The following is a 1,153,433-nucleotide window of genomic DNA, read 5'->3' as shown; positions in this document are numbered from 1 at the left end:
TATGGTCTGGTTTTGGTTTGTGGGTTAATTCTGCTATATTGTTGGAAAAGTTAGTGCCTCCATCTCTTGCCCATCAGGGAGCAGGAAGAACGGTTAAAAAGGTATAAAGCTGCATAGAGTCCTGGGTCCTATGGGACTGCACCCTATTGTTATCCTCGTCTCCAGTGACCCTACCTGTGCCTCTAAGTGGTGTCTCCTAGTCCGGCTGGATCCAAACTAGGTTTGTTTCTCTCATACTCTTTTCCGGCTTGTTTCCCTTTTTTTCTATATCGCTTTGATAGGTCTCTAACTTTCCTTTTGAAGTTTTCTTTCTACACTTTATCTCGACTAACTCCATGCTCCCTTCTCCCTTATTCAACTCTAGTCTTCTTCTTTCTGCTCCCCTCCTCCCCCCCTTTTTTTATCCCTCTTTCTCTGCCTCTAGGTGCAGTCGTGGGTATTGGGCCTTTACTCTCCTCCTGACAACATCGTGCAACAGCTGCAGAAGAAAATTCAGCTTGGATCCTTAAACGTCAAGGGCCTCCATAGTGCTGTTTAAATATTTGAAAACTAGTCAGATACAGGTAGCGTTCCTTCAGAAGACTCACATGTGTGTGAACAAACCATTTAAACTAGCTAACCATTTTTCCCAAAATTCTCTCCTCCAGGTTGGCGCCACTAGTGCAGGGTATTGTTCACCCAGACCAGGCAGGGTTTATGATGGGGAGGGAGGCACGGGACAACACCACCAAGGTGATAAACCTAATCCATAAAGCCAAACTTGCCCACATGCTGTTAATGCTCGTTTCAACTGACGCCAAGAAGGCTTTCAATAGAGTTTTGGACCTTTATGGAAAAAACTTTAGCATATATTGGATTGGGAAATAAAATGTTGGATTGGGTGTTGTCCTTGTATTCCTCCCCGTCAGCCAGAGTGCGGGTGAACGGTATCCTGTCTGACTCTTTTAGAATATTGAACGGGACGCAGCAGGCCTGCCCTCTTTCCCCTCTGATTTTTGTACTAACCATCCAGCCCTTTCTTAGACATGTTTGGTCTAAGAAAGGAATATTAACGGGATACAAATTCTCTCCTCCACACACTAAATTGCCGCTTACGCGGATGACCTTCTTTACCTTATCACCAATCCTGGAATCTCGCTCCCTAATCTAATGGTGGAATTCTGTAGATACTCTCACCTCTCTAACTTCAAAATTAATTTCAATCGGAGGCTCTGGATGTTGGCCTTCCTCCCCCACTTGTGAGTCACCTTAAAGGAGCTTTTAGTGTTAAATGGGCAGCACAAACGTTAAACTAGCTAGGAATAAAGATTACTGCATCTCTTCCAATGTTATACCAATGCAATTTCTCGGGACTTCTTAAAACTATAAGAGCAGACTATGAGAGGTGGTCCAAATCTAACTTAACCTGGTTTGGTAAGTGCCAAATCTTCAAAATGAATATCCTTCCAAGAATATTATATTTACTACAGGCTCTGCCTATCACAGTCCCTTCAGCCTTCTTCAAAACAATAAATGCAATTCAAACAGCCTTTATCTGGGTCGGCAAGGGAGCTAGGGTTAAACGTGCTGCTCTATGTAGACCCAAAGCTGAAGGGGGCATTGGCATCTCAAGCTGTACCACATGGCTTCCCACCTGGCGCGTATTGTTGACTGGTGTTGAAACAAACATAACAAGGCGTGGGTCCAGATAGAACAGAGCTTTTCAGATTTCTCACTATGCACCCTCCCATGGGCCGCCTCTGCTGCCCCCATCCCCCTGGAAGCACATCCTACAATTGGGCCCACAAAAAAAATTTGCTTGGATCCATTAGTGGACAGGGTGGGGACTCCCCCCCTCTCAAATCTTGCACCAATTCTCAGTCTCGCCTGATTTACTCCTGGGTCTTTGGATCCCATTTTTAGGGCATGTAGTATGGCAGATTTTGACAAAGTAGCGGGCTGGAATAGGGACTCGAACTGGCCCTCACTTGAAGAGCTGATTGCTGCTTCAGATCCGGTGCCACTGGGGAACTGGAGAAGTTCCCAACTGAAGCATTTCTTGAACACACTTCTACCTAGGATGCAGTTTTTGATGGATAAGACTATTTTTGAATCCACCTGCCTAGCATCGGCACCTATCCGATATACTCTCTCAATGTCCTACTTCTGTTAAGGCCACTTTACACGCTGCGATCTCGCTGGCTAGATCACTAGCGAGCGTACCTGCCCCCGTCGTTTGTGCGTCACGGGCAAATCGCTGCCCGTGGCGCACAACATTGCTAGGAACAGTCACACATACTTACCTGCCCAGCGATGTCGCTGTTGCCGGCGAACCGCCTCCTTTCTAAGGGCGTGGTTTGTTCAGCATCACAGCAGCGTCACTAAGCGGCCGTCCAATAGAAGCGAGGGGGCGGAGATGAGCGGGCCGAACATCCCGCCCACCTCCTTCCTTCCTCATTGCGGGCGGCTGCAGGGACGGTGATGTTCCTCGTTCCTGCGGTGTCACACATAGCGATGTGTGCTGCCGCAGGAACGATGAACAACCTGAGTCCTGCAGCAGCAACGATAATCGGGAATAGAACGACGCGTCAACGATCAACGATAAGGTAAGTAATTTTGATCGCTAACGGTCGTTCGTGCGTTTCACACGCAATGACGTCGCTAACGAGGCCGGATGTGCGCCACGATTTCCGTGACCCCAACGACATCACGTTAGCGATGTCGTGGCATGTAAAGCAGCCTTAAGGGTATGTGCGCACGTTGCTTTTTACCTGCTTTTTTGCTGCTTTTTCTTCTGCGCTGTTTAATGCCAAATTGGATGTGTTCTATTCAAGCAAAGTCTATGGGAATTTGGGTTTCTTGTTCACACTATGTTGTTCAAAATGCTGCCTTTTTGTGGCAGAACTTTGGTCAAAAACTCAGCTTTGCAGTGCAAAACCCAAATGGCAAAAACAATTGACATGTTGCTTCTTTGAAAAGCTGAGTTTTTGACCAAAGTTCTGCCACAAAAAGGAAGCATTTTGAAAAACATAGTGTGAACAAGAAACCCAAATTCCCATAGACTTTGCTTAAATAGAAGAACACATCCATTTTGGCATTAAACAGCGCAGAAGAAAAAGCAGCAAAAAAGCAGGTAAAAAGCAGGTAAAAAGCAACGTGCGCACATACCCTAAGTCTCGCCCCCAGATCAGCCACCTCCCGACTACATTCTACAATGGGAAAGAGACTTAGATGCAACCTTCTCACTGGAACAGTGAGCCAACTTATTTCGTTAAGCCCATAAGATGTCCTTAAGCTCGAGATTACAGGAGGTGAATTACAAACTTCTCTCACACTGGTATAGAGTCCCCTCTCGTCTACACACAATGTTTCCTTCAGTGGATCCAATGTGTTGGTGGTGTAGCGGGGCAGAGGGTACTTTCCTACCCATCTTTTAGGAGTGTAATGTGTTGCAGCCCTTTTGGACAGGAGTGAGTCATATTATCCACAAAATAACGGGGTTTGTGGGAGAAATAGGGCCGGCATTATACCTACTGCAGCACAGCGAAATGCCGGCTTCTGCATACAAACGTTCGCTCTTGAGATTTCTAATTATGGCAGCCCGCTTGTGTGTGCCTCTTAACTGGAGGAAATTTACCTGTCCCACCGTGTCACTGTGGATCGAGAGGGTTAAGAACATTATGCATATGGAGGACCTGACATCTTTGATTCATGACACTTACAAGAAGTTTTGGGCCACCTGGTACTATTGGGTCGACTTCCAACAGACAGGCAAATATAATGAGGCACCGAGATAAATGGAAAGCGTTATCTCGTGGATAAAGGTGTGTGGAGGAATGGCACTTGCCCCCACCTCCCTTCCTCCCTTCACTGCCCCCCCCCTTTTTTTTCTTTTATACTCTTTCTCTGCTCTTTCTATTGTTCGTTCTTTCTTTGTTCCCTAGCTATTTCTCTCTTTTCTACGATTTTTCCTTTCTTACTCTCTCCCTTTAATTGGGCTGTTTCGTCTTCAAACCACTGGGGAACTGGAGGCTGTCATAGTTCTGTAAAAACTTTTGACAGTCCAGTTTATATCTTGTTTTACCTTAAATGGTTTGCATTCTTCCATGTGCAATGTATCTCCATGGTTTATTTTGTTTATTGATGTCAAGTTAAAAAAAGAATTATAAAAAAAAGAAGTCATGGGGCTCAATTGCCCATAGCAGAAGTTCTAATTGGGACCCACTTCATATTTATCTGGGTCACATAAGAACATATTTCAAAAATTTACAGCCCATACAAAGTAATTTTCCTCCTATTGAAGCCCCTAGATTCCCCTTTCATTGCACCCATAAAGTGTGATGCCAACAAAAGTGTTCCACAAACATTGTACAATACCCTCACATTGAATTCCTCAACAATATCCTCCAGACACCTAGTATTATGCCCTATTTTATTCACTTGCAACTACCTTAGCATGGAGCCCTCTGTGGAGACATGAGGTTCAGTGTGTGCTTTAGTCTGCTTGCCTGGCTGTCTTTAGAAAGAATGCACGGAACATCCCACTGAATGCCTGCACTCCTTCTCCGTGGGCAGAACACTACTCAGACAGCATAGGGTGTGGGAACCACACATTGGTAAGACTTTATTGGGTCACCAAAATTAAAAGCATATCCTGCATTCCCAGCAAGAACGCAAGATGGTATGTGACGCCCCTGGATTAATCAGGTCGTCACAGGGTACTGCACGCTCTATCTCCCAGTCCAGGACTCAAACCCCCATGGTTCTGGGTTCCCAACTTGCAGTACTGCCTCCACCAGCATCTAAAAATCCTAATCACACCTCACACCACACCCTGTCAGGCACACCAGTGGGCTGCTAAGCTGGAATAGGGCCGCCCACCTAGGGGTCAGGCAGGGAGGTGGGACGTGACAAATAGTTGGCTCCAGGGGAGCGAAGTGTGTGGAAGCTGGGAGTTGGAGCTCCCAGAGGAATGTAGATTGGGTTGCACGTCGGGGTACTGGACCCTAGGTCAAGGATAGGCTTCAAGCAACCCGGCAATTAACCTGCGGAGGACAAGGCCTTTATGGACTGTTCCCACGAAGCTCAGAGATCGGGGGCACTAGCGCAACAGGGGAATAGGGCTTTACAAGCAAAGTAGCCCACTGAAATCCCAAGTGTCAGCTCCTGAGAGCAAGCTCCTCTGCTACCCATAGTAGGGAGTAGGGCCTGGAAAGCTCCAAGCTTACGGACCACCTGGATACTCTAAAATTCTGTGAATGGAGGCAGGCCATGGATCACGCGGCACTTTCTGAGTGAGTACCTGATTAGCCCCTGCTACCAGCGAGCCTGAGCTCCCCCTGCAATACATCCCACCATCCAGGGTCCCGGGGCCTTTCCCTACCCGTGAAGGGTAACGTCATCTGGCTGCCCCACTCCATTATCCCGGGTACTCCCAAATGGCAGAGGCGGTACTCCCTATTAGCGCACACCACGGGTGGCGTCACGAACTAATTGCCCTGTAAATAACCCCCCATCACGTTTCAGAGTGACCCCGAGCCCCCGGGTCCGGAGACACTCAAGCCACGAGTAGTGACACCCGGATCCGAGCAGTTCGACTGCTTCTGAGGCGGGACTCGTCCGAGACATAGTACAAGTGACAGAGTCTCACTATTCCACTGGCTCAGCAAGGATTAGAAACTTCATGACTTCATAGATTCCAGGGTCCACTATCCCAGCTAGCAACACCCCACTTTTGGTGGGCACCCACTGACAGGAGATTGTGCAAGCTGCCCGAGCACAGCAAGGTATGTAGCCAGGTGACTGAATATTCACCAAACCTTGGTTCTTCAAGCAAATTAATGGGTTCACTATAAGGGAGTTAAGCAGTTCTTTAATCATTCAGCTGGAACCATGGATCCTAAGCTGAGGTCCTGTAGAGTGATGATGGTGACAGAAGCAAAGCCGTTTTTATACCCCTAAGTTCTCATTTCAGGGTATTGTGTTTTACAGGATTGATGGGAGATGGCTGTTACCTCCTTGGTCGCTAGTTTAATCCAACTGTATTATTGTTCTCTGAATGATGTAGTCAAAGGGGCTGAGTCAATTCGCATTTAGCAGGCAATCCACAAATTAGCAGACAAAAAAACTCCAATCAGTCTGACATGAAATAATTGAAATTGTCTCTCCAGGAAAGGAGACAAACTCTAGCGCCACCTATTGGAAGTAGCAATCCTAAAAGTCAAAAGTGGCCTTTTAACAAGCCTTTTCATATGCCACTTTTGACTTTTAGAATTGCTACTTCCAATAGGTGGTGCTAGAGTTTGTCTCCTTTCCTGGAGAGACAACTTGAATAATTCCCAGAGGGGCATTGCAACTATAAGTCCCCTCACCACTGACAGCCAGACTGGTTTGTCAGGTCTCCGTAAGGAGGATAGTCTTCTCCCATGAAATAATTGGTAATTTCCCTTGCTTTACTGTGTTAGATGGGCGACTGGGTGCAGTGGTAGTTGCAGCAGATACTGTTGTCTGGCTGCAGCGCAGCTCTGGATCAGTTCTCTGCACCGCATCTGCCCTCTAGTGCAGCGAAGGGTTGCTGGGACTTGTGGTGTGGGGAACTTACTTGCAGGCCAGAGGCCAGGGCTTGTTCTTCCTTTAGGACCACGTCCCAACTGCCGGTTGCAGCAGGTCCCTGTGCCCTCAAACACCGCACACAGACACAGCCTTTCTTAAACAAACTTCTTTACTGAACAATGTCTCCATCAGTATCACGTGCAGTCCTTTATCATGCCTTAGGCGGGCAAATCTCTTCAGAGTTACAGGGTATGACACCATCAATGTATACAGTCCTTTGGACACACACTATGGTTCTCTTCTGTGGTCACCATTAGCAACCGGAGTGTTTCTCAATTTACAGGCCAGCCACTCCCCAGGTACTCGAGCCTCCAAGCCCCTCATGCACTCTCTCTACCTTCACTCTGTCGACAGATTCAAATAGTCCCTTTAATATCGCGTCGTCCCACCCACAGGGATTTTCGGCTATAAGCTAGGGCGGGAATCTTCACGGACAGCACTCCTCTTTGTCCAGTTTGTCAGGACCTACTCCCACCATGGGAGCCCATTGACCTTTAGCCGAGTAATGGGGTTCATTGGGTATTTGCAAGGAGGTATCCACAATCCAGGTCGTCCAGACTTCACCCTCATGGGATGTGGTTAGCACAGTCCAACTCTCACCATTGCCCCATGTGTCCGGCACCGGGATTCGACCCAGCCGGTCAGACTAATTAGCTTTGCTTGGGATCTCTTACTTGTTCCTCTCTCTCTGGGACTCTCCTGCCTCTTCTTCCGTCCCTCTCCCTTTTGTTAACTTGACTCCTCCCTGTCATTAGCCCTCTCTAGTCCTGAGTACCAGGGGAAGCTGCCAGCTCACCATGGCCACCTAGGGGCCACACACACATTTCACCAATTCATAGCATAGCATCACAATACACTTTACATTTATATAACAGGTTTGCAGGTCTGGGGTGGGAAGAGCCCGACACTCCCTTACAACTGAACAAAGGAACAATACATGTAGCCTAATTAAGAACAGTTCACCCCCTGCACAGCGCCAGATGCTGAGCCAACACATTTTTCACCCTTCTTAATTAGCCGTGGTAACAACTGGATCCTACACTGTGTGCAAAATTATTAGGAAAGTTGTATTTTAGGGGATTTTTTTTTATTATTGATCAACAACTATGTTCTCAATCAACCCAAAAGACTCATAAATATCAAAGCTTAATATTTTTGGAAGTTGGAGTGGGGTGTTTTAGCTTTGGCTATCTTAGGAGGATATCTGTTTGTGCAGGTAATTATTACTGTGCAGAATTATTAGGCAACTTAATAAAAACCAAATATATTCCCATCTCACTTGTTTATTTTCACCAGGTAAACCAATATAACTGCACAAAATTTAGAAATAAACATTTCTGACATGCAAAAACAAACCCCCCAAAAATTAGTGACCAGTATAGCCACTTTTCTTTATGATGACACTTAACAGCCTACCATTCATAGATTTTGTCAGTTGCTTGATCTGTTTACGATCAACATTGCATGCAGCAGCCACCACAGCCTCCCAAACACTGTTCAGAGAGGTATACTGTTTTCCCTCCCTGTAGATCTTACATTTTGTGAGGGACCACAGGTTCTCTATGGGGTTCAGATCAGGGGAACAAGAGGGCCATGTCATTATTTTTTCATCTTTTAGACCTTTACTGGCCAGCCACGCTGTGGAGTAGTTGGATGCATGTGATGGAGCATTGTCCTGCATGAAAATCATGTTTTTCTTGAACGATATCGACTTCTTCCTGTACCACTGCTTGAAGAAGTTGTCTTCCAGAAACTGGAACTAAGTCTGGAAGTTGAGCTTCACTCCATCCTCAACCCGAAAAGGTCTCACAAGTTCATCTTTGATGATACCAGCCTGTTACATCTCGTGGCTCTCCTGAAGCAAGGACTGAGGCAGTCTCCCATTCCTTGCCTGCCACGAGCACTCCTGCTCAGCAGCGCCGAAGGTCTGCCAGGCTGCGCAGTGTGCAGGAGATACCTTCTCAGAGAGGCAGCAGAAGGGTGACACCTAGTGGTTCTCCTGTTACAAGGAGTGAAGCGGTCTCCCATTCCTGGCCTGCCGCAGACTCTCCTGCTCAGCGGCCCCGAAGGTCTGCGAGGCTGCACAATGTGCAGAGGTTTACTGCTCAGGGAAGCAGTGAGATTCCCGTTATCTCTGCACATTGTGAGACCGAGGATCCCGCCTCTATTTCCCAGAGGCAGGAGGGTGAGCATGTGCAATGCGTGGTGGGTCCTGATTCGCTCACTGACGTCACACGGCTTGATGACAAGGCTGGTGATGTGGTGAATCCTGACTGGCCAGGCTGGGACATCGTGGACCCTGATTGGGTCAAGTCCGTCATCTCCGCCTCGCGCCCGCCCTCGGGTGGAGCTGCACCTCCTTAAAAGCTCCCCCTGCCATCATGGCGGCGCGCGACCGTCCTTCTATGTTTGGATGTCTGGCAGCGTGCTGCCACGCCACTGCTCAGGCATTACTGTCTCTTGTGGGCTTGGCCCTTGCTGCTCCGGCAGTACCTCGTTTGCAGGCCGTGTTCCTGCCTTGCTGCTCCGGCAGTACCCCCGTCAACAGGCCGTGTTCCTGTCCCAGGTGAGCTCCTCAAGTCTCCATTGGACTCACCTGGTTATTGAAAGCACACGTGCGTGGGCACCTCTGTGCTACCCTCGTGCCATATTCTCGTGACTTCCACTGGCACACGTGCGTGGGCACCTCTGTGCTTCCCCGTGCAACAGGTACACCGAGCCGTGAGATCTGTGCCATACAACCCTCACGGGTTAGGGCAGATCGGTGTACATAGATCGTCTGTGACATTCCAGACGATCGCTAGCAGCAACCCGCTCACTCTTCACCCACCATAGCGGCGGTCCCTTACACCGCACAGTGGACCTTGACCGGCGGAAGCAGTCCATTTCCCATCTTGGCACGCTTCCCCGGGTCCCCCTCGTAACATTACGGTCGCGCCAAAGGTCTGGCTATGGCTGAAGAGCAGCAGCAGTTGCTGCGTTATGTGCAGCAGTTGGAGTCACGATTGGCAGCAGTGGAGCAGTCTTCCTCCGATAAGACTACTCTGACGACAGTCGCCACCCAGGTGGCTACCCAGGCTGTGCTATTGGGCGGAAGGTCTCCTCGCCTTGCGCTTCCAGAGCGCTTTAGCGGCAACAGCTCTGAGTGCCGTGGGTTTATAAACCAGGTTACCACCTACTTAGAGCTGTCCGCGACTCTTTACGCTACCGAGAAGGCGAAGGTAGCCTTCGTCCAGTCCCTGCTCACAGGGAGAGCGCTGAAGTGGTCCACGCCGTTGTGGGAGCGCGGAGATCGTGTGGTGAATAACTTAGCAGCTTATCTTGGGGCCATGAGAATGGTGTTCCTCGGGCCTCAAGTCACCCACGATTCCGCGCTGCGCCTCCTACGACTTCGGCAAGGGTCTGCTTCAGTCGGGGACTTTGCTGTACACTTTAGGACACTGGCCACAGAGCTGGACTGGCCGGATAAGGTCCTTGTCCCTGTGTTTTGTGAGGGCCTGGCAGGGTTTGTCAAAGACGCACTGGCCACACGTGAGGTGCCTGCCACTTTAGAGTCCTTGATTCAGGTTGCCTCTCGCATAGACATCCGCCAGGCGGAGCGAAGGCTCGAGGTCTCTTCAGCACCCACATCTTCTCGGCCTAAAAAGCGTCTGACTCCCATCTTCCATCAGACAGGTCTCCCAGCCAGTCCTGTAGGCGACTCCGTGGAGTCAATGGAGGTGTCCAAGGTGGTCTCCTCTGCCCCAGGTTCTCGGTCTTGTGTCATCTGCTTTTCCTGTGGGCAGAGGGGACACATAGCTACCCTATGTCCCAAACCGTCGGGAAAAGACAGCGTCTAGTTTCTATCAGAGGGGGGACTCTAGACGCTACTTCTCCCTCTAGGTTGACTATCAGCGCCCAGTTGCAGTTCAGCACTACTCTCTTCTCTGCCCTGGCTTGCTTGGACTCAGGCGCTGAAGGCAATTTCATCTCGACCTCCCTGGCAACCCGATACTCAGTTCCCCTGGTTCTGTTGCCCAAGCCACTCAGGGTCCGGGTAGTCGACGGGTCCTTACTACTCGATCCTATCACCCAGATCACCATCCCTCTCAGGATGGATGTACCACCGGGACACCATGAGCAGGTGTCCTTCCTGGTGCTTCCAGGGGGGACGGATGAGATCCTACTGGGCCTTCCCTGGTTGAGACAGCATGCTCCTATACTCAACTGGGCAACAGGGGAGATCTCATCCTGGGCAGGATCCTGTAGAGAGCACCTCGTGACTACCGAACCACCCGCTACCATTAGGTCGGTTGGGTCCTCAGGGAATACTGAGGGGCCGGGTTTACCGACACCTTATGAGGCCTACAGGGATGTCTTTTCCAAAAGGGCCGCAGATACTCTTCCTCCCCACCGGCCATATGATTGCCGAATAGACCTGAAGCCAGGCTCCGAGCCCCCTAGGGGCAGAGTGTATCCACTCTCTGCTCCAGAGACGGAGGCTATGTCCAAATATATTCAGGACAGCCTGGCGAAGGGGTTCATTCGCAAGTCCGTTTCACCGGCTGGTGCAGGGTTCTTTTTTGTGCAGAAGAAGGAAGGGGATCTGCGCCCCTGTATCGATTACAGGGGATTAAATGCAATCACAATCAAGAACAAATACCCTTTGCCCCTCATTACTGAGCTATTTGATCGATTCCGCGGGGCAAAGGTCTTCACAAAGCTGGATCTACGCGGGGCGTATAATCTAGTGCGAGTCCGAGAGGGCGATGAGTGGAAGACCGCCTTTAACACCAGGGACGGTCACTACGAGTATCTAGTAATGCCCTTCGGACTCTGCAATGCCCCCGCCGTATTTCAAGACTTTGTGAATGACATTTTCCGGGATTTGTATCTTTCCGTGGTTGCATACCTGGATGACATTCTTATCTTCTCCCCCGATCTTACCACCCATCGGAGGGATGTCATCCGAGTACTTAAGAGGCTCCGCACCCATTCGTTATATGCTAAGCTGGAAAAGTGCGTTTTTGAACAGGAATCCTTGCCATTCCTGGGGTACATAGTGTCCAGTCAGGGGTTAGCAATGGATCCGGGGAAGTTGGAGACAGTGATGAACTGGCCTGAGCCCCGCTCGCTGAAGGCGATCCAGCGATTCTTGGGGTTTATCAATTATTATCGCCAGTTCATTCCCAACTTCTCGACGGTGGCAGCACCCATCATTGCCCTTACCCGCAAGGGCGCTAATCCCAAAGCATGGACACGGGAAACGGTAGAGGCATTTCACACTCTCAAAACTCACTTCTCCAGAGCTCCCATCCTTCATCGTCCAGACATCTCCAAACCCTTCCTACTGGAGGTAGACGCCTCTTCGGTCGGTGCAGGTGCAGTCCTGTACCAGAAAAACGAATGAGGAAGGAAACATCCGTGTTTCTTTTTCTCCAAGACCTTTTCTCCGGCCGAGAGGAACTACTCCATAGGGGATAGGGAGTTACTGGCGATGAAACTAGCATTCCAGGAATGGCGGCATCTCCTGGAGGGTGCGAAGCATCCATTTGAGGTTTTTTCTGACCACAAAAACCTCACATACCTCCAGACAGCACAACGCCTGAACCCAAGGCAGGCCCGTTGGTCTTTATTCTTCTCCCGGTTCCGCTTTATTATCCGCCACCTGGCCGGTGAGAAGAACGTACGGGCCGATGCCTTGTCACGTTGTATGGTTGTGTTGGAGGAGGACGAGGAGGAGCCTCGTCTTATACTACCCCCGGACAGCTTGAGGATGGTCACTCCCACTTCTTTGGACCAGGTGCCACCTGGCAAAACCCTTGTTCCCCCTGAACTACGGAACGAGGTGCTATCGTGGGCCCATGCCTCCAAGGTCGGGGGTCACTTCGGGGTCAAAAGGACCAGAGACCTGGTGACCAGGCATTATTGGTGGCCGAGACTACCCCAGGACATACAGGAATATGTGGGAGCCTGTATGTCGTGTGCTCGGAATAAGCCGTCCCGGCAGAGACCGGCAGGTCTTCTTCACCCACTGCCAGTGCCGGATCATCCCTGGGAAGTGGTAGGGATGGACTTCCTGGGAGATCTGCCCAAGTCAGCAGGGCACAGGGTCGTATGGGTCATCACGGACCACTTCTCTAAAATGGTCCACTTGGTGCCTCTCCCACGACTCCCGATGTCACGTGCTCTCGCCACCTTGTTCATTCGGCATGTATTTAGGTTGCATGGCATGCCTGACAAGGTGGTGAGCGACCGGGGTCCCCAGTTCGCGTCTCGCTTCTGGAGAGAGCTCTGTAAGCTCCTGCAGATAGAGCTGAACATCTGCTCCGCATACCATCCCGAGACCAATGGTCTAGTGGAGAGGACTAATCAGACCTTGGTAACTTACCTCCGCCATTTTATATCCGCGCACCACGACAACTGGGCTAACCTCCTTCCTTGGGCCGAATTTGCCATTAACAATTCGGTCCATGAATCCTCTGGCCAGACTCCGTTCCTACTCAATAACGGACAACATCCCAGAATCCCGGTTCCGATGCCCATTACGTCACCCGATACTAGAGTGGAGGATTGGGCGACCAAGGCCCGGGAGATCTGGGATGACACCCAAGAGGCTCTTAAAAGGGCTAAAGACCGGATGGTGACAACGGCTGATGTTCGCCGCCGCCCTGCACCATCCTTCGCCCCTGGTGACCTAGTATGGCTGTCCTCTAAGAATGTTAACCTACGGGTACAGGCAGCCAAATTCGCCCCTAGGTATCTGGGCCCATTTAAAGTACTACAGCAGGTAAACCCAGTGGCATATCGACTCCAGCTCCCTCCACGCTGGGCTATAGCCAACACCTTTCACGTGTCCCTCCTGAAACCCGTACGACTTAATAAATTCTTAGGGTCCCTGCCGGCTCAAACCGACTCCCCGTCCGACGACCCTGAGGTGGCAAAACTTGTGGAGACAAAAGTCATACAGGGCAAGAGGTACTACCTCGTGGAGTGGGTCGGCCGTGGTCCGGAGCATAGATCCTGGGAGTTGGAGGATCATATCCGCGCCCCGGGTTTGATAGCGGCCTTCGAGCACGGAAAGGGGAGGGGGCCTAGACGGGGGGGTAATGTTACATCTCGTGGCTCTCCTGAAGCAAGGACTGAGGCAGTCTCCCATTCCTTGCCTGCCACGAGCACTCCTGCTCAGCAGCGCCGAAGGTCTGCCAGACTGCGCAGTGTGCAGGAGATACCTTCTCAGAGAGGCAGCAGAAGGGTGACACTTAGTGGTTCTCCTGTTACAAGGAGTGAAGCGGTCTCCCATTCCTGGCCTGCCGCAGACTGTCCTGCTCAGCGGCCCCGAAGGTCTGCGAGGCTGCGCAATGTGCAGAGGTTTACTGCTCAGGGAAGCAGTGAGATTCCCGTTATCTCTGCACATTGTGAGACCGAGGATCCCGCCTCTATTTCCCAGAGGCAGGAGGGTGAGCATGTGCAATGCGTGGTGGGTCCTGATTCGCTCACTGACGTCACACGGCTTGATGACAAGGCTGGTGACGTGGTGAATCCTGACTGGCCAGGCTGGGACGTCGTGGACCCTGATTGGGTCAAGTCCGTCATCTCCGCCTCGCGCCCGCCCTCGGGTGGAGCTGCACCTCCTTAAAAGCTCCCCCTGCCATCATGGCGGCGCGCGACCGTCCTTCTATGTTCGGATGTCTGGCAGCGTGCTGCCACGCCACTGCTCAGGCATTACTGTCTCTTGTGGGCTTGGCCCTTGCTGCTCCGGCAGTACCTCGTTTGCAGGCCGTGTTCCTGCCTTGCTGCTCCGGCAGTACCCCCGTCAACAGGCCGTGTTCCTGTCCCAGGTGAGCTCCTCAAGTCTCCATTGGACTCACCTGGTTATTGAAAGCACACGTGCGTGGGCACCTCTGTGCTACCCTCGTGCCATATTCTCGTGACTTCCACTGGCACACGTGCGTGGGCACCTCTGTGCTTCCCCGTGCAACAGGTACACCGAGCCGTGAGATCTGTGCCATACAACCCTCACGGGTTAGGGCAGATCGGTGTACATAGATCGTCTGTGACATTCCAGACGATTGCTAGCAGCAACCCGCTCACTCTTCACCCACCATAGCGGCGGTCCCTTACACCGCACAGTGGACCTTGACCGGCGGAAGCAGTCCATTTCCCATCTTGGCACGCTTCCCCGGGTCCCCCTCGTAACACCAGCCCATACCAATACCCCACCTCTACCTTGCTGGCGTCTGAGTGGGAGTGGAGCTCTCTGCCCTTTACTGATCTAGGCTCTGGCCCATCCATCTGGCCCATCAAGAGTCACTCTCATTTCATCAGTCCATAAAACCTTTGAAAAATCAGTCTTAAGATATTTCTTGGCCCAGTCTTGACGGTTTATCTTATGTTTCTTGTTCAAAGGGGGTCGTTTTTCAGCCTTCCTTACCTTGGCCATGTACCTGAGTATGGCACACCTTGTGCTTTTTGATACTCCAGTAACATTGCAGCTCTGAAATATAGTAAACTGGTGGCAAATGGCATCTTGGCAGCTTCACGCTTGATTTTCCTCAATTCATGGGCAGTTATTTTGCGCCTTTTTTGCCCAACACGCTTCTTGCGACCCTATGACTATTTGCCATGAAACGCTTAATTATTTGGTGATCACGCTTCAAAAGTTTGGCAATTTCAAGACTGCTGCATCCCTCTGCAAGACATGTCGCAATTGTGGACTTTTCAGAGCCCGTCAAATCTCTCTTCTGACCCATTTTGCCAAAGAAAAGGAAGTTTCCTAATAATTAAGCACACCTTATATAGGGTGTTGATGTCATTACACCACACCCCTCCTCATTACAGAGATGCACATCACCCGATTTACTTAATTGGTAGTTGGTTCTCAAGCCTATACAGCTTGGAGTAGGACAACATGTATAAAAATCATCATGTGATCAAAATACTCATTTGCCTAATAATTCTGCACACAGTGTAGTCAGGGTTGCTGGTGACTGGCTTCAAGACATACTAGGCTTCCGATCATCCTTCTCCCCTTGTTAGGACAGTCCATTGGTATTTCAATGATCTTTGATCTTTTTATGTGAGATAGAAAAATTCTAGGATTGTAAGGCCAAATTTCATCTGAGTAAACATTCATTGTGTCCAGCAGTCAGATTTAGCCAACTTAATGGATTGGGGTCGGTTAGGACCAGCGATTAGGACCAGCCAAATTGCTGCAATTTGTTTTAGAGCCCAGACTATGGCCCAGCATTCTTTATCTATTGTGGTGTAGGCCCTCTCTCTGTCCATCAGCTTCTGGGAGAGATACAGTAAGCTATTGGCCCCCACTTGGCTGAGTACAGCTCCCAGTACAGTATTCGATGTGTCTATTTGGATAATGAACCAGTAGTGGATCTCAGGAGCAGTCAGGACTGAGCCATGGGTTAGCTGGGTTTTCAGATAGAGGAATTCAGACTCGCATCCTTGGGTCTAGATGAGGTTGCGGGCATACCTTTTGGTGGTGCGGTCAGTGAGGGGCTTTGTTACTGTACTGTAATTTGCGATAAACTTTTGATAATAATTCTCTCAGAATGCGCGGACCTCTTTTTGGTTGACTGGGTGGAGATACTGGGTAATGGCTTCTAATTTTGCAGGTTCTGGACTAATTCACCCATTTCCCACCTAATGTCCCAGGTATAGCACCTCGATCATCCCCATTTGGCATTTGTCAGATCGAATAGTGGGCTTTGGCAACCTTCTGCCGCACTTTGTACGCAAGCATGTACAAAAATGCTCTTCCCAGGTGTCACCGAAAATAAGGATGTCACCAGTAGGCGGGTTGTCTGAGTGGAATGTCTGCTGCTATGTAGACATTATTCTGATCCAGATGGTGGTCAACTTGGCCAACTTGTGAACAGCGGTCCATATGTTCCGAGCAGGTTTGTTAACTGCTGCTTCTGTGATGGCCCGCAAAGATCCTCAATGCGATATCCATTACCACAGTCCCCCTTTTGGAGTAAACCAATAAGTCTGGGATCTGGTCCATATCAGTGTCATCTAATGGGGTATATAGTAAGGAAGAGGGAAAAAGAAAAAACTCACCGATGTTCTCTGCAGATTCACAGATGCGTGGACATAGCTGGCATCCGCAGAATAAGGATTAAACAATGGAAAGTCCAGCTCCTTTTTTTCCTTAAATTGTAATTTTATTCAGCATTCACATACACAATTCCATTAAATACTTATGAGTCCCCATGACTTAGGCCACAATGACCTCTGGCTTACGTGTTTCTTAACAAATCCTCACTCATAGGCCAAGTCATGGGGACCCATATGTTTTAAATAGAACCGTGTATGTGAATCCCAAATAAAATTACATTTTAAGGAAGAAAAGGTACTTGACTTTCCATTATTTCCTCATCTAAAGTGGGACAACAACTGCTAAGTTGGTGTCCTCTTGTTTCTCATAAGCTTTTAGCATGTTGACATGGTTGGTCTGTTCACGAACACCTTCTCGATCCAGGGCTTCGGTGTAGTCAGTATGGCCACATTTCCTGATAATGTTGAATGGGCCAGCTACCATGGATTACAGCTTGTTTTTGCGTACTTGTACTAGTACTAGAACCTTCTGTTGACAGGCAAATTCTCAGATTTGCACAGTACGGTTGTAACATTCTTGTTGCCTTTCCTAAGCTACTTCTAAATTCCTGTGAGCTAAAGCCATAAGGTATCTCATCTTTTCTCTAAACGTTTGGACATAATCCAGAATGGGAAGCTCTTCTGTGGGGAAAGTGCCCTCCCAATTCTCTTGTACCAGCTCTAAAGACCCTTGTACTTTTCGACCGTATAGCAATTCAAAGGGGAAAAACTTGATAGAATCCTGCAGCACCTCTTGGTAGGCGAAGAGGGGGTGCTGTAAGTTTTTCTCCCAGTCTCCCCCTCATACCAGCTAATGAATTGTTTGAGTGTTCCATTGAAGAGCTCATACAACCCATTAGATTCAAGTTCGTAGGGGGTGGTGTCAATGGAGTAGATTTCTTGTTTCCCCCCAGAGGTCTGAGCCAGTTCAATTTGGAACTGGGCCCCCTGGTCAGTCAATGCCTCCTGTGGAAGCCCTACTTGACTAAAAGAGTCTAGTAGATATTGAGCCACGTTCTACACATCTATGAATGACAGGGCAATGGACTAAAGACTAGAGATGAGCGAACCGGTCCCGGTTCGGCTCGAGGTCGGTTCGCCGAACGGAGGTCCCGTTCGAGTTCGGCTCGTCGAACGTTCGACGAACCGAACTCGAACTGCATAGGAAACAATGGCAGGCAATCACAAACACATTAAAACACCTAGAAAACACCCTCAAAGGTGTCCAAAAGGTGACAAACAACTCACAACACAACACAAACACATGGGAAAGTGACAAGGACATATACTCATGCGAAAACAAAACAGCTGGACAAGGAAAAAGAGGAGGACACACAGATATATGAGTATATGCAAGGAAACTTCGATTCCATTATTGTGCAACTTGAGCCCTGCTCATTTTAGGCTTCCAATCTGGATAAATTGCCTGAGCTCGCCACGTACGCCTTGGGGATCTTGTCGTGTCCTGCAGCCAGCGTTCTCTCGGAACCTGTCTTCAGTGCTGCTGGGGGTCTGCTGGCAGATAAGCACACGCTTCTGTCCACTGACAATGTGGACATGGCTCTCAGAGGACTTTTCTTCCCCTGGGTCAGCCAGGGGAGGCGAAAGGCACGCGTATTTTTGAGAGTGCTTCATGCAAAGCATCTTTTTCATCTTGAAAATGGGGGTCAACTGATGCCAGTCAAGTGGGGTGTGTGTGGCCCAATTAGTGGAAACGAGGGAGACTGTGGTTGGAGTCCCCTCGCTGTGTTTCTAAAAGAACCAAGATGAACAAGTCATGGCTCTCAGAGGACTTTTCTTCCCCTGGGTCAGCCAGGGGACGGCAAAGGCACGCGTATTTTTGAGAGTGCTTCATGAAAAGCATCTTTTTCATCTTGAAAATGGGGGTCAACTGATGCCAGTCAAGTGGGGTGTGTGTGGCCCAATTAGTGGAAACGAGGGAGACTGTGGTTGGAGTCCCCTCGCTGTGTTTCTAAAAGAACCAAGATGAACAAGTCATGGCTCTCAGAGGACTTTTCTTCCCCTGGGTCAGCCAGGGGACGGCAAAGGCACGCGTATTTTTGAGAGTGCTTCATGCAAAGCATCTTTTTCATCTTGAAAATGGGGGTCAACTGATGCCAGTCAAGTGGGGTGTGTGTGGCCCAATTAGTGGAAACGAGGGAGACTGTGGTTGGAGTCCCCTCGCTGTGTTTCTAAAAGAACCAAGATGAACAAGTCATGGCTCTCAGAGGACTTTTCTTCCCCTGGGTCAGCCAGGGGACGGGAAAGGCACGCGTATTTTTGAGAGTGCTTCATGCAAAGCATCTTTTTCATCTTGAAAATGGGGGTCAACTGATGCCAGTCAAGTGGGGTGTGTGTGGCCCAATTAGTGGAAACGAGGGAGACTGTGGTTGGAGTCCCCTCGCTGTGTTTCTAAAAGAACCAAGATGAACAAGTCATGGCTCTCAGAGGACTTTTCTTCCCCTGGGTCAGCCAGGGGATGGCAAAGGCACGCGTATTTTTGAGAGTGCTTCATGCAAAGCATCTTTTTCATCTTGAAAATGGGGGTCAACTGATGCCAGTCAAGGGGGGTGTGTGTGGCCCAATTAGTGGAAACGAGGGAGACTGTGGTTGGAGTCCCCTCGCTGTGTTTCTAAAAGAACCAAGATGAACAAGTCATGGCTCTCAGAGGACTTTTCTTCCCCTGGGTCAGCCAGGGGACGGGAAAGGCACGCGTATTTTTGAGAGTGCTTCATGCAAAGCATCTTTTTCATCTTGAAAATGGGGGTCAACTGATGCCAGTCAAGTGGGGTGTGTGTGGCCCAATTAGTGGAAACGAGGGAGACTGTGGTTGGAGTCCCCTCGCTGTGTTTCTAAAAGAACCAAGATGAACAATTCATGGCTCTCAGAGGACGTTTCTTCCCCTGGGTCAGCCAGGGGACGGCAAAGGCACGCGTATTTTTGAGAGTGCTTCATGCAAAGCATCTTTTTCATCTTGAAAATGGGGGTCAACTGATGCCAGTCAAGTGGGGTGTGTGTGGCCCAATTAGTGGAAACGAGGGAGACTGTGGTTGGAGTCCCCTCGCTGTGTTTCTAAAAGAACCAAGATGAACAAGTCATGGCTCTCAGAGGACTTTTCTTCCCCTGGGTCAGCCAGGGGATGGCAAAGGCACGCATATTTTTGAGAGTGCTTCATGCAAAGCATCTTTTTCATCTTGAAAATGGGGGTCAACTGATGCCAGTCAAGTGGGGTGTGTGTGGCCCAATTAGTGGAAACGAGGGAGACTGTGGTTGGAGTCCCCTCGCTATGTTTTACATGATTTTCGAAGGGCATGACATGCCTAAGAGGTTGAGTTTCATCATCTGCAACTTGTTGGCAACAGAAAGGCTGCCTTTACACCCTTTTGAGACCGAGGATTTTCGAGACCTTATGCCCATTGCAGTGCCCCAAGAGCCGATGGCCAGTCGTCACTCCTTCTCCAAGAAAGGCGTGCCCGCGCTACCACAGTAGGTCCCACACAACCTCACCGATTCCTTGAGAAACTCTGTGTGTGACAGGGTGCATTTCAACACAGATACTTGGACCAGTAAGCATGGACAGGGGAGTTACATGTTGCTGACTGGGCACTGGGTAACTATGGTGAGAGATGGAGAAGGGTTTGCTGTACAAGTCTTGCCGTCCCCACGACTTGTGTGTCAATCCTTCCTCTGTATGTACAAGTTCCTCCACTGCTTCTGCCTCCTCAACCTCGTGTGGGTCCGCCACCTCGGCCCAAACCCTGTGTGGTCAGGCCACCCTACCTTGTAACTGCGCCCAAGGAATCCCACACACCTCCTTACTATGCTGGCAGCAGAGCTCAAGGCCATCATGCGGTCAAATGTTTACTTTGAAATGTAGGGGAAATGTGAGACACCGCTGAGGAATTGTGGACGGTTAGCTCTGGAGAGTGAGACCGAGTTTCATCAATGGTTGTCTACAGTCAACCAGCAGTCAGGGAAGGTCGGGTGCGACAATGATGCAAACCAGTCTGCGACCCTTCTTCAGGGCAATGTGACACACGTGCCTTGTATGGCTCACGTGTTGAACCTGGTTGTCCAGCAATTTTTAAAACACTATCCCTGCCTACATGGCCTTCTGCAGAGGGCACGGTGTAACGCCTGCCTGGATCGACACACTCAGATGGGCTGTAAAGGATAGGCTAGAGGCAAGCCACTCACCAAGCTGGACACCCAGAACTCTGAAACCCTTTAACCCCTATACAGTGATTTGGAATTACACAGGGCCCACGTTGATCAATACCTGTGGAAGGCTGCAGTTCCAGAGAATAGTAGTCATGCAGGTTCAAAAACATTAATTGAGGAAGAGGAACAGAATGGGATGGCCAGGACTTAATCAGAAAACAAGCAGAGGTGAAATGCGGATCGGCCAATGAGGTACATAAACAGCAAGCAGGAAACGTAGTCAGGTAACAAGCACACAAACTCATAAAACTGAACTGGGGGTAACAGTATCAAGAGGTTCATAGCTTTGTCTGGCAGTGGTCTGCAGACAGGAGGGGCCTAAAAAAGGGTGTGGTGTCTTCCCATTGGGACCAGAGTACAAATTGATTGAGTGGACTACGTTGGTGACTTAAAAGCCGTGTGCGGCAATGATGCAAACCTGTCTGCGGCCCTTCGTCAGGGCAATGTGACACACGGGCCTTGTATGGCTCACGTGTTGAATCTGATTCTCCAGCAATTTTTAAAATACCATCCCGGCCTACATGGCCTTGTGCAGCGGGCACGCTGCTATGTGGTCACTTTCATCCTTCGCACCCAGCAGCTCAACAACTTTCATCGCTCCGGAAGTCTTAGGGTCTGGCAGTTAAACGCCGGAAATGCGATGTTCCGACACGCAGGAATTGGAATCTGCACATGTTGCAGCGTGTGTGGCAGCACCGCAGAGCCCTGCTGAAATACGGTATGACGTATACCCTGGGCTAACTTGATCCAGAGGTGGTGCAGATCACGCTGCTGGAGTGGTGTCAGATCAAGGACCTATGCACCCTTCTACACAGTTTCCAAATGTCGACGAAGATGTTTAGCACTGGCAATGCCATTCTCAGCGTGACAATTCTGGTCACCTACATGATGGAGCACACTGTAAGCATTATTCGGAGTCAGGTATTGGTCCAAGAGGAAGGTGAGGAAGTACAGGAGGAGTCATATGCAGAAGGGATAATAAGATCTACAAGGTCCATACGGTAAGTGGCACCTAGGCAGCAGTTATGGTGGGGGATAGGGATTAACAAGGGCGCATAGTATCAGCAAAAATTGTTGAGGAAGGTGCAGGAGCCATGAAGAAATGGAGGACGAACTTGCGATGGGCATAGAAGACTCAGCAGATGAGTGAGAGCTTGCTCACATTTTGGTTGTGCGAGGTTGGGGGGAGAGGGCAGAGGAAGGAGGCACGATTCTCACCTCTCTGCCACCAACACACCAAGGACTTGGTCCTCCTGGATGCACAAGACACATGAGCGTCTTCTTGCTGCACTACCTACAACATGACCCTCGTATTGTACGAATTCGAAGTAATGCTAACTACTGGGTTGCCACACTGTTAGATCCCCGGTACAAGACAAAATTTGGCGAAATAATTCCTGCCATATAAAGGGACGCACGTGTACAGGAGTATCTTCAGAAGGTGTTACGCAATCTTCGATCTGCTTTTCCACTAAACACCAGTGCTGCACTGAGTGAATCTCAACGGTTTGTCATGGATACGAGGAAATGGTCTTTTACTTCTCCACATCTGAGGGACCGAGGGGTGGCTGTTGTGCTGAGATGCCATTGAGTACGGTGTCCCTGCAGAGTTGCACTTTTGGTCATATACAAAATGAGTTGGAAAAGGACAGATGCGGGTGAAAAGGGGAACAGGTGTGTTGGAAAGGGGAAAAAAGTTTTGGTCCGTGGGTTTGGTGGTTAAGTAAAAGTAACATTTGATGAAGAAACACCATCTGTTACGGTGGGACTGGCAGATTTGGATAAGGTGGTATATACTATGTTACAGCTATATAACGAAAATTAATAAGAAAAGAAAGAGAAAGGTATATATCCCCATCAGCAGTCAGTGTCCACCGTGCTCCCAGATGGAAAAGGAGAGGTTGGCAACTGGAAGGTTCGGTGGAGGATACAGAGCTGTGTGGCTATGAAACTAATAGTAGCCTGAACCAAGTTAGACGCCACTCGGATCTTGAGACTGGGAGCCCTGTTAGCGTCACAGGGTCCACACGCCCACCCAGCCCAGGAACTCCCTGTTAACATCACAGGGGCCATTCAGTACGCTGACCGTGTGCATTGGGGCCACACCTGTGAACAGCAGGCGCATCAGCAGCAGCAGGCCTGTTAATGCCACTGGGCTGCACAAGCAGGACTTGTAGGACAGGAGCTGGTCTTAACCGTTCTGCGTTACCAACTGTGGTGGCGGCCTGCATCAACGCCCTATCCCTGCCTACCTCTGGCCTAAAGCCACAATGGGTTCAACACATGGAGGTGTGCTCTTTCGGAGCATAATAGAAGACTGCGCACCTCCTTGTTGTCTCCAGCACCTTCTATAACCTGGGTCCGCCCCAAACCAGGGTGGACCACAATGCACCTCCTGGAGACAAAAGCAGAGTGACACGTCATGAGTGGCATAACTAGCGTCCTATTTGGAACCGCAACTTCAATGATGACCTCATGGCTGTCATGACCCAAACACCTCACCAGTCATCGTCTGACCATCAATAATGAGGTGACAAGTCATAGGGGCGGGCCTCTGCAAGCCATTTGGGAGTGGCCTGGCCACATGGTCAGGACACCTGATGCCCTGTGGTCTAAATGGGCCCCTCACATCACGGGCAGGGCCAAAGAGTTCATTACCGGACCTAGTTTCTGATGCAGTAAGTGCCTGACCATAGTCAGTTGCATGAAATACAGTCTCTGAAAAAAGACTATCAGCTTTAGCATGGTGTCTATGCACAACACAGGACTTAGACCCGTCACGGAGTGCAAGTACCTGTGCAAAGAGGCTTTTCGCACTAAGTGTGGGAGCATGCGCTGTAGCCCGAATTGAAGACTTAAGCGGGCTTTACACGCTACGACATCGCTAATGCGGAGTCGTTGGGGTCACGGAATTCGTGACGCACATCCGGCCGCATTAGCGATGCCGTTGCGTGTGACATCGATAAGCGATTTTGCATCGTTGCAAAAACGTGCAAAATCTCCAATCGGCGACACGGGGGTCCATTCTCAAATCTCGTTACTGCAGCAGTAACGAGGTTGTTCCTCATTCCTGCGGCAGCACACATCGCTGCGTGTGACGCCGCAGGAACGAGGAAGCTCCCCTTACCTGCCTCCCGGCCGCTATGCGGAAGGAAGGAGGTGGGCGGGATGTTACGTCCCGCTCATCTCCGCCCCTCCGCTGCTATTGGGTGGCGGTTCAGTGACGTTTCAGTGACGTCGCTGTGACGCCGCACGGACCGCCCCCTTAGAAAGGAGGCGGTTCGCCAGTCACAGCGACGTCGCCGGACAGGTAAGTATGTGTGACGGCTGTGGGCAATGTTGTGCGGCACGGGCAGCGATATGCCCGTGTCGCGCAACAGATGGGGGCGGGTACCCACACTAGCGATATCGGGACCGATATCGCAGTGTGTAAAGTAGCCTTTAGCCTCAGGAATGGCACAGTCAGGCTGAGCATACTCACTAGGCGAAACACTGGAGTTAGGCTGCGGCTGGGGTAATTCGTCACACGCATGCGCACTAGCTGCCTCTCCACACTTACACGTGGAGGAGAAAGCAGCCAGCTGGACAACCCGAGGCACAGGCCTAAATGGCAGCTGATGCCTGGGCGCAACTGAAACCGCAGCAGGCTGCTTGCGTTTAAGGCGTCACCGTTTTGTAACAACAAATAACATCCAAAAGAACAGGTGTACTTCTTCCCATGGATAATCTGATATGATCCCTTTTTTCATGGACACGACCATCGCTAACAAATGTAGATGAGGCCAAATCAGCAGCTGCTTCAATGGATCTGAATTGCTCCATAAAGTGGCCTCTCCTCCACCCCAATTTCAAGATCCCAAATACTCCATTCCTCTGTGGTGTCAATCCAATCGCACTTGCTTCCTAACAGCTCTCAAGTTTCCACCAGCCCTGCTGAGTATGGGGTGACAGAGATGGTTGAGTTTGCATAGCTGTTCAGTCGCACTATAGCCTGGGAATCAGAGGTCTGCTCCAAAGCTGCAATGAGTACAGACAAGGAAGTTATTATTATTTTTATCATTATTGATTTATAGAGCACCATTGATTCCATGGTGCTGTACATGAGAAGGGGGTTACATACAGAATACATATACAAGTAACTATAGACAGACTGGTACAGAGGGAAGAGGGCCCTGCCCTTGCGGGATTACATTCTAAAGGATTTTTGGGAGGAGACAGTAGGAGTTGTTTAGGTTGAGCGTCAAGTACGTGTGGTGGTGGTGTCATTGAAGGTTATAGTCATTTCTGAACAGATGAGTTTTCAGATTCAGTTTGAAGCTTGCGTGTGTAGCAGATAATCTAACGTGTTGAGGTAGCGAGTTCCATGAGACAGGGGAAATGATCTGCGCAGATAGCCTGAAGCTTTGTGACTGGGATCCAGGCCCCGATGAAGAAGGTGCTGAGCCTAATCTACACCCTCATTTCCAAATAGTAAATCCTCCTGGTGGAGACAATGGGGAACATGATGAGGAGCACAGATACCTGATTGGAAGGACAACTTTACTATTGGGTCAGGGCAGGAAGACTCGGAGGACTCAGGACGAGGGGAATGAAAACACACAGGGTTATTGATGAGGTTGGAGACAACACTTACTGTCAAACCAAAGTCAGCCAGTCGATGAGGTCAGCAGAGGAGGTGGAGGAGGATGCTACTGACGACGAGGTTACGTTGCGTCTTCCTGGCCAGAGACAAAGTACTGGAAGCACGTCAACAACTGAATCCTGGACCACAACTTTGAATCTGAGCAGATGTCGTGTTGGCTATGCAGGTCGCATGGGCTGTAAGCCTTTCCTAGCCTGTGAATTTTTGGACATCGCAAAGGATCACCCAAGTCATGGAATCTGTAAGATTTGTCAACAATCTGTAAGTAGAAGGCAAAAACTCACACTTTTGAGTACTTCCTCCATGAAGTATCACATGGATATGAATTGACAGCGTGAAGGTGTATTGCTCAGCTTTAGCAACTGTCAACGCAATATGCTTATTTGCCGTTCATTGCATTCATTGTTGCAGACTACACACAAGGGGCTGCTGTTTTTTGGATCTGCCTTTGGTCACTATAGCAATAGAAAATTGCTCTTCGGGGGTGGACTTGGAGATGCTGTCTATGAACAGAATGAAAAGCTAAAGGTGTGTGTTACAGCAAGGAGCCACCGCTTAAACACTTTGTTCAATTGTGAGGGGAGTTGTGTTGTACTTTGATGATGATCACTGTAACGTCAGTGAGCAGCATCCTGTGCCACAGACCAACATTCTTACAGTGCTGTCTATACTGTTTACCGTGAGAGGAGCATAAAGTCTGTATTTCTGGCAACTGGACATCACAGTACCCGGGTACGGTAGGCTGTGCCCAGACAATAATGCGGGCACAAAACACTTTGTTTTATTAGCAAAACACATATCTGTTCTGGGTAGGCCGACTATATAGACAATAAAGGCCTTGTCACACACAGAGATAAATCTGCGGCAGATCTGTGGTGGCAGTGAAATTGTGGACAATCAGTGCCAGGTTTGTGGCTGTGTACAAATGGAACAATATGTCCATGATTTCACTGCAACCACAGATCTGCCAAAGATTTATCTCTGTGTGTGACAGGGCCTTAAGACTTGCTGCCTCTGCACTGTCAAATTGTCACGTACAGTTTAAATCATAGAGGGACAGCAACACATGTTTGCATTGACTGTTGCTTTTCAAGATTTCCATGACTGTGTTGCAGAGCTGTGTGGTTTGCATTCACACTGTTATCATCTGCAATATCTGTGAGGCTTCAGCTAACAAGGGTATTCAGGGGGGGTCATGTGTTTTGTCTATGTTTAGGTAGATAACTTGGAAGCTCTCGTGATGCGCCACTGGTAAGTCGTGTTCGCACACACACACACACACACACACACGCACAAACACACAATTACTGCTACACAGAGGGATTAGCAAGTAGTAGGCAACAGAATAGATTGTTCAATTATTTTAATTGTATGCATGGTTCTTATTGTTTGTTTTGGTAAAGTTAAACAATCATTTATCAACCCAACTGGCTAGAGTCCTTTTCCTTTTGCCTGGTTTTGCTGCATACTGGGGAGCCCACCCTGTACACGACTTAAAATGAAGCATAAGTCGCAATGTGAATTTCACTGTGCTACAATGCGGACTAGCGTGCCTGTGCAACCACCGCCTGCCCCATCAAGTGCATCTGCGTGCTCTTCATCCTCTGTGACTGTGGGGACAGCAGTCACACATGGTTTTTCACACTGAACTTCCACTCCTTAACCCGCAACAGGGAGTGTGATTGGCAGGTCATCACTTGTTTTGGAAGTGGAAAGAGAAGGTATTGTTGAGCTGTCAGACATCGAGAGAACCATCATTGGATGCAGGCTACATTATATCCACACCTGCACCTTCGTCACAGATTGCCTGGACTACCTGCAGTTAATAATTGCATTCCAGAAATGGAAAGGAGTGTAGAATGCACATGTGTTGTACCTTGCTTGGCAGCAAAGGAACACTAACTTAGTATTCCAGACAATTTTAGGAAGGCAGAAAAAGAGTCAGCTCTTTGTGCAAATTAAATAGCGTGGCAAAAGTGGACAGATGGGTACAGTGGCCGTGTTCTGTGGGTACCAGGACAGTAAAAGAAGCTTCACTTTCTATCCCTCGTAATGATCAAATGCAGCAAGGAATTCCCTGAGTTTGCTATAAAATTAGCATAGCAAAATGGGCATGAGTGTAGAATGCAGAGGTGCTTGAGATTCCTTGGCACCAGTGGCACAATAAAGGAGTCCTACAGGCATTTTTTGTATACCACTAAGTGGCAGTATTTTTTGCTATAATTATAGCTTATTAAAAACAGAGCAGGAGGGTGTCATGCAGAGGTGCTAGAAATAGCTTGGCACCAGTGGGGCACTAATGGAATACAACAGCCAGTTCTATGATGCCACTAAATGGCAGTATTTTGTGCTATAATTATAGCTTATTAAAAACAGAGCAGGAGGGTGTCATGCAGAGGTGCTAGAAATAGCTTGGCACCAGTGGGGCACTAATGGAATACAACAGCCAGTTCTATGATGCCACTAAATGGCAGTATTTTTTGCTATCATTATAGCTTATTAAAAACAGAGCAGGAGGGTGTCATGCAGAGGTGCTAGAAATAGCTTGGCACCAGTGGGGCACTAATGGAATACAACAGCCAGTTCTATGATGCCACTAAATGGCAGTATTTTTTGCTATCATTATAGCTTATTAAAAACAGAGCAGGAGGGTGTCATGCAGAGGTGCTGCACATAGATTTCCAACAGTGGGGCATTAATGGAGTACAACAGCCACTTCTTGTATGCCACTAAGTTTACTCAATTTTTGGTATTATAATGTATTAGTAACAATGAGTTTGAGTGTGCAATGCAGGCAGACGTGCTGCAAATATCTTTGCATCTTTGCACTAGTGTGACTAGACAAAAGTACAATAGCCACGTTTAGGATGCCACTAGGTACACTGACTGTTTGCTAGTGTAATGGCTTAGTTAAAAAGAGTTTGAGTGTGCAATGCAGGCAGACGTGCTGCAAATATCTTTGCACTAGTGTGACTAGACAAAAGTACAATAGCCACGTTTAGGATGCCACTAGGTACACTGACTGTTTGCTAGTATAATGGCTTAGTTAAAAAGAGTTGGAGTGTGCAATGCAGGCAGACCTGCTGCAAATATCTTTGCACTAGTGTGACTAGACAAAAGTACAATAGCCACGTTTAGGATGCCACTAGGTACACTGACTGTTTGCTAGTATAATGGCTTAGTTAAAAAGAGTTGGAGTGTGCAATGCAGGCAGACGTGCTGCAAATATCTTTGCACTAGTGTGACTAGACAAAAGTACAATAGCCACGTTTAGGATGCCACTAGGTACACTGACTGTTTGCTAGTATAATGGCTTAGTTAAAAAGAGTTTGAGTGTGCAATGCAGGCAGACGTGCTGCAAATATCTTTGCACTAGTGTGACTAGACAAAAGTACAATAACCACGTATAGGATGCCACTAGGTACACTGACTGTTTGCTAGTATAATGGCTTAGTTAAAAAGAGTTTGAGTGTGCAATGCAGGCAGACCTGCTGCAAATATCTTTGCACTAGTGTGACTAGACAAAAGTACAATAGCCACGTTTAGGATGCCACTAGGTACACTGACTGTTTGCTAGTATAATGGCTTAGTTATAATGAGTTGGAGTGTGCAGAGGACAGGAGGGTACAGTGCCAGGATTGTGGGGCTCTGGGTAGAGGAATGGAAGCCTGCCTTTCTATTCCCTCCTAATGGGGAAATGCAGCGACGAAATCCCTGACCTTAGCTACACAGACGCTGTCTCTGGTTTCAGGACCTGTCACCTATGGCTCTGACCCTGCCGGTTCGAGCCCTTAAAAGGACTGATAGATAGTGCTATCCCTATGCTGTCCAGCGTATCCAGTATCGGCGATAGGACAAAGGACGGAGCTGCGCCAGTGATGTCTGACACCAAGGACGCAGAAGAGATAATGGCGTCCGGACGGGCAGATACTCGTTTTTATAATGCAGGGACATGTGACATGGACATCCTATCACACATGCCGTTGCTTCTCTGGCTAAAAGTCCACTTGGCTGTGTGTGTGTCTGGGATTGGCTGACATGCTGGCCCGCCCCACAAGACGCGCGCGCTTAGGGAAGGAAGACAAGGAAAAAAAAAAAAAATGGCGATCGCCATTATACAAACAGCAGTGATCTGAAGGCGCTGTTCACGCACACTATACACTGAAATGTCATAATAGTGTGAGTCACAGAGTGACTTACACTATTACAGCGCAAAGCCAGCTAGGAATTAGCTGTTTTTTTGCTGCTAGAACCGTTCTCGAACGTTTCTAGAACTATTGAGCTTTTGCAAAAAGCTCGAGTTCTAGTTCGATCTAGAACAGGCCCCAAAATCACTCGAGCCTAGAACTGGAGAACCTCGAACCGCGAACCGCGCTCAACTCTACTAAAGACTATTGGACCAATGAGAGAAAAGCTGACTTTTTTTCAGCATGGAGAGCCAGTTATGTTCTTGTTTTGTTTTAGTAGAGATTTGCTTGCTCTCAGTTTAAGATGATCTTGACTGAGTGTGGACTCTAATATAATTCAGGCCTACAGTAGGTTTCATTGTCCTGCACCTAGTGGAGGGGTTGTGTGTCTTTGTTTATCTGCAGGGGCTTCTCTAATATACAACTTTTCAGACTGGGCTTCTGCAAATTTCTGCATACTTTGAGCTACATGTAAAAAATGTATAAGGGAGTGGGTGTGATGAGTACTCTCAAACATCCAGGGGGCTGGTCCCAGGAAAGGGAGAACAATAGGCCACATATTTAGTCAGTGAGTTTGTGCTGTGACGTGAAGGGGCGAGGATCTGTTGATGCTTACAGGTCCCGGTGCCCATGGATGGTCTATAGACATTGGAGCTAGATACACATGCAACAGTCATGATATCCATCATCTGGATTTGAGGATCTATCCTATGGACTGTTGTTGTGGGCTGGAGCTGGAAAAATGTGCTACGGTTGTGGTATCATCATCTGAGGGAGCATAGGCTCTGAGTGCAGACTATAACAGTGGGGGATACAAAAGTTGTAGGCCAACATAGTTAGGAGACCAATGGGTATCAGCTGGTATGGGGGCAGTGGAACTACTGATCTTGTTTTGGGATCTTGTGGACTGGGGCATCACATTATGGGCATCAACCAATGTTTCTGTAGGACCATGTACTGAAGAAATAAAAATTGTTGTATTGTTAACCTGTTTAGGTGAGTAATACAACCCCTTAGATCTTCACAAAGGGTAAGGCTGAATCTTTTTCCACTGCACCTGGGGATGGGCAAGGTGCCTACTAAATAAATGGCAACTCTCTGTAACGAATCTCCTATTAAGGGCATGGGTTGGAACGGGGCATAACAGGACACTCCTCCATTGACACACCGGACAAGAAGCTTGATATCTCTGCTCTTTTTGAGTGGCCCATGGCCAAAAAAACCCTATGCAGCAGGTGGGCCCTCATGTGCCTGACTGTAGGAACATTATGGGCCAAATGCTGGTGTTGGGATTTGTACTGCTGGGGTACCACAAGCTGATGGACACGGGTCCCAGGTTTCTCTAGGCAGGATGCAGACTTTTCCTGATATAAGAGCACCTTCTCCAATGTATACACCTCCCTCTATAGCATTCTTGAGTAGCACTAATTCAACTACAGTATAATAAAACCTTTGACTTATTTTACTACTGTGATTGTCTTTATCACAGATTACTGTAATGCCTTCTCAATAGAATACAAATTTGGCATTTAGGCAAATATTTTGCGACATCATGATAGTAAAGTATTAAAAAGAGGTCAGTACTCTTCAAATTTTATAATATAGTTGTTTGGTTTATTGTTAGACCCTCCAAAAACGTGTTGGTTTAGTCAGATAACATGACCTTTCTCAAACATCTAAGCTAATGAGAATACAAAAGACATTCTGCTTGCATGTCTTAAGGCCCCTTTACACACTGAGACTTTCAGCGATCCCACCAGCGATCCCAACCTGGCCGGGATCGCTACAAAGTCTCTGGTGAGTCTCTGGTGAGCTGTCAAACAGGCAAACCTGGCCAGCGACGCAACAGCGATCCGGACCTGCAGAACGACCTAGCTAGTCAAACACTGGAAACGAGTGATGTGTCACAATTTCTGTCAATCACTATTCTCTGTCAGTCGGTCTCTCCCTCTCGGTCTCTATTCTCTCTCTGTCAGTCCGTCACTATCTCTGTCCCTCTCTCACAGTCTGTCGGTCATTTTCCCCTCCTCTCTCATACTCACCGATCCCTGATCCCCGGCGCGGCGCTGCACGGCATTCACACTGCTGCGGCGGCTTTTACTATTTTGAAAAAGCCGGCCGCTCATTAAACAATTTCGTATTCCCTACTTTCCCTGCCCACAGGTGCCTATGATTGGTTGCAGTGAGACACGCCCCCACGCTGAGTGACAGTTGTCTCACTGCACCCAATCACAGCAGCCGGTGGGCGGGTCTATACTGTGCAGTGAAATAAATAATTAAATAATTTAAAAAACCGGCGTGCGGTCCCCCCCCAATTTTAATACCGGCCAGATAAAGCCATACGGCTGAAGGCTGGTATTCTCAGGATGGGAAGCGCCACGTTATGGGGAGCCCCCCAGCCTAACAATATCAGTCAGCAGCCGCCCAGAATTGCCGCATACATTATATGCGACAGTTCTGGGACTGTACCTGGCTCTTCCCGATTTGCCCTGGTGCGTTGGCAAATCGGGGTAATAAGGAGTTATTGGCAGCCCATAGCTGACAATAAGTCCTAGATTAATCATGTCAGGCATCTCCCCGAGAAACCTTCCATGATTAATCTGTAAATTACAGTAAATAAACACACACACAACTGAAAAAATCATTTATTAGAAATAAAAAACACAAACAAATTCCCTCATCACCAATTTAATCAGCCCCAAAAAGCCGTAATCCACGGACCTCCAGCGTCGCTTCCAGCTCAGCTGCATGCAGGTGACAGGAGCTGCAGCAGACACCGCCGCTCCTGTCAGCTCCACGCAGCTAATGAAGACAGTCGCGCGATCGGCTGAGCTGTCACTGAGGATACCCGCTGTCACTGGATCCAGCGGTGGCCGCGGGTAACCTCAGTGACAGCTCAGCTGATCGCGCTACTCACCTCAGTTGCTGCGTGGAGCTGACCGGAGCGGCGGTGAGTAGCGCGATCAGCTGAGCTGTCACTGAGGTTACCCGCAGCCACCGCTGCATCCACCGCTGGATCCACCGCTGGATCCAGTGACAGCGGGTAACCTCAGTGACAGCTCAGCCGATCGCGCGGCCGTCTTCATTAGCTGCGTGGAGGTGACAGGAGCGGCGGTGTCTTCTGCTGCTCCTGTCACCTGCATGCAGCTGAGCTGGAAGCGACGCTGGAGGTCCGTGGATTACGCCGGACAAGGAGAGCTTTTTGGGGCTGATTAAATTGGTGATGAGGGAATTTGTTTGTGTTTTTTATTTCTAATAAATGATTTTTTCGGGTGTGTGTGTTTATTTACTGTAATTTACAGATTAATCATGGAAGGTATCTCGGGGAGACGCCTGACATGATTAATCTAGGACTTAGTGGCAGCTATGGGCTGCCAATAACTCCTTATTACCCCGATTTGCCAACGCACCAGGGCAAATCGGGAAGAGCCGGGTACAGTCCCAGAACTGTCGCATATAATGTATGCGGCCATTCTGGGCGGCTGCTGACTGATAGTTAGGCTGGGGGGCTCCCCATAACGTGAAGCTCCCCATCCTGAGAATACCAGCCTTCAGCCGTATGGCTTTATCTGGCTGGTATTAAAATTGGGGGGGACCGCACGCCGTTTTTTTTTAATTATTTAATTATTTATTTCACTGCACAGTATAGACCCGCCCACCGGCTGCTGTGATTGGGTGCAGTGAGACACCTGTCACTCAGCGTGGGGGCGTGTCTCACTGCAACCAATCATAGGCGCCTGTGGGCGGGGAAAGTAGGGAATACGAAATTGTTTAATGAGCAGCCGGCTTTTTCAAAATAGTAAAAGCCGCCGCAGCAGTGTGAATGCCGTGTAGCGCCGCGGATCAAGGATCGGTGAGTATGAGAGAGGAGGGGAAAATGACCAACAGACTGTGGGAGAGGGACAGAGATAGTGACAGACCGACAGAGAGAGAATAGAGACCGAGAGGGAGAGACTGACTGACAGAGAACAGTGATTGACAGATATTGTGACACATCACTCGTTTCCAGTGTTTTAAGTCCCCTTTACACACTGAAACTTTCTAGCGATCATGCTGCACAGCGGGAAACAAAGGACCAAAGAATGGTCCTGAACGATTTGTAGCGATCAGCAACTTCACAGCAGGGGCCAGGTCGCTGATGTGTTTCACACACTGCAATGTCGCTGGGGAGGTCGCTATTACGTCACAAAACCGGTGACGTTACAGCGATGTCGTTTGCGATGTTGCAGTGTGTAAAGCCACCTTTACCAACATCTTGATGCATGTGCTACACAGTACATCTCACCAGAGCGGTTATATCGTTACTCAGAGATCTTCTTATTTTCATACTTCATTAGCTCCTGCATCCCGATGTTTAAGAAAGTTCATGTAACATATCCCAAATGTAACATTTTTAGACTCACTAGCAATAAACAGGACAACAGTACTTTGCAATTTGAAAAACAGTACCAATTTCTTTTTAGTCCTTTTTACTATAGTAAAAGTAGACAGTCCCAACTTGAGAACTTTGTGTTGGAACAGGAGTGGCATGGTTTCTTTTCTGAATTATTACATTAAAGCAGTAAATTTCAGCACTTAGTTGAGATAAAAACAAATATTTTTTTCCCAAAATAAAATCTATACGGAAAATGGCGTAACTTGAAACTTGTGGGGCAATGGAAAATCTTCATCTGGGCCCTAAACTATCATGGTTTAATTATAAGGGTCTTATAAAATGGGCCAAATAGACTATCAGGGCCCCTTAGTCTCAGTCTCTGTTGTTTGCCTGCAGCAATGCTGTCAGATTGATATTTCTGCTGCACCCAATCACTGAGCTTAGTGATTTTTGCCATCTACATAAGCAGAGTTGTTGAGCTCAGTGATTGGCTGCAGTGGTGTGAACTGGACATCACTGTAGGCAGTCAGACTGGCACAGCAGCAGAGACCCAGCTATGGTAATGGGAGAGTGTTGTAAAAACAAAACCAAAGTTATGTTTTACATAAACTCAGCATATTGCCAAAATTTTTTTGACTTTATTCGTACTTTGCCTTTGAACCCTGAGTCCTGGAGTATGATTGGTGCACAGACATCAGAGAAAGGAACAGGTAACAAGTGAGCTGATTATATTGTATATACAGTATATATATATATATATATATATATATATATATATATATATCTCAGTGTTTAACACAATCCTGGAATACTAATAAAAACTACAGTGACATTATCTTCAGAAACAGTGCACAATCTGGGAATAGAGAATGCAATTATAAAAAATATAGCCCAATAATAATAGAACATAGCCTAAAATAATGGTGGAACCTAGCACAAATTTTAAGTTGAGCAGTACGGTTCTCAATTGATTGTTAGTAGCCTGCTTATAACAAGTAAGGCAATGTGTGAACAGGGGGAAATCTCTTAAAAAATCTTAATTTTTCTATTCTTTACAGTGCGGAACAATCACGATTGCAACCGTGACCAGGCCCAAGGGTTCAATGGGGTGCACCGACAGCAGCGTATACTTCAGCTGGATGTGTGTCCGAGTGTGCACATCCAGCTGAAATGTATTGCAGCACAGAGACCCGTGGGGTCCCTACACTGCCGGCTCTGGAGCTAACACGTGTGGCCGCTACTTAAGAAAATGCATATTCACTACTCTCCACGTCCATAAATTCACCCACCGCTTTCCACTGACACCAATGCTGAGAGGTGGGCGGGTTATAGGCAGGGACAGCAGTGAATAATCATATTCTCTTTAATAACAGTACAGTGATCATCACCCAGCCGCCAGCTTCCTGCAGGTGCTGGGTGATGGTGTGCTGCTATTAAAGAGAATGATTTCACTGCTCTCCAGCCCACCAGGAAATCAGTGGATCAACCACTGGGCCCCTGACTCTGCCAGTCTCTCTTTCAGCACACAGCACAAATGCTGTATCTTTGATTTAAGCTTCGCCCCTCCCCGTCCATCATAAGAGGGGAGAAAAGCTGAGCCTTGCCCATTCTCCTAGGCACACTGGTCTGCACTCAGTGCTGGGAGGGCTTCAGAGCAGTAAGCGTCGCCCACCAGTAGTAAGCCCTGCCCACTGTGCAAAATGAATAAATTTATAATGTTATCCTATATCCTAGGATAACATTATATCAAAATGCTTTCCTATGTTCTGTTATCCTATATATGGATATCAGAACATAGGAAAGCTGGGTGCTGAGGGAAAGAGCTGAGTGTCAGCATAATTATCCTGTACCCTGAGAGGGGGTGGTGAGGGGGGATTGGTGAGGATATACGCAGGTCCAATTTAAGCACTCAGGCCCATCGAACTCTAGTCATGCCACTGATTTTTTACATCATGTCACAGAAGCACAATGAACTTATACATTTTTCTTCAGATGTTGGACACTGGTCCAAGTTTCTATCACATAATATTAATCTGATATTAACCATTCTTTACTTATCAGTGATGTATTTTATGATTTCTTAATTTCTGATTCACTGGACAGTTATTTAGTCTGTGAACTTTCCGTGCAGCTCAATTCTGGTATTTTACACATCTCGTCCTTCATATTGTATTAGACATTTTTATTTCCATGATAGAGTCTTTATCTATCTCTCTTCCTGAAATTAACATAAACCCTTATGGGGAAAGTTTTTACCATATTAACCTAGTTAAAAAGGATCATTCTATAGATGACAGATGGTAAAGGATTCAAGAAGGAAATTACTCCCTTAACATCAATGAATCTCCAGCCTTCCTGTCTTGTGAGTATTCGCATATTCCTAAATCTGTCTCCTTTGGGCACAATGCTATTTGGGGAGTAAACAATCTTTCTGCGGACAAATGCTTTACGTTGAAATGGATTCAGTATGAACATCATCATATGTCCATATTTAGGATATAGCTTTGGATTGTCAATATCTCATTCTACTGTAAAGGACACAGTCATGAAGGAGAAACCTTTCTGAAAGATTTTATGATGGTTGTAATTATTTATATTCTACATTATTTAAATTGTCCCTCCAGTGAGGAAGGAGACAAACTCTAGCACCACCTATTGGAAGTAGCAATCCTAAAAGTCAAAAGTGGTTTTTTAAACAAGCCTTTTCATAAGACTTAAGGGCACTTTACATGCTGCGATCTCTCTAGCTAGATTGCTAGCGAGCGTACCCGCCCCCGTCGGTTGTGCGTCACAGGCACATCGCTGCCCGTGGCGCACAACATCGCTAGGCACAGTCACACATACTTACCTGCCTAGCGATGTCGCTGTGACCGGCGAACCGCCTCCTTTCTAAGGGGGTGGTTCGTTCGGCGTCATAGCGACGTCACTAAGCGGCCGCCCAATAGAAGCGGAGGGGCGGAGATGAGCGGGCCGAACATCCTGCCCACCTCCTTTCTTCCTCATTGCTGGCGGTCGCAGGTAAGGCTACTTTCACACTTACATTGAACGGCATCCGTCACAATGCGTTGTGTGACGCATGTGACGGATGCCTTGCAAAAAGTGTGATAATAAAGGCAACGGATTCCAGTGAAATATCGCATTGCTTTAAGTTTTCTTTAGCCGAGAGAGAGCTCTCATCATCACCGCACACATCCCGACATTACCGCCCCCATCATCACCGCACACCCCCCGACACTACAGCCCTCATCTTCACCGCACACACCTTGACACTACTGCCCTCATCTTCACCGCACACATCCCGACACTACCGCCCTCATCTTCATCGCACACATCCCAACACTACCGCCCACATCATCACCGCACACATCCCGGCACTACCGCTATCATCATCACCGCACACACCCCGGCACTACCACCCCCATCATTATCGCAAACACCCCTGCACTACCACCGCAATCCTCACCGCACACACACCGGCACTACCACACCCATCATCACCACACACGCAGCCACTACCGCACCCATCATCACCGCACACACACAGGCATTACCTCAGTGACGTTCCCGCTGATAGCGTGACTCCCTTCAGTTGCTGCGTGGAGCTCACAGCGAGCGGCGGTGCTCTATGGCCGCTCCTGTCAGCTTCATGTAGCAGAGCTGGATGCGTCGTGGGACCCCTTGTGGATTACGCCGGACCTGGAGGGGTATTTGGGGGTTTAATAAAGTGGTGAAAGAGGGTGTTTTTTTGTCTGTTATTCCAAATAAAGGATTTTTTCTGGTGTTTGTGTTTATTTGCTTTCACTTACAGGTTAATCATGGAATGTGTCTCATAGACGCCTGTCATGATTAACCTAGGACTTAGTGGCAGCTATGGGCTGCTGCGATTAACTCCTTATTACCCCGATTGCCACTGCACCAGGGCAATTCGGGATGAGCCGGGTAGAGTCCCGGGACTATCGCATCTAATGGATGCGGTAATTCCGGGCGGCTGCTGGCTGATATTTTTAGGCTGGGGGGCTCCCCATAATGTGGGGCTCCACATCCTGAGAATACCAGCCTTCAGCCGTGTGGCTTTACTTTGGCTGGTATCAAAAGTCGGGGGGATCGCACGCCATTTTATTTTAATTATTTATTTATTGTACTGCACGATATAGACCCGCCCACCGGCGGCTGTGATTGGTTGCAGTGACATAGCTGTCACTCAGCGTGGGAGCGGGTCTGACTGCAACCAATCATAGGCGTCGGTGGGCGGGGGTAGCAGTGAATACTAGATGGAGGCCGGCATTTTCAAAAGAGGAGAACCTGCCAGAGAAGTGTGACAGCCGTGCAGCACCGCGCCCGTGATTAGTGAGTATAAAGGAGGGAGGGAGAGAGACCAGGAGTGATTTTAAATGATTTCGATCGTTCTGCTGGACATGCTGAGCATGCGCAGTAGAACGTGACGGGATCCGTCAGTGGATTCCGCCGCTTAGCACATAGCGGCGGAATCCGCCACCATAGAAATCATTAGACACCGTGGCGGATTCCAACGGAATCCGTCAAGGTGCGCTATTTTAACGACACAAAAAACGCTACATGCAGCGTTCCCTCCGCTCGACGCAGCGTCAAAATAAAGACGCTGCGTCGTGCAGCGGATGCAACGCAAGACCATCTATCCGTAGCTAATAAAAGCCTATGAAGAATAAATTGGTTTCCTGCAATGGTTACCGTAATTCCTCAACGCTGCGGATAGCAACGGAAGCCATCCAATGCAAGTGTGAAAGTAGCCTAAGGAGATGTTCCTCGTTCCTGCGGTGTCACACATAGCGATGTGTGCTGCCGTAGGAACGACAAACAACCTCGTTACTGCACATACAATGATTTTTGGTAAATTAACGACCTCTCCAAAACTAACGGTTTTTACCTCTTTTGTGATTGTTGAAGGTCGCTTGTCACATGCTGCGATGTCGCTAACGACGCCGGATGTGCGTCCCAAACACCGTGACCCCGACAATAAATCGTTAGCGATGTCGCAGCGTGTTAATGGCTCTTTAGGATTTATTGCCAGATCAGAATCCCAATTTGCAGATACGGTGTTTATTAAACAACCAATTAAAAATATACATAAAAAAGGGGCAGGATGAATATAGAAGGCACAAAGAGGCTGGAACACAGGCATGTAAACATTCTGTCAATAAATAAACAAAAAGTAAATAAAAAAGTAAGCACAATGTGAATTTACTGTGTATATATATATACTCTATATTAGCCAATAGGTGATGATATCCTGGTGGATAATAAAAATACTACAAAGTGCTCAGTACAATTCAGGAGATAAAAAAGTTTTTCACTTATAGAGATGCAAACTTATATATACATTAAAAGGGATTTTTTCCTAATAGTAGAAAATTCGCTGAATCTACTTAAATATATACAGTATATACAGGGTGGTCCAAAAGTAGGTGGACAGAAAATAGTAATATGGTGTAAAGTGAAACTGACTCAGTTCCCCTTAGTAACCAATCAGATTCCACTTTTCATTCTTCACAGACTCTTTGGAAAATGAAAGCTGGAATCTGATTGGTTGCTAAGGGCAACTGAGTCAGTTTCACTTTACACCATGTTATTATTTTCTGTCCACCTAATTTTAGACCACCCTGTATATATACTTTGTGGTAATAAATACATGATAATATACTAATAAATAAATAATATACTACAAAGTGCTAAGTGTAATTCAGGCAGTAACAAGTTCATCACATTCAGTTGAAACCAGAAGTTTACATACACCATTTAAAAAGACACATCTGCATGTTTTTCTTATCTGACATGAAATCAGAATAAACATTTTCCCATTTTAGGGCATTTAAGAATACCAAAATTATTTATATTTGCCGAATGCCAGAATAATGAGAGAGAGAATGTTTTAAGGTATTTTTATTACTTTCTGAAAAGTCAAAAGGTTTACATACACTAAGGGGCCCTTTGCACACTACGACATCGCAAGCCGATGCTGCGATGCCGTGCGCGATAGTCCCCGCCCCCGTCGCAGCTGCGATGTCATGGTGATAGCTGCCGTAGCGAACATTATCGCTACGGCAGCTTCACATGCACTCCCCTGCCCTGCGACGTCGCTCTGGCTGGTGAACCGCCTCCTTATTAAGGGGGCGGGTCGTGCAGCATCATAGCGACGTCACACGGCAGGCGGCCAATAGAAGCAGAGGGGCGGAGATGAGCGGGACATAAACATCCCGCCCACCTCCTTCCTTCCGCATAGCCGGCGCGAGCCGCACAACGCAGGTAGGACATGTTCCTCGCTCCTGCGGCTTCACACACAGCGATATGTGCTGCCGCAGGAATGAGGAACAACATCGTAACATCGGTATTTCCCAATTAATGGAAATGACCGACGCTACACCAATGATACGATTACGACGCTTTTGCGCTTGTTAATCGTATCATAAAGGATTTACACACTACGATGTCGAGAGCGACGCCGGATGTCCGTCACTTTCGATTTGACCCCACCGACATCGCACCTGTGATGTCGTAGTGTGCAAAGTGCCCCTAAGAGTACTATGCCTTTAAACAATATAGTATAGGAGGGTAAAGTACGGGTTAAGCTGCGCTGGAACTACAGGAGCCAAGGGTTAATAAATTCCTTTTTATTTGTTCCAGGTATACATGTTTCAGAGACATATCCATTTCCTTCATCCGGACATGCAAAGGAATCAAGTATCATCAGTTACAGGACAGAGCTCGTATATATACATCTACATTGCCACATCAGCGGACCTCCCACCATGACTCAACTCCTGCCGGGATAGCCAAACTGTCACATGAATGGTTAAAATTATAGATCAAATATCAAATAACTGGATTCAGCTTGTTGAAATTTCAAAAACGATATTAAAGGATGTGAAAAAATTATAGTTTTGACAGGTGTGTGAAAAATGAAATAAAAAGAAAAAATCATATTTTCTTTTTGTGGGGATTTTTTTCACATCCTTTATTATCATTTTTTTAAATTTCAACAAACTGAACCTAGTTATTTGAGCTACAAGCAGTTGTGACTTTCACAACTGAACCAGGTGAGTACTACTACAGTACTGCTCTCATTATCCCTACCGGGTAAGACCCTATTGCGCTCTTTTATCCACAGTTACTCATTTTCCTTTAAACAATATGGGAAAGCCCATATGATGGTGTCATATCTTTGGAAGCTTCTGATAGGTTTATTGGCAACATCTAAATTAATTAGAGACACGGCTATGGATGTGTTTTAATGCACAACTGAAACACAATGCTTCTTTGTGTAGCATCATTGGAAAGTCAAAATCAGCTAAGATCTTAGGAACAGAATTGTTGACTTGCACAAGTCTGGTTCATCCTTGAGTGCAATTTCCAGATACCTGAAGGTGCCTCATTCATCTGTAGAAACAACTATATGCAAGTACAAACAAGATGGGAATGTCCAGTCATCATACCACTCAGGAATGAGACAGGTTCTGCGTACCAGAGATGAATGTGCTTTGGTTAGATGCGTGCATATCAAGATGCTGGCGAAAGCTGGTAAGATTGTGTAATTATCCACAGTGAAACAACTACTTCATCAACATGGGCTGAAAGGCAACTCTGCCAGGTAGAAGCCATTACTCCAAAAACAAAGACCTTAATTTTTGGAGCCATGTCCTATGGTCTTACAAAACTATAATTGAACTGTTTGGTCATAATGACCATCGTTATGCTTGGATGAACAAGGGAGAAGCTTTGAACTCTAAATACACCATCCCAACTGTGAAACAGGGATGGCAGCATCATGTTGTGGGGTTGCTTTGCTGCAGGAGGGACTGGTGCACTTCACAAAATAGATGGCATCATGAGGAAAGAAGAATATGTGGCAATACTAAAGGTACATCCCAAGACATCAGCCAGGAAGTTAACTTAACAATGAAGTAGAGTTGCTGGACTGGCCCCCAAAGTCCCAAGACCTCAACCCAATCGAACATTTGTTGGAAGATTTAAAGAAAAAGCTATACATACTCAGGTGAGTCGAGCAGTATGCACCAACATTGGGAAATGAGGAGAAAGACATATTAAATGCAAAGTAAAAAAATATACATTCAGTATCATAATAGGCAAGGCCCTTATGCAGTACCCCACGGGGCAGGTGGTTAACCTACTAGTTGCCGGGCAGTGACGGGTCGGGTCAGGCGATGTCACAGGTGGCCTTTCCTGGTTCCGTTGCCCCGAGACGTGCAGTAACTGGTGGGGAAGCGGGGTATTTGGGGAAAGTTTGTTGTGACGTCACCTGTGGTGTGCGTCCAGGGGTTAGCCGACGCTGCAGAATTCCTCTCTGGGGCAGGTGTTATGGCAGCCGGGATGGTGTCGCTCCCCATAGGCGGAGTGTGCCCCGGGTGGATAACGGGGGAAGATGGTGGTCCCGTGGAAGCACCGGAGTGCTGGGCGCTGACACTGGTAAGAAAAAGCCAACACAGTCTCAGCGGGTTCACGGTGTAGTTTACTCACAGCTTCAGTCTCGAGCCCAGCAGTACTGGTCGCTACCATGATGGGTTCTGGTCGATCCCAGATCCACAGGAGGTCAGAACCAATATCGTAGTCCATTGGCCCTTCCTCACTGCGCTTTATATTGTGGGTCCCTGTTGCTTGAATTACTTAGAGTTTCTTCCGTACTAGGTAGAGTACTGTTCCCTATGCCAGTAGCGTGGATCCTCTTGAGTCTGACTGTGATCTAGGCCCTGGAATCCTTTTGCCACTTGACTCTGGAAACTTGTGTGGTCAGAGAAGCGTAGAACCTCTCCATCCAGCAGAATCTTGCGATGCAACGTGGAATTACACCACCCTAGGGTGCTGCACTCTGAACTGCGCTGGTCCTGGGGTAACTGACTCTGTATCCACCACAGCGACCCTTAAACTTCTATGTCCTACAGGAGCTACCGGTCACTCCTGCTGGAGAACTCTCTGAATTCCTGTGTGTGGCTCCTAACTCCCCCTGGTGGCTGCACCTTCCCCACCCAGGTCCTAAGCTAGTGAATTGGGGCCCCAGTTGTGAGGACATCCTGTAAATGCCACACTGCAGGCGACCCCTTTGGTACCCGACCCTAGTCTAGTCCCCAGTGGGGAAGAGGGCAACCCCTGTGTGTATGTGGTTGTGTATGATAAAACCGGCACTGACCTTCCATGGATCCATGATCAGTACTACACTCCACTACACCCTAAGTGGAGTGCAGTATCCTGTCGCGACCAGAGCCTCAGGAGCGTCACACTTACATCATTAAATAAATAGGTGAGTTACAGCAGAAAGATATAAATACACAATTAGAATTGTGGCTCCTAAAGAAAACTCCATATAAACATAATAAAGTGCTCAGTGCAACTGTATACGTTCATGCAATGTATGCATGCACATATTAGCTGTGTGAATGCACACACACAAATATTTTGCATTAAAGGGAACCTGTCAGGTCCAATTTGCACCCAGAACCACAAGCAGTTCTGGGTGCATATTGGTAATCCCTGCCTAACTGTTCCTGTATCTGGCAGCATAGATAAAGAGATCTTTAGAAAAAGTTTTTCTAAAGATTTTTTATCGTATGCTAACAAGTGAGAGGACTAGTCCCATGGGCGTTAGTTCTCCTGGCTAGTCGGCTCCACTAACATGTTAGTACGTCCCTGTGGGCGTGCTAACATGCTAATGAATGTTTAGCGTCAGAGGATGATCTCACCTCTCTGCTGCCAACTCCGCCTGGCACTGGATGCTCCTTTGGGATATATTCAAATTGTAGACAAATTTACCACTGATAAACAGATTGGTTGGTCAGTCTCCGCAAGGAAAAAGTTTCTCCCCTTAGACCCCACTTTAGCTTCTCAGAAATCCAGATCAGACTCGTACTTTGCAATGACAAGGGACAATCATCCCGAAACACCTTGTCTGCAAATTGAGGTTCTGATCTGGCATAAATCCTAGTTCATATGAAAAGACTTGTTAAAGAGCCACTTTTAACTTTTAGGATTGCTGCTTCCAGTAGGTGACACTAGAGTTTCATCTCCTTCCACCCTGAAGAGACAATCGGAATATTACCCAGAGGAGCATTGCAGCTATAAGACTCCTCACCACTGACAACCAGATTGGTTTGTCAGTCTCCGCAAGGAGAAACGTTTTCCCCATAGTAACATAAAGAAAGTTACCACATATTCTTTTATCGTGTTGTTCATCCTATTCTGCTTTTAGTTTTTGTTATTAATTTTTCAAAAAAGTAATTTAGTTATGATTTATTTGTACTTTCCTGTTTTGGGGGTTTGATATCCATTTTGGGCTTTCTTTTGATGTTTATCTATTTATGTCTCTGTTTATCAGGCCCTTTTTCTTGGTATTCTAGGAAAACCTGTTAGAGGCTGCAAAAGACTTGACACTGGGTTAACCTTCCAGCACGACAACGACCTTAAAGAAACTGCCAGACCTACAATGGAATGGTTTACTTCAAAGCATATTTATGTGTTTGAATGGCCCAGTCATAGTCTAGACCTAAATCCTATTAAGAATCTGTGGGCAAGACTTGAACATTGCTGTTCACAAATGCTCTCTAGCCAATGTCACTGAGCTAGAGCTATATTGTAAAATGTCACTAGTAATGATATTAGTGTTAATAAAATTGTGGTTTTTATTATTGATTAGTAATGCATTATTCAGTCAGTATGTGGCTATATGTGGTCTTGTCATGGTATGGCAGTAATTTTCCCTTGTATGTGGTATTATTTGGTCCCTATGTGGTGGCAATATGTGGTCTGGTCATGGTGTGGCAGTATGTTTCCCTTGTATGTGGTATTCAGTCACTATATGGTCGTAATATGTTGTCTGGTCATGATGTGGAGGTATTTGTCCCTTGTATGTGGTATTTGGTCAGTATGTGGTGGTAATATGTGGTGCGGTCATGGTGTGGTGGTATTTCTTCCTTGTATGTGTAGCGCCCCACAGGGCAGGTGGGCAACCTACTTGTCGCCGGGCCATCGATGGATGTCGTCACGGGCAGCCAAGCCCGGCTTCGTTGCCCCGAGGCGTACAGAAGATGGCTGGGGCAGGATGATGGGGGTAGTAGTGAGGTGAATGTCGTGACACCACCTGTGGTATGCAGCCAGGGTGGTAGCCGCCACTGCTGTCGCTGTCCTTTGCTGCAGATGGTGGTAGTACCTATGGATTGTATCGCTCCCCACAGGTGGAGCGGGCAACGGGGAGGATGATGAAGGGAGTAGTATTGGCTGGCACCGAAGCACTGAGCGGTGGTGCTGGTAATTAAGAGACAAAGTCTATAGCTGCAGTTCCAAGTTGTTTACTCACTCTTTGTGTTGTGCTGCTCACCTGGGTAATGCCGGCCACTTGCCGTGATGGTCTCCGTCAAACCCGAATCCTATTAGAGATCAGTCCAGTGTGGGGTTCGGTGGATTCAATCCTTGTAGCACTTATACAGTGGATCCCCTGGCTTAAAGCTATTTGGGGACCTGGGTTTTCACGAGTAATACTCTTGTCCCTATATGCTGGTGCCGCAGTTCCATTATGGAGTCTGGTGTGATCCTAGGCCCCGGATCCTCTCTGGCACTGTGCTTTAGGGCGCTGTGTGGCCAGGGTAGCTTGAAACTTGGCAGATTCTGGAAAACCAATGTAGAGTATGATCTTCCCTAGGGTTCTGCCACCCTGTGTGGCACCGGTTCCCGAGGGGAGCAGATGCACTCACCCCACGGCAACCATGTGAACTCTCCTTTCTGCCACCGGAGCACCTGTGAAACACGTCTGCTCCTTACCTCTCCTGCTGGAGAACCCTCTAACTGTTGTGTTGGCTCCTGTCTTCCCCTGCTGGCTGCACCTCCTCCCTCCCAGGTCCTAGTGGGACTAAGGCCCCTGTGTGAGGGCATCCTGTAAATGCCACTTTGTAGGCAACCCCTTTATTACCCTACCCTAGCCCAGTCCCCAGTGGGAACAGGAGAAACCTGGTGTGTATTTGAGTGTGTGACTGGTGAAACCGGGACTGACCTCCTCAGGAACTGGGTTTAGCATTACACCCAAATTTGGGTGCAATACTCTGTGGCGACTGAAGCCTCAGGGTGCCACATATGTGGTATTATTCAGTCACTATGTAGTGATAATCTGGTCATGGTGTGGCTGTATTTCGCACAGATTTGGCTTATGGCTTCTGAGGCCAAAAATTAAATGGAGCAGACAGTTGAGGTGACGGATGGCCAAAGGACCTCCTTTCCAATATTAGCAGGGTTCCTTTAGTATAATTTTTTATAAACTTGTAGAAAACTTGTAGAAAACATTTTAATACTATCTACCATACTAAGAAGTGACTGACAGTGACTGGAACAATATAGACCTGACAACAGACAATTAGATTGTATATGAAGGTACAAGTGGGATAAGAATGGTAAAATGCTTTTACTTTTAGCTACCATTACTTGTTTTTTTTATGGTTGAAAAAAGTGTGTGAAAATGGGTGTGGTTATCGTTATGGGTGTGGCTTTAAAAACAGGTGTGATTTTAAAATGGGCCTTGTTTCCTAACACAAACAGTGAACTTGTTAAGGGTTTCCTCCGGGTTCTCCGGTTTCCTCCCACACTCCAAAGACATAGAGATAGGGAATTTAGATTGTGAGCCCCAATTGGGACAGTGTTGCCAATGTATGTAAAGCGCTGTGGAATCAAAAGCACTATATAAGTGAATAAATATTATTATTATTATTATTATTATTATTATTAAATGTGAATCCCACCCCCGGTTAGCTGTACTTGAAGCTTCCACAAAACAAAAAACAAAAATGACTGCTGGGAGATTACCTTAAGTGACAGCACTTCCGCTGGCTGTTTACCCTCTAAATGCTGTGCTCAATAGTGATCCCAGCATTTAGAAGATGAGGATAGGCAAGGAACTCCCTTTCTCACCCCATCGGCACACCCACAATGCGATTATGGTGACCAGGTGGTTGTCATGGAAGCTGTAGGTCAAATAATGATCTCCTGTACTGCCAGATACAGTGGCATAGTAGACCATGCTAAGACTAAGGTCTAAAACAGGGGTCTAAAACACAAGGCCCATGGGCGGCATGCTACCTCTTAGATTGCTTCTTGCCACCCGCAGGCCGGTGGACCCAGTAACGATCACGGCTTTTACAGAGGCCACAGTTGTCAGTGCTTTATTTCACATAAACATTTTTTTTGAGCTACGCAAAGTCAAGTTCTCTCTGTCTGCACAACTCAATGGCAGCCACCGGCCAATCAGAGGCAAGCAACTGACCCGTATGACCTCAGCTTCTCGTCTCTGACTGGCCAGCAGCTGCTATTGAAATAGTTGTGCAGAGAGATCACAGTAAGGCTCAGCTCACATTTATTCTGCGCTCTACATTTATCACTTACTATCTGGTTTCAGTATAAATATCTGAAACACAGTATTCAGACAAAACCCTCTATAATGAGGCAGAAGGAATCACTTTGGATTTTGTCATATGATCTGGTTATGTCTGTTTTTTAAGAGTGGCTACCTTATAGAGAGTGGATCTGTCGGGGGTTTTATCTGAATCATATAATTAGGATATTTACATGGAAACCCCAATGTATATAGTGCCTTGAAAAATTAACACCCCATAAACCTTTTTGCACTTTTTCACGTTACACTCCCAAACAAAAATGTATTTTATTGGGATTTAATGTGATACACCAACACTAAGTAGCAAGTATTTGTGATGTGTACAAAAAATAAATGATGCATAGTTTTCTAAAAATTGTAAGGGTAATCACACACGGCGAGTAAAATGGAGTGAGTGGAATGCGGTAAAAAAAATCTCATTTCCCTCTGACCAATTTTACTCTATGGGGACTCTCCCAAGAGCGATTTTTTTTCTCAGCCCTAATCAGACACCTAGAAAACAATCGCAGCATGCTGCGGGTAGAATCTGATTTGTTTTCTCTTGCACCCACTCAAGTCTATGGGTGCAAGAGAAACATTGCATTGCACTCGCATTACACCGGTGTAATGCGAATGCAGTGCGAGAATCGTATCAGCTGACAATGGAGGAGATGGGGAGATTACTCCCTCTCCTCTTCAGCGCCTGCCCCCCTTCTCCTCAGCTCTGCTGTAATCGCAGGATTGCAGCACAGTGGCATGACACTCGCCTTACACTCCAGCAGAGTGGGAGTCAAGTATTATGCGATTGACTCGCAATAAAGCCTGTGTGTCCCCAGCCTAAAAATATAAATCTTAAAATTGTATTCAGCTCCCCTGAGCCAATACTTTGTAACACTTCATTTCACTGCAATTACTGCTGCAGGGTCTTTTGGAGGAGGTCTCTACCAATGCTCCACATCCAGTGGCTGAAATGTTTGCCCATAGAATTTTGCATTTTACCCAACACGTTCTATTTTGATCCCTTCTGACCAGAGAACCTTCTTCCATATGTCATGTAGGGGACACAATAGGGACTGGAAAAGGTGCTCTGGTTAGGTAATAACAAATTGAGAACTTTTTGGGCTAAATGCAAAACTCGGTGGGGAAAAACTAACAGTGCACATTACCCTGAAACACAATCTCCACTGTTAAACATGATTGTGGCAGCATCATCCTGTGGGGATGCTTTTGTTTAGAAGGGATAATAAAGCTGGTCAAAATTGATGGCAAGCTAAATTACAGTGTAACACTGCAGTTAAACCTGCTAGAGGCTGCAAAAGACTTGAGACTTGGGCATAGTTTAATGTTATAAAAATAGCAACAAAAAGAGGAATAAATATCCTCAAAAATCAGTGAGCAGTTTTATCATCTAGCAATTGCCCCCTCCATTCCATGGAAGTGCATGTGTGATTTGCTCCTCCTGCACCTGTGATGCCTCCACTTAGTGGGGAGTTTAGCTGTATCCTGGTAGAGTACTAGTTTTTGGCCTGGGCGATGTACACACTGCAGCCCATTTTTGCTGTAAGTAATACCTAATTTTTGGAGGATATTTATTCCTCTTTTTGTTGCTATTTTTATAGTTTAATGCTCCAGCAAGACGATGACCCTAAACATACTGCCAGAGCTACAATGGTTTAGAGCACAGGTCTCAAATACATTTGTGGTGACCCGCAGGCCCCTTGACGATCGCAGTTCTATTCTGGAGGCCGGCGCCAGCAGGCAGGGCTTCACTACAGTTGAATTATTTGTGGTGCCGCACAGAGGAGCTGTCTGCAATATACCAATGGCTGATGCAGCTGATCAGATACAAGGAGGTAACGTCTCTGTATAACGTCACCTCCTTGCATCTGATTGGCCAGTGGCAGCCATTGGTATAGTGCACAGAGCTCCTCTGTGTGGCATCGCAAATAATTCAACTGTAGTTGTGTCGCCAGGGGTTAAGGGGATACCCAGAACCGGGCCAAGGGTCACTTCTGGAAAGGGGATCACGGTGTCGTTACCCGGTCTGTGCTCCCTGGTTCCACAATAAAAAGGGGGGTTATGTTCGTGACGCCACCCGTGGAATGTGATCAGAGATGACCACTGCTGCTGCAGAACCTCCGGGGTGATGGAAGGCAGCTTGAGATGGGACGGCTCCCCACGGGTAGAGCCTTTTCCCCGGGGCAGTATGTTAGTCTATGGGGGGAGTGCAGGACACGAGCACAATAAACAGGCAGACTCACGGTTTTGCAGTTTCTTTGTCCTTTACTGATGATGGTATTCAGCAGAGTACTGTCCACGGAGTCTGTGAGGGGTTCAGGGCTTCTCCCACCCAGCCGGGCCGTTTTGGCTTCCTTGCCTGCACTGTGTGTCTGTGGCCCTGCTGCTGTGTGAACTATGCAGCTGGCTCTGCTCTGCTCCTAGGTACCGACCTGACAGGCAACTCGAGTCCTTACTAGTATGTTCCTGAACTCTCCTATGTTGCTTGTGTCTGTGGTACAGGTGAAAGATCTGGAATCTTCACTTCTCTGGTGGTAACTGTGCAGTATGTAACTTGCAGTCTCGGATCCAGCATCCGTTCTGTGTGCTCCACTGGGATGAGCTCAGCAATGCTCTGTCTCCCAGGAATGTTCCTTTGTGTAATCTGTCTCCTTTCCTCAGACCCTCAGCTAGGCCTGGAATTGGTCAGTGGATCCTGAGGTGAGCTTGAGCCAGCTTCCAACCTGCAGAGATCCTTTCTCCTCAGTGCTCTGCACTGAACTTCCAAACTGAAACTACTGACCATTTCCTCCCCCCACCAGAATATACAGGGAAGCAGCTTGGTCTCCCCCTTCTGGCCAGGAGGTCTTGGTGTTGTGTGTGGGGAGTTAACCCTTTGTGTTGTTACTGTGGCAACCCTGGGGTGCCACATTCCCCCTTAGTGAAGAACAGTACTCTGGGACTGTGAAACAAATAAACAAGTTATCAACAATAAGTGTTGTGAGACTGTGACCGGGATTATCTATGACGGCCGGTATGTCTCACCCAGGTTGTGCTCACTCCATGATAGAAAGTGAACCCACTATAGGGTTAATGCTGTTTCCCTACAGACTGAAGGAAGGGTTAAATAGAATCAGGAACAAGGGCAGGTGTGCCGGGTGTGGGGAAGTGAACAGAACTCCCTGAGTTTTCTGCTGGAGAGGCACATGTATTGTGTTATGGACTTTTGTTTTGGACATTAAAACCGTGTGCTGTGAACCTTGATGCCTGGATCCCGTGTCTTCTGCTGCGCAGCCGACCGAGCTACCTCACATATGGTGGAGAATCGGCGGGCATCACAGCCGGTGAGGTGTAGCATCCATCCCTGGTGACCCAGCAGCGCATGTCCTGGATTCGAGCGGCTATACTACAGCCCAAACCAGGCGACGCCATGGAGGACATACTAAAGCATTTGGCTCAGGCTAATGCACAGCAACAACAGGCTAATGCACATCAACAACAGACCAATGCACACCTGCTCCAATCCTTGCAAGTGCAGGAAAAAAAATTCCAAGAACAGATGGATCAGGCCAATGCACGTCAGCAGCAATCCTTGCAAGTGCAGGACAAAAGGCACCAAGAACAGATGGAGCAGGCCAATGCACGTCAGCAGCAAGCCTTGCAATTGCAGGAAAAAAGGCACCAAGAACAGATGGTTCTCCTGGCCAAGTCGATCCGTGCCGGACCGGCAGCAACAACCCCGGGACCGGGTGATGACGGCAGCGTCCGGAAAGCGGTGAGACAAGCGTTGCAAAAGATGACCCCGGGGGACGATGTGGAAGCGTTCCTGGCGGTGTTTGAGCGGGTGGCCGAGCGGGAAAAGCTGCCGACCCCCCAGTGGGCTGAGGTATTGTCACCCTATCTGACGGGGGAACCCCAAAAAGCGTACCTGGACCTCTGTACCGAGGACGCCATTGACTATGTGACCCTAAAAGCCGAAATACTGGCACGGTTGGGGGTGAATACCTATGTACGGGCTCAGCGGGTAAATCAGTGGTTCTATGAGGAAGCCAAACCCGTACGCTCCCAGGCCTATGACTTGTTGCATCTTGTAAAAAAATGGTTGCAGCCTGACACTCTGAGCCCGGCGCAGATGGTGGAAAGGGTAGTAGTGGATCGTTTTGTGCGCACTTTACCCGTCACCGTTCAACGGTGGGTAGGACAGGGTGACCCGAGTACCCTGGACCAGTTAGTGTCCCTGGTAGAGCGGCATGTGGCTACGCAGGACTTGATACGGGACACTGAGACTTTGCGTACCGCCCGTCGGTCCGGCCCCTCCAAGCCTAGGGCCAAGGACCCACCGCCGACAACGGTGCAGGAGTCCCCTACCGTCCCGCCTGAGGCCGCGGCCGCCAATCCTGAGGTCCGGAAGGTTCTGTACCCTAAACGACAACCCGTCAAGGGTGTTTCCGTCCCCATTAGATGTTGGCGGTGCCAGCGGGTGGGACATATGGAAGCCCAGTGTCCACTCACCACGGAGCCCATGGATTGTGGGGTTACCCGGCGGGGTTCAATGTATGCTCAGGTGGTGTGTACCGCTGACCTGGTCTCCCCAGAGACGGAGCCCCACTTGTGCCAAATACAGGTGAATGGATGTCCGGTTACAGGATTGTTGGATTCCGGAAGCTTAGTGACCCTTGTGCGATCCACCTTGAGGGCTAAAGTAAAGGCTACAGGACGTACCGTGGGGGTGGTTTGCATACATGGGGACCGCCGAGACTATCCCACGGGGATTGTCACCATCACAGCACCTTGCGGTCAGGTGCAACATGAGGTGGGACTTCTTAACACTCTTCCTTATGACGTGATCCTAGGAAGGGATCTGCCCTATTTTTGGACTTTATGGAAGGGACCCCCTAAGTCTCCTCAGATATTGGTCAGTCCGGGACCTGAGCCCTACAATCCTGAATCCGGGACACCTGCCGTAGGGGTCCCCATGATAGGGACAGAATGTGAACCCGATAGGTCGCCCCTAGAGGTATTGGCAGGAGAGGCTGAGACGGTCGAACCCATCCCGGAGTTGGAGGCGTCCCCGGATACGTTTGGGACTGCCCAACTCCAGGACCCTACATTAATACATGCCCGGAGTCAGGTGACAGTAATTGACGGGGTGGCACAGCTGCCCGGTGCCCAGGTAAGGTACCCCCATTTCGCTCTTAAGCAGGATTTACTCTACCGGGTAGATGAAATACGGGGCGTGGGGGTAGAGCAGTTGGTGGTGCCCCAGCCGCATCGTCGGCGGGTCCTCGATTTGGCTCATAAACACCTGATGAGTGGCCACCTGGGGGTCAAGAAAACGCAGGAGCGAATATTGCAAAGGTTCTATTGGCCCGGAGTCTTTGGGGAGGTAAAACGGTTCTGCGAAACCTGCCCGGAGTGTCAGCTTACCGCACCCCTGACCCATTTTCGCAGTCCGTTGGTACCGTTACCCATTATAGAAGTCCCTTTTGAACGGATAGGGATGGATCTGGTGGGGCCCCTCGTAAAGTCCGCTCGAGGGCACCAACACATCCTAGTGATCGTTGACTATGCCACCCGGTATCCCGAGGCGATACCTCTCAGACATACTGCAGCAAAGCTTATAGCTCGGGAGTTGTTTGCTGTGTTCTGCCGGGTGGGGTTGCCCAAGGAGATCCTTACGGATCAGGGGACCCCATTCATGTCTAAAGTGACCAAAGAGCTATGCCGGCTACTCCAGATCAAGCAGTTGCGTACGTCTGTGTACCATCCTCAAACGGACGGTTTAGTGGAGCGTTTCAATAAAACCCTGAAAACCATGCTAAAAAGGGTGATTTCAAAAGACGGGAAAGACTGGGATATGATGCTTCCCTATTTGATGTTTGCCATCCGTGAGGTGCCACAGGCATCCACGGGGTTTTCGCCTTTTGAGTTGTTATACGGGCGACATCCCCGGGGATTGTTGGACCTGGCAAAGGAAACATGGGAGCAAGAGCCCACCCCCCATAAAAGTGTGATTGAACACATTTTGGGTATGCAGAACCGCATAAGCGCGGTCATGCCAATTGTGAAGGAGCATTTACAGGAGGCTCAGGCCGCGCAAAGCGGCCGCTACAATAGACAAGCCACCGTGCGGACCTTTAAACCCAGGGATCGGGTGTTGGTATTAATCCCCACGGCGGAGAGTAAATTCCTGGCTCAGTGGCAAGGCCCCTACGAGATAAAGGAAAGAGTCGGGGTGGTTAACTATAAAGTATTGCAGCCCGGTAGGCGGAAACCTGAACAAATATACCATGTCAACCTATTAAAACCCTGGCAGGAACGGGAAAGCCTGATGGCTGTTTTTTCCCCATCTCCCTCCTTTTCGGGTCCTTCACCTCCGGCTCCAGCGACCTCCGGAGAGGACGAACCGGAAGTAAGGATTGGAGAAGCCCTCACCAAGACTCAGAGGCGAGAGGCCAGACGGTTGGTTCAGCAGAACCCCGATGTCTTCTCCGAGCTGCCCGGTAGGACCAGTCTGATACGACATGATATTGTCACCGAGCCCCACCTGAAGGTACGCCTGAAGTCATACCGGGTACCGGAGGCTCGACGACAAGCCATATCGGAGGAAGTAAAGACAATGTTACGCCTGGGGGTCATCGAAAAATCCCGGAGTGAATGGGCTAGTCCGATCGTCCTAATACCAAAACCCGATGGCTCCTTAAGGTTCTGCAATGACTTTAGGAGATTGAACGAAATATCCAAGTTCGATCTCTACCCCATGCCCAGAGTGGATGAGCTGATTGATAGGCTGGGACAGGCGCGGTATTTTACCACGCTCGACCTGACCAAGGGGTACTGGCAGGTGCCACTGACGGAGTCCGCCAAGGAGAAAACCGCTTTTGTTACGCCGGAGGGTCTCTTCCACTATGTTGTCTTGCCTTTTGGGTTACATGGCGCTCCAGCCACGTTCCAGAGGTTGATGGACTTAGTGCTGGAACCCCACCAGGCGTATGCATCAGCGTACCTTGATGACATCATTATTTACAGCTCCGGGTGGCAGACCCACTTGGAACAGGTACAAGCGGTGGTGGACGCGCTTCGAACAGCCGGACTGACAGCCAATCCCAAGAAATGTGCATTGGGACTCACGGAAGCCCGCTACTTGGGCTACGTGATAGGCCAAGGAGTGATTAAGCCCCAAATTAACAAGGTTGAGGCGATCCAGAAGTGGCCTAGACCCCTGACCACGAAGCAGGTTAGGGCCTTCCTGGGTATCGTGGGGTACTACAGGAGGTTTGTAAAGGATTTTGCGGGACTATCAGCCCCCTTGACGGACCTTCTCAAAGGCAAGAAGTCCGTCATGGTGCGCTGGACTCCGCAGGCCGAGGACTCCTTCCGGGCCCTGAAGGAGGTCCTGTGCGGACAGCCCGTTCTGGTCAACCCTGATTTCCGGAAGGAGTTCATTGTACAGACTGACGCCTCGGAGGTCGGCCTGGGGGCAGTACTGTCTCAGGTGGTTCAGGGGGAGGAACACCCCGTCACCTTCTTGAGTAGGAAGCTCACCCCTCCCGAGCGGAATTATAGCGTGGTGGAGAAGGAGTGCCTGGCGATCAAGTGGGCCTTGGAGTCCCTACGCTATTACCTGCTGGGACGGCAGTTTCGCTTGGTGACGGATCACTCTCCACTGGTCTGGATGAGGTCCGCCAAGGAACGGAATGCCCGGGTTACCCGGTGGTTCCTTTCTCTGCAGAACTTCCGGTTTACGGTTGAACACCGGGCCGGTAGGTTGCAGGGCAACGCCGATGCCTTGTCCCGCGGGCCGTGTTTGATGGCTGGAGTTCAACCCCGCGCGCTTGAACTGAGGGGGGGGGTATGTGAGACTGTGACCGGGATTATCTATGACGGCCGGTATGTCTCACCCAGGTTGTGCTCACTCCATGATAGAAAGTGAACCCACTATAGGGTTAATGCTGTTTCCCTACAGACTGAAGGAAGGGTTAAATAGAATCAGGAACAAGGGCAGGTGTGCCGGGTGTGGGGAAGTGAACAGAACTCCCTGAGTTTTCTGCTGGAGAGGCACATGTATTGTGTTATGGACTTTTGTTTTGGACATTAAAACCGTGTGCTGTGAACCTTGATGCCTGGATCCCGTGTCTTCTGCTGCGCAGCCGACCGAGCTACCTCACAGTGTATACAGTTAGGTCCAGAAATATTTGGACAGTGACACAATTTTCGCGAGTTGGGCTCTGCATGCCACCACATTGGATTTGAAATGAAACCTCTACAACAGAATTCAAGTGCAGATTGTAACGTTTAATTTGAAGGTTTGAACAAAAATATCTGATAGAAATTGTAGGAATTGTACACATTTCTTTACAAACACTCCACATTTTAGGAGGTCAAAAGTAATTGGACAAATAAACCAAACCCAAAAAAAAATTTTTATTTTCAATATTTTGTTGCGAATCCTTTGGAGGCAATCACTGCCTTAAGTCTGGAACCCATGGACATCACCAAACGCCGGGTTTCCTCCTTCTTAATGCTTTGCCAGGCCTTTACAGCCGCAGCCTTCAGGTCTTGCTTGTTTGTGGGTCTTTCCGTCTTAAGTCTGGATTTGAGCAAGTGAAATGCCTGCTCAATTGGGTTAAGATCTGGTGATTGACTTGGCCATTGCAGAATGTTCCACTTTTTTGCACTCATGAACTCCTGGGTAGCTTTGGCTGTATGCTTGGGGTCATTGTCCATCTGTACTATGAAGCGCCGTCCGATCAACTTTGCGGCATTTGGCTGAATCTGGGCTGAAAGCATATCCCGGTACACTTCAGAATTCATCCGACTACTTTTGTCTGCTGTTATGTCATCAATAAACACAAGCGACCCGGTGCCATTGAAAGCCATGCATGCCCATGCCATCACGTTGCCTCCACCATGTTTTACAGAGGATGTGGTGTGCCTTGGATCATGTGCCGTTCCCTTTCTTCTCCAAACTTTTTTCTTCCCATCATTCTGGTACAGGTTGATCTTGGTCTCATCTGTCCATAGAATACTTTTCCAGAACTGAGCTGGCTTCATGAGGTGTTTTTCAGCAAATTTAACTCTGGCCTGTCTATTTTTGAAATTGATGAATGGTTTGCATCTAGATGTGAACCCTTTGTATTTACTTTCATGGAGTCTTCTCTTTACTGTTGACTTAAAGACAGATACACCTACTTCACTGAGAGTGTTCTGGACTTCAGTTGATGTTGTGAACGGGTTCTTCTTCACCAAAGAAAGTATGCGGCGATCATCCACCACTGTTGTCATCCGTGGACGCCCAGGCCTTTTTGAGTTCCCAAGCTCACCAGTCAATTCCTTTTTTCTCAGAATGTACCCGACTGTTGATTTTGCTACTCCAAGCATGTCTGCTATCTCTCTGATGGATTTTTTCTTTTTTTTCAGCCTCAGGATGTTCTGCTTCACCTCAATTGAGAGTTCCTTAGACCGCATGTTGTCTGGTCACAGCAACAGCTTCCAAATGCAAAACCACACACCTGTAATCAACCCTAGACCTTTTAACTACTTCATTGATTACAGGTTAACGAGGGAGACGCCTTCAGAGTTAATTGCAGCCCTTAGAGTCCCTTGTCCAATTACTTTTGGTCCCTTGAAAATGAGGAGGCTATGCATTACAGAGCTATGATTCCTAAACCCTTTCTCCGATTTGGATGTGAAAACTCTCATATTGCAGCTGGGAGTGTGCACTTTCAGCCCATATTATATATATATAATTGTATTTCTGAACATGTTTTTGTAAACAGCTAAAATAACAAAACTTGTGTCACTGTCCAAATATTTCTGGACCTAACTGTATATATACAGAGTCTCAAAAGGAAAAAATACAAAAACCTTAAAGCTCAAAAAGAGTCCAAAATGTTCAAAAATATATAAGTGTTCATACAGTATAGTCTCTGTAGGTACTGGGCTTTTGGTCTTAACGTTGCAATTAAATAAACATTTCAATCAACAAACACTTCTTAAAGGTGTTTATACTCTGGTCGTAAGTGCAGTAGACCTCACGGCCCTCGGGCCACCAACATGTGATCAAGTTGTAACTCTCCGTGCTGCCACCTTACACCACTCTTCTCTCACCTTTTCTGTACACTAAACTGTTACGGTTTTTCATATAAACATTATAACATATGTACATTTTATATGCAATTCCACATTAGTCTTTATATCTTGCTGGTATCTGACCCTGAGTACTACGCTGTGACCTGCGTACTGCTGGTGTACTGGGTGTACTTAGCATAATGATGTGAGTAGAAGTGTACCTATTTGGTGTTTCTGGTACTTGTGAGGATGGGGGGCTGACTGTAGGACTGGCAAGCTCACTGGGACCAGGAATCTGTTCTTCCTCTACGGTTTCAACTTCCAGTTCTTCTTGTCTTGAGACTTCTTGTGGTACGAGTTCTGATGCTGATTCTGCCACTTGAGGGAAGGCGATCATTGGGACTACTACTGCTCCATGGTAATTTGGCCATGTTTTTGGGAAATCTCCTAAGACTGTATGGAATACATCTTATTCCTTCTTGACAGGTTGTACCTGTATGGGTAAGGTGACTTCTAGTGTCTTCAGGGTTTCAGGACACGGTTTGAGTTGATCTCTTGACACGACAGCTGATGTCCTTCCTTCATTCTTACTGATTAGACACACTTTGGGATTATCCATACTGGATGGTAAGACTGTATATGGGGTGGTTTCCCACTGATTATCCAATTTGTTTGTGCGCCGTTTCCTCTTGAGAACTTGGTCACCAGGTTGCAATGGGGTTGCTAGAGCATGCTGGTTGAAGGTTCTCTCCTGTCTTCCCCTAGCTTGTTGGAGACTTTTCTCTACGCACTCTTGTACTTGGCGATACTGCTGCTGACGTAGTGTATCCCAATTGGATTCTTGAACTTCTGCATCTGGCTTCAGAATTCCCATATCTAGATCAATTGGCAGTTTACCGGGCCTTGCACGCATAAGGTAAGCGGGGGTGCAGTTTGTAGAACTCACCGGGACATGATTGTACAAGTCCACCAAGTCTGGCAATTTCTCTGGCCATTGATTTCTTTCTGACTCTGGTAAGGTCTTCAACAGGTCAATCACAATTTGGTTCATCTTCTCACATAAGCCATTTGTTTGGGGATGGTATGCTGTTGTGCGGATCTTTTTACAGCCATACATGTTGCAGAATTCTTGGAAGATCTGTGATTCGAAAGCTGGACCTTGATCTGCAAGGACTTGTTCTGGGTAACCATGGGGTCTGCAAAAGTACGTCTGGAATGCTTTAGCTGCTGTTCTAGCTGTAAGGTCTTTCACGGGTACCACCACTAAGAAGCGTGAGTAATGGTCCACGATGGTTAAGGCATAGACATAGCCGGACCGGCTTGGTGACAACTTGACGTGGTCTAATGCGACTAGCTCGAGTGGTTGCTTGGTTACTATGGACTGGAGTGGAGCTCTCTGGTTCTGTTGATCCTTTCTTCTGAGGTTGCATGGTCCGCATTTTCTACACCAATCTTCAATTGATTTTCTCATGCCAACCCAGTAGAATCTTTCTCTTAAGAGCACTTCCAACTTTTTCCAACCAAAATGACCAGCACCGTCGTGGTAAGCTTCCAGAACCATCTTGACGTCTCTCTTGGGCACGATGATCTGCCAGACCAACTCATGTGTTTTTGGATTGGTGTGCCTTCTACAGAGCTTCCCTTGGTACAGGAACAATTTACCTCTCTCCTTCCAGAGATGTTGCGTCTCAGCTGGGGCATTCTGGTTAGGGTATGCACCTTGTTGTGTAAGCAGTTGTTTCACTAGCTTCACAGCTGGATCGCTGTCTTGTGTTTCAGCCCATCCGTGGTGTGTTAATGGGTTGAGAGTTGCCTGCTGTTGTTTTTGGTAGACACTCGGTTGATACTGTCCCACCTTAGGACGGTGAAAGGCCGGCAGCTCAATTTCTTCCAGTCCCTCCGGTTCCTCTTCCACGTTCCCCGAGTGTGGCATCCGGGATAAGGCATCTGCATTCCCATTCTTGTGGCCTGCCCTGTACTTGATGACAAAGTTGTAGTTTGACAGTCGGGCTATCCATCGCTGTTCCAGCGCACCTAATTTTGCAGAGTCCAGGTGGGTCAACGGATTGTTGTCAGTAAAGATGGTAAATTCTGCAGCTGCCAGGTAGTGTTTGAAATGCTCTGTTACAGCCCAAACTACTGCCAGTAGTTCTAACTTGAAGGAGCTGTAATTCTCTGGGTTTCTTTCTGTAGGCCGGAGCTTCCTGCTTGCAAAGGCAATAACTTTCTCTTTGCCTTCCTGCTTTTGAGACAATACTGCTCCCAGTCCTACGTTGCTGGCATCCGTGTACAAAATGAAGGGTTGATGGTAATCTGGATATGCCAGGATCTCTTCTCCTGTCAGTGCCCACTTCAACTTCTTAAAGGACTCTTCTCTCTCATCACTCCACTGGAAAGGAGGATTTCGGGCTGCAGACTTCTTTGACTGTCCTACCAGGATGTCTTGTAGGGGAGCTGCTAGCTTCGTGAACCCTTTTATAAATCTTCTATAGTAGCCTACCAGTCCCAGGAATTGCCTCACCTCTTTCACGCTGGTGGGTCTCGGCCAATCTCTGATCACGGTAACTTTTTCAGGATCTGGTGCTACCCCTTCTGAGCTCACGACATGTCCCAGGTACTGTACCCTTGGCTTTAGAAGGTGACACTTGGATGGCTTGATTTTCATGCCGTATCCGGATAAGGCTTCAAACACTTCTGCCAGGTCTTGTAGATGCTGTTCATAGGTCTTGGAGTAGACTATGACATCATCCAGGTACAGGAGGACAGTTTCAAAGTTCTTATGTCCTAGGCAGCACTCCATCAGTCGCTGGAAGGTTCCAGGTGCGTTGCAGAGTCCAAACGGCATACAATTGAACTCACAGAGGCCCATCGGCGTGGTGAATGCTGTCTTCTCCTTATCAGCCTCTGCCACAGGAACTTGCCAATACCCACTAGTCAGATCTAGGGTGGAAAAGTAAGTAGCGGATTTTAATGCAGCCAATGACTCTTCTATCCTAGGTAATGGGTATGCATGCTTGTGTGTAATGCGGTTGATCCGTCTGTAGTCTACACACATCCTCATGGTCCCATCTTTTTTCTTAACTAGCACTAGTGGGGCTGCCCAGGGGCTACAACTGTCTCTTATTACCCCTGCTCCTTTCATTTCTTTGAGCATGTCTTTGGCACATTGGTAGTGAGCCGGTGGTACTGGTCTATACGTCTCCTTTATGGGTGGATGGTTACCTGTGGGTATAGTGTGCTCTACCCCTTTGATCTGCCCAAAGTCTAATGGGTGTTTGCTGAATATTTGTTCATATTCTTTCACTACCCTGTATACTCCATGCTTTTGATGGGAGGGTGTAGAATCGGTGCCTACATGTAGCTTTTGGCACCAATCCTCCAGCTTTCCCTCTGAGCCATTGTCTTCCGCCTGACTTGACGGCTTCAAGGGCTCAACGGTGGTGATGGCGTTGTTATCATCCGTATATAGCTTAGCCATGGTAGCATACTTTGGTAGGGTGACCTCATCTTCCCCACAATTTAGAAGGCGTATTGGCACTCTTCCCCTGTGTACCTCAACTATTCCTCTGGCCGTCAGTACAGTGGGCCTACTGTCTGAGTACACGGGTTCTACCAGGGCCTGATAGTCTCGCCCTCTGATGCCTATTGCGGCTCTACACCAGACCAGCATTTCTGTTTTGGGAGGAATTACAATAGGTATTGGGTCACTTACCCTTGCACTGCCAATTTCACCTCCTGACATTTCTACCTGCTGCTTCAGCATCAAGGCTTTAATTTCCTTCTGCAGGAGTCTCTGTTGCCCAGGTTTGGCAGTCTCGACGATCTGCTGCAAGACAGTAATTACCTCTGCAAAACAATTTTCAATTACATTCATTCCTAGCAGCATAGTTGGTTCACGTTCTCGTCGGTCAACATCAACAATGATAATACCCTGATTCTGCAATTCTACTCTCCCAATCTTAATGGTCATTTCTCTGAAACCAACCTGTGGTACTAATTCACTATTGCTAGCCCATATATTCAATGCAACATTAGATGGACCACTGCTAAAGTCTGAATCAGCCCAGTACCTCTTATAAAGGACATGCGGAATTGATGTTATTTGGGAACCAGTGTCCAGCAAGGCGTTGAGCGGAATGCCATCCAGCACGATGGGGATGACTGGACGTCCCCCCACATACTTGTCGTGCCAGGGTGAAGGACCTTGACAGTTCATTCCTGAGGAGCGGCCCGCCTCCCCAGGGGATCCCCATTTAAAGCACATTCACGGGCAAAGTGACCTGGCTCTTTGCAACGGCGGCAAATGGGCTGTCTATCCGGCTGGTAGCGGTCGCTGGGTCGTCCTCTCGTCGCTTGGTATCTCCTAGGCCTCATCCATGGGACATCCTCCTTGCTGGTCGCCAGCTCAATCTTGGGTGCAGACTTGGATCCACGCAGCTCTTGGACGATTCTAGCCATGGAAGCAACAGTGTCTGTCAGGGCATCAAGCCTTTGATGGAGAGCCTCATTAGTGATCGGCTCCAGGTGGTTAGCAGCAGCCGCTGACATGGCCGATGTCACTGGCCCTACTAGCTGCTGGGGTGCCGCTGTAAGGTGTTGAACAGAGTCTATATCCTGCGGCTCCTCCACCTGCTGGAGGCGGATGGCTCTATCCTTTAGCTGGGCAAATGTTAGTCCTGGATCCTGGATCACCATCATGCTCAGTTGTCCCCGGTGGGAAGGGGATGAGAGTCCATCCAGGAATTGGTCTATCAGCAGCTTATCTGCTCCAGGAGCTAAGGCAGGTTCTGCTAATTTAAGTGCTCTGAGCGCCTCCTGTAAGTTTAAGGCCTCTGCCACACTCACGTGTAAAAAACGTACGTTTGCTGTAGTCCGTTTTTTGTATCCGTGTTCCGTATTTGCAGTCCGTTTTTCCCCTCCGTGTAGTGTCCGTATGCATATCGTGTGTCATACGTGTGTACGTGTGTGCGTTTTCCTGTGCGTGAAATACGTCAGTGTGTGTTCCGTGTGCAGTCCGTTTTTTGTGCGTGTTTAACATGTTTCACACATTGAGATAATGGTGATTACTTGGAATTAAATGACACATAGGTGTATGTGATTAGGACATAAATATAAGTTAACTATAAACTGTTTCCTGCTTGTATTTTGCCTTGGAGCACCTATGTGTTGAGACAAAAATTGTCGCAATGCCATTATCCACGGAGGCCTTAGTGTTTTTATGTTGGATTATATCTCGTCGTTTTGGCGTTAGACGGCACATGTTGCATTATGATAATGTAAGAAGAACCAGATTGTGGGTGCATCCACTAATGATGATGCGACCTATGCATGGTCATTTCCATACTTTATTTGTTGAGTTACGGAATTTCCCAGATAAGTTTTTTTCATACTGCCGTTTGTCAGTTGAGAGTTTTGATTACTTACTAAATATTTTACGACCTCATTTGCAACATCAGGACACTTGGATGCGGCTTTCCATTTCCCCAGAGGAGAGATTCATGGTGACTCTGAGGTATATATTTTTTTTTTTTAAATTGTTTTTAAATGTGTTATTTTTCACATTGAAATGTGTAATTTATCTTTATTGATCTAATATCTGTGTTGAATCAATGTTTGTGTTTTATTTTGATTGGTTTAATTTAAAATAACATATTGTTGTTAATTGTCAATCATTGTTTGTCTTGTTTTCATAGATTCTTGGCGACTGGTCAATCTTTTAGTGCTTTACATTTTGATTTTTTGTTGGGGAGATCAACCATTGCCGTTATAGTACGTCACACATGCGACATGATATGGCAACATTTAAAAGAACAAATGATGCCTCAGCCAAACAGAGAAGATTGGTTGAAAATCTCTAAGGGCTTCAAGGACTCTGTTGACTTTCCTAACTGCATAGGAGCTTTGGATGGCAAGCATTTCAGAGTTAAAAAGCCACCAAACTCTGGGTCACGTTATTTCAATTTTCATAGGTTTTTTTCCGTTGTTATTTTGGCATTGGTTGACACAGAATACCGTTTTATTTATGCAGACATTGGGGCCTATGGTAGTGCCTCAGATGCCCGTATTTTCCGTTCATCAAGATTAGCCCAACGCCTGCAAGAAAATGCATTATTGATCCCCCCACCAGTTGCCCTACCTGGTACATCTGGACCGTTGGCACCATATGTGATGGTAGCAGATGCAGGATTTGCATTATCCAAACATGTTATGCGACCATATCCAAGGAGATCCATTGATGACAGGAAACAGTACTTTAATAATCGGCTAACTAAAGCAAGACGTTATGTGGAGTGTGCATTTGGTACTTTAGCTAACAAATGGCGCATTTATCAGACAACTATTCAGTTGCACCCAAACTTTGTCACATCTGTCCTCAAGGCTACCATAGTGCTTCACAATTTCTGTCGGATACATGAAGGAGGAAGTTATGTGGATGATGAATTTCAGATAAACCATGTTGTTAATCCAACAGGTGAACCTATGTCTCATAATTCCGTGACATCTGGTTTACAAATTAGAAATTTATTTACTGATTACTTTAATTGTTTTGATGATAATAATAATAGTGATGTATGTTAAGATTGTCTTGGATTTATTTAGATAACAATTTAATATTTTTTCTTATACGAAAATGTTTAATTATTTCTAAACATCTAAGAGCTTAAATCTTACTTGTATTAAAGTGAAAATGCGTTAATCATCAACTGACATTTATGTTAACAACATGGATTTCTGAATGTTGTATGTATGTTTTTGTAAATTTCTGTGTTACTATCATGTTTTTTTTGTTATTTGAAACTTACAACATTAATAATGTTAAACGTCTATAGAAAAAATGCAATATTATTTATAAATTTAAATAATAAACATGATAGTTTTTTTCACAAACATATTTTTTTATTAATAATAAGCATATTAATCCATAAAGTAATGTTGTTCTTTTGTCACATAAAAATAATAAATGAACATATTGTTCATCTTCTGTTAAATTTTACAAAAAGTAAATTTTTATGGTATTCTTTCGAAAAATAAAAATATAATTTACTTACAAGAGTACATTTTCAAAATTGTGTCCATTGGTTACAATGTTGTAAAATTGACGACCAATTAAGTTGCTCTCATGTTGGACATTGACATAGACATAATAAATGTAAACTGTGTTTTGAGAATATAAGAAGTAATCTAAACATCAAATTGGTTGGGTACAAATGTGTTCCTAACACTAAAAAAAAAACCATGCCATCAAACATATATGTGATCCGTCACTAAATATAATCACACATGTTTTTTTTTTTTTTAAACTCAGAGTTGACACATTTTTGGAAATCCCTCTTTTTAGAAATTTTGACTCATTCATCATATTTTTTATTTGAATGTCAAGATTACCAAAAATGTGTATCATAAGTCAACAAGATCTTCTAGTGAAGTAACCTGAGTGTTGCTGAGTATGTTGTTTTGTGTGGCCTCAGAAATAGTATTTTCAGGAATGGAAGCAGTTGTTTGCTGAACAACATTCCTATTACTAACTACAGTATTGTGTGGAACAGTCTGTTGCATGCTTGTTTGTCCCAACACATTGCCTGATGTTGAGTACACCTGTGGATCTACATGGGTAATTGGGTATTGTGTGTGTGTATGTTGTTGACCTTGAGGATAGTTGACTGATGTTTGTAAGTGTGGTGTAGGTAACATAGTTGTGATTGGATAATGAGGCATCATGAATGATTGTGGGTATGTTGAACCAGGAAACAAGTTAGGTAAACCACCAATATTTGTGGGTTGAGTAAAGTAACTAGTACTTGGAGTGGGTTGTAAATTCATATAGTTGATGGGTTGCTGTGAGGTTGCACTTTGTACAGTGCTTAAGGCACCAGTATTGGTTGCAACATACCCTTGTCTAATTGGTGTTGGGAATAACGTACTTGAAGCAATTGAAGGTTGACCAGATTGTTGTAATACTGGATTATTGACTATTACAGTTGCCATTGTTGTTTGTGTTGAAATTGTATTTTGATTGTCTGTTGTGTTTGGGACTGTATGTTGTTGCATAATGGTACGCCAATTTTCTATGGCCTCATATACTCTCACTGGTTCCTGTTCTGCCTGACTAGCTGAAAGTAGGGTCAGCATAGCAGCACGTACACGTTCCTGCCTATCGGATGGAATTTTGGTTAGGCTAGAAGATAAAGACCGACAAAAGCGCTCGGCATCTGTTTCAGGAATCAGAGTGTTCATTATGTGAATAATGCGTGTGTCAATTATTTCCGGTAAGGATCTCATTTCCTCAGGTCTGCGGATTCTTCTTGCACGTAGAGGTTGTGGTGCAAAACGTGGAAGTACATTTGTTTGTGTTGATTGTGTAGCTGGTGTGGTTGTTTGTTGTGTTGATGAGGCTTGGGTGTTGGTTTGTGCACTCTCTGTCCCACCCCCATGTGATTCAGTTGCTGCATCTTGTTGAATCTCTGGATTTTCACTGTCTTCTCTGCCAGGTTCTTGTTCTGATGCTGAGGTGGCTGTAGCAGAGGGACCAGCTGTTGGTTGATCATCTGAATCGTCTAGATTATCCTCCGTTCTATAAGAAAAGAGACAACATATTACAATCTTAACATTTATATTTGTACAATTATCTTCATGAAGTAAAGGTTTTTGTTTTTTTTTTTTTTTTTTTTTAAAAAAAAACAAAAACTTACTGTGTTACTTCTAAGATGGGTGCTAGGAAGCTTATTTGTTGATAATAAACATATCTGCGTTTGCGGCCTTGGCTGGATGAGGATGGTATAGGGTTGTACTCCCTTCGGTACTGATCACGTGCAGAACGCCAACGCCTTTTCACCAAGTCAACTGTGTAATTTTTAAAAATATGTCACTTGCAACATTCACCATAAATCTGCTCACATTAATTAAAATAATGTTTGCTAAATGTAATATACTATTTAACCAAATCATGTTGGCCAAATACTTTTGAGGACTAAAATTTTTGTCATATATTCTTCATTCAAAACCATTTTTAGACATTCACACATAACAAAATAATATTTCTGTTAAATTATCTTTGAAGTAATTGTCATATATATTAAAATTTTCCTTTTTTTTATTTTGTCCAATAACATTTGGCAAAAAAGTCCTAGAAATATTATTTTATTCATGTAGGTCATGATATTGAAATGTCATTTAACTAAATAAAAAAATATTAAAAATAAAAAAACATGATTTGAAATTGTGATACGAAACTTAGACTCATAAAACAGGGAAATTAAAAACACATGACAGTTTAATCAGTTAGTTAATTAACTTCATGAAGAATTCAAAGGCAGATTACAAAAATAAGTATACTTTGATTTTTGTAAGTTATGAAATGTTTGGTTACCTTTTTAAAAATTTAACATGAACTCAATATATAGAGTAGGACATATACCAATTCTTCACAAATATTTTTTAACTAAAAGACAACATAACTATAACAACACATTCACAGTTTGTAATTATTTTAAAAATCCTAATATATATATTAAATAAAAAAAAAACAAAAAAAAAAACAACTTACCATATTTAGCACGCTTTGCAGGCGAACATCTAGCCCATGCATTATTGGGGTACACTTCCTCAGCTACTTGATTCCAATGGCGGTCAACTGTCAGTCGGTCATGGTAACCATCAACACGTGTATCCCATAATGGTGGGTGAGTCTCGACAGCTGTTATCAGTTTCTCCGTGTCCACCCGTGGTGCCATTATTATATTTCGTAGGCGAAATTTTGCTCAAAATATATCTTTCAATACACAGAACTACAACTGCTTGCTTGCTCACTCCTTCTGCAAATGCATAGTTAGTTTTGTGCAAAAAAAATATGTTAGCTACGCCACCTGAAAGTATTTGAGATTGTAACAACCTTTCTAATGAAAACACGGACACGGACCACACGGATAGCATACGGAGGCCATCCGTATCACGTACGTGTAAACACGGACCCATAGGATTTAATGGATCCGTGAGGACGTTATGCCGGTGGAAAACGGACATGTCAGCGCTTTTTCGGCACGCTCATACGTACGCACGGAACGGACACACGCTCCGTGCGCAAACACTGACGTGAGGCTTTTTATATTACAAATAATGTGTCAACATCAGCACGTGTCTCCGGTACGTGTAAAAAATGCCAAAAACGTACCGGAGACACGGATGTGTGGCGCAGGCCTAAGGCAAAGTCTCTTGCGCTCTCTCTAGGTTTTTGCTTGCATCCAAAGAACCTCATTTTAGCCCGGCTGCCAGCAGTGGATTCAAAAGCTGCTTTTAGTCCAGCTATTATATGCTCTACAGTGTCCTTTGCATCGTCCGGCCAGGATGTAGGCTCCCGCTGGGCATTGCCAGTTAACTGTCCCATAAGCATACCAACACGCTGAGCTTCTGTCAGGGGGTACATGCTGTAGTAGATTTTTAGCTTTCCGATAAAGTCATTAAGTGTGTTGGGCTCACCTGAGTACTGCGGCAGCCACACTGCACCCGGGGTGTACGGCATCAGGAACGGCATGATAGGTGCCGCTCCACCGCCGGGTACAACAGCGTCTCCCTGCTGCGACATCTTTGCGCCCCCTTAGTTAATTTCACCAGTCTTCTTGACAGCAAGCCTGGGACACTTTTCTGCGTTTTCGTTCAGGTCGCAGCACCTCCTCTGCAAGCGGTGGGCGGAGTCTTAGTTTAGGCGCGATGTTTTCCCGCGCGTAGCAGCTAATGGCGCGATTAAAGATGGCGCCTGGAAAATTTTACCAATGATGTTTTTGGATTTTTCCAGGTATCTTTGCAAAGTTTAAAGTCCGTTCTTTGTTGCAACAATTCACAGTGCAAGTCTTTTATGCGATGCAATAAGTCTTTACAGGCACACGTCACCCGGGTTGCAGCCGGGTCCAGTCCGCATCCTGTTCGTGACGCCAAAGTTGTGTCGCCAGGGGTTAAGGGGATACCCAGAACCGGGCCAAGGGTCACTTCTGGAAAGGGGATCACGGTGTCGTTACCCGGTCTGTGCTCCCTGGTTCCACAATAAAAAGGGGGGTTATGTTCGTGACGCCACCCGTGGAATGTGATCAGAGATGACCACTGCTGCTGCAGAACCTCCGGGGTGATGGAAGGCAGCTTGAGATGGGACGGCTCCCCACGGGTAGAGCCTTTTCCCCGGGGCAGTATGTTAGTCTATGGGGGGAGTGCAGGACACGAGCACAATAAACAGGCAGACTCACGGTTTTGCAGTTTCTTTGTCCTTTACTGATGATGGTATTCAGCAGAGTACTGTCCATGGAGTCTGTGAGGGGTTCAGGGCTTCTCCCACCCAGCCGGGCCGTTTTGGCTTCCTTGCCTGCACTGTGTGTCTGTGGCCCTGCTGCTGTGTGAACTATGCAGCTGGCTCTGCTCTGCTCCTAGGTACCGACCTGACAGGCAACTCGAGTCCTTACTAGTATGTTCCTGAACTCTCCTATGTTGCTTGTGTCTGTGGTACAGGTGAAAGATCTGGAATCTTCACTTCTCTGGTGGTAACTGTGCAGTATGTAACTTGCAGTCTCGGATCCAGCATCCGTTCTGTGTGCTCCACTGGGATGAGCTCAGCAATGCTCTGTCTCCCAGGAATGTTCCTTTGTGTAATCTGTCTCCTTTCCTCAGACCCTCAGCTAGGCCTGGAATTGGTTAGTGGATCCTGAGGTGAGCTTGAGCCAGCTTCCAACCTGCAGAGATCCTTTATCCTCAGTGCTCTGCACTGAACTTCCAAACTGAAACTACTGACCATTTCCTCCCCCCACCAGAATATACAGGGAAGCAGCTTGGTCTCCCCCTTCTGGCCAGGAGGTCTTGGTGTTGTGTGTGGGGAGTTAACCCTTTGTGTTTTTACTGTGGCAACCCTGGGGTGCCACATAGTGAAGCCCTGCCTGCCAGCAACGGCCTCAAGCCTAGAGCTACAATCGTCACGGAGGTCTACGGGCTGCAATAAGCAGGTAAGGTATGTGCCCACGATCAGGACTCGCTGCATCCTGGAAGCGGCAGGTCCTGTCCTGCAGGGCTGCGAGTCTCCTCCGCAGGAGAACACAGGAGATCGCAGCTTCCCCTGTTCACAATCAGGGTTCGGAACACTCTCCTCGCTGTGTTCTCCCTATGGAGGATGCATGCGACTCCTCAGCAAATAACTGACATGCTACGGCCTCTGAAAGCTGCCCTGCTGGTCAGTTTTCGCTGTGGGCCGCACACGTACAGTGTGCAGGAGATTTCTAGATATCCCATCTATTGTGCTTGTACTGGGTATCGCAGCAATTTGGATGCAGCGAAAACATGCTGAATCCAAAACGCTGTAAACACTGATCGTGGGCATACAGCCCTGAGGGAACGGAGCAAAGGTGAGAAGAATTTTATTTTGCATTTGTGGAGTGGCATTATAGGGGACAAAGATGAGGACATTACTACAAGGATGGGCACAATACTACAAGGATGGGTACAATACTACAAGGATGGGCACAAACTACAAGGATGAGCACAATACTACAAGAATGGGCACAATACTACAAGCATGGGCACAATACTACAATGATGAGCACAATACTACAAGGATGGGCACAATACTACAAGGACAGGCCCAAGACTACAAGGATGGGCACAATACTACTACAAAGATGAGCACAACGCTACAAAGATGGCACAATACTACAGGATGAGCACAATACTACAAGGATGAGCACAATACTATAAGGATGGACACAATACTACAAGGATGGACACAATACTACAAGAATGGACACAATACTACAAGGATGGACACAATACTACAAGGATGGGCACAATACTACAAGGATGGGCACAATACTACAAATAGCATTCCATGAGTGTAAAGATCTCAATAGGAAATGTAAAAAAGAAATCAAGCAAGCAAAATTAGGTACTGAAACAAAAATTGCCAAGGACATTAAAATAAATCCCAAAGATTTTTATAAATACATTAATGCCAAAAGGAAAACAAAGGATGGTATTTGCCCTTTAAAATATAATAACAAGTTAATCATAGAGGACAGACAAAAGGCTGAGATATTAAACAGGCACTTCTCATCAGTGTTCACCAAGGAACTGACTGTTCCAGGGATCATTCCAATAGATAAAAATCAAAGTTCACCACCTGATATAATTATTTTAACACAACAAGAATTACGCCTCCGTCTGAGTAAATTAAACATTGACAAATTCCCCGGTCCAGATGGCATTCATCCACGAATATTGAGGGAATTGAGATCTGTAATCTACAGACCAGTGTATCTCATCTTTTTAGACTCGCTTGTAACAGGGTTGGTGCCTCAGGATTGGAGGATTGCTGATGTGGTACCGATATTTAAGAAATGTAAGAGGGTGGATCCAGGCAACTACCGGCCAGTAAGTTTGACATCAGTAGTGTGGAGATTTTTTGAGGGAATTTTAAGGGATGACATGCAAAAATATATTGCAGAAAATAATATAATAACTGACAGACAGCATGGATTCATGAAAGATAAGTCATGTCTAACCAACATGTTGGGGTTCTATGAGGAGGTAAGCGCAAATCTGGATATTGGTAATGCAGCTGATGTGATTATTTGAACTTTGCAAAGGCATTTGATACTGTAACACATAATAGCCTTATTCTGAAGGTCCAGACGCAAGGACTAGGGGAAACTGTATGCATCTGGGTAAGGAATTGGCTAAAAGATAGGAAACAAAGAGTAGTCATAAATGTTATGTTCTCTAAATGGGCTATAGTCAGCAGTGGGGGTACAGCTGGGATCTGTGCTAGGACCAATTCTTTTTAATCTCTTTATTAATGACCTTGTGGATGGAATTGATAGTAAAGTGTCAGTCTTTGCTGACACTAAATAGGATAACGACACCAAACTATGTAGGATATTAACCCCTTCACGACCGCGGGCAGTAAAATTACGTCCTATTTTAACGTGACTTAACGACCAGGGACGTAATTTTACTGCCTAAACTTCATTTGATTGCCGTGGCCATAGCAACGGCTTTCAAATGATGTCCCCTGCTGTTTCTTACAGCAGGGGACCTTTGCTTGACCCCAGGGGGGGTGGCATCGCCACCCCCCATAGGCGATCGATGTGATTGGCTGTTCAAATCGGAACCGCCAATCACATTGATCACGCTGTTTTCGGCAAAACAAAATGCCAAAAATGGTGTGATCCTGTAAAATCCAGCTAGGACCGGGGCTGCAGCAGCTCCGATCATTGGCTGGAAGCAAGCAGACACCGTGGCCCCCCCCGCAGCACTGATTGGAGCGATCGTGCTATGACAAGCAATCGCTCCAATCAGCGTGCAAAGGGGGCTGCCTGACCTGGCGGTGACCGCTCTCCCAAGGCTTGTTTTAGCCTGGAGACCCCTCCCCCAGCCATTCTGCGCTGTGCATCCGCTGGGAGTTGTAGTGCCACACTGCCCGCTGCTGCTGCTTTCGCTTTCGCCTGATCTCTGCTGCCGCCGCCGCTTCATCTCTGATGCCGCCGCTGTTTTTCCAGGTGCCCGACCTCTGCTGCCCCCCCTGATCTCTACTGCCCCCTTCCCCCCCCGATCTCTGCTGCAATCCCCCTCCGCCCCCCCACCCCCGATCTCTGCTGCCCCCCCCGATCTCTGCTGCCCCCTCCGATCTCTGCTGCCCCCTCCCGATCTCTGCTTCCGTCGCCACCTTTCCCGGTGCACGACCTTAGCTCAGCCGCCGCGTGATCTGTGCTGCCCCCCCCCCCGATCTCTGCTGCCCCCCCCGATCTCTGCTGCCCCCCTGATCTCTGCTGCCCCTCCATCTCTGCTGCCGTCGCCACCTTCCGCTGCCTGATCTTTGCAGCCGCCGCTGCCTGATCTGCCCCTTCCCCCACTCTGATCGCTCTGTGACACCCCCCCTCGGCTTCTCCTTTCCCCCCCTGTCGTCCCCTTACCTGCTACTGCCGCTGTCTGGATCCTCCTGCCTGGGTATCTGACGTCTTCATCATCCAGACTCATCTGCGTCCTTCCTGGGTCCTAGCTTCCTTCTGTACCTTCTGCAGTCTGGTGACTGATATTCCTGCTGGTCCTGTGGGTATAATTTCTTTTTTTTTTTTTTTATCCCTTGTTGCTTTTTTTTTTTTGTATTTCATCTGTCTGTGCGTCCTGCAGCCGCCGAGCGCACATCCATGATGCATATCACGGATCTGCGTCCGAGCTCAGTTTAGCGCAGGATTTATTTATTTTTTTTCCCGTATCAGTGATTGCTTTTTGCACCTTATCCGCCGAGCGCAGATCCATGATGCATATCACGGATCTGCGTCCGAGCTCAGTTTAGCGCAGGATTTTTTTTTTTTTTCCCCCGTATCAGTGATTGCTTTTTGCACCTTATCCGCCGAGCGCAGATCCATGATGCATATCACGGATCTGCGTCCGAGCTCAGTTTAGCGCAGGATTTTTTTTTTTTCCCCGTATCAGTGATTGCTTTTTGCACCTTATCCGCCGAGCGCAGATCCATGATGCATATCACGGATCTGCGTCCGAGCTCAGTTTAGCGCAGGATTTTTTATTTTTTTTCCCCGTATCAGTGATTGCTTTTTACACCTTATCCGCCGAGCGCAGATCCATGATGCATATCACGGATCTGCGTCCGAGCTCAGTTTAGCGCAGGATTTTTTATTTTTTTTCCCGTATCAGTGATTGCTTTTTGCACCTTATCCGCCGAGCGCAGATCCATGATGCATATCACGGATCTGCGTCCGAGCTCAGTTTAGCGCAGGATTTTTTTTTTTCTTTTACGGACGCCTTTTTAGTATGTTTCTTTTTTATGATTCCAAATTTTAAATCTAGTTATTTTCTTTTTCTTTCTAGATTTTTTATTTGTCTACTCAAAGAAAATAAAGAAACACACACACACACACACACACACACACACACACACATTAATAAAGTTTAGTTTGTTGGGGGTTTTTTCCACGCCCCACACACCCTACACAATGTCCCACTTGCGCCGCTCATCCCGACCACAACTTTTTTCAGCCCAGGAGGCATATGGCCATATTGCCTCCGAAACTGAGAGTGAGGGAGAAGACCCCACATTCTTGTACTCCTCCCACTCCGACTCCTCTTCCTCCTCCTTCAGTGAAGAAGAAGAAGAAGTACGAAGAAGCCACAGAAGAAGAAGTGGACATCAGCCAAGAGTGAGTGACCCCCAATCCAGCACTAGTGCTACTGCCCCCCAATCCAGCACTAGTGCTACTGCCCCCCAAACCAGCACTAGCGCTAGTGCCCCCCAGCCTAGCACTAGTGATCCCCTCTGGTCCCCAGCCCCTGCAAACCTTGCACCACGGATTCCGGATTTCATCCCCCAATCAGGAATCCAGTTTGAGACTGCCAACCTCAGTGAACTAGATTTTTTCAAAATCTTTTTCACTGAGCAGTTCATAAGTCTCATGGTGGTGCAAACCAATTTGTACGCCGAACGTTTTTTGGCTCAAAACGCTGCTTCCTCATTTTCTGACTGGTCTCCCATTGACGCAGTTGAAATGATGAAGTTCTGGGGTCTGGTTCTTCATATGGGGTTGGTGAAGAAGCCTGAAATCCGCAAATACTGTAGTGTAGATATTTTATATAACACTCCAGTATTTCGCATGGTAATGACCTGTCACCGTTTCGAGTCAATCCATAAATTTCTCCATTTCAGGGACAATTCGGAGTGTCTTCCCCGAGATGACCCGAATTTTGAAAGACTTTTCAAAATTCGTCCGGTCATCGATCACTTCAGCAACAAGTTTGCTGAAGTGTACATTCCCGAAAGGGAAATCTGCGTGGATGAAACCCTCATCCACTTCAAGGGAAGGCTGGGATGCCGTCAGTACCTGCCCAACAAGAGGGCCAGGTATGGAATCAAACTCTATAAACTCTGAGAGAGTACCTCAGGGTATACTCACAGGTTTAGAGTTTATGAGGGAAAAGACACCCAGATCGAACCCCCAGAATGCCCACCTTCTCTGGGGGTGAGTGGGAAAATAGTGTGGGATTTGGTGCACCCACTGCTGGATAAGGGTTATCACTTGTATGTTGATAACATTTATTCCAGCATCCCACTATTCAGATCCCTCTCTGCCAGAGCTACTGCAGCGTGCGGTACTGTGCGCAGAAACCAGAGGGGTCTCTCTACGTCGCTAACTGGGCAGCTGCTCCGAAAGGGCGAGAGCAGAGCCCAGTGTAGTGACAACATGCTTGTGGTCAAGTTCAGAGACAAGAGGGACGTCTTTTTCTTGACCACAATCCATGATCCTGGCACCACCACCACCACAGTTCGGGGTTCTCTTTCACAGGTCCAGAAACCTAACTGTGCCCTGGGGTACAACCGGTACATGGGGGGAGTTGATCTCTCTGATCTCTCTGATCAAGTCCTCCAGCCCTACAGTGCAGCACGAAAGGCTAAGGTGTGGTACAAGAAGCTGGCTGTACACCTCATACAGATGGCACTGTACAACGCGTTCATGCTATCACGATGTGCAGGCAGCACCAACACCTTCCTTCACTTCCAGGAGGTAGTGGTCAAGGCCCTGATGTTTGGAGATCAGGAGGCAGCGGCCCCCAGTACCTCTGGAACTGAAGGTTCTCGTTTTGTACGAGGGCAACATTTCCCAGGCAAGGTCCCGCAAGCAGCCAGAAAAGGTAGGACACAGAGAAGGTGTAGAGTGTGCTACAGGAACGGGATTAGAAAGGACACAACATGGCAATGCGACACCTGCCCCGACATCCCGGACTGTTTCAGAATCTACCACACATACATGCCAACCTGACATACTCCCCACAACTCACACAACATACACACACAAAAAAAAAACGGCACTCACACATACCATTCTGACTTATTCCCCTCAACTCACATAACACACACAGCCAAAAAAAAAAAAAATTAAAAAAAAAAAAAAAAAGCACTCCCATGCCAACTTGACATTATCTCCAACACATGCCAACCTGACGTTCACTCCCGTAATAAAAACACATACTTTCATCTTCAAGACGCAACACTAATTTTGGGATGGGGCATTGATCCAGGGAACTAGTCTGATTGCCATATGAGGAGTCGGGAAGGAATTTTTCCCCTAATGTGGAGTTTTTGATGCATGGGGTTTTTGCCTTCCTCTGGATCAATATGGGGGACATGGGGGTTCAAAATGCTCAGCACATATCTACATAGGTTCCTTGGGGGTTCTAGTTTCCAAAATGGGGTCACATGTGGGGGGTTTCCACTGTTTAGGCACATCAGGGGCTCTCCAAATGCGACTTGACACCCGCAGATCATTCCTCAAAATCTGCACTCCAAAATGTCACTTCTTCCCGTCTGAGCCCTGTCATGCGCCTAAACAGTAGTTTTCCACCACATATGGGGTATCTGCGTACTCAGGAGAAATTGCACAACAAATTATATGGGGCAATTTTTCCTGATATGCTTGGGAAAATTAAAAATTTTTAGCTCAAAGAACATTTTTGTTGAGAAAATATGATTTTTTTATTTTCTCGGCTCAATGTTCCAATCTAATGTGAAGCACCTGGGGGATAAAGGTGCTCACTAAACATCTAGATAAATTCCATGAGGGGTCTAGTTTCCAAAATGGGGTCACATGTGGGGGGTTTCCACTGTTTAGGCACATCAGGGGCTCTCCAAATGCGACTTGACACCCGCAGATCATTCCTCAAAATCTGCACTCCAAAATGTCACTTCTTCCCGTCTGAGCCCTGTCATGCGCCTAAACAGTGGTTTTCCACCACATATGGGGTATCTGCGTACTCAGGAGAAATTGCACAACAAATTATATGGGGCAATTTTTCTTGATATGCTTGGGAAAATTAAAAATTTTTAGCTCAAAGAACATTTTTGTTGAGAAAATATGATTTTTTTATTTTCTCGGCTCAATGTTCCAATCTAATGTGAAGCACCTGGGGGATAAAGGTGCTCACTAAACATCTAGATAAATTCCATGAGGGGTCTAGTTTCCAAAATGGGGTCACATGTGGGGGGTTTCCACTGTTTAGGCACATCAGGGGCTCTCCAAATGCGACTTGACACCCGCAGATCATTCCTCAAAATCTGCACTCCAAAATGTCACTTCTTCCCGTCTGAGCCCTGTCATGCGCCTAAACAGTGGTTTTCCACCACATATGGGGTATCTGCGTACTCAGGAGAAATTGCACAACAAATTATACAGGGCATTTTTTCCTGATATGCTTGGGAAAATTAAAAATGTTTAGCTCAAAGAACATTTTTGTTGAGAAAATATGATTTTTTTATTTTCTCGGCTCAATGTTCCAATCTAATGTGAAGCACCTGGGGGATAAAGGTGCTCACTAAACATCTAGATAAATTCCATGAGGGGTCTAGTTTCCAAAATGGGGTCAAATGTGGGGGTTTCCACTGTTTAGGCACATCAGGGGGTCTCCAAACGCAACATGGCATCCGCTAACGATTCCAGACAATTTTGCGTTCAAAAAGTCAAATGGCCCTCCTTGCCTTCTGAGCCCTGCTGTGCGCCCAAACAATTGATTTCCACCACATATGAGATATCGGCATACTCAGGAGAAATTGTGCAATACGTTTTATGGTGTGTTTTTTCCTAATACCCTTGTGAAAAAAAAGCTACCTGGTTGAAGTAACAATTTTGTGGTAAAAAAAAAAAAAATATTTTCTCGGCACAACGTAATAAACTTCTGTGAAGACCCCAGGGGTTCAAAGTGCTCACTAAACATCTAGATAAATTCCATGAAAGGTCTAGTTTCCAAAATGGGGTTACTTGTGGGGGAGCTCCATTGTTTAGGCACCTCAACGGGTCTCCAAACCCGACATGGCGTCCAATAATGAGTCCAGCTAATTTTGCTTTCAAAAATTCGAATGGCGCTCCTTACCTTCCGAGCTCTGCCATGCGCCCAAACAATTGATTTTTACCACACATGGGGTATCAGCGTACTCAGGAGAAATTGCACAATAAATTGTAGGGTGCACTTTCCCTTTTCTCCCTTGTGAAAATGTAAATTTTTATGGCTAAAGTAACATTTTCATGTAAAAAAGTAAAATTTTAATTGTTTCCTTCCACATGGCTTTGGTTCCTGTGACGTACCTAAAGGGTTAATAGACTTCTTAGATTTGGTTTTGAGCAGTGTGAGGGGTGCAGTTTTTAGAATGGGGTCACTTTGGGGTATTTTCTGTCACCTAGGCCTCTCAAAGTCACCTCAAATGTGATGTGGTCCCTAAAAAAAATGGTTTTGTAAATTTTGTTGGAAAAATGAGAAATTGCTGATGAACTTTGACCCCTTCTAAGTTCCTAACGAAAAAAATGTTTGTTTCGAAAATTACGCTGGTGTAAAGTAGACAAGTGGGAAATGTTATTTAGTAACTTTTTTGTGTGACATATCTCCCAGATTTATAGGCATAAAATATCAAAGTTTAAAAATTGCAAAATTTTCAAAATTTTCGCCAAATTTCCAAAATGTTCACAAATAAACGCAAAAAATATCAGCCTAAATTTACCACTATCATGAAGTACAATATGTCATGAAAAAACAATGTCAGAATCGCCGGGATCCGTTGAAGCGTTCCAGAGGTATAACTTGTCAAAGTGAAACTGGTCAGAATTGCAAAAAATGGCCCGGTCATTAGGGTGTTTTAGTGGCCGGGGGTGAAGGGGTTAAAAATGGACCTTGATAGTACAATATTACAAACGATCTGGATAAGATGTCAGAATGGGCAGACACTTGGCAAATGAGATTTAATGTTGATAAAAGTAATGCACCTAGGACGGAGTTATCCTATAGCTGCATATACATTAAATAGAAGTATACTCGGGACTAAAGAACAGGAGAAGGACTTGGGTATTCTGGTTACAAGTAAGCTGAGCAGCAGTACTCAATGTCAAGCAGCAGCTGCTAAAGCAAACAAGATTTTAGGGTGTATAAAAAGAGAGATTAGATCCCGTGATCCCAACGTAGTTACCCCTCTATAAATCCCTTGTATGGCCACATCTAGAGTATGGGATCCAGTTTTGGGCTCCACATTTTAAAAAGGACATTCAGAAGTTAAAGTCAATTCAAAGGTGGGGAACTAGACTACTACAAGGAATGCAAGGCCACCCATATGATGAGAGGTTGAAAAAGTTGGATTTGTTAAGCTTAGAAAAAAGACGTCTCAGAGGAGATTTCATTTATATGTATAAATACATGTGTGGTCAATATAAAGGACTGGCTCATGACTTATTCCTTCCAAAGACAATACTAAAGACCAGGGGGAATACACTGCGAGTGGAAGAAAAGCTATTCCGACAGCTAAATACGAAAGGGTTCTTTCAGTTAGAGCAGTCAGACCATGGAATGCCCTACCACAAGCGGTAGTAATAGCAGATACTATAACAGCTTTTAAAAAAGGGCTGGATGATTTCCTTAGTACACACAACATTGATTGGTTATAAATGACTTAATGACAAAATGTATAATTGGTGGAGGAAGGATGAACTAGATGGACCTAGGTCTTGTTTCAACCTATGTAACTATGTAACTATACTACAAGGATGGGCACAATACTACAAGGCTGGGCACAATGCTACAAGGATGGGCACAATACTACAAGGCTGGGCACAATACTACATGAATGAGCACAATACTACAGGGCCCAAGAATGGACACAATACTACAAGGATGAGCACAATACATCAAGGATGGGCACAAAAATGGGCACAATACTACAAGGATGGGCACAATACTACAAGGATGAGCACAATACTACAGGGCACAAGAATGGGCACAATACTACAAGGATGAGCACAATACTGCAAGGATGGGCACAATGCTACAAGGATAAGCACAGTACTACAATGTTGGGCACAATACTACAAGGATGAGCACAATACCACAAGGCACAAGAATGGGCACTATACTACAAGGATGGGCACAATACTACAGGGCACAAGAATGGGCACAATACTACAAGGATAAGCACTGTACTACAATGTTGGGCACAATACTACAAGGATGAGCACAATACCACAAGGCACAAGGATGGGAGACATTCCACAGGATGGGGGACAGTACTACGAAATGTTGGCTAAACTTACTATATGATGCTGCTAATTGTAAAACAATATTACAAGAAGGGGATAAAATGTAAAAAAAAATTCAAAATAAGCATGAAATTTTTTTTGCCATTAAAAATGTTTTTTTTATATATCAACTTAACTAAACAAAAGAAAGGCAGGTTTGTTATAATAAGCAAGCCAAAAAGTTAAAAAAAAGTGATTCAAAAGGTATATAGAAAAAAATATGGAATCATTCAAAATATCATTTTGTTCTGCAAAGAATGCGGCCCTCCAAATTTTTTTTTCTCTATGTGTGGCCTAAATAACCAGCTGAGTTTGAGACCCCTGGTTTAGAGCAAAGCATATTCATGTGCGTGATGGCCAAGTCAAAGTCCAGATCTAAATCCCATTGTTGAGAATCTGTAGTAAGACTTAAAAATTGCTATTCACAGATGCTCTCCATTCAAAGAAGCATGGCAAAAATTTTAGTTTCTAGGTGCGCAATGTTGGTAGAAACATAAGACAAAAGACTTGCAGCAATAATTGCAGTGACAAGTGGTCGTACAAAGTATTTACTGAATACGAATACATGTCACAAGATTTAGATTGATAGATTTATATTTTTAAAACATTTAGAAAACCATGCATAATTTCCTATTCACTTCACAAGTATTTCCTATTTAGTGTTGGTATAGCACATAAAAAAACAACAAAAAACCTAGTTAAGTTTGTGGGTGTAACATGAAAAAAATCAAGGTGTATGAATACTTTTTCAAGGCACTGTAAGTGCTTAGAGCACAGGAAAAATATGATTCACAAATGGTATGTAAAATGTTACTAATTCAACTCAATCCACAAAAAAACACAAATTCCCGCTCAGGTCTGTCCTCTGTTAATGGAAATACAAGGGGTTTCTGTAGTGCCCCTGAAGCCATCAGGGTGCTGCAAGGTTCTGCATCCCCACCAGGATGCAGGGCCTACCCCCTTAGGGACCCAGAAGCCCAGTGCCAGTGACACCAAAAACCCAGGTAATCCCAGTTTTCCCCAACAAATCCCCCATACAATCGTACCCAGCTAGGGTGGGACCATGGATGGCCACCTAGAGCCACTCCAGTCCACTGGTTGACCAGGTGGGAGGGGCAGACTGTGGAGAGTAATCAGTTTTACCCAAGTCCAATTACTATACACACTTCAGTTACACTGAACCAACACTACTTGGTACCGTTTTACTGGCCAAGAAAGAAGTGAATCAATATGATTTTCTATCAATTATTTATTTTATTATCAATAAATTCAAACCATTATAATATCAAATAAGAGAGCCGCCAGGGGGACACATGGTTCCAGAATATAGATAAATAAACATCCTGCTCGTTATGACACTGTACAATATCCGTACTATGTATAAGGATATCAATATTAAATATCAAATACCATCACTTATTCTGTTACCATACTGTGTTCCAGACTATAGGTACATAAACATCCTACTCATTATGACACTGTACAACATCCATGTATAGAAATATCAATATTAAATATTAAATCATACCATCACCCATTCTGTTACCATGCTGTGTCACACATCACGGGACATAAGGTCTATGTATTATTATTACTACTAAGGGCAGTGGATGTAGCTACCAAATACCAGGAGGGTATATACCCCTTATCCAATATTCCACCAAATTTACCTAGGCCCTTATGGGTATTCCCATCATGTGAAACACGCCCGGCAACAGAAAGGTTTCATCAGATCCAATAGGTATAACACAGCACCAATCACTAAATATAGACTGCAAACAGTTGTTATTATAGGAAAATAAACATCCTACTTATTATGACACTGTACAGTATCCATACCAGGTGTAGGAATATCGATATTAAATATTAGATCATACCATCACCCATTCTGTTACCATGCTGTGTCACACATCACGGGAAATAAGGTCTATTTATTATTACTACTAAGGGCAGTGGATGTAGCTTTAAATTCCGGATGGGTATATGAGCCCCTTATCCAATATTCCCCCAAATTTTCTTAAGCCCTTATGGGTATTCCCAACATGTGAAACACGCCCGGCAACAGAAGAGGTTTCATCTGATCAATAGGTATAACACAGCACCAATCCTTAAATATAGATTACAAACAATTGTTACCATCAAAAGCAGCGTTTACTTACATTAAACGGTATGTTATCTGGCCATGTGCCCCTCCACCCTTAACGCACGTTTCGCCTCACGCTTTGTCAAAAGAGGGCGTGTCAAGGTGGGGAAACCTCCGTGCTTATATATTAACAACCCCCCAATAGTTGTGCCTTGTTGTACCGTCATCGTTACATAGCGTGATCTACTTCCGGTATATGCCGGCGCATGGCGATGTCGCCGCTTCCTCATTGTAAACAGACTTCCGGGCTGCGCGCGCCGACCCGCAAACGTCATCACGTTCTTGGGTACTTACTGCGCATGCGTCCGGAAGTCTAAGGAGCAGGACAACAGAGCATGCGCACAACCAGCAGTGATGCCGCATCTAGACATAACATCCACATATAAAAAGATCCACATATAAAAAGAGAGGGTGCGGTGTGTATACATTCAAGCGTAGATACGAACATATGCAAACACATTGTATTATTACATTTCATTACATTATAAGGGGACAACCGATGCTGACATATCCCATATCCGGAAGTCCATCAGGTTTGCATCGGCGCTCCCCACACACATCTATATACAGAATACAGAGCGTACATGCACCAAGGCACCCAAATACAAATGCAAACATGTCATACTATAAATATCACAAGTGCTCACATATACAATAACAACTATGCATATGCTAGGGTGTTCAGATGTCAACACAAGTTCCACCATATCGAGTGAGGATGACCGATATAGACCCGATATCAACCTCCGCTGTATCTGGGGAGCCATCGGTGCTGCAACAGTAGTCCCCCAAGAACAATTATCATAAAATCTTTTATTCACATATATCAGGACACATATCAGAGAATATATATTAATCACTAGACATTCCCGATCCATATGCAGCATACATCCTCACTGGGTACTCCTTCTCCTTTCTTCTTAGATCCATAGTTGTAGCATCTCACACCGCATCCAAAATGTCAATGGATCCCCATGTATGTCATCCTGCCTCCATCACCGAAATCAGGTGCAACAAATGGCATCAGTACCTTGGCTGGGATAGATCAAAATGAAATTAAAATCCATAACTAACACTAAACACTTAAAACCATTAACCCACCCTTAAAAACCACCGTAGACAATAGGACTAATCATAATTCGTTTTAACCAATATGGCTAGACAACCAAAACTTTCCAATATTTGCTGTTTATGGATTCCATAACTACAACATATCTATACCTGTACCTATATTGCACCCAAGACGGACAAAACAAACTCCTATTCTTGGTTATTTGTTTAAACCTCCACATAGCTGTCACCCTCATTATCATAGATGTGACAGTCTAGTGACGGAATCATCCCATTACAGGAATGAGCTGAAACCATTACTTTCGTTTAGTCCTTGTGGGGCCATGGAGCCCAACCGATATATCCATTTACATTCAAGCCTTGCTAAAGCAAGGCCTAAATCACCACCTCTCGGACCCAAACTGACCTGATCTATTACTCGAAATTTTAGCCCTCTGGGGCTGCATCCGTGAAACCTGTGAAAGTGGCGCGGCAATGTTTTCAGAGTGGATACATCTTTGGCTGTCTGTGCATTGCGAATGTCCTTCAGATGTTCAAGGGCTCGAACTTTGAATTCTCGTATAGTTAAGCCTATATAGATCTTCGCACACGGACATTCAGCCTGATATATAATACCACTTTGAAGGACATTCGCAATGCACAGACATCCACTTAATATTGATATCCTTATACATAGTACGGATATTGTACAGTGTCATAACGAGCAGGATGTTTATTTATCTATATTCTGGAACCATGTGTCCCCCTGGCGGCTCTCTTGTTTGATATTATAATGGTTTGAATTTATTGATAATAAAATAAATAATTGATAGAAAATCATATTGATTCACTTCTTTCTTGGCCAGTAAAACGGTACCAAGTAGTGTTGGTTCTGTGGAGAGTAATCAGTCTACAGTTGACCTCAGAGGTGTGAAGTTGGAAGTGAAGTGACTCCCTGACTCAGGTTAACGGTCACCTGGTACCCAGGAGAAGTGGTTGTCGATGGAGTATGGTGGAGTACTCCCGGAGCTATGCACCGACGGGGTACAGGACTCTAGGACAGGAAAGAGCTTCAAGCCGATCTGTTAACACCTGCACAGCAAAGGGGACCATCAAGGACCTTGCTGACCCTAAAGAATCCGAAGACTCAGTAGCAAAGGGAGAACCGGGGACAGGACCAGAGACTCCAACCCCACAGGGTTCACGCTACCGTCAGGCGGACAGAAGTGGACAAACCACAGAACAGGGACCCCCAGTGTTCTATATCATGGGGACCCACTTACCAGAGACATGTGCTGGGGAGGAAGATACCAGAACACCAGACTGGCACTGGGACGAAGGGGACCTTGAGGCGAAACCAGCCGGCCTCGGACAACCAGTTAACATCTCAATTGAGTAAACCAGCTGCACTGAATACCTCTCTGGACTCCTTCAAACACCCACTGCAGCATACACCCGCTGGGGCAATACACTACTTGCGGAGGGACTACCATACTAGCTGCCAATACCATCAGCCCCAGTAGAGACATTCTGCAGCTGCGGCTCCCTATATTTAGCTGCAACACTGCAAGTGGCGTTACGTATAAACTTTATCCAATAATCCCCAGTAATTATCCACATTACAAAAAGGGCCCAGGGCACGGAAGCGGGTAACGGCCACCACTGTGACATTCCCAATAGAGACTCTGCCCGGAACTGAGTACCCAATATCCCTGGGTGCTACATTTCCATGTTACTGTTTGCACAAACGCTCTTCACTTCCAAATCCAAAGTGCCCCCTCACTTCTGTGCCCCGCAATGTGCTTTAAACCGCAGTTTGCGTTCACATGTTTTACAGTATAGTAGCTTGGAGACCCCACTTAATTTATGGGGTTGATTTCTACAGGAGCACAAGCTGGGCACAATGTACAGTCATATGAAAAAGTTTGGACACCCCTATTCATGTTAACCTTTTTTCTTTATAACAATTTGGGTTTTTGCAACAGCTTTTTCAGTTTCATATATCTAATAACTGATGGACTGAGTAATATTTCTGGATTGAAATGAGGTTTATTATACTAACAGAAAATGTGCAATCCACATTTAAACAAAATTTGACCGGTGCAAAAGTATGGGTCCCCTTATCAATTTCTTGATTTGAACACTCCTAACTACTTTTTACTGACTTACTAAACCACTAAATTGGTTTTGTAACCTCATTGAGCTTTGAACTTCATATGCAGGTGTATCCAATCATGAGAAAAGGTATTTAAGGTGGCCACTTGCAAGTTGTTCTCCAATTTGAATCTCCGATGAAGAGTGGCATCATGGGCTCCTCAAAACAACTCTCAAAAGATTATTCAACATAGTTGTTCAGGGGAAGGATACAAAAAGTTGTCTCAGAGATTTAAATGGTCAGTTTCCACTGTGAGGAACATAGTAAGGAAATGGAAGAGCACAGGTACAGTTCTTGTTAAGCCCAGAAGTGTATATATAAACCATAAGAGCCCCTTAAAAATTGTATATACTTTATTGATATTTTCATAAACATAAGTGCAAGTTAAAACTATAGGTACATGGATTATGATTCAGGAGTGGGTCCCTGGGCTCATTCCCTAGTCTCCACCTTCCTAACCGTGGAGGTCGGCACCCTATTATGGACGCCGTGGTGCCCCCACTCAACGTAGATTAGTCCTAGATGTCCCTTTACTGCAAACTAATTAGTGCTGCTATGCTCAAGAGAGGGGTCTTACAAAATATATAGTGATTCACACACATGCCTCTCACAGTAATATCCGTTTGAATCAGGGATACTGACAGATCTTATATCAGATTCCCCCTTATTTATATTTTTATATATATATATATATATATATATATATATATATATATATATATATATTCTCAATATAGCAGATATAGAGTACAGTTTTTCAGATGAAGGGAACTAATCAAGGACACAGTCTTTTTTCCTATGCAGCCTCATATGGATGTATCATCTGTAGTACAATAAACCTCATTTCAATCCAGAAATATTATTCAGTCCATTAGTTATTAGATATATGAAACTGAAATAGCTGTTGCAAAAGCCCAAATTGTTATAAAGAAAAAAGGTTAACATTAATAGGGGTGCCCAAAGTTTTTCATATGACTGTATGGGTACTACAATGACATATTGCAATTATCACTCTGCCACATCCCCTGCTTGTTTCTGGAAACCACCCATGGAGTCAAAATTGTCACTATATATTTAGATGAATTCCCAGAGGGGTGTAGTTTCCAAAATTGTGACACTTTAGGGGGGATTCTGCTCTTTTGGCACTTAGGTGCTCTACACATGGAGTCAACAAACTATTCTAGGAAAATCTGTGTTCCAATAGGGAAATAGCTTCCTTCCTCCTGCTCCTTGCTGTGTAACCAAACAGTACTATAGATGCACATATGGTGTATTGCCACCTATAGCAGAAATTGTGTGGCAAATTTGGGTGCCATTTTAATTGATTTCCTTTTGTGAAATTGTTAAATCTGGGGCTACAACACAGGTTTTGTGGTAATAATGTAATTATGTTTTCTTCACTGCCCAATTGTATAAAATTCTGTGAAGAAACTGTGGTGTCAATATGCTCAATACATGCCTAGATTAATTTATTGTGGGGTGTAGTTTTTTTTATCCTACGCCCTCTGCACCGATGACAGCTGGCTCAGCTTTGTCTCAGTACAGAGGTGGCTGTTAGTCTGTGCCATGGTGTGGTTGCAGTCATTAATTCACTATGCACAGAGTAGGGACTGACAATGTGACATTTGCGACTGAAAGCCTGAGGCTGCCGAGAGGAATAACATTAGCAGGGCTTTCAGTGCAGCAGCCGCATGGTGTCAGAATGCTATTAACCCCTTACCGTTGAAGCCTGTTTTCACATTCTTGACAAGGCCAAATATTACAATGTCACTTTCTGTGTAATAACACTGGAATGCTTCTATTTATCCCAGTGATTCCAAGATTGTTTTTTTATCATTACATATTGTACTTCATGTTAGTGGTAAATTTAGGTTGAAATTTTTTAAGTTTATTTGTGAAAATATAAGAATTTTGGTAAAAATTTAGCAGTTTTCAAAATTTTATTTTTATGCCCTTAAACCAGAGAGTAATGACAAAATAGGTAATAAATAACATTTTTTACATGTCTACTTTACATTAACATAGTGTAACACTCAGAAGGAAAGGAGTGCTAAATTATAGTTCAGATTTTGCTGTTATGGTTTGTTGGTGCAATGTCACATTAACAGAGCCCCTGAGGTGCCAGAACAGCTGAAAACCCCCACAAGTGACCTCAGTTTACCAAATACACCTCTCAATGAATTCACGCTGAACTCTGTTTTTTTGGTAAAGTCTGTGTTTGGTACGAACACCGGACACTGAACTTCAGGTTCGCTCATCTCTAAACCTGACTGCTTTCCCAGGAACACTAAAAAACACTACCATATATTTATTGTTACTTTTATATCCTTCCTAACAAACCTATTTATTGTCTTATTGATTACTGCACATGCTGAAAATCCATTTTATAACCGTGGTGGCGATATGCTAATTCTTGTGTGACTATTCAATTGGGTGTTGTTTTCCCCAAACTAGTCATCCTACTAATCTTGGTATCACACCATACCTTTTTTTGGGCATAAATAACATGAACTGGAAGAGAAGTGCATGCCCATTGGAAATCTCTGCCTCCCTGACAATGCTCAGGGTCTATGTACCCACTAATTAGCACGTCGCCACTATCGTTATTAAGTTGATTTTTGACAAATGAAGACATCAATAAAACAGTAAAATGGGCTTATTGAAAAGGGTATAAAGTTAGCAATATATACATGGTGGTAGTTTATGGGGGCTGGGGAAGTTGTCTTCCCATTGATTTACACCAAAAAGTATCATAGCTAGAAATAGTAATTTTTTTTGTTTTGTTTATTGACCATTTATTAGAACTGTGGCCTCAAGCTTCTTATATGATTATATACTTTATTTATATGTAGTGTGGGTTCTACAACTGGTTACAATCTCATTTAACCCTGAGCATTATAACTTCCATTCATCTATATACGGTAAGTATATTTTCCTATAGCATCACATTGATTTTCTCCTTTTTTTGCCTATTTCCTATTTGATAATCCATATCATATTTTCTGAGTCCAGACCCAGATCTTTTCTGAATCAAGATTAAATTGCTAATATTTTTTTATTTTCACGCCTGAAGAATTTGTCATATGGTTTGCTGTGACCTTCTAAAGGAAGTCCAGAAAAAAGAAAACAGATTTTTTCCAATGGTCTTCAGATGTGCTTCCATTTAGTCTATTACTGCAGATTAGAGATGAGCGAACCGGTCGCGGTTCGGCTCGAGGTTGGTTCGCCGAACGGACCTCCCGTTCGAGTTCGGTTCGTCGAACGTTCGACGAACCGAACTCGAACTGCATAGGAAACAATGGCAGGCAATCACAAACACAGAAAAACACCTAGAAAACACCCTCAAAGGTGTCCTAAAGGTGACAAACAACTCAAACACATTGGAAAGTGACAAGGACATATACTCATGCGAAAACAAAACAGCTGGACAAGGAAAAAGAGGAGGACACACAGATATAGGCATGGCACGCCCTTCTAAAATCATGTAAAACACCGCAAGGTGACTCCAAGCGGAGTCTCCCTTTTTTCCAAAAATTGGGCCACACACACACCCACCCCTTCAGTGGTAGCACTTGTGCCCCAGTTGCACACTTCACAGCTAGATTTGCATCAAGCACATTCAAAAATACGCCATAATTAACCGTCCCCAGGATGACACCAGGGTAGGTAGATAAGTCTTTCCTGATCCCAGCTCTGTTCATCTTGGCTTCTTTTAAAAACACATCAAGCAAGGGTTACTCCAAGCGGAGTCTCCCTTTTTTCCAAAAATTGGGCCCCACACACACCCACCCCTTCAGTGGCAGCAGTTGTGCCCTAGTTGTACACTTCACAGCTACATTTGCATCAAGCACATTCAAAAATACGCCATTCTTATCCATCCCCAGGATGACACCGGGGTAGGTAGCAAAGTCTTTGCTGACCCATGACTTGTTCATCTTGGCTTCTTTTAAAAACAATGTAAGCAAGGGTTACTCCAAGCGGAGTCTCCCTTTTTTCCAAAAATTGGGCCCCACACACCCACCCATTCAGTGGCAGCAGTTGTGCCCCAGTTGTACACTTCACAGCTAGATTTGCATCAAGCACATTCAAAAATACGCCATTCTTATCCATCCCCAGGATGACACCGGGGTAGGTAGCAAAGTCTTTGCTGACCCATGACTTGTTCATCTTGGCTTCTTTTAAAAACAATGTAAGCAAGGGTTACTCCAAGCGGAGTCTCCCTTTTTTCCAAAAATTGGGCCCCACACACCCACCCATTCAGTGGCAGCAGTTGTGCCCCAGTTGTACACTTCACAGCTAGATTTGCATCAAGCACATTCAAAAATACGTCATTCTTATCCGTCCCCAGGATGACACCGGGGTAGGTAGCAAAGTCTTTGCTGACCCATGACTTGTTCATCTTGGCTTCTTTTAAAAACAATGTAAGCAAGGGTTACTCCAAGCGGAGTCTCCCTTTTTTCCAAAAATTGGGCCCCACACACCCACCCATTCAGTGGCAGCAGTTGTGCCCTAGTTGTACACTTCACAGCTACATTTGCATCAAGCACATTCAAAATTACGCCATTCTTATCCGTCCCCAGGATGACACCGGGGTAGGTAGCAAAGTCTTTGCTGACCCATGACTTGTTCATCTTGGCTTCTTTTAAAAACAATGTAAGCAAGGGTTACTCCAAGCGGAGTCTCCCTTTTTTCCAAAAATTGGGCCCCACACACCCACCCATTCAGTGGCAGCAGTTGTGCCCCAGTTGTACACTTCACAGCTAGATTTGCATCAAGCACATTCAAAAATACGCCATTCTTATCCATCCCCAGGATGACACCGGGGTAGGTAGCAAAGTCTTTGCTGACCCATGACTTGTTCATCTTGGCTTCTTTTAAAAACAATGTAAGCAAGGGTTACTCCAAGCGGAGTCTCCCTTTTTTCCAAAAATTGGGCCCCACACACCCACCCATTCAGTGGCAGCAGTTGTGACCCAGTTGTACACTTCACAGCTAGATTTGCATCAAGCACATTCAAAAATACGTCATTCTTATCCGTCCCCAGGATGACACCGGGGTAGGTAGCAAAGTCTTTGCTGACCCATGACTTGTTCATCTTGGCTTCTTTTAAAAACAATGTAAGCAAGGGTTACTCCAAGCGGAGTCTCCCTTTTTTCCAAAAATTGGGCCCCACACACCCACCCATTCAGTGGCAGCAGTTGTGCCCTAGTTGTACACTTCACAGCTACATTTGCATCAAGCACATTCAAAAATACGCCATTCTTATCCGTCCCCAGGATGACACCGGGGTAGGTAGCAAAGTCTTTCCTGATCCCAGCTCTGTTCATCTTGGCTTCTTTTAAAAACACATCAAGCAAGGGTTACTCCAAGCGGAGTCTCCCTTTTTTTTCCAAAAATTGAGCCCCACACACCCACCCATTCAGTGGCAGCAGTTGTGCCCTAGTTGTACACTTCACAGCTACATTTGCATCAAGCACATTCAAAAATACGCCATTCTTATCCATCCCCAGGATGACACCGGGGTAGGTAGCAAAGTCTTTGCTGACCCATGACTTGTTCATCTTGGCTTCTTTTAAAAACAATGTAAGCAAGGGTTACTCCAAGCGGAGTCTCCCTTTTTTCCAAAAATTGGGCCCCACACACCCACCCATTCAGTGGCAGCAGTTGTGCCCCAGTTGTACACTTCACAGCTAGATTTGCATCAAGCACATTCAAAAATACGCCATTCTTATCCATCCCCAGGATGACACCGGGGTAGGTAGCAAAGTCTTTGCTGACCCATGACTTGTTCATCTTGGCTTCTTTTAAAAACAATGTAAGCAAGGGTTACTCCAAGCGGAGTCTCCCTTTTTTCCAAAAATTGGGCCCCACACACCCACCCATTCAGTGGCAGCAGTTGTGACCCAGTTGTACACTTCACAGCTAGATTTGCATCAAGCACATTCAAAAATACGTCATTCTTATCCGTCCCCAGGATGACACCGGGGTAGGTAGCAAAGTCTTTGCTGACCCATGACTTGTTCATCTTGGCTTCTTTTAAAAACAATGTAAGCAAGGGTTACTCCAAGCGGAGTCTCCCTTTTTTCCAAAAATTGGGCCCCACACACCCACCCATTCAGTGGCAGCAGTTGTGCCCTAGTTGTACACTTCACAGCTACATTTGCATCAAGCACATTCAAAAATACGCCATTCTTATCCGTCCCCAGGATGACACCGGGGTAGGTAGCAAAGTCTTTCCTGATCCCAGCTCTGTTCATCTTGGCTTCTTTTAAAAACACATCAAGCAAGGGTTACTCCAAGCGGAGTCTCCCTTTTTTTCCAAAAATTGGGCCCCACACACCCACCCATTCAGTGGCAGCAGTTGTGCCCTAGTTGTACACTTCACAGCTACATTTGCATCAAGCACATTCAAAAATACGCCATTCTTATCCATCCCCAGGATGACACCGGGGTAGGTAGCAAAGTCTTTGCTGACCCATGACTTGTTCATCTTGGCTTCTTTTAAAAACAATGTAAGCAAGGGTTACTCCAAGCGGAGTCTCCCTTTTTTCCAAAAATTGGGCCCCACACACCCACCCATTCAGTGGCAGCAGTTGTGCCCCAGTTGTACACTTCACAGCTACATTTGCATCAAGCACATTCAAAAATACGCCATTCTTATCCGTCCCCAGGATGACACCGGGGTAGGTAGCAAAGTCTTTCCTGATCCCAGCTCTGTTCATCTTGGCTTCTTTAAAAAACACATCAAGCAAGGGTTACTCCAAGCGGAGTCTCCCTTTTTTCCAAAAATTGGGCCCCACACACCCACCCATTCAGTGGCAGCAGTTGTGCCCCAGTTGTACACTTCACAGCTAGATTTGCATCAAGCACATTCAAAAATACGCCATTCTTATCCATCCCCAGGATGACACCGGGGTAGGTAGCAAAGTCTTTGCTGACCCATGACTTGTTCATCTTGGCTTCTTTTAAAAACAATGTAAGCAAGGGTTACTCCAAGCGGAGTCTCCCTTTTTTCCAAAAATTGGGCCCCACACACCCACCCATTCAGTGGCAGCAGTTGTGCCCTAGTTGTACACTTCACAGCTACATTTGCATCAAGCACATTCAAAAATACGCCATTCTTATCCGTCCCCAGGATGACACCGGGGTAGGTAGCAAAGTCTTTCCTGATCCCAGCTCTGTTCATCTTGGCTTCTTTTAAAAACACATCAAGCAAGGGTTACTCCAAGCGGAGTCTCCCTTTTTTCCAAAAATTGGGCCCCACACACCCACCCATTCAGTGGCAGCAGTTGTGCCCCAGTTGTACACTTCACAGCTAGATTTGCATCAAGCACATTCAAAAATACGTCATTCTTATCCATCCCCAGGATGACACCGGGGTAGGTAGCAAAGTCTTTGCTGACCCATGACTTGTTCATCTTGGCTTCTTTTAAAAACAATGTAAGCAAGGGTTACTCCAAGCGGAGTCTCCCTTTTTTTCCAAAAATTGGGCCCCACACACCCACCCATTCAGTGGCAGCAGTTGTGCCCTAGTTGTACACTTCACAGCTACATTTGCATCAAGCACATTCAAAAATACGCCATTCTTATCCATCCCCAGGATGACACCGGGGTAGGTAGCAAAGTCTTTGCTGACCCATGACTTGTTCATCTTGGCTTCTTTTAAAAACAATGTAAGCAAGGGTTACTCCAAGCGGAGTCTCCCTTTTTTCCAAAAATTGGGCCCCACACACCCACCCATTCAGTGGCAGCAGTTGTGCCCCAGTTGTACACTTCACAGCTAGATTTGCATCAAGCACATTCAAAAATACGTCATTCTTATCCATCCCCAGGATGACACCGGGGTAGGTAGCAAAGTCTTTGCTGACCCATGACTTGTTCATCTTGGCTTCTTTTAAAAACAATGTAAGCAAGGGTTACTCCAAGCGGAGTCTCCCTTTTTTCCAAAAATTGGGCCCCACACACCCACCCATTCAGTGGCAGCAGTTGTGCCCTAGTTGTACACTTCACAGCTACATTTGCATCAAGCACATTCAAAAATACGCCATTCTTATCCGTCCCCAGGATGACACCGGGGTAGGTAGCAAAGTCTTTCCTGATCCCAGCTCTGTTCATCTTGGCTTCTTTTAAAAACACATCAAGCAAGGGTTACTCCAAGCGGAGTCTCCCTTTTTTCCAAAAATTGGGCCCCACACACCCACCCATTCAGTGGCAGCAGTTGTGCCCCAGTTGTACACTTCACAGCTAGATTTGCATCAAGCACATTCAAAAATACGCCATTCTTATCCATCCCCAGGATGACACCGGGGTAGGTAGCAAAGTCTTTGCTGACCCATGACTTGTTCATCTTGGCTTCTTTTAAAAACAATGTAAGCAAGGGTTACTCCAAGCGGAGTCTCCCTTTTTTCCAAAAATTGGGCACCACACACCCACCCATTCAGTGGCAGCAGTTGTGCCCTAGTTGTACACTTCACAGCTACATTTGCATCAAGCACATTCAAAAATACGCCATTCTTATCCGTCCCCAGGATGACACCGGGGTAGGTAGCAAAGTCTTTCCTGATCACAGCTCTGTTCATCTTGGCTTCTTTTAAAAACACATCAAGCAAGGGTTACTCCAAGCGGAGTCTCCCTTTTTTTCCAAAAATTGGGCCCCACACACCCACCCATTCAGTGGCAGCAGTTGTGCCCCAGTTGTACACTTCACAGCTACATTTGCATCAAGCACATTCAAAAATACGCCATTCTTATCCGTCCCCAGGATGACACCGGGGTAGGTAGCAAAGTCTTTCCTGATCCCAGCTCTGTTCATCTTGGCTTCTTTTAAAAACACATCAAGCAAGGGTTACTCCAAGCGGAGTCTCCCTTTTTTCCAAAAATTGGGCCCCACACACCCACCCATTCAGTGGCAGCAGTTGTGCCCCAGTTGTACACTTCACAGCTAGATTTGCATCAAGCACATTCAAAAATACGTCATTCTTATCCATCCCCAGGATGACACCGGGGTAGGTAGCAAAGTCTTTGCTGACCCATGACTTGTTCATCTTGGCTTCTTTTAAAAACAATGTAAGCAAGGGTTACTCCAAGCGGAGTCTCCCTTTTTTCCAAAAATTGGGCCCCACACACCCACCCATTCAGTGGCAGCAGTTGTGCCCTAGTTGTACACTTCACAGCTACATTTGCATCAAGCACATTCAAAAATACGCCATTCTTATCCATCCCCAGGATGACACCGGGGTAGGTAGCAAAGTCTTTGCTGACCCATGACTTGTTCATCTTGGCTTCTTTTAAAAACAATGTAAGCAAGGGTTACTCCAAGCGGAGTCTCCCTTTTTTTCCAAAAATTGGGCCCCACACACCCACCCATTCAGTGGCAGCAGTTGTGCCCCAGTTGTACACTTCACAGCTAGATTTGCATCAAGCACATTCAAAAATACGTCATTCTTATCCATCCCCAGGATGACACCGGGGTAGGTAGCAAAGTCTTTGCTGACCCATGACTTGTTCATCTTGGCTTCTTTTAAAAACAATGTAAGCAAGGGTTACTCCAAGCGGAGTCTCCCTTTTTTCCAAAAATTGGGCCCCACACACCCACCCATTCAGTGGCAGCAGTTGTGCCCTAGTTGTACACTTCACAGCTACATTTGCATCAAGCACATTCAAAAATACGCCATTCTTATCCGTCCCCAGGATGACACCGGGGTAGGTAGCAAAGTCTTTCCTGATCCCAGCTCTGTTCATCTTGGCTTCTTTTAAAAACACATCAAGCAAGGGTTACTCCAAGCGGAGTCTCCCTTTTTTTCCAAAAATTGGGCCCCACACACCCACCCATTCAGTGGCAGCAGTTGTGCCCCAGTTGTACACTTCACAGCTACATTTGCATCAAGCACATTCAAAAATACGCCATAATTAACCGTCCCCAGGATGACACCAGGGTAGGTAGCAAAGTCTTTCCTGATCCCAGCTCTGTTCATCTTGGCTTCTTTTAAAAACAATGTAAGCAAGGGTTACTCCAAGCGGAGTCTCCCTTTTTTTCCAAAAATTGGGCCCCACACACCCACCCATTCAGTGGCAGCACTTGTGCCCTAGTTGCAAACAGGATGTTTTGATTTGCATCAAGCACATTCCAAATCAACAAGCATTTACTCTCCCCAGGATGACACAGGGGTAGTAAATTCCTTCTGGATCCATGACTTGTTCATTTTGATGAACGTCAGTCTGTCCACATTGTCACTGGACAGACGCGTGCGCTTATCTGTCAGCACACACCCAGCAGCACTGAATACACGTTCAGAGACAACGCTGGCAGCTGGACACGACAAAATCTCCACGGCGTAAGTTGCGAGCTCTGGCCATTTTTCTAGGTTTGAAGCCCAAAAGGAGCAAGGCTCCAGTTGCACAGTCATGGCATCGATGTTCATTTGGAGATACTCCTGTATCATCCTCTCCAGCCGTTGACTATGTGTCAGACTTGTTGTCTCTGGTGGCCTTGCAAAAGAGGGTCTAAAAAAATTATGAAAAGATTCCATAAAATTGCTGTTACCGGCACCAGATACGGTCCTACTGGTACGGGTAGACTGTTGAAGATGACGAGACCGTCCCATGTTTGTCAAGTTACAACTGGGAGATTCACTCCCTGCACCTGCACGGTTGTTTGGTGGAAAAGCCGAGCTAAGATCTAGTAACAGCTTCTGCTGATACTCCTGCATACGTGCGTCCCTTTCTATGGCTGGAATTATGTCACAAAATTTGGACTTGTACCGGGGATCTAATAGTGTGGCAATCCAGTAGTCATCATCACTTCTAATTTTGACAATACGACTGTCATGTTGGAGGTAGTGCAACAAAAAGGCACTCATGTGTCTTGCGCAGCCATGCGGACCAAGTCCACGCTGTGTTTGTGGCATAGAGGTGCTACCCGTTCTTTCTTCCTCTGACATCTGACCCCAACCTCTTTCAACTGAAATTTGACCAAGGTCTCCCTCATCCGCTGAGTCTTCCATGTCCATGGACAGTTCGTCCTCCATTTCTTCATGTTCTCCTGCACCTTGCTCAACATTTCGCCTGCTACTATGCGCCCTTGTCGATCCCTGTCCCCCTTGGTCCCATGCCTGCTGCGTTGGTGATGATGAACGTCTGGACCTTGGTGATGTTGTTGTCCCTTGCGCATATGAATCCTCCTGTAGTTCCTCCCCTTCATGTTGTCCCACCCCCTGACTCCGAATAGTGTTTAGCGTGTGCTCCAGCATGTAAATGACTGGAATCGTCATGCTGATAATGGCATTGTCAGCGCTAAACATATTCGTCGCCATGTCGAAACTGTGCAGAAGGGTGCATAGGTCCTTGATCTGAGACCACTCCATCAGGGTGATCTGGCCCACCTCTGCATCTCGTTGGCCCAGGCTATACGTCATGACGTATTGCACCAGGGCTCTGCGGTGCTGCCACAGTCGCTGTAACATGTGGAGAGTTGAATTCCAGCGTGTCGCCACATCGCATTTCAGGCGATGAACCGACAGGCCGAAAGACTTCTGGAGCGATGCAAGTCGCTCAGCTGCGGCGCTTGAACGGCGGAAGTGAGCAGACAGTTTTCGTGCCCTGTTCAGAAGGCCATCTAGGCCGGGATAGTGTGTTAAAAATTGCTGCACGACAAGGTTCAACACGTGAGCCATACAAGGTACGTGTGTCACCTTGCCCAGGCGAAGGGCCGCACCCAGGTTTGCAGCATTGTCGCACACGGCCTTACCAGGCTGCAGGTTGAGTGGAGACAACCATTTATTAAACTCGGACCGCAGAGCTGACCACAACTCCTCAGCTGTGTGACTCTTATTACCAAGACATGTCAAGCTAAAGACCGCCTGATGCCGTTGCGCTCTGCTGCCAGCATAGTAATGAGGGGTGCGTGATTCCTTCTGCGCAGTGAGAACGCTGGTGGCCTGACCAGGCAGGCTTGGGGCGGAGGTGGAGGACCCAGATGAGGTGGAGGATGCAGAAGCAGTGGCGGAACTTGTACAGACAGAGGATTGACACACAAGTCGTGGGGACGGCAAGACTTGTGCAGCAGACCCTTCACCATCTATCACCATAGTTACCCAGTGCCCAGTCAGCGACATGTAACGTCCCTGTCCATGCTTACTGGTCCAAGTATCGGTGGTGAAATGCACCCGTTCACACACAGAGTTTCTCAAGGAAGCGGTGATGTTGTGTGCGACATGCTGGTGTAGCGCGGGCACACCTTTCTTAGAGAAGTAGTGGCGACTAGGCATCTGGTACTGGGGCACAGCGACAGACATAAGGTCTCTAAAATCCTGTGTGTCCACTAGGCGGAAAGGCAGCATTTCGGTAGCCAACAGCTTACAGAGGGATAGAGTCAACCTCTTAGCTTTGTCATGGGTCGGAGGAAGTGGCCTTTTATTTGACCACATCTGAGGGACAGAGATCTGGCTGCTGTGTGTAGACGGTGTTGAGTAGGGTGTCCCTGGAAAAATGCAGGTTTGTGAGGAAAGTGCAGTTGGAGACATGATGTTGCCTTCATCCAACGTTGGTGCTATCGATGTCTGAGAGAGCTGTACACACTCACTTGTTTCCCCTTCCAAACCAACTGACGACCTTACAAGCAAACTGCCTGTTGCGGTTACAGTGGTGGAAGTTTTGCGTGGAAAAACAGGTGTGACAGCTGTCCCCACAGTCCTAGAAGATGAAGAGCGCGCGGATGCACTGGAAGGGGCGGGCGGTGGATGGTTCGCTCCGCTAGGCCGCATTGCAGCATGGTGAGCTTCCCACCGGGACTTATGATATTTAGTCATGTGACGATTCATGGAAGAAGTTGTCAAACTGCTGAGGTTTTGACCTCTACTAACAGAATCATGACAAATGTTACATATCACATGAGTTGGGCGATCTTTTTCGATGTGAAAAAAGGACCAGGCTAGGCAAGGCTTAGAGGCCATGCGACCTGTTGATCCACCCCGAATAATGCTCATAGGCAGAGTGGTGGCTGAGGATGCAGTTGTAGACGTGCTACCAGTGCTCCGACTCTGTCCAGGAAGGCGCAAGGTAACTTCGTCGTCGGTTGCATCCTCCTCCACCGCCTCTGTTGACCTCCTCGAGTGCCTGACTGGGGGTTGACAGTAGGTGGGATCTAGAACGTCATCATCAATTGTTGTGTTTGCACTCCCCTCCCCCTCAGACCGAGCCTCTTCTTGCCCTGACCGAATATTTAAGTTGTCATCCCAATCGGGTATCTGCGTCTCATCTTCATCAGTATGTTCCTCATTGTCTATAACCACAGGTGTTACAGTTTGTGACAAAGGGTCAACATTATGCTCAGAAACTTGGTCCTCACGGCCTGAATCAGAGTCACAAAGGTTCTGGGCATCACTGCAGACCATTTCCTGTTCTGTACTCACTGTAGCTTGGGAGCAGACCTCTGATTCCCAGGCTATAGTGTGACTGAACAGCTCTGCAGACTCAGCCATCTCAGTTCCACCATACTGTGCAGGGCTGATGGAGACTTCAGAGCTGGGAGAAATCAAGTGTGATTGGGATGACAACTCAGAGGACTGGTGTTTTTTGGATGCGGTACTTGAAGTGGCTGAGAGGGCACTTGTTGGACCACTTGAGATCCATTCAAGCATTTTCCTTTTTTGCCCATCATCTACCTTTGTTCCTCTTGTTCGTGTCCGTAAAAAAGGGAGCACATCGGATTGTCCACAATAAGTAGTAGACATCTTACTTTTGCTAGTAGATGGTCTATCTGCAGCAGATGATAATGGAGCTTTGCCACCTTCCCCACTGACAAAACCTTTTTTGCCTTTTCCACCACGCCTCTTCCCCTTTCCACCAGCATCTGTCATTTTGCCACTCATGTTGATTGCGACAAGATTGTGGACTGAAAATGTGGTAGTAAAAATTGAGAGGTGGTGAAGATTGCAGTGTTGGTCTAGCTTTATTAACAGCAGAATAATAAAGAATAAATATCCCTGACAATGTAACTTAGTTATAATTAGTTGGAGTGTGCAACGCAGGCAGACGTGCTGCAAATGTCTTGGCACTAGTGGGACTAAAGCAAAGTCCAATAGCCACGTATAGGATGCCACTAGGTACACTGAGTGTTTGCTAGTATAATGGCTTAGTTATAATTAGTTGGAGTGTGCAACGAAGGCAGATGCGCTCTGCAAATGTCTTGGCACTAGTGGGACTATAGCAAAGTCCAATAGCCACGTATAGGATGCCACTAGGTACACTGAGTGTGTGCTAGTATAATGGCTTAGTTATAATTAGTTGGAGTGTGCAACGCAGGCAGATGCGTTCTGCAAATGTCTTGGCACTAGTGGGACTAAAGCAAAGTCCAATAGCCACGTATAGGATGCCACTAGGTACACTGAGTGTGTGCTAGTATAATGGCTTAGTTATAATTAGTTGGAGTGTGCAACGCAGGCAGATGCGTTCTGCAAATGTCTTGGCACTAGTGGGACTAAAGCAAAGTCCAATAGCCACGTATAGGATGCCACTAGGTACACTAAGTGTTTGCTAGTATAATGGCTTAGTTATAATTAGTTGGAGTGTGCAACGCAGGCAGATGCGTTCTGCAAATGTCTTGGCACTAGTGGGACTATAGCAAAGTCCAATAGCCACGTATAGGATGCCACTAGGTACACTGAGTGTGTGCTAGTATAATGGCTTAGTTATAATTAGTTGGAGTGTGCAACGCAGGCAGATGCGTTCTGCAAATGTCTTGGCACTAGTGGGACTATAGCAAAGTCCAATAGCCACGTATAGGATGCCACTAGGTACACTGAGTGTTTGCTAGTATAATGGCTTAGTTATAATTAGTTGGAGTGTGCAACGCAGGCAGATGCGCTCTGCAAATGTCTTGGCACTAGTGGGACTATAGCAAAGTCCAATAGCCACGTATAGGATGCCACTAGGTACACTGAGTGTGTGCTAGTATAATGGCTTAGTTATAATTAGTTGGAGTGTGCAACGCAGGCAGATGCGTTCTGCAAATGTCTTGGCACTAGTGGGCTAAAGCAAAGTCCAATAGCCACGTATAGGATGCCACTAGGTACACTAAGTGTTTGCTAGTATAATGGCTTAGTTATAATTAGTTGGAGTGTGCAACGCAGGCAGATGCGCTCTGCAAATGTCTTGGCACTAGTGGGACTATAGCAAAGTCCAATAGCCACGTATAGGATGCCACTAGGTACACTGAGTGTGTGCTAGTATAATGGCTTAGTTATAATTAGTTGGAGTGTGCAACGCAGGCAGATGCGCTCTGCAAATGTCTTGGCACTAGTGGGACTATAGCAAAGTCCAATAGCCACGTATAGGATGCCACTAGGTACACTGAGTGTGTGCTAGTATAATGGCTTAGTTATAATTAGTTGGAGTGTGCAACGCAGGCAGATGCGTTCTGCAAATGTCTTGGCACTAGTGGGACTAAAGCAAAGTCCAATAGCCACGTATAGGATGCCACTAGGTACACTGAGTGTGTGCTAGTATAATGGCTTAGTTATAATTAGTTGGAGTGTGCAACGCAGGCAGATGCGCTCTGCAAATGTCTTGGCACTAGTGGGACTATAGCAAAGTCCAATAGCCACGTATAGGATGCCACTAGGTACACTGAGTGTGTGCTAGTATAATGGCTTAGTTATAATTAGTTGGAGTGTGCAACGCAGGCAGATGCGTTCTGCAAATGTCTTGGCACTAGTGGGACTAAAGCAAAGTCCAATAGCCACGTATAGGATGCCACTAGGTACACTGAGTGTGTGCTAGTATAATGGCTTAGTTATAATTAGTTGGAGTGTGCAACGCAGGCAGATGCGCTCTGCAAATGTCTTGGCACTAGTGGGACTATAGCAAAGTCCAATAGCCACGTATAGGATGCCACTAGGTACACTAAGTGTTTGCTAGTATAATGGCTTAGTTATAATTAGTTGGAGTGTGCAACGCAGGCAGATGCGCTCTGCAAATGTCTTGGCACTAGTGGGACTATAGCAAAGTCCAATAGCCACGTATAGGATGCCACTAGGTACACTGAGTGTGTGCTAGTATAATGGCTTAGTTATAATTAGTTGGAGTGTGCAACGCAGGCAGATGCGTTCTGCAAATGTCTTGGCACTAGTGGGACTATAGCAAAGTCCAATAGCCACGTATAGGATGCCACTAGGTACACTGAGTGTTTGCTAGTATAATGGCTTAGTTATAATTAGTTGGAGTGTGCAACGCAGGCAGATGCGCTCTGCAAATGTCTTGGCACTAGTGGGACTATAGCAAAGTCCAATAGCCACGTATAGGATGCCACTAGGTACACTGAGTGTGTGCTAGTATAATGGCTTAGTTATAATTAGTTGGAGTGTGCAACGCAGGCAGATGCGTTCTGCAAATGTCTTGGCACTAGTGGGACTAAAGCAAAGTCCAATAGCCACGTATAGGATGCCACTAGGTACACTAAGTGTTTGCTAGTATAATGGCTTAGTTATAATTAGTTGGAGTGTGCAACGCAGGCAGATGCGCTCTGCAAATGTCTTGGCACTAGTGGGACTATAGCAAAGTCCAATAGCCACGTATAGGATGCCACTAGGTACACTGAGTGTGTGCTAGTATAATGGCTTAGTTATAATTAGTTGGAGTGTGCAACGCAGGCAGATGCGCTCTGCAAATGTCTTGGCACTAGTGGGACTATAGCAAAGTCCAATAGCCACGTATAGGATGCCACTAGGTACACTGAGTGTGTGCTAGTATAATGGCTTAGTTATAATTAGTTGGAGTGTGCAACGCAGGCAGATGCGTTCTGCAAATGTCTTGGCACTAGTGGGACTAAAGCAAAGTCCAATAGCCACGTATAGGATGCCACTAGGTACACTGAGTGTGTGCTAGTATAATGGCTTAGTTATAATTAGTTGGAGTGTGCAACGCAGGCAGATGCGCTCTGCAAATGTCTTGGCACTAGTGGGACTATAGCAAAGTCCAATAGCCACGTATAGGATGCCACTAGGTACACTGAGTGTGTGCTAGTATAATGGCTTAGTTATAATTAGTTGGAGTGTGCAACGCAGGCAGATGCGTTCTGCAAATGTCTTGGCACTAGTGGGACTAAAGCAAAGTCCAATAGCCACGTATAGGATGCCACTAGGTACACTGAGTGTGTGCTAGTATAATGGCTTAGTTATAATTAGTTGGAGTGTGCAACGCAGGCAGATGCGCTCTGCAAATGTCTTGGCACTAGTGGGACTATAGCAAAGTCCAATAGCCACGTATAGGATGCCACTAGGTACACTAAGTGTTTGCTAGTATAATGGCTTAGTTATAATTAGTTGGAGTGTGCAACGCAGGCAGATGCGCTCTGCAAATGTCTTGGCACTAGTGGGACTATAGCAAAGTCCAATAGCCACGTATAGGATGCCACTAGGTACACTGAGTGTGTGCTAGTATAATGGCTTAGTTATAATTAGTTGGAGTGTGCAACGCAGGCAGATGCGTTCTGAAAATGTCTTGGCACTAGTGGGACTAAAGCAAAGTCCAATAGCCACGTATAGGATGCCACTAGGTACACTAAGTGTTTGCTAGTATAATGGCTTAGTTATAATTAGTTGGAGTGTGCAACGCAGGCAGATGCGCTCTGCAAATGTCTTGGCACTAGTGGGACTATAGCAAAGTCCAATAGCCACGTATAGGATGCCACTAGGTACACTGAGTGTGTGCTAGTATAATGGCTTAGTTATAATTAGTTGGAGTGTGCAACGCAGGCAGATGCGCTCTGCAAATGTCTTGGCACTAGTGGGACTATAGCAAAGTCCAATAGCCACGTATAGGATGCCACTAGGTACACTGAGTGTGTGCTAGTATAATGGCTTAGTTATAATTAGTTGGAGTGTGCAACGCAGGCAGATGCGTTCTGCAAATGTCTTGGCACTAGTGGGACTAAAGCAAAGTCCAATAGCCACGTATAGGATGCCACTAGGTACACTGAGTGTGTGCTAGTATAATGGCTTAGTTATAATTAGTTGGAGTGTGCAACGCAGGCAGATGCGCTCTGCAAATGTCTTGGCACTAGTGGGACTATAGCAAAGTCCAATAGCCACGTATAGGATGCCACTAGGTACACTGAGTGTGTGCTAGTATAATGGCTTAGTTATAATTAGTTGGAGTGTGCAACGCAGGCAGATGCGTTCTGCAAATGTCTTGGCACTAGTGGGACTAAAGCAAAGTCCAATAGCCACGTATAGGATGCCACTAGGTACACTGAGTGTGTGCTAGTATAATGGCTTAGTTATAATTAGTTGGAGTGTGCAACGCAGGCAGATGCGCTCTGCAAATGTCTTGGCACTAGTGGGACTATAGCAAAGTCCAATAGCCACGTATAGGATGCCACTAGGTACACTAAGTGTTTGCTAGTAAAATGGCTTAGTTATAATTAGTTGGAGTGTGCAACGCAGGCAGATGCGCTCTGCAAATGTCTTGGCACTAGTGGGACTATAGCAAAGTCCAATAGCCACGTATAGGATGCCACTAGGTACACTGAGTGTGTGCTAGTATAATGGCTTAGTTATAATTAGTTGGAGTGTGCAACGCAGGCAGATGCGCTCTGCAAATGTCTTGGCACTAGTGGGACTATAGCAAAGTCCAATAGCCACGTATAGGATGCCACTAGGTACACTGAGTGTGTGCTAGTATAATGGCTTAGTTATAATTAGTTGGAGTGTGCAACGCAGGCAGATGCGTTCTGCAAATGTCTTGGCACTAGTGGGACTAAAGCAAAGTCCAATAGCCACGTATAGGATGCCACTAGGTACACTAAGTGTTTGCTAGTATAATGGCTTAGTTATAATTAGTTGGAGTGTGCAACGCAGGCAGATGCGCTCTGCAAATGTCTTGGCACTAGTGGGACTATAGCAAAGTCCAATAGCCACGTATAGGATGCCACTAGGTACACTGAGTGTGTGCTAGTATAATGGCTTAGTTATAATTAGTTGGAGTGTGCAACGCAGGCAGATGCGTTCTGCAAATGTCTTGGCACTAGTGGGACTAAAGCAAAGTCCAATAGCCACGTATAGGATGCCACTAGGTACACTGAGTGTGTGCTAGTATAATGGCTTAGTTATAATTAGTTGGAGTGTGCAACGCAGGCAGATGCGCTCTGCAAATGTCTTGGCACTAGTGGGACTATAGCAAAGTCCAATAGCCACGTATAGGATGCCACTAGGTACACTAAGTGTTTGCTAGTATAATGGCTTAGTTATAATTAGTTGGAGTGTGCAACGCAGGCAGATGCGCTCTGCAAATGTCTTGGCACTAGTGGGACTATAGCAAAGTCCAATAGCCACGTATAGGATGCCACTAGGTACACTGAGTGTGTGCTAGTATAATGGCTTAGTTATAATTAGTTGGAGTGTGCAACGCAGGCAGATGCGCTCTGCAAATGTCTTGGCACTAGTGGGACTATAGCAAAGTCCAATAGCCACGTATAGGATGCCACTAGGTACACTGAGTGTGTGCTAGTATAATGGCTTAGTTATAATTAGTTGGAGTGTGCAACGCAGGCAGATGCGTTCTGCAAATGTCTTGGCACTAGTGGGACTAAAGCAAAGTCCAATAGCCACGTATAGGATGCCACTAGGTACACTAAGTGTTTGCTAGTATAATGGCTTAGTTATAATTAGTTGGAGTGTGCAACGCAGGCAGATGCGTTCTGCAAATGTCTTGGCACTAGTGGGACTAAAGCAAAGTCCAATAGCCACGTATAGGATGCCACTAGGTACACTAAGTGTTTGCTAGTATAATGGCTTAGTTATAATTAGTTGGAGTGTGCAACGCAGGCAGAGGCGCTCTGCAAATGTCTTGGCACTAGTGGGACTATAGCAAAGTCCAATAGCCACGTATAGGATGCCACTAGGTACACTGAGTGTTTGCTAGTATAATGGCTTAGCTATAATTAGTTGTAGTGTGCAATGCAGGCAGACGTGCTCTGCAAATGTCTTTGCACTAGTGGGACTATAGCAAAGTCCAATAGCCACAGATAGGATGCCACTAGGTACACTGAATGTTTGCTAGTATAATGGCTTAGTTATGAGTTGGAGTGTGCAGAGGACAAGAGGGTACAGTGGCAGGATTGTGGTGCTCTGGGTAGAGGAATGGAAGCCTGCCTTTCTATTCCCTCCTAATGGTGAAATGCAGGGAGGAAATCCCTGACCTTGGCTGCACAGACGCTGTTGCTGTTTTCAGGACCTGTCACCTTAACTCTGACCCTGCCGGTTTGAGCCCTTAAAAGGACTGCTATAAAGTGCTCTCCCTATGCTGTCTAACGCTGTGTATGCAGCGCATACAGCTGTATCGGCTATAGGACTCAGGATGACGGAGCTGCGACAGTGATGTCTGACACCCAAGACGCAGAAGGCAGATAATGGCGTCCGTGAAGAAAATGTCCGGTTTTATAATGCAGGGACATGTGACATGCAGATCCTATCACACATGCCGTTGCTTCTCTGGCTCAAAGTCCACTTAGCTGTGTGTGTGTCTGTGATTGGCTGACATGCTGGCCCGCCCCACAAGACGCGCGCGCTTAGGGAAGGAAGACAAGAAAAAAAAAAAAAAATGGCGATTGCCATTATAGAAACAGCAGTGATCTGAAGGCGCTGTTCACGCACACTATACACTGAAATGTGATAATAGTTTGATTCACAGAGTGACTTACACTATTACAGCAGAAACCAAGCTATGATTTAGCTGTTTTTTGGCTGCTAGAACCGTTCTCGAACGTTTCTAGAACTATCGAGCTTTTGCAAAAAGCTCGAGTTCTAGTTCGATCTAGAACATGCCCCAAAATCACTCGAGCCTAGAACTGGAGAACCACGAACCACGAACCGTGCTCAACTCTACTGCAGATATTGCTGTCCTGAGAACTGACATTCACCATTAAAAAAGAAGTAATGATCTTCTCTTTTTATTGTTTTCCCTACATATGTGCAAGGTTTTACATCAGTTAGGATTTTGAAAAGGTGGACTATTAAATTTATTTTATTTAGGAGCTAATAAATTCTGACCAGTTATCACATCTGTTGTTACAGATGAAGCAGAAATTATTGTGTTGCATGATGCACCATGGCCATGCCTTTAGAGGATAATCACTGCTATCCTATGACAGACTGTCACGGAAAGGTTTCTATTCTGACTCACGGATATGTAGGACGTGATGGCGTCTGAACTAGCTGTTTTCTTCCTGGACTATTTGTATTGACCTGTACTCATGTTCATATCGGTTCCTCAGATAGTTTAACTCAGCCACAATCTCATTGTAGCAAGACTCCAGGAAAAGATGAATTCTTAACTGAAATCTTGTATTGATGATAAAAGTAGCAGGTAAGAAGAATGAATCTTCTCAGAGAGCATACAACGTATTACATAACGAAGGCTGATACAACACACTGCATGAAGAAGAAGGGCGGGGAATGCAGCCATCACAGAGCTACAGGGAGGAGGAAGGGACAAAATACAAGGAAAGTCAAACCTTCTACCTAGGAACAGAGTACAATAAACAGCAATGGAAACATTGAATAATTCCCAAGTCATGGAACATGACAATTTCTCTGCCACCATGACTAGGAGTAACTATGTTACATCCCAACAAGAAGGGCAATATTAATATTAAGTCTATCCAAAAATACAATACAATTTATATAGCAAGGAGACTCCACTTTTGTAAATAATACAGAAATCTATATTCAATCGTGATTACTTTTAAAAAAAAGTCCAATAAAAGACATAAAATATGGAGGAAGATAAAATGATGCAACATAAAGTATAGTGGCATACTGCAATATTATTGAAGGGGTTATCCAGGACTATTTTATTTTTTTTTTCATGGCGCTAAAACTCATAGGCAGGTAATGCTATCTGCCGACAATTCTGCTGCTTCATTTGATCTCACATGAAAAGAGCAGCTCTTCCATTTCAGGCTGCTCTGTCAAAAGGGCATTACTGCTGACTAATGATGAGCTAGTTTCAAAATACTTGGATTCGCGATACTCGTAATGAGTACTGTCTAATACTCATGTATTCATTCTAAATAGTGTGTGTAATGCAAGTCAATGGGGAATACTCGCAATGTACCGAATAACCTGAATTCCACACTATTCGCTACTCGCACGAATAGTGTGGCATTTGGGTTACTCATTACATTGCGAGTATTCCCCATTGACTTGCATTGCACATAATATTCGGAATGAATACGCAAGAATTAGACAGTACTCATTACGAGTATCGTGAATCTGAGTATTTTGAAACTTGCTGATCATCACTGCTGACGTCATGCTGAAGGACTGCCAGCTCCCCACAGTTAGGCAGTGGAGAGCCAGATGTTAATCAGTACGATATCAACAGTAATGGCCCACCAACAAAGCGAAGTAGCTGCTCTGTTGACGTTATGTCAGCAGGAGTCACAGAATCACCAGCAGGAGTGGTCTGTGGCTGGCATAGATCGGAGCTGGGCAGAACTAGTAGAGCTAGTAGATAGCAAATACCATACTGTAATTTCGTAGGTCAATAGAAAAAAAATAAAATAATCTCAAATAAACAAAGTTCATTACTGTGGAAGTACAATTGCATAAACATAGTTAGGATGAAAACTAGTGTAATACACATCCATTCTATACCACTTCCTATTTTATCAACGTGCAGCAAGGTTAAAAAGAACCTTTAGAATTTTAAAAGAAAACTATGATGCCTGAAGATAACATTATCAACGCAATTCTACACCCAACCTAATCTGAAAGAAATAAAGTAGAAGAAAACTTTCTGAAGCAATATAAAGTATATGATAATACCAAAAACAGAGTATCCACCAAAGATCCCAGCACTATTCTGCTCCTCTGGAAATGCCGCTAGTGATGGGTTTGTGTGCTTACGAGTGATGAGCGAGTATGCTTGTTACTACTCGGTACTCGCACGAGTATCACTGTACTCGAGCTACTCGGCGGGGACCGAGTAATCTCGCGATACTGGTGCTGTACTCGTGGTCTTCATCCCTGCATGTTGGCGCTCTTTTGAGAGCCAGCCCTTATGCAGGGATTGGCTGGCAGACCACTGCAATGCCACAGCCCTGTTAGTTGTGGAATTGCAGTGATTGGCCGGCCTGCACAGCGTGACCGAGCCTTTATACCGGCGGGCGCGCTGTGCTCTGCACACAGCCATCCAGACAGTCAGTGCAGGGAGAGTGTTGCTGCTTCAGGGAAAGGTTTGCGGCCCTTTATAGTTATTTCCGTAGCAGGGCTGCAAACAGTGTGACCAGAAGTCCTTCTCAGGACTATTATAGTTGTATACAGGCAGGCAGGGTATAGCCAGGTCAGAGTACAGGAGCAGAGTCCTTCTCAGGACTATTGTTGCTGTATAAAGGCAGGGTATAGCCAGGTCGGAATACAGGCTAGTGACCAGAAGAGTCCTTGTCAGGACTATTGTAGCAGTATACAGGCAGGCAGGCAGGCAGGCAGGGTATATAGCCATTCCTAGTGGTGACCGTATACCAGCCTTCATCATATCTGGGGCTGGTGTACACAGTCTAAAACAGAGAAAAAAAGGGAACCAGCACGATCTGAAATTGGCATGCATCATATAAAAAGTGAAAATTCACAAATTTATTCCAACTGTACTATAATAAAAAAAAAAATACAGAATATAGAGTAGGACCCCCCTATTGAGATTTGCCGTGACGTTGGCAGGGGTGGCTCAAAGAATTGATCAATTATTTGCTAAAAATCTCATTTATGTTACAGTACAGTTGGAATAGATCTGTGAATTTGCACTTTTTATATGATGCATGCCATTTTCAGATCGTGCTGGCTCCCCTCTCTCACAGTCTAAAACAGTCCTGATAGTGTCAGACTTCTCAGTAATTGTTGCTCCTAAAAACCTGTTAGGTTCTTAGTGCGTCCGTGCTTGCATTTAAAAACCGCACGTGTGTGCCTGTCGGTGGCAGCGTACAGGTGCACGTTTTGCACAAACTATTATATAACGCACAAGTCTAGTGTATAATACATGTCAGTCAGCAGTGTCTGATAGTGTCAGACTTCTCAGTAATTGTCGCTCCTAAAAACCTGTTAGGTTCTTAGTGCGTCCGTGCTTGCATTTAAAAACCGCACGTGTGTGCCTGTCGGTGGCAGCGTACAGGTGGACGTTTTGCACAAACTATTATATAACGCACAAGTCTAGTGAATAATACACGTCAGTCAGCAGTGTCTGATAGTGTCAGACTTCTCAGTAATTGTCGCTCCTAAAAACCTGTTAGCTTCTTAGTGCGTCCGTGCTTGCATTTAAAAACCGCACGTGTGTGCCTGTCGGTGGCAGCGTACAGGTGCACGTTTTGCACAAACTATGATATAACGCACAAGTCTAGTGAATACACGTCAGTCAGCAGTGTCTGATAGTGTCAGACTTCTCAGTAATTGTCGCTCCTAAAAACCTGTTAGGTTCTTAGTGCGTCCGTGCTTGCATTTAAAAACCGCACGTGTGTGCCTGTCGGTGGCAGCGTACAGGTGCACGTTTTGCACAAACTATTATATAACGCACAAGTCTAGTGTATAATACACGTCAGTCAGCAGTGTCTGATAGTGTCAGACTTCTCAGTAAAGCCTGCTTTACACCAGGCAATCTATCGTGCGATAGATCGTCGGGGTCACGGTTTTTGTGACGCACATCCGGCATCGCTGGCGATGCCGGCCTGTGTGACACCTCCTAGCGACGCAGTATCGCTCACAAATCGTGAGTCGGGTACTGCTCGTTAGGTTCCATAATATCGGTTACTTTAGTCGCCCATCGTTTCCGTGGTAGCACACGTCGCTCCGTGTGACACCACGGGAACGATGAGCAGCTCACCTGCCTCCCGCGGCCGCCGCCGGCTCTATGTGGAAGGAAGGAGGTGGGCGGGATGTTTACGTCCCGCTCATCTCCGCCCCTCCGCTTCTATTGGCCGGCGCCCGTGTGACGTCGCTGTGACGCCGAACGTCCCTCCCACTCCAGGAAGTGGACGTTCGCCGCCCACAGCGAGGTCGCACGAGAGGTAAGTATGTGTGACGGGGTTTAGTAACTTTGTGCGACACGGGCAGCGATTTGCCCGTGACGCAAAAAGGACGGGGGCGGGTACGATCGATTGTGAAATCGCACAATCGGTCGTACCGTGTAAAGCAGGCTTAATTGTCGCTCCTAAAAACCTGTTAGGTTCTTAGTGCGTCCGTGCTTGCATTTAAAAACCGTACGTGTGTGCCTGTCGGTGGCAGCGTACAGGTGCACGTTTTGCACAAACTATTATATAACGCACAAGTCTAGTGAATAATACACGTCAGTCAGCAGTGTCTGATAGTGTCAGACTTCTCAGTAATTGTCGCTCCTAAAAACCTGTTAGGTTCTTAGTGCGTCCGTGCTTGCATTTAAAAACCGCACGTGTGTGCCTGTCGGTGGCAGCGTACAGGTGCACTTGTGTGCGTTTTGCACAAACTTGGGTATAACGCACAAGTCTAGTGAATACACGTCAGCACAGCATTGCAAAATGCGCAAGGGCGTTGGCAACGAACAAGGAAGTGGACGTGATGGTGGTGCAGGCAGAGGCCGAGGTCGTGGGCAAGCTCTAATTTCGCCACAACAAAGGGCCACATCTAGTCGCTCGCACGTCCTGTCCCAAATTCTTGGGGACCGCAGCAGTACACCGCTCTTGAACCAAGACCAGTGTCAACAGGTTGTTAGTTGGATGGCGGATAATGCTTCCAGTCAGATTGGCACCACCACAAACACTCTGTCTTCCACACGGTCAAGTGTCAGTAGCCGTGATACTGCACCGCACATTTCAGAACCTGATCCTCCTTCCTACCACAAGGCTGAGTACACGTCCTCGGACATTACTGATCCCACACTTGGACACTCGGAAGAGCTGTTCACGTTTCCATTCGCACATTCTGGCCTCTCGCCAGCTCATGTTGAAGTGGGTCATGAGGAGATCGTATATACAGATGCCCAGATATTTGAGCAGCCACGTTCTCACGAAGTTGGCAACGTGTCTCAACAAGGGGTGGACGATGATGAGATACAATTGTCAGGAAGTCAGGAGGAGGAGCAGGGTGCGGAAGAGGAAGACGACGTGGTGGATGATCCAGTAACTGACCCAACCTGGCAGGAGGATATGCAGAGCGAGGACAGCAGTGCACAGGGGGAGGGAGGCGTAGCATCCCAACAGGCAGTAAGAAGCAGGGTGGTGGCTCCAGGCAGAAGTCAGGCAACCATTCCCCGGAACAACAACACGACACAAGGTGCCTGTACAAATGTTAGGTCTTCCCGAGTCTGGCAGTTTTTTAAGTTGGCTCCAGATGATTCTAAAAAGGCCATTTGCAACACCTGCCATGCCAGCATTAGCAGGGGTACCAAAACTAGCAGCCTGACCACCACCAGCATGATCAGGCACATGTCAGCCAAGCACCCGACTTTGTGGGAAGTACAACAGAGTCGAGGAGCAGTGCTTGCTGATGTCACTGCTACGTCTTCGCTTGTTGTGCATGCGAGCCAACCCCCTGTCCATGCTGCCTGCGAACAAGCCTCCTCCGGTCCTGCACCTGCAGTTGCCTACGCAGAAATAACACCATCATCAAGCACGTCCTTGTCCCAGCGCAGCGTTCAGTTATCCATTCAACAAACCTTTGAATGTAGGCGCAAATACACTGCCAACGCCCCACATGCCACAGTTCTAAATGCTAACATTTCGCGACTGCTTGCACTGGAAATGTTGCCTTTTAGGCTGGTGGAGACAGAAGCATTCCGCGACCTGATGGCGGCAGCTGTCCCACGTTACTCGGTCCCCAGCCGCCACTATTTCTCCCGGTGTGCCGTCCCCGCATTGCATAACCACGTGTGACAAAACATCACACGTGCCCTGAACAACGCTGTTTCACCTAACCACAGACACGTGGACAAGTGCTTGTGGGCAAGGCCGCTACATCTCGTTGACGGCACACTGGGTTAATATTGTGGAAGCTGGGACCCAGTCTGAGCGAGGGACGGAACACGTCCTTCCCACACCAAGGTTTGCAGGCCCTACCTCAGTCAGGGTTTCACCCACACTCTACAGCTCCGGAATGTCATGCTCTTCAGCCTCCTCCTTTTCCTGCACATCCTCATCCACTTTACCCTCCACACCAGTCCCAAGCTGGAAGCACTGCAGCACTGCCTCGGTGAAGCGGCAACAGGCTGTGCTGAAGCTAATCTGCATAGGTGACAAACCCCACAATGCAGAAGAGGTGTGGACAGCTCTGAAACAGCAGGCAGATCACTGGCTCACACCTCTGAACCTAAATCCAGGAAAGGTCATGTGTGACAATGGCCGGAACCTGGTGGCGGCTTTGAGGCGAGGCCAGCTGACACATGTTCCATGCGTGGCCCATGTGCTCAACCTCGTGGTTCAGCGGTTTCTAAAGTCATACCCAGAGCTGTCTGATCTGCTGGTAAAAGTTCGCCGCCTGTCTGCACATTTTCGAAAGTCACCTACTGCTTCAGCCGGCCTTGCCAACTTTCAGCGCCGTTTGCATCTTCCGGCTCACAGACTGGTGTGTGATGTCCCCACGCGTTGGAATTCAACTCTGCACATGTTGGTCAGGATATGTGAGCAGAAGAGGGCAGTTGTTGAGTACCTGCATCACCTAAGCCGTCGGGAAATGGGTCAAACTCCACACATAACACCTGAGGAGTGGAGATGGATGTCCGACTTATGTACCATCCTCCAAAACTTTGAGGACTCCACCAAGATGGTGAGTGGTGATGACGCCATTATTAGCATCACTATACCGCTTCTCTGCCTTCTAAAATGGTCTCTGCTCAAAAACAAACAGGATGCATTGCAGGCGGAGCGGAGCACATGGCTGACTTTATGGTAAGCTGCCTGTCTCGTGACCCTCGCGTTAAGAACATCTTGGCCGACAATCATTACTGGTTGGTAACACTGTTAGACCCACGCTACAAGAAGAACTTTATGTCTCTTATTCCGAGGCGGAGAGGTCAGCCAAAATGCAGCAGTTCCGGAAGGCCATAGTCACGGAAGTAGGCAAAGCATTCCCCTCACAAAACGCTAGCGGCATAGGTCAGGAATCAGTGGACAACCAAGGCGTACAGCCGAGAGGGGCACAAGTCCAATCCGCCAGAGGTAGGGGAACAGTCTTTAAGATGTGGGACAGTTTTCTCAGCCCCTCACGTACCACAGCCCCTGAGGTGCGGGGTAGTGCCACAAGAAATCCTAAGTTTGCCCAGATGCTCAAGGAGTACCTTGCAGATCGAACAACTGTACTCCGACATTCCTCTGTGCCTTACAATTATTGGGTATCCAAGGTGGACACGTGGCATGAATTGGCTCTCTACGCCTTGGAAGTCCTGGCCTGGCCTGCCGCTAGCGTTTTGTCAGAGCGTGTTTTTAGTGCTGCAGGTGGAATCATTACAGATAAACGCACCCGCCTGTCAACTGAAAATGCTGACAGGCTGACTCTGATCAAGATGAACAAGGGTTGGATTGGGCTAGACTTCACCACACCACCAGCAAATGAGAGCGGAATTTAAAGTTTGTAACGGGAATTTGCCATGTACCTCCATTCACCCATGGGTACACGCTTCTGGACTTTGGATAATCGCTGGACTGCTCCTCCTTCTCCTCATGCGCCACCATGATGACCGTTACAATAGTTAGGCCTTTGTTTCAGGTATACCCCCAGTGGTAAATTTTTTCGCCCATTCTTTCAGAATGGACATTACAACGACAGGAGACCCGCTCCTTTGCAATGGGAACAATGTTTTGAGGCCCTCATGCACGTCTCTATCCAGGGACAATGTGGAGCCTCCCAATTTTTGGCTGCCCTGCCTAAGGGCTATACTACAATAGACCCACTTCCTGACAATGGACACTTCAGGTTTACAGGCCCTCATGCACGTCTCTATCCAGGGACAATGTGGAGCCTCCCAATTTTTGGCTGCCCTGCCTAAGGGCTATACTACAATAGACCCACTTCCTGACAATGGACACTTCAGGTTTACAGGCCCTCATGCACGTCTCTATCCAGGGACAATGTGGAGCCTCCCAATTTTTGGCTGCCCTGCCTAAGGGCTATACTACAATAGACCCACTTCCTGATAATGGACACTTCAGGTTTACAGGCCTTCATGCATGTCTCTATCCAGGGACAATGTGGAGCCTCCCAATTTTTGGCTGCCCTGCCTAAGGGCTATACTACAATAGACCCACTTCCTGACAATGGACACTTCAGGTTTACAGGCCCTCATGCACGTCTCTATCCAGGGACAGCGTGGAGCCTCCCAATTTTTGGCTGCCCTGCCAAAGGGCTATACTACAATAGACCCACTTCCTTACAATGGGCACTTCAGGGTTACAGGCCCTCATGCACGTCTCTATCCAGGGACAATGTGGAGCCTCCCAATTTTTGGCTGCCCTGCCAAAGGGCTATACTATAATAGACCCACTTCCTCGAAATGGGCACATTAGACTCAAGAGACCTTCATGTACGTCTCTTCTCAGGGACATCGAAGTGCCACACAATGTTTTCACGTAAAATCTTTCATGTAATCTCCAAAAGTAACATACACCAGCTCTATCTCACTATTGGGTATGTGCCCTTAACATTTCCGCCATGAAAATTCATTTTGGTGTCATTCTGGAAGGTTTTCTGGTGAGTCCGTAAAAATGGCGTAAAACGCGGACAAAATTGTTCACAGCTGTGACTTTTGAGCGACAAATTCTTCAAAGGGTCTTCCCCATGCTGTTGCCATGTCATTTGAGCACTCTTCTGAGACTTTTGTGACATTTTTAGGGTTTCTACATGCTGCCGGGGGTCATTTCATATAAATACTCGGGTCTCCCATAGGATAACATTGGGCTCGGTGCTCGGGCCGAGTACACGAGTATCTTGGGATGCTCGGCCCGAGCCTCGAGCACCCGAGCTTTTTAGTACTCGCCCATCACTAGTGCTTACCACTGCTCAATACACAATTAAGCATTAGGGTGCACGGGCATGCTCGATACTCGATCAAGTATCCCTGGTGCTTGAGCGCCATACTTGAGTGTCCGCCCCGTATGTTTCACGTTTTTTTAAAGCCACAAAAATTGTGGAGATTGCCTGCCAATCACGGTAATGCCATACTGGCATAACTGTGATTGGCCGGCCAAAATGTGTCATCGGGTGTACAGTTAGGTCTATATATATTTGGACACTGACACAAATTTAGGTTTTTTTACCTGTTTACTGGAACATATTCAAGTTATAGTTATATAATGGACATGGACAAAAAGTCCTGACTTTTAGCTTTTATTTGAGGGTATTCACATTAAAATTTGATGAAGGGTTTAAAAGTTTCAGCTCCTTTACATGTGCCTCCCTGGTTTTAAAAGGCCCAAAAGTAATTGGACAATTAACTCAAAGGCTGTTTCATGGGCCGCTGTGGGCAATTTCTTTGTTATTTTTCTCTCAAGCACATAAAAGGTCTGGAGTTGATATGAGGTGTGGTTCTTGCATTTTCAAATTTTTACTGAGAAGTAAACATGCGGTCAAAAGATCTCTCCATGCAGATGAAACAAGCCATCCTTCATCTGCGAAAACAAAAAAAAAACATGCTACAATATTAGGAGTGGATAAAGTTACAGATTGGTATATCCTGAGAAAGAAAGAAAGCACCGGTGAGCTCAAGAATGGAAAAAGCCCATGGAAGACAACAGTGGTGGATGATTACAGAATAATTACCATGATGAAGAGAAACCCCTTCACAACATCCAATCAAGTGCATGTAGGTGTATCAATATACAATTCTACCATAACGATAAGACTGCATGAAAGAAAATACAGAGGGTTTACTGCACGGTGCAAGACACTCATAAGCCTCAAGAATAAAAAGTATAGATTGGACTTTGCTAAAAAAAAAAAAAAATCTTAAAAAACCAGCACTGTCTGGAAGAACATTCTTTGGACAGATGAAACCAAGATCAATCTCTACCAGAATGATGTAAAGTAAAAAGTATGGCGAAGGCTTGGTACAGCTCATAATCCAAAGCATACCTCATAATCTGTAAAACACGGTGGAGACACTGTGATGGCTTGGGCTGCATGGCTTCCAATGGCACTGGGTTTTTAATGATTATTGATGATTAGAGTTGAGCGAGGTACTCCAGTTCGCGGTTCGAGTGATTTTAGGGGCTGTTCTGGATCGAACTAGAACTCGAGCTTTTTGCTAAAGTTCGATAGTTCTAGTTACGTTCGAGAACGATTCTAGCAGCAAAAAGCAGGGCTTTTTACAGCTACAGTGTGCAGGAGCCATCGCTGGCAGCCTGCCAGAAGCTGGTAACCAAGATAAACATCGGGTATCCAAGCAAAGCGCTTTGGTTAGTAACCCGATATTTATCCTAGTTACGTGTGCAGGAAGCCGACACTTCCCCGCTCAGCTCGCTCCGCCCCTCCTGCATGCGGCATGTACACATACATACACACACACACACACACACACACTCACCTGTCCCCAGCCATGCAGTCCATGACACTGATGTCCTCAGCGCCACATGACCCCGCTAGGCTCCACCCACTTCGCACTCCGCCGCCAGCACACATGGCTCCGCCCACCTGGCACTCTGCACACATGGTCCCGCTAGGCTCCGCCCACGTGACACTCTGCACACATGGTCCCGCTAGGCTCCGCCCACCTGCCACTCTGCACACATGGTCCCGCTAGGCTCCGCCCACCTGGCACTCTGCACACATGGTCCCGCTAGGCTCCGCCCACCTGCCACTCTGCACACATGGTCCCGCTAGGCTCCGCCCACCTGGCACTCTGCACACATGGTCCCGCTAGGCTCCGCCCACCTGCCACTCTGCACACATGGTCCCGCTAGGCTCCACCCACCTGGCACTCTGCACACATTACCCCACTAGGCTCCGCCCACCTGGCACTCTGCACACATGGTCCCGCTAGGCTCCGCCCACCTGGAACTCTGCACACATTTCCCCGCTAGGCTCCGCCCACCTGGCACTCTGCACACCTGGCACTCTGCACACATTACCCCGCTAGGCTCCGCCCGCCTGGCACTCTGCACACCTGGCACTCTGCACACATTACCCCGCTAGGCTCCGCCCACCTGGCACTCTGCACACCTGGCACTCTGCACACATTACCCCACTAGGCTCCGCCCACCTGGCACTCTGCACACATGGTCCCGCTAGGCTCCGCCCACCTGGAACTCTGCACACATTTCCCCGCTAGGCTCCGCCCACCTGGCACTCTGCACACCTGGCACTCTGCACACATTACCCCGCTAGGCTCCACCCGCCTGGCACTCTGCACACCTGGCACTCTGCACACATTACCCCGCTAGGCTCCGCCCACCTGGCACTCTGCACACCTGGCACTCTGCACACATTACCCCGCTAGGCTCCGCCCACCTGGCACTCTGCACACATGGTCCCGCTCGCCTTACCTGCGGTGATGAAGTCCCGACCTCAGCGCTGTCACTGTCCTCCATGGCCGCCGCTTGTCACATCATCTCCTCTCGCTGCCGGCCCGAGACTGTGACTAGCGGTGACGTCACGGGCCTCTCGCGATACTTGGCTGTGAAGGTCATTGAACTCAGTGACAGGTGCTGTGCAGCCGTGCAGGAGATCAGCACAGGTAATGTACCTCGCTGACAGCAGCACTTGTCATCCCCTGCAGTGACCTGGGCTGACCTATTGATGTTAGCTCAAGTCACTGCATTGCTCTCCCAGCCAATGGGGAACATCCTGCTCTTCATTGACTGGGACAGTGTGGATCGTCATGGCAACCCCTTGGATTACACCAGACCTGGATTTGTTTTTCTTTCTAATAAATTGGTTAAAGAGGGAATGTATTGGGGAGTGTTTTTTCAAATAAAAATATGTTTGTTGTCTATTTTTTTTATTACTGACTGGGTTGGTGATGTTGGGTATCTGATAGACGCCTGACCTCACCAACCCCAGGGCTTGATGCCAGGTGACATTACACATCTGGTATTAACCCCATATATTACCCCGTTTGCCACCGCACCAGGGCACGGGATGAGCTGGGGCGAAGCACCAGGATTGGCGCATCTAATTGATGCGCCACTTCTGGGGCGGCTGCGGCCTGCTATTTTTAGGCTGGGGAGAGTCCAATAACCATGGACCTCCCTAGTCTGAGAATATCAGACCCCAGCTGTCTGCTTTACCTTGGCTGGTGATCCAATTTTGGGGGGACCCCTACGTGTTTTTTTTTTAATTATTTATTTAATTTAAAATAACAGCGTGGGGTGCCCTCAGTTTTGGATTACCAGCCAAGGTGAGGCTGCCAGCTGTGGTCTGCAGGCTGCAGCCATCTGCTTTACCCTAGCTGGCTACAAAAATAGGGGAAACCGTACGTCATTTTTTTTTTTCATTTTTTTGGCTAAATACAAAGCTAAGCACCCCTTAGTGCCACATCAAAGGCACCAAAGGGTGCAAAATTACAAAATGCAGGAGAGTGGGACATTATGTGTCTTTCTGCCATCATAATAACAGAAAAGACTGATATGACGTGTACAACCACAGGAAAATCACCAGAGAGCTCTACACTGTGAAAAGCAGTAGAAAATGGCACTGGAGTGAACATGTGACAGTCTCATGTAAGTTGAAGCTATGGATCCTGGGTAAATTTATGTATTTTCCCTCCTTCAGGTTTTTTGCAGTACACAAAAAAAAACGGAAGGCACACGGATGACAAACAGATGACATACGGACCGTCTACGGAACGGAAACAGATGCCACACGGATGCACCCGTGAAAAAAAACGGACTGTTTTTTGCAGACCACAAAAATGGATCGGTCGTGTGAATATAGCCTTATTCTGATCTGCCGTTTATAAACAGCACGCAGAAATAAGTGAATAACGTCCCCCAGCGTCAGAAAATCTCCGGGGTTTCAGGGCTAGCTGAGACCCTGGAGATCATGATTCAGGACGGTTTTTCCGGTCCCCGCTCACGTGATCACAGGTATACACCGTATACCGATGATCACGTTACAGTAAATGACAGTGTCGGTAAAAATTATTTATCTCTCATCTGGCATGAACAAACATGATAAATCTCCTCCCCGGTCCCCTCCAGTCCCCCGGTATCGCCAAAGTGCCCCCCCTGATGCCCTCCCAGAAATCCAAGATGGCCGCGCGCACAGCAGCGCGCCGGCCGCATTCACCCTACTCCTCTGATTTCCGTCGCATGTGCCATGACACATGCGACAGAAAACTCCTTCCCAGGCCCTGCCAGGTCACCCCCTATAACCCCATCGGTGTTCCCCGGTGTCCCACGGTACCTGTGCAGCGTTGATCCCCCCCACGGCCCTCTCCTTCACAATAGACGCTGCCGCATGCACAGAGCGGCTGTCAGCTCAGCTTCCTGTGTTCAGATGCAGTGAGTGGTGGTTATGCATCTGTAAGCTAAATGGGCGGCACGGTGGCTCAGTGGTTAGCACTGCAGTCTTGCAGCGCTGAGGTCCTGGGTTCAATTCCCACCAAGGACACCATCTGCAAGGAGTTTGTATGTTCTCCCCGTGTTTGTGTGGGTTTCCTCTGGGTACTCCGGTTTCCTCCCACACTCCAAAGACATACAGTGCTATGGAATAAATAACGCTATATAAATGAATAAATTATTATTATTACTGCAATGCCCTGCTCATGAGGTAAGGAACATAATTGATCAGGAGAGCTATATACTATATTTCCAAATGGAGGGATTTGCTTTTATAGTTTCCCTGCTGAACGACTACCAAACATGAGAGTCCGTTATACGCCACAAGAAAACACATCTAAATAGCGAGCTCTGTTGTTAAGTATTCATTCAGCTGGATAACTGGACTTAAAGGGGTATTCCATCTCCAAGATCCTATCCCCAATATATAGTAGGTGGAATAGCAATAATATCAGCAAATACCAATATTTGGAAATGTAGAATAGTTCTCCTGATTAGGCATGCCCTTACCTCATGAGCAGGGCATTGCAGCTTTGGTAGCAACCATTACGACATGGACTACTCTGCTGCTGTGGACCCGGGGAGAGTGAGTGCAGATTCATTGCACCCACACTTCTCACATGAAGGGTCTGCACTCCTAGAAAATGGGGGATACGTTCCCTGAGTGTCTCCCCCCCATATTCTAGACGGTCCAGAGTCGTCGTGGGACCCCTTTATTTTTTTTCTTACAATAAATTGGTGAAAGAGGGAATGTTTTGGGGACTGTTTTTTCAAATAAATTTCTTTTGTCGATTTTTTTTTGTTAGTACTGACAGTTTATGATGTTGGGTATCTAATAGACGCCATGACATCACAAACTGCTGGGCTTGATCTCAGGTGACTTTACAGCTAGTATCAACCCGATTTATTACCCCGTTTGCAACTGCACCAGGGCACGGGATGAGCTGGGGTGAAGCGCCAGGATTGGCGCATCTAGTGGATGCGCCATGTCTGGGGTGCCTGCGGCCTGCTATTTTTAGGCTGTGAAGGCCCAAAAACTATGGACCTTCCCACCCTGAGAATACCAGACCACAGCTGTCCGCTTTACCTTGGCTGGTGATCCAATTTGGGGGGGACCCTACTTTTTTTGTGTAATTATTAATATTTATACAATAATTATAAAAAAAGAGCCTGGGGGGACCTCCACATCGGATCCCCAACCACGGTAAAGCTGCCAGCTGTGGTTTTCAGGCTACAGCCGTCTGCTTTACCCTAGCTGGCTATCAAAAATGGGGGGACCCAATGTAATTTTTTTTTTAACTATTTTTTAAATAGAAAAAATTAATGGGCTTCCCTGTATTTTGATTGCCAACCAAGGTAACGGCAGGCAGGTGGGGGTGGCAACCCATAGCTGTCTGCTTTATGTGCGCTGAGAATCAAAAATACCGTGGAATGCTACGTCATTTTTTTAAAGATTTATTTTTACAGCACTGGGATGTCCAGCAATCAAAATACAGGGAAGCCCATTTTGTTTTTAGTTATTTAAATAAATAATTAAAAAAAATATATATGGGCTCCCGCTGCATTTTATGTATTGCTAGCTAAGGGTAATCCAAGCAGCTACTGGCTGCTAACCCCCACTGCTTGGTGTTACCTTCACTGGCAATGGAAAATCCACGGAAGCATTTTTTATTTTTTTTGCCAAAAAACTACAAAAAAAGGACGTGAGCTTCGCCATATTTTTGTATGCTAGCCAGGTATAGCAGGCAGGTGCTGGAAGAGTTGGATACAGCGCCAGAAGATATGAAAGTGAAAGTACCATTTTCTGAGGCGGCTGCAGACTGCAATTCGCAGCAGTGGGGCCCAGAAAGCTCAGGCCAACCTGTGCTGCGGATTCCAATCCCCAGCTGCCTAGTTGTACCTGGCTGGACACAAAAATGGGGCGAAGCCTACGTCATTTGTTTTCTAATTATTTCATGAAATTCATGAAATAATAAAAAAAGGGCTTCCCTTTATTTTTGGTTCCCAGCCGGGTACAAATAGGCAACTGGGGGTTGGGGGCAGCCGTACCTGCCTGCTGTACCTGGCTAGCATACAAAAATATGGCGAAGCCCACATAATTTTTTCAGGGGGCAAAAAACTTCTGCATACAGTCCTGGATGGAGTATGCTGAGCCTTGTAGTTCTGCAGCTGCTGTCTGTCTGTATGGAGAAGAGCAGACAGCAGCTGCAGAACTACAAGGCTCAGCATACTCCATCCAGGACTGTATGCAGAAGTTTTTTGCCCACCAAAAAAATGACGTGGGTTTCGCCATATTTTTGTATGCTAGCCAGGTACAGCAGGCAGCCACGGGCTGCCTCCAACCCCCAGTTGCCTATTTGTATCCGGCTGGGAACCAAAAATATAGGGAAGCCCGTTTTTTTAAATTATTTCTCTTATTTCATGAAATAATTAAAAAACAAATGACGTGGGCTTCATCCCATTTTTGTGTCCAGCCGGGTACAACTAGACAGCTGGGGATTGGAATCCGCATCACAGGTTAGCCCGAGGTTTCTGGGCACCTCTGCTGCGAATTGCAGTCCGCAGCCGCCCCAGAAAATGGCGCTTTCATAGAAGCGCCATCATCTGGCGCTGTATCCAACTCTTCCAACAGCCCTGAAGCCGGGTGGCTTGCTGGGTAATAATGAGTTAATACTAGCTTTGTTTTACTAGCTAGTATTAAGCCAGAGATTCTTAATGTCAGGCACGTTTGACCTGGCCATTAAGAATCTCCAATAAAGGGTTAAAAAAAAGACACCACAAAGAGAAAAAATACTTTAATAGAAATAAATACACAGACACATTAGAGACTCCATCTTTATTACCCCCTGTCAGCCCTCCACGATCCATGGTCTTCTGTCTTTCTCGTTCAACAAATGCAGCTCTGCTCCATCACTGCTGTATGGGGGAAGACCCTGCTTCCCGTGCAGCCTTCACGCCGTGAGAGATCAGTGCTGCTGGCTGTTAGCGGTAACAGCGGTAACGCTGACAGACGCGTTACCATAGCAACGGTGCTCCGATCATGTGATTCCCGGAGCCGCGGTTAGCGGTGACGTCACCGCTAACTGCGTTGCTATGGCAATGGTGATCTCCGTTAATGACCGGCTGTGTCAGCCAGTCCCTAACGGAACGGGGAGTCGACCGTGTGCTAGAGCATGTCGCCGGCACACGGCGAAATACAAATGTGCACCGTGTACCGGAGAGTGCAATGACAGGACCTAGGACAGGACATGATGTCAAAGCCATGTGACCAGTCTGTAGCCAATGAGATAATAGCCACGTGACTGGTCACATGGCTATTTTGACGACGTCACGGAAGGTCCTGTCAGTGCTGGTTATCGGGAGGATGCAGAAATCATCGGAAGGAATAGTGACAGGAGACAGAGTGCAGGACGCATCGCGGGCAGCGGTAAGTGTTATGGCAATGTTTATTAAGTGTATGTGTATATTTATAATGCGTTTTTATGTGTTTGTGATTGCCTCCCATTCTTTCCTATTGGTTCGAGTTCGGTTCGTTGAACGTTCACCGAACCGAACTCGAACGGGACCTCGGTTCGGCGAACCGAGCTCGAGCCGAACCGCGGCTGGTTCGCTCATCTCTATTGATGATGTGACACAGGACAGAATTCTGTGGGATGAATTCTGTGGTTTTCGGAGACACACTGTGTGTTCAAATCCAGCCAAATGCATATGTGACGCCTCTGGACTAGTCAGGTCATCACAGGGTACTGCACACTCTTTATCTCTTAGTGCAGGACTCAAACCCACATGGTTTTGGGTTCCCACCCTATAGTACTCCTATAGTCTCCATCAGCATCCAAATCCCAACCACACCTCACACTACACCCTGTCAGACACACCTGTGGTCTGCTGAGCTGGAATAGGGCCGCCCACCTAGGGGTCAGGCAGACTGGTGGGAGGGAAGTAAGTGTATGTAGTGGTAGCCCTCAAGTAGTGAGGAGCTGGGGAGTGTGTGGCTCCCAGGGAGTTAAAGGTTGGGTCGCAGACGGTGGTCTGGGCCGGAGGAGGCAGACACCCTGTCGCAGGGTATTGAGGCTGGGTGCCTGGACCCAGTTTTGGAGGACGGGAGGCATCTTAGGCTAACAACCGGTCTGGGACTAAAAGCACGGCGGCGTACTGAACCCTACGTCGGGGAGTAGCTTCAGGCAACCCGGCAATTAACCTGCGGAGGATAGTGAATTTATGGACTGTCACCAAGAAGCTCAGAGATCAGGGGCACTAGCGCAACGAGGGGGATAGGGCTTTACAACCCAAGCAACCCACAGAAATCCCAAGCATGAGCCCTTGAGAGCACATCTCTACTACCAATAAGTAGGGAGCGGGGCCCGGACAACTTTATGTCAACGGGCCACAAGAACACTTCTAATTTGTGCACGGAGGCAGGCTCCGGACCACCCGGCAGTACTATAGGGGACGGATAGCCGGATGGGCTCCCCCAAGAGGGCAGCGACACCCAGAGACTTGGTTCACCTTGTTGTTAGAGTCTGCTTTGCGGTCGCATCATCACCAACACTGTGTGAGTGAGTACACGGTCCTCCGCTGCTTCCTATCTGCACCACACTCCCCAACACCACGATCTAGAGTCGCGGGGCCTCCCCTACCCGTGGAGAGAAACGTCACCTGGCTGCCCCCTCTCCATCTCTCCCAGATACTCCCATCGGCAACCGAGGTACTCCCCTTACCGCGAACCATGGGTGGCGTCACAAACTATTATCCCCTGTAAATACCCCCCTTTTACATTCCAGAGGCCACGAGCTCCCGAGTCTGGAGACTCTCGAGCCACAGCAACTCTGGATCTGAGCGGTTCGACCACTGCAGGGGCGGCACACCTCGAATTTATCTGGGGTCACGAACAGGATTCGGACAGAACCCACTAACCTGGCTGACGTGCGCCTTGAAAATCCAAGCTTCGGTGTCAAAATTTGGTTCCCGCCTTTTTCCGCCATCTTTGGCGCCAAAACGCCATTTTCCTGACCAAAAGCACGCGAAGCTGAAGCCCCGCTCTTCGTCCTGAGAGTGTGGACAGAACCGGAAGTTCCCAGGGTTCCCGGCGCAAGAGTGATTGTCTGACTAAAAACCGAGAGGGCATGACAGAATGTAACAGCGGAACTGGAGCAGGAACGCTAGGACTCTGCCATAAAGTTGCTGGACACCACAGAGGCAAGATGGTGGCTGCAAGGGACTGGTCACTGGAGCATGCTGCTACTGGGACTGCGACCTGGATAGAGCAAGAGATAGAGCAGCTTTGCAGGAGAATGCGGACTCAGTTCCTGTACATCCTGGACCATTGGAGGAAAGAGATGAGGAGTCTGGCTGCGGAGGTGCGAGCCCGTAAGATAGAAGTCCCACGCGAGTCCCACGCGAGGATCGGGTAAGCAGCTAACCAGTCCCGGTTGATCCGGCCTACCCGACCGCAGTCTGCCCCTCGCCGTTACAAGGACCCAGACACCGCCACCCTCGCCGGATGCCGAGCCGCTACCCCCAACACCGACAGCGGAACCTCAGGTCCCCGTTTGTGAAACACAGGCTGCAAATCCCCTGGCCTTATCATCAGATCATGCCGCGACACAGATCGTCCCAGCATCGGCCCGACCAGACCCGGCCGCATCACCGGGCCCATACTTTGGTACGGACTCTGCAACCCCGGCTGAGGAACGGCCGGTTTCTCTACCCACCACAGCGGAAGCAGAGCCAGAGGAGATGCCGGTTCCGTCACCGCGCGGCACCCCGGTTGCTGCCGGAGCCGCAGGAGTCCACTTGCAACCAGTACCTGTAGGGGAGATGAAGTCCGACATCAGCGCCCATGATTGGGAACGGCATTGGCGACGGTTGATGTGTTTGCGTGCAAAGGTGCTTGCCCAAGAGCGGCTCAGGAGAGGAGTCGCTGCTCACCGCAACAGAGAAGCAGAGCATGCAAGCGAGGGTGCTGCTTGGGTTCGAGGCCCGCAGTACCATGGCCCGGTGCAGCGTTACACCGTATGGGGAAGTTGGTGTCGGCCATCCCAGATTGTCTGCTGCAGTAGTGGTAGCGGGACCCGGCTATCATAAGGTTAAAAAAATGGTTGTGTTTTTCTAATGTTTAATAATGTTTTATAAGCTGCTAACAATGATAAGAAGAATGTTGAAAAAATGCTGATTTATGTTTTCTAATTGACCTGAATACCTCACCTGATTCTAGAAGTTTATACTGTTTGCAGTTGGTGCATGGACCTTGTTTTATTGCTAGTAAAAATGGACCATGGCTGCGGGACTGGCAGCAGCCAGCACGAACTTCTGCTCTTGTACATAGTTGTGCCTAGTACACCCACCAGAGTCATCTTTCATACCTCCAGCACTTCAACCCCATCACGGATCCCAAGTAGGAAGCGGTGGGTTACAGGTTGTTTGGGTGGTGGGTTGAAGGGAGAGGGACAATGGGAATGGACTGTTGCAGGAAGGGCTGCAGCAGAGTAGGCTGAGCCACCGGCTACCGCCACAACCGATAGCGTTCCCATGGTTCTTTTAATAAAAATTAACTCTAAGGGGCACTTTGCACACTACAACATCGCAAACCGATGCTTGCGATGCCGAGCGCAATAGTCCCCACCCCCGTCGCAGCTGCGATATCTTGTGATAGTGCCATAGCGAACATTATCGCTACGCCAGCTTCACATGCACTCACCTGCCCTGCGACGTCGTTCTGGCCAGCGACCCGCCTCCTTGTTAAGGGGGAGGATCGTGCGGCGTCATAGCGATGTCACACGGCAGGCGGCCAATAGAAGCAGAGGGGCGGAGATGAGCGTGACATAAACATCCCGCCCACCTCCTTCCTTCCGCATAGCTGGCGTGAGCCGCAAGACGCAGGTAGGAAATGTTCCTCGCTCCTGTGGCTTCACACACAGCGATGTGTGCTGCTGCAGGGGAACGAAGAACAACATCGTAAGATCGGTCATTTTCAAATTATGGAAATGACCGACGCTACACCGATGATACGATTACGACGATTTTGCGCTCGTTAATCGTATCAAAAAGGCTTTACACACTATAATATCGCCTGCGACGCCGGATGTGCGTCACTTTCAATTTGACCCCATCGACATAGCACCTGCGATATCGTTGTGCGCAAAGTGCCCCTTAGGGGTACTTTACACGTTGCGACATCGCTAGCATCGGCCAGCGATGCCGAGCGCGATAGTACCCGCCCCCGTCGCACATGCGATATGTGGTGATTGTTGCCGTAGCAAACATTATGGCTACGGAAGCTTCACACGCACATACCTGCTCAGCGACGTCGCTGTGACTGCCGAACTATCCCTCCTTCAAGGGGGAGGTGCGTGCGGCGTCATAGCGACGTCACTGCGACGCCACTAATCGGCCGGCCAATAGAAGCGGGCGGAGGGGCAGAGATGAGCGGGACATAACATCCCGCCCACCTTCTCCCTTCTGCATTGCCGTCGGGATGCAGGTAAGGAGATGTTTGTCACTCCTGCGGGTTTACACACAGCGATGCGTGCTGCCGCAGGAGCGACAAACAACATTGTACCTGCGGTTGACCCGACATGATTAAAATGACCGACGCTACACAGATTTTCGACGCTTTTGCCATCGTTTATCGGCGCATCTAGGATTTACACGTGGCGATGTCGTTACCGGCGCCGGATATGCGTCACTAACGATATGACCCCGACGATATTTCTGAAGCGATGTCGCAACGTGTAAAGCCCCCCTAAGAGTTTTGGTTATGCAATGTTCAAGTAATGTGCCTCCCCTCTGCGGGAAGAGAAATTGTTAATTAAAGTTGTCAAGGTTCAGTTTCGCCGTGCCCAACCGAACATGGGGTACGTTTGTCAAACTTTTATCAAACCAAACTTCGAACTTTTAGTGAATCTTTCCGAACCCCATTCAATTCAATGGCAGGCCAAAGGTAAGGCGGAGAAAACACCTTTAGGGAGGTCGAAAAGCTTCCCAAAATAGCAAAAATACATTTTACAGTGCAGCACCACTTTTTTGGAATAGCCATTAGCTTGCTAGACTATTGACAGAAGAAATATAGAGGTGAATGAGACACAGGTGTAAGGTTGGTGCTCCCATACCCCTGCCAGTACAGGCAAGTCACAACTTGGAGACCTATCTTGGAGTCTAGAGATTTAAAAACATTTCAGGCAGACAGCAGGCAGTAGTATCAATTGCTACCCCCTCCCCCATTTCTCCATAGTATTTGTGCACAGCAGGAAGGTATGGTCCATGAAACACCGAGGATGTGCCCTGGTATTTCTATTTTAAAAAGTGAGCACACAGCAACCGTGTCTTCTGCATCAGCGAATCTAGGCAGGTATACAGCTCTTGAAATTTCTGTACAACCAGGTTGCGCACGTGTGCCATGGAATGCACATATGATGTCACCCAAGCGTAGTGTCTCCACTAGTTTTGTGTACCGCCCTCGTAGCAGCAGCCCAGCCGCTCGGATCCGGAGCCGCGGTGGCTCAAGGGGTCTCCAGACCCAGGGGGTCCGCGAGAACACTCGAATGAAAAAGGAGTGGGGGAGTATATACATGGGATTAGGAAAGTTCGTGACGCCACCCACGGTGCGTGGTAAGTTAGGGTACCACCGCTGCTGTTGGGGATGCCCGGTGGCGGTGGTATGGCAGCAAGGTGTTTTAACCCCTCCGTGGGTAGGGGTTTTTTACCCCAGGAGCCCAGTGATGGTGATGTAGGGGTGTCGTTGGGGGTAGGAGAAGGGTTTTTCAGTGTACTCACACAGTCCAGCAATAAGCACACCGACAGCTTGTAAACCAGAGTTCTGAGCACCACTGCGGCTGTGAGGGAGCACGCTTGGGTCCGTGTCCTTGGTGTTGCAGTTAGTCTGTGATCCTTTCCTTGGCACCTGTGTTTACTTCTTTGGACCCTCAAGTCTGAAACTTTTCGGGTCCCGCTCACCGCTCACCCGTCTGGCTAACGGAGTGAGCTTGCTCTCAGGGTTCACACGTAGGATTTCTTTGGACTGTATTGGGAAAGTCCTATATCAGCGGTGCGCTAGTACCCAGATTTTGGAGCGGGTTGGGGATGACACTTGAAGTCTTCACCCCCGTCGGGTAAATTACCAGGACACAAGCTACTTCCCGGCCTGGGGTCCACGTACCCCGTCATGCCCTGGCCCCTGCCCGGTGATAGCTCAAGGCCGCCAGCCGCCCTCCTCGGCAGACCGTACCCCCTGACATTATCCCCTGCGACCGGGGTTCCAGCTCCTACCAGGCCCAGACCAACGTCTGCCACCTAATACTCAGGAGCCCTGCTCCACCTGTGACCTCTCCTCACAAGAGTCACTTCCTTCTCCTCCCACTACCACTTCACTTCTCCTCACTTTCTCACTCTCCCCTACCAACACCCCATGTGGGCAGCCCTATTCCCTTCAGTCCCCCCAATGGTGTGTCTGGTGGGTACAGTGCAAAGTGTTCCTAGGGTTTTGATTGGCTCAGCTGTTGGCAACACCAAAGGACCAGGACCGGTAACGAAGGAGGATGGATACTGTGCTGAAGGGCAGATTGCACAACACCCTGTGATGACCTGATAAGCCAGGGCGTCACATTTGCACCGTTATCGCACATGGCCTTTCCAGGCTCTAGGCTTAGAGGAGACAGCTATTGATCAAATTGGGCCTGGATAGTGGTCTACAACCCTGCAGCTGTGTGACTGCGTTCTCCAATACATATTAATTTAAAGACTGCCTGATAGCATTGACTTACACAAAGGATGTGGCCTGGCATTTTCATTTTAAAAATAAAGAGATGCATGAGTGACAGGCGTAGGGCTGGTGCTCCCATACTCCTGGCACTACAGACAAAAGCCAACTTAGAGACTCTACTTGGAGTCTCCACTAGAGACGGAGGTCTCGTTCGAGTTCGGTTCGTTGAACGTTCGACGAACCGAACTCGAACCGCATAGGAAACAATGGCAGGCAATCACAAACACATAAAAACACCTAAAAAACACCCTCAAAGTTGTCCAAAAGGGACAAACAACTCACAACACAACACAAACACATGGGAAAAAGACAAAGACATATACTCATGCGAAAACAAAAGAGCTGGACAAGGAAAAAGAGGAGGAGACACAGACATAGGCAAGGCACGCCCTTCTAAAATCATGTAAAACACCGCAAGGTGACTCCAAGCGGAGTCTCCCTTTTTTCCAAAAATTGGGCCACACACACACCCCATCAGTGGCAGCACTTGTGCTCCAGTTGTACACTTCACAGCTAGATTTGCATCAAGCACATTCAAAAATACACCATACTTAACCGTCCCCAGGATGACACCGGGGTAGGTAGCAAAGTCTTTGCTGAACCATGACTTGTTCATCTTGGCTCCTTTTAAAAAACACAGCAAGCAAGGGTTACTCCAAGCGGAGTCTCCCTTTTTTCCAAAAATTGGGCCCCACACACACCCACCCATTCAGTGGCAGCACTTGTGCCCCAGTTGTACACTTCACAGCTAGATTTGCATCAAGCACATTCAAAAATACGCCATACTTAACCGTCCCCAGGATGGCACCGGGGTAGGTAGCAAAGTCTTTCCTGATCCCAGCTCTGTTCATCTTGGATCATTTTTAAAAACAATGTAAGCAAGGGTTACTCCAAGCGGAGTCTCCCTTTTTTTTCCAAAAATTGGGCCCCACACACACCCACCCATTCAGTGGCAGCACTTGTGCCCTAGTTGTACACTTCACAGCTAGATTTGCATCAAGCATATTCAAAAATACGCCATACTTACCCGTCCCCAGGATGACACCGGGGTAGGTAGCAAAGTCTTTCCTGATCCCAGCTCTGTTCATCTTGGATCATTTTAAAAAAACAATGTAAGCAAGGCTTACTCCAAGCGGAGTCTCCCTTTTTTTCCAAAAATTGGGCCCCACACACCCACCCATTCAGTGGCAGCACTTGTGCCCCAGTTGTACACTTCACAGCTAGATTTGCATCAAGCACATTCAAAAATATGCCATACTTAACCGTCCCCAGGATGACACCGGGGTAGGTAGCAAAGTCTTTGCTGAACCATGACTTGTTCATCTTGGCTCCTTTTAAAAAACACAGCAAGCAAGGGTTACTCCAAGCGGAGTCTCCCTTTTTTCCAAAAATTGGGCCCCACACACACCCACCCCTTCAGTGGCAGCACTTGTGCCCCAGTTGTACACTTCACAGCTAGATTTGCATCAAGCACATTCAAAAATACGCCATACTTAACCGTCCCCAGGATGACACCGGGGTAGGTAGCAAAGTCTTTCCTGATCCCAGCTCTGTTCATTATGGATCATTTTAAAAAACAATGTAAGCAAGGGTTACTCCAAGCGGAGTCTCCCTTTTTTTTCCAAAAATTGGGCCCCACACACACCCACCCCTTCAGTGGCAGCACTTGTGCCCTAGTTGTACACTTCACAGCTAGATTTGCATCAAGCACATTCAAAAATACGCCATACTTAACCGTCCCCAGGATGACACCGGGGTAGGTAGCAAAGTCTTTCCTGATCCCAGCTCTGTTCATCTTGGAACATTTTTAAAAACAATGTAAGCAAGGGTTACTCCAAGCGGAGTCTCCCTTTTTTTTCCAAAAATTGGGCCCCACACACACCCACCCATTCAGTGGCAGCACTTGTGCCCTAGTTGTACACTTCACAGCTAGATTTGCATCAAGCACATTCAAAAATACACCATACTTAACCGTCCCCAGGATGACACCGGGGTAGGTAGCAAAGTCTTTGCTGAACCATGACTTGTTCATCTTGGCTCCTTTTAAAAAACATAGCAAGCAAGGGTTACTCCAAGCGGAGTCTCCCTTTTTTCCAAAAATTGGGCCCCACACACACCCACCCCTTCAGTGGCAGCACTTGTGCCCTAGTTGTACACTTCACAGCTAGATTTGCATCAAGCACATTCAAAAATACGCCATACTTAACCGTCCCCAGGATGACACCGGGGTAGGTAGCAAAGTCTTTCCTGATCCCAGCTCTGTTCATCTTGGAACATTTTTAAAAACAATGTAAGCAAGGGTTACTCCAAGCGGAGTCTCCCTTTTTTTTCCAAAAATTGGGCCCCACACACACCCACCCATTCAGTGGCAGCACTTGTGCCCTAGTTGTACACTTCACAGCTAGATTTGCATCAAGCACATTCAAAAATACACCATACTTAACCGTCCCCAGGATGACACCGGGGTAGGTAGCAAAGTCTTTGCTGAACCATGACTTGTTCATCTTGGCTCCTTTTAAAAAACATAGCAAGCAAGGGTTACTCCAAGCGGAGTCTCCCTTTTTTCCAAAAATTGGGCCCCACACACACCCACCCCTTCAGTGGCAGCACTTGTGCCCCAGTTGTACACTTCACAGCTAGATTTGCATCAAGCACATTCAAAAATATGCCATACTTAACCGTCCCCAGGATGACACCGGGGTAGGTAGCAAAGTCTTTGCTGAACCATGACTTGTTCATCTTGGCTCCTTTTAAAAAACACAGCAAGCAAGGGTTACTCCAAGCGGAGTCTCCCTTTTTTCCAAAAATTGGGCCCCACACACACCCACCCCTTCAGTGGCAGCACTTGTGCCCCAGTTGTACACTTCACAGCTAGATTTGCATCAAGCACATTCAAAAATACGCCATACTTAACCGTCCCCAGGATGACACCGGGGTAGGTAGCAAAGTCTTTCCTGATCCCAGCTCTGTTCATCTTGGATCATTTTTAAAAACAATGTAAGCAAGGGTTACTCCAAGCGGAGTCTCCCTTTTTTTTCCAAAAATTGGGCCCCACACACACCCACCCCTTCAGTGGCAGCACTTGTGCCCTAGTTGTACACTTCACAGCTAGATTTGCATCAAGCACATTCAAAAATACGCCATACTTAACCGTCCCCAGGATGACACCGGGGTAGGTAGCAAAGTCTTTCCTGATCCCAGCTCTGTTCATCTTCGAACATTTTTAAAAACAATGTAAGCAAGGGTTACTCCAAGCGGAGTCTCCCTTTTTTTTCCAAAAATTGGGCCCCACACACACCCACCCATTCAGTGGCAGCACTTGTGCCCTAGTTGTACACTTCACAGCTAGATTTGCATCAAGCACATTCAAAAATACGCCATACTTAACCGTCCCCAGGATGACACCGGGGTAGGTAGCAAAGTCTTTCCTGATCCCAGCTCTGTTCATCTTGGATCATTTTAAAAAAACAATGTAAGCAAGTGTTGCTCCAAGCGGAGTCTCCCTTTTTTTCCAAAAATTGGGCCCCACACACACCCACCCATTCAGTGGCAGCACTTGTGCCCCAGTTGTACACTTCACAGCTAGATTTGCATCAAGCACATTCAAAAATATGCCATACTTAACCGTCCCCAGGATGACACCGGGGTAGGTAGCAAAGTCTTTGCTGAACCATGACTTGTTCATCTTGGCTCCTTTTAAAAAACACAGCAAGCAAGGGTTACTCCAAGCGGAGACTCCTTTTTTTCCAAAAATTGGGCCCCACACACACCCACCCCTTCAGTGGCAGCAATTGTGCCCCAGTTGTACACTTCACAGCTAGATTTGCATCAAGCACATTCAAAAATACACCATACTTAACCGTCCCCAGGATGACACCGGGGTAGGTAGCAAAGTCTTTCCTGATCCCAGCTCTGTTCATCTTGGATCATTTTAAAAAAACAATGTAAGCAAGGGTTACTCCAAGCGGAGTCTCCCTTTTTTTCCAAAAATTGGGCCCCACACACACCCACCCATTCAGTGGCAGCACTTGTGCCCCAGTTGTACACTTCAAAGCTAGATTTGCATCAAGCACATTCAAAAATATGCCATACTTAACCGTCCCCAGGATGACACCGGGGTAGGTAGCAAAGTCTTTGCTGAACCATGACTTGTTCATCTTGGCTCCTTTTAAAAAACACAGCAAGCAAGGGTTACTCCAAGCGGAGTCTCCCTTTTTTCCAAAAATTGGGCCCCACACACACCCACCCCTTCAGTGGCAGCACTTGTGCCCCAGTTGTACACTTCACATCTAGATTTGCATCAAGCACATTCAAAAATACGCCATACTTAACCGTCCCCAGGATGACCCCGGGGTAGGTAGCAAAGTCTTTCCTGATCCCAGCTCTGTTCATCTTGGATCATTTTTAAAAACAATGTAAGCAAGGGTTACTCCAAGCGGAGTCTCCCTTTTTTTCCAAAAATTGGGCCCCACACACACCCACCCATTCAGTGGCACCACTTGTGTCCTAGTTGTACACTTCACAGCTAGATTTGCATCAAGCACATTCAAAAATACGCCATACTTAACCGTCCCCAGGATGACACCGGGGTAGGTAGCAAAGTCTTTCCTGATCCCAGCTCTGTTTATCTTGGATCATTTTTAAAAACAATGTAAGCTAGGGTTACTCCAAGCGGAGTATCCCTTTTTTTCCAAAAATTGGGCCACACAGACACTAACCCCTTCAGTGGCAGCACTTGTGCCCTAGTTGCAAACAGGATGTTTTGATTTGCATCAAGCACATTCCAAATCCACAAGCATTTACTCTCCCCAGGATGACACAGGGGTAGTAAATTCCTTGTGGATCCATGACTTGTTCATTTTGATGAACGTTAGTCTGTCCACATTGTCACTGGACAGACGCGTGCGCTTATCTGTCAGCACACACCCAGCAGCACTGAAGACACATTCAGAGACAACGCTGGCAGCTGGACACGACAAAATCTCCAAGGCGTAACTGGAGAGCTCTGGCCATTTTTCAAGATTTGAAGCCCAAAATGAGCAAGGCTCCATTTGCAAAGTCATGGCATCGATGTTTATTTGGAGATACTCCTGTATCATCCTCTCCAGCCGTTGACTATGTGTCAGACTTGTTGTCTCTGGTGGCCTTGCAAAGGAGGGTCTAAAAAAATTATGAAAAGATTCAATAAAATTGCTGTTACCAGCACCAGATACGGTGCTACTGGTATGGGTAGACTGTTGGAGATGACGAGACCGTCCCATGTTTGTCAAGTTACAACTGGGAGATTAACTTCCTGCACCTGCACGGTTGTTTGGTGGAAAAGCCGAGCTAAGATCGAGTAACAGCTTCTGCTGATACTCCTGCATACGTGCATCCCTTTCTATAGCTGGAATTATGTCACAAAATTTGGACTTGTACCGGGGATCTAATGGTGTGGCAAGCCAGTAGTCATCATCACTTCTAATTTTGACAATACGAGAGTCATGTTGGAGGTAGTGCAGCAAGAAGGCGCTCATGTGTCTTGCGCAGCCATGCGGACCAAGTCCACACTGTGTTTGTGGCATAGAGGTGCTAACCATTCTTTCTTCCTCTGACATCTCCCCCCAACCTCTTTCAACTGAAATTTGACCAAGGTCTCCCTCATCCGCTGAGTCTTCCATATCCATGGACAGTTCATCCTCCATTTCTTCATGTTCTCCTGCACCTTCCTCAACATTTCGCCTGCTACCATGCGCCCTTGTTGATCCCTGTCCCCCATGGTCCCATGCCTGCCGCGTTGGTGATGATGAACGTCTGGACCTTGGTGATGTTGTGTCTTGCGCATATGAATCCTCCTGTAGTTCCTCCCCTTCCTGTTGTCTCACCCCCTGACTCCGAATAGTGTTTAGCGTGTGCTCCAGCATGTAAATGACTGGAATTGTCATGATGATAATGGCATTGTCAGCGCTAAACATATTCGTCGCCATGTCGAAACTGTGCAGAAGGGTGCATAGGTCCTTGATCTGAGACCACTCCATCAGGGTGATCTTCCCCACCTCTGCATCTCGTTGGCCCAGGCTATACGTTATGACGTATTGCACCAGGGCTCGGCGGTGCTGCCACAGTTGCTGTAACATGTGGAGAGTCGAATTCCAGCGTGTCGCCACATCGCATTTCAGGCGATGAACCGGCAGGCCGAAAGACTTCTGGAGCGATGCAAGTCGCTCAGCTGTGGCGGCTGAATGGCGGAAGTGAGCAGACAGTTTTCGTGCCCTGGTCAGAAGGCCATCTAGGCCGGGATAGTGTGTTAAAAATTGCTGGACAACAAGATTCAACACGTGAGCCATACAAGGCACGTGCGTCACCTTGTCCAGGCGAATGGCCGCACCCAGGTTTGCAGCATTGTCGCACACGGCCTTACCAGGCTGCAGGTTGAGCGGAGACAACCATTTATTAAACTCAGTCTCCAGAGCTGCCCACAACTCAGTCGCTGTGTGACTCCTATTTCCAAGACATGTCAAGCTAAAGACCGCCTGATGCCGTTGCGCTCTGCTGTCAGCATAGTAATGAGGGGTGCGTGATTCCTTCTGCGCAGTGAGAATGCTGGTGGCCTGACCAGGCAGGCTTGGGGCGGAGGTGGAGGACACAGATGAGGTGGGGGAGGCAGAAGCAGTGGCGGAACTTGGACAGACAGAGGATTGACACACAAGTCGTGGGGACGGCAAGACTTGTGCAGCAGACCCTTCACCATCTATCACCATAGTTACCCAGTGCCCAGTCAGCGACATGTAACGTCCCTGTCCATGCTTACTGGTCCAAGTATCGGTGGTGAAATGCACCCGTTCACACACAGCGTTTCTCAAGGAAGCGGTGATGTTGTATGCGACATGCTGGAGTAGCGCGGGCACACCTTTCTTAGAGAAGTAGTGGCGACTGGGCATCTGGTACTGGGGCACAGCGACAGACATAAGGTCTCTAAAATCCTGTGTGTCCACCAGGCGGAAAGGCAGCATTTCGGTAGCCAAGAGCTTACAGAGGGATAAAGTCAACCTCTTAGCTTTGTCATGGGTCGCAGGAAATGGCCTTTTTTTTGTCCACATCTGAGGGATAGAGATCTGGCTGCTGTGTGTAGAAGGTGTTGAGTAGGGTGTCCCTGGAAAAATGCAGGTTTGTGAGGAAAGTGCAGGCGTAGACATGATGTTGCCTTCATCCAACGTTGCTGCTATCGATGTCTGAGAGACCTGTACACACACACTTGTTTCCCCTTCCAAACCAACTGACGACCTACCAAGCAAACTGCCTGTTGCGGTTACAGTGGTGGAAGTTGTGCGTGGAAAACCAGGTGTGACAGCTGTCCCCACAGTCCTAGAAGATGAAGAGCGCGCGGATGCACTGGAAGGGGCAGGCGGTGGATGGTTTGGTCCGCTAGGCCGCATTGCAGCACGGTGAGCTTCCCACTGGGACATATGATATTTATTCATGTGACGATTCATGGAAGAAGTTGTCAAACTGCTGAGGTTTTGCCCTCTACTAACAGAATCACGACAAATTTTACAGATCACATAATTTGGGCGATCTTTTGCTATGTCAAAAAAGGACCAGGCTAGGCAAGGCTTAGAGGGCATGCGACCTGCTGAGCCCCCCCGACTAGTGCTCAGAGGCAGAGTGGTGGCTGAGGATGCAGTTGTAGACGTGCTACCAGTGCACCGACTCTGTCCAGGAAGGCGCAAGGTAACTTTGTCGTCGGTTGCATCCTCCTCCACCGCCTCTGTTGACCTCCTCGAGAACTTCCTCATCAATTGTTGTGTTTGCACTCCCCTCTCCCTCAGACCGAGCCTCTTCTTGCCCTGACCGAATATTTAAGTTGTCATCACAATCTGGTATCTGCGTCTCATCGTCATCAGTATGTTCCTCATTGTCTATAACAACAGGTGTTACAGTTTGTGAAAAAGGGTCAACATTATGCTCAGAAACTTAGTCCTCACGGCCTGAATCAGAGTCACAAAGGTTCTGGGCATCACTGCAGACCATTTCCTGGTCTGTACTCACTGTAGCTTGGGAGCAGACCTCTGATTCCCAGGCTATAGTGTGACTGAACAGCTCTGCAGACTCAGCCATCTCAGTTCCACCATACTGTGCAGGGCGGATGGAGACTTCAGAGCTGGGAGAATGCAAGTGTGATTGGGCTGACAACTCAGAGGACTCGTGTTTTTTGGATGTGGTAGTTGAGGTGGCGGAGAGGGCACTTGTTGGACCACTTGAGATCCATTCAAGCATTTTCCTTTTTTGGCGATCATCTACCTTTGTTCCAGTTGTTCATGTCCGTAAAAAAGGGAGCACATCGGATTGTCCACGGTAAGTAGTAGACATCTTACTTTTGCTGGATGAGGGTCTATCTTCAGCAGATGTTAATGGAGCTTTGCCACCTTCCCCACGGACAAACCCTTTTTTTCCTTTTCCAACACGCCTCTTCCCCTTTCCACCAGCATCTGTCATTTTTCCACTCATTTTGATTGCGACAAGATTGTGCACTTAAAATGTGGTAGTAAAAATTGAGAGGTGGTGTAGATTGCAGCGGTGGTCTAGCTTTATTACCGGCAGAATAAACAACAATAATTATCCCTGACAATGCAACTACGGCCCTTAAACTGGCAGCATAAATTGCTAGTATAATAGCTTTGTAACAATGAGCTTGGATGTTCAATGCAGAGGTGCTGCAAATATCTTTGCACTAGTGGGACACTAATGAAGTCCAACAGCCACTTTTAGGATGCCACTCAGTTTCCTCAGTGTTTGGTATTATAATGGCTTTGTAACAATGAGTTTGAGTGTGCAATGCAGGCAGACGTGCTGCAAATATCTTTGCACTAGTGGGACAATACAGAAGTCCAACAGCCACTTTTAGGATGCCACTAAGTTTCCTCAGTGTTTGGTATTATAATGTCTTTGTAACAATGAGTTTGAGTGTGCAATGCAGGCAGACGTGCTGCAAATATCTTTGCACTAGTGGGACAATACAGAAGTGCAACAGCCACTTTTAGGATGCCACTAAAGGCCCCGTCACACTAAGCAACATCGCTAGCAACATCGCTGCTAACGAACAACTTTTGTGACGTTGCTAGCGATGTTGCTGTGTGTGACATCCAGCAACAACCTGGCCCCTGCTGTGAGGTCGTTGGTTGTTGCTGAATGTCCTGGGCCATTTTTTAGTTGTTGCTGTCCTGCTGTGAAGCACAGATCGCTGTGTGTGACAGCGAGACAGCAACAACTAAATGTGCAGGCAGCAGGAGCCGGCTTCTGCAGAGGCTGGTAACCAATGTAAACATCGGGTAACCAAGAAGCCCTGTCCTTGGTTACCCGATATTTACCTTCGATACCAGCCTCCGCCGCTCTCACTGCCTGTGCTGCCGGCTCCTGCTCTGTGCACATGTAGCTAGCTGCAGGACACATCGGGTTAATTAACCTGATGTGTGCTGTAAGTAGGAGAGCAGGGAGCCAGCGCTCAGTGTGCGCTGCTCCCTGCTCTGTGCACATTTAGCTGCAGCATACATCGGGTAATTAACCCGATGTGTGCTGTAACTAGGAGAGCAGGGAGCCAGCGCTAAGCATTGTGCGCTGCTCTCTGCTCTGTGCACATGTAGCTGCAGCACACATCAGGTAATTAACCCGATGTGTGCTGTAAGTAGGAGAGCAGGGAGCCAGCGCTCACTGTGCGCTGCTCCCTGCTCTCTGCACGTGTAGCTCCGTGCAGTGGTAACCAAGGTAAATATCGGGTTGGTTACCGATATTTACCTTAGTTACCAAGCGCAGCATCTTCCACGCGGCGCTGGGGTCTGGTCACTGGTTGCTGGTGAGCTCACCAGCAACTCGTGTAGCCACGCTCCAGCGATCCCTGCCAGGTCAGGTTGCTGGTGGGATCGCTGGAGCGTCGCAGTGTGACAGCTCACCAGCAAACCTCCTAGCAACTTACCAGCGATCCCTATCGTTGTTGGGATCGCTGGTAAGTTGCTTAGTGTGACGGTACCTTAAGTTTCCTCAGTGTTTGCTAGTATAATGGCTTAGTAACAATGAGCTTGAGTGTGCAAAGGGCAGGAGGCTACAGTGGCAGGGTTGTGGGTCTGGGTAGAGGAAAGGAAGCCTCCCTTTCTATCCCTCCTAATGGGGAAATGCAGCGAGGAAATCCCTGACCTTAGCTACACAGACGCTGTCATCTTGTGTAGCTGTTAAAATCTGTTTTCACGGCCCTGACTGTCACCTTTGGCTCTGACCCTGCCGGTATTAGCCCTTAAAAGGACTAATAGAAACGTCTATCCCTATTCTGTATAGCGCTGTGTATAGAGTGTACACAGCAGTATCGGAGACAGGAGCTACGCCAGCGGTGTCTGACACCAAGGACGCAGAAGAGATAATGGCGTCCGGACAGGCAGATACTCGTTTTTATAATGCAGGGACATGTGACATGGACATCCTATCTCACATGCCGTTGCTTCTCTGGCTAAACGTCCACTTAGGTGTGTGTGTCTGGGATTGGCTGACATGCTGGCCCGCCCCACTACACGCTTGTTCCTTAGGGAAGGAAGACAAGAAAAAAAAAAAAATGGCGATCGCCATTATCCAAACAGCAGTGATCTGAATGCGCTGTTCCCGCACACTATACACTGAAATTTCATAATAGTGTGAGTCACAGAGTGACTTACACTATTACAGCGGAAAGCCAGCTAGTAATTAGCTTGTCTTTTTGCTGCTAGAACCGTTCTCGAACGTATCTAGAACTATCGAGCTTTAGCAAAAAGCTCGAGTTCTAGTTCGATCTAGAACAGCCCCCAAAATCACTCGAGTCGCGAACTGGAGAACCTCGAACTGCGAACCGCGCTCAACTCTAGTCTCCACATTTCCAAAAATTAAGGTGAGGCAAGAGTAAAAGTGGCAACAATTGGCACACACTACAAATAGGCAATTAAGCAACATGGCTGCGTGAGACCAACCCTGGAACAAGGCCTGAACCAGCATTTCCACAGAAATAATTTATTGATCCCTTGCTGATTTTGTAAGTTTGCCCACTGACAAAGCCATTAACAGTCTATAATTTTAAGGGTAGGTTAATTTTAATAGTGAGAGATAGAATATTCAAAATAAAATCCGGAAAATCACATTGTATAAATTATAAAAAATTATTTGCATTTTGCAGAGCACATTAAGGCCATGGAGTGGCCTAGCCAGTCCCCAGACCTTAATCCCATAGAAAACTTTTTGAAGGAGCTGAAGCTCCGAGTTACCAAGTGACAGCCTTAAAATCTTAATGATTTAGAGATCATCTACAAAGAGGAAAGGACCAAAATTCCTCCTGATGTGCAACGATATCATCATTAACTACAAAAAATGTCTGACTGCTGTGCTTGCCAACAAGGGTTTTGTCACCAAGTATTGTCTTGTTTGCCAGAGGGATCAAATACTTATTTCTCTCTGAAAAAGGCAAATACAGTTTTAGAATTGATACAATGTGATTTTCTGGATATTATTTTGGATATTCTATCTCTCACTGTTAAAATTAACCTATCCTTAAAATTATGGACTGTTCGTGTCTTTGTCAGTGGGAAAGCTTAAAAAATCAGCAAGGGATCAAATAATTATTTCCTTCACTGTAACTTCACCAGAGACAGCAAGATAAAAGACTTGCGTATGCCTCTTGCTCTCAGACCACTGAAACTGCAGTCAAAAGAGAATGTTGAAAACCGACTTAGAGTGCTGAGATTTTAAAACCTTTCAAGCAGACCGCAGTACAGTAGTATCAATTCCCCCCCCTTCCCATAGGGCCTTGAAAGAGCTGGGAGGTACGGTTCATGCAACACACAGAATGTGGCCCGGCATTTCAGTTTTAAAAATGAAGACATCTCTGAGTGCCAGATATAGGCCTGTTCCTCCCAGAAGCTTGGCACTACCCACAAGACACAACTTTGAGACCTATTTTGAAATTTTGACATTCCAAATCTTACACTGCATTTTCTATCTGGTGGTATTTGATGCTGTGGTGTGTCTAGACTGCATTAGCTATGCACTATTATATGCTGTGTTGTAATTGCATTTAACAGGGTGACATCTATTGATGGTTCTTTTTTACCTTGTTTGCCCCTTCGTTGCTGTTGTCATCTTAGTCACCTTCATTTTCTTTGCTGTATCACCTTGCTATTACTATTTGAATATTTTCGCATTTTCATCATTCATTTGATCCTTGTTTTTTCTGGTGTTCCCCTTTGGTATTATCATAGTGGTACTCTTTATTGGGGTATTCCTCTTTTTTTCTGGTTTAAGATCTTTAAATGTGTTTGCATAATTTTCAGCAGGCAATTAAAATTGTCAAGAAACACTTTTTAGACACTTCACTGACCACATTTTAGGCCACACATGGCTAGCTACTAATACCTAAAAATGTGTTTGAGTAATTTTCAGCAGGCAATTAAAATTGCCAAGAACCACTTTTAAGATAGTTCTCAAGCAACTTTTAAGGCCATGCACCGCTAACTACCAATACCTTCAATTGAGTTTGCATAATTTTCAGCAGGCAATTAAAATTGCAGAGAACGACTTTTTAGAAACTTTCTTAGCAACTTTTTAGGCCATGCACGGCTAACTACCAATACCTATAAATGTGTTTGCGAAATGTTCAGCGGGCAATTACAATTGGCAAGAAACACTTTATAGATACTTCACTAGCAACTTTTTAGACCAGGCACTGCTAACTAGCAATACCTATAAATGTGTTTGTATACTTTTGAGCAGGAAGTAATACTTAGCAATACCTATTTACCTGCTTCACTGACAATTCTTTAGCAGGCACTATAACTACCAATCCATATTTCTATCAAGAAATGTGGTGATTTGTGGCACACGCACACATCTTTCCCTACACTGCATGTCCCTATTCTAAACTATCGCATTCCTATCTATCTCAACTACCTACCATTACACCCCTAACTAAGTTTACTGTCTAGCAGCATCAGCGGGAGCACTGGCGGCAGCACCTTCCCTAACATTTCACATTCACAAAATGGTGCCAATGCAACATGTCTGCAATTTATATTTACATGGACATGTGACTTAGGCAGCCAATCACAGAATTCCTTCTGTCTAAAGCTTGTGAATGTTTGCTGCACTGTGATTGGCTGCAGCAATATCCACAAATAAAATTAAAAAAAGAAAATGGCGCCAAAAGCCTTTTCCCGGTCCACAGTCCCCACCTCCTCCACTGATTTTACACATCCATTCCCCACATCAGACAGCACCACAATCCTATACAAAAGTAGAAAAATGCATTTTTGGAAACGCATCCAGCATTTGGTGGCAGAAAACAAACAAAAACAAACATTACCAACTTTTGGGGAAAGTGCTCGGGATTGCCAAGCCCGAACAAACAAGCTAAGGCTTGTATCGAATTTGAAATTGGGGAACCTTTACCGAACAGATTGACTCATCTCGACTGATTTAAACCCCTGTCGCGGCATTCTCCTCAGAGCTTCGACTCCGCACATTCTGTTTCTTCCATGTGCGTCATCTATGCCATGTCGCCTGATGCCACATTGTAAGTGTTCTGTTATTTTATTTGCTTTTCACTTTTTTCTCCCACAGGATCTATGCCTGTTTGTTATCTGATGTTGCTATGTTCTTCCTTCCCCCAGATAATTATTATATCTTGGGACCATCTTACATCGATGATATACTGACAACCCCTCTAACATTGTCTTAGATACTGCTGTTTCTGAATTTTTGTGACAAGTGATATGGCACAATTTTCTCAAATTGGTTATCCCTCCCGCAGTGTTGACTTCTTCTTCCAGATAATTATTTTTATTGTATATGTTTTTCATGTTTTCTTTGCTCTATTGAATAATGTCATCCACTCTAATGTATTATTGCTTTTTTTCTGTATAGTTCCAGTTTCTGAGGAAGGCCATTGGGCCGAAACATTAATGTTTTTCATCAAAGATATAATCTTTTTCTTCAATGCTCCAGAGTGCCAAGTGCATTTGTATTGTATATATAATGTTTGTCACCTCATTATACTTGCAGCTGAATACTAAAAGTTGGAACTTGACTAGTGATTGGCGGGACTAACCAGAATTAAAAAAAAAATTTTGCTCCAGCCAAGAATTGATCCCGAATATCTGGCCAGACGCCGGTCCCTATACAAGTCCATGGGAACCAGAATCTGGCACTTAAAAATGGTGGTAGAAGGATAGGGGGATTGGAGCAAGAACTCGTGCATGGCTGTATCTGACACGCCTGCAGCGGGGATTGTGGGTTCTAGTTCTAGTCGTGGGGATGCTGCGGTGGCCAGGCCCAGTTCTGTGACTCCGGCGGTGTTGCTCAATAAAGATGGTGGTGGGGATTATTTAAAGGAGAGATGACATGACGCTACCTGTGGTATGCAGCAAGATAGGTGCTGCTGCTGCCGTTCAGTTCTCCCTGGGGTCAGTGGTGATGCAGCAGAGATGGAATAGCTCTCCACAGGTAGAGCTTGGCCCCAGGGCTGTTGGGAGTAGTTTGTCTGTAATAATCGGACGACACAGGGATGCAGTCACAAGGTTTTTACTAACAGTCAGAGTTCCAAGTTAGCACGTCCAGACAAATGCTGCCTTTGGAGTGCTGGGTCCTACTGTGATGGGCTCCAGCAGATCCCGGATTGTTCGGAGGCACAACCTTGTACACCTTTCTGTGTCCCTTTACTGGTCATCTTCCTGCACTGACCTCTCCCGCCTGTCCTGCGCCTGCACACACAGAGACCCAAGCCAGTGTCCGCGGGCCCTCTCTGGTGACGTGAAGCTCTATCCTTTTCACCATATCTAGTCATCTTTTCTCTGGATGTGTGTGGATTTGGCTTCGGCACTTGAAGTAACCTCCACTTCCAGCTAGCTAGCTGAGTCTTGAAGTTCTCCACTTGTTAAGGGGCCGGTCCCCTAATGTGGCCAAGTCCCTCCACTCTTGTACGTTGTATGTGGAACAGAACCACGAGAGTATGGTCGCTCCCATGGGCTCTAGGACCCTTTCTGTAGTCTGCTTGGGCCGAGCTGCAGAAGCTCCAGACCACAGGTCTTCTCTCCTCCACTGCTCCTTCCGACTGACCAACTTTCTACAGGCTGCTCCCACTAACTAGACTCCACCCCCCAGCCTGGCCTCAGACTGTCACTAGGCCCTTACCATGGTCTGATGAGTTGATGCTAAGTGAAAGTGTCTGTGTTTTGTGTATACCGGTTTGTGACCTCCTCCTTACCCGGGAATGGGATGCTACACCTATGGGCGAGATGCAGTACCTCTGTGGCGACTGAAGCCTCAGGGGTGCCACATATCTTCTTCCAGGCTACTAATTATTTTTCCTGGGTGACTCATCAGTGCTCATCCATTATGACTGCTTCCTCTGACCACCAGCAGTCCTGGCATCTGTGATTGTTTGCAGTCCAAAGGGCCGCCTGCCTGTGTGACAGAGTCTGACTGCATGCAATCACAGACGCTTTCTGCGTGTCACTATCGTGGTGTAAAACTAACTAATTAAAAAAATTGGCATACAGTCTCCCAATATTATGATACCCAGCACAGATAAAACATATAGCTACAGGTTGCAGCCCGTGCACTTGTGTCGCCAGGGGTTAAGGGGATACCCAGAACCAGGCCATGGGGTCACTTCTGGAAAGGGGATCACGGTGTCGTGACCCGGTCTGTGCTCCCTGGTTCCACAATAAAAAGGGGTTATGTTCGTGAGGCCACCCGTGGAATGTGATCAGAGATGACCACCGCTGCTGCAGAACCTCCGGGGGTGATGGATGGCAGCTTGAGATGGGACGGCTCCCCATGGGTAGAGCCTTCTCCCCGGGGCAGTGTGATAGTCTATGGGGGGTGAGTGCAAGACACGAGCACAATAAACAAGCAGACTCACGGTTTTGCAGTTTATTTGTCCTTTACTGATGATGGTATTCAGCAGAGTACTGTCCACGGAGTCTGTGAAGGGTTCAGGGTTTCTCCCACCCAGCTGGGCCGTTTTGGCTTCCTTATCTGCACTGTGTGTCTGTGTCCTGCTGCTGTGTGAACTAGGCAGCCGGCCCTGTTCTGCTCACAGGTACCGACCTGACAGGCAACTCGAGTCCTTCCTTGTAGTGTTCCTGAACTCTGCGTTTGTTGCTGTGTCTGTGGTAAAGGTGAAGAATGTGGAATCTTCACTTCTCTGGTGTTGTTAACTGTGCTGTGTGTAATCTGCTCAGCCTTTTTTTCCAGCATCCGTTCTGTGTGCTCCACTGGGGTGAGTTCAGCAATACTCTGTCTCCCAGGTATGTTCCTCTGTTTAATCTGTCTCCTTTCCTCAGACCCTCAGCTTAGGCCTGGAATTGGTCAGTGGATCCTGAGGTGAGCTGTCCCAGCTCCAACCAGCAGTTCCTCTTTCCTCAGTCCTCTGCACTGACTGCACTGAATGACTAAATAAAAAAACTGAAACTGAACTGACCACTTCCTCTCCACACCAGAATATACAGGGAAGCAGCTTGGTCTCCCCCTTCTGGCTAGGAGGTGCTAGTGTTGTGTGGGGAGTTAACCCTTTGTGTTGTTACTGTGGCAACCCTGGGGTGCTACACACTTATCTTGGCTGTGTTTCAAAATAAGAGGACCACATGCTGCTTTTTTATTTAAATAAAAATAAAAAAATGGCATGTGGTCTCCCTCCAATTTTGTTACCCAGCCATGATAAAGTCCAACAGCTGGTGGTCTGGTATACTCAGGCTGAGGAGACCCATGCATACTGGTTCCCCCATGCTACAAATAGCAGCCTGCAGCTGCCCAAGATTGTCAAACTCTACCCGACTTTTCCTGCTTACCCCAATCCGGTGGCAATCAAGATAAGGGGTTAATGACAGCTCACAGCTGTCATTAAGCATTAAATTTGTAATATAACGCATCTATGAGATCCCTCATTACTAATCTGTAAATGAAAAGAAATAAACAAAGACACCGAAAAATCCTTTATTTGAAATAAAATACAAAAAACACCCTCTTTCACCAATTTATTAACCCCAAAAGCACCCAAGTCCAATGTAATTCACACAATTTCCCACAATGATTCCATCTCTGCTACATCTGAAGGCACAGCATGCGGCCATAGAACAATAACTGCCTGCTGTGGATTTCAGTCAGACACTTAGCCCCACGATGAGCGGTGACGTCACTAAGGTTATTTGCGATTTGCGGTCACAGCTGGAGGACCCCATGGTCCTCCACTTTTGATCAAAGGTCACTGAGTTTAATGAAATTACCAGAATAAGTGCAGTCACAGGTGGAGGACCGTGGGATACTCCAGCTGTGATCGCAACTAATCTGAGTGATGTCACCACTTATCTCGGGGCTCAGTCTCTGTCTGAAGTTACAATGGGTGGTCATGTTCTATGGCCACCCGCTGTTACTTTAGATGTAGCAGAGTCGGGATCATCATGGGACCTCGTGTGGATTATGTCTGACCGTCAGGGGTATTTTGGCGGTTAATAAAGCAATGAAAGAGGGTGTATTTTATTTCAAATTTCTTTTCACTTATAGATTAATAATTGGGGCCTCATAGACCCTCCCCATTACTAATATAGGGCTTAGTGGCAGCTGTGAGCTGACATTAACCCCTTATTACCCGATTGCCACAGCACCAGGGCAATTGGGAAGAGCTGGGTAAAGTTCTGGGATTGTCGCATCTAATGGATGCTGCAATCCTGGGTGGCTGCAGGCTGCTATTTTTAGGCTGGGTAACTCCCCAGCTTTGAGGATACCAGCCCCCAGCTGTCGCACTTTATCATGGCTCGGAATCAAAATTGGTGGGATCGCATGTCGTTTTTAAATTTTTTCATTTAAATATTTTGTTGTTTTTTTTAAAAAAGCCTCATACTGACATGTTCGTTTTATATAATAATAATTGCACTTTTTTGACCGGAAGTGCCGGGCATTCAGAAGCGCGGTCACAATAAACACAGGTACGTGCGGCACCGCTCGTGAGGCTTCACTGAATAGCATGTTACTACACCTCTGTGTGCCTACTAACATGCTAAGAGGGCAGACTAGTCGAGGGATATAACGTCTTTAAGACTAGTCCTCTCGCTCATTAGCATATGATAAAAGATCTTTAGAAATACTTTTTCTAAAGATCCCTTTATCTATGCTAATGTATACAGGGACGGTTAGGCAGGGATTAGCAATATGCACCCAGAACTGCTGGTGGTACTGGGTGCATATTACCCCTAACAGGTTTACTTTAAAGATCAGGGGAACAGTGGAGAGACAGCACTGGAACAGCACTCAGTGAGTGGATAGCCCCTTTAACGTTCTTTTTCTGCAGATTTCTTTGCAAATTAAATTACTTTTATTTGGTCTTTTCTTGTGGGTTTGTTTTCGCACACCAAAAAAGCTTAAAAATTTCATTCTTCCTATTTTTTCTTCTTAGTCTTGTGAATTCTTGGAAAATTTTCTAGAGAATCTGCACCATCATGATTTCATTTTATAACATTTGAGACATTTTTGATCTAACTACCACAGCCAGTTGTTCACTTTTCAATAAATTATATTATTGATGGTCTGTAGCTTTTATTTGGGGGTTGGGGTGGGGGCACGCGAAGTGAACTGGTATTGACCCTACTATACTGTTGTAATGTACAGTTCATTTACAATGCACATTGGCCACAGAACACAAATATAAAGTGTGTCCATCCGTAGCTTAGCTCTGCCTGGAAAAAAATGGTATTGCTTATATAGAAAGAAAGCAGCTATTATTAATTATGAAGCATTTTCACTACTGAGCATACATACCACTAAGGCACGAAAGGCAGTAAAATGACATCTGGTAAAAATATATTGTCCTGCATCACTGAAGAAAATATATATATTTTGTTCTTGATTTATGGAGAAATTAGATCCTATAAAGATTCTGTAATCTGTATTATTATACAAGAAAACCCGTAAATACATTAACAAATAACTACTTGGAGTGTAATAAATCCTGATGTATTATTATAATATATTCCTGTAACTCATTTTCGTTTTGGCTGAAAGATACCATTCTAAGTAAATGAAAAGTTTAATGTTCTTTTTCCTAAGATGGATGGAAATGATCTGGGTGCCAAGCAATCTTTTCACTTTGTTCTTTTTGTTATGTTCGCAGACTTTTCAGACTTTGAAGTCACTTGTGAAAACCTTATCAAAACGTGTCTGATTTTGCTGCTTTGCCAGATCTAAGCAGGAACACTTGTTGCGATTAGTATTATTTCTGCTTGTGTTCTTTTTGATTACTTATTTTGAGCCTATTTATTTTCCAGTAATTGTAAACTATTGCTCAAGCAAATTTTGCCTTTGATTTGTAAATTTAAACTATATAAACAACATTTAATAATAGATAATTTACTAGTAGTTAATCGAGCTTATGTTACACTTGTGGTTACAGAAAAAAAATTACGACATTCATATAGTAGATGCAAATTCAAAGGCTAGTTTCAATCCAGAGATGCATTATTTCAGCTAAAGCCTATTTTAAGCCAATTTTTAAGTTTCATCAATAGCTTACATATAAATTACCCATCTAAGGGTCTGATCCAATGAGAACATACAGTTCCCTCCTTAGGCCGAGGCCACACGGGGATTTATGCGAGTGATCGCATGACACTTGGCACATGCTCGCAGCACAGAGGGAGCTGAGTGTCATGCAAATGTCATGCGACTGTGGTCCGATCGTACGATCAGACCACAGTTGCGAAGGGGGGGCGGTGCAGCGGAGGAGAGGGAGGGATTTATCTCCATCTCTCCTCTGTTGCCAGCTGATGCGAGAATTGCACTGCTCTCGCGTTACACCGGTCTAAAGCAAAAGCAGTGCGATGTTTCTCTCGCCCCATAAACTTGCATGGGTGTGAGTGGAACAGGATTACATTCCACTCGCAGCATGCTGCGACTGTTTTCTTGGTCTGATTAGGGCTGAGAAAATAATCGCTCATGGGAGCTGCCCCATAGAGTAATATTGGTCCGAGTGGAATGTGATTTTTTTATCGCATTCCACTCGCACCGTTTTTCTCGTTGTGTGTCCTAGGCCTTACAAATGTTTCCTTGAACTGTGATAGCCAGTGAAGTCACTGATGACATTTGCCATGCTATGGCAAACCAATAGTGCTTGCATAATGCCAAAAATATTTTTATTGTATACTGGTCCTTTAAAAACCATCAGCTAGGAAAACTATGTCTGAAATACAGCCCTTTTGGGAATAATGGACCCATGCTGACTGTTAAAGCATTTGATAAATGATACATTCTGTATCTTGTGTATTCATGCTTATTTCAGGCACTGAGCCTTTAAAATTGTAATACTTGTATTGTGTTGAGCGCCCAGGTTGCCTGGGGTCACAGGCCATATGCACAGATGATTTATCATTGCGCCCCACTGGCTCCATATTACGTAGATTTATAAACACAAGGATTGGTGCCAGGAAACTGTTTGGCCAATTGTTTGTGAACTACATGCACTTTGTTGCCCAAAGGGTATCACACGATTCTCAATTGCGACGTAGTATATTTTTGGAGCAGGTTCTTTCTCCTTGAAGAGATCAGAGGTGGAGTAAGGTAACCTGATAGAATTTAGCAGAAGTATCCATTGTAGAAAATCCAAACAGCTGTATTAAAGCCATATGATAGAGTTGCCGGTTGAGAGAGACATACCACAAGAGTGACTATGTAGCTTGTGATACAGAAGAACCAAAAATTTTGAGGGACACAGTGTGCCAAAGGAGAAAAAAATACTGTCAGATCCAATCAAAGACAGCAGAGTCATTGGAAAAACTGCCTGTAGGATTCAATGAGACAGCAGCAGCGGTGGTGTCCATCTATTCACCGCAACCCTTGGGTGGCGTCATGAACTTACATCCCAAACCAAACCACCGCGGCCCCGGCCATGGAACTTCCCCATTAAGTCCCTGCGTGTAGCGCCAACCCCCATGCAGAGCGATGTGACCCCCAGGTCCGTGAGAGGCTCGAGCCACCACCCACCATACGAATACGGATCCGAGTGGCTCGGCGGTCACAGACGAGCCTGCGGGGCGGTACACTAGATTAGGCAGACACCACCCGATGAAGATACTGTAGCTTTGACTATCAAAACGCGTTGTGGCCAGCTTGAGGGACAATTGAAAGGTTTGTTTATTTAATCCTTAACTCAAGAATTTTCCTTGCCCCAGTGCTCCAATCAACCGCTATCACTGCCTTATCTATAACCAAAGAATTGAGGAAACACGCACTGATCAGTGCCGCAGCCGACCAGGCACGAGGAGCGAGTCTTTGCATACAAACAGGAATTTCTGCCTAATGTTGCAGTTTCTCAGTCAGGACCGGCTCTAGGTTTTTGTGGGCCCCAGGCCAAGGAGTCTCAGTGGGCCCTATGCACACACAGACACACAAGTACACAGATAGGCATAGGTACATATACATATCTGAGGACAAATTCACAAAAATACATATAAACAGACATACATATATACTCAGGCATATTCACTGATGTCACGGGGTCCATCTCCCATATCACACGATAAACAGAGCGAGAGATGGCTGTACAATGGAAAGAGCATTTTTTTCAAGCAAATCAAATGGTCCATAACATAATCCACAAAACAGAGGGTAAAATTGTCCAGTAGTGGCATAAATGTCCCCGTCTCTCTGAGAAGTCCCAGCTTCTCCCAGAGGATCAATCCTTCTTCCTTAAAGTTCTCAAACGGACGGCCAAATCTCCCAGGTAAGCAGAGAGTCCACAGTAGGTGGACTCTAGGCCCACCTGCCCCCACACCCAGGGACGGAAGCGCCTCAAGAGGCTATAACCTTGCACTATAGGGGGTGATTACTTACAAACAATACAATTTACACAGAAGCAGTACAAAAAATACACAGTGAACCAAGCTTAAAATAGGAATTTGCACAGCAAGATACACCTTCCCCATATCCCACCATCACAACCTCTCCCTCCTTCTGAATAAGTGAGCATGCCATGAGGTCTACACAGACCTCTGGCCATCTCACTTAAGTCCATGTTGCTGAGCTGTGGATAGTCTATCAGCATTCTGGTGTTGGCTTCCAAGCTTGTATTGGATGTAGAAGCTGTAGGTAGTCCCTTGTACAGAGATAGAGTTGGAAGGACAAGCTTCCCTTTGTGTCCTTCTTCACTCAAACTGTGTTTCCTGCACCCACAAATCGGCATTGTAGATGTCCCACATCATTTCCTAGGATAATATCTGCAGGCAGGCTGCTCATCACCCCAACCACACATTGCTTGACTCCAAAGCCAAAGTCCAGATATACAGTCGCCTTTGGGATATTCCTTTTTTGTCCTCCAGCCAATTCAATAACAACCCCTGGTCCACGATGTATCGCCTCTGACCGAACCACCCGGGGATCAACTATTGTGAGAAATGCCCCAGAATCACAAAATCCAATGACTCTCTGTCCATCCAGCACTACCTCCTGTCAGTGCTTACTTTGATGGTGAAAGGAACTCGGGGCTGTGGCTTGCACCCCATAAACCCCAAGTGGCCAACTATGAGTAGAGATGAGCGATGTTCGAGGTTCTAGGTTCACCAATTTCATGTTCGAGTGATTTTGGGGGTGTTCGAGCTCGAACTCGAGCTGTTTGCTAAAAGCTCGACAGTTCGAGTTACGTTCGAGAACGGTTCGATCACCAAAAGTGTGGCTTTTTACAGCTACAGTGTGTAGGGAGCCATCGCTGGCAGCCTGCAGTAAGCTGGTAATCAAGGTAAATATCGGGTATACAAGCAAAGCGCTTTGGTTAGTAACCCGATATTTACCCTGGCTACGTGTGCAGGTAGCCGACACTTCCCTGCTCGACTCCGTCCCCTCCTGCACTCGACATGTACACACACACACACTCACACTCACCTGTCCCCAGCCATGCAGTCCCCGGCACTGACGTCCTCAACACCACATGGCCCCGCTCGGCTCCACCCACCTCGCACTCCGCCACTCGCACACATTACCCCGCTCGGCTCCACCCACCTCGCACTCCGCCGCCCGCACACATGGACCCGCTCGGCTCCACCCACCTTGCACTCCGCCACGGCCCCGCTCGGCTCCACCCACCTCGCACTCCGCCGCCCGGCCCCATGGCACTGCTCGGCTCCACCCACCTTGCACTCCGCCGCCCGCACACATGGCCCCGCTCGGCTCCACCCACCCCGCACTCCGCCGTCCGCACACATTCTCGACGGCCGACTGCTGTGAGCGATCAGCTGATCGCTCTTATTAGCCAGGTGCTGGGAGATCATCTGTTCATTCTCATGAGAGCGATCAGCTGATCGTTCTCTCTTTTACAACGGAGTCCAACAATGAATTCTCTTCTTGTCATCCGTTGTACAACGCATCAGTCACAAGCGTCAAGCAACGCATGTGACTGATGCAAAACAACGGAAATGTGAACCTAGCCTTACCTGCGGTGATGAAGTTCTGCCTTCCATGGCCGCCGCTCTCCTCCCGCTGCCGACCCGAGACTGTGACTAGCGGTGACGTCACAGGCTCCTGCGATATTTGGTTTGTGAAGGCAGCGGTCATTGAACTCAGTGACAGCTCTGCTATCAGGAGTGCAGCGATCACCGCAGGTAATGTACCTCGCTATCCTCCTGACAGCAGCACTTGTCATGCCCTGCAGTGACAGCTCTGCTATTAGGAGTGCAGCGATCACCGCAGGTAATGTACCTCGCTATCCTCCTGACAGCAGCACTTGTCATGCCCTGCAGTGACCTGGGCTGACCTATTGATGTTAGCTCAGGTCACTACATTGCTCTCCCAGCCAATATGGAACATTCTGTTCTTCATTGACTGGGACATTGACTATGGTATGGATCATCATGGGAACCCCTTGGATTACACCAGACCTGGATTTGTTTTTCTTTCTAATAAATTGGTGAAAGAGGGACTGTTTTGGGGAGTATTTTTTCAAATAAAAATGTGTTTGTCGTCTATTTTTTTTTATTACTGACTGGGTTGGTGATGTCGGGTATCTGAGACACACAGAGCTATGGACCCCAATATAGAGATATACCTTGACGAGGTCTTGGGGCTCAGTTACATTGATCAATGCGATTGCTAAATATCTCCTTTTTCCTAATATTCATGGCAGGTATGCAATTCATTATTCACATGTTCAAATTAGCAAGTAGCATTTTTCATTGTATATTCCAATATTTTTCCATATGCTTGAGGCATTATACCACTATCTAAGTTTGATGTGCAGCCTTATCCTTATATAGGGTATCTGATAGACGCCTGACATCACGAACCCCAGGGCTTGATGCCAGGTGACATTACACATCTGGTATTAACCCCATATATTACCCTGTTTGCCACCGCACCAGGGCAACGGGATGAGCTGGAGAGAAGCACCAGGATTGGCGCATCTAATGGATGCGCCACTTCTGGGGCGGCTGCGGCCTGCTATTTTTATGCTGGGGAGAGTCCAATAACCATGGACCTCCCTAGTCTGAGAATATCGGCCCCCAGCTGTCCGCTTTACCTTGGCTGGTGATCCAATTTTGGGGGCACCCCCACGTGTTTTTTTTTTAATTATTTATTCAATTTAAAATAACAGCATGGGGTGCTCTCAGTTTTGGATTACGAGCCAAGGTGAAGCTGCCAGCTGTGGTCTGCAGGCTGCAGCCGTCTGCTTTACCCTAGCTGGCTATCAAAAATAGGGGAACCCCACGTCATTTTTCTTTTTTAAATTTATTTATTTTTTTGGCTAAATACAAGGCTAAGCCCCCCCTTAGTGCCACATGAAAGGCACTAAAGGGTGCAAAATTACAAAATGCAGGAGAGTGGGACATTATGTGTCTTTCTGTCATTATAATGACAGAAAAGACTGATATGAAGTGTACAAGCACAGGAAAATCACAGGAGCGCTCTATGCTGTGAAAAGCAGTAGAAAATGGCACTGGAGTGAACATGTGACCGCCTCATGTAGGATGAAGCTATGGATCCTGGGTAAATTTATGTATTTTTCCCTCCTTCAGTTTTTTTGCAGTACGCAGAAAAACAGAAAGCACACGGATGACAAACGGATGACATACGGACCGCATACAGAACGGAAACGGATGCCACACGGATGCACACGTGAAAAAAAATGACCTTTTTTTGCGGACCGCAAAAATGGATCGGTCATGTGAATGTAGCCTTATTCTAATCCGCCGTTTATAAACAGCAGGCAGAAATAAGTGACTACCGCCCCCCAGCGTCAGAAAATCTCCGGGGTTTCAGGGGAAGCTGAGACCCTGGAGATCATGATTCAGGCTGGTTTTTCCGGTCCCCGCTCACGTGATCACCGGTATACACCGTATACCGATGATCACGTTAGAGTAAATGACAGCGCTGGTAAAAAATTATTTATCTCCCATCTGGCATGAACAAACATATCAGATGGGAGATAAATCTCCTCCCCGGTCCCCTGGTGTTGCCAAAGTGCCCCCCCGACCCAATCCCGGAAATCCAAGATGGCTGCGCCGCATTCACCCTACTCCTCTGATTTCTGTCACATGTGCCATGACACATGCAACAGAAAACTCCTCCCCAGGCCCTGCCAGGTCACCCCCTATAAGCCCACCGGTGTTCCCCGGTGTCCCACGGTACCTGTGCAGCGTTGATCCCCCGCAGCCCCCTCCTTCACAGTAGACACTGCCGCATGCACAGGGCGGCTGTCAGCTCAGCTTCCTGTGTTCAGACACAGTGAGTGGTGGTAACCATGCATCTGTAAGCAACTGCAATGCCCTGCTCATGAGGTAAGGAACATAGTTGATCAGGAGAGCTATACTACATTTCCAAATGGAGGTATTTGATTTTATAGTTGCCCTGCTGAACGACTACCAAACATAAGAGTCCGTCATACGCCGCAAAATAACATGTCTAAATAGCGAGCTCTGTTGTTTAGTATTCATTCAGCTGGATAACTGGACTTAAAGGGGTATTCCATCTCGAAGATCCTATCCCCAATATATAGTAGGTGGAATAGCAATAATATTAGCAAATACCAATATTTGGAAATGTAGAATAGTTCTCCTGATTAGGCATGCCCTTACCTCATGAGCAGGGCATTGCAGCTTTGGTAGCAACAGTTATGACATGGACTTTGCTGCTGTGGACCCAGGGAGAGTGGGTGCAGATTCAGTGCAATCACACTCCTCACATGGAGGGTCTGCACTCCTAGAAAATAGGGGATATGTTCCCTAAGCGTGTCCCCCCATATTCTAGACGGTCCAGAGTCATCGTGGGACCCCCTTATTTTTTTTTTCCTTACAATAAATTGGTGAAAGAGGGAATGTTTTGGGAAGTGTTTATTTAAATACATTTTTTTTTGTCTATTTGTTTTGTTAGTACTGACAGTTTGTGATGTCGGGTATCTGATAGACGCCATGACATCACAAACTGCTGGGCTTGATGTCAGGTGACCTTACAGCTAGTATCAACCCCATTTATTACCCCATTTGCCACTGCACCAGGGCACGGGATGAGCTGGGGTGAAGCGCCAGGATTGGCGCATCTAGTGGATGCGCCACTTCTGGGGTGCCTGCGGCCTGCTATTTTTAGACTGTGAAGGGCCAATAACTATGGACCTTCCCACCCTGAGAATACCAGACCACAGCTGTCCGCTTTACCTTGGCTGGTGATCCAATTTGGGGGGACCCTACTTTTTTTGTAATTATTAATATTTATAAAATAATTATAAAAAAAGAGCCTGGGGTGACCTCCACATTAGATCACCAACCACGGTAAAGCTGCCAGCTGTGGTTTTCAGGCTACAGCCATCTGCTTTACCCTAGCTGGCTATCAAAAATGGGGGGACCCAACGTCATTTTTTTTAACTATTTTTTTAAATAAAAAAAATTAATGGGCTTCCCTGTATTTTGATTGCCAGCCAAGGTAACGCCAGGCAGATGGGGGTGGCAACACGTAGCTGTCTGCTTTATCTGCGCTGAGAATCAAAAATACCGTGGAGCGCTACGTCATTTTTTTTAATGATTTATTTTTACAGCACTGTGATATCAGGCAATCAAAATACAGGGAAGCCCATTTTTTTTAGGTATTTAAATAAATAATTTAAAAAATATATATGGGCTCCTACTGCATTTTTTGTATTGCTAGCTAAGGGTAATACAAGCAGTTACTGGCTGATAACCCCCACTGCTTGGTGTTACCTTCACTGGCAATGGAAAATCCAGGGAAGCATTTTTTTTTGCCATAAAAATACAAAAAAAATGACGTGACATCCGCCATATTTTTGTATGTTAGCCATGTACAGCAGACAGGTACGGCTGCCCCCAACCCCCAGCTGCCTATTTGTACCCGGCTGGGAACTACAAATATAGGGAAGCCCTTTTTTAAATTATTTCATGAATTTCATGAAATAATGAAAAAAAAAAAAACGACGTAGGCTTCGCCCTATTTTTGTGTCCAGCCAGGTACAGCTAGGCAGCTGGGGATTGGAATCCGCAGCCCAGGTTAGCCCGAGGTTTCTGGGCCCCTCTGCTGTGAATTGCAGTCCGCAACCGCCCCAGAAAATGGCGCTTTCATCCAACTCTTCCAGCTGCCCTGGTGACGGTGGCTCGCTGGGTAAAAATGAGTTAATACTAGCTTTGTTTTACTAGTTAGTATTAAGCCAGAGATTCTTAATGTCAGGCAAGTTTGACCCGGCCATTAAGAATCTCCAATAAAGGGTTAAAAAAAAAGACACCACACAGAAAAAATACTTTAATAGAAATAAATACACAGACACACTTAAAGACTCCATGTTTATTACATCCTGTCATCCCTCCACGATCCATGGTCTTCTGTCTTCTTTCTCCTTCAACCCATGCAGCCCTGCTACATCAGCAGCACAGCATGGGAGGAAGACGCTGGTGCTCCCCGTTCAGTCTTTTCACTCCGTGAGTGATCAGAGGCTGCTGGCTGTAAGCGGTGACGTCACCGCTGACAGACGGGTTACCATAGCAACGGTGCTCCAATCACGTGATTCCCGATGCCACTGTGTGCTGTAAGTGGTGACGTCACCGCTGACAGACAGTTTACCATAGCAACGGTGCTCCGATCACGTGATTCCCGATACCGCTATTTACCGTCTGTGACAGCTAGTCCCTGCATGTGGCTGACTCTGTAAAGAGCGTCCACATGCAGGAATGGGGAGTCGACCATGTACCAGAGCATTTCGCCGGTACATGGACATGCTCAAACGAGCACCGCGTACCGGAGAGATACACTGACAGGACCTAGCATAACGTCATAGCCATGTTACCAGTCTGTAGCCAATGAGATAATAGACACGTGACTGGTCACATGCTATTTTGACGTCACGATAGGTCCTATCATCAGTGCTGATAACCGGGAGGACACAGCGATTATCGGAAGGAAAAGCGGCGAGAGACAGAGTGCAGGACGCGTCGCGGGGACTTCTAAGTGTTATGGCAATGTTTATTAACTGTATGTGTACATTTATAATGTGTTTTTATGTGTTTGTGATTGCCTCCCATTGTTTTCAATGGGGTTTGAGAGGTTCGTCAAACAGCTCGCCGAATCGAACTCAAACGCGGCCTCGGTTCGACGAACCGAACCGAACTCGAGCCTCTAGAGGCTCGCTCATGTCTAACTATGAGTGCCTGAGTCATTAGGCAAGTCCACTTGAAGGGGTGATAACTCTTCCCACCTTGTATTTGGCTGTGGAGAGTAAACAGGTCGATTTAGTGCCAGGTCATTTCTCAATCGACCAGCAGGGCAAGTATTTTGCACATGCCCAGGCTGCCCACATCAATTACATCTACTCTGCGTCGGACTCCTTCTAATGTGCATAGTGGAGAAGGAAGTAGGAGAACCTGGTGACAAAGTCCGGAGGCCATACACTCCTACAGAGGCATCTATGGTGCAGGGGTCAGCGGTACACTCTGGTGGAGGTGGTGGTAACTCTTCCTCAGGAGAGATGGAATGCACAAAATGCACTGGACGAGATGGAGGTGCGAGGGGGTCCCTCAGAGTCCTTGTGGGAAAACTGGATTGCAGGTGCCCAGGTTGTCCGAACCCATAACATCTCCTCTCTGTGATTCCCCCAGGTTGTGGTTGGAACTGTTGGGGCCCAGGATTGTGAGCCATGGTTGTCATCGGCTGGTTGGAGAGGCAGATATAACTGGAGAGGGCCGGGGCGTAGGAGCAGGCTGTGTCTTATTGTCCAGAAGCCCACTCCATTGCGGTTGGATAGTAAGGGCCTCATCAGCCAGGGCAGCAGCTCTATCCAAGTGAGGGACACTTGTAAAGAAATTGTTCTATAAGAAATACCTGCATAACGTCTTCCGTTTCCAACCATCTCCGACATGCCTGGGACATCCTATGGGCATACATCCTAAACGATCCCCCCGTGGTGCATGGCAGGTCTCGGAACTGTGCCCTATGTGAGTCTGGGGTGATGGCATGGTAATCCAGGATAGTCCGCTTTACAATGTTGTAATCCCGGTTCTGCTTTGAGTCAACGGTGCAATAAGTCTCTGCCAGGATTCCGTTCAGGAGTTCCACTAACAAAAGCATCCAGCCAGAGTGGGGAACCTCCATCATGACACACTGCTGCTCAAAGTCCTTGAGGAACACTTCCACATCTCTGGAAGCCTCATCAAATGGCTTGAAGTCTGCTCGGGTGATCTGTACAGGCTCCTGGATTGCTGGGTTTACACTTCAACACATATTACTCTCTCTGTCGGACTCCATTGCTTATTGTCTCCTCTGTGCTTGGCGAGCAGCCTCCTCTTTATACTGCTGAGATACAGCAGGGCCAAGAGATGCCATCTCTTCTTCAAACCACACCAACCACTGGCTTTTTGGGGCAGGGATCCCTCTCCCCAGTGCTTGTCCGTTAGACATCTGGGAGGAGGTGGACTTGCTCTCACCCACAAGTAGATCGATTAAGGCTTCTTTACTCAGTCCCTTGTAGCTCAGGCCCAGATCTTTGGCTCTCTCCTTTGGACTGGATTCAGTCCAGTTTCTGTACTCACTCTGCTGGTGGATCTCCATTAGGCTGTGCTCTGTTGATCCCATTGCTACCACCAGTTGTCACGGGGTCCTTCACCCATATCACACGATAAACAGAGCGAGAGATGGCTGTACAATGGAAAGAGCATTTTTTCCAAGCAAATCAAACGGTCCATAACATAATCCACAAAACAGAGGGTAAAATTGTCCAGTAGTGGCATGAATGTCCCCGTCTCTCTGAGAAGTCCCAGCTTCTCCCAGAGGATCAATCCTTCTTCCTTAAAGTTCTCAAACAGACGGCCAAATCTCCCAGGTAAGCAGACAGTGCATAGTAGGTGGACTCTAGGCCCACCTCCCCCCACACCCAGGGATGGAAGCGCCTCAAGAGAATATAACCTTGCACTATAGGGGGTGATTACTTACAAACAATACAATGTACACAGAAGCAGTAAAAATAATAGACAGTGAACCAAGCTTAAAATAGGAATTTGCACAGCAAGATACACCTTCCCCATATCCCACCATCACACTGACATACATAGAAATACACATCATACATGCGCACACACAAACACATTAGAGAAGAGCCAGGATTGTCGTGGGATGTTGTATGGGTTAGCAGGAACTTCAAGGGTCTTTTTGGGGTTCACACAGAGGGGAAAGAAGGTGATGTACTTTATTTCAAATAAAGGATTTTTTTGTTGTTTGTGTTTATTTACTTTCACTTACAGATTAGTAATGGGGGATCTCATAGACCCTCCCCATTACTAATATAGGGCTTAGTGACACCTGTGGGCTGTGATTAACCCCTTATTACCCTGATTGCCACCGCACCAGAGCAAACAGGAGTACCCTGGTAAAGTGCTGGGATTGTCGCAACTAATGGATGTGACAAATCTGGGTGGCTGCAGGCTGCTCTTTTTAGGCTGGGGGGGAATACCCTCTAAGAATACCAGCTTCCAGCTGTCGGGCGCTATCATGGCTGGGTATCAAAATTGGAGGGGGAAACCGCAAGTTGTTTTTTAAAACTATTTATTTAAATAATTAACAAAAAAAAAAGCGTGGTTCCTCTTATTGTGATACACAGCCAAGATAAGCGCATGGGTGGGGGCTGCAACTGTAGTGCCCCTGACCTGGTCAGGCACCACTGAGTACTGCACCCATGCTGGGGCAGTACTTCCAGGTAATCCAAAGGCTGGAATAGGGTGTGTACGCACAGACACATAGCAACCAGGTCTCCCACACCTGAGAGGGGACACTTGGGCAGACCCAAGAGGGGGCTTTCCTCCACATCTCATCTAGGGGTGTAGGGGAGGGGCTGGAAGCTAAGGTTGCAGCGGCTGTCAGGAAAGTAGGAGGAGCTAGCCAGTCTGGTAACAGAAGGCGCACAAAAAGGGTTGCCGGAGGAGAGAGACGCGCGCTGACATGCTAGTCAGACCCTGCATGTGTAGTAGCCATTAGCGGGGGAGAACGGTTACCAGCAAGTCAGTTAGAAAGACGCTGAGGAACTAAGCTGGTCGAGTACGGAGACCTCTGGTGACTAGGCACGCACGGGGAACAGGTCCCTAGAGTAGACCTCCATTTATTAAACTGCTAAACCTGCCGGTGAGGGGAACCACAAGTCCCACACCAACCAACTAGAGTCCGAGTCTCAGCAGCAATGAGGGGGCCCATAAGGAGGATCGAGCCTGAAGCCATCTCCCTTGGTCCACGCTGCCGGCAAATGGTCCAAAAAGGGGAGAAAAGGCAGTAGCGACTTCCCTGGATGAATCCCACGGTACTTCAAGTCAGGGGTTATCCGAAACAAGAAGTTCTAGGAAGGCGAGTTAACGGTTACCCTTCGACCGGCCTAAAGGATACCTGGTTCCTCCTTGTTTATCTCAGCATCGCCTGGGTTCCTCACAGAACATCTGAAAGTGAGTAAAGAACAGTTGAAAGACATCTTGGACTGAGACTGAGTTATTCTGCGACCTGTTGTTCCACGCACACGAGCCCCTGGGGCCAGCCTCACTCACGGGAGGCCACACCATCAGACTGCAGACTCCATCAGCCCCAGACGCTTGTTAACTCTGCAGTGGCGGTCACCCATACCCCTGACCGCAAACCGTGAGTGGCTTCACGAGTCCCATGTAAATAAACCTGATATACCTGTTGCCAGAGATACCAACATGAAGACCCTGTGGCGTCCCTGGAGGTGGAGTGATATCCCTGGGGCGACCGTTGCAGGTGGGCGACACACAACCTGTACAGGTATGCTTCATCTGTGCTGGGTATCATAACATGGAGGTATGGAGGGACCCTACACCAATTTTAATTTTTTATTTGTTTTCATACCACGATAGTGACTCGCAGACAGCGCTTGTGATTGGAAGCATTCAGCGGACACACTGCCACTCAGTGTGGGGTCACGTCTGACTGCAACCAATCACAGATGCCGGTGGCCAGGTAAAACAGTGCATATGCATTGAATGTAATGCGCAGCCCCAGAAGTGAATGCACGGCCATGGAAGCAGTACAGCCACGCCGGAGCCTCGGTAAGTACAGGCTTCTTTCTCCTATCACCCTATCCCTTCTACCACTATTTTTAATCTCTGTTTTTTGTTTCCCATAGACTTATATGGGGACCAGAATCTGGCCTGAAACCGGATTTTAAAAACCAGATGACCGGGCCCACCAGTTCCGGTTTCTGTGAGTCACTGTCTGCTCATCACTATTCGCTAACTTACCGTATGTCTTATTCAACTCAAGGCATGAATACCATGGGTATTATGTTTAATGATTTACAGATCATATCTACTTCATTATTTCATCATTACTAAATTTATGTTTTTGTCTTTGAATACATGAATATCAGCAATGTTGTGGACACAATCTCTCCCAATTATCTGCATTGTATCTCACTTTATTTAGTTTTATATTCTTTATCATCCATCTTGGTTTCTTATAGGTAGGGATGGAGTTAACACTTTAACCCCTTCAGCCCTGGCCGATTTTCCGTTTTCCTTTTTTTTTTTCGCTCCCGTTCTTTCGACAGCTGTAACGTTTTTATTTTTCAGTCAATCTTGTCATGTAAGAGCTTGTTTTGTCCTGTGGGGAGAGGAGTATAATAGGAGTAGTAGTCCTGGGGGGAGAGGAGTATAATAGGAGGAGTAGTCCTGGGGGGAGAGTAGGATAATTGGAGGAGTAGTCCTGGGCGGAGGTGTCTAATAGGTTTAGTAGTCCTAGGGGGAAGTGTGTAATAGGTGGAGTAGTCCTGGTGCCCAATATGTGTTGGGGGCGTGGCCGAGCGTGCAAAGTGTGTGGGGGGCGTGGCCGAGCGGGCACAGTGTGTGGGCGGGCATGGTCGAGCGGGTACAGTGTGTGGGAGGTGTAGCCGAGTAGGCACATTGTGTGGGGGGCGTGGCCGAGTGGACACAGTGTGTGGGGGCATGGCCGAGCGGGCACAGTGTGTGGGGGGTGTGGCTGAGCGGGCACAGTGTGTGGGGGCCGTGGCCAAGCGGGCACAGTGTGTGGGGGGCGTGGCCGAGCGGGCACAGTGTGTGGGGGCGTGGCCGGGCCGAGCCAAGCGGCCAATGCGTGCGGGGGGCGTGGCCGTGCCGTGCCGAGCGGCCAATGCGGCGTTTGTCACGGTAATGATGTCATTTTGGAGCAAGACAGACAGATAGAATAAGGCAATTATATATATAGATAAAATCAATTAACCTGATCGGTAAACGGCATAGCGGCAAAAAAATGACAAACGCCAAAATTATGTTTTTTGATTGTCACAAATTATGTGCAAAATGCAATAACAGGCAATCAAAACGTGGCATCTGCGCAAAAAATATATAGAATAATAGATCATGTGCTTCCACAAAGCACTGGAGGGGATAGAATACGTATTCTCAAGAGTGCGAGGTACTGAAGTAAAGGGAGGCGACTGAAGATAAGTGTGGCATAGTTTTAACACAATCTCATAGTGGTGATAACTGTAACTGTTTAATTTCATTAGGGATTTGTTGTCTGTGTTTGTCTGGGGTACTGTGAAACAGCAAAAAAAAAAAAAAAAAGTGTGTCTAGTGATTTAGTCAGTATTATTAGCCACACCTGTTTCTAGAAGCTTCTAGCAGCTTCTAGTAGTCCTTGTAGAACTATATAAACCAGCCAGAGCAAGCAAGGTGCTGAGAGTGCGAGGTACTGAAGTAAAGGGAGGCGACTGAAGATAAGTGTGGCATAGTTTTAACACAATCTCATAGTGGTGATAACTGTAACTGTTTAATTTCATTAGGGATTTGTTGTCTGTGTTTGTCTGGGGTACTGTGAAAAAGCAAAAAAAAAAAAAAAAAGAAAAAAAAGTGTGTCTAGTGATTTAGTCAGTAGTATTAGCCACACCTGTTTCTAGAAGCTTCTAGCAGCTTCTAGTAGTCCTTGTAGAACTATATAAACCAGCCAGAGCTAGCGAGGTGCTGAGAGTGCGAGGTACTGAAGTAAAGGGAGGCGACTGAAGATAAGTGTGGCATAGTTTTAACACAATCTCATAGTGGTGATAACTGTAACTGTTTAATTTCATTAGGGATTTGTTGTCTGTGTTTGTCTGGGGTACTGTGAAAAAGCAAAAAAAAAAAAAAAAAAAGTGTGTCTAGTGATTTAGTCAGTAGTATTAGCCACACCTGTTTCTAGAAGCTTCTAGCAGCTTCTAGTAGTCCTTGTAGAACTATATAAACCAGCCAGAGCAAGCAAGGTGCTGAGAGTGCGAGGTACTGAAGTAAAGGGAGGCGACTGAAGATAAGTGTGGCATAGTTTTAACACAATCTCATAGTGGTGATAACTGTAGCTGTTTAAGAAGAGAAGAGTCGCCGTAAGCTGATCGATTGCTGGGACTTGCCGGGTCTCGCTGTTTGAGGACATCGCAAAACCGCGCGCCTTTCACCTGTCATACGCTACATCAGCATTATGGAAGAGAAGAAAATCCACATGGTCACCTGCAACACATGCTACATGTTTACGGATCTGCCGCACAAAAAATCCAACTTCACCTGTCAAAAGTGCAAACTTGTTGCCCTCTTAGAGGAAAAGGTGCAGGGACTGGAAGAAAGAATAGCAACTTTGAAGCTAATTAAAGAACATGAGGACTTCTTGGACGAAGCAGAAGCAACAATTCAGGATATGGAAAGTGAGAAAAGCTTCAGAACACATACAGAGGCTGAAAAGTGGACACATGTGACCAAAAGAAGCCAGCGGATCAAGTGGTCGGCACCACCCACACAGCTTAGCAACCAATATGAAGCCCTCATGCTGGAGAACGAAAATGGCACAGCTCAGGATGATACCGTCTCTACAGGAGAAGACACAGTATCATCAAAAGAAGTTACTTTGTCAACAAAAGCAGAAACAAAAGACACTCAAAAACACTCAGGAGCAAAATGCAGTGCATCCAGACAGAAAAGAAGAGTGGTAGTTATGGGCGACTCACTACTAAGAGGCACGGAGGCAACTATCTGCAGGCCGGACATAACCGCACGAGAAGTATGCTGCCTACCGGGAGCAAAAATCAAGGATGTGGCCAACAGGATACCAACTATCCTCGGATCCAAGGACGAATACCCGTTCCTATTGATACATGTAGGAACAAACGACACGGCAAGAAATGATCTACCAACTATTTGTGAAGACTTTGAAATTCTGGGGAAGAAAATTAAGGAACGGAACGTACAGGTTGTTTTCTCATCAATCCTCCCAGTCGATGGCCATGGTGTCAGAAGATGGAATAGGATACTAGATATGAACAACTGGCTACGACGGTGGTGCAGGCAGCAAGGATTTGGATTCTTGGACCATGGAGTGAATTACCTCTACGATGGACTTCTCGCAAGAGACGGGATACACCTCACAAAACCTGGGAAACACACGTTCGCCAGAAGGCTTGCCACGCTCATCAGGAGGGCTTTAAACTAGAAGAAGAGGGGATGGGAGAAAAAACAGCAGACAAGAACATGCAACAGAAGGACAAACTAATCAAGGATACTAGATGCCGTAAAGAGGACCCAAGACAGGGTAATCAGAAGGAAGCTAAGAAAAGGGGAGCAAAACTTCTTTCCTGCATGCTGACCAATGCAAGAAGCCTGACCAATAAGATGGAGGAATTGGAGCTGGTAATGTATGAGGAGAAATACGACATAGTAGGAATAACTGAGACATGGTTAGATGATAGTTATGACTGGGCGGCTAACCTGCAAGGATATGAATTGTTTAGGAGGGATCGTAAAAAAAGGAAAGGGGGTGGAGTCTGTCTATATATAAAGTCCAGTTTAAAGCCCAGACTAAGAGAAGATATTCAAGAGGGAAATGAAGAGGTGGAGTCTCTATGGGTGGAGATACAAGGAGGGAAAACTAATAAAATCCTCATAGGGGTTTGTTATAAGCCACCAAATATAACAGAAACCACTGAAAATGTATTATTGAAACAAATAGACAAAGCAGCAAATCACAATGAGGTGATTATTATGGGGGACTTCAACTACCCCAATATAGACTGGGAAACTGAAACCTGCGTATCTCAGAAAGGAAACCGGTTTCTGTCAGTAACTAAGGATAATTATCTGTCCCAACTTGTGCCGGGCCCAACTAGAGGGGCAGCCCTTCTGGACTTAATTTTAAGCAACAGGCCAGATAGAATAACAGACGTACGAGTGGATGGGCACCTAGGGAATAGTGACCACAATATAATACAATTCCACTTGTCCTTTAGTAAGGTGCCTTGGAGGGGGTTACAAAAACGCTGAATTTCAGCAAAGCAAAGTTTGATCAGCTTAGAGAAGACCTTCGCCAAATTGATTGGGACAATATCCTCAAAAATGGGAGCACAGAAAATAAGTGGGACATTTTTAAATCGGTATTAAACACCCACTGCGAGCTAGCCATACCATACAGAAATAAAAGGGCTAGGAACAGGAGAAAACCAATGTGGCTAAATAAGGATGTAAAAGGGGCAATGAATAATAAGAAAAAGGCATTTAAAAAGCTAAAACAAGAAGGCAGTGAGGAAGCATTAAAAATATATAGAGAACAAAATAAAATGTGTAAAAAACAAATATATTTAGCAAAAGTAGAAACTGAGAGACTCATTGCTAAGGAAAGCAAAGCAAATCCCAAACTATTCTTTAATTATATAAACAGAAAAAAGATTAAAATTGATGGTGTTGGCCCTTTAAAGAATAATGAGGGTAAAATCATAGAAAGCGATGTGGGAAAAGCAAATGTTTTAAATACTTTTTTCTCAACTGTGTTCACACAGGAAAAGCATATGCTAGGGGAAATGCAGAGTGATCATGTAAATGCCCCATTAAGTATGACCTGCCTAACCCAGGAAGAAGTGCAGAACCGACTTAGTAACATTAAAATTGACAAATCACCAGGCCCTGATGGCATTCACCCTCGGGTATTAAGGGAGTTAAGTAATGTGATAGACAGGCCTCTATTCCTTTTATTTAAAGACTCTATAGAAACTGGGTCTGTTCCACTGGATTGGCGGCTAGCAAATGTGGTACCAATATTCAAAAAAGGGTGCAAAAGGGAACCTGGAAACTATAGGCCGGTAAGCTTAACATCTGTTGTGGGTAAAATGTTTGAAGGGTTTTTAAGGGATACTATTATGGAATGTCTCAATGTTAATAACTGTTTAACTCCATATCAACATGGATTTATGAAGGATCGCTCCTGTCAAACTAACCTGATCAGCTTCTATGAGGATGTAAGCTCTCACATGGACCGAGGAGAATCATTGGATGTCATTTATCTCGACTTCGGTAAAGCATTTGACACTGTCCCACATAAAAGACTGCTAAGTAAAATGAGAAAGCTTGGGCTCGGGGAAAATGTGTGTAGATGGGTAGGTAGCTGGCTTAGTGGTAGAAAACAAAGAGTGGTTATTAATGGTGCATACTCAGATTGGGCCAGGGTTACTAGTGGGGTGCCACAGGGGTCTGTATTGGGCCCCCTACTATTTAATATATTTATTAATGATCTGGTGGATGGTTTACAGAGTAAAATATCAGTATTTGCAGATGATACAAAACTATGTAAGGTAGTTAACACAAAGGAGGACAGTTTGCAACTACAGATGGATTTGAGTAAATTGGAGAATTGGGCTGAAAAATGGCAAATGAGGTTTAACACAGATAAGTGTAAGGTTATGCACATGGGAAGGAGAAACAGATGCTACGATTACTTACTAAATGGGAAACTGCTGGGGAAATCAGACATGGAAAAAGACTTAGGCATCTTAGTGAATAAGAATCTAAATTGGAGTGCCCAGTGTCAGGCAGCAGCCACCAAAGCAAATAGGGTGATGGGATGCATTAGAAGAGGTCTGGGGGCACGAGATGAAAACATCATTCTCCCTCTGTACAAATCACTAGTCAGACCACACTTGGAGTATTGTGTGCAATTTTGGGCGCCGGTGCTGAAGAAAGACATTACTGAACTTGAAAGGGTTCAGAGGCGGGCTACTAAAATAATAAATGGAATGGGTGCATTACAATACACGGAAAGGTTATCAAAATTAGGTCTATTTACTCTAGAAAAGAGAAGACTTAGGGGAGACCTAATAAATATGTACAAATATATCAGAGGGCCATATAGAGATCTCTCCCATGATCTGTTTGTACCAAGGACTATGACAAGAACAAGGGGGCATTCTTTTCGATTGGAGGAAAGAAAATTCCTACATCAGCATAGAAGAGGGTTCTTCACGGTAAGAGCAGTGAGGCTCTGGAACTCTCTTCCTGAGGAAGTGGTGATGGCCAACTCACTGAATGAATTTAAGAGAGGAATGGATGCATTTCTTGTTAGCAAAAGTATAGAAGGTTATAAATAGCATAATCTTACAGGTAGATAGAAGAGCGACCTAGATTATTAGAGGAATGGGGGGGGGCTGCAATACCAAGACAGGTTATTAAACTTGGGGTTAGTTAGTTAGGAAAAACAAAGGCTTAGGGGGATCTAATCACAATGTATAAATATATGAGGGAACAGTACAGAGACCTTTCCAAAGATCTCTTTACACCTAGGCCTGCGACTGGAACACGGGGGCATCCGCTACGTCTTGAGGAAAGAATGTTTAATCATAATCACAGATGAGGATTCTTTACTGTACGAGCAGTGAGACTATGGAGCTCTCTGCCGTATGATGTTGTAATGAGGGATTCACTAGTAAAATTTAAGCAGAGCCTGAACGCATTTCTTGAAAAATATAATATTACCAGTTATGTATATTAGATTTTATGACAGGGTGTTGATCCAGGGAACTAGTCTGATTGCCGTATGTGGAGTCAGGAAGGAATTTTTTTCCCCATTGGAGCTTATTTGACACATTGGGGTTTTTTTGCCTTCCTCTGGATCAACATGTTAGGCTACGGGTTGAACTAGATAGACTTAGAGTCTCCCTTCAACCTTAAAAAAAAAACTATAAAACTATAAATATTTCAAATGGATATATAGACTTTATACATTACAACCGAAGGGATTGAATGTGGATTTCAAAATTAGTGGAATAACAGATTTTTTTCTATCCAGCCTCATCATTAGTGGACTTGATAAGGTTTTTGATTAGTTTTAATTGTTGATATGTTATTACAGGATATTAGCGGTTGTTCTTTTCTTCACAGATTAGTGTCACATGGTCCTATGAAGAATTAACTCATCCATCACCAACATGTGTTTTTATCCTTACCTAACAATGGGTGTGCTGGGTTTTTATATATATATATATATATATATATATATATATATATATATATATATATATATATATATATATATATATATATATTTTATATATATATACACATACATACATACTAGAAGGTGGCCCGATTCTAACGTATCGGGTAGTCTAGAATGTGTATGTAGGTTAGCAGATTGAATAATAAGGTAATAGATGGACTGGATGGGTTAGGTTTCATTTAGTATTATTATAATTGTTTATTGGTTTTAAAATGACAAACAACAGAAGGAACAGTTTTAATAGCTGAGTCTAATGTTTAATGATGTCCATAACTTGCAATGAAAGAAGGCCATGGACAGTGTAAAGTTAAGTAAAAATATGCTGATGCTGTGATGTGGCCCAATGCTAGTATGTGCCCCCATCGTGGTGAAGCCACCATCCTAATATGTGCCCCCATCCTGCGGGTTAATGTGTGCGGGGGGCGGAGTGCGGGGTGGGTGGAGCCGAGCGGGGCCATGGCGCTGAGGACGTCAGTGCCGGGGACTGCATAGCTGGGGACAGGTAACTATCCAGAGGTGTGTGTGTGTGTGTTTGAGCGCTTTCATACTTGCATTCAGCACAATCCGCCGCTATGGAGAATAGCGCAGTCCATTAACGCACTGTGCTATTCTCCATAGACTTGTATTGATGACGCACTGTAACGCAAGTGTCTGCGCTGCATCTGCTGGACGACGCTGCCTTGTTAATTTGACGCAGCGTCGGGCGGAGGGAATGCTGCATGTAGCGGTTTTTGGGTTGTTATATCGCACCTTGACGGATTCCGTTAGAATCCGCCAAGGTGTCTAATGATTGTCTATGGGGGCGGATTCCGCCGCAATGCACTAAGCGGCGGAATCTCCTGACGGATCCCGTCACGTTCTACTGCGCATGCTCAGCATGTCCAGCAGAACGATCTAAATCGTTTAAATTCACTCCTGGAGGGGGATGTGGACGAGCTCAAATTTGTGGGGGGATGGAGTAAAGACTTGGGCGTGACTATCCGGGTTGAGGAATGGAGGACCGCTTTTCTCTTCACCCACAAATTTTCTAGGGCTTGTTCGGTCCAGAAAAAGGGTTATAAAATTCTCACCCGCTGGTACCGCTGCCCTCATGCCCTACACGAAATCTTCCTTTCAGTGTCAGACAGATGTTGTTGGTGTAATCACGAGAGGGGGGATACGTTGCATATATGGTGGAGCTGTAGCCTCATTAAGCCTATTTGGAGTGGGATCTTATCGGCATACAATAGCATTAGTGGGGAGGCCCTCTCTGGTTCTCCACAAATCACTCTCTTATCTATCCTACCAGGGTCTGTTAAATCTCAGAAAATGGGACTATTGCGGTTTTGCCTAGCGGCTGCCCGAGCCGTCATACTCAGACACTGGAGGTCCACCCGTGCCCCCGCCTTGGATGAGTGGCTTGAGGAGATGGCCTCCTTATACAGAATGGAGAGTCTCACTGCTGAAATTCAGGACGCTACTGAAAAATTTATTAAGATCTGAAGTCCCTGGGTCATTTTTTTGGATTCTCCGGACTTCAGGTCCCTCTTTGGGGTGAGTTGAGACTCTACCTAGATTTTCCCTGCTAGTTATTCCTGGCCCTTCCTTGCCCTTCCCCATGATCCTTTTCCCTGTCATCATTCACTTTGTCTACCTCCCTCTTTCTTTCTCTCTTTATCTCTTTTCCTTCGACTGACCATTATGTGCCTCTATGGTATGAATGGTAAATCTTTGCTGTTTATGTTATAGTTTATGGATTTTATACTATTATAATGGTTCAAGCCAGATTGATATAAATGTTCTTAAATGTTCTTTATTGTAACAAACTGTATATGGCTACAACCATGCAAAGCGCTTCATGTTTCATTGCATTTTTTTTTTTGTTTGTTTTGTCTCTATTTGTGGGTTTGCCTTGGTCTGCAGCCCTGCTTATTGTAACCAACCTTAATTTTTCAATAAAAAAGAGATTATACATAAAATCACTCCGGGTCTCTCTCCCCCCTCTCCCCCCCTCCCCTCCCTTCTCCCTCCCCTCCCTTCTCCCTCCCCTCTCCCCTCCGTTCTCCCTCCCCTCTCCCCCTTATCCCCTCTCCCCTCCCCTCTCCCCCTCTCTCTTGACAGATGCCTTTTGTCATGTTCTGTGCTGTTGTATATTTGCAGTGTTTGTGTAAGCAGCAGGACCTTATCATTGGTGTGATTTGATGGGTCTGCCATGTTGGCACACCCCCTCCTCTGCTTGGCATCTCACTGTCAATGTATAGTGTCCACTCTGAGAGTCTAAAGTGGAGTGGGCGGCGCAGCTTTCTCAGCTCTGCTTCATGGATAAATCTAAAAATTCTACATGCTACATCTTGCACGCTACCATTCCATGCAGCTCAACAGCCAGCAGCACGGTAACTGATGAAGATCAATGTGTGATGGCCGAAAGGTTGTCACCCATAACTGGACACTGGACTTGATGCACTGTAAAATAAAATGTTTGTTTTCATGCCATTGGGAGTTCTCGGATTCATGATTTCATATTACAGTTTTGGAACCTACCGAAGTTCTACATTACCTCAGAAGTGCCTTGCTATAGTCCGTTTCTTCTGATGGTAGTCACAATGAAACCCACTGCACCAGAACACACCTCGACAAATATATGTGCCGCCCCCGTACCAGCAGCCAGGCTGCTCGGATCCGGATCCGCAGTGTGGCTCGAGGGATTCTACCGGATCCGGGGGTCGCGTGGACACTACGAATAAAGAGGGACGTATTTGTACGGGATTGGCCGTAAACTGTCTGTGACGCCACCCACGGTGTGTGTGGTGAAGCGTGGCACCACCGCTGCTGTTGTGGGTCTCCCGGGGGCGATGGGATGGCAGCTGGATGTTAATCCCTCTGTGGGTAGGGATGGATGCCCCGGGGCCCAATGTCTTCGTGCTGGGGATGGTGACTGCAGTGGCCGGCGCGCCCGGTCGCACCGGGTGATGTTAGGCTACTCACGGTTGAATAAATCACACAAGTCCAGTGGTAAACCAAGGTGCTGGTGGCCGGCCACCTCAAACGGGTGTATCTGGTCCTACACTCGGGCTGATGATCCGTATCACTTCCCTCTGCACTCACTGTGTAGTATGTTGGACCTCCCAGTTTGAAACATGAGAGTCCGCTCCCAGTCCCCTTGTCTTGGGAGCCTTGCCCGCTGACGCTGACCCTCATGATCTAACGGGCCCTAGCGGATGCCCTATCCCTCTCGGTGGGTGGTTGTCTGCTTTTGGGACTTTGGTTGGAACAGGACCTACAGTCATATGAAAAAGTTTGGGCATCCCTATTAATGTTAACCTTTTTTCTTTATAACAATTTGGGGTTTTGCAACAGCTATTTCAGTTTCATATATCTAATAAATGATGGACTGAGTAATATTTCTGAATTGAAATGAGGTTTATTGTACTAACAGAAATTGTGCAATCTACATTTAAACTAAATTTGACAAGTGCATAAATATGGGCACCTCAACATAAAAGTGACATTAATATTTTGTAGATCCTCCTTTTGCAAAAATCACAGCCTCTACTTGCTTTCTGTAGCTTTTAATGAGTTCCTGGATCCTGGATGAAGGCATTTTTGACCATTCCTGTTTACAAAACACTTCCAGTTCAGTTAAGTTTGATGGTCGCCGAGCATGGACAGCACACTTTAAATCATCCCACAGATGTTCAATGATATTCAGGTCTGGGGACTGGGATGGCCATTCCAGAACATTGTAATTGTTCCTCTGCATGAATGCCTGAGTAGATTTGGAGCGGTGCTTTGGATCATTGTCTTGCTGAAATATCCATCCCCTGCGTAACTTCAACTTCGTCACTGATTCTTGTACATTATTGTCAAGAATCTGCTGATACTGAGTTGAATCCATGCGACTCTCAACTTTAACAAGATTCCCGATGCCGGCATTGACCACACAGCCCCAAAGCATGATGGAACCTCCACCAAATTTTACTGTGGGTAGCAAGTGCTTTTCTTGGAATGCCGTGTTTTTTTGCCTCCATGCATAACGCCTTTTTGTATGACCAAACAACTCAATCTTTGTTTCATCAGTCCACAGGATCTTCTTACAAAATGTAACTGGCTTGTCCAAATGGGCTTTTGCATACCTCAGGTGACTCTGTTTGGGACATGCTTGCAGAAACGGCTTCTTTCCCATCACTCTCCCATACAGCTTCTCCTTGTGCAAAGTGCGCTGTATTGTTGACCGATGCACAGTGACACCTTCTGCAGCAAGATGATGCTGCAGGTCTTTGGAGGTGGTCTGTGGATTGTCCTTGACTGTTCTCTGCCTTTCTGATATTTTTCTTGGCCTGCCACTTCTGGGCTTAACAAGAACTGTACCTGTGTTCTTCCATTTCCTTACTATGTTCCTCACAGTGGAAACTGACAGTTTAAATCTCTGAGACAACTTTTTGTATCCTTCCCCTGAACAACTATGTTGAATAATCTTTGTTTTCAGATAATTTGAGAGTTGTTTTGAGGAGCCCATGATGCCACTCTTCATAGGAGATTCAAATAGGAGAACTACTTGCAAGTGGCCACCTTAAATACCTTTTCTCATGATTGGATACACCTGCCTATAAAGTTCAAAGCTCAATGAGGTTACAAAACCAATTTAGTGCTTCAGTAAGTCAGTAAAAAGTAGTTAGGAGTGTTCAAATCAAGAAATTGATAAGGGTGCCCATACTTGTGCACCTGTCAAATTTAGTTTAAATGCAGATTGCACATTTTCTGTTAGTACAATAAACCTCATTCCAATCCAGAAATATTACTGAGTCCATTATTTATTAGATATATGAAACTGAAAAAGCTGTTGCAAAAACCCTAATTGTTATAAAGAAAAAAGATTAACATTAATAGGGGTGCCCAAACTTTTTCATATGACTGTATGTAGCTACATATTGGGCCCCAAGAATCATTTTTTCTTGTGGGCCCATGGTACTCCAGTCCGACGCTGGGTGAGGCATTATTCTTTAGTAAGGGCCACTTCACTTTTATATGCATTATTTACCATTTTCTTCAGGTACTGTTTGTCTTTAAATTTGTTCTGTAATATTTTAGCTTGAGCTTTGAAATCAGTAGTTTTCGTACATTTCTTCTCATCCCCTTATATTGATTGAATGCCATTTTTGTAGTGCCCTCTATTGAAGTTGAAATAACTATTGTTATCTATTGATTTGGAGTAAATTTTCATAAGGATACAATTTTCTTGAGTGATAATCAGAAGATCCAAAAATTGTATCAGATTTTGACTTATGTATTGCATGAATGTTATGTCCCAGGTGTTATTGTTTAGTTCTTCTAAGAATTGTTTCATTGTGTCTTGCGGACACTGCCAAATACAAACTAGATTGTCTATGTACTGGTGGTACATGATGATATAATAATGATACTGAGAGTTAAAAATGTAAATATCTTCAAACTAACCCATACAAATTGGCAAAGCTGAGTGCCAATGTCGTGCTGATTATTATTATTATTTATTTATTTATTTTTAGAGCAATACTGATTCCATGTTGTAATGATTCCGTGCTGTAAATGTGAAAAAGGGGTTTGCATGCAAAATATAAATATATGTTATAATGAACAAGCTAACGATGACAGACTGGTACAGAGGAGAGAGGACCCTGCTCTCGTGGGCTTCCAGTCTACAGGATGATGGGGAAAGAGACAGTAAGTTGAGGGGTTGCAGCAGCCTCAGTGATGCTAAGGTGGTAGGGGGATCAATGCAGGGTGAAAGATTTCTTTAAGAGATGGTTTTTCAAGTTTCGTCTCAAAGTTCTGAATTTGAAGGATAATTGGACATGATGGGACACAGATTTCCCAAAGATGTACTGTAGATACTCGGCAGAAGTCGTCAAAGTGAATGGGTGAGGAATGTTTGAATGTGGAAGCCGGGAGGATGTCTTGAGAGGACTGGAGAAGAGATTACGAGTGGGAAGGTATAGGAAGATTAATTTGGAAATATATGGAGGAGACATTATGGATGACTTTGTATGTTAATGTTAGTAGTGTGAACTGGATACGTTGGGGAATTTAGGCACAAAAGGGCAGTAATTTGAACTTTTTTAATATTGTTTAAAAATCTTTTTTGTGCTTTTTTTTTCCCACTGATTTTACTAGTCCCCTTAGGGGACTTTATGACTGTACTGTCTGATCGCTTCTGCTGATCAGAGCAATGCTTCAGCATCGCTCTGATCAGCAGAATTGCTGTGTTCCAGTGAGTGCCTGTGCTCAGCCGGCATTCACAGGAAATGAGTCATGGCAGCGACAGGCATCATCAGCTGACCTCATGCTGCCATGCCAACAAAGCACCCTGTATACAGAACCCAGCACCACGTTCTAAAAAATGTCCATAGTGTAAATGGACTTTTATATGACTGACTTAAGCCTGCTTTACACCATATGATCCAGCATACGATATCGTATACGATCGTACCCGCCCCCATCGTATGTGCGGCACGTTCAATTTGTTGAACGTGTCGCACAAATGAATAACCCCCCGTCACACGTACTTACCCGTCCATACGACCTCGATGTGGGCGGCGAACATCCACTTCCTGGAGTGGGAGGGACGTTCGGCATCACATCGACGTCACACGGCAGCCGGCCAATAGAAGCGGAGGGGTGGGGATGAGCGGGACGTAAACATCCCGCCCACCTCCTTCCTTCCGCATTGCCGGAGCCGCAGGACGTAGGTAAGATCTGTTCATCATTCCCGGGGTGTCACACACTGCGATATGTGCTACCCCAGGTACGATGAACAACCTGACGTTCAATTTTAAGGAATTGAACGACGTTCATGCTATGAACGTTTTACTGTTTAATCGCAATCGCACGTAGCTGTTACATGCTACAATGTAACTTACGATGTCGGATGTGCGTCACTTACGACGTGACCTCGCCGACACATCGTAAGATATATTGTAGCGTGTAAAGCGCCCTTTACTGTCACATGGAGTTGCACAAACTTCACCAAGTATTATGGTGGCGTTGGCCTCTGTTCAGATTGCAATATCTGACACTCCACATGATGGTTTCTCTGGTGTCTGAAATCAACACAGGCAGACTCGGATGTCAACCTGCTGTGTGCTGATTCATAGGCAGGCTAGCAAGAGTTAATCTCTACTTGTCTACTTGCTCCTTTGATCACATGTTGTGGGGAGGCCTATCACATCTGCTCCCCTCCCCTCCTTTATGCTGGTTGAATTCTTCCAACCATGCCAGCTATAGTTTATTTATGTTGGTCTATGAGGTGTGGTGTCCCACATTTTCTAGAAAGTTGTGTTTATTGCTTGGGGCAGTTGTGGAGTTTACCCCTGTTGTTTAGTAGCTTCCCTCCTGCTCTTGTTTTTACTCCTGATTCTCTTGTTGTCTTAACCTATGTCTGTGAAGGCAGTGTAATAGAGATTTGGTTTTCCCTTGTCTTTATCTGTGGGTTTCAACACACTCCTGCCTATCCCTCCCTGGGGGAAGGGGGAGGGAGAATCAGATCAGGACTGGTCAGGAGCTGGGCCAGGAAGGAGATTCAGGCATCTCCACCATCAGCAGTATCACTGAGATTAGAGACAGCATAGTTCCCTCCTAGCTTGAGAGACAGCATAGTAGCCTCGGTCCCTGCTATCCCATAGTCACTGTTATAACTTGCTTGCTGATGGTGTTGGCAATTTTGCAAAGACAGCCTCAGGATGGGAGGCATCCATGCATGAGTTCATGGGATTGACAAGCACTTAGCACAGTAACCCGCAGACAATGATTGTGGACCCCAGGCATTCAGCGCATCTAGTTGGGTGTTTGGATGTCATGTGCTCAAGCATCCTGGTGGTGGTTTGGCTATGAATGGTCTGGCTCCTACTGAGTTTGGTACAGCACAGGTTGAAAATGACAATTTTCTTGTCCTCTGTACCTTCTGTAAAAAATTGCAAGACTGGGGAACACCTAACCCTAGGCCTGGGAACTTGCCACCTTTTTCCTATAACCCCCAACTGCCTCTTGCTGCTTGTTGTGGTGCTGCAGATCCCCTCCCCCGCAAAGGTTTTGTCTTGGCTCTGCGTGCCACCTTGCCATGTTGGAATCAGCTACTTCATCATCTCCCACCTTGTCTTCTTTGCCTCCTGAATTCGAGACTTCATATGACTTGCTGGCAACTGTCTCATCATCAGCCACCTCTTGAGACAGTAATTGCAGTTACTTACCATCGCCTTCTTCTCTGACCAAGGCAGTTCAAATATTTAGGCATCACCACACATGATTTCTTCATGTGCCTTTTGAAAGATGCACGCTGAGAGGCCAGAAGAAGCCATAAATGGAAAGGGAAAGAGCTCCTCGAAGTGTCCAAGTGTGACGTCACTTGTCTCATTAAACTTGCCATGGTGAGAGAAAGAAGCACCAGGGTGAGGATTATGTGATCCAGACTCTTGACTAGTTAGAGGGGACAGTATGGAAGACAGAGTGGTGCTGGTAAACAAACTGGAAGCATTATCTGCAATCAAGCCTGCTTGAACTGTTCTGGCTTCAATGGTGGTGTCCCACGCCCCCCTGCAAAGTGAGACAGGAATCTAGTTCTAGATTATGTGTTTTTGCTTTGCACCTGCAATAGGTCTAGTTTGTCCTGGCTCCTGGCCTTGGCGTGCACCACAGTCAGCGGCTCGTCCACTTCCACATATCTTACTATAGGCCTGGCGCATTTTAAATTATGTACACAGCTAAGAGCAGTATTATTAGAGAATAGATTACATTTTTTAGGTATCAGCAGCACACATTGAAAGGCTTGAATCACTGCCTACAGACGTGTAATACATAATCCTACTCCAGAATCTCAATCCAAAATTAATTGTAAACTAAGAGTTTATACAGTATTATTGGTATTATTAAAGAATATGATTGACTTTTTAGCTAGCAGCATGGTTTATAAGGCTAGAATCCCTGCCTACATGCCTCTATGACACAATGTCTACTCCAGAAGCTCACCCTACACTAAATACAAACTAAGAGTGGTATTATTAGAGAATAAAATAATTTTTTTTAGCTAGCAGCAGCACGCTATATAAGGCTACAATCCTTGTCTAGATGCTTCTAATGCAATATGCCACCTCCAGCAGCTTTTCCTACATTAAATGCAGCTAAGAGCATTATTATTAGAGAATAGATTACATTTTTTAGGTATCAGAAGCACGGTATATAAGGCAGGAAGCACTGCCTATAGGCCTGTATTATACAATCCCTACTTCAGAATCTCAATACAAAAATAATTGCAAACTAAGAGCGGTATTATTAGAAAATAGAATTGATTTTTTTTTTTAGCTCGCCACAATAAGAGTAACGCGTCCACAACCTAGGACGTATATATACTGTACAGACCAAAAGTTTGGACACACCTTCTCATTCAAAGAGTTTTCTTTATTTTCAGGACTCTGAAAATTGTAGATTCACATTAAAGGCATTAAAACTATGAATTAACACATGTGGAATTAAATACTTAAAAAAGTGTCAAATAACTGAAAATATGTCTTATATTCTAGGTTCTTCAAAGTAGCCATGTTTTGCTTTCATTACTACTTTGCACACTCTTGGCATTCTCTTGATGAGCTTCAAAAGGTAGTCACCGGAAATGGTTTTCCAACAGTCTTGAAGGGGTTCCCAGAGATGCTTAGCACTTGTTGGCCCTTTTGACTTCACTCTGCGGTCCAGCCCACCCCAAACCATCTCGATTGGGTTCAGGTCTGTTGACTGTGGAGACCAAGTCATCTGGCATAGCACCCCATCACTCTCCTTCTTAGTCAAATAGCCTTTACACAGCCTGGACGTGTGTTTGGGGTCATTGTCCTGTTGAAAAATAAATGATGGTCCAAATAAACGCAAACCGGATAGAATAGCACACCACTGCAAAATGCTGTGGTAGCCATGCTGGTTCAGAATGCCTTCAGTTTTGAATAAACCCCAACAGTGTCACCAGCAAAGCACCCCCACACCATCACACCTCCTCCATGCTTCACGGTGGGAGCCAGCCATGTAGAGTCCATCTGTTCACCTTTTCTACAAAGACACGGTGGTTGGATCAAATTTGGAATCATCAGACCAAAGCACAGATTTCCATGGGTCTAATGTCCATTCCTTGTGTTCTTTAGCCCAAACAAGTCTCTTCTGCTTGTTGCCTGTCCTTATCAGTGGTTTCCTAGCAGCTATTTTACCATGAAGGCCTGCTGCACAAAGTCTCCTCTTAACAGTTGTTCTAGAGATGAGAAGGTGTATCCAAACATTTGGTCTGTACTGTATGTCCTAGGTCGCATCCCTCCAGTCATTGCGGACTTGCTGCATGCCTGCTGACATCTCCACACATATCTGCTGATCTGATCAGCATACATGTGCGGCTAACAAGCATGGAAGGCTCGGAGATCCACCCATACATGTTAACCCCTTATGTCACGCTGTATAAATTCTGACAGTGTGATCTAACATGCTCCGCTGGGGATCGTACTGTTCCTTGACGCTATTGGTGGCCATGTAACACAATCATGGGGTGTTAATGAGTTTTTCATGACAGCACGGGGTCAGATGACGACTCCTGCCACTGTCATGACTTACTTTTTGTGAAAGTCGGAGGAGCGTTCTCACTCACAGGAACACAGCATTTCTGCTGCTCAGAGCCATCACTCTGATTAAGACAAGGGCTCTGACTGTTCAGGCATTTTGCAGTGATTTTGTCAATATTTCAGCCTGCAAATCGCTGCGCTCTCAAACGCAACGCGCGGCTGGATTATGCATAATCTTCATAGATTGTGCTGGGGACACAGGACGTATACGTTTACACTGCAGTGCAATAAGCAGCGGAAACGCATGAAACTACGCAACATGCGCATGTGGCGCCCCAGCACCTGGTTGCCACAATAGTGTTGCCCCCTCAAAAGGGTTAATGCTGAGCCTGGAGGTAATTGGGGAAATCATTAGCCAGTAAGTACCAACATCCAACGCAGTTTCTCCCTCAGGCCAGCAGAGGGAGCTCTGAACCTGGAGTTCCAGGGAGCATTCCTCAAGCCTGACCTGAGGGAGGAGTTAGTGTTCAGTCTGTGAGGAGAGTCCAGAGAGTGAAGACGCAGAGTAGTGCAGTCTGGTGAGCTGGGGCTGGAGCTGGTTAGCTCAATCCAGTGAAGCAAGAGCTGTAGAGAGGCAAAGAAACAGAAGTGGACATCAGAGTCTGTGGCCACCAGGGCCTAAAATCCTCCCTGGTAGCCGAATCGGAAGGGCAGGAGGACTGCAGGCCTCCTGGCCCCCAAAATAACCCGAGGTTCCAGCTGCATCACCAAGGCCCGGTGTGGACTCCAGCAGAGAAGCACCAGAGAGGGCCTGCGCAGCCTACCACACGGGAACGGGACGCACCACAAGTCCCAGCAGCGAAAGGGCCACTGCTAAACCTCGGACGTAGGGTCCTGTAGAAGCAGAGAAAGAGCAGGGAGTAGGCCTCATACTCGACTGGCCAAAGAGATGACCCCAGCTACTTCCAGGCCGGCCGGAGCCCTCTACCACCTGTAACGGTCTCCCAGGACTAACCGTTTACCCAGTAAAAGAGGAGAAGGTAAAGAGACTGTTGTTTGCCCTGTCGGCCCTGCACTATACCGCAACTACACCGACACTTACAAGCACCAACCGGTGCCCCGGGGTCCAGCTCCACCTGTGGGGAGCAGTACCACCATTGCTGCCGTTCCATCACCCCCGGAGGCCCCATACAGCAGCGGCGGCTTAATAGCCGCAAACCACAGGTTTCGTCACGAATATAAATTTTAAGCACCCCCACTGAAGCCATATTAATTGACTCCCGCCAGGGTCACGGAGTCGGGCTCCGCCACCACTGACCAGCCCCGGACTAGTCCAGCCAGACACCGGGTGTCCCATAGCCCTGGGGTGGGCGAGTCACGCTCATAGCCTTACAGCCCCCGTTCTTCATATACATAGCGGACACTGAACCCGTGTGGGGAGAATTAAAGTTCTTTTCCTCCCAACAGGGGGGTTCAATGTGCAGGCGCCGGGCAGGTTGCAAATGCTATTAACCTACAGATTAACGCAATGGTTAATAGCGTGTTTGCATTTGACAGATTCCCTTTAATATCAACGATGCAGATTTAGACTACTTGTCTTCGGATAATAATAACACAAACCTAAAAAGCTATATTACTAATGCTATAATACCTATTCAAAATAACCTTACTCCCCAGGCAGGCTCAGGTATATGCTTTGTTGGGCACAAGAACATGAGGTTATATGGTTTGTATTTACACGTGACAGGTTCCCTTTAAAATCTCCATCCTATGACTAAGACTTCAAGGTCGTCATTCTTGACATTTTAGAGGATTAAATTATGATGTAACATCTTGCTGGCTTTGATCCTCCTTTCATTATCCCTTTAAAATAGGAAAAAATCAAACACTTTCATGTTGGAGAAACTTAAAGCCTAAGTATAATTTAAAATTTGTTTTTAGGAAAATTAATGTCCAATTTTCTACCATTGTTGATTCTCAGGCCTCTAAAGTTATATGAAGAGGCAAGGAACTCTATAACCATGACTTTGTTTGCCATTGTGGTTTCTTCCAGCATTGATTCTGTACAATTAAACGTTTATTTCCATGAATAAAGGATATGGACAAGTTCGGGAATGTTTTCTGTTTGTTCTTTTTCTATTTTGCGACAGCACTTTATTGACGCCCTTCCTCACATTGTCTATTTTCATCTTTAATCATTTTGCTGTATCTATGATAATCAATAACCAAAATCTAACCAAGAGAAAGGTGTGGTTTCACTGTATGGTCTAAGTTGAAGTTTAACTTAAAATATAACTTTAATTGAGTACTATTGGAATTATCACCTATAGTGCCCTATGTAGAATGTGTCGCCCTGGGCAAGCCAGGGGACACAGGTCACACACCACCACACCCTACATCCCAGTTAGGAACACCACAGCTAACCAAAAATCCTTGTTGCCTTCCTCCAGAGGCTGATGATTCACACCAGGGGGTGGGCCAGGCGGTTGGCTCCGCCCACCGAGGAGGACACAGCTCTGGAGGCGGGAGGAACCAGGCAGTCCAGTGAGGGACATGAGAGAGTAAACAACAAGATTAGCCCAGGCAGGGCTCGAGTAAAGAACAGCTAAGAGAAGTTAAGGAAGTAAAGTGGTAAAGGAGGAAAGCAAGAGTGGTGACAGAACAGAAAGAGCGTGCAAAAGCCTGAAGTAGTCCAGCTGTGTGCAGGACAGGTCAGCAAGGTCAGCAACGGCGGTGACTGTCTGGAGGGGGACCGTTTGGAAGTTCCTGGAAGGACCCCGTAGGCTGTGTGCCCGGCGGTCTGGAGCAGTGTTCCGAAGGACAGTCAGCACCAGGGCAGGGGCCTCTCGGACCCCGGCAAGGCTTGGAGTCGCCATAATTTGCCGAATCCGTCAGTGAAGGGGACGTAGATCCCCCAACAACCAAGTCCCGATTGAAGGCAACAGCCCAGCCAGTGTAGAAGAGACACCGCCACCGCCAAGGCACCAGTTTCTTAGGGCCAGCGCCTGCGGGCAAAGAGTAGAGCTCCCCCGGTCCAGCTTGAAGCCGGGGAGCGGGTTACCGGTGGGGACCCATCGCAACCAACAAGTACACCAAGGTGCTAGGAAAAGGGACATCACCGTCACCTACCGGGAGAGCAAGTGCAGCCATCCGTGGGACCGTCTTACCAGCCGTTTGGTTTACCGTAAAAACTGTGTCAACGTCTCAGGCTGAGTGAGTACCACAGTGCCGCAAGGCACAGCGCTGCCCCCGCGTCCCTGCGCCCACCAGGTCCTGCACCTCCCAGCCATCACCGGGCCCCGGGATCACCAACCCCTACCCACGGAGGGGCAACACAACACCTGGCTGCTCCGCATCACTATCCCCGGGACCCCCGTATTGAGCAGCGGTGGTGAAATCACCACAACCGTGGGTGGCGTCACGGACAATAAACAATTCCCAAACCCAACCAACCCCTTTCACTCACGGGCGAGGAGTGCCGCTCGAGAACCCCCGGGATCCGGCCTACAGCTCGAGCCACCACTGAGCAGCAGCAGCCGGACCCGAGCAGAAGGGGTGAGCGTAGTGTGCTGACACCCTCCTCCCCGCCCGCGACAAGAGCACCACTAACAATTAAATTGTCCCTTGCGTATTTTATTGTGGATACAAAATGCACGTGTTTTTAGCAGCGGGTCAGCCAAGCTAGATCCTGTCTTAGATCAATGTCCTAAACATCTAATTTGGCCTAGCCAATGTGGATAACAGTGAGACAAAAATAATAATTCTCCTTCTGCACTTAATAATAGCAAAAAAGTGTTGGCAATCAATATGTCTCACAAATTAAAGTGCTTAGACGCATAGATATATCTCACTAGCATATCATCAGCAGATCATGATGGTCCCTATTTGATAAATTGCCAAAGAGACCAATATGATGTCCAAACACATCCTCATAATGTGAGCCAGAGATCTAGCAATGCCTAATTAAGCATGCTGCTACGTGCAGTGAAACCCAGTGCTGTGCTGTGCAGTGTGCAATCTAAGTGCCCGTAAACAGTGTGCTAGGCCCTACGCGTTTCCTCAGTTAATTAATTTTTGCTGCCCTGATTCATCAGGGGCATTTGGGCAGCACATAATGTATAGCTAGATGATTGATGTGCATGGCATGATATTTGATGAAACGCCGGCATAATAGTTGGCCGCATGGCGCAGCTGTTCTGGTTTCCCTTTAAAGACTCGCAAGGCTAGTCCCACCTCCCTCCTCCCCTCCCTGAGCAGTGCTCGTGCCAATAGGCAATGTTGTAACTACGTGCTGCATACTCACACAATGTGACAGTGCGGGAGAAAGGAGGTGAGTTGCTGTGTGTATCAGCCAATGAGAGTTGCAGTCTTGACCTTCCTAGTGAATAGAAATTGCAGAATTTTAAACAATGTACCGGGCGGCAAGCAACAGTGTCTCTGATCAAAGCCTCCCATTGTATGCTGGGGCCGGGCTATATAGAGCTAGCCATCTCATGGAAACTGATTGCAGGGGGGGTTATAAGACTGCATGCTAATAATCAGACAATGTATATACACTGTGTGCAGAATTATTAGGCAAGTTGTATTTTAGAGGTTTTTTTATTATTGATCAACAACTATGTTCTCAATCAACCCAAAAGACTCATAAATATCAAAGCTTAACATTTTTTGACGTTGGAGTGGTTTTTTTTTAGATTTGGCTATCTTAGGAGGATGATATCTGTTTGTGCAGGTAACTATTACTGTGCAGAATTATTAGGCAACTTAATAGAAACCAAATATATTCCCATCTCACTTGTTTATTTTCACCAGTTAAACCAATATAACTGCACAAAATTTAGAAATAAACATTTCTGACATGCAAAAACAAAACCCCAAAAAATTAGGGACCAATATACCCACCTTTCTTTATGATGACACTCAACAGCCTACCACCCATAGATTCTGTCAGTTGCTTGATCTATTTACGATCAATATTGTGTGCAGCAGCCACCACAGCCTTCCAGACACTGTTCCTGAGAGGTGTACTGTTTTCCTTCCCTGTAGATCTTACATTTTATGAGGGACCACAGGTTCTCTATGGGGTTCAGATCAGGTGAACAAGGGGGCCATGTCATTATTTTTTCATCTTTTAGACTGGCCAGCCACGCTGTGGAGTAGTTGGATGCATGTGATGGAGCATTGTCCTGCAAAAAAATCATGTTTTTCTTGAACAATACCAACTTCTTCCTGTACCACTGCTTGAAGAAGTTGTCTTCTAGAAACTGGCAGTAGGTCTGGGAGTTGAGCTTCACTCCATCCTCAACCCGAAAAGGTCCCACAAGTTCATTTTTGAGGATACCAGCCCATACCAGTACCCCACCTCCACCTTGCTGGCGTCTGAGTGGAGCTCCTGCCCTTTACTGATCCAGCCTCTGGCCCATCAAGAGTCACTCTCATTTCATCAGTCCATAAAACCTTTGAAAAATCAGTCTTAAGATATTTCTTTGCCCAGTCTTGACGTTTTATCTTATGTTTCTTGTTCAAAGGTGGTCGTTTTTCAGCCTTCCTTACCTTGGCCATGTCCCTGAGTATGGCACACCTTGTGTTTTTTGATACTCCAGTAACGTTGCAGCTCTGAAATATGGCCAAACTGGTGGCAAATGGCATCTTGGCACCTTTACGCTTGATTTTCCTCAATTCATGGGCAGTTATTTTGCGCTTTTTTTGCCCAACACGCTTCTTGCAACCCTGTTGGCTATTTGCCATGAAACGCTTGATTGGTCGATGATCGCGCTTCAAAAGTTTGACAATTTCAAGACTGCTGCATCCCTCTGCAAGATATCTCACAATTGTGGACTTTTCAGAGCCCGTTAAATCTCTCTTCTGACCCTTTTTGCCAAAGGACAGGAAGTTGCCTCATAATTAAGCACACTTTATAAAGGGTGTTGACGGCATTACACCACACCCCTCCTCATTACAGAGATGCACATTACCTGATTAACTTAATTGGTAGTTGGCTTTCAAGCCTATACAGCTTGGAGTAGGACAACATGTATAAAAATTATCATGTGATCAAAATACTCATTTGCCTAATAATTCTGCACACATGTATAGTGCAGTATATGCTGTGAGGCAGTGACAGGGATAATATTTGAAGACTGCTATGTGTCCCCCAGAATGTGTCTGGAAACCCTCTGAGTTTGCTATAGCTATTACGGGGAGTATAGCACAAAGGGTAACAGGGAGACAGATCCCTTCTCCCAGTCCAGGTTTTGTAGCAATCCTCATGTCCAGCATTTTCGTTTAAATCTGGCAGAGCACATCAGGGTGTGTCTCAGTTGAGAGCCAGGCTTGTGGAAGCTACACTTGCTGTGTGAGCGGAGCTGGCTCTGTGTGGAGTGAACACAGGCCAAGAGTGTGAGCCTAGGAGAACCCTAAGGTAACAAGACTTTTGATACAAAGGATTTGTCTATATGCACCGGCTGTCCCCCGGAAGAAACTTTGACTGTGGGAAATTGGATCTATTTATGCTGCAACAATAGATAGACTGTTAGTTTGAACACGCTGCTGCCTCACTGCCTCACGTTTTTGCCCAAGCAACGCTACTACCTCACAATATGGTGGAGAATGCGGGCATGGCATCCTGGTTGCTAAGGGCAATGGCCTAGGAGGTACTTCCCCGGAAAAAAAAAATAATTTTTTTTTACTGACTGTTTGCGGTGGATCGGCGGGTCCACGAAGCTTGCGGGCATTGCAGCCTGGTTACGCGGGGCAGCAACCCAGTTTTCACATGTTTATGATCAAGCCTGCAAAGTTACAGTTTAACTCAGCAGCCACCATGGAGGATCTTTTAAAGCAGCTGGCCCAGTCTAGTGCTCAACTACAGCAGGCTTTTGCACAAACCAGTGCACAACAGCAACAGGCTAATGCTCACCAGCAACAGGCTAATGTTCAGCAGCAACAAACCAAAGCCCAGCTGCAGCGGGCATTAGTTCAGCAACAGGAGACAAACAGCTTGCTGACTCAGCAGCTTGCGGCTCTGCGAGATGCACTCCCAGCGTTAACTCCAGGTCATCCAGTCCCTCCTGCGGCTCAGGACAGAGTAAGGGCGGCACTTACAAAGATGAGTGCAGAGGACGACCCAGAAGCTTTTCTCTCCGTGTTTGAGAGGACCGCTGAGCGACAGAAATTGTCTATCGACCGTTGGACTGATGTCGTGGCCCCATTCTTGGTAGGTGAACCCCAAAAAGCCTACCTGGATCTCAGTACGGAGGATGCCAAGGACTACGGCACACTGAAAGGTGAGATCCTTGCATGAATGGGGGTTAACACTTATCTCCGGGCCCAGTGAGTGAATCAGTGGTCCTTTGTGGAGGGAAAACCTGCACGCTCACAGGCCCATGTGTCGCGGGCGGGGAGGAGGGTGTCAGCACACTACGCTCACCCCCTTCCGCTCGGGTCCGGCGGCCGCTGCTCAGTGGTGGCTCGAGCTGTAGGCCGGATCCCGGGGGTTCTCGAGCGGCACTCCTCGCCCGTGAGTGAAAGGGGTTTGTGGGGTGCGGGAATTGGTTATTGTCCGTGACGCCACCCACGGTTGTGGTGATTTCACCACCGCTGCTCAATACGGGGGTTCCGGGGATGGTGATGCGGAGCAGCCAGGTGTTGTGTTGGCCCTCCATGGGTAAGGGTTGGTGATCCCGGGGCCCGGTGATGGCTTGGGAGGTGCAGGGCCTGGTGGGCGCAGGGACGCGGGGGCAGCGCTGTGCCTTGCGGCACTGTGGTACTCACTCAGCCTGAGACGTTGACACAGTTTTTACGGTAAACCAAACGGCTGGTAAGACGGTCCCACGGACGGCTGCACTTGCTCTCCCGGTAGGTGACGGTGATGTCCCTTTTCCTAGCACCTTTGTGTACTTGTTGGTTGCGATGGGTCCCCACCGGTAACCCGCTCCCCGGCTTCAAGCTGGACCGGGGGAGCTCTGCTCTTTGCCCGCAGGCCCTGGCCCTAAGAAACTGGTGCCTTGACGGTGGCGGTGTCTCTCTTACACTGGCTGGGCTGTTGCCTTCAATCGGGACTTGGTTGTTGGGGGATCTACGTTCCCTTCACTGACGGATTCGACAAATTATGGCGACTCCAAGCCTTGCCGGGGTCCGAGAGGCCCCTGCCCTGGTGCTGACTGTCCTTCGGAACACTGCTCCAGACCGCCGGGCACACAGCCTATGGGGTCCTTCCAGGAACTTCCAAACGGTCCCCCTCCAGACAGTCACCACCGTTGCTGACCTTGCTGACCTGTCCTGCACACAGCTGGACTACTTCAGGCTTTCTCTCCGTCACCACTCTTGCTTTCCTCCTTTACCACTTCACTTCACTTCTACTTTCACTTAGTTGTTTTCTCAAGCCCTGCCTGGGCTACTCTCTCATGTCCCTCCCTGGACTCAACTGCCTGGTTTCTCCCGCCTCCAGAACTGTGAACTCCTCGGTGGGCGGAGCCAACCGCCTGGCCCACCCCCTGGTGTGAATCATCAGTCTCTGGAGGAAGGCAACAAGGATTTTTGGTTAGCTTAGATGTTCCTACCTGGGATGTAGGGTGTGGTGGTGTGTGACCTGTGTCCCCTGGCTTGCCCAGGGCGACACACATGTCTTACTGGACCTTGTGAAAAAATGGCTCCAGCCGGAGACCTTGAACCCTGGACAGATGATTGAGCGGGTGGTGATTGAACGATTTGTGCGGACTTTGCCAGCCCCCATTCAACGGTGGGTGGACCAGGGGGATCCCGGTACCCTAGACCAACTAGTGAATTTGGTGGAACGCTACACAGCTAACCAGGAGTTGGTCCGGGACTCTGCTTCACGGCGGGCACTCCGTAGGGATACGCCCCCTTCACAGTTGGTGAACGATTCCTGTCCCTCCTCGGGTGCTGCCCCATCTTCAGCCCTGGCAGAGAGTAAACCCCAGACTAAGGTCAGCCGGAGTCCCGGTTCCCCAAAGTTGGACACCCGAAACAGGGACACCTCTGCTGTTATGTGCTGGTGGTGCCATCAGCTGGGGCATATGATGGCACAGTGCCCACTCACATCAGAACCCATGGACTTCCGGTACGCTCGCCAGGAATCAATGTATGCCCATACTGTTTGTGCCGTAAGCACTGTTACTATGGGGGATTAGCCCCATCGCTGCACAGTACGTGTTAATGGCTATACAGCAGAGGCTTTGTTGGACTCAGGAAGTGTAGTGACTCTTGTACATGCCTCCTTGGTCTCCGGGGAAAACCCCACGAGACATAACGTAGGGGTACTTTGTATACATGGAGACCTACGTGAATACCCGATGGAAAGGGTCACTATTGCTACCTCATGTGGAGAGGTTCACCATGAAGTGGGGGTGATGAAAAGTCTTCCATATGATGTTATTTTGGGAAGAGACTTGCCCCTGTTCTGGACATTATGTGGGAGGCGACCCAGCCCTCCAAGGTGTATGATAGAACCAGGCCCTGAGCCGGACGATCCCGACTCAGCGATACCTGCCGTAGGGGTCTCCAGTATAGGGAAAGAGTGTAACCCTGCTAGGTTCCCCCTAGAGGTAATGGCAGGAGAGGTTGAGCCACCCGAGGCAATCCCAGAGTTGAACGTGTCTCCAGATAATTTTTTAACAGCACAGCTCCGGAACCCCACATTGGCTCCAGGACGTGGAAATGTACAGGTAATTGATGGGGTTCCCCAGCGGCCTGGTGCCAAGCTGGAAACTCCCTACATGGCTCTAAAGCAAGAGTTGCTCTATCGGGTTGATAAAATCCGGGGGGAAATAGTGGAACAGTTGGTGGTCCCTCAGCCGTACCGCCGTCAGGCCTTGGAATTGGCTCATAACCACCTGATGAGTAGGCACCTAGGTGAAGAGAAAACGTGGGAATGCATGTTTCAGCGGTTTTACTGGCCAGGGGTCGGCACAGAAATTAAGAGGTTCTGTGAGTCCTGCCCCGTTTGTCAGTTGACCGCACCCACGCACCGTTTCCGTAGTCCTCTGATACCTTTACCCATTATAGAGGTGCCTTGTGAGCGGATTGCTATGGATCTGATCAGACCCATTGTAAAATCATATTTTCTACAATTTTCTCCTTGTTTTTTTTCTAGTCTTGAGGCTGCAATTCACATGCTTGTAATGTTGCATGTTTATTGAACATTTGTCACAGCTCAGTTTTTTGGTGTTTTTTGTCTGTTATCTTGCTTTAATGCAAGTTGGGGGTGCAGCCCTCCTGATACTGAGGCTGAACAATTACCTGCTTCTCACTTTTTGCTGTGTATTTAATCTGGGACCCAGCTAACCACTTTACCATCCATATTGAAGTTTTGACATGACACAAGTCAGGTACAGAATATGTTTTTAACTTTAGTAGGTTAGGGACTGTCTCAGATGGGTACACCGTGACGAGGTGAGACAGCTTCTTACCTTTTTGCAAAAATGTACTAAGTACCCTGTTTATTAAGCACTTGCAATTTATTTATTTATAGTCAGGGTATATTTTCTACAATTTTCTCCTTGGTTTTTTTCTAGTCTTGAGGCTGCAATTCACATGCTTGTAATGTTGCATGTTTATTGAACATTTGTCACAGCTCAGTTTTTTGGTGTTTTTTTTCCATTGTAAAATCAGCCCGTGGTCACCAGCACATCCTGGTAGTGATGGATTACGCAACGCGTTATCCGGAGGCCGTTCCACTACGTCACACCTCGGCGAAGCTTATTGCTCGGGAGTTGTTTGCTATGTTCTGTCACGTGGGGTTACCCAAAGAAATCCTGACCGATCAGGGCACTCCCTTTATGTCTAAAATTACGAAGGAACTGTGCAAACTCCTTCAGATCAAGCAGCTACACACGTCAGTTTACCATCCCCAGACTGATGGTCTAGTGGAACGTTTCAATAAAACTCTGAAGGCTATGTTGAAAAAGGTGGTCTTCAAAGAGGGGAAAGATTGGGACATGTTATTGCCCTATTTAATGTTCGCTATCCATGAGGTCCCACAATCTTCCACCGGGTTTTCGCCATTTGAGTTACTGTATGGCAAGCATCCGCGGGGACTGATGGATATTGTTAAAGAAACTTGGGAACAGGAGCCCACCCCTCACAAAAGCAGGGTGGAATACGTTATGGGTATGCAGGATCGTATCACGGCAGTAATGCCCATTGTTAAAGAGCATTTGCTGGATGCTGACTGATGTAACGTTGGACCTAACCTCTTCAGGTGCCTTGACAACAACCAAAGAGGAGTCCCCTGATGATGAATCGGGAGTAAGGATAGGGAATTCTCTCTCAAAACAGCAGAGACAGGAGTCTCGGAGGTTAGTGCAGTGGAATACTGATGTGTTCTCAAGCCTACCCGGCCGAACAACCGTAATCCACCATGATATTGTCACCGAGCCTCAAGTAAGGGTACGCCTGAGGCAATACCGGGTACCAGAGGCTCGTAGGCAAGCCATTGCGGAGGAGGTAAAAAAGATGCTCCAACTGGGGGTTATTGAAAAATCCACGAGCGAATGGGCTAGTCCCATTGTGCTGATCCCGAAACCAGATGGTTCTTTAAGATTCTGTAATGACTTCCGAAAGTTAAATGAGGTTTCAAAATTTGATATGTATCCCATGCCCAGGGTCGATGAGCTGATAGAGAGACTGGGACGGGCCCAGTACTTCACGACTCTTGATCTCACTAAAGGTTACTGGCAGGTGCCGCTGACAGAGGCGGCAAAAGAAAAGGCCGCTTTTGTCACGCCAGGGGGGCTCTATCACTATGTTGTCTTGCCATTTGGTTTACATGGGGCTCCGGCCACGTTTCAGAGGTTAATGGACATAGTGTTAGAACCCCATCAACTGTATGCCTCCGCATATTTGGATGACATCATCATCTATAGCAGTGACTGGAGTACCCACTTATCTCAGGTACAAGCGGTAGTAGATTCGCTCAGAGCTGCTGGTCTGACAGCGAATCCAAACAAATGTGCTATGGGTCTCAAAGAAGCCCGTTACTTGGGGTATGTGAAAGGCCAAGGGGTTATCAAGCCACAAGTAAACAAAATCGAAGCCATTCAAAACTGGCCTCGTCCCCTTACCACAAAACAGGTAAGAGCCTTTCTGGGTATAATGGGGTATTACCAAGGATTCATACCCAATTTTGCTGGAAGGTCGGCGCCTTTGACCGATCTCTTAAAAGGGAAGAAGTCAGTCATGGTCCACTGGAATACACAGGCAGAGGAAGCCTTTCAGGCGCTAAAGGTAGTCCTATGTGGTCAGCCTGTCCTTGTCAACCCTGACTTTCAAAAGGAGTTTATAGTACAGGCAGATGCCTCTGAGGTGGGTCTGGGTGCAGTTCTGTCCCAGGAGGTAGATGGAGAAGAGCATCTGGTCACCTATTTGAGTAGAAAACTCACCCCGGCAGAGAAGAACTATAGCATAGTGGAGAAGGAGTGCCTGGCCATAAAATGGGCTCTGGAATCCCTACGCTACTACCTGCTGGGGCGACACTTTCGCCTGGTGACAGACCACTCCCCTTTGGTCTGGATGAGGAATGCTAAGGAGAGAAATGCTAGAGTCACCAGGTGGTTTATCTCCTTGCAGAACTTTCACTTTTCTGTGTAACACCGGGCTGGTAGGTTGCAGGGCAATGCGGATGCCCTGTCCAGAGGTCCCTGTATGTTGGCAAAAGTTCAACCCCGCCCGTTTGAACTGAGGGGGGGGATATGTGAGGCAGTGACAGGGGTAATATTTGAAGACCGCTATGTGTCCCCCAGAATGTGTCTGGAAACCCTCTGAGTTTGCTATAGCTATTACAGGGAGTATAGCACAAAGGGTAACAGGGAGACAGATCCCTCCTCCCAGTCCAGGTTTTGTAGCAATCCTCATGTCCAGCATTTTCGTTTAAATCTGGCAGAGCACATCAGGGTGTGTCTCAGTTGAGAGCCAGGCTTGTGGAAGCTACACATGCCGTGTGAGCGGAGCTGGCTCTGTGTGGAGTGAACACAGGCCAAGAGTGTGAGTCTAAGAGAACCCTAAGGTAACAAGACTTTTGATACAAAGGATTTGTCTATATGCACCGGCTGTGCTCCGGAAGAAACTTTGACTGTGGGAAATTGGATCTATTTATGCTGCAACAATAAATAGACTGTTGGTTTGAACACGCTGCTGCGTCACTGCCTCACGTTTTTTCCCAAGCAATGCTGCTACCTCACAATGCATATAACTGATGAAATATACATACAAATTGAGTGGCAGCCTGATAAATCATAACAACATGGTAAACAAGGCAATGTCCAGTATGACAATATATACCGCAAGCTCAGTATTCTTGTTTTTCATATTTTCCCAGGGGGCCTTGTTCTGCGTTGAGAAACACGTGATGGTGTCTCCGCGGTGTTGGATGTTTATCTCCCCGAGGTCAACCATCCTTACCTATGTAGTCTTCTACTAGGCATTGCATTGCTCCCACTAGCCAGTTTCCTACTCCACACTGAGGAGGAGCAAATACCCCGAAACAGCTGTCTGTGGATGAATACCATGTTTTGGTATAGGCGGTTTCCTTGACTGGAGACTGCCCTTCCCGTGGTTGTTCCTTCCCGGTGAAAGACCTGGCTAGTTTCCTGCCAGCATTGAGAAACATGTGATGGGGTCTCCGCGGTATTCTTGTTTTGCATATTTTCCCAGGGGTCTTGTTCTAGTGTCACTGCGTTGATAAACACGTGATGATGTCTCCACGGTGTTGGATGTTGATCTCCCCGAGGTCAACAATCCTTACCTATTAAATCAATTTAAGGCTGGTTTCACATCAGCGTTTTTTGCCGGTTGGCAAAAAAACACAAAACACATCTTACAGGATCCGTTGTCTGCTCAATGCAATGCAAAGGTGTCAAATCGTTCGTCGTTTATATGTCGTCTATTTTTAAAAAAATCGTTCCTCATTTGGAACATAGGTTGTTTGTTGTTCCTGCGGCAGCACACATCGTACCTGCGGCCGCCGGCAATGAGGAAGGAAGGAGGTGGGCGGCATGTTCCGGCCGCTCATTTCCGCCCCTCCGCTTCTATTGGGCGGCCGCTTTGTGACGCCGCTGTGACGCCAAACGAACCTCCCCCTTAAAGTAGAGATTGTCCGGCGGCCACAGTGACATCGGGGAACAGGTAATTGCGTGTGACGCTGCCGTAGCGATATTATTCACTACGGCAGCGATCACCCCGTGACGCGCCACCGACGTGGGCGTGTGCTATCGCTCGCGACATCGCTAGTGATATCGCAGCCTGTAAAGCCCGCTTAACAGTTGCGGTTTTGTGCTGAAGGAAGGATCCTGTTTGCTGTACAGAACATGGCCTGAATATCACTCTCACTCACTCTCACACTCACTCACACACACTCTCACTCACACACACACACACACACACACACACACACACTCACTCACACTGACTCACTCACTCACTCACTCACTCACACTCACACTCTCTCACTTGTCCAGAGCTGCATCCACGCTGTCATGGCAGATTCACCTCACTCCCGATCACCACTTTAATGCCCGCCCAGCCCCATTCAGCTCATTCCCAACCCCATGACACATAAACTGCAAGTCACATGATCCAGTAAATAACACTTGCATTTGCATGCATTTAACTCAAATTCAACAGGATCCAGCCACATGCAGTTTGCGTTTTTTTGCCTGAAGGCAAAAAAAACCGCTGATGTGACACCAGCCTAAAGTATGGTAATCTTGCAAAATGTTACCATTGCTATTTTTACTGTTTGTACCTGTGATTCTTGGTATAAAATTACAGAAATTTGTTCATTTATTTTGCCTTTTAGAACAAACAGATCTCAATTTGATAACAGACTCACAGGCATTCCTTATCTATTGATCAGTGACGGCTAAGTTCACACACTGCGTTTTTTTTTATGCTGCGTTTTTTGCTGCATAAAAACGCACCCACGGCAAAAAAATCGTGGCAAAAAACGCATGCGTTTTTACCGCGTTTTGGTGCGTTTTTTGCTGCGTTTTTGCACACTACGTTTTTATGCGTTTCTTATTAGTGAACAATGCCATTAAAGATTCTTGAAAAAAAAAAAGAAAAAAGGTCTGATGTCATTTCCTTCGTCAATATGTTCTTCATTCTCCACTAGTGTATGCAGGAGAGCAGACACCTGCAGAATCTTGGGTCAAGGGTCCCGCGCCGTCCAATCCGGATCCAATATCATCTGATCGGTTTGCTGGAAGGGAAAGTGATCAGATGATGAGTCAGGTTCAAGGGACCCTTTACCCAAGATTACTGCTGAGGGGGGTTCTTTATTTCAATAAATATGGAGTCACTAATTGTGTTGTGTTTTATTCCTAATAAAAATATTTTTCTGTGTGTTGTGTTTTTTTTTTTATCTTTACTAGACATTCATGGTGGCCATGTCTAATATTGGTGTGACCCCATGAATTTCGGGCTTAGGGCCAGCTGATAATACAGAGCTAGCCCTAACCTTATTATTACCCAGCGAGCCACCTGGCATCAGGGCAACTGGAAGAGTTAGGTACAGCACCAGAAGATGGCGCTTCTATGAAAGCACCATTTTCTGGGGTGGCTGCGGACTGCAATTCGCAGCGGGGGTGCCCAGAAAGCTTGGGCACTATGTATTGCGGATTCCAATCCCCAGCTGCTTAGTTGTACCTGGCTGGACTCAAAAATGGGGCGAAGCCCACATCATTTTTTTTTAATTATTTCATGAAATTCATGAAATAATTTTTAAAAAAAAGGGCTTCCCTATATTTTTGCTTCCCAGCCTGGTACAAATAGGCAGCTGGGGGTTGGGGCAGCCCGTAGCTGCCTGCTGTACCTGGCTAGCATACAAAAATATGGTGAAGCCCACGTCATTTTTTTGGGGGGCAAAAAACTCCTGCATACAGTCCTGGATGGAGTATGCTGAGCCTTGTAGTTCTGATCCCCCTGCCTCTCCCTCCAGCATACAGTCCTAGATGGAGCATGCTGAGCCTTGTAGTTCTGCAGGTGTCTGCTCTCCTGCATACACTAGTGGAGAATGAAGAACATATTTCAGAAGGAATGACATCAGACCTTTTTTCTTTTTTTTTTTTTTTTTACAACAATCTTTAATGGCATTGTTTACTAATAAAAACCGCATAATAACGCAGTGAGCAAAAACGCAGCAAAAAATGCGTTTTTTGCTGCGATTTTTTTTTGTTTTTGCTGTGGGTGCGTTTTTGTGCGTTTTTTGCCGCAAAAAACGCACAAAAATGCAGCGTCAAAAAAAATGCACTGTGTGAACTTAGCCTAATAGATCCTTATTAGGCAGGAGATGGAAACACTTTTTGCATGACCTCCTCAACACCCCCTGTCTCCAATTTATGGTGTCTGTTTTCACATGAACCAAACATAAAAAAAAATATTTATAATAAAAATCCTCAACACCATCCCTCATCAACAATTTATTTAAAAAAAATAAAACTCATTTAAGTTGTGCTGTAATCCACAAGGAGGTCACCAATGTTCCTCCAAAGTGAACCTGCAAGACATAAAAAGAGAAACTTATTAAAGAAAAAAGACAAAAGACACCCTACTTCACCATTTTTTTTTACCAATCAAAACCCTATTCCGGTCCAACATTGCTCCTGGACTCACTGTCCCAGCCTATGAAGAACAGAACATTCCTTATAGGCTGGGACAGCAGCCATTACAAGCCCTCATGGTGTGCTGTTTGAGAGCCATGGCACTGAACTGTGATGACCTGATGAGAATACCACAGGTCACAGCATGTGGGTCACGCAGTAGCGTGCGACCTGCCACCAGCAAGTGATGAGAGGTGACATCATGAGTTCACCTCCATATGGATTACAGCAAAACGAATTAGAATTTTGATGGGTAATAAATTGGTGAAAAAGGGTGTCTCTTGCCTTTTTTTCTTCTTTGTGGATTACTGCAGAACTTAAAGAATTTTTATTTTTTAAAAGAAATTGGTGAATGAGGTCTAGTGTTGAAGGATTTTATTATAAATAAAATGTTTTTAGAACAACTGGATTAGTAATGGGGGTGTCTGCTAGACACCCACCCATTCCTAATACCAGGGCTTCAAACCAGCTGGCAATTCACAGATTATCTCAACCCCATAAATTACTCCATTTGCCACCACTGCACCAGAGCCAGGGCACCAGAATAACCCTGGCCCTTCCCACCCTAATAATATCAGCCCCCAGTTGTGTGTTGTCCGTAGCTGGTTTGAAAAAGTGGGGAGACCCCACGCCATTTTTTTTCTTTTTAATTATTTTTTTCAAACAATTTAAAAAATCAGCGTGGGATCCCATCTCTGTACCTGTGCTGGTTATGAGAATTAGGGGATACTCCACGTCTTTTGTAATTAAAAAATAATTTATTAATTGTGTTAAATAGCTGTACAAGTTATCTATCTAGCATGTATCTATCATTTTTCTAACTGTGCCCATCTTTTACACATAAAAAAAACATTGATTTCAGGATAATCCCTTTTTTTCTGATATGTGTGACATGGATGTCTCACACAGATGCCATCCAAGTGATGTCTGTATTTGATCTGTGCTGCCAGAAAGAAACTAACTTGTCTCCATGAAATTCACCCGTACATGCCATTGTTTCACAGGGACACATGGTATGTGTGAAAAACTAGAATCTTTATTGACTTTAATTAGTATGCGTTTGAGCATGTATTTGGTTCATGTGAAAACAGACACCATAAATTGGAGACAGGGGGTGTTGAGGAGGTCATGCAAAAAGTGTTTCCATCTCCTGCCTAATAAGGATCTATTAGGCTAAGTTCACACAGTGCATTTTTTTTGACGCTGCATTTTTGTGCGTTTTTTGCGGCAAAGGTGCTACATGGAGAGGACACAGAGCGCTCCCTGTCATCTTCATGGAGCAGAGCTGACAGTGTCGTGTGGATTATTTCGGACCTGGATTGTTGTTTTGTGATTAAGAAAGAGGCAAATGAGTTTTTTTTTGTCTTTTATTCCAAATAAAGGATTTTTCGCTGTGTGTATTTCTTTACTTTCACTTTCAGGTTGATCATGGAAGGTATCTCGGGGAGACGCCTGGCATGATTAACTCCTTATTACCCCAATTGCCACCATACCAGGGCAATTCGGGATGAGCTGGGTAGAGTCCCGGGACTGTCGCATCTAATGGATGCGGCAATTCCGGGCGGCTGCTGGTTGATATTGTTAGGGTGGTGGGCTCCCCATAACGTGGAGCTCCCCATCCTGACAATACCAGCTTCCAGCCGTGTGGCTTTATCCTGGCTGGTATCAAATATGGGGGAACCGCATTTTTTTTATTATTATTTATTTATTTATTTTATGATATAGAGCCGCCCGCCGGCAGCTGTGATTGGTTGCAGTGAGACAGTTGTCACTCATCGTGGGGGCGTGTCTGACTGCAACCAATCATGGGCGCCGGTGGGTGGGGAAAGCACGGAATAACTAATTGAATAATGAAGTGGCAGCCATTTTCAAAAGAGCAAATGCCGCTGGAGAATTGTGACAGTCGTGCAGCGAGATGCCAGTGATCGGTGAGTGGGAAAGAGAGAGAGGGATAGTGCTGGGGACGCAGGACGCAAGCAGACAGCAACGTGTGCACATAGTCTTACTGTGAAAAGCCACGTTTTTGGTGCTCGAACCATTCTCGAACGTAAATCGAACTGTTGAGCTTTTAGCAAAAAGCTCGAGTTCGTCGAACGTCTCGAACACTCCCCAAAATCACTCGAACATGAAATTGGCGAACCTCGAACATCGCTCATCTCTAATCAGGGGCTCTCCAAACTAAAATTTCAGTTAATTTTGCATTCCAAAAGTCAATTGCTGCTCCTTACTTCTGAGCCCTGCCATTCAGCCAAACAGTAGATTTCCACTATAAGTGGGATATTGGCGTACTCAGATGAAATTGCACAACAAATTATATGGTGCATTTTCTCCTATTGTCTTGGTGAAAATACAAAACTTGGGGCTATAGTACCTTTTTTTGTGGGGAAAAAGTAACATTCTCATTTTTTCCTTCCACATTGCTTTAGCTCCATGTTGGGGTGGCACGATGGCTCAGTGGTTAGCACTGAAATCTTGCAGTGCTGGGGTCCTGGGTTCAAATCCCATCAAGGACACCATCTGCAAGGAGTTTGTATGTTCTTCCCTTGTTTGCATGGGTTTCACTCCCCCACTCCAAAGACATACAGATAGGGAACTCTAGATTGTGAGCCCCAATGGTGACAGTGTTCTTGATGTATGTAAAGTGCTGTGGAATAAAGATTTATTTATTTAAGCACCTGAAAAAATGATTTTGTCAATGTTGGAAAAATGAAAAGTTGCTGGTAAACCCTTTTAACTCACTAACAAAAAAAAAGTTTTAAAAATTGTGCTGATGTAAAGTAGGCGTGGTATATGTTATTTATTAACTATTGCAAGTGACATAACTCTCTGTTTTAAGGGCATATATTGAGAAATGTTCAAAATTTTGCCAAATTTCTCATATTTTTACAAATAAATGCAAATATATCATCCTGAATTTACCACTATCATGAAGCACAATATGTAACGAAAAAAGAATCTGAGAATTACTGGGATTCGTTGAAGCGAAGGTCAATATTGAAAAAAATTGCCTGGTCAGGAAGGTGAAACAGGCTAAGGGGTTTAAAGCAGAGTTTACGTAAAAGATGACGGAAGAAACCAATGAGTTTAAAATGTAACTAAACTTTGAAAAATGTTTTGATATTTCGTAGTCCCTTTAATCCACATTTGATTGCCCAGTATAGGCATGAGCCGCACAAAGTGATGTACAGACTTAAGAGAAAACATATGGGTCCATACAGCACTGTGTACATGATCATGAATAAGCTTAGCAACACGTCTGCCCTGTGAGCCAATCTATAGGGGTGCAGTAAGGGTTTTAGTACCCCGACCCCCACTGATTAACAATGCATCAGAGGGGCTAAAATATGTACATTTTTTCAACGTTATAATTACATTTTCTATCTTGGCTACACTCAATATCAAGCACATGGACTAGATTGCAGCAATAGTAGTTGCAAGTACTTGATATATACATGATTATATAAAAATAGTAGGAATGAAATGCCTGCAGGACATATTTTGTTGATGTGTAGGCCAATGTACTTTAACATAAGAATTTAAAGATTTTCATATAGTTATATGATTAGATGAGCAGTTTATAAATCTCAGAGAGCGCTTAATCCAATACTAGGAGTATTTTTATAAATTCCACAAAGTGGTTGTGTTTCTGATTTTGAAGCTCCTCATACTGCCCATGGAACTAATAAAAACCTAGCAATACATATCTCAGGTTTCTAAGCCAGGCACATAGATATTAGCAAACAACACGTTGTAAAAAAGAACAAAGTGTGGTGAAATAAAAAAGCAAATGAGAACAGATCAGGGAATATGAAATATTACTGTCCTGGAAATCAAAGAAAGAAGATGAGTAGTCTGTATTCAAAATACTTTTTTTTTTAATTCCCAATTCAGTGCTGCTATGAGAACATAACACAACATTTCACTAGAACAAAAACAACCTCCTATCAAAATCTTACCAAGAAAGTTATTGTAGTGTTTTTTGTTGTAAAAATGCTATTAAATTTCAACTATTTTTTTTCAATCTGATATACAGTATGCCCCATAGTGTGCTAGGCGATGTCCAAAGTATCCCAGCACATGGAAGAGCTTAACTGATTTTTTGTAGTCTCAATGATTTTGATCTTAGTAAATGGGATTCTTCTTGCTGGGATTTGAAATAAGAAACTATACTATTATTTTTATATAGTTATGTTTATTCCAGTTTGGGGTGTAATGTTATCATATCATTGCTCTATAAAATTGTCATCTGCTGCTTTAATGTAGTTTTCCTAAATTGTAATATTGTTGTTATGAAACTTTTACTTCGAATACAAAATGTGATACATTTCATGACATGCATTTGGTTAGGATGAGCAAAACAAAATGGTCAAATATGAAATAAAAAACAATATTTGAGAAAAAAGAAAGCTCTCACCAGATGGATACCTGGCCTTGGTATTTCCCTTGTCATATCTTTAAACTTGTCAAAGAGTTGGATATTGACTAAAAGGGTCACTTAATATGGTGGTTATGGTGGTCTCCTAAAAAGAACCCCTCCTTGGCTAGGTCCTTCCTGGAGGGATATCTGGCTAATTTCTGTGTCGAGACTCCTAAGGGCCCACTCACACTTGCGCTATTTTGACGCAAACGGAATCCGTCACTAATGTAGTGCAGTTAATTTATTTACAGTGGAAGCGCGACATCGTGTGGACACAAGCGGGTACAACAATGTATAAAGAAAAGAGCTACATATAACAGGGAGCACACCCACAATAGTATATATATATATAAAAGGCAGTCTTTATTGTAACAGCAAGAATAAAAACACTAAAAAATGTGACACACAAGATAACACGGCCTGAAACCCCTTGTGACCCCCGTCATGTACACAGCATGAGCAATAATATGCGATAATGAAGACGTCATACATATAACCTATAAATCATGCAAAATTGTATAAAGGCTGATGAAATATCTCACATAAATGCACAATGCCAACTGGCTTGTACACAATCAGAAAAACCTGCTTAGAAGATATATATAACCATATAGTAACAGTGCCCACTGGCCATGAAAAACAGTCATATCCCAAAGGAAAATATATATATAGACGGCAGACAGTACCAATATATGTCAGTGGAGCAGTATCACCTCCCAGACCACATGTAAGGCAAGCAGTTATCCCTCCACAGGCAACCACTATATAAAATGTGGCAGCCAGATAATGGCAAAGAACTATACCATGTGCAAGTAAGCGAGGCAAATAAGCAAGGCCAAAGGAGGCACACAGGAACAGAGAATACCGTGGGGGACCCACGCGTATCGCCGCACAGCGGCTTCCTCAGAGCAAGTGTGTACATCGTAGCCTACAACAAAGAGGGTATATAAGCCTATTAGATTAGAAGATCATGAGAATCACCTGTGTGGAGGCTGGCAGTAGAACCCATTCATGACCATATGGGAGCGCATATTACAGCGGCTGTAATGCATATAGATGCGCGCTGCCATCTTGGAAATTCCGCGCATGCGCGGAAAGTCAAAGATCAGTGCGCGTCATCAACAGGGAACTGCGCATGCGCAATATCACACGTACACGAAGAAGCAGCAATGAGAAGAGGGAATCCTGTATGTAATTTTAAAAGTCCACAGCACCCCCAATAATTGTGGTGAGACAAGGAGTATATAAATATATATCCGAGGGAAAAACCGACAACAGTGTATATGGTAAAGTGAAGTAAAGAAATTACAGAAAAATAGATAAAGAAAAATGAAAATGAATATAAAACTGAAAATAAAATAGAATTAAATTAATACAAAAAGAAATAAAAGTAACCAAAAAGGATATGAAAAATACGTGAGATGGAAAAAGAGCAATAGTGAAATGTGTACAAAACTGTAAATAGAAAATAATAATAATGAAAAAAAAAAAAAAAGGGGGGGGGGAAGGGGATATATCAGTGAATATGGAAAAACTGTACCAAATTACCACAAAAATGGAAAGCCAAAATAGCACAATTTACAAATCATCATCAGTATTCAACTCCCGGCCTTACATTTTGCAACCATGGAAAGGAAAGTAGGCAAAAAAAAAAAAAAAGGGGGGGGGGGGGGGAAAGGTTTTTTATATATAATATCCAATATACACTTAGAGTCAAGAAAGTTCCACAGATACTCCGTATAGAGTAAAAAGATCTTTTTGCGTAGTAGAAATCCGGATTTCATAATCCACAATCGGTGGTTTTGTGTGGGGTATAAAGCAAGGCCCAGAAATTTCACAGGGGAAACAATGAGTCCAAGGAATTCCCCAGATATTCCATATAGAATGAGATGAATAAATAGCCCACAGACGATAGTCTTGTGTGGAATATCAACCAAATGCCAGAAAGTCCACAAAGGGCAGATGGCCGTCCAAGATGTTCCCAGATTTTCCGTGTAGGGTAGGATAGACGTCTTGTAGAAAGAGAATCAAAATTTCGCAATCCGCCGTTGGTAGTCCTGCATAAGATGCACACCAAATGTCAGGGTATCTACAAAAGGAAGAAGGAAAATATAAGGAAAAAGGGGGAGGGGGGGTCAATCACCCCAAAAAAACAGTGAACAGAAGATCTTCATTCAGTCCATCCGGGGCTACCGAATTTAAATTATATATCCACTTTGCTTCATTTTGGAGTAGCCACTTATGGCATGAGCCACCTCTCCCATTACCCACAAACTTCTGTAGTCCCAAAATGCGAATATTTGTGCAGGACCCATGATGGTGTGCCAAAAAATGTGCCGCCACCGGAGTTATAGGATTACCTTTATCCTGATCAGTAGCCGCCAGGTTGATGGTGGAAAGGTGTTTTTGTGCTCTTTTCCTGAGCTCCTGGCAAGTCTGACCAACATAAATCATGTTACATGGGCATATTAAGGCGTAAATAACATTCTTCGTTTTACAATTAATGTAAGCCTTAAGAGGGTGCTTTGAAGAGTTCTGTGGATGACAAAAGATATTTGGCACAGGATGCATGTATCTGCAAATACTGCAGTTGCCACATGGAAAGGATCCCCTAAGAGATATACCCCGATTTAATTTGTGGCAAATCCCAGAAAAATGGCTGACAACCAGAGTGTCCTTCAAATTAGGAGCTCTTCTGGCTGTCAGCAAGGGATGAGGGCTAACCACCTGTGCTGTTTGAGTGTCCGCCACCAAGCGGGTACTGCATGACACACACACGTGCCATAGTAACGCGCTTCCACTGTAAATAAAATGAACTGTACTACATTAGTGACGGATTCCGTTTGCGTCAAAATAGCGCAACTGTGAAACTAGCCTTACAGAGGCTCCACTGACTTTTTTGATTTGCATATTTCCCAGGGGGCAATTCACCTAGGATTTCACTGTGTTGAGCGCCCTCGTTGGCTGCCGGCAGTGTTTTCTCTGGCTGGTCTCCCCGAGATCAGTGATTGTTTTGTCTTGTTGGTCTACTAGGCATTGCTCCCACCTGGCCAGAATCCTACTCCACACTGATGAGGGGCAATACCCCGAAACAGCTGTTTGTGGATGGATACCTGGCCTTGGTATTTCCCTTGTCATATCTTTAAACTTGTCAAAGAGTTCGATATTGACTAAAAGGGTCACTTAATATGGTGGTTATGGTGGTCTCCTAAAAAGAGCCACTCCTTGGCTAGGTCCTTCCCGGAGGGATATCTGGCTAATTTCTGTGTCGAGACTCCTAACAGAGGCTCCACGGACTTTTTTCATTTACTTTTTTTTTTTTCGGTTTGCAGAAAAATCAGATGTTACCTTTATTCAGGCATTGGGGGAGGGTGTTGGGATGGCGTGCACAGAGACTACAGCCATTTCGCACCGATTGCTGATGCTTCTACGGGTCTAGAAGTATTGGCAATCGGTGCGAAATGGCCGTAGTCTCTGTGCACACCATTCCAACACCCTCCCCCAAAGCCTGAATAAAGGTAACATCAGATTTTTCTGCAAACTGGTGAGTGCTTTCTTTTTTCTCAAATATTGGATTTTCATGACACTAGAGCTTTGAAGTGCACTCCGCTCAGCAGATCCAAGCTCAAGCTTCACGCTAAATGTTCACACGGGTGATACATAATAGTGGTTTAACAATTTACCCGTTGAGTGGCAGTTTGAATTGGATTTTTCATCTTATAACAACAAAAAATAGTGCCCAGTATTCCTTCTCTATTTCTGGGATGAAATAAAAAACTATTTAACAATACAACAGCTGGGCAGGTCATACGAAGAACAATAGAAAGTGCTCCTGAAACGGAATAAAAGGGTCATGCCTGGTTTGATATTTTGTGCATGTAGATGTTCATGTACAAATATAGTTTTACATAATAATGAGCAAAATTCTAAAATAAAATTTACAAAGCTTAGTTCAAAATAAATATAAACATATTCTTCCAGGATACCGTATAAAATCAGAAAATATTTTAGATACCCTCTAGAAAGAGCGAGTGCTAATTGCACCTATCAATGACCTCCATTCTAGGCTATAACCAGTGCACCTGACTCAAGCTGAAATCAAGATGGCAAGTAACGGTTCATTCACATGTCTGTGTACATCCAATCCACATGCAAATAAATCAAACCATAGATGCGCATAAATTAACTTATGTCTAATAATAAGGAATGACACAGGGAAAAGAATTGAACACGCTTACTGAAATTGAATACTTTGTACAAAAGCCTTGGCTGATGATGACAGCTTCAAGATGTCTCCTGTATGATGAAACTAGTTTCAAGCATTGGCCAGGTGTGTTTCTGGTCCATTCTTTCACACAAACAGTCTTCAAATCTTGAAGGGTCTGTGGGCTCCTTCTATGAATGCTGAGCCTCAGTTCCTTCCATACATTTTTCTATTGGATTCATGTTGGGTGATTGGCTGGGTCACTCTAGCAGTTTTATTTAAACCAGCTGAAAGTTGCTTTGGCTGTGTTTGTGATCATTGTCTTGTTGAAATTTCCTCCCCCATTTCATCTTCATTATTCTTGTAGATGGCAGCAGATTTTTATCAAGAATGTCTCGGTATAATTGTCCTTTAATCTATCCTTAAATTATATGAGTTTTCTTGTGCTGTATGCTGAAAAACAGCCCCACATCATGATGTTCCCATCTTCACACTTCACTGTTGGTATGGTGTCTTTGGGTGACATGCAGTGCCTTTTGGCCTACAAACATGATGTGTATTATGACATGTAAAGAGTTCAATTTTGGCCTCATCTGACCAGACTATATCCTCCCAGTATTTGACAGGTTTGTCTAAATGTTGGTGAGCAAACTTTAAACGTGCCTGAACATGCTTTTTGTTCAGCAATAGAGCCTTACGGGGTGAGCATGCATATAGTCCATGGAGGTTGAGTGCACTTCTTATTGTTTTTTTTTTTTGTTTTTTTTTTAACAATTGTACCTATTGATTTGAAGTCTTTCTTTAGATCTTCACAGGTGGTCCTTGACTCTTGGATAACTATTCTGATAATTATTTCACTGTTCTATCTGAAATCTGGCAAGGAACTCCTGGTTGTGGCCGCTATATTGTGAAATTATGTTCTTTCCACTTATAGCCCCTAATAGTGCTCACTGGAGCCTTCAGTAGTTTAGAAATTCTTCTGTAACCAATGCCATTGGTATGTTTTGCAACAATAAGATTTTGAAGGTCTTCAGACAGCTCACTGTTTTTTCCCATCATGAGATGTTTCTTCTGTCGCACTTTGGTAGTGAGATTTTATTTCTAAGCCATCAGATGAACCAGCGGATATTAGATTTTCCTAAGTCGCAGGATTTCTTTCTAATTACTGATATATTTAAGATAGTGTTATGACTTTCCATGGCTTTTTACACCTCTCTCTCTTCATGTGTTTAATAACTTTTTCACTGTGTCATTTCTCATTTTTACACATAACCTAATTTTTGGACATCTATGGTTTGATTTATTTGCCTGTGTAGATTGGATGGGTTGTACTTGTTACCAACATCTATTGAGAATTTTATTTCTATAGCACCTTTAGCAATAAATTTACTAAGATAATTGGTGATATGTTCAATACTTCTTCACCTGCTGTATATAAACACGCAGTATAGGAATCTTTTACACTAATTAGACTTCTCTCTTACCTCCCCCAGACACAAAAATGCTTGACTAGCTTGATTGTTCAAGTGTTCTTTATGGGGGGAGTGGAGAAAGCCACAGCCAGACTCATCTGCAAGTGGCTTGTCTATACACAGAACATAAGAATTGTTTTTAAAAATTCAGATTGCCTGATCCTTAATATTAATTGGGTATGTAGACACATTAGATGGTCAAACAATCTTTAAAAGTGACTTTTATCTATGTGTATAAGAGCTGCCAGTCTTGGTTGATATTCAAAGCGCTAATGACTGGCAGAAATAATATTAGCGGGAAACTCCATAGGTATATATCTAGCAAACAGCATTATTAATTTGGATTAACAGACTATAGTGGATTGAAAGACTATATGCCATCCTTAAATTAAATACAAATTTTGTGCAAATTTTATTTACAGTAATTGTACAACTTTGGTAAAGATTCTATCTTATCTACATTGCTAAAATAAATAAAAATAGGTTGATAATTAGCACTATGTAATTTGATGCAGAAGAGACTTAACATATGTCTCAATAAACCAATGTGTAATTATCTATAGTTTACAATACAATAGCATAAATCTGGTAGAAATATTTTGCCATGGAATAACGTGCTCCCTTGCTGAATATAAAATTACAAGTAAGTCGTAGCTTCTCTACTCTCCCGCTCTTTTGCTTGTGCGACAGCTACATTGATGCATTGCAACCATTCTTCTGCATTCTTCTCATCTTTTGCCTTGAAGACATATGTTTTATTATCGGTAAAGATCTCAAAAGCTCGAGGGAGACTTCGATCCCGGCGCTTCTTAGCTACAGCCTTAACACTCTGAACTTTGCTTAACTCAATAGGACAATCATCAGGATCATCTTTCTGAAAATTAGACAAAAATTTTATGTCAATATATTAGTCTCATAAAAATTTTCATACAGGCTTAAGTTCATGAGAAAGAGTCTGGAACCTTATGTACAAGTTGATCAGTCTACTTGGATGTCCATAATGGGTTTCTCTTCTTCTGCATATACACTCTTCTACATTGAAATTACAACACCAAGAAGTAAAAGTCATGGAATTATGGAAATCACATGATCAATAGTAATGTTAATTATAAGCAGATGTCAATTTATTCAGTATCGAATAAAAGTGGCACCCACTTACAAGCCTTGGCTGTTGTCAATGAACTTCTTAATAGCTGTCTGAGGAATGTTCTGCCACACAAAGTGCACTTGGGTGAATCCTCAAGATCTACTGTTGGCAGCAACAATTGCCAACCAATGAAGTGCCACATGTGCAGAATGATAGACAAGTCCAGAGATACTGCAGAACATGGTAGCACATCTATGCAATGCTGGCATTGTTATCTTGAAGAACAGCTCCCCGGAAATTGTGAAGAAATGACCTGTTAGTGAACATGGAATGAATACGTGAGAGATCCAGCTAGCATATATTATGCCAACCCACACCCTAAAGGTGGTGTCACACATAGCGACGACGACAACAACGTCGCTGCTAAGTGACCATTTTCTGTGATGTAGCAGCGATGTCCCGTCGCTGTCGCTGTGTGTGACATCCAGCAACGACCTAGCCCCTGCTGTGAGGTCACCGGTCGTTGCTGAATGTCCTGCTTCATTTTTTGCTCGTCACTCTCCCGCTGTGAAGCACACATCACTGTGTGTGACAGCGAGAGAGCGACAAACTGAAGCGAGCAGGGAGCAGGGAGCCGGCGTCTGGCAGCCTGCGGTAAGCTGTAACCATGGTAAACATCGGGTAACCAAGAAGCCCTTTCCTTGGTTACCCGATATTTACCTTAGTTACTAGCGTCCGCCGCTCTCACGCTGCCAGTGCTGGCTCCCTGCTCCCTGCATACGTAGCTGGAATACACATCGGGTAATTAACCCGATGTGTACTCTGGCTAGGAGTGCAGGAGCCAGCGCTAAGCGGTGTGCTTTCACGCTGCCAGTGCCGGCTCCCTGCTCCCTGCACACGTAGCTAGAGTACACATCATGTAATTAACCCGATGAGTACTCTGGCTAGGAGTGCAGGGAACAGGGAGCCGGCAGGGCAGTGTGAGAGGGCGGACGCTAGTAACTAAGGTAAATATCGGGTAACCAAGAGAAATGCTTTCCTTGGTTACCCGATATTTACCTTAGTTACGCTTCCACATGTCGCTGCTGGCTGGGGGCTGGTCACTGGTCGCTGGTGAGATCTGCCTGTTTGACAGCTCACCAGCGACCATGTAACGACGCAGCAGCAATCCTGATAAGGTCAGATCGCTGGTCGTGATCGCTGCTGCGTCGCTATGTGTAACACCACCTTAATTCCAGGAGTTAGACCGGTGTGACATTACCTTGTGCAAGCTGTTTATGGTCTTGCCCAAATGGTCTCATCAGATTCAAAGAATGGTGAATAGTGATCCATTCTGTACTGCAAGTGAAATTAGATGTTGCTTATCAAGCCTAAGGCATCAAACATTGTCTACCCAAACAATCACAAGGTGTTTGCATAACATTGGGCTACGAGTCAAATTTCCAGCTACAGACCTCATGCCACCTCTCTCAAAAGTTATCATTGTGCAGTACAAGATAGCTATGGAGGCCGGAATGGAAGCCTATCCTGTTCAGTGATGAATTTAATTTTTGTCTTGCTAGAAATTGGTCTGGAGAGCACATGGGCAACACCTTGAAGAGCCCTTCACAAGAGAAATTGTCCAAGGAGCTGGTTTTAAAATATGACAATGCCAGGCTGCATGTTGCTTGTGCTATTGTGGGCAGCCTATGTGGCCTAAATGTGCAACAAAGGCCTGCAGCATCTTCGTACTTGTCTTTCATTGAGCACATCTGAGATGTCTTTGGCACTCATATTTGATACCGAATAAGTTAAGATGCTTTGAACATTTTGTTTCCAATTTTGCATTATTTGAATATCATTAACATGTCTTTCAATCTTGAAATTTTCATAATTTCACAAATGTTCCTTCTTGATGTTGCTATTTTTATGTTCAGTAGTACATATCCCACTGTGGTGGGCCTTGACATTCATTTTAAACCAGTGCTACCCTTAAAAATCATGTAATACATTTTCTTCTTTGAAGCATGGTTGTATTATTTCTATGATAAATGGGCAATGTACGGAATATGTATGGAATCAGAGGTGGACATATTATTGATGCAGCCTGTGCCAACACAAAGTAACCCAAGAGGTAGTTTGTCCCCTTTCACCTGGGGCACATGTACTGTTCTTGTGTAGGAGGTGGTCGGATCACCCCACTCCTATTATGCACATATGATGTATATTAAAGCTAATGTTGAATTGCTGCTGCTAGTCTGTACGTCAGAGTATGTAGCAGAGCCGGAGCACTGCAGCGGTCGGCGACCTCTATCACCCGTCAGTTTTAAGTGTTTTATTGCATATTGTATTTTACTGTATTTTAGTGTATAATGTGTATTTCATAGCGTAATCTATCATGTGTGACTAATCCATAACCGTATCATGTAAAGCATAGGAATGTTAAGTAGGAGTGGAAGCAAATAGATATGAGAGTAAGAGAAGGTTTTAGTATGTACAGTAAAATAGATACCTTCTGTTTGCCGAAAAACTGAAAGCCAGGATGGGAGGAGTGTCAGAGAGCAGAGTGTTGGCTAGTGAGTTAGTTCTGTAGAAAATTTCCTGGTGTGAGGTTGAGTACTGTACTAGGGTCCATCAGGGAATCGAGAGGTTTTCTTTGTTGTGTCCTGAGCCTATAGGCCGCTTTACATGCAGCAACATCGCTAAAGCGATGTCGTTGGGGGTCACGGAATTTGTGACGCACATCCGGCCACTTTAGCGATGTCGTTGCATGTGACACTTACGTGCGATCGAAAAAGGTCGCAAAATCGTTCAAAATCGTTGCTCGTTGACATGCTCCCCTATTCCCAATTATCGTTGCTGCTGCAGGTACGATGTTGCTCGTCGTTCCTACGGCAGCACACATTGCTATTTGTGACACTGCAGGAACGAGGAACAACATCGTACCTGTGGCCGCCCGCAATGAGGAAGGAAGGAGGTGGACGGGATGTTACCTCCCGCTCATCTCCACCCCTCCGCTTCTATTGGGCGGCCGCTTAGTGACGTCGCTATGATGCCGAACGAACCACCCCCTTAGAAAGGAGGCGGTTCGCCAGTCACAGCGACGTCACTAGGCAGGTAAGTAGTGTGATGGGTCTGAGCGATTTTGTGCGCCATGGGCAGCGATTTTGCCCGTGACCCACAAATGATGGGAGCAGGTACACACGCTAGCGATCTCGCTAGCGAGATCGCAGCCTTTAGTCTCCCCTTGTGTTGGGCAATATTGATACGATCCGAGGCGGTGATAGAACTTGGGGATCCATGAAACCAAGAAACAGGGAAAAGCAGAAGTTTAGACTTGGCTGTTGGAAGGCTAATACCCAAGGCGAGGGCTAGACAGGATAAGTACTCAAAAGAACAGGATTGTAAATGGCAATGTCTGTCCAGAAAGATGGAAAGTCAAATAAAGTGTTTGTTGTTGTGTTGCAAAGAAACTCTCTGTGTGATGTGTTGTCCTGCTACATCTCAGACGTTGACTGGCAGTAGGGTGGCACTCCAGAAGACTCAAGTAAGTGTCCCACCGCTCGGCTGAGGCAGAATACATGCACAAGTTCAGACTAGTAAAGTAGAGCGGAGCCCAGCCGGCCATCCCCTGGCTCCCTTGTACACTCGCACAGGGGTGCTCTTAGGAAAAATGTCCATATTGGTGTCCAACCGTTTCCAGCAGTGTCGGATTGGGGCGGCGGGGGCCCATTAGTAAAATTGACTCTTCGGGCCCACTCATCAACTACATGGAATATAGCATTCAAAAATGTACCTTTGCTTCTATATAATAATATATTGGTAGTTTGTAAAAAGAATGATGAGATGCTTCCCTTGTCAGTAGTAAAAGAAATACATTGTATCAACTACTGATTTTGTTTGGGGGTGATAAACTACTGAAAAGTGGCCCACCAGAGGATTCTCCATTTCTCCTGTGGGCCAGTCCAGCCTGCTTCCCAGTGAGATGACTGCCACATATAGGATGATTACAAGGGAACTCCAGTTCTAGTTAAAGTTGTGGGTCCCGTAGGTGAGATATCCTTTGGATATGTAATTTGCCTATAATGTGAACTCCCCCTTTATTAGGTCTTTAACCTGCTGGAGTAAGCATTCTTACCTGCATAGTGTGTTTTATTACAAAATACTTAGTGGTCTTACAAAAAAATAGAAACAAAGATTTACCTAAAGACAGCATAAAGCTTATATTAAGCAACATTTATGTAGAATAAAATGTAGCGTGTTGATGTGATGGACATCACGTGTGCATTCCAAGTCTTTGTGAAAACAAGCAGTCTAGAGGGCAACAGATTTCTTGCCCCCTGTTGCTAGCCATCCCCAGTAAACAAACACTTTGACTAAGCAGTGCAGGCTACACGTTCATGTTACCATCTTGTATCGCTCTCACTAACTAATTCCATAAAAGATAGTTGCTGGAAAAACAGCTGCTAATAATTCTGCTTCATAAATATCTACTGGATCATAAAAATGAGAGCGGGCAGGAGCTTCCCTTAGTGGGCAGCAGAGGGGCCGCCGTGTAATTTCTATCAGACACGAAGATTTTTATTCCTTGCATAAATCTCATCATGAAAACACATGAAATTGTAAATCACAGAAAGATTAGCAACCTAGCATTATGCGACCAGTGCGGTTTATATAAAGATATAGAAAGAAAAATCATTTGTGTTCAATAGAAGAATTTGCCACACATTTGGATATGACAGTAAAACAGTATACTGTAAATGGGCATACATAAATCTCTTTAAAGCTTTGCCAGCCTTACACTGTCTCTGAATTCCTGAAGCCTGGCATTCTACAAGGTTATGTTTCTTGGGCAATACATTTTCTTTTCAAAATATATATATATATATATATATATATATATATATATATATATATATATATATATATATAAAAAATAATTTAGTCAGGATTCTACCTTATTTAGTATTTTAGGCCCTGGAACACACAAGAGAGCAATATTTGTTCCAATTCTAGCACCCCTTATGCCAAATGCTATTCTGGCTTTTCACATAATGGCTTGGAACAATCTCCGCAAAATTATAGAAAAAAGTGAACACCTTTCTATCCGACAAGGATCTACCAGGGATTGTCAGAACAGAGAGACACTTCGTCTATATAACAAGTTTGACTAGTCATTCATATCTAACATGTGATTTCTCATGTTTGGGTCTAGGATCACTTTTCCTAAGGTAATGCAGTTTCTCACTGAGGGGGGCAAGTATCAAGCAGTGCTAGTACTGACATTTCGATACTAACTGGAGTTTAGTAATATTACATAGTAATGCTCATATTACAACTTAGCTTGTGTTACCCTGTGGGGTTTGCGGAATGATACTGAAATCTATTTCTTCATCTAAACCAAAAGGCAGATTATTATCCTATATTGTTAGCTTTTTCATGAACAGAAATGTGCATTTTTCAACCTAGAAATCTTATTTGTGTACCGTAACAGAGTATGGTATCTGGCAAATGGGGTATTCCAAGTCTGTGCAACAAGATGGCCTGCAGGTACTGGGTATACAGTGCACAGATGGACAAGATGGCCTGCAGGTACTGGGTATACAGTGCACAGATGGACAAGATGGCCTGCAGGTACTGGGTATACAGTGCACAGATGGACAAGATGGCCTGCAGGTACTGGGTATACAGTGCACAGATGGACAAGATGGCCTGCAGGTACTGGGTATACAGTGCACAGATGGACAAGATGGCCTGCAGGTACTGGGTATACAGTGCACAGATGGACAAGATGGCCTGCAGGTACTGGGTATACAGTGCACAGATGGACAAGATGGCCTGCAGGTACTGGGTATACAGTGCACAGATGGACAAGATGGCCTGCAGGTACTGGGTATACAGTGCACAGATGGACAAGATGGCCTGCAGGTACTGGGTATACAGTGCACAGATGGACAAGATGCCCTGCAGGTACTGGGTATACAGTGCACAGATGGACAAGATGGCCTGCAGGTACTGGGTATACAGTGCACAGATGGACAAGATGGCCTGCAGGTACTGGGTATACAGTGCACAGATGGACAAGATGGCCTGCAGGTACTGGGTATACAGTGCACAGATGGACAAGATGGCCTACAGGTACTGGGTATACAGTGCACAGATGGACAAGATGGCCTGCAGGTACTGGGTATACAGTGCACAGATGGACAAGATGGCCTGCAGGTACTGGGTATACAGTGCACAGATGGACAAGATGGCCTGCAGGTACTGGGTATACAGTGCACAGATGGACAAGATGGCCTGCAGGTACTGGGTATACAGTGCACAGATGGACAAGATGGCCTGCAGGTACTGGGTATACAGTGCACAGATGGACAAGATGGCCTGCAGGTACTGTAAACACATTCAGTAGAACTTTAAAGTGCTTGAGAGTGATTGTACATATGTTAGATATGCACCTTTTATTTCTTTTCATTATAGTTTCACATAATAGGGTTATTCATGGAAGGCAGATGTTGTTTAAGACCAGGGATAGTAAATTATGCCAGAAAGATTATTTGACTAGCAGTTATTAGTCCTAATTTCCCTACCAGGGTTGTATAAAGTACTTTGCCATACAGTGTTTCACCAAAATGTATGCATACCTGATGGCCACATTTGGCTCTCTTGTAATATTGCTAGATGTTCACCTCTTTAATATTGCCAGAGTAATCATAACAGGCCTATAAAAGTGGCAGAAATGGTGCCCTCTTCTCAGTTGCATTCGGCTCCCCATAACACCTCTAGGCATAACGCATGTATTCGGGGCAAATCATAATGTCAGTTCTTATCACTGCCTGTACCCATTTTTGAGCCAGAAGAGCCGTAACAAGAAGCCACTGGACATAAAATGGAGGTAAGAATGAGATTGGCTGTCTTTACTTCATGAATATAGACAATGTGTGAGGAAAAAGGTGATTCTGTCGCTGTTCCACATAATGGATTTATCTGCTGTGTAGCTTGGCCTGATGGGAGCCTGGATATTTTTGATATTTTTTGTTTGCTGTGACCATACATTGGTAACAATAGTGTGATATTAATGTGATTGATACCTGACACATAATTTGATTAATTTGATTTCATCTTATTTTCATTAGTGTTTTTTTGGAGGCAAAATTATATATGAAAAAGTCATCTTGTTCTTTGTGCAGCTTCTATTCAGGTTTATCTATTTCTGTGCAATAACTCTCCCTTCCATCTTAATGACAGAATACGACTGTCGAACCATAGGTTGCATAGGAGCTGTATACACAAAATGGCAGGAAAGGGATTAGATCACTATTGGCAAAGCTGCTTTATTTTTTCCTATTTTAGAAGCACTGGGGGAATAAACCAAGTCATTTCAACAGCTTTTAAATCTTATTGTGTGTATTATATCATACAGTCTCTTTAGGGAATCTTACTGTTTAGCTCTTGTGTTGGCAATTATACAAGTGTTTGTATTTAAGAAGAGGTTTGACGTGAATCATGACCACCAGGCCCGCAATTACAAGCATTTTATATAGCAGTCACTACAGATGATTGCACTTTTAATTAAGTACAGTAGCATACATTTACTTACAGTCATTCTGTTTGGGGCAAATGGTCACACTTTGATATATAGTGAAAGTATAGAGAAATATATATAATATAGAAAAGATAAACTACCATCTCACCCCTATGGGGTGGTTATTGTTATTATTTGTCCTTCTTCATTCTCGAGTCCTCTACCAGAGACCTGGAAGTTTGAGGGTTCTGCGCAGGATCCTAGTTGTTCCCAGCATTGCGCTTTTCTGGACAGAGAGCTCAGTTGTTGCTCCTGGAATTTGCTCTAGCAATGTTTCCAACTTAGGGGTCACTGCTCCAAATGCTCCTATCACCACTGGGATCATAGTTGTCTTCACCTTCCACATCCTCTCCAGTTGTTCTTTGAGGCCCTGGTAATACTCCAGCTTCTCATATTCCTTCTTTCTGATAATGCTGCCAATAGGCACTTCCACATCTATTATCATTGTTGTCTTCTGAACCTTTTCGGCTATCACGATATCTGGTTGGTTAGCCACCACTTGCTTATCTGTCTGGATCTTGAACGCTCACAGGATTTTAGCTCTTTCAAGCTCCACCACTTTTTCCGAGGTCTCCCACCTGGACTTATGGCGACTTAGTGTAGCGCCCCTGCGACCTCAGGTGCCACAGGGCATTGCACCCACGTAAGGTGTAATGTTTTCCTGAACTCCAAGGGACAAGCACCAGTATGCAAAAGCCATCCAAATTGCCCACCCCTGTTGCTCTCCTGGCAACCTCTGTGGACTGTGAGGAAGAAAGTGAATAGTTGCTGGTTGAAGTCAGACAGGACTCCTGGAATCATGTGTAAATCTGGAAAGGGGAAGAGAAGGACAGAACGGAGTCTGCCCCACTAGAATCCTGAGACCTAGCTACAAGAGAGTGAGCCTAGGTAGAGAAGTGAGGAAGCCTACCCCAGAGAGGTTCCCTGCTGCAGGTGTGCAGGCCAGTACTAAGACCAGTGCAGGATCGCGTCCCCCAAGAACTACAGGACAAATTACTAGGACACACAAAGCGGGAAGAGTCCCTCCCAGTGAGTAAAAAGACTTTTAAACGACTTCCCTGTGTTGTCCCAGTGACTTTTGTGCACACACTTACACCGACTACTACTGTCTTCCTCCACTAGGGCCAGCCCTAACCACAGAGGCCTTACCAACCTGCTGCTGATAACACCGGCCCCAGCAGGAGTGAAACACAGCAGCGGTGGCCATTCCACCTGGCCACACTACCGTGAGTGGCGTCACGAATTTTCCCACTTAAACTATCCCCCTTTTATTGTGGAGCCACCCCAGGGCATAGGACTGAGTGACCCCTTAAGACCGGGACCGAGTGACTGCCCCTGATCCCTGGGACTGGGCCCCCTAATAGCGCAGGGTGACACACTTAGCCCATACGCTGTACAGGTGTTTCTTTATACAATTCCAACTACTTGATTGTGTCGTTCGGTGTATGCTGTTCCTGCTTGCATTTTGCATCCTGCTACTATGTGTTGGACTGTTTCCGAGGTTTCTTTACATAGCCTGCACCTTGGGTCTTGTCTTGTGTGATAGATTCCTGCATCTATAGAACTGGTATTTAGCGCTTGCTCTTGTGCCGCTATGATTAGTGCCTCTGTACTGTCCCGGAGTCCAGCTTTCTCCAGCCAGTGGTAAGACTTCTGTTGGCCACCTCCATTATCTGTCCATGGTACATCCCATGCAGCAGCTTGTCTTGCCAAGGGACTCCATGTTCCTGTTCTTCCTTCTCCTCAGCGTCTCTTCTTTTGGTGCCATTTTTCTTATGTACTCCTGTACACTCCTTTTTCATCCATGACGGTGGCTCAGACACCTATCAAGCCTCGACCACCCTCCTTTCTGTTGGTATATAATCTTTGGGTGTTAGACTTGAGGTGTAGACCTCCATGCATTGTAAGGAGCTTCCGGGTCTTCACATCTACAACTTCTATTTCTTCTTTTGGCCAGCACACTATGCCAGCAGGGCATCTAATAACTGGCAGAGCGTATGTATTGATGGCATGGATCTTATTCTTCCCATTGAGCTGGTTCTTAAAGACCTGTCTTAACCTTTGATGGTATTTGGATGTTGCTGCTTTCCTTGCCTCCTCATCATGGTTACTGTATCCCTGCGGGATGCCGAGGTACATCTAGCAGGTCCGCACATCTGATATGTGCCCTGCCGGAAGTTCTACTCCATCAGTCTTTACTACCTTGCCTCTATTCATTACCAACCGGCCACATTTCTCCAGCCCGAAAGACATCCCGATGTCTTCGCTGTAGATCCTTGTCAGGTGGATTAGTGAGCTGATATCTCTCTCATTTTTTGCATACAGCTTGATGTCATCCATGTAGAGCAGGTGACTGCTGTATGATGGTTAATGGTAAAGTCCTGGAGGGGACATATTTTTCATTCAGGTTGTTAGTTTCAGTGTTGTGAAACCCAGAATATAGGCTACAGCATGCTATGTGCTGAGAGGGTTTATCGGCCATGACAAGGGCTTGTTATTTTGTGAACAGTCAAAGATGGCTGTTCATATATCTCATCGGTAGGGTGTGGTCTAGCAGGTAAAATGAAGGCCTCTGGATTCACTCAGTATTCTGTGTATGGAGGTAGTAGATCACCAGAGCTGTGCTCTTGTTGCAGAAAGCAGAATCCTGTACCTGAGCAGGCGGACCCCGTAGCTATATGGACTTTTTGTATGCTCTTTTATTTCTTTATGCCAGAAAGGCTATTTTTGTTTTGCTTTGTTTGGTCTGGTTTATGGATTTGTAATAAACCAACTGAAAATGTAAAAGGAAAACATTCTCTTGTCTACTTCATCCAGCAGCTTAGCCAATCTACCACAATATACAATGGGTATAGAAAGTGTTCAGACCCCTTTTCATTTTTTCACTTTGTTTCATTTTAGCCTTTTGGTAAATTCAGAAAAGTTATTTTTTTTCTCATTAATGTGCATTCTGCACTCCATCTTGACAGAAAAAAACAGAAATGTAAAAATCTTTGCTAAATTTTTTAAGCAAGAAAAACTGAAATATCACATGGGCATAAGTATTCAGACTCTTTACTCAGACACTCATATTTAAGTCCCATGCTGTCCATTTCCTTGTGATCCTCCTTGGGATGGTTCTACTCTTTCATTGGAGTTCAGCTGTGTTTAATTAAACCTAACAGCTCACATTGCATGTCAGACCAAATGAGAATCATGAGGTTAAAGGAACTGACCAAGAAGCTTAGAGACAGAATTGTGGCAAGGCACAGATCTGGCCAAGGTTACAAAAGAATTTCTGCTGTGCTCAATGTTCATAAGAACACAGTGGCCTTCAAAATCCTTAAATGGAAGAAGTTTGGGACCACCAGTACTCTTTCTAGACCTAGCCGTCTAGCCAAACTGAGCAATTTTAGGAGAAGAGCCATGGTGAGAGAGGTAAAGGAGAACCCCAAGATGACTGTGGCTGAGCTCCAAAGATGCAGTAGAGAGATAGGAGAAAGTTGCACAAAGTCAACTATCACTGCAGTGTAGTGCCCCACGGGTCTGGTCAGATGTTGTCATGGGCGGCTAGCCCGGCTTTGTTGCCCTGTGGCGTACAGTAAATGGTGGGGAAGAGATGATGGAGTAGTAGTAGGATGAATGTTGTGACACCACTTATGCTATGCAGCCAGGGAATGGGCCGTCACTGCTGTCGCTGTCCTCCCAGGCAGATGGTATTAGCAGCCTGGGATGGTATCGCTCCCCACAGAGAAGGATAAAAGGTGTAGCAATGGCGGGCACTGAGGCGCGGGGTGGTGGCGCCGATAATCAAGAGAAAGAGTCTATGGCTGTGTTTCCAGGTTGTTTACTCACTCTTTGTGCTGTGCTGCTCACCCGGGTAATACCGGTCACTTGCTATGATGTCAAACCCGAATCTTTTCAGAGGTCAGTCTGGTGTGGTGTTCGGTGGGTTCTCTCCTTATAGCGCCTGTGCATTGGATCCCCTTGGCCTGAAGCTACTTGGGGACCCCAGTTTTCACAAGTAGTACTTCCCCATCCTGGCAGATTCTAGAAAATCAACGTGGAGTATGATCTTTCCTAGGGTCCTGCCGCCCTGTGTGGTGCCGATTCCAAGGGGAGCAGATTCACTCTGCCCTGCGGCAACCATGTGAACTCTCCTCTTCCACTGGAGCAACTGTGAGACACATCTTCTCCTTTCCTCTCCTGCTGGAGAACTCCTAAACTGTTGTGTTGGCTCCTAACTCCCCCTGCTGGTTGCACCTCCCCAATCAGGTCCTAAGCTAATGGGACTGGGGCCCCTGTGTGAGGACATCCTAAAATGCCACTCTGTAGGCAACCCCTTTGTTACCCGACCCTAGCCCAGTCCCCAGTGGGGACAGGAGCAACATGGTATGTATTTTAGTGTGTAAGTAGTGAAACTGGTACTAACCTCCTCAGGAGGATCCGGGTTTAGCATTACACCCAAAATTGGGTGCAATACTCTGTGGTGACTGAAGCCTCAGAGACACCACGGCAGCCCCCCACCAGTCGGGTCTTTATGGCAGAGTGGCCTGACGGAAGCCTCTCAGTGCAAGACATATGAAAGTATGCACACCAGTGACTATGCAAGGGGAATACATGTAATAGTAGAAACTGCTGTGTGAATACTGGCCTGAAAAATACAATAGCTACATGCAAAAATGAAAAACTGAGAGTGGAATCTGCATTACTGCCATGAAATATGAATAAAGAGAAATTTAGCTATTGAATTTATCAATGCAACAAAGCCCCAAAACCTCTTCACGGTATTCTCTTATTTTTGGGGTCCCTAGCTAATGTGTGTCCTCTCATGCAGTTTAAAAACTTACCATGTATGGGAAGCTGAGACCCAGGCTATATATGTACAGTCATGGCCAAAAGTTTTGAGAATGACACCAAAATTATATTTTCACATGATCTGTTGCCCTCTGTTTTTTAATTGTGTTTGTCTGATGTTTACATCACATACAGAAATATAATTGCAATCATATTATGAGTACCAAAAGGTTATATTGACAGTTAGAATGAGTTAATGCAGCAAGTCAATATTTGCAGTGTTTACCCTTCTTCTTCAGGACCTCTGCCATTCTCCCTGGCATGCTCTCAATCAACTTCTGGACCAAATCCTGACTGATAGCTGTCCATTCTTGCATAAGCAATGCTTGCATTTTGCCAGAATTTGCCAGAATTTGTTGGTTTTTGTTTGTCCACCCGTCTCTTGATGATTGCCCACAAGTTCTCAATGGGATTAAGATCTGGGGAGTTTCCAGGCCATGGACCCAAAATCTCTATGTTTTGTTCCATGAGCCATTTAGTGATCACCTTTGCTTTATGGCAAGGTGCTCCATCATGCTGGAAAAGGCATTGTTGGGCGCCAAACTACTTGCTCTTGGAGGACATTCTGGTACCATTCTTTATTCATGGCTGTGTTTTTAGGCAAGACTGTGAGTGAGCCGATTCCCTTGGCTGATAAGCAACCCCACACATGAATCGTTTCAGGATGCTTAACAGTTGGCTATTGGTGGTAGCGCTCACCTCTTCTTCTCCTAATAAGCTGTTTTCCAGATGTCCCAAACAATTGAAAAGGGGATTCATCTGAGAAAATGACTTTACCCCAGTCCTCAGCAGTCCACTCCCTGTACCTTTTGCAGAATATCAGTCGGTCCCTGATGTTTTTTCTGGAGAGAAGCGGCTTCATTGCTGCCCTCCTTGAAACCAGGCCTTGCTCAAGCAGTCTCCGCCTCACAGTGCGTGCAGAAGCACTCACACCAGCCTGCTGCCATTGCTGAGCTAGCTCGGCACTGCTGGTAGTCCGATCCCGCAGCTGAAACAGTTTTAAGATACGGTCCTGGCGTTTGCTGGTCCTTCTTGGGCGCCCTGGAGCCTTTTTGGCAACAATGGAAGCTCTCTCCTTGAAGTTCTTGATGATGCGATAGATTGTTGACTGAGGTGCAATCTTTGTAGCTGCGATACTCTTCCCTGTTAGGCCATTTTTGTGCAGAGCAATGATGGCTGCACTTGTTTCTTTAGAGATAACCATGGTTAACTGAAGAGAAACAATGATACCAAGCACCAGCCTCTTTTTAAAGTGTCCAGTGGTGTCATTCTTACTTAATCATGACTGATTGATCGCCAGCCCTGTCCTCATCAACACCCAAACCTGTGTTAATGGAACAATCACTAAAACAATGTTAGCTGCTCCTTTTAAGGCAGGAATGCAATGATGTTGAAATGTGTTTTGGGGGTTGAAGTTAATTTTCTTAGCCAATATTGAGTTTGCAAGTAATTGCTGTTAAGCTGATCAGTCTTTATGACATTCTGGAGTATATGCAAATTGCCATTAGAAAAACTTAAGCAGTAGACTTTTTAAAAATTAATATTTGTAGCATTCTCAAAACTTTTGGCCATGACTGTATAATGTGGACCGGTAAGGTATGGGTGGGGTCGGATTCACAAATGAAAGACTACTAACAAATAAAGAAATAACATTTGGAACACCATTCTAAAGGCCACTTTACACGCTGTGATATCGGTACCGATATGGCTAGCGTGGGTACCCGCCCTCATCGGATGTGCGACACGGGCAAATCGCTGCCCATGGCGCACAACATCGCCCGGATCCGTCACACTACTTACCTGCCCTGCGACGTCGATGTGATCGGCCAACCACCTCCTTTCTAAGGGGGCAGTCCGTCGGCGTCACAGCGACGTCACTAAGCGGCCACCCAATCAAAGCGGATGGGCGGAGATGACCGGGACGTAACATCCCACCCACCTCCTTCTTTCCGCATTGCGGGCGGCGGCAGGTAAGGTGAGGTTCCTCGTTCTTGCGGCGTCACACGGAGCGATGTGTGCTGCCGCAGGAGCGACGAACTACATCGTACACGCTGCAGCAGTGATATTTGAGAAAGGACCCCCATGTCACCGATGAGCGATTTTGAACGTTTTTGCGACGATTCAACATCGCTCATAGGTGTCACATGCAACGACATCGCTAATGTGGCCGGATGTGCGTCACAAATTCCGTGACCCCAACGACATCGCATTAGCGATGTCGGAGCGTGTAAAGCGGCCTTTAGTCTGAACTGGGTGCAAAAACCTAAAATAACATCACTATATGGAGAGAAGGTATGCACACCAGTGACTATGCAAGGGGAATACATGTAATAGCAGAAACTGCTGTGTGAATACTGGCCTGAAAAATACCATAGCTATATACAAAAATGAAAAAATGAGAGTGGAATCTGCATTGCTGCCAAGAAATATGAATAAAGAGAAATTTGGCTATTGAATTGATCAATGCAACAGAGCCCCAAAACCTCTTCACGGTATTCTCTTATTTTTGGGGTCCCTAGGTAATGTGTGTCCTCTCATGCAGTTAAAAAACTTACCATGTATGGGAAGCTGAGACCCAGGCTATATACAGTGCTATGCAGAAGTTTGAGCACCACTGGTCAAAATTACTGTTATTGTGAACAGTTAATCAAGTTGAAAATGAAATTATCTCTAAAAGGCATAAAGTTAAAGATGACACATTTCCTTTATATTTTAGGTAAAAACAAAAAAAAAATATTTTCATCTTTAACATTTTAAAAACTACAAAAATGAAAATGGGCCAATGCAAAAGTTTGAACACCCTTGGAGATTTGTGTGCTCAGATAACTTTGACTATCATTTCAGACCTTAATTAGCCTGTTAGGTTTGTGGCTTGTTCACTATCATAGTTAGAAAAGGGCAGGTGATGCAAATTTCACAGCTTTATCAAAAAACCCAGCTTCCTCTAACCTTGTGCAAATAAAACAACAGCCATGGGTTTTTCAAAGCAGCTGCCTAGCACTTTGAAAATCAAAATGGTGAAGGCCCACAAAGCAGAAGAAAGCTAGAAGAAAATAGCAAAGCGTTTTCAAGTTGCCCTTTCCTCAGTTCGAAAAGTAATTCAGAAATGGCACTTACAGAAACAGTGGAGGTCAGGATAAGGTCTGGAAAACCAAGCAAAATTTCTGTGAGAGCTGCTCGTAGGATTGCTAGAGTGGCAAATCAGAACCTTCACTTCACTGCAAAAGTCCTTCAGGAAGATTTAGCCGACTCTGGAGTTGTGGTACATTGTTCTACTGTTCAGAGACACCTACAGAAAAATGGCCTTCATGGAAGAGTCAACTGAAGAAAACTTCTCCTGCGTCCTACCCATAAAATTTAGCATCATAAGTATGCAAAATAACATCTAAACAAGACTGATGTATTTTGGAAACAAGTCGTGTTAACTGATGAGGTTAAAATAGAACTCCTTGGCCACAATGATCAAACCAAATGTTTGGGAAAAAAGGAGACAGAATGTCATGACAAGAACATCTCGCCAACCATTAAGCATGGGGGTGGATTAATCATGCTTTGGGTTGTGTTCTATCCAATGGCACTGGGAATATTTCATGGGTAGAGGGAAGAATGGATTCAATTAAAGTTTAACAAATTCTTCAAGCAAACATAACACCATCTGTAAAAAAGCTGAAGTTGAAAAGAGGATGACTTCTACAAATGGATAAGGATCCTAAACACAATTCAAAATCTACATTAGCCTATGTCAAAATGTACAAGCTGAAGGTTTTACAATGGCCCTCACAGTCCCCTGATCTGAACATCATTGAAAATCTGTGGCTAGACCGCAAAAGAGCAGTGTATGCAAGAGGACCCAGGAATCTTACAGAACAAGAAGACTTTTCCAAGGAAGAAAGCATGAACATCCCTCAAACAAGAATTGAAAGACTCTTGGCTGGCTACAAAAAACATTTACAAGCTTTGATACTTGCCAAAGGTGGTGCTGCAGGGTACTAACCATGCAGGGTACCCAATATTTTGCATTGCCCAACTTTATTTTTTGCTGTGAATTTAAAAATGTAAAAAATATATTTTTTTTTTGTCTAAAATGCAGAGGATATGTGTTATCCTTATCTTTATGGCTTTTACAGTTAATTTCATCTTCAACTTGCTTAATTGTTCAGAATATCAGTTAACCTGACCAGGAGTGCTAAAACCTTTGCATGCCACTGTATGTATAATGTGGACCGGCAAGGTATGGGTGGGGTCGGGTTCACAAATGAAAGACTACTAACAAATAAAGAAATAACGTTTGGAACACCATTCTAAGTCTGACCTGGGTGCAAAAACCTAAAAAAAATCACTATATGGAGAGAAGGTATGCACACCAGTGACTATGCAAGGGGAATACATGTAATATCAGAAACTGCTATGTGATTTCTTTATTTGTTAGTAGTCTTTTGTTTGTGAACCCGACCCCACCCATACCTTGCCGGTCCACATTATACATATATAACCTGGGTCTCAGCTTCCCATACATGGTAAGTTTTTTAACTGCATTAGAGGACACACATTAGCTAGGGACCCCAAAAATAAGAGAATACCGTGAACAGTTTTGGGGCTCTATTGCATTGATCAATTCAATACCTAAATTTCTCTTTATTCATATTTCATGGCAGTAATGCAGATTCCACTCTCATTTTTTCATTTTTGCATGTAGCTATTGTATTTTTAAGGCCAGTATTCACCACAGCAGTTTTATTATTATTATTATTTATTATTATAGCGCCATTTATTCCATGGCGCTTTACAAGTGAAAGAGGGTATACGTACAACAATCATTAACAGTACAAGACAGACTGGTATAGGAGGAGAGAGGACCCTGCCCGTGAGGGCTCACAGTCTACAGGGAATGGGTGATGGTACAATAGGTGAGGACAGAGCTGGTTGTGCAGTGGTCTACTGGACTGAGGGCTATTGTAGGTTGTAGGCTTGTTGGAAGAGGTGGGTCTTGAGGTTCCTCTTGAAGCTTTCCATGGTAGTGGAGAGTCTGATGTGCTGAGGTAGAGCGTTCCAGAGTATGGGGGATGCGCGGGAGAAATCGTGTACACGATTGTGGGAAGAGGAGATAAGAGAGGAGCAGAGAAGGAGATCTTGTGAGGATCTAAGGTTGCGTGCAGGTAGGTACCGGGAGACTAGTTTCTGCTATTACATGTATTCCCCTTGCATAGTCACTGGTGTGCATACTTTCTCTACGTATAGTGATTTTTTTTTTAGGATTTTGCACCCAGTTCAGACTTAGAATGGTGTTCCAAATGTTATTTCTTTAATTTTCAAGACATATGAAAGCCCGCATAGAGTTTGCAAAAAAACACATGAAGGACTCCCAGACAAAGATCTGATGAGACAAACATAGAACTTTTTGGTGATAATTCTAAGCGGTATGTGTGGAGAAAACCAGGCACTGTTCATCACCTGCCCAATACAATCCAAACAGTGAAACATGGTGGTGGCAGCATCATACTATGGTGGTGTTTTTCAGCTGCAGGGACAGGACAACTGGTTACAATTGAAGGAAAGATGAATGCGGCGAAGTACAGAGATATCCTGGAAGAAAACCTCTCAAAGAGTGATATTGACCTCAGACTCGGCCGAAGGTTCGTCTTCCAACAAGACAATGACCCTAAGCACACAGATAAAATAACAAATGAGTGGCTTCAGAACAACTCTGTGACCATTCTTGACTGGCCCAGCCAGAACCCTGACCTAAACATAATTGAGCATCTCTGGAGAGACCTGAAAATGTCTGTCCACCAACGTTCACCATCCAACCTGACGGAACTGGAGAGGATCTGTAAGGAAGAATAGTAGAGGATCCCCAAATCCAGATGTCAAAAACTTGTTGCATCATTCCCAAGACTCATGGTGGTACTAGCTCAAAAGGTTGCTTCTAATCAATACTGAGCAAAGGGTCTGAATACTTAGGTGATATTTCAGTTTTTCTTGTTTAAACATTTTTTCAAAGATTTCCACATTTATGGTTTTTTTCTGTCAAAATAGGGTGCAGAGTGTACATTAATGAGAGAAAATACTAACTTTTTTGAATTTACCAAATGGCTGCAATGAAACAGTGAAAAATTTAAAGGGGTCAGAATACTTTCCGTACACACTGTATATATATGCTATCTAAAATGCAATTTAAAAAAATATATAACTGTGTCTTGTATTGATTTATTATAGTAAAATGCACATCAGCTTACATAGCCTCCTAAATACAGCATGAGCCCTCACATTGCTGAAGTAATCAGCTCCTAGCTTTAGCCTATCAGAAGGCACAACACCCTACTAAAGCTTCCAGCTTCCCTGGATAAGTTTAGTTTTGTTCTCCTGCTTGACATTGGTGTTTTCCTGATGGACCTTGGTGTCACGATAGGTATATGGAAGTACCACACGTACAGTGGTAGGGAAGGGAAACCCTGTGTCTAGGAAAGGGTAAATGGTAACCCCTGACCAAACCTTCCAGTGGCCTCTGGTTCCGTTACCACCCTATATAGGGTCCGCACCTCTGCGCTGAGAAGGATACCTGGCTCTGGGTGACCCTAAACTGGGCCCTAAGTAAGGAAAGATTGGGATGAGTTAGTCAACCCCATGAAGCTCTAAAGAAGACAAGGGAGCACACAAAGAGGGAATTCAATCTATTGGTGACCATTCCTGCCTCTGGCTTGCACTTTTGGAAGGCAGCCCATCCGTATGTAGCAATCCATTGCACCTTGTTGTAAATCCAGATTCCTGTATAGGGCTTAAAGCAGGGGTCTCAAACTCGGCCAAGTATAAGGGTCGCACATAGAAAAAAATGTATTTAGGGGGCCGCATTCTTTGCTGGACCCAGTGACATTTTTAGCGATCACATATTTTTTTCTCTGCACCTTTGGATCACATTTTTTGTAACATTTTTTGCTTGTCATTCTTTTTTTTTTTTTTTCATTTATCCCCTTCTTGTAAGTAATATCGTTTTACAATTACCACCATATAGTAACATTTGGTAATATTTCCATCCTGGTCCTCATCTTTTAGTAATCTCCCCATAATGTAGTAATGTGCCCATATTATCTCCTGTGGTAATGTGCCCATATTGTAGTAATGTTCCCATATTGTCCCCTGTGTTAATGTGTCCATATTATAGTAATGTGCCCATATTGCCCTCTTGAAGTAATGTAGTAATGTATATTGTAGTAATGTGCCCATATTGTCCCCTGTGGTAATTTGCCCATATTGTCCCATGTGGTAATGTGCCCATATTGTCCCCTGTGGTAATGTGCCCATATTGTAATAATGTGCCCATATTGTCCCCTGTGGTAATGTGCCCATGCTGTCCCATGTGATAATGTGCCCATATTGTTCCCTGTAGTAATGTGCCCATATTGTCCTCTGTGGTAATGTGCCCATACTGTCCCCTGTAGTAATGTGTCCATATTGTAGTAATGTGCCCATATTGTCCCCTGTGGTAATGTGTCCATATTGTAATAATATGCCCATATTGTCCCCTGTGGTAATGTGCCCATATTGTCCCCTGTGGTAATGGGCCCATATTATCCCCAGTGGTAATGTGCCCATATTGTCCCCTGTGGTAATGTGCCCATATTGTGCCCTGTGGTAATGTGCCCATATTGTGCCCTGTAGTAATGTGCCAATGTTGTCCCCTGTGGTAATGTGCCCATGTTGTCCCCTGTGGTAATATGCCCATATTGTCCCGTGTGGTAATGCGCTCATATTGTCCCATGTGGTTATCTGCCCATATTGTCCCCTGTGGTAATGTGCCCATATTGTCCCATGTGGTAATGTGCCCATATTGTGCCATGCAGTAATCTGCCCATATTGTGCCCTGTGGTAATGTGCCCATAGTGTAATAATGTGCCCATATTGTTCTCTGTAGTAATGTGCCCAGATTGTGCCCTGTGGTAATATGCCCATATTGTCCCCTGTGGTAATGTGCCCATATTGTGCCCTGTAATAATGTGCCCATATTGTCCCCTCTGGTAATGTGCTCATGTTGTCCCCTGTGGTAATGTGCCCATATTGTCCTGTGTGGTAATGTGCCCATATTGTGCCCTGTGGTAATGTACCTATATTGTGCCCTGTAGTAATGTGCCCATATTGTGCACTTTGGTAATGTGTCCATATTGTGCCCTGTGGTAATGTGTACATAGTGTAGTAATGTACACATGTTGTTCACTGTGGTAATGTGCCCATATTGTGCCCTGTGGCAATATGCCCATATTGTACCCTGTGGTAATGTGCCCATATTGTTCCCTGTGGTAATGTGCCCATGTTGTCCCCTGTGGTAATGTGCCCATATTGTCACCTGTGGTAATGTGCCCATATTGTCTTGTGTGGTAATGTGCTAATATTGTCCCGTGTGGTAATGTGCCCATATTGTCCCCTATAGTAATGTGTCCATATTGTAGTAATGTGCCTATATTGTCCCCTGTGGTAATGTGTCCATATTGTAATAATGTGCCCATATTGTCCCCTGTGGTAATGTGCCCATATTGTCCCCTGTGGTAATGTGCCCATATTGTGCCCTGTAGTAATGTGCCCATATTGTTCCCTGTGGTAATGTGCCCATGTTGTCCCCTGTGGTAATGTGCCCATATTGTCCATATTGTCCCCTGTGGTAATGTGCCCATATTGTGCCATGCGGTAATCTGCCCATATTGTGCCCTGTAGTAATGTCTCCATAATGTAGTAATGTGTCCATATTGTTCTCTGTGTTAATGTGCCCATATTGTGCCTTTAGGTAATATGCCCATATTGTCCCCTGTGGTAATGTGCCCATATTGTGCCCTGGAGTAATGTGCCCATATTGTCTCATGTGGTAATGTGCCCATATTGTCCAGTGTGGTAATGGGCTCATATTGTGCCCTGTGGTAATGTACCTATATTGTGCCCTGTAGTAATTGGTAATGTGCCCATTCTGTGCCCTTTGGTAATGTACCCATATTGTGCCTTGTGGTAATGTGTACATATTGTGCCCTGTGGTAATGTGTCCATAGTGTAGTAATGTGCCCAAATTTTGTGTCCTGTGGTAATGTACCCATATTGTGCCCTGTGGTAATGTGCCCATATTTTGCCTTGTGGTAATGTGTCCATATTGTAGTTATGTGCCCATATTGTCCCCTGTGGTAATGTGCCCATATTTTGCCCCTTGATAATGTGCCCATATTGTTCCCTGTGGTAATGTGCCAATATTGTGCCCTGTGGTAATGTGTCCATGTTGTAGTAATGTGCCCATATTGTCCCCTGTGGTAATTTGCCCATATTGTCAACAGTAGTAATGTGCTCATATTGTGCCCATATTGTTCCCTGTGGTAATGTGCCCATAATGTGCCCTGTGGTAATGTGCCCATATTGTTCCCTGTGGTAATGTGCCCATATTGTGCCCTGTAGTAATGTGCCCATATTGTCCCCTCTGGTAATGTGCTCATGTTGTCCCCTGTGGTAATGTGCCCATATTGTGCCCTGTGGTAATGTACCTATATTGTGCCCTGTAGTAATGTGCCCATATTGTGCACTTTGGTAATGTGTCCATATTGTGCCCTGTGGTCATGTGTACATAGTGTAGTAATGTACACATGTTGTTCACTGTGGTAATGTGCCCATATTGTGCCCTGTGGCAATATGCCCATATTGTGCCCTGTGGTAATGTGCCCATATTGTCCCATGTGGTAATGTGCCCATGTTGTCCCATGTGGTAATGTGCGCATATTGTCCCCTGTGGTAATGTGCCCATATTGTCTTGTGTGGTAATGTGCTAATATTGTCCTGTGTGGTAATGTGCCCATATTGTCCCATGTGGTAATGTGCCCATATTGTCCCCTATAGTAATGTGTTCATATTGTAGTAATGTGCCTATATTTTCCCCTGTGGTAATGTGTCCATATTGTAATAATGTGCCCATCTTGTCCCCTGTGGTAATGTTCCCGTATTGAACAATGTGGTAATGTGCCCATATTGTCCCCTGTGGTAATGTGCCCATATTGTGCCCTGTAGTAATGTGCCCATATTGTTCCCTGTGGTAATGTGCCCATGTTGGCCCCTGTGATAATGTGCCCATATTGTCCATATTGTCCCCTGTGGTAATGTGCCCATATTGTGCCATGCGGTAATTTGCCCATATTGTGCCCTGTAGTAATGTCTCCATAATGTAGTAATGTGTCCATTTTGTTCTCTGTGTTAATGTGCCCATATTGTCCCCTGTGGTAATATGCCCATATTGTCTTGTGTGGTAATGTGCTAATATTGTCCTGTGTGGTAATGTGCCCATATTGTCCCATGTGGTAATGTGCCCATATTGTCCCCTATAGTAATGTGTTCATATTGTAGTAATGTGCCTATATTGTCCCCTGTGGTAATGTGTCCATATTGTAATAATGTGCCCATCTTGTCCCCTGTGGTAATGTTCCCGTATTGAACAATGTGGTAATGTGCCCATATTGTCCCCTGTGGTAATGTGCCCATATTGTGCCCTGTAGTAATGTGCCCATATTGTTCCCTGTGGTAATGTGCCCATGTTGGCCCCTGTGGTAATGTGCCCATATTGTCCATATTGTCCCCTGTGGTAATGTGCCCATATTGTGCCATGCGGTAATTTGCCCATATTGTGCCCTGTAGTAATGTCTCCATAATGTAGTAATGTGTCCATTTTGTTCTCTGTGTTAATGTGCCCATATTGTCCCCTGTGGTAATATGCCCATATTGTCTTGTGTGGTAATGTGCTAATATTGTCCTGTGTGGTAATGTGCCCATATTGTCCCATGTGGTAATGTGCCCATATTGTCCCCTATAGTAATGTGTTCATATTGTAGTAATGTGCCTATATTGTCCCCTGTGGTAATGTGTCCATATTGTAATAATGTGCCCATCTTGTCCCCTGTGGTAATGTTCCCGTATTGAACAATGTGGTAATGTGCCCATATTGTCCCCTGTGGTAATGTGCCCATATTGTGCCCTGTAGTAATGTGCCCATATTGTTCCCTGTGGTAATGTGCCCATGTTGGCCCCTGTGATAATGTGCCCATATTGTCCATATTGTCCCCTGTGGTAATGTGCCCATATTGTGCCATGCGGTAATTTGCCCATATTGTGCCCTGTAGTAATGTCTCCATAATGTAGTAATGTGTCCATATTGTTCTCTGTGTGAATGTGCCCATATTGTGCCTTTAGGTAATATGCCCATATTGTCCCATGTGGTAATGTGCCCATATTGTCCAGTGTGGTAATGTGCCCATATTGTGCCTTGTGGTAATGTACCTATATTGTGCCCTGTAGTAATTGGTAATGTGCCCATTTTGTGCCCTTTGGTAATGTGTCCATATTGTGCCCTGTGGTAATGTACCCATATTGTGCCTTGTGGTAATGTGTACATATTGTGCCCTGTGGTAATGTGTCCATAGTCTAGTAATGTGCCCAAATTTTGTGTCCTGTGGTAATGTACCCATATTGTGCCCTGTGGTAATGTGCCTATATTGTGCCCTGTGGTAATGTGTCCATATTGTAGTTATGTGCCCATATTGTCCCCTGTGGTAATGTGGCCATATTTTGCCCCTTGATAATGTGCCCATATTGTTCCCTGTGGTAATGTGCCAATATTGTGCCCTGTGGTAATGTGTCCATATTGTAGTAATGTGCCCATATTGTCCCCTGTGGTAATGTGCCCATATTGTCAACAGTGGTAATGTGCTCATATTGTGCCCATATTGTTCCCTGTGGTAATGTGCCCATAATGTGCCCTGTGGTAATGTGCCCATATTGTTCCCTGTGGTAATGTGCTCATATTGTGCCCTGTGGTAATGTGTCCATAGAGTAGTAATGTTCCCATATTGTGCCCTGTGGTAGTGTGCCCATATTGTGCCATGTGGTAATGTGATGTGTCCATAGTGTAGTAATGTGCCCATATTGTGCCCTGTGGTAATGTGTCCATAGTGTAGTAATGTGCCCATATTATACCCTGTAGTAATGTGCCCATATTGTCCCCTGTGGTAATATGTCCATAGTGTAGTAATGTGCCCATATTGTGCCCTGTGGCAATGTGTCCATAGTGTAGTTATGTGCCCATATTGTGCCCTGTGGTAATGTGTCCATAGTGTAGTAATGTGCCCAAATTGTTCTCTGTGGTAATGTGTGCATATTGTAGTAATGTGCCCATGTTGTAGTAATGTACCCATATTGTCCCCTTGTAGTAATATTCCCTGTTATGACATTGTTCACATTAAAAAAAAAAAGGAATCTTCTCACCTTTCCTCCTTTTCCTCAGTGTCCTTCTAACCTGCAGCATGACGGCACACGAGGCCTCTGCCATCAGCGTCTTCCTTCTGGGGAACGACCTGGGGAACTCTGCTCTCTTCACTAGAGATGAGCGAACCGGTCCCGGTTCGGCTCGAGGTCGGTTCGCCGAACGGAGGTCCCGTTCGAGTTCGGCTCGTCGAACGTTCGACGAACCGAACTCGAACTGCATAGGAAACAATGGCAGGCAATCACAAACACATAAAAACACCTAGAAAACACAATCAAAGGTGTCCAAAAGGTGACAAACAACTCACAACACAACACAAACACATGGGAAAGTGACAAGGACATATACTCATGCGAAAACAAAACAGCTGGACAAGGAAAAAGAGGAGGACACACAGATATATGAGTATATGCAAGGAAACATCGATTCCACTATTGTGCAACTTGAGCCCTGCTCATTTTAGGCTTCCAATCTTGATAAATTGCCTGAGCTCGCCACGTACGCCTTGAGGATCTTGTCGTGTCCTGCAGCCAGCGTTCTCTCGGAACCTGTCTTCAGTGCTGCTGGGGGTCTGCTGGCAGATAAGCACACGTGTCTGTCCACTGACAATGTGGACATGGCTCTCAGAGGACTTTTCTTCCCCTGGGTCAGCCAGGGGACGAGAAAGGCACGCGTATTTTTGAGAGTGCTTCATGCAAAGCATCTTTTTCATCTTGAAAATTGGGTCAACTGATGCCAGTCAAGTGGGGTGTGTGTGGCCCAGTTAGTGGAAATGAGGGAGACTGTGGTTCGAGTCCCCTCGCTGTGTTTATAAAAGAACCAAGATGAACAAGTCATGGCTCTCAGAGGACTTTCCTTCCCCTGGGTCAGCCAGGGGACGGGAAAGGCACGCGTATTTTTGAGAGTGCTTCATGCAAAGCATCTTTTTCTTTTTCAAAAGGGGGCTCAACCGATGCCAGTCAAGTGGGGTGTGTGTGGCCCAGTTAGTGGAAACCAGGGAGACTGTGGTTGGAGTCCCCCTCGCTGTGTTTCTAAAAGAACCAAGATGAACAAGTCATGGCTTTCAGAGGACTTTTCTTCCCCTGGGTCATCCAGGGGACGGGAAAGGCACGCGTATTTTTGAGAGTGCTTCATGCAAAGCATCTTTTTCATTTTGAAAATTGGGTCAACTGATGCCAGTCAAGTGGGGTGTGCGTGGCCCAGTTAGTGGAAACGAGGGAGACTGTGGTTGGAGTCCTCTCGCTGTGTTTCTAAAAGAACCAAGGTGAACAAGTCATGGCTTTCAGAGGACTTTTCTTCCCCTGGGTCATCCAGGGGACGGGAAAGGCACGCGTATTTTTGAGAGTGCTTCATGCAAAGCATCTTTTTCATCTTGAAAATTGGGTCAACTGATGCCAGTCAAGTGGGGTGTGTGTGGCCCAGTTAGTGGAAACGAGGGAGACTGTGGTTGGAGTACCCTCGCTGTGTTTATAAAAGAACCAAGATGAACAAGTCATGGCTCTCAGAGGACTTTTCTTCCCCTGGGTCAGCCAGGGGACGGGAAAGGCATGCATATTTTTGAGAGTGCTTCATGCAAAGCATCTTTTTCTTTTTCAAAAGGGGGCTCAACCGATGCCAGTCAAGTGGGGTGTGTGTGGCCCAGTTAGTGGAAACGAGGGAGACTGTGGTTGGAGTCCCCTCGCTGTGTTTCTAAAAGAACCAAGATGAACAAGTCATGGCTTTCAGAGGACTTTTCTTCCCCTGGGTCATCCAGGGGACGGGAAAGGCACGCGTATTTTTGAGAGTGCTTCATGCAAAGCATCTTTTTCATCTTGAAAATTGGGTCAACTGATGCCAGTCAAGTGGGGTGTGTGTGGCCCAGTTAGTGGAAACGAGGGAGACTGTGGTTCGAGTCCCCTCGCTGTGTTTATAAAAGAACCAAGATGAACAAGTCATGGCTCTCAGAGGACTTTCCTTCCCCTGGGTCAGCCAGGGGACGGGAAAGGCACGCGTATTTTTGAGAGTGCTTCATGCAAAGCATCTTTTTCTTTTTCAAAAGGGGGCTCAACCGATGCCAGTCAAGTGGGGTGTGTGTGGCCCAGTTAGTGGAAACGAGGGAGACTGTGGTTGGAGTCCCCTCGCTGTGTTTCTAAAAGAACCAAGATGAACAAGTCATGGCTTTCAGAGGACTTTTCTTCCCCTGGGTCATCCAGGGGACGGGAAAGGCACGCGTATTTTTGAGAGTGCTTCATGCAAAGCATCTTTTTCATTTTGAAAATTGGGTCAACTGATGCCAGTCAAGTGGGGTGTGCGTGGCCCAGTTAGTGGAAACGAGGGAGACTGTGGTTGGAGTCCTCTCGCTGTGTTTCTAAAAGAACCAAGGTGAACAAGTCATGGCTTTCAGAGGACTTTTCTTCCCCTGGGTCATCCAGGGGACGGGAAAGGCACGCGTATTTTTGAGAGTGCTTCATGCAAAGCATCTTTTTCATCTTGAAAATTGGGTCAACTGATGCCAGTCAAGTGGGGTGTGTGTGGCCCAGTTAGTGGAAACGAGGGAGACTGTGGTTGGAGTACCCTCGCTGTGTTTATAAAAGAACCAAGATGAACAAGTCATGGCTCTCAGAGGACTTTTCTTCCCCTGGGTCAGCCAGGGGACGGGAAAGGCATGCATATTTTTGAGAGTGCTTCATGCAAAGCATCTTTTTCTTTTTCAAAAGGGGGCTCAACCGATGCCAGTCAAGTGGGGTGTGTGTGGCCCAGTTAGTGGAAACGAGGGAGACTGTGGTTGGAGTCCCCTCGCTGTGTTTCTAAAAGAACCAAGATGAACAAGTCATGGCTTTCAGAGGACTTTTCTTCCCCTGGGTCATCCAGGGGACGGGAAAGGCACGCGTATTTTTGAGAGTGCTTCATGCAAAGCATCTTTTTCATCTTGAAAATTGGGTCAACTGATGCCAGTCAAGTGGGGTGTGTGTGGCCCAGTTAGTGGAAACGAGGGAGACTGTGGTTCGAGTCCCCTCGCTGTGTTTATAAAAGAACCAAGATGAACAAGTCATGGCTCTCAGAGGACTTTCCCTTCCCCTGGGTCAGCCAGGGGACGGGAAAGGCACGCGTATTTTTGAGAGTGCTTCATGCAAAGCATCTTTTTCTTTTTCAAAAGGGGGCTCAACCGATGCAGTCAAGTGGGGTGTGTGTGGCCCAGTTAGTGGAAACGAGGGAGACTGTGGTTGGAGTCCCCTCGCTGTGTTTCTAAAAGAACCAAGGTCATGGCTCTCAGAGGACTTTTCTTCCCCTGGGTCAGCCAGGGGACGGGAAAGGCACGCGTATTTTTGAGAGTGCTTCATGCAAAGCATCTTTTTCTTTTCAAAAGGGGGCTCAACCGATGCCAGTCAAGTGGGGTGTGTGTGGCCCAGTTAGTGAAACGAGGGAGACTGTGGTTGGAGTCCCCTCGCTGTGTTTCTAAAAGAACCAAGATGAACAAGTCATGGCTCTCAGAGGACTTTCCTTCCCCTGGGTCAGCCAGGGGACGGGAAAGGCACGCGTATTTTTGAGAGTGCTTCATGCAAAGCATCTTTTTCTTTTCAAAAGGGGGCTCAACCGATGCCAGTCAAGTGGGGTGTGTGTGGCCCAGTTAGTGGAAACGAGGGGAGACTGTGGTTGGAGTCCCCTCGCTGTGTTTCTAAAAGAACCAAGATGAACAAGTCATGGCTTTCAGAGGACTTTTCTTCCCCTGGGTCATCCAGGGACGGGAAAGGCACGCGTATTTTTGAGAGTGCTTCATGCAAAGCATCTTTTTCATTTTGAAAATTGGGTCAACTGATGCCAGTCAAGTGGGGTGTGTGTGGCCCAGTTAGTGGAAACGAGGGAGACTGTGGTTGGAGTCCTCTCGCTGTGTTTCTAAAAGAACCAAGATGAACAAGTCATGGCTTTCAGAGGACTTTTCTTCCCCTGGGTCATCCAGGGGACGGGAAAGGCAACGCGTATTTTTGAGAGTGCTTCATGCAAAGCATCTTTTTCATCTTGAAAATTGGGTCAACTGATGCCAGTCAAGTGGGGTGTGTGTGGCCCAGTTAGTGGAAACGAGAGAGACTGTGGTTGGAGTCCCCTCGCTGTGTTTATAAAAGAACCAAGATGAACAAGTCATGGCTCTCAGAGGACTTTTCTTCCCTGGGTCAGCCAGGGACGGGAAAGGCACGCGTATTTTTGAGAGTGCTTCATGCAAAGCATCTTTTTCTTTTTCAAAAGGGGGCTCAACCGATGCCAGTCAAGTGAGGTGTGTGTGGCCCAGTTAGTGGAAACAAGGGAGACTGTGGTTGGAGTCCCCTCGCTGTGTTTCTAAAAGAACCAAGATGAACAAGTCATGGCTTTCAGAGGACTTTCTTCCCCTGGGTCATCCAGGGGACGGGAAAGGCACGCGTATTTTTGAGAGTGCTTCATGCAAAGCATCTTTTTCATCTTGAAAATTGGGTCAACTGATGCCAGTCAAGTGGGGTGTGTGTGGCCCAGTTAGTGGAAACGAGGGAGACTGTGGTTGGAGTCCCCTCGCTGTGTTTCTAATAGAACCAAGATGAACAAGTCATGGCTGTCAGAGGACTTTTCTTCCCCTGGGTCATCCAGGGGACGGGAAAGGCACGCGTGTTTTTGAGAGTGCTTCATGCAAAGCATCTTTTTCTTTTTCAAAAGGGGGCTCAACCGATGCCAGTCAAGTGGAGTGTGTGTGCCCAGTTAGTGGAAACGAGGGAGACTGTGGTTGGAGTCCCTCGCTGTGTTTCTAAAAGAACCAAGATGAACAAGTCATGGCTCTCAGAGGGACTTTTCTTCCCCTGGGTCAGCCAGGGGACGGGAAAGGCACGCATATTTTTGAGAGTGCTTCATGCAAAGCATCTTTTTCTTTTTCAAAAGGGGGCTCAACCGATGCAGTCAAGTGGGGTGTGTGTAGCCCAGTTAGTGGAAACGAGGGAGACTGTGGTTGGAGTCCCCTCGCTGTGTTTCTAAAAGAACCAAGATGAACAAGTCATGGCTTTCAGAGGACTTTTCTTCCCCTGGGTCAGCCAGGGGACGGGAAAGGCACGCGTATTTTTGAGAGTGCTTCATGCAAAGCATCTTTTTCATCTTGAAAATTGGGTCAACTGATGCCAGTCAAGTGGGGTGTGTGTGGCCCAGTTAGTGGAAACGAGGGAGACTGTGGTTTGAGTCCCCTGCGCTGTGTTTCTAAAAGAACCAAGATGAACAAGTCATGGCTTCAGAGGACTTTCTTCCTCCCATCTTCTCTCCCGACTTCCTGGGTCATCCAGTGGACGGGAAAGGCACGCGTATTTTTGAGAGTGCTTCATGCAAAGCATCTTTTTCATCTTGAAAATTGGGTCAACTGATGCCAGTCAAGTGGGGTGTGTGTGGCCCAGTTAGTGGAAACGAGGGAGACTGTGGTTGGAGTCCCCTCGCTGTGTTTCTAAAAGAACCAAGATGAACAAGTCATGGCTTTCAGAGGACTTTTCTTCCCCTGGGTCAGCCAGGGGACGGGAAAGGCACGCGTATTTTTGAGAGTGCTTCATGCAAAGCATCTTTTTCTTTTTCAAAGGGGGGCTCAACCGATGCCAGTCAAGTGGGGTGTGTGTAGCCCAGTTAGTGGAAACGAGGGAGACTGTGGTTGGAGTCCCCTCGCTGTGTTTCTAAAAGAACCAAGATGAACAAGTCATGGCTTTCAGAGGACTTTTCTTCCCCTGGGTCAGCCAGGGGACGGGAAAGGCACGCGTATTTTGAGAGTGCTTCATGCAAAGCATCTTTTTCATCTTGAAAATTGGGTCAACTGATGCCAGTCAAGTGGGGTGTGTGTGGCCCAGTTAGTGGAAACGAGGGAGACTGTGGTTGGAGTCCCCTCGCTGTGTTTCTAAAAGAACCAAGATGAACAAGTCATGGCTTTCAGAGGACTTTTCTTCCCCTGGGTCAGCCAGGGGACGGGAAAGGCACGCGTATTTTTGAGAGTGCTTCATGCAAAGCATCTTTTTCTTTTTCAAAAGGGGGCTCAACCGATGCCAGTCAAGTGGGGTGTGTGTTGGCCCAGTTAGTGGAAACGAGGGAGACTGTGGTTGGAGTCCCCTCGCTGTGTTTCTAAAAGAACCAAGATGAACAAGTCATGGCTGTCAGAGGACTTTTCTTCTCCTGGGTCATCCAGGGGACGGGAAAGGCACGCGTATTTTTGAGAGTGCTTCATGCAAAGCATCTTTTTCATCTTGAAAATTGGGTCAACTGATGCCAGTCAAGTGGGGTGTGTGTGGCCCAGTTAGTGGAAACGAGGGAGACTGTGGTTGGAGTCCCCTTACTGTGTTTTACATGCTTTTAGTAGGGCATGACATGGCTTAGAGGTTGACTTTCAGCATCTGGAAACTGTTGGCTACCAAAATGCTGCCTTTCCAACCTTTTTAACCGAGGATTTTCGAGACCTTGTGCCCATCGCAGTGCCCCAAGAGCCGATGCCCAGGCGCCACTCCTTCTCCAACAAAGGCGTGCACGCGCTACACCAGCATGTCGCACTAAACATCACTGATTCCTTGAGAAACTCTGTGTGACAGGGTGCATTTCACCACAGATAATTGGCCCAGTAAGCATGGACAGGGGCGTTACATGTCGCTGACTGGGCAATGGGTTACTGTGGGGAGAGATGGAGAAGGGTCTGCTGTACAAGTCTTGCCGTCCCCACGAGTTGTTTCAATCCTTCATCTGTATGTAGAAGTTAATACACTGCTTCTGCCTCTTCAACCTTGTGTGGGTCCTCCACCTTGGCGCAAACCCTGTGTGGTCAGGCCACCCTTCCTTGTAACTGCGCACAAGGAATACCACACACCTCCTTACTATGCTGGCAGCAGAGCTCAATGCCATCAGGCGGTCAAAGGTTTACTTTGAAATGTATGGGAAATGTGAGTCACACCGCTGAGAAGTTGTGGACAGTTAGCTCTGGAGACCGAGTTTCATCAATGGTTGTCTCCACTCAACCAGCAGCCAGGGAAGGCCGGGTGCGACAATGATGCAAACATGGGTGCGGCCCTTCGCTGTGACAATGTGACACATGTGCCTTGTGTGGTTCACGTGTTGAACCTGGTTGTCCAGCAATTTTTAAAGCACTATCCTGGCCCACATGGCCTTCTGCAGAGAGCACGGTGTAACGCCTTCCTTGATCCACACACTCAGATGGGCTGTAAATGATAGGCTAGAGGGAAGCCACTCACCAAGCAGGACCCCTAGAACCCTGAAACCCTTTAACCCCTATACAGGGATTAGGAATTACACAGGGCCCAAGGTGATTAATACCTGTGGAAGGCTGCAGTTCCAGAGAATAGTAGTCAGGCAGGTTCAAAACATTAATTGAGGAACAGGAACAGAATGGGACGGCCAGGACTTAATCAGAAAACAAGCAGAGGTGAAATGCGGATCGGCCAACAAGGTACATAAACAGCAAGCAGGAAAAGTAGTCAGGTAACAAGCACACAAAATCATAAAACTGAACTGGGGGTAAAATTAACCAGAGGTTCATAGCTATGTCTGGCAGTGGTCTGCAGACAGGATGGGCATAAAAAAGGGTGTGGTGTCTTCCCATTGGTTGTAGCTGAATGATGGTATTTCATCTGTGAGATACCCACCAGCTACATTCAGCCAGAGATTCTGCATCTGTCAAGGTAATGCAGCCCAGTGGGTGAGCATAACCTGCGTCCACCTGCGCCGCTGGCATCGACTCCTCTCCCATCATCAGCACTATGCATGAAAGGAACACGTTGTCACCTGGCGACCGGAGTACAAATTGACGGAGCGGACTCCGTTGGTGACTTAACAGCCGTGTGCGGCAATGATGCAAACCTGGCTGCGGGCCATCGTCATGGCAATGTGACACACGTGCCTTGTATGGCTCACGTGTTGAACCTAATTCTCCAGCAATTTTTAAAACACCATGCCGGCCTACATGGCCTTGTGCAGCGGGCACGCTCGCTATGTGCTCACACAGCAGCTCAACAACTTTCGTCGCTACAGAAGTCTTTAGGTCTGGTGGTTAAATGCCTGAAATGCGATGTGCCGACACGCAGGAATTGGAATCTGCACATGTTGCAGCGTTTGTGGCAGCACCGCCGAACCCTGCTGCAATACGTTATGACATATAGCCTGGAATAACTTGATCCAGAGGTGGTGCAGATCACTCTGCTGGAGTGGTGTCAGATCAAGGACCTATGCACCCTGCTACACAGTTTACAAATGTCGACGAAGATGTTTAGCACTGGCAATGTCATTCTCAGCGTGACAATTCTGGTCATCTACATGATGGAGCACACTGTAATTATTATTCGGAGTCAGGTGTTGGGACAAGAAGAAGGGGAGGAAGTACAGGAGGAGTCATATGCGGAAGGGATAACAAGATCTACGAGGTCCAGATGGTCAGCGGCACCTATGCGGCAGTCATGGTGAGGGAGAGGGATTAACAAGGGCGCATAGTATCAGCAAAAAGTGTTGAGGAAGGTGCAGGAGCCCATGAAGAAATGGAGGACGAACTGGCGATGGGCATGGAAGACTCAGCAGATGAGTGAGAGCTTGCTCACATTTCGGTTGTGCGAGGTTGTGGGGAGAGGGCAGAGGAAGGAGGCACAATTCTCACCTCTCTGCCACCAACACACCAAGGACTTGGTCCTCCTGGATGCACAAGACACATGAGCGCCTTCTTGCTGCACTACCTACAACATGACCCTCGGATTGTACGAATTCAAAGTAATCCGGAATACTGGGTTGCCACACTGTTAGATCCCCGGTACAAGACAAAATTTGGCGAAATAATTCCTGCCATAGAAATGGACGCACGTATACAGGAGTATCTGCAGAATGTGGTACGCAATCTTAGATCTGCTTTTCCATTAAACACCAGTGCTGCACAGAGTGAATCTCAACGCTTTGTCATGGATAGGAGGAAATGGTCTTTTACGTGTCCACATCTGAGGGACCGAGGGCTGGCAGCTGTGCTGAGATGGCATTGAGTACGGTGTCCCTGCAGAGTTGCACTTTTGGTCATATACCAAAATGAGTTGAAAAAGGACAGATGCTGGTGGAAAGGGGAACAGGTGTGTTGGAAAGGGGAAAAAAGTTTTGGTCCGTGGATTTGGTGGTTAAGCAACAGTAACATTTGCTGAAGAAACACCATCTGTTACAGTGGGACTGGCAGATTTGGATAAGGTGGTATATACTATGTTACCGCTATATAACGAAAATTAATAAGAAAAGAAAGAGAAAGGTATATATCCCCATCAGCAGTCAGTGTCCACCGTGCTCCCAGTTGGAAAAGGAGAGGTTGGCAACTGGAAGGTTTGGTGGAGGATACAGAGCTGTGTGGCTATGAAACTAATAGTAGCCTGAACCGAGTTAGACGCCATTCGGATCTGGAGACTGGGAGCCCTGTTAGCGTCACAGGGTCCACATGCCCACCCAGCCCAGGAACTCCTTGTTAACATCACAGGAGCCATTGAGTACGCTGACCGTGTGCATTGGGGCCACACCTGTGGACAGCAGGCGCATCAGCAGCAGCAGGCCTGTTAATGCCACTGGGCTGCACAAGCAGGACGGTAGGACAGGAGCTGGTCTTAACCGTTCTGCGTTACCAACTGTGGTGGTGGCCTGCATCGACACCCTATCCCTGCCTACCTCTGGCCTAAAGCCGCAATGGGTTCAACACATGGAGGTGTGCTCTTTCGGAGCATAATAGAAGACTGCGCACCTCCTTGTTGGCTCCAGCCCCTTTTATAACCTGGGTCCGCCCCAAACCAGGGTGAACCACAATGCACCTCCTGGAGACAAAAGTAGAGTGACACGTCATGAGTGGCATAACTAGCGTCCTATTTGGAACCGCAACTTCAATGATGACCTCATGGCTGCCATGACCCAAACACCTCACCAGTCATCGTCTGACCATCAATAATGCGGTGACAAGTCATAGGGGTGGGCCTCTGCAAGCCATTTGGGAGGACACCTGATGCCCTGTGGTCTATATGGGACCCCCACATCAGGGGCAGGGCCAAAGAGTTCATTACCAGACCTAGTCACTGATGCAGTAAGAGCCTGAACATGCTCAGTAGCATGAAATACAGTCTCTGAAAAAAGACTATCAGCTTTAGCATGGTGTCTAGGCACAAAACAGGACTTAGACCCGGCACGGAATGCAAGTACCTGTGCAAAGAGGCTTTTCACACTTAGTGTGGGAGCATGCGCTGTATCCCGAAATGAAGACTTAGGGTCAGGAATGGCACAGTCAGGCTGAGCATACTCACTAGGCGAAACACTGTAGTTAGGCTGCAGCTGGGGTAAATCGGCACACGCATGCGCACTAGCTGCCTCTCCACACTTAGACGTGGAGGAGAAATTGCTCTTCGGGTGTGAACTTGGAGATGCTGTCTAAGAACAGAAGGAAAAGCTAAAGGAAGCCTCACTTTCTATCCCTCCGAATTATCAAATGCAGCAATGAATTCCCTGAGTTTGCTATAACATTAGCGTAGCAAAATGTGCATGAGGGTGTGATGTAGAGGTGCTAGAAATAGCTTGGCACCAGTGGGGCACTAATGGAATACAACAGCCAGTTCTATGATGCCACTAAATGGCAGTATTTTTTGCTATCATTATAGCTTATTAAAAACAGAGCAGGAGGGTGTCATGCAGAGGTGCTGCACATAGATTTGCACTAGTGTGACTAGACAAAAGTCCAATAGCCACGTTTAGGATGCCACTAAGTTTCCTCAGTGTTTGCTAGTATAATGGCTTAGTAACAATGAGTTTGAGTGTGCAATGCAGGCAGAGGTGCTGCAAATATCTTTCCACTAGTGTGACTACACAAAAGTACAATAGACACGTTTAGGATGCCACTAGGTACACTGACTGTTTGCTAGTATAATGGCTTAGTTAAAAAGAGTTTGAGTGTGCAATGCAGGCAGACGTGCTGCAAATATCTTTGCACTAGTGTGAATAGACAAAAGTACAATAGCCACGTTTAGGATGCCACTAGGTACACTGACTGTTTGCTAGTATAATGGCTTAGTTAAAAAGAGTTTGAGTGTGTAATGCAGGCAGAGGTGCTGCAAATATCTTTCCACTAGTGTGACTACACAAAAGTACAATAGCCACGTTTAGGATGCCACTAGGTACACTGACTGTTTGCTAGTATAATGGCTTAGTTAAAAAGAGTTTGAGTGTGCAATGCAGGCAGACGTGCTGCAAATATCTTTGCACTAGTGTGACTAGACAAAAGTACAATAGCCACGTTTAGGATGCCACTAGGTATACTGACTGTTTGCTAGTATAATGGCTTAGTTAAAAAGAGTTTGAGTGTGCAATGCAGGCAGACGTGCTGCAAATATCTTTGCACTAGTGTGAATAGACAAAAGTACAATAGCCACGTTTAGGATGCCACTAGGTACACTGACTGTTTGCTAGTATAATGGCTTAGTTAAAAAGAGTTTGAGTGTGCAATGCAGGCAGACGTGCTGCAAATATCTTTGCACTAGTGTGACTAGACAAAAGTACAATAGCCACGTTTAGGATGCCACTAGGTACACTGACTGTTTGCTAGTATAATGGCTTAGTTAAAAAGAGTTTGAGTGTGCAATGCAGGCAGACGTGCTGCAAATATCTTTGCACTAGTGTGAATAGACAAAAGTACAATAGCCACGTTTAGGATGGCACTAGGTACACTGACTGTTTGCTAGTTTAATGGCTTAGTTAAAAAGAGTTTGAGTGTGCAATGCAGGCAGACGTGCTGCAAATATCTTTGCACTAGTGTGAACAGACAAAAGTACAATAGCCACGTTTAGAATGCCACTAGGTACACTGACTGTTTGCTAGTATAATGGCTTAGTTAAAAAGAGTTTGAGTGGGCAATGCAGGCAGACGTGCTGCAAATATCTTTGCACTAGTGTGACTACACAAAAGTACAATAGCCACGTTTAGGATGCCACTAGGTACACTGACTGTTTGCTAGTATAATGGCTTAGTTAAAAAGAGTTTGAGTGTGCAATGCAGGCAGACGTGCTGCAAATATCTTTCCACTAGTGTGACTACACAAATGTACAATAGCCACGTTTAGGATGCCACTAGGTACACTGACTGTTTGCTAGTATAATGGCTTAGTTAAAAAGAGTTTGAGTGTGCAATGCAGGCAGACGTGCTGCAAATATCTTTGCTCTAGTGTGACTAGACATAAGTACAATAGCCACGTTTAGGATGCCACTAGGTACACTGACTGTTTGCTAGTATAATGGCTTAGTTAAAAAGAGTTTGAGTGTGCAATGCAGGCAGACGTGCTGCAAATATCTTTGCACTAGTGTGAATAGACAAAAGTACAATAGCCACGTTTAGGATGCCACTAGGTACACTGACTGTTTGCTAGTATAATGGCTTAGTTAAAAAGAGTTTGAGTGTGCAATGCAGGCAGACGTGCTGCAAATATCTTTGCACTAGTGTGAATAGACAAAAGTACAATAGCCACGTTTAGGATGCCACTAGGTACACTGACTGTTTGCTAGTATAATGGCTTAGTTAAAAAGAGTTTGAGTGTGCAATGCAGGCAGACGTGCTGCAAATATCTTTGCACTAGTGTGACTAGACAAAAGTACAATAGCCACGTTTAGGATGCCACTAGGTACACTGACTGTTTGCTAGTATAATGGCTTAGTTAAAAAGAGTTTGAGTGTGCAATGCAGGCAGAGGTGCTGCAAATATCTTTCCACTAGTGTGACTACACAAAAGTACAATAGCCACGTTTAGGATGCCACTAGGTACACTGACTGTTTGCTAGTATAGTGGCTTAGTTAAAAAGAGTTTGAGTGTGCAATGCAGGCAGACGTGCTGCAAATATCTTTGCACTAGTGTGAATAGACAAAAGTACAATAGCCACGTTTAGGATGCCACTAGGTACACTGACTGTTTGCTAGTATAATGGCTTAGTTAAAAAGAGTTTGAGTGTGCAATGCAGGCAGAGGTGCTGCAAATATCTTTCCACTAGTGTGACTACACAAAAGTACAATAGCCACGTTTAGGATGCCACTAGGTACACTGACTGTTTGCTAGTATAGTGGCTTAGTTAAAAAGAGTTTGAGTGTGCAATGCAGGCAGACGTGCTGCAAATATCTTTGCACTAGTGTGACTAGACAAAAGTACAATAGCCACGTTTAGGATGCCACTAGGTACACTGACTGTTTGCTAGTATAATGGCTTAGTTAAAAAGAGTTTGAGTGTGCAATGCAGGCAGACGTGCTGCAAATATCTTTGCTCTAGTGTGACTAGACAAAAGTACAATAGCCACGTTTAGGATGCCACTAGGTACACTGACTGTTTGCTAGTATAATGGCTTAGTTAAAAAGAGTTTGAGTGTGCAATGCAGGCAGACGTGCTGAAAATATCTTTGCTCTAGTGTGACTAGACAAAAGTACAATAGCCACGTTTAGGATGCCACTAGGTACACTGACTGTTTGCTAGTATAATGGCTTAGTTAAAAAGAGTTTGAGTGTGCAATGCAGGCAGACGTGCTGCAAATATCTTTGCACTAGTGTGAATAGACAAAAGTACAATAGCCACGTTTAGGATGCCACTAGGTACACTGACTGTTTGCTAGTATAATGGCTTAGTTAAAAAGAGTTTGAGTGTGCAATGCAGGCAGACGTGCTGCAAATATCTTTCCACTAGTGTGACTAGACAAAAGTACAATAGCCACGTTTAGGATGCCACTAGGTACACTGACTGTTTGCTAGTATAATGGCTTAGTTAAAAAGAGTTTGAGTGTGCAATGCAGGCAGACGTGCTGCAAATATCTTTGCACTAGTGTGACTAGACAAAAGTCCAATAGCCACGTTTAGGATGCCACTAGGTACACTGAGTGTTTGCTAGTATAATGGCTTAGTTATAATGAGTTGGAGTGTGCAGAGGACAGGAGGGTACAGTGCCAGGATTGTGGGGCTCTGGGTAGAGGAATGGAAGCCTGCCTTTCTATTCCCTCCTAATGGGGAAATGCAGCGACGAAATCCCTGACCTTGGCTACACAGACGCTGTCTCTGTTTTCAGGACCTGTCACCTATGGCTCTGACCCTGCCGGTACGAGCCCTTAAAAGGACTGATAGAAAGTGTTATCCCTAAGCTATCTAGCGCTGTGTATGGAGCGCATACAGCAGTATCGGCGATAGGACAAAGGACGGAGCTGCGCCAGTGATGTCTGACACCAAGGACGCAGAAGAGATAATGGCGTCCTGGAGGAAAATGTCCGGTTTTTTAATGCAGGGACATGTGACATGGACATCCTATCACACATGCCGTTGCTTCTCTGGCTAAAAGTCCACTTAGCTGTGTGTGTGTCTGGGATTGGCTGACATGCTGGCCCGCCCCACAAGACGCGCACTCTTAGGGAAGGAAGACAAGGAAAAAAAAAAAAAATGGCGATCGCCATTATACAAACAGCAGTGATCTGAATGCGCTGTTCACGCACACTATACACTGAAATTTCCTAATAGTGTGAGTCACAGAGTGACTTACACTATTACAGCGGAAAGCCAGCTAGGAATTAGCTGTTTTTTTGCTGCTAGAACCGTTCTCGAATGTTTCTAGAACTATCGAGCTTTTGCAAAAAGCTCGAGTTCTAGTTCGATCTAGAACAGGCCCCAAAATCACTCGAGCCTAGAACTGGAGAACCGCGAACCGCGCTCAACTCTACTCTTCACAGCTTTACTAATGGCACTTAGTTGGACCTGCCAATCCCGGGTTTCTGTGAGTCCACCCATCATTAGTGTTTAGCAACTGTACCAAGTTCTTTTATTAAGGTCGGTATGAATACTTTATATGAGAAACATTTTAGTTCAGTGCTGCTGATGTTTTTTATGATACAGCATGTAGAGGTGCCTAATAAGCCATGCTCTAATCTATTTTTCTATTTGCAGTAACTCACAAGTTCCTTCCTGCACAGCTATGCATTAAGAAATGTCTTTTTGCAATAACAGATATTGTCCACAAGTAAATCTGGTTGTTTTTAATCCACATTTCCTTTACCGCTATAAGAAGTTGATTAGCAATGACTTTAGTAGCCTAATAAATGCAATTCCAGATGTGCATTCACTGCTATGATGAATGGACTCGTGTGCTTAACGTTGATCTGAAGTGCTGGTTAAATTAATGAAGAAAATAAAAATATTAATCTTCTCATTTCAGAACATCTGCTTCATATATTGTATATCCCCGATCGGCAAGCATAGGGTTCAGAGTTCTAATCCCTGTACAGTATAACTTAATATGCAGCTGTATACATTTAGGCAATTCAATGATTAGATATTTATTACATTTTAATATTGTTTTTTAACAATATGCTTTTATCAGTCTTCAAAAAACAAAAGTCATTAAATTGATGGAGTCTAACAAAAAATGACATAGCATGAAAATAGTCTGACGCTTAATATTCACATATTGTAGTTTTTTTTAAGTTACTATTTTCATGAGTGCCTGCTTGAAAATTACTTAAAAGGTTATTACGAGAACAGCAATATTTTTTTCCAAAGTACTGTATCTGCATAATGATTATTAATGTACAGTACAAGACAAAGTTTCTTTCTTGTACCTTTGTGTCTCTTTCATCTTCTTCTGCGTCCTCTGTGCATCCAGCTTCACAGAGCTGAATAAGTAGTCCAATTCTTATCTGTTAAAATCACATTTCCCTTCTTCTTCTTAGTTCTGCAAGTCCCTCTCTCTGCTCTTCTGTGTGCATCCTGATAGTGATAGATCTCAAAATTGCATTTCTTGTTTAAATGGATCAAGTGGCTATTGATAGCTTTAAATGTAGTGACAGTGGTTCATTATTTGACTAATATTCATTATGATTTACAAATTCCACATTTGATTAACCCCTTATTGACCGCGGGCAGTAATATTACATCCCTGCGGTCACAGTGTTAATCCCCACTTGCTGCTGAGGGCTGCAGGCGAGGATTCGCGTACATGTCAGCTGATTTGTACAACTGACATGTGTGCCTCGCAGGTACGAGTGGAATCGCTATCCACCCGTACCTGTTAACTCCTTAAATGGTGCTGTCAAGATGTGACAGCACAATTTTACCGGCGATCGTGGTAATCAAATACTCACAGGCCACCACTGGAAGTCACGTGATGGGATCATGTGGATCCGATGGTTGTCATGGTAGCACAGGGTAATGTGATGTCTTGTGTAGCTCACATGACTCGGGTCCTTTAACCAGCAGCTGAGTACTGTAGATTACAAGACATGATCATTTCTCCCAATCTGAGCGATGCTGCTCTGATCGGGAGAAATAAGTGAGCGATCAGACTGCTGATCCTTATAGTCCCCTAGGTGTACTAGTAAAATAAAAAAAAATTTAAAAAAAAGTTTTGAAAAATTAAAAAAAATAAAAAACCTAAAAGTTCAAATCACCCTCTTTTGCCCCATTGAAAATTAAAGGGTGAAAGAAATAAAAAATATACACACATTTGGTATCAGAAATGCCCGATCTATCAAAATATAAAATCAATTAATCTGATTGGTAAACGGAGTAGCGGCAAAATTCCAAATGCCAAAATTAAGTTTTTTGGTTGCTGCATATTTTGCCCAAAACGCAATAACAGGCGATCAAAATGTAGCATCGGTGCAAAAATGGTATCGTTAAAAACGTCAGACCGAGACGCAAATAATAAGCCACCCCTGAGCCATAGATATCGAAAAATTGGAACGCTACGGGTCGCGGAAAATGGCACAAAATGTACTCCACTTTTTTCAGACAAACTTCTGTTTTTTTTTTTAACTCCTTAGATAAAAGTAAATCTATTTATGTTTGGTGTCTACAAACTTGCACCATCCTCCCAACACATCAGTTTTACCATATAGTGGACACAGTGAATAAAATTTCTTAAAAACAATAGTGCAAATGTATTTTTTTTGCAATTTTTCTGCATTTTTAATTTTTTTGCCATTTTCCAGTACACTCTATGGAAAAATGATGGTTTAATTTAAAACTATAAAGACCAAAGAAAAAAACTCCCCTAAAACAATACTTTATTTCAATAGATTAAAACGGTATGCCTCAGAACCAACAGTATAATTCTATCCGACCATAGTCAAGTGAAGGGGGTGAAGTACAAATTGCAAGATAGGGTATGATAAAGTGGTAAAGAGGGGGTGACAGTGTTCACCGATACCTACAGAGATAATACTAGTAGTCAGGGGCAATATATCTGCTGTCAATTGGCCCTCACTGTCACCCGCCTACCAGCGGAGTTGCACCATAATGTTTAGGGTGCCCCCCGCTCCTCATCGGCTGTATCCTATCTTACCCTAGTTTGATATTTAGCAAAGATTAACCCCCAAAAATAATAATGTGAAGATAGTTTGTGCCCAAAAATCTGTCAGAGGTCAGAAAAGGCAAAGGTTAAGTCCTCCTAGTTATCGGGAACTCAAACTCAAACTGCCTAAATTAACAGATTAAACAATTGCTCAAAGAGCAAACACCAGATGAATATTAACATAAATACGGATAGAGAATTGCAGTGTTCCTATAAGTGGCGGCGCTTTGCAGGCCCTCACAGGATGTGAGTCATGATAGCATCTGGGGTCATCATCTGACCCCATGCTGTCATGGTAACACATTGACACCCTGTTATCACATCACGGGGCTATCGATGGTGGAGGGAAACAGGGCGATCCTCATTGCGGCCCTTCAAATCACACTGTCAAACTTTGACAGCGCGATCTAACGGGTTAACAGGCATGGGTGGATCTCTGATCTAACCGCACATGTTAGCTGCACATTTCTGCTGATCTGATCAGCAGACACATACGGCGATTACTGCAGGTTCACCGCTGGAGCCCACGGTAACTGGATGGACACGACCAAGGATGTACCAGTCTGTTCTTGGTTGTAAATGGGTCAAAGTCACTCACAGTATACTGAGTAGTGATAAGCCACGCTGGCCGCGCCTCTTTGACTGAAATTTAGTGGCTCTCAGGACGAATAAAGTTCATTTTCTCCCAATAGTCGGGCTTTCAGTAAGGTATCCACACAGCTTTGGAATGGTATTAACCTGTTCAATTTCTGCTTTTCAAATATTAACATTATTCTTTTGATCAAGATGATTATGGCTATACCTAATTTAGATAGTTTTATTTAAGTTTGATTACTTTTGTACAACAGACACACTTTAAGATCTGTTGAAAATTCTCCTGCAGAATTAATCATTATTAATGATCAATATTATTTGCAGAAAAAAAGCACGGCCAGAGGGTCCAATATGGCTCCTCTGTATGCAAATATTTTTATGGCCAGTTTTGAACAGCAGTTTGTTTACCAACATTCATTATTTCCTCAACATGTGGTCAAATGGAAACTTTTTATTGATTTTTTTTAATTTGCAAAGGCAATCAGCATTCACTAGAGGATTTTTTGTTGGACAATAACCAATCCGTATAGGGCTTAACTTTTACGTTACATTATGATAGTACCATATTAGCTTCTTAGGCACCCAGTTGATTAATACTGCCGGAGAATTTTCAACAGATATTTACATGAAGCCCACAGATCGCAACAGCCTTCTGTATTTTATGAGTTGTCACCTGTCACACATCAAGAAGTCCCTCCCATGATCACAACATTGCCATATTGACTGAATTGTCAGTGAAATACAAAAGCGGAATTTTTGACATAAGGAAATGGATCATAGGTTCACATCACAGGGCTATCCCGGTTATATCTTGTGACTTAAATCGACTATTTCATCAGACAAGGGCTCTGCAAGAACTGTTTTTGTCAGTACATATCCATTCTCTTTTATTATTAATACATGTATAAGGAAAAACTGGAATCTACTTCACAAAGCATATCCCATGATCAATGAATTCAGGATTTTTCATTTGATCTTTCCTTAAATCAGGTGGATTGGGCACTCCAAATATCAAGGCCTATAAGGCCTCTTTATTGGAAGGGGTAAAGGCTTGATGGGGAGGAGATACTTCGCTTAGGTGGTTGCTGATCGAAAAGCATCTAGCTAAGTGTAATTCAACAAGGCGCATGCTTGAAGCGGTATTTTTCACCAAGTCATCCGCCTTCCCTTATTTATCCACCATGGAAGCCACTATTCAGGCATGTGATGCGCCCACTGGGCCGGTGTAAAAGGGGTTTGGGATGTCACAGCAGCCAGGCCCGGTTTTTAACAGGAGATGATAAAGTTTGTCTTCGTAATGCGAAGTGGTTAGTGGCTAACATAGGATCCGCCGCTGCGGGAGGTGTCCTCTGGGGCAAATGGGAGCGCAGCTAGGTTGGTACAGCTCTCCTTAGGCAGAGCTAAGGCCCCAGGGATGTTGAGAGTAGTAGTCCACTCTAATAAAGGAGAGCAGGGCACAGGAACGATTGGATAACACAGCAGTTGCAGTTAAAGTTCTTTACTCACTGAGATGTCACCGCCTTTGGACTGCCGGACTCCGGTGTTTCTTTCTGTGAGTCCTTCCTACTTGCTCTGTGTTGTGTGAGTCCCTGCAACTTGAAGCCACATGTGGACCCGAGTCCTAGAATGGACCCCGTTCATGTCCCATTTGGCAGGCAGCGCGAGTCCATTACTAATGCCGCTCTGTTGTCACGACTCCAGGCTCCATATACTGCTGTGCCCCGGGTGCTTTGTGTGGGCCAGAAGACTTGCAATTCTCTGCCCGGTAGATTCTGCTGGCAAGACGTGCAGTGCTCACCAGCCTAGGGCTCCGAACCCTGTAGTGTGCGTTCGGTCCTGAAGGAGCTATGGCGCAGCTCTCCCCTCAACGACCGTGTTCTCCTCATGTCTCACTTGTTCCTGTCTCGCTGACTCATCGACACTGACTGACTGTGTATGCGTGTGTCGCCTTCCTCCCCGCTGTGTCGCTCCCCCCCTTGGGTTGCTGAAGTAGTGCGTGTAAGGTCTCATACTGTGTGGTGACCGTCCAAATGAGCCTACCATAACCCAGTCCCGGTGGATGGGCAACTAACTGTGTGTGTTTTGGGTGAATTGTAGTGATTTACCGGCAATGACCTCTTCCTTACCTGGGATGAATACCACACCTCTGGTGAGGTGCAGTACCCTGTGACGACTGAAGCCTCAGGGGCGCCACACGTGGAACCAATTTATGTTTAAAACATTCCAAATCCCGCTTCAGGATATTTTGCTTAGGTCCATTAAGAGCATACCCTATTTAAATCTTTCTCGCTGGGAAAGTGTGGGAATCCAATCCCACACAGACTTGCTAGATGGAACATCCCTCGCCTTTTTTACTAGCATTTGCTCTAAATTCCCCTCCCTGAACAAATCCTTTTACCAATTTTCTAACTAATAACCCTGTGTTTGTAGAGTCTTTGTCAGTCCCTCCCCTTCAAAATTCTTTATTTGAGAGTTTTTTATTAAATCTAAAGGTCTTTCTAATGCGTATAACTTGTTAAACATTCCTCCTCAGGATTAAAAACCTCCCTAACAGCTTTCCATCTTTACCTTTCCCTTGGATTGGCATGTGACTTCATCTTGGATTCAAAGATCCTCTAAATGTATTAATCATATTGAACAGTTAAAAAACACATCTTAGATGGTATTTAGCCCCTGCCAACCTTGCTCATTATGTATCTGAATAGTCGCTGTTGTGCTGGAAGGGATGCCAGTAGACTGCTTCCCTGGCTCACGTCTGGAGGAACTACCCTAAAGTTGCAACAATCTGGGCGCTGGTATTTGGCCTGATTTTTGAACTGACGGGTCTCAGCCTGATACCTTCACCAGGTCTGGCAGTGTTACATCTTGGAATAGAGTCTCTCCCACTAAAATTTAGGGGACTTATAGTTCATATCCTATTAGTTTCTAAACTGTGTTTAAGCACATTGTGGAAGTCAGATCAGATCCTGTCACATTCTGAACTTTACAACCAAATTAACTCTAGCTTCCAGCATAAATATTGTTTAGCGTTGCTGTCCAATGCCAAATCTTCTGTGCTCAAAATGTGGCACCCTGGGCTGATTTCTGTACATGCCTCATCCATCTCTCATCTTTTATAATTTTCTTAATGTAGTAGTATTTGCATTAAATGTATAGCTTTATAAGGCCGCGCCCCTTTTTTTTCCCTTTTTTTGTGACTCACAGGTTCACCAGGAGTCATTTCTTTGTTCTTACATGTTGTTTATGTTGTTATTGTAAGTGTTTGTACGCAAAACAAAAATGAATAAAAAAAAAACTGGATAAAAAAGAATTTTCCTTTCTTCTTTCGCAGTTTAATTAAATGTCCATGCGGTGTCGAATATGTTGGGGAAACCACACAAAATATCCAAGACCGTATCTCGCTAAATAAATCGACTATCGGGTACAAGAAAACAATGATCCCTATTCCAGCACATTTTTTTATCAAGAGGACATACTGTATCACAGCTATGGTATCAGATATTGGAACATATGCCCTTGTCCAGGCATGGGGCAATAGGATTGAGAGGCTTAAAGCCTGCTTTACACGTTGCAATTAATTGTACAATCGCATTTGCGATGTGACATGCCCCGGTTGCATATGCAGTCTTTTGAGATTGCACGTAGGTCGTTTATTTGGTCAGACGTGCGTTCGTATTATGTGTTAAGTTGTACAATTTTGTGTTCGTTTCGTGTGATCATGTGTTTAGTGACTTTTTTTTCCCTCAAATATATGCAAATGTGATCGCAAGTATACTCCCTTATTTCTCTCCAAGCATACATGTCGTTAACGCATTTACGTCATTTAATTGATTAATTATCCACACCAGACAGAATTCCGCTAACTTTGTGTCTATAAAAGCCTCTCAATTAAGGTTTTTTGTTGGTAACCGCATTCGTGACATCGCATGTGCGTTTATAAACGCTTTTTCCTTGCAAGTTTATTGCTGTTTTTTCAGTGAAATATCTAAGGTATGTAACATTTTGAAACTTGAAATATGAGCATTCATGATGTTTACATTTTTTATATTTGTTAAAAAAAAAAAAATATCCAACTAATTATTAAAGGAAAAAAAATTTAAAAAATGTAAAAAAAACCCCAATAACTTCAATAACCAGAAAGCAGGACAAGCAGGATGTATGCCCTTGACACAATTCCAAAGTAGAACTCTGTTGTGCACGAGGACAATCAATATTAAATCACACATACATACAGGCTGCAACTAAATGAGATTGAGTTAAACTATTTTTAGAGAGATCATTTCCAAACGCATGTGCACACAATTTCAACCAGTTATACGATGGGCGTATCAGCGCCACAAGATACGACACAACCACTTCACAGTATGACGTTCTGATTATGGGAGGAAACCATCGTATGAGGAATGTCACACGCTGCAATTGAGTAGATTCGATCAACAAAACATTCAATTCTAGACAAAGATACGATGTGTTTGCGATCACCGTTTTTGCGTTCAATCTTGATCTAACGTAGCTGTCACACGAAAATATGTCACGAACGATGCTGCATGTGCGTCACTTACAACTTGACCCCAACGACGGATTGTAAGATATATTGCAACGTGTAAAGCGGGCTTAAGGTGCGTGAAGCCTTCTGGTTATTCACCCTTCAGATCCTTGAACCATGGGGTCTAAATAGAGAGTATGAGGTCTTTTATTAAAAAAAAAATCCTTGTTGTGTTCACTTAGATAGTCAAATCTGTTGTTATTTTCATTATTATATTTTATTTGTGTATAGGTCTCATAACAATATGGTAAGCGGCCCCTTTAAATAAGCTTCTGTAGTGCAAAATAACAAGCTTTCTTCATTCATCTCTGTACTTTCTGCTTCTTTGCTTGTGGCAATATATAACTAGATCTGTGAGTGTGCATGATTTGAGCATTTTCTTTTTTCATTAAATACCTTTGCCTGTCTTTTGGGCTCATGTCCCGTTAATATTCTGCTGTTTGGTTTTTTGCTACCTCCACATGCACAGTTGTTGTTTCTATTTTTTTCTATGTGGGTGTTCCTGTTGGGTCCTTCTGATTGCTTTTCACCGCTCCTTGCGCAAGTGCAGTATGATTCCATGCCTTTTCGGCTTCTGACTGCTTTTCGCCACTCCTTGCACCTGCGCAGTGTGATTCTGCACTTTCCTGTGGCTTTCGGCTTTCTTCAGAGGCATGCGGCTATTAGATTCCACATATGTGTAGTGTTTTTTTCCCCCTGTGGTGACTTCATTTTCATTTCTTGAACACCGGATCTCTTATTTAAACGTTATCCATATTCCCTGGAGAGCACTACACATCGAGACTTTGTCCAAATATCCTGCCACCTCTCAGGTATGTGCATTATATCCTTATGCGGGTTTCTGTGGGGTCCTTTGATGTATATTTATTTTGGTAGCGCTTTGGGGCTGGTCTTATTATATTAACATGTCAGTTGTCCCTGATAAAGGTGTGTGATGCCCTGGGCAAGCCAGGGGTCACAGGTCATCACACCACCACACCCTACACCCCAGTTAGGCATATCTAAGCTACCAAAATCCTTGTTGCCTTCCTCCAGGAGCTGGTGTCCACACCAGGAGGTGGGCCAGGCGGTTGGCTCCGCCCACTGAGGAGTTCACAGCCCTGGAGGCAGGAAGAACCAGGCAGTTTAGCCCAGGCAGGGCTTGAGTGAGCAGATCAGCTAGGGACGTGAAGGAGTAAACAAGTAGTGCAGTTTAGGAAGTGAAAGTAGAAGGAAGTGAAGTAGTAGTGGAGCTAAGAAGAAAAGCTGAAGTGACAGAAAAGTGAGAGTAGTAAAGCCTGAAGTTGGTCCGGCTGTGTGCCCGGACCGAGACAGCAAGGTCAGCAGACGGCGGTGATAGTCCGCAGGGGTGACTGCTCGGAGGTTGCTGGAAGGACCGCGGATGGGAAGTGGCCCGGCGGTCTGGAGCAGTATACAAAGGACAGTCAGCACCAGGGCAGGGGCCTTTCGGATCCCGGCAAGGCTAGGGTCGCCATAATTTGCCAAATCCGTCAGTGAAGGGGACGTCTGTCTCCAAACAACCAAGTCCCGATTGAAGACAACAGTCCAACCATTAAGGAGGAACACCGCCACCGCCAGGGCACCAGTTTCTCAGGGCCAGCGCCTGCGGGCAAGGTAGGGCTCCTCCGGCCCATATCCAAGCCGGGGAGCGGGTTACCGGTGGGAACCCATCGCAACCATCATCAACATAGGTGCAGGACAGAGGGACCATCACCTACTGGGGAAAGCAAGTGCAGCCGTCCGTGGGAACCGTCTTTCCAGCCGTGTGTTTTACCGAGAACTGTGTCATTGTCTCAGGCTGAGTGAGTACCACAGTGCCGCAAGGCACAGCGCTGCCCCTGCGTCCCTGCGCCCACCAAGCCCTGCATCTCCCACCTCATCACTGGGCCCCGGGATCACCAACCCCTACCCACGGAGGGGCAACACAACAACTGGCTGCTCCATACCATCCCTCCCGGGATCCCCATACAGAGCAGCGGTGGTGTCAACAAATCACCACAACCGTGGGTGGCGTCACGGACAATAAACTATATCCCAACACCCAAAACCCCCTTTCAGTCACGGGCGAGGAGCGCCGCTAGAGTCCCCGGGATCCAACCCATCGCTCGAGCCACCGAGCAGCAGCAGGCCGCAGCAGCCGCGGCAGCCGGACCCGAGCAGCAGTGGGAGAGCGCGGCGTCCCCTCCTCCGCCCGCGACAACTTGGCGTCACGAACAGGATCTTACCGCTCTGCCGTTGGTGAAAAATTTCAGAAGTCGCCATCTTTGGCGCGAAAAGTTCCTGCTCGAGCGTCTTCTCGAGTAACGGAGGCGCGGGGGCCAAGGCCCTGCCCCGGTATAGGAGCGGCCGAAAAGAAGCTAAGGGGGACGCGATGGCGGCTGGCTGCATGTGAGCGCAGCTATAAAAGCAGAGACGCCAGGACTCTGCAGCAATACTGGGTTCCTGGAAGGCACGATTGCCAAGATGTACAACCCAACTCCCAACGAGGAAGCCCCCGCGCCTGCACGGCGACGTGGTTTAGGGACCGGACCGTCCCGCTGAGTAACCGTCTGCAGGCTCATATGCAACTCCTCCTGGAGGAGTGGGAGACCGACATGGTGGACGTGGTGGCTGCTATGTGGAGACGCGAGGCGGAAGAGGATTTGGAGGAGCGGGTAAGAGACCCACGCCCCTGTGTTCCTGAGGGATCGGCCATTGAAGCTGAGGGGCCCGGCCGGCTTCCGCTCACCCCACCTCTCTTCCCGCCACCCACGTTAGTTGCTGCCGCTCCGCCACTAGGCCCGCTACCTGCCCAACCGGTAACGACACCCTGTCCAGCCGTTCCGGCGGACCAGCCAGCTGGAGACGTCCAGGACGTCCCTGAAGTACACCAGGGGGAACCGCTAGAACCTCGGCCCCTTAACAGCATGGTGTCAGAAGTCCCGGTAGAGACTGTGCCAGACCCTGAGCCCGGGACCGTGGCCTGGATGAGGGCCCGGGTGATTCAGTTCCACCAGCGTCAGCAGGAACAAATCCTCCGGATGATGGAGCAGTGGACCAGCGAAGTGGAGATACTGACTACGACTGCCCCGAGGTACGGAGGGGGAACAGATGTAGCAGAGTCGACTGGCGACCCACGTCCCTATGTCCTACCTGGACCGGCCGCTGCGGCTGAGGGGCCCGGCCTAGTCTCGGCCTATGCATTACCCTTGCCGTTACTTATGGGGCGCCTCAGTGTAAGCTCGCCTAATTTACTGCTCCGTGCCACTGCAGAAGGGTCTGAAGTGTTGGATGCTGGAGACCAGGAAGCTGCGGCAGCTGGCGGCAACCCTCCTGACGCAGGAACAAGAGATGATGACTCCGGCCCTAGCCCCGGGTCCGCTGTTGAGTTGGAAGAGGCAATGGAGCGTGCCCGTTATGTCGGAGGTCCAATGGTCTTCCACACCCCGCGTACCGGTGGAAATGGGTACAAGGTGCCCCTGTCACAGCAGGCATGTCAGTGCATGTTTGATATGCTGGTGGAGGGTGATGGATCCGCTCTAGCTGAATATTTGGAGTGATGGCAGCGGAGTACTGCTGCACAGTCCCCGTTGGGACCACCAGTCAGCATGTTTACAAGTTTTGTTTGAAAAGTTTTGAAAGATGATGATAAGCAAAATGATTACCGGAGCTTTACCTGATTAACCGTGATTGAGAAAACCGGCCGTTGCCGGCACCGTTGTCCCCGTGGGGACCGTTTGAAAAGGTTGCATAAGGGACTCCTTATGGTCAAGCCCGTGAACTTGCAGGGCAACCACAAACGTTAAGTGGAATGTAAATAAGTTGTTTTACCGTTACCGTTTCCGCAGTTGCCGCCTCCGGAGAGGCAGGTTGGAGAGAGGGCCCGCAGTAGAGCCGGCTGGGGCCCAGCCACCACAGGAACCGGTGGCTACCCTCTGGAGGGGAAGGACAGATCCCGCTCGGGTAACTTGTGCTGGACTTGGGTCAAGGGGTGCTGCCTGGGTTTTAGGGGCAGCATCAGGGCCAGGTTGCTTGGGTGGGAGAGAGCGGAAACCGTAACCGTGAACCGTTTTGCAACGTTAAAGAAATGTGCCTCCCGTTGTGGGATGATGTATTAAAATGTATATATGTTACCGTTTTACTTTTATATATTTTACAGAAAATAAAACTGGTGGTGGACGGGCAGCCCGCGGACGGTCTGCATTTTGCTAAGGGGGAATGTAACGCCCTGGGCAAGCCAGGAGTCACAGGTCATCACACCACCACACCCTACACCCCAGTTAGGCACATCTAAGCTACCAAAATCCTTGTTGCCTTCCTCCAGGAGCTGGTGTCCACACCAGGGGGTGGGCCAGGCGGTTGGCTCCGCCCACCGAGGAGTTCACAGCCCTGGAGGCAGGAAGAACCAGGCAGTTTAGCCCAGGCAGGGCTTGAGTGAGCAGATCAGCTAGGGACGTGAAGGAGTAAACAAGTAGTGCAGTTTAGGAAGTGAAAGTAGAAGGAAGTGAAGTAGTAGTGGAGCTAAGAAGAAAAGCTGAAGTGACAGAAAAGTGAGAGTAGTAAAGCCTGAAGTTGGTCCGGCTGTGTGCCCGGACCGAGACAGCAAGATCAGCAGACGGCGGTGATAGTCCGCAGGGGTGACTGCTCGGAGGTTGCTGGAAGGACCGCGGATGGGTAGTGGCCCGGCAGTCTGGAGCAGTATACAAAGGACATTCAGCACCAGGGCAGGGGCCTTTCGGATCCCGGCAAGGCTAGGAGTCGCCATAATTTGCCAAATCCGTCAGTGAAGGGGACGTCTGTCTCCAAACAACCAAGTCCCGATTGAAGGCAACAGTCCAACCATTAAGGAGGAACACCGCCACCGCCAGGGCACCAGTTTCTCAGGGCCAGCGCCTGCGGGCAAAGTAGGGCTCCTCCGGCCCATATCCAAGCCGGGGAGCGGGTTACCGGTGGGAACCCATCGCAACCATCATCAACATAGGTGCAGGACAGAGGGACCATCACCTACTGGGGAAAGCAAGTGCAGCCGTCCGTGGGAACCGTCTTTCCAGCCGTGTGTTTTACCGAGAACTGTGTCATTGTCTCAGGCTGAGTGAGTACCACAGTGCCGCAAGGCACAGCGCTGCCCCTGCGTCCCTGCGCCCACCAAGCCCTGCATCTCCCACCTCATCACTGGGCCCCGGGATCACCAACCCCTACCCACGGAGGGGCAACACAACAACTGGCTGCTCCATACCATCCCTCCCGGGATCCCCATACAGAGCAGCGGTGGTGTCAACAAATCACCACAACCGTGGGTGGCGTCACGGACAATAAACTATATCCCAACACCCAAAACCCCCTTTCAGTCACGGGCGAGGAGCGCCGCTAGAGTCCCCGGGATCCAACCCATCGCTCGAGCCACCGAGCAGCAGCAGGCCGCAGCAGCCGCGGCAGCCGGACCCGAGCAGCAGTGGGAGAGCGCGGCGTCCCCTCCTCCGCCCGCGACAACTTGGCGTCACGAACAGGATCTTACCGCTCTGCCGTTGGTGAAAAATTTCAGAAGTCGCCATCTTTGGCGCGAAAAGTTCCTGCTCGAGCGTCTTCTCGAGTAACGGAGGCGCGGGGGCCAAGGCCCTGCCCCGGTATAGGAGCGGCCGAAAAGAAGCTAAGGGGGACGCGATGGCGGCTGGCTGCATGTGAGCGCAGCTATAAAAGCAGAGACGCCAGGACTCTGCAGCAATACTGGGTTCCTGGAAGGCACGATTGCCAAGATGTACAACCCAACTCCCAACGAGGAAGCCCCCGCGCCTGCACGGCGACGTGGTTTAGGGACCGGACCGTCCCGCTGAGTAACCGTCTGCAGGCTCATATGCAACTCCTCCTGGAGGAGTGGGAGACCGACATGGTGGACGTGGTGGCTGCTATGTGGAGACGCGAGGCGGAAGAGGATTTGGAGGAGCGGGTAAGAGACCCACGCCCCTGTGTTCCTGAGGGATCGGCCATTGAAGCTGAGGGGCCCGGCCGGCTTCCGCTCACCCCACCTCTCTTCCCGCCACCCACGTTAGTTGCTGCCGCTCCGCCACTAGGCCCGCTACCTGCCCAACCGGTAACGACACCCTGTCCAGCCGTTCCGGCGGACCAGCCAGCTGGAGACGTCCAGGACGTCCCTGAAGTACACCAGGGGGAACCGCTAGAACCTCGGCCCCTTAACAGCATGGTGTCAGAAGTCCCGGTAGAGACTGTGCCAGACCCTGAGCCCGGGACCGTGGCCTGGATGAGGGCCCGGGTGATTCAGTTCCACCAGCGTCAGCAGGAACAAATCCTCCGGATGATGGAGCAGTGGACCAGCGAAGTGGAGATACTGACTACGACTGCCCCGAGGTACGGAGGGGGAACAGATGTAGCAGAGTCGACTGGCGACCCACGTCCCTATGTCCTACCTGGACCGGCCGCTGCGGCTGAGGGGCCCGGCCTAGTCTCGGCCTATGCATTACCCTTGCCGTTACTTATGGGGCGCCTCAGTGTAAGCTCGCCTAATTTACTGCTCCGTGCCACTGCAGAAGGGTCTGAAGTGTTGGATGCTGGAGACCAGGAAGCTGCGGCAGCTGGCGGCAACCCTCCTGACGCAGGAACAAGAGATGATGACTCCGGCCCTAGCCCCGGGTCCGCTGTTGAGTTGGAAGAGGCAATGGAGCGTGCCCGTTATGTCGGAGGTCCAATGGTCTTCCACACCCCGCGTACCGGTGGAAATGGGTACAAGGTGCCCCTGTCACAGCAGGCATGTCAGTGCATGTTTGATATGCTGGTGGAGGGTGATGGATCCGCTCTAGCTGAATATTTGGAGTGATGGCAGCGGAGTACTGCTGCACAGTCCCCGTTGGGACCACCAGTCAGCATGTTTACAAGTTTTGTTTGAAAAGTTTTGAAAGATGATGATAAGCAAAATGATTACCGGAGCTTTACCTGATTAACCGTGATTGAGAAAACCGGCCGTTGCCGGCACCGTTGTCCCCGTGGGGACCGTTTGAAAAGGTTGCATAAGGGACTCCTTATGGTCAAGCCCGTGAACTTGCAGGGCAACCACAAACGTTAAGTGGAATGTAAATAAGTTGTTTTACCGTTACCGTTTCCGCAGTTGCCGCCTCCGGAGAGGCAGGTTGGAGAGAGGGCCCGCAGTAGAGCCGGCTGGGGCCCAGCCACCACAGGAACCGGTGGCTACCCTCTGGAGGGGAAGGACAGATCCCGCTCGGGTAACTTGTGCTGGACTTGGGTCAAGGGGTGCTGCCTGGGTTTTAGGGGCAGCATCAGGGCCAGGTTGCTTGGGTGGGAGAGAGCGGAAACCGTAACCGTGAACCGTTTTGCAACGTTAAAGAAATGTGCCTCCCGTTGTGGGATGATGTATTAAAATGTATATATGTTACCGTTTTACTTTTATATATTTTACAGAAAATAAAACTGGTGGTGGACGGGCAGCCCGCGGACGGTCTGCATTTTGCTAAGGGGGAATGTAACGCCCTGGGCAAGCCAGGAGTCACAGGTCATCACACCACCACACCCTACACCCCAGTTAGGCACATCTAAGCTACCAAAATCCTTGTTGCCTTCCTCCAGGAGCTGGTGTCCACACCAGGGGGTGGGCCAGGCGGTTGGCTCCGCCCACCGAGGAGTTCACAGCCCTGGAGGCAGGAAGAACCAGGCAGTTTAGCCCAGGCAGGGCTTGAGTGAGCAGATCAGCTAGGGACGTGAAGGAGTAAACAAGTAGTGCAGTTTAGGAAGTGAAAGTAGAAGGAAGTGAAGTAGTAGTGGAGCTAAGAAGAAAAGCTGAAGTGACAGAAAAGTGAGAGTAGTAAAGCCTGAAGTTGGTCCGGCTGTGTGCCCGGACCGAGACAGCAAGGTCAGCAGACGGCGGTGATAGTCCGCAGGGGTGACTGCTCGGAGGTTGCTGGAAGGACCGCGGATGGGTAGTGGCCCGGCAGTCTGGAGCAGTATACAAAGGACATTCAGCACCAGGGCAGGCGCCTTTCGGATCCCGGCAAGGCTAGGAGTCGCCATAATTTGCCAAATCCGTCAGTGAAGGGGACGTCTGTCTCCAAACAACCAAGTCCCGATTGAAGGCAACAGTCCAACCATTAAGGAGGAACACCGCCACCGCCAGGGCACCAGTTTCTCAGGGCCAGCGCCTGCGGGCAAAGTAGGGCTCCTCCGGCCCATATCCAAGCCGGGGAGCGGGTTACCGGTGGGAACCCATCGCAACCATCATCAACATAGGTGCAGGACAGAGGGACCATCACCTACTGGGGAAAGCAAGTGCAGCCGTCCGTGGGAACCGTCTTTCCAGCCGTGTGTTTTACCGAGAACTGTGTCATCGTCTCAGGCTGAGTGAGTACCACAGTGCCGCAAGGCACAGCGCTGCCCCCGCGTCCCTGCGCCCACCAAGCCCTGCATCTCCCACCTCATCACTGGGCCCCGGGATCACCAACCCCTACCCACGGAGGGGCAACACAACAACTGGCTGCTCCATACCATCCCTCCCGGGATCCCCATACAGAGCAGCGGTGGTGTCAACAAATCACCACAACCGTGGGTGGCGTCACGGACAATAAACTATATCCCAACACCCAAAACCCCCTTTCACTCACGGGCGAGGAGCGCCGCTAGAGTACCCGGGATCCGGCCCATCGCTCGAGCCACCGAGCAGCAGCAGGCCGCAGCAGCCGCGGCAGCCGGACCCGAGCAGCAGTGGGAGAGCGCGGCGTCCCCTCCTCCGCCCGCGACAGGTGCATTTGTTTACACTTATTTATCTTTTTCAGACTCTTTGAGTCACCATTACTTGATTGTCATTTACTTCAGTGACCTGCATCCATAGGTAGTATGTTTCACATGTTTATCGTTTACTATGTCTATGTTGTTTTCATGCTTTTGTCACAGCATCTATTCCTGGACAATGCTATGTTATTGAGTTATGATTTGTTTGTTCTACCAATATACCTCTCTTACATTTATATAATTTATTTGTATAACAGTGTTTTGGGTTGAATATGAATATGGAATATTTCCCATTGTAATATTTTATTTCTATTAATTCTTTTGGGTGTATATCAACTTTGACAAAGGCCAGTTGGCTGAAATGTTAATCCATGCTGAATGTAATTGGTTTGTGAAAATATATTATTCATTAAAGTTTAAATTCAGTTGGAATCGCAAGAACCCTGTCATTTTTGCTTACTGTGTAGCGGAGTTTTACAGTACCATGAAGTAGTACTTGTCATGAAAAAAACAGTCTCAATATTGTATGGGAAGGATATAGAATATGAAGGATAACATATTAAACATTTTATGGGACACAAAAAGGAACTAAGTAAATATAAATTAAAAGAAAAAAATACACAACTTGATTCAAATCTCCATTTGAATCGTTGTGTTCTCATACAATTTTCTATACATTTGTTTTTATACATATATTTTTATATTTACATAATTTTTATATATTTATTCCTTGTGATTTTAACATTTTTTGTTCTTTCTTTTTCCATCTCCAGTATATATACATATTTTTTTATTGGGCACTGCTAATTTTTTTGTTCTTTCTTTTTCCATCTCCAGTATATATACATATTTTTTTTATTGGGCACTGCTAATTTTTTAGCTATTTAAATTCCTGTGGTTTAGCTCATTTAAATGACTAACTGGTGCTTATGTGCTGTTAGCATTTAATTAATTGGGTAGATTAATGTTCCCAAACTCTGAGGACTGTTTTTTTTTCCAGCAGGACAATGCACCATGCCACACAGCTAGGTCAATCAATGTGTGGATGAAGGACCACTACATCAAAACCCTGTCATGGCCAGCCCAGTCTCCAGACCTGAACCCCATTGAAAACCTCTGGAATGTAATCAAGAGGAATAAGCCATCAAACAAAGAAGAACTGCTTACATTTTTGCACCAGGAGTGGCAAAAGGTCACCCAAAGGCAGTGTGAAAGACTTGTAGAAAGCATGCCAAAATGCGTGAAGGCTGTGATTAAAAATCATGGTTATTCCACAAAATATTGATTTCTGAACTCTTCCCGAGTTAAAACATGATTAGTATTGTTGTTTCTAAATGATTATGAACTTGTTTTCTTTGCATTATTTGAGGTCTGAAAGCAATGTATCTTTTGTTATTTTGACCATTTCTCATTATCAGAAAATAAATACAAAATTTATTGCTTGAAAATTCGGAGACATGTTATCAGTAGTTTATAGAATAAAAGAACAGTTGACATTTTACTCAAAAATATACCTATAAAGAGAAAAATGAGAAAAACTGACAATTTTGCAGTGGTCTTTACATTTTTGCCAGATATATATATATATATATATATATATATATATATATAAAATATGTATTATATATATATCTCTGGCAAAAATTTAAAGAGATATATATTGTGTGTGTATGTATATGTGTGTGTATATATATATATATATATATATATATATATATATATATATATATAATAATGAAACCTTGGTTAATTGGTTAACGAGAACAATAGAACAATCCATTCTAGGAGTGTGCTTGTTAACCAAGTTACTCGTTAGGCAAAGCAAGATTTCCCATATTAAATCATTGCAATGCAGACAATTCGTTCCACAACTTGTTAAATGTCCCATCCTGGTCCCCTGTTGTACCATTCCACACATGCACAAACACAATCACGTACAAACACACACAAACACGCACAAACACACACAAGCACACGCACATATTATGCTCACCTTACCTTCCGTTCCATCGCCGGCCTGCTGGGCCTTGCTGTTCTCTAGCACGGGCTGTGTATCGGTTAACAATGACGACGAGGGAGGAACTTCCGCACCCAGAGAGCTGACGTCAAAGGCAGGAGCCTCTGATTGGTCAGTGCGCTGCCTTTGAGTAGCGTCTGACAGGGGAAGTTCCTGCCTCATTGCCGATGGTTACCAATACACAGCATGGAGCGGCAAACTACAGGACCCAGGAGGCCAGCGATGGAACGGAAGGTACACATATTATGCTCACCTTACCTTCCGTTCCATCACCAGCCTCCTGGGTCTTGAAGTTCGCCGCGAGGATTCCTCATTCGTCGCGATGCACCGGCGAACTACAAGACTCAGGAGGCCCGTGATGGAACGGAAGGTAAGGTGAGCATAATACTGTATGTGTGTGCATGTTTGTTTGTGTGTTTTTTGTGCGTGCATGTGTGTGTTTGTGTGGACTGCAAGAGCGGGTCAGAGCGTGGTGGATGTACGGAACCCTACGTGTGAGTGGTGAGGATTTTGCTTGCACAGCAAAGCTTTCTCGTAAACCGAGATACAAATTTACAGAAAGCTTTGCTTGTTAAGTGAAATTCTCGTTAAGTGGGTTACTCGTTAAGCAGGGTTCCACTGTATATATATATATATATATATATATATATATATATATATATATATATATATATATATATATATATCTGTGTAATGTCTGCTGTGGCTAAAACCTGATGAAGGGGCCAGACCATTGCGGAAACACGTTGTATTAATAAAAAGTAAGATATTACCATGGCTTCCCTCTTTGATCTGCAGCACCTGATATTGTCATTTCGATCACTAGTTCTCTACATGTTAATTCCCTTCTGACGATTGGTGACTGGGGAAGCAACGATCAATCAGCAGTGTTCCCCTGAGGCTAGGAACAGCCGGAGGGATGTAGAATCACTCACTGACAGCTCCAGGGGCAGCCATGTATCCTCCTGCTTACTTCACTCTGGGCTCTGCTTGTGATGTCTGAGGTGGATTCGTCTGCTAGCATTGCATCCTCTTGCTTGTTCTTCTCTGGGTCCGCATGTGGGATTTGAGGCAGACGGCAGAAAACACCCATCCAAGATGTGAGTGAGTCCATTCATCATCCGGAGGTCACTGTCGTGTGTGCATGCTGTTTGCAGTGTTGTGCCTGCTGCACACCCTGCTCAGGTAAGTGCATTACTTCTTACCCCTGTTCCATTTCGGACCAGGATTCTACACAGGAGCACACCTTGCCTATTCTTGTTTTTCAGAATCACTAGGATCTGTTGAAGCGTTCCAGAGTTATTACCTCATAAGGTGATGATGGTCAAAATTGAAAAAAATGGCCTGGTCATGAAAGTGAAAACAGACTGGGGGTGAAAGGGTAATATAGGCTAGAAAAATATAATCACAATTTTGTACATTTCTATATCAATCATCACTAGTTATATTACTTAAGAAGAAAGGCTGAATCTCAATCATAAAACCATAAAAGAACAAAAAACACTGTAATTTAGAAAACTATATATGTATATACAGTACATGTAAGCAATGTCATCCTTCATGGATCAGTTGCTTTCTTTTCCAAAATGTAAGCACTTTTCCCAAACATGTTTGCCTCAAGTGTTTTTCTATTTACAGCCAACATTTAGTCAGATCTAATCTCCGACTCCTCTCCTTTGTACAAAATGTACAGTACTGTTCAAGGTAAATCAGCACCCTGAAGGCCAATTTAGACCGGAGGCCATATGCGCAGTCTCTGCAAAGAAAAGAGACAGACCCCACTGATCAAAAAACAAACATGTCCAGAGTCTCTGGCTGGCAGCTACAAACTATACTATGAGGACTAAGCAATAATTAAAACCTTCAGAGAAACCTGTGTAAACATCAAGGGAAATGTACAGTACACGAATGCTTACACATTTTCCTTTGCGAAATAGAAGCTGATTTCCTGCCAGGGTGAAATAGCGCGTTTTCCATCTTTTGATGAACTTCCACCGGACCTGCTTCTCTTTAAGTCTCCCTTCAATCAGAGGTTGGCCTTCTTGATTCACGACTGCAAGAAAAAAAACAGAAAAATCAACAATTAAACACATTTCTCCTAAGGCTGTAAAAATCAAAGCTTGGAAATAAGCCAGACACAACAATGACCTTCTGTAAGAATTTAATGAGTAAATCATTGAAGAAAATGCTTCAGCTGAACTCTATAGGGGCGATTAGCAAAACTCCTTCCAGGCGCTTTATATACTGTTGAGTAAACGTTACAATCTCTTCTACTTAGAAGGAAAAATCCAAGATTTGATAAATCTGTTCAGGAGATGTGATGTAAACAATGCCCATTGTATGCTGTATTTACAAGAATCGTTTTCAAGCATTTGGCTTTCAGTGTCTGCTACAGATTGGGATATGTTTACAGAAAGTCTCATCTTGGGAATATAATGAGGAAAATCTGCTCATTTGTATGAATTACATTTTTGGAGCCTTCTAAGACTGTTGGACACAAACAAGTTATTCTTCTCATTTAGTCAAACAGTTTCTCTTCCAGCAAGCCTTTGGTTTCTTGAACAAACATATCTATTGTGGCCAAACCAGGGAAAATTTCACCATCCTGTAGTGTTTGGAAATGTTTCTGAACCACTTTCCCATAATATTCCAAGACGAATAAGCAAATCTTGCCCAGACTGGTGTTAAGTTGTAAATCAAGAAATGTATTGAACATTTTGTCATAGCTATTGGCAAGTTGCTAAAGTTCTTTTGCCTAGGTTACTGACAGTATACACCAATGCTGAGAAAACGTGATCAGCTAAGGCTGGGGCTACAATAGCGACTTTTTCCATGAGACAGGTAGCACAGCCAAAGAACTACATTGCACTATAAAAAAATGAACCTTGTCATGTTGCAACTAGAAAATGTTGGCAATCTTGACTTGGAAATCACAGAAAGTCCAGTGGGCTTGGATTTTTTCCAACTTACTAGTCAAAGTCAAGTTAACTTGCTGGTTGCGACGTGACTGCATTCACCTTAATTATGGTGTAATTTAGCATTGCCATAGTGTCATAGTTGGCTATATGACATGTTTTAGTTTTTGCCAATACAGTGCAATAATGCCTCTGATTTTGCAGATGAGGCAGAGCCTTATCACATTGCACTTGCTCTGAGTCCTAACTACTCCACTATCGCTACAGATACTAATTTCATTACATTGTACAAGGGAAGTAAGACTTTGCAATTAAAAATCAGTAATTATTTCTCAATTTGTTCTGTGAGGTAGCGACCGGCTATATAGTGAATGGCCGCTATGTATCGCAAAGGCGATAGTCCTCTGATGTAAACCTGGAATGTTTTCTATGGGGCTTGTAGTTCCACAAGGTTGGTAATATTTGCTGGGCCAGGTTTAAGAATATCCAGAAGTGTGGGTGGTCTGGCTATTCACATTCCTCCATCTATGGAGTGTCTCAGATGTTATAATATGACTGTTTATTTGAGCACATGGATTCCCTGGGGTTGGAGGCTGCAAACTTCCTAGAAGACACTGGATGGGAGAGTGCTCTCTCAGTGTTTGGAAGATGGAAGATTTCCTGGAAGACACTTGAGAGGAGAGTGCAGCCAGGATAGAGAGGCTGTGCAGGGAAGAAGCAATCCTTCAAAGCTGTGGTCTGACAGGAGTCAGCATGAGCAGCATAGCTGCTGGAAGATAACCTCACAAAAGGGGTTGTGTACTGCCTGAGGTCAGTGAGTGACTGTTCCAATACTTTCCCTAGGGTACATCTGTGAGGTTGTATCCAAAGCCATGTGGGTGTATCTGTGGATGAAACTGACTTTTTGTCATATACCATGTTTGTGTTGCTTTGAAGCCGTAAGAAAGCCTTTGTTATGTCACTGCAGTGCCGGATTATGTGTGTGAATAAAGCAACTGGACTGTTTAAATAGAAAACCGTTCTTGTGTGCCTTAATCTAACAGCCAAGCAAGTGTCCTCCATTACATGTAGTGATCATAGCCTCACAGTTCGTTTCTACACAGAACAGTAAACTGATCTGAAGCACAGATCCCCGGCCAGTCCACTATACTTACTTTCTGAGGCGTAACTTGAAGATCCTTGGCCACATGTCAGAAATTCTAATACAATCCCCTCCTACCATGTGCCTTTTATAAAAAAAACAACTGTCAAAATGTGTGGCTTTAAGCCTTTTGGGCCTGGTTCCACTATAGCCTATTATTGCTACACCAACTAAAGCCTGTCAGTTGACCTTTTTGAAAGTGCCTAAACTTGAAACCACTGAAAATCCATAGTGTGAAAATGTAGGGATATTATCCACTGAATGGGAGGTCTTTTGTTCTAACAAAGTCCTTAACATATTTTCCTGCTGCTTGTTTAACTATGTTGAAATGAGAGAAAATTAGTATAAGTGGTTCTTGGCATCGCTATATGTAAGCCATGTAGAATGCCTAAGAGAACTGTGTGCAACTCCATCCAACATAATGGCTAACCAATTTCAGTGGTGACTCAGCATATGTAAAAATGCACATTTACCATTAATTTGATACAGGCAAGTTACATTTACGAGCATGCATTCTTCTCAATTCCTAATGTTTCCAGATGACTGTAATTATATGTAAAGCAATGGAAATTCTATAGCTGTCCTTACTTTCTGTGATGTGGTCATAATACCTGAAGCATTTTTTCCATCCCTTAAACGAATGGAGACATCTTGATTAGTTTTTCTATAAAAGGAAAGTAAAGCTTTCTTTTATGATCCCAAAAAGAAGGTGAATGGGAATTTACATAAATGATCAATAGGCATGGTATAAGAAGTTGTGCCAGGACACTGCACATTCATCCGACTTACCTTTTTATTGTCCTAACCTTGTAAATTAACTTTACCTAAAACATATGAATGCAATCAGTATCCTGCATCAATATGGAATTTAATTACTTCTTTTATTGACCCAAAATGCCCCTTTTCTAGTTGTGGATCAAGTCCCAATATGTGTCAGTGTTGCTTGTAAAAGAGAAGCCACACTGGACTCACATTATCTTTAAAAAGTTTCTGCAGGATAAGAAAAAATAAAGAAAATGTCATTAGGAATATTAACCCTAAAACCTTAAATGAACAAATTACGATCATTTTGTCTATGGCGGTAAAATGCCTGCCATCCTATTAAACACTGTCAGAAATCTTAAAAGGGCAGGAGCCTGTGGGATCATCCTCCCATAATACCTGTCTGTGGAGGAAAATGTGTCCCAATGGATACTGTAATCTAACATTGGGGATACCAAAGTTGCCGATTATAAGGGGGGGGAGCTGCTCACCAGAGTGAATACTAGGATCAAAACAGATCAGCGGCACAAGCCCCAAGACATATTTTGCCCCCCATTGCGCCAAGAAGATCTTGTAAACACCACAGATAACACAGTGATATCTTTCAAAATACAGATAATGTAGTAGATATCACATGCAGTCCCATGTAACACCACAGATAAAACAGTGATATCTCTCTAAATACAGATAATGTAGTAGATGCCACATGCAGTCCCATGTAACACCACAGATAACACAGTGATAGCTCTCTAAATACAGATAATGTAGTAGATGTCACATGTAGTCCCATGTAACACCACAGAGAACACAGTGATAACTCTTAAGGCCCTGTCACACACAGAGATAAACCTGTGGTAGACCTGTGGTAGACCTGTGGTAGACCTGTGGTAGACCTGTGGTAGACCTGTGGTAGACCTGTGGTAGACCTGTGGTAGACCTGTGGTAGACCTGTGGTAGACCTGTGGTTGCAGTGAAATTGTGGACAATCAGTGCCAGGTTTGTGGCTGTGTACAAATGGAAAAATATGTCCATGATTTCACTGCAACCACAGATCTGCCAAAGATTTATCTCTGTGTGTGACGGGGCCTTAAGTGTAGAAAATGTAGTAGATGTCACCTGCAGTGATAACTCTCTGAATAGAGAAAATATTGTAGATCTCATCTGTAGGCATACCTCCCAACTTTTGAAGAATAGAAAGAGGGACAAAGTATGTGGTGCGCAGTGTGCTGCGGCAAATTTTGACCACGCCCCCACCACACCCATTTGGCAGTGAGGGATGTTCAGCAGATACCCCGGATCATTAATTCATAGTTGTATCAGCCAGAACTTTCTCATATTTATATGTGTCACTATATGACATGTGGCTTTTTTGTGCCTGTGAAACCGTGTTCACACAATTCCAGAAATCCTGTGTTTTTTGCAGGATCTGCACCAAATTATACAATAACAATCTTCTCTGATTATTGCATTTTTGCTGCATTTTTTTTATATCTTTTCCCCATTATTTCTTCTGTTTTTGTAGTACAGAAATGCTTGGATTCTGCACTTATAAAAGTAACTGCAGTTTTTTCCATGCATTTTTTTAAAATAGAAACCTCTAGAGGAAGAAAACCAACAGATTTCAGCAGCGTCTTTTCATGAAATCACATCCCCTTTGCTTGGACAATTAAACACAGCAGAATTTATGTGGAAAAAAAGCAGCAGAAAAACCCGGCATTTACGCTACATGCAAACATGGACTAAATGTCCAAGCAAATTGGATGTGACGTCATGAAATCTCCGCCCTCTGTGCGTCTACAGACACCGCTGAACTGTGCAGTGTTGGTGGGTTTTTTCTCTATAGACATCTTTGTGGAGCTTTATAAAAAATGCAAGGGAAAAAATGCTGTTTCATTTTTAAACAGAATCAAGGCTTTTCTGTAGTATTAAAAAAGCATTAAAAACCCAGATTCATGTCTGCACCAATCATGTATCAAATGTCATAAAAAACTCTGCAAACATGCAAATAAGAGAAGATTGTTATTGTGTTGAGTGGTGCTGAAAAAACGCAACACTTACACTACATGTGAACGTGGTCTACATTTTTATTACATTTTTTTATGGGTTTTGATAGAAAAAAATAATCAATTGCACCATTTGTTCCCCGCCATTTACCGATCCCCGTAAATAATGTGATCGCTGTGTTGTTGAAGTCTTTACAATTACAGGGACACCAAAATATGTCAATGTAATTTGCTGATTTGTGATGTTTATTATTTTTTTTAAAAAAAGCGCAATCAAAATTATTTTATTCTATATTATATATTATTCTATTTTTTTATTATTTTTAGTAATTTAGTATTTTTTTTTATTATTTTTAGTAATTTTATTATTAGAAGAAAAAAATCTTTTACTCTCCCTCTGGAATACAGAAAATAGAGATGCTGCTCTGCAGAAGGCATTTCTATGTTCTGTGGTGTAATCAGATTCTGCAATACAGGTGCTGTACCGCCCCGCGCTCGGCTGCAGCTGAGCCGCTCGGGTCTGAGCTCGTTTGGTGGGTGGCTCAAGCGCCTCCGAACCCGGGGGTCACGTCGCTCTGCAAGGGGATGCTAACGATCTCGATGGGGGTGGTTAGGTAGGTGTACGGCCGGAGCCGTGTTTGAGTTCGTGACGCCACCCACGGGACGTGGTGAAAGTGTAGACACCACCACTGCAGTTACGGGGGAACCCGGGGGAGATGGTCGTGCAGCAAGATGTTAACCCCTCCATGGGCAGGGATGGTGGCCCCGGGACCCGCTAGGGGAGAGTAGTGGTTGGGTGGGGCAGGGCGGTGCGCGGCCGGATGGCACTGTTGTACTCATGATTACTGACAGACTCAAGTCTCTGATGAACAAAGTTGATGGTGGTCGGTACCCGCAGCCAGCTGAGTCTTGTCCCCCACCCGGATTGGTGATTTTGGCCTTTTTCCTGCACCTGTTTATGTTTGTGTAGACTACCTGTGCCATAGCAACGGGAGTCCGCTCCTCGGCCATGTATGTACCGGTGGAGTCTGTTTGCCTGCAGGCGCTGGCCCGTGGGATCTCTCTGCCTGTGTGGTGGCTTTCTATCCCCCTTGGTGGGCTGTTGCCTTCTTTCGGGTCTTGGAATGGGAAAGGACCTAAGGTCCAGACCTCAATCAGTGAATTCAACGTGATCCAGTGGCTTCTGGGCCTTGTTCTGGGTCTGAGTACCCCTCATGTGCTTCGGTTTCCAGTCGGTTCCCCGGTTCGGTACCGGCGGGCCACTACCCTGTCCCGGTCCCTTACGGTTCTACCTGGCCGTCTTCCCGGCTCCTGCAGCCCAGGCCACAGCCTGCCTCCTAGCCAAGGTGTGTGGGCTACTACCCTCACACCTGTCAGTTTCAGCTGCAGACCTGTCACCACAGACATGCTGCACTCTACTCCTCACTTCTCAACTTGAACTTGAACTGAACACTGTTTCTCCTGCCTCAGGCCCTCTGGACTCCTCGGTGGGCGTGGCCAACTGCCTGGCTCTGCCCCCTGGTGTGACCATCAAGCTCTGAGCGAGGTGACTAGGTTTTAGTGTTGTTGGCTGCTGTTACCTTTTTGGGGGACGGGTGTTATGCAAGGGTCTACCTGTGACTACCTGGCTAGTCCAGGGCGTCACAGTTCATCTATGTAATATTTCTCTTCTGACATCATGAAAGCTGGTGGCTCAACATTTAGGACAGCTAGTGCTGCTGTAATGTGTTTGAAAGTTGCTGTTTTGATTCCAATGGGTGGAGTGAAAAATAAATTTATTTTTTTTTCTCTTTTTTTATAGTAGTCTTACAGGAGCAAAATAAGCTATCTATCCCTATTTTTAGCTATCATCTGTTTATCTGTCTATTATCTATCCCTCTTTCTATCTATCGCTTTTTCTATCCAGTTATTATCTATCCATCTATTATCTATCCCTCTATTTATCTATCTATATACAGTTAGGTCCAGAAATATTTCGACAGTGACACAATTTTCGCGAGTTGGGCTCTGCATGCCACCACATTGGATTTGAAATGAAACCTCTACAACAGAATTCAAGTGCAGATTGTAACGTTTAATTTGAAGGTTTGAACAAAAATATCTGATAGAAATTGTAGGAATTGTACACATTTCTTTACAAACACTCCACATTTTAGGAGGTCAAAAGTAATTGGAAAAATAAACCAAACCCAAACAAAATATTTTTATTTTCAATATTTTGTTGCGAATCCTTTGGAGGCAATCACTGCCTTAAGTCTGGAACCCATGGACATCACCAAACGCTGGGTTTCCTCCTTCTTAATGCTTTGCCAGGCCTTTACAGCCGCAGCCTTCAGGTCTTGCTTATTTGTGGGTCTTTCCGTCTTAAGTCTGGATTTGAGCAAGTGAAATGCATGCTCAATTGGGTTAAGATCTGGTGATTGACTTGGCCATTGCAGAATGTTCCACTTTTTTGCACTCATGAACTCCTGGGTAGCTTTGGCTGTATGCTTGGGGTCATTGTCCATCTGTACTATGAAGCGCCATCCGATCAACTTTGCGGCATTTGGCTGAATCTGGGCTGAAAGTATATCCCTGTACACTTCAGAATTCATCCGGCTACTCTTGTCTGCTGTTATGTCATCAATAAACACAAGTGACCCAGTGCCATTGAAAGCCATGCATGCCCATGCCATCACGTTGCCTCCACCATGTTTTACAGAGGATGTGGTGTGCCTTGGATCATGTGCCGTTCCCTTTCTTCTCCAAACTTTTTTCTTCCCATCATTCTGGTACAGGTTGATCTTTGTCTCATCTGTCCATAGAATACTTTTCCAGAACTGAGCTGGCTTCATGAGGTGTTTTTCAGCAAATTTAACTCTGGCCTGTCTATTTTTGGAATTGATGAATGGTTTGCATCTAGATGTGAACCCTTTGTATTTACTTTCATGGAGTCTTCTCTTTACTGTTGACTTAGAGACAGATACACCTACTTCACTGAGAGTGTTCTGGACTTCAGTTGATGTTGTGAACGGGTTCTTCTTCACCAAAGAAAGTATGCGGGGATCATCCACCACTGTTGTCATCCGAGGACGCCCAGGCCTTTTTGAGTTCCCAAGCTCACCAGTCAATTCTTTTTCTCAGAATGTACCCGACTGTTGATTTTGCTACTCCAAGCATGTCTGCTATCTCTCTGATGGATTTTTTCTTTTTTTTCAGCCTCAGGATGTTCTGCTTCACCTCAATTGAGAGTTCCTTAGACCGCATGTTGTCTGGTCACAGCAACAGCTTCCAAATGCAAAACCACACACCTGTAATCAACCCCAGACCTTTTAACTACTTCATTGATTACAGGTTAACGAGGGAGATGCCTTCAGAGTTAATTGCAGCCCTTAGAGTCCCTTGTCCAATTACTTTTGGTCCCTTGAAAAAGAGGAGGCTATGCATTACAGAGCTATGATTCCTAAACCCTTTCTCCGATTTGGATGTGAAAACTCTCATATTGCAGCTGGGAGTGTGCACTTTCAGCCCATATTATATATATAATTGTATTTCTGAACATGTTTTTGTAAACAGCTAAAATAACAAAACTTGTATCACTGTCCAAATATTTCTGGACCTAACTGTATCTATCCATCTATCATTATCTATGTATTATCTATCCTTCTTTCTATCTATCCATCCATTCATTTATCATCCATCTATCTATCTAACATCCATCCCTCGATCGATCGATCGATCTATCATCTATCTATCTATCTCTCTATGTAACTGTATAATTTGCTAGTGGTGTCTTCTGCCTGTCATACAGGTCAGGATTACCAAATCCTCCTATGCCTCTTGTTACAGGCAGTGGCTCAATGGTAGAACTGCTGCCTATGGACAAAGCGTTCATAAGATCTAGCCTTGTCCTGAGAAATCAAAGCAGATGAGAATTCAATTTATGCATTTCTCGTCTTGAGTTAATTTACTCAATTTACTGCACAGTTGGAGGAGCCAACAGCTGTGATCTGCGGGAGGAGACCTCAAATCGGGACAGGGACGGTTGGGAGCTATGGCTGTAGTCATCTAGTCCCAACATGTGCTCCTCTTCACCATTCTGGAGAATGATCACTAACTTATTCCCTATTCAAAGGGGATACGTTACTATCTCAGGAACATGTCTTGAAACGAGTTGTTTGGTCATGATATAAGTGTGAGATTCTGAAATCCAGTACTCCACTGATCAGCTGTTACCTGCTGTCTTGAATTAGAGCTGCTCTACTGTACTTGGCAGTGGCTGACAACAGCTGATCAGGGGGCTTATTGGATGCTGGACCCCATCAATCTGATATTGGTGACCTATCCTAAAGATAATTCATCAATATCATATGACCAAACAACTTCTTTAAGGTAATGTGCACATGGTCAGCATTTGCCATAGAAAAATCTGCTACAAAAAATGATATGTTGGTAAGAAAAATGCTGGGAAAATTTTGTGCATTTTTTGCATGCATTTTTTTTCTCACATTATTAAAATGGGTAAAAATTGCTGCAAAACATAGAAAAAGTTGACTTGCTGCACTTCTAAAACTGCTTCAATTTTGCAAGGAAAAAATAAGCAATATGTGCATGAGATTTTAGAAATAATATTCACTTTGTAGGTACAGTAAAATGCCACATTTATTCATGGACAAGTGTGCAGGAAAAAAACAGCAAAAATGCAAAATGTAAACATACAAAATACTGACTAGTGGATCAAAACTAGTGCTCTAAGCTTTTTTAGGGAGAATATTTAACTAAGGAGGAGTATATTGTTATATATGATGTTAAAGGGCCTTGAAAAAGTATTCATACCCTGAGAACGTTTCCATGTTTTGTTTTTCACATTAAATCCACAAACATAAATATATCTTATTGGAATTTTATGTGATATACCTATACTTAATACAAGTATTTGTGATGTATAAAGGAAATGATACTTGATTTTGTAAATATTTCAACAATATAAATATGTAAATTGTGACATGAATTTGTATTCAGCCCCTGCAGTTTTATACCCCTCAATAAAACCTGAGCGACCAGTTCCCTCCAGAAGTCACATAATTAGTGCATTGCCTCAACCTAGGTGTAATTTATTCTCATAATAACTACAGCTGTTCTATCAAGGCCTCAGAGGTTTGTGTGAAAACTTTAGGGATCAAACAGCATAATGAAAACCAAGGAACACACCAGACAGGGATAAAGTTGTGGAGAAGAGTAAAGAAGGGTGAGGTTATGATAAAATAGCCCAAGCTCTGAGCATCTTAGGCTATGTTCACACTGGGCTTTTTTGGTAAGGTTTTGCGTCATTTTTTAGCTGCAGATTTGCCTTGGTTTTATGCAAATCCATGCTAATAAAAACATGCTTTTTACAGTCCCAGCAAAGTCTATGTGAAACGCCAGTGCCGGGGCTTGCAGGGCTCGCACGGTCACCGGGCCGGTGGTATTCGGGGTCAGGCTGTGACCCCGGCGGGTTTGAATAAAAGGAAAGTCCCAAAGTCAGTCCGGTGTCACAAGGTGGGGATGGAAGGAGGGGGACGGGGTTCCTGGGGAGCACGCCATCAGTTACAGCGGCCACTGCGGTCTCGGCCTCCTCTGCCACCGCTCTCCCCCAGGAAACGGGACAGGGACGGAGGATGCAAGCAGCGCCACCCGTGTTATGCGGCCAGGTGTTCAGCCGCCGCTGCATAGTCTCTCTCCGGGGCAGGTGTTACGGACAGCCGGATGGAATCGCTCCCCACGGGTGGAGCGAGGGAGCCCCGGGAGGTTAATGAGACCCAGGGCAACTGTCCTCAGGGACACCGGGGGCAGAGGGCGGCAGCATTACTCACACCAGTCACGAAGTGCGGGTTCCAGTTTCTCTTTATTTAAAGTCCGTTCCACATCGCACCCGGGTGCTGGTCCTCGCTGCCTGTAACCTCTGGTTAGTCCCGGGCAGGTAGGAGGAAGGGTCCGGTGGAGTTATCTGGGGCCCCTCTCTTTCGGTGCGTCAATGCTGTCCTCGTGACATGGAGCATCTTGGGAACGTGCCGCCTCTCTGTCTCTCGCTTGCCCGGTAGCGGGCACAACACCAACCGACACCGGGTACAACACTCTCCAAAGATCCCCAGTCCTCAGCTCCATTCCCTTCCTCAGATGTTATCAGCCCTGGTCTCATGGCATCTCCTCAGCAGGGAGCTGTTCTGTGGAGACCTGCACTCTCCTGTAGCCTCTGACATTCTGCTAAACTTTCTGTGTGTTCTGCACTAAACTCACTCCTATTCAGGCCCCCCTCCCCTTGGGTTGTCATGGAAACCTGCCTGTGTGCAGCCACCTGCTCATTAAGGAGACATGATGAGTCATGAGGCTCAAAACTACATGCTGCAAAAGCTATTAACTCCTTCCTGCCAGTGTGATGTGAGTGTGTGTGTGGACTTCACTCCTCCTGCCCGGGAAAAAATGGGGTATCGTTTAATAACCTGTAACGACCCAGTTACAGGGGCGTTACATATGCGATTTCTGAAATTTCATGCACACACACACACAAACAAACACATCAGGGTTTTTTCCTGTTTTGTCAAATACCTACTTTTTTGGTCAGCTTTGTGAAGAATGAGCATGTCAATTCTTTGCTGCAGATTTGCTGAGGTTTTTTCCATTGATACAACCCATTTTGTAGAAAAAAAAGCAGCAAATCAGAACCAAATCTGCAGCAAAAACGCATGAAAAACGCACCAAAGATACCCCAAAAATGCAGATGACTCAAAAGAGATTTCCTGCCACAAGATCAGGTTTTGGTCAGAAAAAAAAGTTACCAAAAAAGCCCTGAGTAAACATAACCTTACACAGTACTGTTCAATCCATCATCCAAAAAGGGAAGGAGTACGGCACAACTGCCAACCTACCAAGACATGGCTGTCCACCTAAACTGACATCCCAATAAGGAGATCACTACATCGTGTGCAGAATTATTAGGCAAGTTGTATTTTAGAGGATATTTTTATTATCGATCAACAACTATGTTCTCAATCAACCCAAAAGACTCATAAATATCAAAGCTTAATATTTTTGGAAGTTGGAGTGTTTTGGTTTTTTTTAGATTTGGCTATCTTAGGAGGATATCTGTTTTTGCAGGTAACTATTACTGTGCAGAATTATTAGGCAACTTAATAGAAAGCAAATATATTCCCATCTCACTTGTTTATTTTTACCAGGTAAACATCAATATAACTGCACAAAATTTAGAAATAAACATTTCTGACATGCAAAAACAAAACCCCAAAAAATTAGTGACCAATATAGCCACCTTTCTTTATGATGACACTCAACAGCCTACCATCCATAGATTCTGTCAGTTGCTTGATCTGTTTATGATCAACATTGCGTGCAGCAGCCACCACAGCCTCCCAGACACTATTCCGAGAGGTGTACTGTTTTCCCTCCCTGTAGATCTCACATTTTATGAGGGACCACAGTTTTTTTTGGGTTCAGATCAGGTGAACAAGGGGGCCATGTCATTTTTTTTTCATCTTTTAGACCTACTGGGCAGCTACGCTGTGGAGCAGTTGGATGCATGTGATGGAGCATTGTCCTGCATTAAAATCATGATTTTCTTGAACGATACCGACTTCTTCCTGTACCACTGCTTAAAGAAGTTTTCTTCCAGAAGCTGGCAGTAGGTCTGGGAGTTGAGCTTCACTCCATCCTCAACCCGAAAAGGTCCCACAAGTTCATCTTTGATGATACCAGCCTATACCAGTACCCCACCTCAACCTTGCTGGCGTCTGAGTCGGAGTGGAGCTCTCTGCCCTTTACTGATCCAACCTCTGGCCCATCCATCTGGCCCATCCATCTGGCCCATCAAGAGTCACTCTCATTTCATCAATCCATAAAACCTTTGAAAAATCAGTCTTAAGATATTTCTTGGCCCAGTCTTGACATTTTATCTTATGTTTCTTGTTCAAAGGTGGTCGTTTTTCAGCTTTCCTTACCTTGGCCATATCCCTGAGTATGGCACACCTTGTGCTTTTTGATACTCCAGTAACATTGCAGCTCTGAAATATGGCCAAACTGGTGGCAAATGGCATCTTGGCAGCTTCACGCTTAATTTTTGTCAATTCATGGGCAGTTATTTTGTGCCTTTTTTTGCCCAACATGCTTCTTGTGATCCTGTTGGCTATTTGCAATGAAATGCTTGATTGTTTGGTGATCACGCTTCAAAAGTTTGGCAAATTCAAGACTGCTGCATCCCTCTGCAAGACATCTCACAATTTTGGTCTTTTCAGAGTCCGTCAAATCTCTCTTTTGACCCTTTTTGCCAAAGGAAAGAAAGTTGCTTAATAATTAAGCACACCTTATATAGGGTGTTGATGTCATTACACCACATCCCTCCTCATTACAGAGATGCACATCACCGGATTTACTTAATTGGTAGTTGGCTCTCAAGCCTATACAGCTTAGAGTAAGACAACATGTATAAAAAGTATCATGTGATCAAAATACTCATTTGTCTAATAATTCTGCACACAGTGTAATTAACTTGGTATGTTGCTGGTGATAGGGTTAAGTTTCTATTCTGTCCTGATTGCAAGCAGTCAGCTTGTAATCATCTGGAAAAACATTGTTGTATGTTGCTGTTTCTCTCCCGAAGTCATTTTGAAGATAAGTTGTTTGCTTTTCCTTGTTTGTTTTGCCTGTGTGTTCTTTAGTAGAGATGAGCCAGCCTCTAGAGGCTCGAGTTCGGTTCGTCGAACAGAGGCCGCGTTCGAGTTCGGTTCGGCGAGCCGTTCGACGAACCTCTTGAGCCCCATTGAAACCAATGGCAGGCAAACACATACACATAAAAACACATTATAAATGTACACATACAATTAATAAACATTGCCATAACACTTACCTGTCCCCGCGATGAGTCCTGCACTCTGTCTCCCGCCGCTTTTCCTTCTGATAATCGCTGCGTCCTTCCGGTAACTAGCACTGATGATAGGACCTATCGTGACGTCAAAATAGCATGTGACCAGTCACGTGTCTATTATCTCATTGGCTACAGACTGGTCACACGGCTAGACGTCATGCTAGGTTCGGTCATTGCATCTCTCCGGTACGCGGTGCACGTTTCCTCTGGCACACGGTCGACTCCCCGTTCTGCTTCCCCGTTCCGTTATTCACCGGCTGCCACAGCTGGTCAATAACAGAGATCACCGTTGATATAGCAATGCGCCTGTCAGCGGTGACGTCACCGCTTACAGCCACCAGCTTCTTCTCACTCACGGAGTGAAAAGACTGCACGGGAAGCAGCAGCGTCCTTCCTCCCATGCAGCGCTGTCTGATATAGGAGAGCTGCATGGGTTGAAGGAGAAAGAAGACAAAAGACCATGGATCGTGGAGGGATAAGAGGGAGTAATAAACATGGAGTCTCTAAGTGTGTCTTTGTATTTATTTCTATTAAAGTATTTTTTCTCTGTGTGGTGTCTTTTTTTTAACTCTTTTATTGGAGATTTTAATGACTGGGTCAAACGTGCATGACATTAAGAATCTCTGGCTTAATTCTAGCTAGTAAAACAAAGCTAGTATTAACTTATAATTACCCAGCAAGCCACCCAGCTTCAGGGCTGCTGGAAGAGTTGGATACAGCGCCAGATGATGGCGCTTCAATGAAAGCACCATTTTCTGGGGAGTTTGCGAATTGTAATTGGGCTTTGCCAAATTTTTGTATGCTAGCCAGGTACAGCAGGCACCTACGGGCTTCCCCCAACCCCCAGCTGCCTATTTGTACCCGGCTGGGAACCAAAAATATAGGGAAGCCCATTTTTTTTAATTATTTCACTTATTTCATGAAATAATTAAAAAACAAATGACGTGGGCTTTGCCGTATTTTTGTGTCCAGCCAGGTTCAACTAGGCAGCTGGGGATTGGAATCCACAGCACAGGTTGGCCTGAGCTTTCTGGACCCCTCTGTTGCAAATTGCAATCCGCAGCCGCCCCAAAAAATGCCGCTTTCTTAGAAGCGCCATCTTTTGGCGCTGTATCCAACTCCTCCAGCTGCCCTGGTGATGGGTGGCTCACTGGGTAATAATGGGGTTGGGGCTAGCTGTATATTATCAACTGGCCCTAAGCCCAAAATTCATGGTGTCACACCAATATTAGACATGGCCACCATGAATTTCTAGTACCGATAAAAAAAAACACAACACAAAGAAAAATATTTTTATTATAAATAAAACACAACACAATTAGTGACTCCATCTTTATTGAAATAAAGAACCCCCCTCCACAGTAATCCTGGGTCAAGGGTCCCGTGCCGTCCAATCTGGATCCAATATCATCTGATCGGTTTGCTGGAAGGCAAAGTGATCAGATGAGGTGTCAGGTTCAAGGGCCTGAATCACATGACACAGCAGCTGATTGTATAAACGGCATTTATACAATCAGATTATGCATCAGTGCAAAAAAACCCCCAAAAACTACACACTTTAGTGCAGACTCCTGTCCGACGGCATCAGCTGATAGTTTAGCCGGCCGGGCGTTAAGAAGCCAGCCACACCGCTCGACTTATAGTGTCAGCTGATTCCGTCAGGTGACCACATCAGCTGATCACCGACAGGTCTGAGAAGAGAGAGAAAGAAGAGAGAGAGAAAGAGGGAAAGAAGAGAGAGAGAGAAAGAGAGAAAGAAGAGAGAGAATATAGAGAAAGAAGAGAAAGAAGAAAAAGAAAGGAGAGAGAGAAAAGAGAGAGAAAGGAGAGAAAGGAGAGCAAAAGGAGAGAGAGAAAGGAGAGAGAAGAGAGAGAAAGAGAGAAAGAAGAGAGAGAGAAAGAGAGAAAGGAGAGAGAGAGAAAGAGAGAAAGGAGAGAGAGAGAAAGAGAGAAAGGAGAGAGAGAAAGAGAGAAAGGAGAGAGAGAAAGAGAGAAAGAAGAGAGAGAGAGAAGAGAGAGAAAGAGAGAAAGAAGAGAAAGAAGAGAAAGAAAGGAGAGAGAGAAAGGAGAGAGAAGAGAGAGAGAGAAGAGAGAGAAAGGAGAGAGAGAAAGGAGAGAGAGAAAGGAGAGAGAGAAAGGAGAGAGAGAAGAGAGAAAGGAGATAGAGAAAGGAGAGAAAGAGAAAGAAAGAGAGAGAGAGAGGAAAAGAGAGAGAAAGAGAGAGAAAGAGAGATGATGATGATGTCCGGCTCCTCCCCTCAGTGCATAATTAAATTATAATTATAAATATATTATAAATATATTATAAATATAATTTAAAATTAAAAAAAAAAAAAAAAAAGTTCTTTACCGGGACTAGAACTTGCGACCTAATGCTGTTTAGGTGAGCACTATATCCACTCAGCTACTGACTCTATTGATAAAGATAGGCAGTAATTTGGTCATCTTGAAGTCTGCAGTGCTGAAGTCTCTGCTGACCGCGCAATTCACTTCATTGCTACATGGAGCTGATACAGAGCACTCCTGTTCTGTAGCAGAGCTGACAGTGTCGTGTGGATTATTGCGGACCTGGAGGGGAATTTGTGGATTTTAATAAAATGGTGAAACGGGTTGTTTCTTTTGTCTTTTATTCCAAATAAAGGATTTTTCGGTGTGTGTGTTTATTTACTTTCACGTTGATCATGGAAAGTGTCTCGGGGAGACGCCTGGCATGATTAACTCTTTATTACCTCAATTGCCACCGCACCAGGGCACTTCGGGATGAGTGGGTAGAGTCCCCCGGGACTGTCGCATTTAATGGATGCTCTAATGGATTGCTCAAGTAAGAAAAAATTGTCCCACTTTTCTGGATGAAAATCGTACCAAATCTTTTTATACTATCAGGTGACCCCATCCTTAGGGTGCTTTCAAATTCTGTTATTCCTCATGTTCATTGGTTTCATCGAGGTTTATGTCCTAATCCCCTGCAAAATGAGATTCAAACAAATGAGCTGATGCAGCCAATGACTATAATGGTGCAGACAAAGTGGCCATGTTCTCTGTCTTGCACTATTTTTGGGCGTATACACCTACTAGAAGTGAACACAACACTCTTGCACCCCTCCAATCTATCCTAAACTCTGCGGCCCACTTAATCCACCTCTCCCCTTGCTATTCCCCAGCCTCACCTCTCTGCCAATCCCTTCACTGGCTTCCCATCAACCAACGACTCCAGTTTAATACATCAACCATGACATACAAAGCCATCCAAAACCTGTCTGCTCCTTACATCTGTGACCTAGTCTCCCGGTACCTACCTGCACGCAACTTCACAAGATCTCCTTCTCTACTCCTCTCTTATCTCCTCTTCCCACAATCGCGAACAAGATTTCTCCCGTGCCTCCCCCATACTCTGGAACGCTCTACCTCAGCATATGAGACTCTCCCCTAGCGTGGAAAGCGTCAAGAGGAACCTCAAGACCCATCTCTTCCAACAAGCCTACAACCTACAATAACACATAGTCCAGTACACCATTGCGCAACCAGCTCTGTCCTCACCTATTGTACCCTCACCCATTCCCTGTATACTGTGAGCCCTTGCGGGCAGGGTCCTCTCTCCTCCTATACCAGTCTGTTTTGTATTGTTAATGATTGTTGTACATATACCCTCTTTAACTTGTAAAGCTCCATGGAATAAATGGCGCTATAATAATAAATAATAATAATAATATAGGTAGCAGACTGTGGGGGGTTCACACATAAGCCATGACGTGACCAATGAATGTGGGGAACAACGCAATGTGATAGTATCCTTAAACTGACTACTATGTTGATATTCATAATTAGGGTGTTTTAGACACTGTTCAGAGATTTTTTTGAAACCTGTGTAAGCCAAAAGTATGGTAGTTGGCTGCACCAATGAGCCAGTATTTATCAATGTAAAATACACAGAGGTATCCTATGCCCATATGTCACTCCTTAATGACCACCAATACGCCTTTTTGCGATGGTCGTTAAGGGTAGTTATTCCTTAGCATCGCTTCTAACAGCACTGAACAATAAGTAAAAAGAGCCGCCCCAATGGTGAAAATCCAGCTTGTGTCCCATCATTTTAGACATCTTTTTAGCTTGCAAATATGAATGACCTCAGTTCAGTGCACACTTAAAAAGATGGACACCAGCAAAAAAGTCGCCAAATGGAGTCCAAGTGGAGTCCAAAGTGTCTCCATCTGCCTCAATAGAGTGACTGGTTTAGTTGGGAGTTTCATCTGAATCATATTTTTGGCAGATTTACATGGAAACCCTGACGTAAGTGATCAGATTAGACACAACATATGGACACTACAATGCACTGGACATTACTGAGACTTATTTGAATTTTTAATTTTGCAACATTCACTGCATTTGACTCTGTAAGGAAATAGGGATACAGTTAGGTCCAGAAATATTTGGACAGTGACACAAGTTTTGTTATTTTAGCTGTTTACAAAAACATGTTCAGAAATACAATTATATATATAATATGGGCTGAAAGTGCACACTCCCAGCTGCAATATGAGAGTTTTCACATCCAAATCGGAGAAAGGGTTTAGGAATCATAGCTCTGTAATGCATAGCCTCCTCTTTTTAAAGGGACCAAAAGTAATTGGACAAGGGACTCTAAGGGCTGCAATTAACTCTGAAGGCGTCTCCCTAGTTAACCTGTAATCAATGAAGTAGTTAAAAGGTCTGGGGTTGATTACAGGTGTGTGGTTTTGCATTTGGAAGTTGTTGCTGTGACCAGACAACATGCGGTCTAAGGAACTCTCAATTGAGGTGAAGCAGAACATCCTGAGGCTGAAAAAAAAAAGAAAAAATCCATCAGAGAGATAGCAGACATGCTTGGAGTAGCAAAATCAACAGTCGGGTACATTCTGAGAAAAAAGGAATTGACTGGTGAGCTTGGGAACTCAAAAAGGCCTGGGCGTCCACGGATGACAACAGTGGTGGATGATCGCCGCATACTTTCTTTGGTGAAGAAAAACCCGTTCACAACATCAACTGAAGTCCAGAACACTCTCAGTGAAGTAGGTGTATCTGTCTCTACGTCAACAGTAAAGAGAAGACTCCTTGAAAGTAAATACAAAGGGTTCACATCTAGATGCAAACCATTCATCAATTCCAAAAATAGACAGGCCAGAGTTAAATTTGCTGAAAAACACCTCATGAAGCCAGCTCAGTTCTGGAAAAGTATTCTATGGACAGATGAGACAAAGATCAACCTGTACCAGAATGATGGGAAGAAAAAAGTTTGGAGAAGAAAGGGAACGGCACATGATCCAAGGCACACCACATCCTCTGTAAAACATGGTGGAGGCAACGTGATGGCATGGGCATGCATGGCTTTCAATGGCACTGGGTCACTTGTGTTTATTGATGACATAACAGCAGACAAGAGTAGCCGGATGAATTCTGAAGTGTACCGGGATATACTTTCAGCCCAGATTCAGCCAAATGCCGCAAACTTGATCGGACGGCGCTTCATAGTACAGATGGACAATAACCCGAAGCATACAGCCAAAGCTACCCAGGAGTTCATGAGTGCAAAAAAGTGGAACATTCTGCAATGGCCAAGTCAATCACCAGATCTTAACCCAATTGAGCATGCATTTCACTTGCTCAAATCCAGACTTAAGACGGAAAGACCCACAAACAAGCAAGACCTGAAGGCTGCGGCTGTAAAGGCCTGGCAAAGCATTAAGAAGGAGGAAACCCAGCGTTTGGTGATGTCCATGGGTTCCAGACTTAAGGCAGTGATTGCCTCCAAAGGATTCGCAACAAAATATTGAAAAGAAAAATATTTTGTTTGGGTTTGGTTTATTTGTCCAATTACTTTTGACCTCCTAAAATGTGGAGTGTTTGTAAAGAAATGTGTACAATTCCTACAATTTCTATCAGATATTTTTGTTCAAACCTTCAAATTAAACGTTACAATCTGCACTTGACTTCTGTTGTAGAGATTTCATTTCAAATCCAATGTGGTGGCATGCAGAGCACAACTCGCGAAAATTGTGTCACTGTCCAAATATTTCTGGACCTAACTGTATATTCTGAGTTATTAAGCCATATTCCTATAGTCGCCATCTTGTCAAGGTACCTAAGGCCTAAGGAGGCTTCAATCAGTATGCTAATTAACTTGAGGAAATTGTCTGTTAGCAGTGGTGTGACCCAGGGCAAACTCCTATGATATGGAAATTAGATGAGCTGGTTAGTCCTTGAGAACAATAAAGGGAAGGAAGACCCCCCTCTGTGATGCTGCAGAAGAAGTGACAAGCTAAATAGAGGCATCCTGTACACCTGAGACAGACAGGCACCAGGAATAAATGTTTAATATCTCATGAGCCGTGCTTCCTATAAACATGTCAAGCAGAAATATCGCATCCAGACATCCCGACAATTCTAGCACATATTTTATATAGGTGTGGGACTTCTGTAGGAATCCCAAACTTGATATTGGCCAGTGGGGTACCAGCAGACTAGTCATGTGTCCTATCATTGTGAAGATGAAATCATAACTGTAAATATGAAAGCATTGTCGTCTGCCTACAACATTCCCAGGCAAAGTCAATAATCACTTTGGGATATTGTTTCAGACCCAGGACAGGGGTGGGGCAGTACTCCCCTGTGAGGTCACTAAGTAGGAGGGGACATGGATTGTAGCATGTTTGATATACACAGTACGGACACTTTTGGGTGTTCTTCTTCGGGTGGTCTCGTGTGTGGCACGTGGGGGAAGATCCAGGAACTGTGGGGCCACACAGCGCCCCCCCTATGTCCGCTAGGAAATAAGGTAATTGATACATCTGTATACCTATTGGTGATCCATAACTTACTTGTAAATGTATTCTGACATAGATATATATTCTGTAAATTCCATATTGTATATATTGTAGTTTCTAGTGTGACTTAGGCCGATTAAAATATATAATTTAATCTTGGGCTGTTCTGTTATCTTGATTCTGAAATCCACGTCTGTGTGCTCGGCGTAATAGTTATCGTAATCGATTGGTGGCAGCGAGTTTATGCCAAGGATCATTGTGGGGCAACCAGTGAGATCTGGGGGAGGTTTAGATATATTCTGTCCGCAGAGCTCGGGGGAATATATACCTTATTCTCACCAGGAACCCTTCAATCATCGGCATAGTAGAATAGCGGCCTCCTTGCTTATTGTCGGGCAATTCCATAATTGGCCTGACTATAAGAGGGGCGCTAGAGAGCGCGTCACGTGCTCGGTCTGTCGGGTGGTGGAAAAGGGGGCTGTAACGTCCACTTCCTACCCCCCGGCTGTTCGTGACAGAATCCATGGGTGTTTTCCAGAGGGGTGTTCACTACGCCCATAGATGAATTTCCAGAGGGGTGTGATTTCTAAAATGTGGTAACTTAAAGGTGTTTCTGCTGTTCTGGCACTTAGAGGATCTGCAAGCGAAGCCCACAAATTATTGTAGGAAAATCTGTGCTCCAAAAGTCAACTATCACTTCCAAGGTCTGCGGTGCAGCCAAACAGTGCAATCACATGTGGGGTATTACCATGTTCAGGAGCAATTGTTTCACACATCTTGGAGCCTTTTTTACATATTCCCCTTGTGAAAATTGGAAATCTTGGGCTAAAACAACATTTTAGTGGTAAAAATGTAATTATTTTTTTCTTTACCACCCAATAGTAAAATGAGGTTACTTGTGGGGGATTTCTGATGCTCTGGTACCTCAAGGGTTCTACCAATGTGACATAGCACCTGCAAACTTTTTTTTAGCAATTTCTGAAGTCCAATATGACGCTCCTTCCCTTCTCTTTGCACTGTACCTCAAAAGTAGTTCCTGATTACATGCAAGGTATTGGCGCACTCAGGAAAAACTACAAAACAAACTGTGTGTTCAATTTTTTTTATTAGCCCTTATAAAAAAATTTAAAAACTTCTGGCTAAAACCAAATTTTAGTAAAAAAATTATTATTTTTCTTCACTGCCTAATGGTATACAATTCTGGCATACCTGGGGTGTTGATATGCTCACTGCACTGTTAGATGAATGCATTTAGGGGTGTAGTTTGTAAACTGGGGTCACTTATGGGGCAACTGCTTTTCTGGTATGTCAAGGGCTCTGCCATAGTGACATGGCATCCCCAAACCATTCAAAATAAATCTGAATTTTAATATGGTGTTTCTTCCCTTCTGAGCTTAGCACTGTGCCTCAAAAGTAGTTTTTGACCACATACTGTATGGGGTATTGACAAACTAAGAAGAAATTGTGCAGCAAATTTTATGGTCCATTTTCTGTTATTACTCTTTTTGATAATTAAAACTTTGGGGCTAATGCAACCCAACGTTACACAATTCTGTGAATTTCCATGAATTACCTGAGGGTTAAAATTACTAACTGCACCAATAGATCAATTCTTTAACCTTTTCCTATCCAATAACATTTCCTGTCTGCCCATTGAAATCCTAATAGCACTATGTGTGAAGTCCTGCCTGCTATGCTTAGAAAAGGGACTTTCCAGTCAGTGTAATTTTTAGAATGGGTTCACTTCTTGGGAGTTTCTGCTGTTTTGACTTGTCAGAAGATCTTCAAATGTGACTTGGAATCCAATCTATTCCAGCTAAAAAGGCACTCCTTCCCTTCCAAGCCTTGCTGTGTGCCCAAACAGTAGTTTTCTTCCACATTTGAGGTATCCCTGTACTCAAGAGAAATTGCACAATAAAATTGTATGGTACAATTTCTCCTGTTACCATTTTGAAAATGAAAACATTGAGTTCAAGAAACATTTTTGTAGTAAAAATGTATTCTTTCATTAGAGGGGTTCTCACTGGCTAGAGGGACTAGGCAGGGATGCCCGTTATCCCCATTGTTGTTTGCCATTGCCATTGAGCCACTCACCGCGGTCCTGAGAACATCAAGAGGTGTGAAAGGTTTTCGTCACACTAACTTAACAGAGAAAGTCGCACCCCATGCGGACGATATGCTCCTTTTCCTAGATGACTGGCTAAACTCCCTAAGGGAAGCCATAGGTGTTATTGATCATTTTAGCGCACTATCGGGTTTGACAATCAGTTGGGGAAAATCATCTCTGATGACGTTGGGACCCGTCCCCCCTACCTCTGAGAATTTGGTAGGGCAGTTGAAGCTTACTCTCTCCTAAGTATTCGGGCGTCCTGATCAGTGAGAAGGAGGCAGACTTTGAGAAATTGAATATTATCCCTCTTTTGAGTAGGTTTCAGCAGAAAACTAAGGCATGGTGTAAACTCCCTTTGTCGGTAACTGGCAGAGCTAATTTAGTGAAAATGATTCTGATGCCACAGGCTCTGTACCTGTTACATAATGCACCAATTTAGCTATCCCAGCGGATCTTTCAAAAATTAACAGTATTTTTAGAGAATTCATCTGGAAAAGGGGAATTGCGCGGATAAAATTGCAAACACTGCAAAAGCCCAAGATGGGGGGGGGGTTGGCGGTTCCGGACCCATTTCTCTATTATCTGGCAGCATAACTGCAGCACTTTAAGAACTGGGAGGAGGAGGGTATGGGAACTTCGCCGTCAATAGTGTCAATACTGCGCCATGCTCTGGAAAAGAGGGACTTGCCTGCGGAATTAGATTCAGGGGGCTTTCTGAGAATTTTTTTTCTCTGACTATCATACCTTAAGGGAAATGGGGAAGACTTGGGAAAAAGTAAAGGAAGTATTGAAGGTGGGAGTAGTCACCAAACACTCACTTACATGGGGAAACCCGAATCTTCCTGAATTAGACAAACTATGTGAGTTTGAGTTATGGCAGTGGAAGGGGGATCAAGAAGGTGCAGCAACTGTTTGAGGAGGGGCGGGTTAAGACATTTTAAATGCTCAGAAGGGAATTTGAGATCCCAAACAACAGGTTCTTCCAATACCTTCAGGTGCGGCATGCATGTGAGGTACAATCGGTATCTGTGAGTTTGTCACCGGTGAACCGGACGCCACTGTTAGACGTCTCAGTGGCGGCTGGGGTCACTAAGGGTGCAATCTCCTGGTATTACTTGTATCTCCAAGATGCCAAATACAGGGGGGTGAGCTGTGGTCTAAGGTATAGATGGCAGGGAGACATAAGGAATATTTCAGAGGAAATATGGGAGGGGGTACTGGAAAATATTTCGCTATTGTCGGTCAATGAGTCACAGAGGCTGTCACAAGTGTTCTTAGTACATAGGTAATATAGGCCCCCAGTCTTTTTATTCAAAATAGGTGCTAGCCCTGACATGCTGCTTTGAAGTATGGAGTTCCGGATGCTGACCTGATTCATCTCATGTGGAATTGTCCACGTTTGAGAAGGTACTGCGTGGGTGTGCTTGACTTTATTGACTCGGTGTATGATTGCTGTATGGACCGCACGCACACCTCTGACATGTATTTTTGGATATACTGCGGAACTCCCTATCCAGGAGAGCCATAAGATTGCTATCACGTGCATACTATACCAGGCATGGAAAGTCATTGCACGGTACTGGAAAGATAGCAAGATCCCTGCTATCAAAGAGTTAATTGACATGGTGAATCACACCCGTCGGCTGGAGAAATATGCCTATCAAAAGAGAAGGGCGTACAAGAAATTTGAGGATATGTGGGCCACGTGGCTTGATACCCCAAATCTGGCTCCAGCGACGCTGACCTGGGCTAGAGCCCTGATGGTGAACCTGTTTTAGCCTGGCTGCATGGGAGTGTATATGAACGTTGGGTCGGATTGTAGATGTTCCAGTTAGATCTTCTATTAGTTGCTGTTTGGTCACCGATCTATGCCTTTGGGATGTAAAATATACAAATGAATATAAAATGTATTTTGGGATGTAAAATATACAAATTAATATACTGATTGTTGAGTGAATTGGGGATTCTGTTTGGGACGGGAGGGGGGTTGGGAGGGGATTTCTTTTGCATACCTGCGTGTATGCGGAATTTACCTGTTGTTAAACTAAAATGTTAAAAATTATTTGATTTAAAAAAAAAAAAAAAATGTATTTTTTCACAACTCAACATTATAATATTCTGTGAAACACCTGTAACTTCAAGGTGCTCATCCCACCTCTAGGGGTGTAGTTTCTAAAATGGGGTAAATTGTGGGCGGCTTACACTATTTAGGTGATATCTATTCCTGCCAATTTTGGTCAAAATTCAAGTAGTGCTCCTTCCCTTCAGAGCCCTGCCATGTTCCCAAACGTTAGTTTGGAGTATCGGCTTACTCGCTAGAAAAAGCACAACCAATTGTATTGTTCACTTTCTTCTGTTACCCTTGTGAAAATGAAAAAATTGGGGCTAAAGCAATATTTTTGTGGGTAAAAATAAAATATTCATTTTTTCTTTCCACATTGCTTTAATTTCTGTGACATTAAGGAATAACGTTTGGAACTCCATTCTATGTCTGAACTGGGTGCAAAAAACCTAAAAAACATCACTATGGGGAGATAAGGTATGCACACCAGTGACTATGGAAGGGGAATACATGCAATAGCAGAAACTGCCGTGTGAATACTGACATGAAAAATTCAATAGCTATGTGTAAGAATGAAATGTGAAAAATGGAACCTGCATTACTGCCATGAATATATGAATAAAGAGAAATTTAGCTACTGAATTGATCAATGCAATAGAGCCCCAACACTACACCAAAGTATTTCTCTACGTTGGGGTCCCTAGCTTGTGTGTGTCCTCTCATGCAGTTAAAAAACTTACCGTGTATGGGAAGCTGAGACCCAACGTAGAGAAATACTTTGGCGTAATGTATTCCCCTTCCATAGTCACTGGTGTGCATACCTTAATTTCTGTGAAGCATTTAATAAACTTCTTGAATGTGGTTTTGAGCACTTTGAGGGATGAAGTATTTAAAATGTTGTCAGTTTTTTTTTATTTTCTGTCACATAAGACCCTCAAAATAATTGATAAAAGGAATTTGTAATTACCTATTCATTTTGTGATTGGAACCAGTTGCAGACCTCAAAACAGGGATAATTGTTTCACTTGTAATTACGAGGCCATTAACTATTCACATTCAAAACAGTACACCTGTTTTATCTCCATATAGGGATAGTTTTTAGATGACTTTTGAAAAAGCTTTTGCTATTTCATTTTGCAAAGTGCAAATCTCTTTTTACACCCAAAAAGGGACAATGATTGCACCCAACCATGTGAAAATGCCAAGGCTTGTTCAATTTGTACCACCTGTCAATAAACAACACCAAAACATGCACCAGCCACACCCCAAAAAGGATACTTTTTTAGATTGTTTCTATAATTTAAGTGGCCTAGAATGTCTGATAATGCAGTGTGTTAAATATGCTGTTGGGTACTTCTAGTTACCATATCTTTTTCCCTAGCCAGCTAGATTAAAGTCATGTGGACATTAAATAGGCTGTGTTTGCACTATAAAACACAAAACATGTTCCAAAATTTGCCTCTCTCATATTTTTAAAACAAACTGGTTGAAGAGGTTTTTATAAAATTGGAAAACCTTTTGAAAGAGCACTTTGGTTTTCTTGCTTTCTTCTACAAATTGATCTTATCTTATTTTAGAGATATTATATACTACTCTAAACATGTAATATGTAGGGACTGATTAATAGGACAGGCCTTTTATAAAAAGAACATTTTTACAATATGTTAAGCAGAAAATCCTAAGATGGTCTTGTTTTTAGCTCCAATAAGATACTTAATCTTTCAGGTAAAGTCTTCATGTGGTGTATTACGCAAATACGATGTTAACCACATTATCTAATAACTTCCATCTGTCAAAACCATGCAGAAATCTCATCTCACCCTTCAATGCTGGATCATCATTAATGATGGATAGTGTATACTTGCAAGAACATTTTCTTTGCTCTCTCTACTAACAATTTTCCGATTAGGCTTTCATTCTGGAATCATTCTGGATTTTTTCTACTTAGAATAGTATATGTCAGCAATGCTAAGAAAATCTGAAGAACATTGCTGGTCAGCACAAAAAGTAGAGTCATTTAGGGCCATGATGACGAGGATGAATTGCTCTTGTAATGATTCTTTATAAGTAAAATATTCTAAATCAGTCTGAATGTTTGGACTCTGACAGTGAATGAATGCAGATCACGTGTTTACTTCAGTGAATAAACTGTACAGAAGAAATACTGTAAAATTTCATATTTGAACTTAGCATGAAGTCCCTTTTTCATTAAATACATTTGGAGACACAGTACTCTGGGTACGCAGCTGCCGCTAGGAGGCTCCACACTAAGTGAAAACAGCCTTGGCTCCGCCTGGTGAGCTATACCTTCTCCTCAGACACCAAGCAACTCAGTTTAGTTTCAAAAGCAGTGATATGAGACTGAAAAGACAAAGGAGGCGCAAATTATATCTTACCTGGCGGCACCAAATAATAGTTCAATTAATTGTACTAACCTGATTTGGTTGTGTACAGACACAACAACTAAGGCACGTAACAAAAAAGGACTGCCTGCTGCAGAAACCACCTTGATATGTGATGAAGGTTAAAAGGTAGAAAGTGTTATTCCACGCTGGAGAAGGAGGATCACCGAAGATTGATCAAGTTTAAAATATTTGATTTTATTTTGTATGAGATTAAGTTATTCAAACTCCTTCTGGAAAAATCAGTAATGTACATTACTGATTTTTCCTGAAGAAGGAGTTTAAATAACTTCGAAATGCAAAGAAAATAAAATCAGAAGTGCTGAGAGGCACTTCTTGGTTAGAGCCTACTGTCCCTTTAAGAAAGCTGCATGTGCACCGCCCCACAGCCTCGGCTGCGGCCGCCGAGCCGCTCGGATCCGTGCTTGCGTTCTACGGGTGGTGGCTCGAGCCTCTCATGGACCCGGGGGTCACGTCGCTCTGCAAGGGGGTTGGCGTTGCACATGGGGGAATGCGGGTATTTAGTTTTGGGATGACTGTTCGTGACGCCACCCACGGGTTGTGGTGATGGTGGATACCACCGCTGCGGTGAAGGTACGGGGACTCCCGGGAGCAGTGTAGTGGCGCAGCTAGGTGTTGACCCCTCCGTGGGTAGGGGATGTGGGTCCCGGGGTCCGGTAGTGCGAGGGCCCGGGGTGCAGGGCGCAGGATTGCGGTGCAGCGCGGTGCGGTGCCTGAGGGCACTGGCGTACTCACGATTAAACCACACAGAGTCACTGGTAAACCAAACGAAGGTATGAATAGAGCCCGCAGCCGGCTGCAGCTTCCTAGTCGGGTTGGCAATGTCCACCTTTCTCCTGCACCTATGTAGTAGTTTGACCACTGTGCCTGAGCACTGGTAGTCCGCTCCCCGGTTTGTAGATGTCAGAGGAGCTCCTTTTCCCGCAGGCGCTAGCCCTTGGATCTCTGGCCTTTGGCGGTGGCTACTATCTGGACAGGTTGGGCTGTTGCCTTCTAACGGGACTTTGGTGGGAATGAACCCCTGAGGTCCAGACCGCAATCAGTTAATTCGACTATGGTGGTGGCATATAGCCTAGCTCGGGGTCTGAGTACCCTGCCTGGTGCTCCGGTATCCTGTTAGCTCCCCGGTTCGGTTCTGGCGGGCCACTACCCTGTTCCCGGTCTCCTGCAGGTGGTCACTGCCGTCTGCCTGCCTGACTGTTTCACTCCACTCCACTGTCCTGCACTCTACTGTGTGCTGAACTGAACTCAACTCTTTGTGTTTCTCCTGCCTCAGGCCACCAGACTCCTCAGGGGGCATGTCTTTCTGCCTGAGTCCGCCCACCTGGTGTACCTGTCTAACACTGAGGGAGTCAATCAGGTCTCTATGGTTGACTGATGGTACCTTTCTCGTCTGGGGGTGTATGTGGTGATGTTGTAGCCTGTGACCCCTGGGGTCCAGGGCGTCACACATGCGCACTCCCTAAGAGCATTCCCAAGATGCCTGTGAAGCAGGAACCAAGGAAGGGACAGCCACCGCTGAGTGGCCAGGAGGGTGAGTCTGCTGGTATCCCCATCGGGGAAGGGGAGCAAGACAGTGTGGGGATACTGGTATGGGCATTACAGGCCTGCAGCACCATATGCCCAAAGTAAGCATAGGCAGAAGCCACACAGTGGATCTTGCAGAATTTGACAGACGTATGAATGGATGAATGCCTGAGAAACAGAAGTGTGAAGCCTGGCCACCAAAGAAGCATAAACTGCCATTGTGGATTGAGCAGTTTCCTGATAAGGTGGTGATTTTCTTTTGACCCAGTAGGATTCCACAACTGTTGATCCCATCCATTGAAGATGGTTATCTTAAAGGCTTTTAGGCCCTTCCGTGGCCCATCAGGGATCCTAAAAAGCATTTAGAAACCCTTGAAGCCTTCTGCAACCAAAAGATAGACCCCAATAGCTCTAATCAGATGCAGACAATAGAGAATGAAGCTGGGGATGAATGGGAGATAAAGAAAAGGAAGGGAGGATGATCTCCTCATTGATGTGGAAAACAAACACCACTTCTGGAAGAAAGGATGCAACGGAGTGCAAGACCATCTTGTCCTGATGGAGAACAACAAGGAAAGGAGGCCCTCAGAAAGGGCAGCAAACTCAAATAGCTCACATATAAGGGTTATGGCCTCCTGAAATGCTACCTTCTACAAAAGGAAGTGCAGACAGAACATAGTTGAGTGCCAAAGGTTTCACCGGATTCCTGTAAAGAGGAATGCAATGAGCCACCCCCTAGAAGAAGGTGATATAACCTGTAAGTGAAAAGTCAGAGTACACTGAGAAAGTATACTAAGGGCAGAAATCTATCCCTTCAAGTAGGAAAAGATGAGTCCTGCATCCATGTCTGATTGACAAAAGGAAAGAATCCTTGGGATGAGAACATCTTGAGATCAGCCCAGCACCCTCATGCAAATACAGATGGAGTATGAGGTTTCCATCTGTAAATGAGACACTTTGCTTTAGAGATGGATGAACTTCTCTGGTGGAAGAAAAACTTGACCCTCCAGTATGTCAAAGGTCATGCTCTGCAAATCCAGATGCTGAGATGGTGCCAGCCATGAATTCTACATGTTAATAATCCAAAGAAATCAAAGGTGGTTAGGAGACTGGACAGATTCTCCTTTATGGATGGAACCTTCACCATAAGATCATACTGATAAGGGATGACTTCCACCCCTCTGGCACGGAGGAGCACCATCTGCTTTAAGCTTCACTTGCCCATCTGCCATCTTACATACCCTGTGGTTCTGGTCCTTGCTGATCCATATGGTGTCTGGTAAGTTTATTTCCACTGCTTCAATCCCTTTTTTTTCTGCTTACCTCCATGTTTTCCTTAGAGGATCCACATCGCAAGGTGAGTTCCTAACAATATGGTTCATGCCAGATGATAAATTTAATGTATCTTAGATGGCATGTAATGGGCTCACCTGTTGAGGTGGATTCTCTAAGCTTTAGGTCTTGGTGAAGAGCTTGGACTGAACAAGGTGGTGCACTGGACTATTGATATGTCGTTCAGTGAGATCAAGACAGTATGGTGTACTGAATGGCAGGTAGCACAGTTGAAGCAGAAGTAGGTGTCTGGATGCACACAGGAACAGTAACTGTATAGGAAACTGGTAGGTAAGCAGTTAATCACAGGAATAAAATTTGATATCTTCCTGAAGAGCAATGTTTAATAGAAGCAATGTAACAGAGAAGTAAAAGCAATCTGGTAACCTTCAGCAGTGCAATGAAAGCAAAGATACAGGGAGGCAAATGCACTCTAGTATCTTCCTGCAGGAAAATAATAGCATCCGCGAGTGCATCCGCGTTCCACCCGCATCTGTTAACCCCTAAAATGGCGGGGTAAATTGTTACTTACCCGGCTCCATCGGTGTCACAGTGACGTGATCACTGTGAACTGATGGTTGTCATGGTAGCACAGGGTCATGTGATAACTCCTGTAGCTCACATGACTCACTTCCTATTTCCCCGGCCGAGTGTTGCAAGTGACAAGAATTTCTGGTAATCAGTAATCACAGCTGTGATCACCAGCTGTGATCACCAGAAATGAATGAGCGATCAGACTGCTGATCCATATAGTTCCCTAGGGGGACTAGTAAAATAAAAAAAGAGTAAAAAAAGTTTTAAAAAATTAAAACTTAAAATTTAAAATAACCCCCTTTTCTCCCCATTGAAAATTAAAGGATTACAAAATAAAAAATATACACATATTTGGTATCGACGTGTTCAAAAAAGCCCGGTCTATCAAAATATAAAATCAGTTAATCTGATGGGTAAACAGCGTAGCGGCAAATCAAAAGCCAAATGTTAAAATTAAGTTTTTTGGTCGCCACAAATTTTGCGCAAAATGCAATAACAGGTGATCAAAATGTAGCATCTGCGCAAAATGGGAACTATTAAAAAGTCAGCTCGAGACACAAAAATAAGCCATCACTGAGCCATAGATGCCAAAAAATGAGAACGCTACAGGTCACGGAATATGGAGCAAAAAGTGCACCACTTTATTTTGGACAAGCTTCTAATTTATTTTTAATGATAAAAGTAAACCTATACATGTTTGGTGCCTACAAACTCATACCGACCTGAGGCACCACACCAACACATCAGTTTTCCCATATAGTGAACACAGTGGATAAAATATCTCAAAAACCATCATGCAATTGCACTTTTCTTTGCAATTTTTCCGCATTGGAATTTTTGTTCCATTTTCCAGTACACTATATGATAAAACTTATGGTTTAATTTAAAAGTATAACTCTTCCCACAGAAAGCAAGCCCTCATATGGCAAGATTGAAAAACAAATAAAAAAAGTTTCGGCTCTCAGAGGAAGGGGAGCAAAAAAAAAAAACAACGAGAAACGGAAAATCGGCAGGAGTTGAAGGGTTAACTAGTAAGGCAGCTATAAGAAAAAGGAGCCAAACTCAGAACTTGTGCCAGGACAGGTGAAAAACAGCGCAAGTCGCAAGTATCCAATCCTGCAGGAGGAGAGTCCATTACTCATCTCAGGTAAATTATAGTTACATAGTTACTTAGGCGGAAAAAAGACCTAGGTCCATCTAGTTCAACCTTCCTCCACTAATTATGTATTTTGTCACTATATCATTTATAACCGACAATGTTGTGTGTACTGAGGAAATCATCCAGCCCTTTTTTAAAACTTTTTATAGTGTCAGCCATTACTACCTCTTGTGGTAGGGCATTCGACAGTCTGACTACTGTAACAGTAAAAAACCCTTTCCTATTTAGCTGCCAGAATCACCTTTTTTTCCACTCGCAGTGAATGACCCGTGGTCCTTAGTATTGTCTTTGGAAGGAATAAGTCATGTGCCAGTCCTTTATATTGACCACACATGTATTTATACATATAAATGAGATCTCCTCTGAGACATCTTTTTTCTAAGCTAAAGAAATCTAACTTTTTCAACCTCTCATCATATGGGAGACCTTCCATTCCTTGTAATAGTCTAGTTGCACACCTTTGAATTGACTCTAACGTCTGAATATCATTTGTAAAATGTTGAGCACAAAACTGGATCCTATATTCTAGATGTGACCTTACAAGTGGTTTAAAGAGGGGTAACAATACATTGGGATCCCGGGATCTAATCTCTCTTTTTATAGACCATAAAATCTTGTTTGCTTTTGTAGCTGCTGCTTGACATTTAGTGCTGCTGCTCAGCTTATTTGTAATAAGAATACCCAAGTCTTTCTCCTGTTCTGTAGTCCCGACTTGACTTCCATTTAATGTGCAGTATATGCAGCAATAGGATTACTCCATCCTAGGGGGATAACTTTAAATCTCATTTGCCAAGTATCTGCCCATTCTGACATCTTATCCAGATCGCTTTGTAATATTATATTAACAAGGTCCGTTTTTAACACCCTATATAGTTTGGTGTCGTCAGCAAAGACTGACACTTTACTATCAATCCCATACACAAGGTCATTAATAAAGAGATTAAAAAGCATCGGTCCTAGCACAGATCCCTGTGGCACCCCACTGCTGACTATAGCCCATTTAGAGAATGTACCATTTATAACTACTCTTTGTTTCCTATCTTTTAGCCAATTCCTTACCCAGTTGCATATAGTTTCCCCTAGTCCTTGCTTCTGGATCTTTAGTAGAGAGGAGCGAACCGGTTGCGGTTCATCTCGAGGTCGGTTCGCCGAACGGAGCTCCCGTTCGAGTTCGGTTCGTCGCACGTTCGACGAACCGAACTCGAACTGCATAGGAAACAATGGCAGGCAATCACAAACACATAAAAACACCTAGAAAACACCCTCAAAGGTGTCCAAAAGGTGACAAACAACTCACAACACAACACAAACACATGGGAAAGTGACAAGGACAAATTCTCATGTGAAAACAAAACAGTATTACGAGGAAAAAGAGGACGAGACACAGATATAGGCATGGCATGCCCTTCTAAAATCATGTAAAACACCGCAAGGTGACTCCAAGCGGAGTCTCCCTTTTTTCTAAAAATTGGGCCACACAGACAACCCTTCAGTGGCAGCACTTGTGCCCCAGTTGTACACTTCACAGATAGATTTGCATCAAGCACATTAAAAAATACGCCATACTTAACCGTCCCCAGGATGACACCGGGGTAGGTAGCAAAGTCTTTCCTGATCCCAGCTGTATGCATCTTGGACCATTTTTTAAAACTATGTAAGCAAGGGTTACTCCAAGCGGAGTGTCCCTTTTTCCAAAAATTCTGCCCCACACACATCCACCCATTCAGTGGCAGCACTTGTGCCCTAGTTGTACACTTCACAGCTAGATTTGCATCAAGCACATTCAAAAATACGCCATACTTAACCGTCCCCAGGATGACACCGGGGTAGGTAGCAAAGTCTTTCCTGATCCCAGCTGTATGCATCTTGGATCATTTTTTAAAACTATGTAAGCAAGGGTTACTCCAAGCGGAGTGTCCCTTTTTCCAAAAATTGTGCCCCACACACACCCACCCATTCAGTGGCAGCACTTGTGCCCTAGTTGTACACTTCACAGCTAGATTTGCATCAAGCACATTCAAAAATACGCCATACTTAACCGTCCCCAGGATGACACCGGGATAGGTAGCAAAGTCTTTCCTGATCCCAGCTGTATGCATCTTGGATCATTTTTTAAAACTATGTAAGCAAGGGTTACTCCAAGCGGAGTGTCCCTTTTTCCAAAAATTGTGCCCCACACACACCCACCCATTCAGTGGCAGCACTTGTGCCCTAGTTGTACACTTCACAGCTAGATTTGCACCAAGCACATTCCAAATCCACAAGCATTTACTCTCCCCAGGATGACACAGGGGTAGTAAATTCCTAGTGGATCCATGACTTGTTCATTTTAATGAACGTTAGTCTGTCCACATTGTCACTGGACAGACGCGTACGATTATCTGTCAGCACACACCCAGCAGCACTGAAGACACGTTCAGAGACAACGCTGGCAGCTGGACACGACAAAATCTCCAAGGCGTAACTGGAGAGCTCTGGCCATTTTTCTAGATTTGAAGCCCAAAATGAGCAAGGCTCCATTTGCAAAGTCATGGCATCGATGTTCATTTGGAGATACTCCTGCATCATCCTCTCCAGCCGTTGACTATGTGTCAGACTTGTTGTCTCTGGTGGCCTTGCAAAGGAGGGTCTAAAAAAATTATGAAAAGATTCCATAAAATTGCTGTTACCAGCACCAGATACAGTCCTACTGGTACGGGTAGACTGTTGAAGATGAAGAGACCGTCCCATGTTTGTCAAGTTACAACTGTGAGATTCACTCCCTGCACCTGCACGGTTGTTTGGTGGAAAAGCCGAGCTAAGATCGAGTAACAGCTTCTGCTGATACTCCTGCATACGTGCGTCCCTTTCTATGGCTGGAATTATGTCACAAAATTTGGACTTGTACCGGGGATCTAATAGTGTGGCAAGCCAGTAGTCATCATCACTTCTAATTTTGACAATACGAGGGTCATGTTGGAGGTAGTGCAACAAGAAGGCACTCATGTGTCTTGCGCGGCCATGCGGACCAAGTCCACGCTGTGTTTGTGGCATAGAGGTGCTATCTGTTCTTTCTTCCTCTGACATCTCCCCCCAACCTCTTTCAACTGAAATTTGACCAAGGTCTCCCTCATCCGCTGAGTCTTCCATGTCCATGGACAGTTCGTCCTCCATTTCTTCATGTTCTCCTGCACCTTCCTCAACATTTCGCCTGCTACCATGCGCCCTTGTTGATCCCTGTCCTCCATGGTCCCATGCCTGCCACGTTGGTGATGATGAACGTCTGGACCTTGGTGATGTTGTTGTCCCTTGCGCATATGAATCCTCCTGTAGTTCCTCCCCTTCCTGTTGTCCCACACCCTGACTCCAAATAGTGTTTAGCGTGTGCTCCAGCATGTAAATGACTGGAATTGTCATGCTGATAATGGCATTGTCAGCGCTAAACATATTCGTCGCCATGTCGAAACTGTGCAGAAGGGTGCATAGGTCCTTGATCTGAGACCACTCCATCAGGGTGATCTGCCCCACCTCTGCATCTCGTTGGCCCAGGCTATACGTCATGACGTATTGCACCAGGGCTCGGCGGTGCTGCCACAGTTGCTGTAACATGTGGAGAGTCGAATTCCAGCGTTTCGCCACATCGCATTTCAGGCGATGAACCGGCAGGCCGAAAGACTTCTGGAGCGATGCAAGTCGCTCAGCTGCGGCGGTTGAACGGCGGAAGTGAGCAGACAGTTTTCGTGCCCTGGTCAGGAGGCCATCTAGGCCTGGATAGTGTGTTAAAAATTGCTGGACAACAAGGTTCAACATGTGAGCCATACAAGGCACGGGTGTCACCTTGCCCAGGCGAAGGGTCGCACCCAGGTTTGCAGCATTGTCGCACACGGCCTTACCAGGCTGCAGGTTGAGTGGAGACAACCATTTATTAAACTCAGACCGCAGAGCTGACCACAACTCCTCAGCTGTGTGACTCCTATTACCAAGACATGTCAAGCTAAAGACCGCCTGATGCCGTTGCACTCTGCTGCCAGCATAGTAATGAGGGGTGCGTGATTCCTTCTGCGCAGTGAGAACGCTGGTGCCCTGACCAGGCAGGCTTGGGGTGGAGGTGGAGGACCCAGATGAGGTGGAAGAGGCAGAAGCAGTGGCGGAACTTGGACAGACAGAGGATTGACACACAAGTCGTGGGGACGGCAAGACTTGTGCAGCAGACAAGTGAAGGCACCATCTATCACCATAGTTGCCCAGTGCCCAGTCAGCGACATGTAACGTCCATGTCCATGCTTACTGGTCCAAGTATCGGTGGTGAAATGCACCCGTTCACACACAGAGTTTCTCAAGGAAGCGGTGATGTTGTGTGCGACATGCTGGTGTAGTGTGGGCACACCTTTCTTAGAGAAGTAGTGGCGACTAGGCATCTGGTACTGGGGCACAGCGACAGACATAAGGTCTCTAAAATCCTGTGTGTCCACTAGGCGGAAAGGCAGCATTTCGGAGCCAAGAGCTTACAGAGGGATAGAGTCAACCTCTTAGCTTTGTCATGGGTCGCAGGAAATGGCCTTTTATTTGACCACATCTGAGGGACAGAGATCTGGCTGCTGTGTGTAGACGGTGTTGAGTAGCGTGTCCCTGGAAAAATGCAGGTTTGTGAGGAAAGTGCAGGCGGAGACATGATGTTGCCTTCATCCAACGTTGGTGCTATCGATGTCTGAGAGAGCTGTACACACTCACTTGTTTCCCCTTCCAAACCAACTGACGACCTACCAAGCAAACTGCCTGTTGCGGTTACAGTGGTGGAAGTTGTGCGTGGAAAACCAGGTGTGACAGCTGTCCCCACAGTCCTAGAAGATGAAGAGCGCGCGGATGCACTGGAAGGGGCAGGCGGTGGATGGTTCGCTCCGCTAGGCTGCATTGCAGCACGGTGAACTTCCCACTGGGACCTATGATATTTATTCATGTGACGATTCATGGAAGAAGTTGTCAAACTGCTGAGGTTTTGACCTCTACTAACAGAATCATGACAAATTTTACACATCACATAATTTGGGCGATCTTTTTCTATGTCAAAAAAGGACCAGGCTAGGCAAGGCTTAGAGGGCATGCGACCTGCTGAGCCCCCCCGACTAGTGCTCAGAGGCAGAGTGGTGGCTGATGATGCAGTTGTAGACGTGCTACTAGTGCTCCGACTCTGTCCAGGAAGGCGCAAGGTAACTTCGTCATCAGTTGCATCCTCCTCCACCGCCTCTGTTGACCTCCTCGAGTGCCTGACTGGGGGTTGACAGTAGGTGGGATCTAGAACTTCATCATCAATTGTTGTGTTTGCACTCCCCCCCCCCTCAGACCGAGCCTCTTCTTGCCCTGACCGAATATTTAAGTTGTCATCCCAATCTGGTATCTGCGTCTCATCGTCATCAGTATGTTCCTCATTGTCTATAACCACAGGTGTTACAGTTTGTGACAAAGGGTCAACATTATGCTCAGAAACTTCGTCATCACGGCCTGAATCAGAGTCACAAAGGTTCTGGGCATCACTGCAGACCATTTCCTGGTCTGTACTCACTGTAGCTTGGGAGCAGACCTCTGATTCCCAGGCTATAGTGTGACTGAACAGCTCTGCAGACTCAGCCATCTCAGTTCCACCATACTGTGCAGGGCTGATGGAGACTTCAGAGCTGGGAGAAAGCAAGTTTGATTGGGATGACAACTCAGAGGACTGGTGTTTTTTGGATGCGGTAGTTGAGGTGGCTGAGAGGGCACTTGTTGGACCACTTGAGATCCATTCAAGCATTTTCATTTTTTGGCCATCATCTACCTTTGCTCCTGTTGTTTGTGTCCGTAAAAAAGGGAGCACATCGGATTGTCCACGGTAAGTAGTAGACATCTTACTTTTGCTGGTAGATGGTCTATCTTCAGCAGATGATAATGGAGCTTTGCCACCTTCCCCACGGACAAACCCTTTTTTTCCTTTTCCACCACGCCTCTTCCCCTTTCCACCAGCATCTGTCATTTTGCCACTCATGTTGATTGCGACAAGATTGTGCACTGAAAATGTGGTAGTAAAAATTGAGAGGTGGTGTAGATTGCAGCTGTAGTCTAGCTTTATTAACAGCAGAATAATAAAGAATAAATATCCCTGACAATGCAACTACGGCCCTTAAACTGGCAGCATAAATTGCTAGTATAATGGCTTAGTAACAATATATAACAAATATCTTTGCACTACTGGGACTATACAGAAGTCCAATAGCCACGTTTAGGATGCCACTAAGTTCACTGAGTGTTTGCTAGTATAATGGCTTAGTTACAATGAGTTTGAGTGTGCAATGCAGGCAGACGTGCTGCAAATATCTTTGCACTAGTGGGACTATACAGAAGTCCAATAGCCACGTTTAGGATGCCACTAAGTACACTCAGTGTTTGCTAGTATAATGGCTTAGTAACAATGAGTTGGAGTGTGCAAAGGGCAGGAGGGTACAGTGGCAGGGTTGTGGGTCTCTGGGTAGAGGAAAGGAAGCCTTCCTTTCTATCCCTCCTAATGGGGAAATGCAGCGAGGAAATCCCTGACCTTAGCTACACAGACGCTGTCATCTTGTGTAGCTGTTAAACTCTGTTTTCAGGACCTGTCACCTATGGCTCTGACCCTGCCGGTATGAGCCCTTAAAAGGACTGATAGAAAGTGCTATCCCTATGCTGTCCAGCGCTGTGTATGGAGCATATACAGCTGTATCGGCGATAGGAGCTGCGCCAGTGATGTCTGACACCAAGGACGCAGAAGGCAGATAATGGCGTGCTGGAGGAAAATGTCCGGTTTTATAATGCAGGGACAGGTGACATGGACATCCTATCACACATGCCGTTGCTTCTCTGGCTAAAAGTCCACTTAGCTGTGTGTGTGTGTGTCTGGGATTAGCTGACATGCTGACCTGCCCCACTACACGCGCGCGCTTAGGGAAGGAAGACAAGGAAAAAAAAAATGGCGATCGCCATTATCCAAACAGCAGTGATCTGAATGTGCTGTTCCCGCACACTATACACTGAAATGTCATAATAGTGTGAGTCACAGAGTGACTTACACTATTACAGCGGAAAGCCAGCTAGGAATTAGCTGGGTTTTTTGCTGCTAGAACCGTTCTCGAACGTATGTAGAACTATCGAGCTTTTGCAAAAAAGCTCGAATTCTAGTTCGATCTAGAACAGCCCCCAAAATCACTCGAGCCGCGAACTGGAGAACCACGAACCGCGAACCGCGCTCAACTCTAATCTTTAGTATAAGGCTATTATGTGTTACAGTATCAAATAAATCCCATCAGCTGCATTACCAATATCCAGATTTGCACTTACCTCCTCATAAAACCCCAACAGGTCGGTTAGACATGACTTATCTTTCATGAATCCATGCTGGTTGTAAGTTATTATATTATTCTCTCTAATATATCATTGCATGTCATCTCTTAAAATGCACTCAAAAACCATGCAATATTTGCGGTTTAGTTGCTTAAAACTTAATGACAGGTTTCTGTTGTATTTAGTAATTGCTTAATCCCTTTTCAGTATCTTTGTTTTTAAATAAACTTAAATATACCATCCATATTTTTTTAGCAATGAAGTACTACACTAGCAATTTGATGTTTCATGATTGCTGATAGCTTTAAGATTTGCTGACCATCGCATGCATGACTTAAGCAATGAGGTTTATTATGGAAAAAGTGCAAATGAGAATAACTTCCCTGCAATTTTATAACTAGAAAATAAAGATTTCAGCAGAAAGATAACATGTTTAGGGAAAGAACAGACAGTAAACAAACCACAGGCAGCTACAAACCACGGTGTTTCAGTGTATACATTTAATAAGATCAGTATAAGTGGAGATAAAATGCTGAGGCATCTGATGTATATTCATAACAAGACGCGCCATACTAGGGTGTGAACACCCAGGCTCCCATGATAGAGAACAGCAATTTAAGAATCTGTGGTTTTTCCATCAGTCATCACTTAGAGCCGAAAACACAAACAATTCTTGGAACTGTAATAAATTGCTACTGTGGGCCACACACAGTTTACCCACAAAATGTACTATAATGGAACAAACACATATCTTATATGAACTTTTGGTCACAAGAAAGCATCTGAGCAATCAACTACACTTAAATAAAGAGTAACCATCATTTTAATTTTCATTAGAAAAAAATCTATTTTGCAATATATCTTATCGGAGAAATCTGTTTTTTTGTCCTTCCAGACTCATTTTTCAGATATCACATTAAATGAAAATAAGCTCTAACCCTAAAATAAGCTCTAGCAGGAATTTTTGGCCTTTTTGGAGTAAGGTATACATATAAGCCCTATCCCGAACATAAGCCCTAGTTGGGGTTCTATAATTAAGAGTCCATGCAGCTAAAAAAAAGTTAAGAATACTGCAGGACACTTCAGTAAAGAAAGCAAACACCCTCATAAGAGAGGAGACAGATCAATCATACCCACCAGACCCCAAATGGGATGCCATGGAGCATGAGAATCTGCAGTGGAACACATCGAGGACCTGGGGTGGAACACAAACACACACTCCCGGTGATACCATACTGCTTGGGGACCTGGGACACAGTGGAACACAAGTACCTGCGGTGGAACGCATTAAGGACCTGTAGTGGAATGCATCAATGCGTTCCACCGCAGATCCTCCATGAGTTCCACTGCAGGTCCATACATGGGTTGATGTAGGATCGACCCACATATGGAACAGAATCTTCTAATGGAGCAATCAGTTTAGCAGGTAAAGTTGTGATCATTTTCCTTCATACATGTTTAGGCACATTTTTATTTTCTGTCTATTCTTACTTTTTACTTTGTGTTTCATAACAGACATTTGGACAACTTTCCAGCCCTAATAAAGTAATTTACCTCCTATTGAAGCCCCTAAATTACTCTTTTATTGCCCCCATGAAGTATGATGCCAACAAAAGTGACCCCCAAACACAGTATGATACCCCCACAGTGAATTACTTCACAGTATCCTCCACACGCAGAGTATGATGACTGTACTGCACACCCCAGCAAAGTATAATAACCCGAACACAGTATGATGTCCCAACCTCCATATAGTATTATTGCCCAAACACAAACCTCTACACTATATGATGGCCCCAATAAAACCTTCCACACTGTAGGATGGAACCCACTAGTCCTTCAAACATAATGGTTCCCCACAGCCCTGCAAACAGTATATTAACTCCACACATAGTCCTGCAACCAGTATAATGGCCCCCGCGCCATATAGCTTTCCATAAAGTATAATTAGTCCCACATTGCCTTTCGTTAAGTATAATGGGCTCACTATTGCCTTCCATACAGTATAATGAGCCTCCCATTGCCCTCCATATAGTGTAATGGATCTACATAGCCTTCCATACAGAATATTGTGCCTCACATTGCCTACCAGGTAGTATAATGGGCCGAACATTGACTTCCCTACAGTATAATGTGCCCCACATTACCTTCCATATAGTATAATGGGGCTCACATTGCATTCTATATAGCATAATCCACCCCATATTGCCTTCCATACAGTATAATGTGTCCTGCATTGCCTTCCATGTAGTATAATGGGCCCTACAATGCTTTCCATACAGTATAATGTGCCCCACATTGTCTTCCAAACAGTATAATGGGCCCCACATTGCCTTTCATATAGTATAATGCATACCACATTGCTTTCCATACTGTTCAATGCTCCCCACATTGCCTTCCAGACAGTATAATGGATCCAACATTGCTTTCCATATAGTATAATGGGCCCATTGTTTCCTTCCATAAAGTATAATTCGACCCCACATTGTCTTCCATACAGTATAATACGGCCTCACATTGCACTCTGTACAGTGTAATGGGCCACACATTGCCTTCCATACAGTATAATTTGCCCCACATTGCCTTCCATACAGCATAATGCATCCCATATATCCTTCCATACAGTGTAATGAGCCCCACATTGCCTTCCATTTATTAATAATGCAACCCCCATAGCCCTCCAAAGAGTATAATTGCCCCCACAATGTACTAAAAAATCAGCACAACTCACTTTTATTGTTCTACCGTTGCTCTACTCTCTGCAGCGTGTAGTCTGAAGCACTACACATCTCGTCACAGTGGATGCAATATAGTGACATCATCATGCCTGCTGTGCTGAGACATCAGAATCCAAACACAGTTAGAATGATGGAGGAGTGAGCGGATGGGTGCCTTTTTCATAATTGCTTTCAACTGTATTGGCATCCGAGGTACAGTTGAGAGTGCAATACCGCATTGGGGGGGCCTGATTCCGGCACTTGTACCAGGTCCCCACGACTCATGGTCACCATACCACCCACTTGGTCAGCCGCCATTGGCAGTACACCAATGGTCCTGCATATGCTGTGTAGGTGATCTGAGTCTGCTATGACTTAGCAGCTCCTGCACACTCCTGTCACCTGCCAGTAACAAGATCAGTGGGACTGCTTCCTAAACTCTCTAAAAAATGATCATTCAGTACTTACTAGATCAGGAAGGCAGATTTGGTAAAAAAACAACAACTTTGCCTTCTCCATGTGGATTCTTGCTGTCTCTGAAAATTGGCTGCCCACTCCTCCAGCTGTGCAGTCTCTCTGCAGCTCTAGACTTTGCGAGAACTGCCATAATATTGTTAAATGTTGGTTTGTCAGCAAGCAGTTTTCCTTCTACTACTACCACCCATATTTAAAATGTTAAAAATTACTTGTTCACCACATTTATCATGATAATGTCCCATAATAGTGAACCATTACTTATCCTTAAATGCCAGTATATTTAACATAATCCATTTACTTGGATTAGTTACTGTATATTCCGTTTCTGGCCATGTTCACATATGAATGTTGGGGTACTAGGAAAATCTATCCATTCTTACGGTAATATTTTGCTTAGTATTACCAAGATCACTTAGCAGTTTTACCATTTAAAAATTACAAAACTTTAATTCAATGGTAAAAAAAAACCTTTAACTACTTCTCTCTACTCAAAGTATCTTGGATTATCAGATTACTTAATAATCCTTAACAAAAAAAAGCACAAAATGATGAAACAATTTTGACTGAGTTTTTCATGTTTATGTATGACAAAAATTGTTTGACCAGTTACCAAGACTGTGGGACCACTGTTTGTGCACATTTTTCTAACAGGTCAGCACTAGGTAATACTTTGTAGACTAGTGACAAATATATATTGTATTTACACTACTAGTGAAAAATTATTGTTTTCAGCGAGAATTGTAAAAAATAACAACATATTGTGCAGTCCATAGTGTCTCAGCGAGATTGAAAAGCAATAAGCCTTTAACAAAGTTCTCCCCTCTTGCTTTCACAGCATGTATGGCTATTTATTACCTGATGCCTTCTCTGGATTGTTGCACATAAAACAAAGCCATGACCCGGTTTCCTCACTATATCCAAAAAGATCAAAAAACCTCACTTCTTCCAGATGCGTATGTATAAGATCCAAATCCTAGAACAAAAACACACAATACGCATTATTACTTTTGCAAATAAACTTCAAATATAACCAAGAAATTCAAAATATTTGTATTCCAAGTGGGAGCCAAGATGTGAGCGGTCTCATGCTGTGCCTACCATCGAATGGCTGAAGATATGCTAGATGTTAGCCAAGGTTTTGCACTGAGGCCAGTGTTCATTCCATAGGGTTTAATAATGACTGAACTGTGTGATTTCATGATGGAATGTCCATACTATTTGCCTTCTGCTTCTGTCATTATCATCACCATTATTGTAGAAGTGTTAAGCCTGCTTTACACGAGACGATAGATTGTGCGATAGCACAATAGATCGTACCCGCCCCCATCGTTTTTGCGTCATGGGCAATTAGTTGCCCATGGTGCACAAACTCGTTTTACCCCCATCACACGTACTTACCTTCCGGACGACCTCGCTGTGGGCAACGAACGTCCACTTCCTGGAGTGGGCGGGATGTTCGGCGTCACAGCGACATCACACGGCAGGCGGCCAATAGAAGTGGAGGGGCGGAGATGAGCGGGATGTAAACATCCCGCCCACCTTCTTCCTTCCATTAAGCCGTCGGGTGCCGCGGGAGGCAGGTAAAGCTGCTGTTCATCGTTCCCGTGGTGTTACACGGAGCAACGTGTGATGCCACTGAAACGATTAACAACCGGCACCATTTTAATTAAACAATTACATGAAACCTAGCGACGAGTACACGACTCATGATTTGTGAGCGATACTGCGTCGCTAGGAGGTGTCACACGAAACCACGTCATGCGGTATGCCGGATGTGCGTCACGAAAACCGTGACCCCCAACGACATATCGCACAATCTATCGTCTCGTGTAAAGCCCGCTTTAGTATATTGATACCATAATTCCATGCTATGACCTCTTGTGTATCTTCTAGGTATAAATCACTTAGAAAATACATAACTATTACTTCCAAGAACTTGCTCTCTTCCTTGAAATTATTACATGCTCACAATATGAGGAATAGTACAAATAAATTCATCGGCTAAACAACAATGTTAAATACACACTGCAGCTAGATTTCAATATGACAGTGATATTCGAATATTTTTTCTGTACTCATAAATTCTATGGGACAAATTCCCTATGGACGTACAAAGTCATTAAATACAGTATATCACAAAAGTGAATAAACTCCTCACATTTTTGTAAATATTTTATTATATCTTTTCATGGTTCAACATTGAAGATATAACACTTTGATACATACAATATAGAGTACAGATTGTATATCAGTGTACAGATTGTATAAACAGTATAAATTTGGTGTGCCCTCTAAATAACTCAACACACAGCCATTATTTTCTAAACAACTGACAATAAAAGTTAGTACACCCCTAAGTGAAATTCAACAAATTGTGCCGAATTAACCACTTTCCCATTCTAGTGACATGTGATACAAGGTTTCAAGTGTGAATGGGGAGCAGATGTGATAATTTGGTGTTATCACTCACACACTCTCATACTGGTTACTGGAAGTTCAACATGGCTCCTCCAGGCAAAGAATTCTCTGGGGATCTGAAACAAAGAAATGATGCTCAACATGAAGATGGCCTAGGCTATAAGAAGATTGCCAACACCCTGAAACTGAGCTGCAGCAAGGTGGCCAAGATAATCCAGCAGTTTAACAAGACAGGTTCAACTCAGACCTCCACTCAGGACTCGCCATGATCGACCAAAGAGGTTGAGTGCACAATATTAGCATCATATATAGAGGTTCTCTTGTCAAAATTGTTGTATGAGACCTGCCAGCATTGCTGCAGAGGTTAAAGGATTAAGGGTCATGTTGTAAGTGCTCAGACTATATACCGCACACTGCATCAAATTGGTCTGCATGGCTGTCATCTTCTAAAGATTATGCAGAAGAAAGCCAGCAAATGGTTTGCTGAAGACAAGCAGACTAAGTACAGGGATTACTGAAACCATGTCCTGTAGTCTGTTGAGACCAAAATAAACTTATTTAGTTCAGATAGTGTCAAGCTTGTGTGGTGGCAACCAGGTGAAAAGTATAAAAGACAAGTGTATCTTGTCTACAGTCAAGCATGGTGGTGGGCTGTCATGGTTTGAGGCTGCATGAGAGCTGTTGGCTGTGGGGATCTACAGTTTATTGAGGGAACCAGGAATGTCAAAATGTCACATACTGAAGCCGAGCATGACCCCCCCCTTTGGAAACATGATAATGACCCCAAACACACTTTCAAGATGACCACTGCCTTGCTAAACAAACTGAGGGTAAAGGTGCTAGACTGGCCAAGCATGTCTGCAGATCTATACCCAATTAATCATCTGTGGGGCATTCTCAAATGGAAGGTGGAGGAACACAAGGTCTCTAACATTCACCATTTCTGTGATGATGGCATGGAGGAGTGGAAAAGGATTCCAGTGGCTCCTGTGAAGCTCTAGTGAACTCCATGCCCAAGATAGTTAACTCAGTTCTTGTAAGTATTAATGACCACACAAAGTATTGACACTTTGAGTACAATTTGGTCATTTTCACTTAGGGGTGTACTCACTTTTGTTGCCAGCTGTTTCGACATTAATGGCTGTGTGTTGAGTTATTTAGAGGGCACACCAAATTTACATTGATATACAAGCTGTACCCTGACTACTTTACATTGTATCATAGTGTCATATCTTCAGTGTTGTCCCATGAAAAGATGTATACAAACACTCCAACTCTTTACCATGGTCCTTGAAATAAGCGGATTTCTTAACAAAAGGTATAATTTTAATCTGTATTACAGCCATGTCTTTACATTACAAAATCATGCTGAATGATTCTCTTTAAAGTGGGTCTTCAGAAAGGACCCAAAAATGTTTAAAATGTTAGGAGGTCTAAGTGATTAAATTCAGCACCACATGGCATTTAGACAGTATTATGACTTTGAACTATCCCTTCTCCCCAAAGCATAGAAGGACAGAAGGTGAAAAACCTAGTCAGCAATCTTCCATCCAATGTCTTATTGTGTGTTAGTTAGATTCTAGGACAGGGAAATAAATAATTGGAAAGATATGTATGATGATGTCAAATACTGTATATGATATCCATTTGTCTGCTGAACACAGATAATGGAAACCTGATGTAATTGCTGTCTGAAGTCATATTTGGTAACTCTTCCTGATAAGTAATACAGAACACATTAGACCTTCAGTACTGTATACAAGAGATCTGGTATTTCATTTCTTCCTGCAGAATCACCTACAGAAAGTGACACTTATTGGCATATACAACTGTCCACAGCTGCCGAAGATTTTCTGCTTTGTGTTTTGTGTTTTGTGCTTTGTGTCTGCTTTCTGCTCTATGTTCTTAGATTCATTTGATGCAGGGGCAGAAACAAGCAACAAAGTGTCCCAGCCTGGACATGTGTCTGTCCCACCACCAACTTTGTTTATATATGATAGACAGACAGACAGACAGAGACAGACACAAAATGCACGTCAACACATCACACATGTTTTAACACATATATGCGGTAGTCCACATAGGGACATAAACATATATGGCATGACACACAACATATATAGTGCATACAGTGCCTTGCAGCCCCTTGGCATTTTACCTATTTTGTTACATTACTTAGTGATATGCTTAGTGACAGGAATTCCACCTGTGTCCTATGGTCTGTCAGTATATACACACCTTTACTGAAAGGCCAGAGAGGCTGCAATACCATTAAACAAGAGGTACCACTAACCATGAAGACGAAAGAGATCTCCAAACAAGTCAGAGACAAAGTTGTTGAGAAGTACAAGTCAGGGTTAGGTTCTAAAAAATATCCTAATCTTTGATGATCCCCAGGAGCACCATCAAATGCATTATTATCAAATAGAAAGAACATGTTATCACAACAAACGTGACCAGAGATAGGGCCGCCCACCAAAACTTTCAGCCCAGGCAAGGAAGGCATTCATCAGAGAGGCAGCACAGAAACCAAAGGTAACCCTGAAGGGGCTGCAGAGTTCCCAAGCAGAGACTGGAGTATCTGTCCATACCACCACAATAAGCTGTATGTTCCATAGAGCTGACCTTTATGAAAGAATGGCTAGAAAAAGTCTTTACTGATATCTAAAAATTGGAAGGCTTGTTTTTATTTTGCCAAAAGACATGTGGGAGACTCACCAAATGTATGAAGGAAGGTACTGTGGTCAGATGGCACCAAAATTGAACTTTTTTTGCCACTACAGTAAATGCTATGTCTGGCACCAAATCAACACAGCTCATCAACCAAAGAACACAATCCCCATAGTAAAACATGGTGGTGGCAGCATCATGTTGAGGGGATGTTTTTCGACAGCAGAGACAGGAAAATGGTCTGAGCTGAGGGGAAGGTGGATGGAGCGAAATACAGGGATATTCTTGAACAAAACATGTGTCTGTCAGTGATTTGAGACTGGGATGGACCTTCCAACAAGATAAAGACCCAAAGCATACTGCTAAAGCAACACTCGAGTGGTTTAATGGGAAGCACGCAAATATATTGAAGTGGCCTAGTCAAAGCATAGACCTTAATCCAATTGAGCATCTGTGATGAGACTTGAAGATTGCTGTTCACCAGAGGAAACCATCTAACTTGAAAGACCTGGAGCAGTTTTGCCTTGAGGAGTGGGCAAAAATCCCAGTGGCAAGATGTGTAAAGCTCATAGAGACTTATCCAAAGTGGCTTTCAGCTGTAATTGCTATAAAAGGAGGCCACTGTGCAGCTGAACCGGAAGCACATGTGTTTGATTTTAATTTCATTCATGTGCTGAATGCAGATAAAACTTTGATGATAAAAAACTTACAAGATTGGAAATATTTTTGCAAGCAATGAAAAGTCCTAATTACTCAGTGTGACTGACAGTATCACAAACATCGGCCTTAGCTCATATAATTCTATTTATTCTTTTCAAATAATGCAAAAGCAAATCAAAAGCCTGAAACAGCTAAACCACTGGTGGGTGGCATCTGCGCTATTTACTGCAATTCTAATCATATGGAAAAAAAGTGCAGTGATGTTGAAATTGAGTGCCTTTAAATTACAGGGAAGAATTGGAGGGTAGGAAAACAGATCAGTCGCCTTAGTGTGTAACGAAAATGATATTAAAGCTTTATATAATTACAGGAAGAGAGAAAATTAGTGGCTTAAAACAGTAAACAAATATACCCATTTTTTATTATAATTATGCAATGTGAAAACTTAATTTGAGTTGGTGTGTGACCAAACCAAAATCAAATAAGTAGAATGGTTACTGCATGGAAGGAGATTCTAATTAAAATAGTTGTCCAGATTGGAGAGCATAGTGTGCACTTTCTCTATGTGACTGCACAGACTATTTAACCCCTTCTCGCCATGGCCATTGCCTAAAAAGCATGTAATTCTGGTGTTTTGATTTTTTTGTTGTTGTTGCACTTACTGATCTGATTATTTTTCTTTTATATTTTGATAGATGAGATATTTCTGAATACAGAAATACCAAATATGTATTTTTTATTGTTTTATTTTCAATGTGGGTGATATGACCTTTTGTTTTTTTTTATTTATTTATTTCTACTGTTCTTACTAGTCCTATTAGGGGACTTGAAGGTGCGATAATCTGATCACTTGTGCTATGCAGTGCATGGGCTCTTAGGACAACCTATCGGTGCTCCATGATCACATCACTGGATTCCCGATGGGATGCTGACACATGTTAAATCCCACTGTGAGAGATTGACAGCAGGATTTAACTGCTTATCAGCCATCAGCAGATCTCCAATCCACTCACGACTGTTAGCTAGAGTTGAGCGAGTACCTAACTATTCGTACTCGCTATACTCATAACGAATATTGTCTAATAGTCTCATATTTGTTCCAAAAAGCGTGTGTAATGCAAGTCAATGTGGAAAAACTCGCAAAGTAACGAGTAACCCGAATGCTGTACTATTCGCATGAGTAGCGAATAGTGCGGAATTCGGGTTACTCGTTACATTGATAGTTTTCCCCATTGAGTTGCATTGCACACACTATTTGGAATGAATATGCGAATATTAGACAGTACCCATTATGAGTATAGTGAGTACGAATAGTTAGGTACTCACTCAACTCTACTGTTAGAGGCACATGTTGGCTGACCAGATCAGCTGACATGTGCAGACAAGATGAGGGCTCAGTGTATGAGGCTGCATCAAAGACAAAACATATACATCATATGTCATAAAGAGGTTAATCATGCATTGTCATGATTTCCATGTATTGCTGACTAGCCTCATCTGGCTTCTCTCAATGAAGATGAATTGAGTGAAGCCGAATGCATCTAGTCAGCACATGACTGCATGTATGCAATTAGCCCATTTAGGTTAATAAGATGCCACAGATGGTTAATATAGTGGGCTGACAGTATACATGCTTTGCTTTATACCTATAGGTTTCAAAAAATGTCTTAAAGACTACTATTTATTAACTCCATAGTGTTGATGCAATTTGTGATTCCAGTGACATGATACATTTCTACACTGTGTGTAAATAGAATCCTCTAAAATACAACTTACCTAATAATTCTATTAGGCAAGTTGTATTTTAGAGGATTTTATTTATTATTAATCAACAACTATGTTCTCAATCAACCCAAAAGACTCATAAATATCAAAGCTTAATATTTTTGGAAGTTGGAGTGTTTTTTTTTTTAGATTTCGTTATCTTAGGAGGATATCTGTTTGTGCAGGTAACTATTACTGTGCAGAATTATTAGGCAGCTTAATAAAAAACAAATATATTTCCATCTCACTTGTTTATTTTCACCAGGTAAACCAATATAACTGCACAGAATTTAGAAATAACATTTCTGACATGCAAAAACAAAACCCAAAAAGTAGAGACCAATATAGCCACCTTTATTTATGATGACACTCAACAGCCTACCATCCATAGATTCTGTCAGTTGCTTGATCTGTTTACGATCAACATTGCGTGCAGCAGCCACCACAGCCTCCCAGACACTGTTCCGAGAGGTGTACTGTTTTCCCTCCCTGTAGATCTTACATTTTATGAAGGACCACAAGTTCTCTCTGGGGTTCAGATCAGGTGAACAAGGGGGTCATGTCATTATTTTTTCATCTTTTAGACCTTTACTGGCCAGCCACACTGTGGAGTTGTTGGATACATGTTATGGAGCATTGTCCTGCATGAAAATCATGTTTTTCTTGAACAATATCGACTTCTTCCTGTACCACTGTAGAAGAAGTTGTCTTCCAAAAACTGGCAGTAGGTCTGGGAGTTGAGCTTCACTTCATCCTCAACCAGAAAAGGTCCCACAAGTTCATCTTTGATGATACCAGCCCATACCAGTACCCCACCTCCACCTTGCTGACGTCTGAGTCGGAGTGGAGCTGTGATACCAATGTGATATGACTGAAAGAATGAGTGTGATTAGATAGGAATCCTAATCTAAAGATAGTGATCACAGGTATTATTTGATCCATCCAAAACTCAGTATCAGAAAGATGTCCTCTGGTTGACCCGCTTTCACCATGATGAAGAGCATATGTATTAGTAAGTCTTGAACAAACCACTATGAGGAAGGAACGCTTACAGTTTAAAATATTCAGGAAACTCGTGGTTAGTTAAAGACATGTGTAGGAAACTGGCATGTAAAATTCACGGCTCATTGCAAAATATGCAGGAAACTAGTGGTCAGTCAGTGGTCAGCTGGCAAAATGTGCAGGAAGCTACGGGTTCCCACAGCAGTGTGTGGTCAGGTTACATGACCATGACTTAGCAATCACATGCTGGTCACAATTGCAATACTCGGTGCACACGACAAACACAATGTATAAAAATACAGGGCTCACTTAGTGAGATTAGGGAGATTTTTCCAGGACGCTCAAAGTGGGCGCACTGTTCCTGTGATGCAGAGGTCGGGTTGTTTTCCTTCTCACTAATCGAGTCCCTCCAATGATAAAGGCGTGCTACAACATACGGTAATGTTGATGCATATTTCTGTTATTGTATAAGATTCTATTACTATAAAGTAGTGCTAATGCCTATGTACCATTGATTATTCATGTGCTATTAAAATAAATAATGTCTTGCTATAAAGAATCTTAGTATTCGTGCCTGATTAGGATATCAGTGAGTGCTTCGTAAGTACGAGCTTTCAGCCCCTTTTTTTAGGAGAATTTAGCAAGATATAAATTGGCGTAGTCAGCAGGATTACTTCTATAAGAATTAACAACTTTTTGTAATTTAGAAATTAAAAACATATTTGGCAAATTTCCCAATTTTTTTTTATCAATCTTTTTGCATAATGTCAAAATGTTCAGAAAACGTAAGGATAATGTTAAGGAGGTTGTTGTGGAAATCCCCGGCTGGACTGAGGCTCCCTACAATCTTATAGCACATGAATTGGTCAATTGTGGATTGTCAGAACAATGGCAGGATAGGCTCAAGGGTAGTGAACCTACTATTTTTGTGAATGTTCTCAGTAGTGTCCCTGTGAAAGCAGGTGATGTAGTGTCTTTAGGACGGCGCATCTGGATTTTGGCAAGTGCATATCACGCGATGCATGAGCGTAATCTAAAGAAGCAGAAGAAAGGTTCCCAGATGGAACAAAAGATGATAGAATTAGGTGGCCAGAAAACAGTTCAGGAATGTAAGGCTAACCCAGTAAGGAGGCGCCTAGAGAGGACAGACAAGGAGATCATCAGGGAACATGTCCGGGATGGTCAGGGAAAACTGCAATATGATGAAGATGGTAATGCGATCACAAATGAGAGAACGATTCCTCATGTAAAGAATCGAGTAACCCTTTAAGATTACTCTCAAGGAGAAGTTGATAGCATTTTAAGACAGTTTAGACAAAAACCAGGAGGAGACATTCCCTGGTTGATCAGGATGCACGATCTCGGAGGAGGTGGAGTGCACTTTGACGCCGGAGACGTGGCAAAATTTGTCATCATATCTCGGGATCCAGTAATTCAGAGATCAATAAAAAATTATTTTGTTGATCATAATGAGCAAGGCACTCAAAACTTAATCATGATCTTAGCCCATGTTTTTCTGGGCAAATATCCATCAGAAGCAGACTTTCCTATCAATGATAAACCTTGGTATACCTTAAAAGATGGTATGGAAAGGCTGAAGGAAGAAGCAATAAGGAATGCTCTTCCTGTTTTGGGAATGGATGATGATTACCTCCAGTACCCATTGACAGCCAGCATAAGAAAAACATGCTCCTCCAGCATACAAAACAGTTATTTTAACCTTAACTGTAGCGCTGACTGGAGAATCAATCAGTGTAGTTCTAGGGATGATGAGGGAGTTACAGGATATGGAACAGTGGGATAAATCGTCCCCTGGAGGCTATCTTGGTAACAGTAAGCCAAACAATCCTGATTGGAAAGGGAAATCAGTAGGGGAGGCCCCACGGGTGTCTCGCAAAGATATGTTCCAGGCTTTGCTTAAAGCCGGGATCAATAAGGAAAGGATTGATGGAAAGGAGACAAGAATTATGGAAGTTGTAAAAACAGAAAGTTCTATCCGCAAAGAAAGTGACCACTACAAATGTGGAGGGGGGCTCAAAAACCCCCAAGGTAAAGAAATCAGAAGGAAAAGGGGAAAAACCCCCAAAGAAAGTGTCTTGGGAAGATTTTCAGTCAGTTTACCCATGGGAAGAACTGGCTGCAGCTGTGGCCACAAAGGTCGCGGAAGGAAGGGCTAATACACACTGAAGTTTGTGTAAATGAAAGTTCAGAAGGAAGTGATTTACCATAGGTAGCCACCCAAGCCCCCCTTTTGATAAAAAGGGACAAACATCCCTACATCAATCTTAGCATAAATTGGAAAGGGGGAAATGTTCAAAGAGTCCCAGCTTTGATTGACACGGGGGCGGAGGCTACTTTAATTCACGGAAACCCAGAAAAAATAAAAGGACCTCGAGTAAAAATTACTGGACTAGGTGGTCAAGCGATCACCGGGGTTCAGACACAGGTAGCTTTGAAGATAGGTAATTTACCTATTAAGAAGTATACGGTATTTTGGGAATTGATGTCCTAAAAGGGATGACTCTTAATCTAACAGAAGGAAAATTCTCCTTTGGGGTTAAGTCTTGTCATAAGGAAATGGGACCAGTGGTGGTGGGCAAAGTCAAAATAACCCCTGTACATGTGCCTCCAGCTACAAAAATGGTAGCTATAAAACAACATCAAATACCAGGTCACAGAGAGATAGGAGAAACCATTAAAGAATTGGTAGAAACTGGGGTAATGCGCCCTACTACTACCGCATGGAATAATCCTGTCTGGCCAGTTAAAAAGAGTGATGGCTCCTGGCGCATGACAGTTGATTATAGGGAGTTAAACAAGAATACTCCTCCTTTGACAGCTGCAGTTCCGGATACAATAACGATTGTGGAAAATATTCAGACTCACTCCGGAACTTGGTATGCAGTAATTGATTTGGCAAATACTTTCATTACTATACATATAGAAGAGAAGGCTCAAGATAAATTTGCATTCACTTGGTTAGGGAGACAATATACCTTTACCAGGTTACCCCAAGGATGGCTACATAGCCCCACAATCTGTCACTGGACGGTGGCAGAGCATTTGGATGGATTCAATCTACCATCAGAAATGCATAGCTCACATTATATCGATGATATAATGACACAAGGACAAGATGAGCAAAGTGTGAAAGATCAATTGACAAAACTGGTTGCTCATATGAGAAGTAAAGGATGGGAAATCAATGATGCCAAGGTTCAAGGACCGTCTCAGGTGGTTAAATTTCTAGGGATTCAGTGGAACAAGGGACACAGAGAGATCTTGCCCAATGCCAGACAGAAAATTATTAATTTTCCGGTCCCTAAATCCAAACAGGAGACTCAGTCTTATATTGGATTGTTTGGTTTTTGGAGACAACATATCCCTCATTTGGGACAAATGTTGGCTCCTTTGTACAGAGTAACGAGGAAAAAATATGAGTTCCACTGGGGAAAGGAACAGCAAAATGCGTTTGAGATGGTCAAGGAAGCGATACAGCAAGCTGTGGATCTATGGCCAATATTGTCAGGACCTGTGGAGCTGCATTTGTCAGTTCATCATATGTATGCCAATCGGTCACTTTGGCAAAAACAAGGGGGGAAAAAAAAAGTACCTCTTGGATTTTGGAATAGAAAATTACCAGATGCTGGAGAGAAATACACTCCTTTTGAACAGCAATTGTTAGCTTGTTATTGGGCTCTGGTGGAACAAGTAACCATTGAACATGAGGTATTGCTGAGACCAGCAATACCCATAATGCAGTGGGTATTGTCCAATCCTAAAACCAATAGGGTGGGGCACGCCCAGGAACAAAGTATCATTAAATGGAAATGGTACATTTCGGAAAGGGCCAAGAAGGGAGAAGGCGGGATCGCCACTCTACATGAGAAAGTGGCAGAGGTAGTTGAGTCAACATCTTTTCCCAGCAAAGCTGCCATGCTAGAAGAATCCATGGTGAAGTGGGGGAAAGCATATGAAGATTTAACTGAACAACAACAAACACATGCATGGTTCACAGATGGATCGGCACGTTATGTGAGTGGGAAAAGGTTGTGGAAAAGTGTTGCATATAGTCCCAGATTGGAAAAATTTCTGTCAGTATAAGGGGAAGGCAAAAGTAGCCAATATGCCATATTCTTGGCATTATCTTTTGAACAGGGAAAAGAGTGTCATCTTTATATCGATTCTTGGTCAGTAGCAAATGGATTAACCACATGGATGATGGGATGGAAAAAACACAAATGGTTAATTCATGGAAAAGAGATTTGGGGCAAGGAAGTGTGGCAAGACATTCAAGAGATTATTCAATTTACCAAGACCACTGTATTTCATGTCAATGCTCATGTCCCTACTAACTCACTTGAACATTTGTTTAATTCAGAATCAGATAAAGCAGCAGCCATCAGACAAGTCGGTCCAACAGTTGACAAGGAAAAAGAGGCATGGTTGCAAGGTACAGCTGTTTGGGCACACCAGAAAAGTGGACATTTGGGAGAAAAAGCCACTTACAGGTGGGCTCAGGAAAGGGGTGTGCCTCTTACTCTTGATATCATTAAAGAAACCATTCTACACTGTCCAGTCACAAAAGAGGGAGGTTCCACATACAGTAATTGGACACATAGGTCGAGGACAATTACCTGCACAAATTTGGCAGATGGATTTCATTGGTCCATTGCCAGAAAGTAGAGGGTGTAAATACGTCTGCACTGCAGTACACACATACTCAGGTTTGATGGTGGGTTTTCCCTGTAAGGCAGCAACCCAGTGGAGTACTGAGAGAACTTTAGAAATCATCACTTAATACTATGGAGTTCCATTGCAGGTACAATCAGATAATGGTTCTAATTTTACTGGCCAGAAGAGAAAAGATTATGCCCAAGAGCATAACATTCAATGGATGTATCATATGCCATACTATCACCAGGCTGCTGGTCTGGTGGAAAGAATGAATGGGTTGTTGAAATCCATCTTGAAAAAAGTAAATCAATCAGACAAACAGTATGGACAATGGAGAGACAATGTGAAGCCTTACAGATAATAAACAATAGACCTATCACAGATTCTTTGACTCCTCTCATGAGGATGTTGACACCAAATCTTACTATTCATGAGGCACACGTAGTGAGTACAATTATTTATTGGAAAGTGAAAGGAGAGGCCAAACTCCCAGAAAGAGTGACACCTTATTCAGCAGGTTTAGACCTCAGTACATTGGAAACTGTCGTGGTACCCCCAGGTAAGGTAAAACCAATTTCAACAGGATTGTGTTGCCAGATGCCAAAGGATCATTATGGTATTATGGTCAAATAGCCACTCGTTCTAGTTTAGCGTTAAAAGGAGCCATAGTGGTGGGAGGGGTAATAGATGCAGATTATCAGAGAGAAATCAAGGTACTGATGCTAAATTTGGGAAATGAACCTTTGATCTTGATGAAACACCAGAAGGTGACTCAGATGTTGATAATTCCAATAAACTTGTCTGAGATAAGAGAAGGAACTGCCTCGGCAGAATTAACAATACGGGGTACTAAAGTTTTGGATCCTCTATTACAAATGTCGGAGCAAAAATATGGATTCAAAACCTCCAAGGACCGCACCCTCAGAGGCAGATGAAATAGCGGTCGGAAAAGATCGTACTCTCCTGATAATGAGACCAGGAGAGGAGAAGTGGGAATATGTTCCACAAGAAAAATGTTATTTACGAGAATAATAGTGTATCTCTATTTGCAGATGGTGTTGTAAATAAGCGGAATCCATGGTATTGGTTACTGGGAAGAGCTCGATAGTGATGAGATGGAGAAATTCCTGTGTCTGATGTTTGCCTCTTTGGTCATTGGATGGACAAGTCTACATCAGAAGGAACCTATGGCGAATAAATTTCTGATGCACCATCACATTTTAACTGATGCGCTGAACAGTAGCCAACACACAGATTGTTGGATCTGTACACATTCTCCGGTTATAGCCTCCAGTATCCCTTTTCTGGCTATCCCGGTATAGATGGAGGAAATCTTAAAGTGGAAAAGTTGTTCTGATCATCTTGCTGATAAAGACACTCAAAATGTTCGTCTATGGTATACTACAATACCCATTCCCGTAGTGGGATGGATGGATCAATCTTCCATGGTGGCAAGGCAATTTGAGTGTAACAGTCACCAATTTACAATATCTGGCTTTTAAGGGAGGAATTTGGGTACCAAGAAATAAGACTGGACTGACTAACCTGGGATTCCTCCCTATGGAGAATATCAAAATAAGTTTTGGGACAGCTATAAATACTGTAGATGCTTTTAAACCCAGCTTAGTGGAAAAGACAATTCATGATATGTTATGGCCATATGCCAATATGTTCATAAATGGGACTAGTGAAACTTGTATTACCATATCGGGAAATTTTATGTGTAATGATTCCTCTGAATATCGAGCAAATGCCAAAACACATGATATTCAAGCAGGCGCTTCAGATAATATTGTTTTTAGTTTTAATATACATAGTAGTGAAAGTGATTATATTTGTGATTCAACGTTTATCCAAACAAACCAAGAAATCAAAATTTGTGGCAAAGTCAATGATAGTGTCCTATTAAAAGCGATGCCTCTTGGTCATGTTACGGTGTTTTCCGAGTGATCTTCCTCTAGTGGAATACTGATGATGGAAAATAATCCCTGGGTTCAAGGACTGATTGTGATACCAATGTGATATGACTAAAAGAATGAGTGTGATTAGATAGATGTCCTCTGGTTGACCCGATTTCACCATGATGAAGAGTATACGTGTTAGTAAGTCTTGAACAAACCACTATGAGGAAGGAACGCCTACAGTTTAAAATATGCAGGACACTAGTGGTTAGTTAAAGACATGTGTAGGAAACTGGCATGTAAAATTCAAGGCTCATTGCAAAATATGCAGGAAACAAATGGTCAGCCAGTGGTCAGCTGGCAAAATGTTCAGGAAGCTACTGGTGCCCACAGCAGTGTGTGGTCATGTTATATGACCATGACTCAGCAATCACATGCTGATCACAATTGCAATACTCGGTGCACACGACGAACACAATGTATAAAAATACAGGGCTCACTTAGTGAGATTAGGGACATTTTTCCAGGTCGCTCAAAGTGGACGCACTGTTCCTGTGATGCAGAGGCCGGCTTGTTTTCCTTCTCACTAATCGAGTCCCTCTGATGAAAAAGGCGTGCTACAACATACGGTAATGTTGATTCATATTTCTGTTATTGTATAAGATTCTTTGACTATAAAGTACTGCTAATGCCTATGTACCGTTGATTATTCATGTGCTATTAAAATAAATAATATCTTGCTATAAAGAATCTTAGTATTCGTGCCTGATTAGAATATCAGTGAGCGCTTCATAAGTACGGGCTTTCAGCCCCTTTTTTAGGAGAATTTAGCAAGACAGGAGCTCTCTGCCCTTTAATGATCCAGCCTCTGGCCCATCCATCTGGCCCATTAAGAGTCACTCTCATTTCATCAGTCCATAAAAGCTTTGAAAAATCAGTCTTAAGATATTTCTTGGCTTAGTCTTGATGTTTTAGGTGGTCGTTTTTCAGCCTTCCTTACCTTGGCCATGTCCCTGAGTATGGCACACCTTGTGCTTTTTGATACTCCAGTAATGTTGCAACTCTGAAATATGGCCAAACTGGTGGCAAATGGCATCTTGGCAGCTTCACGCTTCATTTTCCTCAATTCATGGGCAGTTATTTTGCGCCTTTTTTTCCCAACACGTTTCTTGCGACCCTGTTGGCTATTTGCCATGAAACGCTTGATTGTTCGGTGATCATGCTTCAGAAGTTTGACAATTTCAAGACTGCTGCATCCCTCTGCAAGACATCTCACAATTTTTGGACTTTTCAGAGCCCGTCAAATCTTTCTTCTGACCCATTTTGGCAAAGGAAAGGAAGTTGCCTAATAATTAAGCACACCTTATATAGGGTGTTGATGTCATTACACCACACCCCTCCTCATTACAGAGATGCACATCACCTGATTTACCTAATTGGTAGTTGGCTCTCAAGCCTCTACAGCTTGGAGTAGGACATGTATAAAAAGTATCATGTGATCAAAATACTCATTTGCCTAATAATAATAATAATACACACAGTGTAATTATTCTAGTTATGCAGCTTTACCCTTAATTTCGCGATGGGTATCTCTTAGTTATAAAATTGCATCAATTTACTTTAATGTCACTCACGCCATCACACTGCACATTTCTCCAAGTCTCACATCATTAATGCCTATGTCCCAAGCTTTACAATAAACGCATGCTGCAATTTAAAAAAATTGTTTAAAAGAACAGAGAGTCCTCAGTGGTTGATACCTTTTAATGGCTAACTGAAAAGATGGTAATAATTGCAAGCTTTCGAGACTACTCAGGTCTCTTCATCAGGCATGGTATAACACAAAATCTGAAGAGTCACGTATTTATACACAACAGGACTTAGAATAGTGCAGTAAAAAAAAAAAAAAAAAAAAAAAAAAAAAAAAAAAAAAAAAAGAACAAGTTATATGAAACAGAACTATCTCTATGGCAGGGGGACAAGCTGTTCTAGCCATAAATACTGCTCTTCAGATTTTGTGTTATACCATGCCTGATGAAGAGACCTGAGTAGTCTCGAAAGCTTGCAATTATTACCATCTTTTCAGTTAGCCATTAAAAGGTATCAACCACTGAGGACTCTCTGTTCTTTTGCAGTATTTATGGCTAGAACAGCTTGTCCCCCTGCCATAGAGATAGTTCTGTTTCATATAACTTGTTCTTTTTTTTTTTTTTTTTTTTTTTTACTGCACTATTCTAAGTCCTGTTGTGTATAAATACGTGACTCTTCAGATTTTGTGTTATACCATGCCTGATGAAGAGACCTGAGTAGTCTCGAAAGCTTGCAATTATTACCATCTTTTCAGTTAGCCATTAAAAGGTATCAACCACTGAGGACTCTCTGTTCTTTTAAACAATTTTTTTCTCTACTGGCTAACACGGTACAAAGATATATTTTACTTGCTGCAATTTACTAATTTATAGTACAGTACATAAGATATCCTGGTTGATGACTGATTCATGTCTTTATGTCTTTATTATTATGTCGCCAAAGTGCCCCCCCTGACCCCCTCCCAGAAATCCAAGACGGCCGCGCTTACAGCAGCACGCCGGCCGCGTTCACCCTACTCCTCTGATTTCTGTCGCATGTGCCATGACACATGCGATAGAAAACTCCTCCCCAGGCCCTGCCAGGTCACTCCCTATAACCCCACCAGTGTTCCCCGGTGTCCCACGGTACCTGTGCAGCATTGATCCCCCGCGGCCCCCTCCTTCACAATAGACGCTGCTGCATGCACAGAGCGGCTGTCAGCTCAGCTTCCTGTGTTCAGACACAGTGCGTGGTGGTAACCATGAATCTGTAAGCTACTGCAATGCCCTGCTCATGAGGTAAGGAACATAGTTGATCAGGAGAGCTGTACTACATTTCCAAATGGAGGTATTTGATTTTATAGTTGCCCTGCTGAACGACTACCAAACATGAGAGTCCGTTATACGCCAGAAGAAAACATGTCTAAATAGCGAGCTCTGTTGTTTAGTATTCATTCAGCTGGATAACTGGATTTAAAGGGGTATTCCATCTCCAAGATCCTATCCCCAATATAAAGTAGGTGGAATAGCAATAATATCAGCAAATACCAATATTTGGAAATGTAGAATAGTTCTCCTGATTAGGCATGCCCTTACCTCATGAGCAGGGCATTGCAGCTTTGGTAGCAACAGTTACGTTATGGACTCTGCTGCTGTGGACCCGGGGAGAGTGGGTGCAGATTCATTGCACCCACACTCCTGACATGGAGGGTCTGCACTCCTAGAAAATGGGGGATACATTCCCTGAGCATGTCCCCCCCATATTCTAGACGGTCCAAAGTCGTCGTGGAACCCCCTTATTATTTTTTCCTTACAATAAATTGGTGAAAGAGGGAATGTTTTGGGGAGTGTTTTTTTAAATACTTTTTTTTGTCTATTTTTTTGTTAGTACTGACAGTTTGTGATGTCGGGTATCTGATAGACACCATAACATCACAAACTGCTGAGCTTGATGTCAGGTGACCATACAGCTAGTATCAACCCCATTTATTACCCCGTTTGCCACTACACAGGGCATGGGATGAGCTGGGGTGAAGCGCCAGGATTGGCGCATCTAGTGGATGCGCCACTTCTGGGGCACCTGCGGCCTGCTATTTTTAGGCTGTGAAGCGCCAATAACTATGGCCTTCCCTGTATTTTGATTGCCAGCCAAGGTAATGCCAGGCAGATGGGGGTGGCAACCCGTAGCTGTCTGCTTTAACTGCGCTGAGAATCAAAAATACCGCGGGGCGCTACATCATTTTTTTTAATGATTTATTTTTACAGCACTGTCATGTCAGGCAATCAAAATACAGGGAAGCCTATTTTTATTTAGTTATTTAAATAAATAATTAAAAAAAATATATGGGCTCCCGCTGCATTTTTTGTATTGCTAGATAAGGGTAATCCAAGCAGCTACTGGCTGCTAACCCCCACTGCTTGGTGTTACCTTCACTGTCAATGGAAAATCCAGGGAAGCATTTATTATTTTTTTTCCCAACAAAACTAAAAAAAAAAAAAAAAAATAAAAAAAATGACGTGAGCTTTGCCATATTTTTGTATGCTAGCCAGGTACAGCAAGCAGGTACGGGCTGCCCCCAACCCCCATCTGCCTATTTGTACCTGGCTGGGAACTAAAAATATAGGGAAGCCCTTTTTTTTAATTATTTCATGAATTTCATGAAATAATTAAAAAAAGAAAACGACGTAGGCTTCGCCTTATTTTTGTTTCCAGCCAGGTACAACTAGGTAGCTGGGGATTGGAGTCCGCAGCACAGGTTAGCCCGAGTTTTTTGGGCGCCTCTGCTGCGAATTGCAGTCCGCAGCCGCCCCAGAAAATGGCGCTTTCATAGAAGCGCCATCATCTGGCGCTGTAACAAACTCTTCCAGCTGCCCTGGTGACGGTGGCTTGCTGGGTAATTATGAGTTAATACTAGCTTTGTTTTACTAGCTAGTATTAAGCCAGAGATTCTTAATGTCAGGCACGTTTGACCTGGCCATTAAGAATCTCCAATAAAGTGTTAAAAAAAAAGACACCACACAGAGAAAAAATACTTAAATAGAAATAAATACACAGACACATTAGAGACTCCATGTTTATTACTCCCTCTTATCCCTCCACGATCCATGGTCTTCTGTCTTCTTTCTCCTTTAACCCATGCAGCTCTGCTAAATCAGGCTTCACTGCATGGGAGAAAGATGCTGCTGCTCCCCGTGCAGAAATCACTCAGTGAGAGTGAACACAGGCTGCCGGCTGTTAGCGCTGACTTCACCGCTTACAGCCGGGTTACCATAGCAACAGTACTCCGATCACGTGATTCCCGGTGCCGCTATTCACCAGCTGTGACAGCCAGTCCATGCATGTGGGCTGACTCTGTAAAGAGTGCCCCATGCAGGAACGGGGAGTCGTTCGTGTGCCAGAGAATGTTGCCAGTACACGGAGATACACAAACGATTACCGCGTACTGGAGAGATGCACTGACAGGACCTAGGAGAGGACATGACGTCTAGCCATGTGACCAGTCTGTAGCCAATGAGATAATAGACACGTGACTGGTCACATAGCTATTTTGATGTCCCGATAGGTCCTATCATCACTGCTAGTTACCGGGAGGACGCAGCAATTATTGGAAGGAAAATTGGCAGGAGACAGAGTGCAGGACGCATCGCGGGTACCGGTAAGTGTTATGACAATGTTTATTAACTGTATGTGTACATTTATAATGTGTTTTTATGTGTTTGTGATTGCCTCCCATTGTTTTCAATGGGGTTCGAGAGGTTCGTCTAACAGCTCGTCAAACGGCTCGTCGAATGGGGCACCGACGAACCGAACTCGAACTCTAGGGGGGTGGTTCATCTCTAGTCCTTACATCTGAAATATTTCCCATTTGAATAAGATTACCTGTTTCAAGTGTGATGCAAATTTTAAAGAATGTGTTAATGTGACAATAAGTATGTATCATCTATGTATCTAGATTTGTGCATAAAGCTGGGGTCACACTAAACGACAGCGACAACAACGTCGCTGTTACGTCACCATTTTCTGTGACGTAGCAGCGACCTTGTAAGTCGCTGTTATGATCGCTGCTTAGCTGTCAAACACAGCGACGCAGCAGCAATCATAACGACGCTACATGTGCAGAGAGCAGGGAGCCGCGCACACTGAGCGCTGGCTCCTTGCTCTCCTAGCTACCGTACACATCGGGTTAATTACACGATGTGTACTGCAGCTACATGTGCACAGAGCAGGAGCCGGCGCTGGCAGCAAAAGCGGCGGAGGCTGGTAACAAAGGTAAATATCGGGTAACCACCTTGGTTACCCGATGTTTACCTTGGTTACAGCTTACCGCAGCTGCCAGACGCCGGCTCCTGCTCGCTTCATTTCGTTGCTCTCTCGCTGTCACACACAGCGATGTGTGCGTCACAGCGGGAGAGCAACGACCAAAAAATGAAGCTGGACATTCAGCAACGAGCGGCGACCTCACAGCAGGGGCCAGCTCGTTGCTGGATGTCACACACAGCGACAGCGACGGGACGTCGCTGCAACGTCACAGAAAATGGTGACGTAGCAGCGACGTCGTTGTCATTGTCGCTGTGTGTGACACCACCATTAGATCATCTTGTATAAATAATAGTGAATATGTCCAGGTAATGGTAAATACTTTGCGCATTCCCTGAATAAGTTTATGTATTCCTACGTTTTCCATGATGGCATACAGCTGCAATACTGACCAGTTTTATTCTACGTCACATCTAGGAATTTGCATTCCACCGCACAATGGATATTTATAAAAGCTTGATGTGATCACCAGGGTCTGGCAGTAGCAATGTTTTATAAGAACTGGTAGAGACAGTAGTTAAAGAATATATAAAACCTTTACTATAATATTGTATTCCCCAAACTCAGATAATAAATACTTGTGTCATTTACTGGAAACTTGCACACATCTGGAAATGCTTTATTTCATCCTTAGCACATTCACTGATTTTTCACTCAATTTTTTTCTTTATAGTAAAACCATTTGTATTTCGAAACCTGATGGGCACTGCTCACTGTGCCAGGGCACTACAGATAATAGACCGGTATGTTATGTGTTTGTTATTTGGCAAAATAGTACTTAAGACCTGACAAAGCCATAATTATCAATAGCAAAACATTGTGTATCCTTACACAAGGAGGCAATATTAAGATATGTATTGGAGCCAAACAGGTTTTGTAATTTTTTGAAGGACATTTCAAGACACTCATTAGTTTCCAGTTGAAGCTTTATGAAGAACACACTGGATAATTAATAGAAATAATTGATGTTGAGATGTAGCTTTTCAAAAACTTTCATAAAGAATAATCATTAAAATGACATTTACCAGACATGCCATCCAGTTTACTCATTCCAAAGTTATTGTGAAACAAAAGGGGAACTTTTTACAATAAGCTGTTGTGTGAGGAATAGCACTGTTTTTGATTATTATATGATTTGAATCCTCCATTTTCCATCAGTTTTTCCCTCCAAATGCTGTCTCTAATTTTCAGTTGTTCCTAAGTTAGTGGGGTAGAGATTAGCTACTATGATATGAAAATGATTCTCAGACCCTGAGATGTAGAGGGTTAAGTAATTGATTATTTTATTTGCTGTTCTTAAAAAAAACCTTAAGTTTTTCTTAAAGGGAATCTGTCAACAGGTTTTTGCTGCCCCATCTGAGAGCAGCATAATGTAGAGAAAGAGACCCTGATTCTAGCGATGTGTCACTTAATAAAGCTGTTTCCTGTTATTTTGCTAAAATTACTGTTTTTTCTGCTGCAGATCTAGCAAAATATGTAGCGCCATAACCTGACCCACAACACTGATTGTCAAGTTTTTGTGTTACACTGTAATAGTGGTAGGAGGAGGGATATACAAAGCTCATGAATATGGTTGATTACCTAGCAGCAGACCAAATAGTCTTCTAGTGATAATCTCCTGCTAATTAAACAGTGATTTTATGAAAACTACACTTAGCAGCCAATTAAGTAACACACCACTAGAATTAAGATCTCAGCCCCTACATTATGCTGCTCTCAGGTTAGGTGGCAAAAACCTGGCGACAGATTCCCTTTAAAGGATACATTTTATGACACAGAGGACAGAGGTCTGGCCAGTGATGTACATTTCCGAATAAAGTCCCTCTCCAGGTTCTGTATTGTATTAACTAATAAGGCTTCAGTTTGAGGAAGGGACAAAAGGACACTTTTTACTAGGAGGCTCAGACCCTTGGGTGCAGAGGAATAGCATGTTTACATGCACATTGAAGTGAAACGATCTCTGCTTTTTGTTTGGAAAGCACATCTGTAAACCCCTGGTATGGAGGTAGAATGCTATTTTCTGAGTTAATAGAGTAAGATTGGAGCTATCTACAGCAATGGGCTCCAGTGATGTCTCTCAACATGTCCCAAGAGGATGTAAAGGAATATTCAAGAATTGAGCCAGAGAATAATCAAAAAATATCCGGCAGCTCTGGAATCCACAAAAGCCTGCGTAGAAAATTCAAAGAGCAAATAATAAATAAACAGAATACAAAGGAAATTAGACAATTTTTCTTTGACGTAGGATGGCAAGAAATGTATCCCTTTAAGAATACGTTCACACAATTCCTCAGAGAATAGAGACTTCATTGAAGCTCTTGGCAGCCAGCAACCCTTAACCCTCTTTCTCTGGATCTCTTCTGGAATCAAAAATCTAAACAGGTAGCAAGAGTAACCAGATTTCCGAAGGAAGTTGACAGATGACTATAGGCCAAGTCATCTTTAATCTGGCTTGAGAGTCTGGCATATAGAGTTTCATCATTCTATTGGCATCACTGCCAATAGAGCTTCATCATTCCAAATAAGTTCAGAGGTTAGAATCCAAAACTGAATGGTGTATTTGCCCATTACATTAATACCTTGTTTCAAGTGAAATAGTGCATCAGCCACAGAGATTCTTCTCATGAAGATTAGAAACCCACAATGCCCTGCATCTTTCTAGAGCTGACATGGTTCATTGAAAAATGATAGGAGGGGTACATCATAGGCTTGACTTTACTAGAGCAGACTTCAAGAGTAGAGATGAGCGAACCGGTCGCGGTTCGGCTCGAGGTTGGTTCGCCGAACGGACCTCCCGTTCGAGTTCGGTTCGTCGAACGTTCGACGAACCGAACTCGAACTGCATAGGAAACAATGGCAGGCAATCACAAACACAGAAAAACACCTAGAAAACACCCTCAAAGGTGTCCTAAAGGTGACAAACAACTCAAACACATTGGAAAGTGACAAGGACATATACTCATGCGAAAACAAAACAGCTGGACAAGGAAAAAGAGGAGGACACACAGATATAGGCATGGCACGCCCTTCTAAAATCATGTAAAACACCGCAAGGTGACTCCAAGCGGAGTCTCACTTTTTTCCAAAAATTGGGCCACACACACACCCACCCCTTCAGTGGTAGCACTTGTGCCCCAGTTGCACACTTCACAGCTAGATTTGCATCAAGCAAATTCAAAAATACGCCATAATTAACCGTCCCCAGGATGACACCAGGGTAGGTAGCTAAGTCTTTCCTGATCCCAGCTCTGTGCAGCTTGGATCATTTATAAAAAACACAGCAATCAAGGGTTACTCCAAGCGGAGTCTCCCTTTTTTCCAAAAATTGGGCCCCCCACACACCCACCCCTTCAGTGGCAGCAGTTGTGCCCTAGTTGTACACTTCACAGCTACATTTGCATCAAGCACATTCAAAAATACGCCATTCTTATCCGTCCCCAGGATGACACCGGGGTAGGTAGCAAAGTCTTTCCTGATCCCAGCTCTGTTCATCTTGGCTTCTTTTAAAAACAATGTAAGCAAGGGTTACTCCAAGCGGAGTCTCCCTTTTTTCCAAAAATTGGGCCCCACACACACCCACCCCTTCAGTGGCAGCAGTTGTGCCCTAGTTGTACACTTCACAGCTAGATTTGCATCAAGCACATTCAAAAATACGTCATTCTTATCCGTCCCCAGGATGACACCGGGGTAGGTAGCAAAGTCTTTCCTGATCCCAGCTCTGTTCATCTTGGCTTCTTTTAAAAACAATGTAAGCAAGGGTTACTCCAAGCGGAGTCTCCCTTTTTTCCAAAAATTGGGCCCCACACACACCCACCCCTTCAGTGGCAGCAGTTGTGCCCTAGTTGTACACTTCACAGCTAGATTTGCATCAAGCACATTCAAAAATACGTCATTCTTATCCGTCCCCAGGATGACACCGGGGTAGGTAGCAAAGTCTTTCCTGATCCCAGCTCTGTTCATCTTGGCTTCTTTTAAAAACACATCAAGCAAGGGTTACTCCAAGCGGAGTCTCCCTTTTTTCCAAAAATTGGGCCCCACACACACCCACCCCTTCAGTGGCAGCAGTTGTGCCCTAGTTGTACACTTCACAGCTACATTTGCATCAAGCACATTCAAAAATACGCCATTCTTATCCATCCCCAGGATGACACCGGGGTAGGTAGCAAAGTCTTTGCTGACCCATGACTTGTTCATCTTGGCTTCTTTTAAAAACAATGTAAGCAAGGGTTACTCCAAGCGGAGTCTCCCTTTTTTCCAAAAATTGGGCCCCACACACACCCACCCCTTCAGTGGCAGCAGTTGTGCCCTAGTTGTACACTTCACAGCTACATTTGCATCAAGCACATTCAAAAATACGCCATTCTTATCCGTCCCCAGGATGACACCGGGGTAGGTAGCAAAGTCTTTCCTGATCCCAGCTCTGTTCATCTTGGCTTCTTTTAAAAACACATCAAGCAAGGGTTACTCCAAGCGGAGTCTCCCTTTTTTTCCAAAAATTGGGCCCCACACACCCACCCATTCAGTGGCAGCAGTTGTGCCCCAGTTGTACACTTCACAGCTAGATTTGCATCAAGCACATTCAAAAATACGTCATTCTTATCCGTCCCCAGGATGACACCGGGGTAGGTAGCAAAGTCTTTCCTGATCCCAGCTCTGTTCATCTTGGCTTCTTTTAAAAACACATCAAGCAAGGGTTACTCCAAGCGGAGTCTCCCTTTTTTCCAAAAATTGGGCCCCACACACACCCACCCCTTCAGTGGCAGCAGTTGTGCCCTAGTTGTACACTTCACAGCTACATTTGCATCAAGCACATTCAAAAATACGCCATTCTTATCCATCCCCAGGATGACACCGGGGTAGGTAGCAAAGTCTTTGCTGACCCATGACTTGTTCATCTTGGCTTCTTTTAAAAACAATGTAAGCAAGGGTTACTCCAAGCGGAGTCTCCCTTTTTTCCAAAAATTGGGCCCCACACACACCCACCCCTTCAGTGGCAGCAGTTGTGCCCTAGTTGTACACTTCACAGCTACATTTGCATCAAGCACATTCAAAAATACGCCATTCTTATCCGTCCCCAGGATGACACCGGGGTAGGTAGCAAAGTCTTTCCTGATCCCAGCTCTGTTCATCTTGGCTTCTTTTAAAAACACAGCAAGCAAGGGTTACTCCAAGCGGAGTCTCCCTTTTTTTCCAAAAATTGGGCCCCACACACCCACCCATTCAGTGGCAGCAGTTGTGCCCCAGTTGTACACTTCACAGCTAGATTTGCATCAAGCACATTCAAAAATACGTCATTCTTATCCGTCCCCAGGATGACACCGGGGTAGGTAGCAAAGTCTTTCCTGATCCCAGCTCTGTTCATCTTGGCTTCTTTTAAAAACACAGCAAGCAAGGGTTACTCCAAGCGGAGTCTCCTTTTTTTCCAAAAATTGGGCCCCACACACCCACCCATTCAGTGGCAGCAGTTGTGCCCCAGTTGTACACTTCACAGCTAGATTTGCATCAAGCACATTCAAAAATACGTCATTCTTATCCGTCCCCAGGATGACACCGGGGTAGGTAGCAAAGTCTTTCCTGATCCCAGCTCTGTTCATCTTGGCTTCTTTTAAAAACACATCAAGCAAGGGTTACTCCAAGCGGAGTCTCCCTTTTTTCCAAAAATTGGGCCCCACACACACCCACCCCTTCAGTGGCAGCAGTTGTGCCCTAGTTGTACACTTCACAGCTACATTTGCATCAAGCACATTCAAAAATACGCCATTCTTATCCGTCCCCAGGATGACACCGGGGTAGGTAGCAAAGTCTTTCCTGATCCCAGCTCTGTTCATCTTGGCTTCTTTTAAAAACACAGCAAGCAAGGGTTACTCCAAGCGGAGTCTCCTTTTTTTCCAAAAATTGGGCCCCACACACCCACCCATTCAGTGGCAGCAGTTGTGCCCCAGTTGTACACTTCACAGCTAGATTTGCATCAAGCACATTCAAAAATACGTCATTCTTATCCATCCCCAGGATGACACCGGGGTAGGTAGCAAAGTCTTTGCTGACCCATGACTTGTTCATCTTGGCTTCTTTTAAAAACAATGTAAGCAAGGGTTACTCCAAGCGGAGTCTCCCTTTTTTCCAAAAATTGGGCCCCACACACACCCACCCCTTCAGTGGCAGCAGTTGTGCCCTAGTTGTACACTTCACAGCTACATTTGCATCAAGCACATTCAAAAATACGCCATTCTTATCCGTCCCCAGGATGACACCGGGGTAGGTAGCAAAGTCTTTCCTGATCCCAGCTCTGTTCATCTTGGCTTCTTTTAAAAACACAGCAAGCAAGGGTTACTCCAAGCGGAGTCTCCTTTTTTTCCAAAAATTGGGCCCCACACACCCACCCATTCAGTGGCAGCAGTTGTGCCCCAGTTGTACACTTCACAGCTAGATTTGCATCAAGCACATTCAAAAATACGTCATTCTTATCCGTCCCCAGGATGACACCGGGGTAGGTAGCAAAGTCTTTCCTGATCCCAGCTCTGTTCATCTTGGCTTCTTTTAAAAACACAGCAAGCAAGGGTTACTCCAAGCGGAGTCTCCCTTTTTTTCCAAAAATTGGGCCCCACACACCCACCCATTCAGTGGCAGCAGTTGTGCCCCAGTTGTACACTTCACAGCTAGATTTGCATCAAGCACATTCAAAAATACGTCATTCTTATCCATCCCCAGGATGACACCGGGGTAGGTAGCAAAGTCTTTGCTGACCCATGACTTGTTCATCTTGGCTTCTTTTAAAAACAATGTAAGCAAGGGTTACTCCAAGCGGAGTCTCCCTTTTTTCCAAAAATTGGGCCCCACACACACCCACCCCTTCAGTGGCAGCAGTTGTGCCCTAGTTGTACACTTCACAGCTACATTTGCATCAAGCACATTCAAAAATACGCCATTCTTATCCGTCCCCAGGATGACACCGGGGTAGGTAGCAAAGTCTTTCCTGATCCCAGCTCTGTTCATCTTGGCTTCTTTTAAAAACACAGCAAGCAAGGGTTACTCCAAGCGGAGTCTCCCTTTTTTTCCAAAAATTGGGCCCCACACACCCACCCATTCAGTGGCAGCAGTTGTGCCCCAGTTGTACACTTCACAGCTAGATTTGCATCAAGCACATTCAAAAATACGTCATTCTTATCCGTCCCCAGGATGACACCGGGGTAGGTAGCAAAGTCTTTCCTGATCCCAGCTCTGTTCATCTTGGCTTCTTTTAAAAACACAGCAAGCAAGGGTTACTCCAAGCGGAGTCTCCTTTTTTTCCAAAAATTGGGCCCCACACACCCACCCATTCAGTGGCAGCAGTTGTGCCCCAGTTGTACACTTCACAGCTAGATTTGCATCAAGCACATTCAAAAATACGTCATTCTTATCCGTCCCCAGGATGACACCGGGGTAGGTAGCAAAGTCTTTCCTGATCCCAGCTCTGTTCATCTTGGCTTCTTTTAAAAACACATCAAGCAAGGGTTACTCCAAGCGGAGTCTCCCTTTTTTCCAAAAATTGGGCCCCACACACACCCACCCCTTCAGTGGCAGCAGTTGTGCCCTAGTTGTACACTTCACAGCTACATTTGCATCAAGCACATTCAAAAATACGCCATTCTTATCCATCCCCAGGATGACACCGGGGTAGGTAGCAAAGTCTTTGCTGACCCATGACTTGTTCATCTTGGCTTCTTTTAAAAACAATGTAAGCAAGGGTTACTCCAAGCGGAGTCTCCCTTTTTTCCAAAAATTGGGCCCCACACACACCCACCCCTTCAGTGGCAGCAGTTGTGCCCTAGTTGTACACTTCACAGCTACATTTGCATCAAGCACATTCAAAAATACGCCATTCTTATCCGTCCCCAGGATGACACCGGGGTAGGTAGCAAAGTCTTTCCTGATCCCAGCTCTGTTCATCTTGGCTTCTTTTAAAAACACATCAAGCAAGGGTTACTCCAAGCGGAGTCTCCCTTTTTTTCCAAAAATTGGGCCCCACACACCCACCCATTCAGTGGCAGCAGTTGTGCCCCAGTTGTACACTTCACAGCTAGATTTGCATCAAGCACATTCAAAAATACGTCATTCTTATCCGTCCCCAGGATGACACCGGGGTAGGTAGCAAAGTCTTTCCTGATCCCAGCTCTGTTCATCTTGGCTTCTTTTAAAAACACATCAAGCAAGGGTTACTCCAAGCGGAGTCTCCCTTTTTTCCAAAAATTGGGCCCCACACACACCCACCCCTTCAGTGGCAGCAGTTGTGCCCTAGTTGTACACTTCACAGCTACATTTGCATCAAGCACATTCAAAAATACGCCATTCTTATCCGTCCCCAGGATGACACCGGGGTAGGTAGCAAAGTCTTTCCTGATCCCAGCTCTGTTCATCTTGGCTTCTTTTAAAAACACATCAAGCAAGGGTTACTCCAAGCGGAGTCTCCCTTTTTTCCAAAAATTGGGCCCCACACACACCCACCCCTTCAGTGGCAGCAGTTGTGCCCTAGTTGTACACTTCACAGCTACATTTGCATCAAGCACATTCAAAAATACGCCATTCTTATCCATCCCCAGGATGACACCGGGGTAGGTAGCAAAGTCTTTGCTGACCCATGACTTGTTCATCTTGGCTTCTTTTAAAAACAATGTAAGCAAGGGTTACTCCAAGCGGAGTCTCCCTTTTTTCCAAAAATTGGGCCCCACACACACCCACCCCTTCAGTGGCAGCAGTTGTGCCCTAGTTGTACACTTCACAGCTACATTTGCATCAAGCACATTCAAAAATACGTCATTCTTATCCGTCCCCAGGATGACACCGGGGTAGGTAGCAAAGTCTTTCCTGATCCCAGCTCTGTTCATCTTGGCTTCTTTTAAAAACACAGCAAGCAAGGGTTACTCCAAGCGGAGTCTCCCTTTTTTTCCAAAAATTGGGCCCCACACACCCACCCATTCAGTGGCAGCAGTTGTGCCCCAGTTGTACACTTCACAGCTAGATTTGCATCAAGCACATTCAAAAATACGTCATTCTTATCCGTCCCCAGGATGACACCGGGGTAGGTAGCAAAGTCTTTCCTGATCCCAGCTCTGTTCATCTTGGCTTCTTTTAAAAACACAGCAAGCAAGGGTTACTCCAAGCGGAGTCTCCCTTTTTTCCAAAAATTGGGCCCCACACACCCACCCATTCAGTGGCAGCAGTTGTGCCCCAGTTGTACACTTCACAGCTAGATTTGCATCAAGCACATTCAAAAATACGTCATTCTTATCCGTCCCCAGGATGACACCGGGGTAGGTAGCAAAGTCTTTCCTGATCCCAGCTCTGTTCATCTTGGCTTCTATTAAAAACACAGCAAGCAAGGGTTACTCCAAGCGGAGTCTCCCTTTTTTTCCAAAAATTGGGCCCCACACACCCACCCATTCAGTGGCAGCAGTTGTGCCCCAGTTGTACACTTCACAGCTAGATTTGCATCAAGCACATTCAAAAATACGTCATTCTTATCCGTCCCCAGGATGACACCGGGGTAGGTAGCAAAGTCTTTCCTGATCCCAGCTCTGTTCATCTTGGCTTCTTTTAAAAACACATCAAGCAAGGGTTACTCCAAGCGGAGTCTCCCTTTTTTCCAAAAATTGGGCCCCACACACACCCACCCCTTCAGTGGCAGCAGTTGTGCCCTAGTTGTACACTTCACAGCTACATTTGCATCAAGCACATTCAAAAATACGCCACTCTTATCCGTCCCCAGGATGACACCGGGGTAGGTAGCAAAGTCTTTCCTGATCCCAGCTCTGTTCATCTTGGCTTCTTTTAAAAACACAGCAAGCAAGGGTTACTCCAAGCGGAGTCTCCCTTTTTTTCCAAAAATTGGGCCCCACACACCCACCCATTCAGTGGCAGCAGTTGTGCCCCAGTTGTACACTTCACAGCTAGATTTGCATCAAGCACATTCAAAAATACGTCATTCTTATCCGTCCCCAGGATGACACCGGGGTAGGTAGCAAAGTCTTTCCTGATCCCAGCTCTGTTCATCTTGGCTTCTTTTAAAAACACAGCAAGCAAGGGTTACTCCAAGCGGAGTCTCCCTTTTTTTCCAAAAATTGGGCCCCACACACCCACCCATTCAGTGGCAGCAGTTGTGCCCCAGTTGCACACTTCACAGCTACATTTGCATCAAGCACATTCAAAAATACGCCATAATTAACCGTCCCCAGGATGACACCAGGGTAGGTAGCAAAGTCTTTCCTGATCCCAGCTCTGTTCATCTTGGCTTCTTTTAAAAACAATGTAAGCAAGGGTTACTCCAAGCGGAGTCTCCCTTTTTTTCCAAAAATTGGGCCCCACACACCCACCCATTCAGTGGCAGCACTTGTGCCCTAGTTGCAAACAGGATGTTTTGATTTGCATCAAGCACATTCCAAATCAACAAGCATTTACTCTCCCCAGGATGACACAGGGGTAGTAAATTCCTTCTGGATCCATGACTTGTTCATTTTGATGAACGTCAGTCTGTCCACATTGTCACTGGACAGACGCGTGCGCTTATCTGTCAGCACACACCCAGCAGCACTGAATACACGTTCAGAGACAACGCTGGCAGCTGGACACGACAAAATCTCCAAGGCGTAAGTTGCGAGCTCTGGCCATTTTTCTAGGTTTGAAGCCCAAAAGGAGCAAGGCTCCAGTTGCACAGTCATGGCATCGATGTTCATTTGGAGATACTCCTGTATCATCCTCTCCAGCCGTTGACTATGTGTCAGACTTGTTGTCTCTGGTGGCCTTGCAAAAGAGGGTCTAAAAAAATTATGAAAAGATTCCATAAAATTGCTGTTACCGGCACCAGATACGGTCCTACTGGTACGGGTAGACTGTTGAAGATGACGAGACCGTCCCATGTTTGTCAAGTTACAACTGGGAGATTGACTCCCTGCACCTGCACGGTTGTTTGGTGGAAAAGCCGAGCTAAGATCTAGTAACAGCTTCTGCTGATACTCCTGCATACGTGCGTCCCTTTCTATGGCTGGAATTATGTCACAAAATTTGGACTTGTACCGGGGATCTAATAGTGTGGCAATCCAGTAGTCATCATCACTTCTAATTTTGACAATACGACTGTCATGTTGGAGGTAGTGCAACAAAAAGGCACTCATGTGTCTTGCGGACCAAGTCCACGCTGTGTTTGTGGCATAGAGGTGCTACCCGTTCTTTCTTCCTCTGACATCTGACCCCAACCTCTTTCAACTGAAATTTGACCAAGGTCTCCCTCATCCGCTGAGTCTTCCATGTCCATGGACAGTTCGTCCTCCATTTCTTCATGTTCTCCTGCACCTTGCTCAACATTTCGCCTGCTACTATGCGCCCTTGTCGATCCCTGTCCCCCTTGGTCCCATGCCTGCTGCGTTGGTGATGATGAACGTCTGGACCTTGGTGATGTTGTTGTCCCTTGCGCATATGAATCCTCCTGTAGTTCCTCCCCTTCATGTTGTCCCACCCCCTGACTCCGAATAGTGTTTAGCGTGTGCTCCAGCATGTAAATGACTGGAATCGTCATGCTGATAATGGCATTGTCAGCGCTAAACATATTCGTCGCCATGTCGAAACTGTGCAGAAGGGTGCATAGGTCCTTGATCTGAGACCACTCCATCAGGGTGATCTGCCCCACCTCTGCATCTCGTTGGCCCAGGCTATACGTCATGACGTATTGCACCAGGGCTCTGCGGTGCTGCCACAGTCGCTGTAACATGTGGAGAGTTGAATTCCAGCGTGTCGCCACATCGCATTTCAGGCGATGAACCGGCAGGCCGAAAGACTTCTGGAGCGATGCAAGTCGCTCAGCTGCGGCGCTTGAACGGCGGAAGTGAGCAGACAGTTTTCGTGCCCTGTTCAGAAGGCCATCTAGGCCGGGATAGTGTGTTAAAAATTGCTGCACGACAAGGTTCAACACGTGAGCCATACAAGGTACGTGTGTCACCTTGCCCAGGCGAAGGGCCGCACCCAGGTTTGCAGCATTGTCGCACACGGCCTTACCAGGCTGCAGGTTGAGTGGAGACAACCATTTATTAAACTCGGACCGCAGAGCTGACCACAACTCCTCAGCTGTGTGACTCTTATTACCAAGACATGTCAAGCTAAAGACCGCCTGATGCCGTTGCGCTCTGCTGCCAGCATAGTAATGAGGGGTGCGTGATTCCTTCTGCGCAGTGAGAACGCTGGTGGCCTGACCAGGCAGGCTTGGGGCGGAGGTGGAGGACCCAGATGAGGTGGAGGATGCAGAAGCAGTGGCGGAACTTGGACAGACAGAGGATTGACACACAAGTCGTGGGGACGGCAAGACTTGTGCAGCAGACCCTTCACCATCTATCACCATAGTTACCCAGTGCCCAGTCAGCGACATGTAACGTCCCTGTCCATGCTTACTGGTCCAAGTATCGGTGGTGAAATGCACCCGTTCACACACAGAGTTTCTCAAGGAAGCGGTGATGTTGTGTGCGACATGCTGGTGTAGCGCGGGCACACCTTTCTTAGAGAAGTAGTGGCGACTAGGTATCTGGTACTGGGGCACAGCGACAGACATAAGGTCTCTAAAATCCTGTGTGTCCACTAGGCGGAAAGGCAGCATTTCGGTAGCCAACAGCTTACAGAGGGATAGAGTCAACCTCTTAGCTTTGTCATGGGTCGGAGGAAGTGGCCTTTTATTTGACCACATCTGAGGGACAGAGATCTGGCTGCTGTGTGTAGACGGTGTTGAGTAGGGTGTCCCTGGAAAAATGCAGTTTTGTGAGGAAAGTGCAGGCGGAGACATGATGTTGCCTTCATCCAACGTTGGTGCTATCGATGTCTGAGAGAGCTGTACACACTCACTTGTTTCCCCTTCCAAACCAACTGACGACCTTACAAGCAAACTGCCTGTTGCGGTTACAGTGGTGGAAGTTTTGCGTGGAAAAACAGGTGTGACAGCTGTCCCCACAGTCCTAGAAGATGAAGAGCGCGCGGATGCACTGGAAGGGGCGGGCGGTGGATGGTTCGCTCCGCTAGGCCGCATTGCAGCACGGTGAGCTTCCCACCGGGACTTATGATATTTAGTCATGTGACGATTCATGGAAGAAGTTGTCAAACTGCTGAGGTTTTGACCTCTACTAACAGAATCATGACAAATGTTACATATCACATGAGTTGGGCGATCTTTTTCGATGTGAAAAAAGGACCAGGCTAGGCAAGGCTTAGAGGCCATGCGACCTGTTGATCCACCCCGAATAATGCTCATAGGCAGAGTGGTGGCTGAGGATGCAGTTGTAGACGTGCTACCAGTGCTCCGACTCTGTCCAGGAAGGCGCAAGGTAACTTCGTCGTCGGTTGCATCCTCCTCCACCGCCTCTGTTGACCTCCTCGAGTGCCTGACTGGGGGTTGACAGTAGGTGGGATCTAGAACGTCATCATCAATTGTTGTGTTTGCACTCCCCTCCCCCTCAGACCGAGCCTCTTCTTGCCCTGACCGAATATTTAAGTTGTCATCCCAATCGGGTATCTGCGTCTCATCTTCATCAGTATGTTCCTCATTGTCTATAACCACAGGTGTTACAGTTTGTGACAAAGGGTCAACATTATGCTCAGAAACTTGGTCCTCACGGCCTGAATCAGAGTCACAAAGGTTCTGGGCATCACTGCAGACCATTTCCTGTTCTGTACTCACTGTAGCTTGGGAGCAGACCTCTGATTCCCAGGCTATAGTGTGACTGAACAGCTCTGCAGACTCAGCCATCTCAGTTCCACCATACTGTGCAGGGCTGATGGAGACTTCAGAGCTGGGAGAAATCAAGTGTGATTGGGATGACAACTCAGAGGACTGGTGTTTTTTGGATGCGGTACTTGAAGTGGCTGAGAGGGTACTTGTTGGACCACTTGAGATCCATTCAAGCATTTTCCTTTTTTGCCCATCATCTACCTTTGTTCCTCTTGTTCGTGTCCGTAAAAAAGGGAGCACATCGGATTGTCCACAATAAGTAGTAGACATCTTACTTTTGCTAGTAGATGGTCTATCTGCAGCAGATGATAATGGAGCTTTGCCACCTTCCCCACTGACAAAACCTTTTTTGCCTTTTCCACCACGCCTCTTCCCCTTTCCACCAGCATCTGTCATTTTGCCACTCATGTTGATTGCGACAAGATTGTGGACTGAAAATGTGGTAGTAAAAATTGAGAGGTGGTGAAGATTGCAGTGGTGGTCTAGCTTTATTAACAGCAGAATAATAAAGAATAAATATCCCTGACAATGTAACTTAGTTATAATTAGTTGGAGTGTGCAACGCAGGCAGACGTGCTGCAAATGTCTTGGCACTAGTGGGACTAAAGCAAAGTCCAATAGCCACGTATAGGATGCCACTAGGTACACTAAGTGTTTGCTAGTATAATGGCTTAGTTATAATTAGTTGGAGTGTGCAACGCAGGCAGATGCGCTCTGCAAATGTCTTGGCACTAGTGGGACTATAGCAAAGTCCAATAGCCACGTATAGGATGCCACTAGGTACACTGAGTGTGTGCTAGTATAATGGCTTAGTTATAATTAGTTGGAGTGTGCAACGCAAGCAGATGCGTTCTGCAAATGTCTTGGCACTAGTGGGACTAAAGCAAAGTCCAATAGCCACGTATAGGATGCCACTAGGTACACTAAGTGTTTGCTAGTATAATGGCTTAGTTATAATTAGTTGGAGTGTGCAACGCAGGCAGATGCGCTCTGCAAATGTCTTGGCACTAGTGGGACTATAGCAAAGTCCAATAGCCACGTATAGGATGCCACTAGGTACACTAAGTGTTTGCTAGTATAATGGCTTAGTTATAATTAGTTGGAGTGTGCAACGCAGGCAGATGCGCTCTGCAAATGTCTTGGCACTAGTGGGACTATAGCAAAGTCCAATAGCCACGTATAGGATGCCACTAGGTACACTGAGTGTGTGCTAGTATAATGGCTTAGTTATAATTAGTTGGAGTGTGCAACGCAGGCAGATGCGTTCTGCAAATGTCTTGGCACTAGTGGGACTAAAGCAAAGTCCAATAGCCACGTATAGGATGCCACTAGGTACACTAAGTGTTTGCTAGTATAATGGCTTAGTTATAATTAGTTGGAGTGTGCAACGCAGGCAGATGCGCTCTGCAAATGTCTTGGCACTAGTGGGACTATAGCAAAGTCCAATAGCCACGTATAGGATGCCACTAGGTACACTGAGTGTGTGCTAGTATAATGGCTTAGTTATAATTAGTTGGAGTGTGCAACGCAGGCAGATGCGCTCTGCAAATGTCTTGGCACTAGTGGGACTATAGCAAAGTCCAATAGCCACGTATAGGATGCCACTAGGTACACTGAGTGTGTGCTAGTATAATGGCTTAGTTATAATTAGTTGGAGTGTGCAACGCAGGCAGATTATTATTATTATTATTATTATTATTTATTATTATAGCGCCATTTATTCCATGGCGCTTTACAAGTGAAAGAGGGTATACGTACAACAAATCATTAACAGTACAAGACAGACTGGTATAGGAGGAGAGAGGACCCTGCCCGCGAGGGCTCACAGTCTACAGGGAATGGGTGATGGTACAATAGGTGAGGACAGAGCTGGTTGCGCAGTGGTCTACTGGGCTGAGGGCTATTGTAGGTTGTAGGCTTGTTGGAAGAGGTGGGTCTTGAGGTTCCTCTTGAAGCTTTCCACGGTAGGGGAGAGTCTGATGTGCTGAGGTAGAGCGTTCCAGAGTATGGGGGATGCACGGGAGAAATCTTGTACACGATTGTGGGAAGAGGAAATAAGAGAGGAGCAGAGAAGGAGATCTTGTGAGGATCTAAGGTTGCGTGCAGGTAGGTACTGGGAGACTAGGTCACAGATGTAGGGAGGAGACAGGTTGTGCATGGCTTTGTATGTCATGGTTAATGTTTTGAACTGGAGTCGTTGGGCGATGGGAAGCCAGTGAAGGGATTGGCAGAGTGGCGAGGCTGGGGAGTAGCGAGGGGAGAGGTGGATTAAGCGGGCTGCAGAGTTTAGGATAGATTGGAGGGGTGCAAGAGTGTTGGAAGGGAGGCCAGAGAGCAGGAGGTTGCAGTAGTCGAGGCGGGAGATGATGAGGGCATGCACTAATGTTTTTGAAGATTCTTGGTTAAGAAAAGCACGGATCCGGGAGATATTTTTGAGTTGTAATCGGCATGAGTTGAAGAGGGCTTGGATGTGTGGCTTGAAGGATAGAGCAGAGTCGAGGGTCACTCCAAGGCAACGAGCTTGTGAGACTGGGGTGAGTGAGCAACCATCAAGTTTGATGGAAAGGCTTGTTGGAGGAGGTGAGTGAGGAGGAGGAAAGACAATAAACTCTGTTTTGTCCATGTTAAGTTTTAGGAATCGTGCAGAGAAGAAGGATGAAATAGCAGACAAACATTGTGGTATTTTGGTTAGTAGAGAGGTAATGTCAGGTCCAGAGAGGTAGATCTGTGTGTCATCGGCATAGAGATGATACTGGAAGCCGTGGGACTCTATGAGCTGTCCCAAGCCGATGCGCTCTGCAAATGTCTTGGCACTAGTGGGACTATAGCAAAGTCCAATAGCCACGTATAGGATGCCACTAGGTACACTGAGTGTGTGCTAGTATAATGGCTTAGTTATAATTAGTTGGAGTGTGCAACGCAGGCAGATGCGCTCTGCAAATGTCTTGGCACTAGTGGGACTATAGCAAAGTCCAATAGCCACGTATAGGATGCCACTAGGTACACTGAGTGTGTGCTAGTATAATGGCTTAGTTATAATTAGTTGGAGTGTGCAACGCAGGCAGATGCGCTCTGCAAATGTCTTGGCACTAGTGGGACTATAGCAAAGTCCAATAGCCACGTATAGGATGCCACTAGGTACACTGAGTGTGTGCTAGTATAATGGCTTAGTTATAATTAGTTGGAGTGTGCAACGCAGGCAGATGCGCTCTGCAAATGTCTTGGCACTAGTGGGACTATAGCAAAGTCCAATAGCCACGTATAGGATGCCACTAGGTACACTGAGTGTTTGCTAGTATAATGGCTTAGTTATAATTAGTTGGAGTGTGCAACGCAGGCAGATGCGCTCTGCAAATGTCTTGGCACTAGTGGGACTATAGCAAAGTCCAATAGCCACGTATAGGATGCCACTAGGTACACTGAGTGTGTGCTAGTATAATGGCTTAGTTATAATTAGTTGGAGTGTGCAACGCAGGCAGATGCGCTCTGCAAATGTCTTGGCACTAGTGGGACTATAGCAAAGTCCAATAGCCACGTATAGGATGCCACTAGGTACACTGAGTGTGTGCTAGTATAATGGCTTAGTTATAATTAGTTGGAGTGTGCAACGCAGGCAGATGCGTTCTGCAAATGTCTTGGCACTAGTGGGACTAAAGCAAAGTCCAATAGCCACGTATAGGATGCCACTAGGTACACTAAGTGTTTGCTAGTATAATGGCTTAGTTATAATTAGTTGGAGTGTGCAACGCAGGCAGATGCGCTCTGCAAATGTCTTGGCACTAGTGGGACTATAGCAAAGTCCAATAGCCACGTATAGGATGCCACTAGGTACACTGAGTGTGTGCTAGTATAATGGCTTAGTTATAATTAGTTGGAGTGTGCAACGCAGGCAGATGCGCTCTGCAAATGTCTTGGCACTAGTGGGACTATAGCAAAGTCCAATAGCCACGTATAGGATGCCACTAGGTACACTGAGTGTGTGCTAGTATAATGGCTTAGTTATAATTAGTTGGAGTGTGCAACGCAGGCAGATGCGCTCTGCAAATGTCTTGGCACTAGTGGGACTATAGCAAAGTCCAATAGCCACGTATAGGATGCCACTAGGTACACTGAGTGTGTGCTAGTATAATGGCTTAGTTATAATTAGTTGGAGTGTGCAACGCAGGCAGATGCGTTCTGCAAATGTCTTGGCACTAGTGGGACTAAAGCAAAGTCCAATAGCCACGTATAGGATGCCACTAGGTACACTAAGTGTTTGCTAGTATAATGGCTTAGTTATAATTAGTTGGAGTGTGCAACGCAGGCAGATGCGCTCTGCAAATGTCTTGGCACTAGTGGGACTATAGCAAAGTCCAATAGCCACGTATAGGATGCCACTAGGTACACTGAGTGTGTGCTAGTATAATGGCTTAGTTATAATTAGTTGGAGTGTGCAACGCAGGCAGATGCGTTCTGCAAATGTCTTGGCACTAGTGGGACTAAAGCAAAGTCCAATAGCCACGTATAGGATGCCACTAGGTACACTAAGTGTTTGCTAGTATAATGGCTTAGTTATAATTAGTTGGAGTGTGCAACGCAGGCAGATGCGCTCTGCAAATGTCTTGGCACTAGTGGGACTATAGCAAAGTCCAATAGCCACGTATAGGATGCCACTAGGTACACTGAGTGTTTGCTAGTATAATGGCTTAGTTATAATTAGTTGGAGTGTGCAACGCAGGCAGATGCGCTCTGCAAATGTCTTGGCACTAGTGGGACTATAGCAAAGTCCAATAGCCACGTATAGGATGCCACTAGGTACACTAAGTGTTTGCTAGTATAATGGCTTAGTTATAATTAGTTGGAGTGTGCAACGCAGGCAGATGCGCTCTGCAAATGTCTTGGCACTAGTGGGACTATAGCAAAGTCCAATAGCCACGTATAGGATGCCACTAGGTACACTGAGTGTGTGCTAGTATAATGGCTTAGTTATAATTAGTTGGAGTGTGCAACGCAGGCAGATGCGCTCTGCAAATGTCTTGGCACTAGTGGGACTATAGCAAAGTCCAATAGCCACGTATAGGATGCCACTAGGTACACTGAGTGTGTGCTAGTATAATGGCTTAGTTATAATTAGTTGGAGTGTGCAACGCAGGCAGATGCGCTCTGCAAATGTCTTGGCACTAGTGGGACTATAGCAAAGTCCAATAGCCACGTATAGGATGCCACTAGGTACACTGAGTGTGTGCTAGTATAATGGCTTAGTTATAATTAGTTGGAGTGTGCAACGCAGGCAGATGCGCTCTGCAAATGTCTTGGCACTAGTGGGACTATAGCAAAGTCCAATAGCCACGTATAGGATGCCACTAGGTACACTGAGTGTGTGCTAGTATAATGGCTTAGTTATAATTAGTTGGAGTGTGCAACGCAGGCAGATGCGCTCTGCAAATGTCTTGGCACTAGTGGGACTATAGCAAAGTCCAATAGCCACGTATAGGATGCCACTAGGTACACTAAGTGTTTGCTATTATAATGGCTTAGTTATAATTAGTTGGAGTGTGCAACGCAGGCAGATGCGTTCTGCAAATGTCTTGGCACTAGTGGGACTAAAGCAAAGTCCAATAGCCACGTATAGGATGCCACTAGGTACACTAAGTGTTTGCTAGTATAATGGCTTAGTTATAATTAGTTGGAGTGTGCAACGCAGGCAGATGCGCTCTGCAAATGTCTTGGCACTAGTGGGACTATAGCAAAGTCCAATAGCCACGTATAGGATGCCACTAGGTACACTGAGTGTTTGCTAGTATAATGGCTTAGTTATAATTAGTTGGAGTGTGCAACGCAGGCAGATGCGCTCTGCAAATGTCTTGGCACTAGTGGGACTATAGCAAAGTCCAATAGCCACGTATAGGATGCCACTAGGTACACTAAGTGTTTGCTAGTATAATGGCTTAGTTATAATTAGTTGGAGTGTGCAACGCAGGCAGATGCGCTCTGCAAATGTCTTGGCACTAGTGGGACTATAGCAAAGTCCAATAGCCACGTATAGGATGCCACTAGGTACACTGAGTGTTTGCTAGTATAATGGCTTAGTTATAATTAGTTGTAGTGTGCAATGCAGGCAGACGTGCTCTGCAAATGTCTTTGCACTAGTGGGACTATAGCAAAGTCCAATAGCCACAGATAGGATGCCACTAGGTACACTGAGTGTTTGCTAGTATAATGGCTTAGTTATGAGTTGGAGTGTGCAGAGGACAAGAGGGTACAGTGGCAGGATTGTGGTGCTCTGGGTAGAGGAATGGAAGCCTGCCTTTCTATTCCCTCCTAATGGTGAAATGCAGGGAGGAAATCCCTGACCTTGGCTGCACAGACGCTGGCGCTGTTTTCAGGACCTGTCACCTTAACTCTGACCCTGCCGGTTTGAGCCCTTAAAAGGACTGCTATAAAGTGCTCTCCCTATGCTGTCTAACGCTGTGTATGCAGCGCATACAGCTGTATCAGCGATAGGACTCAAGACGGAGCTGCGACAGTGATGTCTGACACCAAAGACGCAGAAGGCAGATAATGGCGTCCGTGAAGAAAATGTCCGGTTTTATAATGCAGGGACATGTGACATGCAGATCCTATCACACATGCCGTTGCTTCTCTGGCTCAAAGTCCACTTAGCTGTGTGTGTGTCTGTGATTGGCTGACATGCTGGCCCGCCCCACAAGACGCGCGCGCTTAGGGAAGGAAGACAAGAAAAAAAAAAAAAAAATGGCGATCGCCATTATAGAAACAGCAGTGATCTGAAGGCGCTGTTCACGCACACTATACACTGAAATGTGATAATAGTTTGATTCACAGAGTGACTTACACTATTACAGCAGAAACCAAGCTATGATTTAGCTGTTTTTTGGCTGCTAGAACCGTTCTCGAACGTTTCTAGAACTATCGAGCTTTTGCAAAAAGCTCGAGTTCTAGTTCGATCTAGAACATGCCCCAAAATCACTCGAGCCTAGAACTGGAGAACCACGAACCACGAACCGCGCTCAACTCTATTCAAGAGCCTAAAGGCAAGGGTTGGTAGAATTCCATGTCACATAATTCTTAGCCACAAAACTGCACAAGAAGGATGGGAAATCTTCAGTAAGGAAATCCTTAATGCACAAGAACTAACAAGACTTACAAGAAAGAAAAATGGGAGTGACCTAAAGAAACCAGGTTGGATGACCAAAATATTACATCACCTGCTTAAAAAGAAAATGGAAACACACAAGTGGAAGATGGGGATTATATCTAGGCAAGAATACATGGCAATTTGCAAACTCTACAAGACAAGCGTCAAAGGAGCTAAGGCCGAACACGAATTGAGGCTTGCAAAAGAGGTCAAGAGTAAAAGGCTACTTTACACACTACGATATCGGTCCCGATATCGCTAGTGTGGGTAACCGCCCCCATCTATTGCGCGACACGGGCAAATCGCTGCCCGTGCCGCACAACATCGCCCAGACCCGTCACACGTACTTACCTGCCCGGCGACGTCGCTGTGACCGGCGATCCGCCTCCTTTCTAAGGGGGCGGTCTGTGCGGCGTCACAGCGACGTCACTGAGTGGCCGCCCAATAGCAGCGGAGGGGTGGAGATGAGCGGGACGTAACATCCCGCCCACCTCCTTCCTTCCTCATAGCGGCCGGGAGGCAGCTAAGGAGAGCTTCCTCATTCCTGCGGCGTCACACATAGCGATGTGTGCTGCCACAGGAGCAACGAACTACATCATTACTGCTGCAGTAACGATAATCGAGAATGGACCCCCATGTCACCGATGAGCGATTTTGCACGTTTTTGCAACAATGCAAAATCGCTCATCGGTGTCACACACAGCAACATCGCTAATGCGGCCGGATGTGCGTCACAAATTCCGTGACCCCAACGACTCCGCATTAGCGATGTCGCAGCGTGTAAAGCCCCCTTAAGGTAAAAGGATTATTGGGGGTATGTTAAAAGCAAAAGAAAAGGAGACCATAGGAGTTCTGCAGAATCAAAAAGGTGAAACAAACAAAGTGGAACAGCAGGTGGAGATACTAAAAACGTATTTTGTAGGTGTCTTCTCTCAAAAAATTAATGCAAACATCAACAATAATCATGATAGAAATGATGGTCAGGAGGAGCCCAAGGTAACAATAAGTAAAGAATTGATATTAGAACACTTAGCCAAGTTAAAGGAAACCAAGTCCCCTGGACCGGACGATTTACACCCTAGACTCTTGAAAGAGATAGCAGAGAGAGGACATAATATTACTGCTTGCAATAATCTTCAATAAGTCATGGGATACAGTTGTGGTCCCTCTAGATTGGAAAGGGGCAAATGTGGTTCCTATCTACAAAAAGGGGAAAAACAAGGATCCAGGGAATTACAGGCCAGTAAACCTGACCTCTATTGCAGGAAAAATCTTCGAGCACATTATCAAAAAACATTTACTTAGGTACCTAGATGTAAAGGCATGAATTAACCAAAGCCAGCACGGCTTTATGACCAATAAGTCTAGTCAGACCAACCTGATTTCCTTGTATAACAAAGTCATTGAATGGTTGGACCAGGGGAATGCTGTGGATATAGTATACCTGGACTTCAGTAAGGCATTCAATAAAGTATCACATAACATCCTCATTGAAAAAATGATCAATTATGGAATCAACAAAAAATCAGTTAGATGGATTCACAACTGGCTTAATGATCGGTCACAATGAGTAATACTAAATGGTTACACATCAAACTGGAGGAAAGTTAAAAGCGGGGTGCCACAAGGCTCTGTCCTGGGCCCAGTGTGGTTTAATATCTTTATAAATGATCTGGACAATGGAGTTATTGGGGAATGAAATAAGATTGGAGGAGTAGCCAACACTAGAGAGGAAATAGAACGTATTCAAAAGAATCTAGACACAATCAAACAATGGGCCAAGGCAAATAGAATGGTGTTTAACCGGGCCAAAGTCCTACATTTGGGTAAAACAAATGTAAAAAGCAGATATAGTATGGGAGGAATAGAACTAGGTAATAGCACCAGGGAAAAGGACTTGGGCATAATAGTGGATCACAGATTCAACATGAGCCAACAGTTTGGTGCTGCAGCTAAAAAGGCCAACAAAATTCTGGGATTTAGCAAGACAAGCATTGAATCTAGATCAAGAGAGGTAATTATTCCCCTATACTCTGCCCTGGTCAGACCCCACCTGGAATATTGTGTACAGTTCTGGGCACCCCAATTCAAGAAAGACATCACTATATTGGAGCAAGTCCAGAGAAGAGCAACCAAGATGGTAGAAAGTCTGCAAACCATGTCAAATGAAGAACGGCTAAAAAAAGTAGGAATGTTTAGTTTGAAAAAGAGAAGGCTGAGAGGAGACTAAATAGCAGTCTACAAATATCTGAAAGGTAGCCACAGTGCAGAGGGAACTACCCTATTCTCATTAGCACAAGGAAGTACAAGAAGCAATGGGATGAAACTTAATGGAAGGAGATTCAGATTAGACATTAGGAAAAACTTTCTGACAGTGAGGGCAGTCAGGGAGTGGAACAGGCTACCACGGGAGGTGGTGAGCTCTCCATCAATGGACATCTTCAAGCGGAAGCTGGATAAACATATAGCTGGGATGATTTAGGAAACTCTGACTCTATGGCCATTGAGGTCCCTTCCAACTCTACGATTCTATGATTCTATGATTTTGGAAACTAGACCCCTCAAGGATTTTATGTAGATGTTTGGTGAGCACCTTGGACCCTCAGGTGCGTCCCAGAATTTTATAACTTTGAGCTGTGAAAATGAAGAAATACATTTTTAACCACAAAAATGTTGCTTTAACCCCAAATTTGTAAAATTCACTAGCGTAACAGGAAAAAAATGCACCTTACAATTTGTTGTGCAATTTCTCCTGAGTATGCCAATACCCATATGTGTTTGAACATTACTTTTGAGGTATAGTACAAAGTGAAGAGCGCCATATTTGAGTTCAGATTTAGATGGAATGGTTTGCGGGAGCCATGTTACATTGGCTGAGCCCCTGAGGTGCCAGAACAGCAGAAACCCCCCACAAGTTATTGCATTTTATAAACTGCATTTCTCAATGAATTTATCCAGTGATGCAGTGAGCATATTGAAACTACAGGGCTTTATGCTATTGGGTGGTGAACAAAAGATAATTTCATTTTTACCACTAAAATGTTGTTTCAACCCCAGATTTTCTATTTTCATAAGGGGAGTAGGTAAAAAGGGTCCATAATATGTTACACAATTTCTCCGGAACATGGCAATACCCCACATGTGACTGTACAGCACTGTTTGGCTGCACCAAAAAGGAAGGCATGCCATTTGATTTTTGGAGCACAGATTTTCCTAGATTACTTTGCAGACTACATTTGCAGAGCCCCTAAGTGTCAGAATTGAAGAAATCTCAAGTGACCACAATTTGGAAATTACACTCCTCTGGGAATTACATCTACATGTGTAGTGATGATTTAGTCTCTGGAAAACACCCATGGTGTCCATCGCAGTGAATGTTACAGGATAATAGCCCTTGTCATGCACAGTACATTGTAGTGCCAATACATTGTACCCAGCTCATGCTTTTGGAAACCTTCACCCTGTAAATTAAGTGGGCTCTCCTCACTACAACTATGACAAACATGTCTACGCTAACTGTGGTTTAGGTACATTGTGGTGCTCAGACAGGAAGGGGTCATTTTAATTTGGCAGCACAGGTTTTGCTAGATTTCTTTTTTGAGGGGGGATCCATAGCATTTTTGAGAGGCTTTTTGCTACCACTAACATGGAAGCCCCTTTTATTTCTATTAACAGATGACGGACCTGAGTGGGGACTTGTGTTTTTGTAGGTTGAGTTGAATGCTATTTGGTGGCGATTTTGGTACAGAAAATTTACTGATTGCACTGATTGGTGGAAGAAAGAGCTTATGATTCTGTCCTACGCCACTGTATTCACTGCTATCTGTATTGTGAGGATTCAAATTTCCATCATATTGTGACAGAGAAGAAAGATAAGGAAGCTGGCTGAGCTATACCACATATAGAATACAAGATGTAAGTGAAACTGCATGGATTCACAAATATTGTAGTACATGTTTAAGCTGTATATCTTGGCATTTAAAGATGTTGTCTACTACTTTTACATTGATGGCCTATCCTTAGGATAGATCATCAATGTTTGATCGGCCGGGGTCCTAAACCCGGTACCCCTGCTGATCAACTGTTCTCAGTACCAGCGGCGGCAACAGACAGCCGGAAATTCTCAGTTCTGGAATTGCCCCGTCATCTGATAGTGGCAGCGGCTGTGTAATGTACATCCACCTCCTATTAATTTGAATGGGAGGCCTATATTCAGTACCCGGTCGCGGCAACCATCATTTGATGGGTAGCTCCAGAACTGAGCATTTCCGTCTGCCTGCAGTCACCGCCAGCACCGAGAGCAGCTGATCCATGGGGGCGCTGGCCGATCTGACATTGGTGACCTATCCTAGGATATGCAATCAATGTAAAAGTAGTAGACATCCGCTTTAAACATTAAAATGTTTTTCTTTTCAAACTGGACACCCATTTAGTAAACGTAATTAAAATGTTATAGTCACATAATAACTATTTGTACAAAATAAGCTTTGTTTATTAAAAGCTTAAAAAGTATTTAATCAGACTTAATTGGCATCGTCCTAATCATCACATTAAATTAATTAATTGGGTTCTAATTTGAAGCTTCACTTTATTCCCTGTATATAAACCATGAATCCTTTTGGGGAATCTAAATCTTAACCACAGATTTCAAAAAACCTGTTTATAACAAACATTTTTACTACATAAAAAAGCTAAAATAACAGTAATTTAAAAAATATTTTTCATGCAATTGTACTTTGTAATAGATAATGTTTGCCAAAAGGGACTGGGGGACCTCAAGCATCAGGTTTCCTGTTGATACAAGGAAATTATTTGAATGTTACTTTATTTCCTCTGATGTCATAAACTATTAATATCATGAATTTTTAGTCTTAAATGTATTCTTTACTTGGACATTTTTTATTTATTTTTTTTACTTTTGGCTGAGTGTGGAGCTCAGGGGGACAAAATCCTGGAATAATTCTGATGAAAAAAAGCCTGGACATATTATTTGATGAAGAGTGTGTTTCTTACTTTTTGTAGCCAAGCCAGTTGTGGTTCTCCTTAATGAGTTGCGTACTTGTAGGTTACATTCTTCCCGTAGAACTTACAACTTTTGGCTTGATGGCATGTATCGAGCCACATGTTTATTTGCCATCCTGTCACTCTGTACGGGCACTGGTGCTATACATGGTATTGAATTTTTTTCATATTTCTATGTAGGAATTTGTAAGTGATGGAGTTGCCAAAAAACGAATCCCCAAAGAACTACTTACTTTGGATAGTCATGCAAAAGCCCATATGTCAGACTCTGGCATACATCTAATTTATTTATATGTACCCAGCCCTTTATGAGCCTCATATTTCACATCAGAGGTGGAAATTTCACTTGCCAATTCATATTTCATGTTAATTTTTCTCATTTCCATTTGTGCAAGAACATAAATTTTATTTTATTTCAGGCACAAAATCAACAGCACAACAATCAAAATGTAAGCAGAGGCGCAGTTTAAACATTACATATGATGCCAAGGCTGAAGTGGAAATGCTTATACATGATGATACTGTATTCCGCATCATTCTCTTCAGAATAGCAATATGTAAATGTTTGCTTGGACAAAATCCACTCTTTGCTTTACAGAAGTTTACACATAAAACAGTGATTCTGTGTGTTCTAAAGGTTTTAAACTCACTGTTTTACCATTTACGACTTATTCACTTGAATGACACTTTTAATCATACAGTAAATTACTATTAGTTAAGAAATACTATCTTTGGTTTTATCATTTTTGTGTTCATTTTTTTAACTATTTTTTTATTAAATATATTCATATGCATTATATGGTTAGAACAGAAAGAAGTGAACTATTCTTGCAACTGTCTATCATTCAAGTACTAAAAATTTGCAGCTGTTCCCATGCTTCAACATGGAAGATTTTTGCATCCGAATTCTGCAGATATAATTTTTTTGCTTAGGCATTAAAGTTATTACTCCTGGGATGGATATTTCACCTCTTTAGGCCTTGAAAGTTTTCGGCTTCTGTAATTTTGTTTTTTATTCTACTCTTTTCAAGAGCCAACACTTTTATTTGTCCATCAGCAGCCATATAAGGAATTGTTTTTTGTGGGAGGAGATGTAGTTTTGAATGGAATTATTCACTTTACTATGATTTGATCACGGGAAGCCAATGGTTGCCATGGTAGCATAGGGTCATGTGATGACTCCTGTCGCTATCATGATGTAGTTCCTGTTACAGCCGGCATAGCAGCAACTGTAAAGGCCGCTTTACGCGATGTCGCTAGTGATCGCACCCGCCCCCATCGTTTGTACATCATGGGCAAATCCCTGCCCATGGTGAACAATATCACTAGGAGGCAAACGGACTTACCATCCTAGCGACGTCGCTGTGGGCGACGAACAACCTCATTTTTAAGGGGGTGGTTCATGCGGCAATCAGTGGGCCACCAATAGAAGCGGAGGGGCGAAGAGCAGCCGCATTCACGTCACTCCCACCTTGTTGCCAGAGGACACAGGAACGCTATTGTTAATCGTTCCTGGGGTGTCACACGTAGCGATGTATGTTGTCTCTGGAACAATAAACAACCTGCGTCCAGCACGAGCAACGATATTTGGAAAATGAACGACGTGTCAACGATCAACGATTTGGTGAGTATTTCTGATCGTTAGCGGTCGCTCGTAGGTGTCACACGCAACAACATCCCTAACGAGGCCGGATGTGCATCACGAATTCCGTGACCCCAACGATATCTCATTAGCGATGTCATTGCGTGTAAAGCGGCCTTAAGAGGAACGTAATCTTTCTGCTGATCAGAGCTGTGTAGCTCTGATCATCAGAAATTAATCAGCAATAAGACTACTGATCCTTATAGTCCCCTAGGGGGAATAGTAAAATAAAATAAAAAAGTAAAAAAAAAAAGTTTTAAAAAATAAAAAAAAAATTCAAATCACCCCTATTTGCCCCATTGAAAATTAAACGTTTAAAAAAATGAAAAATATACACATATTTAGTATTGCCGTGTTCAGAAATGCCCAATCAATTAAAATATAAAATCAATTAACCTGATCAGTAAACGGCATAGTGGAAATAAATTCCAAACGCTAAAATTACGTTTTTCGGTCTTTTAAAATTTTGGTCAAAATGCAATAACAGGCAATCAAAACTGCACATCTGCACAAAAATGGTACCATTAAAAACGTCTCCTAGAGACACAAAAAATAAGCTGTCATTGAGCTACATATCCCGAAAAATGATAGCACCACAGATCACAGAAATGGCGCAAAAAGTGCCACTTTTTGGACAAACTTCAGAATTTTTTTAACGCCTTAGATAAAAGTAAACCTATTCATGTTTCATATCTATGAACTTGTACCGACCTGAGGCATCACACCTAGACATCAGTTTTACAATACAGTGAACACGGTGAATAAAATACCCCCAAAACAATAGTGAAATCACAGTTTTTTCCAGTACACTATATGGTATAACTCATGATTTCATTGAAAAGTACAACTTGTCCCATAAAAAAAATCCCTCATATGGCAAGATTGATGGAGAAATAAAATAGTTACGGCTCTCAGAAGAAGGAGAGCAAAAAAAAACCAGAAAAAAGGAAAATCGCTCAGGGGTGAAGGGATTAAAACTTTTCTTTTACTTTTTTACTTTAATATCCCCTTTGAGGACTTGATTTTCATATAAAAGGGGGAGTGGGGGTTATCTGCACCCCAATAAGTAGACAGTAGTTGAAATAGATGAAGGAATGCTGCTAGCAGCAGCTAATCACTCCTGAATAGTGTCAATCATAAGACTATAAATAAGGGTATGCTCACACGAGCGTAAAAATCGGACGAGTGCAATGCGAGAAAATCTCGCATTGCCATCGGACCTATGTTAGTCAATGAGGAAGAGCAGTTAGGGCGGCTTTGCACACTACGACATTGCAGGTGCGATGTCGGTGGGGTCAAATCGAAAGTGACGCACATCCGGCGTCACTTGCGATGTCGTAGTGTGTAAATCCTAGATGATACGATGAACGAGCGCAAAAGCGTCGTTATCGTATCATCGGTGCAGGCTTCGACATTTCCATAATGCCGGTGCCGCGACAGGTACGATGTAGTTCCTCGTTCCTGCGGCTGCACACATCGCTGTGTGTGAAGCCGCAGGAACGAGGAAAATCTACTTACCTGCCGCCAGCGGCTATGCGGAAGGAAGGAGGTGGGCGGGATGTTTACATCCTGCTCATCTCCGCCCCTCCGCCGCCATTGGCCGCCTGCAGTGTGACGTCGCTGTGACGCCGCATGACCCGCCCCCTTAGGAAGGAGGCGGATCGCCGGCCAGAGCGACGGTCGCAGGGCAGGTGAGTGCATGTGAAGCTGGCGTAGCGATAATTATCGCTACGCCACCTATCACAAGATATCGTACCTGCGACAGGGGCGGGGACTATCGCGTGCGAGATCGCAGCATCGGCTTGCGATGTCGCAACGTGCAAAAGCCCGCCTTAGTCAGCTTTTCTCGCATCCAGATTCTGGATGCGAGAAAAGCGGCAGCATGCTGCGATTTTCTGATAGAGCTGTATCCCTCGCACCCATTCAAGTGAATGGGTGCGAGAGATACATCAGACTGCACTCGGATGTTATCCCAGTGCATTCCGATATACACACAGGCTGATAATGGAGATAGGGAGGATTAACCCATCCCTCTCCTCCGCAGCGCCCGTCATCAGCGTCACAGCTGTGACCTGATTGCAGGATCGGGTCACAGTCACATGACACTCGGCTCACGCTCGCAGCAGAGCCTGAGCCGGTGGTCATTAGAATATTGCATCGGATGCCATACGCTCGTCTGAGTCCAGCCTAATAGAAGTGCTTCTGCGCTAAACTGTCTATATATATCAGCTCTACCAAAGATGGACCAGTTGTAAAGGGGATTATACACAACTGAAAAAATTAAATAATGAAGAACATGTTTTATACGAAGAGATAAAGTAACAAAGTTACATGTCATAGGCACCAGATCTAAGCACTCACTGTGACCATAGATGGATCACCAAGAGCTGGAGTGTACAGCAATAGATGGACCAGATGGATATTAAAGGTCGTCGGTTAAAGAACTCTGTCCTGATACTTGATAGCAAAAGGATTCCACAGGATAGTTAGTCCTCAGAAGGGTGCGCAATCCTGGATGGAGCGGCAAGGAACATGCCAGTTATAGAGTGCTATGAAAAGTATCCACAGGATGTTAAGTCGTCTGTGTGGTGTGCCAACCTGGATAAGAAAAAGCCAGGTACGGGGTACTGGGTGGGTCTATCCCGCCACAGCAAAGCAATCCCTAGTCTGCTGGGTGTGATGCTGCTGCTGGACGCCTCAGCCTTCAGCGTCTCAAGCAATACATCGAGGCACCGGCCGCAGAATGCGCAAAAAGCAGGGCGGGTGACGTCACCCCTAAGTACGGAGGCCTGCGAGGGCCAATCCAGTGCATCTCGAAACACCTTGTTTCTGCGTCAGGGATGATTTAACTTATCCATACTCATACAGATCCCACCTCGCAGGCTGCCCCCTTTGCCACAGAAATCTCACCCAGTAAGCTACCCCCCTTTTCCACACAGATCCCATCCCACAGGCTGTCACCTTTGCCACACAGATTCCACCCCACAGGCTGCCTCCTTTGCCACACAGATCCCACCCCACAGGCTGCCCTCTTTGCCACACAGATCCGACCCCGCAGGCTGTCCCATTAGCCACACAGATGCCATCATGCAGGCTGCCCTCTTTGCCACACGGATCCCACCCTGCATGCTGTTCTATTATCCACACAGATGCCACCATACAGGCTGCCCCCTTTGCCACACAGATAAGACCATGCAGGCTGCCCCCCTGTGTCACACAGATCCCATCCCGTAGGCTGCCCTCTTTGCCACACAGATCCCAGCCCACAGGTTGTCCCCTTTGCCACACAGATCACACTCCACAGGCTGCCTCCTTTGACACACAGATCCATCCCTACAGTTTGCCCTCTTTGCAACACAGATGCAACCCTGGAGGCTGTTCCCTTTATAACACTGATGCCAGCATGCAGGCTGCTCCCTTTGCCATACAGATCCCACCCCACAGGATGCCCTCTTTGCCACACAGATCCCACCTTGCAGGCTGCTTCTTTTGCCATACAGATCCCACCCAACAGGCTGCTCACTTTGTCACAAACATCTCAGTCCACAGGCTGCCCCTTTGCCATACAGATCCCATCCCTCAAGTTGCCCCTTTTCCATTCAGATACCACCCCAAAGGCTGCCCCCTTTGCCATAAAAAACCCACCCCATGCTGCCTCATTCCAATGCAGATCTCAGCCCTTCAGCACCTTCGGCTTAATGAGCGCTTACCTGCTCCTGGCTATGGCAACCTCTCCTCCTCTGTGATGCTCTGTACAGACGCCGGCAGTGTGAGGAGGTAAACTCATTGCGTGCACTGGCATCACAACAGGAATGAGGGCACACCACCGCACGTGGGGTCAAGGAGCAGACTGGAGCTCCACTGAACCCGGAAGTGCAGATGAGCATGGAGGTAAGGAGTTTATTTATATTAGCGTCTCAAATACGCTAATACAATGAATACAGGGATACCGCCCCCACCGCAAAGATGCCAGTTTTCATATGAAGTCTGGGGGAAGGAAGAATTTAAAAAAAAAACTAAACTCAATCCTGGTGCTGCTCCCTGTGACCCGCAGCCCTAGGCACCGGACCTCCGGTGCTTAGACATAAATACAGCCCTGATTGTACATAAATGTTCACTCTATTGTATGAGTTGTTGTAATTACATGGATACCAAAAATGTTTGTAATTTTCTGGCTTGTGATGTTTGTTTTTAATATTTTATATTTATTATATTTTATAGGAAAAACATATTTTATTTTCTTTCTACAATACAGGCACATAGATATGCAATTTTATATAGAGATCTATCTCACTATATCAACACACTTTGCCTTTCAGAGCATACCAAACACATTAAAGTATAGAAAATTCTCATATTCTTATAAGTGTAGCCTGTGGCTTATATATTTTGCTTCTGCCTACAATGAAGCAGGTTGGGTGTTTGAGTCCAGCGAGATCAGTTTTCAAGAAAAGAGAAGAATTGTTTATTTAATTTAAAAAAAAAAAGTATAAACAGAGCAGAGAGACGATGCCCCGTCCCCTGATGAGGAGGCACTACGGAGTGATGAAGACAACAGGAGAGAAGATAAAATGAAGTGGAAGCCTTGACCGTTTGGGACAACTCCCTCAAATCGGGATGGTCCCTATACATCCAGAATGGTTGGGAACGATGAAAGTGTTGTCTACTACAATCTCTTTTTTTCTGACATAATGAAATTTTGGCTTCCATTTGAGTAATGAAGTCCAATAGACACATTTAGTGTAGATAGGGTCTACTACCATAGTATTTTTTGTTGTACCTATTGGTTATAATATTCTCTTCTAGAGTATGTGTGTAGCTATGAAGTGAAGCTGATTTTTACATAACCAATTTAAGACCATAAGGTTCTTTAATTCTGAAAAATGTTTGATTATTTCTAAATCCAAGTTGGCTTATTGTTATTCTGTAATTACAGCTAAGCACTGTTGTGCGGGGGGGTGAGTGTGACCCTTGTACATCTGTAAATGCTGACGTTTATGCAGTGGTTAAACACAAACTGTGCACATTTCCAACAAGAACACAACAAGACCTTTACTGCGAAATTACAAGACAGAAAACAGGAGAACCAATGGCATCTGTCCATGAGAGTACACCCCCCTCCGATTTCACTGTGACTTATTAAAGCAGTCAGTGGTATGCTCTTTGCTTCCTGTTATTACTTATGGAGGAAATGAGCTCTTCCTATAAAACAAATGAACCATTTTCATTGGCCCAGCTTACTATTGTTTCTCACTTCATGTACTTTGATTCCTTTCATGCACCATCAAACAAACAGCATTAGCGTTCCGAATGTAACATAAGTCAGCAAATTCATTTGGCTAGACTGGAGATTTCATCTTACAATTACAGGACCACGTGCTGTAAATTATAACAATGTTAGAAGTCACTGGGGAGATTCCTGTAGTAATAGAAGCATGGGGCAGCAGGCGGGATATAGATATACCTATAAACTTTGGAATTTTGACTATTGGGTACATTATTTTTTAACAAAAAAATAACTAATATGAAACACCCTGTTCCTTTTCAAGAAGAGATGAGAAAGCTTTGACATTTGAATTATACACATTTCCATTAAACTGTATTATATTTTAATATCAGCACCGATACATTTTGTATATGGCCTTTCTTTGACCCCTTAATGACAGACAATTTTGACCTTAATGACTAGGCCAAATTTTTGATCTCTGATAAGTGTCACTTTACGAGTGGTAATAACTCTGGAATGCTTCAAAGATCCTAGTGGTTCTGAGATTTTTTTTTTCCATGACATGTTGTAATTTATATTAACGTTACCACTATTATAAAGTACAATGTGTCATGAAAAAACTATTTAGGTTGATATTTTTTTGCGCATATTTGTGAAAATACTGGAATTTTGGCTAAAATGTTGAAAATTTCGCAGCTTTCAAGCTTTTAACTTTTGTATCCTTAAACCAGTTAGTCATGCTGTACAAAATAATTAATAAATAATATTTCCCATAGGTATACTTTACATCTGCATCATTTTTCCATTGTTATTTTATTTTGTTAGGATGTTAGAAGGGTTAAAAGTTTAACAGCAATTTCTAATTTATTCAAGAACGTTACAAAATCCATTTCAATAGGGACCCATTTAGATTTAAATGGAATTTGAGGAGCCTACATATTGTAAATGCCCCAAAAGTGATACCATTTTAAAAACCACACCCCTCATATATTTGAAAACTGCTGTCAGGAACTTTGTTCAATTTTCAAGTGTTACATAGGAATTAATGCAAAATTGAATAAAAAATAAAGAAATTTGTCCTCTAAAATGTTCCTTTAGCCCCATTTTTTCATTTTTGCAAGGGATAGAACAAAAAAATTGGACCCACAATTTGTTACCTAGTTTCTTTTGAGCGTATTGATGATGCTGATATCCCACATATGATCAGAAGCCTCTGTTTTGACAAAGAGGCTTGGCTCGGAAGTTAAGGAGCACCATTTGAATTTTGGAACACAGCTTTGGTTGAAATGTTACAATTGCAGAGCCTCTAAGACACTAAAATAGCAGAATCCTCTCATACTTGACTCCATTTTGGAAACTAGACCAGTCAAGGATTTCATCTAGGGGTGTACTGAGCATTTTTAACCTAAAGGTGATTCACAAAACTTTAGAATACTTATATGTGAAAACAAAAAATTACATTTTTTCCACTAAAATACTATTTTGGCACTAAATTTATAGTTTACACAAGGGGTAATAGGAGAAAATTGACCCAATAATTTGTTATGCACTTTCTCCCAAACACAGTGATACCCCATATTTGGTCAAAAACTAATGTTTGGATACATGCAAATCGCAAACTTGGACACTGTGTTGCATTTGCAGAGCCCCTGAGGTGTCAAAAAAGCGAGCGCTATAGAACATGAATGCCTGCTGTGAGCTTCAGGCAGAGACTGAGTGAGTCACGTGATCAGCGGTGATGTCACTCAGGTAATTTGCGGTCACAGCTGGAGATTCCTACAGCCCTCCACCTCTGACCGCAGGTAACCTGATATCAGGAGACATCAGTAAAGTCAGTGACATCACTTGAGGTGGGATCACTGAGTTTAATTAAGTACCCTGAGGTCAGGTTACCTGCGGACACAGGTGTAGGGCTATGGGAACCTTCAGCTGTGACTGCAACTAACCTGAGTGAAAGCACCGCTGATCACATGGCTCACTCAGTCTCTGCCTGTAGCTCACAGCGGGCAGTCATAGTCTATGGTGCTCACTGTGAATTCAGATTTGGCAGTGCTGGAATTGTCCCGGTACCTCGTGTGGATTACAACGGACCTGAAGGGGTGTTTTGGGGGTTAATAAAGTAGTGAAAGAGGGATTTGTTTGTATTGTATTTCAAATAAAGGATTTTTTCAGTGTTTGTGTTTATTTAGTTTCACTTACAAATTAGTAATGGGGTCTGATTACTAATTTGGGGCTTAATGGCAGCTGAAAGCTGCGATTAACCCCTTATTACACCGATTGCCACCGCACAAGTGCAATCGGGAAGAGCCGAGTAAAGTTCTGGGAGTGTCACGTCTAATGGATACGGCAATCTTGGGTGGCTGTAGGTTGCTATTTTTAAGCTGGGGGGCTCAATAACCATGGTTCTCTCCAGCTTGAGAATACCAGCCCCCAGCTATCAGGCTCTATCGTGGCTGGGTATAAAAATTGGTGGAGGCTGCACGTCGGTTTTTTAAAATTATTTACTTAAATAATTCTTTTAAAAAACGCATGCAGTTGTCCTATTTTGAAACACAACCAAGATAGGCGCACAGCTGGGGGCTGCAGCCTATAGCCGTATGCTTTATCATGGCTGGGTATCATAATATAGGGGGCCCTATGTTAAATATTTTATTTATTTTTATTGTATGATAGACCCACAGACAGCACCTATGATTGAAAGCGTCAGGCATGCTGTCACTCAGCATGGGGGTACATCTGACTGCAACCAATCACAGATGTCGGTGGCCAGGGAAAGCAGTGCATATGCATGAGGCTAATAAGTGGCCCCAGAAGTGAATGAGTGGCCGCGGGAGCAATTACAGTCACCTCAGAGCTTTGGTAAGTATGAAGCGCTTGCTTCATTCTTTTTTTCATTATTTTTCCATTATATTTTTTTTTATTTCCCAAGTTGCTGGAGCTGGATCAATGCCCCTAGAAATCCGGGCCCGGGCCTGACACTTGGGTGCATTTCAAACCACGTGGATCTGGACTTTTACAGTCCAGGTCCGTCCATCATTACTTAGGATACCATGGCAACCCTTTGACAAGGGACAATCCTATCAAAGGGAGGCTTTTAAAACCCTTTTACCACTTAAATACCAGTGTAGAGCTTGACAATGGAATTTATGTGGTTATTTGGTCTCTATCAGTTCAAAAACTGGTCATGGGCTGAGGCCCACGGATGTTAGCTAGCTGTCATGTATAGTGCTGGGGGGGCTAAGCTATTCACCTATTCCTGATTACCGTTTTAAAATGACGCTGAGTTTTTATTCGTGTTGGTGGTTGTTGTTGTATCCCTTTCCTGACCAGGCGATTTTCCATTTTTGTTCTTTTGTTTTTTCTTCCCCTTATTTCAAGATCCATATTTTTTTCTGTTGACATGGCCATGTGATGGCTTGATTTTTGCTGAACAAGTTGTACTTTTGAATGACATCATCGATTTTATAATGTGATATACTAAAAAGAAGGGAAAAATTCCAAGTGTGGCGACATAGCAAATAAAGCGCAATTCCTTAATTGTTTTTTGGGTTTATTTGCAGTGTTCATATTTTGGGAAAAACGATCTGACAATATACTTCTCCAATTCAGTATAATTATGCTGATACCAAACATGTATAGTTTTATTTTATTTAAGTGTTGAAAAATAAGGCAGAAATTTTGAAATAAAAAGCATGTCTTGCTATTTCCCCAAGAGCTACCATTTTCAATTTTCAGGATATCGACCTGTTTGAGGATTTGTAGATTGCGCCGTACGTCAATATTTTTATTGATAACACTTTTGGGTAGATATGATGTTTTGATTGTCTGTTATTACATTTTTTTGTGTTGTTGGGATTCCTGAAAAACTGCAATTTTAGCGTTTTGATTTTTTTAGCGATACGCCATTTACTGATCAGATTAATTTATTTCATGTTTTGATAGATCAGACTTTTACAAACACAGCAATACCAAAATATGTGTTGTTGTTTTCTATTTCTTAATTTTTAATGGGGGAATTGGGGGTTGATTTAAATTTGTAGATATGTTTTTTATTTTTTTAAACATTTTTTCTTAGTTTTCACTGTTTTTGTAAATCCCATAAGGGGACTTGAACTTATGATTATCTGATCACTTGTGCTTTTATACAGCAATGCTAAGTATATACTAAAAATTGTGGTCTTCCATGAGCACCAGCCACAGGCTGGTTTTCACTGGAGTATCATCATACCAGGTTTCAGCAGACCCCTGGCTATCATGGCAAACCATTGCTGCCCTACAATCAAGTAATGTGGAATGAGATGCCCCCTGCCAATATGCTTTAGATGCCGCTGTCAGAGTTTGACATTGACCTTTAACAGTTTAACAGCTGCATATAGCTCCACTCCACTCCACCCGCACCTGTTGGAGGCAGATGATGGCAGAACATCACATTCATCATTTGCCAGCAAATATGTGGGCTTGGCATGTGGCTTGTTCTGAATTCAGAATATTAAATTCCATTGTTACACAAACTAGTTTTAGTATCTTGTCATTTCTCTAGTCAAATAATGCATGTATACATCACCTTTTTTTGAGGAAACAGAGACTGGATTATGGATGCCTCAAAGCTATGTGTTCCCTTCAGTTGGGTTTTCTCCCAGAGAGTTTTAAGCACTTGCATTGAAGTAGTCTGTGTAGACAACGGCTCGGCAAACAAGCTCTACAAGAAAAGAAAACACATAATAGATCACACACAGACAACTGTGCAACAGTGATGAATATGTATTTTAAAAACTTGAGAAATATTACAATACTATATTTCTTACAATGGCTCACTGTACATTACTGACATATTTCTTATGAAATCTGTTTTAACTCCTTCACGACCGGCTGATTTTGCGCTTTCTGGTTTTTTTTCATGATTCTTATTACGACAGATGTAACTCTTTTTATTTTTCAGTCAATTTGGTAATGTGAGGGCTTGTTTTTTGCAGAGTGAGCTGTACTTTTAAATGAAATCATGAGTTTTACCATATAGTGTACTGGAAAACGGTCCAAAAAATTCCAAATGCGGAAAAATTGAAAAAAATAGTGCGATTGCACTATTGTTTTTGGGATATGTTATTCATCGTGTTCAATATACAGTAAAACTGATGTATCGATGTGATGCCTGAGTTCAGTGCAAGTTTGTAGACACCAAACATGAATAGGTTTACTTTTATCTAAGAGGTTAAAAAAATAAGAAGTTTGTTTGAAAAAAGTGGTGTTTGTTTTGCGTCATTTTACGCAACCCGTAGCATTCTCAATTTTCGGTTTCTATGGCTCAGTGATGGCTTATTTTTTTGCAACTCAGGCTGACCTTTTTAATTGTACCATTTTGCACCGATGCTACATTTTGATTGCCTGTAATTGCATTTTGGGCAAAATATGCAGTGACCAAAAACCATAATTTTGGCGTTTGGAATTTTTTGCCGCTACGCCAATTACCGATCAGATTTTTTTATATTATGATAGATCAGGCATTTCTGAACACAGCGATACAACATGTCTGTGTATTTGTTCTTTTTTTAATCCTTTAATTTTCAATGGGGCGAAAGGGAGGTGATTTAAACTTTTAGGTTTTTTTAATTTTTCAAAACTTTTTTAAACATTTTTTTATTTTACTAGGACCCCTAGGGAGCTATAATGATCAGCAGCCTACTCGCTCATTCATTTCTCCCGATTAGAGCAGCACCGCTCAGACCGGGAGAGATGATCATCTCCTGTAAGCTGCAGTACTCGGCTGCTTCTTACAGGACCTTAGTCATGTGAGCCACTCGTACCTTCTAAGCACACATGTTAGCTATATAAGTCAACTGACATGTGCTCGGATCCCCGTCTGCAGCCCGCAGCAGCAGGTGGGGATTAACACTATGACCGTTAGGACGAAACTTTACTGTGTGCAGTCATTAAAAGGTTAACCATCTTTGTACACATCATACAATGAAAATATCTGTTCCACTTTAATATACTTTGGGAGACCTTACCAAGACTGGCATTTTTAGTTCAGTCTGCAACCTATAGTGAAAAGCTGGCATAGTAGGCCACACCTCCTTTACAAAGCACCACTCACCTGAGCTGGCTCAAAAAATGCAATAAAAAAAGCTATTGCACAAATACAACTTACAGTATATCACAACAGTGAGTACACCCCTCATTTTTGTACATATTTTATTATATCTTTTCATGCGACAACACTGAAGAGATGACACTGATATAATGTAAAGTAGTCAGTGTACAGCCTGTATAAAAGCGTAAATTTGGTGTGCCCTCTAAATAATTCAACACAATCATTAATGTCTACACCACTTGCAACAAAAGTGAGTACACCCTTAAGTGAACATGGCCAAATTGTGCCCAAACTGTCAATATTTTGTGAGGCACCTATTAGTTTTAAGCATTGCCTTAACCCTCTTGGAAATGGAGTTCACTAGAGATTCACAGGAGCCACTGGAATCCTCTTCCACTCCACTATGACAACATTACGAAGCTGGTGGATGAGGACCTTGCTCTTCTTCACCTTCCATTTGGGCATGCCCCACAGATGCTCAATAGGGTTTAGTTCTGCAGACATGCTTGGCCAGTCCAGGACCTTTACATTCAGTTTCTTTAGCAAAGCAGTGCTCATCTTGGGGGTGTGTTTGGGGGTCATTATTTTAAAATACTGCCCTGTGGCCATTTCCGAAGAGACGGTTCATGCTCTCACCCCCATGACTTGAATGGGTGCGAGAGAAACAATGATCGCATTACAATCACAGCATGCTGCGATTGTTTTCTCAGTCCGATTAGGGCTGAGAAAATAATCGCTCATGTGTGCTGACACACAGGCATTATTTAATTGCACTCAACTCGCACAGTTTTTCTCGCTGTGTGTCTTAGGCCCCCTTCACACGTCCGTGAAAAACACGCACGTGTGTTACGGGCCGTTTTTCGGGTCCGTGTCCCGTTTTTGTGTCCGTTTTTATGGTCCGTGTGGCACCTGTGTGAATTGCGTATGCTAGCCGTGTTTGTGTGCAGAACGTCCGTGTGTGCGTGTGGAATTAACGTGTATGTGTACGTGTAATGTCCGTGTGTAATGTCCGTGTGTGTGATGCACAATGTCGTTTATAAATGTCGGCTGACAGCAGACAGAGTTGCGCGATGAGAATGAACTCGGGTGAACTTCACCCGACTTCATCCTCATACCGCGGCTCTGTCTGTGTCGAGTACTGATTAGCGGTCACCTGTGAAGGATTCACCGGTGACCGCTAATCCCCCGATTGACTGAAGTGTCCCCCCCTCTCTTATACTCACCGATCCCCGATCACCGGCGCTGCACGGCATTCACACTGCTGCGGCGGCTTTTACTATTTTGAAAAAGCCGGCCGCCCATTAAACAATCTCGTATTCCCTGCTTTCCCCGCCCACCGGCGCCTATGATTGGTTACAGTGAGACACGCCCCCACGCTGAGTGACAGGTGTCACACTGCACCCAATCACAGCAGCCGGTGGGCGTGTCTATACTGTGCAGTAAAATAAATAAATAAATAATTAAAAAAAAACGGCGTGCGGTTCCCCCCAATTTAAAAGCCAGCCAGATAAAGCCATACGGCTGAAGGCTGGTATTCTCAGGATGGGGAGCTCCACGTTATGGGGAGCCCCCCACCCTAACAATATCAGTCAGCAGCCGCCCAGAATTGCCGCATACATTATATGCGACAGTTCTGGGGCTGTACCCGGCTCTTCCCGATTTGCCCTGGTGCCGTTGGCAAATCGGGGTAATAAGGAGTTATTGGCAGCCCATAGCCGCCAATAAGTCCTAGATTAATCATGTCAGGCGTCTATGAGACACCCTCCATGATTAATCTGTAAGTTACAGTAAAAAAACACACACACCCGAAAAAATCCTTTATTTGAAATAAAAAACACACACAAATTCCCTCATTACCAATTTATTAACCCCGACAAACCCTCCATGTCCGGCGTACTCCACGGACCTCCAGCGTCGCGTCCAGCTCTGCTGCATGGAGGTGACAGGAGCAGCAGAAGACACCGCCGCTCCGGTCACCTCCACACAGCAAATGAGGTGAGTAGCGCGATCAGCTGCTGTCAGTCAGGTAACTCGCGGCCACCGCTGGATCCAGCGGTGGCCGCGGGTAACCTCCGTGACAGCAGCTGATCGCGCTACTCATCTCATTTGCTGTGTGGAGGTGACAGAAGCGGCGGTGTCTTCTGCTGCTCCTGTCACCTCCATGCAGCAGAGCTGGACGCGACGCTGGAGGTCCGTGGAGTACGCCGGACATGGAGGGTTTGTCGGGGTTAATAAATTGGTAATGAGGGAATTTGTGTGTGTTTTTTATTTCAAATAAAGGATTTTTTCGGGTGTGTGTGCTTATTTACTGTAACTTACAGATTAATCATGGAGGGTGTCTCATAGACGCCTGACATGATTAATCTAGGACTTATTGGCAGCTATGGGCTGCCAATGACTCCTTATTACCCCGATTTGCCAACGGCACCAGGGCAAATCGGGAAGAGCCGGGTACAGCCCCAGAACTGTCGCATATAATGTATGCGGCAATTCTGGGCGGCTGCTGACTGATATTGTTAGGGTGGGGGGCTCCCCATAACGTGGAGCTCCCCATCCTGAGAATACCAGCCTTCAGCCGTATGGCTTTATCTGGCTGGCTTTTAAATTGGGGGGAACCGGACGCCGTTTTTTTTTAATTATTTATTTATTTATTTTACTGCACAGTATAGACACGCCCACCGGCTGCTGTGATTGGGTGCAGTGTGACACCTGTCACTCAGCGTGGGGGCGTGTCTCACTGTAACCAATCATAGGCGCCGGTGGGCGGGGAAAGCAGGGAATACGAGATTGTTTAATGGGCGGCCGGCTTTTTCAAAATAGTAAAAGCCGCCGCAGCAGTGTGAATGCCGTGCAGCGCTGCGCCGGAGATCGGGGAACGGTAAGTATGAGAGAGGGGGGGAAACTGACCGACAGACTGTGAGAGAGGGACAGACAGACAGAGAGACCGACAGAGAGACAGAGAGACTGACCGACGGACTCAGGGAGATTGACCGACATACACAGAAATAGAAAGAATAGCCGACATCACTAGAAATAAAAACACCAAACGGACACGGACTATAGGTATATGCATACGTGTTTACTAACGTGTGTGCACATACCCATAGACTTTCATTGTGTCCACGTGTGCGTGCTCCGTGCAGATAACGGACATGCATCCGTGCCAAACGCAAACACATACGGATCACGGACACGCACACACGGACATAATGAAATAACGGACGTGTGACCACAATCATAGATTAACATTGGTGCACGTTTGGCCGTGTCTCCGGTATATACGGAAACGGACCAAACACGCACGTGTATCACGGACGTGTGAAGGGGGCCTTAGGGGTAGTTTGCACGCTGCGATATCGCTACTGCGATATCGTTGAGGTCAAATCAAAAGTGACGCACATCCGGCGCCGGTAACGACGTCGCAACGTGTAAAGCCTAGATGCGACGATAAACTATCGCAAAAGCGTCAAAAATCAGTGATCTGTGTAGCGTCGGCCATTTTCATAATGTCGCACCAATCGGAGATACGATGTTGTTCCTCATTCCTGCGGCAGCACACATCGCTGTGTGTGAAGCCGCAGGAGCGAGGAACATCTCTTTACCTGCTTCCACCGGCTATGAGGAAGGAAGGAGGTGGGCGGGATGTTTACGTCCCGCTCATCTCCGCTCCTCCGCTTCTATTGGCCGTCTGCCGTGTGACGTCGCTGTGAGGCCGTACGACCCGTCACCCCAGTCATTTTCATGTATGAATACACAAATAAATTACAAACCTCCTAACCTTTGCAATGTTGATCATGGACAGCACACCAAGGTTGCCAACTGTCCTGGACAGCCAGTAAAAATAAGACCCTTTTTTTTGCTTTGTCCATAAAAAAATTATAGCTGTCTGATTTTTTTTTTTGAAGCTGAACAAACTTATTAAGTATCCTATTTTTCAGATTATAAGACGGACTTTTCCTCCCAAAAATTTGGGAGGAAAATGAGGGGTGCGTCTTAAAATCCGAATATAGCTTACCGGGGGGCTGTCTGTGCGGCGACCGGGTTAATTTGGGCGGCCGGGTGCCTGTGGCTGTGTGCGGGCAGCCGGGTGCCTGTTGGTTCTGGCTGCCTCTCTGTGCGTGCATGCGGGCGCCCTGCTGACTGAGAGTCTATGCGTGCTTCGAGCGGGTGGCTGTGTGGCAAGTGTCACTATGTGTCCACGATCCCAGTTTCAAATGATGGCGTCAGGAGTCAGCACGTGAGCAGATGGAGCCCTTGGATAAGAGCTCCATTAGGCGCCATCATTTGAACTGGGACTGCGGACACACTGGGACACTCACTGCACCGGCCTGCTTCACCACTCACCCACTGCCGCTGCTGCTGCCACGGGCCCGCCACAGGTGATGCTACTGACTCACCACGGCTGACGCCACTGACCCGCCGCTGCCACCACGGACCCACAGTTGCTGCCAGCACAACATCTGCCTCCTATGACCCCGCTTCACCACCACTGCTGCCCCCCTCCGGTAAGACAACTCCGGATTATAAGAAGAACCCCATTTTTATTTTTTTTACCTTTTTTTATTTCTAAATTTAGGGTGTGTCTTATAATCCGGTGGGTCATATAAAATGAAAAATACGGTATATTTTCCAGTAATTATCACTATTTAAAATTTTACAGTGAATGCAGATAATGTTTTTATATCAGAATTACTAAGATAAAAGAAAAAACCTCACCAAATACTCAACGTGTGCACATGGTTGTAAATATTCAAGAAATAAAATACAGAATAGGAGATGTCATTTAACTAATTTCTTATTTCAGTGACCTATATCTGTAGAACACTTAATATCTCCACAAACCACAATTATTAATTTAATAAATTAATTTCATAGGAGAAACAGAAAGAGTTAACTTAAAATATTGTTAATATTAATGAATTGGCACAAGATAACTATATTCCAAGACGTGAACATGTTCTCTTCGTCAGGCACACATTCCTTGATAAGGATTTAGTTCTATACTGATTATGATTTGTTGTCAGTTTTTATTTTACTACTGTACTTACCCGGGAGTGTTAGGTGACATGACAATATGAGTTCAAGAGCCAAACAAAATTTCTGTAGTTAATATAATACTGAGTATATAATAAGAATTTATATAGGACCACAACATTTTATTAAAATGTCACCATGTAAATTAGTATGAACTTTATGCTGTGTCTTTATATTGGGGTGTAATGGTGTAATTGGTTGGAAATACTAGATATGGGTCCCCATTAAAGGCAATCTACAGGTACAGTATTTGAAATGTAAATCCATCAGAACCTTTTATATGTTCTGTCTGTTGTTGCTTATTCGCATGCAAATCTGGCACTTAGGGGTACTTTGCACATTGCGACATCGCTACTGCGATCTCGTCGGGGTCAAATTGAAAGTGACGCACATCCGGGGCTGGTAACGACGTCGCAACGTGTAAAGCCTAGAAGCACCGATAAACGATCGAAAAAGCGTCGAAAATCGGTGATCTGTGTAGTGTCGGTCATTTCCATAATTTTGTTGCAGTGACAGGTACAATGTTGTTCCTCGTTCCTGCGGCAGCACACATCGCTGTGTATGAAGCCGCAGGAGCGAGGGACATCTATCCTTACCTGCGTCCCGACCGCAATGAGGAAGGAAGGAGGTGGGCGGGATGTTTACGTCCCGCTCATCTCCGCCCCTCCGCTTCTATTGACCTCCTGCCATGTGATGGCACTGTGACGCCGCACAGCCCGCCCCCTTAGGAAGGAGGCGGGTCGCCGGCCAGAGCGACGTCGCAGGGCAGGTATGTGCGTGTGAAGCTGCCGTAGCGATAATGTTCGCTACGGCAGCTATCACAAGAGATCACATCTGCGACGCGGGCGGGGACTATCACGCTCAGCATCGCTACAATCGGCTAGCGATGTCACTGTGTGCAAAGTGCCCCTTAGTGCACTTTATGAGCCTGTGCCTCCCATGGTTGTTTCCCAGCCTCCTTAGCTTTATTAATAGCTTGCTTTTTTATTTTCTTGCCTGGGAGTGATCTCAGATAGATATCATAGTGACCTAACAACAAAACCCCTTCACCACCCTTTGTAGTGTGCCAGAAATACTCTCTAAAATTAACCCTTCCCGCAATGGATATTTTCCGTTTTTTGTTTTTTTTTCCAAGAGTCAATTTTTTTTTATTTTTAAGTCAATATAGCCATATGAAAGCTTCTTTTTTGCCCGACAAGTTGTTCTTTTGAATGACACCATTCATTTTATTATATATAGTGTACTGGAAAATGGTAGAAAAAAATCCAAGTGCAGAGAATTTGCATAAAAAGTGCAATTCCACAACTGTTTATTTATTTTTTTAATTACCATGTTCACTGTATGGTAAAACTGACCTGGTTGTATGATTCTCCACATCAGTACTAGTAGATACCAAACAATGTATTTTTTTTTATCTAAGTGGTGAAACAAAATCGAAACTTTATAAAAAAAACTTTTTTTTGCTTTTGTTGCCATATTCTGAGACACGTTTTTATTGTTGAGGATCTGGAGCTGTGTTATGGCTTACTTTTTGTGCCCTGAGCTGACATTTTCACTAATACCATTTTGGGGTAAATATGATAATTTAATCGCCTCTTATTGCATTTTATTGTAATGTTGTAGCAGCCAGAAAAAAGTAATCTTGAGGTTTTTAATTATTTTCATTATGTTCTTCACCAATCAAATTAATTTAATTAATTAATTTATTTATTTTATATTTTCATAGATTGGAAATTTCTGAACTTAGCTATATGAAGTATGTGTATTCCTTACTTTTTTTTATTGTTTTACGTTCAATAGGTCAAAAGCGGGGTGATTTGAACTTTTGCATTTGTGACGCCCCTGCACTAGTCAGGGTGTCACAGGGAACTGCACTCCTGTCCTTATAGTGCAGAACCCACCCTCCTTGGTTCCAGGTTCCACCCAGTGGTGTTGCTACCAACCGCATTCAAACCCCCAATCCACACTCACACCAGTACAGGACAGACAAGCCAGTGGGAAGGTCTAGAGAGGAAAGGGCCGCCCACTGAAGGGTTAAGCAGACTGGCGGGAGGTGACAAGTCAGTGAGCTCCAAGGGAGCAAAGGGAGTGGTAGTGAAGTAGAGACTCTCGAAGGGAGAGGGAACCGGGAGTTGGAGCCCCCAGGAAAAGTGAAGTAGTGGCCCCCATAGTGTGAGGGGCCGAGGAGTCGACGCTCCAGAGAAGTCGGACTAAATTGGGACACAGCACAGCAATACTATTGGAAGCAGATACCTGGAAGTGCTCTCTGTCCCAAGCAGCAGTGGTGCACTGGGACTTTTGGTTCACCTGCAGCCTGTGTGTGTAATGACTTTACAAAACATCATCCAGCACCATGATAACCGGCCTGAGTAAGTACATGGTCATTCCCTGCTACCACCTAGCCCTGCGCTCCCCTGCACCCCACCATCCAGAGTCCCGTGGCCTTCCCTACCCGTGGAGGGAGAACGTCATCTAGCTGCCCCCATTCCATCAACCCCGGTGCTCCCATCTGCAGCGGCGGTATGCTCCATTACCGCACACCACGGGTGGCGTCACGAACTATATTTCCCCTGTAAATAGCCCCTCCTTTCATTTCAGTTGCCACATGACCCCCGGGTTCGGAGACACTTGAGCCACAGCAAACTCGGATCCGAGCAGCTCGGCTGCTTCCCTGGGGGCGACACACCCCAAAAACATGGCGTCACGAACAGGATACGGACCGGACCCACTAACCTGGGTGACGTGCGCCTTGAAAAGAGAAGCTGCGGTGTCAAGATCCCGTTCCCATCATCTTTGGCTCCAAAACGCCATCTCCCAGATCAAAAGCGCGCCAAGCCGACGCCCCGCCCTTCATCTTGAGAGTGTGGCCAGAACCGGAAGCTCCCAGGGTTCCCCAGCGCGAAAGTGAGTGGCTGGCGAAAACCAAGGGGGCATGACGGGATGTAGCAGCGGAAGTGGAGCAGGGACGCCAGGACTCTGCGATAAAGTCCCTGGACACCACAGAGACAAGGTGGCGGCAGCACGAGACTGGTCACCAGAGCATGCTGCTCCTGGGACCGCGGCCTGGATAGAACAAGAAGCAGAGCAACTCTGCAGGAGGATGCGGATGCAATTCCTGTATATCCTGGAGCATTGGAGGGAAGAGATGAGGAGCCTTGCAGTGGCGGTGCGAGGCCGTGAGACAGAAGTCCCTCGCGAGGAGCGGGTAAGCAGTTCCCCAGTCCTGGTTGATCCGGCCCATCTGGCCACGGGATCCGGTCTGCCCCCGCCCGTTGCAAGCAACCAGCTACCGTCACCCTCGCCCTTGATGGACACCGAGCTGCTGATCCAACACCGGTAGCGGAACCTCCAGTCCCCGTCAACGAGGAGCAGGCTGCAGAGCCCCTGACCTTGCTACCTGACCAGGCCATGACAGCGCTTGTCACAGCACCGGCCCAACCAGACCCGGCCCCATCACCAGGCCCATACCCCGATGCAAAAGACATTCAGGAAGACTTAGTAGATTCTGGAGTTGTGGCACATTATTCTAGTGTTCAGAAATACCTCTCCTACATCCTTGCCATAAAATTCTGCAACAGAACTATGCAGAAGAACATCTAAACAAGCCTGATGCATTTTCAAAACAAGTAGTGATGGGCGGACCTGCAGATACCCAGGATCGGCGGGTCCATCCGAGTTTTTAAAAAACCCAGTTCCAGTCTTGAATTCATTCCGAATATTTGCCTGGATGTGCCTATGTAAGTCTATGGGCACCTGAATTAAAATGGTGGTAGAAGGGATAGGGGGATTACAGCAAGCGTGTTATACGTACCAGTCTCCTCGCGGCTGTAACACTACTTCTCGGGCTGCTCATTAACCTCATGCAAAGGCACTGCCCACTGATAGTAATAAAATTATTGGCATAGGGTTCCCCATATTATGATACTTAGCACAGATAAAGTATATGGCTATGGGCTGCAGCTCACAGTCGTGTGCTTATCTTGGCTGTGTATCAAAGTAAGAGGGACACCCTATGATTCTATTTTAAAATTATTTAAATAAAAAATTTAAAAAACAATATGATACCCAATTTTGATACACAGCCATGATAAAGCCAACATCTGGGGGCTGGTATTCTGAGGCTGGAGAGACCAACGGTTATTTGGCCCCCAGCTTAAAACTAGCAGCCTGCAGTCACACAGAATTGTCGCATCCATTAGATGCAACACCGGTGACTGCAGGTCAACTGACCGCAGGTAACCTCATTAAACTCAGTGACCTTTTTCTTATATATTTTTAAAACTTTTTATTTTTACCTTTCCTTTTATTTTTCAGTTCCCTTATGCACTAAGGTATTTGAAGCTGTGAATGCTTTCTTGCTTGTACTATGTAAAGCTATAGCATAGTTTTACCGTATATAGTAAAAATGACAGTCTCCTATGATGCTTAGGCACATCTTAGGCTGGATGTAGTTGAAGAAATCACATGACAGGTATGGGTACCTTCAACAGGCCCCCAGATGTAATAGCAACCCATCAACTCATTGCAAACGTGTTGCGGAGAAGCTGAAGGTAGCTTGAACCAAATGCGCTTTCTGGATCACAATGCTTAAATGCCACTGTCAGTGATGGATAGTGATGAAACTAGAAAACAGAGGTGCTGATAGGGTCTTACCAGATAAACAAAAGGGCAAAGTGTAATAATAATAATAATAATAAAAAAGGGTAGAAGAGCCAGGCACTGCAGCTGCAAATGCTTTACTTATGTTACTCACAGACCGGAGTTGGTAACCATCGGAAGATTTACTGCAATCCCAGGTGGTGCTCAGTCAGTACAAGAGTCGATCCATGAATACTCCCAGAAGAAGATGAAGATGGCACTCACGGTGGGAATCTGCGGCTTTATTATCTGTAAAGGTACAGATTACAGCATGTGGGGAGAGGTGGGTGGGCAGGCACGCCAAACGACAGCCGTTTTGCACTTCAGCAGAACGCTTCTACGGGTTCTCAAAGTGAGTGCCGTCTTCATCTTCTTCTGGGAGTGGCAATGTTTAATAATACACACTCACCTAATGTGGTTGTGAGGGTCAGAACCACCACAGATAGCATACAGATAATGGCGGCTGCCGCAGCCCCACGTAGAAGGGTTTTCAAAGCAGGAGAGGAGAAAGGGTTAACGCTGCACATTCGCCAGAAAATATGTAAAATTGTTGATTAATTAATAATTATTTTATTCTATAGGTCCTATGAAATAAAATAATAATTAATCAACAATTTTACATCTTTTCTGGCAAATGCATGGCGTTAACCCCTTCTCCTCTCCTGCTTTGAAGTGATGGATAGTGGCATTTGCAAGGTTAACAGCATTAATCGGTGATGATCAATGCAGTTAAAAGCAGATGCCAGCTATATATTGTAGCCGGCATCTAGCCTGTGTGTTATAGGCTACCCGGCTGAGCCTGCTCTATAGTCCCTGACACACCACATGATGTAAAAGTAGGTCTTAGAGTGATAAAGGGTTAAAAGTAGAACAGCTTCAACATTTTGAGCTCTATTACATAATTGAATGTACTTTTCAATCTTAGCCATTATGGTAGATGACTGTTTTTAGCTAGTCCCACAGCTTGTCCAAAATGAAGGTATCATGGACCCAGCTATGTGATCAGTTATAGCCCCCAAGACTTCTTTTGGGATCAGTCAATCATTCCAGAACTATAAACACCGGAGGTGCCAGTTTTATGGATCTGGATCGTTCAAATCACACATTCCCATTTTAAACCCTTGGAGTCTTCTCTACTGAAACATTTCCCAAATAATCATAATTTCCAAGACTATGTGTGGTAATGATAAATTAAGCTATAGTGTATTAGTGAATTCTGTTGAAAATGGAATATTACACAACTTGTCATCTCATGAGAATGTGTTGTAAGTTGAAATAAAAGAAAGTGTTGAGAGACATTTACATAAATGATTTCCATTTAACGTTTAAAAGGGTTTACTGACTTACAATGCATGTTTTGTCTGCTCTAATATGGCCAGCTCAGCTAATAACATCTGATGGAGACCCACTTTATCGTTGGCTCTGGAGGACTGCAAGTATTGATAGAAACAGATGGTCGCCTGATTACAATGGGATCTTTAAAATACTCTGTAATTTCAAAACATTTTCTCCTTGGTCAAAAGTATTTAGCAACGTATATTATTTTCCAGCAGTCATGTTACCCCTTTTAGTCATACACATACTGTACAATCCAAGAGCCATTAGTTATTGGACATTTCACTGGACCAGAGGAGTAGCTAGGGGTTCAGCTCAAGAGGAGAACATTTGAGTGGGCCATTAAGGAGGTAACCATGTGTACAACTATGGTACGGTGGTGAAGCCTAATCATTGGTATTGGGAAAATTCAGCAGATGACAATGCTGTAACTGAAAATCGGTACACTAGATTAACACTGATATTATCGCAATATGGTAACCATATAGTGGTAGATACCAGTTCTGCACACACACACACACAACAGATGATAGTGCAGTTATAGATAGTGACTTACAGCTGCCATTCTTTCCAGGGGCGTAACTACCGCGGTCGCAGAGGTCGTGACTGCGACCGGGCCTGGCAGCTTTTAGGGGCCCGCTCTGCAGATCAGCAAGCAGCTCCTTTCTGTGAGAGGAGCTGCGCTGATATGGCGCAGACCATGCGGCCGCTGTATGACCCAGTGCCTCCACCGCTGACAACGGGCCCCCCTGCCCGTTGTCAGCGGCGGTGACACCAGGCCCCCCTTCCCCGTCATCACACACAGCAACAATGAAGAAGCGTGGAGTTGCATGTGCAGCTCCACGCTCCTTCATTCTTCCTCTGTGCCTGCGCGGTGACGTCACTCCTGTGCATCCACTGTGCTCAGATCACAGAGCGCAGGGCGGGAGGACGCCGACCGCAGCTGCAGGGGAGCGGAGGAGAGATGAGGATGGAGCAGCGGGGAACGAGGACACATGAGGACAGCAGCGGGGGAACGAGGAGAGCGGTAAAAACTTGTTCTTTTTGTTTTGTTTTTTTTTTTTTAAATCAGTGCATACCCGGGAGAGCTGCCAGCAGTATACAGGGAGCATGGGGGATCTGCCAGCAGTATACAGGGAGCATGGGGGGGCTGCCAGCAGTATACAGGGAGCATGGGGGATCTGCCATCAGTATACAGGGAGCATGGGGGAGCTGCCAGCAGTATACAGGAAGCATGGGGGATCTGCCAGCAGTATACATGGAGCATGGGGGGGGCTGCCAGCAGTATACAGGGAGCATGGGGGATCTGCCATCAGTATACAGGGAGCATGGGGAGGCTGCCAGCAGTATACAGGGAGCATGGGGAGGCTGCCAGCAGTATACAGGGAGCATGGGGGAGCTGCCAGCAGTATACAGGGAGCATGGGGGAGCTGCCAGCAGTATACAGGGAGCATGGGGGAGCTGCCAGCAGTATACAGGGAGCATGGGGGAGCTGCCAGCAGTATACAGGGAGCATGGGGAGGCTGCCAGCAGTATACAGGGAGCATGGAGGAGCTGCCAGCAGTATACAGGGAGCATGGAGGAGCTGCCAGCAGTATACAGGAAGCATGGGGGGCTGCCAGCAGTATACAGGGAACATGGGGAGGCTGCCAGCAGTATACAGGGAGCATGGGGGAGCTGCCAGCAGTATACATGGAGCATGGTGGTCTTGCATTATACATGGAGCATGGGGGGCTGGCTGCATTATACATAAAGGCATGGGGGGCTGCCAGCATTATATGGAGCATGGGGGGGCTTGCATTATACATGGAGCGTGGGGGGGCTTGCATTATACATGGAGCATGGGCGGCTGGCTGCACTATACATGAAACATGGGGGGGCTGGCTGCATTATACAAGGGGGGCTGGCTGCATCATACATGTGAGGCCTGGAGTGAATTATAATATATGTAGTACTATGGGGTGAATTATAATATATGGGGGACTATGGGGTAAATTATAATACATGGAGAACTATGGGAAATGCATTATAATACATGGAGGACTATGAAAGTGTATTCTAATATATGAAGGGTTATGTGGGACCCTTTATACTATATGGAAGGCTATGTGGGGGCCATTATAGTATTTGGAGAACTATATACAAGTGGGGACAAAGATACAAGCATGGGATGGGAACATTTTGTGCTGAGGGAAAAGGGCTTTTTTCCTCAGCACCCAGCTTTCCCATGCTCTGCTATACATCTCTCAGCACCCAGCTTTCCCATGCTCTGATGTGCATATAGCAGAGCATGGGGAAGCTGAGTGCCGATGACAAGATGGAAATCAGAACACAGGGAAGCTGAGTGATGAGGGAAAGAGCCAAGTGTCAGAATCATTATCCCATACCCCAAGTGTCGGTGTACGTAGAGGGGGGGCCCAGGTCCAAACTTTGCACCAGGGCCCATCAAAATCTAGTTACGCCAATGATTCTTTCTGATGGAGTAGTTCATTTTTCGATCTTTTCCATCTGGTCCAGACAAAGACAACATATTCTTCCTATCAATTCCCAACCTGCACACACTACTGATTCTCCTGACACCCCAATGCTGAGCTGCTGCTGCCATATGTGTCCCTGGTACTGATCATCTTAGTAGCCCATGTAATATATACCACTCTGCCTCTTACAAAGTAAAATGCCTTCTTTATGCCCTCTAAATGGTAAAATTGCACCTTAAAATATATTAATGTCCTTTGCAAATGCCTTAGAAAATGATACCCACATTTTGCCCTCTAGAAAGTAATAAACTATTTAGTACCCTAGAAATTAATAATGCCCCCAGTATGCCCATTTAAGAGTCACAATACATTGAGTGCCCCTATGACAATAATTCTTCTTACATGCCCACTTAACATTTCATAATGTCCCAAGTCCCCTCATCCATAGTTCCTCTTTACACAGCATGATGCCCCCCAACAGCTCCCACATACACATCATGTTGGTGTCATGCTAGGCACGGGGAAGTACCAAGCAAATGGTGAAAATGAAGGGAAACCCTGTGTCTAGGGAAAGGGAAGATGGAGGCCTCTGACCAAACCTACTGCTGGTCCCTGTGGTCCCTCACCACCCTAAATAGGTTCTGCACCTATGCACCTAGCCGGATACCTGACCCTAGGTATCCCTAGTGCTGGGCCCTAAATAGGGAATGGAGGGGATAATCAACCCCCCTAAACACTATAGACAACACAAGGAGGACACACGGGGAGAAAATGCATGAACCACTTATCTACAGATGACACAGGTAGAAGCTCAGCAAAGTTTTCAGCAACGATACCACAGAGGAGTACAAGACACCTGCTTGCAGCCAAGACTTGAATGAACTGAAAAATATCACCAGCACCAATACAACAAAGGAAGGGCTATTTAAGCATGAAGATAATGCTAATGATCAGCAGCTGGGTGGAAGGCGAGTTCCTCCTGGGTCCAAAAGGGGGAGAGATGAAAATCCAACAGGAAAGCTACCTATTGCAATGAATACTGACAGCAGGAACAATGGAAAGTCAGAGAGCATTTTGCGCAGTCAAATGCAGTGACCTTCTATGGCCAGAAAGCACATGACTATTTGTCACCTGTGACACACCCATGATAGTTGGGCCCACAGCTCCCCTATATACACACAATATGATACCTTTACAGCTTCCACATACACAGTATGATAGAGCCTCAGTGCCCTATACACAGCATGAAGGGTCCAACAGTAGCATCCTCCACTGTATTATGGCCCCCAGTATCCCTGTCATTGCATGACGGCTCCCAGTAGCCCACCAATGGTATGATGGCTTTTAATAGCTCCCCACTATATCATAGCCCCAGTAGCCCCACACTGTATGATTTTCTCCAGTAGCTTCCACACTGTATAACTGCCTTGAGTAGCCCTCTACTTCATAATGGCCCTCAGTAGTCCCTGTACACTGTATAATGGCCCTCACACTGTATGATGACCCTAGTATTACCCCCACACTGTATAATGGCCCCCAGTAGTCCACCCCACACTGTAATATGGCCCCCAATATTTCCATCACACTGTATTATAGCCCCCAACATTTACTTCACACTGTATCATGGTATTCAGCAGACCCCCCACACTGTATGATGGCCCCCAGTATTTTCTGCACTCTGTATGATGGCCAAAGTATTTCCCACACATTGTAATATGGTCCCCAGTATTTCCCCCACACTGTATCATGGCCCCTAGTAGTTCACCCACACTGAAATATGGCCTCCAGTATTTCCCCACACAGTATGATGGCCTCCATTACTTTCTACACACTGTATGATGGTAACCAGTATTACCCCCACACTGTATGATAGGTCCCAGCAGTCCCCTCACACTGTACGATGGTCTCCAGTTGTCCCCCCACAAAGTATGTTGGCAAACAGTGCACCCCCAGCACTGTATGATGGCTCTCAGAATTCCCCCATGAGCACTATTAAAATAAAAAAAAATCTTATACTCACTCACTGGTAGCTACGCTACTGTGCTGGACACTTGTTACATAATACCTGCTGTTTAAGTATCTGAACAAATATGTCAGAAATACAGAAATAAAAAAGGTTAATTATGATATTATTATATGCAATATTGTTTAATTACCAAATTGATTCTTAATCCATTTAGAATATATATAGAGTTTCTAGATTGTGTAATGTAACACTACCTGACAATCATGTTAATAGAATAATATGCAAAATAAAATTCAAATTGTTTTTGTTGAATCCTTCCGTTTGCTGTTACCTGTTTAGGAGGAACATAAATCAGGTCTCTGTAGTATTAAAGGAAAGCAATCATCAGAAAATTACGGTACATATTGATTAAATCACGCTTTTATGTTACATGTATTTTTTAAGTACTTTTTGTATTAAAAATATAGAATATAAATCTTGCCATTTTCATACTAGCCACAGAGGCCGTTTTATACTCTAATGTTATTTCAGGAGTTTAAGTGTGGGGGTCCGTCTCCATGAGGCATGCAAGCCCAAAAATAGTGCATGACAGAGCACACGGGGACTCCATCGTCACTGTTAGGCCATGTGCGCACATTGCGTTTTTTCATGCGTTTCAGCAGCGTTTTAATGCAGAATTGCATGCGTTTTGTTTTCCAGGCAATGTCTATGGAAAATAGGGCTTTCTTGTGCGCACCATGCATTTACAAACGCAACTTTTTTGTGTAAAAAAATTGTCAAAATCTCTGCGTTTGAAGAAGCAACATGTCAATTGTTTTTACCATTTTAGCTGCGTTTTGGTAATATTGAAGTCAATGAGAATTATCTAAACGCATCCTAAAAGAAATTTGTAGCGTTTTACATGCTTTTTTGATGCTTAATGCATGCTTTTTGTCAAAATCAAAGCATGCGTTTTTGGCATTATAGTGAGGTCAAGAGGTTTCCATTTGCCCTCACATCCATTCCGACTTTAAAAAATGAGTCAAACAATAATTTTACTTTATTTTGAACATAATTATTAAATCTCATTAATCATTTTCGGTAAATTATCATTGTAATGTATGATTTAAAGGTTATTTTTTTCTTTAAATTTTTTCCTACTGTTTGAATGTTCAAACTTTATTTAGCTGTGTATTTGTATTAAAAACGCATCTCAATTTAAGCACTGAAAATGCATGTAAAAAACGGTGTAAACGCGGCAAAACGCTGTAAAAATGCTTGTGTATTTCCAGCGTTCATGTGGTCAAAACCAAATTTGACAATGACAATTTTTGCCAGGGGATGCGTTCATTTCTGCAAGTTACTGAACGCAACGTGCGCATATGGCCTTATAGTAAATGGCCCCATTGGCGCATATGTAAGAATTCCATTTTGCAAGTTGTTGACACAAAAGCCCAAATGGGACCACTGAGTGGGGACAAAACTCAGTGTGAAAGGGGCTTAACACAAAAACCTGATGTAGGCTATGTGCGCACTAGGAAGTGCCTTTTTCTTAGGCCCGTTTCACACGTCAGTGAAAAACACTGACGTTTTTCACTGGCGTGTAAAACACGCACATGTCCCTGCGTGTGCCGTGAATCACGGCACACATGGGTTGTCTAAGTGCAATCCGGGCTCCGTTCTCCGTGGCCCGTGATTGCACTTAGTAATCAACTCACCTGTGCCCGCTCCCGCTCTCCATGGTGCTGAATCCTCCCGCGATGCAGCATCCGGCCGGCGCTGACCCCCGCAGCAGCTGCTTCCGGGTCGGCTGTGTCGCACATAATGAATATGCGCGACAATAATGAGCCGGCTTAGAAGCAGAAGGGAGAACGGGCTGCAGAGGACATCGCTGAAGCCGGGTGAGTTAAAATGTTTTTTATTTTAAAAGCACGTTTTTTTCTGGCACGTGTTTCACGGACCACACCACTGCGTGGTCCGTGGGACATCAGTGATGCCAGAAAAAAATCGACATGTCTCCGTGCGGCAAACACGCACACGCGGGTACGCTGCATGGAGACACGTGCAGTGAAAAATCACTGATGTGTGAGCAGACCCATTCATTATAATGGGTCTGCGTATGTCAGTGATTCTGGTACGTTTAGAAAAAAGCAAAAAACGTACCAGAATCACTGACATGTGAAAGGGGCCTTAAGGAAAATCCGGGCAGTCTTAAAGAATCCCGCACCCACAGTAAAAAAACGCAATAAATCCGCATGCGGTTTTGCCGTGGATTTACAGCGGATTTACCACAGATTTTCTGCAGGTTGGTCCCTGCGAGTTTTTACCATTATCTATGGCAAAAATCGCAGGTACCTGCAGAAAAGAAGTGACATGCTCATTAATCCCACAGCGGAAAATCTGCTGGTAAATCCGCGGGTATAAAAAAAACGCAGTGTGCGCACAGCATTGTTTTAAACCCATAGGATTTGCTGGGGAATGACTGCAGCAATGTTAGACACATTTTCTGCAGCAAAACCATGGCAAAATCCATGGTAAAACCGCAGCGTGCGCACAGGGCCTTAAACAGTAGGAGATTTTCTGATGATAGCTTCCTTTTAAAAAACAGCCTTTTGTCAATATGCTGCCACGTCTAAGAATATAGGTAATATACATGCAGCCCGTAGTGGATGCCATGCTGCTTGTGACTCTGGGACGTAGGCGCTTTCGTGGCAAGTAAAAATACAAACATTAATTAGAACTTTAATCTCTGGATATACCATTGCAACAAAAAAAGGAAGGATTTACAGATTTACAAGTAGCAGAAGCTTGTACATATGCTACAGGGCTCTGTAACAAGTAAATTGAATTGGTCGGTGGTTGACCTCCACCTTGCTTTGCACCCCAATTTGGGATGTATTCCATCTGTCTAGATTTTGGCGGTTGGTGACTGTTCACATTGAGTCATCAGGCTTTGTCCACAGACTATTTACTTCATGCAGCATTTGCTTGGACCTGTCCCGCCCACAGCCATGACTCAGTCATGGGTACGGGATTGAAATAGACCAGGTAAGTGCTGCTAAGAGCAGTTCTACTATTCATATGTGAGGCCGTATGGCACATTTTATAAAAATATTTTAGTGTAGGACTGCTTCAAATGAGATTTGCCGTGACGTGGCGAAGCAGCTCAAGAAATTGCAATTTTTTGCCAAAAATCTCAAAATTTTTAAAATAAGTACAGTTTGGAATGTTTAGTGCTGTAGTGCACATTTGGTGCTGGCTTTTTGTTTTTTCTTCATTGAATTGGTCGGTGGTTGACCTCCACCTTGCTTTGCACCCCAATTTGGGATGTATTCCATCTGTCTAGATTTTGGCGGTTGGTGACTGTTCACATTGAGTCATCAGGCTTTGTCCACAGGCTATTTACTTCATGCAGCATTTGCTTGGACCTGTCCCGCCCACAGCCATGACTCAGTCATGGGTACGGGATTGAAATAGACCAGGTAAGTGCTGCTAAGAGCAGTTCTACTATTCATATGTGAGGCCGTATGGCACATTTTATAAAAATATTTTAGTGTAGGACTGCTTCAAATGAGATTTGCCGTGACGTGGCGAAGCAGCTCAAGAAATTGCAATTTTTTGCCAAAAATCTCAAAATTTTTAAAATAAGTACAGTTTGGAATGTTTAGTGCTGTAGTGCACATTTGGTGCTGGCTTTTTGTTTTTTCTTCATTGAATTGGTCGGTGGTTGACCTCCACCTTGCTTTGCACCCCAATTTGGGATGTATTCCATCTGTCTAGATTTTGGCGGTTGGTGACTGTTCACATTGAGTCATCAGGCTTTGTCCACAGGCTATTTACTTCATGCAGCATTTGCTTGGACCTGTCCCGCCCACAGCCATGACTCAGTCATGGGTACGGGATTGAAATAGACCAGGTAAGTGCTGCTAAGAGCAGTTCTACTATTCATATGTGAGGCCGTATGGCACATTTTATAAAAATATTTTAGTGTAGGACTGCTTCAAATGAGATTTGCCGTGACGTGGCGAAGCAGCTCAAGAAATTGCAATTTTTTGCCAAAAATCTCAAAATTTTTAAAATAAGTACAGTTTGGAATGTTTAGTGCTGTAGTGCACATTTGGTGCTGGCTTTTTGTTTTTTCTTCATTGAATTGGTCGGTGGTTGACCTCCACCTTGCTTTGCACCCCAATTTGGGATGTATTCCATCTGTCTAGATTTTGGCGGTTGGTGACTGTTCACATTGAGTCATCAGGCTTTGTCCACAGGCTATTTACTTCATGCAGCATTTGCTTGGACCTGTCCCGCCCACAGCCATGACTCAGTCATGGGTACGGGATTGAAATAGACCAGGTAAGTGCTGCTAAGAGCAGTTCTACTATTCATATGTGAGGCCGTATGGCACATTTTATAAAAATATTTTAGTGTAGGACTGCTTCAAATGAGATTTGCCGTGACGTGGCGAAGCAGCTCAAGAAATTGCAATTTTTTGCCAAAAATCTCAAAATTTTTAAAATAAGTACAGTTTGGAATGTTTAGTGCTGTAGTGCACATTTGGTGCTGGCTTTTTGTTTTTTCTTCATTGAATTGGTCGGTGGTTGACCTCCACCTTGCTTTGCACCCCAATTTGGGATGTATTCCATCTGTCTAGATTTTGGCGGTTGGTGACTGTTCACATTGAGTCATCAGGCTTTGTCCACAGGCTATTTACTTCATGCAGCATTTGCTTGGACCTGTCCCGCCCACAGCCATGACTCAGTCATGGGTACGGGATTGAAATAGACCAGGTAAGTGCTGCTAAGAGCAGTTCTACTATTCATATGTGAGGCCGTATGGCACATTTTATAAAAATATTTTAGTGTAGGACTGCTTCAAATGAGATTTGCCGTGACGTGGCGAAGCAGCTCAAGAAATTGCAATTTTTTGCCAAAAATCTCAAAATTTTTAAAATAAGTACAGTTTGGAATGTTTAGTGCTGTAGTGCACATTTGGTGCTGGCTTTTTGTTTTTTCTTCATTGAATTGGTCGGTGGTTGACCTCCACCTTGCTTTGCACCCCAATTTGGGATGTATTCCATCTGTCTAGATTTTGGCGGTTGGTGACTGTTCACATTGAGTCATCAGGCTTTGTCCACAGGCTATTTACTTCATGCAGCATTTGCTTGGACCTGTCCCGCCCACAGCCATGACTCAGTCATGGGTACGGGATTGAAATAGACCAGGTAAGTGCTGCTAAGAGCAGTTCTACTATTCATATGTGAGGCCGTATGGCACATTTTATAAAAATATTTTAGTGTAGGACTGCTTCAAATGAGATTTGCCGTGACGTGGCGAAGCAGCTCAAGAAATTGCAATTTTTTGCCAAAAATCTCAAAATTTTTAAAATAAGTACAGTTTGGAATGTTTAGTGCTGTAGTGCACATTTGGTGCTGGCTTTTTGTTTTTTCTTCATTGAATTGGTCGGTGGTTGACCTCCACCTTGCTTTGCACCCCAATTTGGGATGTATTCCATCTGTCTAGATTTTGGCGGTTGGTGACTGTTCACATTGAGTCATCAGGCTTTGTCCACAGGCTATTTACTTCATGCAGCATTTGCTTGGACCTGTCCCGCCCACAGCCATGACTCAGTCATGGGTACGGGATTGAAATAGACCAGGTAAGTGCTGCTAAGAGCAGTTCTACTATTCATATGTGAGGCCGTATGGCACATTTTATAAAAATATTTTAGTGTAGGACTGCTTCAAATGAGATTTGCCGTGACGTGGCGAAGCAGCTCAAGAAATTGCAATTTTTTGCCAAAAATCTCAAAATTTTTAAAATAAGTACAGTTTGGAATGTTTAGTGCTGTAGTGCACATTTGGTGCTGGCTTTTTGTTTTTTCTTCATTGAATTGGTCGGTGGTTGACCTCCACCTTGCTTTGCACCCCAATTTGGGATGTATTCCATCTGTCTAGATTTTGGCGGTTGGTGACTGTTCACATTGAGTCATCAGGCTTTGTCCACAGGCTATTTACTTCATGCAGCATTTGCTTGGACCTGTCCCGCCCACAGCCATGACTCAGTCATGGGTACGGGATTGAAATAGACCAGGTAAGTGCTGCTAAGAGCAGTTCTACTATTCATATGTGAGGCCGTATGGCACATTTTATAAAAATATTTTAGTGTAGGACTGCTTCAAATGAGATTTGCCGTGACGTGGCGAAGCAGCTCAAGAAATTGCAATTTTTTGCCAAAAATCTCAAAATTTTTTTAAAATAAGTAGTTTGGAATGTTTAGTGCTGTAGTGCACATTTGGTGCTGGCTTTTTGTTTTTTCTTCATTGAATTGGTCGGTGGTTGACCTCCACCTTGCTTTGCACCCCAATTTGGGATGTATTCCATCTGTCTAGATTTTGGCGGTTGGTGACTGTTCACATTGAGTCATCAGGCTTTGTCCACAGGCTATTTACTTCATGCAGCATTTGCTTGGACCTGTCCCGCCCACAGCCATGACTCAGTCATGGGTACGGGATTGAAATAGACCAGGTAAGTGCTGCTAAGAGCAGTTCTACTATTCATATGTGAGGCCGTATGGCACATTTTATAAAAATATTTTAGTGTAGGACTGCTTCAAATGAGATTTGCCGTGACGTGGCGAAGCAGCTCAAGAAATTGCAATTTTTTGCCAAAAATCTCAAAATTTTTAAAATAAGTACAGTTTGGAATGTTTAGTGCTGTAGTGCACATTTGGTGCTGGCTTTTTGTTTTTTCTCCATTCATTATAATGGGTCTGCGTATGTCAGTGATTCTGGTACGTTTAGAAAAAAGCAAAAAACGTACCAGAATCACTGACATGTGAAAGGGGCCTTAAGGAAAATCCGGGCAGTCTTAAAGAATCCCGCACCCACAGTAAAAAAACGCAATAAATCCGCATGCGGTTTTGCCGTGGATTTACAGCGGATTTACCACAGATTTTCTGCAGGTTGGTCCCTGCGAGTTTTTACCATTATCTATGGCAAAAATCGCAGGTACCTGCAGAAAAGAAGTGACATGCTCATTAATCCCACAGCGGAAAATCTGCTGGTAAATCCGCGGGTATAAAAAAAACGCAGTGTGCGCACAGCATTGTTTTAAACCCATAGGATTTGCTGGGGAATGACTGCAGCAATGTTAGACACATTTTCTGCAGCAAAACCATGGCAAAATCCATGGTAAAACCGCAGCGTGCGCACAGGGCCTTAAACAGTAGGAGATTTTCTGATGATAGCTTCCTTTTAAAAAACAGCCTTTTGTCAATATGCTGCCACGTCTAAGAATATAGGTAATATACATGCAGCCCGTAGTGGATGCCATGCTGCTTGTGACTCTGGGACGTAGGCGCTTTCGTGGCAAGTAAAAATACAAACATTAATTGGAACTTTAATCTCTGGATATACCATTGCAACAAAAAAAGGAAGGATTTACAGATTTACAAGTAGCAGAAGCTTGTACATATGCTACAGGGCTCTGTAACAAGTAAAGCTGGGTTCACACTAAGCGACAGCGAGAACGACGTCGCTGTTACGTCACCATTTTCTGTGACGTAACAGCGACCTTGTAAGTCGCTGTTATGATCGCTGCTTAGCTGTCAAACACAGCAGCCGAAGCAGCGATCATAACGACACGCGTCGCTGTGCTGCAACATGTGCAGAGAGCAGGAAGCCGCGCACACTGAGAGCTGGCTCCTTGCTCTCCTAGCTACAGTACACATCGGTTTAATTACCTGATGTGTAGTGCAGCTACATGTGCAGAGAGCAGGGAGCCGCGCACACTGCTTTGCGCTGGCTCCCTGCTCTCCTAGCTACAGGACACATCGGGTTAATTAACCCGATGTGTACAGCAGCTACATGTGCAGGGAGCCGGCAGCACAGGCAGCGTGAGAGCTGCGGAGGCTGGTAACTAAGGTAAATATCGGGTAACCACCTTGGTTACCCGATGTTTACCCTGGTTAGAGCTTACAGCAGCTGCCAGATGCCGGCTCCTGCTCGCTTCATTTCGTCGCTCTCTCGCTGTCACACACAGCGATCTGTGTGTCACAGCGGGAGAGCGCCTTTGAAGAAAACGAACCAGGGCTGTGTGTAACGAGCAGCGATCTCGCAGCAGGGGCCAGATCGCTGCTCAGTGTCACACACAGCGAGATCACTAATGAGTGATCGCTAATCACTGTTGCGTCACCAAAACCGTGCCGTAGCAGCGATTTCGGTAGCGCTCTCGCTATGTGTGAAGCACCCCTAAAAAGCTAATTGCCTCCTTATTATATGTACAATTGGAATCTGCACGCACCTGTTGAAAGAGGAACATAAAATGTATCCATATCTGTGGATGTCTGCTGATGAGTATAAAGCTGGATTTACTGTACAGACAGTAATGAGCCTTCATGGGACAGCTGAAGAACAACTTTGCTACACAGCTGTTAAATGCATCTAGGAAAAAAAACATGCAATATTAAAGATGGAGCAGAAACTGAAGCAGGAAAACACTTCACTAATTACCCATTTGTACACAAAAATACCATTCACAATATTTCTAATAATTAGATTTGTCTTATATGATAGTGAAGCAACAATTAACATTATATTATGCGCTTCAGGAGATAAATGGCACATGAATTTACCAACCATGTTGTACAGCCAAATTTGCCACCATGTTTGTATTGCTAAAAATTAGGGCATACTGGCAGTATCGGGGACCGAAAGTGACTGGGCGTGACCACCCTGAGACAGTGGTCGGAGCAGTGATAGTCTGTGGGCCGGAGCTGAGATAGCGTGGTCGTGATCAGCTTAAGGCCCTGTCACACACAGAGATAATTATTTGGCAGATCTGTGGTTGCAGTGAACTCATGGACATATTGTTCCATTTGTACACTGCCACAAACCTGGCACTGATTGTCCACAATTTCACTGCAACTACAGATCTACCACAGATCTACGACAGATCTGCCACAGATTTATCTCTGTGTGTGACAGGGCCTTTAGGTGTCCTGGTATTTCCTTTTGTGGTGCAGTGGAATAGAAATTCATTTTTAAGGCGACGTAGTCATGGAGTTCTTTATAATAGAATCGGGTAGTATGTGGATTATTCCCCAAGCTGGTGGGGTGCAGGTGGGGAGGGGATTTAATTATGCAAGGGAGGGCTTCTTCCCTCCCTGCACTCACCCGCCTGGGGTCTTACCCCCAGACCCTGCTTCTATTGTAAAGAAGTCCATGACTACATGGACTTACGCCCACTAGCCCCGCTTCCGTCCATTTACCCCAGCTGATCCTGCCCACAGTGACCGCTCCACCAACTATCTCTGGCCTGTCACGCCCAATCACTTCCGGTCCCCGATACGGCAAAATTTGTGATGTGTGAGCACTACCATGTTCAGGTGCACATTACTTGTAAAGAGTAGCTGGATGCTCGGACGGGCACGAGTCTCACAGCAGAGAGGCAGGAGGCTCACAGGAGAGGGAGGCTCACAGCAGAGGGGCAGGAGGCTCACAGGAGAGAGGCAGGAGGCTCACAGCAGAGTGGCAGGAGGCTCACAGCAGAGTGGCAGGAGGCTCACAGCAGGGAGGAAGGAGGCTCACATCAGAGAGGCAGGAGGCTCATAGCAGAGAGGCAGGAGGCTCACAGCAGTGAGCTAGAGGCTCACAGCAGAGGGAGGCTAACAGCAGAGAGCTAGAGGCTCACAGGAGAGAGGCAGGAGGCTCACAGAAGGCAGGAGGGCTCACAGCAGAGGGAGGCTCACAGCAGAGGGGCAGGAGGCTCACAGGAGAGAGGCAGCAGGCTCACAGGAGAGAGGCAGCAGGCTCACAGCAGGGAGGCAGGAGCGCAGGGAGGCAGGAGGATCACAGCAGAAGAGTCAGAAGGCTCACAGCAGAAGAGACAGGAGACTCACAGGAGAGAGGCAGGACGCTCACAGGAGAGAGGCAGGAGGCTCACAGCAGTGAGCTAGAGGCTCACAGCAGAGGGAGACTCACAGCAGAGAGCTAGAGGCTCACAGGAGAGAGGCAGGTGGCTCACAGGAGAGAGGCAGGTGGCTCACAGGAGAGAGGAAGGAGGCTCACAGCAGAGGGAGGCTCACAGCAGAGGGGCAGGAGGCTCACGGGAGAGAGGCAGCAGGCTCACAGGAGAGAGACAGCAGGCTCACAGCAGGGAGGCTGGAGGCTCACAGCAGGGAGGCAGGAGTCTCACAACAGGAATGCAGGAGGCTCACAGCAAGGAGGCAGGAGGTTCACAGCAGGGAGGCAGGAGGCTCACAGCAGAAGCGGCAGGAGGCTCACAGCAGAAGAGGCAGGAGGCTCACAGCAGAAGAGGCAGAAGGTTCACACCAGAGAGGCAGGAGGCTCACAGGAAAGGGAGGTTCACAGCAGAGGGTCAGGAGGCTCACAGGAGAGAGGCAGGAGGCTCACAGCAGAGTGGAAGGAGGCTCACAGCAGAGTGGAAGGAGGCTCACAGCAGAAAGGCAGGAGGCTCACAGCAATGAGCTAGAGGCTCACAGCAGAGAGCTAGAGGCTCACAGGAGAGAGGCAGGAGGCTCACAGAAGGCAGGAAGGCTCACAGCAGAGGGAGGCTCACAGCAGAGGGCAGGAGGCTCACAGGAGAGAGGCAACAGGCTCACAGGAGAGAGGCAACAGGCTCACAATAGGGAGGCAGGAGTGCAGGGAGGCAGGAGGCTCACAGCAGGAATGTAGGAGGCTCACAGCAAGGAAGCAGGAGTCTCACAGCAGGGAGGCAGGAGGATCACAGCAGAAGAGGCAGAAGGCTCACAGCAGAAGAGGCAGGAGGATCACAGGAGAGAGGCAGGAGGCTCACAGGAGAGAGGCAGAAGGCTCACAGGAGAGAGGCAGGAGGCTCACAGCAGTGAGATAGAGGCTCACAGCAGACAGAGGCTCACAGCAGAGAGCTAGAGGCTCACAGGAGAGCGGCAGGTGGCTCACAAGAGAGAGGCAGGAGGCTCACAGCAGAGGGAGGCTCACAGCAGAGGGGCAGGAGGCTCACAGCATAGGGGCAGGAGGCTCACAGGAGAGAGGCAGCAGGCTCACAGCAGGGAGGCAGGAGGCTCACAGCAGGGAGGCAGGAGGCTCACAGCAGGAATGCAGGAGGCTCACAGCAAAGAGGCAGGAGGCTCACAGCAGAAGAGGCAGGAGGCTCACAGCAGAAGAGGCAGGAGGCTCACAGCAGAAGAGGCAGGAGGCTCACATGAGAGAGGCAGGAGGCTCACAGGAGAGAAAGGCTCACAGCAGAGGGGCAGGAGGCTCACAGGAGAGAGGCAGGAGGCTCACAGCAGAGTGGCAGAAGGCTCACAGCAGAGTGGCAGGAGGCTCACAGCAGGGAGGCAGGAGGCTCACAGCAGGGAGGCAGGAGGCTCACAGCAGGGAGGCAGGAGGCTCACAGTGGAGGAAGGTACACAGCAGAGGGGCAGGAGGCTCACAGCAGAAAGGAAGGAGGCTCACAGCAGGAGGCTCATAGCAGGGAGGCAAGAGACCACGGGCCGGAGGTTTTCCAGCCCTGACCTAGCTGAAGTAAGGGCTTGCGGTCGGTGGGTCTGCGGTCAGCGGGGTCTGTGGTCGGTGGGTCTGCAGTCGGCGGGCCGGCGGTCGGTGGGTCTGCGGTCGGCGGGCTTGTGGTCAGCGGGTCTGCGGTCGGGGGAGCCTGTGGGTCTGCGGTCTGCGGGCTTGCGGCTGGCGGGTCTGTGATCGGCGGGCTTGCGGTCGGCGGGTCTGCAGTCGGCTGGGCCTGTTGTCAGTGGGTCTGCGGTCCGGCAGTCGGCGGGCGGCCCCAGGCAGAGCTTAGCGGGCTCCCCTGTGGCTGGGATCAGCGGGCGGGCCTCCCCACCACCTCACCTCCCCGACGATCGTCTTCAGCTTACAGCGCTTACCTGTCCCTGCTGGATTCCATGTCCTCAACACCTCCGCGTTGACTGCAGCGCTGTGATGAGGCGCAGAGTGATGACCTCATAACAGTGCTGTGTGATGACGCGCCGCCTCTTTGCTCTACTCGCTTCCGGCCACATGGCTAATTTGCACGCGAAGAGCTTCGCCTGCAATTTAGCCGTGTGTGCAGTGGCAGAAATGACACGGCCGGGCCCCTCTGCTGCGCCTGTGACTGGGGCCCGGAGAAGAGAAGGGGCCCGTCCTGCCTGGGGCTTAACAAACCTAAGTAATTACCCCGGGCCTGACCGGGCCCCCTCTCTTCACGGGGCCCGGTACACCAGGCACAGTAGTAATGTCCTGATGGCGGCCCTGGGTGTCAGCATAAACCTTTTATATTTTAATGGGGCAAACATGGGGAACGAGAAGGAATTGTACATTTAGTGAACAACCCCTTTAACTCTAAGGGAAGCATAGACTTTAGGTCTCTAGTAAACTGACACTCAAGGAAAAAAAAGACAGACTGTTAATTCAAAACTTCATCACAATCCAAAATACTGCAGAACAGTTGGATATTTTCTTGGAATACTTGGTATTTTCTGCAGAACTATAATGGATTCCATATAAATGTGCCTCAATACAAAGAATTTGTACACAATGCAATACGGTCTTTTTAGGACACAGTTACTGTGGCCAAAATGTGAACTAAAAACATAATATTTCCTGAGAATGAGCACATGCATTGCCAATTAAAATGTGTCACCAATAAGGATAATCCATGCAAAAAACAATAACATCTAATGACTAATTAAAATATCAGTGGCTTTAACCCTCGCGCCCAACTTGTGAATTTTCTTTAGATACTTTTTTTTTTAATCATTACAAAGCTTTGTATGGAGTTGATTACTGCACACTTTTCTCCACTTATGTATCTACTACTAGAGCAGGCTGTGGCTGGATGTTATCTGGAAGAAATCATCCTATTTTGGTAGAACATTGACAATCTCAGTCCTTGCTCGGCAAAGTCTGCTATACTGCACAGCCAGTCTGGTTAGTCCTAGTGCTGCTGTACTGAGAGAAAATGCTTCCTAACAGTATATGTGCCACCCCAGAAGCGGACGAACCGCTCGGATCCGGGGGTGGTGTTTGTTCGTGGTTCGAGGGTCTCTGGACCCGGGGGCGTAGGGGCCACACTCAAATGTAAAAGGGGGTATTTACAGGGGATTTGGTATAGTTCGTGACACCACCCATGGTGTACGGTAATTGGGAGTACCGCTGCTGCCATTGGGAGTACCCGGGGGGATGCAGTGGGGAAGCTAGGTGACGTTGCCCTCCACAGGTAGGGGTAGGCCCCGGGACTCTGGTTGGTGATGCGGGGACACAGTGCAGGGGTCAGTCGGGTCCTCACTCAGCAATGAAGCAGACGCTGACAACAGGGTAAACCAAGTCTCTGAATGCCGTTGCTTCTCGAGGGGAGCTCGTCCGGCTCCCATCCCCTACAGCACTGCTGGTGGTCCATAACCTGCCTCCTGGCACTGTTTTAGATTGTCTGTTGTGACCCTTTAGCTTGGAGCTGTCCGAGCTCCGCTCCCCACTGTGGCTAAGTGGAGGAGCCTGTTCTCAGGGGCTCACGCTTGGGATTTCAGTGGCCGCTTGCTAGTAAAGCCCTATCCCCCTCATTGGACTAGTGCCTCCGATCTTTGAGCTGGTGGGAACAGGCAATAAAGGCCCTGTCCTCCGCAGGTTAATTGCTGGGTCGCCTGAAGCTTCTCCCCGACCTAGGGTCCGTGTACCCCGACATGCCTTTGGTCCCGGACCGGTGATAGGATTAGGCTGCTGACCATCCTCCTTGATGGGTTCCAGGCACCTAGCCTCAATCCCCTGCGACCAGGAGTCCGACTCCTCTAGGTCTAGACCACTGTCTGCGAGCTAGTTTACTTCTTCCCTGGGAACTCCAACTCCCAGCTTCCTCAGAGCTCCTCACAGCTCGAGGGCTACCACTCAACTCACTTGACACCTCCCACCTTCCTGTCTGACCCCTAGGTGGGCGGCCCTATTCCTGCTTAAGCAGCCCGCTGGTGTGCCTGACAGGTATGGTGGAAAGTGTATCTAGGATTTGTGAATGCTGGTGGAGGCAGTACTATAGGAAAGAAACACAAAACCATGGGAGGTTGAATACTGCAAGGGGAGGGCAGTTTGTGCAATACCCTGTGACGACCTGAATAGTCCAGGGGCGTCACATACACATCAGAACTGTTCTACTGGTATTCACCACTATACAATAGCCAAATAATAATCCCATGTTACTGTATGTCCACATCTTAGTGATATAGTTTCTGAATAGCACTACTAAACTGTTACCAAACAATACTTCCACGCCAGAACACCATATTATGCATTACAGCTCAAGAATTACCCTATACTGTTACTGACTAAAAATAATTACAGTATATGACGAATGTTGCCAGCATGCAGTACGTAACTATTCAGTGTTAGGTGTCAGCTATATGCTGCTGTTTTACAGTGATAACACTATGGATAAATACTTATAACTTATATCTTCTCTGATTAAAGTCCTACATTTCCCTTTTTCCTCTCTATACCACCCAGACCACAATGACAACTTCCCCAGGCCATGAATTATATCTGCCGAATCTGCTACTCTAATGACTTTTTCGTCACACTTTTTCAGCTCCCTCTCCAACTGTTATCCATTTTTACACAAACTTCCCATCTCATTTTAAATTTTATGGTGCCAACTTGCTACTTATTAAATACTATGTCCGCTGATAGTACTCCCCAAATCATAGTTTCAAACATCTAGGGCACCATAATAACAGAGCCCTCTTTGTGCTTTTACTGTAATAATGGCCTCACAGTAAGGCTATGTTCACACACCATGTTTTACTGCATTTTTGGTGCATTTTTGAGGTCACAAAGATACACATAAATGCATGCAGTTCGTTCTCCCAGCAAAGTCTATGAGATTTCTATTTTGCACACAGAGCAGCTTTTTTTCACTGTGTTTTTGAAGATGCAGCATGTCAATTCATTTTGCGTTTTTGCCAGTGTTTTTGAGCCCTTCCAGTCAATAGATTTGACTTAAAAAATGCAATGGGCAAAATGTGGTAAAAATGTGTCAAAAACGCATGCTTTTTTTTATGCGTTTTTGCTGCGGATGAGATTCTTTGGGGCCAAAAATGCTGCATCTTAGTGGTTAAGAAAAGATGTAGTGTGTGAACATAGCCTAAAGGTATGTGCCCACGATCAGGACTCGCTGCGTACAGAACACAGCGAGTCCTGACCAGGGGGACCACGCTTCTCCTCCACAAAAGAAAGCAGGAGACCGCAGCTGTCAGTACCCACGATCAGTGCTCAGTGCACTGCGGTCTCTTGCTTGTGTTCTCCCTACGGAGGATGCATGCGATTCCACAGCAAACAATTGACATGCTGTGGTCGGAATGCCGCTCCGCAGGTCAGTATTTGCTGCAGAAAAAACAAGCACAGTGGGCACAGGATTTTTAAGAACCTCGTCCACTATGCTTGTATTATACACCGCAGCGGTTTGGACGCAGCTGACGTATACTGCGTCCAAACCGCTGCAAATACTGATTGTGGGCACGCAGCCTAAGGCCCGCTTCACACGTCCGTGAAAATCACACACATGTTTCACGGACGCTTCAAAAGTGCGTTTTCCCCTCCGTGTGCCGTGTTTATGGTGTGAACTCCGTGTGTTATACGTAATAACACACGGAGAACGGAAAGCCCCGCCTTACCTGTTTCTTCCGGAGCTGTCTGTGGTGCTGAATGACAGTGTCCGGCACAGGCCACGCCCCGCTGACGCTGCTTCCGGCCTCCAGTGAAGAAGATGCGTTGTTCAAATTCACTGGGGGACGGATACAGGTGACAGCCGCGGCAGAGACTGCAGGACTCGTGGGGGTGAGTATGTTTTTTTTTTATTTTTAACATGACACGTGTTTTTTTCCGGCGTGTATATAGAATAGAATCTGGCTCACATATGAGTTAGGTGCCTCCGAGAAAAAGGGTCAATAATAGAGAGAGTCAACTCGGGCACTCAATGGACATGAAAAAGTAGAGAGATATGGATGCTTTTGATTTCAATTTTATTCATGCAAAGGTATATCAGAAAAATATGACGTTTCGGCCATACAATCCAGCCTTTATCAAATAAATGAAATCAAAATGAATGTATATGGTGCTAGAGTGGTGAAAATACGTTCACATGTGTTGGCAATGGACATTCGTAATCAACCTTTGCTATTGACTATAGGGTAAACATCTCATGGACACAACTTTCATTTGAATGCTGCAACGTAAGGCCCACTTTACTATTGTCTATGGAATAGGTCTCTCACGAATATAATGCTCATTTTATTGCTGAGACTTGGGACCCACACAATGCGTGTCAGGATCAATGTTATATAGTATAAGAGTAAAGGGGGATTTACACGCTACGATATCGTTAATGTTTTGTCGTCGGGGTCAAGTTGTTAGTGACGCACATCCGGCGTCATTAACGATATCGCAGCGCGTGACACTGACCAGCGACCTTAAGCGACCTCAAAAATGGTGAAAATCGTTCACCATGGAGAGGTCGTCCCAAACTCAAAAATCGGTAAGGGTTGTTTATCCAGGTGGTTCATCGCTCATGCGGCAGCACACATCGCTATGTGTGACACCGCAGGAGCGAGGAACGTCTCCTTACCTGCCGCCGGCCACAATGCGGAAGGAAGGAGGTGGGCGGGATGTTACGTCCTGCTCATCTCCGCCCCTCCGCTTTGATTGGCCGGCCGCTTAGTGATGTTGCGGTGACGTCGCTGTGATGCCGAACGTCCCTCCCCCTTGAAGGAGGGATTGTTCGGCAGTCACAGCGACGCCGCCGACCAGGTAAGTAGGTGTGATGCTGCCGTAGCGATAATGTTCGCTACGGCAGCGATCACAAACAATCGCATGCACGACGGGGGCGGGTACTTACACGCTCGCTATCGCTACAAATTGCTAGCGATATCGCTACCGTGTAAAGCCCCCTTAAGACTCCAAATCCTTGGAACTTATTTCATTGCAAGAATTCCTATAGGGTATAAAAACCCTGTGTGTACCGCCCCCCTGTAAGGATCTTCCAGTGCCGTCTGTGGGGCGCGGGCTCCGCCGTGTGTCACGTGGGCCCGCATCCACACTACATCTGTGTGGTACGTGTGCGGGCCGCGTGACACCCGTGCTGCCAGAGAAACATGGACATTGGCACGGGCCAATGAGTGCACACGTGCGTGCACATAAACCCATTGATTTTAATGGGTTTACGTGTGCCCGTGTCTCCGGTACATGCGGAAACAGACCTAGCACGTACCGGAGACACGTGCGTTTGAAGGGGGCCTAACAGTGCTCCCTTTTTGCCATCAATATAGTAATAGTACCCCCTTAGTGCATGCACACAAAAACAGTGCCACCCTTTTGGGTATAGTGTATTTCTGTTTCTAACCAAGAAGCAATAAAAATTATGTTGTACATGCTAACGGAACAATGACCCACAGTTACATTTAGTTGGCCGACACATTAATCCTCCATTAGTAGCTTGGGACCTTCAAGCCATCTGCCACCCCATACGTATAACTATTGTTAGAGGATTATGACAGACAAGTTTTCATGTTAGTAACATGATTCATTATGGCAGAAACCCAGTGTTTCTTGTCCATGTGTCAGACAGTATGTTGGCCACTAGTATACATTCCGCTGTTCTATCTATGGACTGTAATTTACCATTGTTTCCAACTATGGTGGTAATGTTTTCCTAAGTCATCGCTTTACATTCTCCTGGCTATAATAAGACAACCTATATTCAGCTTGGAACTATATTACTTAAATTCTTAGGATGCATTGCATAAAAAGGTTGGCACCTTTAACTTATTCAGTTTAGCTAGAAGTGATTTTTCTACAATTAGTGAAAGTTCTATGGTATAAGATAAAGCAAGTTGTTCTAAATGTGCCAAAAAGGTCAGAGTACAAAGAACTAAACCATTGCTCTTGCCCTTGAGAAAGTCCTCTCTTAAGTGACGATACGCGTGGGGATGATTCTCACCTTCGCCCTCTTCAGCTCCATGTGCCTTTTTAAGGTTTCTTTCAGGCTTGTATTATTTGGGTTATTTACTTGCTGTGCCTTATTTCTTTGTACACTTTTTATTGTTGCATGCCATTCATAGGCAGTGCTGGCTCCCCCCCTCTTTGTTTCTTGCTGCTATTCGAGTATTCGCGAATATTCGAACACCAATGTAAGTCTATGGGAAACCAGAATAATTTTACATCGGACCTGTCGGTGACCTGTGGTGACTGAGGAAAAGGCTGAAATGGATGGGAAAAGGCTAAAACAGTATGGGCACAGCCTGTAGAAGGTGCCTGAATGCACCTTCTACAGGAAATAATGGAAAGGAATAACGCGCTCAGAGCAGCACGCGGCGTTTACGTAGTCGCCAGAACAGCTCTCAAACCAAAGTAAAAGAGGGGAAATTGAGAAGAAACAGTTTCTAGTGCCTAATCACTGTAATAAAATGTCAAATCAAGCTCCGACCTCCAAAAAAAATCACTTTAGCATATGTTCGCACATATCGTTTTTTTACATTTTTCCTTACTGGACTCGTGACACCTATATAGAAATACATGGTGCAAAGTAGTCAAAATGACTACCTCAGTAGTTCTAGTGTTAAAGGGTCAGCTACCATGTGTCCGTTGGGATGTTGACCTTGCCCTCCTCCTACTCCTCCATCAGCACCACCGGCTCCAGTGGCCCTCTATTCAAATGTAGAAAGGGCCACTGGCTGTCCTCAAATCTCAGACTTCTTAGGGCTCTCAGGTGGGCCCTGTAACATACATTGGGGAGGGATGGCAGTCATTTGTAGTTTTCTGCGTCCCCTATATCATTGGTGTGAAAGTTGGAATATGTACTCCATAATACTTCACAGTGCTATTGCCATTGTGGCCATTTGGGTGTTGGCCTTGCCCTCCTCCTCCTCCATCACCACCGGCTCCAGTGGCCCTCTATTCAAATTCTATTTAAATGATTCAGAAATGTATGTTTTATGGACAAACGCACGCCACGCTGGGACATCGAAGCTGATGTCGTTGATGATGATTGCATCTGACCAAAAGCAGGTTGGGAGCAGGAGGCATCATTGCCTGCTTCCTAGACCGCAGTATGTGAAGCATGCAGCACCGTGGAAGTGGCAGTTGTTTCACTCTGGAACTCAGGCTTTATTCCACTAGCTAACACCGAGGATTTAAAAAAATTCTGTTTCCCCAGAGGGGAATGGTTCAAAGACCATGTAGCACAGCATCTAAAGTTACTCCCAACAGCTCCCAAAAGCTTATTTTAAAAAAAATGGTAGGGTAACAACAGGGCATAACATGCCAAGGAGTTTAATACATTCAGTTCCCCTAGGATGTAGTGATTCAGACACCATGAAGCTAAGCATCACAAGGTACTCCCAACAGCTCCCAACAGCTTATTTTAAAAAAAAAATTGGTAGCATAAGCAACAGCGCATAACATGCCAAGGAGTTTAATACATTCATTTTCTCACACTGCCAAAAGGTTGCAGAAAGCCTCTGTTCCCACAAGCCGATATAGCAAAATCTCAAGGGCTATCAATCGTGTAATGTGTGCAGTTATGGTTTCTGCCCTTGGGTGCGTAACAGGGTATTTTTGTTTCTTTTTGAAGGTCTGTGGTATGGACAACTGAACGGAACGCTGGTAGACCAAAGTGGATGTGGTCGTTGATGATTGAGTTTGGCCAACATCAGGTTGGGAGAAGGAGGCATCAGCGCCACCTTCTAGCACACCAGTTTCGGAAGCAGGCAGCCCAGGGGAAGTGGCAGAGTTTGGAGTCTGGAACTCAGGCTTTATTCCACTAGCTAACACCGAGGAGTTAAAAAAATTCAGTTTCCCCAGGGGATAATGGTTCAGACACTATGGAGCACTGCATCAGTAGGTACTCCCAACAGATTTTTATTAAAAATTAGTAGCATAAGCAACAGGGCATAACATGCCAAGGAGTTTAATACATTCAGTTCCCCTAGGGTGTACTGGTTCAGACATCATGTAGCCAAGCATCACAAGGTACTCCCAACGGCTCCCAAGAACTTATTTTAAAAAAAAATTGGTAGCATAAGCAAAAGGGCATAACATGCCAAGAAGCAAAAAAAAATTCTGGTTTTGCAGGGGGCCATGTGTAACACACCGTGGAGCACAGCATCAATAAAGAACACAAATAGAGACTGCCTGACCAATTGTTCTAGGCAGTGTAGCCTCGACAGTGCTTGTGCCAGTGCATAATGTACAAAGGCTTGAATAATATTGCCCTGGGTGATTGGGCCAAACAATTACATGGCAGCAGCATAACAAGTTACATTAGTCATGCGGTGTCATTAGATGATAGAAGACAAAATAGTCTTGAATGAGAAACAATGGAACTTATTTGAAATTAAGAAATCTAAATTTTGGGGCTACACTTATTATTGGGTCTTGTTAACAGGCGGCCTGAGATACTCTGCAGCAATCCATCTATGGTTCATTTTGATAATGGTGAAACTGTCTGCACTTTCCGTGGATAGTTGTGTGCGACTATCTGTTATTATTGACCCCGCTGAGCTGAAAACACGCTCAGACAACACACTCGCAGCACGGCAAGCTAGCACTTCCAAAGCGTATAATGCGAGGTCTGGACAAGTGTTGAGGTTGGAAACTCAATAGTTAAAGGGAACAGTAGACTCGGAAAGCACACTGATACGGTCACTACATAGTCTCTCACCATCTTACTTAACTGTTCTATCCTTGTCATCGTTCCCCCAACCGGTATCTGATTCGCAGTTGACGGTTTGTGGAAAATGGACCAGTTTTGGCAAATTAGTCCCCTGCCTGTGTTGCTCCTACTATGCGCAGCCCTCTCTTGTAATCCTGTTGTGTGAGATGACATGCTACCTCTGACGCCAGCATGATCTGAGGGTAATCGTTTCATCAACTGCTCCACTACAGCACTCTTGAATGTTTCTGTAGTACAATCCTTATTTGCCTCCACAAGTAGCGAAGCAAATTTGTCTTTGTAGCGTGGGTCAAGGAAGGTACATAACCAGTATTTGTTGTCTGCCAAAATGGGGACTAGCTGACAGTCATGAGAAAGCCAGTGTGACATGAACTGTGCCATGTGTCCCAGACTCCGAACTGGAAACCTTTTCTGTCACTGCTATGAATACATTCTGTCTCCCTAAACCTCCTCTGCTCCTCAGTCTGTCTCTCCTCCTCCTGCTCCTCCTCAGGCCATCCATGCTGGACAGCCCTGAAGCTTGGGTTGTCAATCCCTTGGTTACCAACTTCAAAGCATTCCTGTTCTTCATCATCCTTCTCATCCTCATCCTCATGATGCTGAGCAAAGGTGGCCTGAGCTTGTTGGCCGAGGTTGTGTGGATTACTAGCAACCATTATGAAGTCTGGATCCACAGACAACTCGGGTGCATGAACATTTTGGTCATCCAGACCATTCAGGGAGTGTTTCAATAAACAAATCAGTGGAATGGTAATGCTGATAACAGCATCCTCACTGCTCACAATGTTGGTACAGTAATCAAAATTCTCCAAGACCTGACAAATGTCTGCAATCCACACCCACTCGGCAATACTTATGTCTGGCAGCTGTGTCTGACAGGCATGTTCCAGATGGAATTGAGATACTGCCCTCTGCTACACATGGATCCTGGCCAACTGTCACGCTCCCCGGGTCCTCTGCTCCGCTCCCCGGCTCACCTGCCACGCTCCCCGCTCTCCAGCCTCCATTGCCCGCGCTTCCCAGGCCTCCTGGTCCCCGCTCCCGGCGCCCGTCGGCTTCCCAGCCCCAGCCCGGCTCTGCTGCTTCCTCCTCTCAGCTTCCTGCTCTGGCTTCTGGCACCCGGGCCGCGCGCATGCGCATTAGGGCGCGCGAGCGGTCACTGACCCTTTCTTAAAGGGCCAGTGTCCACTGACAGGAAATGATGCACACAGGTACAGGGTATAAAGGGGTTTAATGTCCAAGGGGGCGGGGCCTGTTCTTCGTGTTTTCCCAAGCTAGGAGTCAGGTCTCCTTGTGTTCCTGTGAGATACTTACCTCTCTCTCTTCTAGAGCCGATCCTGCATTGCCATCCGGTCCTGCCGAATCCCGAACCCCGAACGCTGCCTATCTGCCATCCTGACAGTCCATACCATCTCTGTTCCCTGCGGTGACCCGTCATCTCACTCCAACGGTTCCGGACCCCGCCTGACATCATCCCGGCTTCCGAACCTGAGCTCCGTCACCCGGACTACCTTCAGTGACCCCGTAGTCCCAGGGACTTCTCCATTGTGCTCTTGTGCGCGGACTGTCCTGCTACCTATAGTGCTCCGGCTACCGGACCCCTTGCCCTCATCGGGGAGTTCGGCCCAGTGGATCCACCTCCCGGGTCTGCCCATCCACCTGGCCCTAACAGTAAGAACAGGCCATGGATCCCGCCGAAGCACTAGCGGCCTTGCATGAGGAACTCCAACGCCAGCGTGAAGTCCAGACCCGCATGCTGAACTTTATGACTTCCGTGGACGCCCGCTTGAACACGCTACAAGCATCGGTCACATCTTCAGCGCCTCGGGTCTCCACTACACAATCCACGGCCCCAGCTCCCGTGGCAGCCTCCTCGGATGCTTCCAGGCTTCGTTTGGCCTCACCACCCCGGTACGCCGGAGATCCCAAGACCTGCAGGGGGTTTATAAACCAATGCTCCCTCCATTTCACGCAGCTGCCGCATTTGTTTGCCTCCGACCAAGCCAAGGTCGCCTTCATAATGTCTCACCTAGAGGGCGAGGCACTGGCGTGGATGAACCCCTTGTGGGAGAAGGAGGACCCTATGACCAAGAACCTCCAGGAGTTCCTGCAGGCCTTTCGTGGCACCTTTGACGAGCCCGGACGCGCCTCCGCGTCTGCCTCATCTCTTCTCCGGTTACGTCAGGGAACTCTGACGGTGGGCCAATACGCCATCCGTTTCCGCACCTTGGCTTCGGAACTCGGGTGGAATAATGAGGCCCTAACCGCCGCCTTCTGGGAAGGACTCTCGGGTCGAACCAAAGATGAGCTGGCTGGTCGTGACGTACCATCCACCCTGGACGCCCTGATTACCCTAGCGACTCGAGTGGACATTCGCTTTCAGGAGCGGTCCAAAGAGGTGTCCCGTGAGAGACGTCCGGTACGGCATTCCTCTCCTCCGCAGAAGCCCGCCGTACTCCAGTCAACGGCATCTGGTGTCTCCGTCCATGAGCCCATGCAGATCGACCGTGTGCGACAGTCTGAACAACGTCGAGCAGAGCGGCTCGCCAAGGGTCTCTGCTTCTACTGCGGAGAGGGCACACACCTGCTACGCTCCTGTCCAGAGAGGCCGGGAAACTCCAAAGCCTAGGGTTGGTAGGAGAGGCCACCCTAGGTGCTGGGACTCTCTCAGACCCGGTTACATGGACTGTGCAAGTGACAACGGGAGAGACGCGGTTCACGGCTGAGGCGTACCTCGATTCTGGGGCAGCAGGCAATTTCATCCAGCAGGCCACGGTGGACAAGTACCAGGTGCCTGTTACTCCACTCGTCAAACCCCTCGTGATAGCCTCTGTGGATGGGAGACCCCTCTCTGACACCATCTCCTGGATCACCAGGCCGGTCGAACTGCGTATCGGTGCTCTGCACACCGAGAACATCGCTCTCTACGTCCTCCCACACATGTCTCATCAAATCCTGCTGGGCCTTCCTTGGTTACGGACACACGAACCTTCAGTCAGCTGGGGCACTGGTGAAATCACCCGATGGGGCTCTTCTTGCCATGAGAACTGTCTGAAGACCATACAACCCATCCGGCGACCTCCGGTTCCAGAATCCCTACCGGGACTGCCTTCAGCCTATTGGTCCTTCGCGGACGTCTTTGATAAGAAGGAGTCAGAGGTGCTTCCGCCACATCGTCCTTACGATTGTGCCATTGACCTGCTCCCGGGAACTACACCACCTCGAGGACGGATATATCCACTGTCTCCAGCCGAAACAAGGGCCATGTCTACTTACATCACAGAGAGCCTGGCAAGGGGATTCATTCGGAGATCCTCCTCTCCTGCTGGAGCAGGCTTCTTCTTCGTTAAGAAGAAAGAGGGCGACTTACGCCCATGCATAGACTACCGGGGATTGAACCAAATCACCGTAAAAACCAAGTACCCCCTGCCGCTCATCCCCGAATTGTTTGATCGGCTCAGAGGAGCTCGTGTCTTCACCTAGTTGGATCTTCGGGGTGCCTACAACCTGGTCCGTATCCGCTCGGGGGACGAATGGAAGACCGCGTTCAACACTCGCGATGGGCTCTATGAATACTGCGTGATGCCCTTCGGCCTGTGTAACGCACCAGCAGTCTTCCAAGAATTAGTGAACGACGTGTTCCGGGACCTTCTCTACGTCTGTGTGGTGGTATATCTGGATGACATCCTTGTCTTCTCTCCGGACCTCCAGACCCACCGAGAGAACGTGCAACTGGTTCTACAAAGACTGAGAGAGAATCGTCTGTACGCCAAGTACGAGAAGTGTGTCTTCGAACAGTCTTCTCTCCCCTTCCTGGGTTACCTCATCACCGATACCGGACTGCAGATGGACCCAAAGAAGTTCTCTTCCATTCTCAACTGGCCTCCTCCTTCTGGACTGAAGGCAATCCAACGCTTTCTGGGATTCGCCAACTATTACCGCCAGTTCATCCCTCACTTCTCTGCTCTGACTGCTCCTCTCTCCGCCTTGACCAAAAAGGGGGCTAATCCAAAGGACTGGTCACCTGCGGCCGACGCCGCGTTTGGCTCTCTAAAGCGGGCCTTTGCCTCCTCTCCTGTACTCCACCGTCCGGAGTTAAACCGCCAGTTCACCTTGGAGGTGGATGCCTCCTCCTCGGGAGCCGGAGCAGTGCTCATGCAGAAGTCCTCCTCCGGGAAGATGGTGACTTGCGGTTTCTTCTCCAAGAGCTTCTCAGCGCCTGAACGCAATTACACCATCGGTGACCGAGAGCTATTGGCAGTCAAACTGGCTCTGGAGGAATGGCGCTATCTTCTGGAAGGAGCAGTGTACCCCGTTATTATATACACGGACCACAAGAACCTGGAACACCTGCGGTCTGCTCAGCGACTGAACCCACGGCAAGCCAGGTGGTCCTTGTTCTTTGCCCGGTTCGATTTCCAGCTCCATTTCCGACCCGCGAACAAGAATGTACGCGCTGATGCCTTGTCTAGGTCTTTCATGCCCATGGAGCAAAAGGAGGAGACATCCCAACCCATCATCTGTCCAAGTAAGATTATTCCGGTGGCTCCTGTCACCCTGGCCCAGATACCGCCCGGGAAGACCTATGTCTCTGAGAATGACAGGCAAAAAGTGTTACACTGGGGCCATGCCTCGAAAACAGCCGGTCATGCTGGTCAGAAGAGAACTTGGAGTGCGATTGTACGTCATTACTGGTGGCCATCCCTTCACACGGACGTCGCCTCTTTTGTCTCTGCCTGCTCCTCTTGTGCCAGGAACAAGACGCCCAAACACCTGCCATATGGCCGTCTTCTGCCTCTGCCTATACCCTCAGTTCCCTGGCAACACATTGCGATGGACTTTATTACGGACTTGCCATTGTCCTCCGGACACACAGTTATATGGGTCGTGGTGGATCGGTTCTCTAAAATGGCCCATTTCGTCCCTATGGCTGGACTGCCCTCTGCCCAGGAACTCGCGGACGCCTATATACATCACATCTTCCGCTTGCATGGCTTTCCATCACACATTGTGTCTGACAGAGGCACTCAGTTCACCTCCCGCTTCTGGAGGGCTCTCTGCAAACATCTGGGAGTGACTCTGGACTTTTCTTCAGCCTACCATCCTCAGTCGAATGGCCAAGTGGAACGGGTCAATCAGATATTGACCTCTTTCTTACGTCACTACGTCAACGCCCATCATGACGATTGGTCCATGCTTCTTCCTTGGGCTGAATTCTCCCATAATCACCACGTCAGTGAGTCCTCCTCCAGCTCTCCCTTCCATGTCGTCTACGGACTTCAGCCTTCTGTCCCATTGCCTGTATCCTCTTCCTCGGATATCCCTGCTGCTGATTCTGTAGTCCGTGACTTCACAACCATTTGGGACTCAGTTAAGGCGTCCCTTGCACGTGCATCCCTGTGGATGAAGAGACACGCAGACAAGAGACGTCTGGATCCTCCGTGTTTCTCCCCTGGAGATCTCGTCTGGCTTGCTTCCAAGTACGTCCGATTGAAGCTACCATCCTACAAGCTGGGACCTCGCTACATCGGGCCGTTTAAAGTCCTCAGCAAGATCAATGAGGTCTCCTACAAACTGCAGCTCCCGGCCACGATGAGGATACCTAACTCCTTCCACGTCTCTCTGCTTAAGCCGGTTGTCCTTGGTCCCTTCTCCGCTGCTGCCAGTTCGGCTCCTCCTCCTATTGCTGATGACGACATCTATGCGATAAGGGATATCGTGGCCATGAAGACCGTACGGGGTCGGCAGTTCTTTCTGGTGGACTGGGCAGGGTATGGTCCTGAGGATAGGTCCTGGGAGCCCAGGGAGAATGTGGGCACTCCTCTGATCCGTGCCTTCCTGTCCCGGTTGCGGGGAGGGGCGCGTGGGGGGGGGTACTGTCACGCTCCCCGGGTCCTCTGCTCCGCTCCCCGGCTCACCTGCCACGCTGCCCGCTCTCCAGCCTCCATTGCCCGCGCTTCCCAGGCCTCCTGGTCCCCGCTCCCGGCGCCCGTCGGCTTCCCAGCCCCAGCCCGGCTCTGCTGCTTCCTCCTCTCAGCTTCCTGCTCTGGCTTCTGGCACCCGGGCCGCGCGCATGCGCATTAGGGCGCGCGCGCGGTCACTGACCCTTTCTTACAGGGCCAGTGTCCACTGACAGGAAATGAGCACACAGGTACAGGGTATAAAGGGGTTTAATGTCCAAGGGGGCGGGGCCTGTTCTTCGTGTTTTCCCAAGCTAGGAGTCAGGTCTCCTTGTGTTCCTGTGAGATACTTACCTCTCTCTCTTCTAGAGCCGATCCTGCATTGCCATCCGGTCCTGCCGAATCCCGAACCCCGAACGCTGCCTATCTGCCATCCTGACAGTCCGTACCATCTCTGTTCCCTGCGGTGACCCGTCATCTCGCTCCAACGGTTCCGGACCCCGCCTGACATCATCCCGGCTTCCGAACCTGAGCTCCGTCACCCGTCTACCCGTCTACCTTCAGTGACCCCGTAGTCCCAGGGACTTCTCCATTGTGCTCTTGTGCGCGGACTGTCCTGCTACCTATAGTGCTCCGGCTACCGGACCCCTTGCCCTCATCGGGGAGTTCGGCCCAGTGGATCCACCTCCCGGGTCTGCCCATCCACCTGGCCCTAACACCAACATATGATAGGTTGAATTGCATCTCATAGGGAGGTCACATATTAGTCTGTGATGAGGCAAGTGTAAGCACTGCTGCAGCACTGCCAGGCCAACAAAAGAGGGAGATGACTTGCGGAAATGTGAGCTAATACATCGTACCTTGGTAAGTAGGTCTGGTATCACAGGGTATTTCTTCAGAAAGTGCTGAACTACTAAAATTACAACGTGGGCCATACAAGGAACGTGTACACGCTTTCCAAGCTTTAAAGCCGCCACCATAATACGACCATTATCGCATACTACCATCCCTGGACGGAGATCCAAAGGCTCAAGTCATTCATCTGTCTGCTCAGTTATTGCTTTGAAAAGCTCAGGTGCCGTGTGAGAATTGTCACCGATATAGATGAGCTTCAGTAGAGCATGTTGACGCTTAGCCGAGGCAGTGCTGCAGAGATCCCAGCTGGGGAATGATGTCGACGGTTGGACACCGGCTAATGTTGAAGAGGATGCACAGGAGCCAGATGAAGAGTAGGAGGAGGAGGGAGTTGTTGCTGTGTAGGAGGCTACTGAAACTGTGATTGAAGTGGGCCCCGCTATTCTGGGTGTGGGAATTATATGGGATGTTACCGGCTCAGACTCTGTACCAGCCGCCACCAGGTTCACCCAGTGTGCCATCAGTGAGATGTAGCGTCCCTGTCCACTTTCGCTCGTCCACGTGTCTGTGGTTAAGCGGACCTTCCCTGTTATGGTGTTGGTGAGAGCCCGTTTGATGTTTACGGACACGTGATTGTGGAGCACGGGGATGAAATATTTTCGCTCTTTTCAAAAGGTCTGTGGTAAGGACAACTGAACGGAACTCTGGGACACCGAAGCTGATGTAGTTGATGATTGAGTTTGGCTAACATCAGGTTGGGAGAAGGAGGCATCAGCGCCAACTTCTTGCACACCAGTTTGGGAAGCAGGCAGCCCAGGGGAAGTGGCAAAGTTTTGAGTCTGGAAATCGTGTTTTTCACTTAGAGCTGTCAACCACCTAGTGGTGTGCTTGGCTAACATATGGTTTCTCATGCTGGAGGTGCCCAAGTTGGAAGTATTTTTGCCTTTTTTAAGCTTGGTCTGACAGATTTGACAAATGGCAACCGTTTGGTTTGAAGGAATCTTGGAAAAAAACTCCCACACAATTGCACCACGGACCCTTGGACTCTGAGATGGCTGAGGTGGTGCACGGACCCTTGGACTCAGATGCCACAGGTGGTGGTGTCATGTGCACAGTTGATTGACTTCTGGCAGTGATCGAAACCCTATGTCTTACAGCCTTATTGCGGACTATGGGCACATGTTCCTCTGTACTGCTGCTCTCGCAATCCATGCCACCAGTCCATGTTGGATCAGTCACCTCATCATCGACCATGTCGACTTCAAATTCCTGAAGGTCAATATCTTTGGCAATGGAGGTTTCAGGCTGACCTGAGGGCAACTGTGTCTCATCATCCTCCAACACTTCCACCTGATTGCCCAGCATGTCACGGCCAACATTATGGCTTTCTTCTGGCCTTGGGTGCTCAAAGATCTGTGCATCATTGCACACCATGCTCACCTGCGTTGGTGGTGTTGCGCGGTGAGAGGCAAGAAAGGTGAAAGGGTCCCGTAAACAGTTCCCCAGAGTAACCTGCTTTGGTGTCATATGTTTCCTTAGAATACTGATGTTGTGAGGAAGGATGACCAGGCTGAGGATTCGATGGGCCAGCCTCTGGGCTACTCAAGTCTGTCTGTGTGGACCCTTGGGATTTGCTACTCGACAAGTAACTAGAGGCATTTTCTGCTATCCAACTCGTTACCTGTTCGCACTGTTCAGGGCGCAAGAGTGCTTTCCCACATGGTGAAGAAAATTGGGATAGGAAGGCAGATAAATAAAGCAGAAACCTTTTTCTTTGGCTCGATCACACTGCTTTGGCGACCACCACTGTCACTACCACCTCGTCCATGGCTCTTACCCCCTCTTTTTCCCATTTTTTTGGTTTGATTATTCAAGGTGAATACTGTAACGTGACCTTTTCTAGAGGCAGTGGAACAACACTTATGCCGGGTTGTTAAACTTACGTTAATAGTTTCTCACTATAGCTGTGTCTATAAGTCTAAAAATCAAAAGGTACCTTTATTGGACAAACTTGGAGGAGTCAATAAAGATGTTGTGAATGTCTTTCAGCCCCAAAGAAAACAGGGTTTGACAACACTTTTCTTTTAGTATTGGTTTGTGGCACTCACTGTGTTTTGTTTAGGCTGCAAGGTCGGCTTTAGGGGAAATTTGAAGGCTATGGATTGCAGTCATTTTTAAATAGGGGTCAATTTTTAGCCGTTTCCTTAGGGGACAGGGTACGAAGTGGCTCAGCCGAGTAGGCAGTGTGAGTGTGATCCTGTTTGTTGTATCTCAACCCCAGTTGTGGTTAAGTCCAGCTAGAGATAGGAAGAGGGGTTGGGTGACGGTACAGTGGTTCTTTGGTCGGTAATAGGGAAGCCGATGGTATGGGCAGTACTGTATTTAACTTGTTTAACTGATGCCGGTGGGGCATGGTGTGGATTCAGGAATAGTTGGGAGGTTGTGGCATAGTGTGCTGAGTGTGCCTGAGTGGCCATCAGGCCGTCAGAGGGAACCAGTGAGCAGAGTGAGCCAGAGACGTGGCTGGGTCCCTATCGAGCTGGAGAAAGGGTTGCCTACAGTTGTTTAATATTATGGGGTGGCACAGGCTACGTATGATGGTGTGGAAAGCAAGGAGGTGGCTTTTGGAATATATGTCTTGGGAGTCGAATCATGGTATTAAGGGCGTTTTGGTATGATGTGGGGCGCGACTTATGGGGTGGTCGTGGTGTGTTGTCCAGTGTGACCCGTATTGAAGGGCAGTTTTGAAATAAATAAATGAATTGTGACATGGGGAGGTTCAATGGATTTGGGGTGGCGTGTGCTGCCACCAAGGATGAGGGGAGTGTGGTGCAGTAAAGTAAACTGGTAACGTTGCCTGGCGCTTATATGGGATGCTCAGGGTTTAAGTTGAAGGATGGAAGGGTTTAATGGTTGGTTTGGCATGCAGGTTGGAGGAGCAAGCTTTGGGTGTGTGGGGGTCTAGGCCACGCAAGGTGTCACGTGGCCTTTCCTGTGACGGGGGTAGGTCTGGTCCAGAGGCGGTTTAACGGATAATGTTATTTGATTGGAGAGTCACTTTTAGGATATAGTGGCTCCGGTTACAGGGATCTTGCACGCATGGGTCCTGCAAGGTGGTGATATTGATCCACAGGTGATTAATACCTCATCTCCGGCCCAGTGTGTGTTGCGACCAGGGATCATGTTTCGGTGGTGGAAGGTAGTTTCTGGACTGGGCCTACCCAGGGTTACGTTTTGTATTATGTACTGCATTATTATTATGGTATTACCCATTGTTAAATGTTGGGGACACCCGTGGGACAGCGCCCCCCTTGTGTTAGTGTGTAAACAATAGACAATAAAGGGCTGCTGTGGCCATTTATACCAAGTCGCAAGCAGTGTCCGTGTATTATTGATAACGGGTAAGGGTAATTGGGAATAATATAGGAATCAACGACCGGAAAATCCCTCCTGGAAATGTCAAGCAGGAGTATGATAATTCAGTGTCTTTAAAAGGTGGTTTTAAGTCTTCAGCAAACTTACCTATGCTAATGTCAGAAGTCATTTAGTTGAGTTTGTTTGCCCATTGGAAACAGCAGTGACTGGTATCTAATTATAGTGTTAAATCTTGTTTTATCACTTTTATGCCCTTGTTCTTTTATTTGTATTCATAGATCTGGAGCTGCTGCTGTTTCTTGCAGACTGTGGCCTGAGTGCAGAGTTCTGTTTTTCTAAGAAATTACAGCAGGACATTTGACAAAAAGCAGTTAGAGAAGATGGAGGGAGACAGACAAACCGCACACTATGAATGTTTATTCAATGCTGCAGCTCAGTTCTTAATTGCGCATGGTTGTAAACAATTTCCACTTCATGGCCAAATGAAATGTAACTACTTTCTCGATTTGGTGCTATTACATATACCCTCTGACATAGTGGAAGTGATTTGTCACTGACACCAAGGTACTGAATTGTGTAATGCAATGATTCCTGGAGATTATTATTGCACGTGTGGGAATAGTAACACAACGTCAGTGTTTGTGGTGGCCAAATGCCAGTGGTAAGGCCAATAGAACAGATATCAAATACATGTTAAATGTCTCCTACGTTGAATAGTTACTGTTATGAACTACATTGACAAGGGAATGAAAAAGATTTAGGGAGTAAACTCTTTTCACTATTGGTTATATAGGAGTGGTCAAACATTTTTAGGGATCTGTGCTATTTTGAAGTCTGAACCAAGTGATCAACTTGACGATTAGAGACAGGTACAAGTGGTGTGTGAATAATGCTGCTGTTTATTTCTTACATGACACTTTTCTTATATACAGTAAGTGACTCCATAATCGCTATAGTAGCCACTATTGCTTATTGTTTATCGCTACTGTGATACCTGATTGTGCAGCTGCTATTTTTGTGTCTGAGTTTGTTTAGGGACCGGAATTTCTCATGGAATAATATCGGAGCATGCTTGCAGGCTACAATTGACAAGCTGCAATTCACATCACAACCTTTGTGTGACCACACATAGAGAAATATAGCATTGACATCTCGTGACAAAGTATCACAAATTCATGCTTTGCTTTTTTTCTCAATTGTTGCTTATTTCACGTAACATATTTCAGGATATATGGAGCCAAGAACAATATTAAGGAAGAACACATTTGTGTAAGAATCTAGGACTCCAGGTCCCATGACTATATAATTGGCTCGTCCATCAGACCCCTCCATTCTCTTTTCCCTAAAGGAAACCCCCCACCTGCCGCTTGGCTTCTATACGAACAGATAAAAAGTTTCACAAAATCTCTATCCCCTCAGCCAAACATCTTCAGACCACTAACCATGTTTGAGAGCCTATGTCTGGAGAAAGAAGTCCCATTACACACAGTCTCACTACTACATAGCTTGTTTCAAGATCCCTATCCATCTGGCCGGCCTTGCCCTTCTTTCTTCCTGACTTGGAGAGAACTTTTTCAGATATAGAACGATACAGAATTTCCCTACTTACTCAGAAGTCATTGCTTAATGCTCTGTCACAGGAAAGGGGTTATAAGATAGTTTCCAGGTGGTACAGGTGCCCCTCCAGGATTCATGCTATGTTCCTCGCCACCCCTGCCACTTGCTGGAGGTGCGAGCATGGGACTGGGTCATACCTCCATATTTGGTGGGAGTGTCCGATGCTGCAGAGCTTCTGGGACATTGTATTTAAACTGACAAATAAACTTTCCTCTGAGGAACCACACTGGAGCTAGCGCTCCTTTCACTTGAAGGGGCCCTATTTCGGGATTCAAAAAGGGGATGGCACGACATGTTTTAGGGATTAGGCGAGAAGCCTAATCCCTAGGTACTGGAAAAGAAAGGAGATTCTCTCGTGAGCAGAACTTGTATTGGAACTTAACATGATCTATAGAATGGAGGAGTTGATAGGACAACAAATTGGTACATGGGAGAAAGTTGTTGAGATCTGGGCATTCTGGATTATGCTCAAGGAGACCCCAGAATTCCTTGCCTGGCTTCGGGAACTGGGCTGATCGAACTGAGTTACTGCGGACCACACTTTAGACACAATCTACTACCTACTAGCTGTGGATGAATCCAGATGGGAACCTTCTATTCCTATTACTGTTATAGTGAACAGTTAAGCAAATTGAAGATGAATTGATCTCTAAAGAGCATAAAGTTAAAGATGACACATTTTCTTTGTATTTTATGTCAAAAACAATAGTTTCCTCTTTTCCATTTTAAATTTAACAAAAAAGGAAAATGAACCCATGCAAAAGTTTTGACACCCTGCATGGTTAGTACCTAGTAGTACCCCCTCTAGCAAGTATCACAGCTTGTAAACACATTTTGTAGCCAGTCAAAAGCCTTTCAATTCTTGTTTGAGGGATTTTTATCCATTCTTCCTTGGAAAAGTCTTGGAAAAGGTCTGTGAGATTATTGGCTCTTTTGCATGCATTGCTTTTTTATGGTCTAGCCACAGACTTTCAATGATGTTCAGATCAGGGGACTGTGAGGGCCATTGTAAAACCTTCAGCTTGCGCCTTTTGGGCTAGTCTATTGTCAATATTTTGACCTGTGTTTAGGATCATTATCCATTTGTAGAAGCCATCCTCTTTTCAACTTCAGCTTTTTATGTTTGCATCAATAATTTATTGAAATGTCATTGAATGCATTCTTCCTTCTACCTGTGAAATGTCATTGGATACAGCACAAGCCCAAAGCATGATTGATCCACCCCTATGCTTAATGGATTGGCGATATGTTTTCCACACATACCTATAATCATTGTGGCTAAAGAGTTCTATTTTAACCTCATTGGTTCAGATGACTTGTTTCCAAAACGCATCAGCCTTGTTTAGATGTTATTTTGCATATTTCTGATGCTGAATTTTAAGGTGAGGATGCTGGAGAGTTCTTCTTCTGATTACTCTTTCATGAAGGCCATATTTGTGCAGGTGTTGCTGAACAGTGGAATAATGTACCACAACTCCAGAGTCTGCTAATAATTCCTGAAGGTCTTTTGCAGTCAAAGGGTTCTGATTTGCTTCTCTAGCAATCCTACTAGTAGCTCTCATGGAAATTTTGCTTGGTCTTCCACATCCTATCTTCATTTCCACTGTTCCTTTTATCTGCCATTTCTTTACTGAATTTTATTTGCATTTCAAACTGAGGAAAGGGCAACTTGAAAAAGCTTTGCTATCTTCTTATAGCCTTCTCTTACTTTATGGGACTCCACCATTTTCATTTTCAGAGTGCAAGGCAGCAGCTTAGAAGAACCCATGGCTGCTGTTTTTGGCACAAGGTGAAAGGAGGATGGGTTTTTATAGTTTTTAAAAACTTTGAAATTTGCATCACCTAGCTTTTCATCATAGTGAAATATCCATAACCATAACAGGCTTATTAAGGTTTGAAACCTTGGTCAGAGTCATCTGAGCATACAAATCTCCAAGGATGACCGAAATTTTATGTTGGTCCATTTTCCTATTTGTAATTTTTTTTAAGTACAAAAGATGAATATATATATATATATATATATATATACATATACTCAAACACAGACATTTTTTTGCCTAATATACAAAGGAGCCAAAACTTTTACATGCCACTGTAAGACTTCTTAATGTTGTCACTTGAGCATCCATTCACATTTTCAGATTACTTATAGCCTAACCACTTTTGTTGCTGCAAGATTCTTGGAAATCAAATAGTTATGATTTTGCAGAATTAGCTAAACACCATGTGTTCCAAATAAATTCCTGGCTCTCGGTATGCTTACATTTAGCGCAGAGGTAAGCATGAATACTCTGCAGGGGATCTCCTTTTTCTTACATCTATTTCCACATGTGCAATCAATTACAAGACTGACTCATGACTCAAGACCATCTATAAATCATAATAACAACCAGACCACAGCATAGACCTTCCTGGCTGGTTTAGAGCATTTTATAGTTGTATATTATGTGACAAACTGTCACGGCCGGGCGGTCGGGCCGACCCAGGAGGTGGATCCACTGGACCGAACTCTCTGAGATGGTGGTAGGGAGTCCGGCAGCTGAAGCACTGATGGGCAGTAGAACAGTCCGTGCAAGAGAAGGCAGCGGAGGAGTCCCAGGGACCACGGAGTCACAGAAGGTGGTCTTGGTGACGTAGCTCAGGTTCGGAGGCCGAGGTGATATCAGGCGGGGTCCGGAACCTCTGGAGCAAGATGACGGGTCACCGCAGGGATCCGGGATGGTACGGACTGTCAGATGGCAGACGGACAGCGTGCGGGGATCAGGACACGGCAGACTGGATGGCGAGGCAGGTACGGCTCTACAAAGACAGATAGGTGAGTACAGGCACATAAACACCAAGAGACCTGACTCCTAGCTCAGGGAACACGAAGATCAGGCCCCGCCCCCTTGGACAATGACCCCCTATATACCCTGTACCTGTGCAACCTCATTTCCTGTTAATGGACGCTGGCCCTTTAAGAAAGGGTCAGTGACCGCGCGCGCGCCCTAATGCGCATGCGCGCCGCCCGGGTGCCAGAAGCCAGGGAAGGAGGCTGCGAGGAGGACGCAGGGGAGCCGGCCAGGTCCAGGGAAGCTGTCGGGCGCCGGGATCGGGGGCCCGGAGCCCTGGGACGGACGGAATCCGGTGACTGGGGAGCGGAGAGCGTGGCAGGTGAGCCGGGGAACGGGGGTGAGGACCCGGGGAGCGTGACAGTACCCCCCCCCCCCACGCCCCCCTCCCCGCAACCGGGACATGAAGGCACGGATAAGAGGAGTGCCCACGTTCTCCCTGGGCTCCCAAGACCTATCCTCAGGACCATACCCTTCCCAGTCCACCAGGAAGAACTGTCGACCTCGTACGGTCTTCATGGCCACGATATCCCTTACCGCATAGATGTCATCATCGGCAATAGGAGGAGGGGCCGGACTGGCAGCAGCGGAGAAGGGACCAAGGACAACCGGCTTGAGCAGAGAGACGTGGAAGGAGTTGGGTATCTTCATCGTGGCCGGGAGCTGTAGCTTGTAGGATACCTCATTGATCTTGCTGAGGACCTTAAACGGCCCGATGTAGCGAGGACCCAGCTTGTAGGAAGGTATCTTCAATCGGATGTACTGGGAAGCAAGCCAGACCAGGTCACCAGGAGAGAAACACGGAGGATCCAGACGTCTCTTGTCAGCGTGTTTCTTCATCCGCTGGGAAGCGCGCCCAAGGGACGCTTTGACAGAGTCCCAAATGGTAGCAAAGTCACGAACTGCAGTATCAGCAGCCGGAACATCCGATGAAGGGGATATAGGCAATGGGACGGCGGGCTGGAGTCCATAAACAACATGGAAGGGAGATTCGGAGGATGACTCACTGACGTGGTGGTTATGGGAGAATTCAGCCCAAGGCAGAAGCGAGGACCAGTCGTCGTGATGGGCGTTGACATAGTGACGTAGGTATGAGGTCACGATTTGATTGACCCTCTCCACTTGGCCGTTAGACTGAGGATGGTAAGAAGAAGAAAAGTCCAGAGTCACTCCCAGATGTTTGCATAGAGCCCTCCAGAAGCGGGAGGTGAACTGAGTTCCTCTGTCGGACACTATGTGGGATGGAAAGCCATGCAAGCGGAAGATGTGATGTATATAGGCTTCCGCGAGTTCCTGAGCAGAGGGCAGTCCGGCCATAGGAACGAAGTGGGCCATTTTGGAGAATCGATCAACCACGACCCATATGACTGTGTGCCCGGAGGATAATGGCAAGTCCGTAATAAAGTCCATTGCTATGTGTTGCCACGGGACTGAGGGTATCGGTAAAGGCAGAAGACGGCCATGGGGCAAGTGTTTGGGCGTCTTGTTCCTGGCACAGGAGGAGCAGGCAGAGACAAAAGCAGCGACGTCCGTGCGAAGGGATGGCCACCAGTAATGGCGTACAATCGCACCCCATGTTCTCTTCTGACCAGCATGCCCGGCTGTTTTTGAGGCATGACCCCAGTGTAACACTTTTTGCCTGTCGGTATCGGAGACATAGGTCTTCCCGGGCGGTATCTGGGCTAGGGTAACAGGGGCCACCGGAATGATGTTGCTAGGACAGATGATGGGTTGGGTAGTCTCTTCCTCCTGCTCCATGGGCATGAAAGACCTGGACAAGGCATCAGCGCGTACATTCTTGTCCGCGGGTCGGAAGTGAAGCTGAAAGTCGAACCTGGCAAAGAATAAGGACCACCTGGCTTGCCGTGGGTTCAGTCGCTGAGCGGACCGCAGGTATTCTAGGTTCTTGTGGTCCGTGTAGATGATCACGGGATACACTGCACCTTCCAGGAGGTAGCGCCATTCCTCCAGTGCCAGTTTGACTGCCAAGAGCTCTCGGTCCCCGATGGTATAGTTGCGTTCAGGCGCTGAGAAGCCCTTGGAGAAGAATCCGCAAGTCACCATCTTCCCGGAGGAGGACTTCTGCATGAGCACTGCTCCGGCTCCTGAGGAGGAGGCATCCACCTCCAAGGTGAACTGGCGGTTCAACTCCGGACGGTGAAGTACAGGCGAGGAAGCAAAAGCCCGCTTCAAAGAGCCAAACGCGGCGTCGGCCGCAGGCGACCAGTCCTTTGGATTTGCCTCTTTCTTAGTCAAAGCGGAAAGTGGAGCAGTCAGAGCAGAGAAGTGAGGGACGAATTGGCGGTAGTAGTTGGCGAATCCCAGGAAGCGTTGGATTGCCTTCAGTCCAGAAGGGGGAGGCCAGTTGAGAATGGCGGAGACCTTCTTGGGATCCATCTGCAGTCCAGTCTCAGAGATGATGTACCCCAGAAAGGGGAGAGAAGACTGCTCAAAGACACACTTCTCATACTTTGCGTACAGACGGTTCTCTCTTAGTCGTCGTAGAACCAGCTGTACGTGCTCTCTGTGGGTTGGGAGGTCCGGAGAGAAGACAAGGATGTCATCTAGATATACTACCACACAGGTGTAGAGGAGGTCTCGGAACACGTCGTTCACCAGTTCTTGGAAGACGGCAGGGGCGTTACACAGGCCGAAGGGCATCACGCAGTACTCATAATGTCCATCACGCGTATTAAACGCGGTCTTCCATTCGTCACCAGAGCGGATGCGCACCAGATTGTAAGCACCCCGAAGATCCAGCTTGGTGAACAGACGAGCTCCTCTAAGCCGGTCAAACAATTCGGGGATGAGCGGCAGAGGGTACTTGTTCTTAACAGTGATCTGATTCAGACCCCGGTAGTCGATGCAGGGACGTAAATCGCCCTCTTTTTTCTTGACAAAGAAGAAACCTGCTCCAGCAGGAGAGGAGGATCTCCGAATGAATCCCCTAGCCAGGCTCTCTGAGATGTAAGTCGACATAGCCCTTGTTTCGGCTGGAGATAAAGGATATATCCGTCCTCGTGGTGGCGTTGTTCCAGGGAGCAGGTCGATGGCACAATCGTAGGGGCGATGTGGCGGCAGTACCTCGGATTCTTTTTTATCAAAGACATCAGCAAAGGACCAATAAGCCGAGGGCAGCCCCGGTAGGTTCTCAGGAACCGGAGGTCGTCGGATGGGTTGTGTGGATTTTAGGCATCTCTCATGACACGAAGCACCCCAGCGGGTGATTTCGCCAGTGCCCCAGCTGACTGATGGTTCGTGAGTCCGTAACCATGGAAGGCCCAGCAGGATCTGATGGGACATGTGCGGTAGGACGTAGAAGGCGATGTTCTCGGTGTGAAGAGCACCGATGCGCAGTTCAACCGGCCTGGTGGTCCAGGAGATGGTGTCAGAAAGGGGTCTCCCATCCACAGAGGCAATCACCAGGGGCTTGTTGAGTGGGATAACAGGCACCTGGTATTTGTCCACGGTGGCTTGCTGGATGAAATTGCCTGCTGCCCCGGAATCAAGATAGGCCTCAGCCGTGAACCGCGTCTCTCCCGTTGTCACTTGCACGGTCCATGTGACCGGATCGGAGAGAGTCCCAGCACCTAGGGTGGCCTCTCCTACCAACCCTAGGCTTTGGAGTTTCCCGGCCTTTCCGGACAGGAACGGAGGAGGTGTGTGCCCTCACCGCAGTAAAAGCAGAGACCCTGGGCAAGCCGCTCTGCTCTACGTTGTGCAGACTGACGCACTCGGTCAATCTGCATGGGCTCGTGGACGGGACTCCCAGCTGTTGATGACTGAGGTACGGAGGGCTTCTGAGGAGGAGATGAATGCCGTAACGGGCGTCTCTCACGAGATAGCTCTTTGGAGCGCTCCTGAAAACGTATGTCCACACGAGTTGCTAGGGCAATCAGGGCATCTAGGGTGGAGGGCACGTCCCGACCCGCCAACTCATCCTTGATGCGACTCGAGAGTCCCTCCCAGAAGGCGGCTGTTAGGGCCTCATTATTCCACCCGAGTTCTGAAGCCAAAGTGCGAAAACGGATGGCGTATTGGCCCACCGTCAGTGTTCCTTGACGTAGGCGGAGGAGTGATGAAGCAGAGGCAGAAGCGCGTCCCGGCTCGTCAAAGGTGCTGCGGAATGCCTGCAGGAACTGTTGAAGATCCTTGGTCATGGGGTCCTCCTTCTCCCACAAGGGGTTCATCCACGCCAGCGCCTCGCCCTCTAGGTGGGACATTATAAAGGCGACCTTGGCTTGGTCGGAGGCGAACAGATGTGGCAGCTGCGTGAAATGAAGGGAACATTGATTTATGAAGCCCCTGCAGGTCTTGGGATCTCCAGCATAACGAGGAGGTGACGCCAAACGGAGTCGGGAAGCATCTGACGAGGTTGCCACTGGTGCGGGGGCCATGGCTTGCCTGGCGGGGGACCTGGGTGCCGCAGGCGTCATTGATGCTTGTAATGTGTACAGGCGGGTGTCCACGGAGGTCATGAATTGCAGCATGCGGGTCTGGACTTCACGCTGGCGTTGGAGTTCCTCTTGCAGAGCCATTAGTGCTGCAGCGGGATCCATGGCCTGATCTTACTGTCACGGCCGGGCGGTCGGGCCGACCCAGGAGGTGGATCCACTGGACCGAACTCTCTGAGATGGTGGTAGGGAGTCCGGCAGCTGAAGCACTGATGGGCAGTAGAACAGTCCGTGCAAGAGAAGGCAGCGGAGGAGTCCCAGGGACCACGGAGTCACAGAAGGTGGTCTTGGTGACGTAGCTCAGGTTCGGAGGCCGAGGTGATATCAGGCGGGGTCCGGAACCTCTGGAGCAAGATGACGGGTCACCGCAGGGATCCGGGATGGTACGGACTGTCAGATGGCAGACGGACAGCGTGCGGGGATCAGGACACGGCAGACTGGATGGCGAGGCAGGTACGGCTCTACAAAGACAGATAGGTGAGTACAGGCACATAAACACCAAGAGACCTGACTCCTAGCTCAGGGAACACGAAGATCAGGCCCCGCCCCCTTGGACAATGACCCCCTATATACCCTGTACCTGTGCAACCTCATTTCCTGTTAATGGACGCTGGCCCTTTAAGAAAGGGTCAGTGACCGCGCGCGCGCCCTAATGCGCATGCGCGCCGCCCGGGTGCCAGAAGCCAGGGAAGGAGGCTGCGAGGAGGACGCAGGGGAGCCGGCCAGGTCCAGGGAAGCTGTCGGGCGCCGGGATCGGGGGCCCGGAGCCCTGGGACGGACGGAATCCGGTGACTGGGGAGCGGAGAGCGTGGCAGGTGAGCCGGGGAACGGGGGTGAGGACCCGGGGAGCGTGACACAATCTTACCAGACTGTTTTCATTTAAGTAGCTGAATTCCTCTAAGAAATGGTTGCTCGAAGAAAAAATGAAGCTGCACATTTGTAATATACAATTATAAAATTAAATACTTTTAGTAATAGGCTAACAAGAAAATGTTTTTTCAGTGAAAGCCCAAGTGAGTAAGGAAAAATATCAGTCAACTTAGCGAGTTACTATGGGTAGCCCAGTAATGAGCACCACAGTCTTGAGTCTTGACGTATATAGGCCCTGGACTTGAATCTGGTCAGGGTCAACGTATGAAGGTGGTTTGTATGTTCCTCCAATGCATGCAAGGGTTTCCTCTAAATACCATTGTTTTCCTCCCTTATTGGAAATAAGTCATTTCCTATGGTCCTTACACATATGCCTGAGATTTGATTGTGAGCTCCTGTGGGGACATGAACTGGTGTAAGTGATTACAATATGTGCGCGTCACCGCACATTACCCTTGGAAGAATAACTCTCTATGTTGGCTGATTGTTAAATGAATGTGAAAAATGTTTTTTTATTCTTACGGATATATTATATTTTGTATCTAAATTTAACATATTTTTCTAACACGCTACTAGACTATCAATATCTAAATGTATGCCAAATTTGTGTCCCTTTGGCAAATATTGCAGAATATACTTTGCTGTCATTCCCTTTCCACCAGTTTTCTGGAGTTCCAAGGTTGCAAAATTAGAGACTTCCAAGCTAGCCTTGGCACTTTTCTAAAAAAATGGGAGTCATTTGTCAAAAGGGGGCATTGCAAATTACAGTTTGGCAATTTACTATAATTTGCAATTAATATTTAAACATAAGTTGTATCACAAATATTAATTGCATGTTGTTGAAGCCCAGAAGATGCTCAAATATGGCCATATTTGCTCCTTAGGGCTTTTTGCTCAATGCTGGTTTATAAAACACCGAACCTGATATTTTCCTGCAATAGACTTATAAAGATTAGGTTCACATCACTTTTCTTTGGCTGAAGATTTCAAACGCTCCAGATGAACAAAATTCCAAATGTGAAGTGAACCAAGCTAATATAATACCAGTTTAAACTGTGGAATTCACACTGAGTGTTTGGGTATTTTACATGTGCGGTTATTAATTCCACAATCAGGAGTGAATTAAAAAAGTAATGGTGCATTCTGTACACACCTTAATAATAATAAAAAATATTTGTAGTGCCAACACAATCTGCAGCACTTTACAATTAATTGGGGACATATAAAGACAATAAAGACAATACAAAGTAACACAGCTTGAAGTGAGATCCTGCACACAAGCTTACAATCTATAAGAATATAGGGGGACACAATACTATATGTATGGTCATGTATGGTCTAGTCATCATTATAATAAATAGAGATTTTCATACAAGGGGCATGGTCTGGTCATCAGCCAGTGTCTGTGTAACTACTGGGTGCATGGAGACAAATGAATAGGAGGGAGTGAATTTTGATTAATATTTAGATAGAACAGGGGAGAGATAGGCCTGACTAAAGAGATGTGTTTTAAAGCATGCTTAAAAACATGTGTAATAGGTATTAGTCAGATGGTCTGGGATAATGCATTCCAGAATACTGGCGCAGCACAAGAGACGTTTTGGAGATGGAGGTGCGAGGTTCGGATTATAGTGGATATTAGTCTTAAATCAGTTGCAGAACGAAGAGTTCGAGTAGGATGATAGACAGAGATGAGGTATGAGATATAGGGTGGTGCTGAACTGTGCAGAACTTTGTGAGGAGATAGATACATTAGTATTGTATTCTGTAGAAAATGGGTATCCAGTGCAATGACTGGCACAAGGTGGTGGCATTGGTGAAGTGGCTGAACCCTGGATGCATTCAGGACGGATTAGAGAAAAGAAAGTTTGGTTAGAGGGAGATCAGTGGAGACTTGCAGGAGTCCAGACGAGAATGAATAAGAGCGATAGTAAAGATTTTTCAGTTTTGAAAGTGAGAAAAGGTTGGATTCTGGAGATGTTTTTAAGATACAGGTAACATGAGACAGTTCGCAATTGGATATAGGGAATAAAGGAAAATTCTGTGTCAAATATGACCACAAAACAGAGAGCGTGCTGCTTGAGAGTTAGGGTACTTTCTTTCTTTTTAAAATCAATCTCTTGTTTTGTCTTCAAAAAACATATGAAAAAGACACATGAAATTACCCCTGGGTATAAGGATATGGTCACAACTATATGCTTGACAACTATACTAAATTGACCAAGACAGAGGTCCAATTTGACACAAAACAATTGTTGTGTATGATAGCCCCCGGCCTAAAAGTGGTCATGCTAGACCCTTTTGAGGGCATATCTGGGAAGTTTTGTGATAGGGTATAAATGTCTCAACACTGAGTAAACAGAAGTATTATGCTATTATTAGTCTCTATATATGAGCTCTCACATAACATAAAAGGTGATGAATCACTTATTTTAAATATGTCCCAGATGAATGAGACATTATCAGACATATCTGCAACAAATCTGCCACATGTGAACTTACCCTAACGCTTTTCAGCTACTTAAAAAGAGCCTCACCTTCCTACTCAAATGACCTTAGCAGGGCTCCATGTACCCCCCTGGCTATGCAAGCACTGCTCATTAGCTCCTGGATTTCCGAGGCTCATGAAATTCACCATGTATGATAATTATAAACAGTTCATGCCGGTACAGAGAGCGTTGACTGTTTACGCAGCTGATCAGCGCTTTTGAATGTTCAGTTTTTCAATCTAACTGATGTAGTTTTCTGAAGGAAAAAGTGACAAGCTGAGTGGATGGAACAGTTACTCACTTGTGATTACTATGTAATTACTTTAAAGAATGAACACAGGAATATTAATGGGACTAATCTAATAAATAATGTTTTATACCATCCTTGAACTGAAATGAATATATGATAATCGTGGGGTAACTTGATGATCGAGGACCCCAATGCAAAATCTCCAACAGGGCCCACAATTATCTCGGTCTTTAAAAGTCATAGTTTTTATATATGGGTGAAAGGGATTTTTTGAGTCCCCTATGCTCCAAATCCCAAGTGCATGACAACCTCTGCACCTATTATAGTTATTCTGTCATGCGATATTCAGCTCTGCACACACCTGCTGGCACGGTGGCTTCAGACTCTGTTCACACTGCAGAGTCTGACAAGCAGGCCTAAGCCACACGGCAAGAAAATCGGTGCGAGTGGAGTGGGATAAAATATCGCATTCCACTCGGACCAATTTTAGCCTGTGTGTCAGCACTCATGAGCGATTATTTTCTCAGTCCTAATCGGACCAAGAAAACAATCGCAGCATGCTGCGATTATAATGCGAGACTCTTTTCTCTCGCACCCATCAAGTGAATGGGGCGAGAGAAAAATCGCACTGCACTCGCGATACACCGGTGTACCACACATGCAGAGCGAGAATCGCAATAGCTGGCTACGAAGGAGAGAGGGAGAGAAACCCCTCCCTCCCCTTCTCCGTGCCGGTCCGCCCCCCACAGCTGAGGTCCGCTCGCACAATTGGACCACAGTCGCAGGGATACTAGCATGACACTCGACTCCTGCTGTGCTGCCAGCGCGAGCTGAGTATCATGCAACCATCGCACTAGTGCTCCGTGTGGTCCCAGCCGCAACCTGAGGCTTCTGGAGTATTTATCCAGAGCCCGGCCTTGGCTGGTTCAGGTTCACTGTTTTTCAGCTCTGCAGGAGTTATGCTCAGGTTGCTGATTTTCATGTGGAGCTGTCTCCTCCCTATATTAAAGGGAACCTGTCAGGTCAAAAAAGCATTCTGACCTACAAACAGGAGCCTGTGTGATCTGCTGACCCCTTCCTACCCATCCCTGTGTTGTTATACTGTGTAATATGAAAGTAATAAAATAACATTTTATTACTTTCATATGTCCTATGTAAATGACAGTGTTTCTAGCCCCATGGATGTCTCATCGTCCTGTTGGCGTCTGCATGCTTTCCATGGTATCACGCCCCTGTGGGCGTGATACCATGGATTTACATCAGTGACGTGACCGTCGCTACTTCAGAATCTCACGTGTGCGCATGCTTAGCATTCTCTCCGCCTCATCCTGGTGTTTGCTGGTCAGGTTCTGATGCACACTGCACATGCTGAGAAGACGCTTGCGGTTCCAGTCATGCACAGTGCGCGTCAGAAGCAGAGGAGCAAGCACCAGGATGAGGCGGCGAGAATGGTAAGTGCGCGCTCGCGAGATTCTAAAGCTGCAGACGTGACATTGCTCATGTAAATCCATGGTATCACTCCCACAGGGGCATGATACCATGGAAAGCATGTAGACGCCCACAGGGCGATAAGAGGCCATTGGGTAGAGACCTATGCTATTTACATAGGAAATATGAAAGTAATAAAACATATTTTATTAGTTTCATATTACACAATATCACAGTGTCTGGTTATAACTGTGTTCACATTACGGGATTGGATCCTTCCTGAGCAGCCTAAATAATCCAGAAGTGTGGTGCATCTTATCATTTTGGTTATTTGTACACCCAATTTAGTTTGATAAGGTTTTGAATGTCCATTTTTATTTAGACATAAGAAAAAAAATATCATTTTGGGATTTTTTTCTGTTTTAGGCTAACATAACGAGCTGAAATTAATAGCATAGAACAGATAAAATTCACTAGGCCTCCTTCACATGTCAAAGATTCCGGTACGTATGACGTCCGTTTTCATACTTAGTGGAGACAGTGACATACAGAGACCCATTAAAATCAATGGGTCTGCGCACACATCAGTGTTTTCACAAGGACCGTGTGTCTGTATGGAGCACAAGCTTGTCTGTGTGTTCTGCATGGAGACAAGACCGTTTTTCTCTAGCAGCACTGATGTCACACAGACCACACACTGATGTGATTCGCTTGACATCAGTGTGACACATACTGGAGAAAACACGTGTCTTTGAAATAAAATGTTTTCTATACTCACCTGTCTCCAGCGCTGCTGTCTTCAGTGCTGCTGTCATTTGCTTCTGGGTCCCGCTCATTATGCTCATTGCATATTCACTGCACTTGAGACAGCAGTGCCGGACACAGCAGCACCATGGACAGATAAGTATAGAAGTTCATGCTGTCCATGTGCTATCTGGATGTCTTACAGATAGCAGAGGGACAGAAAATGTGTGTCAAAATCACGGCACACGGATGGGCCATACACACCTTCAACACAGCTGTGCAAAACACAAACGTTTTTCATGGACGTGTGAAGGGGGCTTAATAGTGTTTTTAGATCATGTCATATACTAGCCTTTTCTCTACAGGCAATCTCCTTATGTGGGTATCAGAACTAACCATATAAGATTATGCTCCCACAAGTGAAAATGCAGGTGTCTTCAACAACTTATGCAATAGCAATCAGCTGTGAATATTGCTTTTTCTACATTTTTCTCATTTTTTCTATGCATTTGTAATGCTGAAATACTGAGATGTTGCACATTAAAACACATTTGTGTTTTTTACATGCATATTTTCTGGGTCCCCATAAGGCCTTCTTCAGACATCCATATCTCTGGCATGTGTGGTGTCCATTTTTTACAATTACCGGAAACACGGACCCATGTAGACCCATTAAAATTAATGGGTCTGTGCACACGTCCATGTTTTGACATGAACCTTTTTTCTGTGTGAACCACATATGTGTCCGTGTGTGTGACACGGTGACATGTCCATTTACTGCTGGCAGCATGGGTGTCACACGGACCGCACACTGATGTGATCCGTGTGACATCAGTGTGACATGTACCGGAAAGAACACAGGTGACATAAATAATTTTTATACTTACCTGTCTCCAGTGCTGCGGTCTGTGGCACTGCTGTTACTTCCGGGCCCGCATGTTATGCTCATTGCATATTCACTGCACTCAGCTCAGACTTAGCAGTAACAGCAGCACCGTAGACAGCAGCGATGGAGACAGGCAAGTATATCAGCTCATGCTGTTCGTGTGCTATCTGGATGTCACACGGCTAGCACAGGGACAGCAAGCGTAAAATACAAACACACACACACACACATATGCACCTTCACCATGGACCGTGCAAAACGTTAGTGTTTTGCACGGACGTGTGAAGGAGGCCTAAAACATATAGAAAACAAATGCAACAAATAAAGCAAAATTCACAGGCATCTTTAATTCCTTCCTGCATTAGGGTGTGGATTATTGTCCTGGGCATGGGTGCACATGTGTGGAAGGGGCTCAACGGCTGAACTCCCTTACCATACAGGCTATATTACATGGCTGACAGCTGTATCTAATAGATAACTATTTAGATGCTAAAAATAACCTTTTAAATGCATAGATGATGTTAATCGTCTAGCTGCTAGATGCTGCAGTCAAACTCGTATAGCAACTTTTAAATTGAATGTGCACCAATCCTCAAACACATCAGCTTCCATTAGCCCCTGCAACATGATCGCGAGGGAACTTATGGGTTACTATGGCTGCCATCTTTGTCATCCTGGGAAGTTCAGCCACAGGCTAAGCTCCCTAAGAGACCATGATTTTCATTATACCATTGTGGCAAAAAGACTGATAAAAAGAGGCCTGGAATGGGAATCTGGCAAGGCAGGAACATGCCCCCTGGGCTGGCGGTACTGACCTATTTAGAGCCAGGTGTGCATATGGCTTCTCTGACAATAGCTGCCGCAACGTGCACAGGGCTTTTTCTGTCTGACGCTGGCCAGTACTAGCCAGAAGGTGTTTTGTGGGTGGAGTTTGTCTTCGGCTCACCAGTTCAGAGGAGAATCCTCTGTGCGCCCCATGCTACAGAACAAGCTGATGTGTCCTTCTTGGCTGCTGTCTGACTAGTGGAGCAGCAATCACTGAAGGTTGCAACAGCTGCTGCTCAACCAATCAGAGATCAGGAAGCAGAATTGCAACCTCTAGTGATTACTTCTTTCTCTCTCATTTGTGAAGCAGCAATCACTAGAGGTTGCAATGTCTGCTTCCCTCCTCACCCTTGTAATTTTGTCATCCTGTTTTTATTGATTACATTAATAAAGATTTTGATACTTTTTGTAGTATACACTCCCTGTCCTCCTATTTGTTTACTTTAAAATGGTGGTAGAAGGGATAGGGGATTAGAGCAAGCACATTATACTTTCCAGTCTCCTACATGGCTTTAATGCTACTTCTAGGGTCACTCATTCTTCATAAATATACACTGCTTCCCTGCCCACATGCAGTCCCAGCGTCTGTGATTGGTTGCAGTCAGTCTGGACCCTATGTGACTGTGTCTGTCTGCTTGCAATCACACATGCTGTCGGTGTATCTATACTGGTGTAAAAATAATAAATACATTGAAAAATTAGCGAAGGTCCCCCCCATATAATGATATGATATATCCAGCACAGATACAGCATACAGCCTTGTGATTATCTTGGCTGTGTATCAAAATGAGAGGGACCCTATGAGTTTTTTTACAAAAGTACTTAAATAAAGAATTTTAAAAAACGGCGTGTGACCCCCTAAATGTTTATACCCAGCAGACAGCTGGGGGCTGGTATTCTAAGGCTAGGGAGACCCATAGTTTTTTGGCCTCCCCAGCGTAAAAATAGCAGCCTGCAGCTGCCCAGGATTGTCATATCCATTAGATGCGACCATCCCGATTGCTCTGGTGCCATGGCAATTGGTGTAATAAGATGTTAATGACAGCTCACAAGTGCCACTAAGCCCTATATTAGTAATGGGAGGCATCTATGAGAATTCCCCCATTACTAATCTGTAAGTGAAAAGAAATAAAACACAAAACACAGAAAAATCCTTTATTAGAAATAAAATACAAAAAAACACCTGTGTCAGCTGCATAGAAACACATTAACCTGTTGTGCTTGGGTCAGGAGAGCTGCTGGCCGGTCTGGGGAGTGCAACTCCAGCCAAAGGGTACTCTCACACTTTTTCATCCACAAAAGTTGGGCGAGTGAAATCCGTTTGGTTTTCCAAATGTCATGTGAGTACTATGCGAGTGTGCGATTTATTTTTCTTTTTGCCTAGCATCCGTGTGATATTTGTATGCCATACGTATGACATGCATTTTTTCTCAGCAACTATTATTCTACAATCATTACAGGACCACTTACACTGTTCTATACTACTGAGTGGTAATGTATCCGTAAAAAAGGGACACCAAACAAACACCATACGGACATGGCTGTGGCATCCGTTTTTTTTCTCTCACCCATTGACTTGCATTGATAAGTCATGTCCAATACACAAGTGCACTCGCAGCATGCCTGATTTGAGCTGAGGAAAAAACTTGTATATCTACTATGCGTCATTGACTAACATTGGTCTGAGTGCAATATGATTTTTTATCACACTGCACTCGTCTGTTTTAAACACCAGTGTGAGAGAACCCTAATTGTGAAGCAAATGCAGGAATCTTTATTAGCCCATGTGGCAATGTTTCGATTCCATAACGTAACATGGCTCTCATTGGTGTTTTAGTATAAGGGCTAATGGGGTTTGTGTGCTAGGCTGGTTTTTGGTCCCAGTCCAGCCCTGGATACAAAGGGGTTTTTTCCACAAAGTTTGTTGCTTCACCGTTTTTAGATCTTTAAGTCACATATTTCTATATTTTATTTCATACCTTTTTACACTTTCATTGACAAATACATTGTTTATGCAAAAACTCTATTTACAATTTTTGCACTTCGTCCTGGTATGCTGGATATCAGCTTCTGAGCAAAATACTGACTGATGACAACCAACTTATTCTTGCAACTTTGTTATCACTTTTGCTTGGTAACATGGTGGTCCAAAAAAAAAAAGAAAACCTGGAGAGAAAATTTGAATATTTTGCTGAGGGGCATGGCAGCTATAAGTCCCTTTACTAGCATCCAGTCAGACTGGCTTGCAAAGTCTCCATAAGGAGAATAGTGTTCCCCCGTGGTCCCACAAAGCTTCTCATAGCCAGATCAGACACCCCATACTTTGCACTGACGAGGGGCAAGCACCCCGAAACACCGTGTCTGCAAATTGGGATTCTGATCTGGCATATATATCCTAAGTTATATGTAAAGCATTGTTTAAAATCCACATTTAACTTTTAGGATCGCTACTTCCAATAGGTGGCGCTGCGCTAGAGTTTGTCTCCTGTCCTGGAGAGAAAATAGTGGAAAAAAACCACATTTACTGCCACATCCACATTAGCGTATGCATTTTAGAGTGCAAGACCAAGCAGATGAAATACGGCTCACTTATAATGCTGAACTCCTCTTCAAAAAGCTGAGTTGGCAGAACTATTAAATATTTTAAATGCTGCTAGCAAATAGGTTACTTGGAAATCTCTTCATCCTAGAACCCTATACAATATCGTGCAGCTATAGTTTGAGATCTTTACCAGCTGTAATAAATACATAGTGGGCTGCAAAAACAAGCAGTTAATATTGATATGAGAATTTTGGGAGAAAAATCAGAGAGCGAAACAACTAGATGGTTAAAAAAACTTTAATAGATTTTTTGAAGATTTACCTGACTCTGAACTGTGTTATTTTGCTCTTTCTAAAAATATACTGAACTAGCAAAAACTTGCAAGCCTTCTATGACTTACTGCAACTGTAGGAGGTGGCTAGATTACCCTACTCCTACGTTGGTAGTATGTACATTGATTGATGTGTTTAATGAAGTAAATGTCTAGGTGCTGCTGCTGGAGAATATGGGCTGGCAATGTAGTAGAGCCAGAAAATTGTAGCGCTCGGCGTCATCTAGTAGCAAGAAATTAGAGCGTTTTATTGCATATTGCATTTTACTGTATGATGTGTATTTGATAGTATAACATGTTAAGTGTGACTAATGCATTAACCATGTAATGTAAAGTATAGCAATATTAAGGAGGAATGTTATTAGATAGGTATTAGAATAAGCGAAGGTTTTAGTATGTACAGTGTAACAGATACTGGTTGCTGAGTAAGGCCTCTACCACACTCACGTGCCTCCGGTACGTGTGTGCCTTTTTTTTCACGTACCGGAGACACGGGCCCACATGGTCCTATGTATTGTTATTGTTTTGGGCACACGTAAGTATTCAGGAATGGAACATGTGTCCGTTCTGTACTTACGTGTGTCCGTTTTTTAAAAACGCTGACATGTCCGTGTTGCTCCGGCAGCACGGGTGTCACACAGCCCACACTTGTACCACACGGATGCAGTGTGGATATGGGCCCATGTGACACGCGCCGGAGAAAGACATGTGTCAGTGTAAAAATAATAAAAACACATACTCACCTCCACCATACCTGCAGTCTCTGCCGTGGCTGTCCCCTGCATCCGTCCCCCAGTGAATTTGAACAACCCTTCTTCTTCACTGGGGGCGGGAAGCAGCGTCAGCGGGGTGTGGCTTTGGCCGGACCCTGTCATTCAGCACCACAGACAGCGCCGGATGATGCAGGCAAGGTGGGGCTTTCCGTTCTCCGTATGTTAATACGTATAACACACGGAGAACACGTACGTGCCATAAACACGGCACACAGGGACAAAACCATCCCTTTAACACGTACGTGACAAAAACGTTACGAGGCCAAACTGACAGCCACGATGAGAGGAGTTTTAGAGAGCATAGGGTTGGCTAGTAAGACAGACCACAAAGAGAGTTAGTTCTGCAGAGAGGTTCCAGACTTGTGGACCGTGCTTGGTAACTTGGTCCCGTCGGGGAACCTGGAGGTATCCTCCATTGTGTAGAGAGTCTAAAGGGTACTTTACACACTGCGATATCGGTATCGATATCACTAGCGAGCGTACCCACCCCCGTCGGTTGTGCGACACAAGCAAATCGCTGCAACACATAGTAATGTGTGGTGCCACAGGAACGACGAACATCGTACCTGCAGCAGCAACGATATTAAGGAAATGAACGGCGTGTCAACGAGCAACGATTTTTCACGTTTTTGCGCTCGTTGATCATCGCTCATTAGTGTCACACGCTGTGATGTCGCTAACGGCGTCAGATGTGCTTCGCTAACGACGTGACCCCAACGATATATCGTTAGCGATATCGCAGCATGTAAAGCACCCTTAAGGCTCAACTCGGGATGAGCTTAGTGTAGCTGCCCGACACAGTGATTGGACATGGGAAGCCATGGAGACAACATGGAAGAGTAGAGGTTTAGGCTAGGGCCCCACTTTGCGTTTTTACCTGCTTTTTAGGTGCTTTTTGGGTGCGTTTTGAGAAGCACCTTTTTTAGGCCAAAATGCTTGCGTTTTCATTTTCCAGCCATTTCAATAGCATTTGTGATTTTTCCGACCCCACTTTGTGTTTGTAAACGCATCTGCGAATTTGCATATTTTGTGGCAAAAACCAAGCATTCAAAGAAGCAACATATCAATTGTATTTGCCATTTTGGGTGCGTTTTGCTAACATTGAAGTCAATGAGAAGTTGCAAAAACCAAAATTTCTTCAAATTCCTGCGTTTTATCTGCTTCTTATGTGCAGAAAACATGCGTCTTGGACTACCAAAACGCATGATTTTTAGACATTAAAATAATGATTAAATATGTCCCTTTATACACACACATAGTCCGACAATTAAATTTAAGAAAAATAATAATTTATTGCTATTTTTCCAATAAATAATATATTACCGCTATAATTTTAATAAATATTTCCTTAATTATTTCTAAAATTCTGTTTTCCTTTTTTTTCTCTTTTTTCATTTTTTTTGACTGTTTAAACTTTATTTAGCAGTGTCTTGATGTTCAAAAAGCATCTGTCAAAACGCAGGTGAAAAAGCATGCAAAAAGCGCTGAAAACGCATCTAAAACGCGGTAAATACGCATGCGTTTTCAGCGCTAAATTTCTGAAAAAGGCAACTTTGGTTAAATCCATTAAGCCCAAAACGTGCGTTTATAACTGCAAGTAGAAGAACGCAAAGTGGGGCCCTAGCCAAAGACTCGGCCTCTGGACGGCTAATACCCAGGGCAAGGTCTAGACAGAAGAAGTACTTCAGAGAACAGCGGCAACAGAAAGGGATTGTAATGGTCATGTCTGTCAAGAAGGTTGAAGAACGAATAAACTAGGTGTTGTGTTAAAAAGAGACTCTCTGTAACATGTGTTGCCTTGCCACTTCTATGATGGTGACCAGTTGCGGGGAGGTGGACGCAGCCCTGAAGACGTAAGTGTTGAACCCCCTGTGCAGGGCGGAACACAAACACAGGTTCAGTCTGGTGAAGTAGATCAGAGCCCTGACAGTCTGGCGTTTGCTCCCCTTTTACACACCAACAAAATGAAGCCTGGCCTATGGCTCCAGCGTCACTAGTCATTAATAGAAACAAAATGCAAAATTTTCTGGATATATTGCTAATTCTATGATCCTACCTAACAAAGAAATTAACTATAAATGTGTCTGCACGTTAAGATGTAAGTCAGCATAAAAAAAATAAAAAAACCAACTTGTTTTCAAAACCGTATTCTAGTACAAATTAAAGCTTGCTTTACATGTTACGATACTGCATACGGTATCGTATGCGATCGTACCCGCCCCCATCATATGTGCGGCACGTTCAATTTTGTTGAATGTGCTGCACAAACGATTAACCCCCGTCACACGTACTTACCCGTCCATACGACCTCGATGTAGGCGGCGAACATCCACTTCCTGGAGTGGGAGGGACGTTCAGCGTCACATCGACGTCACGCGGCAGCCGGCCAATAGAAGCGGAGGGGCGGAGATGAGCGGGACATAAACATCCCGCCCACCTCCTTCCTTCCGCATTGCTGGCCGGGAGCCGCAGGATGCAGGTAAGATCTGTTCATCGTTCCCAGGGTGTCACACACTGCAATGTGTGCTACCCCGGGTACGATGAACAACCTGACGTTCAATTCATGAGGAATGAACGACGTGCGTGCGATGAACGTTTTACCGTTCATTCGCAATCGCACGTAGCTGTTACACACTACAATGTACCTTACGATGCCGGATGTACGTCACTTACGACGTGACCCCGCCGACACATCGTAAGATATATTGTAGTGTGTAAAGCGGGCTTTACTTACATTTCAGAAATTTGGGATAACTATGCAAGGTATGAAGCACAACACTATGATATCAACATACTTGACAGCTTGAAAGGAATTTGTATTCTAATGTAATTAAGCAAATTGCAAAAGTAGTAATAGCAAACCATTCTTTGAGTTCTGAATATAGCAAACATTTTCCATGCAAGTACATTGCATCATGTAGATGCTGACAATCTATTATTGTATAGCATAATCATCCACTTATATTGGAATGTAATTATTCAACATGTTGATTGTAATTATGATAAATCTTATTTTTCTTAGTAATTGGACTAATGGTTATACAGACACAGGGGATAAACTTTGCTTGATTACTAATGCTTGTCTGCTTTGCTCCCTTCTTATCTCTACTTTGTGGCTGAAAGAATATTAAAAAAAAAATCAACTTCTGTAGTGATAAGTGGACCTATGGAAGTTCGGGTTTGCCTGCACTTTAAAAAAGAAGTTTGGTTTGGACCTGAACTTGACCCTGGACACCAGACCCCATATATGTCAATGGAGACCCGAACTTGTGTGCAGTAAAATTGATGTAAAATGATCGTAGTAAGGTTAGGGGGTTGCAAAAGGAAGCAAAATGGGGGTAAGAGCAGGACAATTGCCCTGCAAATAAATATGGGGCGGGAAAGACTTAAATGGATTCTGTCACCATTACAATCATGGTTACATAGGAAGTAAATTAATAAACTAAAAATTTTAAGACTGCCCCCACAGAGACTGATTTCAGAGTTTACCCACAGAGCAAAAATTCTCAAAAAAGGCCCCTATAGAGCCTGTCTTCCCAGTTCAAGCACACAGTCAAGATTAATAGAGGTCCCCCACAGAGCAGCAATTCTCAAAAAGGCACCTACAGAGCCTGTTTCCCTAGTTGACCCACACAGCCAAGATTGGCAAAATTCCCCCACGAAGAAATACGTTTAACAAAAATCCCCTACAGAGTCTGTTACCCCAGTCCCCTTTACAGAACCTAAAGGTAGACTGCTAGAGTTTTCCTAAAGATCAACAATTCTCAAAAAGACCCCTATAGAGCCTGTATTCCCATTTTACCCACACAGTCAAGATTGTTTGACTTCTCCCACATTGCAACAATGCTCAAAAAGGCCCCTACAGAGCCTGCATTTTCAGTTCCTTCACACAGTAAAGATTTTTAGAGTTCCCCTGTTATGCCATTACCAGTATCCCCGCACTGTCCTGCCCCCTTCTCCCAATGACTTCACTGCATTCACAAAAACAAATTTTCACAATCCACTCAGCTCTCACCTCTGCTAAACAGTATTACTTCACAACCCCTGTATTGTCTTTATCCCACAACCCCAACCAGTTATTCAACACTTTTAACTCCTTCCTCTGCCTACCACTGCCCCCTTTGACCATTCTCATTTGTGCTAAAGACTTTGCAGCACATTTCAAAAGTAAGATTACCAAACAAGGCCTTTTCTGCTCAATCAACAAAACCCCTCCGTATAACAGACCATCGTCCTCCCATAACCTTTCTCCCAACCATCACTGATGGAGGGCTTACTAACTTTCTCTCAAAATCACATCTCACCACCCCATTTAATCCTACCTCATCCACAACCTCAGCACTACGCTTATCCCAGCCTTAACCCATCTTTTCAATCTATTGTTAACCTCTGCTACCTTCCCTTCTTCTGCTTTCAAACATGCAACAATCACACTAATCCTAAAGAAACCATCCCTCAATCCGAGCTCCAATACCAGCTATTACCTCATATCACTGCTCCCATTCGCTTCTAATCTTCTGAAACACCACATCCATGTTGAACTTTATCTAATATATAAAGCTGAGTGTATGTGTGTATGTATGTATGTATGTGTGTGTGTGTATGTCCGCTAAAGGAATCTGCACCGTCGCATTTACAATCATAAAATTTTGCACAGACGCCTCATGTGACCCAGGGAACGTCGTAGACTATGTTTTGACAGGAAAATTTAACCCTGCTCTTTACAGTTACTCTCCAAAAAGCCTGTCTTCATTAAAGTGAATGGAGTCTGGAACTACAGGTTATTAATAGCAGCTGTGATTATTTGCTATAAGAATAAAGGACATTAGTAGTATAAGAAGCTTATGTGTGAGGTAATAAGATGTAGGGAGATGGATAGAGAGAAACAGAGAGAGACAGACAGACAGGGAAAGAGGCAGACAGACACAGACAGACAGGAAAAGATACACAGATAGAGACAGACAGAGACAGACAAGGAAAGAGACAGACAGAGACAAATGGGGAAAGAGACAGGTAGAGATAGAGAAAGATAGGGAAAGAGAGAGATAGATACAGACAGAGACAGACGGTGAAAGAGACAGACGGTGAAAGAGACAGACATAGACAGACGGTGAAAGAGACAGACAAAGACAGACGGTGAAAGAGACAGACGGTGCAAGAGACAGACAGGGAAAGAGACAGACGGGGAAAGAGACAGACGGGGAAAGAGACAGACAGACACAGACATAGAGACAGACACAGAGATAGAGAGAGACAGACAGACACAGAGATAGAGACAGATAGGCTGATACAAAGACAGACAGAACAGACAGAGACATAGACACAGAGAGACAAGGAAAGAGACAGACAGAGAGACAGACAGACAGCAACACACAGACAGAGACTGAGAGAGAGACAGTTACTATTCCAGGCAACAACCGGGTACTACAGCTTGTAATAATAATAAGAATAAGAATAATAAAAATGATAATAGGCCAACAAGATCATTAGTCCAGACAACCCCTTTAAATCTCCCTACTACCAAAGATTGTAGGTGGCCTTTACGTAACCAGAACCAACTCAAATTTTTACATATTTACTTATTGCAGAGTGATTTGTTTTTCTCCTCAGTTGTTCATAAAATGCTCAACAATGCACAAAGCTGTCATACCTCAACCACCATTTAGTATTGCTGGCTCCTAAAGTGCCTAGTCTTTTATGATGTGTTTTGAGTTATGTACAAACTATATAAAATATTTTTTTTTCACAAATGAAGAAATGCCATTGCTTTGGACCTTTTAGAATCTGCAGACTTTACAATACAAGTCTAATGAATGTTCTTGATCTCGACCTTTCAAAACTCCACGGCAACATTACATATTTCAAAGGGGAATTAAAGAATTTCAAGTAAAAATGTTGTACCTGTCAAGATATTTGTAAACTTTAAAAATTGGAACACTTATTGTGCTGAAAAGTGAAACCATTTTGCAAGAACAATTTGTCCTTGTCTTGTAAGTCATCAGGTAGTGAAGGTTTGCTATTGCTTAGATTTACAGCGTTAAAAGTAAAATTCAACCACTTGCATTTTTCATTTTTTCGCTATAGGTACATACAAATCATTTTAACATTTTACTCAGGAAAAGATGATCAATAACACTTTACCTCATTTGCTTTGATAAATTGTATCCATAGCATTATCTTGTATAATAGTGCTGAGTGCCGATGACCACCTATATATCATGTCATGCCTGTCCAATTAAACTCCACTAATAATAGTCAAACATAGTGGAAAGACGACATTATGTAATGGTGCAGCACAGCTGCTTTCGATATCTCGGCGTTGTAGTCTAATGACTGATCAAATCATAAGGTAATCCTACATTAAACAATCTAGTCATGCGAATGCCACAATACACTTTGTTTCAGTGAGTAACCAGTTATAGTGCACATCAGATCTTTTCAGTTGCCCTCATACTAAATTTTGAAGCCATTTTTAGAAAATAATACAATTATTTGAAACTCAAGAGAACATGATGTCATGGCTGGATAATAAGTCAGGAAAAGGCTTACAGTATATATTTTTCTAATCATAGACAGTTAAAGGAAATCTGTCAGCGGATTCATGATGCCCAAACCAAGTGCAGCATGCTTGTAGGTATATTGATCTCTGAAAAGCTCCGGTGTTTCGAAGAAAATATAGTTTGAAATTATAATTTGAAAGTTATGCCGGGGACCATGGGCAGAGATGGGACTAATCCGATGGGCGTTCCTACCAGAATCCCCGTACATTATCAGTGTAGTTCAATGATACATCTCTCCCATGTTTGTACACAGTAAGGGTCCTGTTAGTCACCTAAAGAAGCACTGGAGCGATCTTTAAACTATATACCCTCTGAAATATTGCAAGCATACTATACCTGTGCAGCCAGACTCTGATCTATGCTGCTCATGGTTTGGGTAGCATGAATTAACTGACAGGTTCCCTTTAATTATACTGACAGCCACAGATCATCCATTTTGGATATAAAGTATCTGCAGCGGGAGAATAGTTTAATTACTTGTAGAATGGTGACCCTGCAGGTACAGACAAGAAAAAAGGTCACATTACAGAAGGTTGACACTCAACATAACAAACGCCTTTGAAGTTGTATCTTCAGCTGACGATTGTAAAGTTATATTTTTCTGTACCGAGATATCAATCTGCATCTTGGTATCTTTGTAATTTAAATTTTTTTCCAGTGGTATATAAACTACAATACTAATACTAGGGAACCTCAGGTTGTGTACTTCTCAACTGTTCCTCCAGAGCTTTCCTAGTTCCCTTGCAGTGGGAGTAATTCAGATAATTACATGATATAAAATAAAGATTTATGGACAAATATATATATATATATGAACAACTTATCTTCAGGATGACTCTGGGAGAGGTACAGCAACAAACAACAATTTTTTTTCACATGAATAGAAGATGACTGCTTGCATCCAAGGCCTGTATAGGAATATAACCATCTCCAGCAAACACCATGGGGACATATGAGTATTTAAAGATACAAGAGGAAGTGATGATGATTAACAGCTGAAAGGATATCTGCAGGGACCTAAAAGGGAAGGGATTAATCCCCAGCAGAGAAGACACATAGGATACCATTTACATCACATCAGGAAGAATAGAATGTGAGGAAGTAATTTGTGTAGCCAAATGCTGCGGCCTTCTACAGCCGGACACCACAGAACTGTCTGTCAACCCTGGCACATCCGTGACACTCACACTTAAAAGTTCAAATCTCCTAGTATTCATTTTTAAATCAATGTATGCATAAAGTTTTCTCTTGCTTTATCAGTAGCTTTTAGTAAAGGTGTTCAACCAAAGTTCTATGTAGTAAGTCTGAGCTTCCTCTAAAAATGTTTCCCTATGCTAATTGCCTCAACTATTATTTTGCATAATTTTTCTCTTTCAAATATTTTATTGTGTGTTATTAATATAATATAAATGTAAAACTGTACTGGACATGAATGAAAACAAGGGCACATAACGTCAGTCCAGTAATGTAAAAAAAGGGGACCAGCAAAATCTTTAAGAATTTAGCCTGAGTATTATTAGCCCCTTCATGACCAGCCGATTTTGCACTTTCCATTTTTTTTTTGCCACCCTTCTTCCAAGAGCTGTAACATTTTTATTTTTTCCATCAATATAGGCATATGAGGTCTCGTTTGTGATGCCCTGGACTAGCCAGGTAGTCACAGGTAGACCCCCTGCACAAACACCAGCCCCTAAAAAGGTGAAACCAGCCAACCTAAAAACCCTGAGTCACCCCTCTCAGGTCTTGACGTTCACACCCAGGGGTGGAGCCAGGCATTTGGCCACGCCCTCCGAGGAGATTGGATAGCCTGAGGCGGGAATAACACAAGCAGATGAATTAAGGAGGAGATGAGAGTAGTAGGAGAGTGTCAACATCTGTCAGGGATCTGGGTAGGAGCCCAGATACCCTGTGACCAGGAGGCAGATGGTGGTTGCCGCCTGCAGGAGCCGGGAAGACGGCTGGTGGAACCGTAAGGGACCGGGACAGGGTAGTGGCCCGCCGTTACCGAACCGGAGAGCCAACTGGAAACCGGAGCACCAGGAGGGGTACTCAGACCCAGAATGAGGTCCAGAAGCCACTGGACCACGTCGAATTCACTGATTGAGGTCTGGACCTTAGGTCCTTTCCAGTCTCAAGACCCGAAAGACGGCAACAGCCCACCGAGGGGGATAGAAAGCCACCGCACAGGCAGAGAGATCCCACGGGCCAGTGTCTGCGGCCAAACGGGTTCCTCGACACACATAAAGCCGGGGAGCGTACTACCGTTTGTGAAGCATAGACAGTCAAGTTCTATCACAGAGGTGCAGGAGAAAGGTGGGAACCACCAACCTGAGAAAGGGGCAAAGCGCAACCGGCTGCGGGCACCGACCACTATCCTTTTTGGTTTACCAGAGACTCCGGTGTATCTGTCATAGTGAGTACAACAATGCCCTCGGGCCACGCACCACACCACACCATCCCGCCCGCATCTCACAACCACCGGGCCCCGGGACCATCACCCCGTGCCCACAGAGGGGTCAACACCAGGCTGCATAACACCGTCCGCGGTGGTGGTGTCCACATTCACCACAACCCGTGGGTGGTGTCACGAACTTACATCCCTAAACACCACGGCCTCGGCCGTGAACCTTTTCACCGAAATCCCTACACGCAGCACCAGCTTCCCTTCAGAGAGACGAGACCCCCCGGTCCGGGAGGAGCTCGAGCCACCCACCGACGAGTACGGTTCTGAGCGGCTCGGCAGCTGGCCGAACCCCGGGGCGGTAAACGTTTTTGTGGAACAAGTTGTACTTTTAAATGAGATCATGAGTTTTACCATATAGTGTAGTGGAAAGTGGCAAAAAAATTAAAAATGTAGAAAAATAGCAAAAAAAGTGTGATTGCACAATTGGTTTTGAGATATTTTATCCACTGTGTTTACGATATGGTAAAACTGGTGTATTGGTGTGATGCCTCAGGTCGATGTAAGTTCGTAGACCCCAAACATGAATAGGTTTACTTTTATCTAAGGGGTTAAAAAAATCAGACGTTTGTCCAAAAAAAGTGGCGTACGTTTTGTGCCATTTTCTGCGACCCATAGCGTTCTCATTTTTTGTGATCCATGGCTCAGTGACGGGGTTTTTTTGAATCTCGAGCTGTCATTTTTAATGGTACTAAATTTGCGCAGGTGCTATGTTTTGATCGCTTGTTATTGCATTTTGTGCAAAATTTGTGGTGACCGAAAAACGTAATTTTGGCGTCTGGCATTTTTTTGACGCTACGCAGTTTACCAATCAGATTAATTGATTTTATATATTGATAGATCGTGCATTTCTACCAAATGTGTGTATATTTTTTATTTTTTTTAACCCTTTAATTTTCAATGGGGTGAAAGGGGGGTGATTTGAGCTTTTAGGGTTTTTTTATTTTTTTTAATTTATCAAAACTTTTTTTACTTTTTTTTATTTTACTAGTTCCCCTAGGGGGCCATAAGAATCAGTAGTCTGATTGCTCTTCCATATCTACAGATTACAGCTACACAGCTGTGAACAAAAGATATGCTCATCTCCTATCTCACATAGCTCTCAGCCATGTCAGACAGGTAGTGAGTCATGCGAGCTACAGGAGTCATCATAGCACCCTCTGCTACCATGACAACCATCGGATCCACGTGATCACGTCACGTGACTTCCGGTGTCCGGCGGTGGGTAAACGGAACACCGCGACCGCTATTATAATGTCGCTGTGACAGTTTCACAGCAGCATTTAAGGGCTTAACAGGTACGGGCGGATCACGGATCTGCTCGTACCTGGTAGGCAAACATGTCAGCTGTACAAATCAGCTGACATGTGTGCAGATCCCCCCCCTCCCAACTGCTCGCAGCAGCCAGGGGGGATTAACACTATGACCACAGGGATGTAATTTTACTGCCCGCAGTCGTTGAGGGGTTAAAGGAAATCAGTCAGCAGGTTTTTGCTAACTCATCTGAAAGCATCATAATGTAGGCAAAGAGACTCTGAAACCAATGATTTATCCATTACATTTCTTGGTGCAGCTGTTTTGACAAAATAAGAATTTTTAGATTTAGATACGTAGCAGAGCTAAGAGAGCTGCCCCCACCCACTCCAGTCTCTTTATATTGATTATACATTGACATTGAGGTGTCAATCAGAAGAGAGGGCGTGCCAGATTGCCGTGCACGTGACTTTGTATTCCAAGCAATGATAAGTTCTGCTAGTTAAACAAACATAGCAAATAAACATCAGACTGGTCATGACAAGACAGGCAGCCCTGCATTTTCTGTGTTAATCCTTGCAGCATGCTGGCTTCAGCTTACATAGCAAAAACCTACTGACAGATGCCTTTTAAATACATTGATAAGTTGCTTATTGGTCATAAAGTTACTTACATAGGCTTAAAATTCTGGGAATAGGATGTGTGTTTTTTCCCAAACATGGGTTATCATATGCTTTACTGCTAAAAAGAGAAAAGTAAGACGTTTGTACTAAGACCAGATGATGGTGCAACAAAGCTTGCTAGGGGTCTCTAGTAAGGGACGCATCCTCAATACCAGAAGCAAAATTCTAGGAGGAAGCTTTGTCATGCGTTCTCACCAAGCCTGCCTCTCATATAGATACATAATGATGTATGATGAAATAAGGGACAATGTTCAATAGTGAATAGAAAACAGAAATTGGAAAAGTACCGTATATGAAGGATCAAAACCAGCAGATAGCTTAACAACCAATTTTTCATTTACAAATATCTAACATTTTCTGAGGAAGGAATTGAATATTTCTATCTCAGTACCTCAAAGGAGAAGAAGCTAGAAAAGGAGAACAATTAATGAACTTACTTAAATGCATTTAACCGCTACCATAAGACACAAGTGTAGTCATCTTTCACAAGGTGCAAAGCTGCTGATTAGAGATGGGCGAACCCAAACTGTAAAGTTCGGGGTCCGTACCGAACACATAGTGTTCGTGCACACGGTCCCGAACACGAATTTTCCTTGGAAACTCGTGTTACAGTTCGGGTCCAGTTTGGGTCCAGGGGCTGTTCAAAAAAGCACATTAGTAAAAAACATTATGATTATACTCAGCATCCGACTGGCTACCGGAGGAATCTCCAGTAGTGCCAGGCCTGGATTCAGTTACCTGCATTGCACTCCGGAGCTCTCACCTGAGCTCCGGAGTGCAGCCGAGGCTGTACCACGAGCACTGAGTGATTGATTCCCCGGCGATTGCGGTTCCTTTCATGTCAGTTGCAGACAGGCCGGGCTGATCACCGGTGCTCTCACCTGAACTCCGGATTACAGCCCGGCCTGTCTGCAGCTGTCATGAACTGAACCGCAATCGCTGGGGAATCAATCACTCGGCGCTCGCGGTACAGTCTCGGCTGCATGGTGGAGCTCAGGTGAGAGCTCCGGAGTGCAATGCAGGTACCTGAATCCAGGCCTGGCATTACTGGAGATTCCTCCGGTAGCCAGTTCGATGCTGATTATACTTACCGGTCCCGCAATGCATCCTGCAGACTCTGTCTCCCAGCCGCTTCTGCTTCCAGGTCTGATCATTAACTTCCGGCGGTATTCACTGTACTGCTCGTCACTCGGCAGTTTTCAGCTTTTTTCGGCCATGTTCACTGTGACATCAGGGTTCACCCGAGTCCATGAGCCATGGACTCGATTGAACTTTGATTGTCACTATGCGAGTCTCACATCGGTATCACCCAGCACAGTGCACACTGTCCTGACAGGAGCGGGTTGGCTGCATGCATGTATATCTATGCATGGAGTCATACGCAAGCCTGAGCTGTGCACTCGGGTCAAGGCTCTGACTGCTCTCAGCTGAGTCTTTGTGAGCAGACCTGTGTTTGTCTCCTCGCACAGATGTAGCAGAGCTGAAGATGCTCGCCTGCCTTTGGACTACGTTGGAGGTTTTTTTAGGGGTAATAAAGATGGAGTCCTAAATGTCTTCTGTTTTATATCTAATAAAACATTTTTTGCTCTGTGTTGTTGTTTTATTTTACTGTTAAAATAACAGACAATCACAGACGCTGTCACAGAGTGGGCATCTGTGATTGGATGCTGGAGTAAACTGAAACCAGCCCATACATTCTAGCATCTACAATATATGGGCAGATTCCAGGTTACTCCAACAGCCAATCACAGACGCCCATTCTGCTTGACAGCATCTGAGATTGGCTGTTGGGCCCCTCACACATACTATACACATACTATACACATACGTTTTACACATAATAGTGTAAAAATAAATAAATAATTCAAAAAAAGACATAGCGCTTAGCGGTATTTTTGATTCTCAGCACAGGTAAAGTGGATGGCTATGGGCTGCCAGCCCCATCTGCCTGGCTTTACCTTGGCTGGCAATCAAAATACAGGGAAGCTCATTCATTTTTTTTTAATTATTTAAAAAAAAATTAAAAAAAAAAGTGGGCTCCCGCAGTATTTTGACCGCCAGTCAGGTAAAACCAGGCAGCTGAGGGCAGGGATTCTCCGCAGCCTGCAGCCGCCCCTGGAAATGGTGCATTGTTTCTTAGCACCATTTCCAGGCGTTTTTCCCGGCTCGTCCAGCGGCCTTGAAGGCGCTGGCATGCTGGGTAATAAAGGGCTTAATACCAGCTTTCTATTCTCAGCTGGTACTAAGCCTGAAATTCATGGTGTCATACCAAATTAGACAAGACCACCATGCATTTTTAGTAAACAGTAAAAAGAAAAATACAACACATAGAAAATTTTTTTTTATTTAGAAGTAAAACAAAAAAAAATTAAAGACTCCATCTTTATTATAAAAAAATCCTTAGTCCGACATAGTCCACAGTAAGAGCAATGTCAGCTCTACTTCATCGCTCTGTACAGACAAACATCTATACAGAGCGAGAAGCAGGCTGACATTGACAGTCAAAGTTCAATCCATGGCTAAGCTGAAAACAGCCGAAGACTGCCGAGTGATGAGCAGTGCAGTGAATACCACCAGAAGTTATTGATCGGACCCGGAAGCAGAAGCAGCCGGGAGACAATGGCTGAGCGGGTCTGCAGGATGCGTCGCAGGAGCGGTAAGTATAATGACCATGTTTATTAACTATATGCCCCGAGGGTGAACACCCCTTGAAGAAAAGAACACTTGAAACGCGCATCGGGGAATAGCGACACGCAGGACATTCCTGACCAATCTCAAGGTATATTAGACTTAGAAATATTTCTTGCACCTCACAGGCACTTTATAGCAACAATACACTTTCACTATACCTTCTTTTTCTGATATTATATATAACTGCATATAAAATAACACTTTGCACTTTATAATTTTTATGTTATATATAATTAACAGATATTTATATCATTGGTCATTGCACTGGATATTTATATTACCTGTCATACCGCTGCTAAATTATATTTAGTTGCTGATCCTGTCCTATATTTATTTTGAATATATATTAAATGTATTTTTAAAAAATGTAAATAAATTAATATTTTAATAAGAAAAAAGACACCAATTCCTTTTTATGAACCTTTAATGTTTTTTAAAGGTATTTTGATAACTATGACTATTTAAAGGTGATCTAACACGGACTATTTAGATTATTTATGTGTGTATGTTTGTATGTACAGTCAGGGCCAGAAATATTTGGACAGTGACACAAGTTTTGTTATTTTAGCTGTTTACAAAAACATGTTCAGAAATACAATTATATATATAAAATGGGCTGAAATAGCACACTCCCAGCTGCAATATGAGAGTTTTCAGATCCAAATCGGAGAAAGGGTTTAGGAATCATAGCTCTGTAATGCATAGCCTCCTCTTTTTCAAGGGACCAAAAGTAATTGGACAAGGGACTCTAAGGGCTGCAATTAACTCTGAAGGCGTCTCCCTCGTTAACCTATAATCAATGAAGTAGTTAAAAGGTCTGGAGTTGATTACAGGTGTGTGGTTTTGCATTTGGAAGCTGTTGCTGTGACCAGACAACATGCGGTCTAAGGAACTCTCAATTGAGGTGAAGCAGAACATCCTGAGGCTGAAAAAAAAGAAAAAATCCATCAGAGAGATAGCAGACATGCTTGGAGTAGCAAAATCAACAGTCGGGTACATTCTGAGAAAAAAGGAATTGACTGGTGAGCTTGGGAACTCAAAAAGGCCTGGGCGTCCACGGATGACAACAGTGGTGGATGATCGCCGCATACTTTCTTTGGTGAAGAAGAACCCGTTCACAACATCAACTGAAGTCCAGAACACTCTCAGTGAAGTAGGTGTATCTGTCTCTAAGTCAACAGTAAAGAGAAGACTCCATGAAAGTAAATACAAAGGGTTCACATCTAGATGCAAACCATTCATCGATTCCAAAAATAGACAGGCCAGAGTTAAATTTGCTGAAAAACACCTCATGAAGCCAGCTCAGTTCTGGAAAAGTATTTTATGGACAGATGAGACAAAGATCAACCGGTACCAGAATGATGGGAAGAAAAAAGTTTGGAGAAGAAAGGGAACGGCACATGATCCAAGGCACACCACATCCTCTGTAAAACATGGTGGAGGCAACGTGATGGCATGGGCATGCATGGCTTTCAATGGAACTGGGTCACTTGTGTTTATTGATGACATAACAGCAGACAAGAGTAGCCGGATGAATTCTGAAGTGTACCGGGATATACTTTCAGCCCAGATTCAGCCAAATGCCGCAAAGTTGATCGGACGGCGCTTCATAGTACAGATGGACAATGACCCCAAGCATACAGCCAAAGCTACCCAGGAGTTCATGAGTGCAAAAAAGTGGAACATTCTGCAATGGCCAAGTCAATCACCAGATCTTAACCCAATTGAGCATGCATTTCACTTGCTCAAATCCAGACTTAAGACGGAAAGACCTACAAACAAGCAAGACCTGAAGGCTGCGGCTGTAAAGGCCTGGCAAAGCATTAAGAAGGAGGAAACCCAGCGTTTGGTGATGTCCATGGGTTCCAGACTTAAGGCAGTGATTGCCTCCAAAGGATTCGCAACAAAATATTGAAAATAAAAACATTTTGTTTGGGTTTGGTTTATTTGTCCAATTACTTTTGACCTCCTAAAATGTGGAGTGTTTGTAAAGAAATGTGTACAATTCCTACAATTTCTATCAGATATTTTTGTTCAAACCTTCAAATTAAACGTTACAATCTGCACTTGAATTCTGTTGTAGAGGTTTCATTTCAAATCCAATGTGGTGGCATGCAGAGCCCAACTCGCGAAAATTGTGTCACTGTCCAAATATTTCTGGACCTAACTGTATATACTACCGTAGCTGTAGTACCCGGGCGCTGTCCGGGATAGTAACTGTCACTGTCTCTCCCAGTCTCTGTCTGTGTGTCTGTCTGTCTCTGTCTGTCTCTTTCCTTGTCTGTCTGTGTCTATGTCTCTATCTGTCTGTTTCTATCTCTCTGTCTGTCTCTGTATCAGTCTGTCTGTCTCTATCTCTGTGTCTGTCTGTCTCTCTCTATCTCTGTGTCTATCTCTATGTTTCTTTCCCCATCTGTCTCTTTCAAGGTCTGTCTCTTTCCCAGTCTGTCTCCCTGTCTCTTTTCCTGTCTCTTTCCCTGTCTATCTTTGTCCATCTCTTTGTTTGTGTCTTTTGCTGTCTGTCTCTTTTCCTGTCGTCCTGTCTCTGTCTCTTTCCTTGTCTGTCTCTTTCCTTGTCTGTTGCTATCCAGGTCTGTCTCTTTCCCCATCTGTCTTTGTCTGTCTCTCTGTCTGTCTCTTTCCTTGTCTGCCTGTCTCTGTCCCTGTCTGCCTGTCTCTGTCCCTGTCTGCCTGTCTCTGTCCCTGTCTGTCTGTCTCTGTCCCTGTCTGCCTGTCTCTGTCTGTCTCTTTCCCCGTCTGTCTCTTTCCCCGTCTGTCTCTTTTCCCGTCTGTCTCTTTTCCCGTCTGTCTCTTTTCCCGTCTGTCTCTTTTCCCGTCTGTCTCTTTCCCCATTTGTCTGTCTCTTTCCCCATCTGTCTCTATCTCTCTGTTTCTTTCCCCATCTGTCTCTTCCAGGTCTGTATCTTTCCCAGGTCTGTCTCCCCGTCTCTTTTCCTGTCTCATTTCCTGTCTGTCTTTGTCCATCTCTTTGTCTGTGTCTTTTGCTGTCTGTCTCTTTCCCTGTCATCCTGTCTGTCCCTTTCCTTGTCTGTCTCTATCCAGGTCTGTTTTCCCCATCTGTATTTGTCTGTCTCTGTCCATCTCTTTCCCTCTCTGCCTGTCTCTTTCCCCATCTGTCTCTTTCCCTTTCTGTCTCTATCTGTCTCTTTCCCCATCTGTCTCTGTCTCTTTTACCGTTTGTCTCTGTCTCTTTCCCCGTCTGTCTCTGTCTGTCTCTTTCCCCGTCTGTCTCTCTCTCTGTCTGTCTCTCTCTCTGTCTGTCTCTTTCTTTCTCTCTCTATCCGTCTCCCCACCGACATCATATTACCTCACACATAAGCTTCTTATACTGTGACTGTCCTTTGTTCCTATAGCAACCATTCACAGCTGCTATTAAAACCAGTAGTTCCAGGCTCCATTCACTTTAATGGAGGCATGTTTTTTGGAGAGTAAATGTAAAGTGCGGGGTTAAATTTTCCCATCAAAACATAGTCTACGACTTTCCTTGGGTCACATGGGATGTCTGTGCAAAATTTAGTGATTGTAAATGTGACGGTGCGGATTCCTTTAGCAGACATACACACATACATACACACACATACACACATACATACATACACTCAGCTTTATATATTAGATAGAATGTGTGTGTGTGTATGTCCGCTAAAGGAATTCGCACTGTCGCATTTACAATCATGAAATTTTGCACAGATACTACATGGGACTCAGGGAATGTCATAGACTATGTTTTCAAGGGAAAATTTAACCCCGCACTTTACAGTTACTCTCTAAAATCCTGCCTCTATTAAACTGAATCGAAGTGGGAACTACAGGCTATTAATAGCAACTGTCAGTGGTTGCAATAGGAACAAAATAAACTGTTAGTGTAAGAAGCTCATGTGTGAGGTAATATGTCGCTGGTGAGACGGATCGAGACAGACAGAAAGACACAGACGTGCAAAGAGACAGACCTGGAAAAACACGGACCTGGAAAGAGACAGACCTGGAAAGAGACAGACCTGGAAAGAGACAGACCTGGAAAGAGACAGACGGGCAAAGAGACAGACAAGCAAAGAGACAGACGGGCAAAGAGACAGATGCGCAAAAAGACAGATGGGCAAAAAGATAAACCTCGTTAGAGACAGACCTGGAAAGAGACAGATGGGTAAAGAGACAGATGGGTAAAGAGACAGACCTGGAAAGAGACAGACCAGGAAAGAGACAGACAAGGAAAGAGACAAACAGGAAAAGAGACAGACCTGGAAAGAGACAGACGAGCAAAGAGAGACATTGGCAAAGAGACAGACCTGGAAAGACACAGGCCTAGAAAGAGACAGATGGGTAAAGAGACAGACCTGGAAAGAGACAGACCTGGAAAGAGACAGACAGGGAAAGAGACAAATGGGCAAAGAGACAGACCTGGAAAGAGACAGACCTGCAAAGAGACAGACCTGCAAAGAGACAGACGGGCAAAGAGACAGACGGGCAAAGAGACAGATGGGCAAAGAGACAGACCTCGATAGAGACAGACCTGGAAAGAGACAGATGGGGAAAGAGACAGATGGGGAAAGAGACAGATGGGGAAAGAGACAGACCTGGAAAGAGACAGACCTGGAAAGAGACAGACCTGGAAAGAGACAGATGGGCAAAGAGACAGACCTGGAAAGAGACAGACGGGCAAAGAGACAGTCAGGCAAAGAGACAGACGGGCAAATACACAGACGGGGAAATAGACAGACGGGCAAAGAGACAGACGGGCAAAGAGACAGACGGGCAAAGAGACAGACGGGCAAAGAGACAGACCTGGAAAGAGACAGACGGGGAAAGAGACAGACGGGGAAAGAGACAGACCGGGAAAGAGACAGACCGGGAAAGAGACAGACGGGGAAAGAGAAAGACCTGCAAAGAGAAAGATGGGCAAAGACAGAGATGGGCAAAGAGACAGATGGGCAAAGAGACAGAGCTAGAAAGATGCAGACCTGGAAAAAGACAGACCTGGAAAAAGACAGACCTGGAAAAAGACAGACGAGGAAAGAGAGACAGACGAGGAAAGAGACAGACAGACCTGGAAAGAGACAGACAGACCTGGAAAGAGATAGACAGACCTGGAAAGAGACAGCTCTGGAAAGAGACAGACGGGCAAAGAGACAGACGGGCAAAGAGACAGACGGACAAAGAGACAGACGGACAAAGAGACAGACGGACAAAGAGACAGACGGGTAAAGAGACAGACGGGTAAAGGGACAGACGGGTAAAGAGACAGACGGGTAAAGAGACAGACAGGTAAAGAGACAGACGGGCAAAGAGACAGACGGGCAAAGAGACAGACGGACAAAGAGACAGACGGGTAAAGAGACAGACCTGGAAAGAGACAGACCTGGAAATAGACAGACCTGGAAAGAGACAGATGGGTAGGGAGACAGACCTGGAAAGAGACAGATCTGGAAAAAGACAGACCTGGAAAGAGACAGACGGGCAAAGAGACAGACCTGGAAAGAGACAGGCAAAGAGACAGACGGGCAAAGAGACAGACGGGTAAAGAGACAGATGGGTAAAGAGACAGACGGGTAAAGAGACAGACGGGCAAAGAGACAGATGGACAAAGAGACAGATGGGTAAAGAGACAGACAGGTAGGGAGACAGACCTGGAAAGAGACAGATCTGGAAAAAGACAGACCTGGAAAGAGACAGACGGGCAAAGAGACAGACCTGGAAAGAGACAGGCAAAGAGACAGACGGGCAAAGAGACAGACGGGTAAAGAGACAGATGGGTAAAGAGACAGACGGGTAAAGAGACAGACGGGTAAAGAGACAGACGGGCAAAGAGACAGATGGACAAAGAGACAGATGGGTAAAGAGACAGACGGGTAGGGAGACAGACCTGGAAAGAGACAGATCTGGAAAAAGACAGACCTGGAAAGAGACAGACGGGCAAAGAGACAGACCTGGAAAGAGACAGACGGGCAAAGAGACAGACGGGCAAAGAGACAGACGGGCAAAGAGACAGACCGGCAAAGAGACAGACCTGGAAAGAGACAGACAGGCAAAGTGAGAGATGGGCAAAGAGACAGATGGGCAAAGAGACAGACCTGGAAAGACACAGACCTGGAAAGAGACAGACCTGGAAAAAGACAGACCTGGAAAGACACAGCCCGGGAAAAAGAAAGCCCTGGAAAAAGACAGATGTGCAAAGAGACAAACGGGCAAAGAGACAGATGGGCAAAAAGACAGACCTCGATAGAGACAGACCTGGAAAGAGACAGATGGGTAAAGAGACAGATGGGTAAAGAGACAGATAGGTAAAGAGATAGATGGGGAAAGAGACAGACCTGGAAAGAGACAGACCTGGGAAGAGACAGACAGGGAAAGAGACAGACGGGAAAAGAGACAGACCTGGAAAAAGACAGACAGGCAAAGAGAGACATTGGCAAAGAGACAGACAGGCAAAGAGACAGACCTGGAAAGACACAGACCTGGAAAGACACAGATGGATAAAGAGACAGACCTGGAAAGAGACAGACAGGGAAAGAGACAGATGGGCAAAGAGACAGACCTGGAAAGAGACAGACCTGCAAAGAGACAGACCTGCAAAGAGACAGACCTGCAAAGAGACAGATGTGCAAAGAGACAGACGGGCAAAGAGACAGACGGGCAAAAAGACAGACCTCGACAGAGACAAACCTGGAAAGAGACAGATGGGTAAAGAGACAGATGGGTAAAGAGACAGACGGGGAAAGAGACAGACCGGGAAAGAGACAGACCTGGAAAGAGACAGACCTGGAAAGAGACAGACCGGGAAAGAGACAGACCTGGAAAGAGACAGACGGGCAAAGAGACAGACCTTTAAAGAGACAGATGGGCAAAGAGAAAGATGGGCAAAGAGACAGATGGGTAGAGAGACAGATGGGGAAAGAGACAGACCTGGGAAGAGACAGACAGGGAAATAGACAGACGGAAAAAGAGACAGACGGGCAAAGAGACAGACGGGCAAAGAGACAGACGGGCAAAGAGACAGACGGGCAAAGAGACAGACGGGCAACGAGACAGACGGGCAAAGACAGACGGACAAAGAAACAGATGGACAAAGAGACAGACGGACAAAAAGACAGACCGGGAAAGAGACAGACCAGGAAAGAGACAGACCGGGAAAGAGACAGACCGGGAAAGAGACAGACCGGGAAAGAGAGAGACAAAGACAGACGGGGAAAGAGAGATACAGACATACACATAGAGACAGACAGAGATAGAGAGAGACAGACAGAGAGATGGAGACAGAGACTGATACAAATACAGACAGAGAGATACAGTGCTGGCCAAAAGTATTGGCACCCCTGCAATTCTGTCAGATAATACTCAGTTTCTTCTTGAAAATGATTGCAATCACAAATACTTTGGTATTATTATCTTCATTTAATTTGTCTTCAATGAAAAAATAAAAAAAAATTGTCATAAAGCCAAATTGGATATAATTCCACACTAAACATAAAAAAGGGGGTGGACAAAAGTATTGGCACTGTTTGAAAAATCATGTGATGCTTCTCTAATTTGTGTAATTAACAGCACCTGTAACTTACCTGTGGCACCTGACAGGTGTTGGAAATAACTATAATCACACTTGTAGCCAGTTGATATGGATTAAAAGTGAGTCAACCTCTATCCTGTGTCCTTGTGTGTACCACATTGAGCATGGAGAAAAGAAAGAAGACCAAAGAACTATCTGAGGACTTGAGAATCCAAATTGTGAGGAAGCATGAGCAATCTCAAGGCTTCAAGTCCATCTCCAAAGACCTGAAAGTTCCTGTGTCTATGGTGCGCAGTGTCATCAAGACTTTTAAAGCCCATGGCACTGTGGCTAACCTCCCTAGATGTGGAAGGAAAAGAAAAATTGACGATAGATTTCAACGAAAGATTGTGCGGATGGTAGATAAAGAACCTCGACTAACATCCAAACATCCAAACAAGTTCAAGCTGCCCTGCAGTCTGAGGGTACAACAGTGTCAACCCGTACTATCCGTCGGTGTCTGAATGAAAAGGGACTGTATGGTAGGATACCCAGGAAGACCCCACTTCTTACCCCGAGACATAAAAAAGCCAGGCTGGAGTTTGCCAAAACTTACCTGAGAAAGCCTAAAACGTTTTGGAAGAATGTTCTCTGGTCAGATGAGACAAAAGTAGAGCTTTTTGGGAAAAGCCATCAACATAGAGTTTACAGGAAAAAAGAGAGGCATTCAAAGAAAAGAACATGGTCCCTACAGTCAAACATGGCAGAGGTTTCCTGATGTTTTGGGGTTGCTTTGCTGCCTCTGGCACTGGACTGCTTGACCGTGTGCATGGCATTATGAAGTCTGAAGACTACTAACAAATTTTGCAGCATAATGTAGGGCCCTCCCTCAGAGGTCGTGAGTCTTCCAGCAGGACAATGACCCAAAACACACTTCAAAAAGCACTAGAAAATGGTTTGAGAGAAAGCACTGGAGACTACTAAAGTGGCCAGCAATGAGTCCAGACCTGAATCCCATCAAAAACACCTGTGGAGAGATCTCAAAATGGCAGTTTGGAGAAGGCACCCTTCAAATCTCAGGGACCTGGAGCAGTTTGCCAAAGAAGAATGGTCTAAAATTCCAGCAGAGCATTGTAAGGCTGGTTTCACACTACGTCTTTTTAACATCCGTCCTTAATGTTATTTTAGCGGACAAGCGGATCCAGTGCAAATGCGTTTTCATTTCAATGCATTTGCAATGGACTCGCGTTAACATCCGTTCACCTGCGTTTGCGTGCGTTATAGTGCGGATCCAGTGACTTGCAGTTTTTTAACATGTTTCAAAAACGCTACTTGTAGCGTTTTTGAGCTCCGTCCAAATACTGCAAATTGCTGGATCCTGACTATAACGCACGCAAACGCAGGTGAACGCTGGCGTGCTGATAGACAGGATCCTGCTTTTGTACTGAGCATGCCCAGAAAGTACTGAGCATGCCCAGAACCAGTCTCGCGTGATCTGTCTCTCTCCTCCTCCCTCCCTCACCCTCTCTCTCTCTATCTCTGTCTTTCCCCCTTCCTCCCTCCCTCCCTCTCCCCCACCTGAGAGCTGCGGACACTCGTAACCAAGGTAAATATCGCGTAACCACTTCTCTTAGTTACCCGATGTTTACGTTGGTTACGCGTGCAGGCAGCCCTGCTCCTAGCAGCTGCAGACACTCGTAACCAAGATAAATATCGGGTATCCAAGGCCGATGTTTACCTTGGTTACCAGCGTCTGCAGCTGTCAGAAGCCTCCTCCCAGTCTAGTTCCCCTCACTCCCGATCACATGACTCCAATGCCCGCCCCTAAACATCCAGTGCAGGATCCTGCAAAATAACATATGCGTTTGCATACGTTATTTGCTGTAAAAGCAGGATCCGTACTTCCGCTAAAAAAACGTTTTCAGCGGATGTTAAAAAGACGTAGTGTGAAACTAGCCTAAGACTTATTGATGGTTACCGGAAGCGGTTGTTCGCAGTTATTTTGACTAAAGGTTGTGCAACCAAGTATTAGGCTAAGGGTGCCAATACTTTGGTCTGGCCCATTTTTGGAGTTTTGTGTGAAATGATCAATGATTTGATTTTTGTTTCATTCTCTTTTGTGTTTTTTCATTGCAAGCAAAATACATGAAGATAATAATACCAAAGAATTTGTGATTGCAATCATTTTCACGAAGAAACTGAGTATTCTCTGACAGAATTGCAGGGGTGCCAATATTTTTGGCCAGCACTGTAGAAACAGACAGACAGAGACATAGACACAGACAGACAAGGAAAGACAGACAGAGAGACAGACAGCGACACACAGACACACAGACAGAGTTTGGGAGAGAGACAGAGAGACAGTTACTTTCTCGGGCAACACCCGGATACTACAGCTTTTAGATATATAAAATGAATGTGCACTGCTCTTACAATTGAAAAATAAGAGAACAAAAGTCATAAAAGTGCCAAAAAAGTAAATATAATTTTATTTAAATTTAATTTAATTTTTTATGTGCAGCCAGCAAAAAAAGGAGACATTTACACATACAGGTGTGTTTCCTGATTCACTACTGCCTAGATCTACCAGATTCCCTCACTTGTCCTTATGCCCAGCATTAGAAATATTTGTAAGGTTAGTCACGAGTGACTTTAAAAAGATCCCAACAAGAAGGAAAAAGGATAACCTTATACACAAACAAAACACAGCACTAGAGGAATTACGCTCATATAAAGATATTGTAATTAATGCGGCAGACAAGGGGGGGTAATGTGATCTGGGCAGTAGAAAAATATGAAAAAGAGGCAATGAGGCAACTGAGATATAGTGACACCTATACGAGGTTATCCAGCAATCCCCTCAATACGTTTTCCAAAGAGTTGGCCCACATCCTGGAGGCGGCTATGGGGAAAGGTATTATAGACCAAAAGATGCTTGATGGACTCTCCAATAAGACACCTAGAATTCCGACTCTATATTTGTTACCGAAAATCCACAAAGATCCTGTCAATCCTCCGGGGCGTCCTATCGTGTCCGCCATCGAGGGGTTGTGTGAACCCATTTGTAAATTGATTGATTTTCATTTGAAACCTTTGTTTGAGACGCTCCCCTCGTATGTCAAGGACACGACGGACTTCCTGAATAGGAGTGACGACATCTTTGTGGAGGAAGATATTTTGATCGTTACAGTCGACGTGGAGAGTCTGTACACAAGCATCCGGCACGAGGATGGTCTGGCGGCAGTTCGCTTTTTTCCTGGGAGTGGACAGTCGCTGCGACAGGATGGGGGATTTTATTCTTGAGTTGCTCCACTTCGCCCTCACTCATAATTTTTTTGTGTTTAAGGATCGGTATTACCTTCAGGGGCGTGGCACTGCGATGGGCGCAGCCTGCGCGCCTTCGTACGCCAATCTCTTTCTGGGCTTCTAAAAGTGTAAGAAAGCAGGTTGATATACCGCGCCACACCACAGAAGCCAAAAGTTGTTAAAAGTAAATCCCTTGTTCTTTATTTTCACAGGTCTACGCGTTTCAGGGACATATCCGTCCCCTTCCTCAGGACAATGTACAGAAAATACTATAGTATTTTCTGTACATTGTCCTGAGGAAGGGGACGGATATGTCCCTGAAACGCGTAGACCTGTGAAAATAAAGAACAAGGGATTTACTTTTAACAACTTTTGGCTTCTGTGGTGTGGCGCGGTATATCAACCTGCTTTCTTACACTTTTTGAATTTTCTCATCACCGCGGGACCGCTGCCTCCCACACCATCACATCGTGATTTACATGCTTTGAAAGGGGTTGTGACTGGCACAACCGAACCAGGTGAGTTGACCTGCCAGTATTCACTTCCACGTGTATACCGGGTAAGACCCTATTTGCGCCTTATCTTTCCACAGTTATCTTATCTATTTTCTGGGCTTCTAGGAGAGGTTGATCTTTGGTGATGGGGGGGCGGGGGCCGGCGCTGATGTGCAGTGCTGGCTAAGGTATATCGACGACATTTTAATTTTTTGGCAGGGCACGGTGGAGCAATTCGAGACGTTCATGGGGGAATTGAATAACAACATTTTCAACATCAAATTGACACACAAGCATAGCAGCAGTTGCATTGACTTTTTAGACATCAAGATTTCCGTCGGTTCTGAACGGTTCATACAGACCGACGTTCATAGAAAGGACACATCAGTCAATGCATTGCTGCATGCTTCTTCTGCTCATACTCCCTCCACCATCCGGGCCGTATCAACTGGCCAGTTCCTAAGGATGAAGCGGATTTGCTCATCAGATACCGCCTTTGAACATCAGTCTGTCGATCATCAACGCCGCTTCCAGGATCGAGGTTACAGCAACTGGGCCATTAAAAAGGGCTACCTTCATGCTAGGAATACCCCTAGATCTCAGTTGCTCTCATATATGCCCAGGAGAGGTCGTTTGGAGCCTGAACTACGTTTCATCGGGACTTTTATTCACGAGTGGAGTACTGTGAGAGGGATTCTGAACAAACACTGGCCGATGCTTTTGTCGGATCCGGTGCTGTCGGATTCCCTTCTGCAGACTCCACTGGATACAGCACGTCGTGCCAAACATTTGAGGGACATCCTGGTGGCGAGTCACTATGTCCCCCAATTCGTAACCCATTTGGCAACAGGGCCCCAACGGTGGGCTGTTATAAATGCAGCCACTGTTTGGCATGCAGAAACATAGTCCGCAGTATGACATTTTTTTCTTCTGATGGGATTAAGACATTTCAAATTAGGAAATACATCACATGTAACTCCACACATGTGGTATATTTTGTGGTGAGCCCATGTCCCCTGATCTATGTGGGGCTCACTTCTCTTGAGCTCCGCGTTAGGGTCAGGGAACACGTCCGTGACATTGAGGCAGCTAAATCTATCACTGACAATACGTTACTTAAAACCCTACCCCGGCACTTTAAGGCCCACCATAATTGTGACTCTACATTGTTGGAGGTACGGGGCATTGATAAGGTGAACAGTGGATCCAGTGGTGAAAACCTCAAAAAGGCATTAGCCCAATGTGAGGCACGTTGGATCCACCGCCTGGATACGCTGGTCCCAAAAGGACTGAATGAAACAATAAGTTTTGCCCCGTTCCTTTGCCATGTATGGTCCCATGCTTTTTCATCACCGGGTTGATTTTATAATTATTTTAGGGATTGTGAGTTTTTATCTTTTATTATTGTTTTTAATCATATTCTTCACTGCTGTTCTTTCCCCTTCTCTCTTTTTTCTTAATGCCTTGCTCCGGTGTTCTTTATTAATTTATAAGAGCTTATACAATTACCTCTTGTGTCCAGTTTTGTAACCCCTATGTTTTTGCATACATTTTTTAGTATTCCGCCTGCCTGGATTTTTGTCTCTCTGTGAAACTGGTCTGGACCTTTACCTTTTCTATGGATTTATTGTGTTGTGACAACTATCAAGATAATAAGAATACCAGATATGGTCCTTGAATTGTCGTTATGACTATACTGTTTCTGTTCTTTGTACTTTTGCCGCTTAGAATTTCCTTACTCAATCCTGTAGAAAGTTACGGTTCAGCCTTTCAGTGCACATTTATTTATGCTTACACACTTCTGCATGCGCAGCACGCCCATGTCCTCCTGTTGTTGGCGTGCCTGCCGTCGCTATGGTGGACGCGTTTTCGCAGGAGCGGGATTACGCGTCCCCGCTCTTGCGCATGCGTGGTGCCGCCCGACGGCTGGCCCGCCTCCACCATGACACCACTGACGTGTGTGCACATCATTGAAGGAAGTGATGCATGCAGAAGTCAACGGGCACACCATATTAATGAAGCCCTGGTTACAACGAGCATGGCGCTGCCTTCTTCTTCCCTGAGGAAGCCGGATTTGGGCACTTCATCCCATAGAGGCGAAACGTACGTTGGTGGGGTATGGGGGAGCTCTTTTCTCACATATTCAGGACTTTGCACTGGCCACTTTAGACACACTGGCCACTTTATTTTGTTACAATTTTTACCATCATGTTACTTGACCTGATTTTTTGACCTAAGAAGGGTGTTTTGGGAGGGCTTATTTATATATATATATGTATTTATTGCATGCACTTGCACTTTTTATACATTGCCCTTGTGAACTTGTCCCCTACTTGTCCCCTAATGTTTTACCCCTATGGTTTGTTTATGCTAAATCGTTATTACTCTGAAACAATTTGTGCTGCTGTCCTGTTAAGTGTCTCACATCCCTTTGTATTTTTATCTCCTTTTTTTGCTGGTTGCACATAAAAAATTATAATAAAATTATATTTACTTTTTTGGCACTTTATGTCTCTTGTTCTTTTATTTTTCATATGTCTTTTTGAGTCTGTGCAATGGTCTTATTGACCAATCTGGGCTAAGGTATGCCCAGTATGACTATTCGTACTGCTGTATGGGGGTCCCTATATTTAACACTGGTCTTACAATGCTAGTCTTCTCAGTTTCTCATTACTGTTTGCTGATGATTTGCAATCATGGCATCAGAAGATGCTGCCATCAACTAATATGTCATCACTATGTACATTGTGTTATCCTCAAGGATTATTGACAGACAGCAGTGGTGGATAATCAAACTGTTTAGGGCACTAAAATAATGGTAATGTAAGTATGCCTAAATAAACCTTTTGGCTATAAACTGTAATTGTAACCATGACTTTATATTATTGACACAGTCCTTTAATCGTTTTCTGCTCTCTTTATTAATACATCAATGTGGATAGCCTCCATTTATCTTTGGGATGGCTACTAAAATGTGCTGTGTATATAATAATAATAATAATAATAATAATTATAGAATGCAGAACAATACTTAAACATGAATTAGTGTAGCAATTAATCTAAATCCACATGGCTTTTAATGTTTTAGGTGAAAAATACATAAACAACAAAATTTGTTCAACGTCTCATGTGGAAAAATTCATTATATTCAGCTAAAAATAATAATTCATCTATTGTCAGCTAGAGCGAAGTTCTGCTGTTTCCCCACTGTAATCCATGTACCTCCTGGTTCTTAAATATATTTCCAATGAGTCATGTACATCAGTCAAACTATATGCTATGAGATGTTTGTTGAAGGAATTTCCAAGAAATTTCACCAGAATAAAAGCTTTGAAACTTTGCCAGACCAAAAGTACAAAAAATAAAAAAATAAACAAAAAGTATATTGAAATTTTTCTAGAAATCCAGCCAACTTTTTGAGATAGTTGCTAAAAATGAAAAGACAAAAATATTTAACAGCAATTGTCCAAGACGGTTAGTGTTGCTCAGTTTCTGAGAAATGATAAAATCGCTCATTGGCTTTTCCCATTGCCAGTACTATGATATATATATATATCTTTCTCTGGTTTCTAATTGTAGTATAATCTTTGGGCTGAAAGTATCACCACTTGTATTATGTAAAGCTTACGAGATTTTACTTTAGTTTTCTGCTGTGATTATGCAAAATCTTAAGCCGGCTTTACACACTACGATATCGTTAATGAATTAACGGGGTCACGGTGTTTGTGACGCACATCCGACGTCATTAACGATATCGCAGTGTGTGACACTTATGAGCGACCTTAAACGATCGCAAAAGCGGTCAAAATCGTTTGCCGCAGAGAGGTCATCCTGAAACAAAAAATGTTTTCTGCTTATTAGCGATGTTGTTCGTCGTTCCTGCGGCACCACACATCGCTGTGTGTGACACCGCAGGAGCGATGAACATCTCCTTACCTGCCTCCACCAGCAATGCGGAAGGAAGGAGGTGGGCGGGATGTTATGTCCCGCTCATCTCCCGCCCTCCGCTTCTATTGGACGCCTGCCGTGTGACGTAGCTGTGACACCACACGAACCGCCCCCTTAGAAAGGAGGCGGATCGCCGGCCAGAGCGACGTCGCAGAGCAGGTATGTGCGTGTGACGCTGCCATAGCAATAATGTTCGCTACGGCAGCAATCACACAATATCGCACGTACGACGGGGGCGGATGCTATCGCGCTCAACATTGCTAGCCGATGATGGTGCTCCGCGGTGCTGGATGTTGATCTCCCTTAGGTCAATCATCCTTACCTATATAGTCTTCTACTAGGCATTGCTCCCACTAGTCAGTTTATACCATGTTTTGGCTAAGGTGGTTTCCATGACCGGAGACTGCCCTTCCCGTGGTTTTTCCTTCCTGGTGAATGACCTGGCTAGTTACCTGCCAGTGTTGAGAAACATGTGATGGTGTCTCCGCGGCTTCCTTGTTTTGCATATTTCCCAGGGGGCATTGCTCTAGAATCACTGCGTTGAGAAAACACGTGATGGTGCTCCGCGGTGCTGGATGTTGATCTTCCTTAGGTCAACCATCCTTACCTATATTATTTATTTATAATTATAATTTAATTTAATTATGCACTGAGGGGAGGAGTCGGACATCAGCTGTGAGCCAAGGGACACACCTCTAAAATCGGATCAGTTCATGGAATGAAGCTCTCTCCTCTCTTTCTTCTCTCTCTTCTCTCTTCTCTTTCTCTCTTCTCTCTCTCTCCTCTCTCTCTTTTTCTCTCTCTTTTTCTCTCTTTTTGTCTTTTTCTCTCTCTCTCTCTCCTCTTTGTAGCTGAATAATCCACTTCTGGATTCTCTACTGCAATACAGAGGTCAAGATTACCAAATCTTCCCATGTTTTTCATTAGAGGCAGTGGTTCAATGGGTAGAGATGTCGTCTAAGGAGAATTAGTTCACAAGTTTGAGTCAAGGCTGTCCCAATAAAGAATTTAATTTAATTTATTTTTAATTTTAAATTATAATTATTATTTATTTATAATTATAATTTAATTTAATTATGCACTGAGGGGAGGAACCGGACATCAGCGGTAAGCCGCGGGACATACCACTAAAATTGGAGCAGTTCACGGAATGAGGCTGCATTGCTCTCTCCTCTCTCTCTTCTCTCTCTTCTCTCTCTCTATCCCTTCTCTCTCTCTCTCCCTTCTCTCTCTCTCTCTTCTCTCTTTTCTCTCTCTCTTCTCTCTCTTCTCCCTCTCTCTTCTCTCTCCCCCCTCTCTCTTCTCTCTTTCCCCTCTCTCCTCTCTCTCTCCCCTCTCTCCATCTCTCTCCTCTCTCTTCTCTCCTCTCTTCTCTCTCTTCTCTCTCTTCCTCTCTCTCTTCCCTTTTCTCTCTTTCAGACCTGGTGACGATGAGCTGATGCGGTCACCTGACGGAATCAGCTGACACTATAAGTCGGCTTTTTACCGCCCGGCCGGCTAAACTATCAGCTGCTGCTGTCGGACAGGAGTCTGTACAGAAGTGTGTAGTTTTTTTTTGCACTCATGTATCAGCTGATTGTATAAAAGCCGTTTATGCAATCAGCTGCTGTGTCATGTGATTCAGGCCCTTGAACCTGACACATCATCTGATCGCTTTGCCCTCCAGCAAACCGATCAGATGATATTGGATCCGGATTGGATGACGCGGGACCCTTGACCCAGGATTACTGCGGATGGGGGTTCTTTATTTCAATAAAGATGGAGTCACTAATTGTATTGTGTTTTATTTCTAATAAAAATATTTTTCAGCATGTTGTGTTTTTTTTTTATCTGTACTAGAAATTCATGTTGGCCATGTCTAATATTGGCGTGACACCATGAATTTCGGGCTTAGGGCCAGTTGATAATATACAGCTAGCCTTAACCCCATTATTACCCAGCAAGCCACCCGTCACCAAGGCAGCTGGAAGAGTTTGAAACAGCACCAGAAGATGGTGCTTCTATGAAAGCACCATTTTCTGGGGTGGCTGCGGACTGCAATTCGCAGCAGGAGTGCCCAGAAAGCTTGGGCACCCTGCACTGTGGATTCCAATCCCCAGCTGCCTAGTTGTACCTGGCCGGACACAAAAATTGGGCGAAGCCCACGTCATTTTTTTTTTAATTATTTCATGAAATTCATGAAATAATTTAAAAAAAAAAAAAAAGGCTTCCCTATATTTTTGGTTCCCAGCTGGGTACAAATAGGCAGCTGGGGGTTGGGGGCAGCCTGTAGCTGCCTGCTGTACCTGGCTAGCTGTACCTGGCGAAGCCCACGTAATTTTTTGGGGGGGCAAAAAACTCCATACAGTGCTGGATGGAGTATGCTGAGCCTTGTAGTTCTGCAGCTGCGGTCTGCTCTCCTGCATACACTAGTAAATGGAGCATGAATTTCATGAAATAATTAACAAAAAAAAAATGACATGGGCTTCGCTCCATTTTTGTATCCACCCAGGTACAGCTAGGCAGCTGGGGACTGGAATCCGCAGCACAGGTTTCCCTTGCGAATTGCAGTATGCAGCTGCCCCAGAAAATGGCGCTTCCATAGAAGTGCCATCTTCTGGTGCTGTATCCAACTCTTCCAGCTGGCCTGGTGACGGGTGGCTTGCTGGGTAATAATGGGTTAATACTAGCTTTGTTTTACTAGCTAGTATTAAGCCAGAGATTGTTAATGTCAGGCAAGTTTGACCCGGCCATTAAGAATTTCCAATAAAGGGTTAAAAAAAAGACACCACATAGAGAAAAAATACTTTAATAGAAATAAATACACAGACACACTAAAGGCCCTGTCACACACAGAGATAATTTTTTTCATTATTTTGTTCACAGTAATGTACAGGCACCTGCCGCATGTGGAAAAGCTTGTTAATTGGCTATGCTGCAGCTTTTCAACAAACCTCTGTAAAAAGTTTGAGCTACGGACACCCAGAGTCCGGTATGAACTTCTAATTTTACCATTTGGTTTCCCTCATCCTTAGTTGTGATAGATTCCCTTTAACAACAATGCTGATATTTCTTACTGAGGCATTATAGAAATGAATGAGCTTCAAACTGAATATAGATCATTTCTCCATATTATGCATTTCAGTACTTAATTGTTCCATTCTGTGAACTTATATGACCCACTGCTCCACAATTACTTGTTACAACATATCAATGTTTTGACAAAAAAAAAAGTATAGCAAAAAGAAAGGATCCCCAAAAAAACTTAAACCTAATTATTTGTCAAGAGGATTTATCAGAATTTATTGGATTGTGTGATCCATCATTATGGTCACAGTTCGAAACAGCGCTTGTATTTCAGAATGATGTGGATTCTTACCTTCAATGACACACTGATAAGGCACAGGAATTTTCTTCCCCATTTCAGCAACATAGGGTTTTACTTTACTTATGTTTTGTTTCAGATGCAAATAAAGTTTATCATGTTCATTATGGGATTCTTTAATTATTTCAAAGGTACTTTGGCTTTCTTGATTTGGCTCGGTTACACCTTTTGCCTCTATACAGTTCTTCAGTGGGTCTAAAGTTGAATTTGTTTCCACCTGGGAGTTGAGAATGTCTAAGCCAGATGGTAATCTTTCATCATCTTGATTCAGAAACATATGCGAAAAAGACATTAGACCAAGAACTTCATTATATTCAGTGTCTTGTCTACTATCCAAATTCAAGCATTTTTTGCTTGTTGAATTCAGTGCCAAATGTTTTGACCTGTAAAAAAAACCCACATATGAATATTCAAAGGATATCTAAGGTGAAGTATAAGAGCAAAATGCATTATGAGCCACATTAAGCAATGTATTTGCACATTTTTAATACGGATACATTTTAGGCTAAAACATCTATTCCTCTTTACTTATGTCTTCTAATGTCTAATTTTGTATGTATTTGCACGTGACTGTAAAGCCATTTGTTCAATACATGTCAGTCTATAAAGCTAGATTGAAAAGTGAATTAAAGGTTCAAACTTTGAATTACATATTAACATCAAGAAATAACAGTGCTTTCATCCATAACTATAGGGACTATCCAACTGTATTGTATGCAGGATTATCGTTGAGGTTCATCACCTTTTTTGGTATAGGATCACTAAACATTAAAAGAAAAAAAAAGCGTTTGCGTAATGAAATAGATTGCCATATGGATCACTATAGTTGCAAGACTTCAATTATGCAAAACATAAGTTACGGAAACCTCCTATGCTGAAACAAGTAGTCTGATCTGCAAGCACAATGTTATAGAGTAGGAAAAGCTAAGCTGATTGATAAATAGGTTTCAGTGAAACGATTCTGAATAGAGAAAATCAAATCTTTTGAAATTTACTTTGAATTTTTCAAAATTTATTCTCCGCAAATCACAGGTACTACAGTTGCCTTGAAATCATTTGTTTGATGCTCTGAGGTCTCCTAGAACTGTATCCAACCTCTTTTAATGTCTTTTATAGAAACATAGCCTTAAGGGTGCTTTATACGCTGCAACATCGCTAGCGATATCACCCGCCACCGTCCACCGTCGTTCGTGCGACATTTGGTGATCGCTGCCGTAGCAAACATTATCGCTAAGGCAGCGTCACAAGCACATACCTTTTTAGCAACGTCGCTGTGAGCGCCGAACAATCCCTCCTTCAAGGGGGAGGTGCATTCGGCGTCATAGTGACGTCACTGCGGCGTCACTAAGCGGCTGCCCAATAGCAGAGGAGGGGCGGAGATGAACGGCCGGAACATGCCGCCCACCTCCTTACTTCCTCATTGCCGGTGGACGCAGGTAAGGAGATGTTCGTCGTTCCTTCAGTGTCACATATAGCGATCTGTGACGCTGCAGGAACGACGAACGAATGACGAATGACGCTGCAGGAACGACGAACGAATGGTGCAGCTTGCACCATCACCGATATTTTGAAAAGGAGCCACGTGTCAACAATCAACGCTTTTTGACGTTTTTGCGATCGTTTATCGTCGCTCCTTGGTGTCACACGCTGCGATACAGCTAACGACGCCGGATATGCGTCACTAACGACGTGATGCCGACGATATATCGTTAGCGATGTCACAGTGTGTAAAGCACCCTTTAGTAATGGTAAAGTGACCTCATCATAGAAATGGATGGTAACCTGGTAGCAACCAGGAACCCATTTAATAACATTTTTCACCTTTGTAACAAAAAAGTGTATCCACTTTCTCCTAACAGTCAGTGACAATCAGACCACACTCAGATACCCAGATATTAATTGCTGTCTGATTTTTTTCATGGACCTATAGACTTGCACTGCCAATTTTGATCTAACACTGAGGTCAATATTGGACACTTCTCCACGATTTTTTAGCAAGCTGCTCATAGCAATTGACCATGAATAGTACTCAACAAAAAATGATGTCTGATGAAGCTTCAGCTATTTGTGATCATACCAACCATTCTGTGTAGAACACTGACTTAAGCCTGCTTTACATGTTACGATTCTGCATACGATATCGTATGCGATCGTAACCGCCCCCATCGTATGTGCGGCACGTTCAATTTTGTTGAATGTGCCGCACAAACGATTAACCCCGTCACACGTACTTACCCGTCCATATGACCTCGATGTGGGCGGCGAACGTCCACTTCCTGGAGTGGGAGGGACGTTCGGCGTCACATCGACGTCACGCGGCAGACGGCCAATAGAAGCGGAGGGACAGAGATGAGCGGGACGTAAACATCCTGCCCACCTCCTTCCTTCCGCATTGCTGGCCGGGAGCCGCAGGACGCAGGTAAGATCTGTTCATCGTTCCCGGGGTGTCACACACTGCGATGTGTGCTACCCCGGGTACGATGAACAACCTGACGTTCAATTCATGAGGAATGAACGACGTGCGTGCGATGAACGTTTTACCGTTCATTCGCAATTGCACGTAACTGTTACACACTACAATGTACCTTACGATGCCGGATGTGCATCACTTACGACGTGACCCCGCCGACACATCGTAAGATATATTGTAGTGTGCAAAGTGGCCTTTAAACTTCCAGGGTTGCAGTTAACAGTAAAATCATCCCGCTGTTACAGAAACGAGTGATGTGCCATGTATTCCACAATGCTCTCCACTTCCTCCTCACACATAAACTTGCCAGAGGTCAACAAGGCTAGTTCTAGCCTCCATTGGGTAGTACTATTGCCTCGATGACTGCTGCCAGTGGTGCTTGTGCTGCTGTTGGCATCTCCTACATTCTTACCCTGGGTATGTTTTTGTTTCTTTGACACTATCGCATCCATTAACCTTTGGCTATCTTTTCAACTCCAGTTATTCAACCCTTGTCCAAAAGGACTCAATAAGATATGTTAGGTAGAAAGGTTAATGTGCAGAAAGGAAAATTGCACCAGGCCTTATTTTATGGTTGTCCACTTGAACTAGAAAAACAAGTGTGCAAAACTTGACTTGCACAATTTAATATCTTCTTTAAAAAAAAATCAAATTTTTCAACAAAATACAAGGTCTTCCCAGAAATGACAAAATAAAAAATGCTAGGTAGGTAAAAAAAACAAAATTTCGGCATCTGCAACATTGCATTGGATTGGTGTGGCGTGTGATATGTAACTAGTTGTGAAAAAAAAATTCTGAAATGTACACTTTCTGCGCTTTGGAACTTAATTTTGTATTTTTTAAAAAAAATAATTATTCCTCCTTCAGAAAAAAACAATGCATAGGAAATGCAAAAACTCCTCAGGGCAATTTATTGTGACAAGCAAGCACAGCGTCTGACATTGATTTCAGGTTTTTTTCTGTAAATATTAATGTCTTGCATCATTTTTATTGTCTTTTAACACTAGAACTACTGAGGTAGTCATTTTGACTACTTTGCACCATGTATTTCTATATAGGTGTCACGAGTCCAGTAGTTCTAGTGTTAGGATTAAAGAAATGTGTAATTGTAACTGAAAAGCAAGACAGATGCCAGCTACACCATATTACTGATCAAACACACTGACACACTGACACTGCTGCTGGCACCTCCTCTATCTCTCTGTTCATCTCTCAATGAAAGTTTGTATTATTATTCACAGACTACTACACTCCTCTTCTTCACTGCTGCAGTTATTAAACTGTTTTAGGACTTTGTCTTACTGTCTATACTTTTGAGCTGTGAGTTCTGACATACTCTAACTATCCTAAAATCTCCCTTAACCGGTTGCTGCATTCCCTGTCTTGGCCTTTGTCACGCTCCCCGGGTCCCCTGCGCTGCCCTCCGGCTCACCTGTCACGCTCCCCGGCTCCCCTGCCTCGCTTCCCGGTTCCTTGGTCCGGTCACCGCCGCTCCCCGCTCTCCTGCCTCCATTGCCAGCACGTCCCCGGCGTCCTGGCCCCCGCTCCCGGCGCTCGTCGGCTTCTCAGCCCCAGGCCGTCCCTGCTGCTTCCTCCTCGCAGCTTCCTGCTCTGGCTTCTGGCACTCGGGCAGCGCGCATGCGCATTAGGGCACGCGCGCGGTCATTGACCCTTTCTTAAAGGGCCAGCGTCCATTAACAGGAAATGATGCAAACAGGTACAGGGTATAAAGGGGTTTAATGTCCAAAGGGGCGGGGCCTGATCTTCGTGTTTTCCAAGCTAGGAGTCAGGTCTCCTGGTGTTGCTTTGCCATACTCACGTATCTCTCTTCTAGAGCTGATCCTGCCTCGCCATCCGGTCCTGCTGAATCCCGAACCCCGCACGCTGTTCATCTACCATCTGACAGTCCGCACCATCTCGGATCCCTGCGGTGACCCCTCGTCTCGCTCCAAAGGTTCCGGACCCCGCATGACATCATCTCGGCTTCCGAACCTGAGCTGCGTCACCCGGACTACCATCAGTGACTCCGTGGTCCCAGGGACTTCTCCGTTATCCTCATATGCACGGACTGTTCAGCTGCCTATAGTGCTTCAGCTACCGGACTCCTTACCACCATCTTGGAGTTCGGCCCAGTGGATCCACCTCCTGGGTCTGCCCGTCCGCCTGGCCCTGACAGTAAGATCAGGCCATGGATCCCGCTGCAGCACTACCGGCCTTGCAAGAGGAACTCCAACGCCAGCGTGAAGTCCAGACCCGCATGCTGAACTTTATGACTTCCGTGGACGCCCGCCTGACCACGCTACAAGCCTCGGTCCCATCTTCTGCGTCCCAGGTCTCCACTAGTCAATCCACGGCTCCCGCACCCGTGGCAGTCTCTTCGGATGCTTCCAGACTCCGTTTGGCTTCACCACCCCGTTATGCCGGAGATTCCAAGACCTGCAGGGGCTTCATAAACCAATGTACCCTTCATTTTACGCAGCTGCCACATTTGTTTGCCTCCGACCAAGCCAAGGTCGCCTTCATAATGTCTCACCTGGAGGGCGAGGCACTGGCATGGATGAACCCCTTGTGGGAGAAGGAGGACCCCATGACCAAGGATCTTCAAGAGTTCCTGCAGGCCTTTCGCAGCACCTTTGATGAGCCGGGACGCGCCTCTGCGTCTGCTTCATCCCTTCTCCGGTTACGTCAAGGAACACTGACGGTGGGTCAATACGCCATCCGTTTCCGTACTTTGGCGTCAGAACTCGGGTGGAATAACGAGGCCCTAACAGCCGCCTTCTGGGAAGGACTCTCGGGTCGCATCAAAGATGAGCTGGCGGGTCGTGACGTGCCGCCCACTCTGGATGCCCTAATTACCCTAGCGACTCGAGTGGACATTCGTTTTCAGGAGCGATCCAAAGAGCTGTCTCGTGAGAGACGTCCGGTACGGCATTCCTCTCCTCCGCAGAAGCCCTCCGTATTACAGTCATCAACAGCTGGGAATCCCGTCCACGAGCCCATGCAGATCGACCGAGTACGACAGTCTGAACAACGTCGAGCAGAGCGGCTCGCCAAAGGTCTCTGCTTTTACTGCGGAGAGGGCACACACCTCCTACGCTCTTGTCCTGAGAGGTCGGGAAACGCCAAAGCCTAGGGTTGGTAGGAGAGGCCACCCTAGGTGCTGGGACTCTCTCAGACCTGGTTACCTGGACTGTGCAAGTGACAACGGGAGAGACGCGGTTCACCGCTGAGGCATACCTCGATTCCGGAGCAGCAGGCAATTTCATCCAGCAGGCCACGGTGGACAAGTACCAGGTGCCTGTTACTCCACTCGACAAGCCCCTGGTGATTGCCTCTGTGGATGGGAGACCCCTCTCTGACACCATCTCCTGGATCACCAGGCCGGTCGAACTGCGTATCGGTGCCCTGCACACCGAGAACATCGCTCTCTACGTCCTTCCACACATGTCCCATCAAATCCTGCTGGGACTTCCCTGGTTGCGGACACACGAACCATCAGTCAGCTGGGGCACTGGCGAAATCACCCGATGGGGCTCTTCGTGCCATGAGAAGTGTCTGAAGTCCATACAACCCATCCGACGACCTCCGGTTCCAGAGAACCTACCGGGACTGCCCTCGGCCTATTGGTCCTTCGCAGACGTTTTTGACAAAAAGGAATCTGAGGTACTTCCGCCGCATCGTCCTTACGATTGCGCCATCGACCTGCTCCCAGGAACAACACCACCTCGAGGACGGATATATCCGTTGTCTCCAGCCGAAACAAGGGCCATGTCTGCCTACATCACAGAGAGCCTGGCAAGGGGATTCATTCGGAGGTCCTCCTCTCCTGCGGGAGCAGGCTTCTTCTTCGTCAAGAAGAAAGAAGGCGACTTACGCCCATGCATTGATTACCGGGGATTGAATCAAATCACCGTAAAAAACAAGTACCCTCTGCCGCTCATCCCCGAATTGTTTGACCGACTTAGAGGAGCTCGTGTGTTCACCAAGCTGGATCTTCGGGGTGCTTACAATCTGGTACGCATCTGCTCTGGGGACGAATGGAAGACCGCGTTCAACACTCGCGATGGGCACTATGAATACTGCGTGATGCCCTTCGGCCTGTGTAACGCACCAGCAGTCTTCCAAGAATTGGTGAACGACATTTTCCGAGACCTTCTTTACGTTTGTGTAGTAGTGTATCTGGATGACATCCTTGTCTTCTCTCCGGACCTCCAGACCCACAGAGAGAACGTACAGCTGGTTCTACAAAGACTGAGAGAGAATCGTCTCTACGCCAAGTACGAGAAGTGTGTCTTTGAGCAGCCTTCTCTCCCCTTCCTGGGGTACATCATCTCTGATACCGGACTGCAAATGGATCCAAAGAAGGTCTCCTCCATCCTCAACTGGCCTCCTCCTTCTGGACTGAAGGCAATCCAACGTTTCCTGGGATTCGCCAACTACTACCGCCAGTTTATCCCTCACTTCTCTGCCCTGACTGCTTCTCTCTCCGCTTTGACCAAAAAGGAGGCTAATCCAAAGGACTGGTCACCTGCGGCCGACGCCGCGTTTGACTCTCTGAAGCGGGCATTTGCCTCCTCTCCTGTACTCCACCGTCCGGAGTTAAACCGCCAGTTCACCTTGGAGGTGGATGCCTCCTCCTCGGGAGCCGGAGCAGTGCTCATGCAGAAGTCCTCCTCCGGGAAGATGGTGACCTGCGGTTTCTTCTCCAAGAGCTTCTCAGCGCCTGAACGCAACTACACCATCGGTGACCGAGAGCTATTGGCGGTCAAACTGGCTCTGGAAGAATGGCGCTACCTTCTGGAAGGAGCAGTGTATCCCGTGATTATTTATACGGACCACAAGAACCTGGAATACCTGCAGTCCGCTCAACGACTGAACCCACGGCAAGCCAGGTGGTCCTTATTCTTTGCCAGGTTTGATTTCCAACTACATTTCCGACCCGCGGACAAGAATGTACGCGCTGATGCCTTGTCTAGGTCTTTCATGCCCATGGAGCAGGAGGAGGAGACTACCCAACCCATCATCTCTCCTAGCAAAATCATTCCGGTGGCTCCTGTCACCCTGGCCCAGATACCGCCCGGGAAGACCTATGTCTCTGAGACTGACAGGCAAAGAGTGTTACACTGGGGTCATGCCTCGAAAACAGCCGGTCATGCTGGCCAGAAGAGAACATGGGGTGCGATTGTACGTCATTACTGGTGGCCATCCCTTCGCACGGACGTCGCTGCTTTTGTCTCTGCCTGCTCCTCTTGTGCCAGGAACAAGACGCCCAAACACCTGCCATATGGCCGTCTTCTGCCTCTGCCGATACCCTCAGTTCCGTGGCAACACATAGCAATGGACTTTATTACGGACTTGCCATTGTCCTCCGGACACACAGTCATATGGGTCGTGGTGGATCGGTTCTCTAAAATGGCTCATTTCGTCCCTATGGCTGGACTGCCCTCTGCTCAGGAACTCGCGGAAGCCTACATATAGCACATCTTCCGCTTGCATGGCTTTCCATCTCACATCGTGTCCGACAGAGGAACTCAGTTCACCTCCCGCTTCTGGAGGGCGCTCTGCAAACATCTGGGAGTGACTCTGGACTTTTCCTCTGCCTACCATCCTCAGTCTAATGGCCAAGTGGAGAGGGTCAATCAAATCTTGACCTCCTTCTTACGTCACTATGTCAACGCCCATCACGACGACTGGTCCACGCTTCTTCCTTGGGCTGAATTCTCCCATAACCACCACATCAGTGAGTCGTCCTCCAGCTCTCCCTTCCATGTTGTTTACGGACTTCAACCCTCCGTCCCATTGCCTATATCCCCTTCTTCGGATGTCCCTGCTGCTGATACTGTAGCCCGTGACTTCGCTACCATTTGGGACTCTGTCAAGGCGTCCCTTGGGAGTGCTTCCCTGCGGATGAAGAGACACGCAGACAAGAGACGTCTGGACCCTCCGTGTTTCTCTCCTGGAGACCTAGTCTGGCTTGCTTCCAAGTACGTCCGATTGAAGATACCATCCTACAAGCTGGGTCCTCGCTACATCGGGCCGTTTAAGGTCCTCAACAAGATCAATGAGGTCTCCTACAAGCTACAGCTCCCGGCCACGATGAGGATACCCAATTCCTTCCACGTCTCCCTGCTCAAGCCGGTTGTACTTGGTCCCTTCTCCGCTGCTGCCAGTTCGGCTCCTCCTCCTATTGCCGATGACGACATCTATGCGGTAAGGGATATCGTGGCCATGAAGACCGTACGAGGTCGACAGTTCTTCCTGGTGGACTGGGCTGGGTATGGTCCTGAGGATAGGTCCTGGGAGCCTCGGGAGAATGTGGGCACTCCGCTGATCCGTGCCTTCCTGTCCCGGTTGCGGGGAGGGGGGCGTGGGGGGGGGTACTGTCACGCTCCCCGGGTCCCCTGCGCTGCCCTCCGGCTCACCTGTCACGCTCCCCGGCTCCCCTGCCTCGCTTCCCGGTTCCTTGGTCCGGTCACCGCCGCTCCCCGCTCTCCTGCCTCCATTGCCAGCACGTCCCCGGCGTCCTGGCCCCCGCTCCCGGCGCTCGTCGGCTTCTCAGCCCCAGGCCGTCCCTGCTGCTTCCTCCTCGCAGCTTCCTGCTCTGGCTTCTGGCACTCGGGCAGCGCGCATGCGCATTAGGGCGCGCGCGCGGTCATTGACCCTTTCTTAAAGGGCCAGCGTCCATTAACAGGAAATGATGCAAACAGGTACAGGGTATAAAGGGGTTTAATGTCCAAAGGGGCGGGGCCTGATCTTCGTGTTTTCCAAGCTAGGAGTCAGGTCTTCTGGTGTTGCTTTGCCATACTCACGTATCTCTCTTCTAGAGCTGATCCTGCCTCGCCATCCAGTCCTGCTGAATCCCAAACCCCGCACGCTGTTCATCTACCATCTGACAGTCCGCACCATCTCGGATCCCTGCGGTGACCCCTCGTCTCGCTCCAAAGGTTCCGGACCCCGCCTGACATCATCTCGGCTTCCGAACCTGAGCTGCGTCACCCGGACTACCATCAGTGACTCCGTGGTCCCAGGGACTTCTCCGTTATCCTCATATGCACGGACTGTTCAGCTGCCTATAGTGCTTCAGCTACCGGACTCCTTACCACCATCTTGGAGTTCGGCCCAGTGGATCCACCTCCTGGGTCTGCCCGTCCGCCTGGCCCTGACAGCCTTTATGCAAGCTACTAGAAGGTGGCCCGATTCTAACGCATCGGGTATTCTAGAATTTACGTATTGTGTAGTTAATGTATGATTTTTGTTATATATATATATATATATATATATATATATATGATGTTGTGTGTAGTTGCCAAGTGTTTGTGTAGGCGCTGTAAATGTTCTGGGTGTTGTCTGGGTGTGGGGGTGTGTGAGAGCGGTGTTGTATGTGTGTTGCGTTGTGTGTGTTGCGTTGTTCGTGCAGCGCTGTGTGTCTGCAGCGTTCTCTGTGTGTGGTGCTGTGTGTGTTGCGCGGTTTGTGTGGGTGTGGAGTGCGTGTGTGTGTTTTGGTGGGAGGTATGTTTTGTGCAGTGTGTGTGTTGCGTGGTATGTGCGTATATTTATGTATGTCGCGGTGTTTGTGTGTTGAGTGTTGTGTGTGTGTGTGCGGCGTTGTCTGTGTGTGTGTGAGTGTCTGTGTAGGGCGGTGTTTGTGGTTCCCAGTGTGTGTGTGGTTTGTTGTGCGGTGCGCGTGTGGCGGTGTGTATGTGTTTTGGGGGAGGTGTGCACCCCCCATCGTGTTCCATCCCCCATGCTGCACCCTCCATCGTGCTCCTTCCCCCATGCTGCGCATCCCCCATCGTGCTCCATCCCCCATGCTGCGCACCCCCATCGTGCTCCATCCCCCATGCTGCGCACCTCCCATCGTGTTCCATCCCCCATGCTGCGCACCCCCCATCATGCTCCATCCCCCATGCTGCGCACCCCCCATCGTGCTTCATCCCCCATGCTGCGCATCCCCCATCGTGCTCCATCCCCCATGCTGCGCACCTCCCATCGTGTTCCATCCCCCATGCTGCGTACCCCCATCGTGCTCCATCCCCCATGCTGCGCACCCCCCATCGTGCTTCATCCCCCATGCTGCCCACCCTCCATCGTGCTCCATCCCCCATGCTGCGCACCTCCCATCGTGTTCCATCCCCCATGCTGCGCACCCCCCATCGTGCTCCATCCCCCATGCTGCGCACCCCCCATCGTGCTCCATCCCCCATGCTGCGCACCCCCCATCATGTTTCATCCCCCATGCTGCGCACCCCCCATCATGCTCCATCCCCCATGCTGCGCACCCCCCATCGTGCTTCATCCCCCATGCTGCGCATCCCCCATCGTGCTCCATCCCCCATGCTGCGCACCTCCCATCATGTTCCATCCCCCATGCTGCGTACCCCCCATCGTGCTCCATCCCCCATGCTGCGCAACCCCCATCGTGCTTCATCCCCCATGCTGCCCACCCTCCATCGTGCTCCATCCCACATGCTGTGCACCTCCCATCGTGTTCCATCCCCCATGCTGCGCACCCCCCATCGTGCTCCATCCCCCATGCTGCGTACCCCCCATCGTGCTCCATCCCCCATGCTGTGCAACCCCCATCGTGCTTCATCCCCCATGCTGTCCACCCTCCATCGTGCTCCATCCCACATGCTGCGCACCTCCCATCATATTCCATCCCCCATGCTGCGCACCCCCCATCGTGCTCCATCCCCCATGCTGCGCACCCCCCATCGTGCTCCATCCCCGATGCAGCGCACCCCCTATAGTGCTCCATCCCCCATGCTGCGCACCTCCCCTCGTGTTCCATCCCCCATGCTGCGCACCCCCCATCGTGCTCCATCCCCCATGCTGCACACCCCCCATCGTGCTCCATCCGACATGCTGCGCATCCCCCATCGTGCTCCATCCCCCATGCTGCGCACCCCCCATCGTGCTCCATCCCCCATACTGCGCACCCCCCATCGTAAACCATCCACCATACTGCGCACCCCTCATCGTGCTCCATCCAACATGCTGCGCACCCCTCATCGTGCTCCATCCGACATGCTGCGCACCCCCCATCGTGCTCCATCCCCCATGCTGCGCACCCCCATCGTGCTCCATCCTCCATGCTGCACACACCCCATCGTGCTCCATCCCCCATGCTGCACACCCCCTCTTGTACTCAAACCCCCATGCTGCGCACCCCTCATCGTGCTCCATCCCCCATGCTGCGCACCTCCCATCGTGTTCCATTCCCAATGCTGCGCATTGTGCTCCATCCCCCATGCTGCGCACCTCCCATCGTGTTCCATCCCCCATGCTGCGCACCCCCCATCGTGCTCCATCCCCCATGCTGCGCACCCCCCATCGTGCTCCATCCCGATGCTGCGCACCCCCTATCGTGCTCCATCCCCCATGCTGCGCACCCCCCATCATGTTTCATCCCCCATGCTGCGCACCCCCCATCATGCTCCATCCCCCATGCTGCGCACCCCCCATCGTGCTTCATCCCCCATGCTGCGCATCCCCCATCGTGCTCCATCCCCCATGCTGCGCACCTCCCATCGTGTTCCATCCCCCATGCTGCGTACCCCCCATCGTGCTCCATCCCCCATGCTGCGCAACCCCCATCGTGCTTCATCCCCCATGCTGCCCACCCTCCATCGTGCTCCATCCCCCATGCTGCGCACCTCCCATCGTGTTCCATCCCCCATGCTGCGCACCCCCCATCGTGCTCTATCCCCCATGCTGCGCACCCCCCATCGTGCTCCATCCCCGATGCTGCGCACCCCCTATAGTGCTCCATCCCCCATGCTGCGCACCTCCCCTCGTGTTCCATCCCCCATGCTGCGCATCCCCCATCGTGCTCCATCCCCCATGCTGCACACCCCCCATCGTGCTCCATCCGACATGCTGCGCATCCCGCATCGTGCTCATCCCCATGCTGCGCACCCCCCATCGTGCTCCATCCCCATACTGCGCACCCCTCATCGTGCTCTATCCGACATGCTGCACACCCCTCATCGTGCTCCATCCGACATGCTGCGCACCCCCCATCGTGCTCCATCCCCCATGCTGCGCACCCCCCATCGTGCTCCATCCCCCATGCTGCACACCCCCCATCGTGCTCCATCCTCCATGCTGCACACACCCCATCGTGCTCCATCCCCCAAGCTGCGCACCCCCTATTGTACTCCAACCCCCATGCTGCGCACCCCTCATTGTACTCCATCCCCCATGCTGCGCACTTCCCATCGTGTTCCATTCCCCATGCTGCGCATCGTGCTCCATCACCCATGCTGCACACCCCCCATCGTGCTCCATCCCCCATGCTGCGCACCCCCCATCGTGCTACATCTCCCATGCTGCGCACCCCCTATTGTACTCCAACCCCCATGCTGCGCACCCCCTATCGTGCTCCATCCCCCATGCTGCGCACCCCCCATCGTGCTTCATCCCCCATGCTGCACACCCCCCATCGTGCTCCATCCTCCATGCTGCACACACCCCTATTGTACTCCAACCCCCATGCTGCACACCCCTCATCGTGCTCCATCCCCCATGCTGCACACCCCTCATCGTGCTCCATCCCCCATGCTGCGCACCCCCCATCATGCTCCATCCTCCATGCTGCACACCCCCATCGTGCTCCATCCCCCATGCTGCGCACCCCCCATCGTGCTTCATCCCCCATGCTGCGCACCCCCCATCGTGCTCCATCCCCCATGCTGCGCACCCCCTATTGTACTCCAAGTCATGCTGCGCACCACCTATCGTGCTCCATCCCCCATGCTGCGCACCCCCCATCGTGCTCAATCCGACATGCTGCGTACCCCCCATTGTGCTCCATCTGATATGCTGCGCACCCCCCATCGCGCTCCATCCCCCATGCTGCACACCCCCCATCGTGCTCCATCCCCCATGCTGTGCACCCCCCATCATGCTACATCTCCCATGCTGCGCACCCCCCATCGTGCTCCATCCTCCATGCTGCACACCCCGCATCGTGCTCCATCCTCCATGCTGTACACCCCCCATCGCGCTCCATCCCCCATGCTGCACACCCCCCATCGTGCTCCATCCCCCATGCTGTGCACCCCCCATCATGCTACATCTCCCATGCTGCGCACCCCCCATCGTGCTCCATCCTCCATGCTGCACACCCCGCATCGTGCTCCATCCTCCATGCTGCACACCCCCCATCGTGCTCCATCCCCCATGCTGGGGCCGCCGGGGGCGGGTCCGAGTGTGGCAACGTGTGCCGGGGGCGGGTGAGGCGTCAGCGTATGCTGGCTCCCTGCACATGTGTACCGGGAGCCGGTGTACGCTGGTAACCATGATACACATCGGGTAACTAAGGGAAGCGCTTCCTATAGTTACGCGATGTGTATCATGGTTACCAGCGTACACCGGCTCCGTCACGATCCCAGCATCGCAAGGTTATGTCTGCCGGGAGCGAGGCCGAGTGTGCCAACGTGTGGCGGGGATGAGCGGGCGACGCATCAGCGTATGCCGGCTCCCTGCACATGTGTACCGGGAGCCAGTGTACGCTGGAGCGGGTGATGCGTGCGGAGGGCTGGGGCGAGCGGCTAATCCATGCGGGGGGCGGGGCCAGGCCAAGGCGAGCGGCCAATCCGTGGGGGGGCGGGGCCAGGCCGAGCCCAGCGGCCAATCCGACAGTTGTCACTGTAATGACACTGTCACGGTGACACAATTTCACGGTGACACAATTTTGGAGCAAGACAGACAGACAGAGACAGAATAAGGCAATTATATATATAGATATTGCCCTTATTGATTGTTGTGCTATACCAAGTCAATCTGGAGAACCCCACACGGTGGCACCTGAGATCAGGTAAGCCTTTTGTACTTAATGCTTTATTTAGGAATATTTAAAATTGGAATGGGCATTTTTTTGTGATTTACATGAATAGAATCGCAAATTGTTTGAATTTTTCTGGACCTTTAAAGTTCATAAAATTTGACTCAAAGTCAATTCAAATTGAATCCAAACGATTCAATCATATCTAATTCTGAATAATTTTAATTAATCGAAATCCCTGCTCTTGCTGGGTTAAGAGGTTTAGTTAGTAGAATTGCTCAGTGATGGATGGATAGCCTTCAATGTATGCACGCTCATATAGTGCTGAAGACTGTCAAATACAGATAGGACTGTCCACTGGACTTCTGAATATCTTAGATATTTAATTAAATACAAACCTCAGAGCCACCATCAGGGCAATACAACTAGTACTTCTAAATGCGGACTCAAGTTTTCTAATAAAATATGGGGCCTGCCAGTAATCCAATAGATTTATATGCCTCATCGCTAAAACCTTCCAGGTCTCACAGAGTAGATTTGTTAGCAATATCCTTAGGCTTTGGAACTTGAAGGCAGCAAAATTAAATGTCACTGTGCTGGTGAGCTCTAATGCCACAGACAGCTCCACAAGTCTGCACATGAGAGAAGACCATCTCTACAACAGGAGAAGCTTCTTTTCCTGATGAATGCAGCACAGTATAAGGGCACATTCACATGACCGTTCTGTTTGTCCTGGTCAGTTCCAGTTTTTTTGCGGATCTACGGAAAGGACCATCTTTTCAATGTCTTTTGTGTAGGATAGGATGGCACACGGAAGAACTTCCTACAAAAAAAACACATCGGATGCCGTATGTCTGTTCCATTATTATGGAACATTACCTATTCTGTTCCATAATAACGGACCATGACTCAATACAAGTCAATGGGCCCGCAAAATCTTTGGATGCCGCACGGAAGCACTTCCGTGCAGACCTCCGTCGGGTGCCCGTGCAGTCTGTGTCCCGCTCCCTGCCAGCCCCGCGGCTGCCCGCACTGCAGTATCAACAGCTTCTCACACTGCAGTGCGGGCAACTGCGGGGATGACGAGCGCTGCTGTCAGGAGGTTAGATGAGATCGTCACAGAAGGTAATGATCTCCTGCACTCCTGACGTCAGCGCTGTCACTGCCTTCTATGCCCGCCGCGTTCTCACGTCACATCTCGCGGGCGGCCCGAGACTGTCACTAGCGGGGACGTCACGGGCTCCCGCGATACAGCTGAGAATGCGGCTGGCATAGAAGTCAGTGACAGCGCTGACGTCAGGAGTGCAGGAGATTGTCACAGCAAGTAATGATCTCATCTAACCTCCTGATGGCAGCGCTCGTCATCCCCTGCAGTGACCTGGGCTGACCTATTAATGTTAGCTCAGGTCACTGCACTGCTCTCCCAGCCAATGCACTGCTCTCCCAGCCAATGGGGAACATTCTGTTCTTCATTGACTGGGACAGTGACTATGGTATTGATCGTCATGGGACCGCCTTATTGGATTACGCCAGACCCGGATTTGATTGTTCTTTTCAATAAATTGGTGAAAGAGGGAATTTTTTGGAGAGTGTATTTTAGATAAAACTTTTTTTGTTGTCTATTTTTTTTATTACTGACTGGGTTTGTGATGTCGGGTATCTGATAGATGCGTGACATCACTAACACCAGGGCTTGATGCCAGGTGACATTACACATCTGGCATCAACCCCATATATTACCCTGTTTGCCACCGCACCAGGGCAACGGAATGAGTTGGGGCAAAGCACCAGGATTGGCACATATAATGGATGCGCCACTTCTGGGGCGGCTGTAGCCTGCTATTTATAGGCTGGGGAGTGTCCAATAATAATGGATCTCCCTAGTCTGAGAATACCAGACCCCAGCTGTCTGCTGTACCTTGTCTGGTTTTGTCTGGTGATCCAATTTGGGGGGGATCCCGTGTTTGTTTTAAATTATTTAATTAATTTAACATAACAGCGTGGGGTGCCCTCTGTTTTGGATTACCAGCCAAGATGAAGCTGCAAGCTGTTGTTTGCAGGCTGCAGCCATTTGCTTTATGCTAGCTGGCTACAAAAGATAGGGGGGGACCCCACGTCATTTTTTTTAATTATTTATTTATTTTTTGGCTAAATACAAGGCTAAGCACCCTTTAGTGCCGCATGAAAGTCACTAAAGGGTGCCAGCTTAGAATATGCAGGGGGGTAGGACATTATATATGTCTTTCTCATCTATCTATCTATCTATCTATCTATCTACCTATCCCTCTCTTCATTCATTCATTAATTTATTTTTTCATCTCTCTCTCTGTCTCTATATCTATCTATCCATCTCTATATCTACTCATCTATTTATCTTTCTTGCTGCTTCAGTTTTTTGCGGTCCACAAAAAAAACGGAAGCCACATGGATGACACATGGATGACACACGGACCGTATACGGAACGGAATGGATGTCACACAGATGCTACACGGATGTATCCATGAAAAAAGCAGACCGTTTTTTGCAGACCGCAAAAACATAACGGTCATGTGAATGTAGCCTTAATGCAGGTCAGGACAAAGGAGGAAGAGTGAGCGCTAATAGAGTACTGGGCCGAGAGAAGGAGGTTGAGTTTTGTGCATCCCCTGTTTGGCTTCTGATTTTATGCAACATTTATATTCCATTACCTTCATGTGCAGTGCACCGATGAAGCCATTGTGCGTACACGCAGCTTCATTGCGTACTCTATAAGGGATGTAGAGATTTTCAAATAAGGCCACATGGACTTGATATGATGATTAGTGGAACAATTAGCTTGTGAGAAGAAAATGTCCACTCGATTAGCCACCCACTAATTTGCCTCTCAGTTGCTAAATTTAAGAAGTACTCCCATTAACTTTATTTTGCTCCTGAAACTTTAAAAATATTAGTGTAGTGTAGTGTCAGCTTGTTCACATACCTACCAATCACCGTCTTCTCTGGAATCTAATCTGACTCTCCGGTTCTCTTCTGAGTCATGTGGTAATTCAGTGTCACGATTGCCCCTTGGAGAGGTTAGTGACAGGCTCAGAGTCTCTGTTATCATCCAAGGACTTACACATTAAACATATGTTTTCTTTTGGCAGTCGCAGCGTTAATGTCGGTTTTCCTTGCTAGCTGCAAGCTCATTAACTCTGCATAGGTGATTCATTCTGCACCATTCATTCTGCCACATATTGTATTGGAAAACAGGAAAAAAATTCCAAGTGCAATGAAATTGCAAAAAAAAATGCAGTTGCACGATTGTTATTTGCTTTTTTGATTTACCATGTTCACTATATGGTAAAACTGACCTGGTATTATGATTCTTCAGGTCAGTACAAGGTCGTAGATAGCAAACATGTATACCGTAGTTTTACTGTCATCTAAGTGGTGAAAAAATTCAGAAATTTGTCAAAAAAAGAATTGCTCTTTTGTTGCCATTTTCTGAGACCCATGGCATTCTCATTTTTTGGAATCTGGGTCTCAGTAATAGCTTATTTTTTGCATTTTGAGCTAACCTTTTTATTCTACCATTTTTGGCCTCATTGCATTTTAATGCAATGTTGTGGTGACACAAAAAAAAATTCTGGCATTATGATTTTATTTCTTGCTATGCCATTTACCGGTCAGATTAATTGGTTTTATATTTTGATAGATCGGGCATTCCTGAATATGGCAATTCCAAATATGTGTATTTTTTTGTTTTATTTTCATTTGGGCAAAAGAGAGGTGATTTGAACTTTTAGGTTTTTTTTTTAATTTTTCATATTTTTTTTAAAACTTTTTATTGATTTTACTAGTCCCCTTAAGTGTCTTGAAGCCTGAAGTATGCAATCACTTCTGCTATTCAGAGCGATGCATCAGTGGACAAACCAAGAAGAAAAGCAAGAGAAGTAAGGTGGCAACAAAAGGAGAAGAACGGTTAACACCACAACCACTCACATCAATAATGCAGAACAACCACCACCAAGTCTGGATCAAAATATCCTTTCCAGGACCAGTATAGACAATATATAGCTGGTACTAATGGAAGTGTCTAGCCAACATATATAGGAGGGGAGTGAATATGACTGGCTCTCCCATAGCATGTGACTAAGGGAGAGTAACAAGCAGAACAGCAGAGGTAAACTCCGATGAGCTACAAGTCCTTGGGCCGATGACTGAGTCTCCCTATGCTGATCACAGACATCGGAGAAGTTAGAAGACAATGTGCAAGAATCTGGAGTTTCCACAGATCTTGATATTGCCATGATTGTCGGTAATACTTACAGAAGCCTCCTTGTGACAGTCCCCCCTCCTCTAAGGGAGGCCTCAGGGCCCTCAGGACCCAGCTTCTCTAGGTGAAGATGATGAAAAATCCTAATCAGTCGCTCAGTATAGATATCAGAGGCTGGTACCCAAGTCCTTTTCTAAGGACCACAAACCCATCAATGAACCAAATATTGGAATGAATAGTAAATGAAATGAGAATCAAGAATTTGGGATACCTGAAACTCTAACAACTCAACAAGTAAGACTAGAGGCGAAGGTAAAGAAAGAGATGTTCCAGAAGCCACAAAATATTTTAACAGAGACCTGTGAAATATAATATGGATTTTAAATGATAAAGGAATTGTCAGACGGAAAGCAACAGGATTAATGACAGCAGTAATTTTCACCGATCCAACAAACTAGGGTCCTAACTTTAGTTAAGGTACAGTATTTTGAGTTTAATGTTCTTGGTAGATACCCACACCAGATCACACACACACACACACACACACACACACAGGTCCGGACAAGGCACACCTTTACAATCAGCCGCATGTTTACATTTAGAACCCATACCACACAAATGATGCTTGAATCTTCTTCTATGTAGAAGATAATGATGAGAGAAATAGATCCTCCCCAGGTACCTCTGACAAGTGTTCCTCCTGAAACGTACATAAGTGGGAATGATGACTATGGACTAAAAAAAGGGATATCCCAGTAGATTCATGATGACAATTATTAATAGCAAATTCAATGAGAAGGAAAGAGGACTACACTTCCTGATTATCAGATACAAAACAACAGAAGTTCTCCAAATTCTGAATTGCACATTGAAGTTTGCCCATTAGACTAAGGCGTACTTTGCACGCCGCGACATCGCAAGCCGATGCTGCAATGTCGAGCGCGAAAATCCCCGCCCCCGTCGCAGCAGCGATATCTTGTGATAGCTGCCGTAGCGAACATTATCGCTACGGCAGCTTCACACACACTTACCTGCCCTGCGACGTCGGTCTGGCCGGCGACCCGCCTCCTTCCTAAGTGGGCGGGTCATGTGGCGTCACAGCGGCGTCACACGGCAGGCAGCCAATAGCAGCGGAGGGGCGGAGATGAGCAGGATGTAAACATCCCGCCCACCTCTTTATTCCGCATTGCAGCTGGGACGCAGGTAGGAGATGTTCCTCGCTCCTGCGGCTTCACACACAGAGATGTGTGCTGCCGCAGGAACGAGAAACAACATCGTACCTGTCGCTGCACCGGCATTATGGAAATGTCGGACCCTACACCGATGATACGATAACGACGCTTTTACGCTCGTTAATCGTATCAAAAAGGATTTGCACACTACGATATCGACTGCGACGCCGGATGTGCGTCACTTTCGATTTGACCCCACCGACATCGCACCTGCGATGTCGTAGTGTGCAAAGCCCCCCTAAGGATGGAAAGTTGAAGAATGAGATAAATTAATCCCTAACCGAGAGCAAAAAGCTCTCCAAAATTTGACAATGAATTGAGTTTCTCTATCTGAGACAATATTAGAGGGAACCCATCATCAATCACCAAAATGACTGTATTATCAGCAGAAAAGGATAAATCCATTATATAATCTATAGAAATGTTTATCCAACATTTACTGGGAACACTGAAAGACTACAAACATCAAGAAGGATAAGAGTGAGATGCCTAAGGCGGGCTTTGCACACTGCGACATCACAAGCCGATGCTGCGATGCCGAGCGCGATAGTCCCCGCCCCCTTCGCAGCTGCGATATCCTTGTGATAGCTGCCATAGCAAACATTATCGCTACGTCAGCTTCACATGGACTCACCAGCCCTGCAACGTCGCTCTGGCCGGCGACCCGCCTCCTTATTAAGGGGGCAGGTCGTGCGGCGTCACTGCGACATCCCACGGCAGGCGGCCAATAGGAGCGGAGTGGCAGAGATGAATGGGATGTAAACATCCCGCCCACCTCCTTCCTTCCGCATATCCTTCAGGAGCCGCAGTGACGCCGGCAGGAGATATTCCTCGCTCCTGCGACTTCACACACAGCGATGTGTGCTGCCGCAGGAGCGAGGAACAACATCGGACCGTCGCGTCAGCGTAATTATGGATTATGCCGACGCTACACCGATGATACGATTACGACGCTTTTGCGCTCGTTAATCATATCATCTAGGCTTTACACACTACGATGTCGCATGTGATGCCGGATGTGCATCACTTTCAATTTGACCCCACCGACATCGCAGCTGCGATGTCGTAGTGGGCAAAGTGCCCCTTAGAGTACACACAGGTTGCACAGGCAGACACATAAACTACCACATCCCTCCAAATTTTGGTCCACCAAAAGTGATCTAAGATGAGATCAAGAGTTCCTTTAACGCCAGAGTAACCAGCAAGAACAGAATCATGATGTTCACCCAAGACCTTAAGTCAAAGATTCACAGGTATAAAAGACTTGTTCACCACTACCCCAGATGCTACATCACATTGAGCGTCTATAATCTCAGACTCAAAATTTGTACTATGCTCTGACCCCACCATTCCCTTCTGAAAAATGGGAAGACATTTCAGCACCAAATTTGCACCTCCTGGCAGAAAACTGTACTGAAATGGCGTCAAAACCGTTTTTGTGCATTTTTTTTGCCAAGAAATGCAGATTTAGTGCTGAAATTTTTACACCATATTTCTGTACCAAATCTACAGCTCCTGGCAAGAAAAAATGCATCACCACCACATCAAAACTGCATGGTGTTTTGATGTGTTTTTTGCCAGGAGATGTAGATTGGGTGCAGGAATATGATGGAGAAATATCAGCACCAAATCTGCATCTCTTGGCCAAAAAAACAAGTTTGTGAACTCAGTGACCTCACTTGAGGTGAGGTTGCTGAGTTCATTGAGATCGCCTGAGGTCAGGTTACCTGCGGTCACAGTTGGAGAGCCATGGGAACCTCCAGCTGTGTCCACAACTTACCTGAGTGACGTCGCCACTGATCACTGCTCAGTCTCTGCCTGAAGTTACAGCTTGCGGTCATGTTTTATGGCCATTCACTGTCATTTCAGATGTAGCAGAGCCAGGATCATCGTGGAACATAGTGTAGATTATGTCAGACCTTCAAGAGTATTTTGGGGTTAATAAAGGGATGAGAGAGGGTGCTTTTTTGTCTTTATTTCAAATAAAGGATTTTTTTGATGTTTCTGTTTATTTCTGTTCACTAACAGTTTAGTAATATGGGGTCTTAGCGACCCTCCCCATCACTAATCTAGGACTTAGTGGCAGCTATGAGCTGTGATTAATCCCTTATTACTGCAAGGGCAATCGGGAAGAGCTGGGTAAAGTTCTTGGATTGCACATCTAATGGATGCGGCAACCATGGGCAGCTGCACGCTGCTATTTTTAGGCTGGGGGGGCCCAATGACCATGGGTCTTTTCCAGCCTTAGAATACCAGCCCCCAGCTGTCGGGCTTTATCTTGGCTGGATATCAAAATTGGAGGGGACTGCGCTCCGTAATTATTTATTGAAATCATTTTTTAAAAAAAAACCCGCATGCGGTTCTTATTTTGATACTCGGCCAAGATAAGTGCACGGCTGGGGGGCTGCAGCCTGTAGCTGTGTGCTTTATCTATGCTGGTATCATTAGGTGGGGTGATCTTATGCCATTTTATTTATTTTACACCCCGATATAATAGATCCGCAGACAGGGTCTATGATTCTAAACAATCACAGACACTGTATGGGGGCAGGGTCTGACTCCAGCCAGAGACACCGGTGAGTGGGGAAAGCAGCAAATATGTAGGAGGGATTATGAGCGGCCCCAGAAGTACAGCCACAGGAGCAGTTACAGGTGTGGGGAGGCTCGGTAAGTATGACGTGTGTTAACCCCTTTGAATCCTTTTTTTTTAAAGTGATTTCCCTGGCCAATCACAGCCATGCAAATAATTGACATGGCTGCTCATCTCTACTTCTAGTTGCTAAACTATCCTGGCTTGACCTAATGGGAAAAACCATACCAAGGGACATTGAAAGGGAGTCCTCCTTAAACAGTTTACCTCATTGTAAGGAACTCTACTTACTGTAGGTTATTTCTTTCAAATAGGTTATTTAAACAGTTGAACTGATTATGTCAACTTATGGAGGATAGCACCTGAGCGCACGCGCACACATACACACACACACAAACACACACACACAAAACAAGAGCTAGTGATACCTAAGAGATGCTTACCCGTTAACTGAATTGTCCTTATTATCTTGGGCAGTTATTTTGGAGTCATCATTATAAAAAATGGTTGAGCTGAGCGAGGAGTTGTTTTGGTTACCATCTTTTTGAACATCATTTTCCAACTTTTGTTCCCCTTTACCAACAATAAAAGAGCTTTGATGTGTTCCAATGACAAAATGAGAGGGCTTTTTTGGATTTTCTTTCCTGCACAAAAGTAGAGAAAAATTCAGTTATATTTGGGACCTGAAACAGTGCATATGTGAGTGAATCTAACGACTGCAAATTGTTTGTACAGATGAAAGAGGCACCTTCAGGTATCTGGAAATTGCACCCAAGGATGAACCAAACTTGTGCAAGACCACAATTCCTGAGATCTTGGATGATTTCTTTTGACTTTCCCATGATGCTACAAGCAGTGTGTTTCAGGTGTGCATTAAAATACATCCCCAGATGTGTCTCTAATTAACTCAGATGTTGCCAATAAACCTACGAGAAGCTTCCAAAGACATAACATCATCTTGCGGGCTTTCCCATATCGTTTAAAGACATACTACTCTTAAGCGTGCTTTACACGCTGCGACATCGCTAGCGATCTCGTTAACGATGTAACATGCCAGATTGCACATACGATTTGCCGACATCGCACACGTGACCGGTGCTACAAAAAATGACCTATGTGCGGTCTCGGCAAATTTTATCTGCGATCTGGCGTGTCACATTGCTAACGAGATTGCTAGCAATGTCGCAGCGTGTAAAGCACCCTTTAGGGTATGTAACTTTTGACTTTACAGAAAGTAATAAAAAGCCTTAAAACATTCTCTCTAATGCTCTCTCTCTCTTTATTCTGGCATTTGGCAAATATAAATAATTTTGGTAATCCTAATTGACCTAAAACGGGAAAGGTTTCTTCTGATTTCATGTCAGGTAGTGAGAAAAACTTTGCATCTGTGTCTTTTTAGTGTATGTGTGGCGCCCCTGAAGCCTCAGTCACCACAGGGTACTGCACACTACTGAGGGTGCGGTGCTCAACCCGGATCCAGGGGAGGTCAGTACCGGTTTCACCACTTACACAACTCAAACACACAATCAGGATGCCCTTCACACTGGGGACCGGGCTAGGGTAGGGTCTTAAGGCAGTCTCCAAACATGGGGGGCAGCCACCCACTAGTGATAGGGACCCGGGGGAGCAGCAGCCACCAGGGGGAGTCAGGAGCCAACACAACAGTTAGTGTTAGGCAGAAAAATTGCATGGTTTTTTTCTAGTCTTAAGGCTGCAATTCACATGCTTAATGTTGCATGTTTACTGAACATTGTTTCAGCTCAGGTTTTTTGTGTTTTTTGTATGTTATCTTGCTTTTTTGCAAGTTGGGGGCGCAGCCCTCCTAATACTGAGACTGAACAACTAATTGCGTCTCACTTCACTGTGTATTTAATCTGGGACACAGCTGACCACTTGCCACCATTCATATTGGAGTTTGACATGACACAAGTCAGGTATGGATAATGTTTTTAACTTCAGTAGGTTAGGGACTGTCTCAGATGGGTACACCGTGACGAGGTGAGACAGCTTTTTACCTTTTTGCAAAAATGTATACACTAAGTACCCAGTTATTAAGCACTTGCAATTTATTTATTTATAGTCAGGGTATTTTTCATGCAATTTTTCTCTTTGGTTTTCTCTTAGGGTCTTAAGGCAGTCTCCAAACATGGGGGGCAGCCACCCACTAGTGATAGGGACCCGGGGGAGCAGCAGCCACCAGGGGGAGTCAGGAGCCAACACAACAGTTAGTGAGTTCTCCAGCAGGAGAGGTAGAGAGCAGACGGTCTCACTGGCGGATCTGGTGGGATACAGGAGTTCATACAGTTGCTGAGGGAAGAGCTTCATTGCTCCCTCAGGACCGGCACCACACAGGGTGCGAGACCCTAGGGAAGATCACTCTCCAAATTGGTTTTCCAGAATCTGCCAGGACAGGGAGATTGTACGTCTCCCTGGCCAACAAAGAACCTGAAAGCACAGTGCCATATAGGATCCAGGGCCTTGATCACAGTTAGGCCCTATTGCGGAGCCGCAGCACCTGCAGGCGGGACAAGAGTTTTACTCGGGACGCACTGGGGTCCCCAAGTAGCTTTAAGCCACAAGGATCCAACTCACACGGTGCTAGGAGGAAGGGCCCACCGACCAGCACATCGGACTGACCTCCAACAGGATCCGATTTCGACGGGGTCCATCACAGCGGTGACCAGTGCTTCTGCGGCAACGACCGGGCTACTTAAAAAGAACTGTGAGTAAAGACACCCGGAAGCCGCAGAGAGTGTGTCCATCTGTTCTTATCGGCGCCCCGCGCTCCGGTGCCTGTGATAACTACTCCCCTTATCATCCTCCCCGGGGCCCACTCCACCTGTGGGAAGCAATACCATCTTAGCTGCTATTACCATCCGCCCCGGAGGACAGTGACAGCAGCGGCTGTTAATCCCTGGCCGCGTACTGCAGGTGGCGTCACACCAAACATCCACCTCCTATTCCCCTTTTATCGGGGCACGAAACCAGGCAGGCCACCGTGACATCCCAGAACTCCGCACCGGCCCGGTGACGGGTAAACAGGTACGAGACCTGACCTGGACTGCCCGGCCCCTGGGTGCCACATATGCAGACTTCTGGCTTCAACTAGAGATCTACACACACATATATTCATATACGGTATATATACATACACACACACACAAACACAGTCATGATTAAGCTCATCATTACAATAGCTGTACATCCAGCTGTCTTCTATGTATTTAACTTCGTAGCAGAGAAGAATTTCATGACCTATACAGTTGCTTATGCCGGCTTGACACTCTCCACAAGGTAACATGTTCCTACATAAACCGCTCATTATAATGTTCTCAAGCTGTTCAACCATTTATATTTTACGATTAAAGTTGATGGTGCTATACACGGTGAAAGACATAGCAACCTGTAACCATTTTCCATTGAGAGACCTCTCAAGAAAAGGACTTGTTCTTGCAGCCTCTGTGAATGGATGAGTACGTAAGAATTAATATTAAAGAAACCATTTCCTTTCATTATAGCACAGGTTGCATGCAATGCGCTCACACAGGTTCAGAGCAATATAAAAAAAACTCCTGCTCCTCTAAAGCATTGCCAAAGTGTTCTTGCTGATCTCCTAGCTTCCTTTATTTGTGGAAACGGCGCATGATGACTGCAGCCAATTAGTGGCAACCAAAATAATTTTGTGTTGGTAATCGCTTCTGCCATAAGATAATAGCAGTGGGCATATGCTGTCCCTGTCGAAAGAAGAAATGAAGAGACCATTTACGGACTCAGGAAGCAGTACAGAAAAGTGGCAAGGGATTAAGGGGAACCTGTCAGGTTACAAGGAAAGAAACAAATTCCAGCAAGCTCTGCTGTCGGTGAAAAAAAAAATGTTTTTCTTTATTCCAAATATGCTAAAATGTCCATGAGCAGCATATGACACATCAATTAGGCAGATATATAAATAATAAACTGCTATAAACGCATGACAAGACACGTTTTGGCGTTAAGCTTTTATCATATGCTAATGAGTGTGGGGACTAGTCCCAAGAGCATTTGTTCCCTTAGCTAGTTGGCCCACATAGTATGATAGCACACCCCTGTGGGTGTACTAACAATGCTAATGAATGTAAAGCTACGCCACAGTTACCTCACTCTTCATGGCGGCCGGCAACGGATGGATGCGTTCTGTGTATGATCTGCAGTCCTCAGCACTTCCGGTCATACGCACTGTCTCTTACTGAAGCCGAGAGGCTTACACCCGGCATTTGTTTAGTGTGTATGATCGGAAGCCTCGGGTACTCCGGATCATGCGCAGAGCGCATCCATCCTCTGCCGGCCGCCATGAAAATTGAGGTATGTGTGCATCACTGCACATTCATTAGCATGTTAGTACGCCCACAGGGGCGTGCTACCATGCTATGTGGGCCTACTTGCTAAGGGAATAAACGCCCTTGGGACTAGTCCCCATGCTCATTAGTATATAATATATGATCTCTAGAAATATTTTTTCTTAAGATCTCTTTATCTATGCTAGTGTGACGCCTTGGCCTATCAGATCGTCACAGGGTATTGTGCAATCTGCCCTTCTGTGCAATATCCACCTCCTCCTTGGTTACGGGTCCCTAACCATTGGTGTTGCCAAAACCAGCTAATCAAAATCCTAGGAACACTCTGCACCACACCCACCAGACACACCAGTAGACGGCCTGAGTAGAATAGGGTCGCCCACTTGGGGGGTTGGTTAAGGGGAGATAAGGAGTGTCAGTCAGTTGGAGTCAGAGAAAGAGAGAATGTAGTGTTGAAGGTGAAAGTGAGAGGATATCAGGAGCTGAACTCCTTGGAACTACTAGGTAGCAGACGTGCAGACAAAGGGCACGGCATTGTCGTGGAGGACAGCCAGCAGCCTTGTACCATCACCGGGCAGGGACCAGGGCACGACGGGGTACATGGACCCTAGGCCAGGGAGTAGCTTCAGGCAACCTGGCAATTTACCCGATGAGAATGGAGCGTTCAAGATCCGCTCTCCACCCGCTCCAAAATAGTAATCGGGGTACTAGCACAATGAAAGGGATAGGACTTTCCACAAATACGGTGCAAGAAATCCCAAGCGTGAACCGTGAGAGCAAGTGTGACGCCCTGGCAAAACCAGGCTGTCAAAGAACCTGCACAAATCCACTAAAATGCAGGCCATTCTCCTCTCTGGCACCAACACAGTCCCCATGCAGGTATACACCAGCCAATCAGGCCCTAGTGACTCTACCCCCCCACCCCCAGGACAAGGGGAGGGATCAAAAAGAGCTTAGGAAGTGATAGAGCAGAGTTTAGTTTCATTTTGAGCTGTAGTCAGTGGAGAGCTGACAGGAAGGAGTTGGAGCTCCCTGGAGAGGGTGGTAGTCGGGGTTGGAGCCCCGGACTACTGGACGACTGAACTAGCCATGCTGACTAGGTGGCAGTGAGGGCCACAGGCAATGGAGATCCGGTCGCAGGGAACCTGAGGTTGACCGGGGCAGGGTTGTACCCTGCTGGTGCCGAGAGAGGGGATCCGGTCCGGAGGCCGTTCAAGCAGACTAGTCCAGACAAAAGAGAGACAGACAGAAAGCACAGAAGAAAGGGCCCCTGGCTGTATATCTGTGTGTGGGACCCGATTGCAACCGCTGGAGGCTACCGGTCACTGGCAACTTGGTTCACAATACAGACTGTGTGTGGTTACTGACCCTCCAAATCATCAGCAGCTCATCCAGCACCATGACAACCGAACTGTGAGTTTCCTGCTCCCTGCAATCCCTCACCGTTCCCTGGGCCCAGAACTACACCTCCCCTACCTGTGGAGGGGATCCCACCTTGCTGCCCCGCTCCATCAGCCACGGACACCCCCATATCTAGGCAACGGCCGTGTCACCATCCATCACTGCAACCCATGGGTGGCGTCACTGACAAAGACTCTATCCCCTGTAAATAACCTCTTCTCACTCGTGGGCGATGGACGGCTGCACAAGCCCCGGATCCACAACCGCCCGGATCCGAACGTCTTGAGCGCCCCCCCGGTTGTGGTCGGTTCCCCGCCCGCGACATCTTAGCGTCACAAACAGGATACTTACCCCATCTACTAACCTGGGTGAAGTGCGCCTTTTCTGAACTGTAAACCGAGAAACGCTCAAAATTTTTGGACTGCCACCATCTTGCCCGCCATATTTGGTGCCAAAAACAACAACCTCGCCATCTTCTTCCCCGAAAAGGGCGCAAATCTGAGGCTCCGCCCCTTAAGAACGCGGGCGGAACCCAGTGATCCCTAGAGCAGGAAGTTGCAACGGACAGTGGGACTGCGAGACTGCTGTCGAAAACCAAGGGGGAAGGTGGAGGAGCAGCATGTAACCAGAGCTGATAAAGTGCAGGGATGCCAGGACTCTGCAGAAATATGTTCCTGGACACCAACGCGGCAAGATGCCCTGAGCCAGGCCGCAACCCCGATGACATCTCACCCAGCCCCGAGTCTGGCTGCCCCGGGTGATGATGTCGGCTCCGGCAGTCCGCCCGGCCGCAACAGAGGCGGCACCCGACCTGAAGTCTACCCCGGCTGCAGCGCCAACCAGCACTAAGCACCACATCCCGGCTGTGGAGCAGCTGGAGTGCACCTGCAGAGAGGCTGAGCTGGTAACTGATCGTGGGGCCCACGGCAGTATGAGAAGCCGGTCGTAGCCAGTGCCGAGGGCATCCGAGTGGGAATGGCTCCCGAGCAGGAAGCGGAGCACGGAACCCGTGCCCCGTACTGGGAGCGGCAGCAGCAGCAGTGGTAGTGAAACATGGACAGCTACCCGAATGTTCTATTGTTTACAAGTTAAAAGTTACCAGATGATTGTTTAAGGACTGCACCCTTGTTGAACATCCTCGTGTTCCGTGAGGAGGCCATCTGAATCCCTGCCTGTGGCAGTGAGGGCCACAGGCAATGGAGATCCGGTCGCAGGGAACCTAAGGTTGACCGGGGCAGGGTTGTACCCTGCTGGTGCCAAGAGAGGGGATCCGGTCCGTTGGCCGTTCAAGCAGACTAGTCCAGACAAAAGAGAGACAGACAGAAAGCACAGAAGAAAGGGCCCCTGGCTGTATATCTGTGTGTGGGACCCGAATGCAACCGTTGGAGGCTACCGGTCACTGGCAACTTGGTTCACAATACAGACTGTGTGTGGTTACTGACCCTCCAAATCATCAGCAGCTCATCCAGCACCAGAGTTTCCTACTCCCTGCAATCCCTCACCATTCCTTGGGCCCGGGACTACACCTCCCCTACCCGTGGAGGGGATCCCACCTTGCTGCCCTGCTCCATCAGCCCCAGACACCCCCATATCTAGGCAGCGGCGCTGTAACCATCCATCACCGCAACCCACGGGTGGCGTCACTGACAAAGACTCTATCTCAATCCCCTGTAAATAACCCCTTTTCACTCGTGGGCGACGGATGGCTGCGCGAGCCCCGGATCTGGCTGCTACTTGAGCCACAGCAGCCACCCGGATCCGAGCGCCTCGAGCGGCCCCCCCGGTTGTGGTCAGTCCCCCGCCCGCGACACAAGCTCCCTCAGTTAGCCTTACTGGGGAGCGGGATCCGACTAGTTTCAAGCTACAGGAACCAACTAGAAGGTAAAAAGGGAAATGCCACAGATCAACAGACAACACCAACAGAAACGGCACCCAAACGTGCTTCCCCTCAGTGGCAGCGGTGTCCAGTACTTTGGTTTACTAAAGTTGTCGGTGTCAGCGTTATTGGACTGAGTGAGTACGCAAGTGACCCTTGAAGACAAACAAAGATTGGCAGCACTCTGCGGTGACCAAAAACTTCTTTATTTTCTTATGCTGACAAGTGAAACGGACATGAGGGAGGGGAGGGAGCGGAGCACGAGGACGACGGTACCGTTTCGCACCTCTAGGGGTGCTTTTACGGGTCCAGACAAAGAAAACGTGAGTATTAACCATTTATATAGGGTATTCCTAACTCACGTGTTGAAATTAAAAACTAATTAAAAACATTCACATCATGCAACTAACATTTACTAGAATAGAATTGTCATCAACATGCAAATACAAAAATATAATAATATATTCTAAAGAGAATTTAGCCAGATTATAGCATACGAATCAAGTTTATAATGTGTTCATTGAGATACTCATTGGTGTGTAGCTTTTCCCATGTTGACTTATACGTTGCCATGTCATAGATATAATCGTATTTATTTTTATTTTTACTAAGAATGCTATCGCACTAATGAGGATCACCATCTATCAAAAACATTTGTTCATTTTTTTGCTCATTTTTTGCTTAATTTTTGTATTTTTATATTTCATTATTTTGATTTCATTTTTTTTTTTCTTATTTCATTTTTTTTGAGAGGAGTCCTGTTTCTAAATTTTCAATAACCGTTTGAAGAGTATATTAAAGCCCAATTTCTATATTACCGTTTAACTGTCTGATCGAAATGGAACATTATATCACCTATTATATGTGACCAATATTGGACTAATGATTAGTAGATATCTTGTACTTGATATTATTTCATTTTATTATTTATAAGAAATTCTATGGTCATAGCCTCCTATAAAACGGGGGGGGGGGGATTTTTTAATAAACCAGAAAGGGGAGGTACAGTACATGCTATTTACAGTAGAGAGGAACGCTGGTATCTATTTCCTATATAATTATGCCCATTATGTTCTAGAAAAATGACCAAGTCATTTTTGTCGTTGAATCCTATGGGCCACATTGCCCTGGTATCCATGATCCAGCGAGCTTCCCTCCTCAGCAAATGCTTATGTGTATCTCCCCCTGCTGGGGATGGTGTTATTTTTTCCAATCCTGCAAACTTCAATTTACCATTATGTACTTCCTGCATGTGTGTGATGAGGCGTGTAGCTCCTTTGCCTGTACTGATGGAATGTGAGTGCTCTCTAAATCTAGTGAATAAGGGTCTTATTGTTTTCTCTATATAGAAAAATCCGCATGGGCACAGAATTACATATATACTATCCACTTTGTGTGGCAGGTGATTAAATCATTTACTTTGTACCATTTTCCACCGATTTTGATATTTTTACCAGTAAGATGTTGATCGCAATAGGAACAATTGGCGCATTTAAAATTCCCTATGGGAGCTGCTTTTTCTAGCCAGGTTTTTTGTGGGACAAACCTCCTTTTAATCAACAAATCACCTATATTTTTTGATCTCCGATAGGTAATTTGAGGTTTTTTTGCACCTATCTCTTGTAGATCCCTGTCATTTTCTATGATGTGCCAATGTCTATTTATTATTGATTTTATTATATGGTCCATGGGACTAAATTTGAAGTTGAACCTGAATCGCTCTATGGTTTCTTTTTCATGTTTTTATTCTGCTGACTAAAACTATTTTTATTTTTATTTTGATCTTGTAATGACGCAAGTGACCCTTACCTCCCCAATGGCACCTCCCTGTCACCATCACCGAGTCCCAGGGCATTCCCCCCTACCCGTGGAGGAGTTAAACACCTGGCTGCCCACTCCATCGCTACCGGGTACTCCCAGCCGCAGCAGTGGTACTCCACCTTACCTCACACCACAGGTGGCGTCACGAACTCTCAATATACCACCCCCCTGTAAATACCCCCCTTCATTCGAGTGGCCGCTAGACCCCCGGGTCCGGACGCCCCTCGAGCCACCGCGGGTCCGGATCCAAGCAGCTCGGCTGCTGACACAGGGGCGGTACACAAAAAACTTGGCGTCACGAACAGGATACGAGCAGGACCAACTTACCTGGGTGACGTGCGCCTTGAAGACCGAAAACCGCGAGTCAAGATCCCATTTCCCGCCAATTTCACCATCTTCCCCATCTTTTCGTGCCAAAACACCATCTTCTCCATGAAAGGGCAAAAAGCAGAAGCCCCGCCCTTCATCCTGAGTGTAAGGTCGGAACCGGAAGTTCCCAGAGGGCCACAGCATCGAGTAGAGTGCTGAGTGAAAACCAAGGGGGTGTGACGGCATGTAGCAGCAGCGGAAGAGAAGCAGGGACTCCAGGACTCTGCCATAACGTTCCTGGGCAACGCAGAGGCAAGATGGCGGAGCAGAGCTGGTCACCGGAACATGATGTTCCCGGGACCGCGACCTGGATCGAGGAGGAGACAGAGCAGCTGTGCAGGAGGATGCGGATGCAGTTCCTGTTCATCTTGGATCACTGGAAGGAAGAGAAGAGGAGCCTGGAGATAGCGATGCGAGCCCGTGAGATCAAAATCCCATGTGCAGAGAGGGTAAGCGGTTACCCAGTCCCAGATGATTTCACTAATCCGGCCAATGCGGCTGTGGGATGTGGACCGCCGCCGCTCCCGGTGAGCACACCACCGCCACTAACCCCATCCTCGGCGGATGCAGAGCTGCCCACTTCTACCCCGGCAGCGGAACCTTCGGTGCCTTTGTGTGAAGCCCCAGCTGCGGAAACCCCGATTCCGTCCCTCGACCCGGTCATGACAGCGGTCACCCCAACACCGGCCAGACCAGACCCGGCCGCATCACCGGGCCCATCCTCGGAGGCGAAGCACCCGGACTCTGCAACCCCGGCTGCGAAGCAGTCAGTCCTTTTGTTACCCAAGGCAGAAGTGGAGCTTGGAGAGCTGCCAGTTCCACCGCCGCGCGGCATCCCAACGGCTGTTGGGGCTGCAAGAGTGCACCTGAAGCCAGAGCCAGCTACGGAGCCGAGGCCAGATGCCATCGCCCCCTACTGGGAACAACATCATCAGCAATTACAAGCGGAGATAATGGCACGAAACTGGTGACGACGGGAGCTTGCCATCCGCAACCATGAGGAGAAGGAGCAAGTGAGGAGCGCTGCTTCACGAGTCTAAGGGCCACGGTGCAGTGGTCTGGTGGACTGTTTTGACCGCGTACAGGGATGGGGGTTCATTCGGGAGGGAGGCCTCACAGCTGGGGTGTTCGTGTCACGACGGGATGTGGCGTAGCACCTCCCCAAGGGACACCCCGAGCGAAATCTACAACCTGAAGATATGGTCACGTACACTCGGCATTATAGAGAGCGGGGCTAGTATGTCCTAGAGGTGACCAAGCATGTGATGCCGGAAGAAGAGTCTGTGCCGGCATTGATAATACGTAGCCACAAGGAAGCGTGGCTACAGGAACCAGTAGCTTAATGTTTTAAATAGAAGCTGTTAAGTATCTGTGCTTTCGTTTATTGTTTTTCTAAGTTTATTATTTTTCATATAGAAAATGTTAGACGTTAAATACCTAATCAATCGGGTCTGAATGAAAGAGTGAACATTACCAGATTTACGAGAAGATTTGTTATAATGTGTACCCCGGTACATGGACTGTTAGTTATATATAGTAAAAATGGACCACGGTCACAGGACTGGTTGTGACCAACACGAACTTGTGTTTTGTAAATAGTTGCACCTCCTGTGCCCACCAGAGTCGTCTGTCACAACGCTTGGGACCTTAACCTGGTCATGGACCCACCATAGGTTTGCAGGGGGTCAGGTTGTGTGGGTGGCGGGTTAATGGGATTCGGGACATTGAGACTGGGCTGTAGCAGGAAGAGGCTGCAACGGAGCAGGTTGAGCCTCCGCTACTACTGAAACCAGTGGCGTTCCACCGTTGGAAAGATGAACTCATAAAGTGTTAAGTAACGTTTAAGTGACAAGCATCCCTATTGTGGGATAAACCAGTGTAAATAAAAATGTTCTTTTTCTATTTTTCCACAGTTAAAGAAAAAAAAATAAACCTCTCATGTCATGTAGCTCGGGGGCGAGGTACGTTTAACCAAGGGGGAATGTGACGCCCTGGCCTATCAGGTCGTCACAGGGTATTTTGCAATCTTCCCTTCTGTGCAATATCCACCTTCTCCTTGGTTAGGGGTCCCTAACCATTGGTGTTGCCAAAACCAGCTAATCAAAATCCTAGGAACATTCTGCACCACACCCACCAGACACACCAGTGGACGGCCTGAGTGGAATAGAGTCGCCCACTTTGGGGGGGTTGGTTAAGGGGAGGTCAGGAGTGTCAGTCAGTTGGAGTCAGAGAAAGAGAGATTGTAGTGTTGGAGGTGAAAGTGAGAGGAGGTCAGGAGCTGGTCTCCTTGGAACTATTAGGTAGCAGACGTTGGTCTAGGCCTGGTAGGAGCTGGACCCACGGTCACAGGGGATCATGATAAGGAGCACGGCATTGTCGTGGAGGACAGCCGGCGGCCTTGTACCATTACCGGGCTGGGACCAGGGCACGACGGGGTACGTGGACCCTAGGCCAGGGAGTAGCTTCAGGCAACCTAGCAATTTTCCTGACGAGAACGGAGCCTTCAAGATCCGCTCTCCACCCGCTCCAAAATCGGGGTACTAGCGCAACGAGAGGGATAGGACTTTCCACAAATACGGTCCAAGAAATCCCAAGCGTGAACCCTGAGAGCAAGATCCCTCAGTTAGCCATACTGGGGAGCGGGACCCGACTAGTTTCAAGCTACAGGGACCAACTAGAAGGAAACAAGGTGCCGAGGGAAAGGCCACAGATCAACAGGCAACACCAACAGAAACGGGACCCAAACGTGCTTCCACTCAGCAGCAGCAGTATCCAGAACTTTGGTTTACTAAAGTTGTCGGAGTCAGCATTATTGGACTGAGTGAGTACGCAAGTGACCCTTACTTCCCCAACGGCACCTCCCTGTCACCATCACCGAGTTCCGGAGCATTCCCCCCTACCAGTGGAGGGGTTAAACACCTGGCTGCCCACTCCAATGCCACCGGTGGTACTCCACCTTCCCACACACCACGGGTGGCGTCACGAACTCTCAATATACCACCCCCTGTAAATACCCCCTTCATTCGAGTTGCCGCGAGACCTCCGGGTCCGGATGCCCCTCGAGCCACCGCAGGTCTGGATCCAAGCAGATCGGCTGCTGACACGGGGGCGGTACACTAGAGTATACAGGGATGGTTAGGCAGGGATTAGCAATATGCACCCAGAACTGCTCGTGGTTCTGGGTGCATATTGCACCTGACAGGTTCCCTTTAATCAACCACAGATCTTCCATATTGCTACCCATGTTCCCTTTTGGTCTACTGAATTCACCTAATGATGGGTATGGTGCGTGACTGCTGCAGCCAATCAGTTAGCAAAGCAATATAAAAAAAAGTAGGAAAAAAGAACAATCCTATTTTGTCACTATACTGTTAGGTCCTTGTCAATGTGATAATGAAGTGGTGGAACTGTACATTTTATAGGGGTTAAAACTATTTTATGTTATTGTGATGGTGACATTTATGATTATAAAATGCATTACATTACAATATTCCCTACTGTAGCCAACTCATGTGCAACCTATTTCACACTGCATTCCTTTCACGCAGGCCTGGTGAAGCATTTACAAAAAAGTATATGATATAAGTATTTCTCAGGTGATAACATGCTTTCCTGGGGGCATTTTTTGGATACCTAAACATTTGCATGGATATTACTCATGACATCTCTGCATTTTCATCCCTACTAAGTACATGGTCCACATTAGTTAAGAATTCTTTATAAGCGGAAACAGACGTATCTACATTTTGCGATATACATTGCATCGTGTAATTTACTAAGACACTATGGACGCAATTTATCAAAGCTTTTACACCAGTAGTATGATGTAAAAAGCTTTGAAAAGTTGTATAATTTTGGCACATCAAATTTGCAACTTTTGGTGAACTGATGCAGTTTTTGTCCAACAAAGTGGGAGGATATCACGCACGAAGTAGGATATGTCAGTGTACACAGCATGATAGTTGCGCTCAGAACTACAATTGTCTGGTGCACTACAAAAAGCACCACAACCAAAGGGGGAACACTGGGGACACTATAACAATGGTTTGCCCTGGTGCTAGGAAAGAGGAAGATGGGACACCTCCTGCACTTACCTGCAGGTGTACCCTGTACTCCTAAGCAGCCCTATACAGGTTCCATACCTGTTGCCGAGCAGATACCTAAAACCCTAGGAAAACCCTGCAGTAACCCTGGCTAGTAAGCTGGCAGATGAGGATCACTAGTCCCACCGCTGCACTTATACAACACAAGGGAAAGGTAAACGCACAGGGGGAAAGGGATACAACACAAACTTCATGGCTGCAGCCAGACTCCAAGGCAGCAGATGGATAGGCTCAGGTCAGAACCCTAGTAGCTCCTTTCACATAGAATCCATTCTCTTCTGTTCGCCTATCAACAACATTGCTGAGAATTGTCACAACTTAAAGGTGATGGGGGTGGTAACTAAGCAGCCACACCTGACAAGCACTGCTAGGAAGCTGATGACAACAAAACTTACATTAACCCCTAATACAACATAGGAAAGGAAAATACATTTAATCACCAGAGTCTCTCAAGGCTAAGTGAGATTCAGGGCCAAAACCTGTCACAAATCTCCTAATATTGGAATACGTCCAGAGGAGTTGGGGTGAAACAGGGACGTGGTGACTGCCGCTCATCAAATTCATTACAATACTTAGCGTTCGCTACCACACAAGTCTTATTCCAGCAGGGAATGGAGTAAGATATGTAGCGAAGTGCATACAGAGGTGTATGCCACTTATCCATATGTTTTTCCTACATTCCGCTGTATAAACCTTGTGTGCATCTTATCGTAAGGAAGGGTCTTATAGTCTTAAAACTACAGTAAGTTCATTTTCCAACACGACAGGTTCCCTTTAAAGTATTACCTACAAGTGATTCCATTTTTCCCCAGTCCTATTATACACAGATTAAAACGAATGGATGTATTTTTTAGCATTAAGGGTACTTTACACGCTGCGATATCGGTACCGATATCGCTAGCGAGCGTACCCACCCCCATTGGTTGTACGACATGGGCAAATTGCTGCCCGTGGCGCACAACATCACTTACACCCGTCACACAGACTTACCTGCCTAGCGACGTCGCTGTGACCGGCAAACCGCCTCCTTTCTAAGGGGGTGCTTCGTTCGGCGTCATAGTGATGTCACTAACTGGCCGCCCAATAGCAGAGGAGGGGCAGAGATGAGTTGCTCAAACATCCCGCCCACCTCCTTCCTTCCTCATTGCCGGCGGGACACAGGTACGGTGAGTTTCCTCGTTCCTGTGGTGTCACACATAGCGATGTGTGCTGCCACAGGAACGACAAACAACCTCGCTACTCACCTGTCGATTTTTGGTGTTGGAGCAACCTCTGCAATACCAACGATTTTTACCTCTTTTGCGATCGTTTTAGGTCGCTCAGAGGTGTTACATGCTGCGATGTCGCTAACGACGCCGGATGTGCGTCACAAACACCGTGACCCCAACGATATATCGTTAGCGATGTCGCAGCGTGTAAAGCACCCTTTATTAATGGTTAAAATGAGCAAGACATAAACAATTGTACATATGATATAAAATAGTGGTACCAAAAACATTTTTTATTTTTCTTTAATGCTTTGCATTTTAGAAGTTGCAGAGTAAAAATATGGAAATAGGGTAAGAAACATGTATTATGGAGTACTAGGGTTCTGCTTTGCAGTAAGCCCCTGCTGTTTAAGGTAAGGGGCTATTTCACAAAGTTTTTTTCATCAAATGTGAAAAATGATCTGTATTATTTTACAATTCTTGTTTCATTCGTTATCCACATATGAAGAAAAAAAAGAATGTTCACTTCTACCTATTAAAGGGATCCTGTCAAGTGCAATATGCACCCAGAACCACGAGCATTTCTGGGTGCATATTGCCTATCCCTGATTGTCCCTGCATTTAGTAGCATAGATAAAGAGATCTTTGGAAAAAGTATTTCTAAAGATCATCTATGATATGCTAATGAGCACAGGGACTAGTTGCAAGGGCGTTAGTTCCTGTGCTCATTCCACCCTCTAAGCATGTTAGTATGCCCACAGGGGTGTGCAAACATGCTATCCAATGCCCATTGCCTAGCATCATCATCAGTGATGCGTGTACCTGTGTCCATTGTCATCACATCAGACACCGGGCAGTGAGCAAGATCAGAAGTCACCACACTTACAATCATGCGCACTATTAAGCAGGGTGTACGTGTCCCATCGTCAGAGAAGTCTAGTGTACATGACTGGAAGGGCGGTGATTTCTGATCATGCACACTACCCAGCGTCTGATGTGGTGACAAAGGTCACAGATATACTCTTCACCGCTGATGATGCTAGGTAATGGGCACGCCCCACTAATCGCAGCTGCCACTAAGCCCTGGATTAGTAATGGGGAGGGATCTATAAGACCCTCTGTTACTTATCCTGTAAGTATAAAGAAATAACACAAAACAGTGAAAAATCCTTTATTTAGAAAAAACTGTAAAAACTCCCTCCTGCACCAATTTATTAACCCCAAGAACACCCCAATCTGACATAATCCACACCACAACGTCCCACGATGATCCCGGCTCTACTACATGCTGAAGTTGCAGCGCATTAGAGAACATAACCGCCTGCTGCGGCTTCAGGCAGACACTGACTGAGCCGCAGCTGTGAGCGGTGATGTCACTGAGTTTACCTGCTGGAGGTTCCCACTGTACCCCACCTGGGGGAACGCATGCATTTTTTTTTTTTAAAAAAAAAAATGTAAATAATTCAAAAAAGCCACATGGGGTAACTCAAATTTTGGTACACAGACAAGATAATGTGCACAGCTGGGGGCTGCAGCCTGTAGTTGTATGCTTTGTCTGCACTGGATATCACTATACAGGGGACCCTACATGATTTTATTTATTTATTTTTACACTCCATTAGCAACAGATCAGAGATGCCAGCACGCCGGCAGTGTGACTTTAGCCAATCTCAGACGCTGTTACTGACAGGGTAACTATGTCCTGCTTGAACCATTTTGCTTCCTTCTTTTTCTTTTTTTCTTATCCGAGTCACCAAACCTCAACAGGAACCATACATAGAGGTAAAAGTCTGTGTTCGGGTCTGGGACCCAGACATGTTGTGTTCAGTACGAACCGCAATCTTTACAGTTTGGGTTTGCTCATCCCTGGTGGAGATTGCAACACCTATACTTTTTGTCATAGAAAAATCTATAGCGCCTTTACTTAAAGGGAATCTTTCATGTAGCTGAGCACCATGGAATACACGCTGTAGAGCTGAGTAAAATGTAGTTGTCATATTTTAATTCCTCATCCTCGTTGTGGAGATATTGGCTTGTGAAGTTTAGGTCATAATTTGTCATAGTTTATCTGGATGTTTACAGAGATTTGTACTTCTTCCCCTGCATGAGGTTACCAGCCATAAGCAGACAGTGGCATGCAATGGAGAAAAGAACACACCCTCCTCTCCTCATCTCTGTAGCTGCTGTGTAGAGAAGCAGCAGAGCAGAGTTATGTATTATTACAAACACTTCCAAATCTCATCTCACAGTGCTTCCCAAACACAAATGTCAGGAGAGGAGATTGCTTTGGAAGTGTTTGTTATGAAACATAAATCTGCAGCAGCTGTGTAAAGACACAGCAATTCTGAGCTATGTATTATTACAAACATTTCCACATCTAATCTCAGGCCTTTAAGTTTGTTTGAGGGTGAGTGGGTGAGGGGAGCTGAGGGAGCAGACAGCACTGTGAGATGAGATATGGGAGACATGCACAGATCAGTGAGGAGAAAGAGGGCATGTATTTGTCTTTCCAGCATGATACTGCCGGCTTATGATTGGTCAATCTCATGCAACAGAAAATAGAAAACATCCTCAGAGACAAATCTCTGGTAACTTCCAGATGAACTAGGACATCATTTCATTTATAAGCTAGAAAAAGAAAAAAGGGCGCTCCTGTGTGGAATCTTTAAGACATAAAAAATGGTAGTGTGATGATCACATTCACCTGGTAATGTTGTACAAACACTGAAGGGGATTGTTGGGTGCACCGCTTCTCACCAACTGGGATCCCGTCCTCTCAGACCCGCAGGAGTCCTGACTTAGGTAGCCGCTCACGCGATCGATAATCCCATGTGTGGATCACAGCCGTCGGACCAGCGTCAGGCTGCAGATCCTCCTCTGGGTCGGAAGGTCCCGTGAACACGGTGCCGGTGATTCACCAGCCCCTTGGATTAACGTTAATGGATTCAATTAGATCCTGGAATAGCTGCAGCAGCCCCCTGAGCTCCCGAAGGGAGATACAGGATTCATATGAAGGTAAAAATTCACGGTGTCGGCCGTGCTGCTAAAGGATGATGGTGATGTTATAGATGAATTAAAGAGATTTTATTAATGGTAGGTAAGCACAACGCGTTTTGGGGATGCATATTCCCCCCTCCTCAGGTAGCAATGATTATACAAGGTGATAAACCTTATATACATAAAATTACAAATCTTCCCACCCCTCAATCAAATTAAATACTTAATAGTGTGGATTCATTAAAAAACGGTCAGTCGATTGACAGGGTTAATGAAAGCCCTGAGTTGCAAAGGGCAATTATATATACTATTTAAAAAACAATTAAAACATATGATAAATTAAATACAATATAAGTTCAAAATACAGAATATAAATATACACATGAAGGATGCTGATAAGATACACCAATGTTGTAGGTATAATCAGAATGCTACATAGCAGTTAAAAAGAGTAGATATTAATATCATAAAAATAATTAAAGGATAATAAATACTTCTTGATAAATAAATTGATTGTGACTAATGTAGGAGTCCCACTTCCTCCTTTTTGGGGTTTAAAATTATTAATATACTGTAATTAGTTCATGCAAAGGAATAGGATTAAATGATTAGCTGTGACGGATTAGTTGATACAAATAACAAATAGAGAATCAGATGAAACCAATAAATTTGGGATGGGAATACACCAGCAAGACCAAAAAATTAGAAAATAAATTCTTCATATATATATATATATATATATATATATATATATATATATATATATATATAAAAACTCTTTCTAAAAAATCTTTCTCTAAAAAATGATTCTCCACAAATTTCCAAAGGTTTCATCCAAATATTTCCAAAAAAATGTATAAGCTAACCTTTGCAAGCTAAATTTTCCATAGTAGAGAGGAGAAATGAAAAGTAAAAACTACATTTTACTCAGCTCTGCAGTCACTATTCTATGATGTAGTCAGTTTAACATGCTCAAACTGGTGAAAGTTCCTCTTTTAAAGTGAATCTGAATCTATAAGCAGGTTCTTGCTACCTCATCTGAGAGCAGCATGATGTAGACAAAGAGACAAAGAGACCCTAAATCCAACAATGTATCACTTAGTTTTCTGGGTGCAGTGGTTCTGACTAGAGATGAGCGAACCGGTCCCGGTTCGGCTCGAGGTCGGTTCGCCGAACGGAGGTCCCGTTCGAGTTCGGCTCGTCGAACGTTCGACGAACCGAACTCGAACTGCATAGGAAACAATGGCAGGCAATCACAAACACAGAAAAACACCTAGAAAACACCCTCAAAGGTGTCCAAAAGGTGACAAACAACTCACAACACATGGGAAAGTGACAAGGACATATACTCATGTGAAAACAAAAGAGCTGGACAAGGAAAAAGAGGAGGACACACAGATATATGAGTATATGCAAGGAAACATCGATTCCATTATTGTGCAACTTGAGCCCTGCTCATTTTAGGCTTCCAATCTTGATAAATTGCCTGAGCTCGCCACGTTCGCCTTGGGGATCTTGTCGTGTCCTGCAGCCAGCGTTCTCTCGGAACCTGTCTTCAGTGCTGCTGGGGGTCTGCTGGCAGATAAGCACACATGTCTGTCCACTGACAATGTGGACATGGCTCTCAGAGGACTTTTCTTCCCCTGGGTCAGCCAGGGGACGGGAAAGGTATGCGTATTTTTGAGAGTGCTTCATGCAAAGCATCTTTTTCTTTTTCAAAAGGGGGGTCAACCGATGCCAGTGAAGTGGGGTGTGTGTGGCCCAGTTAGTGGCAACGAAGGAGACTGTGGTTGGAGTCCCCTCGCTGTGTCTCTAAAAGAACCAAGATGAACAAGTCATGGCTCTCAGAGGACTTTTCTTCCCCTGGGTCAGCCAGGGGACGGGAAAGGCACGCGTATTTTTGAGAGTGCTTCATGCAAAGCATCTGTTTCATTTTGAAAAGGGGGATCAAGTGATGCCAGTCAAGTGGGGTGTGTGTGGCCCAATTAGTGGAAACGAGGGAGACTGTGGTTGGAGTCCCCTCGCTTTTGAAAAAAGAACCAAGATGAACAAGTCATGGCTCTCAGAGGACTTTTCTTCCCCTGGGTCATCCAGGGGAGGCGAAAGGCACGCGTATTTTTAAGAGTGCTTCATGCAAAGCATCTTTTTCTTTTTAAAAAGGGGGCTCAACCGATGCCAGTCAAGTGGGGTGTGTGTGGCCCAGTTAGTGGAAACGAGGGAGACTGTGGTTGGAGTCCCCTCGCTGTGTCTCTAAAAGAACCAAGATGAACAAGTCATGGCTCTCAGAGGACTTTTCTTCCCCTGGGTCAGCCAGGGGACGGGAAAGGCACGCGTATTTTTGAGAGTGCTTCATGCAAAGCATCTTTTTCTTTTTCAAAAGGGGGCTCAACCGATGCCAGTCAAGTGGGGTGTGTGTGGCCCAGTTAGTGGAAACGAGGGAGACTGTGGTTGGAGTCCCCTCGCTGTGTCTCTAAAAGAACCAAGATGAACAAGTCATGGCTCTCAGAGGACTTTTCTTCCCCTGGGTCAGCCAGGGGACGGGAAAGGCACGCGTATTTTTGAGAGTGCTTCATGCAAAGCATCTTTTTCTTTTTCAAAAGGGGGCTCAACCGATGCCAGTCAAGTGGGGTGTGTGTGGCCCAGTTAGTGGAAACGAGGGAGACTGTGGTTGGAGTCCCCTCGCTGTGTCTCTAAAAGAACCAAGATGAACAAGTCATGGCTCTCAGAGGACTTTTCTTCCCCTGGGTCAGCCAGGGGACGGGAAAGGCACGCGTATTTTTGAGAGTGCTTCATGCAAAGCATCTTTTTCTTTTTCAAAAGGGGGCTCAACCGATGCCAGTCAAGTGGGGTGTGTGTGGCCCAGTTAGTGGAAACGAGGGAGACTGTGGTTGGAGTCCCCTCGCTGTGTCTCTAAAAGAACCAAGATGAACAAGTCATGGCTCTCAGAGGACTTTTCTTCCCCTGGGTCAGCCAGGGGACGGGAAAGGCACGCGTATTTTTGAGAGTGCTTCATGCAAAGCATCTGTTTCATTTTGAAAAGGGGGATCAAGTGATGCCAGTCAAGTGGGGTGTGTGTGGCCCAATTAGTGGAAACGAGGGAGACTGTGGTTGGAGTCCCCTCGCTTTTGAAAAAAGAACCAAGATGAACAAGTCATGGCTCTCAGAGGACTTTTCTTCCCCTGGGTCATCCAGGGGAGGCGAAAGGCACGCGTATTTTTAAGAGTGCTTCATGCAAAGCATCTTTTTCTTTTTCAAAAGGGGGCTCAACCGATGCCAGTCAAGTGGGGTGTGTGTGGCCCAGTTAGTGGAAACGAGGGAGACTGTGGTTGGAGTCCCCTCGCTGTGTCTCTAAAAGAACCAAGATGAACAAGTCATGGCTCTCAGAGGACTTTTCTTCCCCTGGGTCAGCCAGGGGACGGGAAAGGCACGCGTATTTTTGAGAGTACTTCATGCAAAGCATCTTTTTCTTTTTCAAAAGGGGGCTCAACCGATGCCAGTCAAGTGGGGTGTGTGTGGCCCAGTTAGTGGAAACGAGGGAGACTGTGGTTGGAGTCCCCTCGCTGTGTCTCTAAAAGAACCAAGATGAACAAGTCATGGCTCTCAGAGGACTTTTCTTCCCCTGGGTCAGCCAGGGGACGGGAAAGGCACGCGTATTTTTGAGAGTGCTTCATGCAAAGCATCTTTTTCTTTTTCAAAAGGGGGCTCAACCGATGCCAGTCAAGTGGGGTGTGTGTGGCCCAGTTAGTGGAAACGAGGGAGACTGTGGTTGGAGTCCCCTCGCTGTGTCTCTAAAAGAACCAAGATGAACAAGTCATGGCTCTCAGAGGACTTTTCTTCCCCTGGGTCAGCCAGGGGACGGGAAAGGCACGCGTATTTTTGAGAGTGCTTCATGCAAAGCATCTTTTTATTTTTCAAAAGGGGGCTCAACCGATGCCAGTCAAGTGGGGTGTGTGTGGCCCAGTTAGTGGAAACGAGGGAGACTGTGGTTGGAGTCCCCTCGCTGTGTTTTACATGCTTCTAGAAGGGCATGACATGGCTTGGAGGTTGACTTTCATCATCTGCAAACTGTTGGCTACCAAAATGCTGCCTTTCCAACAACTGTGGTTATAGACAATGAGGAACATACTGATGAAGATGAGACGCAGATACCCGATTGGGATGACAACTGAAATATTCGGTCAGGGCAAGAAGAGTCTCGGTCTGAGGGGGAGGGGAGTGCAAACACAACAATTGATGATGAAGTTCTAGATCCCACCTACTGTCAACCAACAGTCAGACACTCGAGGAGGTCAACAGAGGCGGTGGAGGAGGATGCAACCGACGACGAAGTAACCTTGCGCCTTCCTGGACACAGTCGGAGCACTGGTAACACGTCTACAACTGCATCCTCAGCCACCACTCTGCCTCTGAGCATTATTCGGGGTGGATCAACAGGTCGCATGGCCTCTAAGCCTTGCCTAGCCTGGTCCTTTTTTGACATAAAAAAAGATCGCCCAAATTATGTGATCTGTAACATTTGGCATGGTTATCTTAGTAGAGGTCAAAACCTCAGCAGTTTGACAACTTCTTCCATGAATCGTCACATGAATAAATATCATATGGCCTGGTGGGAAGCTCACCGTGCTGCAATGTGGCCTAGCGGAGCCAACCATCCACCGCCTGCCCCTTCCAGTGCATCCGCGCGCTCGTCATCTTCTAGGACTGTGGGGACAGCTGTCACACCTGTTTTTCCACCCACAACTTCCACCACTGTAACCGCAACAGGCAGTTTGCTTGGTAGGTCGTCAGTTGGTTTGGAAGGGGAAACAAGTGATTGTGTACAGCTCTCTCAAACATCGATAGCACCAACGTTGGATGAAGGCAACATCATGTCTCCATCTGCACTTTCCTCACAAACCTGCATTTTTCCAGGGACACCCTACTCAACACCGTCTACACACAGCAGCCAGATCTCTGTCCCTCAGATGTGGTCAAATAAAAGGCCACTTCCTGCGACCCATGACAAAGCTAAGAGGTTGACTCTATCCCTCTGTAAGCTGTTGGCTACAGAAATGCTGCCTTTCCGCCTAGTGGACACACAGGATTTTAGAGACCTTATGTCTGTCGCTGTGCCCCAGTACCAGATGCCTAGTCGCCACTACTTCTCTAAGAAAGGTGTGCCCGCGCTACACCAACATGTCGCACACAACATCACCGCTTCCTTGAGAAACTCTGTGTGTGAACGGGTGCATTTCACCACCGATACTTGGACCAGTAAGCATGGACAGGGACGTTACATGTCGCTGACTGGCCACTGGGTAACTATGGTGATAGATGGTGAAGGGTCTGCTGCACAAGTCTTGCCGTCCCCACGACTTGTGTGTCAATCCTCTGTCTGTCCAAGTTCCGCCACTGCTTCTGCATCCTCCACCTCATCTGGGTCCTCCACCTCCGCCCCAAGCCTGCCTGGTCAGGCCACCAGCGTTCTCACTGCGCAGAAGGAATCACGCAACCCTCATTACTATGCTGGCAGCAGAGCGCAACGGCATCAGGCGGTCTTTAGCTTGACATGTCTTGGGAATAAGAGTCACAGAGCTGAGGAGTTGTGGTCAGCTCTGCGGTCCGAGTTAAATAAATGGTTGTCTCCACTCAACCTGCAGCCTGGTAAGGCCGTGTGCGACAATGCTGCAAACCTGGGTGCGGCCCTTCGCCTGGGCAAGCTGGCACACGTGCCTTGTATGGCTCACGTGTTTAACCTTGTTGTCTAGCAATTTTAACCCACTATCACGGCCTAGATGGGCTTCTGCACAGGGCATGGTCACTCTCTGCTCACTTCTGCCGTTTAAACGCCGCAGCTGACTTGACTTGCATTGCTCCAGAAGTCTTTCAGCCTGCCGGTTCATCACCTGAAATGCGATGTATCGACACGCTGGAATTCGACTCTCCACATGATACAGAGACAGCACCAACGAGCCCTGGTGCATTACGTCATGACGTATAGCCTAGGCCAATGAGATGCAGAGGTGGGGCAGATTACACTGCTAGAGTGGTCTCAGATCAAGGACCTATGCACCCTTCTGCACAGTTTCGACATGGCGACGAATATGTTTAGCGCTGACAATGCCATTATCAGCATGACGATTCCAGTCATTTACATGCTGGAGCACACGCTAAACACTATTCGGAGTCAGGGGGTGGGACAACAGGAAGGGGATGAACTACAGGAGGATTCATATGCGCAAGACACAACAACATCACCAAGGTCCAGACGTTCATCATCACCAAGGCGACAGGCATGGGACCATGGGGGACAGGGATCAACAAGGGCGCATGGTAGCAGGCGAGATGTTGAGGAAGGTGCAGGAGGACATGAAGAAATGGAGGACGAACTGTCCATGGACATGGAAGACTCAGCAGATGAGGGGGACCTTGCTCAAATTTCAGTTGAAAGAGGTTGGGGGGAGATGTCAGAGGAAGAAAGAACGGTTAGCACCTCTATGCCACAAACACAGCGTGGACTTGGTCCGCATGGCTGCGCAAGACACATGAGTGCCTTCTTGTTGCACTACCTCCAACATGACCCTCGTATTGTCAAAATTAGAAGTGATGATGACTACTGGCTTGCCACACTATTAGATCCCCGGTACAAGTCCAAATTTTGTGACATAATTCCAGCCATAGAAAGGGACGCACTTATGCAGGAGTATCAGCAGAAGCTGTTACTCGATCTTAGATCCGCTTTTCCACCAAACAACCGTGCAGGTGCAGGGAGTGAATCTCCCAGTTTTAACTTGACAAACATGGGACGGTCTCGTCATCTTCAACAGTCTACACGTACCAGTAGGACCGTATCTGGTGCTGGTAACAGCAATTTAATGGAATCTTTTCATAATTTTTTTAGACCCTCCTTTGCAAGGCCACCAGAGACAACAAGTCTGACACATAGTCAACGGCTGGAGAGGATGATACAGGAGTATCTACAAATGAACATCGATGCCATGACTTTGCAAATAGAGCCTTGCTCATTTTGGGCTTCAAATCTAGAAAAATGGCCAGAGCTATCCAGTTACGCCTTGGAGTTTTTGTCGTGTCCAGCTGCCAGCGTTGTCTCTGAACGTGTCTTCAGTGCTGCTGGGTGTGTGCTGACAGATAAGCGCACGCGTCTGTCCAGTGACAATGTGGACAGACTGACGTTCATCAAAATTAACAAGTCATGGATCCAGAATGAATTTACAACCCCTGAGTCATCCTGGGGAGAGTAAATGCTTGTGGATTTTGAATGTGCTTGATGCAAATCTAGCTGTGTAGTGTACAACTATGGCACAACTGCTGCCACTGAATGGGTGGGTGTGTGTGGGGCACAATTTTTGGAAAAAAGGGAGGCTCCGCTTGGAGTAACCCTTGCTTACATTGTTTTTAAAAGGAGCCAAGATGACCAAGTCATGGTTCAGCAAAGACTTTATCTACCTACCCCGGTGTCATGCTGGGGACGGTTAATTATGCCGTATTTTTGAATGTGCTTGATGCAAATCAAAACATCCTGTTTGCAACTAGGGCACAAGTGCTGCCACTGATGGGGTGTCTGTGTGCCCAATTTTTGGAAAAAAGGGAGACTCCGCCTGGAGTAACCCTTGCTTGCTGTGTTTTTTAAAAATGATACAAGATGAACAGATCTGAAGGCAAGATGAAGGCAACATCATGTCTCCGCCTGCACTTTCCTCACAAACCTGCATTTTTCCAGGGACACCCTACTCAACACCGTCTACAGACAGCAGCCAGATCTCTGTCCCTCAGATGTGGTCAAATAAAAGGCCACTTCCTGCGACCCATGACAAAGCTAAGTGGTTGACTCTATCCCTCTGTAAGCTGTTGGCTACCGAAATCTTGCCTTTCCGCCTAGTGGACACACAGGATTTTAGAGACCTTATGTCTGTCGCTGTGCCCCAGTACCAGATGCCCAATCACCACTGCTTCTCCAAGAAAAGCATGCCCGCGCTACACCAGCATGTCGCACACAACATCACCACTTCCTTGAGAAAATCTGTGTGCGACAGGGTGCATTTCAACACAGATACTTGGACCAGTAAGCATAGACAGGGTCATTACATGTCACTGACTGGGCACTGGCAAACTATGGTGAGAGATGGAGAAGGGTCTGCTGTACAAGTCTTGCCGTCCCCACGAGTTGTTTCAATCCTTTTTCTGTATGTAGAAGTTAATACACTGCTTCTGCCTCTTCAACCTCGTGTGGGTCCTCCACCTTGGCGCAAACCCTGTGTGGTCAGGCCACACTTCCTTGCAACTGCGCACAAGGACTACCACACAACTCCTTACTATGCTGGCAGCAGAGCTCAATGCCATCAGGCGGTCAAAGTTTTACTTTGAAATGTATGGGAAATGTGAGTCACACCGCTATTCCAGAGAATAGTAGTCAGGCAGGGTCAAAACATTAATTGAGGAACAGGAACAGAATGGGACGGCCAGGACTTAATCAGAAAACAAGCAGAGGTGAAATGCGGATCGGCCAACAAGGTACATAAACAGCAAGCAGGAAAAGTAGTCAGGTAACAAGCACACAAAATCATAAAACTGAACTGGGGGTAAAATTAACCAGAGGTTCATAGCTATGGCTGGCAGTGGTCTGCAGACAGGATGGGCATAAAAAAGGGTGTGGTGTCTTCCCATTGGTTGTAGCTGAATGATGGTATTTCATCTGTGAGATACCCACCAGCTACATTCAGCCAGAGATTCTCCATCTGTCAAGGTAATGCAGCCCAGTGGGTGAGCATAACCTGCGTCCACCTGCGCCGCTGGCATCGACTACTCTCCCATCATCAGCACTATTCATGAAAGGAACACGTTGTCACCTGGCGACCGGAGTACAAATTGACGGAGCGGACTCCGTTGGTGACTTAACAGCCGTGTGCGGCAATGATGCAAACCTGGCTGCGGGCCATCCTCAGGGCAATGTGACACACGTGCCTTGTATGGCTCACGTGTTGAACCGAATTCTCCAGCAATTTTTAAAACACCATCACGGCCTACATGGACTTGTGCAGCGGGCACGCTCGCTATGTGCTCACTTCCATCGTGCGCACACAGCAGCTCAACAACTTTCATCACTCCGGAAGTCTTAGGGTCTGGCAGTTAAACGCCGGAAATGCGATGTTCCGACATGCAGGAATTGGAATCTGCACATGTTGCAGCGTGTGTGGCAGCACCGCAGAGCCCTGCTGAAATACGGTATGACATATAGCCTGGGATAACTTGATCAAGAGGTGGTGCAGATCACGCTGCTGGAGTGGTGTCAGATCAAGGACCTATGCACCCTGCTACACAGTTCACAAATGTCGACGAAGATGTTTAGCACTGGCAATGTCATTCTCAGCGTGACAATTCTGGTCATCTACATGATGGAGCACACTGTAATTATTATTCGGAGTCAGGTGTTGGGACAAGAGGAAGGGGAGGAAGTACAGGAGGAGTCATATGCGGAAGGGATAACAAGATCTACGAGGTCCAGATGGTCAGCGGCACCTATGCGGCATTCATGGTGAGGGAGAGGGATTAACAAGGGCGCATAGTATCAGCAAAAAGTGTTGATGAAAGTGCAGGAGCCCATGAAGAAATGGAGGACGAACTGGCGATGGGCATGGAAGACTCAGCAGATGAGTGAGAGCTTGCTCACATTTCGGTTGTGCGAGGTTGTGGGGAGAGGGCAGAGGAAGGATGCACGATTCTCACCTCTCTGCCACCAACACACCAAGGACTTGGTCCTCCTGGATGCACAAGACACATGAGCGCCTTCTTGCTGCACTACCTACATGACCCTCGGATTGTATGAATTTGAAGTAATCCTGAATACTGGGTTGCCACACTGTTAGATCCCTGGTACAAGACAAAATTTGGCGAACTAATTCCTGCCATAGAAATGGACGCACGTATACAGGAGTATCTGCAGAATGGGGTACGCAATCTTAGATCTACTTTTCCACTAAACACCAGTGCTGCACAGAGTGAATCTCAACGCTTTGTCATGGATAGGAGGAAATGGTCTTTTCCTTGTCCACATCGGAGGGACCGAGGGATGGCTGCTGTGCTGAGATGGCGTTGAGTACGGTGTCCCTGCACAGTTGCACTTTTGGTCATATCCCAAAATGAGTTGAAAAAGGACAGATGCTGTTGGAAAGGGGAACAGGTGTGTTGGAAAGGGGAAAAAAGTTTTGGTCCGTGGATTTGGAGGTTAAGTAACTGTAACATTTGCTGAAGAAACACCATCTGTTACAGTGGGACTGGCAGATTTGGATAAAGTGGTATATAATCTGTGACCGCTATATAACGAAAATTAATAAGAAAAGAAAGAGAAAGGTATATATCCCCATCAGCAGTCAGTGTCCACCGTGCTCCCAGTTGGAAAAGGAGAGGTTGGCAACTGGAAGGTTTGGTGGAGGATACAGAGCTGTGTGGCTATGAAACTAATAGTAGCCTGAACCGAGTTAGACGCCATTCGGATCTGGAGACTGTGAGCCCTGTTAGCGTCACAGGGTCCACATGCCCTCCCAGCCCAGGAACTCCCTGTTAACAACACAGGGGCCATTGAGTACGCTGACCGTGTGCGTAGGGGCACACCTGTGGACAGCAGGCGCATCAGCAGCAGCAGGCCTGTTAATGCCACTGGGCTGCACAAGCAGGACTGGTAGGACAGGAGCTGGTCTTAACCGTTCTGCGTTACCAACTGTGGTGGTGGCCTGCATCGACACCCTATCCCTGCCTACCTCTGGCCTAAAGCCGCAATGGGTTCAACACATGGAGGTGTGCTCTTTCGGAGCATAATAGAAGACTGCGCACCTCCTTGTTGGCTCCAGCCCCTTTTATAACCTGGGTCCGCCCCAAACCAGGGTGAACCACAATGCACCTCCTGGAGACAAAAGTAGAGTGACACGTCATGAGTGGCATAACTAGCGTCCTATTTGGAACCGCAACTTCAATGATGACCTCATGGCTGCCATGACCCAAACACCTCACCAGTCATCGTCTGACCATCAATAATGCGGTGACAAGTCATAGGTGTGGGCCTCTGCAAGCCATTTGGGAGGACACCTGATGCCCTGTGGTCTATATGGGACCCCCACATCAGGGCCAGGGCCAAAGAGTTCATTACCGGACCTAGTCTCTGATGCAGTAAGTGCCTGAGCATGCTCAGTAGCATGAAATACAGTCTCTGAAAAAAGACTATCAGCTTTAGCATGGTGTCTAGGCACAAAACAGGACTTAGACCCGGCACGGAATGCAAGCACCTGTGCAAAGAGGCTTTTCACACTTAGTGTGGGAGCATGCGCTGTATCCCGAAATGAAGACTTAGGGTCAGGAATGGCACAGTCAGGCTGAGCATACTCACTAGGCGAAACACTGTAATTATGCTGCAGCTGGGGTACATCGGCACACGCATGCGCACTAGCTGCCTCTCCACACTTAGACGTGGAGGGGAAATTGCTCTTGGAGATGCTGTCTATGAACAGAAGGAAAAGCTAAAGGAAGCCTGACTTTCTATCCCTCCGAATTATGAAATGCAGCAATGAATTCCATGAGTTTGCTATAATATTAGCGTAGCAAAATGTGCATGAAGGTGTCATGTTGAGGTGCTAGAAATAGCTTGTCACCAGTGGGGCACTAATGGAATACAACAGCCAGTTCTATGATGCCACTAAATGGCAGTATTTTGTGCTATCATTATAGCTTGTTAAAAACAGAGCAGGAGGGTGTCCTGCACAGGTGCTAGAAATAGCTTGGCACCAGTGGGGCACTAATGGAATACAACAGCCAGTTCTATGATGCCACTAAATGGCAGTATTTTGTGCTATCATTATAGCTTGTTAAAAACAGAGCAGGAGGGTGTCATGCAGAGGTGCTGCACATAGATTTGCAGTAGTATGAATAGACAAAAGTACAATAGCCACGTTTAGGATGCCACTAGGTACACTGAGTGTTTGCTAGTATAATGGCTTAGTTTAAAAAAGTTTGAGTGTGCAATGCAGGCAGACGTGCTGCAAATATGTTTACAATAGTGTGAATAGACAAAAGTACAATAGTCACGTTTAGGATGCCACTAGGTACACTGAGTGTTTGCTAGTATAATGGCTTAGTTTAAAAAAGTTTGAGTGTGCAATGCAGGCAGACGTGCTGCAAATATGTTTACAATAGTGTGAATAGACAAAAGTACAATAGTCACGTTTAGGATGCCACTAGGTACACTGAGTGTTTGCTAGTATAATGGCTGAGTTAAAAAAAGTTTGAGTGTGCAATGCAGGCAGACGTGCTGCAAATATGTTTACAATAGTGTGAATAGACAAAAGTACAATAGTCACGTTTAGGATGCCACTAGGTACACTGAGTGTTTGCTAGTATAATGGCTGAGTTAAAAAAAGGTGGAGTGTGCAATGCAGGCAGACGTGCAGCAAATATGTTTACAATAGTGTGAATAGACAAAAGTACAATAGTCACGTTTAGGATGCCACTAGGTACACTGAGTGTTTGCTAGTATAATGGCTGAGTTTAAAAAAAGTTTGAGTGTGCAATGCAGGCAGACGTGCTGCAAATATGTTTACAATAGTGTGAATAGACAAAAGTACAATAGCCACGTTTAGGATGCCACTAGGTACACTGAGTTTTTGCTAGTATAATGGCTTAGTTTGAAAAAGTTTGAGTGTGCAATGCAGGCAGACGTGCTGCAAATATGTTTACAATAGTGTGAATAGACAAAAGTCCAATAGCCACGTTTAGGATGCCACTAGGTACACTGACTGTTTGCTAGTATAATGGCTTAGTTTAAAAAAGTTGGAGTGTGCAATGCAGGCAGACGTGCTGCAAATATGTTTACAATAGTGTGAATAGACAAAAGTACAATAGCCACGTTTAGGATGCCACTAGGTACACTGAGTGTTTGCTAGTATAATGGCTGAGTTAAAAAAAGGTGGAGTGTGCAATGCAGGCAGACGTGCTGCAAATATGTTTACAATAGTGTGAATAGACAAAAGTACAATAGCCACGTTTAGGATGCCACTAGGTACACTGAGTGTTTGCTAGTATAATGGCTTAGTTTAAAAAAGTTTGAGTGTGCAATGCACGCAGACGTGCTGCAAATATGTTTACAATAGTGTGAATAGACAAAAGTACAATAGTCACGTTTAGGATGCCATAGGTACACTGAGTGTTTGCTAGTATAATGGCTGAGTTAAAAAAAAGTTTGAGTGTGCAATGCAGGCAGACGTGCTGCAAATATGTTTACAATAGTGTGAATAGACAAAAGTACAATAGCCACGTTTAGGATGCCACTAGGTACACTGAGTGTTTGCTAGTATAATGGCTGAGTTAAAAAAAGGTGGAGTGTGCAATGCAGGCAGACGTGCTGCAAATATGTTTACAATAGTGTGAATAGACAAAAGTACAATAGTCACGTTTAGGATGCCACTAGGTACACTGAGTGTTTGCTAGTATAATGGCTTAGTTTAAAAAAGTTTGAGTGTGCAATGCAGGCAGACGTGCTGCAAATATGTTTACAATAGTGTGAATAGACAAAAGTACAATAGCCACGTTTAGGATGCCACTAGGTACACTGAGTGTTTGCTAGTATAATGGCTGAGTTAAAAAAAGGTGGAGTGTGCAATGCAGGCAGACGTGCTGCAAATATGTTTACAATAGTGTGAATAGACAAAAGTACAATAGTCACGTTTAGGATGCCACTAGGTACACTGAGTGTTTGCTAGTATAATGGCTTAGTTTAAAAAAGTTTGAGTGTGCAATGCAGGCAGACGTGCTGCAAATATGTTTACAATAGTGTGAATAGACAAAAGTACAATAGTCACGTTTAGGATGCCACTAGGTACACTGAGTGTTTGCTAGTATAATGGCTTAGTTTAAAAAAGTTTGAGTGTGCAATGCAGGCAGACGTGCTGCAAATATGTTTACAATAGTGAGAATAGACAAAAGTACAATAGCCACGTTTAGGATGCCACTAGGTACACTGAGTGTTTGCTAGTATAATGGCTGAGTTAAAAAAAGTTTGAGTGTGCAATGCAGGCAGACGTGCTGCAAATATGTTTACAATAGTGTGAATAGACAAAAGTACAATAGTCACGTTTAGGATGCCACTAGGTACACTGAGTGTTTGCTAGTATAATGGCTTAGTTTAAAAAAGTTTGAGTGTGCAATGCAGGCAGACGTGCTGCAAATATCTTTGCACTAGTGTGACTAGACAAAAGTACAATAGCCACGTTTAGGATGCCACTAGGTACACTGACTGTTTGCTAGTATAATGGCTTAGTTTAAAAAAGTTGGAGTGTGCAATGCAGGCAGACGTGCTCTGCAAATGTCTTTGCACTAGTGGGACTATAGCAAAGTCCAATAGCCACGTTTAGGATGCCACTAGGTACACTGAGTGTTTGCTAGTATAATGGCTGAGTTAAAAAAAGGTGGAGTGTGCAATGCAGGCAGACGTGCTGCAAATATCTTTACAATAGTGTGAATAGACAAAAGTCCAATAGCCACGTTTAGGATGCCACTAGGTACACTGACTGTTTGCTAGTATAATGGCTTAGTTATAATGAGTTGGAGTGTGCAATGCAGGCAGACGTGCTGCAAATATGTTTACAATAGTGTGAATAGACAAAAGTCCAATAGCCACGTTTAGGATGCCACTAGGTACACTGAGTGTTTGCTAGTATAATGGCTTAGTTTAAAAAAGTTTGAGTGTGCAATGCAGGCAGACGTGCTCTGCAAATGTCTTTGCACTAGTGGGACTATAGCAAAGTCCAATAGCCACGTTTAGGATGCCACTAGGTACACTGAGTGTTTGCTAGTAAAATGGCTTAGTTTAAAAAAGTTGGAGTGTGCAATGCAGGCAGACGTGCTCTGCAAATGTCTTTGCACTAGTGGGACTATAGCAAAGTCCAATAGCCACGTTTAGGATGCCACTAGGTACACTGACTGTTTGCTAGTATAATGGCTTAGTTAAAAAGATTTGGAGTCTGCAATGCAGGCAGACGTGCTCTGCAAATGTCTTTGCACTAGTGGGACTATAGCAAAGTCCAATAGCCACGTTTAGGATGCCACTAGGTACACTGAGTGTTTGCTAGTAAAATGGCTTAGTTTAAAAAAGTTGGAGTGTGCAATGCAGGCAGACGTGCTCTGCAAATGTCTTTGCACTAGTGGGACTATAGCAAAGTCCAATAGCCACGTTTAGGATGCCACTAGGTACACTGACTGTTTGCTAGTATAATGGCTTAGTTAAAAAGAGTTGGAGTCTGCAATGCAGGCAGACGTGCTCTGCAAATGTCTTTGCACTAGTGGGACTATAGCAAAGTCCAATAGCCACGTTTAGGATGCCACTAGGTACACTGAGTGTTTGCTAGTAAAATGGCTTAGTTTAAAAAAGTTGGAGTGTGCAATGCAGGCAGACGTGCTCTGCAAATGTCTTTGCACTAGTGGGACTATAGCAAAGTCCAATAGCCACGTTTAGGATGCCACTAGGTACACTGACTGTTTGCTAGTATAATGGCTTAGTTAAAAAGAGTTGAAGTCTGCAATGCAGGCAGACGTGCTCTGCAAATGTCTTTGCACTAGTGGGACTATAGCAAAGTCCAATAGCCACGTATAGGATGCCACTAGGTACACTGAGTGTTTGCTAGTATAATGGCTTAGTTATAATGAGTTGGAGTGTGCAGAGGACAGGAGGGTACAGTGCCAGGATTGTGGGGCTCTGGGTAGAGGAATGGAAGCCTGCCTTTCTATTCCCTCCTAATGGTGAAATGCAGGGAGGAAATCCCTGACCTTGGCTACACAGACGCTGTTGCTGTTTGCAGGACCTGTCACTTATGGCTCTCTGACCCTGCCGGTTTGAGCCCTTAAAAGGACTGCTAGAATGTGCTCTCCCTAAGCTGTCTAACGCTGTGTATGCAGCGCATACAGCTGTATCGGTGATAGGACTCAGGAGGACGGAGCTGCGACAGTGATGTCTGACACCAAAGACGCAGAAGGCAGATAATGGCGTCCTGGAGGAAAATGTCCGTTTTTATAATGCAGGGACATGTGACATGGACATCCTATCACACATGCCGTTGCTTCTCTGGCTAAAAGTCCACTTAGCTGTGTGTGTGTCTGGGATTGGCTGACATGCTGGCCCGCCCCACTACACGCGCGCGCTTAGGGAAGGAAGACAAGAAAAAAAAATGGCGATCGCCATTATAGAAACAGCAGTGATCTGAAGGCGCTGTTCACGCACACTATACACTGAAATGTCATAATAGTGTGATTCACAGAGTGACTTACACTATTACAGCAGAAACCAAGCTAGGATTTAGCTGTTTTTTTGCTGCTAGAACCGTTCTCGAACGTTTCTAGAACTATCGAGCTTTTGCAAAAAAGCTCGAGTTCTAGTTCGATCTAGAACAGGCCCCAAAATCACTCGAGCCTAGAACTGGAGAACCACGAACCATGAACCGCGCTCAACTCTAGTTCTGACACAAAGTTTTTAGATTTAGCAATGCAGCAAAGCTGAAAAAGCTAACCAAACCCATACCCGACTCTCTATAGACATTGGACATTGACGTGCAAATAAGAGAAGGGGGCTTATCGAATTACTGTGAATGAGGCAATTTAGTGCAGAAATGATAAGATCCTGGTGCTAAAACAAACATAGCAAGTAAATACCACAGACCTTGATAAGAGAGGCATTGCTCAATTCTGTGTTAACCATTACAGCATCCTGTCTTCAGATTATATAGCAAAAACTTGCTGACAGATTCCCGATCTAAGTGGCTTAAATTTAGGGACAGTATACAGCGAGGAAATCCTTTTTCACTTACTATTTTGGCATCAATGTCACATCTTTTGTTCCCCATTTTTTTTCTCCCCATACATTTCTTTTACAAACACTAATATTACAAGATTTCTTTTTGCAGTTTTGCCAGCATATGGCATTTACATACTGTGTGGAGTTTGGTGAACAATGCATTTTTACTGATGTTAGAATGCCTTACATGTCCAATATCACTATTAGGGTATGTCCGCACTCTGTGTTTTTGATTCGACAAAAAAAATGCACTCTGGCAGACTTTGACAACTGTAAACACTGCGTTTGACAAAAAAATGCATCCAAAACGCATGTGGTTTGGATGCATTTTGCATGCGTTTTCCATGCTCTTTGGATGCATTTTTGACAGGGCGGTCCCAGGCGATTCAGCTCTGCTACATCCCTGTTCTGTAACAGCAGCACCGTAGAGCATGACTGCCTGCTGACAGCAGACAGAGACAGAGCCACGCCATGAGAATGAACTTGAATGAATTTCTAAGCTGTGACATCAGAGCTTCACCCAACATCATTGTCATCGCGCTGCTCTGTCTCGTGAGCTGTCATGAACTCGGGTGAACCTCTGAGTAGAGTTGAGCGCGGTTCGTGGTTCGAGGTTCTCCAGTTCTAGGCTCAAGTGATTTTGGGGGCTGTTCGAGATCGAACTAGAACTCGAGCTTTTTGCAAAAGCTCGATAGCTCTAGATACGTTCGAGAACGGTTCTAGCAGCAAAAAGCAAGGCTTTTTACAGCTACAGTGTGCAGGAGCCATCGCTGGCAGCCTGCCACAAGCTGGTAACCAAGATAAACATCGGGTATCCAAGCAAAGCGCTTTGGTTAGTAACCCGATGTTTATCTTAGTTACGTGCAGGAAGCCCACACTTCCCCGCTCAGCTCGCTCCGCCCCATCCTGCCCGCGGCATGTACACATATACACACACACACACACATGGTCCCGCTCGGCTTACCTGCGGTGATGAAGTCCCGCCATCCCGACCTCAGCGCTGTCACTGTCCTCCATGGCCGCCGCTTGTCACATCACCTCTCGCTTCCGACCCGAGACTGACTAGCGGTGACGTCACGGGCCTCTCGCGATGCTTGGCTGTGAAGGCGGCGGTCATTGAACTCAGTGACAGGGGCTGTCAGTGTGCTGGAGATCAGCGCAGGTAATGTACCTCGCTGACAGCAGCACTTGTCATCCCCTGCAGTGACCTGGGCTGACCCATTGATGTTAGCTCAGGTCACTGCACTGCTCTCCCAGCCAATGGGGAACATTCTGCTCTTCATTGACTGGGACAGTGTGGATCGTCATGGCAACCCCTTGGATTACAGCAGACCTGGATTTGTTTTTCATTCTAATAAATTGGTTAAAGAGGGAATGTTTTGGGGAGTGTTTTTTCAAATAAAAATGTGTTTGTCGTCTATTTTTTTTTATTACTGACTGGGTTGGTGATGTCGTGTATCTGATAGACGCCTGACCTCACCAACCCCAGGGCTTGATGCCAGGTGACATTACACATCTGGTATTAACCCCATATATTACCCCGTTTGCCACCGCACCAGGGCGCGGGATGAGCTGGGGCGAAGCACCAGGATTGGCGCATCTAATGGATGCGCCACTACTGGGGCGGCTGCGGCCTGCTATTTTTAGGCTGGGGAGAGTCCAATAACCATGGACCTCCCTAGTCTGAGAATATCAGGCCCCAGCTGTCTGCTTTACCTTGGCTGGTGATCCAATTTTGGGGGACCCCTACGTGTTTTTTTTTTTTTTAATTATTTATTTAATTTAAAATAACAGCGTGGGGTGCCCTCAGTTTTGGATTACCAGCCAAGGTGAGGTTGCCAGCTGTGGTCTGCAGGCTGCAGCCATCTGCTTTACCCTAGCTGGCTACAAAACTAGGGGGAACCCTACGTCATTTTTTTTTCATTTTTTTGGCTAAATACAAAGCTAAGCACCCCTTAGTGCCACATGAAAGGCACCAAAGGGTGCTCCACTTTTTCTCCACTTTTTCTCCACTTTTTCTCCACTTTTTCTCCACTTTTTTCTCCACTTTTTTCTCCACTTTTTCTCCACTTTTTTCTCCACTTTTTTCTCCACTTTTTCTCCACTTTTTCTCCACTTTTTCTCCACTTTTTATCCACTTTTTTCTCCACTTTTTCTCCACTTTTTATCCATTTTTTTTCTCCACTTTTTCTCCACTTTTTCTCCACTTTTTTTATCCATTTTTTTCTCCACTTTTTCTCCATTTTTTCTCCACTTTTTCTCCATTTTTTTTCCCCACTTTTTTTCTCCACTTTTTCTCCACTTTTTTTATCCATTTTTTTCTCCACTTTTTCTCCATTTTTTCTCCACTTTTTCTCCACTTTTTCTCCACTTTTTCTCTCCACTTTTTCTCCACTTTTTCTCCACTTTTTTCTCCACTTTTTCTCCACTTTTTATCCATTTTTTTTCTCCACTTTTTCTCCACTTTTTCTCCGTTCTTTTTCTCCGTTCTTTTTCTATGGTCGGTCTACCCATTAGCTCTGCCATGCATACTGTAGCTCTACACCTACTGCACATGTTACTTTATGATTGACATCTCTTTCGTACCAGAGCTGTCTAAGCCTACTCTGACCCCATATTTGTCATTACTATATTGTCCTTGTACTGTATTATGACATTTGTATCATGTGTTTCATTTCTTGCTGTGTTGCAATTTTTTTGCTGCATCCCAATTGTACCTCTACATTGTTCGAGTTTATGTTATTGTTCTCTCACTCTTATGTGATACTGATTATTGTCATTTTTCATGATTACATGCAGATAAGTCCAATCTGACGAAGGCTCAGGCCGAAACGTCATTTGTAACTTGTTTTGGACAAAAACATATATGCTTATGAAAATTTTTTTTTTCTTAATACGGACCAATAAAGAGTGATTTTGCATTACTATCTGTTGTGACTTACTGACTTAGTCTGGGAGATTTAGAGTGCCGAGGTTACTCACTAATTTTATCTATTATTACCTCTGAGCACCTATATACCAGTGAGCAGAGCTTCCTCTACAGTAGTTCTGCTGATTAGGCATGCCCTTACCTCATGAGCAGGGCATTGCAGCTTTGGTAGCAACCATTACGACATGGACTCTGCTGCTGTGGACCCGAGAAGAGTGAGTGCAGATTCATTGCACCCACACTCCTCACATGAAGGGTCCGCACTCCTAGAAAATGGAGGATACGTTCCCTGAGTGTCTCCCCCCCATATTCTAGACGGTCCAGAGTCGTCGTGGGACCCCTTTATTTTTTTTCTTACAATAAATTGGTGAAAGAGGAAATGTTTTGGGGACTGTTTTTTCAAATAAATTTCTTTTGTCGATTTTTTTTTTTTTGTTAGTACTGACAGTTTATGATGTTGGGTATCTAATAGACGCCTATGACATCACAAACTGCTGGGCTTGATCTCAGGTGACTTTACAGCTAGTATCAACCCGATTTATTACCCCGTTTGCCACTGCACCAGGGCACGGGATGAGCTGGGGTGAAGCGCCAGGATTGGCGCATCTAGTGGATGCGCCACGTCTGGGGTGCCTGCGGCCTGCTATTTTTAGGCTGTGAAGGCCCAATAACTATGGACCTTCCCACCCTGAGAATACCAGACCACAGCTGTCCGCTTTACCTTGGCTGGTGATCCAATTTGGGGGGGACCCTACTTTTATTGTGTAATTATTAATATTTATAAAATAATTATAAAAAAGAGCCTGAGGGGACCTCCACATTGGATCCCCAACCACGGTAAAGCTGCCAGCTGTGGTTTTCAGGCTACAGCCGTCTGCTTTACCCTAGCTGGCTATCAAAAATGGGGGGACCCAACGTCATTTTTTTTTTTAACTATTTTTTAAATAGAAAAAATTAATGGGCTTCCCTGTATTTTGATTGCCAACCAAGGTAACGGCAGGCAGATGGGGGTGGCAATCCATAGCTGTCTGCTTTATCTGCGCTGAGCGCTACGTCATTTTTTTAAAGATTTATTTTTACAGCACTGTGATGTCCAGCAATCAAAATACAGGGAAGCCCATTTTATTTTTAGTTATTTAAATAAATAATTAAAAAAAATATATATGGGCTCCCGCTGCATTTTTTGTATTGCTAGCTAAGGGTAATCCAAGCAGCTACTGGCTGCTAACCCCCACTGCTTGGTGTTACCTTCACTGGCAATGGAAAATCCAGGGAAGCATTTTTTATTTTTTTTGCCAAAAAACTAGAAAAAAAAGGATGTGAGCTTCGCCATATTTTTGTATGCTAGCCAGGTACAGCAGGCAGCCACGGGCTGCCTCCAACCCCCAGTTGCCTATTTGTACCCGGCTGGGAACCAAAAATATAGGGAAGCCCGTTTTTTTTAATTATTTCACTTATTTCATGAAATAATTAAAAAACAAATGACGTGGGTTTCGCCCCATTTTTGTGTCCAGCCGGGTACAACTAGGCAGCTGGGGATTGGAATCCGCAGCACAGGTTAGCCCGAGGTTTCTGGGCGCCTCTGCTGCGGATTTCAGTCCGCAGCCGTCCCAGAAAATGGCGCTCTCATAGAAGCGCCATCATCTGGCGCTGTATCCAACTCTTCCAACAGCCCTGGAGCCGGGTGGCTTGTTGGGTAATCATGAGTTAATACTGGCTTTGTTTTACTAGCCAGTATTAAGCCAGAGATTCTTAATGTCAGGCACATTTGACCCAGCCATTAAGAATCTCCAATAAAGGGTTAAAAAAAAACACCACACAGAGAAAAAATACTTTAATAGAAATGAATAAATACACAGACACATTAGAGACTCCATCTTTATTACCCCCTGTCAGCCCTCCACGATCCTGCTCTTCTGTCTTCTTTCTTTCTAGTGTAGTAGTAGTGACGATTGTAGTGAGGATGAGGTTCCCCAGCTCATCACTTGGGGCTGGGGAACCTCATCCTCACTACAATCCTCACTACAATCGGGAAGCAGCGTGCAGCCTTCACTCCGTGAGTGATCAGTGCTGCTAGCGGTAACAGCGGTAACGCTGACAGACGCGTTACCATAGCAACGGTGCTCTCGGAGCCGCGGTTAGCGGTGACGTGACCGCTAACTGCGTTGCTATGGCAACGGTGATCTCCGTTAATGACTGGCTGTGTCAGCTGGTCCCTAACGGAATGGGGAGTCGACCGTGTGCTAGAGCATGTCGCCTGTACACGGCGATACACATATGTGCACCGTATACCGGAGAGATGCACTCGCAGGTCCTACATGACGCGTCATCGTCATGTGACCAGTCTGTAGCCAATGAGATAATAGCCACGTGACTGGTCACATGGCTATTTTGATGTCACGATAGGTCCTGCATCTCTGCTGGCAGTGCAGGTCACCGGGAGGATTAAGCGATCATCGGATGGAATAGCGGCAGGAGACAGAGTGCAGAAGGGATTGCGGGGACCGGTAAGTGTTATGGCAATGTTTATTAACTGTTTGTGTACATTTATAATGCATTTTTATGTGTTTGTGATTGCCTCCCATTATAGCCTATTGGTTCGAGTTCAGTTCGTCGAACGTTCAATGAACCGAACTCGAACGGGACCCCCGTTCGGCGAACCGACCTCGAGCCGAACCGCGACCGGTTCGCTCATCTCTACCTCTGAGGTCAGTGCCAGGACACAGGCAGTAGTGCAGGGTCTGCAGCAGTGACGTCAGAGCTTCATCCGAGTTCATCGCGTTGCTCTGTCTTTGTGTGCTGTGATGAACTCGAGTGAATCTCTGAGGTCAGTGCCAGGACACAGGCAGGGGTCTGTAGCAGTGACATCAGAGCATCACCCGAGTTCACTGTCATCACGCGGCTTTGTCTCTGTGTCACTGCCTGATTTGTGGTCACAGATGAAGGCCTCCCCTGTGACCGCAAATCATCTGAATGAGGGCACCGCTGATTTCACTTCAGTCACTCAGGTGACTTGCTTTCACAGGTGGAGGACGACAGCTGTTGCCTTGGGTAACCTGAGTGACGTCACCGCTGATAGCATGACTACAGTTGCTGCGTGGAGCTCACAGAGAGCGGTCGTGCTCTATGGCCGCTAACTGTCAGCTTCCGATGTAGCAGAGCTGAAAGCGTCGTGTGGATTACGTTGGACCTGGAGGGGTCTTTGGTGAGTTAATAAAGTAGTGAAAGAGGGCGTATTTTGTCTTTTATTCTAAATAAAGGCTTTTTTGGGTGTATGTGTTTATTTACTTTCAGTTACAGATTAATAATGGGGGGTGTCTCATAGACGCCTGCCATAATTAACCCAGGACTTAGTAGCAGCTATGGGGTGCCATTAACTCCTTATTATCCTGATTGCCACCACACCAGGGTAATCGAGATGAGCCGGGTAAGGTCCCAGGACTGTTGCATCTAATGGATGCGGCAATTCCGGGCAGCTGCTGGCTGATATTTTTAGGCTGGAGGGCAGCCTAAAAATGATAGGCCTCCCCAGTCAGAGAATACCAGCCCTCAGCTGTATGGCTTTATCTTGGCTGGGTATCAAGTGGGGGGGACCCGCATGCTGTTTTTTTTATTATTATTTATTTATATATTGTACTGCACGATATAGACCCACCTACTGGCGGCTATGATTGGTTGCAGTGAGACAACTGTCACTCAGCATGGGGGCTCGTCTGACTGCAACCAATCATAGGCGCCGGTGGGTAGGGAAAGCAGTGAATATGAGATGGCCCAATGAGTGGCCGGCACTTTCAGAAGCAGGAGAAGCCGCGGGAGCAGTATTACAGCCGCGTCATGCTGTGCCATTGATCGGTGATTGTGAGTATGAAGGAGGGAGAGAGGGGGAGAGAGGAAGAGGGAGAGACTGACTGACCGACAGACAGAGAGAGACTGACACCGACAAAGAGACCAAGACCAAGAGAGATCCGATACCGACACAGAGAGAGAGAGACTGAAAGACCTGTGTTTTTGTTGACAAGAACGCATCCAAAATGCAACCAAAATGCAGTGCAAACGCTCAGCTAAACATTTTGGTTGCGTTTTGACGTACCTCATTCATTTCAATGTGAGAAGATGCAACCAAAACGCAATGAAGAAGTGACATGCTGCTTTTTTTTACGCAATGATTTTGACAAATATTTGACAAACAAAACACTACCTAAAAAAAGCAACGTGCGCATGGAATTTTCTGACTTCTCATAGACTTTGCTTGGGAAGCAAAACACATGCATTTTGTCTTTGACACGGTGCAGTTTAAAACGCAGCCAAAACACAGGGAAAAAAAGCAACGTGCGCACATGGCCTCAAGCTTTTCTGTGTATATTCTATTCTGGTATTACTGTATATGACTGATATTGGGTAGGCTGCATTTCAGAATACTGTTTCCTTTTTTTCTGGATCAATAAAAATATTTGTCACTCACTGTACATTTATTCACAAATACATTTTTTTAAACATCATACAAATGGTACCATCCTTTTCCCCTTCCCTCTAAAAAGCTGCAGATGTGGCCATGCTTATTTAAATAACAGCATAAATACATTAATAGAAGAAATTATGAAAATTAAGCAACACAGAGAAATGTACTTCCTGTTTTGTGATATCATGATCCTGTGTTCCTTTGTGGTATCCATTTTTCTGGCTCTCATACAGATTTAAACGGGGGGTAGTGCTAATGGTGAACACATGGACTAACTTGGCTGAACATATTCTCTATAACTCTACTATAATGTGACATATTATACACAGATTAAAAAAATGGATGTATTTTTTTAGCATTTAATGTTAAAATGAGAACATAAGCAATTCTATATATGCTATAAAACACTTTGTTTCCAAAAAGTCTGACAATACTTACTAAAATATCTGTGACTGGTCATGGTAATATTTCAGTTGTGCATTTGCTAAAAGGGTTTTTCTCAAGTTGTCTCTTAAGCAGCTTGCAACTCTGCAGTCTTCTTAATCTCTGGTTTCTGGTGTGGTGGACACTCCTCCTTGAGGGACAGTTCTGGTGACCTCCTCTCTGGTGATGAAGCTCTTGCAGCGACACGCGTTGGGTTGGGTGATATGGTGTTCCATCATGCCATGTGATTGTATATTTTGCTAAGTACTGGTTATGTTTTTGCTGGGTTTTATATACTTTACTGTGGACTCCTCATGAGTCCTTGGGGAATTCTGGACCTCTGAATCCGGTCTGTTTATTCTTTGACTATTCATTATCCTCCCCAGGTTTGATATGTAGACTTTTCTACCTGAATGACACAATTTTCACTTTTGTATTCAGAGCCATATTTAGGTTGTGAATTGTTATCTGAATTTTATAGACTGCTTGCATTGTTACTTTTTCTATACATTTGCTTATTGATGTTTGTTTCTAGTGATTAATAGTGTACCATGTGGTGGCTCTCCAGCAGCATGATGGTCTTTCTATTGGTTTTAATGTGGTTTTAATGTTGGACAATAAAGAAAATTTGTTATTAATAGATTTCTAGTGGGTTGAGTGTTAGTTAGTTTCCTGCGTTACTTTGGTGTGATTATGCTTCTGCTTTTCCACGTAAGTCTTGTTTGTGTTTTTCCCTTTCACTCCTGCTCTTTTCTACTCCTGATGGGGGAATCAGATCAGAACTGTTCAGGAGCAAAGAAGGTACGAAACCCAGGAATCCCCATTATCAAGGGTAATCCTGGAGACAGGGATTGCCTAGGGTCCTTACAGCCTGAGGGTCAGAGTAGGAGCCCATAGTCTCGTGCTATCCTATAGTCACATCTTGACATTGATGTAGGAGAAGTCGATGCTGCGGGCTTGTGTTTTTGCAAGATTTATGTAATCAGCTTGTCAAGAGCAAAGAGGAAGGGGGACAAGGTGAGCAGCTAACTGCTGTATAGAAATCATGGGCTGGAGAGAGGTGGCTGGTATGTTAGGAGATAACATCTCTTCTGGAATGCAGCTACTGCACACAGTTGACTAGAGTCTGGGCATTCGTTAGTGGTCAAGCTACATGGAAAGCAGCTGTAAACTATAAATGATAAGAGCTCTCATTGCATGAAAATGACAGTAGATAGAAAAAGCAAGTCAGTTGCAAACTTGCTAATTTTAATGCTGTCTAACTAACTAAAGCAATGTAATAAAATCAAAATACTCCTTTAAACCATTTTTTGAATTATGTTTTATATGTTTAAGTGTTTTTAATTTAAAATTTTAGGATCAGTATGCAATAAAACTAATTGTAAAATATTACAATTTTCACACTCACAAATGCTCTCACTAATGCCATGAGAGACTTTTACCCTCTCAATTACGTCGTTACTTCACTGCCTGCTCCTTCATCTGCTCACTTCTTGTACTTAGACACTCTTATTTTGGCACTTTCACTCATGACTACACTCAAGAACTATCACAAACCGACTTAAAACTCACAAATGAAGTGCAGTCCCTACCTTTGATTTTTTGTTTTCCCTTAAAATATACCTTTTACTGAACTGACCCACGGTTAAAATGTTACTCAGATTGTCCCCCTGTATTAGCATCTTCTGTATATATTTTATTCTTGATTGTGGTTGAGTAAATAAATTGTCTTATAATTAGTAAGATTTCTGGAAAAATTACATTTTTTATGACCAAAGGTCTGTGTTTACTTGTCATTTCTCCAAGTTTGGGAAGTGAATATCAGTATTGTAAAACTATATATGAGATATGGAGACTGAAAATCAAAAGTTCAAAACATTGTTACCCTTTTGCTTGTCATTGTATGTGCTTACCCCTGCTGCTTAACATTGTTTTATAAATGTTATTAAGACCGCTTCAATGCTTTTTTAGGAGTGGGTCACTGCATAGGGCAAGGCAATGCTTTCATGACTACAATTTTCTTTCCCAAAAATTAGGGGTTGTTTTTTTTTTGGGGGGGGGGGGGGTTGACTGGTTTGAACTCCCTTGAAAGAATCCTTAAAAAAGTGGGTCCCTGCACAGTGCTTGTTGTCACAAAAAGCAAATGTTTTTTAAAAAAAAATTATTGGTCTGCGTGATTACCATCAGCCTCATGTTTTGTTGAAATGAGGATTTGTGGTGCCTTGACTGGTACTAGCTCATATAAATGGTGAGGTAATTGGTAATTGAATACGGAGTCTATATTTCCTATGGTCTGGACACCATTATAGACACAAAAAGAAACAAAGTTTATAAGACGACAGTGACACAAAAATGTATGGTCATCTGAAAGTATTAAATCCTGCATGTTTTACTTATAAAATACATGGTCAAACCAGGGTTGGAAAGAACCACAGGCATAGGAAGGTGAATTAATTTTTAGAATAAGTGATGCTAAAGGGCTCAACAGAGAGGTGAATCCTTAATAGGCTCCTGTGCTGGAAATATCATTCTCCTGGACCTAGGAAGCAACAGAAATGATGACAAAAGAATAAACCAAATAATTTTTGGACTTTTCTTTTTAATTTAAAAAGCATGAAAAGTCTCTCAGTGCAGTGATAAGTACCGTATTTTTTGCTTTATAAGACGCACCTGATTATAAGACGCACCCCCAAATTTGGTGAAGGAAAAGAGAATTATTTTTTTTTAATGTTAAATGGGGTCCATCTTATAATGCCAGTGTCCGTCTAACAAATCATATAGGGATATAGCCCCCCATCCTAAAATTAGCCTCCCTTAAACTGGATATGGCCCCCTTATATTGAATATAGCCCCCTTGTGCTGGGACACGTCCCCCTGTGCTGCCCATGGCCCCTATAGATGGCACACCTCCCCTGTGTTTGATATGGCCCCCATACTGCTGCCCATGGCCCTTATAGATAGCACATCTCCCCTGTGTTTGATTTGGCCCCCATACTGCTGCCCATGGCCACTATAGATGGCACATCTCCCCTGTGTTTGATATGGCCTCCATACTGCTGCCCATGGCGACTATAGATGGCACATCTCCCCTGTGTTTGATATGGCCCCCATACTGCTGCCCATGGCCACTATAGATGGCACATCTCCCCTGTGTTTGATATGGCCTCCATACTGCTGCCCATGGCGACTATAGATGTCACATCTCCCCTGTGTTTGATATGGCCCCCATACTGCTGCCCATGGCCACTATAGATGGCACATCTCCCGTGTTTGATATGGCCCCCATACTGCTGCCCATGGCCACTATAGATGGCACATCTCCCCTGTGTTTGATATGGCCCCCATACTGCTGCCCATGGCCACTATAGATGGCACATCCCTGTGTTAGATATTCCCCCCATACTGCTGCCCATAATAAAATAAAACACTCTTTCCTTACCTTCTCAGCGCTGTAATCCCTGTGTCTCCCTCCGTGGGGTTGAGCTCCGGCCTCCTCCACTTCCTGGTTCTTGCTGCTGGTCATGTGATCTGCACGGCAGAGTGATATCATCTCTGCATGCCTTATCACAGACAGCAGCAGCAGGAGACTGGGAGATCAGCGCTGGAGGTAAGTAAAGCTTTTTTTATTTTACTATGTGCAGCAGTATGGGGGCCATATCTAACACAGGGGGGATCATGTGCGATCAAAGGGAGCACAGGCACATATAATATGCCCAGCCTCCCCAGCCCATCAGCGCGATGCAGTTTCAGCACCACGCTGATGGACAGTGGCTGTGCATATTATATGAGCGGGAGCAGGAGATCTAACGCTACCGCCCGCAGCTTTCACCTGCCCCCTGCACCGCTCCAGAGCGGACCCTGCAGTATATATATATATATATATATATATATATATATATATTACACACCACACCCCCCCCGTATATTCGGTTTATAAGACGCACCCCCTACTTTCCCCCAAAATTTGGGGGAACAAAAGTGCGTCTTATAAAGCAAAAAATACGGTAAATTGTTGCTTACCACTGCTTAGCATCTATTTACATGGTGATATAATTGACATAAGGCTGTGTTTGCAGTGCAATCAGAGGCTTTGCAGTATTTGTTATTACCGTAGTTGTGAATCAATTTTCCAAAAATTAAATTTTGAGGAAAAAATCAGCTAAGCTGATTCTCTTATTTCTAGTTAGGAAGAAAATGGATGATTTTAAAATTATTGGGGAAGTTAATTCTGCAAAGGTCCAGTGGAGAGTGATTGTCATACATATAATCTATTTGTTTTAATAGCTCCTAGATTTGGCTTTAAAACATGCCTCAAAATGTAAGCATGAAAGCATCCTTAAAGGAGGTTTCCACTTTAAGAAAAGTGGTCCTCAATCACTTTTAAATATCTAAAATTACAAACAGAGTAGGTAAATATACTCCATGGATTTAGTGCTCTTCAGCTATTGCTGGCTGCAGCAATGATTTCTTGTCGACAGCTCATACTACCTCCTCAACCAATTGAGCCATTAAGCTCAGTGGCTTGTGATCTCTACGTCTTCTTGCAGTAAGAATACCGTGATTTGGACATTATGCTACATATAGTCAGGTTCACTATGTTTCGATTTCGACCCTCGCCGGAATTTTTTGGAGAGTATGAAAACTATACATTTCTGGAAAGGTTATTGTATAAGCAATAAGAAAAACAATGTTTCCATTTGCCCTGACTCATATGTGGATACCATATTGGATTTCACAAAATGGCTGACTTGACATCAAATTTTCCGTAATATAAATCAGCTTGTAAATAATATAAACATATAATATTTGCATAAAGGTACATAAATCACATATTTATGTTGTGTTTTCCGATTACAGGATCTAAACATGAGTGACAATCCGCAATCAGCTGAAGTAACCTGTCAAGGTGAGGCACCTATCAACTGGAAGATATGTATCCTATGTGAATCTTCTGATGGAAATGAGAAGATGGTGCGAAATCCTCGGATATAGTCTTAGCGGCGCATTGTGGACGTTGTAGCAGAGAGGGCCAGTTTTAAGATGGCAAGTATGTTGGTATCCATCAACGAATTAACAGCTGTAAACACAAACTCTCTGCACATCAGGCAGTATACCATCGTAGTTGCTATACAAATGCAATTAACAATTATGCAATTAATTTACGAGTCAGCTTGATTTAGAACTTAACAAAAGAAAAGAGCACCATGACCTTGGGCCAGGTGCAGTCAAGAAGTATCATTACCTTATCGACAAGATAAAGGAAGCAATTTTGAAACATGGAAACCCATTTGCTGTTGTAGGTGACAAGTTGCACAATGTGATCACTCATGCCTACATCCCTGATGAGTATGTCAAAATGATCCTGAATGCAGATAATACTGGTCAAAAGTTGTATGAAAAGCACGTGTCTGAGCGAATCAATGGAGATGTTAGCCTATGGGCACCAGTTAAGAAGGAAAACAACAAAATGTTCATGTCAGCAAAGAAGAAAACCACAGTGAAACTCCGTGACAAGACTGTGGATCTAAAGGAGACCAAGAACTTGTATGGCAGAAATGGTGGTCTTGGCAAGGTCTAACAGAGACATAAATGAAAAAGCGGCAATAGGGAACTACGAATTCACTGTGACACCAAGAGCCTTTTTTCTCCAGATGGTACAATCTTTCCATGCCTTGACAAGTCAAAATTGATCAGTGCCCTCAACAAGTTGGCAACAGTAGAAACTATGCAGGAAGATCTGCACAGTGAGATGGACACCAGATCAGATGCTCCAAGCCGCCAGATAGCCCTGGTAGATGGAATGGTTCTTCTCAAAAGGATGGCCAAGAAACCAGCAACAATAGTGACAGTCAAGGATCTCAGTTATTGCTTCAACGCCATGCTTATGTCTATGGCAGGAAATTATGATGAAATCATCCTTGTATTTGATACGTACAGGGAAGATTCTCTCAAGAGTGCTACTAGGGATAAAAGAAGGCAAGGGAAAGCAGCAATTCAGTATCAGGTCAGAGATGACACAAACATTAAATGTATCCCAATGAACAGGTTCCTTTCACATGACAATACAAACCTAACAAACTATCTTGCTGCAAAGACTCTAGAGTACAACTCGTCATCACAAAAACTGGTTATAGCTTGTTCTTCAGGGCATACAAAGAGCAACAAAGACTTAGTTTTTGACGACAATAATCATGAAGAAGTAGACATACTGTTGATTTACCAGGCTGTCCTGGCATCACAACGAAATCCACCGGATGCAAGGATGGTTTTCTTCTCCCCAGATACCAATGTCCTGGTGTTACTAATTGCTTACTATGACTTCATGCTGAAGAATACATCCATTTCAATGGTCTCAGGAATGATCGAGTCATAGGGGCAGAAAGAGCACAGGCTTTGCCAGTCTTCCATGCATTCACTGGTGCAGACAACACTGGAAGGTTCTCTCGTATAGGCAAAGCAACCTGGCTGCAAGCTTACATGAAGGCAACTCCAGATCTAATCAGTTCTCTGCAGATGCTTTCAACAGAGACAGAAGACACAGACGGTATGTTGTCAACACTTGCTAGCTTCGTCTGTTTAGCTTACTCTCCCAAAGGCATCTACATCAACAATATTCCCGAACTGTGATGGCACATGGCAGAAAGTGACAAGCTACCTCCTACACTTGGAGCTCTAAAACAACATGTCCTCAGAGTCCATATCCAAGCCAGAGTGTGGGGACAGGCTAACATTACATTGCAGGATTCTCTGCTGGATCCTATGCAGAATGGCTACCACAAAGACTTGGACGGCCAGCTGAAACCAACCATGACAGATGCTCTTCCAGCTCCAAAGGCAATAATTGAGATGATTAGTTGAAATGCAAAAAAGCGTGTTCTTATGCAGGGTGTTCCTGCCGAACACATACAGTTAGGTCCAGAAATATTTGGACAGTGACACAAGTTTTGCTATTTTAGCTGTTTACAAAAACATGTTCAGAAATACAATTATATATATAATATGGGCTGAAAGTGCACACTCCCAGCTGCAATATGAGAGTTTTCACATCCAAATTGGAGAAAGGGTTTAGGAATCATAGCTCTGTAATGCATAGCCTCCTCTTTTTCAAGGGACCAAAAGTAATTGGACAAGGGACTCTAAGGGCTGCAATTAACTCTGAAGGCGTCTCCCTCGTTAACCTGTAATCAATGAAGTAGTTAAAAGGTCTGGGGTTGATTACAGGTGTGTGGTTTTGCATTTGGAAGCTGTTGCTGTGACCAGACAACATGCGGTCTAAGGAACTCTCAATTGAGGTGAAGCAGAACATCCTGTGGCTGAAAAAAAAGAAAAAATCCATCAGAGAGATAGCAGACATGCTTGGAGTAGCAAAATCAACAGTCGGGTACATTCTGAGAAAAAAGGAATTGACTGGTGAGCTTGGGAACTCAAAAAGGCCTGGGCGTCCACGGATGACAACAGTGGTGGATGATCGCCGCATACTTTTTTTGGTGAAGAAGAACCCGTTCACAACATCAACTGAAGTCCAGAACACTCTCAGTGAAGTAGGTGTATCTGTCTCTAAGTCAACAGTAAAGAGAAGACTCCATGAAAGTAAATACAAAGGGTTCACATCTAGATGCAAACCATTCATCAATTCCAAAAATAGACAGGCCAGAGTTAAATTTGCTGAAAAACACCTCATGAAGCCAGCTCAGTTCTGGAAAAGTATTCTATGGACAGATGAGACAAAGATCAACCTGTACTAGAATGATGGGAAGAAAAAAGTTTGGAGAACAAAGGGAACGGCACATGATCCAAGGCACACCACATCCTCTTTAAAACATGGTGGAGGCAACGTGATGGCATGGGCATGCATGGCTTTCAATGGCACTGGGTCACTTGTGTTTATTGATGACATAACAGCAGACAAGAGTAGCCGGATGAATTCTGAAGTGTACCGGGATTTTCTTTCAGCCCAGATTCAGCCAAATGCCGCAAAGTTGATCGGACGGCGCTTCATAGTACAGATGGACAATGACCCCAAGCATACAACCAAAGCTACCCAGGAGTTCATGAGTGCAAAAAAATGGAACATTCTGCAATGGCCAAGTCAATCACCAGATCTTAACCCAATTGAGCATGCATTTCACTTGCTCAAATCCAGACTTAAGACGGAAAGACCCACAAACAAGCAAGACATGAAGGCTGCGGCTGTAAAGGCCTGGCAAAGCATTAAGAAGGAGGAAACCCAGCGTTTGGTGATGTCCATGGGTTCCAGACTTAAGGCAGTGATTGCCTCCAAAGGATTTGCAACAAAATATTGAAAATAAAAATATTTTGTTTGGGTTTGGTTTATTTGTCCAATTACTTTTGACCTCCTAAAATGTGGAGTGTTTGTAAAGAAATGTGTACAATTCCTACAATTTCTATCAGATATTTTTGTTCAAACCATCAAATTAAACGTTACAATCTGCACTTGAATTCTGTTGTAGAGATTTCATTTTAAATCCAATGTGGTGGCATGCAGAGCCCAACTCGCGAAAATTGTGTCACTGTCCAAATATTTCTGGACCTAACTGTAGGTTATCCTGTACCAATCTTTGTCACTGCGACGGTGAGTGTCAGAACGACGAGGACACCCAGATCCAGTATGAAAGTGATGATGACAGTGATGGTTGTGATATGTAAAGTCTCGGGGACTCAAAAAATTAAAAACATTATACTGTATATTGTTTGTGGACGACAACTTGTATAACAAGTAATAATACCAAATAAATAAATAATAATAATAAATAAATAAAAATAATTTTTAGTTGAATCTAGAGTATTTATTTGGATACCCTTGCATTTCTTTGCCCTGAAAATGTATGTTTATTAAAATCAAGTATGTTTATATTACCAAGCAGTGAAGTTTGGAGTAGTACTGGAGGAGGAGTGAGAAAGTTAAGCAGAGTCAGTTGAAATGGAAGTTCAAGTTGACAGGCGTCAGGGTTGGAGCCCCGGCGTACTGGCTAGGTGGCAGACAGTGGTCAGTGCCAGCAGGAGATGGGATGACGGCTGCCGGAGATCCGAGGTGGACCAGGGCAGGGTTGTAGCCTGCCAGTACCGACACCAGAGAACCGACCTGGAAACTGTGCACAAAAGGGGGTACTTGGACCCTGAAGCCAGGACAGGCACAAACGGCCTAGCAAATTAACCAATTGAGGGCAGGATTTTAGGTCCTGTCCAAACCTAAGTCCCGAAAAGTAGACAACCACCCACCGAGAGGGATAGGGCATCCGCAAGGGCCTGGTAGATCCCACGGGTCAGCGTCTGACGGGCACGGCTCCCAACCAAAGGACCGGGAGCGGACTCCTGCGTTACACACCGGGAGGTCCATCACAGAAAACACAAAGAGGAAAGGGACATTGACCACCGGCCCGGGTGTGGGACCAGAAATATACCCCCGTCCGTGGCAGCCGGCCACCATCACCTTGGTTTACCAAAGGACTTGTGTGATTTATTCAACCGTGAGTAACATCCCCGGTCTGACCGGGTGCGCCGGCCCCTGCCGTTACAATCCCCTGCACAGAGACATTGGGCCCCGGGGCATCCATCCCTACCCACGGAGGGGTTAACATCCAGCTGCCAGCCCATCGCCCCCCGGGAATCCCACAACAGCAGCGGTGGTGCTACACATCACCACACACCCCGGGTGGCGTCACAGACAGTTTTTAACAACACCCATACAAATACGTCCCCTTTTATTTGAAGTGTCTGCGCGACCCCTGGGTGCGGTAGAGTCCCTCGAGCCATACCGCAGATCCGGATCCGAGCAGCACCGGCTGCTGGCGTGGGGGCGGCACATGCAGCACTTTCGGCAAAAACGCATAAAAAAACGCATGCGTTTTGATGGTTTTTTATTGCGTTTTTTACCCCGTTTTTTTTCCCAATGCATTTTTTAAGTCAAATCTATTGACTGGAAGAGCTCAAAACACTGGCAAAATGCATAAAGAATTTACATGGTGCAAAAGAAATGCACAAAAAATGTAGCGTGCGCACAGGGCCTAACAGCAAAGATTCTCTGAGCAGGACTTGTGACCAATTGGTTAGGCTGTAGTAATGTAAACACATGCAGAGTAACATGCATATTCATATTAAAAATGTACAAAAGTAAAATGCATAAAAATATATAAAATATGCACATTCATGGAACACATACGTTTACAGAATGACATTTTTGTGATGCACTTATTAAAGTGCCCAGGTTATTTTTTGGGCTAATTCATTTATTTATAGTAATAGATATTATTTTTTTTATATTTTATGAAAGCTTTATGTATTAGGTTTTTTTGAGAGACAAGCTGCCATTTTTTAATCCTTTCACAACATATGAAGTACTAATTTGTCATATTACAGGTAACTATCTTTGATGCAGGTCCAGGAATTCAGCCTACAGCTCCACCCACTGCTATAAACTACATAAATGCCGCTGTCATTCTCTGAAGCACCCATTGGTACCTCTGCATCTTAATTGCAGGTTTTCAGTGGATTGCATGGTAGAATATCGGAGGTTCCTGTACTTGCCATTAAGGCACACCTACGAAGACCTATGTTCATTGGAGACAAATATTTGTATATGGTACAAGCAATTGAGCAATCACAGGTTCAAGTCCTATAAGGGGACTAAAGAAATACAGTAAAAAAAATAGGTTTATAAATTAATAAAAAAATCTAAAAATATGAATCACCACCCTTTTTCACCATTAAAAATAAAATGGTGTCAATAAAAATGTCAACTCGCTAGAGAACAAGCAAGCCCTCACAGAGGCCCATTGACATAAAAATGAAAATGTTACAGGGCTCGGACAAATGATGACAAAGCAAATATTTTTGGGGACAAATTTCAGATTTTCTTTTCAGCATTGTAAATAAAAAAAAAATCAAAATCTACACATTTGGTATCACTACCATTCCACTGACCTGGAGAATTATATTTTTATAGCATAATGAACTCCTTATAACTAAAACCCAAACAACAATTATGGAATTATTTTTTTTTGTGCAGTGAAACTGTGCATAGAATTTTTGTTTTTCATTACATTGTATGGTAAATTGAATGTCCTCATTCAAAACTACAACTTATACTACACGAAAAACAATAAGCGCAAAAAAATGGACAATAGCCTAAAAGTGATGAAATGCCATTTTGTCAAACTTATGTAAGTGTTACAATTGTGTTAAGTTTTGTTGTGGATTCAATAGAGAAAGAAAAACACTCGCACAAGTTTTTTTTATACCATTTACTGGTCACTATATTATGTAAAGTGTTCACTATATTTTATGGTTTGTTGCAATTAAAGAGATAACAAACATGTCCATGATATTTCCTGGCTTGTAAAATATATTTTTGAAAAGTATATTAAAAAAATGTGAATATTATAATTGTTTGTATAATTGCTTACCTACAATACCTATAGTAGTCTGAAGGAGTCTAAGACCACCCCCTCTTCTTATCATTAATTTAGCAGGTTGCTCATTCCCTTCACCCAAGGCTGGAGTTACATTTGCGAGTGACTATCGCGAGTCTCACATCGGCATCACCCGCCATGGCTGCACATTCTCCTGACAGGAGCGCTTCATATGCATGTACTTCAATGCAGCTGAGACATTCCTGTTCGGAGAGTGTGCGGCCATGCCGGTTGATGCCGATGCCAGAGACTCGCGCTAGTCAGTCGCAAGTGTGACTCCGGCCTAAATCTCTGTCTCCTCTAATTGAGTACTCTGTCTATACTCAAGTCTATCATAGTCTCAGTCAGTGCATAAAGAGCTGATTTTTATTACAGAAATGATAAAATAATTATATAGAACATATTACTAGACCAGCAGTGAGAAGAGAAAATGATCTGATAATTGCCACACATGTATTGAAGCAAATGAGCTGTACAAATGGTAACCCTGGGAAGTTGGATGAGGAATGCTTCATTTTGTATTTCACACTTACTTTTGCATTTTCATTAAATCTCAGAACAAACTGAGAAAACCACAAATATTCTCAAACATCTAACCGCAAACATTTGTTAGCAAGATGCTTAGAATCCTGACATATCTGCGACATTACCAGCCCAGGTTAGAAAACTGTACAGATTTCATGGTCCTTTTGCTTGGCTTAGAATTTTTTTGCATACTACATAAACCTCAAGTTTGTTGACATTCATAACTGATTTAGAAACATAATAAATATATTTGCCGTGGAAAATGCTAGTCACCCTCTTTTCATAGAATGAACAAGTATGCTTAATAGCAGAGACAAAACAACAACAGCACGTGACCATTACTAGTTCTTACTGATATCAATCTGATCTTCACTGTAAGCAGTATACGCCACAGGTGGCCAGAATTTCTCAGTTCATAAGTAGGGATGAACAAACCCGTGGATGTTTGGGTAAGCAATTCCGTATCTTCTGCTGACCATGAGTGACCTATGAAGCCTCGTTCTGAGCATGCAAACAGGTTTATCCCATCTTTATTGGTAGTGTCCTTAAATTTTTTCTTCTTTATATTTGATTACCAATTTGCCACAGAAGAAACCTCTCATGATGGGTAAAACCAGTGAGCTGTCTCAAGACTTTCACAACCTTATTGTTATAAAACATACTAATGGCATTAGTTACAAAATAATTCTAAATTATTGAAGGTTCCAGTGAGCACTGTTGGGGCCTTAATCCGAAATCTGGAATTGGAAAGAACATCATTTCACCATTATCCAGCCTTGACCAGGTGCTCCCTGCAAGATTTCAGAAGAATTCCCAAGAGCATAAGACCACCTGTGGAGAGCTACAGAAAGTCTTGGAATCAGCATGTACAATTATTTCAAAGAAAACAATAAGTAATGCACTCAACTTCCATGACCTATGCACGGTAACCACTCAAGACTTCATTGCTGAACAAAAAGTATGTTTAAAGTTTGGTCAACAACATTTCAACAAGGCTATGAAATACTAGAAGAATATAGTCTGTTCAGATGATACCAGAAGTTAACTTTATGGATTCCATAATTCCATGTTTGGCGGCCAAAAAGCACTGCATATCACTCAAAAAACACCACACCAACAGTGAAGTTTTGAGGTGGGAACATCATGGTGTGGAGCTGTTTTTCATTGGAAAACTTCATATAATTGAAGGAAGGAAGAATGGACAAATGTAACAAGGCATTGTTGATAAAATCTGCTGCCTTATACCAGGAACATGAAGATGAAATGAAGGTGGACATTTCAGAAAGACAAGGATACCAAACACACAACCAAGGAAACTCAATTGGTTTCAGAGGAAGAAAATAAAGCTGCTAGAATGGCCCAAGTCCAATAGAGCTTCAGTTCCTTCCACAAATTTTCTAAGTTCATAGAAGTTGACCACAGGACCTTCAGGATTTGAAGAGTGTTTGTGTGGAAGAATATCCAAAATCCCACCTAAGTAAAGCTTGTGACTAGTTTTTCCATATCGGAAGCATCTTGAAGTTGTCATCCACAACAAAGGCTTTTGTATGAAGTTTTAAATAAATTTCAGCAAGCAGATTCAATACTTTTCCTTTGTGTAATTTTTCATGATTACACATCATTAAATTTATGGATATTTAGGGTTTGATTTCTTAGTATTCCAGCCTCCGATACCCTCAAACTTATTGCTATTTGTGATGGTGACAGTCTGTCTTCAGTTTCCTTCATTAATAATCAGCTAGCTTTATTTTGATATGCAGCCTACTAATTAGGAGAATGGCACAGCTAATCAGCCATTACTCAAATCATGCATATCGGTTAGGCACAGCAATAGACTTATTGTTTTGTCATTATTAATCAATCTACTAATGATAATAGTATACTGTGTTCAATAGAAAAAAAACCATTTTGTAGATAAATTTAATGTCAAATATGAAACTCCTGTGCTATTATATAATTTATTTTTAATAAAGTCATAAACAATAGCATAAAAAGCACTTGTTGCATAGTAACTGTAAATCATGATGTACTTCCCTATAGCAGAGAATAAAGGATTAGTAATGGGGAGATGACTAGGACAAGTACATGATACTTGCCAATTGTGCATGCCTTTCCGGCAGGTATCATTAGACGTGTTATCACCTTATCAATGTAGAGGAGAGTGGAGCAGGATTAACCTTTTATTTAAAATCAGAATGTAACATGGTTTAGACTAGTGATGGGCAAGCAAGCTCGGCAATGCTCAATACTCATCAAGCATTAGGTTGCTAGTTTGAGTAACGAGCAGCGACGAGCATGGTGCTTGAGTGCCCAGATTACACTGAAACCAGCTTCTTTCACTGATTGGCGCCACCCACTGAAGCTGGGGATTTCCCAGCTGAGTCCAGGGACTCCTCCCTCAGCTGGACACTTAGGCTATGTGCGCAACGTTGCGTAGTGTCACTGCTGAAAATTCTGCAGCGATTTGTCAGTGCAAGTGCGTTTCAAAACACATGTATTTTGACTGCTGAAGTGATGCAGAATTCATGCGCTCTGGATGCTTTCTCTTCCTATAGACAGAATGGGAGCAGCATCCAAAGCGCACAAAATAAGTTACATGTTGCTTTTTTGAACACAGCGATTTGGCAACAAATTGCAGCATACAAATTGCTGTGTTCTAAAACACAACATACAGATGGAATTTGCACAAGTCACTTAGATTTTGCTGGGGACACAGAATGCATGCGTTTACGCTGCAGTGCAAAGCACTGTGTAAACACATGGAAATACACAGTGTGCGCACATAGCCTTAGGGCTGAAGACCTCCTGGTAAGTTTTCTCTGGCATCAAAGTGGGCAATGAAGTATGTTATTGAAAGGGTTAAATTAATTTGCGCCGCTGATATGACAATGCAAACACACAGAAAGTGATGTTCCACATCTAATTTAGGTCAATCTAGCCTGGCCCAAATGAATTTTTGGCAGCAGAACTGGCATCAAAGTGGACAGACCATCAATTTTAACAATTTGAATAAGTACCTGGTGTTTTTAAGGGGTTAAGTTACTTTGCGCCACTGATCTCACACCACCATTACACACATGGTGATGCCCTGCATCAAACTCAGGTGACTCCAGCCTGGCCGAAATGGGTTCTGGGCATCAGAACTGGCATCAAATTGGGCAAATAGCTAATTTTCCCAAATTTGAATAGGTAACTGGTGTTTTTAAGGGGTAAAATTACCTTGGGCCACTGATCTCACACCTATAATACACAGATAGTGATGTGCCTCATCAAACTCTGGTCACTCAAGCCTGGCCCAAGTAGGTTCTAGGTATCAGAACTGGCATCAAAGTGGGAATTTTTAAGGTTTTGAATAAGTACATGGTGTTAACCTCTGGGCGATTTTCCATTTGTTTTTTTCCCACCTCTTCTTCCGAGAGTCGTAACGTTTTTATTTTTCCGTCAATCTTGCCATATGAGGGCTTATTTTTTTGTGGGATGAGTTGTACTTTTGAAGCAAACTATTAGTTTTACCAATATAGAAAACGGCAAAAAAATTCCTTGTGCAAAAAAATTGCAAAAAAAGTGTGACTGCCTAATTGTTTTTGGGATATTTTATTCACCGTGTTCACTATATGGTAAAACTGAAGTGCCGGTGTTATGCCTCAGGTTTGTACTAGTTTGCAGACACCAAACATGTATAGGTTTACTTTTATCTAAGGGTTAAGAAAAATTCACAAGTTTGTCCAAAAAAAGGCGCACTTTTTGCGCCATGTTCCGCGATCCGTATTGTTCTCATTTTTCGGAACCAATGGCTCAGTAATTGCTTTTCTTTGTGTCTCGAGCTGACATTAAAGGTACCATTTTTGCGCAGATGCTGTTTTGTTTGCTATCGCATCTTGCGCAAAATATGCAGCAACCAAAAAACAAAATATTGGCATTTGTATTTTTTTTGCAGCTACACAGTTTACCGATCAGATTAATTGATTTTATATTTTGACAGATCAAGCATTTCTGAACGCAATGATACCAAATATGTGTATATTTTTAATTTTTGTAACCCATTAATTTTCAAGGGGGTGAAAGGGGGGGGTGAGTTGAACTTTTAGTTGTTTTTATTTTTTTAAAACTTTTATTTAATTTTCTTTTTTTTTAATTTTTCTAGTCTCCCTAGGGGACTTTAAGGATCAGCAGTCTGATCGCTTGTTCCTTTCTGTAGATGAGAGCAGCATTGCTCTAATCTGCAGAAAATCTGTTTTCTCTCACACACAGTGCCCTGCCGGCTGTAAGAGAGAGTGACTCGTGATAACTACAGGAGTCATCACATGACCCTGTGCTACCATGACAACCATCGGATCAACGTGATCACATCACGTGACTTCTGATGGCGCCAAAAATATCAAAAAGTGACACCATTCTAAAATTTGCACCCCTCACGCTGCTCAAAACCACATCCAAGAAGTTTATTAACCCTTCAGGTGTTTCACAGGAACCAAAGCAATGTGGAAGGAAAAAAATGTACATTTTACTTTTTCCCACAAAAATATTTCTTTAGCCATAAAATTTTGTATTTTCACAATGGTAACAAGACAAAATGCACCATATAATTTGTTGTGAAATTTCTACTGAGTATGCTGTTCCCTCATATGTGGTGGAGATCTACTGTTTGTGTGCACAGCAGGGCTCAGAAGCGAAGGAGTGCCATTTCACTTTTTGAATGCAAAATTAGCTGGAATCATTAGCAGACACCATGTCACATTTGGAGAGCCCCTGTTGTGCCAAACAGTGGAGCTCCCTGACAAGTGACCCCATTTTGGAGACTAAACCCCAAGAATTTATTTAGATGTTTGGTGAGTACCTTGAAACCCCAGATGCTCCACAGAATTTTATAACGTTGAGTCGTAATAATAAGAAAAATATATTTTTACCACAAAATTGTGACTTCAACCATATAGCTTTTTTTTACACAAGGATAACAGGAAATAATGCACCATACAATTTATTGTGCAATTTCTCCTGAGTATGCTTATAGCTCATATGTGGTGGAAATCAACTATTTGGGTGCACGGCAGGGCTTGAAAGTGAAGGAGCGCCATTTCACTTTTTGAATGCTAAAATAGTTTCAATCATTAGCAGACACAATGTCGTGTTTAGAGAGCCCGTGATGTGCCTTAACAGTGGAGCTCCCAAGTGACCCCATTTTGGAAACTAGACCCCTCAAGGAATTTATATAGATGTTTGGTGACCACCTTGGATCCCCAGGTGCTTCAGAGAATTTTATAGCGTTGAGCTGTCAAAATAAAAAAATACATTTTTAAACAAAAATATTGCTTTAACCCCAAATTTTTCAAACTCACTAGGGTAACAGGAGATAATGCACCATACAGTTTGTTGTGAAATTTCTCCTGAGTACAACAATACCCCATATGTGGTCAAAAACTACATTTGAGGCACAGTACAAATTGAAGCAGGGAAGGAGCTCCATATTGGAGTGCAGATTTAGTTACATTGGTTTGCAGGTGCCATGTCACAGTGGCATAGCTCCTGAGGTGCCAGAACAGCAAAAACCCAAAGTGACCAAATTTTGGAAATTACACCCCTCTGGTAATTCATCTATTGGTGTAGTGACAATTTGATCTCTGGAAAACACCCATTGTGTCAAACTCAAGGCTCACTGGTTTCCTCTATCAGTCAGCAATTCTCCCTCAACCCTATTAGTGATCTGACAGATATCTAAGGTGTCCTGTCTGTGTCAATTGATTCATTGAGGCTTTACAAAAGGTTTACTTCATTATTATTCTAAATAAATCAATATGACCAATTATAAAGAAGTGTTGTTATTGTAATCTGAACTGTGGCATGCACTAGTAATGTTGAATTGTGGTTTGCCAGACAACAGGGAAAGAGGGAGTTAATGTGTGGAACTAGCGCAGAGTAAGAAGGGCTGGAGAGAAGGGACGGTGACGGGAGGGCAAGTAGGACCCAGTGGGCAGTAGTGATGGACCTAAGCTCTAATTAGTGAGCAGAGCCACATCACATCAGTGTTCCTGACATGAGAGCAGACCAAGATAGAAGATAGTGTGATCCGGACTGCAGAGAATAAGAGTTTATGGAAGTACAGAGTCCTGAAATGAGACTTCTAGCAGTATAGGAGTTTGTAACTCAGAGAGGTAATAGACAGGGAGAGAACAGTTCGTAAGATGTAGAAAGTACCCAAAGTAGTGTGCTGGTCTATGCAAAGTAGAGAAAGTAACCGAGAGTGACTCCAGGAAATAAGAAAACATGCGTGATGATGTTGCTTATATTTGAAGTAACGTCCTTAAAGATAAATGCCCACTATTTGCTGTTTAAAGCTCATACCAAATTATTCTTCAGTAAAAATAAGTTTATTTATGACCTATAGTCTCCCTCATTGCCCTTTCTAACATTTGGTCCTGGCCAGCCGAAGTCACCAGCATCATACAGCCTGCAAGTGCGTAACGCCCCCATAGTAAAAGTTCATGCGTCCAGTCAGGACCTCAACTTCATGTAATGTGCTGGAGAGATGACTACCTCGCTCACAGATACTGCCCTGCACCATGTGACTGACAGACAAGACCAAAATATAGCTTTCTGGTAAAAATTAAAAGTGTTAAGCCTGCTTTACACGTTACAATTACACATGCGATCTCGTATGCGATCGCACCCGCCCCCATCGTATGTGCGGCAAGTTCAATTTGTTGCCCGTGTTGCACAAACGATTAAATCCAGTCACACGTAGTTACCTTCCATACGACCTCGCTGTGGGCGGCGTACATCCTCTCCCTGTAGTGGGAGGGACGTTCGGCATCACAGCGACCTCACACGGCAGCCGGCCAATAGAAGCGGAGGGGTGGAGATGAGCGGGACGTAAACATCCCGCCCACCTCCTTCCTTCCGCATTGCAGGCGGGACGCAGGTAAGATGTGTTCATCGTTCCCGGGGTGTCACACACTGTGATGTGTGCTGCCTCGGGAACATTGAACAACCGGACGTTCAATTTTTAGTAATTGAACAACGTGTATGCGATCAACGGGTTTTCGTTCAATCACAATTGCATGTAGGTTTCACACACCACAATATCACTAACGATGCCGGATGTGCGTCACTTACGACGTGACCCCGCCGAGACATTGTTAGATATATTGTAGCGTGTAATGCCCGCTTTAGGTTTGCAGATATACAGAAAAAAAAAAATCCTACATTACAACATAAAAACATCATATCATCTGAGAAACACATGGGTGTAAGTATCATGGTTTGGGCTTTTGTTGCCATATCTGGGTTAGGACCGCTTGTCATAATTGATGGAACAATGAATTCTAAATTATAACTCTTAAATGTTATGCATTTATGTCAGAATTAATTTGAAAACTGCCTGATGAAGGAGCCTTTGTGCTCTGAAAGCTTACAAATATTTTTCTGGTTAGCTAATAAAGGTATTACTCCTAGAATACTTTTGTCATCTTTAGACATAAAAGTATTTACGTGAATTATACCAACAAATTCTGTCCATGAGCTAAATCTCAAAAGAACATTAGTCATGCTGCAAGACAACAACCCATAGCATGGTTAACAATTACAGGAAATGTTTAAATGCAGTCATTGCTGCACAATTGGGTCATTCCAAATACTGAAGCAAAGGCTCACATATTTTTTCCACTAGCAGAAGTAATATTGCGTCATTCTCCTTAGTTTAAAAAATGGCAAAGTCTAATATGTTTTACTTATTTGTTTGATTTGTTTCTCTTCATCTACTTTTAGGACTTGTTTGAAAATCGATTGTTGTTATATTTCAAATGTAGTAATATAACAATGGTCTGCACTCAGTTTAAAGAGGATGGCGGTGCACGTGAAAAAAGGGCCACTTGAGGACACGAGATTCAAATAGCAACAGCGCTGCTGCGCTTGCAAATCATATATATCCCCAAGGCACCTTTTCCATGTACTTCAGTGCTTCAGTGCACATCATCCTTCACCCTTCAGTCACCTACTATACAGCGACTTGACTAAGACCCAGGCGGGTCGAAACGTCATTGGATGTTGCTTGATCACTTGATTTAAATAAATTATTTTTCACCTTCTTGCAAATTTACAATTTGAGTGCAGTGAATTCATTATCATATATTTCAAATGTATGCCTAAATATGGAAAATTCTAAAGGGCTCGCAAACTTTCAAGCACCGTTGTAATTGAAAACAGAAAAGTCCATCCAATTCTCATAATTATTTTTCAAACCAGTGGTTCTTGGTCAGAGGTGATGTAGATGCAGTTTTCATGTCTCATACAATTAGTACCGTCCATACCAGGCATTACCATTGTTCGTCTTTGTAACCCTTTTTATTACATCTTGATCCTTATATGAAGTTGCACACATATAGTACATACACAGCTGCATTTAATCTCAAAACAGCATTTCAGGATGGTCGGCCACTGTGCTATATTCCTAGAGTAGCAGACTAAAAGTCAAAACTGAAGACTACCAGCTGACATTTTAGGTTAATATATTAAGCATTAGAACATTTATTGAGTATTACTCCACAAAGTATTTATATGTTGAGTAATTCTCTAAAGACTTTCTATGCAAAATGAATTCTTTAAATACCTAAACTGCCCATTCCATCTTAATAAAAAAAAGAGACCACTTGTGCAGTCAATGAAAAACACATTGTTGTAACTTCTACCATATGTTAAAAAAGACCTCTTGAGTGCAGGAAAAATTAGATAATTTCATTCAGGCGTTAATAAATGTGATCCAAACGCTACACTTTGGCGTACGTGTTTACACTCATGTTCCCTTGGATGATTATAATGATCAGTAGAAACTCCATCTGGGGCAACATTTTCCAGAGAGTACGATTGGACAATTTATGAAGAGTTACAAAACTAACCAGTGAAAATAAAATTGTATGTGATACTACAAAGTCGGAATCTTAGTTCTGGCAAATCATTTGAATTTTTTTTTAATTATATAGTCAAAGTTTTCTCTATCCATTGAAGCAAAATCTAGACATACAATAAATGTTAATATTTTACTTACAAAAATCTATATGGGAAATGGAAATACTGTTGGCCTATAAAACACACATACTACGTATCCCCTTTTTTTGTGTCTTACTAATTTCTTCTAGTTATATGCATTTATAGCACTTAAAACTTATTATAAAACATTTTTAAATTAGATCTAAACGTTCAGCCATGTTTTGAGTCTGACATAAACTTTGTTTTTTACAGTTTGCTGCTTCAGTTTTTATAGTGAAAATTTGCAATAACTCTAGATTGCTATGAAGAATGATCAAATGAATTGCAAAAAATTAGTGATAGATCAGTCGCAACTGATCCAAGACAAATAGGTGGCTCCCTGCTGTGAATGACAGGAGTCGGCACCCCAGTGAGAGCCACTAGAATCTTTTAATTGCCACTCACTGAGCGTAAAGTTTCAGTGGGTGGAGGCAAAAAGCCCACCCACCTTAAAAAACCTCACCCACTAATCAATTTAATTGTCCCATTGCAAATGGGCGGGGTTTTGGCAGCAGGAGGGTGTTTTTGCACACGTTATCATTTAAATATGTGTTCACCTGAGATGAACACATTAAATAGGGATCTATTTTAGTGAGTGGATCTACGGAAGTTGGATCACCAAAATGAGCTGTACTGCCTATCACTACAAAAAAATTTGCAGTCATTCCTTGCCATGAAAAATAAATTGATATAAAAAAAACATATTCATTAACTTTCAGCTTTGCCACAAAATGACCTGCTTACGTGATTTCAGTGTTCTTGTCCTTAGCTCATGAGATTGTGCTCATGAGGACAAGGCAGCTGATATCCCTCAGTCATGCTGATTAAATTATAAAAGCCAAAAATACAGCTAACAAACACCTTGTATAAAGGAAAATAAAGATGGCCATCAAATTACATAGAAACACGTAGAAGAAAATGAAGGCAGCACTCAGCATAGGATGTACTGCTTGACAGAAGTCACTTGTGACTGAAACGTTGCTGTACCCTATGGGCCAATAAAAGGCGTTATATATAATAAAATTAAAAAAGAATTAAATAATACACCTAATGTAAGCAAATGATAGATAATAAAATTGCCTATAAGTACCCTATGAATAAAAAAAACTACAAAAATAGTATATATCCTAAATCTGAAATATAAATATTTATTTGATAATAGAAAATACAAATTGGTAGTTCAAAAAGTTTTGAGTCACATAAAGAGCAACTAACACAACAGGAAGAGTGAATTTGGAAAATAGCTATGGGATACAATCAGAATTACACTCCTCCGGCTAGAATGACACCAACCCTAACACACATTTTTGTGTAAGCTTTCGTCAGGGATGTAGCGATAATTTGACTGCAAGTATGCTATATGTATACTCCTGACCACATTCTTACTAGACTCAATACAGGTGCATTTGATACTGAAGCTCTAGTAGCAGGGACAAGGGGACACTATATGCACAATGCTTAAGGGACAGGAAATTTCTTGTAAATGGTATATTCTTTAAATGGGATAAAGTCAGCAATTGGGATTTGTGTCATGACCAATTTTTTTTTAATTGTTTTATTAATGACCTTGTGGAAGTAAGGTGTCAGTGTTTGCTGATGACAGAAAACTATGTAGGATATTAAAAACTGAGGTCGACAGTACAATCTATGTAAAAATATATGGCAGATGAGGTTTAATGTTGATAAAAGTAAAGTAATGCACCTAGGCTGAAGTAATTGTATTGCTACATATACATTAAATGAAAATATACTCGGGACTACAGAGCAGGAGAAGGACTTTAGTATTCTGGCTAGAGTAAGTTGAGCAGCAACACTCAATGTCAGGCAGCAGCTGCAAAGGCAAACAAGATTTTAGGGTGAATATAGAGAAAATCCTGTGATCCCAATGTATTACTACCTAGAATATGAAATCCAGTTTTTGGCTCCACATTTTAAAAAGGATATTTGAATGTTAGTGTTAATTCAAAGCCAGGCAACTAGACTATTACTCCACAGTCAAAAAGAAGTTTTTTGAGGTCTGGACTCACCGCTAATTTAACAACCTCTTCACTGGAGGCAAGGTGTGTTGCTCTACTGCTGGTCAACAGTTGAATACATATTAGTAGAAAATGAAGGCGAGCTGGCATTTGACTAAAAGATTATGTGCATAGTTCCATATAGACCCTCTGACGCATTTCCAGCACTATATGCACCCTTAATCATAGAGATATCCTACGCTGTCTAGAAGCTTGCTTAAAAACTTTGGAGGACCAATCAGGTGAAATCAGATAATCACTGACATGTGTGTCATTGATAAAAACATTAACTAATAGTGTTTAATCACGTACCTCAGAAGCCTGCTTTCACCTTCTTCAAATTCCAAATTTTACAATTTTGATAAGTGTAACTTTATGTGGTAATAACTCTGGAATGCTTCAATGAATTCTAGTGATTTTAAGACTGTTTTTTTTTCTTCACACACTGTATTTTAGGTTGTATATAACTTTAGGTTGAAATGTTTTACACTTAAAAATATTGGAAATTTTGGTAAATCTTAAAGAATTTCATAATTTTCAAACTTTCATGTTTATACCCTTAAACCAAAGAATAAGAATTTTACATCAGCACCATTTTTGAAACATTTTTTTATTAGGAAGTTAAAAGGATTAAAAGATTATCAGCATTTTCTTATTTATTCAACAGAATTTACAAAACCAATTTGTTTTGGGACCACATCACATTTCAAGTGACTTTGAAGGGCCTATATGACAGAAGATACCAAAAAAGTGACACCATTTTAAAAAGTTCACTCCTCAATGTGCTTCAAACCCAGGGGCGTAACTAGAGTTTGATGGGCCCCGGTGAAAAGTTCAGACCTGGGCCCCCCCTCCACGTACATCGACATTTAGGGTACAGGATAATGACACTGACACTCGGGGTACAGGATAATGATGCTGACACTTGGCTCTTACCCACAGCACCCAGATTTCCCATGATCTGAAATCCCTCTATCAGCACCCAGCTTTCCTATTTTCTGATATCCATCTTGTCCTCGGCACACTGCTTCCCCATGCTCTGCTATACATCTTTCCCTCAGCACCCAGCTTTCCCATATCAGAGCATGGGAAAGCTGGGTGCTGAGACATGATGTATAGCAGAGCATGGGAAAGCTGGGTGCTGAGAGAAGATGTATAGCAGAGCATGGGAAAGCTGGGTGCTGAGGGAAAGAGCCTTTTTCCTCAGCACAAAACGTTCCCATCCCCTGCTTGTATCTTTGTCCCCCCTTGTATATAGTTCTCCAAATACAATAATGGCCCCCACATAGCCTTCCAAATAGTATAAAGGGTCCCACATAACCCTTCATATATTAGAATACACTTCCATAGTCCTCCATGTATTATAATGCATTTCCCATAGTTCTCCATGCATTATAATTCACCCCGTAGTACTCAATATATAATACTGCACCACATAGTCCTCCATATATTATAATGCACCCCCATAATCCTCCATGTATAAAGTAGCCCTTCAATTATTATCTTGAATTTCTCATAGTTCTCTATGTATTATATTTCACCCCATAGTTCTCCATGTATTATACTGCACCACATAGGCCTCCATATATTATAATGGAGCCCTATAGTCCTCCTTGTATAAAGTAGCCCTCCTATTATTATAATGAATTTCTCATAGTTCTCCATATATTATAATTCACCCCATAGTTCTCCATATATTATACTGCACCACATAGTCCCCAATGTTTTATAATGCACCCCCATAGTCCATGTATAAGGTAGCCTCCATAGTCCTCCATATATTATAATGTAGCCCCCATAGTCCTATATGTATTATAACGCAACCCCATAAAACTTCATATTGCATTATGCAGCCCCATACTTCTCCATGCATAAGGCACCCCTATATTCCATGTATAAGGTGTCCTACATTTTGTATTATGCAGCCCCCCCAGACCTCCATATATAATAATACAGCCAGCCTCTCCAGGCCTCCATGTATAATAATGCAGCCAGCCTCCTCAGGCCTCCATGTATATTGTAGCAGCCAGCTGTGAAGATGTAATTTACCCTCTCACTGTATATGCTGTACAGATTCCTATTTCAAGCTGGGTTCATTGTCTTATTTGAACTACTTCTGTGTACATTTCTATTGTTGTAGGTAATCACCCCCTAAAATGCAAGGTTATATCCTCTTGAGGCACTTCCATCCGTGGGAGTAGGGGGAGGTGGGCCTAGAGTCCAACTAGTGTAAACTCTGCTTACCTGGGAGATTCAGTCAGAGTGAGCTGAAACTTGAAGGGAGCAGGAGCTCCAGCCTGTGTGGCTGTGGACACGGACGGAGCTAGGCCTGTGTGGCGGCCCGTGGGATTGTGTGGAACTCTTTGGACTACTGTAAGGACGATTGCTTTGTAATCCGGTCCGAGGATTGTCGGGAAGGGCCCCCGAATCTGTTTTACGTGGACTTATCGTATGCTGTTCCAGTGTTCTTGTGAATAAACCTGTTGGATCGTTCCTCGGCCTGTTGTCTCTCCTTGCTCTGCTGTACACTCCCGTCACAAACTGGTTGGCAGCGCTGGGATCAGAGCAGAAGGAATGGAGGACAATGGCTTAACATCAGGAACCAGCACTGCAGAGTACAAGACCTGGACTTTGGGGAGCCTGCAATCAAAGGCCCGTGAAGTAGGAGTTCGTTTCAAAGGACTCTCCAAGGAGCAGCTGATTGAGGCGCTAGAAGGAGTCTGCTCGCAAAATGACGTGGAGGAAGGATCCTCACAGCAAAGGGAGGAAAGACGGGAGCTGGAGGTAAATACCCAAAAAAGTCAATGGGTTGTGTGGTATGAAGAGGAGATGGCACTGCTTGGAGATGAGGTCACCATTGAATATAAGATGGATGCTATTCGCAGAGCTCAAGAGAGGGCAGCATTGCTGGAGAGGAGATTTGCTGTGGAAGCAGCTAGAGGCTCCAGACAAACTTTAACCACAGCACCAACTATGAGGGAATTCTCCAGAGTGTCCCGCAAGGACTTTAAGCCATTTAATGAAGCTGCAGGTGACATTGAGGGCTTCTTTCAGGACTTTGAGCATCAGTGCCGATTAATGGAAGTCCCAGAAAGAGAGCGAGTCAGACACCTGGTGGGCCTCTTGGAGGGTGGAGCTGCCGACGCCTATAGAGCTATGGACCCTCAGTGGAATTGTGAGTATGCGGAGATTAAACAGACCATTCTGGAACATTATGCTGTGACCCCAGATACTTATAGGACTAAGTTCCGTACATTAGCCTGTGATGGAGAAGTGTCTTTCAAGATGTTTGCCCACAGACTGAAACAAGTGTGCCATCGCTGGCTGGAGGGAGAGGGAGCCTTAACTTGGCAGACCTTCCTCCAGGTCATCCTAAAAGAACAATTCTTTGCCCAGTGCCCCGCTGAGATCCGGGAATGGGTGCGTGAGAGAAAACCAGCGACAGTGGAGGAAGCTGCTGCTCTAGCTGATGAGGTGCTCACTATCAAGCCTCAGTGGAGGGTTTTGTTGGAGGATGGAGAGACGCCTAACAGCTCCACAACACCGGATGCCCCCAGTTATTCTGCCCCCATTGTTCCCCGTTCCTCTAAGCCACCACATGTTGATACCCGTGTTAATGTGCCTCCAGTTGCTTCTACTGCACTTTCTGGAATACGCCGGGGAGAGGAAGTAACAGAGCGCAGGTGTTATGTTTGTAGGCATCCCGGGCATTTGCAGGCCTCATGCCCAGCCAGCCCATGGAGGAATCATCCTCAAACCCCTACAGCACTTTCAGGTGGGAGTCGGCCTCCAAGTTCCCCTACCCCTTACCCAAGAGGACGCCTTGGATGGAGGGAGACCCAGCTCAGATGCTATCAATGTGGACAGCCAGGGCATCGGCAAGTCTCCTGCCCAGCTGTTCAAATGAGGACTGATCCTGCGCCCAATCGGATTGTTAATTATTTACAGCCCAGTGCCATGGAGGAAGATGTGGCACCGCTATGTGAGGACTGGCCTAGTGACTCAGCCCCCCATGTTGCACCACCAGGAGTTTACGGGGTGCGACCCGCAGTTATGACGACTTCTGCTCATCGAGGTAAGCACTTGCAGGAGGTTGTGCTGGATGGACAGAGACTTGTTGGATTTTGTGACTCGGGTGCTTTCCTCACACTGGCTGATCCCCGAGTGGTTCGGCCTGAGGCAATCCATAGAGGACCTGGGATTGTTATTGAACTGGCTGGTGGACAATGGAGGACTATTCCCACAGCCACTGTGGATCTGAACTTTGGTTTTGGGGTCAGGCGATGTGTGGTTGGGGTGATGGGTGGTCTGCCTGCAGCTGTTCTCCTGGGCAATGATGTGGGAGAGCTACGATGCCAATTCGTGGCTGCATGAAGCCACATGTAAGTAACGCTCTGCCTGTGTGTACTTAACCAGTGACCTGTAGAGGTCCCTAGTACGTACACAAGTTGGGAGGGGGAGGGATTGTGAAGATGTAATTTACCCTCTCACTGTATATGCTGTACAGATTCCTATTTCAAGCTGGGTTCATTGTCTTATTTGAACTACTTCTGTGTACATTTCTATTGTTGTAGGTAATCACCCCCTAAAATGCAAGGTTATATCCTCTTGAGGCACTTCCATCCGTGGGAGTAGGGGGAGGTGGGCCTAGAGTCCAACTAGTGTAAACTCTGCTTACCTGGGAGATTCAGTCAGAGTGAGCTGAAACTTGAAGGGAGCAGGAGCTCCAGCCTGTGTGGCTGTGGACACGGACGGAGCTAGGCCTGTGTGGCGGCCCGTGGGATTGTGTGGAACTCTTTGGACTACTGTAAGGACGATTGCTTTGTAATCCGGTCCGAGGATTGTCGAGAAGGGCCCCCGAATCTGTTTTACGTGGACTTATCGTATGCTGTTCCAGTGTTCTTGTGAATAAACCTGTTGGATCGTTCCTCGGCCTGTTGTCTCTCCTTGCTCTGCTGTACACCCCGTCACACCAGCTTCTCCAGGCCTCCATGTATAACAATGCACCCAGCCTCCTCAGGCCTCCATGTATAATATAGCACCCAGTCTCTCCAGACCACCCCCATGTATAACAATGCACCCAGCCTCCTCAGGCCTCCATGTATAATATAGAAGCCAGCCTCTCCAGGCCTCCATGTATAACAATGCACCCAGCCTCCTCAGGCCTCCATGTATAATGCAGTATCTCTAGGCCTCCATGTATAATGCAGTATCTCCAGGCCTCCATGTATAATAATGCAGCTTCCCCAGACCTCCATGTATAAAGCAGCCTCTCCAGGCCTCCATGTATAATAATGCAGCCACCCCAGACCTCCATATATAATGCAGCCTCCCCAGACCTCCATGTATAAAGCAGCCTCTACAGGCCTCCATGTATAAAGCAGCCTCTCCAGGCCTCCATATATAATGCAGCCTCCTCAGACCTCCATGTATAAAGCAGCCTCTTCAGGCCTCCATGTATAATAATGCAGCTACCCCAGACCTCCACATATAATGCAGCCTCCTCAGACCTCCATGTATAAAGCAGCCTCTCCAGGCTTCCATATACAATAATGCAGCTTCCCCAGAACTGCCTTCCCAAGCTTCTGGCCACCGTTTACTCGCTTATATTAAAAAAAAACAAGTACTCACCTTCTCTCTTCCTTCCACCGCTGCTGTCTTCCCCGCTGCTCGTTCTCCCGGTGCTGCGGTCGGCGTCCTCCTGTCCGGCACTCTGTGCACTCAGCACAGCAGTCACTCGGGAGTGACGTCATCGCACAGGGGGAGAATGGTGATGCATAGCGCGGCACCGGCCGCGCTATGCTTCATCATTACTGTGCGCGGTGACGGGGGAGACGCTGCAGGGGGCCCCGGTGCCGCCGCTGACATCAGGCAGGGGGGCCCGGTGTCGGCGGCGGCAGCGGGTCAAATAGTGGCCGCGAGGTCTGTGACAGATCAGCGCAGCTCCTATCACACTGACAGGAGCTGGCTGCTGTTCTGCCTGGCGGCCGCCGGGCCCCTAACCTCCCGGGCCCGGTCACGATCGCGACCGCTGCGACTGCGGTAGTTACGCCACTGTTCAAACTACATTCAACAAGTTTATTAATACTTTAGGTGCTTTACAGGAACTAAAGCAATGTGGAAGAAAAAAAATGAATTTATTTTTGTCCCAAAAAATTATTGCTTTAGCCTCAAATTTTGCATTTACATAAGGGTAACAAGAGAAAATGGACTATACAATTTAATGTGCAATTTCTTCTAAGTACACTGATACCTGATATGTGGTAGAAAACTTCTGTTTGGGCACACGGCAGGGCTTGGATGTGAAGGAGCACCATTCGTCTTTTGGAGCCTAAAATTGGATGGAATAGATAGTGTCGCATTTGCCTCTCCCATGATGTGCTTAAAACAGTAAAAACCCCCACATCTGACTACATTTTGGAAAAGCCTAATCCAATAGAATAAAAGGTATGTATCAGCTCACCACAACAGGGGAAATTTTTAAAAGAGAATCCGGGCGGTGCTCGCTGGACAAGAGAGGCTGAAGACAATCAATTGAAGGCGGATCCCAGCACAAAACGTCCAAAAAATGGTCAGAAGTGTAAATATAACTTCACATTTATTCAAAAAATAAAAAAAAGATTAAAATACATTCCTCCGATCAACGCGTTTCAGACGCGATCGTCCTTAGTGATGATCATCTTTTGATACAACTTGTAAGCATTTAAATAGTACATAGCCAAAGGAACTGACGACATTGAATATGTAAATTACATACAAAAGTGACATATCAATTGTTTTGAAAAATAATATCATAGAAATACATCCATTAATAAAAATGCAGTAAATCTGTCCTTTTATTTAATCCCGAGGGGAAAGACGTGTTCATTTTAAAAATAAGTAAAGCTTCCTGATACACAATGTGCTCATAATTATATTCAAGATTCCAAGCATATCCTTAACATAATGAATACAGTACAGTGGTCTTCATGTTATGTTTGGATTACGTGTGATGTCTCTTCATTATATTCTTCAATTCCCCATTCCCTAGCCTTGATGTCCATTAAAGAATATATGAACAGACATACACAATACTCTATTGAGCTTCAGAATTGTATTCTAGATTCCATTTGGTTCCTATTACAAAATAATTTTTTCAAATTTTGTAACAAATTTTTTCTGGCTTCTCTATGGGGGCCAAATTTTTCCCTTCAGTAGCAATAATTTACATGAATTATTGGGAGGATTATTATATTTATAATGAATCCAATCCCTTTTTCAACCAAATTGTTTATTATTTTAGATTCATAGATGATGGGTTGGTTGTATGGAATGGTTCTTGTGAATTAATTCCTTCTTTTATTGACTATTTAAATAACAATCCTTTCAATATTAAATTTACGTACAACTTTAACTCTAAAGTGGGCTTTACATGCTACGATATCGTTAATGTTTGGTCGTCGGGGTCAAGTTGTTAGTGACGCACACCCAGCGTCATTAACAACATCGCAGTGTGTGACACTGACCAGCGACCTTAAGCGACCTCAAAAATGGTGAAAATCGTTCACCATGGAGAGGTCGTCCCAAACTCAAAAATCGGTAAGGGTTGTTTATCCAGGTGGTTCATCGCTCATGCGGCAGCACACATCGCTATGTGTGACACCGCAGGAGCGAGGAATGTCTCCTTACCTGCCGCCAGCCACAATGCGGAAGGAAGGAGGTGGGCGGGATGTTACGTCCTGCTCATCTCCGCCCCTCCGCTTTGATTGGCCGGCCGCTTAGTGATGTTGCGGTGACGTCGCTGTGATGCCGAACGTCCCTCCTCCTTGAAGGAGGGATTGTTCGGCAGTCACAGCGCCGCCGCCGACCAGGTATGTGTGATGCTGCCGTAGCGATAATGTTTGCTACGGCAGCGATCACAAACAATCGCATGCACGACGGGGGCGGGTACTTACATGCTCGCTATCGCTACAAATTGCTAGCGATATCGGTACCGTGTAAAGCCCCCTTAAAAGTATAGCATATCTTGACCTTTTACTTACTGGTTCTGTTGCCATAGGTGATGTAATTTGCACTCTTTTTCGCAAATCAGTAGCAGGTAACTCTATGCTGCATGTGGCCAGCTGCCATCCCAGGCATATTAAAGACAATTTACCTGTGGGTGAATTTGTTCGTGCAAAAAGAACTGATTACAACAAAGAATGTGCGCTTATTAAAATACGGTTTAAAAACAGGGGTTTTGGAGTCCAAAATGGCCGCCGATGCAGGAGGATGTATCTGACAGAGCTCTGAGACATCCAGAGACATCTGAGCCCCTGCCCGACTTAGATCCATCTGAAGCCTCCATATACCGTCCCTGAGAGCCAGCGGACCCCAGGAGACGAGTATTGTGGGACAGGACCCTACCTGAATCCCAGCAGACATCATTCTCCAGGGAGGCCTGGGACCACGCTGCAGACGCTGAGACCAGGAGTGCGGTGAAAACCGCCCAGAGGAAGGAGAGCCGACGGGTGAAGAAGGAGCAGAGGCTTGAAAATCCGGGAAGAACACAAGGGAGGAAGGGATACCCAGAAGTCCCAAAGCAGAGGAGAAGCAGACACTTACCCGGCCTGGAGGAGGGAGAGACACTGAAGCAGAGTGGAGCACGAGCCAGACACAGTGAGGGGGAGCCGCCTGGTGACTGTCGGGCCTGAGAGAGAGCCGGCTGGAAGCAGGCAGTGAAGTGACAGGCGACCGGCAAGAGAGAGGAGGCTGGTGAGTGGAAACCCCCCGTGCATAGGGGCGACAACCAGCCGGGTAACTGGCTGGTCCTAGGACACATACACCCCCTGGCTCTAAAGCCAGTGCCATGCACGAGAGCACCATTATTCACTAGGGCTGTAAATTAACCCTCACCCCCGCAGCACGAGTCGCATTGCTCTGATAAGAAACACAGGGGCTGCATACGGGTGTGGAGGAGGCTGAGGCTGGTTTACCTGGAGGGGGGGAGAAGAGGGAAAGCTAAGACCTCCAGAGAAGAAAGTAAGCCCTGAGATCTGATAACATCCGGTGCCCTTATAACATCTGAAGAGTTAACCCCTGACTCAAGTCTGATCCTGTGGCAGTACAAGGAGAGGGGTGCTACGGTTTCCTCTTCCATGATATAAGTTAAGAAGGGAGAAGGAAGAAAATTCGGGGTAGTGCTGTATAACTGTCTTTTCAGAGCCTGCCTTTTCTCTATATAGAAAAATCCCTCACTTTCTGCACTGTACTCTGCTGCCATCTTGTGGACACTGGAATAATAACTTGCTGCAAAAGAGATTTTCACAGAACGGAGCCATGAAAGAGATGTGCACCCCTGTATAATGTCTGAGTAGAGGGGGGCTTGTCTTACCGCCCAGATAGAGGACATAAGTGAACAACTATAACTTTAACGGTCTTACATCTATAAACAATATTGAAAGGTGACATAATATATTGTGCAGACCAGGTGACGATCTGGCTGGGGTGAGGAGGAGAAGAGGTCCAAGCTGGTCATATAGACTGAAAGGGGGGCAGTCGTTTGTGACCCCTCTTGACAAGTTTCTTACTAAAAGAGACCGTGCAGTGAGTGACCCCATGCCACCAAAGTCACGACAACAATCAACCCATAAAAGCAATCAAGCGAAAAATAAAACTACGCAGTCGGGTTCTGTGAATATGGACCTAGACTCTACGCCTTCGCTGTCTGCTTTGATGTCTCAACAGGAAGACGGAGGAGGGTCACGAGACTCCCCATCAGAATCTGAGCCGGGAGATATGGAACACCATTTTGACCACAGAAAATTAAAAAAGTATCTGGATCTCCTTCCTACCAAGGAAGACTTCAGATCCCTGATCTCGGAAGTAAAAGAAACCTGTAAGTCAGAGATTAACTCAATCCGCCAAGATGTTGGGCTTCTAGCAGATAGAGTGGACTCAGTGGAAAAGGATCACGATACCACTAGACAGTACATCATCAAATTACAAAAGAACGTGACCTCTTATGCTCGGGCTCTGAGTGAAACTAACAAACATCTGGAGGACCTAGACAATAGGGGGCGCCGTAATAATATCCGAGTGAGAGGCGTCCCTGAGGCTACAGGTAGTGAAGACGTCCACGCCATACTTGAAACCATATTCAACACTGTACTGGAGCGCCCTACAACTCAAAGGATAAAATTGGACAGAGCACATAGAGCATTACGCCCCAGGGGGCCTCAAAATTACTCTCGTGACATTATTTGTTGTGTCCATGACTTCCAACTAAAAGAGTCTATCATGGCCAAAGCCCGCACTTCGGAGGGAATTGAATATAAAGGGACTCGGATCCAATTATTCCCTGATCTATCTTGGATCACCTTACAGAAAAGGAGACATCTGCAGCCACTACTTGCATCCCTAAAAGATAAGGGCATCCGATACCGCTGGGGGTTCCCGTTTGCCCTCATAGCCTCAAAAGATGGTCGTACGGCTGTGCTACGCTCTACTCAGGACCTCCCAGCCTTCTGCACTGATCTGGGAATCCCTTCGCCTTCCCTGGTGGACTGGGAATTGGAGATGCCATCCAATCCACCCCGTCCGATCTGGCAACAAGTGGACTCTAAGGGGGGTTCTCCCTCATCACGGCCTAAGGCACGACCGGCTCCGACCTGAGACGACAATTTTATTTTTTCTTTCTTCTAGGAACAGGAGCCCTGAGTTTGAGTCTCTGGTTCAAGGCTGTAGTCCCCCCCTTGGGGGGGTGGCTTCATGCCTTCCCCGATTTATTATAAGGACCTTGGTTGGTCTTTTCTTTCATAACTAGTTGTTCACTTTCTTTTTTCTTTTCTGATATTGATATATCTGGTTACGATTCCTCATATCATTTGCATTGGTTTGCTACTAGGGTGGTGAGATCCGAGTGCTCCCCTCTCTTAGATGTTTAGAATCTAGCTTTAGACACTGACTGTGATAGCAGTGTGTCCATAGCCACAAACTCCCTTTAAGGGTTAGAATTACCCTGGTTCCTCCTACGGAAGAGTGGGTATAGGAGGTTAGGGTTTAGATATTGGTAAAGTTTTAAATTATGCCAATTTTTTCTTCTTTGACCCTGACCGGGGAGGACGGAGGCGGAGGTGAAGGCTTTTGCCTGCGGCTTCACTCCTCACCGGTAACATTTATGACATGTAAATGTTATGCTTTATATGTTATGTGTTTTGTCATTGTCTTTTACCATTCCTTATGTGTTTACCCTGATTGTGGTGAGGGAATCTTTAGTACCCCATTGAGAGACATCCATCATGGGCCGTCAGGCAAGTTTGAGATGGGCAATACCCGGTTAGCCTTTGTATGTAATGCTAATTTTGCTTTATACTACTATAACTTAAAATATGGTTAAAATTTTAACACTAAATGTTAAGGGTTTAAACTCAAACATTAAGAGGCGAATGGCACTAGGTGAGATGCGGACCCATCGAGCTGATGTGGTTTTCTTGCAGGAAACGCACTTGAATCTCAACGGGAACTGCAATTTCGCCAAACACCTTTACCCTACGATTTTTTTAGCCTCTCAGGAAAGGAAAAAAGCCGGTGTGGCGATCTTGATATCAAGGACCTGTCCCATTCAAGTTACTACTTCCCTGGCAGACCCACAGGGTAGATACCTTATCCTACAAGGGACATATAAGGAAGTTCCAATCCTTTTGTGTAACATTTATGCCCCTAACACCTCCCAGATCCTTTTTTTGAACCGGGTATTCCTCAAATTAACACGCCTTCCCCCCTCAGTGTGGATAGTGGGTGGAGATTTTAACACTATTTTCTCTGACTCTTTAGACAGGTTGACCATTAACAATCAATTGTCGAGCCCGTCTCAACGTAAATTGACAGCTGCCTTTCGAAGACTGATCCGCAGGTTTGCCTTATTTGATTTGTGGCGAGTTAAACATCCCTCAGAAAAAACCTTTACCTTCTACTCTCCCCCTCATGGTACACACACCAGGATCGATTTCTTCTTTGGCAACATTCAGGCCCTTAGATGGATGAGCAAAGTGGATATTGGTGCAATAACGTGGTCAGACCACGCGCCAATGACTCTCACCCTAGATCAGACAACCCAACGTACAAGAGTCTGCCACTGGAGGCTCAATGAGTCCCTCCTCAAGAGAACTTCCTACAGAGACAAACTGGAAGCAGGATTGATGGAATACTTTGAGAACAATGAGGGGTCAGTGCCCAATTTTTCTACTATCTGGGAAGCCCATAAGGCTGTCTTTAGAGGGCAATGCATAGCTTTAAGCTCCCGCATCAAAAAAGATAGACTATATCAGAGAGATCAGCTCCTTAAAAGTCTCAGAGACTTAGAAAATAGGATGACCCTTAACCCATCAATACGTACCCTTAGAGGTATAGTAAAGACTCGTGCCCAACTGAAGGACCTAGAGGTCAATATAACAGAAAAATTACTACTCTATAGCAGGCATAAATACTATGACAAAGGAAATAAATCGCACTCTCTTTTAGCCCGCCAACTTAGGGAGGAGAGGGGGAACTCATCCGTTTATGCCTTGAGAGATTCGGGAGGGAATACGTTATATGACCCCACTAAAGTTGCAAAGATTTTTCAGGATTATTTGTCAAGATTGTATTCTTTGCCCAGCACCCTTCCTACAGACCCAGGAAAACAGAGGGAGCTAATCCACTCTTTTCTTGAGCAGTGTAAGCTGCCTACCCTTACTAAGACTGCCGTAAACACACTAAATAAAGAAATCACGTGTGAAGAGGTAGGGGAGGTGCTTAAACTACTTCCTAATGGAAAATCACCGGGTCCAGACGGCCTGACATACTTCTACTACAAGGCATTTGCGGATCGACTTACCCCCTATTTAGTTAAATTATTTAATAGCTTCCTCACGGGCTCCCCTATACCCACAAGTATGTTACATTCATATATTACGCTTATACCCAAACCTGGGAAGGATGCTATGGAATGTGCCAACTATAGGCCCATAGCACTCCTCAATGCTGATTTGAAAATCTTCACTAAACTACTAGCTCTACGCCTTTCAGTTCTACTTCCTCACCTAATACATAAAGACCAGGTGGGTTTTGTCCCTTGTAGACAGGGAGGGGACAATACTAGGAAGATCATTGACTTAGTAGAGGTTGTTAATAAGACAGAGAGTGAAGCACTCCTTCTTAGTTTGGATGCGGAGAAGGCGTTTGACCGTCTGGGGTGGCCATTCATGTTCGAAACATTGCATCAATTTGGAATTTCAGGTCCATTTATTACTGCCCTGAAAAGTCTATATTCATGCCCCTCAGCTTCGGTCAAGCTTCCTTATGCCACATCCCAACCCTTTCAAATACACAATGGCACTCGTCAGGGATGCCCTTTGTCCCCCCTTCTCTTTGTCATGTGTATTGAACCATTGGCTGCTGCTATTCGCAATGACCCTAATATACATGGAGTAATGGTACGAGATAAGGAGTTTAAGCTATCTCTATATGCGGATGATGTCCTATTGATCTTGTCCCAACCACATATCACCCTCCCGAATTTGCATTCCTTGTTACTACAATTTGGAAGGTTGTCAGGGTATAAGGTCAATCAGAACAAAACAGAAGCTCTGCCTCTTAATATTCCACAGATGCGGGTCTCCTCCTTACAGGGAAACTGCAATTATAAATGGAGAAATATATCCTTGACATACCTTGGGATACAATTAACATCTAAGTATAAGCTCTTGTATCAGCAGAACTATCCTAGTTTATTTACTGAGATAAAAAGGCTCCTGCTCAATTGGAACAAGCTCCCATTGTCTCTGTTTGGAAGAATCTCTGCAGTCAAAATGTCTGTTCTGCCAAAGCTCCTTTACCTGTTTGAGACCCTTCCGGTGTGTGTACCATACAAAGAATTGCGCAACATTCAGTCTAGTATACTTCAATTTGTTTGGGCCCATAAGAGACATAGAATCAAGAAAACAACATTATTTGACAGTAAACTGAGAGGAGGCCTGGGGGTCCCTGATATTACTAAGTACTACTGGGCAGCACACTTACGTCACATCCCTGCATGGTCTAATCGCAGTGCCTTCTCTAGATGGATGGAAATAGAGAAGTTATGGCTAGCCCCAATACACCCTAACTCCTACCTTTGGGGCACCTCATCTAATAAGCCTGACCCACATACCCTGGGCCCTATAGCCTTTACGAAGAGGATATGGGACTGTTGTGTCAAGAAGTTTCCACTTAAATCTGAACACTCTCCATTGACTTCTTTTCTTTTTAATCCCAGAATGCTAGACGGTATGCATGGTATAACGACAAAAACATGGTTTGACAGGAAACTCTTTTGCTTTGCTGACATAGTAGACGCACACTCCAGAGTCCTTCTCCCATACGCCACCATAGCTGCTAAATTTAATCTCCCAGGCAATTCCCAATATCGGTATTTACAAGTTAGACACCTGATGCACTCCCTTTTTGCCTCATTAGAAGTCTCTATCCCTACACTTTTTGAGAGATTGTGCAGAGCTGGGGCCTCTACTAAAGGCCTCATCTCCGATATATATCGTATTTTAATGGCTCCGTGCCCGGAAGACAAGCCAAATCATACATATATGAGGAAATGGGAAGATTTCCTTGGTGAGTCCATTCCCTTGTGTATGTGGAGGCGGATCTGGGATACTGCCTCTAAGACATCTTCATGCTATGTCTATAAGGAAAATCAGTATAAATTACTCATGTATTGGTATCACACCCCATCACTACTACATAAACTAAACCCAGCTATACCTGACAACTGTTGGAGGTGTGGAGCCACAGGAGGAGACATACCGCACATATTCTGGGTATGCCCCAATATCCAGTGTTTCTGGAGGTTGGTGCAATCTCTTATTTATAAAGTAACTAATCTTCGGATTCCCCTGGACCCTAAATTCTATTTATTAAATATACCACTTGCTCAGCTGGGGAAAAGAGTGAAGCGGTTACTATTACACATGACCACAGCAGCTAGATGTCTGATTGCCCGCAACTGGAAGTTAGCTCATCCACCCTCACTTACCGATCTCCAATCTCGGATCCAAGATGTGAGAAGGATGGAGTATTTATCTGCCCTGTCAAATAACACAGTAGATCTTTTTGAGAGTGTTTGGTCACTTTGGGATACTTATTGGGCCAACAAAGAATAACAGTGAAGTACGGCCTTGATGGAAGCCTGATATGCTCACCCTCCCCAATCCATCCATATTGTTCGTCTTGTCATATTCCCTGTTTTCAGTGTATTAGTGGATAATATGGATACTGATTTCTGGTTTACAGTCATTAACAAGTTTGTGAGACATATCCATGCATCCATGTATTTTTTTTTGTATCTGTTTTGAAAATCTTAATAAAACATTCAGTTATAAAAAAAAAACAGGGGTTTTTCTGTTGCCACCATAGAGCGAGCAAAGAAGAAAGTGGATTTACATGATAGGCAAAAATATCTTGCCTATTGTGATAATGCTGATAATTTTTCTGGTTCTTCCCAGGTAACTTTTTCTACTAATTACAGTATCAATTACCAACAGATTATAAAAATAGTCAAAAAATATCTACCAGTCTTATCTTCAGATGAGATTACTAGAAAAATACTTGCCCCTGGGGTCAATTTTGTTTCCAAGCGGGGTTATACTTTAGGAGCTGCTATTTCTCCTACAGACTATACTAGAATTGGCTCAAAAAAACCTACCTATTGGAGTTGGCTTTCCACTACAGGTTCTTACAACTGTGGAAGTAAATTTTTTGGATTGTGTCCTTTCATGTCAAATAAAAAACTATTGTTGCTACTACCACCAACAAAGTTTATACTAATGAACAATTTCTTAATTGCGGAGACGATTTTGTTGTCTATTCTATTACCTGTAGAACTTGTCAGCTCCAATATATTGGATGCACAAGTCGTGCGTTACGCACCAGAATCGCAGAGCATACGTATGATGCCAAACATATTTCTACTCGTACTCCCTCTAGTGCTTCCCAGCATGTTAGATTGGTACATCAGGGTAACACCAACCATCTTGAGGGTCATGCTTTGAAAAAAGTTCACGGTAATAAAAGAGGTGGGGATAGAATTTGCTTACTTCATTATCAGGAAGCTTTACTTATTTTTCAAATGAACATGTCTTTCCCCTCAGGATTAAATAAAAGGACAGATTTGCTGCATTTTTATTAATGGATGTATTTCTTTGATATTATTTTTCAAAACAATTGATATGTCACTTTTGTATGTAATTTACATATTCAATAAATGCCGTCACTTGGGAAAACTACTGTTTAGGTGCACAGCAAAGCTCAGAAAAGATGAAGGACCATTTGACTTTTGGAGCACAAAATTGGCTGAAATAGAAAGCGGATGTCATGTTGCATTTTCCAAACCCCTGATGTACCTAAACAGTCGAAACTCCACACAAGTGACCCCATTTTGGAAACAATATGGCAGGATTCAGAAGGGAAAAAGGGCTATTTGAATTTTAAAGAGCCATTTGGACTGGAATAGATTGCAGACACTATGTCACATTTGAAGAGCCCCTGATATGGTAAAACAGCCAAAAGCCCTCAAAGTGACCTCATTTTTGGAAACTACACCTCTGGCAGAATTTATCTATGGTGTAGTGAGCATTTTTCACCCTCAGGTGATTCACAGAATTGTATAACATTGGCCTTGGTAAACTAAAAATTCCCATTTTTTCCAATACAATGTTGTTTTGGCCCAAAGTTTTTAATTATCAAAAGGGTAACAGGTGAAAACAAATTGTACAATTTGTTACACGATTTCTCCTGAATTCGCCAATACCCCATATGTGGGCAAAACTACTTTTCAGACATAGTTCAAAGGTTCAGAATGGAATGAGCAACATATTTCAGTGCAGATTTTGCTGGAATGGTTTGAGGGTGCCTTATCACATTTACAGAGTCACTAAGGTGCTAGAAAAGCAGAACCCCATTACTGACTACATTTTTACAAACTACATCCCTTAATGAATTCATCTAAGGTTACACCACATGTGCCTCACAGAATTTTACATGATTGGGTGGTGAAAAAGAATAAGTACAATTTTACCACTACAATGTTTTTAGCCCCAAGTTTTTAATTTTTATTATGGCTAATAGGAGAAATTGCACAATAGACTGTGTGGTCCATTTTTTTTCCTGAGTTCGCAGATACTCTACATGTAATCGGAAACTACTTTTTAGGCACAGTAGAAAGGATATGAGTGCCTTATTGTAGTGCAGATTTTGCTGTTATGGTTTGCGGGTACCATGCCACATTTGCAGAGCCCCTGAGGTACTAGAAAAACAGAACCACCCATAAGTGACCTCATTTCACAAAATGAAAAAAGAGAGAGAGGGCGCTCCTGTGTGGGATCTTAATGTACCGAGGTATGTACAATGTGAGGTGCACACTCACCTGATAGTGTTGTACGTCAGGTACAACACTGATAGTGGTATTGAAGGGGGATCGCAAGTTCACCGCTCCTTGTCAGCAGGGATCCAGTCCTCCTGACTCCGCAGGACTCTGCTCACACGATCGGGGTTTCCACGTGCAGTGTGCAGCCGCCGGACCGGCGTCTGATAGCAGCTCCTCCTCCGGGTCGGATGGTCCCGTGATCACAGATGCGGTGATTCCCCAGCCCCTGGTGTTAGATTCAAACGGATAGTACGATCCTGGTTCTGGCTGCAGCAGCCCCGTGAGCTCCCATAGGGAGATAAAGATGCAAGGAAAAAAAAAATGCACGGTTTCGCTGCGCTGCTCAGAAAGGTAGTGATAAGGTTATTTGGGAAGTAGATTTATTAATTATTTACATGCCACTACGCGTTTCGGGGGTACAATCTCCCCCTTCCTCAGGTAGCCCTGAGGAAGGGGGAGGTTGTACCCCCGAAACGCGTAGTGGCATGTAAATCCCAAATAACCTTATCACTACCTTTCTGAGCAGCGCAGCGAAACCGTGCATTTTTTTTTTCCTTGCTCATTTCACAAAATACATCACTCAATAAATTAATCTAGGGGTGCAGTGATCATATTGACACTACAGGTGTCTCACAGAACTTTATACCGTTGGGTGGTGAGGAAAAAGAAATTACATTTTACCACAAAAAAAATTGTTTTACAGATTTTACATTTTTACATAGTAAAATTGGTAAGAGTGGTACTAAGATGGCAATACCCAATATGTGGCTTTATAGTACTAATTAGCCTCATGGTGAGACTTGTAAGGGAGGGAAGGAAAGGGAGTTTCAGTACTTTTTGCAGAATTTGCTGTTTCCTAATATGGAGCTTAATACAAAATTCAACACAGGTGTTTCATCCATGAATCGCCTCAGAAAAATTGGGGTTTAATTACAATTGCTATTTAAACAGTCCTCCACATCATGCTGTTCACAATTTGACATCATCAGAACAAGATGATACATAACAATTGATCAACAGTACCTCACCATTGCTAGGCTTAAAACAGGATGTTGTCAGATGGAAGTGGTCACTGAGCTTACAAAGTCCCATTAGCAGATCGCAAAAGAGATACAGAGAGACTGGAAAATACACAAAAAGGCATAGAAGTGGACGTGACTCCATGCCACACTGATGACCTCTTCATTGTGAACAATGCCCTTTGCAACCAGACGATGAATGCCACACAACTGCAGGTGCATTTAAAGGGGATGAGAGGCATCCAAGTTTCACATCTGACCATTTGAAACCATTTACATCAGTGTGGTCTGCGTGCTAGAAGACCTGCAAGGAAACCTGACCACAGCACTAGGCATAGGCATCATCGTGTTGCTGGACGAGGGACCAGTAGGCCCCAGTGCTGTTCACACGCTGAGCAGAAATGGTGGCTGTCAATGATTTTGGAGACATCAAAGAGAGGTCATCAGTCACTGTTTTTACCAGATGAATCTTGGGTGGTGGTAATGTTACAGTTTTGGCAGGTGTGATTAGTCAATACAGAACTGCATTACAGTGGGGTACCTCAAATGGAGTGGCTTGCCCTTCTTCCAGACCTGAATCCCATAGAAAATTTATGGAATCAGTTGAATGTAGTGTAGAGGCTCATAACTCTGTACATCAGAACCTCAATTACCTGAGAGCTGCCTCAAGAAGAGTGGGATGATATGCTTCAGCAAACAATAATTTGACTTGGGAACAGCATGAAACGTCATTGTGAAGCTGTAATTGATGCTCAAAGCCACATGACAAGTTATTGAGACATTGGCATTTTTTGGGGGTATAACCACCACTGTTCTTAGCTTTTCTTTCAATAAATTGTTTGAGATGATGAAATCATCACTGCATGCTTCTACTTAAATGCCCTACTTTCACGATAAAATATCACTGTAGTGTGAATTTTTTACATTTTACATTAATTTCACCTGAAAGTCAAATATCTCTAACTTTTTGTAAGTAGTGTATACTGTGACATACTGAAGCAGAGCATGATCTCCTGCCTTAAAAAACTGAGCAAAATGGCAGTAGACAACATGATAAGGACTCCAAACACACCTCCAAAATGACCACTGCCTAACTAAAGAAACTGAGCGCTAAGGGTGCTTTACACGTTGCGACATCGCTAGCAATCTTGTTAGCGATGTAACACGCCAGAACGCAGATGCGATCTGGCGTGTCACACCACTAACGAGATCGCTAGCGATGTCGCAGTGTGTAAAGCACCCTTAAAGGTGCTGGACTTGCCATGTCTCCAGACCTAAACACTATTTTAAAGTTGATTTTAATTAATAGATCTTGGAATAATAATAATAATAATAATAATAATAATAATAATAATAAAAAAATAAATTATTTATTAATAATAATAAACTAGAACAATAATGTTAAACATGTGAATGCTAACTGTGGTTTTTGTACATTGCTGGACTCAAAAGCGAGAGGGCATTTGGATTTAGGAGCACAGATTTTCCTGGATTTCTTTTTTGATTGGGGGCACAATAGCGCTTTTCCAGAGCCTTTCTGCTACCAGTAACATGGAAGTCCCCTATATTTCCATTAACAGATAACGGACCAGAGTGGAGACTTGTGTTTGTTTTGGGTTGAGTTGAATGCTATTTGGTGGCAATTTGGGTACAAAACATTTTGGATCAGTTCACATTTATCTTGTGCTCTATGCTGACCACTTACATCGAGGTTTTCATCTACAAAATAATGTGATTCAGATGAAACCCCTGATAGATCCATTCACTAAAATGAGGCAGCAGAGTTACTCTGTTCAGCGGTGTTCGATTCTTCAAAGGTGAACAAAAGTGTTGATGACCGCACATGTGTGCACATCTAAAAATATGCATAAAAAATGGATGCCGCCAGACGGGAGGTCAAAGTGACTCCCTCCCTATGCCTCATTACAGTCAATTTTTGGTTGGGAATTTTGTCTGAATCATGTTTTTCAGAGATTTACACGTAATCCCTGGTGTACATGCTCAGCGTAGAGCACATGATAAATATGATATGTGCCTTACTGCGATCTTTGGGAGGCAGAATAAACAAATCAACTATAGTTGAAGAATTGGCTTTATTTATTTATTATTTACCCCATTCACCTTGTGATATAAGTGATTAGGCGGCTTAATTTATCAGGTCAGTATGATTATAGCGATACCAGATTTATATTATTTTTTTTAGGTATGGCTACTATCACCCTAAAGCACGCTTTTTTACGAAATAAAAGGGTTTTGCATGACTGAATTTTGAAAGGTATAGTTTTTTTTTTAATTTTTTGCTGACATGAGTTATGTGAGGGCTTGCTGTGTGTGGGATGATTTCGAGCTTTTATTGTTTACCATTTTGGGCTACTTTCTATTACGCTTTTGTGAAGGCGGAATCGTGATGAAACAGAAATTCAGGAATAGTGTTTTATTTGTTTTTACGTCGTTCACCAAGTCATAAAAGTGATAACAGTTTTATTCTTCAGGTCAGTATGATTACAACAATACCACATTCATGTGTTTTTTTATGTTTTGCCACTTTTACACCATAAAAGCTATTTTATAGAAATAAAATAGATTTTGCATTGCTGTATTCTGAGAGCTAGGGCTTTTTTAATTTTTCACTAACGTAGCTATATTGTGGCTTTTATTTTGTGGGACAAGATGACTTTTTCAGTGGTACCATTTTTTTTATATATGGCTTCTAAGTGTGTTTATTTTCTCTTTTTTGTCAGCTGCACGATGAAAAGACAGTTTTTGCTATGTGTTTAATAGTTTTTTTACTATGTTCCCTGAAGGGGTTAACTAGTGTAACAGTTTTATAGAACAGGTTGTTATGGATGCAACAATACCAAATATATATAGTTTTTTTTGTTTATTTTATTTTTTACATAAATATAAATATTTATTGGACTAATTGTGCACTGACAATTCCCCTCACACCATGCATCTGGCATGGGGTGAGGCTTTCCATAGCTGGGTAACCTGGGGTTATCATGGTGATGACCCAGGATTACCATGCCAGCAATTGCATCCCTACAGGGACATGATCGCTTGGGAGAGAGGCGCGATCCTATCACTGCTTCCTAAATGCTGTGATCACAATTGGTCGCAGCATTAAGGGGGTTAAACTGCAGGCAGTGAGAGCCAGGTCTTGGCTGTAACATCAGCCGGAGACCCAGCGATGATCGTGGGAGTACAACGCCTGAACCCCTGCAATCGCCACCATATGTTATAGAGTGGGAACGCACCCACTTTTATGACGTACTGGGAATGTCAAGTGTCATTAATAGGATAAGGCAGTGCTTGATAGAGATGAGCAAATCTGAGGTTCAAAATTCGAGTTCGGAAACCGACTACCAAAAACACAAAGTTAGGGTTCAAAGTTTGAGTAAGTTACAAGTGGAAACCACTCAAGCGAGCAACATGGTTCTTGGGTATGATTAATGTTTAGCCCTATATAAGCCACATGCTGCATTTCAAAGGCTCACATTAGGTTGTAATGTGCACACACAAAGCATTTTTATTTTTTTTTTTAAAAACCCGCTCACCCTCTCCTGAAAGTGTTCTGCTTATGGCTGGCTTCATGTGGATGGAGAAACGAATTGGCAATTACTGACTTCCATTGAGGTTCGGTTCAAGTTAAGGTCACAAACCGAACCTTATCTAAGGTTCGAATATGCCCTCCAAATCAAACTTCCAAAGGTTCACTCATCTCTAGTGCATGAATAATGGTGGACACACAAAATATTGACACTTTGGGCACAATTTGGTCATTTTCACTAAGGGGTGTACTCACTTCTGTTGCCAGCAGTTTAGATATTTATGGTTGTGTGTTAAGTTATTTAGAGAGCAAACAAAATTAACAGTTATATAAGCTGGACAGTGACTACTTTACATTGTATCAAAGTGTCATATCTTCAATGTTATACCATGATAAGATGTAATAAAATGTTTACAAATAATGGGAGGGCTGTACTCACTTTTATGATATACACTGCGTGCAGACTTATTAGGCAAATGAGTATTTTGACCACATGATATTTTTTATACATGTTGTCCTACTCCAATCTGTATAGGCTTGAGAGCCAACTACTAATTAATTTCGCAATAAACCTAAAAGATTCCCCTTCTGCAGCTCCTGGGCTGCATTCTAGAAAGGTGCCTGCTGCTATTGTGCCCCCTTTGAGACCTAAATAAATACTTTATAAAGTCTTACCTTTTTGTATGCAAATGTTTTTTTATGGTCACGGGGGCGGGCTGTCTTGCGTCCGTTATTCGCCTCCTGCCGTTTTATGTTGTCCCCCATTGCTCATTTCCATACATGAGGATACCGCCCAGTGCTCCAGAGGTCTCGCGCATGCCCAGTGGCACTATCGCGGGACAGCACTGTGTAAAGCATGACCGCTGGTCTGGTGATTGCGCAGGCGAATAACGGACGCAAGACAGCCCGCCCCTGTGACAATAAAAAAACAGTTGCATACAAAAAGGTAAGACTTTATAAAGGATTTATTTAGATCTCAAAGGGGGCACAATAGCAACAGGAACCTTTCTAGAATGCCGCCCAGGAGCTGCAGAAGGGGAATCTTTTAGGTTTATTGCGAAATTTCTGCTGACAGGTTCCCTTTAAGTAAATCAGGTGATGTGCATCTCTGTAATGAGGAGGGGTGTGGTGTAATGACATCAACACCCTATATAAGGGGTGCATACTTATTAGGCAACTTCCTTTCCTTTGGCAAAATGGGTCAAAAGAGAGATTTGACGGGCTCTGAAAAGTCCAAAATTGTGAGATGTCTTGCAGAGGGATGCAACAGTCTTGAAATTGCCAAACCTTTGAAGCGTGATCACCGAACAATCAAGCGTTTCATAGCAAATAGCCAAAAGGGTCGCAAGAAGCGTGTTGGGCAAAAAAGGCGCAAAATAACTGCCCATGAATGGAGGAAAATCAAGAGTGAAGCTGCCAAGATGCCATTTGCCACCATTTTGGCCATATTTCAGAGCTGCAACGTTACTGGAGTATCAAAAATCACAAGGTGTGCCATACTCAGGGACATGGCCAAGGTAAGGAAGGCTGAAAACCGACCACCTTTGAACAAGAAACATAAGATAAAACATCAAAACTTAGCCAAGAAATATCTTAAGACTGATTTTTTAATGGTTTTATGGACTGATTTAATGAGAGTGACTCTTGATGGGCCAGATGGATGGGCCGAAGGCTGGATCAGTAAAGGGCAGAGAGCTCCACTCCGACTTAGACACCAGCAAGGTGGAGGTGGGGTACTTGTATGGGCTGGTATCATCAAAGATAAACTTGTGGGACCTTTTCGGGTTGAGGATGGAGTGAACCTCAACTCTCAGACCTACTGCCAGTTTCTGGAATACAACTTCTTCAAGCAGTGGTACAGGAAGAAGTCGGTATTGTTAAAGAAAAACATGATTTTCATGCAGGACAATGCTCCATCACATAACATCCAACTACTCCACAGCGTGGCTGGCTAGTAAAGGTCTAAAAGATGAAAAAATAATGACATAGCCTCCTTGTTCACCTGATCTGAACCCCATAGAGAACCTGTGGTCCCTCATAAAATGTAAGATCTACAGAGAGGGAAAACAGTACACCTCTCGGAACAGTGTCTGGGAGGCTGTGGTGGCTGCTTCACGCAATGTTGATCGTAAACAGATCAAGCAACTGGCAAAATCTATGGATGGTAGGCTGTAGACTGTTGAGTGTCATAATTAAAGGTGGCTATATTGTTCACTAATTTTGGGGGGTTTTGTTTTTGCATGTCAGAAATGTTTATTTCTAAATTGTGTGCAGTTATATTGGTTTACCTGATAAAAATAAACAAGTGAGATGGGAATATATTTGGTTTTTATTAAGTTGCCTAATAAGTCTGCACAGTAATAGTTACCTGCACAAACAGATATCCTCCTAAGAGAGCCAAATCTAAAAAAAAACCCACTCCAACTTCCGAAAATATTAAGCTGTGATATTTATGTCTTGTGGGTTGATTGAGAACATAGTTGTTGATCAATATTAAAAAAATCAGCTAAAATACAACTTGCCAAATAAGTCGGCATCCAGTGTATTGTATCATTTGTACGAGGCTGTGAGATGAGTTTTTAGAATTTTCTTGTAGTGAATTCAATATAACTCAAGTTGCATTAAGTGCATTGTATGTAATATATTATATGGTCTGTTTTACAATTCAGAAATGTATAAATATTGCTTTTCATTTTTGAAGTATATTAATAGTTTTTCTTTATTACATACTGGTATATATTGCATTTATTTTTCCACATTCATGAAAACCTTTAGCAGATAAAAAAAAAGCTAGTTATTTTTGTTTTTGTTTTTTTGATCTTTGTATAAACAAGGAGACAAATGATGCAAGATTTTTTTTAAAAAAATCTTCTTTAGCTATGTGGGTGGATATTTTTACATAATATTTTTATTTGATTAAATTGAAGCTATAAGGTGTACTATAAGTTGGTAGATGGGGGGGGGTTGGAATGATTTTAGAATTAGTGTTCCAAAGTTCAAAGTGATTCAATTTTTTAATCATGTTATATGACTTTGTAATGTCCTTGTTGGTGATAAGACTAGGATATCCAGTATAAATTACAGTGGCATTAAAAAGTTTGATCACCCCAAGTCAAAATTACTGTTATTGTTAACAGTTAAGCAAGATGCAGATGAACTTATCTTTAAAAGGCATAGAGTTAAATATTACACATTTCCTTTGGGATTTTTTTTACCACCCCCCCACTCTCCTCAAAAATATTATTTTCATCTTTTAAATTTTAAAAATTAAAAAAGGAGAATGGGCCGATGCATACGTTTGGTAATTTGTGTGCTCAGATTGACCAATGTTTAAGACCTTAATTAGCCTGTTAGGGTTATGGCTTGTTCATCATCATTGTTAGGAAAAGTGAGGTGATGCAAATTTCACAGCGCTATATAAAACCAGCCTCCTCAAACCTTGTGCCATAAAACAGCTGCCATGGGCTCTTCTAAGCAACTGCCTAGCACTCTGAAAATTAATATAGTGGAGGCCCACAAAGCAGGAGAAAGTTATAAGAAGATAGCAAAGCGTTTTTAAGTTGCCCTTTCCTCAGTTCGAAATTTAATTTCGAAATGGCAGTTACCAGGAACAGTGATCAGGATAACATCTGTAAGTTCAAGCAAAATTTCTGCTAGAGAGGTAAATCAGAACCCCCAGTTGACTGTAAAAGACCTTCTGGAAGATTTAGCAGACTCTGTAGTTGTGGTACATTGTTCTACTGTTCAGAGACATCTGCACCAATATGGCTTTTGTGGAAGAATCATCACAAAAATAAATCTCTCCTTCATCCACAGCATAAAATTCAGTGTCAGAAGTATGCAAAAGAACATCTAAACCATGAGATGCATTTTGGAAATAAGTCCTGTGGATCAATGAGGGTAAAACAGAACTCTTTGGCCACAATGATCAAAGATATGTGTGGAAAAAAGGTCACAGAATTTCAGGATAAGAATATCTCGCTAACCATTAAGCATGGAGGTGGATCAATCATGCCGTGGGGTTATGCTGCAGCCAAAAACACAGAAAATTTCAGAGGGCAGAATGGATTCAATGAAATTTCATCAAATTCTTAATGCAAGCATAACACCATAAAAAAGCTGAAGTTGAAAAGAGGATGGCTTTTACAAATAGATAATGATCCTAAAACATACATCAAAATCCAGAACAGACTACCTCATAGAATGCAAGCTAAAGGTTTTACAATGGCCCTCACAGTTCACTCATCTTAACGTCATTGGAAATCAAAAGAGAAGTGCATGCAAGGTGACCCATGAATCTCATAAAACAGGAAGACTTTTCCCAGAATGACTGGATGAAAAATCACTCAAACAAAAATTGAGAGACTCTTGGCTGCTACAAAAAGTGTTTAAAAGCTGTGATATTTGCCAAAGGGGTACTACTAGGTACTAAACATGCGGGTGCCCAAACCTTTGCATTGGCTCATTTTCCTTGTTTGTTTATTTAAAAAATATAATATATATATATATATATATATATATATATATATATATATATATATTATTGCCTCAAATAAAAGGAAAATTTTCATCTTTAACTGTATGCTTTTCAGAAATCATTTAATCTTCAACTTGCTTAACTGTTAACAATAACAATAATTTTGACCAGGGATCCTCAAACTTTTGCATGCCCCTGTATGTGTCTCCAAATTTAAAAAAATACAAAATATAATTAAAAAAAACCCCCTAGTTATTAGTTAAAGATCTTTGTAAATGGGAAAAAAATAAATGTAATTTATGCCAGTATGCAACAAGGGGGAAGTATAAAAAAAACCCTTTTAGTATCCCTCAAAAAAAGAACGCAATATTTACACATTTTTGAATTGTGACACAGATCATATAATATATTGCCCAAAATGCACTGAATGCAATTTGAGTTGTATTGGATCATTCACAAGAACACAAATATTCACATCTCAGAGCATATATATAAAAAATGTTTTTCTTCTCTTTCTGCTATGTTATAGGAAGAGTTGGAATTGCTCATAGAAGATACAAGAGATCTATTGGATTTTATTAACGAATACAAAGCAACTGAGTAACTTAAACTATTGAAACAATACCATGTATATATACACTATATTGCTGATTTAATGTTTTTTTCTTTCAATGACACATTTATCAGTAATTATCTGATTTTACATGATCTAATGTTTTTAAGCAGGATACTAGATAGGGTAGGATATCTATGATTAAAGGGGCATAAAGTGTAGGAAACGCTTCAGAGGGTCTATATGGAACCATGGATGTAATCTTTTCTTCAAGTGCCCAAATAAAGAAAACCAGTTTTTCACTTTATCTTGGAAGTGCCAACTTGTCTTCATCTTCTACTGATACATTTTCAACTAGCTTATTACATGAGAAGCAAGGTCTCACCTATGATGAGAGGTTGGAAAAGTTGGGCTTGTTTAGGTTAAAAGAAAGATGTCTCAGAGGAGATCTCATTTAAATGTATAAATACATGTGTGGTCAATACATAGAACTGTCACATGACTTATTCCTTTCTAAAACCTTAAAAAAGGTCCATGGGGCATTCATTACTTGTGGAGGAAAGACAATTCTGGAAGCTAAATAGGATAGGGTTATTTACAGCTAGGGTCCACAGTCTGACTGCTCTAATGCAGGATGTAGTAACGAGAAACATTATAACAGCTTTTAAAAAAGGGTTGGATACTTTTTTCACAACAAATGGTGTTGTGGGTTAGAAATAATCTAGCAAAAGAGAAAGTATAACTGTATACATGTATTTTTTGCACTTTGACTATGCGGGGTGCAGCCGGGCCTCTTAATACGGCCGTGCATAGTGGAATTTCTGTCCCTTACGTGCTGCAGTGAGTAGTGTCCGGGTAACCCGCCTAATCTAATAGTAAGGGCATGGTAATAGGTTGCTGGCTGGACACCATGCGCATACAAGTGTGAACAGTGCCCTATGCGCGCCACTGGTGTGCAATTTACCTTGCACCTGTGAAGTGTCCATCATGTTGAGAGGCTTGTCTGCATCCTGTTTGTGCATTAGATGTGTTGGCCTGGGCTAACTGGACTGGTTGCCCTTTTTTGCTGTGAGTACATAAAGAGACAGTCCACATGATCACCCCTGGCAAATACAGCCTGGAGTGATCATGTGCGGCTGTATTCACTGCCCCCCGCACATCATTATCAGCGCGGGGTGCAGTGAATCAGTACACTCACCCGTCCCCGTGTGTGGAGCCGTTCCCCCGCAGCACGCGATGTCTTCCTGTCTGTGCCGGTCAGCTGATCTGTGCTGATCAGCTGATCGGCACAGACAGGAAGACATCGCGTGCTGCAGGGGAACGGCCCCACACACGCAAGTCAGCGGCGCAGAGAGGAAGATGATCGGTGCTGGAGGGAGTGAGGAAAAGGTGAGTATAAATGTTTGTTTTTTTTTCTCTGTGCTATAGGATACAGGCCATATACCAGGATGGTATATGAGCACGATGGGGGCATATAGCAGGATGGGAGTATATGAACAGGAGGGATGGGGGGTATATGAATAGGATGGGGGTATATGAACAGGATGGATGGGGGGTATATGAACAGGATGGAAGTATATGAACAGGATGGATGGGGGGTATATGAACAGGATGGGGGTATATGAACAGGATGGGGGTATATGAACAGGATGGGGGTATATGAACAGGATGGGAGTATATGAGCAGGATGGATGGGGGGTATATGAACAGGATGGGGGGTATATGAACAGGATGGGGGGTATATGAACAGGATGGGAGTATATGAGCAGGACGGATGGGGGATATATGAACAGGATGGGGGGTATATGAACCGGATGGGGGTTATATGAACTGGATGGGGGGTATATGAACAGGATGGGGGGTATATGAACAGGATGGGGGCTATATGAACAGGATGGATGGGGGCTATATGAACAGGATGGGGGTATGTGAACAAGATGGGGGTATATGAACAGGATGGGGGTATATGAACAGGATGGGGGTATATGAACAGGATGGGGTATATGAATAGGATGGGGGAATATGAGCAGGATGCTGGTATATAAGCAGGATGGGGGTTTATAGCAGGATCATATACAAGGCAGGAGGATCATTACCAGGATGGGGTACCTTAGTAGAGAATTTGGGGACATTACCCCCATAACAGTGTCAGCAGCAGATCCTCGCCCCATAACAGTGTGTCATGACCACATTTTTTTGCTTAAAGTTTTATTTTCCTATTTTCCTCCTCTAAAACCAGGGTGCGTCTTATAGTCCGGTGCGTCTTATAGTCCGAAAAATACGGTAAGCACTTTTATAATGTAATATTAGAAAATCTACTCATTAAATACAATACTACCTGTAATGTTCGGTTTTACTCTAAAGCATGATCAGTAAAAGATCTAACTGTATGTAACACTAGGGTTCTGACTACTAGAAACACTCGCCATAAGATGAATGGGGGAGCTAAGTTTTCTATTTGGACTTGGTTGAATTAGACAACTCTTGTCATCTTAATTATGGAAGTTCCAGCAGTCAATTTCCTTACAGTCAGATTTAGATATGACAGAAATGGTTTTCATCAAAATATCCATTTTGAATATACTGTATGTGCAACAATGTAGCCAAAAATCAATAATTTGCAATCTACATGAAAAGAAATAAATTATTTAAATATAATATAATTTTAAGTTGAGTTTTCAGGCATTTAATCTGCTGATTCAAAACATTTCCAGTAGAATTATCACATTTCATCTAATATATGATAAAGAAATGGGGTCTTACCTACACGCTGGAAGACTTTCAGGATTTAAGTATTCATTCAGGATCTTTGCTATTGCAGTCAGGCTATTACTCATTCTGTACACGTCTCTGCCTTGAATGCCTAGAATATCATTAAATATGCTTGTAATGTTCCTAATTTCCATCAGGAGTATGTGATGAAATGAATGTTCCATGTTATTCAATTGATTTACCAAATATGTCAAACATATTTTTGCCATCATCTGCAAATGAAAAACAATTTAAGCCACAAATGCAAAATAACTTCCATCCCATTAGTAAAACTATAGTTATACTTTGTTTTTTTATTTTCTTTTACTCATTTTAAAGTTACATGTAAATAAAGAGACTGTCAAGGACTTGGATCATCATTCAGGAAATTTGTTGGGGTCTGACATCCAGCACTCGCCCATTATCAGCTGCCTTAACTAAGTTATATATACAGGCAGAAAAAGCAGCCATGTTGTCACGCACGTGACTAGCCGGGTTTACCTAGTACCTGGTCAGCCCCCAGAAGATGTTACACAGGAGGCACAGGGGTAATAGACATGCAAGGAAAAATATTCCAGGTGGCTTCAGTGCAGCAGACACCATTGCTGCACAGAACACGACAGATGTCTTCCAAAGCAGGCTCTTTCCAAAGGGGACCACATAGCAATAAGGATTCAGTTCCTATCATAGGCATCATGTGATAAGATCACATGACTTAAATAGGGAAGGGGAGTGATCCCAAAGAGCCACACCTGAGATTGGCAGCTACAGCCCGCAGCCAGGCAGAAAATGGTGCTTAACCCTTCCCGCATCAAAAGGAAGGAGATGTTATTAAATAACAATAGTGAACCTGCCAGTGGCAAGGTGCTGTGATCTTCTAACACCAGATTCACCCTGGGTCTCCTTTGTGCAAGATCCACTGATGACACATGTACTGTACATTGTTTAGTGGCTGCTGCCATTCACTTGAATGGGAGATGAACTGGAGTACTCAGCAGTAGACAAAAGCAATGTAGAGGAGGGTTCCTCCTACTTTCTGCCATTACTCTAGACATTTTTATCTGAAACGCATGAGGCCGGTATTTGGACCCCACCAATCTCATATTGAAGACTAATCCATTCATGTCAAAAGCTATTTTCTGTATTCTACTCATTTCTAATAGCCAGAGTGCAATGCCAGGAGGAAGCACATATGACATTTACACAGGGTTAGGTGTTTTGTCATATATGTATCATCAGAACGTAGGTAATCTGTTTCTGTCATCTGTCTCTGAAGGCATCAAGTAGAATTATAAAAATAACTTTGCTATGTATATGAATTAATAATTATATTTAATTATAGATAATTTTATTTATACTAGAAGGTGGCCCGATTCTACGCATCGGGTATTCTAGAATTTACGTATTGTGTTGTTCATGTATGATTTTTGTTATATATATATATATATATATATATATATATAGATGTTGTTGTGTGTAGTTACCAAGTGTTTGTGTAGGGCGCTGTACATGTTCTGGGTGTTGTCTGGGTGTGATGGGGGGTGAGAGCGGTGTTGTTTGTGTGTTGCGTTTTTTGTGGAGCGCTGTGTGTCTGTAGCGTTGTGTGTGTGTTGCGCAGTTTGTGTGTGTGGTGTGTTTTGGGGGGAGGTATGTTTTGTGCAATGTGCGTGTTGTGCGGTATGTGCGTATATTTGTGTGTGCAGCGCTGTCTGTGTGTGTGGGTGTCTGTGTAGGGCAGTTGTTTGTGGTTCCCAGTGTGTGTGTGTGGTGTGGTGTGTTGTGCAGTGCGCGCGTGTGTGTGTGTGTGTTGGGGGGAGGTGTGCACTTCCCATCGTGCTCCATCCCCCATGCAGCGCACTCCCCATCGTGCTCCATCCCGTATGCTGCGCACCCCCCATCATGCTCCATCTCCCATCCTGCGCACTCCCAAACGTGCTCCATCCGCCATGCTGCGCACTCCCAAACGTGCTCCATCCGCCATGCTGCGCACTCCCCATCGTGCTCCATCCCCCATGCTGCGCACTCCCAAACGTGCTCCATCCGCCATGCTGCGCACTCCCCATCGTGCTCCATCTCCCATGCTGCGCACTCCCAAACGTGCTCCATCCGCCATGCTGCGCACTCCCAAACGTGGTCCATCCGCCATGCTGCGCACTCCCAAACGTGCTCCATCCGCCATACTCCGCACTCCCCATTGTGCTGCATCCTCCATGCTGCGCACTCCCAAACGTGCTCCATCCGCCATACTCCGCACTCCCCATCGTGCTGCATCCCCCATGCTGCGCACTCCCAAACGTGCTCCATCCGCCATGCTGCGCATTTCCAAACATGCTCCATCCGCCATGCTGCGCACTCCCAAACGTGCTCCATCCGCCATGCTGCGCACTCCCAAACGTGCTCCATCTGCCATGCTGCGCACTCCCAAACGTGCTCCATCCGCCATGCTGCGCACTCCCAAACGTGCTCCATCCGCCATGCTGCGCACTCCCAAAGGTGCTCCATCCGCCATGCTGCGCCAGCATCAGCCTCTCTACCTGCAGCATCAGCCTCTCTCCTCCCAGCATCAGCCTCTCTGTCCCCAGCATCAGCCTCTCTGTCTCCAGCATCAGCCTCTCTGTCCCCAGCATCAGCCTCTCTGTCGCCAGCATCAGCCTCTCTGTCGCCAGCATCAGCCTCTCTGTCCCCAGCATCAGCCTCTCTGTCCCCAGCATCAGCCTCTCTGTCCCTAGCATCAGCCTCTCTGTCCCCAGCATCAGCCGCTCTGTCCCCAGCATCAGCCTCTCTGTCCCCGGCATCAGCCTCTCTGTCCCTAGCATCAGCCTCTCTGTCCCTAGCATCAGCCTCTCTGTCCCCAGCATCAGCCTCTCTGTCCTCAGCATCAGCCTCTCTGTCCCCAGCATCAGCCGCTCTGTCCCCAGCATCAGCCTCTCTGTCCCCAGCATCAGCCTCTCTGTCCCCAGCATCAGCCTCTCTGTCCTCAGCATCAGCCTCTCTGTCCCCAGCATCAGCCTCTGTCCCCAACATCAGCCTCTCTGTCCCCAGCATCAGCCTCTCTGTCCCCAGCATCAGCCGCTCTGTCCCCAGCATCAGCCTCTCTGTCCCCAGCATCAGCCTCTCTGTCCCCAGCATCAGCCTCTCTGTCTCCAGCATCAGCCTCTCTGTCCCCAGCATCAGCCTCTCTGTCCCCAGCATCAGCTTCTCTGTCCCCAGCATCAGCCTCTCTGTCTCCAGCATCAGCCTCTCTGTCCCCAGCATCAGCCTCCCGCAGCATCAGCCTCCCTGTCCCCAGCATCAGCTTCTCTGTCCCCAGCATCAGCCTCTCTGTCCTCAGCATCAGCTTCTCTGTCCCCAGCATCAGCCTCTCCGTGTCCAGCATCAGCCTCCCCATCCCAGCCTTCCCCAGGATCAGCCTCTGTCCTCTCAGCATCCTCCTGCACGCCGTGCTCCTCTGCCGACACTCACAGATCCGATCGCATACACTCACACACACCCACACACACCCACACACACCCACCCGATCGCATACACTCACACACACCCGATCGCATACACTCACACACACCCGATCGCATACACTCACACACACCCGATCGCATACACTCACACCCACCCGATCGCATACACTCACACACACCCGATCGCATACACTCACACACAAAGACACACACACTGACGATATTGCACATACGCGCTGATACTCACAACATCCGGGGATATCACATGCTTCTGGCCATGTGATCCCCCGGCAGGTCCTGGAAGCTCACAACAGCACAGTATCGCCGCCGAGAAGCAAGCGATATCCCAGGATGTTGTGAGTATTTGGATGCGATGTGATGTGTGAGGTGTGTGTGAGTGTGATCTGATTTGTGTGTATGTGTGTGTGTGTGTGCTGTTATGTGTGTGTATGTTCCGCAGCTGCAGGACCTTGATGTGTGGATGCGATGTGATGTGTGTGTGAGGTGTGTGTGAGAGTGAGTGTGAGCCGGTGTACACTGGTAACTATGATACACATCGGGTAACTAAGGGACCTTAGTTACCCGATGTTTATAATGGTTACCAGCTTTCACGGCCTCCGTCAAGATCCCAGCATCGCAAGGTTATGTCTGGCGCTGCCGGGATCCTGACGGAGCCGGTGTAGAAGCAAGCGATATCCCAGCATGTTGTGATGTGTGAGGTGTGTGTGAGAGTGAGTGTGAGAGTGAGTGTGATCTGATGTGTGTGTGTGTGTACTCACCTGGGAATCCGAGCTCCGTGTCAGTTGGGCCAGAGCGAGCGTGCATTGCATGAGGGGGGCGGGGCCTGCAGAGAGCCGGGGCGAGAGGCCAATCCGTGGGGGGGGCGGGGCCATGGCGAGCCCAGCGGCCAATCAGCTTTGTGTCACCGTAAGGACACAATTTCGGAGCATGACAGACAGACAGACAGATAGATAGACAGACAGACAGACAGACAGACAGAATAAGGCAATTATATATATAGATAGCGTGAACATATTCCACAGCACTTTATGCAGATGTAGGCTTCCTGAACAGAAGATAGGGGTCCCTTATAGGAAAAGCTCAAATCAGACCCTGATGGCACTGTCAGCTCCATTCACACCGTTCTGTTCTTAATATTGAAAGCAGACTTACAATTCAAGGGAACACTAAATGGACTGCTACTCATTACTTAATCGTCTCATTTTACAAAATAATACACTAAGTTACTATAATAATACTATAGAACTGTAATAATGAAATACTATATAGAGAAAATTAATCTTGATATGTGTTATAGCTCAGTTTAAAGGGTGCTTTACATGCTGCGACATCGCTAGCAATAGCTAGCGATGTCGTGCGCGATAGCACCCGACCACGTCACTGTTTCATCATGGGGGTGATCGCTGCCGTAGTGAACAATATCGCTACGGCAGCGTCACACACACATACCTGCTTAGCAACGTCGCTGGAGACACCAAACAATCTCTCGTTTAAGGGGGAGGTTCATTTGGTGTCACAGCGTCATCACTAAGCAGCCGCCCAATAGCAGAGGAGGGGCAGAGATGAGCGGCCGGAACATGCCGGCCACCTCCTTCCTTCCTCATTGCCGGTGGAGCCAGGTAAGGAGATGTTCGTCGTTCCTGCGGTGTCACACATAGCGATGAGTGATGCCGCAGGAACGACGAACAACCAGCGGCATGCACCACCAACAATATTATGAAAAGGAGCGACGTGTCAACGATCAACGATTTTTGTCGTTTTTGCGATCGTTGATCGTCGCTCCTTGGTGTCACACGCTGCGATGTCACTAACGACGCCGGATGTGCGTCACTAACGACGTGACCCTGACGATATATCGTTAGCGATGTCGCAGCGTGTAAAGCACCCTTTAGGCTACATCCACTCATCCATTTAATTATTTACATCCTTCAAAATCGGTCCGTTTTGCTTCTATGAGTCAAGAACACACTTAAACTTTGATATCAGATTCTGATCTGCAAACACGGGTCAGAATAGGACTGGCTCTAAGTCTCACGGATCAGACACATGGATTTTTTTTTCATGAATGTGTTTAGATTTGTGAAGCTCTAATGGTCTGAATGCTGTCCGTGGAAAAAAACAAACGGCATACAGGAATGTGACGCGGACGTTTGATTGCTGCAGAAAACTGATGATTGCTTAGTAACTTTGTCAGTCATAATTTATAAACTTGGTGATTCTTTGAGGAAATAATGGAAGCACAGGATTAACCACCAAACCAAATATTTAAAAATCTTACGGAAAGAACAGCTGTAAGCTTTAGGCAAAAAGACACAAGGAACAAATATTTCAGTTGAACTTTATAATGTGCTCAGTTTAGTTTAGTCTACATAACGTCTTCCTTAGAGGTGAAGAAATGGAGAATACTTCATTACTAGAGATGAGCGAACCGGTCCCGGTTCGGCTCGAGGTCGGTTCGCCGAACGGAGGTCCCGTTCGAGTTCGGCTCGTCGAACGTTCGACGAACCGAACTCGAACTGCATAGGAAACAATGGCAGGCAATCACAAACACATAAAAACACCTAGAAAACACCCTCAAAGGTGTCCAAAAGGTGACAAACAACTCACAACACAACACAAACACATGGGAAAGTGACAAGGACATATACTCATGCGAAAACAAAACAGCTGGACAAGGAAAAAGAGGAGGACACACAGATATATGAGTATATGCAAGGAAACATCGATTCCATTATTGTGCAACTTGAGCCCTGCTCATTTTAGGCTTCCAATCTTGATAAATTGCCTGAGCTCGCCACGTACGCCTTGGGGATCTTGTCGTGTCCTGCAGCCAGCGTTCTCTCGGAACCTGTCTTCAGTGCTGCTGGGGGTCTGCTGGCAGATAAGCACACGTGTCTGTCCACTGACAATGTGGACATGGCTCTCAGAGGACTTTTCTTCCCCTGGGTCAGCCAGAGGACGGGAAAGGCACGCGTATTTTTGAGAGTGCTTCATGCAAAGCATCTTTTTCATCTTGAAAATTGGCTCAACTGATGCCAGTCAAGTGGGGTGTGTGTGGCCCAGTTAGTGGAAACGAGGGAGACTGTGGTTGGAGTCCCCTCGCTGTGTTTCTAAAAGAACCAAGATGAACAAGTCATGGCTCTCAGAGGACTTTTCTTCCCCTGGGTCAGCCAGGGGATGGGAAAGGCACGCGTATTTTTGAGAGTGCTTCATGCAAAGCATCTTTTTCTTTTTCAAAAGGGGGCTCAACCGATGCCAGTCAAGTGGGGTGTGTGTGGCCCAATTAGTGGCAACGAGGGAGACTGTGGTTGGAGTCCCCTCGCTGTGTTTCTAAAAGAACCAAAATGAACAAATCATGGCTCTCAGAGGACTTTTCTTCCCCTGGGTCAGCCAGAGGATGGGAAAGGCACGCGTATTTTTGAGAGTGCTTCATGCAAAGCATCTTTTTCATCTTGAAAATTGGCTCAACTGATGCCAGTCAAGTGGGGTGTGTGTGGCCCAGTTAGTGGAAACGAGGGAGACTGTGGTTGGAGTCCCCTCGCTGTGTTTCTAAAAGAACCAAGATGAACAAGTCATGGCTCTCAGAGGACTTTTCTTCCCCTGGGTCAGCCAGGGGATGGGAAAGGCACGCGTATTTTTGAGAGTGCTTCATGCAAAGCATCTTTTTCTTTTTCAAAAGGGGGCTCAACCGATGCCAGTCAAGTGGGGTGTGTGTGGCCCAGTTAGTGGAAACGAGGGTGACTGTGGTTGGAGTCCCCTCGCTGTGTTTCTAAATGAACCAAGATGAACAAGTCATGGCTCTCAGAGGACTTTTCTTCCCCTGGGTCAGCCAGGGGACGGGAAAAGGCACGCATATTTTTGAGAGTGCTTCATGCAAAGCATATTTTTCATTTTGAAAAGGGGCATCAACTGATGTCAGTCAAGTGGGGTGTGTGTGGCCCAATTAGTGGCAACGAGGGAGACTGTGGTTGGAGTCCCCTCGCTGTGTTTCTAAAAGAACCAAAATGAACAAATCATGGCTCTTAGAGGACTTTTCTTCCCCTGGGTCAGCCAGGGGATGGGAAAGGCACGCGTATTTTTGAGAGTGCTTCATGCAAAGCATCTTTTTCATCTTGAAAATTGGCTCAACTGATGCCAGTCAAGTGGGGTGTGTGTGGCCCAGTTAGTGGAAACGAGGGAGACTGTGGTTGGAGTTCCCTCGCTGTGTTTCTAAAAGAACCAAGATGAACAAGTCATGGCTCTCAGAGGACTTTTCTTCCCCTGGGTCAGCCAGGGGATGGGAAAGGCACGCGTATTTTTGAGAGTGCTTCATGCAAAGCATCTTTTTCATTTTGAAAAGGGGGTCAACTGATGCCAGTCAAGTGGGGTGTGTGGCCCAATTAGTGGAAACGAGGGAGACTGTGGTTGGAGTTCCCTCGTTGTGATTCTAAAAGAACCAAGATGAACAAGTCATGGCTCTCAGAGGACTTTTCTTCCCCTGGGTCAGCCAGGGGACGGGAAAGGCACACGTATTTTTGAGAGTGCTTCATGCAAAGCATCTTTTTCATTTTGAAAAGGGGGTCAACTGATGCCAGTCAAGTGGGGTGTGTGGCCCAATTAGTGGAAACGAGGGAGACTGTGGTTGGAGTCCCCTCGCTGTGTTTTACATGCTTTTAGAAGGGCATGACATGGCTTGGAGGTTGACTTTCAGCATCTGCAAACTGTTGGCTACCAAAATGCTGCCTTTCCAACCTTTTTAACCGAAGATTTTCGAGACCTTATGCCCATCGCAGTGCCCCAAGAGCCGATGCCCAGGCGCCACTCCTTCTCCAACAAAGGCGTGCACGCGCTACACCAGCATGTCACACTAAACATCACTGATTCCTTGAGAAACTCTGTGTGACAGGGTGCATTTCACCACAGATAATTGGCCCAGTAAGCATGGACAGGGGCGTTACATGTCGCTGACTGGGCAATGGGTTACTGTGGGGAGAGATGGAGAAGGGTCTGCTGTACAAGTCTTGCCGTCCCCACGAGTTGTTTCAATCCTTCTTCTGTATGTAGAAGTTAATACACTGCTTCTGCCTCTTCAACCTCGTGTGGGTCCTCCACCTTGGCGCAAACCCTGTGTGGTCAGGCCACCCTTCCTTGTAACTGCGCACAAGGAATACCACACACCTCCTTACTATGCTGGCAGCAGAGCTCAATGCCATCAGGCGGTCAAAGGTTTACTTTGAAATGTATGGGAAATGTGAGTCACACCGCTGAGAAGTTGTGGACGGTTAGCTCTGGAGACCGAGTTTCATCAATGGTTGTCTCCACTCAACCAGCAGCCAGGGAAGGCCGGGTGCGACAAAGATGCAAACATGGGTGCGGCCCTTCGCTGTGACAATGTGACACACGTGCCTTGTGTGGTTCACGTGTTGAACCTGGTTGTCCAGCAATTTTTAAAGCACTATCCTGGCCCACATGGCCTTCTGCAGAGAGCACGGTGTAACGCCTTCCTTGATCCACACACTCAGATGGGCTGTAAATGATAGGCTAGAGGGAAGCCACTCACCAAGCAGGACCCCTAGAACCCTGAAACCCTTTAACCCCTATACAGGGATTAGGAATTACACAGGGCCCAAGGTGATTAATACCTGTGGAAGGCTGCAGTTCCAGAGAATAGTAGTCAGGCAGGGTCAAAACATTAATTGAGGAACAGGAACAGAATGGGACGGCCAGGACTTAATCAGAAAACAAGCAGAGGTGAAATGCGGATCGGCCAACAAGGTACATAAACAGCAAGCAGGAAAAGTAGTCAGGTAACAAGCACACAAAATCATAAAACTGAACTGGGGGTAAAATTAACCAGAGGTTCATAGCTATGTCTGGCAGTGGTCTGCAGACAGGATGGGCATAAAAAAGGGTGTGGTGTCTTGCCATTGGTTGTAGCTGAATGATGGTATTTCATCTGTGAGATACCCACCAGCTACATTCAGCCAGAGATTCTGCATCTGTCAAGGTAATGCAGCCCAGTGGGTGAGCATAACCTGCGTCCACCTGCGCCACTGGCATCGACTCCTCTCCCATCATCAGCACTATGCATGAAAGGAACACGTTGTCACCTGGCGACCGGAGTACAAATTGACGGAGCGTACTCCGTTGGTGACTTAACAGCCGTGTGCGGCAATGATGCAAACCTGGCTGCGGGCCATCGTCAGGGCAATGTGACACACGTGCCTTGTATGGCTCACGTGTTGAACCTAATTCTCCAGCAATTTTTAAAACACCATCCCGGCCTACATGGCCTTGTGCAGCGTGCACGCTCGCTATGTGCTCACTTCCATCGTGCGCACACAGCAGCTCAACAACTTTCATCACTCCGGAAGTCTTAGGGTCTGGCAGTTAAACGCCGGAAATGCGATGTTCCGACATGCAGGAATTGGAATTTGCACATGTTGCAGCGTGTGTGGCAGCACCGCAGAGCCCTGCTGAAATACAGTATGACATATAGCCTGGGATAACTTGATCCAGAGGTGGTGCAGATCACGCTGCTGGAGTGGTGTCAGATCAAGGACCTATGCACCCTGCTACACAGTTTACAAATGTCGATGAAGATGTTTAGCACTGGCAATGTCATTCTCAGCGTGACAATTCTGGTCATCTACATGATGGAGCACACTAATTATTATTCGGAGTCAGGTGTTGGGACAAGAGGAAGGGGAGGAAGTACAGGAGGAGTCATATGCGGAAGGGATAACAAGATCTACGAGGTCCAGATGGTCAGCGGCACCTATGCGGCAGTCATGGTGAGGGAGAGGGATTAACAAGGGCGCATAATATCAGCAAAAAGTGTTGAGGAAAGTGCAGGAGCCCATGAAGAAATGGAGGACGAACTGGCGATGGGCATGGAAGACTCAGCAGATGAGTGAGAGCTTACTCACATTTCGGTTGTGCGAGGTTGTGGGGAGAGGGCAGAGGAAGGAGGCACGATTCTCACCTCTCTGCCACCAACACACCAAGGACTTGGTCCTCCTGGATGCATAAGACACATGAGCGCCTTCTTGCTGCACTACCTACATGACCCTCGGATTGTACGAATTCGAAGTAATCCTGAATACTGGGTTGCCACACTGTTAGATCCCCGGTACAAGACAAAATTTGGCGAAATAATTCCTGCCATAGAAATGGACGCACGTATACAGGAGTATCTGCAGAATGTGGTACGCAATCTTAGATCTGCTTTTCCACTAAACACCAGTGCTGCACAGAGTGAATCTCAACGCTTTGTCATGGATAGGAGGAAATGGTCTTTTCCTTGTCCACATCGGAGGGACCGAGGGATGGCTGCTGTGCTGAGATGGCGTTGAGTACGGTGTCCCTGCAGAGTTGCACTTTTGGTCATATACCAAAATGAGTTGAAAAAGGACAGATGCTGGTGGAAAGGGGAACAGGTGTGTTGGAAAGGGGAAAAAAGTTTTGGTCCGTGGATTTGGTGGTTAAGCAAAAGTAACATTTGATGAAGAAACACCATCTGTTACAGTGGGACTGGCAGATTTGGATAAGGTGGCATATACTATGTTACCGCTATATAACGAAAATTAATAAGAAAAGAAAGAGAAAGGTATATATCCCCATCAGCAGTCAGTGTCCACCGTGCTCACAGTTGGAAAAGGAGAGGTTGGCAACTGGAAGGTTTGGTGGAGGATACAGAGCTGTGTGGCTATGAAACTAATAGTAGCCTGAACCGAGTTAGACGCCATTCGGATCTGGAGACTGGGAGCCCTGTTAGCGTCACAGGGTCCACATGCCCACCCAGCCCAGGAACTCTCTGTTAACAACACAGGAGCCATTGAGTACGCTGACCATGTGCGTAGGGGCCACACCTGTGGACAGCAGGTGCATCAGCAGCAGCAGGCCTGTTAATGCCACTGGGCTGCACAAGCAGGACTGGTAGGACAGGAGCTGGTCTTAACCGTTCTGCGTTACCAACTGTGGTGGTGGCCTGCATCGACACCCTATCCCTGCCTACCTCTGGCCTAAAGCCGCAATGGGTTCAACACATGGAGGTGTGCTCTTTCGGAGCATAATAGAAGAATGCGCACCTCCTTGTTGGCTCCAGCCCCTTTTATAACCTGGGTCCGCCCCAAACCAGGGTGAACCACAATGAACCTCCTGGAGACAAAAGTAGAGTGACACGTCATGAGTGGCATAACTAGCGTCCTATTTGGAACCGCAACTTCAATGATGACCTCATGGCTGCCATGACCCAAACACCTCACCAGTCATCGTCTGACCATCAATAATGCGGTGACAAGTCATAGGGGTGGGCCTCTGCAAGCCATTTGGGAGGACACCTGATGCCCTGTGGTCTATATGGGACCCCCACATCAGGGGCAGGGCCAAAGAGTTCATTACCGGACCTAGTCTCTGATGCAGTAAGTGCCTGAGCATGCTCAGTAGCATGAAATACAGTCTCTGAAAAAAGACTATCAGCTTTAGCATGGTGTCTAGGCACAAAACAGGACTTAGACCCGGCACGGAATGCAAGTACCTGTGCAAAGAGGCTTTTGACACTTAGTGTGGGAGCATGCGCTGTATCCCGAAATGAAGACTTAGCGTCAGGAATGGCACAGTCAGGCTGAGCATACTCACTAGGCGAAACACTGTAGTTAGGCTGCAGCTGGGGTAAATCGGCACACGCATGCGCACTAGCTGCCTCTCCACACTTAGACGTGGAGGAGAAATTGCTCTTCGGGTGAGAACTTGGAGATGCTGTCTATGAACAGAAGGAAAAGCTAAAGGAAGCCTCACTTTCTATCCCTCCGAATTATCAAATGCAGCAATGAATTCCCTGAGTTTGCTATAACATTAGCGTAGCAAAATGTGCATGAGGGTGTCATGTAGAGGTGCTAGAAATAGCTTGGCACCAGTGGGGCACTAATGGAATACAACAGCCAGTTCTATGATGCCACTAAATGGCAGTATTTTTTGCTATCATTATAGCTTATTAAAAACAGAGCAGGAGGGTGTCCTGCACAGGTGCTAGAAATAGCTTGGCACCAGTGGGGCACTAATGGAATACAACAGCCAGTTCTATGATGCCACTAAATGGCAGTATTTTTTGCTATCATTATAGCTTATTAAAAACAGAGAAGGAGGGTGTCATGCACAGGTGCTGCACATAGCTTGGTACTAGTGGGGCACTAATGGAATACAACAAACAGTTCTATGATGCCACCAAATGGCAGTATTTTTTGCTATCATTATAGCTTATTAAAAACAGAGCAGGAGGGTGTCCTGCACAGGTGCTAGAAATAGCTTGGCACCAGTGGGGCACTAATGGAATACAACAGCCAGTTCTATGATGCCACTAAATGGCAGTATTTTTTGCTATCATTATAGCTTATTAAAAACAGAGCAGGAGGGTGTCATGCAGAGGTGCTGCACATAGCTTGGTACCAGTGGGGCACTAATGGAATACAACAGCCAGTTCTATGATGCCACTAAATGGCAGTATTTTTTGCTAGCATTATAGCTGATTAAAAACAGAGCAGGAGGGTGTCATGCACAGGTGCTGCACATAGATTTGCACTAGTGTGACTAGACAAAAGTCCAATAGCCACGTCTAGGATGCCACTAGGTACACTGACTGTTTGCTAGTATAATGGCTTAGTTAAAAAAAAGTTTGAGTGTGCAATGCAGGCAGACGTGCAGCAAATATCTTTCCACTAGTGTGACTACACAAAAGTACAATAGTCACGTTTAGGATGCCACTAGGTACACTGACTGTTTGTTAGTATAATGGCTTAGTTAAAAAGAGTTGGAGTGTGCAATGCAGGCAGATGTGCTGCAAATATCTTTGCACTAGTGTGACTACACAAAAGTACAATAGCCACGTTTAGGATGCCACTAGGTACACTGACTGTTTGCTAGTATAATGGCTTAGTTAAAAAGAGTTGGAGTGTGCAATGCAGGCAGACGTGCTGCAAATATCTTTGCACTAGTGTGACTACACAAAAGTACAATAGCCACGTTTAGGATGCCACTAGGTACACTGACTGTTTGCTAGTATAATGGCTTAGTTAAAAAGAGTTGGAGTGTGCAATGCAGGCAGACGTGCTTCAAATATCTTTCCACTAGTGTGACTACACAAAAGTAAAATAGCCACGTTTAGGATGCCACAAGGTACACTGACTGTTTGCTAGTATAATGGCTTAGTTAAAAAGAGTTGTAGTGTGCAATGCAGGCAGACGTGCTGCAAATATCTTTGCACTAGTGTGACTACACAAAAGTACAATAGTCACGTTTAGGATGCCACTAGGTACACTGAGTGTTTGCTAGTATAATGGCTTAGTTAAAAAGAGTTGGAGTGTGCAGAGGACAGGAGGGTACAGTGCCAGGATTGTGGGGCTCTGGGTAGAGGAAAGGAAGCCTGCCTTTCTATTCCCTCCTAATGGGGAAATGCAGCGACGAAATCCATGACCTTGGCTACACAGACGCTGTCTCTGTTTTCAGGACCTGTCACCTATGGCTCTGACCCTGCCGGTTTGAGCCCTTAAAAGGACTGATAGAAAGTGCTCTCCCTAAGCTGTCTAGCGCTGTGTATGGAACGCATACAGCTGTATCGGCGATAGGACAAAGGACGGAGCTGCGACAGTGATGTCTGACACCCATGACGCAGAAGAGATAATGGCGTCCTTGAGGAAAATGTCCGGTTTTATAATGCAGGGACATGTGACATGGACATCCTATCACACATGCCGTTGCTTCTCTGGCTAAAAGTCCACTTAGCTGTGTGTGTGTCTGGGATTGGCTGACATGCTGGCCCGCCCCACTACACACGCGCGCTTAGGAAAGGAAGACAAGGAAAAAAAAAAAAAAATGGCGATCGCCATTATACAAACAGCAGTGATCTGAAGGCGCTGTTCACACACACTATACACTGAAATGTCATAATAGTGTGAGTCACAGAGTGACTTACACTATTACAGCGGAAAGCCAGCTAGTAATTAGCTGTTTTTTTGCTGCTAGAACCGTTCTCGAACGTTTCTAGAACTATCGAGCTTTTGCAAAAAGCTCGAGTTCTAGTTCGATCTAGAACAGGCCCCAAAATCACTCGAGCCTAGAACTGGAGAACCTCGAACCGCGAACCGCGCTCAACTCTATTCATTACACAGCAAAGTATCAAATCATGTAATGATCCTACTACACTCAAAAACACTACTAGTCTTACTTCTTTAATCATAAGGTTTTGGAGCTTTTTTTTTACATTGTACTTGTGGACAGATTGATATAGAGTCTTATTTAGAAATATGAGAGAACCAACAAGAAAATACACCCAAAATTTATTTCATGGCTTGGAGACTATATGTGACTCCACACTGTGGAATTGAGACCATGTGCACATACTACAATAGCACACCCAGATTAATCGCCATAGCCTGTGAGTAATTTAAGGTTATTTGGTGGTGAGACAGCAGAATGTTAATGTATTTCAAACTGAAATATTTTTTTGCATATTGAAACTTGAGTTGTAATTTGTGTTTCTTTAAGTTTAAATGTTTTTTGTATTAAATGTGGCATTTGAACATCACTTAAAGTTAAATGTGGTTTACAAAATATAAAACGCAATGGCCATGATGTATTGCAGGGCGTGGCTCTATTCAATGTTGTCCTACATTGAACACTGCAGATCAAAATTAGAGAACAACACACAATTTCCTAAATGTAAGGTCATTGTGTCGTCCTATGTAATTATATCCTAACATGAGTAAACGAGACGCATTTTAGGCTTATTTCAGAAACTGAATTTATTGTAAAGCACATAATAAAAATGTAAATTAGATAAATGAAAAAAAACCTCTGATTTAAATTAGAGAACACTTTCAGACACCTGCATGTTAATGGTGTTAATCTGTACCTGGTGATCATTTCCTTAATTATCTGACAAATCCTGTTTAACTGGCAGTCTAAAGGTGGTGTCACACACAGCGACGACGACAACGATGTCGCTGCTACGTCACCATTTTCTGTGACGTTGCAGCGACGTTCCGTCGCTGTCGCTGTGTGTGACATCCAGCAACGAGCTGGCCCCTGCTGTGAGGTCGTTGCTCGTTGCTGAATGTCCTGCTTCATTTTTTCGTCGTCGCTCTCCCGCTGTGAAGCACACATCGCTGTGTGTGACAGCGAGAGAGCGACGAAATGAAGCGACCAGGGAGCAGGAGCCGGGGTCTGGCAGCTGAGGAAAGCTGTAACCACTGTAAACATCGGGTAACCAAGGGAAGACCTTTCCCTGGTTACCCGATATTTACCTTCGTTACCAGCCTCCACCGCTCTTGCTGCTAGTGCCGGCTCCTGCTCTGTGCACATGTAGCTGCAGTACGCATCGGGTAATTAACCCTATGTGTACTGTAGTTAGGAGAGCAAGGAGCCAGCGCTAAGCAGTGTGCGCGGCTCCCTGCTCTCTGCACTGTGACATGTAGCTGCAGTACACATCGGGTTAATTAACCCGATGTGTACTGTAGCTAGGAGAGCAAGGAGCCAGCGCTAAGCAGTGTGCGCGGCTCCCTGCTCTCTGCACTGTGACATGTAGCTGCAGTACACATCGGGTTAATTAACCCGATGTGTACTGTAGCTAGGAGAGCAAGGAGCCAGCGCTAAGCAGTGTGCGCGGCTCCCTGCTCTCTGCACATGTAGCGACGTTATGATCACTGCTGCGTCGCTGTGTTTGACAGCTAAGCAGCGATCATAACAGCGACTTACAAGGTTGCTGTTACGTCACAGAAAATGGTGACGTAACAGCGATGTTGTTGTCGCTGTCGCTATGTGTGAACCCAGCTTAACTTTCCAGTTTCCACTGAAATTGCAAAAATAGTGTGCTGTTTCAAAGTGACTGAAACCATCTGACAGCAGGTTGTCCTGATGAAGGCCAAAGGGATGGCCCTATCAGCCATAGCAAGAGAAGTTGGTTATTCCAATTCTGTGATTTCGAGAATATTGCATCTTTACATCAAAAGGTCTTTCAAGTCCTCTAAGAAGGCTAGTCGCCCTCAAACGACATTCCATGGGTAATTGCTCAGCAGTTCAGCACTGAACAGGGTAAGGATCTGTCTCGTCATACAATGTCCCAACTTTTAAGAGCATTTGGACTGATAGCCCACTTTTCAGTGACCAAACCTATCAGAAAGAATCAAAAGGCTAGACTCGCCTTTGGTGAGGAGAATTTTGTGTGGACAGAGGAGAAGAGGTCCACAGTTCATTTTAGTGATGAAAGCAAGTTTAATATTTTGGGGTCCGATGGGAAACATTATGTTTATTGACAAACTGGGGAAAGACTGAACCCAAAGTGTGTTAAGAAGTCAGTGAATGGTGGTGGAGGAACTGTTTGGGAAATGTTTTCTGCAGGAGGAGTTGGACCCCTTACACAGCTACATTGCAGAGTGAATGCAAGTGTGTATCAGAACCTTCAAAAACACGTGGTTCCTTACTTGCGTTGATCAGTCAATCAGCCAGCAATTTTCATGCAGGGCAATGCCCCATGTCACACAGCAAAACGGGTAAAACAGTTCCTTGAAACAGAAAACATTGAAACAATGAAATGGCCAGCCCAGAGTCCTGATCTAAACCCAACAGAAAATCTCTGGAAAATCCTTGGTGACAAAGTTATGGCCAAGAAACCCACAACAGTCAAAGAACTGTGGAAGAGACTGGAAGAAGAGTGGACCAAAATCACACCAGAGCAATGTGAGAGACTAGTGATGTCCTGTGGACGCAGATGTGCTGAAGTCTCATTCAAAGCAAAAGCCTGTACACGTCCTACTGATTGGTGACTGTTGTTACCTTAAGAAAATGTACTTATAATCTTTCTCTGTGCTACTGTCATTGCTGTTCTCTAATTATGATCATCATGTTTTGGGCAAAATAAAGGTTTTTATGTTGATAAACTTTGGATCTTTTGGATCTTTTTTTAAAACACTGTTCTAGTGGCATGGTGTACCCCTACTAAAAACCTTCAAATGTTGATCAATGTAGATTACATTATTTCTGGAAAAAAAGCAAGTGATCATACATTGTTCTCTAATTTTGTTCATCACTGTATGTCTACTCTAATGAACTTTGCTGTACTGTGGATAGTGGAAGATGGGTATTAAAATAACCATTCTGAACTAATTCCTAAGAGTATCCTATTTAGCTGCATCCAATTCCATCAATGGATAATGAGACCCTGAATAAGGTAGAAGAAAGGATCATAGGTCAAGAAAACTAGGGGAGAAGGGAGTCACAGCCAGGCACCACAGCCTTCTGATATGGTTGAGAATAGGGTTCTCATAGTATGAAGTTAAACTATGAGGTCCTTCTCCTCCATGGATGCTATACAGAATTAAAATATGCCCAGTTATGGCCAAAAGTTTTGAATTTGTCATAAATTTTAGTTTTCACAAAGTTTGCGGCTTCATTGTTTTTAGATCTTTTATTAGGATGTTTCCATGGTTACTGAAGTATAATTATTGAAGTTTGTAACTTTTCTTGACAAATAGGTCAAGTTTATGCAAATACTTAATATTTACAGTGTTGACCCTACTTATTAAATACTCCTATAATTCATCCTCGACATGCTGGGTATCAGCTTCTGGGCCAAATCCTGACTGATTACAATACATTCTTGCCTAATCAGTGTTTGGACCTTATCACAATTTTTGTCTATTTGTCTGCCGACTTTTTGAAAATAAACAAGTTCTCAATGTGATTGAGATCTGGGAAGTTTCCAGGCCACTGACCCAAAATATCAAATTTTGTACAACAAGATATTTTCGCATTGTAACACAGTGTTCCATTATGCCGGAGAAAGCATTGTTCATTGCCAAATTGCTCCTAGATCATTGGAAGACGTTCCATCTCAGGATGCTTTACTATTGGCATGACACAAAACACACAGTTTTCGTTTCTGGATACTCATTCATCCAAATGTACCAAACAGTCAGAAGGAGACATCATTAGCAAAAAAAAACTTTGTGGGAGGTACAAGAATTGAACAGCAGATCATTGGCTTAAAATTATTTTCTCTGATGAAGCACCTTTCAGACTGTTTGCGACATCTTGTAGAATGATTGTCCACAGAATAAAAGGTGAGCACTAGTATGAATCCTGTGTCATGCCAACAGTAAAGCATCCTGATACCACTCATGTGTGGGGTAACTTTTCATCAAGAGAAGTGGGTTCACTCACAATTTTTGCCAACAAACACTGCCATTAATAAAGAATTGGATCTAAACATCCTTTAAGAGCAACTTCTTACATCGATCCAAGAGCAATATGGTGAAGGACAATGCTTTTTCCAGCTTGATGGAGACCATGCCACCAAGGCAAAGGTAATATCTAAGTGATTTAATGAATAAATTATTGAAATTGTGGGTTAATGGTCAGGAAACTCCCTACATCTCAATCCCACTGAGAACCTGTGGTCAATCCTCAAAATGTAGGTGGACAAATAAAAACACGGAAATTGTGATAACCTCCAAGCACTGATTAGGGAAGATTGGGTTGCTAGTGAGATCGCTGCTGAGGTTTTGTGACGTACCAGTGACCTCATCAGCGATCTCGCTGTGTGTGACATTAAGCAGCGACCTGGCCCCTGCTGTGAAATCGCTGATCGTTACACACTGTTCTGGTTCATTTTTTGCTAGTTGGTCTCCCGCTGTGCAACACATATCGGCGTGTTTGACGACGGGAGACCAACGAGCACCGACTCTGTGTAAGCAGCGTAAATATCGGGTAACTAAGCAAAGCGCTTTGCTTGGTTACCTGATATTTACCCTGGTTACCAGTGTACACCGCTAAGCGCTGGCTCTCTGCACAAGTAACCAGGGTAAATATCGGGTAACTAAGCAAAGCGCTTTCCTTCGTAACCCGATGTGTGCCCTGGTTACGTGTGCAGGGAGCCAACGCTAAGCGGTGTACGCTGGTAACCAGGGTAAATATCAGGTAACCAAGCAAAGCACTTTGCTTAGTTACCTGATATTTACCCTAGTTACCAGCGTACACTGCTTAGCGCTGGCTCCCTGCACACGTAGCCAGGGTTAATATCGGGTAACTAAGCAAAGCGCTTCGCTTAGTAACCCGATATGTACCTTGGTTACCAAGTGAAGAGTCGCTTTTGAGATTTGCCTGATTGACAGCTCAACAGCGACCATGTCAAATTGTGGTCAGAATCGTACGTCGTTTAGTGAGATGGTACCCTTAGTCAGTATCTGGTAGAAACTGATATACAGCATATCAGGGTGAATTGCAGACGTCTTGTAAAATAATGGTCAACTGTAAACATTGAGACTTAATATAAAGTTGATGTATTTATCAATAAAGGTTTAAAAACATATAATGCTATAATTGTACTTCAGTAACCATAGAAACATCTGAATAAAATATCTAAAAACTCTGGAACAGCAAACTTTGTAATAAAATAAATATGTGTCAGTCTCAAATATTTTGGTCTCATAATTGTAGATATGTAATGTATAGCTAATCAAACATTATATAATATTTGGAATAATGGAATTTTCCACATCCTGTATAACAGTAAATGTAGACTAGTGAACAAGATTATGCAATAGTTTGAAGTCTTTGAAAAGAAATCTCCCACAGTATTACATCCTTTATCAGCACAGAACAAGTCTCAGGCTTCAATGAGCTTATTCATTGCTTATCACTGGTCCTGGCCAGACGCTGCACACTAGCTTGTACATGCTTTCCCACATTACCTCTGCTCTTGACACTGACCAGTGCTCATACTTGCTGTGGCAGTGAATCAATACTCTCTGTATTCATAAGGGTTAGATAACTGGAGTCAGACCATGACTAATTACACTTTTACATAGTGGGATTACTATATTTAAGCCCTTACCGACGTATGACATACATTTATATCATATGCTGACTCCCTGACTTTGATGTGGGCTCCCAAGCCAAGCCCACATCTTTCCCTGGAGATGATGGCTGTGTTATTTGCCTTTAACAACCGTGGATTGAGCAGAGCCCATGGCTGTTGACTGGTTAAATGTTGCGGTCCATTTCTAACTGCGGCATTTACAGCGCACCAGCAAAAAAAAATAATATATATATATATATATTAATATAACCTCCCTTCCCCCCCATTAAAAATAAAGAAATAAAAAATACACATATTTGGTATTATGTCAGTAAAACTTAGCTCTATCAAAACATAAAATGAATCAATCTGATTGGTAAACGGCATAATGAGAATAAAAAAATCTAAACAGCAGAATTATGGTTTCTTGGCTGCCTCAACTATGCAATAAAATTCAATGAGAGACGATCATCGTATCTACCCCAAAATGGTAACACTAAAAACATCAGCTCAGAGCACAAGAATACAAGACCTCTCAAAACTCCATTGACCAAATATTGAAAATGTTTCAGGTCTCAAAAAAATGGTAAAGCACAGAATTTTTTTTTATGTTTTTTTTACAAATTTCAGAATTTTTTTTCACCACTTCAATAAAAAATACTATACACGTTTTCAATCTGTGGGATCTTACTGACCTGGAGAATCATATTGCCTGATCATGCTATTTTAAAAAGAAATAATAACATCAATATTATTTCAAAGTCTGTCAGTTTCTTGTGGTATTTAAAACTTCTGATTAAAATCTAAACTGACAAGCTGCATGTATTAGGTCTATGATTCCACATTAATTCTGATAAATCTGAACCACAACCCCCACACTGACTGACAGCCGCTCTGCATTAGGCCTCTTTCACATGTCCGTACAAAACACACACATTTTGTACGGTCCATGGTGTAGGTGCGTATGTGTGTGCTCAGCGTGTGCTGTCAGTATACTATCTGTGTGACGTCCGCATAGCACACGGACAGAATGAACTTCTAAACTTACTTGTCCATGGTGCTGCTGTGTCCAGTGCTGCTTGTGCTTCCGGTCCGAGGTGCAGTGAATAGTGTATATGTAATGAGCGGGAGTCAGAAGCAAGTGACAGCAGTGCTGGAGATATCAGCGGTGGAGGATAGAAAAGCATTTTATTTCACAGACACGTGTTTTCTCGGGTAAGTGTCACACTGATGTCACACAGAGCACATCAGTGTGCAAATAATGTATGAGTCCCAAAAGAACCACATACACATAGGAGTGTAAATTTCCAAAAATACATCAATTTTTATTAAAGATTTACATATACAAAAATCTAAAAACACATGATTCATTAATCAGAAGGTATAAGGAGGACCTCTACCAAACATCCACCCCCCACAAAAGTGGAGCAGTGTGTCTAGCTAGCATAGAAATATGGGACAAATAGTAGATTAAGCCCCATATCTTAGTTACAGCTCCCAGAAGTGTAAGCTGTCACTAGACAAAAGGTAGCTCCCAGCTACAGCAGGGAAACTGCCCTCTAACAGGATCAAACAATTAGTATAAGATAAGATTCACGGCTTACCCATAGAGTAAACAATAGTAGGAGCTGACACAAAGCTGAGGGGGGAAGGAATGCAGCTCTCAACCCGGACGCGTGTCGCTTAATGCTTCTTCAGCAGGATGAAGGCAAGGGCGGAAGTGTGCCCTTCCGCCCTTGCCTTCATCCTGCTGAAGAAGCATTAAGCGACACGCGTCCGGGTTGAGAGCTGCATTCCTTCCCCCCTCAGCTTTGTGTCAGCTCCTACTATTGTTTACTCTATGGGTAAGCCGTGAATCTTATCTTATACTAATTGTTTGATCCTGTTAGACGGCAGTTTCCCTGCAGTAGCTGGGAGCTACCTTTTGTCTAGTGACAGCTTAAGGTCCAGTCACACATAACGAGATCGTGAACGAGATCGCTACTACGTCACACTTTCTGGATCGTTTATGAGTCGTTGTTGAAATCGCATGTTGGGTGTCACACATAACGAGTTTATGAACGAGCATGCGTCCCGTATAACGATCTTTCAAATCGCTGGGACCCTGTCACACAGCTACTATGTTAACGATTCCAATCCCATTAGGGGCGTAGTAAAATGCAGTGAGTCACGTAGGCGTGCATTTGTGTCGCCTTTTCCGCTTTCATTGGCGGCCAATACTGCGTTCTGATTGGGCGGCCGGGCGGGCGTCGCTTTTTCCACCCCCTCCGCTCTGATTGATAAGGACCCTGTCATGTTAACGATTCCAATCCCATTATGCAGTGAGTCACGTAGGCGTGCATTTGCGTCGCCTTTTCCATACCCCCCTCCGCTTTCTTTGGCGGCCAATACTGCGTTCTGATTGGGCGGCCGGGCGGGCGTCGCCTTTTCCACCCCCTCCGCTCTGATTGATAAGGACCCTGTCACACAGCTACTATGTTAACGATTCCAATCCCATTATGGAGTCACATTTGCGTCGCCTTTTGCATACCCCCCCTCCGCTTTCATTGGCGGCCAATACTGCGTTCTGATTGGGCATGCAGGGGGCGTATCTAGCGGTTAAATTTTGGATCGCGTCCACCCTTTGTCACTTCTTTTGCGCTTTGCTTTGAGATAGAATCTGCGTCTCCACCCTGATTCCTTCGTCCATTGTACCCGGTCGCTTTGTTGGTGTGTTTTTCGGATCGAAGCCGCAGTTGCACCTGGAGTATCCTTGCAGTGCTCTCGAGTGTCGGTGAGATCGTATTTGCGATTCCGCTTGGATTCTACATTGATATACACTTCTTTGAAAAGGTAGGTCTTTTTTCTTGTTGGGGGGGGGTGGGCTTTTTTTTTGAATAATGTTCTTGCTGTTAAGATATATGTTAATATTTATTATGTGAGTTGATTGCTGTTAGATATATGTTAATATTTATTATGTGATTTAATTAAAGTTGCTGGCTTTTATCTGAGCATGTATAATGCCTTTTAAAGAGGGGTCTCTCCATAGTGCTGTTTGTAATGTGTCCTATCCTAGCATTGCTGGCTCTTTTGTCTCTCATTAAATAAAATACAGAAATGTGGCACTCCTTCTATAGTCGCTGGTGCTTGGATAGGGTCCCACCCCAGATCAAAAAATGAAAAAAATCCAGCACTCAAAGCATTTAACTGAAATTGTTTTATATTTTATTCATGGATCTCTGTAATTATTAAAGACGTTTCGGTCATCCGACCTTCATCAGTTTACACAGAAAAGGTTTTGTAGAAATATATGAAAAAGCTGGACCAGAGGAAAAAGCTGCCCGTCCCGGTCTGCAGTCAATGTCACATACTGTCTACAGAACCTTTTCTGTGTAAACTGATGAAGGTCGGATGACCGAAACGTCTTTAATAATTACACAGATCCATGAATAAAATATAAAACAATTTCAGTTGAATGCTTTGAGTGCTGGATTTTTTTCATCTTTTGTCTCTCAGCTACAGCCGCCATTTTGTGTTTCTGCCACACATAGGGGGCGGCCATTTTAGTCTCTGCCACACCATAACCAAAAATTGTGATCGGTTTATTGCAACTTCTTTTATGTTTACATATAAATTTTTTATTCTTTATTTCAGATGGCTTATTATAACAAAGAAGAGTTTGTGCGTGAGCTGCTGGATTTGTATAAATCACTGCCCTGCTTGTGGAGAATCAAATCCACAGAATATTCAGACAGAATAAAAAAACAAGCCGCCTATGCCCAACTGGTGGAGCTTTTTAAAAAACACAGTGGAGGCGAGGCGGTGGATGTCAAAGTAGTAAAAAAGAAGATACAAGGCTTGAGGACTGTATATAAGAAAGAAGCAAATAAGGTGGACAAATCAAAAAAGTCAGGGGCCGGCACTGACCAGGTTTATGTTTCTCCCTTGTGGTATTTCAATCTCCTGGAATTCACAAGGGACCAGGAGCTACCACGAATGATGGAAAGCTCCTACCAAAGAAACGTAGACCTGGAAGCAGACATTGAAAACGATGACATCCCGATCGATGACAACACCTCCGCTGTTGTAGATGTAAGTACCTTATTTGCTTCACGTTACATAGTATTCAAACTTTTTATGTACATGCCATTGAGGAACACAAAATAGTAACTTATTGTTACCATGATTTATTGTGCAGTTTGGAAATGTTATCCCTTCCAGTTCAGATAAGTACACTCCAATACAATTTTGTCACACTTTAATTAAATTTACTAACTATTAATGTATGACTTTTAATTAACATTTATTTTTCTGTTCCCGCAGAACCCTCAGACAGATATGGTGAATGAGAACCCCACCACATCGAGCGAGCCTATTGTGGAGGATGAGGCACCTGCACCCTCTGGTGAAATGCGGCGAAGACAGTTACGCAAAAAGAAGGCCAACACCCCTGTGACATCGGCTGAATTTTATTCTTTGGCAACCCAACTGCTATCACAGCCAAAAAGCACTCCAGTGGATAGCTTTGCCGCATTTGCATCGGACAGACTCTGCAAATTGGATTCCACACAGAGGGAGCAAGCCGAAAGACTGATGTTGGAAGTCCTAAGAAAGGCAGGCCGAGGAGAACTTGATGACAATGACACGATATGCAAGTTAAACCAGCCCCATCATTCTTCGACATGGATTCCTCGCCAGCCCCTGCAAAGTACACCAAACAGGATGCATCCACCACGCTTGCAGCTTGACCACCCCCCACAGTATCCCCCCCCACAGTTTCCCCCCCAACATTATCCCAGGTATTCAAATGATTCATTTTTAAGCCAACTGTCATCTCCCACCCGGCCAGAATATGTCAACCAATATGAAGACGGCCACTAAATTTTGTTATTGTTGTTGTTTTGTTATTTGAGATTAATTTTAATTGATTGTTATATTTTCATTGTAATAATAAATTTATGTTGGTTCAATCTTGCTGCCTGCGTTACTTAATTCAGCATATGGTTGTGATGCCCTGGCAAAACACGGTAGTTACAGAGATTGTACCATACTCCACCCTCATTGGCATACCACCACACAACCCACACACTCATGTACAGCAAACAACCAGTAAAGCCTAGTCACCCCCTCGTGGATAATGGGATTGGTGCATCTATACAGATGCCTACATGTAATATGATGTTTGTGATTGGTGAGTTTGTGAGTGGTGATAGCTGTTAACTTGCTTTATGCAATGAGACATACCAAACAGCAGATATCAATTTCAAATTTTTTATAACACATGTATAATTGTATATGTATACAATAACAAACAAAAAAAAAAAACGTTAGTTGCTGCTGCCCTCCTCTTGGCCAGCCACATAACGGGCCAGCAGCGCCGCATGCCGCTCCACTCTGGCCATCAGCCTCCTGTGGGCCGACATAATCCTTCTTTGGGAGGACATTATTTCGGCCAAAGTGGGTATGCCTATGGAGGGAATGGTAAAATTAATAAATCATAATTTTTATTTCTGCTTATTATTACAAAGTAGGAGATTCATGACTTACGGTTATCCCCCTCGTCCGATACAGACTCGCTTATGGAGCCTGGACTAGCATCTATGATAACAAAAAACACTTTATAGTACTCAACAGCTTTTTGTTTTGTACTTTATATGGCGTTAATGTTATATTAAAAAATTACCGGGGGGCGATCCGGCCGGTGGCCCCTGTGGGTGGTACTCCTCCTCCTCCTCCTCCTCCTCCTCCTCTGGTGGCTGTAGATCCACCGGGGGCTCGGGCACATGCTCTCCCTCCTCTGCGGCCCCTGGCTCCTCTGGGGGTTCTTAAGAAAATATAAAGTTTAATGTGGTTGCGTTATGATACATATAGGACTGTGGGGGGTACATTGAAATATATGGCGGACTACGTAGCCTACCTTATACAAGGACTATGGGGGTGAATTTGAACACATTGTGGACTATGTGGTGCAGTATAATATATGGAGAACTCTATGGAGAACTAGATATGAGGGGGGACAAAAATACAAGCAGGAGATGGAATTTTTTTGTGCTGAGGGAAAAAGACCCACTACCCACAGCACCCGGCTTTGCCATGCTCTCTCTGATATGGGAAAAGCTGGGTGGTGAGGGAATGATGTTTTGCCAAGCATGGCGAAGCTGGGTGCCAAGGACAAGAGGTATATCAGAACATATGAAAACTGTGTGCTGATAGAGGATTGTCAGTTCATGGGAAATCTTGGTGTAGAGAGCCTACTGTCTGCGTAATTTCCCTGTGTCCCGAGTGTCAGTGTAATTAGCCCGTACCACAAGTGTCGGTGTATCTATCGATCTATGCAATAGATCTCTATATATAGATCTGTTACATATTATATATATATATATATATATATATATATATATATATATATATATATATATATATATATATATATATAATCTATATATATATTATATATATATATATATAATCTATCTATCGTGCAATGCAATAGATCTCTATATATATATCTATTACATATTATATATATATAATCTATCTATCGATCTATTACATAGATCGATATATTATATAAATACTTTTAATGATTTAAAAGAAAACAAAAAATATATATATATATAATAAATATATATACATTAAAATATATATATTTATTATTTAAATATTATCTGAATATATTTATTTTTATAATTATATATATATATATATAATTAATATATTATATATTTTCATAATTATATATAGATATATATTATTTATATATATATTATATGTATATATTTATTTTTATTATTATATATATCTAAATATATTTTTAGAATTTTATCTATATATCTATATATATATATATATATATATATATATATATATATTTTATATGTATTATATATATATATATATATAATCTATCGATCTATAAAATAGATTATATATATATAATTTTAATTAAGTAAAAGGATATATATATCATAAATATATACATTTAAATCTATATATTTATTATATATGTATATTTTCTTATATTTATATTTATATATAATTAATATTAATTATATATATATTTAATTTAAAAATATATATATAGATATATATATATATATTATTTATATATGTATTATATATTTATATATTTATTTTTATAATAAATATATATATATATATATATATATATAGATAGATATAGATATATATATATATATATATATATATATATATATATATAAATAGATATATATATATATATAAATAGATATATATTTAAGAACACCATTATACGTTGCCAAGGCACACTCATCTGCGCCTACCTTGGTTTTGTAACTCTGCTTGTATGGCAGAGATCCGGGCACTGGAGCGGTACCGCAGATCCGCTAATTTTTTGCGGATCTGGGCGCAGGTGCGCTCCAAATTAAATCTCCTCCTCAACCCACGTTGGATCCTGCGCAATACCGCTTTCTTATGGAGAAGTGGATGCTCTTGCGCCTCACGGCAATCATAATCGCGAGCATCCACTTCTCTAATTAGGTACCGGACCTCCGCCTCTCCCCAAGCTGTTGCCCTCCTGCGTGCCGCCATTGTTCGCTGGTGTGTCTACGTAGCAAACGCAGTTGCGTCACCCGCGGTAATGCCTCTTCACATCTGATTCGACGGATAGCGTCACGTGAACGCTAGCTCCAATCAGATTGGGGTGGACGTTGTTGATCCTGCTCCAGCCAATGGCCGCCGATATTACATCTTCGGCCATGGCTGGATTGTTGATTTGTGAAATATTACAAATGCTATGTTTGAAGGTGAAAGTGCGACGCACTTTTAACAAATCAGAATGATCTTTGCTGCAGAAATGAGATCGCGCCATGACGCAAATGCTGTGTCAAGGGGTCGTGGTATCACACACTGCGAGCGCACATACAATTATAAAAAATCGAAAAAGAGATGTCGTTTGAAGGTTTCGGGGACGCACAAACGTCCCCGTTTAAAAACCCCAAATGAAAATATATAAGGCTTCATATTCATAATTTGTGTGTTTTTTTTTTTTTATTGCATTGGTACATGGAAATCAAAATTGTACAAGAGCCCTAAATGATGTATTCATCATACAGCTGGACGCCAAATTGAGGAAGTAAATAAACCTTTGCAGGGTTTTACCTAAAGAAAAGCAATGTTGAAGTTAAAAGTGAACATTTTACTTTTAAACCCAAAAACAAATTTTAGTCATACCATTGAGCATTTCTACTATGGTATCAAGATAAAATTCACCATAAAATATATTGTGCAATTTCTTCTTAGTGCACCCATATGTAATATGTGGTTGAAATCAACTGGTTTGGCACATATTTTGGCACGCTGTTGTTCGCTACGCTCACTCTCAATGTGCGATCCGGAGCAGGAGGCCCAATGATAGCGGTGATGACACCCGGTGCCGGGCCGGACTAGTCTGGGGGTCGTAAGTGGTTGCCGGAGTCATGGCTTCAGTGGGGGTGATTGTAGTTTATATTCGTGACGCCACCTTAAACCGCCGCTGCTGTATGGGGCCTCCGGGGGTGATGTAACGGCAGCAATGGTGGTACTGCTCCCCACAGTAGCCCTTAATAGTGAATGAATGACAAACAAATCTTGTGGAAACTTAAAACAAATGTTTATTAAAGTAATCATTTTGCAAAAATTACATTTTAGTATAAATGTGATGAACATAACAATACAAGTAACCATATATTTTAAAATTAAGAAGGGAAGTTTCTAAAAAAAATCAATACAAGAAAATAAAACTCAGCATAATAAATGTGCTCAATACAAGTTTATCTAATGCTGCCATGTAATTGCACCAGGACCATTAAAATATTGGCAGTACTTTTCTCGACAGGCCTTCGCATCATCGGTATTTCTGCCGGGCGCCAATGGTTGAAGTCCTGCGATTGCGGGATCTTCAGAATGCCATTCGCCAAGCACCACTTCGCCATTTAAGTCATCAGAGTCTACAAAGCCTGTTGGACAGTACGTAATAGCATCTCGCCGTCGAAGAAAGTTGTGAAGGGCGCAACAGGCCAAAACAACTGCGTCTATTGATGGTAGACTCAGGTTAATTGGTGTGTGGAAAACGCGGAAGCGATTTGCCATTATCCCAAAGGCATTTTCCACAACCCTGCGTGCCCTTGATAATCTGTAATTGAACCTTTGTCTTTCCGCCGTTAGACTTTTCTGTGGGAATGGTTTCATGAGATTGGGATGAAGTGGGAAGGCTTCATCGCCCACAAATACAAAGTTAAGGTTTGCGGTAGTGTCAGAGTTGGGGGGCAAATGCAGTTCACCATTTTGCAAACGTTCACCAAAGCCTGTGTGTTCTAAAACCCCACCGTCAGAAACCCGGCCATTCATCAACAGCAATAAATTCGTAATTGGCATTCACAAGGTCCATTAGGATGATGCTGAAATAGCCCTTATAGTTATAAAAATAGGAGCCGCTGTTCAGTGGTTGAGTGATCCGCACATGTTTCCCGTCCAAAGCACCACCACAGTTTGGGAACTGCCAAAGGTGTTCAAAATCGGTGGCAATCTTCTGCCATTCCTCCACAGTTTTGGGGAACTCAATGTAGTTACGCAGACTGTGGAAAATTGCTCTACATGTCTCCGGAATAAGAACGCTGAGCAGGGACCTTGAAATTGCAGAAGAAAAATGTAAGTCTTGCAGGGAGCGTCCGGTGGCCAGGAAACGCAGCGTGACTGCCAATCTTTCATCTGCCGGGATGGCAGCACGCATCGCTGTATTCTTGCGCTGAATAATTGGCGTAACTCTTTCGAGTAAAAGGCTAAATGATTCTTCTGACATCCGCAGAAAATTGCGGAAATCCTGAGGATTATTTTCCTGCAGCTCTCTTAGCAGTTGCATGTGGGAGTATTTGTACCTCTTCTGCAGCCACTCTCTGGTCCACATGCGGCGCTTTCGTTTGGAACGCCTCTGTTCCACTTCACGTAGCCGACCGGCCTCAAACATCAATGCAGCACCCAGCACAACACGCTGCATGTCGTTCATGTTGTCCACACTGCAAAAAAACATGTAAAGATGAGAAAAGTTGCTATAAACCAATCACATTTTTTGGGGGGGTGTAAAAGAGACACTAAAATGGCCGCCCCCATAGAAGTGCACCACTTCTAACTGTGTCAGAGAAACAAATGGCGGCTGTAACTGTGTCAGAGAAACAAAATGGCGGCTGTAACTGTGTCAGAGAAACAAAATGGCGGCTGGAACTGTGTCAGAGAAACAAAATGGCGGCTGTAACTGTGTCAGAGAAACAAAATGGCGGCTGTAACTGTGTCAGAGAAACAAAATGGCGGCTGTAACTGTGTCAGAGAAACAAAATGGCGGCTGTAGCAGAGAGACAAAATAACCAGCAATACTAGATAAGGACACATAAAAGGACGATGGACGCACAAAAGGCAATATGTATACAGATAACAACCAACCACTTTCATGATCCGCAAAAATAATTACTATCTATAAACACAAATACTTTCCATACTATAACAAAAACATGGAACAAGTAACATAGACTTTACGAAAATGACTTACCACGTCCAGAAAATGCAGCCGTCTATGCTATCTATTAATAATCGCAGTTTCGATCCTCACAGCGACACGCTCGGGAACGAATGAGGGATATACAAGTGCAGATGCGGCTTTGATTCGAAAACCAAGCAAGCGGGAACAAAGCACGAATGAATCTGTAATACAGCGACACGCTCGGGAACGAATGAGGGAAGATGCAGCTTTGATCCGAAAACCAAGCAAGCGGGAACAAAGCACGAATGAATCTGGGTGTAGTCACAGGTTTGCTCCTAGAAGACTCAAAAGGGAACAAAGCATGAAGCGATACCCAATCAGAGCGCAATAGTGTTCTCATTGCTAACCAATCGTTGCAGAGAGGGGGCGCGGAAATGGCGACGTAACTACACACTATTGTTCTCAGCGCCAACCAATGGGCGCAGAAGGGGCGTGGAAACGGGGACGCAACAACACGCCTTCGTGCATCTCATCTAGGTCGTCAACGAAATCGTAAATAGGGTGTCAAACATACAGATTCATGCAGCCCAGCAGGACTCCAACGAGCCAAAAATGGCCCAAGCTGTTCGGCATCGATCAGCGATTTCGCAGCAGGGGGTGAATCGTTGGTACGTGTCAAACATGACGAGATCGCAATTGGAGTCGTTCTTGCGTCACAGAAACTGTGACGTAGTAACGATCTCGTTGTACGATCTCGTTATGTGTGAAGTGGCCTTTAGTTACAGCTCCCAGAGGTGTAAAGGCCACTTCACACATAACGAGATCGTACAACGAGATCGTTACTACGTCACAGTTTCTGTGACGCAAGAACGACTCCAATTTGCGATCTCGTCATGTTTGACACGTACCAACGATTCACCCCCTGCTGCGAAATCGCTGATCGATGCCGAACAGCTTGGGCCATTTTTGGCTCGTTGGAGTCCTGCTGGGCTGCATGAATCTGTATGTTTGACACCCTATTTACGATTTCGTTGACGACCTAGATGAGATGCACGAAGGCGTGTTGTTGCGTCCCCGTTTCCACGCCCCTTCTGCGCCCATTGGTTGGCGCTGAGAACAATAGTGTGTAGTTACGTCGCCATTTCCGCGCCCCCTCTCTGCAACGATTGGTTAGCAATGAGAATACTATTGCGCTCTGATTGGGTATCGCTTCATGCTTTGTTCCCTTTTGAGTCTTCTAGGAGCAAACCTGTGACTACACCCAGATTCATTCGTGCTTTGTTCCCGCTTGCTTGGTTTTCGGATCAAAGCTGCATCTTCCCTCATTCGTTCCCGAGCGTGTCGCTGTATTACAGATTCATTCGTGCTTTGTTCCCGCTTGCTTGGTTTTCGAATCAAAGCCGCATCTGCACTTGTATATCCCTCATTCGTTCCCGAGCGTGTCGCTGTGAGGATCGAAACTGCGATTATTAATAGATAGCATAGACGGCTGCATTTTCTGGACGTGGTAAGTCATTTTCGTAAAGTCTATGTTACTTGTTCCATGTTTTTGTTATAGTATAGAAAGTATTTGTGTTTATAGATAGTAATTATTTTTGCGGATCATGAAAGTGGTTGGTTGTTATCTGTATACATATTGCCTTTTGTGCGTCCATCGTCCTTTTATGTGTCCTTATCTAGTATTGCTGGTTATTTTGTCTCTCTGCTACAGCCGCCATTTTGTTTCTCTGACACAGTTACAGCCGCCATTTTGTTTCTCTGACACAGTTACAGCCGCCATTTTGTTTCTCTGACACAGTTCCAGCCGCCATTTTGTTTCTCTGACACAGTTCCAGCCGCCATTTTGTTTCTCTGACACAGTTACAGCCGCCATTTTGTTTCTCTGACACAGTTACAGCCGCCATTTGTTTCTCTGACACAGTTAGAAGTGGTGCACTTCTATGGGGGCGGCCATTTTAGTGTCTCTTTTACACCCCCCCAAAAAATGTGATTGGTTTATAGCAACTTTTCTCATCTTTACATGTTTTTTTGCAGTGTGGACAACATGAACGACATGCAGCGTGTTGTGCTGGGTGCTGCATTGATGTTTGAGGCCGGTCGGCTACGTGAAGTGGAACAGAGGCGTTCCAAACGAAAGCGCCGCATGTGGACCAGAGAGTGGCTGCAGAAGAGGTACAAATACTCCCACATGCAACTGCTAAGAGAGCTGCAGGAAAATAATCCTCAGGATTTCCGCAATTTTCTGCGGATGTCAGAAGAATCATTTAGCCTTTTACTCGAAAGAGTTACGCCAATTATTCAGCGCAAGAATACAGCGATGCGTGCTGCCATCCCGGCAGATGAAAGATTGGCAGTCACGCTGCGTTTCCTGGCCACCGGACGCTCCCTGCAAGACTTACATTTTTTTTCTGCAATTTCAAGGTCCCTGCTCAGCGTTCTTATTCCGGAGACATGTAGAGCAATTTTCCACAGTCTGCGTAACTACATTGAGTTCCCCAAAACTGTGGAGGAATGGCAGAAGATTGCCACCGATTTTGAACACCTTTGGCAGTTCCCAAACTGTGGTGGTGCTTTGGACGGGAAACATGTGCGGATCACTCAACCACTGAACAGCGGCTCCTATTTTTATAACTATAAGGGCTATTTCAGCATCATCCTAATGGCCCTTGTGAATGCCAATTACGAATTTATTGCTGTTGATGTTGGCATGAATGGCCGGGTTTCTGACGGTGGGGTTTTAGAATACACAGGCTTTGGTGAACGTTTGCAAAATGGTGAACTGCATTTGCCCCCCAACTCTGACACTACCGCAAACCTTAACTTTGTATTTGTGGGCGATGAAGCCTTCCCACTTCATCCCAATCTCATGAAAACATTCCCACAGAAAAGTCTAACGGCGGAAAGACAAAGGTTCAATTACAGATTATCAAGGGCACGCAGGGTTGTGGAAAATGCCTTTGGGATAATGGCAAATCGCTTCCGCGTTTTCCACACACCAATTAACCTGAGTCTACCATCAATAGACGCAGTTGTTTTGGCCTGTTGCGCCCTTCACAACTTTCTTCGACGGCGAGATGCTATTACGTACTGTCCAACAGGCTTTGTAGACTCTGATGACTTAAATGGCGAAGTGGTGCTTGGCGAATGGCATTCTGAAGATCCCGCAATCGCAGGACTTCAACCATTGGCGCCCGGCAGAAATACCGATGATGCGAAGGCCTGTCGAGAAAAGTACTGCCAATATTTTAATGGTCCTGGTGCAATTACATGGCAGCATTAGATAAACTTGTATTGAGCACATTTATTATGCTGAGTTTTATTTTCTTGTATTGATTTTTTTTAGAAACTTCCCTTCTTAATTTTAAAATATATGGTTACTTGTATTGTTATGTTCATCACATTTATACTAAAATGTAATTTTTGCAAAATGATTACTTTAATAAACATTTGTTTTAAGTTTCCACAAGATTTGTTTGTCATTCATTCACTATTAAGGGCTACTGTGGGGAGCAGTACCACCATTGCTGCCGTTACATCACCCCCGGAGGCCCCATACAGCAGCGGCGGTTTAAGGTGGCGTCACGAATATAAACTACAATCACCCCCACTGAAGCCATGACTCCGGCAACCACTTACGACCCCCAGACTAGTCCGGCCCGGCACCGGGTGTCATCACCGCTATCATTGGGCCTCCTGCTCCGGATCGCACATTGAGAGTGAGCGTAGCGAACAACAGCGTGCCAAAATATGTGCCAAACCAGTTGATTTCAACCACATATTACATATGGGTGCACTAAGAAGAAATTGCACAATATATTTTATGGTGAATTTTATCTTGATACCATAGTAGAAATGCTCAATGGTATGACTAAAATTTGTTTTTGGGTTTAAAAGTAAAATGTTCACTTTTAACTTCAACATTGCTTTTCTTTAGGTAAAACCCTGCAAAGGTTTATTTACTTCCTCAATTTGGCGTCCAGCTGTATGATGAATACATCATTTAGGGCTCTTGTACAATTTTGATTTCCATGTACCAATGCAATAAAAAAAAAAACACACAAATTATGAATATGAAGCCTTATATATTTTCATTTGGGGTTTTTAAACGGGGACGTTTGTGCGTCCCCGAAACCTTCAAACGACATCTCTTTTTCGATTTTTTATAATTGTATGTGCGCTCGCAGTGTGTGATACCACGACCCCTTGACACAGCATTTGCGTCATGGCGCGATCTCATTTCTGCGGCAAAGATCATACTGATTTGTTAAAAGTGCGTCGCACTTTCACCTTCAAACATAGCATTTGTAATATTTCACAAATCAACAATCCAGCCATGGCCGAAGATGTAATATCGGCGGCCATTGGCTGGAGCAGGATCAACAACGTCCACCCCAATCTGATTGGAGCTAGCGTTCACGTGACGCTATCCGTCGAATCAGATGTGAAGAGGCGTTACCGCGGGTGACGCAACTGCGTTTGCTACGTAGACACACCAGCGAACAATGGCGGCACGCAGGAGGGCAACAGCTTGGGGAGAGGCGGAGGTCCGGTACCTAATTAGAGAAGTGGATGCTCGCGATTATGATTGCCGTGAGGCGCAAGAGCATCCACTTCTCCATAAGAAAGCGGTATTGCGCAGGATCCAACGTGGGTTGAGGAGGAGATTTAATTTGGAGCGCACCTGCGCCCAGATCCGCAAAAAATTAGCGGATCTGCGGTACCGCTCCAGTGCCCGGATCTCTGCCATACAAGCAGAGTTACAAAACCAAGGTAGGCGCAGATGAGTGTGCCTTGGCAACGTATAATGGTGTTCTTAAATATATATCTATTTATATATATATATATATATATTTATATATATAAATATATATATATATATATATATATCTATATCTATCTATATATATATATATATATATATTTATTATAAAAATAAATATATAAATATATAATACATATATAAATAATATATATATATATCTATATATATATTTTTAAATTAAATATATATATAATTAATATTAATTATATATAAATATAAATATAAGAAAATATACATATATAATAAATATATAGATTTAAATGTATATATTTATGATATATATATCCTTTTACTTAATTAAAATTATATATATATAATCTATTTTATAGATCGATAGATTATATATATATATATATAATACATATAAAATATATATATATATATATATAGATATATAGATAAAATTCTAAAAATATATTTAGATATATATAATAATAAAAATAAATATATACATATAATATATATATAAATAATATATATCTATATATAATTATGAAAATATATAATATATTAATTATATATATATATAATTATAAAAATAAATATATTCAGATAATATTTAAATAATAAATATATATATTTTAATGTATATATATTTATTATATATATATATATATTTTTTGTTTTCTTTTAAATCATTAAAAGTATTTATATAATATATCGATCTATGTAATAGATCGATAGATAGATTATATATATATAATATGTAATAGATATATATATATAGATCTATTGCATTGAACGATAGATAGATTATATATATATATATATAATATATATATAGATTATATATATATATATATATATATATAATATGTAACAGATCTATATATAGAGATCTATTGCATAGATCGATAGATACACCGACACTTGTGGTACGGGCTAACTACACTGACACTCGGGACACAGGGAAATTACGCAGACAGTAGGCTCTCTACACCAAGATTTCCCATGAACTGACAATCCTCTATCAGCACACAGTTTTCATATGTTCTGATATACCTCTTGTCCTTGGCACCCAGCTTCGCCATGCTTGGCAAAACATCATTCCCTCACCACCCAGCTTTTCCCATATCAGAGAGAGCATGACAAAGCCGGGTGCTGTGGGTAGTGGGTCTTTTTCCCTCAGCACAAAAAAATTCCATCTCCTGCTTGTATTTTTGTCCCCCCTCATATCTAGTTCTCCATAGAGTTCTCCATATATTATACTGCACCACATAGTCCACAATGTGTTCAAATTCACCCCCATAGTCCTTGTATAAGGTAGGCTACGTAGTCCGCCATATATTTCAATGTACCCCCCACAGTCCTATATGTATCATAACGCAACCACATTAAACTTTATATTTTCTTAAGAACCCCCAGAGGAGCCAGGGGCCGCAGAGGAGGGAGAGCATGTGCCCGAGCCCCCGGTGGATCTACAGCCACCAGAGGAGGAGGAGGAGGAGGAGGAGGAGGAGTACCACCCACAGGGGCCACCGGCCGGATCGCCCCCCGGTAATTTTTTAATATAACATTAACGCCATATAAAGTACAAAACAAAAAGCTGTTGAGTACTATAAAGTGTTTTTTGTTATCATAGATGCTAGTCCAGGCTCCATAAGCGAGTCTGTATCGGACGAGGGGGATAACCGTAAGTCATGAATCTCCTACTTTGTAATAATAAGCAGAAATAAAAATTATGATTTATTAATTTTACCATTCCCTCCATAGGCATACCCACTTTGGCCGAAATAATGTCCTCCCAAAGAAGGATTATGTCGGCCCACAGGAGGCTGATGGCCAGAGTGGAGCGGCATGCGGCGCTGCTGGCCCGTTATGTGGCTGGCCAAGGGGAGGGCAGCAGCAACTAACGTTTTTGTTTTTTTGTTTGTTATTGTATACATATACAATTATACATGTGTTATAAAAAATTTGAAATTGATATCTGCTGTTTGGTATGTCTCATTGCATAAAGCAAGTTAACAGCTATCACCACTCACAAACTCACCAATCACAAACATCATATTACATGTAGGCATCTGTATAGATGCACCAATCCCATTATCCACGAGGGGGTGACTAGGCTTTACTGGTTGTTTGCTGTACATGAGTGTGTGGGTTGTGTGGTGGTATGCCAATGAGGGTGGAGTATGGTACAATCTCTGTAACTACCGTGTTTTGCCAGGGCATCACAACCATATGCTGAATTAAGTAACGCAGGCAGCAAGATTGAACCAACATAAATTTATTATTACAATGAAAATATAACAATCAATTAAAATTAATCTCAAATAACAAAACAACAACAATAACAAAATTTAGTGGCCGTCTTCATATTGGTTGACATATTCTGGCCGGGTGGGAGATGACAGTTGGCTTAAAAATGAATCATTTGAATACCTGGGATAATGTTGGGGGGGAAACTGTGGGGGGGATACTGTGGGGGGTGGTCAAGCTGCAAGCGTGGTGGATGCATCATGTTTGGTGTACTTTGCAGGGGCTGGCGAGGAATCCATGTCGAAGAATGATGGGGCTGGTTTAACTTGCATATCGTGTCATTGTCATCAAGTTCTCCTCGGCCTGCCTTTCTTAGGACTTCCAACATCAGTCTTTCGGCTTGCTCCCTCTGTGTGGAATCCAATTTGCAGAGTCTGTCCGATGCAAATGCGGCAAAGCTATCCACTGGAGTGCTTTTTGGCTGTGATAGCAGTTGGGTTGCCAAAGAATAAAATTCAGCCGATGTCACAGGGGTGTTGGCCTTCTTTTTGCGTAACTGTCTTCGCCGCATTTCACCAGAGGGTGCAGGTGCCTCATCCTCCACAATAGGCTCGCTCGATGTGGTGGGGTTCTCATTCACCATATCTGTCTGAGGGTTCTGCGGGAACAGAAAAATAAATGTTAATTAAAAGTCATACATTAATAGTTAGTAAATTTAATTAAAGTGTGACAAAATTGTATTGGAGTGTACTTATCTGAACTGGAAGGGATAACATTTCCAAACTGCACAATAAATCATGGTAACAATAAGTTACTATTTTGTGTTCCTCAATGGCATGTACATAAAAAGTTTGAATACTATGTAACGTGAAGCAAATAAGGTACTTACATCTACAACAGCGGAGGTGTTGTCATCGATCGGGATGTCATCGTTTTCAATGTCTGCTTCCAGGTCTACGTTTCTTTGGTAGGAGCTTTCCATCATTCGTGGTAGCTCCTGGTCCCTTGTGAATTCCAGGAGATTGAAATACCACAAGGGAGAAACATATACCTGGTCAGTGCCGGCCCCTGACTTTTTTGATTTGTCCACCTTATTTGCTTCTTTCTTATATACAGTCCTCAAGCCTTGTATCTTCTTTTTTACTACTTTGACATCCACCGCCTCGCCTCCACTGTGTTTTTTAAAAAGCTCCACCAGTTGGGCATAGGCGGCTTGTTTTTTTATTCTGTCTGAATATTCTGTGGATTTGATTCTCCACAAGCAGGGCAGTGATTTATACAAATCCAGCAGCTCACGCACAAAGTCTTCTTTGTTATAATAAGCCATCTGAAATAAAGAATAAAAAATTTATATGTAAACATAAAAGAAGTTGCAATAAACCGATCACAATTTTTGGTTATGGTGTGGCAGAGACTAAAATGGCCGCCCCCTATGTGTGGCAGAAACACAAAATGGCGGCTGTAGCTGAGAGACAAAAGATGAAAAAAATCCAGCACTCAAAGCATTCAACTGAAATTGTTTTATATTTTATTCATGGATCTGTGTAATTATTAAAGACGTTTCGGTCATCCGACCTTCATCAGTTTACACAGAAAAGGTTCTGTAGACAGTATGTGACATTGACTGCAGACCGGGACGGGCAGCTTTTTCCTCTGGTCCAGCTTTTTCATATATTTCTACAGAACCTTTTCTGTGTAAACTGATGAAGGTCGGATGACCGAAACGTCTTTAATAATTACAGAGATCCATGAATAAAATATAAAACAATTTCAGTTAAATGCTTTGAGTGCTGGATTTTTTTCATTTTTTGATCTGGGGTGGGACCCTATCCAAGCACCAGCGACTATAGAAGGAGTGCCACATTTCTGTATTTTATTTAATGAGAGACAAAAGAGCCAGCAATGCTAGGATAGGACACATTACAAACAGCACTATGGAGAGACCCCTCTTTAAAAGGCATTATACATGCTCAGATAAAAGCCAGCAACTTTAATTAAATCACATAATAAATATTAACATATATCTAACAGCAATCAACTCACATAATAAATATTAACATATATCTTAACAGCAAGAACATTATTCAAAAAAAAAGCCCACCCCCCCCAACAAGAAAAAAGACCTACCTTTTCAAAGAAGTGTATATCAATGTAGAATCCAAGCGGAATCGCAAATACGATCTCACCGACACTCGAGAGCACTGCAAGGATACTCCAGGTGCAACTGCGGCTTCGATCCGAAAAACACACCAACAAAGCGACCGGGTACAATGGACGAAGGAATCAGGGTGGAGACGCAGGTTCTATCTCAAAGCAAAGCGCAAAAGAAGTGACAAAGGGTGGACGCGATCCAAAATTTAACCGCTAGATACGCCTCCTGCATGCCCAATCAGAACGCAGTATTGGCCGCCAATGAAAGCGGAGGGGGGGTATGCAAAAGGCGACGCAAATGTGACTCCATAATGGGATTGGAATCGTTAACATAGTAGCTGTGTGACAGGGTCCTTATCAATCAGAGCGGAGGGGGTGGAAAAGGCGACGCCCGCCCGGCCGCCCAATCAGAACGCAGTATTGGCCGCCAAAGAAAGCGGAGGGGGGTATGGAAAAGGCGACGCAAATGCACGCCTACGTGACTCACTGCATAATGGGATTGGAATCGTTAACATGACAGGGTCCTTATCAATCAGAGCGGAGGGGGTGGAAAAAGCGACGCCCGCCCGGCCGCCCAATCAGAACGCAGTATTGGCCGCCAATGAAAGCGGAAAAGGCGACACAAATGCACGCCTACGTGACTCACTGCATTTTACTACGCCCCTAATGGGATTGGAATCTTTAACATAGTAGCTGTGTGACAGGGTCCCAGCGATTTGAAAGATCGTTATACGGGACGCATGCTCGTTCATAAACTCGTTATGTGTGACACCCAACATGCGATTTCAACAACGACTCATAAACGATCCAGAAAGTGTGACGTAGTAGCGATCTCGTTCACGATCTCGTTATGTGTGACTGGACCTTAAGATATGGGGCTTAATCTACTATTTGTCCCATATTTCTATGCTAGCTAGACACACTGCTCCACTTTTGTGGGGGGTGGATGTTTGGTAGAGGTCCTCCTTATACCTTCTGATTAATGAATCATGTGTTTTTAGATTTTTGTATATGTAAATCTTTAATAAAAATTGATGTATTTTTGGAAATTTACACTCCTATGTGTATGTGGTTCTTTTGGGACTCATACATTATTTGCAGTCTGTTGATGGAGTTATTCCATTTATTTTTCCATACATAAAGGGAAGTAGATGAAATTACTACTATGATATTGCAATTTTTCCCTTTGTCCTTGATCTTATTCATAGAGCACATCAGTGTGCAGGTCGTGTGACATCCGTGCTACCAGAGAAAAATGGACGTCTATATGTGGAGCACACAGACACACATATGCTCCACATGGACACTTGGTCGTGTGAAAACACACACGTGTGCGCATGCACATTAATTTTAATGGGTCTACATGTGTCCGTGTCTCCAGTACGTGTGAAAACGGACATCACATGTACCGGAAGGAGGCCTTAGAGGAAGCTGTCAGTCAGTGCGGGGAGCGCAGTAACAGAGAGGTGACTGAACCTGCGCCGGCACCTCCTCCGTGATTGAAACTGGAACGCTGCCAGAGGATTAAAGTTAATTCCTCCCGGCAGCGGGGTTAACTGTGCAGGTGTCAGGAAGGTTCAGAATACTACTAATATCCAGAATAACCCCATATCTGTAGGATAATAACATTTTCCACAATACTAGTTTCCTTTATAAATTGTTAGAAAAGGATGCAGTAATGGTTGGGACACAATCTCACCAAACAGTAACAAATGTGAGTGTGCTAGTAGTGAATTACCATTGAGCTACCAGATGTTACTCATTGTGATGGAGTTGTAAAAAAATGTAAAATGTGCACAATTTATTATTATTTATTATTTTTTAATTTAGAATATTTAATTTACATTAATGGAATAAATAAAAACATGTGTTCTTATAGTTGTTATTGTTGTGTAGGAATTATTCATGAAATAAAGTATAAAAAATATAATTGTTTGTTAGTGTATAATTTAGTTGGGGTGTGTGTTAGAACTAGTTTTCCCTCAATTGAGAAATATTGGCGATAGGCAGATCTAGTGTTTGAAGCCTAAAACACACTTCCGCAAAAAAAGTACGTGTCTTACGGTCCGTTTTTCGGGTCCGTTTTCCGTTTTTTGGGGGGCGTTTCTCCGGTACGTATGGCATCCGTGCGATGGCGTATGCGAGCCGTGTGTACGTGTAAAATGTCTGTGTTTGTGTGTAAAATGCCCGTGTATGTGTACGTGGAATGTCCGTGTGGAATGTCCGTTTGTGTGTTGCACAATGTAGTTGATACATGTCGGCTGACAGCAGACAGAGTCGCGCGATGAGAATGAACTCGGGTGAACTTCACCCGACTTCATTGTCATGCCGCGGCTCTGTCTGTGTGCCGCGTACTGATTAGCGGTCACCTGTGAAGGATTCACCAGTGACCGCTAATCCCCCGAGTGACTGAAGTGAGCGGCCCTCTCTCATACTTACCGCTCCCCGATCACCAGCGCTGCGAGGAACAGCTGTGCAGATAATACGCGGCAACAATTACTTTGAATATGCCGGCCGCTCATTAATCAATCTCGCATTCCCTGCTTTCATCACCCACCGGCGCCTATGATTGGTTGCAGTCAGACACGCCCCCCACGCTGAGTGACAGCTGTCTCACTGCACCCAATGACAGCAGCCGGTGGGCGTGTCTATACTGTGCAGTAAAATAAATAAATAAATAATTAAAAAAAACGGCGTGCAGTCCCCCCCATTTTAATACCAGCCAGATAAAGCCATACGGCTGAAGGCTGGTATTCTCAGGATGGGGAGCCCCACGTTATGGGGAGCCCCCAAGCCTAACAATATCAGTCAGCAGCCGCCCAGAATTGCCGCATACATTATATGCGACAGTTCTGGGACTGTACCCGGCTCTTCCCGATTTGCCCTGGTGCGTTGGCAAATCGGGGTAATAAGGAGTTTTTGGCAGCCCATAGCTGCCAATAAGTCCTAGATTAATCATGTCAGGCGTCTCCCCGAGATTCCTTCCATGATTAATCTGTAAATTACAGTAAATAAACACACACACCCGAAAAAATCCTTTATTAGAAATAAAAAACACAAACAAATACCCTGGTTCACCACTTTAATAAGCCCGAAAAAGCCCTCCATGTCCGGCGTACTCCAGGATGGTCCAGCGTCGCATCCAGCTCTGCTGCATGGAGGTGACCGGAGCTGCAGCACACACAGCCGCTCCGGTCACCTCCACGCAGGTAATGAAGGCAATAGCGCGATCAGCTGTATTCAGCGTTGGCCGCGAGTAACCTCAGTGACAGCTCAGCTGATCGCGCTATTGCCTTCATTAGCTGCGTGGAGATGACAGGAGCGGCGGTGTCTTCTTCTGATCCGGTCACCTCCATGCAGCTGAGCTGGATGCGACGCTGGACCATCCTGGAGTACGCTGGACATGGAGGGCTTTTTCGGGCTTATTAAAGTGGTGAACCAGGGTATTTGTTTGTGTTTTTTATTTCTAATAAAGGATTTTTTCATGTGTGTGTGTTTATTTACTGTAATTTACAGATTAATCATGGAAGGAATCTCGGGGAGACGACTGACATGATTAATCTAGGACTTATTGGCAGCTATGGGCTGCCAATAACTCCTTATTACCCCGATTTGCCCTGCTGCGTTGGCAAATCGGGAAGAGCCGGGTACAATCCCAGAACTGTCGCATATAATGTATGCGGCAATTCTGGGCGGCTGCTGACTGATATTGTTAGGCTGGGGGGCTCCCCATAACGTGGGGCTCCCCATCCTGAGAATACCAGCCTTCAGCCGTATGGCTTTATCTGGCTGGTATTAAAATGTTACAAAATTTTGTGTGAGTGAAATGAAACAAATAGGATTAATCATGAACAAGGCACAAATAAAAGGGATTAATCAAGAGAGTTGAAATTCTCTTAATTGTCTCTTTTGTAAATAAGGAAAAATCTAAGCAATTTAAGAAACCCAAAATGAATAACTCTGACCCTCTGACTTCACAGAGTGATCAGTAATTAGTAATATTTAAACACTTCCTGTGATAAAAAAAACTCCTGTATCAATCTATTCATGAATAGTGATGGACGGACCCGGACAGTAAAAGTCTGGATCTGTACGGTTTCAAAAGTATATGGGTGCTGTGCCCAATGAACTCTGACTAGTGATATGGATCTGACAACTTGGGAAATAAAAAAATAAAATAAAGGAAAAATAAAAATAAAGCAAGCGTACTATACTTATCGTGTCTCCGGTGTGGCTGTAACTGTTTCTATGCCGCTCATTCTTCTTCTGGGGCCGCTTAGTAGCCTCATACATATTCACTGCTTCCCCTGCCCCCCAGCAGTCTTGGTACCTGTGATTATTTGCAGTCAGACGCATCCCCAGTCTGTGTGACAACATCTGATTGTTTGCAATAACAGACCCTGTCTGCGTGTTACTAACATGGTATAAAAATAAATAAACAAATTGTCGTAGGGTCCCCCCGTATTTTGATACCCAGGACAAATAAAACACATGGCTACAGGCTGCAGCCCCCAGCCATACGCTTATCTTGGCTGTGTATCAAAATAAGAGGAACCGCATGCAGGTTTTTTAAATTACTTAAATATTTTTTAAAAAATGGCATGCGGTCCAACCCCAATCCCAATTTTAATACCTAGCCATGATAAAGCCTGTCATCTGGTGGCTGGTAGTCTCAGATTAGGGAGACCCATGCTTATTGGCTTCCCCAAACCTAAAAATAGCAACCTGCAGTTGCCAAGGATTGTTGCAACCATTAAATGTGAGAATCCAAGAACTTTGCCATCGCACCAGGGCAATCAGGATAAGCTGGGTAATGGGGGTAATAAGGGGTTAATGACAGCTCACAGTTGCCACTAAGCCCTAGATTAGTAATGGGAGGCATCTATGAGACCACCCCCCCATTACTAATCTTTAAATGAAAAGAAAAAAACAAAAATATCAAAAAATTATTTTATTTGAAAAAAAACCCACAAAAAACCCACTCTCTTTCACCAATTTATTAACCCCAAAACACCCAGGTCCGATGTAATCCACACAAGGTCATAGGACATTCCCAGCTTAACTACATCTGAATTGACAGGGGGCAGCCATGGAATGTAACCGCCCGCTCTGGGCTTCAGGAAGAAAATGAGCCGCAACGATGAGTGGTGACATCACTCAGGTTATTTGGGTCACAGCTGGAGGATCTCACAGTCCTCCACCTGTGATCGCAGGTAAGCTGACCTCAGGATATTTTGGTATTTGTGTTTATTTCTTTTTACTTACAGATTAGTAATGGGGGGTCTCATAGATGCCTCCCATTACTAATCTAGGGATTAGTGGCAGCTGTGATCTGTTATTTACTCCTTATTACCCTAATTGCCACAGCACCAAGACAATCAGGATGAGCTGGGTAAAGTTCAGGGATTGCCACATCTAATGGATGTGACACTCCAGGATGGCTGCAGGCTGCTCTTTTTAGGCTGGAGTCCCAATGACCATGGGTCTTGCTAGTCTGAGAATACCAGCCACCAGATGTCGGGCTTTATTATGGCTTGGTATCAAAATTGGGACGTACTGCATGCCAATTATTCATTTAAATAATTTTTAAAAAAGCCGAATGTGATTCCTTTTATTTCGATACACAACCAAGATAAGTGTACGGCTGACGGCTGCAGCCTACAGCCGTACGCTTTGTCTGTGCTGGGTATGATAACACGGGGGACCCTACGCCAGATTTTTTCTATTTATTTATTTTTACTCCAATCTACAGTGACTCGCAGACAAGGTCTGTGATTGCAAGCAGTATGACAAAGGCTGTGACAAAGGCTGGGTGCGCTGTCTGATAGCAATCAATCACAGATGCCAGGACTGCCGGTGGGAGAGGGAAGCAGTGAATATGTATAACATTAATGAGCAGCCCTGGAAGAGTGATCTGCCTGGATGCAGTTACAGCCACACCAGACACTGAGTAAGTATAGCGTGCTTGCTTTTATTTATTTTTTTTCCCGAGTTGCTGCATCCGGATCATTAGCCGAAGTTCCCTGAGAACTCTGGGCCTGGGCCCGACACCCGATTACTTTAGAAATTGCACAGATCTAGACTTTTACAGTCAGGGTTCACCCATCACTACTACATCGCTTATGTTTCTCAATCTTGGGAAACTTAGTTATAACACACACATCCCCAGAAAAGTTAGACACTAACAATTATTTTTTTTTATTTTATTGCATTAATAATTCCCACACAACAACTGTAACAACACATACAGTACAGACCAAAGGTTTGGACACACCTTCTCATTCAAAGAGTTTTCTTTATTTTCATGACTCTAAAAATTGTAGATTCACATTGAAAGCATCAAAACTATGAATTAAAACATGTGGAATGAAATACTTGAAAAAGTGTGAAACAACTGAAAATATGTTTTATATTCTAGGTTCTTCAAAGTAGCCCCCTTTTGCTCTGATTACTACTTTGCACACTCTTGGCATTCCCTTGATGAGCTTCAAGAGGTAGTTACCGGAAATGGTTTTCCAACAGTCTTGAAGGAGTTCCCAAAAATGCTTAGCACTTGTTGGCCTTTTTGCCTTCACTCTGCGGTCCAGCTCACCCCAAACCATCTTGATTGGGTTCAGGTCTGGTGACTGTGGAGGCCAGGTCATCTGGTGTAGCATCCCATCACTCTCCTTCTTAGTCACATAGCCCTTACACAGCCTGGAGGTGTGTTTGGGGTCATTGTTCTGTTGAAAAATAAATGATAGTCCAACTAAACGCAAACTGGATGGAATAGCATGCTGCTGCAAGATGCTGTAGTAGCCATGCTGATTTAGTATGCCTTCAATTTTGAATAAATCCCCAACAGTGTTACCAGCAAAGCACCCCCACACTGTCACACCTCCTCCTCCATGCTTCATGGTGGGAACCAGGCATGTAGAGTCCATCTGTTCACCTTTTCTACAAAAACACGGTGGTTGTATCCAAAGATCTCAAATTTGGAATCATCAGACCAAAGCACAGATTTCCACTGGTTTAATGTCCATTCCTTGTGTTCTTTAGCCCAAACAAGTCTCTTCTGCTTGTTGCCTGTCCTTAGCAGAGCTTTCCTAGCAGCTATTTTATCATGAAGGCCTGGTGCACAAAGTCTCCTCTTAATAGTTGTTCTAGAGATGAGAATGTGTGCCCAAACTTTTGGTCTGTACTGTATGCTTTTATTTATTCTGTAACATGAATAAAAAAAAAAAAATGCACATATTTTACATTTTTTCACCACTCCATCACAATGTGTAACAATTCACCTACTACTCTGGTAGCTCAAAACCAATTCACACTAAGGGTATGTGCGCACGCTGAGTTTTTGGTTGCAGAAATGTTCTGCACCAAAAACTGCACTGTGTGGCAAAAAAACGCACAAAATAATGCATGCATTTGTTAGGACCAGGAGGACGGGTAGGCCCAGGAGGTGGATCCACTGGACTGAGCACCCCACCGAGGGCAAGGTGCCCGGTAACCGGAGCACTACGGGTAGCAGGACAGTCCGTTCAGAGGAGTGGAGTGAAGAAGTCCCTGGGACCACGGAGTCTCTGAAGGTAGTCCGGGTGACGGAGCTCAAGTTCGGAGGCCGAGATGATGTCAGGCAGAGTCTGGAACCAGCTGAGCGAGGAGGTTGGTCACCACACGGATCCAGGGATCGGAGATGGTAGGGACTGACGAGATGGCGGACAGTCACCGTTCGGGGTTCTGGAAGCGTCAGGACCGGTTGGCGAGACAGGAGCGACTCTACAAGAGAGATAGGTAAGTACGGGACAAGGCACAGGGAGACCTGACTCCTAGCTTAGCAAACACGAAGAACAGGCCCCGCCCACTTGGAAAGGATCCCCCTATATACCCTGTACCTGAATCTTCAATATCCTGTTGGAGGACGCTGGCCCTTTAAGAGAGAGTCAATGACCGCGCGCGCGCCCTAATGCGCATGCGCGAGGCCCGGGTGCCAGAAGCCAGAGCAGGAAGCAGTGCACAGGACGCAGGAGTGCCGGGCTGGCTCAGCATCGCAGACGGGCGCCGGGAGCGGGGACCGGGTTGCCTGGAGGACGCAGGTGAGGGAGCATGGAGGCTGTGGAGCGGGGGACCGGGAAGAGTGGCACAGGAGCGGGGAAGCATGGCAGGGGAGCCGGGAAACATGCCAGGGGAGCCGGGAAGCGTGGCAGGGGAGCCGGGGAGCATGGCACGGGAGCTGGGGAGCGTGACAGCATTTTTGGTGAGTTTTTGTGCCGTGCATTTTTTTTGTGATATCATTGGCTGGAAAAGCTAAAAAATGTTCATCAACAATTAACATGCTGCTTCCTTTTTCTAAACCCAAAACTGCAAGGAAAAAAGAAGCAATGTACACACAGCGCTTCAGAATTCTCATCGACTTTGCTGGCAAACTATACCCAAAACTTCACCAAAAATGTAACATGCGTACAGCGTCTAACACAGACACATTTGTTACTTTCTGATAACATTGTGTCTCAACCGTCATGCATCCTTTTTAACAATTTTTATGATATATATATATATACAGTTAGGTCCAGAAATATTTGGACAGTGACACAATTTTCGCGAGTTGGGCTCTGCATGCCACCACATTGGATTTGAAATGAAATCTCTACAACAGAATTCAAGTGCAGATTGTAACGTTTAATTTGAAGGTTTGAACAAAAATATCTGATAGAAATTGTAGGAATTGTACACATTTCTTTACAAACACTCCACATTTTAGGAGGTCAAAAGTAATTGGACAAATAAACCAAACCCAAACAAAATATTTTTATTTTCAATATTTTGTTGCGAATCCTTTGGAGGCAATCACTGCCTTAAGTCTTGAACCCATGGACATCACCAAACGCTGGGTTTCCTTCTTCTTAATCCTTTGCCAGGCCTTTACAGCCGCAGCCTTCAGGTCTTGCTTGTTTGTGGGTCTTTCCGTCTTAAGTCGGGATTTGATCAAGTGAAATGCATGCTCAATTGGGTTAAGATCTGGTAATTGACTTGGCCATTGCAGATTGTTCCACTTTTTTGCACTCATGAACTCCTGGGTAGCTTTGGCTGTATGCTTGGGGTCATTGTCCATCTGTACTATGAAGCGCCGTCCGATCAACTTTGTGGCATTTGGCTGAATCTGGGCTGAAAGTATATCCCGGTACACTTCAGAATTCATCCGGCTACTCTTGTCTGCTGTTATGTCATCAATAAACACAAGTGACCCAGTGCCATTGAAAGCCATGCATGCCCATGCCATCACGTTGCCTCCACCATGTTTTACAGAGGATGTGGTGTGCCTTGGATCATGTGCCATTCCCTTTCTTCTCCAAACTTTTTTCTTCCCATCATTCTGGTACAGGTTGATCTTTGTCTCATCTGTCCATAGAATACTTTTCCAGAACTGAGCTGGCTTCATGAGGTGTTTTTCAGCAAATTTAACTCTGGCCTGTCTATTTTTGGAATTGATGAATGGTTTGCATCTAGATGTCAACCCTTTGTATTTACTTTCATGGAGTCTTCTCTTTACTGTTGACTTAGAGACAGATACACCTACTTCACTGAGAGTGTTCTGGACTTCAGTTGATGTTGTGAACGGGTTCTTCTTCACCAAAGAAAGTATGCGGCGATCATCCACCACTGTTGTCATCCGTGGACACCCAGGCCTTTTTGAGTTCCCAAGCTCACCAGTCAATTCCTTTTTTCTCAGAATGTACCCGACTGTTGATTTTGCTACTCCAAGCATGTCTGCTATCTCTCTGATGGATTTTTTCTTTTTTTTCAGCCTCAGGATATTCTGCTTCACCTCAATTGAGAGTTCCTTAGACCGCATGTTGTCTGCTCACAGCAACAGCTTCCAAATGCAAAACCACACACCTGTAATCAACCCCAGACCTTTTAACTACTTCATTGATTACAGGTTAACGAGGGAGACGCCTTCAGAGTTAATTGCAGCCCTTAGAGTCCCTTGTCCAATTACTTTTAATCCCTTGAAAAAGAGGAGGCTATGCATTACAGAGCTATGATTCCTAAACCCTTTCTCCGATTTGGATGTGAAAACTCTCATATTGCAGCTGGGAGTGTGCACTTTCAGCCCATATTATATATATAATTGTATTATAAATACAATTATACATGTAAACATGTTTTTGTAAACAGCTAAAATAACAAAACTTGTGTCACTGTCCAAATATTTCTGGACCTAACTGTATATATATATATATATATATATATATATATATATATATATATATATATACACAGTGGGGGAAAAAGTATTTAGTTACCCACCGTGCAACGTCTCCCACTTACAATGATGAGAGAGGCCTGTGATTGACATCATAGGTAGACCACAACTATGAGAGATTAAATGAGAAAATAAAATCCAAAACATCTCCTTGTCTGATTTGTCAAGAGGTTTTTTTTGCTAATTATGGTGGAAAATAGGTATTTAGTCATCTAAAAACATGCAACATTTCTGGCTCTCACAGACCTGTAACTTCTTCTTCAAGAGGCTCCCCCACTCATTACCTGTAGTAATGGCACCTGTTTGAACTTGTTATCCGTATAAAAGACACATGTCCACAACCTCAAACAGTCACACTCCAAACTCCACTATGGTGAAGACCAAAGAGCTGTCGAAGGACACCAGAAACAAAATTGTAGCCCTGCACCAGGCTGGAAGGCTGAACCTGCAATAGGCAAGATGCTTGGTGTGATGAAATTAACTGTGGGATCAATAATAAGAAAATGGAAGACATACAAGACCACTGATAATCTCCCTCGATCTGGGCTCCATGCAAGATCTCACCCCGTGGGGTCAAAATGATTACAAGAACGGTGAGCAAAAATCCCAGAACCAGACGGGGGGACCTAGTGAATGACCTGCATAGAGCTGGGTCCACCGTAACAAAGGCTAACATCAGTAACACACTACGCCGCAAGGGATTCAGATCCTGCAGTGCCAGACATGTTCCCCTGCTTAAGACAGTACATGTCCTGGCCCATCTGAATTTTGCTAGAGAGCATTTGGATTATCCAGAAGAGTATTGGGAGACTGTCATATGGTCTGATGAAACCAAAGTAGAACGGTTTAGTAGAAACACAAATCGTCGTGTTTAGAGGAGACAGAATTCTGAGTTGCATCCAAAAAACACCATATCTACTGTGAATGAGGTTGGCAACATTATGCTTTGGGGCTGTTTCTCTGCAAAGGTACAAGGATGACTGATTCGTGTACATGAAAGAATGAATGGGGCCATGTATCATGAGATTTTAAGTGCAAACCTCCTTTAATCAGCAAGGGTATTGAAGATGAAACGTGGCTGGGTCTTTCAACATGATAATGATCATCGCTAGGGCAGCAAAGGAGTAGCTTTGTAAGAAGCATATGAAGGTCCTGGAGTAGCCTAGCCAGTCTCCATATCTCAACCCCACTGAAAACCTTTGGAGGGAGTTGAAAGTCTGTGTTGCCCAGTGACAGGTCCAAAACATCACTGCTCTAGAGGAGCTCTGCATGAAGGAATGGGCCAACATACCACCATACGACCACCAGTGTGTGCCAAGCTTGTGAAGACTTACAGAAAATGTTTGACCTCTGTCATTGCCACAAAGGATGAACTTTTGTTATTGACTAAATACTTATTTTCCACCATAGAACAAAGAGAGACAGGGCAGCACTCACCGATAAACTAGGACTATTTTATTTTTTAATGCTGACAGGTGAGACGGACATGAGGGAATGCAGGGAGGGGAGCACGAGGACGACGGTACCGTTTCGCACCACTAGAGGTGCTTTCACGGGTCCATACCCGTGGACCCGTGAAAGCACCTCTAGTGGTGCGAAACGGTACCGTCGTCCTCGTGCTCCCCTCCCTGCATTCCCTCATGTCCGTCTCACCTGTCAGCATTAAAAAATAAAATAGTCCTAGTTTATCGGTGAGTGCTGCCCTGTCTCTCTTTGTTCTATGGATATACTTGTTTAAACTGGGCAATAGCACCTCGGTAATGGACTTTGTTGGATCCATCAAGATGAGAAAAAATGTTTTTCTGTGACATCTGAAAATCGAATGGATATTATCAAGGCAACTCCACACTGAACTGTGTTTGGGACAGACATACCACACTACCTCCAGTATAGGTAAGCAGTGCGGTGCACAATCTCTTCTTATTTTTCAAAGTTTATTTTCCACCATAATTTGCGAAAAAATCTTGTCAAATCAGACAAGGTGATTTTCTGGATTTGTTTTCTCATTTTGTCTCTCATACTTGTGGTCTATCTATGATGTCAATTACAGGCCTCTCTCATCTTTTTAAGTGGGAGAACTTGCACAATTGGTGGCTGACTAACCTGACTAAATACTTTTTCCCCCCACCGTGTATATATATATATATATATATATATATATATATATATATATACTTCTTTATATGAATGCTTTTAATAATTAGAATTATTGCTTTTATTTAGTGTTTTGGTTTAATGAATTTGATTTGCCTCAGACATTGATGGGTCTGAACACTTATGTTTTTTGAGCACCCTATTTTAACAACTCTTTTTTTGTTCCCTTTTTGAACTGTTTGTTGTTTAAACCTATCAATGTTGTAAAGTCTTTTTTATTGTGGTTGGATCCTGAAGAAGTCTGAAACTTTGAAACGCGTACATCAATAAGCCACTAGGAATTATTCATATGCTAGCATTATATTTCTTTATCCCTCCTGAGTAGGGCAGAATTAATCACTTCACCTTTCCAAACCTTAAAGGGAACCTGTCACCTAGAATATGCGTTCTGACCTATCAGCAGTGTGCGTTTGAAGCCGGCGAGTGAACACCCGGAAAAGAAGCCTGCCACAATGCACGCAGGATAGAATGAGCGATGGGGACGTCGCTCATGTGACTCCACGGAAAGTATGCAGACGTCCAAAGGCCAAGGCTCTCTAATTTACATAGGAAATATGAAGGTAATAAAACATTTTTTATTACTTTCATATTATACAATTTTACAACATAAGGATGGGTAGGGAGGTGTAATTAGGGCACACATGCATCTGCTGATAGGTCAGAACGCATATTCTAGGTGACAGGTTCCCTTTAATGCCACTATATAGGAGTACAGTGGGATATGTCCTCTAAGCTCCTATATTAAAAAAAAATAGTAAACTATGGAGTGTAGATTTTTATTGAATGCCAACACTACTTTATACACCAAAAAAAACAAACAAAAATAAAATAAAACAATGTTTGGCCCTCAGTCTGATCAATGGGGCTCATGGACATATTTTTTGTTTATTTCAGGAGTTTTCCCAGCACATTTAAAATTTACATTGTATACACAATGTGCATGCCCCTTTATACAGCAGACCATTATTTGCAAGTTATATAAAGGGTGTTCATCTTTCCTATGCTATTCCCTCACAGGCAGTGTGCGCTCAGCGCTGTCATGAAAAAGCAACATACTGTGGTTCACATTATTATAGCATTATTATATTACTAGAAGGTGGCCCGATTCTAACGCATCGGGTATTCTAGAATTTACGTATTGTGTAGTTAAGGTATGATTTTTGTTATATATATATCGATGTTGTTGTGTGTAGTTACCAAGTGTTTGTGTAGGGCGCTGTAAATGTTCTGGGTGTTGTCTGGGTGGGGGTGTGTGAGAGCGGTGTTGTTTGTGTGTTGCATTGTTTGTGGAGCGCTGTGTGTCTGTAGCGTTGTGTGTGTGTGGTGCTGTGTGTGTTGCATGGTTTGTGTGGGTGTGTGTGTGTGTGTGTAGGCATGTGTGTGTGTGTGGTGTGTGTGTGTGTGGAGTGCGTGTGTGTGTTTTGGGGGGAGGTATGTTTTGTGCAATGTGTGTGGTGCGCGGTATGTGCATATATTTGTGTGTGCCGCGGTGTTTGTGTGTTGTGTGTGTGCGGCCTTGTCTGTGTGTGTGTGGGTGTCTGTGTAGGGCGGTGTTTGTGGTTCCCAGTGTGTGTGTGGTGTGTTCTGTGGTGCGTGTGTGGCGGTGTGTGTGTGTTTTGGGGAGAGGTGTGCACCCCCCATCGTGGTCCACCCCCCATGCTGCACCCCCCCATCGTGCTCCTTCCCCCATGCTGCGCATCCCCCATCGTGCTCCATCCCCCATGCTGCACCCCCATCGTGCTCCATCCCCCATGCTGCACTCCCCATCGTGCTCCATCCCCCATGCTGCGCACCCCCCATCATGCTCCATCCCCCATACTGCGCACCCCCCATCGTGTTTCATCCCCCCATTCTGGGCACCCCCCATCGTGCTCCATCCCCCATGCTGCACCCCCCATCGTGCTCCATCCCCTATGCTGCGCACCTCCCATCGTGTTTCATCCCCCCATTCTGGGCACCCCCCATCGTGGTCCACCCCACATGCTGCACCCCCCATCGTGCTCCATCCCCCATGCTGCACTCCCCATCATGCTCCATCCCCCATGCTGCGAACCCCTCAGAGAGGAGTATAATAGGATTATAATAGGAGTATAATGGATGGAGTAGTCCTGGGGAAAGAGGAGTATAATGGGAGGAGTTGTCCTGGGGGGGAGGTGTACAGGTGCCCAACGTGTGTGGGGGGCATGGCCGAGTGGGCATAGTGTGAGGGGGGCGTGGCCGAGTGGGCATAGTGTGAGGGGGCGTGGCCAAGCGGGAATAGTGTGAGGGGGCGTGGCCTAGCAGGCATAGTGTGAGGGGGCGTGGCCTAGCGGGCATAGTGTGAGGGGCGTGGCCTAGCGGGCATAGTGTGAGGGGGTATGGCCTAGCGGGCACCGCGTGCGGGGGTGTGGCCTAGCGGGCATCGCGTGTGGGGGCGTGGCCTAGCGAGCATCGCGTGCGGGGGCGTGGCCTAGCGGGCATCGCGTGCGGGGAGCGTGGCCTAGCGGGCATCGCGTGCGGGGGGCGGGCCTGGCCAAACGGTTAATCCATGTGGGGGGCGGGGCCAGGCCGGGCCCAGCAGCCAATCCGACGGTTGTCACTGTAAGGACACTGTCACGGTGACACAATGTCACGGTGACACAATTTTGGCGCAAGACAGACAGACAGACAGAATAAGAATATATATAGACTAGAAGGTGGCCCAATTCTAACGCATCGGGTATTCTAGAATTTATTGTGTAATTAATGTATGTTTTTTATTATATATATCGATGTTGTTGTATGTAGTTGCCAGTGTTTGTGTAGGGCGCTGTAAATGTTCTGGGTGTTGTCTGGGTGTGGGGGGGTGTAAGAGCGGTGTTGTTTGTGTGTTGCGTTGTGTGTGTTGCGTTGTTTGTGGAGCGCTGTGTGTCTGCAGCATTGTGTGTGTGGTGCTGTGTGTGTTGCACGGTTTGTGTGGGTGTGGAGTGTGTGTGTGTGTTTTGGAGGAGGTATGTTTTGTGCAGTGTGTGTGTTGTGCGGTATGTGCGTATATTTGTGTATGCCGCGGTGTTTGTGTGTTGGGTGTGGTGTGTGCGTCTGTGTGTGGGTGTCTGTGTAGGGCGGTGTTTGTGGTTTCCAGTGTGTGTGTGGTGTGTTGTGCGGTGCGCGTGTGGCAGTGTGTGTGTTTTGGGGGGAGGTGTGCACCCCCATCGTGCTCCATCCCCCATGCTGCGCAACCGCCATCGTGCTCCATCCCCCATGCTGCGCACCCCCATCGTGCTCCATCCCCCATGCTGCGCACCCCCATCGTGCTCCATTCCCCATGCTGCGCACCCCCATTGTGCTCCATCCCCCATGCTGCGCACCCCCCATCGTGCTCCATCCCCCATGCTGCGCACCCCCCATCGTGCTCCATCCCCCATGCTGCGCACCCCCCATCGTGCTCCATCCCCCATGCTGCGCACCCCCCATCGTGCTCCATCCCCCATGCTGCGCACTCCCCATCATGCTCCATCCCCCATGCTGCGCACCCCCCATCATGCTCCATCCCCCATGCTGTGCAGTCCCCATCATGCTCCATCCCCCATGCTGCGCACCCCCATCGTGCTCCATCCCCCATGCTGCGCACCCCTCATCGTGCTCCATCCCCCATGCTGCGCACCCCCATCGTGCTCCATCCCCCATGCTGCGCACCCCCCATCGTGCTCCATCCCCCATGCTGTGCATCCCCCATCATGCTCCATCCCCCATGCTGCGCACCCCCCATCGTGCTCCATCCCCCATGCTGCGCACCCCCCATCGTGCTCCATCCCCCATGCTGCGCACTCCCCATCATGCTCCACAGTCACACATCAGACAGTATACACGCACACATCTGATCGCATACACTCACACCCCACTTCTCCCTGTGCCCTCCGGTGGGCGGTCCCAGCAGCTGTGCTGCACGCCGTGCTCCTTTGCCTTCTGCCGACACTCACAGATCCAATCGCATACACTCACACATCAGAACACACGCACACATCCGATCGCATACACGCACACACACACTGATGATATCGCACATACGCTCTCACACACTCACAACATCCGGAGATACCACATGCTTCCGGCCATGTGATCCTCCAGCAGGTCCTGGAAGGTCACTGCATGCACAGTATCGCCGCCGAGAAGTAAGCAATATCACTGGACGTTGTGAGTGTGTGGATGCGATCTGATGTGTGTGTGAGGTGTGTGTGAGAGTGAGTGAGTGTGATCTGATGTGTGTGTCTGTCACACACAACTGTCTGTCTGTTCTAATGTGTGTGCATGTGTGTGTGTTCCGCCGCTGCAGGACCTTGATGCGCTAACCTGCTCCCGGTCGGCGTCTGGTGAGTATGACTGCGGGGTTTTCTTTCTTCTGTCTTCTCTCTTCTGGGGGTGCCCGCTACCTATAATGAAGTGTCTTGCAGTGTCTTTAACTCTTTCACCGCTGCATGACACTTCATTATTGACCGCGGCGTATGCCGGCTCCCTGCACATGTGTACCGGGAGCCGGTGTTCGCTGGTAACCATTATACACAACGGGTAACTAAGGGAAGCGCTTCCTACAGTTACCCGATGTTTATCATGGTTACCAGCGTACACCGGCTCCGTCACGATCCCAGCATCGCAAGGTTATGTCTGGGCTGGGGGAGTCGGGGCTTCGTTTGAATTCGGGGGGAAGGGGCGTGGCCGAGCGGTCGATGTGTGCGGAGGGTCAGGGCGAGCGGCCAATCCATGCGGGGGGCAGGGCCAGGCCGAGGCAAGCGGACAAACCGTGGGGGGGGCGGGGCCAGGCCGAGCCCAGCGGCCAATCCGACAGTTGTCACTCTAACAACACTGTCACGGTGACACTGTCACGGTGACACAATTTTGGAGCAAGACAGACAGACAGACAGAATAAGGCAATTATATATATAGATGGTTAAAAGTACGTAATGAATTTCAGTTGGCGAGTTACGACAACTAATTACAGATGACATTTTTTTCCACCCATAAAGATTGTTTTACAATGCCAAACCAACTTTATCAACAACACATGACCTGAGAGTAAAGATGGTGGTGCTATGATCTACAGTAGTATGTGACAAATGTCGAGCACGGTGGCTCAGTGTTTAGCACTGCTATGTTGCAGCTCCAGGGTCCTCCTGGGCTCAAATCCCACCAAGGACAACGGCTGCAAAGAGTTTGTATGTTCTCCCCGTGTGTCAGTGAGTTAGTCCATGTGAGCAAGGATGGTTGACCTTAGGGAGATCAACATCCACCACTGCGGAGACACCATCACGTGTTTCTCAACGCAGTGATTCTAGAGCAATGCCCCCTGGGAAATATTCAAAGCAAGAAGGCCTGCGGAGACACCATCACATGTTTCTCAACGCTGGCAGGAAACTAGCCAGGTCTTTCACCGGGAAGGAACAACCATGGGAAGGGCAGTCTCCAGTCAAGGAGACCACCTATGCCAAACATGGTATCCATCCACAGACAGCCGTTTCGGGGTATTTGCCCCTCATCAGTGTGGAGTAGGAATCTGGCTAGTGGGAGCATTGCCTAGTAAAAGACTATGTGAACAAGGATGGTTGACCTTAGGGAGATCAACATCCACCACTGCGGAGACACCATCACGTGTTTCTCAACGCAGTGATTCTAGAGCAATGCCCCCTGGGAAATATTCAAAGCAAGAAGGCCTGCGGAGACACCATCACATGTTTCTCAACGCTGGCAGGAAACTAGCCAGGTCTTTCACCGGGAAGGAACAACCACGGGAAGGGCAGTCTCCAGTCAAGGAGACCACCTATGCCCAACATGGTATCCATCCACAGACAGCCGTTTCGGGGTATTTGCCCCCTCATCAGTGTGGAGTAGGAATCTGGCTAGTGGGAGCATTGCCTAGTAAAAGACTATGTGAGCAAGGATGGTTGACCTTAGGGAGATCAACATCCACCACTGCGGAGACACCATCACGTGTTTCTCAACGCAGTGATTCTAGAGCAATGCCCCCTGGGAAATATTCAAAGCAAGAAGGCCTGCGGAGACACCCGCAGTTACCCGATGTTTATCATGGTTACCAGCGTACACCGGCTCCGTCATGATCCCAGCATCGCAAGGTTATGTCTGGGCTGGGGGAGTCGGGGCTTCGTTTGAATTCGGGGAGAAGGGGCGTGGCTGAGCGGCCGATGCGTGCGGAGGGTCGGGGCGAGCGGCCAATCCATGCGGGGGGCAGGGCCAGGCCGAGGCAAGCGGACAAACCGTGGGGGGGGCGGGGCCAGGCCGAGCCCAGCGGCCAATCCGACAGTTGTCACTCTAACGACACTGTGTCACGGTGACACAATTTTGGAGCAAGACAGACAGACAGACAGAATAAGGCAATTATATATATAGATGGTTAAAAGTACGTAATGAATTTCAGTTGGCGAGTTACGACAACTAATTACAGATGACATTTTTTTCCACCCATAAAGATTGTTTTACAATGCCAAACCAACTTTATCAACAACACATGACCTGAGAGTAAAGATGGTGGTGCTATGATCTACAGTAGTATGTGACAAATGTCGAGCACGGTGGCTCAGTGTTTAGCACTGCTATGTTGAACCAGGGTCCTCCTGGGCTCAAATCCCACCAAGGACAACGGCTGCAAAGAGTTTGTATGTTCTCCCCGTGTGTCAGTGAGTTAGTCCCACACTCCAAAGGCATAGTGATAGGGACTTTAAATTGTGAGTAACAAAGGGGACAAAGATGATAATGTTTGTAAAGTGCCGTGGAAATTACTAGTGCTATATAAGTGAGAAAAAAAGGATGTTAAAAGGATCTATTGCAAGAAGATTGTTGTTTAATCAAAAATTACAATGAAATGCTCAAGTAAATGTTTAAGGAAATACAGAGTACTGCACAATTTGTATACCATTACTATAAACAGCTGACAAACCCTTTACAGAGTTCTGCTATAGCTGCACTGGAAACATGGGCACATATCAAAAACACAGCTCAGTTTGATGTGTTCCAGTTGCGATTTCATGTTTCTAGGAGGTGTAAGGTAAGAGGAAAACCACATAAACCATTGCATGAAGCTTAATGTCAACATTGCAGACTGGTCTAATTGCATGATTATGTAGGGTTTGCTTGAATGTCACATGAGCCCTTTGCCTCAGCAGCGTCTGTGATATAAATCCCATTTATAGTTGTTTAATCATCTGTGAATGTGTTTTGAGCAGTGCAATGTTCCATATCAAACTTGTAAAAGATCAGAAAGTTAACAATTTTTCTTAAAGTGGTTTGTCCAGTCTAAAATGACAAGTCTGCAGTCACTATGTGACTTCACATCTGTGAATCCTAATATTCTACGCACTGTGAGGATTCTCCAGTGTCAGAGCCAGGAACTGCGGTGACGTGGCCGTAAGTATGTGATATGTATACTCCAGCCAGAATGTGACTAGAAGTGTATAGCTTCGCTAAATACACTTGCATTGCGCAAGGCTGCGCCCATCTAGTGAGACTGGCTGGAGTATACATATCGCACATACATGGCCATCGCTGATCCTGGCTCTGACACCAGAGAATCCTCACAGCACACAGTGCGTACAATTTGACAATTCACCTTGAGTGACTGCAGACTTGTCATTTTAGACTGGACAACCCTTTTAAACTTCCAGTTATAATCATTAAAGCTTTTTTTACTTTCTCCATAATACCAAATTTAACAGAGCTGCACAAAATAAAAGCATTTTACATAGTTACATAGGTTGAAAAAAGACCTAGGTCCATCTAGTTCAATCTTCCTCCACCAATTCAACCATCCTCCACCAATTCACTCAGATGTAGATGTTCTTCTTCTTGTGTTCAATTAATTATATCGGGTGGTGAACTTTGATTTTTCACTTGTTGAATGATCCCTGGAACTGTCAGTTCCTGGGTGAACACGGATGAGAAATGCCTATTTAATATCTCAGTCTTTTCTATGTCCTCTATAACTAACTTGTTATTATATTTTAAGGGGCCATTACCATCCTTTGTTTAAAATATTCATATTTCAAGCAGCCTGACCCTAGATTATTGTTTTGTTAGTTCATTTGCAATGCACAAATATTACAGATATAAGCTACCTGAGCATCAAAGAATGCAAAAATGTACTGACACCACCAAGGAGCCACCATTCCCAGTTTTACCCCTGCAGTCCTGTAAGCAAATATCATCAAAGACCAGCATAAAACGGGTACGATCAGCAGGGGTTTTATTGGTACAGTAAGTTAGGCTTTATTGTTACTACTTTCCTATTTATTAAAGAGGTTGTCTAGTTAACATAAGTTATCACCAATCCATAGATAACTGGTAACTCGCTGCTCTGTGGACATCCCACCACTGGGACCCACAACTATCAGTAAATCAGCTATATTTATCCCAACAGGGAACTTTTATCTGAGTTGAAGCGCATTATTTCTCTATGGGCCTGCCTGAAAAAGCCGCAACACTCGGCAACTCTATAGAAAACTAGTGGAGCAGCAGTCTTGCATGCACGCTGCCACTCCATTCTAATGGGGTTAAAAGTCCCCAGTTCTTTTGACCTGACCAGTTCCAATGCAAAGACTCCCACTGATCAATAAGTTATCACTTATCCTGTGGATGGATGATAACTTGGTTTTGACTGAACAAGAACGTTATTCTTGACCTAGAATTGGAAATGTACTGTTCCTGCATCCTATCAATCACTAATTTTTGTGAGACTGTTATTGATTAGAGCAAAGTATAACTGGATCTTGTTCTTCAACAGTTAATTTGAGGCCTTGTGAAATGGCAAGGTAAGCATGAGAAATTCCAGGTCTGCCACCAACAGGCAGTGACCTATGGAGCCTTGTTCCAAGAATGTTCTCAGAATGAAGCTTTATAGGATTTGATGGGCGTCATGGGTCATTACATCATTGGATTATATCGGAACTTCGAGGATTTTTTAAAATTAATAAATTAGTGAGGGAGTGTGGAGGGAGTGTGGGGGAGTCTTTATTTAAATTCAAATAAACTGTATGTGTTTTTCAAGTCTACACTTACCGGGTTAGTAATGGGGGTGTCTGATAGGTGCCTCTCCGTTACTAATCCCTGGAATTGATGCCAGATGTCAATTCAAAGCTAACATCAACCCCAAAAGTATTACTCAGATTGCCACTGCACTAGGGCAATCAGGAAGATAAGGGCAAAGAGACAGAATTGGCACATCTAATGGATGCACCATTTCTGGGGCAACTGTGGGTTGCTATCTTTAGGCTGAGAAGGGCAAAATTAGCATGGGTCCAAGCCCGATAATACCAGCCCCCAGCTGTCTGTTTTAACTTGAGTAGTTATCAAAAATAGGGGTACTTTGTAATTTAAAAAAAAAAAAAAATAATAATTTAAAAAATTATGTGGAATCCCCTCTATTTTTTATTTCAAGCCAAGGTAAAGCAGACAGCTGAGGGCTGCAGCCTGCAGCTGTCTGCTTTACCTGCATTGGCTATCAAAAATATGGGGGACCCCACATTATTTTTTTTCATATTTTTTATTTTTTGTTGACAGCAGCATACAGGTATCTTCCTCATGCTTAAAAGCTTGTTAATTGACTGAACTCTGAATTCAGACACAGACTTCCGTGAAAAGTCCATGTTTGAGTTCGAGCCCTGGACAACAGGCATATGGTATGAACATCTACTTTACTATTCAGGTTTTCTCATCCCTAGTAATAGACTTCATATGTTAATTAATTCAGGGCCGGCTCCAACAGATACGTACACATACAGGCATACATATATGCAAAAAGAGATTTTTTTTCAGCTCACCCGAATAAGTGTCTTTGGTTCCACTGCTCGAGACGGTGCAGGGAGGTAGGCTCCGTGTTCAGGAGGGAGTGTCAACCGGGTGGAGGGAATAGAATCCAGCAGCACGTCCAAGGTAAATAATTAGAATTCCACTTTTATTTCAGAAAAAACTAAAAACCACATAGGTTAGATCAGTGTTTCTCAACTCCAGTCCTCAAGACCCACCAACAGATCATGTTTTCAGGTTTTCCTCAATCAGGTTTTCAGGATTTCCTTAATGTTGCACAAGTGATGGAATTATTCCCTGTCTAACATTGAGGAAAACCTGAAAACATGATCGGTTGGTGGGTCTTGAGGACTGGAGTTGAGAACCACTGGGTTAGATGAACATCCAGGGGGTAATATAAAAAGTCTTACGCGTTTCAGGCCTTGGCGGCCCTTAGTCTTAGACATATAACAGTCAAATGAGACACAATATATACAAATGCACCCTGTTACTCCTTCAAACAGGGTGCGTTTGAAGGAGTAACAGGGTGCATTTGCATATATTGTGTCTCATTTGACTGTTATATGTCTAAGACTAAGGGCCGCCAAGGCCTGAAACGCGTAAAACTTTTTTTTATTACCCCCTGGATGTTCATCTAACCTATGAGGTTTTAAATTTTTTTTCTGAAATAAAAGTGGAATTTTAATTATTTACCTCGGACGTGCTGCTGGATTCTATTCCCTCCACACTGAGGCATACATATATATATACATATTTGAAGACAAATCCCTTAAAATACATATAAACAGCAAAAATATACACACAATCATACAAACTGACATACATAGAAATACGCATCAGACATGCACACATAACAGACATATTAGAGATATTAGTAATATGGGGAAGTCTCACTCACCTCCCCCACTTGTCTCCATACAACTCCTCTTGGGCATGTGGCTGTGCAGGCTGGGTTCCATGATGGACATCACTTTAACATACCTAGCAGCACACAGTGAGACTGCTGTATTTACATCACAGGAGAGGCTGGGGGCAACAGTATATACATCACAGGGGAGGCTGGGAACTACAGTATATATATCACATGGGAGGCTGGGGGCTACAGTATATACATCACATGAGGGGCTGGGTACTACAGTATATACATCACAGGAGGGGCAGGGGGCTAAAATATATACATCATAGGTGGGCCTGGGGGCTACAGTTTATACATCACATGAGAGCCTGGGGGCTACAGTATATACATCACAGGGGGGACTGGGGGCTATAGTTTACACATCACAGGCAAAGCTGAGAGCTACAGTATATACATTATAGGAGAGCCTGAGAGCTACAGTATACACATCACAGTAGAAGCTGGGGCTACAGCATATAATCACAGGAGAAGCTGGGGCAACAGTATATACATCACAGGAGAGGCTGGGGACAACAGTATATACATCACAGGGGAGACTGAGGGCTACATTGTATAAATCACAGGAGGGGCTGGGGCTCCAGTTTAGACATCACAGGAGGGGCTGGGGCTACAGTATTTACATCACAGTTGGGTCTGAGGACAACAGTATATACATCACAGGGGAGGGTGGGGGCAACCGTATATACATCACAGAAAGGGCTGGGGGTTACAGTATATACATCACAGGTGGGGCTGGGGGCTACATTATATACATCACAGGAGTTACTGGGGATACAGTATATACATCACAGGAGAGGCTTGGGGCATAGACAATACTGGGGGCTTACAAATTACTGCGAATAGGCTTGCACGTTACTGAGGGGCATACATGTTACCGAAGTGTATACATGTTACTAAGGGGAATACACATTACTGGGGGAAATACACTTTACTGCAGGGCATGACATTACTAGGGGGCATGCACATTACTAGGTGGGCATACACATTACTGGGGGCATAGATGTTACAGGGGTCAAAGATGTTAGTGGGGGCCTACACATCACTTGCGAGGGGGCATAAAGGTCTGGCATTAGGCCTCATACAGCTCTGAGGTTAGGGATCATACAGCTATGGTGGGTGGGCCCCATACAGCTCTGGTGGGGGGCCCCATACAGCTTTGGTGGGGAGCCCAATACTGCTTTGGTGGGGGGCTGGGGGCATACTGCTCTGTTGAGGGGACTGGGGACATACAGCTCTGGTGAGGAGGGCTGGGGCCATACAGCTCTGCTGAGGGGGTTTGGGGGCATACTGCTCTGCTCTGGTGGAGCCATATAACTCTGGGTAGGTGGGGGAGGTGAGGGGCCACATACAGCGCTGGGCCCGGGTGACATTGCCTGTTGCTGTGGCTCCTCTCTCTCCAGTCTCTTCGTCTGTAGGACAGAAGCGCAGCATGTTATGTGGTAGCTCAGCGCACAGATGAACTTCCATACACAAACACCCCAGTGATCAGCAGTGAACAATGGGGTGCAGGTGCTGGGTTTAAATGGCTGGCAGCCAGGAAAGTGCAGCTGCCACCCTGAGGATTGCAGTCCCCGGAACTCGGCCCAGGTACTACAGAACTGATCATCACCCCTGACTATGGTGAGTGTGCCTCTCCGACTGTCCAGGACTGGGTGCTGATGCCAGCCCTAAATTAATAGCACCATGTTGTTCAATAAGTTTCTATATATGTCTATATATTGGCCACAGCATACATGTACAGTATGTGCAAATTAATTTACTATTATAGGTGTGCTGTTTTATGGTTTTTTTTTGTATTTTGCATTGGAAGGAGTTGCCAGCACATTCCTTATCCACCTATCTTTGCCATTAACAAGTTCTTTCAGCTGTAATCATCCTTGCAAACTCCTGGGAGTTCTACTACCTCTGCATCTACTACTTGTCTCAGTCTTGCTGAATAATGCTTTGTCTGAAGCATCCAATACAACCTGTTATCTGAACTTTTTCATGATCAAACCTGCATCAGACTTTATCTTCTCTATTAATAAAAGTTTGCCTTTATCTCTGCTGCAAGCTTTTATTCATTGTTTGTTGATTAACCCTTAATCTCTTGTAAACATAATTTATTCTCTTCTGGACTATTCCCACTACTCTACAGCAGCTCCTCTAGTGGCTATATACAGTATGTTCAGTTCTAATTTTTGCCTACAGTACTGGCACTGAGTTTTCTGGTTTGTCCTGCTCCATTTGGCTAACATCCAATTAACCCCTTGGTCCTGGCACTTGCTGCCCCATATGCTATGTGGCAAATCATGCTTGCTGTGCCATTGCCCTCAGTTTGTGTGTTCACTCTGAGCCTAACAGTAACTTTATAGGTATTGAAGACCTGACTTCCAGTTGTTTACATACAGTGAAAAGCACATCAAAGGCAATCAAAACATACATCAACAGTGAAAAGCTAGTAGCCAACCTAATATACCAGTAAACATGTGTCACTTTCCTATGTTCAAATTAATGTTGTGATGTAAGTCAGTTAAAAAAAAAAGATGTTCAGTGCCCACAGTCCTTGATCAGGAAGTTCTAAAATATCAACTCATCACTTGAGAACAGGAGTGTGATACGGACCACATTTAGCACAGGTCAATGCTTTTCCTGCCTGTGCTGCCAGGAAGGAGTGTTTACAGGATCCCTATGCAGGAAAAAGTGCAGAATAAGCAGGAGATGCTCTAAGTGTCAGCTGTATTTCCAATATGTTATTGTGCTAATGGGAATGTCATCACTTTATATTAGTGTCCCTCTCAATCCATTCATTAACAAAGATGACAAGTAGAATATCACTTTGCAGACCTTGATATCCTAGTTAGCTAACTTCATTGAGCCAGTGGAGTATATTGTTACTCATTGGATCGAACACAAAGTAATTACTTTGAGAGATGACATAAGTTTCATTTTCCAAGTCAGTTTGGGTTTCAGTGACACTTAGTGAAGAAGCTAAATGGGTTGTCAGGTTTCATTAAAAATGAGACAGTTAACAACGAAACTTTGTCGTTTCTGCCTTGTGTATCTGTTGCTCCCCAGTTATTGAATGTTTGTTAAAGAGACGATTCTTAATTTTATCGAAACCATACAACCCCATTAATAATGCTAAATTATAATTAAAGAATAAAAAAAGTTAACGAAGCAGAGCAACAGTGCGAAGTTTGTGTCTCTGAATGGACCATCATACCTTCTATTTGCAGAAACAGCAGTTTAAGGCGGTATGTACATTGTCATATTAGGCTATGTGCACACGTTGAGTATTTGGTTGCAGAAATTACTGCACCATTTCTGCATCCTTTGGCAGGAAAATGTCACGGGATCACTAGGAACAGGGGAACCAAAACTGGTCCTCAGGCTAGGGGAACTCTTGCTGACCCTGATCCCAAAGATACACCTGAAGGTGACGATATTTGGGCCGCCTTCCTAACCCCAGCTGCTGAACAACCCTGGTCTACTGGCTTCCCTCCCTCCACCCAGGAGAGACCCGGGACAGGAGTGATTAATCTCACACAAATAAACAAAACTAAAACTCACAACAATCAATACATAATCAGGAGGAAACAAAGAAAGGGGGGAAATAATCAGACAAAAAAAGTATTTCCACAACACACCAAACAGCACAAAAGTTCACCAGCATCAGGATCTCATCGGCATGGTAGACCAGGCCCCACCATTTTAAAAAGGGTGGAGGCGACTGTGATAGGTTTCCTGCAACATGTGAATCAATCAGTAATCCACAGGCTAGCAGAAATTAACTCTTGCAAGCCTGATTACTAACAAGAGCATAGCTGGTCAATGCCTAAGCCTGTCTGTGCAACTCAAAAGCAGCATCATGTGGAGGGAGTGTCTGGCTTTGCTGTGTGAACAGCATCAGAAGTAGTCTTGACACTCAGCAAGTTTTGAGACAGACACCATGTGACAGAAAAAGGCAGTGCAATAATGTGCATTTTTTCAGCGTTTTTGCTGGATTTTTGATTTGTATTTTTTTACAAATTGTCTCTCCAGCAAAGGAGACAAACTCTAGCGCAGCGCCACCTATTGGAAGTAGCGATCCTAAAAGTCAAATGTGGATTTTTAACAATCCTTTGCATATGACCTAGGATATATAAGCCAGATCAGAATCCCAATTTGCAGACACGGTGTTTCTGGGTGCTTGCCCCTCATCATTGCAAAGTATGGGGTGTCTGATCTGGCTCATGAGAAGCTTTGTGGGGACCACGGGGGAACACTATTCTCCTTAAGGAGACTTTGCAAGCCAGTCTGGCTGCTAGTAAAGTAAGGGGACTTATAGCTGCCACGCCTCTCTGGGGAATATTCAAATTGTCTCTCCAGCAAAGGAGACAAACTCTAGCGCAGCACCACCTATTGGAAGTAGCGATCCTAAAAGTCAAATGTGGATTTTTAACAATCCTTTGCATATGACCTAAAATATATAAGCCAGATCAGAATCCCAATTTGCAGACACAGTGTTTCGGGGTGCTTGCCCCTCGTCAGTGCAAAGTATGGGGTGTCTGATCTGGCTCATGAGAAGCTTTGTGGGGACCATGGGGGAACACTATTCTCTTTAAGGAGACTTTGCAAGCCAGTCTGGCTGCTAGTAAAGTAAGGGGACTTATAGCTGCCACGCCTCTCTGGGGAATATTCAAATTGTCTCTCCAGCAAAAGAGACAAACTCTAGCGCAGCGCCACCTATTGGAAGTAGCGATCCTAAAAGTCAAATGGGGATTTTTAACAATCCTTTGCATATGACCTAGGATATTTAAGCCAGATCAGAATCCCAATTTGCAGACACGGTGTTTCGGGGTGCTTGCCCCTCGTCAGTGGAAAGTATGGGGTGTCTGATCTGGCTCATGAGAAGCTTTGTGGGCATTTCTAATGGCTTTCAATTGAGAAAAATGTAGGTAAAAACGCAGGAACAAATTCTAGAACAAATCTGCACAGATAAAAAAAACTCAATATGCGCACTACACATAAGGTTTCTCATTGATTTTGCTGGCATAAGTTTTTGCTTGCACTTTTGTGACCAAACTGCACTAAAAAATGCATAAAAATGTGATAAAAATATAACAATATAAAAACCATAGCCTAACAAGTTACACTGAGCCATATTTTATCTGCATGCCATCTTCCATAATATTCAATACTTGAGAGCTATTCTCAAATACATAAATTGCTACTACAGGAGAGTATATCTGTAGAAGAATTATGTATGGTTGGACCATAATGCAGCAAATGGCAATAACTTCAAATATATGGAACCAAATTTAAAGAAAACTTGACAGCTGGATTTCACCATATTAACCAATCAAAGCACTGCAGTCCTTATTTTAAGCCGATTTCTGTTATCCTTACAGGGGTTGTCTAGGTTTGGCACAGTAGTCTGCACTCACTTTGTGTGACTATAGACTTAACATTCCTCACAGAGTGCACTGTCAGGATTCTCTGGTGCCAGCGGCGAGAGTAGGCAGTCATGTGACTGCAAGTATGCAGTATGCATACTCTCGTCCACATTCCGGCTATACAAGCATTTCTTCACTCATTTCACTTGTAATGAGTGAGGCGGAGCATATCTAGTCAGAATATGACTGAGTATGCATCGGAGAACCCTGACAGCGCTCACAGTGGGTGCTGTGAGGATTCACATAAAGCGACTGCAAATTATTGTGCCAAACATTTCTTCTACAAATGGACACACAATTTAAAAAAACAAAACACTACCTCAGAAAGCAGAAACTGAATGTTTTACAATGGCCCTCACAGTCCCCTGATCTGAACATCATTGAAGTATCTTTGGCTAGACCTCAAAAAAGCAGTGCATGCAAGACGAGCCAAGAATCTCACAGAACTGGAAGACTTTTCCAAGAAATAATGGATTGAAAATCCCTCAAACAAGAATTGAAAGATTCTTGGCTGGCTACAAAAAGTATTTACTAACTGTGATAGCTGCTACTATCAATGCAGGGTGGCCAACGTTTTGCATTGGTCATTTTCCTTTTTTGTTATTTTAACCCCTTCATGACCTTGGACATACCTATATGTCCTAGATTGAAAGCACTTACTGACCTAGGAAGTATAGATATGTCCTCGCAATTGCAGGGGCCCAGGTGCTTTGCCTAGCATGATTGCCGCTGGAAATTCAGCTTTTCCAACAGCCAAGCCTGAATCCCACCTCTCACAGCCATGCAGTCCCTGGCGGTTTAACCCCCTAACTGCTGTGAACGATATACATCGTGGCAGTTAGGGGATTGGGAGATTGATGGTGCTCTCTCTTACCCCCAATCGGTGCCCACAGGATGTAATCACGAGGGCTTGATCATCGCCATGTTGACCCAAGGTCGCCAAGACAACCTCTGGGTCAATAGGCTATGGGAAACCTCAAGGATCATGCTTCTGCAGCTCAGTACAGTACAGTGCAGCTGCGATCAGAGCAGTGAAAGGTAATGTCCCATAAAGGGACTAAGTAAAAAAAAGTAAAAATATTTTTTGAAACTAAGAAAAAGCAATACTTGTATAAAAAAAATCATAAAAGTACACATATTTAGTATCACTGCATCCAAAATAACTCGATCTAGAAAAATGTCATATTAGTTATACCATTCAGTGAACACAGTAAAAAAATAAAATAAAAAACATAGTAAAAACTATGTCTTTTCATCATACAGCTGACAAAAAAGTGCAATAAAACAGGATCAAAAGTCATATATAAATAAATATGGTACCGCTGAAAATGTCATCATATCCCACAAAAAACAAGCTGCCATACAGCACCATCAGCAAAAAAATATAAAAGCTATAGCTCTCAAAGTACAGCAATGCAAAAGTGTTTTCTTTCTATAAAATAGAATATTTTTTTTTATTAAAGCAGCAAAACATAAAAAAATATATATAAATGTGGTATCGTACTGACCTGAAGAATAAAACTGTCTTATCATTTTTACAATACGGTGAACAGCAATTAAAAGGAAAAAAATCCTGACTTGCTGTTTCTTCTTGTTTTCTGCCTTACAAAAAGTGGAATAAAAAGCAATCAAAAAATATTATGTAACCAAAATGATACCAATAAAAACTCCAACTCATCCCGCCAGAAACAAGCCATTACATGACTCTAAGTAATGCAAAAAGCCTTTATTTTGTAAAAAAGTATTTTTAGTGTGATAGAAGTTAAACCTAAAAAAACAATATAAAACTGGTATCACCGTAATCATACTGACCTGAGGAATAAAGCTACCTAATCACTTATTCCACAAGGTGATTGGCGTAAAAAATAAATAAAGCCAATTATTCAACTGGTGTTGATTTGTTCATTCTGCCTCCCAAAGATCGCAGTATGGCGCGGGTCATATTTATCCTGCAGTCTACACTGAGCATTTACACCGGGAATGTACATGTGAAAAACGTGATACAGACAAAAATTGCCAAAGGAAATTTTACTGCAATGAGGAACAGGGAGTCACTTTGGACTATGGTCCAGTGGTGTCCATCTTTAAGCATCTTTTTAGGCGCACATAAAAATGTGGTCATCAACAATATTGTTCACCTTTGAAAAGACAGACACTGCTGAACAGTGTCTGGAGTAACTTTGCTGGCTCATTAGTGAATGGATATTTCGGAGGTTTCACCTCAATCATGTATTTTGGAAATATAGGTGTAAACCCAGATTTAAGTGCTCAGGATAGAGTATGGAATAAATGTAGACTAATCCAAAATGTGTCATACACAAATCGTCATCAAATAGCATTCAACTCAACCCACAAAAACACAAGTCCTCACTCAGGTTCGTTATCTGTTAACAGAAACATAAGGGGCTTCCACGTTACTGGTAACACAAAGGCTCTGAAAAAATGCTATGGCTCCCCCCTCAAAAAGAAGTTCAGCAAAATCTGCTCTCCTAAATCCAAATATCCCTCTCACTTCTAAGCCCCACATATTTTGCACTCTAAAATTCATATGGCGCTCCCCCCTTTCCCAGCCCTGCCCTGTGCCCATACAGTAGATTTCCACCAAATATGGGGTATCGGCATACTCAGGAGAAATCGCACAAAAAAATTATACTGTGCATTTTCTTTTATTACCCTTGTGAAAATGCAAAATTTGGGGCTAATCCATCTGAAATTGTCAGTGGGCGCCCCTCCATGTCTGGGCCCCACTGCAGCTGCATTTGCTACACCAGCGGTATTGCCGCCCCTGGATGGTGCCTATTCTTTCTGACTTCCTATTGTAGGCTGAGGACTGAGAAGAAGCTTCTTCTAAAGCTAGTTGCCTTATTGCCATACATAGGTTTATGAAGAGAATGAAAAACGTCTCATCTCCTGGGACATATATGTAGAACATTTAGCGTTCATTTACACAACCATGCTTATAAAATCCGGAATGCATTTCTCATTTATAGCAATTCAATAACAAGAAGTTGTTATTTGACATTTTAACTGCAAGTCTTGTAAAACAAAACAGTATTGTTGTTTATTATTTCTCCCGGATAGGAAGGAGATTGCTGAAAAGACAAACTCTTTTATTTTCCTTTCCAAGTATAATAAACTATAATTACACTACAGTGCAAGAATATTCAATTACTTAGAAAATATTGCTGTTAAAGTAATCAAATTAAGAGATAATTTGTGGTGATTGTAATTGGTTCTCTTGGTTACAGTGTAATCTAATTCAGTTTCTCAGCAATGTATTTGGATCTATTTCTTTTTTATCTTCAACTTTTTATATAATATATAGTATTTTAATATTACTAAAGTAATTCTACAACTGCTGTTGAGGGATCACTAGAGATTTGCAGTGCTGGATTATTGCATTTGTTTATGATAATAAAGTACACAAAGGAGAGCACTTTAAGGGAATATGTCAGTAGGTTCAACCCTGCTAAGCTGTCTATATGATCATGTAGGTCATAGGGAGCAGAATAAAATGATACTTAGAAATCTGTGACCCGATGTATTATTCCAGAGAAATCCACGTTTTTCTTATGTGTAAATCAGCTGTTCCAGGCTATGAGCCGCACACTGATCTGCAAGAGAATCTGACTCCAAAGGCTATTTTTAATAAAAAAAGGGAGTTACCAGTGTGATATGTGATGGCCACTCTGCTCCCTTTAAAGGGAACTTGTCAGGTGCAATATGCACTCAGAACCACAAATAGTTCTGGGTGCATATTGCTAATCCCTGCCTAACAGTCCCTGTATCTAGTAGCTGTGGGCGTGCTAACATGCTAAGAGGACGGAATGAGCACAGGAACTAATGCCCTTGCAACTAGTCCCTTCGCTCATAGCATATCATAAAAGATCTTTAGAAATACTTTTTCTAAAGATCTCTTTATCTATGCTACTAGGTACAGGGACAGTTAAGGGTGCTTTACATGCTGCGACATCGCTAACGATATATCGTCGGGGTCACGTCGCTAGTGACGCACATCCGGCGCCGATAGCCACATCGCAATGTGTGACATTAAGGAGCTACTATCAACAAGCGCAAAAACGTGAAAAATCATTGCTCGTAGACACGTCACTCCTTTTCCAAATATCGTTGCTGCTGCAGGTACGAGGTTGTTCGTCGTTCCTGCGGCAGCACACATCGCTGTGTGTGACACCGCAGGAACGATGAACATCTCCTTACCTGCGTCTACCGGCAATGAGGAAGGAAGGAGGTGGGCGGCATGTTCCAGCTGCTCATCTTCGCCCTTCCTCTGGTATTGGACGGCTGCCGTGTGACGTCGCTGTGACACCGCACGAACCGCCCCCTTAGAAAGGAGGCGGATTGCCAGCCAGAGCAATGTCGCAGGGAAGGTAAGTCCATGTGACGGGTGTTAGCGATGTTGTGCGCCATGGGCAGCGATTTTCCCGTGACGCACAACCGACGGGGGCGGGTACGCTCGCTAGCGATATCTGTACCGATATCGCAGCGTGTAAAGTACTCTTTAGACAGGGATTAGAAATATGCACTGGGAACTGCTCGTGGTTTTGGGTGCATACTGCACCTGACAGGTTTCCTTTAGAAGGAACCTGTCAACATGTTTTTACATATGTAAAAGTGCTTGTCCCTCAATAAAATTGATACCTTTTTGTGGAGGTCTGATGTACCAGTCACAAGAAATCTAGCAAAGAAGCCATATGTAAATTTGACAAATCCGCAGTGCAGATCCAGTATGATTTTCATATGGCTTCTACTAAAGATGAACAATTCCATTTGCGCTGCCCTGGTCCCACATCTGGTCCTCTTTGGCAGCTGGTCTTCAGTTCTACCGCAGGCATTCTCGGGTGCTTACAAAGTCATGAAGTTGCCAGTCTTACCAAGTCCATGAAGTGACCAGGATGCAAACAGAAACGTTAAGAGCAGCAGCCACTGAAAACCAGACCAGGCAGTGCGAATGAAATTGCTGATCTCCAAAATCTATACTACATTTCTTATGACAAACACAGAGGATCTCTATAAAAAAGGTATAATTTTTATTGGCCCGAATGCACCTATATGAGGGGCTGCTGATAAGTCTTTGGCTTTACCCAGAAAGAAACAAGATAGGATGATGAAACTTTACATTTATTCTACATACTCTCCACTGATGTCAACACACTTCTTACATTGTTATTCCAAGTTGTGTAAGCCTAGCAAAAAAGAAGCATTTCAGTTGAGTCAAACCAGACATCCGTAGCAGGCATGGCATCAGAAATGGTGTGAAATGTGGTACCCTTGAAGTTTTTCTTCAGGTTTCGAAACAGATGATAGTCGGAGGAGCTCGATCTGGTGAATAAGGTGGGTGGTCATCCATCTGGAAGCCCAGCTCTGCCAGTTTTGCCGTGGTTGCTTGTGCAGTGTGAGCGGAGGCGTTGTCTTGCAGGAACAAGATTCCTTTGGACAGTTTGGATGCCTTTTAGCTTTCAGAGCTGCCTTCAATTGGTACAAAGGTTCAATGTAATACCTGGCATTGATGGTGGAACCCTTTTGAAGGTAGTCCACTAGCTGCATGCCCTCCTTATCCCAGCACAAAGATGCCATTGCCTTAGTGGCTGATTTTTGCACCCTGAATTTCTTTGGACGAGGAGAACCACTGCGTCTCCACTCTTTTGATGGCTCCTTGTTTTCATGGTCATACAAATAAATCCAGGTCTCATCCATAGTGACCAGTCCTTATCAGTCACTAACAAAAGGGCCGGGAAGTTTTCACTCGCATGCTTCTCTGATCTGTTGTCAAACATTTGGGGACCCACTTTGCAGATAGCTTCCTCATGTCCAAATGTTCATGGATAATGACACAAACCCATTCACGGGAAATCCTCATGTCTCCTACTGCTTTAGCTGAAATTTGTTGATTCTCCAGTATGAAATTGTGCACAGCATTGACGATCTTCGGAACAACAATCACTCTCGGTCGTCCAACACGTTCCTCATCATTGGTGCTAAAGTGGCCCGTTTTGAATTTGGCAACTTAGCTCCTAACTGTGGAATATGAAGGGCATTGATCCCCCAATGTCTGCGACATATCACCATGAATTTCCTTTGCGGACTTTCCTTGCAGAAACAAAAATGTTATCACTCCTCTGCTCTCAGTTGAATATCGCATTAGACTCCACCATTTTGTTTTCCTGTGTGCGTAGAATACTGTTGCTATAAGCAACAAACAAAAAATTTTGAAAACATATATTAGACACATAAGGCTTTCATGTGATGTAACATTGGTTAGAACAGAAACAAAAAAAGATCACAAAGCCAAAGACTTATCAGCAGCCCCTCGTACAGTCACATATCACTACTTAAATAAGTAAAAGTATGCTAACAGGTTCCTTTACTTTGTATTAGTTTTCATCTTTTATAAGCCATTTCTCTGAGGTATAGAACTATAGCATTGTAACAAAGGGCAGCAGTGACATAGAAAGTTTTAAATAAATGTTCCTGAAATTATGTCTGAACAGCTCAATAACATGTTTTTCATAAGAGAACAATATGGTTAAAAATTGGAGTATGGCCCAAGTGATGGATTTGTTTTATATAGCTTACTACATTTTCTATTTTATAAAAATTAAACTATTTAATAATGTGGCTCACCCTTACAACATTTGCAGTGGCATACGAGTGGCAGCTATGGAGACCGTGAATTGGGAGGGTCCAGTGTCAGCGCCCCATCCACCCTGCATCACACATTCAGCTATATCAGTATCGTGGATGCTGATACAGTTGAAAGCAATGATAAAAGGGAGCACTACGCTACCTCCTCCACGATTCTCCCACTCCGTGTGAGCTCTGGTAACTCAATGTAGCTCGCATGATGACGTCACTTCACTGGTGTACAGAGCAGTGAATTGCTGCAGAATACGCACTGAGGAGATCGGAGCAGCGAGGAATGAGTAGTTTTTTTTTAATCAATGAATACAATAAGGGCCCTATTATACTACATAATGGTAAGGAAACATCACTGTAATGCCGCAGGGACGTTGACATACTCACCGTCCCATGCATCCTTCTGTCTCTCTCCCACATGTGCCAGCCCCTACTATGGCGCCCTGCTCCCAGGGCCTGCACACACCACATTGGTTTCCTGGTAAGTCCCTTAGGGCGAGTACGTGCTTAATGGGGCAGTGCATGCGAGAAAGAAATTATACCATATGAAAGGCAATGTCGGGGCATTATACTACATGGAAGACAATATGGGGGCATTAAACTACACGGAAAGCAATTTGGAGCCCGTTATATTATATGGAAGGGAATTGGAAGCATATTATACTATACTTTGGGAGGCGATGTCAGGCACTTTATATTATATGGAAGGCAATGTTGGGGCATTATACTATATGGAAGGCAATGTAGGAGCCATTATACTATATGGAAAACAATGTGGGGCTCATTATACTACATGGAAGGTAATTTGGGGCCCATTATACTACATAGAAGGCAAAGTGGGACTCATTATACTACGTGGAAAAGTATGTGGGGTCCATTATTCTATATGTCTGACTATGTGGGCCCATTATACAGTTTGGAGGATTATGTGGGGCCTATCACATTATATGGAAAGCTATAGGTCTATACGGCACCGTGGGGCCCGTTATACTGCTTAGAGTGCTAGAGGGTGCCATTTTACAGTGTGGAGGGTTGTGTTGGGGCCATCATACTGTGTGGAGAGTTATGGGGACCATTATACTATATGGAGGGCTGTGTGGGGATCACAGTTGGAAGATCATACTGTTCTACATAAGTTTTGACATACTTTCTGGGTGCAATAAAAAGGGAATCTAGGGGCTGCAATATGAGGAAAATTACTTTGTAAGGACTGCAAAGTTGTATGGCAAGCTCCTCTGGGACCTCGCCAATTATTATTTAATTTTTGGGGGAGGCCCAATTAGAACTTCTGCTATGGTGACCCATGATTTCTATATATATTTTTGAGCAAATCCCTCCAAAAACATAAGCTATGAAGAAAAAAGCAAAAAGAAGGAGCTAAACATTAAGGGGTAACTAATTAAGACTGACATTTTAAACCAGCCAAGATGAAGAGTCCCCTGGGGTAAGATGCTCCAAATTAATTAAGAGGCATACTTTTCAGCTATCTGTGGCAATCTCATAAATGCACTTAACTCTTAAGAGGGCTTTACATGCTGTGACATTGCTAGTGATGTCGCGAGCGATAGCACCCGCCCACGTCGGTGGCGCGACATGGGGTGATCACTGCCGTAGCGAACAATATCTCTATGGCAGCGTCACACGCAACTACCTCTTCACCGACGTCGCTGTGGCATCTGAACAATCTCTCCTTTAAGGGGGAGGTTTGTTCGGCGTCACAGCGGCGTCACTAAGCGGCTGCCCAAGAGAAGCGGAGGGGCGGAGATAAGCGGGCGGAACATCCCGCCCACCTCCTTCCTTCCTCATTGCCGGTAGCCGCAGGTACGGTAATGTTCCTCGTTCCTGCAGTGTCACACATAGCGATGTGTGCTGCCGCAGGAATGACGAACAACCTGTGTCCTACAACAGCAACGATAATCGGGATTAGAACGACGTGTCAACGATCAACGATTAGGTGAGTAATTTTGATCGTTAACAGTCGTTCGTGCGTTTCACACGCAACAAGGTCGCTAACAAGGCCGGATGTGCGTCACGAATTCCGTGAGCCCAACGACATGTCGCTACGTGTAAAGCTCGCTTTAGACTGGAGAACACTTCTAATAGCTGATGCTACTTTTGTGGGGAAAATAATAGTGAATCTGTCTGTTCATGCAAGGCAACCCCCCATTCACTAACTTCAACCAATTTTGCAAAAAGTTGGCAGAGATGATATAGAAACGTCAAAAGTTATGAAATTTTGCAGTTTACTTTGGTGATAAGGACACTGGTTTCTGCTCTACATCACTTTCAAAAGATTATCTCTGCCAATTTTTAAAAAAGGTTCTCTCTCCGTCGTAAAAATTGCTATTACAGTTGGTACTTTGATTTCTGTGTTTTTGAGATGTGTTCTTCACAAAGTACTGTGTGACAAAAGGAAAGAGGAAAAGATATTGGTGATAACATAATAGGTATAATAATAACTTTATAAATCTTAAGCCCCTTGAAGCTTTGTAGCCAAACGTGTCATTTGGAAAGTTTGACATGGAAAGTATCTTATCGTAACTCTCAGTAAGTTTATATGCTCCCACTCATACAAAATAGTTCCCTCAAACTAAATTTGAACTCTTCTATATTACAACCTCTAACCTTATAATTCATTGAAACGTAAATGGACATCATATTGCTGAAATACATATGATAGAACTTTATGACTAACCGTTACGTCAAAGTAAAATGTTCATATTTTTTTTCTATCTTCTTTTCTACTTTGTAGTTGCAAAACTGTAAACTATTGGTGGTTACATACCTCATCTACACGTCCCACAGCACCATAAATCTTTGCTATCTGTCCAATAAGGCATGGGAAATGTTCGCCAATTCCTTTTAACGCAGAAAGAGACCCAGCCAGGGTCAGTGGTTCATATGACGAAATGTCTAATAATATGTTAACAACAATATCACTGAAACTTGGATCAGATAGATATTCAGTAAGGACCGGAACTGATTCTGAAAGAACCTGAAAGGAAAACATAAGTAATATTAACGGGAAAATTATGACATTTCTATATATAAAGCAGGGGTGAATATCCAAGGCGGTGATAAAAGTTAGAATTCTTATTCTATAATATACACTGTGTTCCAAATTATTATGCAAAAAGAGTTTAGGAGTTATAAGGTCAGACATTTTTTGTTTGTCGTTTAAACTCATTGCTGGTGATGTGTGTCAGGGCTCTTTATATCACTGAAAGCAATTGCAGATACCTGTGCAAATTAGTTTGGCAGGTGTGTCCAAATAAAGGCAAGACTACTTAAGAAGGCTGTTCCACATTATTAAGCAGCCTACATTTTTTGCCAAAATGGGAAAGAAAAAAGATGTGTCGGCTGCTGAGAAGCAACAAATTGTGGAGTATTTAGGTCAAGGCATGACTACAATCAACATTGCCAAGACACTTCATCGTGATCATCGCACAATCAACAAGTATGTAGCTGATTCACGGCACACACGTGTACGTGCTGATAAGGAGAAATTGAGGACTCTTTCCAACAGGCAATTGTGTCAGGTTAAAAGAACAGCTGCTAAAATGCCTTGTCATAGCAGCAGACAAGTTTTTGAAGCTGCTGGTGCCTCCAACGTCCCCCGAACAACAAGATGCAGGGTCCTTCAGAGGTTTGCAGCTGTGCGTAAGCCATCCTGTCGACCACCTCTATCCACTGCACATAAGCAGAAACGGCTCCAGTGGCCAATCGATACATGAAGACTGACTTCCAAACTGTTTTGTTTACCGATGAGTGCCGTGCAACGCTCGATGGTCTAGATGGATGGAGTGGAGGATGGCTGGTTGATGGACACCCCATGAACACACAGCTAAGGCGCCAACAAGGAGGAGGTGGAGTAACGTTTTGGGCTGGAATCATGGGGAGAGAGATTGTCCCTTTAGGATCCCGGAAGGGGTAAAGATGAACTCCATAATCTATGTGGAGTTTCTAAAACAGCACTTCCTGCCATGGTTCAGGAGGAAGAACCGTGCATTCCGCAGCAAGATCATTTTCATGCATGATAATGCACCATCTCATGCTGCAAATAACACATCTGCATCTCTGGCTGCTATGGGCATAAGAGGAAAAACTTATGGTGTGGCCACCATGTTCCCCTAACCTCAACCCCATTGAGAACCTCTAGAGCAACATCAAAAGGAGTGTTTATGATGGCGGGAGGCAGTTCACATCTAAGCAACAGCTCTGGGAGGGTCTTCTGTCCACATGCAAAACAATTGAAGCACAAACCATCCAAAAACTGACAAATTCACTGGACGAGAGAGTTCAGAAGCTTCTTTCAAACAAGGGGTCCTATGTGCAAATGTAACATCACCTAGAATTACGTTTTGACTTGAAAACTGTTTGATTTCATTTTGGAATAAGCTGATAATGCTTATAATTTCACAATTGACCATTTTGGTTTTCAAAATAAAAATAAAAAGGTTGAAAACTCTGCTGTGCATAATAATTTGGACCATGCATTTTAAGTGCATTTTGACTGTTTATTATTTTTAAAAATATACTGTTTTCATTGGCAGTTTGATCAAAAACATTTCAATTCTACTCGAATAGTAGATGATCGGAAAATAACAATGACTGCAATTCATAAAGTTACTTTAGGAAAATATGACAAAATATTTTTTGCATAATAATTTGGAACACAGTGTACACAGCATAGTATATAAGTGATTTTATTAAAAATGACCATTTTGGCTTTGTGATCTTGAAACAGTGCTGCAACATTTGACATCACACATGATTGAATCAAACTGAAGCTGTAAAATTTACAGGTTATCAATTCTTTTGTGGAAATATTTGTCTGTGTGTTTTTGCTCATTGCCACTCATATCTGTGCTTAAAGGGAGATTGTTACCAGTTTTGATCCTGCACAAGTACATTAGGCATTGATAGAGAAATGGCTGTCATAGGGCAATGCCAATCACTGTTATGGACTCATCTGGTGAGGTGGAATCACTAAGCTATATAGGTCAGGGTCAGCAGCATGGGTTTGAGACATTAATGCAGCGGGATGTCACATAGAATAGGAGGGAGAAGTAGAGCGATGTGTCACTTAGGCTAAGAACACACATCTGGCTTTTCTGCCGTTTGCCGGATCCGGCACGCTCCCATACACTGTGTACAGTACAGTGGCTGCGTGACAAGCTCCGGTCACGTGCTGTCATGTGACCGGAGCATGTGACCAGGAAGTTGCAGCGCAGCCACTGTACTGTATAGACAGTACGGGAGCGCGACAGATCCGACAAACGGCAGAAAAGCCGGATGTGTGTTCGTAACCTTACTGAGCTATTACTGAGCTGTCTGCTGTCACTTTGATAAAAATCAATGTTTTCTCTGCTGCTGATCTAGCAGTTATAGAGAGCTCATGAATATGCCGGACTATTTGGCAGCCAACCAAGTAGTCCTCCAATGATAATCTACTGCTGATTAAATAGTGATTTTATCAAAACTACGCTAAGCAGTCTAGTAAGTGAAACACTGCTGGAATCAGGATCTTTGCCCCTACATTATGCTGCTTACATATTAGGTGGCAAAAACCTGGTGAGCTATTCTCTTTAAAGTTGGTAGTCGGACATTATATTGAGAAAACCTGGTGACAGGTTCCTTTTATGTGGACAAGCAGGCATATTTTTTCACAGAGCTGGAGTGATACATTGTTGGATTCAGGGTCTCTTTGCCTACATCATTTCGCTCTCAGATAAGGTAACAAGAACCTGCTGACAGATTCCCTTTTTTGTGAAAGTTTTAAATTAGTGATGAACGAACTCGTGGATATTCAGGTTGGCAGAACCAGCACAGACCAAAAAACAAATCAGGTTTGGCAGCCAAACTTGACCTCGAACAACAAACTCCATAAAAGTCTATGGGGACCCGAACATGTGTGCTGTAAAATGTTGCTAGTAAGGACTAGAGGGCTTCAAACCAGGAGAATTAAACTTACAGAGCATCCCGCATGGCTGTCACAATACTTCCCGGTCTACTTATTAGCTTTCATGCATATTCACTGCTTCCCCTGCAGACCTTCTGTGACATTGGTTTTAGTCAGACTGCTGGCATGTCAACATCTGTAATTGGTCGTGGAGTATAAAAGTAAATAAATAATTGGAAAAAATGGTGCAGGGTCCCCCCTATATATTGATACCCAATGCAGATAAATCATACAGCTACAGACTACAGCCCTAACTTTGGTTGCATTATCCAAATATGAGGGACCCTATGTGGCTTTTTTAAAATTATTCAAATAAATAATTTAAAAAATGGCATATGGCCCCCTTAAATTTAAAACCCATCCAAGATAAAGCAGACAGCTGGTCAGCTGGTATTTTCAGGCTGGGGAGACCCATGGTTATTGGGCCAACCAGTCTACAAATAGCAGCCTGCAGCCAACCCGGAATTGTTGCGTCCATTAAATGCAACAACTCCGGAACTTTATCTGTCTCATCCAGATTTCCCAGGTGCGGTGGGGTAATGTAAGGGGTTAATGACACCTGTAATTTGTCAAAAAATAACAGCTGTCATCAAGCCAATCATTTCTAACCTTGTAAGTCAAAAGAAATAAACACAAAACAGAGAAAAATCTTTCATTTTAAAAAAAATGAAGAAAAAACACCCTCTTTTTCCAATTTATTAACCCCCAAAAAACCCTGCAGGTCCAATGTAATCAACAGAAGGTCCCACGATGATCTCGGCTTTGCTATATCCTGAGATTGCAGTACACGGTCACATTAGAAAACGGGATTGCTCACTGCAGCAGTCAGGGAGCACCAAAACCACATGCATTTAGATGTGGTTTTAGTGCGTTATTTTGCCAGGTGATGCAGATTTGGTGAAGACATTTCTGCACCCAAAAACTCAATGTGCACACATTACCTAATCCAGTAATCCAGCATTGAGTTCAATGACTTCATCTGAGGTGTGGTCACTAAGTTCAGTGAGTTCACCTCAGGTAAGTATATCTGAGGTCACAGCTGGGGTACCATGTGAACCCCAGGTGTGACGTCAGGTAAACACAGTGACGTCACCTCTCACAGCTGCGGCTCAGTCAGTGTTTCCCTGCAGGCTGTTATTTTTAGGCTGCGGACCCAATAACTATGGGCCTCCTCAGCTTGAGAATGCCAGCCCCCATCTGTCTGCTTTATCTTGGTTCGGTATCAAATTTGGGTAGGATCGCACAATTTTTTAAAATGATTTAATTAAGTAATAAAAAAGGTTTCCTGAGGTCCCTCGTATTTTGATACACAAGCCAAGATAATGTAATGAGTGATTCACTACTAACATTTAAGCAGAGCCTGGACGCCTTTCTTGAAAAATGTAATGTTACCAGTTATGTATATTAGATGTTATGACAGGGTGTTGATCCAGGGAACTAGTCTGATTGCCGTATGTGGAGTCAGGAAGGAATTTTTTTTCCCATTGGAGCTTTTTTGCCACATTGTTTTTTTTTTTGCCTTCCTCTGGATCAACATGTTAGGCTACGGGTTGAACTAGATGGACTTAGAGTCTCCCTTCAACCTTAAAAACTATGATACTATGATACTATGAAGGCGCACAGCTGGGGCTGCAGCCTGTAGTCTGCTTTATCTGCACTGGTTATCAAAATACGGGGGACCTCATGTAATTTTTTAAATTATTTATTTCTTTTTACACTTCACAAATCACAACAAATCACAGACACCGACATGCAAGCAGTCTGACTGCAACCAATCACAGACGCTGTAACAAAGGGTGGGCAGGGGAAGCAGTGAATATGCATGAGGGTTAGTGAGCGGACCTGGAAGCAGTATGAAAGCTGCGCGGGAGACTAGGTAAGTATAATACACGAACCAGAATTACAGTAAAATGTCTTTATTCTGTGTTCAGTAGGCTTTACAGTTCAGGTTTGCTCATCCCTATTTTTAATACATAATAATTAGAGATGAGCGGAGTTCGAATCGAACTGTTCGCCAATCTCAAAATTGACCTGTTTTAGGCGATGTTCGAGTCGTTCGACGAACGACAACAATTAGCTTCAAGTTCAACAGTTCGAGGTTATGTTCAATAACAGTTCGATCACCAAAAGTATAACTGGCTTTTCACAGTAAGGTCCTGTGCGCACTTACTGTTTTTTCCCGCGGATTTCCTGCGGTTTTGCTGCATGTTTCACAGCAGAAAGTGTTCATAACATCTCTGCAGTGATTCACCAGCAAAATCTATGAGGAAAAAAAATGCTGTGCGCACTATGAGGAATTTGACAGCTGCATGTTTTGCTGCGGGATTCCGCAGCAAAAACAATTGCATGTCACTTCTTTTCTGCAGGTCCCTGCGGGATTTCACTCCATTGACTGCAATGTTATCGTGAAAACCCACAAGGAAGTGATATCATTACAGGAAGAAGAAGCGGAGCAGAAACACACACATCACAGACACAGACATAGAACACAGACATAGAACACAGACACATCACTCACACACAGACATATAGACTACACATACAAATTAAACGGAAATATAGAAAAAAAACACGTGGGCTCCGCCGTATTTTTATCTTCCAGCCAAGGTAAGCACACAGCGGCGGCCCGGTATTCTCAGGCTGGGGAGGACGGGGGGCAGGGTTAATGTCCCCCTCCTCCTGCAGCCGAGAATATCAGCCGCAGCTACCCCGGGACTGTCGCATGCATTATGCGACAGTCCCGGAGTGTCCCCGGCTCTTCCAGATGCCGTGATGCGGTGGCTATCCAGGTAATAACGAGTTAATGGCAGCGGATCGCCGCCATTAACTACAGGCATGATCATGGCAACGTCTATGTGACAGCTGACATGATCAACCCGTAAGTAAAGTGAATAAACACACACACACACACCGAAAAATCCTTTATTTTAAATAAAACACAAAAAAGCCTCCTCTTTAACCCCTTTATTAACCCCTCCATCACACAGCTCCGGCGTAATCCACAGGTCCGGCGTAATCTGCGTCTTGTGCTGCTTGCATCCAGAAGCGAGTGACACAGACACAGGCTGAATGCAGCCTCGCAACGAGCCTGCAGAGGTAACCACAGGGAATTTCCCATGGCCGGTAATGTGAACTCACATTACCGCTCGGGAGAAATGCAGCATGTTCTCACAGGGACTCTATCTATCCCTCTAGCTATCCCTCTATCTGTCTATCTATCTATTCCTCCATCTGTCTATTTATCTATCTACTCTCTATGTCAGAAGGAAATTACCTTTTTTTTTGTTTTTCAATGTGCTTTATTGCATGGAATGCATTAAAGCACATGTACCAACCCGCACGCGGCAAAACCGCGGCAATACAACGAACAATCCCGCGGTAAAACCTAGGCAAATCGCGGCAAACCGCATGCAGTTTTCAGGTGCGGTTTTCTGCGTTTTTTTACCGCGGGTGCGGTAATCTTTCAGACCCTGCGGAATTTTCTTAAAAAAATTTCGTTTTCCAGTGCGCACAGGGCCTAATACTGTCATTCAATGTTAATACAGTGGAACCTTGGTTGACGAGAACAATCCGTTCTGGGAGTGTGCTTGTTAACCAAGTTACTCATTCAGCAAAGCAAGATTTCCCATAGGAAATCATTGCAATGCAGACAATTCCTTCCACAACTTGTTAAAAGTCCCATCCTGGTTCCTATTGTGCCATTCCACACATGCACAAACACATACAAACACGTACAAACACACATAAACACACACAAACACACACAAACATACACGCGCACACACATATTATGCTCACCTTACCTTCCGTTCCATCACCGGCCTCCTGGGACATGCAGTTCGCCGGTACAAGATGTGTATCAGGTAACCATCGCGACCAATGCTGGAACGTCCACTGCCAGAGCGCTGATGTCAAAGGCAGGAGCCGCTTGCCTCTGATTGGCCAGCGCGCTGCCTTTGAGTAGCGTCTGACAGAGGAAGTTCCTCCTTCGTCGCGATGGTTACCCAATACATGTAGTTCATCGCTACAGGCTGTGTATCGGGAAACCATCGCGACAAGGGAGGAACTTCCTCTGTCAGACGCTACTCAAAGGCAGCGAACGTTTGACGAATAAACCCACCGTTCGACGAACCGAACTCGAACACTAGGCTGGTGGCTCATCTTTAATAATAATACAGGGTAAATTGTAAAAGGAGTTTTTCCATAGAGGTTTTGTTCTTTTTTTATTTGAGTAACATTCAAATGAGTTTATTTCTAATTTAAAGAAGTTGTCCAGTTACCAAAACTGATTTTTTTTTTTTCTGATAAATCTTGCTAATATGTGCCTCTCCACACATCTATCATGTTTTTTCAGCTATATTACCTTTTATTGTGCACTAGCAGCACATCCTCATTGCTGGCTCCAGCTCTGATGGGGTTAATCTCTCTTCTGACTTCCTGGGTTCAGTTCCTACAACTCCCATAATTCTTTGTGGCTCTAGGCCTGTGCCTAAATTATCTAACACACCCACTGTGTCTAACACACCCACTCTGCTCTCCTCCCAAAGTCTCCTCCCTGCCTCTTCCCTGTGGATGCACTGAGAGCAATCCCACAGAGACAGCAGCAGCTCTGCACAGCCAGGGGAAGAAAGTGTCTATCTCCTGCTTGTTCTCATATAGTTCATAGTCTGTGTGTGTGTGTGTGTGTATATATATATATATATATATATACAGTGTGTGATGTGTGTATATACAGTGTGGTGTGTGTGTGTATATACAGTGTGGTGTGTGTGTGTGTGTGGTGTGTATATACAGCGTGTGGTGTGTGTTTGTGTGGTGTGTGTGTGTATATATACAGTGTGTGTGTGTGTGGTGTGTGTATATACAGTGTGTGGTGGGTGTGGGTGTGTATGGTGTGTGTATATACAGTGTGGTGTGTGTATATACAGTGTGTGGTGTGTGTGGTGTGTGTATATACAGTGTGTGTGGTGTGTGTGTGTGTGTGGTGTGTATATACAGTGTGTGTGTGTGTGTGTGTGTGTGTGTGTGTGTACAGAAATTATGATTATCAGCCGGCGCAACATGTGAAAAAAATAATTGGGGAAAAAAAATGAAGGGGTCATGAGATTGCTTTTTTCCCTCTTGCCTAGTCTGTGTGTCGTCCGTATCATCTGTGTGGCATGCATTTTGCAGGCTACTTTCACATCAGCTTTTTTTTGCCTGTAGGCAAACAACCACAAACCGCATATGACCAGATCCTGTGGATTAAATGTGCAGCGCATGCAACCGTTATTTTACCGGATCCTTCTGCAGCGGGACACAGAATTTATCGGTCGGCACTGGAGTCAGCTGACTCCTGATCTCACAGCCCGCACACGCTGCAATAGCTGCAGGTGGGCTCATTCACATGACCATTCCGTTTGTACTGGTCAGTTCCTGTTTCTTTTGCGGACCCACAGACAGGACCATGTTTTCAATATCTTTTGTGTACGATCGGATGGCACACAGTAGCACCTCCATGTGCATCCGATCCTACAAAAAAACCCACATCGGATGCCGTATGTCCGCTCCGTTATTATGGAACATGTCCTATTCTGTTCCATAATAACGAACCGTGACTCAATACAAGTCAATGGGCCCGCAAAATTCCCGGAAGCAACACGTAAGCACTTCCGTGTGACTTCCGTTGGGTGCCCGTGCAGTCTGTGTCTCGCTCCAGCCCCAGCCCCATGGCTGCCCGCACAGCAGTGTCAGCAGCTGCCCGCACTGCAGTGTCAGCAGCCACGGGGATGACACGCACTACCGTCAGGGAGTTAGTAAGTTCATTACCTGCGGTGATGAAGTCCTGCACTCCTGACGTCAGCGGCCGGCACTGCCTTCTATGCCCGCCACTTGTTACATCACCTCTCGCTGTGGACCCGAGACTGTGACTAGTGGTGATGTCACCGGCCGCTCACGATACTTGGTTTGTGAAGGCGGCGGTCATTGAACTCAGTGACAGCGCTGCTGTCAGGAGTTCAGCGATCATTGCAGGTAATGTACCTCGCTAACCTCCTGAAAGCAGCACTCGTCGTGCCCTGCAGTGACCTGGGCTGACCTATTGATGTAAGCTCAGGTCACTGCACGGCTCTCCCAGCCAATAGGGAACATTCTGTTCTTCATTGACTGGGACATTGACTATGGTAAGGATCGTCGTGGGACCCCCTTGGATTACACTAGACCTGGATTTGTTTTTCTTTTTAATAAATTGGTGAAAGAGGGAATGTGTTGGGGAGTGTTTTTTCAAATAAAAATGTGTTTGTTGTCTATTTTTTTTTATTACTGACTTGATTTGTGATGTCGGGTATCTGATACACGCCTGACATCACTAACCCCAGGGCGTGATGCCAGGTGACATTACACATCTGGTATCAACCCCATATATTACCCCGTTTGCCACCGCACCAGGGCAACGGGATGAGCTGGGGCGAAGCACCTGGATTGGTGCATCTAATGGATGCGCCACTTCTGGGGCGGCTGCAGCCTGCTATTTTTAGGCTGGGGAGTGTCCAATAATGGTGGAACTCCCTAGTCTGAGAATATCAGACCACATCTGTCCACTTTACCTTGGCTGGTGAACCAATTTGGGGGGGACTCCGTGTTTTTTGTTTTAAATTATTTATTTAATTTAAAATAATAGTGTCGGGTGCCCTCTGTTTTGGCTTACCAGCCAAGGTGAAGCTGCCAGCTGTGGTCTGCAGGCTGCAGCCGTCTGCTTTACCCTAGCTCGCTACAAAAGATAGGGGGACCGCATGTCATTTTTTTTTATTATTTATTTATTTTTTGGCTAAATACAAGGCTAAGCACCTTAGTGCCACATGAAAGTCACAAAAGGGTGCAAGCTTAGAATATGCAAGGAGGTGGGACATTATATATGTCTTTCTCATCTATCCCTCTATTCATTCATTCATTCATTCATCCCTCTATCGCTCTCTCTATATCTATCTATCCATCTCTACATCTACTCATCTATTTATGTTTCTTGCTGCTTCCGTTTTTTGCGGTACGCAAAAAAAAGGAGGGCACACGGATGTCACATGGATGCCACATGGATGCATCCGTGACAAAAAGGACCGTTTTTGCGTCCCGCAAAAACGGAACGGTCATGTGAATGTAGCCTTAACTGCAGTCACTGCCTGCTGCCGATCACATATGACCGTGTGCGGGCTGTGTGTACAGGAGTTCAGCTGAGTTCAGATCAGCTGACTCAAGTGACGGCCGATTAGGCTGGGGCCACATGGGGATTACTGCGATCCCCTCGCATTACACTCGGCTCACGCTCAGTACAGCATAGCCGAGTGTCATGCGTGTGTCCCTGCGACTGAGGTCCAACTGTTCGAGCAGACCTCAGCTGCGGGGGGCGGTCCGGCACTCAGGAGGGGCGGGCCAGCACTGAGGAGGGGTGGGAAGGATTTCTCTCCCTCTCTCGTCCGTAGTCCGCTATTGCGATTCTCGCTCTGCACTTGCGGTACACCGATGTACCACAAGTGCAGTGCGATTTTTCTCTCCCCCCATACACTTCAATGGGTAAAAGAGGAAGAGTCTTGCATTACAATTGCAGCATGCTGCGATTGTTTTCTCGGTCCAATTAGGGCTGAGAAAATAATTGCTCATGTGCGCTGACACACAGGCTAATATTGGTCCGAATGGAATGCAATGTTTTATCGCACTGTTTTTCTCGCCGTGTGGCTTAGGCCTTACTTGTTCTGTTTCCCCCTGCATCCATCGCAGCGTGTGCGGGCTGGAGTTCAGCTGAGTTCAGATCAGCTGACTCCAGTGCTGGACTGAACTCAGGTGACCTCACACGCTGTGATGGATGCAGGGGGACACAGCACAAGTAATCAGCCGACACTGAAGTCATCTGATTACTTGTTCTGTTAGCGCTGTGGTCAGAAGTAGGGATGAATGAGCAGTAAAATGCTCTGGTGCTCTTTTTTTTAAAAATTCATTAAAAATAAAAAAAAATAAAAAAATCACATAACTCAAACCCTAGGGTTAGGGGTAAAAAAAAAAAAGTGTGGGCTCCCGCTGCATTTTCTATTGCTGAGGGTAACCCAAGCAGCTACTGGCTGCTAACCCCAGCTGCTTGGTATTACCTTCACTGGCAATGGAAAATCCAGGGAAGCCTTTTTTTTTTTTTTTATTTTTTTTATCTATAAAGGGTTTTGCCTAAAAAATGTTTTAAAAAAAATTACGTGGGCTTCGCCATATTTTTTGTACGCTAGCCAGGTACAGCAGGCAGGTACGGGCTGCCCCCAACCCCCAGCTGCCTATTTGTACCTGACTGGGAACCAAAATTATAGGGAAGCCGGTATTTTTTAATTATTTCACTTATTTCATGAAATAATTAAAAAACAAATGACGTGGGCTTCGCCATATTTTTGTGTCCAGCCAGGTACAACTAGGCAGCTGGGGATTGTAATCCCCAGCACAGGTTAGCCCAAGGTTTCTGGGCGCCTCTGCTGCGAATTGCAGTCCACAGCCGCCCTAGAAAATGGCGCTTTCATAGAAGCGCCATCTTCTGGCGCTGTATCCAACTCTTCCAGTGGCCCTGGTGGCAAGTGGCACACTGGGTAATAAGGGGTTAATGGCAGCTATGTTTTACCAGCTGGTAAAAAGCCAGAGATTCTTAATATCAGGCCAAGTTTGACCCGGCCATTAAGAATCTCCAATAAAGGGTTAAAAAAAAAAAAGACATCACACAGAGAAAAATACTTTATTAGAAATAAATACACATACACAGTAGGGACTCCATGTTTATTACTCCGTCTCACCCCTCCACGATCGAGAGATTTCTGTACTGACCATGCCAGGAGAGAGCGAGGGAAAAGAGAGAGAGCGAGGAAAAAGAGAGAGAGCGAGAGGGAAAAGAGAGAGCAAGAGGGAAAAGAGAGAGCAAGAGAGAGGGAAAAGGGAGAGCGAGAGGAAAAAGAGAGAGCGAGAGGAAAAAGAGAGAGAGTGAGAGGAAAAAGAGAGAGCGAGTGAGAGGGAAAAGAGAGAGAGAGCGGGAGGGGAAAAGAGAGGGAGAGCGAGAGGGAAAACAGAGAGAGCGAGAGGGAAAAGAGAGAGAGAGCAAGAGGGAAAAGAGAGAGAGGGAAAAGAGAGAGAGCGAGAGGGAAAAGAGAGAGCGCGAGAAGGAAAAGAGAGAGAGCGAGAGGGAAAAGAGAGAGCGGGAGGGAAAAGAGAGAGTGAGAGGGAAAAGAGAGAGCGAGAGGGAAAAGAGAGAGAGAGCGAGGGGGAAAAGAAAGTGAGAGGGGGAGGGAAAAGAGGGAGAGAGAGGGGGAGGGAAAGAGAGAGAGGGAGGGAAAAGAGAGAGAGAGGGAGGGAAAAGAGAGAGAGAGGGATAAGAGGGGGGCAGAGAAGAGGGGGAAGAGGGGAGGGGGAGAAAAGAGGGGTGGGAGAAGAGAGTGGGGGGAGTAAAGAAAGGGGGCTAAGAAGAGAGAGGGGGGAGGTGCTCTGTCACCAACTTGCTCCACTCTGTGACTTGTGGTGCAGGTGACAGAGTGGAGACAGTTGGTCCCATGCAGCAGGACAGGTGACAGAGCAGAATGGTGGCATGCTCTGCTCTGACACATGCGGTGCTGCATGGGACCAGCTTGTCAGTGTCTTGCTGCGTCCTGTAGTGCTGCTGGGAGGAGCACATGATCACACCGCCCGCTCTCCTGACATCGCAGCAGAGCGGGCTGGTGGAGAGTGTGATCAGATACTTACGTGACAGGGGGGATTTCAGCTGAAGAACCCCCCCTGTACGCCACACAGGTGCCCCGTGCCTCACCATCTGCCGGACGCAACCGCTCCACACTGTGCCATCCTCCGGATCCTCCCTTCGATGCTGGGCTGTGACGTGCGGCAGTCAACGCCCACAGCCCTGTCAATCAGTGTGAGTGGCGCCAGCATCCTGTGATGTACCCGTCTAGTTTGAGAGCCCGGAATTGACGGGACGTAAGAGGATGCTAGCAGCCACAGCACCAGGAGGTCATGTGACAGGCACTGAGCGTGCAGGATAGCGCCGCTCAGTGCCAGAATTGGAAATAGAAGCCAATGGAGAAAAGACCTATAATGGTAAGTAGAACTCATAGATAAAATAAAAAAATGGGTGAACCATCCTTTTAAGCCAATGTATTAAAGGGAAATTAGAATCAGGCAATTGACTCAAGGCAATTTGTGCCGCCCCCAGGAGCAGGCGAACTGCTCGGATCCAAGGTTTTGCTGTGGGTCGAGGGTCCCCGGACCCGGGGCTCAGCGGCCACTCAATTAAAAGGGGGGAAATATTTACAAGGGATAGTTCGTGATGCCACCCGTGGTTCGCGGTAAGGGGAATACCGCCGCTGCTGATGGGAGTCCCTGGGGAGATGGAGTGGGGCAGCCAGATGGTGATCCCTGGTAGGGGAGGCCCAGGGACTCTGGATGATAGGTGGCTGATAGTATTGTGCAGGCTATGCGGGCAGGCAGGACGCAGGGAGGGCAGTGTACTCGCTGAGGCTGTGAAGATGTAGGTGCAATCATTAAGCAGACTCTGACACAAAAGTAAACCAAGTCTCTGGGTGCCGCTGCCACTCTGGGGAGCCCGTCCGGGTGTCCGTACCCACTGGTATTGCTTAGTGGTCCGAAGCCTGCCTCCATGCACAATTGTGTAGATGTTCCTGACTGACCCTTCGGCCTGAAGCTGTCAGGGTCCAGCTCCCTATATTTAGATAGGCGAGCTGTGCTCTCGATGAATGACACTTGGGATCTTTGCAGGCTGCATAAGCTGGAAAGCCCTATCCCCCTCGTTGTGTTGGTGCCTTCGATCTCTGAGCTCTTGGAGAAAGTTCATAAAGAGACTATCCTCCACAGGTGAATTATAAGGTTGCGTGAAGCTACTCCCTGATCTAGTACCTCGGTCCGGTTACTGGACGTTCTGGTGCTGACCGTTCTCCAAAACTAAGTCGGTATACCCTTTTCCAATACCCTGCAACCGGGTCTCTGACTCCTCAGGTCCGAGACCACCGTCTGCGACCCAACCAAGGTCACACAGGGAGCTCCAACTCCCTCAGCTCCTTACTCTCTGAGGGCTACTACTAGTCTGACTACTACTAGTCTGACTAAGAACCCAGAACCATGGAGGGTGGATTCTGCACCATTAGAGACAGGGGTGCAGTTTCCTGTGACATCCTGATAGAGTCAGGGGGGGGGGTCGCAAAGTTAAACCTAGTACGTACCAAACAACGTGATTAAAAGATAACAATGTTTACAGTGGGGAAATCAACTCTTAGTAGGATAAAGTATAGAGAAATATGTAGGTACTGAAACGTGCATAATGCCTCGCATAGGCCCTGTCCAATGTGTGGAAATTTAGTCTGTGATATTTAAACAAGCCTTAGGACCCACTCACATATAACGAGTGCTATAGGATGTTTGCTAGCACTCAGTCCGATGTTATACTATGGAGCAGTATTTTTTTTTTTGCTGATTGGCACGACTGGCAGCATATATAGAAAATCTCACACCCATTCAAGTCTATGGGTACTTTGCACACTACGACATCACAGGTGCGATATCGGTGGTGTCAAATCGAAAGTGACGCACATCCGGCGTCGCTGTCGACATCGGAGTATGTGAATCGTTATTACTACAATTAACGAGCGCAAAAGCGTCGAAATCGTTTGATCGGTGTAGCGTCGGTCATTTCCATAATTTCGGAAGGACCGATGTTATGATGTTGTTCCTCGTTCCTACGGCAGCACACATCGCTGTGTGTGTAGCCGCAGGAGCGAGGAACATCGCCTTACCTATGTCCCGGCTGCAATGGGGAAGGAAGGAGGTGGGCGGGATGTTTACGTCCCGCTCATCTCCGCCCCCCTGCTTCTATTGGCCGCCTGCCGTGTGACGTCGCTGTGACGCTGCACGACCCGCCCCCTTAGGAACGAGGCGGTTCGCCAGCCAGAGCGACGTCGCAGGGCAGGTAAGTGCGTTTGAAGCTGCCGTAGCGATAATGTTCGCTACGGCAGCTATAACAAGTTATCGCAGCTGCGACGGGGGCGGGGACTATCGTGCTCAGCATCGCTACCATCGGCTTGCAATGTCGTAGTGTGCAAAGTACCCCTATGGGTGCGTGAAAAACATCAAAGTCATCTGAGTGCAGTTCAATATATGCCAACACAGACAATTAACAAGGTGGAGAAATTCATTCCTCCATCTTCTCCCCACCTGTGATATGAATCTCGCATGAAAAAAAATAGGAACACTGTAAATTTACACTCTGATCAGAGTTTGAGCCAAGTGACATTAACATAATCGGCCTGATTCTCTCGCATAAGAGAATCTATGGCCTTGTGAGTGAGCTCTTATAGACACAATTTACAGAGTGTTTAAGTGGTGTGTATCCAATGCAGGAAACATGCCTCCTACTCACATGATTATCTTACTGTATTAAGTGACAAAAAGAGACACATGTCAAGCCAAACAGCTTTCATTCATATACGTTTCCTTTTTTCCCCCTTCATTTTTAATAACAAATATAAATCTTTTCACATGAGAAAAGAAATTGAATGTGGTTCCTGTAGAGGTTGCACTTGTCATCTGGTTGAACATTTTTTCTTTATAAATGTAAAATATACAGCCTAAATTCAAAATAGAAAGCATATGACTATGCCAACATTTTTAGAATCAAGAAAGGACAATGTTAAAAGCTTTATGACATTCAAAGTTCCACATCTATTCTACTGGCTTAATATCCCATTACCAAATCTTATTAAATTTTCTAGCCTAATAACACACGTATCCAAAATTTGGGTAATCACATATTTTTTCGAATACATTGATTGATTCTTATGTTGTCTTATGACCTGATTTAAAAGTACAAACACTTCTATTTTTAACCATCACGGATGAGTTTTGCACAAAATGCGCATGAAATTACATATAAGCGAGATGAACAAAAACAATCTTTTATTGTAGCCAAACATGTACCAAATATTATATATACACATTTATTGAACATTCATTCAGCAACTTTATTGGAAATTAATTATTGCACCATTTCTTTTTCTCTACAAAGCTTCTCTTGATACCTTTAATCTTATAGAAAGCCTGTGGATCTTCTCTTTGAATCATCCAGCAGTCGTCCCCCATCATGTGTTCACCTTCCATTTACCTTGATATTGTCATTCCATCTTCTTGAAATCCTGATGAAATCTTTCTTCTTGCTCTTCACTAACAGCACCAAGGTTTTTAGAAAAGCAGTGCAAATAACAATGTAAAAAATGTAACTTCAAATTCATCAGACAACCCAAGGGATTTGTCACAGGGATACCCCTAATGGTGGCAGGCCTGAATCTCTTTCCTAACCCTGCTCCTGACCAGACCTGATCTGATTCCCCCTCCCTCCAGGTAGAGACAGGACAGAAGTATAATGAGAAGCAGAGATATAGAAAGACAAGGGAAAACCAAAACTCTGTCAGGCCTCTCTCACACATACGTGAAAATCACGCACGTGCCGCGAGACACGCATTTTCCTTGCGTGTTTCGTAAGTACGTGTCTCCGGTACGTGCGGGCCACGTGTGTTCTACGTGTGCAATCCGCTATAACACACGGAGAACTGGTAACTTGAATAGTCACGTGGTCCTTGCTGCTGTCCAGGGTACTGATCTTCGGCTCCAGCCCCGCCCACTCCCCGCTGATGCTGCTTCCGGCCGAGCGGAGGGGCGGAGATTAGCGCCCGTGACATCATGCCCACCTCCTTAACACGCTCATAATGAGCGGCAGTCGGCAGCAACTGTTTGCAGCGGAAGATTCTGCAGGGCTTGTGGAGGTGAGTATGTGTTTTTTTTATTTTAAAATAATGACACGTGTTTCTCTGGCGCATGTCACACGGGACCGCATCCATACTATATCCGCGTGGTACGGGTGCGAGCCATGTAACACACGAGATGCCGGAGAAAAACGGACATGTCGGTGTGAGAAACACACGGGCACACGTAAGTATGGAACGAACACACGTTCCGTTCCAAAATACTTACGTGTGTCCAAACCATTAGGAATACATAGGTCCACGTGTGTACGTGTCTCCGGTACGTGAGAAAACTGCCAAACACGTACAGGAGGCACGTACGTGTGAAGGGGGCCTCACACGGCGCACATATACATAGGTAAAGATAATAAGAGACTCAGGAGGCAACCCAAGAGTTGGAAGGACACTACAAAAAAAAGGGGTAAACTTCCACACCGCAACAAATAGCACAATTTTCACCAGAGAATCTCTTACACCACACCACACAGACCAACATAGAAACTATAGCTACAAATAATAAAAAAACTGACCCGTACATCCAACAAGTGTGAATAGGTGCTAGCTGAAAAAACATAGTAACAATAAAATGCATATAGCTGCACACTAAAAAGCCAACCATTTTTTCGTTGTGTAACAGCTTCTGTGCAGCTGCATTCCTTATCTTTCCCCCTGCTGTGTTGTGCTGCCTTTTTTAAATTACTAGTTTGTACTTTGTATTTTAGTTATTTAAAATAAAATTTACAATTTATTTTTGGCTATTTGCTTTGTGCTTCATTATTGTTTTCAATTGATTGTGTTTTGATCACCATGCCAGGGTACACTACACTACACTTTGATTCATCTTGTTGATTTGACCCCACTGGCGCTTTTTTAGTCATTTATCAATTATCCGATCCTACTTTGTTTCTCCTTTAATAAACGCATGAGCAGTAACGTAACCATTATTGGACCAAAAACGCACCAAAAATGCACCAAAAAAGCGACAAAAACACATGCATTTTTATGCGTTTTTTTGGCCAGATTGTGCATTTTTTGCTGAAAAAACAAAACTGCAGCATGCGCACATAGCTTTTATAAGACTTTTTTTAAACATTCATATTAGTGAATAGCATTAGACAGGGATGGCTAAGCAGGGAATTTTGTCATACAGATGTGAATGCTGCTGTGTTGGAGGACATAGGGGACCTAAATGGTTCTCTTTAAATAGAATTGTACTATACTGCAGAAAAATGTCCATGTTTTATATTGTTCACTAAGATATTTGCACATGGTACAGTTTTTCTTTATTATGCTTGCTTGTATAGCGCCATCATACTTGGCAGCACTTTACAGACATTATCTGTATCCTATTGGGGCTCACAATCTCAATTCCCTATCAGTATGTATTTAGAGTTTTGGAGGAAACCCAAGCAAACATGGAGAGAATATACAAACTCCTTGCAGATGTTGTCCTTGGTGGGATTTGAACCCAGAATCCCAGTGCTGCAAGCCTACAGAGCTGCTGTTTCAACTTATCTTCACTGAATGCAAAAAATAAAAAAATCACAGACCCCTGATTCAGAAAGATTTATTTCTCTATGAAATTTACTAATCATTTCCTTATATAAACAGCTTTTAATTAAGCTGGATAGCAAATCAAGGTAGGTTTTGAGTGTTAAACAATCTACCACAGTTATATATATATGTGACGCCCTGGGCAAGCCAGGGGTCACAGGTCATGACACCACCACACACCCCACATTTCCTGCAGGCACACCAAGGTCAGAACACAAATCCTTGTTGCCTTCCTCCAGGGGCTGATGTTCACACCAGGGGGTGGGCCAGGCGGTTGGCTCCGCCCACCGAGGAGTTCACAGTCCTGGAGGCGGGAAAAACCAGGAGTAAGCTAGGGGAAGTGAAGGAGTAAACAGATTAGTTCGGAGAGTAGAAGGGAGTGGTAGAGGAGCAAGTGACAGGAGTGGAAGTGAAGGAAAGTGACAGCAACAGAGCCTGAAGTTGGTCCGGGTGTGTGCCCCGGACTGAGACAGCAAGGTTGGCAGACGGCGGTGACTATCTGCAGGAGAGGCTGATCGGAGGTTGCCGAAAGGACCATGGATGGGTGGTGGCCCGGCGGTACCGGAGCGGTATACAAAGAGAAGCCAGCACCATTGGCAGGGGCCTTTCGGATCCTGGCAAGGCTAGGAGTCGCCGTAATTTGCCAAATCCGTCAGTGAAGGGGACCTCCGGGTCTCCCAGCAGCAAAGTCCCGATTGAAGGCAACAGTCCAACCTTGAAGGGGAGACACCGCCACCGCCAAGGCACCAGTTTCCCAGGGCCAGCGCCTGCGGGCAAGAGAGGGGCTCCTCCGGCTCATATCCAAGCTGGGGAGTGGGTTACCGGTGGGAATCCATCGCTACCAACAACCGTTTCTAGGTGCAGGGAAGAGACAGTCACCGCTAACTTGCAGGAAACATCTACACCGCAGCCGTCCGAGGAACCCGTCCAACCAGCCGTTTGTTTACCGTGAACTGTGTCATCATCCTTGGGCTGAGTGAGTACCTCCGTGCCGTGCGGCACAGTGCTGCCCCTGCATCCCTGCACCTCCACAGGCCCTATAACCCGCCTGTCCACCGCCCTAACCTCCCCCGTCATCGGGCCCCGGGACCACCAAACCCCTACCCATGGAGGGGCAAACCAACATCTAGCTGCTCCATACTACCACTCCCGGGATCCCCAGACAGAGCAGCAGTGGTGTCTACACAATCACCACAACCGTGGGTGGCGTCACGGACATTAATCAAATCCCCCACCAACAAATCACCCCTTTCACTCACGGGCGAGGAGCGCCGCTCGAGTCCCCGGGATCCGGCCTATCGCTCGAGCCACTGAGCAGCAGTAGCCGCAGAGCAGCGGCGGCCGGACCCGAGCAGTGGGAGAGCGCAGCGTTGACACCCTCCTCCCCACCCGCGACAACTTGGCGTCACGAACAGGATCTTACCGCTCTGCCGTCTGGTAGAGGTGCGCCTTGTTACCGCCGGAGGTGTCCGGCCAGAAAATTTCAGAAGCCGCCACCTTTGGCGCGAAAAGTCCCCGCTCGAGCGTCTTCTCGAGTAGTGGAGGCGCGAAGGCCAAAACCCCGCCCCGATAGAGGAGGAGCCGGAAAGAGGCTAAGGGGGACGTGGATGGAAAAATGCCGGCGTCCTCGAATTGGAGCGCGGGAATACCCGCGACCGGAGCATCCAAGCTCTGGGGGAAACGAGGAGGAGTAGCCTTTGAAGACTGCGGCCCAGGTGAGCTCCCCGCCGGGACCACTGAGTGGCTGGAGCGGGAGTTGGGTCGGTTCTGCTTGAAGGTGAGGGCGCAGAGCCTGCAGCAGTTGATGGATTGGAAGGTGGAGATGCGCAGGATGGTTGCCGTAGTGGGGGCCCGTGAGCAAGGGGCGCTGCAGCCGTGCCGCGTCGCGATCAGTCCACCCAAACCCCAGAACCGGCCCTGATCGAGTGGGAGACGGACATCAGCACCGCGGCCGGGGGTCCGGAGAGAATGCCGTTGATGGAGGAAGAGGTCCCAAGCATGCCGCCTCCGCCGCCGTTCCTAACGGCTGTCAGTGGTTCGGGGTTGAACTGCCAATGGAAGGAAAACCCCATGTACCGCTCGGTCCCGGAGTGGGCCAACCCCCTGCGGTGGTAGCCACCTCAAGGTCAGTGGAGGCCCGCTGCAGAAGTCCCCATTGGGACCAGCACTGTGTTAGTTTAAAAGTTTTAAAGTTTGAGAAAATGAAAATGATTACCGTGAAAGTCATTTGATTGTCTGCATCCGTGATTCGCAACCGGCCATTGCCGGCATCGTTGTCCCCGTGGGGACCACTTGAAAAAGTTGTTTTGTATAGGAACTCCTATGGACAAGCCCGTGAACTTGCAGGGCAACCACAAACGTTAGTGGCTTGTAAATATGTTTTTGTTGCAACTGCCACCGTACCGCCTCCGCAGAGGCAGATTGGAGGGAGGGCCCGCAGTGGAGCAGGCTGGGGCCCAGACACCACAGGAACCGGTGGCTACCCTCTGGAGGGGAAGGACAGATCCCGCTCGGGTAACTTGGTTCAGGACTGGGGTCAAGGGGTGCTGCCTGTTTCTTAGGGGCAGCATCAGGGCTAGGTTACTTGGGTGGGAGAGAGCGGCAGCAGCAACCGTTTAAAATGTTACCGTAACGTTTAAGAAAAGTGCCTCCCGTTGTGGGATGATGTTAATATGCTTGTATGTCTTGTTTTATCTTTTCAGAAAAAAAAAAAAAAAGGAAAATAAAACCGGTGTTGGACGGGCAGCCCGAGGACGGTCTGCGTTTTGCTAAGGGGGAATGTGACGCCCTGGGCAAGCCAGGGGTCACAGGTCATGACACCACCACACACCCCACATTCCCTGCAGGCACACCAAGGTCAGAACACAAATACTTGTTGCCTTCCTCCAGGGGCTGATGTTCACACCAGGGGGTGGGCCAGGCGGTTGGCTCCGCCCACCGAGGAGTTCACAGTCCTGGAGGCGGGAAAAACCAGGAGTAAGCTAGGGGAAGTGAAGGAATAAACAGATTAGTTCGGAGAGTAGAAGGGAGGGGTAGAGGAGCAAGTGACAGGAGTGGAAGTGAAGGAAAGTGACAGCAACAGAGCCTGAAGTTGGTCCGGGTGTGTGCCCCGGACTGATACAGCAAGGTTGGCAGACGGTGGTGACCATCTGCAGGAGAGGCTGATCGGAGGTTGCTGAAAGGACCATGGACGGGTGGTGGCCCGGCGGTACCGGAGCGGTATACAAAGAGAAGCCAGCACCATTGGCAGGGGCCTTTCGGATCCCGGAAGGCTAGGAGTCGCCGTAATTTGCCAAATCCGTCAGTGAAGGGGACCTCCGGGTCTCCCAGCAGCAAAGTCCCGATTGAAAGCAACAATCCAACCTTGAAGGGGAGACACCGCCACCGCCAAGGCACCAGTTTCCCAGGGCCAGCGCCTGCAAGCAAGAGAGGGGCTCCTCCGGCTCATATCCAAGCTGGGGAGCGGGTTACCGGTGGGAATCCATCGCTGCCAACAACCGTTTCTAGGTGCAGGGAAGAGACAGTCACCGCTAACTTGCAGGGAACACCTACACCGCAGCCGTCCGAGGAACCCGTCCAACCAGCCGTTTGTTTACCGGTAACTGTGTCATCATCCTTGGGCTGAGCGAGTACCTCCGTGCCATGCAGCACAGCGCTGCCCCTGCGTCCCTGCACCTCCACAGGCCCCATAACCCGCCTTTCCACCGCCCTAACCTCCCCCGTCATCGGGCCCCGGGACCACCAAACCCCTACCCACGGAGGGGCAAACCAACATCTAGCTGCTCCATACCACCACTCCCGGGATCCCCAGACAGAGCAGCGGTGGTGTCCACACAATCACCACAACCGTGGGTGGCGTCACGGACATTAATCAAATCCCCCACCAACAAATCACCCCTTTCACTCATGGGCGAGGAGCGCCGCTCAAGTCCCCGGGATCCGGCCTATCGCTCGAGCCACCGAGCAGCAGTAGCCGCAGAGCAGCGGCGGCCAGACCCGAGCAGTGGGAGAGCGCATCGTTGACACCCTCCTCCCCACCCGCGACAACTTGGTGTCACGAACAGGATCTTACCGCTCTGCCGTCTGGTAGAGGTGCGCCTTGTTAGCGCCAGAAAATTTCAGAAGCCGCCATCTTTGGCGCGAAAAGTCCCCGCTCGAGCGTCTTCTCGAGTAGTGGAGGCGCGAAGGCCAAAACCTCGCCCCGATAGAGGAGGAGCCGGAAAGAGGCCGCTCGAGTCCCCGGGATCCGGCCTACCGCTCGAGCCACCGAGCAGCAGTAGCCGCAGAGCAGCGGCGGCCGGACCCGAGCAGTGGGAGAGCGCAGCGTTGACACCCTCCTCCCCGCCCGCGACATATATATATATATATATATATATATATATATATATATATATATATATATATATATATATATATGGTCGCCACAACAGCATTGCCCCTCCAAGGGTGATGCTGAGCCTGGAGGTAATTGGGAGGTCTATTGGCCAGTAGGTACCAACACCCAACACCATCCTCTCTCAGGCCAGCAGGGGGAGCTCTGAACCAGGAGTTCCAGGGAGCATTCCTCAAGTCTGACCTGAGGGACGAGTTAGTGTTCAGTCTGTAGAGAGAAAGCAGAGAAACCAGACGCAGAGTAGTGCTGTCCTGCGGACTGGGGCCTGGAGCTGGAGTAGCTTGGCCCAGTGAAGCAGGAGGAGCAGAGAGGCACAGAAGAGACTCGAACATCGGAGTCTGTGGTTGCCAGGGTGTAAAATCCTTCCCTGGTAGCCGAATCCGGAGGGCAGGAGAGCTGCAAGCCCCCTGGCCCAGAAGCAATCTGAAGGTACAGCTGCATCCCAAGTGCCCGGTGTGGACTCCAGCAGAGAAGCACCAGAGAGGGCCCGCGCAGCTTACCACACAGAACAAGGGACGAACCACAGGTCCCAGCAGCAAGAGGGCCATTGCCAATCCAGAGAGCAGGGTTCTATAACAGTAAGGAAAGAACAGGAGTAGGCCTCATACTCATCTGGCCAAAAAGATACCTCAGTTACTTCCAGGCCGGCCGGAGCCCTCTACCACCTGTAACGGTCTCCCAGGACTAACCATTTGCCAAGTAAAAGAGAAGAAGGTAAAGAGACTACTGTTTGTGCCTGTTTCTTTCAGTGCCTGTCGGCCCTGCACCGTATTATTCGCACAACATCACACCATAGACTCTCATGAGCACCAACTGTTGCCCCGGGGTACCGCTCCACCTGTGGGGAGCAGGACCATCCAAGCTGCCATTCCATCAGCCCCGGAGGCCCCATACAGCAGCGGCGGCTTAATAGCCGCAAACCACAGGTGGCGTCACGACAACCATAAACTTTATTCACCAGCCATATTTAATTGACACCCACCAGGGCCACGGAGCCGGACCCCGCCACCACTGACGACCCCCGGACTAGTCCGGCCCGGCACCGGGTGTCCCATAGCCCTGGGGTGGGCGAGTCATATATATATATATAATGAGACAATAAACACCAGTCGCACACTGTGAAAAAAACAAAATAAATTCTACCTTATAACATAAATTTATTTTGTTTTTTCACAGTGTGCGACTGGTCTTTTTTGTCTCATATTTATACACCATCCAGATACGCACCTGTTCACATTGTAAAGGTGCTGCCAGTACGGTTTGAACTCACATTAGTACCAGCGTGGGAAACCAGCAAGGGACCCCTGTTTCATTCCGTTTTTTCTATTGTATAATGCATATAAACAGGGAGTGGTGCTCTGTTTGCTGGATTTGCACCCCAGCTCCTGGCTTCTTCATTAGCCTTCTTTTTGTTCACCAGCTGATCTTGTAGGTTTTTAAAACCTAGAGAAGATGCAGTGTAGTGTAGGACCCAGCAACGGAGGGTGCCGTGAAGGGGCGCTGGGCTGGTATTACAATGGCCATTATAATATTCCAAATACCTTCATTTATGCATAAGGTAGAATTTATTTTGGTTTTCACAGTGTGCGGCTGGTCTTTTTCGTCTCATATTTATACACCATCCAGATACATTCCTGTTCACATTGTAAGGGTGCTGCTGGTACGGTTTGAACTGAGGTTAGTACCAGCATGGGAAACCAGCAAGGGAAATATACAGTTAGGTCCAGAAATATTTGGACAGTGACACAAGTTTTGTTATTTTAGCTGTTTACAAAAACATGTTCAGAAATACAATTAAATATATAATATGGGCTGAAAGTGCACACTCCCAGCTGCAATATGAGAGTTTACACATCCAAATCGGAGAAAGGGTTTAGGAATCATAGCTCTGTAATGCATAGCCTCCTCTTTTTCAAGGGACCAAAAGTAATTGGACAAGGGACTCTAAGGCCTGCAATTAACTCTGAAGGCGTCTCCCTCGTTAACCTGTAATCAATGAAGTAGTTAAAAGGTCTGGGGTTAATTACAGGTGTGTGGTTTTGCATTTGGAACCTGTTGCTGTGACCAGACAACATGCGGTCTAAGGAACTCTCAATTGAGGTGAAGCAGAACATCCTGAGGCTGAAAAAAAAGAAAAAATCCATCAGAGAGATAGCAGACATGCTTGGAGTAGCAAAATCAACAGTCGAGTACATTCTGAGAAAAAAGGAATTGACTGGTGAGCTTGGGAACTCAAAAAGGCCTGGGCGTCCACGGATGACAACAGTGGTGGATGATCGCCGCATACTTTCTTTGGTGAAGAAGAACCCGTTCACAACATCAACTGAAGTCCAGAACACTCTCAGTGAAGTAGGTGTATCTATCTCTAAGTCAACAGTAAAGAGAAGACTCCATGAAAGTAAATACAAAGGGTTCACATCTAGATGCAAACCATTCATCAATTCCAAAAATAGACAGGCCAGAGTTAAATTTGCTGAAAAACACCTCATGAAGCCAGCTCAGTTCTGGAAAAGTATTCTATGGACAGATGAGACCAAGATCAACCTGTACCAGAATGATGGGAAGAAAAAAGTTTGGAGAAGAAAGGGAACGGCACATGATCCAAGGCACACCACATCCTCTGTAAAATATGGTGGAGGCAACGTGATGGCATGGGCATGCATGGCTTTCAATGGCACTGGGTCACTTGTGTTTATTGATGACATAACAGCAGACAAGAGTAGCCGGATGAATTCTGAAGTGTACCGGGCTATACTTTCAGCCCAGATTCAGCCAAATGCCGCAAAGTTGATCGGACGGCGCTTCATAGTACAGATGGACAATGACCCCAAGCATACAGCCAAAGCTACCCAGGAGTTCATGAGTGCAAAAAAGTGGAACATTCTGCAATGGCCAAGTTAATCACCAGATCTTAACCCAATTGAGCATGCATTTCACTTGCTCAAATCCAGACTTAAGACGGAAAGACCCACAAACAAGCAAGACCTGAAGGCTGCGGCTGTAAAGGCCTGGCAAAGCATTAAGAAGGAGGAAACCCAGCGTTTGGTGATGTCCATGGGTTCCAGACTTAAGGCAGTGATTGCCTCCAAAGGATTCGCAACAAAATATTGAAACTAAAAATTTTTTTGGGGGTTTGGTTTATTTGTCCAATTACTTTTGACCTCCTAAAATGTGGAGTGTTTGTAAAGAAATGTGTACAATTCCTACAATTTCTATCAGATATTTTTGTTCAAACCTTCAAATTAAACGTTACAATCTGCACTTGAATTCTGTTGTAGAGGTTTCATTTCAAATCCAATGTGGTGGCATGCAGAGCCCAACTCGCGAAAATTGTGTCACTGTCCAAATATTTCTGGACCTAACTGTATATATATATATATATATATTAATAGTCTGGTAAACTAAATTCAGACTGAAGAAGTAACGGAACTGATATATTGATTTTTAGTATAAGGATGACGATAATGGATGGCTGCTGGAAACTGATTGGAACTATAAATTATAGAAATAATACACTGTCAAATATGACCGACTATCAAATACCTAATTTGAATAGGAGATCAAGTTTACATATTGCAGAATGACATGTATAGTCATATCTCACATAACTGGTAGGCTAATAACACTGGTATTTCAATTCTAATCCACAAAAGATATGCCACCTATAAAGTGCTTCACTTACAGGCAGCACAGCTTGCATAAGGTATAAACAAACACAATATAAATCAAATTAAAAAATATATACAATTCTGTGCAAACGTTTTAGGCAGGTTGGAAAAAAGTACTGCAAAGAATGCTTTCAAAAATAGAAGTGTTAATAGTTTATTGTCATTAATTAACAAAATGCAATGTGAATGAAGAAAACAGAAATGTAAATCAAATCAATATGTTAAGTGACCAACTTTTGCCCTTGATGCAGCATCAATTCTTCTAGATACACTTAAGCGGGCTTTACACACTGCGATATCGGTCCCGGTATCGCTAGTGTGGGTACCCAGCACAACATCGCCCAGACTCGTCACACATACTTACCTGCCCGGCGACGTCGCTGTGACCGGCGAACCGCCTCCTTTCTAAGGGGGCGGTCCATGCGGCGTCACCGCGATGTCACTGAGCGGCCGCCCAATAGCAGCGGAGGGGCGGAGCTGAGCGGGACGTAACATCCCGCCCACCTCCTTCCTTCCGCATAGCGGCCGGGAGGCAGGTAAGGAGAGCTTCCTTGTTCCTGCGGTGTCACACGGAGCGATGTGTGCTGCCGCAGGAACGAGGAACAACCTCGTTACTGATGCAGTAACGATTTTTGAGAATGGACCCCCATGTCACTGATGAGCAATTTTGCAAGTTTTTGCAACATCGCTCATCGGTGTCACATGCAACGGCATCGCTAATGCGGCCGGATGTGCGTCACCAATTTCGTGACCCCAACATGACCCACACATCCGGCGCCAGTAACAAAGTCGCAACGTGTAAGGCCTAGATGCACCGATAAACGATCGCAAAAGCGTCGTAAATCGGTGATGTATGTAGTGTGGCGCCCTGGACAAGCCAGGACGTCACAGGTACTACAACAACACACCCCACACCCCGGCTAGGCACACCGAGGTCAAACACAAATCCGTGTTGCCTCCCTCCAGGGGCTGATGTCCACACCAGGGGGTGGGCCAGGTGGTTGGCCCCGCCCACCGAGGAGTTCACAGTCCTGGAGGTGGGAAAAGGAGTCAGATTAGTTTTGGAGAGTGAAGTGGTAGTAGAGGAGACTGACCGTGTTCGGGTGCGTGGCCCGGGCACATACAGCAAGGTTGGCAGACGCTGGTGACCGTCTGCAGGAGAGGCTGATTGAAGTGATCCGTAAGGACCGGGGACGGGCGGTGGCCCGCCGGTACCGGATCGGGGAGCGATGAGAAGCCAGCACCATTCGGCAGGGCTTACGGACCCCGACCAGGCTAGGAGTCGCCGTAAAACCGGTCAAATCCGTTAGCGAAGGGAACCTCCGGGGTTTCCCAGCAGTCAAGACCTGATTGAAGGCAACAGGTCAAACCGTGAAGGGAAACACAGTCACCGCCAAGGCTACAGTTCCCAGGGCCAGAGCCTGCGGGCAAAAGGGGCTCCCTCAGCATCCATCCAAGCTGGGGAGCAGGTTACTGGTGGGAAGCCATTGGAACCCTGAATACAACACAGGTGCAGGGAAAGGCAGTCACCGCCAACCTACCGGGAAAATTACCGCAGCCATCTGTGGGACCCGTCCATCCAGCCGTTTGTTTTACCGGAGACTTTGCATTCATCATTGGCTGAGTGAGTACCACCGTACCGTGCGGCACCGCGCTGCCCCCGCGACCCTGCATCTCACCAGGCCCCGTAACCCGCCTGCCATCCCTAACCCTCACCTGGGCCCCGGGACGACCAACCCCCCTACCCACGGAGGGGAGAAACAACATCCAAGCTGCTCCCTGTCATCGCTCCCGGGATCCCCGTCCAGAGCAGCAGTGGTGTCACAACCTCACCACAACCGTGGGTGGCATCACGGACAATATCCCTAAACCAAACCAACCCCCTTTCACTCACGGGCGAGGAGCGCCGCTCGAGTCCCCAGGATCTGGCCCACCGCTCGAGCCACCGACCGAGCGAGCAGCAGCAGCAGCCCAACCCGAGCAGTGGGTGAGCGCAGCGTCTCCTCCCCGCCCGCGACATGTAGTGTCGGTCATTTTCATAATTTTTCTGCAGCGACAGGTACGATGTTGTTCCTTGTTCCTGCGGCAGCACACATCACTGTGTATGAAGCTGTAAGAGCAAGGAACTTCTCCTTACCTGCCACCACCGGCTAAGCTCCGCTTCTATTGGCTGCCTGCCGTGTGACGTCGCTGTGACGCTGCACGATCCGCCCCCTGAGGAAGGAGGCGGATCGCCGGCCAGAGCGACGTCGCAGGGCAGGTAAGTGCATGTGAAGCTGCCGTAGCGATAATGTTCGCTATGGCAGCTATCACAAGTGCGACGGAGGTGGGTACTATCACTCTCGGCATCGCTACCATCGGCTAGCGAAGTCGCAACGTGCAAAGTGCCCCTTAGTTTCCTTGGATGATCACTGCTTCTATGGTCCTCTACATTGCCAATTTTTTGGTGTGTCTTCAAAACAGCTTAAACAGCACATTTTGAAACCCCAGTCTGCTTTCAAATCTTTACCTGGGATAGACCTTGCCGATGCAATAAAACTATCTTGTGCCTTCTTGCTGTGCGCAGAGTGCCATGTGTCACCTGTGGCTTGAAACTATCTTCAAAAACCTAACCTTAGATTTTAACTGTTCTCCACCTTGTTACAAGCATCGTACAGATCTGATTCCATTTCAGTTAATTATTGTTTCAATCTACAGTACATATGAAAATGGTGGTCATTTTCACCCACTTGGTGTAGGAAAAATATACATTTGTACCATTAGATAGAAACCAGAATAGAACTAGATAGAAAAATTAAAAAAATTAAAGTCCTCTGTGGTTGATACCTTTTAATGGCTAACTGAAAAGCTGGTATCGAGTAGCAGCTTTAAAAACTACTCATGTCTCTTCATCAGGGATGGTATAACACAACATCTAAACATCTAAAGAGTCACATAAATTAACACAATAAGACAAAAGAATAGTGCAGTTAATAAGACATGGGATGTGAAGCAGAACTATCAGTATGGGAAGGGGTGAAACAGGTTTGCCAGTCGATGGAGGGGGGGGAGTGTATTGTAGAGATGCAGGGGGGCATTTGATATGAAGGGCCTCTTGGGATTCAACAATTTCCTGGTGATGAGTTAGTTAGACCCCGAAAATATACAATATTTATTACAGTTCATGGCCCTCCTCTAGATGTGAGGGTCCTCCTTTTACTCTGGGTCCTGTGGTGCAGCTGCATCAGCTATATGTCCAATACTGAGTTGTAGCCTTTCCGTTATTGAAAATTCTGCTTCATGTCACTTCTCTTATTTACGCCACTATTCTTTTGTCGTGTTGTGTATAACTATGTGACTCTTCAGATATTGCGTTATACTATGCTGGAAGAAGAGACCTGAGTAGTCTCCAAACTGTTATTTATCATCTTTTCAGTTACTCATTAAAATGTATCAACTTATTAACTACTGAGTAGTGATGGGCGATCCCGATCTGTAAAGATCGGGGATCGTACCGATCACATACTGATCATGTACACGATCCCGATCACGAGCTTGCCTGGGAAGCTCATGTTGCAGATCGGGTCCAGATCGGGTCCAGGGGCTGTAAAAAAAAAACAAGCACATTATTAAAAAAACATTATCATATACTTACAGGTCCCGTGACGCATCCTGCAGACTGTGTCTCCCGGTCGCTTCTGCTTCCTCATTCGACCGATTATTGCTGTGCCCTCCCGGTAATCACCACTGACTAACAGGACCTTCCGTGACATCATACCCATGTGACCAGTCAGGTGCGAATTTTGTAATACCTCATTGGCTACAGACTGGTCACTAGACTATGATGTCATCAAAGGTCCTTGTAACTAAACTTTAATTGTCACTGTGTCGCATCGCATCATGGCGCACACTATCCTGACAGCAACGGGTCATCTGCATGGTTTTCCATGCAGCTGATGTGCTCCTGTCCTGAGAGCGTCAGGTATGGGGTGATGCAATGTGAGACTGCACGAGTCATCCCCTCACTGTCAGCCAGCTACATCGTTCTGTACATGCTCTCCCTGCTTCTCACTGTGTATAGACTGTGTCTGTGTACAATGATGAATCAGAGTGGACTTTGCTCTACCTGTAGATTACGATTGTTTTTACAGTATAATAAAGATGGCGTCTCTAAATGTTTTTTTTGTTTTATTTCTAATAAAAAAGATTTTCTCTGTGTTGTGTTTTTTTTTTACTATTTACTAGACATTTATGGTGGCAATGTATAATTTGGTGTGACACCATGAATTTCAAGCTTAGTACCATCTGAGAATACAAAGCTGGTATTAATCCCTTTATTACCCAGCGTGCCACCCGGCACCCGGGCCGCTGAAAAGCCGGGTAAAGCGCCTGAAAATGGTGCTAAGAAACAATGCACCATTTCTACGGGTGGCTGTGGGCTGCGGAATCCCAGCCCCCAGCTGCCTGGCTTTACCTGACTGGTAATCAAAATACGGTGGGAGCCGCCACATTTTTTTTAAATTATTTTTTTAAATAAATTTAAAAAAATTAATGGGCCTTCCTGTATTTTGATCGCCAGTCAGGTAAAGCCAGGCAGATGGGGGTGGCAGCCTGTAGCTGTCCACTTTATCTGCACTGAGAATCAAAAATACCACGGAGCGCTACGTTACTTTTTAAAATTATTTATTTATATATTGTGTACATTTTTATATATATATATATATATATATATATAAAAGTGTGGCGTGCAATATTATTCGGCCATTTTACTTTCAGTGCAGCAAACTCACTCCAGAAGTTCATTGAGGATCTGTGAATGATCCACTGTTGTCCTAAATGACTGATGATGATAAATATAAGCCACCTGTGTGTAATCAAGTCTCGGTATAAATGCACCTGCTCTGTGATAGTCTTAAGGGTGCTTTACACAAAATGCTGTGGTAGGCATGCTGGTTCTGTGTGTCTTCAATCTTGAATAAATCCCCAACAGTGTCCCCAGCAAAGCACCCCCACACCATCACACCTCCTCCTTCATGCTTCACAATGGGAACAAGCCATGTAGAGTCCATCCGTTCACCTTTTCTGCAAAGACACGGTGGTTGGATCCAAAGATCTCAAATTTGGACTCATCAGACCAAAGCACAGATTTCCACTGGTCTAATGTCCATTCCTTGTGTTCTTTATCCCAAACAAGTCTCTTCTGATTGTTGCCTGTCCTTAGCAGTGGTTTCCTAGCAGCTATTTTACCATGAAGGCCTGCTGCACAAAGTTTCCTCTTAACAGTTGTTCTAGAGATGCGTCTGCTGCTAGAACTTTGTGTGGCATTGACCTGGTCTCTAATCTGAGCTGCTGTTAACCTGCAATTTCTGAGGCTGGTGGCTTAGATAAACTTATCCTCCGCAGCAGAGGTGACTCTTGGTCTTCCTTTCCTGGGCAGTCCTCATGTGAGCCAGTTTCTTTGTAGCGTTTGATGGTTTTTCCCACTGCACTTGGGGACACTTTCAAAGTTTTCCCAATTTTTTGGACTGACTGACTTTCATTTCTTAAAGTAATGATGGACACTTTTTTTTTTACTTAGAATTTTTATTATGGAAAGAAAAAAGCAGCTAACAGTCTATTCAGTAGGACTATCAGCTGTGTGTCCACCAGACCTCTGCATAACACAACTGATGGTTACAACCTCATTTATAAGGCAAGATATCCCACTTATTAAACCTGAGAGGGCACACTTTTGAAGTGAAAACCATTTCCGGTAACTACCTTTTGAAGCTCATCAAGAGTGTGCAAAGCAGTAATCAAAGCAAAAGGTGGCTACTTTGAAGAACTTAGAATATAAGACATATTTCCATTGTTTCAAACTTTTTGGTTAAGTATTTCATTCCACATGTGTTAATTCATAGTTTTGATGCCTTCAATGTGAATCTACAATTTTCAGAGTCATGAAAATAAAGAAAACTCTATGAATGAGAAGGTGTGTCCAAACTTTTGGTCTATACTGTGTGTGTCTGTATATATATATATATATATACACATAATATATAAATATATATATTTTTTTCAACTGTAAAAAGACATAAATAACATGTAAACTTTTTAAACATAAGCTTAACGTATATATATATATATATATATATATATATATATATATATATATATACGCGGAAGACATCCGACCGTCCGTTATTAAAAATGTTATATGTGTGCATCGTTTAAGTGTCCTCACAAAAATGCTTACATGTTTAAATAGTTTTACATGTTATTTATATCTTTTTACATTTAAAAAATATAATATATATATATATATATATATATATATATATGTAGTACACAATATCTAGTTGTATAAAAATAAATAAAAAATTTAAAAAAATGATGTAGCACTCCGCGGTATTTTTGATTCTCAGCGCAGATAAAGCGGACGGCTACAGACTGCCATTCCCATCTGCCTGGCTTTACTTGACTGGGGATCAACAAAAAAAGGGAAGCCCTATTTGTTTTCTTTTAAGTTTTTTGACAAAAAACTAAAAAAAATTACGTTGGCTTCGGCATATTTTTGCATGCTAGCCAGGTACAGCAGGCAGGTATAGGCTGCCCACAGCTGCCTATTTGTACCAGGTTGGGAACCAAAAATATAGGGAAGCTCTTTTTTTAATTTATTCATGAGTTTCATGAAATAATTAAAAAAAAAACGCCCAATTTTTGTGTCCAGCCAGGTACAACTGAGCAGCTGGGGATTGGAATCCACAGCGCAGGGTGGCCCAAGCTTTCTGGGCCACCCTCGCTGAGAATTGCAATCTGCAGCCGCCCCAGAAAATGGCGCTTTTATAGAAGCACCATCTTCTGGCGCTGTATCCAACTCTTCCAGCGGCCCTGGTGCCGGGTGGCACTCTGGGTTATAAGGGATTAATACCAGCTTTGTTTTACCAGCTGGTATTAAGCCCGAGATTCTAAATGTCAGGCCAAGTTTGACCCGGCCATTAAGAATCTCCAATAAAGTGTTAAAAAGAAGACACCACACAGAGAAAAAATACTTTATTTCCATTAAATACACAGACACACTTAGGGACTCCATCTTTATTACTCCCTCTCACCCCTCCACGATCCTGGTCTTCTGTCACCGATCTAGCTCTGCTATATCAGAAAGCTCTGGGGAGAGGAAGAACACTTTTGCTCCCCGTGCTGTCTAATCACTCAATGAGTGAGCAGAGACTGAACGTTGGTAAGCGGTGACATCACCGCTGCCACCATTGCCATAGTAACCTAATGACTGGGTTACTATAGCAGCGGTGATCTCCGATCACCTCATTCCCGGTGCCACTATGTACCGGCTGTGGCAGCTAATCCCTGCATGTGGGCTGACTCTGTAAAGAGTGCCAACATGCAGGGAGGCGGAGCCGAGCATGTGCCCGAGCATCTTGCTGGTAGTCGGTGCTCGCTGAGTATCTCGAGTACTGAGATGCTTGGGCAAGCACCGATTACTGGCGAGCATGCTCGCCCATCCCTATCGACTGACACTACAGGACCTTGCATGACGTCATAGCCATGTGACCAGTCTGTAGCCAATGAGGTAATACTGTACAACATTCAGACCTGACTGGTCACATAGTTATGACATCACAGAGGGTCCTTTAATCAGCGGCACAGCAATGATCGGACCCGGAAGCAGAAGTGCCGGGACACAGAGTCTGCAGGACGCATCGCGGAACCTGTAAGTATAATTAAAATGTTTATTATTATCTACATTCTTTATTTTACATCCCCCACCTCCCACCCCATCCCATAACTGTAAAGTCCAAGATCAGTGATCGGAAGCCAGATTGTGTTATCTTGATCCCGATCTCGATCTTTATCTCTTATCCCGACCATCACTACTACTGAGGACTATTTTTAAGATTATAATCCTAGATAATTCCTGACTTTGTGCAAGTGTACCTAAAAATATTGATGCTGTTTTGAAGGCAAAAGGATGGTCACATCAAATATTGATTGGATTTAGATATCTCTTTTGGTCATTCACTTTGAATTTTGTTAATAATAATAGTTTCTCTTTAACACTTCTATTTTTTATTAAGCATTCTTTTTCTGCAGCATTTTTTTTCCCACCTGCCTAAAATTTTTCAAAGGCAGGTGGGATTTATTATACAGTTAGGTCCAGAAATATTTGGACAGTGACACAAGTTTTGTTATTTTAGCTGTTTACAAAAACATGTTCAGAAATACAATTATATATATAATATGGGCTGAAAGTGCACACTCCCAACTGCAATATGAGAGTTTTCACATCCAAATCGGAGAAAGGGTTTAGGAATCATAGCTCTGCAATGCATAGCCTCCTCTTTTTCAAGGGACCAAAAGTAATTGGACAAGGGACTCTAAGGGCTGCAATTAACTCTGAAGGCGTCTCCCTCGTTAACCTGTAATCAATGAAGTAGTTAAAAGGTCTGGGGTTGATTACAGGTGTGTGGTTTTGCATTTGGAAGCTGTTCCTGTGACCAGACAACACGCGATCTAAGGAACTCTCAATTGAGGTGAAGCAGAACATCCTGAGGCTGAAAAAAAAGAAAAAATCCATCAGAGAGATAGCAGACATGCTTGGAGTAGCAAAATCAACAGTCGGGTACATTCTGAGAAAAAAGAAATTGACTGGTGAGCTTGGGAACTCAAAAAGGCCTGGGCGTCCACGGATGACAACAGTGGTGGATGATCGCCGCATACTTTCTTTGGTGAAGAAGAACCCGTTCACAACATCAACTGAAGTCCAGAACACTCTCAGTGAAGTAGGTGTATCTGTCTCTAAGTCAACAGTAAAGAGAAGACTCCATGAAAGTAAATACAAAGGGTTCACATCTAGATGCAAACCATTCATCAATTCCAAAAATAGACAGGCCAGAGTTAAATTTGCTGAAAAACACCTCATGAAGCCAGCTCAGTTCTGGAAAAGTATTCTATGGACAGATGAGACAAAGATCAACCTGTACCAGAATGATGGGAAGAAAAAAGTTTGGAGAAGAAAGGAAACGGCACATGATCCAAGGCACACCACATCCTCTGTAAAACATGGTGGAGGCAACGTGATGGCATGGGCATGCATGGCTTTCAATGGCACTGGGTCACTTGTGTTTATTGATGACATAACAGCAGACAAGAGTAGCCGGATGAATTCTGAAGTGTACTGGGATATACTTTCAGCCCAGATTCAGCCAAATGCCGCAAAGTTGATCGGACGGCGCTTCATAAAACAGATGGACAATGACCCCAAGCATACAGCCAAAGCTACCCAGGAGTTCATGAGTGCAAAAAAGTGGAACATTCTGCAATGGCCAAGTCAATCGCCAGATCTTAACCCAATTGAGCATGCATTTCACTTGCTCAAATCCAGACTTAAGATGGAAAGACCCACAAACAAGCAAGACCTGAAGGCTGCGGCTGTAAAGGCCTGGCAAAGCATTAAGAAGGAGGAAACCCAGCGTTTGGTGATGTCCATGGGTTCCAGACTTAAGGCAGTGATTGCCTCCAAAGGATTCGCAACAAAATATTGAAAATAAAAATATTTTGTTTGGGTTTATTTGTCCAATTACTTTTGACCTCCTAAAATGTGGAGTGTTTGTAAAGAAATGTGTACAATTCCTACAATTTCTATCAGATATTCTTGTTCAAACCTTCAAATTAAACGTTACAATCTGCACTTCAATTCTGTTGTAGAGGTTTCATTTTAAATCCAATGTGGTGGCATGCAGAGCCCAACTCGCGAAAATTGTGTCACTGTCCAAATATTTCTGGACCTAACTGTATATCTACTATTTGGAGGGGTCTAGTCCCAAGTCATGTGGGACTCAATTTACACTGTACGTATTCAACACTGGAAGTCTATCTTAAGAATTGGTTTAAAAAAAAATAAATGATAATATATTATTTGTGTTGTTTCCTAGACAGCTGTCACATGGAGTTTTGCTCAAAACTCGCCAAGTGTCATGGCGGCATCAAATTCTGTTCACACTACAGTTTGTATAAAATATGCTGGAAAGAAAAGATTGCTCAAATAGGGTCTTATCCCAGATGAAGGATTAGCAGGTATTCACAGAATTGCTCCCTTGTACCAGTTGTGAGAAGTCACAACTACTATTGCTGGCATGCAAAGGACTGCTACTGCAGCCCCCAAACAAGTGTAGACCATAGGCTGGAGAAGAAAGGGTTAAAACACTGCGCTGTAGTGGAAAGATGAAACCATCTCAATGGTCCCATCATATGAAGACATTTGTTTTTGACCTGAAGAAGGAGACATCTTTTTTCCAAAACACATTGAAATAAATCACTTTCAAGTCATCCTGATATTTTCATCTTTCCACTGCAGAGCAGTGCTTTAACCCTTTCTTTTCCAGCCTACTGTTCAAATTACAAATTCTGACATGCCACACTATGGTTTCTCTGGAGTTACACGGGCAGGTTTCGGCATTGACCAGCTGTGTGCTCATTAATGATTAAATTAACAAGAATTAACTTTTACTGGCCTGCTGGTTACCTCCAGGATCACATGTTGTTGGAAACCTATTACATTTACTCCATGCCTTTCTAAGATGGTGGAACCTGTCTTCCCATACCAACTATAGTTTATTGCTGTGTTGGTCTGTGTGCTGTTGTCTCCCAGTAACTGAATTGCTTTGTGCATGGAGTTGTTGTGAATTTGTCCTGCTGTCTTGTTGTTTCCTCCCTGCTCTTATTTTCCTCTTAAGCTCTTATTGTCTTATACCTTTGTATGTGTGTCCTGTGTGATAGAGTTTTGGTTTCACCTGTTTATGTACATATGTTGGCTTTATCCCTTCTACCTTGGCCCTCCCCAGAGGTTGGGAGGAGAGGATATGAAATCAGGGCAAGGAAGGTGGCTCAGACATCCTCACCTTCAGAAGTAACTCTAGAAAAAGAGATAGCTAGCATCCCCTATCCTGAAGGCCAGTCTAAGAGCCCCTAATTCCTGCTTTTCCCTCACTTTCTGTGACATTATAGTCATTCCATGCTTACATTTTGGCATGCACCCAGTTCCTTCACTACCTTGCAGTCCTTATCCCTCCAGGTGGCAGAATTAAAGGGGGCAATTCAGCAACATGCACAGTCTGCGCAATCTGTGTTAGTTGCCGTACCCAAACTGCCCCTCTCTGGAAGATTTTCTGGGGAGCGCAGCCGGTTTGTTTCCTTCAAGGAAGCATGGAAATTGTATTACCGGTTTTGTCGTCACTTCTCTGGTATTGAGGCGCAGCGGGTGGTTATTGTAGTCTCGCTCCTGAGTGGGGACCTAAAAGCATGGGCTTTTTCCTTGCCCCCTGAGTCAGTTTGTGTTTGTGTTAGTTGGCGGGTTTTTCACTGCACTTGGTCTTATCTATGATGATCTGATCCAGATAAAGTATCTTTAGTTGAGTTTAAAATCCATTCACTGCACCAGGGGAATCAGTTGGCAGAGGACTATTACGCTGGTCCGTGGACATTCTGTGGAATGACCCTGCACTCAAAAAATAGTTTTTTTCATTGTGTGTCTGAGAGGGTAAAGGAAGCTTTCATACAGAGTGTGTGATGTCTCTTGTAATCCATATAGTTTGCTATTTCCATCAGAGGTCTCACAACAAGAAGACTCTCTGGGAAGTGGTCACTGTTCTAACATTGCCTCCCAAGATCTCACCCGAGCCCATGCAGCGTGTAGGGACATCTTATGAGAGGAGGAACCCGTCTAATTCTAAAAGGGGAGGAGTTTGTTTTTATTGTGGTAAAAAAAGACACTATATTAGAACCTGTCCATTGGTGACCAAGAAAAATCGTCAGTCAGAAAACTTTTAGAACCAGGTGGGTTGGGAAATTCTAACCTGGGTCTACATATTTCGTCCACCATGATGTCTCAGTGTATAATACCTTCCAGGGTTAAAATAAGGGTCCAAGAAGTCCCTAAAAAGTTTTTCTAGATAATGATTCTGGGGAAAACATGGGAGGAGAGGTAATTGATGAACAGTTTGCTCGCTCCTCAGGGTTAAAGGTGAATGAGTTATCTAGTCCGGTCTAGATTTTGGCCATTTAATTGTCACCCCTCTTCCAAGGGGTCTTTATGGAGTGTGTACAGTGTCTAGAACTCCACATAGGGGTTATATGCTCAAAGACATTCCTACACATATAGTTTTAGGCTTCCCTTGGTTGGCAATTACATAACCCTATTGTTTTCTGGTAAACTCAGGACATAATCAAATGAAGCTCTTACTGTATTGAACACTGTCTACGGACCTATATCTATCATAGTTTTTAAGGTTGAAGGGAGACTCTAAGTCCATCTAGTTCAACCTGTAGCCTAACATGTTGATCCAGAGGAAGGCAAAAAAACCCCAATGTGGCAAACAAGTTCCAATGGGGAAAAAATCCGGCAATCAGACTAGTTCCCTGGATCAATACCCTGTCATAAAATCTAATATACATAACTGGTAATATTAAATTTTTCAAGAAAGGCATATCTTGGTGATAACCACTAGTATTCTGGATCCTCTCTCAGATTTTAGTGATGTTTTCTCTAAGAAGGGTTGTCAGGAGTTGACGCCGCATAGACCTTATGACTGCACCAAAAGGTTAAAGCCAGGGGCCAAGTTGCCCAAGCGCAGACTGTATAATCTGTCTAGTCCTGAGAGACTAGCTTTAAAAGAGTATATAATGGAGAGTTTGGCTAATGGACACATTAGGCCATCTTTGTCCCCTGTGTCTGAAGATTCCTTCTTTGTCAAAAAGAAGGATGGTGGACTATGTCTGTGTCTGGATTTAGATGAGCTCAACCAGATTATGGTTTGTGACCTGTATCCTTGGCTACTCATTCCGGACCTATTTAATCAGATTGCCGGTGCTAAATGATTCTCCAAACTCAACCTTAGTGGGGCTTATAATCTGATTTGGATCCAACAGGGGGATGATTGGAAGATGCCATTCAATACACCAGAGGGTCACTTAGAAAATTTGGTAATGCCGTTTGGTCTGACCAATCCGCCTGTGGTTTTCAGCACTTTGTTAATTATGTATTTGCTCCCTATTAGGGAAAATTGTTATCATTTACCTGGATGATGTTCTCATTTATTCACAGGATTTTGGGTCTCATGATATGTCACACAGGTTTTGCAAATTCTCAGAGAGAATAAGTTGTGCGCAAAATTAGAAAGGTGCGTCTTCGCTGTTCCGGAACTTCAATTTTTGGGTCACATAATTTCAGTTTCTGGTTTTAGGATGGATCCCACTAAGCTACAGGTTATATTAAAATGTTACCATCCTGAGGCCCTTAAGGCTCTGCAACATTTCTTGAAGCTTGCAAAATTTACATGAATTGTTAAAAAAAATTCTGCCATAGCAAGACGACACGACGAAAAAAGGTACGGACATTTCTAAATAGTCTGAGGGTGCTTTGTACGCATTTGACTGTCTAAAAAAGTGCTTCTCGTTGTCAACTGTATTAGTACAACCTGTTGCTTCTCAACCCTACACAGTGGAGGTTGACGCTTCAGATGTGGGATTAAAGGTACCGTCACACTAAGCAACTTACCAGCGATCCCAACAACGATGGGGATCGCTGGTAAGTTGCTAGGAGGTTGCTGGTGAGCTGTCACACTGCGACGCTCCAGCGATCCCACCAGCAACCTGACCTGGCAGGGATCGCTGGAGCGTGGCTACACGAGTTGCTGGTGAGCTCACCAGCAACCAGTGACCAGCCCCCAGCGCCGCGTGGAAGATGCTGCGCTTGGTAACTAAGGTAAATATCGGTAACCAACCCGATATTTACCTTGGTTACCACCGCACGGAGCTACACGTGCAGAGAGCAGGGAGCAGCGCACACTGAGCGCTGGCTCCATGCTCTCCTAGCTACAGCACACATCGGGTTAATTACCCGATGTGTGCTGCAGCTAAATGTGCACAGAGCAGGGAGCAGCGCACAATGCTTAGCGCTGGCTCCCTGCTCTCCTAGTTACAGCACACATCAGGTTAATTACCCGATGTATGCTGCAGCTAAATGTGCACAGAGCAGGGAGCAGCGCACAATGCTTAGCACTGGCTCCCTGCTCTCCTACTTACAGCACACATCAGGTTAATTAACCCGATGTGTCCTGCAGCTAGCTACATGTGCACAGAGCAGGAGCCGGCAGCACAGGCAGTGAGAGCGGCGGAGGCTGGTATCGAAGGTAAATATCGGGTAACCAAGGACAGGGCTTCTTGGTTACCCGATGTTTACATTGGTTACCAGCCTCTGCAGAAGCCGGCTCCTGCTGCCTGCACATTTAGTTGTTGCTGTCTCGCTGTCACACACAGCGATCAGTGCTTCACAGCGGGACAGCAACAACTAAAAAATGGCCCAGGACATTCAGCAACAACCAACGACCTCACAGCAGGGGCCAGGTTGTTGCTGGATGTCACACACAGCAACATCGCTAGCAACGTCACAAAAGTTGTTCGTTAGCGGCGATGTTGCTAGCGATGTTGCTTAGTGTGACGGGGCCTTAAGAGCTGTATTGTCTCAAGGTCCATCTGTTGGTAAACTGCAAGTGCTTCCTTTTCTAAGAAGTTATCTCCGGCTGAACGTACTGTAATTATGATATTGGTAATAGAGAATTTCTTGCTACCAAATCAGTGATTGAGGAGTGGCAACACTTTCTGACGGGAGCTATCCATCCTGTCACTGTAATAACATACCATAAAAAATTCCTTTACCTTGAGTCGACTAAACGTCTTACACCAAGAGAAGCTTGGTGGTCATTATTTTTCAATAGGTAACTTTTTTGTAACTTATCATCCGGGGTCAAAAAACAATAAAGCTGATGCATTGTCCAGGAGTTTTCTGGTGAAGGGTCTGTGATGAATCTGTTCCCATACTTCAGAAGGGAGTGGTGGTGAATCTGTACTGAGGTTGAATCTAAGATTGATGAAGCCCAAGGTGAGGAACTGTCTGGGGTTCCAGCTAACAAGCCATTTGTTGCCCTGAATATTCACCTTAGGGTTCTGGAGGAGCATCATGATTGTGTCCTGGCTGGTCACAATTGGTCACAATAGGGTGATGGGTACCCTGGGTTTCATATTGCATTGCTTTTGGTGGCCCAAAATCCGGAGGGATGTGGTGTCCTATGTGTCTGTGTGTGCCTCCTGTGCATTCTCAAAGGCATCACACTCTTGTCCATCAGGTTGTCTGTAGCCTTTGAGTGTCCCTAGCCAATCTTGATAACGAAAAAAGACAGTTGCACTCTGAAATGCTAAAGCATGCAAACCATGAATGTAGGAATGTAGACATACATTACTGCTAAGGGAAATCTAAGAAAAAATTGAAATATTTAGCATAAAAAATGGCCATTTCTATATCTGTCCAGTAGCCATGTCAAGACAATCTCATAATACTGTGTACTTACACCGAACTTAAGCCTCTCTCTGGGTTTAAAAACCTCCATGTGTATTGTCGGGTAGGAACCTGCTAATAAAGAATAAAATCACCTGTGGCTAATGGGGAAGGCGGCTCAGACATCCTCACCTTCAGGGGTATCTCTAGGATTAGGGATAGCTAGCCTGAGGGCCAGTCTAAGAGCCCCTATCCTCTGCTTTCCCCTCATTCACCGTGACAATCAGAACTTGAATGCATTGATACTACCTTATTTCCATACTGGTGAAAGTATGCCTAAGTGTTGGTCAGGTATATTGTAATCTGCTAACAGCTCCCCCAACAACTAGTAGACTTTCTCATGATCTTGAGTTTGGATTTGAACATTTGCTCTTATGTGTGGATCTGTAGATTTTTGTACTATGCTAGAATTAGAGGAGGATGGAGAGAGACTGATACCTGACTTTTTGCCTCCCCTGTTTTGTTTTAATTTTAATGAAAGCATAATATGCTCTATGCACAGGACATAACGTTTAATGTATTTATTACCTTTGGTTGCTTAGCCTTTGCTATTGCTTGTAACAATCTTAGCATATGAAGCTGTTCGCCTTCCTCTAAATGAGGCATCTGTGAAACTAGGTCTCCCAGGAATTGGTGGATGGGCTGCGGCTGCATCTCATAAATTGATGGAAGTACACGGAGGAGCATACTATTACCTGTGGAATATAACAATGCACTGTGACTAGACATACATTTCTATATAAGTGCAGTTCTGAATTATTATATCTTATATGCTATGCAAATACAGTGCCTTGCAAAAGTATTTGGCCCCCTTGAATTTTTCAGCCTTTTTCCACATTTCAGGCTTCAAACATAAAGATAAACATTTTTAATTTTATGGTGAAGAATCAACAACAAGTGGGACACAATTGTGAAGATGAATAAAATGTATTGCTTATTTTAAACTTTTATAAAAAATAAACTGACAATTGGGGCGTGCAATATTATTCGGCCCCTTTAAGTTAATACTTAAACATTTATTTGTGAACCATTCCATTGTAGATTTTGCTTTATGTTTGGGATCATTGTCTTGTTGGAAGACAAATCTCCGTTCTAGTCTCAGGTCTTTTGCAGACTACAAAAGGTTTTCTTCAAGAATGGTCCTGTATTTGGCTCCATCCATCTTCCCATCAATTTTAACCATCTTCCCTGTCCCTGCTGAAGAAAAGCATGCCCAAACCATGATGCTGCCACCACCATGTTTGACAGTGAGGATGGTGTGTTCAGGGTGATGAGCTGTGTTGCTTTTACGCCAAACATATCGGATGGCATTGTGCCCAAAAACTTCGATTTTGGTTACATCTGACCAGAGCACCTTCTTCCACATGTTTGGTGTGTCTCCCAGGTGGCTTGTGGCAAACGTTAATGGAGACTTTTTATGGATATCTTTGAGAAATGGCTTTCTCCTTGCCACTCATCTATAAAGGCCAGATTTGTGCAGTGTACGACTGATTGTTGTCCTATAGACAGACTCTCCCACCTCAGCTGTAGATCTCTGCAGTTCATCTGGAGTGATCATGGGCCTCTTGGCTGCATCTCGGATCAGTCTTCTCCTTGTTTGAGATTAAATTTTTGAGGGACGGCCGTGTCTTGGTAGATTTGCAGTGGTATGATACTCCTTCCATTTCAATATGATCACTTGCACAGTGCTTCTTGGGATGTTTAAAGTGGTAGAAATCATTTTGAAACCAAATCCAGCTTTAAACTTCTCCACAACAGTATCACAGGCCAGCCTGTTGTGTTCCTTGGTCTTCATGATGCTCTCTGTGCTATAAACAGAACACTAAAGGCCCCGTTACATGCAACGACGTATCTAACGATATATCGCTGGGGTCATGGATTCTGTGACGCACATCCAGCATCGTTAGCGACGTCGTTGCGTTTGACAGCAAGGAACGACCGTTAACGATGGAAAATACTCACCTTATCGTCCATCGATGACACGTCGTTCCTTTTCAAAAAATCGTTGATTGTTGAGCACACAGGTTGTTTGTCATTCCCGAGGCAGCACACATCGCTACGTGTGACACCCCGGGAACGACAAACAACAGCTTACCTGCGGCCGCCGGCAATGCGGAAGGTAGAAGGTGGGCGGGATGTTATGCCCGCTCATCTCCGCCCCTCCACTTCTATTGGGCGGCCGCTTAGTGACGCCGAACAAACTGCCCCTTAGAAAGGAGGCGGTTCGCCGGACACAGCGACGTCGCTAGGCAGGTAAGTATGTGTGACGGCTCCTAACGACTTTGTGCGCCATAGGCAGCGATTTGCCCGTGACGCACAAACGACGGGGGCAGGTGCTTTCACCAGCAATATCACTAGTGATATCACTGCGTGTAAAACCCCCTTTAGACTATCACAGAGCAGGTGCATTTATACGGAGACTTGATTACACACAGGTGGATTATATTTATCATCATCAGTCATTTAGGACAACATTGGATCATTCAGAGATCCTCAATGAACTTCTGGAGTGAGTTTGCTGCACTGAAAGTAAAGGGGCCGAGTAATATTGCACGCCCCAATTTTCAGTTTGTTAGTTTTTTATAAAAGTTTAAAATAAGCAAGAAATTTCGTTCAAATTCACAATTGTGTCCTACTTGTTGTTGATTTTTCACCATCAAATTATTATTTTTTTATCTTTATGTTTGAAGCCTGAAATGTGGGAAAAGGTTTAAATATTCAAGGGGGCCGAATACTTTCGCAAGGCACTGTATATAAAGGTACAAAAAGTATATGGAAAACTCATACATCTCATGGTATCTGCAGTATTGAAATGTTTTTTTTTTCCAAGAAGTAGAAAATGTTTGTACATTTCAAAGTAAAATAATATTCCTAATATTTTATTTTGCATATTGTTGACTGCTTGGGCATTTTTTTATATAAAAAAAAAAAGTTAGAACAAACATAGATATTGGCCCCAGATCACTTCTGGAGGTATGAGTTATCAAAATGCAGCTGGTGGAGAGATGATTCGGTTCCCTGTCTCAGGATCAGGAACTCCACTGTCAAAACTTAAAATATACAAAGTATATCTCATGTTACTGAAGATGGTGAAGCATCTGCTGTGTATACAGAGGAAAATACTGCGTATACTGTATATCTTTTGTTTGTTACATGATGCTCAACAGAAAGCCCATAACAACCAAGTTTAAACAATAATATTTAAAATATTTTATTAAAAACATGAATGATAATATACATGGTAAAATGTCACGTTTCTAACTATGCTCATGTTCTATTACACTCTGTGATAGATATTGTATTTGGATGAAAATACTTATTTAACAAAAACGTGTAGGGCGTGACCCCAGAAATGACACCGCACTGACTGCAAGCTGGGTCATTTTCTCTTGTCTTTGGTGAATAACAGAGTAAAGGCTACTTTACACACTGCGATATCGGTCCCGATATCGCTAGTGTGGGTACCCGCCCCCATCTGTTGCGCGACACGGGCATATCGCTGCCCGTGCCGCACAACATCGCCCACAGCCGTCACACATACTTACCTGTCCGGCGACGTCGCTGTGACGGGCGAACCGCCTCCTTTCTAAGGGGGCAGTCCATGCGGCGTCACAGCGACGTCACTGAAACGTCACTGAACCGCCGCCCAATCGCAGCGGAGGGGCGGAGATGAGCGGGACGTAACATCCTGCCCACCTCCTTCCTTCCGCATAGAGGCCGGGAGGCAGGTAGGGAGAGTTTCCTCGCTCCTGCGGCGTCACACGCAGCGATGTGTGCTGCCGCAGGAACGACGAACAACCTCGTTACTGCTGAAGTAACGCTAATTGGGAATGGACCCCCGTGTCGCTGATTAGCGATTTTGCACTGTTTTGCAACGATGCAAAATCGCTAATCGATGTCACACGCAACGGCATCGCTAATGCGGCCGGATGTGCGTCACGAATTCCGTGCCCCCAACGACTCCGCATTAGCGATGTCGTAGCGTGTAAAGCCCGCTTTACAGTCATTTATATTATCCATATTGCAAAGGACTAAAGGGTGCTTTACACGCTGCAACATCGCTAGCGATTGCTAGCGATATCGAGCGCGATAGCACCCGCCCCCGTCGCTCGTGCGATATTTGGTACTCGCTGCCGTAGCGAACATTATCGCTATGGCAGCGTCACACGAACATACCTGTGCAGCGACGTCGCTGTGACCGCCGAACAATCCATCCCTCAAGGGGGAGGTACGTTTGGCGTCATAGTGACGTCACTGCGGTGTCACACAGCGGCCGGCCAATAGAAGCGGAGGGGCGGAGATGAGAGGGATGTAACATCCCGCCCACCTCCTTCCTTCCGCATTGCCGGTGGACGCAGGTAATGAGATGTTTGTCGTTCCTGCGGTGTCACACATAGCGATGTGTGATGCCGCAGGAACGACGAACAATATCGTACCTGCGGCAGCAGCGATATTAAGGAAAGGCGCGACATGTCAACAATCACCGTTTTTGAATGATTTTGCGATCGTTGATCGTCGCTCCTTGATGTCACACGCTGCGATGTCGCTACCGGCACTGGATGACCCCGACGATATATCGGTAGCGATGTTGCAGCATGTAAAGTACCCCTTAGAAAAAGGTTGCATTAGTATTGAACGCAGGTGATCTAGATTTTCTTTCCTGCAATAATGATATGGCAGTACATGACAATGTTAGGGTTCACAATTCCTGATAAATGCCATGTGCAAACATTGGATCGTATTTATCAAAACTGTCTAAAAGAGAACCAATCAGACTTTAGCTTCTAGTTTTAAAGGGATCCTGTCACCGGATGTTCATAATACTCACCTAATAGTCGGTACAGAGCAGACTGGGAGGATAGGCGTCTCCGTTCTCCGGGTCCCGCGCCTCCTCTTTCGGCTATCTCTGTCCTCCTTCTGAAGCTAGTGTGGATGATGCATTCTACGTCATCTACACTAGCTGACAGTGAGGTCCTGCGCAGGCGCACTTTGATCTGCCCTGCACAACGTGTCTGACTGCAACAAATAACAGACGCTGTGTGTGTCCCTACAGTGTAAAAATAAATAAATAAAAAAAAATGGTGTATGGTTCCCCCATATTGATACCCAGCACAGAAAAAAGGATACAGTTACAGGTTTCAGCCCCCAACCGAGCACTTATCTTGGTTGTGTATCAAAACAAGACGTACTGCATGTGGCTTTTTTTGTTTACTTATTTAAACAAATAGTTTAAAAAATCAGTGTGCGGTCACCCCTAATTTTGATACCCAGCCATGATAAAACCGACAGCTAGGGATGGTATTCTCAGGCTGGGTAGGACCCATAATTATTGCCCCCCAACCTAAAAATAGCAGCCTGCAGACACCGAGGATTTTTACATCCATTAGATGTGACAATCACAGTACTTTACCTGGCTCATACAGATTGCTACAGATAGAGAGAAAGAGAAATGTAAGAACACACTGGTCATAAATAAGGGCGCACAATTCTCAAACAGAATATGTACATGTGTACAATTGTACGTGTACAAAAATGGCAGTATATTAATATACTGTCATTTTTGTACACATGTACAATTGCACACATGTACATATTCTGTTTGAGAATTGTGCGACCCTATTTATGACCAGTGTGCTGTTACATTCCCCCCACTTGTTCACCTTTTTTACATTAAATATCACTTTTGCAGCAAGGATTTTTCATCGTCTTTTTCTTTTTCTCTGTGTTCTGTGGTTCACATATTGTCCTTTGTCCATTTTCTACTCTGTTTAGGTAGGCATCAACCCTTTTGTGACTAATTTTTGCTATATTTGGCATTATTATGTGTATGCTTATGTTGACAAACTTCTCATAATATGGAGATAATGACAGCTCACAGCTGCCACTAAGACCTAGATTAGTAATTGGACACGTCTATGAGACCCCTCATTACTCATTTGTAAGTGAAAAGAAATAAAACACAGAAATAAAATACAAAAAACCCACCCTCTTTCTCCTTTTTATTAGCCCCAAGAACACCTAGTTCCAACATAATTCACATGAGGTCCAGGATGATTCCAGCTCTGCTACATTACTGAAGGCACAGTGCATGGGCACAGAACATGACCCCAAGCTGTGGGCTTCAGACAGAGAATAACTGAGTCATAGCAATGAGTGGTGACGTCACTCAGTTTATCTGCGGTCATAGCTGAAGGTTCCTATGGTATCCCACTTGTGACTGCAAGTAACTTGACTTCAGTTGACCTCATTAAACTCAGTAACCTCACCTCAGATGTCAGGAGGTGCAAATTTGGCTGCTGAAATGTCTGCACCAGATTTCAGCACCAAGTTTGCACCTCCTGGCAGAAAACCACTCCAAAACAGCATGAAACCATTTGTGTTTATTTTTTTGCCAAGAGATGAAGATTTGGTGCTGAAATTTATACATCATATTCTTGCACCAAATCTGCATCTCCTGGCAAAAAAAAACATATCAAAACCACATCATGGCAAAAAATGAGCAAAAGCAAAATGCAGACATTCAGACATTTCAGTACCAAATTTGCAAACTCCTGGAAGAAAATCTCGGTTTTCTGCCAGGAGATGCAGGTCTGTGAACTCAGTAACTTAATCTAATGGATGCGACAATCCTGGGCAGCTGCAGGCTGCTTTTTTAAGGAGTGAAGGGGGGCAATAAGCATGGATCCTCCCCAGCCTGAGAATAACAGCCCCCAGCTGTTGCCTCTATCATAGCTGGGTATCAAAATTGGACAGACCACACGCTAATTTTTTAAAATTATTTAATATTTTTTTTAAAAAAAAAGATGCATGCAGTCCCTCTTATTTGATACACAGCCAAGATAAGCTCACGGCTGGGGGCTGAAGCATGTAGCCGTATGCTTTATCTGTGCTGGGTATCATAATATGGGGGAATGCTATGCCAATTTCTTTATTTATTTTTACACTAAAAGGACGCACACAGCATCTGTCGTTGGTTGCAGTCAGAGATATTGTCACACAGGGTAAGGGCGCTTCTGACTGCAACCAGAGATGTCGGGACTGCCGGTGGTCAGGGGAAGCAGTACATATTAATGAAGCATAATGAGCGGCCCAAGAAGTAAAGTTATACCACGAAAGAGACTTGGTAGGTATAATGCGCCTGCTCTACTCACCCTATCCCTTCTACCACCATTTTAAAGAGCCGAATTCTGGTCCTTATCAAGCAGATATCCAGGAACAATCCCGGGCCGGAACTGTTTTTTGTGTTTTTTTTGGACTCGCCAATCTTGGGTCCGCCCATCGCTAATTACTAGTAAATTACTTTGGATTACTAAAAATTAAGATTCAGTGTTCCAAATTAGTATGCCAAGTTAGTAGTCTAAAAAATTGGATTACTGGGTGCAATCATATTTGTGCACTCTAATACTCTAATGCCATATATCTGTGCTAACAATATCTATGGGGTTGTCAGATGAAGGCAAACATAAGAATGCAGTATCTACAGTCAAAGATGGTGCATGCTCAAAGATGTATTGGGGGTGTTTTGTTGCCTCTGGTACTGGGTGTCTTACCTGTATGCAAGGGATCATGAAATCTGAAGATTACCAAAGGATTTTAAGTTGCGATGTAGTGTCCAGTGTCAGAAAGCTGGGTTTACATCTTAATTCATAGGTCTTCCAGCAGGATAATGATCCCAAACATGAAGCCCCCAGAAATAGATGACAATAAAATGCTGGAGAGTTCTGAAGTGACAGCAATGAGTCTGGATCTAAATCCCACTGACCACCTGTGGAGAGATCTTAAAATTGCTGTTGGGAGAAGACACCCCTCAAATATGAGAGACGTGGAGCAGTTTGCAAAAGAAGAGGCATCCAAAATTTCAGTTGAGAGGTGTAAGAAGATCGTTGATGGTTATAGGAAGCGATTGATTGTAATTATTTATTCGAAGGAGCGTGCAACCAAATATCAAGTTGAGGGTGTCAACAATTTTGTTTAGCGTATTTTTTAAATTTTGTGTGATATTATGTCCATTTTGCCTTCTTATCTCTCATTTTTTGTGTTGTTCCACTTCCCACAAAGGAAATAAACATGTGTATAACAAAACGTGTAATTGCAATAAATTTTTGGGAGAAATAATTCATTTTCTGGAACAATTTCAATGGTGCCAACACTTTTGACCATTACTGTATATATATAAAAGAATAGTAAATGGTCACAAAAAGAGAGAACTCCTTGGAAATTCAATGTAGTTCTGAAATGTTAAAGTGTTAGTAAAATTTTCAAATCATGTGAACATATTTCACTAAATCTTTTTAATCTAAATCAACATTTCTGCTTTAGAAGTCAATCCACCCATTTGTGTTTCTCCAGTATTATGGTAATCCATGTGCGGTGACCAGGACTTCACACAGCTGATGGGTTTCATTTGTGTCTGCTAAATGTGACGTATGCCTAAAAGAAGCAAATAACGTGCTGATGGTCATGATATTATGTAATGACTTTAAACAAAATTCCCATTTAGCGTTCTGTGTAATTTGTAATTGTAATCACTTCTCCACCCTAATAAATGGCTTGTATTGTAGTCTGGCACAGAATGTTAGCTCTCATTATGTAACACTTTAGGTTTAGCCTCAACGAAAAATGGAAAAAAGGAACATTTTACCAAACAATCCTAAAATACATATAGTTAAATCATCATGTCATGGACTCTAAAGTGTTTTCCGATGTGGAAGAAAACACAATAACACCAAATTCTCCATAAATATGTTTATTTACCTAAAGAAAACAAATCTAAGGTTGCGGTTATTGAATGTGTCCTTCAATGTGGAAAAACAATCTTTTCCAAAGTTTTCAGATTTCGACTTTTCTGCCATATGGATGACATCTGTGTTTATATACAGACTGTAAATGCTAGGCACAATTGTGAAATGAGTGACGATACTAAGCATGCGAGTGAGACTCTTCTTTACGTGAGACCTTTTTGTTGTTGGTTGTAACAGTACACACAGGGAGAACGCTGATAAATCTAATAAGTACCTTTATATTTATCCCCCTGATGGTACAAGAGGAAATAACAATTTTTTCATATATTGTGAAACTACAATGTTCTGTTGGATGGGCCATCTGCTACTGATTTGCATAAAACGAAAGACGCAAACGTCATGGTAAGGAAATGAGGATTTAGTGTACTTGTGTATAAAGAGGGAAATAAGAAAGCGCTTTTGTTGTACTAGGAGATGAAAGGGTGGAATTGGATATTTCCTTATTTGGGGAAAAACGCAGTAATTTTGCAAGAAACCACAATCTAGGTACCGTCAAACTTAAAGGGGTTTTCCAATGAAAAAAGTTCATTTTAATAAGTAGATCTTTGAAGAATAATAAGATCCATAATTCGATGTGTTAAAAAAAATGCTCATGTGCAGAGATAATCTAAAATACATGTGCCCCTGCTATGTACTATGTAATGGCCGTGTCTGACCGTACAGGGACATGGTCTGATCATACCACATTTTCTGGGCTGGCCTTAGCGATCTGGCACCTGTGCCATTGCACAGAGCGCCAGCCGCCAGACTACAATTAGGGGCACAATGCAATTTGTTCCCCCATTATTATCCTCTCTTCTGCTGGACTTTCTATGAAATCCAGCATTTTTTAGTTTTTACATTGGGAGGTGCAGTTCGAGGGAGGTCAAGTCTGATAGGCTGCAAGTTATAGAGGGAAGGCAGCACAAAATGTGAGGACAGAAATGATTGGTCAAGCAGTAGCTTCTGTCTGCTGCTCTATGCAGAGTGCACACATGAGAGTAAAGGCAGCGCTGAGGAAAGAAGAAGCTCTGCCGCCTCCAGTCAACCCCTGCAGAATCACAGCAGCCGTGTATCGAGCTTAGGAGTTGCGTTCACACTGGTTACTGCTTCTGTATTGTGTAGGGTCTGGCAATCACATGTCCTCAGACAGGGGAGGAGGGGTCACATAAAACACAGATAGAGGTATTAAATCATGGGGTGAGAGGACTGCAGCCCTGCTTTGAATGCTGCATAGCTACTGCTATCTGTTCCACACCCACTGTCCCCTTGTAGTGATGACGAACGTGACCCTGACATCAGACAGGACAGCACTACAAGCTCCAGCATGCTCCTGACATCAGACAGGACAGCACCACAAGCTCCAGCATGCCCCTGACATCAGATAGGACAGCACTACAAGCTCCAGCATGCTCCTGACATCAGACAGGACAGCACCACAAGCTCCAGCATGCCCCTGACATCAGATAGGACAGCACTACAAGCTCTAGCATGCCCCTGGCATCAGATAGGACAGGACTACAAGCTCCAGCATGCCCCTGACATCAGATAGGACAGCACTACAAGCTCCAGCATGCCCCTGACATCAGATAGGACAGGACTACAAGCTCCAGTATGCCCCTGACATCAGATAGGAAAGGACTTCAAGCTTCAGCATGCGCCTGACATCAGATAGGAGCGCACTACAAGCTGCAGCATGCCCATTAAATCATCTGATCCCCTTCCCGTTCATGCTGCAGACAGGATGTCACGCTCCCCGAGTCCCGGCGCCGCCTGTCACTGACCGCTCCGGTCCCCGATCCTCCTGCCCGCGGCTGCCCCTCTCACTCCCTCTCCTGTTTGTCCTCCATGTCTGCCGTCCGCCGGTCCCAGCGTCCCGCTGCGACCCCGGACTCTGTGCCTGGCTCCCTTGCATCTCCTCCACCTTCCTCTCTGCTTCCTGCACTGGTCTCCGACACTCGGGCCTCGCGCATGCACATTAGGGCGCCTGCGCATTCACTCACCTCTTCTTAAAGGGCCAGCGTCCCTGGAACAGGATATGGCTGATTACAAGTACAGGGTATTTAAGACTTCCTTTTCCATGTGGGCTGTGCCTGTTCAACGTGTTCCTGTAGCTAGGTGTTCAGGTCCCTCTGTGCTTTGCACCCAGATTAACCCTGTCTCTTCCGCAGAGCCCGTCTGCCGTCCTGACTGTGTCCAGCTTGCCGGTCTCCCAGGAGGTGTCCCAGTGACTGTCTGCTGTGGATCCCACCATCTTCCGTCAACCTGAACCAGTCACCGATCCTGGATTCCACCTGGACACTTCAACCTGCATGATCCGCTGGATCTGGATCCCGTCTGCTGTTATTACTCGGCACCTGTACCTTGTTCCAGTCATCCGTCCTGCCTACAGTTCCCATTGGACTAATAGTCATCTCCCGTACAGACTTCTGAAGGACCCGTCCTCCGTACCCATAGTGTTCCGGCTACCGTGCATCTAGGCCCTCTGAAGGGGTGATCGGACAGTCCCTGTATAGGGGATCGCTCCGGGTTGCCTCTCTGGGGGAGTCCGGTGCTCGGTCCCGTGGATCCACCTCCAGGACGTTACACAGGAAAGGACTTTAAATTCCAGCATGAACCAGAAATTATTTGATCCCTGTATCTTGGCCATGTCCAGGAACATCAGTCCCACCGACCAGCCAAATACTGTAGCGACTACCTATAATGACCATTCATAGACTGTGGCAACTACCTATACTGACCAGCTATAGACTGTAGCAACTACATATAGTGACCAGTCTGACTGTGGTTACTACCTATAGTGACAAGTTCTAGACTGTGGCGACTACTTATAGTGACCAGTTAGAGACTATAGCGACTACCTACAATGACCAGCCAGAGACTGTAGCGACTATCTATAGTGACAAGCCCATAGACCATGGTGAGTACCTATAGTGACAACCCCGTAGACCATGGCGAGTACCTGTAGTGACCAGCCCATAAATCATGTAGACTATTTGTAGTGACCAGTCATAGACTGTGGCGACTAACTATAGTAACCAGCCATAGATTGTGGCGAGTATAGTGACCAAGCATAGATTGTAGAGACAACCTATAGTGAACAGTCATTGACCAGGGCGAAAAACCTATAGTGACTACTGACAAGTTATAGACTGTGACAACTACCTATATTAACCAGTCATATACCAGGGCAACTACCTATAGTGACAAACATAGACCGTGGTGACTGTATGTAGTAGGTTATGGGGGTTCATACTGTTTTTATTGGGCTGTGTGGGAGCTCATACTGTATAAAGAGGGGCTGTGTGAGGGCTCATACTGTATGTAGGGAGCAACAAATGCATCTCAATAAATTAGAATATCATCAAAAAGTTAAGTTATTAAAGGAGTTCAATGCAAAATGGAAAATACATAATATATAGAGTCATTACAAACACAGTGATCTATTTGAAGTCTTTATTTCTGTTAATGTCGATGATTCTGGCTTACAGCCAATGAAAACCCCAAAAGTCATTATTTCAGAAAATTAGAATATTATGTAAGACCGACTGAGAAAATGATTTTAAACTCAGAAATGTTGGCGCCTACTGAAAAGTCTGTACAATAAATGCCTCAATACTTGGCCGGGGCTCCTTTTGCATGAATTACTTCATCAATGCAGCGTGGCATGGCGGCAATCAGCCTGTGGCACTGCTGAGGTGTTATGGAAGCCCAGGTTGCTTTGATTGCCGCCTTCAGCTCATCTGCATTGTTGGTCTGGCATCTCTCATCTTCCTCTTGACAGGTAAGTTTGCTGGCCAATCAAGCACAGTGATACTGTGGTTATTAAACCAGGTATTGGTACTTTTGGCAGTGTGGACAGGAAAGCATGAAATGCTCTAAAATTTCCTGATAGACGGCTACGCTGGCTTTCGTTTTGATAAAATACAGTGGACCTACACCAGCAGATGACATGGCTCCCCAAACCTTCACTGATTGTGGAACCTTCACACTAAACCTCAAGCAGCTTGGATTGTGACCTTTCCACTCTCCCTCCAGACTCTGGGACCTTGATTTCCAAATGAAATGCAAAATTTACTTTCATCTGAAAACAACACCTTGGACCATTGTGCAACAGTCCAGTTCTTTTTCTCCTTGGCCCATGAAAGACACGTCTGGCATTGTCTATTGGTCATGAGTGGCTTGACACAAGGAATGAAACAGTTGTAGCCCATGTCCTGGATACGTCTGTGTGTGGTGGCTCTTGAAGCACTGACTCCAGCAGCAGTCCACTCCTTGTGAATATCCCAAAAATTTTGAATAGCCTTTTCTTAGCAATCCTATTAAGGCTGCAGTTATCCTGGTTGTTTGTGCACCTTTTTCTACGACACTTTTTCCTTCCACTCAACTTTCCATTAATATGCTTGGATAAAGCACTCTGTGAACAGCCAGATTCTTTAGCAATGTCCTTTTGTGACTTACCCTCCTTGTGGAGTTTGTCAATGACTGACTTCTGGACATCTGTCAAGTCACCAGTCTTCCCCATGATTGTGTAGCCTACTGAACCAGACTAGTGGACCATTTTAAATGCTTAGGAAGCCTTTGCAGGTGTTTTGTGGTAATTTTCTGAGATAATGACTTTTGGACTTTCATTGGCTATAAGCCATAATCACCAACATGAACAGAAATAAAACACTTGAAATAGATCTCTCTGTTTGTAATGACTCTATATAATATATGTGATTCCCTTTTTGTATTGAATTACTAAAATAAATTGACTTTTTTGATGATATTCTAATTTATTGGGATGCACTTGTATATGTGACTCATTGTTATGTCGCCACCGGAGTCTGCTCCAGCGACTTCTGCTCCGATCGCCAGGCGACGCCGTGTTCCTGCCGTGGATGGTGCTGATGATGGGAGAGGAGTCGATGCCAGCGGCACCGGTGGGCGCAGGCTCCGATCATCCACTGGGCTGGGTTATCATGGGATCTGCAGTACCACTAGCTGACTGTGGGCGGCGTGTGTCTTGCAGCTGAAGTTGCCAGCGTTCAGCTACAGCCAATGGGAAGACACCACACCCTTCTTAGTTCCCCTCTTGTCTGCTGACCTCTGCCAGAGATAGTTCTGATTTCCTGGCTCCTGGTCTGCCCTATTCTGTTTTGTGATTCCTGTGTGTTGACTTCTGCGTGCTTTCTGACTACCCTTCTGCCTGCTGTTTTTGTACCTCGCTGCCCAATCCGGATTTGACCTCTGCTATGTTTTCTGATTACGTCCTTGTCTGCCGATTCTGTCCCTGTTCTGCTATTCCTGGTTTGAACCTGCCTGACGACTACTCTCATCAGACTGCAGCCTTCCACAGGTAGTGATCTCCAGGGCCCTGTGTAATTCCAAATCCCTGTATAGGGGTTAAAGGGTTTCAGGGTTCTGGGGGTCCTGCTTGGTGAGTGGCTTCCCTCTAGTCTGTCCATTACATCCCACCTGATTCTGTTGATCCAGGCAAGCGTTACACTCATACTGTATATAGGGGGATGTCAGTATACTTAATTCTGCTCAATATTAAGTGATACAATTACTATTAATATAAAATAATAATTGCAATTAATATGTTAATATTCATGTTGAGCAGAATTAATTTCACCCTATTGGTTCTGCTCTTCACACTAGTCACAGACTGTCAAGTGGCCCCTCTGGAAAATGAATTGCCCACCCGTTGTAAAGTGTACCTATCCTGATACTATTATAAGGCAGCATGGACTGGTGACAAATCCACTAATTTCTAGAGTCATCATACTACAGTTCACAATGGACAATCTGTAATTGTGAAATCTCTGGCTTCTTGTTATGATTGAATTTATTTAGTGTATATTGTAAAGCCTAATGAGTAATGACTAAATAACTGTGCTGGTCATGTCATATACACATTAATGAAGTCAAGAAAGCTAAAGTGGTTTTCCGTAAAGCTGGTCACATATGGCTGAACGACTCAGGCCAATCAAACAATTGAATTATTTCACCTATGGGGTATTCAAGCCACTATAGTGAATCAGAAAGCTTGTTATGATGCAGAAATATTCCCAACATCCTGGAAAATGTCTTCTAAGCATACTGTTTTCTCAGAAAAGACCAACAGATAGCAGTGCTACAGCCACAGTGGAGGCCGAGGAACAAGAGACATTTATCTCAAACAGATCTTGAACTTGCAGTTGCAATGGAGTAGTCCAGTAGAAGTAGCCGTTCACATTAGATAGCTGACGGCCAAATGCTCAGTCAAGCATGTAGAATTATTGGAGAAGAGTACAAACAGCTGCTAGACATGTCTGGGGCTGCTTATCTTGCAGGGAACAAAGGATGGGAAATGTTGAAATCTACTATGACTGATCCTATTTTCCCTTAACAGTAAACTGTCAGGCTGCCCCATTATATTGTTGGCCAATTCCATGGAAATTGTCAGGGTAGTTTGACTTTAATCTTTATGGATCAGCTTAGTCCCAGCCATCACTCATGTTGAGCTCGGCTATCTTTTCCTGTCTAATAATATTCTCTATAGATTTGTATTGTCCAAGTTGAATTAGATGTAATTTAACATACGGTTTGGATCAGGTTTGATATATTACATTGTAAATGGTAATCTATTAAATTGATTATACACAGGAGATTTTTTAGATCTATTTGATCTTTATATGGAGTTTTATTGTCTTTTCTATTATCCGCCTTATTAGCTCTTTCCCTGTGATAAGAAAACGATCTTTCTTGCGTCAACTACTAGTGGTAACTACCCAATAGCTATCATCAAGATCTCCATCTTGTGGGCTGTCCTTAGGTTATATAAGCCTAAAGCCTTGGGCACCCACATGGCTGCGCTCAGTCGTCTTCATATGTGGTTCAGCAAGCACTTACCATGTTAGTACAGGGCCAGGCATTTAAGTCCTCTGGGACTGATACAGGGTTAGGAGGTAGGTGTAGGGCGAAGCGTCGCGGTCACATCAGACCGGATTAGGGTCAGTTGTGACCCTCTAATGAGCCTTGCAACATGTCTATACTCAGCTCGTATCTTAAAGAAGATCCACTACCCAAGAAAAGCTGTATCAATGGCATCTTACTCAGCCAACCAAACCCTGCCCTATACTAATGAGCAGAAAGTATAATGAATCTGCCTGCAGATAAGGGATTAGCTTGGCTAGTATCCATGGTCATTTTGCAGTGCTCATAAGTGTCGGAAAATGATTTACTGGCTAGCTACCATTAAGATTTGCATGTTTTTCCATCAAGTATTTCCAATAACACTTCCTACTCATCTGGTCTCTTTAATAAAAGCCCTCAAAGCTGTGACATCCTTCACTAACAAAAAACAACTAGTATCATACAAAATTGACCCAAGACAACAAAAAACTAGATTTTTTTTCACAAGAAAATATGTCCCTTATGTTATGTTGTGATAATTGTTCATTAGTGATGAGCAAGCGTGTGTCACAAACCGAGCTGCGGCATCTTCTCGGATGCCTCCTGGGAGGATTTCCCCTTATGCTCGGCCTCGTTCAGTTCACTTCCTTGAGTCTCGGGTACTGTCCCGAACATCTCAGCGTTTTCAATCTAAGTCGTGTGTTCTGCCTTCTGAGCATGCTCAGCCTGATAGTCTCAATTTTGAGACTAAGGGGTGCTTTACATGCTGCGACATCGCTAACGATATATCGTCGGGGTCACGGTGTTTTTGATGCACATCCGGCGTCGTTAGCGACGTCGCAGCATGTGACAGGCTGGAGCGACCTAAAACGATCGCAAAACAGACAAAAATCGTTTGTCTTGGAGAGGTTGTTTAATTAGAAAAAATCGTTGTCAGGTAAGTAGTGATGTTGTTCCTCGTTCCTGCAGCATCACACATCGCTATGTGTGACACCGCAGGAGCGACGAACATCTCCTTACCTCCGTCCCGCCGGCAATGAGAAAGGAAGGGTGGGCGGCTTGTTCCGGCCGCTCATCTCCGCCCCTCCTCTGCTATTGGCCGGCCGCTTAGTGACGTTGCGGTGACGTCGCTGTGATGCCGAACGCACCTCCCCCTTGAAGGAGGGATTGCTCGGCGGTCACAGCGACGTCGCTGCACAGGTAGGTGTGTGTGACTCTGCCGTAGCAATAATGTTCGCTATGGCAGCAATCACCACATATCGCACCAACGACGGGGGCGGGTGCTATCGCTCACGACATCGCTAGCAATAGCTAGCGATTTTGCAGCGTGTAAATCACCCTTTAGTCAGTGGTTCAGGCTTCTGAGCATGCTCAGGCACTTAGTGCATCAGGCGTCCAGATGATGTGGCACGATCCCATTGGCCGTGGTGACATCACAGATGATGTGGTGCGATCCCATTGGCCTGGTGACATCACAATGACATGGCATGATCCCATTGGCCACGGTGACATAATCAGTGACGTGTGGTTACATGGAAAACCGCTAATTGGTTATGGTTGGGACAAGCCATAGCGATCTCCATCTTGTGGGCTGTCCTTAGGTTATAGAAGCCTTGGGCACCCACATGGCCGCACTCAGTCATCTTCATATGTGGTGCAGCAAGCACTTACCACATTAGTACAGGGCCAGGCGTCTACGTCCTCTGGGACTGATACAGGGTTAGGAGGTAGGTGTAGGGTGAGGCATCGCGGTCACATCAGACCGGATTAGGGTCAGTTGCCGGTTAGACAGAGCTTCTGGGCTACGCTAGTACTGAGTTCACCGGTGGTTAGCTGGTGGAACTCCACAGCAGTCCTTGATAGGAGCTAGTGACCTCATTGACTTGTCTACAAATCATTTGGGTCTCCTCCATAGTGGGATACAGCTAGTGCCCACTAAATACTCCCTATTCATACTGTGTACGCCATATAAGTATTAACTTCTATGAAGTAACAGAGTTAACAAGTCGTAATCAGACTCTGTGAAATACAGTGCTCGGCAGAGGCTATATTAGAGCTTTCGTGTGACTTGTAACACGAGATCTTAGGCCTTGGCTCTCTCTGCTGTAACAGAGTTGTCATTACTATAGCTATATCTCATACCCCTCTGTGCTGTAACAGAGTGCGCCAATTCTATAGCGATATCTCTGACCACTCTGTGGTGTAACAGAGTTCACGGTCTTACCATTACTTTCCTCCCTGTGGGTAGTGTAACTCAGGGGATCCTCAGTTTTAGCAGCAATTTGCCTGATTGCAGCTCAGTCATTCATCTACCAGAAGCAGCCATAACATCACTGCACGGTGGACCCTGACTTCTGATAGGCATATTTATCCATCTGTTAGTCTATCAGCTAGCCATACCGTAACAGCGCGCTCGGTACTGCTCAATACTCGATCGAGATTTGGGGTGATAGGGTACGCTCATTACTTGGCTACATATGGCGAATGCTTGAGTTCTCCCTCTCCGTCCTGTAGGGCCTTCTGGAAAAATGCTTGAGGTTCCCATTGACTTCCATTATACTCGGTGCTCTAGTCAAGCCCATCCAAGAGTCTGACCTGCTCTATGAAAGTACCAAGCACTCAAGCATTTTAGTGCTCGCTCATCACTGTTGCTCATTAATATGTTATGCAATATTACCTTACATCAATATTGTGTAGAGGAACAGCTTCGAACATCAATGAAGTGGAACAAACTAATGTCCAAAAGAGCTAACTTCTGAAACAACTTGATTTCCCCCACAACAAGGTCTGCCACATTTCAAGTCATATTTTAGTTCAAGTCAGGTCAAAGTAATGACAAATATAATTGAAGCTTTTGACCTTGCAAATGCTTGGATTATATTGGTGATAGACACTTGAGACTGTGTTCTTATTCTTCTTCTTGTAATTTCAAGTTTAAGTTCTGCTACCTAAGTTACTGGTGTTCTTTATGTGGATCTTAATAGCAAGCATGCTGGAATAAGTGCTTAAAATAAGAGGTGGACACCTCTTAATAAATGTGGCGCTTCGCTTGCTGTGCATGTACCTGAAATGCTATGGCTGCCATGGGCAATTATAGCAGATTTTTGGGGCCACACATGACCTTGCCCCCTCCCACTAAACTCTGGCCACTTTTTAGAAAAGAAGCTTGAGCACTGCAAAAATAAAAAACATCACAAATTATGATGTAAATATAACGAGCATCATAATTTGAGAGGTTTTTTTACATCAGAAAAATGGTTTAACAGCAATGAAAAAAGCCCTCATGTCTATTGGTTGTGGTTTTCATGACCACATTAAGGAAAGTTTCTAATAGTGTTTTTGGAAAAAGTCTTCATTTTTTGTAGTGACTTTCTTGGCTTTTTTTTTTTCTACAGATAATGCTGCGGTAGATGTTGGCTATAGGTCATATAGGCAATTATTAAACACAATGACAATAGTGTTTTTTTTGTGTCATTGTTTTACCCTTTGGTACTTTTTTGGCCATCGTTCTACTCTTTGGTCTTTTTTTTTCAAACACATCATGGTCTGAGTTTTTTTCAAGTGTTTTCTCACAAGCATTACTATAGAAAAGTAAGTATTAAAACAAATGCAGCAGTTGGTACACAGGCACAAATGGCTACTTGTGGATGGAGATACTTGGGTTCATATAAATATATTAGTAAGTTATATAACTTACTATTTAAAGTTTATTTACGTACTCTATAGCCACATTGCAGACACATGGCATGTCTACTGCACATTATTTAGGCAGCGATAGAGTAGAATTACCTCTAGATAACCTGTGAATCACATCTTTACCTATCGGAGCACTATGTGACGGCATCACTGGGTGATGAATCAGACATCAGCAGAGTGGCTCATTCACTGACTCATGGTGGTCATGTATAATGGTGACTCATAAGTCTCCCAGAAATAATGTGCGATTCAATGGGAAGATGTTTCAATTTAACTCCTCTTGGCGTCCTTCATACCTGGTGTACGGGATGTTTAGCAGGACATACCCAGATCTACAAGGACTGTGACACAGCAACTAATATAAGACTGTCTGACTGGATCTACAAATGTTGGGTATAAAGATAATGTTGTTGATTTGGCACTTCAAAGGTGCTGGATGGCTTCTTATCTATGGGATAATGGGGACCGGGGCTCCAAAGCTGATTCTCAAACTATGCTATCTCTAACCTCAGGAATACTCCGGATGGTGGAAAGACGTAAGGGTACCGTCACACTTTAGCGACGCTCCAGCGATCCCACCAGCGATCTGACCTGGTCAAGATCGCTGGTGCGTCGCTACATGGTCACTGGTGAGCTGTCAATCAGGCAGATCTCACCAGCGACCAGTGACCAGCCCCCAGCCAGCAGCGACGCGTGGAAGCAATGCTGCACTTGGTAACTAAGGTAAATATCGGGTAACCAAGGGCTTGGTTACCCGATATTTACCTTTGTTACCAGCGCACACCGCTTAGCGCTGACTCCCTTAGCCACAGTACACATCGGGTTAATAAGCAAACCGCTGTGCTTATTTACCCGATCTGTACTCCAGCTACGCGTGCAGGGAGCCGGCACTGGCAGCCTGAGAGCGGCGGTGCTACTAACTAATGTAAATATCGGGTAACCAAGAAAGGGCTTCCTTTGGTTACCCGATATTTACCTTAGAATGAACCAGAGCTGTGTGTATCGAGCAGTGATCTCACAGCAGGGGCCAGATCGTTGCTCAGTGTCAAACAGAGCGAGATCGCTAATGAGGTCACTGCTGCGTCACAAAAACCGTAACTCAGCAGCGATCTCGATAGCGATCTCGCCATGTGTGAAGCACCCCTAAGTCTCCTTCCTAGCCTTGCTCCTGACCAGACTTGATCTGATTCCCCCTCACCCCAGGGAGGGATAGGACAGGAATGTAATGAGAATCTCAGATAAAGATAGACAAGGAAAAATCAAAATTAGGTCATACAGCAAGTACACAAAGGTAAAGACAATAAGAGATTCAGGAGGAAAAACAAGAGCATGAAAGAAGTACAAAATACCAGCATAGAATAATTAAGTCATGGGTAGAAGGGTTTAAACAACATAAATAGAAAGGGAGCAGATGTGATAGGTATCCTCACAATATGTGATTAAGGCCGGTGTCACACTTACAAGTGCCTCGCGTGTATCTCGTGCGAGTCTAGTGTTGCATCACCCTTCACGGCCACACACTCTCCGGACAGGAGCGTCTCAGCTGCAAAAAGATGCATGCAACCAACCCGCTCCTGTGAGGAAAGTGTGAGTCCGTGCCGGGTGATGCAATGCGACACTCGCGCAAGATACACACGAGGCACTTGCAAGTGTGACACCAGCCTAAAGGAGAAAGCAGATTAGCAGAGATTATTTCTTGCTAGTGTCGCAGGCGGAGGAGGGGACGCTGAGCTCACCCACTGCTCGGGACCGGCTACTGCTGCTGCTGCTGCTCGGTGGTGGCTTGAGCGGTGGGCCGGATCCCGGGGACTCGAGCGGCGTTCCTCACCCGTGAGTGAAAAGGGGAATGGTTTTGGGGATTTATTGTCCGTGACGCCACCCACGGTTGTGGTGAGGTTGTGACACCACCGCTGCTCTGGACAGGGATCCCGGGAGCGATGACTGGGAGCAGCTTAGATGTTGGTTCTCCCCTCCGTGGGCAGGGGGTTGGTTGTCCCGGGGCCCGGTGAAGGAGGTAGGGATGGATGGCAGGCGGGTTACGGGGCCTGACGAGGTGCAGGGTCGCGGGGGCAGCGCTGTGCCGCATGGCACGGTAGTACTCACTCAGTCAATCACGAAGACACAGTCCTTGGTAAAAGACACGGCTGGATGGACGGGGCCCACTGATGGCTGCGGTGGTTTCTGCTCCCGGTAGGTTGATGGTGACTGCCTTTCCCTGCACCTGTGTAGTGTGTACGGTTCCAATGGGTTCATTCATTATCACAATCATTCCCTGGTGTTGCAGTTCAGCTCGTCCCACAGTCATGACCTCTTGTTTGTACCCCACTTGGGTCAATGGGAGCCCATCAGCGGCAATCAGTGTCATGCTACCATCGGGGGGAGCAAGTTCGTCTTTCCCCCAATACCGTTGATACAGTGTGTATGGTATTGTGGTTACCTGAGATCCAGTGTCCAGGAGAGCCATCACCGGTATACCGTCCACTGCCACGGGGATGATGGGTCGGGCTCCGATATACCTGTCCCGCCAGTCTGGGGGGCCATGGGGTTCTACTCCTGAGGATTGGCCCGTGGCCCCAGGGGTTGCTCGTTTAACGGACACCGTCGGGAGTAGTGGCCGGGCTTGCTGCACCTGTAACAAATCGGGGGTCCATACCGTGAGTCATTGGCCCTTCTCCGCTGCATCCAGGGGACATCCTCGGGACTGTCGGCGAGCTGCATCTTCGCCGGGGGCTGGGACCTTGTCGGAGGCTGGAGTGCGGCGAGGATCTTGGCGAGGTCCCCATCCATGCGGTGGACTTGGGCAGCCAGTTCCTCCATCATGCCGCTTGGGGTTGCAGGTACCGAAGGTGTTGGGGGAGCAGGTGCCACCACGACAGGAGCCATCTCAGCTGGCCATGGGGCTACCTCAGGGACTTCCGACGCTGGAGGCTGCAGAGCTTTGATTGCCCGTTCCTTTAACACGGCAAAGCCCACATCAGGGTGTTCTAGGGCCCAGAGTCGAAGTTGCTTGCGGTCCTACGAGGACCTCGTCCCCTGTACAAACTGCTCCACTAGCATTTTGTTGCTGTCCGCATCGTTGATGGTGTCTACCCGCTTCAGTGTGCGGAGAGCGGTTTGCAGACGCAAGGCGTAGTCCCGAATGCTATCCGCGGGCCGTTGTCGGCATTGGTAAAACTGCATCCACAGCTCGGCTTCGGTACGGGTCTCGAAGGCAGTCTGTAGCTTCTCAAAGATGGTGGCTACAGAGGACCGGTCCCCCTCGGCCCAGGTCTCCGCCTCCTGCTCAGCCGCACCGGTTACCTGCCCCAGCACTACCACTGCACGTTGCTTATCAGTTAGGGGGTACAGTTCCAGTAGCGGGCTAAGCTTCTTCCGGAAAACCTGCAATGCATCAGGTTTCCCATCGTACTGCAGCAGCCAGGTAGCTCCGGGAACATAGGGCAAGGAGAACGGCATCACCTGAGCGAGAGCTGCGGCCATGGCACCTCCCGCCAGTGCGGCCGGGACCTGGGCGGGCCCATTCCCATCCGCGGGTGCCACTGCGGCTGCGACCACCGCTCCTCCAGCGGCTCCGTCGGGCGCAGACATCTTGTTTCCGTCCCACTTAGTCTTTTTCCGGCTCCTCCTCTACAGGGGCGTGGTTTAGGCCTTCGCGCCTCCACTGCTCGAGGAGACGCTCGAGCGGGAATTTTTCGCGCCCAAAATGGCGGCTTCTCCAAATTTTTGGCCGGACACCTCCGGCGGTCACAAGGCGCACCTCTACTAGACGGCAGAGTGGTAAGATCCTGTTCGTGACGCCAAGTTGTCGCAGGTGGAGGAGGGGACGCTGCGCTCACCCACTGCTCGGGTCCGGCTACTGCTGCTGCTGCTGCTCGGTGGTGGCTCTGTGACGCCCTGGGCAAGCCAGGGGTCACAGGTCATGACACCACCACACCCTACACCCCAGTTAGGAACATCCAAGCTACCAAAATCCTTGTTGCCTTCCTCCAGGAGCTGGTGTCCACACCAGGGGGCGGGCCAGGCGGTTGGCTCCGCCCACCGAGGAGTTCACAGCTCTGGAGGCGGGAAGAACCAGAGAGATGAGTGTAGGAAGTGAAAGTAGAAGGACGTGAAGTGGTAGAGGAGCAAAGGAGAAAACTGGAGTAAAGGCGTAAAAGTGACAGTAAGAAAGCCTGAAGCTGGTCCGGGTGTGTGCCCCGGACTGAGACAGCAAGGTCAGCAGACGGCGGTGACTGTCTGGAGGGGTGATTGCTCGGAGGTTCCTGGAAGGACCGCGGACGGGTGGTGACCCGGCGGTCTGGAGCAGTGTACAAAGAACAGTCAGCACCAGGGCAGGGGCCTCTCGGACCCCGGCAACGCTAGGAGCCGCCATAATTTGCCAAATCCGTCAGTGAAGGGGACGGCTGTCTCCCAACAACCAAGTCCCGATTGAAGGCAACAGCCCAACCATTAAAGCAGAGACACCGCCATCGCCAGGGCACCAGTTTCTGAGGGCCAGCGCCTGCGGGCAAAAAGTAGAGCTCCTACGGTCCAGCTTGAAGCCGGGGAGCGGGTTACCGGTGGGAACCCATCGCAACCATCAACAACATAGGTGCAGGTCAGAGGGACATCACCGTCACCTACTGGGGAAAGCAAGTGCAGCCGTCCGTGGGAACCGTCTTTCCATCTGTGTGTTTTACCGAGAACTGTGTCATCGTCTCAGGCTGAGTGAGTACCACAGTGCCGCAAGGCACTACGCTGCCCCCGTGTCCCTGCGCCCACCAAGCCCTGCATCTCCCACCTCATCACTGGGCCCCGGGATCACCAACCCCTACCCACGGAGGGGCAACACAACAACTTGCTGCTTCACACCATCACTCCCGGGATCCCCACACCGAGCAGCGGTGGTGCTAACAAATCACCACAACCGTGGGTGGCGTCATGGACAATAGACTATATCCCAAAACCCAATCCCCTTTCACTCACGGGCGAGGAGCGCCGCTCGAGACCCCCGGGATCCGGCCCACCGCTCGAGCCACCACTGAGCAGCAGCAGCCGGACCCGGGCAGAGGGGTGAGCGCAGTGCTGACACCCTCCTCCCCGCCCGCGACAGCTCGAGCGGTGGTCCGGATCCCGGGGACTCGAGCAGCGTTCCTCGCCCGTGAGTGAAAAGGGGAATGGTTTTGGGGATTTATTGTCCGTGACGCCACCCACGGTTGTGGTGAGGTTGTGACACCACCGCTGCTCTGGACGGGGATCCCGGGAGCGATGACTGAGAGCAGCTTGGATGTTGGTTCTCCCCTCCGTGGGCAGAGGGTTGGTTGTCCCGGGGCCCGGTGAAGGAGGTAGGGATGGATGGCAGGCGGGTTATGGGGCCTGACGAGGTGCAGGGTCGCGGGGGCAGCGCTGTGCCGCACGGCACGGTAGTACTCACTCAGTCAATCATGAAGACACAGTCCTTGGTAAAACACACGGCTGGATGGATGGGGCCCACTGACGGCTGTGGTGGTTTCTGCTCCCGGTAGGTTGATGGTGACTGCCTTTCGCTGCACCTGTGTAGTGTGTACGGTTCCAATGGGTTCCCACCGGTAACCCGCTCCCCAGCTTGGATGGGTGCTGAAGGAGCCCCTTTTGCCCGCAGGCTCTGGCCCTGGGAACGTTAGCCTTGGTGGTGACCGTGTTTCCCTTCACGGTTTGAGCTGTCGCCTTCTATCGGGACTTGACTGCTGGGAAACCCAGGAGGTTCCCTTCGCTAACGGATTTGACAAATTGGACGGTGACTCCTAGCCTTGTCGGGGTCCGTAAGCCCTGCCGGATGGTGCTAGCTTCTCTTTGCTCGCCGGTCCGGTGCCGCCGGGCCACCGCCCGTCCATGGTAATTTCGGTTCGCTCCAATCGGCCTCTCCTGCATACGGTCACCACCGTCTGCCAACCTTGCTGTACCGTCTGGGCCACACACCCGGACGCCGTCGGACAGTTGCTCTCTTGCCACTTCACTCCTCTCACTTCAAACTCTCCTCTCCACTCCTTCCTTTTCCCGCCTCCAGGACTGTGTACTCCTCGGTGGGCGGGACCAACCGCCTGGCCCACCCTCTGGTGTGGACATCAGCCCCTGGAGGAAGGCAACAAGGATTTTGTGTTTGGCTTTGGTGTGCCTAACCGGGGTGTGGGGTGTGTTGGTGTTGTTCTGTGACGACCTGGCTTGTCCAGGGCGCCACACTAGCCTGCCTATGAATCAGCACACAGCAGGTTAATGCCTAAGTCTGCCTGTGTTGATCCCAGACACCAGAGAAACCATTGGGTGGAGTGTCAGAATCTGCAATTTGATCAGAGCCCAATGCTGCCATGACAGTCAGCAAAGTTTGTGCAATTCTCCATGTGACACTTAAGGGTACTTTACACGCTGCGATATCGGTAGCGGTATCGCTTGCGAGCGTACCCGCCCCCGTCGGTTGTGCGACACAGGCAAATTGCTGCCCTTGGCGCACAACATCGCTAACACCCGTCACACGGACTTACCTTCCCTGTGACGTCGCTCTGGCCGGCGATCCGCCTTCTTTCTAAAGGGGCAGTTCGTGTGGCGTCACAGCGACGTCACACTGCAGCCGTCCAATAGCAGAGGAGGGGCGGAGATGAGCGGTCGGAACATGCCGCCCACCTCCTTTCTTCCTCATTGCCGGTGGACGCAGGTAAGGAGATGTTCATCATTCCTGCGGTGTCACACATAGCGATGTGTGCTACCACAGGAACAGCGAACAACATCGTACCTGCAGCAGCAACGATATTAAGGAAATGAACAATGTGTCAACAAGCAACGATTTTTCACGTTTTTGCGCTCGATGATCGTCGCTCATTGGTGTCACACGCTGCGATATCGCTAACGGCGCCGGATGTGCGTCACTAACGACGTGACCCCCGACGATATATCATTAAGATGTCGCAGCGTGTAAAGCACCCTTTAGTCTCAAGCATTTGTATATTGTGATGGCTGACATGGAATCGGCAGTACTAGTTTAAGCAATAATCACCAGTAACAATGGTTTGCTGTGTAAACATATCAAAAGCAAGACTCCTATGATGGACATTTAAGAGGTCCTGACAGTCTCCTCTATATCTTTTTGGATACGTTCATGCTTTTTGGTCTTAGCCCATCAGATATATTACATATCTTTAGGGCATTAATATTTCTCAATTTTTTTTTACTGGGTATGTATAAACCAATTGAGTTTAAGGTAACAGCTGTAAATAGCACCTTTGTATTCTTACATTATAGTAAAAATGCCCCTTGATTGAACCTTTGCATCACATTTGACTAGAAAGCTGTATTTTATTTTGAAGCCTCACTACCCCATTAACATTCTTCTTATCCCAAAAGGAACAACCATAAGTCATTCTTGACTGTGAAACAGATCTAACACTAGGAATTTGCCCAAATCCTTGGTTATAGTTTAATAAATCAAACAACTTTAAGGATTATTTAATCAATTTTGAATCAAGGCTCTGAACTCTGAAAAAAAGCCACCCGGGCATGTTCTGCAATGCTAAATCATGGCATGCACTGTATGCGGACATGGTGTCCAGTGCTTATCTTAGTTTTGTAGAAAAGAAGTGACATTTATTAAAGCATAGATCATCTATACTGATTCTAGTTTTACAATGCAGTCACTGCTGCAATTTGTTTTCTGAGAGTTTCGCTCCGGGGACCTCTTTCTTTACAAACATTAATCTGCCATAATATTTAAACCACTGATGGGTGAAGTGAATAATATTGGTTATCTTGTTACAATTGCACCTGTTAGGGAAGAAAGTGAACACTCAACATGTTAACCGAAGGCTATATGTGAGTGCTGCAGTTTTGTTGTCACAAAAAACTGCACCTTTGAGACATCAAAACTGCACCAAAACTGCACCTTGTCCCAGAGAGCCTGGAAATGATAAAAAAAAATGCTTGTAATGATTCTGTTTTTGGTGCATTTTGGGTGTGTTTTTGGTGCATTTTGGGTTAGTTTTGGGTGCGTTTTTTAATTCTGATTTTGATGCTTTTTGTTTTTTTAAATTACAGTGATGGACGTACTGGACTGTGAAGTCCAACCAACGCGGGTTGAAAGGGACCCGAGTGCCGGACCCAGGCTGGAATTCTCAGGGAATTCCGGGTATTGATCCAGATCAGGCACTTTGGAAATAAAAAAAAAATGTAAAAATAAAGGAAATAAATCACCTAAGTTCATTGAGGTCCCCTGAGGTCACAGTGGAGGACCTTGGGAACCTCCAGGGTGGCTGCTGGTAACCTGAGCGATGTCACATCTAATCATGTGGCTCATTCATTCTCTACCTGAACCTCACAGCGTTCGATCATGTTCCATGATCACGCATTGTGATGTAGCAGAGCTGGAAGCATCATGGGACCTCTTGTGGATTAGGTTGGACCTGCAGGTGTGTTTTGGGGGTTTAGAAAGGGGTGAAATACGGAGGTTTTTCTTTCAATTTTATTACAAATAAAGGATTTTTTTGATGTTTGTGTTTATTTACTTTTACTTACATATTAGTGATGGGTAGGTCTCATAGATGCCTCCCATTACTAATCTAGGGCTTAGTGGCAGCTGTGGGCTGCCATTAACCCTTTAATTACACCAATTGCCACTGCACCAGGGCAATCAGGAAGAGCCTGGTAAAGTCCTGGGGATGTTGTATCTAATAAATGCGACAATCCTGGGAGGCTGCAGGCAGCTATTTTTAGGATGGTGGGTTCCCAATAACTGTGGTCTCTCTAGTCTGAGAATACCAGCCCCCAGCTGTCTGGCTTTATCTTGGCTGGTTATAAAAAAATCGGGGGACCGCACTCCATTTTTTTTTAAATTATTTAAATCATTTTTTTTTTTTAAAAAAAGTTGCATGCGGTTCCTCCTCTGTTGATACACAGCCAAGATAAGTACACAGCTTGGGGCTGCAGCCTGTAGCTGTGGCTTTATCTGTGGTGAGTATTATAATATGGGGGACCCTATGTCAATTTTTTTAAATTATTTATTTATTTTACTGTACAATATAGACCCGCAGACTGGGTTTGTGATTGAAAGCATCAGACAGGCTGTCATTCAGAATGGGGGCGCATGTGACTGCAACCAATCACAGATGCTGGTGTGTGAGGGAAACAGTGAATATGCATGAACCTAATGAGCGGCCCCGAAAGAAGAATGAGAGGCAACGAGAGCAGTGTGACAGCCGGACAGCCGCACTGAGGGAGACGGTAAGTATGAAGCGCTTGCTCCTACCCTTTTATACTGCTCTTACCCCTTTATACTGGATTCTGGTCCCCATAGATTATAAGGGGACCGGCATCAGGCCAGATACCATGGATCAATTCCCCGCTGACCTGAGTTGGCGGGGGATTGATGTGCAAGTCCTCCCATCACTACTGAGAAATGCAGGGAAAAAATACAAAAAGATAGAATATGCTGCAGTTTATTTGTAAGAAATGTGTGGCAAATAAACTGCAGACAAAAAAACTGCAACGTGCGCACAGCAAATCTGAATTCTCATAGACTTTGCTGGGAAGTCAAAAGTGAGAACTTTCTGACAACTAAACTGCACCAAAAAACTAGGGAAAATACACAGTGTATGCATCTAGCCTAATAAGCCTTTGTCTAATTACTTAAAAAATGTGTACTAATAAAGTAATTAGAGCAAAAGAGGCATATATTTATACATATAAACAGATTACTCTGAAATTAAAAATAATTGTATTGATGTACACTATTTTACTAAAAGCTATAGATGCTGTAGACATTGGAAATATTAAAGGGAACCAACCATCCGAATTTTGCTATATAAAGTAAAAGGTAGTGTCATACTGGCACTAGGATGTGGAATCCAGGCATACCTTTTGTTGAAAGATCGAATGCTTGGTTGCTAAATTATCTGTAATCAAAGTTAGAGAAATGCACTGCACCTTTTGATTGGCGTGTCCATGGGGGGGCGGGCCTATGCGGGTCAGATCCTCGCTGTAAAGTCCACCTCCAGCATCTTTAACAGCAGCAATGGCAACGTGGCGCGATATTTAAATAAAGGGGGTAAGCCATAGAGGAAGCAGGAGGAAGAATATACACCGAGGACCCAACCCAAAAAGGCCCGCCCCGCTGCACATGCCAATCAAAGTGCAGTGAATTTCTGGAACTTTAAGTACAGATATTTCAGCAACCAAGCATCCGATCTTTCTACAACAGGTATTGTATTCAGCATCATAGTGCCAGTATGCCACTGCCTTTACTTTATACAGCAAAATCCTGGTGGATGGTTACTTTTAACATAATTTTACACATTATAGTGGTTACATTTAGCTTAAAAATTTGTTCTAATTTCAGTCTACAATCTTCACTCCATTCATTTTCATATTCTCTGAATCTCAGTATCCAAATTTCAGGATTTTCTTTTCTAGGAATGTCCCTCTGAGTAATATAGGGAGGATGTGACATCTCAAAAATGGTCCAAAAATCGATTGTAATCAATCATTGACACCCTATGACTCCATATACTGATTATAAACAGGAGAACCCTAAGTCGGTATCAGATAAAAATACATTTTTATTTAATCTTTAACATGCAAAATTGTTAAAATATTATGATTATTTTCAAAATATGATCTCAGTCAAAAATACTAGTCTGAGTAGCCCACGGGAAAGATATTATTTCACCTATTGCACATATATCACTGTATATTATTAGTTTGAACCATTATTATATTCGCACAGCTTTACATATACACCAATATTTCCCACATCACGATGTAGACATCAATGTTGTTATCATTCAAATAGAGCACTAATGTAAAGATGCTGTCCGAAAACCTATATTTCCACTGCCTGAGATTATACAAAAAAACTTCTTTACTTATTTATATCACAATATTTAAATCTATCCATATTGTTTTTACATTTTGTAAATCCATCCCATATATTAAAGGACTATCAAGTGCATCTACATACATACTGTAATTGCCAGTTGAGGATGTAAGCGTATCCCACAATGCACTGTAGCACTGTTAGTTGCGCAGCCACAGTTTGCGCCCACATCATAGCTATGACAACCAGGGACAACAGTGCAGGCGGAACCCAAATAGTGGACTGAGTAAGCACAATTCTGTTGCCAGTCTAACATTGTGCTACCCATACCACATCCAGGTATAATGTGGTGTTGGTGTTTTAAATTACACATTTGCGATGTCACGGAGCAGTAAGGAGGCGGGGCCAGGTATGTCCGCCCTTGCCTGACATCGATGGCGGTACCGACGAGACATGGCGACACTGACGAGACATTGCGACACTGACGAGACATGGCAGTACTGACGAGACATTGCGACACTGATGAGACATGGTGACACTGACGAGACATGGCAGCACTGACGAGACATGGCGACAGTGACGAGACATGGCGACAGTGACGAGACATGGCGACACTGACAAGACATGGCGACACTGACGAGACATGGCGACACTGACGAGACATGGCGACACTGACGAGACATGGCGGCACTGACGAGACATGGCGACACTGACGAGACATGGCGGCACTGACGAGACATGGCGACAGTGACGAGACATGGCAGCACTGACGAGACATGGCAGCACTGACGAGACATGGCAGCACTGACGAGACATGGCGGCACTGATGAGACATGGCGGTAGTGACGAGACATGGTGACACTGACTAGACATGGCGGTACTGATGAGACATGGTGTCACTGACGAGACATGGCGTCACTGAAGAGACATGGCAACAGTGACGAGACATGGCGACAGTGACGAGACATGGCGACACTGACGAGACATGGCAGCACTGACGAGACATGGCAGCACTGACGAGACATGGCGGCACTGATGAGACATGGCGGCACTGACGAGACATGGCGGCACTGACGAGACATGGCGGTACTGACGAGACATGGCGGTACTGACGAGACATGGCAGCACTGGTGAGACATGGCGGTAGTGACGAGACATGGCGGTACTGACGAGACATGGTGGTACTGACGAGACATGGCAGCACTGGTGAGACATGGCGGTAGTGACGAGACATGGTGACACTGACTAGACATGGCGGTACTGATGAGACATGGTGTCACTGACGAGACATGGCGTCACTGACGAGACATGGCGACAGTGACGAGACATGGCGACAGTGACGAGACATGGCGACAGTGACGAGACATGGCAGCACTGACGAGACATTGCAGCACTGACGAGACATGGCAGCACTGACGAGACATGGCAACACTGACAAGACATGGCAGCACTGACGAGACATGGCGACACTGACAAGACATGGCGACACTGACGAGACATGGCGACACTGACGAGACATGGCGGCACTGACGAGACATGGCGGCACTGACAAGACATAGTGACACTGACAAGAGAGAGAGAAAGAAAAAAAATACATACACTTTATGTTTATTTACAATAAAAATACACACAGCCTTAAATACATTTAATTAGCCCCAAAAAAATATCTGTGGATAATCCAGAGCATGCCATAATCTGGTACAACCTCTTGAAGAGAGGGAGAACTGCGTGAGTTCCCGAGTCAGCCTGCTGCCATGACTAAGGTTAACTAAGGTCACTACAGGGGCCTCCCCGCCCGCTGTCACACGGCCGGGAGAAAGAGGTCGTGGAAGCCCTGGAGTCTGACCTCAGATACCCTCACTGCTGGCACCGCTCTCACTTATGAAGTCTCGCATGAGATTGCGAATTCCGTGGGAGTTCCTGAGTCAACCCTCAAAGGTTGCCTATGGTCACTTAGGAATCTAACAACAGTGCCACTTACTGAAGTGCAGATTTTACACACAAGAAAGCTTCCTCACTTCACCTAACAGGCCCATATACCTGCCTGTACATTTCAGTGCATATCACTGCTCCTTGACTCCCGCAGCAGTGCCAACATGACTCCTCCAAAAAAATACAAAAAAAACATGAAAACAATAAGGCTCGGGCACTATGTCTAAAACAACGCCGTGCTAATGAGACTCCTGAACTAAAACTCCATTGTCTGGACAAAAACAATATAACATATAAACGTAGACGTCTTGCTCAGGAGTCACTTTGAGAACAGATAATCACACACACATCAAACTGCACAAAACAATGTACCACCTCCAATTATAGTCACAAGAGCTTACAAGAGACCACATAGTGTAAACACACACACAGCACACAGGGGAGACACCACATATTGATCACAGCTCAAGAAACACAACACCAGATACCAGTATACAGCACACAACAAGGAAGAGACAGTTCACAGGGGTGAAAGAGGTCAAATGACGCAACACATACGATACACAAATGCAGAGGGATGACATACAACAGATATATTGGAAAGTGCAAACAGTGTGACATATGTTCACTGCTCCTGTCAGCACCACTAAGCATAGACAGATGTTTATTTCACCGCACTCCTGATGCGATAGCAGTTTATATATAATATAATACTCATCAAAAAAGGAGAAAAAGGAGATAAGGCACGGATAATATGCAAAATATAAGTTTTTTATTAAGACAATACAACATGGTATAAAAACACATACAAAAAGGATTGGGTCAGGGGGGCGTGGGTAAGGACTGTCAATCCTTATGTGAAATGTGGGGTAAGAGAAATGCCATACAGAACCAGGCCAGGTTGTATTAACAGGATTTGTGGGGTTTTGTTTTTAGCTCGTGTTTGCTCTGTTTTAATTTTCCTGTTTTTAATTCCTTGTCCCCATCCATTATTTTTCTGCAGGTTTCCTTGATGCGGTTCTACATTGGGATTGAATCATGTTCCATTGTTTACTTCTTCATACTATACAAGCGGGGAATGTCTTATTTATATTGCACTTTGCCTGACCTAACTATGTAAACCTCTAGTGATGTTCCCCCTGTCCTTTGTTTACCTTTACTTGCGGTGGCGCGCGTCCTCCGACTCTCTGACACTGGGCGTGGGTTTGGAGCCGGGCCTGTCTGGTGCGCGCGCGTGGTGGCCATGGTGACGCGTCCCATGGCCCTGCGCGCGCGCCGTTCGCAGCAGTGTCCCTGCTCCCTGCCTGTGCTCGGGCTCGATTGCCGGCGCACGCGCACTGATACCCACCGTAATTAAACATTATCGCCAGCACCTTTGCATTCCCTTTATAGACCGGATCGCAGTGCACACAGGCTACTTCCTATAGAAAAAGCGTCTGCGAAACGGCTGTTGGAGGTTCACTTCTTGCCTCCAGAGCCAGCCCTCCTCACCACCAGGCAATACAGCGGCTCCTTTATATACAGGTACAGGGTGCTCACTACTTTAATGCACATTCTCTGCCCTGTGGCTTTATTTTCATTAACCCTAGCACTGCTTCATAGCCACTGGAGAGACTGGTGTTTTTGTATTCACCTTGCTACCTGTTTTTACTATGTTCTTTGGGGGACACATGTTTAATTACATGCCTGTATAGGCACATATGCATTTTCCCATGCACAAGGTCTTCTCATGTGCGCCCCCATAGATTGAGCCGCTGTACCTGTTAATACAACCTGGCCTGGTTCTGTATGGCATTTCTCTTACCCCACATTTCACATAAGGATTGACAGTCCTTACCCACGCCCCCCTGACCCAATCCTTTTTGTATGTGTTTTTATACCATGTTGTATTGTCTTAATAAAAAACTTATATTTTGCATATTATCCGTGCCTTATCTCCTTTTTCTCCTTTTTTGATATGTCTACCGGAGTCGGCACCACTCCCGAGGGATACCATTTTGCTATCCACTCGGAGCATTAACCATGGCCAAATTTATGTTTATAATATAATACTCAGTAGATGGCGACATATTAGTCTTTCCCAATGGGCAACATAGTTATATACAACTAGTGTCTCTATCTCCTCTACTTTGCACAAACAGTTCAGACAGATATATTAATAATCAGGCTAAAAATTTACCCATTGCAAGTAAGGACCGCTCAGACAGCTCCTCGACATGTGTTTTGCAACTCGCTTTATCATCTGTGTATTCAGAAAGCTCTGACGCCTTCATCTTTAATACAGCAGCACAGCTTCTATCCTGCATGTGTTTTACTTCTTTTCTACAGCCTGTTTTCTCTGCCCTCTCTGAGTCTGTGCATGCTTTCTCCATTGTCAATGCTGTGGAGACATGTGTACAACCCCCCCCCCCTCTTGTTGGTCCGCTAAGGGTTGGAACACAATACCATATTTAAAAAAATCAGAGCTTCACCTAAAAAAGTTGAACGATTTTTATCTTGTCATCCATGTGAAATCTGTCCAGGTGCAATGTTTGTTTGTTTGTACTGTAGCAGCTTTTAATCATTTACAGAACCATTTACAGTTTCCTATGTTACAGAATTGCAATGTATCCATAAAAATCAGATGCTACACTTTGACATCTATTCTTTTTCTCACCCCCTTTGGGTGGCTTTACATGCTACGATATCAGTACTGATATCGCTAGCATGCTACCCGCCCCCATTATTTGTGCGAAACGGGCATATCGCTGCCTGTCGCGCACAAAATCGCGCACCCCTGTCACACATACTTACCTGCATTGCGACGTCGCTGTGACCGGCGTACCGCCTCCTTTCTAAGGGGGCGGTCCGTTCAGCGTCACAGCAACATCACTAAGCGGCCGCCCAATGAAAGCGGAGGGGTGGAGGTGAGCGGGACGAACATCCCACCCACCTCCTTCCTTCCGCATTGTGGCCGGCGGCAGGTAAGGAGATGTTCCTTGTTCCTACGGGGGTCACACACAGCGATGTGCACTGCCGCTGGAGTGAGGAACAACAACGGCAAAGCGATAGTATCGATAATTGGGAGTGGACCCCCATGTCAACGAGGAGCGATTTTGCACGTTTTTGCAACGATCCAAAATCGCTCCTTGGAGTCACACACAACGAACTCGATACAGAGGCCGGATGTGCGTCACAAAATCCGTGACCCCCAACGAGATCGCTGTAGCAAAATCGTAGCGTGTAAAGCCCGCTTTAGTACACTGATTCAAACACTGCACTCTCACTTTAGAACCAAGTAGAAAAAATGAAATGGCAACGTTTTTTTCTTATTGAAAAAAATCTCTGTACAATTTTATTTGTGCAAGTAGAGAAGAGTAGGAGGAAGGACTAGGGACGTTTCGGCCCAAGCATAGGCCTTCTTCACGCCAAGTCACACTAGAAAGAGTAAGAAGAGTAGTGATCACTATTTTACAATATATTACAATATTCACATATTTACAGGTAATAAACAAAATGAAAAAAAATGATGAAAAAAAGTAAAATAAAATAAAACATAAAACATAGAGCCATATGTCAGGATTGGTATATAGATATGTAGGTAACCAGTGCGGGATCAGCAGTCACAATGAGGGTGTCTCACAGAGAGTCATGTGGAAAATACAACACAACAGCAGCAAGAAAGAAAAAAGTGTACCTATACTTGTAATTGGCATACCTCCACAGAAGAAAGCTATATTTGCAAAGCAGTCTTTCTCAGAGATTCTGCAGGTGCAGAGATAGGGGTAACGAGGAAAACCACCCGGAAATTATCAGAGTCACAGAGAGCAAGCCCTGAGGATAGAGAGTATAAGTATGGACAAGTACCGTTTGCATGTGTAATTATACAGGGCCTATGGTAGAATAGTATGCGTTACCTTGTTGGTGTTTTTATAGGTTTTTTCAATTTGGTCTTTTTTGGAATATGCTGTATAGACTAAAGCAAGTTTTTTGACATGGAGTCCCTTGATAAAATATAAACAAGACTCTGATGAGCAAACAGTGCATTGTGTCTATGACCTTTAATAACATCATAGGTGAGGATACCTTAGTTCTGCAGTAGGTATATATAAGATAATACCCAGGGAAACAGGGGGGCTGCTCTTATCTAGAATAATGGTAATCACAAGCAGGGTTTAAAAGTCAGTGTGGGTTATAAGAGCTATAGTATGCCCATAGGGCAGATACATATTACCTGTATATCGTGTACCCAAGGTAAGGTTGCAGGAGTGGACCAGGCATTCCTCTGGAATGTAAAGAGAGGAATATCGTGCATTTAGAGTGGAGGAAGGTACCTGTTGGAGCAGGGTTAATAAGTTACATACCTAATCGCGGTCTTCCCAGACTGTGGCACAATGCAATGCTTTGCTGGGTTTGCAGGCTTTTTAAACCGCAAACCCGGAAGTGCCGTGGGCCACTCGCGCATGCGCAGTAGCATTCTGCGCTTGTATTAGGGCATAAGCGGTACCGCTAAGCATTGAATAGAGACGCCCACGCATGCGCGGTATAGGAGACTGTATACTTATACATGGGATAGTGCTGGGAGGACGTGTAACGTTAGTATAGAGGATTTTTTTGTGGGCTGCTGCTGTGTAGTATAAGTGCAGGGAATGGGACAGAGGAGTAAACGGAGTACAGTATAGTAAATAAGAGACATAAGAAGGGGAAATATGGATGGTAATGGCTGGTAGGTATACAGTAATAAGTATGAAACACATAGTAATGGGGACATTCCATAAGGTGCATGGCTATGTTCATAAGTATTCACAAACGTTAATAATCATATTAATGGTGGAATATTTCAATAAAGGAGATTTACAGACATATCGTGGTTGCTGTCAACTGAAAGATGATATTATTGATACATTTTTTATACATTTTTGATACATTTTTTTGAGGTCCAGGAGGAGAACATGACCTGAAAATAAAGGTTTGGTTAACAAACAACAAGGAAGGGTCCCAATATACTACTGAATGAAATATAAGATGGGCTAGACTATATAGTTTATATAGAGAGTGCCAGTTTATACTTTACCATCTACCAGTGAGTGTACGATGGAATGGAAAAGAGTGAAGATGGTGTCTGTCAAGATTTCTGTAAAGAATATCACAAAACAGTTAGAATGGTTCTTAATACATCCTGAAGAAAACCAACAATATGGGTTATTAATATGTTTATAGTGGCCAATCCATTTCTCTGTTGAGACCTTTTGGTGTTAAGGTTTGTAATTTATGTATCCAGAAACTTTCTCTTTTTTTGAGTAGTTCTATGTGGTTGCCCCCACGTCTAGGTCTATGTACTTTATCGATGACCTGGTACCGCAATTGTGCTATAGTGTGTTTAGCCTCATGGAAGTGGTGTGGGATAGGTAGCCATAGTTTGCCACATCTGATGGTAGATTTGTGGCTGGCAATGCGATCACCAACATGTTGAATTGTCTCACCAACATAGAGTAGGCCACAAGGGCATTTTATTATGTAAACCACAAAATTACTTTCACAGGTAAAGTATTCCTTGATTTGAAAACTTTTTCCAGATCTAGGCTGCGTGAAATGATGTCCTTTAATCACATTCGAGCATGATGGGCAGTTTAGACATGGGAAGGTCCCAGTGCGTCTTGAGGCTAGAAAGGTTTGGGTATCAAGTTTCCTATTGCTACCAATGTCTGCACTGACAAGGGAATCTTTAATATTTTTGGGCCTTTTCTTGCACATAAGAGGGGGGAGTATAAATGACCCTATTTCTGGATATGCTTTCTTGAGCAATGGCCAGTGGCGAGTGATTATGTTATATACCTTAGGCATGGAAGGATGGTATGTATGCACAAACGGAACCCTATCAATGGTTGTCTGGTCTTTATCTAAGGGAATGGTTGTCAGTGCTTTTTCTTTTTCTGTTTTCAACAACATCTCTGGATAGTTACGTTCCAGGAACCTGTTCGACATCTCATCTAGTCTTTGTTTTCTAGTGTTCTCATCTGACACTATCCTGGTGATTCTTTTGAAAAAAATATATTTTATATGTCTAAACTGCCCATCATGCTCGAATGTGATTAAAGGAGATCATTTCACGCAGCCTAGATCTGGAAAAAGTTTTCAAATCAAGGAATACTTTACCTGTGAAAGTAATTTTGTGGTTTACATAATAAAATGCCCTTGTGGCCTACTCTATGTTGGTGAGACAATTCAACATGTTGGTGATCGCATTGCCAGCCACAAATCTACCATCAGATGTGGCAAACTATGGCTACCTATCCCACACCACTTCCATGAGGCTAAACACACTATAGCACAATTGCGGTACCAGGTCATCGATAAAGTACATAGACCTAGACGTGGGGGCAACCACATAGAACTACTCAAAAAAAGAGAAAGTTTCTGGATACATAAATTACAAACCTTAACAACAAAAGGTCTCAACAGAGAAATGGATTGGCCACTATAAACATATTAATAACCCATATTGTTGGTTTTCTTCAGGATGTATTAAGAACCATTCTAACTGTTTTGTGATATTCTTTACAGAAATCTTGACAGACACCATCTTTACTCTTTTCCATTCCATCGTACACTCACTGGTAGATGGTAAAGTATAAACTGGCACTCTCTATATAAACTATATAGTCTAGCCCATCTTATATTTCATTCAGTAGTATATTGGGACCCTTCCTTGTTGTTTGTTAACCAAACCTTTATTTTCAGGTCATGTTCTCCTCCTGGACCTCAAAAAAATGTATCAAAAATGTATAAAAAATGTATCAATAATATCATCTTTCAGTTGACAGCAACCACGATATGTCTGTAAATCTCCTTTATTGAAATATTCCACCATTAATATGATTATTAACGTTTGTGAATACTTATGAACATAGCCATGCACCTTATGGAATGTCCCCATTACTATGTGTTTCATACTTATTACTGTATACCTACCAGCCATTACCATCCATATTTCCCCTTCTTATGTCTCTTATTTACTATACTGTACTCCGTTTACTCCTCTGTCCCATTCCCTGCACTTATACTACACAGGAGCAGCCCACAAAAAAATCCTCTATACTAACGTTACACGTCCTCCCAGCACAATCCCATGTATAAGTATATATTTCGCCCGGGGACCAGGGGGAACTCAGATCCGGGCCACAGAGTCACTTCAGTGGGTACCACGGTGGCGTGACCCGGTCTGTGATCCCAGGCTCCACAGTAAAAGGGGTTTTGTTAAGGGAGATTGTCCGTGACGCCACCCACGGTTGTGGTGAGGTGTAGCACCACCGCTGCTTTGGACGGGGATCCCGGGGCGATGGTATGGAGCAGCTAGATGTTATTTCTCCCCTCCGTGGGTAGGGGGTTGGTTGTCCCGGGGCCCGGTGATGGGATAAGCAGGGGGCAGGGTGCAGTGCTGCAGTGCGGTGCCCGAGGGCACGGGTGTACTCACAAGAAAGTCACACGGAGTCACTGGTGAACTAAGAATTGCCGGTGTCCGCGGCCTCCGGTACGGGGGTGTTAGAGTCCCACACACGGTGCAGCAGCCCTTGTTGTTTCCTTCCCTGCAGCAAAGTGCCTTTTTCTCCTCTTTCTCTTCCTCTTTCTCCTCAGCCGGGAACGGGGAATCTACTCCCCTGTAGTGATCCGGGTACCCAGGTACCGAGGGGCCACCGCCCGGCTCCGGCTACCTGTTCTGGCCCCTTCCTCACTACGGCCTGCCCCGGCCCTTTTGGAGAACGCTTCACTCCCAGCCTGGGAGCTAACTCCAGACCTCTGTCCTGTCTGCCCTCCACACACTCTCTGCTCCAGCCCCTCCCCTCTCCTCTGCTTTTCCCTTACACTGGGGGCTGTGCTTGTCTGGCTGCACCGGTGTGAGATCAGATTACCAAGGAGGATTAACTCTTTCTGTGACAACCTGGCTGTGCCAGGGCGTCACACACCCCCTTGGTAAAACACGGCCCGTCCTCGGGCCATCGAGGCACCAACATTTTATTAAACTGGAAAAGAATAAAACATTTTAAACATTTTCACACATGCATTTTCAATAATAGCAACGTAACGAGTCCTTTAGTCACCCACCCAAACAACCTAGCCTTGGTGCTGCCCCTAAAACCCAGGCAGCACCCCTTGACCCCAGTCCAGGAACAGCCCCAAAGTGGTCAACGGGACCGGTACTTCGCTGCCGTTGCGGCCGGGCGGACTGCCGGAGCCGTCGTCATCTCCGTCGCGGCCGGGCGGACTGCCGGGGCCAGTGGCATGGTGGTGACAAAGGTGAGGCCTGGGGACCCCAGGTCTGGGTCCTCCCCAACAGGCACTGCGGGCTCCGCTACCGGTAACAGGGTAACGGGTCGATGCATCGCTGCGGCGGCCTTTCCAGGAACCAAAAGCTGGCAGAGTCCTGGCGTCCCTGCCTTTACAGTCCTGGTTACATGAGCTGCGGTTCCTTCTTTCTGCTCCCCCTTGGTACTCGGGAGCAGTCCTTCCAGCAGCTTTTAAAGTTTCTCTTTCGCTTCCGGTCCTCCGGAGCTTCACTTCCGCCTGCGTTCTCAGGGGGCGGAGCCTTTTTTTCGCGCCCGCCGCTTGGGGAAGAAGGTGCTGGGCGGGAGATTTTCGCGCCCAAAATGGCGGCAAAGATGGCGACTTTAAGATTTTTGCAGCGGATCACCGCTGACAGTCCAGAATAAGGCGCACTTCCTCCAGGTAACTGGATGGGTTCGATCCTGTTCGTGACGCCAAATGTTTCGCCCGGGGACCAGGGGGTACTCAGATCCGGGCCACAGAGTCACTTCAGTGGGTACCACGGTGGCGTGACCCGGTCTGTGATCCCAGGCTCCACAGTAAAAGGGGTTTTGTTAAGGGAGATTGTCCGTGACGCCACCCACGGTTGTGGTGAGGTGTAGCACCACCGCTGCTTTGGACGGGGATCCCGGGGCGATGGTATGGAGCAGCTAGATGTTATTTCTCCCCTCCGTGGGTAGGGGGTTGGTTGTCCTGGGGCCCAGTGATGGGATAAGCAGGGGGCAGGGCGCAGTGCTGCAGTGCGGTGCCCGAGGGCACGGGTGTACTCACAAGAAAGTCACACGGAGTCACTGGTGAACTAAGAATTGCCGGTGTCCGCGGCCTCCGGTACGGGGGTGTTAGAGTCCCACACACGGTGCAGCAGCCCTTGTTGTTTCCTTCCCTGCAGCAAAGTGCCTTTTTCTCCTCTCTCTCTTCCTCTTTCTCCTCAGCCGGGAACGGGGAATCTACTCCCCTGTAGTGATCCGGGTACCCAGGTACCGAGGGGCCACCGCCCGGCTCCGGCTACCTGTTCTGGCCCCTTCCTCACTACGGCCTGCCCCGGCCCTTTTGGAGAACGCTTCACTCCCAGCCTGGGAGCTAACTCCAGACCTCTGTCCTGTCTGCCCTCCACACACTCTCTGCTCCAGCCCCTCCCCTCTCCTCTGCTTTTCCCTTACACTGGGGGCTGTGCTTGTCTGGCTGCACCGGTGTGAGATCAGATTACCAAGGAGGATTAACTCTTTCTGTGACAAACTGGCTGTGCCAGGGCGTCACACACCCCCTTGGTAAAACACGGCCCGTCCTCGGGCCGTCGAGGCACCAACATTTTATTAAACTGGAAAAGAATAAAACATTTTAAACATTTTCACACATGCATTTTCAATAATAGCAACGTAACGAGTCCTTTAGTCACCCACCCAAACAACCTAGCCTTGGTGCTGCCCCTAAAACCCAGGCAGCACCCCTTGACCCCAGTCCAGGAACAGCCCCAAAGTGGTCAACGGGACCGGTACTTCGCTGCCGTTGCGGCCGGGCGGACTGCCGGAGCCGTTGTCATCTCCGTCGCGGCCGGGCGGACTGCCGGGGCCAGTGGCATGGTGGTGACAAAGGTGAGGCCTGGGGACCCCAGGTCTGGGTCCTCCCCAACAGGCGCTGCGGGCTCCGCTACCGGTAACAGGGTAACGGGTCAATGCATCGCTGCGGCGGCCTTTCCAGGAACCAAAAGCTGGCAGAGTCCTGGCGTCCCTGCCTTTACAGTCCTGGTTACATGAGCTGCGGTTCCTTCTTTCTGCTCCCCCTTGGTACTTGGGAGCAGTCCTTCCAGCAGCTTTTAAAGTTTCTCTTTCGCTTCCGGTCCTCCGGAGCTTCACTTCCGCCCGCGTTCTCAGGGGGCGGAGCCTTTTTTTCGCGCCCGCCGCTTGGGGAAGAAGGTGCTGGGCGGGAGATTTTCGCGCCCAAAATGGCGGCAAAGATGGCGACTTTAAGATTTTTGCAGCGGATCACCGCTGACAGTCCAGAATAAGGCGCACTTCCTCCAGGTAACTGGATGGGTTCGATCCTGTTCGTGACGCCAAATGTTTCGCCCGGGGACCAGGGGGTACTCAGATCCGGGCCACAGAGTCACTTCAGTGGGTACCACGGTGGCGTGACCCGGTCTGTGATCCCAGGCTCCACAGTAAAAGGGGTTTTGTTAAGGGAGATTGTCCGTGACGCCACCCACGGTTGTGGTGAGGTGTAGCACCACCGCTGCTTTGGACGGGGATCCCGGGGCGATGGTATGGAGCAGCTAGATGTTATTTCTCCCCTCCGTGGGTAGGGGGTTGGTTGTCCCGGGGCCCGGTGATGGGATAAGCAGGGGGCAGGGCGCAGTGCTGCAGTGCGGTGCCCGAGGGCACGGGTGTACTCACAAGAAAGTCACACGGAGTCACTGGTGAACTAAGAATTGCCGGTGTCCGCGGCCTCCGGTACGGGGGTGTTAGAGTCCCACACACGGTGCAGCAGCCCTTGTTGTTTCCTTCCCTGCAGCAAAGTGCCTTTTTCTCCTCTCTCTCTTCCTCTTTCTCCTCAGCCGGGAACGGGGAATCTACTCCCCTGTAGTGATCCGGGTACCCAGGTACCGAGGGGCCACCGCCCGGCTCCGGCTACCTGTTCTGGCCCCTTCCTCACTACGGCCTGCCCCGGCCCTTTTGGAGAACGCTTCACTCCCAGCCTGGGAGCTAACTCCAGACCTCTGTCCTGTCTGCCCTCCGCACACTCTCTGCTCCAGCCCCTCCCCTCTCCTCTGCTTTTCCCTTACACTGGGGGCTGTGCTTGTCTGGCTGCACCGGTGTGAGAATAGACTACCAAGGAGGATTAACTCTTTCTGTGACAACCTGGCTGTGCCAGGGCGTCACATATACAGTCTCCTATACCGCGCATGCGTGGGCGTCTCTATTCAATGCTTAGCGGTACCGCTTATGCCCTAATACAAGCGCAGAATGCTACTGCGCATGCGCGAGTGGCCCACGGCACTTCCGGGTTTGCGGTTTAAAAAGACTGCAAACCCAGCAAAGCATTGCATTGTGCCACAGTCTGGGAAGACGGCAATTAGGTATGTAACTTATTAACCCTGCTCCAACAGATACCTTCCTCCACTCTAAATGCACGATATTCCTCTCTTTACATTCCAGAGGAATGCCTAGTCCACTCCTGCAACCTTACCTTGGATACACGATATACAGGTAATATGTATCTGCCCTATGGGCATACTATAGCTCTTATAACCCACACTGACTTTTAAACCCTGCTTGTGATTACCATTATTCTAGATAAGAGCAGCCCCCCTGTTTCCCTGGGTATTATCTTATATATACCTACTGCAGAACTAAGGTATCCTCACCCTATGATGTTATTAACCCCTTAACGACCGCGGGCCGTAAAATTACATCCTAAATGACATAATCTTACTGCCCGCGGTCCTCCGGCGGCAGCATGCCGCGATCGGCACACATCTCAGCTGATTTTCACAGCTGAGATGTGTGCCTGCTAGGCACGAGCAGAATCGTTATCTGCTCGTGCCGATTAACCCCTTATATGGCGCTGTCAATACATGACAGCGCCATTATAAGCGCAATCGCGGTAAAGTTTTTACTTACCGCCGAAACCGGAAGTCACGTGACGCGATCACGTGACTCCCGATAGTTGTCATGGTAGTACAGGGTCATGTGATGACTCCTGTACTACACATGAATTGGTTTCACTTTCGCTGTGCCCGGGGCACAGCAAAAGAGAAAGACAGCGTATCTGCTGTTTACAGCCTTCCAGCTGTGATCAGCAGATACTGCAGAGCGATCGGAATGCTGATCGCAATAGCCCCCTAGGGGGACTAGTAAAATAAAAAAAAAAAGTAAAAAAATAAGTTTTAAAAAATTAAAAAAAAACAAAAAAACCTAAAAGTTCAAATCACCCCCCATTCGCCCCATTGAAAATTAAAGGGTTAAAAAAATAAAAAATATACACACATTTGGTATCGCCGCGTTCAAAAACGCCCGATCTATCAAAATATAAAATCAATTAATCTGATCAGTAAACGGCGTAGCGGCAAAAAAATTCCAAACGCCAAAACGACGTTTTTTTGTCGCCACAACTTTTGCGCAAAATGCAATAAGAGGCGATCAAAACGTAGCATCTGCGCAAAAATGGTACCGTTAAAAACGTCAGCTCGAGACGCAAAAAATAAGCCGTCATTGAGCCTAAGATCCCGAAAAATGAGAACGCTACGGGTCACGGAATATGGCGTAAAACGTGCGCCACTTTTTTCGGACAAACTTCCGATTTTTTTTTAACCCCTTATATAAAAGTAAACCTATACATGTTTGGTGTCTACGAACTCGCACTGACCTGAGGCATCACACCCACACATCAGTTTTACCATATAGTGAACACAGTGAATAAAATATCTCAAAAACCATAGTGCTATCGCACTTTTTTTGCAATTTTTCAGCATTTGGAATTTTTTTGCCATTTTCTAGTACACAATATGGTAAAACTGATGGTTTCATTTAAAAGTACAGCTCGTTCCGCAAAAAATGAGCCCTCACATGACCATATTGACTGAAAAATAAAAAAGTTACGTCTCTCAGAAAAAGAATGGCGAAAAAAAAAAACGGAAAGCGAAAAATCGGCCGGTCGTGAAAGGGTTAAAGGTCATAGACACAATGCACTGTTTGCTCATCAGAGTCTTGTTTATATTTTATCAAGGGACTCCATGTCAAAAAACTTGCTTTAGTCTATACAGCATATTCCAAAAAAGACCAAATTGAAAAAACCTATAAAAACACCAACAAGGTAACGCATACTATTCTACCATAGGCCCTGTATAATTACACATGCAAACAGTACTTGTCCATACTTATACTCTCTATCCTCAGGGCTTGCTCTCTGTGACTCCGATAATTTCCTGGTGGTTTTCCTTGTTACCCCTATCTCTGCACCTGCAGAATCTCTGAGAAAGACTACTTTGCAAATATAGCTTTCTTCTGTGGAGGTATGCCAATTACAAGTATAGGTACACTTTTTTCTTTCTTGCTGCTGTTGTGTTGTATTTTCCACATGACTCTCTGTGAGACACCCTCATTGTGACTGCTCATCCCACACTGGTTACCTACATATCTATATACCAATCCTGACATATGGCTCTATGTTTTATGTTTTATTTTATTTTACTTTTTTTCATCATTTTTTTTTTCATTTTGTTTATTACCTGTAAATATGTGAATATTGTAATATATTGTAAAATAGTGATCACTACTCTTCTTACTCTTTCTAGTGTGACTTGGCGTGAAGAAGGCCTATGCTTGGGCCGAAACGTCCCTAGTCCTTCCTCCTACTCTTCTCTACTTGCACAAATAAAATTGTACAGAGATTTTTTTCAATAAGAAAAAAACGTTGCCATTTCATTTTTTCTACTTGGTTCTAAAGTGAGAGTGCAGTGTTTGAATCAGTGTACTATAGTCTGGACATCGGTCCTGTCACTAGCACCTCGAAACTTCTCTCTATCCTTGGCAGAGTGCACACCATACATCTGGTCGTTAAAGCCCGCTTTAGACTTGAATTGGTGAGTCTCATTCGATTTCTGAAGAAAAAATTGATGCTGTCTGTTTTTTTTACAAATAACACTTGGACCAAAAATACGGACGTGTGAGCGAACCCTGAGACTGAGAAAATAGAGAGGGGAAGCAAAGAGTTTAGCAAAGCACTTAGCTTTACAAAGGATTAACAAACACTGCAGCGGAAGATGGTTATGATGATGACTATTGAGGAAGCAAAGGAACAATAAAAAAATGATATGTGTGAAGGAATACCTAGCATATCAGTTGATATTAACTTATAAAAATGCAATTGCTTTAGGTTATAGGAGAGCATTTGTAATAAAGTCATATGATATAGTGTATCTCAATGTCTTTACCTCCTTCACCTCTTCTAATGGATTCAATTTTGTGTGGATTTGAAAAAGTTAATGAATAACAGTTATGTCTAGAATATACAGAGGACATGAAATGCCTGATGACAACTTTTATAGAAGTTTATTGTGAAAAGATTAAACTTTTCAGAAATTAATCTATTATCTTAGTTAAATACAAATGGAGCTCATGGACAGCTAATAATATCTGGACATGGTGTCACGGGTTGAATAAAGCTAACAAAGTAGTTCGGGCAGTATATATATATATATATATATAGATATATATATCTATATATATATAATTGCCTTATTCTGTCTGTCTGTCTGTCTGTCAGTCATGCTCCAAAATTGTGTCCTTACGGTGACACGAAGCTGATTGGCCGCTGGGCTCGCCATGGCCCCGCCCCCGCACACGGATTGGCCTCTCGCCCTGGCTCTCTGCAGGCCCCGCCCCCTCACGCAATGCACGCTCGCTCTGGCCCAACTGACACGGAGCTCCGATTCCCAGGTGAGTACACACACACACATCAGATCACACTCACTCTCACACACACCTCACACATCACATCCACACACTCACAACATCCTGGGATATCGCTTGCTTCTACACCGGCTCCGTCAGGATCCCAGCAGCGCCAGACATAACCTTGCGATGCTGGGATCTTGACGGAGGCCGTGAACGCTGGTAACCATTATACACATCGGGTAACTAAGGTCCCTTGGTTACCCGATGTGTATCATAGTTACCAGTGTACACCGACTCACACTCACTCTCACACACACCTCACACATACATCACATCGCATCCACACACTCACAGCATCCGGCGATATCGCTTGCTTCTCGGCCTCGATACTGTGCTGTTGTGACCTTCCAGGACCTGCCGGAGGATCACATGGCCAGAAGCATGTGGTATCTCCGGATGTTGTGAGTATGAGCGCGTATGTGCAATATCGTCAATGTGTGTGTGCGATCGGGTGTGTGTGAGTGTATGCGATCGGGTGTGTGTGAGTGTATGCGATCGGGTGTGTGTGAGTGTATGCGATCGGGTGTGTGAGTGTCGGCAGAGGAGCATGGCGTGCTGGAGGAGGCTGATCCTGGGGAAGGCTGGGATGGAGAGGCTGATGCTGGGGACAGAGAGGCTGATGCTGGGATGAGAGAGGCTGATGCTGGGATGAGAGAGGCTGATGCTGGGATGAGAGAGGCTGATGCTGGGGACAGAGAGTCTGATGCTGGGGACAGAGAGTCTGATGCTGGGATGAGAGAGGCTGATGCTAGGGACAGAGAGGCTGATGCTGGGGACAGAGAGGCTGATGCTGGGGACAGAGAGGCTGATGCTGGGGACAGAGAGGCTGATGCTGGGGACAGAGAGGCTGATGCTGGGATGAGAGAGGCTGATGCTGCAGGCAGAGAGGCTGATGCTGGGAGGAGAGAGGCTGATGCTGCGGGCAGAGAGGCTGATGCTGCGGGCAGAGAGGCTGATGCTGCGGGTAGAGAGGCTGATGCTGGCGCAGCATGGCGGATGAAGCACGTTTGGGAGTGCGCAGCATGGCGGATGGAGCACGTTTGGGAGTGCGCAGCATGGCGGATGGAGCACGTTTGGGAGTGCGCAGCATGGCGGATGGAGCACGTTTGGAAGTGAGCAGCATGGCGGATGGAGCACGTTTGGGAGTGCGCAGCATGGCGGATGGAGCACGTTTGGGAGTGCGCAGCATGGCGGATGGAGCACGTTTGGGAGTGCGCAGCATGGCGGATGGAGCACGTTTGGGAGTGCGCAGCATGGGGGATGCAGCACGATGGGGAGTGCGGAGTATGGCGGATGGAGCACGTTTGGGAGTGCGCAGCATGGCGGATGGAGCACGTTTGGGAGTGCGCAGCATGGGAGATGGAGCACGATGGGGGGTGCGCAGCATAGGGGATGGAGCACGATGGGGAGTGCGCTGCATGGGGGATGGAGCACGATGGGGAGTGCGGAGTATGGCGGATGGAGCACGTTTGGGAGTGCGCAGCTTGGCGGATGGAGCACGTTTGGGAGTGCGCAGCATGGCGGATGGAGCACGTTTGGGAGTGCGCAGCATGGGAGATGGAGCACGATGGGGAGTGCGCAGCATGGCGGATGGAGCACGTTTGGGAGTGCGCAGCATGGGGGATGGAGCACGATGGGGAGTGCGCAGCATGGCGGATGGACCACGTTTGGGAGTGCGCAGCATGGCGGATGGTGCACGTTTGGGAGTGCGCAGCATGGCGGATGGAGCACGTTTGGGAGTGCGCAGCATGGCGGATGGAGCGCGTTTGGGAGTGCGCAGCATGGGAGATGGAGCACGATGGGGAGTGCGCAGCATGGCGGATGGAGCACGTTTGGGAGTGCGCAGCATGGGGGTTGGAGCACGATGGGGAGTGCGCAGCATGGCGGATGGACCACGTTGGGGAGTGCGCAGCATGGCGGATGGAGCACGTTTGGGAGTGCGCAGCATGGCGGATGGAGCACGTTTGGGAGTGCGCAGGATGGGAGATGGAGCACGATGGGGGGTGCGCAGCATAGGGGATGGAGCACGTTTGGGAGTGCGCAGCATGGCGGATGGAGCACGTTTGGGAGTGCGCAGCATGGGAGATGGAGCACGATGGGGAGTGCGCAGCATGGCGGATGGAGCACGTTTGGGAGTGCGCAGCATGGGAGATGGAGCACGATGGGGAGTGCGCAGCATGGCGGATGGAGCACGTTTGGGAGTGCGCAGCATGGGGGATGGAGCACGATGGGGAGTGCGCTGCATGGCGGATGGAGCACGTTTGGGAGTGCGCAGCATGGGAGATGGAGCACGATGGGGGTGCGCAGCATAGGGGATGGAGCACGATGGGGAGTGCGCTGCATGGGGGATGGAGCACGATGGGGAGTGCGCTGCATGGGGGATGGAGCACGATGGGAAGTGCACACCTCCCCCCAACACACACACACGCGGCGCGCGCACTGCACAACACACCACACACACACACACTGGGAACCACAAACAACTGCCCTACACAGACACCCACACACAGACAACGCTGCACACACAAATACACGCACATACCGCACAACACACACATAGCACAAAACATACCTCCCCCAAAACACACCACACACACAAACCGCGCAACACACAGACAACGCTACAGACACACAGCGCTCCACAAACAACGCAACACACAAACAACACCGCTCTCACCCCCCATCACACCCAGACAACACCCAGAACATGTACAGCGCCCTACACAAACACTTGGTAACTACACACAACAACATCTATATATATATATATATATATATATATATATATATATATATATCTATATACTAGAAGGTGGCCCGATTCTACGCATCGGGTATTCTAGAATTTACGTATTGTGTTGTTCATGTATGATTTTTGTTATATATATATATATATATATATATATATATAGATGTTGTTGTGTGTAGTTACCAAGTGTTTGTGTAGGGCGCTGTACATGTTCTGGGTGTTGTCTGGGTGTGATGGGGGGTGAGAGCGGTGTTGTTTGTGTGTTGCGTTGTTTGTGGAGCGCTGTGTGTCTGTAGCGTTGTGTGTGTGTTGCGCAGTTTGTGTGTGTGGTGTGTTTTGGGGGGAGGTATGTTTTGTGCAATGTGCGTGTTGTGCGGTATGTGCGTATATTTGTGTGTGCAGCGCTGTCTGTGTGTGTGGGTGTCTGTGTAGGGCAGTTGTTTGTGGTTCCCAGTGTGTGTGTGTGGTGTGGTGTGTTGTGCAGTGCGCGCGTGTGTGTGTGTGTGTTGGGGGGAGGTGTGCACTTCCCATCGTGCTCCATCCCCCATGCAGCGCACTCCCCATCGTGCTCCATCCCGTATGCTGCGCACCCCCCATCATGCTCCATCTCCCATCCTGCGCACTCCCAAACGTGCTCCATCCGCCATGCTGCGCACTCCCAAACGTGCTCCATCCGCCATGCTGCGCACTCCCCATCGTGCTCCATCCCCCATGCTGCGCACTCCCAAACGTGCTCCATCCGCCATGCTGCGCACTCCCCATCGTGCTCCATCTCCCATGCTGCGCACTCCCAAACGTGCTCCATCCGCCATGCTGCGCACTCCCAAACGTGGTCCATCCGCCATGCTGCGCACTCCCAAACGTGCTCCATCCGCCATACTCCGCACTCCCCATTGTGCTGCATCCTCCATGCTGCGCACTCCCAAACGTGCTCCATCCGCCATACTCCGCACTCCCCATCGTGCTGCATCCCCCATGCTGCGCACTCCCAAACGTGCTCCATCCGCCATGCTGCGCATTTCCAAACATGCTCCATCCGCCATGCTGCGCACTCCCAAACGTGCTCCATCCGCCATGCTGCGCACTCCCAAACGTGCTCCATCTGCCATGCTGCGCACTCCCAAACGTGCTCCATCCGCCATGCTGCGCACTCCCAAACGTGCTCCATCCGCCATGCTGCACACTCCCAAAGGTGCTCCATCCGCCATGCTGCGCCAGCATCAGCCTCTCTACCTGCAGCATCAGCCTCTCTCCTCCCAGCATCAGCCTCTCTGTCCCCAGCATCAGCCTCTCTGTCTCCAGCATCAGCCTCTCTGTCCCCAGCATCAGCCTCTCTGTCGCCAGCATCAGCCTCTCTGTCCCCAGCATCAGCCTCTCTGTCCCCAGCATCAGCCTCTCTGTCCCTAGCATCAGCCTCTCTGTCCCCAGCATCAGCCGCTCTGTCCCCAGCATCAGCCTCTCTGTCCCCGGCATCAGCCTCTCTGTCCCTAGCATCAGCCTCTCTGTCCCTAGCATCAGCCTCTCTGTCCCCAGCATCAGCCTCTCTGTCCTCAGCATCAGCCTCTCTGTCCCCAGCATCAGCCGCTCTGTCCCCAGCATCAGCCTCTCTGTCCCCAGCATCAGCCTCTCTGTCCCCAGCATCAGCCTCTCTGTCCTCAGCATCAGCCTCTCTGTCCCCAGCATCAGCCTCTGTCCCCAACATCAGCCTCTCTGTCCCCAGCATCAGCCTCTCTGTCCCCAGCATCAGCCGCTCTGTCCCCAGCATCAGCCTCTCTGTCCCCAGCATCAGCCTCTCTGTCCCCAGCATCAGCCTCTCTGTCTCCAGCATCAGCCTCTCTGTCCCCAGCATCAGCCTCTCTGTCCCCAGCATCAGCTTCTCTGTCCCCAGCATCAGCCTCTCTGTCTCCAGCATCAGCCTCTCTGTCCCCAGCATCAGCCTCCCGCAGCATCAGCCTCCCTGTCCCCAGCATCAGCTTCTCTGTCCCCAGCATCAGCCTCTCTGTCCTCAGCATCAGCTTCTCTGTCCCCAGCATCAGCCTCTCCGTGTCCAGCATCAGCCTCCCCATCCCAGCCTTCCCCAGGATCAGCCTCTGTCCTCTCAGCATCCTCCTGCACGCCGTGCTCCTCTGCCGACACTCACAGATCCGATCGCATACACTCACACACACCCACACACACCCACCCGATCGCATACACTCACACACACCCGATCGCATACACTCACACACACCCGATCGCATACACTCACACACACCCGATCGCATACACTCACACCCACCCGATCGCATACACTCACACACACCCGATCGCATACACTCACACACAAAGACACACACACTGACGATATTGCACATACGCGCTGATACTCACAACATCCGGGGATATCACATGCTTCTGGCCATGTGATCCCCCGGCAGGTCCTGGAAGCTCACAACAGCACAGTATCGCCGCCGAGAAGCAAGCGATATCCCAGGATGTTGTGAGTATTTGGATGCGATGTGATGTGTGAGGTGTGTGTGAGTGTGATCTGATTTGTGTGTATGTGTGTGTGTGTGTGCTGTTATGTGTGTGTATGTTCCGCAGCTGCAGGACCTTGATGTGTGGATGCGATGTGATGTGTGTGTGAGGTGTGTGTGAGAGTGAGTGTGAGCCGGTGTACACTGGTAACTATGATACACATCGGGTAACTAAGGGACCTTAGTTACCCGATGTTTATAATGGTTACCAGCTTTCACGGCCTCCGTCAAGATCCCAGCATCGCAAGGTTATGTCTGGCGCTGCCGGGATCCTGACGGAGCCGGTGTAGAAGCAAGCGATATCCCAGCATGTTGTGATGTGTGAGGTGTGTGTGAGAGTGAGTGTGAGAGTGAGTGTGATCTGATGTGTGTGTGTGTGTACTCACCAGGGAATCCGAGCTCCGTGTCAGTTGGGCCAGAGCGAGCGTGCATTGCATGAGGGGGGCGGGGCCTGCAGAGAGCCGGGGCGAGAGGCCAATCCGTGGGGGGGGCGGGGCCATGGCGAGCCCAGCGGCCAATCAGCTTTGTGTCACCGTAAGGACACAATTTCGGAGCATGACAGACAGACAGACAGATAGATAGACAGACAGACAGACAGAATAAGGCAATTATATATATAGATATATATATATATATATATATAACAAAAATCATACATGAACTACACAATACGTAAATTCTAGAATACCCGATGCGTAGAATCGGGCCACCTTCTAGTATATATATAAAATATATATATATATATATATATATATATTGTATGTGATGTATCACAGAGTTACCAAAGTACACCACAATATTGTCATTAGTCAGGCCTATCTGGCTATTACGATTTTGGTGTTTGGACACTTTTTTTCCAGCTGTACACTAAATACTTAGGGGAATTGAAATTCTCTAAAAATACAATGTTTTAATGGCAATGTCCCAACACATCTGTTACTTTTAGCCCTCCTAAGTAAAATGTCACCTGCTCCTGTTGGGAAGATGAAGTGTTACGTTACCTAAAGCATTTGCAACTTATACTCTACAAATCATTCAGCAAGGTTAATATATTATGTATTTCCCTATTAAGTTTACCTATTCGTGATCCATATTAAAGGTCACTCACTTAACATGGGTATATTTACCTTTGAGAGCATGTTAAGGTTTGCATGCTGTGAGCTATTAGGGGTATGTCTAACAATAAGTGGCTAACTATAATTACAAAAAGAGAATTGTGAATATACACTGTGTGCAGAATTATTAGGCAAGTTGTATTTCAGATGATTTTTTTATTATTGATCAACAACTATGTTCTCAATCAACCTAAAAGACTCATAAATATCAAAGCTTAATATTTTTGGAAGTTGGAGTGGTTTTTTTTTAGATTTGGCTATCTTAGGAGGATATCTGTTTGTGCAGGTAACTATTACTGTGCAGAATTATTAGGCAACTTAATAAAAACCAAATATATTCCCGTCTCACTTGTTTATTTTCACCAGGTATACCAATATAACTGCACAAAATTTAGAAATGAACATTTCTGACATGCAAAAACAAACCCCCCAAAAATTAGTGACTAATATAGCCACCTTTTCTTTATGATCACACTCAACAGCCTACCATCCATAGATTCTGTCAGTTGCTTGATCTGTTTACGATCAATATTGCGTGCAGCAGACACCACAGCCTCCCAGACACTGTTCCGAGAGGTGTACTGTTTTCCCTCCCTGTAAATCTTACATTTTATAAGGGACCACAGGTTCTCTATGGGGTTCAGATCATGTGAACAAGGGGGCCATGTCATTATTTTTCCATCTTTTAGACCTTTACTGGCCAGCCACGCTGTGGAGTAGTTGGATGCATGTGATGGAGCATTGTCCTCCATGAAAATCATGTTTTTCTTGAACGATACCGACTTCTTCCTGTACCACTGCTTGAAGAAGTTGTCTTCCAGAAACTGGCAGTAGGTCTGGTAGTTGAGTTTCACTCCATCCTCAACCTGAAAAGGTCCCACAAGTTCATCTTTGATGATACCAGCCCATACCAGTACCCCACCTCCACCTTGCTGGCGTCTGAGTTGGAGTGGAGCTCTCTGCCCTTTACTGATGCAGCCTCTGGCCCATCCATCTGGCCCATCAAGAGTCACTCTCATTTCATCAGTCCATAAAACCTTTGAAAAATCAGTCTTAAAATATTTCTTGGCCCAGTCTTGACGTTTTATCTTATGCTTCTTGTTCAAAGTTGGTAGTTTTTCAGCCTTCCTTACCTTGGCCATGTCCCTGACTATGGCACACCATGTGCTTTTTGATACTCCAGTAACGTTGCAGCTCTGAAATATGGCCAAACTGGTGGCAAATGGCATATATTCAGCTTCACGCTTAATTTTTCTCAATTCATGGGCAGTTATTTTGCGCCTTTTTTGCCCAACACGCTTCTTGCGACCCTGTTGGCTATTTGCAAGGAAACACTTGATTGTTCGGTGAACACGCTTCAAACGTTTGTCTGATGTGATGACAGCTGCAGGATCATCATTGTGACATATTTTTCACGTGGGAGTAGATGGGAGCTCCTTGTCATTGCTGCTGAATACTGATACCAATATCTGAAACGCTGCACAGATCCTATTTGTGGAGGATTTATTACACCTCAACATATCTGATAATACTTTGGACTTATTTTTGGATATAAGGCCTCCTGAAGAACCCCGGCCATGGAAGGGGAGAAATGCGTCGAGGCAGAGGCGAAAAATTAATTTTGATAGGACTCCTCTATGTGGAAGGATTGTTATCTGATAGGTGACTCCATAATTGCTAGATCTTTCCCCTCTTGGAGAGGCAGGAGCACTAACGATTTGGCTATAATAGTCCAAGAGGAGTATATCTTTATAATAATTACTGGACAATTCCTTTTATCTTAAGTGTCATTTGACATTTTGTTTTTGTACCCTGAGATAACACTATAAATATTGACCTATAAGAAAAAGGAGGGTTTTTTAACAAACTGGGTTGCATTGATATATGTTCTTTATGTATAGTTATCCTTTGCATGGTTGGAAATACGGCACGGAGAACCTTCACTTTCTCTTATTTGAATGGTCCATATTAAGGTTTCCCCTGTGTGTATATATCACTGGGGATCTCTTGTTCTATCTTACACCAACAGGACGGAACTGTATTGGTGCGGTGCATGACTATCATTAAAATACAGAGAAACCAGACTTTATATCCATCATGGAGTAACCAATGTAAAGGTTTCCCCTGTATATTTTATGTATCATTGGTGATCTGTTCAATCTCTTTTCATCAGTTTAGAGCTATATACATGTATCACAGGTTGTGACCTGCCCAGGCTGAATGAAGTGAATGTTTTCCTCTTTATTTTCCTCTCATTACCTCTTCCTATCTAGTATTGGTGTATGGTTGATCTTATTTAGGACTAGGGAATACTAGGAATAAATAGAGGGACAGTCCTCGTGAAGCGGGGACCCCACATCACCTTAAGGAGGTCTCTGTTGTTAGGCAGTGGATACCTTTGGGAGTCATCAGGGTCATATCAGGTGTTGTGGGGCAATACTAGTAATTAGCACCTACAATTGCACTGGAGCTCTTGTTTATCTTTGGTGTTTTTAAATTGTTTGTGGAAAACCAATAAAATATACCTTTACTTTTAATTCGGGTCGTGTATTTATGGTAATTGGATAATTTGGATTGGATTACTTATCCTTGGTTGGAATAAATTATATCTAAGTATCCTATAAACAAAAGTTTGTTCTTTAAACTACTTGCCTGGCTTGTCTTTATTTTGTTTCTCTGCATGTGGAATACGAAGTCTTGCAGTGAAGTGGAAGAGTGTGTGCGAATCCCTGTAAGGTATTGAGTGTCATCTTCTTCCACTCAGTGCTCAGGGGGATCGAGCAGTGTATCCTACATAAGAACTATATAGGGTGCTTTACACGCTGCAACATCGCTAATGATTGCTAGCGATGTCACGAGCGATAGCACCCACCCCCGTCGTTTGTGTGATATGTGGTGATCGTTGACGTAGCGAACATTATCGCTAAGGCAGCGTCACACGCACATAACTGTTCTGCGACGTCGCTGTTGATGCCGAAAAATCCCTCCTTCAAGGGGGAGGTGCGTTCGGCATCACAGCGACGTCACAAAATGGCCGTCCAATAGCAGAGGAGGGGCGGAGATGAGCGGCCGGAACATGCCTCCCACCTCCTTCGTTCCTCATTGCCGGTGGACGTAGCTAAGGAGATGTTCGTCGCTCCTGCGGTGTCACACATAGCGGTGTGTGATGCCGCAGGAACAGCGTACAACATCGTACCTGCAGCAGCAACGATATTAAGGAAATGAACGACGTTTCAACGAGCAACGATTTTTCATGTTTTTGCACTCATTGATCGTCGCTCATTGGTGTCACACGATGCAATGTCACTAACGGCGCTGAATGTGCGTCACTAACGACGTGACCCCGACGATATATCCTTAGAGATGTCGCAGCGTGTAAAGCACTCTTATGTGTTTCCTGCACTAGGCCATCAGCAGAACCTCTTACAGCACGGTTGTACCCAGCTCTACTGTTCGTACTCCCAATGCAAGGTAATGGAGTGCAGAAAGTCCATAGTCAAGTCGAATAAGGAGTAAGCCTTTGTTTGGAGGCTACTTTTATATAAGGGGTATATCATCCAGGATTCAAGATATCTTTAGATGGGGCGGTGATGCAAGAAACTGTAGTAACTGTTACTGAGCAAGGCAGCTGTAGAGATGGGCAACGTAAAAGTATCACTCAGTTTATTTAATGTATATGGATGTAAATTTAAGAAAATACATTTTGCATGGCCTTTGCAAAACAATACTGAAATATGTATAAATATTTTGTTATTTCTTCTGTATACATGTCCCTGCTGCACCCTAGGCCATGGCCTAGGTTGGCCTCTGGAGAGGGTCTCACTTCCACCACAAGGGGGCGACCTCCACAAGTTGCTGTTACAAACAGAGGCTAGACTGATTATTAGATACCAGGCACAGGGGAATTTAGGTTTGAACGACAGGAACGATTTATCTGCATTTTTGTAAGTTTTGTCCAAAAATGTTATGCATCTAAACTGATGAAGTTTTGTTTGGTTGTTCCGCTGTTTTCTCCCCCTTTTTTGTAATAATGTTTGTTTTGTGAGGTTTGTCATTTATGGTTTTAATTATGCACTCAGCTTGTTTTTAATTAGCGGTGATGAGACTGGGTGTTCCTTTATTTAGTGGGAGATGTCTCTGACCACTCCATTGGACCTGTTGAAGCACAAGGAGGTGCGAAACGGCTATCATCCATTGGGGGCCTGCACCTGGCTCTTTCCTCGCTATTTTTACCTGTACCATTTGAATTAAATAAAGCACTTTGGAATATTGGATGGATTGTGTCGTGGCTTTCTCTCTTTTTGGATTGGATTTGGCCTCATGGGAAAGCCAAACCTGTCTTTTACCTATTTTTCTCGGGACAGTCTGTTCCTATGGACTTATATCCACATGTGATATAGAGTGATGTTTAAAGAGCTATCCAAAATAATGAAAACACTGCATACAGGCAGTAATAGGTGTACTTTCTTTACATGGGGGTTAGCTTTTGCAAAAATAACAAAATAAATTGTATTAACTTGCTGTTACCCTCCTGGATCCAGCCGAAGACACTATATGATCTGCGCCAGCAGCAATAGTGTAACCATTCTACCAGATATAGGACTGCTGCAGCCTGTCATAGGCTGCAACCATCAGATGACTTGAACTGCATGTCAATGGATATTTTCTGATGACGTGCCTCCCACAAGCGGCAGTTGTCCTGTGTCTATTAGAATAGCCTGTGATGGATCCAGGATAACAGTAGGTGAGTGATTTATTTTGTTATTTTTACAGAATCTGGCACTTCTATATCATGGCAGCTCTAGTGTCGCATGCCCGATGCGTCTGTTTCCATTGACTGCAGATGTCACGGCCAAGATGTCCCATGTGAAATCTGTAGTGAATCACTGACCTCAGAGTCTGAAACCATTTACTATCAAGCTGCAAAAGTCACATATCCATGTTGTGCCATTTGTAGCCAATGTAGAGTAAACACAAGTGAGTTAGAATGGTGAGTTGCTGCATGTGTGCATCATTTTCATTATTTTGGACAACCCCATTAAAGATTTCCTATATGGCTATGTGAGTCTTTTTGCTGAGTTTTCAGAACAGAAACTCTACATTTTGAGGAGTTTTGATATTTGGAGGTTTTGGTGAATTTGTACTCCCAATCCTCCTCAAGAAATCTCTGTGTGCACATTATTATTATTATTATTATTATTATTTACTATTATAGCGCCATTTATTCCATGGCGCTTTACAAGTGAAAGAGGGTATACAGTTAGGTCCAGAAATATTTGGACAGTGACACAATTTTCGCGAGTTGGGCTCTGCATGCCACCACATTGGATTTGAAATGAAACCTCTACAACAGAATTCAAGTGCAGATTGTAACGTTTAATTTGAAGGTTTGAACAAAAATATCTGATAGAAATTGTAGGAATTGTACACATTTCTTTACAAACACTCCACATTTTAGGAGGTCAAAAGTAATTGGACAAATAAACCAAACCCAAACAAAATATTTTTATTTTCAATATTTTGTTGCGAATCCTTTGGAGGCAATCACTACCTTAAGTCTGGAACCCATGGACATCACCAAACGCTGGGTTTCCTCCTTCTTAATGCTTTGCCAGGCCTTTACAGCCGCAGCCTTCAGGTCTTGCTTGTTTGTGGGTCTTTCCGTCTTAAGTCTGGATTTGAGCAAGTGAAATGCATGCTCAATTGGGTTAAGATCTGGTGATTGACTTGGCCATTGCAGAATGTTCCACTTTTTTGCACTCATGAACTCCTGGGTAGCTTTGGCTGTATGCTTGGGGTCATTGTCCATCTGTACTATGACGCGCCGTCCGATCAACTTTGCGGCATTTGGCTGAGTCTGGGCTGAAAGTATATCCCTGTAAACTTCAGAATTCATCCGGCTACTCTTGTCTGCTGTTATGTCATCAATAAACACAAGTGACCCAGTGCCATTGAAAGCCATGCATGCCCATGCCATCACGTTGCCTCCACCATGTTTTACAGAGGATGTGGTGTGCCTTGGATCATGTGCCGTTCCCTTTCTTCTCCAAACTTTTTTCTTCCCATCATTCTGGTACAGGTTGATCTTTGTCTCATCTGTCCATAGAATACTTATCCAGAACTGAGCTGGCTTCATGAGGTGTTTTTCAGCAAATTTAACTCTGGCCTGTCTATTTTTGGAATTGATGAATGGTTTGCATCTAGATGTGAGCCCTTTGTATTTACTTTCATGGAGTCTTCTCTTTACTGTTGACTTAGAGACAGATACACCTACTTCACTGAGAGTGTTCTGGACTTCAGTTGATGTTGTGAACGGGTTCTTCTTCACCAAAGAAAGTATGCGGCGATCATCCACTACGGTTGTCATCCGTGGATGCCCAGGCCTTTTTGAGTTCCCAAGCTCACCAGTCAATTCCTTTTTTCTCAGAATGTACCCGACTGTTGATTTTGCTACTCCAAGCATGACTGCTATCTCTCTGATGGATTTTTTCTTTTTTTTCAGCCTCAGGATGTTCTGCTTCACCTCAATTGAGAGTTCCTTAGACCGCATGTTGTCTGGTCACAGCAACAGCTTCCAAATGCAAAACCACACACCTGTAATCAACCCCAGACCTTTTAACTACTTCATTGATTACAGGTTAACGAGGGACACGCTTTCAGAGTTAATTGCAGCCCTTAGAGTCCCTTGTCCAATTACTTTTGGTCCCTTGAAAAAGAGGAGGCTATGCATTACAGAGCTATGATTCCTAAACCCTTTCTCCGATTTGGATGTGAAAACTCTCATATTGCAGCTGGGAGTGTGCACTTTCAGCCCATATTATATATATAATTGTATTTCTGAACATGTTTTTGTAAACAGCTAAAATAACAAAACTTGTGTCACTGTCCAAATATTTCTGGCCCTTACTGTACGTACAACAATCATCAACAGTACATAACAGACTGGTATAGGAGGAGAGAGGACCCTGCCCGCGAGGGCTCACAGTCTACAGGGAATGGGTGATGGTACAATAGGTAAGGACAGAGCTGGTTGCGCAGTGGTGTACTGGACTGAGGGCTATTCTAGGTTGTAGGCTTGTTGGAAGAGATGGGTCTTGAGGTTCCTCTTGAAGCTTTCCACAGTAGAGGAGAGTCTGATGTGCTGAGGTAGAGCATTCCAGAGTATTGGGGATGCACGGGAGAAATCTTGTACGCGATTGTGGGAAGAGGAGATAAGAGAGGAGCAGAGAAGGAGATCTTGTGAGGATCTGAGGTTGCGTGCAGTTAGGTACCGGGAGACTAGGTCAAAGATGTAGGGAGGAGACAGGTTGTGCATGGCTTTGTATGTCATGGTTAATGTTATGAACTGGAGTCGTTGGGTGATGGAAAGCCAGTGAAGGGATTGGCAGAGTGGCGAAGCTGGGGAGTAGCGAGGGGAGAGGTGGATTAAGCGGGCCGCAGAGTTTAGGATAGATTGGAGGGGTGCAAGAGTGTTGGAAGGGAGGCCAAAGAGCAGAAGGTTGCAGTAGTCAAGGCGGGAGATGATAAGGGCATGCACTAGTGTTTTCGCAGATTCTTGGTTAAGGAAAAAGAAAAAGGTTTTGGTACCGTGTTAGCTAGTTGAAAAATGATTGATTGCTCTCAGTGAGAGAAACAAAAATAAAATGTTGTAGTTCTGATACCTTTTAATGGCTAACTAAGATAAAAAATAAAATATGAAATGGTGATGGCCCAGTCACGAGGGCAGACGGTAGAGACAGCCACTAAGTGGTTCCAGTGGGAGTCTTTCCTGTCCAGTAAAAAATTTCTTGAACTAATTTAATCTCCAAAATGGGGGCACCTGGCTTTTTCTCTTTTAGACAGCATACACCACCCTTTCGACAACTCTTAGCTTACCGGACAATGTATCAGTCCCGGTCGCCTTACCCTGCTGTTACCCTGCTTTCTCTCTCCCTTCTCCTTCCTTTGAAACACCTTCCCTCTTTGGATTCTGTGATTACCACTCGTCTTAACCTCTTCTTCTTGTTTTACTATTATCTAAGGTTTTAAATGATTATCCATGTATTATTGCTACCATCCATATAATATTACGAAGCCTGTGAATCGCATCATTTGTTATAGCATGGATGTATGTTCTCATATTGTATTTCTTTGAAAACTCAATAAAATCTTAAATTGGAAAAAAAAAATAAAATATGATGTTATAAAGCAAGCTTTCGAGACATCTCAGGTCATACCATGCCTGAGGAAGAGACCTGAAATGTCTGGAAAGCTTGCTTTATAACATCATATTTTATTTTTATCTTAGTTAGCCATTAAAAGGTATCAGAACTACAAAATTTTATTTTTGTTTCTCTCACTGAGAGCAATCAATCATTGGTTAAGGAAAGCACGGATCCGGGAGATATTTTTGAGTTGTAATCAGCATGAGTTGAAGAGGGCTTGGATGTGTGGCTTGAAGGATAGAGCAGAGTCGAGGGTTACTCCAAGGCAACGAGCTTGTGAGACTGGGGAGAGTGAGCAACCATCAAGTTTGATGGAAAGGCTTGTTGGAGGAGATGAGTGAGGAGGAGGAAAGACAATGAACTCTGTTTTGTCCATGTTAAGTTTTAGGAGTCGGCAGAGAAGGATGAAATAGTAGACAGACATTGTGGGATTTTGGTTAGTAGAGAGATAATGTCAGGTCCAGAGAGGTAGATCTGTGTATCATCGGTATAGAGATGATACTGGAAGCCGTGGGACTCTATGAGCTGTCCCAGGCCGAAGGTGTAGATGGAGAACAGCAGGTGCACATAGTCTATAGTGTATTTTTAGGGCAATAAGACAGCTTTAGAATGAATTTTTTTTTTTCGTTTAAAAGTCTGTGCACCTTATAGTCCTGTTCAGTAAGGACTATACATTTCTAGACCACCTGAAAATTTCCCTAATGATTAGGCAAAGAGCTCACAAAGCATTCTGCCTGATCATTTAGAGTACTTTCTGGATGTTTGTATTTGCACAATTCTCACCTGCCTGGCTCAGTATAGGGCAGTAATAAAAGCTGAATGCTAGTGATGAGCGAGTATGCTTGTTACTACTCGGTACTCGCACAAGTATCACTGTATTCGGGCTACTCGGCGGGGACCGAGTAATCTCGCAATACTCGTGCTGTACTCGTGGTGTTCATCCCTGCATGTTGGCGCTCTTTCCAATTCCACAGCCCTGTTAGTTGTGGAATTGCAGTGATTGGCCGGCCCGCACAGCGTGACCGAGCCTTTATACCGGCGGGCGCGCTGTGCTCTGCACACAGCCATCCAGACAGTCAGTGCAGGGAGAGTGTTGCTGCTTCAGGGAAAGGTTTGCGGCCCTTTATAGCTATTTCCGTAGCAGGGCTGCAAACAGTGTGACCAGAAGTCCTTCTCAGGACTATTCTAGTTGTATACAGGCAGGCAGGGTATAGCCAGGTCGGAGTACAGTAGCAGAGTCCTTCTCAGGACTATTGTTGCTATATACAGGCAGGGTATAGCCAGGTCGGAATACAGGCTAGTGACCAGAAGAGTCCTTGTCAGGACTATTGTAGCAGTATACAGGCAGGCAGGCAGGCAGGCAGGGTATATAGCCATTCCTAGTGGTGACCGTATACCAGCCTTCATCATATCTGGGGCTGGTGTACACAGTCTAAAACAGTCCAGATAGTGTCAGACTTCTCAGTAATTTTGCTCCTAAAAACCTGTTAGGTTCTTAGTGCGTCCGTGCTTGCATTTAAAAACCGCACGTGTGTGCCTGTCGGTGGCAGCGTACAGGTGCACTTGTGCGCGTTTTTCACAAACTATTATATAACGCACAAGTGTAGTGTATAATACACGTCAGTCAGCAGTGGCTGATAGTGTCAGACTTCTCAGTAATTTTTGCTCCTAAAAACCTGTTAGGTTCTTAGTGCGTCCGTGCTTGCATTTAAAAACCGCACGTGTGTGCCTGTCGGTGGCAGCGTACAGGTGCACTTGTGCGCGTTTTTCACAAACTATTATATAACGCACAAGTGTAGTGTATAATACACGTCAGTCAGCAGTGGCTGATAGTGTCAGACTTCTCAGTAATTTTTGCTCCTAAAAACCTGTTAGGTTCTTAGTGCGTCCGTGCTTGCATTTAAAAACCGCACGTGTGTGCCTGTCAGTGGCAGCGTACAGGTGCACTTGTGCGCGTTTTTCACAAACTATTATATAACGCACAAGTGTAGTGTATAATACACGTCAGTCAGCAGTGGCTGATAGTGTCAGACTTCTCAGTAATTTTTGCTCCTAAAAACCTGTTAGGTTCTTAGTGCGTCCGTGCTTGCATTTAAAAACCGCACGTGTGTGCCTGTCGGTGGCAGCGTACAGGTGCACTTGTGTGCGTTTTTCACAAACTATTATATAACGCACAAGTCTAGTGAATACACGTCAGCACAGCATTGCAAAATGCGCAAGGGCGTTGGCAAGGAACAAGGAAGTGGACGTGATGGTGGTGCAGGCAGAGGCCGAGGTCGTGGGCAAGCTCTAATTTCGCCACAACAAAGGGCCACATCTAGTCGCTCGCACGTCCTGTCCCAAATTCTTGGGGACCGCAGCAGTACACCGCTCTTGAACCAAGACCAGTGTCAACAGGTTGTTAGTTGGATAGCGGATAATGCTTCCAGTCAGATTGGCACCACCACAAACACTCTGTCTTCCACACGGTCAAGTGTCAGTAGCCGTGATACTACACCGCACATTTCAGAACCTGATCCTCCTTCCTACCACAAGGCTGAGTACACGTCCTCGGACATTAATGATCCCACACTTGGACACTCGGAAGAGCTGTTCACGTTTCAATTCGCACATTCTGGCCTCTCGCCAGCTCATGTTGAAGTGTGTCATGAGGAGATCGTATGTACAGATGCCCAAATATTTGAGCAGCCACGTTCTCACGAAGTTGGCAACGTGTCTCAACAAGGGGTGGACGATGATGAGACACAATTGTCAGGAAGTCAGGAGGAGGAGCAGGGTGCGGAAGAGGAAGACGACGTGGTGGATGATCCAGTAACTGACCCAACCTGGCAGGAGGATATGCAGAGCGAGGACAGCAGTGCACAGGGGGAGGGAGGCGTAGCCTCCCAACAGGCAGTAAGAAGCAGGGTGGTGGCTCCAGGCAGAAGTCAGGCAACCGTTCCCCGGAACAACAACACGAAACAAGGTGCCTGTACAAATGTTAGGTCTTCCCGAGTCTGGCAGTTTTTTAAGTTGGCTCCAGATGATTCTAAAAAGACCATTTGCAACACCTGCCGTGCCAGCATAAGCAGGGGTACCAAAACTAGCAGCCTGACCACCACCAGCATGATCAGGCACATGTCAGCCAAGCACCCGACTTTGTGGGAAGTACAACAGAGTCGAGGAGCAGTGCTTGCTGATGTCACTGCTACGTCTTCACTGGTTGTGCATGCGAGCCAATCCCCTGTCCATGCTGCCTGCGAACAAGCCTCCTCCGGTCCTGCACCTGCAGTTGCCTACGCAGAAATAACACCATCATCAAGCACGTCCTTGTCCCAGCGCAGCGTTCAGTTATCCATTCAGCAAACCTTTGAACGCAGGCGCAAATACACTGCCAACGCCCCACATGCCACAGTTCTAAATGCTAACATTTCGCGACTGCTTGCGCTGGAAATGTTGCCTTTTAGGCTGGTGGAGACAGAAGCATTCCGCGACCTGATGGCGGCAGCTGTCCCACGTTACTCGGTCCCCAGCCGCCACTATTTCTCCTGGTGTGCCGTCCCCGCGTTGCATAACCACGTGTCACAAAACAACGCTGTTTCACCCAAAGTCCACCTAACCACAGACACGTGGACAAGTGCTTGTGGGCAAGGCCGCTACATCTCGTTGACGGCACACTGGGTTAATATTGTGGAAGCTGGGACCCAGTCTGAGCGAGGGACGGAACACGTCCTTCCCACACCAAGGTTTGCAGGCCATACCTCAGTCAGGGTTTCACCCACACTCTACAGCTGTGAAATGTCATGCTCTTCAGCCTCCTCCTCCTCCTGCGCATCCTCATCCACTTTACCCTCCACACCAGTCCCAAGCTGGAAGCACTGCAGCACTGCCTTGGCGAAGCGGCAACAGGCTGTGCTGAAGCTAATCTGCATAGGTGACAAACCCCACAATGCAGAAGAGGTGTGGACAGCTCTGAAACAGCAGGCAGATCACTGGCTCACACCTCTGAACCTAAAGCCAGGAAAGGTCGCGTGTGACAATGGCCGGAACCTGGTGGCGGCTTTGAGGCGATGCCAGCTGACACATGTTCCATGCGTGGCCCATGTGCTCAACCTCGTGGTTCAGCGGTTTCTAAAGTCATACTCAGAGCTGTCTGATCTGCTGGTAAAAGTTCGCCGCCTGTCTGCACATTTTCGAAAGTCACCTACTGCTTCAGCCGGCCTTGCCGGCTTTCAGCGCCGTTTGCATCTTCCGGCTCACAGACTGGTGTGTGATATCCCCACGCGTTGGAATTCAACTCTGCACATGTTGGTCAGGATATGTGAGCAGAAGAGGGCAGTTGTTGAGTACCTGCATCACCTAAGCCGTCGGGAAATGGGTCAAACTCCACACATAACACCTGAGGAGTGGAGATGGATGTCCGACCTATGTACCATCCTCCAAAACTTTGAGGACTCCACCAAGATGGTGAGTGGTGATGACGCCATTATTAGCTTCACCATACCGCTACTCTGCCTTCTAAAACGGTCTCTGCTCGAAAAACAAACATGATGCATTGCAGGCGGAGCGCGATGAGTTGCAGCAAGAAACAGTAGTGGGTGTGGGTGATAACACACAGCCCAGCCTCGTCTCATCACAACGTGCAGTGGAGGACTATGACGAGGAGGAGGATGAAGACATGGAGCAACTCTCCGGCCAAATTGAGGATATGACATGCACACTAGTCATATCCTCGGTTCAGCGTGGCTGGCCAGAGGACAGGGTAGATGAGGAGGAGGAGGAGGAGGAGGAGGAGGACAGCATGTTCAGTCATCGTGTTGGTCAGGCTACTGAAGTCCTGGCTGTTAAGAGTCTGGCGCACATGGCTGACTTTATGGTAAGCTGCCTGTCTCGTGACTAGAGATGAGCGAACCGGTCCCGGTTCGGCTCGAGGTCGGTTCGCCGAACGGAGGTCCCGTTCGAGTTCGGCTAGTCGAACGTTCGATGAACCGAACTCGAACTGCATAGGAAACAATGGCAGGCAATCACAAACACAGAAAAACACCTAGAAAACACCCTCAAAGGTGTCCAAAAGGTGACAAACAACTCACAACACATGGGAAAGTGACAAGGACATATACCCATGCGAAAACAAAAGAGCTGGACAAGGAAAAAGAGGAGGACAGACAGATATATGAGTATATGCAAGGAAACATCGATTCCATTAATGTGCAACTTGAGCCCTGCTCATTTTAGGCTTCCAATCTGGATAAATTGCCTGAGCTCGCCACGTACGCCTTGGGGATCTTGTCGTGTCCTGCAGCCAGCGTTCTCTCGGAACCTGTCTTCAGTGCTGCTGGGGGTCTGCTGGCAGATAAGCACACGTGTCTGTCCACTGACAATGTGGACATGGCTCTCAGAGGACTTTTCTTCCCCTGGGTCAGCCAGGGGACGGGAAAGGCACGCGTATTTTTGAGAGTGCTTCATGCAAAGCATCTTTTTCATCTTGAAAATTGGGTCAACTGATGCCAGTCAAGTGGGGTGTGTGTGGCCCAGTTAGTGGAAACGAGGGAGACTGTGGTTGGAGTCCCCTCGCTGTGTTTCTAAAAGAACCAAGATGAACAAGTCATGGCTCTCAGAGGACTTTTCTTCCCCTGGGTCAGCCAGGGGATGGGAAAGGCACGCGTATTTTTGAGAGTGCTTCATGCCAAGCATCTTTTTCTTTTTCAAAAGGGAAGGTCAACTGATGCCAGTCAAGTGGGGTATGTGTGGCCCAGTTAGTGGAAACGAGGGAGACTGTGGTTGGAGTCCCCTCGCTGTGGTTCTAAAAGAACCAAGATGAACAAGTCATGGCTCTCAGAGGACTTTTCTTCCCCTGGGTCAGCCAGGGGACGGGAAAGGCACGCGTATTTTTGAGAGTGCTTCATGCCAAGCATCTTTTTCTTTTTCAAAAGGGAAGGTCAACTGATGCCAGTCAAGTGGGGTGTGTGTGGGCCATTTAGTGGCAACGAGGGAGACTGTGGTTGGAGTCCCCTCGCTGTGTTTCTAAAAGAACCAAAATGAACAAATTATGGCTCTCAGAGGACTTTTCTTCCCCTGGGTCAGCCAGGGGACGGGAAAGGCAAGCGTATTTTTGAGAGTGCTTCATGCAAAGCATCTTTTTCATCTTGAAAATGGGGTCAACTGATGCCAGTCAAGTGGGGTGTGTGTGGCCCAGTTAGTGGAAACGAGAGAGACTGTGGTTAGAGTCCCCTCGCTGTGTTTCTAAAAGAACCAAGATGAACAAGTCATGGCTCTCAGAGGACTTTTCTTCCCCTGGGTCAGCCAGGGGACGGGAAAGGCACGCGTATTTTTGAGCGTGCTTCATGCAAAGCATCTTTTTCTTTTTCAAAAGGGGGGTCAACTGATGCCAGTCAAGTGGGGTGTGTGTGGCCCAGTTAGTGGCAACGAGGGAGACTGTGGTTGGAGTCCCCTCGCTGTGTTTTACATGCTTTTAGAAGGGCATGACATGGCTTGGAGGTTGACTTTCAGCATCTGCAAACTGTTGCCTACCAAAATGCTGCCTTTCCAACACCTGTGGTTATAGACAATGAGGAACATACTGATGAAGATGAGACGCAGATACCCGATTGGGATGACAACTTAAATATTCGGTCAGGGCAAGAAGAGGCTCGGTCTGAGGGGGAGGGGAGTGCAAACACAACAATTGATGATGAAGTTCTAGATCCCACCTACTGTCAACCCACAGTCAGACACTCGAGGAGGTCAACAGAGGCGGTGGACGAGGATGCAACCGACGACGAAGTTACCTTGCGCCTTCCTGGACACAGTCGGAGCACTGGTAGCACGTCTACAACTGCATCCTCAGCCACCACTCTGCCTCTGAGAATTATTCGGGGTGGATCAACAGGTCGCATGGCCTCTAAGCCTTGCCTAGCCTGGTCCTTTTTTGACATAGAAAAAGATCGCCCAAATTATGTGATCTGTAAAATTTGTCATGGTTCTCTTAGTAGAGGTCAAAACCTCAGCAGTTTGACAACTTCTTCCATGAATCGTCACATGAATAAATATCATATGGCCTGGTGGGAAGCTGACCGTGCTGCAATGCGGCCTAGCGGAGCGAACCATCCACCGGCCTGCCCCTTCCAGTGCATCCGCGCGCTCGTCATCTTCTAGGACTGTGGGGACAGCTGTCACACCTGTTTTTCCACCCACAACTTCCACCACTGTAACCGCAACAGGCAGTTTGCTTGGTAGGTCGTCAGTTGGTTTGGAAGGGGAAACAAGTGAGTGTGTACAGCTCTCTCAAACATCGATAGCACCAACGTTGGATGAAGGCAACATCATGTCTCCGCCTGCACTTTCCTCACAAACCTGCATTTTTCCAGGGACACCCTACTCAACACCGTCTACACACAGCAGCCAGATCTCTGTCCCTCAGATGTGGTCAAATAAAAGGCCACTTCCTGCGATCCATGACAAAGCTAAGAGGTTGACTCTATCCCTCTGTAAGCTGTTGGCTACCGAAATGCTGCCTTTCCGCCTAGTGGGGACACAGGATTTTAGAGACCTTATGTCTGTCGCTGTGCCCCAGTACCAGATGCCCAATCACCACTGCTTCTCCAAGAAAAGCATGCCCGCGCTACACCAGCATGTCGCACACAACATCACCACTTCCTTGAGAAACTCTGTGTGCGACAGGGTGCATTTCAACACAGATACTTGGACCAGTAAGCTTAGACAGGGTCATTACATGTCACTGACTGGGCACTGGCAAACTATGGTGAGAGATGGAGAAGGGTCTGCTGTACAAGTCTTGCCGTCCCCACGAGTTGTTTCAATCCTTCTTCTGTATGTAGAAGTTAATACACTGCATCTGCCTCTTCAACCTCGTGTGGGTCCTCCACCTTGGCGCAAACCCTGTGTGGTCAGGCCACCCTTCCTTGTAACTGCGCACAAGAACTACCACACACCTCCTTACTATGCTGGCAGCAGAGCTCAATGCCATCAGGCGGTCAAAGTTTTACTTTGAAATGTATGGGAAATGTGAGTCACACCGCTGAGAAGTTGTGGACGGTTAGCTCTGGATACCGAGTTTCATCAATGGTTGTCTCCACTCAACCACCAGGGAAGGCCGGGTGCGACAATGATGCAAACATGGGTGCGGCCCTTCGCTGTGACAATGTGACACACATGCCTTGTGTGGTTCACGTGTTGAACCTGGTTGTCCAGCAATTTTTAAAGCACTATCCTGGCCCACATGGCCTTCTGCAGAGAGCACGGTGTAACGCCTTCCTTGATCCACACACTCAGATGGGCTGTTAATGATAGGCTAGAGGGAAGCCACTCACCAAGCAGGACCCCTAGAACCCTGAAACCCTTTAACCCCTATACAGGGATTAGGAATTGCACAGGGCCCAAGGTGATTAATACCTGTGGAAGGCTGCAGTTCCAGAGAATAGTAGTCAGGCAGGGTCAAAACATTAATTGAGGAACAGGAACAGAATGGGACGGCCAGGACTTAATCAGAAAACAAGCAGAGGTGAAATGCGGATCGGCCAACAAGGTACATAAACAGCAAGCAGGAAAAGTAGTCAGGTAACAAGCACACAAAATCATAAAACTGAACTGGGGGTAAAAGTAACCAGAGGTTATAGCTATGTCTGGCAGTGGTCTGCAGACAGGATGGGCATAAAAGAGGGTGTGGTGTCTTCCCATTGGTTGTAGCTGAATGATGGTATTTCATCTGTGAGATACCCACCAGCTACATTCAGCCAGAGATTCTGCATCTGTCAAGGTAATGCAGCCCAGTGGGTGAGCATAACCTGCGTCCACCTGCGCCGCTGGCATCGACTCCTCTCCCATCATCAGCACTATTCATGAAAGGAACACGTTGTCACCTGGCGACCGGAGTACAAATTGACGGAGCGGACTCCGTTGGTGACTTAATAGCCGTGTGCGGCAATGATGCAAACCTGGCTGCGGGCCATCGTCAGGGCAATGTGACACACGTGCCTTGTATGGCTCACGTGTTGAACCTAATTCTCCAGCAATTTTTAAAACACCATCACGGCCTACATGGCCTTGTGCAGCGTGCACGCTCGCTATGTGCTCACTTCCATCGTGCGCACACAGCAGCTCAACAACTTTCGTCGCTACAGAAGTCTTTAGGTCTGGTGGTTAAACGCCTGAAATGCGATGTGCCCACACGCAGGAATTGGAATCTGCACATGTTGCAGCGTTTGTGGCAGCACTGCCGAACCCTGCTGCAATACGTTATGACATATAGCCTGGGATAACTTGATCCAGAGGTGGTGCAGATCACGCTGCTGGAGTGGTGTCAGATCAAGGACCTATGCACCCTGCTACACAGTTTAGAAATGTCGACGAAGATGTTTAGCACTGGCAATGTCATTCTCAGCGTGACAATTCTGGTCATCTACATGATGGAGCACACTGTAATTATTATTCGGAGTCAGGTGTTGGGACAGGAGGAAGGGGAGGAAGTACAGGAGGAGTCATATGCGGAAGGGATAACAAGATCTACGAGGTCCAGATGGTCAGCGGCACCTATGCGGCAGTCATGGTGAGGGAGAGGGATTAACAAGGGCGCATAGTATCAGCAAAAAGTGTTGAGGAAGGTGCAGGAGCCCATGAAGAAATGGAGGACGAACTGGCGATGGGCATGGAAGACTCAGCAGATGAGTGAGAGCTTGCTCACATTTCGGTTGTGCGAGGTTGTGGGGAGAGGGCAGAGGAAGGAGGCACGATTCTCACCTCTCTGCCACCAACACACCAAGGACTTGGTCCTCCTGGATGCACAAGACACATGAGCGGCTTCTTGCTGCACTACCTACAACGTGACCCTCGGATTGTACGAATTCAAAGTAATCCAGAATACTGGGTTGCCACACTGTTACATCCGCGGTACAAGACAAAATTTGGCAAAATAATTCCTGGCATAGAAATGGACGCACGTATACAGGAGTATCTGCAGAATGTGGTACGCAATCTTAGATCTACTTTTCCACTAAACACCAGTGCTGCACAGAGTGAATCTCAACGCTTTGTCATGGATAGGAGGAAATGGTCTTTTACTTGTCCACATCTGAGGGACCGAGGGCTGGCTGCTGTGCTGAGATGGCGTTGAGTACGGTGTCCCTGCACAGTTGCACTTTTGGTCATATACCAAAATGAGTTGAAAAAGGACAGATGCTGGTGGAAAGGGGAACAGGTGTGTTGGAAAGGGGAAAAAAGTTTTGGTCCGTGGATTTGGTGGTTAAGCAACAGTAACATTTGCTGAAGAAACACCATCTGTTACAGTGGGACTGGCAGATTTGGATAAAGTGGTATATACTATGTTACCGCTATATAACGAAAATTAATAAGAAAAGAAAGAGAAAGGTATATATCCCCATCAGCAGTCAGTGTCCACCGTGCTCCCAGTTGGAAAAGGAGAGGTTGGCAACTGGAAGGTTTGGTGGAGGATACAGAGCTGTGTGGCTATGAAACTAATAGTAGCCTGAACCGAGTTAGACGCCATTCGGATCTGGAGACTGTGAGCCCTGTTAGCGTCACAGGGTCCACATGCCCACCCAGCCCAGGAACTCCCTGTTAACAACACAGGGGCCATTGAGTACGCTGACCGTGTGCGTAGGGGCACACCTGTGGACAGCAGGCGCATCAGCAGCAGCAGGCCTGTTAATGCCACTGGGCTGCACAAGCAGGACTGGTAGGACAGGAGCTGGTCTTAACCGTTCTGCGTTACCAACTGTGGTGGTGGCCTGCATCGACACCCTATCCTTGCCTACCTCTGGCCTAAAGCCGCAATGGGTTCAACACATGGAGGTGTGCTCTTTCGGAGCATAATAGAAGACTGCGCACCTCCTTGTTGGCTCCAGCCCCTTTTATAACCTGGGTCCGCCCCAAACCAGGGTGAACCACAATGCACCTCCTGGAGACAAAAGTAGAGTGACACGTCATGAGTGGCATAACTAGCGTCCTATTTGGAACCGCAACTTCAATGATGACCTCATGGCTGCCATAACCCAAACACCTCACCAGTCATCGTCTGACCATCAATAATGCGGTGACAAGTCATAGGGGTGGCCCTCTGCAAGCCATTTGGGAGGACACCTGATGCCCTGTGGTCTATATGTGCCCCCCCACATCAGGGGCAGGGCCAGAGAGTTTATTACCGGACCTAGTCTCTGATGCAGTAAGTGCCTGAGCATGCTCAGTAGCATGAAATACAGTCTCTGAAAAAAGACTATCAGCTTTAGCATGGTGTCTAGGCACAAAACAGGACTTAGACCCGGCACGGAATGCAAGCACCTGTGCAAAGAGGCTTTTCACACTTAGTGTGGGAGCATGCGCTGTATCCCGAAATGAAGACTTAGCGTCAGGAATAGCACAGTCAGGCTGAGCATACTCACTAGGCGAAACAATGTAATTTGGCTGCAGCTGGGGTAAATCTGCACACGCATGCGCACTAGCTGCCTCTCCACACTTAGACGTGGAGGGGAAATTGCTCTTGGAGATGCTGTCTATGAACAGAAGGAAAAGCTAAAGGAAGCCTGACTTTCTATCCCTCCGAATTATCAAATGCAGCAATGAATTCCATGAGTTTGCTATAACATTAGCGTAGCAAAATGTGCATGAGGGTGTCATGTAGAGGTGCTAGAAATAGCTTGGCACCAGTGGGGCACTAATGGAATACAACAGCCAGTTCTATGATGCCACTAAATGGCAGTATTTTTTGCTATCATTATAGCTTATTAAAATCAGAGCAGGAGGGTGTCATGCAGAGGTGCTAGAAATAGCTTGGCACCAGTGGGGCACTAATGGAATACAACAGCCAGTTCTATGATGCCACTAAATGGCAGTATTTTTTGCTATCATTATAGCTTATTAAAAACAGAGCAGGAGGGTGTCATGCAGAGGTGCTAGAAATAGCTTGGCACCAGTGGGGCACTAATGGAATACAACAGCCAGTTCTATGATGCCACTAAATGGCAGTATTTTTTGCTATCATTATAGCTTATTAAAAACAGAGCAGGAGGGTGTCATGCAGAGGTGCTGCACATAGATTTGCACTAGTGTGACTAGACAAAAGTCCAATAGCCACGTTTAGGATGCCACTAGGTACACTGACTGTTTGCTAGTATAATGGCTTAGTTAAAAAGAGTTGGAGTGTGCAATGCAGGCAGACGTGATGCAAATATCTTTGCAATAGTGTGACTAGACAAAAGTCCAATAGCCACGTTTAGGATGCCACTAGGTACACTGACTGTTTGCTAGTATAATGGCTTAGTTAAAAAGAGTTTGAGTGTGCAATGCAGGCAGACGTGCTGCAAATATCTTTGCACTACTGTGACTACACAAAAGTCCAATAGCCACGTTTAGGATGCCACTAGGTACACTGACTGTTTGCTAGCATAATGGCTTAGTTAAAAAAAAGTTGGAGTGTGCAATGCAGGCAGACGTGCTGCAAATATCTTTACAATAGTGTGAATAGACAAAAGTACAATAGCCACGTTTAGGATGCCACAAGGTACACTGACTGTTTGCTAGTATAATGGCTTAGTTAAAAAGAGTTGGAGTGTGCAATGCAGGCAGACGTGCTGCAAATATCTTTACAATAGTGTGAATACACAAAAGTACAATAGCCACGTTTAGGATGCCACTAGGTACACTGACTGTTTGCTAGCATAATGGCTTAGTTAAAAAGAGTTTGAGTGTGCAATGCAGGCAGACGTGCTGCAAATATCTTTACAATAGTGTGACTAGACAAAAGTACAATAGCCACGTTTAGGATGCCACTAGGTACACTGACTGTTTGCTAGTATAATGGCTTAGTTAAAAAGAGTTGGAGTGTGCAATGCAGGCAGACGTGCTGCAAATATCTTTACAATAGTGTGAATACACAAAAGTACAATAGCCACGTTTAGGATGCCACTAGGTACACTGACTGTTTGCTAGTATAATGGCTTAGTTAAAAAAAGTTTGAGTGTGCAATGCAGGCAGACGTGCTGCAAATATCTTTACAATAGTGTGAATAGACAAAAGTACAATATCCACGTTTAGGATGCCACTAGGTACACTGACTGTTTGCTAGCATAATGGCTTAGTTAAAAAGAGTTTGAGTGTGCAATGCAGGCAGACGTGCTGCAAATATCTTTACAATAGTGTGAATACACAAAAGTACAATAGCCACGTTTAGGATGCCACTAGGTACACTGATTGTTTGCTAGTATAATGGCTTAGTTAAAAAGAGTTGGAGTGTGCAATGCAGGCAGACGTGCTGCAAATATCTTTACAATAGTGTGAATACACAAAAGTACAATAGCCACGTTTAGGATGCCACTAGGTACACTGACTGTTTGCTAGTATAATGGCTTAGTTAAAAAAAGTTTGAGTGTGCAATGCAGGCAGACGTGCTGCAAATATCTTTACAATAGTGTGAATAGACAAAAGTACAATAGCCACGTTTAGGATGCCACTAGGTACACTGACTGTTTGCTAGCATAATGGCTTAGGTAAAAAGAGTTTGAGTGTGCAATGCAGGCAGACGTGCTGCAAATATCTTTACAATAGTGTGAATACACAAAAGTACAATAGCCACGTTTAGGATGACACTAGGTACACTGACTGTTTGCTAGTATAATGGCTTAGTTAAAAAGAGTTGGAGTGTGCAATGCAGGCAGACGTGATGCAAATATCTTTGCAATAGTGTGACTAGACAAAAGTACAATAGCCACGTTTAGGATGCCACTAGGTACACTGACTGTTTGCTAGTATAATGGCTTAGTTAAAAAGAGTTGGAGTGTGCAATGCAGGCAGACGTGCTGCAAATATCTTTACAATAGTGTGAATACACAAAAGTACAATAGCCACGTTTAGGATGCCACTAGGTACACTGACTGTTTGCTAGTATAATGGCTTAGTTAAAAAAAGTTTGAGTGTGCAATGCAGGCAGACGTGCTGCAAATATCTTTACAATAGTGTGAATACACAAAAGTACAATAGCCACGTTTAGGATGCCACTAGGTACACTGACTGTTTGCTAGTATAATGGCTTAGTTAAAAAAAGTTTGAGTGTGCAATGCAGGCAGACGTGCTGCAAATATCTTTACAATAGTGTGAATAGACAAAAGTACAATATCCACGTTTAGGATGCCACTAGGTACACTGACTGTTTGCTAGCATAATGGCTTAGTTAAAAAGAGTTTGAGTGTGCAATGCAGGCAGACGTGCTGCAAATATCTTTACAATAGTGTGAATACACAAAAGTACAATAGCCACGTTTAGGATGCCACTAGGTACACTGACTGTTTGCTAGTATAATGGCTTAGTTAAAAAGAGTTGGAGTGTGCAATGCAGGCAGACGTGATGCAAATATCTTTGCAATAGTGTGACTAGACAAAAGTACAATAGCCACGTTTAGGATGCCACTAGGTACACTGACTGTTTGCTAGTATAATGGCTTAGTTAAAAAGAGTTGGAGTGTGCAATGCAGGCAGACGTGATGCAAATATCTTTGCAATAGTGTGACTAGACAAAAGTACAATAGCCACGTTTAGAATGCCACTAGGTAAACTGACTGTTTGCTAGTATAATGGCTTAGTTAAAAAGAGTTGGAGTGTGCAATGCAGGCAGACGTGCTGCAAATATCTTTGCACTACTGTGACTACACAAAAGTCCAATAGCCACGTTTAGGATGCCACTAGGTACACTCACTGTTTGCTAGCATAATGGCTTAGTTAAAAAGAGTTGGAGTGTGCAGAGGACAGGAGGGTACAGTGCCAGGATTGTGGGGCTCTGGGTAGAGGAATGGAAGCCTGCCTTTCTATTCCCTCCTAATGGGGAAATGCAGCGACGAAATCCCTGACCTTGGCTACACAGACGCTGTCTCTGTTTTCAGGACCTGTCACCTATGGCTCTGACCCTACCGGTTTCAGCCCTTAAAAGGACTAATAGAAAGTGCTATCCCTATGCTGTCTAACGCTGTGTATGGAGCGCATACAGCTGTATCGGTGATAGGACTCAGGAGGACGGAGCTGCAACAGTGATGTCTGACACCAAAGACGCAGAAGAGATAATGGCAGCCTGGAGGAAAATGTCCGGTTTTATAATGCAGGGACATGTGACATGGACATCCTATCACACATGCCGTTGCTTCTCTGGCTAAAAGTCCACTTAGCTGTGTGTGTGTGTCTGGGATTGGCTGACATGCTGGCCCGCCCCACTACACGCGCGCGCTTAGGGAAGGAAGACAAGGAAAAAAAATGGCGATCGCCATTATAGAAACAGCAGTGATCTGAAGGCGCTGTTCACGCACACTATACACTGAAATGTCATAATAGTGTGATTCACAGAGTGACTTACACTATTACAGCGGAAACCAAGCTAGGAATTAGCTGTTTTTTGATGCTAGAACCGTTCTCGAACGTTTCTAGAACTATCGAGCTTTTGCAAAAAGCTCGAGTTCTAGTTCGATCTAGAACAGGCCCCAAAATCACTCGAGCCTAGAACTGGAGAACCTCGAACCACGAACCGCGCTCAACTCTACTCATGACCCTCGCGTTAAGAACATCTTGGCCGACAATCATTACTGGTTGGTAACACTGTTAGACCCACGCTACAAGGAGAACTTTATGTCTCTTATTCCCGAGGCGGAGAGGTCAACCAAAATGCAGCAGTTCCGGAAGGCCATAGTCACGGAAGTAGGCAAAGCATTCCCCTCACAAAACGCTAGCGGCATAGGTCAGGAATCAGTGGACAACCAAGGCGTACAGCCGAGAGAGGCACAAGTCCAATCCGCCAGAGGTAGGGGAACAGTCTTTAAGATGTGGAACAGTTTTCTCAGCCCCTCACGTACCACAGCCCCTGAGGTGCGGGGTAGTGCCACAAGAAATCCTAAGTTTGCCCAGATGCTCAAGGAGTACCTTGCAGATCGAACAACTGTACTCCGACATTCCTCTGTGCCTTACAATTATTGGGTATCCAAGGTGGACACGTGGCATGAATTGGCTCTCTACGCCTTGGAAGTCCTGGCCTGCCCTGCCGCTAGCGTTTTGTCAGAGCGTGTTTTTAGTGCCGCAGGTGGAATCATTACAGATAAACGCACCCGCCTGTCAACTGAAAATGCTGACAGGCTGACTCTGATCAAGATGAACAAGGGTTGGATTGGGCCAGACTTCACCACACCACCAGCAAATGAGAGCGGAATTTAAAGTTTGTAACGGGAATTTGCCATGTACCTCCACTCACCCATGGGTACACACTTCTGGACTTTGGATAATCGCTGGACTGCTCCTCCTTCTCCTCATGCGCCACCATGATGACCGCTACAATAGTTAGGCCTTTGTTTCAGGTATACCCCCAGTGGTAAATTTTTTCGCCCATTCTTTGCAGAATGGACATTACAACGACAGGAGACCCGCTCCTTTGCAATGGGAACAATGTTTTGAGGCCCTCATGCACGTCTCTATCCAGGGACAACGTGGAGCCTCACAATTTTTGGCTGCCCTGCCTAAGGGCTATACTATAATGCACCCACTTCCTGACAATGGACACTTAATGTTTTGAGGCCCTCATGCACGTCTCTATCCAGGGACAACGTGGAGCCTCCCAATTTTTGGCTGCCCTGCCTAAGGGCTATACTATAATACACCCACTTCCTGACAATGGACACTTAATGTTTTGAGGCCCTCATGCACGTCTCTATCCAGGGACAACGTGGAGCCTCCCAATTTTTGGCTGCCCTGCCTAAGGGCTATACTATAATACACCCACTTCCTGACAATGGACACAATGTTTTGAGGCCCTCATGCACGTCTCTATCCAGGGACAACGTGGAGCCTCCCAATTTTTGGCTGCCCTGCCTAAGGGCTATACTATAATACACCCACTTCCTGACAATGGACACTTAATGTTTTGAGGCCCTCATGCACGTCTCTATCCAGGGACAACGTGGAGCCTCCCAATTTTTGGCTGCCCTGCCTAAGGGCTATACTACAATAGACCCACTTCCTTACAATGGGCACTTCAGGTTTACAGGCCATCATGCACGTCGCTATCCAGGGACAACGTGGAGCCTCCCAATTTTTGGCTGCCCTGCCAAAGGGCTATACTACAATAGACCCACTTCCTTACAATGGGCACTTCAGGTTTACAGGCCATCATGCACGTCTCTATCCAGGGACAACGTGGAGACTCCCAATTTTTGGCTGCCCTGCCAAAGGGCTATACTACAATAGACCCACTTCCTTACAATGGGCACTTCAGGTTTACAGGCCATCATGCACGTCTCTATCCAGGGACAACGTGGAGCCTCCCAATTTTTGGCTGCCCTGCCTAAGGGCTATACTACAATAGACCCACTTCCTTACAATGGGCACTTCAGGTTTACAGGCCATCATGCACGTCTCTATCCAGGGACAACGTGGAGCGTGGCAACGTGGCTGCCCTGCCAAAGGGCTATACTACAATAGACCCACTTCCTTACAATGGGCACTTCAGGTTTACAGGCCCTCATGCACGTCTGTATGCAGGGGCATTTGTGAACCTCACAATTTTGGACTGCCCTGGCAAAGGAAAATACTACAAAGACTCACTTCCTCAAAATGGGCACATTAGACTCAGAGAGGCCTTTATGTACGTCTCTTCTCAGGGACATCGGAGTGCCACACAATGTTTTACGTAAAATCTTTCATGTATTAATCTCAAAAAGTAACATACATTAGCTCTATCTCACTATTGGGTATGTGCCCTTAACATTTCCGCCATGAAAATTCATTTTGGTGTCATTTTGGAAGGTTTTCTGGTGAGTCCGTAAAAATGGCGTAAAACGAGGACAAAATTGTTCACAGCTGTGACTTTTGAGTGATAAATGCTTCAAGGGATCTTCCCCATGCTGTTGCCATGTCATTTGAGCACTCTTCTGAGACTTTTGTGCCATTTTTAGTATCTTGGGATGCTCGGCCCGAGCCTCGAGCACCCGAGCTTTTTAGTACTCGCTCATCACTACTGAATGGCATATACACAACGTATCTAGCTTCCCATCATGGAGAGAGGTCATAGCCAAAAATATCTCTGCAATAAATGCCCTGCAATGGTCTGTATTGTGAGAAGTGGAAGAGGAAGCTTACAGTAATGTGTACTTTGCTTGCCACTTCCAGGGGTTGTTATTGGATAAATGACTCGCCCACCCCAGGGCTATGGGACACCCGGTGCCGGGCCGGACTAGTCCGGTGGTAGTCAGTGGTGGCTGGGCCCGGCTCCGTGGCCCTGGTGGGTGTCAGTAGAATATGTGGCTTGCTTATTAATGGTTGTGTTCGTGACGCCACCTGTGGTATGCGGCTATTAAGCCGCCGCTGCTGTGTGAGGCCTCCGGGATGGTGTTATGGCAGCAATGGTGATACTGCTCCCCACAGGTGGAGCAATGCCCGGGGCACAGTTGGTGCTTGTGAATGTCTATGCAGATGAAATAACAGAGACCACTTCAAGGGTGCAGTTCAAGTTCTTTACTCACAGTTCTTGTCACAGCTGTAGGGACCCTTGGACTGCTGGGACCACTGTCAGGGACCTCCGCCGTTTCTGGGTGATTCTGAGAGTGAAAGCCGGTACCCTTCTCTTAGTGTCTCTTTCTTCTGCTGTCTTCCTTAGCCTTGCCTTTGTTAGGATGGACCTGGCTTGGCCTCCACTACAGCCTCCAGGCTGGGGGGTCACCTGTCGGCTGATTACCCCTTTTCTGGAAGTCTGCTATGGGTTCTGGCCCTGGGAGTCTACAACCTTCCCTGGGCCTCAGTTTTTACTGTTTGGAGATTGTCTTTGCACTCCTCCAGTCTCTAGGGACCGTCCCCTGTCGCAGCTTGATCACTCCACCGATGTTAATGTGGAACAGGCCACCGCAGCCTACAACTACCCGTGGCGCCTCTAGGCCCTCTCCTTGGTACCTCTAGGACTGCTCGTGGTACCTCTAGGACTACCCGTGGCCCTGCGACTCCTTCTATCTCCTACGTGGTGTCACCTGGACCTCTGGGTCCCAGGATCTTCACCAGGAAGCGTCTCCTTCTGTTTCTCTGCTCCTGTCTGACTTGGAGCTTTCTTTCCTTCTTTCTTGTCCTTCTTTTCTCCTCCTTGCCTGCCTCCAGCAGGCCTCCTCCTCCCTCCTTTCTCTCATTCTTCTTCTCCAACTACATGCTCACTCTCTCACTCCCTGAGGTAGACTGCAACTAAACTTGACCTTCCTATCTGTGTCTGCTCTCAGATGGCTCCTCCCACCTCCCCAGTTGCTAAGCTGTACCCTATAGGAGCAGGGATGGGTCTTACGGCCCCTCCCAGCATGCAGCATGGGGGGGGGTAACTGCCACTTTCCCTGGTCCCAGTATGTACCTAACAATGGGTGTAGTGTGGATTTACCAGGGGACCGGAGTTCACTCTCTTCCTCTCCCAGAATGGGGCATCACACCGCTGGATGGGGTACAATGACCTGTGGCGACGGAAGCCTCAGGGGCGCCACACTCCCCCACAGCAAATCCCAGCACGTCCTCGGGCTGAAAAACAACAAAAACATATGGGAGAACTGCAAAAACATTTTTGGTATGCAAAACATAAAACAATAGAACATTTCTTCCCTTTATGGGAGGCATAATCACTTTAACGTTGCAAACATCTTATAAAGAAACTATGTGTGCACTTCCAGTTCATTGCACGGTTTGGGCACTTCCCCCATAATTCTGGTAGGGGGCACAACGGGTGCAACTATATACATTTTCGGCTACAACAAGTCCAGTAGCCTGGCAGTTCGTTTCTTTCAATCAACAATGAGACAAATACTCAACCAGCCACTAAGTCCAGTGGCCTGGTTACACAGAGCACATAAGACATCACATTCACCGGGGCCCACATTCCAGTTCAGTGGCCCGGTATACATAAACATGGGGGGGTGACATCTTCAAAAAGCACATTAGGGCAGAACACAAGGGACATCTTCAAAAAGAATGAGGGGCTTACAGGGGCTATTTACAGTTCAGCATCTTCTTACTTCTTACTCTTACTCTTCATTGCTGGGGTCCCTCTTTGGCAGGGCCCTGGGCAGCATGTAGGCCATGGAGATCCTGGTCTGCGTCTCCTGACTGGCTGTCGCAGGACCTCTGCTCAGTTCTGTGGCCTGGGTCTGCCTTGAGGTAGTGCTGCTGCTAGGGGAGAGGCTGCGCGCTTGCATTGTACGGCGCCACTCTGGTCCCTCTGGGGCCGCTTCTTCCTTTAGGATATGCACATGCAGCGCGTACCACCCACGGTCCCCCATCAGCCGTGTGTACTCTACCACATCTCCCAGCTTCGCATCTCTCCCTGGGTGGCCTCTGGGCAGGTGCTCCTCGATGTCCCTTCGAGCCACAAACACGTCCTTGCCCAGGCCGGGCTCCCTGATGAAGCCCCAGCCACCAGCTTGTCGGAAGTCCACTACTAGGCCCCGTCGCACTGGGCCCTCGGATCCCTTCAGGGCCTTCCTGACCTCTTCTTTGGAGGCCAGATTTGCGGCTTCTCTGGCCCGGCGTTTCTTCTCCCGGAGTTCCCGCTCCCTCTGATACTCGATCACCAGCCTCTGGCACGTTAGCTCGTTGGCCAGGGGGGTCGCCTTAGGGCGCAGCGGCCGCTGCAGCCCCCTGCTTTCAATGGGTGCTGCGTCCCAATTCACTCCCGAGGATGCCATTCCCAGGAGGCTCACAGGGGGACTCGGCAGGGGGCCCGCTAGCTGTTCGGGGTCCACCCCTTCCCAAGCTCCATCTGTGGGGGTCTCAGGCAGGCCTCCGGTACCCCACCGGGCGTCCGCAGGGTAGGCTGGGAAGGCCAGGGGGTCAGTGAAGGGGCTAAGCGGGGGCGCATGGCGGGGCCCTGGGTCCGGACTGGACGGGGTTTCTGGTTGCTCACCCTGCTTCCGCTCCGCGGCATCCATCCACCGCTCCAGATCCTCCGGCACCCTCGGCGTTTCTTTCTGCCGCTCCGCTCCCACTTCCATGCTGCTCAGCCTCCGGGCCAGGACTCGCATCTCCTCCCGGAGTAAGTTCAGCTCACAATCCTCTCTTCCGGTCCCTGGTGCACCTTGCTGCAGCTCCTCCGCCATGCTACCGACCTGGGGAATGCTGCCTGGAACACTGCTCGGGTGCTCGACCACGCCACTCGGCTGCACCCTTTCCCTTCTTGGAGGCGGGGCCGGAGGCTGCACTTGCATCTGGCGCCAGACTGGCGCCCAGCCCATCACGACCGGCATCACTCCGTTTGCGATAAGGTACATTTTCTTTATCTGCTGGTCTGGCATTTAGACTCTCTCTGCCAGCCGGCCAGCTTATCTGGTCGCCATTTCTTCTTCCGCCTTCTATGGCGGGCACTGCTTCGCGCTCTTTTCTTGGACAAGGGGGCGGGGCTTCTCTTCACGCCCTTTCTTCTTTCACGCCCCCCTTCTTCCCGCGCTCAGTGTCTTCAATGGCGGCAGTTTCTCACTGTAAACACAGGCTATTTCATGATTCTTCAGGCGCACAGTACCCGGTGTGACCGGGCACGAGATCCTGTTCATGACGCCAAAGTTGACTCGCCCACCCCAGGGCTATGGGACACCCGGTGCCGGGCCGGACTAGTCCGGTGGTAGTCAGTGGTGGCTGGGCCCGGCTCCGTGGCCCTGGTGGGTGTCAGTAGAATATGTGGCTTGCTTATTAATGGTTGTGTTCGTGACGCCACCTGTGGTATGCGGCTATTAAGCCGCCGCTGCTGTGTGAGGCCTCCGGGATGGTGTTATGGCAGCAATGGTGATACTGCTCCCCACAGGTGGAGCAATGCCCGGGGCACAGTTGGTGCTTGTGAATGTCTATGCAGATGAAATAACAGAGACCACTTCAAGGGTGCAGTTCAAGTTCTTTACTCACAGTTCTTGTCACAGCTGTAGGGACCCTTGGACTGCTGGGACCACTGTCAGGGACCTCCGCCGTTTCTGGGTGATTCTGAGAGTGAAAGCCGGTACCCTTCTCTTAGTGTCTCTTTCTTCTGCTGTCTTCCTTAGCCTTGCCTTTGTTAGGATGGACCTGGCTTGGCCTCCACTACAGCCTCCAGGCTGGGGGGTCACCTGTCGGCTGATTACCCTTTTTCTGGAAGTCTGCTATGGGTTCTGGCCCTGGGAGTCTACAACCTTCCCTGGGCCTCAGTTTTTACTGTTTGGAGATTGTCTTTGCACTCCTCCAGTCTCTAGGGACCGTCCCCTGTCGCAGCTTGATCACTCCACCGATGTTAATGTGGAACAGGCCACCGCAGCCTACAACTACCCGTGGCGCCTCTAGGCCCTCTCCTTGGTACCTCTAGGACTGCTCGTGGTACCTCTAGGACTACCCGTGGCCCTGCGAGTCCTTCTGTCTCCTACGTGGTGTCACCTGGACCTCTGGGTCCCAGGATCTTCACCAGGAAGCGTCTCCTTCTGTTTCTCTGCTCCTGTCTGACTTGGAGCTTTCTTTCCTTCTTTCTTGTCCTTCTTTTCTCCTCCTTGCCTGCCTCCAGCAGGCCTCCTCCTCCCTCCTTTCTCTCATTCTTCTTCTCCAACTACATGCTCACTTTCTCACTCCCTGAGGTAGACTGCAACTAAACTTGACCTTCCTATCTGTGTCTGCTCTCAGATGGCTCCTCCCACCTCCCCAGTTGCTAAGCTGTACCCTATAGGAGCAGGGATGGGTCTTACGGCCCCTCCCAGCATGCAGCATGGGGGGGGGGTAACTGCCACTTTCCCTGGTCCCAGTATGTACCTAACAATGGGTGTAGTGTGGATTTACCAGGGGACCGGAGTTCACTCTCTTCCTCTCCCAGAATGGGGCATCACACCGCTGGATGGGGTGCAATGACCTGTGGCGACGGAAGCCTCAGGGGCGCCACATAAATTGAAGGTGGACTCTGGAAATCAATATCACTGGTGAGCCCTAAATATACCCATCTGACAATGAATACAGTGGTGGAACAGAGAGCTGTTAGCTCCCTCCTCCTCCATTCAGCTTGAGTGTCTGAGTCTCAGGTCAGCACTTCCAATGATCATGCCTGCTGCATGGAGCCTCAGTCCACAAGCTGCACAGAGCAGAGCAGTGCATGAGAGGCACAGGGTTAGTTGAGTAGTATTTTTTGTTTCTTTCATCAGGCAGTACTTATAGGCAGCCATCATACTCTGTGATAGGGACCAATGTAAGGTATTTCATACTGTGTGTGGGGGAATTGTACTGGTGAGCTATTATACAGTCTGATGTGATATAGGGGGTCTCATTATGTAGGGGATCATACTGTCTGAGGTGATGTACTATGGGGACAGCTTACTGTGTCAGGAGTACTGGGGTCATTATACGCTGCATGCAAAAGTAGTGAAGAGGTCCCAATTAGTACTTTTGCTATAGAGCTTTATGGAGCTTTATGGTTTGTATTTATACCCCTAGCTACTAATCAGGGGTATCCCTGTGTAGGGAAGTAGTGTTATTGGTGTCCATTATGCCTATTTGATTCAACAAAGAGTGTGATAGTGGAAGTTGCTGTACACACAGGGTCATTCACAGAAACACAGAACTGTTTTGCTGGTTAAATGTTAGACCTTGCTGTTCCAGGAAAAAAACAGTATTTATGGTTCGTGCAAATGTTACATAACATAGGATGCATGGCCAAAAAAAGACAACCACGTGGTCAGACAATCATCATTGTTGTAGACATCCAGGAGAAGATTATGCGAATCCCAAGGAAATTTACCCTAGCAGAATAACATTTCAATATGTACTGGAATTGCTTCACCTGTAGCAATACCGAGCGTCAATTCAGCAAGAGGTAAAAGAGAAGGAAACTTGAAGTGTGCGTCATATTGCAAATCGATATCGGATATGAGCTTTATTGGATATGAGCTTAGGTGATCATTCAGACTTCCAGAATCCCCTGTAATATACACATGGAAGGACTAGTGATGGGCGAAACCCAAACTGTAAAGTTCGGGATCCGAACCGAACACATAGTTCTTTATTTTTCCATATTTCTGAAGGAGACAGCACAATCATAAGATACTGTTGTGTATATTTATGATTATTCTAATAAAACAAAATAAGAAATTTTGTGTATATTTTATTATTCTATTAGGTTATATACATACAAAAAAATATATACCGAATATTCATAAAGTAATCTATGAAAAATGAATTCATCAGTTTTGTGTTCATGTGTTGTCCATTTTTCACGAACCTTTTGACTTTGAATTGGGGAGAGTTGTCCCAGAAACAAACCAAAGTTATGCAATCTCTTGTTTTCCCTGCATGAACCGACAATGCATCTGTAAATTTTTCCATTGACTTTATTTGGTCAGTGTTCACACTGAGTGTGGAGAATGAGACATCCGTATTTAATGCGTGACACATGTGTTCAGACCGACGGGTGTCTGACGCACTACAAAAACACCACAAACAAAAAAGGGGAGGAACACCGGGGTTACGATATGACGGAGGTCCCTGCCGCTAGGGAGAAGGGTGAGGAGGCACCTCCTGAACTCACCTCAAGCTGACTCCTGAGCTCTTTAGCATCCCTATACAGGTTCTTTCAGCCTGTTGTTGAGCAGGATACCTTGGACCCTCAGCTGGCCCTAAACTCACCCTGCCTAGTGAATAGGCTGACGAGTTCACTGGACTCGCCACTACACTAATAAACACAGAGGGAAAGGAAAGACTGACGGGGGATAAACAGAAGGATACAAACACCAAACTTCACAGCAGCAGACAGACTCTAAAGTAGCAGATGGATGGTCAGAGGACAATTCCTCAGCAGCTCCTTCCATCAGGCTGGCCAGAGTAGAAAGAATTCTAACAGCAGCAAGGACTGCTGGAAAAACTCCAGTATTTAAACCTAAACGGGCATGGGCTTGAAGCAGCTACAGCTGATCTGCACTGCTAAGAGATACTGGCAAAAAAAATTGCAATTAACTCATGAGATTCCAAAGAAAAGGAAACTTCGTTTAAATGAGGAGTCAAGATGGAGATGGGAAGCTCCAGTCCTAAGGCTGTCACTAGTCTCAAAACAACAGGGAGACCCCGTGACAGCAGCACTCACACATGAACAGTAAATCAACTCTTTTGTTGTGTAATATGTAATATGAAATTAATAACCTTGTGTACGGCTAAGGCTAGGTTCACATTTCTGTTAAAATGTATCAGTCACAATCCGTGGCTATGGTAAACAACGGCATCTGTTTAGCAGATTCCGTTGTGTCCCATAGACTTGTATTAGTGGCGGATTGCGACTGATGACCTTGCGTTGCATCTGCTGCGTCGCGGTCAGTCATTTTTTGACTGACCGCCGGGCGGGAGCAACGCAGAATGTAACGTTTTTCTGGCCGTCAAAATTAACGCACCGCACAGGAATCCGTCGCCATCCGTCAAGCTTGTAATGGATGTCTATGGTGCTGGATTCCGTCGTAATCAGTCTTACAACGGACTCCAGCGCTGGATTCCATCATGCTCTACTGAGCATGCCCAGCATGTTTGGCACACCCACTGGGCTGTCCCAAACACAAACGGATCATGACTGAGCCGTCAAAAAACGGACGCATAGCGGATGTAACGGATGCGACGGATCAGTTTTTTCACATGATTCCTGTGAAGAGAATCCTGTGAAAAACACATCCGTTGCGTCAGTTGACATCTAAAAAAACAACTGATCCGTTGCTGATGGACCTGACAGATTTAAAACAACGAAAATGTGAACCTAGCCTAAAATAAACTTTTTAAAGTCCTAGAACCATGTCAGAGATTGTCATGAGAAGAAGTCTGTACACACTATAACACTTTGCCAATAGCCAAAAAGAAAGAGCTGTGCCACTTGTTGGGACACACTGTCTCTTTCAGTTTCTTTAGTATTATTTGATAAAGGTCCAAATAACTGATGAGCAAGCGCTACCATGTTCGGGTGCTCAATACTTGTAACAGTCAGATGCTTGGACGGGCTCGAATTGTCAACCGAGTATAATGGAAGTAAAAGAGGAACTTGAACATTTTTCTGGAAGTTCTTCTGGAAAATTGCTTGAGTTCCCTATTGACTTCCATTATACTCAGTACACGAGTTGAGCCCGTCTGAGCGTCCGACTACTTCTTACGAGAACCAAGCACCTGAGCATGATAGTGCACGCGCATCACTAGTCCAAATGAGACAAAGACTTTAAGGGTATGTGCGCACGTTGCGTTCTGTGCAGTACAGAAAAAAACACACCATCTGGCAGACTGGACAAATGTAAACACTGCGTTTGTAAAAAAAAAAATGCATCCAAACCACATGCATTTTGGATGCATTTTCCAGCTAGTCTATAACCCAGCCTCTCCTTATTGAAAGGACAAAAGGTAGGAAAGAGTAATGCTAATCTATATCCTAACCTCTCTTAATTGGAAGGCCAGAGGAAGCCATGGTGCAGGTCACAGTGTATGAATTCTGATTGATGGAAACTTCTAATATCAGATTTTTTTACCACCGACAGAAAAAAACGCAAGTTACAATATTTATCGAAGAAGTCTCCTTCCATATCTATTGGTTTTAACTGATTCTGATTCTGAGTCTATTCCCATATTGACATAGACAATTTAAATTGAATAGTTATTTTATGGTAACATTTGTAATTTTCTTCCAAAAATATGGTTTAGGTTAGAAATTTGTACTCCACTTTTGTTCTTTGCTCTTTATTTCAAGGTCCCCTGCTGCCATGCAACATTTGGAATAGCAATGCTGGAATATTGTAGGAATATAGATGGAGGTGGTGATTTGATAAACCTATTTCATCCCTTCCCTGACAGTCCACCAACTATGTTTATTTATAAAAAAAAAACAAGAAAAATCCTGCAATCCCAAACAATAAAAAATTTCAAGACTTTATTTCACATTTTAAAATTCCATGGTTAAGAATCCATTAAAAGGGAAACAAAAGACGCGTTTCGGATCCAACAGATCCTTACTCGTATCTGATTTATTGTAACCACACACACACGAGTCATATATGAGTAAGGATCTGTTAGATCCGAAACGCGTCATCTGTTTCACTTTTAATGGAGTCTTAACCATGGAATTTTAAAATGTGAAATACTTGCCGGAAAATGCACCAGTCTATTCACATATTGACATAGACTATTTAAATTGATTAATTATTTTATGGTAATATTTGTAATTTTCTTAAAAAATGTGTTTTAGGTTAGAAATTTCTACTCCACTTTTGTGCTTTCCTTTTTTTCAAGGCCCCCTGCTGCATGTGCAAACATTTGAAGTGGTAACGCTGTAATATCGCAGGAATATAGATGGAGGTGGTGACATGATAAACCCATTTCACCACTTCCCTGACAGTCCACCAACTATGTTAATTTATAGCCACGTGCTAAATGTATTCAATGCACTCGCAGATATCTCCTATACAGTCATATGAAAAAGTTTGGGCACCCCTATTAATGTTAACCTTTTTTCTTTATAACAATTTGGGTTTTTGCAACAGCTATTTCCGTTTCATATATCTAATAACTGATGGACTGAGTAATATTTCTGGATTGAAATGAGGTTTATTGTACTAACAGAAAATGTGCAATCCGCATTTAAACACAATTTGACAGATGCAAAAGTATGGCCACCCTTATCAATTTCTTGATTTGAACACTAACTACTTTTTACTGACTTACTAAAGCACTAAATTGGTTTTGTAACCTCATTGAGCTTTGAACTTCATAGGCAGGTGTATCCAATCATGAGAAAAGGTATTTATGGTGGCCACTTGCAAGTTGTTCTCCTATTTGAATCTCCTATGAAGAGTGGCATCATGGGCTCCTCAAAATAACTCTCAAATGATCTGAAAACAAAGATTATTCAACATAGTTGTTCAGGGGAAGGATACAAAAAGTTGTTGTTGTTAAAGAGATTTAAACTGTCAGTTTCCACTGTGAGGAACATAGTAAGGAAATGGAAGAACACAGGTACAGTTCTTGTTAAGCCCAGAAGTGGCAGGCCAAGAAAAATATCAGAAAGGCAGAGAAGAAAAATGGTGAGAACAGTCAAGGACAATCCACAGACCACCTCCAAAGACCTGCAGCGTCATCTTGCTGCAGATGGTGTCAATCTGCATCAGTCAACAATACAGCGCACTTTGCTCAAGGAGAAGCTATGGGAGAGTGATGCAAAAGAATCCGTTTCTGCAAGCACGCCACAAACAAAGTCGCCTGAGGTATGCAAAAGCACATTTGGACAAGCCAGTTACATTTTGGAAGAAGGTCCTGTGGACTGATGAAACAAAGATTGAGTTGTTTGGTCATACAAAAAGGCGTTATGCATGGAGGCAAAAAAACATGGCATTCCAAGAAAAGCACTTGCTACCCACAGTAAAATTTGGTGGAGGTTCCATCATGCTTTGGGGCTGTGTGGCCAAGGCTGGCACCAGGAATCTTGTTAAAGTTGAGGGTCGCATGGATTCAACTCAGTATCAGCAGATTCTTGACAATAATGTGCAAGAATCAGTGACGAAGTTGAAGTTACGCAGGGGATGGATATTTCAGCAAGACAATGATCCAAAACACCGCTCCAAATCTACTCAGGCATTCATGCAGAGGAACAATTACAATGTTCTGGAATGGCCATCCCAGTCCCCAGACCTGAATATCATTGAAAATCTGTGGGATGATTTTAAGCGCGCTGTCCATGCTCGGCGACCATCAAACTTAACTGAGCTGGAATTGTTTTGTAAACAGGAATGGTCACATATACCTTTATCCAGGATCCAGGAACTCATTAAAAGCTACAGGAAGCGACTAGAGGCTGTTATTTTTCCAAAAGGAGGATCTACAAAATATTAATGTCACTTTTATGTTGAGGTGCCCATACTTTTGCACTGGTCAAATTTTGTTTAAATGCGGATTGCACATTTTCTGTTAGTACAATATACCTCATTTCAATCCAGAAATATTACTCAGTCCATCAGTTATTAGATATATGAAACGGAAATAGCTGTTGCAAAAAAACAAATTGTTATAAAGAAAAAAGTTTACATTAATAGGGGTGCCCAAACTTTTTCATATGACTGTATCTGCACAGACATGGCAAGGCCTAGAGACTACCATGATATACATCCCTAAAGACAGGTTTACTTTCCATCATTGGTCTAGTGGTAGGCTTCTCACTTGGGGTGCGAGAGGTCGTAGGTTCGGATCCCGGTCAGAGCCCATGGACTCTGTATGGCTTCGGCCAATGGCTTGTTTAAATCTTCGATGATGGCTACCTGTTTGCATTGGAGGAAGAGCCTAGGCAACTTTCCTAAAAACAGATAGATTGTTGTCTTTAACTTGGACTCTCTCCTATAGGCCAGGTAGAGAGCCACTAAAATTCAGTATATTGAAGAACCTGCCTGACTATGTATTAGGTGTATTACTATTATTTCCCCTGTAACTGCTACTGAAATGGAAATAAGTTGTTTTGAATTTCATTTCTGATTACTAGAGGTTTCAGACCAGTGAGCTAACCTAACGTCTAAAGGAGGATTGTCTTCCTCAGACAACTCAAGAGTAACTCCATGTGAATTAAATTGGGCGATGCCTCATCTGCTTTAGGTTACTATCACAGTGTCATCCGTTTAGCATGAATGTTTCCATAGGTTTATTCTGCAATAATAAAAACAAAAGTGACTGAACGGCCAGCTGTTTGGATTTCTGCTGGGTAATAGTTTTATGGACATCATACCATAAGATAACAATGGTATGGACACCAAGCCACTGGATGACAGGGATAAAATACCCAAAGTACTGAACTCTGAAACTGAGATACTAAGCTAATGGACACCAAGAACTTTGCTAAGTACTAAAAGGACACTAAATCAGTTGGCAATAAACAATTGCACATTAGAAATTAGGGAAAATATGAAATATAGCTGATTTTTAATCATAATTACGGTACTTTGTTACACTAATGGAATTACCCAAGAATGAACAGGTAAAGAAAATAATAACTAGTCAATCATTTATTTTTCCTTTCTGTAGACTTTTGAGAAGAATGTCCATTATTTAATAAAGGGACATCTTGTAGACTGTAAGCCCTCGCGGGCAGGGACCTCTATGCTCCTGTACCAGTCTGTGTTTTATATTGTTTATGACTATTGTACTTGTCCCTATTATGTATACCCCTTTTCATATGTAAAGGGCCATGGAATTAATGGCGCTATAATAAATAAATAACAATAATCCTAACAAGTTATATTCAGCCACAACTTGTATTCTTGCAGTATAACTAACTACAGTGGCATGTAATTACATTCCTTATGTTGCTCCATCTTTAAGGAATTATTCATCTTTACAATTCTGCAGAAAAGTCTGCATTGAGAAATATACATGTCTGCACGGAAAGGAATCTGTAAAACACATATGGAGTGGAGAAATCTCCCTGATGTTTTGTATTCACAATTCCCCCGTGATTTATAGTACCCCAGGCACGTTTCCCCATTCTTTCACTGCATGGCTGAATCCACCCACCACATGAGCCATTAGGGATAGCTTGTGTAATACCATACCTCCACAGATACCACCCCTCTTATTCTCATTACATGACATCATATACTACACATTACTGCCACTGAGCAATATTGCAGTTGCTTGTGATTCACCTTGCTCTCTATAAGCATTTATTAAGGGGCTCCCTCCTCAGTCTTAGCACAGTCACGCTCTGCTATGCTTTAGAGCACATCACTGGGATAAAGGCAACTTGAGCAGTATTCCAGAACTTGGGAGAAAACATGATGCTCCTACATCTTTTAGTGTGCACTATTTGGTGCTTATCCTCAGCACTTACAATAGCTAGTACATTGCAAGTACAAGATTTGGACAATCAGATACTGGTGACCGGAGAAGGCAAGTCACTTATTTCTTCTTATAATGCTTATTTTTTATTACTTTTCTATACTCACAGAATGTAGAATGTTTATGTTGCTCTCCATATTTTTTGTTTTTTGGTTTTTTTTTGTGTGATATTTACTTTGATACAGGAAAGACATACAAATAGGGACTCTAGATTGTGAGCCCCAATGGGGACTGTGTTGCCAATGTATGTAAAGCGCTGTGGAATTAATAGCGCTATATAAATGAATAAAATTATTATTATTAATTAATTATTATTAATGTGATTAGAGGCAATTATAATGTGTGTTTTTATATTGTAGTAACTTTAACAGATTGTCAAATCAAAGACCTTTCAAGGTGGGATAAAGTGATGACGATGTTAGAGAACTCTCAGATGAGACAGAATATGCTGCTTCAGTATTTGGAAGACGTTAAGGCGGGCCTTCAGACAGTAACAGAAGATCTTGGGACGGCTACAGAAAACGCATCAGGCTCTTGTAGTGACTGTCTCGGCAGCCTTACTTCAGACCTTTCAACGTTACTGGACTCAAAATGTGAGCCTGATCTCGCCTCGAGAAAAAATGGGGAAAAATCGCTTCTCTTAAGCCTTGAAATAGGAGAAAGACTAGACCGGATTGAAAATGCTTTAAAGAAGTGGGAAGACGCTGCACAGAATAAAGCTGAATGTCCAAATAAAGAAGAGGATGCGATCAATTCAGAAAAATCTCTCGAATTAGTAGAGTGGATCAACCGGCGGCAAATACCAGCAGGTAACCAATGTAATCAGGGTCATATTCTATAGTCTTAAAATGTCTTATCTGCACGTTTATATATACAGATCTAGCACAGATATAGTACAGATGAGCTTTAGATGTAACAGACCAGAATTTATTTTTTTTCTCAACAACTGAGACATGGTAACTACATTTTGTAAAGGACTGTTTTTGGAATTAACTTAAATCAGAGCTACTATCATGCCCTATCATGAAGAGTTAACTGATGCAAGGATTGATTTATACCTAGGTATTACTTGATAAATGAGGACTGAAGTGTGAAATTATAAATGTATCTTTGCAGATCAGACCCTTTCATTTCTATCATATCACAGTGGTCATTCCAGGTGTATTTTTAGATAATGTCTACCTAAGCAATATGTTATCTGAGCCAAGAGCATACTCTGAAAAGCATGATCTGCTAACATATAAAGAGACATAAGAGTAGAGCGGACGATTCATAGAAAAACTGCATAGAAGCAGAATATTTGCATAGGTGAAAATGCTGAGTAACCCTTCTCATGACTGATGAGTTTGCGCTCAGTCAGCCTTCGCCTGTGACTCAGAACAGAAAAAGGAAACTAAGCGTAACTCCAGAAAAGAGATAGAATTTCTAATTAGTGCAGATATGATAAGGTCAATAATGTGTAATGTTGTATTTCTACCTTTATGGAGAACATCTGGGTATGTGATGTAACTGATCCAGCAGCTGCACGCTGTGTCATGGGCCATGTGAACTAAACAGTGCTACAATCTAACAGCAGGATGAACATAAGGATGCAGCCAACAAGACGGCTACAAGAATAGCACCGGTGATAATCAGCCCCAGCAGAAATGTAACATACTAATATTACACTAACAGACTTACTTATTAATGCTTTGCTTGATATATGTGCGGTTCATGCTTCGTACATAATCCAGCGATACTGCTATACATTCTCCACAATGAAGTCTTCAATCTGCTTACGGTCGAGTTCACATGTCCTGTAATCATCCATTAGAACAGATCCTGGGCTGAGATCCGTTGGGAAGAAAACAACTTTTTGTCCGTTGTTAAATAACTGATGTCTGCCGGATCCGTTTCTTTAACATTGGAGTCTATGGAGAATGGACCCATTAACGGATTGCTATATAGACATCTATGATTCTTTCATTTCTAATTGATCCGTTTTTTCCTACATGATCCGTTACAAATGGAAGATAAATGGCAATCCGTTAACGAATCCGTTCTCCATAGACATCAATGTTAAAAAATAAAAACTAATTTTGCCAGTGGTTCTCTGCAGGATCCATTCTAACGGGATGATTACAGGACATGTGATCTCAGCGTTACATTGTACTGTATATTGTAAAGCTGCTGTACTTCACACACACACACACACACACACACACACACACACACATCTATACTGCAAGGGTGGCAATGGCACCTGTGCCCCAGACCTGAGGGGGTCATAAAAAGATACTGCTTAAAATATGGTATTTCAGCATTATAAATCACACAATAATTGTTGCGCACAGATTTTAGTCAGAAACTTTAATTTAAGGTTTTTGGTCTTACAAACGCAGCCTCACTTTATAAATGGTGATAAATGCTGACCCCACAAACAATGACTTCTTTAGATATGTCTTAGTGTCACAGCAGATGTGCCAATATGACCCTTCCCTTTAGGCTGGGGCTACACGGTGACCTGTGCTATGCAACAGCAGTTCTCTGAAAAGTCACACAACAAAATCATCTGTGCGACTATTTTAGAACTGTGATTTTAATATAAATTTAACAGTCAAGGTCCAGATAGGTCGCTTGTCACTTGCAACTTGCATTGACGTCTATAGCAAGTGTTTAGCTTGCCACTTGTGACCAGCAACAGAAAACCCAACACATTTGGAAACATTTGTGATTCTGAGGCACAGGAGGTTGCAGGTCGTAACAAGACACCATAGGAAATTGTTACATCCAATGTACATAATGTAAGGGAAAAAAAGAGTCAGTGCAATGCTTTAAAGAGGTAGTCCACTACAAAGCATAGTGGCCACATCAGTGTAAAGTTGAAACAGAAGGCTTTTTCTAAATACTTTCTGTTGTCAATTCTGCCTCTAAGCGGCGCTATTGCTGTCCGCTCATCCCCCATCACATGACCCGGGCTGCAGTGACATCTGATGTTCAGCGATGTCACGTCAATTTCCGGAATTGGAAGTTGACCCCACATTATGGAGGCGGGACCCAGTCTTTATGAGTGACTGGGCTATGAGCGGCGTTTTATTGCACATCACAGCCCAGCATCCCACGCATTGTCTCCTTCATCACAGAAGCACGAGCGATTATGGACTGTGATGTGCAATAAAACTCTGCCCACAGCCCAGTCACTCATGGAGACTGGGCCTCACCATGGTGATGTCGGGTTAATTTTCAATTCCGGAGATTGATGTGAAATCACCAGACATCACACATCACTGCAGCCTGGGTCACGTGATGGGGATGAGCGGACAGTGATAGCGTCATTCACAGGCAGAATGAACAACAAAAAGTATTTAGAAAAAGCTTTGTCACAGCTTTACACTGATGTGGTCACTATGTTTTGTAGTGGACCACCCCTTTAAGGATATATTCACATTTTGCGTTTTTGCTGCAGCAAAATGTGCTCTCTTGGTAGTAAAAAAAAAAAGTTCTTTTTTGCTACTTTGCTGCTGCAATTTTGGAGTGACATTTGTCTATAGTACATGTTTAAGCTTTGTCAGGCTGCATAATGGATGCAAACATATCTCGACCGCTTATCTCGGAAGGGGGTGGAGATATTTTATTGAAATTTGGCCAATATATTCTGGACCAAAACTGCAGAGATGTCACGAAATTTCAGCCCTCTATGGCTTTTTTTAAAAAAAGTTACAATTGTACCTACTCAGCCGGACAAAGGTTAAATAATGTTAATTTCATTCGCCATAAAACCAGCAAAAACGGAGTAAAAAATACAGCAAAAAACGTAGCTAGGATTTTGCACTCATTGTTTTCAATGGTGAAAAAAGCTGCAAAAACCCTGAAAGAATTGACATGCTTCTTCTTTTCAAAAATGCAGAAGTTTAACATTTCAGTTAAGAAAAAAAAGCGAATGTGTGTCTGTGCGTGTGAAATTTCTGGAATTGTATAGGTTTTGCTGGTACTGTAGCAGCTTGTTATGTGCATAAAACCAATGAAAAAAACATGCAAAAACGCAAAGTGTGAACATAGCTTAACATGAGTAAAGATCACACACATGTAAATACAGACACATCCACCGTAAGTCTTTTTACCTTGACAGTACATTATATAATGAGTGACATCTCATTGTGATTTTTGTGAATTATAAAGCTGGGGGTGTCCATCTAGTGACACAATAAGTCTCCATTACAGCTGGTCTAGGCAAGATGACATATTTGTGACGGACACTCATTGTAGACTGTCATCTTATTCATTTTATACAAGGGTTAAAAGAAGTGCTCGTCTCAGAACTAAGAGAGCTGTCTTAAAGATTTAGGCTGTGTGCGCACGTTGCGTTTTTTTCTGCGTTTTGGCTGCGTTTACAACTGCACTGTGTCATTGACAAAATGCATGCATTCTGATTCCCCAGCAAAGTCTATGAGAATCATGCAAAATCTGTGCACACAATGCTTTTTGAACCGCAGCGTTTTGTCAAAAATTTGTCAAAATCTCTGCGTTTGAAGAAGCAACATGTCAATTGTTTTTGCCATTTTGGCAGCGTTATACACCCATTGAAATCAATGAGCTGTAGAAAAACAGTGCCAAAATGTTAAGCAGTTCATTTGCATTGCATTATTGTTTCTCTCTCTGTCGGTCGGTCTGTCGGTTGGTCTCTCTCTATGGGGTACTTTGCACACTAGACATCGCAGCTGCGATGTCGGTGGGGTCAAATCAAAAGTGACGCACATCTGGCGTTGTTGTCGACATCGGAGTATGTGAATCCTTTTTACTACGATTAACGAGCGCAAAAGTGTCGAAATTGTATGATCGGTGTAGTGTCGGGCATTTCCATAATGTCGCTGCAGCGACAGGTACGATGTTGTTCCTCATTCCTGCGGCAGCACACATCGCTGTGTATGAAGCCACAGGAACGAGGAACATCTCCTTACCTGCGTCCCAGCTGCAATGAGGAAGGAAGGAGGTGGGCGGGATGTTTACGTCCCGCTCATCTCCGCCCCTCTGCTTCTATTGGCCACCTGCCGTGTGACGTTGCTGTGACGGTGCACGACCTGCCCCCTTAGGAAGGAGGTGGTTCGCCGGCCAGAGCGACATTGCAGGGCAAGTAAGTGCATGTGAAGCTGCCATAGCGATAATTTTCGCTACGGCAGCTATCACAAGATATTGCATGTGCAACGGGGGCAGGGACTATCGCGCTCGGCATCACTACCATCGGCTTGCAATGTCGTATTGTGCAAAGTACCCCTATGTCTCTATCTCTCTCTCTCTGTCCATGTCGGTCTCTACCTCTCACCCCCTCCCTCATACTCACCGATCCCCGATTACCGGCACGGCGCTGCACGGCGTTCACACTGTGGCGGCTTCTCCTCTTTTGAAAATGCCGGCCGCTAATTAATCCATCACGTATTCCCTGCGCTTCCCCCGCCCACCGGCGCCTATGATTGGTTGCAGTCAGACACGCCCCCACTCTGAGTCACAGCTGTCTCACTGCAACCAATCACAGCCGTCGGTGGGCGTGTCTATATCGAGTAAAAAAATAAATGAATATTTGAAAGAAAAGGACGTGCGGTCCCCCCCAATTTGGATACCAGCCAGGGTAAAGCCACACGGCTGAAGGCTGATATTCTCAGGATGGGGAGCTCCACATTATGGGGAGCCCCCCAGCCTAACAATATCAGCCAGCAGCCGCCCGGAATTGCCGCATCCATTAGATGTGACAGTCCCGGGACTTTACCCGGCTCATCCCAAATTGCCTTGGTGCGGTGGGTTGCTGCCATTAAGTCCTAACTTAATCATGATCGGCGTCTTCCCGAGATACCTTCCATGAGTAACCTGTAAGTTAAAGAAAATAAACACACACATCCAAAAAATCCTTTATTTGGAATGAAAGACAAAAAAACCACCCTCTTTCACCACTTTATTAACCCCTCAAAAACACCTCCAGGTCCGACGTAATCCGCGCAAGGTCCCATAACGCTTTCAGTTCTGCTACATCGGAAGCTGAGAGTAGCAGCAGTAAAACACCGCAGTTCCTGTGAGCTCAATGCAGCAACTGAAGTAAGTCACGCGATCAGCTGTGCTGTCACTGAGGTTACTCGCGGCCACCGCTCTCAGGTGGAGGACTGCAGCTGTGGCCGCGAGTAACCAAAGTGAAAGCACAGATCGTGCGGCTCATTGCAGTCACTGAGGGGATTTGCGATCACAGGTGAGTCCTTCACGTGTGACCGCAAATCAAGCCGCGGCACACGCACAGAGAGAGAGACGCACGATCACAATGAAGTCGGGTGAAGTTCATCCAAGTTCATTCTAATCGTGCGGCACTGTCTCACAGCCAGCCATACTCTTTTTGACAGTGTGGTTCCACTCAGCTCTGCTGCAAGTCTATGGGGATACTGTAGAGCCGAGTGGTACCACACTGTGAAAAATGTGCGTTCTGGATGCTTTTCCCACTCTATCTATGGCAGAGCAATCATCCAGAATGCATGAATTTTCCAGGACTGTGCGCACGTTGTGTTCTGCCGAATGCGTCTCAGAACGCAGCTTTTTCGGCTGCGTTCTGAGATGCACAGGCAGTGACTTACGTGCTGCGGAATTGATCGCCTAAAGACTGCTTTGCACGCTGCAATGTATCTTACAATGTGTCAGAGGAGTCATGTCGTAAGGGACGCACATCCGGCATTGTAAGGTACATTGCAGTGTGTGACAGGTACGTGCAATTGCGATTGAACGTTAAAAAGAATTGCACGTCAGGTTGTTCATCGTACCCGGGGTAGCACACATCGTAGTGTGTGACACCCCGGGAACGATGAACAGATCTTACCTACGTCCTGCGGCTCCCGGCCCACAATGCGGAAGGAAGGAGGTGGGCAGGATGTTTACGTCCTGCTCAGCTCCGCCCCTCCGCTTCTATTGGCTGGTTGCCGTGTGACGTCGCTGTGACGCCGAACATCCCTCCCACTCTAGGAAGTGGACGTCCGCCGCCCACATCGAGGTCGTATGGACGGGTAAGTACGTGTGACGGGGGTTAATAGTTTGTGTGGCACGTTCAACAAATTGAACGTGCCACACATACGATGGGGGCGTTGCAAATCGCATACGATATCGTATGCAAAATTGCAACGTGTAAAGCAGGCTTACGTCTGTGTGCGCACTTTGCATCGAGTTACTTGCAGTTGTAAACGCATCCTCTGGCAGAAATTGTCTTTGTCAAATTTGGTTTGGACCACAGAAACGCTAAAAATGCGCATGTGTTTTTACCGCGCTTTGACTGTTTTTACCGCGTTTTACATGATTTTTCATTGCTTAAAGTCAGATGCATTTTCATTAGAAATACACGACTAAATAAAGTTTTAACATTCAAACACTAAGAAAAAAGTGAAAAAAATTATTACAAATATCATTATTAAAATCATACACAAAATACTGTAGATAATTTAATTAAAATGATAACTTTAATCATATTTATGGCTAAAATAACTTCAAAATATTGTTTTTCATTAATTTAATTGTTGGACTATATATGTGTGTGTAAAGGGACACATCATTACTTCAATTTAATGACAAAAACGCATGCGTTTATTTGGTCAAAAAAAGCATGTTTTCTGCACCAAAAAAGCATGTAAAATGCTAGGATTTTGATTTAGGATGCGTCTTGAAAGATCTCATTGACTCTAATGTTAGCAAAACGCTGCCAAAATGGCAAAAAATATTGACATGCTGCTTCTTTAAACGCAGAGATTTTGACACATTTTCTGCACCTAAAACGCTGCGTTTTTACAAGCATCGTGCGCACAAGAAAGCCCTATTTCTCATAGACTTTGCTTGAAAATCAAAACACATGCATTTTTGCATTAAAACGCTGCAGTTGAAATCGCTGCGGAAACGCATGAAAAAACGCAAAGTGCGCACATAGCCTTACAGCTCAACCAAATCAATCTTACATATAAAACTCATTGCAGCACAATGGATTTCTTGATTCATTACCCAAGAAAACATAAAAGAAGCGAGGTAGTGATTATCATCAGCTCAGAAACACCACAATTTCCTCTTTTTCATAAATCAGAATTGCACAGTAATTGGTGAATATACAGGCATGATGCTTAGGATTGTATTCAGGAAGTATGTCATTATATGACGTGTCCCCAGAATTCCCAGATGCATACTTTAAATGGTCCCTGTGGTTTGCCAATTACTCTGGATGTCATTCACTCTGGTAAAGCATAGGCTCCTGCCACTTTGATTACACTGGATATATCCGGAACCTCTAAACTGCCAGGAAATGTCAAGGTATCGCTAATGATGAATTAACCCCAATTTGCAATTTTTTGCCAAGAGAAAATGGGGTAATGTTTGTGCCAAAGTGTCACCAAAGTATGTCCTAAGAAGGAATTCCACAAATATGGCATGAAAGCTGCATAATGTTAAAGTTTATGTCTTGGTATTGTTAAAGTTAGGGCTTGGTATTGCTGAAAAAAATGTGGTTTATGTAAATTGATTAACTAGGAGTGTTCAATCTGCCAACAGCTTATCTACACGTTTTCCCAGATTTCTTCACTTACATATGGGTTTTTCTGATTGGTGGAAGGAGGCAAAAACACTTAAAGGGAATCTGTCAGCAGGTTATTAATATTTCTTCCGAAAGCAGTGTAATTTAGACCCGCAACACACATCCGTTTTTTTTGTACGTGTGCGGTACGTATTTGCACGTACCGGAGACACGTACACACGGAGACCCATGTTATTCAATGGTAGATGGTACACACACATAAAATCACACGGAACGTGTGTTCGTGTGATAAGTACGTGTGTGCGCTTTTCTGCATGGACGACATGTCCGTTTTTGGCTGGCAGCACGCAGGCACGGACCTGCTAAAGTCTATGGGTCCGTGCCTGCATGGACCGCACACGGAGTATGTCCGTGTTCAGCACGTTTCGTGCGTGTGCGTTTTTACACTAGCGATCTTATTTTTATTTTTTAAATTAAATTCAGTATACTTACCTTTTTTTCTGCTGTTCTCAGTCATACTTACATTGGCGCTCGTTTTTTTTCTTCCCCCGGCTCATACCGCTCCCCGATCACAAGCGCGGCGAGGAACAGCTGTGCAGAGAATACGCGTCAACAATTACTTTGAATATGCCGGCTGCTCATTAATCAATCTCGTATTCCCTGCTTTCCCCACCCACAGACGCCTGTGATTGGTTGCAGTCAGACACCCCCCCCACGCTGAGTGACAGCTGTCTCACTGCACCCAATCACAGCAGCCGGTGGGCGTGTCTATACTGTGCAGTAAAATAAACAAAATAATTTAAAAAAACGGCGTGCGGTCCCCCCCAATTTTAATACCAGCCAGATAAAGCCATACGGCTGACGGCTGGTATTCTCAGGATGGGGAGCCCCACATTATGGGGAGCCCCCCCAGCCTAACAATATCAGTCAGCAGCCGCCCAGAATTGCCGCATACATTATATGCGACAGTTCTGAGACTGCACCCGGCTCTTCCCGATTTTCCCTGGTGCATTGGCATTTGGGGTAATAAGGAGTTTTTGGCAGCCCATTGCTGCCAATAAGTCCTAGATTAATCATGTCAGGCGTCTCCCCGAGATGCCTTCCATGATTAATCTGTAAATTACAGCATATAAACACACACACACAAACAATCCTTTATTAGACAAAAAAACACTAACAAATTGCCTTGTTCACCAATTTAATAAGCCCGAAAAAGCCCTCCATGTCCCCAGCACAATCTATGAAGATTGTGCATAATCCATCCGCACGTCGCGTTTGAGAGCGCAGCGATTTGCATGCTGAAGTTTTGATCCAAATTGCTGCGTTCAAAAAAGTAATATGTCAGTTATTTTGTGTGCTTTGGATGCTGCTCCCACTCTGTCTATGGCCTAAAACCCACATCTGTGAAAACCACGTCCGTGTAAAACGGGCCGTTTTTCGGGTCCGTGTTGTGTTTTTTAGGTCCATTTTTATGGTGTGTGTGGCCTGCGTGTGTATCCCGTATGCTAGCCGTATGTGCGTGTGGAATATCCGTGTGTGCGTGAGTGAAATAACTGACATGTGTGTGTGTTGTCCATGTGAAATGTACGTGTGTGATGCAAAATGTTGTTACTACATGTCGGAAGACAGAGTAGTGGGATGAGAATGAACTCGGGTGAACTTCACCCGACTTCATTGTCATGCCGCGGCTCTGTCTGTGTGCCGTGTACTGATTAGCGGTCACCTGTGAAGGATTCACCGGTGACCGCAAATCCCCCGAGTGACTGAAGTGTCCCCCCCTCTCTCATACTCACCGATCCCCGATCACCGGCGCTGCACGGTGTTCACACTGCTCCGGCGGCTTTTTCTAATTTGAAAAAGCCGGCCGCTCATTAAACAATCTCGTATTCCCTGCTATTCACCTCATTTGCTGCGTGGAGCTGACAGGAGCGGCGGTGTATTCTGCTGCTCCTGTCACCTGCATGCAGCAGCGCTGGATGCGACGCTGGAGGTCCATGGATTACGCCGGACATGGAGGGCTTTGTCGGGGTTAATAAATTGGTGATGAGGGACTTTGTTAGTGTTTTTTATTTCTAATAAATTATTTTTTCGGGTGTGTGTGTGTTTTTTAACTGTCACTTACAGATTAATCATGGAAGGTATCTCGGGGAGACGCCTGACATGATTAATCTAGGACTTATTGGCAGCTATGGGCTGCCAATAACTCTTTATTACCCCGATTTACCAACGCACCAGGGCAAATCGGGAAGAGCCGGGTACAGCCCCAGAACTGTCGCATATAATGTATGCGGCAATTCTGGGCGGCTGCTGACTGATATTGTTAGGCTGGGGGGCTCCCCATAACGTGGAGCTCCCCATCCTGAGAATACCAGCCTTCAGCCGTATGGCTTTATCTGGCTGGTATTAAAATGGGGGGGGACCGCACGCCGTTTTTTTTAATTATTTATTTATTTATTTTACTGCACAGTATAGACACGCCCACCGGCTGCTGTGATTGGGTGCAGTGACACAGCTGTCACTCAGCGTGGTGGGCGTATGTGACTGCAACCAATCATAGGCGCCGGTGGGCGGGTAAAGCAGGGAATACGAGATTGATTAATGGGCGGCCGGCTTTTTCAAAATAGTAAAAGCCGCCGGAGTTTTTACAACAGCCGTGCAGCGCCGCGCCGGTGATCGGGGAACGGTAAGTATGAGAGAGGGGGGGGAAACTGACCGACAGACAGCTAGAGGGACAGATAAGACAGAGAGACCGACCGACAGACATAGAGACCGACCGACGGACTGAGGGAGAGAACGAAACAGAAAAAGAAAAAAGACCGACATCACATGAAAAAAGCACAAAACGTACAGGGAGCAAACAGAGATGCGTCCGTGTCACTCGGACGTGCGCACAGACCCATTGACTTTCATTGGGTCCGTGCTGCGTGTTGCGTGCAGAAAACGGACATGCTTCCGTGCAAAACGCACACAGGTACGGATCACGGACACGGACAAACGGACATGCATCAAAAACGCACGTGGAGCTTTTATCATACAATAACATTGGTGCACGTTTGGCCGTGTCTCCAGTATACACGGAAACGGACCAAACACGCACGTGTTTCACAGATGTGTGTTTCAGGCCTATGGGAGAGGCAGCATCCAGAGCACATGAATTCTGCATCTATTCTGCAGACACACTGCGTACATTATGCAGTGTTTTCTGCAGCGATTTGAAGTGCACATCCACTGCGAAATCGCTGCAGATTTTTAGCATGGACACCACGAACATGCGCACATAGCCTAAAGGTCGCTTTACACGCTACGACATCGCTAGCAATTGCTAGCGATGTGGAGCGTGAAAGCACCCGCCCCCATCGTACATGCGATATCGTGTGATCGCTGCCGTAGCAAACATTATCGCTACGGCAGCGTCACACGCACTTACCTGCTCTGCGACATCGCTGTGACCGGCGAACCGCCTCCTTTCTAAGGGGGTGGTTCATTCAGCGTCACAGCAGCGTCACAGCAGCGTCACAGCAGCGTCACAGAACCACCGCCCAATAGAAATGGAGGGACGTAACATCCCGCCCACCTCCTTCCTTCCGCATTGCGGGCGGCAGCAGGTAAGATTAGGTTCCTCGTTCCTGCGGTGTCACACATAGCGATGTGTGCTGCCGCAGGAGCGACAAACTACTTTGTACACCGAGCAGCAGCGATATTCGAGAATAGGGGGGCATGTCACCGATGAGCGATTTTGACCGTTTTTGCGACGATTCAAAATCGCTCATAGGTGTCACACGCAAAGACATCGCTAAAGCGACCGGATGTGCGTCACAAATTCGGGACCCCAACGAGATTGCTTGAGCAATGTCGCAGTGTGTAAAGCGGCCTTAAGACAATCCTATGTGAGAAAATGGTATGGTTTTTTGGGCTGCTTTTTCTGCAGGTTTTGCACTAGAATGCACAATAACAATCTGATTATTGTGTTTTTTCTGCCTTTTTTTATAAGCTTCTCCATTTTTTTTGCGTTTTTGGTACAGATTTGATTAATTTTTTAAATAAAACTTTTAGCACAGAAATGCTGAAATTCTGTCCTTAAAAACACAATTAAGTTTTCTATATGCCTCTTTTAGACACTTCGGAAAAAATATGCACCAGAAACAGCACAGTTCATCAGAGGCTTTAAATACACCGTGGGCGTGAGTTTTCATAAAATCACATTTTCGCTCCGTGAGAACACGAAACAATACTCGGGCAGCATGAAATGGCAAGATCTGAGGTAGTGAAGTGGTTGCACATGCACATAAGTACTTCTCTTGATAGTGTAATTATCAAATATGCTTCACTCTCTATTTGGTCTGATCTATTCAATAGTCAGAGTTGATATTGAATGTACACACATTAAAGCACACCAATCACCAGGATTTTCCTATATGACCTGAAGTCAGTGTTAAACTGGCACTATCAGGCTGATTCTATACCTACCTTTAGTTGTCAGCTCGGATGTATAGGTTTTGAAACACAAGCAAGTAAAGTTTGTAAAATGAGAAGCTTCTTGAGTGACAGCAGCTGCCGATCAGCTGATAGCTGGGGTGGGTATTCACAGTGATGCCTGCCCCTTGCCTTTCTGCCCCCCCTGTTGTTATGCTAATTCTATTATAGAATCATTTTACTAAGTGACTAGAAAGACCTGTGCTGATGTCATACCCATGTGACCAGAAGGGGTGGGGTCTCAAACAACAGAAAAATAATGTTGCTTCCTGGTATCAGCTATGTTGGCTGAGGCCCCGCCCCTTCTGGTCACATGGTATGACATCAGCACAGGTCCTTCTAGTCACTTAGTAAAATTATTCTATAATGGAATTACCATAAATAACAGGGGGAGGACAGACAGGCTTGGGGCGGGAATCACTATAAATACCCACCCCAGCTATCAGCTGATCGGCAGCTGCTGCCACTCAAAAAGCTGCTCATTTTACAAACTTTACTTGCTTGTGTTTCAAAACCTATACATACTAGCTGACAACGAAAGATATGTATAGAATCAGCCTGATAGTGCCAGTATAGCACTGGCTTTATATAGAAAAAATCCTGGTGATTGGTGCGCTTTAAAGGAAGCAGGAATTTTTAGCTTTAGATTATATTCACACCAACATATTTTTGGTCTGTGCGTTGTCCATGTGCGCAACAAACTGTACAAGGACAGCAAAAGAACCAGTTGCAGCCTATGTACTGGTGCGCATCAGTGATTTTTTTACATTGTCAAGGTAGAAATTTAGTTGAAGATAGCTAATGGTATCTTCGTTTAGGATATTCAGTCATAGCATGCACTAGTATGCTCTATTTTACGGACAAGCACAAGCAACTGCACGCTGATCCAGTAACATCCCAAAGATTTGTAAGCAGAACGGTTTCAGCAGGTTTTTGCTATTTAATCTTAAAGCAGCATGATGTAGAGGCTAAGATCTGATTCCAGCGATCACTGGTCTTGTTGTTTCTATAAAACTAGTACTTTATCAGTGCTTTTGTCTCATGCCACCTAGTCAGCCTGCTCTGTATAACCCCACCCCCACCACTAATTAACAACTTTCTTTCAATGTACAGTCTACACAGAAAACTGCCATTCACTGGTGTGGACAGGCTGATACAGGGCTAAGCATTCAGAACACAGTTATAGCTATAGTAGGAAAAACAGTCATTTTAACAAAACTACAATAGGCAGACCAAATAAGTGATAACAGATGAGTAGAGATAAGCAAACCCGAATTTTAAAGTTCAGTGTTCGTACCGACACAGCTTTATGTATGCAAACCACTTGAGCGGACATCGCTGTGCTCGGGTACGCTCGGTGTTTGGCCCAGTGCGAGCCACTTGCAATGTTTGAACGGCTTGCACCAGGGGTAAAATCAGCATTATCGGATGTAGTGCACACAAACAAAAAACCCTGCCTTCCCTCCCCCTGGAAGTGATCTGTCTATGGCTAGCCGTATGTGGGCAGAGAGCCGAACTGCCAATCAGTGACTTCAAATCAAGTTCAGGTCAAGTTCGGGTCTCAAACCAAACTTTAGCTAAAGTCTGACTGAACCCGCTTAACCGAAGTTCAACTGTTCCGCTTATCTCTAGAGATTAGCAAACCTGAACTGTAAATTTCTGGTTTCAAACCAAAGACATTATAACAAAAATCAGTGTCAGAGTTCGGAATTTGGGTACTGACCACTTGATCTAGCATTGCTCTGTTCAGGTATGCTCCATTCTAGGTTCAACCACTTGTAATCTCCAAATGGCTCTCACTGCGGGTAAAAATGTTTTTGGATGTATTGTGTGCAAAAAAATAAATAAAAAAAACTAGTGCAGGCAGGTCTCCGATGCCTCCTCCCAGCCTGCTGACAACATCTGAAAGGGATTACAGTATTTGCACACATAGGCAAAGACCTGTCAGTCACTGGGAGCAATCAGGGAAAAGCCACCAGGGACCCGCCTGTACGACTGGTGCACACAGGGGATCAGTCCCCGCCGAACATTAAATGTGTGTTTTTCTCTGGAACATTGAAGTTTTCAAAGTGAAACATATCTGCCTGTTATTATTCCTCCAACAATGTTGCAGTATCAAAGGCACCAAAACTCCTTCTCTAGTCAAGAAAACACTTTATTGGTCCCAGCAGATAGGATTAGATACACGGCTCAGCAGACAGTGTCACATATAAGAGGATTAGAAAGGAAATAAAAAATAGCAACATTTCGGTCGACACAGGGCCTTTCTCAAGCCATTAAAAGGTGTACATAATCACAATATACAACATACAGTGCTTTATAAGGGTTTGGTCGCAGGTCACTCCCTTTATCTCCTCCTACAGATCCAGCCTCCATTGTCATGATGAGAATTACTAGGTCTTGACAAAAAAACTATAAATAAGGTAGAAAAATATAAGATATTAGATGAATGGTAGGACATTATACTCTTTATTGAGACCATTGGGGCTCATAGTATTCAATCTATGAATCCACATCATCTCTTTTTTTCTTCAGATTCATGATACCGCTATCACCCCTTCTCAATGGTGGTACATGGTCTATAATCTGAAACCTTAATTGGCTAATATTGTGTTTTTTAAGAAAAATAAGCAGAATGGGTAACTCTGTTTTTGTACATATATTAGATTTATGCTGCCCAATCCTATTCTTTACCAATTGAGTCATCTCGCCTACATATTGTAAGCCACACGGACAAGTAATCAGATAAACTTCAAAATCTGTATAAAATAACTTTTAATAAAAAGCTTTTTGTAAGTTTGAGAGTGTCAAAGAAATTTTTCCTTTAGTAACATTGTTGCAATTACAATAAGATTGGCAAAGGAACATACCATTTTTAGTTGTGATAGGTAACATTGAGGGGGATTTTTGCCACCCATGTCCGCCTTCATAAACTCATCTCTTAAAGATTTGACCCTACGAAATGCCATAATGGAGGGTTGTCTGAATTCCTCCTGCCCCAAATGTGAATCCTTAACGATATGCCAATAGTCACACAGATTTTTTCAATCTTTTGGCTATATAGACCATATGTAGATACAAATGTAACACGCTCTTTGGCCTTTTTAACAATCATGTCAGATTCAGTGGTTAATTTAGCGGTAGCATGCCTTAGAACACCAATAGGATAACCCCTCGAACAAAATCTACTGAACATCTCCTCCTGTCTCGCACTCCTTACCACAGGATTCAATACAATTCTTTCCACCCTTCTCTGAGGCTGGAAGTAAGTTATCATACCTCGAAGAAGTTCCTAACAGTATTTTTATAAATCTGTAACCACCTACCCATTATGAATTTGTATCATTGTGTCCAAAATTTCAACTGTACTGGTAAAAAAACGGGGATAAACCACAGTTGTAGAGCTTCCTTGAGACACTCAACTCCAGACATGGGACATTGAAGTTTCCTATGATTTTTTTCAGCAGAACAATTGAAAAAAAACTGTGTAAATATTGGCTTATTGTTAAAGATTGACATTTGGGGCCGGAGACATTCAGCCAACCCCCCTTTATGGCATTTTGTTTTGTCAAATCCTTAAGAGATGAGTTAGTGAAAGCGGACATGGGTGGCAAAAATCCCCCTCAACATTTCCTATCATGACCTAAAAATAGTACGTTCCTTGCAACTTCAACATTATTGTAATTGCAACAATGTTACTAAGGGAAAAAATTGACACTCTAAAATTGGTAAAAACTTTTTATTAAAAATTATTTTACATGCAATACAGATTTAGCAGTATATCTAATGTACTTGCCTGTGTGGCTTACAATATGTAGGTGAGACAACTCAATTGGTAAAGAATAGTACTGGGCAGCATAAATCTAATATACAGACAAAAAACAGAGTTACCTATCCAGCGTCATTTTTTTAAAAAAAACCACAATTTTAGCCAATTAAGTTTTCAGATTATAGAGCATGTACCACCATTGAGAAGGGGCGGTGACCGTATCATAAATCTGAATGAAAAAAAGAGATTATGTAGATTCATAGAATTTTCCTACTAATGAGTATAATGTCCCATTCATCTAATATCTTATGTTTGTTTTCCCCCTTATTTATAGTTTTTTGTGAGGACTTAGTAGTTATCGTCAAGACAATGGAGGCTGGATTTGTAGGAGCACTGTGTTTTGTATATTGTGATTATGTACACCTTTTAATAGCTTGAGAAAGGCCCTGTGTTGGCTGAAACTTTGCTCTTTTTTTATTTCCTTTCATGGATACTGGGACAAATAAAGTTTTTTCTTGACTAGAGGAGTTTTGGTGACCTGGATACTGCTACATTGTTACAAGTTCACAAATTATGTTCAGCTGTACCCAGTAGCACAAATGGTGGAGTGGTGCATGGGATACAGTATCTGCTTTTTAATATGATCATTCGTCCAGTGGCTGATACATGCTGCCCAAACCATGGTCAAAATGTATCACCTGACAGATTCCCTTTAATTTAAGGCCCGTTTACAACAAACAAACCTATTGGAGACACAAAACGGCCCCTGACAAACAATTTGTTTAAACAGGCAGACAGCTCTTCAGCTCTGCATTGATCAATATGTAATAGATTGTTCCTTGTATGTACATAGGCTGCCATTTTTTTCAGCAGCAGGTAACTGCTACTTATCTTCAAAAGTTTGCTAAGATTGGAGGAAATGTAATTTATGAAGAGGATATGCTATGTTGACTTTACAGATAAATAACTAGGCAGTAGCATGTTTATTTTTGTATGATTATATACAAAACTCACTATATGTAATGATATAAATTAATAGAGATGAGCGAACCCAAGATTCGGTGTATAGACTTTTATAAAAAAAAAACAAAACCCTGAGTTTGGGTGCTTTACGTATGAATAGTGATGAGCGAATGTATTCGTCATTATTTGCTATTTGCAGAATAGTGCGGTATTCGGAGCATTCGTTATATAGCGAGTAATGGTGTATTCGCCTCTCTATATTCGGACGTCCTGCCCAGTCGTTTGGCGCCTGATTTGCAGCCACTAAACATGTTGGGCTTTTTAACTAATCACAGTAATGCCGCAGCCATCTTGGTCACGGCACTACTGTGATTGGCTGGCGCAGCATCATAGTGTTGACAATAGACCTTTCACCGCCAGTTTTGAGTACATTACATTGCTAGCGTCTCTCTCCAAGCACTTCATACTCACCAATCACCGCTGCGGCGCGGCTGTCACACTGCTCCGGCTGCCTCTCATTCTTCTTTCCTACCCGCTCATTAGGCTCATACATATTCACTGCTTCTCCTGACCACTGGGGTCTGTGATTGGTTTCAGTCAGACCCGCTCCCACGCTGAGTGACAGCTGTCTGACTGCAACCAATCAATTTCTATATCGTACAATAAAATAAATAAATAAATAATTAAAGAAAAACTATGTGTGGTACCCCCTAATTCTGATGCCCAGCCAAGATACAGTCTAACAGCTGGGGGCTGGTATTCTCAGGCTGGGGAGACCCACGTTATTGGGAGCTCTCCAGCCTAAAAAAAAAATCAGCCAGCAGCCACCTGGAATAAACGCATCCATTAGATGCGACAGCCCCGGCACTTTACCCAGCTCATCCCGATTGCCCTGATGCGGTGGCAGTCAGGATAATTAGGGGTTAATAACAGCGCACAGCGCACAGTGCAGAATTAGTGATGGGAAGGGGTCTTCTGTGAGACCCCCCATCACTAATCCTATAAGTAAAAAGAAATACACATACACAGAGAAAAATCCTTTATTTGGAATAAAATACAAAACCACCCTCTTTCACCACTATATTAACCCCAAAATACCCAGGTGCAACATAATCCACACAAGATCCCACGATGGGCCTAGCTCTGCTACATCCGAGCCTGGAGAGACTGAAAACATGTCCGATCTCTCCAGGTGTCAGGAAACACTGACAAGAAATACCCAGCTGGCAGCAGTGACATCACTCAGTTCACGGTCACTGTTAAAGTACTGGCAGGGTGCGGGGGGCATGATACCTAGTTTACATGATCACAGCAGCTATTCTGTGGACCCTGATTGGCTTCAGTGATCACATGAATGATATATGGCATATGATGCAGGAGTGACGGGAACCACTGTAGAATTGAAAAGTGAATTATAATTTTTTTATTACATTGCCTGCAAATGTCATAAAGTTTTTATTAACGAGCTTGTCTGCAAATTTATTTATATTGCCTACATACAATGAAAATGCATTATATTTAGAAATTTGATATATACCATGTTTTTCTAAAAATAAGACACTCATACTTTTTTTGCCCCCCAAAAAAGTGCTAGGGCTTATTTTTGAAGTCTTATTCTTAGAGAAACATGGTTGGGGTAAATTTACCCAACCAAAAAAGCAGACCCCCCCCTCTCCCCAGGAGACTTAGAATTACCAGACCCCGGACGTCTGCGTGGTTCCCAGGTCCTCCCTGTGATCTCAGGTGGGTGCTCCCTGCAGGTAAGCTGCACGCCGTCCTCCCCTGCTTCTGGCCGACACACTCACATGCATGAGATCACACACTCATATACATAAACACAGACACACACACACATACATCAGACCACACACACGATCACTGATCAAATCGCACAAACACACATCAGATCACACACAAAATCACCAATCAGATCACACACACGCTCACTAAATCACTCACCGCATCTGGCGGTACAGAATATCTCCGGCCGTATGGATGGATGGATGGGACGCAGTGCAGTCGAACGCATGGAAGACTTGGCGGTGGAACGCATCACAGATCCTGTAAGTATTCCATCCACAGGTCCTTGTGCTCCACTGCACTCCGTTTCAAGATCCCGCCGGCCAGAAGAAATCGGTATCACTGTATGTGATTAGTCTGTGTGTGCAATCTGATGTGTGATTGTGTGTGTGTGATCTGAAGGGTGATTGTGTGTGTGATCTGCTGTGTGTGGGTGTGAGATAACTGCAGGTCCTGCCACTTGGCGTCTGGTGAGTGTGATTGCGGGGTGTCTGCTGTCTATAATGAAGTATCCTACAGTTCACTTTAACTTTTTAGCTGCATAGACACTTTATTATTGAACCTCGACTAGGGCTTATTTTCGGGGTAGGGCTTATATTTAAGCCTTGCTCCGAAAATGCTGTAAATCCTGCTAGTTTTGGGGGAGGTCTTATTTTTGGAAAAACACGGTAGTAATATACAATGTATGACAAGAGTCTATCACACCCAATGATTCCAATATTGGCCAAAATTTTTTTTTTTTTCAATATTGGCCAAAATTTAGCAATGTTTTTGCCATGATTAGAAGTTAAGAAAGTACTATGTATTTGTTGCTAGTATTAAATAGACATAGCTGATAATACCACAATTTCCAATATATAACTGAGAACTTCACAGTACTGGGTAAAGCTTCATTCACATGTCCGCAAAAAATGGTACTGGTTTCATAGTTTTGCATCAGTGTGTCATCCATGTGTCCATTTTTAACGTCAGTGTGTTATCAGAGACTTTCACAAAAGGATCATAAATAAAGAAATTACAAAGCTTTCCTATCCTTTTCACTGTTAACACACAAAGGGCACACTGATGTCATCCGTGTCTTTAACGTGTTTTTAACAGACCCTCAGACTTGTATTGGCCCGGTCCTCTGTGCTGCTGGAAAAAAAATAGACATGTAGCCATGTAAATATCACCATAGATTATAATTAGTGATGAGTGAGCACTACCATGCCCAGGTGCTCAATAATAACGAGCAGTTGGGTCTCGGACGGGCTCAAATTGTGTACCAAGTATAATGGAAGTCAAGGGGGAACTCAAGCATTTTTCTGGAAGATCGTCCACTTGTGCAAGGTAGTTTTTAATTATGGCAACTAAGTATAACCAATGATTTTGATCATTGAAGGTCCCATGATGTGCAAAAATTATCCTCTAGGCCTAATTATTGGTATAATGAACTTATGTTTATCTGATATTGTTATTTTTCCAGCACAGCTGCCAAAATATATTGGAGTGTTATTGTGACGCCCTGGCCGGGCCAGGTAGTCACAAATAGGGCCCCACACAACACCCGTCCCTCACAGGTGACATCAGCCAACCTTAAAACCCTAGTCACCCCCTTAGGGCTTGATAGACACACCAGGGGGCGGAACCAGGCGGTTGGGAGATGTCCACCTAGGAGTTTTAGACAGCCCGGGGCGGGGAAAAGTCAGATGACTTCTAGAGTTCAAGGAGAGTGGAGGTCAGGCCTGTGTCTGAGGCCTCAAGGAAAACTGACAGGTGCCAGGGTAGGAGCCCTGGTGCCTTTGGCTAGGAGGCAGACGGCGGTCTCCGTCTGCAGGAGCCGGGAAGACGGCTCAGTGGAACCGAGGTGGACTGGGACAGGGTTGTAGCCCGCCGGTACTGACCCGGGAAACCGACCCGGAAACCGGAGCACACAGGGGGGTACTCAGACCCTGAAGCTAGGTCCAGAAGCGACTGGAACTGGTTAATTAACTGATTGCGGCCAGGACTAGAGGTCCTGTCCCACCCAAAGTCCCGATTGAAGGCAACAGCCCACCGAGAGGATAACAGGCCACCGCCAGGGCTCAGAGATCCCACGGGCCAGTGTCTGCGGGCAAGGGCTCCTTAGGCCACATCCAGCCGGTAGTGGACTCCTGAAGTTGCAAGCACAGGCAGTCCACCGTTCTAAAAAAGGTGCAGGAGAAAGACAGAGACCACCAGCTGGGTGGGGGAACCAGAACGCAGCCGGCTGTGGGCACCGACCACCATCACCTTGGTTTACCAGAGACTCGTGTGTTTTCTTTATAGTGATTACATCAGTACCCTGCGGTCGCCCATCACCCTGCACCACCAACCCCAACGGGTCCCGGGGCCACCATCCCTGCCCACAGAGGGGTTAACAACTTGCTGCACAACATCTCCCCCGGGTGCCCCGTAACTGCAGCGGCGGTGTCCAATATCACCACATACCGTGGATAGCGTCACAAACCTAGTATGGCCCAGCCCGTACATATACACCCACCACCCCCTGACCCTTTTCATTCGGAGTGTCTGCGGGATCCCTCGGATCCGGAGACTCTCGAGTCACCCACCGGAAGGTCCGGACCCGAGCAGCGGCAGGCTGCTGGCACGGGAGCGGCACATTATTATTATAGAGCTTGAGCTAGGCTCAAACTTATCACCAGAACTTGACTAACAAAACGCTAAGGCCCCAATTTATCAAGTCTGGCGTGTTGTTCTCCAGTCTTGATGAAGAGTGCGTTTTTAGTCAGATACGCCAAATTCATTAACATAAGTGTGCCTTATGTGCACCTTTTCCACTGTTTTGAATAAATTATGATGAATTTGTTGGCTGGGTGTGTCCTCACCCTTATCTGGGACTGGAGTAAAAACAACAAAAGTCGCAAACGTTTTGCACAATTACCAAAAATTATTGCAAAATTCCAAGCAGTTTAATACCAGAATACTGATTGATTGGTGAGAACTGATTGCTGAATCTGAGTCATACATTTACAGTTTCTAACAGTTCATAAACTTCATGAATCAGCATGACTGGTAGTAGAGTGACGTCTTAGATCCTGTGTCATCAAGCACTTTTTGCCAGAATTCTGTTTTTAAACTACTTGAAATGTTGTAAACTTTTTGCGTAACTTGAAGTTATGCAAAGTTTTTGAGACTTTTGCCAGTTTAATGCAATTCCAAATGGCAAATTTTAAAAAGTGGAAGGAGCTTGGATGAGACGGGAAGTGACACACAGCAATTGAAAGACACCAAATTCATTAAGATCTTAAAGAATTTGGAGCATCATACTCGAGAGTTACCTTCATGAAGATTGGAGTACAAAACCTCTGCCATAATGGATTGGGTCCTTAGTGATTTACTTATCCATATTTTCTGAGTTGGGCAAAATGACAGCTGTCAGATGGATGGGTAGAACAGCATCTCAGATGGGATGAGTAGAAACAATTCTTTTCTGAGTGCAGATAATGTTGGGATTATTTCCAGCATTACCTTAGCATTGCTTTAGATTTCAAGAATTTTTGAACATAAATGGCAGCAGATCTGTATACAGACTGTAACATAGAACAGTACTGAGCTTTTCTACATCCAAATTAATAACTTATCTAAAAAACATTAAGAGTACTCAACTTCTATCAAACAATATGGCTTATCTACTTTGCTAGTCATAGTTTTCCAAGTTAGCTTGTTCTTTTATAAATTGATAGATTACTTTACTCTAGGATACCATATTGTGACGTCCTGGACCCCAGGGGTCACAGTACACTAACAACACACACACACCCCTCCCCCAGCCAGGTACACCAGTCAAACAAAATCCTTGTTGCCTCCCTCCAGGGTCTGATGTCCACACCAGGTGGGGCGGAGCCATGTGGTTGGCCCCACCCACCGAGGAGTTCACAGGCCTGGAGGCAGGCAAAGTCAGTTAGTTGAGTGTGAAGCGTTGGAGTTGAGAAGTGGAAGTGAGAAGAGCAAAAACTGTGTGTGTCTGGGTTGGAGCCCAGGCACAATCAGCAAGGTTGGCAGACGGTGGTGGCCGTTTGCAGGAGTTGGTGGAGGTCAGTGGAACCGTAGGACCGGGGTCGGGCGGTGGCCCGCCGGTACCGAGCCGGGGAGCAGATTGAAGCCAAGCACCAAGGCAGGGTACTCAGACCCCGACTAGGCTAGGAGCCACCGAAAAGGTCAAATTCTCTGATTGCGGTCTGGACCTCAGGGGTTCATTCCCAACCAAGTCCCGTCAGAAGGCAACAGCCAACCCGTCCGGATAAGTGCCACCGCCAAGGGCCAGAGATCCAAGGGCCAGCGCCTGCGGGCAAAACGGGCTCTCCCAACACGTATACACCAGGGAGCGGACTACCTGTGGGAAGCCATAGGAGTCAAACACTTACACACAGGTGCAGGGAAACGACAGCCACCATCAACCCGTCCGGAGGGAGCGAAAATACTGCAGCCGACTGTGGGCCCCATCCATCCAGCCATTTGGTTTACCAGAGACTCTGTCCTTCTGTGTCTGAGTGAGTACAACAGTGCCATCCGGCACCACGCTGCCCAGCAACATTGCACCCGCGCTCACGCTGCCTCCCCGCATCCGGCCCCTGCACCTGCACCTAAGCCTTCCCTCCCCAACGGGGCCCCGGGACCAACAACCCTTACCCACGGAGGGACTAACACCTTCGCTGCTCTCCGCCATCATTCCCAGGAACCCCCGTCACCAGCAGCGGTGGTGCCCAACCGTCACCACAACCCCGTGGGTGGCGTCACGACCGACATCCCACCACTAACCTCCCCTTTTCCCTTGTGGGCGAGGAGGCGCTGCTCGAACCCCGGGTCCGGCCCCATGCTCGAGCCACCGAGGAGCAGAAGCACTGGATCCGAGCGCCAGCGAATCCCAGGCGAGCGGCGTTCCTAACCCCTCTGCTTGCGACAATATTGTGTTATTTATCTCATGAAAGTGACTCCTTTTAGTAGTATAAATCCATTAATAGGCCATAAATTCACTGTTAGCCACTAGACATGTCCTACACCAGTGATCTGTCCAGTGGTTATGCATCGGCACTGCTGCTCCATTATGGCTACTCAGTATTCATAACTCTTGTCTACATTAACTACTGAAACTGAACAATGCTTGGAGATCACTCACGGTATCTATAGTTTGGGTGAATATAAGCAGGAGTGCCCTAAGCTTTATGCACCTCTTATCAGTGTCATGAGAAGACAAAGGAAAATAATTAGCTCCAGTACCATTCCAGTTTTTCATTCCTATCATCAACCGCTAATTTTTGCAGTTACCAAAGGGTGTGTTATAAAAGAAGTCTGTCACCCCGAAAGTGCCATCTAGACTAACCATACAGTGATCTAGGAAACTTCTCTTTTAGGAAAATCATACTAGTACTGTATCTGTTACTAGTAAAGTGCTTGTTAAAATAACTTTTAATCCATTTGATAATGAGGGGGCTTTGGTGCACCTGTGACATGGCCAGGAACTCAGTGCACCATTACACCCCTCAATTTGCATCTTGGGGACTGCCCTAGGTTGTGATAGATAGTGCTCATTTCTATAACAAACACTGCACTATGTATGTGCACATGCACACTGATACTGGCCGTACACACTCGTACACAGTGGCTAAATGCATTCTCCTACCTTGCGCTCTGCGGACTCTGCTTACTACACTTACTAGTGTATGAGCGGCAGCAGAGGAGAAAACCAGGAGGGAGAAATCAGGCAGCATTCGCTGTAGGAGTGGGTGCTGTCCATTACAGGCCAAAGCAGTCCCCAAGCCACAAAATGAAGGGGAGTAACAGTGCTCCCAGATCATGATGAAGCTCTGGCTGCACTAACGCTCCCTCATAGCATATGGATTTAAAGTTATTTTCACTGGTAACATATACAGTGCTAGTGTGATTTAAATAAGGATAAAACCTCTTGTATAATTAGTCTAAAGGCCATTTTGGGGGTGACAGCCTCTTTAAGGAAATCTGTCAGTAAGGTCAACCCCCTCCATCCCTCCAAACCGCATAGATGTACATGCAGGTTTCTGAAATGTAAATCCATTAATAATTTTTGATTTTTCTATCTGTTGTGGCATTCCAGAGAATTTAGCATTTTACTTCAAATACAAATGATGTGTAGTGCTCTGGGTGAGAGCATTTCCGAAGCCTCTGCCTAACCAGGGTGTTTCCACACCTAGCACAGGCCTCTTTAGCTTGATTGATAACTATCTGTCTGATTTACTTGCTTGGCACCATGACATGCCCAAAGCACTTGACACCTCATTTGTATATATGGTGAAACACCAAATTCTCAGAAATACACTGACAGATACATAGGTATACATTGATTTACATTTCAAAGACGTGCTTATCCATTTAGAGGGAGGGGGTGATCTTACTGACAAATTCCCTTTTAAGCTGGGTTCACACTAAGCAACAGCGACAACGACGTCGCTGTTACGTCACCATTTTCTGTGACGTAACAGCGACCTTGTAAGTCCCTGTTATGATCGCTGCTTAGCTGTCAAACACAGCGACGCAGCAGCGATCATAACGTCGCTGTGCTACATGTGCAGAGAGCAGGGAGCCGCGCTTAGCGCTGGCTCCTTGCTCTCCTAGGTACAGTACACATCGGGTTAATTAACCCGATGTGTACTGCAGCTACATGCCACAGTGCAGAGAGCAGGGAGCCGCGCACACTGCTTAGCGCTGGCTCCTTGCTCTCCTTGCTACAGTATACATCGGGTTAATTACCTGATGTGTACTGCAGCCACATGTGCACAGAGCAGGAGCCGGCGCTGGCAGCAAGGGCGGAGGCTGGTAACGAAGGTAAATATCGGGTAACCAGGGAAAGGTCTTCCCTTGGTTACCCGATGTTTACGCTGGTTACAGCTTACCGCAGCTGCCAGACGCCGGCTCTTGCTCCCTGCTCGCTTCATTTCGTCGCTCTCTCGCTGTCACACACAGCGATGTGTGTGTCACAGCGGGAGAGTGACGACCAAAAAATGAAGCTGGACATTCAGCAACGACCGGCGACCTCACAGCAGGGGCCAGGTCGTTGCTGGATGTCACACACAGCGACAGCGATGGGACGTCGCTGCAACGTCACAGAAAATGGTGACGTAGCAGCGACGTCGTTGTCGCTGTGTGTGACACCAGCTTAAGCTGCTCACTAAACCAGAAATTATGCATAGCAACTAGCATGTAGTAACTATAAAAACAAGGCATAGTGAACATACATGTCAAATTCTATAATGCATCTATGACATACCTATATCAACCATTGCTGAAAACTTGCCTGTCTTGAGATACAATATTTAAAGGAAACATGTCACCTACTCCCCTGCGGGGCGGACCAAAACATTCCAGTCCAATTGGTGTCGCTGATCTTGGGTCCGGTGCCTCCTCTATCCTTCTGATCATAATCCTCCTTCTTGCTGTGTGTGGATGGCGCGTCCTCCGTCATCCACAACATGCCTTCCATTGCACTCCTTCGCAGGTGCACTTCCCTTTGCCATGCTGAGGACAGAGCAAAGTATTGTAATGCGCATGCATGGGTGGTCTTTGACCTTTCCTCACGCCCGCAAATTACAGTACTTTGCTCTACCCTTAGCATGGCAAAGAGAAGTGCGCGTGCGCAGGAGCACACTGTGTGGAAGTTGTAGAATGAGTCCGCCACACAAAACAGAAAGGGAGACAGCGATCACAAGGATAGAGGAAGTGCCAGATCAAGATCAGTGACACCCATCAGACCGGACCGGCTCGGACTACCCCACAGGTGAGTAAGTAGCAGCTACAAAATAGGACCCTTACCAATGCTGAGATGAGCTCTGGAGTCCTCTTTTTGGATGAAGCAACTATCACACAATCTTATTTGTCTATGGAGAAAAATACTGCTGTTGAAAACTTGGGGGGAGCTCTAACGTCCCGATCAGGTGGTAATTAAAGAAACTCCTTATTTCATGATTACATGTGAGTTGCTGTTTCCACTTGCAACACTTGAAACAATGCTGTTTCCACTTGCACCACAACTCTCGAAAAAGGAGAGAGTGCCATTCATATGTATGCTATTTGTCTATGGGACTGAAGACGATTGCTGAGCAATGTACTTGGCTTTTTCTATCAGTCTCAGGCAATAAGAAATGTAAGTAACAAACTAATAAGCCTGCCATCAGAGAATCAGGAACTTCCAGATAAAGTAAGGTGCATCAAATGTAGTTTCAACGACACCTTGTTTGTGAATGGTATGATCTCTTCGTCAGGTCATGGTGGTTTATTGATAGCAAACCCCTAAGAAAATGACTGGGTTGGTACAAACAAATATTATACCCATATTCTTGGAATTGTGTGGAGTCCTTATAGTAAGACCCCCCCTCCCCCCACACCTACAATCAGTCAAATATCCACAGTATAAATTGCTTTGGGGAGCCAAATTCTTTAAGACATTAAGACATGGTCTATAGAGAAAATCCCAATATAATCACCCTGATTGTTAAAATGAAAAATGATACTTGGCCTCCGGAACTTGCAGTCTTTAAATACCCTTATTTTGTTTTCTAAATCAGTTGAAAGCAACTGAAAAGGCTTCACGGAGGTTTATTAGTTTCCTCCTTGCCATGGTTAAATCAAAAGGGTATGTTAACATGTGACAGATTATTCACAGACATTTCCACAAGTCTACCATGCGTAAACACATCCTTATGAGGCAGAATATCATAGAACTGCTCATATTCTACTACTGGAACACAGAAAAATACTAGAAAAATAGCTAAAGGAGAGCAATGTTTCTGTAGGAACACTTATTAACTACCAGGTTCCATTAAACATAAGGAAAATCAGGGGCTTATACTGTAGATTCTTTATGAGTGAGCCAACAAAGCCATAAAGCAGAATTTGTGTTGTTTGGAAGTTGCACTTATATGATATAGGTTTTTTGATGTAATTTAGGCATTGAAGCTTTCAATAAAATTTCTGCGGCTGGTTTTGATTTCACCTAAAACTTGGAGAAGAGCCAGAGCAGCTCTTAAGGGAGTTTCTAATCACAGTTTTTCTCGTTGCTCTTTTGCAGAATTGTGTTAAGTTTCAACAAAGCCGTCATAGCCGAGTGTCTGTTAATTAAAAAGCCAGTGTTAGACAGTGTTACTGACATTTCTGACCACGTATCTGAAAAAAATGGCTTAAACATCATTGAGAGAAGGATTCAAAACCCTTTAAACTTACAAATGCAATATGTCATGTCTGCTATGTAATAATGGGCAAAGTTGAAAATGTTCAATTGTTCCAGCTACAAGCATGGATAATTTAAAGCCACACTGACCGTGTACAGGAAATGAGTCAGAAACGTTCCCTTTAGGGAGGCCCCCATAGGCTTCATTAATGTAAAAACAAACTAATAATCCCCTATAACTTAAGGGGGTGTTACACGCAGCGATATCGCTAGTGATATTGCTGGTGTAAGCACCCGCCCCCGTCGTTTGTGCGTCACGGGCAAATCTCTGCCCATGGCGCACAATATCGTTTGGAGCCGTCACACGTACTTACCTGCCTAGTGACATTGCTGTTGCCAGTGAATCGCCTCCTTTCTAAGGACGTGTGGCGTCACAGTGGCATCACTAAGCGGCCGCCCAATAGAAGCGGAGGGGCGGAGATGAGCGGGACGTAACATCCTGCCCATCTCCTTCCTTCCGCATTGCCGGCAGCTGCAGGTAAGCTGCAGTTCGCCATTCCCGAGATGTCACACGTAGCGATGTGTGCTGCCTTGGGAAAGACGAACAACCTGCGTGCTCAACAACCTGTGTGCTCAACAATCAATGATTTTTTAAAAAGGAACGACGTGTCAACAATGGACGATAAGGTGAGTATTTTCCATCGTTAACAGTCGTTCCGTGCTGTCACACACAACGACGTCGCTAACGATGCTGGATGTGCATCACGGAATCCGTGACCCCGGCGATATATCATTAGATACGTCGCTGTGTGTGACGGGGCCTTTAGTCTAACAAGTTTCTCAATGTTTGTTAATAAAATTGAAATTTATTTATTTTTTATAAAAAAGTAATATTTTTGAAGTATGGCACAGTTTTATCGGAAACATTGGTCTAGCAGTCCTTAGGTAATAAACTCCAGAATTGCGTACATTGCAATATACTGTATGTGAATGGATTGGAGGGTATGCAATGGATATTTTAATTCACAGCATGCCGTATCCATTGCAGATTTTCAAGATTTGGTCTAGCTTTCACTCATTCCATGTCAAGAGATGCGGAAAAAACTTGGCACACCAAAATGAATATAAGGACTTTATTATACAGGCAATCCAAAAAATGTAACGTTTCGACCCCTATATTTGGGTCTTCATCAGACACAATAGATTCTTGAGTAGGAATATGACTTTAAGATGGTGGCACTGTCAAAATCACCGTGAGATCTATAGATAAATAAGATTGCTGTTCTGTATAGATTTAATGGCACAGTATAGTAGGAGCGTCTTATACACAGGGACAAAAGTGCCTCCTCCTTGCTCTCCTCCCTGCATGTAAGATGCTCTGCTACACTGCACCAATATATCTAATATATCTATACAGAACAGCAATCTTATTTATCTATAGATCTCACGTTGATTTTGACAGTGCCACCATCTTAAAGGCATATTCCTACTCAGGAATCTATTGTGTCTGAATATAGGGGTTGAAACGTTAAATTTTTTGGATTGCCTATATAATAAATTCCTTATATTAATTTTGGTGTGCCAAGTTTTTTTTTTTATCTAATGATGGGTTTGATCCCTTCTTGAGCACCCATAATTCCAAGTGTGCCATAAACCTTATTCTACATGCCAAGAGATGCAGTTACAGTTAAGATTCGCAGTTACATTTTGTACAAAATTAGCAAATTACTATGGGCAAAGTCTAGTCTTAAATTTTATATATAAATATTTTATATTGTATTGTTTTTGTATTTTTCAGGTTGTGATGTAGCATTACTATTTCCAATGAGATCACCAAAAATTTATGTAAGCGTGCACCCTGGTGACATAAAACTTCAGGCCTTCACTTTCTGTGTGTGGACTAAAGTGACAGAAGCCCTGGAAAAAACCATCGTAATCTCTTATGGCACCAAACGTAATCCCTATGAAATCCAACTGTATTTGAACCAGGAGTCTCCTGTACTAGTTGTTGGTGGAGATACGAACAAGATATCTGCTGAAAATGCACTGCAGACAGGAAAGTGGTCACATATTTGTGGCACATGGAACTCAGAAGATGGCAAAACAACTTTATGGGTCAATGGAGAAAATAAAGCAACCAATTCCGGGTTGGCCCAAGGTCATGTCATCCCTGACAAAGGTATATTCCAGCTTGGACAAGAAAAGAATGGCTGCTGTGTAGGAGGAGGTTTTGATGAATCTTTATCATTTTCCGGAAAGCTTACAGGTTTTAACCTGTGGGATACAGTACTCAATGATGAGGACATTGTGAGCACTACAGCTGACCCTAACTGCAGCATTCGGGGCAATGTTATTGGTTGGGGTACAACAGAAATTCAACCACATGGGGGGGCTCTGTACATTCATTAGGGTTTACTGAAGTTTAATGCAGACACATTATATGTCAGATGCATTCATTCAATCACTCAAAATTTCTGCTTAAAAGTATGGTATATCCTCCAACTATTAATAAGATCATGTCTCAAAAATTCTAAATCACAATATAATATTACAATCTTCTATTTGGTATTAAAACATAAAGTTTAGCTTTCAAGGACACTATCTTAGGGGATTGTATATTTGGCAATTCCTTAATGCGCTTCTATCATTAGAATTGCTTTGTTTGTGAGCACGGGAAATCTAATTGAGGTGTAGTAGCAGGGATACCTTTCTGGCTGTATACAAACTATGGATCTGCAGATACAGGCCGCCAGAAAGTAGAATTTGGTCTGCTGACAGGCTGGAGAATATGCCATAGCAAAGTTTATACCTTCACGGCCTCCATGCTCTATTAGCAAAGTGCATACACTGGTAAAAGAGAGTGATTCAGATGATGAGCAATTCCCTAATATATGAGCAAAAGTTCATTCTAGATAAACCTATGCTGTAGCAATTTGCACATATGTATATTAGTCCTTTGTAAGGACAAAGCATAGGAAACTGTAAATCGTCACACTGAGAGCCTGTGGTTCAGGAGTATGGAGATTTATACATTCATTGAACTGCTTTAAGGAGCGCCTAACAACTGAACCTAGGAATTATATTCCACTATAAGCAAAGCTTTTACGTGAGAATAGCACAATAATATGGCATCTCATTTTTCTGACAAATTCATACAGAACTCAGTATGTACTCTACAAAAATATAAATGCAACACTTTACTTTTGTTCCCATTTCTCATGAACTGAACTCTAAGATATGACTTTTTCTGTCTCAAATACTGTTCACAAATTGGTCTAAGGCTAGGTTCACACACTGCGTTTTATTGACGCTGCGTTTGTGCATTTTTTGTGGCAAAAACCGCACAAAAACGCACCCGTGTCAAAAAACACGGCCAAAAACGCACGCGTTTTTGCCGCGATTTGGTGCGTTTTTTGCTGCGTTTTGCTGCGTTTTTGCTCACTGCGTCTTTATGCGTTTTTTATCAGTGAACAAAAAAAAAAGGTCTGATGACATTTCCTTCTTCAATATGTTCTTCATTCTCCACTAGTGTATGCAGGAGAGCAGACAGCAGCTGCAGAACTACAAGGCTCAGCATGCTCCATCCAGGACTGTATGCTGGAGGGAGAGTCAGGGGGAGCAGACCTACAAGGCTCAGCATCCTCCATCCAATAGTGTATGCAGGAGAGCAGACAGCAGCTGTTGAACTACAAGGCTCAGCATTCTCCTTCCAGGATTGTATGCAGGATTTCTTTGCCCCCCCAAACAAAAAAAATGACGTGGACTTCGCCATATTTTTGTATGCTAGCCGGGTACAGCAGGCAGGTACGGACTGCCCCCAACCCACAGCTGCCTATTTGTACCTGGCTGGGAACCAAAAATATAGAGAAGCCCTTTTTTTTTTTTAATTATTTCATGAATTTCATGAAATAATTAAAAAAAAAAATGACGTGAGCTTCACCTAATTTTTGTGTCCAGCCGGGTACAACTAGGCAGCTGGGGATTGGAATCCACAGTGCAGGGTGCCCATGCTTTCTGCGCACCCCCGCTGCGAATTGCAGTTTGCAGCCACCCCAGAAAATGGCGCTTTCATAGAAGCGCCATCTTCTGGCGCTGTATCCAACTCTTCCAGCTGCCCTGATGCCGGGTGGCTCACTGGGTAATAATGGGGTTAGGGCTAGCTGTATAGCTGGCCCTAAGCCCGAAATTCATGGTGTCACGCCAATATTAGACATGGCCACCATGAATTTCTAGTAAAGATAAAAAAACCACAACACACAGAAAAATATTTTTATTAGAAATAAAACACAACACAATTAGTGACTCCATCTTTATTGAAATAAAGAACCCCCCCCCTCCGCAGTAATCCTGGGTCAAGGGTCCCGCGACGTCCAATCCGGATCCAATATCATCTGATCGGTTTGCTGGAAGGCAAAGCGATCAGATGATGTGTCAGGTTCAAGTGCCTGAATCACATCATACAGCAGCTGATTGTATAAAAGCCATTTATACAATCAGCAGATGCATCGGTGCAAAAAAAAAAAAAAATACTCACTTATGTGCATATTACCGGCAGCTCCTAGAGCGGAGTCTGATCCCGTCCGATCGCTGCAGGAGCTGCCGGTAATCAGGGATGAAGTCTCCTGACGCATCCGCTGATAGGTGAAGCCGGCCGTCCGCTGGCGTCACCCCGAGACTTACGATCAGCTGACGCGTCAGGTGACTGCATCAGGTGATCCATCGCCAGGTCCTGCATCCTGCAGGCATACGTACCCGGGGAGACTGCACACACCCGGAGCGGCGGTACCGGGAGGAGGATCTGGGAGCGGACATGGCACTGGGAGTCTGCAGACAGGTGAGTATGACTTTTTTTTTTCTACTGTTCACTTTTGATTTCGCAGCTGCTTCCACATCCTGCCTGTACATGGCGCCGCACGGCAGCAGACATGCACAGGATGGGAGGTGGACGCAGCGGTGACTGTACCGGGAGGATTCATGCTTCTGTGTTTACTGACAGAAGGAATCCTCTTCCTGTACACGTCACTTTACTACCACCTCCTGCGTTTATAGCTGCGGTTTTGGTCTTAGAAACGCACTAAAACGCACCTATTTGCGTTTCTCATTGCGTCTTTCAACATCCCATTGCTCTCAATGGATGAAAAGCGCAGTTAAAAACGCCGGAATAATTGACATGCTACGTTTTTATGGCACCACAAAAACGCAGCTGAAAAAAACGCTGTGTGCAGACAGCAAAAATGAAAACTCAGACTTTGCTGGGGAAGCAAAGTCATGCAGTTTTCTGAGCAAAAACGCATCCGAAAGCTGTGCAAAAATGCCGCAAAAAACGCACTGTGTGAACTTACCCTTAATCTGTGTTAGTGAGTACTTCTTTTTTGCCGAGATAATCCATCAACCTCACAGGTGTGGCATATCAAGATGCTGATTAGACAGCATGATTATTGCACAGGTGTGCCTTACACTGGCCACAATAAAAGGCCACTCTATAATGTGTGGTTTTATCACATGCCACAATGCCACAGATGTCGCAAGTTTTGAGGGAGCATGCAATTGACATACTGACTGCAGGAATGTCCACCAGAGCTATTGCCCATGAATTTTTCATATCTCTACCATAAGGCGTCTCCAAAAGCGTTTCAGAGAATTTGGCAGTACATCTAACTGACTTCACAACTACTGACCACGTGTAACTACCAGCTCATGACCTCAACATCCAGCATCTACTTCTCTAAGATTGTCTGAGACCAGCCACCCAAACAGCTGTTGCAACAATCAGTTTGCATAACCAAAAAATGTCTGCAGAAACTGTCAGAAAGTGTCGCAGGGAAACTCATCTGGATGCTTGTCGTCCTCAGCATGATCTCCATTTGACTGCAGTGCATCGTTGTAACTGACTTCAGTGGGCAAGTGCTTTCTTTACGGATGAATCCTGGCTTTCCCTGTACAGGGCAGATGGCAGACTGGGAAATTCACAACAGATACTGACTGGTTTTCTGATCCCCCCAGACCTAGTCAATACTGAAATACTGCACATTTTAGAGTGACCTTTTATTGTGGCCAGCCTAAGGCACACCTGTACAATAATCATGCTGTCTAATCTGCTTCTAGATATTCCACACCTGTGAGGTGGATGAATTATCTTGACCAAGGAAAAGTACCCACTAACAAAGTTTTAGTAAAACTTGTGAACAATATTTGAGATATAAAGGCCTTTTGTGTAAGTACAAAAAGTCTTCGATCTTTGAGTTCAGCTCATAAAAAAATAGAAGCAAAAACAAAAGTGTTGCATGTATACTTTTGTTGAGTATAAAAATGCACCACATAATGGTGAGGTTACATAGCAACTTTGCAACGACACGCATAACATATGTCATTACTACATAGAAACTTAATGAAAGTCATTGTAGTCACGACCAAGAGATTGTTGTGGAATTGAAACGCATGCAAAAAGAAATCTGAAACAGTAGGTCACAATCACAACATGACCAAATTTGTGTTACTATTGTATCACCACACTGCAATAAATGACTATGTAATGCATGTAGCAGCCAAAGTTTCTTTGCACCCCCAGACTAACGCCTTATAAATCACAGGCATATGGAGATACAGTTGGGCATCACTGGATGTTGTTTTACAGTTCCGTACAGCTTAAGAGGTTTTACACCAGTGTACATTGAGACTAAGTATCAACTTCCCTAGAATGAATAGTAACAGGAGAGATAAACTTTAGTATTAGTACTATACTAACCCAAGTACTATATTTTTTCATATTAGAATTTACCATCTGAAGTCTCTACAAAGTGAAATGTTTAAAGAAAGCTTCAAAGTATGTCACTAATAATTACTAGGGATGATCGAATACCTCAAATATTCGGCTTCGTGAATATTTGCCGAATAGGTCGCCGCTATTCAACTATTTGCAAATATTCGATGCGCAATGTAAGTCTATGGGAAACCTGAATAACAACTATTCGCAACTATTCGGGCTTCACATAGACTTACATTGCGGCGACCTATTCGAAGCCGAAGATTTGAGGTATTCGATCATCCCTAATAATCTTATTATCCATTGGGTGACATAAATGTGCAATAGAAATATCAGTTATTATTGCACTTGGATACACAGTTTATGTCAGATGTAAACGTCAACTTTATCTACCCATTTCTTTCTGATGTTAGGCTGACATTACAACAATTATGTCTGAAAGTCAATGCAGTATTAGTCTAGATATTCGACCTACAATCTAGGGTGTGTAGATTTATCTATCTCATTAACTGTTTGGCAAACAGCACATTCTCCACTCCTACTGTATACGTGTATGAGGGCAGCACTAAGCTAATTTTGTGTCTGAATACACTTGTCCACAAATTCTGTTTTAATGTGAATTGCTAATATGCAAAACCAAGACATCTTCAATTTAATTATAACCACTTTTTATCAACCAATATACCTGTAATTATGTAATGCTGTACTATATTGTAAATTGAATTTGCAAGAGTTACATTAAATACTACTTTATTTTTGTACAATTGTAACATAGGGGAATACTAAAACTTTATCACACTGTTACAATTCTCCATAACTCGCTAACAGAAACACAAGAACATCTAAATTCTATTTACATTGTTTCAGAGGAGCACTAGTCTGTCGAAGAACATGGTTTTGGTTTGCACAATATTACATAGCAAACACAAATAGAAGATGGTTACTGTTAGATATACGGACACTGTATGTTTAAGAATAGCAATATTTTAAGACACAATTTTGAAACTATTTTATTATTGTCACTATGTAACAATGTCTTCTGCTATCCATTGCTGTATCTGTCTAATTATTTTAAGCCTTTTTTGGATTCAAAGCATTTTTCTATGAAATAAATTAAAATTAATGTTTTCAATATATTGGTATGTTGTTAATTGTTCAACTTTATCCGTAAAATATGTCTCTTTTAAATTAAGTTATGTGTGATAATGAGAAAGGACCCAGGGAAAAAGTAATGAACACATGAAGAAAGAGAGGCACAAAAAGACATGGAAAGTTATGACACCAACTGAAATCTATCAGTAACTAGAGAGCAATCCTGACATTTAGTGAAAAAAAATATCAGCTGCTTCAACTGATGGCCTACACAAAGGTATCTCATTAACCAAGGTGCCACATAAGAAACATACCATGATGGGTAAAACCAGTGAGGAGTCATAAAACATTCACAATCTTACTGTTACAAAACATATTGATGGCATTGTTTCCTGAAAAATGTATAAACTCCTGAAAGCTCCAGTGAGAACTGTTCGGGCCATAATTACTGTAAACCATCCACAACCAGGTGCTCCCCACATGATTTCAGACAGAGGGGCGAAAATAATTATCAGAAGAGTTGTCCAAGAGCAAATAACCACATATGAAGAGCTACAGAAAGTCTTGGAATCAACAAGTACATTTTTTTTTCAAAAACAATAAGTAATGCACTCAATCTCCATGCTCTTTCATCACACAAAACTCCATTGGTGAACAAAAAGCATATTCAGGTGAGTTTAAAGTTTGCGCAACAGCATTTAGACACAACTGTGAAATACTGGGAGAATATAGTCTGGTCAGATGAGACCAAAATTTAACTCTTTGGATGCCATAATGCACACCGTGTTTGAAGGCCAAAAGTCACTGCATATCACCCCAAGAATATCATACCAACAGTAAAGTTTGGGGGTGGGAACATCATGGAGTGGGGATGTTTTTCAGGACTGACAAACTGCATATGATTGAAGGAAGGATGGTCAATGGTATCAACACATTGTTGAGAAATATCTGCTGTCATTTACTGGGATAATGAAGATGAAATGGGGGTGGACATTTCAGCAAGATAGTGATCCTAAATGCAAAGCCAAGGAAATTCTCAGTTGGTTTCAGATAAGAAAGCTGCTAGAAAGACCCAGCCAATCAACTGACCTGAATCCAATAGAAAATGTATGGAAGGAACTAAAGCTCATAGGTCATAGAAAGGGCTCTTGGAACCTTCAAGATTTAAAGAGTGTTTGTGTTGAATGGGCTAAAAATCCGACCTGAGCATGCATGTGAGATAAATATTTTACTTGTGTCTTAATGTCAGTAAAGAAACTTTCGTTGGATCCCGATGTTAGTTGAAACTGCTAAAGCAATAGATTTTATGTCATGAAAAGTGAAAACAGGATTATTAATCATTGATGCTGAGAGCTGAACCATAGTGTCACTGAGCTGTTGTAGCTGAATGTCCTTTTCACTTGTCTGCAACTAAAATCAGGAGTTGCATGTCTATTGTATCATTGACCGGGCAATGCACTTGGATTTGAAAAAATTAGTCTCAGCTAAATTTCTAGTAGTTTACAACAATGGGGTAGTTATTAATATTACCAAATAGTCCATTACTGAGAATGAGTGGAGATGAACGGATCATTTGAAGTTTGAATTCCCTAATTTCAGAGAATTTTCTAAAAATAAACTGATTTGCGGTTAGTGATGGGTGGATTCGCAGATACCCGGGAGGGTCCAAGAGGGTTCAAAAACAAAATCCGGTTTGAGCCCGGAATTGATCTCGGATATCTGGCCAGACGCCGGTCCCTATATAAGTCTATGGGGACCCGAATCAAGAGCTTATAAATGGTGGTAGAAGGGCTAGACCAATTAGAGCAGGTGATTTATACTTACCATTAGCCACGCGGCTCTAACACTACTTTCGGGGCCGCTCATTAGCAGCAGTCCTAGCATCTCAGATTAGTTGCCGTTAGACATGCCCCCACCCTGAGTGACAGTGTGTCTGACTGCTTTCAATCATAGACATTGTCTGTGTGTCTATATTGCTGTAAAAATAAATAAATAAAAAAATTGGCATAGGGACCCTACATATTATGATACACAGCACAGATAAAGCATACAGCTACAGGCTGCAGCCCCCAGCCATGAACATATCTTATCTGTGTATCAAAATAAGAGGGACCGCATCTGGCTTTTAGTTTATTTTTTTTTAAATTATTTAAATAATTTAAAAAAATGGCATGCGGTCCCACCCAATTTTGACACCCAGCCATGATAAAGCTGACAGCTTGGGGCTGGTATTCTCAGGCTGGGGAGACCCATGCTTATTGGGCCCAGCCTAAAAATAGCAGCCTGCAGCCGCCCACCATTCGATGCGACAATCCTGGAACTTTACCCAGCTCACCCCAATTGTCCTGGTGTGGTGGCAATCAGGGTAATAAAGGGTTAATAACAGCTCAATGCTGGGACTAAGCCCTATATTAGCAATCTGAGGCATCTATGAGACCCCCATTACTAATCTCAAAGTGAAAATAAAGACAAACATTGAAAAAATCTTTTATTTGAAATAAAATACAAAAACATCCCACCATCTTTCACTCCTTTCTTAACTCCCAAAACACCCAGTTCCCACATAATCCATCAATGTCCCATGACAATTCTGCTACATTACTGAAGGCATAGCATGCAGGCATAGACCATGACCGCACGCTGAAGCTTCAGGCAGAGACTAAACCACAGCTTTAAGAGTTGACATCACTCAGATTATTTGCGGTCCCAGCTGCAGGTTCCCACGTTCCTCCACCTGTGACCCGCAGGTAAGCTGACCTCAGGTGACCTCATTGAACTGAATGAGCTTATCTCAGGTGAGATCACTGAGTTCACAGACCTGCATCTCCTGAAAGGAAACCACAGTTTTCTTGCCAAGAGATGCAGATTTGGTGTTGAAATTTCTACACCATATTTCTGTACCCAATCTAGACCTCTAGGCAATAAAGCATCAAAACACCATGCAGTTTTGTTGTGATAGTGCTGTGATTTTTTTCTGCATCTCTTGGCTAAAAAATGCACAAAAAATGGTTTTGACACTGTTTCGGTGGCGTTGTCTCCCAGGAGGTGCAAATTTGTTGCTGAAATTTCAGTACCAAATTTGCACCTACTGGCAGAAAACCACAGTGACAAATTATTTGGAAACTACGTATGGCGGAAAGGAGAGAGAGGACCTTGTTGACCATAAGAGTCTACACTCTGCAAGAGAGAAAAGACCCTGCTGACCATAAGAGTATGAACCGCAATTTACGGACGAGCCGTAACTCTCCTGACTAGGGCGTCACAGCCTCCTAGAGATATATGTGACGCCCTGGCCTATCAGGTCATCACAAGGGTGCCGTGCAATCAGCCCTTCTGCATGGTACCCGCTCCTCCTTGGTTACAGGTCCTGTCCCTTTGGTGTTGCTAAGAACAGGTATACACAAATCCTGAGGAACACTCTGCACCACACCCACCAAACACCCATTGGGCCGCCTGAGGGGAACAGGGCCGCCCAGACGGAGGGATGGTAGAAGGAGGGCTAGAAGTGTCAGTGTAGTCAGAGAGTGTCAGTGAGCAATGACAGGAAGAGGTCACACTGCGGAGCTGGGCTCCTGTACTCGTCCCAGGTGCCGGACATTGGCCTGGCCTGGAAGGAGCTGGAACCCCGGTCTCAGGGGGTAGTGGCAAGGGGCACGGTACTGCCACGGAGGGCAGTTCAGCGGCCTTGTGCTACAACTGGGCAGGGCCAGGGCACGACGGGGTACGCGGACCCTAGGCTGGGAAGTAGCTTTAAGCAGCCCAGTAATTCACCCGACGAGAACAGAATCTTCATGAACCGCTCTCCACTTGCTCCAAAATCGGGGTACTAGCGCAACGAGAGGGATAGGACTTCCCAAAACCGTCCAGAAAATCCCAAGCGTGAACTCTGAGATCAAGCTCATCCTGCTAGCCACGCAGGTGAGCGGGACCCGAGCAGTTTTAGGCGAAAGGGATCCACCAAGTGTAAACACAGTGCCAAGGAACAAGGCTTCAGACCAACTAGCAATGCCAAAAGGGCATGGACCCAGCGTGTTCGAACTAAAGCTACAGGGCATTCAGGACTTTGGTTTACCCGGTGTCAGTGTCTGCATCTCTGGACTGTGTATGTTGTGCCCCTTTGCCTCCAATGGGTCCCCACTCTACCATCATCGAGCCCCGGGACAACTTCCCTTACCTACGGACGGGTTAACATCACCAACTGCCATTCCATCGTTCCCGGGCGCTCCCTCTCTCCTCCAAACGCAGCAGCGGTGGTATCCCGCTTTACCACGACCCGTGGGTGGCATTACGAACACTATCCAATCCACCCATCATCTCCCCTTTTGTAAATACCTTTCTACCCCTTTCTCATTTTGAGCGGCCGCGCGACCCCGCCTCGGATCTGGAGACCCCTCGAGCCACTGCGGATCTGGATCCGAGCAGCCTGTCGGCTGTCGCGGGGGTGGTACATATACTGTATATGAGGCTGTGACTCTTTTGTTGGGAGGCCTGAAGCCAGTCTGTGCATTACTGTCAGTGCTTGGACTGCTTTGTATAGACTTCTCAATGCGCCCTAAATGAAAAAGACTTATTGGGCATTTACGAGGCAAGATAAACGTGACCGAGCGTTATTAAAGATAATCACAATTTTCTTTCCATTTTCACAGGCTGTCGATCACTCAATAAACAAGCATAACGCTCGTTGATAGGATGAAATAAGCTTTTGTGCAGAACAAAAGATCATCATTCTCGGCGGGGAATTGTCCTGTGTAAACACAACTCACACTGTCGAGAACTATGGAAACCTATGCGCACTGGGTGATCTAGTATAGTTCAGTGTGCATAATTTACTTTGTTCTGCCTACAGACATTCAAACTACCACATATTGTTAAAATTTTAACGATCACCAGTCGTATCGTGCCACCGGTAGGTTCATGTAAAGAGACCACTAACTAGTGACTCAGAAGATGGAAAATGACTCTTCTGTACAAACTGTGCTTCGCTGATTTGCGATGGCCTGGGTACTACTGACCACACACCACTAGCGGACACAGACAGAAAAGGGCCCCTGTGCAAGAACAATATATGGGCCCTCTGCAGTACAATATCTCATAAAAAATGCACAATTCCACATGCTATTGAGGTGGAAATGAACCCCTTACCTCTTGGGCCCCTGTGCGGTTGCATCAGTTTCACTAATGATACCGCGAATGGGATTTCGAATAAGTTGATTTTGAGCAAAACAGAAAATTTTACGAAATTTGAGTCAAATGCGATTCTCCACAGATTGATCTGTTCATCTCTAGGAATAAGTGTTCCTAGGAATGCAATAGTTTAAACAGTCTGACAATTACCTGATTTTAAGCTAGTTTAAATATCTTTGTATTTGGCAGCACATATGTCTGTTGAGAGAACTATGATATTCTTAGTACATAGAAGGATCATTTTAACGTGTATAAATTTGGTTAACCTGTATAAACTAAGCATTCTACCCCATACAGTATCATGTTATTAGCAGTATATTCGTTGCTTACACTGGTTGTTGTACAACCAACAATGATGATTTTTATAGTGTTGTACAACCGACAATGTAATTCCCAATCATTGGTTTGTCTAACTTTAAACAAGTGAATCCAGATTATACAGAATGATTAACACTTTTAATACAGTTTAGGCAGTTTACAAAGAATTTGAGGAGGATTTTGTAACAGACAAATTAAATTTAAATCAAATACATTGGTTACGTTTTATACGAGGGATGTCGTGTAATCAGGGCAATCTATCTATAGAAGGAAGTGCATTCACTCAGCTCATATTTCTATTCTTGTTTACAAAAGGTACTCAGAAGTTTATTGGAGCAGTACTATGATACTGCATGGACATTATTCAGAGAGGAAAAATAAAGTCAACCTGTCTGATCTCAGTACTTAAAAGCTCTCCCTTGGAGAAAATGTAAAACACCTTGTAGTGTTAGGTTACAACTTGTAGCCCTGAATGTCACTTACAGGAAACTATTATACTTTAGCATGGCTAACTGTTGAAACAAGAAAACCTGCTTGGTTAATGGATATTGGATATAAATTGGTTGGAAAAAATACATCTCATTTCAAGATCTGTTATCCCTTGATATATTTAGCAGCTATAATTACATTAGGAACATTCAAGAAATTGTAATTCCACTTATTCATTCATAGTACTCAATTTAATCCACCAGCCACCAAGTATGCCAAAGCAAACCAAACAAAATGTACTAGTTACATAAGCCGTACTTATTCAGATCTGATGTGTTTGAATTAAAAGTCTCATTTCAAAGAAAAATGTTAACTTCTAGTCCCTCTTTATTGATTATAGTGTACAAAGTGCTGGTGTTAATGTGCTTACTGACCACCACGTTCTCCCTCAATCAGCCTGTTCTAGTCCTCATTAGCACATGACCCCATACTGTGCTTACACCGCATCTTGTGTGGGCTGGAAGTTACTTTTTCCAATGTATTCCTATGAGACTCATTTAAATGCCCCCATAGTAACACAAAGTGACTTAGGGTACCTTCTCACTAAATGACATACCACCGATTCCAACCACAATACAACCTGATCAGGATCGTTGGTACGTTGCTACAGGGTCGCTAGTGAGCTGTCAATCAGGCAGATCTCACCAGCGACCAGCCACCAGCGACTCGTGTAACGATGTTGTGCTTGGTAACCAGGGTAAATATAGGGTAACTAAGCAAAGCGCTTTGCTTGGTTACCCGATATTTACCCTGGTTACCAGCGTACACCGTTTACAGGCTGCCAGCACTGGCTCCCTGTATACGTAGCTAGGGTACACATCGGGTTACTAAGCAAAGCGCTTTGCTTAGTTACCCGATATTTACCCTGGCTATGTGTGCAGGGAGCCTGTAAGTGGCGTACGCAGGTAACCAGGGTAAAGATCTGGTAACCAAGCAAATCGCTTTGCTTAGTTACCTGATATTTACCCTGGTAACCAGCGTACACTGCTTACACAGAGTCGTTGGTCTCCTGCCGTCGAACACGCCGATGTGTGCTGCACAGCGGGAGACCAACGAGCAAAAAATGAACCAGAACAGTGTGTAACGATCAGCAATTTCACAGCAGGGGCCAGGTCGCTGCTTATTGTCACACACAGCGAGATCGCTGAAGAGGTCACTGGTACTTCACAAAAACCTGTGACTCAGCAGCGATCTCGCTAGTGATCTCACTATGTGAGAAGTACCCCTTACATTTAACAAAGAAGACTCATAGTGGGGGTCACAAGGTGCAGATAAAAACTTGAGAATTCTGGAGAAAAGTAAAATATGTCCGTCAGTAAGTATGTAAAGCAGCATTTTGTACACAATAATCATTATATAATAGAAGTGTGAGTGTAAAATAAATATAATGTAAAAATATAGTTTTTGGGGGGAAACAAATCCTATACAAAAGAGCAAAAAATGGATTTCAAAATATTTTCATATGATGAGAATTATATGTCACTATAGTTTGAATCCCAAACCACGTTAGTCCTATCCAATGTGACAAGGAATTGAATGTGCAATTGGCAGGTAAGACGCATCTGTCCAACTGATTAGAATAGGACAGGATTGGTGCATACAAGCTGGCAGCAATCTGCAGACCTCAGCCTCGCTCAACTCCTGACGTGCAAGTGAGCAGAGCCTGATCACCCCTTTAAGAGGTTGTCAATACCATTTGATAGCTCATTCTTCAGATAATGTATGTTAATTTAACAATTAAAAGTTCAGGATAATCTATTTAAGTACCTTCTATATTGTCTACCCCATCATGTACACATAAAAGCCTCTTCAATGTTTGTCGCCTGTGTAGGAGGGGGTCGGATCACCGCACTCCTACGATGTACATATGCTATTTAAATGTTTAAGTGCTGCTGCTGAAGAGTACTGCTGGCGATGAAGCAGAGCTGGAGCAGTGCAGCGGTCGACGGCCTCTAGCGACTGGCAGTTTTAAGTGTTTTACTGTATGTTACCATATAATATATATTTTATAGCATAATCTGTCTAATGTGTTAAGTGTGAAATATTTAGTTGGTGATGCTAGCATAAAGGAGTTTAGTATGTGTAATGTAGTGGATATATCCTGGTTGCTGAGGGAACGAAAGCAAAGATGGGAGGAGTGTGAGAGAGCAGCGGGTTGGTTAGCGAGATAGGCCAGGAAGAGAGTCAGTTCTGCCTAGTGTTGCTGAAGCAATGACGAGCTCTGTATTAGAATCCATCATGGACGTGCTTAGGAGTGTCCGGGGACCAGTTGGGCGTCAGGACAAGTGTACTGCTGGCAGACCGATATACAGGTTGAGAGACTAGAAAGCCATCTGAGGTAGTGAAGTGGACCAGGGAAACAGCAGGAACAAGAATGGGGGGGCAACAGAAGTCTAGACTCAGCTACTGGAATTATAATACCAAGGGCAAGGGCTAGTATAAGAAAAAGTACCTGAAGAAAGGTGGCAGCAGAACATGAATCCATAGAACAAGTGACCATGTCTGTCCAGAAGATTGAAAGACAAAGCGTTTGTAGGTGTGTTGCAAAGAATCTCTCTGTGTGATGTGTTGCCCTGCTACATCTATGATGGTGACTGGCTGTGGGGCGGCAAATGCACCCTTGAAGACGCAAGTAAGTGTCGCAACCCCATCCGGGACGGAACACAAACACAAGTTCAGTTGAAGTTCAGTTGAACTGGGCAACGTGCTTCTTCAGACATAGGGCATACTGAGTATATAGAAGAACCTACTGCACGCAGTTGGGAAGGTTTGCGGGTCTCCCGTCCCACCATAATATTAGTGGCTTGCACGCGATTGTCCACACACCAGCCGTCCGGTCCCCATGGCACACTGGGCAACTCTCTACATCTGCTTACAAGTACTTCTGCACGTGTCTTGACTAGCTGTGGTACTGACTCCAGGATTCCAGGTCTGTACAATCTTCTTATTATAACTACCCTGCTACTCTAAACTACAAAAGAATTTTAAAAGCATACAAGTATTACGTCAAAAACAATTTGTTCTCTTAAAGTTCAGTATTCAACTCCAAGTTGTATTTGCCTTGGCCTACCCATGAGAGACTGTGAAACATCTATTCATATTGGTTTTCTTCGTTCCTGCTGTAGTAAAGAGACTGTTATCCCTGAGACCTGTGTCTGTAGTCAGTCCATCGGCTGTAGATACTGTGTGGCAGTGGATAGCAGGTAACATCAGCCTCATAGACCACACAGGGAATATGGCCTATACACCCTTGTGCCAGAACAGAAACCATGGCATATCAAACATTTGGGGTCCCCTGTTCCTGGACTTCCACACTTATAGAAAGCATCTATTACCTCGTCAAGAACTAGGAAAGAATACACCATTATTACCTTCCGGTATTGGCATAAGCATAAAACTTTTTACAGCAGCAGCAGTGCATCAGTGATAGATAGTGTACCTTGGAGGATGCTCTTTATGATGGTCTCTGTGTGATCCACCAGTAGATCTGCTTTGGCGATGGCTACAAGGGAAATGTAACTTGACATGTTTCTACAAAGTTCTTTGTTCCCTCTCTGGAGGAATCTTATTGCCACTGGGATGGCAAGGGACATAATTGAAGGTCTGTTGTAGTTCTGCCAATATAAATTGCAAACATTTAACAATATGAAAGATGTTGAAAACAGCAAAGTACAAAATATCATATCAAGTAAAAAAGTTATGTGAAATTGCAATGAAACCAATGTAATAATGATATTAGACAAATATTTCCAAATATCTCACTGATACCAAAGGTGGGAGAAACACTTTCTTGTACTGGGATTAAGTAAATTATTGTACTTGAGATGTACCAAGTTCATCAGGAGATTATCCAGCAAAACTACATGTGACTGATGAAGATAGATATGCCTGGCAGTGCTGTAGACAATCAATAGAGCCATAGCGAACATACTCAAACCCTGCAGTATTCACAAGGAGCACCTCCGAGCTTTAAAGGGAATCTGTCACCAGGTTTTTGACACCTCATCTGAGAGCAGCACAATGTAGAGACAGGGACATTGATTCCAGCGGTGTGTCACTTACTGGGCTGCTTAGTGTAGTTTTGATAAAATTACTGTTTAATCAGGAGTAGATCATCATTAGAGGACTACTTGGTGTGCTGCCAGATATCCAGCCTATTCATGAGCTCTGCATAACTGCTACAGTCCCTGACAAAAGTTCTGTCGCTTATCCATGTTATGTAAATAAAAGCTTATAGCCTGACTTTAAATTCATCCATTGGTTTTATAAATTTCTGTTTTGAAAGCTGAAACCCTCCCAAATTTGATTTAGGTTATGAAAATAAAGTTGCTGCAAAGCTAAAATATTGATCATTTAATGAACACAGAAAGGTCAGATTTTGGCAAGACAAAAGTTTTGTCGCCCACAGAAAGTAATGTGAAATTCAAAAAATAATTAACTTCTAATACAAAGATATGTTGCATAACATTGGTGAATGATGTTGTGGGGCTATTAGAGCCATATTTACTATTTTGTGTGACTTCCATGAGCTTGAAGGACTGCATCCATGCGGTTCAACAATGATTCATACAATATATTGATGAAGTCATCAGGAATAGCAAAGAATACAGTCCCTGCTAAACCCATAGATTGGCTGCAGCAGTAACAAATGCTATAGATGTGATATCATCACTGCAAGCAATCTAAAAGACTGGAGCAGCTGCAGAGAGCCATCGCTCCAGCGAGAGTGAGTAAAGGCCGCTTTACACGCTGCGATATCGTGACCGATATCGCTAGCATGGGTACCTGCCCCCATCGGTTGTGCGACACATGCAAATCGCTGCCCATGGCGCACAACATCGCGCGGACCCCTCACACTACTTACCTGCCCTGTGACATCGCTGTGACCGGCGAACTGCCTCCTTTCTAAGAAGTGGAGGGGCGGAGATGAGCGGGACGTAACATCCCGCCTACCTCCTTCCTTCTACATTGTGGGCAGGATGCAGGTAAGGAGAGGTTCCTCGTTCCTGCGGTGTCACACGTAGCGATGTGTGCTGCCGCAGAAACGACGAACTACATCGTTACTGCAGCAGCAACGATATTTGAGAATGGACCCCCATGTCACCGATGAGCGATTTTGCATGTTTTTGCGACGATGCAGAATCGCTCATAGGTGTCACACGCAACGACCTCGCTAAAGCGACCGGATGTGCGTCACAAATTCCGTGACCCCAACGAGATCGCTTGAGCGATGTCGCAGTGTGTAAAGCGGCCCTTAAAGTTCAGTGTGCTATTATATAAATATGTAAACTTACGAATTAAAACCCATTTGAACCAGCCCAACGCCTTTAAGCCCAGAAGGCCCAATATTTGTGCTACTAACCCTACAAGATTAATTGAGAAAAATGCCCAACTTGCATGCATTGTTGAATTAATATCAGTGACCACTTTTCTGTTTAAGCTGTGTGCTCTAAAAGTAAAGAGTTAAAACAACATATTAATAAATCAACAAGCCCAATATCTGCTCTTCCCGTCTTCAGGGTATGGTATTTTTAATGCTACTATTTGCAGAGAGTGTAGCTAAGAGCGAGCATTGACCCTGACACTCTTTTCATAAGACCCTTCTCAAGGGAACTGGAAAAGCAAGCAATGATGGAGCATTTTTTTGTTGGGGGGATTATTGTTTTATTAAATATATAGTGTTACAGGTCAGCACTGGAAACATGATATTACTACTTAGCAATGTAAGTAACGGGAATTAGCTTGCAACATTCAGCTTTTAACAAAAAAAACCTTTATTACAAAATGTACTACAACAGCTGTTACTGTGAGTACAATATATGGGGGTGACTAGAGCCCAGTGTGCCCCATGGATGTGCTATGTGTCAGGCATGATACCATCATACAGAGTTCAAGAATGGATACCAAGACCTCAATTTATCTGTTGTGGTTTTTTTAAGTCTCTATTTTTTATCTGGTGATATTTGTTGTGGATTTTTTACTCTAAATCCTTCAAAATTGCACACATGTTCTTGAATTTTGTATAAAGTAAAAAAATGTTTTTTATTTTTGTCCTTAAAGGGTTATTCCCATCTCCAAGATCCTATCTTAATATGTAATAGGTGTATTAATAATAATATTAGCAAATACCTCCAAATATAAATGTAGCATAGTTCTTCTGATTCACTGTCACTTACCTCATGTTCAGGGCATTGCAGGACCTTATGTATCCCTGCATCCTGCATATAGTCATAGTTATTTAGTTGATTGTGGTCATAACCATGGATACCTAAGGTCCTGCAATGCCCTGAACATGAGGTAAATGGCATATACTATAGAGCTATTCTAAATTTCTAATTGGAGGTATTTGCTAATATTATTAATATTACATCTATTACATATTAGGATAGGATCTTGGAAATGGGAATACCTGTTTAAACCTGTTTTGTGACTTTTCAGAGCGAAAAATCCCACATTTTGCAAATTGAAGAAAATTTGCTCAAAAATACCTGCTATCCATACAATCCCTCCAGAGGGGACAAAGGTACATTAACAATTTTCTAAAAAGTTGCAAAGGATGAACAAGGCAAAAATATCTCGAAACTGGAAACTTCGCAAATAATGAGGAATATAAAAGAAAAAACCAAACACATATAAAACAGACTTATAAAAAGGCTCAAATAAAAATTTGAATAAGAAACAAAAAAAGGCGTAAAGCACTAACGATGTCTACAAAATGGCATAAACTCAGTGATGAGTCAGGCCCTATATTTCTGGAATAGACTGAGGTGGAGCATACTGTACTTCTACATGTACATGTAAACTCATTCACATGGAAAAGTATTGCCATTGTTTCTTGCTGTAAAACTGCACAGTTTTTCCTGTACTTTTGAGAAAACCACAGCAAATCACAAAAACTAAAACATAGGTTTAGTACAAGCAACAGTCATAGATGGAGGCCATGTGTCAGCAATGTAGTGTGTATTTGCACTCGTTCCTTACTATTCATTCAGATAATGGAATAATCTAGCTTTCTGTATATTGGTGACTCTAATCTTTGTATTGTATATGCACATTAAATATGAAAACTATTGGATCTCATTTACCAAAACTGTGCAATAGAAAAACTAGTTTTGTGGCCATTGTAACCGAGTAAAGCTCCGAAGTAATTTAAAGGTATTGTCCATTTTTGGACACTTTTTTTTTTACGTAAATGGATGTATTTTAGGTTAAAAATCATTTTACAATTAATTTTCATTAAAAATGTTGCATCTTTGGGGTTTTATAGCCTCTTTGTTTCCCTACACATTCAAATATGATAGACTGTGGCCATAAATCAGCTGAGAAGATGAGTGAAACTCAAAAAGAAAACAGAATAAAGGCCGCTTTACACGCTACGACATCGCTAAAGCAATGTCGTTGGGGTCACAGATTTTGTGACGCATATCCGGCCACGTTAGCGATGTCGTTGCGTGTGACACCTATTAGTGATTTTGAATTGTTGCAAAAACGTTCAAAATCGCTCATCGGTGACATGCCCCCCCAATCTCAATTATTGTTGCTGCTGCAGGTACGATGTTGTTCCTCGTTTCTGCGGCAACACACATCGCTATGTGTGACACCATAGGAACGAGGAACCTCACCTTACCTGCGTCCCGCCAGCAATGAGGAAGGAAGGAGGTGGGCGGGATGTTCCGCCCGCTCATCTCCGCCCCTCCGCTTTGATTGGGCTGCCGCTTAGTGACGTCGCTGTGACGCCGAACGAACCGCCTCCGGAGGCGGTACGCCGGTCACAGCGAAGTCGCTATGCAGGTAAGTAGTGTGACGGGTCCATGCGATTTTGTGCACCTCGGGCAGCGATATGCCCGTGACGCACAAACGATGGGGGCGGGTACGCATGCTAGCGATCTCGCTAGCGAGATCGTAGCGTGTAAAGTGGCCTTAAGGTGTTACAAACTCTCATGTTAGACTTTCAGAATAAGCTCACTGATGGCTGTTCAGTTAACTCAATCTTAAGCAAGCAATAGACATAGAGGTTGTAGAAGGTCAGCAGTGCAAATATTCAATGAAACCCAATCACGAAAATTATTTTTTTGTGCTTCTGAAGTACTGTACCACCCACTTTTTCTGATATATTCACAAGTTGTGCTCAGGATTATAAAATCATGGCTGCTTTCTTCCAGGAACAGCAACATCAATGTCCATAGGTTGTGTACAGTTTTGCAGTTTGGTTCTATTAACCCCTTCATCCCTGAGCGATTTTCCGTTTTTCGTTTTCCCTTTTTCTTCCCCTTCTTACAAGAGCCATAACGTTTTTTATTTTTCCATCAATATAGCCATATGAGGGCTTCATCTTATGGGATGAGATGTACGTTAGAACAAAACCATTCATTCTGCACCATATTGTACTGAACAATGGGAAAAAAATTCGAAGTGTGATGAAACTGCAAAAAAAGCGCATTTCTACTATATTTTTCAGGTTTTTTATTTACCGTGTTCCCTATATGGTAAAACTGACCAGGCATTATGATTCCCCAGGTCAATACAACTTCGTAAATACTGAACATGTATAGTTTTACATTTATCTAAGTGGTGAAATAAGAATCACAAGTTTGTAAAAAAAAAAAAAATTAGCGGTTTTGTCACCATTTTCCAAGACCCGTAGCATTCCCATTTTTCAGGATCTGGGTGTTAATGATGGCTTACGTTTTGCGTCTTGAACTGATGTTTTTAATTATACCATTTTTGGGTGGATGCAATGTCTTGATCACCTGTTATTCTATTTTTATGTTGTGGCGACCAAAAAAACCTTAATTCTGGTGTTTTGATTTTTGTTCTTGCTACGCCATGTACTGATCAGATTAATTGATTTTATATTTTGATAGATTGGGCATTTCTGAATGCGGCGATACCAAATATGTATATTTTTTTATTGTTCTATTTTCAATGTGGCAAAAGAGGGGTGATTTGAACTTTTAGGTTTTTTTTTTTTTTATTTTTATTGATTTTACCAGTCCCCTTGGTGGACTTTATGCCTGCACTGTCTGATCACTTCTGCTTCACACGACTGCTATGGGCGTACCCAGCGAGGGGCAGGGGGGGCATCTGCCCCCCCCCCCCTAGAAGCAGGGGCATGGTATAGTGGGCCGGTGTATCTGCAGTCACCGCCGCGCTCCTCAGCAGTGTGTGCATGCCCGACACACTAGCTGCAGCAGGAGGCAGCGCTGTGCTGTGCCGGCACCGCTGTGTGATGGTGTGCCCGGCATGCACACACTGCTGAGGAGCGCGGCGGTGGCGGTGACCGCAGCTTGCTCCTTCCGTCCCTATTTAAATGTATTTGCGTCTTTCAGACGTAAATACATTTGAACAGTGCGCCGGGACTGCGCCCTGCCCCCGACATACAGCAACGTGATGAGATCAGCACCTTGCGGACGTCATCACAGTGCTGCAGGCGCCACACTGGATGCATCAGGAAGCGTTAAGCGCTCCACGGAGGAGCCAAAGATGGCAGGTTTAATTAATGAGGATGAGTGGGGAGGGGCTGAGAACACATAACGGGGAACATTTGTGAAGGAACACAGCTTTGTGACAGGCAAAGGGGGAGTACTGTATTCTGAGGGAGGGGGGGAGGCAGAAGTGTGTAGTGATGGGGTAGTGTAATTTGTGAGTGTAGGGGTTGATAGGGGGTGCATTGTATTATGTCTAAGGAGGGGTAATGGAGTGTGCATTGTATTGTGTGTGTGTAGAGGGTGATGGGGGGGTGCATTGTATTGTGTGTGTGGGGAGGGGTAATGGGGGTACATTGTATTGTGTGCGTGGGGAGGGGTAATGGGGGGTGCATTGTAATAGTAGTTGCGTGTGTGTGTGTGTGTAGTAGGTGATGGGGGGTGTATTGTGTGTGTGTGTGGGTGGGAGGGGTTATGGAGCATGCATTGTATTGTGTGTGTGTGTGTGTGTGTGAGGGTAATGGTGGTACATTGTATTGTGTGTGTGTGTGTGTGTGTGTGGGGGGGGGGTGGGGAGGAGCTCGGAGTCATTAATCGAGCTGTAATTACATTTAATTCTCTTAAAATTTTCGTTTCATTCACCTTTTCCGTTCTAATATTTTACAACCTGAACGACCATGGCTTGTCCCCCCCCTAGTTTTGATCCTGGGTATGCCCATGACGACTGCACTTATGGTATGAATGCGGCCCATGGAAAAAATGGACAGCAGCACAGACAGCACAGAATCCAGCACTCTTGAGTCAGTCATTGATGCTTTGATTACTCTATGGAGGAAAACTTTTATTATAAAGCCCTAGCTTTAGTAAAACATTAAAGATTTGCATTTGGGGTTTTTGTCCCACATTGTTACTTACTTGTAGTATACAGCTCATGATGTCAGATGCAATCTTTGCATGAGGAGTATCTTCATCTTTTGCTGCTGATTTAAGGTTATGCTCTAAGCATGACTCCCACAGAGACACCAGAGCTTCCCCATGTTTCTCAATGGAGTCCGTCTCTCTTATCGCTGTAGTTACACGTGTGATACAAATCTCCACAACTGCTTGATCGTTGTCATTACTTTGATAATCCTGTTTTTTATGAAACATGTATAAATTTTTATTAAACATAACTGATTACTAGTAAACTCAAAGCAAAGAAAATCAAGATCTCAGAGCATTTGGCCACTATATCTCTATCTATGACCAATCAGTGGGATAAGATCAATATAAGATCAATATGGTTATGACTGCCAGCACCCTCGCTGATCAGCTGTTGTAACCTGTGGGGGTGGTGATCTGAGGTCTGCAGTACCTGGCAGCGGCCACTAGGCAGTGTGTGCATCTGTGGGGTCATGCTCCATGGCCTGGGTACATCCAGCTACCACAGGAGGCAATAACTGATCAGTGAGGCAACTGGGTAACTTACACTACAATCTAATATTCATAACTTCTTTTACATTGATGACCTATACTTAGGATTGGTCACCAATGTCTGATCGATGGGGGGTATGACACCTCGAATTTCCACTGGTCAGCTGTTCTCGGTGCCGGAATGTTCAGTTCTAAAGCTGCCTCTTCTTCTGATAGTGGCTGCGGCCGGGTACTGCACATCCACCTTCTATTGATTTGAATGAGTGGTGGATGTGCAGTAACCGGCCACGGCCACGGCCACTATCAGAATATGGGGTAAATCTGGAGCTGAGCATTTCCAGATGCAACCCTGAGCCACGGCCTCCCCGACTGTTACATGATTACATTCAGACTTTTCCCGACGTCAGAGGCTTGTCTATCTGGTACTGATTTGGATCATGCTCAGCAGTAACTGGTAAATGTAACAAGCTAGAAGAGAGGTAGAAAACTAAAAATCCATTTGGATACTCTTTTTTAAGAGCACAGAATATATCAGCATGCTGTATACTTCAGTCCTGTCTAGAAACAGTATCCAGAATTATTCTATTTTTCAATTTTTTTGCTATAAAAGTCTTTTAATGGCAACGGTATAAAGTAAAATTGTGGTGTGAACAGAGCATTATAACCTTACAATTTAGCATGCAATGCAGTGTCAGGACACTATACAGGATATTGACAAGGACAGGGTTCATAACATACACACAGACACATACAACTGAGCACAATGCTGTATTGTAAGGCCGGCGTCACACAGTACGATCTATAGTGCGATCGCACGAGCGATCGTACCCGCTCCCGTCGTTTGTGCGTCACGGGCAATTAGTTGCCCATGGCGCACAAAGTCGTTTACCCCCTGTTACACGCACTTACCTCCCGGATGACCTCACTGTGGGCAGTGAACATCCTCTTCCTGAAGGGGGAGGGACGTTCGGCGTCACAGCGACGTCACACAGCAGCCGGCAAATAGAGGCGGAGGGGCAGAGATGAGCAGGACGTAACATCCCGCCCACCTCCTTCCTTAAGCATTGCCGGCGAGATGCAGGTAAGCTGTGTTCGTCGTTCCCGAGGTGTCACACGGAGCGATGTGTGCTGCCTCGGGAACGATGAACAACCGGAGCACAGAAGGTGGGACGATATTATGAAAATGAACGGCGTGTCAACGAGCAACGATAAGGTAAGTATTTTTTCTCGTTCACAGTCGTTCGGAGGTGTCACACGGTACGATATGTCTAACGATGCCGGTTGTGCATCACTAACAATGTGACCCCGCCGACATATCGCCCGATATATCGTACCGTGTGATGCCGGCCTAATGCGCGGACACCATGGAGACGCCGAGGAGCGGTCAGGAGACGAGAAACGGGCGAGTCCATGCGCACAAGACTCCGGAAGCGTGAATGGACTGTCAGATGGTGAATACATCATGTCCCCCATTCTTCCTTCATATGTATAACATTTCATGTCATCATGTATTGCACTGTGCACCTTAATGACTTTGTCTTAAATAAAATTTGATTGATTATTCAGCATATAGCTCCAGTTTCTCCCTTTTTTCCATGTATTTTTGAGCTGCTGCTAACCTGGTGTGGGGTCCTCCCCACTTGGCTTTTTCTTGTTTGTTTCTTAATGGAATTGAAAAGTTATATATATATATATACATATATATATATATATATATATATATATATATATATATATATATATATATATATATTACATTTGAAGCCAAAAGAAGAATAAATCAATTCAAAATTCCCTAGAATGCCTGCTCACAAAAAAGTAAAAACAGAATATTCAGTCTCTGGAAACATTACAGACCATTCACTCACAAAGCTATGAAATTATATTCAAGTCATGTTTCAATGCTGTCCTCTAGTGGTGAATATGGAAATATATCCCATGAAACAAGTGTTTTCAGAAAATGAAGATGTTTCTGTGAAGCCCCACAGGTGTTGTGTCGGTGCATTACCTTCAGGGACTCCACTCAGCTGGATCTGGTCACAGGTAGGAGATCTTCTTCTTGTCGTGACGCCACTCTCAGTATTGCGGCCAGTAGGGACCGCCACTGCAGGTTGAGGGACGCCTGGGGCTGATGGTGAGTGCAGTTAGTTGGAATAGCCTCCTGAGAGTGAGGCAAGCCCCAGGGCCCTGTGTAGGTGCGTAGAACCACAAGGCGCAGAATACCTCCACACAGGCAGAATGTCTTTCAGGGTTTTGACTCACTTCAGGTGGCAGGGTGAGTAACCCGGGCGTAGCTGGGATGAACCAGGCGGGAACCAGGTATCCTTCAGGCTGACTTCTGATGGTGACTACCAACTCGCCTTCCTTAGCCCTTGGTGGTTTGGGGTGACCCCGACTTTTAGTCCCTATGGGGGTCACCCAGGGAAGTTGCTGAAGCCTCTCTCCCCTTCGTTTGCCGTTTGCTTGTGGCCTGGACCAGCTCACTCCAGCTGCTTGCCTCCTGTGAGCTATGGGCCCTAACTGTGGCTACGTGGCTGCGGCTTTTGTGGTGTTGTGGTGTGGGCTTTGAGGGCCCCACACCGGCAGGTTTAGCAGGGAAAGGTGGATCTATCCCCGCTCCGGGATCTGCCGCCCGTTTGGGCCTGGTACTCCCTAGCAGTCTCCTTACTTCCCACTCTGTGCTCTCTCTCTAGCTGGAGATGGGTTTCGGGTAGCCCTCCTAGGTGACCGTTCTCCCCCGTCGGTAGCCACTGCGCGGACGCTGTCAGACTACAGCAGCCCAGGGGAAGGGGTCAGCTCTCCTCGGAGCTCCCTGGACTCTGCTCTGAACCGGCTCACATCTGGGACCTTCACTGCTGCTCCTGTCAGAGCTTCACTTTCCTGCTCCTCACTCCTCCACACTCTGCTGCAGACTGTCTACTCCTCCTTCTCTTTTCCCTTTTGTGCCTGCCTACGCCACCTAGCAACCAGATTCTCTTACCACACCCCTTGAGAGGAGATGGAGGCTTTTGGCCCCCTCCACTATTCCAGTGGAGGCGAAGGCTTTTCCCCCTCCTGGGATCCCCAGGGGTCCTCTCATAGGTACATGTGTGAGACCTGATCACTATGCGCCTGTGTAGTCACACCTCGGTCAGCCTTCTGGATTACCTGTATTGTACTGTCCCCAGCATGGGTGCAGTACTCAGTGGTGCCTGACCAGGTCAGGGGCGCCACATTCCCCCTTAGTTATCACCAGCACGTCCTCGGGCTGCAAGACAACATTTTAAAATGCATAAAACATTAAAACATGTAAAACATTTTTAAAAGCACCAGGTACCATACATCACCACCCTCCACCCACAAGTCCGTTAACCCACTCAAAACCCTCTCACGTTGGCCGCGCCTTCAGCCACTTCTGGCAGGATGTAGAGGCGGCTTTCATGGGCTGGTGGTCTTCAGGGTATACCTGGCCTGGTGGATCCGCGCCTTCAGCCTCTTCTGGCAGGATCCAGAGGCGGCCTTCACAGTTGGTGCTGACCAGGTACCCTCTTTGTGGTGGAGAGCCAGGCCCCATAAACAGGCATGCTCTCTGGTTGCAGGTAAGCCAAGGCCCTATATACGGATGGGCTCCCTGATTGCAGACGAGCCAAGCCCCTAAACAGGCTGACTCTGGTGGTGGTGGTGCCCTCTGGTGTAACTATTTACACTGCGAGAGTTTGTGGCTATAGCCAGTTCATAGCCTTAAGGTTCATTTCTCACATCAGTTTATGTGGGCACATACTTAAACTTTAAAACGTTGCAAAAACAAACTTTTCAAACTGGTAACTTGCTTTACTTTACATGAACTTATGCAGACTCCTCTTCACCAGGGCTTGGGCCTGTAGGGCTGCGGCACCTGTTGCTTCCTTGACCTCTTTCTTCATCTGTGGTAGTCTCGTCAGTAGGTTCTTTGTCTGTTCTTTCTTTATCGCTGTCTTTCCTTTCTTCTTCTTTAGGACATGGTGCTACATCTAGCGCGTACCAGCCTCTTTCGCCTTGATGCATGGTAAACTGCACTGTGTCTCCCATTCTCAGGTTCCTTCCAGGATGTCCTCTGGGCAAATTAGCTCTGACGTCTCTCCTATTGACAAAAATGCCTTCTTTGATACCAGGTGCAACGATGAACCCGTATCCTGACTTCAGGCTAAAGTCTTCCACAATTCCTCTACAAAGGGGTCCTCTGACCTGTGCTTTGGCTCTTCTCAGGAACCGTTTTTCTTCTAGGTCTCTGGCCGTTATGTCATCTCTTTGCTCTGGGGATGGCGGAGCAGGTGACAACTGGTTTCGGCTACGGCGCCGTGTCTTGCGGGCTTGATTCTGCTGGGTGGCTGCTTCACTGCTGGCAGGCTCCCAGGTGAGGTTGCTGGATAAATCTTCCTCTTCATCCCAGCGAGAATATGGCAACATCTCCGGCTCTGGGCATGGATCCACTGCTGATGGCTCCTGGGTCAGCTCCTCAGCTTCCTGGCCTCCCCTCCCCCTTAGTTCTTCTGAGCACTCCTTTGGTGGCAGTGCTGGGGATGGACTTTCTTCAGCAGGCCCAGGCAGGGATCTTTTTGGCATGATTGCTGCAGGAGTCGTCTTGGGGGTATGCGGAGGGAGTATGTACTGGTCCACCAACCATTGTGGAAACTTGGCCTCCATGTCAGCCTTCAGCTGCCAGTATGCGGGGTCCTCCCCCAGCGTGGGCTTTCCAGCAGGGACCTCTTTGGACTGGGGAGCGGTGTCTGCTCTGGCCTTGCAGGCCGGGGAAAATGGTGATGCAATCTTATCTTGGCGGGCCGCGCCTGACATGGCGGTGGCCTGGTCTTGGCGGGCCGCGCCTGGCATGGCGGCGGCCTGGATGGGCGTTTCTGGCGCAGCTTGGATCGACGTCGCAGCTGCGATGGGGTCTTTGCAGGCTGGGCTGGGCGTCGCTGCCTCGATCGGAGCTTGGCGGGCCGCACCTGGCGGGGCTGCGGCCTGGTTCAGCACCTCACTTGCGGCGCGGACGAGCGTTGCTGCTGCGGTGGGGTCTCAGCGGGCCGGGCCTAGCAAGGCGGCGGCCTGGGTCAGTGTCACACCTGCGGCGTGGATGAGGGTCGCGGTGGCAGCCGGTTCTTTGCGGGCCGGGCAGGGCATCGCTGCAGGGACCGGGTCTTGGTGGGCCGAGCAGGGCATCGCTGCGGCGGCCTGGGCTTGGCGGGCCGCACCTGGCGTGGCTGCGGCCTGGCTCAGCGTCGCCGCGCCGGGCGCCTCTTCAGGGACCGCGGGCGTGGCAGCAGGGGTCGGGGCATCCGGGCCGGCAGGGGTAATACTGGACTCACCCATCGGTGGCAGCATCGGGGTCTGAGTCGTTGCCACTCGGTCTGGCGCTCGGCGCGCGGCTCTCCCTTCATAGGCCTGAACCGCGGCAGCCATCTCCAGAAGTTCCATGCGTTCTTCTCTGATCTGCTCCACGACCCGGGTCTCCAGTCGGTCGCAGAACTGGGCCAGCTCCCGATACCACCAGGCAGCGGAGCCCGGTTCTGGGTTTCTGCGGTCAGACGCCATTTCTTCTGCGCCCTCTTCTGTACGATTTCCCAGCAGTGGACTCGTCGTTGCCTCTAGTAGCAAGCTGTTCAGTTTCCGCTCTGCCTCTTTCAGCAGCTCCTCTCCCAGCAGCAGGCTTCTGGCTCCCTTTCTGTCCCGACGTCTCTGGACGCTTCCGCTCTCTTCACAAGCGAGGTCAGAACTCTGCAGGGGATCTCTGGGTAGCCACACCTCTTCGTGGGCGGTAACTTCTCCCAGCGCGGGCTGCTGTTGTTTTTCAGCGCGCTTTTCATGGTGGCAATATGGCGGCGCTTCCAATTTTCCAAGCGGACCGCCCAGGCACATGGTCACCTGTCTAGACAGGTCTAGTCCTTATCCTGTTCGTGACGCCAGATGTGAAGCCCCACAGGTGTTGTGTCGGTGCATTACCTTCAGGGACTCCACTCAGCTGGATCTGGTCACAGGTAGGAGATCTTCTTCTTGTCGTGACGCCACTCTCAGTATTGCGGCCAGTAGGGACCGCCACTGCAGGTTGAGGGACGCCTGGGGCTGATGGTGAGTGCAGTTAGTTGGAATAGCCTCCTGAGAGTGAGGCAAGCCCCAGGGCCCTGTGTAGGTGCGTAGAACCACAAGGCGCAGAATAACTCTACACAGGCAGAATGTCTTTCAGGGTTTTTACTCACTTCAGGTGGCAGGGTGAGTAACCCGGGCGTAGCTGGGATGAACCAGGCGGGAACCAGGTATCCTTCAGGCTGACTTCTGATGGTGACTACCAACTCGCCTTCCTTAGCCCTTGGTGGTTTGGGGTGACCCCGACTTTTAGTCCCTATGGGGGTCACCCAGGGAAGTTGCTGAAGCCTCTCTCCCCTTCGTTTGCCGTTTGCTTGTGGCCTGGACCAGCTCACTCCAGCTGCTTGCCTCCTGTGAGCTATGGGCCCTAACTGTGGCTACGTGGCTGCGGCTTTTGTGGTGTTGTGGTGTGGGCTTTGAGGGCCCCACACCGGCAGGTTTAGCAGGGAAAGGTGGATCTATCCCCGCTCCGGGATCTGCCGCCCGTTTGGGCCTGGTACTCCCTAGCAGTCTCCTTACTTCCCACTCTGTGCTCTCTCTCTAGCTGGAGATGGGTTTCGGGTAGCCCTCCTAGGTGACCGTTCTCCCCCGTCGGTAGCCACTGCGCGGACGCTGTCAGACTACAGCAGCCCAGGGGAAGGGGTCAGCTCTCCTCGGAGCTCCCTGGACTCTGCTCTGAACCGGCTCACATCTGGGACCTTCACTGCTGCTCCTGTCAGAGCTTCACTTTCCTGCTCCTCACTCCTCCACACTCTGCTGCAGACTGTCTACTCCTCCTTCTCTTTTCCCTTTTGTGCCTGCCTACGCCACCTAGCAACCAGATTCTCTTACCACACCCCTTGAGAGGAGATGGAGGCTTTTGGCCCCCTCCACTATTCCAGTGGAGGCGAAGGCTTTTCCCCTCCTGGGATCCCCAGGGGTCCTCTCATAGGTACATGTGTGAGACCTGATCACTATGCGCCTGTGTAGTCACACCTCGGTCAGCCTTCTGGATTACCTGTATTGTACTGTCCCCAGCATGGGTGCAGTACTCAGTGGTGCCTGACCAGGTCAGGGGCGCCACATTTCCATTGCAGTATGAATAATCATAAACTACGATAAACAAACAATATAGTTCAGAAGAGTTTACACCTGAAGCATAGCCCTGCCGCAGTGTATTGCTTTTCCATACAATAGATTACATCTTCAAAGCTAACGTCTCATCAAATATTGATTTCTCCATTATATTTACAGTGGATAAGGAGCATGATAGAAGGGCCCTCAAAATACTCAAAAAACAATGCTAGTTTTGCAATTATAAACCTGTACTTTGCTGTAAAAGGTTAGGACAAATGAATGTATGTATTGTCCAAGCCATGGGGGAGTTCTAAGGAAAATACTTTCTAAAGAAAAAAAAAGTCTGAAAAAAAAATCTATTCTACACCAATATAAACTGTCTTTTACTTACACTACTACTGAAAATTTGGAGGCCAGTAAAACTGTAAAAATTAGGTTTTTAATATCCGTCAGTTCACAAAGCCATTTCAAAAGTAATGACAGATTCTTTTAGGGAACCTTTACCTAATTTTGGAAAAAAAAATCTTTAAGTTCAAATATTCAGAGTTATGCCTCGGTTGCACTTGTGTTTTGCACAGATGAGTGCAATCCGATAAAACATCAGATTGCTCTCACTCTAGTGCAAAACTATGGGGCAGTGTCCATCTGCGATTGATTTCTAATCCCATAGTGGCATGCGGAATGAATTGCACCATGCTGCATTTGGCACCGAGTCTCGGCTCACGCACCCCCATACAAGTCTATGGGAGTGTGTGAAACATCGCACTGCACTCACATGTCATTCGACTGCAGTGCAAAGTACAGTGCAGTGCAGAGATACCCCGTGGGGAAGATGGGGAGAAAGTGCTCCCCCCCCTCTTCTTCGCAGCTGTGATCCAATCACAAGATCGCATCCCCGTCACATGACCCTCGGCTGACGCTCGCAGCAGAAAGTCATTTGCATATCGCTTCCGATGCTCTGGCATCAGATGCTATGAGAAAGTGGAACCGAGGCCTAACATGGGGAGGTCTGTGTGGCTCAGAATATCTACCCTCTGAAGCTTTGCATTTACTGACAGTTCTGTTGAAGGAAGCACCAAACTGTGTGTCCCAGACCACTTTCCACTGTCAAGTGGAAAAATGCTATTATCCTGCAGATATTGGGATAAATTGTAGGTTAATATTATTCTGAACCTTCCCAGCGCCTGCACATTAAACCCCACTTCCTCTAATGCAGAGCAGCTGTCAGAACCATATAGTCTTCACTACTTATTATAAAATCAATTTTATTAAATCAATCACAAACATACATAAATACTAAAATTAAGAAATAGAGAGGAAGTAAAGAGACAATCTCCCTATCCTGTTTCCTTCCTATACTACGGGGGTCGGCGTCCTAGGTCAATGACGCCCCCGTTCAACGACGACTAAGTCCCTATGTTGGGCCCTCCCTATAACAGACATAGTGCACCCCTTCTGGTAGATTGAATTCCCAGAGTATTATCACCACGGTGGATAGGTAGTGCACAGTCCGGGGTGGTTAAGTTATAGCTAGTAGTATAGCATTAGATTTTTGGGGTGGGGCTTAGGGGTCGTCTGTGATTTGTCAAATCTGTCAGTGTGCTCAGAAAGATAGTTATAAAGCACAGTGTAAATAAATGTGCTGTTCAGGAAAGTATTCAGCACATAATCAGTGTGCTCAATTTAAAGACATATTTGAGACACACACATCCTAAACAGGAGTGCCCACAGTTATAATGCCCGACGTGTTTCGCCCATTAACATCTCAATGGTGCAGGGCTCATCAGGGGCTTGAGGACAAATTCTTGATAAACTCCTTATTTAGATATCTGTAACATACAAGAAACATACAAAATCCTTGTTACCTACATATGCTGTAACCACAATAAGCTGCACTGTATTTTTATGTATACTGACCGGAGTAAGTACGGTCCTATTAATCACTGGGCTAATGACGACGACATGATCATAAAATCCATCTGGTATCTCATCATGGTGATGATCACCTGTGTGCATATATACAAAACATTCAATACATTGGATAATTATATATTGTCCTGTCTCATATCAATATCCATATGAGATGACATCCCCATGAGAGCAAATAAGGGCAGTAACATGCACCTGAGTTGGAGTATGTCTTTAAAGGATCTATTATCTGTATCCACTCCCATAGTAAGTATCCAGTAATAATTTGCATACAAGGGAAGGCTCATAATTTACCTCATTATATACGAGCTCAAATCAGCTTAAATGTCACTTCAGATGTATTTATACAAACAATATCGCAGTTTTTACGACCACCCGAACCAGGGGAAACAGGCGACCTGTCAAGGGTCCAAGAAAACCAATTACTATATATATATCAGCCCGTATCACAATACATGTCATTAGCTCAAGGCAAAGAGTACCTTAGGATATGTTCAGGTAGTCAAATTTCATCCCACAAAGGGATCACGTCCATCAGTAGTCCGGGTTCATAGTATATAAGACCCAAAACCTAGATGCAAAATCCTACATTATCCCTATATCATCATGCATATCCATTAACAGTATGTATAATAAGGGCATACCTGGTTGCTGAGCCTCAGTGAAGCAGCCTTATTGTGTCATACAGTGGTGACTTCAGCAACCCAGGTCACTAGTGATAAAAGGAATAAAATTCCTTTAGGTTTCCACAAAAATGTGCTCTCAAAACCATCAGGATTATAAGTCCTACCTTGCAATCGTCTGCGTAGAGTATAGGTCCTGCACTGGCATACAGCAGAGCCATTACAGCAGCAGCTCCCGGTATTTAAAGGAGCAATTGGCGCCATAATAGCAAACCGGAAGTGACGATACGTATCATCTCTCACTGTGTTTAATGCTAGGGGGAGGTGTTTTCACTTGTCGGTCACATGGTTGGGTGAGGTGCATCTCGTAATCACCTCCCAGGACCCAATGATAATGGTTCCTAGTTACTTTTAAGACTATTACATTCCGTATTGACGCAAGCGCAGTAATGCTCTCATTGAATAATACAACACTAGAAACCAGCGCGTGCGCAGTAACAACGCTGCCGTGGTGCAGATTAGACATTAGTTGAACTGTTCCTCCTGAGGGTAGCACGATGCCCCAATTCAATGGAGGTTGATAACATTATATTAGATATACATTCTTATCATAAAGGATGGATTCAGAGAGGGGTATTACAATGTAAATTCACTAAGATTAGGAGTACATGACAGTGTGCTATCCCAAAAATACACAAAGGGACTAATCCCATAAAAGGTAGGCCTATAGTCTCCGGAATAGATTCAATAACCCAGAACTGTAGTACCTATATTGATCAAATATTGAGACCATTTGTCACGACTTTACCCTCCTATATACGAGATACTTTGGACCTACTTGCTAAAATTGAAGACATCAATCTGAATGACGACATGATCCTTGCTTCAATTGATGTGGAATCACTGTATACTAGTATTCCTCATGACAAAGGACTAGAAGCAGTCGATTACTTCCTGAGTATGTGAGGTAATCAATTTGCTGCTCATAACACATTCATAGGAGAACTCCTACAGTTTGTCCTCACTAAGAATGCGTTCATGTTCAATTCCAAGTTCTACCACCAACTCAGGGGCACAGCGATGGGGAGCCCGTGTGCCCCCACGTACGCAAATTTGCTCCTGGGTTGGTGGGAGAACACCATTGTCTTTAGGGACGATGGGGACAACCACAGCTCACAAATTATACTATGGGGCCGGTATATCGACGATATACTGGTAATTTGGGCTGGGAGTGTCCAGTCGTTTAAGGAATTTGTGGAGGAACTGAACAATAATCAGATTGGTTTGAGATTTACATACGAAATCGGAATTGACAAGATCGCCTTCTTGGACATTTATATAAAAAAAGAAAGAGATGGTAGCTTACAAACTACCCTGTATAGAAAACCCAGCGCCACAAATAATTTTCTCCAGTGGAACAGTTATCATCCCGTCAATTTGAAAAAAGGAATCCCAAAAGGACAGTTCCTTAGAGTGCGTAGGAACTGTTAAGACGATCATGAGTTTACAAGGCAGGCATCCCAACTCAGTAAAAGATTCTTGGACAGGGGATACCCTGAGAGAGTGGTTCATCAAGCCTTCAATTTTGCGGCAAGTAGAGACAGACATGAACTACTTAATACCAAATATAAAGAAAAATAAGGAGGTAAAACTAGATTAGTTGGGACATTTGATGACCAGAATACTCAGGTAATGAGAATCCTTAGAAAATATTGGGGAATTCTCAAACAAGACCCTGATATTAAAGACAACATTCTTCCCCATCCCTCGGTGACTTTCCGTAGAGGCCGTAATGTAAAGGATCATGTGGTAAAAAGCCACTACGAGGCCTCGGAGAACACTGGGAGCACGTGGTTAACTACACGTGACAATGGAACCTTTAAATGTGGAGCCTGCAAATTCTGCAGGTTCCTCTTACCATCAAGAGAGTTCCAAAGTGCCAAAACAGGGAGAAAATATAAGAATAGGTGCTTTGCCAATTGTAAAACCCAGGGCGTCATATACCTGTTCAGCTGTGGATGCCCCAAAAACTATATAGGGAAAACCAAAAGACAGTTTAGGGTCCGGATAGGGGAACATCTAGGTGACATTCACAATCAGCGGGATACACCTATAGCACGGCACATCAATATGGTACATGCAGGCAGGACGGATGAGATTAAGTTTTCATCTATTGAGACAGTACCAGAACCCATGAGAAAAGGGGACTGGAATACCCTTCTTCTACAGAGAGAAGCTAGGTGGATCTTCTGGATGGCCTCGGTGCATCCAGATGGCCTCAATGAACACATTAGCTATACGCCCTTTATCTAGACATATATTACCGGGCCATCCTACTTTGGAAAATTTGGTCTGTAGTGGACATTTCCTTTTTTAGTACTATGACTCTAAAAATAAGTCAGAGCCATGGATAAAATATGTTATCATCAGAATAATAACATACATAAATGAATGTGTGCCTCTTCCTTGTTGCCAAAATAAGTAGCCCCTAGCACACTGTCATGTACTCCTAATCTTAGTGAATTTATATTGTAATAACCCTCTCTGAATCCATCCTTTATGATAAGAATGTATATCTAATATAATGTTATCAACCTCCATTGAATTGGGGCATCGTGCTACCCTCAGGAGGAACAGTTCAACTAATGTCTAATCTGCACCACGGCAGCGTTGTTACTGCGCACGCGCTGGTTTCTAGTGTTGTATTATTCAATGAGAGCATTACTGCGCATGCGTCAATACGGAACGTAATAGTCTTAAAAGTAACTAGGAACCATTATCATTGGGTCCGGGGAGGTGATTACGAGATGCACCTCACCCGACCATGTGACCGACAAGTGAAAACACCTCCCCCTAGCATTAAACACAGTGAGAGATGATACGTCACTTCCGGTTTGCTATTATGGCGCCAATTGCTCCTTTAAATACCGGTAACTGCTGCTGTAATGGCTCTGCTGTATGCCAGTGCAGGACCTATACTCTACGCAGACGATTGCAAGGTAGGACTTATAATCCTGATGGTTTTGAAAGCACATTTTTGTGGAAACCTAAAGGAATTTTATTCCTTTTATCACTAGTGACCTGGGTTGCTGAAGTCACCACTATATGACACAATAAGGCTGCTTCACTGAGGCTCAGCAACCAGGTATGCCCTTATTATACATACTGTTAATGGATATGCATGATGATATAGGGATAATGTAGGATTTTGCATCTAGGTTTTGGGTCTTATATACTATGAACCCGGACTACTGATGGAGGTGATCCCTTTGTGGGATGAAATTTGACTACCTGAACATATCCTAAGGTACTCTTTGCCTTGAGCTAATGACATGTATTGTGATACGGGCTGATATATATATAGTAATTGGTTTTCTTGGACCCTTGACAGGTCGCCTGTTTCCCCTGGTTCGGGTGGTCGCAAAAACTGCGATATTGTTTGTATAAATACATCTGAAGTGACATTTAAGCTGATTTGAGCTCGTATATAATGAGGTAAATTATGAGCCTTCCCTTGTATGCAAAGTATTACTGGATACTTACTATGGGAGTGGATACAGATAATAGATCCTTTAAAGACATACTCCAACTCAGGTGCATGTTACTGCCCTTATTTGCTCTCATGGGGATGTCTCTCTCATGGATATTGATATGAGACAGAACAATATATAATTATCCAATGTATTGAACGATTTGTATATATGCACACAGGTGATCATCACCATGATGAGATACCAGATGGATTTTATGATCATATCGTCGTCATTAGCCCAGTGATTAATAGGACCGTACTTACTCCGGTCAGTATACATAAAAATACAGTGCAGCTTATTGTGGTTACAGCATATGTAGGTAACAAGGATTTTGTATGTTTCTTGTATGTTACAGATATCTAAATAAGGAGTTTATCAAGAATTTGTCCTCAAGCCCCTGATGAGCCCTGCACCATTGTGATGTTAATGGGCGAAACGCGTCGGGCATTATAACTGTGGGCACTCCTGTTTAGGATGTGTGTGTCTCAAATATGTCTTTAAATTGAGCACACTGATTATGTGCTGAATACTTTCCTGAACAGCACATTTATTTACACTGTGCTTTATAACTATCTTTCTGAGCACACTGACAGATTTGACAAATCACAGACGACCCCTAAGCCCCACCCCAAAAATCTAATGCTATACTACTAGCTATAACTTAACCACCCCGGACTGTGCACTACCTATCCACCGTGGTGATAATACTCTGGGAATTCAATCTACCAGAAGGGGTGCACTATATCTGTTATAGGGAGGGCCCAACATAGGGACTTAGTCGTCGTTGAACGGGGGCGTCATTGACCTAGGACGCCAACCCCCATAGTATAGGAAGGAAACAGGATAGGGAGATTGTCTCTTTACTTCCTCTCTATTTCTTAATTTTAGTATTTATGTATGTTTGTGATTGATTTAATAAAATTGATTTTATAATAAGTAGTGAAGACTATATGGTTTTGAATCAATATCTACTTTATATGACTTATCTCGGTATCTAATAAAGAGCAGCTGTCAGTCAGTGTGGGGGGCGGTTACATCTGTCGCTCTTCATAGACAGGGCGGTACCTGAAACTGCATCAGTGCCGCCCCATGACTGAAAACAAAAAGCTGACGGGAGGATTAAAGTTAATTTCCTACCAGAAGTGGAGTTCAATGTGGAGGCACTGGGCAGGTTCAGAGTGCTATTAACCTGAAGATTAACCTCATATCAGCAGGTTAATAGCATTTTGCCACATGACAGGTTGCCTTTAAGCATATAATTTGCATTGAAACCTAAAGGTTTTCTCCACAACTAGTTCACAGATTATTAAGCTAAAGGTATTATTTTTCTCAGAAACAATGTCTACTGCGAGAACATATGCCTTCTTTTAAACAAAATTGTGACCTAATATCCTTTCTTTTAAGCCCCCTTTACATGTCCGTGTCTCTGGTACGTGTTTGGTTCATTTCCTCACGTGCCGGAGACACGGGCACACGTACACCCATTAAAATCAATGGGTCTGTGCACACGTGCGTGTTTTGCAATGGACCGTGTGTACGTGTGGAGCATACGTGTGTCTGTGTGCTCCACACGTAGACATGTCTGTTTTTCTCCGGCATCACGGGTGTCACACAGCCCACACACGGACCGCACAAATATGATCCGTGTGACACGCACCGGAGAAAACACACGTGTTTGTAAAAAAAAAAAAATCTATACTCACCTTCTCCAGCCCTGCTGTCTTTGCCGCTGCTGTCACTTGCTTCTGACCCCACGCTCATTATGATAATTCAATATTCACTCCACTGCGGGCATAAGCAGCAGCAGCAGCGGGGAGTCGGCAGGACCGGAGACCGAAGATCAGCACCACGGACAGCGAAGACAGGGACAGGTGAGCAGAAAGTTCCCCTTCTCCGTGTCTTATCACGGATAGCACACGGAGAACACATGTTGTGCCATAAAAGCAGCACACGGAGGACAATACGCACCTTTGACACGTCCGTGAAAAACGTGCGTGATTTTCATGGACGTGTGAAGGGAACCTAAGGCACATTAAATAAATGCTGAAAAGTTGTAACTTCTTTGCACGGTTGTAGGTAGAGGCTTCTCTGTGTTGTAACGATAAGATCATGATGTTAGTAAACTGACTTATGATATTGCTGTCAATATAAATATTGTACTCACCGTAGAAGATGATATAACTTTTATTCTATTCAGAGCTTCTGACAGGCTGTCTTCAATGTCAAAATCATCTAAGGAGAATAAATCTCCGGCTCTAGAAAGATCTTTTTGTTCCAAAACCAACAGGAACAAGTGGTGCATGGCTGTTACTCCATAGAAAACCCATCCATCCAGTTACAAATCCATTTTTAGTTTCCTTCTTTTGTCTTTAAAACTGCAGTAGATAAATAAAACAAAGCAATTAGTCTCTACATATCCATAATACAGTCATGTCTGCATCCTTACTCCATATTAGCCATTCCTTTATTAGACTCATTGCACGATTACATATCAGAACTGAGCCGCTTTCCAACACTCATAGTTCAGGTGCCTTATGCCCTGTTTTACATATTACATTGAAAGAAGTTTAATCTTTAATTCTGGAGACTATTTTGCTAGTAGTTTAGTTGTAGGAGAGGTATTTTCCTGTTTTCACCTCTGTTAATCAGTAACCATTTCAACTCCTTTACTTTTTCCAGTGGAAAAATGGTTATGTGAAATGTTAACGTTCCAACAGGTGATGATGTCCGGCTTTCAGCAGGAGAAGGACATTCTGTGATAATGAAGCTGAAGTAAATGTCATTGCCATAAAAACTACAAAAAATTACCCTGTGCTGTTTTTCTACCTTTACAGGACAAAACATCATGTAATCCTACTGTGAAGTTGAGGCTTGAATCCAAAATGAGGGCTCATATGCACGATGCATATTTTTTTAGTGTTTCTGCAGCGTTTTGAGCAGCAGAGTCAAATTGGCAAATTCTGCTTCCCCAGCAAAGTCTATGAGAATCATGCAAAATCCGTGCGCACAATGCTTTTGTTAAATGCAGCAATTTGATTGTCAAAAATTTGACAAAATCTCTGCGTTTAAAAAAGGAACATGCCACTTCTTTTGTCCGTTTTGGCAGCGTTCTACACCCATTGAAATCAATGAGTTGTAGAAAAACGTTGCCAAAATTCTAAGCAGTGCGTTTGCACTGCATTTTTGTTGCAATCCGCATTTTTTTTAACATAAAAAAACGCAGTTCTTTTGGTCTCAGTCTCTCTCTCTCTGTCCATGTCGGTCTCTCCCTCCCACCCACTCTCTCATACTCACCGATCCACGATCACCGGCGCGGCGCTGCACGACTGTCACAAAGCTCCGGCGGCTTCTCCTCTTTTGAAAATGCTCATTAATCCATCTCGTATTCCCTGCTTCCCACGCCCACCGGCGCCTATCATTGGTTGCAGTCAGACACACCCCCACGCTGAGCCACAACTGTCTCACTGTAACCAATCACAGCCGCCGGTGGGCGTGTCTATATCGAGCATTAACAAAAAAATAATAATAATTAAAAAAAAACAACGTGCGGTCCCCCCCAATTTGGATACCAGCTAGGGTAAAGCCACACGGCTGAAGTCTGGTATTCTTAGGATGGGGAGCTCCACGTTATGGGGAGCCTCCCAGCCGACCAATATTAGCCAGCAGCCGCCCGGAATTGTCGCATCCATTAGATGCAACAGTCCTGGGACTCGACCCGGCTCATCCTGAATTGCTCTGGTGCGGTGGCAATGGCAAACGGGGTAATAAGGAGTTAATGGCAGCAGCCCATAGCTGCCACTAAGTCCTAGGTTAATCATGGCAGGCGTCTCCCTGAGATACCTTCCATGATTAACCTGTAAGTTAAAGAAAATAAACACACATCCAAAAAATACTTTATTTGTAATGAAAGACAAAAAGACACCCTCTTTCACCACTTTATTAACCCCTCAAAAACACCTCCAGGTCTGACGTAATCCACGCAAGGTCCCACGACGCTTTCAGCTCTGCTACATCGGAAGCTGACAGGAGCGTCAGTAGAACACCGCCGCTCCTGTGAGCTCCATGCAGCAACTGAAGTGAGTTGCGCAATCAGCTGTGCTGTCACTGAGGTTACTCGTGGCCACCACTCTCAGGTGGAGGACTGCAGCTGTGTATCCGCGAGTAACCAGAGTGAAAGCACAGCTGATCGCGCAGCTCACTGCAGTCACTCAGGGGATTTACGATCACAGGTGAGTCCTTCACATGTGACCGCAAATCAGGCTACGACACACAGAGAGAGAGAGACGCGCGATGTCAGTAAAATCGGGTGAAGCTCTGACGTCACTGCTGCGGATTCCTGTGTTCTGGCACTGACCTCGGAGGTTCATTTGAGTTCATGACAGCACACAGAGACAGAGCCGCGGGATGACAATGAAGTCGGGTGCAGTTCATCCGAGTTCATTCTCATTGCCCGGCTCTGTCTGTGTCTGCTGTCAGCAGGCATGTAGCCAAGCTGAATTGCCGGGGGACCGCTCTGACAAAAATACATCCAAAACGCATGTAAAATGCATGCAAAATGCATCCAAAATACATGCGTTTTGGATGCATTCTTTTTGTCAACACGCAGCATCAAGTCTGCCAGAGGGTGCATTTATTTCTGCACTGGCCAGGAAGCAACATGCGCATGAGCCCTTAAGCATTCTTCTTTTAACTGTATGTATGGCATACTGCACAATATACCAGATTATGAGCATAGAGCAGTATACAGTAGAGTTGAGCGCGGTTCGCGGTTCGAGGTTCTCCAGTTCTAGGCTCGAGTGATTTTGGGGGCTGTTCGAGATCGAACTAGAACTCGAGCTTTTTGCAAAAGCTCGATAGTTCTAGATGCGTTCGAGAACGGTTCTAGCAGCAAAAAGCAGGGCTTTTTACAGCTACAGTGTGCAGGAGCCATCGCTGGCAGCCTGCCAGAAGCTGGTAACCAAGATAAACATCGGGTATCCAAACAAAGCGCTTTGGTTAGTAACCCGATGTTTATCCTAGTTACGTGCAGGAAGCCCACACTTCCCCGCTCAGCTCGCTCCGCCCCCTACTGCCCGCGGCATGTACACATACATACACACACACACACACACACACACACACACACACATACACACACACATGGTCCCGCTCGGCTTACCTGCGGTGATGAAGTCCCGCCATCCTGACCTCAGCGCTGTCACTGTCCTCCATGGCCGCCGCTTGTCACATCACCTCTCGCTTCCGACCCGAGACTGACTAGCGGTGACGTCACGGGCCTCTCGCGATACTTGGTGTGAAGGCGCCGGTCATTGAACTCAGTGACAGGGGCTGTCAGTGTGCTGGAGATCAGCGCAGGTAATGTACCTCGCTGACAGCAGCACTTGTCATGCCCTGCAGTGACCTGGGCTGACCCATTGATGTTAGCTCAGGTCACTGCACTGCTCTCCCAGCCAATGGGGAACATTCTGCTCTTCATTGACTGGGACAGTGTGGATCGTCATGGCAACCCCTTGGATTACACCAGACCTGGATTTGTTTTTCATTCTAATAAATTGGTTAAAGAGGGAATGTTTTGGGGAGTGTTTTTTCAAATAAAAATGTGTTTGTCGTCTATTTTTTTTTTATTACTGACTGGGTTGGTGATATCGGGTATCTCATAGACGCCTGACCTCACCAACCCCAGGGCTTGATGCCAGGTGACATTACACATCTGGTATTAACCCCATATATTACCCCGTTTGCCATCGCACCAGGGCGCGGGATGAGCTGGGGCGAAGCACCAGGATTGGCGCATCTAATGGATGCGCCACTTCTGGGGCGGCTGCGTCCTGCTATTTTTAGGCTGGGGAGAGTCCAATAACCATGGACCTCCCTAGTCTGAGAATATCAGGCCCCAGCTGTCTGCTTTACCTTGGCTGGTGATCCAATTTTGGGGGACCCCTACGTGTTTTTTTTTTTTATTATTTATTTAATTTAAAATAACAGCGTGGGGTGCCCTCAGTTTTGGATTACCAGCCAAGGTGAGGTTGCCAGCTGTGGTCTGCAGGCTGCAGCCGTCTGCTTTACCCTAGCTGGCTACAAAACTAGGGGGAACCCTACGTCATTTTTTTTTTCATTTTTTTGGCTAAATACAAAGCTAAGCACCCCTTAGTGCCACATGAAAGGCACCAAAGGGTGCTCCACTTTTTCTCCATTTTTTCTCCACTTTTTCTACATTTTTTCTCCACTTTTTCTACATTTTTTTCTCCATTTTTTCTCCACTTTTTCTCCACTTTTTCTCCACTTTTTCTCCACTTTTTCTCCATTTTTTTTCTCCACTTTTTCTCCACTTTTTCTTCACTTTTTCTCCATTTTTTCTTCACTTTTTCTCCACTTTTTCTCCACTTTTTCTCCATTTATTCTCCATTTTTTCTCCACTTTTTCTCCACTTTTTTTCTCCACTTTTTCTCCACTTTTTCTCCATTTTTTTCTCCACTTTTTCTTCACTTTTTCTCCACTTTTTCTCCACTTTTTCTCCACTTTTTCTCCATTTTTTCTCCACTTATTCTCCACTTTTTCTCCACTTTTTCTCCACTTTTTCTCCACTTTTTCTCCATTTTTTTCTCCACTTTTTCTTCACTTTTTCTCCAATTTTTCTCCACTTTTTCTCCACTTTTTCTCCACTTTTTCTCCATTTTTTTCTCCACTTTTTCTCCACTTTTTCTCCACTTTTTCTCCATTTTTTTCTCCACTTTTTCTCCACTTTTTCTCCACTTATTCTCCACTTTTTCTCCACTATTTCTCCACTTTTTCTCCATTTTTTTCTCCACTTTTTCTCCACTTTTTCTCCACTTTTTCTCCATTTTTTTCTCCACTTTTTCTCCACTTTTTCTCCACTTTTTCTCCGTTCTTTTTTTATGGTCGATCTACCCATTAGCTCTGCCATGCATAGTGTAGCTCTACACCTACTGCACATGTTACTTTATGATTGACATCTCTTTCGTACTAGAGCTGTCTAAGCCTACTCTGACCCCATATTTGTCATTACTATATTGTCCTTGTACTGTATTATGACATTTGTATCATGTGTTTCATTTCTTGCTGTGTTGCAATTTTTTTGCTGCATCCCAATTGTACCTCTACATTGTTCGAGTTTGTTATTGTTCTCTCACTCTTATGTGATACTGATTATTGTCATTTTTCATGATTACATGCAGATAAGTCCAATCTGACGAAGGCTGAGGCCGAAACGTCATTTGTAACTTGTTTTGGACAAAAACATATATGCTTATGAAAAATTTTTTTTTCTTAATACGGACCAATAAAGAGTGATTTTGCATTACTATCCGTTGTGACTTACTGACTTAGTCTGGGAGATTTAGAGTGCCGAGGTTACTCACTAATTTTATCTATTATTACCTCTGAGCACCTATATACCAGTGAGCAGAGCTTCCTCTACAGTAGTTCTCCTGATTAGGCATGCCCTTACCTCATGAGCAGGGCATTGCAGCTTTGGTAGCAATCATTACGACATGGACTCTGCTGCTGTGGACCCGAGAAGAGTGAGTGCAGATTCATTGCACCCACACTCCTCACATGAAGGGTCCGCACTCCTAGAAAATGGGGGATACGTTCCCTGAGTGTCTCCCCCCCATATTCTAGACGGTCCAGAGTCGTCGTGGGACCCCTTTATTTTTTTTCTTACAATAAATTGGTGAAAGAGGAAATGTTTTGGGGACTGTTTTTTCAAATAAATTTCTTTTGTCGATTTTTTTTTTTTGTTAGTACTGACAGTTTATGATGTTGGGTATCTAATAGACGCCATGACATCACAAACTGCTGGGCTTGATCTCAGGTTACTTTACAGCTAGTATCAACCCGATTTATTACCCCGTTTGCCACTGCACCAGGGCACGGGATGAGCTGGGGTGAAGCGCCAGGATTGGCGCATCTAGTGGATGCGCCACGTCTGGGGTGCCTGCGGCCTGCTATTTTTAGGCTGTGAAGGCCCAATAACTATGGACCTTCCCACCCTGAGAATACCAGACCACAGCTGTCCGCTTTACCTTGGCTGGTGATCCAATTTGGGGGGGACCCTACTTTTATTGTGTAATTATTAATATTATATTAAATATTAATATACCACGGTAAAGCTGCCAGCTGTGGTTTTCAGGCTACAGCCGTCTGCTTTACCCTAGCTGGCTATCAAAAATGGGGGGACCCAACGTAATTTTTTTTTTTAACTATTTTTTAAATAGAAAAAATTAATGGGCTTCCCTGTATTTTGATTGCCAACCAAGGTAACGGCAGGCAGATGGGGGTGGCAACCCATAGCTGTCTGCTTTATCTGCGCTGAGAATCAAAAATACCGCGGAGCGCTACGTCATTTTTTTAAAGATTTATTTTTACAGCACTGTGATGTCCAGCAATCAAAATACAGGGAAGCCCATTTTATTTTTAGTTATTTAAATAAATAATTAAAAAAAATATATATGGGCTCCCGCTGCATTTTTTGTATTGCTAGCTAAGGGTAATCCAAGCAGCTACTGGCTGCTAACCCCCACTGCTTGGTGTTACCTTCACTGGCAATGGAAAATCCAGGGAAGCATTTTTTATTTTTTTTGCCAAAAAACTACAAAAAAAGGACGTGAGCTTCGCCATATTTTTGTATGCTAGCCAGGTATAGCAGGCAGGTGCTGGAAGAGTTGGATACAGCGCCAGAAGATGGCGCTTCCATGAAAATGCCATTTTCTGAGGCGGCTGCAGACTGCAATTCGCAGCAGTGGGGCCCAGAAAGCTCAGGCCAACCTGTGCTGCGGATTCCAATCCCCAGCTGCCTAGTTGTACCTGGCTGGACACAAAAATGGGGCGAAGCCTACGTCATTTGTTTTCTAATTATTTCATGAACTTCATGAAATAATAAAAAAAGGGCTTCCCTTTATTTTTGGTTCCCAGCCGGGTACAAATAGGCAACTGGGGGTTGGGGGCAGCCATACCTGCCTGCTGTACCTGGCTAGCATACAAAAATATGGCGAAGCCCACATAATTTTTTCAGGGGGCAAAAAACTTCTGCATACAGTCCTGGATGGAGTATGCTGAGCCTTGTAGTTCTGCAGCTGCTGTCTGTCTGTATGGAGAAGAGCAGACAGCATGTCAGGTTTCCAGGTTTTCCAGTTCTCTTTTGAAAGAGCTTGCCCTCGGTTAACATGGAGTTTACTGTTCTGTTGCCCTACTTCCTGTCCAGCTGCTTAAAAGGCCGCCTCTAAGCCTAGTCCAGTGCCTGAGTATACTGCTTGCTGTGTGCTCCTGCCTTGCTGCTTCTACTTCCTGATTACCTTTGGATCCTCCTGAAAGACTACCGACCGACTCTGGACCATACCCGGTTTCTTCAAGCTTTGCCCGGACTCCGTCTGCCGTCTTCGGTCAGCACTTCTGCCCGGTTCCTTCCGGTTCATAACCACTCTGGACTATCATCCCGTACGGACACTTCTGGACTTTACTGTTTGCCCCTTGTGTCCCGGCTGCTGCGCATTTAGGCCTTCCGGGGTGATTGCCGGACAGTCCCTGTATAGGGGTTCGCTCTGGTGGTCTCCCTGGGGGAGTCCGGTGCGTGGTCCCGGGAATTCCCTCCGCTCCGTTTCGGGAAGGTATTTCGTGTGTTTGTTCTGCTGTGTTTGTTCTGCTGTGTTTGTTCCGTTGTGTATCTACCGTGGTTACATATTATAAACATCTTGTACCAAGAACTCGTCTCTGGTTGTCATTGCCCTAACGCTATCGAAATCCTCAGAACATACAATAGTATTACATTATACTCAGGCCATAAGAGGATTTCGCTGGGGCAATGACTGAGACACGAGTAGACCAGCTCTTTTCCATGATTAACTCCCTACAGCAGGAGATGGAGGCGGTACAAACTAAACTTAGAGATGTGGAGGCACAGCTGGGCCATGATCACCAGGTACTGGGTCCGGCTATTCAGGATTTGCAAGTCAGAGTGGAGGCTCAGGAAGCCGTCCCCACTACGTCCGTATCAGCTGCCGGTATGCCTAGGTTACCCCCATTCCGTTTCAATGGTGATCGTAGTCAGTTTCGTGGATTTATTAACCAATGTATACTGTTTTTTGATGTACATGCTGATTATTACCGTTCTGACCGGTCAAAAGTGTTATGTATAATCATGTTATTAACCTCACGAGCACTGGCTTGGGCTAATCCGATGATAGAGAATCGGGACATCCGTTTAAATCACCTGGATGACTTTCTGACCGCAATGGCGCAAATGTTTGATGATCCGAATCGCCGTGCTACCGCTGAATCGGCTCTCCTTTCCTTACGTCAAGGAAAGCGTTCTGTCGTTGAATACGCCACTGAGTTCCAGAGGTTAGTGGTAGACACCGACTGGGGAAACAATGCATTATTGTCTGTTTTCAGAAAAGGTTTGTCCGGTATCATCAAGGACGAGTTAGCTCGTTCCGAATCTCCAGGGGAATTTGACATGTTTCTCCAGCACTGTGTGCGTATTGATACCCGCTTGACGGAACGTAGACAGGAAAAATGGGCAGCTATAAACCGTGTAAACACCTTTGTGTTTCCTTCCAGAGAACCCGCTCTCAGGACGCCACGGGAGGCCGAGGACGTTCCTATGCAAGTGGACTCTCTGCAAAAGCGAGAGACCAACGAACGTCGTAAACACCGGCTCCGTGAGCGTTTGTGTTTCTATTGCGGTCAATCGGACCATTTCTTGATCGACTGCCCGAAACGTCCAAATCGCCCAAATAAGGTATTGGCAGCCATGGCAGAGTGTGACAACACGGATGCAGAGTCCGATATCTCTGAGGCAAGTGGACACTTGGATGCGGTATTTCCCTTGACTGTAATGTCAACCTCACCGAAGGACTCAGAAGGGAAACATACCCATTGCTCGCTCCCCATTCAGATCCGTTGGGAGGGACAGCTAATACCTACCTCTGCAATGATAGACTCTGGGGCAGGGGGAAATTTCATGGACTCTTCTTTTGCCAGGAAACACGGTATCCGGACTCAGCAAAGATCCTCACCGGTTACCATGGAGACGGTAGACGGATCTCCGTTAATCTCTGGACCAGTTGATCGGGAAACAGTACCACTAGAATGCGTGATGAAGCCAGGTCAGCAGGAGACCCTTATTTTCATGGTAATTTCTTCTCCTCATTTTCCGATTATTTTAGGTATTCCGTGGCTACGGTCTACAAATCCGGTTATCGATTGGGAGACAAAGGAAATATCCTTCCCACCGCAGAGTGGTCCGACCATTAGTCCAACTGTTCCGGTCCCAGTAACACCGAATGCGGAGGGCACTGTACAGGTACCTGTTTAACCCCCGGTTTATCATAACTTCGCTGATATATGTGACAAAAGAAAAGCTGATCGGCTTCCCCCGCATAGACCGTATGATTGCCCCATAGACTTACTCCCAGGGGCGGAGATCCCGTTTGGTCATGTCTACCCGTTGGCGGCACCTGAGCTAGAAGCACTCAAAGAGTACATTGATGAAAGTCTAGCCAAAGGATTTATTCGCCCGTCTACCTCACCAGCAGGGGCACCCATCTTTTTCGTGAAAAAGAAAGAGGGGACTCTGAGACCCTGTATTGACTATCGGGAACTGAATAAAATAACCATCCGGAACCGGTATCCGTTACCGTTGATTCCTGAGCTATTGGAGAGGGTCCAACAGGCAAAAATATTCACTAAATTGGATCTCCGTGGGGCATATAATCTACTTCGCATACGTCCCGGAGACGAGTGGAAGACCGCGTTCCGATGTCGGTATGGACATTTTGAGTACCTAGTGATGCCTTTTGGACTTTGTAACGCTCCCGCGGCTTTCCAACATCTGGTTAACGATATTTTTAGGGATATAATGGACCAATTCATGGTGATTTATCTGGACGATATCCTAATCTTTTCTGATTCCCTACAGGAACACCAGGAGCACGTCAAGACCGTACTAACCCGGCTGAGGGACAACCACCTGTACATTAAACTGGAGAAATGCGAATTCCATTGCTCACAAATACAATTCTTAGGGTATGTCATCTCTCCTCAGGGACTGAACATGGAGTCTGGCAAGATACAAGCAATTCTAGACTGGCCGGAACCTGGAAACATCAAAGAGGTACAACGCTTTGTCGGTTTTGCCAACTTTTACCGACGCTTTATCCGTAACTTTTCAGAGATCGTTCGTCCCATCACGCTGTTAACCAAGAAAGGACAGAAGTTTGTGTGGTCCGCTCAGGCCCAGGAAGCCTTCCATCGTCTCAAGGTTTGTTTTACCTCAGCGCCAATATTAGTACATCCGAATCCCGCACTTCCCTTTATCGTGGAAGTCGACGCTTCCGACTACGCATTAGGGGCCATCCTTTCTCAAAGAACTGGGGACAAAAGTCTCTTGCATCCGTGTGCTTTCTTTTCCCGCCGGTTGTCCCCTGCAGAGAGGAACTATGACATTGCGGACAAGGAATTGTTGGCGATTATTTCTGCTTTTAAGGAATGGAGACACCACTTACAGGGAGCTGCGCAGCAAGTGATAGTACTCACGGATCATCGTAACCTGGAATTTCTTAAGTCTGCCAGGTGCCTGTCTCCACGGCAAGCCCGTTGGAGCTTATTCCTTAATCAATTCAATTTTATCGTTACATACCGTCCAGGTTCACGTAATGGGAAAGCCGATGCCTTGTCCCGAATCCACGCCGTGGACTCCGTGCCTGGAACCCCGTCTCAGACCGTGTTATCGGATGCCAATTTCGTTGGAGTAATCCAGGACCAGGACTTGTGGAAGGACATCAAGCTGGCCTATGATGGTGACGTATTTCTTGCTGCCCCCCCGAATGATGTAACTCTTGTTCTTCGGAATGGTGTGTGGTTGAGAGAGCGACGCATTTATGTCCCGGAGGCCGTAAGACTTCGAGTTCTCAAGTTGGTCCATGACTCCGTGTTGGCTGGTCATAGGGGGGTACAGAAGACGCAGGAGTTTCTGTGCCGTTTTTTCTGGTGGCCTACCTGTTTAAAGGATGTAAAGGACTATGTCCACTCATGTGTGGTTTGTGCCCGGTGCAAGGTCCCTCGTGTGGCTCCTACGGGACTCCTCCAACCGTTACCCGTTCCATCTCGCCCTTGGGGATCCATCTCAATGGATTTTATTGTGGAGTTGCCAGTCTCAGGCGGTCACAATACCATTTTAGTGGTGGTGGATCGGTTGACAAAAGCTGCTCACTTTATTCCGTGTACCGGTCTTCCCTCAGCCGCAGAGACAGTGGATTTGGTTATCCAGAACGTATTCCGATTGCATGGGGTACCAGACGAGATCATCTCTGACCGGGGCGTGCAGCTCACGTCTAGGTTCTGGAAGGGGTTTTGTACGGCACTCCAAATCGATGTCTGTTTGTCTTCTGCATACCATCCTCAGACAAATGGGCAAACCGAACGGACTAATCAAACCCTGGAACAATACCTTCGATGTTATGTCAGCCATCTGCAGGACGATTGGTTGAAGGTGCTTCCGTTGGCAGAGTTCTCGTATAACAACACTCAGAGCAGCTCCACTAAGGTAACGCCCTTTTTTGCTAACTTGGGTTACCATCCGAATGTTTTGCCTAGGTCACCGGTTGCGGTTTCGGTGCCAGCAGTGGAGGACAGATTGACGGAACTACGACAAAATCTGGAGATTCTAAAGGACACTGTGGCTACGGCTCAGGAGCGTTACAAGAGGTCGGCAGACACTCACCGGAAACCGGCCCCCATGTATAAGGTAGGGGACTCTGTATGGTTGTCCACCAAGAACCTGAGATTGGGTGTTCCTTCGCAGAAGCTGGGACAAAAATTCATCGGTCCGTTTAGAATCACCGGGATCGTGAGCCCTGTGGCCTGTCGGCTGCGGTTACCGCACCATCTAAAGGTACACCCGATCTTTCATGTTTCTCTCCTCAAACCCGTTTCTCCTAATACGTTTCTTGGTCGTGTCGTGCCTCCTCCTCCGCCTGTGATGGTCGATGGCGAGGAGCAGTTCGTGGTTGAGGACATTATTGACTCCCGGCTCCATCGTCGTCGACTTCAGTATCTGGTACGTTGGCAGGGGTACGCCCCCGAGGACGATTCCTGGGAACCGGTGGGTAACATTCGGGCACCCCGGAAGATTGCTCAGTTTCATCGACGGTACCCGGACAAGCCTGGCCCTGATCCGTCCTGAGGCCGTTTCTGGGGGGGGGAGTAATGTCAGGTTTCCAGGTTTTCCAGTTCTCTTTTGAAAGAGCTTGCCCTCGGTTAACATGGAGTTTACTGTTCTGTTGCCCTACTTCCTGTCCAGCTGCTTAAAAGGCCGCCTCTAAGCCTAGTCCAGTGCCTGAGTATACTGCTTGCTGTGTGCTCCTGCCTTGCTGCTTCTACTTCCTGATTACCTTTGGATCCTCCTGAAAGACTACCGACCGACTCTGGACCATACCCGGTTTCTTCAAGCTTTGCCCGGACTCCGTCTGCCGTCTTCGGTCAGCACTTCTGCCCGGTTCCTTCCGGTTCATAACCACTCTGGACTATCATCCCGTACGGACACTTCTGGACTTTACCGTTTGCCCCTTGTGTCCCGGCTGCTGCGCATTTAGGCCTTCCGGGGTGATTGCCGGACAGTCCCTGTATAGGGGTTCGCTCTGGTGGTCTCCCTGGGGGAGTCCGGTGCGTGGTCCCGGGAATTCCCTCCGCTCCGTTTCGGGAAGGTATTTCGTGTGTTTGTTCTGCTGTGTTTGTTCTGCTGTGTTTGTTCCGTTGTGTATCTACCGTGGTTACATATTATAAACATCTTGTACCAAGAACTCGTCTCTGGTTGTCATTGCCCTAACGCTATCGAAATCCTCAGAACATACAATAGTATTACACAGCAGCTGCAGAACTACGAGGCTCAGCATACTCCATCCAGGACTGTATGCAGAATTTTTTTGCCCACCAAAAAAATGACGTGGGCTTCGCCATATTTTTGTATGCTAGCCAGGTACAGCAGGCAGCCACGGGCTGCCTCCAACTCCCAGTTGCCTATTTGTACCCGGCTGGGAACCAAAAATATAGGGAAGCCCGTTTTTTTTTAATTATTTCACTTATTTCATGAAATAATTAAAAAACAAATGACGTGGGCTTCGCCCCATTTTTGTGTCCAGTCGGGTACAACTAGGCAGCTGGGGATTGGAATCCGCAGCACAGGTTAGCCCGAGGTTTCTGGGCGCCTCTGCTGCGGATTTCAGTCCGCAGCCGTCCCAGAAAATGGCGCTCTCATAGAAGCACCATCATCTGGCGCTGTATCCAACTCTTCCAACAGCCCTGGAGCCGGGTGGCTTGTTGGGTAATCATGAGTTAATACTGGCTTTGTTTTACTAGCCAGTATTAAGCCAGAGATTCTTAATGTCAGGCACGTTTGACCCGGCCATTAAGAATCTCCAATAAAGGGTTAAAAAAAAACACCACACAGAGAAAAAATACTTTAATAGAAATAAATACACAGACACATTAGAGACTCCATCTTTATTACCCCCTGTCAGCCCTCCACGATCCTGCTCTTCTGTCTTCTTTCTTTCTAGTGTAGTAGTAGTGACGATTGTAGTGAGGATGAGGTTCCCCAGCTCATCACTTGGGGCTGGGGAACCTCATCCTCACTACAATCCTCACTAGTGTAGTAGTAGTGACGATTGTAGTGAGGATGAGGTTCACCAGCTCATCACTTGGTGCTGGGGAACCTCATCCTCACTACAATCCTCACTACAATCAGGAAGCAGCGTGCAGCCTTCACTCCGTGAGTGATCAGTGCTGGCTGTCAGCGGTAACAGCGGTAACGCTGACAGACGCGTTACCATAGCAACGGTGCTCTCGGAGCCGCGGTTAGCGGTGACGTCACCGCTAACTGTGTTGCTATGGCAACGGTGATCTCCGTTAATGACCGGCTGTGTCAGCCGGTCCCTAACGGAACGGGGAGTCGACCGCGTGCTAGAGCATGTCGCCGGTACACAGCGATACACATATGTGCACCGTGTACCGGAGAGATGCACTCGCAGGTCCTACATGACGCGTCATAGTCATGTGACCAGTCTGTAGCCAATGAGATAATAGCCACATGACTAGTCACATGGCTATTTTGACGTCACGATAGGTCCTGCATCTCTGCTGGCAGTGCCGTCACTGGGAGGATTCAGCGATCATCGGATGGAATAGCGGCAGGAGACAGAGTGCAGAAGGGATCGCGAGGACCGGTAAGTGTTATGGCAATGTTTATTAACTGTTTGTGTACATTTATAATGCATTTTTATGTGTTTGTGATTGCCTCCCATTATAGCCTATTGGTTCGAGTTCGGTTCGTCGAACGTTCGACGAACCGAACTCGAACGGGACCCCCGTTCGGCGAACCGACCTCGAGCCGAACCGCGACCGGTTCGCTCATCTCTAGTATACAGAGAGGTATACAGCGCCTGTCATACGATACAATGCATGTAATGTTGCCACTAATCCAACAGCAGGCACACAGATAAGGCTATGTTCACACCACACTTTGACATGTCAGTGGCACCATCGGACCGTTTGACTGCAGGTCTAAAAAACTGGATTCAGATGTGTCTGAAGGAAGGTACTGTCCCAGACAGCTCGGGCACTGCACTCCTTTGCTAAGGAGCCACTGTGTGCTGATGGGACCAAAGGTGGGGTGCACAACATTTACTAGTTTCTTCAGGCCGGTGTCCATCACTCTGCTGGCGATAATCATCATAGACAGTCAGTAACACACGAGACACCAGTGCTCACTTAGCCACCCAGAAAGTTCACTTTATTCTTCACGCTGTTATGACAGACATGACCTTCCTTTGCTTCCTTCCTCTCAGTCTGGGGTACTACCTCTCGACCTGTCAATCTCCGCTATCTTAGATCTCATCCTCAAGCTCTGGAGTCTGTGTGTCAGGAGTGTATCTCGCTCGGGGGAGACCCTGGGTGAATCTGGTGTCAGAAGGTCACAGCACCTTGCCGCTGGCAGGATCACTACTTTTATTTAATAAAATCTCTTTCCTTGTGGTGCTGTACGGGTTAAGCACCCTTTCATGCCTGACTGCAGGCTATAGCTGTCAATCTCAGGCATGGCTCTTTGAGATCCCTCCCCTTCCCTATTTAAGGCATGTGATTTGATCACATGATGAGTGTGATAAAATTCCTCATTTCTATGTGGTCCACTTTGGAAGGAGCCTGCTCTGGAAGACGTTTGTCTTGTTGCGTGCAGCAGTGGTGCTTGCTGCACTGAAGCCACCTGGAGTGTTTTTCCTTTGCATGTCTATTTCCTTGTTTGTATTCCTTCCCTTGTGTATCTGTATTGTGGTGGTGAGTCTAGTGAACTTTTTGGCCTACTCACTAGGCAGGGTGAGTTTGTGACGCCCTGGACCCCCAGGGGTCACAGTACACTAACCACACACACACACACCGTCCTCTGGGTAGGTGACACCAGTCAATCAAATCCTTGTTGCCACCCTCCAGGCTTGATGTCCACACCAGGTGGGGCGGAGCCAGGTGGTTGACCCCACCCACCAAGGAGTTCACAGGCCTGGAGGCGGGAAAAGACAGTAGATTGTGGTGGACAGTGAAAGTGAGAGGAGTGAAAACTGTTTGTCACTGGGTTGGAGCCCAGGCACGTTCAGCAAGGTCGGCAGATGGTGGTGGCCGTCTGCAGGAGTTGGGGTAGGTCAGCGGAACCGTAGGACCGGGGTCGGGCGGTGGCCCGCCGGTACCGAACCGGGGAGCAGATTGAAGCCAAGCACCAAGGCAGGGTACTCAGACCCCGACTAGGCTAGAAGCCGCCGTAAAGGTCAGATTATCTGATTGCGGTCTGGACCTCAGGGGTTCATTCCCACCTAGGTCCCGTCAGAAGGCAACAGCCCAACCCATTCGATAAGTGCCACCGCCAAGGGCCAGAGATCCAAGGGCCAGCGCCTGCGGGCAAACTGGCTCTCCCGACACGTACACGCCGGGGAGCGGACTACCCGTGGGAAGCCATAGGAGTCAAATACACTTACACAGGTACAGGAAAACGACAGACACCATCAACCCGTCCGGGGAGAGTGAGAACACCGCAGCCGGCTGTGGACCCCGTCCATCCAGCCGTTTGGTTTACCAAAGACTCTGTCCTTCTGTGTCTGAGTAAGTACAACAGTGCCATCCGGCACCGCACCGCGCTGCACCGCAACATTGCACCCGTGCCCATGCTGCCTCCCCGCCTCGGCACCTGCACCTATACCTCCTCCCTACTCCCTAACCGGGTCCCGGGACCAACAGCCCCTACCCACGGAGGGGTCAACACCTTAGCTGCTCTCCACCATCGCTCCCAGGATCCCCCGTCACCAGCAGCAGTGGTGCCCACCATCACCACAACCCGTGGGTGGCGTCACGACCGACATCCCAAATATCCACCAAAAACCTCCCCTTTTCACTCGTGGGCGAGGAGGTGCTGCTCGAGCCCCGGGTCTGGCCCCGTGCTCGAGCCACCAGGGAGCAGAATCACCGGACCCGAGCGCCAGCGATTCCGGACGAGCAGCGTTCCCATTCCTCCGCCCGCGACAACTTGGCATCACGAACAGGATCCTACCCGTCTACTTACCAGTAGAAGTGCGCCTTGCAGTCCCCGCTGGTGGTGTCCGGCCGAAAAATTTGAAAATCCGCCATCTTGGGAGCGAAAGTTCCCGCTCTAGTCGTCTTCCCCGAGCAGGGAAGGCGCGAAGGTAAAGCCCCGCCCCCAGGGAAAGGAGGTGCCAGAGAAAACCAAGGGGGGGGCAAGAAAAAGATGTCTGCGCCTGACGGGGCTGTCGGAGGGGCGCCGGTCGTGGTCGTGGCGGCGCCCGGAGATGGTAATATGGCAGCCCTCGCTCCAGCCGCAGAGGCGGGGGGGGCCGCGGGTCCAGCGGTCGCCCAGGTAATGACGATCTCCCTGCCCTATGTACCCGATGCTACCTGGCTGCCGCAATACAATGGGAAGCCTGATACTTTCCAGGCGTTCTGGAAAAAGATTAGCCCGGTCCTTGACCTGTATGCCATGACCGGCAGACAGTGTGCGCCAGTAGTGCTAGGGCAGCTAACCGGCGCGGCTGAGCAGGAGACTGAGACCTGGACCGACGCGGACCGGGCCTCAGTGACTACCATTTTTGAGAAACTCCAAACCGCTTTTTAGACCCGCACAGAAGCTGAATTGCGGATACAGTTTTACCAATGCCGACAGCGACCTGCAGATAACATAAGAGACTATGCCTTGCGCCTGCAGTGCCCTCCGTACGCTGAAACGAGTGGACACCATTAACGATGTGGACAGCAATAAGATGCTAGTGGAACAATTCCTGCAGGGGCTGGGGTCCACGGAGGACCGCAAGCAGCTGCGGCTGTGGGCCCTGGAACATCCCGATCTGGACTTTACAGTATTGAAAGAGCGGGCCATCAAGGCCCTGCAAGCCCCAAACCCCGACGCTCCTCCTGATGTAGCCCCGTGGCCGGCTGAAACCGCTTCCGTCTCGGTAGCACTTCCCCTTCTGGCTCTACTGGCCCCTACAGCGCCCGGTGGGATGATGGAGGAGCTGGCCGCACAAGTCCGCCGCATGGATGGAGACCTCGCCCGGATCCTCGACGCACTCCAGCTTCCGATGAGAGTCAAGCCCCTGTAGAAGATCCAGCTCGCCGACAGCCCGGAGGACGTCCCCTGGATGCAGCGGAGAAAGACCAACGACCAGCGGTATGGACCCCCTACCTGTTACAGGTGCGGCAAGCCTGGCCACTACTCCAGGCGATGCCCGTTAAACGAGCAACGTGCCTTGTCAGGAATCCTCAGGAGTAGACCCTAATGGCCCTACCGATTGGCAAGACCGGTACGTTGGAGGCCGCCCCATCATCCCCCATGGCCCTATTGGATACAGGATCGCAGGTAACCACTATGCCATATACGTTGTACCAGCGGTATTGGGATGATAGTGAACTTGCCCCCCCTGATGACAGCCTGATCATTATTGCGGCCAATGGGCTCCCTATGACACAGGTGGGCTTCAAAGAAGTGACCCTGACCGTGGGACGTACCAAGTTAAAACACCAAGGGATGATTGTGGTGCTGAATGAATCCAGTGACCATAACCCAAAAGTAATTTTAGGGACTAATGTAATTGAGCATTGTATGGGTGAAGTGCTGAGTTTGTTGCAGCAATTGTCCGCCACTGCAGGAGGAGGCCGACAGAGGGCAGTACAGCGTGAGATCCGGGCCCTCCTGCATCGCCATCAAGTGAACTTGACGGATGGAGAGATTGGTGGAGTGCGGGTGATGGACGTAGCCCCTTTGGTGGTGCCACCAAGGAGCGAGATGATGATTTGGTGCAGGGCAGCAGTAGACCCCCAGGGGCACGATTACCCGGCGATGGTTGAACCCACGCCTTCAGAACACTGGCCCACGGTGATGGCGGCCAGAGGGGTGATTGATGTCAAAAAGGGCAGAGTGCTTGTGAGAGTGCTGAATTGTAGGGAGGAAGAAGTTAGGCTTCCCCGTTACGCTACCATTGCCAAGCTGCTTACCATAGACTCCCACGCCATTCACGAAGCCACCCATCCTACCTCTGCACCCCCTACCAATAGCAGCACCCCCCCCGAACAGCACTTCGGGAGGATTAAAGGGGTTCAGCACCATATCCCCACGGGCATACATCCACCCATCAAGGAAAGGTATAGGCCAATCCCACCAGCACATTATCAATACGCTAAGGACATGTTGAGGAACATGAAGGAGGCAGGGTTCTTCCGGGACAGTTGTAGTCCCTGGGCAGCTCCACTGGTGCTGGTGAAGAAGAAGTCTGGCACCATGAGAATGTGTGTGGATTACCGGAAGATCAATCAAATAACGCATAAAGATGGCTATCCTCTCCTCTCTATTGAAGAGTCGCTGGCTACGCTGAAGACTGCTAACTATTTCTCTACCCTTGACCTTACCAGCGGATACTGGCAGGTAGCGGTTGCACCAGAGGATCTTGAGAACACTGCATTTGCCACCCCAATGGGACTCTGCAAGTTCAACAGCATGCCGTTTGGGCTGTGCAATGCCCCTGGGACCTTCCAACGGCTTATGGAGTGCTGCCTGGGACATCTTAATTTCGAAACTGTCTTACTGTATCCGGATGATGTGATCCGTGTATTTCCAGACGTACGAAGCTCACCTGGAGCACCTAGCGGAAGTATTCGCGTCCCTTGCTAAGTATGGGATGAAGCTGAAGCCCTCCAAGTGCCATCTGCTGAAGCCTAAGGTGCAGTACCTCGGATACGTGGTGAGTATAGAAGGTGTCGCCCCAGACCCTGAGAAGATTACCGCTATCCAGGACTGGCCGCGGCTGACCACAGTGAGGGAGGTGAGACAGTTCCTGGGCCTGGTGGGCTATTACCGCCGCTTCATCAAGGGGTACACGAAGATGGCTGCACCAATGCAAGACCTCCTCGTGGGACAGACCAAGGGTGGTAGGGCGCCCGGACCCCGTTTGTGTGGGAAGAGAAGCATGAGGAGTCCTTTCACCAGCTGAAGTCAGCCTTGACAGGGGAAGAAATCCTGGCGTATCCCGACTACAGCCTCCCGTTCGTCCTTTACACCGATGCCAGCAATGTGGGCCTGGGGGCAGTCTTGTTCCAGGTCCAGAACGGGAAGGAGAAAGTGTTCGCCTACGCCAGCAGAAAACTCCAGCCCACGGAAAGAAACCCCGAGAATTACAGCTCCTTCAAGCTTGAATTCCTAGCCCTGGTGTGGACAATCACCGAAAGGTTTAGGCATTACCTCGCGGCGGCGAAATTCACTGCCTACACGGACAATAATCCGTTGACCCATCTGGATACGGCCAAACTAGGCGCACTGGAACAGCAGTGGGTGGCTCGGCTGTCCAACTATGACTTCACTATCAAATACAGAGCCAGCCACAAGAACACCAACGTGGACGCGTTATCCCGGATGCCCCACCTGTCTGATGGGGGGGTCGGAAGACGACGACTCGAGGAAATTGAGTTGCCCGCGTTCCACCGGCCACCGAACGAAAAACTTTGTGTCAATCAGCAACAGGTGAACCTGGACCCGCTACCCAGTCAGGGGTGGCAAGAAGCCCAGGACCAGGCGCCTACCATCCAGTTGGTCAAGACCATGATTGCACAGGCTCCTCCAAAATGGATCCCTCAGCTCCCTCTGAAGCCCAGCGGCTGTGGAAAGAAAGAGCCCAGCTGTACCTGCATCAAGGGAAGCTGTATCGGGAGCTGATCAACCCAAAAACTCATGAGAAGGTTCGCCAGCTGGTGGTTCCTCAGGCCAGAGTGCCAAAAGTCCTACAGGCATACCATGATGGTGCTGGACACTTCGGTTGGAAGAAGCTGGAGATGTTGCTGAGAGAGCGGTTCTATTGGAGTGGGATGCGGGAATCTGTGGAGGCCTGGTGTCGAGAGTGTGGTCCCTGTACACTGAGAAGGAGGGATGAAGTTAGCCAGAGGACCCCTCTACATCCGATCATCACCCATCAACCGCTGGAGTTTGTCGCCTTGGACCACGTCAAGCTCACACCCAGCCGAAACGGGTATACCTATGCCCTGGCCATCGTAGACCACTACTCGCGGTTCATGGTGGTTGTTCCAGTTAAGGATCTGATAGGCTGTACCGCAGCTAGAGCATTCCAGGCCTACTTCTGCCAACCGCATGGGTACCCGGAGAGGGTGCTCACAGATCGGGGCCCGGCCTTTGAAGCAGAGGTGTTCCAGGTGTTTTGCCAGTTGTACGGGTGCAAGAAAATCAGGACCACACCATACCATGCCCAAACCAATGGGATGTGGGAAAAGATGAATCACTTGGTCCTGGGTCTCCTCAAGACACTACCGTTGGAAGAACGAAATCTGTGGCCGGAGAAGCTGCCTGACCTGGTAGACATGTACAACAACATTCCCTGTGGTTCTACCAAGTGTACACCCGCGTATCTGATAAGAGCCCGACCTGGCCGGCTGCCGGTGGACCTGGAAATGGGCCTGGACGCTCCAGAGGCTCTTCCCTCCACTGCAAGCTGGGATACCAAGCGGTAGGCGCAGTACCGATGGATCCAGGAATATGTGGAAAAGAATCTGCGTCAGAGTCGAGAAAAACAAGAGCAGCGCTTCAACAGACGGGCTCCAGCTGTTCCCTTTGAGCCTGGAGATGTAGTGCTGAAATGGAAGAGGAGAACCCATAAGCTTGATGATCAGTGGGAAAGAACCCCGTATGTCATACAGCCCATTGGATGGGAGAACGAGAAGACTTATCTGATTAGTCGCGACCAGGGGAGGACCACGGCTACAGTTTCCAGGGGAAAACCTATATTAAAAGATGAGTAAAGAGAGCCAAGAAAAATATTTAATATATAATAAAATAGAAATCTTTATTAGAAAAATATTAAAAACAAGGAAAAAAGAGGACACTGACATAGGATCAAGGTTGTCAAAATTATGCGTACAAATATAGGCATATACACAGCAAAAAAATATTAGTTTATTAGTTTCCAGGGACCACCTGAAGAGATGCCCACACCCCTTAAGATTGGCAAATGAGGTCCCAGTTCCCATACCGAACAGGGAAAAGAAGAAAGAGGTGATCCACACAGTGATGGGTGACTTTCCAGTAGACTGGCCTATGCAGAACGGCGCGGTGATTATTCCGGTGATAATGTTCCCACAACCCGTGGAAGAAATGGAAACGGAAATAACCGCCAGTGAACCGCTTGAACCAGTGCCCAGGGATGCACCTATACCACGCCCCCGTAGGTCTCCACCTGCCATACCCGACAGACGGGAAGAGGAACCGGTTGTCTCCTCTGTCCCAGTGCCCTTTACTAACGACATTGGGCCCAGAAGGTCCACACGCCCTAACCTAGGTAGGCCCCCGCTTAGGTATAGGGAAACTGCCATCTAGGGGTGCAGTATGTTGATTGTGTAAATATCTGAATGAATGAGCACTAATCATCCGAGATTTTCACCTGATTTGCAGCAGAACTGTTGTCCCCCGTTGGGACCCTAAGTTATGCTATTCTTCAGGCAGCGCTGAGCTGTGAAGTGCCCATCCCAGTTGGGACTGATGTTGTCCCCTTTGTCACCGTTAACCCCTAAAAGCCCCCTCCCACATGAGAAATCATGAGCAAGGCCGAGAACTCGCAGGCCACCCACAAACTGGTGGGCTTGTAAATAATTCCGGGCTGAGTTCCTTTAACCGCCTCCGGAGAGGCAGGTTGGAAGAAGGACCCGCAGCAGAGCAGGCTGGAGTCCGGTCACCACCAGGACTGATGACCATCCTCCGGGGTCAGGGGTCCCCCTGGACGTGGGGCCCCCTGAATGACAACCGGGTGCGAGACACCGTACCCGTTCCCGCTTGGGTGACCTGAACCAGGTTCCTGTTTCCGGACTGGGGAAAAGGGGTGCTGCCCTCTTCTTAGGGGCAGCATAAAGGTTTAGGTTGTTTGGGTGGAAAAGCGGAAGAACTGGGACCCGTCCGTTGTTATTAAAAATGTTTTATTACTGTTTGCAACGTTTGAAGTAATGTGCCTCCCGTAAGGGAAGATCTGAAAAAATATGCATACCATTTGTTTGTTTCCCTGTTATTTATATTTTTCAGAAAATAAAACCGGTGATTGGTGGGCAGCCCGTGGACGGTCTGCATTTAACCAAGGGCGAATGTGACGCCCTGGACCCCCAGGGGTCACAGTACACTAACATCACACACATACCCCCTCTCCTGGGTAGGTGACACCAGTCAATCAAATCCTTGTTGCCACCCTCCAGGCTTGATGTCCACACCAGGTGGGGCGGAGCCAGGCAGTTGACCCCACCCACTGAGGAGTTCACAGGCCTGGAGGCGGGAATAGACAGTAGATTGTGGTGGACAGTGAAAGTGCGAGGAGTGAAAACTGTTTGTGTCTGGGTTGGAGCCCAGGCACGTTCAGCAAGGTCGGCAGACGGTGGTGGCCATCTGCAGGAGTTGGTGTAGGTCAGTGGAACCATAGGACCGGGGTCGGGCGGTGGCCCGCCGGTACCGAATCGGGGAGCAGATTGAAGCCAAGCACCAAGGCACGGTACTCAGACCCCGACTAGGCTAGGAGCTGCCATAAAGGTCAAATTATCTGATTGCGGTCTGGACCTCAGGGGTTCATTCCCACCTAAGTCCCGTCAGAAGGCAACAGCCCAACCCATCTGGATAAGTGCCACCGCCAAGGGCCAGAGATCCAAGGGCCAGCGCCTGCGGGCAAATGGGCTCTCCCGACACGTACACGCCGGGGAGCGGACTACCCGTGGGAAGCCAGAGGAGTCAAATACACTTACACAGGTGCAGGAAAACGACAGCCACCATCAACCCGTCCGGGGTGAGTGAGAACACCGCAGCCGGCTGTGGGCCCCATCCATCCAGCCGTTTGGTTTACCAGAGACTCTGTCCTTCTGTGTCTGAGTGAGTACAACAGTGCCATCTGGCACTGCACCGCGCTACACCGCAACATTGCACCCGCGCCCATGCTGCCTCCCCGCCTCGGCATCTGCACCTATACCTCCTCCCTACTCCCCAACCGGGCCCCGGGACCAACAGCCCCTACCCACGGAGGGGTCAACACCTTAGCTGCTCACCGCCATCGCTCCCGGGATCCCCCGTCACCAGCAGCGGTGGTGCCCACTGTGGCGCCCTGGACAAGCCAGGTCGTCACAGGTACTACAACAACACACCCCACACCCCGGTTAGGCACATCAGTCACACACACAAATCCTTGTTGCCTCCCTCCAGGGGCTGATGTCCACACCAGGTGGGGTGGAGCCAGGTGTTTGGCTCCACCCACCGAGGAGTTCACAGTCCTGGAGGCGGGAAAGGACGGAGTTGAGTGAGGAAGAGTGAAGTGGAAGGAGTGAAGTGGTAGTTGAGGAGCACACTGACCGTGTCCGGGTACGTGGCCCGGGCACATACAGCAAGGTTGGCAGACGGTGGTGACCGTCTGCAGGAGAGGCCGATTGACGCATAACCGTAAGGACCGGGGACGGGCGGTGGCCCGCCGGTACCGGACTGGGGAGCGAAGAGAAGCCAGCACCATTCGGCAGGGCCTACGGACCCTCGCCGTTAAACCGGTCAAATCCGTCAGCGACGGGAACCTCCGGGGTTTCCCAGCAGCAAAGACCCAACTGAAGGCAACCGCTCAACCGTGAAGAGAAATACAGCTACCACCACAGCTAGAGTTCCCAGGGCCAGAGCCTGCGGGCATAAAGGGGCTGGGGAGCGGGTTACCAGTGGGAAGCCATCGGAGCCAACAACACAACACAGGTGCAGGGAGAGACAGTCACCGCCAATCTACCAGGAGTGACCATTGGAGCCGGCTGCGGGACCCGTCCATCCAGCTGTTTGTTTTACCAGAGACTCCGTCTACGTCATTGGCTGAGTGAATACCATCGTACCGTCTGGCACCGCGCTGCCCCCGCGACCCTACACCTCGCCAAACCCCGCTATCCACCTTCCAGTCAACATCATCGGGCCCCGGGACCACCAAATCCCCCTACCTACGGAGGGGAGAGAAAACATCTCGGCTGCTCCCTGTCATCGCTCCCGGGATCCCCATCCAGAGCAGCGGTGGTGTCCCAACCTCACTACAACCGTGGGTGGCGTCACGGACAAAATCCCCAAACCCAAACCATCCCCTTTTCACTCACGGGCGAGGAGCGCCGCTCGGGTTCCCGGATCCGGCCCACCGCTCGAGCCACCGAGCAGCAGCAGCAGCGCCGGACCCAAGCGTTGGGGAGCGCAGCGCCCCGCCACCCGCAACACCCACCATCACCACAACCCGTGGGTGGCGTCACGACCGACATCCCAAATATCCACCAAAAACCTCCCCTTTTCACTCGTGGGTGAGGAGGAGCTGCTCGAGCCCCAGGTCCGGCCCCGTGCTCGAGCCACCGAGGAGCAGAAGCACCGGACCCGAGCGCCAGCGATTCCAGACGAGCGGCGTTCCCACCCCTCCGCCCGTGACAAGTTTAGAGCCACTGAGGGTCCAAGGTATCCTGCTTGCTGACAGGTTAAAAGAACCTGTATAGGGACGATAGGGAGCTTAGGAGTCAGCTTGAGGTGAGTTAAGGAGGCGCCCTCTCACCCCTCTCACTAGCGTCAGAGACCTCCGTTGTATCGTGTGCCCTGTGTGTAAGGCTATGTGCGCACTAGAAATGTGAAGTTTCTCAAGAAAATTTCTTGAGAAACTTCTGGGAGTGAAAGATTTCCGGACCTCCGGAAAAAATCCACACCAAATCCACATGCGGATTTGCCGCGGATTTTCCGCGGATTAGCCGCGGAATAGCCGCGAATTTGCCGCGAATTTCCCACGGGTGGTTCCCTGCGGATTTTGCAGGCTGTACTGCCGAAATCCGCAGGGTACCTGCGGAAAATAATGGACATGCTCATTTTCTCAAGAAATTTTCTCGAGAAATCCTTCTCAAGGAAATTTCATGAGAAAAATCCGCACAGTGCGCACAGCTATTTTTTTTTCTCATAGAATTTGCTGGGAAATGTCTGCACAAAGATTGCAGACATTTCTCAAGAAATTTCCGCGGCAAATCCGCGGGTAAATCCGCGGGTAAAACGGTCTAGTGCGCACAGAGCCTTATAACATCTTCTGGGGATTTACTAGTTACTAGGTAAACCCTACTAGTCACTTGCATGACACTGTGTCTCCTTCCTCCTGACTTTTACTCACCTTCTTCTGATTTTGGATCCCTGCAGCTCTCTAGCCAGGCGACTTTCTAAGCCTGCCAGGGTGAGCAGTGGGCTCAAGACCTCTCAAGGTTACCTCAGGATTCCCTAACTGGCCCTAGCACTGAGGCCACGTCTTCACACACTTGAACATTATTTTAGACTGGCTTCTCTCCAGACCTCCCAACCAACCTCTTTCCTGCATCTGTCACTTCCCCTTTAACCCTATCTCTTCCATTCTTTCGCTATCTCAGCCCAACCACGAGGTGGCGCCTTTGGTAGCAGTCTTGCTCTACTGTATCTGGAACTTTCATTCAGCTAGCAGAACAACAAATTAAAATATGCAATCAGTACTTAATATAACACCCAGAGTACATGAGATATCCGGTACAGCACAAGCCTACCTTTTACATATCCACTGACAGGTCCATTGACTTTAATGAATGGAGTCACTTTGTGCTCTATTTGACCTCTACTTCAGCAGTCTATGCCTTTTAGAGGTGGGCACAAAAACATAGAATCTGTCACCAAGTTTAGGCTTTCCATTTTTTGGGGGAACAAGACCCTGTTTCTAGTAACTTGTCACTTACTAAGGTTGGTTTAACATTTGCGTCCTTTTGACGGAAACAGAATCCAGCACAGATGCAGTACAGTTCATTCATTTACAGTGGAAGCGCGACACCATGTGGACACATGCGGTTGTGTATGAAGCACACAACCGCATGGTGTCACGCTTCCACTGTAAATAAATGAACTGTGCTGGATTCCGTTTCCGTCAAAACGCTGCAAATGTGAAACTGGCCTAAGCTCATTGCTGTTGTATTGATAATGACTGATTTATCTGGTGCAGCTCTGCTAGTCCTCTCAGTAATGAGCTATCTAACCCAGTCTGCACCATTACCTGCCAGCTTTCTACTGTGCATAGACAGAAAGATGTCAATTAGTGGGGTGGGGAGAGTCTGAGCTCTTGAATATTTAGGAATCCTATAGCAGGAGCTCATTATGCAGAGAAGGGGAGACTAGTAGAGCTGCACTGGAGAATATTGTGTTTTATCAAAACTAAAAGAAGAAGCCCAATAAGTGACTTAGCATTAGCATCAGGATCTCTCTTCCAAATTCATGCCATTGTCAGGTGGGGCAACATAAATCAGGTGACAGATTCTCTTTGACTCTTTTGGCCTTAATGTCCAAGCCCCATTTTTCAATACTGGCATGTGTCACTTTTGTGGTAATAATTCTGGAATGCTTCTAGATATTACAGTGATTAGGAGATTGTGGCTTTTTTAGACACATTTTAATGGTGAATTTAGTCAATAAAATGTCTTTATTTAGGAAATTATCAGAAATTCTGTAAAAATTTAAAAAAGTATGCAATTTTCAAAATTTGAAGCCCGTATAGCAGATACTTATACCAAACAGAATAATTAATTGATAACATTAACCATATATTTTCTTTATTTAAGCATCATTTTCCTAGCAATATTTTAATTTGTTAGGATCTTAGGAGGGCTAAAAGTTTAGCAGCAAATTTGCATTTTTTTTTCAAGAAAACCTATTTTTTTTTACAGCCCTACTCAGGTTTGAAGGGATTTTGAGGGGCCTATTTAATGGAAACCTCCAAAAGTGTATTTGTTGTACTTTCTCTGCCCTTATTCACATTGATGTCACTGATGTAAGGTTTTAATACTAGATTGGGTGCACTTTGTCGCAGTGGGATAGCTTTTTCGCTTTTTGATCAAAGAGTATTAACCAAGTACCCTGTTATTTAAATGTACTACTATTATATACTTACTTATTATAGGGTATATGCTCATTTTCTGTTTTTCTCTTGGGTTTTCTCTCTTTATCCTAAAAAGTAGCAATTTCCATTTGTGGTTGAAAACTACTTTTTGGCACATGGCAGAGCTCAGAAGAGATTCTGCACCATTTGACTTTTGGAGAGAAATTTAGGCTGGAATAGATTGTTGATGCCATGTTGCATTTGCAGAGCCCCTTAGGTGTCAAAACAGGATAAGCCTTCCACAAGTGACACTACATATCTATGCTTCTCAATTAATTCATTAAACGGAAGGTGTCATTAAAAAAAACAAACAATAACTGAAAAAGTTAGTGATAAAGTACTAATGTTATGTTTAAATAATATTATTTTGTTTTAATTGAGAAAATAAATATATATATATATATATATATATATATATATATATATATATATATATATATATATATAAATAAATAAATAAATAAATATATATATGTATATATATATATTAGTGATGAGCGAGTACTAAAAAGCTCGGGTGCTCGAAGCTCGGGCCGAGCCTCCCAAGATACTCGTGTACTCGGGCCGAGCAACGAGCCCAATGTTATCCTATGGGAGACCCGAGTATTTTTGTGAAATGACCCCCCGGCAGCATGTAGAAACCCTAAAAATGTCACAAAAGTCTCAGAAGAGTGCTCAAATGACATGGCAACAGCATGGGGAAGACCCCTTGAAGCATTTATCACTCAAAAGTCACAGCTGTGAACAATTTTGTCCGCGTTTCACGCCATTTTTACGGACTCACCAGAAAACCTTCCAAAATGACCCCAAAATGATTTTTCATGGCAGAAATGTTAAGGGCACATACCCAATAGTGAGATAGAGCTGGTGTATGTTACTTTTTGAGATTAATACATGAAAGATTTTACGTGAAAACATTGTGTGGCACTCCGATGTCCCTGAGAAGAGACGTACATGAAGGCCTCTTGAGTCTAATGTGCCCATTTTGAGGAAGTGACTGAGTCTTTGTAGTATTTTCCTTTGCCAGGGCAGTCCAAAATTGTGAGGTTCACCAATGCCCCTGCATACAGACGTGCATGAGGGCCTGTAAACCTGAAGTGCCCATTGTAAGGAAGTGGGTCTATTTTAGTATAGCCCTTTGCCAGGGCAGCCAAAAATTGGGAGGCTCCACGTTGTCCCTGGATAGAGACGTGCATGATGGCATGTAAACCTGAAGTGCCCATTGTAAGGAAGTGGGTCTATTGTAGTATAGCCCTTAGGCAGGGCAGCCAAAAATTGGGAGGCTCCACATTGTCCCTGGATAGAGACGTGCATGATGGCCTGTAAACCTGAAGTGCCCATTGTAAGGAAGTGGGTCTATTGTAGTATAGCCCTTAGGCAGGGCAGCCAAAAATTGGGAGGCTCCACATTGTCCCTGGGTAGAGACGTGCATGAGGGCCTCAAAACATTAAGTGTCCATTGTCAGGAAGTGGGTGTATTATAGTATAGCCCTTAGGCAGGGCAGCCAAAAATTGGGAGGCTCCACGTTGTCCCTGGATAGAGACGTGCATGATGGCCTGTAAACCTGAAGTGCCCATTGTAAGGAAGTGGGTCTATTGTAGTATAGCCCTTAGGCAGGGCAGCCAAAAATTGGGAGGCTCCACATTGTCCCTGGGTAGAGACGTGCATGAGGGCCTCAAAACATTAAGTGTCCATTGTCAGGAAGTGGGTGTATTATAGTATAGCCCTTAGGCAGGGCAGCCAAAAATTGGGAGGCTCCACGTTGTCCCTGGATAGAGACGTGCATGATGGCCTGTAAACCTGAAGTGCCCATTGTAAGGAAGTGGGTCTATTGTAGTATAGCCCTTAGGCAGGGCAGCCAAAAATTGGGAGGCTCCACATTGTCCCTGGATAGAGACGTGCATGATGGCCTGTAAACCTGAAGTGCCCATTGTAAGGAAGTGGGTGTATTATAGTATAGCCCTTAGGCAGGGCAGCCAAAAATTGGGAGGCTCCACATTGTCCCTGGATAGAGACGTGCATGAGGGCCTGTAAACCTGAAGTGCCCATTGTCAGGAAGTGGGTGTATTATAGTATAGCCCTTAGGCAGGGCAGCCAAAAATTGGGAGGCTCCACATTGTCCCTGGGTAGAGACGTGCATGAGGGCCTCAAAACATTAAGTGTCCATTGTCAGGAAGTGGGTGTATTATAGTATAGCCCTTAGGCAGGACAGCCAAAAATTGGGAGGCTCCACGTTGTCGCTGGGTAGAGACGTGCATGAGGGCCTCAAAACATTAAGTGTCCATTGTCAGGAAGTGGGTGTATTATAGTACAGCCCTTAGGCAGGGCAGCCAAAAATTGGGAGGCTCCACATTGTCCCTGGATAGAGATGTGCATGATGGCCTGTAAACCTGAAGTGCCCATTGTCAGGAAGTGGGTGTATTATAGTATAGCCCTTAGGCAGGGCAGCCAAAAATTGGGAGGCTCCACGTTGTCCCTGGGTAGAGACGTGCATGAGGGCCTCAAAACATTAAGTGTCCATTGTCAGGAAGTGGGTGTATTATAGTACAGCCCTTAGGCAGGGCAGCCAAAAATTGGGAGGCTCCACATTGTCCCTGGATAGAGACGTGCATGATGGCCTGTAAACCTGAAGTGCCCATTGTAAGGAAGTGGGTGTATTATAGTATAGCCCTTAGGCAGGGCAGCCAAAAATTGGGAGGCTCCACATTGTCCCTGGATAGAGACGTGCATGATGGCCTGTAAACCTGAAGTGCCCAGTGTAAGGAAGTGGGTCTATTGTAGTATAGCCCTTAGGCAGGGCAGCCAAAAATTGGGAGGCTCCACATTGTCCCTGGGTAGAGACGTGCATGAGGGCCTCAAAACATTAAGTGTCCATTGTCAGGAAGTGGGTGTATTATAGTATAGCCCTTAGGCAGGGCAGCCAAAAATTGGGAGGCTCCACGTTGTCCCTGGATAGAGACGTGCATGATGGCCTGTAAACCTGAAGTGCCCATTGTAAGGAAGTGGGTCTATTGTAGTATAGCCCTTAGGCAGGGCAGCCAAAAATTGGGAGGCTCCACATTGTCCCTGGATAGAGACGTGCATGATGGCCTGTAAACCTGAAGTGCCCATTGTAAGGAAGTGGGTCTATTGTAGTATAGCCCTTAGGCAGGGCAGCCAAAAATTGGGAGGCTCCACATTGTCCCTGGGTAGAGACGTGCATGAGGGCCTCAAAACATTAAGTGTCCATTGTCAGGAAGTGGGTGTATTATAGTATAGCCCTTAGGCAGGGCAGCCAAAAATTGGGAGGCTCCACGTTGTCCCTGGATAGAGACGTGCATGATGGCCTGTAAACCTGAAGTGCCCATTGTAAGGAAGTGGGTCTATTGTAGTATAGCCCTTAGGCAGGGCAGCCAAAAATTGGGAGGCTCCACATTGTCCCTGGATAGAGACGTGCATGAGGGCCTGTAAACCTGAAGTGCCCATTGTCAGGAAGTGGGTGTATTATAGTATAGCCCTTAGGCAGGGCAGCCAAAAATTGGGAGGCTCCACATTGTCCCTGGGTAGAGACGTGCATGAGGGCCTCAAAACATTAAGTGTCCATTGTCAGGAAGTGGGTGTATTATAGTATAGCCCTTAGGCAGGGCAGCCAAAAATTGGGAGGCTCCACGTTGTCCCTGGGTAGAGACGTGCATGAGGGCCTCAAAACATTAAGTGTCCATTGTCAGGAAGTGGGTGTATTATAGTACAGCCCTTAGGCAGGGCAGCCAAAAATTGGGAGGCTCCACATTGTCCCTGGATAGAGACGTGCATGATGGCCTGTAAACCTGAAGTGCCCATTGTAAGGAAGTGGGTGTATTATAGTATAGCCCTTAGGCAGGGCAGCCAAAAATTGGGAGGCTCCACATTGTCCCTGGATAGAGACGTGCATGATGGCCTGTAAACCTGAAGTGCCCATTGTAAGGAAGTGGGTGTATTATAGTATAGCCCTTAGGCAGGGCAGCCAAAAATTGGGAGGCTCCACATTGTCCCTGGATAGAGACGTGCATGAGGGCCTGTAAACCTGAAGTGCCCATTGTCAGGAAGTGGGTGTATTATAGTATAGCCCTTAGGCAGGGCAGCCAAAAATTGGGAGGCTCCACGTTGTCCCTGGATAGAGACGTGCATGATGGCCTCAAAACATTAAGTGTCCATTGTCAGGAAGTGGGTGTATTATAGTATAGCCCTTAGGCAGGGCAGCCAAAAATTGGGAGGCTCCACGTTGTCCCTGGGTAGAGACGTGCATGAGGGCCTCAAAACATTAAGTGTCCATTGTCAGGAAGTGGGTGTATTATAGTATAGCCCTTAGGCAGGGCAGCCAAAAATTGGGAGGCTCCACGTTGTCCCTGGGTAGAGACGTGCATGAGGGCCTCAAAACATTGTTCCCATTGCAAAGGAGCGGGTCTCCTGTCGTTGTAATGTCCATTCTGCAAAGAATGGGCGAAAAAATTTACCACTGGGGGTATACCTGAAACAAAGGCCTAAGTATTGCAATTTGTAACGGTCATCATCATGGTGGCGCATGAGGAGAAGGAGGAGCAGTCCTGCGATTATCCAAAGTCCAGAAGTGTGTACCCATGGGTGACTGGAGGTACATGGCAAACTTTAAATTCCGCTCTCATTTGCTGGTGGTGTGGTGAAGTCTGGCCCAATCCAACCCTTGTTCATCTTGATCAGAGTCAGCCTGTCAGCATTTTCAGTTGACAGGCGGGTGCGTTTATCTGTAATGATTCCACCTGCGGCACTAAAAACACGCTCTGACAAAACGCTAGCAGCAGGGCAGGCCAGGACTTCCAAGGCGTAGAGAGCCAATTCATGCCACGTGTCCAGCTTGGATACCCAATAATTGTAAGGCACAGAGGAATGTCGGAGTACAGTTGTTCGATCTGCAAGGTACTCTTTCAGCATCTGGGCAAACTTAGGATTTCTTGTGGCACTACCCCGCACCTCAGGGGCTGTGGTACGTGAGGGGCTGAGAAAACTGTCCCACATCTTAAAGACTGTTCCCCTACCTCTGGCGGATTGGACTTGTGCCTCTCTCGGCTGTACGCCTCGGTTGTCCACTGATTCCTGACCTATGCCGCTAGCGTTTTGTGAGGGGAATGCTTTGCCTACTTCCGTGACTATGGCCTTCCGGAACTGCTGCATTTTGGTTGACCTCTCCTCCACGGGAATAAGAGACAAAAAGTTCTCCTTGTAGCGTGGGTCTAACAGTGTTACCAACCAGTAATGATTGTCGGCCAAGATGTTCTTAACGCGAGGGTCACGAGACAGGCAGCTTACCATAAAGTCAGCCATGTGCGCCAGACTCTTAACAGCCAGGACTTCAGTAGCCTGACCAACAAGATGACTGAACATGCTGTCCTCCTCCTCCTCCTCCTCATCTACCCTGTCCTCTGGCCAGCCACGCTGAACCGAGGATATGACTGGTGTGCATGTCATATCCTCAATTTGGCCGGAGAGTTGCTCCATGTCTTCATCCTCCTCCTCGTCATAGTCCTCCACTGCACGTTGTGATGAGACGAGGCTGGGCTGTGTGTTATCACCCACACCCACTACTGTTTCTTGCTGCAACTCATCGCGCTCCGCCTGCAATGCATCATGTTTGTTTTTCAGCAGAGACCGTTTTAGAAGGCAGAGTAGCGGTATGGTGACGCTAATAATGGCGTCATCACCACTCACCATCTTGGTGGAGTCCTCAAAGTTTTGGAGGATGGTACATAGGTCTGACATCCATCTCCACTCCTCAGGTGTTATGTGTGGAGTTTGACCCATTTCCCGACGGCTTAGGTGATGCAGGTACTCAACAACTGCCCTCTTCTGCTCACATATCCTGACCAACATGTGCAGAGTTGAATTCCAACGCGTGGGGACATCACACACCAGTCTGTGAGCCGGAAGATGCAAACGGCGCTGAAAGCCGGCAAGGCCGGCTGAAGCAGTAGGTGACTTTCGAAAATGTGCAGACAGGCGGCGAACTTTTACCAGCAGATCAGACAGCTCTGGGTATGACTTTAGAAACCGCTGAACCACGAGGTTGAGCACATGGGCCACGCATGGAACATGTGTCAGCTGGCCTCGCCTCAAAGCCGCCACCAGGTTCCGGCCATTGTCACACACGACCTTTCCTGGCTTTAGGTTCAGAGGTGTGAGCCAGTGATCTGCCTGCTGTTTCAGAGCTGTCCACAGCTCTTCTGCATTGTGGGGTTTGTCACCTATGCAGATTAGCTTCAGCACAGCCTGTTGCCGCTTCGCCGAGGCAGTGCTGCAGTGCTTCCAGCTTGTGACTGGTGTGGAGGGTACAGTGGATGAGGATGCGCAGGAGGAGGAGGAGGCTGAAGAGCATGACATTCCGGAGCTGTAGAGTGTGGGTGAAACACTGACTGAGGTAGGGCCTGCAAACCTTGGTGTGGGAAGGACGTGTTCCGTCCCTCGCTCAGACTGGGTCCCAGCTTCCACAATATTAACCCAGTGTGCCGTCAACGAGATGTAGCGGCCTTGCCCACAAGCACTTGTCCACGTGTCTGTGGTTAGGTGGACCTTGGGTGAAACAGCGTTGTTCAGGGCACGTGTGATGTTTTGTGACACGTGGTTATGCAACGCGGGGACGGCACACCGGGAGAAATAGTGGCGGCTGGGGACCGAGTAACGTGGGACAGCTGCCGCCATCAGGTCACGGAATGCTTCTGTCTCCACCAGCCTAAAAGGCAACATTTCCAGCGCAAGCAGTCGCGAAATGTTAGCATTTAGAACTGTGGCATGTGGGGTGTTGGCAGTGTATTTGCGCCTGCGTTCAAAGGTTTGCTGAATGGATAACTGAACGCTGCGCTGGGACAAGGACGTGCTTGATGATGGTGTTCTTTCTGCGTAGGCAACTGCAGGTGCAGGAGTGGAGGAGGCTTGTTCGCAGGCAGCATGGACAGGGGATTGGCTCGCATGCACAACCAGCGAAGACGTAGCAGTGACATCAGCAAGCACTGCTCCTCGACTCTGTTGTACTTCCCACAAAGTCGGGTGCTTGGCTGACATGTGCCTGATCATGCTGGTGGTGACCAGGCTGCTAGTTTTGGTACCCCTGCTGATGCTGGCACGGCAGGTGTTGCAAATGGCCTTTTTTGAATCATCTGGATCCAACTTAAAAAACTGCCAGACTCGGGAAGACCTAACATTTGTACAGGCACCTTGTGTCGTCGTGTTGTTCCGGGGAACGGTTGCCTGACTTCTGCCTGGGGCCACCACCCTGCTTCTTACTGCCTGTTGTGATGCTACGCCTCCCTCCCCCTGTGCACTGCTGTCCTCGCTCTGCATATCCTCCTGCCAGGTTGGGTCAGTTACTGGATCATCCACCACGTCGTCTTCCTCTTCCGCACCCTGCTCCTCCTCCTGACTTCCTGACAATTGTGTCTCATCATCGTCCACCACTTGTTGAGACACGTTGCCAACTTCGTGAGAACGTGGCTGCTCAAATATTTGGCCATCTGTACAGACGATCTCCTCATGACCCACTTCAATATGAGCTGGCGAGAGGCCAGAATGTGTGAATGGAAACGTGAACAGCTCTTCCGAGTGTCCAAGTGTGGGATCATTAATGTCCGAGGAGGACGTGTACTCAGCCTGGTGGTAGGAAGGAGGATCAGGTTCAGAAATGTGCGGTGCAGTATCACGGCTACTGACACTTGACCGTGTGGAAGACAGAGTGTTTGTGGTGGTGCCAATCTGACTGGAAGCATTATCTGCTATCCAACTAACAACCTGTTGACACTGGTCTTGGTTCAAGAGCGGTGTACTGCTGCGGTCCCCAAGAATTTGGGACAGGACGTGCGAGCGACTAGATGTGGCCCTTTGTTGTGGCGAAATTAGAGCTTGCCCACGACCTCGGCCTCTGCCTGCACCACCATCACGTCCACTTCCTTGTTCCTTGCCAATGCCCTTGCGCATTTTGCAATGCTGTGCACTGCTGACGTGTATATTCACTACTTGTGCGTTATATCAAAGTTTCTGGAAATTGCACACAAGTGCACCTGTACGCTGCCACCAACAGGCACACACGTGCGGTTTTAAAAACCAAGCACGGACGCAATAAGAACCTAACAGGTTTTTTTGGGGAGCGACAATTACAGACAAGTCAGACACTATCTGGACTGTTTTACACTGTGTACACCAGCCCCAGATATGATGAAGGCTGGTATACGGTCACCACTACCCTGCCTGCCTGCCTGCCTGTATACTGGTACAATAGTCCTGACAAGGACTCTTTTGGTCACTAGCCTGTATTCAGACCTGGCTATACCCTGCCTGTATATAGCAACAATAGTCCTGAGAAGGACTCTGCTACTGTACTCCGACCTGGCTATACCCTGCCTGCCTGTATACAACTAGAATAGTCCTGAGAAGGACTTTTGGTCACACTGTTTGCAGCCCTGCAACTGAAAAAGCTATAAAGGGCCGCAAAGCTTTCCCTGAATCAGCGACACTCTCCCTGCACTCACTGTCTGGATAGCTGTGAGCAGAGCACAGCGCGCCGGCCGATATAAAGGCTCGGTCACGCTGTGCAGGCCGGCCAATCACTGCAATTCCACAACTAACAGGGCTGTGGCATTGCAGTGGTCTGCCAGCCAATCCCTGCATGAGGGCTGGCTCTCAAAAGAGCGCCAACATGCAGAAATGAAGACCACGAGTACAGCACGAGTATCGCGAGATTACTCGGTCCCCGCCGAGCAGCCCGAGTACAGCGATACTCGTGCGAGTACCGAGTAGTTACAAGCATGCTCGCTCATCACTAATATATATATATATATATATATATATATATATATATATATATATATATATATATATATATATAAAAGTTCGATATTTTCCACTCTTAAACACTAGGGAGAGCAGCTGCTGAAATCCTATAGAAATCCTACTGTAGAACTCTCTCACAGTACAACTGCAGTAAAAGTGGGCAGAATCTGCTCTCCTGTGTGTGATGTCACCTCCCCTTCCCAATCTGGGTTTTTCGAAAACTTTAGGATCACAGTGCGGAGCCATTTTGATGGTGACCGCAAAGTGATGCTAATATGTCTAATGCACCGCCCCCTTGACGGCGGCTGAGCCGCTCGGATCCGGAGCCGCGGTGGCTTGAGGGATCTCCGGACCCGGGGGTTCGCGCGGACACTCAAATTTAAAAGAGGTGGGTATATATGTACAGGGGATGTGAAAGTTAGTGATGCCATCCACGGTATGTGGTTATGTAGGAGACCATCGCTGCTGTTGGGGAGCCCAATGGCGATGGTGTAGCAGCAGGATGTTTAACCCCTCCGTGGGTAGGGGGCTTGTTCCTCGGGGGCCGTTGGGTGTTGGTGACTGGGGTGCCATTAGGTAGAGGAAAAGGGGCTTTTCAGCGAACTCACTCAGTCCAAAAATAACAACTCCAACAGCCTGTAAATCAGAATTCTCAGCACCGCTGCAGCATGGAGGGAGCGCGTGTGGATCCGTGCCCTTGGTGTTGCTGTTAGCCTGTGGCCTTTTCCGTGGCACCTTCTCATTAGTTGGACCCTCAAAGCTTGAAACTTTTCGGGTCCCGCTCACCTGTATGGCTAACAGAGTGAGCTTGCTCTCAGGGTTCACGCATAGGATTTCTTTGGACTGTATTTGGGAAAGTCCTATCCCATCGGTGCGCTAGTACCCCGATTTTGGAGCAGGTTGGGGTTGAATCTTGAAGTCTTCACCCCGTCGGCTAAATTCCCGGGACGCGTGAAGATACTTCCCAGCCTAGGGTCCACGTACCCCGTCGTGCCCTGGCCCCTGCCCAGTGATGGCTCAAGGCCGCCGGCTGCCCTCCTCGGCAATCCGTGCCCCTTGACGCAATCCCTTGTGACCAGGGTTCCAGCTCCTACCAGGCCCAGACCAACGTCTGTCACCTAGTAAACTTCAGGAGCCCTGCTCCAGACCAGTGACCTCTCCTTCTCGGAAAGTCACCTTCCACCTCCTACTCCTTTCACTCCTGTTTCACTTCTCTGTCACTTTCTCACTTCTCCCTACCAACCCCATGTGAGCAGCCCTATTCCCTTCAGGACCCCAATGGTGTGTCTGGTGGGTTTGGTGCAAAGTGTTTCTAGGATTTTGACTGGCTAAGCTGTTAGCAACACCAATGGACCAGGATCCGTAACCAAGGAGGAGTGGATACTGTGCAGAAGAGCAGATTGCACAATACTCTGTGACGACCTGATAGGCCAGGGCGTCACATTCCCCTTGGTTAAACGTAGCTCGTCCCCGAGCTACAGGACACCAGAGGTTTATTTTTTTATTTTTTTTTTAACTGCAAAAGAGAAATATAAAAGGTTAACACATTCTTTATTAACAGGTTCCATCCCTCACAGGGGAGGTACTTCACTTAAACGTTACTAAAATTATTAAGAGTTCGTCGCCCAACGGTGGGACGCTACCGGTTTCTATGGTAACGGAGGCTCAACCTACTCCGTTGCAGCCCCTTCCTGCAACAGTCCAGTCCCAACGTCCCGGATCCCAATAACCCGCCACCCAAACAACTTGACCCCCTGTAAACCTATCCACAGGTCCGTGACCAAGTTAAGGTCCCGGGTGTTGTCTTTTAGACAACTCTGGTTGGCACAGGAGATGCAACTATTTTACAAAACACAAGTTCATGTTGGTCACGCCAGTCCTGTGACAGTGGTCCATGTTTACTTATATATATAGAAACTAAAACGAAGTCCATGTACCGGTTGTACACTTTTCAACAATTTGCTTGCAAATCTGGTAACTTTCACTCTTTTCAGTAAAACTGGTTGATTAGGCACTTATTTACTAACATTTTCTATATGGAAAATAACAAAGTATGAAAAACAACAAACGAAAGCACCGATACCTAACAATTTTATGTCATCACAAAACTACTGGTACTGTAACATTTTTTTTTCAACACTCTTCCCTGTAGAAGCCCTGAGCAACCTGGTAGCTGTTGCCCCTTGCGCCGACCCCACTTTGGCCTCCTGGTGCCGTCTACCAGTACTGCACCTCTCAAGGCCATGATGGCCTTTTCCCTGGAACAAAGACTGGGAGAAAGGTTCAACAAGGAGAGCGCAACCTATTTAAAACTTTGAAACTTGCAGGTTCCGGTCCCCTAATTAATGCTAGTTACCTCCTGGGCACACTCTTGCAAAGTGCTCTGGCAAACCACAGCGACGGCATATAGGCACCACTTCCATTGCATCTACTGAGATCTCCTCATCTGAAGTGGACTCTGCTTCCATTTCAATAATTTCTAATGACAACTGTGCCCGTGACGACAGGATCATCCTGCGGCCGTTTCCTCCATAGCGTGGCACTCACGCAGCTTCAGGGGTACTGGAACCCGAATCGCCTTCTTCCATCGCCTCCGGTTCAGAGTCCATGGTAACCGGGTCAATTTGGTCAGATGCTTCAGACTGATCATCTCTTTCAGAAATTGCGAGATCCGCTGCCGATAGTGTGGGCAGCGCCTCGGGGCCAGTCGCAGCGGAGGGTGGAGGCGACGGCGACTGAGTGCTGGCCTGCAGCGGGGGCGGCTCAGATCCCACAGCCGTATCGGCCAGATTAGGGAAATCATCTGGGACTGGGTAACCGCTTACCCGCTCCTCTCGTGGAACTTCGGTTTCACTTGCTCACTCTGCCGAGGCCATCCTCCGCGTCTCCGTCTGTGGAATGGATCCGGGCTTCTCTGCTGAACAGGTACAGTTTACCGCCATCTTGACACTGCGTCTTACAGAAATGTTGTCGCAGAGTCCTGGCATCCCTGCTCCACTTCCGTTAATAACACATTCTGGCCCGCCCCCTTGGTCTTTTCGCATCACTCTTTCGCTGACCGTGGCCCTCTGGGAACTTCCGGTTCTGGCCTCACAAAGAAGACGAAGGGCGGGGCTTAGGCTTTGGGGACTTTCCCGATGAAGACAGCGTTTTGGCATGAAAAGATGGCAGACAATGGCGGAATTGGCGGGAAAAGGACTCTGGACCTGCAGTCTTCGGCTTTCAAGGCGCACGTCACCCAGGTAAGTGGATCCTGCTCGTATCCTGTTCGTGATGCCAGGTTTTTTGAAGTGTATCGCCCCCGTGACAGTGGCCGAGCCACTCGGATCTGGAGCAGCAGTGGATTGAGGGGGTCTTCAGACCCGGGGGTTCGCGCGGACACTCAAATTTAAAAGAGGGAGGTATAAATGTACAAGTGATGTGTAAGTTCGTGACACCACCCACGGTGTGTGGTAATGTAGGAGACCACCGCTGCTGTTGGGGAGCCCAGTGGCGATAGTATAGCAGCAGGATGTTTCACCCCTCTGTGGGAAGGGGGCTTGTTCCCCAGGGCCCGTTGGGTGTTGGTGACTGGGGTGCCATTGGGTAGAGGAAAAGGGGCTTTTCACCGTACTCACTCAGTCCAAGAATAATAACTCCGACAGCTTGTAAACCAAAATTCTCAGCACCGCTGCAGCATGGAGAGAGCACATGTTGATCCGTGCCCTTGGTGTTGCTATTAGCCTGTGGCCTTTTCCGTGGCACCTTCTCACTAGAGATGAGCCACCCCCCTAGAGTTCGAGTTCGGTTCCGTTCGTCGAACAGTGCCCCATTCGACGAGCCATTCGACGAGCCGTTCGACGAACCTCTCGAACCCCATTGAAAACACTGGGAGTCAATCAGAAAAACCTAAAAACACGTTGAAAAAACCCTCAAAGTTGTCCAAAAGGTGCCAAACAACTCCCAAGACAACACAAACACATGGCAAAGTGACAAGGACAAATACCCATGCGAAAACTAAACAGCTTGACAAGAAAAAGAGGAGGAGACACAGATATAGGCATGGCATGCCCTTCTAAAATCATGTAAAACACAGCAAGGGGACTCCAAGCAGACTCTCCCTTTTTTCCAAAAGTTGGGTCCCACAGACACCACTTCAGTGGCAGCACTTGTGCTCCAGTTGTACACTTCACAGGTACATTTGCATCAAGCACATTCCAAAATACGCCAGCCTTAACTGTCCCGAGGATGACACCGGGATAGGTAGCAAAGTCTATGCTGATCCCAGATCTGTTCATCTTGGCTCATTTTTAAAAACACCGCAAGGGTTACTCCAAGCGGAGTCTCCCTTTTTTCCAAAAATTGGGCCCCACAGACACCCCTTCAGTAGCAGCACTTGTGCCCCAGTTGCAAACTTGACAGGTACATTTGCATCAAGCATATTCCAAATCCACAAGCATTTACTCTCCCCAGGATGACACAGGGGTAGTAAAGTCCTTGCGGATCCATGACTTGTTCATTTTGACGAACGTTAGTCTGTCCACATTGTCACTGGACAGACGCATTCGCTTATCTGTCAGCACACACCCAGAAGCACTGAAGACGCATTCAGAGACAACGCTGGCAGCTGGACACGACAATATCTCCAAGGCGTAAGTGGCGAGCTCAGGCCATTTTTGAAGCCCAAAATGAGCAAGGCTCCAGTTGCAAAGTCATGGCATCGATGTTCATTTGGAGATACTCCTGTATCATCCTCTCCAGCTATTGACTATGTGTCAGACTTCTTGTCTCTGTTGGCCTTTCAAAGGATGGTCTAAAAAAATTATGAAACGATTCAATAAAATTGCTGTTACCAGCACCAGATACGGTGCTGCTGGTACGGTTAGACTGTTGATGGCGAGACCGTCCCATGTTTGTCAAGTTACAACTGGGAGATTCACTCCGTGCACCACTGGTGTTTGGTGGAAAAGCCGAGCTAAGATTGAGTAACAGCTTCTGCTGATACTCCTGCATACGTGCGTCCCTTTCTATGGCTGGAATTATTTCACAAAATTTGGAATTGTACCGGGGATCTAATAGTGTGGCAAGCCAGTAGTCATCATCACTTCTAATTTTGACAATCCGAGGGTCATGTTGTAGGTAGTGCAGCAAGAAGGCGCTCATGTGTCTTGCGCATCCATGCGGACCAAGTCCTCGCTGTGTTTGTGGCGTAGAGGTGTTAACCGTTCTTTCTTCCTCTGACATCTCCCCCCAACCTCTTTCAACTGAAATGTGACCAAGGTCTCCCTCATCTGCTGAGTCTTCCATGTCCATAGACAGTTCGTCCTCCATTTCTTCATGTTTTCCTGCACCTTCCTCAACATTTTTCCTGCTACCATGTGCCCTTGTTAATCCCTCTCCCTGACCGTCTCATGCCTGCCGCCTTGGTGATGATGAACGTCTGGACCTTGGTGATGTTGTTATCCCTTGTGCATATGAATCCTCATGTACTTCCTCCCCTTCCTGTTGAACCACCCCCTGACTACGAATAGTGTTTAGCGTGTGCTCCAGCATGAAAATGACTGGAATTGTCATGCTGATAATGGCATTGTCAGCGCTAAACATATTCGTCGCCATGTTGAAACTGTGCAGAAGAGTGCATAGGTCCTTGATCTGAGACCACTCCATCAGGGTGATCTGCCCCACCTCTGCATCTCGTTGGCCCAGGCTATACGTCATGACGTATTGCACCAGTGCTCGGCAGTGCTGCCACAGTCGCTGTAACATGTGGAGAGTCGAATTCCAGCGTGTAGGCACATCGCATTTCAGGCGATGAACCGGCAGGCTGAAAGACTTCTGGAGTGATGCAAGTCGCTCAGCTGCGGCGGTTGAACGGCGGAAGTGAGCAGACAGTTTTCATGCCCTGTGCAGAAGGCCATCTAGGCCGGGATAGTGTGTTATAAATTGCTGGACAACAAGGTTCAACACGTGAGCCATACAAGGCACGTGTGTCACCTTGCCCAGGCGAAGGGCCGCACCCAGGTTTGCAGCATTGTCACACACGGCCTTACCTGGCTGCAGGTTGAGTGGAGACAACCATTTATGAAACTCTGACAGCAGAGCTGACCACAACTCAGCCGCTGTGTGACTCTTATTTCCAAGACATTTCAAGTTAAAGACCGCCTGATGCCGTTGCGCTTTGCTGCCAGCATAGTAAGGAGGTGTACGTGATTCCTTGTGTGCAGTTAGAACGCTGGTGGCCTGACCAGGCAGGCTTGGGGCGGAGGTGGAGGACCCAGACGAGGTTGAGGAGGCAGAAGCATTGGAGGAACTTATACATACAGAGGATTGACGCTCAAGTCGTGGGGATGGCAAGACTTGTGCAGCAGACCCTTCTCCATCTATCACAATAATTACCCAGTGCCCAGTCAGCGACATGTAACGCCCCTGTCCATGCTTACTGGTCCAAGTATCGGTAGTGAAATGCACCTGTTCACACACAGAGTTTCTCAAAGAAGCGGTGATGTTGTGTGCGACATGCTGGTGTAGCGCAGGCACACCTTTCTTAGAGACGTAGTGGCGACTGGGCATCTGGTACTGGGGCACAGCGACGGACATAAGGTCTCGAAAATCCTGTGTGTCCACCAGGCGGAAAGGCAGCATTTCGGTAGCCAAGAGCTTACAGAGGGATAAAGTCAACCTCTTAGCTTTGTCATGGGTTGGAAGAAATGGCCTTTTATTTGTCCACATCTGAGGGACAGAGATCTGGCTGCTGTGTGTAGACGGTGGTGAGTAGGGTGTCCCTGGAAAAATGCAGGTTTGTGAGGAAAGTGCAGGCGTAGACATGATGTTGCCTTCATCCAACGTTGGTGCTATCGATGTCTGAGAGAGCTGTATACCCGCACTTGTTTCCCCGTCCAAACCAACTGACGACCTACCAAGCAAACTGCCTGTTGCAGGTACAGTGGTGGAAGGTGTGCATGGAAAACCAGGTGTGACAGCTGTCCCCACAGTCATAGAAGATGAAGAGCGCGCGGATGCACTGGAAGGGGCAGGCGGTGGTTGGCCCGCTACGCTAGGCCGCATTGCAGCACAGTGAGCTTCCCACTGGGAATTATGCTTGGTATTCATGTGACTATTCATTTATTTATTATTTATTATTATTTATTTATAGAGCACCATTGATTCCATGGTGCTGTACATGAGAAGGGGGTTACATACAAAATACATGTACAAGTTACAGTAGACAGACTAGTACAGAGGGAAGAGGGCCCTGCCCTTGCGGGCTTACATTCTATAGGATTATGGGGAGGAGACAGTAGGTGGGGTGTAGGTGGGGCAGCAGCTCCGCACGGTGGTGGGGCGGCAGCTCCGCACGGTGGTGGGGCGGCAGCTCCGCACGGTGGTGGGGCGGCAGCTCCGCACGGTGGTGGGGCGGCAGCTCCGCACGGTGGTGGGGCGGCAGCTCCGCACGGTGGTGGGGCGGCAGCTCCGCACGGTGGTGGGGCGGCTTTTTTCCTCTACTTCTGGATTCCCGACAAATTTTACAGATCACATGATTTGGGAGATCCTTTGCAAGGTCAAAAAAGGACCAGGCTAGGCAAGGCTTAGAGGACATGCGACCTGCAGAGCCACCCCAACTTGTGCTCAGAGGCAGAGTGGTGGCTGAGGATGCAGTTGTAGACATGCTACCAGTACTCCGACTCTGTCCAGGAAGGCGCAAGGTAACTTCGTCGTCAGTTGCATCATCCTCCACCGCCTCTGTTGACCTCCTCAAGTGCCTGACTGTGCGTTGACAGTAAGTGGGATCTAGAACTTCATCATCAAGCGTTGTGTTTGCACTTCCATCGCCCTCAGACCTAGCCTCTTCCTGCCCTGACCGAATATTTAACTTCTCATCCCAATCTGGTATCTGCGTCTCATCGTCATCAGTATGTTCCTCATTGTCTAGACCAACAGATGTTACAGTTTGTGAATGAGGGTCTACATTATGCTCATAAATTTGGTCATCAGGGCCTGAATCTGAGTCACAAAGCTTCTGGGCATCACTGCAGACCACTTTCTGGTCTGTACTCACTGTAGCTTGGGAGCAGACCACTGATTCACAGGCTATAGTGTGACTAAACAGCTCTGCAGACTCAGACATCTCTGGTACACCATACTGTGCAGGGCGGGTGGAGACTTAATAGCTGGGAGAAGGCAAGTGTGATTGGTATGACAACTCAGAGGACTGTTTTATTTTTGATGTGGTAGTTGAGGTAGAGAAGAGGGCACTTGTTGATGCACTTGAGATCCATTCAAGCATGTTCTTTTTTTGTGCATCATCTACCTTTCTTACAGTTTTTCGGGTCCGTAAAAAAGGGAGCATATCGGATTGTCCACGGAAAGTAGTAGACATCTTACTTTTGCTGGAAGATGGCTTATCTTCAGCAGATGTTAATTATTTAAACACAGAGCACAAGAGTCTTTTGATTCACCAAGATATATAAATATACCCCATAGACACCGTAATGCAAATGTATAAAACATTTTATTTAATAGCGCACAGGGTATTACAATACATACAGAACAATAATCATGAAAAACCGGAATGGGTAAGTGAAGGAAGAGGGGAGAACCCCACGTGACCCAGGAAAAATGTCAAGTATTATATGGGACCTGCTAATACAGATATATATATGTCTTATTGTGGTAGCCTCATGCCCATAGGAAAGGCCCACGTAGGGGCCAAAGATCCATTGTGCCGCTAGTTAATGGCCCGATATATAAACCTATGGCCTTCTATCAGGTCATACCTCAAATATACCTGCAGGCCTATATATAAGACTGGCACAATGGCCAAAGTTCGCTCTACGGCTAGGCTATAACCTCATATACAATTAGGAGGTGCCCAGACAGTATCGCATTGGTCAATCATTAATAAGGCATGCAGGCTTACCACAAACAAGCAGAACGTCCGGGAGTCCTGGAGGGCACGTGGGGACCGACGTCCCAACACGTGTTTCGTCAAGTGCTTCGTCGGGGGACGATGTTAAAAAGTGCAAGAAGTGGGGTTTAAGAAGGGAACCTAATTATCAATGACACGCCTCCAATTCCCCATGTGCACAAGAGTAGGTGACCGCTGCAGAGCGCGCCGTGGCTCAGTATCGGCGGCCGGAAGCCGGCGGAGCGTGAACTTCCGGTGACGTCACCATATGGTACTTCCGGTTCCCCGCCGCAACGAGCGTTGCCACGGACGCGAATCAACAAGCGGAAACCACTGTAGTGCTGGGTAAGATGGACCTGCCCCTAATGGAAACGCTAATCCAACCTCCACAATCCCATCAACAACAATATGGTATATAATGCGCAAACATATGCTAGGCATTATTGTATATGAAACATCCCCTAATAGCACCTATCAGGGGAATATATATATATATTACAAGGCACATACATATTATGCGTTATTTATATACAATCACCACAAGTGGTGCTTAAAAAAAGATAAGGGGAAGAGGAAGAGGATAGATAGAATAGATAGGCAGACGTCTGCAAAGGAGTAAAGATGTAAAAACATAGACATAGATATATACACAGCAATTTCAGCATGAAAACAATTACAGATATTCTATGTCCATGTACGCCGCAGTTCCATAGCCTCCCAATTTTTGGTTCTGTAAACGTATACGAGCCTCCGTTTCTTCCAGGTCGGAATTGATAACAGGACCCGAATGAAGGGGGCGCTTTAACGGGAGGAGGGGGGGAGGGGGAGGGGGGGGGAGGGGGGGGAGGGGGGAGAGGGGGCCGAGATGAGGAAGGTTCATGACAAAAATAGGTCCCTTAAAATTAAACAAAAGATAAAAAGACACACTGTTAAAAGAGTCATAAGACCACCAATATATACAGCATAAAAAGATAACACTAAAAATACACTAGGGGCTACGCAACTATTCACACCTCTGTTGCATATACATGGTGGACTCAACCACCCTGAAAACCAACTCTCGAGTTTAATTGAATCCGACTGGGAGGAGCTCAACCTCCCTCTTTCTTCTCTCCAGTCGGACTCACTTAGGATACCATTATTATGGGGATAAGAACGGTGGTTATAAGAATGGGGCGAAGGAAAGCCGTTCATTCAGCCCATCTGGTGTCTGAGTACCCAGAACAAAAATCCAACGGCACTCCATCTGTGCCAGCCGTTTTTTGAGGTCACCACCCCGAATTCCCAGATGTACCCTATCGATGCCACGGACCTGGAGGGATGTAGGGTCACAATTGTGAACCTCCCTAAAATGTCTGGGTATCGTTTTTAGGGATTCGGGGTTGGTGGCCTCTTTGGCCGCCAGAACATCACGCACATGCTCCCTCGTGCGGATTCGGAGCTCACGTGAGGTCAGACCGACATATATCTTGTTACAGCCACACGTGGCGTAATATATTACGCCAGATGTGCTGCAAGAGATATATGCCCGAATGGAAAACTCCCTCTTTCCGTCCGCTGAACAGAAGGTTGTGGCCCGAATGATGTTCTGGCAGCCACGGCAGCTACCACAAGGGTAGCAGCCGACACGTTGGGGACCACATCCAAAAAGGGGGGTTCTCTTGGCAACATAGTGACTATGCACCAATGCATCCCTGAGACTCCTACCCCTCCTTGTCGTCATCAAGGGGCGTTCCGGTAAATAGCCACGAAGAGAGGGCTCAGTATGGAGAATGGCCCAATGTTTATTTAGTACACCTCTGATTTGGTCCCACTGTCGGCAATAGGTGGAAATAAATCTCACCACTGGACTAGATGTGGGTTTTGTAATTGCATTCCCAGATAGGAGCTGGTCCCGCTGGGAGTGTTTAGCACGCTGGTAGCCTTTTTTGATGGATCTCTTGCTGTACCCCCTCATTATGAACCTCTCCCTCATATCCCCTGATTCAGATTCAAATCCATCATCCGACGAGCACAGCCTGCGTAACCGCAGAAACTGGCGCGTCGGGATGGCGTTCACCGTCGACCTGGGGTGACCCGAGGTGGCATGGAGGAGGGAATTGACCGAAGTGGTTTTCCGGAAGATGGTAGTAGAAACAGCCCCGTTAGATTCCACCGAGATTCGAATGTCCAAAAATTCGATGGTCCTTGGTCCGACCTGATGAGTTAAATAGATGTTATAGCTATTGGAGTTAAGGTGACGCACAAAATCTTCCAGCTCAGAGCCGGTTCCCCCCCAGACGACCAAAATGTCGTCAATATAGCGCAGCCAACACTGCGCATGGGAGCTCGCCGGCACGCCGTCCCCGAAAACCTCCCTCTCCCAAAAACCGAGAAAGAGGTTTGCGTAAGACGGCGCGCAGGCCGCCCCCATCGCAGTGCCGCGCCGCTGGAGGAAGAACCGGTCTCGAAACACAAAGAAATTGTGCGTCAATACAAACTCCAACAGCTCCATAATAAGGGCGGACAAGGACCCATCGAGACTACTCGAATCCAAGTAGAATCGCACGGCGGCTAGCCCATCCCGATGGCCAATGCTGGAATATAGGGCCTCCACATCCATTGTTACCAAAATCGCCTCCTCCTCCAAGATAAGACCCTCCAGTCTCCTTAGGACGTCAGCAGTGTCTCTGACATGAGAGGGCAACGTCTCCACTAAGGGATGCAAGTAGTGTTCGATGAATTTGCATGTGACGTCGCACAGCCCTCCCATGCCAGAGAGAATGGGACGCCCAGGAGGTGTCTTGGGGTTTTTGTGAATCTTGGGGAGGAGGTAGAAAGTTGGAACAACAGGTGTTTTTACTAGGAGGCCCTCATAGATTTTTTTAGGAATAATCCCCTCCTCAAATGCCCTCAGTAATATCAACTCCAAGTCACTGGTGAAGCCGCGTATGGGGTTATGATGGAGAGGTTCATATGCCTCCCGGTCCCTCAATTGCCGCCATGCCTCCCTCTCATACAACTCCACTGGCCAAATTACCACATTCCCGCCCTTGTCGGTGGGTTTAATCACCACCCCATCCAACGATTCGATCTCCCGTAGTGCCATTTGTTGTTGTCTAGTGAGGTTGTTTTTACCCCCTCTCCGTGGGAGTTGTTGGATATCTTTTGACACTAATTCACAGAAAATCTGAATCGGGGGGCATAAAGACAGGGGCGGAAATGTGGCAGACCTTGGCATAGTGTGGCGTGGGAAATTATCTGATTGGTGGTGGGCCGACTCCTCCTCTAGCTCCTCCAGCGCAGCAATAGCCTCCTGTTCACGGATGGAAGTACTAGATTCCCCTGTGGCTCTCTTGGAATGTAGTTTATGTAGTACCAACTTCCGTAAGAACAAATGGAGGTCTTTAATTACTGAAAAGAGATTGAAGTTAGTATTGGGGACAAATGACAACCCCAACTTCAAAACCTCCATCTGCGTGGGGGTGAGGACATGCTTGGATAAGTTGATTACCTCCATCTGTCCATCACCTCCTTTTTTCCGAGCCAGAGGAGGGGCTGACCGTCCACCACCCAACGCCAAGGTCTGTTGATTCCGAGCCTGGACCGATCTAGTGTTCGGTCTTACATTCCTGATATTTTCAGATGCAGTGTCTTCCTCCAGTGAAGACATAGATGAGGCAGACATTGACATGGACGAGGCCTGATGCTTCTTCTTTTTATTGGGGAAGGACATACCTCGCCAGCGGTAAACCTGACCATTTTTATAGTCCGTGACGTCACGTTGGTATTTCTTCGTCTTGGTACTCAGGATCTCCTTTTCCCACTTAGTAAACTCTTTATCAAGTGAATCGTTGTATTTAGACAACTCCTCAGGGGTAAGTTCAGAGTCAAGGTTGGCCTGAACGTCTGCAATTTCCTTCTCCAAATCGTTAATGGATTTTTCATTCAGTTCGATAAGGAGCTGCATGAAAATCCTGGAGCAGTTGGACGCGGCCTCCTCCCACTTTGTTTTAACTGTCTCATCTGAGACCACAAAAGAAGGGAAGACCCTGACTCGTAATCCCCTGGGGACTAGTCCCCTATCAATGTATCTTTTCATAAAAGCCACGTTCCACCACAATCGTGTCTTCCTATTCAACATGGTTTTAAGACTATTCATGCGGTCTATGGTGGACCTAGAACTCGTGGTAGGTAACTCCTCCCCTCCAGCTTCAAAAACTCTGTCCAGTTGGGTTTCCCACGTTTTTTCGCGGGCTTTATAATCCATGGAAACCTGGAATAGGCCTGTGATAAACCACAGAATAACTGTCATATATAACATAAGAATCCAGAAATTATAGGCAACAACTCGAAAATGATGCATTTAAACACAGAGCACAAGAGTCTTTTGATTCACCAAGATATATAAATATACCCCATAGACACCGTAATGCAAATGTATAAAACATTTTATTTAATAGCGCACAGGGTATTACAATACATACAGAACAATAATCATGAAAAACCGGAATGGGTAAGTGAAGGAAGAGGGGAGAACCCCACGTGACCCAGGAAAAATGTCAAGTATTATATGGGACCTGCTAATACAGATATATATATATGTCTTATTGTGGTAGCCTCATGCCCATAGGAAAGGCCCACGTAGGGGCCAAAGATCCATTGTGCCGCTAGTTAATGGCCCGATATATAAACCTATGGCCTTCTATCAGGTCATACCTCAAATATACCTGCAGGCCTATATATAAGACTGGCACAATGGCCAAAGTTCGCTCTACGGCTAGGCTATAACCTCATATACAATTAGGAGGTGCCCAGACAGTATCGCATTGGTCAATCATTAATAAGGCATGCAGGCTTACCACAAACAAGCAGAACGTCCGGGAGTCCTGGAGGGCACGTGGGGACCGACGTCCCAACACGTGTTTCGTCAAGTGCTTCGTCGGGGGACGATGTTAAAAAGTGCAAGAAGTGGGGTTTAAGAAGGGAACCTAATTATCAATGACACGCCTCCAATTCCCCATGTGCACAAGAGTAGGTGACCGCTGCAGAGCGCGCCGTGGCTCAGTATCGGCGGCCGGAAGCCGGCGGAGCGTGAACTTCCGGTGACGTCACCATATGGTACTTCCGGTTCCCCGTCGCAACGAGCGTTGCCACGGACGCGAATCAACAAGCGGAAACCACTGTAGTGCTGGGTAAGATGGACCTGCCCCTAATGGAAACGCTAATCCAACCTCCACAATCCCATCAACAACAATATGGTATATAATGCGCAAACATATGCTAGGCATTATTGTATATGAAACATCCCCTAATAGCACCTATCAGGGGAATATATATATATATTACAAGGCACATACATATTATGCGTTATTTATATACAATCACCACAAGTGGTGCTTAAAAAAAGATAAGGGGAAGAGGAAGAGGATAGATAGAATAGATAGGCAGACGTCTGCAAAGGAGTAAAGATGTAAAAACATAGACATAGATATATACACAGCAATTTCAGCATGAAAACAATTACAGATATTCTATGTCCATGTACGCCGCAGTTCCATAGCCTCCCAATTTTTGGTTCTGTAAACGTATACGAGCCTCCGTTTCTTCCAGGTCGGAATTGATAACAGGACCCGAATGAAGGGGGCGCTTTAACGGGAGGGGGGGGGGGAAGGGGGGAGGGGGGGGGGAGGGGGGAGAGGGGGCCGTCGCCCCATTCTTATAACCACCGTTCTTATCCCCATAATAATGGTATCCTAAGTGAGTCCGACTGGAGAGAAGAAAGAGGGAGGTTGAGCTCCTCCCAGTCGGATTCAATTAAACTCGAGAGTTGGTTTTCAGGGTGGTTGAGTCCACCATGTATATGCAACAGAGGTGTGAATAGTTGCGTAGCCCCTAGTGTATTTTTAGTGTTATCTTTTTATGCTGTATATATTGGTGGTCTTATGACTCTTTTAACAGTGTGTCTTTTTATCTTTTGTTTAATTTTAAGGGACCTATTTTTGTCATGAATCTTCCTCATCTCGGCCCCCTCTCCCCCCCTCCCCCCCCCCCCTCCCCCCCCCCCTCCCGTTAAAGCGCCCCCTTCATTCGGGTCCTGTTATCAATTCCGACCTGGAAGAAACGGAGGCTCGTATACGTTTACAGAACCAAAAATTGGGAGGCTATGGAACTGCGGCGTACATGGACATAGAATATCTGTAATTGTTTTCATGCTGAAATTGCTGTGTATATATCTATGTCTATGTTTTTACATCTTTACTCCTTTGCAGACGTCTGCCTATCTATTCTATCTATCCTCTTCCTCTTCCCCTTATCTTTTTTTAAGCACCACTTGTGGTGATTGTATATAAATAACGCATAATATGTATGTGCCTTGTAATATATATATATATTCCCCTGATAGGTGCTATTAGGGGATGTTTCATATACAATAATGCCTAGCATATGTTTGCGCATTATATACCATATTGTTGTTGATGGGATTGTGGAAGTTGGATTAGCGTTTCCATTAGGGGCAGGTCCATCTTACCCAGCACTACAGTGGTTTCCGCTTGTTGATTCGCGTCCGTGGCAACGCTCGTTGCGGCGGGGAACCGGAAGTACCATATGGTGACGTCACCGGAAGTTCACGCTCCGCCGGCTTCCGGCCGCCGATACTGAGCCACGGCGCGCTCTGCAGCGGTCACCTACTCTTGTGCACATGGGGAATTGGAGGCGTGTCATTGATAATTAGGTTCCCTTCTTAAACCCCACTTCTTGCACTTTTTAACATCGTCCCCCGACGAAGCACTTGACGAAACACGTGTTGGGACGTCGGTCCCCACGTGCCCTCCAGGACTCCCGGACGTTCTGCTTGTTTGTGGTAAGCCTGCATGCCTTATTAATGATTGACCAATGCGATACTGTCTGGGCACCTCCTAATTGTATATGAGGTTATAGCCTAGCCGTAGAGCGAACTTTGGCCATTGTGCCAGTCTTATATATAGGCCTGCAGGTATATTTGAGGTATGACCTGATAGAAGGCCATAGGTTTATATATCGGGCCATTAACTAGCGGCACAATGGATCTTTGGCCCCTACGTGGGCCTTTCCTATGGGCATGAGGCTACCACAATAAGACATATATATATATCTGTATTAGCAGGTCCCATATAATACTTGACATTTTTCCTGGGTCACGTGGGGTTCTCCCCTCTTCCTTCACTTACCCATTCCGGTTTTTCATGATTATTGTTCTGTATGTATTGTAATACCCTGTGCGCTATTAAATAAAATGTTTTATACATTTGCATTACGGTGTCTATGGGGTATATTTATATATCTTGGTGAATCAAAAGACTCTTGTGCTCTGTGTTTAAATGCATCATTTTCGAGTTGTTGCCTATAATTTCTGGATTCTTATGTTATATATAGCAGATGTTAATGTAGCTTTGCCACCTTCCCCACGGACACAAACTTTTTTCTTTTCCAACACACCTGTTCCCCTTTCCACCAGCATCTGTCCTTTTGCCACTCATTTTGTTAGCGACAAGATTAGCCACTTAAAATGTGGTAGCAAAATATGAGAGGTGGTGTAAATTGCAGAAGTGGTCTAGCTTTATTGACAGCTTAAGAACCAACACTGACTATCCCTGACAATGCAACTATGGCCCTAAAACTGTCAGAACTGTTTGTTATAAAAATAACGTAGCAAGATGTGCATGAGGGTTAAATGCAGAGGTGCTGGAAATTGCTTGGCACCAGTGGGACAACAATGGAGTATAGCAGCCATTTTTTGGATGCCACTTATGTTCAGCACTGTTTGCTATAAAAATAGCGTAGCAAAATGTGCATGAGGGTTGAATGCAGAGGTGCTGGAAAATGCTTGGCACCAGTGGGACAACAATGGAGTATAGCAGCCACTTTTTAGATGCCACGCATGTTCAGCACTGTTTGCTATAAAAATAGCATAGAAAAATGTGCATGAGGGTTGAATGCAGAGATGCTGAAAAATGCTTGGCACCAGTGGGACAACAATGGAGTATAGCAGCCACTTTTTGGATGCCACTTATGTTCAGCACTGTTTGCTATAATAATAGCGTAGCAAAATGTGCATGAGGGTTGAATGCAGAGGTGCTGGAAAATGCTTGGCACAACTGGAACACAAAATTAGTATAGCAGCCACTTTTTGGATGCCACTTATGTTCAGCACTGTTTGCTATAAAAATAGCGAAGCAAAATGTGCATGAGGGTTGAATGCAGAGGTGCTGGAAAATGCTTGGAACCAGTGGGACAACAATGGAGTATAGCAGCCACTTTTTGGATGCCACTTATGTTTAGCACGGTTTGTTATAAAAATGGCGTAGCAAAATGTGCATGAGGGTTGAATGCAGAGTTGCTGGAAATTGCTTGGCACCAGTGGGACAACAATGGAGTATAGCAGCCACTTTTTAGATGCCAAGCATTTTCAGCACTGTTTGCTATAAAAATAGCATAGCAAAATGTGCATGAGGGTTGAATGCAGAGGTGCTGGAAAATGCTTGGCACCAGTGGAACAACAATGGAGTATAGCAGCCACTTTTTGGATGCCACTTATGTTCAGCACTGTTTGCTATAAAAATAGCGTAGCAAAATGTGCAAGAGGGTTGAATGCAGAGGTGCTGGAAAATGCTTGGAACCAGTGGGACAACAATGGAGTATAGCAGCCACTTTTTGGATGCCACTTATGTTTAGCACGGTTTGTTATAAAAATGGCGTAGCAAAATGTGCATGAGGGTTGAATGCAGAGTTGCTGGAAATTGCTTGGCACCAGTGGGACAACAATGGAGTATAGCAGCCACTTTTTAGATGCCAAGCATTTTCAGCACTGTTTGCTATAAAAATAGCATAGCAAAATGTGCATGAGGGTTGAATGCAGAGGTGCTGGAAAATGCTTGGCACCAGTGGAACAACAATGGAGTATAGCAGCCACTTTTTGGATGCCACTTATGTTATGTTCAGCACTGTTTGCTATAAAAATAGCGTAGCAAAATGTGCAAGAGGGTTGAATGCAGAGGTGCTGGAAAATGCTTAGCACCAGTGGGACAACAATGGAATATAGCAGCCACTTTTTGGATGCCACTTATGTTCAGCACTGTTTGCTATAAAAATAGCATAGCAAAATGTGCATGAGGGTTGAATGCAGAGGTGCTGGAAATTGCTTGGCACCAGTGGGACAACAATGGAGTATAGCAGCCACTTTTTAGAAGCCACTTATATTCAGCAGTGTTTGCTATAAAAAATAGCGTAGCAAAATGTGCATGAGGGTTGAATGCAGAGGTGCTGGAAATTGCCTGGCACCAGTGGGACAACAATGGAGTATAGCAGCCACTTTTTGGATGCCACTTATGTTCAGCACTATTTGCTATAAAAATAGCGTTGCAAAATGTGCATGAGGGTTGAATGCAGATGTGCTGGAAAATGGTTCGCACCTGTGGGACAACAATCGAGTATAGCATACACTTTTTGGATGCCACTTATGTTCAGCACTGTTTGCTATAAAAATAGCCTAGCAAAATGTGCATGAGGGTTGAATGCAGAGGTGCTGGAAATTGCTTGCCACCAGTGGGACAACAATGGAGTATAGCAGCCACTTTTTGGATGCCACTTATGGTCAGCACTGTTTGCTATAAAAATAGCATAGCAAAATGTGCATGAGGGTTGAATGCAGAGATGCTGGAAAATGCTTGGCATCAGTGGGACAACAATGGAGTAAAACAGCTACTTTTTGGATTCCACTTATGTTCAGCACTGTTTGCTATAAAAAATAGCGTAGCAAAATGTGCATGAGGGTTGAATGCAGAGGTGCTGGAAAATGCTTGGCACAAGTGGGACACAAAATTAGTATAGCAGCCACTTTTTGGATACCACTTATTTTCAGCACTGTTTGCTATAACAATAGCGTAGCAAAATGTGCATGAGGGTTGAATGCAGAGGTGCTGGAAAATGCTTGGCACCAGTGGGACAACAATGGAGTATAGCAGCCACTTTTTGGATGCCACTTATGTTCAGCACTGTATGCTATAAAAATAGCGTAGCAAAATGTGCATGAGGGTTGAATGCAGAGTTGCTAGAAATTGCTTGGCACCAGTGGGACAACAACGGAGTATAGCAGCCACTTTTTAGATGTCACTTATGTTCAGCACTATTTTCTATAAAAATAGCATAGCAAAATGTGCATGAGGGTTGAATGCAGAGGTGCTGGAAATTGCTTGGCACCAGTGGGACAACAATGGAGTATAGCAGCCACTTTTTGGATGCCACTTATGTTCAGCACTGTTTGCTATAAAAATAGCATGGCAAAAGTGGGCAGGTGGGTACAGTGGTCGGGTTCTCTGGGTCAGTGGACATGAAAGTTAGCCTCAGTTTCTATCCTTCCTAATGGTGAAATGCAGCAAGGATTTCCCTGAGCTTAGGTACACAGACGCTGTTATCTGAAGCTGTATACAGCATTTCCACGGACCTGACTGTCACCTATGGCTCTGAGCCCAAGAAAATAAGCCCTGAAAAGGGCTGAAATAAACTTCTGTCCCTTATCTGTAGAGTGCTGTGTGTATAGCTTACACAGCCGGAGCGGTGACAGGAGCTGCGTGAGCGGTGACTGTCACCTACACGCAGAAAGCAGATAATGGCGCTGTGAGGGAAAATGGCCGTATTTATAATGCAAGGACATGTGACATGGACAGCCTATAACACATGCCCTTGCTTGTCTGGCAAAAAAGACCACTTAGCTGTGTCTGGGATTGGCTGACATGCTGGCCCGCCCCACTGCACGCGCGTTTAGGGAAAGGAAAAAAAATAAAATCGAGATCGCCATTATCCCAGCAGCTCTGATCTAAACGCGCCGCCCCCGCACACTATACGCTGAAATTAGATAATAGTGTCAATCACAGAGTGACTCACACTATTACAGTGAAAAGCCAGCTAGTAACTAGCTAGGTTTTTTGCTGATCGAACCGTTCTCGAACGTAACTCGAGCTATCGAGCTTTTAGCATAAAGCTTGCGTTCGAGTTCGATCTCGAGCACTGCCAAAATCACTCGAACATGAAATTAGCGAACCTCAAAACTCGAACATCGCTCAACTCTACTTCTCACTAGTTGGACCCTCAAGCTTGAAACTTTTTGGGTCCTGCTCACCTGTAGGGCTAAGGGAGTGAGCTTGCTCTCAGGGTTCACGCATATGATTTCTTTGGACTGTAATTGGGAAAGTCCTATCCCATTGGTGTGCTAGTACCCCAATTTTGGAGCGGGTTGGGCATGAATCTTGAAGTCTTCACCCCTGTCGGGTAAATTACCGGGACGCGTGAAGCTACTTCCCGGCCTAGGGTGCACGTACCCCGTCGTGCCCTGGTCCCTGCCCGGTGATGACACAAGGCCGCCAGCTGCCCTCCTTGGCAGTCTGTGCCCCTTAACGCGATCCCCTGCAACCAGGGTTGCAGCTCCTACCAGGCCCAGACCAACGTCTGCCACCTAGTAAACTTCAGGAGTCCTGCTCTGGACCAGTGACCTCTCCCTCTCGGAGAGTCACTTTCCACCTCCTACTCCTTTCACTCCTGTTTCACTTCTATGTCACTTTCTCACTTCTCCCTACCAACCCCCATGTGGGCTGCCCTATTCCCTTCAGGTTCCCCAATGGTGTGTCTGGTGGGTTCGGTGCAAAGTGTTTCTAGGATTTTGACTGGCTAAGCTGTTAGCAACACCAATAGATCAGGATCCGTAACCAAGGAGGAGTGGATACTGTGCAGAAGGGCAGATTGCACAATACTCTGTGACGACCTGATAGGCCAGTGCGTCACACTAAAGTGTCACTAAGGCCAGCTGCATAGTGCTCCATTTTATCCCACGCCGCCCTGTTTCCCAATGCCCCACTGACTATCCCAATGCCCCCATATACTGTGCTACCGGCCCGGATCGGAGGTCCGAGGTGACATGCGGAGAGGAGGGGTGATCGGTAATGCAGTGCCACTCAGGCTGCAGATGTCACTCCGCGATCACCCACCCAGCCGCATGCACTCACCTCAGAGTATATAGCAGCGAGGATCGGAGGCTGGAGGTAAGCACATACTGGGAGGGGGGGAGGTGGCATGGAGGGGCAAGTGGCGGGGGAGAGGTGGAGTGAGTGGAGGGAGTGTGAGCGGAGTGGGAGCAGGGTGAGCGGAGGGGGTATGAGCGGGGTGTGAGCAGAGTAGGAGGGGGGTGAGCGGCAGAGTGGGAAGCAGTACACCAGGATCAATTACGGTGCAATCTCCGCTGCCCAGCACCGGTACTCACCCCATCCATTCCGGCGGGTGACAGGGGGAAAGTGGAGCACACAGCATATGTTGTGAGCTCCACAAAGATGGTGCTGATCTCCTCTCTCTGCTGTGATCTGGACAGCCCAGGGGGCGCGTCCAGGTGACAGCAGACACTGTTTCTGTGGCAAGTATAGAGGTCGGATCTCCACAACGGTCTTCTATGCACAGGGGGCTGCCATAAAGGAGGTGAGTAACTGTTGTTACTCACAGCAAATCCAGATGGCAGCCCCCAGTGCTTCAGTAAAACTAGAATTAAATGAAAACTAAATATACAGTGAATATAATTTTGTATTAAAAATACTTGATTTCATAATCACTATTAATAAAAAAATAAATGTGACACCTTACCTTAAGGGATGTGGTGACCATTTTTGACCCACAGGTGCAACATAAAGGTACTTATTAACATAACATTTGTATGACATTTGTACGTAAAAATGACATTGCTGTGCACATGTTTAGTATTTTGTTACTTTTAACCTTTCCAGGGTTCAGGAACTATGAAGAGATTAGAAGAAGTTACATGTTAATTCTCCTAGTTATAGTTTAAATTACAATAAAAAAGACATCAGGCACAGAGCTGAAGCAAAAACAATGGGAAAGCTGTCAGCGAAATCCCTTCAAGAAAGACAGACGGCTTTTTCCTGAAGCGGCTTCACCAAGAAGAAGGTTGGCAGGTCCACCAATGTCCTAAAGATTTGGGTCAGAATGAGTACAGGAATACTAGATTTTTATATTGTAGCTTTTGAATTTTCCCTGAAGAAGCCGCTGTGTGAAATGTGCATCGGGGCACCGGTGAACTAGCGTGAAGTGCTGCAATATGGGTAAGTTTTACTAATTCACTAATCCATTATGATTGTCTCTTATGGGTAGCAATTACTGCAACATGGTCATATCAGCCTGGGTTTAAGCTATTCAGCAGAATACAACGGGAAAAGAATTTTATTCCAGATAAAATACCCACTTACTAGTTATCCCTGTTATATATATATATATGTGCTGGCAACTTTAGATATAATCATTGTTAGTCAGGTGATAAGTATAAATGCTCTATATATATGGTTTGTATGTAGATGCATTCCTTGACTCTACGCAAGGCTGTTGATAAGTCTTTGGCTTTACCCAGAAAGAAACGAGATAGGATGATGAAACTTTACATTTATTCCACATACTCTCCACTGATGTCAACACACTTCTTACATCGGTATTCCAAGTTCTGTAAGCCTAGCAAAAAGAAGGATTTTGGTTTTGTCTCAAATGAGGCATCCGTAGCAGCCATGGCATCAGAAATGGTGTGAAATTTGGTACCCTTGACGTGTTTCTTCAGGTTTGGAAACAGATGATAGTCAGATGGAGCTAGATTTGGTAAATAAGGTGGGTGGTCAACCAGCTGGAAACCCAGCTCTGCCAGTGTTGCTGTGGTCACTTGTGCAGTGTGAACGAAGGTGTTTCTTGCAGGAACAAGATTCATTTGGACAGATTGCAAGTGCCTTTTAGCCTTCAGAGCTGCCCTCCTTAATCAAAAAACTCAACGTAATCCGGGGTTGATTTTTGCTCCCTGAACTTTTTTGGATGAGGAGAACCACTGTACCGCCACTCTTTTAACTGCTCCTTGTTTTCAGGGTCATACAAATAAATCCAGGTCTCATCCATAGTGACCTGTCAATCCAGGAAATTCTTTTCAGTCCGGTAACGCTGACAAATGGACAAGGAAGTTTTCACTTGCATGTTTCTCTGATCTGTTGTCAAACATTTGGGGACCCACTTTGCAGATAGCTATCTCATATTCATGGATAATGACAGAAACACGTTCACTGGAAATCCCCATGATGTCTGCTGTTGCTTTAGCTGAAATTCGTCGATTCTCCAGTATGAGGTTGTGCACAGCATCGACAATCTCCAAAACAACAACCACTCTTGTTCGTCCAGGATATTCCTCATCATTGGTGCTGAAGTGGCCCGTTTAAAATTTGGCAACCCAGTTCTTAACTGTGGAATTTGAAGGGCGTTGATCCCCCAATGTCTGTGACATATCACTATAAATATCTTTCCTGTATATCTTGCAGAAACAAGAATTTTATCATTCCTCTGCTCTTAGTTGCTGTGAATATCCAAGACTCCACCTTTTTGTTTTCCTGCGTGTGTAGAACACTGTTGCCATAAGCAACAAACACAAAATTTTGAAAACGTATATTAGACACATAAGGCTTTCTTATGATGTAACATTCGTTACCATAAAAAACAAAAAAAAAATCACAAAGCCAAAGACTTATCTGCAGCCCCTCGTATACTTCCTTGCTAGTCATCTCTGTTACATACGTGTCAGTAAACTCAGATATACGGTAGCTATTACTAGTCAGGTGACAAGTTTAAATGCACCATACATATGATATTTTAAAAATACTGCCGCATGTAGACATTCTTTTTATAAAGTATAAAATTGAAATAGTACCAACTTAAGTATATAATTATATATAGCTGTATCATGAACCGCCCCAATCTAATTTCTGATCACTTAAGTCAATGCTGCAATTGATTATTGCACTCCTTTGGGTATTTTGGTTCACCCCTTTCTGGGTTATGAATCATACACTGAATTTGATATGTGTTTTTTTTATATTTGTATGAAATTTAATACATTTTTTTTCAAATGCGCAAAAGACTAAGCTGTTTCTTGTCTTCAAATTAGTCAGTAGAGTTGGCATACAGGATATACAATTTCAGTATAGAAATCTGGAGATTGATGTTTACAGATTTATATACTGTTGATTTTTTTATTTTTTTTTTGTTCGTTTTGCTAGCTTTACACATTAAAAGTAATTTTTCACATTTTTTTGAGGGACATTACTTTTCTGTTTTTCTGTCAACAGAGCTGTATGAGGGCTTGTTGTTTTGTGATTTGAAATCAGATTACGTTTTTTGGGATACCAATTTTTTTCTAAGTGAATTTTTGATCTCCTATTTTTCCATTTTTGTTTGTGTCAGTATGACAAAAAAATTATGCATTTTTTTTACGGTGTTCGCTATACAGGATAATGTGATAAGTTTATAGCTGGGGTTGTTCTGTACAAGATGATACTATTTAGGTGTACTTTTGTTTGTTTACATGAAAAGTGTTTCATTAGTGGCAAATAAAAAAAATAATTTACAACAGCACAATTTTTGAAACAACATTTTTTGGGGTTATGAAGTTAGAAGGGATCAAAGTTCATCAGCAATTTCTCATTTTTTCAACAAAATTTACTAAACCATTTTGTTATTATAGACCACATCACATTTGAAATGACTTTGTGAGGCCTCTGTGACAGAAAATACCCAAGACTGACACTATTCTAAAAACTGCACCCCTCACACAACTCAAAACCACATCCAAGACGTTTATTAACCCTTCAAGTGCTTTAAAGCAATGTGGAATGAAAAAAAAAAATATTTTACCTAAAAATGTTGCTCTCGTGACAATTTATTCACTTTTAGAAGAAATAACAAAATGGACCCCAAAATGTTTTACCCAGTTTCTCCTGAGCGCACATGTGGTCAGAAACCTCTGTTTGGACAAATGGTAGGGCCATGAACTAGAGTTGAGCTAGTATCTAACTATTCGTACTTGCTATACTCATAACGAGTACTGTCTAATACTCGCATATTCGTTCCGAATAGCATGTGCAATGCAAGTCAATGGGTAATACTGACAAAGTAACGAGTAACCCAAATGTTATACTACTCGCATGGCTAGTACGGCATTCGGGTTACTAGTTACTTTGCGAGTATTTCCCCATTGACTTGCATTGCACACAATATTAGGAACAAATACACGTGTATTAGACAGTTTTCGTTATGATTATAGCGAAAACGAATAGTTAGATAACTCGCTCAACTCTACCTGGAACAGAAGAAGCAATATTTGAATTTTTCAACACAAATTTAGCTAAAATAGATTGCGTGCACCATGTTGCATTTGCAGGGCCTCTAAGGTAAACAGGAGAAACCTTCCACAAGTGACCCCATTTGGAAACTAGACCCCTCAAGGATTTTATCTAGAGGTATAGTGAGCATTTTGAATCCATATGTAATTCACAGATTTTGTTAAGATGAGGTCGTCATATTGAAAAATTTTCACAAAAATGCTGCCTTAGCATCAATTTTCTCACTTTTTCAAGATCTAATGCAAAAAAGCGGACCCCACAGTTTGCTGCCCACTTTCTTATGAGCGCAGTGATACCCTACAAGTAGTCAGAAACTTCCGTTTGGACATACTTTTTTTTTAATTCCTCCCTTTAACAATATGTTCATAAGCAAAACCAATAAAGATATCATTGACACACCCGGTCTGTATTTGCTGACAATACTTAATGTATTTTCTCTGAACCAGTCACCAGCATTCAACCTGTTTTACTATTGACACATAGTAAAACAGTATTTCTTTGCTGAAAGTTCCCAGAAAGACATAAAAGACTAAGACCATGTGCACACATTGAGCATTAGGTGAGTTTTTACCTCAGTATTTGTAAGCCAAAACCAAGAGTGGAATAATCAGAGGAAAAGTATAATAGAAACACGAGCACCACGTCTGCATTTGTTTTATCTACTCCTGGTTTTGGCTTACAACTACTGAGGTAAAAAACTCACCAAATACTCATTGTTAAAACGTAGCCTTAGACCACTAGCACATGTTAAGTATTTGGTGAGTTTTTTTACCTCAGTAGTTGTAAGTCAAAACCAGGAGTGGAATAATTAGAGGATAAGTATAGTAGAAACACGAGCACCACTTCTGTATTTATCATCAAATCCTGGTTTTGCCTTACAATTAATGAAGTAAAAAACTCACCAAATACTCAATGTTGGAAGGTAGCCTTTGCCACATGCACACATTGAGTATTTGGTGAATCTTTTACCTCAGTATTTGTAAGTCAAAACCAGGAGTGGGTGATAAATGCAGAAGTGGTGACGTGTTTCTATTATACTCTTCCTCTCAGTGTTCCAGTCCTGGTTTTGACTTACAAATACTGAGGTAAAAAGCTCAACAAAGACTCAACGTTTGCATGTGTTCCAAGGCTATGTTCCAACGTTTAATATTTGGTGAGTTTTTTTTACCTCAGTATTTTTAAGCCAAAACCAGGAGTGGAACAATCAGAGGAAAAGTATAATAGAAACACAAGAGCACCACTTCTGCATTTATTACCCGCTCCTGGTTTTGCCTTACAAATACTGAGGTAAAAAACTCACCAAATACTCAACGTGTGTACGTGGCCTTACAGTATATTGATATTCACTTAACCAACTCTGCAACTAAGACAAACTTCCTCTGCATATGAACATTAGCCATATTTAAAAAAATATAGGGAACACAATAATCATAAGATAATTATACTTGATTTCTTAAAGAAAAAGGCAATCTGGAAGCCTAACCGTGTCATACATTGGACACATGATAAAATATCCACCATTGCATGAGAATTTAGAAGGTTAACAAGCAACCTGAATTCTCCAGAACACAATTTGTTTTCACCTATTAATTAGTGCAGCTCTACAGCGGGAATTCATGGAATGCAGATTAAATCAGCTTTATGACCTTCATGTGATCATATTGTGTGAAAGTGGATTTTTACTAAAAAACAAACTTCTCACTAATGAATATGAGAGCTGCCAGACGGAATCATTGTTATATTTTGGGAAACTTTACTTGCTGGAAAAATTAATTCAGCCTCTAAAGTACTAATCCCTGAGAAAGCTGTATACACAGTAGCTTAATCGCTATATTAGTGCTTAATGGCCAAAAGCCTGTGAACACCCGATCATAACACATACAGTGTATGAACTTGTGGGACACCCTACTTCAAAACTTTGGTAGTTAATATGGAAATAGCCGTCTTTTTGAGCTCTAAAAATTTTAGTCAAGTGGATTTAAAGAAAGTTTTATCTTTACGGTGCGTTAACTGACTAGCGGTGTGTTTTAGAACTCCGAAACATGACAATATCTCTTGCAGGTATGCTGAATTTTATGTGCAGATTTCTCCATTGAATTGGAAGCGGAAAATCTGCAGATTAAATCTATAGATTAAAAACACATATGTATTTTTAATGCGTCTCTGCTACGAAAAAGCATTAAAAACGCATGTAATCTGCTCATCTGTGTATGACTGAATCAATAAAATGTTGTCAAAGCTAAATGAAAGTAAATATCAAAACACACTGCAGTTTCAAAAACACAATAAAAATTATTAAAAACACAATTAAAAGACCTAATATACCTAATATACATAATAGGTACAAATACTGCATAAATTCTGGAACATCAAGCACTCACCAAATGCTCATCATGGAAAAGTAGCCATAGGGTATCTGCCCACGATTAGTGTTTGCAGCAGTTTGAATGCAGCGTGTTTTCGCTGTGTCCAATACGCTGCATTGAACAGTACAAGCACAGTGGATGGGATTTCTAGAAACAAACTACCATAGGTTACAAGTGCTATTTGTGAAAAACCCAGATAGCACTTGTACAAAAAAAATTATCTTTGAATGAGCCCTTACTGGAAAACAAAAGCAGTGTATCATTGCTTCAGTCGTCCTTTTTCCAGCATATATATAACTGATTGAATAATATGTAGTTAACATGGGAAGCAGCAATGCAATTGCTATTATTGGACACTGATCAACTGTCAGTAACTTAGTTCACTACAGGGGCCGATGTTCTCCTGTAATTGGGGTTTTCAGTAACACATTATGCTTCTTGTCAACTTGCGTACCGCTTCCGATGTGAGAACATCAGAAGCGATATGCTAATGACCTTCTGCTGCGGGTGTTAGCCGCGGGTCATGCGACTGTGATGTGATCTTGTGAGGAGCACTTTCTCCCCATCTCCTCTGCTGTCTGTCTCTGCGTGCACCGCACTGTAGTCGCATAACATGCGAATGCAGTGCGATGTTTCACATGCTCCCATAGGGTTGCATTAAGGCCACTTTACACACTGCAACATCGCTAGCGATGTCGCTAGTGATCGCACCCGCACCGTCGTGCATTTGTCAAGGGCAAATCGCTGCCCGTGGCGAACAATATTGCTAGTACGCGTCACACGCACATACCTTCCTAACGACGTCGCTGTGGCCGGTTTGTGCGGCGTCACAGCAACGTCACACAGCGGGCCATCAATAGAAGCGGAGGGGCGGAGAGCAGCCGCATTAACGTCACTCCAACCTCATTGCCGGGGGACGCAGGAACGCTGTTGTTCGTCATTCCCGGGGTGTCACACATAGCGATGTGTGCTGCCTCAGGAACGACGAACAACCTGCGTCCAAAATGAGCAACGATATTTGGGTAAGGAACGACGTGTCAACAATCAACGATTTTTGCCGTTTTTCGCATCGTTAGCGGTCATTCGTAGGAGTCACACGCAACGACGTCGCTAACGACGCTGCATGTGCGTCACGAATTACGTGACCCCAGCGATATCTCGTTAGCGACGACGTAGGTCGTTGCGTAAAGCGACCTTTAGGGTGCGTGAGCTGAAACTTGCTGCAAGATTGCACCGAGAACATGATTCGTGCCGTAGAAAATTAAGCAAAAGGACACTGTTTCATTGATTAAGGGGTACTTTGCACGCTGCGACATTGCTAGCTGATGATTGCGATGCTGAGTGCGATAGTCCCCGCTCCCGTCGCAGCAGCGATATCTTGTGATTGCTGCCGTAGCGAACATTATCGCTACGGCAGCTTCACATGCACTCACCTGCCCTGCGACGTCGCTCTGGCCGGCGAACCGCCTCCTTACTAAGGGGGTGGATCATGCGGCGTCACAGCGACGTCACACGGCAGGCGGCCAATAGAAGCGGAGGGGCGGAGATGAGCGGGACGTAAACATCCCGCCCACCTCCTTCCTTCCGCTTAGCCGGCGTGAGCCGCTGTGACGCAGGTAGGAGATGTTCCTCGCTCCTGCGGCTTCTCACACAGTGATGTGTGCTGCCGCAGGAACGAGGAACAACATCGTACCGTCGCTGCAGCTAAATTATATAAATGTCGGACACTACACCGATGATACGATTACGACGCTTTTGCGCTCGTTAATCGTATCATAAAGGATTTACACACTACGATATCGACAGCGACGCCGGATGTGCGTCACTTTCGATTTGACCCCACCGCCATCGCACCTGCGATATCGTAGTGTGCAAAGTACCCCTAACACTGGTGCGAGTGCAATCTGATTTTTTTATCTTTTCGCACTTGCACATGAAAATCGCAAGTGGACATGAGCCCTGATAATTCCATTACACAAAAGCCCTGACTCATCAAAGAGTTATTCCCAGAAGTACGGCGCAGAACATTTTAAAATGTTGCTAAATTTTTACGTGACTTGAAGCTACACAAACATTTAGTAGGTTTTGGCATTTTTACACAAGTTCCAGCCAGCTATGCCTTAATGGGAAAAGCTGGGGCGCACAAAATGCCAGTCTTAATGAATCAGTGTCATAGTATTTTGAAGCTATGTTATTTTTTCTTCAAGCACGTTTTGTGGCTTTTTGTTTTGCTTATCCAACTTCAAGCATGTCTTTTGTGGAGTTTTTGGAGAATAGTGGAAAAGATGGCGTAAAAATACTTTGATAATGCTGCATATTGGAAATTAATAAACCAATAAAGCTAAAATGCCCAATATGCCCCCTTCCCACCCCAATTTCTTTTCATGTAATGTTTTTGATAATACACTAAAGACTTTAACCTCTTCCCAACATTGGACATAACTGTACGTCCTATTTTGTAGTGTGTTCGTGCAAGTAGACAAACCGGTACGTTCTGACGATCACGTGGATACAGGAGCTGTGCCCATGCAATCGCTGCTGGGAGCTTGGCTTACATGACATCCGAGGCCTGGCTCTCACAACCAGGAGCGGTGCCCATACTGAACCTGACTGTTTAACTCCCAGATGCTGTGATCAATAGTGATCACAGCATTTAGGAGACAGAGAGTAAATGCACTCCCTCTCCCACCCGATCGGGACCCCCGCAGTGATGTAATCAAGGGGACCCAATCGTTGTCATGGAAACCCAATGTTAAATGACTATTTCCAAGTTACCTGGTTATGGTGGCCGGTTAGACCATGCCATGAGCATGGTCTAAGGGTATGTGCGCACGTTGCTTTTTACCTGCTTTTTACCTGCTTTTTTGCTGCTTTTTCTTCTGCGCTGTTTAATGCCAAAATGGATGTGTTCTTCTATTCAAGCAAAGTCTATGGGAATTTGGGTTTCTTGTTCACACTATGTTGTTCAAAATGCTGCCTTTTTGTGGCAGAACTTTGGTCAAAAACTCAGCTTTGCAGTGCAAAACCCAAATGGCAAAAACAATTGACATGTTGCTTCTTTGAAAAGCTGAGTTTTTGACCAAAGTTCTGCCACAAAAAGGCAGCATTTTGAACAACATAGTGTGAACAAGAAACCCAAATTCCCATAGACTTTGCTTGAATAGAAGAACACATCCATTTTGGCATTAAACAGCGCAGAAGAAAAAGCAGCAAAAAAGCAGGTAAAAAGCAGGTAAAAAGCAACGTGCGCACATACCCTTAGAAATGATATGTCAGAGTCACACTGACATTATTATTATTATTTATTTATAGAGCACCATTAATTCCATGGTGCTGTACATGATAAGGGGTTACATACAGAATACATATACAAGTTACAGTAGACAGATTAGTACAGAGGGAAGAGGGCCCTGCCCTTGCGGGCTTACATTCTATAGGATTTTGGGGAGGAGACAGTAGGTGGAGTGTAGATTGGGCGACAGCTCCGCATGGTGGCCGGGCACCAGCTCCGCACAGTGGCCGGGCGACAGCTCAGCACGGTGGTTGGGCAACAGCTCCTCACGGTGGTCGGGCGGCAGCTCCGCACAGTGGTGAAGCAATGAGGTAATTGTAGATTATAGGCATTTCTGAACAGATGAGTTATTAGGTTCCATTTGAAGCTTGCAAGTGTAGAAGATAGTCTTACGTGTTGAGGCAGCGAGTTCCAGAAGACTGGGGATGCTCGGGAGAAGTCTTGGAGTCAGTTGCGTGAGGAGCGAATGAGAGAGGAGGAGAGAAGGAGATCTTGGGAGGACCGGAGGTGACGTGTTGGACTGTAGTGGGAGATTAGTTCAGAGATATACGGAGGAGACAGATTATGCACGGCTTTGTAGGTCAGTGTTAGTAGTTTGAATTGGATACGGTGGAAGATTGGGAGCCAGTGGAGGGACTTGCAGAGAGGCGAAGCGGGGTGGTATTGAGGAGAGAGGTGGATCAGTTGGGCAGCAGAATTAAGGATGGAATGGAGAGGGGCGAGCGTGTTAGCAGGCAGGCCACAGAGGAGGATGTTACAGTAATCGAGGTGGGAGATTATGAGGGCATGCACTAGCATTTTTGTAGATTGCGAATTGAGAAAAAGACGGATTCTAGAGATATTTTTGAGTTGACGACTGCAGGAGGTAGTGAGGGATTGGATGTGTGGTATCAAGGACAAGGCAGAGTCAAAGGTCACTCCGAGGCACCGAACTTTGGGTACTGGCGAGAGCATGGTGTTATTTATTGTACATGTATAATATATTGAAATGCTGGTGTATGGCAATACATTACACCATCAATTAGACTAATAAAAGTTAAGGCCCCGTCACACACAGAGATAAATCTTTGGCAGATCTGTGTTTGCAGTGAAATCATAGACATATTGTTCCATTTGTACACAACCACAAACCTGGCACTAATTGTCCACAATTTCACTGCAACCACAGATCTGCCGCAGATTTATCTCTGTGTGTGACAGGCCCTTTAATGTCCCATGTAGAGACAAAGTAAAAAAAAATTGTAAAAGTAATAAAAATAAAATAAGAAAAATAACAAAATGTTATACCAATAACTACATATGTAATATATAAAGCTGAGTATGTATGTATGTATGTATGTATGTGTGTGTGTGTATATGTGTGTATGTCCGCTAAAGGAATCCGCACCGTCACATTTACAATCACGAAATTTTGCACAGACGCCTCATGTGACTAAGGGAACATCATAGACTAAGTGGAGAAGGATAGAGACAGACAGAGACAGACAAACAAAGAGATAGAGACAGACACAGACAGGGAAAGAGACAGGCAGAGATAGGCACAGACAGGGAAAGAGACAGAGACAGACACAGACAGGGAAAGAGACACAGAGACAGGCACAGACAGAGACAGACGTGCAAAGAGACAGACAGAGAGACAGACAGAGACAGAGAGAGGCAGACAGAGACAGACAGAGACAGACAAAGAGACAGAGACAGACGCACCAAGAGAAAGACAGAGACAGACGCGCAAAGAGACAGACACAGACAGAGACAGACACAGACAGACAAAGAGACAGACACAGACAGACGCGCAAAGAGACAGAGACAGACGCGCATAGAGACAGACAGAGACTGAAACGCAAAGAGACAGAGACAGACGCGCAAAGAGACAGAGACAGATGCGCAGAGACAGAGACAGACGCGCAAAGAGACAGAGACTAACACGCAAAAAGACTGACGTGCAAAGAGACAGACAGAAACTGACGCGCAAAGAGACAGAGATTGATGTGCAAAGAGACAGAGACTGATGTGCAAAGAGACAGAGACTGACGCGCAAAGAGACAGAGACTGACGCGCAAAGAGACAGATGCCCAAATAGACAGACAGACGCGCAAAGAAACAGACAGAAGCCCAAATAGACAGACAGACGCGCAAAGCGACAGACGCGCAAAGAGACAGACGCGCAAAGAGACAGACGCGCAAAGAGACAGAGACTGACGCACAAAGAGACAGAGACTGACGCGCAAAGAGACAGAGACTGACGCGCAAAGAGACAGACGCGCAAAGAGACAGACAGAAGCCCAAATAGACAGACAGACATGCAAAGAGACAGACAGACGCGCAAAGAGACAGACAGGCGTGCAAACAGACAGGCGCGCAAAGAGACAGGCGCGCAAAGAGACAGGCATGCAAAGAGACAGGCGCGCAAAGAGACAGGCGTGCAAAAAGACAGACGCGCAAAGAGACAGGCGCGCAAAGAGACAGGCGCGCAAAGAGACACAGACAGACGCGCAAAGAGACAGAGACAGACGCGCAAAGAGACAGAGAGAGACGCACAAAGAGACAGAGACTGACGCACAAAGAGACAGAGACTGACGCGCAAAGAGACAGACGTGCAAAGAGACAGATATACACACACAGACAGACACAGAGATAGAGAGACAGAGACAGATACACAGACAGACAGAGATAGACACAGAGACATAGACACAGACAGACACACAGAGACAGACAGAGAAAGAGAAAGACAGACAGAAACAGACAGAGAATGGGAGAGAAACAGACAGTTACTATACCGGGCAACGCCTGTGTACTACAGCTAGTATTAATGTAAAAACCAAGCTTAACAACCAAATTACACATATTTGATATCCGGAAAAATGAAACTCTCGGACTAGTTAACCCTTTCAATGAACACAGTAAAAAAAATTGTCTTTTTTATCATACAGCTGACAAATAAAGTGGAATAAAATACGTTCAAAATGTGATATGTAAATAAAAATAGTCTCACTGAAAACATTTTGTCCCACAAAAGCAAGCTACCACAAAGCTTTGTCAGCGAAAAAATAAAAAGGCTATAGCTCTCTGAATACAGCAATGCAAAAACTATTTATTACTATATTCAAGTGCCAAAATCTAAAGAAAAAAACTAAATGTGGTTGCGTCTTATTCGTACTGATTACTCACAGCAAGTTGGGCTGCAGTGTGTACATCGCCCTGGCCAAAAACTGATGCTCTAGCAGGATACAGCTAAACCCCCACTAAGTGGAGACATCACAGGTGCAGGAGAAGCACATCACACACACACCTTCATGGAATGGAGGGGAGGTGACTGCTAGATGATAAAACTGCACACAAGTGGCTTGCATAGAGCGCTGTTCACATGCAGATGACACAGTCACAAACCCGCAGCCTATTAGGTAACGCCCTTCTATTAGATCAGGCGGGCTGCCAAGCCGTACTCCACTGTATATCATGCACGGACAGACACTCTACAATGCAAGGCCCAACAGAAAGGGGCCTGGCTGTATCCTGTACAAACAAAAAAATATGAGGTTTTTGTTGGTATTTATGGCCATAAAACGTAAGCCTACACCCTCGTCAAGGGACCTCATGTCTGTAGGTCCCTACACTAAATATAAAAAAAAGCAACAATAAGAGGATAATGTCCTCCAAAAATCAAGTATTACTCACAGCAAGTTGGGCTGCAGTGTGTACATCGCCCTGGCCAAAAACTGATGCTCTAGCAGGATACAGCTAAACCCCCACTAAGTGGAGACATCACAGGTGCAGGAGAAGCACATCACACACACACCTTCATGGAATGGAGGGGAGGTGACTGCTAGATGATAAAACTGCACACAAGTGGCTTGCATAGAGCGCTGTTCACATGCAGATGACACAGTCACAAACCCGCAGCCTATTAGGTAACGCCCTTCTATTAGATCAGGCGGGCTGCCAAGCCGTACTCCACTGTATATCATGCACGGACAGACACTCTACAATGCAAGGCCCAACAGAAAGGGGCCTGGCTGTATCCTGTACAAACAAAAAAATATGAGGTTTTTGTTGGTATTTATGGCCATAAAACGTAAGCCTACACCCTCGTCAAGGGACCTCATGTCTGTAGGTCCCTACACTAAATATAAAAAAAAAGCAACAATAAGAGGATAATGTCCTCCAAAAATCAAGTATTACTCACAGCAAGTTGGGCTGCAGTGTGTACATCGCCCTGGCCAAAAACTGATGCTCTAGCAGGATACAGCTAAACCCCCACTAAGTGGAGACATCACAGGTGCAGGAGAAGCACATCACACACACACCTTCATGGAATGGAGGGGAGGTGACTGCTAGATGATAAAACTGCACACAAGTGGCTTGCATAGAGCGCTGTTCACATGCAGATGACACAGTCACAAACCCGCAGCCTATTAGGTAACGCCCTTCTATTAGATCAGGCGGGCTGCCAAGCCGTACTCCACTGTATATCATGCACGGACAGACACTCTACAATGCAAGGCCCAACAGAAAGGGGCCTGGCTGTATCCTGTACAAACAAAAAAATATGAGGTTTTTGTTGGTATTTATGGCCATAAAACGTAAGCCTACACCCTCGTCAAGGGACCTCATGTCTGTAGGTCCCTACACTAAATATAAAAAAAAGCAACAATAAGAGGATAATGTCCTCCAAAAATCAAGTATTACTCACAGCAAGTTGGGCTGCAGTGTGTACATCGCCCTGGCCAAAAACTGATGCTCTAGCAGGATACAGCTAAACCCCCACTAAGTGGAGACATCACAGGTGCAGGAGAAGCACATCACACACACACCTTCATGGAATGGAGGGGAGGTGACTGCTAGATGATAAAACTGCACACAAGTGGCTTGCATAGAGCGCTGTTCACATGCAGATGACACAGTCACAAACCCGCAGCCTATTAGGTAACGCCCTTCTATTAGATCAGGCGGGCTGCCAAGCCGTACTCCACTGTATATCATGCACGGACAGACACTCTACAATGCAAGGCCCAACAGAAAGGGGCCTGGCTGTATCCTGTACAAACAAAAAAATATGAGGTTTTTGTTGGTATTTATGGCCATAAAACGTAAGCCTACACCCTCGTCAAGGGACCTCATGTCTGTAGGTCCCTACACTAAATATAAAAAAAAAAAAAAGCAACAATAAGAGGATAATGTCCTCCAAAAATCAAGTATTACTCACAGCAAGTTGGGCTGCAGTGTGTACATCGCCCTGGCCAAAAACTGATGCTCTAGCAGGATACAGCTAAACCCCCACTAGGTGGAGACATCACAGGTGCAGGAGAAGCACATCACACACACACCTTCATGGAATGGAGGGGAGGTGACTGCTAGGTGATAAAACTGCACACAAGTGGCTTGCATAGAGCGCTGTTCACATGCAGATGACACAGTCACAAACCCGCAGCCTATTAGGTAACGCCCTTCTATTAGATCAGGCGGGCTGCCAAGCCGTACTCCACTGTATATCATGCACGGACAGACACTCTACAATGCAAGGCCCAACAGAAAGGGGCCTGGCTGTATCCTGTACAAACAAAAAAATATGAGGTTTTTGTTGGTATTTATGGCCATAAAACGTAAGCCTACACCCTCGTCAAGGGACCTCATGTCTGTAGGTCCCTACACTAAATATAAAAAAAAAAAAGCAACAATAAGAGGATAATGTCCTCCAAAAATCAAGTATTACTCACAGCAAGTTGGGCTGCAGTGTGTACATCGCCCTGGCCAAAAACTGATGCTCTAGCAGGATACAGCTAAACCCCCACTAAGTGGAGACATCACAGGTGCAGGAGAAGCACATCACACACACACCTTCATGGAATGGAGGGGAGGTGACTGCTAGATGATAAAACTGCACACAAGTGGCTTGCATAGAGCGCTGTTCACATGCAGATGACACAGTCACAAACCCGCAGCCTATTAGGTAACGCCCTTCTATTAGATCAGGCGGGCTGCCAAGCCGTACTCCACTGTATATCATGCACGGACAGACACTCTACAATGCAAGGCCCAACAGAAAGGGGCCTGGCTGTATCCTGTACAAACAAAAAAATATGAGGTTTTTGTTGGTATTTATGGCCATAAAACGTAAGCCTACACCCTCGTCAAGGGACCTCATGTCTGTAGGTCCCTACACTAAATATAAAAAAAAAGCAACAATAAGAGGATAATGTCCTCCAAAAATCAAGTATTACTCACAGCAAGTTGGGCTGCAGTGTGTACATCGCCCTGGCCAAAAACTGATGCTCTAGCAGGATACAGCTAAACCCCCACTAAGTGGAGACATCACAGGTGCAGGAGAAGCACATCACACACACACCTTCATGGAATGGAGGGGAGGTGACTGCTAGATGATAAAACTGCACACAAGTGGCTTGCATAGAGCGCTGTTCACATGCAGATGACACAGTCACAAACCCGCAGCCTATTAGGTAACGCCCTTCTATTAGATCAGGCGGGCTGCCAAGCCGTACTCCACTGTATATCATGCACGGACAGACACTCTACAATGCAAGGCCCAACAGAAAGGGGCCTGGCTGTATCCTGTACAAACAAAAAAATATGAGGTTTTTGTTGGTATTTATGGCCATAAAACGTAAGCCTACACCCTCGTCAAGGGACCTCATGTCTGTAGGTCCCTACACTAAATATAAAAAAAAAAAAAAAAAAGCAACAATAAGAGGATAATGTCCTCCAAAAATCAAGTATTACTCACAGCAAGTTGGGCTGCAGTGTGTACATCGCCCTGGCCAAAAACTGATGCTCTAGCAGGATACAGCTAAACCCCCACTAAGTGGAGACATCACAGGTGCAGGAGAAGCACATCACACACACACCTTCATGGAATGGAGGGGAGGTGACTGCTAGATGATAAAACTGCACACAAGTGGCTTGCATAGAGCGCTGTTCACATGCAGATGACACAGTCACAAACCCGCAGCCTATTAGGTAACGCCCTTCTATTAGATCAGGCGGGCTGCCAAGCCGTACTCCACTGTATATCATGCACGGACAGACACTCTACAATGCAAGGCCCAACAGAAAGGGGCCTGGCTGTATCCTGTACAAACAAAAAAATATGAGGTTTTTGTTGGTATTTATGGCCATAAAACGTAAGCCTACACCCTCGTCAAGGGACCTCATGTCTGTAGGTCCATAAATACCAACAAAAACCTCATATTTTTTTGTTTGTACAGGATACAGCCAGGCCCCTTTCTGTTGGGCCTTGCATTGTAGAGTGTCTGTCCGTGCATGATATACAGTGGAGTACGGCTTGGCAGCCCGCCTGATCTAATAGAAGGGCGTTACCTAATAGGCTGCGGGTTTGTGACTGTGTCATCTGCATGTGAACAGCGCTCTATGCAAGCCACTTGTGTGCAGTTTTATCATCTAGCAGTCACCTCCCCTCCATTCCATGAAGGTGTGTGTGTGATGTGCTTCTCCTGCACCTGTGATGTCTCCACTTAGTGGGGGTTTAGCTGTATCCTGCTAGAGCATCAGTTTTTGGCCAGGGCGATGTACACACTGCAGCCCAACTTGCTGTGAGTAATACTTGATTTTTGGAGGACATTATCCTCTTATTGTTGCTTTTTTTTTATATTTAGTGTAGGGACCTACAGACATGAGGTCCCTTGACGAGGGTGTAGGCTTACGTTTTATGGCCATAAATACCAACAAAAACCTCATATTTTTTTGTTTGTACAGGATACAGCCAGGCCCCTTTCTGTTGGGCCTTGCATTGTAGAGTGTCTGTCCGTGCATGATATACAGTGGAGTACGGCTTGGCAGCCCGCCTGATCTAATAGAAGGGCGTTACCTAATAGGCTGCGGGTTTGTGACTGTGTCATCTGCATGTGAACAGCGCTCTATGCAAGCCACTTGTGTGCAGTTTTATCATCTAGCAGTCACCTCCCCTCCATTCCATGAAGGTGTGTGTGTGATGTGCTTCTCCTGCACCTGTGATGTCTCCACTTAGTGGGGGTTTAGCTGTATCCTGCTAGAGCATCAGTTTTTGGCCAGGGCGATGTACACACTGCAGCCCAACTTGCTGTGAGTAATACTTGATTTTTGGAGGACATTATCCTCTTATTGTTGCTTTTTTATATTTAGTGTAGGGACCTACAGACATGAGGTCCCTTGACGAGGGTGTAGGCTTACGTTTTATGGCCATAAATACCAACAAAAACCTCATATTTTTTTGTTTGTACAGGATACAGCCAGGCCCCTTTCTGTTGGGCCTTGCATTGTAGAGTGTCTGTCCGTGCATGATATACAGTGGAGTACGGCTTGGCAGCCCGCCTGATCTAATAGAAGGGCGTTACCTAATAGGCTGCGGGTTTGTGACTGTGTCATCTGCATGTGAACAGCGCTCTATGCAAGCCACTTGTGTGCAGTTTTATCATCTAGCAGTCACCTCCCCTCCATTCCATGAAGGTGTGTGTGTGATGTGCTTCTCCTGCACCTGTGATGTCTCCACTTAGTGGGGGTTTAGCTGTATCCTGCTAGAGCATCAGTTTTTGGCCAGGGCGATGTACACACTGCAGCCCAACTTGCTGTGAGTAATACTTGATTTTTGGAGGACATTATCCTCTTATTGTTGCTTTTTTTTATATTTAGTGTAGGGACCTACAGACATGAGGTCCCTTGACGAGGGTGTAGGCTTACGTTTTATGGCCATAAATACCAACAAAAACCTCATATTTTTTTGTTTGTACAGGATACAGCCAGGCCCCTTTCTGTTGGGCCTTGCATTGTAGAGTGTCTGTCCGTGCATGATATACAGTGGAGTACGGCTTGGCAGCCCGCCTGATCTAATAGAAGGGCGTTACCTAATAGGCTGCGGGTTTGTGACTGTGTCATCTGCATGTGAACAGCGCTCTATGCAAGCCACTTGTGTGCAGTTTTATCATCTAGCAGTCACCTCCCCTCCATTCCATGAAGGTGTGTGTGTGATGTGCTTCTCCTGCACCTGTGATGTCTCCACTTAGTGGGGGTTTAGCTGTATCCTGCTAGAGCATCAGTTTTTGGCCAGGGCGATGTACACACTGCAGCCCAACTTGCTGTGAGTAATACTTGATTTTTGGAGGACATTATCCTCTTATTGTTGCTTTTTTTTATATTTAGTGTAGGGACCTACAGACATGAGGTCCCTTGACGAGGGTGTAGGCTTACGTTTTATGGCCATAAATACCAACAAAAACCTCATATTTTTTTGTTTGTACAGGATACAGCCAGGCCCCTTTCTGTTGGGCCTTGCATTGTAGAGTGTCTGTCCGTGCATGATATACAGTGGAGTACGGCTTGGCAGCCCGCCTGATCTAATAGAAGGGCGTTACCTAATAGGCTGCGGGTTTGTGACTGTGTCATCTGCATGTGAACAGCGCTCTATGCAAGCCACTTGTGTGCAGTTTTATCATCTAGCAGTCACCTCCCCTCCATTCCATGAAGGTGTGTGTGTGATGTGCTTCTCCTGCACCTGTGATGTCTCCACTTAGTGGGGGTTTAGCTGTATCCTGCTAGAGCATCAGTTTTTGGCCAGGGCGATGTACACACTGCAGCCCAACTTGCTGTGAGTAATACTTGATTTTTGGAGGACATTATCCTCTTATTGTTGCTTTTTTTTATATTTAGTGTAGGGACCTACAGACATGAGGTCCCTTGACGAGGGTGTAGGCTTACGTTTTATGGCCATAAATACCAACAAAAACCTCATATTTTTTTGTTTGTACAGGATACAGCCAGGCCCCTTTCTGTTGGGCCTTGCATTGTAGAGTGTCTGTCCGTGCATGATATACAGTGGAGTACGGCTTGGCAGCCCGCCTGATCTAATAGAAGGGCGTTACCTAATAGGCTGCGGGTTTGTGACTGTGTCATCTGCATGTGAACAGTGCTCTATGCAAGCCACTTGTGTGCAGTTTTATCATCTAGCAGTCACCTCCCCTCCATTCCATGAAGGTGTGTGTGTGATGTGCTTCTCCTGCACCTGTGATGTCTCCACTTAGTGGGGGTTTAGCTGTATCCTGCTAGAGCATCAGTTTTTGGCCAGGGCGATGTACACACTGCAGCCCAACTTGCTGTGAGTAATACTTGATTTTTGGAGGACATTATCCTCTTATTGTTGCTTTTTTTTTTCTTATTCGTACTGACCTAAAGAACATCACTTTTATGACATTGTAAATGGCATTAAAAAAAACAATTTCTGAATTGCTGTTTCTTATTGATTCTATCTCACAAATAACGGAATAGAAAGAGATCAAAAAATATTGTGGCCGAAAATGATACCAATAAAAAATCCAACTGTCAGCAAAAAAATAAAAAAACTATAGCCTTCAAAATACAGTGATGTAAATCTCATAAAAACTCAGAGTCAGAGAAATATCCCAGCAGAAAATTTACTGTAATGAAGCAGAGGAAGTCACTTTGGACTTCCGTGTAGATTGTGGTCCAGCGATGTCGAATCTTTTTAGGTGTGCACAAAAGTGCGGTCAACAACAGTTTTGTGCAGCTTTGAATGTAGGGACACCACTGAACAAGCCAGAGTCCAGAATAACTCTGCTGCTTCATTACTGAATAGATCTGTCAGGGATTTCATGAATTTAGAATTTTGGAGATGTAGCTGGAAACCCTAATGTAAGTGCTCAGCATAGAGCACAGTATAAATGTGAATTGATAAAAAAAAACCAAGTCCCCACTTAGGGGAGCTTTACACGTTGCGACATCGCTACCAAAATATCGTCGGGGTCACGGTTGTTGTGACGCACATCTGGCGCTGGTAGCGACATCGCAATGTGTAAATCCTAGGAGCGACGATGAACGAGCGCAAAACAGTCAAAAATTGCTGATCTGTGTCACGTCGTTCATTTTCATAATGTCGCTCCAGCTGCAGGTACGATGTTGTTTGTCGCTCCAGCGGCGTCACACATCGCTGTGTGTGAAGCCGCACGAACGACAAACATCTCCTTACCTGCATCCACCGGCAAAGCGAAGGAAGAAGGTGGGCGGGATGTTACGTACCGCTCATCTCCGCCCCTCTGCTTTTATTGGCCGGCCGCTTAGTGACGTCGCGGTGACGTCGAACACAACTCCCCCTTGAAGGAGGGATTGTACGGCGGTCACAGCGACGTCGCCGACCAGGTATGTGCATGTAATGCTGTCGTAGCGATAATGTTCGCTACGGCAGCAATCACAAGATATCGCATGTGCGACGGGGTGGGTGCTATCGCGCTCTACATCGATAACCGATGCTAGCGATGTCGCAACGTGTAAAGTACCCCTTAGGTTTGCATTTGATAATGGAAATATAGAGAGCTTCCACGTTATTGATAGCACAAATATTCTGGAAAAGCTTTATGCTTTCCCCCAAAAAGAAATCCATCATAATTTGCACTCTCAAATCCAAATGCCCTCCTCTTTTCTGAGCCCCACAGTGTGCCTAAACCATAGTTAATGTCCAAATGTTTGGAATTATTGATGTAAGGGAAAAACACTTAATTTACAGGGAATGTGTCTCCAGAATCACAAGCTATGCATAATGTACAGGGAACTACAATGTATTGGGCATTACAATGGCTTATTTGCAATTTTTAATTCTCCAACATTCACTGCATTTGATGCCATGGGTGTTTTCCAGGGACAAAATAATCACTACACCTGTTACTGAGTTCCAGAGGTGTGTAATTTCCAAATGTGGTAATTTGATGGTGTTTCAGCTGTTCTGGCACTTAGGGGCTCTGCAAATGGAGTCCACAAACTATTCTAGGAAAATTTGTGAGCCAAAAGTCAAATGTCGCTCCTTCCCTTCTGAGCCCTGCTGTGTGGCTAAACCGTACATTAGTCACATGTAGGGTATTGCCACGTTCAGGAGAAATTGTGTAACACATTATGGGGCCCTATTTTTACCTATTTTCCTTGGTAAAATTGAAAATCTGGTGCTAAAACAACATGTTAGTGGTATTTTGTGACATATCTGTGGTGTCAATATGCTCAGTGCACCCCTAGATAAATTCATTGAAAGATACAGTTTGTAAAATGGGGGCACTTGTGAGAGATTTCTTCTGTTCTGTCTCCTCAAGGGCTTTGCCGATGTGACATAACACCTGCAAATCATTCCAAATTCTGAAGTCCATTATGGAGCTCCTTCCCTTTTGAGATGTGCCCTGTGCCTCAAAAGTAGTTTTTGACCACATATGAGGTATTGGTGCACTCAGGAGAAATTGTCTAACAATTTGTATGGTCCATTTTCTCCTATTACCATTTTTGAAAATTACTTGAGAGTTGTAGTTTCCAGAATACCATCAATTGTAGGGCTTGCTGCTGTTTTGGCATGTCAGAGGATCTTGAAATGTGCAATGGCCCCTGCAATTTATTCCAGCCAAAATGGCGCTCCTTCCCTTGTATAGCCTACTTTCTCTTGTTATCCTTGTGAAAATTAAAAATTGGGGTTAAAACAACATTTTTGTGGTAAAGATGGATTTTTTTGGCATTTTCACAGCTCAAGGCTATAAACCTATGTGAAGCACCTGAGGGTTCAAGGTGCTAAGCATACATTTAGATAAATTAAGGATTTCAGTTTCCAAAACGGGGTGACTTGTGGGGGGGTGTCCACTGTTTAGGCACATCAGGGGCTCTCCAATTGTCACATGGCATCTGCTATCGAGTTGAGTTCCAAAGGTCAAATGATGCTTTTTCCTTTCCGAGCCCTGCTGAGTGCCCAAACAGATGTTCCACCACACATGGGGTATCGGCAAATTCAGGAGAAATTGCTCAACAAATTGTGCTGTGTATTTTAATTGGGGCTAAAACAACATGTTTGTGAGAAAAATGTGATTCTTAATTTTCACGGCTCAATGTTCTGAATTTCAGTAAAGCACCTGGGGGTTGAAGGTGCTCACCACACATCTTTATAAATTAATTCAGGGGTCTAGTTTCCAAAATGGGGTCACATGTGAAGGGTTTCCACTGTTTAGGCACATCAGGGGCTCTGCAAATATGACATGGCATCAACTATCTATTCCAGATGATTTTGCCCTCAAAATAGTGTTGAGCAAGTAGCTAACTATTTGAACTTGCTATGCTGTTAGTGAGTACTGTCCGCTACTCTCATATTCGTTACGAGTAGTGGGCGCAATGTAAGTCAATGGGAAATACTTGCTAAGTAGTGAGTAACTCGAAAGCCGTACTATTCGCTACTCGCACAAAAAATACGGCTTTCGGGTTACTCACAACTTAATGAGTATTTCCCATTGACTTACATTGCACCTGCTACTTGTAACGAATATGCGAGTAGCAGACAGTACTCACTAACAGCAAGTACGAATAGTTGGCTACTCGCTCAACACTAGCTCAAAATAATGGTGCTCCTTCCATAAACAGTAGTTTCCACCACATCTAGGGTATCGGCGTACTTAGGAGAAAATGTACAATTTGTGTGGTCCATTTTTCCTGTTACTCTTATGAAAATGCAAAACTTGGGGTTACAACAATTTAAATGTTTTCTTACAAGGCAATATTTTTGCAGTTATTTCGATAGGTTTCAAAAATTTAGCTTAGCGCTTTAGAGGCCTGAGGCACATTTCTTGTTGATACTTCTTACCTTCTATTTTTACTTTTAGTATTAACTTTATTAGGCTTTTATGACTCCTGTGTGCTATGGCAATCATGTCCAGTCAGATGCACTCTATGACTGGACAAGCTGAGTGACAATACTGTACAATAATTGCATTACTGTCATGCAGGACAATTTAAAAAGAAAAATTCCTTAACACATTAGCTACACAGGTGAAAGACCCTTAATAGTTATGAAAGAAGGTGACCATACATAAAATATGTGACTAAAGCTGGCCATATATTATTACAGTTGCATAGGAGCAGAAAACTAGCCGTCTTGCTTTTGATTACATCTTTTTATCCACAGAAAACAGGAGGACAAAACAAGAGTGTAGTGCAAAATTAATGATTTTAATACAGAACAACTGGCACAAGGTAAAAGTCGTCAGCAGACTCCACCAGGCGTGTGTATTACAACATATTCATGCTAGATTGCATATAATAAATATACAAGGTAAAACTAGCAATCTGGATCTTACTAGCTGCAGATCACAATGTCCTTGAGGCAAGGGAGTACTACACATGCATAGCCCAAAACATGAGTATAATGGAATTATTTGGGATATTTTCATTATATCTTTTTATCCATGTAAGAGCTATATGATTTATTGCTTCTCTCTTAGCAGCTTCTCAGAGTTAAGGCCCCGTTACACGCAACGACATCGCTAACGAGATGTCGTTGGGGGTCACGGAATTCGTGATGCACATCCGGCCTCGTTAGCGACGTCGTTGTGTTTGACACATACGAGCGACCGCTAACGATGCAAAATATGCCTGCCGTGTGATGTTGCTGTGACGCCGCATGAACCGCCCCCTTAGAAAAGAGGCTGTTCGCCGCCCACAGCGACGTCACTAGGAAGGTAAGTTGGTGTGACGTGTACTAGCGATATTGTGCGCCATGGGCAGCGATTTGCCCGTGATGCACAAATGATGGGGGCGGGTGCTTTTACGAGCGACATCACTAGCGATATCGCTGCATGTAAAGCCCCCTTTAGAATTGAGAGACATTTATAACTTAAAAGGTGTTTTGGAGGATTTTTTGAAGATGTTTAGGCTGCTACAGGCACAATGCATTTTTACATGCCACTGCGAGGCACTTATAGATGTCATATATGAAGGTCACTATGTGTCCCCCAGAATGTGCTTGGAGATCTTGTGAGACCTGCTGGAGTGTGTTGTAATCATGGTCACAAAATTAAAAAGTGTGAACTGGGTCAAGATATTTGACCAAGTATTTTGTTTAAATAAACCGGTTAGGGCTTTTATTTTTGGAGAGTTCTGTAGGTTTGGTAGTGGGACTGAACTCTCCCTCCAGTCCGGGTTTTGCAATAGGTTCATGTCCAGGGAATTACATTTAATCCTGCAGAGCACAGCTGGGTGAGTCTCAGATGGGATCAAAGGTGTTGAAGAAGCACATGCTATGTGAGCTAGCTGTATAGAGCAAACACAGGCCAGCACTCAGAAACCTAGACATTACAAGCAGACCCCTGCACCAAGGATTCCTAGAGCAGTGCAGGAGACAACCTGCATTCCAGGTATCCAGGTCTGTAACACTTTGTGGTGTGGATAAAAGACTGTTGGTGTGAACAACAACCTTGGTCACTGCCTCTGTTGTCTGGCTCTAAGAAGCTGCTGCCTCACACCACCTATTTAGTGAAGCACTACCATCAAAATTTGTATCCTATAATATATTGCAGTCAGCATATTATATAGCACTGTGTACTTACATTTGCTCATTTGCCCTTCTACCCAGTTAATTCTTTTCTTTTCCATTAGATCTATGACATCACATGATTAAAAACAGACTAGCTAAATCCTTGTAAGCTCTATGTAGAAATAGGAAGTTACTGCAAAAGTCCGTGGCAGGGAAAAGCAGGGAGCAGCTGGGTCAGAAGTTGAAGAGGGGAATCATTATTGCAGGAAAAACTGACTTCCTGTTTTCACATAAAGAAAAGAGAAGAGTTAACTGGGTAGAAAGGCGAAATGAGCAATTTTAAGTACACAGTGCTATGCAGCATGATGATTTCAGTATATTAAAAAGATAAAAACTTTAATAGGATTGCTTCTTTAAATAAATTGTCAACCATGTAACACATGGATGGGCATAGTCCATCAGAGCAGAATCTTCTCTAACTCTAGCAGCATTCTTCATAGTTACAAAGATGTGGATCTTAGCAGAACAGCCCTTTTTATAAGGTTTATGGGTACATGAGTAAGGGTTGCAGACATTAAGCTATTTAGTTAACACCATGAAAAAATGTTTACATGGGCATTAGTGATGAGCGAGCATGCTTGTCACTACTCGGTACTCGCACGAGTATCACTGTACTCGGGCTGCTCGGCGGGGACCGAGTAATCTCGCGATACTCGTGCTTTACTCGTGGTCTTCATTTCTGCATGTTGGCGCTCTTTTGAGAGCCAGCCCTCATGCAGGGATTGGCTGGCAGACCACTGCAATGCCACAGCCCTGTTAGTTGTGGAATTGCAGTGATTGGCCGGCCTGCACAGCGTCACCGAGCCTTTATATCGGCCGGCGCGCTGTGCTCTGCTCACAGCTATTCTGACAGTGAGTGTAGGGAGAGTGTCGCTGATTCAGGGAAAGCTTTGCGGCCCTTTATAGCTTTTTCAGTTGCAGGGCTGCAAACAGTGTGACCAAAAGTCCTTCTCAGGACTATTCTAGTTGTATACAGGCAGGCAGGGTATAGCCAGGTCGGAGTACAGTAGCAGAGTCCTTCTCAGGACTATTGTTGCTATATACAGGCAGGGTATAGCCAGGTCTGAATACAGGCTAGTGACCAAAAGAGTCCTTGTCAGGACTATTGTAGCAGTATACAGGCAGGCAGGCAGGCAGGGTAGTGGTGACCGTATACCAGCCTTCATATCTGGGGCTGGTGTACACAGTGTAAAACAGTCCAGATAGTGTCTGACTTGTCTGTACTGTAATTGTCGCTCCCCAAAAAAACCTGTTAGTAGGTTATTATTGCGTCCGTGCTTGGTTTTTAAAACCGCACGTGTGTGCCTGTTGGTGGCAGCGTACAGGTGCACTGGTGTGCGTTTACCAAACTATTATATAACGCACAAGTGTAGTGTATAATACACGTCAGTCAGCAGTGGCTGATAGTGTCAGAGTTCTTAATTTTTGCTCCTAAAACCTGTGTTAGGTTATTATTGCGTCCGTGCTTGGTTTTTAAAACCGCACGTGTGTGCCTGTTGGTGGCAGCGTACAGGTGCACTGGTGTGCGTTTACCAAACTATTATATAACGCACAAGTGTAGTGTATAATACACGTCAGTCAGCAGTGGCTGATAGTGTCAGAGTTCTTAATTTTTGCTCCTAAAACCTGTGTTAGGTTATTATTGCGTCCGTGCTTGGTTTTTAAAACCGCACGTGTGTGCCTGTTGGTGGCAGCGTACAGGTGCACTGGTGTGCGTTTACCAAACTATTATATAACGCACAAGTGTAGTGTATAATACACGTCAGTCAGCAGTGGCTGATAGTGTCAGAGTTCTTAATTTTTGCTCCTAAAACCTGTGTTAGGTTATTATTGCGTCCGTGCTTGGTTTTTAAAACCGCACGTGTGTGCCTGTTGGTGGCAGCGTACAGGTGCACTGGTGTGCGTTTACCAAACTATTATATAACGCACAAGTGTAGTGTATAATACACGTCAGTCAGCAGTGGCTGATAGTGTCAGAGTTCTTAATTTTTGCTCATAAAACCTGTGTTAGGTTATTATTGCGTCCGTGCTTGGTTTTTAAAACCGCACGTGTGTGCCTGTTGGTGGCAGCGTACAGGTGCACTGGTGTGCGTTTACCAAACTATTATATAACGCACAAGTGTAGTGTATAATACACGTCAGTCAGCAGTGGCTGATAGTGTCAGAGTTCTTAATTTTTGCTCCTAAAACCTGTGTTAGGTTATTATTGCGTCCGTGCTTGGTTTTTAAAACCGCACGTGTGTGCCTGTTGGTGGCAGCGTACAGGTGCACTGGTGTGCAATTTCCAGAAACTTTGATATAACGCACAAGTAGTGAATATACACGTCAGCAGTGCACAGCATTGCAAAATGCGCAAGGGCATTGGCAAGGAACAAGGAAGTGGACGTGATGGTGGTGCAGGCAGAGGCCGAGGTCGTGGGCAAGCTCTAATTTCGCCACAACAAAGGGCCACATCTAGTCGCTCGCACGTCCTGTCCCAAATTCTTGGGGACCGCAGCAGTACACCGCTCTTGAACCAAGACCAGTGTCAACAGGTTGTTAGTTGGATAGCGGATAATGCTTCCAGTCAGATTGGCACCACCACAAACACTCTGTCTTCCACACGGTCAAGTGTCAGTAGCCGTGATACTGCACCGCACATTTCTGAACCTGATCCTCCTTCCTACCACCAGGCTGAGTACACGTCCTCCTCGGACATTAATGATCCCACACTTGGACACTCGGAAGAGCTGTTCACGTTTCCATTCACACATTCTGGCCTCTCGCCAGCTCATATTGAAGTGGGTCATGAGGAGATCGTCTGTACAGATAGCCAAATATTTGAGCAGCCACGTTCTCACGAAGTTGGCAACGTGTCTCAACAAGTGGTGGACGATGATGAGACACAATTGTCAGCAAGTCAGGAGGAGGAGCAGGGTGCGGAAGAGGAAGACGACGTGGTGGATGATCCAGTAACTGACCCAACCTGGCAGGAGGATATGCAGAGCGAGGACAGCAGTGCACAGGGGGAGGGAGGCGTAGCATCACAACAGGCAGTAAGAAGCAGGGTGGTGGTCCCAGGCAGAAGTCAGGCAACCGTTCCCCGTAACAACACGACGACACAAGGTGCCTGTACAAATGTTAGGTCTTCACGAGTCTGGCAGTTTTTTAAGTTGGATCCAGATGATTCAAAAAAGGCCATTTGCAACACCTGCCGTGCCAGCATCAGCAGGGGTACCAAAACTAGCAGCCTGACCACCACCAGCATGATCAGGCACATGTCAGCCAAGCACCCGACTTTGTGGGAAGTACAACAGAGTCGAGGAGCAGTGCTTGCTGATGTCACTGCTACGTCTTCGCTGGTTGTGCATGCGAGCCAATCCTCTGTCCATGCTGCCTGCGAACAAGCCTCCTCCACTCCTGCACCTGCAGTTGCCTACGCAGAAAGAACACCATCATCAAGCACGTCCTTGTCCCAGCGCAGCGTTCAGTTATCCATTCAGCAAACCTTTGAACGCAGGCGCAAATACACTGCCAACACCCCACATGCCACAGTTCTAAATGCTAACATTTCGCGACTGCTTGCGCTGGAAATGTTGCCTTTTAGGCTGGTGGAGACAGAAGCATTCCGTGACCTGATGGCGGCAGCTGTCCCACGTTACTCGGTCCCCAGCCGCCACTATTTCTCCCGGTGTGCCGTCCCCGCGTTGCATAACCACGTGTCACAAAACATCACACGTGCCATGAACAACGCTGTTTCACCCAAAGTCCACCTAACCACAGACACGTGGACAAGTGCTTGTGGGCAAGGCCGCTACATCTCGTTGACGGCACACTGGGTTAATATTGTGGAAGCTGGGACCCAGTCTGAGCGAGGGACGGAACACGTCCTTCCCACACCAAGGTTTGCAGGCCCTACCTCAGTCAGTGTTTCACCCACACTCTACAGCTCCGGAATGTCATGCTCTTCAGCCTCCTCCTCCTCCTGCGCATCCTCATCCACTGTGCCCTCCACACCAGTCACAAGCTGGAAGCACTGCAGCACTGCCTCGGCGAAGCGGCAACAGGCTGTGCTGAAGCTAATCTGCATAGGTGACAAACCCCACAATGCAGAAGAGCTGTGGACAGCTCTGAAACAGCAGGCAGATCACTGGCTCACACCTCTGAACCTAAAGCCAGGAAAGGTCGTTTGTGACAATGGCCGGAACCTGGTGGCGGCTTTGAGGCGAGGCCAGCTGACACATGTTCCATGCGTGGCCCATGTGCTCAACCTCGTGGTTCAGCGGTTTATAAAGTCATACCCAGAGCTGTCTGATCTGCTGGTAAAAGTTCGCCGCCTGTCTGCACATTTTCGAAAGTCACCTACTGCTTCAGCCGGCCTTGCCGGCTTTCAGCGCCGTTTGCATCTTCCGGCTCACAGACTGGTGTGTGATGTCCCCACGCGTTGGAATTCAACTCTGCACATGTTGGTCAGGATATGTGAGCAGAAGAGGGCAGTTGTTGAGTACCTGCATCACCTAAGCCGTCGGGAAATGGGTCAAACTCCACACATAACACCTGAGGAGTGGAGATGGATGTCAGACCTATGTACCATCCTCCAAAACTTTGAGGACTCCACCAAGATGGTGAGTGGTGATGACGCCATTATTAGCGTCACCATACCGCTACTCTGCCTTCTAAAACGGTCCCTTTTGAAAAACAAACATGATGCATTGCAGGCGGAGCGCGATGAGTTGCAGCAAGAAACAGTAGTGGGTGTGGGTGATAACACACAGCCCAGCCTCGTCTCATCACAACGTGCAGTGGAGGACTATGACGAGGAGGAGGATGAAGACATGGAGCAACTCTCCGGCCAAATTGAGGATATGACATGCACACCAGTCATATCCTCGATTCAGCGTGGCTGGCCAGAGGACAGGGTAGATGAGGAGGAGGAGGAGGAGGAGGAGGAGGAGGACAGCATGTTCAGTCATCTTGTTGGTCAGGCTACTGAAGTCCTGGCTGTTAAGAGTCTGGCGCACATGGCTGACTTTATGGTAAGCTGCCTGTCTCGTGACCCTCGCGTTAAGAACATCTTGGCCGACAATCATTACTGGTTGGTAACACTGTTAGACCCACGCTACAAGGAGAACTTTTTGTCTCTTATTCCCGTGGATGAGAGGTCAACCAAAATGCAGCAGTTTCGGAAGGCCATACTCACGGAAGTAGGCAAAGCATTCCCCTCACAAAACGCTAGCGGCATAGGTCAGGAATCAGTGGACAACCGAGGCGTACAGCCGAGAGAGGCACAAGTCCAATCCGCCAGAGGTAGGGGAACAGTCTTTAAGATGTGGGACAGTTTTCTCAGCCCCTCACGTACCACAGCCCCTGAGGTGCGGGGTAGTGCCACAAGAAATCCTAAGTTTGCCCAGATGCTGAAGGAGTACCTTGCAGATCGAACAACTGTACTCCGACATTCCTCTGTGCCTTACAATTATTGGGTATCCAAGCTGGACACGTGGCATGAATTGGCTCTCTACGCCTTGGAAGTCCTGGCCTGCCCTGCTGCTAGCGTTTTGTCAGAGCGTGTTTTTAGTGCCGCAGGTGGAATCATTACAGATAAACGCACCCGCCTGTCAACTGAAAATGCTGACAGGCTGACTCTGATAAAGATGAACAAGGGTTGGATTGGGCCAGACTTCACCACACCACCAGCAAATGAGAGCGGAATTTAAAGTTTGCCATGTACCTCCACTCACCCATGGGTACACTTCTCGACTTTGGATAATCGCTGGACTGCTCCTCCTTCTCCTCATGCGCCATCATGATGACCGTTACAATAGTTAGGTCTTTGTTTCAGGTATACCCCCAGTGGTAAATTTTTTCGCCCATTCTTTGCAGAATGGACATTACAACGACAGGAGACCCGCTCCTTTGCAATGGGAACAATGTTTTGAGGCCCTCATGCACGTCTCTACCCAGGGACAACGTGTAGCCTCCCAATTTTTGGCTGCCCTGCCTAAGGGCTATACTGAAATACACCCACTTCCTTAAAATGGACACTTAATGTTTTGAGGCCCTCATGCACGTCTCTACCCAGGGACAATGTGGAGCCTCCCAATTTTTGGCTGCCCTGGCAAAGGGCTATACTGAAATAGACCCACTTCCTTACAATGGGCACTTCAGGTTTAAAGGCCATCATGCACGTCTCTACCCAGGGACAATGTGGAGCCTCCCAATTTTTGGCTGCCCTGCCTAAGGGCTATACTGAAATACACCCACTTCCTTAAAATGGACACTTAATGTTTTGAGGCCCTCATGCACGTCTCTACCCAGGGACAATGTGGAGCCTCCCAATTTTTGGCTGCCCTGCCTAAGGGCTATACTATAATACACCCACTTCCTGACAATGGACACTTAATGTTTTGAGGCCCTCATGCACGTCTCTACCCAGGGACAATGTGGAGCCTCCCAATTTTTGGCTGCCCTGGCAAAGGGCTATACTGAAATAGACCCACTTCCTTACAATGGGCACTTCAGGTTTAAAGGCCATCATGCACGTCTCTACCCAGGGACAATGTGGAGCCTCCCAATTTTTGGCTGCCCTGCCTAAGGGCTATACTGAAATACACCCACTTCCTTAAAATGGACACTTAATGTTTTGAGGCCCTCATGCACGTCTCTACCCAGGGACAACGTGTAGCCTCCCAATTTTTGGCTGCCCTGCCTAAGGGCTATACTGAAATACACCCACTTCCTTAAAATGGACACTTAATGTTTTGAGGCCCTCATGCACGTCTCTACCCAGGGACAATGTGGAGCCTCCCAATTTTTGGCTGCCCTGCCTAAGGGCTATACTATAATACACCCACTTCCTGACAATGGACACTTAATGTTTTGAGGCCCTCATGCACGTCTCTACCCAGGGACAATGTGGAGCCTCCCAATTTTTGGCTGCCCTGGCAAAGGGCTATACTGAAATAGACCCACTTCCTTACAATGGGCACTTCAGGTTTAAAGGCCATCATGCACGTCTCTACCCAGGGACAATGTGGAGCCTCCCAATTTTTGGCTGCCCTGCCTAAGGGCTATACTGAAATACACCCACTTCCTTAAAATGGACACTTAATGTTTTGAGGCCCTCATGCACGTCTCTACCCAGGGACAACGTGTAGCCTCCCAATTTTTGGCTGCCCTGCCTAAGGGCTATACTGAAATACACCCACTTCCTTAAAATGGACACTTAATGTTTTGAGGCCCTCATGCACGTCTCTACCCAGGGACAATGTGGAGCCTCCCAATTTTTGGCTGCCCTGCCTAAGGGCTATACTGAAATACACCCACTTCCTTAAAATGGACACTTAATGTTTTGAGGCCCTCATGCACGTCTCTACCCAGGGACAATGTGGAGCCTCCCAATTTTTGGCTGCCCTGCCTAAGGGCTATACTGAAATACACCCACTTCCTTAAAATGGACACTTAATGTTTTGAGGCCCTCATGCACGTCTCTACCCAGGGACAATGTGGAGCCTCCCAATTTTTGGCTGCCCTGGCAAAGGGCTATACTGAAATAGACCCACTTCCTTACAATGGGCACTTCAGGTTTAAAGGCCATCATGCACGTCTCTACCCAGGGACAATGTGGAGCCTCCCAATTTTTGGCTGCCCTGCCTAAGGGCTATACTATAATACACCCACTTCCTGACAATGGACACTTAATGTTTTGAGGCCCTCATGCACGTCTGTATGCAGGGGCATTGGTGAACCTCACAATTTAGGACTGCCCTGGCAAAGGAAAATACTACAAAGACTCACTTCCTCAAAATGGGCACATTAGACTCAAGAGGCCTTCATGTACGTCTCTTCTCAGGGACATCGGAGTGCCACACAATGTTTTCACGTAAAATCTTTCATGTATTGATCTCAAAAAGTAACATACACCAGATCTATCTCACTATTGGGTATGTGCCCTTAACATTTCCGCCATGAAAAATCATTTTGGGGTCATTTTGGAAGGTTTTCTGGTGAGTCCGTAAAAATGGCGTAAAACGCGGACAAAATTGTTCACAGCTGTGACTTTTGAGTGATAAATGCTTCAAGGGGTCTTCCCCATGCTGTTGCCATGTCATTTGAGCACTCTTCTGAGACTTTTGTGACATTTTTAGGGTTTCTCCATGCTGCCGGGAGGTCATTTCACAAAAATACTCGGGTCTCCCATAGGATAACATTGGGCTCGTTGCTCGGGCCGAGTACACGAGTATCTTGGGAGGCTCGGCCCGAGCTTTGAGCACCCGAGCTTTTTAGTACTCGCTCATCACTAATGGGCATACATTCACAAACTTATATAAAGCTTGCAGACACATTCAGTATTTTCCTAACCATGTAATTTAGGGTAAAATATGTAGTTTCTGATTGCCCAGTAGCAGATATCACTATTTCAAATGTAGCAGATTTTTCGACACTATATATAGATCAGGCTTAGGTTCTATTATCTCTATGACACACTATGTAAAATGTCATTCTCTGCTAGAACAGCACTCATTAGCACTCACTGTACACCACAGTATAATGTTAACCTATTTGAGATCGGTTGCATGCTGGTTGCAAAGGTAACAATGCCTTCCATTGATAAGGCTGAGGTAGCACACACATCTACCATCTAAATGATAGCTTGAATGAAAAGATACTGGATGACAGCACACAGAGGAAACAGAACTTCAAAAATAAGGTTATATTCATCTTCGGTTTGATGGTAAGATATTAACATATATTAAAATATGGCATTATATGCTATAAAAACATATCAAAGTATTTACATAGTCAGTAAATATTTCTATGTATAAAAAGTGTGCAAACTTTGCTATTTTCAGTATTATAAAATTACAGGGCTGTCTGTACTATGAAGATCTATTACGGTAATTTTCTGCATTGAGAGTCTAATTTAATAATTATTAATAAATATTGTAATATTGTACGGAATATAATGTAACTTTTTTTTCTACTCAAAGTCAAATACATATATAAAGCGTAACCGTCATTTTAATTCTTATTTCATAAATCAATAGTACAAATAAAAATAAGTAACTGTGTAATATATCTTATCAGAGAAATTTGCTTCTTTCTCTGCCAAAATTGATCAGTCATTATCAAAATTCTCAATTCTGAGGTAAAATCTGAATTCAGTGAAGACTTTCCCATTACTGAGATAGGAGATGGCAGTTGGTGCTGATGAGATTAAAGGGAACCTGTCGCCGGATGTTTATGACACTCACCTAACGGTCGGTGCGGAGCAGACTGGTCGGATGGGCGTGTCCGTTCTCCCGGTCCACGCCTCCTCTTTCGTCCATCTTTTTCCTCTTTCTTCTTCTACTCAGGGCAGATCAAAGTGCGTCTGTGCAGGAGCTCACTGTCGGCTAGTGTAGATGATGTAGAAAGCGTCATCTACACTAGCTTCAGAAGGAGGACAAAAATGGCTGAAAGAGGAGGCGTGAACTTGAACGGAGACGCCCATCCTAGTCTGCTCTGCACCACCTTTAGGTGAGTATTATAAACATCCGGTGACAGGTACCCTTTAAACAATGATAGGAGGAGCTGAGGACAGAGGGAGGGGCTAGTTGAAGAGGGAGGGGCTATATATAGAAGGAGGAGCTAGAGGCAGAGCTCCACCCCTCATCTCTCTTCTATCTACATAGAATCTCATCAGTAACAGGTGGCAACTCCTATCTCAGTAATGTAAAAGTCTTCACTGAATACAGATTGTACATCAGAATTGAGAATTTTGATAATGACCAATTCTGGCAGAGAAAGAAACAAATGTGTCTGATAAGATATACTATACAGTTGCTTGTTTTCATGTGTGCTCTTGATTTATGAAATAAAAATTAAAACAACAGTTATACTTTAAGTTAAAGAAATTTGAATATGATTATTTAAATATATCATAAATAATCATCTTTCATACATATAAAGTTATGTCTTGTAAATAGTTTACATTAGAAACGTCACTACATACATCAATATATGACATGATCCTGGCTATTGATCTGTGTATCCATTATGCTTATTCGCTTATGAGAAGGCCTGGTATTAGGTAAATGTTTGCTCACAATGGTCTAAGGGGTACTTTGCACGTTGCCACATTGCTAGCCGATTGTAGCGATGCCGAGCACGATAGTCCCCGCCCCCATCGCAGATGCGATCTCTTGTGATAGCTGCCGTATCGAACATTATTGCTACGGCAGCTTCACACGCACTTACCTGCCCTGCGACGTCGTTCTGGTCGGCGACCCGCCTCCTTCCTAAGGGGGCAGGTCATGCAGCGTCACAGCGATGTCACACGGCAGGAGGCCAATAGAAGCGTAGGGGCGGAGATGAGCGGGACATTAACATCCCGCCCACCTCCTTCCTTCCTCATTGCAGGCGGGGCGCAGGTAAGGAGATGTTCCTCGCTCCTGTGGCTTCATACACAGCGATGTGTGCTGACGCAGGAACGAGGAACAACATCGTACCTGTCGCTGCAGCGAAATTATGGAAATGACCGACGCTACACAGATCACCAATTTACGACGCTTTTGCGATTGTTTATCGGTGCTTCTAGGCTTTACACGTTGCGACGTCGTTACCGGCGCCGGATGTGTGTCACTTTCGATTTGACCCCGACGATATCGCAGTAGCGATGTCGCAGCGTGCAAAGTACCCCTAAGCGTCTTTTCCTCATCTGCTTTTCAATATGGGAAATTCAGCACAATGTGTCCAATCTCTTTTCAGAAACTATGTGAAAGAACCTGAGCTTTTCTGTACCTAATTTAAATTCACAAGCCGATCTGCAACATAAAGCGAGGACATTGTATTACTGTTCTCCCTGCAAAACCATTACAGGTATTGCAGAATAAATGATGGCAACATGCAGGGTACATGAGGCCTGAAGAATTGGACAGTACTATCTCTCAATATTCTGCAAAGCTCAGAAAATGCACAGACAGGAGAATGTAACATGATACACGCATTAATTTCACATGATTTGTCACTTTAAATTATCTTAATACATAGGAATGAAATGGTTAAATTCCACCTGTTACATGCACAAGTATAAAGCATTGTACACAATCTCACTACTTACATTTACAGGGTGCTGAACATATTCCCTCTTTTGAGTTCTTCAATACTGATCATGCAAAAAAAAAAAAATAAAATGCTATCGAAAAAGGGTTTCCTAATATTTTAAGACCTTTCCTTTGTCAACAAGCAAAGATAGTGTCTGGGAAGTGTCTGTAGATGCATCAGTGCCGTCCGTTACAGTGGTCTGGATACCCCCTGAAAGCCCCTACCTCTGGTATGTGAGAATGAGTCTGCTGGCTCACAGCATTGTCTGTCAAACCAAGCAAAGACTATTCAGTTACCCTGGAGTTCTCATGTGGGCTCCTGCAAACAAAAGTCTTCTCTTCATTCCCCTCAGCTCATTTTCCACACATCTTTTACCTACTGTATGTGCACAGCCATATCTGTACAGTGATGCCTAAAATCCACTGGTGTTTTTGTGGTATATCTCAGCTCTAAATATTAACTAAGTAGTAGAAGTCATGTTAATAAATAACGTGTGGATTATACAAGTAACATTAAAGACAGTTATTTTATGTACTCAGATGGGTGATATTGTAACAATATAAACATAAAGATAATATAAACGAAATACAATACATATAGTGTGTGCGTGTGTGCGTGTGTGTGTGTGTGTGTGTGTGTGTGTGTGTGCGTGCGTGTGTGTGTGTGTAATACAACATCATGTAAATTAAATATCCCATAAGCAACTTTAGTACTGCTAATTATTCTTATTCTTGTGACTAAATTACCACAATTGTATATCACAGTCACTGAATATCTCAGTGGCTGTGATATACAGACCAACTATAGGTAACAAAGATCCCAATTCCCCAAACTGTTTTCTGGGGAACTAAAATTAAAACTACGCACATTTGCTTCTGAATTTTTGTACGGTTAAAGGGGTATTCCCATCTCAAAGATCATATCCCAATATGTATTAGATGTAATAATAATAATAATAACAATAATAATAATATTAAAAATGTAGTATAGTTTTCCTGATCTAGCCATGTCCCTCTCATCTCATATGCAGGGCATTGCGGCTTAGGTATCTATGGTTACGACCAGGGCCGGCCTTAGGCTAAATGGCGCCCTGTGCAAAATACCCTTTGGTGCCCCCAGACCATGTCACCGGCAACCTGCAACCAATCAAAAGCTGGTTTACTCTCTCATCCTTTAGATAAAACTGACATCCAGAGGAAGCCATAAAACAGCAGTAGCTCTCACTTCTTTTGGATTACAGTTTTAAAAGAGGGATAGTGAAGCAGCCGCTGATTGGCTGCAGATCACAAGACCCCGGAGACCAGGGGGCAAACATTGCTAGAACGGTGCCCGGCTGTATTGCTTTTCTGGTGCGCTTTTGAAGCCTACAGCAGCTAAAATAATTAATAATAATCTCCTGGGGGCACATAGTCCCGTGCGCACATAGCCTTAAAGCTGTGACACCCTTTAGGCTATGTGCCCTCAGGAGATTGCACCTGTGGATATATCCGCAGGTAGATCCGCAGTTTTCCCGCAGCTGCTCGCCAGAATCTGCAGCTATTTATAGCTGTGGTAGTACAGTGAAATATCTGCGGTAAACCTGCGGACATTCATGCGACTAAGGCTAGTTTCACACTTGAACGGCATCCGTTGCATTGCATTGTGTGACGGATGCAACGGATCGTACAAAACAACGGAAAGCTTTTTTTCTTTTTTTTTTCTTCTTTACAGTTTTACCGGCAGCAGATTATTGTGAACGATCAGCTGATCACCCGGCGGCCGGACGCTCAGCTGATCGCTCTCAATAGCCGGCTGCCGGGCGCTCAGCTGAGAGCTCTCACATGCCGGCGGCCGGGTGCTCAGCTGAGAGCTCTCACATGCCGGCGGGCGCTCAGCTGAACGTTTGGCCATCGAGAAACAAAATAAAGTTTCTGTGATTTAAAAAAAAAAAAAAAGAGCATGCGCAGTGAAAAAGAAAGGTTTCCGCCGCTCAAAAGAAGTTACATGCTGCGTTCCTTCCACCCGACGTAGCGTCAAAATAATGATGCTGCGTTGTCCAGCGGATGCAACAAACACACTTGCGTTACAGTGCGTCATCCATAAAAGTCTATGAAGAATAGCGCAGTTCGTTAACGGACTGCGCTATTCTCCATAGTAACGGACTGCGCTGAACGCAAGTGTGAAAGTACCCTAATTCAGATGGGACCGCATACTGGAGTTTAGGTATAGGGGGGCTCAGAAGGAGAGGGGCACAGATAGATTTCACTGGATTTTATTTGGGAGGTGAGAGCTGTCATATTTGTTCTCCCAGTAATATGGGGACCCCCGATATTTTCTTTGAAAGGTGACTGACCTGAGAGGCAGGCTGCCGGCCACCTGCACAGAGAGGCAGCCAGCCGGCCGCCCGCACAGAGAGGCAGGCTGCCGGCCGCCCGCACAGAGAGGCAGGCTGCCGGCCGCCCGCACAGAGAGGCAGGCTGCCGGCCGCCCGCACAGAGAGGCAGGCTGCTGGCCGCCCGCACAGAGAGGCAGGCTGCCGGTCGCCCGCACACAGAGGCAGGCTGCTGGCCGCCCGCACAGAGAGGCAGGCTGCTGGCCGCCCACACAGAGGTAAGCTTCCGGCCGCCCGCACAGAGAGGCAGGCTGCCGGTCGCCCGCACAGAGGCAGGCTGCCGGCCGCCCGCACAGAGAGGCAGGCTGTCGGCCGCCCACACAGAGAGGCAGGCTGCCGGCCGCCCGCACAGAGAGGCAGGCTGCCGGTCACCCGCACAGAGAGGCAGGCTGCTGGCCGCCCGCACAGAGAGGCAGGCTGCTGGCCGCCCACACAGAGGTAAGCTTCCGGCCGCCCGCACAGAGAGGCAGGCTGCCGGCCGCCCGCACAGAGAGGCAGGCTGCCGGCCGGCCGCCCGCACAGAGGTAAGCTTCCGGCCGCCCGCACAGACAGGCAGCCGGCTTCCCGCACAGAGAGGCAGGCTGCCGGCCGCCCGCACAAAGAGGCAGGCTGCCGGCCGCCCGCACAGAGAGGCAAGCTGGCCGCCCGCACAGAGGTAAGATGCCAGCCGGCCGCCCGCACAGAGAGGCAGGCTGCCGGCCGCCCGCACAGAGAGGCAGGCTGCCGCCCGCCTGCACAGAGAGGCAGGCTGCCGGCCGCCCGCACAGAGAGGCAGGCTGCCGGCCGCCCACATAGAGAGGCAGGCAGCCGGCCGCCCGCACAGAGAGGCAGGCTGCCGGTCGCTCGCACAGAGAGGCAGGCTGCCGGCCGCACGCACAGAGAGGCAGGCTGCCGGCCGCCCGCACAGAGAGGCAGGCTGTCGGCCGCCCGCACAGAGAGGCAGGCTGCCGGCCGCCCGCACAGAGGTAAGATGCCGGCCACCTGCACAGACAGGCAGCTGGCCGCCCGCACAGAGAGGCAGGCAGCCCGCGCCAATTCTACACCTCCTGGTAGGACTGCCTGCCATAAACTGCACCTGCGTTGCGGTCGGGCATGATCTTCTCTCTGGTGTGGAGGTCTGGGGACGTGAGATGAGGTGAGAGCTAGGTGGGAGAGCGACGTTCACTGATTGGAGCAGGGGCAGCAGATGAAACTCATCTTTCTGTCTCTGCACCAATCATACTGCTAGTATGCCCGGCGTGGGCCCGGTTGCCAGGCTGCAAGGAAGGCATAGAGAGGAGCCGCTGGAGACAGTACATAAGGTCTCCCTGTGGCTTTTCCCATCAAAGCATGCTGCCCGCGCGGCGGCGGTTAGAGTAAAAATGCAGTGCTGGGACCGGAGGAGATAGGAAAGGTATGACTTCCTTTCCTGCGCCCCCCTTCAGGCATGGCCGTCGGCGCCCTGTGCAACCGCACAAGTCGCACATGCCTAAAGCCGGCCATGGTTACGACCACCAACAACTAACTGATCAACTGTCACTATATGAGTAGACGTAACCATGGATACCTAAGCTAAAATGCCTTGCAGATGAGGTAAGAGACATAGCTACGGTATATCAGAACTACACTATATTTCTCTAAGGCCCCCTTCACACGTCCGTGAAAAACACGCACGTGTGTTACGGGACGTTTTTCGGGTCCGTGTCCCGTTTTTGTGTCCGTTTTTATGGTCCGTGTGGCATCTGTGTGAATTGCGTATGCTAGCCGTGTTTGTGTGTAGAACGTCCGTGTGTGCATGTGGAATGAACGTGTATGTGTACGTGGAATGTCCGTGTGTAAAGTCCGTGAGTAAAGTCCGTGTGTAAAGTCCGTGTGTAAAGTCCATGTGTAAAGTCCGTGTGTGTGATGCACAATGTCGTTTATAAATGTCGGCTGACAGCCGACAGAGTTGCGCGATGAGAATGAACTCGGGTGAACTTCACCCGACTTCATCCTCATAGCGCGGCTCTGTCTGTGTGCCGCGTACTGATTAGCGGTCACCTGTGAAGGATTCAATGGTGACCGCTAATCCCCCGAGTGACTGAAGTTTCCCCCCCTCTCTCATACTCACCGTTCCCCGATCCCCGGCGCGGCGCTGCACGGCATTCACACTGCTGCGGTGGCTTTTACTATTTTGAAAAAGCCGGCCGCTCATTAAACAATCTCGTATTCCCTGCTTTCCCCGCCCACCGGTGCCTATGATTGGTTGCAGTGAGACACGTCCCCCACGCTGAGTGACAGGTGTCTCACTGCACCCAATCACAGCAGCCGGTGGGCGTGTCTATACTGTGCAGTAAAATAAATAAATAAATAATTAAAAAAAAACGGCGTGCGGTCCCCCCCCTATTTTAATACCAGCCAGATAAAGCCATATGGCTGAAGGCTGGTATTCTCAGGATGGGGAGCCCCACGTTATGGGGAGCCCCCCAGCCTAACAATATCAGTCAGCAGCCGCCCAGAATTGCCGCATACATTATATGCGACAGCTCTGGGACTGTACCCGGCTCTTCCCGATTTGCCCTGGTGCGTTGGCAAATCGGGGTAATAAGGAGTTAATGGCAGCCCATAGCTGCCACTAAATCCTAGATTAATCATGTCAGGCGTCTCCCCGAGATACCTTCCATGATTAATCTGTAAATTACAGTTAAAAAACACACACACACACGAAAAATCCTTTATTAGAAATAAAAAACACTAACAAAGTCCCTCATCACCAATTTATTAACCCCGACAAAGCCCTCCATGTCCGGCGTAATCCACGGACCTTCAGCGTCGCATCCAGCTCTGCTGCATGCAGCTGACAGGAGCAGCAGAAGACACCGCCGCTTCTGTCACCTCCATGCAACAAATGAGGTGAGTAGCGCGATCAGCTGCTGTCAGTCAGGTAACTCACGGCCACCACTGGATCCAGCGGTGGCCGCGATTAATCTCAAATAGGAATAACGTTTGGAACACCATTCTAAGTCCGAACTGGGTGCAAAAACCTAAAAAAACATCACTATGGGGAGATAAGGTATGCACACCAGTGACTATGTAAGGGGAATACATGAAATAGCAGAAACTGCTGTGTGAATACTGACTTGAAAAATCCAATAGCTATATGCAAGAGTGAATATGTGAAAAATGGAATCTGCATTACTGCCATGAACATATGAATAAAGAGAAATTTAGCTACTGAATTGATCAATGCAATAGAGCCCCAACACTACGCCAAAGTATTTCTCTACGTTGGGGTCCCTAGCTTGTGTGTGTCCTCTCATGCAGTTAAAAAACTTACCGTGTATGGGAAGCTGAGACCCAGGCTATTTATGCGTATGATATGGATTGGCAATAGGTGTGGTTGGGGAGGGTTCACAAACGAAAAAATACTAACAAATAGGAATAACGTTTGGGACACTATTCTAAGTCCGAACTGGGTGCAAAAACCTAAAAAAAAACATCACTATGGGGAGATAAGGTATGCACACCAGTGACTATGTAAGGGGAATACATGAAATAGCAGAAACTGCTGTGTGAATACTGACTTGAAAAATCCAATAGCTATATGCAAGAGTGAATATGTGAAAAATGGAATCTGCATTACTGCCATGAACATATGAATCAAGAGAAATTTAGCTACTGAATTGATCAATGCAATAGAGCCCCAACACTACGCCAAAGTATTTCTCTACGTTGGGGTCCCTAGCTTGTGTGTGTCCTCTCATGCAGTTAAAAAACTTACCGTGTATGGGAAGCTGAGACCCAGGCTATTTATGCGTATGATAAGGATTTGCAATAGGTGTGGTTGGGGAGGGTTCACAAACGAAAAAATACTAACAAATAGGAATAACGTTTGGAACACCATTCTAAGTCCGAACTGGGTGCAAAAACCTAAAAAAAACATCACTATGGGGAGATAAGGTATGCACACCAGTTTTTAACTGCATGAGAGGACACACACAAGCTAGGGACCCCAACGTAGAGAAATACTTTGGCGTAGTGTTGGGGCTCTATTGCATTGATCAATTCAGTAGCTAAATTTCTCTTGATTCATATGTTCATGGCAGTAATGCAGATTCCATTTTTCACATATTCACTCTTGCATATAGCTATTGGATTTTTCAAGTCAGTATTCACACAGCAGTTTCTGCTATTTCATGTATTCCCCTTACATAGTCACTGGTGTGCATACCTTATGTCCCCATAGCGATTAACCTCAGTGACAGCTAAGCTGATCGCGCTACTCACCTCAGTTGCTGCGTGGAGCTGACCGGAGCGATGGTGAGTAGCGTGATCAGCTGAGCTGTCACTGAGGTTACCCGCGGCCACCGCTGCATCCACCGCTGGATCCAGGTAACCTCAGTAACAGCTCAGCCGATCACGCGGCTCTCTTCATTTGCTGCGTGGAGGTGACAGGAGCGGCGGTTTCTTCTGCTTCTCCGGTCACCTTCATGCAGCACAGCTGGAAGCGACGCTGGACCATCCTGGATTCCGCCGGACATGGAGGGCTTTTTGGGGCTGATTAAATTGGTGAACCAGGGAATGTGTTTGTGTTTTTTATTTCTAATAAAGGATTTTTCAGTTGTGTGTGTTTATTTACTGTAATTTACAGATTAATCATGGAAGGTTTCTCGGGGAGACGCCTGACATGATTAATCTAGGACTTATTGGCAGCTATGGGCTGCCAATAACTCCTTATTACCCCGATTTGCCAACGCACCAGGGCAAATCGGGAAGAGCCGGGTACAGTCCCAGAACAGTCGCATCAAATGTATGCGGCCATTCTGGGCGGCTGCTGACTCATATTGTTAGGCTGGGGGGCTCCCCATAACGTGGAGCTCCCCATCCTGAGAATACCAGCCTTCAGCCGTATGGCTTTATCTGGCTGGTATTAAATTTGGGGGGAACCGCACGCCAGTTTTTTAAATTATTTATTTATTTCTATACTCCATAGTGACACGCCCACCGGCTGCTGTGATTGGGTGCAGTGAGACACCTGTCACTCAGCGTGGGGGCGTGTCTCACTGCAACCAATCATAGGCGCCGGTGGGCGGGGAAAGCAGGGAATACGAGATTGTTTAATGAGCGGCCGGCTTTTTCAAAATAGTAAAAGCCACCGCAGCAGTGTGTATGCCGTGCAGCGCCGCGCCGGGGATCGGGGAACGGTGAGTATGAGAGAGGGGGGGAAACTTCAGTCACTCGGGGGATTAGCGGTCACCGTTGAATCCTTCACAGGTGACCGCTAATCAGTACGCGGCACACAGACAGAGCCGCGCTATGAGGATGAAGTCGGGTGAAGTTCACCCGAGTTCATTCTCATCCCGCTACTCTGTCTGCTGTCTGCCGACATGTAGTAAACGACATTTTGCATCACACACGGATATTCCACACGGACAACACAAACACATGTCAGTTAAGTTTCACACGCACACACGGACATTTCACACACACATACGGCTAGCATACGGGATACATACGCAGGCCACACATACCATAAAAACGGACCTAAAAAACGGAAAACGGACCCGGAAAACGGCCCATTTTACACAGACGTGGTTTTCACGGATGTGTGTTTTAGGCCTAAGTGGAGTTTTTGGATAGTATTATTATTACACCTACTACATATTGGGATAGGATCTTGGAGATGGGAATACTCTTTTATCTGATACTGTATATCACCCCAGTGCCGTGTCTATCACTTAAGGCCCTGTCACACACAGAGATAAATCTGCGGCAGATCTGTGGTTGCAGTGAAATTGTGGACAATCAGTGCCAGGTTTGTGTCTGTGTACAAATGGAACAATATGTCCATGATTTCACTGCAACCACAGATCTGCCAAAGATTTATCTCTGTGTGTGACGGGGCCTTTAGGGGTACTTTGCACGTTGCGACATTGCTACTGTGATATCGTCGGGGTCAAATCGAAAGTGACGCACATCCGGCACCGGTAACGACGTCGCAACGTGTAAAGCCTAGGAGAGAAGATGAACGAGCGTGAAACAGTCAAAAATCGGTGATCTGTGTCACGTCGTTCATTTTCATAATGTCGGTGCGTTCACAGGTACGATGTTGTTTGTCGTTCCTGCAGCTCCACACATCGCTGTGTGTGACACCGCAGGACCGACAAACATCTCCTTACCTGCGCCCACCGTCCACCGGCAATGCGGAAGGGAGAAGGTGGGCGGGATATTTACATCCCGCTCATCTCCGCCTCTCCGCTTCTATTGGCTGCCTGCCTCAGGAAGGAGGCGGGTCGCCGGCCAGAGCGACGTCGCAGGGAAGGTAAGTGCGTGTGAAGCTGCTGTAGCGATAATGTTCGCTACAGCAGCTATCACAAGATACCGCATGTGCGACGGGGGCGGGTACTATCACGCTCGTCATTGCTACCATTGGCTAGCGATGTCGCAGCGTGCAAAGTACCCCTTACTCCTCACCCCAGTAATGACTGTGAAGAAGAACTCTGACTTGGGTCCCCCTGTTCTAGTATTCATTGGAGATCTAAGCTGTTTCTGCTAAATGATGCAGGAACAACTTTGTAGTACTTCCTCTATATCTGCAGAAGACACTATCCTTTAGTGTTATAAATAGAGGAAATGGCTAAATTATCTGGCGCACAAAAGCAGATATTGTTCAGGCTTCAGAAATGTAAGGAAACCCATTTTTATACCAATATATTTATACTACAAAATTGTATCCAAATGGATGAGAGCAGTCTTGAACTAGCCCACTGGGAATCAGGGGATCCCCCGGTGAGCCCTTGTGCCAGGGTGAGTCACTTACCCCCCAAAATGAGCAATATTTGACCCCATTAAATTATTCACTATGTACAGAAAAAAGTAGCATCTCATCATTCACTCAACAAACTACCCAGAGCATTATAGAAGTATAGATAAATGTGTGAACAAGGCTAATGCAATATTTGCATGTGGCTGAACAGTGGGGTCCCCAGAGTCAGTGTTACTGGTGGGCCCTTGGCAGCTCAGTCTGAATTTGGGTGAGTATATAATAAAGAAGGATTTCGTCATCCAAGTAGCCGCCCATAATCTCGCGCATGCGCAGTGGCATCACCGGCGCTCACGATTTGAACAGTGCTCAATCCCGCGATAGTGCCACTGCGCATGCGCGAGACTTCAGGAGCACTGCGTAACATGATGGCGGCGGCCTCATCTATGTAAATGAACACTGGAGAACGGCGAACAGCGGCAGGAGGGGGAATAACGGACGCAAAACAGCCCGCCCCGTGGCCAGCAAACCTCATTAGCATACCAAAAGGTAAGATTTTATAAAGTGTTTATTAAGGTCTGAAAGGGGGGGCCAGTAGCAAGAGGAACCTTTCTAGACTGCAACCCAGGAGCTGCAGAATGGGATTCTTTTAGTTTAATAGCAAAAATTCTGGTGACAGGTTCCCTTTAAGCCTGAATGTCATATTTAAAAATTCAATTGTGAACTCATATAGAAAACCCCTAGGGGGAACATAGCTAAAACATTGTTGCCAGATGTAGAAATATAAAATATCAATAACTAAGCATTTTGGTTTGTAACAGTTTATTGTAGATTTTGGGGTCAGTGACATTTAAAAAATAAATAAAATAAAAAAAATGGCATTCTCTGGGTATGGTGTTTTTATCATAGACTTTTTTTAAAAAAAGTGTAAAAATAAAAGGAAAAAATGTAGATAGGAGTATAACGCCTATACCAGCATCCCTGCCCTGTTCTGCCCCCCTTTACCGACACTTTCTCTGCCCAGCAGTGGCTGTCCCATCCTCAGTTGATACTGCTGTCCCCCCACGTGCGGACACGCTCCCCTTTCCTTAAAGGGCTGTTACTCCCTGACCCAGAAGTGTCTCTTAGCTTGACTGAGAGGCTTCAGATATTTAATGCACCTTCCCTTTAAGAGAAGTGCCTGGGCAACGAGTTCTATACATTGCTAGTTCTCAGGTCCATTGTCATATTTAAATTGTTTATATTGTTGCTGACTAGTATCTGTGTTTCAGTGCATTACAAATCCACTGCTGCAATTATTCATGCCAGCCACCAATCACGATATCCACTGATGCAGCTGCAATTGTCCAAATTGGCCATGCTACCGCATCCATCCCCTTCGAACCGAGGACACCGGCTGCCGCTGCTTTTTCTACAACTAGAGGCTGTTTATATCTGTGATGCCAGCTGCCGAGGTACCGTTGATCCCCTGGGGCTGCCCTCTGTCAGCTGCCCTGTCTACCAGCGTGTGTGCCTATAGCCACTTCTAGTGGCTTTGGTGAAGATTCGGTGGCTGATCCAGTTCACTCCTGTAGACCAGTGATTGGTACCTTTGGTCCAGTGGACCCACTAATCCTGTGCTCGCTGTGCGAGCATAACAAAGAGCAAGTAAACCTTTCTTCTCTAGGCAAAATGAAGTTATGTGTCACAGTCAATGAGCAATGAAAGAACCCTGGGTATTGTGCGAAATATTGTGTTTGTACAACTATACAGACACGAAGAAAACACTTGACGTCAGCATTCCTCTTCAAGCTGCTGAATGTTATCTGCAGGGTTAGAATATAGGGATGAGCGAGTATACTTGTTACTACTTGGTACTCGCTGAGTAGTACGGTATTTGGGCTACTCGTTACTCCATAAGTATCCTTGTAATTACTCATTAGGAGTAGCGAGTCCAATGTAAGTCAATAGGAAATGTGAGTAATTGTCTGCTGGACCCTATAAAGTGGTCTGGGGGCTGAGTAAAAGGCTGAAATGGATGCATGATTGTTTAAAAGGCATGCGGTAAAAAGCCACCGGCTTTTTTAAGCAATCATCTGATGCACACTCCCTGCCCAGGTCATTCACTCCCTGGTGCTGCGCTCCCCGCTGCCCGGTGCTTCGCTCCCCGCTCCCTGGTGCTGCACTCCCAGCCCGGTCCTAACTTAGGATTGGGCGTGGACGCGTCAGGGGAGAGAAGCCCCGGGCAGTGGGGAGGGAAGCACCAGGCGTGGGAGTGAGGCAGCGGGGTAGGAAGCATCGGACAGGAAAGCTGTCGGTGAAATTTCCCTCTCTCAATGTCTCTTTCTTTCTCTCTGTCTGTCGGTCAGTCTCTCTCTCTCTCTCTGTCGGTCTCTCTCTCTCTCTGTCGGTCGGTCTCTCTCTGTCGGTGTCTCTTTCTCTCTCTGTTGCTCTGTCGGTTGGTCTCTCTGTACCGCCCCGGGGCTCAGCCGGCTGCCGAGCCGCTCGGATCCGTACTCGTCGGTGGGTGGCTCGAGCTCTCCACGGACTCGGGGGTCACGTCGCTCTGAAAGGGGATTGGCGCTACACGTAGGGACTTTGGTGGGTGGGATCCACGGCCGGAGCCGCGGTGGTTTGTAGGAGATTTAAGTTCGTGACGCCACCCACGGGTTGTGGTGAATGGATGGACACCACCGCTGCCGTTGACTAGACTCCTGGGGACGGTGTTCTGCAGCTTGGTGTTGGCCTCCTCCGTGGGTAGGGGGATGATGGCCCTGGGGGCCCGAGGGAGGTGCTGAGGCGAGGGGACGGATGCATGCTGGGGTGTCGGTGCGGTGCAGCGCGGTGCGCGGCCCAAAGGCACTGTTGTACTCACTATGAGAAAACACGCTGAAGTCTCTGGTAAACCAAACAAGATGGTGAACGGTGCCCGCAGCCGGCTGCCATTTCCCCTTAACAGGTTGGTGGTTTCCGCCTTTCTCCTGCACCTCTCTTGTGTGAAAGTTCTGACTTTTATGCCTAAGCAAAGGTAGTCCGCTCCCCGACTTGTTGTGTTGGGAGAGCCCTGTGTACCGTCACACGCTGGCCCCTTGGGTCTCTATGCCTTGGCGGTGGCTTTACCCTAATGGTTGGGCTGTTGTCTTCATTCGGGTCTTGTGTGGGAAAGGTCCTAAGGTCCAGTCCTCAGTCAGTTGACTTGACTTAGCCTAGTTGTTTTTGGGCCTCGTACTGGGTCTGGGTACCCCTCCTTGTGCTCCGGTTTCCAATCGATTCCCCGGTTCAGTACCGGCGGGCCACCGCCCGTCCCCAGTCCCTACGGTTCCACCGGCTGTAATTCCAGCTCCTGCAGGCGGCCACCACCCTCTGTCTCTTTGCCAGAGGGAACTGGGCTCCAACCCAGACACCTGGTGTAGACTTTGGCAGGCCTGAGCACAGGTCTGCCCTTGAACTTGACTGCACTTCACTCCACTATCAAGACTAATCTAGACTGTTTTCCCGCCTCCGGGCCTGTGAACTCCTCGATGGGCGGAGCCAACCGCCTGGCTCCACCCCCCTGGTGTGAACATCAAACCCGGAGGGTGGTGACAAAGGTTTGTAGTTTGGCTGCTGTCACCTTTCTAAGGGGAGGGGTGTGTGTGCATGGGACTACCTGGGATGACCTGACTAGTCCAGGGCGTCACATCTCCCTCTCACCCCCTCTCTCATACTTACCTATCACCGGCACGGCGCTGCACGGCTGTCACACTGCTCCGGCGGCTTCTCCTGCTTTTGAAAATGCCGGCTGCTCATTATTCCATCTCGCACTGCTTCCCCCGCCCACTGGCGCCTATGATTGGTTGTAGTCAGATGTGCCCCCACGCTGAGTGACAGCTGTCTCACTGCAACCAATCACAGCCACCAGTGGGCGGGTGTATATCGGGCAGTGCAATAAATAAATAATTTTTAAAAAACGGCGTGCGGTCCCCCCTAATTTTGATAGTCAGCCAAGATAAAACAGACAGCTGGGGGTTGGTATTCTCTCCCTGAGGAGCACATAGTTATTGCCCCCCAAAGGTAAGAATAGCAACCGGCAGCCACCCCACATTTGGCACATCCATTAGATGTGCCATATCTGACGTTTATCCCGGCTCATCCCAATTGCCCTGGTGCGGGGGAAGCAGTGAATACGAGATGGAATAATGAGCGGCCGGCAATTTCAAAAGCAGGAGAAGCCATCGGAGCAGTGTGACAGCCGTGCAGAGCCGTGTCGGTGATCAGTGAGTATGAGAGAGGGGGTGAGAGGGAGACACCGACCGACAGAGAAAGAGAGACCGACAGAGAGAAACTGACTGACAGAGAGAAACCGACCAACAGACAGAGACCGACAGAGAGAGATAGAGAGACTGACTGACCGACAGACAGAGAGAGAGAAACTGACAGACAGAGAGAGACCGTCAGACAGAGAGACAGAGAGACTTCACCGATGGCTTTCCCGTCCGATGCTTCCTTCCCCGCTGCCTCGCTCCCCTGCCTGGCGCTTTCCTTCCCGCTGCCCGGTGCTTCGCTCCCCCGCCGCCTCCCCACTCGATCCTAAGTTAAGACCGGACAGAGAGCGCAGCACCAGGGAGCGGGGAGCACAGCACTGGGCAGCGCGGAGCGCAGCACCAGGGAGCGAAGGACCCGGGCGGGGAGCGTGCATCAGCTGATTGCTTAAAAAAAACGGCGGCTTTTCACCACCCAGCTTTTAAACAATCATGCATCCATTTCAGCCTTTTACTCAGCCCCCAGACCGCTTTATAGGGTCCAGCAGACAATTACTCGCATTTCCTATCGACTTGCATTGGACTTGCCACACGTAACGAGTACCCGAGTATTAGCACCTACTCGTTACGAGTATAGCGAGTCCAAGTATTTCACTACTCACTCAGCCCTATTAGAATACATTGCCTGTATAGAAATGACAAATTACTGAATTTGGCTAGCTCAGATTTTGCACCAAATTAATAAAAATGGGAGCACAATATTTGAGGAACTGGAGCAAATTTAAAGAACTATATTTCTTTGTCAATATTCAAAAAACTTATTTTCGCTCACCATTCTCAAAGATTGTTGCTCGGAGTCCTGGACGTACTCACCACTTTGATATGTACAATGAAAAAGGATCCTCCAGCACCATTCTTCTAAAAGCTTGTATTTATTTGAAAAAATAAAATCACAGCATTCAATGCACAGAAAAAGCCCCGTTGGGCCCCTGGTCAGCAGAGATGTTTCGGACAGTTGCCCGACGGGGTTTTTTCTGCGCATTGAATGTTTTGATTTATTTTATATGCTGGAGGATCGTTTTTTTGTATTTTATTTTGTGCCTTTCACACATTTTAGTAAAAAGTTTTAGAATGTTGCGCGTTAATTTTTTTCTCCACCAGGGTACTGGAGTAAAATTGCGTAAATATTTAGCAGCAGTTTTTGGGGGGCATGTCGCACTTGTTATGTGGCTAAAATCCGATCTATCAAAATATAAAATCAATTAATCTGATTGGAACACGGAGTGGTGAGAAAAAAATTCCAAATGCTAAAATTACATTTTTTGGTCGCTGCGTTCATTCAGCACCACTTGCCACGTTACTACAGAACCGTAAGCAGGTACACTGATGAACGTCTTGCAAGACCGAAACGTCTATTTGTGCTGAACCTATCAATTCTTCTGAATAAAATCACCTTGTACCATTTATCTAGAGTGCCGAGTGTCAACTGACATTTTGATACGGTTTTGGAACCTAATCGTGCACCACCGCCAGATGTGACATGTCTATCTAGTCTATCGAGGAAAGGTTAAAGATTGCCGGCACATGTGCACTACAATACTTAAATAAATAAATCTTACTTTTTATATAGCGCTAACATATTCTACAACGCTTTTCATACATCAGGAACACTGTCCCCATTGGGGTTCACAATCTATATTCCCTATCTGTATGTCTTTGGAGTGTGGGAGGAAACCGGAGTACCCGGAGGAAACCCACGCAAGCACGGGGAGAACATAAAACTCCTGCAGGAAGACCCCAGCGCTGCAAGACTGCAGTTCTAACCACTGAGCCACCGTGCTGCCCACAATACTTTGATCTGCGCCTGCACAGGACCTCAATGCCGGCCAAGGGGAATGACGTAGGACACGTCACGCACACGGGCCTGCGAAGAGGGAGGATGGCGATCACCGCAGAGAGGAGGTGCTGGACCACCCACTAGGTATTATAAGTTTTTTTTACGTTATACAGAGCAGCACAGGCTCTTATATACAGTATTCTGCAACGCTGTATATATAAGAGCTCACTGGTGTTCACCACAGCTTATAGGGGAAAATCCTGGTGATGGGTTCCCTTTAAAATGCAATAACAGGAGATCAAAACGTAACATCTGCACAAAAATTGGATACTTAAAAGCAAAAACGTCAGCTCAAGACAAAAATAAGCTGCTGCTGAGCCCCAGATCCCAAAGGATAAGAATGCTACGGGTTGCTGGAAAATGGCGACAAAATCGCTATTCTCTTTTTGGACAAACTTCACTTTTTTTAACCCCTTAGATAAAAGTAAACCTATACATGTTTGGTGTCTACGAACTCGCACCGACCTGAGGCATCACACCCACACATCAGTTTTATTATATAGTGAACACGGTGAATAAAGTTTCCCAAAAACAATCAAGCAATTGCACTTTTTTTTTGCAATTTCACCGCACTTGGATTTGTTTTCCCATTTTCAAGTACAATATATGGTAATAGACCAAACACCAAATCAAAATACTAAGGTAGAGTATCAATTATCAAAAACTAAAAACTTGCATTATCTTAAAAACAGTTACTTTATAAACGCATATGCCACAAACAAGGTAAACACAATTTTGTGCTGGGAAGAAAAGTGGTAATTATATGCATCTAACTCTCACCCTTCCTATCAAACGGGGGTCGGCGTCCTAAATGTTTGTGACGCCCCCGTTCTACGTCGACTAGAGTCCTGTACTGACCCTCCACTCAATCTATATATATCCTGTGCTCCTATATAAAAGAGGGTAAGGTGAAACACCCAAAAAGAGAGCCCACAGGGATAGTGTGCAAACACTATCCCTGTGGGCTCTATTCTGGGTGTTTCACCTTACCCACTTCTATATAGGAGCACGGGATATATACAGATTGAGTGGAGGGTCAGTACAGGACTCTAGTCGACGTGGAACAGGGGCGTCACAAACATTTAGGACGCCGACCCCCATATGATAGGAACGGTGAGAGTTAAGCCCGCTTTACACGCTGCAATGTATCTTACGATGTGTCGGCGGGGTCACGTCGTGACGCACATCCGGCATTGTAAGGTACATTGCAGTGTGTAACAGGTACGTGCAATTGCGATTGAACAGTAAAACGTTCATCGCATACACATCGTACCTTTCTCTAGAATTGGACGTCAGATTGTTCATCGTACCCGGGGTAGCACACATCGCAGTGTGTGACACCCCGGGAACGATGAACAGAGCTTACCTGCGTCCTGCGGCTCCCGGACGGTAATGCGGAAGGAAGGAGGTGGGCGGGATGTTTACATCCCGCTCAGCTCCGCCCCTCCGCTTCTATTGGCCGGCTGCCGCATGACGTCGATGTGACGCCGAACGTCCCTCGCACTCCAGGAAGTGGACGTTCGCCGCCCACATCGAGGTCGTATGGAAGGTAAGTACGTGTGACGGGGTTAATCGTTTGTGCGGCACGGTCAACAAATTGAACGTGCCACACATACGATGGGGGCGTTGCAAATCGCATACGATATCGTATGCGAAATTGCAACGTGTAAAGCAGGCTTTAGGCTGCTTTCACACCTCCGGTTTTTGCAGTGCGGCTCAATCCGGCTCAAAAACCTATGCAACGGATGCGGAGAAAAAAACTGGATCCGTTTCATAAGTTTTTCCATGCGGCCAGTCCGTTTTTTGACGGATGCGGCTTGATACTGAGCATGCGCACTGCAAAAAACCGTATCCGGCGTCCATAGACCTGCATTGTAAATCATGCTGCATCGGCCGCACACAAAAACGTGCCATGCAACGTTCTATTCGGCTGCCACATGGGCTAAATATGCCGCATCTGGCAAAAAATGGACGCAACGCAAGGCCATGCGGCACAATATGGCGCTAATGCAACTCTATGCGGGAAAAACCGCAACCGGCGGCAAAAAAAACCCAGTTGCGTTTTTTCTACAGAGCGCCGTATTGTGCCGCTCAGCAAAAAACGGATGTGTGAAAGCAGCCTTTCTTCTCAGCACAAAATAATGATGTGTTTACCTTGTTTGCGGCATATGCGTTAATAAAGTAACTGTTTTTAAGGTAATGCAAGTTTTTAGTTTTTGACAATATATGGTAATACTAAGCGTTTCATGGTATAACTTGTCCTGCAAAAAATAAGCCCTCATATGGCAAGATTGACTGAAAAATAAAAAAAGTTAATGGATCTCGGGAGAAGGGGAGGAAAAAATGAAAACGGAAAATAGAAAATCACCCTGGGTGAAAGGGTTAATAAACAATATCTGTCAGTGGATAAATAATGAGCTCATGGAAGACAATGAACAAAATGAAGATGAGCGTGGCTGGAGATACTGGGGAAAAAGAGCTTATTTGTAGATATGTCGTGGCCATGTTTATATACAGCCTTTAATCCAGAAGCACCAGAACCCAGGTAGAGGGGTCTTAGAATGGAGACACCCTCACAATGCCGGCACTCCCCTCAGTGTATGCGGCGCCGCTATATCGTGACGTACGGAGCGACACGTCCTGAGGAGGGAACACAAGCGGCAGGGCGGGATCTGCTCCACCAATCAGGGAGCCGGATTATCTGTGCGGCCGGCGCAGCTGAGGAAGGATTCAGGGGAGCAGACGCCGGGGTGTGCGGGCCCTGAGCTGTACACTTCCGGCGCCGGGATGGCAGGCAGCGGGCCCCGGTACCCGCCCCTGGCCGGGATGAACATGTCCCGGGCCGAGGCCAGACAGCTGCTGTGTCCGGACGGCAGCCCGTGGATCTGGCAGCTGCTGGAGCAGTGTGTGCGGGACGTATGGGAGCACTGGAGTGTGGCCATAGGGCTGCTCTCTATCGGCTGCTTCCTGTTTGCAGCTCTGCCGTAAGTAAACCCTGTGTGCCATTCATGCAGGAGGCTGCAGTGTGGGGACCGTGCTGGGGGGCATGGATGGCATGGAGGCGGTGTATACAGCTGCTGGATGGCATGGAGGCGGTGTATACAGCTGCTGGATGGCATGGAGGAGGTGTATACAGCTGCTGGATGGCATGGAGGAGGTGTATACAGCTGCTGGATGGCATGGAGGAGGTGTATACAGCTGCTGGATGGCATGGAGGCGGTGTATACAGCTGCTGGATGGCATGGAGGAGGTGTATACAGCTGCTGGATGGCATGGAGGAGGTGTATACAGCTGCTGGATGGCATGGAGGAGGTGTATACAGCTGCTGGATGGCATGGAGGCGGTGTATACAGCTGCTGGATGGCATGGAGGAGGTGTATACAGCTGCTGGATGGCATGGAGGAGGTGTATACAGCTGCTGGATGGCATGGAGGAGGTGTATACAGCTGCTGGATGGCATGGAGGAGGTGTATACAGCTGCTGGATGGCATGGAGGAGGTGTATACAGCTGCTGGATGGCATGGAGGAGGTGTATACAGCTGCTGGATGGCATGGAGGCGGTGTATACAGCTGCTGGATGGCATGGAGGCGGTGTATACAGCTGCTGGATGGCATGGAGGCGGTGTATACAGCTGCTGGATGGCATGGAGGAGGTGTATACAGCTGCTGGATGGCATGGAGGCGGTGTATACAGCTGCTGGATGGCATGGAGGAGGTGTATACAGCTGCTGGATGGCATGGAGGCGGTGTATACAGCTGCTGGATGGCATGGAGGCGGTGTATACAGCTGCTGGATGGCATGGAGGCGGTGTATACAGCTGCTGGATGGCATGGAGGCGGTGTATACAGCTGCTGGATGGCATGGAGGCGGTGTATACAGCTGCTGGATGGCATGGAGGCGGTGTATACAGCGGCTGGATGGCATGGAGGCGGTGTATACAGCTGCTGGATGGCATGGAGGCGGTGTATACAGCTGCTGGATGGCATGGAGGCGGTGTATACAGCGGCTGGATGGCATGGAGGCGGTGTATACAGCGGCTGGATGGCATGGAGGCGGTGTATACAGCGGCTGGATGGCATGGAGGCGGTGTATACAGCTGCTGGATGGCATGGAGGCGGTGTATACAGCGGCTGGATGGCATGGAGGAGGTGTATACAGCCGCCTGGGTGGCGCTGACCCACAGACTAGCAATGATTACAGTCATCTGCCTCCTGTTTGCTATTTTGCTCCTCTGCCTTCATAGGGTTTGCAGCACAGACGCAGATTGATGTCACGGCTGGTCTTCAATAAAATGGTGGCACATCTGCAGATTGAGACACCGACTTAAGACGTCCGTGCACTGAGATCTCAGTCTGCACATGCGCCACGTCCAGCTTAATTGTATGAAAAACTAGAAGACCAGACACAAAACAAAGGGCAAATGCCAATGAAGACAGCGGCCTGAAACCTCAGAGAGGCAGGTCACTGATAATATATGTGAAGGGCATAGCTGGAGAGACAAATGGCGCAAATGGGCTCTTATCATTAGCACTAAGGTGATGTGAGTGAGGAAACGTGCTCACCCGGAGAGGTTCTGACAGTCACAACCGGAGAACCGTGAGGCTGTATGCCCGCGTTCAGGGTTCACAGTATTTTGGACACTGGATGTTTTCGCTGTGTCCAAAATACTGCATTGTACGGTACAAGCACAGTGGATGGAATTTTTAGAAATCCCATGTCTATTGTGCTTGTTTCTCCCACAGTGTAAACTGACCTGCGGTGCAGATTGCTGAGCATGTCAATTTATTGCTACAGAGCTGCAAGTGTTCTCCGCATTAGAGAGACCGCAGCTGCCCGAACCCTGATTGTTGGCACAGGTAGCAGTGGTCTGTGGAGAACACTCGTGGCCCCGCCGGAGAGGACATGCTGTGTCCAAATCAAAGCATTTTTGGATTGTGGTCCTGTACCCCGATACGACTGCAGCAGACGCACATTGACCGATCGGACCAGTGTACAGTCCGGCCCGCGACACTGAGATCTAATTGCCACAAAACTCAAATGGTGATTAAGGATTAAGGCATCGGATGTCATATGCTAATGATACTCGGCTCGGGCTTTGCTGCGAGTGTGATCAGTGTCATTATACTGTGATCAGATCACAGCTGGGGAGAAGAGGAGAGTGATCTCTTCCATCTCCTCCATTGTCAGCCTGTGACATCTGAGTGTAGTCCGATGTTTCACACACCCATAGACTTCTATGGGGTTGAGTGTCCACAAGTCTTGGCTTAATCTCAGAATGCTGTGATTTTATTTTTTTTCTCTGTTCAATTAGGAAAAACTTGCAGATCTGAACTGCAAAATGTACTAACCTTGTGCAGAGTGCAATGCGATATTTTCTCACATTTCACAAGTGCGAGTCATATGTTAGTGTGACGTTGGCCTAATTGTGTAAATCTGGTGTGACCTCTAACTTGACCATTAATGCCTAAGCCTCTGGCAGCAAAATAGAGTACACCCCTAAGTGAAAATGATTATATTGTGCCTAAAGTTCCAATATTTTGTGTGGCAACCATTATCCTCAAGCAGTGCCTTAAGTCTCTTGGGCATGGAGCTCACTAGAGCTTCATAGGAGCCACTGGAATACTCTTCCAGCATCCATGAGGACATAACGGAGCTGGTGGATGTTAGCGACTTTGTGCTCCTCAACCTTCCATTTGAATGATGTCCCACAGATGCTCAATAGGGTTTAGGTCTGGAGACATGCTTGGCCAGCCCAGCACCTTTACCCTCAATTTCTGTAGCAAGGCAGTGGTCATCTTGGAGGTGTTTTTGGGGGCATTATCATGTTTCCGAAGGGAGGGAATCATGCTCTGCTTCAGTATGTCACAGTACATGTTGGCATTCATGGTTCCCTCAATGAACTGTAGCCCTCCACAGCCGGTAGCACTCATGCAGCCCCAAACTATGACACTCCATCTCCCACCCACCATGCTTGACTGTAGGTAAGACATACTTGTCTTTGTATTCCTCACCTGGTTGCCACCATATACTCTTGACACCATCTCAACCAAGTAAGTTTATCTTGGTCTCATCAGACCACATCACATGGTTCCAGTAATTCATGACCGTAGTCTGTCTTCAGCAAACAGTTTGTGGGATTTCTTGTGCATCATCCTTAGAAGAGGCTTCCTTCTGGGACGACAGCCATGCAGACCAGTTTGATGCAGTTTGTGGCGTGTGGTCAGAGCACTGACAGGCTAACCCACTCCTTTAGCCTCTGAAGTAATGCTGGCAGCACTAATACGTCTATTTTGAAAAGACAACCGCTGGATATGACGCTGAGCATGTGGACTTAGCTTCTTTGGTCGACCATGGCAAGGCCTGTTCTGAATGCAATCTGACTTGTTAAACCGCTGTATGGTTTTGGCCACCGTGCTGCAGTTCAGTTTGAGGGTTTTACAATCTTCTAAAAGTCTAGGCCAGCTTTATGTAGAGCAACCATTCTATTTTCATATCCCCATAGAATTCTTTGCCATGAGGTGCCATGCTGAACTTCCAATGACCAGTATGAGAGTGTGTGGGAGTGGTACCACCAAATGTAACACACCTGCTCCCCATTCACCCTCATGAGGGAAAATGGCTAATTGGACACAATTTGACCATTTTCACTTCAGAGTGTACTCTCTTTAGTTGCCAGTGGTTTAGACATTAAAGGGTTATTCCCATGTCAAAGATCCTACCCCAATATGTAGTAAATGTAATAATAAGAAAATTAATAAATTACTCCAAATAGAAATGTAGTTTAGTTCTTCTGATTCACTATGCCACTTACCTCATGTGCAGGGCATTGCAGGACCTTAGGTATCCATGGTTACGAAAACTTTATCACCCCACCTGGCCCATACAGTAATTGAAATATGGAAGTGGAGGTGGGGGGAGGGAACATGTCATCCTCCCCCCCCCCCCCCCTCCTCCCCCCAAAAAAAAACAAATTCTATTTATCTGATTTAGGTATTTAGAGTAGTATCCAAGTAATAATAACTTACCAAGCCTGGCAGGCTTTCTGGAGCAGAAAATGAAGTTATTCTCCCTGCACCTGCTCCTCTTCAGTAATTGTAGCGGTGCAGGGAGCTGTTAGTCACCACTCACTACGCAGCATAATAATTCATAGCTATCTCTGCTCTGCTGAGTGCATGTGTGTGCAGAGCACGTTATCAGCTGAGGTGCAGGGGAGTAATTACAGCCACCATTACTATATAGTGAGTGATGGCGGTAACCGCTCCAGCTCCCTCCACCGCCCCAATGACTGGAAATGAGCAGGTGCAGGGAGAATATAGCTTTGTTTTTTTCCCTATTGCTGCTGTAATACAAGCCAAGCAGACATGATTTAGGGGGAACATGTCACCTGATTCATGCTGCCCAAACCTCAGCAGCACGAATCAGAGCCTGGATGCACAAATGCATCCAGGTTTATATTTCTCTGAAATGTTCCGACATTTCAGAAAAAATATAATTAGAAGACAGGGCCGGCAACTGGAAACAAGAAGTCCAGCACCATTCATGGCTGGCTTCCCCCATCACTGCCAGGGTGGATTGATTTAAATCACGCCGATTTAAATCATGATTTAAATCACGATTTAAATCAAAAGATTTTTTTCTATTTAAATCGGATCGATTTTAATCATGATTTTAATCATGATTTTAATCACTGATTTAAATCAAAAGGTTTTTTTTTTAATATAAATCACGATTAAAATGAGAAGTGAGAGCAGTGTGCATGTGCGCCCATAGTTACACGGACGAAACTAGGGGCAACGATCTAACGCCAGGGTGAGGGGGGGACCCCAAAGTAAGTAAAAATCTTTTTTGTTTTACTATATGGCAATAGGTAGGTGTTTAAAAGCAGCATGTCTTAATTGTATAAACTATTAATAGCCTCCACATTTTGCTCATACTGCCCCTTTAATTCCACACTTCTAGCTTGGTTTCAGTTTTGGTTTAGTTTCTTTTTCCCTGCATTCAGTTGACATGCCCAAACTTGTTGGATAGTCAGCAGTACTTGGCTCAGGCTGTAGTAACATCAGCAGTGCTTGGCTCAGGCTGTAGTAACAATCAAACTTCATAAGTGATCTGTGTGAGCCATGGCAGCAGGTCGTAAGAGAGACCCTATTTGGGTTCATTTTGTTGAGATGCCAGCAGCAGATCTTGGAAAGAAAGGTGCAAGAGCAAAGTGCAAATACTGTCAAAAGGATATCCAAGGACTTGTTTGCCGTTTGAAATCACATTATGAAAACTGCAACCAGAAGGGAAATGAAGATGTTGATAGTGATACAACTAATGTCAATGAACCCCCACAGCTTCTTATGCACCAGGAGCCTAGTACTAGTGGTAAGTCTGGCAATTAATTTACAACCTATTTTTTTAACAGACATTTTACTGGGATGGTTAAAGTCTATGAAAAGAAAAATTTCTAGCACTGGTAGTTCTGGAGTATAGAATTTAAATTTATGTTAAGGCAATATTTCACAGAAAATTAACGCTAAAGGACATGTGCACCTTTATTTTTTTAAGGTGCACATGTCCCCCCCCCCCCCCGCAGCGCTCTTACCTCCGATCCCCGCAGCGCTGAGATCCGTGGCTTCGTTTTGACCGTCCGCCTCCCGTCCTCCGGTTGCGGCCTACTCGCAGTGATCCAGCGGCGTGACGTCAGCGGGCCGCACGCTCCATTGAAATGAATGGAGGCGCGCTCGCGGACGGGCAGAATGAAGCCACGGATCCCCGTAGCGCTGACATCGGAGGTAAGAGAGCTGCGGGGGGAGGACATGTGCACACTGTGACTGGCTGCACCTTAAAAAAATAAAGGTGCACATGTCCTTTAAGTAAAAATAAAGTGTGTATACGCTTATTTTTTTTTTTATTGTAGGCTGCAATTCACTTTTGAAGTCTGCCAAATTGACCATTTTAAAAAAAAAACATTTTTAAAACTTTTGTGACATAATTTTTTTCAGTTGCTGAGGCTCTGATATTAGTTACCAGTATTACAGCAACCTCACCGGAAAACTTGAGTAGCATAACTTTTGAGACAGCCCTTATAGGACGAGGACCATTACATTGTTCAAAAAGTTTGTTTCAATATTTTCGTTATATTTCTTCAAATACGCAGTCGATTTATATTTTTAATTTCTGTGCTTTCAGGGTCAAATATGGCTTGTGCTGCACGTGACAATCAATATCTGGGTACAACTTCAACAAAGCAGCCCAAAAAAAAACTTTGCGTGCAACAAAGTGTAGAAAAATTCATCTTAAAGACTACGACGAGCCAGAAAGAACATTTTGATGAATTAATTGCTAAATTCATATTTGCAACCAATTCTTCTTTCCGACTAGTTGAGCACCCATTGTTTGTACAAATGATTGAAGGAATTAGACCAGGCTACAAACCACCAAGTAGATTTGATATCTCAGGAAAACATCTTCAGGCTGTATACGACATAGAAAGAGCGGCTTGTACAAAATATTTGAAAGACAAGGTTGTTAACATGAGCTTGGATGGTTGGAGCAACATCCACAACGACCCCATAATTTGCACTTGTGTCACAACAGAAGATGGTGAAACTTACCTTACAGACACAATCGACACATCTGGAAATTCACATACTGCTGAATATTTACTTGAAATTGCTAAGAACTCAATTCACCAATGCCAAGAACAGTTTGGATGTAAAGTAAGGAGCTTAGTTACTGATAACGCAAGCAATGTGGCAAAAATGCGAGCGGAACTGGCACAGGATGACACAAATGTCATTACATACGGTTGTTCTGCCCATTTGTTGCATCTTTTGGCAAAAGACCTGCATATTTTGGGTGTCAAGGAACATGTTGTAGAAATTGCTAAATATTTCCGCAATAATCATTTTGCACATGCAACCTACAAGGAAATGGGAGGACTGAAGTTGGTTCTACCACAAGATGTTAGATGGAATACCTTGGCTGACTGCTTGGAACTGTTTATTAACAACTGGTCAAAATTACTGTCCATTTGCGAAACACATCGGGATAAAATTGATGCTAATATACGAAGCAAAGTATTAAATCTTGGTGTGAAGAGAAATGCCGAGGACCTTTTGGAGAGGTTAAAGCCAATATCGATTGCGTTGGATAAAATGCAGAAAGATACTGCAACCATAGCTGATGCCACAGAAGTTTGGAAAGATTTAGAAGGTTCTCTAGATCTCTTGAACCTCTCAAACAATGTAAAGGTTGCAATACAGCACCGCAAGGACCAAGCATTAAAAGAAGAACACTATTTAGCCAATATCTTGCATCCCATCTACAGAGGGAAAAAATTATCTGAGGCGGAAATCAACTCTGCAATGGAGTGGCTCGCCAATACTAACCATGACATTGTGGCAACTGTGCTGAAATTGAAGTGTGAATCTGCACCATTTCAAAAATACATGTTTGCAGATAACGTCGTTAATGAACTAAAACCACTGGACTGGTGGAAGTCGCAATCACTTGTTCTTCCAGCAAAGATAATAAATCTAGCTACTCAGCTACTGACTGCATCGGCTTCATCCGCAGGAGTAGAGAGATTGTTTTCTTCATTTGGTTTTGTGCACACAACAGTCCGAAACCGCTTAGGAACTGCTAAAGCAGGACAACTGGTTTTCCTATTAAAAGTCCTAAATAAACAGTAGGCTTAAAGGACTGATGTATTCACTGAAGATGTTTGCTTACTTCAAACGTTAGAGATAGGCTATTGTTAAAAAGTACTTAAGGCCCAGTCACACACAACGACTTACCAACGATCCCGAAAACGATGCGACCTGATAGGGATCGCAGGTAAGTCGCTGGGAGGTCGCAGGTGAGATGTCACACAGTCAGATCTTACAAGCGATGCGGGAACAATACAGGTCACAGTAGCGACGTCTATAACGATCTCAGCAGTCACTGTGACCCTGTCACACAGTGTCAAACACAGCGATGTGTCCTGCCCAGCAGGACGTTGCCTTTCAAGAAAATGACCTGGACCATTCAGCAACGACTAACGATCTCACAGCAGGGGCCTGATCTCTGGTAAGTGTCACACATAACGAGATCGCTAACGGGATCGCTACTGCGTCACCAAAACGGTGCCTCAGCTGCGATCTCGCTAGCGATCTCTTTATGTGTGACAGTACCTTTACTCTCTGTAGTTCAATTCTGAGTGTTTAATAGTGCAAATAAAAATTATTAGGTTTCATAATCAACTGTTTTAATATTTTTATTTGTGTAAAACAATTAGATTTGCAAAAAGACAAAGTTTTGCTTGTGTACAACTTGATTAAAAAATCTGATTTAAATCAAATGATTTAAATCAAAAAAATCTGATTTTTTTGATTTTTTTTAAAAAAAATCAAGATTTTTATCCACCCTGATCACTGCTAGAGATGATTAACTGGTGTCTCACTATGGGAGAGACCTATGAATCGTCTACCTTGACGCTAGAACATTGAGTAAAGCGGCTGTGATTCCGGTTGGCTTGTGATTTCAAGTATGCATTTAGAAGATGGCTGGCACCAAGAAGAGTGGCTGTCGCCACCTCCTGTGTATGATCGGCACACGTGACCGCTTTATGTGGAGACCCTCCAGGTCATTGTTGAAAGTATTTTGTGGTTGTCTTCTAGCAGTGCTGCAGTATGGGGCTATATTCCTCCATAACCAGGCCTGTCTGCCACTCGGGACCCTAGAACGGCCATTGTTGGACTTGTAATGTCAGTGATTATCACACTGTTTATTTCTCCTCAGCCAGCTGTATGTTGCCCACAAGAACGGAAGAGTGGATCAAGCCCTTTCGCTTGGATTTTTATTATGTTGGTTGGGAGGGGACCTCACAAATTTTGTCGGCTGCTATCTGACCAAACAGCTTCCAATCCAGGTATATCTGTCTGTATCCAAACGAAGGTCATCATGTGTCAAAAGTGGTGCCCAAAGTTACTGGTCAGCGTCCACACTTCTTTTTTCCTAGCCAGTCTAGTACTAGAAAGTTGGTTGGTGTGAGTTACAATGACCCCTTTTTGTTAGGATATTTTGACACATGAGGCTCTGAGTGTCTTGTGATTGTAATATTAAGGTTTAATAGATATTTATAGTTCAGATCAATGTAACTTATGAGCGCAATTGTAAGACTCTGGAATATAATCTATTATGGTATTTCTACTTAGTTTGTCCAGGAGCACGATATGACATACTGGTAATGACCTAGGGAACCAGTCACCAGGTTTTTCCATTATGAGCTGCAGTCACCACCAGTGAGCCATTATATACAGCATTCCAGTACTGTATGAGTCCAGGTAGCTCTATATAACGTAAAACTGCCTTATAATACTCACGTAGGGAGTGGTCCGGTCGGATGGGTGTCGTTGCTCTTGGTCCAATGCCTCCTCCATCTTGTAGGATCACAGTCCTCCTGCTCAGCGCTGTGTGCATGGCGCGTCCTGTGTCATTCACAGTGAGGCGTCCATTGAGCTGCTGCACATGTGCACTTTGATCTGCCCGGCTGAGGGCAGATTAAAGTACAGTAGTGCGCATGCGTGGGCAGTCTTTGACCTTTTTTCGCTCTTGTGCATTACAGTACTTTGCTCTGCTCGCAGTAGGGCAGATCACAATGCGCAGGAGTGCAATGGATGCCTCTGTGTGAAGGACACAGGACACGTCATGCACACAGGGCTGGGTAAGAGGACATCGATCTCACAAGATAGAGGAGGCACCAGACTGAGAGCAGCAACACCCATCAGACCGGACTGCCCCCAAGGTGAGTATAATAAAGATGATTTTTATGTTATACACTGCGGCCTGGGCTCTTATCCGTATTATTCTGGTATGCTGTATATAAGAGCTCAGTGGTGGTGGCCGCAGGTCATAAGAGAACATCCTGGTGGCAGGTTCCCTTTAATATCAGATGCTATAGCTAGCACACTGCAGAGTCTCATGTTGTGGCTGATCTAGAGTACTGCAGCTCAGTTACAATTAAAGTGAATGCAGTACCAAGAACAGCCACTACAGTGTGCAGCGCTGTGGTCCTCCAGCTCTGTATACTGTGCACTTCACCTGCCTGCGGGACTTACAGCTGATCAGTGAGGGTTGTCGGAGAGTGCAGAGATCAGTGGCATAATCCTGGACACTCCCTTTAACATCAGTTGTGCTTGCTGTGCAGCAGAATATGGACACATCAATGACGTCTAGTCACAAGAGGCAACCACGGTCTATTACATTTTAAGTTTCTAGTTCTCTTAAAGGGAACCAATCGCGAGGATTTTCTTATATAACATAAAGCCAGTGCTATACTGGCAGTATCAGGCTGAATCTCCACATGCCTGTAATAGTCAGCTCGGATGTTTAGGTTTTGAAATCCAAGAAAGTAAAGTTTATAAAATCATCAGCTTCTTGAGTGACAGCAGCTGAGGATCAGATAATATTGGGGGGGGGGTATTCAGAGTTATCCCCTCCCCCTGTTAGAATTAGCATAAGTATTATACAATCGTTTTAACTTTTCACTAGCAGTACCTGTGTGAGGTCATACCCATGTGACCAGAAGGGGTAGGCACTCAGCCAACAAAGCTGATACCAGAAAGCAACATTTTTCTGTTGAGGCCCCGCCCCTTCTGGTCACATGGGTATGACCTCACACAGGTCCTGCTAGTGAAAAGTTAAAACGATTGTATAATACTTATGCTAATTCTAACAGGGGGAGGGGATAACTCTGAATACCCCCCCCCCCCCACATATTATCTGATACTCAGTTGCTGTCACTCAAGAAGCTGTTGATTTTATAAACTTTAGGTTTTGAAATCCAAGAAAGTAAACATCCGAGCTGACCGCTACAGGTATGTAGAGAATCAGCCTGATAGTGCCAGTATAGCACTGGCTTTAGGTTATTTAGGAAAATCCTGGTGACTGGTTCCCTTTAAGTTCTTTGTTAATTTCTTTTTTTCATGTTTCTTCTCAGGTTGTCACTGCCATTTTTTATGTCAACATGGATCTGATTATGATATCACAGTTTGCCTACTACAAACTTAAAAACAAGAAGCTGAAAGGTAGCTATACTTCATATTCTTTGTAAGGTACAGTATGTGTCATGGAACAGCAACCTATGGAAGAAGTTACTACAGTATGTGCTTCTTACATATTTGTTTTTTTGACAGTATAAATATCTACTGAAAGAAGAAAATCTTTAAATAACCCCCACGCATAATATATCCCGTCCATGGTCTTTAAAGGGAACCTTCCTTGAGTTTCTATAGTTATCAAACTAATCTGAGTAGAGAGAACCTACATTCCTGGCTGCAAATGGATATTCCATCCCTATCCATGCGAGTTATGTCTACCAATATGTAGTAAGTGTAATAATAATGATAGTAGCAAATATAGTACCTCCAATTAGGAATGTAGTATAGTTCTTCTGATTCTCTGTCGCTTACCTCATGTTCAGGGCTTTGCAGGACCTTGGGACCACGAGCAACTGTCCACTATATGCGTGGATACCTAAGGTCCTGCACATAAAGTAAGCAAAACAACATTTGAGGAACAAGGATTGTCCACAAAAAACAGTGATTTCAATAAGTTTTATTTCTGAAATAATTCATAAAAATATGCATATCAATGTTAAAATCAATAATAATAATAATAGTAATGATGCTTCAACATGAGGGACGATATATAAGCAAAAATATAATAAATAACTATAAGACATGCACCAAAGTATATACAAAGCCGAACTGTTTATCAAATTTAGGTTAAATCACATAAAACAATGTATTCCAAATTTTCATGTAAAAGTTAAATATCCTTATTAAAACCTTCATATGAAGGTTTTAATAAGGATATTTCACTTTTACATGAAAATTTGGAATACATTGTTTATCAAATTTAGGTTAAATCACATAAAACAGTTCGGCTTTGTATATACTTTGGTGCATGTCTTAGTTATTTATTATATTTTTGCTTATATATCGTCCCTCATGTTGAAGCATCATTACTATTATTATTATTGATTTTAACATTGATATGCATATTTTTATGAATTATTTCAGAAATAAAACTTATTGAAATCACTGTTTTTTGTGGACAATCCTTGTTCCTCAAATGTTGTTTTGAATTTTATTAACAGTGAATATTGATTTCAGACCTTTGTTGTTAATTACATAAAGTAAGCAACAGTGAAACAGAAGAACTATACTAAATTTCAAATTGGAGGTATTTGCTAAATATTATTTGTTATTACACCTACTACAATAATGAAATAGGATACGGGGATGGGAATACCATTTAAGCAGCACCTGTGCTGCGTTTTACAAAGTGCATGTTATCCCCTCTGTACACCCCACAAATACGTTTTTTTATATTCTCCCACCCTCTATTTAAATCTTTTGGTCCGGTCCGATGGGTGTCCTTGGTTGCGGCTCCTGTCCCTCCTCTATGCACTGATATGAACCATTCTCTTGTGATGATTGATGTGGATGTCTCCTCCTGCGTCATCCACATACCCAGGCTAAATCTTGAGCCTGCGTAAAGACCTTCCTGGTTCACGCATGCTCACCTATTTATTTGGCACGGTAACGTGCTCCTGTGTGAGCTGTGAATGTCTCTGCACAGGTGCAAGATTTTGCCCAGTGACTTGGATGGTGCAGGAGGCGTTATCCATGTAAATCCTCACAAGAGGACAGCGATCAGTCATCTGATAACATCCACCTTTATGAAATGCAGCACAGGCGCTGCTTAAGGTGCTAGTTTTGGTTTAGACCTCAACAATCTGGTGACAAGGTCCTGTTAAAATGCGTATTTTGATACTTCCAGCAAAAGATTGTGTATATAGATATAGCTAGATAGAGAGATACTGTGTATGTCTAATCTCTATATCTCTCTCTCTATATATATATCTCTCTCTCTCTCTCTCTCTCTATCTCTATCTCTCTATATTTAGATCTCTCTATATCTATATCTATATCTATCTCTCTATATCTATCTCTATATATATATATATATATATATATATATATATATATATATATATATATATATATATATATATATATATATATATATATATATATATATATATATATATATATATATATATATATATATATATATATATATATATATATATATATATATATATAATATATATATATAATATATATATATATCTATATATCTCTCTCTATATCTATATCTATATCTCTCTCTCTTTCTATATCTATATCTCTCTATATCTATATCTCTCTCTATATCTATATCTATATCTCTCTATATCTATATCTCTCTCTATCTCTCTCTATATCTATATCTATATCTCTTTCTCTCTCTCTCTCTAAATATCTATATTTATATCTCTCTATATCTCTCTATATCTATATCTCTCTCTATATCTCTCTCTATATCTCTCCTATATATCTATATCTCTCTCTCTATATCTATATATATATATATATCTCTCTCTCTATATCTATATATCTCTCTCTCTATATCTCTCATCAGAGTAAAGAGACATATAAACATACATATATTCACACTACGTGTGTGTGTATGTATGTATGTATATATGTATGTATATATATATATATATATATATATATATATATATATAATGTGTGTGTATATATGTATGTGTGTGTATATGTCTTTTTATTCTGATATCTATCTAAGCCTATATCCGTGTAAGATAGGAATATTTACAAGACAACACAGTGATTCAGTGCTATTATCCATGTACCTCTGTCAGTGCAAGATTGATCATATATAACTTTTAACCTCTACTTTACTGCTATTTATCATTTGCTGGAAATATTTATACATTCATCTACTTCTATGCCAGTGCAAGATAAATTTATATATAAACTTTAACTGCACTAGTGACACTTAATACCTTGTTTACATCTGTTTCAATATGGATAGATCATTGTGGCTGAACTAAGACAATACATTGTATGATATATCTATTAATGTATTACTTTTTGTTATTGTAACTGCACTTTATCTGTATACTATCATATAAATGTGTAACCTCTACTTCCACTTGTGTAGACAAGTCCAACAGTCATGTAAAATAATATATAAATACATATATAATACCGACTACAAATTATATTATGCATGTGTGCATGATCTGTTTTTTTAGTCTTTATTTACTCAACTAGTTATTAAAAGTAAATGCGTCTCTTAATGAATCAGTAGACTCTAACTCCAATACGCCCCCTCATCAAGCCGGCAGTCTTAGGCTAGTTTCACACATCGGCTTTTCGCCGGTTTGCCGGATTCGGCGCACGCCAGTACAGTGTATACAGTTCAATGGTAGCGCCGCAACCTCCGGGTCACATGCCCCGGTCACATGATAGCATGTGACCGGCGCTTGTCGCGCTGCCATTGTACTGTATACACTGTACTAACGTGCGCCGAATCTGGCAAACCGGCGAAAAGACAGATGTGTGAGACCGGCCTTAATGTATGCTGCAAAGTCTATGTATAGACCACCATTCAAAAAATAAATCCATAGCCCAAAGTGTGTGTGTGTGTGTGTGTGTGTGTGCGCGTGTGTGCGTGTGTTGATAGTTGCTTTGGGTTATATTTTTACTTCATGCAGTTTGTTTGATAGCTTCCATTGGAAATGTTATAAAACACTGCTGAATTATGTGATCATTGAACGGGTATGTATCATGAGCTCACATGTTTTATGCTCTTTAGGTGCAAAACACAATTATTTCACTTATGTGCCAATACATGTTATATATATGTGATGGGTCACTATATGGACTCCTTCAGACAAATGTATAATTGGCCTATGTGTCTAACAAAATGAACTCCAATGACACCATATGGGCCATGTACATACGGCCAATTTTCTGCGCAGGCTGATGGTGTGAGTGAAAAAAATCACAGCATGCACGACTTTGGTCCATTTTACAGACCAGAATAACACCTGCAATGTAAAGGCAGCTCTTGCACCCATCCACAATGCAGACAAGCGCACTGACCCATCACATCTGCAATTGCCGGATCTGTTTGGCCTGATTTCCAATGCGGCCTCCTGAACCAGGCCTAACAATTCTGCAGAGAGCAATATAAAACCTGACACATGGTTTTATATGTCTGGATTTGAAAAATACGTGTTTACACAAGTCAATGCACTTGGTCATTTTGTGACTGTTCTAGTTGACCTTTTATAATGCCTTAATATACATATTTTTTCCCTTGTATAGGAAGTGTAGGCCTGAAAGGTTTCTGTATAGGTTGGGTGATCTTGTGCATCACATTGTCTGTTATCCTCCCTAGTCAGCTGCTTCTGAGGGACCTAGAAAGAAATGCTGATGTAGATGTAAATCAGGTGAGTTGTTTACCCCCCCCCCCTTCCCCCAAAGTGCAGCACACAGAGCACATACAACTTGTTTTGTTGAAATGGAAAATGGATAGTTGCATTTTAACATTTTGTATATTGAACAATTACAGAGATGAATGGCTGGACATCTCTTCTGCTTCCTTCATAGCAGCACTATCCTCTGCCCATTGTGCAGGGAATTGCCACGTGTCTCCATTCAAGTGAATGAGGGCCGTCTGCAGTTTACTGTGCAGGGGTGCTCGGGAGGAAGGAACTGCAGGCTTTTTATTCAGAACTGGCATATCCTATTCAAATTTCATTGCTTGTGCAAACATTTTTTAATTTTTTTTTTAAATCTTATAAATGTTTACTATGTGTCTTACCTTTCCAAAAATTTACAACCTAATATTATTCAGAACTATGTCTAAAGGCCGCTTTACACGCTGCGATATCGTGACCGATATCGCTAGCGTGGGTACCCGCCCCCATCGGTTGTGCGGCATGGGCAAATCACTGCCCGTGGCGCACAACATTGCCCACACCCGTCACACTACTTACCTGCCCTGCGACGTCGCTGTGACCGGCGAACCGCCTCCTTTCTAAGGGGACAGTTCGTTCAGCGTCACAGCGACGTCACAGCTGCATCACTGAACCGCCGCCCAATAGAAGAGGAGGGGCGGAGATGAGCGGGACGAACATCCCTCCCAACTCCTTCCTTCCGTATTGCGGGCGGGAGGCAGGTAAGGAGAGGTTCCTCGTTCCTGCGGTGTCACACGTACCGATGTGTGCTGCCGCAGAAACGAGGAACAACATTGTTACTGCTGCAGCAACGATTTTCGAGAATGGATCCCCATGTCACCGATGAACGATTTTGCACGTTTTTGCAACGATGCAAAATCGCTCAAAGGTGTCACACGCAACGACATCGCTAAAGCGACCGGATGTGCGTCACCAATTCCGTGACCCCAACAAGATCGCTTGAGCGAAGTCGCAGCGTGTAAAGCGGCCTTTAAATTATCAATTCTTCAGTACCTATCCAAGACTTTAGCGGGCTTTACACACTACGATATCGTTAATGAATTATCGTCGGGGCTACGGTGTTTGCGACGCACATCTGGCGTCATTAACGATATCGCAGTGTGTGACACTTATGAGCGACCTTAAACAATTGCAAAAGCAGTCAAAATCGTTTGCCGCGGAGAAGTCGTCCTGAAACAAAAAATCGTTCTCTGCTTATTAGCAATGTTGTTCCTCGTTCCTGCGGCAGCACACATTGCTGTGTTTGACACGGCAGGAGCGCCGAATATCTCCTTACCTGCCTCCAACGGCTATGCGGAAGGAAGGAGGTGGGCGGGATGTTACGTCCCGCCCGTCTCCTACCCTCCACTTCTATTGGACGCCTGCCGTGTGACGTCGCTGTGACGCTGCACAAACCACCCCCTTAGAAAGGAGGCGGTTCGCTGGCCAGAGCGATGTCGTAGGGCAGGTAAGTCCGTGTGATGGGGTTAAACGAGGTTGTGCGCCACGGGCAGCGATTTGCCCGTGTCGCACAACAGACGGGGGCGGGTACGATCGTGTAAAGCCCGCTTTTGTGTTCTTAGTATTGGTGCATAGTTTCTTTGTGTTCTGTACACGAAGGGTACTCTTACATGATGCATTTTAAACGCCAGCGTACCTGCCAAGTTTTGCAAGAGGTTGAAACATAAGGAAAACTCTGGCGGTATTTTTCCTGAAGTGCCTGCTTGGTTGTTTTTTCGGGGATTTTTAATAAAATACTTATGTATAGACTAGTGAGCATCCTCAAGCAGAAGTTGCCACATGACTGGTCCGTTTTTTAACCATTTTACGGCTTTGTAAACCTGAAGCAGTTAAAGGGTCTCTGTCAGCACAGAATGACTTTAGACCCAAGTGCAGGAGCTCTGGCCCCGCCATGAGGCACAATCATTTAAGTGCACCTTTCCACCTACTTGTTTTCCCCCTATCTCCATCCTCCGCTCCTCTGTGACTTCATAGAGCATAAGTGATAACACGTAAATGTTTGGCCCATCATAGTGCCTGTTCTTGGTTTGATCAGTAATTCTGTGCCGACAGTGTCTTTAAAAGAAGCTGAAAATGCTGAACATATGATATGCAAGCCGTTTTTATGTTGCAGTGCATATATTCATTCTTTTGAATGCCACTTCAGTGCATTTTTTTTTTTTTTTTTTTTTTTTTAAGGCTGGTTTCAACACACACCCGCCTGAATAAGGCATAGTACGAGTGCACATACCCAAAATACATCATCTACCTTTGTTTTATAATAGACATAGTGACATGGGAACTTGTCCTGCAGACATCAGATGTGCTGACAATAAATAGAAAATGTGGCACTACTCACATGCAAAAGCTGATGTAGTGTAGAATTATTCCCTGTACTCTGCAGATTAGGATTTTGGTGGCGCTCAAACTGTCAAGTAATATCTTGGTTGCAGCAAAAGAAAGTAGTTGGCACTTCGCCTTCCTTCAAAAATACAAAATTCTTTATTCATGGTTCCTTAAAAACACAAGCAGCTCTAAGATGCACCTGTGCTGCGGCTTTCCGAGCAGAAAGCATGTTAATTCTTTGCTGCGGAGTTGCAAGCGTTCTCCGTAGAGAGCAGTGCCCCCGAACCCCATCATGGGCACAAACAGCTGCGTTTTCCTGCAGAGGAGGCTCACAGCCCCTCAGGTCAAAATTTGCCACGTCCAGGACGCAGTGGGTCCTGATCGTGGGCACATACCCTTACACTAGTGTCTGTTCCTTTTTAAAGGGGTATTCTCAAGTTCTTAATATAAATAGCACGAAAATAAGCAAGTTTTCCATTGACTTACTTTTTCTACTTGCTGTCATTGTCCTGCTGCGAGAGATTTTCTTTTATAGTGTAGATCCCTTTTCCATTTATTTATTTATTTTTTTTTTGATAAGCTATATAGAAAAAAATAAAAAAAAAAAAAGTTGGCCACACTGCATCCCAGCCTTCTCTGTTCAGACCATTGATTTATATGCAGCTGTTATCTGCTAACCTCTATTTCCTTTCTTCTGAAGAGATGTTGTTATAAATCGCCAGGTCTGATAATTGGCTCCCTTCTTTTGTTTTCCGGAGCTGTGTGTTTGTTCAAATGTCCTGTTATCTCTGTGTAAATTCAGTGATGGCCATGTTGGCTCAGAACAAATCACATAGGGTACCGCCACACTTTAGCGACACTCCAGCGATCTGACCTGGTCAGAATCGCTGGTGTGTTGCTACATGGTCGCTGGTGAGCTGTCAATCAGGCAGATCTCACCAGTGACCAACCCCCAGCCAGCAGCAACGCGTGGAAGTGATGCTGCGCTTGGTAACTAAGGTAAATATTGAGTAACCAAGCGCTTGGTTACCCGATATTTACCTTGGTTACCAGCGCACACCGCTTAGAGCTGGCTCCCTGCACTCCTAGCTAGAGTACACATCGGGTTATTATTATTATTATTATTATTATTATTATTATTATTGTTTATTTATAGAGCACCATTGATTCCATGGTGCTGTACATGAGGGGGTTACATACAGAATACATATACACGTTACAATAGACAGACTAGCACAGAGGGAAGAGGGCCCTGCCCTTGCGGGCTTACATCCTAAAGGATTTTGGGGAGGAGACAGTAGGTGGGGTGTAGGTTGGGCGGCAGCTCCGCACGGTGGTGGGGCGGCAGCTCCGCACGGTGGTGGGGCGGCAGCTCCGCACGGTGGTGGGGCGGCAGCTCCGCACGGTGGTGGGGCGGCAGCTCCGCACGGTGGTGGGGCAGTGAGGTCATTGTAGATTATAGGCATTTCTGAACAGATGAGTTTTCAGGGTCCGTTTGAAGTTTGCAAGTGTAGTAGATAGTCTGACGTGTTGAGGCAGTGAGTTCCAGGAGACTGGGGATGCTCGGGAGAAGTCTTGGAGTCGGTTGCATGAGGAGCGAATGAGAGAGGAGGAGAGAAGGAGATCTTGGGAGGACCGGAGGTTACGTTTTGGAGTGTAGCGAGAGATTAGTTCAGAGATATATGGAGGAGACAGATTATGGATAGCTTTGTAGGTCAGGGTTAGTAGTTTGAATTGGATACGATAGAAGATTGGGAGCCAGTGGAGGGACTTGCAGAGAGGAGAAGCGGGGTGGTATTGAGGAGAGAGGTGGATCAGTCGGGCAGCAGAGTTAAGGATGGACTGGAGAGGGGCGAGTGTGTTAGCAGGGAGACCACAGAGGAGGATGTTGCAGTAGTCGATGCGGGAGATTATGAGGGCATGCAGTAGCATTTTTGTAGATTGGGGATTGAGGAAAGGGCGGATTCTGGAGATATTTTTGAGTTGAAAACGGCAGGAGGTGGTGAGGGATTTGATGTGCGGTATGAAGGACAGGGCAGAGTCAAAGGTCACTCCGAGGCACCGAACTTTGGGTGCTGGGGAGAGCGTGATGTTATTAATTGTAATGGATAGATCAGGTGGAGAGTGCAGGTGAGATGGAGGAAAGATGATCAGTTCAGTTTTGGCCACATTGAGCTTTAGGAAGCGAGAGGAAAAGAAGGAAGATATAGTCGATAGGCACTCTGGGATTCTGGACAGCAGAGATGTGACATCTGGACCAGAGAGGTAGATCTGAGTGTCATCGGCATATAGGTGGTACTGAAAGCCATGGGACTTTATGAGTTGTCCCAGGCCAAATGTATAGATAGAAAAAAGTAAGGGTCCCAGGACAGAGCCTTGAGGGACACCAACAGAGAGAGAACGGGATGAAGAGGTTGTGTGGGAATGGGAGACACTAAAAGTGCGGTTGGAGAGGTATGAAGAGATCCAAGAGAGGGCGAGGTCTCTGACACCAAGGGAAGAGAGGATCTGTAGTAGCAGGGAGTGGTCAACAGTGTCAAAGGCTGAGGATAGGTCTAGAAGTAGGAGTACAGAGAAGTGGTTGTTAGCTTTGGCGGTAAGTAAGTCATTTGTGATTTTAGTCAGGGCAGTTTCAGTAGAATGATGTGGACGGAAGCCGGACTGTAGGTTGTCAAAGAGAGAGTTAGAGGAGAGGTGGGAGGAAAGTTCAGCATGGACGTGCTGTTCCAGGAGTTTTGAGGCAAGTGGGAGTAGCGATATGGGTCGATAGCTGGTAGTAGAGGTTGGGTCGAGGGAAGGTTTCTTTAGGATAGGTGTGACTGTTGCATGCTTAAAGGCAGAAGGGAAGGTACCAGTTGTTAGAGATAGGTTGAAGAGATGGGATAAGGCTGGAATAAGGATAGTGGTGAGGTTGGGGAGGAGGTGGGATGGGATGGGGTCAAGTGCGCATGTAGTGAGGTGCGCTTTTGAGAGATGTGCAAGCTCTCCTTCGGTGATGGTGGGGAGGAAGTTTATGGGGGAGGAGCAGTGGTCTGTTATATGAAGGGGTTGTGGTGGTTCAGCAGAAAAGACTTGTCTGGTTTGGTCGATCTTTTCTTTGAAATATGTGGCAAATTCTTCTGCAGAGATGAGGGAGGTTGGAGGGGGCAGCGGTGGGCGAAGGAGGGAGGTAAAAGTATTAAATAGCTGTTTGGGGTTGTGTGTTAAAGAGGATATGAGGTTTTTGAATTAATTCTGTTTAGCCGAGGTAAGAGCCAAGCGAAATGTGTGAATTGCATTTTTGAATGTGGTGAAGTCTTCCTGGGAGTGCGTTTTCTTCCAGCGCCGCTCTGCGGCTCTAGACACTTGCCCGTAGTTTTTTAGTGAGGCTGTTGTGCCAGGGTTGTCTATTGATTTGTCTTGCTCTGCCGTTCACAAGAGGAGCGACTGAATCAATAGCTGATGTGAGAGTGGCGTTGTAGAAAATGGTGGCACTGTTTGTGTCGTGGAGTGAAGATATGGAGGACAGCGGTAGGATAGAGTCAGAAAGGGTGTGTATGTTGATGTGTGCAAGGTTTCTGCAGGGGTGTGATACGTGCTGGACAGGGGGGGCTGGTGAGGAGGACAGGGCTGAAAAGGTCAGCAGATGGTGGTCAGATAAGGGGAGAGGGGAGGTAGTGAGGTTAGATAGTGAGCAGAGACGGGTGAAGATAAGGTCTAGTGTGTGGCCATCTTTGTGGGTGGCAGAGGCGGACAACTGAGTTAGACCAAAAGATGAGGCGAGGGAGAGGAGTTTGGAGGCCGCTGACTGGCAGGTGTCAGTGGGGATGTTGAAGTCACCCATGATGATAGTGGGGATGTCAGCAGAGAGAAAGTGTAGAAGCCAGGCGGAGAACTGGTCGATAAAGGCAGTGGTTGGGCCCGGGGGTCTGTATATGACGGCCACTTGGAGGTTGGAGGAAGACTAGATGCGGACAGAGTGCACTTCAAAGGAAGGCAGGACAAGGGAGGGTAGAGGTGGCATTGGGGTGAAGCTGCAGTTGTTAGAAAGGAGGAGGCCCACTCCTCCACCCTGTCTATTGCCAGGGCGAGGGGTGTGGGTGAAGTGGAGGCCGCCGTAGCACAGCGCAGCAGGGGAGGCAGTGTTGGATGGTGTCAGCCATGTTTCGGTGAGGGCCAGAAAGGATAGATTGCTAGAGGTAAAGAGGTCGTGAATGAAGTGCAGTTTATTACAGACGGAACGGGCATTCCAGAGCGCTCCAGAGAGAGGGGGCTGCGGAGTGGCAGAGAGGGGAATGGATTTTATTTTGGAGAGGTTGCGGTAGTTACTACTAGATGGGGAGCGATAGGGGGGTGATAAAGAGGAGTGTCCCATCTGTGGGGGTCCAGGATTGGGAGATATGTCGCCAGCAGTGAGGAGAAGTAGAGAAAGGGAGAGCAGGTGGGAGAAGGAGAGTGGACGGCCTGGTCTGCGCGATACTAGAAGCGATCTGAGGTTTAGGAGCAGGTCAGCAGATTAGGAAAGGTGGGGAGGTAAGAGGGAAGGGGAGATGAATATTTGTTTGGAGAGTGCTGGGGTTTGGGGATAGCGAAGGAGAGTGAGGAGGAGTGGAGCAAAGACTGTGAGGGCATAAGTGAACATGGTGCGAATTAGGTTTTCAAGTGGGAATAAGGGGGAATGAGCAAAATGCAAGTGAAAGACACACAGTTAAAGAAGTAGAATTCACCTTCTGGTCACTTCTGGGACATTTCTGGTATATTTCTGAGCACTTATGAAGCACTTGTAGAAGTACACAGACCAAGGTACACAGATCTAATGCCCTAAATTTATACCAGTCTCATTACACAAGATGAACAGCAGGTGAGCAAGAGAGAAGGAAGCAGATCAAAGAGTTACACCATGTATGGAAACAACTCACAGAAGAGAAGACAACACATAACTAATTACACAGCAGAGATAGGTCAGTTTAACATACCAATATCAGAAACAGCTTTAAGTGTGAAGACAGAACAGGAGAGTAGATTAGGATCTGTGCAGGAAATTCAGAGGGTCAATTCAAATGAACAGTGAGTGGTTAATAAGCAACCCGCTTTGCTTATTTACCCGATGTGTACTCCGGCTACGTGTTCAGGGAGCAGGGAGCCAGCACTGGCAGCCTGAGAACGGCGGACGCTAGTAAGCAAGGTAAATATCGGGTAACCAAGCAAAGGGCTTCGCTTGGTTACCCGATTATTTACCTTGGTTACAGCTTACCGCAGGCTGCCAGACGCCTGCTCCCTGCACATTCAGATAGTTGCTCTCTCGCTGGCAAACACAGCGATGTGCGCTTCATAGCGGGAGAGCAACGTCCAAAAAATGAACCAGCACTGTGTGTAACGAGCAACGATTTCACAGCAGGGGCCAGATCGCTGCTCAGTGTCACACACAGCGAGATCTCTAATGAGGTCATTGGTGCATCACAAAAAACGTGACTCAGCGATCTCGCTATGTGAGAAGTACCCCTTATAGCTGAATTTGGGTCAATAGAACTTGTGCTGGTGTTTACAGTTCTAAAAATACTATATTTTTTGGTGAATAGTAGGAAAGCCCTGCTAAAAGCCAGGAATTAAGCAGATTGCATTGCTGTGAACTGCCTGCTTGAGAATACTCCTTTCAGTGAGTAATTAAATTATAATTAACAAAAAAAATGTAATAACCACACACTGTTTTCAGCTGTTTTGTGATGTAGTTTTTGGGTTTCTGGAACCATGTAATTTTCATGTTCTTACCACATTTTTACCCCAAAGACAAAAATTACACAGCAAAATCACAATCTGTGGTAAACCGTGTGGTCATTGCACATGGTCCCAGCTGTGCAGCACAGAACCTTACTATGCGTGGTACGCGTGGAGTTGCACACCCTGTGACCACTTTGTTATGGCAAAAACACAGCCCATTTGCCATGATCTCAAAATGCCGTGGCAGAAAAAAAAATTATACCGGCACAATGTGTAAATGTAGTCTAAAGGCCACGTCACACTAAGCAACATCGCTAGCAACATCGCTGCTAAGGAACAACTTTTGTGACGTAGCAGCGATGTTGCTAGCGATGTTGCTGTGTGTGACATCCAGCAACAACCTGGCCTCTGCAGTGAGGTTGCTGGTTGTTGCTGAATGTCCTGGGCCATTTTTTAGTTGTTGCTGTCCCGCTGTGAAGCACACGTCGCTGTGTGTGACAGCGAGAGAGCAACAACTGAATGTGCAGGCAGCAGGAGCCGGCTTCTGCGGAGGCTGGTAACCACAGTAAACATCGGGTAACCAAGAAGCCCTTACCTTGGTTACCCAATATTTACCTTCGTTACCAGCGTCTGCCGCTCTCAGCTGTCAGTGCCGGCTCCTATTCTCTGCACACGTAGCCACAGTACACATCGGGCTAGGAGTGCAGAGAATAGGAGCCGGCACGGACAGCTGAGAGCGGCGGACGCTGGTAACGAAGGTAAATATCGGGTAACCAAGGTAAGGGCTTCTTGCTTACCCGATGTTTACCGTGGTTATCAGCGTCCGCAGAAGCCGGCTCGTGCTGCCTGCACACGTAGCAGAGTACACATCGGGTAATTAACCCGATGTGTACTGTGGCTAGGTGTGCAGGGAGCCAGCGCTAAGCGATGTGCGCTGGTAACCAAGGTAAATCTCGGGTTGGTTACCCGATATTTACCTTAGTTACCAAGCGCAGCATCGCTTCCACGCGGAGCTGGGGGCTGGTCACTGGTTGCTGGTGAGATCTGCCTGTGTGACAGCTCACCAGCAACCCGTGTAGCGACGCTCCAGCGATCCCTGCCAGGTCAGGTTGCTGGTGGGATCGCTGGAGCGTCGCTTAGTGTGACATCTCACTAAGTCACTTCCACAGTTTTTATTTCGCTCGATTCAGAGGTACACACACATAGGACATACTTGTGGGATTTCCACAGCCGAGATTTGGCAAATATTTACTTTGCATTGTGTGGTTAGATGTTGTTGTTTCACTCTTGGAAACAATGGATGAAATAGGTGAAGCACAAACTGACAAGCTGCAGATGTCCCATCTCCGCAGCGTTTTATATGATCGCCTCCACAAAACTGATACTGTAATACATAGCGAATTCTCCATCTAAAAAATCCGATGTATATCTGACCTGTGTGAGCTTAACCCTTAAGGGGGAAATGTCACATTGGAAGTTTCGCATAAAAGTCCATCCAAGAACTGAGGATTTGGTTGTGTTAATCCAATGATTTTTCCAGCAACCTGCACACTGCATGCTCTACCCCTACCACGTGAGAAGAATGTTGTTAAGATGTCAACCAGTCCAATGGTGGTCTTATCATTGTGACGTCGTGTGCAGTTTATTTCTATGCATATATTATTACTAGAAACATAATTTAAATATTCCTTTTTAAATCAAGGTATATATTTTTTTTTCTCTTTTAGCATTCACTTGGAGTTACAGAGATGTCCGGGTTCATTTGTGGTTATGTTTCTTCTGTTTTTTATTTGGGCTCACGTTTCCCTCAACTCCATAAAAATGTAAGTATATGTCTGTAATCACCTATAGGTGTATTTGTAGCGGTAGAGAAAAGCTGCTTTAGTGCAGGAGCCCCGAGAGGGCAGCACGAAGCTGGAGGCTCCCTATACCGCCACTGTAATGAGAGCGTGCAGTGTCGGAGGCAGAGACCCGGGAGCCGGCGCCGAATGTGGCGTCTGCACTGTAATCATATTCCCAAATAGCTAGAGGCACGTACATTGCATAAATTATATTAGTTGCTCTTATTTGCTCTCTACTTTTAGATTAAATCCTTCTTCACGTTAAACAGTTTGTGAACTTTTCTGATAATAGCAGAGCTAACTCTACTCCTACATCATGAGGGTAGCTTCCAGGTCTTACAGTACTCATTGGATAAAGCTTATGAGATATGTATAGTTCTCGGTGGGGATGGGGGGGCGGGTACCTGCAGCCTCTCCACGGCAGCTGAAGATTAAGATGGGCATGGTTTGTTTTCAGTGTACTGCCGATTTATCAATTGTATCGTGTTAAAAAGGTTGCACTGTTTGTACACAAATGCATTCTAGTCTCTCTCCAACTTGCTTACTCACCCCCCTATACCCCAGTGATATTATGTACACCTGAAATTTGTGACATTTTAGCGGAATATGTGACTTTTTGCACTAAAAAGTAACAGAGTTGAAACAGGCAAAAAAAAAGAACGCCCACAAATAATGCTTCTGTCCCAAAAGGTGCATAGGGGATTGTGTACACCCGCTTCAAAACTGCTGAGAAATGTGGTTACTTTAAATTTCTGCTCATTCATGGATTTGTGAAGCTTTTAATGTTTATAAAGGATAATCGTAATCGGTTTTGTTGTCTATTGTTTTTTCTTTCTACAGTTTCAGAGGAAATCTACAGAGGGCACATCATACATGTTGTTTGCATTAGCCATGCTTGGGAACTTTACGTACGGATTAAGTCTCCTATTGAAGTTGCCTTCACTTCAGTATAGTAAGAGTCGCTACATATTACACCATTTGCCCTGGCTCATTGGAAGCTTTGGTGTTCTCGTGCTCGACTTTTTTGTATCCTTTTGTAATTTCACGGTAAATTAATTTGTATATTGGGTAATATTTCGGTTACTTTTACTGAGCTGTGAAAGGTGGTGTCATAAACTGGACCTACTACATTGATGGCTGGTTATATGAATGTAGGGGGGCATGGAATAACTTGATTACTAATAACGACAAAAGGTTACATATGAACACTGATGTTAATTTTAAAAAGGCTCCATTTAGGCTGTCGTGATTTCAACTAAGTGAGGTCAATGCCTGTGACCTTCAAGGTCATAATATGATTCCCATAAGGGTCTTTTTGTTTCTTTTTTGTAAATGGGAGTCTGAGTGACGGAAGCCACGGTATGGTATCAGTCACATGAATGTGTTTAAAATATGATGGAAGCTTTTTCTGCAGTGCATTTTAAACTGAGGCTATAACATGTTGTGATAACAGGGCCTAAAGGGGGCTTTACACACTACGACATCGCTAATGCGAACTTGTTGGGGTCACGGAATTGGTGACGCAAATCCGGCCGCATTAGCGATGTCGTTGCGTGTGACACCTATGAGCGATTTTTGCATTGTTGCAAAAAACGTACAAAATCGCTCATCGGTGACATGGGGGTCCATTCTCAAAAATCGTTACTGCAGCAGTAACGAGGTTGTTCCACGTTCCTGCGGCAGCACACATCGCTCCGTGTGACACCGCAGGAACGAGGAACCTCACCTTACCTCCCTCCCGGCCGCTATGCGGAAGGAAGGAGGTGGGCGGGATGTTACGTCCCGCTCATCTCCGCCCCTCCGCTTCTATTGAGCGGCGGTTCAGTGACGCAGCTGTGACGTTGCTGTGACGCTGAACGAACCGCCCCCTCAGAAAGGAGGCGGTTCGCCGGTCACAACAACGTCGCCGGGCATGTAAGTAGTGTGACGGGTCTGGGCGATGTTGTGCGGCACAGGCAGCGATTAGCCCGTGTCGCACAACAGATGGGGGCGGGTACCCACGCTAGCGATATCGGTACCGATATCGCAGCGTGTAAAGCGGCCTTAAGAGTGAGCGGACATCTGTAAGGAATTGTTGACCACTGGTGTTACTGGCTACAATGGAAAAGGTCACAGCTGACCTTTTTAAACCATAATACCAAAAGCAAATTTCTGTCATTAAACGGAACCTGTCAGGTCCACAGTGCCCCAGAACTGCGAGCAGTTCTGTGTCCATATCTAGAATCCCTGCCTAACTGTCCCAGCATTTACTAGCATACATAAAGAGATCTTTGGAAAAAGTATTTCTAAAGTTTGTTTGAGATGCTAATGAGACCTGTGACTTGTCGCAGGGGCATTAGTTCCCTGGCTAGTCGGCCCACTTAGTATGTTAGTACGCCCCTGTGGGTGTGCTAACATGCTTTACAATGCCCAGCGTCATGGCAATGCGATACAAAGCTGTGCATGTGCACTGCTTTGTATCCGTTAGCATTGTGCTCCTTTGACGCCAGGTGTATGCGCCCTGACTTCAAAGACTCCCACTACCCATGATCGAAAGTCGTCCGCACTTCCGGGCACGCGCACTACTCCTCTCTAAAGTCGGGAGACATACACATCTGAGTAGTGCGCATGATTGGAAGTGTGGATGACTGTGTGGCTTTGTATTGCGTTTACATTTGTAAATGTTTTGATGTCAAAATGGATCCTAAATTTTTCTGTCTTTTTCCTTAACATAAGAAACCAGATGACTGCACAGTTCATTTTCTATCGAAAGCACAGGACCACACAGTCTAACCTACTAGCGCTAGAAGTGGAGCCATTGCTTGTGGATGAAGAAGAAACCTAATGTCTGACCGGCCTTCTTTCATTTTTTTACATACAGATTTGGTTTACCTTTTTTATTTACGTAGAGACTTCCTTTCGTGAAGTTTTAGACTTTGAGTGACCAAAGTTTTGATTGAATGATTACTTTATTGCTACATGAGATTTTATTTTTTAATCTATACGTGCAGGGACCCAAACTATTTGTTGCCATGATCATTGCTGCTTTATTTAAACTTTTACTTTTTATTTATTTTTGTGTACTTTCCAAATTAAGATTTTGAGAGTAATACTGCAAAGCCAAAAATGTCGAAATTATGTTGTCTGCTCGGTCGATCTCTGGTTTAAGCATTTGGTAAGAAAGTTGTCTGGCTTCATTTCAAGCAAGCGGCCTGTGTCCAGACTTTACTTTTTTGTAATCTGCATATGGAGACCTTGTAGGAACTCCTGTCGGAAGAAGCCTAAATATCATTACATGCATGAAGTCCTGTACAAACGCTTTCATATTTGGTGACCTGTCCGTATGGTGCTTCATCAATATCAGATCCGTGAATGGGAGGTTAATACTTTCCGGGGATGTTGTGTTCTGTCCGCTGCCAAAACAGTTTTCAGCTGATCATTGAGCGCATGGTAGTCTGACCTCAAGATCCCATTTTGGGGACTCAAGTCCTGGACAGCCACTTAAATTTAGACAGCCTTCTTTATCCAGGATTAAAATTTACTTTGGTTTGTTAGAAAACTCAGTCCAGTTGACCAAATCTTGTCCTTTCTGGTGCTATGTCGCTAAATGACCTTTCTGTTAACTGAACTATGAGGGTTTGTTCACATGGTTAATTTCACTGTCGAACTGTTGCAGATTTTGCAGATTTCAACCTTTCCATTGAAAAGGGGAGAAATCCACTGTGAAAATCTACAGGATGTCAGATCCACAGCACCACTCCATTTTACTTTGGGATTGGACTATTTTAACATGTATATAAGATTTTGTAAAAACTTCCTCCAGGGTAAACATACCCATGAAGGAAGAAGTTTACAGTTTATATGTAAATTATATAAGAACCTTAAATAATACTAAACTACTTTATAGGTTCTCTTGTCGGGGGCCCACAGACTGCTGAAAAGACTTCTGAAGTGCAGTGTAGGTACAAAGGCCCAGTGAAAAAACTGCTAGACTTGTAAAATGCCACTTAACTCTATATCACAATAACACTGGTGGCTCCTCTTTACTGATTTTGGTGCTTTGAAAAAACATTTCCGTAAGTGAATTATGATCGCCCATTTTTCTTTAATTTTAACCTATTTACAATTTGAAGGCGTGATGTATTACAGGGATTACTATGTTATAAAAGATTATTAATGGGCCCAGGGTTGTATAAAAAAATAAATTGACAATTGGATATTCAATGATCCTCTGCACTTTGTATGGTCTCCTGGCTTTCAGTGGAGATGTGTGGAGTTAAGTGACCACTGCAGTCAATCAGTGAGAAGTGATCTCCAGTTTCTGCAGCTCATTTCTCAGGCTTTATGCATTTCAGCATGGCGGCGCAGTTTAGCTGAGCCATTGCTTGTTATTTTGTTTTTATTTAACCACACTAGGCCCATTAATAATCTGTTATAAACTAGTGGCCAATCCCTTTTTAAAAGATGCTATTGACTTAGTTATAAGGTGTTCAGCTTTTATTCCACTGATAAGTGGGTTTCTGTAAGGCTGGGGCCACACGGGGACTACTGCGATCCCCTTGCATGACACTCGGCTCGTGCTGGCAGTACAGCAGAGCCGAGTGTCATGCGTGTGTCCTTGCAACTGAGGTCCGTTCGTGCGAGCAGACCTCAGCTGCGGGGGGCGGGGTGGCACTCAGGAGGGGAGGGAGGGATTTCTCTCCCTCTCTCCTGTATAGCCGGATATTGCCATTCTCGCACTGCACTAGCAGTACACCGGTGTACCACGAGTGCAGTGCGATTTTTCTCTCGCCCCATTCACTTGAATGGGTGCGAGAGAAAGAGTCTCTGATTACAATCGCAGCATGCTGCGATTGTTTTCTCAGTCCGATTAGGGCTGAGAAAATAATCGCCCATGTGTGCTGTCACACAGGCTAGAATTGGTCCGAGGGGAATGCGATGTTTTATCGCACTCCACTCGCACTGTTTTTCTCACCGTGTGGCTTAGGCCTAAGAGCACAAATTGCATAGAAATGTTAATGACCATTGGATTCCTGTGGAAGGAAATATTTTGTGTAAATGTGTTTTTATATATTGCAACTTGGTAAAATGTAATATTTGTGAACAGCATTTAAATGTTTTTGTTTTGAAAAAGATGTATAACTTTAATATATTAAATGTGTTACGTAGACTTGGGTCCATTAAGTTCAACCTGTAGCCTATTGTTGCAGGCGAATTTGAGGTGAGAAATATATATCGGGGGTATTTAAATTTCTGAAAATTACTACATTGCCCAGAAGAGGTAGGTGTGTGTGTGTGTGTGTGTGTGTGTGTGTGTGTGTGTGTTCTCTCCATTGTGAGCATAATTTTTTGTTCTCCAGAATTTTGCGTCCAATTGATGTGTAACGTTTTTAATAATTGTGCACAATTTTTGCTCAAATGTACTTCAGTACCCCCACGTGGAGTTATTCAGTGTGCACCTCAAATCTTTGTGCAGGTTTTACAACATATTAGTGGAAAATACAACGGTTTTACCCAAAAGGCATAAAAATGAGACACATGCATTATTGATGACATTAATGCAAAACAATTTGTCAAAGTATACCACTAGACAAAAAGAAAACTGCCTTATTAAAAAACTTTAACAATTGATCATGTTTTTGCTGGTAGAAATTCATGAGTCTGTTACAGTAGTGTAGACATGTCGGGTTTTTTTTTCTTTGAAATGCTGCATTAGGCCAGTTTCATGAATTTGACGTTCCCCATTCAAGTACTGAACTCATTATCTAAGGCGGACTTCACATCAGCGGTATTCTGCTGCAATCAAATGCGATACAGTTCAATGGAATTGCAGCAAGATAAGTTCACATGCGGCCGCATGTGAACTTATCTTGCCGCGATTCCAGTGAACTGTACCACATTTGTGCCGGATCCGGCATTACGGCAGAATACCGCTGATGTGAAGCCCGCCTTAGGCATATGTTAGGGTATTGATTTAGGACCAGGAGCTCTGTCGGTGAGTACTTGGACCATGAATGTCATGTAAGTGATTTTGATAATAAAGCAGTTAGTGGTTAGGAAACCAGATTCTTCATTGCCTCCCTGCAGCCTTCAGCTCTGTGCCCATGTTGGTTTTGCTTCATTTCTATCGCTGCGTATATTCTCGGTGTCAAAAATGCAGTGTGTTACAGTTCCAGCACAGTGGATGGGATTTATAGAAATCTCCTGCCCTTCTTATTTACTCAGTGTAAACTGCCTTGTGTTGAGGCATCTTATGAGTATCTTATGAGTAGATTCTTATGAGTAGATTTGCCCCTTAGACTTTCACTCGATGCAGACAATCTGCAGGTTAAAAAAAATGCACATGCATTTTTAGTGCTTTGCCGCTGTTGAAGCACATCAAAAAATGCACATGGCTCTACCAATAAAGTTATATCGGGCAAATATGAGGAAGTTTCAAAAACAGAGCAGCTTTATTGAAAGCATGACATACCAACAAGAGACAAAAATCGCTGCTTGAAAAACACGATAAAATGCATCTACCAAAAACAAACTCAAACACTTCATATGAACATGGCCTTAACCTCTTCACGGCGTTGATCATACTTCTATATCCAAGGTCGATTCCCCGCCTTTTTTAATGCAGGCTCATATGCTGAGCCCACATCTTTCTCAGGACATGTCGGTGGATCCGAGATGTGACAACTGCAGATAGATTGGTGATCGGTCTGCGGCTGTTAAACAGTTAATTCCACTGTTAATCTCTGAGAGCTTTAACACGTGCTGGCAGGCATTGCGTCATTCCCCACTCCCATCGGCGGCCCCAAGACGTGATTGTGGGATACTAATGGGTTGTCATGACAGCCAGGAGTCAGCTATTAACTCTGCTGTTTGTCGTGATGACCTTCCTGTGAGCGCTGGCTGCAAGTCCGTGTTCATAGGAAGTCAGCATTTCTGCTGTACAGAGCAGAGCTAAGGCTTTGTATACCACATTCAGTTGGAAGATCGGATGTTAAAGTTCCTTAAGGGGAATACTAAAAACAATAAAAAGGGACACAAGGTTGAACTAGATGGACCTAGGTCTTTTTTTTTTCAACCTAATTAACTATGTAAGTTCAAATTACCCCTACTTTTGCCCCATTGAAAATAAGACAAACAAAAAATACACCTATTTGGTATCACTGCTATCAGATATGTCCGATCTATCACAATAGAAGTTAATCTGAGCCGTAAACCACGTAATGTAAAGTTTTTTTTTGGGGGGGGCGTGTTTAGGCTGCTCTGCATTACCTGTGAGCACCGCCCCGTTGGTAGAGCCATTTAGTTAAGCTAAAAAAAAACTCAGGGGAGCAACAGAAGATAAAATGAAAGCAAAAATGGGTCTTTTCCTGACTTTCTTTAAGCTTTCCATACATATAAGATCGCTGATTTTCATTTGACAATTGTCTGGAAATTGTGTTTATTATGCATTACTTATATAGCGCCATCATATTCCATAGCGTTTTCAGACATTATCATCACTGTCCCATTGGGGCTTTTGGAAGGTTGGAGAGCATTACCAGGACCTTCACATCACTAAAGCTGCAGGTTCTGACTACCTGCATGATGTTTTGGGTCCTGGGTAAGGTATATGGGCTGGAAGAAATGAATAATGGGGTAGTGTATACATAGTGTGCATCAAAGATCTATGTATGTTGGAGAGCCGTTGTATGCTATGTGTAGCAGAGCTGAATGTGTGTGGCAGAGCCGTTTTAAATATGTCATTTTTCCTATTTGCTTCTGTCTAAACCTGAAGTACGTCTTTTAGTTGTTTGCGTCCTATAGTCTGACAAATATGGTAGTTTTACCATTGCTTGTAGGCAGGAAAAAAGCTTATAAATCTTGTTGATGGACTCGTAGGACAAGTGGATTTTTTTTGTTCTGTCCACTATATGAAATGCATAAATAGTCAATAAATTGACTTTAGTGTAGGAGCACACATCATCTTTGACACTAGCGTGCCCATTGGATTTTTCCATTGGAAGATGCTTCAGGAGAGTGCTTGCAGTTGTTTTCCTGCAGCCTCGTTTCATGGCTTCTTGGACGTTTTTTGCTGCGGCTTTTTTTTTTTTTTTTTTCCTCCTTCATTCTAAAGCAGAAGCCGCCTGAAGGATGATCGTGTCACTTAAAAGCTTTATGACTTTAAAGCCTACAGTGGTTAATAGAAGCTGAAAAGACTGGACATATGAGCAGCACGTCGTCATGACATCGCAGTGTATACATTCATTCTTTCCGCACTTGTTAGAGTAGGTTATGGAGCATACATCTTGTAAGAGACGTGTACAATACCCCACACGTCTCAAGTGGTGTATTTTTGATCTTCTTATTTATTTATTTTGTATTACCTCTTTTATATTATTGTAGAACCTTTAGTAAATAATGCTCTAAGTTCAGACTTTCCACAGTGAATAAAATGCATGCAAATGATTGTATTTTTTCCCCCTTTAAAATAATTGTTCTTGAAAATGTACCTATTATTATTGCTTCTATGATTATGATCACTGTACTGTTTGTAAATATATCAAATTATATAATTATTTTTACCTTTTTATAGTAAGACAACGCAGTAAAAGGCCAAATGAAATGCCATAGTTGTGCTGCTATGTGCAGATACAGCAAAACTTAGTACGTCCACCCTGGATTTAATACTGGGACAGTTTTCATCATTTATATTTAATCTTTGGGGCTCTGTTTCGTCTTTTAAACCAAAGTCTTAACTTGTCCATCTACCATTTGAAGCAGCAATCTACATGGTATTTTACATTGCTGAATACTGCAATAAAGGGAAACCAAGACTGCAACTGTCCATAGCACGCTGGTACTTGTACAATACCAGCTATAAACCCACAGCGTTGTCTTACTTTTGTACTCTGTGGCACACTTACACTAAATTATACACCTCTCGAAATGTGAATGATCTTTGATAGATATGCCACTAACCAGAACAGCTCTGCTCAGATAGTAACACTGCTGTACAGTTTGTAGTATAACAATTTCACATCTATATGAAAAATGGACGCCTGAAACAAAACGACTGAAAATGTGTATTTAACTGTGACTCTATAAAGGTTTTTGTGCAAACTACATGTGGGAAAATAAAGGCTCCTCTTCTGGTCACTACCCTCGTCTTGTGGTCTTCATGTAGCATTGTATGTGTGAGTGCACATAGGTAATTTTTTTTTCTTTTCTTCATAATAATGTAGACATAGATATTGAGGTATGTAAAGTAAATTGAGCCTGCTTTCATTATTTGTTCTGTATAAACCACTATAATACAGCCTGAAACTCACTCTTGTACTGATAAGATAGTATCTAACTCTTTAAGGGAAATCTGTCTGCAGGTTTTTGCTATGTAATCTGAAGACCACAGGCTGTAGGGGTTAACACATGGAATTCAGCCATGTGTTTATCACACTGTCACTGTGTACCTAGAATGTTTGTTTGTTTTAGTTTGAAAAGATCAGTATTGCCAACTAGGTCAGCTAATCTGGAAGACACCCCCCCCCCCCCACCGCTATGATTACAAGCACTTTGTCTAGAAAAAATGTACATAGAGAGCCTACTATAGCTTTCTCTGACATTGCTAAATCTAAAAACTGATTTTTGAACATCATTAGGCTCAAGGTTTCTTTGCCTACACCATGCTGCTCTCAGATGAGGTAGCGAAAACCTGCTGACCGGTTCTCTAACACTAAAATCTGGTTTCACTTTCCAAAAGAGGCCACATTTTTCAATATGTCCTTTTATGTGGGAATAACTGGAAGGCTTCAACATGTCCCAGTGATCCTAACATTCTTTTGTGATACATTTTACTTCATGAATAAACCTATTGAAAAAAAAATTGAGTTGAAAAGCACGTGAGAAAATAAGTATACATTTATTTTATTTATTTATTTTTTTTACATCAACATGATTTAAAAGTACGAGATTTTTTAAAAAAATAGTACCACAGTGGACAGACGAAATGGCACAGATGATGAAGTACAGGCAATATGTGATATGCAGTGGAAATTAACAGGAATGAGACCTACTGTAGATGCATCGTGATGTAATTACAAAATAGTATAAGTATATACCTGTTGATATACCAATTGATATGATAGTAGGTGAAGAAATGTCAGTGTAATGTGTCATACATTACCTCTATAGGGACATGTGGATCAGTGTATAAGACACAAAGTATATCACTATATCTTCTAAGATTCTGTGGCTCAGTACTAAAGTGCCATATTACATGAACATGATTATCAAGTGTAAAAATGAACCCATACCAGAATGTGCCTGTGTAACTGCAATGGTGTCAGCCCCAACGAGTGTTTTGGCTCTGCTTTCATCAGGTAATACTTCATAATAGTAAATTTAGGTCGAAATGATTTGCATTTCTGAAGATATTTTACATTGGAAAAATTAGTAATTTGCAAACTTTTTCATTTTATGCCCTTAACCCCTTTACGACCTATGACGGATCTATCAGTCATGGATCGTGTGATGTTAATCCCTGCCCCCTGCCGCGGGCAGGTCGCGGCGATCCACTCACATATCAGCTGTTTTTAAGAGTGGAATCGCTTCCAACTGCAACTTTTAACCCCTTACATCTCGCTGCCAAAGTCTGGCAGCGAGATGTATATGCGCACGGCCATTACTTTTACTTACCGCCGCCCCCACCGGAAGTCATGTGCCTGATCATGTGCTACCATGGCAACCACCAAAAGGCACAAGGTCATGTGATGACGCCTGTAGCTAACATGAGTCACTTTCAGTGCCGGCATACTTCCGGCATTGAGAGTAAAGCAGCATATCTGCAGTTCTCAGCTCTGTAGCAGAGATCTACAGATAGGGCAGAGCGATCGGATAGTTGATCCATATAGCCCCCTAGGGGGACTAGTAAAATAAAAGTTTAAAAAAAATAAACCTAGAAGCTCAAATCACCCCCTTTCACCCCATTGAAAATTAAAGGGTTAAAAAATATACATATATTTGATATCGCCGCGTTCAGAATTGCCCGATCTATCAAAATATAAAATCAATTAATCTGGTAAATGGCGTAGCGTCAAAAAAAAAATTCAAAACTCCTAAATTACGTTTTTTGGTCGCCGCAAGTTTTGCGCAAAATGCAATAACAGTCGATCAAAGCGTATCATCTGCGCAAAAATGGTACCACTAAAAATGTCAGCTCGAGACGCAAAAAATAAGCAGTCACTGAGCCATAGATCCCAAAAAATGAGAACTCTGCAGGTTTCGGAAAATGGCGTGAAACGTATGCCACTTTTATTGGACAAGCTTGTGAATTTTTTTTAACCCCTTAGATACAAGTAAACCTATACATGTTTGGTGTCTACAAACTCGCACCGACCTCAGGCATCACACCCACACATCAGTTTTACCATTATAGTGAACATGGTGAATAAAATATCCCAAAAACTATTGTGCGATCACACTTTTTTTTTTTTTTGCAGCTTTTCCACACTTGGGAATTTTTTTTGCTGGTTTCCAGTACACTATATGGTAAAACTTATGGTTTCATTTAAAAGTACAACTCGCCCCGCAAAAAACAAGCCCTCATATGGCAAGATTGACGGAAAAATAAAAAGTTACAGCTCTCGGAAGAAGGGGAGCAAAAAAAAGTGGAAAGCGCCCGGGGACTGAAGGGGTTAAAATGGTCATACCGTGCACAGTGGTTAGCCCCTTCACGACCGATCATGCACCTATATATCATGGTTAGTAAGGGATTTGCGACCTATGCAGTATGGGTATGTCATGGCGATTGTGCATACACAGTCTCTGTGCCCTGCACCATCGAGAGCTCCGCTTACATGACAGTCGAGCTCTGGATGTCACAGCTAGGAAAGGTATCCATGTGTGCCCCTGACTGTTTAACCCCCCTAAATGCTTTGATTAATAGTGATTGTAACATTTCGGGGCTAGGAGAGGGAGTGCACTCACTTTCCAATGAAATTGGGACTCACACGATATGAAAACAGGGACCTGATAGTTGCCATAGCTGCTGCATTACATAACTTTTATTAGTCTGATTGCTAGAAAAATGTTAACGTCCCATATAGCAACTAAATAATAAAAAAAGCTTAATTTTATTTTTTTAAATATTTTACATATAAACAAAACTTGAAAATAAAGAACACAAATATACCAATAAGTGTGTATGGTATATTAAGGTAGAAAAAAAATATATGGAAAAAAAAATTACACACGTGGAGTCTTGCCGTGTCTGCCACAACCCGCTCTATGACACTGTCATAGTTAGCCAGCAGGATTTTCATATATAAAGTAAAGCCAGTGCTATACTGGCGCAAGGATACTGAATGTAGCTTTTGTTCATAGATTGTACGTTTTATCCTAGAAATACTGTATGTGCACGTAAAGTTCCAGCATAGCACTGCTCTTTGATTGACAGGTGCAACGGGTGGGAATAGATAGCGAGACCTGATCCACATATTCCCTTTCTGTTGCACCTGTCATTCAAACCCCAGTGCATTCCTGGAACTTGTACATACAAGTGCATCTTAATAAATTAGAATATCATCAAAAAGTTAATTTATTTCAGTAATTCAATACAAGAAGGGAAACAATTTCTCCTGTTCGGCGTCAGTTGGCGGCGGACTTATCTTCCAGGCAGCATCTGCCCCATACCCTAGAAGAGCTCATTTACATAAAGTGATAAAAGATTTATCCACAACAAAGCATCAAATAGGAAACATACAGGTATGGTATTTTTCAGCCTTTTATAACCTGTATGCCAATATTAATAGGATAAATAGGTCAAATAGGGTGACAGATTCCCCTTAATGGGAATAAAACCTTTCTTTGTCGCTCCATTGGGAGACCCAGACAATTGGGTGTATAGCTTCTGCCTCCGGAGGCCACACAAAGTATTACACTTAAAAGTGTAAACCCCTCCCCTCTGCCTATACACCCCCCCCGTGCATCACGGGCTCCTCAGTTTTTATGCTTTGTGTTGAAGGAGGCACATCCTTCAATCCGGAATGGAAAAGGGTTTGTCTCTCGGCTCTCTTAAGGGACAAGTCTCGGCGCTCTCTGTGTTTTTTCAAAAGCGTCTAGCCAGGCTTCCGCAGGTACGCACGTTCCTGCAGGGGGTTTGCCACATAGTCCCCCCTTACAAGCGTCCGCTAGAACCCTGGGATCTGAACAGGGTGCTAACGGCTCTTCAGAAACCACCTTTCGAGCCAATGAGAGATATTTCTCTTTCACGCCTTTCGCAGAAGGTGGTCTTTCTAGTGGCAGTCACATCACTTCGGAGAGTGTCTGAGTTAGCTGCTCTGTCATGCAAAGCCCCCTTCCTGGTGTTTCACCAGGATAAGGTGGTTCTGCGTCCGGTTCCAGAATTTCTCCCGAAGGTGGTATCCCCTTTTCATCTCAATCAGGATATCTCCTTACCTTCTTTTTGCCCTCATCCAGTTCACCAATGTGAAAAGGATTTGCACTTGTTAGATCTGGTGAGAGCACTCAGGCTCTACATTTCCCATACGGCGCCCCTGCGCCGCTCGGATGCGCTCTTTGTCCTTGTCGCTGGCCAGCGTAAAGGGTCGCAGGCTTCCAAATCAACCTTGGCTCGGTGGATCAAGGAACCAATTCTTGAAGCCTACCGTTCTTCTGGGCTTCCGGTTCCTTCAGGGCTGAAAGCCCATTCTACCAGAGCCGTGGGTGCGTCCTGGGCTTTGCGGCACCAGGCTACGGCTCAGCAGGTGTGTCAGGCGGCTACCTGGTCGAGTCTGCACACTTTCACGAAACACTATCAGGTGCATACCTACGCTTCGGCAGATGCCAGCCTAGGTAGGCGAGTCCTTCAGGCGGCGGTTGCCCACCTGTAGGAAGGGGCCGTGTTACGGCTCTATTACCGAGGTATTCTTTTACCCACCCAGGGACTGCTTTTGGACGTCCCAATTGTCTGGGTCTCCCAATGGAGCGACAAAGAAGAAGGGAATTTTGTTTACTTACCGTAAATTCCTTTTCTTCTAGCTCCTATTGGGAGACCCAGCACCCGCCCCTGTTCCCTTCGGGCTGTTGTTCTTTTGTGTACACATGTTGTTCATGTTGAATTGTTCTGGGTTCATGGTTTTCAGTTCTCCGAACATCCTTCGGATTGAATTTACCTTAGACCAATTTATAAGTTTCCTCCTTCCTGCTTTTGCACCAAAACTGAGGAGCCCGTGATGCACGGGGGGGGTGTATAGGCAGAGGGGAGGGGTTTACACTTTTAAATGTAATACTTTGTGTGGCCTCCGGAGGCAGAAGCTATACACCCAATTGTCTGGGTCTCCCAATAGGAGCTAGAAGAAAAGGAATTTACGGTAAGTAAACAAAATTCCCTTCTTTGCAAACTCATTCAAAGTTTAGTCTTAAAAGGAATTTATCATAAAAAAGTAAAACCATTAAAAAGAGGAGTTTTTTCCTCTCAAATATTTCAAATTTTATAAAAATAATTTAACCCTTTTGCGCAAGAGCCTCTTTTTGCCTTTGTGACCAATGCCAATTTTCTCATTTATGACTAGAGTTGAGCGCGGTTCGTGGTTCTCCAGTTCGCGGTTCGAGTGATTTTGGGGGGTGTTCTAGATCAAACTAGAACTCGAGCTTTTTGGTAAAAGTTTGTTAGCTCGAGTTACGTTCGAGAACGGTTCTATCAGCAAAAAGCCAAGCTAATTACTAGCTGGCTTTTCGCTGTAATAGTGTAAGTCACTCTGTGACTCACACTATTATGAAATTTCCGCGTATAGTGTGCGGGGACTGCACGTTCAGATCACTGCTGCTGGGATAATGGCGGTCGACATTTTTTTTTTTTTTTTTTCCTTCCTTCCCTAAGCGCGTGTGTACTGGGGCGGGCCAGCATGTCAGCCAATTCCCAGACACACACACAGCTAAGTGGAGTTTTTGCCAGACAAGCAAGGGCATGTGTCATAGGCTGTCCATGTCACATGTCCTTGCATTATAAATACGGCAATTTTCCCATCTGGACGTTATTATCTGCCTTCTGCGTCTGAGTGACAGTCACCGCTGACGCAGCTCCTGCCGCCGATCCTGCTGTGTACGCGCTACACACCGTGTTCTACAGATTAGGGATAGAAGTTTAATTCAGCCCTTTTCAGGGCTCATTTCATCCGGCTCAGAGCCCTAGGTGACAGTGAGGTCCGTGGAAACAATTTTTAACAGCTACAGATAACAGCGTCTGTGTAGCTAAGCTCAAGGACTTCCTTGCTGCATTTCACCATTAGGAGGGATAGAAAGTGAGACTTCTTTTCCTCTACACTGACCCACAACCCGGCCACTGTACCCTCCTGCCCTTTTTAGCAAAGCCATTTTAATTGCAGAGTGCTGCCAGTTAGTGCCATCCAAAGAGTGGCTGCTGTCCTCCATTATTGTGGCACTTGTGCCAAGTCCCACCACCTCTGCATTCTCCCCTCCTGCACATTTTTGCAAAGCCATTTTAATTGAAAAGAATGCTGCCAGGTAGTGGCATCCAAAAAGTGGCTCTTGGACTCCATTAGTGTCCCACTGGTGCCAAGCAATTTCCCGCACCTCTGCATTGCACCCTCAAGCTCATTTTTACTAAGCCATTATAATAGCAAACACTGAGGAAACTTAGTGACATTCTAAAAGTTGCTGTTGGACTTCATTAGTGTCCCACTGGTGCCAAGCTATTTCCAGCACCTCTGCATTGCACCCTCAAGCTCATTTTTACTAAGCTATTATAATTGCAAACTGTGCTGCTAGTTTAAGGGCCATAGTTGCATTGTCAGGGATAGTCAGTGTTATTTCTTCTGCTGTCAATAAAGCTAGACCAGCTCTGCAATCTACACCACCTCTCAATTTTTACTACCACATTTTAAGTGGACAATTTTGTCGCAATCAAAATGAGTGGCAAAATTACAGATGCTGGTGGAAAGGAGAACAGGCTTGTTGGAAAAGGAAAAAAAGTTTGTCTGTAGGGAAGGTGACAAAGCTCCATTATCATCTGCTGAAGATAGGCCATCTTCCAGCAAAAGTAAGATGTCTACTACTTTCCATGGACAATCCGATGTGCTCCCTTTTTTACGGACACGAACAACTGGAACAAAGCTAGATGATGCCCAAAAAAAAAAGAACATGCTTGAATGGATCTCAAGTGGTCCAACAAGTGCCCTCTCCTCCACCTCAACTACCGCATCCAAAAAAAACCAGTCCTCTGAGTTGTCATCCAAATCACACTTGCTTTCCCCCAGCTCTCAGGTCTCCATCCGCCCTGCACAGTATGGTGGAACAGAGATGGCTGAGTCTGTAGAGCTGTTCAGTCACACTATAGCCTGGGAATCAGAGGTCTGCTCCCAAGCTACAGTGAGTACAGACCAGGAAATGGTCTGCAGTGATGCCCAGAACCTTTGTGACTCTGATTCAGACCGTAATGACCAAGTTTCTGAGCATAATATTGACCCTTATTCACAAACTGTAACACCTGTTGTTATAGACAATGAGGAACATACTGATGACTATGAGACGCAAATACCAGATTAGGATAACAACTTAAATATTCGGTCAGGGTAGGAAGAGGCTTAGTATGAGGGTGAGGGGAGTGCAAACAACGCTTGATGAGGAAGTTCTAGATCCTACCTACTGTCAACCCACAGTCAGGCACTCGAGGAGGTCAACAGAGGCGGTGGAGGATGATGCAACTGACGATGAAGTTACCTTGCGCCTTCCTGGACAGAGGAGTAGGAGTAATGTCTACAACTGCATCATCAGCCACCACTCTGCCTCTGAGCACTAGTCGGGGGTGCTCAGCAGGTCGCATGCCCTCTAAGCCTTGCCTAGCCTGGACCTTTTTTGACATAGAAGAAGATCGCCCAAATCATGTGATCTGTAAAATTTGTCGGGAATCTGTTAGTAGAGGAAAAAAACCTCCAGCAGTTTGACAACTTCTTCCATAAATCGTCACATGAATAACTATCATATGTACCAGTGGAAAGCTCACCGTGCTGCAATGCGCACTAGCGGAGTGGACCATCCACCGCCTGCCCCTTCCAGTGTATCCGCGCACTCTTCATCTTCTAGGACTGTGGGGACAGCTGTCACACCTGGTTTTCCACGCACAACTTCCACCACTGTAACCGCAACAGGCAGTTTGCTTGGTAGGTCGTCAGTTGGTTTGGAAGGGGAAACAAGTGTGTGTGTACAGGTCTCTCAGACATCGATAGCAGCAACGTTGGATGAAGGCAACATCATGTCTACGCCTGCACTTTCCTCACAAACCTGCATTTTTCCAGGGACACCCTACTCAACACCGTCTACACACAGCAGCCAGATCTCTGTTCCTCAGATGTGGACAAATAAAAGGCCAATTCCTGCGACCCATGACAAAGCTAAGAGGCTGACTTTATCCCTCTGTAAGCTCTTGGCTACCGAAATGCTGCCTTTCCGCCAGGTGGACACAGGATTTTAGAGACCTTATGTCTGTCGCTGTGCCCCAGTACCAGATGCCCAGTCACCACTACTTCTCTAAGAAAGGTGTGCCTGCGCTACACCAGCATGTCGCACACAACATCACCGCTTCCTTGAGAAACTCTGTGTGTGAATGGGTGCATTTCACCACCGATACTTGGACCAGTAAGCATGGACAGGGACGTTACATGTCGCTGACTGGGCACTGGGTAACTATGGTGATAGATTGTGAAAGGTCTGCTGCACAAGTCTTGCAGTCCCCACAACTTGTGTGTCAATCCTCTGTCTGTCCAAGTTCCGCCACTGCTTCTGCTTCCTCAACCTCGTCTGGGTCCTCCACCTCCGCCCCAAGCCTGCCTGGTCAGGCCACCAGCGTTGTAACTGCACAGAAGGAATCACACACCCCTCATTACTATGCTTGCAGCAGAGCGCAACGGCATCAGGCGGTCTTTAGCTTGAAATGTCTTGGGAATAATGAGTCACACAGCGGCTGAGTTGTGGGCAGCTCTGGAGACTGAGTTTGGTAAATGGTTGTCTCCACTCAACCTGCAGCCTGGTAAGGCCGTGTGCGACAATGCTGCAAACCTGGGTGCGGCCCTTCGCCTGGGCAAGGTGACACACGTGTCTTGTATGGCTCACGTGTTTAACCTTGTTGTCCAGCAATTTTTAACACCCTATCCCGGCCTAGATGGCCTTCTGAACAGGGCACGAAAACTGTCTGCTCACTTCCGCCGTTCAACCGCCGCAGCTGAGCGACTTGCATCGCTCCAGAAGTCTTTCGGGATGCCGGTTCTTCGCCTGAAATACGATGTGCCGACACGCTGGAATTCGACTCTCCACATGTTACAGCGACTGTGGCAGCACCGCCGAGCCCTGGTGCAATACGTCATGACGTATAGCCTGGGCCAACGAGATGCAGAGGTGGGGCAGTTCACCCTGATGGAGTGGTCTCAGATCAAGGACCTATGCACCCTTCTGCACAGTTTCGACATGGCGACGAATATGTTTATGTTTAGCGCTGACAATGCCATTATCAGCATGACAATTCCAGTCATTTACATGCTGGAGCACACGCTAAACACTATTCGGAGTCAGGGGGTGGGACAACAGGAAGGGGAGGAAGTACAGGAGGATTCATATGCGCAAGGGACAACAACATCACCAAGGTCCAGATGTTCATCATCACCAAGGCGGCAGGCATGGGACCATGGGGGACAGGGATCAACAAGGGTGCATGGTAGCAGGCGAAATGTTGAGGAAGGTGCAGGAGAACATGAAGAAATGGAGGACGAACTGTCCATGGACATAGAAGACTCAGAGGATGAGGGAGACCTTGGTCAAATTTCAGTTGAAATTGGTTGGGGGGAGATGTCAGAGGAAGAAAGAACGGTTAGCACCTCTATGCCACAAACACAGCGTGAACTTGGTCCGCATGGCTGCGCAAGACACATGAGCGCCTTCTTGCTGCACTACCTCCAACATGACCCTCGTATTGTCAAAATTAGAAGTGATGATGAGTACTGGCTTGCCACACTATTAGATCCCCGGTACAAGTCCAAATTTTGTGACATAATTCCAGCCATAGAAAGGGACGCACGTATGCAGGAGTATCAGCAAAAGCTGTTACTCGATCTTAGCTCGGCTTTTCTACCAAACAACCGTGCAGGTGCAGGGAGTGAATCTCCCAGTTGTAACTTCACAAACATAGGACGGTCTCGTCATCTTCAACAGTCTACCCGTACCAGCATCACCGTATGTGGTGCTGGTAACAGCAATTTTTTTGAATCTTTTCATAATTTTTTTTAGACCATCCTTTGCAAGGCCACCAGAGACAACAAGTCTGACACATAGTCAACGGCTGGAGAGGATGATACAGGAGTATCTCCAAATGAACATTGATGCCATGACTTTGCAAATGGAGCCTTGCTCATTTTGGGCTTCAAATCTTGAAAAATGGCCAGAGCTCTCCACTTACGCCTTGGAGATCTTGTCGTGTCCAGCTGCCAGCGTTCTCTGAACGTGTCTTCAGTGCTGCAGGGTGTGTGCTGACAGATAAGCGCACGCGTCTGTTCAGTGACAATGTGGACAGACTAACGTTCATCAAAATGAACAAGTCATGGATCCACAAGGAATTTACTACCCTGTGTCATCGTGGGGAGAGTAAATGCTTGTGTATTTTGAATGTGCTTGATGCAAATCTACCTGTGAAGTGTACAACTGGGGCACAAGTGCTGCCACTGAAGGGGTGTCTGTGTTGTCCAATTTTTGGAAAAACGGGAGACTCCGCTTGGGGTAACCCTTGCTTGCAGTGTTTCTAAAAATGATCCAAGATGAACAGATCTGGGATCAGCAAAGACTTTCCTACCTACCCCGGTGTCATCGTGGGGACGGTTAAGGATGGCGTATTTTTGAATGTGCTTGATGCAAATTAACCTGTGAAGTGTACAACTTGGGCACAAGTGCTGCCACTGAAGGGGTGTCTGTGTGGCCCAATTTTTAGAAAAAATGGAGACTCTGCTTTGAGTCACCTTGCGGTGTTTTACATCATTTTAGAAGGGCATGCCATGCTTATATCTGTGTCTCCTCCTCTTTTTCCTTGTCCAGCTCTTCTGTTTTTGCATGAGTATTTGTCCTTGTCACTTTCCCATGTGTTTGTGTTGTGTTGTGAGTTGTTTGTCACCTTTTGGACACCTATGGCCCAGAAGCAGTTACAACCACGCCGGACACTCGGTAAGTACAGTGCACTTGCTCCAATCCCCCTATCCCTTCTACCACTATATTTAAGCGCCGACTCTGGCCCCCATAAACATATATAGGGACCGGTGTCTGGCCATATATCGGGGATCAATTCCGTGCCAGAACCAGTTTTTCTTTTTAACACCTTAACGACCGTGGGCAGTAAAGTTACGTCATAGCAATCGTATTGTTAATCCCCACCTGCGGCTGCAGGCGGGGATCCACGCACGTCAGCTGATTTATACAGCTGACGTGCCTAGAAGGTACGAGTGGAATCGCTATCTACCCCTACCTGTTAATCCCTTAAATGGCGCTGTCAAAATACCGGCGCTGTCGATACCGGAAGTCACGTGACATGATCACGTGGATCTGGTGGTTGTCATAGTAGATCAATCAATTAATCTGATCAGTAAACGGCATAGCGGAAAAAAAATTTCAAATGCCAAAATTACTTTTTTTGGTCACCGCATATTTTGCGCAAAATGCAATAACCAGTGATCAAAACATATCATTTGTGTAAAAATTGTACCGTTTAAAAACGTCAGCTCGAGATACAAAAAATAAGCCAACACTGAGCCACAGATGAAAGAATGAGAGCGCTCCTGGTTGCGGAAATGGTGTAAAACGTACACCACTTTTTTTGGACAAACTTCTGATTTTTTTTTAACTCCTTAGATAAAAGTACACCTATACATGTTTGGTGTCTACAAATTTACAGTGACCTCAGGCATCACAAAAATACATCAGTTTTACCATATAGTAAACACGGTGAATAAAATATCCCAAAAACAATAGTGCAATCACACTTTTTTTTGCAATTTTTCCGCATTTGGATTATTTTTTGCTGTTTTTCTGTACACTATATGGTAAAACTCATGGTTTCATTTAAAAGTACATCTCGTTCCACATAAAACGAGCTCTCACATGACTAGATTGACTGAAAAATAAAAAAAAGTTACGTCTCTTGGAAGAAGGGGAGCAAAAAACAAAAACCGGAAAGAGCAAAATTGTCCGGTCGTGAAGGGGTTAATCTGGTAAGACCCGCTGATCCTTGTTATCTGCGAGTCTGCCCATCACTAATACATTATATCTCTCTCATTCTGGCATTTGGCAAATATAACTAGCTGTAGTACCCGGGCGTTGCCCTGGATAGTAACTGTCTCGCTGTCTCTCTCCCAGTCTCTGCCGTTCTGCATCTGTCTCTTTCTGTCTGTCTCTCTCTATCTGTCTGTCTGTCTCTTTCCCAGGTCTGTCACTTTCCTAGGTCTGTCTCTTTCCCAGGTCTGTCGCTTTCCCAGGTCTGTCTCTTTCCCAGGTCTGTCTTGGTATGTCTCTCTGTCTCTTTTGCTGCCTGTCTCTTTCCCTGTCTGCCTGTCTCGGTCTGTCTCTATCTCTGTGTCTCTTTCCTTGTCTGTCTCTTTCCAGGTCTGTCTCTTTCCCTATCTGCCCATCTCTGTCTCTCTCTGTCTCTTTCGCTGTCTGTCTCGCTGTCTATCTCTATCTGTCTCCCCACCGATATCATATTACCTCACACATAAGATTGTTATACTATGAATGCCTTTCGTTCCTATAGCAACCAATCAGAGCTGCAATTAATAACCTGTGGTACCAGCTCCATTGACTTTAATGGAGGCAGTTTTTTTGGAGAGTAACTGTAAAGCGCGGGGTTAAATTTTCCCGTCAAAACATAGTCTATGACGTTCCCTGAGTCACATGAGGCGTCTGTGCAAAATTTCGTGATTGTAACTGCTACGGTGCGGATTCCTTTAGTGGACATACATACATACACACATACATACACTCAGCTTTATATAGTAGATTTTGGTTTCTAATTGATCTAATACAGGAAAGGTTTATTCTGATTTCTTGTCAGATAGTGAGAAAAGCATGCAGATGTGTCTTTTTTTAGATATTGTATGTAAGCTTCTGGTTTCAACTGTACATGTATGGAACCACTTAACCTTACAAACTTGAGTGTAAAATCTTTATACCAATCTCTTATCTTCTGTGGTTTACAGGATATGCTGGGCAATTTAACATGTTCATGAACGTGAAGACTAGACTGTGCTCGAAATGTAATATCAGGCTTGAATTTAGGGTCCCCTAATGTGAAATAACTTCAACCTAAAAGCCTATTAGGCTCAGAGACCAGGCAATCGTGTAAGTATTGCTATCTGAAAACATGTTTTAAGGTGCATCAAATTAATTAAAAGAATTGTCCAGGCTTGGGGTTCATGTCTACAGTCACTAAGCAGGAGGGCATGTGCGATTTGTATACATGTGGTCACATGTTGGCTAGACCTGCACAGGCTCGTTCAATACAAGCGAACTGAGCAAGGCACGAAAACGTCTTGTCGAAATATGGCTGTAAGTATGCAAATCACCCAATTGCAGACACTGACAAATCCTGACAGTTCGCACTGTGTCCGCTCTGAGGATTTACAAGTCTGCAGTCACATAGAATGACGGCAAACTTGAACTCGAAGCCTGGACAACCCCTTTTAATAGATGTACACTGGCTATGTGCAGTCCTTTTTTGCAGAAAAGTGTTGAGGCTGGCACAAAGTGATTAAAGAGGGGCAATATATATATATTTTTTTTTACCTCAAAGAGGAGTGTAGGGGGATAAAATGTTGTTTTGTACAATAAAAACATAGCCATTAACCACTGAATGATACACTCAATGAATGAATGAAACGCTATAAATGTCCTAATTTTGCTGAAGATTTATCTACAATGGGATGCTAAAACCTGATCGCTTGCTATCGGCTTCCATTTTACAATTTCTCTTGCTCCACATTTTGATAAATCTTTCACTGTTTCTAATATAGTAGTGACACACCCCAGGGCTTTGGGGTACTCGGTCCCGGGCTGTATATTACGGGGAAAGTTCACTGGGTGGCCGTTGTCCGGTTACGTGACCCTGGGGGTCGCTTAAAAGGGGAATTTGTACAAGGGAAAAAATAAAATAAAAATAGTTTTTCGTGACGCCACTTGCGGTGTGCGGTTATATGGCGAGAACCGCCGCTGCAAAGTCTCTCGCTGCTGGGGCTGGTGGTATTGGGCAGCTTAGGTGTAATGACTCTTCGCATGTAGAGCTAGGCCCCAGGGGAGGATGATGGTGGTTGTAGTCTATGCGTGCAGAGGTGTAGGAATAATTCAGATAACACAGGGGCTGCGTTTAATTTGTGCTTTACTCACTGGTTTTGAGTTGTTGCCACCCGGTTCATGCTGGTCATTACCAATCTGGTATTCCCTTTGTTTCAGTGCTGGTGTAGTGCACTGGTGAGCTTTACCTACATACACCCTGTAGTAGTAGTCGCTGGGTCCCCATGGCTTGAAGCGTTTTGGGGGTCCCCTTCAGTTGTCTTCGTCTTGGCCCATACTGCAGGCAGCTTGAACCTCTCGCGGGTCAGACCTCTGTCCCTGTTCCCAGGTTCCCTCTCTGCTGCTGTGCCCCGGACACTAACGTTGGTGAGGTACTTGATGGTCCCCTCACAAGGCAGATTATCAGGTGAGCCTAAAGCGTCCTCCTGAACTAGGGTTCGATACCCCGTCGGTGCTCGGTCTAGTGAGTACTTCACCGTACTCTCCCTGGCAACTGTACTCCTTTTTACTCAGTAGGTCACTGCACACTTTCCTGTCAGCACATCAACTTCTTATAACTGAATAGGATAACTGAAGTGAGCACTAATATATATATATGAGTGCAAGCCAAAAATACATACTATATATAAGAATAAGGCTGCACATCAAACTTAGATAATGGTATAATGCCTCAAGCATATGGAAAAATATTGGAATATACAATGAAAAATGCTACTTGCTAATTTGAACATGTGAATAATGAATTGCATACCTGCTATGAATATTAGGAAAAAGGAGATATTTAGCAATTGCATTGATCAATGTAACTGAGCCCCAAAACCTCGTCAAGGTACATCTCTATATTGGGGTCCCTAGCTCTGTGACCCTAACTGTGTGTCATCTCATTGCAATTAAAAACTGCTATGGGTGGAGAGGGGTAACTAAGGACTTTCTTATATAGGAGATGGAAAAAACATGGCCGAAAGGGGCGGAGCTGTGTTCACATTCAGAAAAAAAACTACATATAACTGAATAGGATAACTGAAGTGAGCACTAATATATATATATGAGTGCAAGCCAAAAATACATACTATATATAAGAATAAGGCTGCACATCAAACTTAGATAATGGTATAATGCCTCAAGCATATGGAAAAATATTGGAATATACAATGAAAAATGCTACTTGCTAATTTGAACATGTGAATAATGAATTGCATACCTGCTATGAATATTAGGAAAAAGGAGATATTTAGCAATTGCATTGATCAATGTAACTGAGCCCCAAAACCTCGTCAAGGTACATCTCTATATTGGGGTCCCTAGCTCTGTGACCCTAACTGTGTGTCATCTCATTGCAATTAAAAACTGCTATGGGTGGAGAGGGGTAACTAAGGACTTTCTTATATAGGAGATGGAAAAAACATGGCCGAAAGGGGCGGAGCTGTGTTCACATTCAGAAAAAAAACTACATATAACTGAATAGGATAACTGAAGTGAGCACTAATATATATATATGAGTGCAAGCCAAAAATACATACTATATATAAGAATAAGGCTGCACATCAAACTTAGATAATGGTATAATGCCTCAAGCATATGGAAAAATATTGGAATATACAATGAAAAATGCTACTTGCTAATTTGAACATGTGAATAATGAATTGCATACCTGCTATGAATATTAGGAAAAAGGAGATATTTAGCAATTGCATTGATCAATGTAACTGAGCCCCAAAACCTCGTCAAGGTACATCTCTATATTGGGGTCCCTAGCTCTGTGACCCTAACTGTGTGTCATCTCATTGCAATTAAAAACTGCTATGGGTGGAGAGGGGTAACTAAGGACTTTCTTATATAGGAGATGGAAAAAACATGGCCGAAAGGGGCGGAGCTGTGTTCACATTCAGAAAAAAAACTACATATAACTGAATAGGATAACTGAAGTGAGCACTAATATATATATATGAGTGCAAGCCAAAAATACATACTATATATAAGAATAAGGCTGCACATCAAACTTAGATAATGGTATAATGCCTCAAGCATATGGAAAAATATTGGAATATACAATGAAAAATGCTACTTGCTAATTTGAACATGTGAATAATGAATTGCATACCTGCTATGAATATTAGGAAAAAGGAGATATTTAGCAATTGCATTGATCAATGTAACTGAGCCCCAAAACCTCGTCAAGGTACATCTCTATATTGGGGTCCCTAGCTCTGTGACCCTAACTGTGTGTCATCTCATTGCAATTAAAAACTGCTATGGGTGGAGAGGGGTAACTAAGGACTTTCTTATATAGGAGATGGAAAAAACATGGCCGAAAGGGGCGGAGCTGTGTTCACATTCAGAAAAAAAACTTCAGTTATCCTATTCAGTTATATGTAGTTTTTTTTCTGAATGTGAACACAGCTCCGCCCCTTTCGGCCATGTTTTTTCCATCTCCTATATAAGAAAGTCCTTAGTTACCCCTCTCCACCCATAGCAGTTTTTAATTGCAATGAGATGACACACAGTTAGGGTCACAGAGCTAGGGACCCCAATATAGAGATGTACCTTGACGAGGTTTTGGGGCTCAGTTACATTGATCAATGCAATTGCTAAATATCTCCTTTTTCCTAATATTCATAGCAGGTATGCAATTCATTATTCACATGTTCAAATTAGCAAGTAGCATTTTTCATTGTATATTCCAATATTTTTCCATATGCTTGAGGCATTATACCATTATCTAAGTTTGATGTGCAGCCTTATTCTTATATATAGCACATCAACTTCTGACTGACTTGGTGTCCTCCTCCCAGATTTCTGACTAGTGGATTGGATGCATCCCAACCTATAGGTGACCACTTGTCCAGTCCATCTCTAACCTATTACCCAGTCTGAGAGCAAAGGGCATGGTTTGTGTGTGTGTTGTGGTGTTTTGCCAGCACTGGTCTTCCAGGAATCCGGGGTTAGATGTAGTACCCTGTGGCACCTGACAGTCAGGGGCGCCACAGTAGTATATACCGGTGCATGTATCTAGGTATATGAATATGGAGGGATGGAGGGAAAAAATAGTGTTTTGTACAATAAAAATATTGCCATTGACCTCTGAATGATACACTCTATGATTGAATGAATGAATGAATGAATGAAACACTCTCAATTTCCTAATTTTGCTGAAGATTTATCTACAATGGGATGCTAAAATATGATTGTTTGCTATAGCCTTCCAGTTTACAATTTATCTTGCTCCACTTTTGATAAATCTTTCACTGTTTGTAATATAGTAGTATATACCAGTGCATGTGTCTAGTTATATGAATACGGAGAGATTAGTGAACGCAAGTATACACAGAATTATCAATTATCATAAATAGTGGTGATCATATAAATGTTATGAGAAGCATAAAATTGTCTTGTGTTGCATTCATTTTAATATTTTTTTTTATTCCTCACATTGTTTTAAATTGAAGCAGAAAAGTGTGGCTACAGCCTCCTTCGCTGCGGTCAATCAGTGCAACTGTGTAAGGTCAAAGTTCACAACTGAGGTCAGGTCAAAGATCAAGTGTCAATTCTCTCACACAGTTATGTATTCTTACGTTGCTCTTTTTTCTTTATTTTAATTATTCTTAGAGACCCTCATTATTATGTTTAGGTTAGATCAGACTAGACTTCCAGTACAATTGTCACTGTTTGCTACAGTTGTATGTCTTATACCATAATAAATAGTACATCTTATGAAATCAATGCTGGCAGATGAACGCTGTTTCTATAATATTGAGCTGCTATGTGAATATGTTAACTACTGAATAAAGGAAACAACCCAGGGAAATTATGATCCCAAGAGGATAGTAAACTGGACCCGTTAACAATCAGCTGCATTAAACCAATGAAACCTTAGCAGGGCAGGTATAACTAATCCTACCCTCTATTTAAAAAGTCTTAGTGTGTCCTGTTTATAACAGTGACTTATGCTGAATGATAAATTTGGGCATTTTTTTTGACACATCTGACTTTAAGGCACCACTAAAGCACTGAATTTTACACAAGGCATATTTATTGCATATGTGTAGTGTTGGCTGTGCATCTATGAAGGCTAATTTTTAATACTCTTTATTGGAGCATAACCAACTCTACACGTATGCAATAAATGTGCCTTGTGTAAACATAGCCTTCAAGTGCAACTGTGGCGCCCTGGACAAGCCAGGGGCCACAGAGAACAACACCCACACACCCCACACTCCCGGTCAGGCACACTGAAGTCAAACACAAAACCCTTGTTGCCTTCCTCCAGGGGCTGATGTCCACACCAGGGGGTGGGCCAGGCGGTTGGCCCTGCCCACCGAGGAGTTCACAGTCCTGGAGGCGGAAAAAGCAAACAGTTTAGTTTTGGAGGTGAAAGTGGAAGGAAGTGAAGTAGTAGTGGAGCAACTAACTGACAGCGTCCTGGTGTGTGGCCCGGGCGGTACAGCAAGGTTGGTGGTGACCGTCTGCAGGAGTGACCGATTGGAGTCTACCGTAAGGACCGTGGACGGGCGGTGGCCCGGCGGTACCGGACCGGTACACAAAGAGAAGTCAGCACCGTCTGGCAGGGGTTTACGGACCCTGACAAGGCTAGTAGTCGCCGTGAATTTGTCGAATCCGTCAGCGAAGGGAACCTCCTGGGTTCCCCAGCAGCCAAGTCCCGACAAAAGGCAACTGCCCAACCGTGAGAGGGAGACACCGCCACCGCCAAGGCAACCGTTTTCCAGGGCCAGAGCCTGTGGGCAAAAAGGGGCTCCTCCAGCCCATATCCAAGCTGGGGAGCGGAGCGGGTTACCGGTGGGAACCCATCGTAACCATCTACCGTACATAGGTGCAGGGAAAGGCAGTCACCATCAACCTGCTGGGAGCAGAAACCACCGCAGCCGTCTGTGGGACCCGTCCATCCAGCCATGTGTTTTACCGAGAACTATGTCCTCATCATTGGCTGAGTGAGTACCACCGCGCCGTGCGGCACAGCGCTGCCCCTGCGACCCTGCACCTCACCAGGGCCCGTAACCCGCCTGCCATCCATCCCTTTCCCCATCACCGGGTCCCGGGACAACCAACCCCCAACCCACGGAGAGGAGAACTAACAACAAGCTGCTCCCTGTCACCGCTCCCGGGATCCCCGTCCAGAGCAGCGGTGGTGTCACCAATATCACCACAATCATGGGTGGCGTCACGGACAATACTCAAACCCACCATCCAATCAACCCCTACCCCTTTTCACTCACGAGCGAGGAGCGCCGCTCGAGTCCCCGGGATCCGGCCCACCGCTCGAGCCACAACCGAGCAGCGGCAGCAGCAGCCGGACCCGAGCAGTGGGAGAGCGCAGCGTCCCCTCCTCCGCCCGCGACACAACTATTCAGTTAGGAAATTTGGCAGAAAAGTCCAGATTTGGCCAAAATACCCATGAATTGGTTATCTTGTGCCATGTGAATTCAGAGCATCCTACAATAAAGGAAAGCTTTCAAAATAAGACTTGCATAGGGTCTGGAAATAATCACATTTTGCCAAATGTCTTTTGGCAAAATCAAAATGAGCCAATTTTTTGCTGGAAGTAAAGGCTTTCTTCTGGCACTCTTCCAGAAAGACCATCTTTATGGAGCATACAGCTTATTGTGGTCATATGGAGAGATACTCCAGTCTCTGCTTGGAAACTGCAGCTCTTTCAGCGTTACCTTTGGTCTCTGTGCTGCCTCTCTGATTAATGCCCTCCTTACTCGGGCTGAGAGTTTGGGTAGCGTCCCCCTCTTGGCAGGTTTGTTTGTGGCATTATGTTTTTTCCATTTGATGATAATGGATCTGCTGGTGCTTCGGGGGATTATGAGCAATTGGGATATTGTTTTAGAACCCAGCCCTGACTTGTTCTTCTCACCCCTTTGTCTGTGACTTATTTGGAGGTCTCCTTGATCTTCATAGTGTTTGGTTAGTGGTACCTCTTGCTTAATGGTGTTGCTGCCTCTGTTGCCTTTCAGAAAAGATGTGTATGTATCGACAGACCCCAGGACACTTACATTGCACACAGGTGGGCTTCCTGTCACTAAGCATGTGCCTTATGAAGGCAATTGCTTGCTCAAGAAATTTTTAGGGGCTTCATAGCAAAAGGGGTGAATACACATACACATGATTTTATTTATTTTATCCTAGAAATTAAATTTTTGCCTATATTTTTCTCACTTGCTTTCCCCAACTTAGACTATTTAGTGATGATGTATCACACACAATTGTACAAACGTATTGTGGAGACACGGGGCTCAGTGGGTGCTCTCGTCCACTAAAACCCGACGCCTTTAGAAAGACAGCGTGGCTCAGGGCTCATCCCAACTGAACGCCGGTCTCCTTAACCGTGGGCGTAACACTACTCAGACAACACAGGGTGAGGGAACCACAATAATTAGACTTTATTGGATCCCCAAACAATTAATGGCACATAACACATAACCAGCAAAACACACAAATGTAACAGGCAACAGAGTCTCACCCTTCCGCTGGCTCACCAGGGATTTATAATGTCCATGCCTCACAGGTTCCAAGCTGTCTGAGGTCTGCAAAGTCTGTACCAGGTGACTGAACTGTCCCAACCTGAGTGTCCTCCTTAGGTAGTCCTGATATGATGTTACAATCCTGGCAGCCGGAGTCGAAATCCCTAGGCTGTGGATATGGTCTCCAACCGGAACTGGAGCCCCTAGATTGAAGCCATAAGATATCCTGATCCTCTAGTCAGCTCCTGAGAGCTTAGACTGGATCCATCAGCATCCATCAGCCTTCAACAACCCTGGTGGCTTAAAGAAGTCCCTTTTATAGCCATAACCTTCCCTTAGGATACACTGCATCCTCATTGATTGGTTGGACAAGATTGCCTCTCCCATTGGATGAATTTCAAGCTGCATGGATAATGTTCATTTAAATGATGTGCATAGAAAGACTCAATATATCTACATGGAGTTGGCAAGTCACCGACTAGACAATGGCTACTAAGGTAATTACATTATCAATACACAACTACAATACAATGGTTACTGGAAATGTCTGGAGAACAATACGTCTGGCTTTCAGTGGCCAACACAATTACATTGAGTCAACAAGAGTCTTGTAAAAACAATGAGGGACTTCTCCCCCGTCTATAGACAATCTATCATGCTGTCTGGCTGGATTTTAAGAAACTTTAAGGCTAGGTTCGCACACTGTGTCTTTTTGACGCTGCGTTTTTGTGCGTTTTTGGCTGCTAAAAACGCACCTGAGTCGAAAAAACGCATCAAAAAACGCATGCATTTTTGCCGCAATTTGGTGCGTTTTTGGCTGCTTTTTGCTGCGTTTTTGATCTCTGCGTTTTGCTGCATTTTTCAAATGCATTGCATGGGCGGAAAACGCAGGAAAGAACTGACATGTCCATTTTTTTTTTTTTAACTCAAAGACGCAGGTAAAAAAACAGATGTGTGCGGACAGCAAAAATGAAAATTCATAGACTTTGCTGGGGAACCAAAGTCCTGCAGTTTTAGGGCCAAAAACGCACCCGAAAAACGCCGCGAAAAACGCACTGTGCGCACATAGCCTAACCCATGAGAGTCCATGTCGTCACATTCCTCCCCCTTCTTAATATTAGCCAGACCTGCTAGGCTTCCGATCATCCTTCTCCTATTGACGGCATTGTCCTTTTTAATGGTGAGGTCAGCAACAGAGGCATGCATCTATACACCTCCCCCTGATTACCTCCCCCAAGTTGAGCAGCCATATTGTGGACAAGCACTAAGGTGGGGTCCATGAGTTGGGCCTGCACAAATCTCCCACTATCAATCCCTCCCCAGTCAATAGCCACAGTGTGGTTAGGCTTACTCACGGTTCTTGGCTCAGAAGTGGATGATGGAGACCGTGAATGCAAACCATCCCTGGAAAATATGTTAGAAAGATCCACATCAGGGTCCTGCTTGGCTTGGAGGTGGGTGATGGCTGCTTCAAACTGACTGGATAGTCCTTGTCCTAGGTCATTCTCCAAAATGACTGGTGTGAGCAGGTAATTCACAAGCCCCACTTTCACTTCCCTTTGAGTGGTATCCGAAACGACAGGCTTGGTGGGGCCATCTATGAACCCCACTTCAACTTCCTCCTGGCTAGTCCCCGAAACAACAGGTGTGGGGAGGCTGTCCATAAACTCCATATGGACCTCTTCCTGGTCAGACCCCAAAGTAACTGGTGTGGGGACGGTGTCCATAAGCTCCACATCAGCCTTGCTCTGGTCAGTCTCCACAATGACAGGTATGGGGAGGCTGTTCACAATCCCCACATCGATCACTTCCTGGTTGGTCCCCAAAATACCAGGTGTGGGGAGGCTGTCCACAAGCTCCACCTCGACCTCTCCCTGGTCAGTCCTTAGGTCCAACTGCACGCATGCCAGAGGAATGTCTGAGCGCTGGCCCTCAGCCAGGGAGATGGATAATTGGGAATCCGGTACAGGGTCTTCCGGGGAAACAATAACTGGGCTTACCAGAGTGATGGAAGATCCAATGTCTCGAAGTCCCTGACCCTGTATATCACCGACCTTGACCGTCTGGATGTGGGGATGGAGGTTGGCTGGTGTACATTGTCCGACCTGCCGTAGGGTGTGGACTGGATAAACCACTTCCTCAGCTATTGGTGTTTCTTGGGAGTAGCATTCCTCAGGTCTCGTTGGTTCATCTCGGCATATGTTGACTGGTTGGAGTGGCAGACGGGCTCCAAGCATGCGGCCTCGGTTTTGGAGACAATCTTTATCTATATGTCCATTGCGCCCACATGTATAACAGTGCCATAGATTGGGCGAGTCACAGGCCCTGTTTGTAGTCCTTTGTTTTGGCGCAGCTTCTGCTGGGTAGCGGGACCATCCTTCTCGACCGGCTGGTGTTAGCAGTACTGCAGCTGGAATCCCATAAACATATTCCAGAACATAAGCCCTCTCTTCTCTTGAGGATCTAGGCCCCAATGCATCCAACAATGCTGTGGCTTGGGCCATTTTGGACAAAGTTGATTCCCGATTGTCACTAGATCCATGATGTGGCACATAGTTTAAATCCTCTGGGTCAATATCTGCGGGATCCTCATCGTCCTCTGCATCATTCTGGGCATCCCAAAGGACTAATTTCTGGATCAAGGCTAACCGAGTCTCAGCGTTCCAGTAGATAATCTTTCGCCTCTGGCACAGATCCTGTAGCATCCATTTACTGCAGCGGTCGTAACTCCTCTCTTGTCCTTGTCCCATGGCTGAGCTGGTGGGGTTGGACATGGCAGCGTCCGAAACCAGAATGCCTCCCATATGGCTTGCTGGGTATGCTTATGTGCCTCCCTGATTGTTGAGCCCTGGACGGTGTCCGAAAACACCAGTCCGCTGCAGCTCCCCTGGGTAAACCAGGCTGAGTAGTATCCCACTGCTGCCACCAATTGTGGAGACACGGGGCTCAGTGGGTGCTCTCGTCCACTAAAACCCGACGCCTTTAGAAAGACAGCGTGGCTCAGGGCTCATCCCAACTGAACGCCGGCCTCCTTAACCGTGGGCGTAACACTACTCAGACAACACAGGGTGAGGGAACCACAATAATTAGACTTTATTGGATCCCCAAACAATTAATGGCACATAACACATAACCAGCAAAGCACACAAATGTAACAGGCAACAGAGTCTCACCCTTCCGCTGGCTCACCAGGGATTTAGAATGTCCATGCCTCACAGGTTCCAAGCTGTCTGAGGTCTGCAAAGTCTGTACCAGGTGACTGAACTGTCCCAACCTGAGTGTCCTCCTTAGGTAGTCCTGATATGATGTTACAATCCTGGCAGCCGGAGTCGAAATTCCTAGGCTGTGGAAATGGTCTCCAACCGGAACCGGAGCCCCTAGATTGAAGCCATAAGATATCCTGATCCTCTAGTCAGCTCCTGAGAGCTTAGACTGCATCCATCAGCATCCATCAGCCTTCAACAACCCTGGTGGCTTAAAGAAGTCCCTTTTATAGCCATAACCTTCCCTTAGGATACACTGCGTCCTCATCGATTGGTTGGACAAGATTGCTTCTCCCATTGGATGAATTTCAAGCTGCATGGATAATGTTCATTTAAATGATGTGCAAAGAAAGACTCAGTATATCTACATAGAGTCGGCAAGTCACCGACTAGACAATGGTTACTATGGTAATTACATTATCAATACACAACTACAATACAATGGTTACTGGAAATGTCTGGAGAACAATACGTCTGGCTTTCAGTGGCCAACACAATTACATTGAGTCAACAAGAGTCTTGTAAAAACAATGAGGGACTTCTCCCCCATCTATAGACAATCTATCATGCTGTCTGGCTGGATTTTAAGAAACTTTAACCCATGAGAGTCCATGTCGTCACATTTATCACACACAAATATTTAAACACAGGTTGTAATGTAACAAAATAGGTAAAACGCCAAGGAGGTGAATACTTTTGCAAGGCACTGTAAGTATTGAACACATCAATTTTCTAAGTAAGTACCGTATTTTTCGGATTATAAGACGCACTTTTCCTCCCAAAAATTTGGGAGGAAAATGAGGGGTGCATCTTAAAATCCGAATACAGCTTACCGGGGTGCTGTTTGTGCGGCGGCCGGGTGCCTGTGGCTGCGTGCAGGCAGCCAGGTGACTGTCAGTGCCGGCTGCCTCTCTGTATGTGCGTGTGTGCATGCGGGCGTGCAGGCAGCTGGGTGCCTGTCGGTGCCGGCTGCCTCTCTGTTTGTGCAGGCGCGCAGCCGGGTGCCCGTCGATGCCGCCTGCCTCTCTGTGCGTGCGGGCGGCCTGTTTCCTGTCACTCTGTGCGTGTGTGCTTCGGGTGGGCAGCTGTGCGGCAGGTGTCCCAGTGTGTCCGCGGTCCCAGTTTCAAATGATGGCGATGGGAGTCAGCGCGTGCGCAGATGGAGCTCTTGGATGAGTGCTCCACCTGCGCACGCGCTGCCCCGGGAGTCAGCGCGTGCGCAAATGAAGCCCTTGGATGAGCGCTCCATCTGCGCATGCGCCACTCCAGGCGCCATCATTTGAAGCGGGACCGCGGACACAGTGAGACACTTACTTCACCGGCCTGCTCCACCTGTCACCCGCAGCCATGGACCCGCCGCGGCTCCCACCACGGACCCGCCGCGGCTCCTGCCGCCACTGACCTCTGCTGCCGCTATGGATGCCGCCACGCCTTCCGCCACTGACCGCCGTTGCAGCTGCCAGTACAACCTCTGCCTCCTGTGACCCCGCTTCACCACCACTGCTGCCCCCCTCCGGTAAGACAACACCGGATTATAAAACGGACCACATTTTTTTTTTTTTTTACATTTTTTTAGCTCTAAATTTTGGGTGCGTCTTATAATCCGGTGCGCCTTATAAAACGAAAAATACGGTATACTTCTAAAAGTGATATTAACATGAATTTCTCACCAGCTATTGATAACAACTCATCCAAGCTCTACAGGCAAAGAAATCAAATCAAAGAAGTCCATAAATGTAATGATGTGTAATAATGAGAAATGAAAGAGGGATAAAGTGCTGAACACACTTAGAGAAATGTATTTAATACTTTGTACAAACGCCTTTGTTGGTGATGACAGCTTCAAGATGCCACCATTATGGAGAAATTAGTCGCATGCATTGCTCAGATATGATTTTGGCTCATTCTGCCACACAAACACTCTTCAAAGCCTCTATGAACTCTGAGCTTTAGGCGGGCTTTGCACACTACGACATCGCAGCCCGATGCTGCGATGCCGAGTGCGATAGTGCCCGCCCCCGTCGCAGCAGCGATATGTGGTGATAGCTGGCGTAGCGAAAATTATCGCTACGCCAGCTTCACACACACACTCACCTGCCGTGCGACGTCCCTGTGGCCGGCGACCCGCCTCCTTGTTAAGGGGGCGGGTCGTGCGGCGTCACTGCGACGTCACACGGCAGGCAGCCAATCAGAGCGGAGGGGCGGAGATGAGCAGGATGTAAACATCCTGCCCACCTCCTTCCTTCCGCATATCCTACGGAAGCCGCAGTGAGGCCGGTAGGAGACGTTCCTCGCTCCTGCGACTTCACACACAGCGATGTGTGATGCCGCAGGAGCGAGGAACAACATCGGACCGTCGCGTCAGCGTAATCATGGATTACGCCGACGCTGCACCGATGATACGATTACGACGCTTTTGCGCTCGTTAATCGTATCATCCAGCCTTTACACACTGCGATGTCGCATGCGATGCCGGAAGTGCGTCATTTTCAATTTGACCCCACCGACATCGCACCTGCGATGTCGCAGTGTGCAAAGTGCCCCTTAGTTCCATCCATCCATTTTCCATTGGATTCAGATGATTGGCTGGGCCATTCTAGCAGTTTTATATTCTTTCTCTGAAACCAATTGAGTTTCCTTGGCTGTGTGTTTGGGATCATTATCTTAATTAAATGTCCACCCTTGTGTCATCTTCATCATCCTGATAGATGGCAGCAGATTTTTATCAAGAATGTCTCTGTATATTTGGTGCATTTAGCCTTCCTTTAATTATATGGAGTTTGCCAGTGCAGTATGCTGAAAAATAGCCCCACACCATGATGTTCCCATCTCCAAACTTCACTGCAATTATGGAGTTAAAGGCCTCCAAACATGGTGTGGATTATGCCATCCAAAGTGTTACATTTTTGTCTCATCTGACGAGACTACACCCAGTATGTCACAGGCTTCTCTAAATATTGATGAGCAAATTTTAAACATGCCTGAACATGCTTTTTATTCAGCATTGGAGTGTTGCATGGTGTGTGTGCATACAGGCCATGGAGGTTGAGTGCATTACTTATGGTTTCTTTAAAACAATTGTACCTGCTGATTCTAGGTCTTTCTGTAGCTCTCCACAGGTTTTTCTTGGCTCTTGGACAAGTCTTCTAGTAATTCTTTTCATTCCTCTGTCTGAAATCTTGCAAATAGCACCTGGCCATTGTCAGTTTATCATGAAATTATGTTCTTTCCACTTCCAGATTATAGCCCCCAACAGTGCTCACTGGAACCGTCAGTATTTTCAAAATTCTTCTGTAATCAATGCTATCAGTATGGCTTTCATCTATAAGATTGCAGAGATCTTGAGACAGTTTACTGATTTTACCCATCATGAGATATTTCTTATGTGGCACTTTGGTAATGAGACAGCTTTTTTAGGCCATCAGTTGCACCAGATGATTTTGTTTTTCACGAAGTGATAGGATTGCTTTCTAATTACTGATAGATTTCAGCTGGTCTCATGACTTTCCATGGCTTTTTGTACCTCACGTTCTTCATGTGTTCAATACTTTTTCCTTGTTTCATTTCTCATTATTACACATCACTAAATTTATGGACATCCACAGCTTCATTTCTTTGCCTGTGTGGATTGGATGGGTTGTCACCAACATCTGGTGAGAAATTCATGTCAATAGCACCTTTCAAAATATATTTACTTAGAAAATAGGTGGTGTTCAATGCTTATTTCACCCACTAGCCATTTAAATTCGGGTCCTAAAAAAAAAGAAGTGGATTTAAAGGCTTGCTGCAATTTCCAAACTGCAGTATATCCTATTGTTTACAGATCTCACTAAGACAAGGTCTGACACATCTATGATACATATTGTGCCCATATCAAATTAACTATCCAGACCGCCGGGTGTCCTGATCAGTCTCATATATCAGGTAGCTGGCTCTGGTCAGGAAATCTGATGGTCAGGTTTAGCAGTCCAATCCTAGCATTGGCCTTGTTTTATGGACCTGTAAGAAATCTGCCATTGTGGATGAGAGAAAAAGAGAGTGTCACTCATCCATCAGGATGTGACTGCTCATATCCATGAATGCATGATTGATATTATACACAAAATCTCTGTGCTCCTAGGACCCTTTCCTTATGGACTTTAGAACAGAAAGGCAAAGCTTCCATGATGAGTATTTAGTTCATTGTTTCCGTTGTGTTTTTTTGATAATGCAGATTATTACAGTTCCAGTAAAGTAAAAATTCAACCTAGAATAAAAACAATGCTTAAAATTCCTGTTGTGAGTAAACAAATAGTAACCCGAAAAAAACCCCAGAAGGTACATAGTTGACGTTTAACAAAAAAGCATAATACCCATCCCACCGGAGAAGGTGTACTCAATCGGGATGGTCTCTATCTTTAGTAACTCTCCTCGCTAAGTGCCAAGCCTCAAAATAGATGGGCACAGGGTGGTACCTGGGCCTGACTGTGTTTAATACCTGTCTGTGGAAAAGTAAGTAGATAAAGGCAGTGGTGGTGGGTACTAATGAGCGGGCACTACCAAGATCCTATGGAAAAATGCTTGAGTTCCACATTTACTTCCATTATACTTGGTAAATAAGCCATGCCCGTCTGAGTAACTGACTGCGTGTTACTAGTACTCAGCCCCTGAGCATGGTAGTGTTCGCTCATCACTAGTGGTAGGGTGGCCACAACCCAAAATGCCCAAAATGTACAGAGTATAAGAAACTGAAGACAAACCAAATACAAGGGCCAGCACACCTGTTTGTATAAGTGTAATATGTAGGTGCACGTGTATACTGTGTCCATTAACCAACAAATAGAATTTAGAATAACAGAAATGTGTAGAAACTAGTGATGAGCGAGTATGCTTGTTACTACTCGGTACTCGCACGAGTATCACTGTACTCGGGCTACTCGGCGGGGACCGAGTAATCCCGCGATACTCGTGCTGTACTCGTGGTCTTCATCCCTGCATGTTGGCGCTCTTTTGAGAGCCAGCCCTCATGCAGGGATTGGCTGGCAGACCACTGCAATGCCACAGCCCTGTTAGTTGTGGAATTGCAGTGATTGGCCGGCCTGCACAGCGTGACCGAGCCTTTATACCGGCGGGCGCGCTGTGCTCTGCACACAGCCATCCAGACAGTGAGTGCAGGGAGAGTGTTGCTGCTTCAGGGAAAGGTATGCGGCACTTTATAGCTATTTCCGTATCAGGGCTGCAAACAGTGTGACCAGAAGTCCTTCTCAGGACTATTATAGTTGTATACAGGCAGGCAGGGTATAGCCAGGTCGGAGTACAGTAGCAGAGTCCTTCTCAGGACTATTGTTGCTGTATACAGGCAGGGTATAGCCAGGTCGGAATACAGGCTAGTGACCAGAAGAGTCCTTGTCAGGACTATTGTAGCAGTATACAGGCAGGCAGGCAGGGTATATAGCCATTCCTAGTGGTGACCGTATACCAGCCTTCATCATATCTGGAGCTGGTGTACACAGTCTAAAACAGTCCAGATAGTGTCAGACTTCTCAGTAATTGTCGCTCCTAAAAACCTGTTAGGTTCTTAGTGCGTCTGTGCTTGCATTTAAAAACCGCACGTGTGTGCCTGTCGGTGGTAGCGTACAGGTGCACTTGTGTGCGTTTTTCACAAACTATTATATAACGCACAAGTGTAGTGTATAATACACGTCAGTCAGCAGTGGCTGATAGTGTCAGACTTCTCAGTAATTGTCGCTCCTAAAAACCTGTTAGGTTCTTAGTGCGTCCGTGCTTGCATTTAAAAACCGCACATGTGTGCCTGTCGGTGGCAGCGTACAGGTGCACGATTTGCACAAACTATTATATAACGCACAAGTCTAGTGTATAATACACGTCAGTCAGCAGTGTCTGATAGTGTCAGACTTCTCAGTAATTGTCGCTCCTAAAAACCTGTTAGGTTCTTAGTGCGTCCGTGCTTGCATTTAAAAACCGCACGTGTGTGCCTGTCGGTGGCAGCGTACAGGTGCACGATTTGCACAAACTTGGATATAACGCACAAGTCTAGTGAATACACGTCAGCACAGCATTGCAAAATGCGCAAGGGCGTTGGCAAGCAACAAGGAAGTGGACGTGATGGTGGTGCAGGCAGAGGCCGAGGTCGTGGGCAAGCTCTAATTTCGCCACAACAAAGGGCCACATCTAGTCGCTCGCACGTCCTGTCCCAAATTCTTGGGGACCGCAGCAGTACACCGCTATTGAACCAAGACCAGTGTCAACAGGTTGTTAGTTGGATAGCGGATAATGCTTCCAGTCAGATTGGCACCACCACAAACACTCTCTCTTCCACACGGTCAAGTGTCAGTAGCCGTGATACTGCACCGCACATTTCAGAACCTGATCCTCCTTCCTACCACAAGGCTGAGTACACGTCCTCGGACATTACTGATCCCACACTTGGACACTCGGAAGAGCTGTTCACGTTTCCATTCGCACATTCTGGCCTCTCGCCAGCTCATGTTGAAGTGGGTCATGAGGAGATCGTATGTACAGATGCCCAAATATTTGAGCAGCCACGTTCTCACGAAGTTGGCAACGTGTCTCAACAAGGGGTGGACGATGATGAGACACAATTGTCAGGAAGTCAGGAGGAGGAGCAGGGTGCGGAAGAGGAAGACGACGTGGTGGATGATCCAGTAACTGACCCAACCTGGCAGGAGGATATGCAGAGCGAGGACAGCAGTGCACAGGGGGAGGGAGGCGTAGCATCCCAACAGGCAGTAAGAAGCAGGGTGGTGGCTCCAGGCAGAAGTCAGGCAACCGTTCCCCGGAACAACAACACGACACAAGGTGCCTGTACAAATGTTAGGCCTTCCCGAGTCTGGCAGTTTTTTAAGTTGGCTCCAGATGATCCTAAAAAGGCCATTTGCAACACCTGCCGTGCCAGCATCAGCAGGGGTACCAAAACTAGCAGCCTGACCACCACCAGCATGATCAGGCACATGTCAGCCAAGCACCCGACTTTGTGGGAAGTACAACAGAGTCGAGGAGCAGTGCTTGCTGATGTCACTGCTACGTCTTCGCTTGTTGTGCATGCGAGCCAATCCCCTGTCCATGCTGCCTGCGAACAAGCCTCCTCCGGTCCTGCACCTGCAGTTGCCTACGCAGAAATAACACCATCATCAAGCACGTCCTTGTCCGAGCGCATCCGTTCAGTTATCCATTCAGCAAACCTTTGAACGCAGGCGCAAATACACTGCTAACGCCCCACATGCCACAGTTCTAAATGCTAACATTTCGCGACTGCTTGCGCTGGAAATGTTGCCTTTTAGGCTGGTGGAGACAGAAGCATTCCACGACCTGATGGCAGCAGCTGTCCCACGTTACTCGGTCCCCAGCCACCACTATTTCTCCCGGTGTGCCATCCCCGCATTGCATAACCACGTGTCACAAAACATCACACGTGCCCTGAACAACGCTGTTTCACCCAAAGTCCACCTAACCACAGACACGTGGACAAGTGCTTGTGGGCAAGGCCGCTACATCTCGTTGACGGCACACTGGGTTAATATTGTGGAAGCTGGGACCCAGTCTGAGCGAGGGACGGAACACGTCCTTCCCACACCAAGGTTTGCAGGCCCTACCTCAGTCAGGGTTTCACCCACACTCTACAGCTCCGGAATGTCATGCTCTTCAGCCTCCTCCTCCTCCTGCGCATCCTCATCCACTTTACCCTCCACACCAGTCCCAAGCTGGAAGCACTGCAGCACTGCCTCGGCGAAGCGGCAACAGGCTGTGCTGAAGCTAATCTGCATAGGTGACAAACCCCACAATGCAGAAGAGGTGTGGACAGCTCTGAAACAGCAGGCAGATCACTGGCTCACACCTCTGAACCTAAAGCCAGGAAAGGTCGTGTGTGACAATGGCCGGAACCTGGTGGCGGCTTTGAGGCGAGGCCAGCTGACACATGTTCCATGCGTGGCCCATGTGCTCAACCTCGTGGTTCAGCGGTTTCTAAAGTCATACCCAGAGCTGTCTGATCTGCTGGTAAAAGTTCGCCGCCTGTCTGCACATTTTCGAAAGTCACCTACTGCTTCAGCCGGCCTTGCCGGCTTTCAGCACCGTTTGCATCTTCCGGCTCACAGACTGGTGTGTGATGTCCCCACGCGTTGGAATTCAACTCTGCACATGTTGGTCAGGATATGTGAGCAGAAGAGGGCAGTTGTTGAGTACCTGCATCACCTAAGCCGTCGGGAAATGGGTCAAACTCCACACATAACACCTGAGGAGTGGAGATGGATGTCCGACCTATGTACCATCCTCCAAAACTTTGAGGACTCCACCAAGATGGTGAGTGGTGATGACGCCATTATTAGCGTCACCATACCGCTTCTCTGCCTTCTAAAATGGTCTCTGCTCAAAAACAAACATGATGCATTGCAGGCGGAGCGCGATGAGTTGCAGCAAGAAACAGTAGTGGGTGTGGGTGATAACACACAGCCCAGCCTCGTCTCATCACAACGTGCAGTGGAGGACTATGACGAGGAGGAGGATGAAGACATGGAGAAACTCTCCGGCCAAATTGAGGATATGACATGCACACCAGTCATATCCTCGGTTCAGCGTGGCTGGCCAGAGGACAGGGTAGATGAGGAGGAGGAAGAGGAGGAGGAGGACAGCATGTTCAGTCATCGTGTTGGTCAGGATACTGAAGTACTGACTGTTAAGAGTCTGGCGCACATGGCTGACTTTATGGTAAGCTGCCTGTCTCGTGACCCTCGCGTTAAGAACATCTTGGCCGACAATCATTACTGGTTGGTAACACTGTTAGACCCACGCTACAAGGTGAACTTTATGTCTCTTATTCCCGAGGCGGAGAGGTCAACCAAAATGCAGCAGTTCCGGAAGGCCATAGTCACGGAAGTAGGCAAAGCATTCCCCTCACAAAACGCTAGCGGCATAGGTCAGGAATCAGTGGACAACCAAGGCGTACAGCCGAGAGAGGCACAAGTCCAATCCGCCAGAGGTAGGGGAACAGTCTTTAAGATGTGGGACAGTTTTCTCAGCCCCTCACGTACCACAGCCCCTGAGGTGCGGGGTAGTGCCACAAGAAATCCTAAGTTTGCCCAGATGCTCAAGGAGTACCTTGCAGATCGAACAACTGTACTCCGACATTCCTCTGTGTCTTACAATTATTGGGTATCCAAGGTGGACACGTGGCATGAATTGGCTCTCTATGCCTTGGAAGTCCTGGCCTGCCCTGCCACTAGCGTTTTGTCAGAGCGTGTTTTTAGTGCCGCAGGTGGAATCATTACAGATAAACGCACCCGCCTGTCAACTGAAAATGCTGACAGGCTGACTCTGATCAAGATGAACAAGGGTTGGATTGGGCCAGACTTCACCACACCACCAGCAAATGAGAGCGGAATTTAAAGTTTGTAACGGGAATTTGCCATGTACCTCCACTCACCCATGGGTACACACTTCTGGACTTTGGATAATCGCTGGACTGCTCCTCCTTCTCCTCATGCGCCACCATGATGACCGTTACAATAGTTGGGCCGTTGTTTCAGGTATACCCCCAGTGGTAAATTTTTTCGCCCATTCTTTCAGAATGGACATTACAATGACAGGAGACCCGCTCCTTTGCAATGGGCACAATGTTTTGAGGCCCTCATGCATGTCTCTATCCAGGGACAATGTGGAGCCTCCCAATTTTTGGCTGCCCTGCCTAAGGGCTATACTACAATAGACCCACTTCCTGACAATGGACACTTCAGGTTTACAGGCCCTCATGCACGTCTCTATCCAGGGACAACGTGGAGCCTCCCAATTTTTGGCTGCCCTGCCAAAGGGCTATACTACAATACACCCACTTCCTTACAATGGGCACTTCAGGTTTACAGGCCCTCATGCACGTCTCTATCCAGGGACAACGTGGAGCCTCCCAATTTTTGGCTGCCCTGTCTAAGGGCTATACTACAATAGACCCACTTCCTGACAATGGACACTTCAGGTTTACAGGCCATCATGCACGTCTCTATCCAGGGACAATGTGGAGCCTCACAATTTTTGGCTGCCCCGCCTAAGGGCTATACTACAATAGACCCACTTCCTGACAATGGACACTTCAGGTTTACAGGCCCTCATGCACGTCTCTATCCAGGGACAACGTGGAGCCTCCCAATTTTTGGCTGCCCTGCCAAAGGGCTATACTACAATACACCCACTTCCTTCAGGTTTACAGGCCCTCATGCACGTCTCTATCCAGGGACAACGTGGAGCCTCCCAATTTTTGGCTGCCCTGTCTAAGGGCTATACTACAATAGACCCACTTCCTCAAAATGGGCACATTAGACTCAAGAGGCCTTCATGTACGTCTCTTCTCAGGGACATCGAAGTGCCACACAATGTTTTCACGTAAAATCTTTCATGTAATCTCCAAAAGTAACATACACCAGCTCTATCTCACTATTGGGTATGTGCCCTTAACATTTCCGCCATGAAAATTCATTTTGGTGTCATTTTGGAAGATTTTCTGGTGAGTCCGTAAAAATGGCGTAAAACGCGGAAAAAATTTTTCACAGCTGTGACTTTTGAGTGATAAATGCTTCAAGGGATCTTCCCCATGCTGTTGCCATGTCATTTGAGCACTCTTCTGAGACTTTTGTGACATTTTTAGGGTTTCTACATGCTGCCGGGGGTCATTTCATAACAATACTCGGGTCTCCCATAGGATAACATTGGGCTCGGTGCTCGGGCCGAGTACACGAGTATCTTGGGATGCTCGGCCCGAGCCTCGAGCACCCGAGCTTTTTAGTACTCGCTCATCACTAGTAGAAACACTGCAGTAAGTAAATAACTGTTTATTTTTCTATTAGCGCAGCACAAATGACATAAGGGGTGTGATTTTGAAATTGGCCACATATACTAATTTTATCTGCAGATTTTCGCTATATACTTGAATAAGATAAGGTATATTCATAGATGAAAAAGCAGATACCTTTCTATTGCTTTCCTTCAGAGAAAAAACAAGAAAACCTCATTTAATCTGCACATGACTTTATTGATAGTTATTTCAAACCTAAGTAATAAGACGTTTCCAAAATAAAGCCGTGTTATTTAAAATGTGACATAGTGAAAGGAGATAAAAATGCAATAAAAAAATGTACCAAAAGGTAAAGTAAAAATATAAATAACCTATTTCAGCTAGAAGGTACAGAATTGCTTCAGAAAATGTACAGCATCCCAAAAAATCACCAAATACTCAATGTGGGAACTTAAAGAAAGAAGTTAGACAGTGACCATCTATGCATTATGATATCAACAATGTAAAATAGCCATCATTAGAAAATGGGGGGCCCCTGACGAAGAACTCGGGAAACCGAAACCCGTGTCTGGTGTTTATACGCGATGACTGCTGATTAATGCTTCAAAATTGTTTAGTAAATACTTTTTATAACCATGACACGCCGAAAAGGTTACTATTGAACTTAGTCTATGTTAGACGGAGAGCTCATTGGAAGCCTTATTGAAAGAGCTTATATAGCAAAATAATTGGTCTTGTATACTAATGGTGATCTCTAGTGGTCTGTGATGATAATCCATGTCGACCAGATCCTTTTTACTCTAACCTTGGATCTATAGGATTCTAATGATTAATTATGGATTGTGCCTATATGCAGCATTAATATATATGTTTTATATCTTTACAATTGCGGTTCCGGTAATTGTTTACTATATGTTACAGATGCATGTTGAATTGTCCCACTATTGATTCGTAAACTATTATTGCATTTTCAATAAAAAATGAATAATAATAAATATTCTCGATACTCAAATTATTGGGCATTTGATTGCTCTCTTTTTCCCCTTTGTCTTCATGTGGGAACTTAGACTTGGTGTGCATAGACCCATAGGCCATTTGCTTTGTTTACGGAGCATGAACTGTGTGAAAACTAAGAGTTTTTGAAGAATTTTGAGATTTGGAGCGTTTCTGCTCCAAAAACACAAAATGCTCCATGTGCTCATAGGTTAATGTTTTGCAAATATAAGAATTGTGTGTAACTAATGTATCTACCACCAGGTGGCAGGAGTGTAGTTCTAAAGAGCCGTTCTCCAGCGAGCGCCAGCATTCAGAGAAGTCGCAGGAACATTGGAAGGTTTACAACTTCATAAAACCCTGTATTGCCTTGAAACAGAATTGTTCAGCAATTTGTCACATCGGTTTTATAGGTTAGTGTAACAGTAATGATTATTGCATATGAAATGAGAGTTACAGAACATTGCTGTGTGCTTGTGCTTTTTTCACACTTTAAGCAGATGTTTTCATATTCCAAATTACCCTTGTTTCACATGGAGATGTACAGGTTTTATTATTGGGTAAATTAAACATGTATAACTCTTTGTGTAGTAATCTTAATCTTCTGCGCGGTGTATGCGATGTCCATGTTCACACACCCTGGTGACCTTTGTAGATGAATATGATGTAAAGTAGTGACCAATACTTCTACTTCTAAAAAAAATATATGTAATTGTCTCCCATCCCCCCCCCCCCAACTCAAATAGCGGAAAATATTTTTCGTCTTAGCATTAAATAAAACCAAACTCGTTATTTTAGACTGAAGCGGGCTTTACACGCTGCGATATCGGTCCTGATATCGCCAGCGTGGGTGCCCGCCCCCATCTGTTGTGCGACACGGGCAAATCGCTGCCCATGGCGCACAACATTGCCCAGACCCGTCACACATACTTACCTGCCCGATGACGTCGCTGTGACCGGCGAACCGCCTCCTTTCTAAGGGGGCGGTCCGTGCGGCGTCACAGCGACGTCACTGAGTGGCCGCCCAATAGCAGTGGAGGGGCGGAGCTGAGCGGGACGTAACATCCCACCCACCTACTTCCTTCCGCATAGCGGCCGGGAGGCAGGTAAGGAGAGCTTCCTCGTTCCTGCAGTGTCACACGGAGCGATGTGTGCTGCCGCAGGAACGAGGAACAACCTCGTTACTGCTGCAGTAACGATATTTGAGAATGGACCCCCATGTCACCGATGAGCGATTTTGCACGTTTTTGCAACAATGCAAAATCGCTCATCGGTGTCACACGCAACGGCATCGCTAATGCGGCCGGATGTGCGGCACCAATTCCGTGACCCCAACGAGTTCACATTAGCGATGTCGTAGCGTGTAAAGCCCCCTTAAAGCTCATTCAGACGACCATTCCGGTCCTGGTCAGTTCCTTTTTTTTTTTTTTTCGGACTTACTGACAGGACCATCTTTTCAATGTATTGTGTGTATGATCAGATGGCACACGGAGGCACTTCTGTGTGCCATCAGTTCCTACAAAAAAACACATCGGTGTCTGTATGTCCATTCCGTTATTATGGAACATGTCCTATTCTATTCCGCAAATGCAGAACATGACACAATACAAGTCAGTAGGTCCACAAAATCCCCGGAAGCCACACGGAAGCACTTCTGTGTGGCTTCCGTCTATTAGTGCTCCTGTAGTCTGTGTCCCAATCCCCCGCCAGCCCCACAGCGGCTCACAGCAGTGTGTGAACAGCTGCGGGGATGACGAGTGCTGCCATCAGGAGGTTAGCAAAGTTAATTAACTGCGGTGATGAAGTCCGCTGAACTCGTGTCATAAGTGCTCGTCACTGAGTTACATGCCCGCAGAGTCTTGCGAGCGGCCCGAGGCTCTGACTAGTGGGGACATCAGGTGTCGCTATCAATACTTCACTTGACAACACGGCAGTCATTGAACTCGGTGACAAGCACTGATGTCACAAGTTCAGCGGAGATCATCACTGCAGGTAATGAACTCGTCAAACCTCATGAAATCAGTGCTCGTTATGCCCTGCGGTGACGTGGCCTGACCTATTCATGTAAGCTCAGGTCACTACACTTCTCTCCCAGACAACGGGGAACGTTCTGTTCTTCATTGAATGGGGCAGTGAGTATGGATCATCATGGGACCCCTTATTGGATTACGCTGGACCCGGATTTGTGTTTTTCCTTTCAATAAATTGGTGAAAGAGGGAATGTGTTGGGGAGTGTTTTTTCAAATAAAAATTTGGCATCTATTTTTTTTTTTTAATTCTGACTGGGTTAGTGATGGGTATCTGATAGACGCCGTGACATAACTAATGCCAGGGCTTGATGCCAGGTAACATTACACAGCTGGTATCAACCCCATATATTACCCCATTTGCCACAGCACCAAGGCAATGGGATGAGCTGGGACGAAGCGCCAGAATTGGCACATCTAATGGATGCGCCACTTCTGGGGTGGCTGCGGCCTGCAGTTTTTAGACTGGGGAATGTCCAATAACTCTGCACCTCCCTACTTTGAGAATACCAGACCACAGCTGCCTGCTTTAACTTGGCTGGTGATCCAATTTGGGGGGGACCCCACGTTGTTTTTTAATTATTTATTTTTTGGCTAAGTACAAGGCTAAACACCCTTTAGTGCCCCATGAAAGGCACTAAAGGGTGCAAGATTACAAATGCAGACTAGTGGGACATTATATATGTCTTTCTTATATATCTATCCGTCTCTCTATCCAGCTATCTATAATTCTAGTTTTTGACTGTTTGTAACCCTCCTCCCATTTTTTTGCTGTCTGCAAAAAAAAACAAAAAAAAAACGGAAGGGACACGTATGTCACACGGATGCATCCTTGGTAAAACAGGACTGTTTTTTGCGGACCTCAAAAATGGGATGGTCGTATGAATGTACGCTCAAGATCAGCGTAGTTGTCTTAAGCCCGCAGCTAATTTTTGTCAGAACACTGGATATTTAAATAGTAATTGGCACTGTGTAAATTCTCCATATTGAAGTTAATTGGGCACAGTCTAAGTGCCACCAATAAGTTTTATTTCCTGCTTTTTCAGGTGATGTGTGGACATGTATATCCTGTAGTCACTCAGTATATAGGAGTAATCCAGATAAAAAGCTTTTAGCATTGCTGTGCATTTCCCACACTGATGATCTGTGTGTCCACAACATTTGTGAAAAAAATTGAATGTTTCATAGTGTTTTCTATTTTAAAATACTTGAATAAAAGCGACAAACCACAATAATTTGTATTAAATGCATATTATATTTCACTATAGACGTCAAAATAAAATCTGGTAGAATAATCCTCCCCAACTTTTTTGTGCATTTTTTTTATTTTCTGCAAAGTATTATGTGTGAAACTAACCTTACGATTAGAGATGAGCGGACCCGTTGACGTTCGGTTTAGTAGGTTCAGCCACAATTTACATAAAGTTCGGTTCTGGACGCGGACTTGACCTGAACTCCAGTGGAAGTCACTGATTGGGTAGTACGGATCTCCGCCCACATGCAGCCAGCGATAAACAGATCAGTTCCGGGAGATGGCTTTCATTTTTTTTGTGTACACTACATTCAATCATGCTATTGTTACCCCCAGGGCGAGCCATTCAAACACTGCAAACAGCTCGCATTGCCAAGTACCAAGCTTACAGAAGCACAGCAATGCTCGTTCGAGTGGTTAGTTTACATAAAGCACTCGACATCCGAACTCAAACACTGATTGTTTTTGTAAAAGTCGGTGTTCCGTACGAACTTTACTGTTTATCTCTACTTATGACATTCAAGAGGACTTGAACTCTACTGCCTTTGGTAGTATAAGTCCTAAAAGTCATTATTGACCATTTAACCCTTTTAGGATTGCTACTTACAGTCATATGAAAAAGTTTGGGCACCCCTATTAATGTTAACCTTTTTTCTTTATAACAATTTGGGTTTTTGCAACAGATATTTCAGTTTCATATATCTAATAACTGATGGACTCAGTAATATTTCTGGATTGAAATGAGGTTTATTGTACTAACAGAAAATGTGCAATCTGCATTTAAACAAAATTTGACCGGTGCAAAAGTATGGGCACCTCAACATAAAAGTGACATTAATATTTTGTAGATCCTCCTTTTGCAAAAATAACAGCCTCTAGTCGCTTCCTGTAGCTTTTAATGAGTTCCTGGATCCTGGATGAAGGTATATTTGACCATTCCTGTTTACAAAACAATTCCAGTTCAGTTAAGTTTGATGGTCGCCGAGCATGGACAGCACGCTTCAAATTATCCCACAGATGTTCAATGATATTCAGGTCTGGGGACTGGGATGGCCATTCCAGAACATTGTAATTGTTCCTCTGCATGAATGTCTGAGTAGATTTGGAGCGGTGTTTTGGATTATTGTCTTGCTGAAATATCCATCCCCTGCGTAACTTCAACTTTGTCACTGATTCTTGCACATTATTGTCAAGAATCTGCTGATACTGAGTTGAATCCATGCGACCCTCAACTTTAACAAGATTCCCGGTGCCAGCATTGGCCACACAGCTCCAAAGCATGATGGAACCTCCACCAAATTTTAGTGTGAGTAGCAAGTGCTTTTCTTGGAATGCCGTGTTTTTTTGCCTCCATGCATAATGCCTTTTTGTATGACCAAATAACTCAATCTTTGTTTCATCAGGCCACAGGACCTTCTTCCAAAATGTAACTGGCTTATCCAAATGAGCTTTTGCATACCTCAGGCGACTCTGTTTGTGGCGTGCTTGCAGAAACGGCTTCTTTCATATCACTCTCCCATACAGCTTCTCCTTGTGCAAAGTGCGCTGTGATGTTGACCGATGCACATTGACACCATCTGCAGCAAGATGAAGCTGCAGGTCTTTGGGGGTGGTCTGTGGATTGTCCTTGACTGTTCTCACCATTCTTCTTCTCTGCCTTTCTGATATTTTACTTGGCCTGCCACTTCTGGGCTTAACAAGAACTGTACCTGTGTTCTTCCATTTCCTTACTATGTCCTCACAGTGGAAACTGACAGTTTAAATCTCTGAGACAACTTTTTATATCCTTCCCCTGAACAACTATGTTGAATAATCTTTGTTTTCAGATCATTTGAGAGTTGTTTTGAGGAGCCCATGATGCCACTCTTCATAGGAGATTCAAATAGGAGAACAACTTGCAAGTGGCCACCTTAAATACCTTTTCTAATGATTGGATACACCTGCCTATGAAGTTCAAAGCTCAATAAGGTTACAAAACCAATTTAGTGCTTTAGTAAGTCAGTAAAAAGTAGTTATGAGTGTTCAAATCAAGAAATTGATAAGGGTGCCCATACTTTTGCACTGGTCAAATTTAGTTTAAATGCGGATTGCACATTTTCTGTTAGTACAATAAACCTCATTTCAATCCAGAAATATTACTCAGTCCATCAGTTATTAGATATATGAAACTGAAATAGCTGTTGCAAAAACCCAAATTGTTATAAAGAAAAAAGGTTAACATTAATAGGGGTGCCCAAACTTTTTCTTATGACTGTACAATAGGTGGCACTAGAGTTCAAGTTCTCTTCCTCTCTGAAGAGGCAATTTGCCTATTTAATTTCGCAGAGGAGTATTGCGTGCATTTAAGTCTCATCATACTGGCATATCGCTCTCCATAAGAGGAATCCTTAGCCCTTATATCCCAGTCTTAGCTTTTCACCTAGAAAAAGCAGATCTCATACTTTGCACTGATGAGAGGCAAACACTGTGAAACACTGTCTATGAATTGAGATTCCAGTTAGTTTTTTATCCTAAATCATATGGCTAGGCTCGTTAGAGGATTGCTATTGACTTTTAGGATTGCTAGTTTCAATAGGTGCCACTAAAATTTGTCTTCTTCTCCTCTGAAAAGGTTATTTGCATATTTAAATTCCCAGAAGAACATTGCAGGCATTTAAGTCTCCTCATCCTGCATACCAGACCTGGCATGTTACTCTCCACAAGGAGAAACCTTACCTCTTAGATTCAAAACTAGAAAAGACCCACACAATCTGTCTGGCTTAATGGGACATTCTACGCTTTAAAACTGATGGTGATATGTCATCATGTTGTTGTCAGTGGCAATCTGAAACTCCACCAGTCCTAAGAATAAAAGGGGCTTCTCCGGTGATTCAGGCCACTCTGACCACCCACTGTAAAGAAGTCCTATGGTGCATGTGATGGTGGGATATAGTGCGTTGTGTATATTCAGATGTTGGGAGTGTTGCCTTGTGTGCACATTGTCCTGTCTGCAGGTTAGTCACCCCCTGCAGTGCTTCTGTCGCTAGGTCAGGGGGTGGGGGGGCCTGGAATCCACCCAACCTATCTGCTTACCTGGGAGATCATTCATTCTGTCTGAGGACAAGAGACAAGCAGGAAGATTTATCCTCTGTGGTTGAAGCTGGACTACGGTCTGTACCCCAAGAGAGACTTGGACATTTATCGCTTACTGGACTACGTTTCTCACTGTGTGGTGGATTATTGTATGGACCTTCTGATTTGCTTGGAATATATGTTCTGTGGATTGTTCTCTCCTCTCTCACTCTATGGATTATGTGATACCAGAGAAGGACCCTGTGACAACTGGTGGCAGTAGTGGGCTCAACAGAGCACAGCCCAATTGAGATCCACCCACAGAGTGAATACAGAAACTGGACCGCATACAGTCTACAGGAGAGAGACAGAGATCTGGGTCTGAATTACTAGGGACTGACTAAAGAGGCCTTAATTGATCTACTGGTGGGTGCAAGCTAGCCTCCCTCCTCCCAGATGTCTAAAGAACAAGCACTGGAGAAAGGGATCCCTGCCCCAAAAAGCCAGTGGTTGGTGTGGTTTGAAGAAGAAATGGTGGTTCTGGGCCTGGGCGTCTCTCAGGAGTATAAGGAGGAGGCTGCTCGTCGAGCACAGCAAGAGTCCGAAAGAGGAGTAATATGAGTCGGAGTGTAAACCCAGCGATCTGGAAGCCTTTACGGATTACTTGGGAGGACTTCAAGCCATTTGATTAGGCTTCCGGAGATATGGAAGGTTTCTTCAAGGACTTTGAGCAGCAGTGTGCCGTGATGGAGGTGCTCCACTCTGGCTTATCGAACCATTATCTCACTGCTAAACCAGGATTACAACATTGTGAAATGGACTATCCTGAATTACTATGCTATCACCCCAGACTCATATAGGGCCCAGTTCTGAGACCTTCCATGTACCACGGACCACGGGGGGATTGTTTAGGATGTATGCCCATAATATATCCCATATAATGAATTAGAATTTCGGTCTGGTTGAGCACTAAGGAATGGGCTGCCAGCTTTGTGGATAATTTGTTTTATTATTAGTATTAATAAAAGGGTAAACTCCTGTTTTATACAACGCGTTTTAGCAAAGTCTCTGTTGCTTTCCTCAGGTATCATTATGATACCTGAGGAAAGCAACAGAGACTTTGCTGAAACGCGTTGTATAAAACAGGAGTTTACCCTTTTATTAATACTAATAATAAAACAAATTATCCACAAAGCTGGCAGCCCATTCATTAGCGCTCAACCAGACCGAAATTCTAATTCATTATATCCACACTCCCACTAAGGGAATTCGGCCAGAGCTGCTCTGAGGAACAAGACCTGCCAGGCAAAATCTGAACCACTCCAACCTGAAGGACGGAGGATCGCACAGAAGCTCCAGGATCTAAGGTGCCGGAGAACCCCAGGAGCCAGCAGCGATTCCTAACCCGGATCCATTCAGCGTATCAACGGCAACGCCAGCGGAGACAGCCCCCACTCCGGAGGGATTACCCATCCACCTACCACCGGGGTTGTGCGGGGGCGCACAACCTCATCAGGTGAGCAAATACATTTATTATTATTAATAACTCCAGCCCACGGGTGCTTCTCATATGCGCTACCCTTTTTCCTTTTTCATAATATATCCCAGGAATGTCGGAGATGTCTGGAAGCAGAAAATGCCTTCACTGTAGAAGATGTTATACAGGTGTTGCTTATAGAACAATTCCTTTACAACAACTCACCATATCCCACCATCACAGTGCACAACTCCACACAAGCAAAAGGGGACAGTTGTAGATCCCTGTACACCTGGCTGGCAGGTAGTGGCACTGTGCAGACAGAAACAGCTAATGAGCCCTAGCACTAAACCCTATTCATTTTTTAGTTTGTGAGAGTCCCACTGGCTGACCCCCTTCATCCATAAAGTGATAACAATCTAGAGACGTTTTTCCAAAACTCCAGTCCTCATGGCCCTCAACAGGTCATATTTTCAGGATTCCCTTAGCTTTGAACAGGTGATGGGTGGGTCTGGGTGTTCTAGCTTGTAATGTGTAGTGAGGTTCTAAAATGTCACAACATAGTGGTGCTGCTACATGTGATTGTGCAGCTGTGGGAGTGGGGACCTGTCTGTCAAAGATAGCTGGAGTCCTCATAGAAAAGACACAGATGGTTTACTACAATCTGAGCCTTTTCCATTGCTATAAACACAGCACTAAACAAGTGCTGCGTAAACAGAAATAGGAAGCGCTTCATCCTTCTTACATAGCGGTCAAGCAATCGCTGTTTGAGGAACAGGAGCTGCTGGGTCATAGAACATAGCTCTACCATGCAGTTAGCAAGTGACATTTCTCCTGTAACTGGGTTTAATATATCAACCACAGTTACAAGAGAAATAAGATTAACCCCTTCAGCACCAGGCAATTTTCCATGTTTTACTAAATAAATAAATAGCAGGTTTTAAATAAGAAAAAAAAGCATGTCTATTATATAAAATGAATTGCTACAGAATGGGGAACAAACTTTTAAATGTAATTTACTTGTCCTTTAAAATAATAAAGAATAAATGGGAAAAAATAGACATTTATTTCTCTTATTTTCTAACCATTATCACCCAATAGCAGCAAAAATGAGACAATGACAGTGATATGAAAATGAAGACCCATGTATCCTAAAAAAATAAAATGCAAAAATGAATTGTATATAGTTACATAGGTTGAAAAAAAGACCTAGGTCCATCTAGTTCAATCTTCCTCCACCAATTCTACAGTTTTTCACTAAGTCACTTATAACCCACAATGTTGTGTGTACTGAGGAAATCATCCAGCCATTTTTTAAAAGCTGTTATAGTGTCTGCCATCACTACATCTTGTGGTAGGGCATTCCACAATCTGACTGCTCTAACTGTAAAGAACCCTTTCCTATCTAACTGCCAGAATCGCCTTTCATCCACTCACAGTGAATGCCCCCTAGTCCTTAGTATTATCTTTGGAAGGAATAAGTCATGTGCCAGTCCTTTTAATTGACCACACATATATTTACACATATACTGTAAATGAGATTTCCTCCGAGACGTCTTTTATTCTAAGCTAAATAAATCCATCTTTTTTAACCAAATTGTTTGTAGTAGCCACACCTGTTTCTAATTGTTCCAGAACTACTTATCCTAGCCACAGCAGGTGAGGGTTATTGGGCTTGTGAGGGTGCAGTAAAGTCCAAGGGTGTAGGTAAGTCCATAGTTTAAACGCTATATCATAGTTTGACATAAGAGCATGGTTTGGAGTTATCCTTACAAGTTTTCCAATTTTTTCTTCTTTTTATCTTTACCGTTTATCCCCATTTAATAGGTGCTCCATGGACAATGCTGCCAAGTGTGCAACTTATGCAGGGCCGGATTATAGGCGGGGCAGGCGGGGCTTCAGCCCCGGGGCCCCCACCAAAAGAGCTTCCAAGGGGGCCCCCACCACCAGGGCCATACTTGCCACTATTCACCTGTCAGCATTTTTTTTCTTCTTCACACCCTCCACCCTCTCCCCCCCGTAAAGACAGTCTAATAAATCAGCTGTGTTTTCGGGGGGAGGGGTGGCGCGGGGTGTTGGGAGTGGTAATGGAGGGTGCATTGTGTGTGTGAGGGGAGGGGTAATGGGGGTGCATTGTATTGTGTGTGGGGAGGGGTTAAGCGGGGGTGCATTGTAGTGTGCGTGTGTGTGTGTGTGTGTGTGTGTGTCAGAGCTGTGTGTATAAGATGCAGTACTGTGTGTGTATATATGAATTAGAGCAGTCTGTGCGGCCCCCCCAGAACTATATGGGTCCCCCAGAGTGCTATGTCACTCATCCCAGTAATGAGTACACCACCAGAGCTGTTTGCCACTCCAGTAACGTCTATGCCCCCTGCCCCTCCTGTAATGTATATATTGTAGCCCCCAGCCCCTCCTGTGATGTATATACAGCAGTGCTGTCGGTGTACAGTCATGTCTGTTAGTGACAGCCATCGTGAAACACAGCCACATGTCCTGAAGGAGCTGGACGGAAACAAGCGGGAGAGGTGAGTGAGGCTGCTGGCGACTTCCCCATATTAATACCTGTAAGGGCTCATGCGCACGTAACTGCTGAATATTCTTCAGCGATCTGATTGCACATGTGCGCTTCAAATCGCTGCAGAAACATTGCATAATGGATGCAGTTTTTCTGAACAAAAAAATCCGATTTCATGCGCTCTGGCTGCTGCCCCCACCATAGACAGAGTGGGAGCTGCATCCATAGCGCACGGAATAATTGACATGCTCATTTTATGAACGCACAGATTTGGGTCAACATTTTAGCACCCAAATCGCTGCGTTCATAAAAGCAACGTGTGCACGTATCATGCATAATCTTCATAGATTGTGCAGGGGACGCAGGACAGATGCAGTTACACTGCAATGCTATACGCAGCGTAAATGCATGGAATTACGCAACGTGCGCACAAGCCCTAATGTGTCTGTGTCTGCATGTATGTCACTGTATATGACTGTGCATATATTTGTCTGTTTATATGTATTTTTCTGAATTTGTCTTCAAATATGTATATGTATGTATGCCTGTATGTGTATGTGCGTGTCTGTGTGTGGATGGGGTCCACTGAGACTCTTTCACCCGGAGGCCACAAAGACCTGGAGCCGGCCCTGGCTGCCTTAACATTGGGATCAATAAAAAATATGTGAGTAAAGCGGGCTTTACACGCTACAATATATCTAACGATGTGTCGACGGGGTCACGTAAGTGACGCACATCCGGCATCGTTAGTGATATTGTAGTGTGTGACAGCTACGTGCGACCCTGATTGTGCGTTAAAACGTTGATCGCATACACGTCATTCAATTTCTAAAAATTGAACGTCCGGTTGTTCAATGTTCCTGAGGCAGCACACATCGCTCCGTGTGACACCCTGGGAACGATGAACACAGCTTACCTGCGTCCCGCCGGCAATGCGGAAGGAAGGAGGTGGGCGGGATGTTACGTCCCGCTTATCTCCGCCCCTCCGCTTCTATTGGCCGGCCGCTGTGTGACGTCACTGTGACGTGACGCCGAACGTCCCTCCCACATCAGGAAGTGGATGTTCGCCGCCCACAGCGAGGTCGTTTGGAAGGTAAGTAAGTGTGACGGGGGTTAATCGTTTGTGCGACACGGACAACAAATTGCCGCACATACGATGAAGGCGGGTGCGATCGCATATGATAATCGCATATGTAATTGAAACGTGTAAAGCTGCCTTAACTGTACTTTGTGTGTATATTTGACGGCTGTGAGTTATCCTGGACTGTATCTGCATTGTACTGTGTGTATAAGTGACGGATGTGAGTTATCCTGGACTGTTTATTGTAGTACTGTAAATCTTAATGTGGCAGAACAGGATAAGATAAATGCTCATTGGATTTATATCTAAATGCTACAGTTCGTGCTCTACTGTTATGACTAAAAATGTTAACGTTATGTGGCCCCCACCAGATTGTCTGCCCAGGGGCCCCCACCAACCTTAATCTGGCCCTGAACTTATGAGATATATGTATGCCTTCAACAACCGTTCAAGGGTGAATATGTCTGCACTTGATGCCAGCATATTACATATTTTAAAGCCCAGGTAACTGATCTAAATATGCAGCTTGCAACACTCAGGAGCATTGCAAACCTGGAGAGGAGTTTAGAGCTCACTGAGCTTTCTCTGGCTGGGGCCAGTGCTATGGAGAAGGGTGGAGGTGGGGAAGGTCAGGACCCAGAGGTAGGTAGCTGGGTAACCATTAGAAGAAGGTGTAGGGGGAAAAGTGTCAGGGAGCCTAGCCCTGATCTGGCACAACCTAGTAAATATGCCTGTTTGGCTGATATTAGGAATGCAGGCCTAGGACTAGGACACTACAGCAGGACCTGGCTCCTAGCCACCAGGAAAATGACTGCTCTAGGGAGGAGGGAAATAGGAGTGCAGCAAAGGCCAGACAGATGTTGGTGGTAAGGGTCTCAATAATTAGGCAGACAGACACGGTCATCTGTCGCCAAGACCGTGAATGCCTAACAGTGTGTTGTCTGCCGGGTACTCAGGTTCGGCATATTGTGGATCGGATAGACTGATTGCTGGGTGGGGTTGGAGATAACCCAGCGGTCATGGTGCATGTTGGTACTTATGTCAAAGTTAGAGGCAGGTGGAAGGTCCTTTAAAAATGATTACAGGGAACTAGGAGAGAAGCTGAAGTCTAAGATCACCAAGGTGGTTTCAGAAATACTACCAGTGCCACGAGCGTCACTAGAAAGATAGCGGGAGCTTAGGGAAATAAATACATGGCTTAGAAATTGGTGCAGCAAGGAAGGGTTCGGGTTGATGGAGAACTGGGCCGACTTCTCAGTCGGCTACAGGCTCTACGGTAGGGACGGATTGCACCTCAATGGGGAGGGTGCAGCTGTGCTGGGGGAGAAAATGGTCAGACGGATAGAGGAGGTTTTAAACTAGGATCTGGGAGGAAGGAGGGTAGTGGAGCAAATAAGGGGATAGATAGAGAAGATAGATACAGTGAGACAGCAGGGGTCAATGAAGGTTTAGGGGGGGCTAGGACATGCAAGGAATGTAGGGAGGCAAGGAGTAAAGAATGTGTTAATAGTATTAATGCAAAAAGTCTTGCAAACAAAATGAATTAATTGGAGATTCCTATTTCAACTATGGATTATGATGTGGTGGGCATTATGGAAACCTGGCTGGATGAGAGCCATGATGGGGTGACAAACGTAGCGGGTTACACATTATCACAACACCCCCTAAGTGGTCATTTAGTACAGGTCTTAAGTTAGATTTAACAAATATACCTACTCCCCCATCTTTTTTGTCTTTCCTGTCCTTTCTGAATGTTGTATAACCCACTACGTTTGTCACCCAGTCATAGCTCTCATTCAGCCAGGTTTCCATAATGCCCACCACATCATAATCTGTGGTTGACATAAGAGTCTCCAACTAATTAATTTTGTTTGCAAGACTTCTTGCACTTGCCAGTAGGCATTTAATACTATTAACACATTATTTACATCTTGCCTCCCTACTTTCCTTGCATGTCCCAGGCCCCCTTAAACCTTCATTGACCCCGACTGTCTCACTAGCTCTTATCTGCTCTATCTATCCCCTTATTTGCTTCACTACCCTCCCTCAACCCATATAATAGTTTAAAAGCTCCTCCACCTGTCTGACAATATTTTTCCCCCAGCACAGCTGCCCCTCCCCATTGAGGTGCAGCCCATTCCTATTGTAGAGCCTGTAGCCGACAGAGAAGTGGCCCAGTTCTCCATGAACCCAAACCCTTCCTTCCTGCACTAATTTCTAAGCCACGTATTTATCTCCCAAAGCTCCCGCTGTCTTTCTATAATTATAGAGTTCCCTACCACCAACATCTGTCTGACCTTTGCTGCACTCCTATTTCCCTCCTTCCTACAGCAATTGTTTTCCAGATTGCTAGGAGCAACGTCCTGCTGTGGTGTCCTAGTCCTAGGCCTGCAGCCCTAGTATCAGCCAAACCCGCATATTTACTAAGTTGTGCCAGATCAGGACTAGACTCCCTTACACTTTTCTCCCTACCCCTTCTTCTAACGGTTACCCAGCTACCTACTCATGGATCCTAACCTTCTCCACTTCCACCCTCCTCCATATCACTGGCACCAGCCAGAGCAGGTCAGTGAGCGGTAAACTCCTCTCCAGGTTTGCAATGCCCCTGAGTGTTGCAAGCTGCTTATTTAGATCAGTTACCTGCGCTTGCAAATATGTAAGATGCTGGCATCGAGTGCAGACATATTCACCCTAAAACGGCTGTTCAAGGCATACATACATCTCACAAGATGCCCACTTGGTATTATTGTCCATGGAGCACCTATTAAATGGGGATAAACAGTACAGATAAAAGTAGAAAAACAATGGAAAACTTGTAAGAATAACTCCAAACTATGCTCTTGTGTCAAACTATGATATTGAGTTAAAACTATGGACTTAACTGTATCCTTTGACTTTACTGCACCCTCGCACGCTCAGAAATGTGTAAGACGCATTTACCACAAAACCTAAAATATGTGACTGATCAGAAATAGGGGTAAATGGACTGGACTTGAACTGGTTAATAAAGTTCATATCAAAATGTATTTAGAAAAATATGTCAACATAAAACTCCAAAAATATCAATAAACACCTACTAAAACCTCAAAATCAATTAATCAAAAAAGGAATAAAAATAAATATCAGCAAGCAGACATCAACATTTTTCAAAAAAGTCCAAAAGAAAAAGAAATACCCAAAGGAACATGACAATCCTGATTACTCACTGAGCAGTGAGCAACACACCACTCAGTAGCACAGTTCACACTGCTTTTTGCAATTTATTTATTTTTTTTAATTATAATTTGTAACAACTTCTTAGGGAATACTCCTTTGTGTAGATAAGTCAGAATAAAAGGCAGTTAACTAATGTATTAAAACAAAACTGCCACCAAAACCACTTGAAAAAATGTTGAAAAAATTGTATTCGAAGACCTTAGAGGAAAGCTGCAATGTACAAAAAACAAAAAACTTTGTCACGCTGTACAAAGGCTAGTAAGATGCAGTACAGCATAATCCCCACTAGGTGGCAGCAGAGTAGTGAAGAAGAGACAAAGAAACACTGTAACGGAAAGGCAGCTGAAGTATAGCAGAGTAACTTCAGCAATGTTAACAGGCGAACCACCAGGGGGCAAAAGAGTAGTCAAACAGTCAGGGTCTAGCAAGGAAAGTCGAGTCACTGCAAAGGGAGGATCAATATCAAATTCAGAAAGCAGAATAGAGTCAGAATCCGGGAGATCAGGTATGCAGAGGGAAACACGAACAACAGACAGGAGAGGGAAATCAGGGGCTGGGACAGGCAAAAAAACGGGGGAAGGTCAAAGGCAGGACACAGTAGCAGGGATGCAGAACAGATCAGGAAGCCTCACAAGAGCCAGTATACATGCTGCAAGGCAGAAATATCACTGGCACTGAGACATAGGTAGAGAGGCAATATATAGCATCCTGGGATCCAGAACGAGGCAAGGGAAGTTAACCCATGACATGACCAGGCCAGAGCTGGGTGTAACCACAGCAGGGAAAAGCCGGCCTGGATCATGACACTATTAATCTGCAAATATAGGGCTAATATGTAGGTTAACAGCATTCTGATACCATGCAGGTGTTGCACTGAAGCACCCGACAGCTCCGAGTTTCAGTCATAGGGACACATACTTTTTGATGGGGTCAGGGAAAGTGGGTTGCGAGCTTGTGTATTTTGGCCAAAATATAAACCAATTCCTCATAATTATACTATGTATTTTTCTGCACATTTTATATCTTTTTACAGGGTGCAGCCTAGTGGCCTGTTCCTCTGTGGTGCATTGGTAGAGTGCCGGGCAGCCCACTTAATTGATTAGTAAGGACATGTGATAGGCTATTGGCTGACACTGAGCTTAACATATGTGTGACCTGCACCTATTGCAAGATACCTTTCTGTGCAATTCTAAGACCGTGGTCAGACGACCATATAGCATTGGATGCAATATGCTAATGACACTTGGCTCAAATTCTGCTCCAACCGTGAACCTAGTGTCATTCTACTGTATTCTGATTCACATGCCAGAATTGGATCACAGGTGCAGAGAAGATGCAGAGATTAATTTCTCCATCTTCTCCCTTGTCTGTCTCACCTGGATGTTATCCGAGTGCAGTTCAATGTTTTACTAAAACCCATAGACTTGTGTGAGTAAGCCGAGATATGCTGCTAATTGATTCAGCATGAGAAAAAAATTACAGATCTGCTCTGCCTCATTGACTAACATTGGTTCTAGTGCAGGGCGAGATTTTCTTATATTGCATTTGTCTGATTTAAACGCTAATGTGAGCGAATGCTAATTCTGAGCAGTCACCCACTCCATAAACTTGTAGGTTGAGTTGGTTGTTTCATCAGTGTTTTGCACCTGTGTTACTTCCTTTATTAAGGGGTCTGCTGCATCCTGTGTGTGTATTTGTTTCTGTCACCTTGAGTGGTAAGTACCTTTGCCTTTTGGCCGTGAAAGAAACAGCAAATCAAGGTGGTAGAGTGTTATATTTATTAGTTTTTTTCTATTTTACTTTTGCTTTTGACATTTTTTACATTTATTTTACACAGTGTGTGTCCCTCATGAGGTCTTAAACGACCTTTGGAGGGGTATTTTAACATGTTAACCCCTTCATGACCGAGGATGTACCTGTATGTCCTAAATCATGACAGGGTAATTACCGCCGACTGCTGCGGTAAGCCAGCGATATGCCCTGCACATGCCTGCTGATTTGAACAGCAGACATGTGCGGCTAACAGCCCAATTAAAATGACCTTGTCAGGCAACGCACCTTTCACCGCTGCCTTTGGAGACCCCGTGACATGATCATGGGGTGCCGATGGTTGCCATGATAGAGACGAGTCATGTGATGACTCCTATCGCTATCATGATGTATTTCCTGTTAGAGCCGACAGAGCTAACAGTGCTCTAACAGGAGCACTGTATTTCTGCTGATCAGAGCAGTGCAGCTTTGATCAACAGAAATGAACAAGCGATCAGACTGCTGATCCTGATAGTCTCTAAGGGAACTAGTTAAATAAAACAAAAAGTAAAAAGAAAACTTAAAATAAATAAATAAAAACCCCTAAAAGTTTAAATCACCCACCATTTTCCCCATTGAAAATTAAACAATAAAAAAAAATTAAAAATATACACACATTTGGTATTGTCACATTCAGAAATGCCCGATCTATCTAAATATAAAATCAATTAACCTGGTCAGTAAATGGCTTATTGGCAAAAAAAATCCAAATGCTAAAATTACACTTTTTAGTTGTTGCAAATTTTGCACAAAATGCAACAACAGGCGATCAAAACGGCGTACCTGAGCAAAAATGGTTCCATTAAAAACATCAGCTCGAGTCGCAAAAACAGAAGCGCTGGTTCTATGACTGGCTCAGTGCTGTGTACACAGGGATCGAGACAGTAAACTTGGCAGTAAGCAATGTTGATCTTCTCTGTGGGGAGTCTGGCTGTTCCTGACAGCCAGCTCCCTACCTTTTAAGCTGCTTACACTGCATTGACGTTTTTCATGGTTTGGACTGGTTGAACATTTATAGTCTATTAGCAGTCCAGATGTAGAACCTGTGTCAGCAGTTATACAGTATCTGATTGGACCTCATCAGCAGGCCCATCTATCTACAGACTATACTTCAGAGGTGACAGATTCACTATTGGATTTGGGCGTTACTTCCCTTGGCTAGTCGGCCCCCTTACATGTAAGCATGCCCCTGTGGGCGTACTAACATATTAATTAATACACAGTGACACTGCACATACTTCACTCTTAATGGCCGCTTGCGGAGGATGGATGTGCACTGCGCATGATCTGGAGTCCTCAGCACTTCCGGTCATGCGCACTATTTACACCCGGCATCAGTTTAGTGCACATGATTGGAAGTTCCGGGGACTCCGGATCATGTGCGATGCACCTCCATCCTCTGTCGGCATATTGCACCTGACAGGTTCCCTTTAAGCAAATAATAACCCAATCACTTCCACACAGGGGCTTGTAAACCAAGCAGATCATACACTATAGTTATACACTATATACTTATATTTGATAATATGGATTATTATGAAAATCAGCACCTGTGGGAGAATTGGAGGAAATTTACCCCATTCATTTTACGTTGTTGTATATTTGTTTACTGCAAGTCAAATATTGCTTATTTGTTTGTCTTTGTTATTAAAAATTAGTCTTTTTAATAAAGTCTGCACAATGGCTGTGATAACGTCCTCCAATCTTTCCCTCTCTGATGCAGTTCTCATGTACGAAACATCAACGTTCCGAATGTTGCTGTTCCCGGAACATGGTAACATTTTCCTTTTTTCCCTGTTTATTTCATAGAGTAAAACAACCCCATAAGAATGGTAATTTTTGTCACTGACTGATTAATGTTTATTAGAACCGTGCTGAAATGTTGTGTACATGATCTATCTGCTCACAGGGAACGCACTGGCTAATATTTATATGAAGAAAACAATATCCTCCGCAGTCAGCAGTCCTTTCTCTGGTCATACGATACTCATATAGTAAAGGGGTTCTGACAATGATGGATCTTCTCAGGAAACTTCATAGTTCTTGATTGAGTTTGTATTTCCACTTCCCATTATTTCCCTGTGTGTTTTCACATTGTAAAATGACCTTGTTTTGTCTCCCTAAAAACTATTGCAGAAATGTTGCTTTCTTCCCTTCACTTTGATAGATACATTTTCATGAATTATCTGCCATTTTTTAGACTGTACAACTTTTACAAGTTATTTCTAGCCATGATAGTTATTTAACACTCTTTTGTTATGTCAATGGCCACTTTAATATTCTTTTACCGCCATAATTCATTTATCTCATGAATATAGGAAATACTAATATAAACAAAGTTCAATTTACCCTTCATTATTTATAATGGTAATGATCCTAAAATATAGTGCAGCAATGTGTACAACAATTTATTTGTGTCTTTTGTGTTTTCATTGACTTTTTATATAGAAGCTCTAATTTTTATATCAGAGGTAGAGGGGTCTCGCATGAAGAACGCTGCATATATCATTTTGGCAAGGTTCTGTTAAGGTGTGGACACATAAAAATACGTAACTTTTTATTCGTTAATTTTTTTTTAAATTTATTTTTCTGTATATCTTGCCTAGTTAATATCAAGTCTAGATTCAATAAAACTCAACTTCAAAAAGATCTTACATGATTTGTTCTTTTCTTTCTATAGCTAATTATGGTTACAATGCAGATCACTGTCATTTAAATGTATGTAGTACATGTATACATATACAGTGCTTTGAAAAAGTGTTCATACTCTGAACTTTTCCACATTTTTTCATGTTACACCCACAAACTTAACCCCTTAAGGACGAAGCCAGTTTTGTCCTTAATGCCCAGGCCATTTTTTGCAATTCTGACCAGTGTCACTTTATGAGGTCATAACTCTGGAACGCTTCAACGGATCCCGGTGATTCTGACATTGTTTTTTCGTGACATATTGTACTTCATGATAGTTATAAATTTAGAACGATATTTTTTGCTTTTATTTGTGAAAAAATCGGAAATTTGATGAAAATTTTGAAAATTTTGCAATTTTCAAACTTTTAATTTTTATGCCCTTAACCCAGAGAGTTATGTCACACAAAACAGTTAATAAATAACATTTCCCACATGTCTACTTTACATTAGCGCAATTTCTGAAACAAAATGTTTTGTGGTTAGGAAGTTAGAAGGGGTCAAAGTTCATCTGCAATTTCCCATTTTTTCAACAAAATTCACAAAACCATTTTTTTAGGGACCACATCACATTTGAAGTGACTTTGAGAGGCCTAAGTGACAGAAAATACCTAAAAGTGACACCATTCTCAAAACAGCACCCCTCAAAGTACTCAAAACCACATCCAAGAAGTTTATTAACCCTTCAGGTGCTTCACAGGAACTAAAGCAAAGTGGAATGAAAAAAAGCAAAAAATAAAATTTTACCTAAAATGTTGCTCTACCCCAAATTTATTCACTTTTAGAAGAAATAACACAACAAAATGAACCCCAAAACTTGTTCCCCACTTTCTTATGAGCGCGCCAATACCCCACATGTGGTCAGAAACCTTTGTTTGGACAAATGGGAGGGCTCGGAACAGAAGGAGCAATATTTGAATTTTGGAAAGCAAATTTGGCTGAAATAGATTGCGGGCACCATGTTGCATTTACATGTCCGCTAAGGTACCTAAACAGCAGAAACCCCTCACAAGTGACACCATTTTGGAAACTAGACCCCTTAAGGCTTCTATCTAGGGGTATAGTGAGCATTTTGGATCCACAAGTACTTCACAGATTTTGATAACGTTACGTTGTCACATTGAAAATTTTCATTTTTTTCTCAAAAATGTTGCTTTAGCATCAATTTTTTCACTTTTTCAAGAGGTAATTCCAAAAATTTGACCCCAACGTTTGTTACCCACTTTTTTATGAGCGCGGTGATACCTCACTTGTGGTCTGAAACCTTTGTTTGGAGAAATGGGAGGGCTTGGAACGGAAGGAGCAATATTTGAATTTTGGAAAGGAAATTTGGCTGAAAAAGATTGCAGGCACCATGTCGCATTTGGAGGACCCCTAAGGTACGTAAACAGCAAAAAAACACCACAAGTGACCCCATATTGGAAACTAGGCCCCTCAAGGAATTTATCTTGATGTTTGGTGAGTACCCTGAACCTCCAGGTGCTTTACAGAAGTTTATAACGTTGAGCCATGAAAATAAAAAAATAAAATTTTACCACAAAATTGTTACTTCAACCAGGTAGCTTTTTTTTTCACAAGGGTAACAGGAAATAAATCACCATGAAATTTATTGCGCAATTTCTCCTGAGTTTGTTGATATCTTGTATGTGGTGGAAATCAACTGTTTGGGCACACTACAGGGCTCAGAAGAGAAGGAGTGCAGTTTGAATGCAAAATTGGCTGGAATCAATAGCGGACGCCATGTTGCATTAGGAGAGCCCCTGAGGTGCCTAAGCAGTGGAGGTCCCCCACAAGTGACCCCATTCTGGAAATAAGACCCCTCAAGGCTTTAATCTAGGTGTATATTGAGCATTTTGAATCCACGAATACTTCACAGAATTTGATAAGCTTAGGTTGCCATATTGAAATTTTCATTTTTTTCACAAAAATGTTGATTTAGCGACACATTTTTCACTTTTTCAAGAGGCAACAACAAAACGTGTACCCCACAGGTTGTTATCTAATTTCTTGTGAGCGCAGGGATACCACACATGTGGCCAAAAACCTTTGTTTGGATAAATGGGAGGGCTTGGAATGGAAGGAGCACCATTTGAATTTTGGAAAAGTTGAAGTAAATTGCGCGCACCATGTCACATTAGCAGGGCCCCTTGGGTACCTATACATCAGAAACCCCCCACAAGTGACCTCATTTTGGAAACTGGACCCCTCAAGGATTTTATTCAGGAGTATAGTAAGCATTTTGAATCCACAGGTACTTCACAAAAATGTTGCTGTAGCAACAAATTTCTCACTGTTAAGGGGGCTTTACACGCTGCGACATCGCTAATGCGGAGTCGTTAGGGTCACGGAATTGGTGACGCACATCCGGCCGCATTAGCGATGTTGCTGCGTGTGACACCGATGAGCGATTTTGCATCGTTGCAAAAACGTGCAAAATCGCTCATCGGTGACATGGGGGTCCATTCTCGATTATCGTTACTGCAGCAGTAACGATGTAGTTCGTCGCTCCTGCGGCAGCACACATCGCTATGTGTGACGCCGCAGGAACGAGGAACCTCTCCTTACCTGCCTCCCGGCCGCTATGAGGAAGGAAGAAGGTGGGCGGGATGTTCCGGCCACTCATCTCCGCCCCTCCGCTTCTATTGGGCGGCCGCTCAGTGACGTCACTGTGATGCCACACGGACCGCCCCCTTAGAAAGGAGGCGGTTCGCCAGTCACAGCGACGTCGCCGGGCAGGTAAGTATGTGTGATGCGTCTGCGCGATGTTGTGCGGCACGGGCAGCGATTTGCCCGTGTCGCACAACAGATGGGGGCGGGTACCCACACTAGCGATATCGGGACCGATATCGCAGCGTGTAAAGTAGCCTTTAGGCTATGTGGCCATGATCCAGCGACACGGCGTCTAGTACACAGTGTCAGCCTCCTGCAGAAATGTGAGTGTTGTCCACGGGAGAACGCAGCTGCCCATGCCCACGATTTGGGTTCAGGCTGCTGTGGACTTTAGTTTTATTCTACCTGCAAAGAACACTCATCTCCGCAGCATAAATTGACATGCTGAGGCTCGGGAAGCTGCGCCACAGGTCGGTTTATGCTGCGGAGAAAAGAAACACAGTGGGCACGGGATTTCTAAAAATCCTGCCACTGTGCTTCTACTGCACAACGCAGCGTTATGGACGCAGGGAAAACACTCTGCGCCCAAAACGCTGCAAACCCTGATTGTGGGCACACAGCGTAAAATGCTACAGTGGATGAATGGATAGATGTCAAACATATATAACGTCCCACCCCCCTGCATATTCTAAGCTGGCGCCCTTTAGTGCCTTTCATGTGACACTAAAGGATGCCTAGCCTTGTATTTAGCCCAAAAAAAAAAAAAAAATTAAAATAAATGACGTGGGGTCCCCCCTATTTTTGATAGCCAGCTAGGGTAAAGCAGACAGCTGTAGCCTGCAAACCACAGCTGACAGCTTCATCTTGTCTGGTGATCAATTTGGAGGGCTCCCCAAGCTGTTTTTTTTTTTTAATTATTTATAAATAAATAATTAAAAAAAACAAACAAACGTGGGGTCCCCCCAAATTAGATCACCAGCCAAGGTGAAGCTGACAGCTGGGGTCTGGTATTTTCAGGATGGGAAGAGCCATGGTTATTGGACTCTTCCCAGCCTAAAAATAGCAGGCCGCAGCCGCCCCAGAAGTGGCGCATCCATTAGATGCGCCAATTCTGGCGCTTCGCCCCAGCTCATCCCGCGCCCTGGTGCGTTGGCTAACGGGGTAATGAATGGGGTTGATACCAGGTGTGTAATGTCACCTGGCATCAAGCCCAGCAATTAGTTATGTCACGGCGTCTATCAGATACCCGACATAACTAATTGACAGTAATAAGAAAAAAAATTGACAACAAAAAAAAATTTATTTGAAAAAACACTCCCCAAAACATTCCCTGATTGACCAATTTATTGAAAAGAAAAAAAAAATCCACTATAATCCATTTGGATGTCCACGTCGCCTCTGGACCTTCTAGAATATGGGGGACACGTTCAGGGAACGTATCCCCCATTTTCTAGGAGGGCAGACCCTCCATTTGAGGAGAGTGGGTGCAAAAAGCTGCACCCACCCTCCCCGGGTCACAGCTGCACAGTGCTGAGCAGCATCAGCAGCCAGCGTCCTGAACACAGGAAGCTGTCATCTGCTCGGCACATGTGACCGGCGTCTGCAGAGAAGGAGGAGGGGGCCGCGGGGGATCAGCGCTCCGGTATGTATGACACCGGGGGACACCGGGGGACACCAGGGGGGGTAGGGGGGGACCCGGCAGGGCCTAGGGAGCAGGTTTCTGTCGTATGTGTTATGGCACATACGACAGAAACCATAGGAACACTGTAAATGCGGCCGGCGCGCTGCTGTGCTCTCCGATGCGCGCGGCCATCTTGGATTTTCGGGAGGGGGTTGGGGGTCGGGGGGGCACTTTGGGGATACCGAGGGGACCGGAGGGAACCGGGAAAAAGATTTATCTCCCATCTGGCATGTTTGATCATGCCAGATGGGAGATAAATGATTTTTTACCGGCGCGGTCATTTACTATAACTTGATGATCGGTATACGGTGTATACCAGTCATCAGGTGAGCGGGGACCGGAAAAACCGGCCCGAATCATGATCTCCAGGGTCTCAGCTACCCCCGGCAGCTGAGACCCCGGAAATTTTCTGACTCTGGGGGGCGCTAGACCCTTTTTTCCGACCGCCGTTTTAAAACGGCAGAAAGGAATAAGTACCCTTTTTTAGTGCCGTTTTAAAACGTAACGCGGTCGTAATGGGGTTAAATGTATTTTATTGGGATTTTATGTGATAAAGCCAACACTAATTAGCATGTATTTGTGAAGTGTACAAGAAATGATACATAGCTTTCTAAATATTTTAAAAATGTCTCAAAATTCTGTTGTGTATTTATCTTCAGCCCCCTATGGCCTGATACCACTAAATTGAATCCTGACAGACCAATTCCATCCAGAAGACACATTATTTGTAAATCAAGTCCACCAGTGTGTAATTTATTCTCAGTATAACTACAGCTGTTCTGTGAAGGCCTCAGAGGTTTGTTTGAGAAAACTAGTGATCAACCAATCATGAAAACCAAGAAACACACCAGGGAGGTCTGTGATAAAGTTTTGGAGAAGAGAAAAGCATGATTAGGTCATAACAAAATACCCCTATTTTTGAAAATCCCACTGAGCACTGGTCAATCCATCATCCAAAAATATAAGGAGTATGGCACAACTGTAAACCAGCCAAAATATGGCCGTCCACCTAAATTTAAATTCCAATCAATGAAATCACTAATTAGAGAAGCTGTCATGAGTCCCATGGTCACTATGGAGGAGTTTTAGATGGGAGAATATATCCACAGGACAATTATCAGTCACATACTTCTCAAATCTGACCTTTATGGAAGAGTGGCAAGAAGAAAACAATTTTTGATACCAAGCCATAAGAAGTCCCATTTGTAGGTCAAAGCTAGCATATAGAGAAAGATGCTCTGGTCAGATGGGACAAAAGTAGAATTTTTGGGGGCCTAAATGCAAAATACTACATGTGGCGCAAAATTAACATTGAACATCACCCTGAAAATACCATCCTCAATGTCAAACATGGTGGTGTCATGCTGTTGGGATACTTTTCTTCAGCAAGGACAGAGAAACTTGTCAAAGTTGATGGGAAGACTGTTGCTACTAAATACATGCAATCCTGGAGGAAATCCTGTTAGAGGCTGTAAATTACTTGAGACTAAGGGGTGCTTCACACACAGCGAGCTCGCTGCCGAGATCGCTGCTGAGTCACGCTTTTTGTGACGCAGCAGTGACCTCATTAGCGATCTCGCTGTGTGTGACACTGAGCAGCGATCTGGCCCCTGCTGCGAGATCGCTGCTCGTTACACACAGCCCTGGTTCGTTTTCTTCAAAGGCGCTCTCCCACTGTGACACACAGATCGCTGTGTGTGACAGCGAGAGAGCGACAAATGAAGCGAGCAGGGAGCAGGAGCCGGCATCTGGCAGCTGCGGTAAGCTGTAACCAAGATAAACATCGGGTAACCAAGGTGGTTACCCGATATTTACCTTAGTTACCAGCCTCCGCAGCTCTCACGCTGCCTGTGCTGCCGGCTCCGGCTCTCTGCACATGTAGCTGCTGTACACATCGGGTTAATTAACCCGATGTGTACTGTAGCTAGGAGAGCAAGAAGCCAGCGCTAAGCAGTGTGCGCGGCTCCCTGCTCTCTGCACACACAGCTAAGCGGTGTGCGCTGGTAACTAATGTAAACATCGGGTAACCATACCCGATGTTTACCTTAGTTACCAGTGTCCGCAGCTTCCAGACGCCGGCTCCGTGCAAGCGCAGCGTCGCTTGCACGTCGCTGCTGGCTGGGGGCTGGTCACTGGTCGCTGGTGAGATCTGCCTGTTTGACAGCTCACCAGCGACCATGTAGCGATGCAGCAGCGATCCTGACCAGGTCAGATCGCTGGTCGGATCGCTGCTGCATCGCTAAAGTGTGAAGGTACCCTAATGTGTAGATTATCCTTCCAACAGGACAATGACCTTAACATAATGCCAGAGCTACAATGGAATGGTTTTGATAAAAGCATATGTATGTGTCTAAATAACCTAGTCAAAGTCCAGACCTAAATTCCATTGAGAATCTGTTGGCAAGACTTAAAAATTGCTGTTCAAAGATGCTTTCTAACCTATCTCACTGAGCTAGAACTATTTTCCATTGAAGAATGGGCATAAATTTAAATCTCTAGATGGTCAGCTGGAAACCTAACGAGTCTTCAGGGACAATAACCCTAAATTCCTAAAAAATGTCTTGCATGTTTATTCACCTTGCTTGTAAGAAGAGGAGGCGGATGACTTTAAAGCACCACTCCAACTTTTTTTACTTCAATGCTGGGGTGGTTCTTTAAATGTAAGTCCCCTGCCCCCTGTCATATACTCACCTTTTGGTGTCTTCATCAGTTTACAGTGTCGCTCAAGTCAGTCTCCAGTGACTTATGACCTGCCGCCAGCTCCAGTGTTTCATTGAGTCGCGCCAGATATCACAAATCAATACAAGTCTATGGCAGCCTTCTTCTGACTTTTTAGATTTGCATTGAGTGCTTGTGATGTAACTTGTGACTGAACTTATGGGCACAAGATAGCACCACGGGACCTGAACGGCGCCGAAAAAGGATGAAAATGCTGCAGCGTGAGTGTAAGACCAGACGCAAGGGACTTAAGGCCCTGTCACACACAGAGATAAATCTGCGGCAGATCTGTGGTTGCAGTGAAATTGTGGACAATCAGTGCCAGGTTTGTGGCTGTGTACAAATGGAACAATATGTCCATGATTTCACTGCAACCACAGATCTGCCAAAGATTTATCTCTGTGTGTGACGGGGCCTTTAGATTTAAACTATCAGTCAAAAAACACAAAACATTGCAGAGCTTTAAGATACCATACCTGTGGATTGGTCTGGTGTGCAACCGCAAGATTTATGTATATCTTTCATAAAAATGAATTTGTTTGAAAGTTTCCTAATTTGTTTATTTGTATTCGTCTTATACGTAGTCTGACTCCTAAACTCTTCTGCCAAACTACCAGCATCAGTGTTATTTGTGTGTTGCTTAACTTTTCTTCTCAGCTAAAGGACAAGTTTGTGTGTATATATTATATTTATTTTTTATTTTATTTTCTTTGCTATTAAGTCAATTATTATTCATTATTAAAATGAATGAGTCTTATCTGCATTACCAGACACAGCCTATAGAACAGTTGCACTAATTCTATCTTGTAAATCTCTTAAAGTCATATACGAATGTCATCATTTTCTCATCAATTCACTGCAAAATGTGCAGAATGTCTTGAATATTTTTCCAGAACTTTATGTTCGCAATTTTCCAGTTTCCGTGACAGTTGAATCAGCTCTAGAAAAGAAAACAAAAGGCATAAAATATGAATTGTGTGTGCTTTTGGGAAATGCTCAGGTGCGGCTCATACAATATTAAATGTCTTAAGTGCTAGGGCTAAACATTGCAAAGGAATAAGTTACAGACCATTGTACTGTAAACACCTCTCTCAGTAAAGTTTTATGGTAGTCTTTTTAGTGCCATAATCTATGAAGTCATAATGTGTTTTAGTGGGAAACATGATTTCATTGCACTTACTGGTCATAATGCCAGGTAACCAGAATAATAATTTATACAATAGAAATCTAACACTGGCATTATTAAGCCTATAACATAAACAATACAGATGGGTTTTACGAAACACAGCTATTAATAGTCAGGAAGTGGATATGCACATTAGGGTGTTAATATTTAATATTTTATTCAATTTATCATCTAAACTTATTGGACTGGAATCTGCTTTTGCGTCATGAGATCCGGGAAATGCAGGTCCAGACAAACCAATATGAAGGTCTGTGCTACAATAAAACTTGGTCTTCTAAGATAATTTCTTCTGTATCTCCTTCTTTGGACTATTCAGATATTTCTGAAAATGATACTACAAAAAAGCACTAACAGCCATTCATCAGTCATCATATGAATGCAAACTTATACCTAGGGGCTTTATCATTATTAAAAGCTTTCTATGCACTTTTTAGAAAATCCAATTATCTAAAATATACAATATATCATTAGTTTATAGGGCCTTTAATGAGGTGTTTGCATCTTTGTACGGATTTATTTGTGCTATTACAATTAAGGTTTTTTCATGATGGCAACCATTTCCCCTATTCGCATATGCTATAAGGACATCATAAAGAGTGTCCTTCTTGGTCCCTTATGAATAAGCCTTGGCCATAACAGATGTCACCCTCATAGAACTAGTTTTTCTATGCGCTGACAATGGATAGTGTGTCCCCGAAAATTCAACCGCGACTTATATTATTTCTTGCCCTGAAAAAGGCTCTAGGGCTTATTTTTGGGGTAGGTCCTATTTTGGTGGAAACATTGCTAGGTTCATGGGGCCGTTAATGGAAGTAGGGAATGAAGTGCTCCTCATTGTTGCATGTTAAATTCCACTGTCAGAGATTGACAGAGGGATTTAACTGGTTAACAGCCACGGACAGATCTCGATCCCACCTGTGGCTGTTAGAGGCCCATGTACGCTAATCACATCAGCCAACATGTGCAGGGAAAGAAACGGGCTCAGCATGAGAGCTTGCATAAAAGGCAGGAACATGACCTTTGATGTTTCAGTAAGTCCAAGGTCATGAAGGGGTTAGCGTGCTCTAAAGACACAACCCTTAAGCGGGCTTTACACGCTGCGACCTCGCTAGCGATTGTACTCGCCCCCGTTGGTTGTGCAACACGGGTAAATCGCTGCACGTCACGCACAACCTTGCTTACCCCCGTCACACGGACTTACCTGTCCTGCAACGTCGCTCTGGCCGGCGACCCGCCTCCTTTCTAAGGGGGCGGGTCGTGCGGCGTCACAGCGATGTCACACGGCAGCCATCCAATAGAAGCGGAGGGGCAGAGATGAGCAAGACATAAACATCCCGCCCACCTCTTTCCTTCCACATAGCTGGTGGAGGCAGGTAAGAAGATGTTCCGCGCTCCTGCGGTGTCACACATAGCGATGTGTGGTGCCGCAGGAACGAGGAACAACATCGCTAATGAGAGGTAAATGATTTTTTGTTTTAGGACGACCTCTCCGCAGCAAACTATTTTTGCCGCTTTTGCGATCGTTTTAGGTCGCACATAACTGTTACACGCTACGATATCGTTAATGACGCCGGATGTGCGTCACAAACAACGTGACCCCGACGATAATTCATTAACAATATCGCAGCATGTAAAGCCCGCTTTAAAGCAGGCCTGACCTATTTAACGATTCCGAGCTCCCCGTTCCTCCACTTGTCAGAATCTGGCCCTTTCTACCATCAGTACCTTCACTTGGTATTTGGACATAGACAGATATAGGCTGGTCACCAGTTTATGCAGCTTTACATGAGCATTCTTATATATTACAAAGATTGCTGGAGCAGTTATATAATACTATTTGTGTCATCCCAACTTCTTTATATTTTGGAAAAATTGTAAACTCTTGGGAGCTCCTCTGTTGTGAATTTTTAAACTATGCATTAGTCTCTAATGTCTGATATTGTCTAACATGGTCGTATAAGTACCCTCTTCAATTGTAAATTGCTGTGGAATTGGGCATTCTAAAAACCTAGTAATAATAATTATTATCTTTAATATTTTAAAAACAAAGATACCCTTATATGATTTTGCTTACTTTGTATTACAAATCACCAAGTGAATAGATCCATCAGCCATTGCTTTTTAATTTTAAGATACTGTCAACTCATTTATTCTGATTTTGAGCAGGAGATTGAGACGGGGTTTAAACCACTGTGTCTGTGTCTGTTCTATTGTGTCAGATGACTGGTGATTAATTGGAATTGCCAGGTGGATGCATGTTGGCCCATTGATTGAAGTGACCCAATAGCCAAAGGTTAACTCTGCACCTTCCTATCTTGTTTTTCATCTAATTGCAACATATGACTGTCATTTGTTTATTTCTAGTGCCAATGAGTTTTCAACTATGAATTTGGAGGCTCGATCAGCACAATTACAGATGTAGAGAGCTAGGAGGCAGAGACATCTTATTTTCTCTAATGCAAAGAGTTATTAACCCCTTCAGCCCCCGGCGATTTTCCGTTTTTCATTTTCGTTTTTCCTCCCCTTCTTCCAAAAGCCTTACCTTTTTTATTTTTCCGTCAATATTGCCATATGAGGGCTTGTTTATTGCAGTACAAGTTGTACTTTTGAACAAAACCATTCGTTTTACCAAATAGTGTTCCAGAAAATGGGAAAAAAATTCCAAGTGCGGTGGAAATGTAAAAAAACTGCAATTGCACAATTGTTCTGGGTTTTTTTAATTTACCCTGTTCACTAAATGCTTAAACTAAGGTGTCCGTATGATGCTTCTGGTCGGTACAAGTTCCTAGATACCATTTATGTATACTTTTACTTTTATCTAAAGGGTCGAAAAATTCAGAAGTTTATCCACAAAAAGAATGGTGCTTTTGACGATATTTTCAGAGACCTGTAACATTCTCATTTTTTTGGATCTGGGGCTCAGTGACAGCTTATTTTTGTGTCTTGAGCTGACGTTTTCAATTATGCCATTTTTTGTTCAGATGCTACATTTTGATCGCCTGTTATTGCATTTTTTTAAAAATTTACAACCACCAGAAAACATAATTTTGATGCTTGGAATTTTTGTCTCACCACACCATGTACCGATCATATTAATTGATTTTATATTTTGATAGATCGGGGGGGTGATTTGAACTTTTAGGCTTCGTTTTTTTTGCTTTTTTACATTTTTTATTTATTTTACTAGTCCTCCTAGGGGACTTTATCATTTCACAGTCCGATTGCCTGTTCATTTCTGCAGCATCGCTCTGATCAGCAGAAATGCAGTGTTCCTGTGAAGGTTGACACTGTAAAGCATCTGATCCCTGAACCCAAACCTTGAATTTTAAATTTGGGGTTCGGTTCGAAAACCAAACCTCAGGCTCATCTTTAGTGAGGAGATACTGGAAGCTGTTGATAGTAGTCATTATCAGGCTGCCAGTCACATTTTTCTCCAAGAGATTAGTCTCTAGGAGAAAAATGCAAGCATGTGAGCCAGCATCTTTCTCATAGAGACCACAGGAGCACTGGCTGACTGACTTCTCCTCTGTATGGGTGACTTGGCTGATTTGCTGTTGACCGAACGATCAACTAAAGCATAGCTCAACCAACAGCCATCTAATGTGTATGGTGTGCATAGGGGTTAAAGCTCTTTTTACATCGACTCTCATTTATTATGGAAGACAAAGCATAGTGCGGCATCATTTGTGTGATGATGTAGCAAAAACAAAGCTAACATCGCCAGCACTCACTTCAGTTGCTCCAGGAATTGAGTCCATGTGCCTTCCACCAGTGACCACAAGTAAACCATTAAAAAGTTTATTGCACAAAAATATCAAAACATTTTAAAAAAGCATGCTGGTTCTCTTACGCGTTTCAAGCACAAAGTGCGCTCTTAATCATAGATGATGCACATGATAAGTAGTGAAGCTTCTTCTCTACAGATAAAGGTTAAACACACTGGGCAGGAAGGAAAGTCTGCACTCATCTCAGAACTGCAAGAACAGGTTCATGCTATTGTAACTGACAATACTTCAAACATGATCAGTATAAGATATAAAACTTATGAATGAGAATAATGAAGGTGAACGGCAGCAGAAGAAAACTTCAGATTCAGTAAGTTTGAAATGAAAGGTTACAGTCCTGTTCCTGTAACTGAGGAACAAACAATACTAATACAGAAGAACAGCAAATGATACTTTCGAATTATTCATTACATGCGCTGTGTTATACACATGCTGCAGTCTGCAATAAGAGATAGTCTACAAGAGGGACATGCTGGAACTCTGATTGGCAAAGTGAGGAAATTGGTTATTGCTGCCAGAACTTCTAAAATTGATTTCATCTTGAAGAGACCTGCTGGAAAAGAGGCAATATCAATCAAACCACTTGTTGGGCAGCACTTATTTAATGATTGAGCGATTGCGTGAGCTGAAACCCTTTCTTGTAGATATGGCCAATCGTGACTGAATTGAAGGAATTGCTTCATCACCCATTTACAGTGACTAAAAAAATGACAAGCTGAGGATTTAACTCCCGACATTTTCATAAAGGAGTGGAAGAACTTGCTGTTTTGTTTGTCCCAAAGAGGAGGTTTAATTGTAGATGGCACTGCTGCTTCAAAGAAATGGAGAGAAAAACTGCTACCGTGTTTTTCCAAAAATAAACCCTCCCCCAAAAATAAGCCCTAGCAGGGATTTTCAGCATTTTCGGAGCAAGGCTTAAATATAAGCCCTCCCCCGAAAATAAGCCCTAGTCTCGGTTCAATAATGAAGTGTCTGTGCAGCTAAAAAAAAGTTACAGATACTGCAGAACATTTCATTATATACAGCGGGCAATCATACTCACCAGACGTCGAGCAGAGGACCTGCAATGATCGCACACCCACACACATCCGATCTCACACACACAATCAGATCTCATACACAAACATGGGATCACGCACACACAGCCGATCTCACACACAATCAGATCGCACAGATAATCAGATCACACATACAAACATCGGATCACAAACATCAAATCACACACACAAACATCGAATCACACACACATCGGATCGCACACATACTCACCACATCCAGCGATACTGATTTCGTCTCGCTAGCAGAATCCTGAGATGCTGTACGGTGGAACGCAAGGACCTGCCGCAACAGAACGTGGGGACACACGTGGTTCCTCCCATCTGCGATCTGCTGTTTGTGAGTGTGTCAGCGTGTGAGCCAGAATCAGGGGAGGATGGCGTGCAGCACCCACCGGAGATCACAGGGAGCACCTGGGAGCCACGCAGATGTTCCGGTGTTAGTATGAGTATCCTGGGAAGTGGGGAGGGTCTGCTTTTTGGGAGGTAAGCTTGCCCCCAACTATGTTTCTCCAAGAATAAGACCTCCCCCAAAAATAAGCCCTAGTGCTTTTTTTGGGGGGGGGGGAAATATAAGACAGTGTCTTATTTTTGGAAAAACACGGTGGACACATTTGGAGACATGTCAGTAGTTTATAGAATAAAACAACAATTTACATTTTACTCAAAATAGACCTATAGAGAAAAATCAGAAAAACTCAGAATTTTGCAGTGGTCTCTTAACCCCTTTACGACCGCCGATACGCCTTTTAACGGCGGTAAATAAGGGTACTTTTTCCGATCCGCCGCTTTTTAACGGCGGTCGGAAAAAAGGGTCTAGCGCCCCCCAGAGTCAGAAAATTTCCGGGGTCTCAGCTGCCGGGGGTAGCTGAGACCCTGGAGATCATGATTCGGGCCGGTTTTTCCGGTCCCCGCTCACCTGATGACCGGTATACACCGTATACCGATCATCAAGTTATAGTAAATGACCGCGCCGGTAAAAAATGATTTATCTCCCATCTGGCATGATCAAACATGCCAGATGGGAGATAAATCTTTTTCCCGGTTCCCTCCGGTCCCCCGGTGTCCCCAAAGTGCCCCCCCCGACCCCCAACCCCCTCCCGAAAATCCAAGATGGCCGCGCGCACCGGCGATCACAGCAGCGCGCCGGCCGCATTTCCACTGTTCCTATGGTTTCTGTCGTATGTGCCATAACACATACGACAGAAACCTGCTCCCTAGGCCCCGCCGGGTCCCCCCCTACCCCCCCCTGGTGTCCCCCGGTGTCCCCCGGTGTCATACATACCTGTCGGAGCCCTGATCCCCCGCGGCCCCCTCCTCCGGCTCCTTCTCTGCAGACTCCGGTCACATGAGCAGAGCGCAGCTGTCAGCTTCCTGTGTTCAGGACGCTGGCTGCTCGCACTCTGCAGCTGTGACCCAGGGAGGGTGGGTGCAGATTCTTTGCACCCACTCTCCTAAAATGGAGGGTCTGCCCTCCTAGAAAATGGGGGATACGTTCCCTGAACGTGTCCCCCATATTCTAGAAGGTCCAGAGGCGACGTGGGACATCCAAATGGATTATTGTGGATTTTTTTTTTTTCTTTTCAATAAATTGGTCAATCAGGGAATGTTTGGGGGAGTGTTTTTTCAAATAAATTTTTTTTTGTTGTCAATTTTTTTTTTATTACTGTCAATTAGTTATGTCGGGTATCTGATAGACGCCGTGACATAACTAATTGCTGGGCTTGATGCCAGGTGACATTACACACCTGGTATCAACCCCATTCATTACCCCGTTAGCCAACGCACCAGGGCGCGGGATGAGCTGGGGCGAAGCGCCAGAATTGGCGCATCTAATGGATGCGCCACTTCTGGGGCGGCTGCGGCCTGCTATTTTTAGGCTGGGAAGAGTCCAATAACCGTGGCTCTTCCCATCCTGAGAATACCAGACCCCAGCTGTCAGCTTCACCTTGGCTGGTGATCTAATTTGGGGGGACCCCACGTTTGTTTTTTTTTTTTAATTATTTATTTATAAATAATTAAAAAAAAAAAACAGCTTGGGGAGCCCTCCAAATTGATCACCAGACAAGATGAAGCTGTCAGCTGTGGTTTGCAGGCTACAGCTGTCTGCTTTACCCTAGCTGGCTATCAAAAATAGGGGGGACCCCACGTCATTTATTTTAATTCTTTTTTTTTTTTTTTGGGCTAAATACAAGGCTAGGCATCCTTTAGTGTCACATGAAAGGCAGGTAAGGGGAGCTTCCTCGTTCCTGCGGCGTCACACATAGCGATGTGTGCTGCCGCAGGAGCGACGAACTACATCGTTACTGCTGCAGTAACGATAATCGAGAATGGACCCCCATGTCACCGATGAGCGATTTTGCACGTTTTTGCAACGATGCAAAATCGCTCATCGGTGTCACACGCAGCAACATCGCTAATGCGGCCGGATGTGCGTCACCAATTCCGTGACCCTAACGACTCCGCATTAGCGATGTCGCAGCGTGTAAAGCCCCCTTAACAGTGAGAAATTTTTTGATACAGCAACAGTTTTGTGAAGTACCTGTGGATTCAAAATGTTTACTATACTCCTGAATAAAATCCTTGAGGGGTCCAGTTTCCAAAATGAGGTCACTTGTGGGGGGTTTCTGATGTATAGGTGCCCAAGGGGCCCTGCTAATGTGACATGGTGCGCGCAATTTACTTCAACTTTTCCAAAATTCAAATGGTGCTCCTTCCATTCCAAGCCCTCCCATTTATCCAAACAAAGGTTTTTGGCCACATGTGTGGTATCCCTGCGCTCACAAGAAATTAGATAACAACCTGTGGGGTACACGTTTTGTTGTTGCCTCTTGAAAAAGTGAAAAATGTGTCGCTAAATCAACATTTTTGTGAAAAAAATGAAAATTTCAATATGCAACCTAAGCTTATCAAATTCTGTGAAGTATTCGTGGATTCAAAATGCTCAATATACACCTAGATTAAAGCCTTGAGGGGTCTTATTTCCAGAATGGGGTCACTTGTGGGGGACCTCCACTGCTTAGGCACCTCAGGGGTTCTCCTAATGCAACATGGCGTCCGCTATTGATTCCAGCCAATTTTGCAGTCAAATTGCACTCCTTCTCTTCTGAGCCCTGTAGTGTGCCCAAACAGTTGATTTCCACCACATACAAGATATCAACAAACTCAGGAGAAATTGCGCAATAAATTTCATGGTGATTTTTTTCCTGTTACCCTTGTGAAAAAAAAAGCTACCTGGTTGAAGTAACAATTTTGTGGTAAAATTTTATTTTTTTATTTTCATGGCTCAACGTTATAAACTTCTGTAAAGCACCTGGGGGTTCAGGGTACTCACCAAACATCAAGATAAATTCCTTGAGGGGCCTAGTTTCCAATATGGGGTCACTTGTGGTGTTTTTTTGCTGTTTACGTACCTTAGGGGTCCTCCAAATGCGACATGGTGCCCGCAATCTTTTTCAGCCAAATTTCCTTTCCAAAATTCAAATATTGCTCCTTCCGTTCCAAGCCCTCCCATTTCTCCAAACAAAGGTTTCAGACCACAAGTAAGGTATCACCGCGCTCATAAAAAAGTGGGTAACAAACATTGGGGTCACATTTTTGGAATTACCTCTTGAAAAAGTGAAAAAATTGATGCTAAAGCAACATTTTTGAGAAAAAAATGAAAATTTTCAATGTGACAACGTAACGTTATCAAAATCTGTGAAGTACCTGTGGATCCAAAATGCTCACTATACCCCTAGATAGAAGCCTTAAGGGGTCTAGTTTCCAAAATGGTGTCACTTGTAAGGGGTTTCTGCTGTTTAGGTACTTTGGCGGACATGTAAATGCAACATGGTGCCCGCAATCTATTTCAGCCAAATTTGCTTTCCAAAATTCAAATATTGCTCCTTCTGTTCCGAGCCCTCCCATTTGTCCAAACAAAGGTTTCTGACCACATGTGGGGTATCGGCGCGTTCATAAGAAAGTGGGTAACAAGTTTTGGGGTTCATTTTGTTGTGTTATTTCTTCTAAAAGTGAACAAATTTGGGGTAGAGCAACATTTTAGGTAAAATTTTATTTTTTGCTTTTTTTCATTCCACTTTGCTTTAGTTCCTGTGAAGCACCTGAAGGGTTAATAAACTTCTTGGATGTGGTTTTGAGTACTTTGAGGCGTGCTGTTTTGAGAATGGTGTCACTTTTAGGTATTTTCTGTCACTTAGGCCTCTCAAAGTCACTTCAAATGTGATGTGGTCCCTAAAAAAATGGTTTTGTGAATTTTGTTGAAAAAATGGGAAATTGCTGATGAACTTTGACCCCTTCTAACTTCCTAACCCCAAAACATTTTGTTTCAGAAATTGCGCTAATGTAAAGTAGACATGTGGGAAATGTTATTTATTAACTGTTTTGTGTGACATAACTCTCTGGGTTAAGGGCATAAAAATTAAAAGTTTGAAAATTGCAAAATTTTCAAAATTTTCATCAAATTTCCGATTTTTTCACAAATAAAAGCAAAAAATATCGTTCTAAATTTATAACTATCATGAAGTACAATATGTCACGAAAAAACAATGTCAGAATCACCGGGATCCGTTGAAGCGTTCCAGAGTTATGACCTCATAAAGTGACACTGGTCAGAATTGCAAAAAATGGCCTGGTCATTAAGTACAAAACTGGCTTCGTCCTTAAGGGGTTAATTTTAACCAGAGCTATATTTATATATATATATATATATATATATATATACACAATATATAGTTGTATAAAAATAAATTATTTTAAAAAATGACGTAGCGCTCCGCGGTAGTTTTGATTCTTAATGCAGAGAAAGTGGACAGCTATGGGCTGCCACCCCCATCTGCCTGGCTTTACCTTGGCTGGCAATCAAAATTCAAGGCAGCCCATTAATTTTTTTTTAATTTAATTAAAAAAAAAAAATGCGTGTGCTCCCGCCGTATTTTGATCGCCAGTCAGGTAAAGCCAGGCAGCAGGGGGCTGGGATTCTTGGCAGCCCGCAGCCGCATTATATCTTACCGCCATTTCCAGACGTTTTACCCGGCTCGTCCAGTGGCCCTGGTGGCGATGGCATGCTGGGTAATAAAGGGATTATTAGCAACTTTGTATTCTCAGATGGTACAAAGCCCAAAATTCATGGTGTCACGCCAAATTAGACATGGCCACCATGAATTTCTAGTAAACAGTAAAAAAAATTAAACACAACACATAGAAACATTTTTTTATTGGAAATTAATCAAAAAACATTTAGAGACTCCATCTTTATTATAAAAAATTCCTTAGTCCGACGTAAACCACAAGGACAGCAATGTCAACTCTGCTTCATCACTCTGTAAAGACAAGCGAGAAGCCAAGACAAGAGAGAAGCAGAGAGAGCATTGCCAGCTCTGCTACATCGCTCTGTACAGAGCAAAAAGCAGGCTGACAGTGAGGGGATGATATCACCTTCGTGATTCCAGGACCTTCGATGACGTCATAGTCATGTGACCATTCTGTAAGCCAATGTCTGTACAACATTCACACCAGACTTGTCAGATGGCTATGACATCATGCAAGGTCCTTTAGGCAGTGATGCTTACCGGGGGCACAGCAAAGATCGGACGCGGAAGCAGTAGCCGAGAGATAGCAGGTCTGCAGGATGAGTCACTGGACCTGTAAGTATGATCATGTTTCTTAATAATGTGCTTTTTTTTTTTTTTTTTTTTTTTTTTACAGCCACTAGACCAGATTTGGACTCGATCTGTAACACGAGCTTCCCATCCCGATCTTTACAGTTCGGGATCGCCCATCGCTAGTCATTCACTCCTAACTTCCTCTACATCCTGTTTCAAGTATGACAGCTAGTTACTACTGCTACTTTGTCTTTGCAATAAGAGGTCAGAAAGTTTACAGACAGAAATAAAACTGATCAAGAGAACCACTTTGTTCTCTTCAAGATTTGTGCGACTGAAAAAAATGTATTTCCTGGCATAAATTGTTGAGATGCGAATACCTCTTTAATGATCATCTGATCAAAATCTACGGCCACTACTTATTGCAGATTCCTTTAGACTTGTCTCTAGCTTTTAACATGCTTGACAATGTACTCAATCTGTTGGAGGTTTATAAAGACTCTATCCTGTGACCTATGTTCTACTAGATCTATGCTTTTAGCCTGAGGGCCCTCTTAGCGTCCAGTATCACTCATACACAGATGATGTACAAATCTATCATTCAAGTCCTAACCTTGCCTGTATACTGTCCAACATTGCTAATAGCTATTTCATGTTTAATGTCCTCTTTTGTTATCTATTGTACATGAGGAGAACAGAAATGATCATTGTTTTGTGAGAGTCTGAAATGTGATTGTGTCAGCAGTGCTGTGAGTTCTGCCTGCCTGCACTGATCAGCAGGGTTTTGAGTCAAAGACCTTGTAGCTGCAGGAGTTACCTCAAAGACAGAGTGCTGAGCCCGGGCTGGCTGAGGGAGACAGCTGTGTGACGCAGCAGAGTTGACACAACTCCTGATCGGTGACCGCACAAGAACCAGGAGCGGTGCTAAAGGAATTGGACTGCGTTGTGTGAGAGAAAGGAGCTCCAATTTCCTGAGTTGAGGGCTGTTCTCTGGACTGAGGAAGCCTGTGTTCTGTCTGAGGATTGCTATAGAGCTGTGGGCCTTAAGGCCCCGTCACACGCAGCGATATCGCTAACGATATCGCTAGTGAGCCTACCCGCCCCGTCGTTTGTGCGTCATGGACAAATCGCTGCCCGTGGCGCACAATATCGTTCGGAGCCGTCACACGGACTTACCTGCCTAGCGACGTTGCTGTTGCCAGCGAACCGCCTCCTTTCTAAGGGGGTGGTTCGTGCGGCGTCACAGCGGCGTCACTCAGCGGCCACCCAATAGAAGCGGAGGGGCGGAGATGAGCGGCCATAACTTCCCGCCCACCTCCTTCCTTCCTCATTGCGGTCGGCCGCAGGTACGCTGTAGTTCTTCGTTCCCGAGGTGTCACACATAGTGATGTGTGCTGCCTCGGGAACGACAAACAACCTGCGACTTCAACAATCAACGATTTTTTTAAAACTAACTACGTGTCAACGATGGACCATTTGGTGAGTATTTTCAATCGTTAATGGTCGCTCGTTGGTATCACACACAACGACATCGCTAACGATGCCGGATGTGCGTCACGGAATCCGTGACCCAAGCGATATATCGTTAGATACGTCATTGCGTGTGACGGGGCCTTTAGACCGTGTTCTGTGTGGAGTAATTGGATAATATCGACTAAGTCCGAGGTCCCTGCGTGGCAGGACCGGGGTGAAGACATCCTTAGAACAAGAAGAAGATTTTTGTGTTGCCTTTTTCTTCCTTCTTTGGAATTATATACAGCGAACTTGGACCACAGGCCTTGGACCACAGGCCTGTGTTAAAGTTCTGTGGCGGTTAACGGTACCATAGCTTTAAGATACCCGGATATCCCTTTGTTCAGTGTAAAACAGACGTTGGTAAAATTTCAGGCTTTGTTATTAGTGGTGATATGTTAAGGTGGTGTCACACACAGCGACAACGACAACGACGTCGCTGCTACGTCACCATTTTCTGGGACGTTGCAGCGACGTCCCGTCGCTGTCGCTGTGTGTGACATCCAGCAACGAGCTGGCACCTGCTGTGAGGTCGCCGCTAGTTGCTGAATATCCAGCTTCAATTTTTGGTCGTCGCTCTCCCGCTGTGACGCACAGATCGCTGTGTGTGACAGCGAGAGAGCGACGAAATGAAGCGAGCAGGGAGCAGGAGCCGGCATCTGACAGCTGCGGTAAGCTGTAACAAAGGTAAACATCGGGTAACCAAGGTGGTTACCCGATATTTACCTTCGTTACCAGCCTCCGCCGCTCTCACGCTGCCAGCGCCGGCTCCTGCTCTCTGCACATGTAGCTGCAGTACACATCGTGTAATTAACCCGATGTGTACTGTAGCTATTAGAGTAGGGAGCCAGCGCTAAGCAGTGTGCGCGGCTCCCTGCTCTCTGCACATGTAGCTGCAGTACACATCGTGTAATTAACCCGATGTGTACTGTAGCTAGGAGAGCAGGGAGCCAGCGCTCAGTGTGCGCGGCTCCCTGCTCTCTGCACATGTTGCAGCACAGCGACACGTGTCGTTATGATCGCTGCTTCGGCTGCTGTTTGACAGCTAAGCAGCGATCATTACAGCGACTTACAAGGTCGCTGCTACGTCACAGAAAATGGTGACGTAACAGCGACGTCGTTGTCGCTGTCGTTTAGTGTGACCCCAGCTTTATACTCAGTGCGCCATCTCAGATGTTCCCTCAGAGTGCCCTCATTGGATTTACACCTCTTGTGTTTATAGTTAATTGTTTTTCTTTGTTCAACCTGGTGAGTAGGTAAATTTATTCCCGGTTCCTCTGGTAATATACATAACCCAGGAACTCTAAGATAGGTGCATTGATTCCGGCTAAAAGCTGAGTGTGTTAATTTCACTTTTGTGGTGCTTTGAGGGGTTCTTAAGTTAATCATAATTTATTCTGGATCATACTCAAATTCTCAACCTAGTAAAGAAACCCTTGTTTATTTCTGCCTCTGTCTGGGTTTGTACCAAGCTACATAAGGAGGGACACATATATAAGTGCACCTCTATCTGGCTACCTATAGAGGGATAAGTATATTAGAAGTGCACCTGGACCTATATGCATGAGGAGGGTACACATATATGTGATAGTTGACTTCAAAATTAAACCTCTGACAACTGATTCCAGCTGCAATTTCTCTAGTGCAAGTTAAAAGTATAAAAATATGATCTAATTGTAATATATTGTAGTAGATGTAATGGATTGTAAGCTTGTGATCAGGACTTTCATTCCTCTTGTTAATGTGACGCCCCTGGACTAGTCAGGTCGTCACAGGGCACTGCACGCTCTTTATCCTCAGTGCAGGACTCAAACCCCCATGGTTCTGAGTTCCCAACCTATAGTACTGCCTCCATCAGCATCCAAATCCCAACCACACCTCACACCACACCCTACCAGACATACCAGTGGGCTGCTGAGCTGGAATAGGGCCGTCCACCTAGGGGTCAGGCAGATTGGTGGGACGGGGGAAGTCAGTGAGGGAGGAAGTGGAGAGCAGAGCAGAGCTGACAGGTGACAGGCCATGAAGTAGTATCTCCCAAAGAGTGAGGCGCTGGGAGTTGGAGCTCCCAGCGAATTAGAGGTTGGGCCGCAGACGATGGTCTGGGCCGGAGGAGTCAGAGACCCGGTCGCAGGGTATTGGCTAGGTGCCTGGACCCGGTCTTGGAGGACGGGAGGCATCTGAGTCTAATAACCGGTCCGGGACCGAAAGCACGGTGGGGTACTGGACCCTAGGTCGGGGAGTAGTTTCAAGCAACCCGGCAATTAACATGCGGAGGATAGTGACTTTACGGACTGTCCCCACGAAGCTCAGAGATCAGGGGCACTAGTGCAACGAGGGGGATAAGGCTTTCCAACCCAAGCAGCCCACTGAAATCCCAAGCGTGAGCCATTGAGAGCAAAGCTCCTCTACCAATAGTAGGGAGCGGGGCCCGGACAGCTTTATGCCTACAGGCCAACTGAACACTTCTAAATTTGTGCACGGAGGCAGACCATCAGGCATTACTGTAGGGGACGGATACCCAGACGGGCTCCCCCAAGAGGGCAGCGGCATCCAGAGACTTGGTTTACCTTGTTGTCAGAGTCTGCTTTTCATCACCAATGCTGTCTGAGTGAGTACATGGTCACCCCTTGCCACCATCTAGCCCTGCGCTCCCCTGCACATCACCATCCAGAGTCCCGGGTTTCTCCTACCCGTGGAGGGAAATGTCATCTGGCTACCCCCATTCCATCAACCCCGGGTACTCCCATCGGCAGCTGCGGTACTCCCCTTACCGCACACCATGGGTGGCGTCACAAACTATAATCTCCTGTAAATATCCCCTTTTACATTTGAGTTGCCGCAAGCTCCCGGGTCCGGAGACCCTCGAGCCACAGCAATCCTGGATCCGAGCGGTTCGACCGCTGCAGGGGCGGCACATTATCTGTTGAATTGTTTTACTCTGTAATGTTTCATATTGTCTGTACATGTTCCCTCTGAAATGTAAAGCGCTGCGGAATATGTTGGCGCTATATAAATAAAAATGATTAATAATAATAGTAGTAATAATATTAATCTTTTCTCTGAGAGATTGGCCTAATCCACAGAAGCCCACTGTCTGTTTGTCTGTGAGGTTTAACGTTATTCAAAAAGCCATAGGCCATGACGAAACCATACCTGATCCAGCCTCTTCTTATGATCCGCGCTGCACTGGGTAAGAAATGATACTTGTGGTTGACTTCTAGATACAAATAGCCCATATTTCTGGAAAGCCTGCGAGTCAAGACAGTTCCTATAAACACATGCAAAATGTAAATGAGCTCATTGATAAAAATGTGCACTAATAAAAATTCTACGGTTACCTCTCTTTAGCAAAACTAGCTTCACACTATTTAGCCACATTACCTCTTCCAGGTCTTATTACATTTGCAGTTCATCTACATTCTGCGATTTATTGATGAAATCTCATTAAGGTTGAAAGGTACCAAGATCAATAGCTATATATTCATTTAGACAGTTTTGAAAGTGGCCAATGATTCTTTCATGTTAAAACAATCATATGCAAACATGGCCAGTCAATGCGAAACTTAAAGAGACGTTTTTTGTTCAATACGCATCATGGCCTAAGGTGTGCAGAAATTTCCATAATATACAAATACATTCTACAGGGACAAACTGCTTGACTTCAATGCACTTACTTCTGGCAATAAATCTTTGTTGCATTTTAAGAAGTCTAATGTTAATTGCTCGGGCTAAGTGTATAATAGGTGCTGTTATGTTATCCTATGTGCATAGGAAGGCTCCGTAGTGTCACTACGGGAGACATTTACTAATAGTGTCATTTTACCAACAGTTTTACATAAGCAAAAATAGAAACCTTTTTCAAATAAAATGCTGAACATATTAAATCAAATTTGGCACAAGTTTTATAAATTAAAGAGCAAGTTACAGTATATAAATTAAATTATCGGGCCTGATTCATTAGTTGAGAGTGTTTTAAGTTACTTTTATTTTTTGTCTTGTGGTATTAAATGACGTATTTTGTGCCAAAATCATCAAAACAGTGCACATGACTTTTACGAGAATGATGAGTAACTGAGAAGGGGCACCTAGATGGCCCTCACACTGGGGACCCTGCGCTGTCCCTTATCCCAGAGGTACGCTCTGTGGTGGTGAGGTCTGGACCTTCAGCATGATCCTAACTCCTGTCCGTACACTGATCTAACACCCCCTCTCTCCCACCCCTGGGGAGGGCTGGGACCGAAGTAGCAAACCCCACAGAAAATACAGACAAGGGAGAACCAAAACATAAACACACTGCAAACAGACACTCGGGAGACGCAAGACATGCACAGGACAAAATAAGTTACAGACAGAAAGTAAACGAACACCACACAAGATATCATACAACTGTCACCAAAAACTGGATCACACGCTGAAGACTAAAATCGCTAAAGCTATAGTCGGTGATAAGGAATTGGATTCAGCACCCTATAAAGGGTGGGGGCAGCTGTGAGTGGCCATTAGCCACCTGAGCTCCTAGCAGCAGTTCACAAGCCAGAAGGAATTTACTCCTGCTTGACTGATGTGAACAAGAAATAGTTATTCAGCCAGAGCTGGTTACCGGCTAAGAGACACCAGATTGCCTGTCAGACTTTGCAGTGTGAACAGAGTCCGACGCCACCATGACACCTAGTGAGTGCAGAGGAGAACACCGCATGACAATGGCACAAGAATTTGGCGCAAAATAAAAAATGCTTTAAGTGTTTTTGTTACTTTTTAGTGCAAACAAGTGACAAATTCTATTAATATGTAACATGTTTTTCTTCAACCATGCAAAAATAGAAAATCTGCCAGAAAATGTACTACAAAGACACTGGTGTGAGATATGTCCCCACCCCACCCACCAAAAAAAAAAGCCACTTTTGAAAAAGTGACATTTCATGAATCTGGATAAAACATCTGGACATACAAAGTTGTAAAAAAAAAAGAGAAAGAAAGACACAAGATACCGAGACACAAATAAGGAAGCCATTAAGAAATAGCAAATTAGCCCAAAAAACTGGGGAAACAGCAATGATGAATCAGGGTCATAGTTAGTGCCAAAAGAAAATGTATAAAATTACAGATGATAAACCTTTAGTGCAGATTAGCAAAAACTGTTGGTCATGTGGAAACAGCCTGAAAAAATTGCATCCAGGCAGTACAAAAACATGCATACACGACATACTACTAGGGTCTGGCTGGCAAATTTGAGCCTAGGTGGCAAGTACATAGCAGTGGCCCAAGAGTAGATGACCATTCTTCACATAATTACCTCTAGATGCTTCATGGGCTACGTTCACAAAACCATATTGTCTGTCTGAATGCTGCCCATGGAAAAAACTGACAGCACTCGGACCAGTTCAGATGAGCACTTGTACAGGTCAGTGTAGTACATATTATGCTTATGTATTACTATTGTTAATTTGGATATACAGTATGTTATATATATATCTTAGAGATGTAGCAAACCAAGGTACACTGTGCTTTTCTACACTCCTAAATAACATATCCCAAGAGTAAAGATGTCACACATTAGTACAGGTCTAGATATATATAAGGCGGCCATAAAATAACCTGAGGTGTTTGGAGCCGTGTGCAGACTGACCCACTGGACAGAATTGGCTGTAAATTGGTATGTATGCTATTCAAGGCATGAGGAAATAGAAGGCATCTTACATTATTTTTATACCAAAACTTTGCTGAGACATATAACACGATTTGAGTCAACACAGCTTACTGAGTGTTCAGCCAGGGTGCGGGTGACAACCGGTAAGCAGAGAGGTTGTGGAGGACATTGCCACTGCCATCGTGGAACAGGGAACGAACAACCCTGCGGTGCACGCAGTGTTTCCAGGGAACTGGGGCTCCTGTACAGCACAGTGTGGAAAGCTCTCTGCGCCCTAGCTGAACACTCAGTAACCCTGTTGCCTCAAAACGTGTCATCAACATCAAATTTTCTTTAAGATGCTTTACGTTTCTCCATGCATTGAATTGAACTGCCCCTTTCTCACAATGGAAACGACAAAAACCCTCACTGTGGCCCTGATCCACTCTTGCCTTGACTACTGTAACTCTCTATTAATTGGTCTCCCCCTAACTAGACTCTCACATCTACAGTCCATCTTTAATGCAGCAGCCAGGGTCACCTATCTAGCTAACCGCTACTCGGATACCTCTGCTCTGTGCCAGTCATTTGCACTGGCTGCCTATATATCATAGGATCCAATTCAAATACCTTGTTCTCACCCACAAAGCTCTCCACAGCGCGGCACCCCCCTACATCTCCACCCTCCTCTCTGTCTATCACCCCACCCATTCTCTACGCTCTGCAAATGACTTTCGACTAAGATCCACACTAAGTCGAACCTCCCACTCCCAGATCCAAGACTTCTTCCGAGCTGCACCAACCCTCTGGAACGCTCTACCCCAAGAAGTTAGGACAAATCACAACTTACTCAGCTTCAGATGTACCCTAAAAACGCATCACGCTATCACACTCCCTAGCCAAACTAAATTCACATAGTCCCTCTACAACTTCTCACAACATAACTCCACATCAAACTCCATGGCACCCAAATGCATCTCAAGGTTGTGGGCAACTGGTCCAGGAAACCATTATCTATCCCCCATTTCCTTGAGATGGCTGGATTGTCATTGTAAATAAGCACTTGTACCTTGCCCCCCCATCTCATTGTAGATTGTAAGCTCTCACTAGCAGGGTTGTCTTTTTTTCCTCTAAATATTGTATTTTCCATAACTGTTACTTGTTTATATATGATCCTCCTGAATTGTAAAGCGCTGCGGAATATGTTGGCGCTATATAAATAAAGATTATTATGATTTATTATTAACATCCATACCAATTTTCAGCCAATTCTGTCAACTGGGTCAGTCTGCACACGGCTCCAAACACCTTAGGTTATTTTATGGCCACCTTGAATATAATTTCCTTTGTGTGTGTGTTCTATCAAACATACTTGCTCAATCAAGTCACCAATGTAAATTTCAGCTCCACAGCAATAAAAAAAGGTTTTAGTATAGGATGTACCAGTCACTCATTATCCTGAGTATACAATCAGTATACATAGTATACCACATACAGTAACAGAATATATGTCCGGAGAATCAATTCGCTTATCTCTACTGGCAAATTATATATTATGACTTTCCTCACTAGATATTATATACATGATAATATATAATTGGTACAGTGAGGAAAATAATTATTGGACACACTGACGATTTGGCGCGTTTTGCCACCTACAAAAATTCCATTTGTGGTTTTTGTAACAGATTTTTGACAGCTGAAGGCGCATATTTTCATGTGCTTCTTTAAGACTTGCTGAGGAACAGATGGATTTTATGCAAAAGTCTATAAAAAAACCCTCCGTTTAGAAAGAGAAAAAACGAAGCATAGAAGGAGCACACCACCAACAATCACAATTAATTATTACATTTTATTGATATAAAACACATAGAATCACTAAATGCCAAAGTTGTTAAACATGAGCCAACAGCAGATAACGAGAAACCCCATCAGTAGTTCAATGCTATAAGGGATACCATATTTCGACCTCCATTATTGTCAAAAAATAGAATAAATGTTGGACACCATGGGAAGAATATATACTCCACAAATAGTACTGTAATACACTGTATGTATAAAAATAAAGACCCTCTAAAAACCTGACTAAATAAGCAGACCATAAAATGAATTAAAACCTGCTGGTTGTACCCTGTAAAGGAGGGAAAATGAATCCAGTGTGAATAAAGGAGTAAAACCCACTTGTGCCTACTTATCCATCCTGATATAGGGGATCCAAAAATTGGCCTAGAGATTAGCAATGCTTGGACCCAAGTAGCTAGATTATAGATGGGACTGCTGAGGCATAATCATCCTCTGACGCATATTGTCACTGCAAATGCATCTTCATCAGGGAGATACTTTTTAGTTTGATTGTATTTTATTGAGGAGATACTTTTTAGTAAGTTCAGATCACAAACTAAATCATTTAGATCAACCTGGTTTAGTTTGTGAGGTTCCCCAGACTCATGGCCTAGAAAATCAGGATCTTTTTGATCAGTGTCTTCTTCAACCAAATCAGCATCTGAATCTTCTTCCAGATCCAAGGTCCAAGATGTTGGTGGAGTGCGGACTGGCAGCTCTGACCTAAGTGAGACCGGCCTAATTGCTGAAGAAGTGTTTAGCTATTTCACTGAATTTCTTGTTTAACTTGTTATTAGTGATGGGCAAACCCCCTGATGTTTGGGATCGGGAGCCTCGCCCGAACATTTTCTAAAGTTCGTGTTCGGGGTCAGAGATAACGATAACTTGCGTCTGAATCCTGAACTTGAACTTTACAGTTATGTAATGGGGCGGGGGAGGGCTGTAATATAAAGAATATAGTTAATAATAAACATTGTCATTATTAGAGATGAGCAAACCTCTGAATGCTCGAGTTCGGTTCGTCGAACAGAGGCCCTGTTCGATGAACGTTCGACGAACCGTTAAACGAACCAGTCAAACCCCATTGAAAACAATGGGAGGCAAACACATAAAAACACATTATACATGTTCACATACAGTTAATAAAAATTGCCATAACACTTACAGGTCCCCGCGATGCGTCCTGCACTCTGTCTCCCGCCGCTTTTCCTTCCGATAATCGCTGCGTCCTCTCAGTAACCAGCACTGATGATAGGACCTATCGTGACGTCAAAATAGCATGTGACCAGTCACGTGTCTATTATCTCATTGGCTACAGACTGGTCACATGGCTAGACGTCATTGTTAGGTCCTGTCAATGCATCTCTCCGGTAAGCGGTTCTCGTTTGAGCATGTCCTTTTACCGGCAAGATGCTCTGGCACATGATCGGCGCTCTTTACAGAGTCAGCCTACATGCACGGACTAGATGCCACAGCCGGTGAATAGTGCCACCGGGAATCACTCATGTGATCGGAGCACCGTTGCTATGGTAACCTGTCAGCGGTGACGTCACTGCTTACAGCACGCAGCTGCTGCTCACTCACTGAGTGAATAGACTGCACGGGAAGCAGAAGCGTCTTCCTCTCATGCAGTGCTGTCTGATGTAGCAGAGCTGCATGGGTTGAAGGAGAAAGAAGACAGAAGAGCAGCATCGTGGAGGGCTGACAGGGAGTAATAAACATGGAGTCTCTAATGTGTCTGTGTATTTATTTCTATTAAAGTATTTTTTCTCTGTGTGGTGTCTTTTTTTTAACCCTTTATTGAGATTCTTAATGGCCGGGTCAAACTTGCTTGACATTAAGAATCTCTGGCTTAATACTAGCTAGTAAAACAAAGCTAGTATTAACTCATTATTACCCAGCAAGCCACCCGGCTTCAGGGCTGCTGCAAGAGTTGGATACAGTACCAGATGATGGCGCTTCTATGAAAGCGCCATTTTCTGGGGCGGCTGTGGACTGCAATTCGCAGCAGAGGGGCCCAGAAACCTCGGGCCAACCTGTGCTGTGGATTCCAATCCCCAGCTGCCTAGTTGTACCCGGCTGGATACAAAAATGGGGCGAAGCCTATGTCGATTTTTTTTTAAATTATTTCATGAAATTCATGAAATAATTAAAAAAAGGGCTTCCCTATATTTTTAGTTCCCAGCTGGGTACAAATAGGCAGCTGGGGGCTGGGGGCAGCCGTACCTGCCTGCTGTACCTGGCTAGCATACAAAAATATGGCGAAGCCCACGTCATTTTTTGGGGGGCAAAAAATTCCTGCATACAGTCCTGGATAGAGCATGCTGAGCCTTGTCGTTCTGCAGCTGCTGTCTGCTCTCCTGCATACACTAGTGAATGGAGCATGCTGAGCCTTGTAGTTCTGCAGCTGCTGTCTGCTCTCCTCCATACAGACAGCAGACAGCAGCTGCAGAACTACAAGGCTCAGCATGCTCCATTCACTAGTGTATGCAGGAGAGCAGACAGCAGCTGCAGAACTACAAGGCTCAGCATACTCCATCCAAGACTGTATGCAGGAGTTATTTGCCCACCAAAAAAATTACGTGGGCTTCGCCATATTTTTATATGCTAGCCAGGTACAGTAGGCAGCTATGGCCTGCCCCCAATCCCCAGCTGCCTATTTGTACCCGGCTGGGAACCAAAAATATAGGGAAGCCCCCTTTTTTTTTAATTATTTCATGAATTTCATGAAATAATTAAAAAAAAAAGCTGTGGGCTTCGCCCAATTTTTGTGTCCAGCCAGGTACAACTAGGCAGCTGGGGATTGGAATCCGCAGCTCAGGGTGCCCAAGCTTTCTGGGCACCTCTGCTGCGAATTTCAGTCCGCAGTCGCCCCAGAAAACAGCGCTTTCATAGAAGCGACATCTTCTGGCGCTGTATCCAACTCTTCCAGCTGCCCCGGTGACGGGTGGCTCGCTGGGTAATAGTGAGGTTAAGGCTAGCTGTATATTATCAACTGGCCCTAAGCCCGAAATTCATGGTGTCACGCCAATATTCGACATGGCCACTATGAATTTCTAGTACAGATAAAAAAAAAAACACAACAAACAGAAAAATATTTTTATTAGAAATAAAACACAACACAATTAGTGACTCCATCTTTATTGAAATAAATAACCCCCCTCCACAGTAATCTTGGGTCAAGGGTCCCGCGCCATCCAATCCGGATCCAATATCATCTGATCGGTTTGCTGGAAGGCAAAGCGATCAGATGATGTGTCAGGTTCAAGGGCCTGAATCACATGACACAGCAGCTGATTGTATAAACGGCTTTTATATGAATGATGATGCATCAGTGCAAAAAACCCCCAAAAAACTACACACTTCTGTGCAGACTCCTGTCCGACAGCATCAGCTGATAGTTTAGCCGGCTGGGCGGTAAAAGGCCGGCCTCACCGCTCGACTTATAGTGTCAGCTGATTCCGTCAGGTGACCGCATCAGCTGATCATCGCCAGGTCTGAGAGAGAAAGAAAGAAGAGAGGGAGAGAAGATAGAGAAAAGAGAGAGAAAAGAGAGAGGAGAGAGAGAGGGAAAAAGAGAAAAAGAGACTGAGAAAAAGAGAGAGAGAGAGAGAAAAAGAGAGAGAAAAAGAGAGAGAGGGAGAGAGAGTAAGAGAGAGAGAGGTAAAAAGAGAAAAAGAGAGACTGAGAAAAAGAGAGAGAGAAAAAGAGAGAAAGAGAGAAAAAGAGAGAGAAAGAAAGAGACAAAGAGAGAGAGAAAGAGAGAAAAAGAGAGAGGAGAGAGAGAGGGAGAGAGAAAAAGAGAGAGAGAGGTGAGAGAGAGAGGGAGAGAGAGAGAAATAGAGAAAAAGAGAGAGAGAGGGAGACAGAGAGAGAGAGAGAAGAGGGAGAGTATTATGGGGGAAACGGCAGATTAGGACCTGAAGGTATATATCCCAATCGCCAGTCGGGGCCCACCGTGCTCCCGATGGTAATGGAGCTGCTGGCACCCTGTGGGTTAGGCGGACACTATAGAGCTGGATGGCTCTGAGATAACACAGGGAACTGGTTACGTGTGAAGTGACACGTCAGACCGTATGACAACCCAGTTAGCGTGTCGGTAGAATTGGCGCAACCCCGACCACGTCTGCAGGGAACACGTCAGACCAGATGGTGGCCAGGTAGCGTTGACCGAGAAGACCGCTGCGACAGCGCCCTGTCGGCTACGTGTGTCAGACACGACAGGCCGAGCGGTCCTTTGATTAGTCACTACTCGAATGGCCACATGTGTAGAGGACACATCAGGCCAAGGGATCACACCAGTAACGTTGAATGGGAAGCCAAGGTGGATAATAGCTTCCCACACCCAATCTTAGAACACCCTGTTGACTCCACAGGGGTCCTGAGGTATGCTGTTCGTGCGCGTAGGAGGTACAACCGAACAGGTGGCGCAACAGGTGCGTTGTCCGTGTGCGTAGAGGGCACTCTCAGACAGGTGACGCAGCAGGTATGCTGTCCGTGTGCGTTGGAGGCATAACTAGACAGGTGACGTAGCAGCCGCAGCCCAGTTAATGCCACTGGACTGCTATAGCACAACAGGAACGGTAGCAAGGAAGCATGGCGCCTGACCCTCATGTGCTGAGCCACGAATCTTGGTGTGACAGGCACCGTTCGCCTAGACCTACCTACCGCTTCCAACAATGCTTATGCCACCATGAATTCTAAGTGAATGAGTGAAGACTGCGCATCTCTATGTTGTCTCCAGCCCCTTTTATAACCTAGATCCGCCCCAAACCCAGGTTGGAACCACCAAGTTTCAATAGCAGAGTGCCATATCATCAGTGACGTCACCAGCGGCCTATCCGGAACCGCCACATCACTGATGACCTCATGGCAGCCACGCCACAAACACTTCACCAGTCATCATCTGACGACCAATGGTGAGGTGCCAGATCATAGTGGCGGGCCTCTGCGAGCCAGTCCGGAGTGGCCACGTCATCAGGACACCTGACACCCTCTGCCCTATCAGGGCCTGCCACCTCACAGACATGCTCAGTGAGGTCCTTACCGGACCTAGCCTCTGATGCACTAAGTGCCTGAGCATGCTCAGTAGCCTGAACAACAGACTCAGAAATCAGACTATCTGCCAGAGCATGCTCAGTAGGCACATCCCAGAACTTAGACACAGCACGAAGTCCAAGTACCTGTGCAAAGAGGCTGTTAGAATTAATTGTGGGAGCATGCTCAGTAGCCTGAACTGAGGACTTAGTCTCAGAAATGACACAGGCTGAGCATGCTCACTAGGCAAAATACTGGGCTTAGACTCTGGCTGGGGTAAATCGGCGCGCGCATGCGCACTAGCCACCTCTCCACACTTAGATGTGGTGGAAGGAGCAGCCAACTGGATGACCCGAGGCACGGCCAAGAAGGGCAGGCGGCACCTGGGCGCAACAGGAACTGCAGCAGGCTGCTTGCGGCTATGGCAGCGCCGGTTCATAACAGAGAGAGATAGGGAGGGAAAAAGAGAGACTAAGAAAAAGAGAGATAGAGAAAAAGAGAGAGAGAGAACAAGAAAGAGAGAGAAAGAGAGAGAGAGAAGAGAGGGAAAAAGAGAAAAAGAGAGACTGAGAGAAAGAGAGAGACTGAGAAAAAGAGAGATAGAGAGAAGAGAGAGAGAGAAAAAGAGAGACTGAGAAAAAGAGAGAGAGAGAAAAAGAGAAAAAGAGAGAGAAAAAGACAAAGAGAGGGAAAAAGAGAGACTGAGAAAGAAGGAGAGGGAGAGAGAGGGAAAAAGAGAAAAAGGGAGACTGAGAAAAAGAGAGATAGAGAGAGAGGGAGAGGGAGAGAAAGAGAGAGAGACAGAGAGAGAGCAATGCAGCCTCATTCCGTGAACTGCCCGGATTTTAGAGGTGTGTCCCGCAGCGCACAGCTGATGTCCGGCTCCTCCCCTCAGTGCATAATTAAATTAAATTATAATTATAAATAAATAATAATTATAGTTTAAAAATGAATTACATTTTTTACTGGGACAGCCAGGATTTGAACTCGATCCCTGATGCTTCTTAGACAGGAGCTCTATCCATTGAGCCACTGGCTCGATTGAGAAACATAGGCAGATTTGGTAATCTTGATGTCTACATTGCAGAGTGAAGTCTGGTGACAGCGTGGCTTACTTCAGCTGCTGCGTGGAGAGGACACAGATCGCTCCCTGTCATCTTCATGTAGCAGAGCTGACAGTGTCGTGTGGATTACTTTAGACCTGGATTGTTGTTTGGGGATTTTAATAAAAAGGTAAATGAGGTGTTTTTTTGTCTTTTATTCCAAATTAAGGATTTTTCGCTGTGTGTGTTTCTTTACTTTCACTTACAGTTTAATCATGGAAGGTGTCTGTCATGATTAACTCCTTATTACCCCGATTGCCACCACACCAGAGCAATTTGGGATGAGCTGGGTAGAATCCCGGGACTGCAGAATCTAATGGATGCGGCAATTCCGGGCGGCTGCTGGGTGATATTGTTAGGGTGGTGGGCTCCCCATAATGTGGCACTCGCCATCCGTGGCTCTATCCTGGCTGGTATCAATTATGGAGTGAACCGCATTTTTTTTTAAATTTATTTATTTATTTTACTGCACCATATAGAGCCGCCCACCGGCAGCTGTGATTGGTTGCAGTGAGACAGCTGTCACTCATCGTGGGGGAGTGTCTGACTGCAACCAATCATGGGCGCCTGTGGGTGGGGAAAGCACGGAATAACTAATTGAATAATGAAGCGGCAGCCATTTTCAAAAGAGGAATTGCCGCTGGAGATTTGTGACAGCCGTGCAGCGAGATGCCCGTGATCGGTGAGTAGGAAAGAGAGAGGGATTGTGCTGGGGACGCAGGACGCATGCAGATACGAAAGGTGCGCACATACTGTGAAAAGCCACGCTTTTGGTGCTCAAACCGTTCTCGAACGTTACTCAAACTGTCGAACTCTTAGCAAAAGGCTCGAGTTCGTCGAACGACTCGAACATCCCCCAAAATCACTCGAACATGAAATTGGCGAACCTCAAACCTCGCTCATCTCTAGTCATTATACTTACAGGTCCCGCGACGCGTCCTGCACACTCTGTCTCCCGGCCGCTTCTGCTTCCGGGTCCGATCATTGCTCTGCCCCTGGGTAACCACCACTGACTACAGGACTTTCCATGGCGTCATAGCCATGTGACCAGTCTGTTGTGAATGTTGTATTACCTCATGGGTTACAGACTGGTCATATGGCTATGATATCATGGAAAGTCCTGTAGTCAGTGGTGGTTACCAAGGGGCACAGCTGATTGGCCTCAGCTATGCACTCAGGTGAAGTCTCTGACTGCTTTCAGCTGAGTCTGTATGAGCAGACCTATGTTTGTCTTCTCTCACAGATAATAAAGGTAATAAAGATGGAGTCCTAAATGTCTTCTGTTTTATTTCTAATAAAATATTTTTTTTATTTTTTTTCTCTGTGTTGTTTTATTTTACTGTTAAAATAACAGACAATCACAGATGCTGTCAAAGAGTGGGTGTCTGTGATTGGATGCTGGAGTAACATGAAACCAGCCCATAAATTCTAGCATCTAGACTGTATTGGCAGATTCCAGGTTACTCCAACAGCCAATCACAGATTCCCATTCTGCATGACAGCATCTGTGATTGGCTGTTGTGTGCCTCACACATATAGTAGTGTAAAAATAAATAACTAATTTTAAAAAATGACATAGCGCTCCACAGTATTTTTGATTCTTAGTGCAGATAAAGCAGACAGCTATGGGCTGCCACCCTCATCTGTCTGGCTTTACCGTGGCTGGGTTGGCAATCAAAATACAGGAAGCCCATTTTTTTTTTTTTTTTAATTATTTAAAAAAAAATTAAAAAAATGGCTGCGCTCCCGCCGTATTTTGATCGCCAGTCAGGTAAACCAGGCAGCTGGGGGCTAGGATTGCCAGGGTGGTAAGGCCCAAGCATTCTGGGTTCCGACGCTAAAAACTGCAGTCCGCAGCCACCCCTGGAAATAGCGTATTGCTTCTTAGCGCCATTTCCAGGTGCTTTACCCGACTCGTCCAGCGGCCCTGATGGTGGTGGCACGCTGGGTAATAAAGGGTTAATACCAGCTTTGCATTTTAAGCTGGTACTAAGCCCGAAATTCATGGTGTCATGCCAAATTAGACAAGGCCACCGTGAATTTCTAGTAAACAGTAAAAAGAAAAACACAACACATAGAAATTTGTTTTATTAGAAACAAAACATTTAGAGACTCTATCTTTATTATAAAAAATCTGACGCAGTCCACAGGGAAAGCCATGTCAGCTCTGCTTCATTGCTCTGTGCAGACAAGAGTCTATACAGAGCGAGAAGCAGGCTGACATCGAGGGTATGATTCCACTTGCATATGACTCCTGCGAGTCTCACATTGCATCACCCCGCACGGCGCAGACTCTCCTGACAGGAGCACCTCAGCTGCATGGAAATACATGCAACTGACCCGCTTCTGTCAGGAGATAGTGGGCCATGCCTGGTGATACCAATTCGAGACTCGTACAGTGACAGACAAACTTCAATCGAATCCATAAGCCATAGACTCGTGAACCCTGACGTCACCGCAAACAGAGCAGAAAACAGCTGAAGACTGCTGAGTGACAGCAGTGCAGTGAATACCCCCAGAAGTTAATGATCGGACCCGGAAGCAGAAGCGGACGGGAGAGAGTCTGCAGGATGCGTCGCGGGACCTGTACGTATAATCATAATGTTTTTTAATAATGTGCTTGTGTTTACAGCCCCTAGACCCGAACAGTAAAACGAGCTTCCCAGGAAAGCTCGTCTTCGGGATCGTGTGCACGAACACAATCTGTTAGGTACAGACTCCGAACTTTAAAGTTCGGGTTCGCCCATCGCTACTTGTTATTCAACTCAGTCTTTGTCAGACAGAAATAGCACTCAGTAGAATGGTCTCTTGGCTCCCTCCATACCTTTGGAGCAGCAAATGCCATATGCAGTGGTTTACCATTGAGTCAACTTGTGAGTAGAGTAACACAAGTTGAACAACAAAATTGGGCCCAAAATTTGTTTTGATTTTCAATTTTGCACTGAAAATACAGGAAATAACTTTTCTTCACCAATGGCATTATGCTTCTTCTTTGTGATTTTAACGTCAATTTACCACAAATATAGCAAAAGTTGTTGGGGTGATTTACATAAGTGCATGACATGTTTAACAGAGTGTGCACCGGCACAAGAACAACAGAATTAAAATTAAAGTTATTATATCAGTTTAAAGTAAAATGAAACAACGATAAATTGAGATAATAAAGCTTTTTGGTATGTAACCCGTGAAACCACAAAGCGTGCAAATCCCTAAGCTTAGTCAACCTTGGAAAAAACCTGGTGCTCTGTAAGAAAACAAACTGATTTCATAAGAACGGTGCAAAGTTCTAACAATATCAGCGCCTAAAAGGCAAAAGTAATTTATAAAGGGTAAATTAATTGAAAAAACAAAACTATGGAAAATTGGTGCCCGATACAAAAATTTTGATTGCAGGTTCGGAATCAGCACACACAAATGCTTTAAGAACAACTAACAGTAGTCATTTAACAAAATCTTTGTTGTCCAGTGTTATTGGGGCATTTTGCAGCACACATGCGCTGGGTGTCAGTCGCTTACCTATAAGCAACTGAAACACTCACGCCGGTGCCTGCAGGGCTTGCACGGTCACTAGGCCGGTGATTTTTGGGGTCAGCTGTGAGTGGCCCGACCCGGCGTCCGTGACCCCGGTGGGTTTCATAAAAAGAGAGTTCGATTGTCTGGTGTAACAAGGGGGTAATGGAAGGAGGGTGACGGGGTTCCTGGGGAGCATGTCACCGGTTGCAGCGGTGACTGGAGTCTCGGCCTCTTCCGCTGCGGACCCCCCTGTCACTCTTCTCTCCTCCAGGAGCAGTATGGGATGGGAACGGAGGTTGCTAGCAGCGCCACCCGTGGTATGCGGCCAGGTGATTAGCCGCTGCTGCACAGTCTCTCTCCGGGGCAGGTGTTAGGTGCAGCTGGGATGGTATCGCTCCCCACGGGTGGAGCGGGAAAGCCTGGAGCTCTTGGAGACTCGCCCGCCTTTCTCTCTCTCTCATCTGTAGCAGCCTGGGGACCAACAGGCGCTACCAGTTACCTTATCCATGATCACTCGTATCGGTTCCCCTTCCTCTAGGTGTTACTAGCCCTGGTCTGGCTGGTTCCCCTCTGCAGGAGCTGTCCCTGCAGAGGTCTGTGCTGTTTCACATCTCAGACGGTTCTGACTGGATTTCCTATTTGCCCTGCAACTTGCACTCAGTTCAGGCCCCCACCCTCACAGGAATTCAACACGTTATTATGGTGACCTGTCTGTGTGAGGCCACCTGCTTCTCGCTCATTTAAGAGACAGAATGTGTTATGTAAACCTACGTTTGGTGCTGGAAAATTATCAACTCCTTCCTGTTGGCTGCTTCTGTGTGTGTGAACTTACCAGGGGGACCTCTTCCTGCCCAGGAAGGATATTATTCAATACCCTGTAACGGCCAAGCTATAGGGGCATTACACAACCCTGACTGAAGATATCTGATTAAGGTAGAAAATAATCTTTTCTCATACTTCTCATGCCTGAAATTGTCCTGACGTCTTCCTCCCTCTCAGATTCTACAGAGCCCAGCGCAACACCAGGCTCAGTGAGTATATCCTGGTATGGGTAGCTCCAATTTGTTTCCATCCTTTGATCTACAGTCATATGAAAAAGTTTGGGCACCCCTATTAATGTTAACCTTTTTTCTTTATAACAATTTGGGTTTTTGCAACAACTATTTCAGTTTCATATATCTAATAACTGATGGACTGAGTAATATTTCTGGATTGAAATGAGGTTTATTGTACTAACAGAAAATGTGCAATCCGCATTTAAACAAAATTTGACCGGTGCAAAAGTATGGGCACCTCAACATAAAAGTGACATTAATATTTTGTAGATCCTCCTTTTGCAAAAATAACAGCCTCTAGTCGCTTCCTGTAGCTTTTAATGAGTTCCTGGATCCTGGATGAAGGTATATTTGACCATTCCTGTTTACAAAACAATTCCAGTTCAGTTAAGTTTGATGGTCGCCGAGCATGGACAGCACGCTTCAAATCATCCCACAGATGTTCAATGATATTCAGGTCTGGGGACTGGGATGGCCATTCCAGAACATTGTAATTGTTCCTCTGCATGAATGCCTGAGTAGATTTGGAGCGGTGTTTTGGATCATTGTCTTGCTGAAATATCCATCCCCTGCGTAACTTCAACTTCGTCACTGATTCTTGCACATTATTGTCAAGAATCTGCTGATACTGAGTTGAATCCATGCGACCCTCAACTTTAACAAGATTCCCGGTACTGGCATTGGCCACACAGCCCCAAAGCATGATGGAACCTCCACCAAATTTTACTGTGGGTAGCAAGTGCTTTTCTTGGAATGCCGCGTTTTTTTTGCCTCCATGCATAACGCCTTTTTGTATGACCAAACAACTCAATCTTTGTTTCATCAGTCCACAGGACCTTCTTCCAAAATGTAACTGGCTTGTCCAAATGTGCTTTTGCATACCTCAGGCGACTCTGTTTGTGGTGTGCTTGCAGAAACGGCTTCTTTCGCATCACTCTCCCATACAGCTTCTCCTTGTGCAAAGTGCGCTGTCTTGTTGACCGATGCACATTGACACCATCTGCAGCAAGATGAAGCTGCAGGTCTTTGGAGGTGGTCTGTGGATTGTCCTTGACTGTTCTCACCATTCTTCTTCTCTGCCTTTCTGATATTTTTGTTGGCCTGCCACTTCTGGGCTTAACAAGAACTGTACCTGTGTTCTTCCATTTCCTTACTATGTTCCTCACAGTGGAAACTGACCGTTTAAATCTCTGAGAAAACTTTTTGTATCCTTCCCCTGAACAACTATGTTGAATAATCTTTGTTTTCAGATCATTTAAGAATTGTTTTGTGGAGCCCATGATGCCACTCTTCATAGGAGATTCAAATAGGAGAACAACTTGCGAGTGGCCACCTTAAATACCTTTTCTCATGATTGGATACACCTGCCTATGAAGTTCAAAGCTCAATGAGGTTACAAAACCAATTTAGTGCTTTAGTAAGTCAGTAAAAAGTAGTTAGGAGTGTTCAAATCAAGAAATTGATAAGGGTGCCCATACTTTTGCACCGGTCAAATTTTGTTTAAATGCGGATTGCACATTTTCTGTTAGTACAATAAACCTCATTTCAATCCAGAAATATTACTCAGTCCATCAGTTATTAGATATATGAAACTGAAAAAGCTGTTGCAAAAACCCAAATTGTTATAAAGAAAAAAGGTTAACATTAATATGGGGTGCCAAACCTTTTTCATGTGACTGTAAATATTGTTCTTAAATGATTAACATTGCCTCCATTTGAATTACTGTACTCAATAGACTTAAGGGTGCTTTACACGCTGCGACATCGCTAACGATATATCATCGGGGTCATAGTGTTTGTGACGGACACCCGGGTCGTTAGCAACATCGCAGCATGTGACAGCTAGGAGCGACGATCAACGATCGCAAAAACGTCAAAAATCGTTGATAGTTGATGGTGCTTGCCGCTGGTTGTTCGTCGTTCCTGTGGCAGCACACATCACTATGTGTGACACCGCAGGAACGACGAACATCTCCTTTCCTGCGTCCACCGGCAATTAGGAAGGAAGGAGGTGGGCGGCTTGTTCCGCCCGCTCATCTCCGCCCCTCCGCTTCTATTGGACGGCTGCCTTGTGACGTCGCTGTGATGCCGCACGAACCGCTCCCTTAGAAAGGAGGTGGTTCGCCGGCCACAGCGACGTCGCAGGGAAGGCAAGTACGTGTGACAGGTGTAAGCAATGTTTGCGCCACGGGCAGCGATTCGCCTGTGACGCACAACCAACGGTGGTGGGTACGCTCACTAGCGATATCGATAGCGATATTGCAGCGTGTAAAGTGCCCTATCCTGGAAATCAGCTTTCCTAGTAGCCATTACAATAGTTAGAAGAGTTGGAGAACTTTAGGCCCTCTCCATGAGAACCTTAGGCCCTATCTGAAGTTATCGAATTGTTCTCCACCTGGGCCCCTTGTGCCTAATATAGTATCAAAATTGCATGCATCTCAAGGGATCATTTTTCCTTCCTCCCGCCAAAATACAGGGAATAGTGATGAAAGGGTTAAAAGCCACACTACTGTTCACAAAAGGATGGTACCAGTTTCTGGATAAGTGATTTTATTCAACACGTTTTAGAGTGGATATTCCATCAGGATGATCCTATCCCAGCTGTTCCATTCACACAAAAATCGTGGGTGCTTTGTGTATCCTCCTTGCTGCCCAAGGATCAAAGAGATAACTTTCAAATCACCACATATTGACCATCCTTGATCCTCATAGTTAAATTTCTTGAGAATAAAGTGTAAGTTTTCATAGCTTTGCTTCAAGTGCACAGAATGCCCTACAAGCACTGAAGCATAAGCCTATGGAGTCAGTGTTGGGAAAAAAAACTACAGGTGATGGAATTTTTTCAATATTTTAACTTAGTCCAGCGATCGAAAGTATATAAAAATCACCTATTTTCAAACTCTTTTACTTTGCAGACCTGTGTAATTTGAGCATTCATTTCATTCTAGTAATTTAGAAAAAAACTGGAGGATGGGGTAGAGCTATTTAACCCCTTAATGACCACGGGCCATGGCGGTATAAAAAACGTCTATCACTGCCCCCCACCCATTGCAAGCGTTCTGCCACTATCACCCTCGTCCTCGACGGACGCTGAGCTGCCTACTCCAACACCGGCAGCGGAACCTCCAGTCTCCATTTGTAAAGAGCAAGCTGTAGAGTCTCATTCCCAACCACCCGACCAAGCCACAACAGCGGCTACCCCAACACCGGCCCGGCCAGACTTGGCCGCATCACTGGGCCCGTACCCTGATACGGAGCACTGGGACTCTGCACCCCCGGCTGCAGAGCAGTTGGTTCTTTTATCTGCCAGGGCAGAGCCTGTGGAGATGCCAACTCTGCCACTGTGCAGCATCCCAGCATCCCTGCTGGGGCTGCAGAAGTTTACCTTCGACCCATGCCAGTAAGGGAGGCGAGGCCGGACGCTGATGCCCCTTATTGGGAACGACAACAGCACAAGCTGCACCAAGAGATGACAACACAAGATCAGCGACGACGAGAGATTGCTGCCCGTACCCAAAGAGAGAAGGAGCATTTGAGAAAAGCCACCTTTCGCGTCAGAGAGCCGCGGCACCGGGGCCATGTGAGGCGTTATGACCCCGATAAAGGGTGGGGGTTCATAATGGAAGTAGGCCTCACAGATGAGGTGTTTTTCTCATGGGGAGATGTACAGGAGCATCTCCCGAGGGGGCACCCGGGCCGTAACCTGGAGCCGGGAGAGGTGGTTTCATACACCCGGCACTGTGGAGAGCGGGGCTGATATGCCTTGGATGTGAAAAGGCTTGTTATGATCGATGAACAGGCCATGCCAGCCTCCGCTGTAGGTTACAGGCACTGATGGTAGCGGTACCAGGTTATCCAAAAGTTTATACTAAAAATCTGTGTTTTCTTTTCTTAGTTTGTTATTTTCTTAAAAAATAATAAGTGATGTTTATATGAAAAATGATGATTACCGGGTTTTAATCAACTGAGTACTTTACCTGATTGAAGTTTACATGACGTTTGCACCTGGTGCATGGACTCCGTTTTCCTTTTCCCCATATATTTTAGTAGTAAAAATGGACCATGGCTGCGGGACTGGTTGCAGCCAGCACGGACTTGTGCTATTGTAAATACGTTGCAGCTCCTGTGCCTACCAGAGTCATCCTTTTAAATCCAGGACTTTAACCCTGTCATGGACCTCAAGTAGGAATGCAGTGGGTCAGGTTTGTTTGGGTGGCGGGTTAATGGGATCTGGGACGTTGGAACTGGACTGTCGCAGGAAGGGGCTGCAACGGAGCAGGTTGAGCCCCCTCTATCAATGCAACCGGTAGCGTTCCACAGTTTTATAAAAGATGAACTCTAAGAGTTAAGGAAACATTTAAGTATTATGCCTCCCCTGAGGGATAAAAAACAAAAATGTTAATAAAAATGTTATTTCTTTTACTTTTGCTGTTACAAAATAAACCTCTGGATGTCCTGTAGCTCGGGGATGAGCTACGTTTAACCAAGGGGGAATGTGATGCCCTGGACTATTCGGGTCATCACAGGTTTCTGCACAATCTTCCCTCCCCGTGCAGGACTCAAACCCTCATGGTTCTGGGTCTCCATCCTGCAGTACATCCAGCATTCACAAATCCTAGATACACTTTGCACCACACCTGTCAGGCACACCAGTTGGCTGCTTAAGCAGGAATAGGGCCGCCCACCTGGGGGTCAGGCAGGGAGGTGTCAAGTGAGTCGAGTAGGAACCCTCGAGCTGTGAGGAGCTCTGAGGAAGCTGGGAGTTGGAGCTCCCAGGGGAGAAGTAGACTAGGTCGCAGACGGTGGTCTGGACCTAGAGGATACAGACCCCTGGTCGCAGGGGATTGAGGCTAGGTGCCTGGAACCCATCAAGAAGGACGGTCAGCAGCCTGGTCCTATCACCGGTCTGGGACCGAAGGCACGTCGGGGTACACGGACCCTAGGTCGGGAAGAAGCTTCAGGCGACCTGGCAATTAACCTGTGGAGGACAGGGCCTTATGGACTGTTCCCACCAAGCTCAGAGATCGGGAGCACTAGTGCAACGAGGGGGATAGGGCTTTTCAAACAAGTGGCCCACTGAAATCCCAAGCATGAGCTCCCGAGAGCAGGGTACTTCCCTTAGCCATAGTGGGGAGCGGAGCCCGGAAAGCTCCAAGCTACTGGGCCACAACGGACAATCTAAACTTTTGTGCCAGGAGGCAGGTTACGGACAACCAGGCAGTACTGCAGGGGACGGGACCCGGACGAGTTCCCCTCGAGCGGCATCGGCAGTCAGAGACTTAAGGCCACTTTACACGCTGCGATCTCGCTAGCGAGATCACTAGCGTACGTACCCTCCCCCATCGTTTGTGCGTCATGGGCAAATTGCTGCCCATGGCGCACAAAATCACTTGGACCCGTCACACTAGTTACCTGCCTAGCGACGTCGCTGTGACCGGCGAACCGCCTCCTTTCTAAGGTGGCGGTTTGTTCGGCGTCACAACGACGTCACTAAGCGGCCACCCAATAGAAGCGGAGGGGCGGAGATGAGCGCGACGTAACATCCCGCCCACCTACTTCCTTCTTCATTGCCGGCGGCCGCAGGTAAGGTGAGGTTCCTCTTTCCTGTGGTGTCACACATAGCAATGTGTGCTGCTGCAGGAACAACGAACAACATCGTACTGCAGCTGCAACGATATTTGGGAATTGGGGAGCATGTCAACGATAAACGATTTTGCGCAATTTTGCGACCTTTTTTGATTGCACGTAGGTGTCACAAACAATGACATTGCTAACGAGGCCGGATGTGTGTCACGAATTCCGTGACCCCAACAACATCGCTTTAGCGATGTAGCTGCGTGTAAAGCGGCCTTTAGTTTACCCTGTTGTCAGCGTCTGCTTTATTGCTGAGTGAGTACCCAACTGACCCCTGCACTGCATCTCCGCATCACCATGCAGAGTCCCAGGGCCTTCCCCTACCTGTGGAGGATAACGTCATCTTGCTGCCCTACTCCATCACCCCAGGTACTCCCAACGGCAGCGGCGGTACTCCCAATTACCATACACCATGGATGGTGTCACAAACTATACCAATCCCCTGTAAATACCCCCTTTTCCATTTGAGTGTGGCCCCTAGCCTCCGAGTCCAGAGACCCTCGAGCCACGAGTAATCACCAACCCCGGAACCGAGCAATTCGGTCTGCTGAAGGGATGGCACAACAGCATCCCAGAATACTGTATAACAGAGCCCAGGCCGCTGTGTATAAAGTAAAAAACACCTTTATAATACTCACGTAGGGGGTGGACTGGTCCAGTTCAGTGGCTGTTGCTGCTCTCAATCCGGTGCCTTCTCCATCTTGTGGGATTGCCATCCTCCTGCCCAGCCCTGTGTGCATGACACGTCCTGCGTCATTCACAGAGAGGTCTTCATTGTGCTCCTGTGCAGGCGCATTTTGATTTGCTGGGCCGAGGGCAGAGCAGAGTACTGTAATGTGCAGGCGTGACCACCCGTGCATGTACACTACAATACTTTGATCCGCACTCTACTGGGCAGAACAAAGTGTGCATACGCAGGAGCACCATGCAGGCCTCTGTGTGAATGTGGCGCCCTGGACAAGCCAGGACGTCACAGGTACTGCAACAACACACCCCACACCCCGGTTAGGCACATCAGTCAGACACACAAATCCTTGTTGCCTCCCTCCAGGGGCTGATGTCCTCACCAGGTGGGGTGGAGCCAGGTGGTTGGCCCCACCCACCGAGGAGCACACAGTCCTGGAGGCGGGAAAGGAAGAGTGTTGAGAGAGGGAGAGTGGAAGTGGAGGAGCGTGGAGTAGTAGTGAGGAGCGAGAGCAGACTGACGGTGTCCGGGTACGTGGCCCGGCCACTCAAGAGCAAGGTTGGCAGACGGTGGTGACCGTCTGCAGGCGAAGCCGATTGACGCACAACCGTAAGGACCGGGGACGGGCGGTGGCCCGCCGGTACCAGACCGGGGAGCGAAGAGAAGCCGGCACCATTCGGCAGGGCCTACGGACCCCGACCAGGCTTGGAGTCGCCTTTAAACCGGTCAAATCCGTCAGCGACGGGAACCTCCGGGGTTTCTCAGCAGCAAAGACCCGACTGAAGGCAACCGCTCAACCGTGAAGGGAAATACAGCTACCGCCACAGCTAGAGTTCCCAGGGCCAGAGCCTCTTTCAAAAAGGGGCTCCTCTGGCAAATACACCGCTGGGGAGCGGGTTACCGGTGGGAAGCCATCGGAGCCGAAACACATCACAGGTGCAGGGAGAGACTGTCACCACCAACCTACCGGGAGTGACCATCGCAGCGGGCTGCGGGACCCGTCCATCCAGCCGTTTGTTTTACAAGAGACTCCGTCTACGTTATTGGCTGAGTGAGTACCACCGTGCCTGCTGGCACTGCACTGCCCCCGAGACCCTGCACCTCACCAAACCCTGCCATCCACCTTCCGTCACCATCACCGGGCCCCGGGACCCCCAAAACCCCCCTACCCACGGAGGGGAGAGAAACATCTCGGCTGCTCCCTGTCATCGCTCCCGGGATCCCCGTCCAGAGCAGCGGTGGTGTCCCAACTTCACCACAACCGTGGGTGGCGTCACGGACAAAATCCCCAAACCAAACCACCCCCTTTCACTCACGGGCGAGGAGCGCCGCTCGAATCCCCGGATCCGGCCCACCGCTCGAGCCACCGAGCAGCAGCAGCAGCAGGACGCCGAGCATGGTGAGCGCGGCGTCCCCTCCCCGCCCGCGACATGAATGGTGTCATGCACACGGGGCTGGGCAGGAGGACAGCGATCCCACAAGCTGGAGGAGACACTGGACCAAGAGCAGCGACACTCCCTGGACCGGACCACCCCTAGGTGAGTATTGTAAAGGGGTTTTTTTTTACATTATACAGAATGGCCTGGACTCACTGCTGATGGCCGCAGCTCATAAAGGAAAAACCTGGTGACAATTTCCCCATATTTGCAAAAGTAGTTAATAATTACTTTTAAAATAGTCTATATTTATTAATTTGTTGTAAAAATAAGATAACAGTTTAATAAATATTACTATTTTTTTAAGAGTTTAACCATATTGGTCATTGCCAATTATGAAAGTTTGTATGTTTTATGACATTAATTGAATAAAAAAGTTATTTTTTTTACTTTTATGATTGTTTTTTGTTACCGATAAAATTATTATATGCATTGAAAAAAGAAAAGAAAATTCAGCTCACCAATCCTGCCATTCACCGCTCCCTGTTCGGACCCAGCGCACAGAAGGCTTGGCTCCCAGATATTCAGGAAAATAAGAGGAAAAACATCCTGCACAGTCCTCAGGTTGTAGAGTAAAATCCAGACGTTTATTCAGAAATTATCATTAAAAAATATAGCGGTCAGCAGAGTAATAGAGTTTGTCATATACCCCATCGAACTACGTGTTTCGACACATAGGCTAAGGGGTACTTTGCACGTTGCGACATCGCTACTGCGATCTCATCGGGGTCAAATCGAAAGTGACGCACATTCGGCGCCGGTAACGACGTCGCAACGTGTAAAGCCTAGAAGCACCGATAAATGATCGCAAAAGCGTCGAAAATCGGTGATCTGTGTAGTGTCGGTCATTTCCATAATTTCGCTGCAGTGACAGATACGATGTTGTTCCTCGTTCCTGCGGCAGCACACATCGCTGTGTGTGAAGCCGCAGGAGCGAGGAACATCTCCTTACCTGCGTCCCGCCTGCAATGAGGAAGGAAGGAGGTGGGCGGGATGTTTACGTCCCGCTCATCTCCGCCCCTCCGCTTCTATTGGCTGCCTGCCGTGTGACGTCGCTATGACGCTGCACGACCCGCCCCCTTAGGAAGGAGGCGGGTCACCAGCCAGAGCGACGTCGCAGGGCAGGTAAGTGTGTGTGAAGCTGCCATAGCGATAATGTTCGCTACGGCAGCTATCACAAGATATCGCATCTGCGACGGGGCAGGGACTATGGCGCTCGGCATCGCTACAATTGGCTTGCAATGTTGCAGCGTGCAAAGTACCCCTTAGTCATGTTCAACAATCTCGCTTTGCACTCAGACCAATGTTAGTCAATCAGGGAGAGCAGTTGGTCAGCTTGTCTTGCATCCAGATTCTGGATACGAGAAAGTCACAACAGGCTGCGATTTGATCCAGAATACGTCCGAGACTCGTCAATACAAGTCTATGGGTGCGAGAAAAAAACGGATGGCACACGGACCATCCTAGTAACATCCGTTTTTCTAAATACCATTCTATCATGTAACACAGAACACTGTAAATGCTCCTGTACATGACAGTAAATGAGTAACAGCTGCTGAGGAAAAATACGGATTGCGCATTGACAGCACACTGACAGCACACTGACAGCACACTGACAGCACACTGAGAGCGTACGAATGACAAGTGAGAAAAAATCCTCCTACACTCGCAAACGAGAATGGGACCGTTTTTTCATACGTTCGTGTGAGTCCAGCTTTATAGTCATTTTTTTTATTATATTAAGCTGTATTTTTCAAACCATCATGCACTCTGGAGCACATACAGTAGGACACTTTTCACCTGACATAGTTTACTACTAATTAATGGTAGGGTCTCTCAGTGAGGCTTCTGCAGGCTCCTGAAAGCAACACCTTGCTGTTAAACTTGTGTCATCATTCATTCACACTTGGGGATTTGGCCTTTGGATGCATATGTCAGCCACGCCATCATGTCTGAATCTACACTACTAAGACAACCCCTTCTGATTCTACATGTTTCCCCCAAGTAAATTAAAAAAAGCTTATACTCACCTCCCATAATGGCCCCGTGCCAGCGGTATCCAGGCTCGCGTCACACAAGCCCCGCGTCCAACCATCACCGGCATCTGTCTCCTTGCCTTTGGACAAATGAGTTAATTAACAGGAAATGAGAGCTGCGGCTGGCATTCACTTCTATTGATTATTACTGCATAAGAAGATGAGGAGAGGGATGCCGGAAGTGATGGGACACAGGGGTCGTGTGATGTCACACTGTCCCATGAGTCCTGAGAAAGCAAGTGTAGACGCCACTGGAATGGTACCAGCACAGGAGGTGAGTATAGGCATTATTATTTTACACTAGCTGTAGTACCGGGCGTTGCCCGGGATAGTAACTGTCTCTCTGTCTCTCTCCCAGTCTCTGTCTGTGTGTTGCTGTCTGTCTGTCTCTTTCCTTGTCTGTCTGTTTCTATCTCTCTGTCTGTATTTGCATCAGTCTATCTGTCTCAATCTCTATATCTGTCTGTCTCTCTCTATCTCTGTGTCTGTCTCTATGTGTGTGTCTTTCTGTCTTTCTCTTTCCCCGTCTGTCTCTTTCCCCATCTGTCTCTTCGCCTGTCTGTCTCTTTGCCCATCTGTCTCTTTGCCCGTCTGTCTCTTTGCCCGTCTGTCTCTTTGCCCGTCTGTCTCTTTCCAGGGCTGTCTCTTTCCTGGGCTGTCTCTTTCCAGGGCTGTCTCTTTGTCCGTCTGTCTTTTTGTCCGGCTGTCTCTTTGCCCGGCTGTCTCTTTGCCCAGCTGTCTCTTTGCCCGGCTGTCTGTTTCTAGTTCTGTCTCTTTCCAGGGCTCTCTTTCCAGGGCTGTCTCTTTCCAGGTCTGTCAATTTCCCCATCTGTCTCTTTCCCCATCTGTCTCTTTCCTCATCTGTCTCTTTCCTCGTCTGTCTCTTTCCAGGTCTGTCTCTTTCCAGGTCTGTCTCTTTCCAGGTCTGTCTCTTTGCCCGTCTGTCTCTTTGCCCGTCTGTCTCTTTGCCCGTCTGTCTCTTTGCCCGTCTGTCAATTTCCCCGTCTGTCTCTTTCTCCATCTGTCTCTTTCCTCATCTGTCTCTTTCCTCGTCTGTCTCTTTCCTCGTCTGTCTCTTTGCCCGTCTGTCTTTCTGCCCATCTGTCTTTTTGCCTGTCTGTCTCTTTGCCCGTCTGTCTCTTTGCCCGTCTGTCAATTTCCCCGTCTGTCAATTTCCCCGTATGTCTCTTTCCCCATCTGTCTCTTTCCCCATCTGTCTCTTTCCTCATCTGTCTCTTTCCTCATCTGTCTCTTTGCCCGTCTGTCTCTTTGCCAGTCTGTCTCTTTGCCCGTCTGTCTCTTTCCCCATCTGTCTCTTTCCCCATCTGTCTCTTTCCTCATCTGTCTCTTTCCTCATCTGTCTCTTTGCCCGTCTGTCTCTTTGCCAGTCTGTCTCTTTGCCCGTCTGTCTCTTTACCCGTCTGTCTCTTTGCCCGTCTGTCTTTTTTCCCGTCTGTCTCTTTGCCCTTCTGTCTCTTTGCCCGTCTGTCTCTTTGCCCGTCTGTCAATTTCCCCATCTGTCAATTTCCCCATCTGTCAATTTCCCCATCTGTCTCTTTCCCCGTCTGTCTCTTTCCCCGTCTGTCTCTTTCCCCGTCTATCTCTTTCCCCGTCTGTGTCTGTCTGTCTGTCTTTTTCTGTCTCTCTTTCTCTCACCACCGACATCATATTACTTCACACATAAGCTTCTTATACTAACAGTTTATTTTTTCCTATAGCAACCACTGACAGTTGTTATTTATAGCCTGCAGCTCCCAGCTCCATTCAGTTTAATGGATTCAGGATTTTTGTAGAGTAACTGTGAAGCACGGGGTTAAATTTTCCCGCCCAAACATAGTCTAGGACGTTCCCTGAGTCACATGGAGTGTCTGTGCAAAATTTCGTGATTGTAAATGCGATGGTGCAGATTGCTTTAGCGGACATACAAACACACACACACACACACACACACACACACACACACACACATACATACACACATACACTGAGCCTTATATATTAGATTGGGGAAAAATGTCAAATCAGAAGAGATTGTCTGAGTAGTGGACAAACCCTTTAACAGAGGAAAAATAACAGGTCAGCCCATTATTTCAATTAGTAGTTTGAGCTCTGGAAAACTTTTTAGTAAAGAAGTCAGTGAGTTATTCAGTTAGTGAATGGGGTACACTGTTTGGCATTCAGATTCAGTGTGAGCTTTTGTAGGCCCCCTGATTGGGATTTTATGGACAGAATAATAGGTGATATTGCACTAGTGCCATTGTGGAACTTTATAGATATAGATATAAAGAGGTTTGTCTGGTGACTGTTTTTGTTTTAAGAAAATCTCATAAAATGATTGAAGAAATTCAGTAGAGGGAGAAAACAATAACCAACTTCAGCTAAATTCTTACTGAAGTCTCAGAGACTCGCATGTGTTCTATGTTTTATAATGTGGTTTGGATTTTATTTTACCGCATCCCACACATAAAAATGATGGAATCACAATTTTTCAGATTATCGAATGCCTCTTCCAGAGTTTCAGGTGCACTAGGTCATCTTCACCTCATTTGTCGCAGTATTGTCTGCACTTGTGTCTGTGAGGTCTGTCATTCCACTTACTCCCCATCTATCCATCTGCTGTGGCTATCAATGGCATTGAGTTGAACGTAACAGAACACTTTCATCACCCCCTTCTAGTAATCCTGTATGACTTATATTAGCTGTCATATTAAAGCTGCTCTGCGCTAACATCTTGTAATATGAGAGTAATCTTAGACTCCCTGTCCATTACTGCACATATCAGAATACCATATATCAACAGGAACATTATAAGAATGATATTGGTGAAATATGACATTCATCACATTGTAAACAGCATTATTGTAAATAGAACCATATACATAGAGTATGTGTATCAATATCTCTGTGACTTGGTCACACAGGTCTGGTCAGGCTTGGAAATGTGGAGAGAGAAGCAAAGACAGAAAGGTGGCAGGGGATTCAGGATTAGTGGTACGCTACACTAAAAGAATCAATTAGGAAAACATAAATAACGTTATCATCTGTGCAACACATAAACCAAGTTCTGTAAATTGAGGTTTTCATACTTTACTCCATTTTGACTGAAATTGGGTTATATTATTGTATATTTTATATTGTATATTTTATTACTAATGTGTGTCCTGTGTTTTATATTTAAAGGGAATCTGTCAGTAAGATCAACGCCCCCAAACCACAAGTTTTGTTATACAGATCTTTGAAATGTACAGTGTATAGCGCCCGGTCCCAGTGTGGTGCACCCGCACGCTCCCGCTCCCACGCCGTGGCGGGGATGCTGTTCTCCTCACCTGTCCACCAGTCCCATGCACCCCACTCCTGCCCTGGGGTGTGCCGCGGTCTCCTCCTGCTTCCAAGCCATACACCAGCCTTCTGATAGTGCCCACAGGGTGTGTGCAGCCACACCCTCTTTCTTAATAGGCCGGCATACCGTTACCCAGAAGTGATCCTTGAGGTCAGCTATCAGCCTAAAGGTACTTAAAACTACCTCCCCTTAGGGTAGGCGCCAGAGCAACATTACCTATCCTTAGTGCGTTGCTAGTTCTCAGGTCTTCTACCCGCTACTGTGTCTAGTTCAGTGTTTTGTGTCCTAGTACTGTGACGCCCTGGCAAAACCAGGTAGTCACAAAAGTTGTCCTCACGGGATACCTTAAGTGGACCGGGGCAGGGTCGTAGCCCGCCGGTGCCGACAGCGGGAATCCGGTCTGGGGGCCGTGCACAGACGGGGTGCCTAGACCCTAGGATGAGCAAGGTTGCATGTCCCTTGTTAATTAACCAGCAGAGGACGAGGTTCCAGGCCTTGTTCCAGGCCTTGTTCTTCCAGAACCCAGAGAGCGAAACGGAAGCCCAATGCTTCGGTGTCCGCCAGAACCCACAGAGATCCCAAGGGTCAGATTTCACGGGCCACATCTCCCAAATACACACAGAACCAGGAGTGGAGTTCTCCGTTCCATGCGAAGTCGTCCGACAGAAGAGACAAACACAGAGTGCAGGAGGAAGGGACACCTGTTCACTAGCCCGGGTGTGGGACCTAATACACCCCCCAACGGCAGCCGGTCACTGGCAACTTGGTTTACCACTGGACTTGTGTGAGATTACTGAACTGGAGTACACTATTGTCCCCCGGTCCAACCAGGCACGCCACCTCCAGCAGCCATCACTCCCGTGTTCAGACCGCGGGCCCCGGGACTACACCTCCCCTACCCGTGGAGGGGATCCCTTCTTGCCTTCTTGCTGTCCCGCTCCATCAGCCCCGGGCGCCCCATCACCAGGCAGCGGCGGTGTCACCATCCCTCACTGCAACCAACGGGTGGCGTTACCGACACAACAAACCTCCCTGTAAATATTTCCCTTTCCGACGGTTGTGAAGACGGCCGGCCGTGTGAGCCCGGGTCCAGTCACTACTCGAGCCGCAGCAACCCAGATCCGAGCAGCCCCAAAAGCGGCAGCGGCCCCCGCCTGCAACAGTACCAGTTACTTGTTCCCCTAACCTATGTCTCTTCTTACTCTTGCTTGCTGCCACTACCTTCAAGCTGCAACATCCACGTTACCACCTCTTTGCTGCAACGTCCGAGTTACCACCTCTGTGCTGTGCCACGTCTGAGTTACCATCTCTGTGCTGCCATGTGTGAGCACATCCATACGTGACATCAGAGACTCACCAGTCTGTCAGAGCCGACACCACTGGTCCAGGCTACCGTGCATTTAGACCGCTCGGTCTGTGCCTGATAATCCCTGTATAGAGGTTAGCACTAGGTTAGCTCCTCCAGGGGAGTCCAGTGTACGGCAATGTGGGTCTACTCCCGGATGCTCGCCACCCCTCGGTGACCATAACATAGTTATTAATGTATTCACACTCACTGAACTTTTCAAAAATGTTTTCACATTACACCCACAAACAAATGTATTTTATTGAGATTTTATGTTATATACTAACTAGAGATGAGCGAACCGGTCCCGGTTCGGCTCGAGGCCGGTTCGCCGAACGGGGGTCCCGTTCGAGTTCGGTTCATCGAACGTTCGACGAACCGAACTCGAACGTATAGGCTATAATGGGAGGCAATCACAAACACATAAAAATGCATTATAAATGTACACAAACAGTTAATAAACATTGCCATAACACTTACCGGTCCTCGCGATCCCTTCTGCACTCTGTCTCCTGCCGCTATTCCATCCGATGATCGCTGAATCCTCCCGGTGACCTGCACTGCCAGCAGAGAAGCAGGACCTATCGTGACGTCAAAATAGCCATGTGACCAGTCACGTGGCTATTATCTCATTGGCTACAGACTGGTCACATGACTATGACACGTCATGTAGGACCTGCGAGTGCATCTCTCCGGTACACGGTGCACATATGTGTATCGCCGTGTACCGGCGACATGCTCTAGCACACGGTCGACTCCCCGTTCCGTTAGGGACCAGCTGACACAGCCGGTCATTAACGGAGATCACCGTTGCCATAGCAACGCAGTTAGCGGTGACGTCACCGCTAACCGCAGCTCCGGGAGCACCGTTGCTATGGTAACGCGTCTGTCAGCGTTACCGCTAGCAGCCAGCAGTGATCACTCACGGAGTGAAGGCTGCACGCTGCTTCCCGATTGTAGTGAGCATTGTAGTTAGGATGGAGGTTCCCCAGCCCCAAGTGATGCCCCTCACTACAATCGTCACTACTTCTACACTAGAAAGAAAGAAGACAGAAGAGCAGGATCGTGGAGGGCTGACAGGGGTAATAAAGATGGAGTCTCTAATGTGTCTGTGTATTTATTTCTATTAAAGTATTTTTTCTCTGTGTGGTGTCTTTTTTTAACCCTTTATTGGAGATTCTTAATGGCCGGGTCAAACGTGCCTGACATTAAGAATCTCTGGCTTAATACTGGCTGGTAAAACAAAGCCAGTATTAACTCATGATTACCCAACAAGCCACCCGGCTCCAGGGCTGTTGGAAGAGTTGGATACAGCGCCAGATGATGGCGCTTCTATGAGAGCGCCATTTTCTGGGACGGCTGCGGACTGAAATCCGCAGCAGAGGCGCCCACAAACCTCGGGCTAACCTGTGCTGCGGATTCCAATCCCCAGCTGCCTAGTTGTACCCGGCTGGACACAAAAATAGGGCGAAGCCCACGTCATTTGTTTTTTAATTATTTCATGAAATAAGTGAAATAATTAAAAAAAACGGGCTTCCCTATATTTTTGGTTCCCAGCCGGGTACAAATAGGCAACTGGGGGTTGGAGGCAGCCCGTGGCTGCCAGCTGTACCTGGCTAGCATACAAAAATATGGCGAAGCCCACGTCATTTTTTTGGTGGGCAAAAAACTTCTGCATACAGTCCTGGATGGAGTATGCTGAGCCTTGTAGTTCTGCAGCTGCTGTCTGCTCTTCTCCATACAGACAGACAGCAGCTGCAGAACTACAAGGCTCAGCATACTCCATCCAGGACTGTATGCAGAAGTTTTTTGCCCCCTGAAAAAATTATGTGGCTTCGCCATATTTTTGTATGCTAGCCAGGTACAGCAGGCAGGTACAGGCTGCCCCCAACCCCCAGTTGCCTATTTGTACCCGGCTGGGAACCAAAAATAAAGGGAAGCCCTTTTTTTATTATTTCATGAATTTCATGAAATAATTAGAAAACAAATGACGTAGGCTTTGCCCCATTTTTGTGTCCAGCCAGGTACAACTAGGCAGCTGGGATTGGAATCCGCACCACCGGTTGGCCTGAGCTTTCTGGGCCCCACTGCTGCGAATTGCAGTCTGCAGCCACCTCAGAAAATGGCATTTTCATAGAAGCGCCATCTTCTGGCGCTGTATCCAACTCTTCCAGCACCTGCCTGCTATACCTGGCTAGCATACAAAAATATGGCGAAGCTCACGTCCTTTTTTTGTAGCTTTTTGGCAAAAAAAAAAAAATGCTTCCCTGGATTTTCCATTGCCAGTGAAGGTAACACCAAGCAGTGGGGGTTAGCAGCCAGTAGCTGCTTGGATTACCCTTAGCTAGCAATACAAAAAATGCAGTGGGAGCTAACATATATTTTTTTTAATTATTTATTTAAATAACTAAAAATAAAATGGGCTTCCCTGTATTTTGATTGCTGGACATCACAGTGCTGTAAAAATAAATCTTTAAAAAAATGACGTAGCGCTCCGCGGTATTTTTGATTCTCAGCGCAGATAAAGCAGACAGCTATGGGTTGCCACCCCCATCTGCCTGCCGTTACCTTGGTTGGCAATCAAAATACAGGGAAGCCCATTAATTTTTTCTATTTAAAAAATAGTTAAAAAAAAAAAATTACGTTGGGTCCCCCCATTTTTGATAGCCAGCTAGGGTAAAGCAGACGGCTGTAGCCTGAAAACCACAGCTGGCAGCTTTACCGTGGTTGGGGATCCAATGTGGAGGTCCCCTCAGGCTCTTTTTTATAATTATTTTATAAATATTAATAATTACACAATAAAAGTAGGGGACCCCCCAAATTGGATCACCAGCCAAGGTAAAGCGGACAGCTGTGGTCTGGTATTCTCAGGGTGGGAAGGTCCATAGTTATTGGGCCTTCACAGCCTAAAAATAGCAGGCCGCAGGCACCCCAGACGTGGCGCATCCACTAGATGCGCCAATCCTGGCGCTTCACCCCAGCTCATCCCGTGCCCTGGTGCAGTGGCAAACGGGGTAATAAATCGGGTTGATACTAGCTGTAAAGTCACCTGAGATCAAGCCCAGCAGTTTGTGATGTCATGGCGTCTATTAGATACCCAACATCATAAACTGTCAGTACTAACAAAAACAAAAAATCGACAAAAGAAATTTATTTGAAAAAACAGTCCCCAAAACATTTCCTCTTTCACCAATTTATTGTAAGAAAAAAAATAAAGGGGTCCCACGACGACTCTGGACCGTCTAGAATATGGGGGGGAGACACTCAGGGAACGTATCCCCCATTTTCTAGGAGTGCGGACCCTTCATGTGAGGAGTGTGGGTGCAATGAATCTGCACTCACTCTCCCCGGGTCCACAGCAGCAGAGTCCATGTCGTAATGGTTGCTACCAAAGCTGCAATGCCCTGCTCATGAGGTAAGGGCATGCCTAATCAGGAGAACTACTGTAGAGGAAGCTCTGCTCACTGGTATATAGGTGCTCAGAGGTAATAATAGATAAAATTAGTGAGTAACCTCGGCACTCTATATCTCCCAGACTAAGTCAGTAAGTCACAACGGATAGTAATGCAAAATCACTCTTTATTGGTCCGTATTAAGAAAATTTTTTTTTCATAAGCATATATGTTTTTGTCCAAAACAAGTTACAAATGACGTTTCGGCCTGAGCCTTCGTCAGATTGGACTTATCTGCATGTAATCATGAAAAATGACAATAATCAGTATCACATAAGAGTGAGAGAACAATAACATAAACTCGAACAATGTAGAGGTACAATTGGGATGCAGCAAAAAAAATTGCAACACAGCAAGAAATGAAACACATGATACAAATGTCATAATACAGTACAAGGACAATATAGTAATGACAAATATGGGGTCAGAGTAGACTTAGACAGCTCTGGTACGAAAGAGATGTCAATCATAAAGTAACATGTGCAGTAGGTGTAGAGCTACACTATGCATGGCAGAGCTAATGGGTAGACCGACCATAGAAAAAGTAGAGAAAAAGTGGAGAAAAAGTGGAGAATAAGTGGAACATAAGAGGAGAAAAAGTGGAGAAAAAGTGGAGAAAAAAGTGGAGAAAAAGTGGAGAAAAAGTGGAGAAAAAGTGGAGAAAAAGTGGAGATTAAGAGGAGAAAAAGTGGAGAAAAAAGTGGAGAAAAAGTGGAGAAAAAGTGGAGCATAAGTGGAGAAAAAGTGGAGAAAAAGTGGAGCATAAGAGGAGAAAAAGTGGAGAAAAAAGTGGAGAAAAAGTGGAGAAAAAGTGGAGCATAAGAGGAGAAAAAGTGGAGAAAAAGTGGAGAAAAAGTGGAGCATAAGAGGAGAAAAAGTGGAGAAAAAGTGGAGAAAAAGTGGAGCATAAGAGGAGAAAAAGTGGAGATTAAGAGGAGAAAAAGTGGAGAAAAAGTGGAGCATAAGAGGAGAAAAAGTGGAGAAAAAGTGGAGAAAAAGTGGAGAAAAAGTGGAGCATAAGAGGAGAAAAAGTGGAGATTAAGAGGAGAAAAAGTGGAGAAAAAGTGGAGAAAAAGTGGAGAAAAAGTGGAGCATAAGAGGAGAAAAAGTGGAGAAAAAAGTGGAGAAAAAGTGGAGAAAAAGTGGAGATTAAGAGGAGAAAAAGTGGAGCATAAGAGGAGAAAAAGTGGAGAAAAAAGTGGAGTAAAAGTGGAGAAAGTGGAGAAAAAAATGGAGAAAAAGTGGAGAAAAAGTGGAGAAAAAGTGGAGAATAAGAGGAGAAAAAGTGGAGAAAAAGTGGAGAAAACGTGGAGAAAACGTGGAGAAAAAGTGGAGAAAAAGTGGAGAAAAAGTGGAGAAAAAGTGGAGCATAAGAGGAGAAAAAGTGGAGAAAAAAGTGGAGAAAGTGGAGAAAAAAATGGAGAAAAAGTGGAGAAAAAGTGGAGAAAAAGTGGAGAATAAGAGGAGAAAAAGTGGAGAAAAAGTGGAGAAAAAGTGGAGAATAAGAGGAGAAAAAGTGGAGAATAAGTGGAGAAAAAAATGGAGAAAAAGTGGAGAAAAAGTGGAGAAAAAGTGGAGCATAAGAGGAGAAAAAGTGGAGAAAAAGTGGAGAAAAAGTGGAGAAAAAGTGGAGATTAAGAGGAGAAAAAGTGGAGAAAAAGTGGAGAAAAAGTGGAGCATAAGAGGAGAAAAAGTGGAGAAAAAAGTGGAGAAAACGTGGAGAAAACGTGGAGAAAAAGTGGAGAAAAAGTGGAGAAAAAGTGGAGAAAAAGTGGAGCATAAGAGGAGAAAAAGTGGAGAAAAAAGTGGAGAAAACGTGGAGAAAAAGTGGAGAAAAAGTGGAGAAAAAGTGGAGCATAAGAGGAGAAAAAGTGGAGATTAAGAGGAGAAAAAGTGGAGAAAAAGTGGAGAAAAAGTGGAGAAAAAGTGGAGAAAAAGTGGAGCATAAGAGGAGAAAAAGTGGAGAAAAAGTGGAGAAAAAGTGGAGAAAAAGTGGAGAAAAAGTGGAGATTAAGAGGAGAAAAAGTGGAGCATAAGAGGAGAAAAAGTGGAGAAAAAAGTGGAGAAAAAGTGGAGAAAGTGGAGAAAAAAATGGAGAAAAAGTGGAGAAAAAGTGGAGAAAAAGTGGAGAAAAAGTGGAGAATAAGAGGAGAAAAAGTGGAGAAAAAGTGGAGAAAAAGTGGAGAATAAGAGGAGAAAAAGTGGAGAATAAGTGGAGAAAAAAATGGAGAAAAAGTGGAGAAAAAGTGGAGAAAAAGTGGAGCATAAGAGGAGAAAAAGTGGAGAAAAAGTGGAGCATAAGAGGAGAAAAAGTGGAGAAAAAAGTGGAGAAAAAGTGGAGAAAAAGTGGAGCATAAGAGGAGAAAAAGTGGAGAAAAAGTGGAGAAAAAGTGGAGCATAAGAGGAGAAAAAGTGGAGAAAAAGTGGAGAAAAAGTGGAGAAAAAGTGGAGCATAAGAGGAGAAAAAGTGGAGAAAAAGTGGAGAAAAAAGTGGAGAAAAAGTGGAGAAAAAGTGGAGAAAAAGTGGAGAAAAAGTGGAGATTAAGAGGAGAAAAAGTGGAGAAAAAGTGGAGAAAAAGTGGAGCATAAGAGGAGAAAAAGTGGAGAAAAAAGTGGAGAAAACGTGGAGAAAACGTGGAGAAAAAGTGGAGAAAAAGTGGAGCATAAGAGGAGAAAAAGTGGAGAAAAAAGTGGAGAAAAAGTGGAGAAAAAGTGGAGCATAAGAGGAGAAAAAGTGGAGATTAAGAGGAGAAAAAATGGAGAAAAAGTGGAGAAAAAGTGGAGAAAAAGTGGAGCATAAGAGGAGAAAAAGTGGAGAAAAAAGTGGAGAAAAAGTGGAGAAAAAGTGGAGAAAAAGTGGAGATTAAGAGGAGAAAAAGTGGAGCATAAGAGGAGAAAAAGTGGAGAAAAAAGTGGAGAAAAAGTGGAGAAAGTGGAGAAAAAAATGGAGAAAAAGTGGAGAAAAAGTGGAGAAAAAGTGGAGAATAAGAGGAGAAAAAGTGGAGAAAAAGTGGAGAAAAAGTGGAGAATAAGAGGAGAAAAAGTGGAGAATAAGTGGAGAAAAAAATGGAGAAAAAGTGGAGAAAAAGTGGAGAGAAAGTGGAGAAAAAAATGGAGAAAAAGTGGAACACCCTTTGGTACCTTTCATGTGGCACTAAGGGGTGCTTAGCTTTGTATTTAGCCAAAAAAATGAAAAAAAAATGACATAGGGTTCCCCCTAGTTTTGTAGCCAGCTAGGGTAAAGCAGACGGCTGCAGCCTGCAGACCACAGCTGGCAACCTCACCTTGGCTGGTAATCCAAAACTGAGGGCACCCCACGCTGTTATTTTAAATTAAATAAATAATTAAAAAAAAAAACACGTAGGGGTCCCCCAAAATTGGATCACCAGCCAAGGTAAAGCAGACAGCTGGGGCCTGATATTCTCAGACTAGGGAGGTCCATGGTTATTGGAATCTCCCCAGCCTAAAAATAGCAGGCCGCAGCCGCCCCAGAAGTGGCGCATCCATTAGATGCGCCAATCCTGGTGCTTCGCCCCAGCTCATCCCGCGCCCTGGTGCGGTGGCAAACGGGGTAATATTTGGGGTTAATACCAGATGTGTAATGTCACCTGGCATCAAGCCCTGGGGTTGGTGAGGTCAGGCGTCTATCAGATACCCGACATCACCAACCCAGTCAGTAATAAAAAAAAAATAGACGACAAACACATTTTTATTTGAAAAAACACTCCCCAAAACATTCCCTCTTTAACCAATTTATTAGATTGAAAAACAAATCCAGGTCTGGTGTAATCCAAGGGGTTGCCATGACGATGCACACTGTCCCAGTCAATGAAGAGCAGGATGTTCCCCATTGGCTGGGAGAGCAGTGCAGTGACCTGAGCTAACATCAATGGGTCAGCCCAGGTCACTGCAGGGGGGTGACAAGTGCTGCTGTCAGTGAGGTACATTACCTGCGCTGATCTCCAGCACTGCCGACAGCCCCTGTCACTGAGGTCAATGACCGGCGCCTTCACATCAAGTATCGCGAGAGGTCCGTGACGTCACCGCCAGTGTCAGTCTCGGGTCGGAAGCGATAGGTGATGTGACAAGCGGCGGCCATGGAGGACAGTGACAGCGCTGAGGTCGGGATGGCGGGACTTCATCACCGCAGGTAAGCCGAGCGAGCGAGCGAGCGGGCGGGCGGGCGGGGGGGGGGGGGAGGGGGGTGGATGTGTGTGTGTTTGTGTATGTGTATGTATGTGTACATGCCGCGGGCAGGAGGGGGTGGAGCGAGGTGAGCGGGAAAGTGTGGGCTTCCTGCACGTAACTAAGATAAACATCGGGTTACTAACCAAAGCGCTTTGCTTGGATACCCGATGTTTATCTTGGTTACCAGCTTGTGGCAGGCTGCCAGCGATGGCTCCTGCTCACTGTAGCTGTAAAAAGCCCTGCTTTTTGCTGCTAGAACCGTTCTCGAACGTATCTAGAACTATCGAGCTTTTAGCAAAAAGCTCGAGTTCTAGTTCGATCTCGAACAGCCCAAAAATCACTCGAGCCTAGAACTGGAGAACCACGAACCACGAACCGCGCTCAACTCTAATACTAACACTAAGAAAGAATGTGTGACGTGTAAAAAAAAGATACGTTTTTCTAATTATTTTAAATATATAATCTGAAAATTGTAACTTGCATTTGTATGCAGCTCCCCTAAGTCAATACTTTCTAGGACCACTTTTCACTGCAATTACTGCTACAAGTCTTTTGAGGTTTGGCTCTACTAGATTTGTACATCTAAAGACTGAATGTTTTTTTCATTCTTCTTTAAAAACTAGCTGTATCCCAGTGAGATTGGATGGACGCACCTGTAAACAGAAATTTTCAAGTCTTCCAAAAAATTCTCAATGGCTAAAAGGTCTGAACTGTGACTGGGCCATTCACACATGAATATGCTTAAAGCCCGCTTTACACGCTGCAATATATCTAACGATGTGTTGGTGGGGTCATGTCGTAAGTGACGCACATCCGGCATCGTAAGTATGATTGTAGCGTGTAAAACCTCCGTGCAATTGCGATTGAACGAAAATCTGTTCATCGCACGCACGTCATTCATTCCTCAAAAATTGAACGTCCGGTTGTTCAATGTTCCCGAGGCAGCACACATCGTAGTGTTTGACACCCCGGAAACATTGAACGACAGCTTACCTCCGTCCGCGGCTCCCGCCGACAATGCGGAAGGAAGGAGGTGGGCGGGATGTTTACGTCCCGCTCATCTCCGCCCCTCCGCTTCTATTGGCCGGCTGCCACGTGAGGTCGATGTGACGCCGAACGTCCCTCCCACTCCAGGAAGTGGACGTTCGCTGCCCACATCGAGGTCGTATGGATGGGTAAGTACGTGTGACGGGGGTTAATCGTTTGTGCGGCACATTCAACAAATCGAACGTGCCACACATACGATGGGGGCGGTTACGATCGCATACGATATCGTATGCGAAATCGTAACATGTAAAGCAGGCTTTAATCTCAATAATTTAATTGTAGCTCTTGCAAGACAACGATGACCCTAAACATACTACAATGGAATGTTTTAGATCAAAGAACATTCATGTGTGTGTGTGTGTGTGAATGGCCCAGTCAAAGTACAGGCCAGTGATAATCTGTGGCAAGACTTTAAATTGCTGTTACCAGACAATTTTGATCCAATCTCCCTAAGCCAAAGCTAGTTTTGCAAAGAAGAATGGGTAAAAATTTCATCCTCTAGATGTGCAAAGCTGGTAGACACAGACCCTAAAACACTAAAGCGGGCTTTACACGCTACGAGATCGCTACAGCGATCTCGTTGGGGTCACGGATTTTGTGACGCACATCCAGCCGCTGTAGCGATGCCGTTGCGTGTGACACCTATGAGCGATTTTGCATCGTTGCAAAAACGTGCAAAATCGCTCATCGACGACATGGGTGTCCATTCTCAAATATCGTTACTGCAGCAGTAACGAAGTTGTTCCTCGTTCCTGCGGCAGCACACATCGCTCCTTGTGACACCGCAGGAATGAGGAAGCTCCCCTTACCTGCCTCCCGGCCACAATGCGGAAGGAAGGAGGTGGGCGGGATGTCCGTCCTGCTCATCTCCGCCTCTCCGCTTCTATTGGGCGGCGGTTCAGTGACGCTGCTTTGACGTTGCTGTGACGCTGAACGAACCGCCCCCTTAGAAAGAAGGCAGTTCGCCGGTTACAGCGACGTTGCATGGAAGGTAAGTAGTGTGACGGGTCCGGGCGATGTTGTGCGACACGGGCAGAGATTTGCCCGTGTCGCACAACCGATGGGGGCGGGTACCCACGCTAGCGATATCGGTACCGATATCGCAGCGTGTAAAGCGGCCTTTACAGCAGTAAGTGAATTGAAAGGTGGTCCTGCAAAGTATTGAGTCAGGGGGGCAGGATGCAAATGCACGTCACAATTTACATTTATGTTTTTCAAATATTTAGAAAACCATGTATCATGTCCTTTAAACTCATAGTTGATTTCCCCATCAATTAACAACAGAATGATCCAAATTTCTATAATATACCAGGCTTATCTTACCCTGCTGAGATTATTTAAGAAGCGATACCAGGAGACGTCAGAATGTATGCGGTGGTATGGGTAAGGTCCAGACTTTGTCCATATGATCTGGGACTGTCCGGTAATTGCCACCTTTCTGTGTCAGGTGGTATCACTTCTGTCCTCCCTGGCCTCCTTCACTATATCTCTCGATCCACGTCTCTGCCTGTTTGGATTCTTGGACGAGGGAACTTGGTCTCATCACCACAAAATCTTTCTTCAGGAGTCTCTTTTTATGACCAGAAAACTTATTGCCGTGCGATGGCTGTTCAGTTAACCCCCAACAGAACGGGCATGGGTGGAGCTAGTAAATGCAGTCCTCCTCTATGAATGGACAGTGTATCAAAATGGGGGTTGCCCTGAGAAATATAATAAAGGTCTGGGGGATGTGGACTTCCTCTCTTTTGACTGTACCCGTTAAAAAGTGATCATTTTCTGGGTTGCTTGTTCGCTCTTATATTATAGTAAATATATTACGGTCCTTTAATACTGTTAAATGCTTCTTGGTTGGTGCCTAAGGCAGAAGCGGTCACTGAGATACTTCTGTTATGTTTTTGCTTTTGTTCTCTGTGTCTTGTTAAGGTGTATATGCCCCCCAGGTACCTGGACTATGTGGGGTTTATTTACCTGAATTTTGTTACAGCTTTGCTAATCTGCATAATATTTGTTCTTATTCTGTACCTGGTTTATTTCTGTTATTTAATAAACAAATGTAAAAACTTCATAAGTGCTTGCTACAAAGTCTTGACACGTTCCTTCTAACTGCTTCCTTTCAATTAAATGTAAATTTATCATCAAGAGTTAAATGAATTTTACTGCGGTTCATATTGTTCTATTCCCTCCGAGCAAACATCTCTGTATCTTTAATTTTTTTCAGTACTTCTGGGAAAAAGTGGACCATAATATATCTCGCAATGTTAGTGGCATTTCAGAGGTTGAATTGCAAAAGACAATACTTTACAATAAAACATCATTTACTGTGCATTTTTTGACCCTGCCACAAACTACGTGCCCTTGTAAGCTTCGTATAGTTTGGGGTTTCATTAGGAGTCTGAGATTCGCTGTTACTTCCCATCAAGAATAAACCATTTTGGTAAAATGCTCAGCCTCTATACAAAAAAATGGTATGTGTAGCACCCCTGAATACATCAGGGTGCTACAGGGAACTGCATCCTGTTCCCTCAGGATGCAGGGCCTACCCCCCAATGGTTTCAGGTTCCCAAACACTGGTGTCACCTCCATCAGCACCACAAATCCCAATCAACACCTCAAATCATGACCTGTCAGACACACCAGTGGGTTAGTCCAGCTGGAACAGGGCCACCCACTTAGGGGTCTGGAAGACTGGTGGGAGGGAGGAAGAGAGCAAAGTAGTGAGAGCCCTCAAAGAGTGAGGAGCTGGAGTGGTAGCTTCCGGGCAGCTAGACCGAGGTTGGGTCGCAGACGGTGGTCCGAGACCAGAGGAGTCAGGGACCGGTAGCAGTGACATTGGAAAAGGGTGCAACGGACATAGTCTAGGAGGACTGTTGGCACCAGCAAGCCCAAAAGAACTGACCAATACTGAGCACGACGGGGTACAGGACCCTAGGTCAGGAACCGATTCAACGTCCTGGCAATTAACCTGCAGAGGAAGGGGACCTTCAGGGACCTTCCCACAGAGCTCAGAGATTGAAGGCATCAGCATAACGCGGGTGACAGGGTTTTCCAGCCAAAAAGCAGCCCACTGAAGTCCCAATTGCCAGCCCTCAAGAGCACAGCTACACTACACATAGTGAGCTGGGCCCTAACAGCTTCAAGCCACGGTGCCACAAACAGACAACTAAATTGTGCACGGAGGCAGGCTCCAGATTACCAAGTGACACCGGTGGGAGCGGATACCTGGACGGGCTCCCCGCAGTGACAGTGGTGCACAGAGACTATGATTTACCTTTAGTGTGAGTGTCTGCTTTATAATATAACTCATGCATCACCACAACTACCGCAGTGAGTACCCTGATCCTTGCACCCTGCGCTCCCAAATAACCACCAAACACCCCTGAGCCCGGGGCCTTCCCTACCTGTGGAGGGACTAACATCAGGCTGCTCAACTCCATCTGCCCCGGTACTACTTACAGCAGCGGCGGTACTCCCATTACCACAACCCACAGGTTGCGTCACGAACTTCTCCCCTGTAAATATCCCCTTTTACGGATCAAAGTGTCCGCCAAGCCGGGTCTGGACGATCCCCTCGAGCCACGATCCCGGATCAGAGCAGCCCGACTAACACCGGGGCGGTACATATGTACATACACCCATGGAAGAGATCTGTCAATAAACTAGAGCAATGGATGCAGATGAGTGGTGTGGGGGGGGGGGGGGGGTCTTCTCTGAAACATTGGAGCATTTTGCAGTAAAACATACCTGGCTGCCATCATGCAGCCTGACTGATTCATCATTGCTGTGGCTTTGGGCAAGATAAATCGACTGACAGTTTCCCTTTAATTGCAGCAGAAGAAACCCCTTAAAAAACTTTTTTAGGAAATGCTTTAAAAACACATTTTGGGAATATTGTCTATGGGACTATGCCAAGCCTTAGGATTTAGGGATTTACAGCACTTGTGTCTAATTACAACTTCTCCAAGTACATCATGTGCAGTAAGAATCATCATGATATTAGTAAAGTCTGTAAATAGACTCCTCGACTGCCAATTTAATTGGCAGCGTTTACATCAGAAAGCTTAAAGCAGTTAGATAAGGAGGGGAGCATCCTGGGCTCCGCTACAAGATAAGCGCAATTACATCTTTTTCCACTAGAGGGCTTAAGTAAAGCAAAGTTCTGCAAGAACATACACACATAAGACATTTTAGGTAATAAATATACTGTATATCCAGGAAAATATGCTGTGGAACAGGAACAATGTTACCTATTTGGATTTTCCATTATAGTACTGCAATGTTTGGGCAGGTTCCTATTGTTTTGATAGTGCACCTATGTTCATTCTTTCTTTTTCCTTGGTATGAAGTGTTAGACTGCTACTTTGTTCCTATATTTCGAAGTACAATCTTTTATATTTGTAGATATTGTGTTTTTGCATTGTTCTTTGAATGTGTAGATATATAAAAGGTTACATAGAATATGCCCTAATAGCAAACAGAACATATTAGACACTTGTGTTGTTACTTTTCCTTCCTTCTCCATAGGAAACAAGAACAGCACATCACTCTGATTATAGTTTAGGTAACATTAAAATGAGTGGGTAAACAGGTAAAGTAAATAGGCAGATATCTGAGAAAGCATCTTATGTCTGTAACCTGTTGTATCGTGCTCCAATCAGAAAAGAATGGACCGTCTCTTCTAGAAACATCATTTGAAGCCTGGGGAAAAGAAACCGGAAAAAAAGGCACATTAAAGCGGGCCTAGATTTGCCTAGGAATGACAGCTGCATATTAATCGACAAGAATTGTGAACAATCAAAAAGCCATTTTTCAGAAAAATGTACCCCTAGAGTCCTCATCACAAAGCAAGGGAATACACTTGAAACAGGATTGATTTCATCTTAAAGGGGTGGTTTCTTTGAAAGGCTACCAACTGCAGTTGTCTTATTTGGTTTTCAAAATTATAACAAAATTGTGCCATATTGTGTCAAAAAAGAGATAATATAACAGCTTTTAAACAAATTTAGTAATTAAAGGATCAATGGAAAACAAATTAAATTCTTATGCATAAGGTAAGGAATGGCGGTGAATGCTGAGCAGCTCGGAGTGGCAACTTTATTGCACTTGCTGCTCGTGGAATTGGAAAATGCAGCAATGTATTAAACAGTACAAGGCTGTTCATAGGATAAGATTAAAACACATGTAAAAATAAATAAAAACTGTGACCTTCCACTTCAGATTTCTTGTACCCTCCTCTAATATGTTGCATGTAGATTTTCAATCACCTATTGAGAATAATGTGTTTCATGTTGTCCACCAAGTGCAAGAATTTTACACACACATATATACCGGTATGTATGTATATATATATATATATATTATATATATATATATATATATATATATATATATATATATATATAAATATATGTATATATATACATATATGGGGAGTAAGATTCTGATGTCTTGCTGTATGTGCATACAGTATATACAGTGTGTGTATACAATATATATACATATATAGTATGTATGTATATATATATTTTTTATTTATATAGATATATACAGTATATGTGTATATATACAGATTTTTTTATTTTCATTATTTATATACACATATACATAGAAATATATATCTATATATATATATATATATATATATATGTATTTATATTACAGTATGTGTATATATGCAGTATATACAGTACAGACCAAAAGTTTGGATACACCTTCTCATCTCTAGCACAACTATTAAGAGGAGACTTTGTGCAGCAGGCCTTCATGGTAAAATAGCTGCTAGGAAACCACTGCTAAGGACAGGCAACAAGCAGAAGAGACTTGTTTGGGCTAAAGAACACAAGGAATGGACATTAGACCAGTGGAAATCTGTGCTTTGGTCTGTTCAGTCCAAATTTGAGATCTTTGGATCCAACCACTGTGTCTTTGTAGAAAAGGTGAACGGATGGACTCTACATGCCTGGTTCCCACCGAGAAGCATGGAGGAGGAGGTGTGATGGTGTGGGGGTGCTTTGCTGGTGACACTGTTGGGGATTTATTCAAAATTGAAGGCATACAGAACCAGCATGGCTACCACAGCATCTTGCAGCGGCATGCTATTCCATCCGGTTTGCGCTTAGTTGTACCATCATTTATTTTTCAACAGGACAATGACCCCAACCACACCTCCAGGCTTTGTAAGGGCTATTTGACTAAGAAGAAGGGTGATGGGGTGCTACGCCAGATGACCTGGCCTCCACAGTCACCAGACCTGAACCCAATTGAGATGGTTTGGGGTGAGCTGGACCGCAGAGTGAAGGCAAAAGGGCCAACAAGTGCTAAGCATCTCTGGGAACTCCTTCAAGACTGTTGGAAGACCATTTCCGGTGACTACCTCTTGAAGCTCATCAAGAGAATGCCAAGAGTGTGCAAAGTATTAATCAAAGTTAAAGGTTGCTACTCTGAAGAACCTAGAATATAAGACATATTTTCAGTTGTTTCACACTTTAAGTATTTCATTCCACATGTTTTAATTCATAGTTTTGATGCTTTCAATGTGAATCTACAATTTTTAGAGTCATGAAAATAAAGAAAACTCTTTGAATGAGAAGGTGTGTCCAAACTTTTGGTCTGTACTGTATATTTAATAATAATAATAATAATAATAATAATAATATTTATTCATTTATATAGCGCTATTAATTCCAGTGCACTTTACATACATTTACAACACTGTCTCCATTGAGGCTCACAATCTAAATTCCCTATCAGTATGTCTTTGGAGTGTGGGAGGAAACCGGAAAACCCGGAGGAAACCCACGCAAACAAGGGGAGAACATACAAACTCCTTGCAGATGTTGTATATATATATATATATATATATACACATATATATTTATATTACAGTATATGCATTTATATATGTGTGTGTGTGTATGTGTATATAGATATAGCATATTTTTTTATTTTAAATATATATATATATATATATATATCTATATACTGTATCTACAGAATATGCATATATCTGTGTATGTGTACATGTATGTGTATATGCGATGTGTTGCTGGTGCTGGACGCAGGTTGCTCATCATTCCTGAGGCAGCACACATCGCTACGTGTCACACCCCAAGGAACGACGAACAACACCGTTCCTGCGTCCTCCGGCAACGAGGTGGCTGTGACTTTCATGCGGCTGCTCTCTGCCCCTCCGCTACTATTGGACACCTGCCGTGTGACGTCGCTGTGACGCCACACGAACCGCCCCCTTAGAAAAGAGGCTGTTCGTCGGCCACAGCGACGTCGCTAGGAAGGTAAGTATGTGTGACAGGTCCTAGCGATTTTGTCCGCCATGGGCAGCGATTTGCCCGTGACGCACAAATGACGGGGCGGGTGATTTCACCAGCGACATCGCTAGCAATGTCATGTGTGTAAAGCAGCCTTTAGTCCCCAATTCATCCATCAGTTCTTCTTCTACTTTTTTGGTGAAAAATGGTTGAAATTACTCAATATTTTTGTGCAATGTAAAGGTGTTGTTTTACAACTTTGCCAATTTTACGCCAATTCTAGCCAGTTTTGAAAATTATTTGAAGTCAGACAATGATGGCCAAGTGCCCCCAACAAGTTCATAATTTATGCCCGTGACTAAAATACATTTCTAGCAACGGCAGGCAGCAGTTGAAGGATGCATCAAATTGATTAAGAGGCTCATTTTTCTTAAATGGAATCTGCCACTAGGTTTTTGCTCCCCATCTGATAATAGCACAATGTAGGGGCAGAGACCCTGATTCCAATGATGTATCACTTACTGAGTTGCTTGTTATCATTTTGATAAAATCACTGTTTTATCAACTGCTGCAGATGTAGCAGTAATCTGAATGCTGAGCTCTGTATAACCCCGCCCACAATACTAATTGGCATCTTTCTGCCTATCAGTGATGGGGCGGGGTTATACAAAGCTCATGAATATGCTTGACTACCTGGCAGCAGTTCTGTAAGTGCCAAATCATTGGAATCAGGGTCTCTGTCTCTACGTTATGCCGCTCTCAGATTAGATAGCAAAAACCTGGTGACAGATTCCCTTTAATGAATTTGGCACATCTTACAACTGTAGACTTCATCAAGACAAAACATCAGTCTTAAAGAATTGGGGCCTACGTCTTTCCTTTCAATCAAAATGAGATTGGAGCTTTCCTACTCCAAACTCAGAACTCACCCGGGCTTGAAGATGTCTGAATTTGGCATCTTGGTAATTGGCATCATAGTTCTTGTAAAGGAAACCCAACATTAGGAAAATATGGGAAAGATTTATTTTTTTTTTAAATCACTTATACTACGGTCTTTATGTTATAAATATAAAGACACACGTATTACTGCTTTATAAGCGCCGTACCATTCAGTGTGAGTATAGCGCTTCTGATGTCCCCATAAAAGGACACATATAGCACAATTCTCGTTAAAACGTCTTACTGAAGTGTGGAGATATCCGCATAATCATTTTCCAGTCAATTAGAGTTGATATATTAATATGAACCATATTCCCACGAAAGGTCAATTCAGAGAGAGGGATCTACGTAAAGTATACAAATAATATATAGTATTACTACAGTATACTGTAGCATCAGCAAAAAAATAGGAAATCCCACTAAGTTTATGTATGACCCATATTGTACAGCTATCACAATCATAGGAGAAAATTCATCATGAGATGGATTTTTGATGTCATTTTCCCTTTAAACTGTGTCACCATTATTTGTACTAAAAGTGCAGCACAATATTTACTCAGTCCATCAGTTATTAGATATATGAAACTGAAATAGCTGTTGCAAAAACCCAAATTGTTATAAAGAAAAAAGGTTAACATTCATAGGGGTGCCCAAACTTTTTCATATGACTGTATCTTGTGACTGGGGACGCAAATCACACAATTCTGTTCTCCTGAAGAAGAGGCTGCTTATATCTGCACCCACATTGTATAAAAGGCAAACATGGAGACTAATTTGTAGGATGATTAGAGCCTGAAAATTATTAATATTATTATTATTATTATTTATTATTATAGCTCCATTAATTCCATGGCGCTTTACAAGTGAAAGAGGATATACGTACAACAATCATTAACAGTACAAAACAGACTGGTATAGGAGGAGACAGGACCCTGCCCGCGAGGGCTCACAGTCTACAGGGAATGGGTGATGGTACAATAGGTGAGGACAGAGCTGGTTGCGCAGTGGTCTACTGGACTGAGGGCTATTGTAGGTTGTAGGCTTGTTGGAAGAGGTGGGTCTTGAGGTTCCTCTTGAAGCTAGTTCAATTTAGTTCAACTTTATATTACTCCTTATTTAAAATAAATAATATATATATATATATATATATATATATATATATATATATACATACACATTATTAAAGTGTCCACATTGATTTTTTTTATCCCTACACACCTACTGGAATATCACTAATGACCTCTAGCTCTCCACTATGAAGAACCAGTAAACAGCTCCAAGTACTCTGACTGATGGGGTGGGTGTAGAGGTTAACTAAAGTTATTATTATTATTATTTATTATTATAACACCATTAATTCCATGGCACTTTACAAGTGAAAAAGGGTATACATAAAAGCTAGTACAACAATAATTAACAGTACAAAACAGACTGGTATAGGAGGAGAGAGGACCCTGCCCACGAGGGCTCACAGTCTACAGGGATTGGGTACAGTAGGTGAGGACAGAGCTGGTTGCGCAGTGGTGTACTGGACTGAGAGTTATTGTAGGTTGTAAGCTTGTCGGAAGAGGTGGGTCGTCAGATTCTTCTTGAAGCTTTTCGTGGTAGGAGAGAGTCTGGTATCCTGGGGTAGAGCATTCCAGAGTATGGGGGAGGCACGGGAGAAATCTTGTATGCGATTGTGGGAAGAGGAGATAAGAGAGGAGTAGAGAAGGAGATCTTGTGAGGATCTGAGGTTGCACCTAAGCCTCCAAATTTAAAGTGCTCTCCCAGACATTTTATTTGATGGCCTCTCCTTACGATTGTTAGATGAGACAACAGCACACCACAAGTCTGTACATGGTACTGCAGCTCAGCCTGAACCCATACTCTATTAAAGTATGAGACATACATGCATGGGGCACCTTTCATTCTGCTCACTGAGCCCCCACAATCCCTCATTGGTAGCTAATTGGCAGAACGAGCCTTTATAGGAACACCCATTTCCAATTATTGGTTCATATAAACAAGACAGTGATCAGACCACAAACAAAAAGCTAATTTGTTAACTGATCACATTTTTTATGCAGGCATAAAAATCATTGATTGTTGGCAGCACATCCACTTATGTAAACAAGAGATGTACTGGCCACAATGTGGAATCTGTACAGGGACTGAATGTGTGTATTCATTATCCTTTATACCTATATAGTTTTCATTGGCACATATAAATGATTCTTTAAATGGGCATTTGTTATTCTGTTGCTTTATCATAAGGATATTTTATCTGTGAATTTTATTGAGAAACCATAGTAGAGTATAGATAGATAGATGTATAGATAGACAGATAGATAGATGGGTAGATGGATGGATAGATAGATCGATAGATAGATGGATGGATGGATGGACAAATAGGGTGATAGATAGATAGATAGATAGATAGATAGATAGATAGATAGATAGATAGAATCCGGATTCACAACAATGAGGATTTTTTGTAAGTAGCTTCTACATGGAATCAGCAAAATGGTGACCACTGGCCACCATTTTTCTAAACAGTAATAAACCATCATTAAGTTGAAAACCTAAAGGGGGCTTTACATGCAACGACATCGCTAACGATATGTCGTTGGAGTCATGGAATTCGTGACGCACATCTGGCCTCGTTAGCGACGTTGTTGCGTGTAAAACGTACGAACGACTGCTAATGATCAAAATTACTCACCTAATCGTTGATCGTTGACACGTCGTTTTAATCCCAAATATCGTTGCTGTTGCAGGACACAGTTTGTTCGTCATTCCTGATGCAGCACACATCGCTATGTGTGACACCGCAGGAACGAGGAACAACACCGTACCTGCGTCCTCTGGCAACGAGGTGGGCGTGTCTTTCTTTTGGCTGCTCTCCACCCCTCCGCTTCTATTGGACGGCTGCCATGTGACATCGCTGTGACGCCGCACGAACTGCCCCCTTAGAAAGGAGGTGGGTCGCTGGCCACAGCGACGTTGCTAGGCAGGTAAGTACGTCTGACAGGTCCTAGCGATGTTGTGCGCCACAGGCAGCGATTTGCCCGTGACGCACAACTGATGGGGCGGGTGCTTTCACCAGCGACATCGCTAGCAATGTCGCTACGTGTAAAGCAGCCTTAATAAAATCCTCCTATTCACCTCTCCGGCTCCTCCACGTCACCCGTGCGGTCCTTGCAGCATCTTCTGATATCCACCCCTCTCATAGCACTCCTGGGCTTCCTCAAATCTGAAAGTCCCAGCCTGGCGAGCGAGGCCCAGGAATCTCAGTAATCTGAAGCTGCGGCGAGGACCAGACAGGTGACATGGCGGAGCAGAGGGTCGGAAAGGTGGGCAGTGAGGAGACTACAAGTGTTTATTTTGAACGTCTTAGGTTTATGATACTTTTTGAGACCCCTGAGCATAATAAGAGACATTAAATTCATAGAGAGCAACTTCTCTGTAAATCACAATTTCTAAGAAAATCCGTGCTAAAAGGGAAATTAGATTTTTTTTCTAATAGATATGAGATATGTGGTTGGGTAGAAAGTTATGAGATGAAATGGATATTATATCACCACAATATCAATGGAGAAAACATCAAACAAACAGAGCAGGTAGATAGTTGCCATTCAGCACATACCCTGACATGTTCAATGATTTATCCAGCATGTATTTAATCAATTACAGCTAAATAGTATACACAGCAATTTAGTTGTTTAACTCAGTGTTAATTAGAGAAGTCCTAAAACTCTGCCATGACCCGGCTCCATCGTAAAAACCGGCATGGCAGTGTTATTTATTGTGAAATAGTTACTTCTTCATTAAGTCCTACAAACAATTTAAATCAAAGAGGGGCTGGGAACGTAGACTTCACAGTGTTTGCTAAACTTTCATAATTGTGCTAATTTGGGTTCTTTAGTGACGCTACTATAAAGGGTTCACACTGCGGTCTTTTCAAACAAACAGTCGTCCACACGCACACCCCAGCTCCAGGAGGAACCGGCGCAGAGGCCAGAGTGCCAGCTATGGTCATTTGAAATGTATACAAAATTTATTGGTTCAAGTGCCAAGAAAAACATTCTAATCAGTCAGTTTCCTCTCATTAAATGTTAATTAGTTTGACATAAGCTTCCTGCAGAGGAAAGTACTGGGTACTTACACATCATTAAGAAAGAGACGGATTGCAGTAGCATAGAGAACAAAAAAAAAAAAAAGATAGGCAAAGAAGAAGAAAAAAATGCAGCTTTTATTTGTGTAAGACCTACCCTTTCTGCCTGGAAGCTCTTCCTGAGCAAGCTTCAGAAGAAACTGTAAAACAAATAGGATTATAATGGATTACCTCATGGCTCGTGCCTGTCTTTCCAAAGTGAAAAAGAAAAACTATTGTTCAAAAACAATTAAATAATTCCCGCACCATTTTGTATAGGTTGGATCGTTTCCAGTAAACCGTGGTGGGGCTGAAAGACATCATATTAACCTCTGGTGGGCACCACACCCGCAGCACAATAGGTCATCGACGCCAAAGTAATTACCACACAAACAAAGTAGGGTTTAGTAATGTAGAATCACTTGTCATTCTACATCATTCTGTAGTAAACTGCCTAATTAATAAAGTTATGTACAAACAATACCTTTCTGAAATAAAGCTGTAATTTATTCCTCCTTCTAGGGCTGACAATGGATAAAAGCACCAAAATTATTACATTGTATCAAATTGTTTCTTCAGGGTCAAATTCTGGGGGGATGAAGAATTAGTTGAGTTGAAATATTCAAAAGACACCATTTGGGATATTTTGTACTACTCCACCTCTTGTCTCTGACCCCATCCTTATAGACAGGAGATCAATGTCGGAGGCCCATCTCCAGTACGTAATTACATAATCACTGACAAATTAGTATTAACAATTGTTTCATTCTTTAACTGACTTGTAATTACAGTGCCAATGAGGATGATGGCGCTATTTCAAGAAATGTTCTTATTTATTGAGTTGCGCTTTTAAAAGAAAACATATTTTAAATGTGAACACAAGTGCAGAATGTAACTGTCACGATTCTCCTATGGTTCTGCTCTATGCAGAGCTATTGTGTCCTAGGTGTGTTCTTGTCTGTATTCTCCGGGTTCAGGCTCAGTGGGAGGGGTCTATTCTGTCGTGGCTCATTCTGGGCGATCGCTCAGCCTTATCTTAGAGCTGTCTCACCCGGAATGCTGCCAGTAATAGTTCCTGCTCTGCAGTGTACGCTTCTGGTTTTCATGAGTTGCTCTGATCTTGTCTCGTTACCTTGCGTCCCATTCCCTGACTTCCTTCCCTCATGTATTGTCTGTACTCCCTGTCTTCCTGAATCTCAACCTGTTTTGTGACCTCGGCCCCACTCTTTCATCTGTACCTTTGTGTCCTCTTGGCGTCTGACCCTGGCTTGTTCTCTCACCATGGGTCTGCTCCCCTTCTGTACCTGACGCTGGCTTACCAACCACCAGCTTGCACGTGACCTCAGCTTCTCTTGCTCCTCTGTACTGATGTGACCTCCTGGCTTCTGACACTCAGCTTGATCAACTACTGTGCAGACCGTCCCCACCTTGGTACTAGTGACCCCTAGCATACAAGCGCCTCACTACACCTAGGAACTGTACACCATTCCTTCCAGTGTACCTGCACCCCCTGGTGGTGAGCGTTACAGTAACCATGCACATTAATCCCTGTTCTAATATATTTGAATGTTGGAGGAAACCCATGTAGCTGTAGAAATGATTGTGATGGGTTCACTGTTTGTGGCAGCCTGGCAGCTGTTAATAGAGCTTCTATGTGTGTCGCCCTGGGCAAGCCAGCGGACACAGGTCACACACCACCACACCCTACATCCCAGTTAGGAACACCAAAGCTAACCAAAAATCCTTGTTGCCTTCCTCCAGAGGCTGATGATTCACACCAGGGGGTGGGCCAGGCGGTTGGCTCCGCCCACCGAGGAGATCACAGCTCTGGAGGCGGGAAAAACCAGGCAGATGGAGTGGGGAGTTGAGCCCAGACAGGGCAGGAGTGAAGTCTAGCTGAGGGCTAGAAAGGAGTAAACAACTAAGTGAAAGTAAAGGAAGAAAGCAAGAGTGGTGACAGAGAGAAAAGCCTGAAGTAGTCCAGCTGTGTGCAGGACAGGTCAGCAAGGTCAGCAACGGCGGTGACTGTCTGGAGGGGGACCGTTTGGAAGTTCCTGGAAGGACCCCGGAGGCTGTGTGCCCGGCGGTCTGGAGCAGTGTTCTGAAAGACAGTCAGCACCAGGGCAGGGGCCTCTCGGACCCCGGCAAGGCTTGGAATCGCCAGAATTTGCCAAATCTGTCAGTGAAGGGGACGTAGATCCCCCAACAACCAAGTCCCGATGTCCCGATTGAAGGCAACAGCCCAGCCAGTGTAAAAGAGACACCGCCACCGCCAAGGCACCGTTTCTCAGGGCCAGCGCCTGCGGGCAAAGAGTAGAGCTCCTCCGGTCCAGCTTGAAGCCGGGGAGCGAGTTACCGGTGGGGACCCATCGCAACCAACAAGTACACAAAGGTGCTAGGAAGAGGGACATCACCGTCACCTACTGGGAGAGCAATTGCAGCCGTCCGTGGGACCGTCTTACCAGCCGTTTGGTTTACCGTAAAAACTGTGTCAACGTCTCAGGCTGAGTGAGTACCACAGTGCCGCAAGGCACAGCGCTGCCCCCGCGTCCCTGCGCCCACCAGGCCCTGCACCTCCCAAGCCATCACCGGGCCCCGGGATCACCAACCCCTACCCACGGAGGGGCAACACAACACCTGGCTGCTCCGCATCACCATCCCCGGGATCCCCGTATTGAGCAGCGGTGGTGAAATCACCACAACCGTGGGTGGCGTCACGGACAATAAACAATCCCCACACCCAACAACCCCCTTTCACTCACGGGCGAGGAGTGCCGCTCGAGAACCCCCGGGATCCGGCCCACAGCTCGAGCTACCACTGAGCAGCGGCAGCCGCCGGACCCGAGCAGAAGGGGTGAGCGCGGTGTGCTGACACCCTCCTCCCCGCCCGCGACATATGCACTGGCTTAGTGTAAGCCACTCTGTTTACGAGATCCTAGGGGTTGTCCTGGCCTTCAACCTTTAACCCCTGTACAATGATTTGGACTTACACAGTGACCCCTGGCCTACAGACTCAGCAGCTAACTGGTTGAGTAAGCTAGTGTCCAGAACGGTAATCACACAGGATTGAGGTAGCAGCAATATGTTCATGCACAGATGTGAGGTCCATGTGTACATTGACATTCCTTCTTTACTTTTGAGTTTTTGGTATTTTTTTGTGCAGCCTATAGTGTATTCTTGCTATTAAAAAACAAGATAGGAGCTCCGATGAACCCAGTGTGGTTCAGCAGTATTCGCTGTGATCTACTTAAAAACACATCTGCCATGGCTGACATAGATCCACTTTGAGAAGAAGCCATGATGTTAATGTCAATAGTGCCTCAGCCCATTGGAAAAACAAATGCAAATATTGTCCTAGATGCTATTTGAACTGAAAGAACGTGGGTAATGTTCACATTTGTGTTGTGACTATTGTTCATAACAGAAGTCACAAAGCTCTTTCAGATCCATCTGTACTGATTAACCCCTTCAGCCCCCGGGCACTTTCCGTTTTTGCGTTTTTGTTTTTTGCTCCCTTTCTTCCGAGAGCCGTAACTTTTTTATTATTCCGTCAATCTTGCCATATGAAGGCTTGTTTTTTGCGGGACGAGTTGTACTTTTAAATGAAACCATAGGTTTTACCATATATTGTACCGGAAAACAGCAAAAAAATTCCAAGTGTGGAAAAACTGCAAAAAAAGTGTGATCGCACAATAGTTTTTGGGATGTTTTATTCACCGTGTTCACTATATGATAAAACTGATGTATCTATGTGATGCCTCAGGTCGGTGTGAGTTTGTAGACACCAAACATGTATAGGTTTACTTGTATCTAAGGGGTTAAAAAAAATTCACAAGTTTGTCCAATAAATGTGGCGCACGTTTTTCGCCATTTTCCGAAACACGTAGCGTTCTTATTTTTTGGGATCTATGGCTCAATGATGGCTTATTTTTTGCATCTCGAGCTGACGTTTATAATGGTACCATTTTTGCGCAGATGCTACTTTTTGATCGCCTGTTATTGCATTTTGCATAAAACTTGCAGCGACCAAACAACGTAATTTTGGCGTTTGGAATTTTTTTGCCACTACGCCGTTTACCAATCAGATTAATTGATTTTATATTTTGATAGATCGGGCATTTCTGAACGCGGCGATACCAAATATGTGTATATTTATTTATTTTTTAACCCTTTAATTTTCAATGGGGGGAAAGGGGTGTGATTTGAACTTTTAGGTTTTTTTTTTTTTTTATTTTTTAAAACTTTTTTTTTACTTTTTTTTTTATTTTACTAGTCCCCCTAGGGGGCTATAGCGATCAGCAATCCGATCGCTATTATCTATCTGCTGATCACAGCAATACAGCTGTAAACAGCAGATTCAGTCACTTTGGTTTTCCCTCTGGTCTCGGCCGAGGGAAAACGAAAGTGAAACATCATAGCAGAAGGCGTCATCACATGACCCTGTGCTACAATGGCAATCACCGATAGTCACGTGATAACACGGGGCGGCGGTAAGTAAAAAACATGGCCGCGCGCATTTAAATTTTGCTGCCAGACTTTGGCAGCAAAATTTAAGGGGTTACTGGCCGCGGGTGGAAGCGATTCCACCCGCGGCTAGCAGGCACACATGTCAGCTGTTGAAAACAGCTGATATGTGTGTCGATCCACGCCGCCTGCCCGCGGCAGGGGGCGGGGCTTAACGGGACTCGATCCTGGACGGAAAGATCCGTCCAAGGTCGTGAAGGGGTTAAGTCCATCAGGTTTATTTTTACATCAATCTTGAATTAATTTGTCTCAAAGGCTCAAAACATCAGTATAGTGGTGAACATTCTTTAAAGAAAACGTTAAGGGGCTGTCTGTTCTAAAATGATAAGTCTGCAGTCACTCTATGTGACTGCAGACTTATGAGTTCTCCCGCTGCACACACTTCAAGGATTCGCCAATTTCTGAGCCAGGAACGGCAGTCACGTGACCGCAATTGTGCAGTACGTACATTCCCTGCTAAAATTCGACTAGTGGGTGTAGCCTTTCTCGGTAGTGCATTGAGCAAGGCCGCGCCCATTAGAAAACCAGGCCTACTAGTCGGACGCACCCTTTCCATTGAGTAAGGCCATGCTCACTAGTCAGGTTCTGGCTGGAAACATGTATATGGCACAATTGGGGGTCACATGACTGCTGTTCCTGGCTCAGAAACCAGCAAATCCTTGCAGCGCACCGTGTAAGCAATGGAACGATTCATAAGCCTGCAGTGAAAAAGGGTGAATATAGACATATTTTAGACCGGACAACCCTTTTAACACTTGGGGACTGATTGTTATATTCTGAAAATTCACGGATTTTTGCATAAATCACTAATTTTGCAGTTTTGTATCATTCTTGGCATTTTTTTTATAGTAGAAATGAATAACAGATGTCAATTTCAGATTGTGGCACATACACAGCATAAAGATGCTCCAAAGTCATTTGAGGCACGGTCCTTTTAATGAATTTAGTGAGCCTTATTTTACAGAGCTATTCTATAAGATGATATATTCTATATATTTACCTTATATAAATGTCATTGTTCTCCTGAATTTGGCACAGTTGTTCTTTTAATTTTGCATCTCTATTCATCAGATGTGGCGCCTCTTCTCTGTATACAAATCTGATGTTTTTAGCCAAGTGGGTGTGGTCCTCAGCCCCTTCATAGGAGTTTTCTTGAAGATGACACTCAGTTGGCTAAACAACTAGATTTATACAGGGAATAGGGGAACATATCTTAGGACTGGAGTAATGCAGAGACTAAAGATAAAACTTGCCAGATTCAGTAGAACTGAGTTACTTACAACAGGTTAAAGAATTACTTATTTATGATAAGTGACAGGTCCTCCTTAAAGCGCACCAATCACCAGGATTTTCCTATATAAACTAAAGCTAGTGCTATACTGGTGCTATTATGCTGATTCTATACATACCTTTAGTTGTCAGCTAGGATGTATAGTTTTTGAATCACAAGCAAATAAAGTTTGTAAAATGAGCAGCTTTTTGATTGGCAGCAGCTATCAATCAGCTAATAGCTGGGGTGGGTTTTGATAGCGTCCCACCCCCCTACCTGTTGTTCATCCCCCTATCTTTTATTTATGCTAATTCCATCATAGAAGAGTTTTACTAATGGTTGTGACTAGAAGGACCTTGCTGACATCATACCCATGTGACCAGAAAGGGTGGGTCCTCAGCCAACAGGACAATAATGTTGCTTCCTGGCTGAGGCCCAGCCCCTTCTGGTCACATGGGTATGACATCAGTAAGGTCCTTCTAGCCACTTTAGTTTAGCCACAACCATTAGTAAAACTCTTCTATAATAGAATTAGCATAAATAAAAGATAGGGGAGGAACAACAGGCAGGGGGTCAGGAATTACTATCAAAACCTACTCCAGCTATTAGCTGCTGCAGCTGCTGTCAATCATAAAGCTGCTCATTTTACAAACTTTACTTGCTTGTGTTTCAAAAACTATACATCCGAGCTGACAACTAAATGTATGTATAGAATCAGCCTGATAGTGCCAGTATAGCACTGGCTTTAGGTTATATAGGAAAATCCTTGTCATTGATGCGCTTTAAGTCTAGTGTATGACATGTGGGCTTCGTGAATTTCCCAAAAAGTTATTAAAACTTCAGTACAGATAATACATAGATAAAAACTTCACAAATAAGTAGTTTTTCTACCATGTCTTACATAGTTTTCCTCTGTTCACACACGGGGTTTGGAAAGTAAATTCTTCCAGGTCGGTTAAGAATAAGGAATAAGACAGCATGTGGGGGATGGGTGGACAAAATGAATGCTGTTAAAACACTTAACCTTTGCCAGATTTCACAACTAGCTATGACATTACAACTTTGCTAAAATTACAAATGGAACCCCCTAATCCTTTGAGGTTGAGGGAAACAGATTTGGTATCTGCTCCTTTTCGCACACATCTGTCCCTCTTTATAGAATTTCCTTCTCTTAATGCATGGTGAAGTTTGACTCAGACACTAATAGCCGTGTTTATCCAAGGAAAATGTCAGTTTGTTTTTTCTTCAATGAGCTAAATGATTCCTGACCTTTATGCCACTTATGGATGCTTGTTAATGGTGTATTATAACACACAGTTAAAGTAAAACAAACAGAAGCATTTATTATATATTACTGTACGTTACAAAGTAGGAAATGGAACAAGACAGGAAGATGAAGTACATAGGAAATTAGACACAATATAAAATGACACACAATATTAGGAAGTGGGATCAGGTTACAAGAATATGGGATTCTTTCAGATAAATAATTCAAAGGAGTCATATTAGAAAAAAAAGAAAAACACAAGAACTGGGCAGCTCTGTAAGGCACCGTGTCTGTAATTAAGAGTTACATCATTGGGGAGCTAGTGAGATAATGCCGTTCATTACAAGAGGGGCCAGAACAGCCTCCGTCTCCTGTCATTGTTCTCAGCACTCAATGCCTCCAACAAGAAAAGTTTTGCGCATTAAACATTACTTATTATTGAAACGAGATCATCCCAAGAAAATCCCACGGCGGTTATCACTGTAGCAGCACATAGACTCTATAATACATATCACCTAGGTTCTAGAATAAGGAGATCTAAGGGGTAAGGTTTCTCCTTGTGGAGAGAGACATGCCAGTATGTGGAGGCTTAAAGCCATGCAATGCTCCTCTGGGAAATTAAATGTGCAAATTGCCTCTTCAGAGAGGAAGAGGATTTGAACTCTAGTGCCACCTAATGGAAGTAGCAATCCTAAAGGGTACTTTACATGCTGCGATATCGATACCGATATTGCTAGCAAGCGTACCCGCCCCCGTCGGTTGTGCGACACCGGCAAATCACTACCTGTGGCGCACAACATCGCTAACACCCGTCACACGGACTTACCTTCCCTGCGACGTCGTTGTGACCAGCGAAACGCCTCCTTTCTAAGGGGGCGGTTCGTGCGGCGTCACAGCGACATCCCATGGCAGCCGTCCAATAGCAGAGGAGGAGAGGAGATGAGCGGCCGGAACATGCCGCCCACCTCCTTCCTTCCTCATTGCCGGTGGACGCAGGTAAAGAGATGTTCGTCGTTCCTGCGGTGTCACACACAGCGATGTGTGCTGCCGTAGGAACAACGAACAACATCATACCTGCAGCAGCAACGATATTAAGGAAATGAACGACGTGTCAATGAGCAATGATTTTTCACGCTTTTGTGCTCGTTGATCGTCGCTCATTGGTCTTACATGCTGCGATGTCGCTAACTGTGCCGGATGTGCGTCACTAAAGACATGACCCCGACGATATATCGTTAGCAATGTCACAGCATGTAAAGCACCCTTTAAAGTCAATATGGACCCTTTAACAAGCCTTTTCATTACTTAGGATATAAGCCAAACCAGAATCCTAAATCCCACCAAGGACAACATCTCCACCAAGTTCGTATGTCCTCCCCATGTTTCATGAGTTTACTCCCACACTTCAAAAACATACTGATAGGAAATTTAGATGGGGACATTGATGACAATGTCTGTAAGCGCAGTAGAAACTAATGGTGCTATATAAGTGACTAAAATAAATAGCCAGTCTCAGTCAATTGCTCCAGAATTACTTACTGTCTGTCATCCAGTGTGGAAGAAATGAAAGGATGGCACTCACCATTCATTGCAGTTTCTAATAGTCTTCAAAACATCGTGCAAGTGGAGAAATGGGGCACGCGTGGACTACGGCCGTTTCGCACTTCAACAGGTCCTACTGTCTGTCACCATCATGTTCACCTGTACGCTAACCCTCCATAAATTCACTTTCTTTTCCATAAGAGTAGTGGGCTTGTGGCTAGTACCTGTGTTTTTTTTGTAGAAGCTGGCCTGTTATTGCATTTACAATTTCCATAATTATCCAATTCAGGTTAAATTTCACTAAGGTATTCTGCCTTCTGAGCATTATAAATGTTACCTTGAATCTTTAGGATTCATTTTGGTTTTCAGATACGTCCAAAAAAAAATAATTAGGAGTTGGAAAATCGGGTATGAGCATGCTGTATGTAAAAACACTATTCTCAGTGTGGGTGTAAAAGCTACGGAGAAAGCCGCTGTGGTCTCATGATTGAGTAAGGAACTAGAAGGATACAGCTATGTTCCTGGGAGGGTGTTTAGGAAGGGGTTGAAAAAGAGCTCTGGTGGTCCAATTCGACATGCTGGTTCTGGGAGAGTGTGTCCTAACTCCGGAAATAAAGCAGCAGGTAAGAATGAAGCCATGGTAATAAAGGAGAAGCAAAGCCTGGCCAAAGTAAAGAGCAGAAGAAGAATATAAAGAAACAAATGGGGACGGCACCACCTTAAATAAATAGATTATGGAAGTGTGCTCCAACCCATAATTAGAACATAGAACACAACACATGGGAAAGAGTGGGCACAACTACACCAAACATGTACTGGAAAATCCAGAATAATGGAATGAAGCAAGAGGAGTCCCTTGTTGCATGCAAAAAGTGTGAAAAAGTTTATTAATAACACAGAGAAATATTATTAAGAACACTTAAAACTGGGAAAGATCAAAGGGGTGATCCACCCATGAACAGTTTAGCACATCACCACTGAAACCTCATGGAATAATACAGATGGAATAAATCACATAGGCTCAAAAATAACAGTACCAGAGAACAGTATACAGCAATACATAGTCACCAAATGTAGGACTAACATAAATATGGTACAGATCAAAGAGAGCCAATACAATACCAGATGAGTAAATAATGAGAGAGGGAGTGTGGGTGCGCCTGCCCCACGCGTTACGCCACCATGTGTGGCTTCATCAGGGGTAAATCAAATTTGATTTACCCCTGATGAAGCCACACATGGTGGCGTAACGCGTGGGGCAGGCGCACCCACACTCCCTCTCTCATTATTTACTCATCTGGTATTGTATTGGCTCTCTTTGATCTGTACCATATTTATGTTAGTCCTACATTTGGTGACTATGTATTGCTGTATACTGTTCTCTGGTACTGTTATTTTTGAGCCTATGTGATTTATTCCATCTGTATTATTCCATGAGGTTTCAGTGGTGATGTGCTAAACTGTTCATGGGTGGATCACCCCTTTGATCTTTCCCAGTTTTAAGTGTTCTTAATAATATTTCTCTGTGTTATTAATAAACTTTTTCACACTTTTTGCATGCAACAAGGGACTCCTCTTGCTTCATTCCATTATTCTGGATTTTCCAGTACATGTTTGGTGTAGTTGTGCCCACTCTTTCCCATGTGTTGTGTTCTATAAAGTAAAGAGCAGAACCAGGGAAGAAGACAAGGCTCACATCAACATACTGGTATCCAGCATCCCGACATTATCCAGCCAGAAGCATTTTACTAGAAATCTACCGAAAAAGTAGCAGAAGGCGAAAGGAAAATAATTGTCCTGCACAGTCCCATTACTATAGACAGGTCACACCATCTGAGGAAAGCTCCTGGTATGGTGATTAGCTGTAAGGCCCCTTCACACGTCCGTATTAAAACACGTATGTGTGGCACGGTCCTTTTTGACTATCCCTATTTATTAATTATTATCTATTGATGTGTATGTTTTACGAACATGTGTTATCTATATTTTTACGTTATGATATAGAAAATGAAATTACAAAGCTTCCCATATGCTTTGATTGTTAAACACGTATAGCACACGGACGGCTGTATGCATCACTGACACATAACCTTGTATTGGCCCCTGTCATCCATTCAGATGGAAAAAAATGGACATGTCTCCATGTGGTTCATGGAGTCCATGTGAAAACACATATATATGAGCAGCACTGTAGATTATAATGGGTACATGTGGTATCCGTGAAAAAAACGTATGCCACGTGTACCAGAAACACATACAGTGGAACCTTGGTTTACGAGAACAATCCATTCTGGAAGTATGCTTGTAAACCAAGTTACTCGTCTAGCAAAGCAAGATTTCCCATAGGAAATTATTGAAATGCAGACAATTCGTTCCACAACTTGTTCAATGTCCCATCCTGGTCCCCTATTGTGCCATTCCACACACACAAACACACAGAAACACACACAAACACACATATTATGCTCACCTTACATTCCGTTCCCTTGCTGGCCTCCTGGTTCTTGTAGTCTGCCGGTACAGGATATGTATTGGGTAACCATCGCGACCGATGCTGGACCTTCCTCTGCCAAGCGTGCTGACGTCAAAGGCAGCAGCCGCTTGCCTTTGAATAGTCAGCGCGCTGCCTTTGAGTAGTGGCTGACAGCGGAAGTTCCTCCATCGTCGCGATGGTTACTTGATACACATCCTGTATCAGCGAACTACAAGAACCAGGAAGCCGGCGATGGAATGGAAGGTAAGGTGAGCATAATATGTGTGTGTGCGTGTGTTTGTGTGTGTTTATGTGGGCTGTAAGAGTGGGTCAGAGTGCGGTGAAAGACGGAACCAGAAGTATGTGCGGTATTTGCTCATACGGCAAAGCTTGCACGTAAACTGAGTTACAAATTTACAGCAAGCTTTGCTCGTATAGCGAAATACCAAGTTAAGGCCCCGTCACACACAACGAGATCGCTAACAAGATCGTTGCTGCGTCACCGTTTCTGTGACGCAGTAACGATCTCGCCAGTGATCTCGTTATGTGTGACACCTACCAGCGATCAGGCCCCTGCTGTGAGCTTGCTAGTCATAGCTGAATGGTCTGGAGCATTTTCTTCAAAGGTGATGTCCTGCTGGGCAGGACGCATCCCTGTTTGACACCTAATAATGACCTCCTATACAGGTCGCTCATCGTTATACAGGTCGCTCATCGTTACCGCGTCGTTGGTAAGGTCTGACTGTGTGACATCTCACCAGTGACCCTCAGCGACTTACCAGCGATCCTTATCAGGTCGCATCGTTTTCGGGATCGCTGGTAAGTCGTTAAATGTGACTGGGGCTTTACTCGTAAACCGAGGTTCCACTGTACATGTGGAGGAGGCCTTAAGACAAAGGGATCTTATTACTATAGATTGTAGCAGATCAGACTGTTGCACACAATTATCATTCTGTTAATGATATCAGTGATAAAAATAGCACAAACAAACTGTGCCGGCGACTAGAACAGTCTGCAGATTCCTATGTGGTTATTTTGATTACTGATCTGTATTCCTTGAAAAGCATTGTTTATAACTTCCTTTGTGCGTACAGTGAATAAAGAGTTAACTGCATGCAAGTGTACTGAATTTGCATTTCAGATGTGCTAACCTTACAGGAGCACATACTGTATAGTACTCAAAGATATGTGTATATATCTATTTCCTGAGAACCCTAGTACAACTATTCTTCAATTATGTGATTCTAGATGCATAACTAACTCGGAGGACTGGCTACTTGATTATTAAGAAAGACCACCATCCATAAATGCCCAGTACACAGGACAAAAATACAACCACGGCTGTCAGTGTACTTTTATCAGCATTCT

The 1,153,433-nt window shown here is 45.4% G+C and overlaps 3 protein-coding genes and 2 long non-coding RNA genes across 7 annotated transcripts; 2 read left to right on the top strand and 3 right to left on the bottom strand.

Annotated features, from left to right (window-relative positions):
• Positions 1-66,041: 66,041 nt before the first annotated feature.
• LOC142295475 (uncharacterized) lies at positions 66,042-67,204 on the bottom strand. Its single transcript, XR_012751468.1, has 3 exons — positions 67,117-67,204; positions 66,263-66,413; positions 66,042-66,144 (listed from the first exon to the last, which is right to left on the bottom strand). It is a non-coding gene; the product is annotated as an uncharacterized LOC142295475 (long non-coding RNA).
• A 136,911-nt stretch (positions 67,205-204,115) lies between these two features.
• On the bottom strand, positions 204,116-959,892 carry VEPH1 (ventricular zone expressed PH domain containing 1). The gene is made up of 14 exons (XM_075340702.1): positions 959,794-959,892; positions 866,458-866,668; positions 850,556-850,771; positions 843,655-843,829; positions 705,972-706,138; positions 663,498-663,707; positions 585,626-585,846; positions 490,565-490,765; positions 467,798-468,186; positions 392,970-393,109; positions 367,721-367,855; positions 310,273-310,390; positions 267,159-267,295; positions 204,116-207,161 (listed from the first exon to the last, which is right to left on the bottom strand). Exons 2-14 carry the CDS (start codon positions 866,593-866,595, stop codon positions 206,925-206,927), a joined length of 2,484 nt encoding a protein of 827 aa, XP_075196817.1. The 5' UTR covers positions 866,596-866,668; positions 959,794-959,892; the 3' UTR covers positions 204,116-206,924.
• PTX3 (pentraxin 3) lies at positions 797,478-834,268 on the top strand. Its single transcript, XM_075340701.1, has 3 exons — positions 797,478-797,746; positions 798,055-798,504; positions 828,168-834,268. The coding sequence occupies exons 1-3, from the start codon at positions 797,632-797,634 to the stop codon at positions 828,776-828,778; spliced, it is 1,176 nt and encodes a 391-aa protein (XP_075196816.1). The 5' UTR covers positions 797,478-797,631; the 3' UTR covers positions 828,779-834,268.
• A 17,793-nt stretch (positions 959,893-977,685) lies between the features above and the next one.
• LOC142296736 (lysosomal amino acid transporter 1 homolog) lies at positions 977,686-1,009,010 on the top strand. Of its 3 annotated transcripts, none has more exons than XM_075340697.1 (7): positions 977,686-977,970; positions 986,757-986,886; positions 988,957-989,044; positions 993,206-993,330; positions 1,003,110-1,003,205; positions 1,004,064-1,004,249; positions 1,005,946-1,009,010. In XM_075340697.1, exons 1-7 carry the CDS (start codon positions 977,774-977,776, stop codon positions 1,006,045-1,006,047), a joined length of 924 nt encoding a protein of 307 aa, XP_075196812.1. In that variant the 5' UTR covers positions 977,686-977,773; the 3' UTR covers positions 1,006,048-1,009,010. The 3 variants fall into 3 exon arrangements, with proteins under 3 accessions (XP_075196812.1, XP_075196813.1, XP_075196815.1); XM_075340698.1 differs by having other exon boundaries at positions 977,818-977,970; positions 986,761-986,886; XM_075340700.1 differs by lacking the exon at positions 977,686-977,970 and adding an exon at positions 985,573-986,045.
• Positions 1,009,011-1,075,070: 66,060 nt separating this feature from the next.
• Positions 1,075,071-1,133,349, bottom strand: LOC142295474 (uncharacterized). The gene is made up of 3 exons (XR_012751467.1): positions 1,133,286-1,133,349; positions 1,090,468-1,090,582; positions 1,075,071-1,075,110 (listed from the first exon to the last, which is right to left on the bottom strand). It is a non-coding gene; the product is annotated as an uncharacterized LOC142295474 (long non-coding RNA).
• Between the last annotated feature and the right edge of the window lie 20,084 nt (positions 1,133,350-1,153,433).

Source organism: Anomaloglossus baeobatrachus, chromosome 3 (assembly GCF_048569485.1).
Source record: "Anomaloglossus baeobatrachus isolate aAnoBae1 chromosome 3, aAnoBae1.hap1, whole genome shotgun sequence".
In the NCBI taxonomy this organism is placed as follows: Eukaryota; Metazoa; Chordata; class Amphibia; order Anura; family Aromobatidae; genus Anomaloglossus; species Anomaloglossus baeobatrachus.
Note: the sequence above shows the minus strand (reverse complement) of the source record. Positions and strands in the feature narration are given on the sequence as shown.

Coding starts and splice junctions, on each gene's coding strand:
- LOC142296736 (XM_075340697.1), top strand. CDS start 977,774: ATGGCAGGCAGCGGGCCCCGGTACCCGCCCCTGGCCGGGATGAACATG. Junction 986,887..988,956: donor CCAAACAGCTTCCAATCCAG/GTATATCTGTCT, acceptor GTTTCTTCTCAG/GTTGTCACTGCCATTTTTTA. Junction 993,331..1,003,109: donor CTGATGTAGATGTAAATCAG/GTGAGTTGTTTA, acceptor TTTCTCTTTTAG/CATTCACTTGGAGTTACAGA.
- PTX3 (XM_075340701.1), top strand. CDS start 797,632: ATGATGCTCCTACATCTTTTAGTGTGCACTATTTGGTGCTTATCCTCA. Junction 797,747..798,054: donor GATACTGGTGACCGGAGAAG/GCAAGTCACTTA, acceptor TTTATATTGTAG/TAACTTTAACAGATTGTCAA. Junction 798,505..828,167: donor CCGGCGGCAAATACCAGCAG/GTAACCAATGTA, acceptor TGTATTTTTCAG/GTTGTGATGTAGCATTACTA.
- VEPH1 (XM_075340702.1), bottom strand. CDS start 866,595: ATGCACCACTTGTTCCTGTTGGTTTTGGAACAAAAAGATCTTTCTAGA. Junction 393,110..467,797: donor TTATCAGTGTGTCATTGAAG/GTAAGAATCCAC, acceptor TTTTTTTCCTAG/ATGCATTTAACAGCTGTGTA. Junction 207,162..267,158: donor TATTTCGCAAAGGAAAATGT/GTAAGCATTCGT, acceptor TCTAATTTTCAG/AAAGATGATCCTGATGATTG.